Source organism: Notamacropus eugenii, chromosome 1 (assembly GCF_028372415.1).
Source record: "Notamacropus eugenii isolate mMacEug1 chromosome 1, mMacEug1.pri_v2, whole genome shotgun sequence".
NCBI lineage: Eukaryota > Metazoa > Chordata > Mammalia > Diprotodontia > Macropodidae > Notamacropus > Notamacropus eugenii.
In genome coordinates, this window is record NC_092872.1 from 317,773,742 (window position 1) to 318,901,802 (window position 1,128,061).

Here is a 1,128,061-nt window from a genome sequence, read left to right on the forward strand (position 1 = left end):
TATCACTTCACACTTACCAGATTTGCCAAGATGGTAGGAAAGGAAAATGCCAAATGTTGGAGGATACATGGGTAAACTGAACACCAAAATGAACCATTAGAAGAATTTCGAAATGGTCCAACCTTTCATGAGAGCAATTTGGAATTATGCCCAAAGGGCAATCAACCTGTACATACATTTTGACCCAGCAGTACCACTACTTTTGGGTACTGTCTACATGTCAAAGATATCAAAGGAAAAGGAAAAGTACCTGTATGTGCAAAAATATTTTTAAAAGCTCTTTCCATGGTGGCAAGGAATTGGAAATTGAAGGGATACTCATCAATTAGGGAATGGCTGGACAAGCTGTGGCATAAGATCATGATGGAATACACTTGTTCTACAAGAAATGATGAACACGATGCTTTTAGAAAAACCTGTGAATACATATCAAGTGATGTAAAGTGAAATGAGCAGAACTAGGAGAGCATTGTGCACAGTAACAGAAAATTTGTAAGATAATCAATTGTGAACGACTTAGCTTTTCTAAGCAATACAATGATCCCAGACAATTTCAAAGGAAGTATGATGAAAAACGCTACCCACATTCAGAGCAAAAAACAAAACAAAACAAAACTGATGGAGTCTGAATATGGATTGAAGCATGCTTTCTAAACTACATTATTCTTGGATCGTTTTGTCTGGATTTTCTTTTGCAACATAGATTATATTGAAATGTTTTGCGTGATTGCACATTTTCAATCTATGTAAAACTGCTTGTCTTCTGAAGGAAGGGAAGGAGAGACAATATGTGACTCAAAACTGAAAAAAAAACAAGACTGTTAAAAAAAATTGTTTTTATGTAATTGAGGGAAAAGAAGAAACTGCCTCCAAGAAGTCTTCCCTGATCTGCTGAATACGATGTTTCCTTTAAATTTTTCTGGAGCCCTTTGGATTTCTACTTTGCTCCATCTAATTTTTTCTTACATTATATTTATTGTGCATGTGCTATATTTTCTCTCATCTCCTGATAGATACTACTTGAAGGTACAGGGTTTTTTTTTTTCAAGCTTGTATGTTGTACGTTCAACTTTCTATGTAATTTGCGCATGACACACAATAGGAACAATGAATAGCTATTGAGCTAAAATTGCACCAACTACTTTGGCTCAACTGTCTTTGTTTCTTCTTGACAACAAAAGGCTCTTTTGTTTGTCTTGGTAAAGCTTATTGCTTTCAAACTTTTATTTATTCATAAAAAAATAGAAGAGCACAATGATAGAGAAATCTGGTTCCTTCTAGATGAAAGCTATGTGGTGATACTTGTCCTCTATGTTGACAGTGAGCAGAATAATAACCCCTCAATGTATTAAAAATTTCAGATGACACAATCTCTTTTCCCATCATCCCAGTGAACATTTAGCTAAATGATATAGGTGTGTGGCATGTTTATATCCGCAATGTAGTACTTCACACCTCTTACATGGACTTGTGGACACATATCCAACCTCTAAAACGGCTTGTTTACTTCAATTTGCTCCAACACTGCCTGTTCCAGGTTCAAAGAAAAGAATCATCACTGTGCAATTATACCTATAATCTCTCAAGATGCTTTGAATAATCCTGTTGAATATGAATATACTATCCCAACTCGCTGCAATAGCCTGTGAGATCCCAACAGTATATTCCATTTACACAAAAGAATCACTCATAATGATGACACTTTTAGATTTAAAACATAAGCATTTATTTGCGATAGGACAAAAGAAATATTAGCGTGAGAAATTTCCAGATTAATTAATACATTTTGATCCACATATAATCTTGAGTCACACTCTCTCACCAGTGTATTCAGTATCTGGGAGATAATGGACACATTTATAAGAACCTACAAGAATAGCATGAAGCTGGAAGGGTAGGGCAGAGAAGGAGATAGACCACGTGCTCAGGGTAATTCACACTTCTGTGGTCCAGTCTTTGATATCGTTGTTCAAATTTTGCAAATGTTCAAGTACACACGCAAAATGCATAAATCCATTTCTCTAACTTCTAATCTGCTGATCTTCATTTCTCTTGCCAAGTATTCTTTTCTGTCATCAAAATCATAAGGTATTTACAAGATTTTCCAGCTCATAGTTACTAGTAAAAAATGGTTGAGAAAATATTACCTCTTAATTTGGATAGTAATTCTGTTTAAGCAAGAGAATTGCAAAATTCATACAACTTCCCAGTCTCTGGGCAATACATGCATTGAAGACCATCCAGCTATCAATCATTCCATCATTCTAACAGAGTTCAGAGATTTTTTCCTTTTTTTGAGAAAGCAAGGCAATTGGGGTTAAGTGATTTGACAAAGGTCACACTAGTAAGCTAGTAAGTGTCAAGTGTCTGAAGCCAGATTTTAACTCAGGTCTTCCTGACCCCAAGGCCAGTGCTCTATTCGCTGTGCCACCTAGATTTCCATAAGTTCAGAGATTTTTAATCAATTTCATGTCACAATACCTTGGGTTGACTCTCAAAGAAGTAAAGCAAGCAAGTTTAAATACTTCTTCACTTTTCAGAATTGTGCACAATTCAATTAAATTGTAGAAGCTCCTGTATAGTCACACGATTGCAAAACTTGTGTACCCCTTTTATACTTTTCCTTCTGAAAGTTGAGGGAGGAGCAGAGAACAACAGGCACTTGTGAGAAGTTTCTTCTCTCTTAAGCTATAGGTTGCATTAAAAGAAGATAGTTGGAGATGAAGCTATCTTCCAAAAATTCAGCCATCCAGAAACCAGAAGCTATAGGCTTCTTGTTTACTAACTGATACAACTTGTGGTTGCCTCTATCAGTTCCAACAAAGCTGTTGTGACTTTTGGCTGAGTTTTCATCTTTTTCTAAGTTCTTCATCCTGTTTGTCACAATAGTTTCTCAGTCTTAATCTCATATAATTGCAGTTAGTTAAATCAGAACCTTTTGGTCCTCAGTGACTGTTCTTTCACTTCCGATTTAATGATTCATCAAAGTCCCCTTAAAAAATCAATAGTCCTCATATAATTACCCCCATATCTAAATAGTCACATGATTAAAATATTTTTACCCTCATAATTTTTACAGCAGTTACATTCATAACCACCCAGAACAAGAAGTGGACTGGCCACTAAGCCTTATGGGATTTGTAATTTTTACCAATTTTGGATGAAAGAAAACTAATACGACAACAGCCTTTAAAGGTAGGTAGGAAGAGAGATTTTGAAGAATGGTAAATGTAGCCATCCAGAATAAGGGCAATCACCTGAATTCTTCATACTGCTACACTGTGATGAGAGACCTGAAAGAGGTTTTCCTTCCTGACAGCATTGATGTACACCACTATATTGATGAAATAATGTTGACTGGGCCAGATGAGGCTAGAGAGGCAGATGCCCTCAATCAGATGGTGGCCCATGTGAGAGACAAGGAGTAGTAAATCAACTCTAGGAAAATTCAGGATTTATCACACTAACTCAGATTTTGGGAAATAGAGTGGGCAGGGAAAACTCAACAGATTCAGATCACAGCATGGAATAACCTCCTGACACTTCTAAGTATTCTAAGAAGAAAACACAGAAACTATTTGAGAATCAACATTTTCCAACTGGGAATCCTGATGACATTCATTTTCTGAATCACTCACAAGTTAGAGTCTATCAAATGGGTACCAGAACCAGTTTTAGTCAAGGAAGAAATGTAAATAAGACAGGCTATCCATTAGTCTCTCCCTTTGAGATCTTATATTCTTGCAATGCCCATGTTTCTGGAGGTCTTTTTCCATGAAGGCCACTAGGCTAAGTGGAGCCTTTGACAGGCACTAAGAGTGGTTAGAATAAAATCGTTGTGTCTGGAACTCCAAGTTTCCCAGACTATCTACAAACTATACTGTGTTTGAAAAGCAGTTTCTTTCCTCTTACTGGAATCTAGTTACTGAACAGACGACATGGGGTTATACAGTTGTCTTTTGTTAAGTTGCCTATTATGGGTTGAGTAATACAAGATCTTTTTGATCTCTAACAAAACTGAGGTGACAGAGAGCTTCTATTACTAAATGGAAATGGAACATTTACAATCACACATTTTCTGGGGTTCTGCAGTGTTAATGCCTTTGGAAACTATGATGGTTAGGTTGAAGACTGAGTCTTCCAGGCCAGGTTCTGAAGCCCTCCCTCCTTCACTGGTCTAATCAAGCCTTTCGATAAGGGCCTTGCTTCAGAGAAATGTCATTTTCCCTTGCTGACCAATTGTTCTATTCTTTATGACAGAGGCATATGCAACTGAATTTCAGCATCCTCAGTAATGGGATACCATAGGAATAGGGTTCCTAATTAGTCCTTGCAGTGGGATAACCTCTAGGCTACTTGGCTGGCATGTGAAAAATCCTTGAAACATGTGATCTTCACTTATACTAAAATTTGGTGATGACTATGAGTCTAGTCAAATCATCTGAACACAGTGGAGAAATTTTGCTCATTTCTTCCCTTGCATACCATTGTTTATAGGGCAGTCAATAAACATTTAAGTTTCTACTACATGCCAAGCACTCTTCTAAGTTCAGGGAATACAAAAAGAGACAAAAGTTAGCTCCTGCCCTCAAGGAGCTCACAACCTAATGGGGTAGGAGGAAAGTGAACAAACAAATATGTACAAACAGGCTATATACAAGATAAAGAAATAATTAAAGAGGAAAGGAACCAAAATTAAGAGAGGCTGAGAAAGACTTCTAGTAAAAGAAGAGATTTTAGTTGGTATTTAAAGAGAGCCAGTAAGCAGAAATCAAGAGAGAAAGTATTTCAGGTATGGGGTGAGAATGTCAGGGACAGCCAGGGAACATACTTAGAACGAAGATGGAGTGACTTGTTCTTGGAATAGCAAGGAGGCCAGAGTAACGGGATTAAAGAGTACATACCAAAGAGTACATAGAGGAGAATGAAGTTTAAAAAGACTGGGAAGGTCCCTTGTGCAAAGACATAGTTAATTATAATAATTGCAGAAACTGGGGTGTTGGGGACATGTTGTGCTGGGCACTCACTTAATGTAAACTGACTCAACCTGACTCCAATTACCAGGAAAGTATTTTCACATATCAGGTTAAGAAGTTTTCTCATGGGGAGTGGAACGAAGATGGTGGAGGAGAGGACGGACCTGTACAAGCTCCCCCCACCCCACCCATAGCCCATGAAATACCGGTCAAAATGACTCTACACAAACTCTAGAGCAGCAGAAACCACAAAATGACAGAGTGAAAGAAATTTCCAGCCCATGAAACGCTGGAAGGAAAATAGTAAAAGGTCTAACGCACCAGGTGCAGAACAGAGCACAGCCTGGCCTTGGCTCCACAGAGGGTTAGGAACTAGACCAGAGCAGGCTTCAGGGCGCTATGGGCAGCAACAGTTCCCAGATTGCTCAACTCCCAAATGCCAAAGACAGCTTCAAAGGTCAGTGAGAAAGCTTTTTCACCTGGGTGAGAAGGGAACGCAGTCTGGCCCAGCCAGCAGCAGCCACTGCAGTGGCAGCATCCATTTTTGGAACCCTGGGCCTAAAGAACTTGGGGGAATACAGCTACGGCTCTGAGTCTCTGCTCTGAGTGGCAGTCCTGCAGTAAGGAGGAGCACCGGATGAAGGAACTGCTGGACGCTCTGGAGAGGAAATCCTACTCGCAGAACCTGGGCAGAAGAGTGCTCCCAGACCAAAGCACAGGTCATGAAAGGAGTAAACACTTCTCCTATGATTTTGCCACCTTGGAGGAACTTACAGGTCCCTAGAGTATATCCTCCTCTTGACAAAGGACTCAAAAGTCAAGTAACTGGCTGGGAAGATGCCCCAAAAAGGGGGAAATAAGACTATAGAAGACTACTTTCTTGATGAAAAAGTATTTTCTTCGATCCTTTCAGATGAGGAAGAAAAACACTTACCAACAGGAGAAGACCTAAAAGTCAAGAATTCTCCATCCAAAATCTCCAAAATATATATGCAATGATCTCAGGCCATAGAATAGTTCAAAAAGGATTTTGAAAATCAAGTCAGAGAGGTGGAGGAAAAATTGGGAAAAGAAATGAGAACAATAGAAGAAAAACAAGAAAAGCAAGTGAACAGATTGCTAAAGGAGACCCAAAGAAATGCTGAAGAAAATAATACCTTCAAAAACAGGCTAACTCAATTGTCAAAAAAGGTCCAAAAAGTCAACGAGGAGAAGAATGTTTCAAAAAGTATAATTAGCGAAGGGGAAAAGAAGGTTCAAAAGCTAACTGAAGAAAATAGTTCTTTAAAAGTTAGAATGGAGCAGATGGAAGTTAATGACTTTAGGAGAAACCAGGGAATTACAAAACAAAACAAAAAGAATGAAGCCATAGAAAACAATGTGAAATTCCTTATTGGAAAAACAATTGATCTGGAAAATAGATCCAGGACATACAACTTAAAAATTATGGGACTATCTGAAAGCTATGATCAAAGAAAGAGCTTAGACATCATCTTTCATGAAATTATCAGGGAAAACTGCCCTGATCTTGTAGAACCAGAGTGTAAAATAAAGATTGAAATAATCTGCTGACCACCTCCTGAAAGAGATCCGAAAAGACAAACTCCTAGGAGTATTGTAACCAAATTCCAGAGTTTGCAGGCCAAGGAGAAAATATTGCAAGGAGCTAAAAAGAAAGTATTGTGGAAATACAGTCAGAATAGCACAAGATCTAGTACCTTCTACAGTAAGGGACCAAAGAGTTTAGAATATGATATTCTAGAAGTCAAAGGAACTAGGATTAAAATCAAGAATCACCTACACAGCAAAACTGAGTATAATAGTTCTGGGCGGGGGGAGGGGGGAATGATCATTCAATGAAATAGAGGACTTTCAAGCATTCTTGATGAAAAGACCAGAGCTGAAAAGAAAATTTGACTTTTAAACCCAAGAATAAAGAGAAACATGAAAAGATATACAGGAAAGAGAAATCATAAGGGATTTACTAAAGTCGAACTGTTTATATTCCTCCATGGAAAAATAATATTTGTAGCTTTTGAAACTGTTCCCAGTATTTGGGTAGTTGGAGGGATCATACACACACATACACACACCACACACACATATACAAACATATATATATATATATATATATATATATATATATATATATATATATATATATATATATATATATATATATATATATATATATATATATATATATATATATATATACACACACACACACACATATACACACACACAGAGCACAGAATGAGTTGAATAGGAAGGGTGACATCTAAAAAAATAAAATTAAGAGGTGAGAGAGGAGAGGAATATATTAGGAGGAGAAAGGGAGAAATGGAATGGGGCAAATTATCTCTTATAAAAAAGGCAAGAAAAAGCTTTTTTTGTTTTTTCTGTTTATTTATTTATTTTTAGTTTTCAATAATCATTTCCACAAAATTTTGAGTTCCAAATTTTCTCCCCATCTCCCCCCTCTCTCCACCCCATAACGTCTTGCATTCTGATTACACCTTCAATCAATATGCCCTCCATTCCATCACTCCCCTCCCTTCCTTTATCTCCATCTTTTCTCTTTCCTTACGGGGCAAGATTGATTTCTGTGCCCCATTACTTGCATGTCTTTTTCCCAGTTGTATGCAAAAACAATTCTCAACATCCTTTCCTAAAACTTTGAGTTCCAACTTCTCTCCTTTACTCCCTCTCCACCCATCCCCACTGAGAAGACAAGCAATTAGTTATAGGCTATATATGTGCAGTTTTGCAACAAGCTTCCATAATATTCATACTGTGTAAGACTAACTATACTTCTCTCCATCCTATCCTGCCCCCCCATTTATTCTATTCTCTCTTTTGACCTTGTCCTTCACCAAAAGTGTTTACTTCTAATTACTCCCTCCTCCCATTTTCCCTCCCTTCTATTATCCTCCCACCCCACTTGTCCCCTTCTCCCCTACTTTCCTATAGTGTAAGATAGATTTGCATACGAAATCGAGTGAACATATTTTCCCTCCTTAAGCCAAATGTGAAGAGAGTAAGCTTCACTTTTTCCTTCTCACATCCTCCCTTTTCACCTCCGCTGAAAAAGCTTTCTTTTCTCTCTCTCTTTTTGCTCAACCAAACTTTTTATTTTTTCTAACAATTTCCACAATTCTAAGACTTTATTTCTTTTTTTACTATTTCTTTTATTATTATTATTTTATTTGTTTCTAGTGTTCTACATTCACTTCCATATAACTTAGATTTTTTTTCCTCTCCCTCTCACTGTTTCTCCCCTTTCTTCCCCTCCCTCCCTGAGACAGCATGCAATTTTATGTAGGTTCTATACATACATTCCTATGAAATACATTTTCAATTTTGTCATGTTGCATAGAAAAATTTAAAGAAATGGGAAAAATCATGAAACAAACCAAAATGTAACACAAAAGAAAATGATCTGCTCCATTCTGCGACTGAATTCCAATTTTTCCTCCACCTCTCTTATTTGATTTTAAAAATCCTTTTTGAGCTCTTCCATGGCCTAAGACAATTGCGTATTTATTTTGGAGGTTTTTGAAACCTTGGCTTCCTCTGATGGTATGCATTTATTTCTCTCCTGGCCTATTCACTAATCTGGGAGCAACCAAAAACTTTTCTGCCTAGAATCTGCGAGTAGTAGAATTCCCTCTCCACAGCCACCTCCAGCTCCATCACACCAGCGCTCCTCCTTCTCACGTCAGTGCCACTACTCAGGGCTGAAATTCATATCAGCTCCTCAATTCCCCCATGGGCTTTAGGTGGAGGCTTCTAAAAATGGACGCTGCCACTGCAGTGGCTGTTGCTGGCAGGGTCAGACGACGTTCCCTTTTCACCCAGATGAAAAAGCTTTCTCACTGACCTTCGAATCTTTCTTTAGCGTTTGTGGGTTGAGGGATCTGAGAACTGCAGCTGCTGGGGATTCTGCCCCCAGGCCTGTTCTGGTCCTCTTCCTGCTGGGGCCGAGTGGCCAGGGTTGGACTGGGCTCTGTGGGCTGCTTTCTCTTTCATGTTCCATGCGATAGACCTTTCCTCTCGACCTTCCAGGATACCTTGGCCTGGAAATCTCTTTCACTCTGTCGTTTTGTGACTTCTGATGCTCTAGAATTTGTTTAGAGTCATTTTTACAGGCATTTTATACACTGTGGGGGAAGAACTAGAGTAGGTGCATCTTTCTACTCTGCCATCTTCACTCTGCTCCCCAAGAAAAAGATTTTTCAATGGAGGGGGAAAGAGGAGAGGTGAGAGGGAAAAAGTTACACTTACTCTCATCACATTTGGCTTAAGGAGAGAATAATATGCACACACAATTTGATATGAAAATCTATCTTGCACTACAGGAAAGTACAGGAGAAGGGGATAAGTGGGGTGTGAGGGGTAGGGTAGAAGGGAGAGCAAATGGGAGGAAGGAGTAATTAGAAGTAAACACTTTTGGGGAGGGGCAAGGTCAAAAGGGAGAACAGAATAAATGAGGGTCAGGATACTATGGAGGGAAATATAGTTAGTCTTACACAACGTGACTATTACGGAAGTCTTTTGCAAAACTACACATATATAGCCTATATTGAATTGCTTACCTTCTCAGAGAAGAACGGTGGAGAGGGAGGAAGGAAGAGAAGTTGGAAAGAGGCTAGAAAGATACGTTGGGATCAGATTATGAAGGAATTTAAAAAGTATACATAATAACTTATGCTGATTCTATAGGTGTCAGGGAGACCCTATAGTTGATTCAGTAAAGGCATGATTTGATTAGATAAGTGCATTTAAGAGAAACAGCAAAAGTTAAGTTTCCACAATGTTGTTATTAATTGATGAAGTCAGTGAGAATAAGTTAGATAATTAGAAGGCCAGCAGACTGAGGGTGGGCTCAACCAATCAAAAAGTAGACAGTGGCCTTTAGAAAATAAGTAAGTTTTTGATAAAGGAACCAAATCTACATCTAGCTGGAACTAGCCAAGAAAAATAACCTAGAGTTACCTGGAGAAGGCTTTCCTTTACTGTGCTTGCTTAATGAACTTTATACCTATAAGCAGACACACCCCACTTAAAATTATCCTTCCATTTTCTGATCATGGGTCCTATGTTAAAGCATGTTTGGGATCAGGAATCACACCAAGGGAAGTTATGTAATAGGCATGTAGAGAAGATGATGACCTAATGGAGAATGGACCAGTCCATTTCCTAGTGGGAGGATCTGTCTTGAACTAACAGTATATAGTTCAGCTCACTTCTGTATTCAGTGCTCCCTCTTCCTCAAAAGAGGGTGCTGGTCTGCTTTGGCTAAAGTGTTTGATTCCTCTAACTCTTCTGTAATAAATTTTTCTTGATACCTTATTAGTGTCATGTGTGTTTCTAAGAGCATTGATAGTGTGTTTTTGCTTATTGTTAATGTAATTTTGCTTCTTAATGGGAATATTGTTCCCATCCACTAGTAGGCACATGTAACCTTCTCAAGTTACAGGGAAATCTGAACCATATGGAGCCTGTGGTGGGAGGATTTTGCTGAGTGCATGGAACAGGAAGAGGCAGAACTAAAGCAGAGCTGAGAGAAAGTTAACAATAGACCTGTCAGAGCTAAGAAGGATGTAGTCAAACACGCTACTGGCTAGCATGAGTGAAAACTTGTTTGTGATTTTGTTTAATGGAGATGGTTTGTGGGAAACCTAGCCAGGGGAAGGCTTGGGGATAGTCCTCTGAATTGTGTATAGATTTTTGTTGCTATGATGGATTTAAATTTCTGGAGTCTGAATAAGTGTTTTGATCAGTCTTCCATATGGAGAGTCTGCTGTATTTCGCAATTCAGAATTACACCGGAATACATATGGCCAGCATAGGTGCTGTGGATATTGCATTGACCCTACAAATGGTGACACAGATGGGATCACAAAATATCAGACCTGTATTTGGAAAAAGAAAGGCAGAGCAGACAGAGGAAGAAATGGATGTACCAGGGTGGGAGGATTTGCCTTATTCCTCCCTAGCAAGAGAACGGGCTAAAGGCACAGGGCTCTGGGAAAACTGAGAACCAAAGTTACAGAAGGGAGAACCCAGAGAATTACATATTTTCAGGGAATACCAATAGCACCAGGGAAAGAAATGGCAGGGGTTTGTAGGAGAGACTGGTCCTTGCTAACAAGCTGACAAACTATATTTAAAAGCAGAGACAAGTTGCTAAAGGAGAAAGTTCAGATGAAAAGGATTTAGCTGATTTGGAAGAGAAGTTTTCTATGGTTAACTCTCTTTTACAAGAGCAAGGCAAAAAATATCAGGTGGTGAGAGAAAAAGCTGATGTTGGTTTGGCTCACACGAGGAGGCAAAAAGTTAATAGGAAAGTAAATGCAGCCCTTGCACCGTCTGAGCCCAAACACAGTCTAGGACAATATGTGGGAAGAGAATGAAACATGAGGAGGACGAGGTTTGACCAGTAATAAGAAGGAAGCAGGAGAATCAGGGGGCTCACAGTATTTGGGGAAGTAATTGAGGCAGAAGGAGGTCACAGATATTTTGAGTTGATTCACTCAATGTAGAATTGTTGGTACCTTGGATGATGAGAATCGGTGAAAAAGATAAATTTCCTTGAGAGATGTGTGGGATGGCAAGACCCCTACTCAAATTAGCTACTCAGAGACATCTCAAAGTATAAACAGAAAGTCCTTTATTTGGTTCTTGCAAGAAGCAGGTGGTCCCTTCACCAGTTTCCTGGAGCAGAGAGGCATCTTACAAGAGCAGATGCAGGATCATAAAGCTAAAAATCACAAAACTCCCCCCTAACTTAACCTTTAACTTGGTTAATATTTTGAGCTAGTGGCATATTCTCAGAAATTCCCCTGATGCAAAGAATTGAAAAAGAAACTGAACAAACATTTCCTTTGTTCTACAAGGGGTCTTGGTTGTACAATATGATAAGGATATGGGTTAAGCAAACAAAGGAAGAGGGGTTGCAAGTGGTTTTACACCTTAAGTTTAGAAACTCAGGCTTAGGGTCTGATCTACTCTAGATGAGAAGTCTTCACTATATCCCACTCAATCCTGCTTCTTATTTTCATTCCTTTGAAGACTTCTCACACCATTCCCGATACATTTGCTCAACCAGGGAATTGTCTTTGTCCACTAGTTCACCCTCTTCTTCCACATTCGCGGGGGATCCACTCTTGCTCATTCAGAACCATCATGTCATGCAAAGCAGGCAGACAGGCAAAAGGACAATGCCGCTTAATGCAATGAGCACAAACCACAGTATTTGCTTCCATCAGCTACCCCCAAACCATGACCACCAGGATGTATTGAAAGGAGAAGTCTGGACGGAAACATGAGCAATCTTTAGAATTTCTGTTTCCACACCCAAATCCAATCAATAATACCTCCTCACATTGTTTCTTCCATGAATTCCTCCCTTCATCTATCCCCCTTCACATAAATATAGGGAGGGGGCAAAGTTGACCAAAGCATTGACAAATTACAAGGGAGCAGCCCCCTTGTTATAAGTACAGATACAGAGATTCAAAATACAAAGGTAGATAATTGAATTATGCTTTGAGAGGTTCCATCTTATATAGCAATCTGGGGAGGAATATCATCTAATGCAGTTTTCTGGTCTGGATGTTCCTTCAGGCCATCTTCAGTACAGCATCTCTGCATCTTCTTTCCTTCATCTTCTTGTAGAAATCCAGATGTCCACTCTCCTACAAAACTGACCTTAATACCATTTTAGATGACCATTCCTGAGCTTTATATACTTATCACTCTTACAAAATCAAAATTGGAACTTTGGCCAATTGTCATGTCTAATAAATTCATATTAGATCCCAGTTTTTACATTTCACATTTCCCCATCAGGAAGATGAAATTCACTAAGGAGTCAATAACAGGCTCCAGTACTTACATAAATAATCATTTTTAACACAGTACATACCACATCATAAAACAATTCCAACTTCTGGACCACAAACCATTTTTATTTTAACATTAACCAACTGAGCAGAAATAATAACGATTATATATGCTAACCTCACAATTGTCTCCACACTATTACTGAGAATTAAGGAACCTTAACGTATTGTCATTGGTCTAAAGTCCTAATCCTAATAGCTTAATTTTAGACTTAACCTCAGATATTCCCCTACCAACAATCTATAATTTAATAAATCTGGTATTAAAAAACCTTTGGTTACAGGAGATTGCTACTAAGAGTAGAGACATTGCAGGGAAACAATATCTCTCTAATTTCATGCCAATTCCAGGCAGGAGTAGATTGTCAATCAGCATCCAGACAGTCTTAAAGTCTGTCAAGTGTCACTGGGGAACTTGAGTCAGGAGAATCCTACCTCAGCCCGGGCTGAACAGCCGTTCTCCCAACATTACCATAAGATCATCTTTTGCAGTTCATACCAGCATCTCCCAGGCTTATTGGCATCACGGACTGGAGGCTCAGACTGCCTTTCTTGCTATCCATACCTGGAGTTAGACTCAGAAACATGTCAATTAATAATTCCATAAAAATCTTACAATAGCAAGTTCCAATAATCAGGTTTCAGATATGACTATAATTTCACATTGGCTAAGGAATATCTTTTGAAGCAAGTTTTAAGTGGCTTACATGCCTTTCTATGCATGCTCTGGTTCCTGATTAAATAACAGTCATAAAATCAAATTTACCATTAAAGCCTTAGGTTATTGCTCTAATAGATCTGTTTCCCAAACTACTCTGTCCCTTCCTAACCCTGCTCAATCTAAAAGAATGAGCTACACATATGATAAGTTCAAACACTAACTTCAACTTTTGTTGATAAAATAAATTCACATCAAACAGAAAAACTAGTCTCCGTAATTAATTCAGTCAATAATATTTACCCAATTGGTCTTTGTAACAGATAAAAACTTTGTTCCCAAGTTGGGACCTTTGTCCATTATCCCCAGGGAGTTTTAGTCCCATTTGTCTAAAAGGCCCTGGAAAACTTCACCTTGAAAACCCCTTGGTTTTCCCCACGTGAACTGGCTCTCCTGAGGCCCATTGTATCAGTATGCTCACATCTCTGTTCTATTTCCCACTCCTAATCCTATCAGTCCAAATCTCCAGGTTACTAGCCTCTTCCATCAAGACCATACTGGGAATTCCTAGACCACCTGGGGGCCACCCTGGGCCCCTTCCTCAGTCCCTCTGTGGACAAAATACAATTCAACTTTAAAAACATCACATTTATACTATGGTTTCATCTTCACCTTATAACCAGACTCAGAAATAACCAAATAGAAAATTTCAAAAGGAGTGTTCTTTTCAAAGGAAATGAATGGGGAAACTAAGCCAGAAGGATTTCACCCTCGGCTGAGGACACAATTCTCCCCTGAGGTTTGCACCTTAGATAATAGGTTTCACTAATCAAAAAATTTACCGGGACTCACATCTTAAACTTTAAATTTGTCCCCAAAATCAATTACTAGACATTATCACCTAAACAAATTCCCATTTCAGGAACTCCATAAGCAGCTTACATTTTATATAGAGATTACACCTTTAAAAAAAAAGTGAAGAGCCACCACTTGGGTGATCATTTTAGACTCTTCAGATCTTAGGGCCCCCTGGGTGGGGCTGGGGCCAACTCCTCTCCTTTTACAACAGAAAGTTAACATCTCTTCTCTGAGCATCTCTAGTTCAGATTAGATCTTAAGAAGTCCTTCTGTAATGACTGAATTTTAAAAAGAAAAAGGGGCAGGGAGCAAGAGGTTTTATTTTTGTCTTAAAATTCCTGGTCTCCATTATCTTGTCCCTTATCTTTCAAGCCTCCCCCCCCCCCGAAAACATGAAGCTATTATAACAGATTAGCTTACAGATATAAATTTGGGAGTAGATCTTTCAAAAATCATGCAAAAGAGTCATACAACAAATATTTTCTTCTGTTGAGAACAATTTACAGTTTATCACAAAACCCTCATGAACCTAATTGGCAACAATTATAAGACCTAAAACCAAGGTCTTTTCACATTTGGCCATAAGCTTCCTTTTACATACTTTTGTAAATACGCTTGATTCATAGCAAAAACCAATTTTAGTTAACAATGCAATTTCTAATATAACTACATTTAGATTTACTTAAAAATGTAAACTGTTTAGGCTTACTTTAAACTTTAAATGAACTATTACCCATTCAGCTGAATGCATTTCCACATCACTTCAACAAACCTACCATGTGGCCATACTCTTATTACCCTGATTAGATAAAGTTATCTTAAATTTGATTGAGCTGTTTATTAAATCAGTTTAAGTGATTTTTCTCTCTCCTCAAATCAGTCCTATTACTCAGATTCTCTAGTTCCTTCACATCTATAACTTTCCGCACTAGAATCTCCTTCTAGCTTAAAGCAAAGAAGTTACCTCTACCATTATGTAGCGAACATCAGTATTTTCATTACTTACCAAATTTCTATCATATCCTTTTTAAAACCCCAATTGTATTGAAGTAATGTTATGCCTAACATATACCCATCTTTATACTTTTTACAACCATAAATGCCTGGTAACAATATCTTTTCTACCTAATCCTGATAGGAAGAGCATTTTCAAACGCTGCTTTTCATTCCTTCAGGACAAATTTTAACTTGAAATCATATCAAACCTGAATTTTGTAATCACTAATGATAAATATCTTTTATAATCAAACACTTTTGCTACTTACAAGAAAACTTTCTGCCCTCCTCTTTCTTGTCTGCATTCACAAATGAATGGAAAGACTTTCCAGTTGTGAGTAAGGGAGGAAGTGATTAGATGCTAGTTAGCCTTCCTTTCTTTTAGTCTGAGAGGGAGAAATAAGCTCCCTTCAGCCTTCCTGCTCTTACTGGCTTGCTACCTCGCAAAGTGTCAGAGAAGACAAAGACACAAACCACAGACACAGACTTTCATTCACACACAATACATACAGACAAAACATTTAACAAATCATTTTCACCCTATTTTGAATTTTGTTTTTCTCATCCTCTCGGGTGCTGACCTAAAGAGTCTAGGCAGACTTGTAGGGCTTCTCCCCACAAGACTGTTCTGCTTTATCAACTCAAAAGAATCCTACGTAGGTGACTTCCTCCAGGCTACTCAATTCTCAGAGGATCCGTGCTTTGGCTAGATCGTGCCTCCTCCGATATCTTTATCACCCCAAACGAAGCAACAGTATTTGATCATTTTCTTTCTTTTTTTTCCTTGTATTTTAGTACCTCATTGCAGTTTTGGAATCTATTTCCCAAGGGACTATTTGCCAGTATGCTCTGACTCTGTTCTGAAGCTCTGGGTTTGAACTGTTCCTTCTCAATTTTTTACACGAGGGCTGTCGCCAGAGACCTCCGAGTCAAAGACTCAACGAATAATTCTGGCTTCCCACGCCAGACCACAGTGGGGGTCGCCTGCTGACCGACAGTCACCTGGTAGCGTTCTCAAAGGGCCCTTTCCTCTTGGGGTCTGCAGTCCATTAATTTGGTTGGAAACCGTTACCGGTCTTCCCGAGTCTAAGACTCTCGAAACTGACCCCCAGACCCGCAAGTGCCTACCTTCGGGTTATGGGCATAAAAGTTACCTGACTGCAATCTCCAACACTGACTGGTTGGAGTTTCAAATACTTCAGAGCTTCAGAATTTCTGAGTCCGTATACTTTCTGTTTCTACTGATTTCCTGTGCTTCGGGTTGTTACTTCACAGAGAGGGAGGTCTTGTGCTCAGTTTCAAGGAGCATTGGAGAAAATCTCTCAACGGGCGCCTGCCCTTGAACCAAAGTACTGACTGTCTCTCTGGGAAGTCACGTGATCCTGGACGAGCCCCCAAGAGCTGTGTGGGATGGCAAGATCACTACTCAAACTGACTACTCAGAGGCATCTCAAAGTATAAACAGAAAGTCCTTTATTTGGTTCTTGCAAGAAGCAGGTGGTCCCTTCACCAGTTTCCTGGAGCAGGGAGGCGTCTTACAAGAGCAGATGCAGGATTATAAAGCTAAAACCCACAAAACTCCTCCCCGCAATTTTACCTTTAACTCTACTGGTTAATATTTTGAGCAAGTGGCGTATTCTCAGAAATTCTCCTGATGCAAAGAATTGAAAAAGAAACTGAACAAACATTTCCTATGTTCTACAAGGGGTCTTGATTGTACAATATGATAAGGAAATGGGTTAAGCAAACAAGGGAAGAGGAGTTGCAAGTGGTTTTACACCTTTAAGTTTAGAAACTCAGGGCTAGGGTCTGATCTACTCTAGATGAGAAGTCTTCACTTCATCCTACTGAAAGAGAAGAGTAAATAGCCAGTGGGTTCAAAGTCAGAACAGATGGACAAGAAATGAATTGTTTACTGCTCTATTGAGATCAGGGTTATATTTTGGAAGAACAGGCGGCATTCTAACTAATGAACTACATAAAATACATCGAGAAAAGGAGCTTGATTTTGGATTGATCAGGGAGATGAGAGCTGCCCCCACAGATCCTCCTGAGACATTGTATCCGAGTCTGTTACATCTGCAGGAAGAATGAGTTCAGATTAAAGAAAGTATACCTCTAGCCAGAATTAGGATCCCCAAACTCCAAATTAGAAAATAGCAAACAAGTATAAATGAGACTATGATAGTGGGTTCATAGTCACCAAAAACATGGTTGACCCTATTTACCCTGCTTCTGGTTATTGTCTCCTTGTTGCTTTTTGACTTTTTGTCTGTTAATCTGGTTTGTCAGATTTGTTTTCTACAGGCTTAAAATCCTCCACCTGCAGATGCCTGAATGCTTAAGCTGGATGTCCTTCTGTCAAATGTTTTGTGTCATGCCTGGACCTAGCACTGACCAAGCTCCAGATGCCAACTAAAGAACTGATCCTTCAGATGGGACGTTTTGGGGCAAGGACAGATCTATATCCAATCTCAAAAGAAAGCAGCTATAGAAGATGATACCTTCACCCCCTACCCTAAGATATTGGACCCCATTCACTCAAGGGGAGAATCATGGAGTGCTTGCACTCAAGTCCCACCCTGTTTTATTGTTTTATCTGGTTATTTTGTGTGATCCCTGTTATATTGCTTTAAAGTTCTGTTGCCATCATTTGCCTAAGATATTGTTTTACATGCTTATTGTCTGTTTTCTCCGTTAAATTTCTGTTGATACTGGTTGTCACATTGACCTATGTAATGAATAAGAAAGATCTTCAGGCTGAATGTATTGATAAAGCCTTTTTTCTTATTATTAATGGAATTTTGTTTCTTAATGGGAAGATCTTTCCCATTCATTAATAGGTCCATGGAAGTGACATGGAAACGTGGGTCACATAGAAGTCTGAATCACATGGAGCCTGTGGTGGGAGGAGTTTGCTGAATGCATGGAGCAGGACAAGGCAGAGCTTGAGCAGAGTAGAGAGGATGTTAGAGAAAGAGCACTTAGAGCCAGGAAGAATGTAGGCAAGGAGGCTACTGGCTATTGTGAGTGAAAGAGCTTCTTTGTGATTTGGTTTAAGAGAGCTTGCTTGTGATTTGTTTAATGGAACTGGTTTGTGGGAAACCTAGCTGAGGGAGGTTTGGGGATGGTATTGCCCTCTGAATTGTTATTGTATGTAGATTTTTGTTGCTATGATGGATTTGATGTTCTGGTGTGTGAATAAATGCTTTCATTCTGTCTTCTATATGGAGAGTCTGTTTTATTTCATGATTCAGAATTACACTGGGGTATTCAGGCAGTGTGAATATTGCATTGGTGCTACAATAAGTTTTTCAAGAAAATCACTTTAGTAGTAATGTGTGAGATGGACTAGAATACAGGAAGGTTAGTTTGGAAGTTGTTATAATACTTTAGCTAAAGGGGGCTACGGGGCCAAGATGGCAGAGGAGAAAGACAGAATTGCTGTACCTCTCCTCCCATAGCCCTGTGAAAAATGACTCTAAACAAATTCTAGAGCAGCAGAAGCCACAAAAGACAGAGTGAAAGAGATTTCCAGCCCAAGGTAGCCTGGAAGGCTGACAGGAAAGGTCTGTCACACCAGTCTCAGAGTGGAGCAGAGCGCAGCACACAGAGTGCAGACTAGCCTTGACTGTGCAGCACAGCTTGGACAGTACCCAGAGCAGACTTCAGGGTGCAGAATTCCAGGCAGCAGCTTCTGTTCCCAGATTTCTCAACACAGAAACACCAAAGACAGCTTCAAAGGCCAATGAGAAAGCTCTTTCACCTGGATGAGAAGGGAGCAGGGACCTGCTGTAGCCCTGACCCCAGGCAGCAGCATCCATATATGGAGCTCTTGGCCTAAAGACCGTGTTGGAGTTGAGCTACTGATCTGGATCTCAGTCCTGAGTGGCAGTCCTGGGATAAAGAGGAGTACTGACTGGTGGAGCTGGTGGAGGCTCTGAACAGGGAATCATACTCAAAGATCCTGGGCAGAAGAGAGCTTGTGGTTGTTACTAGAAGAGAGCACAGACCAGGGGAGGAATTACGCCACCTTGGAAGAGCTAAGAACATACAAGTCACCAGAGTATACCCTCTATTTGACAAAGGAATCAAAAGTCAAGTAACTGACTGGGAAAATACCCCCAAAAGGGGGAGAAATAAAAGTACGGAAGATTACTTTCTTGGTGAACAGGTATTTTCTTCCACCCTTTCTGATGAGGAAGAACAATGCATATTATCAGAGGAAAACATAAAAGTCAAGCTTTCTGCATCCAAAACCTCCAAAATAAATATTCAATGACCTCAGGCCATGGAAGAGCTCAAAAAGGATTTTGAAAATCAAGTAAGAGAGGTGGAGGAAAAATTGGGAAGAGAAATGAGAGCAACGCAAGAAAATCATGAAAAGTGAGTCAACAGCCTGCTAAAGGACACCCAAATAATGCTGAAGAAAATAACACCTTTAAAAATAAACTAACCCAAATCGTGAAAAAATTCCAAAAAGACAAATGAGGAGAAGAATACTTTTAAAGCAGAATTAGCCAAATGGAAAAAGAGGTTCAACAGCTCACTGAAGAAAATAGTTCTTTAAAAATTAGAATGGAGCAGATGGAAGCTAATGACTTTATGGGAAACCAAAAAATTACAAAACAAAACCAAAAGAATGAAGAAAAAAGTAGAAGACAATATGAAATATCTCATTGGAAAAGAACTGACCTGGAAAATAGATCCAGGAGAGACAATTTAAAAGTTATAGGATTAGCTGAAAGCCATGATGAAAAAAAAAAGGGCCTAGACATCATCTTTCATGAAATTATGAAGAAAAATTGCCCTGATATTCTAGAACCAGAGGGTAAAATAAAGATCAAAAAAATCCACCAGTTACTTTCTGGAAGATATTCCAAAAACAAAACACACAGAAATATTGTATTCAAATTCCAGAGTTCTCAGGTCAGGGAGAAGATATTGCAAGCACGTAGAAAGAAACAATTCGAGTATTGTGGAAATACAATCAGTATAATACAAGATCTTGCAGCTTCTACGTTGAGTGAGCTCAGTGGTTGGAAAATGATTTTCCAGAAGTGAAAGGAATTAGGATTAAGACCAAGAATCAGCTACCCAGCAAAATAGGACATAATATTTCATGGAGAAAAATGTTCATTCAATGAAACAGAGGACTTTCAAGCATTCTTAATGAAAAGACCAGAGTTGAATAGAAAACTTTTCTTTCAAAGACAAGAAACACGAGAAGCATGAAAAGGTAAACGGGAAAGAAAAATTATAAGACACTTATTAAAGTTGAACTGTTTGCATTCCTCCATGGAAATATAATATTTGTAACTCTTGAAACTGTCCTGAGTATTTGGGTAGTTGGAGGGATTATGTATATCTATATCTATATCTATATCTATATCTATATCTATATCTATATATACATATAGATATAGATAGATAGATATCTATCTACAGATATAGATATCTATCTATCTATGTAGATAGATAAATATATATATATACATATCTATCTATATATCTATACATGTATATATATATGTATAGGCAGAGAGAGCACAGGGTAACGTGAATAGGAAGGGATGATATATAAAAAAACAAAATTAAGGGGTGAGAGAGGAATATATTCGGAATAGAAAGGGAGAAATGGAATGGGGCATATTTTCTCTCATAAAATATGAGAGGCAAGAAAAAGCTTTTTCTATACAGGGAAAAAAGGAGGGGAGGGGAGAGAGAAAAAGTGAAGCTTACTCGAATCACATTTGGCTTAAGGAGGGAATAACATGCACACTGAATTTGGTATGAAAATCTTTCTTGCACTACAGGAAAGTAGGGGAGAAGGAGATAAGTGAGGTGTGTGGGGGAATGTTAGAAGCAAGGGAAAATGAGAGGAAGGTGTAATTAGATGTATACGGTTTTGGTGAGGGACAAAGTCAAAATAAAGGGAAATATAGTTATTCTTTCACAACATGACTATTACGGAAGACTTTTGCATGACTATGAATGTATGGCCTATATTGAATTGCTTATCTTCTCAGTGGGGATAGGAGGGAGGAAAGGAGAGAAGTTGGAACTCAAGGTTTTAGGAATGAGTGTTGAGAATTATTTTTGCATGTAACTGGGAAGTATGAAATACAGATAATTGGGTATAGAAATCTATCTTGTCTTACAAGAAAAGAGAAAAGATGTGGATAAGGGAAGGGAGGGGTGTGATAGAAGGGAGGGCAGATTTAGGGAAAGGGTAATCAGAATGCATGGTGTTTTGGAGTGGGGGGAGGGAAGAGTTGGGGAAAAAATTTGGAAATCATAATCTTGTGGAAATGAATATTGAAAACTAAAAAGTAAGAAATTAATTAAAGTTTCAAAAATTTGTTGAACTACAGGGCCGTGTGAACCTGAGCCAAGTCAAGAAGAATGCCTGAAAAAATTAGATATTGTTAAGGTAGAAATAGTAGGATTTGGCAACTGGTGGGATATGTGTGGTAAGGGAGTGAATGATTAGTATTGAGGACAAGATTATATATTTGTATCAGCAGAAAGATGGTGGTATTTTTGACAAATTAGAAATCTGGAAAAGGAGAGAGTGTGGGGAGTAAGTTTATAAGTTCCTTGTTGGACAATGGATATTGAGGTCAGATGTCTCTTGGGCCTACCTGAAAACATTTAATTGACAATTGGTGTGGAGGATTGTAGATCAGGGAACAAACTGATCCATGAACATATAGATCTATCTACACAGATCTATGAACTTATAGATCACAGTTTAGCTCATGGAAGTTTGTGTCTTTCATTATCTCCCTCAAACCCCTGGGTCCTTTTGGTTGAGTTCAATTATTCATCATAGTCATGATTCATCATCACAATCTCTGTAAACACCAATTTCATAGGTTTTGACATTTCGCCATTAAGGTTATTAGATCAATTTAAATGCAACCAAATAACAGGAAATTCAAACAAATGATACAATTTCACAACATAGAACACAATATAGACCTAGTTTTGGGAACACTCACTCTTTCCCTGTAAAGTAGATCACCTTGACCCACTTATGTAGAGTGACTTCACTTCTCAGGCATCTGAGGAGAATTGATCCTTTTAAAATCTCCTGAGTAGAGGGTTTTTCCTGGTTCACCTAGTTTTTCCAAGAGGGAAACCAAAGTTTGGTGCATCATCCCAAAGAAGGAAACCCTGTAGTTCTGAGACAGAAAGCTTGTGGTCTACAAGGAGTGGCCCAGGGTCTTATAGATATGGAATGGACTCATCTATCATGTGACACTCCTATTATGTGAACACTGACAAAGTAGTAACTTGTAACGCATGTTTTTCTACAAAGTTAACACTTGAAACATGAAGTAGTGGGATTATAGAATATTCATTTCATCTTGACCTCAAATCTGCTTAGTCAGAACAGTTTTCTCATATTTCTTTTGCCAATCAGGTCAGGAGTTGTTTTCCTACTCATGGTCAACCTCTACTCTGATATGAGATGTTCTGTAGTAGCTTTACGAGTTCCTCTTACCTACCTTTTGGGGCAATAAAGACCAATTGAAAAAACTCAGGAACTTCTGAACTCTTAAGGTAGTGTTTCTTGAAAAGTTCATCTTTCATGAATGTTGCTTTTGTATCTATACTCAAGAAAAGAAGCAATTAGAAAAAGCAGCTAGAGGTCTGAGATCATGAATCAAATAAACATTACATGATAAGCCAACAAGAGTAGGCTCTAGTCATCATGTGTGAGCATTTCCCATTTTGGTTGGGCAGAGGTCAGGGAGGGTATTACATGCCGTATATTCCATAGAGAAGAAGGAAAAAGGACAAAATGCAAAGTTACTCCTTTTAGTGTTTACTAAAGGGCCTGTCTTAAGGGCCAAGCTTTTCTGACATATTTGACATTGTCTCTCTTACCACCACCCCTCTTCATGAGGGCCAAGGCTTTCTGAATCATTCGGAAGAGTCAAATCTTTCTGCACTAAGCTAGTACATGTAGCATGGTGCTGGTATAACTAATCACACTCACTGAAAAAAAAAAAGAGTTCAAAAAGTAGACCTTAATAATGATGCATCTTGGGTTGATTTTTCCCACTTTTCTACCACCTCTCCTCTCAGAAAATGTGAGAAACACAGAAACAGAAAAAAGGGTCAGGTTTAAAGGTAAGAGGAGCTTCCTCAGAGTGATGCAAGGGTAGAAAGAAACTGGAATGAAATTTTACTTTAACTCCTTAATGGGTGCTGGTAATTTCACTTTGATCTAATCTGTATATATTCAAGCCACTGACAAAAAATGATTTAGAGCAGGAGAAATTGTGATAGAGGAAACTGAGATTAGAAAATGGAGACATCATAAGAGATCTTATGTAAAATGTGACACTTGAGGTGAGCCTTGAAGGCAACAAGAGATTATATGAGATGGCGGTGAAGAGGTAGTTCATTCTAGGCACAAGAAACAGACTATAAATATATCAAGGCAGAAGATAGAATATTGTGTTTGAGAATAATAAATAACTTACACTGGAATGTAGAGTTTTATGGAAGAGAGGTTCACTAAGCCTAGAGGGTAGAACAGGCCACTTTTTAAGGACTTAAAATGCCAAAAATAGGAGCCTGTATTTTATCCTAGAGTTAATACAGGGTTATTGAAACTTCTTGAGAAGAGAAGACCTCTGTTTGATGACTGTCAATTTAGTGGAAATTTGGAAGATAAAAATGGATAGAGATTAGAGGAAGGATGACCTATTAGGAGGCAATTAAGGCAGTTCATGTAAGTGTTAAGACCTGAATAAAGCTGACAGCTATGCGAATAGAGAGGTATATCTGGAAGAGATGTTGGGCAAAATCAATAGGGCTTGGAAGTTGTGACTGAGTAAAGAGGTACTAGAGGTACTTTCAACAAAAACAGGAAAGTTAGATTGAAGGGAGATTTATGGGAGAAATTAATGAGTTCTGTTTTATGAATACTTAGTTTGAGATGTCTACAGTATAATAGGAATGGGGAGATATTGGACTGGAGCTCAGATGAGAAGCTAGAATTGTGTATATTGATCTGAAAGTCATCTGCATAGTTATAGTAGTTGAATACACTGGAGCTATGATATCACCAAATAAGTGTAGAGAGAAAAAGGAAAGAAGATCCAGATTAAAACTCTGGTGTACATCCACATGGTGGGTGGAATACAGATAATTATCCAGCAAAGGATCTTAAGGAGTAGACAGATGGGTAGAAGAACCAGATAGATACATAGAGAGAATGCCATCATAAAAATCCAGGGAGGTTATGGTATACTGGAAGCATGGGTGGTCAGCAATATTAATACAGAGAGGTCAACAGAGATGAGGATTGAGAAAAGACCATATGATTTGGCAATTACAAAATCAGTAGAAATTTTTCAAAGAGAATTGTGTGTGTGTGTGTGTGTGTGTGTGTGTGTGTGTGTGTGTATGTGTAGACCTGAAATCAGATTCCAAATGCAATGGCTAATACTATCCTTAAAATTTTAGATGTCACCTAAGGGATTGGAGTTTCCAGTGCCATCACTACAAGTCCTCATAGATGTATTCCTCCTCATTATCAATATGAATGGTTCTATTGTAAGTTAGAAAAGGGATTTTCTGAAAAGGCATAATAAGAACACTAGTCCAAACCAGAGCACACACTCTCCCGGCACACACAAAGTCCCTGAAGAGAATGGGCTTAAACTGAAAGTGTAATGGTGATAAGGCACATGTATTGAAGAGATATTTTGTTATGGGATACCTCCCAACTCCTGATGCTGCACATTCTTTTTTTCCGCCATGGAATTCTCATGAGGCTCCTTTTAGGTTAAGCTCTTTACTAGGTTGCAAGAATTCATGGTTTTCTGGAGTTAATAGTCACCATTTTTCTCTGTTAAGGGGAGTCTTAATTCCTGAAGCTGCTTCTGGTCTTGAGGGCTGTCTTCTCACCTCCAACTGTAAGTGATTCTTCTGTCCTTAGCCACTACCATTTCTTCAGATGTGGCTACTAATTCTGGTTGTTGATGAAACCTCTGGTAGTTCTAATGGCTCTCCCAGTCAGCTGGACATTCCTTTCTCAGAATTCCCCTACAATCAGGAAAAATTGAACGCAAAAGAAAGAGAAGCAAAACATGCTCTGCGATGTGTGTATGGTGACTGAGTGGTAGATAGTGGCCCTTTCCACTACTCATTTGTTCAAGGAAGTTTCATATTGGTCACTGCCAGGAAGTAAAAGAAGCAAAAGGTCCAACAGATGGAGTACTCACTTTTTGTTTTGCATAAATCCTCAATTCCAGCTTCATAAACTATGAGTCATTAGTCCTTCTGTCTCCTCAGTCAACTAGAAGACACTTTGTTACTAGAAAGAACTATTTCTTTAGTTACTAATGGCTGAAAGTGGGCTCAACACACCTCCACATTTTTTGGATTAGAAGAGATAGAGAATACTTCTGCATACTCTCAAGGTCTGACTCTCTCTCTCTCTCTGTCTCTCTTTCTCTCTTTCTGTGTGTACTTATATGTGTGTGCATACACATATGTGTGTTTACATATATATGTACATATATATGCATATATAATTTTAAAGCTACAAATAGGAAGATAGTAATTAAGTTCATGTAAGAAGTGTTAAGACCTGAAAAGAATAGTAAGGTAATGGGAGGTGGAATTTTAAGTAGCATATTACAATCAACAGTTCTTCCATTTCTTAAAAGAAACACAAAAGAAAAATCTTCCAGTATATGAAATAATCCTAAATTCCACAAATCTTAATGTTTTAAGCAAAATTAAAATGATGCATTGTAAATAGCTAAGGGGGGAGTTGGAGAAGGGGGGAGAGGGAGAGGGAGGAAGAGCACATGGGAGACAGAGATAGGGATATATATATTTATATATATATGTATAATATATACACACATATGCATACACATATACATGTACATACATATATACATACATATACACACATATACACACATGTACATATATATTCATATATCACGAGAGAGAGAGAGAGAGAGAGAGAGAGAGAGAGAGAGAGAGAGAGAGAGAGAGAGATTGATTCTTTCTAGGTGATTTTCTGGGATCACCAAATGGAGGCTTAAGACAAAACAAAAATATTTTATGACAACATGTTTATATTCTATGATTGTTAAAAAAGGGGAAAGTTTTAAGTGAATCTATTTGAGGGAAAAAAATTAACTTAGGCATAATACAAGCCAATGGTGTTCCTGTGAGATGAGGTTTGACAGATAGAGAACTGGAATTACTTCCCTCTCAGGCAGTGTTTATTAGTAATACCCTTTTTTCCGTAATGTTCTCTCCTGATGAAAGTTAAAGACCCACATCTCCCCCTATTCTCTGCCACCAGTATGATTGTGGAACAAAGTGTAAGACATTCAGTAAGGGAAAAGTCTCTCCCAAGGTGCAGGCTAAAAGGAGTTGAGGAGTTGGGAAAGAATGATGTTGCCCAACAGAAGAGTGAAGGACTGAGTGAGTAGCTTTCCTCTTTAGTAAAACAGTTCTATACCACCATAGTTGTTACATACTCATACACATAGATGCTATGGTATTGCAGGTACTAATTTGGATTTTCTAATCTGATCCATAGAAAAAGATGTAACTTAATACTTTTTAAATAGTAGATACTATCTTATTCCAGGAAATGCAAATACTTCTTGTCTATTCATTATATAATGTTGTGTATATATTTTGGGAGATGTGTATTCCAACTGGATGGGAGACCTCTGAACCCATGAAACTGTGTACTTGTAGGGAAATTAGACTCCTGACTAGCAAAGACAGTTGAGGTGAGGAGAGAAGACACAGACTTTGAATGGCCTCTGGAATCTCAAATCCAAGGCCTAGAACCTCAAAGACTAAAAGTGGATTTCTTGGGTGAGATCATTCTCTCCTCTATTGAATTCAGAATTTATCATGGCCCCAAGTAACAGATGCCCCCTTACCATTTAAGTGTTAGTTTAGATGATAAAATTCTCATTCTTCCACATCAACTAATCAACACAGCTTCTTCAATTATTATTCTACTGCTTTATCTGGTAATTGTACTTGTTCCCAATCTGTGATTGTCTTTAGTGTAATGAACATTTGGTGGAGGGCAGATAAACTGGTTAAGATTTACTTTCATTGTCCCCATGAACAACCAGACAAAGTAGTTTTCAAGGAAATCAAAGGTCTGTCACAAAAAAAGTATAAATCTAAAGATTAATTTCTTTACCTCACTATATCTACATTGAGTTCCACTTTTATGAAATCCAGCTCTGTGAATTGCCAATATTGCACTGTATTCCAGTAACTAAAGTCTAACTATCTACAGAAATAATGGACAAACTTTTATTTCTAGCGTCACAAAATAAATGCATATTCCTTCAGGTTAATTTTACAGACATTTTATTTAATACCATCAATAGCTTCTTGCATACATCTTTCTTATTTGTGATTCATTGAATGTGCTAGGAAACACTTTTTATATTTCCTTTCACATCAAAAAAATTCTGTCTGATGCCAACATGCATCTGTCTTTGTTGGATATAATAGCCTAGTTAAAACTCAATAGGTAAAATTATTCAGGTTTTAAAAACCAAGTGTTACTTGTACTAGTTTCATTGTGAATATGTATTGTACCATATATCACTGCAAAATCATCATAGATTTTATGTCAAATTTTTTCCCAAGAAGTGGGGCATGACCATTATACGACTTAAAAATTGTGCCAATATCACTTAATATCATTTATTACTAAACTGTCTTTGGTGCAAGATTAGGATGAATGGACATCTTGTGAATACATATGAAAAATTGGGAAGATGCAAGTCCTACCATATCACATGACTTACTCATGGCAGCTTCATCTGCCCACCTGCTCCCCTTGCACCTACGGCTCTTCACTGGGTTGAGTGACAATACCATTAGCACTGCATCACTCTAAACAAACCATGCAAGTTGGCTTTAAGAAATATACTGACAATGCAAGTCCACTGAAAGTTCTAGGCTCATGGCTCACAATGTGTGAGAGACAAAGGTATATCCATATTCTGTTGGTGAATACATTGCTGCTTTGTTTACCTTTAAGTGGAATGATGAATAGAATCATACCATGTAACAATTATTATGATGAAAGGCTAGAAACCAATTTTTGAACTGGAAAAAAAAACACACACACACAACAGGATGCAATGATTATGCTGTGAAATACGGTAATTGCAAAACACTGTAAAGAATATGGATCTAACATCGGCATGTGCAGTTATTTGTAGGAAAACAGCATTAATTGAAATGGCTGAATTTCAAAGTATTAATTTACTTAAATCTCTTTTTTTTTTTTTTGCCGAAACATTATGGGGACTTCTAAGGGTAGTATCGCTAATTTCTTTTTAAAAAAATTAATTCTGAACTTAAACCCCCCAAAAACTTTCGTAACACATTAGGACTCAGAAAGAGGATTCTGTATGAAAATGTACATCTCCATCACATAACATTTGCTTCTTTTTTAAAAAAAAAGTATATAATAAATTCTATGTATTAATTTTAAATTTTCCCTGCAGGTACTTTTACTTTCTAAACTGCCCTCTGTGCTTCTCTGTGCATTATGAAACTATTATAAAGCCTTTGGGGGTAGTGATGGTGGAGGGAAATATCACTACTATTAGTTCCCCTTGTCCATATACTCTGTAATTAAAAAGTGAAAGAGGAAACAAAAGCCATCATAACAAATAAGCATAGTCAAACAAACCTAATCTACCTTGTAACCATGTCTAAAAATTTATGTCTCTGAATCTTGCACCCATCATCTCTCTGTTGGTGGGTATTACACTTCAACACAGTTTTTCTAGAGACATTGTGGGTTATTGAATAATTTGCTAAAATTATTGAATCCATTTTTATTTATGATATTGTTGTCCTTATATGAATTGTACTCCCGGTTCAACACATTTTTACGTGTTCAGCCATACTGCCAAGTATAATCTGAAGTTACCTGTTTAAATTTTTTATGGTACAATAATAATTCACAATTAATTAAATTGCATGATTAATATTGCACAACTTGTTCAGCAATTTTTCAACATTCTCCAATTGCCTAAGAACACCTATTAAGTCTGTCAGCTCCCTTAGCATTGGGTTCTTTGCATTTTTCTCCTCTTTTTAATTCCAACTTTAAGATCAGGAAGCTGGTTTTTTTGTTGCTTTTGATTATTCTCTCCTCCCAAACCCATCACTTATCTTTCTTTTTAACATCTTTCCTTATCTCTTATCTGCTTGTGTCCCTTTTAAGTTTGAAGTATTTCTGCACCAAACTCTTTGATAATATGTTCACAACTCTTTTTTCCATTTCAGATAAGAAAGAAGTACATATGATGCCAACTTCCCACCCCTATCTCTTCCGTTCTTGTTTGTATATTTTTCTTCTAACTAGCTCAAAGTATAAGCTTTGTATCCTTTTTCTTCCTTTCTACATTAGGGCATTCCTTTAACATTCCTCTTTATATTCTGTCTTCAAATTCCCACGACATAAGCAATTCACCCCTGCTGTTTTTTTAAATTTATTTTTCTCAATATCCTTTAATACACTAAATATCTTAAGAGATACTAGTTTCTTCTCCTTTCAATTAGAATGCTAGCACTACATTATCATACAATTCTTCATAAATACTCAAACAAATTTACCTTCCTTTGTCTATAAAATTGATGCTCATCTGATTTCCACTTCTCCAATTCTTTACTACATGTTTGTGCAATCTTTTCACTTCCCAGTTAATGAGAAATCATACAGCTCCCCCCACAATTGCTCTACTAACATTTTATTTTCTAGAGTTTTCTGGATTTTTATACTTGTATTTCAAAGTTTTTACTCATTTCTTTCTTTTTCATCAGAAAGAGTTGAAAGTCCTCTTTTCCATTAAAGACCCATTTTTTTCCTTTATGCGATTATACTCAACCTTGTATGATAAGATATTCTTGGGCATAATTTTTTTGAATTTTGTAATATTGTATTCTAAGGTCTTTCATTTACAGTGAAAATTGTCAAGATTCATGTGGTTCTAACTACCATAGTTCTTTGATACTTTAATATCTTTCTGGATGCTTTCAATTCCCCTCTCTCTCTCCCTCTCTCCCTCTCTCTCTCTGTGTCTCTTTTGCTCTTTACATATGTTCATCAATTTATCCAATTATTTATTCATATATCTATTCGTTCTTTTATTTTTGATGTAAGAACTCTCCTATAGCATTCTTGGAATTTCCCTCTTCAGTTTTTTTCTATCTTTACTTTGCCTTCCCATTCTAATATATATGGTCAGTTTTCATTTATGACTTCTTGAAGTAATAACATCTAAGCTTTTGGAAAATCACAGTTTTGAAAGAGATCAGGGATTTCTAAATAACCTGTCCTTACTTGTTTGTAATATAAGAAACATTAGTTTTTCACGTAGGAAATAGTTTTGAGGAGTCAAGATGGAGGAGTAGAAGGATGCACCTCTTGAAGCTCTCCTCACAGAGCCCATAAAATACCTGTAGAAAAATGACTCTAAACATATTCTAGAGCAACAGAAGCCAAAAAATGACAGAGTGAAAGAGATTTCCAATCCAAGGCAGCCTGGAAGGCCGATAAGAAAGGTCTATCACACGGAGCATGGAGGGGAGCACAGGCCAGCCTTGGACAAGCCATGGCAAGGACGGGTCTAGAGAGGGCTTCAAGGTACCACAGGCAGCAGTTGCGGGTCCCAGACTCCTCAACTCACAATCCCAAAGACAGCTTCAAAGGTCAGTGAGAAAGCTCTTTCACTTGTGAGAGAAGGGAACGCAGTGGTCTAGCCCTGGCCCCAGGTGGTGACAGCTTCCATTATTGGAGCCCTGGCCTAAAGACCCTGAGGGGATTGAGCTGCTCATCTGGATCTCAGCCCTGAGTAACTGCCCTGGGGTGAGGAGGAGAACTGGTGTGATGGAGCTGGTGGAGACTTTGGAGAGGGAATTCTATTCTCAGAAAAGTGTCCTTGTAGGGGCTCCCAGACCACAGTGCAAATTGGGAATGGAGTAAACTCCTCTCCCTCAATTGTGCCACCTTGGAGGAACTGAGAGCTTACAGGTCCTAAGAATATACCCTCCTCTTAACAACCAACTCAAAAGTAAAGTAACTGGCTGGGAAAATGTGCAAAAAAATGGAAAAAGAATGAGACAATAGAAGGTTACTTTCTTGGTGAACAAGCGTTTTCTTCCATCCTTTCTGATGAGGAAGAACAATGCATACCATCAGAGGAAGACCTAAAAGACAAAGCTTCTGCATCCAAAACCTTCAAAATAAATGTGCAGTAGTCTAAAGGCATGGAAGACCTCAAAAATAATTTTGGAAATCAAGCAAGAGATGTAGAGGAAAAGTTGGGAAGAGAAATGAGAGTGATGCAAGAAAATCATGAAAAGTGAGTCAACAGCTTGCTAAAGGAGACCCAAAAAAATGCTGAAGAAATTAGCACCTTTAAAAGTAGACTAACTAAAATAGTAAAAGAGACCCAAAAAGCCAATGAGGAGAAGAATGCTTTGAAAAGCAGAATTAGTTAAATGGAAAAAGAGGTTCAAAAGTTCACAGAAGAAAATAGCTCTTTATAAATTAGAATGGAGCAGATGGAAGCTAATGACTTTATGAGAAACCAAGAAATTAAAAAAAAAAATCCAAAAGAATGAAAAAATAAAAGACAGTGTGAAATATCTCATAGGAAAGACAAGTGACCTGGAAAATGGATCCAGGAGAGAAAATTTAAAAATTATGGGACTACCTGAAAGCAATGAACAATAAGAGCCTAGATATGAAGTTTCATGAAATTATCCAGGAAAATTGTCCTTATATTCTGGTACCAGAGGGCAAAATAAATACTGAAAGAATTCGCTGACCACCTCCTGAAAGAAATCCAAAAAGCAAAACTCATAGGAATATTGCAGCCAAGTTCCAGAGTTCCCAGGTCAAGGAGAAAATATTGTCAGCAGCCAGAAAAAAAAAAACAAACAATTCGAGTATTGTAGAAATACAGTCAGTATAACACATGATTTTGAAGCTTCTACATTAAGGTATGGAAGGACTTGGAATATGATACTCCACAAATCAAAGGAACTAGGATTACCATCAAGCAAAACTGAGTATAGTGCTTCATGGGAAAAAATGGCCATTCAGTGAAATAGAGAACTTTCAAGTATTCTTGATGAAAAGACCAGAGCTGAATAGAATATTTTACTTTCAAACACAAGAATCAAGAGAAGCATGAAAAAGGTGACAGGAAAGAGAAAACATAACGGACTTATTAAAGTTGAACTATTTACATCCTACATGGAAAGATAATATTTGTAACTTTTGAAACTTTTCTCAGTATTTGGGTAGTTGGAGCAATTATACACACACATACACACACACAACTATATAAATCTCCATATATAGAGATATATGTATCTATATCTATGTATAGATATATAGACAGAGGCCACAGAGTGAGGTGAATAGAAATGGATGATATCTGAAAAAATAAAATTAAGGAGTGAGAGACGAATATGTATATACACATATACATATATATGCATATATGCATATATACATACATATATATATATATATATGGAGGAGAAAGGGAGAAAGGTCTGATTATCTCTCATAAAAAAGGCAAGAAAAAAGGTTTTTCAATGGAGGGGAAAAGGGGAAGGTAAGAGGGAAAAAGTGTAGCCTACTCCCATTACATTTGGCTTCAGGAGGGAATAACATACACACTCGATTTGGTATGAACATCTATCTTACACTACAGGAAAGTGGGGGAGAAAGGCATAAGTGGAGTGTGGGGAAGATGATAGAAGGGAGGGCAAATGAGAGGAAGAGGGTAATTAGAAGTAAACACTTTTGGGTAGGGATAAGGTCAAAAGAGAGAATACAATAAATAGGGGGACAGGATAGGATGGAGGGAAGTATAGTTAGTCTTCCACAACGTGAATATTATGGAAATCTTTATCAAAACTACCCATACATCGCCTATATTGAATTGCTTGCCTTCTCAGTGGGGATGGGTGGAGAGCGAGGAAAGAGGAGAAGTTGGAACTCAAAGTTTTCGGAATGTATGCTGAGAATTGTTATTGGATGTAACTGGGAAATAAGAAATACAGGTAATGGGGTATAGAAATCTATCTTGCCCAGAAGAAAAGAAAGAAGATGGGGATAAGGGAAGGGAGAGATGTGATAGAAGGAAAGGCAGACTGGAGTAAGGGATAATCAGAATGCACGTTGTTTTGGGGTAGGGGAAGGGGAGAGATGGGAAGAAAATTTGAAACTCAAAATCTTGTGGAAATGAATGTCGAAAACTAAAAATAAATAAATGAAGTGAGAAAAAGAAACAAAATAGTTTTGATATTTTGATTTGGTTCTATTCTATTTTCTCAATGGAATCATTGGATTTTTTGTCCATTCTAGTTTTCAGGGAGTCCATTTCTTGGGTAAGGCTTATTACCCACCCCCAAGTTACTTATACTCCTTCCAATTCTTTCTTGAAGAATCTTTTTTCTTCTTTTTAATACTTTGCTTTATTTATTGTAGGAATTCTCACAATCCTTTTGGAAAATCCTATTTTCTCCTTACGTCTCTATTTGTGGCTTTTATGAAATTACTCTTCTTTTGGGAATGTCTAAATTTTTGAATAATTGTTCAAATTTTTGTGTTTTCTTTGGTTTACTCATATCTTCAGGTTTAGTTCTTGAATTAGAACTTTGTTCTAACACCATGATCTGCCCACCTGCTGTATTCTTGGGTTAGCTGGTAAGTTCCAACTGATCTTCACCTGGGCTTCCTAGTTCTTTGGTCTAACGCAGACTGTTGGATCTTCAGGGCATTGTTTGGCATCTCTGGATACATCGTTTAGTATCTTAGAGTCTCTGGACCTACATTGTCCCAGTCTATGTTGACTAGAAGTTGTGACCAAGTGGCACAATGGATAGAGTGCTGAGTTTGCAGTCAGGAATACTTAAATTCAATCTGGCCTCAGATACTTAACCATCTTTGCCTCATTTGCAAAATGATCTGTAGAATGATAATGAAGACCACTCTAGTACCTTTACCTAGAACACCCAAAATGCAGCCATGAAGAGTTGGACAAGACTAAAACAACTAATCAACAACAATAGAAGTTGGTTGCTGCCTTGTGTTGCTCCAGGGTGATTTTAACATTGTCATTTTCGGGCTTTCTGATGATTTTAGTGCTTGTTCAGAGGAGTAAGACAACCTATTTTAAATTAATGCTACTCAGACATCCGGCCAACATGACTACCTGAATGGGAGGCAGACTATCCAGCTCCCCCAAACCTGCTCGCTGGTGGTCAAAGCCATTCATAGCATACTTTCTTCCGACTTTTCTGATGTTATTACACTTTATTTACCCCCGTGTCTATTATGAGGCAGTGACAGGACTCCCTCATGTTCTTCACACAAGACTCCAGACTCTGGGAATTTTTCCTGGTTGTTCTTTGAGCCTATAATTCTTTCCCTCGTCATCTCCACCTCTGACTTCTCTTCAAGTTATAGCTAAAATTCAGTCTTCTAATGAAGTCTTTCCTAATTCTCCTTAAAGTTAGTGCCTTCCCTCTATTGATTATCTTCAATTTGTCCTGCATTGATTTTATTTGTACATGTTTCTTTACATTTTGTCTTCCCATTAGACTGTGAGTTCCTTGAGAGCTTTTGCCTTTCTTTATATTCCCAGCACTTAGATCATGTAGATGCATGATCAATGCTTGCTGACTGATTGAGGTTTGGGATAATGCTCTTCTTATTGGCCACCCTCTCTAAGACAACTGCAGTAATTGTTAGGGAATTACCTTCTTCTGTCATTCATCTCTAATTTCATTAGACACCTGGGCTTCTCAAATTTATAAGGTCTCCTTTCCCCCCCAAAGCCTGAGCATTTCTATCTTGTAAAGGTATTTCCCTTAAGATCAGGAAAGAACAAACAAAAAAGAAGCAATCCAAATCCCAATGCAGGATTTCTAATGTAGTATATGTATTTTAGTTGTTATGTACTCACTGTTAATGGAGGCTGGGGTAGTAGGTTGAGTGTGTAAGGAGAAGGAAGCTAACCTCCTCTTATAATTTTCAGGTAGCTGCTCAAAACAATCCTGACATTTTGTGTTGTCACACAACTAGTAAGTGACAGAGGTGTGCTTTTTACCCCAAGCCATCCTTATTCCACTCTATCAACTATTCTCTACTTCTATTTGTTAATTAAATTGATCAAGGACAAGGGTTGGTATCAGTATAATTACGTGTCATTTGTTTCACAGCCAAAAATACAACAAATATCTATTGACAGTATGGGAAATAATATTCATAACTCACAGTTCTGCTTATTTTTATTATGAAGTATATTCATTTGTTAGTTTACATTGAAATAGTAGGCACCTAGTAAATCTTTATGGATTTGCACTTGACCTAAGAACTAAGTCATTGACCAAAACTAGAGCTATAAATAATAAATTTGCTCATCAACTTTTTCTATTGCCAACCTAGTCAATTTCTACCTTTACCTGTGGAATTACCTCTTAAGAGAAATAATTGTGTTGTTGTTTTTTTAATTTTAAGGTATGTTCAACATTAGTACATGGAGGCAGCTGGGTGGTGTAGAGGATGGAGTCAGATAGAGTGTGCTTGAAATCAGAAAGATTGAAAGTTCAAATACAGTCTCAAATACTTAACTGTGACCTTAGCCACTCAGTTTTACCTGTGTTTGCTTTAATTTCCTCAGCTTCAAAATGGGATTAATAATACCACCTACCTTGAGGTATTTTCATGAGGATCAAACAAGATATTTGCAAGGTGCTTAGCATAGTGTCTATTGCATAGTATATGTTATATAAATGCTTGTTCCCTTTTTTCATTTTAAGGAACCATTTAGTTAAAACACAAAGCAGGATAGCTACTTGGTGATGATAATATTTTTGTTCTTAAAAATCCAGGACAAAATTAAACTACAAAATCATCCTCAGTAATATTTCTCCTTTTTCACAGATGGTCACAATGGCAGAAAAGTGAGTAGAAAATGCTCAGAATTCTATAGCTTTTAGACCATGTGAAAACATTAAATTCATTTCAGCTATGCTAAATGTGGCATTTTTGCTCAATGATCAACATATGCGTAAACAAGCATGGGAAATTAATTGCATCACTTGTGACATTTTCACTACAAACAAAAACAAAAGAGAGAAGGTAATTGTAAGTACGTAATGGAAAGTGACTTACAGATTCTTTTTGAAGATAATTTGGTAGAGGTAATTTTGTTGCATATTATATCATAACAAAAATTATCATTTAATCTTTATACTTATACTACTACACTATACAAATAAGTATTTGAAAGAAGTCCATCATGAAAATAAATGAATCATAGTCAACATACATATAATGTTTTATAGTTCATAAAATGCTTTATGTATAGTATCTCATTCAAGCTTCACAACAACACTGTGAGGTAGATGTTATTAACATTCCAGTTTTGCCTAAAAGGAAATGGAGCTATTAGAATTTACTGACTGCAAGAGACATGGTTGCACCTGTGCTTTATCAAGATCAGTTTGCCAACTAATGGACTGGTATGGAGAGAAACTCGAGGCAGAATGACTAACCAGAAGGTTATATAAAGAGTCTAGGTATGTTGACATGAGGGCCTAGACCAAGGTAGCTCCAGTGTCAAATAAGAGAAGTACAGCAGACATGTACTGGGAATTGTTTGGATAGTGCAGAATCAAGATACAAGGTAAAGTAATTCATTAGAAGACCTGCAAAATGCTTTATGTTTCTTTTTGAGTGCCAACTACTTAACAGATTATGAGTAGTTTAAATTAGGATACCCTTCTATTAAATGGCCTTTGTGAGACTTTTGTGTTTCTTATCCTGTTTGCGTGTTGTGATGAGTCACTGTTTTATACGAGATTTATACTCTGCACTGATTACCTTTTCACTCTCCTTTCTCAGGGAAATCCTCAATATGCACCAAAATATAAGGCAGAAATAAGTACGAATTGTGGAGTGGAGGTTTAATGTGGCAAAGACTGTGCATAAAAGGACTCAAGCTTCCTTTTATTGGAGTCAAGATTCCTACTTCAGTTTCTCATGCTTATGTAACCATTGATATCTCATGTGTTTTAATAGTTTTAAAATGTAATTGCTATTCTAGGGACGCAATGTGGTGCAGTGGAAACAGATTGAGTTGAAAACAACTGGATTCTGATTCTGGCTCTGCTACTCTCTAGGTTAGGCCAAAGGAAAAATATTCCCAGATCCTAGGCAAAATTTTCACACGTTTCATTATTTGCTCAATATATATAATACTTGCTTATCTACTTCACATACTTTTTCTTGGATAAAATTGAATAATAAAAACACCTCATAAACTGGACAAAAATGAATATCACCAAAATATTCACTGAACTTCTCACTTGTTAGTAGTTATTAATAGTAGAAATGTCTGCAGAACAATAACATGGTATTTAACATGTTTACATTTATTGAAAAAAAATGGAAAATAACATACATCTCTCCAAGACTATTTAACAGAGGGGGAAAACCCAGTGGAAAAGTAAGTGAAATCTAGAAGCACACATGTATATCATGTAACCAGAAATCAAATATAGATTTAATTCAATGTAATATTGATTAAACTTGTATCTAAAAAATTTGGAACATGGACTAAACGGAAAAATGCATTTTCCTATTAAAGAAGCCAGGGTATAAAGGAGATATGAACTACATCTAAACAGAAATGAGCAAACTAAGAACTATTTCACAGGTTTTTCTATCATTTTATGTCAGTTTTAAAAAAAATACATTTTCATTGATCTGATGAAAAATTAATTTAATCCAAATTTACTCCTTTTACTATTGAATTTTCTTTCCAATATATTACCTTCGGTTTCTCACTTCTTAAATGCTTTCACTTCCAACTTCCTAATGTCTGATAACATTATATCCTGGATCAGAATAATGAAATTGAATCACAGTTTAATAAAATTAAAATGCATACATGATATGATAGGATAATCCATAAATGAATTTTAGTAGATTCATGGTTTTCAATCTTTTCATTACCTACCCTTTCACTATTTTTTCATAAATTTGCATATAGTTTAGAATTTATTTGTTTCCCCACTCCCATGTAATTAACATTTCCAACTTTCAAAGAAATACTAAAGAAGTTTATCTCAATGTCCCATCTGATGCTGCTGTTGAATCCTCAGTCACTGGGGAGAGAATTCCCAATTGCATCACAGTTTTTTTTTCCTTTTAAGTTTAAATCTGAATTATTTTAAAGCAAACCACCTGAAAAGCCATAAATTCATGTCAGAAAGGAAACACTGGAGGAGAAAAGGCAAGATTGAGATGATTCCTATATTTTATTGTTTTTACAGCAAATTCTTTAATTACTAATTGACTTCAGTCATCCAGCAGCACCAGAGTAAACTATTTGCCTTGCAGAACAGTGTGAAATAATTTCAAAGATGTATTTGCTGGCCAATTAGGCAAATGTATTTGGGGATAAGCTTGCTCAGACCTGACATGCTATAGTATACCTCACACTATCAAAAGGCAAGGTTTAAATAAATATATAATAATGAATATATCCCTGAAAGAAAATATTAATTAATGTCAAAGAGAACATCAGACTTTCTCACTTTCTTACTAACATCTGGCTATAATGGATGGATACATAAAATTTAAACTTGTTAATATCCACATAAATTTCTCAAATCCTTAAATGTGGTATTAAATTAATTCTATTTTCCACATGTTAAACCTTTTTGTTACAACATGACTTAATCATATGGCTTCTAAAATTAAAAAAATGTTTCGTTGGTGAAACTCTAGTACCATTATTTGGGATTTTGTTACGTTGTAAAATAGATATAGGATGTGTTATTACACTGATAATATATAATGCAACAAGTTAGCTTGTTTGCAACCCAAACCCAAGTAATTTTAGTCATCAAAATTAATTCAAAGACAATTTAGTGATCAATGGGAAATAACTTGTGAGTTTTAGTCTATTGTGCTATTGTGGTCTTCCATATCTCAAACAAACTGTCTTAAAATAAATTTCCGTGATTCACTACACTTCTTTTATGATATACTATACTATCTGCAATATGCCATTCAGCACTTGAGAACTACAGTTTGCTTTTTAATAGCTATAGGAAAAGAAAGTAAATGATATGATGAAAAAAATAATACAGAATTAAATAGACTTAACTTTTAAAAAGAAAGACAGAGAAAGTGGGGCAAAATGTCTATATTGGAGAGCCAAAGGGAAAGAAATGAGAAAGGAAAAGGGAATAGTGAGTGACACTAGACATAGCATAGTCAATGAAAATGTCATATGTATGCACATTCACATATACATACAAAATTTACTTTATCTTCTTTGTTTCCTTTTGATGAACAGTAGTCAAATTAGGTATTATTTAAATTCTGACAATTTTCAAATAATAATTAAATTATATAGCAATACCCAAATTAAGTAGCACAAGTAAATATAGAAATTATAACTATACACCCAGGAAATCCAATGATTTAAAGGTCCCTGTTGAGTGTTCTGACACATAATAAAACTGCTTCAGAGAAAATTTAGACTTTTCTTATATTATTTCTCACCACTGAAACTCCTCTTCATCTTGTTGATCAGTTCAACTTGGCAATGTAAAACTTTGTCATCTAGAAAAGTAATATTAGGCTATTAAGAAGGTATACTTAGTTCATTTACTTGCTGTTTCCAAGAATTAAAGTTTCTTGTTTCCTATTTCTTTGCTTTTAAAGCAGATAAAGTATAGCTTTGATTTGAAAGGACATGATTATTCAGCTTCTACTGTACCTAAGAGATCCAGAGCCCTTTAGACGGACATATTCTCCACAATCTTTGTTTTATTGGATTTTGTTTGGTACATGTATGTTAAAAGAATCATCTCTAGTTTTGTCGTTTCTTATTGACTTTTTAAACTTTTTGTGAAGGCTCAGGAACAGATTTTTATAACTACCAGTTTTTTTTTTAAGTAAAATCAGCTTAGTTAATTAAAATGAAAAGGAAAAGTCCAGCTTAAAAAATGTAGTTAACTAAGTCTTATGATCTCTTTCATAAAGAGATTTCTTATAAACTGAATTAAGCAAGAGAAAAAGTAGTCATTGAATTCAGACTAATATCAAAAGGGCATTTCATTGATATAAGGGATCAATGAGATGCATCAATAGAAAAGATTAATGATATGGAAAAAATAATTTTCATTTCAATTTCATTAGAGGAGTCAAACTGATTTTTGTAATATTTCTAGCAGCCCAGTTGAGGATTGAAGATTTAAAATGGCTCTCATACAAATATAAGTCAAACATAATCATCCATTCTGATTTAAGGTGTCATGCTTTCCAGATACATTACCATTGAGACAGCATTTTACTAATCACTGACATTTTCAAGAGAATTAAATTTTTCTAAGTTTCTTGTCCTTAGACATCAAGGTATATGAAGTGCGAAGATATATCTAATGACAATATAACCAGTGGAAAAAAATCAGTTTAGCTTGGTGAATAAGTGAATATACATACAAACACACATACATCTTAACATACCTTACCTGGAAAGAGGCTTTATTGAACATAGCTGTAAAATGATCATTTCAGATGAATTACTTAATTTGCACAAACATTTCTACAGAATTGAAAGAAATATTAAGCCTCGTCATTGTTCCACTACATCTTCTTGTGCTTTTTATATTTATATTTTCAAATGTTGAATCTTAATATGTATATCCCAATTATTTGCATAATCAGTTTTTAACCCTGGGGTATTATCAATATATATTAATGATAATAATGGTGATGATGATATTCTTCTTTAGACAAAAGTCTTTTTAAATGAAGTTAATAGCTGAAATAATTTAAGGAAAAAGGTCATCAAGTTTCATAACCAACAAGTATAAGGGAAATTTACAATACATAGGAAAACTGGCTGGTTTGTCCTGGTAGCTCAAACTGGTAATGGTTTGTCCTCAGGTAGCTCAAAATCATTTTTACAGAATGTTTTTTGTAAAAGTATTTGTGTGTTGTAAATGTTGGTAAAATAGCAAAATACTATTTCACAATCTGCACAGTCTGACCAAAGGGCAGAGGCATATTACCCTCAGTAATTAGAATAAAGACAAATTTTTCAGTTCCAATGTTGCTGTAGAATTTCTATATACTGTGATCACAAACACTTTCCTTTTCCCTCAATCAACAAACTAGGACATCTAAAGTTAGGGCCAACTTCATTTCAAGTGGACATTAATCAAATCATTTTTGTATTTTTACCACCTAATAAGCTAAATAACATTCTTTTGCTCTGATTGATCCACTTAATAAAGGGGGCTTGGGAGTGTTGTTCCCATGTCCAGTATCATTGGAAGCTATTTTCTAATGGATAATAAGCTGAAAGGCCATGGCTGTCTAGCTGGTTAAACAGATATCTCATCTGAAAGGGCTTACGAAGCAACTTAGGTTCTTCCTTCTCCAGAAGTGGCATTTTGTTTTCTTGCCTCTAATTACATTTAGCCTCTGTAGTTTGTTTATAAAATAGTTTTACACAAACCACTCTTAGCAGTGCAAGCTTCTGTGTTGAAAAATTTTCAGGCTTGTTCATTGAAGGCACTTGGTTTCCATGGCAATTTTATAAAAGATAGTGGTTTGGTTTCTTCATTAGAACAGATGACTTAGTTGGGGTGTTCAAGTGGCCGCAAGCAAATTCCAATAAGCCTGTGTAATACGTAAGCCCAGGTTTCACATCCTGGATAATTATGCATGCAAAAAGAGACAGCATTCAGTTATCTAGCTTAGCCATGGGGGTGGGGGAAGAGAGGATGGGCAGAGAATATGAATGTCTTAAAAAGCTCTGAGTTAGGATTTTTTTCAAGAAAAAGTAACAGCCAAAGGCAAAAGGGCCTACGTTTATTTAATTCTCTACTAAAAACCTTCTTGAATGGAAAATAAATGCCAGCTCTTCACATACCCTGTTTACTGTGAGGTTTTTGTTGGCAGGCCATTAGGTTTCCAAGGTAACAAGCAAACTATTCTTTTGAAACAAAACCAGTCATGACTTTGTGCTTTGACAAGGATTTCTTTCTATAGCTCTTTTTTTTTCCCAGAGTTTAACCAGATGAAACTGTATTCTTATTAGCCAGGAGAGCCCCTGAAGGTAGGTCTCTTCTTTATTCATGTCAAGATCACCTTTCATATGTAGTTTGGAATAAGTTATGCTCCCAAGATGTTTTTATCCCCAGTGCTATTATTTTTTGTTTTGTTTTGGAGTCTGTGGTCAGTGGAGGAATCTTTGGTAGTTTGTTTTAAATGTCCATTTACAAAGACTCTTTCTTCATGTCAGTGCTTTGTGAATCTTTTATAGCCTCTGCCAGAGTAAGGTCACCTTCGAGGATTTAAGATAGAGATGAGGACGACAGCTGGGAAAAGCCATATATGTACTAAAATGCCAACAGCGCCATCAACTGAATCTAAAAATAAAGAAAATAAATACCAGAACAGAAGTATTATTAGTTTTTCAGAGATATACACAATAAAATTTTAGTGCACTAAGGAAAATGAAATCTGGAACAAGAAGACCATTTAAATAAAAAGCGGCGTGTGTGTGTGTGTGTGTGTGTGTGTGTGTGTGTGTCCTTTATCTGAAAAGACTTTGCCATGACATAGGATGAAGGAAATGAAAATTGTAGTATATTTACTTGTTTCCATTGCAAGTAAAACTTTAATCTCTACTCCAGTTCAATACAAGAGCCTAAACAGTTACTTTCGAAGGAAAATTTCAAAAAAAAAAAATCATATAAATTTGAATCATGTAGGTAGATTTATATTTCTGGAAAACCAAACAATATATCTACTAGAGGATAACTTCACAATGTCTAATCTGAGAACTGTAAATTCAAATTTATATGATCTTATATGTTTGCCCAGAATTTAATTGTCTAAGTTTATGTACTGAGCTGAAATAGAGACGGAGGTTTTACTTGAGATGAAAATAAATTAGCTCAGAGAAATATTGAGGAATCCCTAAGAATTTCAGTATTTTTCCAAGTCTCTTTTTGTTTCCCAATAACTTTAAGGGTGTCTAACGGAAAGATGGCAGTTGTACTCCAGGATGGTTTGTTACAGAGAAGCAAATTTGCATACTTCTTCCTTCTTTCTGCACTTAACTTTTTAAAATGGAAAAAATGATTTATATTTGGATTAGTCACTATTGTCTATGGGAAAGTGTCAGACTTCATATCCCATACTGTTTTTGGCAAAGGTAATTATACCAATAAACCAACAAATTCATTAATTTTCATTAAAGACCCACTATATAAGGCACATATTCAAAGAATGGGGAGATCTCTACTCGTAATGAGCTTACATTCTAATTGGGAAGAGAAATACGTGTAAAAGTATATAAAGCATAAACATAATATTAATAAATAGAAAAAAACATAAAAGAAGTTAAATACAAGGTAGTTTAGGAGAGAGAATGATGTGAGATAATCAGGAAAGGTTTCATGAAAAAGATGGTGTTTGAACTGAACCTTAAATACTCAATGAGGAAGAGGTGTGGGGGATGGCCACTGCAAAGTTAAAGGCATACGAGATAGAGTGTACTTTGTAAGGAAGAAAGAAAAGAATGATTTGACCGGAATAAAGAGTATGGGAAGGGAAATTAATATCCACTTGAGCTGCAAAGTTAGACTGCAGACAGGTAGCAATAATATTTAAAAGTTAGAGACAGGATTTTATATTTTATCGTAGAGGAAGTAGGGAAATGCTGGAGTTGTTTGAGCAGGGGAGTGACAAGTTAAATCTACATTTAAGGAAAATTATTTTGACAGCAGTATGTAGAATGGACTGGGGCAAGGGAAGACAAAATAGGGAGAACAATTAAGAGGCTTTTGAAATAATCTAAGTGAGAATTGATGAGGGAATGAACTGCTACATGAATGCAGAGATGAAATTGATAAAAAAAAGATGTGAAGTTAAAAAGAGCAAGGTTTGGCAAAGGCATTGTGAAATAAGAGAGAATGGGGAGACAAGAATAATGCTGAGAGTACAAACCTGAAGGACCAGACAGGTGGTATTGCTTTTGATAGTAAAAGAGGTTTGGAATAGGGATAGCTTAGGAAGACAGAGGGGAGAGGGTAGGAGGAAAGATAATGAGTTTAATTTTGGACACATGGAGTTTTTGATATCTCTGGTACATACCAGTGGAAATGGTCAGTAGGCAATTAATGATGAGGGATTAAAGTTCAGGAGAAACTCTGGGATATATAATTATAATCATGATAGCATTTATTTAAGATTTACTTAAGATTTACTTTAAGATTTACAAAGTGCTTTACAAATATTATCTTATTTGATCTTCATGATAATCCTAAAATATAGGTGCTGTTATTATATTACTCATTTAACAAGTGAGGAAATGGAGGTATAGAGAGGTTAAGTGACTTGCTCAGGATCACACAGCTAGTGAGTGTCTGACTCATGTATTCTTGACTCCACGTCCAGTACTCTATCTACTAGATAGTAACTCGAGATAGCTGTGAGTCATGTGCATAGATATTATAGTTAAATCCATGGAAGCTGATGAGGTTCCTGAGAGTATCAAAAGAGAAAAGAAGAGAGTCCAGGACAGAACCTTGGAAAACATCCACAGTTTGATAACATGATATGGATGATGAGCCAGAAAAGAAGTCTGAGAAAAAGTGGTCAGATAGGTAGGAGTTGAATCATGAAAAGGTCTTCAGAAGGAGAGAGTAGTCAGCACTGTTAAATGCAGCACACAGGCAAAGAAAGATTATAATTGAAAAAAAGACCAATTGCAATTCAGAGATCACTGGCAACTTTGGATAGAGCAATTTCAGTTTAGTGTTGAGTTTGGAAGCCAGATTACAAAGGGTTGATGAGTGACAGGAGAGGAAGTGGAGGCAAAGAATGGAGACAGTTCTTTTTTAAAAGGAGTTTGGCTGAGAGAGGGAAAAAATATAGGATGATAGCTTCAGGAGATAGTAGAGTGTAGGAAAGTATTTTTAAGAAGGAGTATAAGGGGGACTTGGAAATGTTTGAAGGCAGGGAAGTTGAAAGATAAAAAAGAGTAAAACAGAGACAGAGACCAACAGAGAGAGAGAGAGAGAGAGAGAGAGAGAGAGAGAGAGAGAGAGAGAGAGAGAGAGAGAGAGAGAGAGAGAGAGAAGATGACAAGGGAAGGGATCAAGGTGTATAGGTGATCATATACAAGGGTGAGCCTTGTTAGAGACTGGGGGAAAGGAGGAGAGATTCATTGAGAGATAACGAGCTTTGAAATTAGAAGAATAAGAAGAGAGGACTCACATCAAATGACTATGATTTTTTTCAATAAAGTGAGAGACAAGGTTAGTATTAGAGAAGAGGTGTGGAGGTTTTAAAGAGGGGGAAAATGTGTTTGAAACAACTTCAGTCGAATTAAGTTTGGGAATCAACTAGGGAGGAATAAAAGTATATCTTGACACAGTGAGAATCCTGTTGAGGTTGAATATTTGAATTTGTAGTATGTCCAGCCAGAAGGTTTGTATGATTTCCTCCAGGTTCATTCAGTAGCTCCGGTAAGATTCTACAATAAGAAAAAGGAGGAGGAGGAGGAGGAAGATAGCTAACATTTCTATGGTGCTTACTATATACCAGGAAGTGTGCTAAGTAATTTACAAATATTATCTCATTTGATTCTTAAAACAACTCTGGTAGGTAGGTTGTTGTTAGTATCCTCGTTTTACAGTTGAGGAAACTGACACAAACTAAGACTGAGTTTACCAAAGTAACATAGCTAGTAAATTTCTGAAGCTGTATTTGATCTCAGCTTTTCATGATTCCAGGCCTGGTGCTAGGTGCCACCTGTGCCACCCAAATTGATTAGAGAGAAAATTGGTGATAGGGCAAGGGATTCAAGAGCAGAGCTAAGTGTACAATTTTAAAGGCTAACAAATGACCAAGTTAGAGAGGGAGAATTTTTGAAATCAAAATAGGGATAAGAAATTTCTTACATATTGAGAAATAGGAGATCTTAGCAATGGTGAAGAAGAGGTATAAGATCACTGACAAGAAAAGAGTGGTGGAATTATAGTAGTTTGTGTTGCTGAACTCTGGGATTAAACCATTATTTTCAGAAGGTAACTTTTATAATAGCCATATTTCTAAGCAAAGGAAGCACAAACCCATTACTAACACATTGATAATTTGCTAGATTAATCAAACAGAAATAAACATTAAAAAACCTAGAGTAATGTGGTAAGATCGAAAGTGTTTTCTTCTCTTATCAGAGGTAGAAGTTGGAGTTCTTCTTCTCTTTCTGTGTGGAGAAAAAGGAATGAGAGCCTAAATTAAGTAGGGTCTGTGTGAGGAGATTGATGAGGTGTCATTATGGAAAATGTGAAAATAGATGAAAGACTTGACAATTGTTTGGATATGGTGGTAAATGATGTGCATACACACTAAGGTCCCTACTCCTGCTCCCCTCCCCTTTCTTAGAAATATTGAGAAACAAATAATTATTTAGTCTAACGTCGTTTCTAGATTTACATGAATGAAAAATCCTTCTTATTACTTTGAATTCAACTTTTAAGAAAACAGTATCATTAAATATCATTTTTATCAAATGCCAAGCCGGTTTCTAACCCATTCTAGGTCTCATGATTCTATTCAGCTAAGAAAGGACTTTACTCTGAAGTTATTAGGATAATGATCACTTAGAGGAGGAAGTTGTTATTATTTCACTTAAAGTAAGTATCTCGTGAGTTCATTTTTAACCAAGTGGAAAGGAGATTCCTTAGCGTAGGTGGTCAAAAAGTCATTAAGTAGTTTAGGAAAATGATTTGAGCTGATGATGATTTGAGATTATGAAAATGTGAGCTATGCCCACCTTTTAAGCTGAATTGTTCTGAGATTGCTAACTAAACTTCGAACTTATGATTAATAATCTTGATTGTGGAACTTTATATTTCTTTTGGAATATTGTAAATTATTATTCTAAATTTCAAAGCCATGGGGAAACTATACATTTTAGATTTAAAATTTTTGTGAATCATAAATCCTTTAAGGTAGTTAAACTGTTTGAATTTTCACTGCATATTTCTGCTGGACTGGAACCAGTAACCAAGTTTTATGTAATCGTAAATTTTCTAAGTGTGAATTTGAGTGTTTGTGACCATTTCAGAATTCATTATTTGATTTAATAATATAAACTAACTAACTAATAATGAAAGTAAACTATGCTGGAAACTTAGCTAGCTTTAGGTTAACCAACAAATTCCAGGATGTTTGCTCCCCAAGTTCAAAGCATACTTTTTTTTTTTTTACTTCAATAGTGAGAATAACAAGTCAGGTATGACACTGAGGTTTCAAACTGGAGTAAATGGAAGAATGCCAGTGCTCTTAAAGGTAAAAGGGAATTTTGGGGAAAAGTTAAGGTTTTTGAGAAGGATAATGATTTATTTTTGTAAATGTTAAGATTGAGATGCCACATTGAGTAGAAATTCCAATAGGCAGTGGAATTTCCAGGTCGTATTAGAGCTTAAGAAAGAGACTCTGGTTGGATTATATATAACTCTGGGAGTCATTTGCATAGAGATAATGATTGATCTCATGGTTTCTGATGAGATAATCAAATGAGAGTAACTGGAGAGAAAAGACAAAAGGACTCAAGACAGAACCTTGGGATAGAGCAATAGTTAATAATATGACATGAGTGAAGATCCAGCAAAGAAGACTAAGGAGTGGAAAGAATTTCAGAGAAGAAAAGACTGATTCATCTGCTCGTGGCTATCAAATTTCCAATGGAAAAAAAATGACCTGATCTAGGATGAAGTTTCAGTTCAGTGTTTCCCAACTGCGTGCAGTTTTTAGTAAAATGATTCAAGATACAGGCCATGTCAATCTTTAGCAAATAAAATCTTAAAAATCTTGTCAATTTAATTAATTTTGTCCACCATGGAGAAAATAAAGCCAAATATTTGGACTTATTCTAAATTGACTCTTTTCAGTGACTGTATAGAAATATTAAAATATTTCTGGAGCACCATTGGTTATTTCTGTTTAGAAAGTTAACCTGAAATATAACTATTTATCCATGGGATTATGTTAATAAAGTCACTGAAATATCCAAATGAGTTTTCCCAATTTTTTGATTGTTATTCTAATACTAAAATAAGATCCAAGGATATCAGTAGTATAAAGAAAGGTCTCATATACACCAAAACATGTATAGCAATACTTCTTATAGTAGCAAAGAACTAGAAACCAAATAGCTGCCCATAGGTTGGGAAATGTTTAAACAAATTATGGCACTCAATTCTAATTGAAAATTATTACACTTGTATGAAGCTATGAATATGAAGAATACAGAGAAGTTTGGAAACAGTTTTATGTACTAATAAAAATGACATGTAGAAGAAGAAAAACAATTTATCTATATATGAATATTAGTGATCATTAAATAGGGATAAATGGTTTCATTCATGAATTAGTTCAATAAGACAATTATGGACTCATGATTATGTACTTAATTCCAAGCTCAGTTGCACTTTGCCTAGATGATTGAAATCTTGTAAAAATGTTTATTTAATAGAGCAATATTTCCAAGCCAAAATACTATTTTCTATTTTTCTTGGTAACAAAATTTGATAATAGAAAAGAAGTATTTCTCTCTTTCCTTTCAATTAGTTTTCCCTTTTAAACATAGAACTTTAACTCACGATCAAAAATGTCATCCACTTCTAAAGAAAAAAATCTGATGGAATCTGAATGCAGATCAAAGCATACTATGTTTCACTTTTTTTTCTTGGTTCATGTTTACTGCCACATATTGACTATGGAAATATATTTTACATGAATTGCACTTGTATAAACTATATCAGATTGCTTATTTTTTCAGGGAGCTGTTTGAAGAGGTAGGTAAGTAGAGAATTTGGAACTCAAAATAAAAGATTGTTAAAAATTGTTTTTACATGTAATTTGGTGAAAATAGTAATATGGATAAAAATAAAAAGATTATAAGAAGAAAACTATACATCTGAAACATTTGATTCCCAGATAAATTAAAATGTAAAATAATTAGGCAAATTTTAAAGCAGCATAAAATATTGGCTTTAATATTGTAACATAAATATGTTATGCATACATACATATATATGTGTATACATATAAATACATGCATACATCATCTTAAAATCAATTCCTTGGGTGTAAGTGCCACTTACTCTTTGTAGTTAGATCTTGTTTTGCACATTCTCCTTCTGAAATTGATACATCATCAATGGCAATATCACCTTCTATACCAGGGCCTCGAATCCCTTCGAAGATGAGCTACAAAGGTAAATAAAACCAATTTAATCATACAAGCATGATTTGTATAATCAATTTATTATCAGAAATTGAGAATACAAGTTCTTAATTGTAAAATCTTAGGATATGTTCTTTTTATTGGTGTTAAATAAATTATAAATTAGTTACCACGAATCTAAATTCATATCAATTGTTATAGGATTTTAAAAATATTATTGTATGAAGTAGTTCTCCAGTTATTAGTACAGTCAAGTTTCCAGGCCTATTTTTTTCATTTAAAAAAAATGTTTTCTGGGGAAAGAAAGCAAGTGGAAGATAATCTTTTACAGAATTAAATACATTCTGAATATATTTCCACACCACAGAAAGAAAATCTTACATAAATCTTTGTCTGGGATCTGAAAAAGTACAACGTTTCTAAGATGGTTCTCCAGCCTGGAACATCAGGCCAGATCTAGTCATAGACAGCTAAAATTACACTTCCTGAATATACTTGAAGAACAGCAGAGGAGCAGATGTATTGAGAACTTTGGAACAAGTAGAAACATCTGGTTGAGCAGGTTGCATTAATCCAAGAAGAAGTGTTCCAATTCCAAGTTCATTAATTCAGAAATTTCTTTATCTGATTCTACCCTTCATTATTCCACATTTCTCTCTTCATTATCCCTATAACTGCTCTTTATCACTGTGACCTACAGTTCCTACAGTCTCAATGCTTTTACAAGCCATCACCACTTCACTGTGTACACTGTTCTGCCTTTAAAGCAAATTAATATTAATCATCTAGTTCCGTCATGTTAGCCAATCTGCTAGGTGTGATGTGGTATCTCAGAGTTGCTTCGATTTGCATGTTTCTAATCAATAGTGATTTAGAGCATTTTCTTATGTGACTATAGATATTTTTAATTTCTTCCTCTGAAATCTGCCTGTACATATCTTTTGACCATTTATCAATTGGGGAATGACTTGTATTTTTGTACATTTGACTCAGTTCTCTATATATTTTAGAAATGAGGCCTTCATCACAGACACTAGCTGCAACAATTCTTTTCCAGTTGTCTGCATCCCTCTAAATCTTGGTTGTATTGGGTTTGGTTGTGCAAAAATTTTTCAGTGCGATGTAATTAAAATTATGCATTTTGCACTTCATAATGCTTTCTATCTCTTCTTTAGTCAAAAATCCTACCCTTCTCCATAAATCTGATAAATACACTATTTCTTGCTAAAGCAATTTGTCCATAGTATCTGTCTTTATACCTGGATCGTGTAACCATTTCGACTTCATTCTTGTGTACTGTGTTAAGCACTGGTCTATGCCTGGTTTCCACCACACCATTACCCAGTTTTCCCAGCAATTTTTGTGGAACAGTGAGTTCTTATCCCAGAAGTTGGGGTCTTTGGGTTTATCAAACAATAGATTGCCATATTCATTGTCTACTGTGTCCTGAATACCTAGCACATTCCACTTGTCTATCCTCTATTTCTCAGCCAGTACAAAGTGGTTTTGATAATTGCTGTTTTATAATACAATACGAGATCTTGTAGAGCTAGCCCACCTTCCCTAACATTTCCTTTCATTAGACCCATTGATATTCTGGACCTTTTGTTCTTCCAGATGAATTTTGATATTATTTTCTTCCAGATTTAGAAAATAATTATCTGATAGTTTGAGTGGTATGGCACTAAATAAGTAAATTAATTTGGGTAGAATTGTCCTTTTTTATTATATTGACTCAGCTTACCCACAAGCAACTGATATTTTTCCACTTACTTAGATCTGACTTTATTTGTGCGAAAAGTGTCTTGTAATTGTGTTCATACAGTCCTTGGGTATGTTTTGGTAGGTAAACTCCCAAATATTTTATAGTGTCTACCCTAGCTTTAAATAGGATTTCTCATTCTATCTCCTGCTGTTGGACTTTTTTACTATATAGAAACAGAGAAGATTTGTGCGGGTTTATTTTGCAACTTGCAAGTTTGCCAAAGTGGTTTATTATTTAAAGTAGTTGAATCTCTGGGATTCCCTAAGTATATCATCATATCATCTGCAGAGTGATAACTTAGTTTCTTCTGTGCCTATTCTGTTTTCTTCAATTTCATTTTTTTCTCTTATTGCTGGAGCTAAGATTTCTAGTACCATATTGAATAATAGTGGTGATAATGGACATCCTTGTTTCACACCTGATCTTATTGGAAATGCATCTAGCTTATCTCCCTACACATAATGCTTGCTGAAGGTTTTATGTAGATATTGCTTATTATTTTATAAAAAGTTCCCTTTATTCCTATGTTCTCCATGGTTTTTAATAGGAATGGGTGTTTTATTGTATCAAAAGCTTTTTTCTGCATCTATTGAGATAATCGCGTGGTTTCTGTTAGTTTTGTTGTTGATAAGATCGATAATGCTAATAGCTTTCCTAATATTGAACCAGCCCTACATTCCTGGTATGAATCCTACCTGATCGTAATGTATTCTTCTCATGGTAAGTTGCTGTATTCTTTTTGTTAAAATCTTACTTAAAATTTTTGCATCTATATTCGTTAGAGAAATTAGTCTACAATTTTCCTTCTCTGTTTTGGTTCTTCCCTGATTTAGATATCAAAACCATATTTGTATCATAAAATGAATTTGGGAGGACTCCTTCTTCCTCAATTTTCCCAAATAGTCTATATAGTATGGGAATTAACTATTCTTTAAATATTTGATAAAGTTCACTTGTAAATCCATCAGGAACCAGAGATTTTTTCCTAGGGAGTTCACTGATGGCTTTTTCAGTTTCTTTTTCTGAGAAGGGGTTGTTTGAGTATTCAATATCCTTTTCTGTCATTTTGGGCAATTCATATTTTTTAAAATATTCATCCATCTCATTTAGATTGTGGAATTTATGGACACAAAGTTGGGCAAAATGATTTTTAATTATTGTTTTAATTTCCTCCTCACTGGAAGTGATGTCACCTCTTTCTTTTTTGATATTGGTAATTTGGTTTTGTTCTTTCATTTTAAAATTAAATTGAACAAAGATTTATCAATTTTATAAATTTTTTTTCATAAAACCACATACTAGTTTTATTTATTAGTTCATCAGTTTTCTGAATTTCAATTTTATTAATATCTCATTCGGTTTTCAGTATTTCTAATTTGGTATTTACTTGGGGATTTTCAATTTGTTCTTTCTCTAGTTTTTTTCTGCTCTATGACAAAGTCATTGATCTCCTCTTTCTCTATTTTATTCATGTAGGCATTCAAATATATAAAACTTCCCCTAAGAACTGCATTTGCAGTATCCCATAAGATTTGGTAAGCTGTCTCATTATTGTCATTCTCTTGAATGAAGTTGTTGACTGTTTCTATGATTTGTTGTTTAATCCACTCCTTTTTTAGGATTAGATCGTTTAGTTTCTAATTAATTTTTGATTTATCTTTCCATGGCCTTTTATTACATATAATTTTTATTGCATTGTGATCTGAGAAGGATATATTGACTATCTCCGCATTTCTGCACTGGATTGTGAGGTTTTATGCCCTAGAACATGGTCAATTGTTGTATATGTGCCATGTACTATTGAGAAAAAGGTATATTCCTCTCAATCCCCATTCAATTTTCTCCAGAGATCTACCATATCTACTTATTCAGTTTTATTCACCTCCTTCACTTCTTTCTTGTTTATTTTAAGTTTAGATTTATCAAGTTCAGAGACAGGGAGGAAGTCTCCCGCTAGTATAGCTTTGAAGTCTATATCTTCCTGCAACTCCTCCAACCTCTCCTCTAAGAATTTGGATGTTATATCTCCTGGAATATGCGTGTTTAATAATGATATTGTTTCATTTTGTATGGTGCCTTTTAGCAGAACATAGTTGCCTTCCTTATCTCTTTTGGTTAGATCTATTTCTGCTTTTCCTTTCTCTGAGATTAGGATTACTACTCATGCTTTTCTTACATCAGCTGAAGCACAACATATTCTGCTCCAACCTTTTTCCTTTATCCTGTGCGTATCCCCCTGTGTTTCTTGTAAACAACATATAATTAGATTATGGCTTTTAATTCATTCTGCTATCCATCTCCACTTCATGAGAGCGTTCATTCCATTCACTTTCACAGTTATGATTACAATCTTTGTCTTTCCCTCCATCCTATTTCCCACCATGTGTACGTTTAGTTCTCCCATCTCCCTTCCTCTACCAATAGAGTTTTCACTTTTGACCACCACCTCCCACAGTATTCCCTTTCTTCTTTCAGCCCTCCTCTCTTTTACTCCCCTTTACCCTTACTAATTCTTCCCTCCCTTTTAGCTTCCCCTCTCCTTTCTTCCCCGTTCCCCTCTTCCTGACTGTAGGTTTACTATTTTGTGCTTGAAATAAATTAGATGAGAGTACCTCTCAAACTGCTCATCTCCTTCCCCTCTTTCCCTCTACTATAACATAATTTTGTACTTCTTCCTGAGATGGAATTTACCATTTTCTGCTTGCTCCTCTTCACATCTCCTGTTATAATTCCTTTGCATGCTTAAATCACATTTTTATTATCACATTATTTACTTTATACACGTTCCTTCTATCTGTGCATATACCTTTTATAATTCATGATAGATGTACAGTTCTCAAGATTAGCAAGCATTATTTTCCCTCAATGAGTTCCTTAAGGCTTTTCTTTCCTACTTAGCTTTTCATTTTGTCTTGATCCTTGTGTTTGAAAGTCAAATTTTCTACTCAGCTCTGTTCTTTTTATCTAGAATGCTTAAAAGTCCTTAATCTAACCGAATGACAGTTTTTTCCCTGAAATATTTTATTTAGTTTTGCTGGGTAGGTGATTCTTGGTTTTAATTCTATCTCCTTTGACCTGTGGAATATCATATTCCAATCCCTTCAATCCCTTAGTGTAGAAGCTACTAAATCCTGAGTTTTCCAAATTGTATTTCCACAACACTTGAATTGTTTCTTTCTGGCTGCTATGGGTGGAGAGTCAGAGCAAGTCTATCCTCCCCCTCTGCCATCTTGACTCGACCTCCTGTTCTATTTTTCTAATTAGGCCTTTTGGAAGGGTTATTTGCCTCTTTTGCCATTTGACTTATTCTTTTTTTAAAGGAATTAATTTCTTCAGTATTATTTGCCTTCTTTACCAAGTTGGCATGATTTTATTGCATGAATCTCATATTTTTCTGATTTTTTCATCTACTTCTCTTATTTGACTTTTAAAATATTTGTTGAGCTCTTCCAGGATTTTTTTTCTTTCTTTTTCTTTTGGGTGGTGGGTTTAAGATCAATTCACATTTTCTTTGATGCTTTGGATTGACTTTGTTGTCTTCTTCTGATTTTGTGTTTTGATCTTCCCTGTCACCATAGTAACTTTCTATGGTTAGGATCCTTTTTTGTTTGTTTGTTTTTTGCTCATTCTTTCAGTCTATTTCTGGACTTTGAACTTCATATTAAAGTTGAGCTCTGCTCTGTGGTGAAGGGGGCTCTTTTCCAAGCTTGATTATTTTGTGTGCAGCTGTGTTCAGGGGTAATTCTGAGAATACTATATTTTAAATTCTTCCAAGTTGGTATGATCTAGGGAGAGGTGTGCTTACTGCTTTGCTGGTCTGTATTCTTATTTGTGAGTTACCATAAGTACTCTTTTCCACACTGGAAGTGTAACCATGGTCCCCATTCCCCTGCAGCCACACACTCTAGCATGCTAGTGCTCCTATTTTTCATGGGATTGCAACTCAAGACTGCCTGGATCTTTGTATGGGCAATGCAACAGAGTCCTGCTCCCAGTGACAGCAAAAAAGACCTTTTAAATCTCCTTCTGATGAACTGTTTATATTCCTACATAAAAAGATGTTATTTGTAATTCATGAGACCTTTTTCAGTATTAGAGTAGTTAGACGGAATACACACACATACCCATGCCTTCCCTCTCTTTCTATACACACACACACACACACACACACACACACACACACATGTATATGGCAGCTTCTGTGTGTATACAGATGTATATGTATACAAATGTATACACACACAGACTTTGGGTACAGGGTGAACTGGATATGAGAGCAGAACAACTAAAAAATAAAATTTACTGTACTAGGATTAAGAGAAAGGGAGAGGTAGAATGCAGCAAATCATCTCATATAAAGAGGCAAGAAAGAGTTTTTGCAATGAAGGGGAATAGGTAGGAGATGAAAGGAAATAAGTGAGCCTTACACTCATAGGATTTGGTTTAAGGCGAGAATAACACACATTCAATTGGATATGTAAATGGGTTTACTCTATAGGAAGTCAGGGCAGGAAGGAAAGGGACAACAAATTGGGGAAAGGAATAATCAGAAGCAAACACTACTGTGAGAGGACAAGTTAAGGGAGAGAATGGAATAAATGGAGGGCAGGATGGCACTGATGGAAATGTGGTTAGTCTTTTTGCAACATAACTAATATGAAAGTGTTTTCCATCGTTACATATGTATGATCTATATTGACTTGCTTGCTTTCTCAATAAGGGTTGGTGAGGTGAGAGGAAGGGAGAGAATATGGAACTCAAACTTTATTAAAAATGGTTTTTTCATGCAACTTGAAAATAAGATGTATAGGCAGTGCAGTATAGAAATCTATTTTGATCTACAGGAAAGTATAAGGGAAGAGGAAGGAAGAGAGGTGGGTAATAGAAGGGAGGACATACTGGATACAGGGGTGATTGGGGTGCATACTGTCCTGGGGTTGGACTTTTGGAGAGTTAGGGAAAAAATTTGGAGTTCAAATTCTTGTGGAAACGAATGTTGAAAACTGATCTCTCTCTCTCTCTCTCTCTCTCTCTCTCTCTCTCTCTCTCTCTCTCTCTCTCTCTCTCTCTATATATATATATATATATATATATATATATATATATATGTATATGTATATGCGTGTGTGTCTGTGTACACACATATATTTAAAGACTTTTAAAAAATTCACTCGTCTTCTTGTGGTTTTGGTTTTTATTTTTATTTCCAGTACTTAGAAGTGTCTGGCACACTTTAGATGCTTATTAAATCTTTGTTAATTCTCCTTGATTTGACCTTGTCGTGCCTTTTGGTTTCTTGTTCTGGGGAAACAGCTAAAATGACCAAAGCTCTTTGATATTATTATTATTTTGGGGGGAGTTTTGAGATTTTTTTATAAAACCAGATAAAATGTCTAGTCTGCTGTCTTCTTGGTTTTGTAAACTGAAGTCACCATTGATCTCTTATTTACTAAATTAATAGTCTTTTCTTTTTATTTATCTTTTTTTACTTTTACTCAGTCTTTGATGATGATAATAAATTGCATTCACACAATATGAGATTTATAGAGCATTTTGCATGTTTTGTCTTATTTGATTCTCATAAAAAGTAGGTGCTATTATTTTCCTAATTTTACAGATAAGGAAACTTAGGCTGAATGATTTTAAATGAAAGCTTTGTCTAAGATCATATAGTGATCACTGTTTTTCTCCGGTTTACTCTCCCATCTCTTTTTGTTTTTGTTATTATAATTTTGCTTTCTCCTTGTTCTCCCCATTCTGCATGATCGTTTCTTCTCAGTGACTTTTGCTAATTCTTCATCTCTGTATTACTTTTTCAAATAAGGATCCCCCCAAATTCAGTTCTAAACTCTCTGTCCTTTTCCCTCTACACTCTGTCATGTAACAATCTGGCAAATTTTTCCTCAGATATATGTACGTATGTATGTACACACACATATATGTGTGTGCATATGTGCACATGCATGCACATGCATGTACATGTATGTACCCGGGCACATATTTACACCTATATACATACACATGTATGTGTGTATACATACATAAACGTATATATGTCTATGCAAATCGCCTGTCTCCTAAGCTACTATCCCATCACAAATTGCCTAGCTGACATTTCAAACTAGATGTCCCATAGGCATCTCAAAGTCAACTTGTCCGAAATGAAACTTATTATCTTTTCCCCTGCCCTCTCTTCTGGGGCAATTCTTCCTTACCTGAGGAGAGTACCATACACCCAGTCACCGGGGATCACAAACTTAGCGTCATCCTTAATTCCCTCTTGTTCCACATATTCAGTCTGTTTTGATATTTTGTCTCTACATTCGCAAAATCTCTCAGCTTCTCTTCATTTATAAACCTACCACACTAGTTTAGGCTCTCATCACTTCATATTTGAACTATTACTGTAGTCTTCTAGTGGATCTCTCTCTTTCACATCTTTTATCACTGCAATCAGTTTTCCACTTATTGAAGAGATTTTTTCTCCCCCTGAAATGCAGCTTAGACCATGTCAGTCTCCGTCATCTGCATCTCAATTAATGCAAGAGGTTACCTATTTTCTCTAGGACAAAAATATAAAATCTCTTATTTGACCTTTAAAATTTTTCATAACTTGGTCCCATATAGGCTTTTCCAGTTTTTTAAAATTTTAATCATCTCCACATCTTCTATGATACAGCGACACCTTTTCACTGCCCCCTAACTTGAAATGCCTTTCTTCTTCACTTCTGCTTCTACCATTCTTTAAAATTCAGATCAAATATCATCTGTTGTTAGTTTTTTTTTAGTTCTTTCTTCCTCTTCAACCTCACCTTCTGCTACATCAAGTGTTTTACTTTTGTTTATACTACTAGATTACTACTAATTTATATGACACATATTACATATGTACATGGTTATTTAAGCACTGTTCTCCCTGTGAGAATTTAAGTTCCTTGAGGGATTTTGTTTTTAAATTTTTCTTTATATTCTCATTGCATAACATTGATTAACTATTGGTTTAGAAAAGACATGAGATATATCCTATATTCCACTACACCTATTGTAGACAGCCTTCTCAAGGACTTTAGCCACAAAAGGCATTATATGATATGAGTTAGTGGTCATGCAAGGATGCAGTGAGTGGTTTGTTTTTTTTTTGAGAATGGGAGAGACATGGATACATTCATAGGTAGCAAGTAAATAGCCAGAAAACAGAAAAAGACTGAAGATAAATGAGTGAGGTTTATAGAGAGGGCAGTTTGCTGATGGAGACATAATTGAAAAGGGTCATTTGTTCAGGTAGAGAGATTTGCCTTAGCAAAGAGAAGAGACCTCTTCTTCATGTGAGACAAGGACAAAGGAGAAGGTACTTGAAGAATACATTTGTCAGATATGAGGGAAGGAAGAAGGAGCTCTTGGTGAATGGCTTCTATTTTAAATATATATGTATGCATGTATGTATATGTATATATGCATATATACATATGTGTAAGTGTGTATATATACATATATGACATATTTTTAAGTAAAATAAAAATCAAAGTTTTTAGAAGAAAGGGATAAGGGAGGAGGAGTCATGGAAAGTTTCAGGATGGATAAAAAGATTTACAAGAGCAATATTGTGAGTGGGATAGCAAGTTGGATGAGGAGGCATAGAACCATTGACTGGTGGTAGCGACAGCCTAGTTGAGATTATTTAGCATAAGTTTGTACTAGACCCAGTAAGAATGGCTGCATGATTTTATTCAACTTTGTTTAGTAGTATGTATATAGGATTCAAGGCAGAAGATCTTGAGAGTGATCCAAGACTGGAGCTTGGTAGAGCATAATCAGTGACATGATAAAGGATAAAAGGACTTGAGAACAAGACAGTTGAGTTTCATGTAGGGGTGATGGTGAGATCTGAGGGATCAAGAAATTGAAGGTCATAGTGTAGATGAAGGCTTTTATTGACAAACAGAGGGGGAGATGGAATATCAACAAATTGTGATCAGACAGGAATTTCAGAGTTCATAAAGATGAAGTCATTTGAGACTGATGGCAAGTTCAGAGGTTTGGATGTCTTTGGATCTGACTGAGATGGGGTGGAGGAGTAAGCCATGGGAATTGAGTAAACTGAGGAATTGAAAGGTTAGAATTTTTGGAGGAGTATCAAGATGTATTTGAAGTCTCCTAATATAAAGGCAGAAGGAATTCAGGGTGAGAAAAAGTTTGTGAACCAGGTACTGAATTAATTGAGGAAGAAAAAAGAGTTTCTCAGAGGTATATAGACCACAGTTACCAAACTTTTGACTGAGTGAGAAATGTGGGTGGTATGAACCTCTGAAGGAGGAGAGGTTAGTGATGATGACAGAGGAGAACCTGAAAGTGGCAGTGGGAAGCAAGGAGCATTCAACTCTCCTACCTTGACCATTGAGTGTCAAGAGGATGAGTGAAAATTCAGTCAGTACTAGAAAGGATGGAAAAGGAGACTTGACCAGGGTGGAGCCTAGTCTCTGTGAGGACTCAAAAATGGGAGAAATTAGAAAGGAAAAGATACAAGATGAAAACAGGGTGTTTTTGATTTTTGTTTTTCGCTTCTTGACCAGGCATTCCAGAGGGCACAGTAATAAGATAATCTGCACATATTTGAGGAACATGAGGGAAAAAAAGAATTTGATTTTTCAAATTATTTCCTGTCCATAATTTCATCTATTTTCTGTTTTTTTCTGTAAAGTTTCACATGATACAATATTTACTTGTCATACAAAGCACTTTTTTCTTTTGTTAGTTCTGCTAATTGTTCCAAAAAAAAACACAGACATATAAGGTTTCTTTAAGATATCTGGTAACTTGAAAAATTTCTGAGATGTTGAGAACACCTTAGTGATGTCAGAGACTTTAAGTCATTGAAAAAAATCTATTTTAATCAAAATCCATCTCTTTTTCCCTCACATTATGCAAGTATGAAGTAGTTCACACATATTTAATTATATAAAATCCACTTGTTTCCTTATCAGAAGTCTTTAAAACAATGGTTGAATCTCTTCATTCTCTCTCTTTCTTTCAATAACTTAAAGTTGCAGATAATTTTGTTCTGTGATGTTTATCATATAATTTTATGATATTGCTGTAATGTGTATATACATTTTGATTTATCACTTTTTCTCATATTTTATTTGTCTCTTCGTTAGTTGAATAAACTTCAGCATTTTCTTTTCTTTCTTTCACTAGACTCTTCATTGTTAGCATATCTACAGGGTATCTTGCTGCATCTCTTTCACACCCTGAGACCCTGTAAGATGACTTGATAAAAAATGCAGTGATGTTTCAAATAATGTAACTGCTTCTAGAAGAAATTCCCAATACTTAGGAAATTTCTTGTCTCCTGGAATCCTTCCAATGAGTTCTTTCAATGTTAAAAAGAATTTCTTTCCTTGAATGTCACTTATTAATATGTAGGTAATCAGAAAATAGTTTGCTAAATTTATTAGTAAATAATCTTTTCTCATCTTTTTCTCAATGGCTGCCCAAAGTTAGTTGATCCTTCTTTTGTCAATTGAAGCTTAGACTGAGCAGTCTGATTTGAGATAGAAGGCCTATTAAGTACTGTATTTTTGTCAGTCTTCCATTGAAGGGATCAGCTCTTCTGTTATTTCTTTGGTTAGTGTGGCTCTTTCACTGCTACCAGTTGCTTTTTTAAAATGTTATTTTTTTCTTGTATTCTTATTTGAATTTGGTTCTAAAAATTGCATCAGGCTTGCCTTCAAAAACTTGATTGACTGAAGCTCCAGGTGTCATACATTTTGATGGAATTCATTTTCTTTTGTTCCGTAAATCAGATCTGTTTCAAATTTGATACAACTAGCTTTGAGAATTGCAAAATCTTTTTATGAATCTCGTTTGTCAGATAGTGGTGTAAGAATGATTCTCCATGGATTACCTCACTCATTTAAAAGTAACTACCTTTGTTGGGTAAGAATATTTTTCAATTGCATCAATAAACTTAAATAGAACATAAATGAAGCCTACGTCTATATAGATATCTACAGGTAGGTATCTAAATTTATATGTATATCTCTCTATCTATCCATCCTGGAATTAGTCAAAGCCACTTGGTGAGGCACAAGGAATTTCTGTAAAAGGAAATAAAATTGTCAAGGAACTTATGTTTTGAAATAATTTTAAGTCTACATTCCAGCATAGCTTTTTGGGAAAAATGAGGAACAGTCGTCTCAGAGAAGGAAGATCTCAACTAGGCTCATTGGTTCTATATGTTTCTTGAAGCAGAAGACCTAGGCCGAGGGAAGTTCCCAAAATAAGCCTTTTATTTTAACCAGTTTTCCTTCCTTATACTTTTCCATGGGTAGTATAATATAATATGACATCTTGTTATGCAAAACATTCCAGATAAATAGAATTTTTCCTCAACCGCAGAAGCTAGGGGTTAACAAGATATGTGTATATATATATATATATATATATATATATATATATATATATATATATATATAATATATATGTATACACACACACACATATATACATAAAGTCAGCATAGGGTCCATTAGTTTTACTAACTAAAGGATGAGAAGAATTGTATTTGGACTCATAACTTTTCACCTAAAATAAACTCACTAAAAGTAAGAGAATAGAGTCATATATTGTTCTTAATATTAACTAATTACTGTAACTATTGCAATAGCTTGACAAATTTTCTGCCATCAATTTCTCCTTGTTCTGGATAGAATTCACTTTTTTCCTCAGAGCAAACTGAAAGACTTTTATTTTGCGTAGCAGTGCTGTCACATTTCATGGAAAGAGTCACAGATGTTCTACTGCATTTCAAAACTACCCTGGTGCTCCTTACATATTTGAACAAGAACAGTAATTGAAGTCTTCTTACTTGTCACAGAAATTTCATCTTTAATTGGTGACAGCTTTCAAAATAAATTAACTTTAGACTGTAAAGCTTCACCAGGATAGGGGTGAATTGATAATTTCTCTAGCAAATAGCATCCTCCTTCAACTTTTCTGCAGGAAAATACTTCTCAATATTTTTTTTAAGATGAAAGGTCTGGCTAAGTAAGACCATGGATTTAAGTGTCCTTTTCATTTTGTGACAATTGTACAGTTAGTACAATAGTACATTGTCCTCGGAAACATGTATTGGTTTTTATTTCTGAATTGTCACTAAATTTTATAGGAACACCCTTTCTTTCTTTCTCATTTTTTTCTCTGTGTAGCATTTTTTTTCTCCAGATAGCATATTCTTGGTAGCCAAGATGGCGTAGTACCAGCACGGAATTTCTACAGCACTCTGCCAAGCCCTTCAATATACCTGTAAAAATCACTCTAAACAAATTCTGGAACTGAAGGAGGCACAGAATGATGGAGTGAAGCAAATCTCCAGCCCAAGACAGCCTGGAAGGTCACCAGGAAGTGTCTATCACACTGAGAGCAGAGCCCAGTTCAGTGTGAGCATCGAGTGCACAGACTGGAAGTGAGTAGATACTGGGGAGACTGAATCCCTCACACCTGTGGTAATTTCCAGATGTCATAACACGAAAACACTAAGGATAAATTAGAAAGTCAGTGGGAAAAGCCTGTGGAACCAGTGTAGGAGACTGGAGTAGTCCAGGGTAGGTGAGGGGGAGGGGGCAGAAGAATGCCTGGAAGCCACAGCAGCAGCAGGGGCAGCTGGAGCCACTGCTTCTGGATCTCTAGGCTCACAGACTGTGCAGGCATCAAGTAGGTGACTGTATACACCCCATCCATTCTGGAAGCAGAGAACTACCTTGACAAGGAACTCGAAAGCCAAGTAAATGTCTGGAGATATCAGAAAAAACTTGAAAACAAACCATACATTGGTGATAAGGAAGATTAAAGCATATAAACCAAAGGAAGGCAAAGTCAAAGCTCCTCCATCCAAAGCCTCCAAAAAATACGAAATGGTCGGAGGCCATAGAAGAGCTCAAAAAGGGTTTTCAAAATCAAGTAAGAAAAGTAGAGCAAAAACTGGGAAAAGAAATGAGAGTGATGCAAAAAGAAATTATGACAAAGGAGTCAATGTCTTGCTAAAGGAGATCCCCAAAAATTCTGAAGAAAATAACACTTTAAAAAATAGACTAACACAAATGGCAAAAGAGGCTCAAAAATTCAACAAGGAGAAGAATGTTTTAAAAATCAGAATTGGTCAGATGAAGGAGACTGAAAAGCTCATTGAGAAAAAAATTCCTTAAAGATTAGAATGGAGCAGATGGAAACTAATGATTTTAAGAAAAATGGAAATTATGTAAATTATAAAACAAAACAAAAAGAATGAAAAAATAGCAATGTGAAATATCCCATTGGAAAAACAACTGATGTGGAAAACAGATCCAGAAGAGACAATTTAAAAATTATGGGACTACCTAAAAGCCATGATCAAAACAGAGTCTAGACATCATCTTCCATGAAATTATCAAGGAAAGCTGCCCTGAAATTCCAGAAACAGAAGGTAAAATAGATATTGAAAGAATCCACTGATCACCTCCTGAAAGAGATCCGAAAGAAAATCTCCAAGGAATATTGTACCCAAATTCCAGTCCTCAGGTCAAGGAGAAAATGTTGCAAGCAGCTAAAAAGAAACAATTAGAGTATTGTGGAACTACAATCAGAACATAAGATCTACATTAAGGGATTGAAGAGCTTGGAATATGATATTTCATAAGTCAAAGGAGGCAGGATTAAAACCAAGAATCACCTACCCAGCAAAACAGAGTATTCAGGGGGAAAATTATCATTCAATGCAATAGAGGACTTTCAAGCATTCCTGATGAAAAGCCCAGCGCTGAATAGAAAATCTGACTTTCAAACACAAGAATCAAGAGAAACATGAAATGGTAAACAGAAAAGGGTAGTCATAAGAGATTCACTAAAGATGAATTGTTTACATTCCTACATGGGAAGATAATATTTGTAATTCTTGAGACTTTTCTCAGTATTTGGGTAGCTGGAGGGATTATACACATATAGGCAGAGGACACAAAGTGAATTGAATAGGAAGGAATGATAACTAAATAAATAAAATTAAGAGTTGAGAGAGGAATATACTGGGAAGAGAAAGGTAGAAATGGGATGGAGCAAATCATCTCCCTTAAAAGAGGCATGAAAAAGCTCTTTCAATGGAGGGAAAAATGGGGGAGGTGAGAGGGAAAAAGTGAAGCTTACTCTCATCACATTTGATTTAAGGAGGGAATAATATGCACACTCAATTTGGTATGAAAATCTATCTTACACTACAGGAAAATAGGGGAGAAGGGGATAAGTGGGGGGAAGGAGGATGATAAAAGGGAAGGCAAATGATAGAAGGGAAGTAGGAGGGATTAATTAGAAGTAAACGTTTTTGGGGAGGGACAAGGTCAAAAGGGAGAATGGAATAAATGGGGGAGGGGTAGAATTGAAGCAAATATAGCCTTTCACATCGTGACTTTATGAAAGTCTTTGCATAACTACATATGTATGACCTATATTGAATTGCTTGCATTCTCAGTGGGGATGGGTGGAGAGAGAGGAAGGGAGAGAATTTGGAACTCAAAGTTTTAAAAACAAATGTTAAAAATTGCTTTCTCATGCAACTGGGAAATAAGAAATACAGGAAATGGGGTATGGATATATCTCTTGCCTTCTAAGAAAATAGAGGAGATGTGAGTAAGGGAAACAGAGAGGTGTGATAGAAGGGAGGGCAGATTTGGGGGAATGGGTAATCAGAATATATGGGGTCTAGGGGTGGAGAAGGCAAGAGATGGAAGGAAAATTTGGAACTCAACATCTTGTGGAAATGCATGTTGAAAACTAAAAATAAATAAATTTATTTAAAAAAAGAACAAAAAAAAGAACAAATAGCATATTTTCCATTAGCATTTTTAAGGTTAACTTTAGGACTAGTAAGTTCTTTGGCTTTGGAGATGCAAATTTTTGAATGACTTTCATATAATTATCAACTCTAATAGTTATTCCTGTAATTTTAAGTCAGAAAAGTTTCCTTTTTACTGCATATTTTTCAACTTCTTGTCCTCTTTGTTCTTTGAACAGGGTCAATGGGTCATCTTCTGGTTTCATGATATGCCTGGTTTCTTTGGCATTGAGTTGATTTTTTAGCAATCATTTAAAAGATGTTATATTTCTCAGGGGATAAAATCTTAGGCAAATAAAAGATAGACGGATTAAAAAATACAAATTTCAAAATTTTGATTACATAAAATTTAAAAGATTTTACTCAAAATTAATGTTACTTGAATAAGAAAGGAAACCGTCAACTGGGAAAAATATTTATATCAGATAGTATCTGATATCAAGATCAAGATGCAAATATGTAATACGTGCATATCTAATTACGTGTGCATTTATAATATACAGGATACATATTTCTAAGTATCTATGTGTGTGAACAGTAAAATATAAAACCTAAAACCATTCCCAAGTAGAGTCTTGATCAGACGGAATCAGGGGATGTGAGTCATCATAAAAAGAAGGCTTGCGAACTATCAATAATGATATGGAAAATTTGCAAATCACAAATAATAAGAGAAGTACAAATTCAAACTCCTCTGAAGTTTCACCCCAGTAGATTTGTAAAAATGATTGAATATTATAATACAGAATTTCAGAGGGATTGTAGAAATACACAGACATTAATTTATTGATGGTCAAGCTGTGAATTAGTACAATTGTTGTATAACTTGAAATTATACAAATAAAGTGACTACAATATCGATATACTTTGACTAAGATATTTCATTCTTGGAGTAGGTCCGAAAGGAATCACTAGGAAAAAGAAAGACTTCAAAGTTTTTTTTAAAGATGGAAGCTGTCTTGTGTTTTGTTCTTTTTTTTTTTTTATGGGAGGGGACAGGGAGGAGAACTAATAAACAACCTGACTTTTCAAAAGAAAGATAAAAAATAATTTGTCAGCATTATAACCACAAAAGAAAAATTCACAACAGATGCCCAAGAAATAAATGGAATTACTAGAAACTATTCTGCCCAATTATACACTGACAACATATGTAAACCATATACCAATTATATATAAAATTTAGATGAAATATATCAATATTTACAAAACTTAAGCTACTCAAACTGAATATGAAATATATAAAGACTCTGATTGAAGATGGATTTGCATATTAATTCACTGAAACATTCAAAGAATTCCAATTAATTTTAATGGTAGATAAACTACTTTTTAAAAATAGAAAGAGAAGGGATCCTGCTAGGATTCTTTTAAGATATAAACACTAGAGAAATAACAGATTAATAAATTGGACATGCAACAACAGCAACAACAACAACAACAAAAACTAGATAAAGAACAAATTAACAGTCTTCAGTTGAGCACCAAATTGGCAATCCTGAATACCAAAAGTCAATAAAGTTGAAAATAAGAAAACTATTGAATTAACAAATAAAACAAAGAGCTGGTGCTGTGGAAATAAAACAATAATCCCACAACAGACCTGCAGAATAGGTTAATTATAGAAGAAACAATAACCAAGTGTTTGATAAACCCAAAGACCCTAGCCTCTGTTATAGAAACTCAATGTATGACAAAAACTTCCAGTGAAATTGAAAAACAATATGGTAGAAACCAGGTATAGACCAACATCTTTTAATGTATGCCAAATATAAGTTCAAAACGAGTACATGATGATGTCATAAGCAAATTAGAAGAGCAATGAATAGTGTACAAGTCAGATATCTGGAGAAAGGAAGAATTTACAACCAAACAAGAGAAAGAGATCGTTATGCAACATAAAACAAATAATTTTGATTATATTATATTTTAAAAAGGTTTTGCACAAAGAAACAGTGCAGTCAATATTAGAAGGAAAGCAGAGTCTGAGAAACAATCTTTACAGCAAGTGTCTTGATAAAGGCCTCATTTCCCAAATACGTAGAGAACTAAGTCTAATTTATAAGAAGACAAGGCATTCTCCAATTAATGAATGGTTAAAGAAAATGAACAGTCAGTCCTCAGAAGAAAAAAAACAAAATTATCCATAGTCATATGAAGAAGTGTTCTAAGTCACTGACTAGAGATTTTGATTAGGATTTGTGAATAGAGAAATGCAAAATAAAACAACTCTGAGGTACCACCTCCTATCTATGAGATTCGCTAATACAACAACAACAACAACAAAAGGATAAATGTTGCAGAGAATGTGGGGAAAATAGGCACAATAATGCAGTGTTGATGAAGGTATGAATTGATCCAAGCATTGCGGAGAACAATGTGTAACTATTCCCAAAGGGCAACCAAACTGTGCATCCCTTGATTCAACAACAAAAAAAGAAAACAAACAAAAAAAAAACTACTGAGTTTCAGTCCCAAAGAAATTATAAAAAGAGGAAAAGACCCAAATATTCAAACATATTTAGAGCAGCTCTTTTTGTGAATGCAAAGAATTGTAAATTGAGGAGATGGCCATTAATTGTGAAATGGCAGAACAAATTATGGTATATGAATGTAATGGAATACTGTTGTGCAAGAAGGAATGATGAGCAGGCAGATTTTAGCCAAATATGGAAAGACATATGAATAGATTTAAAGTGAAATGAGTAGAGCTGGGAAATTGTTGCACATGGTAATAGCATGATAAAACCAACATATTGGGATAATCAATTATGAATGACTTAGCTATCCTCATCAATACAAGGATCCAAGATAATTACAAAGGACTCAGGATAGAAGATGCTATCTACGTCCACAGGAAAAACCGATGGCCTCTGCAGATCAGACCATAGTATGTTCACTATATTTCTATCATGATTTTTTTTCCCTTTAGTCTATCTCTTCGTTCACAATTAACTAAAATGAAGATACATTTTACAGGTTTATACATGTAAAACTTATGAAGTTGTGTGCCATTTTAGGAAGAGGGAGGGGAGGGAGAGAAAAAATTATAACTTGAAATTTTAGAATTTTTAAGTTGCCTCTCCTGGTTCTGCTCATTTCCTACAGCATATAAGTACATATAAGTCTTTCCAGGCCTCTCTGAAGTTTTCCTGTTCATCATTTCTTATGCCACAATAGTATTCCATTACATTCATATACCACAATTTATTCAGCAACTCCCCAGCTGATGGGCTTGATTTCCAGTTTATGAACACAACAAAGAGTGCTGTTATAAATATTTTTGTACATGTGAGACTCTTTCCCATTTTTATGATCTCTTGGGAATGCAGTCCTAGAAGCAGTGTTTCTGGGTCAGGGGCAGCTAGGTGGTGCAGTGGATAGAGCACCAGTGCAGGAGCCAGGAGGACACGAGTTCAAATCTCACCTCAGATACTTGACACTCACTAGCTGTGTGACCTTGGGCAAGTCACTTAACCCGAATTGCCTCATCCTGGGCCATCTCCAGTCATCCTGATGAATGTCTCTGGTCACCGAATTCCAGGAGGAGAAGTGAGGCTAGTGACCTGCACAGCCCTCCCTCTCTCAAAACAAAGTCAAGTGCAAGTCATCTCATTATTTCTCTAATGGCATAGTCTTCTTCAGCAACAAAGGACAAACACACACACACATTTCTGGGTCAAAGGGTATGAACAATTTTGTACCCCTTTGGACATAGTTCTAAATTGTTCTCCAGAATGGTTGGATCATCTCACAGCTCCACCAACAACAAGTTAGAGTTCGAAGTCTCCCACATCTTCTCCAACATTTATCATCATTCTGTTTTATCATGTTAGTCAATCTGAGAGGTATGATGTGGTACCTTAGAGTTGTTTTGATTTGCATCTCTCTAATCAATAGTGATTTAGAGCATTTTTTCATATGACTATAGATATCTTTGACTTCTTATGAAAATTGTTCTGTTCTTATCATTTGACCATTTATTGAGGAATGACTTTTATTCTTGTACATTTGACTCACTTTTCTATATATTTTAGAAATGAGACCTTCATCACAGACCCTAGTTGCAAAAATTCTTTCCCAATTTTCTGTTTCCCTCTTACTCCAGGTTGAATTGTGCTTGATTGTGCAAAAACTTTTAAATTTAATGTAATCAAAATTATCCATTTTGTACTTCATTATATTTTCTATCTCCTTAGTCAAAAATTCTTCCCTTCTCCACAAATCTGATAGATACTCTATTCCTTGCTCCACTAATTTGTTTACAGTATCTCTATCTTTATACCTAAATCATGTACCCATTTGGACTTTATTCTTGTGTACAGTGTCAGTTATTGGTCTATACCTAGTTTCCACCACACTGTTATCCAGACTTCCAAGTAATTTTTGTCGAACACTGAATTCTTATCCCAGAAGCTGGGATCTTTGAGTTTATCAAACAGTAGATTGTGATATTTACTGACTACTATGTCTTGAGTACCCAGCATATTCTATTGGTCTACCCTTCTGTTCCTTAGCCAGTACCTCGTGGTTTTAATATTTGCTGCTTTATAATACAATCTGAGATCTGGTAGAGCTAGGCCACCTTCCCTAGCATTTCTTTTCATTACTTCCCTTGCTATTCTGGACCTTTTGTTCTTTCAGATGAATTTTGATATTTTTTTTTTTGGTAGCTCTACAAAATAATTATCTGATAGTTTGATTGGCATGGCACTGAAAAGGTAAATTAATTTAGGTAGACTTGTCAGTTTCATTCTATTGGCTCTGCCCACTCAGGAACAACTGATATCTTTCCACTTATTCAGATCTGACTTTATTTGTGTGAAAAGTGTTTTGTAATTGTGTTCAATCACAAAATTTTGTTCAATTAGTCCGTGGGTTTATTTTGTCAGGTGGACTCCCAAATATTTTATAGTAGCTACCCTACCTTTAAGTGTAATTTCTCTTTCTATGTCTTGCTGTTGGGCTTTGTTATTAATATATAGAAATACAGAAGATTTGTGTAGGTTAATTTTGTAACCTGCAATTTTGCCAAAGTTGTTAATTATTTCAAGTAGTTTTTTCACTTGTTTCTCTGGGATTCTCTAAGTATATAATCATATCCACAAAGAATGATCACTTAGTTGCTTCTTTGCCTATTCTAATTCCATCAATTTCTTTTTCTTCTCTTATTGCTACAGCTAACATTTCTAGTGCCATATTGAATAATAGTGGTGATAACGGACATACTTGTCTCATCCCTAATCTCACTGGAAATGCATCTAACTTATCCCCACTGTATATAATGCTTGCTGAAGGTTTAAGTTAGATACTGCTTATCATTTTATGGAAAGTTCCATTTATTTCTATGTTCTCCAGTGTTTTCAATAAGAATGGGTGCTGTATTTTGTCAAAAGATTTGGCTGCATCTATTGAGATAATCATGTGGTTTCTGTTAGTTTTGTTGCTGAAATGATCAATAATGTTAATAGTTTCCTAGTACTGAACAACCGCTACATTCCTGGTATAAATCTTACCTGATCATACTGTATTTTCTCATGATAAGTTCCTATATTCTTTGTGCTAAAATGTTATTTAAAATTTTTGCATCTATATTCATTAGAGAAATCAGTCTATAATTTTCTTTCTCTGTTTCTTTTTCTGAGATGGGGTTACTTAAAGATTCAACTTCCTCTTCTGTTAATCTGGGCAATTTATATTTTTTAAAATAATCATCCATCTCATATAGGTTGTCGAAACCTGGGCATATGTTCGGGAAAGTAATTTCTTATTATTGTTTTTATTTTCTCCTCGTTAGATGTGAGTTCACTCGTTGTTTTTTTTTTTTTTTTTTTGATATTGGTAATTTGGCTTTCTTCTTTCTTTTTTTAAATCAAATTGACCAAAGTTTATCAATTTTATTGGTTTTTTCATAAAATCAGATCCTAGTTTTACTTATTAGCTTAATGGTTTTCTTAATTTCAATTTTATTAATTTCTCCTGTGATTTTCAGTATTTTTAATTTGGTATTTACTTGGGGATTTTAAATTTGCTATTTTTCTAGGTTTTTCACCAGCATGGCAAATTTATTGATCTCCTCTTTCTCTATTTTATTCATGTAGTACTCAAAGATGTAAAACTTTGCCTAAGAAGTGCTTTTGCAGTATCCCATAAAATTTGGTAGGTTGTCTCATTAGTGTCATTATCTTGAATAAAGTTGTTCATTGTTTCTATAATTTGTGGTTTAACCCACTCGTTCTTTAGGATTAGATTTTTTAGTTTTCAATTAGTTTTTGGTTTATGTTTCCATAGCCTTTGATTACATATAGGCTTTATTGCATTGTGATCTCAGAATGACGCATTGACTATCTCTGCCTTTCTGCACTGAGTTTTGAGGTTTCTATGCCCTAGTACATGGTCAAATTTTGTATGTGTGCCATGTACTGCTGTGAAAAAGGTATATTCCTTTCTATCTCAATTAAATATTCTTCAGAAATCTGTCATATCTACCTTATCCAGAGTTGTATACACTTCTTTAACTTCTTTCTTGTTTACTTTGATGTTACATATATCAAGTTCAGAGAGGGAGAGACTGAGATTCCCCACTAGTATGGTTTGCTGTCTATTTCTTCCTGTTAACTCCCTTAATTTCTCCTCTAAGAATTTGGGTGCTATACCATTTGGAGCATATATGTTTAGTAATTAAATTGCTTTGTTGTCTGTGGTGCCTTTTAGCAGGTTATAGTTTTCTTCCTTATCTCTTTTGATTAGATCCATTTCTTCTTTTCTTCTGTCTGAAATTAGAATTGCTACCTCTGCTTTTTTTTTACATCAGCTGAAGCACAAAATATTCTGCTCTAACCTTTTACCTTTACTCTGTGTGTATGCCTCAGTTTCAAATGTGTTTCTTGTAAACAACATATTGTTGGATTATGATTTTTAATCCATTCTGCTATCAGTCGCTGTTTTATGGGACAGTTCATCCCATTCACTTTCACAGTTAGAATTACTATCTGTGTCATTCCCTCCATTCTCTTTCCCCTTGTTTGTGCTTTTAGTTCTCCCTTCCCCTCCACAATACAGTTTTAATTTTTGATCAACACCTTCCTCAGTCTTTCCTCCCTTCTTTTAGCTCCCCTCCCTTTTAATCCCCTTTTGCCTCACTGCTTCTTCCCTCCCTTTCAGCCACCCCTCCTTTTTCTTTCCCCCTTCTCCTTCTAGTTGCATTTCTATACTTAACTGAATTTGTTGTACCCTCCGTGAATCCAATCAGATGAGAGTACCTCTCAAACATTATTTATCTCCCTCCCCTCTTTCCTTCTACTGGAATATATTTTTATGCCTATTGCTCTGATGAAATTCTTTTTTTTATGCATCCTCCTTTTCACATCTCCCATTACAAACCCTTCACACCCTTAAATCCCATTTATCATCATATCATTTTATTTATACCCACTTCCTCTATCTATGTAAATCCCTTTTATATATCATGATAAATATGCAATTTTCAAGATTAACAAGTATCATTTTTCCTTATGGGAATGTAAGCAGTTTGCCCATATTGTGCAACAGGTTTTTTTTCCTCCCGTTTACCTTTTTATGCCTCTCTTGAGACCTGCGTTTTAGACCAAATTTTCTATTGAGTTCTGACCTTTTCATCAGGAAGGTCTGGAAATCCCTTATTTCATTGAATGTCCATCTCCTTGCCTGAAATATTATGCTCAACTTTCCTGGGTAAATTATTCTTTGGTTGTAGTCCCAGTTACTTTTTGTTACAGAATATCATATTCCAATTCCTTTTATCTTTTAATGTGGAAACTGCAAGGTCCTGTGTGATCCTGCCTGTAGCTCATGGATATTTGAATTGTTTCTTTCTGGCTGCCTACAATATTTTCTCCATTACTTAACACTTCTGGAATTTGACAGCAGTGTTCCTTGGTGTTTTTAGTTTGAGGCCCTTTTCAGGAGGTGAACAGTGAATTCTTTCGATGACTATTTTCCTCTCTGAGTCTGGCACTTCTGGGCAATTTTCCTTGATGATTTCTTGGATAATATTGTCCAGGGTTTTTATTTCATCATGTCTTTCTGGTAGACCGATAATCCTTAGATTTTCTCTAGCTCTAGCTAGTGTCTTCCCGATTGCACCGGGGTGCTGTGGTACTCCTGGGGTCATGGTGTAGGCAGTTCCTGGCTTCACGCCCTTGGGGTTCATGATGTTCTCCCAGTTTGTTGATATGGGGCTGTCTGGGACAGTTTTGATCCTGCACTGGTCGCCTTTGGCCACAACAAGAGGAACCCTCCTTAAAGAACTTGCCTTCACTGGCTGAGAGTCCCTTTTGCTGCTTCTACTGTTCTAGGGTTTTTCCCAGGGAAATATTCTCTAGGTTCGTCAAGGTCAACAAGCAGAGGGAGACAGCAATTCCCAGTCGTTCTGCCAGAACCAGAAATCAATAATTTCTTGTAAGATGGTGTGTAAGTTCTTTTTTTGGATCATGGTTTTCAGGTAGTCCAATAATTTCAAAATTATCTCTCCTGGATCTATTTTTCAGGTCAATTTTTCTTTCAATGAGATATTTCACATTGTCTTCTATTTTTTCATTCTTTTGATTTCATTTTACTATTTTTTGATTTTTCCTAAAGTCATTAACTTCCATTTGCCCCATTCTAATTTTTAAGGATTTATTTTCTTCAGTGAGCTATTGGAGGTCCTTTTCCATATGGGCAACTCTGCTTTTTAAAGAATTATTTCCTTCACTGAATTTTTGTGCCTCTTTATCATTTGACCCATTCTGGTTTTATTGTGATATTTTCTTCAGTGTTTTTGTCCCTTGTATCAAACTATTTTCTTTGCATATTTTCTTGAATCATTCTTCTTTCTTTTCATACTTTTTCCACTACTACTTTGATTTCTTTTCTTAGATCTTCCATGAATTGGACTTGTGCCCAAATGGCATTATTCTTTGTGGATCTTCTTGCTACTGTTTTCCTGTTGTTTTCTTCTAAATTTGTGTCTTCATCTTCCCTATCACCACAGTAACTTTTTATGATTTTTTTGGCTCATTTCCCCAACCTATTACTTGCCTTTTAACTTTATGTTAAAAGTTGACCTCTGTTTCTTGGATAGGGTGGGGAGGACACTGTTGTAGGCTTTAGGCTATGTCCTGCTTCTGTTTTCAAAGCTAGTTCTGGGAATCTATAAAGGTTTAGTGCTTTCAACATGATGTGATCAGGAGAGAACTGTGGTCATTGCTGTACTCTGTACAGAATACTCTGTACTCTGGTCTTTACCTAAGGAGGACATCTGCTCCTCTGCAGTCACAATACTCCTGGAAATTTTACCAGTTCCCCTGGTTTCCTGCAGCTATAAGAACTAGTTCTCCTCTCCACCATCAAATTGAAAGTCATAACTATTTCTGGAAAATGCAACAGTGCCCTGCATCTAGAACCTGCAAAGGATTATATGTCATTTCTTTCTGACCAGTTTTCTGCCTCCCTTACCATCCCTGGGATGAGAGGCCCTTAAGCTACAGCTGCCAGTGGCACAGCTTCCTCTAATGCCCTCCGCTGCTACTGCTGCTGCTACCCTATACATTGTAGTGCATAATCCATACCAGCATAACAGACCTCTCCTTTTGACCTCCTAAAGTATCTGTATTGGAAAAAGTATCCCATCCTTGTCCTTTTTACATTTGCCACTCCAGAATTCAGTTTGATGCATTATTTTAAAATTATTTGAATTTGGGGAAAGTTCAGTTGAGTTGCTACCTCTATACCAACATCTTGGATGTGTCCCCCAAATAATTGTCAATGGAATACGCATATCTTTGTGTTGTGTGTGCATGTAAGTATGTATGTGTGTATTATATATGTGTGTAGATATTATACATATGTTTATGTGTATATATTTATGTATGTATGTATGTTTTCTTACATGCCTCTATAAATTCTTGAAATTATTTGCCTTTGTAAGCTTAGGTTTTATAGTTGGTCAGGAAGCAAACAAAAATATAGCTATAGGATCAGAATATTTTCAAAGCTAAACTCTATTAATAACTTAGTTATTATTTATAAATTAATCATTAACAAATAGAAATATGACTTATTTTTTTGAAATATGAATTTCTAGGAGAAAGTTTTCTGGAATTATCAGAAGTTAAAATTATAAAATTTGATCACAGAAAAAGAAATCTTCTCTTAATATAGTATTTTAATGGTACACTACCTAAAATGACAAGTGAAATGAGACATGCCATTTATGATATAGAAAGATGGTGCTACTGACTGGATAATTTCAAAATAACATGACAAATTTTAAGGAATTAGTTTAATCTGATTTTTTTGGCTGAAGTTCATCATGCTATTACTTAATTATTTCACAGTAATTTTTGTCTTTTATCCCAAATAACACATTTTCTCTGACTCTAAACTACTGCCACATTGAGAAATAGTTAACATTATTTTGTATTTTAACCAAAGCATTGCATAAAAATGTAAAACTTCCAGTATTAAGATGGGTGATTTGCAGAAAACAACAGGTGTGTAAACAAAATTAAAGCAAATAACTTCCAAAATCATTATTCATTTGCCAGAATTTCTGTCATTTAGAAAGTTACAGAGGGTGGAATGGGTAGTATAGGAGGACCAATCACAATTCAAGTTATACATCATGCTTTATAAATTGATGTTATCTTCTAAATCTATTCAAATTTTAACAGTAACAAATACCCAAACTTAAATATAACGTTTAGCTAAATAATGAAGGTCATTGTTAATATTTTTAAAAATGTGGGGGAGGCTATGACTTCACATTTTAACATTTATTTGAAACTTTTTAAAATAGCAAATTTTTATGATATTTATACCATGAAGAACTAGCAGCTATTTCTGCAGTGTCTTTGAAGGGATTTTGCCTATCTTTATGCTTCAATCAGTTGTTGGGAATGTCTGTTCTTTTCTTACCTGAAATGAAGTGATTGGATAAATGTTAACATGGGCCTCATTCCAGTGCTGTCCTTTATTTCCACTTGAAGACCACAATGGATTTTCAATTGTAGTCTGTCCTTTTAAACGCAGATAAACATTTAAAACACCTAAAAACAACAATAAGATTTTATCTTCCACAGTTTACATAAAAAGGTTGTAAGGAATTAAAGTTATATTGTTTCATATTTGTTTATTTTAATTTGCAACACAGCTGCAGATTTAAAAAATGAAAAGATAAAGATTTTTTTAATGGTGGCAAGCTTGTATGAAGTCATGAAGAGAAAAATGATCATCCATAAAGAATATATATTGACTCTGTCTATAGACACAGTGATTATAGCATAAAGTAAGAAAAAAAACTAATACAACAACAAAAATACAGTGGAAGTTATTTTTCTTACTTTTTGTTACTTGTTAGAATTACAAGATATATTATCACATAATTTAAGGAAACAATTTTTAAAAACATAAATAGTCTATACTGTGGGTCAGAAACATTTTCTAAGCTTTTTCTGGAAATATATAATGTAGTTTATTTAAGTTCAGCATCTATGCTAAAATGATCAATAGAAACAAAAAGTAATTTAATACTTTATACAAAAAAATTTCAAAGTCTATAGTAATCACTCTTTGTACTAAAAAAGCACTTATTATTGTACCACTCATGAAAATGAATTATTTCAAATAATTTTTTCACATATGCATTTGTCAAAATTGTAACTGTATTGATACATTTCATGTTTCAGTGTAGAGGTGAAAAAAACTGATCATTAAATATGAAGGAATTGATACTTTGACAAGCTCTGACACACATTTTTTATTGTATAATCTTATAACACCATCACCGTCTCATAACATGGGATAATGGAAATATCATTGAATTTGGACTAAGAGCCTGGTTTTTAGTCTCATATTCACATTTTGTTAGCTGTGTGACCTTAAGCAGAGGAAAAGTTCTCTTGGTTTCAGTTCTTTTCTTTCTCATTTATGTAATGAGAGGAAAAATTTACATGATATCCAAAATCATTTCTTTCTTAAATTTATTTGTTTATTTTATATTTCAATAGACATTTGCACAATATTTTGACTTCCAAATTTTCTCCCCATCTCTTCCCTCTGCCCACCACAAGAAAGCATGCATTATGATTACCACTTCCCTCAATTTGCCCTCCCTTGTATCACACTCCTCCTTTCTCTTATGTCCATTTCCTCTTTTTCTTGTAGGGCAAGATAGATTTCTATACCCCATTACCTGTTTGGCTTATTTCCCAGCTGCATGTAAAAATAATTTTAAACATTCTTTTTATAACCTTTGAATTTCAAATTTTCTCCCTTCCTCCCTCCCCCCCACCACTGAAAAGACAAGCAATTCAAAATGTTACATATGTGTAGTTATACAAAAGGCTTCCATAATAGTCATATTCTAAAAGACTATATTTCCTTCCAATTTGTCCTGCTCTCATTTATTCTATTCCCTCTTTTGACCCTATCCCTCCTCAAAAGTGTTTATTCTAATTAGCACATCCTCCCATTTGCCCTTCCTTCTATCATTCCCAACCCGCTACACTTATCCCTGTGCCCCTACTTTCCTGTAGCGCAAGATAGATTTTCATACCAAGTTCAATGTGCATATTATTCCTTCCTTAAGCTAAATGTGATGAAAGTAAGATTCACTTTTTCCCTGTCACCTCCCCCCTCTTCACTTCCATTGAAAAATCTTTTCTTGCCTCTTTTATGTGAGAAAATTTGGCCCATTCTCTTTCTCTCTATATCTGTCTCCCAATATGTTCCTCACTCAGCCCTTAGTTTTATTTCTTCAGATATCATCCCTACCTATTCAACTCACCCTGTGCCCTCTGTCTGTACAAATATAACCTCTGCAAATATCCTAATACTGAGAAAAGTGTCAAGAGTTACAAATTTGATCTTTCCATATAGAAATGCAAACAATTCAACTTTAGTAAGTTCCTTATGATTTCTCTGTCCTGTTTACCTTTTCACGCTTCTCTTGACACTTGTATTTGAAAAACAAATTTTGCTTTCAGATCAGGGCAGTTCAACAAGAATGCTTGAAATTCTTCTATTTCATTGAATGACATTTTTCTACTGAAGTATTATACTCAGTTTTTCTATGCAGATGATTCTTGCTTTTAATCCTAGCTACTTTGACCTCTGGAATATCATATTCCAAGCCCTGTGATCCCTTAATGAAAAAGCTGCTAGATCTTTTGCTATCCCAATTGTATTTACCCAATACTCAAATTGTTACTTTGTGGCTACTTACAATATTTTCTCCTTGATCTGAGAGCTCAATAATTTGACTACAATATTTCTAGCAGTTTTTCTTTTCTGATCTCTTTCTGTTTTTTTTTTAAATTTTATTTATTATTTATTTATTTATTTTCAGTATTCCATAATCACTACCATACAACCTAGATTTTTCTTTCCCTCCCACCCTTTCAAAACTTCCCTCCCTCCCTGAGATGGCATACAATTTTATATAGGTACTACAACACATTCCTATTAAATACATTTTCACGGTAGTTATGTTGTATAGAAGAATTAAAATGAATGGGAGAAATCATATAACAAACCAAAACGTAATAAAAAAGAAAATGATCTGCTACAATATGAGATTGAATTTCATCGTTCTTTCATTTTGCCTTAAAAGACTGTAGGGAATATTTTTATGTCCTTGCATTGCAATGAAGTTCTGAGTCTACCAGAAAAAATCGTCGCACACTGTGATTGTAGCTTTGTACAAAGTTCTCCTGGATTTGTTCCTTTCTATCAGAATTAGATCATATAAGTCTTTCCAGTCCTCTCTGAAGTCCTCATGTTCATCATTTCTTATAGTACAAAAGTATTCCATTACATTCATATAGAATAATATATTCAGCTATTCCCCAATTGATGGGCATTCCCTTGATTTACACTATTGTCCACCACAAAGAGTACTGCTATAAATATTTTTGTATGACCCTTTCCCATTTTTATGATCTTTTGGGTATATAGTCCTAAAAGCAATATTTCTGGGTGAAAGAATATGCACATTTTTGTAGCCCTTTGGGCACAGTTTCAAATTGCTCTCCAGAATGGTTGGATCATCCCACAGCTCCATCAACAATGAATTAGTGTTCCAGTTCTCCCACATCTTCTCCAGCATTTGTCATCTTCCTGTTCTGTCATGTTAGCCAATCTGATAGGTGTGATGTGGTATTGCACAGTTTTTTTTTAATTTGCTTTTCTCTATTCAACAGTGATTTAGAACATTTTTTCATATGACTATAGATAGCTTTAATTTCTTCCTCTGAAAACTGCCTATTCATATCTTGCACCATTTGTCAGTTGGAGAATAACTTGTATTCTTGTACATTTGGCTCAGTTCTCTATATATTTTAGAAATGAGGCCTTTATCACAGACACTATTTGAAAAAAATTCTTTCCCAGTTTTCTGCTTCCCTCATAATCTTGGTGGCACTGGAATTGGTTGTGCAAAATCTTTTCAGTTTAATGTAATCAAAATTGTCCATTTTGCACTTCTTAATGCTTTCTATTTCTTCTTTAGTCAAAAATTTTTCCTTTTTCCATAAATCTGATAAATACACTATTCCTTGCTCCACTAATTTTTTTATAGTGTTAATCTCTATGGCTAGATCATATGCCCATTTTGACTATATTCTGGTGTACAGTGTCAGACATTGGTCTGTGCCTAGTTTCTACCATACTTTTACTCAGTTTTCCCAGCAGTTTTTATTGAACAGTGAGTTCTTATCCAAGAAGTTGGGGTCCTTGGGTTTATAACACAGTAGAGTGCTATATTCATTGCCTAATGTGTCTTGAGTACCTAGAATATTCCATTTGTCTACCCTTCTGTTTCTTAGCCAAGTGGTTTTGATAATTGCTGCCTTATAATACAGTTTGAGATCTGGTAGAGCTAGGTCACCTTCCCTAGCATTTCTTTTCATTAGTTCCCTTGGTATTCTATACCTTTTGTTCTTCCGGATGAATTTTGATGTGATTTTTTTCCAGCTCTGGAAAATAATATCTGATAGTTTGATTGGTATGGCACTGAATAGGTGTATTGATTTAGGTGGAATTGTCATTTTTATTGTATTGGCTTGGCTCACCCACAAGCAACTCATGTTTTTCCACTTAGATCTCACAGTTTATTTGTTCATATAGTCCTTGGGTGTGTTTTGCCAGGTAGACTCCCAAATATTTTATAGTGTCTGCCCTAGCTTTAAGTGGGATTTCTCGTTCTATCCCTTGCTTTGTTAGTAATATATAAAAATGCAGAAGATTTGTGTGGGTTTTTTTGTAACCTGCAATGTTGAGAAAGTTGTTTAGTATTTCAAGTATTTTTTTACTTGAATTTCTGGGATTCTCTAAGAATATCATGATATCATCTGCAAAGAGTGATAACTTAGTTTCTTCTTTCCTATTCTAATTCCTTCAATTTCTTTATCCTCTCTAATTGCTACAGCTAACATTTCTAGTGCCATATTGAATAATAATGGCAATAATCAATATCCTTATTTCTTTTTTTTTCAGAAAATGAACTTTATTATTTTTTAAATATTTTTAATTAATTTGTTTTTTTAATGTTCTACAATCACTACCAAAAACCTTAGATTTTTTACCCCCCACCTACTCTCCTCTATTCCCCGCCCTCCCCAAGACATCATACAGTTCTATATAGGATCTACATATACTTTCCTACTGAATACATTTTCACTATAGTCATGGTGTGTAGACGAACTAAAATAAATGGAAGAAATCATACAACAAATCAAAACATAATACACACATAGACATATACAAACATGATCTGCTACATTCTGCAAATGAATTCCATAGTTCTTTCTCTGAGTGTGGAAGGCATTTTGCCCTAGAAAACCATTGGGAATTTTTTTTAAGTTCTTGCTTTATTACTTATGGTGCAAAAGTACTACATTATATTCATATACCACAACTTATTCAGCCATTCCCCAGTCGATGGGCACCCCCTTGATTTCCAGTTTTTGGAAACTACAAAGAGTGCTGCTATAAATATTTTGTACATGTGGGACCCTTTCCTGTTTTTATGATCTCTTGGGGATACGGTCTAAGCACTCTTTCCAGATGATATGATGATATACTTAGAGAATCCCAGAGATTCAAGCACAAAACGACTTCAAATAATAAACAACTTTGTCAAAGTTGCAGGTTGAAAAATAAACACGCACAAATCTTCTGCATTCCTAATATTAGCAATAAAGTCCAACAGCAAAAGATATCCATTTAAAGCTAAGGTAGACACTATAAAATACTTGGGAGTTTACCTGCCAAAACAAACCCAGAGACTATATGAACGCAATTACAAGACACTTTTTGCACAAATAAAGTCAGATTTCAGTAAGCGGACATCCTTGTTTCACCCCTGATATTATTGGGAATGCATCTAGCTTTTCTCCATTTTGTATAATGCTTGCTGAAGGTTTTAGGTAGATACTATTGATTATTTTATGGAAAGTTTCCTTTATTACTAGACTCTTCAGTGTTTTTATAGGAATGGGTGTTTTATTTTGTCAAAACTTTTTCTGCATATATTGAGATAATCATGCGGTTTCTGTTAGCTATGTTGTTGATGTGATGAATAATGCTAATAGCTTTTCTAATATTGAACCAGCCCTACGTTCCTAGTATGAATCTTACCTGATCATAATGTATTATGCTCATGATAAGTTCCTGTCTTCTTTTTGCTAAAATCTTATTTAAAATTTTTGGATCTATGTTCATTAGAGAATTTGGTCTAAAATTTTCTTTCTCTGTTTTGGCTCTTCCTGGTTTAGGTATCAAAACAATATTTGTATCATAAAGAGAATTTGGGAAGACTCCTTCTTCCCCAATTTTCTCAAATGGTCTAAATAGTTTTGGAACCTACTCTTCTTTAAACGTTTGATAGAATTCACTTGTAAATCCACCTGGCCTTGGAAATTTTTTTCCTGGGGAGTTCACTGATGACCTATTCAATTTCTTTTGCTGAGATAAGGTTATTTAAGTATTCAACTTCCTCTTCTGTTAATCTGGGCAATTTATATCTTTTAAAATAATTATCCATCTCATTTAGATTGTCGGATTTATGGGCATGAAGTTGGGCAAAGCAATTTCTAGTTAGTGTTTTAATTTCCTCCTCATTTGAGATGAGCTCACCCCTTTCATTTTTGATATTGGTAATTTGGTTTACTTCTTTCATTTTAAAATTAAATTGAACAAAGATGTATCATTTTTATGGGTTTTTTCATAAAACCAACTCTTTGTTTTATTTATTAGTTCAATAGTTTTCTTAATTTTAATTTATTAATCTCTCGTTTGGTTTTCATTACTTCCAGTTTGGTATTCACTTGGGGATTTTCAGTTTGTTCTTTTTCTAGCTTTTTCAGCTGCATGCCCAGTTCATTGATCTCTTTCTTTATTTTATTCAGGTAAGCATTCAAAGGTATGAAGCTTTGCCTAAGAAGTGCTTTTGCAGTATCTCATAAGATGTTGTTGGTTGTCTCATTATTGTCATTCTCTTGAATGAAGCTGTTGGTTGTTTCTATGACTGGTGCTTATCCCATTCTTTCTTTAGGATTAGATTATTTAGTTACCAATGAATTTTTGGTCTATCTTTCCATGGCCTTTTATGATATATATATAGTTTTTGTTGCATTATGATCTGAGTAGGATACATTGAGTATCTCTGCTTTTCTGCACTGGATTATGTGGTTTTATGATCTAGTACATGGTCAATTTTTGTATATGTGCCATGTACCACCGAGAAAAAGGTATATTCACTTCAACCCCTATTAAATTTTCTCCAGAGATCTCTCATATCTACCTTATCCAAGTCTTTTTCACCCCCCCTTAACTTCTTTCTTGTTTATTTAAGGTTATATTTATCAAGTTCAGAGAGGGGAAGGTTGAGGTCCCCCACTAGAACAGTTTTGCTGTCTATAACTCACTTAACTTCCCCTCTAAGGGTCTGGATGCTATATCACTTGATTCATATATGGTTAATAATAATATTGCTTCATTTTTTATGGTTCCTTTTAGCAGGATATAGTTTCCTTTCTTATCTCTTTTGATTAGATCTGTTTCTGCTTTTGCTTTGTCTGAAATTAGGATTGCTACCCCTGATTTTCTTACATCAGATGAAGTACAATATATTCTGCTCCAACCTTTTATCTTTACCTGTGAGTATCCCCTTGTTTGAAACAGCATATTATTGGATTATGGCTTTTAATACATTCTGCTATCTGTCTCCATTTTATGGGAGAATTCGTCCCATTCACATTCACAGTTATGATTACTATCTGTCTTTCCCTCCATCCTCATTTGCACCTTTTTGCTTTCAGTTTTCTCTTTTCCCCTCCCCTCCATAATAGAGTTTTAATTTTTTGACCACTGCTTCCCACAGCCTTCCTTTCCTTCCTTTCCTTCTTTCAGCCCCACTCCATTTACTGCCCTTTACCCTTACTACTTCTTCCCTCCCTTTTAACTTCCCCTCCCCGTTTTTTCCTTTTCCCCTCCTACTGTCTATACAGCTAGTTAGATTTATATGGTTAATTTAGTTTGTTGTTCCCTCCTTGAACCAAATCAGATGAGAGTACCTCTCAAGCAGTGCTCATCTCCCTCCCCTCTTTTCCTTCTACTGTAATATAATTTTGTACTTCTTCTTGTGATGTCATTTACCATTTTCTCTCTCCTCCTTTTCGCTTCTCCTGTTATAATCCTTTCACATGCTTAAATCACATTTTTATCATCACATAATTTACTTATACCTATTCCCTCTCTCTATGTATATCCCCTTTATATTTCATAATAGATAAACAGTTCTCAAAATTAACAAGTATCATTTTCCCTTATAGGGAGGTAAATAGTTTGCCCAAATTATATAACAAGTTTTCTTTTCCCCTATTTACTTTTTTATGCTTCTCTTGAGATCGGGATTTGAAGATTAAATTTTCTATTGTGTTCTGGCCTTTTTATCAGGAATGTCTGGAAATCCCTTATTTCCTTGAATGTCCATCTCCTTGCCTGAAATGTTATGCTGAACTTCACTGAGATCCTTGGTTGTAGTCTCAGTTCCTTTGTCTTGAGGAATATCATATTCCACATATCATATTGCATAGCACTGGAGCTAGCTTGTTAAGTGTGGAAGAGGGGTGGTTTGGTCACAGGAGATCTCCTCAGCTGAGGTCCAGCAATGGCGAGCTCAGTGCTTGGTGATCCTAGCTGCTGTATTGTCTTCACATTTCTGCTGAGGCATGCCTGAGGTCCTGGTACTAGGCTCCACCCCACTGGAGCTCTGGTCCTTTGTCACAGTATAGGAATCCTTCTTAGTGATTTTCCTAGCTTCAGGCACTGCAAGACTGTGTGCCCCTTCTGCTGATCCCACTTATCCAGGATTTTTCTGGGGAAATAGTTTATGTTTTCTTCTAGGTCAACAAGGGGAGGGGGAAAGAGTATTGACGGAATCGTTCTGCCATTTTGGCTCCAGGAATTTCAATTTGGTGATTTACAGACATTTAATCTGTAGGCTGACAGTCTCAGGCACAGCTGATGCAGAGACTCCTGGGCTCTGTCCATGGCTCTCACTCACTGGGGTCTGCTTGACTCTCGCCTTTAGCTGCTATTCTGCCATCCTGCCACTTCTTTAGACTGACCCTGGGCTTTTCTGCTCGGCCCTGCCACAGCCAGCATGCGCTGTTGCTGTGTGCTCCTCCACCCCATGGAACAGATTCTTCTGATTGATTTTCCAGTCTGTCCTGGGCTGCAAAACTGCCACAGTCTGTCTCCTATTGGATTCTGCATCTCCAACATTTGATCAGATTCTCTTTTTACAGGCACCTGAGGGAGTTTTAGAGGTATCTGAGGGAGCATCCAAGAGCTTAGGTGAATAGTTGCTCTCATTCAACCATCTCCACTCAATCCCCCTGAATCTCTTTCAGTAGGCTAGCAGTGGATTTTTTGATGTCTTTTAATATCTTTTTTACCCTCTGGTTCTACAATATCAGGGCATTTTTCCTGTTAATTTCTTGAAAGATGATGTCTAGGCTGTTTTTCTGATCATGGTTTTCAGGTCATCCAACAATTTTTAAACTGTCTCTCCTGGATCTATTTTCCAGGTCATTTGTTTTTCCAATGAAATATTTCACATCGTCTGCAATTTTTTTCCTTTCCTTTTTCTTTGTATTATAATTTCTTGATTTTTAATAGTCTTTAGCTTCCATCTGCTCCATTCTAATATTATTTCAGTGAATTGTGGACCTCCTTTTCCATCTGACCAACTCAACTTTCTACGGCATAGCTCTTCCATGTCCTGAGATAATTTATATTTTTCTTGGGGGCTTCAGATGTAGGAGCTTTGACTTTCTTGTCTTCTATTTATATATTTTGATCTTCCTTTTCGTCAAAGTATGATTCCACAATCTGAGTGTTTGTCTTGTTTTTGTTCATCTTCTCAGCTGTTTACTTGACTTTTGAATTTTTTGTCATGGTAGCTCTCTGCTTCCAGTGAGGGTTTGGGGTGTACTGTCAGCCACTCTATCACCCTACAATCTGTGGGCCTAGAGTTCTAGAAACAATTGCTGCCCCTGTTACTGTTGCCACAAGCTCCTCCTCCACCAGGTCTTCCACCCCCTCTGTCACCCTGGAGTTGGAGCCCAACCACTCTGCTCTCTCACACGGATACCACAGGTTTTTACAACTGACTGGCCAATTTATCCTCGGAGTTTTGGAGTCATGAAGTCTGGATTCCACCACAAATACCCAAGATTCATTCTCTCCAAGACCTGCTCAAGTTCCCATCTTTCCTGGAGTGACCCACACTGGAATGCACTCTTTTCCCAGCATGGCATAATAGTCACTTTCCAGCCACCTTGCAGGCTGGTTTGGGCTGAAAATTTTTTTCACTCCATCATTCTATGAGTTCTGCAGCTCCAGAATTTGTTTGGAGGGGGATATCTGGTTCTGGAAGTTAAGATGGCAGAGTGGTTGGTAATTGCTATCTCCTTCCCCTTGATGATCTTGACAAGCCCAGAGAATACCTCCCTAGGAAAAACCCTGGAACTGTGGTAACATCTGAAAGAGTAAACAGATTCTTAGCATTCTTAGTAAGCAGATTCTTAGCTAGGAAGATAGCTAAGGAGGGTCCCTCTTGCTGTGGCTGAAGGGTACCAGTGAAGGATCAGAGTTATCAAGGACAAACCCACCTGAGGAAAACGGGAGAAGATCCTGAGCTTCAGGTAAGTGAAGCCACCACCTGCCAACATCAGGATGCCAGGCGTGATTCAGCACCCCAAGGAAGACACAAGAGCAGACAGGGTCACCAACTGTTGAGCCTGCCCATGCTCTAGCTCAGCAGAGGAGACCTCCTGTGGTCAGACCACCCCTCCCCCACACTTAACCAGCTAGCTCCAGGCAAATTGTGGGGAAACCCATAAAAGACCCACCAGACCTCTGCTTTCCAACATCAGTCAGCTCAGAGCCAGGTGAACTGCAGCATTTTAGCTTCTAACTGAAAGAAGCAGAGGAAACAACACACAAAACCTCAAGTTTTAGGCACATGAGCTGTGGTACATAGTCTCCAGTGCTCCAAACACAGAGATCTACTTTAAAAGCTAGGAAAAGGGTGATTGTCATGAGTAACAAACAAAGCAGAAAAGATAAGAACATAGAATCTTTCTATGGGGACAAGGACCAAAATACAAATAACAAAGAGGTCAGCATTGAGACTGTGCTCCCATATGAAACTTCAGAAGGGAATATGAACTGATCTGAAGCACAGAGAGCCTTCTTGGAAGAGCTCAGGAAGGATTTTGAAAGTCAAGTTAGAGAAATCGAAGAAAAACTGACCAATGACTTTAAAAATATGAAAAAAGAAATCACAGAAGAATTTAAAACGACAAATGGACACATGGAAAAAGAAGGATAAATGCTAACTAGAGAAAGTAACTCCTTTAAAGCAGCAGTTGGAAAGATGGAAAAGGAGATGAAAAAGTTAACTGAAGAAAAGAGTTTGATAAGAATTAGAATCAGGCAATTAGAAGCCAATGCATCTATGAGACATAAAGAATCCATCAAATAGGGGAAGGAGCCAAGATGGCGGAGTAGAAAGATGCACATACACATAGCTCCGAACCCACAGCCTATAGAACATCTGTAAAAAAGAACCCCCAGCGAATTCTGGAGCAGCAGAAGCCACAGAACAACGAAGAGGGGGAGATTTCTGCTCCAGAGAGCCTGAAAACCTCTCGCCAAAGGTCCGTCACGCTGCGGACGTGGACCCAGAGCCCAGCCCTGCCTTGGCTGTGCAGCACGGAGAGGAGTGGATCCAAGCGGGCTTCAGGGATGGGATCTCCAGCAGCCGTGCGGGTCCCTCCACCCACAGGTGACGAGGGTCAGTAAGAGGGTCCTTTTGGTGGGTCGAGAGGGGAGTGGAGTGCCCCCATAACCCAGGCCCCCTCAGGAGGCAGTGGCTGAGGCGGAAGAAGACCAGGGCTCCCCAAGCAGGCAGGAGCTTGGATCCATTGTTGAAGGTCTCTGCATAAACCCCCTGAGGGAACTGAGCCCGAGAGGCGGTCCTGCCCCCAACTGAGCACCTAGTCTTGATCTCACATTGAATGGCAGCCCTGCCCCTGCCCACAGCCCTGAGGCTGGGAAGCAGCATTTGAATCTCAGACCCCAAGCACTGGCTGCGAGGATCCGGAGTCAAAGTGGGTGTGAGGAGAATATTCAGGGGTCAAGTCACTGGCTGGGAAAATGTCCAGAAAAGGGAAAAGAAATAAGACTATAGAAGGTTACTTTTTTGGTGAACAGGCATTTCCTCCCTTCCTTTCTGATGAGGAAGAACAATGCTTACCATCAGAGAAAGAGACAGAAGTCAAGGCTTCTGTATCCCAGCCCACTCAATGGGCTCAGGCCATGGAAGAGCTCAAAAAGGATTTTGAAAATCATGTTAGAGAGGTGGAGGAAAAGCTGGGAAGAGAAATGAGAGACATGCAGTCAAAGCATGAACAGCAGGTCAGCACCTTGTAAAGGAGACCCAAAAAAATACTGAAGAAAATAACACCTTGAAAAATAGGCTAACTCAATTGGCAAAAGAGGTTCAAAAAGCCAATGAGAAGAATGCTTTCAAAAGCAGAATGAGCCAAATGGAAAAGGAGGTTCAAAAGCTCACTGAAGAAAATAGTTCTTTCAAAATTAGAATGGAACAGGTGGAGGCTAATGACTTTATGAGAAACCAAGAAATCAGAAAACAAAACCAAAAGAATGAAAAAATGAAAGATAATGTGAAATATCTCAGTGGAAAAACAACTGACCTGGAGAACAGATCCAGGAGTGACAATTTAAAAATTATGGGACTACCTGAAAGCCATGATCAAAAAAAGAGCCTAGACATCATCTTTCAGGAAATTATCAAGGAAAACTGCCCTGACATTCTACAACCAGGGGGCAAAATAAATATTGAAAGAATCCACCGATCACCTCCTGAAAGAGATCCAAAAAGAGACACTCCTAGGAACATTATGGCCAAATTCCAGATTTCCCAGGTCAAGGAGAAAATATTTCAAGCAGCTAGAAAGAAACAATTCAAGTATTGTGGAAATACAATCAGGATAACACAAGATCTAGCAGCTTCTACATTAAGGGATTGAAGGGCATGGAATAGGATATTCCAGAAGTGAAAGGAACTAAGACCAAAACCAAGAATCACCTACCCAGCAAAACTGAGTATAATACTTCAGGGGAAAAATTGGTCTTTCAATGAAACAGCGGACTTTCAAGCATTTTTGATGAAAAGACCAGAACTGAAAAGAAAATTTGACTTTCAAACACAAGAATGAAGAGAAGCATGAAAAGGTGAACAGCAAAGAGAAGTCATAAGAGACTTAGAAAAGATGAACTGTTTACATTCCTACATGGAAAGACAATATTTGTAACTCTTGAAACTATTCAGTATGTGAGTACTGGGTGGGATTACACACACACACACATGCACACGCACACACACATAGAGACAGAGTGCACAGTGTGAACTGAAGAGGATGGGATCATATCTTTAAAAACATGAAATCAAGCGGTGAGAGAGAAAAATATTGGGAGGAGAAAGGGAGAAATGGAATGGGGCAAATTATCTCTCATAAAAGAGGCAAGCAAAAGACTTATTAGTGGAGGGATAAAGAGGGGAGGTGAGAGAAAAACATGAAGTTTACTCTCATCACATTCCACTAAAGGAAGGAATAAAGTGCACACTAATTTTGGTATGAAAACTTATCTTACAATACAGGAAAGTGGGGGATAAGGGGATAAGCAGGGTGGGGGGGATGATGGAAGGGAGGTCATGGGGAGGAGGGAGCAATCTGAGGTCGACACTCATGGGGAGGGACAGGATCAAAAGACAGAATAGAAGTAATGGGGGACAGAATAGGATGGAGGGAAATATAGTTAGTCTTATACAACACAACTATCATGGAAGTCATTTGCAAAACTACACACATTTGGCCTATATTGAATTGCTGGCCTTCCAAAGGGAAGGGGTGGGGAGGGAGGGAGGTAAAGAAGTTGGACCTCAAAGTTTTAAGAACAACTGTCGAGTACTGTTGTTGCTACTGGGAGATAAGAAATACAGGTAAAGGGATATAGAAAGTTATCTGGCCCCACAGCAGAAAAGAGAAGATGGAGACAAGGGCAGAGAGGGATGATAGAAGAGAGAGCAGATTGGTGATAGGGGCAATTAGAACGCTCGGTGTTTTGGGGGGGAGGGGACAAACGGGGAGAAGATGTGGAACCCCAAATTTTGTTAAAACGAATGTTAAAAGTTAAATAATAAATAAATAAATAAATAAATTAAAAAAAAAGAATCCATCAAACAGAATCTAATGAGGGAAAAGATAGAAGAAAATGTAAAATATCTAATTCAGAAAACAATTGACAAAACAAATTCAGGAAAGAAAATCTAAGTGTTATTGGTGTACCAGAAAGTCACGATGGAAAAAGAGCCTGGAAAATATCTTCCAAGAAATCATATTGGAAAATTGCCCAGAATTCCTAGATTCAGAGGGGGAAATAGTCATGGAAGGAATCCACCATTCACCTCCTGAAAGGGACCCGAAACTTAAAACACCAAGTAATATCATTCCCAAATTCCAGAGCTATCAAGTAAAGGAAAAAATAGTGCAGGCAGCCAGAAAGACACAATTCAAATATCAAGTAGCTACATTCAGGGTCACACAGGACATTTCAGTTTCTACATTGAAAGATCTAAGGAGCTGGAATACAAAATTCCGTAAGGCAAAGGATCTGGGACTACAACCAAGGATGAGTTACCCAACAAAGTTGAGCATAATATTTCAGGCAAGGAGAAGGACATTCAATGAAATAAGGGATTTCCAAGCCTTTCTGATGAAAAGGTCATAACTCAATAGAAAATTTGATCTTAAAATGCAGGTCTCAAGAGAGGCATAAAAAGGCAAACGGGGAAAAAAACACAACAACTTGCTAGTCAATATGGCAGATTGTTTATATCCGTATAAGGGAAGATGATACTTTTTAATCTTGAGAATTGTATGTTTATTATGAAATATACAAGGGATATACATAGATAGATGGAGTGGGTATAAATTAAATGATATGATGATAACAAATGTGATTTAAGAGCACAAGGCATTGTAATGGGAGATGTGAAAAGGAGGCAGAAAAAAAATTCCATCACAGGAAGAGGCACAAAAATATACTACAGTAGAGGGAAAAAGGGGAAGGAGGTGAGCACTGCTTGAGAGGTACTCTTATCTGATTGGATTCAAGGAGGGTACAACAAACTCAGTTAAGTATAGAAATACAACTAGCTGTACAGACAGTAGGAGGGGAAGGGTGAAAGAAAAGGGAGGGAGGCAGTAATAAGGAAAAAGGGGATTAAGAGAAGGGGGCTGAAGGAAGGGTTGGAAGACTGAGGGAGGCAGTGATCAAAAATTGAAACTCTGTTGTGGAGGGGAACGGGAAACCAAAACAAGGGTAAGGGGATGGAGGGAAAGAAACAGATAGTAATCATAACTGTGAATGTAAATGGGATGAACTCTCCCATAAAACAAAGACTGATATCAGAATGAATTAAAAACCACAATCCAACACTGTTGTTTACAAGAAATATATTTGGAACAGGACATTCACGTAGGGTAAAGATAAAAGGTTGAAACAGAATATTTTGTACTTCAGCTGATGTAAAAGCAAAGCAGGAGTAGCAATCCTAATTTAAGAGGAAACAGAGGCAGAAATAGATCTAATCAAAAGAGATAAGGAAAGAAAATATGTCCTGTTAAAAGGAACCATAGACAATGAAGCGATTTCATTACTAAACATATAATCTCCAAGTGGTATGGCATCCAAATTCTCAGAGAAGTTGAGGGAGTTACAGAAAGAAATAGAGAGCAAAACTATATTAGTGGGGGACCTCAACCTTCCCCTCTCTCACCTTGATAAATCTAACCTCACACTAAACAAGAAAGAAGTTAAAGAGGTGAATAAAACTGGATAATGTGGATATGATGGATCTCTGGAAAAAATTGAATGGGGATAGAAAGGAATATACCAGAATTTGTCTGCAGTCATTTTTACAGGTATGTGACTGAGTTAGGGGAAAGAGCACTAGCAAGGTCCATGCTGTAACTCCACCATCTTAGCTGCGTCCCGCTCCAAAATCATTTCTTGTTCAGGTGGGTGGCTCAGTACATAGAGTGTTGGACCTGCAGTCAAGAAGATTCATTCTCCTGAATTCAAACCTGGTTTCAGACATTTATCAACTGTTGAACCCTGGACAAGTCACTTGACAGTGTTTTCCTTTGTTTCCTCATCTGTAAAATGAACTGCAGAATGAAACTGCAAACCCTCCTAATATTTTTGCTAATAAAACCCCAAATGAGGTTATGGAAAGTGGGACATGACTGAAGAAATGACTGCACAACAATATCCCTTCTAAATGTATATCCTAAGTGAAATTTAGTTTGCATAGTAACATGTAAATTATCACAATTTCTCAAGTATTTCTTTGCTTTCAAATAAGTTTAAGTGTGTATTATCAGAATTTTACAGTCTTTGATGATCCCCTCACTCTATTTGATCTGTTTTCTTTTTCAATAGAAAAAGAGTAGAGTACAAAACAATCATGTAACTAATCACGTAATTAACCAGCCTGCCTTTCCATGAAGGAACCAGTCAATCTCATTTCACTTTCCATTTAGTCGCTCTCTAGATTTTTCTGCATTCTTAATCAACCACCTTCCTACCCTGAGAAAAATCTTTACCTTGAGGATGACACTGTTAATTGGTAATCCTCTAATTCAGGTCACCTTTTTTTTCTTTTTGTCTTTATTTAATTAATTTATTTGTTTTAAATTTCCAACAGTCACTTCCACAAATCTGAAATTTTCTCCCTCTCCTTCCACCTTCCCTTTGTATGCTCTGTTTCCCAATTACAGTGTTAGCTTCTTCAGGGTAGAGAATGTCTTGTTTTCTTTTTGTATCTGCATCTTTAATGTAGTGGTTGACAAAGCAAGAATTTATCAAGCATCTAGTATGTGCAACTGGTGAAAAACTATCCAATTATGGAAAATTATTGTTGTTTAGTATTCATATATTTAAACAACTATGTACAAATAAGATATGTGAGTAATGACGCTTGCCTGCATGCCAAAAACTCACACATACAGAGACATATACATACACATGTAAATATATATATATTCACATATATGCATATATGTGTGTGCATACGTATATGTAAAATTAGAAATAATATTAGAGAGAAGACATTCTAAAAGTGGGAGTAGGTAAAGGCAAAGGATGGAATGTTAGCTGTGAATTGAAAGAAGCCAAGAATCAGGGACAAGAGGGAGAGAATTATCTGCTTAATCATTTGAAAACAAAAATGCACAGTTAGAAGATGGAGATTTATGAACTATATGCAAGGAGGAGAAAGTAGTCAGTCCAGTGTCATTTAAGTGTGCATAGATGGAGGTTCTTGGAGTGTAAGATGACTGAAAAGGTACGAAGGGCCCAGGTTATGAAGGACTTTAAAGGTCAAATGGGAGGTAGGGATCATATTTTTGGAGGCAATGGGGAGTCACTGGAGTTTGTTGAATGGTGAGGTGTGACTTGGAAGATGATGTTGTTAACTTAGTGGAGGGTGAACTACATTGGGAAAGGACTTGAAATCCATCCAGAAGCTATTGCCGTAAGTCATAAATGAGGTGAGGAGGGTCAGCATTATCTATATACTTACCTATCTATCTTTATGATGTTCATTGTATTATAGCATTGTCATTATTTCTATTCTAGGTTGAAAGTAGAATGAGAATACTGACCTTTGTTTATCTGTCACACTGTGAATGAACCAAGTACAGATACTTTTTTCTGTTTCACTAAGTATTTTCAGTAACTAGTCAATATGCTCCAGTTTGCTGTCACAATTTTTGGCACCCCAAATGAGACAGGACTCAGTTGACATAATTTGAGTTCATTAATTCAGCAACCCTCTAGCACACTCAGTGTAAATTTACCTAGGGAGGCTTCTAGGTGGGAAAATCAACTAGCCAGTAAAATTGCCACTTCATTGTGTGTTTTGTTTTGTTTGCAGAGTACAATAGGTTCCATTTGATCTGTCTTATTCCTAGTTTTAGCAATCCTTTTGTATTCTCAGTTAGGTAGAATTAGGCCTTTATCAGTTTATTCCTTTTTTAAAAAATTTGTTTTTAGTTCTAATTTATGGAATAAAAGAAAGATTTTCATAACATAGCATAATAATGAAACAGATTGCACATGAAACTGCAAATCTGCTGTATGCAACTGTTCTTTCTTGTAAATATGTGATAAAGTTATTTTGTAATTTCTTTTCTTTTTCCTCCCCTCCCCCACCATAGAGAAGGTTAGCATTAAACACAAATATGTACATGTATGCAAAATAATTCTGTACATAATTCTATTTATTAGTTTTTCTCTGAATGTGGATAGCATCTTCCTTCATATGTTCTTTGTAGTTAATTTGGATATGAATAATAGTCAAATAAATAAATATCTAAAAGTTGTTTGTAAAGCAATACTACCACTACTCTATACAATGTTCTCTTGGTTCTGCTTATGTCACTCTTCATTATGTTGTGCAAGTCTATCTATACCTTTCTAAGATCACCAAAATCATCCAGTTCCATCTGGGGTGCCAAAAATTGTCAGCATCTTGGAGCATATTGACTCGTTACTAAAAATACTTTGTGACACAGTAAAAAAGTAACTATAGTTTGTTCACTCACAGTGTGACACATAATCAAAGGTCAATGGAAACATTTCTGTCATAATTTGCTTAATGTCTTTTGTACCATATGGAAAAGAAGCATGCTTTCTGATCACAGAAGAAGAAGAAATATGTCTTTATTATCATTGTCATTCCTACTAGATCAAAGGGAATTTTACATTCTTCATTAGATGTGTGCTCATCCTTCATTGCCGAAGAAGACCATGCCATCAGAGAAATAATGACATGATTTGCACTTGACTTTGTTTTGAGTGAGGGAGGGCTGTGCAGGTCACTAGCCTCACCTCTCCTCCAGAGCCATTGGAATCCAGTGACCAGATATTCATCAAGATGACTAGAGATGACCCAGGATGAGGCAATTGGGGTTAAGTGACTTGCCCAAGGTCACACAGCTGGTGAATGTCAAGTGTCTGACGTAAAATTTGAACTCAGGTCCTCCTGACTCCTTCACTGGTGCTCTATCCACTGCATCACCTAGCTACCTTCTACATTAGATAAGGTTAAGAGAAAGAGTAGACTTCCCTGTGCTATCAAAACCTGACTCTCCTTTGTAGTTATAAAGCAGAAGGGAGGAAACCAACTTGTTATAAATTGATCCTGAGCTAAGACAAGAAAAAACAGTGAGCCAGATTAAGGTTCAAGAACAAAAAGACTGATTAAACCTGATACCTAACCTGTGAAAATCTAAAGGGTTTTAGTCAACATTCTTCTGGCTCTACTCATTTCACTTTGCACCACTTCATGTAAGTCTTTTCAGGATTTTCTTGAAAGCATTGTGCTCATTTTTTCCTATATCGTAATAGTATTGCATTACCATTATATGCCACAACTTGTTCAGCCATTCTCCAATTGATGAACATCCCCTCAATTTCCAATTCTTTGCCACCAGAAAAGAAACGCTATAAATATATTTCTATATATAGGTTCTTTTTCCTTTTTTATTATCTCTTTTAGCATACAGACTGATAGCGTATGCATGGTTTTATAACCATTTGGGTATAGTTTCAAATTGCTCTACATAATGGTCGAATCAGTTCACTACTCAACCAATAGCACATAAATGTCTCAATTTTCCCACAGTCCCTCCAACGCTTGCCATTTTCCTTTTCTGTCCTATTAACCAATCTAATAGGTAGGGGGTAGTATCTCAGAATTATCTTAATTTGCATATCTTCAATCAATAGTGATTTATATACCTTTTTTTCTCCATATGGCTATCCATAGATTTTATTACTTCATCTGAAAACTGACTATTCATAGCTTTAAATTATCTACAAATTGGGAAATGGCTCTTCTTTTGATAAATTTCATTCATTTCTCTATATATTTAAAAAATGAGGCCTTTATGAGAAAGACATACTTCAAATTTGTTTTCACAGTTATGGTTGCTGATTGCATTATCTTCTCTCCTATTTGGTTCCTCATTTATTTTATTCTCTCTTCTCTGCTCAAAAGTGCTTTCCTTCTGACTAACCCCTCCTCCAATTCACCCTCTTTTCTCTCAGTGTCTTGCCTTTCCTTATCCTCTTCCCCTCTTACTTTTCTGGAAGGCAAGTAAGATAGAGTTCTAGAAGCAATTAAATGTGTATGTTATTCTCTTTTTGAACCAGTTCTAAGGAGAGTAAGAATCACGAGTTGCCCTCCTCTTTTCCCTCATCTTCCTCTCCTCTCTAAAATATGAACAGCATGCCTCTTTCATGCTAAATAATCTACCCCTCTCTATCTCTACATTTCTGTTTCTTCCAGTGCATTCTTTTTTGTCATCCCTTAATTTTATTTTTAAAGATATCATCCTATCATATCAACTCATGGTTTTGTCCTCTGTCTATACATACTCCTTCCAGCTGCCCTAATAATGAGAAAGTTCTTATGAGTTCCAAGGATAATCTTTCCACATAGAAATTTAAGCAATTGAATCTTATCAAGTCCCTTATGATTTCCCCTTCCTCTTTAATTTTTATGCTTCTCTTGAGTTATGTATTTGAAAGTAAAATTTTCTATTCAGCCCCAGTATTTTCATAAGGAAAGCTTGAAAGTGCTCTGTGTCTTTGAATGTCCACTTTCCCAAGAAATGATTATACTCAGTTTTTCTGGGTAGGTGATTCTTGGTTATAATACTAGTTCCTTTGTCCTCCAGAATATCATATTCCAAGCTTCCTGATCCTTTATTGTAGAAGCTGCTAAATCTCATTTTATTCTTACTGTGACTCCATGATATTTAAATTGTTTCTTTCTGGCTGCTTACAACATTTTCTCCTTGACTTGGGAACTCTGGAATTGGGCTATAATATTCCTAGAAGATTTCTGTTTGGGATCTTTTTTCAGGAGATAGTCAGTTGATTCATCAATTTCTATTTTATCTCCTGGTTCTAAAATACCAGAGGAGTTTTCCTTGATAATTTCTTGGAAGATGAAGTCTAGGCTGTTTGTTTCTTTTTCTATTGTAGCATTTGATTGCAGTATAACAATTTTAAATTATCTCTTTTGGATCTATTTTCAGGCCTGTAATTTTTACAAATGAATCTGAGGCACATATCTCAACTTGCTAAAAGATGGATAAACATATTCAATCCCTATTGTAATATCTTTTTAATGTTTATAAACATATTATGTTTATTTCTTATCATTCACTTTTCTTCTTGGAAATTTCAGAAGTTTGCTTTTATAAAATAAATTAGAATGTACATTTTTGTTATTTAAAAGGAGACTAAAAACAGAACTCAGAGATTATGCAAGTAAAACAATATAAGCATGTTTGTCTAATACAATAGCAACTTCATGAACTCTGTAATTGTGCAGGATTTTTTCGTCTTAAATCAGACGAAAAATTCTTAAAATATGCATGTTTGTATAGTGGTCATTCATTAACTGGCATTGTGGCTCAGTATAGTAATTCTCTTCCACACCCCAAATGTGTGTGTGTGTGTGTACGTGTGTGTGTCTGTGTCTGTGTCTGTGTCTGTGTCTGTGTCTGTGTGTATATGTCTATGAGATACAGAGAAAGAGAGACACAGAGGGAACGAAGGTGAGAGAGAAAGAGGGAGAGACACAGAGAGAAACAAAAGAAAGAGAAAGAGAAGGAGGGACAGAGGGAGGTAAGGGTAAATGAAAGGACAGAGGAAGGGAGTGAGGGAGGAATAAAAACTCTGGCATCTCCTTATTGAGAGCATTATGAGTTTCTGGTAGAGGTTAATCTATCTGGATTGATGCTGCTGCAGCAGAGTACACTGTCAGTTCTCTTTCTCCATATCTCAATAAAGGCTAGACTTCAGTAGGAAATAGATATTGCAAGATGAGGGACTAAAGTGACTGAGGCAGAAACAGAAAAAAAGCATCACTCCCACTAGGACTGGAGAAGTCAGGAAGTCAAAAGGATGTATTTTACATGGGGACAATCTCCTACATTTGCTTGATCAGATGCAGGTTGAACAAGGGGGGAGAGGTGTCTAGATAGGAAAGGTGATTATGACAAAGGGAGAGGTGAAGGCAACAGTAACTACTAGGAGAAAACCTAGTGCATGGGATGCAACTTAGGAGATCAGTCCAACACTGGCTGTAAAAGACTGATGGAAAGTTATATTCAAGGGAGCAATCATCAGGTACTTACTTAGAACTATAAAAGACAGTCACAGAAGATTTAAAGACAAAAATGCTGAGTTCCTACCCTTGAGGACCTTTTTTTCTATAGGGAGAGACAACATGTACAAAATACATACAAGATAATACATGTATGTATGTGTATAAGTATATGGATGTATGTGTATATGTGTATGTGTACACATACACATATACATATATATGAGTGTAGAGAGGAATATAGATGTACATGTAGATGTGAAAGTAAATTTAGACATACATATACCTACATCTTTTATCCTACTACCCTAATACTGACAAAGGTCCCACGAGTTACAAATACCATCTTTGAATGTAGGAGTGTAAACAGTTCAACTTCAATAAGAGACTCATTAGTTCTCTTTCCAATTTACATTTTCATGCTTCTCTTGATTCTTGTATTTGACAGTCAAATTTTCTACTCAGCTCTGGTCTTGTCATCAAGAATGCTTGAAATTGGGGGGGTGGAGCCAAGATGGCAGAGTAGAAAGACATAGATATGGAGGATCTCCCCACACAGCCCATTAAAATCTGTAGTGAGGGACTCTTGTGGAGCAGCAGAAGTGGAGAACAACACAGTGGAGGAGATTTCCAGACCAGGCTGACCTGAAAGGCCCACGGGAAACGTCTGTTGCACTGGGCACGGACCTGAGCCCAGCCTAGCCTTGATTGTGGCACGGCTTGCTAACAGCCCTCAGGGGCGGAATCTCCAGTTGCTGAATCCCCAGTCTCAGTAGCAGTGGTTCCCAGATCCCTCAACCCACAGGCGCCAAAGATCAGTGACAAGGTTTTGTCAGCTGGCCAGGAAGGGAAAAGGGCCTTCCCATAGCTCCAGCAGCAGGCAGCGACCACAGAGGCTGCACAGCAGCCCGTATGGACCACTCCATTGTTGGAGCATAAAAACCCCTGGGGGCACGAAAGAGCTGAGTCTTACCTCAGCCCTGAGTAGAGGCCCTGAGGCAGCTGGTCTTTGTCTCACACTGGACGGTGGCACTGCCCATCCAGCTTATCTGAAAATCAGCCCCCAGTGCTGACTTGGCGGAACTGGAGGCCAGATGGTTGTGGAGAGGAAACTCTGCTAAGATTCTGGGCACAAAAATTCCTCTCTGTGCCCAGACCAGTATACGTTTGATTGTGCCACTTTGGAGGAACTGAGATCTTACAGATTCCTAGAGTATACCCTACTCTTGACAAAGGACCCCAAAATCAAGTAACTGGTTGGGAAAAATGTCCAAAAAAGGGAAAAAAAAATAAGACTATACAAGGTTACTTTCTTGGTGAACAGATATCTTCTCCCATCCTTTAGGGATGAGGAAAAACAATGTTTACCATCAGGGAAAGACACAAAAGTGAAGGCTTCTGTATCCCAAACATCCAAAATAAATATTCAATGGGCTCAGGCCATGGAAGAGCTCAAAAAAATTTTGCAAATCAAGTAAGAGAGGTGGAGGAAAAATTGGGAAGAGAAATGAGAGAGATGCAAGAAAAGCATGAAAAGCTGGTCAATACCTTGCTAGGAGACCCAAAAAAATGCTGAAGATAATAACACCTTGAAAAATAGGCTAACTCAATGGGCAAAAGAGATCCAAAAAGCCAATAAGAAGAAGAATGCTTTAAAAAGCAGAATTAGCCAAATGGAAAAGGAGGTTCAAAAGCTCACTAAAGAAAATAGTTCTTTAAAAATTAGAGTGGAACAGATGGAGGCTAATGACTTTATGAGAAACCAAGAGATCAGAAAACAAAACCAAAAGAATGACAAAATGGAAGATAATGTGAAATACCTCATTGGAAAAACAACTGACCTGGAAAATAGATGCAGGAGAGACAATTTAAAAATTATGGGATTACCTGAAAGCCATGCTCAAAAAAAGAGCCTAGACATCATCTTTCATGAAATTATCAAGGAAAACTGCCCTGACATTCTAGAACCAGAGGGCAAAATAAATAATGAAAGAATCCACCAATCACCTCCTGAAAGAGATCCAAAAAGAGAAACTCCTAGGAACATTGTGGCCAAATTTCAGAGTTCCCAGGTCAAGGAGAAAATATTGCAAGCAGCTAGAAAGAAACAATTCAAGTACTGTGAAAATACAATCAGGATAACACAAGATCTAGCAGCTTCTACATTAAGGGAGAAAAGGGCATGGAATATGATATTCCAGAAGTCAAAGGAACTAGGACTAAAACCAAGAATCACCTACCCACCAAAACTGAGCATAATACTTCAGGGTAAAAATTGGTCTTTCAATGAAACAGAGGACTTTCAAGCATTCTTGATGAAAAGACCAGAGCTGAAAAGAAAATTTGACTTTCAAACACAAGAATGAAGAGAAGCATGAAAAGGTAAATAGCAAAGAGAAGTCATTAAGGACTTTTCTAAAGTTGAACTGTTTACATTCGTAAATGGAAAGACAATATTTGTAACTCTTGAAACTTTTTTCAGTATCTGGGTAGTTGGTGGGATTACATACACACACACACACAGAGAACACAGAGTAAATTGAATAGGACGGGATCATATCTTTAAATAATGAAATTAAGCAGTGAGAGAGAAATATATTGGGAGGAGAAAGGGAGAAATAGAATGGGGCAAATTGTCTCTCATAAAAGAGGCAAGTAAAAGACTTTTCAGCGGAGGGAAAAAAGGGGAGGTGAGGGAAAAAACATGAAGCTTACTCTCATTATATTTGACTAAAGGCAGGAATAAAATGCACACTCATTTTGGTATGAAAACCTATCTTAAAATATAGGATAGTGGGGAAGAAGGGGAAAAGCAGGGTGGAGGGGACAATGGCAGGGAGGGCAGTGGGAGGAGGTAGCACTCTTGGGGAGGGATAGGATCAAAAGAGAGAATAGAAGAAACGGGGGGCAGGATAGGATAGAGGGAAATATAGTTAGTCTTACACAACATGATTATTATGGCAGTCATTTGCAAAATTACACAGATATGACCTATATTGAATTGCTTGCCTTCCCAAAGGGAATAGGTGAGGAGGGAGGGATGAAGAGAAGTTGGAACTCAAAAGTTTTCGGAACAACTGTTGAGTATTGTTCTTGCAACTAGGAAAGAAGAAATAGAGGTAATGAGGTATAGAAATTTATCTTGCCTTACAAGACAAAAGAGAAGATGGGGAAAAGGGAAGGAGGGATGTTAGAAGGGAGGACAGATTGGTGATAGGGGTAATCAGAATGCTTGGAGTTCAGGGGTGGGGGAGGGGAGAAATGGGGAGAAAATTTGGAACCCAAAATTTTGTGGAAATGAATGTTGAAAACTTAAATAAATAAATTAAATTAAAAAAAGAGAATGCTTGAAATTCCTCTATTTCTTTGAATGACCATTTTATGCATCAAGTATTATGTTCAGTTTTTCTGGGTAAGTGATTCTTGGTTTTCAAATTAGCTCCTTTGACTGCTGGAATATTATATTCTAAGTCTTCTGATCCCTTTATGTAGAAGCTGCTAAATCTTGTGATATCCTGATTGTATTTCCACAATACTAAATTGTTTCTTCCTGACTGCTTGTAACATTTTCTCCTTGACCTGGGAACTCTGGAATTTGACTACAATATTCCTAGGAGTTTTCCTTTTACGACCTCTTCCCAGAGGTGAACGATGGACTCTTTCAACTGCTATTTTACCCTCTGATTCTGTAATATTAGGGCAGTTTTCCTTGATAATTTCTTGAAAGATTTGTATCTAGGCTCTATTTTTGATCATGGATTTCAGGTAGTCCAATCATCTTAAAATTATTTCTCTTGGATCTATTTACCAGATCAGTAGTTTTTCCAATGAGATATTTCATATTGTCTTCTATGTTTTATGTATTTTTGGTTCTTTTTTACAATTTCTTGATTTCTCATAAACTCATTAACTTCCGTTTTCTCCTTTCTAATTTTGGCAGAATCATTTTCTTCAGTGAGCTTCTCATTCGCTTGTTGGATATCTTTTTTCCTTTGGGGTTACTCTATTTTTGGGGGTCTCCAATAGCAAGTTGTTGGCATGTTCTTTTCATTATTTTCTTGCATCACTCTCATTTGTCTTCCCAATTTTTCCTGTACTTCTCTTTCTTGGTTTTCAAAATTCTTTTTTGAACTCCTCCATGGCCTGTGACCAATTAGTACTTTTCTTGGAGGCTTTTAATTACATATATATGTGTGTGTGTGTGTGTGTGTGTGTGTGTGTGTGTGTGTGTGTATGTATACACATATATAAACATATAAAATGAATAATATTTAATTTAAGGCCTTTAAGGTAGGAACTTTCACTCTGCTGTCCTCCTCTGGTTTTATGCCCTCATCTTTCTTGTCACCAAAGTAAGATTCTATAGTTTGATTTCTTCTACGATGTTTACTCATGTTCTCGGCCAAACACTTGAATTTCTAATGTTTTGTCCAGGTAGGACTCTGCCTTATAAAACAGAATTGGCCAAATTGAAGAGAATGTCCAAAAGCTTACTGGATCAATGACTGCTTCCAGTGGAGGTGGGGGTGGGTGTACTGTCCCAGGCTTTAGGGATTTTATACCAGTTGCTCAATCTCCCATTGTCCGTAGGCCCAGAGCTCTGGAAGCAGCTTCAGCCACTGCTGCTGCTGCTGCCATCACTGCGAGCCACCACCACCATGCCCCCCACTGTCCTGGGGCTGGTTCCAGACTGGCCAGATGGCATATTCCTCTTTTGTCCAGGTCCTACAGTTTTGCCACTGACCTTTTTGGCATTTCTTGGTTAGAAGTCTGGAAAATGGCAAAGTTGCCAATGATTCTGTCCCTTGAGGCTAGCTCCAGTCTGTCTGTGCTGGTGTGGCTTTCTGGACTGTGCCTTGCTCCCTTCCTTGTGTGAAATATTCTTCCTGTAGATTTTCCAGGTTGTCTAGGGCTGGGGATTTGTTTAACCCTACATTTTTTTTCTTTTTCTGTACCTCTAGAATTTGTTTAGAGTTACTTTTTACAGGTTTGATGGGCTTTGGGGGAGAATTCAAGGAAGTCCCGGCTTTTAATCTGCCATCTTAGCTCCACTGTCTAATCTATTTTTAAGGTGTTATTTTCTTGAGTATTTTGGGGAACTCCTTTAGAAAGCTGCTAACTTGTTTTTCATGTTTGTCTTGCATCACTCTCATTTGTCTTCCCAATTTTTCCTCTGCTTCTCTTACTTGATTTTCAATATCCCTTTTGAACTCTTCCATGGCCTGAAACCAATTCCTGTGTTTTCTAAGAGGCTTTGCATGTAGGTGCTTTGATTTTGTTTTCTTCTTCTGATTGTACATTTTGATCATCCTTATCATCAAAGTAAGAATCTATAGTAAGATTTTATTTTCTGCTGTTTGTTCATTTTCCCAACGAATACTTGGGTTTTGAGGTCGTGGTCAAGGTAAGTCTCTGCTTCCAGTGGGGGCTTGGGATGGGGGTGTACTGTCCCAAGCTTTATGAGCTTTGTGCAACTGTTTTCAGAGATGCTTTTAGGGTACAAATTTTAAGTTCTTCCAAGGTTGTATGATCAAAGGAGAGGTATATACTCCTCTCCTGTCTGTGGTGTTGACTATGAGTGACCACAAGCACTCTTCTCTTCCTTCAAAGTATGAGGATTATTCCCTCTACACCACTGACACAAGTTTCACCATACTAGAACTCCTTCTCTCCCAAAGACTATGACCAAGATCCAAGCATGGCAAAGCAAGAGAATCCCTCCTTAGCACCAGCAAAGATATCCCTGCAATCCCCCTCTGAGCCCAATGCCTCCACAATCTGTGGGCCTAGAACTCCAGAAACAGTGGGTGCTGCTGATGCAGTCACTGCCACCTCTGACAGTCCTTCCAACACCCCAGGAGTAGGGTCCAGACCTTGTTGCTCTCCCACCTAGGTACGACAGAATTTCCCCACTGAGCTTCTAAGCTGTCTTTGGCATTTGTCGGCCAAAAAATCTAGAGACTGCCACATTTTCCAGTGATGCAATGTCTTGAGGCCTGGTCAAGCCCTGTGCCAGTGCAGCCCAGGTTATAATGAGCTCTGCTCCACACCTGGTGCAATAGATGCTTATTTTAATTTATTTAATTCTTCCAGGCTGTCTTGGGCTAGAGATTTGTTTCACTCCATCGTTTTGTGGTTTCTGTAATTCTCAAATGTGTTTAGAGTCAATTATTACAGGTATTGGAAGGGGTTTGTGGGACAACTTAAGGAAGTATCTAGTTTTACTCCACCTTCTTGGCTCTGCCCCCCAAACCCATAGTATTTAAACAGAACTGAAGTTCATTTAATTTTTTTTATCATCAGTAATTCCAAAAAGCATACAAAAAGGGGGAGAAAGGATATAGGTTTCTTGTTTGCTTTGTTTTCTTTTCTTTTTTTTGCAGCTTGTAGTTTTCCTGAAGAAACATCAAGTTCTATTTCTGGTGGTTAAGAACTAAGTGCAACTTATAACTTTTCAATAGCTTAAAAAGGTAGCAAGTTGTTTAATTTAGAAAGGAAAGAATTTTAAAATAATCAATATTTAGTTTTAGGAGAATGCTTTGTCTTACTTTATCTCTTCTGTGAATTATATGACAGAATTTAATTGTCAAGGTGAATTGGAAGAAATGTTCTCTAAAAGTAATTGAAATAAATTATGCATTTTAAAGCTCTTATACACCTAAATTCGACTTGTTTTTCCCTGACAAGGTAAGAAACTGTCTGCAAACTCTGAAATTTAATTTTTGATCAAGGAGAAATATTTTTTTACTTAATGAATCTCATTTTTTTTTTAAAGAAAGCTAATTCTGAATATAGCCTTAGGATATAACTGGCAAATAAATATATGAAAGATTGTGGAAATAATACTGAAGGACAGCGGAGTATTGGGTCAATGTAGGGAAAGAATCACAGCTTTGAAGGCTGTAGGAATTTAATTGTACTCCATAGAAGGTTAAAGGAAGTTAGAGAATATAAAAGTCTTTGATTTCCTAAAACAGCAGGAATATAGATCTTGTGATTTTGTTCTATTAACTGATATATTTTCAACAATAACTTCCATTTATTTATTATTTCTCCTCCCCTCTCCCCAAGATGGAATGCAATCTTATATGGGTTCTACACATATATTCTTATTAAACACATTTTCACATTTGCATAGAAGAATTAAAACTAATGGGAGAAACAACAAGAAAAAAACAAAACATAATAAAAGAGAAAATACTCTACTTGATTCTGGGTTCCAATTCTGTAGTTCTTTCTCTGAATGTGGATGGCATTTTGCATTAACTGACCTTTGGAAATGTTTCAGATCTTTACATTGCCGTAAAGAATTAAGTCTATCTGAAACAATCCTCGTACAATGTAGCTATTACTGTATATAATATTCTCCTCAGTCTGCTCATGTTGCTCAGCAAAAGTTCATATAACTCCAAGCTTTTCTGAAGTCCAACTGTTCATCATTTCTTAGAGCACAATAGATCCATAGCATTCATATACTACACATTGTTCAGCCATTTCTCAATTGATGGACATTCACTCCATTTCCCATTTCCAGTTCTTGGCCAGCACAATCAGAGATGTTATAAATATTTTTGTTTATGTAGGTCTTTTCCCCATTTTTATGATCTCTTTGGGACACAGTTCTAAAAGTGTTATTGCTGATTCAAAGGGTATGCATATTTTATAACACTTTGGGCATAGTACCAAATTGCTCTCCAGAATGACTGGATCAGCTCATAGCTCCACTAACAAAGAATTAGTGTTCCAATTCTCCCACATCTTCTCAAACATTTAACATTTCCTGTTTTGTCATGTTCACCAATCTGATATGTGTGATGTGGTATCTCAGAGTTGTTTTGATTTGCATCTCTGTAATCCATTATTATTTAGAGCATTTTTAACATATCTATAGATATTTTTAATTTCTTCCTCTGAAGATTACCTGTTCATATCCTTTCACCATTTATCAATTGGGGAATTGTTGGGATTGGAAGCTCAATTCCGTGTGGACAGTCTCGGGCGGGTAAAAGTGGGACTTCTAAATCTTAGAGTCTTACGAGGCCCTCCATGAACAGCGGGGATTCGAGAAGGTCAGACTGAGCTAGCTCGGCTAGCTCGGGTATTTCCGCCTCTCCCCGGGAGATACGTGATGGGTGGAGTCTCCCTGCCCTCGAGGTCGTCCCGGATCTGGGCACACTATTGTTATCTAACAGCACGGTATTCAGATGCAAAACTATGCGGCTGAAGGTTAAGTAGGATTGAGGAAGCCTGAAAGCTCTCTTAGCACGTGAGGAGCCAAGAGGACAGTAGGCTCTGTTCTCTTCTTTCCTCTCTCCCCTCCCCCTCTCTCCCCGCTTGTACTTCTACTTCCAATCCCTTAAAATCTTAGCCTCCTTAGGAAATCTCCCCCTCTTCCTCCTAAGGAAGACCCCCTGCACTTGTAACCTAGACCCTGAAATAAAGCTCAACCCTTGTTCGACTCTGGAACGTCCTTTCTCTCATATGAGCATCTGGTTTTGGCCAACCGAAGACCTCGGAGGTGAGGTAAGAAGACTCGGGTAGCCCACACAGGCCTCTAGGCCTGGCAGTTGGCGTCTCCAAACAGGGACAGGAGCACAGATATCCTGGGTGTTTTTGGGGAACACCTGGAAGGGGTTGTAAAAGAAGCGAGTCCCGAATCCTAGATTCGGAAGGAGAGAAAGAGTGAGAGAAGCTTCCCACGCCCATGGGAAAAGGGCAGAGATGGGGAATCTATTACCAGTAATAAAGCCAGAGGAACAGGAGGTCTGGGCTGAGAAACTTCACAGAGAATGCAGGAAAGCGGGGGTCACAATAGAGTTAGATGACCTCCGAGAATTTTGTAAAAGGATTTGGAAAGTTTCTCCTTGGCTCAAGCAGATTAAGAGCCTTTTGGAAGGGCCGGAGAGGCCAGGGCGGGATTGGAATGAGAGTGGAAGTGGAGAGAGGGGAGGGGAGAACACGGGAGGGACAGAGAGTCCAGGCAAGCAGAAAGTTAAGCGGAAAGTTAAGGAGCGTAAAGAAAAAATAGACTCGGAGCTCCATCTAGCGGATGGAAAAGGCGAGGCAGGGGAGAATACGCCGTGCCTTCCCTCTGCGCCTCCTTATAACCTGCTCCATTGGTCAGACAGTTCAGGGCCACAGTCCAGTTTGGAATAAGGAATAAGAAAGGCTATAGAGAATGGAGAAGATGTAGGGACATTTCCTGTGCTAGAAATAGCGGACTCCAGTGTCCCTGGTGGCGTTCGAAGGAGCCACATACCCATAGAGTGGAAGAGAGTGGCGACTCTTAAAGAGGCTTGTACCAAGCATGGCCCTAATTCACCCTTTGTCATAGCCATGCTTGAAACTCTCAGTGGTCAGTTCGTTCTGACTCCTAATGACTGGAAGAGCTTAGCTAGAGCCTGCCTTACCCCTGGGCAGAATGTGATTTGGGTATCAGAATTTTCTCAGAGGGTAAAGAGCACTACCAGTGGGCTAGGGGCTCAGGCCCCCCAGGCTTATCAGCAATTTACAGGAACAGGGCAGTTTGAGGCTACAGGAAATCAATTACAGTACTCAGCCTCCGATTATGTCTTGATTGCTGGAATGGCTATCAGCTGCCTCGGGATGAGGTCATCAAATTTTTAGTAAGGGCCATTGCTGTTGCTCTGGAGTCCCCACCCTTGAATTGGAAGTCAGACACCCCGATTTGGGTGGAGCAATGGCCCCTGACTCCAGAAAAACTCCAGGCATTACAAATACTGGTTAAGGAGCAATTAGCACCCTGGAATGCTCCTGTGTTTGTTATAAAGAAAAAATCAGGGAAATTCAGGTTCCTTACAGATGTTAATCAAGCATTTGTAAGTACCTGGCAGCAGCTATACCAAAATAAACAGCCACTATGCATTCTTATCAATTTTACCTTAAAGGCGATCCTCACTAAACAAAGAAGGGGAGATAGAGATGGCCTAATACAATCAGAGCTAAGAAAAAGAGGCCTAATACAATCAGAGCTTGATACAGCTGTCTCAAGGAACTCACATACTACTCCAGCTATGAGACATTTTAAGATACTAATATGGGGTCGAGGGTATGTTTGTGTCTCCACAGGAAAAGGTGATGCGTGGATTCCCATTAGAAGGATCCGTAGGTGGGAACCGATGTCGGAGATGGCGGAGACGCAGGAGGTGGAGACCTCGGAGAGCCCAGAGACCCCGGAGAAGGATCATACACCACCTGAGCCTGCTGCTAACAGCTTTAACCTTGCTGCCCAGAGAGGAGGCAGCACTCATCGCAACCGCAGACACTGCTGCTGACAGCTTCCCATCTAGGCATCTCTTTCCACCGGCTGAAGGAGGACTTTGATATCACAAACTCAGACACTTGGGGGGAGGAGGTGACCAATTTTCCACCTGTATAGATCCATTTGCAAGATTAAGGGGGGTGGTGACGTGTAAGGCGCCTACACCAGCTGCTCCTCTTAAAATATGCTTTGGGATTAGTTGATTGCACTTCCCCTGTTGTAACTTAGCCATTTAGTTTCATCTTTGTTTTATTTGATGCCTCCCTTTGTCAGTTGTGCTAGATGCAGATTTCTGTGTGAATGAAGTCTTGTTGTAGGGTACTCATATGCTAAAGGCCTTCCTAATCCACTCAGCCTCCAGCCACTGTTTGCTCTAGAGCCAGGTGCGTTCCGCGCATAACAAAGAAGGGGAGATGTTGGGATTGGAAGCTCAATTCCGTGTGGACAGTCTCGGGCGGGTAAAAGTGGGACTTCTAAATCTTAGAGTCTTACGAGGCCCTCCATGAACAGCGGGGATTCGAGAAGGTCAGACTGAGCTAGCTCGGCTAGCTCGGGTATTTCCGCCTCTCCCCGGGAGATACGTGATGGGTGGAGTCTCCCTGCCCTCGAGGTCGTCCCGGATCTGGGCACACTATTGTTATCTAACAGCACGGTATTCAGATGCAAACTGTGTGGCTGAAGGTTAAGTAGGATTGAGGAAGCCTGAAAGCTCTCTTAGCACGTGAGGAGCCAAGAGGACAGTAGGCTCTGTTCTCTTCTTTCCTCTCTCCCCTCCCCCTCTCTCCCCGCTTGTACTTCTACTTCCAATCCCTTAAGATCCTAGCCTCCTTAGGAAATCTCCCCCTCTTCCTCCTAAAGAAGAGCCCCCTGCACTTGTAACTAGACCCTGAAATAAAGCTCAACCCTTGTTCGACTCTGGAACGTCCTTTCTCTCATATGAGCATCTGGTTTTGGCCAACCGAAGACCTCAGAGGTGAGGTAAGAAGACTCGGGTAGCCCACACAGGCCTCTAGGCCTGGCAGGGAATGACTTGTATTCTTGTGAATTTGACTCAGTTCTCTATATAATTTAGAAATGAGGGCTTTATCACACATGACACTTGTAAAAGTTCTTTCCCAGTTTTCTACTATCTTCCTAATATTGGTTGCATTAGCTTTGTTTGTGCAAAAACCTTTCAATTTAATGTCATCAAAATTATCCATTTTGCATTTCATAATGTTCTCTATCTCTTGGTTGGTCATAAGTTTCTCCAGTATCCACAAATCTAACAGACTATTCCTTCATCCTCTAATATGTCCATAGTATCAGCTTTTATACCTTGATTGGGCCCCGTTTTGTACTTTATTTTTTATGCTCTGTTTTGCATTGGTCTATGCCCAGTTTCTCTAGTAGTTTTGAATTACACAGTGAGTTCTTATCCCAGAAACTGGAGTTCTTGGTTTTATCAATCAGTAGACTCCTATAATCATTGACTAGTGTGCCTTGTATACCCAACCTACTCCACTGATTTACTCCTCTATTTCTTAGCCAGTACCAAGTGGCTTTCATGATTGCCACTTTATAATACTATTTGAGATTTAGTATGGCTGGGTCACATTCCCTTGCATTGTTTTTCATCAACTCCCATGGTATTCTGGACCTTTTGTTATTCCAGATGAATTTTGACATTATTTTTCTAGTTCTAGAAAATAATTTTCTGGTGGTTTGATTACTATGGCACTGAATAAGTACATTAATTTGGGTAGAATTGTCATTTTTATCATGGTAACTAGGTCTACCCATAAGCAACTGATGTTTTTCCAAATATTTGGGTATGCCTTCATTTGTGTGAAAGTGTTTTCTAATTTTGTTCATATAGTCTCTGAGGTTTTTGGCAGGTAGACTTTCAAAGTAGAATTGGTCAAATGAAAAAGGAAGTAGGAAAGGTAACCAAAGAAAGCAATTTATTAAAAAATTAGAATTGAGTAATTAGAAGCTAATGACTATATGAGACATCAAGAATTAGTCAAAAAAAATCTAAAGAATAAAAAAAGAAGAAAATGTACAATATCTCACTGGACAAAAAAACTGACCTGGAAAATAGATAAAGGAGAGAAAAAATCTAAGGATTATTGGTCTACCAGAAAGTCATGATGAAAAGATAGCCTGGAAAATATCTTCCAAGAAATGATCAAGAAAAACTGTCTTGAAGTCCTAGATAAAGAAGGCAAAACAGTCATTTAAAGAATCCACCGATCACCTCCTGAAAGAGATCACGAATTGAAAATGTCAAGGAACATTGTTGCAAAATCCCAGAATTATCAATTTAATGAAAAAATACTCCAAGCAGCAAAAATAAATAAATAAATGAATAAATAAATGAATGAATGAATGAATGAATAAATAAATAAATAAATAAATAAATAAATAAATAAATAAATAAATAAATAAATAAATAAATAAATAAATAAAACATAGAGTAACTACAGCCAGAATCACACAGCACTTTCCAGTTTCTACAATGAAAGAGCAGAGGGACTGGAATATGAGATTCTGTAAGGCAAAGGAGCTTGGACTACAACGAAGGATCAATCACCTAGCAAAACTAAGCAAAATCTTTCAGTCAAGAAGAAGGACATTAAATGAAATAAGGGATTTTTTGACCTTCCAGAGGAAAAGACCACAGCTCAATAGAATATTTGATCTTCAAATATGAGACTCAAGAGAGGTATAAAAAGGTAAAGAGAGGGAAACAAATCTTGTTTTTCAATATGGGCAAGAAGTATCATACTTCTTAATATTGATAATTGTTTGTTTATAATGACATTAAAAGTGATATACTTAGATAGAGGGGGGTGGGTATAAATTAACTTATGTGATAATATAAAGGTAATGACAGCATAAGAAATGATTGTAACAGGAGAAGAGGAAAGGTGGATGCAGAAAAAGGTAAATTACATCACAGAAAGAAGGACAAAAATATCTTATAGTAGTGGGAAAGAAGGGAGAGAGATTAACAATGTTTGAGCTTTATCTCACTGAATTTGGTTCAAGGAGGGAATAACATTCTCAGTTAAGTATAGAAATCTAAGTTGCCCTACAGGCAGTAGGAGGGGAAAAGGGAAAGAAAAGGGGGCGAGGTTAAAAAGGAGAGGAAGAAGTAACAAAGGGAAAGGGAAATAAAAGAAAGAGGGTTGATGGAAGGGAGGGAAGAGTGAGGGAGGCAGTGGTCAAAGCAAAATTCCTTTGAGTAGGAGAAGGTAGAAATAAAACCAAAAATGGGGGGAGAATTATACAGTGGAAAGACACAGATAGTAATCATAACTATGAATGGGAATGGGATGAACTCTCCCATAAAATGAAGGTGGATAACAGAACGGATTAAAAATCATAATCCTGCAATATTTTGTTTACAAGAAACACTTTTGAAACAGGGGGATACACAAAGGGTAAATGTTGGAATAGAATATATTATGCTTCAGCTGATATAAAAAAAAAGCAGGGCTAGCAACCTTAAACCCAGACAAAGGAAAACTGAAAGATTTAATCAAAAGAGATAATGAAGGAAACTATATTCTGCTAAAAGGTACCATAGACAATAAAATAATATAATTAATAAACGTATATACATCAAGTGGTGTGGCATCCAAAATCTTAGAGGAGAAGTTAAGGGAGTTACAGGAAGAAAACCATAGTACAGCTATACCAGTGAGGGACCTCAACCTCCCCCTCTCCGAACTTGATAAATATAACCTCAAAATAAACAAGAAAGAAGTTAAGGTGGTGAATTGAACTCTGCATTGGTAGATATGACAGACCTCTGGAGAAAACTGAATAAGGATAGAAAGGAATATACGTTTTTCTCAGGAGTACATGGCACCAAAGAATAACTGACTATGTACTATCGCATGAAAAACTCACAGTCTAGAGGAGAAAGGCAAAATAAATTAAGATATCTTTTTCAGTTCATGATGCAATACAAATCATGTGTAATATAGGTCCATGGAACGATAGACAAAAAATTAATTGGAAACCAAGTAATCTAATTGTAAAGAATGAGTGGGTTAAACAACAAATCATTGAAACAATCAATAACTTCATTCAAGAGAAAGATGGCAATGAGAAGACCCATCAAAACTTATGGGATACAGTGAAAGCAGTTCTTAGGGCAAGTTTTATATCGTTGAATTCTTACTTGGATAAAATAGGGAAAGAGGAGATTGATGAATTGGATATGCAGTTGAAAAATCTAGAAAAAGAACAAATTGAAAGTCCCCAATTCAATACCAGATTAGAAATACTGAAAATCAAAGGAGAGATTAATAAAATTGAAATTAAGAAAACTATTGAACTAAGTGTTGGTTTTATGAAAAAATACAATAAAATTGACATTGGTCAATCTTGATTTTTAAAAAAGGAAGAAGAAAACCAAATTACCACTATCAAATGTGAAAAGGGTGATCTCCCCTCCAAGGAACAGAAAATAAAATTAATAATTAGAAATTACTTTGCCCAGCTGTATGTCCATAAATTTGACAATCTGAGTGAAATGAATGAATATTTAAAAAACATAAATTGCCCAAATTAACAGAAGAGGAAGTAAGATATTTAAATAACTTGATCTCAGAAAAATAAATTGAACAAGTCATGAATGAGTTTTCTAGGAAAAAAATCTCCAGGGCCAGATAGATTTGCAAGTAAATTATATCAAATATTTAAAGACCAGTTAATTCCAATATTATATAGACTATTTAAGAAAATCGTTCAAGAAGGAATCCTACCAAATTCTTTTTGTGATACAAATATTGTTCTGATACCTAAACTAGGAAAAGTCAAAACGGAAAAAGAATATTACAGACACATTTCCCTAATGAACATAGATGCTGAAATTTTAACTGAGATATTGGCAAAAAGATTGCAGCAGTTTATAATGAGAATAATACACTTTGCAGGTACAGTTTTTACCCGGAATTCAGGATTAGTTCAATATTAAGAAAATTGTCAGCATTCTTGGTCATATCAACAACAAAAGTAACAAAAGTCACATGATTATCTCAATAGATGCAGAAAAAGCTTTTGACAAAATACAACATCCATTCCTGTTGAAAACACCGAGCAGCATAAGAATAAATAGAACCTTCCTTAAAAAAATAAGTATATACCTAAACCATCACCAAGCATTCTCTGTAAGGGGGATAAGCTAGATGCATTTCCAATAAGATCAGGGGTGAAACAAGGATGTACATTATCACCACTGTCATTCAATGTGGTACTTGACATATTGGCTTTAGCAATAAGAGAAGAAAAAGAAGTTGAAGGAATAAGTATAGGCCAAGAAGAAACTAAGTTATCACTCTGTGCAGATGATATGATGATGTATTTTGAGAATTCTAGAGAATCAATTGAAAAACTACTTGAAATAATAAACTACTTTGGCAAAGTTGTAGGATACAAAATACACCCACATAAAACACCTGCATTTCTATATATTACTAACAAAGCCCCACAGCAAGAGATAGAAAGAGAAACCTCATTTAAAGTTACAGTAGGCAGTATAAAATTTTTTGGAGTCTACTTGCCAAACAAACGAAGGACCTATATGAATAAAACTACAAAATACTTTTTACACAAATAAAATCAGATCTCTAGGTAATTTTAAAAAAATGTTGTGATTTTTTTTTATCCAAGTTGACATGACACAATAATCCCAATCTTAGCCCTTGTGATAGGACCATTAGTTTCCTGATGAAGTTTCCCTAACTTCTCTAAAATAGCTTTTACTTTCTACGCAACCTGATTAGCTCCCACTTCACTAATACAGCTTTCTGGTCTAGGGGTATAAAATGTTGCCCTGATACTTGGTGAGCATATAAGAACATATGAGTCACCATATCCTGTAAATTTTCTGGTTAGACAAGTTTCTGTAAAGAATCAGGGAATCATATAGCTAAGCTAAAGAAAAGTTCCACTGTATTTTTGCTACATATCCTTACTGTGTCTGCACAATGTAAATCTCTGTTGATCACTGACTCACAAATGCTTCATTTCATCCCAAAATCAAACTGAAACCCAAATCCAAAGGTCAGGATGATGTGATGGCCAGACACTTCCTAGGTGCTGAGTTGCTAAAATTGTTTTGGTTGTGTTTGAGTAATCCTCTCAGTCGAACAGAAAGCAGTTTCCCAGTGATGTGGAACAGTTGGCTCAGTGAGAGTTGGCAGTGCCTGATATGTATCAAGTAGAGCATTCCTGGCTATTGTTTACTATTTTGCAGAAGTTGAACTAACAACCCAATAAAGAAAAAAGCAAATTGACTAGGAGTGTTTAGCTTCTATATAGAGAGCCCTTGGCTTTTAAGGACAAAGCACTGGAAGTTGAAGGGCAACTAGTTAATTACCAGTTTGGTAATTAACTGCACAAATGAGGGGAGATCTCTTGAAGGGGCTGGAAACTGCTAGTCCATAACTAGATATCTGTGGGTCCTTAAGAAAAGACATGCAATCTCTGACTCAGAAGTTACATTATATTTCACAGAAATCAGAGTCATTGGACAGGAGATGATATTAACAGTGATGAGCAGATTTTAAACCTCTTACTTGTGATAAGGTAGTCCCAGGCTTACTCGATTAGTATGCCTTAGAATGTGATTTCCTTACTGGGAAAGCAGAAGGTGGGTTGACTTATACTATAAAGAAACTTTTCCGGTAATAAAAGAAGTTAAACATAAACTTAATGAGTTAATTAAACAATGACTACTGAGTACATAATCTAATGGACACAGTGCAGAGACTTCGCAGCACAATTTAATAGACTTGGGGAGAAATTGAAAACTAAATGAACTATAGGCGCCAGACAGAGACCACACGTTATCTTCTTTAAGGTGAATGAGATGAGGAGTTTTTAATGCCTGAATCTATAAAGATGAAATCCCATGGCAGCAGCTCATTGCTCTCAAATTTGAACATTAGAACAAGAAGTGATATTATGCCCTTGTTTAACTCAGAGAGAAACAGTGATAGCTTTATTTCCAGAAAATGCGGGTTTCAACACATAATCTTTTTTGAGCAGTAAATGAAAGGTATTTTATAAAGACCCATCAAGATTCAATATTTCTATCACAGTTAAGGCATATTGAGATCACTGAGAATGGTTTTCATATTAAACATCTTAAAGTTAAGATTATATGGGTTTTGATAAATTGCTTAGGAAAATTGTTATTCACAGAATGACTCACTTCTGTCCTGAATGGTAAATGACTTTGCCTGCCTTCGTAACTATATATGCTACTCGACTTTCTCTGAATTCAACTAGTTTAGAATGCCTAAATTGATATGAGTGAAATATATTTTTTTCATTAACGATATTGAAGAAATGCATTTGACTGGGTTATCATTTGACAGAAAAAAACTTTTATGTTCATGTTCTACATCTGAGTTATTGTTTTATATTATTATTATGTTTATAATGCTAAGTGACATAATTTTAAAACACTACCAAAAACCTGGCACATAGCAAGCACTTCATAAATATTCATCATTATCATCATCATCATCATCATCATCGTCATCATTATTATTATATTGTGATTTGGGAAAATGATTATTTAAGAAATTATGTCAATTTGACAGATGCCTAGATTATAATGTTATGAGTATAATAATTAGGTTGTTGGTTCCTTTTTTGATCTGGCTGCTGTGAATTTACAACTTTGAGCTATTAAGCCGGTACTCCACTATTTAAGGGGAAATGCCACAAGGCACTCAAAGATACTGCCATACTACCAGTACATGTAGATGCCTGGGATGTATGAGAAGATGGACATTTTCTTTGGGATCAGGAATATTTTCTAATGTAGAAAATCACTGACTCTACAAATGTACTCAAATTTTACCAAATGATTAACTATTCCTTTCATTAACCTTAAATCATAGTTAAAGCAATTATGTTCTGATACATCTTTGATAATTCAGTCTTTGATGTTGAACTGAGATCTGAGGAAATAGGGTTTAAATAGGGTTACAACCATGTCCTTCTTCTTCCTTTCATAGCAACTTTTCATGACCATAGCAGAACTGCAAATGTTTTATAATGAACTTTATTATGATCATTAAGCATATCAGAGCTACTGAAATGGAATGCAAGCAAAAAAAATCCCATTTTGAATTTGTGACCATTACTTGTCCATATTTATGTTCCTAACCTTGTGACTAGAAATAATCATTTCACAGACTTGCTATCGCTTTTCTTATTGATTTAACACATATACGTGAATATGTATAAAATTATACCCTTACTGTATCACATTCTTCTGAATGACATGAGGATAATGTATCCTCAGAGCAGAGCCATGACAAAGTTGTCATATGCCAAAAACATAAGAACTTCAATTTTTAATTGAAATCCGCTTTGTACTCACCTCAGTTAGACAACTGGTACAGGTAGAAATAAAATATAAACCATTTTATTCATCAATATAACTCTATGATATATAGGCCTTGATGACTCAAGATCAAAGCTAAGATACGTTTCAGATCTGTGATAGCGACTGGTACTTGCTATATTCACAAAACCAAAACAAACTACCTTCTTGAATGAGATTTTGAAATAAACTTAAGTTTTAATTCAGCAACAAAATCCTACCTATTTCTGGACCCAAACTGAGACCAAGCTCCAAGTACTTGTCAGGTCTTTCTTTGACATCAACCTTTCAACGAAAAAGTGATTAGTTTACTGAATAGGCAATGAGGAAAATGTATCCCAGACAGTTATGTAAAGCTCATTTTTAGTAAAATGAGAAATTTTAAGAAAGAATATTTTCTTTAGGTTAAAACTCTTCCCTTCAGTGAGTGGAAGAAAAACCAAGATTGTTCTTAGAGAAATAGAATAAAGGTAACAGTCAAATTTTACTCTTGTCTAGATAAAGTCATTATTTCAGAGTATATGGTCATCAAGATCCATCTAAGGGAAATATCTTATTTTACATTCAAGGCTAAGATATTCCAGAGAGGAATAGCATTTCGGTCTTGAGAAGAATGGTTTAGAAACTGAATTCCTGACCCAATTATTTAACATGCAGAAATTTTAACCCCTAATTGTATTTTACCCAAACACTTGGAGGTGTCACTGTGGATATGTCACAATCTCTGTTTGTTTCAGTTTCCTCAATTATGAAATGAGGATAATAATAGCACCTATATCCCAAAGTGATTGTGAGGATCAAATGAAATAATATTTGTAAAATGTTTACTTAGCACAGTGCCTAGAATATAGTAAGCACTATATATAGACTATAAAAATAACAACAATCATAATAAATATTATTATTTTTATTGTGTTGTTGTTGTCACTGTTCAAGATTCCTACAAATACAATATATTCTCATGTAAAGAGTCATTTACACCAGTATGGGAGTGGATCTCTGCTCTGTAAAAGTAAATAAATTTAAAGATGTTCCCTCAGTTACTGAAAACAATTACTGGGTCTATATTCATGTCTCAATTTATCATCGAAGAGAAACTCGCATGATTTCACTGATTTTAACCATAGATATGATTGTAGCTGGGATATAACGACTTATTTTTATATTTCTTTTTTCTTCACTAATCGATTTTCTCTGTACAAAATCCTTATTGAAGATTAGATATATGTAGTGAACAGGAAATGCCAGTTCTGCTTTGGTACTAATCAAAATTATGCAAACTGATCGCTATATCAGAAGAATGAGGGTTAGTTTATAAATAAGAATCTGGATGAAAGAACATATTTGAAGGTCTCATGACATTTATAATTATATTAGTAGCCTTAGAAATTCTACTGTGTAAAGTTATATAGTCTGATATTTTTTATAATTTTATCGTGGAAGTAATAGAGAACAGGATTGAAAGAGACAAAGCAAACTATTGATCTTCAGATCCATTTGAATATAAATAGTGCTAATACATATAAATGACTGAAAATAGGAACTTTGGATTTTATAGTGATTATCTATAAAGGCTGGAATAGTATTGAGGTTTTCACATCCCGAATTACTTTAAAGAGCTGTCAAGAAACTTTTACTTTTCTTTTTTTCTGTTTGAAGTCTCTCTCTGATAATATCAGGAGATCAAAGAACTTATTTTACAAAGTCAAGTACTTTATAATCTCTTGAGGTTCTTCTTTTAACTCGTAGATAGCATTTTCCATGTAATGTACAGGGTTCAGTCAAAGGTAGAAAGAACAAATGGCATGTGAAAACTGAAACCCTCCAAACTTTTGGATGAATTACAAGTTGACTTATTTGATGTTCCTATGTGCTGATTTTTATAAGATTATCTCCATAAGATTTGTACTGTAGGAGACCAATATGATTACGGATTTCAAAGCTTCACTAAGTTAAATTGTCTTTTCACTAGGAAGTTGAAGCAACATCATACAGGAAACTTCCACAAATGACTTGGAACCTGGAGGAACAAGCACCTGTGTTAATCCATCCTAGATACAAGGCCCAGTCCAGGCACTGTTAACAACTCATACCCTAGTTAAAGATAGCAAGATGTTAATTCATAAATGAGTATCTTTGAGTTGAAACCAACCAAACTGAAGAATTCGTGGACAATAATGAAGGATAAACTCTTTTGACACAGAATTTCCAGGGGGCAATATTTCTCAAAAGCAGAAGACCTTATAAAGTAGACAGTTAAGCCAAAGAAGATGGAAAAAGAAGCCTGCTATTTAAATGGACATTCATACGCACTTCTTTCTTTTGCCATACTTGAGTTGTTTATTTTTCACTGAATCTTAGAGTGACATGAATATTTTGGAAAGATACTTACGTTTTAGACTTTAAAAAACTGAAAGTTTGAATTCAGTTTTTCTACTGCTATTAATTATGTCTTAATCAGTAAGTGAATACATGGTTGCTGTTAAAGTACCATTTTTGAAGTCCAGAATGTCCAGTTTTAAATCTAGGTAATTTGACAAAATAGATACTACTGCCTAACATAATTGCAAATTACTATAATCTCATATTGCTAAAAGTTTTTGTTCAAGGTTTTTTTTTTATTGTGTCAAATTTATTTCAATCTGTACAAATAAGTTACTTTCTATATTGTGAATCTGAGATTATATGCCCGTTCAAAGAGCCTAGTTCATCTAGGTACAAAAGGGTTGAAAGAAGATTTTTAAGAGCTTAGAGTGGTCAGTTAAGACCTGATATAACTAAAACCATTTTTCCCATAGTTTCCATTTTGCTGAGTCTTAGTACAGGATTAATTTGTATCAGACTTGTTTCCTCCATTATTTCCTTCTGCCTCTAAATGTATTGGAGGACCCAGAGGATGTTGATAGCTCAAGAAAATCTACTTCTTTTCTTTCTCTTTTCTCATAAATAATTTAAAGCTTCCTTTGATGTAGTTAAGGAATGATAGCTCTATAGTGGCAATGACTATCCTGATAAGGACAAATTCCTTCTTCTCCATGATTAACAAGCACATCTCTTCTTTCCTTATGGTATATATGTCACTAATCAAATTATATTTGCTGCTTTGCCTTTCTAATTTATTCTGCACAATCACCAATTAACTAACATTGTACCCTTATTCAATAATTTCCCATTTCCCACTATTTCAGTTGAATTTTTAAATTAAATTCCTTTTAGAAATTGATGCCCTTACCTTACCTGTCCATCTTTGTCTTTCACTACTCCCCTCTCTTCCTATATGACATTCCGTTTATTGTTCTCTCCCCAAGGCACTATGCTCTGACACAACTGAGCTCATTTTACCCACAACAAATTTACTGTGGACCTTCATTTGAGATTCTTCATCACTCCTTCTATACTATTGTCATTAAACTTGTCCAATCCTTCAATTTCAATTTTGCAACATCTCTTCAATATTTCTCCTCTTCTTACAAGACTAATCACCATTTTGCAGGTACTCTTGAACTCATGTTTGGATTATTACAATAGCCTGTAAGTTCCAGGGTGTCCTCCATTCAGCTCTCAGTGATTTTTCTTAACATGCAGTTTATTGCACTTTAAAAAAATCTATCATTCTCCTATTTAATAAACCCCAGTGATTAACTGTCACCTCAGGATCAAAAATAAAATGATATATTTGACATTTAAAGCTCTTCATAACCTAGACCCTTGATCCCTCACTCACAGTCTTCATAATTTTACTGCTCTCTTTAACTTTTTGATTCAGTAACACTGGCCTTTTGGCTGTTCCTTGAATAAGACGTTCATTTTTACTGTCCATCACTATCATCTGGAATACTCTATATCTTTATCTCTACTTCCTGGATGCACTGGCTTCCTTTGGACACTAGCTAAAATTCTACATTTTGCAGGAATTCTATTCCAATCTCTCTTAATTCTAATGCCTTCTCGCTGAAGTTTTTTTCTTACAGATCCTTTATATAACTTATTTTATATAGTTTGTATGCTATCTCCTCCAATAGATTATGAGCTCTTTGAAGGCAACTCTTTTTTCTTTTGTTCATCTCTAGTACAGTGTCTGGCACACTGTAGGCAATTAATAAAAACTGACAGTCACAATGACCATCTGAATAGGAAACTGGTGTTAAACATATTAAAGAGGGAGAATCAATATAGTCTGGGAACTTGTTACTTATGTGAGATAAGGATCAAAAATGACCCTTAGATCTTTAGCCTGGAGACATAAAAGATACTACTGATCAACAGAAATGGATACGTTGGAAGGAGGGACTTGTTTGACATGGAAGAAGTTCAGTATTCCCTTGGTAAGGTTGAGGTTGGTTAGATAACATATTTTTGAGGGATTAAAATCTAAGGTCCTAGGATGTTCCATATATAGAAAGTAGAAAGTCTATCAATCATTATTAATCTAGCACACACAATCCTATCAGCATCTAAAACAAATATCTCCAAATCTCAAAGTCTCATTCTAGTGACTTTGACTTACTAGTTAGATACTTAACATAAATATGAAAATAACAAATTCACTAGTTATGTCTTTAAGCAATAACACTAATAATTGATATTTGTATAGTTTAGTACATTACAGTTTCCAAAGCCCCTAAGCATCAGCTCATTTAGTTCTCTAAAATAAACCAAAAATCAAATACGTAGTACAAGTGTTATTAGATCCATTGTTTTTCTTTATGTTTGGGAAATAGAAGCTCAAGAAAGATATATGTAACATGCCCAAGATCATGTTGCTTTTACATGCCAGAGTAGGGACTTGATCATATGTCATCTGATTCTCGATCAAGTTTTCTCTCCATCATACTACTACTGCTTCTCATAATATTGCTTTTATTCACTTTATGAGACTAATAGACAAAGTGTGTGGTATATTATTCTTTGGTAGATATCAAAGCAAACAATATAAAAAAAAGGCGGCTCTGATGCATAGGGTAGATATCATATACCATACAGAAGAATTATGGGAAAACATGGACAACAAATACACAATAGAAGAAGGCCTCACAATGATGAAAGCAAAGATCCTTTAAAAACTTTAAAAAATCAGCTATCTGTGAACAAGTTGGAACTGATAAGTGCATTTATTGAAAGCTCTATCCCATCCATGACAAAATATTTTGCATTGGGATTTGTAAATAAGATGAGTTTTGCAAACCAGAAAATGTAGTCTTTACAATTACTACAATCTGGCTATTTTAAAATAAAGTTTCCAAATATGAAAACTTCCATTCTCATCCAAATGTATCACATAATTAGGCGAACATCTTGTATAAGAAACATAAGTTAAAATCTGCTCCAAATAGACATTAGCAGTCAACCCTTTGGAGATTTTCCTGAGTTATCCTTCTTGAGGGAAACATTTGATTTTTAATTTGGTTATAGACTGAGTGATGAAGAAAGGAAATACTGAATTCCTGATTGATTATTATAAAAGTTGTCAATCAAAGAAATCAATGATAACTAACATGGCCAGAATTAATTTTGTTTGGTAATCTTATGAGACTCTGTTTTCATTTTTGTTTTAAGACAAACATAGTAGCTCTCGTTGTCTTACCTATATGTTGTCCATACATGTGATAAAAGAAGCTGAAACAATACGCAGTATTCGTGGCTCCATAAGGATTTTTGGGGGCTATGCTGAAAACAGGACTGAGTAATCTGGCCTTTTCTCCTTCTAATCTGGGCCGAGAGGTCTCAATATACATATAATAACCTAAAAAATGAAAAACAAGTTTAATTATGTGAATACTGATATTTCAATTTTGAGAAGGTAGATGGCACAATGGATAGAGTGCCAGGTCTAGGGTCAAGAATACTACTGTCCCTGAGTTCAAATCAGACTTTAGACACTTATTAGCTGTGTGAACCTGGGCAGTCACTTAACCCTCTTTGCTTCAGTTTCCTCATTTCTGAAATGATTCAGAGAAGGAAATGACAAGTCATTCTAGTGTCTTTGCCAAGAAAATCCCAAATGGAGTCATGAAGATTTGGACACAAATGAAAAATGACTGTACAAAACTTTTCAACTTCAGGACTGAAGTTTAAAGTAGAGTTGAAAATTATTAAATGGCATTTATGTTTTTCATATCAAGTGAATATTGCTGAAATGTCTCTTTTCAAACTCTAAAAATAGTTGTGTGTACACATATCAGTATTATCATTATAGTAGCAATTTAAAACATGAATCCTATTAATAAGTATCTCTACTAAACCAATAATGAGAGAAAACACTGCACTGCTCACACATTTAAAATGGAATTCTTTGCATAGTGCTTATTTATTATGATTCCAAAAATAAATGAACATAAATTTAAAACTTACACATGTAAGCAAAATTAGAGAAATTGTGGCCAATTGTTTAAACAATTCAGGCTTAATAAAGTACAGTTGTTTTAAATATTCAGAAATGGATTGAATCTTTTAGTTTTAAAGTCTTCTATGTTCTTTTTTCTTTTTTTTTGAAATTAGCTGGATTTATTATTACAAAACATAGCAAAAAGGATGGCCTTGAAAAAGTCAGATATTAGAATTAAATCATGCTTTCTTAAGAATTCAATCTTTTCAAGTAATGTTAATTTAGTTTCTAAAATTTCATGATGCAGAAATTAACTTACTTCTTTAAAGCTATTGCTGGCAAGACAGAAAGCCCTTAGTTCCCTATTACATCTATGCTCTTTTAAAAACACAGTTTAAGAATCTTGAGAAATTTCCCACCATAACGAATTTTTTTTTTGAAAGAAAATTCTGATCTCTGTGTAGAGTAGTGTAACAGCTAAAATATGCAGAGAGCTGGAATTGTTTCATATTTTCTGAGTGTGCCAGGAACAAAGCAAACCTTTCTCTGCCTATTAAGTACATTCAATGTAAATAGAGAAAATATCAGTATTTTACATAACAAAAATGTAATTGTAAGGCACTGTCTCTGCTAAGACATCTTAAAAAATAAAATAAACAATTATAAGGTTAATGTAACCCTCATGTGATTGATATTCCACATTATCTCAGATTCATTAATTATTCTGCTGGATTTACATTATTCAAGAAATAATAATATTTCATATTCCTGTAATTATTAAGAGTTCATTATGTGCTTCTCCCCAAAAATAACCTGGACGAGTAAGTGTGCATTTTTCAAAACTTCACTGTAAAAAATACAAAGCAAACTTCATTTACATTCAGGCAAAAACATAGTCAAAACAGCCACTAATGAGGCTCCTTTAGTAAAATATTCATTCAAAGTCCATAGCATGAACACATAGGGAAAAAGGAGCTACCATTAGTAGGTCCATGAATTCAGTCATGGTAGGCATACCCCAGGTGGCTTATACAAAAACTACATACCAAGTAAAATGGGTTATTTAAAAAATAAGGAAAATTTCAGTAACCAAAGTCTGTGTCCTTAGTCCTTCGTTCCAAAGGTAAAATGGTGGATATGAGTCCACTGGGAAGAAAGTGAACTTACTTTCTCCATTTTTTAGTCATGTACATGGGGCTCTAGGTCTCACAGAAGTAAATTTAACTTGTTTCACAGATTCTGATTGAAATGCAAATACAATAAACTAAAGAGAATAGAAGAACACTTATTTTTGCACATCTTTCACCTCAAATCTTAGACACTGTTGGGTCACACTAAAATGTGCAAAGCACATAAATCCTCTCATTCTGGTCCCTAAACTTTAAAAGGTCCACCACTTGCCTATAGCAGGCATCCCTCCAACTTGTAGAAAAAAATCAATTCCTAAATATCAGTTCAGAACAATATAGCACCAGAGAATCTAAAAATAATGTATATCCAAGCATACTCTGGGAACTCCTACCCACCCACAGAGAATACATCCACCCAGTTCATTTAGGAATTCCCTTACCTAGAATCATAGGTTGTACTGAGAATATAAGATATTATGAGTACTACTGTAGAATAATCTACAGCCACAGGAGGGAAACTGTTATTTAATAACCAACTAAATTTAGTCCCATAATCAAAGGAGCGAAGAGAGCCCTTGAAGTTGTTTTTAAAAGAAAAGAGGTAATAACAAGAAGTTCGTCCTTCTGGCATAGCATAAATTCAATATAAAAGCACCAAAGTTACAGAGGTTTTGGTTTTCATTCTTTCTCAATGGAGAGGAGGAGAGGGGAAGGGAAGGCAGATTTTTGTCAACTGAAAAAAAAATTTAGTTAAAAAAGTACAAAAACCTCAAGCCACATTCTAATTCCATGATAGAATATAATCATATTGGGGGAGGGAGGAGGAGGGGTCACTGCCCAATTTGAGTGATAACTACTCCTGAAAGAGAAGGGACTAGAGGCCAGAATCTGGATTATCACAATGCTCAGGGGAACCAGAGAAATCAAAGTAAACATTGTGTCATGGAGACCTGTTAACAAACTTTTCATACTTCTCTTGACTCCTGTATTTGAAAGTCAAATTTTCTATTCAGCTCTGGTCTTTTCATCAAGAATGCTTGAAAGTTCTCTGTGTCATTGAATGTCCATTTTTCCCCTGAAGTATTATATTCAGTTTTGCTGGGTAGGTGATTCTTGGTTTTAATCCTAGCTCCTCTGACTTCTGGAACATCATATTCCAAATCCTTCAGTCCCTTAACATAGAAGATACCAGATCTTGAGTTATCCTGATTGTATTTCCACAATATCCAAATGGTTTCCTTCTGGCTGCTTGAAATATTTTCTCCTTGACCTGGGAACACTGTAATTTAGCTAAAATATTCCTAGAAGCTTTCCTTTTTCCTTTCCTTGAATTTCTTTCAAGAGGCAATCACTGGATTCATGCAATTTCTATTTTACCCTTTGGTTACAAAATAATAGTGCAGTTTTCATTGATAATTGCTTGGAAGACAAGGTCCAGGCTCTTTTTTTCTGATCCCGGGTTTCAGGTAGTCCAATAATTTTAATGTTATCTCTCCTGGATCTATTTTCAGAAAAGTGGTTTTTCAATGAGATAGTTCACATTGTCTTCTATTTTTTTATTATTTTGTTTCTGTTTTATAATTTCATAATTCCTCCTAAAGTTATTAGCTTTCATTTGCTCCTTTCTAATTTTGAAGAAATTATTTTCTTCAGTGAGCTTTTGGATCCCCTTTTCCATTTGGCCCACTCTTTTTTTTTAAGGCATTCTTCCCCTCATTAGCTTTTTGAACTTCTTTTACCATTTGTGTCAGTCTATTTTTCAGGTGTTATTTTCTTCAGTATTTTGGGAATTTCCTTTACCAAGATGTTCAGTCATTTTTCATGATTTTCTTGCTTCACTCTCATTTCTCTTCGCAATTTTTCCTCTGATTCTCTTAGTTGATTTTCAAAATCTTTTTTGGATTCTTCCATTAATTTTGACCAATTAATTTTTTTCTTGGAGGCTTTTTATTCAGAAACTTTGACTTTGTTGTCTTCTTCTGGTTGTATGTTTTGATCTTTGTCATAAATTAATATTCTATAGTGTATTTTTGTGCTGCTTGCTCATCTTCCCAGTCAAATACTTGACTTTTTATCTCTTTGCAAGGTAAGATTCTGCTTCTAGTGGGAGTAGGGGTGGGGGTGGGTGTATCTGGTTTCAGAGGTTTTGCCGAAGTTACTCAGTCCCCCACCATTTGTGGCTACTGAGCTATGGAAGCAGCTACTGCTGCAGTTGCTGCTGCCACAGTCACCTATCCCGTTCTGGGGCTGGAACTGGACCACAGCCTGACCACGCTCCTCTTTCACCCACATCCCACAGAGTTTTCCCACTGGCGTTCTATTATATCTTTGGTAATTGTGGGTTGAGAAGCTGGGAAGCTTCCATACCTGTCAATGATTAAGTCCCCTGAGAGCTTCTCTGTTCCTGTCTATGTTGGCATGGGTCATGCTGTACCCAGCCCTTCTGTTCACCTATCAGGTTGTTTTAAGATGGAAATTTGTTTCACTGTAATTTTGTGGGTTTTGTATTTCTAAAATTTGTTTAGAGTCATTTCTAACAAGTATTTGGAGGGATTGTGAGAGAACTCATGCAAGTCCCCACTTTTACTCTACCATTTTTGGTCCACCCCCTGCACTGAATGCTCCTTTTTCTCGATAATTACTTTCTTAATTAAAAAAAGTTATCTAATCGACCATGAGATGAAACTTATAAGGGTACAAAAACTATAAAAGTAAATATTGTGGCAATTTAAAAAGTTCAAGAGACATAGTTTCTGGGAAATTTAATCATTTTATTAATAAGGCCAACACATTATTAATAAAATGGGGCTCATTTGGTCATCTCTCTGAAAGACCAAGTGCTCTATTTTCTGTCTTTTTTATGAATGATGCTGTGGGGTAAGAGACATCTAGAATATTTGGAAATATCTTAGAGTTTAGTATCATACAAAAAATAATGCAATAGTTATATCTTCATAATTCTACATAGTGAAAAACATCCTTCATAAAAGTCCTGTTCTAATTCTACAGCAATATATTTTCTGATGTTTTAGAACCACTAAGTAAGTAAATAATACTACCAAGAAGTTAGCTGCTGGTTGGTAAAATTGTTAGATTGTTCGTCATAGTGGCTTATAAAGTCTCTCATAATGCTTGGAAAGGGTGTAAAATATCGTGTGTGTGTATATATATATATATGTATATATATATATATATATATGTATATATATATATATATATATATATATATATATATATATATATAACATATATCTCAGTAAAAATGGTCTCTGAGGATGAAACCAAGATCTCTTAAAATATTGAAAATGGTCAAACTATAAAATTATTGCTGTCTATCATCAATTTAGCATTAATATTTCATTCTAAAGACCTGCAGATAGAAGAGTAGAACTTTGAAGATTTTCATTCACAAAGATCTCCTACCTTCTTTGGATCCAGTGCGATCTGCATTAGGTCCAGTATTTGGGGTATACTTTGTATTTCTGGTTGCAGTACTTTGTTTTGTCCAGTCAAAATTATCTGTATCATCTTGAGTGAACAAACAAATGTTACCATCTTCAAATCCACAGTGAAACTCACCTGTAAGTAGATTAAATGAAAGACATCAGAATTTGTAATTCTGTCACACCAATGTTTTTAAAGCACTATACAATAATAATACTTGATGACAACATGAGTGAAAGTGGTAGTATTAACTATCTTCAATTTGATAATAAAAATATAAATTTTTAGATGCATAATACAGGGTTTTTCATTTTTGTCTCTGTTAGATTTGTAACTTTTAGACAGAAGAAGTGATAGTCATTTCTTCTTACATGCATGGAGCATGCTTAGAGATGCCCATTCTGCTCCCAGTGACTGTTTGAGCTCCGTGGGACATGCTTTTGGCCATGTGTTTGTCCAGGTCTGACAGAGCTTTACGTATTATGGCAAACCACAAATGTTATTTTTGGTCATCCCCAGCACCCTAGATAGACCCATGGCGTGGCTTAAAATGAATAGATAGCTTCTATCTCAGTCCTTTTGGGCCACCATATTTGCACATGACAAGTAGTACACTATCTGCTTGCTATCGACTTTGCTCGCTCCCTAACTTGGAACATAGTCTCAGGTAAATGAGCTTTCATCTAGGAAAAACAACCACTAAAAATGCTACTTTTTCCTCTATGATCTAACAAACCTGGAGATAGCTTTGACATCAACACTGGAGAGATAGTTTGGTACTGGACACCTAGGTAAAAATTTCAGTTTGGTCACTTACTATGGACGAGTAGCTTCATTTCTCTTAGCCTATGTTTTCTTATTTTAAGAAAGGATTATAATATTTATACAATCATCCTCATAGGGTAATTGTAAAGAAAACATTTTATAAACTATTAATTACGAGCTATGAACAAGGACTCTGTGATTTTAGGCAAAACATTTGAAAGCTTGAACCTCAGCTGTTGTTTTTTTTTTTTTAATTTGTAACATAGATGCCATACTGCCTGTTCTTTCAGTTTCACAAAAGCATTATAAGACTAAGTCAAATAAGTTGTAGATAACTTAATTATACTCAGATATTTCCTATTTTATTCATAATAAGCATTAATTCTGTCTAACTTCTTACTTTGTTGATATTACTACCTTGACTTACTATGCAGTGACTATTGTCTGAATTGATATCTCTGACTACCAACTCACCTATATGTCTTGTCTCCTCTATGAAACAGTAAGCTACTGAAGGGCAAGGTATTTTACTTGTGCATAGTGTGTATACATTGTGTCTATGGTAGAATCCTTGGCATATAGTAAGTGCTCATTAAGTGCCTTAATTAATATTCAAATATTTCCTTTTTGTTTTCATGGAGTAGTAACAATATCTGGAAAAGTCCTTGATAAATTAATTTTTAAATTCTTACTTATGTTCTCTGTTTTTATTTCTTGTTGTTCAGTCATTTTTCAGTTGTGTCCGACCTTCATTACCTCATTTGTGATTTTCTTGGCAAAGATACTGAAGTGGTTACCATTTCCTTCTTCAGTTCTTTTTAAAGGTAATGAACTGAGCAAAGAGAATTAAGTAGCTTGACCGGTATCACACAGCCAGTAAGTGTCTGAGGTCAGATTTGAACTCATGAAGATGAATCTTCTTGATTTCAAGCTCAGTAATCTATTCATTGTGCCACATAGCTGCCCTGTCTCACTTTTTTAAGGACTCCCCAACTAAGTCCTGTGTTGATAAAATTTGCTAAAAACTATGCCAATGGGGCTTAAAGCCTATGCTAATAGGGTACAATCTCAAGAAAGTCTTACCAAGCAAGAAATGGCTTACAGCAAAGTCCTAACATCATCAAACAATCATTCTAGCCAAGTATAGAGAGCCTTATCACCAGATAAGAAATCATTCTATCTGTGACAATTAATAAATACTACTTACCAGTAATAGGGAATATACCAGTCAACAGTAATCTATATTTGGTGAAGGGAAAATCTACAACTATGAAATCATTGATCTTTTGAAGTCTTACAATACAGAATTTTAGAATAATCAATTTAAGAAATGTCTACCTAATATCAAGGTGCCTATCATCTAAAGCTGTGTTCAGAGAGGATCCTCACTAGAAGACCATCCTTATAGCAAGATTTTGAGGTGGGGAGAGGCACTGAAACATACACAGATCATCTATCAAGATGAAGAGGCACTGATCTATAACAGTGGATGGAGCCCCCACAATGACAAATCATGCATTTACTTTACAATGTTAAATAATAATAGTAATAATGAATATCCATGATTCACTCCTGGAAAAGCCTTTAGCTTGTCGTGATTATATAATTAAATAACTTAGCATTTTAAGAACACCTCTAATTGCTTTCTAGTGTTTTAATAGGAATGGGCCTTCTATTTTGTCAAAACTTTTTCCTTATCTATTTACATAATCAAATGATTTTTATTTTTGTTATTGATAGTCATTTATACTTATAGTTTTCCTTATATTGAACTAGCCCTGCATTCCTAGTATAAATCCCACATGATTTTTGTGTATGATTTTGCTATATATTTCTATATGTATATAGATATATATATATATTTCTTTGCTAATATATTATTAAAAGTTTTTGCACCGATATTCATTAGGGAAATTAGTTTACCAGTTTCTCTCTGTTTTTGCTCTCCATGGCTTAAATATTAAAATCAGAATTGTTTCATAGAAGGAATTTGGTAAATACATTTACCTGTTTTTACAAACACTTATTATAGTATTTGAATTAATTATTCTTTACTTGTTTGGTAGAATTCACTTGTAAATCCACCGGTTCCTATTCCCCTCATGCACCTCTCACTAAGGGAAATCACTTATGGCCTGTTCAATTTATTTTTCTATGATAGGGTTATTTAAACTGACATTTCCTCTTTTGTTAATCTGGGAAATGCACACTTTTGTAAATATTGATCCAATTTTAATTGGACTGTTCCTTTGCCTGGCATATGGTGGGCAAAAATAAATCTTAATAATTTATTTAATTTCATTTTCTTTGGTTGTGGATTTTCTTCTCACTTTTAATATTCATAATTTGGCTGCCTCTTTTCTTTCATAAAATCAAGTTAGTGGAACCACTTATAAAAACCATTCTTTATCTAAGAAAACATTTATTTTATTGCTTTTCTCACAAAACAAGCCCCTAGTTTCATTTATTAATTCATAGATTTATTTTCAATTATGTTGAGAATTTTAGTATTAGTTTTTAAGTATTAATTTTTAATTTCCTGTTTTTCTAGGTTTTTTATTTAGTTGCATACCTAATTCACTCATTTATCTCTCTTACTTATATAAGCTTTTTGACATATAAATTTTCCACTAAGCTGCTTTGGCTGCATCCCACAAATTTTAGTATGTTGTTTCACTACTGTCATTACCTTTGATGAAATAATTGATACTTTCTCTGATTGGTTGTATGATGCATTCTTTAGGATTAGATTAGTTTTTAACCTCAGCTTCAATAGCTGTTTATTAAATATAATTTTCTGACATTATATTCCAAAAAGAGTACCTTTAATTTTTCTGTGTTTCTATATTTTTATGAGATTTTTGTGCCTTAATATACAGTCAATTTTTGTGCAGAGACCATGAACAGGTGAGAAATTGATATGTTTTTTTCTATTTCCATTCAATTTTCTTCAGAGGTCAATCATATCTGATTTTTATAAAACTTTGTTTTCTCCTCAATTTATTTCATATTTCATATGAAAAATAAATATTTCATATTTATTTTATGACTAGATTTATCTAGTTCTTAAAGAGGAAAGTTGAGGTACCCCAGTAGTAAAGTTTTACTGTTTGCTCCTGAAACTCATTTAACTTTTCTGTAAGAAGTGGATACTATGCAACTTGGTACATATGTGTTTAGTGCTGATGTACTTCACTGTCCCTGGCACCTTTTAGAACAATGTAGTTTCCCTGATTATCTCTTATAATTAGATCAAGTTTTTGCTTTTACTTTACCTAAGATCATGACTGCAAGCCCGGCCTTTTATTTATTTATTTATTTATTTATTTATTTATTTATTTATTTATTTATTTATTTATTTATTTATTTATTTATTTATTTATTTATTTATCTATCTATCTATCTATCTATCTATCCATCTATCTATCTATCTATCTATCTATCTATCTATCTATCTATCTATCTATCTATCTATCTATCTATCTATCTATCTATCTATCTATTTATCTATCTATCCATCCATCTATCTATCTCATCTATGTTTTTTCCAACTACCTCAATAGTAACCAAGGTCTCGTGAATTACAAATATCATCTTTCCATGCAGCAGTTCAGTTTTTAATAAGTCCATTATGATTTACTTTCCCATTTACGTTTTCATGGTTCTTTTGTTTCTTGTTTCTATTTTACGCTTTGGTTCTAGGATAATAGGGCAGTTTCCATTGATAATTTCTTGAAGGTTGAGGTCTAAGCAATTTTTTTGATCATGGCTTTCAAATAGTCCAATAATTTTTAAATTCCCTCTCCTGGATCTATTTTCCAGGTCAGTAGTTTTTCCAATGAGATATATCACATTGTCTTCTATTTTTTCATCCTTTTGGTTCTGTTTTATAATTTCTTGATTTCTCATAAAGTAATTAGCTTCCATTTGCTCCATTCTAATTTTTAAGAAATTATTTTCTTCAGTGAGGTTTTGGACCTCCTTTTCCATTTGATGAATTCTGCTTCTTTTTAAGGCATTCTTCCTCTCATTGGCTTTTTGAATCTCTTTAACCATTTGGCTTCGTCTATTTTTTTAAGGTGTTGTTTTCTTTAGTATTTTTAGAGTCTCCTTTAGCAAGCTGTTCACTTGTTTTTCATGATTTTCTTGGATCAATCTCATTTCTCTTCCTAATTTTTCCTTCTACCTTTCTTACTTGATTTTCAAAATCCTTTTTGACCTCCTCCATGGCCTGTGGCCAATTCATATTTTTCTTGGAGGCTTTTGATGTAGGAGCTTTGACTTTGTTTTCTTCTGGTTGTATGTTTTGATCTTCTTTGTCACCAAAGTAAGATCGTATAGGCTGAGTCTTTTTTTTTCTTTCTTTGCTCATGTTCCCAGCCACATACTTGATTTTCTAACTCTTTCTCAATGTAGGACTCTACTTCCAGTTGGGGTGGGGATGGGGATGGATGTACTGTCCCAGGCTTAAGGGTTTTGTATTAGCTGCTGGATCCCTGCCAAAATTTCCAGAGGCTGCTGCTGCTGATGTTTTCATTGCAGGCACCACTGTAGGTGCTGCCTCCTCTGCCCTGGGGCTGAGGTCCAGACCACATCCTTCCCCTACTCAGGTCCCACAGAGTTTTCCCACTGACCTTCTATACTGTCTTTGGTGTTGTGAGTTGAGAAGTCTGGAAACCACCACAGCTGCCAGTGATTCAGTGCCCTGAGGCCTGCTATTCTAGCCCTGTCTGTACTGGTGTGACCCTTGCAGGATTGTGCTCTGCTTCACTCCCAGCCCAGTGCAATAGATGTTTCCTGTTGACCTTCCAGGCTGTCTTGGTATGAGATTTGCTTCACTCCATCATTCTGTGGATTCTGCAACTCCAGAATTTGTTTAGAGTCATTTTTACATGTATTTTTAGGGATTTGGGGGGAGAAGTCAAGCAGGTCCCTGATTTTACTCCACCATCTTGGCTCCGCCCAGAGTTTGCTTTTTTTTTTTTTAAATAGCATGTAATAAAATCAGAATATAACTGAAAAATGTCTTGCCTCCGATTATTCTATGTTTGAACAGCTCTAATTGTAGAGTTCTTCTTATACTAAGCTTTAATCATCCTCTTTGCCACTTCTGCCTGTTGCTGTTCTTTCCATGTATCGAAAAAGAGCAAGTCTAACCTCTGTGTCAACTGGTAGCTCAACATACACTTGAATATTGCTATTATTATAATTCTGACATTTTGTTTCTCCATATTAAATATGCCCAATTCCTTCATATCCGTAAGTCTCGTATCACTCAAGTTCCCTGGCCACCCTAGTTGCACTCATCAGAATAACAGCGTTACTACTTCTCTATTCAAGCCTATGTGCTAAAAATATCTGCAATTTACTTCATATATATCCTTTTGTACATTGTTGTCTCCTTTGTTTAACTGTCCCCATTGAGAGGAGGGACCACTCCTTTGCCTTGTCTGGCAAATGTCTGGCAACAGCTTCATAATGCTTATTTACTTGATTTTAGTATTTCTAGATGCCATGAGTTTTAATGGAACCCAAATCACATGAACTTTTTTGACTGCTACATTACACTTCTTATTTACATTGAGCTTGCAATAGAACCTCCAGAACCTTTTTCAAGACCATTAATGTTTAACATTGCCTCTCCCTCCTTAAACTAACAAGTATCATTTTTGTAACCAAGTAAAGCCTTTACATATCTACTTATCGAATTTCATCTTATTATATTCATCCCATTGGTACAGCTTGAAAAAATGTTAGAATTCTTAGTCTACATTCCAAAGCAGCTTTCAGCTTCATGTCATTTATAAGACTTGCCATGACTATTAACAATCTTTCTTCTAGTCCAGCCATTCAACTAGTTCTAAATCCATCTAATTTTATCATCTGATCCACATCACTTTATTTTCTCAAAAAAATATTATTAGACTTTTTATTTTCCTGAAATACAATCATACTGGACTTTGTAAGTTGTAACTGACCAGAAATCTTTCTTCTCTATATTTTAACTTGAGGTCCAAATAAAACCAAATCCCATCTTTACACTTCACCTTTTTAGCCAGCTATTCACTTCCAAAATAAATTTTCCCTTTTATAACACTGCATTTAACGGAATAACACTTACAAGTGTAAGTCCTTAGTTTTCAATTTCTTGCACAAGATTCATAATCATTTATTCATTTCGGATTCTTCCTGGCAGTGTCATTTACATATATTCTTCATTTTTTTGTTTAAAAAATATCCAGTAACTAGTCATAATTTAATTTTTTACCATTCAAAAGTTTAATTCTTTATTAACCATTTTGTATAAAAATAGCAAATATATATAAAATATTTAATATTAACATAAATATTTTGAAGCAAACCTATTTATCATTTTAGATGGGTCAAACGATAACAGTCTAAACTAAGATTCATTTAGCAGAGCTTTTGGATGTTGAATATTAACTTCAATTTTCAAATTCATTAATTTTAAGCTTCCAACTTAAAAATTGATTCAAAAAGAGGACATTTCAAAATGTTATTCCTTGCTAATACATTTACATTTTTCACTTCAAATATTAGTGCTAATCTCTGTCAAATTATTTTTTAAATTTTGTTTGCAAGAAATTCTGTCACAACACCATCAAGCTTCTGTTTTTCCTGACGCATTTTTGGTTTCATTATATTTGTTCCCAATAGTTTTTAATTAGTTTCTGAGATCAAACTGTCATTTTCTTTTCTATTACTTATTTTCTGAACATTGTAAAGAAATAATGCAATGATATAGTAAAATCTGAAGTAATACCACTTCTACTTTAATCTGTTCAAAATTTTCATCTTTGTAATAGAAACATGAAATTCAGCATCAAACATATAAAGTGCCAATACCACATAAATGGTGTAACTACATCTGTACAGTATTGAAGTTATCTCTCTACTATTCCTTACTTGGTCTATGTCTAAAGTGATTCCTTTCCCAGTCTTTGAGAATGTATTTTAGGTCTTTTAAGCAAGTCAGTATTAACAATATGATTCAACTTTTTATTTACACTCATTATGCATCTTTCCCTTTTGGTTATTTGCAATTATTATTCTCATATATAATCAGCAATTATAAAAAAGATGTCTTAATTAGTAGTAAACTAATTCAGTGAGTATGCAAGCAACTCTATCACATAATTTAATATATCTCTCAGAAGTAGAGATATATAGTAAATGAATGATATATTTGGAGTCAGAGGATTTAGGTTTAAATCCCAGCTCTATCTTTTATTACCTGTTCAGTCTTGGAAAAGTCACTTAAACACTTAGTGATTCAGTTTTCCTATCTGTAATATGGGCAGGCAGGGATACACCGATCCACCGCAGTCTGTTCTCTGCACCCCCAAACTGGTGCCGGTGGTGGAAATGGAGAAGTCTATCTCAAGGAAATAAAGTAATTTCTTTCACAAAATTAGTAACTGTTGACCCTCATGGCTTATGAAGAACCTCAGTATGACCTTAGAGGCTCCTTGCTCCCACTACCCTGCATTGAAAAAAGGAAACAACTCTTAGGGGGAAAAAAGGAAATAGGGAACCCTGAAGCCCTTATAGTGCCTGCACAGAGACCTCTTTATTTCTTTATGTCTTACCAATGTTTCCTCTTATCAAAATTTCTAGAGGCCTCCTTCAGTACCAATAAAAGTGAAATACCATTGCAGATATTCATTATATATGAATGCTTCTCCATATGCTTTATAAAACTCATTAGAAAACTACTAAAAGTATAATTTTAGAATATGCTTACACTAAGTAAAGATTAATTTTTATTTCTCTCAAGCAGATTATGAAAATGTAACTCAGGAAGGCAAAGACATATAGTGGGGAAGAATTAGACAGAAGACATTCATCTTTTCACTTTAGGTGACCTTTCTTATATTCATCTTTCTTGCTAATTATAATCATAATATATTCCCTGCATGTATGTTTTCCTTTAAAACTAAATATATCTACATCTATCTATCTATCTATCTATCTATCTATCTATCTATCTATCTATCTATTTAAATTAAATGCCTGAAATAAATATTGATTCTAGAGAAAAGCTAGCTCTTTTTCAAACAAAGAAAGAGTACCTAGTGATTCTTTGCATGTTTACTTTTTTTAAATTTAATGAAATGAGGTAAAATTAAAAGAGAATAATAAAAATACTTACGCAAATGAGGATTTACAGGAGCTAAAAAAATGGAAATAAATAAAGTTAGCTCAAATTTAAGGAATTCAAAAAATGAGAGAATAAGCAATTCATCCTAATCTATTGGTTTCTCTGACCAAAGCATTTAACGATCTTCCCAAAAATAGTCCTATCGAATTATGTGGTGCCCATCTTATTTCATAACATTCAACAATTATATTCTTAAGTAAACCTAAAGGATAATTATTTTATACATGAGATTTTTTCACTTGCAAGTATAATACTGAAATAGAGTACTTAAATATCCTTTCAGGACTCTAGAACACGCTAACATACACTCTTAAATGAAAACTAGGATAATATCCTACTAACAACATATTAAAATCTAGATATTTTAACCATGAAAGTAATTCTCAGACATATTTTCCCGCAGTCTTTTTATATGCTGTCTGCTTAACTTAAAAATAACTTGGAATACATTGGAAACACAACCAATGTTCTTGAGTACGTAAATATAAAAATATTACATAACTTCTGTCTTGAAATTATCCTTTATTTTACCCACTTGGAAGTGTTTATAATTTATAAGCAACAAATATTTTGTTTTGCATAATTAAGTGATTTATTTTCAGAAAACCAATATGATTTATATCATCTTTGAATGGATTAACAATTTAAAATTCATTTTAAAAGTACATTATCTAACTTGGGAGATATGGGTGTAAAAATACGTCTCTTCTTCAAATATAAGGATATATATCAAGTACCAAAAATCCTTAAATTATGGATTTTGTACGTTCTTTCTCTAAAAAAACAGGATCATTATATGAAACATATTTTTATTTTTGGGAAACAGCCACATCTAAATATGCACTCTGTATAAGCAATTTTTAGTTGAATTTTTTAAAATGTTAAGTTTTATTAACAGTCAAATTATGTTTGATTGAGATTTTAAGTCATATAATGAATTCAGTTTCCTCATTAAGATGAATAAAAATGTGAGTAACTATTTCTAATTGTCCTGCAAAATATAAATTTGACTTCATTAAGAGACTTTATGAATTCTTGCTTAAGGCTAAATGGACTCTTTTGTTCTAATCTACATGAAGGATGAATACATTATAATAATGATAGCTTATTACCAATTTGTTAGAGGCAATATCTTTATAATAGAAAATCACTATTAGGTAAGATAGGCTAGGTTTTTCCTTAAAAACATAATTAAACTCCCTTTAAGTTTTACTCAGTGTAAGAGACAAAAGCTTGATGATAAAAGCTGATTACATGAATGCATACAAATCTCATAAATAAATGATACTTCTCAGACTTAACAACTATTCCACTGCCATTTAAATCAACACATGTTCCCTATTAGGTATATCTCCATATGAAGATAAGGGGGTAGCTGTGGACAACTGAGCCAGTTTTTCAGTTCAGATCTTTGTTGAATATCTTTCCTATGCCATTGTAAGTAAATGCCCTTTTGTGAAATGCTATGTAGTATACAAGCATCTCATTTCATTCTAATCTCAAGCTTGGACCTCATTATCACCCTGGCCAAACACTTGTTATAACTTGAGGGATTGGATTGGATCGATCTCATTACTAACCTCATGCTTGAAGTGATTATAGGAAAGAATATAGATTGATAGCATATATAGAGCAGTAACAGAGATGGAACAGACCCTTAGAGATTATCTAGTCCAGCAGTGGGGAACCTGCAACCTGCAGGACATATATGGCCCTCTGTGCCCTCAAGGGTAACCCCTTGACTGAATCCATACTTCACAGAAAAAAATCCTCCAGGCCACAGCTTCCCCATCCCAATCTAGTCCAATTCCTCCCACCCACCCATATTTTTTTTTGCAGGTAAAGAAACAGAAGCACAAAGTCATTAAATTACCTGTCTGACACATGGACATGAAATGACAGGAGGCAGAATTTGAATTCAAGTTCTCTGATTAGAAATCCAAAACATCGTCTACAGTACCACAGTGTAAGAGGAGCAATATTTCCATTGTAATCTATACTAGCTTTTCCTAAGCCTATGAAAATAAGGCTAGTTCTTTTATTTAAGATGTATTAAAATTATCCTTGATGCTTGCTTGGTTAAGGGTATTATCTCAGGTTGTTTTGGTGTAGGTTGTTGTTTGCCAGTCTAGAAGAGGTCACTAAGAACCTCAGTTCCCTTATTGACATTTCTGACTAATGAACAATACTTGGAAGTTTCAATCAAAGTCGTGTACTCATGAATATTCCTATTAAATATCTTCCTCTTGCTATGGGATATAAACATTTTTATATTGGTTGTTAGATGGATTGTGAGTGACTCATTATAATATCAGATCTAAACTACACAGGAAGTTTACCAGAGTCAGACCCATTCAACCTGTACCAACTGACCTCAGGGATTGGATGGGCCCTAAATGGCTCAGATGAGATAACTCAATAGCTTGACATGGAGAGCAAAGATATCATCAGACCTAGTGTTCCATAACTAATGCTAAGAGTCCTAGAAAACTTAGGTCATTAGAATCATCAGCGAGATCATAAAGAAGCAAAGAAATATTTTTTGTCAGGCACTGTGCTAAACACTATAGAAATATGTCCTTTGATTCACACAAGTAGGAAGCGGTGATATTACTAACTTGTTTGTACAGTTGAAGATAATGAAGCAGAAAGAAATAAAGCAACTTGCCCACAGCTGTCTGAAGCCCAATTTGAATGAAGAAATTGGCCCAACCCTCTTATGATATATTGGGAAAATGAAAGCAAACTCTTCTTGATGTGTTAGGGCCAACATTTGCTTGATGCACGTTCCCTGACTTCATCCCCTCATATAACCTAATTGTCTCCAGCTTTTCTGTGGGCAGCTTCTGGGTGCTGGAGCATAAAAAGGTCCCAGATGTATGTGTCTTCAATATCTCTCAGACTTATTGGTTGCCCTAAATCTTGTGAGTCTACCTGATGACCTATTAACTAAATGGCGGTAAAAAAGGCACCAAGTCCAGAGAAACCACTATGTTCTTAGAGTATATTCTGACTTTGGCAAAGGTAAACCTTCTTTTTTCAATGACTTATGTGTCCCATGTCATCCCAACATTGGACCTAAACTAAAAGGGTGATGGTTTCAGAATTATACTTACAACATTTGGTAGTCCTTACATGATAAGAATAAGGGAAAATAGTCTCATGGCTCACATCATGATAAAGATGGAGAGAAAGCCTTGTGAATGTGGAAGAACAGGGTTGTCTCACATTGCCTAGGGTTTTTTGTTGCTGAGGCCATTATGATCTTATATAGAGAATTCTATCTGTGGGACCAATAGCAGGGTTCAACTCTGGCATTCTGGGCATGGAAAGGGGACTGCCCAGGATGATAAAGAAAGAAACATGATCAGCATCCCCAAGATGTTATTGACTATGCTTCAGAGATTGGATCGCTAGTGCATTCAGACTGAAAGTTCTGATTCATTGATACTCTGGTTCATTCAGCAGCTAAAAACAGAGTTTTGGTTTTCAGGGACCTTATAATGAAAGCCAAGAAGCAGTTAGTAGTTCTGGCAGCTGTGTAAGTAAAAAAAGATCTCTCTTAATGGGACTGGGGATTGAAGAGCCCTATCTTCTGTCTATTCACAGGAGTTTGGGTTCTTATTGAGATGCAGGCCATCGGAATGGAGGAGAGTCAATTGGAGTAGAGACTGGGAAAAAACCAGAAGCCCCTGGTTTATCCTAGCATTGTTCCTAGGAGAGCTGTGGTGACACACCCCATACTTACCCAATCTTTGGGGCAATAAGATCATGCTTCTTGGGCAGAACTCTATACAAATGGCTTCAGATTTTAACAATAGCTATAACCCACCATATAACCATACAGTTGTGGATCAATCAATTGGTAAACCTTGACCAGGAGGTTGGTATAGCCGTAGCTTGCGCAAATACTTCTGTTGGTGAAAATAGGCACTCTGGATATGAGGTATAAGGAGAGTTAGAGCACTCCTTGCCATTTTTCTGGGTGGGCAGAGGAAGATGAATCCATCTCTCAAAGTAGATAAGAAAGACAGTGATGGTCACCTCATGAGGATGCTAGCAAAACTCTGACAATTAAACACCAGAGCACTAGGGGTCCATTGACCCCACCTAAACCTGAGGTGTCCTCCAAGTTGTTTCTGTGGTATAATCATTTCATATTTTCAACTTTCCATTACGTTGTGGACTCTAGCATGCCAATGTTTTTCATGTTTTTTGTTGTTGTTGTTTTCGCAAAGATCCCTGAATAGCTTTTCATTTTCTTCTCCAGTGGATTAAGGAAAAGCGAGGTTAAGTGATTTGTCCAGGGTTCCACACACAATAAGTGTTTGAGACCCGATTTGAATTCAGATTTTCTTGATTGCAGATCCAGCAATAAATCCACTGAGCCACCTAGTTGTCTGCAAAACCTCTCCCCCATTTGCATCATTTAGGATAGGCTACAGAAGGCAGTCGATAGAGGGAAGAGGTGTTATTGGCTCAGGTATTTATTGGGTTTTTTTGGAGATGTGAAGTGGCTTTCAGTAATCTCCAGATATGTTATTGTGGGTAGGGTCAAATGGGTACTTTCAATATCATGTGTCCCAGAGTGTGAAATATATGTCTTCTGTAGTGATGGAGATGAAGAAAACTGAAGTATTTCTTTATACCAAATACCCCTATCTATGAGGAAGGCGAATGGTTCATGGTACCTTACTGAATAGTGAATAAAATTATCAGGCCAACAATGGCATTGTCAATACTGCAAAGTAGGCAGCCCAGGCAGAGAGTGAGTGTTATGGGGCTATTAATCTTGCCAATGTTTTTTTTTCTCTATTCCTGTGGCTGAGTCTTGTCAGGAACAGTTTTATTTTTACCTGGGAAGGAATACAATATACCTTCACCACCTGTTTCCAGAGCTAAATGAATTTTCCTTAAACTGCCATATTGTGGTGAACAGAAATATAGCTTGAAAGAGGCCTCTCTTTGTTATATATCACAATATTGATGAAACAATGTTGAAGCATTCTCCGACGGAGGTCATAGATCAGATGCAGCCTATATGAGGAACAAGGGGTGGGAAATCAATCCTAAGAAAATCTAGATTTCAAATTTCTCAATAGAATTTTAAGGAATGTAATGAATAAGGAAAACCTAGAGGATTCTAGACACAGTCCAGAATAAGCTACTGAGTTGCCCCAAGATCTTAGAAGGAAATCCAGAGACTTGCTGGATTCTAGATTTTGGAAAACTCACATTCCCTACCTAGATATCCCCATAGCCCTTCTTTATCAAGTCACTCACAAGTATCTTTCAAGTGGGTCCCATAATAGGTTTCAGCTGTGGACGTTGTAAAATAAGCTGTTAAACAATCTGTTCGCTTGGATCGTTAAGACCCAGGGCCCATGTTTCTGGAAGCCTCTCTGCATAAAGACTAGCCTTTGACAGGCACAAATGGATCACCAGAAGGTGTCTGCAGCTCCAAATATAATATCAACTGGTCCAGATGAGAGGTCGTGGTGACAAAAGCCACATATGAACAGTGGCCCATATAAAGGACACAGGGTAGGTGAATAATTATAGTAGCAATGCAGGATCTCTATCACGGTTTTTAGAATACTGGATGTAAAAAACCTGATGCTTACATATGCACTATGTAACAAGTTCCTTATGCTCACAAGTATGACATACATTGGTAGTAGGCGATAGCACCCACCAAGCTGTGGGATGTGGTAGAAACAATGTTTACTAACCACATAAAGGTCCCATCCTACAGACTAGGCTATTTGTTTTTCTTACAAAGGAATGAAATCACACTTGAGAATTAATTGATCCAAAACCAAGAGAGCATTGTACACAGTAATAGCAATATTGTGCAATGAAAATTATGAATGACATTGCTATTCTCAGTAACAAAATGATCCATGACAATCCCAAAGAACTCATGATAAAAAATACTGTCCATCTCCAGAAAAAGAACTGATGTTGTCTGAAAACAGACTGAAGCATACTACTTTTCACTTCCTTTCTTTGAGTCTTCTTGCACAAAATGACTAATATGGAAATGCTTTGCATGATTGCACATGTATGTATTATATCAGACTACTTGCTACCTCAGCGAGGAAGAGGCAGGGAGAGATAGAATTTGGAACTCAAAACTTTAAAAATGTTAAAAATTGTTTTTGTATGCAATTGGAGAAAAATAAAGTATTATTTTAAAAATCAGTTATATGTGTACATATATGTATGTGTATATGTACATGTGGGTCTATGTGTGTGTGTGTATATGTACATCGATTCTAGCCCTAACCCTAAATACACAGACATTCATTAGACAACATAGCAGCTAAGAAATTAAAGGAAAATTTATAGAATTATAGGGAGAAATTGTTATCAAAAATATAATAGTTGCAAATCTCAAATCAACAAAACATACAGATAAGAAATTGAGAATCTGAATGGAATTTTAGAAAAGTTTAATATGATAGGTAAACGTTTGTGATAAATGAATAAGAATATAAACTATGCATATCTCTCAAAAGCATATCATACCTTAAAAAATGGACTGTGTTAAAAAAAAACTCATGAACAAAAGAAAAGAAGCATAAATTTGAAACACAGCATATTTGTTGCTGTGTTGTCTGCCTTGATCAGTTTTCTTAGAGAAACAAGTTACTATGACTCAGAGTTCTAGGACATTGTTTATTTTTTTCAATTTAAATGTGACAGGTTCTAGAATACTTGAGAGCTGTAGATAACAGAATGGCTTTATAATTTAATAAAAGCAATATTGAATGCAGCCCTCAGAGGGGTACTTGACCCTGATGCCATCTTTGAAGCAGATTCAAACCAGTTGGTGCAGTTCTTGTGGTCTCTCTGGAAAACATTTACTACTACACCTAAGGTTCATTATTCTGACTAGACGTCAACATTCCCTAAGCCTTTTCTATGGATTTTCAGTTACTCTGTAAAACAACCTGCGTAACAACTTCTCAAGGCTGTGCCTTCCATAAGACTCCCTCCCTACTAAAATTTATTTAAATTTTGCCCCTTCTATTCCTCCCAGGCATTACAGTCTTCTGAGGCTATATAGAGTGCACTAAATTGTAATTACCTAGCCTTGATTAAAGACTCTTGTTGCTGCAACCTTTTTAGTCTTTTATTTTGTGTTGGCATTTTGAAACACAAGAGTACTGTATTTGGTTATGAATAGAGGATGAGATTTTGTATTTATAATCACAAGGTAGAGTGAGATTGTTCTTAGAAAGGACATAAAGTATTAACCCAGAAAGATAAGAGAGAGCTGAGCTGCTTTAAATACATTTGAAATTGGAAGCAATATATTCTATATCTCCCAGTGAAAAGAAGGTCTACTTGAAGAGAGGAACAATTTTCAGGCAAAGAATCTCATAAGTTTTCCAGTGGATCAGGTAGTTTTTCTAAAACATCATTCCTAGTGGAATTTTTGTTTTTGTTTCTATTTTTAGCCATGTACAATGTGGATCACATCAGTTTTGCAGTGAAGGCATCTATTCAATGCAGAAGCCATATTCGTCAAGGTGCTATTAGGGATTGTTTCCTAAGAGAGAGAACATCAACATTTACAATTCTAAATTCATAAATTACTCTGCATTCACAATTTTTCTTACTCATGTGCCTCCTTGATAAGTTTCTCTAAGTGTTTCTTCACTGTCTTCCACAGCTACAGAGTGCATTCATTGGTTGGAGGATATAACCTAAGTTTATTTGAGTTATGACATATTTATTATTCCTTTAATATGCTTTTACTTTACTTTAATATATTTGTGATATTATTATTATTTCTTTTAAGTTAAGAACTGTATTTAAGATCAGAAACTATCTTTATTGTGAGTCACTGGTTGGGTGCAAATAGAAACACATTTTGGGGGTTCAAAAGTAGAAGTAATAATTACAGTGAGCATATAACTTTTTAGAACAGAGTTATTCCTGTGACTCTGAGATAATTTGAGTGTAATAGTATGGTGGTACTCCTTCTATGGGAACCTAAATCTGCCAGGATGAGTCAGTTGAAGTGAGTGAGTCAAACGAAAAAAACCAGATATTTTCATACTCTGTGTGAGAAGTGTGAGGTGCAATGATGTGGGTGATCATCTAATCCCATATTAGTAGTAGGCTGGTAATTATTTTATTTATGCTTTATTTAGCATTTTATTTTCCCCCATTATATGCAAAACAAGTTTAACATTTGTTTTTAAAACTTTGAGTTCCAAATTCTCTCCTTTCCTCCCTCCCCCCCTCCTTTGAGAAGGTAAGCAATTCCATATAGGTTATATATGTGTAATATGTGCAGTCATACTAAATGTATCCATAAAAGTCATGTTATGAAAGAAAACATAGAGAAGAAAAAAAACTCCAGAAAAATAAAGTTAAAAAGTATGCATCAATCTATATTCAGACACCACAAGTTCTTCTTCCTTTGGGGATAGATAGAATTTTTCATCATAAGTCCTTCAGAGTTGTTTTGGATCACTGTATTCTGAGAATACCCAAGTCATTCGCAGCTGATCATCTTGCAATTTTGCTGTTGCTTTGTACACATTACATTTTACCTCGCATCAGCCCAATCAAGTTTTTCCAGGTTTTTCTTAGAGAAACTTGCTCATCATTTCTTAGAGTATAATAGTATTCCATCATCATCACGTATCACAACTTGTTCAATCATCTCCCAATTGATGGGCATCCCCTTGACTTCTAATTCTTTGCCCCCAGAAAATAACTTCTATAAATACTTTTGTACATATAGGTGCTTTTAGCTTTTGTTTTTTTTTCTCTTTTGGGATACAGACCTAGTAGTGGTATCCCTAGGCCAACTGGTTTTATAGCACTTTGGATGTAGCTCTGAACTGATTTAGAGAATGGTTGAATCAATTCAAAAGTCCACCAAAAGTGAATTAAACTCTCTTATTCTATGTCTGCTCCATCATTTGGCATTTACTCTTTTTTTCTATGTCTGCTCCATCATTTCTCATACATGCACATATACACACTTACATACGTGCATATATGTCTGTATACATATATGCTAATATATAAAAATTTATAGACCTAATATATATACAAATATAATATATATTAATATATACCTAATATATGTACAAATATACAAATAGAGAGAGGGTGCAGAGTGTGTTGAATATGAATGGATGATATGTAAAAATAAATTTAAGAGAATGAGAAATATATTAGGAAGAAAGAGGGAGAGATAGGGGTAAATTATGTGACATAAAAGAGCAAGAAAAGGCTTTTATGATGGGGGGGATGAAAGAGGAGATGAGAGTGAATGAGTGAACCTTACTCTCATTGGATTTTGCTTAAGGAGGGAATAACATACACGCTCAATTAGGTATCTTACCCTACTGGAAAGTAGGGGGAAGGGGATAAGAGGGGGATGACAGAAGGGAGGATAGATTAAAGAAAGGGCTGGTCAGAAGCAAGCACTTTTGGATAGGAACAAGGTCAAAGAAGAGAAGAGAATAAATGGGAGGGGCAGAGGAAATGGAGGAAAATGTAGTTTTTCACAACGTGACTATTATGGAAGAATTTTGCATAACTACACATGTATACACTGAATTGCTTGCTATCTCAATGAAGGCAGGTGGACAGGGAAGAAGGGGGAGAATTTGGAACTCAAAGTTTTAAAAAAAGTTTGAAATGTTTTATTTTTTTTAATATGCAGCTGGAAAATAAGATGTACAGGCAATGGGGTATAGATTACTATTGCCCTACAAGAATGTGAGGGGGAGTGATTTAAGGGGGGTTGATAGAGGGGAGGGCAGACTGGATGAAGGGTTAATCAGAATGTAAACCATCTTAAGGTGGGGGAGGGGAGAGACAGGAAGGAAATTTGAAACTCAAAATCTCGTAGAAATGAATATTCACTAAAATCAATAAATTAGCACAAATTAAAAAAAGGATTTCATTCTCTATATGTTTGAGAAATGGAGGCCTTTATTAGAGAAACTTGCCCCTACATTTTCCAGTTACTTTTGCGAACTGCATTTCCCTCCATCCTATTCCCCTCTCTTATTTATTCTATTTTCTCTCCTTTCACCCTGTCTTTCCTCCAAAGTGTTTTCCTTCTGACTACCTCCTACCTCAATCTACTCTCCCTTCTATCACACTCCCCCCTTCCTTCTCTTGTCCCTTTCCCCTCCTATTTTCCTGTAGGGTAAGATAGATGTCTATAACCAATGGAGTCTGTATGTTATTCCCTCTTTGAGCCAATTCTGATAAGAGTAAGGTTTGCTCACTCCTCTTCATCTTCCTGTTCTTCCCCCTATGGCAAATGCTTATTTTAGCCCCTTTTATGTGAGATAACTTACCACATTCTATCACTCCCTTTCTCTTTATTGCAGTATATTCCTCTCCCATGCCTTAGCTTTACTTTTTAGATATCATACCTTCATATTCAACTCACACCTGTACCCTCTGTCAGTATAATTCCTTCTAACTGTGTTACAATGAGAAAGGTCTTATGAGCTGCAAACATCATCTTCCCATGTAAATATGCAAACAATTTAACTTTATTGAATCCCTTATGATTTCTCTTTCTGTTGACGTTTTTATGTTTCTATTGAGTCTTGTATTTGAAAGGGGGAGACTTTAAAACGGGGGAGAGCTCAGGTGAGAACTTTGCCATCTTGACTCCACCTCCACTGGTAAATTTTTAACAACTGACTTTCCAGAAAAAAAGAAAGGACATTTTTAAATTTAATATGTATTTTTCACATTTTCTTCATCATTTTCTTATGCCTAGAACTCAACAAAATGGTAAAGCAATCCATTTTCTTTGTAGCATTTGTTGATTTCCAAGGTACAAATATTCACACTGAAAATGTTACATGTAATTTTGAACCTATACAAATTGGCCCTAGCATAGCTGTGTATGCACCTCTTATACAAAGAATTGGAATTAAGAGGGATGCTTATCAATCAGAAACTGATAAACATATTAAGGCTTATGACTATATTATTGTACTCTAAGAAATTATAAAAGGGGACATATTCAGAGAAACCTGTGGGAACACGAATGAATTAATGTAGACTGAAGTGAGAAGCAGTAAGATAATTTATGCAATCTATTGATTACAGCAACATATAAGAAAGCATTTGTGAAAGAATAATTATGATTAAAACAATGACAATCATAACTGCAGAAGTCTTATGAGGAATTATGATACCCACCTCTTGGCAGAAAGGTGATGTGTCAATGGTGCAAAATGAGGCATATGTTTTCAGACATCCCCAGGATGTGGAAGGGAGGAATGTCTCTTTTTAGGGAAGTGAGTTGAAGGGATAGATAATGACAAGAAAGTGATAGTGAAGGAAGGATAGTGATATGATACTTTTAAAAGGCAGGAGAAAAGATACCAAAAGTCTTTTTAAAAATTAACAAAAGAAAGCAAAAGAAAATTCAGAAGAAGACGCAATCAGGGCATGATTAGAATAATCATGATAAATTTGAAATATAACTCTCATTCCAAGGGAAAAACTTAACAAAACAATCTATAAATAATGGATATTAAAGGTTTATGTACAATACTCTGTTCTGTTGTTAATAAGAAAATCTTTATTTTTGTCAGATCTGTAACAATATGTTACAATTTGTAACAATAAAACAATGTGTAACAATCTGGACACTACATTTTAGAAAAACATTGATAAACTAGAAGTTATATATAGAGATGGGCAAACAAGATGAGGAAGAACTTCAGATTTATGCCAGAGAGGGAGAGATGATGGAGATAATTACAATGTTTACAAAGGAGTTGAGAACAGTAGGCTGTTTTCTTAACAGTAACATTTTTCTAACTATTCAGGGGAATATAATGCCTGAGCAAATGTTGGCTTTAGCTCAGAAATGTATGGTATTTTTAAAAATTAAAACTGATTAAATATGAAATACATTTTCATATCAAACCTAAGTAAATATTAAACATATATATTCCAATGGAACAATTAAAGAAAGTTGAAGTATTTGAATAGTTATTCTTTAATACCTAGAAACAAAAGTCCGTAATAGAAATGCTGATAAACAATAGGAGGGATCTGAATATCATAATTCTAAAAAGCATTCAAATTCTTTAGAATTTAATTATGTTTCCTTATTTTTGAAATCAATACACATTATTTCCTATAATAAGACATATGAAGAGATAACAGTGTGACTATAATTATAATAATCTCTCTCTTTCTCTCTCTCTCGCTCTCTCTCTCACACACACACATATAGTGCTTTGAGTTTTGCAGAGCACTTTTCTACAACAAACTTATGAGGCAGATAGACAATCTTTTGAGACAAATATATATGTTGAATTACATATGCAGGTTTCAACCTTTAAGGACAAATCAGTCACAAAAGACTGAATAGCAGTAAGAGAACATAGTTTATTCCTAGTCAAGTAGTTATAAGATCCAAGATCAAAATTTTAAGTCAGTATTGTCAGTTTTTTTGTGAGTCAGTATTACATAATTGCCTAGAATCAGATGACCTATATTTGCATTCTAATACATGTATGTATGATATGCTAATCTAAAAATTAAGATAATGGAACCAAGATAGCAGAATAAAAGCAGGGATTTTCTTAAGCCCTCCCCCACTAAACCCCTCCAAATATGTGTAACAAATGACTCTAAACAAATTCTCGAGCTTCATAATCCACAGAATGAAGGAGAGAAACAAAATGCCAGTCAAAGAAAGCCTGGTAGATCAATAGAAAGCATGTATCACACCAGGTTGGGAGCAGAGTGCAGACCAGCATGGGCCCCACCAGCCCAGACTGGAACTGAGCAGGACTTGGGGAACTAAATTACTGGTACCTGCGGCACTTTCCAGACTTCTCAACCCACAAATATCAAAGATAAAATAGAAGGTCAGTGGGAAAACTCTGTGGGACCTGGTCTGGCTTGGGTTCAGCTCCAGCCCCAGGGCAGAGAAGGAAGTGATAGCTGGAGATGGTGGGAGCAACAACAAGAGCAGCAGCATCAATAGTTTTGGTGGCAACAGTGGTGGCATGTCCTAGAGCTCTAGATGAACAGAAAGTGGGGGATCTAGAGACTGATACAAAATCCCTGAAGTCTGGGACAGTACACTGCCACCTTCTCCCACCAAAGAGGACTATATCTGGTTGGGAACACGAACAGACAGCATAAAAAAAAGACTCAGACTATGGAATTTTACTTTGGTGACAAGAAGATCACAATATACAACCATAAGAAGACAACAAAATCAAAATCGTCCAAGAAAAATATGAGTTGGTCTCAGGTCATGGAACATCTCAAAAAGAATTTTGAAAATCAAATAACAGTTGTAGAGAGAAAATTGACAAGGGAAATGAGAGTGATACAAGAAAATCACGAAAAATGAGTCAACAGCTTGCTATAGGAGACCCCCCCTAAAATATCGAAGAAAATGACACCTTAAAGATAGAGTAACCCAAATGACAAAAGAGGTTGAAAAAGCTAATGATTAGAAGGATCCCTTAAAAAGCAGAATTGTGGTGTGTGGAGCCAAGATGGCACAGTAACAGCATGGACTTGATAGAGCTCTCCCCACAAACCTAGACAAATAACTGTAAAAAAAGATTCTAAACAAATTCTGGAGATGCAAAACCCACAGAATTATGGAGTGAATAAACCTCCAGCCTAAGACAGCATGGAGATCAACAGAAAGCAACTATCAAGATACTCCGGGAACAGAGAGCAATCTAGTGTGGAAAGTGCTGGCACAGACCTGACCTGAGCAGGCCTCAAGGGGACTGAATTTCTGACACCTGTAGTGGTTTTCAGACTTCACATACCCCAAACAACGAGAACAAATTGGAAGGTCAGTGGAAAAAACTTGTGGGACGTGTGTGAAAGAGGAGAGTGGTCCAGGCCCATACCCAGTGTAATGGAGGAGGTAGAAGAACACTTGACCGCAGAAACAGAGGGGTCAGAGGCAGTGAATATTTCTGGAGCTCTAGGCCCATAGATTGTCAGGGGATCTAGCAGCTGACAGTACATCCCTCACCCTCAATGGAAGCAGAGAACTACCTTGACAAAGAGCTCAAATATCAAGTAAATATGTGGGGAAATGAACAATAATCAGAAAAAGAATCAGACTATAAAATATTACTTTGGTAACAAAGAAGATCAGAACATACAACCAGAAGACAACAAAGTCAAAACTCCTACACTCAAAACACCCAAGAAAAATATGAATTGATCTCAGGTCATGGAAAAACTCAAAAAGGATTTTGAAAATCAAGCAAGAGAAGCCAAGGAAAAATTAGGAAGAAAAATGAGAGTGATGTAAGAAAATCATGAAAAACGAATCAAGTGTTTGCTAAAGGAGACTGAAAAAATGCTGAATAAAATAACAGTGTAAAAAATAGATTAGCCCAAATGGCAAACTAGATCCAGAAGACCGACAAGAAGAAGAATACTCTAAAAAGCAGAATTGCCCATATGGAAAAGGAAGTTCAAAACCTCACTCAAGAAGATAATTCCTTAAAAATTAAAATGGAGCAGATGGACGTTAATGATATTATGAAAGATCAAGAAATTGTAAAATGAAACCAAAGGAATGAAAAAAATAGCAGACAATGTGAAACATATCACTGGAAAAACAAATGACCTGGAAAATAGATCCAGGAGGGACAATTTAAAAATTTGACTATCTGAAAGCCCTAATCAAAAACAAAGGCTAGACATTATGTCTCAAGAAATTATCAAGGAAACCTTCCCTCATATTCTAGAACCAGAGAGTAAAATAGAAATTGAAAGAATATCCTGATTGTCTCCTGAAAGAGATCCCAAAGGAAAACTTCTAGGAATATTGTAGTCAAATTCTAGGGTTCGCACGCCAAGGAGAAAATATTGCAAACAGTCAGAAAGAGACAACTTGAGTATTGTAGAAATACAATAAAAATAACACAAGATCTATCAGTTTCTACATTAAGGGATTGAAGGGTTGGAATATGATATTCTAGAGGCCTAAGGAGCTAGGATTAAAACCAATAACGACTTACCCAGCAAAACCGAATATAATACTTCAGGGAAAAACTTGTCATTTGGTGAAATAAAGGACTTTCAAGTATTCCAGATAAAAAGACCAGAGTTGAATAAAAAAATGGACTTTCAAACACAAGAATCAAGAGAAAAATGAAAAGGTAAACAGGAAAGATAATTCATAAGGGACTTACTAAAGTTGAATTATTTATACATACATGGAAAGGTAATATTTATAACTCTTGAGACTTTTCTCAGTATTAGGGTAGTTGGAGGAATTATATACATATAGGCAGAGGGCACAGGGTCAGTTGAGTTGGAAGGGATGATATCTATATCTATATCTATATCTATATCTATCTATCTATCTATATGGTGAGGAAGAAATATATTGGGAGGAGAAAGGGAGAACTAGGATGGAGCAAATTATCTCACATCAAAGAGGTAAGAAAAAAACGTTTTACAATGAAGGAAAAGAGGAAGGAGGTGAGAAGGAAAGAGTGAAACTTACTCCCATCGCATTTGGCCTAAGGATGGAATAACATTCAATGCACACTCAATTTGATATGAAAATCTATCTTACACTACAAGAAAGAAGGGAGGAAGGGTATAAGTGGTGGATGGGGTAGTGATAGAAGGGAGGACAAATGGGAGAAGCAAGTAATTAGAAGCAAACACTTTTGAAAATGGACAGGGTCAAAGTTGAAAATAGAATAAGTGAGGGGCAGTATAGAATGGAGATATAGTTAGTCTTTCACAATATGACTATTATGGAAGTGTTTTGCATAACCGGACGTGTGAAACCTGCAATGAATGGCTTGCTTTCTCAAAGAAGGGGGTAGAGAGGGAAGAAAGAAGAGAATTTGGAAGTCAAAGCTTTAAAAACAAATGTCAAAAAGTTGAAAGTAATGGGGTATGCAAATCTATATTATCCTACAAGACAATAAAGGGAAAAGGAATGGGGGGGGGTGATAAAAGATGGGATGGGGGAAAGGCTGGGTAAAGGGATAATCAGAATGCCTGTCATACGAAGCGGGAGTAGGGGAGATATGGGGAGAAAATCTGGAACTCAAAATCTTGTGGAAATGAATGTTGAAGACTAAAAATAAATAAATTAAAGAGAAGAGAAAAAATTAGGTTAATGAATCTTTTTTATTATTTTCCTCACATAATTGTTGTGAGAGAAATATTTTGTAATCCTTAAAATGTTAATATAATTTGAGTTAATTTTATTGTGATTAAAGCATTTATTTTCAGCCGTTTAAATGGATTATTCAGAGGGTGCATAAATGTAATTTCGTTTTTCAAATGTATTGAAAATTCAACTATTCATTATATTCTAATTAGAATTAATTTAAGACAGGTACATGGTGCAGTGGATAGAATCCTGAACCTAAATTCAGGAAGACAGTTCAAATTCTGACTCAGATATTTACTTGCTGTGTGACCCTGAGCAGGTCATTTAACCCTTTTTTGCCTCAGTTCCCTCACCTGTAAAAATTGAATGATAATGACATTTACTTCCTAGGGTTATTCAGAAAATAAAATGAGATAATTTTTAAAAGCTTTGTAAATTTTAAAGTGTTGTTTATCTAAGAGAAAAGAGCAGTTGTATTTCTTTTCCTAAGGAATTAGCTGGAAAACTACATATGCTATAGTGACTTCATAGTGACTTGAATGATACTTCTATTCATATCTTGAGTTGTGATTTTGATTTAACTTTCTCTTTCCTCAGAATCACCTTTCTTAGCTCTTGCTGTCACTATTTGTGTAAATCACTTATTCAAGAACAATTAAGGAGGAATTTGTTTTAAAACAGTGATAAAGTCTCCATTCTGGGTCACTTTTTCTTCCTGTGGTAACTATACCTAGTGGATAAAATAAGTGCACCTGTATCAGTAAAATCCCTAAGAGTATGAAAATTTTATCCTGGCAAGGGACATTGCATCACCTACTTTTGGAATCCACTGAATTCTCCAGTAATCATAAATATAGACTCTGGATTTATATAGAATTATTAGAGCTAATGGTCTAGGTCTTCAGTGATCACTGCTGAAGATGCTTCCTGTACATACTGTATGTAGAACTTACCTTATTGTATCCCTTAAGTCTCATGTAATTATTTTTGTAGCTACTCATGTGGCCTATTTTATCAGATTAAAATCATATGTAATGCACACAAAATTGATTTAAATATCAACTTACCACTATATTTGATGATACGAATGGTTGAATCTCCCTCACCAAACTTTGTAAGAGGAGTCAGACGGACTTCATAGGCCTCTGGTTTTATAAGCTCAGTCAGATTATAGGTTATGAGTTCTCCTTTTTGAATGTTCCCGCTTATCTTAATCTCCTGTTCCCACCAACGTTGCTGTCCAGCCTGAAGTTAAAAGAAATGATATAGTGACAAAAGTTCCTTCTGCTAAAGTATTTTACTAAAATAGAAGAAAAATATCACAGCACCAGGAATTAGGCTATTTTTTAACCATAGTAGGCAGTATACTACATGTATATTGTATGAAAATTAATTTTCTTTTTACAAACAAGCTATAAGGTATATTCCAGACATTTTTATGGTTAACGAATACTATAAATTTTTTTTAAAAAGCTTCAAAATTGGTTCATGCTTTTACTGTTTAGCCTTAATATTTTCTACCAAAAGATCTAGAGCAATGAATGTGTACAATGAGTTAGGACTATTGCCAAAACTTTGCTTCACATTCTTTAAATTTCTCAACCTGAATAGCCAATGGCAATTGGGAATTAGATATAGTAGTCATACTCAGGAAGGTAACTGGTGATGAAATAGCAAAAGTTTATAAATATTCCTATAATTAATCCTTTTCCTTTATCATTATGGCAAAGTAGATAGAAATTATTTTCCTAGCTTTCATAGCTACTGCTTAAGGTTTTGCTTTTTTGTGATTTACTTTTCTCTATTGATAGTCATTTAAACTAGTTTTTGACAATAGATAATTTTGTCTGAAAGTGGAAACTAAGGCACAGGACGGGAGAGTAATATAGTACAATTTTTTCCCTGGTTCCTTTTTTCTCTTGGAAAACATTTTGAGATCAGTCCTAACCAGGAGAATCCTTATTCCTCTGCTACTATATTACACCTTTACAAATGATATTAGAACTATTTGGCTGAGGGGAAAGTGATAAAAAAGTAGAACAATAAAAATTATAAAAATAAGGTGATAATGAGGCGAAATCATCAGAACAAATGTCATATATTCAATTCTCTATGTACAACAGACTTTCTATAATTTTAACACTTCATCATCAGCCTTCAAGAATCAAATCACCACAATAATGATATGCTATCACATATTTCTCAGACCACAAGATTTTCTGAGCTTGAGGGTTCCAAGAGCCCGTACCAAATGAGAACTATCTCAATCAGAGGTTATTAGCAGGTCAATCAGAAATTCCTAGCCTCATGGGGCCAAAGTCTAGGCTTCTTTCAGTTCAGACTAAGAAATGTGTGCTTGATCCATATTCAAGACATCATGGAGGCAAGAAGAGAGGAATGTCATATAACATATAGTATTTTTGGGGACTCTAAAATTGAGCAACTTCATTTTATAAATTATCCTCAATTTCACCCAAAATAAGAATACATACACACTCCTATTTGCCCTCATTCTTTAAACCATTTCCACTCTTATCCTTGTTAGTATGCTAGAGGCTTTGCTAAATACTAGAGAATGAAAAATATTCACAATAATATGAAATGAAATGAAAGACAGATTCATAATCTTATACTTCTTTCTATGTCACAAAAATTTAAAAATTTAATTAAGCAAGGTCATAATCTCATGCATAACCTATGGAAGTAAACCTAGTTAAATGTACTCTATAAGTAAGTCAGATAACAGATTAAATTACGATTACATGGTTCACAATAGGCTGATTGGGGGAGATCTACCTGTCACCAAAATAATTAAGAAAACTGGCATAAGGGAAATCCTTGTTTATACAGCTACCTAGGGGACCTAACAACTAAATCACTTTAGGAAGTTCAACTTCCCTTTGTCAAAGTAATGTGAAACAATATTATTCTAGTAGTCAGGTTTCAGTCGGGTGAGGTTGATATTAACAGAAGACAAATTGTTAGGTAACCAGAAGTTGCAGGAGGAATGGTTCTGAACTCCAAATAGTAAAATTCAATAAAATGATATAAATATTCCTATAACAGTCCCCAATTTTGATACTAGAGAGGTCTTCAATTTCTCTCTTTGTCACACACTTTTAAATGGATATATCTTCATTCGTATTTGGGCACACAGCTTCAGGCAGACATAAACACCAGGGAATATTAAAGCAAAAGTAATAAAATAATAACCCTTCACACTGATTAACATAAAGTGTCCTTTATCTAGCTTGCTGCTTGTTTCAACTGCCATTCAATTAGCTTGTTTCATCTTGGATTTTATTTGTCCCATGTAGCTAGCTATCTGATCTTTGGAAATATTTTTCCTTAAAAATTCTAGAACAGGCCTCATTTTCAGGACAGTTCTGGAGAGGCATTCTTCCTAGTCACATCCATTTCCCTGATTGGTTCCAAAATACTTGCAGAGATTTCTCAGATAAGACTGCCAAAATCTGTTAATGAATATAATTTGGTAAGGTCTCTTAAATTTAGTCTTCCTGTAAACAATTCATGTGATTAAAACCAGTTCAAATAGAAATAGAACAAACTTTATTAACAGAGCTATATGAACAACAATTTAGAAACCCATAATTACCCTTGAAAATTGAGATTAATTTAGGGTTTCATACTAATTGCTCTTTCTTTTACCTAATATGGGCAATATGATTTACAGACTGAAGGAAGAATCTTAAAATGTATACATGAGAGCATGACTTGCAAAATTAGTCTTTTGGTCTCAATAGTATAAGAAAGAAATTTTAAAACAGGAAAAAATGAACATGATTTAAAATATTCTTTCCAACTAATAATGCAATTTTATATGTAAAATCCTTAATCCAATTTTAATAATTTATTACTAAAATATAAAGCCCATATATGTTTCCTTCCCCCAAAGAAGAATTTTTTTAAAAAAATTATCTGTGTATACTCTATTGAATCTAGAAGATACTTTGTTCTGTTTTTCACTCTTGTTTTTAATTGCATTCAGAATAAAAAAAGAGAAAATATAAAAATTAATTATCCAGGAATGTCATGTTTACGTATCTTTTTGACATTGCTCTTAGTATTGGGAAGTATCATAATAATATCTCAATACTGGGAACTCAATAACATAAACATGCATATACTGTTGAATTAAAATGAAAAACTTTTAGATAAAACTTGACACTTAAAACCTTTACATCTTTGTTACATCATATCTTTGTCCTAAATCCTCTTTGAGGAAATGCACACACAGAGATAAGTGTAGATAGATAGGTAAAAAGATAGACAGAAATGAAATGATACTGTGCAGACCTCATTTTGCCCATGAACGCACACTCATTAGCAAGGGAACAGATGTCAAACCTAGAAATTTATTTACCTAGTTGATTAGATTATGAAGTTAAAACAAATATTGACCACAAACTCAGAACAGTAAAATTCCAAACATCAAAGTCTTTCATACTTGCATTATCAATCATCCTCGATACATATAATTAACATAAAATCTCTTTTCTCTAGCTGATTACTGGAAAAGCATTCTAAGTTTCATTTAATTAGTTTGTTTCATCTTGGGTCTTAGTTGTGCTATAGAGCTCTCTGATCCCATGAAATATTTTCCTTGAAAATTCTTGGATCAATCTCATTCCCTGGGAAGTCATGGAAAGGTATTCTTCCTTAGAGATGTTTAAGTAGTGCAACAGCAAAATTCAAGCTATATAAAAATACGTTCACAATTCACCTGACCTGCTTACATAAATTTGCTACGAAAGAAAGAAATAAGTGACACAGTTTTAACAATATCAAGACTGTCCTCTCAAAGGCACAAACCAAACTGACAAGTATAACTCAAGAAAGTTTCCTTACTTTTTTTAGATTCCAGGTAAAACTTATAGTTCACTTTTTGAAACAGCCAATCATACAGCGAAAGTCCACATTATTCACAGTGTATAACAGCCAGGCTCAGGATTACCCAGATGTGAAAATTTCTTGCTCAGAAAAGAAATCACACAATGGGGAAATTGAGTCAAGATTATCCTACCATTTCATTTGCAATGTCTTCCTCTCAACCTTCCCAGGTATAAACATCCACTTGTAGCAATTCTGATTGCACTTTATTTAAGAGCACGTTGCATTTCCCTTGAATGGTGGATTATTTATGTAATGATAATTCTGATGATAATAACTGAAATCAAAACTCAGAATAATATCCAAAAACAGTCCCAAGAGATTTTGCTTCAAATAACAAGTTTAAATAATCACAGACCAGGTATGTGTACAGTTATTTTCACTTTTCTCTCATGTTGTGGCAATAACAGTTAACAAGCACATATAAAGTTTTGTGTTATTCATTCTTTCTAGTTTGAATTCATCCTAGAGTTGAAATCAATCATTAGAAAGTAACAAAATAGCCACATTTTATAATTACATAATACAGTGAATGAATTATAGTTCACTCCAAGTCCAGATAAATATTGGTCAATTTTTAAGCTTCTATTCTGACAGATATACATCTCTGAATGGATTGCACATTAACCTTTAGAGTAGAAATAAATCTTTTAGTATGGTGTGTTGAGATTAATTTTGTTTAACTTCAATATATACCACAGTCTTTAATAATTTGATTTATAGCATTGGCCAGATTAAAAAAGGAGTTAATTCCCTAAGATACAATTATGTCACTATCCAGATATCATTTAATCACATAATTTTCTTAAACAATGATCCTGCAAAATTTACAATACAAGAAAAATAGAAAGCTAACAATAACATAAACAGCACTAAAGATTTTTAAAAACATGAAACAAACCTATTACCAAATAATCTCAATTTGGTTGAATACATTTCTGAATTATCTCATATAGAGAATCACTTCATCTGTTTATCAATTTAACATTTTATAATCACATTAAAAATTGTACAGAGTAATTCTGAAGCTTTTAATTTTGAATTTAAATTTGAACACTTTTAATTCCTATCTGCATAGTTTCTAGGTATATCACCATAATGATAAATATTGAGTGTATTTTGCGTTAATGTATGTTCTACCTACAGAAGGGTCAAATATAACTATCTCAGAAGGGGAACACTTTTCATTTTCAATGAGATCATATGATAGTTTAGTTTTAGGACAGACCCAATTAAATCAAATCTAGCCATCTCCAGTTATCCTGATGAACATCTGCTTACTGAATCCAGATGATTCAGGAGGAGAAAGTGAGGCTGATGATCTTGCACAGCCCTCCCTCACTCAAATCAAAGTCAACTGGAAGTCATGTCATGATTTCCCTGATGTCATGGTCCTCTTTGAAAGTAAAGTACAAACACAAAAACATCTTCAGTGTCTCTAGACTGGGATAAACCACTACAGTGGTTTAATCAGAGGTTCTCATTCTGGTCTGGTTCCTGGTATGATCACTGGTTAAGTGGTCTTAGTAAGAATGGATATCTACCATATACCTGATTGTCATGTTGAGGTCAAGTCAGAAATCATCAAAGATCTCATTCTTTCAGTTTACTGTCACATTTATATATTTTGCAACATTGTTGCTGCTACCAACAACAAAGCTTTGGATAACCATAAAATATATTTTTGAAGGCTTCAGTGTATTATTTTAGTGAATTAATTTCAGTTAAATTCATTTTGTGAGTTGAATGAATTGGTTTCATTTAATTTTTTTTCAGTGAATTTGTTTAAATAAATTAGTTTTTGACAGTAGAAAAATTTGGTTAATTTTTTTCTTCTTTTGGATTCTTTTAAATTATGGTATTTAATCAATCCATTTCTTCTAAAGATATCCCTTTGGGTTGTCTCCTGGCTAATTTGAAAGTCCTCTGTTTCATTGAAAGACCAATTTTTCCCCTGAAGTATTATGCTCAGTTTTGGTGGGTAGGTGATTCTTGGTTTTAGTCCTAGTTCCTTTGACTTCTGGAATATCCTATTCCATGCTCTTCGATCCCTTAATGTAGAAGCTGCTAGATCTTGTGTTATCCTGATTGTATTTGCACAATACTTGAATTGTTTCTTTCTAGCTGCTTGCAATATTTTCTCCTTGACCTGGGAACTCTGGAATTTGGCCATAATGTTCCTAAGAGTTTCTCTTTTTGGATCTCTTTCAGGCGGTGTTCTGTGGATTCCTTGAATATTTATTTTACCCTCTGATTCTAGAATCTCAGGGCAGTTTTCCTTGATAATTTCATGAAAAAAATTGTCTCTCCTGGATCTATTTTCCAGGTCAGTTGTTTTTCCAATGAGATATTTCACATTATCTTAATTTTTTTCATTCTTTTGGTTTTGTTTTGTGATTTCTTGGTTTCTCAGAAAGTCATTAGCCTCCATCTGTTCCATTCTAACTTTGAAAGAGCTATTTTTTTCAGTGAGCTTTTGAATCTCCTTTTCCATTTGGCTAATTCTGCTTTTGAAAGCATTCTTCTCCTCATTGGCTTCTTGAACCTCCTTTGCCAATTGAGTTAGCCTATTTTTCAAGGTGTTATTCTCTTCAGCATTTTTTTGGGTCTCCTTTAGCAGGGTGCTGATCTGCTGTTCATACTTTGCTTGCATGTCTTTGATTGCTCTTTCCAGTTTTTCCTCCAGTTCTCTAACATAATTTTCAAAATTTTCTGAGCCCTTTTTGAGCTTTTCCATAGTCTGAGCCCACTGAGTGGGCTGGGATGCAGAAGCCCTGACTTCCGTGTCTTTCCCTGATGGTGAGCACAGCTCTTCCTCATCAGAAAGGAGGGGAGGAGAAACCTTCTCACCAAGAAAGCAACCCTCTATAGTCTTGGTTTTTTCCCCTTTTCTGGGCATTTTCCCAGCCAGTGACTTGACCTCTGAATATTCTCCTCACACCCACCTCGCCTCTGGATCCTCCCAGCCAGCGCTTGGGGTCTCAGACTCAAATGTTGCTTCCCAGCCTCAGGGGCTTGGGAGGGGGCAGGGCTGCCATTCAATGTGAGATCAAGATCAGGTGCTCAGGTGAGGGCAGGACCGCCTCTAGGGCTCAGTTCCCTCAGTGGGTTTATGCAGAGACCTTCAACAATGGATCTGGACTCTTGCCTGCTTGGGGAGCTCCAGTCTGCTCCCGCCTCCACTGTTGCCTCCCTAGGGGGCCTGAGTTATGGGGGCACCCCCTTCCCCTTTCGACCCACTAAAGAGACCCTCTCACCGCCCACCATCACCTGTGGTGGAGGGACCCACGTGGCCGCTGGAGATTCCGTTCCTGAAGCCCGCTTGGATCTTCTCTTCTCGGTGCTGCGTGGCCGTGGCAGAGCTGGGCTGGGCTCCGCGTCCTCAGCATGACAGACCTTTTGCGAGAGGTTTGAAGGTCTCTCTGGAATGGAAATCTCCTTCGCTCCACTGTTCTGTGGCCTCTGCTGCTCCAGAATTAGACGTGAGTTCCTTTTTACAGATGTCCTATGGGTTGTGGGTTCAGAGCTATGTGTATGTGCGTCTTTCTACTCCGCCATCTTGGCTCCCCCCCAGCATACTTCTTAAAGTATACATGCTTGAATACTACTATTTGGAGTCCTTAGAATATAATTTTGGACTCCAAAGAAAACAACCTTGAAAAAGTATCTCCAAGAGAAAAAAAAAATGAGTTTGTAACATGATTTTTTTAGAACATTTGTTGAGAATTCATCTAGACATAGTAGAAGCTTTAAAAAAATTCTCAAGTCAGACATTTTATCAAATTCTGCTTTTTGTGAGAAAACAAGACAACAAAAACATCTTCTATAGGAATAAATGTGAAAACAAGGAAGATTTTGACCATTTTTTTTGCCAAAGAAATATGTAATGGTATATTGAAAAAATAATAATTTTTTTTCTCTTTGAACTGGTCCACCACAAAGGCTATGTAACTTGTAAAAATGTATCACTGAAATACAACACTGCTTGAAAATTTTCACATTATATAAAACTAGAACGTCTGAAAGGAACAATATTCGCCTTTTAGAACATATCTAGAAACTAGTAGATTGTAAAGCAAAGTTAAATTGTGGGAAATATTTATCATATGCCAATGTTTTATTTAGTGAATTGTCTGTAAACATTTATAACGAATCTTGTTATGCTTTATTTTGGAGATAAGCATAATTACCTACAACAGTTGGAATAGAATGACTACTCAATTTTAAGAGAAACCAAAATTTAGAATAACCCTTAGGTAACTCCATGATTGAATGTTTGCCAAATAATTTTATGTTGTAATTGATTTTATCTACATTGTTGATATTTACTCAATTGTGACAGAATTAACTCTTCAAAATATTTAATAAAAAACCTCAATTATATATTCATTAGACTATTAATCACAGTGATTTTTATAGTTTGAAATTGATTGATTGAACTATCATGTTAAATGTTGAAAATGTTTTAAACTCGAATTTGCATGCAAGAAGTTATCAAACTGCGAACTTAGTATTCTATCACAACATGAGGACAGATTTATGGGAAACAGATTGTCTTTGCTATGAATTATGAACATAAATTGAAGCTAAAAGCTTTCCAGTAAAAATCTTTTTTATTATTTTATTTGTTTTCAGATTTCTACAATCACTTCGATAAGTCTTAGATTTTCTCACCCTCTATTCACTAGATGGCATGCAATCTTATATGGTTTCTCTGCATACATTCTTATTAAGCACTTTTTCACATTAGTTAGCTTGCATAGAGGAATTAAAATGAATGGGGGGAATCCACGAGAAAAAACAAACCAAAAAAAAAAAAACATAACACAATAGAAAATGTTCTGCTTCATTATGTGTTCCAGTGTCATAGTTCTTTCTCTGGATGTGGATGGCATTTTGCCTCATGAGTCCATTGCAAATGTTATAGCTTCTTGCATTGCTGTGAAGGGTTAAGTCTATCAGAAAAATTTCTTGGACACTGTGACTGTTACTGTGTAAAATATACTCCTGGTTCGGCTCTTATCACTCAGCATCAGTTCATATAGGTCCTTCCTGGCCTCTCTGAAGTCTTCCTGTTCATTTCTTATAGAACAAAATCATTCCATTACATTCATATACCACAATTTGTTCAGCCATTCCCCAATTAATGGGCATCCATTTGATTTCCAGTTCTTGGCCACCATAAACAGAGCTGCTATAAATACTTTTGATGATTTGGACCTTTTCCATTATTATGATCTCTTTGGGATACATTCATAGAAGTGATATTGCTGGGGAAAACGGTATACACGTTTGTGTATCCCTTTGGGCATAGCTCCAAATTGCTCTCCATAATGGTTGGATTAGCATACAGTTCCAACAACAATGAATTAGTGGTCCAACTCTCACACATCTTCTCCAGCATTTATCACGTTCTTGTTTTGTTATGTTAGCCAATCTGATAGATGTGACATGGTACTTCAAAGTTGTTTTGATTTGATTTTTTCTAATTAATAGCTATTTAGAGCATTGTATATGACTATAGATAACCTTAATTTCTCCCACGGAAAACAGCATTTTCATATCCTTTGACCATTCATCAATTGGGGAATGACTTGTATTCTTGTACATTGGCTCAATTCTTCGTGAATTTTAGAAATGAAACCTTTATCATAGGCAATAGTTACCAAAATTCTTTTCCAGTTTTCTGCTTCCCTCCTAGTCTTGGTTGTAATGGGTTTGTTTGTGTAAAAACTTCAATTCAGTGAATCAAAATTATCCCATTTTGCACTTTGTAAAGTCCTCTATCTCTTGGTGGCTCAAAAATTTCTCCATTCTCCACAAATCTGAGAAATACACTATTCCTTGCTCCCCTAATTTGTTTATAGTGTCAATCTTTAAATCTAGATAATGTATTCATTTGGACTTTATTTTTGCATACGGTGACAGATACAGGTCTATGCCCAGTTTCCACCCTACTGTTATCTAGTTTTCTTAGCACTTTTTGTCAGTGAGTTATTATCCCAGAAACTGGGGTCTTTGGGTTTACCACGCAGTAGAATGCTATATCTATTGACTACTGTGCCTTGAGTACCTAAGGTATTTCACTGTTTCTTAGCCAGTATTAAGTGGTTTTGATGATTGCTTCTTTGTAATATGATTTGAGATCTGGTAGGGCAAGGCCACATTCCCTAGCATTTTTTTTTTCATTAATTTCCTTGATACTTTGGACCTTTTTGTTCTTCCTGATGAACTCTGATATTGTTTTCTCTAGCTCCAGAAAACAATATTCTAGTACTTTGATGGCAATGAATAAGTAAATTAATTTAGGTAGCATTGTCATTTTACAAGATGTTAACAAAAGTCCAAATTAAAGGTTTCTCGCAAGGCAATGTAAACATTTTTCTCAATGATTGTTCATGGTGCAGCATAAAACAATCCCCTTTTACTTCTGAAGAAATGCAGCTAAAGACAATGACAAACACAAAGAGCATATGGCAGTAGGACTTGGTAGTTCTAAATTTCATTTCACTGGTAAGTCTGCTGTTACCCTATAGTAGGATTTCACTGTATGCGTAATGAAAATGTAACTGTTGAGGTTTCTTTTTGTCACACTGTTCTAAAGATCAAGAACTTTATAATCTCTGTTTTCAAGAAATCATACTTGATTTCATTTCATATATATTTCAAAGTAATAAAATCTGAAAGAGGAACAAGTCAAAATCTTGAGGATTAAAAAGGCATCCTTTGGCTTCTAAAAGGGTATGGAAATGAGGTTAGGTTAAGATAACAAATCACAAGACACACACACATACACACAGAGAGGATTTGGAAAGAGTTATATAGACAACATTTTCTGCCAGTTTTGTTTTTGCTGAAATGTTTGACAGTGCTTAAAAGGGAGCAAGATCTGATAGAGAGTTTCAAGAAATGCCAATTAGTAAAATAGAAATCTATTTTAAAGCCAACTCCCCTTCCTATTTCCTTTTCAGAGTAATGCATGAGGATCTGTTCATGTACCCATAGATCCATGTGATTTTACCTTTTTTCTCATTTTCTTTACCCCATGTCACTAAAAGGCACCATAGGAACAGTTCTGGTGCCATAAGAGATTATGACTCCAGGAGCTTAAATAAAAAAGACTGTTATTTTCAAAAGCAAATTAAAGATTTTTAAAGAACAATGCAGAAAACTTAGGTCATAAATTTAGAAATTGCATTTGGAGACAGTTTTTCACAATACTATTAATCTTTTGAACAGTCAGCTATAAGTCAAATCAAAGTGAATCATGCAGAAGGAAATAGCTGAGGCAGCTTGAAATGAAAGAGGATAGAATGAGTATAAATGATTTTACAGAGATTAAAACCAGCAGACTTCCCAACAGTAGATGTTCAGAGTTCTATTCTGTAGAGATCCAATGTTATTTGTTAGGAAAATCACAGGATCTGAGTTGGAATGGATCTCAGAGGACTCACCAATTCAGAGTGGTAGAGATGAAAGAGACTTCATGCCATCTAGTTCAAAACTTGCCATTTGACAGATATGTAAAACTGAAGCCAGGATATCAGAAGGGTCTTGTCCTGGATCACAAAGTTAGTTAAGAGCAGTCTTGGGGCTCTAGAGTACCAACCTGAAGCCCTCTCCCTTTAGATCATACCTATATCCTCATCTACAGTCATTCCTCCCTTCCAGGATCCTCTCTACACTATCTTTAACACGATCTCTCTGATTGAACATCTATGGTGACAATACTTTGTAGATGCTTATGCCATTCTAGGACATGCATAATTGCTACAAGGCAATTTTTCATGTTCCAAGAAAGTTGTATTTCTTTTTCCTATACCATTCAGCAGTAATAGTGGTATCGCTATAAATTTTCCAACTCTTTAGTGTTTACTTTTTCTGATTTTATAGGGCAATCATAAATATAGAAGTCAAACCTTTTATTGTTTGTACTTCTTTGTATATTTGTCATTTATCTCTTTTTTATTTATCTTTTCACATAGCTACCCTCATGAACAAAGGTGAAAATAATTATCACATTAGCTTTTATGTATATGTCTTCAAAGCAAGTCTTACATTAAAAAATGGTTAAAACAGACATTGTTCATTTTAGCCTTGACCTGTAGCACATACTGCTAGTCTAGTCCCCCCCAAAACAAATTTTACATAGTGATTTTTTTTCCCGTTTTGAAACAATTCCACTAGGAATAGTTATCTAATATATCCCACTTGTGGTATTCTTGGCATCCGAGTACAAGAGAGCACAAAGATTAAATTCACTGATAAAACTTTTCTTTATTTGTGTCCAGAAATTTTACATTTCTTCCCTGCATGAAATATACTTATTTCATGACTTTAGAGGGGTAGCATGGTGAAATGGAAAGAACACTGGACAAGTGGTCAAAAAATCAGATTTGAATTCCAACTTTGCTACACTTAATAACTTTGTGTGAGGGCGGGTAAATAAATCACTCAACCTCTTCAAGAACCTGTTTCTTCATTTAAAAACTGAGGATCATGTCAACGGCTCAGCCGACCTCACAGGTGGCTGTGGTTCTGAAAAATAATACGTGCAGAGGATTGTGGAACCATAATGCACTCTACAAAAAGAGATTATTCGTGGATTGAAAAAGCTGTGAGAAGGAAGCTGAGGAAAGGGAAGAGAAAGGGGGAATTATCATTTGCAAAAGCATGGTGCATAGAAGGACCACTGAATTTGGGCTCCAAAGAGCTGGGTTTGCTACTTACTACCCATGTGACCTTTGGCAAGTAGCTTAACCTTCATAGACCTCAGCCTCCTCATTATGAGGGTTTGGACGAGCAGATACCTAAGGTCCTCTCCAGGTCTAAACCTATAACCCCATGAGGTCGTGGACTAAAGCATACTTATTGAATATGATGGTCCAGATGAATGATTTTTACTGGTTAGAGCAAAATACTGAATGCTATAAAGTAAACCCTTTCCAAGATCATTAAGTTCCACCAATTGTTACAAGTTTTCTCAATGTAGCAAGAGGAAAGAGACAGACAATAGGAAAGGTACAGTACACCGAACACTGTACAAAGTAATTACTAGAAAAAGGAACAACAATAGCAATGATGCTATAAAGTTTTCCGTTCTTTTTGTAAGATTTTGTTGGAAACCACCAAAGGCACTGATAAAAAAGATGCATTCATTCTCTTGTTCAGTTTTATTAATGAAAGAGTTTTTGTTCTAAATACAAAAGCAATGGCAATTATTTTGAAGACATTTTTTAGAACTATTTGGATGAACACGCAAGTGAATCAAGAACTAAGAATCATTCCTATTGTCCAAAAATCAGAATGCATCTGCATCATCCTCTTTCCCCTCTCTCTCTTTCTAGGTTTGAGAGCTTTCTGCTTGATTGAGACTATAAGGCTGTGTGAGCAATGAGCTGAGCTCTTGCTACACAGCCCTTTGTCCTCAACTATAAATGTTGCTTAGACAACAGCAGTTTTCTTCTCACTGTGGCTTTTTGAGCACAATATTGCTTTAAGTAGTATAGTCTAATAACCCCAAACAGACTCAACTGCTATAACAGAGATGGCTACTTGCACTAATAGTTGTCTTGGATAGTTGGATAGTTCAGTGTAGATTTTCAGACTTGGTCCTAAGACTGTAAAGTACAGTATGAACTCAGAAATAAAACTCCTCCAAAAATTCATTAAAGGACAAGATTTGTTGTCTTTGGAAGGATAGTCCATAAGTCATAAAAAGTACCCTTTCAAGATTATAAAAGGTTAGTTAAAATTACTTAATAGGAAAAATCTTGGACAAACAGAAATAGCTTTGATTTTGAAGGTTAGAGGAACATAGTTATAACTAAGAGAGAATCCACAGGGACCGTTAGACTCAAGAGGTCATATCTTCTCAAGAGAACTTTGCTTTAAAAAGATGTCCACTTAGATACACTGCCTCATTTGAGCCATATGCCATTTCTTAAAACTGTTGCCTTTCCACACAAGTTATTCTATTTACATTTTAAAACTTTTCTCTTTTCCTCTTCAGTGTAGTGTAAAAGCCCCTAAATCAGTCATTGGATTCCCTCCCTAACAGGTGCAGAATAGTTTTATTGATCTCTGGATTTGGTCAGTCATTTCAGATGTTGTCCAGGTGATTATCAAAATCCACAAGGGTTTTATAAGACCTGATATTCAAGTGAGATGCCGAGATCCTCTGGGTTTCTGGCCAGTCTTCACAATAATCAGTGTGGATCTCTGCAACGTTATTTGTTTTCATGATGCTCATACACATGAATCATGGGTTCTAAGCACTCCATTGTAAATTTTGTATTGTCTGCCATGATGAATGTGATGTCATTGAAGCCCTCTACAATTCTGGAAACTACCTCCTCAGAAACCTGGTTTGGACTGTCGTCTTTTACACATTCATTAGCTTGATAAAAACCAGCAATCACGTAACTATTATCTTTGCACCATGAATCAATGAAGGTGAGGGCCATCTTCAGCATGGAAGCCAGCTCTAGGGTGCTGTGGAAGAAGTCCACAAAGAGGATCTGGTGTGGGTTTGGGCCACCGTGTGATGGCCACTCCTTGCAGAAATTCTACTTCTCAGGCACCAGAAGCCCATTGACAGTGGAGTGGGGGTACTTGGCCCTCTGCAGCACCACCTTGCAGTAAGCCTGGGTAATCAGCTTCACACCAGGCATGGTGAGGACCGAGCCCAAGGCTCACAACGACGGCAGCTTCCCACACTTAGCATGGGATGCAGGGATCCCCCTGGCATCGCTCTGCTCTGGCCCTATGGCCCCTCAGCATAGATGGATGACTTCCATGGCACTGTGCCCTGCCGCCTTCTCTCATCTGCCAGGCTCAGCTCTCCCTCAGGCTGTCAGCTCCAGTCTAGGGATTGAGAAACAGTAGGCTCCCATAGCCTGCTCAGTAGCTAAACAGCTGACTCTCCATTCTAATTTTTGAAGAACTATTTTCTTCAGTGAACTTTTGAACCTCCTTTTCAATTTGGCTAATTCTGCTTTTTAGAGCATTCTTCTCCTCATTGGCGATTTGAGCCTCTTTTGCCATTTGAGTAGGTCTATTTTTAAAGGTTTTAATTTCTTCAGCATTGTTTGGGTCTCCTTTAGCAGGCTGTTGACTCGCTTTTCATGATTTTCTTGCATCTCTCTCATTTCTCTTCCCAATTTTTCCTCCACCTCTCTTACTTGATTTTCAAAATCCTTTTTGAGCTCTTCCATGGCTTGAGACAATTGCATATTTATTTTGGAGGTTTTAGATGCAGAACTCTTAACGTTTAGGTCTTCCTCTGATGGTATGCATTGTTCTTCCTCATCTGAAAGCATGGAAGAAAATACCTGCTCACCAAGAAAGTAGCCTTCTATTGTCTTATTCTTTTTCCATTTTGGGGGCATTTTTCCAGCAAGTTTCTTAACTTTTGAATCCGGTTCAAGTGGAGGGTAGATTCTGGGAACCTGTAAGTTCTCAACTCCTCCAAGGTGGCACAATCAAGGGAGAGGAGTTTACTCCTCTCCTGACCTACACTCTGGTCTGAGAATAACTATAAGCAGTCTTTTCTGTGAGTAGAATTCCCTCTCCATGAATTTCCTATAAAGAATGTTCATCATAAGTCTTTTGAAATTGTCTTAGATCACTGCATTTCTGAGAAGTATCATCTGAGTCTATCTGATCATCACATAATTTTGTTGTTACTATGTATAATTTTCTACTTATTCTGTTCACTTCACTCAGCATCAGTTCATGTAAGTTTTTCCAAGTTTTCCTGAAACCTGCCTGCTTATCATTTCTTATGGAATAGCAATATTCCATTATATTCACATACCATCACTTGTTCAGTCACTCCCCAAGTGATGGGCATCCCTTCAATTTCCAATTCTTTGCCAAAAAAAAAAGAGCTGTTGTAAATTTTTTTGTACACATGGGTCCTTTTACTTTTTTATGATCTGTGATACAGCTCCAGAGTGGCATTGTTGAATTATGCACTTTGGGCATAGTTCCAAACACCTCTCCAGAATCGTTGGATCCATTTACAAGTCCAGCAGCAATGCATTAGTGGTCTTATTTTCCCACATCTTCTTCAACATTCATCATTTTCCTGTTTTGGCATGTTAGGCAAACTGAGAAGTGCAATGTGATACCTCAGGGTCAACATTCATTTCTTTAACATGTATAATGTACCAAGAACTGTACTAGGTGCTAGGGATATAAGTATAAAGAAAGAAATAATTCCTATTCTAACCTCACTGACAGAGTTTGATTACTCCATTCCCCATACCTACAGGATAGCCAGGTAGAACTAATGAGAACTGAAGAGAGGAGTCATCCTAGGTTCTTTGGGTTTCCATATCTGAGAGAAAAAGAGCTATTCAAACTTCTCTAAAGGTTCAGGAAGAGAGAGCAAACTCCAGGAAGAAGGTGACAAGCAGGTGAGCTGTCAATCCTTATCCTATTCATATCCCCAGTCCGGTATACTTGATTCTACAAGACATGGCTCTTTTAAGTTACTTCTGGGAATCTCTTTCTTTTGATTGACTTGAGGCATCTCTCACCCAAAGGGGAATCTTGTTCAGTGTGCACTGTCTGAAATATATCCTTATATGTATACTCTCTCTAACTTCTTCTATGCTATGAAGTTAGATAAATAGATAAATTTTCTATTTGCTAAGTGTTCATTATGAAACTGACATTTAGTAGGACAAGAATGAAGTGTTGGTTATATGGCCTGGAGACCTCCCTTCTTTATTCATGTCTCAAAGTAAATTTTTCTTTTCAATTTATTTTTTTAGTTTTAGTTTTAAACATTCATTTCCACAAGATTTTGAATTTCAAATTTTCTCCCCATCTATTCCCTCCCTCACCCCATCTTACCTTGCATTCTAATTACCCCTCCTGCAGTCTATTCTCCCTTCTTTAGCACCTCTTCCTTCCCTTACCCCAATCTTTTCTCTTTTTATTTTTTGTTGGGCAAGAGAGATTTTTGTACCCCATCACCTGTATTTCTTATTTCCCACTTGCATGCAAAAACAATTCTCAACATTGGTTCCTAAAACTGTGAGTTCCAACTTCTCTCCCTTCCTCCCTTCCCACCCATCCCCACTGAGAAGGCAAGCAGTTCAATATAGGCTACATATGTGTAGCTTTGCAAGGTACTTCCATAATAGTCATGTTGTGAAAGACTAACTATATTTCCCTCCTTCCTTTCCTGCCCTACCATTTATTCTATTCTCTCTTTTGACCTTATCTCTCCCCAAAAGTGTTTACTTCAAAGTAACCCCCCTTCATTTGCCCTCCCTTCTGTCATCCCTCACACCCCTATTCTTTCCAATGCTACTTTCCTGTAGTATAACATAGATTTTCATACCAAATTGAGTATGCATGTCATTCTCTCCTTAACCAAAATGTAATAGGAGTAAGCTTCTCGTTTTCCCTCTTACCTCCCCCTTTCCTCTTCCATTGAAAAAGCTTTTTCTTGCGTTTTTTATGAGAGATAATTTGCCCCATTTTATTTCTCCCTTTATCCTCCCAATACATTCCTCTCTCACCCTTTAATTTTATTTTTTTTGATATCATCCCTTTCTATTCATCTCACCCTGTGCCCTCTCTCTCTTTCTCTGTCTCTCTGTCTCTGTCTGTCTGTCTGTCTGTCTGTCTCTCTCTCTATATATATATACACACACATGTGTGTGTGTGTGTGTGTGTGTGTGTGTGTGTGTAATCCCTCTAACTACCCAAATTTTGAGAAAAGTTTCAAGAGATACAAATATTATATTTCCCTATAGGAATGCAAACAGTTCAGCTTTAGTAAGTCCCTTATGATTTTTCTTTCCTGTTTACCTTTTCATGTTTCTCTGAATTCTTTTGTTTGAAAGTCATATTTTCTATTCAACTCTGGTTTTTTCATCAAGAATGCTTGAAATTCCTCTATTTCGTTGATTGACCATTTTTTCCTCTGAAGTATTATACTCAGTTTTGCTGGTAGGTGATTATTGGTTTTAGTCCTAGTTCCTTTGATTTCTGGAGTACTGTATTCCAAGCTCTTTGATCCCTTAAGGTAGAAGCTGCCACGTCCTTTGTTATCCTGATTGTATTTCCACAATACAAGAATGGTTTCTTTCTAGCTGCTTACAATATTTTCTCATTGAACTGGGAACTCTGGAATTTGGCTACAATTATCCTAGGAGTTTTTCTTTTCGGATTTCTTTCAACTGGTGTTTGGTGAATTCTGTCAATATTTATTTTACCCTCTGGTTCCAGAACATCAGGGCAGCTTTCCTCGATAATTTCATGAAAGATGTTGTCTAGGCTCTTTTTTTGATCATGGCCTTCAGGTAGTTCAATAATTTTTAAATTGTTTCTCCTGGATCTATTTTCCAGGTAGGTTATTTTTCCCATGAGATATTTCACCTTGTCTTCTATGTTTTTCATTCTTTTGGTTTTGTTTTGTAATTTCTTGGTTTCTCATAAAGTCATTAGCTTCCATTTGCTCCACTCTAATTTTTAAAGAACTATTTTTTTCAGTGAGCTTTTGAATCTCCTTTTCCATTTTGCTAATTCTGCTCTTTACAATATTCTTCTCTTCATTGGTTTTTTTGGCCCTCTTTTGCCAATTGAGTTAGTGTATTTTTAAGGTGTAAATTTCTTCAGCATTTTTTTGTATCTCTATTAGCAAGCTGTTGACCCGCTTTTCATGATTTTCTTCATGCTTTGCTTGCATGTCTCTCATTTGTCTTCCCAGTTTTTCCTCCACCTCTCTAACTTGATTTTCAAAATCCTTTTTGAGCTCTTCCATGGCCTGAGCCCATTGAGTGGGCTGGGTTATAGAAGACTTGACTTCTGTGTGTTTCCCTGATGGTAAGCATTGTTCTTCCTCATCAGAAAGGAAGGGAGGAAATGCCTGTTCACCAAGAAAGCAATGTTCTATAGTCTTATTTTTTTTCCCTTTTCTGGGCATTTTGCCAGCCAGTGACTTGACTTCTGAATTTTCTTTCCACCCCCACCACGCCTCCAGATCAGCCCAGCCAGTGCTTGGTGTCTGAGATTCAAATGCTGCTTCCCAGCCTCAGGGCTTTGGGTGGGGATGGGGCTGCTATTCAGTGTGAGATTAAGTTCAGGTGCTCAGGTGGGGGCAGGGCCACCTCACGGGCTCAGTTTCCTCAGGGGGTTTATGCAGAGACCTTCAATAATGGATCTGGGCTCCTGCCTGCTTGGGGAGTCCTAGTCTGCTCCCTCCTCCGCTGCTGCCTCCCAAGGGGGTCTGAGTTATGGGGACACCCCACTCCCCTCTCGGCAAGCTGAGAAGACCCTCTCACCAACCTTTGGGGCCCGTGGGTGGAGGGACCCATGCGGCTGCTGGCGATTCCATCCCTGAAGCCTGCTCGGATCCACTCCTCTCGGTGCTGAGTGGCCAAGGCAGGGCTGGACTCGGCTCTGGGTTCACAGCATGAAGGACCTTTTGCGAGAGGTTTTCAAGGCTCTCTGGAACAGAAATCTCATCTGCTCCATTGTTCTGTGGCTTCTGCTGCTCCAGAATTTGTTGGGAGTTCTTTTTTCCAGATATTTTATGGGCTGTGGGTTCAGAGCTAGCGTATGTGTGTCTTTCTACTCTGCCATCTTGGCTCCACCCCCTTTTCATGATTTTCTTGCGTCGCTCTAATTTCTCTTCCCAATTTTTCCTCCACCTCTCTTATTTGATTTTCAAAATTCTTTTTGAGCTCCTCCATTCCCTGAGACCACTGCATATTTAGTTTGGAGGTTTTGCACGCAGAAACCTTGACATTTAGGTCTTTCTCTGACGGTATGCTTTGTTCCTTCTCATCTGAAAGGATGGAAGAAAATATCTGCTCACCAAGAATGTAACCTTCCATTTTCTTTTTCCCTTCTGGGGCATTTTCCCAGCCACTTATTTGACTTTGGAGTTCTTTGTCAAAGGGAGGGTATACTGGTGACTTATAAATTCTCAGTTCCTCCAAGGTGGCACAATGAAGGGAGAGGTATTTATTCTTCTCCTAGCCTGCGCTCTGGTCTGTGAGCAGGATTTCCTCTCCAGAGCCTCCAACAGCTCCACCATCCTAGCCAGAACTCCTCCTCACCCCAGGGCAGCCACTCAGCGTTGAGATTCAGATCAGCTGCTTAATTCCCCCAGGGGCTTTAGGTCAGGGTTGCAACAATGGAAGTTGCTGCTGCCTGGGGCCAGGGCTAAACTGCTGTGCTCCCTTCTCACCCAAGTGAAAGTGCTTTCTTACAGACCTTTGAAGCTTTCTTTCAGGTTTGTGAGTTGGAGAATCTGGGACCCGCATCTACTTCTGAAGGAGCCTTGAAGCCTGTTCCAGTACTGTTCTTGCCTTGGCATGGTCCATGCTGTGCTGCACTCCACTCCTGACTCACTGTGATAGACCTTTCGTGTTGGCCTTGTAAGATGCCCTGGCCTTGAAATCTCTTTCACTCTGTTTTTTTGTGGCTTCCGCTGCTCTAGAATTTGTTTAGAGTCATTCTTTACAGGTATTTTATGGGCTGTGGGAAGAGAGCTTCTAGAGGTGTGTCCTACTCCACCATCGTGGTTCCACCCCCTAAAGTAGTTCTTTAAACATTAGAATTACCACATGGAAGCTAATGACGTTATTACAAATCAAGAAATTATAAAACAACAAAAAAAGAGAGTAAAAACCAGAAGACAACGTGAAATATCTCACTGGAAAAAGAACTGATATTGGAAAATAGATATAAAAGAGATAATTTAAAAATTATTGTTCTACCTAAAAACCATGATCAATAAAAGAGCCAAAACATCATCTTCCAAGAAATTATCAAAGAAAACTTCCCTGATAGTCTTGAACCACTGGGTAACATAGAAATGGAAACAATTAGCAAGTCACCTCCTAAAAAATATCCCCAAAGGACAACTCCTAGGAACACTATGTCCAAGTTGCAGAGTTACTAGGTCAAGGGGAAATTATTAGAAGCAGCCAGAAAGAAACAATTCAAGCACTGTGGAAATACAATCAGAATAACATAGTATGTAGCAGATTCTACATTAAATTATCAAAAGTCTTGGGATATGATATACCAGAGATCAAAGGAACTAGGATTTAAACCAAGAATCACCTATACACAAAAACTGAGTATAATACTTCAGGGGAAAAATTGGAATTTCAATGAAATAGAGAAGTTCCAAGCACTCTTGTTAAAAAAAAAAAACAGATGAATAGAAAACTTGACTTTCAAAAAGAAGAATCAAGAAAAACATGAAAAGGTAAAAAGCAAAGAGAAGTGATAAGGAACTCACTAAAGTTTAACTGCTTACATTCCTACATGGAAAGATGATATTTGTAACTCATGAGATCTTTTTCAGTATTAGGGTAGTTAGTGGTTTTATACATACATATATATGTATATATGTATGTATGTATGTACATATATATGTATGTATGTATATATACATATATGTATGTATGTAAGCATGCATACACTTTCATATACACATAAATATATGTGTATGTATTATATGTGTGTATGCATACATATTTATACTATATATATTTGTTTATGGGTTTACATGTATGTGTATATTATATATGTGTTTGCATATAAATAACATATATTATAAATGTGGGTATGTGTTTAGGAATGTGTATGTGTATATATGTATTCGTATATGTGTGTCTCTACCTACATGTGTATGTGTATATGTATATGTGTGTATGGGTATGTATGTATGTGTGTATTATATAGGTGTAGAAAGATAGACAGAAATAAATGTATATGTGTGTGTGTGTGCAGTTATGTGTATGTATATGTGTGCAGGTATGTATGCATTTATTTATATGTGTACGTTTATACATATATGTGTGTGTATATGTGTATATGCATGTGTATATATGGAGAGAGAGGGAGAGAGACATAGGCATAGACATGGATAGAGACAGAGAGCACAGTGTGAGTTGAATATGAGGAGAGAATATCTAAAAAATAAAATTTACTGATTTGTGGAATGTACTAGAAGTAAGAGAAAGAGAGAGGTGGAATGCAGTAAATGATGTCACACAAAAGATGCAAGAAAGAGCTTTTACAATGGAGGTGGAATGGAATAAGTGAGCTCATGGGATCTGGTTTAAGTAGAGAATAACACACACTCATTTGGGTATCGAAATCTATTTTTTTTTATTTATTTAACTTTTAACATTTATTTTCACAAAATTTTGGGTTACAAATTTTCTCCCCTTTTCTCCCCTCCCCCCCCCAAACCCAAGCATTCTAGTTGCCCCTGTGACCAATCTGCTCTCTCCTCTATCCTCTCTCCCTGTCCATGTCTCCGTCTTCTCTTTTGTCCTGTAGGGCCAGATAGCTTTCTTGACCCCTTAACCTGTATTTCTTGTTACCCAGTGGTAAGAACATTACATTTGGTCCTAACACTTTGAGTTCCAACTTCTTTAGCTCCCTCCCTCTCCACCCCTTCCCCTTGGAAGAGAAGCAATTCAATATAGGCCAAATCTGTTTAGTTTTGCAAATGATTTCCATACTAGTTGTGTTGTACAGGACTAACTATATTTCCCTCCATCTTATCTTGTCCCCCATTACTTCTATTTTCTTATGGTCCTTTCCCTCCCCATGAGTGTCGACCTCGGATTGCATCTCCTCCCCATGCTCTCCCCTCCATCCTCCCCCCTACCCTGCTTGTGGCCCTGTCCCCCACTCTCCTGTATTATGAGATAGGTTTTCCTATCAAAATGAGTGTGCATTATATTCTTTCCTTTAGTGGAATGTGATGAGAGTAGATCTCATGCTTTTCTCTTGCCTCCCCTCTTTATCCCACCACTAATAAGTCTTTTGCTTGCCTCTTTTATGAGAGATAATTTGCCCCATATAACTTCTCCCTTTCTCCTCCCAATATTTCTCTCTCACTGCTTGATTTCATTTTTTTTTAAGATATGATCCCATCCTCTTCAATTCACTCTGTGCACTCTGTCTCTATGTATGTGTACGTGTGTGCATGTGTGTGTGTGTGTACTCCCACCCAGTACCCACATACTGAAATGTTTCAAGAGTTACAAATATTGTCTTTCCATGTAGGAATGTAAACAGTTCAACTTTAGTAAGTCCCTTATGATTTCTCTTTGCTGTTCACCTTTTCATGGTTCTCTTCATTCTTGTGTTAGAAAGTCAAATTTTCTTTCTAGCTCTGGTCTTTTCATCAGGAAAATTTGAAAATCCTCTATTTCATTGAAAGACCATTTTTTCTCCTGAAGTATTATACTCAGTTTTGCTGGGCAGGTGATTCTTGGTTTTAGTCCTAGTTCCTTTGACTTCTGGAATTCGAAATCTATTTTACCCTGCAGGAAGGCAGTGGGCAAGGTTATAGGAGAGGGAAGATAATAGAAGAGACAGCAAATTGGAGAAAGGGATAATCAGAAGCCAACACTATTGTGGGGGGGGCCAAGTCAATGGAAGGAATAGACTAAATGGAGGGCAGGACAGGACAGAGGGAAATGTGGTCAGTCTTTTGCGACATGACTTTTGTAGAAGTGCTTTGCATGGCTGCACATATATGACATATATTTAATCGCATGGTTTTTCTATGAGGGTGGGTGTGTTGGGAAGAAGGGAGAGAATATGGAATTCAAAGCTCTGAAAGTCAATGTTAAAAATTGTTTTTTCATGCGAGTGGGAAATAAGATATACAGGCAATAGAGTATGGAAATATATTTTGCCCTACAGGAAAATAGAGGGGAGTGGGATGCAAGGTGGAGGGAGAAAGAATGGGCAATATACTGGACAATGTGGGGTAGGGGTGCATCCTATCCTGGGATGGGCTGGAGAGAAATAGAGAGAAAAATTGGAATTCACATTATTGTGGAAGTGAACACTGAAAACTGAAAAACAAATCAATTATATTTTTAAAAAAGAAGGGGAAGGTTAGAGTGAATAAGTGTGCCTTCCTTTCATTGAATTTTGCTTCAGGAGGGAATAACATGAATACACAATTGGGTAGGGAAGTTTATCTTTCCCTAGAAGAAAGCAGAGGGAATTAGATTCTTATCTAATCTTATCTAAGTGACTGTGGGTAACAGAAGGGACAGCACGTTTGGAGAAGAGGTAACCGAAAGCACATGCTTTTGAAGAGGGCCAGATCCAAGGAGAGAATTGAATAAATGAAGGGCAGGACAAGATAGAAGGAAATGCAATTGGCCTTTCACAACATCACTGCTATATAGGTGTTTTGCATCACTGCACTTGTAACCTTTATAAAATCTCTTTCCTTCTCAATGAGGGGGGTAGGGTGGAGAGGGAAGGGAAAGAATATGGAAATCAAAGCTTTAAAAATGAATATTAAGAGATATTTTACATGCAACTAGGAAATAAGAAATATAGGCAATGGGGTATAGAAATCTATCATACCCTAGAGGAAAATAGAAGAGAAGGGTATTGGGGAAAGTGGTGATAGAAGGGAGGGCAGATTGGAGAACAATGCAATCAGAAAACATACTGTCTTAGAGTGAGGGCAGTGGGGAGATGGGGAGGAAAGTTGAAATTCAAAATTTTCTGGAAGTGAGTGTTGAAAACTGAAAATAAATGAATTTATATGCAAAACAAAAAGAAAAGAATAGAGAATCTTATTACGGCGACAGGGAACATCAAAATCACAAATTCAGGAGAAGACAGCATTGAAACTATACCCACATATGAAATCTCAAAAGGGCATATTAACTGATCTCAAGCCCAAACAAAATTCTTGGAAGAGCTCAAAAAGGATTTTAAAAGCCAAATGGAAGAGGTGGAAGACAATTTGACCAATGTTTTTAAAAAACACAGTCGGTTCCAATAAAATTTGCCAAATGAACAAGAGTGTAAAAACCCAATTGAAGAAAATAATTCCTTAAGAAGCAAAATTGAACAAATGGAAAAGAATGTATAAAAGCTAATTGAAGAAAACAATTCATTAAAAATTACAATTGAGCAAGTAGAAGTTCATAACTCTCTAAGGCAACAAGAATCAGTCAAACAACATCTACAGAAAGATAAAATAGAAGAAAATGTAAAATAAACTCTTCTAATAAATAATTTACTTGAAAAATAGATCTGAGAGAACATCTTAGCATTACTGATCTACCAGAAAGTTACAATGAATCAAAAAGAGCCTGAGCCGTATCTTCCAAGAAATCATCAAAAAAAAAAAAAGTCTTAGATCCTAGATATAGAGGAGAAAATAATCATTGAAAGAATCCCCACCTCCTGAAAGAGATCCCAAATTGAAAAGGCTAAGGCATATTCTTGCCAAATTCCAGGTGAGGGAAAAAAATTTACAAGTAGCCTAAGGAAACAATGACAATATTAAGAAACTACAGTCAGGATCACACAAGACCTTGCAGGTTATATATTAAATGATTAGGGGGTTTGGAATATGATATTTCATAAGGCAAATAATTTTGGACTACAACTAAAGATCAAGTACCCAGCAAAACTGAGCACAATCTTTCAGGCAAAGAAATTGACATTCAATGAAACAGGGGATTTTCATACCTTCCTGATGAAAAGGCCAGAACTCAACAAAAAAATCTGATCTTCATATATGAGACTCAAGAGAGTCATCAAAAAGAAAACAGGGTAAATAAGAAATTAACATCAATCCTCAAATCAACTTGGTACCGGCTAAGAAAAAGAGGGATAGATCAATGGAATAGGTTAGGTACACTAGACACAGCAGTCAGTGATTATAGAAACCTATTGTTTGATGAACCCAAAGACCCCAGCTTCTGTTATAAAGAACTCACTATTTCACAAAACTGTAAGGAAACCTGGAAAATAGTAGGGCAGAAATGGCATAAACCAAGATGTGACACCATATACCAAAATAAAAACTAAATGGATACATGATTGAAGTATTAAGATTGATAATCTAAACAAATTAGGGGAGCAAGGAATAGTTTAATTGTCAGATTTATGGAGAATTGAGGAATTTATGACAAAATAAGAGACAGAGAATACTATGAAATGTAAAATGGAAAATTTTGATTACATTTAATTAAAAAGTTTTGGCACAAACAAAGTCAATGCAACCAAGATTAGGGGCGAAACTGAACACTGGGAAAGATTCTTTTTATAACTATTGTCCTGACGAAGACATCACTTCTTAAATATATAGAGAACTGAGTCAAATTTACAAGAATAGAAGTTGTTCCCCAATTGATAAATGGTCAAAGGATATGAACAAGCAGTTTTCAGTGGAAAAAATTAAAGCCATTTATACTGATATGAAAAAAATGCTCTAAATCAGTATTGGTTAGATAGATGCAAATCAAAACAATTCTGAGTTACCACATCACACTTATAAGTTTGACTAATATGACAAAACAGGATCCAACCAGCCTGGAGAGCAATTAATATCTATGCCCAAAGAGCTATAAACATGTGCATACCCTTTGACGCTGTAATACCACTTCTAGGGCTGTATCCCAAAGAGTTCCCGAAAATAAGGGAAAGACCCATGTGTACAAAAATATTTATATCAGCTCTTTTGTGGTGGCCAAGAACTGGACATTGAGGGAATGTCTATCAATTGGAGAATGACTGAACAAGTTGTGGTACATGAATGTAATGGGAAACTATTGTGCTGTAATAAATAACAGGAGGATTTCAGAAAATCCTGGAAAGACTTACATGAACTGATACTGAGTGAAATGAGCATAATCAGAAAAAACACTGTTCACAGCAACAGCCACAATAGGTGATGACTGATTTTGACAGATATTTAAGCAATTCAAAGACCTAAAACAATTCCAAAGAATTCATGAGGCAAAACTTTATCCACATTCAGAGAAACAAATATGAAGTTGGAATGCAGATCTAAGCAGACTATTTTTTTTTGGTTTCATTGTGTTTTCTTTCCCTTAGTTTCTCCCATTTGTTACAATTCTTCTATGCAATATGATTAAGGTGAAAATGTGTTTAATAGGAATGTATGTGTAGAGCCCATATCAGATTGCATGTCATCTTGTTGAGGGATGATAACAGAGGAGGAGAAAATTTAAAACTTATGGAACTCAATGTTGATAATTAAAAATAAATAAAGTTGAAAGTGGAAAGAAAAAATAATAAAAAAGAAAAGAAAAGATATCAAGAGATTTTTAGTTTCTCTAGCAATTTTTTCAATCTTATATTTTTCCATCTTCTTTATCTTTCTCTTAGACTTGTCCAAAACTGAGAAAGGTACTTTTAAATACATTTAACGCTGATGTTAATTGTTGTCTTTTGATTCATTTCAACATAATATAATTTCATTGTTTGTCCCTTTTATGTTTGATTGTTTGTTTTTACTCTAATAGCATGATTGAAATCTTTTAAAAATTCCCTCCAACCTCACATTTTTATTCCATAAAGTCAATTTTATTGTGTTTCTCTTAGACAGTCAGATTTTGTTTTCATATCAAATGTCATTTTTTAGGATAGCTTAACCTATTCCCATACAAAGATACAAGAATTAGGTATATTTTCTCATCCATTTGTCTTTAATATTGTTTTTGTCGCAAATCAAGATTTCACTTTTGGGGCAGAGCCAAGAGGGCAGAGTGGAAGGACAGACCTGCTGTAGCTCTCTCATCAAAGCCCATAAAATACCTGTAAAAATGAATCTAAACAAATTCTTGAGCAACAGAGACCACAAAATGACAGAGTGAAAGAGATTTCCAGCCCGAGGCAACCTGGTAGGTTGACAGGAAAGGTCTATCACACCTGGATCAGAGCACAGCACAGCCCACGGAGCACAACCCAACCATGGTCATGGGGCTTGGCAGGGATAGTCCTGCAGCAAGCTTCTAGGTGTGGAATTCCAGGTAGCAGGTGGGGCTCCCATATTCCTTAACCCACAAACGCCAGAGAAAACTTCAAAGGCCAGTGAGAAAGCTCTTTCAACTGGGTGAGAAGGGAGCAGGGTCTTGCCCTAGTCCCAACCCCAGGGGACTGCAGCATCCACGTTTGGGGAAGTCAGCCTAAAGACCATGGGGGAATCAAACAGATGATCTGAGTCTCAACCCTGCATTGTGTCCCGAGAGTGAGAAGGAGCACTGCCATGGGTGGAGCTGGAGGTGGTTGTGGAGCGGAATCCTATTAGCAGATAATGGGCAGAAAAGCTTGTGGTTGCTCCCAGACCAGAATCCCTCTCCCTTGATTGTGTCACCTTGGAGGAACTGAGAAGTTACAGGTCCCTACAGTATGTCTTCCACTTGACAAAGGATTCAAAAGTCAAGAAACTGACTGGGAAAATGCCCAAAGGGGGGGGAATAAGACTATACAAGTTTACTTTCTTGGTGGACAGTTACTTTTCTCCATCTTTTCAGATGAGGAAGAACAAGGCATACTATTAGATGAAGGCATCAAAGCCAAGGCATCTGCATCCAAAACCTCCAAAATAAATTTGCAATTGTCTCAGGCCATAGAAGAGCTTAAAAAGATTTTGAAAATCAGGTAAGAGAGGTAGAGGAAAAAATGGGAAGAGAATTGAGGGCGATGCAAGAAAATCATGAAAAGTGAGTCAACAGCTTGCTAAAGGGGACGCAAATTGGTTCAAATATACACATGGTCTCATTTGTGGTTTGGTCAGTTATTATACTGTTCCATCCTTCTTTATGTACATATACCTAATGGTTCAAGAAAGGTTACCAAATCATATGAATACAGTTATTTCTTTTCAGTAAACTTAGACGATCAACTCTCTTGAGGTTTCAAGCTAGCAATGTATATATTCTTTGAGGAGGGAGAAAATAAACTTCAGATCATTAGGCAATAATAATTTTTTCTTTCCATGTGAAAAATTCTATCATGAATGAGTCAATGAATAAATGCTCTCATTACTATATCTGTTTAAGTAATATAGGAGTGATGTGAATCCTTCTGATTTAACAACCTTGTTGGTGACATAAAAGTAATTTTGATTATGTAATGCAGTGCCAAACATCAACCTAGAGAACAAAAGTGATTGGGACAAAGTTGTAAATAAGAGCATCAACCTAATTTTTTTAAAAAGCAATAGATAGAGCCTAGAGAATAATAAACAAAATGACTACAAATCAAGACAACAATAAGTGACAACAAAACTCAGGCCAAATGCAATGGCCAGTGATGATGTCAAATTATAAAAGTCCAAGTAAATGATTTTTAAATTAACATCAACAAGCTATATACAGAAATGGGAAGTGACATACACAGTCATGACTATTCTAATTGGTTTTGCTCAACTATTTGAGGGGGGAGGGTTATATTTTGTTAAAGTTGTATTGAAATAAAAAGTAGCACTATAATATCTTAAAGAACTACAAAATCTGGGGAAAAATAGAAGGAAAATATCAAAAGGGACCACAGAAGCAAACAGGATTTGAAACTCCTTTTTTGCTAAGATGAATATATATATATTGAAAATTGTTTTGAAGTTTTACTTTTCTGTATGATCAATTTCTTCTTGATGTATGTAAATATTTGTTTTGTTGAAGGTTAGTAAATTTAGAACCCAAAAATTTGAAATTTAAAAAATGATGGCTAATTTTTAAAATTTGAATCGTCTCAGATGTCTTAAGGCATTAATATCAGTACGCTCACATTAGTTTGAATATAAAGCAAGTGCTGAATATGAGATGATCACCTGCTTTCTACACTACCGGAATAAAAAAAAAACCATGAAAATAAAAAGCTTTAAAAAAATAAAGGAGACTCAAAAAATTCTGAATAACATAACACCTTTAAAAACAGACTAACAGAAATGGCGGAAGAGGTCCAAAAAGAGAATGAGGAGAAAAAAATCTTTCAAAAGAAAAAGTGGCCAAATGGAAAAGGAGGTTTCAAAATTCACTGAAGAAAATAGCTCTTTAAAAATTAGAATGGAGCAGATGGAATCTAATGAATTTATGAGAAACCAAGAAATTACTAAATAAAACCCAAAAAATGAAAAAAAATAGAAGACATTTCCACTGATCTGGAAAATAGAGTGACAAGAGACAATTTAAAAATGTTGGGACTATTTGAAAGGCATGATCAAAAAAGAGATCCTGAACATATTCTTTCATGAAATTATCAAGAACAACTGCCCTGGTATTCTGGAAACAGAGGGTAAAATAAATATTGAAAGAATTCACTGATCACATTCTGAAAGAGATCCGAAAAGAAAAAATACTCCTAGGAACATTGTAGCCAAATTCCAGAGTTCCAAGATCAAAGAGAAAATATTGCAAGCGGTCAGAAAGAAGCAATTTGAAATATAATCAGAACAACACAGGATCTGGCAGCTTTTACATTAAGGGATCAAAAGGCTTGGAATATGATATTCCAGAAGTCAAATGAACTAAGATTAAAATCAAGAATCACCTACCCAGCAAAACTAAGTATAATACATTGGGAGGAAAGTGGTCATTCAGTGAAATAGAGGACTTTCAAACATTCTTGATGAAAAGACCAGAGCTGAGTAGAAAATTTGACATTCAAACACAAGAATCAGGAGAAGCATTTAAAGGTGAGCAGGAAAGAGAAATCATAAGGAATTTACTAAATTTGAACTGTTTACATTAGTACATGGAAGGACAATATTTGTAACTCTTGGGACTTTTCTCAGGATTTGGGTAGTTGGAGGGACTATATACATATAGACAGAGGGCACAGGGTGAGTTGAATAAGAAGGGGTGATATCTTAAAAATAAAATTAAGTGGTCAGAGAGGAATATATTGGGAGGAGAAAAGGAGAAATGGAATTGGGCAAATTATCTCCCACAAAAGAGACAAGAAAAAGATTTTCAATGGAGGGGAAAAGGGGGAAGATGAGAGGGAAAAAGTGAAGCTTACTCTCATCACATTTGGCTTAAGGAGGGAAAAATATGCAAATTCAATTTGGTATGAAAATCTACCTTAGATTTGGAAAGTAGGACAAAAGTGGGCTGTGGAGGTAATGATAGAAGAGAAAGCAAATGGGATAAGGGGTTAATTAGAAGTAAATGCTTTTGGGGAGGGACAAAGTCAAAAGAGAGAATAGACTAAATAGGGGCAGATCAGAATGGAGGCATATATAGCTAGTCTGTCACAACATGACTATTATGAAAGTCTTTTGCATAACTGCACGTGTATAACCTATATTGAATTTCTTGCCTTCTCAGTGGGAATGCGTGGGGAGAGAGAAAAGGAAAGAATCTGGAACTCAAAGATTTAGAAAGAAATGTTCAGAATTGTTTTTCCATGCAACAGTGAAATAAGAAATACAGGTAATGGGGTATATTTTTCCTCACAAGAAAAGAGAGAAGATGGAGATAAGGGAAGGGAGGGGTGACATAGAAGAGAAGGAAATTGGGGAAGATGTAAAGACAATTCGTGGTGTCTTGGGTGGGGGGGCGGGGAGACATGGGGAGAAAATTTGGAACTCAAAATCTTGTGAAAATGAATGATGCAAAGTAAAAATGAATAAATCCATTTTAAAAAAGATTTTTCACTTTTTCTCTGCAAATATAGGATTATACTTCACTATGTCTCTTCGTTTAATTTGGTTTACCTTTTTAAAACACACTTTTTCTATCACCTCTCTTCTCCTCACCAGCACCATTTGGTGTTACATTCCCTAGTATTAGAGATTTCCTTATTAGTCGTTTTCTCTCTACTTTAAAGAAAATTGAATGGGGTTAGAAAGGAGTATACTTTTCTCTCAGTGGTACATGGTACATATACCAAAATTGACTATGTACTAAGCCATAAAAACCTCACAGTCCAATGCAAAAAGGCAGAGATAGTCAATGAATTCTTCTCAGATCATAATGCAGTAAAAATTTTACGTAATCAATGGCCATGGAAATAGTAACCAAATATTTATTGGAAACTAAATAATCTAATCCTAAAGAACATGCGGGTTAAACAACAAATTATAGAAACAATTAAAAACTTCATTCAAGAGAATGACAATAATGAGAGAACCTACCAAATCTAATGGGATACTGCAAAAGCAGTTCTTAGGGGAAGCTTTACATATTTCAATGCCTACATGAATAAAATAGAGAAAGAGGAGATGAATGAATTGGGCATGCAGATGAAAAAGCTAGAAAAAAAACAAATAGAAAATCGGCAAGCAAATACCAAATTAGAAATACTGAAAACCAAAGGAGAGATTAATAAAATTGAAGAAAACTATTGAACTAATAAATAAAACTAAGAGTTGGTTTTATGAAAAAACCTATAAAATTGACAAACTTTTGGTAAATTTGATTTTAAAAAGAAAGAAGAATACCACATTAACAATATCAGAAATGAAAGGGGTGAACTAACCTCCAACGAGGAGGAAATTATAACAGTAATTAGAAATTACTTTGCCCAGCAATCTAATTGAGACAATATAATTCGACAATCTAATTGAGATGGATGAATATTTTAAAAATTATTAATTGCCTAACGTAACAAAAGAGGAAGTATAATACTTAAATAACCCCTTCTCAGAAAAAGAAATTGAACAAGCCATCAATGAACTCCCTAGGAATAAATGTCCAGGGCCAGATGGATTTATAAGTGAATTCTATCAAACATTTAAAGAACAGTTAATTCCAATACTATGCAGACTATTTGGGAAAAGTGGGAGAGTCTTACCAAATTATTTTTATGATACAAAGATAGTTCTGTTACCATAAAGAGCCAAAATGAAGAAAGAAAATTATAGACAATGAATGTAGATGCAAAAATTTTAAATAAAATATTAGCAAAAAACATACAGCAACTTATGATGAGAATAATACATTATGATCAGGTAGGATGTATACCAGGAATGCATGGCTGGTTCAATATCAGGAAATCTATGAGCATTATTGATTGTATCAACAACAAAACTAACAGAAACCAAACGATTGTCTCAACAGATGCAGAAAAAGCTTCTCACAAAATACAACACCAATTTCTACAGAAAACACTGGAAAGCATGGGAATAAATGGAATTTTCCATAAAATAATAAGTAGTATCTTCCTAAAACCATCAACAAGTGTTATACACAGTTGGGATAAGCTAGATGCATTTCCAATAAGATCAGGGGTGAAACAAGGATGTCCATTATCACTGCTGTTATTCAATATGGTATTAGAAATGCCAACTGTAACAATAAGAGAAGAAAATGAAATTGCAGGATTTAGAATAAGCAAAGAAGAAACTACATGATTGTTGAACACTGAAAACATAGTAATGTAACTAAAAAAAAGAAAGAAAAAAAGAAAAATATTTTCTCTCTCTTTTCTTGTCAGTTAAGAAGTCAAATAAAATCTTTTGTTCTCTCCTCTCTTTCACTTTGTTCTATTAGTTTTTTTAAGAAAATAATTTTCTATACTTATTTTTTTTTTACTTCTGATTATTTACTTTCCATTTCTGTCTATTTTAGACTTTGATTGTTTAGTTCATGACCCTTTTGGAATAATTCCTCATGGAATTAAAGATTCTAAGGTATCTCTTTTGCATTTATCCTCATTTGTGTTACCACCTTATAGATACTGTCCTTGAGCCTTCATTTTCCGTTGAGTTTTACTCTCATAAATATCAGTTCATGAAGGGGATGAATAGAAGTACCTCACCATTGCAGCAATTTTCTTATTTCACTTATTGTGTAGGTCTTTGCTCTTCCCAGGATAATTTCCCATCTCTACGTCCATTTGTCATTAAATCTCTCTGTTTCAATACCCTTTAACCCTTTCACTCTTCTAGATGTCAGTTGCCCCCAGGGACTCTGATACCTCTTTTCTTGGGGCAGAATGAATATACTCTCTCTAAGTACCAAAACCTTGCAAAGTATGCCAATTGTGATGTCCCTATATTCAGTGGGACTCCCTCTGACCGCTGAAATAAGATTTCTTACTTTCTTGCAACTGATTTAAGTTCCTTTCTTTGTCTCCTCGCCCATTCTGTGGGTGCCTCTTCCTGAAGAATGCAGACTTATTTCTACTTCATTGTTAATTGATATTCCCCTCTAACTTCCTCCTACTCTCTTCATTCTCTCCAAAGTAATTGCATACTTTCTCATTCTGCAATTTAGTCTCCCAAAAGCAAAAACAAAACTCTGATTCACTTGTTTGTGGGGTGTTGCGAAGTTTAGTTCATGATGTTTTAAGAATGTTTATCACTACTTCTATTAGAGAATGTGTGAACATTTGGAGGGGGGACCTCATAAGGACATTTAGAAGAGATGCCTCTTTTTATTAAGCATTCATCTTTTTTAAATTTACAATTAGGTTCACATTGGCTGGGTAGGGCACAAGGGGCTACACAGCAAGATCTGTTGCTTTTCTAAAAACATTATTTCATTCCATCCTATGATTCTAGTTGGTGCAGAGTAATCTTTTGTCATTTGAATTCCTTTTCCTTTGTATTTGAAAGTCTTTCCATTTTCTTGCAGAACTTGTTGTTTATCGGTAGAGTTGTTACTTGTAACCACTTGAGTTTGGATGTAACAGTCTTGGAGTTTGAAGCACAGAGTTTGTTTGTTGTTGTTGTTTTTTTTCTTTTCTGAAGTGATGTGTGGATTCTTTCAATTGACACTTTGTTTTCTCTGTTTAGAAGTCCTAAGCAATTTTCTTGTGTGATATCAAGTTTTTTGACATGTCAGTTTTTGGGAAACTTCATTTTTCTTGATGAGTCCTGCATTGAAGAGCAATACATTTTGCCAGTATGGAGATGATGCTTTCTTGTATTGTTTTTGTTTTTCTTCTTCCAGACTGTTCTTTATTTCTCTGGGTTTTTTAGCAGTTTTGCTGTCTTTTTTTGTTGAGACTTACCATGGTGGATCCAAGGGTTTTCTATTTTCCAAATTATGACAGCTTGTGTAGGCCATAAAAAATCTTTCTTATTTTGCTTATTTGGTGTGATTTCATGCTCTTTTAGGAATATTAAGAGTCTTTTGACTCAAAAAGTATCAATTCATTTTACTTTGTCCTGAAAAGCTTATTCATAGATGCCAAAACTCTCTTACTTTATTTGGAGGTCATATTCCCTTCTGCTATAAGCATCTTTCTCGTTACTTTGCCTTCTTATACTCAAAGTTTTAAATTCATTGTCAACTTGATATGATTACACACTCCCTTTAGTACTCCGTTTTTTAGAGTGTAGTTTCTCTTCAGAGAGACTGAAAATTATTTCAGTCTTGTCCCACGCTGGGTGATTTGTGTTTAACCAGTGTTGGTCTCCACTTCAAGTGACCTATTTATATTTAAGATCATTCCCACCTAGATGCCAGTTTCCCTCTCCACTAACACATACTTTTTAAAGACTGTGTGGAGTATCATACACATGGCTTACACCATTTCTTTCCTTTCTCCACCACACTACAGCCTATGTAAATTTCTGGATCTCTGAAGCATTGAAACAATGGTTGGGGTTATGTGGTAGAGTTGATTTTTTTGTTACAAACTGCTTGTGCATCCCTGCTGACAGGAACATGGAAGGTGCTGGAGGAGGATAAGATGACTGAAATTCCTTCAGGAGCTAAAGATTTGTCTTCTCTGCCATTAGTGAATTGACTTTTTACCCAGTTTAGGTTCTTAGTTTTTTTGATTTTTGTTTTTTATTTACCTTGGAAACAGCTTAAATTACTTTATTTCTGGATGGTAATTCCCTGGAGAAGTTAGAGATGTCTTGAGGATTGGAGGAAATATGTGGTTCCCTATCTTTTTTTTTTTTTTTTTACCATACCTTTGTATACTTTTTTAAAAAGTAAGATAAGTATGAAATGGAGATTCATAATCTGACATAGAAAATTACGTTTGTATTCTGGATCTTTTGTGAAATGATCTTTTCCTGAGTGAAATGAATTTTCCTAATTTCAGGGTTAAAATATAGTTTAAAAAAAGACATTATGGTGCCATTTCATCAAGCCCTTGAACTCATTTTCTCTGTTCTCCCAATTGTCAGTCTTGGTCAGGCTTTATTTTTCTCCCATCAGAGTTTTGAACTTAAATGGAACAATAGAACTATGCATTGTCATCCATGCTTAAATACATTATGGCTTACCTTCAGCTCATGCTTTACCAAACCTTAACCTTTGTTTATCCCCACCTTATTCAATTCTGTTGAGGGCTGCTGAAAAAAGTAATAGAACTATGACCAATTGGTTCATTAAAACTTGTATATTTCAACCAGTTCAGACAACCTTGTAGTCTGGTTAAAGTGGCTTTCCTAGATGTGACGTTCTTTTCTCAAGCTTCCCCTCCTCCCTACACTGTGTAGCAGAGAATTTAGCTCCTCATTTTAGTGAAAAAAATTAAGCCCATCCTTTAAGAATTCCCTCATCTTCCCTATCCCTTGCCTTCAAACCCTTGTAATTCCTCCTTGTTTAAACTCTGAGAAAGAGGTGGTCCTTCTTCTTTCCAATCTAACCTACTTTTTGCTCTGGCTATCATCTCCTTATACATCTCTCTGATAACCTCTCCTTTAATCCCTCCATTTTCTCTTTGTTTTCATTCATCTTTAATTATCCATTACATTATTCCTTATTGTTTACTACTCTACTATTTTAATATTTTATTATCTTACTATTCAACCATTTTAGGATGTTACTATTTTACCTACCTTGAAGTTCTGTACCAACAGAATGGTGATGAAGAAGCAGGTGTGAATACACTGGGAGCTGTAGTCACAACCCTGCACACAACAACTCAGGTCATAGTGTCATCTTTTCACTGGACTGAAGTAGGAATGGAATTTGGTAGCCCCCTGAATGTCTGAGCAACCTTTTTAAGTACTGCTGAATTCATCTCCTGTTATGAGGAAGAGGCTAGAAAATATGCCCTAAAAATTGTCTGTATCATCTCATCCTGGCCTGCTTACTGAGGCAGGCAGGGATCTTACCCTAAGGTTGAAACACACAAAATACAAAAACCTTTATGAACATGATTGCACTCATCATTGGTAAGTGGAATGTGCACATGATTATGTTAAATATAAAATTCAGCAGCTCTGAAAGACAAATAGTTCTTATTGTATGAAAATTCAGCAGGTATACCATCCAAATAGCAACCCTGAGTAAAAGAGGTCTAGAAAATGAAGACAAGGTTACTAAAGTCAGAACTGTATACACATTTTTTCTGGCCTGGCCACCATGATGAGGGGCACTGTGAAGCTGAAGTAGGTTTTACAATCAAATCTAATCTAGTCAACAAGCTTGTATTCCTCCCAAAAGGAGTGAATGACAATGAAAATGCAATTGTCACTTGCAAGAAAGTGTAATGCCACCATCATCAGTGCATATCTTCTCATAATGGTGACCCTTGATAAAGTCAAAGAAAAATTTTAGGAAGACCTAGAGACCTGATCATCAATGTGCTGAAAGAGGACACGCTTAGAAAGATGTAGGATTCTTCATACAGTAAGAAGGCAGATGAAATTCCATTTTATGCTTATAGTAACAATGTAAACTGCTTCAACATTGCCCTGAAGGATAATTATGGGCCAAAGCCCTATGGTGCTTCTTAATTACTCAACAATGACAGAAAACACTGATATGTGACATGATCCTAGAGACATGAACTGAACACTTCCATAGTGTTGTCAACAGACCATCATCAACTAATGCTGACTGCAATGACTATATAGCTCAGTTGAAGTCAATCCCTCTCTAATTAAAGATAGAAATGAAGAAGTGGTTTGGAAAACAATTAGGCTCCTCTCACGAATCAAAGTACCTGGTCCAGATTCCATTCCAGTAGAGACTTACAAGGCAGAGAGTCCACTGCTCATACAAAAGATGATTGAAATATTCCAAGTTATGTGGCAAAAGGATGTTATCCTCCAGAAGATCAAGGAAGTTTCCATTGTCTATCTCCATAAAGGAAAATGAAATAGGTTGTTTTGTTACAACAACAGAGGGGCCTTTCTATTAGTCATTGTTGGCAAAATTATTGCCAGAGTCCTCTTCAACAGACTGATGCTTCACCTGGAAGATGGGAAATGAGAGCCAGTATAGCTTCAGACAGGGTCAAGAAACAGCCTATATGGAATTTGATGTCGGATATCTCTAGAAAAAATACCAGGAGTAGAACATAAATCTGTTCACAAAGTTCATAAATCTGACCAAGAACTGCCTTTTGTGGAAGAAAATAGCAAAATTTGGTTACCCACACAAATTTATCAGAATTGTACTGCAAGGGTGTAGAACCAAGATGGAAGAGTAGAAGGACTGACCTGTAGAAGCTCTCCTCTGCCAGCCCATAAAATGCCTGCAAAAATGACTCTAAACAAATTCTAGAGCAGCAGAAGCCATAAAAGGACAGAGTGAAAAAGGTTTCCAGCTCAAGGTAGCCTGAAAGAGCAACATGAAAGGTCTATCTCACTGGGCTCAGAGCAGAGTGCAACCCAGCCTTGGCTGCGCAGCAGGAACAGGACTGGAGCAGATTTCAAGGCACGAAATCACAGGCTGCAGCAGCCAAAATCAACTTCAAAGATCAGGGAGAAAACTCTTTCACCTGTATTAGAAGGGTGCAGGGTCCTGCTCTAACCCCACGTCAAGGGTGGCATCAGCTACTGCCCCCTAAAGACCTTGGAGGAAACAAGCTGCAGATCTGAATCTCAGCCCTGAGAGGCAATCTTGTGGTGAGGAAGAGCACTGGTGTGATGGAGCTGGTAGAGGCTCTAGACAGGGAATTCAACTCACTGATCCTGGGAAGAAAAGCTTATGGTTGCTTCCAGACCAGAGCACAGGCCAGGAGAGGAATAAATTCTTCTTCCTTTATTGTGCCACCTTGGAGGAACTGAGAACTTACAGGTACTGCGAGTATACCCTTCAGCTGACAAAGGACTCAAAAGTCAACTAAATGGATGGAAAAATGCCCCCAAAAAGGGAGAAAAAAGACTACAGATGGTTACATTCTTATTGAATAGGTATTTTCCTCCATGCTTTCAGATGAAGAAGAACAAGGCATAGCATCAGAGGAAGACATAAAAGTAAACACTTCTGCACCCAAAATTTCCAAAATAAATTTGCAATGGTCTCAGACCATAGAAGAGCTCAAAAAGGATTTTGAAAATCAAGAAACAGAGGTGGAGAAAAAATTGGGAAGAGAAAAGAAAGCAATGCAAGAAAATCATGAAAAGCAAGTCAACAGCTTGTTAAAGAATATCCAAAAATGCTGAGGAAAATAACACTTTTAAAAATAGATTGACCCAAATGGCAAAAGAAGTCCAAAAATCTAATGAGAGAAGAATGCTTTAAAAAGCAGAATTGTGTGTGTGTTCGTCCTTCGTTGCCAAAGAAGACCATGCCATCAGAGAAATAATGACATGACTTGCACTTGACTTTGTTTTGAGTGAGGGAGGGCTGTGCAGGTCATTAGCCTCACCTCTCCTCCAGAGCCATTGGAATCCAGTGACCAGATATTCATCAGGATGACTGGAGATGACCCAGGATGAGGCAATTGGGGTTAAATGACTTGCCCAAGGTCACACAGCTAGTGAGTGTCAAGTGTCTGAGGTGAGATTTGAACTCAGGTCCTCCTGACTCTTGCACGGGTGCTCTATCCATGAATTAGTCAAATGGAAAAGGAGGCTTAAAAGCTCACTGGAGGAAATAGTTATTTAGAAATTAGAATGGACATTTTTCAGTTCTGGGAGCCAAAATGGCAGAGTGATCAGTAATTGCTCTCTCCCTCCCCTTGTTGACTTTGAAGAGCCTAGAGAATATCTCCCCGGGAAAAGCCCTGGAATAGTGGAAGCAGCAGAAGGGGTAAACAGACTCTTAGCCTGTGAGGCTAGAAAGATAGCTACGGAGGGTTTCTCTTGCTGTGCTCTAAGGCGACTAGTGCAGGAACAGAGACGCCTCAGACAGCCCCAGCTCAACAAACTGGGAGAAGATCCTGAGCCCAGGGGGGAGAAACTAGCAACTGACAACACCTGGATCCCAGGTGTGCCTCAGCACAACAGGAAAATCTAGAAGACACTAACGAAGACAGTTGAGTTTGCCTATGCCCTAACTCTATCTCCTAGAGAAGAGGAGACCTCTAGCATCCAGACCACCCCTGCCCTACACTTAATGAGCTAACTCCAGGGTAACTGAGAAGAAACCCAAAAAGACCTCGTCTGGCCTCAACTTTTCAACACCAGCCAGGTCAGCAAAAGGTAAGATGTAGTATTTTAGCTTGTAGCTGAAAGAACCAGAGGTTGCAACACACAGAGCCTCAAGTTTTAGGCACAAGAACAGAGTTCCCTGTGCCACAGATGCAGGGATCTATTTTAAAAGCCAGGAAAAGGGTTTTTATCATGAGTAAGAAGCAAAGCAGAAAAGAAAAAAAAAAAGAATCTTCCTATGGGGACAAGGACCAAACCACAAACATCAAAGAGGTCAGCATTGAGACTGTACACCCATCTGAAACTTCAGAAGGGATATGTACTGATCTGAAGCAAAAAGAGTCTCTTGGAAGAGCTCAGGAAGGATTTCAAAACCCAAATTAGAGAAATAGAAGAAAAACTCACCAGTGACTTTAAAAATATGAATAAAGAAATAACAGAAGAATTTAAAAGAACAGTTGGACAAATGGGAAAGGAAGCACAGAAATTAACTGGAGAAAATAACTCCTTCAAAGGAAAAATCGGACAGATGAAAAAAGACATGCAAAAGTTAAGTAACAAAACAATTTGAGAAAAAATAGAATCAGACAAGGAGAAGCTAATGAATCTATGAGACATGAAGAATCAATCAAAAAGAATCTAAAGACTGAAAAGAGAGAAGAAAATGTAAAATATCTAATTAGCTCAACATCTGACCTGCAAAATAGCTCTGGGAGAGAAAAATCTAAGCATTGTTGGTCTACCAGAAAGCCAATATGACTTGACAATATCATCCAAGAGATCTACAATGAAAATTACACAGAAGACGTAGAACCAGAAGACAAAATAGTCATCAAAAGAATCCACTGTTCATCTCCTGAAAAGAACCCCAAACTAAAAACGCTGAGGAATATCATTGCCAAATTCCAGAACTATCAAGTGAAGGAGAAAATACTGCAGGCAGCCAGAGAGAAACAATTCAAATATCAAGGAGCTACAGCCAGGATCATACAAGAATGTGCACTTTCTACATTAAAAGAACAAACGAATTGGAATACAATATTCCATATGGAAAAGGAGCTGGAACAACAACCAAGGATTGATTACCCAGCAAAGTTGAGCATAATATTTCGGGCAAAGAGTTGGACATTCAATGAAATAGGGGATTTCCAGACTATCTTGATGAAAAGGCCAGAACTCAATAGAAAATCTGATTTTCAAACGCAGATCTCAAGAAAGATATAAAAAGGTAAACGGCAGGAAAAAAGCTTGTTACACAGTATGGGCAAACTATTTACATCCCTATAGGGGACGATGATACTTGTTTATCTTGAGAATTGTGTGCTTATTATGGAATGTAAAAGGGATATACATAGATATAGGGAGTGGATATAAATTAAATGATGTGATGATAACAAATTTGATTTAAAAGTGCCAAGGGGCTGTAACAGGAGATGGGAAAAGGAGGAGGTAGAAAAAAGTAAATTCCATCACAAGAAGAGGCACAAAAGGATATTACAGTAGAGGGAAAGAGGCAGGGGGATATGAGCATTGTTTGAGAGGTACTCTCATCTGATTGGATTCAAGGAGGGTACAACAAACTCAGTTAAGAATAGAAACACAATTCGCTCTATAGGCAATAAGAAGGTAAGGGGAGAAGAAAAAGGAGGGGAGAAAAGAAGGGAGGGAAGAAGTAGGAAGGGCAAAGGGGGTTAGAAGGGAGGACAGCTGAAAGAAGGGAGGGGAGACTGAAGGAGGTGGTGGACAAAAATTAAAACTCTATTGTGGAGGGGAAGTTAGAAAGGAGAACCAGAAGCATAAGCAAGGGAAAAAGGGATGGAGAGAAAGACACAGATAGTAATCATAACTGTGAATGTGAATAGGATGAATCCCCCCAAAAAACAGAGGACAGTAGAATGTATTAAAAACCATAATCCAACAATATGTTGTTTACAAGAAACACATTTGAAATGGAAACACACATACAGGGTAAAGGTAAAAGGTTGGAGCAAAATATATTGTGCCTCAGCTGATGTTAAAAAAAAAAAACAGGCATCGCAATCATAACATCAAAGAAAGCAAAAGCAGAAATAGATCTAATCAAAAGAGATGAGAAAGGAAACTATATCCTGCTAAAAGCCACCATAGACAATGAAGAAATTTCATCACTAAACATATATGCTCCAAGCAGTATAGCATCCATATTCTTAGAGGAAAAGTTAAGGGAGTTACAGGGAAAAACAGGCAGCAAAATCATACTAGTGGAGGACGTACACCTCACTCTCTCTGAACTTGATAAATCTAACCTCAGAATAAACAAGAAAGAAGTTAATAAGGTGAATACAACTCTGGATAAGATAGATATGATAGATCTCTGGAGAAAATTCAATGGGACTAGAAAGGAATATACCTGTTTCTCAGTGGAACATGGCACATATACAAAAATTGATTATGTACTAGGCCATAGAACCCTTACAATTCAGTCCAGAAAGGCAGAGACAGTCAATGCATCCTTCTCAGATCATAATGCAATAAAACTTATATGTAATAAAAGCCCATGGAAATATAAACCAAAAAGTAACTGGAAACTGAAGAGTGTAACCCTAAAGAATTAGTAGGTTAAACAACAAATTACAGAAACCATCAACAACTTCATTCAAGAGAATGACAATAATGAGACAACCTGTCAAATCTTATGGGATACTGCAAAAGCAGTTCTTAGGGGAAGTTTTATATCTTTGTATGCCTACATGAATAAACATAGAAAGAAGAAATCAATTAATTGGGCATGCAGATGAAAAAGCTCAAAAAAGAACAAATTGAAAATCCCCAAGTAAATATCAAATTAGAAATATTGAAAACAAAAGGAGAGATTAATAAAATTGAACTTAAGAAAACTATTGAACTAATAAATAAACCTGAGAGGTATTTTTTGGAAAAAAAACAATACAATTGATAAAGCTTTGGTTAACTTGATTTAAAAAAAGAAAGAAGAAAACCAAATTATCAATATCAAAAATGAAAACAGTAAACTCACCTGCCATGAGGAGGAAATTAAAACAATTATTAAAAATTGCTTTGCACAACTGTATGCCCATAAACTGAACAATCTAAATGAGATAGATGATTACTTTAAAAGGTCTAAATTGCCCAGATTAATAGAAGGGGAATTTGAATATTTGATTAACTCCATCTCAGAAAAAGAAATTGAACAAGTCATCAATGAACTCCCTGGGAAAATAATCTCCAGGGCTGAATGCATTCACAAGTGATTTCTATCAAACATGTAAAGGACAATTAATTCCTGTACTACATGGATTATTTGGGAAAATTGGGGAGGAAGGAATATTCCCAAATTCTTTTTATAATACAAAAATGATTTTGATACCTAAACCAAGAAGAGTCAAAACAGAGAAAGTAAATGGCAGACCAATTTTTCTAATGAATATACATGTAGGTATTTTAAATAAGATATTAGCAAAAAGAATACAGTAGCTTATCTCTAGAATAATAAATTATGATCAGGTGAGATTTATACCAGGGATGCAGGGGTGGTTCAATATTAGGAAAACTATGAGCATTATTGAGCATATCAACAACAAAGCTAAAAGAAACCACATGATTATCTCAACAGATGCAGAAAAAGCTTTTGACAAAATGCAACACCCATTCCTATTGAAAACACTCGAGAACATAGGGATAAAGAGAACTTTCCATAAAATAATAAACAATATCTACCTAAAACCCTCAGCAAGTACTATATACACTGGGGATAAACGAGATGCATTTTCAACGCTATCAGGGATGAAACAAGAATGTCCATTGTCACCAATACTATTCAGTTGGGTACTAGAAATGTTAGCTGTAGCAATGAGAAGAAAAATAAATTGAAGGAATTAGAATAGGCAAAGAAGAAAGTAAGTTATCACTCTTTGCAGATGACATGATGATATACTTAGAGAATCCCAAAGAATCAAGTAAAAAACTACCTGAAATAATAAACAACTCTGACAAAGTTGCAAGTTACAAAATAAACCCAGATAAATCATCTGCATTTCTACATATTACTAAGTCCAACAGCAAGAGAGATAAAGAGAAATCCCATTTAAACTTACAGTAGACACTATCAAATATCTGGTAATCTACCTGCAAAAGAAACCCAGGGACTAGATGAAACCAATTACAAAACACTTGGCACAAATAAAGTCAAATCTAAGTAAGTGGAAAAACTTCACTTGCTCATGGTTAGGGCAAGCTAAAATAATAAAAATGACAATTCTGCCTAAATCAATTTACTTATTCAGTGCCAGACCAATCAAACTAACATAATTGTTCCCCAGAGCTAGAAAAAAATAATATCGAAAATCATCTGAAAGAAGATAAGGTCCAGAATATCAAGGCAACTACTGAAAATAAATGCTCAGGAAGGTGGTCTAGCCCTCCTACATCTCAAACTGTGTTATAAAACAGCAATCATCAAAACCACTTGGTATTGGCTAAGAAATAGAGGGGCAGACTAGTGGAATTGGTTGGGTACTCAATACACAGTATTCAATGAACATAGCAATCTACTGTTTGATAAACCCAAGGACCTCAGCTTCTGGAATAAGAAGTCACTGTTTGAAAAAAATTGCAGGCAAACCTGGATAATAGTCACAGAAACTAGGTATAGACCAACGCCTGACAGATAACACAAGAATAAAATCAAAAAGGGTACATGATCTACGTATAAAAATTGATACTATAAGCAAATTAGTGGAGCAAGGAACAGTGTATGAGATTTATGGAGAAGGCAAGAAATTTTGACTAAACAACAGATAGCAAAAAATATGAAGTGAAAAATGGATAACTTTGGTTACATTAAATTGAAAAGTTTTTGCATAATCCAACCCAATGCAACCAAGATTAGGAGGAAAGCAGAAAACTGTGAAAGAATTTTTGCAACTAGGGTTTATGATAAAGACCTCATTTCTAAAATATATAAAAAAAACTGAGTCAAATGTACAAGAATGCAAGTCATTCCCCAATTGATAAATGATCAAAAGATATGAACAGACAGATTTGAGAGGAAGAAATTAAAGCTATTTATAGTCATATAAAAAAATGCTCTAAATCACTATTGATTAGAGAGATGCAAATCAAAACAACTCTGAGAAACCACATCACACCTATCAGACTGGCTAACACAACAAAGTCGGGTGATGATGATAAATATTTGAGAAGATGTGGGAGTTAGAATACTAATTGATTGTTGGAGGAGTTGTGAATTGATCCAACCACTGTGGAGAGCAATTTGGAACTATGCCCTAAGGACTACAAAAATGTGCATACCATTTGACCCAGCAATACTGCTCCCAAAAGATCATAAAAATGGGACGTACACATGTACAAAAATGTTTGTAGTAGCTCTCTTTGTAGTGGCCCAAAACAGAAAATTAAAGAGATGTCCATCAATTGGGGAAGGCTGAATCAATTGTGGTATGTGAATTTAATGGAATACTACTGTGCTATAAGAAATGATGAATACAAAGACTTCAGAAAGGTCTAGAAAGACTTATATGAGCTGATACTGAGTGAAAATATCAGAAACAGAAGAACTTTGTACACAGCAACAGCGACAAGGTGTGAGCATTTTTTCTGGTAGACTTAGTACTTCATTGCAATGCAAGGATTTTAAAAATTCCCAGTGGTCTCTTAAATCAAAATGCCTTCCACATCCAGAGAAAGAATTATGGAATTGGATTGCAGAACATAGAAATCATTTTCACTTGTACTATGCTTTGGTTTGTTTTATGATTTCTCCCATTCATTTTAATACTTCCATGTCGCATTACTAAGGTGAAAATGTATTTAATAGGAATGTATGTGTGGAACCTATATAAAACTGTATGCCATCTCAGGGGGGGAGGCAGAAGGGGGGGAGAATTAGAGAGAGGGAGGACAAAAAATGAAGGTTATATGGAAGTGACTGTACAACACTGAAAACAAATAAAATAATAAAAAAATAAAAAAAATTAGAATGGAGTAGAAAGAAGGTAATGACTTTATGAAAAACCATGAAGTTAAAAACAAAACCAAAGGAATGAAAAAATAGAAGACAAGGTGAAATATCTCATTGGAAAAACAAATGACCTGGAAATAGATCCTGGAGAGACAAGTTAAAAATTATGGAACTACTTGAAAACCATGATAAGAAAAAGAAGCCTAGAATCATCGTACATGAAATTATCAAGAAAATCTATCCTGATATTCCAGAAGCAGAGGGTAAAATGAATATTGAAAAAATTGAATGATAATCTGCTGAAAGAGATATAAAAAGAAAAACTCCAAGGAATGTTGTAGCCAAATCTCAGGATTCCCAGATCAAGGAGAAAATATTTCAAGGAATCAGAAAGAAACAATTCAAGTATTGTGGAAATACAATCAGGATAACACAAGATCTAGCAGCTTCTACATTAGGAGACTGAAGGACTTGGAACATGATATTCCAGGCTTCAAAGGAACTAGGATTAAAATCAAGAATCACCCACTCAGTAAAACTGAGTATAATACTTGCGGGGGGAAAATGGTCATTCAATGAAATAGAGGACGTTCAATCATTCTTGATGAAAAGACCAAAGCTGAAGAGAAAATTTGACTTCTGTACACAAGAATCAAGAGAACCATGAAAAGGTAAACAGGAAAGAGATATCATAATGGACTTACAAAAGTTGAACTGCTCACCTTTTTACATGGAAACATAACAAATGAGAATAATGAGATGACCTACTGAATCTTATGAGATACTGCAAAAGCAATTCTTAGGGAAAATTTTATATCTTTGAATGCCTACATGAACAAATTAGAGAAAGAGGAGATCAATGAATTGGGCATGCAACTGAAGAAGCAAGAAAAACAAAAAAAAATTGAAAACCCCCAAATTAATGCCAAATTGGAAATACTGAAAAAGAAAAGAGAGACAAATAAAGTTCAAATTAAGAAAGCTATTGAAGGGGGCGGAGCCAAGATGGCGGAGTGAAAGCAACGACTCACCTAAGCTCCTGGACAAATTCTTCTGGATACCTCTGAAAGGAGAATCTGACCAAACATTGGAGGTGCTGAATCCAGTGGGTGACAGACTTTGACGGATTCGGAGCCCAGGTTAGACTGGAAGGTCCACGGGAAGGATCTGTTCCGCGGGGATGAGCCCCCAGCGCACAGCGCAGCGTGGTCAGCGTAGCAGGGCGGAAGGGACCTGAGAAGCCCGAGAGTGGCAGACAAAACCAGCGGAGCAGGAGACAAGCCAAACCGAGCTGGTGAGAGCCGCTGAGCGCCAGATATCAGCGCAGCAGCCCTTCAAACCTTCAGCCTGAAGACTAAACTTCAGTAAGTCACCTACTTGAACTTCTGGGAGACAGGATGGCGGAGTGATCAGTAAATGCTCTCCCCTCCCCCCTGATGACCGTGAAAGAACCATAAAATATTTCCCCAGAAAAATCCTGGATCAGCGGGAACAGCAGAAGGGGTCAAATAGTCTCATAACAATAGAGGCTAGGAAAATAGCAAAGGGGGATTCTTCCTACTGTGGCGGAGGCAATCCGGAAGGACAGAGGACCCAGGGCAGAGAAAATTCACACTGAGACCCAGGCAAGCCTCAGCGCTGGGAGACGAGCCCCAGGAGGGGTGGGAACACGCATTAGCATCTAGGCGTGCCTCAGCCCTCCAGGGGAAAAGGGAAGACAATAGGGAAGCTGGGATCACCATCCCCTGACCTTGCCTTTGCCTCAGGTCAGCTGAGGAGATCTCCTGTGACCAGACCACTCCTCCCACACACCTAACAAGCTAACCCCAGGGTTGATCTGGGAAACAAAAAATAAAAACCTGCTTTTAGCTTCTTCACACATCAGCTCAACACAAAGTTCTGTACCTTCTGACTGAAAGAACCAGAAGCTACAACACTCAGCCAACATCATGAATCGGAAAAAGCAGACGAAAAGTGAAAAAACCATAGAATCTTTCTATGGGGATAAGGACCAAAACACAAACACCAAAGAGGTCAGAGCTGAGACTGTACTTCCATCTGAAACTTCAGAAGGGACTATGAATTTCTCACAAGCACAACTAGCTTTCCTGGAACAGCTGAAGAAGGAAATAAAAGAAAAACTGGCCAATGATTTTAAAATTATAAAAAAAGAATTCACTGATGAGAACATCACTCTGAAAAGGAAAATTGAACAATTGAAAAGGAAGTTCAAAAATTAACTGGAGAAAATAATTCCCTAAAAGGAAGAGTTAATCAAACGGAAAGGGAAACCCAAAGCCTAATTGGGAAAATTGATCAAATGGAAAAGGAAACACAAAACCTAACTGGGAGAATTGGTCGAATGGAAAAAGAAGTACAAAAATTAAATGGAGAAAATAGCTCCTCAAAGGGAAAAATTGGTCAGATGGAAAAGGAGATGCAAAAGTTAACTGAAGAAAACAATACGATGAAGATTAGAATTGGGCAAGTAGAAACTAATGACTCAATGAGGCAACAAGAATCAGTCAAACAAAATCTAAAGAATGAAAAGATAGAAGAAAATGTACAATATTTAATTGGGAAAACAACTGACCTGGAAAATAGATCCAGGAGAGAAAATTTAAGAATTATTGGCCTGCCAGAAACCCATGATGAGGAAAAGAGTCTGGACAATATCTTCCAGGAAATCATCAAGGAAAACTGCCCAGAAGTACTAGACTCAGAGGGCAAAATAGTCATCGAAAGAATCCACCGTTCCCCTCCCAAACTCAAAACCCCAAGAAATATCGTTGCCAAATTCCAGAGCTATCAAGTGAAGGAGAAAATACTACAAGCAGCCAGAAAGAAACAATTCAAATATCAAGGACATACAGTCAAGATCACACAGGACCTTGCGGCTTCTACATTAAAAGATCGAAAGAATTGGAACTCAATATTCCATAAGGCAAAGGAGTTGGGACTTCAACCAAGGATCAACTATCCAGCAAAGTTCAGCATAACATTTCAGGCAAGGAGAAAGTCATTCAACGAAATAAGGGATTTCCAGAGCTTCCTGACCAAAACACCAGAACTCAATAGACAATTTGATCTTCAAATGAAGGTCTCAAGAGAATCATAAAAAGGTAAACAGGGGGGAAAAACAAAAACAAAAACTTCCTACTCAATTAGGGCAAACTGTTTACCTCCCTATGAGTGAAGATGATACCTGTTAATCTTGAGAACTGTGCAGCTATTACGATAAAAGGGATATACATAGAGGGAACGGGTATAAAGTAAATGATGTCATGTCAAAAATATGATTTAAGTATGAGAAGGGATTGTAATAGGAGGTGTGAAAAGGAGGAAGCAGAAAATGGCAAATTACATCACAGGAAGAAGTACAAAACTATAGTAGAGGGAAGGAGGGGAGGGAGATGAGCATTGTTTGAGAGGTACTCTCATCTGATTTGTTTAAAGGAGGGAACAATAATCTTAAGTAGATAATCCTAACTAGCTCTATAGGTAGTAGGAGGGGAAGGGGGAAGAAAGGGGAGGGAGGCTAAAAGGGAGGGAAGAAGCAATAAGAGTAAAGGGGAGTAAAAGGGAGGGGGGCTAAAAGAAGGAGGGGAAGGCTGCAGGAGGAGGGGGAGAAAAGTGAATACTATTGAGGAGGGGAAGGGAGACGGGAGAGCTAAAAGCACAAATGGTGGGAAAGAGGTTGGAGGGAAATACACAGATTGTAATCATAACTGTGAATGTGAATGGAATGAACTCTCCCATAAAACGGAGACGGATAGCAGAATGGATTAAAAGCCATAATCCAACAATGTGCTGCTTACAAGAAACACATTTGAAACGGGGGGAGGAGGGGTACACATAGGATAAAGGTCAAAGGATGGAGCAGAATATATTGTGCTTCAGCTCATGTAAGAAAGGCAGGAGTAGCAATCCTAATCTCAGACAAAGCGAAAGCAGAAATAGATCTAATCAAAAGGGATAAGGATGGAAACTATATCCTGCTAAAAGGCACCATAGACAATATCATTACTAAACATGTATGCTCCAAGTGGTATAGCATCCAGATTCTTAGAGGAGAGGTTGGGGGAGTTGAAGGAAGAAATTGACAGCAAAACTATACTAGTGGGGGACCTCAACCTCCCCCTCTCTGAACTTGATAAATCTAACCTCAAAATAAACAAGAAAGAGGTTAAGGAGGTAAATAAAACTCTGGGTAAGGTAGATATGATATATCTTTGGAGAAAATTAAATGGGAATAGAAAGGAATATACCTTTTTCTCAGCGGTACATGGAACATTTATGAAAATTGACCATGTACTAGGACATAAAAATCTCACAATCCAGTGCAGAAAGGTAGAGATAATCAATTCATCCTTCTCAGATCATAATGCATTAAAAATTACATGTAATAAAAGGCCATGGAAAGATAAACCAAAAATCAATTGGAAACTAAATAATCTAATTCTAAAGAAGGGTTGGGTTAAAGAAGAAATCATAGAAACAATCAACAATTTCATTCAAGAGAATGACAATAGTGAGACAACATACCAAATCTTATGGGATACTGCAAAAGCAGTTATTAGGGGAAGTTTTATATCTTTGAATGCTTACATAAATAAAATAGAGAAAGAGGAGATCAATGACTTGGGTTTGCAGTTGAAAAAGCTAGAAAAAGAACAAATTGAAAATCCCCAAGTAAATACCAAATTAGAAATACTGAAAACCAAAGGAGAGATGAATAAAATTGAAATTAAGAAAACTATTGAATTAATAAATAAAACCAATAGTTGGTTTTATGAAAAAACTAATAAAATTGATACACCTTTGGTCAATCTGATTAAAAAAAAGAAAGAAGAAAATCAAATTACTAATATTAAAAATGAAAGGGGTGAACTCACCTCCAATGAAGAGGAAATTAAAACAATAATTAGAAACTGCTTTGCCCAACTTTATGCCCACAGATTCGATAATCTAAACGAGATGGATGAATATTTTAAAAAATACAAATTGCCCAGATTAACAGAAGAGGAAGTTGAATACTTAAACAACCCCATCTCAGAAAAAGAAATTGAACAAGCCATCAATGAACTCCCTAGGAACAAATCTCCAGGGCCAGATGGATTCACATGTGAATTCTATCAAACATTTAAAGAACAGTTAATTCCAATACTATATAGACTATTTTTGAAAATTGGGGAAGAAGGAGTCCTCCCAAATTCTTTCTATGATACAAATATGGTTTTGATACCCAAACCAGGAAGGGACAAAACCGAGAAAGAAAATTATAGACTAATTTCCCTAATGAATATAGATGCAAAAATTTTAAGTAAGATTTTAGCAAAACGAATACAGCATCTTATCACGAGATTAATACATTATGATCAGGTAGGATTCACACCAGGCTTACAGGGCTGGTTCAATATTAGGAAAACTATTAGCATTATTGATCACATCAACAACAAAGCTAACAAAAACCACATGATTGTCTCAATAGGTGCAGAAAAAGCTTTTGACAAAATACAACATCCATTCCTACTAGAAACACTGGAGAACATAGGAATAAAGGGAACTTTCCATAAAATAATAAGCAGTATCTATCTAAAACCTTCAGCAAGCATTATATGCAATGGGGATAAGCTAGATGCATTCCCAACAAGATCAGGGGTGAAACAAGGATGTCCATTATCACCACTATTATTCAATATGGTACTAGAAATGTTAGCTGTAGCAATTAGACAAGATAAAGATATTGAAGGAATAAGAATAGCCAAAGAAGAAACTAAGTTATCACTCTTTGCAGATGATATGATGATCTACTTAGAGAATCCCAGAGATTCAAGTAAAAAATTACTTGAAATAATAAACAACTTTGGCAAAGTTGCAGGTTACAAAATAAACCCACACAAATCTTCTGCATTCCTATATATTAGCAACAAAGTCCAACAGCAAGAGATAGAAAGAGAAATCCCATTTAAAGCTAGGGTAGACAGTATAAAATACTTAGGAGTTTACCTGCCAAAACAAACCCAGGGATTATATGAACACAGTTACAAGACACTTTTTGCACAAATAAAGTCAGATTTAAGTAAGTGGGAAAACATTAGTTGCTCATGGGTAGGCCGTGCTAATATAATAAAAATGACAATTCTACCTAAATTAATTTACTTATTTAGTGCCATACCAATTAAACTATCAGACAATTATTTTCTAGAGCTGGATAAAATCATATCGAAATTCGTTTGGAAAAACAAAAGGTCCAGAATATCAAAGGGACTAATGAAAAGAAATGCTTGGGAAGGTGGCCTAGTGCTACCAGACCTCAAACTGTACTATAAAGCAGCAATTATCAAAACCACTTGGTATTGGCTAAGAAACAGAGAGGTAGACAAGTGGAATAGACTTGGCACTCAAGACGCAGTAGGCAAGGAATATAGCAACCTTCTGTTTGATAAACCCAAGGACCCCAGGTCTGGGATAAGAACTCACTGTTTGACAAAAATTGCTGGGAAAACTGGATAACAGTGTGGCGGAAATTAGGCATAGACCCATACCTGACACCGTACACAAGAATAAAGTCCAAATGGGTACATGATTTGGGTATAAAGATTGATACCATGAATAAACTGGAGAAGCAAGGAATAGTGTATTTATCAGATCTATGGAGAAGGGAAGAATTTTTTACTAAAGAAGAGATAGAAAGCATTATGAAATGCAAAATGGATAACTTTGATTACATTAAACTGAGAAGTTTTTGCACAACCAAACCCAATGCAACCAAAATCCGGAGGGATGCAGTAAATTGGGAAAGAATTTTTACAGCTAAGCTCGGGGATAAAGGCCTCATTTCTAGAATATATAGAGAACTGACTCAAATGTATAATCATACAAGTCATTCCCCAATTGATAAATGGTCAAAGGATATGAACAGGCAATTTTCAGAAGAAGAAATTAAAGATGTCTATAATCATATGAAAAAATGCTCTAAATCACTATTGATTAGAGAGATGCAAATCAAAACAACTCTGAGGTACCACATCACACCTATAAGATTGGCAAACATGACAGAACAAGAAAATGATAAATGCTGGAGAGGATGTGGGAGAGTTGGAACACTAATTCATTGTTGGTGGAGCTGCGAGCGCATCCAACCATTCTGGAGAGCAATTTGGAACTATGCCCAAAGGGCTACAAAAATGTGCATACCCTTTGACCCAGCAATATCGCTACTAGGACTGTATCCCCAAGAGATCATAAAAATGGGAAAGGGTCCAACATGTACAAAAATATTTATAGCAGCACTCTTTGTAGTTGCCAAAAACTGGAAGTCAAGGGGATGTCCATCAATTGGGGAATGGCTGAATAAATGATGGTATATGAATGTAATGGAGTACTATTGTGCCATAAGAAATGATGAACAAGAAGATTTCAGAGAGGCCTGGAAGGACTTATATGACCTGATGCTGAGTGAAAGGAGCAGAACCAGGAGAACTTTGTGCACAGCAACGACCACAGTGTGCAAGAGTTTTTTCTGGTAGACTTGGAATTTCGTAATAACGCAAGAACTTCTTAAAAAAAAAAAAATCCCAATGGTGGTTCTCAAGGCAAAATGCCTTCCACACTCAGAGAAAGAAATATGGAAGTCATTCGCAAAATGTAGCAGATCATGTTTGTGTATGTGTATGTTTTTGTGTATCATGTTTTGATGTGTTATATGATTTCTTTCATTTATTTTAGTCTGACTACATAGCATGACTATAGTGAAAATATACTCAGTAGGAAAGTATAGGTAGAACCTATACAGAATTATACGCAGTTGTGGGGAGGGAGGGGGGTAGTGGGGGGTAGGTGTGGGGGCGATAAAAATCTCAATTGTATGGCAGTGATTGTTAAACATTAAAAAATAAAAAAAAATTATTTAAAAAGAAAGAATAATAATCTAACAATGAGGGATTAGACTTGTTCTGTATGGTTCCAGAGGACAGAACTTGGAGCAATAAATAAACAGTCCAAAAAGGCAACTTAGACTTAGTAATAGGAAAAATTTTCCTAACAATTCAAACTTTCCAAATTAGAGATGTGTGTCTAAGGAAGAAGAGGGTTCGACCTCACCAGAGGTCTTCAAAAGTTAAATAAGCCCTTGTCCGGGATGTATCACTAGAGACCTTCCAAATCAAACAGCAATTTATTTCATTTTCTTATTTACTTCATTTGGATCTGACTATTTAAACAGTTCTGAATCAACCTAACTATGCAGTCATCAAACCAAATGTATTCACCTTGTCAAAAATAGCATGACCCTTTGCCAAATGTTTTGCTAAAAGCTCCGTTCCTCTAAGGTACCAATTCAATAATTCATTCATAAAGGGAAGTGATTTAGTCTAATAAAGAGTTGGTATAATTTTGTTATTAAGCACTGTAATTATTTTAATCATTATTTAATTCATAATTCAATTGTATAATACTTTTATATAATTATTGTGATTAATAAATATAATTTTTATCAAAAACAATAAAGAAAGCTATTGAAGTAATAAATGAAGCTAAGATTTGGATTTATGAAAAAAAACAACAAAATTCATAAATTTTTGGTACATTTCATTAAAAAAAAGAAAGAAGAAAGCCAAATTACCAATGTCAAAAATGAAAACGGTGAACTCACCTGCCATGAAGAGGAAATTAAAAAAATATTTAAGAATTACTTTGTCCAGTTTATGCCCATAAATTCGAAAATCTAAAGGAGATGGATGAATATTTTTAAAAATATATAAATTGCCCAGATTAACAGAAGAGGAAATTGAATACTTCAACAAAAAGAAATTGTACAAGCTATCAATGAACTCTCTAGGAAAAAATCTCCAGGGACAATTGGAATCCTATCATAGGTTTAAAGAACAGTTACTTACAATACTACTTGGACTATTTGGGAAAATTGGGGAAGAATGCATATTATCAAATTCTTTTTGTGATGCAAGTATGATTCTGACACCTTAATCCAGAAAAACCAAACCAGAGAAAAAGAAAATAATAGACCAATTTCTCCAATGAATATAGATCCAAAAATTTTAAATAAGATGTTAAGGTAAAAAAGAATACAGCAATGTATCACGAGAATAATACATTAAGATCAGGCAGCCTTCAGACTAGGAATGCAGGACTAATTCAATAGTAGGAAAACCAGCAGTATTATTGATCATATCAAGAACAAAAACAAACCACATGATTATTTCAATAGATTCAGAAAAGACTTTTGACAAAATACACTACTCGTTATTATTGAGAACACTGAAGAGCATAAGCATAAATCAAACTTTCCATAAAATAATGAGCAGAATCTACCTTAAACAACGAGTAAGCATTACATGCAAAGGGGATAAGCTAGATGAATTTCCAGTAAGATCAGGGGTGAAACAAGTATGTCCATTATCACCACTGTTGTGAAATATGGTACTAGAAATTTTAGCTTCAACAATAAGAGAAGAAAAAGAAATTGATGGAATTAGAATAGGCAAAGAAGAAAGTAAGTTATCACTCTTTGCAGATGATATGATGATATACTTAGAGAATCCCAGAGAATCAAGTAAAAAACTACCTGAAATAATAAACAACTCTGACAAAGTTGCAAGTTACAAAATAAACCCAGATAAATCATCTGCATTTCTACATATTACTAAGTCCAACAGCAAGAGAGAGAAAGAGAAATCCCATTTAAACTTACAGTAGACACTATCAAATATCTGGTAATCTACCTGCAAAAGAAACCCAGGGACTAGATGAAACCAATTACAAAACACTTGGCACAAATAAAGTCAAATCTAAGTAAGTGGAAAAACCTCACTTGCTCATGGTTAGGGCAAGCTAAAATAATAAAAATGACAATTCTGCCTAAATCAATTTACTTATTCAGTGCCAGACCAATCAAACTAACATAATTGTTCCCCAGAGCTAGAAAAAAATAATATCGAAAATCATCTGAAAGAAGATAAGGTCCAGAATATCAAGGCAACTACTGAAAACAAATGCTCAGGAAGGTGGTCTAGCCCTCCTACGTCTCAAACTGTGTTATAAAACAGCAATCATCAAAACCACTTGGTATTGGCTAAGAAATAGAGGGGCAGACTAGTGGAATTGGTTGGGTACTCAATACACAGTATCCAATGAATATAGCAATCTACAGTTTGATAACCCAAGGACCCTAGTTTCTGGGATAAGAACTCACTGTTTGACAAAAAATTGCTGGAATAGCTTGATATATGTGTGGCTGAAACTGGACCTGACACCCACACAAGAATAAAATTCAAATGAATACATGATCTAGGTATAATGACTGATAACATAAACAAATTAGTGGAACAAGGAATAGTGTATTTTTCAAATTTACGGAGAATGGAAGAATTTTTGACCAAAGAAGAGAGAGAGAGAACATTATTAACTGCAAAAGAGACAATTTTCATTACATTACATTGAAGTTTTTGCAGACGGCAAGCATAAAACTGGAAAAGAATTTTTGCAACGAGTGTCTGTGATAAAGTCCCTATTTCTAAAATATGTACAGAATTGAATCATATTTACAAGAATACAAGTCATTTCCCAAATTGATAAATGATCAAACGATATGAACATGCAATTTTCAGAGCAAGAAATTTAAGCTATCTATAGTCATGTGAAAAAATGCTCTAATTCACTGTTGTTTAGAGAGATGTAAATCAAAAAATCTCTGAGGTACCATTTCACACCTACCAGATTGGCTAACATGACAAAACAGGAAGATGACAAATGTCGTAGAAGAAGTGAGAGAGTTGGAATACTAATTCATTGTCGCCGGAGATATGAGCTAATCCAACCATTCCGGAGAGCAATTCTGGACTTTGCCCAAGGGCTACAAAAATGTGCATACCCCTTGACCCAGAACTATCACTTCTAGAACTGTGTACAAAAGAGATTGTAAAAGTGGGAAAGAGTTCCACATGTACTGAAATATTTTTTTATTAATTTATTTAACTTTTAACATTCATTTTCACAAAATTTTGGATTCCAAATTTTCTCCCCATTTGTCCCCTCTCCCCACCCCAAAACATCGAGTGTTCTAATTGCCCCTATCACCAATCTGCCCTCTCTTCTATCATCTCTCGCTTCCCTTGTCCCCATCTTCTCTTTTGTCCTGTAGGGCCAGATAACTTTCTGTACTCGACAGTTGATCCCAAAACTTTGAGTTCCAACTTCTCTTCATCCCTCCCTCCCCACCCATTCCTTTTGGATGGCAAGCAATTCAATATAGGCCATATCTGTGTAGTTTTGCAAATGACTTCCATAATAGTCGTGTTGTGTAAGACTAACTATATTTCCCTCCATCCTATCCTGCCCCCCATTGCTTCTGTTCTCTCTTTTGATCCTGTCCCTCCCAAAGAGTGTTGGCTTCAAATTGCTCCCTCCTCCCATTGCCCTCCCTTCCATCATCCCCCGCACCCTGCTTATCCCCTTCTCCCCCACTTTCCTGTATTGTAAGATAGGTTTTCATACCTAAATGAGTGTGCCTTTTATTCCTTCGCTTAGTCGAATGTGATTACAGTAAACTTCATGTTTTTCTCTCACTTCCCCTCTTTTTCCCTCCACTAAAAAGTCTTTTGCTTGCCTCTTTTATGAGAGATAATTTGCCCCATTCCATTTCTCCCTTTCTCCTCCCGATATATTTCTCTTTTTTTAAGATATGATCCCATCCTATTCAAATCACTCTGTCCTCTCTGTCTCTCTCTGTGTGTGCATGTGTGTGTGTGTAATCCCACCCACTACCCAGATATTGGAAAGTTTCAAGAGTTACAAATATCATCTTTCCATGTAGGAATGTAAACAGTTCAACTTTAGTAAGTCCCTTATGACTTCTCTTTGCTGTTCACCTTTTCATGCTTCTCTTCATTCTTGTGTTTGAAAGTCAAATTTTCTTTTCAGCTCTGGTCTTTTCATCAAGAATGCTTGAAAGTCCTCTGTTTCATTGAAAGACCATTTTTTCCCCTGAAGAATTATAGTCAGTTTTGCTGGGTAGGTGATTCTTGGTTTTAGTCCTAGTTCCTTTGACTTCTGGAATATCCTATTCCACGCCCTTCTATCCCTTCATGTAGAAGCTGCTAGATCTTGCGTTATCCTGATTGCATTTCCACAATACTTGAATTGTTTCTTTCTAGCTGCTTGTAATATTTTCTCCGTGACCTGGGAACTCTGGAATTTGGCCACAACCTTCCTAGGAGTTTCTCTTTTTGGATCTCTCTCAGGCGGTGATCGGTGGATTCCTTGAATACTTATTTTGCCCTCTGGTTCTGGAAGCTCAGGGCAGTTTTCCTTGATAATTTCATGAAAGATGGTGTCTAGGCTCTTTTTCTCATCATGGCTTTCAGGTAGTCCCATAATTTTTAAATTGTCTCTCCTGGATGTATTTTCCAGGTCAGTTGTTTTTCCAATGAGGTATTTCACATTATCTTCCATTTTTTCATTCTTTTGGTTTTGTTTTGAGATTTCTTGGGTTCTCACAATGTCATTAGCCTCCATCTGTTCCATTCTAATTTTGAAAGAACTATTTTCTTCAGTGAGCTTTTGAACCTCCTTTGCCATTTGGCTAATTCTGCTTTTTCAGGCATTCTTCTCCTCATTGGCTTTTTGAACCTCTTTTGTCAGTTGAGTTAGCCTATTTTTCAAGGTGTTATTTTTCTTCAGCATTTTTTTGGGTCTCCTTTAGCAAGGTGTGGACCTGCTTTCCATGCTTTTCTTGCATCTCTCTCATTTCTCTTCCCAGTTTTTCCTCCACCTCTCTAACTTGATTTTCAAAATCCTTTTTGAACTCTTCCATGGCCTGAGCCCATTGAGTGGGCTGGGATACAGAGGCCTTGACTTCTGTGCCTTTCCCTGATGGTGAGCATTGTTTTTCCTCATCAGAAAGGAAGGGAGGAAATACCTGTTCACCAAGAAAGTAACCTTCCATAGTCTTATTTCTTTTCCCTTTTCTGGGCACTTTCCCAGCCAGTGACTTGACTTCTGAGTTTTCTTTCCACCCCCACCTTGTCTCCAGATCCGCCCAGCCAATGCTTGGGGTCTGAGATTCAAATGCTGCTTCCCAGCCTCAGGGCTTTGGGTGGGGACGGGGCTGCTATTCAGTGTGAGATTAAGTTCAGGTGCTCAGGTGGGGGCAGGGCCAACTCACGGGCTCAGTTCCCTCAGGGCGTTTATGCAGAAACCTTCAACAATGGTTCCGGAGTCCTGCCTGCTTGGGGACCTCTGGTCTGCTCCCACCTCTGCTGCTGCCTCCCAAGGGGCCCCGAGTCACGGGGACACCCCACTCCCCTGTTGGCCACCCAGAAAGACTCTCTCACCAACCCTTGTCACCTGTGTGTAGAGTGACCAGCGCGGCCGCCAGAGATTCTGTCCCTGAAGCCTGCTGGGATCTTCTCCTCTCGGTGCTGTGTGGCCAAAGCAGGGCTGGGCTCTGCTCTGGGTCAGGTGCACCACGGACCTTTCGTCAGATTTTCAGGGTTCTCTGGAACAGAAATTTCCTCTGCTTTGTTGTTCTGTGGCTTCTGCTGCTCCAGAATTTGTTGGGAGGTCTTCTTTACAGATATTTTATGGGCTGTGAGTTCGGAGCTACCATATGTGTGTCTTTCTATTCCACCATCTTGGCTCCTCGATGTACTAAAATATTTACAAAAGCTCTCTTTGTGGTGCTCCAAAAATTGGAAATCAAGGGAATGCCCATCAATTGGGGAATGACTGAACAAGGTGTTGTATATCAATGTATTGGAAAACTATTGCGTTATAAGAAATGATGAACAGGAAGAGCTCAGAGAGGCCTGGAAGAAATTGCGTGAATTGATGCTGAGTGAAATGAGAACTTTGTACATGGCAACAACTAGTGTTTGAGGAATTTTCCTGGTAGACTTAGTCCTTCACAGCAATTCAAGGACCAAAAAAAATGCCAATGGATTTTTGAGGCAAAACAACCTCCACATTCAGAGAATGAACTATGGAATTGGATCACAGAATGAAGCAGACCATTTTCTCTCTTATTATGTTTTGTTTTCTTTGGTTTTATGGTTTTTCCCATTTATTTTAATTTTTCTATGCAACACGAGTAAGGTGAAAATGTCTTTAATAGGAATGTATAAGGAGAACCTATATAGGACTGCATGCTGTCTTGGTCAGGGAGTGGGTAGGGAAGGGGGAAGGAGGATGAAGGAGGTTAAAAAATAAAATAATTGAAACAGAAAACAAAAAAATTCTCTCAAAAATACCACTGCTTCCTCAGAATATAAGAAAAACACTGGAATCTTAAGACTTTAGAAAACCCACATTCTGCACCTGGATGATAATCTGCACTATTGAGTCACTCACAAATCTGTGTCGTTCAAGTAAATAGCCCTGAAAGAAGTAAAGCAGTTTGTCCAGTAGTCTCTCATTCTGGACTCTTATGACCGTGTCTCTAGAAGTCTCTCTCCTCTAGGCTTTGTCAGGCACTAAGGGGTGCCCAGAATATGCCACTGTTGAGATTCTCGGCAGAAAAGTTTTTGGTTGCTCCCAGACAAGTGTGCAGGTCAGGAGAGGAGTAAACAGCTCTCCCTTGATTGTGCCACCTTGGAGGAACTGAGAAGATATAGGTTCCCAGAATATACCCTCCTCTGGACAAAGGTCTCAAAAGTCAAGGAACTGGCAGGGAAAATGCCCAAAAAAGAGAGGGAAAACTAAGGTTACTTTCTTGGTGAACAGGTATTTTCTTCCATCATTTTGGGTGAGGAAGAACAAAGCATAACACCAGAGGAAGTCAAGGCTTCTGCATCCAAAACCTCCAAAATAAATATGCAATGGTCACAGACCATGGGAGAGCTCAAAAGAGATTTTGAAAATCAAGTAAGAGAGGTGGAGGAAAAATTGGGAAAAGAAATGAGAGTGATGCAAGAAAATCATGAAAAATGAGCCAACAGCTTGCTAAAGGAGACCCCAAAAAATGCTGAAAAAAAATAACACCTTTAAAAATAGGCTAATTCATTTGGTGAAAAAGGTCCAAAAAGTCAATGAGGAGAAGAATGTTTTAAAAAGCAAAATTAGCCAAACAAAAATGAGGTTCAAGAGCTCACTGAAGAAAATATTTGGTTAAAAATTAGAATAGAACAGATGGAGGCTAATGTCTATGAGAAATCAAAAATCACAAAACAAAACCAAAAGAATGAAAAAGTGGAAGATAATGTGAAATATCTCATTGGAAAAACAACTGACATGGAAAATAAATCCAGGAGAGATAATTTAAAAATTACAGGAATACCTGAAAGCCATGATCAAAAAAAAGAGCCTAGACATCATCTTTCATTAAATTATCAAGGAAAGCTGCCCTGATATTCTAGAACCAGAGGGTAAAATAAACTTTGAAAGAATCCACAGATCACTTCCTGAAAGAAATACTAAAAGAGAAACTCCTAGGAATATTGTAGCCAAATTCCAGAGTTCCTAGGTCAAGGAGAAAATATTGCAAGCCGCCAGAAATAAATAGTTTGAGTATTGTGGAAATACAACCAAGATGACACAGGATCTGGCACCTTCTACGTTAAGGGACTGAAGGGCTTGGAATATGATATTCCAGGAGTCAAAGGAATTGGTATTAAAACCAAGAATGACCTACTCAGCAAAACTGAGTACAATACTTCAGGAGAAACAATGGTCATTCAGTGATATAGAGGACTTTCAAGCATTTATAATGAAAAGACCAGAACTGAATAGAAAATTTAACTTTCAAACACAAGAATCACGAGAAGCATGAAAAGTTATGCAGGAAAGAGAAAACATAAAAGACTTTCTAAAGTTGAACTGTTTACATTCCTACATGGAAAGATAACATTTGTACCTCTTGAGACTTTTTACAGTATTTGAGTAGTTGGAGGGATTATACACACTCTCTCTCTCTCTCTCTCTCTCTCTCTCTCTCTCTCTCTCTCTCTCTCTCTCTCTCTCTCTCTCTCTCTCTCTCTCTCTCTCTCCCATCCAGGAATGAGTTTTACATCTTTTGTTCAAAGAATAGCCCTGTTACATTTTTAAAAAGAGAAAGTTAGAATCAGAATGGTCACAGGTCGATGATCTTTTGGTCAAAGAAACTCTTCTTCAAGACCAGGCTATAGTCAGGTATTGGAAGCTGCATTCAATCCAAATGAAATTCAGATTCTTGGGGGGGGGGGGGGGGAGGGGAAGGAGCCAAAATGGTGGAGTGGAAACATACACATATGCTAGCTCCGAAACCCACAGACCATAAAATACCTGTAAAGAAGAACTCCCAACAAATTCGGGAGCAGCAGAAGTCACAGAACAACAGAGTGGAGGACATTTCTGTTCCAGAGAGCCCTGAAAACAGACACCAAAGGTCTGTCGTGCAGCGGACCTGGAGGAGAGCCCAGCCCTGCCTTGGCCGTGTGGCACTGAGAGGAGCAGATCCCAACAGGCTTTGGGGATGGAATCTCCAGCAGCCGCGCAGGTCCCTCCACACACAGGTGACAAGGGTTGGTGAGAGGGTCTCTTTGGCTGGTAGAGAGGAGAGTGGGGTGTCCCCATAACTCAGGCCCCCTCAGGAGGCAACAGTGGGGGGGGGCGGGGTGGCAGACAGGGGCTCCCCAAGCAGGCAGGAGCTTTGATCCATTGTTGAAGGTCTCCCCATAAACCCCTGAGGGAACTGAGCACCGTGAGGCAGCCCTGCCCCCACCTGAGCACCTAAACTTAATCTCACACTGAATAGTAACCCTGCCCCCCACCCAAAGCCCTGAGGCTGGGAAGCAGCATTTGAATCTCAGACCCCAAGCACTGGCTGGGCGGATCTGGAGGCAAGGTGGGGGTGGAAAGAAAACTCAGAAGTCAAGCCACTGGCTGGGAAAATGCCCAGAAAAGGGAAAAAAAATAAGACCATAGAACGCTATTTCCGCAGTGAACAGGTATCTCCTCCCTTCCTTTCAGATGAGGAAGAACAAGGCTCACCATCAGGGAAAGACACAGAAGTCAAGGCTTCTGTATCCCAAACATCCAGAATAAATATTCCATGGGCTCAGGCCATGGAAGAGCTCAAAAAGGATTTTGAAAATCAAGTTAGAGAGGTGGAGGAAAAACTGGGAAGAGAAATGAGAGATGCAAGAAAAGCATGAAAAGCAGGTCAACACCTTGCTAAAGGAGACCCAAAAAAATGCTAGAGAAAATAATACCTTGAAAAATAGACTAACTCAATTAGCAAAAGAGGTTCAAAAAGCTAGTTAGGAGAAGAATGCTTTCAAAAGCAGAATTAACCAAATGGCAAAGGAGGTTCAAAAGCTCACTGAAGAAATTCAGAGTCTTGGAGTGTTGAAATATTTCATACTTGAGGAATTTCTGTCTCATCAGTATAGGCATTCCCTCCAGTGGTGTAAATATCATAGCTATTGATGTGTCTCACATGAGTATGTAAGCTTCTTGAGGGCAGTGACTGTTGTTGTTTTACCTTTCTTTGTATCCTCAATGTTTAGTATCTATTAAGCACTTACTGAATGTTGATTTTTTGTTTTGTTTTGCTTCATATATAATTCTCTAACTTTTGTAGGGACATAATTTTGACTTCGATGATTTTAAGTTTATCTAATTTCAGCAATGACTCTACTTAGTTACTCAACATCTATGCAGTTATATGATGGTTCAGAATGCAGAAAATAAAATAATAAATGCAGCAACCCTTAACACAAGTCATTAAAAAGTTGATTCTGCTTTAAGACACAATTGTCTATAAGACTAGTCAAACAAATATACACAGATAAAGGTATAATCAAGCAAAGACAGATTTTAGAAAGTTGTTACATCTACAAAGGAATGAGCATACTATGGAGATGGTCAATTATACGTAAAACATTTGAAAAACATCACAGAAAACCAAGTTTTGTATCATTTGCCATTTAATTTTCCGTAAGCCATCATGACACTTGATCAGATCTACAAACGTTGTGTACAGACCTCTGTTTGGCTTCTGATATTTCTCCTGGAGTTCTCAGGCAGCAAACATCATATTGACTACTTGTGGGCCCTTTCTGAAGCCACTCCGGGTCTCAGGTAGATTATCATCTTCCAGGTTAAGGATCAGCCTATTAAGGAGGACTCTAGGAAGAATCTTGCTTGCAATGACTAACAGAGAACCTCCCCTCCCCCAGTGATTGTTGCAGAACACGTCTATTCCTTTTATCATAATGGAGATGGACGATGGAGTCATCCTTGAACTCCTGTGGGATAACTTCCTCTTGCCATATAACCTGGAATATTTCAGTAAGCGTTTGTATGTTTGTATGTATTTACCTTGTAAATCTCAGATGGAATAGAATCAGCACCAGGTGGTTTGTCACATGAAAGCAGCCTAATGGAACTCAAAATATCTTCTTCAGTGGGAAGTTCAGCTAAGGAAGGATTGACATGTACTTGAGGTAAATGGTCAATGGCCTCAGCATTTATTGATAATGATCTTTTTTATTTTTTATTTATTAATGTTTAACAATAACTGCCATATAATTGAGATTTTATCCCCCTCACACCTACCCCCCACTACCCCCCCTCCCTCCCCACAACTGCGTATAATTCTGTATAGGTTCTACCTATACTTTCCTATTGAGTATATTTTCACTATAGTCATGCTATGTAGTCAGACTAAAATAAATGAAAGAAATCATATAACACATCAAAACATGATACACAAAAACATACACATACACAAACATGATCTGCTACATTTTGAGAATGACTTCCATATTTCTTTCTCTGAGTGTGGAAGGCATTTTGCCTTGAGAACCACCATTGGGATTTTTTTTTTTTAAGAAGTTCTTGCGTTATTACGAAATTCCAAGTCTACCAGAAAAAACTCTCGCACACTGTGGTCGTTGCTGTGCACAAAGTTCTCCTGGTTCTGCTCCTTTCACTCAGCATCAGGTCATATAAGTCCTTCCAGGCCTCTCTGAAATCTTCTTGTTCATCATTTCTTATGGCACAATAGTACTCCATTACATTCATATACCATCATTTATTCAGCCATTCCCCAATTGATGGACATCCCCTTGACTTCCAGTTTTTGGCAACTACAAAGAGTGCTGCTATAAATATTTTTGTACATGTTGGACCCTTTCCCATTTTTATGATCTCTTGGGGATACAGTCCTAGTAGCGATATTGCTGGGTCAAAGGGTATGCACATTTTTGTAGCCCTTTGGGCATAGTTCCAAATTGCTCTCCAGAATGGTTGGATGCGCTCGCAGCTCCACCAACAATGAATTAGTGTTCCAACTCTCCCACATCCTCTCCAGCATTTATCATTTTCTTGTTCTGTCATGTTTGCCAATCTTATAGGTGTGATGTGGTACCTCAGAGTTGTTTTGATTTGCATCTCTCTAATCAATAGTGATTTAGAGCATTTTTTCATATGATTATAGACATCTTTAATTTCTTCTTCCGAAAATTGCCTGTTCATATCCTTTGACCATTTATCAATTGGGGAATGACTTGTATGATTATACATTTGAGTCAGTTCTCTATATATTCTAGAAATGAGGCCTTTATCCCCGAGCTTAGCTGTAAAAATTCTTTCCCAATTTACTGCATCCCTCCGGATTTTGGTTGCATTGGGTTTGGTTGTGCAAAAACTTCTCAGTTTAATGTAATCAAAGTTATCCATTTTGCATTTCATAATGCTTTCTATCTCTTCTTTAGTAAAAAATTCTTCCCTTCTCCATAGATCTGATAAATACACTATTCCTTGCTTCTCCAGTTTATTCATGGTATCAATCTTTATACCCAAATCATGTACCCATTTGGACTTTATTCTTGTGTACGGTGTCAGGTATGGGTCTATGCCTAATTTCTGCCACACTGTTATCCAGTTTTCCCAGCAATTTTTGTCAAACAGTGAGTTCTTATCCCAGACCTGGGGTCCTTGGGTTTATCAAACAGAAGGTTGCTATATTCCTTGCCTACTGCGTCTTGAGTGCCAAGTCTATTCCACTTGTCTACCTCTCTGTTTCTTAGCCAATACCAAGTGGTTTTGATAATTGCTGCTTTATAGTACAGTTTGAGGTCTGGTAGCACTAGGCCACCTTCCCAAGCATTTCTTTTCATTAGTCCCTTTGATATTCTGGACCTTTTGTTTTTCCAAACGAATTTCGATATGATTTTATCCAGCTCTAGAAAATAATTGTCTGATAGTTTAATTGGTATGGCACTAAATAAGTAAATTAATTTAGGTAGAATTGTCATTTTTATTATATTAGCACGGCCTACCCATGAGCAACTAATGTTTTCCCACTTACTTAAATCTGACTTTATTTGTGCAAAAAGTGTCTTGTAACTGTGTTCATATAATCCCTGGGTTTGTTTTGGCAGGTAAACTCCTAAGTATTTTATACTGTCTACCCTAGCTTTAAATGGGATTTCTCTTTCTATCTCTTGCTGTTGGACTTTGTTGCTAATATATAGGAATGCAGAAGATTTGTGTGGGTTTATTTTGTAACCTGCAACTTTGCCAAAGTTGTTTATTATTTCAAGTAATTTTTTACTTGAATCTCTGGGATTCTCTAAGTAGATCATCATATCATCTGCAAAGAGTGATAACTTAGTTTCTTCTTTGGCTATTCTTATTCCTTCAATATCTTTATCTTGTCTAATTGCTACAGCTAACATTTCTAGTACCATATTGAATAATAGTGGTGATAATGGACATCCTTGTTTCACCCCTGATCTTGTTGGGAATGCATCTAGCTTATCCCCATTGCATATAATGCTTGCTGAAGGTTTTAGATAGATACTGCTTATTATTTTATGGAAAGTTCCCTTTATTCCTATGTTCTCCAGTGTTTCTAGTAGGAATGGATGTTGTATTTTGTCAAAAGCTTTTTCTGCACCTATTGAGACAATCATGTGGTTTTTGTTAGCTTTGTTGTTGATGTGATCAATAATGCTAATAGTTTTCCTAATATTGAACCAGCCCTGTAAGCCTGGTGTGAATCCTACCTGATCATAATGTATTAATCTCGTGATAAGATGCTGTATTCGTTTTGCTAAAATCTTACTTAAAATTTTTGCATCTATATTCATTAGGGAAATTAGTCTATAATTTTCTTTCTCGGTTTTGTCCCTTCCTGGTTTGGGTATCAAAACCATATTTGTATCATAGAAAGAATTTGGGAGGACTCCTTCTTCCCCAATTTTCAAAAATAGTCTATATAGTATTGGAATTAACTGTTCTTTAAATGTTTGATAGAATTCACATGTGAATCCATCTGGCCCTGGAGATTTGTTCCTAGGGAGTTCATTGATGGCTTGTTCAATTTCTTTTTCTGAGATGGGGTTGTTTAAGTATTCAACTTCCTCTTCTGTTAATCTGGGCAATTTGTATTTTTAAAATATTCATCCATCTCGTTTAGATTATCGAATCTGTGGGCATAAAGTTGGGCAAAGCAGTTTCTAATTATTGTTTTAATTTCCTCCTCATTGGAGGTGAGTTCACCCCTTTCATTTTTAATATTAGTAATTTGATTTTCTTCTTTCTTTTTTTTAATCAGATTGACCAAAGGTGTATCAATTTTATTAGTTTTTTCATAAAACCAACTATTGGTTTTATTTATTAATTCAATAGTTTTCTTAATTTCAATTTTATTCATCTCTCCTTTGGTTTTCAGTATTTCTAATTTGGTATTTACTTGGGGATTTTCAATTTGTTCTTTTTCTAGCTTTTTCAACTGCAAGCCCAAGTCATTGATCTCCTCTTTCTCTATTTTATTTATGTAAGCATTCAAAGATATAAAACTTCCCCTAATAACTGCTTTTGCAGTATCCCATAAGATTTGGTATGTTGTCTCACTATTGTCATTCTCTTGAATGAAATTGTTGATTGTTTCTATGATTTCTTCTTTAACCCAACCCTTCTTTAGAATTAGATTATTTAGTTTCCAATTGATTTTTGGTTTATCTTTCCATGGTCTTTTATTACATGTAATTTTTAATGCATTATGATCTGAGAAGGATGAATTGATTATCTCTACCTTTCTGCACTGGATTGTGAGATTTTTATGTCCTAGTACATGGTCAATTTTCATAAATGTTCCATGTACCGCTGAGAAAAAGGTATATTCCTTTCTATTCCCATTTAATTTTCTCCAAAGATATATCATATCTACCTTACCCAGAGTTTTATTTACCTCCTTAACCTCTTTCTTGTTTATTTTGAGGTTAGATTTATCGAGTTCAGAGAGGGGGAGGTTGAGGTCCCCCACTAGTATAGTTTTGCTGTCAATTTCTTCCTTCAACTCCCCCAACCTCTCCTCTAAGAATCTGGATGCTATACCACTTGGAGCATACATGTTTAGTAATGATATTGTCTATGGTGCCTTTTAGCAGGATATAGTTTCCATCCTTATCCCTTTTGATTAGATCTATTTCTGCTTTCGCTTTGTCTGAGATTAGGATTGCTACTCCTGCCTTTCTTACATGAGCTGAAGCACAATATATTCTGCTCCATCCTTTGACCTTTATCCTATGTGTACCCCTCCTCCCCCCGTTTCAAATGTGTTTCTTGTAAGCAGCACATTGTTGGATTATGGCTTTTAATCCATTCTGCTATCCGTCTCCGTTTTATGGGAGAGTTCATTCCATTCACATTCACAGTTATGATTACAATCTGTGTATTTCCCTCCAACCTCTTTCCCACCATTTGTGCTTTTAGCTCTCCCGTCTCCCTTCCCCTCCTCAATAGTATTCACTTTTCTCCCCCTCCTCCTGCAGCCTTCCCCTCCTTCTTTTAGCCCCCCTCCCTTTTACTCCCCTTTACTCTTATTGCTTCTTCCCTCCCTTTTAGCCTCCCTCCCCTTTCTTCCCCCTTCCCCTCCTACTACCTATAGAGCTAGTTAGGATTATCTACTTAAGATTATTGTTCCCTCCTTTAAACAAATCAGATGAGAGTACCTCTCAAACAATGCTCATCTCCCTCCCCTCCTTCCCTCTACTATAGTTTTGTACTTCTTCCTGTGATGTAATTTGCCATTTTCTGCTTCCTCCTTTTCACACCTCCTATTACAATCCCTTCTCATACTTAAATCATATTTTTGACATGACATCATTTACTTTATACCCGTTCCCTCTATGTATATCCCTTTTATCGTAATAGCTGCACAGTTCTCAAGATTAACAGGTATCATCTTCACTCATAGGGAGGTAAACAGTTTGCCCTAATTGAGTAGGAAGTTTTTGTTTTTGTTTTTCCCCCCTGTTTACCTTTTTATGATTCTCTTGAGACCTTCATTTGAAGATCAAATTGTCTATTGAGTTCTGGTGTTTTGGTCAGGAAGCTCTGGAAATCCCTTATTTCGTTGAATGACTTTCTCCTTGCCTGAAATGTTATGCTGAACTTTGCTGGATAGTTGATCCTTGGTTGAAGTCCCAACTCCTTTGCCTTATGGAATATTGAGTTCCAATTCTTTCGATCTTTTAATGTAGAAGCCGCAAGGTCCTGTGTGATCTTGACTGTATGTCCTTGATATTTGAATTGTTTCTTTCTGGCTGCTTGTAGTATTTTCTCCTTCACTTGATAGCTCTGGAATTTGGCAACGATATTTCTTGGGGTTTTGAGTTTGGGAGGGGAACGGTGGATTCTTTCGATGACTATTTTGCCCTCTGAGTCTAGTACTTCTGGGCAGTTTTCCTTGATGATTTCCTGGAAGATATTGTCCAGACTCTTTTCTTCATCATGGGTTTCTGGCAGGCCAATAATTCTTAAATTTTCTCTCCTGGATCTATTTTCCAGGTCAGTTGTTTTCCCAATTAAATATTGTACATTTTCTTCTATCTTTTCATTCTTTAGATTTTGTTTGACTGATTCTTGTTGCCTCATTGAGTCATTAGTTTCTACTTGCCCAATTCTAATCTTCATCGTATTGTTTTCTTCAGTTAACTTTTGCATCTCCTTTTCCATCTGACCAATTTTTCCCTTTGAGGAGCTATTTTCTCCATTTAATTTTTGTACTTCTTTTTCCATTCGACCAATTCTCCCAGTTAGGTTTTGTGTTTCCTTTTCCATTTGATCAATTTTCCCAATTAGGCTTTGGGTTTCCCTTTCCGTTTGATTAACTCTTCCTTTTAGGGAATTATTTTCTCCAGTTAATTTTTGAACTTCCTTTTCAATTGTTCAATTTTCCTTTTCAGAGTGATGTTCTCATCAGTGAATTCTTTTTTTATAATTTTAAAATCATTGGCCAGTTTTTCTTTTATTTCCTTCTTCAGCTGTTCCAGGAAAGCTAGTTGTGCTTGTGAGAAATTCATAGTCCCTTCTGAAGTTTCAGATGGAAGTACAGTCTCAGCTCTGACCTCTTTGGTGTTTGTGTTTTGGTCCTTATCCCCATAGAAAGATTCTATGGTTTTTTCACTTTTCGTCTGCTTTTTCCGATTCATGATGTTGGCTGAGTGTTGTAGCTTCTGGTTTTTTCAGTCAGAAGGTACAGAACTTTGTGTTGAGCTGATGTGTGAAGAAGCTAAAAGCAGGTTTTTATTTTTTGTTTCCCAGATCAACCCTGGGGTTAGCTTGTTAGGTGTGTGGGAGGAGTGGTCTGGTCACAGGAGATCTCCTCAGCTGACCTGAAGCAAAGGCAAGGTCAGGGGATGGTGATCCCAGCTTCCCTATTGTCTTCCCTTTTCCCCTGGAGGGCTGAGGCACGCCTAGATGCTAATGCGTGTTCCCACCCCTCCTGGGGCTCGTGTCCCAGCGCTGAGGCTTGCCTGGGTCTCAGTGTGAATTTTCTCTGCCCTGGGTCCTCTGTCCTTCCGGATTGCCTCCGCCACAGTAGGAAGAATCCCCCTTTGCTATTTTCCTAGCCTCTATTGTTATGAGACTATTTGACCCCTTCTGCTGTTCCCGCTGATCCAGGATTTTTCTGGGGAAATATTTTATGGTTCTTTCACGGTCATCAGGGGGGAGGGGAGAGCATTTACCGATCACTCCGCCATCCTGTCTCCCAGAAGTTCAAGTAGGTGACTTACTGAAGTTTAGTCTTCAGGCTGAAGGTTTGAAGGGCTGCTGCGCTGATATCTGGCGCTCAGCGGCTCTCACCAGCTCGGTTTGGCTTGTCTCCTGCTCCGCTGGTTTTGTCTGCCACTCTCGGGCTTCTCAGGTCCCTTCCGCCCTGCTACGCTGACCACGCTGCGCTGTGCGCTGGGGGCTCACCCCCACGGAACAGATCCTTCCCGTGGACCTTCCAGTCTAACCTGGGCTCCGAATCCGTCAAAGTCTGTCACCCACTGGATTCCGCACCTCCAACGTTTTGTCAGATTCTCCTTTCAGAGGTATCCAGAGGAATTTGTCCAGGAGCTTAGGTGAGTCATTGCTTTCACTCCGCCATCTTGGCTCTGCCGCCCCATAATGATCTTTTGAGAACACTATGGAAGTGTTCAGCCCATCTCTCTTGGATCATGTCCCTATCACTAATCAATGTGCCTCCACCAGTACTGAGTAGTTGTAATGCACCATAGATTTTTGGTCCATAAATAGATTTCATAGAATCATAAAAGCACTTTGGATGGTTGCCCTCAGCATATAACTGAATTTCATCTGCCTTCTTACTGAGTCATGAATCCTGCATTCCTCCAAACTTTGTTTGTACTTTATTTTTGATGGAATTAAATGTTATCTTCTTAGAGACTGATGAACTATCCTGCTGGGAGAGGCTGCAATGAAGTGGAGTGCTGTGAAGCCGACATAGATTTTGCAATCAAAGCAAATGTAGTCAGCAAGCTAAAATGTCTGCCAAAAGGAGTGAATGACAGGCTCATGACAATGTGACTGCACTTACAGGAAAACGCCATGCCACCATCATCATGGTGATGAACCATGACGAACCCTGATGAAGTTAAAGAAAAATTTTATGAATACCTAAAGACCCTTATTATCAATGTGCCAAAAGAAGAGGAGCTTATAATTGTGGGTGACTTTAATCTTAGAATAGACTCAGACTACCAGACTTGGCAGGGAGTCCTAGGGAGGAATGGAGTTAGAAACAGCAACAGCAATGGTCATTTACTGCTGAAGACCTGTGCATCTCATGACCTTCTGATCACCAACACTGTTTTCATTTTACCTAAATGCAATAAAATTTCATGGATGCACCTCTGAGCAAACATTGGCACCTAATAGACTATGTGATTTTGAAGAAAAAAAGCAGACAAGATGTGAGAGTGACAAAGGCAATGTGTGGTGCAGAGTGCTGGAATGATCAAAGATTTATCCTTTCCAAGCTAAATATTCTCATTAATCAAAAGTGCCACCCCCAAGGCAAAATTACTACCAGAAGAATTAATGTAGGAAAATTGGAGCTCTTCTTTGAGCATGAACAGTTTGTTGCTAACTTGGAAGGAAAGTTGAACCAAAACCAATGCACGATTGGCAACAATGGAACAGAAAAGAAGGAGGCAGCTTTCAGAGATTTAATGTACAGCACTGCATCTGCTCATCTGGGTCAAAACACTTGTAAACACTAAAACTGGTTTCATGAAAGTGATGGGCAAATCCAGAAACTGCAAAATGAATAATGGGAAAACATTTATTAGGTGCCTACTCTATTCCATGAAGTGTGATAAGCCATGAGCTTACAAATATGGAAAAGAAAAGATAGTTTGTAAACTTAAGAAACTTAGTATCTAATTGGGGAAGACAAAGAAAGTTAGGGGAAGGGATAGATACCCAAGGAAAAGTCCCAAAGAGTGCAGCTAGATAGGAAACGAATTGATGTCTAAGCAGAAATTCCTTTGGAGTTCATTACCCCTCCCTTTAAGTACAGAAGTAGAGGATAGTGATAAGGTAGAGTAACAAATTTGATCAGATTTTGGAATTTATCAGGTTATGATATTACTATGAAGTTATCAAAGTAGTCAGCTTCCCAGGACATGGTGGATATCTCAGTCAAAGAAAACCCAAAATAGTGTAGTTCTGTGAGAAATTAGGAGGTGCCCAAGTTCTCCTTGTTTCTTGAAGTTACATCCCTACATTATATACAATACATTGTTTTATTCACTCAAACAGAACAAATTGTACAACAAACAAAGATTGCTCTCCTAAATAAATGTTGAAAAAAATGTGACAGGGAGATATACCCTGAAAAAACACAAGTTCCCACTGACAGAGGTAAGCTCCTGTGGGAACAATGGGCTTGGACTCAATGGGAAATACCATGGTATATAAAGGACAAACTGTTAGACATGGCCTCCCCCATAAAGAAACCAGGAAATTATTAGTAGAACTATTTGATTAATGGTAGTAGGATATTGCTCTACTTAACCTTGGTGAAATGGTCATTTTTTTTTTCAAAGAACAACAGGTCTTTTTATTTGTATCTCTAAATTTTAAATTTAAACTTGTATCTCTAAATCAATAAAAAAATAGGAAAAGAACAAACCAATGAATTGGGTATATAATTTTTTAAAAGGCAAAGAAAACACTGAAAATCCTCAAATAAGCACTAAATTAGAAATTCTAAAAATTAAAAATGAGGTTAATAAAACTGAGTACAAAAACATTGAACTAATAAATAAAATTAAGAGTTAGTTTTATTAAAAAAAAGACCACCAATGAATTAGATGAAAATCTAATTGGTTATTTTGATTAAAAAGAGAGAGAGAAGGAAACCCAAACACCAGTATATTATAAAAGAAAAGGGTGAATATGTCACTAACAAAGATCAAATAGCAGTAATTTTAAGGAGTTATTTTGCTCAATAATATGCCACTTAATTTAGAAATTTAAGTACAATAGATGAACATTTACAAAAATATGAATTGCCCATATTAGCAGAAGAGGAAATGGAATATCTAAATAGATATATTTTAGGGGGGGTGGGGAACGATCTTGCTAAGAAAACGGGCACCAGGACCAGAAAACTTACAAGTGAATTTTATCAAACATTTAAAGATCACATATTTGAATATTAAAATATTTGTAATAATAGGCAAATAAGGGATCTTACCAAGCTCCTTTTTAAAAATAAATATGACACCATTACCTAAACCAGGAATACTAAAAACAGAAAGATTATAGACCAATGTCATTAATGAATATGGATGAAAAAATCCTAAGAAAAATACTAGCTAAAAGATTACAACAACATATTTCAAAACACATACATTATGACCAAGATAGATGTATACCAGGAAAGCAGGTATGAATTAATGTAAGGAAAACTATTTGCATAACTGATAATATCAATTCTAAAAGCAAAATAAAATCATACAATTTTATAACTAGATGCAAAAATAAACTTTTAGACAAAGTACAAAACTCATTTCAATTAAAACTTGAAAGTATTGGTAGAAATGGATTTTTCCTTAAATTGATAAAAAGTATTTCCCTAAAAGCATCAGCATGCATTATTTTTAATGGGGATAAGCTAGAAGATTTTACAGTAAGAACAGGTTTGAAACAAGGATGGCCACTGTTACCAGTGTTATTCGATATTATATTGGTAATTCTAGCAATAGCAATAAGAAAAAGAAATAGGAATCAAAGTAGGAAATATGGTAATAAAACTCTTTTTGAAGATATTATGAGGATATGCTTAGAAAATCTTAAAGACTCATTTACAAAGTTAGTAGAAACGATAATTTTAGCAAAGTGAAAGGATATAAAGTAAAGATTAGAATGGAGCAGATGGAAGCTAATGACTTTATGAAACATCAAAAAATGACAAAATAAATCCAAAAGAATGAAAAAATAGCAGACAAGGTGAAATATCACATTCTAAAAACAACTGGTCTGGAAAATAGATCCAGGAAAGATAATTTTAAAATTATTGGACTACCAGAAAGCCATGATCAAAAAAAGAATTTAGACATCATCTTTCAAGAAATTATCAAGAAACACTGTCCTGATGTTCTAGAACAAGAAAGTAAAATAAAGAAAGAAAGAATCCACAGATCACCTCCTGAAAGAGATCCCAAAAGGAAAACTCCTAGCAATATTGTAGCCTAATTCCAGAGCTCCCAGGTCACGGAGAAAATACTGCAAGTAACCAGAAAGAAACAACTCAAGTATTGTGGAAACACAATAAAGATAAGACAAGATCTAGCAGCTTCTACATTAGGGTATCAGAGGGCTTGGAATATGATATTCTAGAGGTCAGAGGAGCTAGGATTAAAACAACGAATAACCTACTCAGCAAAACTGAGTATAATACCTCAGGGGGAAAATGGTCATTCAATGAAATAGAGGACTTGAAACAATTCTTATTGAAAGGACCAGAGTTGGTTGAATAGAAAATTTGACTTTCAAACACATCCATGAAGAGAAGCATGACAAGGTAAACAGGAAAGAGAAATCATAAAGGGACTTACTAAAGTTGAACTGATTACGTTCTTACATGGAAAGATCATATTTGTAACTCTTGAGCCTTTTCTCAGCATTAGGGCAGTTGGAGAAATTATATACATATAGAAAGAGAATATAGGGTGAGTTGAATTGATAGGGATGATATCTAAAAATATAAAATTAAGGGGTGAGAGAAGAATATATTTGGAGAATAAAGGGAGAAATAGAATGGGGCAAATCATCTCACATAAAACAGGCAAGGAAAAGCATTTGTAATGAAAGAGAAGAGGGGCGAGGTGAGAGGGAAAGAGTGAATCTTACTCTCATCGTAGTTGGCTTAAGGAGGGAATAACATGCACACTCCATTTGGTATGAAAATCTATCTTACACTATAGTAAAGTGGGGGGGGAATGGGATAACAGGGTAATGGGGAACAATAGAAGGGAGGGCAAATGGGAAGAGAGGGTAATTAGAAATAAATACTTTTGAGGAGGGATAGGGTAAATAAAACAAGAGAATAAATGTAGAGCAGGATAGGATGGAGGGAAATATAGTCTTTCACAACATGATGGTTATGGAAGTGATTTCCACAACTAAGCATTTGCAACCTATGTTGAATTGATTGCCTTCTCAATGGGAATGCGTGGGGAGGGACAAATGAAGAGAAGTTGGAACTCAAAGTTTTAAAAATGAATGTTAAAAATTGTTTTTACATGCAAATGTGGAAAAAAGATATAGAGGCAACACGGTATAGAAATCTAGTTTGCCCCACAAGAAAATAGAAGGAATGGGGTTAAGAGAAGGGAGGTGGTGTGATAGAAGCAAGGGCACATTGGGGGAAGTGGTAATCAGAATGCATGCTGCCTTGGGATGGGCAGAGGGGAGATACGGGGAGAAAATTTGGAACTCAAAATCCTATGTGTCTGTTAAAAACTAAAACTAAGTAATAAATTTTCAAAACTTAGCTAAATAGAGAGAAATAACAAGAAAATCTGATAAACATGGAATATGTTATCTATCAGACTTATGGATAGGTGAACAATCTATGAATAAACAAAAGATAAAGAGCATGATGAGGTGTAAAATAGATAATTTTGATTGTATTAAATTAAAAAGTGTTTGCAAAAATAAAACAAATGTAACCAAGATAATAAAGAAAACAGAAAACTGGGGAAAAGTTTTATAGATAGATTCTCAGAAAAAAAGTGTCCTATCTTAAATATTTAAAGAACTTTGTAAAATCTATAAGAATATATTACTCCCCAATTGATAAATGATCAAAGGATATGATCGGGCATTTTTCCAATGAATAAATCAAACCAATTTATACTCATGAAAAAATGCTGGAAATTATTATTAAATAGAGAAATGCAAATTAAAACAACTTTGAGGTATCACTTTATACCTTTCAGATTGTCTAAAATGATTGAAAGGGAAAGCAAAAATGATGGAGAGGATGTGAAAAAAATGGTACTCTAATTCACTGTTGATAGATCTCTGAACTGATCCAACCATTTTGGAGAGCAATCTGTAATTACGCCTCAAAGAATTATTAAACTGCCTATATCCTTTGACCCAACAATGTTACTACTACCTTTGTTTCCCAAAATGATTAGGGAAAAAGGAAAAGAAAATGTTCTAAAATATTTATAGCAGCTCTCTTTGTGGTGGCAAAGAACTAGAAATTGCTGGGATCCTCTTCAATTGGGGAATATCTGAAAAATGTTGCATTATATGATTCTTATGGAATACTACAGTGCTATTAGAAATGATCAACACCATGATCTTAGAAAAACATGGATAGCCTTGCACAAAATAACAAAGAGTGAAATAAGCAGAACCAAGGAAATGTTGAATATGGTAACAGCAATATTGTTTTAACAATAATTTTATTGACTAAGTCATTTTGGCTATTATAAATACCCAAATGAACTACAAAGAACATATGAAGGAAGATACTATCTGCATCTAGAGGAAGAAGTGATAAAAACAAATGTGTACAGAATGTTTACACACACATATAGAAGTATATACATAAATACATATATTTTGTCTAATGATAGCTATCTGTAAGCTGAGATGGGGGGGCAAGAAAAGTAAATTTGCTTAACTCTATTATATTTTTAAAAATAGCAAATTGTGCATAACAGATTTGAAGTTTCATGTACAGTATTTTTTTTCTATTCTAAGTCATGGAAATGCTTGTTTCATTTCTTAAGTTCTAAAGCAAATAATTTTTAATATAAATATCAGTAGGTCTTTGAATAGCTCTAAGAGACAATTAAACAGACTATGTTGTTGGGACCTTTTTATGCCCAAGATTTTGGAAACATGTGTTAAAGACTGTATATGTTCATAGGTCTCTGAGATTATTGATGTGAATCCTAAAGGGGGCTATGTTTAGCTTTATAGCGTTTGATAATTCATTTCTAGTTTGATGACAAAACTGAAAGATTTTTCAGAATTGTACCTTTACTCCTACAATCACCTCAACTCTGTACTGAGTAGCTCTTAGTCTCATAAGAAAGAGTGAGGGCAAGACACTGTCCATAAACCCTGAGCCTCACATCTGTTGGAGGTTTGGATATCCAGATTACATCTCTACTGATAATGGTACTCTGATTTGTACCACCTTTATCCAGTTCTGAAAGATCAGGGAGATGGGACAATTGAACAATGGAAGAAACAATTAAAGGTTCCAACTCAAAGATTCTCCTTTCCAAAAGGCAGTGTGGGGGGGTATGGTTAGATTGACTTCCTCATACAGTCTTCACCTTAAACTCCACTGTGTCCTTTCAGGGGTCTTCCCCAGTCCATCTTCTAAATCCACATTTATAAAAGGTTGGACATGAGGGATTGGAAGTTATTGTAACTTACTTTGACTGTAAATGATATTTTACTCACAACTGTTTCTCAAAAATTGAGCTGAAATTGAGGTTGAGGTGGGGGTACCTTTTTTCTCAGTGTGCCTCATTGTGGTAGGAAGTCACGGAAGCACAGATTATAACCTCATTTTTCATTCTCTTGGGGATAGAAAGAGACAACTTTCTTCCCTCTGTTTTGTTATGCCCACATAGAAGGCGTTTCTTGGCAAAGTAATATGAGAGTTCTATTGACTCCCTCATTTACTTCTTTATTTCACATTGCAATTAGATGGGAATGTTTTACATAGAAATCCAAGGTCATGATAAATGGGTGTCCAAAGTTATCCTAGCTGGAGGTATAGGAAACAAATTGTTGGTTTCAGAAGAAAAAAATTGTCATTCAGTAGGCTGAAAACAAGACTAAGAAATAATGGGGAGGAAAGAGAGGAACTTAACTTGTTCATTATACTTCCTAGTGACCTTGAGACCCTCTTGTTGATTCTAACAGATCCTGTTTGATAGCCACAGATGATAATATCTTTAGAACTGACAACTATTGTTTTTACTAGCCAGTCACCATGACACCCATTATTTGATCGCAATGGCTCCTATTATTGTTGTCAGTTCTACCACCAAACAGTGAATAATGACTTTAAAACAGTCTATGAAAATACAATAAGACCATCCCAAAAGTGGTTATCTTAACAGGCTTTTGGATTAGTCACCCCACCAACCTTCAGGATCCCAAAAAAAGGCAACTTTTTAGTACCAAGACAAAAATGTGAGTCCAAGAGTCATGATTGAAGAAACTCCATTAGCTTATTACAAGACTCTAAGATTACAAAGTAACTCCATGTTTAAACCTTCTATGTATTAGGAAATTCCTATGTGCTCAATACCTGGTTCATCTATGTATATTTAGGTTTAGACATACAAGTTTAGTAAATTTTTCTAATCACAATTCCCTAGAAGTTGGCAAATGTGAAGTTGGAGAGGGATAAGAAGAAGTTGTACTTTAGACCACTTGCTAATTGATTACCCCTAAGGTTCTCTTCCCGCTAAGGCCCTGTGAATCTGTGGAAGAACAACAAAGACAGTGACCCCAGAAATATGAACCTTCAATGTGGGTACTCCTATACACAGCGCACGTGAACTACCGTTTCTTTTTATGCACATGGTGCTATGGAGTCAAATGTTACATGACTATGAGTACTACCAACTGTCTGATTCATGAAACTTTGAGTTCTGATCTTCTTTTTTAGTCCTTTTTAAAACCTATGATCCATTTACAATGAGAAAAAAAGCATTAGAAATCAGTAACAGTCAAAGCTGAGTTATAATATAGATTATCAGCAAACTAGAAGATCATGATCAAAATTATTTTTTCAAGGGAAGCACCTGAAGTAATTATGTTAGGAAATCAAATATTTCAGTCACACACACACACACACACATACACACACACACACAAACCAAGGAGCCCCAGAAGCCAAGGAAAAATCAACCAACATGAAAAGAAATGGATGAACTAGTTACATTTCAATTTCAAAGCAAAAATTATACACAATATTTGTGCAACAGAAAACTGAAATCCAGTGAGGCTTAAAAAATGCTAATCCTTCCAAATAAGAAGTTTGGTATTTTTTGTAGCAAGAATAACAAGGACAGCATATATCTACTGTTTGGAGGCCCAGGAACTACTGTTAACTGATAAAAGAAGACAGATCTCTGTGATTTGGGTTTTTACTACTCATCTCAGAACAATTGTGAGGGAAGATTTTGTGAAGCATAAAATACTTTTAGAAACCTGCGATAGTTATTACTATAACTTCTCAAAGAAGAAAGGAAGGAAGAAAGCCTTCACACACATTAGTGGACACCCCATGTGGGGAACAAGAATAAGACTAGCATAAGTATCAGTAGACATAGGTTGCTTGTGCTCTGCATAATTGAAGGGACTGAGATCACAGATCAATTTGAATATTATTTTGCATCTATCCTCTCAAAAAAGGGATATTAGGTAACTGTGATAAATATTCCTATAGCTCACAGTGATTTAAAGTAGACCTGATGCCTGTCTTTAAATAAGAGTCCTGAATTTTCGTCTAGAAGATAGTGGTTCAGATACTTGTTCTATTATTACTTTTTAGTTTAAACAAGTGATTTCCTCTATCTAGACCACAAGTAATATGGAGCATTGGATGAAGTGATCTGGTTCTTGCAATTCTAAAGAAAAAGATCTCTAAAAAATTATTCAGGTGCTGCCTATGGGAAAAAAAAGAATAGGCAATCTTCACTGATCAAGACAGACAACATATAGATGCATTTAAGTTAAGCCTCAATATAATTGCAAATTTCCTTAAAATTATATCTACGGGTAAAATAGAATGGGACACTTTGAAGAGTGTTGTTTCTTGTTACTAGAATGGTCAGTCAGAGATTAAATGAGCATCTAATAGGGTTAAAGTAGGAAATATTTCTTTACTGAATATAAGGTAGAGTTAGGTGACTTTTAAGACAAACGTGCAACTTGGAGATTCTATGATTTTGGTACAGTGAGCAGGAAGCTTGGGGTTAAACTCAAGGTGAGATTTTTTTAAAGTAGAATATAGCTTAAATTTTGAAAATGTGTGATTTTACTAATGTAATTAGCTACAAATGGTTAGACAAATATACTAATGTCAGACCTTTAAAGTTGATTTTCTGAAGTATTTATGAATAAACAACTGGATTTTTAAAAGTCTTTACAATTCGAAGTCTTTGGAATAAATAAATTGTAAGACTTCTGATTGTATAATAAATAGGAATGTTTTGTACAGGTGAATGACACATTTGAAAGAAGTTTTTCCTGCCAACAAATATCATGTCATTCTTCTTTTTTAAGTAGAGATGAAATTTCTCATAAGACCAAGGAAGCTAAATCTTTAATTTATCATTATCATTATTACATTATAAAATACATAATTAGTTCTGAAGATTCCCAAGCACTTCATAACTAACAACACATTTCTAATAAGTATGAACATGAATAGAAAAGTAATTACAAAGGAATCTGTTAGGGAAATAAAGAAAATAGGCATCATATATGAATTTCAATTAATTTTCTCACCTGCCTTATACCCAAGCGATAGGCAACAATGCGGTCCACGGCATCAGGATTCATTTGAGTCCACTGTAGACTATAGGAATACACTCGATGTCTATTTTGCCACACAGGATTATAGGTATCATAATAGAATTCAGGAGCATAGGCCTTACCTAAAATAAAGAGAAGTGCATTAGGTTTGAATGGTAAAAGTGCACAACTGACGGGAGTTAAATGGCACAGTGAATAGAGGACAAAGTGAACTGATGTTAAATCTAGACTCAGACTCTTACTAACTGTGTGACCCTGGGTCATTTAACCCTCTTAGACTCAGTTTCCTCATTTGTAAAATTAACTAGAGGAGGAAATGGAAAACCACTCTAGCATCTTTGCCAAGAATGGGGCCAAAGTGGGTCGTGAAGAGTAAAACGCAACTGAAAAATGACTGAACAAAATAATTGACATTAAGAATAAGTTGTATTCTTATCCAACTGTCATACTCCTGGACCTCTGATGACTTCCTCCCAAGTTTGAACTCTTTCCTCTCTTAACTTTCATCAATGTTTTTTTTTTTTTATCTATGCATCTCTCTGACCTTTATTTATCTGTGTGTCTTTATTGCTTTTATTCCTCCTAACACCCATAATGGAGATTCTCAATAGGTTTCACAATATCAATAAAAAGATTGTGGTAGGACATAAAAATTAATAAAATGCAGAAAAACAAATATTAAATATATGCCATATAGAATGCAATACAATAAAATTATACTCAAAATATTTTTGAAAGGATTAAGAGACATCAAAAATCAATCAATCAAAATAGAAATAATGGAAAAAAAGAAAATGTAAAATAACTAATGGGAAAAACAATTGACTTGGAAAATAGGTCCAGGAGAGATAATTTAAGAATTATTGGTCTACATGAGAACCATGATGAAAAAAATAAACTTGGAGTTGGTAGAAATTATCAAGGAAAATCACCCTGAGGTCCTAGAACCAAAGGGTAAAATAGTGATCAAAAGAATCCACTTATTATCTCATGAAAGAGATCCCAAATTGAAAACTTCAAAGAATATTGTAGCCAAATTCATGAATTATAATACTGAGGAGAAAATACTGCAAGCAACAGGAAGTAAACAATTCAAATATCATGGAACAGTAGTCAGGATTATGCAGGACCTTACACCTTCTACAATAAAAGATTGGAAGCCTTGGAATACGATGTTCCACAAAGCAGAGGAGCTTGGATTACAATCAAAGATCAACTACCCAGAAAAATTGATCATAATATTTCTGGTGAGGAGATGGAGACTCAGTGAAATAAGGCACTTCCAGACTTTCTTGATGAAAACACCAGAGTTCAATGGAAAATTTGACTTTCAAATATGAGACTCTAGAAAAGCATAAACATGTAAAAATCAAAAAGGAAAGAACATTTTTTAAAAATGCTATTCAACAAAGACAAACTTTTTACATCCCTATGTGGGAAAATGCTACAATTCTTGTGAAATGTATGTTTATTACATTATATAGAAGAAAAATACATACACAGATTGGGTTTGTTTAAGTTGATCTTGATGTGATGATGAAAAACCTAATTAAGCACCGAAAAAAGATTGTAATTGGAGAAGAGAAAAGGAGGAGACAGAAAAGGGGAAACGACATCACATGAGGAGGCATGAAGATATTACAGTAGAGAGAAAGAATGGAGGGAGATGAGCATTGTTTGAACTTTGCTATCATCAGATTTGGCTAAAGGAGGGAACAATATACTCAGTTAGGTTAGAAATCTAACTTTCCCTATAGGCAGCTGGAGGGGAAAGGGGAAAGAAAAAGGAGGGTTGGTTAGAAAGGAAGGAAGAAGCAGTAAGGGAAAAGGGAAAGAAAAGGAAGGGATAATGATAAAACAGAGGGCATATTGAGGGAGGTGGTGGTCAAAAACAAAACTCTAGTGAGGAGGGAAAGGGAGAAAGAGGAAACTCATAAATGTGTGAGAGTGTGGATAGGATGGAGAGAAAAACATAGATACTAATCAAATAAGTGAATATAATGGCATAAATTCCCCCACACAATGGAAATAGATATCAGAATAGATTAAAAATCATAATTCTATGTTGTTTTCAAGACACACATTTAGAAGGTTGAGTCAAGATTGCAGAGTAGAAGCAGGAACCTATTTGAGCTCTGCCCCAAACCCTAAAAAAACCTGTAAAAATAACACTAATCAAATTCTAGAGCAGCAGAAGGCACACAATAACAGAGTGAAGGAAAATTTGAGTCCAAGATAACCTGGAAGGCCAAAAGGAAGAGTCCATCACACAGGTTGAGAACAGAATGCAGTACTATGTGGGCTGTGCCAGCATAGAAAGGCCTGAAGCAGGCATTACAGAACTGAGTCACTGGCAACTACAATGGTTTTTAGACTTCTCAACCCACAAAAGGTAAAGACAACTTCGAAGGTCAGTTGAAAAGATCTCTGATCTAGGTGACAGGGGAGCATGGTCTGGCCCCATCCTTGGTCCCAGCTCAAATCTCAAAGTAGCAGTAGCCACTGCCAGAACTACAGCTGCTTCTGAACCCCTCCACTTAACGAAGAGCTGAAAAGTCAAGTAATTGACTGGGAAAATGAGCAAAAAACCAGAAAAAATCAGACTATAGAATACTGCTTTCTGGGTAATAGAGTATAATCTTACATTGTTAGTGGGTGGGAAGATTGAAACTTGCAACCAGAAGAAGAAGATAAAGTCAAATCTCTTACATCCAAATCCTCCAAGAAAAATATGAAGTTGTCTCACAACATGGAGGAGATCAAAAAGGATTTTGAAATCAAGGAGGAGGAGAGAAAAAATTGGAAAGATAAATGACAGTGGTGCAATAAAATCATGAAAAAAATGAGTCAACAGCTTGCTAAAGAAGACCCAACAAATCAGAAAAAAAATCACACCTTTAAAACTAGAGTAACCCAAATGGCAAAAGAGGCCCAGAAATCCAACGAAGAGAAGAATGTCTTTAAAATGCAGAATGGGACAAATGGAAAGGATCCAAAAGTTCACTGAAAAAAATAATTCTTTCAAAATTAGGATGCAACAAATGGAAGCTAATGACTTTCTGATAAATCAATAAATTATAAAAACAAAGCCGAAAAAATAAAAAAAAAAAATAGAAGATAATGTGAAATATCTCATTAGAAAAACAACTGACCTGGAAAAAGGATCCAGGAGAGATAATTTAAAAATTATTGAACTACCTGAAAGCCATGATAAAAAAAGCCTAGACACCATCTTCCAAAAGAGCCTTGATATTCTAGAACCAGAGGGTAAAATAGAAATGGAAAAAATCCACCTATCACTTCCTGAAATAGATCCCAAAAGGAAAACTCCTAGGCATATTGAAGTCAAATTCCACAGTCCCCATGTCAAGGAGAAAATATTACAAGTAGTCAGAGAGAAACAATTCAAGTATTGTGGAAACACAATGGAGATAACACAAAATTAAGAAGATTCTATATTAAGGGATCAAAGGACTTGGAATGTGATCTTCGGGAGGTCAAAGGAACTAGGAGTTAAACTAAGAATCACTTACCCAGCAAAACTGAGTATTCAAGGGGAAAAAATGACCTTTCAATGAAATAGAGAATTTTCAAGCATTCTTGCTGAAAAGACCAGAGCTGAGTAGAAAATTGATCTTCAAATGCAAGAAGCAAGAAAAACATGAAAAAGTAAACAAGAAAGAGAAATAATAAGATATTTACTAAATTTGAATTCTTTACATTCCTACATGGAAAGACCATAGTTGTAATTCTTGAGACTTTTCATAGTATTAGGGTAGTTGGAAGGATTATATACATATAGATAGGGGGCACAGGGTGAGATGAATATGAAGGGATGATATCTAAAAAAGAAACTCAAGGGTGGAGAGCAATGTACTAGGAGAAAGCGAAAAGAAGAGGTAGAATATCATAAATCATCTCAAATAAAAGAGGCAAGGGAAAGCTTTTACAATGGAGGGGAAGAAAAGGAAGATGAGAGGGAATAAGTGAGGCTTCTTTTAATCAGATGTGGATACAATATATACAGTTGGGTGGTATGGTAGTTTATCTTAACCTACATGAAAGCATAAGAGAAAGGGATGAGAGGGGGGATAATAGAAGAGACAACAGATTGGGGGAAGGGGCAATCTAAAGCAAACACTTTGGTGCAGGGACAAGTTAAAGAAAAGAATTGAATACATGGAGAGCGGTACAAAATAGAGGGATATATAGTCTTTCAGAACATGATTGTTATGGAGGTGTTTGCGTGACCACACACAAATTATTTGCCATCTCAATGAGAGTAGATGGGGAGAGGGGAAGGGAGGGAATGTGGAATTCAAAGCTTTAAAAATGAATGTTAGATGTTGTTTTTACATCAACTAGGAAATAAGATATATAAGCAATGGTGTTTAGAAATTTATCTTATGCCACAGAAAAATAGAAGGATAGGGAGTGGGGTGGGGTGATAGAAGGGAGGGCAGATGGGGTAAAGGGAAATTAGAATACACACTGTCCTGTGGTGGGGGTAGGGGAAAGATAGGGAGAAAATATGTAATTAAAAATTTTGTTGAAGTGAATGTTGAAACTGAAAATAAATAAATTTATGCATAAATTTATGTATAAAAATGGAATTGGACCAGTGGAAACTTATGATTCTATGACACATTCGTAATTAGTCAAAAGAAATCAAAAGAATTAAAAATGGAGGAAAATATATAATACTTCATGAGATAAAAAACTGAAATGAAAATAGGCCCAAGAGAGGTAATTTAGGAATTATTTGACTAATGGAAAACCATGACAAAAAAAAATCCTGAATAGCATCTTTCAAGAAATTATCAAAGAATATGTCCCTGATATCCTAGAACCCACACATAAAATAATCATTGAAAAAATTCACCCATCACTTCCTCAAAGATATCCCAAAATGAATATTCCAAGGAATTTTGTAGCCAAATGTCAGCATTATCAGAGCAAGGAAAACTTACTTGCAAGCACTACCCACCAAAATTGAATATAATTTTTCAGAGGAAAATATGGACATTCAATGAAATAGGAGACTTTTGATAACTCCTGATTAAAGAACAAGAACAACAACAAACAGAGCTAAGCAGAAAAAATTGATCTTTAAATTGAGAACTCAAGAGGACTATAAAAACATAAAAAGGAAAAAAATCATATTACGTAATAAGATTAAATTATTTACATTTCTAAATATGATACTTTTAACTCTTTTGAAGTATACCTATATTAGGGAATTTAGAAGGGGTATAACGAGAGAGAGGATGTGAGTATAAGTTGACTTTGAGAGACTAATAAAAAATTAATTCACAAAGTAGTGAAATAAGGGATTGTACTGAGGGAACAAGAAAGGGCTATACAGAACAGATTAAGTGAGACAACATGAGGAAGCACAAAGAAGGTGTTGAGCATTATTTGAACTTTACTCATCAGATTTATTTCAAATAGGGAATAACATACACATTCAGTTGTGTACGGAACTATAGCATAATCTATAGGAAGTAGAAGGAGAAAGGGGAAAGAAAAGGGAGGGATGGATTAAACAAAGTGTAGAAGGGAAGGACGAAGTAGTAAGGGAAAGAAAAAAATGGAATTATAGAAGGGAGGGCAGATTAAAGGAAATGGTGGCCAGAAGCAAAATGCGGGTAAGGAGGGAAAGGGTGAAAAAAGAGGGAAAAGTATAAACGGGAAAAATAGGATGGAGAAAAAGACACACTAATCATAACTGTGAATGTGAATGAGCTGAACTCTCCCATAAAATGGAAGTTGATAGCAGAGTGAATTAAAAAGAAGAACCTTACAAAATGTTGTTTACAAGAAACACATCTGAAGCAGAGAGATACACACAGAGTAAGGGTAAAAGACTGGAACAGAATGTATTATTCTTCACCTGAAGTAAAAAGCAAACAAACAAGGGTAGTAATCCTAATCTCAGACAAAGAAAAAGTAAAAATTGATCCAATTAAAACAGATGAGGAAGGAAACAACATCTTGCTAAAAGTCACATAGAAAATGAAGCAATATCATTACTAAATATATATGCACCAAGTGGTATGACATCCAAATTCTAACAGAAATCATGTGCATTAAAAGAAGAAATAAACAATGAAACAATACTACTGGGGGGGAACCTCAAAATCCTAAATAGAAAAGGAGAAATATTAAATGCATTCTTTTTTTAAAAATTTATTTATTTAACTTTTAACATTCATTTTCACAAAATTTTGGGTTCCAAATTTTCTCCCCTTTTGTCCTCTCCCCCCACCCCAAACCTCCGAGCGTTCTAATTGCCCCTGTCTGCCAATCTGCCCTCCCTTCCTCCTCACCCCTTCCCTTTGAAAGGCAAGCAATTCAATATAGGCCAAATCTATGTAGTTTTGCAAATGACTTCCATAATAGTAGTGTTGTTTAAGAACTAATTATATTTCCCTCCATCCTACCCTGTCCCCCATTACTTCTGTTCTCTCTTTTGATCCTGTCCCTCCCCATGAGTGTTGACCTCAAATTGCTTTCTCCTCCCCATGCCCTCCCTTCCATCATCCCCCCCACCCTTCTTATTCCTTTAGCCCCCACTTCCCTATATTGTAAGATAGGTTTTCATACCAAAATGAGTGTGCATTTTATTCCTTCCTTTAGTCGAATGTAATGAGAGTAAACTTCATGTTTTTCTCTCACCTCCCCTCTTTATCCCTCCACTAATAAGTCTTTTGCTTGCGTCTTTTATGAGAGATAATTTGTCCCATTCCATTTCTCCCTTTCTCCTTCCAATATATTTCTCTCTCCCTGCTTGATTTCATTTTTTAAAGATATGATCCCATCCTCTTCAATTCACTCTGTTCACTCTTTCTCTATGTGTGTGTGTAATTCAACCCAGTACCCGGATACTGAACAGTTTCAAGAGTTGCAAATATTGTCTTTCCATGTAGGAATGTAAACAGTTCAACTTTAGTAAAGTCCCTTATGACTTCTCTTTGCTATTTACTTTTTCATGCTTCTCTTCATTCTTGTGTCTGAAAGTCAAATTTTCTTTTCAGCTCTGGTCTTTTCATCAAGAATGCTTGAAAGTCCTCTATTTCATTGAAAGACCAATTTTTCCCCTGAAGTATTATACACAGTTTTGCTGGGTAGGTGATTCTTGGTTTTAGTCCTGGTTCCTTTGACTTCTGGAATATCCTATTCCACGCCCTAAGATCCCTTAATGTAGAAGCTGCTAGATCTTGTGTTGTCCTGATTGTATTTCCACAATACTTGAATTGTTTCTTTCTAGCTGCTTGCAATATTTTCTCCTTGACCTGGGAATTCTGGAATTTGACCACAATGTTCCTAGGAGTTTCTCTTTTTGGATCTCTTTCAGGCGGTGATCTGTGGATTCCTTGAATACTTACTTTGCCCTCTGGTTCTAGAATCTCAGGGCAGTTTTCCTTGATAATTTCATGAAAGATGATGTCTAGACTCTTTTCTTGATCATGGCTTTCAGGTAGGCCCATAATTTTTAAATTGTCTCTCCTGGATCTATTCTCCAGGTCAGTTGTTTTTCCAATGAGATATTTCACATTATCTTCCATTTTTTCATTCTTTTGGTTTTGTTTTGTGATTTCTTGGTTTCGCGTAAAGTCATTAGCCTCCATCTGTTCCATTCTAATTTTGAAAGAACTATTTTCTTCAGCGAGCTTTTGAATCTCTTTTTCCATTTGGCTAATTCTGCTTTTGAAAGCATTCTTCTCCTCATTGGCTTTTTGAACCTCTTTTGCCAATTGAGTTAGCCTATTTTTCAAGGTGTTATTTTCTTCAGCATTTTTTTGGGTCTCCTTTAGCAGGGCGTTTACTTGTTTTTCATGCTTTGCTTGCATGTCACTCAATTCTCTTCCTAGTTTTTTCTTCACCTCTCTAACTTGATTTTCAAAATCCTTTTTGAGCTCTTCCATGGCCTGAGCCCATTGGGTGGGCTGGGATACAGAAGGCTTGACTTCTGCGTTTTTCCCTGATGGTAAGCATTGTTCTTCCTCATCAGAAAGGAAGGGAGGAATTGCCTGTTCACCAAGAAAGTAACCTTCTATAGTTTTATTTTTTTCCCTTTTCTGGGCATTTTCCCAGCCAGTGACTTGACTTCTGAGTTTTCTTTCCACCCCTACCTTGCCTCCAGATCCGCCCAGCCAGTGCTTGGGGTCTGAGATTCAAATGCTGCTTCCCAGCCTCAGGGCTTTGGGCGGGGGCAGGGCTGCTGTTCAGTGTGAGATTAAGTTTAGGTGCTCAGGTTGACGCAGGGCTGCCTCACGGGCTCAGTTCCCTCAGGGGGTTCATGCAGAGACCTTCTACAATGGATACGGAGCCCTGCCTGCTTGGGGAGCTCTGGTCTGCTCCAGCCTCTGCTGCTGCCTCCCAAGGGGGCCTGAGTTATAGGGGCACCCCACTCCCCTCTCGAACTGCCAAAGAGACCCTCTCACGGACACTTGTCACCTGTGGGTGGAGGTACCCTGCGCAGCTGCTGGAGATTCCATCCCTGAAGCCTGCTTGGATCCGCTCCTTTTGGCGCTGCGCCACAGAGGCAGGGTTGGGCTCTTCTCTGGGTCCAGGGTGCCAGGGACCTTTTGCAAGAGGTTTTCAGGCTCTCTGGAGCAGAAATCTCATCCTCTTCGTTGTTCTGTGGCTTCTGCTGTTCCAGAATTCGCTGGTGGTTCTTTTTTTTTTTTTTTACAGGTACTTTATGGGCAGTGGGTTCGGAGGTAGCGTATGTGCGTCTTTCTACTCCGCCATCTTGGCTCCGCCCCCTCTAAATGCATTCTTCTCAGATCATGATGCAATAAAAATTACATGAAATAAAGGGTCATGGAAAGATAGACTAAAAATTAATTTGAAACCAAAGAATCCAATTCTAAAGAATGAGAAGGTCAAAGAACAGATCATAGAAACAATTAAGAACACCCTCAAAGAGAATGAAAATAATGCAACAAAACACCAAAACTTATGGGATGCAGCAAAAGCAGTTCTTAGGGGAAATTTTATATTTCTAAATGCTTACATGAATAAAATAAAGAGAAAGGAAATTAATGAATTGGGCATGAATCTAAAAAGTCTAGAAAAAGAACAAATTATAAATATCCAATTAAATAGAAAATTAGAAATTCTTAAAAGCAAGAGAGATTAATAAAATTGAATGAATAAAACTGCTGAATTAATAATAACAAATACTGACTAAATAGATAATAAATCTACGAATTGGTTTTATGAAAATAAACGATAAAACAATTTTGCTTTAAAAAAGAAAAAAACCAAATTATCAGTATCAAATATGAAAAGAGTGAATTCACCACTAATGAAGAGGAAATTTAAATAATAATTAGGGGATATTTTGCCCAATTGTTTTCAAATAAAAAAATGATGAATATTTGCAAAAATATAAATTGCCCAGATTAACAGAACAGGAGATAAAATACTAGATTAACCCCATTTCAGAAAAAGAAATTGAACAAGCTATCAATGAACTCCCTATGAAAAAAACGCCACCTGAGGTGAGCCCAGGTGGGAATCAGATTAGAGACTAGGAATGGGCTCGTTCAGTATGCAGAAGTTGGCTGAGAGCTCTAGCCTGAACCTCTCTGCCCTGCTCAAGCTGGCAGCATGTTTCAGGCAGAACTCAGCCGAGCTGCAGAAGAAGACAAAAATCTGAAGTCCAAATCAGATGAACAGGAGATATTGTTTATCTACAGCCACTACCAACAAGCTATAGCTGGAGATCTAAATACAGATTGTGCAAGTATGATGGATTTCAAAGGCAAGGCTAAGTGGGATGCCTGAAACTCTTTGAAAGGGAAATTCAAAGAAGATTCCATGAAAGTTTATATTGCAGAAGTGGAGGAACTAAAAAGAAAATATGGAATATAAAAGAAACTGGATTCAGATATCAACCATGCACTTGGAAGCTAAACTAAAATAATCTTTTAATTTGCTAATCCTGTGATCAAAGTTTAACCCGTGTAGGTAATGTGCAACAATAAGAGTTGGCATGACTATGCTGGATCCATAGGGTTACACAGCTGTTGAATTAGAGAATGAAAAAGTTATTGATCTTGGCTCAGTAGCTTTCTTTAATCTGTAAATCGATAAAGTGCATTTGTTACTTTAAAAAAAGCCAGGGGGGGCGGAGCCAAGATGGCGAAGTAGAAAGACGCACATACACATAGCTCCGAACCCACAAACCACAGAACGGTAGAGGGCACTAACCCAGGGCGAATTCTGCACCCAGAGACCACGGAATATTGGAGCGAGGGAGATTTCTGTTCCGGAGAGACCTGCAAACCTCTCGCTGGGGGACCTTCGCGCCGGGGACTGGGCGCCAGGGCGGGAAGAGGAGAGCAGCCCTGCCGCGGCAGCTACACCGTGGGAAAGAGATCCGAGAGGGCTGTGGAACGGAGTCTCCAGCGGCCACGCGCGTCCCCACACCCACAGAGGGACCGGCAAACCTCTCGCAAAAGGTCCGTCGCGCTGCAGACACAGTACCCAGCCCGGACCTGTGGCGGCGATGGCGGCCACAGCAGCGACGGTGGCCGCGCTCCGAGAGACAAAGTTCTGAGAGGGATCCGGAGGCGGGATCTTCAGCAGGTGCACGGGCCCCCCACCAACAGGTGACTGACGGGGGTAGGTGAGAGAGTCTCTTTGGCGGGTTGAGAGGGGAATGAGGTGCCCCCATAGCTCGGGCCCCCCCGGGAGGTGGGGGCTGAGAGGCGGCTGCGAACGGGGCCTCCCCAAACGGACGGGAGCCTGGATCCGTTGTGGAAGGTCTGTGCATAAACCCCCTGAGGGAATTGAGCCAGAGAGGCGGCCCTGCCCCTGACCTCAGCACCTGAACTAAATTTAACACTGAATAACAGCCCTGCCCCCGCCAAAAATCCTAAGGCGTGAAGCAGCATTTGAATCTCAGTCCCCAAACGCTGGCTGGGAGGACCAGGAGGCGAGGTGGATGTGAGGAGAACATTCAGAGGTCAGGCCACTAGGTGGAGACAATGCCAAGAAAAGGGAAAAGAAATAAAACTATTGAAGGGTACTTTATCGGAGAAAAAAAAACTTCCTCCCTTCCTTTCTGATGGGGAGGAACAAGGCTTGCCATCAGGCAAAGACACAGAAATCGAGGATCCTGTGTCCCAGCCCACCCAATGGGCTCGGGCCATGGAAGAGCTCAAGAGGAATTTTGAAAATCAAGTTAGAGAGATGGAGGAAAGACTGGGAAGGGAAATGAGAGGGATAAGGGAGAAGCATGAAAAACAGATCAGCTCCCTGCTAAAGGAGAACCAAAAAAATCTTGAAGAAATTGGCACCTTGAGAACTAGCCTAACTCAGCTGGCAAGGGAGGTGCAAGGGGCCAATGAGGAGAAGAATGCTCTCAAAAGCAGAATTAACCAAATGGAAAAGGAGATTCAAAAGCTTACTGAAGAAAATAGATCTCTCAAATCTGGAATGGTACAGATGGACGCTTTGGACTTTTCGAGAAAGACAGATATCTCAGAACATACCGCGCAGATTCGAAAAATGGAAGATAATGTGAAATATCTTATTGGAAAAACAACTGACCTGGGAAATAGAATCAGGAGAGACAATGTAAAAATTCTGGGACTACCTGAAAACCATGATCCAAAGAAGAGCCTAGACATCATCCTCCACGAAATTAAATCTGAGATTCTAGAACCAGAAGGCAAAATAAATATTCAAGGAATCCGCAGAACACTGCATGAAAGAGATCCAAAAAGAGAAACTCCTAGGAGCATTGTGGCCAAATTCCAGAATTCCCAGGTGAAGGAGAAAATATTGCAAGCAGCTAGAAAGAAACAATTCAAGTATTGTGGAAATACAATCAGGATAGTACAAGATCTGGCACCTTCTACATTGAGGGATAGAAGGGAATGGAATAGGATATTCCAGAAGTCAAAGGAACTAGGACTGAAGCCAAGAATCACCTACCCAGCAAAACTGAGTATAATACTTCAGGAGAAAAAATGGTCTTTCAATGAAATAGAAGACTTTCAAATTTTCCTGATGAAAAAACCAGAGCTGGAAAGAAAATTTGACTTTCTAACACAAGAATGAAGAGAACCATAAAAAGGCGAACAGCAAAGAGAAATCATAAGGGACTTACTAAAGTTGAACTGTTTACATTCCTACATGGAAAGACAATATTTATAACTCTTGAAACATTTCAGTATCTGAGCACTGGGTGGGAGTACACACACACACGCATGCACACACGCACACATACATAGAGACAGAGTGCACAGAGTGAATTGAAGAGGATGGGATCATATACTAAAAAAAAAAATGAAATCAAGCAGTGAGAGAGAAATATTGGGAGGAGAAAGGGAGAAGTTATAGGGGCAAATTATCTCTCATAAAAGAGGCAAGCAAAAGACTTATTAGTGGTGGGATAAAGAGGGGAGGCAAGAGAAAAACATGAGATCTACTCTCATCACATTCCACTAAAGGAAAGAATATAATGCACACTCATTCTGATAGGAAAACCTATCTCATAATACAGGAGAGTGGGGGACAGGGGCACAAGCAGGAAGGAGGGGAGGATAGAGGGGAGGGCATGGGGAGGAGAATGCAATACGAGGTCGACACTCATGGGGAGGGAAAGGACCATAAGAAAATAGAAGTAATGGGGGACAGGACAGGATGGAAGGAAATATAGTTAGTCTTATACAGCACAACTAGTATGGAAATCATTTGCAAAACTAAACAGATATGGCCTATATTGAACTGCCTGTCTTCCAAGGGGAAGAGGTAGAGAGGGAGGGAGCTAAAGAAGCTGGAACTCAAAGTGTTAGGACCAAATGTAATGTTCTTACCACTGGGTAACAAGAAACACAGGTTAAGGGGTCAAGAAAGCTATCCGGCCCTACAGGACAAAAGAGAAGACAGAGACAAGGGCAGGGAGGGAGGATAGAGGAGAGAGCAGATAGGTCACAGGGGCAATTAGAAAACTTGGGTCTGGGGGGGAGGGGGAAAAAAGGGGAGAAAATTTGTAACCCAAAATTGTGTGAAAATAAATGTTAAAAGTTTAATAAAAAAAAAAAAAAGCTATACTTAGTTTTTCTGTGTATGTTACTTTTAGTGGAAATCTTAACACTTTGCCTGAACATTATAACCAAGCTCTTTACCAGTTTAACATGGTAAATAATAAAACTTGCTATAATCCTGAAAAAAACAAAAACAAAAACAAAACCCGCCAGGGCTAGGTGGATTCACATGTGAATTCTACCAAATATTTCAAGAACAATTAATTCCAATATTATATAAAACATTTGGAAAAGTAGGCAAAGATGGAGTCCTAACTAATTCCTTCTATGGCACAAATATGGTGCTGAAACCTAAATCCGGAAGAGTTAGAACAGAGAAAGAAAATTATAGACTAATTTTCTTAATGAATATTAATGCAAAAATTTTAAATAAAATATTAGCAAAGAGGTTACAGTAATTTATCACAGGATTGTTGGGGTGTAAGCTCAATTCTCACGTGAACGGTTTTGGGCAGGTAAAAATGAAGGCTTCTTGATTGCAAACTTTCATGAGGCCCCCCCAGGGAACAGCTGGGAATTGAGGAGTGAGACTCGAGCTTTCCTGTTTTTCCACCTCTTCTCAGTGGAAACTTGCTGGAGAGAGCATCCCACCCTTGAGATCGGTCCGTGGTCTGAGCACACCTTTTTGTTGATTAGCTATGGGCTGAGAGCATGCATGGTATCCACGTGCGGACTATGAGGCTGGGAGAGCTTAAGTGGGGACAGGAAAGCCTGAGGAGGGTCCCTCCCGGGGGTTCCTCCCCTCTTCCACTCCCGTCCTCTCAGTGTGTGATCCTTGCTCCTTGAGGAGGACGGGGGTTCCTTTCTCCTGGGGTAGAACTCGCCCTGCATATGGACACGTAACTAAGATCATGAATAAAGCCTACCTCTTCTTTCACTCTGGAAAGTCTCTTCTCTCAATACTTTTATCCAGCTAGCCACCAAAGACCTGGGAAAGGTAAGATGATTCGGGCAGACCACAGCAATTAGGCCGGGACAAGGATAATTCATTATGACAAGGTGGGAGCTGCTTCAATATGAGGAAAACTATCAGCATAAATGACCATATCAGCAACATAAGTAACAGAAACCATATTATTTCAATAGATACAGAAAAAGTGTTACACAAAATACAAAACTTATTCCCATTTTAAAAAGTAGAGAGTGGGTGCAGAGCAAAGATGGCAGAGTAAAAGCACGGACTTGCTTGAGCTCTCCTTCAAACACCTTCAAACACCTGTAAACAAATTCTAGAGTTGCAGAACCCACATAATGACAGATTGAACCAAATCTCCAGCCAAAGACAGCCTGGATGGTAGACAGGAAGTGTCTGTAACACTAGGCTGGAATGCAGTGCAGTCCAGCATGGGCTATGCCAGCAGAGATGGAGCATGAGTAGGTCTCAGTGCACAGAGTCAGTGGAACCTGTGGCAGTTTTTAGACTTCTCAACCCCCAAACCCCAAGGACAACTTGGAAAGTCATTGGAAAAGCCTGGCAGACCTGTGAGAGAGAAGAGCACAGTCCAATCCAAGCCTCAGGGCAATGGAGGAAGCAGTGAGCATGGGGCCATCACAGTAGCAGCAGGTGGATTTCAGGGATCTCTTGGCTGGTGTTGAGGCAGGATTTTCTTCCTTTGCCCTCCTTTGATCTACTTCACAGGACTAGGTGGTGGTCCAGGGACAAAGAGGAGTGCTGGTGTGGTGGAGCTCCTAGAAGCTATGGAGAGGGAATCCTCCTCACAGTTCCAAAGCAGAAAAGAGTGTGTGAGGTCATTGACAGACCAGAGTACAGACCAAAGGACGAGTAAAGACCTTCCTCTGATCATACAACCTTGGAAGAGCTGAAAGGTTGCAGGTCCTGAGAAGCATTTCTGAAAATATCTGCACAAAACCCCAGAATCTTGGGACATTACATCACCATCACCACCACCATGGAAGAAGAGAACTGGACAACAAGCTCAAAAGTCAGATAACTGGCTAGGGAATTGAGCAAATAGTGCAAAAATATTAGACTATAGAATCTTACTTTTGTGAGAAGGAAGGTAAAAACATACAACCAGAAGAAAACAAAGACAAAGCTCCTACATCCAAAGGCTCTGAGAAAAATACGAATTGGTCTCAGGCCATGAAAGGACTCAAAAAGGATTGTGAAAATCAAGTAAGAGAGGTAGAGGAAAAATAGAAAGATAAATGAGAGTGATGCAAAAAAATCATGAAAAATTAGTCAAGTCTTTGCTAAAGGTGACCCCAAAATGCTGAAGAAATAACACGTTAAAAAGAGACTAACTTAAATGGCAAAAGAGGTCCAAAAAGCCAATGAGAATAAGAATGCCTTAAAAAGAAGAAATGGCTGAATGAAAAAGGAGGTCCAAAAGCTCACTAAATAAAATAATTCCTTAAAAATTAGAATGGAACAGATGGAAGCTATGGATTTCATAAGAAATCAAGAAACTAAAAAAAAAAAAAACCAAAAACAAAAACAAAAGCAAAAGAACAAAAAAATAGAACACAATGTAAAATATCTCATTGGAAAAACAACTGACCTTGGAAATAGATTCAGGAGAGACAATTTAAAAATTACTGGATTATCTAAATGCTGTGATCAATAAGAAGACTCTAGACATCATCTTTCAATGATAAGGGTAGTGGGGGTGATAAAAGGGAGGGCATATTGGGGCAGGGGGTAGTCAGAAACAAACAGCGATGGGCAGGATAGGATGGAGGAAAATATAGTTAAACTTTCACAATGTGACTGTTATGGCAGTATTTTGCATAGCTACACACTTACAAAGTATATTGAATTGCTTCCTTCTCAATGGGGGTGAGTGGGGAGGGAAGAAGATAGAGAATTGGAACTCAATGTTTGTCTTAAAATGTTAAAAATTGTTTTCACATGCAACTGGAAAATAGGATATATAGTCAATGGGATATAGAAATATCTTGCCCTTGAAGAAAGTAAAGGGAAAGGGGGTAAAAAGGAGAATGATAAATGAAAGGGCAGATTAGGGGAAGCAGCAATCAGAATATATGCCATTGCAGGGGGGATGGAGAGGGAAGATGGGGAGAACATTTAGAACTCAACATCTTGTGGAAATGAATATTGAAAACTAAAAGTAATAAATTTAAATCTTAAAAAATAAAAAAAGACTTTAAACAACTAAATCATTCTGATTATTACAAAAAAAAATAAAAAATAATGGACATATAAAGATGCCATCTGAATTTAGAGAAAGAACTGGTAAATGGAAGTATGTATAGAATAATTTAATTTGTGTGTGTAAGTGTGTTCATGCATGTTTGTATATATATATATATACATATATATATATGAGTGTATGTAGATATGTATATATGTGTATGTATGTATATATGTAAATAAGTATATATATATATATATATATATATATATATATATATATATATATATATATATATATATATATATATATATATATATACATATATGCATACACACACAAACACCTATTTGGTCTAAGGGTAGCAACTTCTGGGAAGGGAGTGAAGGAAGAGGGATGAAAAAAGGGAAAAAATAAATTTACATGGTATACGATATTAGGAGAGAATAGCAAACTGTACCTCACAGATTTTTAGTTTCATGGGCAATATCTTTTCTATTTTACTGCTTTATGGGAAATACTTGTTTTGTTCCATGAATTGAAAATAAAATATTTTTATAAGAAATTATGAAGGAAAATTGGCCTGATACTTTAGAATCTATGGGTGAAATACATAATGAAAAAATCCACTGATAGATTACTGAAAGAAATCCCAAAAAGGGAACTCCTAGGAATATTGTAGCCAAACTCCAGAGTCCCCAGGTCAAGGAGAAAACATTGCAAGCAGCCAGAAACAATTTGAGTATTGTGGAAACACAGTCAGAATAACACAAGATCTAGCAGCTTCCACATTAAGGGATCAGGAGGGGGTTGGAATATGATATTGTAGAGGTCAAAAGAGCTATGATTAAAACCAAGATTCACCTACCCAGTAAAACTGAGTATAATACTTCACGGAAAAATGGTTATTCAATTAAATAGAGGGCTTTCAAGAATCCTTGATGAAAAGACCTGAGCTGAGTAGAAAATTTGGCTTTCAAATACAAGAATCAAGAGAAGCTTGAAAAGGTAAACAAGAAAGCGAAATCATAAATAACTTCTTAAAGTTGAACTTTTTATTTTCCTACTTGGAACGATAATATTTGCAATCTTTATGAGGTTTCTGGGGCAAAGACAAGACTGCTGAGTAGAAGAATGGACCTGTTCTAGTTGTCCTCCCATAGCCCATAAAATGCCTGTACAAATGATTCTAAACAAATTTTAGAGCAGCAGAAGGCACAAAATGACAGTGTGAAACAGATTCCAGCAAAAGTCACCCTGGAAGGCTGACAGGAAAGGTCTATCACACTGGGCTCAGAGTGGAGCACAGTCTAGCATGAGCCTCACAGCATGGACAGCATGGACAGGATGGGAGCAGGGTTCAGGGAGGGGAACCCTGGGCAGCTTCTGTGGTTTCCAGATTTATGAACCCAGAAATGCCAAAGACTTGGGTGAGAGGGGAGCTAGGTTGGACCCCAGCCTCAACCCCAGGACAGACGCAGCCACTGTGGCAGCAGCATCCACTTTTGGAGCTTTAAGCTTAAAGACCCTGGGGGAATTGAGCAGCTGATCTGAGTCACAGTCTTGAGAGGTGGTTCTGGGGTAAAGATGAGCGCTGGAGTGATGGAGCTGGTAATGACTGTGGAGAGGGAATCATACTCAGAATTGCAGGGCAGAAAAGAGTGCTTGTGATTGCTTTCAGGCCAGAAGAGTAAACTCCTCTCCCTTTATTGTGCCACCTTGGAGGAACTGAGAACTTAGAGGTCCCTAAGGATATTTCAGAGAAAAGTTGCTCTAAATCTCTGAAGTCTAGGGTCGTATAGCCTTCACTTGACAAAGGAATCAAAAGTCAAGTATGTGGCTTGGAAAATGTCCCAAAAGGGGGAAAAATAATACTTTCTTGGTGAAAAACTACTTTCTTCCATCCTTTCAGATAGGAAGAACAAAGCTGAATAGAAAATTTGACTTTCACATACTGGAATCAAGAGAAACATGAAAACGTTAACAGGAAAGAGAAGCCATAAGGGAACTCATTAAAGTTGAACTATTTACATTCTTACATGGAAACATGATATTTGTGGCTTATGAGACCTTTTTCAGTATTAGTGTATTTAGAGAAAATACACACATATACATACATATATATATATATATACATACATATGTACATATGCATACATATGCATGTATATGTAGGTACGTATATATCTGCATATTACATAGCTGTAAGTAGGTATATGGGTGTATGTGCGCATGTGTGTGTGTGTGTGTGTGTGTGTGTGTGTGTGTGTGTGTGTGTTCATAGATAGAGGGCACAGGTGAGTTGAATATGAAGGGAGGATACCTAAAAAATAAGATTTACTTTTCACTGGAAGGTACCAGAAGTAAGAGAAAGACATGTAGAATGTAGCAAATAATCTCACATAAAAGAGGCAAGAAAGAACTTTTACAATGGAGGGGAAGAGGGGGGAGATGAAAAGAAATAAGTGAGCCTTACTCTCATGGGATTTGGCTTAAGCAGTTAATAACTCACACTCAATTGGGCATGTAAATCTTTTGCTTTTCAGAAAGGCAGGAGGTAAAGATATAGGGGAGGGAAGGTAATAGAAGAAAATGTGGAAGGGGCAATCAGAAGGAAACACTGTTGTGGGGGGACAGGTCAAGGGAGAGAATGGCATAAATGCAGGGCAAGACAGGACACAGAGAAGTGGTCAGTCTTTCACAAGGTAACTGTTATGTTTTCCATGGCTACCCAGGTATGACATATCAAATTGCTTGCTTGCTTAATGACAGCGGGTGGGGAGGGAGGGAGAGAATATGGAACTCAAAGCTTCAAAAAAGAATGTTAGAAATTGGTTTTGCATGCAACTGGGAAGTAAGATGTATGGGGAATGGGGTAGAGAAATCTGTTTTGACATACAGGAAAATAGAGGGGAAGGGGATGGAAGAAGAGGGGTGACAGAAGGGACAACAGAGTGGGGTAAGAGGTGAATGAGGTGCATGATGTCCTGAGGTGGGGTGGGGAGAGATGGGGAGAAAATTTGGAATTCAAATTCTTGTGGAATTGAATGTTGGAAACTTAAAAATAGGTTATATTAATGAAGACTAGTTCAGGATTTCTGTGCTGTTAATTCTTGGGCTGTTCTCAAAGTTTTGGTTCTCCCTAATCACCACGTGCTCCTTAACAAAATTCTCATTGGTCCTTCCACTTTAAAGTTACAGACTTGCACTATAGTTTGTTTATTTTTTTGGTGGTTGTTTCTAAGTCTTCCTCTGTCCCAGAAATTATAGGATTTTTTTTGTTGTTATTGTTTTTACATGGGAAGGGAAATAGTAAATGAGTTCTTCTCCAACACTACCCAGAAAACCCAACCTACATTTCAGAAGTCCTTAAACATGATCCAGCCAACATGCTTTTCCATCTAACTCTGCTCTCCTGCCATGTTGATGCTATGTTGTTGTGCTTCCTTTCTTCCAGTGTCTGCATATAAGACTATATCTATTACTCACCCAACTTTCTCTGAAGGGCCACAAGACTTCCAAGGAGAATCTACAGTTGGCACTTCTGTTAAAATTTTTGGTGGTTGTATTTCACCTGATGGCCTCCACCTAGACAATAGTCAGGTCCAGGCCATTATGAGATTTCCCTGTCCCAGAATGAAATCCCAACTTCAAATTTTCCTTGGCTTAGCCAACCACTGTCACTTAGGGATTCTTTCCTTTTCCCTATTGGTTAGGCCCCTTTATGACCTCTTAAAGACTCATCCCCTGACTCCCTGCAGAACATAGTAGAATCCCAGGTGGCTGTTGAACATTTCAAATCTGCTCTTCTTATTTCCCCTGTCTGACAACATCCCAATTTTTACCTCTCCTTCTACCTCTTTGTGATGAAGAAGGTAGAGGGGGGAGAATGCAACAGAGGTACTCTCACAAAAATAAGAGACAACTTTTGCCTAGTTGTATACTGCAGGCACTCTCTTTACTCTGCAATCAGAACACTCTTTGGCTGTTTAGGAGATGTACCTATTAAAATAGACTTCTGAAATTTACTGGATAGTTCCCTCACTATGCATGTCTGCATGCTGAAGAAGCTCTCCTCAATTCTTACTATACTCAGTATTTTTCAACTAACTGACTCATTGACTTGGAACTTTCTCTGCTCACACAACCCAATGTGATAGTTTGATTCTACAACAGCCTCTTTCTGAATGCCCATGACGATGACCATAATTGTGTGACTCTTCTAGATAGTGTTCTTGATACTAGCGATGATATGCCAGAAATCCCCTTGCCAGATGTGGATGTTTCCTGGTACACATTGCTACTTATGCCCTTCTTTGGTTTCTGTTTTGTCTTTTGGTAACTGAAAGTTTCATTTTACCGTCTCATCACTGCATCTCCTCTGCATTTACTGAAATTTCGAGCACCCTGATAGTCCTTTTAGTTTCTACTCTTGTAAGTTGCTCCCATTACACACGTGACATGATTGTGCAAAAGGTGACCCAGCTAGGGAGTCTCAAGAATTGCTGAGTTTGTATCCAAAACAATCATTCCACTCCTGAGTCCTAACACCTTAGAAATTTGCATCCTCCTCTGCCCAGCAACCATTCACTTCTGCCATAAATAGGAGTGCTGAAGATGATCAAAACTCCTTTAATATTCTGATGTCCCTGTGTCCCAAGCTACAATCTTAGCCTGAAATATCTCACTCTATATTAGCAACAGTATAAAAAATGCCAAAGCATGAAAAAAACAATGAAACACAAAATAATAAGTTAAATTAGTTTTCAGTTTTCTACAATCACTTAGACAAATCTTAGACTTTCTCCCCCTTCCCTTCCCTCCTCAATCCCTCCCTAAGATATAGTATGCAATCTCATATGTGTCCTACACAAACATTCCTACTAAATACATTTTCACCTTAACCATATTGCACAGAAGAATTAAAATGAATGGGAGAATCCACACACACACACACACAAAACCTAAGCCAAAACATAATATAACATAAAAGAAAATAATGTGTTTTATTCTGTGATTCAGTTCCATAGTTGTTTCTCTGGATGTGGAAAGCATTTTGCCTCGAGTCCACTGGAAATTTTTTAGGTCCTGGCGTTGCTGTGAAGGACTAAGTCTACCACAAAAAATTCCTCACACGCTGAGGTTGTGACTGTGTACAAAGTTCTCCTGGTTCTGTTTTTTTTCACTCAGCTTCAGTTCATATAAATCCTTCCAGGACTCTCTGAAGTCTTCCTATTCATCATTTCTAGCAGCACAACAGTATTCCTTACATTCATATACTACAACTTGTTCAGCCATTCTCCAATTGATAGGCATCCCTCAATTTCCAGTTCTTGGCCACCACAAAGAGAATAGCTATAAAAGTTTTTTACACATATGGGACCTTTTCTCATTTTTTATGATCTTTTTGGGCTACAGTCCTAGATGAGATATTGCTGGGTCAAAAGATATGCACATTTTTGTAGCCCTTTGGGCATAGTTCCAAATTGTTCTTCAGAATAACTGGATCAGCTCACAGATCAACCAACAATTAATCAGTGTTCCAACTCTCCCATATCTTCTCCAACATTTATCATCTTTCTATTTTGTCATGTTAGTCAATCTGATAGGTGTGATGTGGTACCTCAGAGTTTTTTTTTTGATTTGCATCTCTCTAATCAACAGTGATTTAGAGCATTTTTTCATATGAGTATAGATAGCTTTAATTTCTTCCTCTCACAACGGCCTGTTCCTATCTTTTGACCATTTATCAATTGGGAAATGACTTGTATTTTTGTAAATTTGACTCATTTTTCTATATATTTTAGACATGAAGCCGTTATCACAGACACTAGTTGCAAAAATTCTTTCCCAGTTTTCTGCTTCCCTCCTAATCTTGGTTGCACTGAGTTTGTTTCTGCAAAAACTTTTCAATTTAATGAAATCAAAATTATCCATTTTGCACTTCATAGTGTTCTCTATCTCTTGTTTGGTCAAAATTTTCTCCATTCTGAATAAATCTGACAAATATACTGTTCCTTGACCCCCTAAATTATTTATAGTACCAATATTTATACCTAGATCATGAACCCATTTGGACTTTTTTCTTGGTATGATGTCAGGCATTGATCTTTGCCCAGTTTCTGCCACAATGTTATAGAGTTTTCGGAGCAGTTTTTGTCAAACAGTAAGTTCTTATCCCAGAAGGTGGAGTCCTTTGGTTTGTGAAACAGTAGATTGCTGTATTCATTCAGTACTGTCTTGAGTACCTAACCTATTCCATTGATCTTCCTTCTCTATCTCTTAGCTAGTAAAAATAGATGATTGCTACTTTATAACACAATTTGCGATCTGGTAAGGCTAGACCATCTTGTGTAGCATTACTTTTAACTAGTTTCTTTCATTTTCTGAACCTTTTGTATTTCCAGATTAATTTTGATATTATTTTTTCTAGCTCTAGAAAATAACTTTCTAGTAGTTTGATTGGTGTTGAACTGGCCATGGAGATTTTTTTCCTAGGGAGTTCACTGACGGCTTGTTCAATTTCATTTTCTGAAATGGGTTATTTAAGTATTCAACTTCTTCTTCTGTTAATCTGGGCGATTTAATTTTTTAAAAAATATTCATCCATCTCATGTATACTGTCAAATTTATGGGTGTATAGTAGGGCAAAGTATTTTCTAATTATAATTTTAATTTACCCCTGGCTGAAGGTGAGTTCACCCTTTTTATTTTTGAAATTGGTAATTTAGTTTGTTTCTTTTTTAAATCAAATTGAGCAAAGGTTTTTCCATTTTATTGTTTTTTTCATAAAACCAACATTGAGCTTTACTTAATAGTTCCATAGTTTTCTTAATCTCAGTCTTCTTAACCCCTCTTTGGCTTTCAATATTTCTAATTTATTTTTACTTGCGGATTTTCAATTTGTTTTTTTCTAGTTTTTTTCAGTTTCATGCCCAACTCATTGATCTCCTCTTCATCTGTTTTGTTCATGTAGGCATTCAGTAATACAAAACTTTCCCTAAGAACTGCTTTTGCAGTATCCCATAAGTTTTGGTAGGTTGTCTCATTATTGTCATTCTCTTGAATGAAGTTGTTGATTCTTCCTATGGTTTCTCCTTTAACCCACTAATTATTCAGGATTAGATTATTTCGTTTCCAAGTAATTTTTGTTCAATCTTTCCATGGCCTTTTATTACATATAATTTTATCACATTCTGATATAAGAAATATGCATTGATTTTCCCTGCTTTTTTTCTTTGTCTGTAGTTCTTTTCTATTTATTCATTCATTTTCAATTTATTTATTTAGTTTTCAACATTCATTTACATAAGATTTTGAATTCCAAATTTTCTCCCCATTTCTCTCTTCCCCTCACCCAAGACACTGTGCTTTCTGAATAACCCTTCCCCCAATCTTTCTTCCCTTCAATCACACCCCTCCCTTCCCTTATCCGCACCTTTTTTCTTTTCTTGTAGAGCAAGATAGACTTCTGTACCCCGTTACCTGCATTTATTATTTCCCAGTTGCAAGCAAAAACAATTCTCAAGATTCTTTCTTAAAACTTTACGTTCCAACTTCTCTCCATTCCTCCCTACCCACGCATTCCCACTTTGAAGGTAAGCTATGCAATATAATCTATATATGTGTAGTTATGCAAAAGACTTCCACAATAGTCATGTTGTGAAAGACTAAATATATTTCCCTCCATCCTATCTTGTGCAGCATTCATTATATTCTCTCTTTTGACCTCGTCTCTCCCCAAAAGTGTTTACTTCTAATTACTCCTTCTTCCTATTTGCACTCCTTTCTATCATCCCCCTTATACTCCACTAATCTCCTTCTCCCCTACTTTCCAGTAGTGGAAGACAGATTTTCTTATCAAACTGAGTGTGCATGTTATTGTCTTCTTAAACCAAATGTCATGAGAGTAAGCTTCACTTTATCCCTCTCACCTCCCTCCTTTTCCACTGCACTGAAAAAAGCTTTTTCTTGCCTCTTTTATGGGAGATAATTTGTCCCATTCCATTTCTTCCTTTCCCCTCCCAATATATTCCTCTCTCACCCCATAATTTTATTTTTAGATCTACTTCCTTTCTATTCAACTCACCCTGTGATTTTTGTCTATAAGTATATATCACTCCAACATCCAAATGCTTAGAAAAGTCTCCAGAGTTAAAAATATTATCATTCCATGTAGGAATGTATACAGTTCAACTTATGATTTCTCTTTCCTATTTGTTGTTTGATGTTTCTCTTGAATCTTGTGTTTGGAAGTAAAATTTTCTATTTAGCTGTGGTCTTTTGATCAAAAATGCTTGCAAGTCCTGTATTTCATTGAATGACCATTTTTTCCCCTGAAGTACTATACTCAGTTTTGCTGGGTACTTAATTCTTGGTTTTGATCCTAGTTCTTTTGACTTCTGGAATATCATATTCCAAGCTCTTTGACCCTTTAACATAGAAGCTGGTAGATGTTGTGTTATCCTGATTGGATTTCCACAATTCTAGAATTATTTCTTTCTGGATGCTTGCAATATTTTCTCCTTGAACTTGGAATTCTGGAATCTGGTTACAATATTCCTAGGACCTTTTCTTTTCAGATCTCTTTAAACAGGTGATCTGTGAATTGGCAATGTTTATTTTACCCTCTGGTTCCAAAATATCAGGGCAGTTTTCCTTGATAATTTCATGAAAGATGATGTCTAGGCTCTTTTTTCGGTCATGGCTTTCAAGTAGCCTCATAATTTTTAAATTGTCTCTCCTGGATCTGTTTTCCATGTCAGTTGTTTTTTCCTTCAGCATTTTTTTGGTTCTCCTTTAGCAGGGAGCTGATCTGCTCTTCATGCTTTGACTGCATGTCTCTCATTTCTCTTCCCAGCTTTTCTTCCACCTCTCTAACTTGATTTTCTATGAGCCCTTCTATGGCCTGAGCCCATTGAGTGAGCTGGGATATAGAGGCCTTGACTTCTGTGTCTTTCCCTGATGGTAAGCATTGTTCTTCCTCATCAGAAAGGAAGGGAGGAAATGCCTGTTCCCCAAGAAAGTAACCTTCTATAGTCTTATTTCTTTACCCTTTTCTGGGCATTTTCCCAGCCAGTGATTTGACTTCTGAATATTCTCTTCACACCCACTTCGCCTCCAGATTCTCCCAGCTAGCGCTTGGGGTTTGAGATTCAAATGCTGCATGCCAGCCTCAGGGCTTTTGGTGGGGGCAGGGCTGCTATTCAGTGTGTGATTAAGTTCAGGTGCTCAGGTGGGGGCAGGGCCGCCTCACGGCCTCAGTTCTCTCAGGTGGTTTATGCAGAGACCTTCAACAATGGATCTGGGCTCCTGCCTGCTTGGGGAGCCCTGGTCTGCTCCCACCTCCTCTGGTGCCTCCCGAGGGGGCCTGAGTTATGGGGGCACCCCACTCCCCTCTCGACCCGCCAAAGAGACCCTCTCACCGACCCCTGTCACCTGTGGGTGGAGGGACCTGCGTGGCTGCTGGAGATTCTGTCCCTGAAGCCTGCTCGGATCTTTTCCTCTCGGTGCTGTGGCCGCAGCAGGGCTGTACTCAGCTCCCAGTCCCAGCGGCCAGTCTGCGGTGCGAAGGACCTTTGGCGAGTGGTTTGCAGGTCTCTCTGGAACAGAAATCTCCCTCGCTCCAATGTTCTGTGGCCTCTGGGTGCAGAATTCGCCGTGAGTTACTTTTTTGTAGATGTTCTATTGGTTGTGGGTTCGGAGCTATGTGTATGTGCATCTTTCTACTCCGCCATCTTGGCTCCGCCCCCTCAGTTGTTTTTTCCACTGAGATATTTCACATTGTCTTCTATTTTTCATTCTTTTGGTTTTGTTTAGTAATTTCTTGGTTTCTCACAAAGTCATTAGCTTCCATCTGCTCCATTCTAATTTTTAAAGAACTGTTTCCTTCAGTGAGCTTTTGAACCTCCTTTTACATTTGGCTAATTCTGATTTTTAAAGCATTTTGCTCCTCATTGGCTTTTTGGAACTCTTTTGCCATTTGAGTTTGTCTATTTTTTAAAGGTGTTATTTTCTTCCGGAATTTTTGGAGTCTTTTTTTGTAAGCTGTTGACTTACCTTTTATGATTTTCTTGCATTGCTTTCATTTCTGTTCCCAATTTTTCCTCCACCTCTCTTACCTGAAACCACTGCAAATTTCTTTGGAGGTTTTCGATGAAGAAGCCTTGACTTTTAAGTCTTGCTGTAATGGTATGCTTTGTTCTTCTTCATCTGAAAGGGTGGAGGAAAATACCTGTTGACCAAGAAAGTAGCCTTCTGCAGTCTTATTTTTTTTCCCTTTTCTGAGTATTTTCCCAGCCAGTTACTTGAATTTTGACACCTTTGGCAAGTGGAGGGTTTACTCTAGGGACTTATAAGTTCTCAGTTCCTCCAAGGTGTCAAAATCAAGGGAGAGGAGTTTACTCCTCTCCTGGCCTGTGCTCTCGTCTGGGAGAAACCACAGGCTTTTCTGCCTAGGATCTGTGAGTAGAGTTCCTCTCCACAACTGCCTCCAACTCCACCACACCAGGGCTTCTCCTCAGCCCAGGACCACCACTCAGAACTGAGATCGAGATCACTGGCTCAATTCCACTAGGGCCTTTAGGCTGCGGCCTCCAAAAATGGACTGTTTGTGCTGCAGTAACTTCAGCCTCCCTGAGCCTGTCACTGGGGCTGGACCCTACTCTCTTCTCACCCGGGTGAAAGAACTTTGTCACTGACCTTTGAAGCTGTCTTTGGCATGTGTGGGGTGAGAAATCTTGGAACCATAACTGCTGTCCAAGATTATGCCTGCTCCAGTCCTGTTCCTGATGCACCATGTGACCAAGGCCAGGCTATGCTCCATTCTGTGTCCAGTGCAATAGATATTTTCTGTCAAACTTCCAGTCTGTCTTGGGCTGGAAATCTCCCTCTGTCGTTTGTGGCTTCTGCTGCTCTAGAATTTGTTTAGAGACATTTTTTCCAGATGTTTTATGTTCTTTGGGAGTTGAGCTAAGAGTAAGTCTGTCTTTCTACTCTACCATCTATCTCTGCTTTTCTGCAGAGGATTGTGAGGTTTTTATGGCCTAGTACATGGTCAATTTTTGTATATGTGTCATTTACTGCTAAGAAAAAAGTATATTCTTCTTTATTCCCACCCAATTTTCTCCAGAGATTTATCATATCTACCTCATCTAGAGTTTTATCCATCCCTTTAACTACTTCATTGTTTATTTTGAAGTTATATTAATAAAGCTCAGAGAGGGGGACGTTGAGGTTGGCCATTAGTATAGTTTTGCTGTCTATTTCTTCCTGTTACTCTCTTAACTTCTCGAAGAATTTTGATGTTATACCACTTGGAGTACATAAGTTTAGTAAAGATATTGCTTCATTGTCTATGGTGCCTTCCAGCAGGACATTGTTTCTTCCCTCATCTTTTTTTTAAATTAGGTCTATTTCTGCTTTTGCTTTGTCTGAGATTAGGATTGCTACTCCTACTTTTTTAGATAGGCTGAAGCATAACATATCCTGTTCCAACCTTTTACTTTTACCCTATGTGTATCCCCTTGTTGCAAATATTTCTTGCAAACAATATATTGTTGGATTATGAGTTTTAATCCATTCAGTTATCTGCCCCTATTTTATGGGAGAGTTTTTCCCAATCCCATTTACAGTTATAATTACTGTGCTCCCTCTTGTGCTTTTAGTTCTCCCATCTCTATTCCCCTCTACCACAGAGTTTTAATTTTTGACCACCACCTCCGTCAGTCTTCCCTTCCTTCTTTTAGTCCCCTCCCTTTTACTCCTCTTTTCTCTTACTATTTCTTCCCTCCTTTTTAGTCTTCACCCCCTTTTCTTTCCTCTTTCCCCACCTACTGCCTATAGAGGTAATTAGATTTCTATACTTAACTGAGTTTGTTGTTCCCTTCTTGAATCGAATCAGATGAGAACAAATCTCAGACCGTGCTCATTTCCCTCCCCTCTTTCTCTCTACCGTATTACGTTTTTGTGCCTCTTCTTAAGATATAATTTATCTTTTTTGCCTCCTCTTTTTCACCTCTCCCATATAATCCCTTTGCACCCTTAAATCTCATTTTTGTCAGCATACAGTTGAATTTATACCCGCTACCATGATATATACATGTAGGTATATAGACATATCCCTTTCAAATATCACAATAAATACACAGTTCTCCAGATTAGCAAGTATCATCTTTCCTTATATAGATTTAAACAGTTTACCCATATTGAATAACCTGTTTTTCCCCTGTTTACATTTTTATGCCCCTCTTGAGACATGTTTTTGAAGATAGAATTTTCTATAGAGCTCTGGTCTTATCATCAGGCAGGTCTGGAAGTCCCTTATTTCATTCAGTGTCCATCTCTTTGCTTGAAATTTTATCCTCAATTTTACTGAGTAATTGATCCTTGCTTGTAGTCCCAGCTTGTATGTCTTAGAGAATATTGTATTCCAATCCCTCAGATCTTTTAACGTAGAACCTGCAACGTCCTGTGTGATCCTGACTATAGTTCCTAAACATTTGAATTGTTTCTTTCTGGATGCTTGCAGTGTCTCCCCCTTCACTTGATAGTTCTGGAATTTGGCAACAATATTTCTTGCTGTTTTCAGTTTTGGATCTCTTTCAGAAGCTGATCAGTGAATTCTTTCAATGACTATTTTGCCCTCTGGATCTAGGGACTATGGGCACTTTTCCTTGACAATTTCTTGGAATATATTATCCAGTAGGCCAATGGGTTTCCAGTAGGCCAATAATTCTTAGATTTTATCTCCTCCATCTATTTTCCAGGTCAGTTGTTTTTCCAATGATATATTTTACATTTTCCTGACTTTTTTCAATCTTTAGATTCTGTTTGACTGATTCTTGATGTCTCATAGCATCATTAGCTTCTACTTGCCCAGTTCTATTTTTAAATAGATTGTTTTCTTCAATTAACTTTTGCATTGCCTTTTCCATTTGCCTAATTGTTTCTTTTAAGGATTTATTTTCTCAGTTAGGTTTTGTATTTCCTTTTCCATTTGTCTAATTTTCTTTTGTAACAAGCTGTTCTCTTCATTGAATTCTTTTTTCATATTTTTTTAGAACCATTGGCCAATTTTTCTTCTACTTCTCTAATTTGTATTTATAATCCCTCTAGAGCTCTTCCAAGAATGCTCTTCAGGATTCAGACTTGTTCATATTCCGTTCTGAAAATTCAGATGGGAGTACAGTTTCAATGCTGAGCTCTTTGATATCCCGATTTTGGTCCTTGTCCCAATAGTAGGATTACATGATCTTTTCTAGTTTGCCTCCTGCTCATGATGCTTGCCTTTTTCCTGGCTTGTAAAGTGGATCTCTGCTTCTTGGGCCCAGGGGACTCTGTCCCACGTTTCTTGTGCTTGGAATTTGAGGCTTTTTATATTGTGGCTTCTGGTTCTTTCAGTTAGAAGCTAAAGTGCTCTAACTGGTTCTGACCTGGCTGGTGTGCCAAATCAAAGGCCAGGTGAAGTCTTTTTGAGTTTCCCTGAGTTACTCTGGAGCTAGCTGCATGAGGTGTAGGGGAAGAGGTTGTTGGTAACAGGAGTTCTTCTCTCCTGAGCCAGAGCACAGGCAAGCTCAGCAGCTGGTGAACCCCTTCTGCAATTGTGTCTTCCCAATTCCCCTGACTGTGCTGAGGCAAGCCTGGGGTCCTGGTGATGAAGGTTACTGACTCCACCCCCCTAGGGCTCAGGATCTCTTCCTAGTTTGCTGAGGTTTAGTTTTCTGTGTCAGCTTTTGTCTTGCACTGGTCCCCTTCAGTCACAGCAAGAAAGACTTCCCCTTTGTGATTTTTCTAGGATCACGGGATAAGAGACTGTTTACCCCTTAGGCTGATCCACCTTTCCAGAATTTTTCTTGTGGAAATATTCTCTGGGGTTTCTGAGGTAACAATAGGAGGGAGATAGCATTTACAGATCACTCCACCATTTTTACTCCTGGAAGTTCAAGTAGGTAACTTACAGACATTTAATCTGTTGGCTGATACATTCAGGCATGGTTGTGGATGTTACCTGGGGTTCTGTGCTTGTCTCTCACTCAGTTCCACTGAACTCCTGTCCTTAGCTGATGTGTTTGAACATCCTCTCTGCTTCAGACTGCCAGGTGGATCCTGCTAGGCTTTTCTGTGGCAGGGTATGAGCTGGTAAAGCCTGTGTGCTGTGCTCTCCTCAAGATCCGTGCAACAGATCCTTCCTGTCAACCTTCTAGACCGTCCTGGGCTGGAAATCTGCCATGCTCTGTCTCCTAGTGGATTCTGCCACTCTAAAATCTGTTCAGTTTCTCTTTTTAGAAGTACTTGAAGGAATTTATCTTAGCGCTTAAGTGAGTACTCTCTGTCACTCTGTCATCTTGGCTCTCCCTCCAGATAGCATTTTATTTAATTTAAGAAATGAAGGAAGAAAACCAAATTACCAGTATCAAAAATGAAAAAGGTGAATTCACCTACAATGAAGATGGAATTAAAACAATAATTAGGACGTATTTTTCCCAAGTGTATGACCCTAAATTTTGCAATGTTAGTGAAATAGATGAATACTTACAGAAGCACAAATTGCCCAGATTAAAAAAAAGAAAATAAGACACTTAAGTAATCACATTTCCAAAAAAGAAATTGAAGAAGCCATCATCAATGAATTCCCTAGGAAAAAAATCTCTAGGATCAAAGTGATTTGCAAGTAAATTCTATCAAACATTTAAAGACCAATTAATTTCAATATCATATAAACTATTTGGGAAAATAGGCAAAAAAGTAGTCGTTCCAAATTCTTTGCATGATACAAATATGGCAGTGATTCCTAAAGTAAGAAGAGTCACAACAGAGAAAGAAAATTATAGACCAATTTCCCTAATGAAAATAGATGCAAAAATTTAAATAAAACAATTAAAATAATAAGATTACATAATGTATATAATTATGTGTGAGTATATAACAAAATAAATGAAATATTAACAAAAAGATTATAATAACTTTTCATGAGAATAATAAGTTATTATTAGGTAGGGTTTTCACCAGGAATGCCAGGCTATTTCAATATTATGAAAACTATCAATATTATTGGCCTTATCCACAACAAAACAAACAGAAACCATATGATTATCTCAATAGATGAATAAAAAGATTTTGACAAAATGTAACACACATTCCTATTGAAAACACTGGAGAACATACAAACAAATAGAATCTTCATTAAAATAATAAGTAGTATCTACCTTAAACCACCAGAAAATATTATATGTAATGTAGTATGTAATATAGAAGATTTCCCAGTAATATCAGGGTGAAACAATCATGTCTATTATCACTATTGTTATTCAATATGGTACTGGAAATGTTAGCTTTAGTAATAAGAGAAGAAAAAAGAAATTGAAGGAATTAAAACAGAAATAGAATTTGTTTGGGAATCAAAGCTGTCACTCTTTGAAGATGATAAGATGATATATTTAGACAATCAGGTAAAAAAAGTAATTGAAATAAAGAAAGAAAATTGAAATAAAAACAACTTTAGCAAAGTTGTAGGATATAAAATAAACCCACATTAATCCTAAGCATTTGTATATAATACTAAAAAAACTCAACAGCAAGAGATAGAAAGTGAAATTCCATTTAAAATTACTGCAGACATTTTGTATACATATGTATGTGTGTACACATATATATGTATGTGTGTATACATACATACATATATATATGTATATATATATACATATGTATATATGTATGTATGTATAGGAGTCTACCCACCAGAACAAACTCAGGAACTACATCAACACAATTACAAATTAGTTTTCATACCCATAAAGTCAGATCTAAATAATTAGAAAAACATCAGTTGCTCATGGGTAGCCCAAGCTAACGTAACAAAATATCCTATCCTGTCCCCCATTTATTCTATTATTTCTTTTGACCCCATCCCTCCTCAAAAATGTTTACTTCTAATTAGCCCCTCCTGCCATTTGTCCTCCCTTCTATCATTCTGAAAACCATGGGGAAAAAAAGAGTCTAGACATCATCTTTCAAGAAATTATCAAAGAAAATTGCCCTGATATTCTAGAACCAGGGGGTAAAAAAGAAATGGAAAGAATCCACCAACCACCTTCTAAATTAGATCTCAAAAGGAAAATTCCTAGAAATATTGCAGTAAAATTCCAGAGTTCCCAGGTGAAAAATAAAATATTGGTCCTTCGTTTTGAAGAGAACCAAAATGATATCACCATGATAAGATGAAGTTTCAGAGTGGCTGACTGTGACTGATCAGACCAATATGAGCTAGCAGTCCTCTACCAGAGGTTGGGCACATACAGTCCGAATGAATATTTGGTGTGGATATTCCCAATTTGTGAATTCAACGTTTACTTTATGCTCCCTCAATTCTGCTTTGCTTGTAGAGCACAGCACCTTTTCTGATGTGGGCATGCCATGCTGAGCAGTCCTGTGCCAGTGTATTCCATGTTGCACAGTTAAATTCAAAGTTTTTGAAAGAGATTTTGAGAGTGTCCTTGTATCACTTCTGACCACCATGTGATTGCCTCCCCTATATGAGTTCTCCAAAAAATAGTAATTTTGCCAAGTATGCATTTTGCATCCAAACAACATTGACATCTCATTGGAGTTGGGATAGTTTGAATGCCTGGAAGTTCAGCTCGAACAAGGACTTCAGTGTCTGGTATCTTGTCCTGCCAGGTGATCCTCAGAGTCTTCTTAAAACAGTTCGAATGGAAATGATTCAGTTTCCTCACATGACACTGGTAGACTGTCAATGTTTCACAGGCATACTACAATGAGGTCAGGACAACGGTTCTGTAGACCTTCGGTTTGGTAGTCAGTCTAATACCTCTTCTCCCCCAAACTTTTTTTCGGAGCCTCCTAAGCACTGAACTAGCCCTGGCAATGCGTACATCAACCTCATTGTCAATGTGTACTTCCCTGGAAAGTACACTACCAAGGTACAAGAACTTATCCACAGCATTCAAAACTTCTCCATTTGTTGTAACCGATGGTTCCGTGTATGGATGGTATGGTGGTGGCTGATGGAGCACCTGTGTTTTCTTGGTGTTAATTATTAGGCCAAAATTAGCATAAGCAGCAGAGAATTGATCCATACTTTGTTGCATTTCAACATCAGAGACTGCATTGAGTGCACAATCATCTACAAACAGAAAATCATGCACCAAGACTCCCTCCCCTTTGGTCTTGGCTTGTAGCCTTTTCAAACTGAAGAACTTACCATCAGTACGGTAGTTGACTTTGATGCAGTGCTCATCCTCATTGAAATCATTTGACAATGTCGCTGAAAACATCATCCTAAAAAGCATGGGAGCAAGCACACATCTTATTTCACTCCATTTATGACTGTGAAGGCACGAAAGCATTGTCCACTATCCAGAGCCTGGCAAACATGACATCATGTAATTGAAGTATAATACTGATGAATTTCTCTGGGCAACCAAATTTTAACATAATTTTCCATAAGCCCTCATGACCAACAGTGTAAAAGGCCTTGGTCAGATCTAAAAACTTTGTTTACACACCTTTGTTCTGTTCCTGGCATTTCTGTTGCTGTTCATTGGCCCTTTCTGAAGTCACACTGGCTTTCAGATAGATGACCATCTTCTAGGTGAAGGATCAGCCTATTCAGGATGACTCTAGCAAGAATTTTGCTGGCAATGACTAAAGAAAGAGACCCCCCTGTGATTTTTACAGGATAATCTATTCCCATGACCTTCAGAGAGATGGGCAATGGAGGCATCCTTGAACTCCTGGGGGATAACATCCTCTTGCTATATAACCTGGAAAATTTCAGTCAGTTTTTGTATCAGCAAAGGTCCCCCTAACTTGTAAATGTCACCTGGAATACAAACAGCACCAGTTGCTTTGCCACTTGAAAGGAAACTAGTGACCTTCAAAACCTCTTCTTCAATTAGAAGTTCATCTAAGGAGGGACTGGCTTTAACCTGAGGTAAATGATGAATGGTCTCCGCATTGACTGATGATGGTCTGTTGAGAATACTGTGAAAGTGTTCAGTCCATCTCTCTAGGATCATGTCCTTATCACTACTCAATGTGCCTCCATAAGCATTGAGTAACTGTGATGCTCCATAGGTTTTTGGTCCATAAATATCTTTCAGGAAATCATAAAAATGCTTTGGATGGTTACTATCAGCATATAACTTAATTTCATCTGCTTTTTTATTGAGCAAGAATCCTGCATCTCTCTAAGCTTTGCTTTTACTTTGTTTTTAGTAGAATTAAACTCTGCCTTCTTAGGGGTGGACGAACTCTCCTGCTGCTATATCCTGTGAAGTTCCTGTTTAGCGGATTCTGAATTTTCCCATCATTTTCATCAAACCCGTCTTGGTGTTTGCAAGTGTTCTGACCCAGATAAACAAATGCAGTGCTAGACACAAAATCTCTGAAAACTGCCCACTCCTTTTCTGTTCCACTGTTGTCAACTATGTACTGGCTTAACTTTCCCTCCAAGTTAGCAATCAACAATGCTCAGAGATGAATTGTAATTTGCTGACATTAAGTCTTCTGGTAGTCATTTTGCCTTGGGGGTGGCACTTTTGATGAATGTTAATATTTAGTTTGGAAAGGATAAGTCTATGATCAGTCCAGCACTCTGCACCACACATTGCCTTTGTCACTCTCACATCTTGTCTGTCCCTTCTTACAATCACATAGTCTATTAGATGCCAATGTTTGCTGTGAGTGTGCATCCATGCAGTTTTATTGCATTTAAGTAAATGGAAAACCGTGTTGGTAATCAGAAGGTCATGACATGCACAAGTCTTTACCAGTAAATGACTATTGCTGATGCTGTTTTCAACTCCCTTCATTCCTAGGACTTCTTGCCAAGTCTTGAAGTCTGGGCCTACTCCAACATTAAAGTCACCCAGAATTATAAGTTTGTCCTCTTTTGGAATATTGATGGTAAGGGTCTCTAGGTCTTCATAAAATTTTTCTTTGACTTCATCAGGATTTATCATGGTGGGAGCATAGGCACTGATGGTAATAGCATGATTTTGTCTTGTGAGTGGCAATCACATTGTCATGAGCCAGTCATTCACTCCTTTTGGCAGTCATATCAGCTTGTTGACTAGATTAGCTTTGATTGCAAAACACATGCCACCTTCATGGCGCTCCCCTTCACTGGACCCACTCCTTAAAAATTTATATACAGCTCCAACTTCAGTAAGCTGGCCTTAATTTGCCAACCTTGTTTCACTCAGGGCTGCTATTTGGATGTGATACATGTTGAGTCCTCTGGCAACAAGAGCAGTTCATCTTTCAAATTTACTGGATTTTGTGTTGAATAAAAATGTGCCCAAGTTCCATGTGCTGATGGTGAGTGGAATCATATTTTGCAGATGTTTTTGCACATTTTGTATATTTTATGTGTTTTGAACACAGTGAGATTCCCTGTCTGCCATGGTAATTAGACCAGGGTTGGGTAAGCAGACAATGCTTAGGGCACATTTTTCTAGCTCCCTTCCTCACACCAGGAGGTGAGCAGTCAAAGAGAAAATATTACAAACAACTGGAAAGAAATAATTCATGTACTGTGGATGCACAATCAGGATAACGCAGGTCTTAGTGGCTTCTACTCTAAGGGATCTGAGGGCTTAGAACACGATATTCCAGAGGTCAAAGGAGCTAGGATTAAAACCAAGAAACACATATCCAGCAAAACTGAGTATAATACTTAAGGGGGGGAAATGGAGCTTCAGTGAAACAGAAGACTTCCACACATTCTTGTTGAAAAGACCAGAGTTGAATAGAAAATTTCACTTTCAAATACAAAATCAAGATACCCAGGTAAAGGTAAACAGGAAAGAGAAATTACAAGGGAGTTATTAAAGTTGAACTGTTTACATGAAAATTTTCTTACGAATTAGGATAGTTGGAGGGATGTGTGTGCTTATACACATGAGAAACAGAGAGAGAGAGAGAGAGAGAGAGAGAGAGAGAGAGAGAGAGAGAGAGAATATGAAGGGATGATATCCTAAAAAAGAAAATAAATGTTGAGAGGAATGTACTAGGAGGAAGAGAAAGGGAGAAGTAGAATGTAATACATCATATCACATACAAGAGGCAAGAAAGAACTTTAATAATGGAGGGAAAAGGGAAGATGAGAAAGAGTAAGTGAGCTTTATTTTCATTGGAGTTGCCTTTAGGGAGGAACAACATACACATTTATTTGTGTATGAAAGTCTATTTTATCCTACAGGACATCAGGAGGGAAGGGGGAAAAGGAGGGAGTGAAAATAGAAAGGAAGGTAGTTTGGGGGAAGGGTAATCAGAAGCAAACACATTCGTAGAGGGATAGGTTAAAGGACAAAATAGAAGAAAGGGAAGGCAGGACAAGAAAGAGAGAAATGTACTTAGTCTTCCACAACATGGTTGTTATAGAAATGTTTTTTTTTTAATGACTACATGTGTATAACCTGTATACAACTGCTTCTCAATGAAGGTGAATGGGGAGGAGGGATGGGAGAGAATGTGGAACTCAAAGCTTTAAAAATGAATATTAAAAATTGTTTTTATATGCAACTAGGAAATAAGATATAAAGTCAATGGTGTACAGAAATGTATCTTACCATACAGGAAAATACAAGGGAAAGGGATGGGTAGGTGATAGAAGGGAGGGCAGATTTGAATAAAGGGTAATCAGAATACCCTGGGGTAGGGGAAGGAGGACATGGGGAGAAAACTTGAAATTCAAAATTTTGTGTAAGTGAATGTTGATAAATGAAAATAAATACATTTTTTAAAAATTAAAAAAATAAAAAACTACTTGAAACAATCAGCAACTTTCACAAAGTTGCATAATATGAAATGAAACCTCATAAACCAGCATTTTTATATAATGCCAACAAAGTCCAGCAGTAAGATATAAACGAAAATTCCATTTTAAATAACTAGACAATATAAATACTGGGGAGCCAAGATAACGTCAGGACTCTATGAATAGAGTTTTAAAATATTTTTCAAATATATGAAGTCACATATAAACAATTTAAAAAATATGAATTGTTTATGTGCAGGTTGAGCCAATCATAATAAAGATAAAAATTCTACCTAAATTAATTTATTTATTCTGGAAATACCAATCTAACCACCAAAAAATTTCATAGAGCTACAAAAAAATCATAAAATTAATCTGGAATAACAATAAGTCAATAATATTGAGGGAATTAATGAAAAGAAATATGAGGAGGGTGACCTAGCCATATCCAATTTCAAACTGCATTATGAAGTAGCAATCATAAGAACTACATGATACTTTATAAAAAACAAAATGGTGGATGAGCAAAATAGATTAGGTACACAAGACACAGTAGTAAATGACCATAGTAATTTAGTGCTTGATAAACTTAAAGATCCCAAATTTTGGGGCAGGAATTCATTATTTGACAAAAACTGCTCAAAAAACTGGAAAACAGTAGAGCAGAAATAAAGTGTAGACCAATATCTTACACCATATACCAATTCGGTTATATGAATTAAACATTAAAGGCAATACCATAAGCAAATTAGAAAAGCAAGGAATAGCTTACCTTTTGAATCTATGGAAAATGGAAGAATTTAGGACCAAATGAGATAGAAAGCGTCATGGGATGTAAAGTGGGTAATTTTGGTTATATATCAAATTTAAAAGATTTTGCACAAACAAAACCAATGCAAGCAAGAATTGCAGAAAAGCATAAAGCTTGAAAAGGTTTTGTAGCAAGCATCTCTGATAAAGTCCTCACTTTTCATATATATAAAGAACTAAATTAAATTCTTCTATATGAACAGGCAGTTTTCAGAGGGAGAAATCAAAGCTAACAATAGTCATATGAAAAAATGCTCCAAATCATTATTGATTACAGAAATGCAAATTAAACAACCCTGAGATACTACCCCACACATATCAGATAGTCTAACATGACAGAAAACGAAAATGACAAATAATGGAAGGGTTGTGGGAAACTTAAAACAATAATGCAGTGTTGGTGGAGTTCTGAACTGATTTAACAATTCTGGAGAGCAGTTTGAAACTATGACCAAAGGACTATAAAACTGTGCATATACTTTGATCCCAGAACACCACTACTATGTCTATACACCAACAAGTTAAGAAGAAAAAAAGGAAAGAAATCTTTTTGTACAAAAATATTTATAGCAGTTGTGTGTGTGTATGTGTGTGTGTATGGTGGCAGAGAAATACAAATAGAGGGGATGCGCATCAACTGGACAATGGTTAAACAAGTTATCTTACATGATTATAATCAAATACTATTGTGCTGTAAAAAAATGGCCATCAGACTGATTTCAGAAAATAACTGGTAATAAATACAGGAATTGATTCAAAATGAAATGAGCAAAGCTAGTAATAGCAACATTTTAAGATGATCAATTGTGAATGACTTAGCAATTCTAATTACTAAAATGATCCAAGATGATTCCAAAGGATTCATGATGAAAAATTCAATCCACTCTAGAGAAAAAAAAATCTTTTTTTTGTTTCATCTATCTTCTTTCCCAATATGACTAACATGCAAATGTATTTTGCATAATTGCACATGTATAACCTATATGAAACTGCTTACTATCTTAGGAATCAGAGAGAGCAGGATGGAGGGGAAAAAATTTGGAGTTCAAACTTTAAAAAATGAATGTTAAAAATTGGAGAAAAATAAAATATAAAAAATGCATTGGAGTATGAATATAAATCATGAAAGCCATACTATTGGGCTAGAGCCAAGATGGTAAAGTAAAAGCAAGGACTTCCTTGAACTTTACCCTAAACCCCTCCAAAAACCTTCAAAATTACTCTAAACAATTTCTAGGGCAGTAGAACCCATAAAATGACAGAGTAAAACAAATTTCTAACCCAAGAGAACCTGGAAGCCCACAAGGATTATTGCATTGGGCTGAAAGAGGAACATGCCACCACAGACTAGACCCCAGCAAAACTGGAGCAAACTCCAGGGGACTTAATCACTGGCAGCTGTGTAGGTTTTCAGATTTCTTAACCCATAAATGCCAGAGACAACTTAGAAGGTCAGTAGGAAAGATCAGTTAGACCTGAGTGAGAGAGGAAAGTGGTCTGGGTAGCAGTTGTGGTGGCAGCAGGGTTGGCTGCTTCTGGAGCTCAAGACCAAAAGACAGTGAAGGAATTGAGCAGCTTCATGGAGGTGGATTGCACAGATTTCGTTGGTGGTACTGAGGTAGGATTCTCTTGCTTTGCCTGTGCTTGTATCTGGCTCACAGTCCTGGGTGGCAATCTGGGGCAAGGAGAAGTGCTGATGTTGTGGAGCTTGTGGCAGTTGTGGAGAGGGAATACTCCTCACAGTTCCAAGGCAGAAAATAGTCCTTTTGGTCACTCATAGACACAAACACAGGACAGGAGAGGAGTAGACATCTCTCCTTTTATCACACCACCTTTGAAGAACTGAAAATTTACAGGTCCCTAGAAGTATCTCTGAAAACAGCTGCACAAAACTGTATTGAATATTACACCCTCCACACTGGGAACAAACTATGGAATCATACTTTTGTGATGAAGAAGATCAAAACACAGAACCAGAAGAAGAAAACAGTCAGAGCTCCTATATCTAAAGCCTCCAAGAAAAACAGAAATTGGTCTCAAGTCATAGAAAAGCTCAAAAAAGGAACTTCAAAAATTAAGAGAAGTAGAGGAAAAATTTGGATGAGAAATGGGAGTGATACAAGAAAATGATGAAAAATGAGTCCAGAGTTTTCTAAAGGAGACCCTACAAAAAATCACTGAAGAAAAAACAATACCTTAAAAATGGACTAATCCAAAAAGCAAAAGAGGTCCAAAAAGGCAATGAGGAGAAGAATACCTCAAAAAGCAGAAGTGGAAGGCCATTTGGAAAAGGCCGAATAGAAAAGGAGGTCCAAAAGCTCACTGATAAAAATAATTCCTTTAAAAATAGACTGGAGCAATGGAAGCTAATGAGTTTATGAGAAACCAAGAAATTATAAAACAAAACAAAAGAATAAAAAAATAGAGACAGTGTGAAATATCTCATTGAAAAAACAACTGACCTGCGACATGGATTCAGGATAGATCATTTAAAAATTATTGTACCACCTAAAAGCTGTGATTTTAAAAAAAATGCCTAGACATCAACTTTCAAGAAACTATCTGGGAAAACCTCCTTGATATCTTAAAATCAGAGGGTAAAATAGAAATAGAAAGAATTTAACAAACACTTTCTGAAAGAGATCACAAAAGAAAATCTCTTAGAAATATTGAAGCCAAATTCCAGAGTCCCAAGTCAATCAGAAAATATTACAAGCAGTCAGAAAGAAACAAATCGAGTATTGTGAAAACACAATCAGGATAACAAAAGACTTAGCAGTTTCTACATTAAGGAATCAGAAAGGAAGGTTTAAAACCAAGAATCAACTATCCAGAAAAACTGAGTGTACTCCTTCAGAGTAAAAAAAATACACATTCAATGAAATAGAGACCTTTCAAGCATTCTTGATGAAAAGACCAGAAAAGACTGGAGCTGAATAGAAAATATGACTTGCAAATCCAAGACTCAATGGAAACGTGAAAAGGTAAAAAGGAAAGAGAAGTTATAAGGAGCTTATTAAAGCTGAACTATTTATATTCATGTTTGAGTGCATGCGTGTGTGTGTGTGTGTGTGTGTGTGTGTGTGTGTGTGTGTGTGTAGACAGAGGACACCAGGTGAGTTGAATATAAAGGGATGATATCTAAAAAAACTAAAATTAAGGGATGAGAGGAATGTACTGGGAGAAAGAGAGAGAGATAGAATTGGGCAAATTGTCTCACATAAAAGCTGCAAGAAAAAATAGGGGAAGAAGGTGTAGGTGAGAGGGAATGAGTGACACTTACTCTTCATCAGATTTGGCTTAAAGAGAGAATAATAGGCATATTCAATTTATCTTACTCTAAAGGAAAATAGTAGCAAAGGGGATACAAGAGGATAGAAGGGAGGCCAAATGGTGGAAGTGGGTTCAGCAGAAACAAAAACTTTTGAGGAGGGACAGGGTCAAAGAAAATGGAATGGATGGGGGTGGAATAAGATGGAAGGGGATACCGTTAGTCTTTTATGACATGATTAATATGGAAATGTTTTTTGCATGGCTACATATGTATAACCTACATTGAGTTGCTTGCCTTCTCTATGAGTGTAAGGAGGGAGGAAGAAAGGGAGGAACAGAGCTCAAAGCTTTTAAAAATGAATGTTAAAAATTGTTTTACATGCAACTGACAAATAAGGTATACAAGCAATGGGGTAGAGAAATCTATCTTGCCCTACAGGAAAATAGAAGGGAAGGGGCTAAAATGGGGAAGGAGTGATAGAACGGGGAAGATTAGGGAAAGGGATGATCAGAATGTACAATCTCATGGGGTTTGGGGAGGGAAGAGATGGGAAGAAAATTTGAAATTTGAAATCTTATGCAAGTGAATACTGAAAATTAAAAATAAATTAATAAAAAAATGAAAAATAGAAAATAAGAAAACTATATTATCATAATTAGTAGTATTCAGACTTTCAAGAAATAAACCATATCTCCAAATGTTACAATTGCATATGCTTGTTATGCACCTCTAAAAAAACTCCAATAAAACAGAATAACATTACCTTGAAAACAAATTCCAAGATATAACTAGGATGAAACAAAATTATCTTTGGCTTTTAAAAATATTCACATTCAATGAAGGAAAAAGAAATTTTAAAAAAACCTAAACTGAAAGTATTTTTCAACGTGGGAAGACAAAAATCCCACTTCTGAAATAAAAATGATCACAGAAACAAAGTTTCCACTAATTGCTCAAATTAAAAATGCATCTATCCCCAAGTCTTAGAGTGTTAGCCTAAGGCAATGATTATTATTTTTTTTCACTAATAGTTACATAACAACTGAGACAAAAGGAAAATTCACCATCACAAAACTGAGTCTGAGAGGGAGAGGTCCCCCCTTTTAATTTTTCCAAAAAATACAAAAACATGTTTGTCGGCCACAATTCCTGCTCATACTCTCTCCAAGTCAGAAGAAATACAAACAAATCTAAAATAATGGACTTTGCAGAATCAAAGAGTAGGGCTTTTATTGGCTATTTGATAAAACTCTTAGGTGATACCAGATGTAAGTAGCTGTCTTCATAACACTGAGGTCTTCCTGACTCTGAGGAAAATATATCGAAGAAATGATAGTGAAGATAATTATCCCAAAATTATAAACAAAAACAACTATTAAACCCTTGATTTCCTTTTTCAAAAAAAAAATGACTAGAAATTGTATTCCTTTGGACAAAACTCCCACGTGTGTTGAGGTGTAACTTGTAACAATGAATTATATTTTATAGAGACATTTTCTGACATATATCACAGGAATGTCATTCTATGGCTCCAAGTAAGTCATAAGCATCTACAGTCTGTTCCCCCATTCATCGTTCTCTCAGGGAAGCTTTAATTCTTGCCAGGAGGGGAAGCTGGAAGTGAGGTTTGAAAGCCACTTTTTTCTTCTCAGAGAGAAAGAGTATTGGGATATAATTAAATATTCTGATTCCTTTAAATAATATTCTTCTAAACAATGAGATTTTCAGATTCAATTAACTTGTGATGGCTGTTTCCATTTCAAAGGAAGACACCAACATTTACATACCAAGATTGGCCACTTTCCTACAAAGCCAGTAATACAAAGAACAAAGAGAATAACAAAGAAACGCCTTTATCCAAATTGGAAACAAAACAGAAATCGGAAAGATTAGTTGTAAGAGATTACTTAGAATAGTTGGGAAAAATAACATCTAATGAAAAGATATCTCCCCCCAATATTAGTGAAAAATAAAAATGAAAACCTTATTCTCATAGCTGTAAATATGAATGGATTTGTAAGCCCAGCATAAGCAAAATAATTCCTAATAATTTTATTTTTTTATTGGTGTAAATTCACCCTTTTTATTGAAGACACCAGTAATTTGGTTTTTGTCTTTCTTTTTTTAAATCAAATTAATCAATGTGTTATGTACTTTATTGGTTCATTGTATCATTTAAACACAGTGTCTTAATTCAGTGGACAATTGTTTCTACAATACTGTACATTTTTAATTGCATTAACATTTAGGTGTTAATGTGGGGGTACTGTCTTCATTTTGTAGATGAAAAGCACAGAGGTACATTAATATAAGGAATAGACTCAGACTGAGGATATTGTAAGGATATTAAGCAAAAAAGTGAAAGATTACAAAAGTGCACAATTGAGGCAGGTGATGTTAAAGCAGGTTAGACAACTCAGAAAGTTTTCCTGATCTTGCCTAAGAATTTTGACCATGGATATATGCCTGAATAATTGAGAGTAGGAAGTTATTCCTGGTAATTTCAGACTTGACAATCCTCTGAGGATAAAGAATTACTCAGAGGAATGAACACTTCTAATCAAAGGAGAAGTCCCTATGAGTAATTCAGAGGTAGCATCACTGTGGTATAAACATGAATATACATAACGGACCCTAAATTGGCATTTTCTAGTCTTTTGTCATATACGAATTTATTTTACACAAATACAAAATAAGAAAATGAAAAAAAATATTGCCTCCTACACAGCACTATCTGAGAGGACGCAAATTAAAGAAATACATCACATTATTTTCAAAACTGGCCATCTATTCTTCGCTTCCTTTTGTGTTTTCTTTTTACTTCTGCTGTGCACTTTTTACTTTATTTTTTCTCCTTCCTCCCTTCCCCCCCAAAAAGGCTGCAGTTAAGTGTGAATATATTTTTAAATGCATAAATGTGTACATCGATACTCATAAACATACACATATGAACACATATGTCCTTAAGTACATATACGTATTATGCTCATTTCCACTTGTCATCTGTTTCTCTGTAGATGACTAGCATCTACCTTGATATAAGTCCAGGTCTTTCCATGTTTTTCTAAATCCACCATTTCCTGCACAACCATATTCCAACCCAATCATATTCTATCTGGGAGACTGTCTATGAGAGTGTCCTCTCCCCACCCTCACCCAGTTTTCCACTTTCCCTCCCTTCTTGCCTACAGTTTTACTTTACATAGGAAATTTTTACTTTAATTAACAAAAATTACGCGTTTTACACTTCAACACTGCTCTCACCTTATAATATGGTCGAAGGTCTGAATCGAGTTGCTTCACATCGTTTCCCTTTTTTCCTGACCCTCTTCTATTCCAAATAATCTTGTTATTGTATTTTCTGACTCATCAGGATAATTTTTGGTAATTTCATCAGGATGGTATTATATAAAAATATTCATTGCGTAAAATGATCATTGTTATATTAGCTTCTCTAACTCACACACAATAAAGATAACTGCAACTATTGAGATCTAACTTTGAATAAAAAGTTCTTTTGTTTTTAATTTTTGTATAGTTCCAGTGTCGGTTTTGGCAGGTATACTCTACTGCTGACCTATATTTTATGTTCATGTGTATCACTCATTTTTATAGCAGTTCCTAAAATTGTTGGATGCTAATTTTTAATTTGCTATCAACTTCCTTTTTGTGAGTAAATTCATCCCATTCACATTCTACAGTATAAATACTTATATATTTGTATATACAAAACTTGTACATTTCTATATATACAACACATGTATCTACAATACTTGTATATTTTTTCTTCCTATTTTCCTCAATATCCTTCTCACCCTATTCTTATTGCTCTTCAGTCCTCTACCTTTCACCCTGTACCTTGTCTTTCTGTTCCTTATCCTACCCTCCTCCATGAATTTGTCCCTTTACTTGAGAAGTCCACTCTATTCCCTTACAATTTTATTTTTTGGAATTTAGAAGATTTTTATGCACTTCTAAATAATATCCTGTTTCCTCTTTATGCTATTCCTTTTAATCTACGCACCCTCATACATCATCTCTTATCCTATGTCTTATCTCTCCCTTATGCTCTCCCTCTTCCCTATCCCTTTGCTGTCTTATTTCTACATTTAAAAGACTTTTACACCCTTCTAGATATATATGTACTCTTCCCTCTTTAACCAATTCCAAATGAGAGTAAGATCCAAGAACTGCCCACTCTTCTCCCCCATCTAGTTCCTCTGCATCACTTCTTCCTCTTGTGCCTCATTTGTGTAATTACTCTTTCTGCATTTTCCTGCATCTTTTTGCTTTGTAGAATCAAATCATATTCAGGTCTACCCCACTCTTTCTTTGCAACTACGCAATTACTAAAAAGAAAAAAAGTAAACAATTAGTTCTTATTGAATCTTTGACATTTGCTTATATTTCTTTTGGTCATATTTTCTATTTAGTTTCGGTCTTTTGCAACAAAATCCTGAAAGTCTGTAAATTAATTGAATATCTGTTTTTTTTCTTTCATGATTATACTTAACTTTCCTGCGTATGACATTTTTTATTTGTAACTGAAGGCCTTTTGTTCTTCAATATACAGGGTTCCAAGATCTTCAGTATTTTAGTGTAGCCACTGATAGGTGTTGTGTGGTTCTATGTGTTTCTTTGCCATATATGAATTGGTTTTTCCCTTGTTTCTTCTTTTTGTTTATTTTTTATTTTTTAAATTTATTTGCTTATTTTAAGTTTTCAACAATCATTTCCACAAAATTTTGAGTTCCAAATTTTCTTCCCTCCTCTTCCCTCCCCCATCCCCAAACGCCAAGCATTCTAATTTCCTCTATCACTAATTTGTTCTCCCATCTAACATCCTTCCCTTCCCTTATCCCCACCTTCTCTTTTGTCCTCTGGGCAAGATAAATTTCTATATCCCATTTCCTGTATCTCTTATTTCCCAATTTTATGCAGGAACAATACTCAACAGTTGTTCCTAAAACTTTGAGTTCCAGCTTCTCTTCCTTCCTCCCTCCCCACCCATCCCCACTGGGAAGGCAAACAATTCAATATAGGCCATATATGTGTAGTTTTGCAAATGACTTTCATAATAGTCATGTTATGTAAGACTATCTATATTTCCCTCCATCCTATCCTGCCTCCCATTTCTTCTATTCTCTCTTTTGACCTTGTCCCTCCCCTAGTGCTGACTTCTAATTTCTCCCTCCTTCCATTACCCTCCCTTCCATCATCCTTCCTACTTCTCCCTTCTCCCCTACTTTCCTGTATGATAAGATAGGTTTTCATACCAAAATGAGTGTGCATTCTTATTGTTTCCTTGAGTCAAATGCGATGAGAGTAGGCTTCACATTTTCTCTTTCCCCTCTCCCCTTTTTCCTTCCATTGAAAAGTCTTTTTCTTGCCTCTTTTATGAGAGATAATTTGCCTCATTCCATTTCTCCCTTTCTCTTCTCAATATATTCCTCTCTCACTCCTTCATTTTATTTTTTTAGATATGATCCCTTCCTATTCAACTCAGCCTGTTCTCTCTGTCTATATGTGTGTGTGTGTGTGTGTGTGTGTGTGTGTGTGTGTGTGTAATCCCACCAATTACCCAGATACTGAAAAAAGTTTCAAGAGTTACAAATATTGTCTTTCTGAGTAGGACTGTAAACAGTTCAACTTTAGTAAGTCCCTTATGACTTCTCTTTGCTGTTTATCTTTTCATGCTTCTCTTCATTCTTGTGTTTGAAAGTCAAATTTTCTTTTCAGCTCTGGTCTTTTCATGAAGAATGCTTGAAAGTCCTCTATTTCACTGAAAGACTATTTTTTCCCCTGAAGTATTATACTCAGTTTTGCTGGGTAGGTGATTCTTGGTTTTAGTCCTAGTTCCTTTGACTTCTGGAATATCATATTCCATGCCCTTTGATCCCTTAATGTAGAAGCTGCTAGATCTTGTGTTATCCTGATTGTATTTCCACAATACTTGAATTGTTTCTTTCTAGCTGCTTGCAATATTTTCTCCTTCACCAGGGAACTCTGGAATTTGGCCACAATGTTCCTAGGAGTTTCTCTTTTTGGATCTCTTTCGTGAGGTGACTGGTGAATTCTTTCAATATTTGTTTTACCCCCTGGTTCTAGAACACAAGGGCAATTTTCCTTGATAATTTCATGAAAGATGATTTCTAGGATTTTTTTTGTCATGGCTTTCAGGCAGTCCCATAATTTTTAAATTGTCTCTCCTGGGTCTATTTGCCAGGTCAGTTGTTTTTCGTGGTTTCTCATAAAGTCATTAGCCTCCATTTGCTCCATTCTTAATTTTTAGGAACTATTTTCTTCAGCGAGCTTTTGAACTTCCTTTTCCATTTGGCTAATTCTGCTTTTTAAAGCATTCTTCTCCTCATTGGCTTTTTGAACCTCTTTTGCCAATTGATTTAGCCTATTTTTAAAGGTGTTATTTTCTTCAACAATTTTTTTGGGTCTTCTTTCGAAAGTTGTTGACTTTTTTTTCACGATTTTCTTGCATCTCTCTAATTCTCTTTTCCCAGTTTTTCCTCCACCTCTCTTACCTGATTTTCAAAATCCTTTTTGAGCTCTTACATGGTCTGAGACCATTGAATATTTATTTTGGATGTTTGGGATACAGAGGCTTTGACTTTTATGTCTTTCCCTGATGGTAAGCATTGTTCTTCCTCATTCAAAAGGATGGGAGAAAGTATCTGTTCGTTAAAAAAACCTTCTATAGTCTTATTTTTTTCACTTTTGTGGGCATTTTTCCAACTAGGTGCTTGACTTTGGGGTTCTTTGTCAAGAATAAGGTATACTCTAGGGATCTGTAAGATCTCAGTTCCTCCAAGGTGCCTCAGTCAAGCATGCACCTTGGTCTGGGAGCAACCAGAAACTTTTGTGCTCAGAGTCTGTGAGTAATAGAGTTCCCTCTCCACAGCCATCTCGCCTCCAGGCCCCCCAAGCCAGCATTGGGATGTGAGATTCAGATAAGCTGCACAATTTCCCCAGGGGCTTGCGGTACCAGCAGGGCCACCCTTCAGTGTGAGATAAAGATCAGCTGCTCAATTACTCCAGGAGCATTAGGTGGGAGCAGGGCCACCACACAGTGCTGAGGTATGGATCAGCTGCTCAGATCCCCCAGGGGCTTATGACCCAACAAGAGATGTGGCTTACTGTGGGAGCTGCTGCTGCTGCCAGATGCGACCTCTATCTCCACCACCTGAAGCTGGACCTATGGGAAGATCCCCGCTCCCTGCTCAGTCAGCTGAAAAAAGCCTTCTCACTGACCTACGGCAGCTGTCAGTTGAGGACTCTGCAAACAGTCACTACTGCTGCTGCGGATTCAGCCCCCAGGGCTTGCTCCAGGTCTCCTTCTGGGGCCGTGCAGAGAGGCCCAGGCTGTTCTGTGCTCTGCTCAGTATCTAGTGGGACGGATTTATCCTGGAGGCCTTTCCAGTCACCCTATGCTGGAAATCTCCTCCACTCTGTTGTTCTGTAGCTTCTGTTGCTCTAGAATTTATTGAGAGTCTTTCTTCAATGGTATTTTATGGACTGTGGGGGAAGAGCTAGTTTAGGTGCTTCTTTCTACTCTGCCATCTTGGCTCTGCCCTCTTTTTCCTTGTTTCTTGTAATATTTTCTCCTTGAAATGGGGACTTGGGAATTTGGCTATGATATTCTGTAGGTTTTCTCTGAGGATCTCCTTCACTAATGAACAGAGGGTTTTTCTCTATTTCTACTTTTCCCTATTATCACACTTCTGGTCAATTTCCTTCATTATATCTTGTATTATCATATCAAGATTCTTCTTTTGATCATAGCTATCATGTTGTCCAACAATTCTGATGCTTTCTCTTCTTGTTTTGTTCTTCAGATCATTTGTTTTTCTTTAAGGATGCTTCATATTCTCTTGTATTTTTTCATCCTTTGTATTTGGTTTTATTATTGCTTGGTCTCCTATAACATCACTGGCTTTACCTGTTCCCATTTTAATTTTCAAGGATTCGTTTTCTTCTTTACGAATCTGGATCTGGGCTGGGGAAGCACAGAGTGCACAGGCTGCACCAGTGCACACTCAGCCAGAGTAGAGCAGGAATGGCACTGGACAGACTGAAGGACCAGTGGGAGTGCTCATTCTCAAACCTCTCAGTATAAGACAGGAGTATTGTGGCAGAGCTGGATGAGAAAGAACAGCAGGGACTGAGGAACTAGTGTGAGTGGCTGCTCCTGGGGCTATCAGCACACAGACTAAATGTTTGAAACTCACCTACTTGTACCTCTGGGAGTCAAGATGGTGGAGTAAACTTTTAAATGTTCTTGTCCTCCCCTTGTTGACCTTGGAAAAACACAGAATATTGCCACAGGACAAATTCTGGAAAAGTGGGATCAGCAGAAGGGAAGCAGCAGTCTTTTAGATTGTGAGGCCAGGGAGATTGCCAGAAAGGGAATTTGCTGCTGTGGCTGAAGGGTACCTGCACTGGAGGTGTCACAGCAAACTCCATTTTAGTAGACCACCAGGCAATCCTGAGTTCCAGGGGTATGAAGCTGGTAAGCACCAATACCAGGACCCCAGGCATGCCTTAACACAGCGAGGGGAATTGGACTGACAGCACAGACAGGGATCCACCAGCCACAGAGTCTGTCCATGCTATAGTGCAGTCTTAGGTGAGAAGGAGACATTAAGTAGCAAGACAAGCCCTCCCTGATACCTGACTGTGCAAGCTTCAATGTGACCCCATCTAACTCAGAGAGAATTCGTCTAGCCTCAGTCTTGGCCCACACCAGCCAGCTCAGCACCTGGTAAGCTGCAGCATTAAAAAGCTTCTAGCTGAAAGAACCAAGAGGACACAACACAAAAAGCCGGTAAACAGGCCCCTAGCTCCTAGCACAAGAGACATGGAACAGAGTCCCCTGCACCACAAAAGCAGAGATCCACTAAGCAAGCCACTAAAAAGGCAGTCACAAAGATCAAAAAGCAAATTAGAAAAGAAAAACCAAAGAAACTTTTGATGGAGACAAGGAAGATCAACTACGAATACAGAAGAGGACAGCACTGACACTATATGCACATCTGAAACCTTAAAAGAAAATATGAGCTGGTCTCACTCCAAAAAACATGGTTAGAAGAATGCAAAAAGGATTATAAACGTCAAATTAGAGAGGGACAAGAAAAATTTGATTTTAAAAATACAATAGACAAGATAAAAAAAAAAGAAAACCGTTCATCAAAGAGAGCAGCTTCTGAGAAAGCAAAATTGGCAAAATTGATGAGGAGGTACAAAATCTACCTAGAAATAATAACTCCTTATAGGGAAAAATAGACAAATGGAAAAGGAGGTACAAAATCTAACTGAAGAAAACAATTCTTTTAAAATGAGAATTTGGAATGTAAAAACTAATGACACTATGAGGCATCAAGAACCAGTTTAAAAAAATCTAAAGAATTAAAAATAAAATAAAATGTAAAATACTTCTTTGGGAAAAAAATAACCTGTAAAATAGATCCAACAGAAAAAAATCTAAGAATTTTTGGTCTACTGGAAAACTATGATAAAAAAAGAGCCTGGACAATATGTCCCAAGAAATTGTCAAGGGAAATAGCCCTAAGGTCCTACAACCAGAGAGCAAAAAAAAAAAAAAAAAAAATAGTCATTGAAACAATCCGATGATCACCTCCTGAAAGAGATTTCAGATTGAAAATGCCCAGAAATATTGTAATCAAATTCCAGAATTATCAGAATAAGGAGAAAATAATGTAAGAAGCCAGAAACAAACAATTCAAATATTGAGGAACTGCAGTCAGGAAACAGGACCTTACAGCTTCTCCATGAAAACAGCAGAAAGATTGGAATATGATGTTCTGTAAGGTAAAACATGTGGATTATAATCAAGGATAAACTACAGAGCATAATTGAGAATAATCTTCCACGCAAGGAGAAGGATATAGGGATTTCTAGACCTTCCTGATGAAAATGCCAGAGCTCAATGGAAAATAGGATCTTGAAATATAAGGCTCAAAAAAAAAGCTTGTTATTCAAAAAGAGCAAATTAGTTACATAGTTATATGGGAGTATGGTACTTGGTAATCATGAGAATTGTATACTTACTATGGCATTTGAAAGGGAAATATATAGAGGGTGAGAGTATTAATTAACTAATGTGATGATAAAAAGTCTATTGAAGGAGAGTGAAGTGATTGTAATGGGAAAAGATGAAAGGAGGAGGAGGCAGAAAAGCATCAGTTTCATCACATGAGATGTGCTCAGTTAAGAAGGATAATCTTATTTGCCCTACAGAGAATAGAAGGAGAAAGGGGAAAAAAGAAAAGGTGGTTAGAATGGAGGGAAGAAGTAGTATAGAAGAAAAGAAAGAAAAATGACAGTGGCTGGTAGAAGGGAGGGAATATTGAGGGGGGTGGTCAAAAGGGAAACTTTTAAGGAAGATAAGGGAGAAGCAAGAAATACAAGCCAAAAAAGGCGGAAAATAGGATGGAGAGAAAGACACAGATAGTAATCATAACTGTGAATGTCAATGGGATGACCTCTTCTATAAAACTGAGGAGGACAGCAGAAAAGATTAATAACCATAATCCTACAGTATATTGTTTAGAAAAAAAACACGTTTGAAACAGGGTGAAACACACAGGTTAAAGGTAAAAGGTTAGAGCAGAATATATTATGCTTCAGCAGATGTAAAAGAAAAAGTAGGTGTAGCAATCATAACCTGAGACAACGCAAAAGCAAAAAATTGGTCTAATCAAATGAGATAAGGAAGGAAACTATATCTACCAAAAATCACCATAGAAAATGAAGAAATATTATTACTAAACTTGTATGCACTAAGTGATACAGCATCCAAATTCTTAGAGGAGAAGATAAGTTACAGGAAGAAATAGACATAAAAAAGTGGGAGACTTCAACCTTTGTGTCTCTGAACTTGATAAATCTAACCTCAAAATACACAAGAAAGAAGTGAAGGAGATGGTTAGAATTCTGGAGAAGGTAGATATGATAGACCTCTGGAGAAAATTGGATGGGAATAGAAAGGAAAATACCTTTTTTTCTCACTAGCAAATGTAATACACAAAACAATTGGCTATGTATCAGGGCATAAGAACCTCACAATCCAGTGGAGAAAGACAGAGATAGTCAATGCATCCTTTTCAGATCATGATGCAATAAAAATTGCATGTAATAAAGGGCTATGAAAAGATAGACCAAAAAACAATTGGGAACTAAATAATCTAAACCTAAATAATTAATGGGTCAAACAACAAATCAATAATTTCATTCAAGAGAATGACAATAATGAGGCAATTTGCCAAAACTTATGGGATGCAATCTTAGTGAAATGGATGAATATTTACAAAACTATAAATTGCCCAGGTTAACAGAAGAGGAATTTAAATCCTTAAGCACCGTCTCTGAAAAAAAATAATTGAACAAGCCATCAATGAATTCTCCAGGAAAAAATATTCCAAGACCAGATGGATTTACAAGTGGAATCTATCAGACATTTCAAGAGCAATTAATTCGAATACCATATAAATTTTTCTAGGAAACCTGGCGCAGAAGGAGTCCAACCAAATTCTTTTTATGATACAAATATGGTGCAAATACCTAAACCAGGAAGAGCCAAACAGAGAAAGAAAATTATGGAATCATTTCCGTACTGAATATGGATGCAAAAAAATTTAAATAAGATATTACCAAAAAATTACATCAACTTATCATGGGAATAATACACTCTGACCAGGTGGGATTTATATCAAGAACGCAGGGCTAATTCAATATTGGGAAAAGTATCTGCATAAGTAATCATACCAACAAAAACACTAACAGAAACCATATGAGTATCTCAATAAATACAGAAAACTTTTGACAAAGTACTGCACTCTCTCTTATTGAAAACATTAAAAAGCATAGGAATAAATGGAGCATTCCTTATAATGATAAGCAGCATCTACCTAAAACAACCAACAAACATTATATCTAATTTGGATAAGCTAGATGCATTTCCAATAAGATCAGGGGTGAAACAAAGACGTCCATCATCACCTCTATTATTCCATATGGTACTAGAAATGCTAGCTTTAGCAATAAGAGAAAAAAGAAAAATTGAAGGAATTAGAAGAGGCAAAGAAGAAATGAAGTCTTACACCCATGATATGATAATATATTTACAGAATCCTAGAGAATCAAGTAAAAACCAACTTGAAATAATAACCAACTTCAGGAAAGTTGAAAGACATAAAATAAGCCCACCTAAATCATCTGAATTTCTATATGTTATTAATAAATCCCAACAGCAAGAGATAGAAAGAAAAATTCCATTTAAATTTAGAGTAGTCACTATAAGATATTTGGGAGTCTACCTGTCAAAACAAACCCATGGACTGTATGAACACAATTACAAAATAGTTTTCCCACAAACAAAGTCAGATCTAAATACCTGGAAAAACATGAGCTGCTCATGAGGCCTGAGCTAATACAATAAAAATGACAATTCTACCTAAGTTAATTTACTTATTCAGTTCCATACTAATGAAACTATCAGAAAATTATTTTCTAGAGCTAGAAAAAATAATATCAAAATTCAAAATTCATCTGGAAGAGCAAAAGATCCAGGATATCAAGGGAAATAACGAAAGCAAATGCTAGGGAAGGTGGCCTAGCCACACCAGATCTCAAATTATATTATGAAGCAGCAAATATGAAAGCCACTTTGTAGTGGCTAAGAAATAAAGCAGTAGATCAGTGAAATAGGTTAGGTTCACAAGACACAGAAGTCAATGATTATAGGAACCTAGCGTTTGATAAATGAAAGACCCAGCTTCTGGGATAAGAACTCACTCTTTGACAAACGCTGTTGGGAAAACTGGAAAATGGTGTGACAGAATCTTGCCGTAGACCAATGACTGACACCGTATACCAGACTGAAGTGCAAATGGGTGCACAATATAGGTATTAAAGCTGATACTATAAATAAATCAGGAAAACAAAGAATAATTTATTTGTCAGATGTATGGAGAATGGAGAAATTTATGACCAAACAAGAGACAGAGAACATTATGAAACACAAAATGGATACTTTTGAATACATTAAATTGAAAAGTTGTTGTACAAACTAATCCAGTGCAAGCAAGATTAGGAGGGAATCAGAAAACTGAGAAAGAATTTTTATAACTAATATCTGGGATAAACATCTTTTTTCTAAAATATATAGAGACCTGAGCCAAATTTACAAGAATGCAAGTCATTTCCTAGTTGATACATGGTCAAAGAATATGATCAGGCACTTTTCAGAGAAAGAAATTAGAGTTATATATATAGTTATATTAAAAATACTCTAAATCACTATTGATTAAAGAGATGCAAATCAAGATAACTCTGAGGTACCACATCATACCTATCAGACTGGCTAACATGACAAAACAGGAAAATGATGAATGTTGCAGAAGCTGTGGGAGAGTAGGAACACTAACTCATTGTTGGTGGAGCTGTGAGCTGATCAAAACATTCTGGAGAACAATGTGGAATTATTTCCAAAGGGTTATAAAAATAAGCATACCCTTTGATCTAGAAATAGTGCTTCTAGAGCTGTATCCCAAAGAGATCTTAAAAATGGGGAAAGGACCCACTTGCAAAAAAGTATTTATGTAAACTCTTTTTGTAGTGGTCAACAACTGGAAATTGAGGGGATGCCCATCAATTGGAGAATGGCTGAACAAGTTGTGATATGTGAATTAAATGGAATACTATTGTAATATAAAAGTTATGAACAAGTGGACTACAGGAAAACCTGGAAAGACTCATATGAACTGATGCTGAATGAAATGCCCAGAACCAGGAGAATATTATACCAGTAACAGTAACTTTATATGAGGATTGTTTTTGATAGACTTAGTCCTTCACAGCAATACAATGACATAAATCTTTTCCAAAGAACTCATGATGCAAAATTCCATCCACATTCGGAGAAAGAACTATAGAATCAGGAATGTAGAATGAAGCAGACTATTTTCTATTTTGTTATGTTATGTTCTGTTTTTCTCATGGTTTCTCCCATTAGCAATAATCCTTTTAAGTGACATAACTAATATGAAAATGTGTTTAATGGGAATATATAGTACAGTTCATATATAAGATTGCATGCTGTCTTGATGAGGGAGGAGGCGGGGAGGGGTAGAAAATTTAAAACTTTTGGAAGTGAATATTGAAAACTGAAAACAGTTAATTAGCAAATTTGAGAGAAAAAAGATTTTACTCTCCACTCACATACCCCAGCAGAGACACATATCCTGTCAATTTGACCATGAGCACACACTTCATTCCAACCTCTGGGAAATATGGCACAGGATCGGGGGAGCTGCCCCAGAAATCAGGGCTCTGAGGATGGCGAAATGGGCAAGTTCAGGAAAGTGACTCTAGCCACCAGTATCTCAGGCCAGAATGATTCATATTTGACTGAATTTCTCCTGGAAAAGGGTTATGAGGTCTATTGAATTGCATGTAGATCAAGTTCCTTCTACAGGGGGAAGATCAAGTATCTTTATAAGAACCCTTGTGCTCATATGAAGGAAATATGCAATTGCGTTATGGAGATCTCATGGACAGTACCTGCCTTGTGAAGATAATTAATAAAATGAAATCTACAGAAATCTACAACTTAGGAGCACAGAGACATGTAAAAATTTATTTTAACCTTGCTGAATATACTGTTGATGTTGTTGGCACTGGCACTCTATGGTTTCTTGATGCAACTAAAACTTATGGCCTTATCGATGCTGTAAATTTCTACCAAACCTTAACAAGTGGATTTTATGAAAAGGAGATTACTTCTTTTCATCCTTAGTCACCAGGTGGAGCAGCAAATTTTATGCTTACTGAGTTGTCATAAGTTACTGTGAGGCCTACAACCTCTCAGCTAATAGACTGGTATTCTTTTCAATCATGAGATTCCCAAAAGAGGAGATAATTTTGTAACCCAAAAACTTAAATGATCTATAGCTAAGATTCACATTGAACAATCAGAGAGCTTCAGTTTGGGGAATCTTCATGCCATAAGAGACTGAGGTCATGCCAAGAAATAGAGTGAGGCTATGTGACTAATGTTGCGGACCAATGAGCCAGAAAAATTTGTCATTGCTACTAGTGAAGTCCCAAGTGTCTGTGAATTTGTGGAGAAATTTTTTCTTTACACTGAGAAAACTAGTTTGGGAAGAAAAGAATGAGAATGAGGTAGGTCAGTGTAAGGAGACCAGCAAGATCCACGTGACTGTAGATCTCCACTATTAGTGGTCAACAGAAGCCAATTTTCTGCAAAGAGACTTCACCAAAGCAAAACAAAAACTAAACTAGAAGCCCTGGGTTGCTTTTGATGAGCTAATGAAAGAGATGGTCGAGGATGATGTGCTGTCATGAAGCACAACCACAATGCCCAAACTGACTTCTGTCCCCCTCAGCGAAGCTGATCTTCTGAAGAGATATGATCAACTCAGCCAACCCTCAGGAGGGTTAGGATGGAGGGTTCATTTTTCCCTTGTAATCAATCAGTGGAGGGCAGAGGAAGATATAGTTACATCCAAGACATTTTTTTTCTAGTAGAGTGGAACTCTCTGATGCTATTACTTGTCTCTTTTTGTCTAGAAAAAAAAAAAAAGACTCTTTCACCTCCATAAAGGTTCTAAAATAGGAGCTGTGACCACTCCAATTCTTGGTTCCACATTATCTCTTTGTAGATACTTATCTGAAAGATTTTTATGTAATCAATAGGATGGTTCAATCACAAATCATTAAGTTTACATAAAATTACATCGCAATACAACAGAAATCATGGGACCTTTAAATTGTCTTTTTCTTATTAAACTGGTCTTTCTACAAAAAAGATTCTGGCTCTCCTTTTCCAATTGGCTGACTTTCTTTTCATAATCTTCTTGTTTTTCTTGGAGTGTTCTTACTTAAAAAATTTTTCCTCAATCTCCCTTATTTGATTTTTGAAGCCTTTTTTTGAATTCTTGTATGAATTCTTTTTGGTCAGGTTACGATTTGGCATTACTCTTAAGGTAAGAGAGACTTTTTTGTTTCAGTATTATTCTCTGAAGATAAACCTCAGTTTTCTCTATTCCTATTGTAACTGTCTATGGTTTGGTTCTTTCTCTTCTGCCAGTTCATTTTCTAAAAAAAGATTAGCAACATATTATAATAATCACCTCTAATTGTGGGGTGTGGGGGTAAGTGCCTCTGGCCTCAGGTCCTTCTTACTCTTATTTTTTGAGCTTTGTCCTGGACCCAACCTCTGTATTCCTTTCCCCTTCCCAAACCACAGACACGCTATGCTGGAAATGCTCTTGATCCCTAAGAATCCTCCGTGGGTTATGTCCTTCAATTCTTCCCTCTGGCCTAGAACTGAAACCAAGAGTTCAGCTGTCCTGTGAGAGCCAACAGCCAGAAGAATCCCTGTCACACTATTTCTGCACTTGCTGGGCATGTACTGGTTTTATCTCACCCAAGAACATGTCTCATCAGCACAGGTGGCCTTGGCATCCCTTTTCAGCAGAGGCTCTCAGCCTTCTTCTTTTTCAGATGCCTGATTCTATTCAGGCTTGAAAATTCCCGTGGTTGAGGTTGAAGCTACCTCCCAACTCAACTACCCCCTGGACTCACCATTTTAATGGAGCTAGCCTTGAAGTGTTCATACTTCGCCTGGCTGAACCTCCATCCTGGGATTTTTCTTCCAATCTTCTCTGGTTGTCCCAGGGGAACCATTGTTCTGCCCAAACGCCTGTTTAATTTTGCTGCTCTACATTGACTCCAAGGCATGATTTTGCCTTGTTTATAGAGAAAATTTGGAGAGTTGGAATTTTCTCATCTATTCTACCATCTTCCCAGAATCCTCCTAAATTGACATTTTCTCTGCACATGAACTGTGTCACCCAGAACAATCTAAGGAGACTTGCGTTCAACAAGTAGGAATCTTCTTGAGACATTAAAAATCGCCAGAGTCCGAGAAAGTGATGAGGCTAACAGACAACCAAAGGGGGATAATTGCAAAGGCTGTGCATATTCTCAAAGAAGCAAAATCAATTGTTAACTGAAATTTTTTAGCTAAGATGTTTGATAAAAGGCTAATCAAATAACCCCTAAGTTAATACTGTGCAGTATAAAGAAGAAAAGCACACTTAGTATGAAACAATATGTAGACTGATATATAAAGGTCCTGTGGGTCATGATGTAGCTGATGATCATCAGATCTATATAGACACAGAAATAATTGACAAAATTGGTTGAAATGAAACAGGTGCTCTCAAAGTTCAAGGATCAATATAATCTTAATATAATGTAATGTAATATAATATGATATAACATAATATGGTATGGCATGGTATGGTATGGTACAGTACGTTACGGTACGGTGTGGTGTGGTGTGGTGTGAGAAATCAGTCAGTAACAGGAGAACAAGTCAGGTGAAGCTATGATGTTATACATAACCCTCAAGGTATAACTGCACATTTTGGTAGGAGACAATAGCAAAGACTAACAATATGAAAAATGCCTTAGATGTAATTGCATACCTTTATTTCTATAATGTGAATTTCTGCATGTTTAAGTATATCTGTTTCTAATTTTGCTGTTATGTTTGACTGTTTTGTGTTCTGTTCATGCTAAAGCAGTGCCTATAGTTTCATGTATGTGCTCTGCTTGTAGTTCTTCTGTTTTATATATACATCTATTGATACTGCTATTGTTCTGCTAGCTTTGTTTTATTTATAAGCCACGATTATTGTTTTTTCTTGATTGCTATGGATATACATGTACTTTTTAAATATTCACGTGCATTGTCCTGTATTTAAATAGACATGTTGTCACTGTTGTATCCTTCCTGGTGAAACTCCATCTACTGCACGTACTATTAATATTAGTTACCTGGAATGCCAGACAAATCATGCTTGTTATTTTTAAGTTCACCCCATGTAAAATTTGTTTATTTTGGACTTGGCACCAATTTGTCTTTGCAAGGGACTAAAGATTTTTGACCTGGTCCCCCAAGAATACAACCTTCTCATTGGTAGAGATGAATGCCTTGTCCTTTGTGGGAGGCGGGGAAGAGTTGACAAGAGCAAAAGAGAGGAAAGTCTCTTCAGTTCCCGTTAAGCATTGAATTACTTCAGCCTCTGCAGTAGCTTCTGATTTCTAGCTTCAAGAGAAAATACGGTAAAGGTCAAACTCGCTTCAGGTTGCTGAAGTAAAAGACTCTGGGAAGACATGAGAGGAGCTGGCAGTCTCCATCATATCCCTATCCTTAGCTTGCTGCATTAGAGAATGTGAGGAATTTTCCCTTGCTTTCAAGGAGAGAGTCCTGGATCTCATCCAAGTTCCCCAAAGAGCACAATTAAATGTGTTCTTTTTACACATCTAATTTTTTGTCATTGTTTTCACAGAACTTATCAAGGTGCCGATCGCAGAGAAGGCACTTGATAAATTGCTAAACTGATTAAACACACAATGATGTGTTTCTGACTAAAATAATAATCAATTACCAAACAGTTATTAAGTGCTTACTGTGTGTCAGGCACTGGAATAAGTGCTAGTGACACAAAAATAGGCAAAAAAAGACAGAAAACTCAAGGAACTTAATTTAGCATAGGAGCATAGGTATAGATATAGATATAGATAGATAGATGATAGATGATAGATTCACAAGCAGAAATATATGTTTCTGTATATATGTATATGTGAATGTACAACCAAGTGAAGTTTAAGTACCTCCAGGCTAGCTCCATTGAAACAATGAGCATTGGGGGCAGCTGGGTAGGGAGACAGTCTCAATTTCAGCCACAGAAATTTTCAAGCCTGGATGAAGTCAGGCATCTGAAAGGAAGAAGATTGAGGGAGCCTCTGCTGACAAGGGATGCCAGGTCTAGCTGTAATGTTCAGACTTGGTTCAGGCTAAGAAGGAATCAGCACATGCCCTGTAAGTGAAGAGATAGTGCGACAAGGATGCTGATGGCTGTGGGCATTTACAGACACATATATGCATGTATGTATATGTGTACACATATGTACATATACATGCATATAGAGAATAGATGGAAAGTGAGTTTGGAGCTCTAGTCTAGTAACTGAGAGGACTAGAAAGGACTCATGTAGAAGGTGACATTTAAATTGTCTTGAAGGGAGACAAGATTTCAAAGAAGTGGAAGTTAGGAGGGAGAACACTGTACATATGGAGGTCAATAAGTGCAATAGAAAAGAAATCAGAAATGGAGTTCTGTGTCTGAAGGATGGCAAGTAAGCCATTATGACTGAATTGTAGAGTGCTTGGAGAGGAGTAGAGTGCAAAATACACATAGAAAGGTAGTAAGACCCCAGGTTGTGAAGTTTTAAGATCCAGACAGAAGAGTTTATATTTTATTCTAAAGTTTATGAGAATCCAGATAAGTTTATTGACAGAAAAAAAATTCAGTAGTTGTCTAGAGAATGGATTGGGGTGGGGATAGTCTCTAGGCAGCACTCAATTAAAAGTCTCTTCAATCTTATCAGACAAGACATGATTAGGATTTAAACTAGAATGTTTGCAATAGAAATGTTACGCAGTTAGAAATGTTAGAAACAATTGGTAGAAACAATTGGATTTAGTAAATGATTAGATATATGGGGTAAGAAAATAATGAGTGGAGGATGGCACTGAGGTTGTAAACCTGGTTGATAGTGAGTGTGGTGGTACTCTTGATAGCAAGAGATAACTTGGGAAGAGAGGAGTATTTTGGGGAACAGAATGAGTTCTACTTTGGACATTTTGAGTTTGAGGTGTCTATAAGGATATTTATTTCAAAATGTCTGATAAGAAGTTGGTGATGCAGAACTGAGCAAAAGAGTAAGATTATGTGAATATATTATTTTGGAAATCAACTGAACAGAAAGGATAAAACAACCAGCTGAACTGATTTATCAGCTGAGTTCAATAAATGAGATAATATAAAAAAGTCCCAGGAAGAACTTCGTTAGACTCTCACAGTTAGTGGATGTAACGTGGAAACTCATATAGGGAGGAAAACCGAGAGATGAGTCATGTAAAACCAAGAGAAAGTATACACGAAGAGGAGATTATTAACAGTGTCAAATGCTTCAGAGAAGTAAGGAAGTATGAGGATTAAGAAGAGGTCATTAGATTTGGCAGTTAAGACATCACTTTTGAAGAGAGTAGAATCAGTAAAGTGATGTGATAGGAAACCAAATTGTAGAAATTTAGAAAAGAATAAAAGAGGAAGTAAAGACACTAAGTATAGATAGTTTTTCAAGTAGTGTAGCTGATGCGGGGAGGAGAGATATAGGGCAAAACAAGCAAGAGTTGTAGGAACAAGCGGTTTTTTTAAATAGAAGAAATAGATGGGATTCTTTTTTAAAATTAATTTTATTTTCAGTTCTGAATTCTTTCCTCCCTCTCTCTCCTCCACCCATTGAGAAGGCAATAGAAACAAAAACCTATTGTAAATACCTACATATGTATAACATGCATCTCTATATGCAAAACAATTTCCCACATTAGCTATGTCCGAAAAAGAAAAGGAGAAAAGAGAAGAGAAGGGAATGGGAGGGGAAGAAAGGGAGGAGAAAAAAGGAGAAGTAGTGGAAGGAATGGAAGTACCTATTTTCTCATAGCCACTCCAACATTTGTCACCATCCCTTTTTATCAGCTTAGGCAATCTGATAGTGTAAGGTAGTATCATAGAATTATTTGTGTTTCTTTAATTCTTAACGATTTTGAGAATTTTTTTCATATAGCTATTGATAACTTGACTTTATTCCTCTGAAAATGGTTTATGCATATCCTTTACGGTTTATCAGTTGGGAAATTGTCCTTCTTATAAATGAGATTCAGTTTCCCTATATATATGAAATGAGAATTTATTAACTGAAAATTTCTACAAAGATGTTTTAAAGCTTCTTGCTTTTCCAGTTGTAGTTTCATTGATCTTGTTTGTGCAAAAACCTTAATTTAATGTAATCAAAATTGTCCTTTTTGCTATCCTTGACACTATCCTTTTTTAAATCATGAATTCCCTACATATCCATTGAGTAGGCAGGTAATTTCTTCCATGATCCTCTAATCTGTCTATGATGTCATCCTTTATATCTAAATCGTGTTTCCATTGAGTGTGAAGTGTTAATCAGTACTTAGCTTCTGCCAGTCTATGTTGTAGTTTTCCAAGAAGATTTTGCCAAATAGCAAATTCCTGCCACTAGGACATGGTATCTTTGACTTTATCAAACAATAGGTTACTGTGCTCATTTGTTTCTGTGTTTTGTGTATCCAATCTGTTCTCTGATCAACTTCTCTGTTTCTTAGCAAGTTGCTTTGATGAACACAGTTTTGTAGTGTAGTTTGAGATCTTGTACTGTGAGGGCCACTTTCTTCCCATTTTTTTCGTTGATTTCCTTGGTATTCTTGATCTTCAGTTCTCCCAGATGAATCCTGTTATTTTTTTCTCTTGCTTTATAAAAAGTAGGTGGCATTGTCACTTTTATTATATTGGCTCACCCTACCCATGAAGAATTTATATTTCTCCAATGGTTTAGACCTGTATTTGTGTAAAGTGTTTTGTTCATAATGTTTACAATGTTTGCATACATCCTGTATGTGTCTTAGCAGTACAGTTCCAATTATTTTATGTTATCTGCAGTTATTTTAAATGGAATTTCTCTTTTTCTCTTTTCCTTCTGAATTTAGCTGATAATTGATCATTTATGTGGATTAACATTATATCCTGCAACTTTGAAAAATTTGTTAATTTGCTTTGATTAGGTTTTTTTTAGTTTGTTCTTTAGGATTCTCTGAATTACATTGTTTGCAAAATGTAATAATTTTTTTCCTCTTTCCTTTGTTTATTCCTTGAATTTCTTTTTCTTGTCTTAATGATACAGTTAACATTTCTAGTATAATATTGAATAGTAATGATGATAATAGATATCTGTACTTTATCCATGATCTTACTGGAAAGATTTCTAGCTTATTTCTATCACACATAATGATAACTCTTGGTTTTAAGAAGATACCAATTATCATTTTAAGGAAAGTTTTCTTTAGTCCTATGCAGTTTGATTTTTGTTGTTACTTAACAGTAAGGGGGTTGTATTTTTGTTAAAAGCTTTTTTCTGTATTTACTAAAATAATCATATAACAAAAAACAATATTTGTTGTTGATGTAGTCAATTATGTTTATAGATTTCCTAATACTGAAGCAGCCCTATATTTCTGATATAAATCCATAGTGGATTTATATAGTGGTCATAGTGTAGAATATTTGTGATAAATTACTGTAGTCTTCTTATTAGTATTTTATCCAAATTTTTCATAAGTATTCAATGCAGAAAAATTGCTTTATTAGTTTTATTTTCTTTTTGACTCTCCTTGGCTAAAGCATCAAGACTATTACAAACATTTATTTTTAAAATTAATTGTCCTTTAAATGTTTGGAAAAATTAACTTACAATCCACCTGGTTCCATTTTTTTCCTTTTGGGTGTGCACTTATGGCTTATTCAATTCATTTTTCGAGGATATGATTATTTAAACATTCTATTTCCTATTCTGTTAATTTCAGCAAATTTCCTTTTTTAATAAATGTTCGTCTGTTTATTGGATTTTTCATTTTATTAGAATATAAGTGGGTGAATTGTTCCTAAAAGCACTTGCTTTTATTTCTTCATTGACTGGGAATTTACCTTTCTAAAAATTTTTGATACTGGCAATTTGGTTTTCTTTCCAGTTTTAAAAAATCAAACTAAGTTGATAGCTTATTTATTTTATTTTTGTAGATAAGCTTCTAGTTTCATTCAAGTTCTTCACTTTCAATTTTATTGGGGGGTTGTTTCATTCTTTTTTTAAAATCGTTTTGGTATGTACTCAGATTTTATTTTTCGCATTACATGTAAACAAAAATTTTTTAACATTTGTTTGTAACACTTTCAGTTCTTTTAATCTCTCCTCTGATTCTCTGGATTTCTATTCTGGTTTTAAAATTATTGGTATCTTATATTTTTATTTGCAGGACAATTTTGTTTTTCTGTTTTCTATCTTTCACTGATTTTAGCATTTAGAGATATAAATTTTCCTCAAAGCATTGCTTTTTCTTCATACCCCCAATTATTTTTGGAGGAGGGGTTGGATCATATTATCTTTTGATGAAATTATTGATCGTTTCTATCATTTGTTCTTTAGTTACTTAGTATTGCTCTTTACTATTATTATTTAATTTCCATTTAATTTTAATCCTTCGAAGGTCTTTTTGGAAAATAATCTTCATGTTTAGTAAAAGATGCACAAAATGTTTCTGTTTTTCCACATTTTCTTAGTAAGGTTTTATGTTGTAATACTTGGTAAATTTTTGTGTAGGTACTGTATATACACGGTTGAGAAATAGAGATTGAAGTGATCGTATCAATTTTGTGCTCTTATTGATCCTGTTTACAAGTAATTGATATTGTCTTATAATTACCTTTGTCCTCTAACTTCAAGCCATGGTTCTTAGTCTCTGAAATTGTTCAGAAATTCAGTTTGTCTTTAATGGATTTAGTTTAAAAATCTGATATCTTACACCTGCCCTCAAATAATGAGCACTTCCTAGTCTCATGAGAGAAGAAAGGAATCTTTGCTAGCTCCCATTATCAAATTCCCAAAAGAAAAATCATGTTTTTCTTGTGCCTCAGTTTTGTAACAAATCTTATTTTCCCCAGTTACATGATGTTCAGTTAATTTGTTCTGAACTCTCTGTGAGCTCTCTAGAGAGCTATAGAGTGGACTATTTTTGGGGGGTCTTTGGTATAAATGGAGAAATCCATTCGCCCATTCATTGGCAAACACCATGCCCCTATCAAAAAATGTTATCTGACTTAGAGAATTGACTTCAATCATGTCAGTATATTCCATTCTATTCCCATTTAACACTTTTTAGAATTATATATCTGTTTTTGACTTCCTTGGTTTCCTTCAAGTACCAGTCAAATCCCACATTCTGAACCTTCTCACTCCTCCCGAATAGTGCCTTCTTTTTGTTGATGATATACAGAGATAAAGACAGTATTCTAGGCGTGAAGGACAGTTAGTGAAAATGCTTGGAGACAGGAGATGGAGAGTTTGAAAGAACAGCAAGGAGGCCAGTGTCCTTGCATTGAAGAGGCAGGGTGTGGTGGTGGTAGTATAATAACTAAGGATACTGGAAATTGCAAAGGACCTTGAATGCCAAATTGTATATATATATATATATGCCAACTTAATTATTTAAATGCAATACTATATTTGATTCTAGACGTGTTAAGAAGTCATTATAGTTGAATGAGTAAAGGAGTGAAATGGTCAGAACTGGACTTTGGCAATATGACTGTAGGAGCTAAGTGAAAAATAGACTGAAGTAGAGTAGACTATGGCAGGGGAATCAAGAAATATGCCATTGCAATAGTTTATGCTGAAAAAAACTTTCACAAAGATGGTGGCAGTGTGAGAGGAGGGAAGGGGACATCTGTGACAGATATTACAAAGGTAAAAATCAACACAACTTGGCAATAGATTAGATATGGGATTGACAGTGGCAGTTGAGTATGACATCTAGATTCTGAGCCTGGGTGGGTAAATGGGAGGATAACAGTACTCTCAAAAGTAACAGAGAAATTAGAAAGAAGAGAGGGATTGGGTGTAAAGATAATGAGTTCAATTTTGTAGAAGTTCAGTTTAAGATTTTTACACAATATCAACTTCAAGATGTATAGCCTGCGGTTGAAAATGCAAAATTAGAGGTCAGCACAGAGGGTAGGGCTGGACAAGAGTAGATTTGAGAATCATCAATATAGAGATGATAACTGAATCCATGAGAGCTAATTATTCCACCCAGTGGAATAGTAAGGAGAAAGTAGAACCCAGGATAGAGTTCTTAGGGTACACCAATAATAAATGAGCTTGACTTGCAGAGAGATCTCACAAATGAGACTGAGAAGAAACTAAGACTGAGAAGAAAAGTAGGTAAGAAGAAAACCAGGGGAGAAGAGAAAATCGAGGAGAAAAGGGTGATTGATTGTATCAAAGATTGAAGAGAGGTCATGAAGAATAAGGATTGAGAAAAGATCCTTGGGCTTAACAAAAGAGACATCATTATGAACTTTGGAGATAATTATCTTGTCCACTCTGATCACTGTGAGGTGGAACATCATAATTTCTTTAATCCTAATTTTGTGAATTAGTAGTGATTTGGAACATTTTTTCCCATGTGACTATACATACTTTAGATTTATTTCCTTGAGAACTACTCATATACTTATACCATGTATCAGTTGGAGAAGGAATCATTATTATAAATGTGAATCTGTTCCTAAATAAATATGAATCAGATCACTTAATATGAGCTATTTATCAAAGAATCTTGATGCAAAAACTTTTTCTAGTTGGCTGTTTCCCTTTTAACCTTAGATTTATAAGATGTGTCTGTGCAAAAACTTTTTAATTTTATCTAACCAAAGTTCTTCATTTTAACTTTTGTGATACTCTCTATTCCTTCTTTGGTCATGAACTTTTCTCCTGTTTGTGTATCTAATAGGTAATTTTTTCATGATTCTCTAATATTTTTATGATGTAATAGTTTATATATAGATCTTGTACCTATTTAGAGATTATAGGTTGAAGGTATAGTGTTGGTCTAAATCTAATTTCATCTATATTGCTATTCAATTTTCCTAGCAGTTTTTGTCAAATAATGAGCCTTCATCCCAGTAACTGGGTTTTTTTTGTAGGGGTGGGAGTGGGAGTGAATACTACAGATATATCTGTTTTGCTGCATTATGTATCCAACTGTAATTGAATAATGGATGAATAAGCCACGATATGTGAACATGCTGCAAGAAATAAGGAAAGAGATGATTTTAAAAAGTTATGGAATAACATGCTCTGATATGGTTCCTACCTCACGGTAGGAAAAAATAGATGAGCAAGTTTACTATATTAATATTAAGCTGATGAAGAATAAAATAAACAGAAACAGGACAACAATACAGTAACAACATTGTAAAAGTGAATAATTTTAGAAGTTATAAGAACTACCATCAATTCAATGACTATTCATGACAGAAAAGTGATGGATTTAGAAGAGAGGGAGAGAGAGAGAGAGAGAGAGAGAGAGAGAGAGAGAGAGAGAGAGAGAGAGAGAGAGAGAGAGAGAGAGAGAGAGAATAATTGAGGGAATCTGTTTTACTAGACAATGACTATCTGCTTTCTTTTTTTTTTTGTTAATGGAGTTGAGGATACGAGGAAAAGAAAATAATAGTAATAATAGCTAACATTTATATAGTGCTTACCAGGCACTATGTTAAACTCTTAACACTTATCATTTCATTTGATCCTCACAACAACCCTAGGAGGTAGGTGCTATTATTATCCCATCTTACAGATGAAGCAAGTAAGGCAAACAGAGGTTAAGCAACTTGTTCAAGCAAACAGAGGTTCACACAACTGGTAAGTATCTGAAGCCAGATTTGAACTCAGATCTTCCTGACTCGAGGCCCAGCACTCTATCAACTGTTTCATTAATTTAAAAAATAATAGATGTGGGGGATTTTACTGATGTGGAATGTTTTATGAACTTTCAGATGAAGTCATTGTATTATTAGTTTTATTTCATTGTTTTACTTTGTTAGAGAAGACCTCTAATATGGAAGGATATTTATAATATAAAAACAAACATATCAGTAAAACATTAAAAATGAAATGCTAAGATCTGAAACTTCATTATTTTGTCATAATTTTGTGAGGCCACCAAATGTCACTGGCAAATTAAGTAACGTGGGATTTTTAAAAGTCTACTTACTATTTGAAGAAGGTTATATATTCAAAGAGTAATTCTCAAATAACATTTTCTCAAATGAATTTCTATATTAATTCAAATTAAATGTGTACCATTAATTTGTGTTGCTTTATTACTGAAAGACTCAAAATAATTAAGCTCTATTCACAAGTTATGTTGGAATTTGAAATTTTTAATCTTAACTCCAGTACTCATCTTACAATTAAATAGTTAGGAGTTGTGCCAAAAGAAAGAAGCATATTTTGCTCCATGGATTTTCACAGATTCTTTCATTCTCACCTTGTCATGGAATGAAATATCTTATATACTAGATTTTCTTTTAAATTCACTGAAAATATCTTTGAATTCCTACCTGTAACAAGATAGCTGCATCTCCCAGCTCCAGCTTCGTTTATAATGTTACAATTGTAAATTCCATAGTTTTCATTGGATAGATCCTTCAGTGTGTACTCTGTATATTCTTGTGAATCAAACTGACCCATCCGTAATAACTTATTGCCCAATCTCCACTCATAGGTCAGCACTCGTATAGGATAGGCTCTCAACACTCTGCAACTCATTGTAACACTTCGGTCCTGTCCTTGCCTTATCTCCAGGAATGCTGGCTCCACAGCAGGGGGATCTATAGGAAACAAATATTAAAAAATAGCATACATGATATTGCTTACAATGAGAAAGTTACAAATGAAATAATTGTATTGAAATCCAAATTGCTAGTCTAGTAGATAAAATAATTTTCATTAATTTTCATTACTTCTTTCTTCCATTTCTCCCAAGAGACAATTGCAGAAAATGAATTCACTTACACTGTACAATGAGCTGCACCAACGCTTCCCTTGGTGTCACATTAAATCCATTGTACTGGCTAGTCTGACATCTGTACATTCCTGACATTTCCCTAGATACATTCACAATTCTCAGTATTCCATCATAACTTTCCATTTGCATTGACCCATCTGGCATAGCAACTTCTTTGTCTGCTCTAGTCCAAAGGATGATGGGTTTAGGTTTTCCAGTCACTTGGCATTGTAGTTCTATGGTATCCCCTTCTCTGGTGACCAAAGGTGATTTTTCCTGTGGAACAGTCAGATTGGGTGGAACTTGACAGAGGAAAAAGAAAGAGGGTTATAAGATTACTATTAGATGATAAAGTATATTGAAATATTGAAAAGTCTAAGGAAAATCAACAGCACATTGAAATGTAATGCAATCCCAAGCACAAAATTTGAGGCAACATAGAAAAATTAATAAAATCTCAATCAAAAATAAAAGGAATCACTGAACTGAATTCAGAGATAATTGATAATAATTACCTACTGGGAAAAACCAATTATGAATCATTATAATATATCAACCATTAAATTGTGAATGACATGACGGACATAAAAATTATCTTCTCAGAACAGTATAGTACTATTTATTTTCATCTGATGATCCTATGATAAATTGGGCAAAGTCAAGTAGAAATGGGACAAAAATATATCAAATGTTGGGGGAAAAATAAGGAAAAAGTTTATTTGTTCCTATTTTAAAGATCTTTTATCTAAAGATTTAAAAAACATTAAAGTTGTTGGAAAGTGAGAGTCTACTGAAAAATTGGTCTGAAGTGCTCAAGCTCTAGTTAATGTGTCAATAATCTATAGTGGCAAACAGATGATGACACTACCAATTTTTGTCTGAGTATTTATTTATTTTTTGCCTGTGAGTGAAAGCAGTCAGAAATATGAGTCAAAATTTTAACTTCATTTATAACATTTTTCTTCATAAAGCTGTTTTTCTGTAAACATTGTTTTTTTTCTGTAAATATATTTTTCTGCTCTTAAATGTGTCTGTATTAAGGCCAGGGTCCAAATTTTTTGTGTAGAATATAAATTATACTGCATAATAACATGCTATACATTCTATGTAATATGTGATTATATGATAGAAAAAATAATATATGATATAAAGTTATAGATGATGCATATTAAATACAGATGATATGATATATGATATAATATGATGTAATGAAATGGAACGTAACATAATCTAATGTATAACATATAAATTATATATAATATAATGTTGATAATATAATTTAACTGACATGACAGAGAATAGAATAGAACATAATAGAACCTAATCAATATAATATAATATATCATATCATAAAATACAATACTATATAATACCATATGATGTGATATGATGTCATATCATACAATACAATATGATATAATGTGAAGTAAAAATGTAATGTAATTCATTCAAAGCTCTTCAAACCTTTAATATAGAAGCTACTAGATATTGTGTTATCCTGATTGTAGTTCTATAATACTCGAATTGTTTCTATCTAGCTGCTTGCAATATTTTCTCCTTGACCTGGGAACTCTGGAATTTGGCTACAATATTCCTAGGAGTTTTCCTTTTAGGATATCTTTTAGGAGGTCGTCTGTGGATTCTTTCATTATTTTCTTTACCCTCTGGTTCTTGAATATCAGGTCAGTTTTCCTTGATAATTTGATGAAAGATGATGTCTAGGCTTTTTTTTTGATCATAGCTTTCATGTAGTCCAATAATTGTTAAATTGTCTCTCCTGGTTCTATTTTCCAGGTCACTCGTTTTTCCAAGGAGATATATCACAATATCTTCTATATTTTTCATTCTTTTGTTTTGTTTTGCAATTTCTTGGTTTCTCATAAAGTCATTAGCGTCCATCTGTTTCACTGTAATTTTTAAAGAACTATTTTTTTTTGTTTCCAGTGATTAGGAAATTAATTTTGTTTTCTTTTTTTAAATTAATTTTGTTTGTTTTCAGTGTTCTACAATCACTACCATATAACTTAGATTTTTCCCCCTTCCCTTCCACTACATTCCGCCTCCCTCCCCGAGATGACACATAATGTTATATAGGTTCTACATATGCATTCCTATTAAATACATTTTTCACTATAGTCATGCTGTGTAGAAGAAATAAAATGAATGGGAGAAATCATATAAAAAACCAAAACGTAATACAACAGAAACTGATCTGTTCTACTCTGTGATTGAATTCCATAGTTCTTTCTCAGGATGTGGAAGGGATTTTGCCTTAAAAGACCATTGGGGATTTTTTAAAGTCCTTGCATTGCAATGAAGTTCTAAGTCTACCAGAAAAAACTCTCTCACACTTTGATCTTTGCTGTGCACAAAGTTCTCCTGGTTCTGCTCCTTCCTCTCAGCATCAGATCATATAAGTCTTGCCAGGCCTCTCTGAAGTCTTCCTGTTCATCATTTCTTATAGCACAATAGTATTCCATTACATTCATATACTATAATTTAGTCAGCCATTCCCCAGTTGATGGGCATGCCCTTGATTTCCAATTTTTCATCAGTACAAAGAGTGCTGCTGTAAATATTTTTGTATATGTGGTACCCTTTCCCATTTTCATGATGTCTTGGAGATACAGTCCTAGAAGTGATATTGCTAAGTCAAAGGGCATGCATATTTTTGTAGCCCTTTGGGCATAGTTCCAAACTGATCTCCAGAATGGTTGGATCACCTCCTAGCTTCACCAAAAATGAGTTAGTGTTCCAACTCTCCCACATCCTCTCCAACATTTGTCAATTACCTCTTCTGTCATGTTTTCCAACCTGATAGGTATGATGTGGTACCTCAGATTTGTTTTGATTTGGATCTCTCTAATCAATAGTGATTTAGAACATTTTTTTCATATGACTATAGGTATCTTTAATTTCTTCCTCTGAAAATTGCCTGTTCATATCCTTTGACCATTTAACAATTGGGGAATGACTTGTATTTTTATATGTTTGACTCAGTTCTCTTATGTATTTTAGAAATGAGGCCTTCATCCCAGACACTAGCTGCAAAAATTCTTTCCCAGTTTTCTGAATCCCCCTGAATCTTGGTTGTATTAGGTTTGGTTGTGCAAAATCTTTTCAGTTTAATGTCATCAAATTTATCCATCTTGCACTTCATAATGCTTTCTATCTCTTCTTTAGTCAAAAATTCTTCCCTTCTCCATAAATCTGATAAATACACTATTCTTTGTTTTACCAATTTGTCCATAGTATCAATCTTTATACCTAGATCCTGTGCCCATTTGGACTTCATTCTTGTGTAGAGTGTCAGGCATTGGTCTATGCCTAGTTTCCACCACACTGTTTTCCAGTTTTCTCAGTAATTTTTGTCGAACAGTGATTCCTTACCCCAGAAACTGGGGTCCTTGGTTTTATCAGAGTAGATTGCTATATTCATTGCCTACTGTGTCTTGAGTACCTAGCATATTCCACTTGTCTAATCTTTTGTTTCTTAGACAGTAACATGCGGTTTTAATAATTGCTGCTTTATAACACAATTTGAGATTTGGGAGCACTAGGTCACCATCCCTAGCATTTGTTTTCATTAGTCCCCTTGATATTCTGGACCTTTTCTTCTTCCAGATGAATTTTGATATTATTTTTTCCAGCTCAAGAAAATAATTGTCTGATAGTTTGATTGGGATGCCACTAAATAAATAAGTTAATTTAGATAAAATTGTTATTTTAATTATACTGGCTCAGCCTACCCACAAGCATCTGATGCTTTTCCACTTACTTAGATCTGACTTTATTTCTGAGAAAAATGTCTTGTCATTCTGTTCATATAGTCCCTGGGTTTGCTTTGGCAGGCAAATTCCCAAATATTTTATTGTGTCTACTGTAGCTTTAAATGGGATTTCTCCTTCTATCTCTCGCTGTTGGGCTTTGTTACTAATACATAGAAATGCAGAAGATTTGTGCGGGTTTGTTTTTTAACCTGCAACTTTCCCAAAGTTATTTATAATTTCAAGTTTTTTTAACTTGAATCTCTGGGATTCTCTAATTATATCATCATATCAGCTGCCAAGAGTGATAACTTAGTTTCTTCTTTGCCTGTTCTAATTCCTTCCATTTCTTTATCTTCTCTAATTGCTACAGCTAACATTTCTAATATCATATTGGATAATAGTGGTGATAATGAACATCCTTGTTTCACTCCTGATCTTACTGGAAATGCATCTGACTTATCTCCATTGCATATAATGCTTGCTGAATGTTTTAGGTAGATGCTGCTTATTATTTTATGAAAATTTCTCTTTATTCCTATGCTCTCTATTATTTTTAATAGGAATTCCTTTTGTATTTTGTCAAAAGCTTTTTCTGCATCTGTTGAGATAATCATGTGTTTTCCATTAGTTTTGTTGTTGATATGATCGATAATGCTAATAGTTTTACTAATATTGAACCAGTCCTGCATTCCTGCTATGAATTCTACCTGATCATAATGCATTATTCTCATGATAAGATGCTATGCTTTTTTTACTAAAATGTTATTTAATATTTTTGGATCTGTATTCATTAGAGAAAATGGTCTATAATTTTCTTTCTTTGTTTTGTCTCTTCCTGGTTTAAGTATCAGCACCATATTTGTATCACAAAAATAATTTGAGAGGACTCCTCCTTCCCCAATTTTCCCAAATCGTCTATATAGTATTGAAATTAACAGTTCTTTAAATGTTTGACAGAATTCACTTGTAAATCCGTCCGACCTTGGAGATTTTTTTCCTAGGGAGGGCATTGATGGCTTGTTCAATTTCTTTTTCTCAGATGGGGTCATTTAAGTATTCAACTTCCACTTCTGTTAATCTGGGCAATTAATATTTTTTAAAATGCTCATCCATCTCATTTAGATTGTGGAATTTATGGGCATAAAGTTGGACAAAATAAATTCTAATTATTACTTTAGTTTCCTCCTCATTGGAGGTGAGTTTACCCCTTTCATTTTTGATATTGGTAATTTGGTTTTCTTCTTTTTTTAATCAAATTGACCAAAGGTTTATCATTTTATTAGTTTTTTAATTAATCCAACTGTTAGTTGGATTAGTTTAGTTCAATAGTTTCCTTAATTTCAATTTTATTAATCTCTCCTTTGGTTTTCATTATTTCTAATTTGGAATTAACTTGGGGATTTTCAATTTGTTCTTTTTGAAGCTTTTTCAACTGCATGCCTAAGTTATTGATCTCCCTTTTCTCTATTTTATTCATGTAGGTATTCAAAGATGTAAAACTACCTCTAAGAACTGATTTTTCAGTATTCCGTAACATTTGGTAGGCTGTTTCATTATTATCATTCTCTTTAAGGTAGTTGTCAAATGTTTCTATGATTTGATGTTTAACCCACTCCTTTTTAGGATTAGATTATTTAATTTCCAATTAATTTTTGGTTTATCTTTTCATGGCCTTTTATTGCATATAATTTTTATTGCGTTACAATCTGAGAAGGATGTATCGACTACCTTTGCCTTTCTGCACTGGATTGTGAGGTTTTTATGCCCTAGAACATGATCAATTTATGCATAATTGCCATGTACCACTGAGCAAAATGTATAATCCTTTCTATTCTCATTCAGTTTTCTCCAGAGATTATCATATCTACCTTATCCAGAGATTAATTCACCTCCTTAACTTCTTTCTTGTTTACTTTAAGGTTAGATTTTACAAGTTCAGAGAGGGGGAAATGAGATTCCCCATTAGTATACTTTTGATGTCTATTTCTTCCTGCAGCTCCCTCAATCTCTCCTCTAAGAATTTGGATGCTATACCACTCGGAGAATACAGGTTTAGTAATGATATTGCTTCATTGTCTATGGTGCCTTTTAGCAGGGTATAGTTTCCTTCCTTATCTCTTTTGATTAGATCTATTTCTGTGTTTACTTTCTCTGAGATTAGGATTGCTACACCTGCTTTTTTTGCATCAGGTGAAGCACAATCTATTCTGCTCCAACCTCTTACCTTCACCCTGTGTTTTTTCCCCCATTTCAAATAGGTTTCTTGTAAACAAGATATTGTTGAATTTTAGATTTTAATCCATTATGCTATCCATTTACATTTTATGAGAGAGTTCATTCCATTCACACTCACAGTTATGATTAAAATCTGTGTTTTTCCCTCCATCCTCCTTCCCACCATTTGTGCTTTTAGTTCTCCCTTCTCCCTTCCCCTCCTCAATACAGTTTTCACTCTTGACCACCACCTCCTGCAGTCTTCCCTTCCTTCTTTCAGCTCCCCTCCTTTTTACTTTCCTCTACCCTTATTACTTCTTCCCTCCCTTTTGGATTCCTATCCCCTTTCTTCCCTCTTCCCCTCCTGCTGCCTATTGAGCTAGTTAGATTTATACACTTAATTGATCTTATTGTTCCCTCCTTGAACCAAATCAGATTAGAGTACCTGTCAAACAATGCTCATCTCCCTCCCCTCTTTCCCTCTATTATAATATAATTTTGTACTTCTTCGTGCGATGTAACTTACCATTTTCTGCTTCCTCCTTTTCACATCTCCTGTTACAGTCCCTTTGCATGCTTGAATCACATTTTTATCATCACATCATTTATTTTATACCCATTCGCTCTATCCATGTATATCCCTTTCATATTTTATAATGGATAGACACTTTTCAAAATTAACAAGTATCATCTTCTCTTATAGGGAAGTAAACTCTTTGACCCAATTGAGTAAGTTTTTCTTTTCCCGTGTTTATTTTTTTATGCCTCTCTTGAAACCTGAGCTTGAAGATTAAATTTTCTATTGAATTCTGGCCTTTTTGTCATGAAGGTCTGGAAATCCCTTATTTCTTTGAATGTCCATCTCCTTGCCAGAAACGTTATGCTGCACTTTGCTGGATAATTGATCCTTGGTTGTAGTCCCAGCTCCTATGCCTTACGGAATATCGTATTCCAAATCCTTTGATCTTTTAATGTAGAAGCTGCAAGGTTCTGTGTGATCCTGACTGGAACTCCTCGATATTTGAATGGTTTCTTTCTGGCTGCCTGCACTATTTTCTCCTTCACTTGATAGTTCTGGTATTTAGCAACAATATTTCTTCGTGTTTTTAGTTTGGGATCCCTTTCTGGAGGTGAACAGTGGATTCTTTTGATAACTATTTTGCCAGGTGCATCTGGCACTTCTAAATATTTTTCCTTGATGATTTCTTGGAAGATATTATCCAGACTCTTTTTCATCTTGCTTTTCTGGTAGGTCAATAAATCTTAAATTTTCTCTCTTCGATTTATTTTTCAGGTCAGTTGTTTTTCCAGTTAGATACATTACATTTTCTTCTATCATTTCATTTATTAGATTTTGTTTGACTGATTCTTGATGTCTCATAAAGTCATTGCCTTCTACTCGCCCAATTCTAATTTTTATCAAATTGTTTTCTTCAGTTAACTTTTGCATCTCCTTTTCCATCTGTTCAATTATTCCTTTTAAGGAATTATTTTCTCCAGTTACTTTTTATACTTCCTTTTCCATTTGTCCAATTTTCCTTATTAAAGAGCTGTTCCCTTCATAGAATTGTTTTTTCATACTTTTAAAATCATTGGCCAGTTTTTATTCTATTTCCTTCTTCAGCTGTTCCAAGAGAGCTCTTTGTGCCTGCCAGCAGTTCATAGTCCCTTCTGAAGTTTCAGATGGTAGTGAAGTCTCAATAATGACCTCTTTGGTATTCATGTTTTGATTCTTGTCCCCATAGAAAGATTCTATGTTCTTTTCATTCTTGCTTTCTTTCTTCTTGGTCATGATGATAATGCTTTGTGTATTGTGGCCTCTGGTTCTTTCAGCTAGGAGCTGGAGGTCCTGGAGTTAAACTGGCTGGTGTAACAAAGCAAAGAGCAGGTATCTTTTTTCTTTTTGTTTTGTGTTTCCCTGGATTAGCCTTGGGGCTAGTTTGTATAGTGTGGGGGAGTGGTGATCTGATCACTGGAGATCTCCTCAGCTGAAATAGAGCAAAGTCAAGCTCAAGGCTAGTTGATCCCAGCTGCCATTCTATCTTCCCTGGGGAGCTGAGGCACACCTGGGTCCTACTGAGAAGCTCCACCTTCCCCTTTGGCTCTAGATCTTCTTTCCGTTGGTTTGCTGAGATGGGGCTTTCTCCACAGTAAGAAGAACATTCCTAGCCTCAGGGGCTATGAGACTGTTTGCCCTTTTGTTGATCCCAGTGGTCCAGGATTTTTCTAGGGAATATTCTATAGTTCTTTCAAGGTCAACAAGGGGGAGAGAGCATGTACAGATCCCTCTGCCATTTTGGCTCTGGGGAGTTCAGGTAGGTGATTTACAGACCTTTAATCTGTGTGCTGATAATCTCAGGAGCAGCTGTAGCTGATACCTGGGGCTCAGCAGCAGTCACTCACAGTGAAAAAAAATTAATTTTAATTAATGAAATTTTTAGTTTTCAAAATTCACTTCCAAAAGATTTTGAGTTCCAAATTTTCTCCACACCTCTCCCCTGCACCCACCCCAAGAAGGCTACATTCTGATTACTCCTTCCCCCATCTGCCCTCCCTTCTATCAAATCCCTCCCTTCTCTTATCCCCTTCCCCTCTATTTTCTTGTAAGGGCAAGACAGATTACTTTAATTCATTGACTGTATGTATTGTTTCCCAGTTGCATGTAAAAACAATCTGTAACACTCATTTTTAAAATTTTGAGATCCAACTTCTCTAGTCTCTTCCTTCTCCACTGACCTCCAATGAGAAGGCTAGCAATTCAATACAGTTTCTACATATATAGTGATTCAAAAGACTTCTAAAACAGTCATGTTATAAAAGAATAATTATATTTCTCTCCATCCTATCCTGACCCCTATTTATTCTTTTCTCTTTTGACTTTGTCCCTCCTCAAAAGGGTTTATTGCAATTACTCCCTCATCCCATTTGTCTTCCCTTCTATCATCTCCACCCTCACTTATCCTCTTCTCCCCTACTTTTCTACAGTGTAACATAGATTTTCACAGCAAATTGAGTGTGCAGGTTACTCCCTCCTTAAGCCAAATGTGATCAGAATAAGCTTCACTTTCTCTCTCTCATCTCCTCCCATTTCTCCTCCATTGAAAAAGCTTTTTCTTGCTTCTCTCATGAGAGATAAACTGCCCAGTTCAATTTCTCCCTTTCTCCTCCCAATATATTCCTCTCTCACCCCTTGATTTTAGTTTTTTAGATATCATCCCTTCCTATTCAACTCACCCTGTACTCTCTGACTAGATACACACACATATACATATACATATATGTATGTATGTACGTATATATATGTGTGTGTGTGTGTGTGTATGTGTGTGTGCGTGCGTGTGTGTATACAGGTATATAATTTCTCGAACTATTCAAATACTGAGAAAAGTTTCAAGAGTTACAAGTATTATCTTTCCATGTAGGAATGTAAACATTTAAACATTAGTAAGCCGCTTATGATTTCTCTTTCCTGTTTACCCTTTTATGCTTCTCTTGATCCTTGTGTTTGAAAGTCAGATTTTCTATTCAGCTCTGGGTTTTTCATCAAGAATGCTGGAAAGTCCTCTATGTCATTGAATGACCATTTTTTCTCCTGAAGTATTATACTCAGTTTTTCTGGGTAGGTGATTCTTGGTTTTAATTCTAGTTCCTTTAACTTCTGGAATATCATATTCCAAGCACTTTAATCCCTTAATGTAGAAGCTGCTAGATCTTCTGTTACCCTGACTGTTTTTCCACGATACTTAAATTGTGTCTTTCTAGCTACTTGCAATATTTTCTCCTTCACCTAGGAACTCTGGAATTTGGATACAATATTCCTAGGAATTTTGCTTTGGGGATCTCTTTCAAGAGATCATGGGTGGATTCTTTAATTTTTCTTTTTATTTTACCCTCTGTTTCTAGAATATCAGGGCAGTTTTCCTTGATAATTTCATGAAAGATGATGTCTAGGCTCTTTTTTTGATCACGGATTTCGTGTACTTCCATAATTTTTAAACTGTCTGTCCTGGATCTATTTTGCAGGTCAGTTGTTTTTCCAATGAGATATTTCACATTGTCTTCTATTTTTCATTCTTTTCTTTTTGTTTTTCAATTTCTTGGTTTCTCATGAAGTCATTAGCTTCCATGTGCTCCATTCTAATTCTTTTCTTTTTGTTTTTCAATTTCTTGGTTTCTCATGAAGTCATTAGCTTCCATCTACTCCATTCTAATTTTTAAACGTCTGTTTCCTTCAGTGATCATTTGAACCTCCTTTTCCATTTCGTCAATTCTGCTTTTTAAAGCATTCTTCTCCTCATTGGTTTTTTGGACCTCTTTTGCCATTTGGGTTAGTCTATTTTTAAAGGTGTTATTTTCTTCAGTATCTTTTTGGTTCTCCTTTAGCAAGTTTTTTACCTGCTTTTCATGATTGTCTTGCATTACTCTCATTTCTCTTCCCAATTTTTCTTCCACCTCTCTTACTTGATTTTCAGAATTCTTTTTGAGCTCTTCCATGACCTGAAACCATTGCATATTTTTTGGAAGTTTTGGATGCAGAAGCCTTGACTTTTATATCTTCCTCTGATGGTATGCCTTTTTCTGTCTCATTTGAAAGGATGGAATAAAAAACATTTTCAACAAGAAAGTAATGTTCTAAAGCCTTATTTTTCACTTTTTTGGACATGTTCTCCAGCCAATTACTTGACTTTTGTGTCCTTTGTATAGTCTTGGAGCCTATAAGTTCTCCATTGCTCCAAGATGGAACAATCAAGAGAGAGGATTTTACTCCTCTCCTGACCTGTGCTCTGGTCTGCCGGCAACCCCTAACACTCCTCTGCCCAGTATCTATGAGGAGAGCAAATGTTAAACTTGGAAGGAAATGTAAGAATGAGGATAGACTGAATTAATCAATCAATCGTAACTACTTTAAGTAACTAATTTGATGCTTTATACACCATAATTTTATCAAATGAGAATAAGTTTATTAAATGACTCATCAAGAGTGATACACTATTTGCAAAAAAAGTTTTTCAGTTTAGAAAGAGCAAAATGATATTGGATATCACTGGATGAAATGAAATACAAAGTGACTGCTTAGGAAGTTTACAGAGATTGACTGAAGAATCAGTTCGGCAAGATTAAAACAGGAAGCTACTTCAAATTAATTTGTTATTGGGCAGAACTGAAGTGGCAGAATAAAGGCAGGGACTGGCCTGAGCTCTTTGCCAAACCCCTCCAAATGCCTTTTAAAAATTACTCTAAGTAAATTATAGAGGAAAATAACTCACAAAAAGGCAGATTGAAACAAATGTCCAGTCCAAGAAAACCTGGAAGGCGGACAGGAAAGGTCTGCTGCACCAGTCTGAGCTAGGAACACAATCCAGTACCCCAGCAAAACTGAGTATAATGTATGTGAGGCAGGGAAATTGACATTCAGTCAGATAGAAGAATTTCATGAATTCTTGGGAAATACCACAGCTAAAGGGAAAGTTTGATTTTAAAATGCAAGACTCAAGAGAACCATACATAAGGTAAAAAAGAAAAGGAAAGAATGCGAGTTTTAGAAAGTTAAACTGTTTACATTCCTACACAGGAAGATCTTGATTGTAGCTCGTAAGACCATTGTCACCATTAGGCAATTAGAAGGAATATATATATAGACAGAGGGCACAGGTGAGTTGAATATGAAGGTATGAGATCTAAAAAATGAAATTAAGGAGAGAGGAATGTACTGGAAGAAAGAGAAATGAAGGGGTAGAATGTGGTAAAAACATCTCTCACATAAAAGAGGGAAGAAAAAGCTTTTACAATGTAGGGAAAGAGGGAAGAGATGAGGGGAGAATGAGTGAAACTTACTCTCATAAGGATTGGCTTAAAGAGTGAATAACTTACACATTCAATTGAGTATAGAAATCTATCTTACCCTACAGGAAAATGGGGAGAAAGAGGATTAAAGAAAGGGCAGGTGATAGAAGGAAGGGAAGAATCTAGCAGGGGCTAATAAGAAACAAAACACTTTTGAGGATGGACAGGGTCAAAAGAGAGAATTGAACAAATTGAGGTGCAGGACAACAAGGAGGGAAATATAATTAGTCTTTCACAACATGACAATTATGGAAGTGTTTTTCGTGACTACACATGTATAACCTATATCAAATTGCTTGCCTTCTCAGTGAGGGGGATAGGGAGGGAGTAAAGGAGAGAATTCGGAACTCAAAATTTTAAAAATGAATATTAAAAATTATTTTCACATGTAACTGGAAAATAAGATGCACAGGCAATGGGATGTAGAAATCTATCTTACCTTACAGGAAAAGAGAAGGGGAGTGAAGGTGGTGGTGATATAAGGCAGAGCAGAATGGGGGAAGGGGTAGTCAGAAGCAAAACATTTTTGAGGAGGGTAGAGTGAAAGGAGAGATAATAGAATAAACAGGGTTGGGGGAATAGGATGGCAAGAAATACAGTTAGCAACATTAACTGTGAAAAAAATGGAAGCAAGTTTCTGTGATAGAGGACTCATTCCTCCAACACACACACACACACACACACACATATGTATATACACACACATGCATATATACATATGTAACTTTAATTACTTCATTTGAAAACTAATTCTATATATATAGTTTTCAAATGAAATAATTAAAGATATCTATATCTATATTTTAAAATATTCTAACTCACTACTGAGTATAGAAATGCAAATTAAAGCAATTTTGACGTACTAGCTATTAGATTAGCTAATTGGATTGAAAATTGCAGGGGATGTGGGAGAAATGAAACATTAATATAGTGCTGTTGGAGTTGTGAATTGATTAAACAATTTTATACAGCAATTTGGAACTGTGCCCAAAGGGCTATAAAATCATATATACCCTTTGGCTTAACAAAACTACTACTAGGTCTGGATACCAAAAGAGACAAAAAACGAAATGGTAAAGACCTATATGTACAAAAATATTTATAACAGATCTTTCCCTGTGCTAAAGAATAAGAAGTTGAGGGGATGCCCATCAATTGGGTCATGGTTGAATTAGATGTGGCATGCGATTATGATTGAATACTCATGCACTGTAAGAAATGATGAATAGGATGCTCTCAGGACAACCTAGAAACACTTGCATGGATGATGCAAAGTTAAATGCACTGTGTACAAAGTAACAACAATATTGTAAGATGATCAATTGTAAATGACTTAAGCTATTCTCAGCAATGCAGTGATTCAAGACAACTTTGAAGGACTTATGAAGAAAAATGTCATCCATCTTCAGAGGAAAAAAAATCTAATGGTGTCTGAATACAGATTGAAACTTTTTTTTGTTTCATTTTTCATGGAGGTTTTTTGTCTATGTTTTCTATCACAACATAGCTATTATGGATATGTTTTGCATGACAACACATCTATAGCCTATATTGAATTGCTTGTCTTTTCAATTGAGGACTGTGGGGAGGGGAAAAAGGATAGAATTTGGAACTCTAAATTTTCAAAACAAATGTTAAAAAATATTTTACATGTAACTGGGGAAAATAAAATACTAAAAAATGAAGCAAACAAAAGAGGAAGAAAAGAGAACTCACCAATCACCACAGGAAAGCAATCACAAAAAAACTGCAAGGAACATAGCCAAATTTCAGAACTATCAAGGCAAGAAAAAAATACTACAACTGACCAGAAAGGAACAATTCAGATATCAGGGAGTCGCAATCAAGATTACACAGGATTTGACAACTGAAAAATTAAAGTATTACAGGTCTTGGAAAATGATATTCTGGAACGCAAAGAAGCTAGTATTACTGTTAAGAATCACTAAGCCAGAAAAAGAAAGCATAATATGTCAAGGGAGAAAAAAGCGGTCATTTAATTAGAGATAATGATTTCCAGTTTTCATAAGAAGAGCAGAACTAAACCCAAAATTTGATCTCCAATATCAATACCAGGAAAAGCATAAAGAGGTAAGGAGGGAAAATAAAACAAGGCATCCAATACAGCTAAACTATTTACATCCCTACACAGGAAGATGATACTTGCCAATATTAAAAACTGTACCACTAAAAGCACAGCTAGAAGGAATATACATAGAGAGAGGGTACAAATATATGGTAAATCTGAGGAAGTAACACAACAAAAAAATGACGGGATGAGAATGAAGAGTACAATGAGGAATACAGAAGGAAGGAAGAGGTTGAATGAGGTAAATTATTTCAATAAAGAGGTATGAAATATTATAATGGAGGGGAAGATGTTAGGGTGGGTGATGGCATCACCTGAACCTCATTCTCATTTGCATTGGTTCAAAGAGGGAATCATATGCACAGTCAGTTGAATATAGAAATCTATTTCACCCAACCAGAAAGGAGGTGGGGAGGAGTTTAAGCAAAGGGACTGAGGTAGGAGAAGGCTGACCAAAAGAAGGGCAGATCGGAGGAGGTGATAGATAGAATCAAATCATTGGTAAAGAGGGACAGGAGGAAAGGAGAGAGCAGGAAAAATAGGATGGTGGGAAACAGACAGGTAGTAATCACAGCCGAATGTGAATGGAATCAACTCTCCGATAAAAAGGAAGTGGATAGTACAGTAGATCAAAAACCAAAATCCTTCAAAAGACTTGAAACAAAAGGACACACAAGGAGTAAAGTAAAGCTGGAGGAGAATCTACTGTGCTTCAGGTGGAGTAAAAAAAAAAAGTAGGACAAAATAGTAGCCAAAAAACTAATTAAAAGAGATAAGGAAGGAAACTACATCTTGCTAAAAGGTAGCTAGAAGGATAATCAATGCTAAACATATATGTGCCAAGTGTTATAACAGCCAAATTCTTTATTCCCAAATTTTGATATATTTTCTTTTAATTTTCAACAATCATTTCCATAACTTCCAAATTTTCTCCCCATCCCTCTTCCCTCCCTTCGCAAAATGCCATGCAGTCTTATACGAGTTCTACATATGCATTCCTATTAAATGCATTTTCACATTACTGATGTTGCATAGAAGTAAAATCAATGGGAGAAACCATGAGAAAAAGAAAACAAAAGAGAAAACAGTTTGAGTCATTCTGCGTTGCTGCTCCACACTTTTTCTCTGGATGTGGGTGGCATTTTGCATCATAAGTGCTTTGTAAATATTTTAGATCCTTGCATTGCTGAAAAGGGTTAAGCCTATCACAATCAGTCCTCCCACACTGAGGATGTTACTGTGTATCATGTTCTCCTCGTTCTGTTCCCCTCACTCAGGATAATTTCATTAAAAAAAATTTCACGTTTATCTGTAGTACATCTGTTCAACATTTTTTATAGCATAATAGTATTCCATTATATTCATATACCAAAATTTGTTCAGCCAGCCCTTAATTGATGAAAATCCCCTGGATGTCCAGTTCTTGGGAACCACAGAAAGGGCTGCTATAAATATTTTGTACATGTGGGTTCTTTTTCCATTCTTATGATCTCTTTGGAATACAGATCAAGAAGTGGTATTTCTGGATCAAAGGTATAAAATGTTTTTCCCATTAAAAATATATTATTATTTACTTTTCAGTTCTCGACATTCACTTTCACAAGAATTTGAATTCAAAATTTTCTCCCCATCACTTTGCATCCCCCACCCCAGGACAGAATGCAGCCCATCCACCCCTTCCTCCAGTCTATCCTCCCTAAATATTACCCACACTTCTTCCATCCCCCTACTCCTCTATTTTCCTGTAGGGCAAAATAGATTTCTGTACTTCATTGCCTGCATATCTTAATTTTCAGTTGCATGGTAAAACAATTTTTGACATTCATTCTTAAAGCTTAGAGTTCCATATTCTTTCCCTCCTTCCCCATCCACACTCACTGAGAAAACAAGCAACTCCATATAGGTCATACATGTGTAACAATGCACAGCACTTCGGTAATAGTCATGTTGCAAAAGACTAAACACATTTCCCTCTGTCCTATTTTTTTTCTTCCACTTTTTCCATTCTCTCACTTGACCTGTCCTCCCACAATAGTGTTTGCTTCTGATTATCCCTTTCTCCAATTTGCTGTCCCTTCTTATATCTTCCTTCTCCTATCCCCTTCCCCCTTGCCTTCCTGCAGGGGGAAATAGATTTCCATATTCAATGGACTGTGTATTATTCTCTCGTTAAGTCAAATTTCATGAAAGTAAGGTTCGATTATTTCCATTCATCTCCCCCATCTTCCCCTCCATTATAAAAGCTCTTTCTTCTCTCTTTAATGTGAGATGATTTACTACATTTTACCTCTCTCTTTCTCTTACTCGTAGTACATTCCATTCCACAGTAAATTTTATGTTTTTAGGTATTCTCCCTTCATATTCAGCTCACACTGTGCCCTCTATTTATGTATATTTGTGTATATACATTTGTACATATATATGTATATATATATGTTTGTACATATATACACACATACATACATACACATACATATATACACATACATAGATAAATATTTTTATATACACACATACATCCATGTTCATAAGTATATCTACACATAAATACCTACATATATATGTAGGTATGCAGATATATGTGTATACATATATGTATACATATGTGTGTATATATGTATATTCCCTCTAACTACTGTACTACTGATAAAGGTCTCAGGAGTTAACAAATAATATCTTTCCATATTGGAATGTAAACAGGTCAACTTTACTGAATTCCTTAAGGCTTCTCTTTCCTGTTTATCATGTTTATGTTGATTCTTGCATTTGAAAGTCACATTATCTATTCTGTTCTTGTGTTTTCAGCAAGAATGTTTTTCTCCTGAAGTATTATACCCAGTTTTGCTGAGCAGGTGATTGTTGGTTTTAATCCTATCTCCTTTGACGTCTTGAATATCATATTCTAAGTCCTTCAGTCCCTTCATATAGAGGCTGCTGAATCCTGTTTCATCCCGATTGGATTCATTTATACTTGAACTGTTTCTTTCTGGCAGCTTGTAATATTTTCTCCTAACCCTCGGAACACTGGAACTGACTAAAACATCTCTAGGAGTTTTCCTTTTGTGATAGCTTTCAGGAGGTGATACGTGAAATCTTTTTTTAAAAAAAAATGTATTCTTTTTTTATTTTTAGTGTTCAACATTTATTTCCATAAGATTTTGAGTTACAAATTGTCTCTGCATCTCTCCCCTCTCCCCACCCCAAGACGCCTCACATTCTAATTTTCCCTTCCCCCAATCTGCTCTCCCATCTATCACAACTCTTCCTTCCCTTACCTTCATATCCTCTATTTTCTTGCAGAGCAAGATAGACTTATGTACCCCATTACGTGTATTTCTTATTTCTCAGTTGCATGTGAAAATAATTTTTAGCGTTTATTTTTAAGACTTTGAGGTCCAACTTCTCTCCCTTCCTGCCTCCCCATCCATCTTCACTGAGAAGGCAAGCAATACAATATTGGTTGTAGGTGAGTAGTTATGCAAAACCTTCCATAAAAATCGTGTTGTGAAAGACTATTTCCCGCCACCCCATACTGCTTCCTATTTATTCTATTCTCTCTTTTGCCCTTGCCCTCTCCAACAGTGTTTACTTACAATTACCACCTCTTGGCATTTGCCCTCTCTTCTATCATCACTCCCCACGCCACTTATCCCCTTCTCCCCTACTTTTCTATAGTGCAAGATAGATTTTCATACTAAATTGACTGTGCAGGTTATTCCTCCTTACGCTAAATGTAAAGAGAGTAAACTTCACTCACCTCCTCCCTTTTGTCCTCCATTGAAAAAAGCTTTTTCCTGCTCTTTCATGAGAGATTATTTGCCCCATTCCATTTTGCCCTTTCTCCTCCCGATATATTCCTCTCTCACACCTTAATTTTATTTTTTTAAAGTATTATCAATTCCTATTCAACTCATCCTCAGCCCTTTCTCTGTATGTATATAATCTCTCCAACTAGGAAAATACTGAGAAAAGTCTCAAGAGTTACAAATATTTTCTTTTCATGTAGGAATGTAAGTAGTTCAACTTTAGCAGGTCCCTTATGATTTCTCTTTCCTGTTTACCATTTCATGCTTGTCTTGATTCTTGTGCTTGAAAGTCACATTTTTCTATTCAGCTCTGATCTTCTAATCAAGAATGCTTGAAGTTCTCTATTTCAATGAACGATCATTTTTCCCCTGAAGTATTGCACTCTTTTTTTGCTAGGTAGGTAATTCTTGGTTTTAATCCTAGTTCCTTTCATGTCTAGAATATCATATTCCAAGCCTTTCGATCCTTTAATATAGAAGTTGCTGAATCTTGTGTTATCCTGATTGTATTTCCACAATACTCAAATTGTTTCTTCCTGGTTGCTTGCAATATTTTCTCCTTGACCTGGCAATCCTGGAATAAGACTCCAATATTCCTAGAAGTTTTTTTTTTTTTTGGCATCTCTTTCAGGAGGTGATTGGCAGATTATTTCTATATTTCTTTTACCTTCTGGTTCTAGAATATCAGGGCAGTTTTCCTTGATAATTTCATGAAAGATAATGTCTAGGCTCTTTTTTTCAATCATGGCTTTCAGGTAATCCCATAATTTTTAAATTGTATCTCTTGGATCTATTTTCCAGGTCAGTTGTTTTTCCAAGAAGATTTTCACACTGTCTTCTATCTTTTTTCTTTCTTTTGGTTTTGTTTTACAATTTCTTGATTTTTCATAAAATCATTAGCTTCCATCTGCTCCATTCTAATCTTTAAGGAATTATTTTCTTCAGTGAGCTTTGGGATCTTCTTTTCCATCTGACCAATTCTGCTTTTTAAATCATTCTTCTCCTCATTAGCTTTTTTGGATCTCTTTTGCCTTTTCAGTTAGTCTATTTTTCAAAGTGATATTTCCTTTGGCATTTTTGGGGTCTCCTTTAGCAAGCGATCCACTTGTTTTTCATGATTTTCTTCCATCACTCTCATTTCTCTTCCTGTTTCTTGCTCTACTTCTTTTACTTGATTTTCAAACTCCTTTTTGAGTTCTTCCATGACCAGAGACCAAACCATATTTTTCTTGGACACTTTCGATAGAGGAACTTTGACTTTGTTTTCTTCTGTTTGCAGGCTTTAATCTTCCTTGTCAACAAAATGAGATTCTATAATCTGATTCTTTTTTTTGGTTTTTACTCATTTCCCCAGGCATTTGCTTGACTTTTAGCTCTTTGTCAAGGTGGCTCTCTGCTTCCAGTGGGGGTGGGGGTGTCCTGTCAGCTTCTTGATCCCCACACAATCTATAGTCCTGGAACTCTAGAAAGAGTGGCTGTAGCTAGCTGCCTGTGCTATTGCTGTGGTTTTTCTGCCCCCTCCCCCATCAGCCGCCCTAGGGCTGGAGCTGGACTACTCCACTCTCCTGAACTGATTCCACAGGCCTTTTCTCTGACATTTCTATTTGTCCTTAGGTTCATGAAGTATGGAAACCACCACAGGTATGAGATATTTAGTCTCCCCAAGGCCTGCTCAGGTTTCCTCTGTGCTCTATTTGCCCATACTGGACCATTCTCCACTCCCAGCATGGTGTGATAGACACTTCACGGTCACTTTCCAGGCTGTATTGGGCTGCAGGTTTCCTTCACTTTGTCACTTTGTGGGTTCTGGAACTCCAAAATTTGTTTAGAACAAAGTTTTTGTAGGCATTTGGCTGATTTTGGCTGGAGCGCTATAGAAAGTCAGTGTTGTTACTCTGCCGATTTGTCTCCATCCTTGATCAGTGAATTCCTTCCATTTCTATTTTGCCCTCTGGTTCTAGAATATCAGGGCAGTTTTCCTTGATAATTTCTTGGAAGATGATGTCTAGGCTCTTTTTTGGATAATAGCTTTCAGGTAGTCCCATAATTTTTAACTTGTCTCTCCTGGATCTATTTTCCAAGTCACTTGTTTTTTCCAATGTGATATTTCACATTATCTTGTATTTTTTCATCCTTTTGGTTTTGTTTTGCAAATTCTTGGTTTCTTATAAAATTATTAGCTTCAATCTCCTCCATTCTAGTTTTTAAAGAATTGTTTTCCTCAGTGAGTTTTTCCACATCCTTTTCTATTTGGTCAATTTTGCTTTTTAAACCATTCTTCTCATTGACTTTTTGGAACTCTTTTGCCATTTCGGTGAGTCTATTTTTAAAGGTGTTATTTACTTCAGTATTTTTTTTTATCTCCTTTAGCAAGCTTTTGACTTGCTTTTCATCATTTTCTTGCATCACTCTCATTTCTCTTCGCAATTTTTCCTCCACCTCTCTTACTTGATTTTCAAAATCCTTTTTGAGCTCTTCTATGACTTGAGACAATTGCGTATTTTTTTCCAGGATTTAGATATAGAAGTCTTGATTTTTATATCTTCCTCAGATGGTATGCTTTGTTCTTCCTCATCCAAAAGATGGAAAAAAATACCGTGTCACCAAGAAGACAATCTTCCATAGTCTCATTTTTTGTCCCTTTTTGGGGCATTTCCCCAGCAAATTACTTGATTTTTGAATCATTTTTCAAGTGATGGGTATCCTCTAGGGACCTGTAAGTTCTCAGTTCCTCCACAGTGGCACAATCAAGGGAGAAGCACTTATTCCTCTCCTTGGCTGCGCTCTGATCTGTGAGCAACCACAATCATTCTCTTCTGCCCTGGAACAGCAAGTACAGTTACCTCTCCACAGTCATCACAAGCTTTACCACACTAGCACTCCTCCTCATCCCAGGACGGCCACTCAGGACTGAGACCCAAATCAGCTACTTGATTCACCCATGATATTTATGCTGAGAACTCCAAAACTGGACACAGCTGCTGCCCTGGGACAGGGGGTGTGGTCAGCCTGCACTCCCCTCTCACCCAGGTGAAAGAGCTTTCTTACTGACCTTTGAATCTGTTTTTTATATTTGTGGATTCAGAAATCTGGGAGTCGCAGCTGTTACCAGTGATTCCATGCCCTGAAGCCTTCTCCAGTCCTGTCTGAGTCATGCCATGTAGCTGTAGCTAGGCTGGGCTCCACTCTGAGCTACGTGCAACAGACCTTTACTTTCAGACTTTCAGGTTGTTTGGGGCTGGAAATCTCTTTCATTCTGTCAATTTGTGGCTTCTGATGCACTTGAATTTGTTTAGAGTCATTTTTATAGGTATTTTATGGGCTGTGGGGAGAGCTAGAGCAGGCCCATCCTTCTACTCCGCCATCTTGCCTCCACCCCTGTAACTTCTTTATAGCCCTTTGGACATATTTCCAAATTGCTCTACAGAATGGTTTTATCAGTTCACACTTCCACCAACAATGAATTAGTGTTCCATGTCTCCCACATCTTTCCCAACATTTATCATTTTCCTGTTTGGTTACGTTTGCCAATCTGGTAGGTGTGGTGTGATATCTCAGAGTTGTTTTGATTTACATCTTTCTAATCAATCACGATTTAGAGCATTTTTTCAGATGACTATAGATACCTTTAATTTCTTCCTCTGAAAACTGCCTGTTCATATATTTTGACCATTTATGAACTGGGAATGACTTGTATTCTTGTAAATTTGACTCATTTCTCTATATATTTTAGATATGAGGCATTTATCAGAGACACTAGAAGTAAAAAATCTTTACATTTTTTCTGCTTCCCTCCTAATATTTGTTACATTGGCTTTATTTGCTCAAAACAGTTTCAATTTCATGTAATCGAAGTTATCCAATTTGAATTTCATAATGTTCTCTGTCTCTTGTTTTGTCATAAATCCCTCCATTTTCCCTAAATCTGACAAACAAATCATTCCTTTCTCCCCGAATTTGTTTATGATTTCATTCTTTATACCTGCATCTTATACCCATTTGGACTTTATTCTGGTATACAGTGTCAGGCGTTGGTCTATGCCCAGTTTATACTACACTGTTTTCCAGTTTTCCCAGCAATTTTTGTCCAATAGTGAATTCTTATACTAGAAGCTGGGGTCCTTATTGACCACTGTGTCTTGTGTACCTAATCTATTCCACTTATAAATTCTTCTGTTTCTCAGCAGTTGTCCAGTGATAATTACTGCCTTAAAATACAATTTAAAATCTAGTATGGCTAGGCCACCTTATCTAGCATTTCATTCCATTAATTGATTTGATATTCTGCACCTTTTGATCTTTCAAATGACGGTGACATTATTTTTTCTAGTTTTGTAAAATATTTTTTTGGTATTTTGATTGTTGTAGCTTTGAATAAGTAAATTACTTTAGGTAGAATTGTCTGCTTTATGATGTTAGCTTGGCCTACCCACAAGCAACTGGTGTTTTCCCAGTTATCATGTACCACTTTATTTGTGTGAAAAGTGCTTCGTAATTTTCTTCATATACTCCCTGGTTTTATTTTGGCATGTAAACTCCCCAGTATTTTATAGTGTCTACAGTAACTTTAAATAGGATTTCTCTTTCTGTCTCTTGATGTTAGGCTTTGTTAGTAATGTATAGAAATGTAGATGGTTTATGTGGGTTTATTTTGTTTGCAACAATTTTGCTATACTTCTTTATTATTTCAAATAGTTTTTTTATTTGATTCTCTAGGATTCTCTAAGTATATCATCATATCATCTTCAAAGAGTGAAAACTTTGTTCTTCTTTTCCTGTTCTGATTTATTTTTAATTGCTTTTTTTCTTTTTGTGAAAGCCAACATTTCTACTACCATATCAGATAACAGAGGTGATAATGTACATCCTTGTTTTCCCCTTTATCTTATTATAAATGCAATTAACTTATGTCTATTACATATAATGCTTGAGTATCCAAATTTTTAAAGGAGAATTTAAGTTGGTTGCAGAAAGAAATAGCAAAACTATATTAGTTGGAGACCTCAACTCTCCCCTCCATGAACACAGTATTCGAAACTGAAAAATAAAGAAGAAACTTCAGAGATAAATATAATATAATAAAAATTAAGTAAGACAGATCTTTGGCATGGTTGGACATAAAAAGTGACAGTATAAGGAAATTAGAAAAGCAAATAAAAGTATACCTGTAATATCTATGGGAAAGGGAATAACTCACGACTAAACAAAAAGTAGAGAGAATTACCAAATGTGAAATAGATTGTTTGATTGCATTAGATTAAAAAATTGTAAAAACAAAACAAAACAAAACAATGGAACAAATTTTGGAAGGAAAGCAGAAAGATGAGAAAAAATCTTTACAAAAAATGTCTCAGACAAAGACCTCATTTCAGAAATGCATAAAGAATTGAGCCAGATTTATAAGAAAACAAGCCATTTCCCAATTTGCAAGTGATCAAAGGCAGCTTTCAGGTAAAGAAACCAAAGTTATATATAGGCATATGAGGAAGTGCTCTAAATCACTTTTGATGAGAGAAATGCAAATTTAAACAACTCTGAGGTACCACATCACACCAATTAGATTGTTCAACATTACAAAACTATAAAACCGCAAATGTTGGAGAACATAGGGAAAAGTGAAATACTAATTCATTGTTGATGGAGTTGTGGGCTGATCTAACCATTCTGCAGAGCAACTTAGAACTATGCCCAAAGGGCAACCAAATGATGCATATCCTTTGATCCAACAATACTACTGCTTGTCTGTATCTCAGAGATTACAAAAGGGTAAAACAACTTACATGTGTAAAAATATTTACAGCAACCTTTTTTTTTTGCTGGCAAAAAACTGAAAATTGAGGAGATGCCCAGCAATTCCAGAATAGCTGAGCAAGTTGAAGTGGTTAAAAGTAATGGTATACTTGGGCAAAGCCAAGATGGCAAAGTGAGAGCAAGTACTCACCTAAATTCTAAGAGAAACTCCTTCAGCTACCTCTAAAAAGAGAATCTGAACAAATTTTAGAGTGGCAGAATCTACTAGGAGACAAAGTGTGTCATATTTCCAGCCTAGAACAACCCAGAAGGTCGACGGGAAGGATCTGTTGCACCAGGCTAGAGAAGCACAGAGTGCACAGGCTGTAGCAGCGCAGACCCTGCCATAGCAAAGCCAAGAAGGAACCACCTGGCAGTCTGAAGCAGTGCAGATTCTCAAACACATCAGCCCAGGACAAGAGTCAAGTGGAACTGAGTGAGAGAGAAGCACAAAACTCTAGGCAACAGCAACAATCGTTCCTGAGATTAAGAGCCCACAGATTAAATTTCTCTAAGTCACCTACTTGAACTTCCAGGATTTAAGATGGCGACATGGTCTGTAAATGCTATCCCCCTTCCTTGGTTGACCTCTCAAAACCCAGAGAATATTTCCCAGAGAAAAACTGTGGAATAGTGGGATCAGCCTAAGGGGTAAACAGTCTGTTAGCCCATGAGGCTAGGAAAATTGCAAAAGTGGGTCCCTCTTGCTGTGGTTGAAAGGGACCAGTGCAGGACTGAAGTTATTGTAGACAGTTACACCTCAGCAAAACTGGAGGAGATCCAGAGAACCAGAGGGGTGGAGCCCATAAGTATCAAAACCAGGACCCCAGGCTTGCCTCAGCACAGCCACAAGAATCAGAAAGACACTATCACAGATGGGGTTCACCAATTGCTCACCCTGCCTGTGCAATAGCTCAGGAAAGGAGAGCTCCTGTGGCTAGACCATCCCTACCCCCACACCTCACACAGCAAGCTCCAGGGTAACTTGTGGAAACTCAGAAAGACATCACCTGGCCTCTGCTTTGGCACACCACCCAGCTCAGCACCAGGTAAGCTGCTACATTTTAGCTTCTAGCTGAAATAAACAGAGGCCATAATACACAAAGCCTCACATTCCAAGCACAAGGCCTTTGGGACAGACACCTCTGTGCCCCAGAAGCAGAGATAAACTTTAAAAACCAGGAAAAAGGCTATCATCATGAGCAAGAAGCAAACTAGAAAAGAAAAGACCATTGAATCTTACTATGGGGACAAGGACTATGTGACATTTAACTTCTCAGTCATTTACTCTCTTTGTGACATTTAATTCCTATCTACATAGGTTTATTTGCCAACACAAAAACACCTGCTTCCTAAAGTTTTTCTAAGGATAAAATGAGATATATCTGTTAAGCACTTTGAAAACCTTAAATCACTTTATAAACGCTAGCTATTATCCAGATTGTCATTCTATTATCTTACTATAGCTAAGGATGAAGGGTGGGATAAGCATAGAAATGAGACAAGCAACCATAGATTAAAACAGATAGAAGTCAAATTTATGCAAAAAAATATAATATATGAAATAAAACATATAAAGTAATCTTGTACAAAACCAAATTATTGAAGGTCATGTCACAATCTGTATTGTTAATATATTTTTTTTGCTTAATTTGAATATCTTCCATCCATTAATAGACTCATGTGACCTACTTAAATCACAAGGAAACCTAAGTCACATGTGGTGGAAGAAGCTTGCTGAGCAGGTGGAAGAAGAAAGGGTGGAGCAGGAAGGATGGAGCAGGAAACGTGAAACAGGAAGAGCCAGAGCTGGAGCACAGCTGAGAGGAAGTTGATCAGACTAGTCAGAGTTCAGAAGGACAGAAAAAGTGGGCAGCTGGGGCAGCAACTAGCATGAGATGGAAGACTTGTTTGTAATTTTGTTTAAGGTAGCCTGTTTGTGATTTAAAGGAGCTGATTTTTGGGAAGCCTAACAGAAGGAAGGCTTTGGAATGGTAATGCTTTCTGCATTGTTAGTTTGTATGGATTTCTTTGTTGCTATGATGAATTTGGCTTTCTAGCATTTGAATAAATGTTTTGGTTCTGTCTTCCATGTGGATAATCTGTTGCATTTTGTGCTTCAGAACTGTGCTGGCATATTCGTGGTCACTGTAGGTGTTGTGAATATTGCATTGGAACTACATGATAAAAGGAAAAAAAATTCTTGATCCTGACGGAAAACATAAAAGGGAAAAAGAAAAGATGGGAAAACAACAAAAATCTGAAGGGGTGCTCATCATTTAATGAATATCTGAATAAATTATAGCATTAGAATGCAATGATATATAACATCTAAGAAATGATTAATGGGATGCTTTCAGTGATTCCAGGGTAGTATTATCTCATATGGTAAAGTAAAAAGAATGAAGCAAACGATTTTTACAAGGACAACAACAAAAACACCATTGAAAGACTAAAGATTGCTAATCTTTGCAATGATTAACAATGTCTCCAGAAGACCTGTCATTAAGCATGCTACTTCTTTCCTGAAAGAGATAATATGGACTCCAGGTGCAGAAAGAAAGATACACTTTTCAACACATCCACTGTGTAGATTCATTTTGCTTGATGACATTTACTTATTGCACTTTATTTTAAATCAGGGTGCTAGGATTAGCAATACTGATGCTAAAAGGGAAAGGCATGGAAAAAAAAATTAATGCACGGAAGACAACAGTGAGAAGTTAAGAAAGAAGCACAGTCTGTCAAGCAAAATAGTTTTGAAAATAATATTTAACTTTCTCTTCTCTAGGTTTTCAGACTATCTCCCGGTTCTCCTCCTACCTATTTGACGAATTCCTCCTTGTCTCCTTTGCTGGATCCTCTTACACATCATGCCTCTACCAATATAAGTTAACGACCCTCACGATACTGTCCTGGAATTTCTTCTCTTCTCCCTCTATACCACTTCACTTGGTGATTTCATCAGCTCTGGTTGATATAGCTGTCATCTCTAAGATAATAATTCTCAAACCTATCTATCCTGCCAGAAATCTTGTTTTTGACCTCCAGTCTTGTATTTTCAATTTCCTTTCAGCTATCTAGAACTGAATGTCCACTAAATAACTTAAATTTAATACATCCAAACCTGACCTTTTCCTCTAAATTCTTCCCATCACCTATGTTCCCTAATACTGAAGAAGGCAACACCATTTTCCCACTCCCTCAAGCTCAGAACATAAGAGTTATGTTGCAATTTTCAGCATCTTTCACCCTTATATTTAATTTGCTAGCAAGGTCAGTTAATTTCACCTTTGCAACACCTCTCAAATATGCGCTGCCACCAACCACTCCAATGCAGGCCTGTATTACTTCATGCCTAGATTCAACTGCCTGCTGGTGGATCTACTTGCCTCAAGTCTCTTCCTTCTACAATTCATGCTCCAATAAATAAATAAAGTGATTTTCCTAAAGTACTGGTCTGACCATATCAAACGCACCCTCCTCCCTATTTCAGAATTTTCAGAGGTTCTCTGTTGCCTCAAAAATCTAGCACAAAATCCTTAATTTGTCTTTCAGAACCCTTTAAAATCTACCTCCCGTCTACCTTTCTAGTCCCCTTACACCTTACTCACTGATATCTACTTGTTGATTCAGTGACACTGGCCTCCTGCCTGTTACATAGCTGAGACACTCAATCTTTTGGTCCTAGGCATTTTCTCTGGCTGTCACCCACGCCTGGAAGATACTTAATCCTCTGCTGTCCCTACTGATGTTCGCAGTTTCCTTTAGGTTCCAAGTAAAATCCTTTCTTTTACTTGAACACTTTCTCATCATCTCTTAATTTTACAGTCTTTTTCTTTGATAATCAGTTTCTATTTATCCCGAATAACTTTGCCTGATACATATTTGTGTGAATGTTTTCTCCCCTATTCGACTGCAAGTTCTGTAGGGCAAGGACTATCTTTTGCCTCTTTTGTAACCCTAGTACTTAAAATAGCACCTGGCACAGAGTCAGGATTTAATGAATATTGATTCATCAAATATTTCTATATGAGTGCAATCAGTCCATTATTTATTCTTTTTTTTGAGAAACTTGAAACATCCTTAGAGCACATTCATTGTTAAATTGACCTTTTGTCCAACATTTCTATCTTCTGAAAGGTCATAAAATTTTTCTAAAGCAAGTGACCATTGAGAATATTAAAAACAAGATTCTGCATCATATTAATCAAATTATAAGTTGAATATTTGTAAACTATTTTCCCATTATCATATACATATGGTTGAAAGCTTAAAGATTTCCATCTAGAGAAGGTAAAGTCAGTATGGTGGAAAGAAGTGATAAGGTTGCTTGAGCTCTCCCCAATTTCCCTCAGAAACAACATTAAATAAAACCTCTAAATGAATTCTGGAATGATAAACCTTCAAAAAGACAGAGTGAACAATTTTCTAGGTTAAGATAACTTAGAAAAACTTCAAGAAGATCTATCTCACTTACGGAAAAGAGGAGCATAGCACATCTCAGTGTTCCAGCAAGTCAGCAGGAAGTTTTTATTCAAAGCACAGATCAACAACCAGGGCTTGAGAGGCAGAGTCAAGACGGCAAAATAAAGGTAGGAATTTGCTTGACTTCTCCCCCAAACCCATCCAAATATCTTTTAAAAGTAACTCTACACAAATTCCAGAGTACCAGAACCCACAAAAAGAAAGAGTGAAACAAATTTCCATCCCAAGACTGGAATGTCAGCAGGAAATGTCTGTTGCACCAGGGGGAGAGAGAAGCACAGTTCAGTGCAGACCAGGCCTCAACAAACTCATAGAACGTCTTGAGGTGACTGATTCACTCACAGCAGTGTTGGTTTCCAGATCTCTCAAGCAACAGACACCAAAGACAAATTAAAACATCAGCAGGAAAGGTCCATTACACCTGGATGACAGTAGAGCACAGTCCCATACAGGCACACCTTCACAGCCCTGGCCACAGCAAACCAGGAGCAGGCCTGGGGAGTGACTGAATCAGCAGTGGCAGGGGCAGTGGCAGTGGTTGCTTCTGGAGCTCTCAGCCTGCAGACATTCAAGGAGATTACAGGGGTCTCTTGATAGCACTGAGGCAGGACTATGTTGCCTTGCCTACACTTGTATTCAGGTCCTGGATAGTATTCCCAGGGTGAGAAGGAACATTTGCGTAGCAGAGCTTGCAGCCACAGTGGAGGGTGGGACTGTTTTCACAATTCCAAAGCAAAAATGAGTGTTTGAAATCACGTACAGAATGGAGCAAAAGCCAGAAGAGTAATAAACACCTTTCCTTAGCTCATACCACCTTGGAGGGACTGAAAAGTAACAGATTCCTAGAAGCATCTCTGCAAACAGCTGCACAAAACACCTAAAGCTTGAGGAAATACACCCTCCATGCTGGAAGGAGAACATTATTTTAACAAAGACTTGAATGTCAATTAATAAGCTGGGAAAATGAACAAACAATGGGGTAAAAAAAGCTCTGACTACTGAAAGTTGCTATGATGATAAAGATCAAAACACACCCTCAGAAGAAGACAACAGAGTCAAAGTTCCTACATTGAAAGACTCCAAGAAAAATATGAATTGGTCTCAGTTCTTGGAAGAGCTCAAAAAGGATTTTGAAAATCAAGAAAGAAGGATAGAGAAAAAATTGTGAAGAGAAAGGGGAGTGATGCAAGAAAATCATGAAAAAACAAGTCAACAGCTTGATAAAGAAGAGAAAAAAGTACTGAAAAAAATAAAACCTAAAAAACAAACAAACAAAAAAACAAAGAACTATGCCAAATGGTAAAGGGGTAAACAAGATCCAAAATGCAAATGAGAAGAATGCCATAAAAAGTCAGATGGAAAAGGAGGCCTAAAAGTTCTCCTGTAGAAAATAATTTCTTGAAAACTGGGATTGAGTAAATGCAAGCTAATGGCTTTATGAGAAGTCAAGAAACAATTAAACAAAACCGAAAGAAGGAGAATAAAAGAGGACATTTGAAATATTTCATTGGAAAAACAACAGACCTCGAAAACAGATCCAAGACAGATAATGTTAAAATTATTGGACTACCTGAAACACATGATCAAGAAAATAGCCTATGTCATCTTTCAAAAAATTATCAAGGAACCTTGCCTTGATGTTCTAGAACCAGAAGGTAAAATAGAAATAGAAAGAATTCACCGATCACTTCCTGAACAAGATTTCAAAAAGAAAACTTCCAGGAATATTACAACCAAATTCTAGAGTGATCAGGTCAAGGAGAAAATACTGTAAGCAGCCACAAAGAAACAATTATAGTATTGTGGAAACACAATTAAGATATTACAAGATTTAATAACTTCTACATTAAAGATTCAGAGGGCTTGGAATGCAATATTCAGATGAGAAAGGAGCTAGAATTAAAACCAAGAGTAACCTATTCAACAAAACTAAATATTACACTTTGGCGGGGAGAGATAAAAATTTAATGAGACAGAGGATTTTCAAGCATTCCTGATGAAAAGACTAGAAATGAATATAAAATCTGACGTTCAAATACCAGACTCAAGAGAAGTATGAAAAGGTAAAGAGGAAAGGCAAATCAAGGATTTATTAAATTTAAACTATTTACATTTCTACATTAGAAGATGACATTTCTAACTCATAACAACTTTCTAATTTTTGATCTAGTTAAAGGGAGCATATATAGACAGAGGACACAGGTGTGAGTTGAATATGAAAGGATGATATCTAAAAAATAACATTAAGGAGTAAGAGAAAAATATACTTGGAGAAGGAGAAAGGGAGAAGTACAATGGTATAAATTACCTCACATAAAAGAGGCAAGAAAATGCTTTTACAGTGGAGAAAAAGAAGAGAGAGGTGAAGAGGAATGAGTGAACATTATTCCCATCAGAATTGGCTCTAAGAGGGAATAATATATGCACACTCAATTACCCTACAGGAAAGTGTGATGGGAAGGGAATAAGAGAAGGCAGGGGAAGAGGTGACAGAAAGGAAGGCAGATTGGGAGAAAGGGCAGTCAGAAGTAAAACATTTTTGAGCAGTAACATAGGACAGAGAGAACTACAGGAAGCAGTCGTAATTCTGAAAAAAAAATTAAACTTTCTATAAACTTTCTCCAGTATAGAGAGAATTAAATCAAGTTTAAACAAATAAGAGCCATTCACCAGTTGATAAATGATCAAAAGATATAATCCGTTTTGAGGTGAAGTAATTAAAGCTATGCATAACCATAGCAAAAATTACTCTAACTCACTATTGATTGGAGAAACGCAAGTTAAAACAATTCTGAGGTAGTACCTCATGCCTATATCTTAGTTAATTGGCAATAAAAAGTAAATGGCAAATGTGGGAGAGGATGTAGTAAATGACTATTTAATGCACTGTTGGTAGAGTTGTGAATTGACTCAACCGTTCTGAAGAGCAATTTGAAGCTATGCCAAAAGGGCTATAAAACCATGCATATCCTTTTACTTAGCAATGCCACTACTAGGTCTACATCCCAAAAGAGATGAAAAAAATGGATAAGGACAAAATGCAAAAATATTTTTAGCAGCTCTTTTCTGGAGGTAGAGAATTAGAAGCTGAGGAAATACCCATTAATTAGGGAAAGGCTGAACAAATTGTTTCAAGAGATAATGATGGAATCTTACTCTACTATGAAAAATAATGAGCAGGATGCTCTCAGGAAAACCTGGAAAAGACTTGCATGAGCTTATGAAAACTGAATGACTTAACTATTCTAGAAATGAAATGGTCCAAGACACTTCCGAGAGGACTATGATGAGAAGTGCTATCCATTCCCTGAGAAAGAGTTGATGTTCTGAATACAGATTGACCCTAACCCTAACCCTAACCCTAATCCTAACCTTTTTAAAACTTCATTTTATTTGCTTTACTTTATTCAGTTTTTATTCTTGTCTATGTTTTCTTTCACAATATGAATATTATTTTATTTTGCACTACTACATATGTATAAGCTATGTGAAATTGCTTATCTTCTGAATGGAGAGGGGGCATGGAGAGGAAGGAAGGGAGAGAATTTGGAACTCAATGCTTTAAAAATTAATGTTAAAATTGTTTTTGCATATAATTGATGAAAAGTAAAATACTAAAAAAAAGCTTAGAGAAAAGCAACCAAGGCCCCAAAGTCCTGCCTCAGTAGACGTGTGGAAGAGCAGGATAGCTGTAATGACTCCACCCTTAGTACACAAGGCAAGTGGCCAGCCCTGGAAACCAGGTAACAATAGAAACAACTAGGCGAGGCAACCCCAGCTCAGTGAGCAAGTCAGCAGCACCTGAGACTCTAGTGTACATGTCCCTGGCCCCAAGCCCAAGAAATTTCAAAAAGTACCCCCTCTGCCCCAGGAGAAGAACTCAACTGTAAAAGTCATGAAATAGTCAAAAAATAGTCAAGAAGCAAAAACAAAACAAAACCAAAAAAAACAAAAAAACCCCCACTAAAATTACTGGGATGTCAGGGAAGATTAAAACACAAACTTAGAAAAGTACAACATTGTCAATATGCCTACAGATGAAACTTCAATTGAAATATAAATTAGTTTCAAACCCCAAAGGCCTTCTTCAAAGACCTCAGAAAAGCTTTTAAAAGTCAAATAAGAGGAGAAGAAAATTTTGAAAAGAAATGAGAGTTAAACAAGAGAGAATCAACAGCTTGGAAAAGGAAGGACAAGAACTAATTGGGGAAAAAAACAATTCCACAAAAAAAAATTAATAGATAAATGAACAAAATAACTGAAAAAAATCCACTGAAGAAAACAATTCCTTAGAAAATAGAACTAGTCGAATGTAAAAGAAGACACAAAAACTAAGTGAAGGGAATTCTGAGAGCCAAGATGGTGGAGTAAGCTCTAGGTAACTGTCATTCTCCCTTATAGACCTTTAAAATCTCAGAAAATACCACTCCAGAAAGATTCTTGGAACAGTGGATCCTGAAGAAAGACAAGGTACAGCACTTCTTTTAGCTTGTGAGGCTAGGGTTATTACAGGGAAAGATCGATCTTGTTGTGGCTGAAGGGGACGAGGACAGGACAAGAGTCTTCCTTCAAGTCAGTGCCAGGTCCCACCTCAGCAATCTAGTAGGAGATCCTGAGCCCCAGAGTGGTGGATCTGGCAAGCACCAACACCAGAACTACCATGTGCCTTTGCACAGACAGGGGAAGTGGCAGACACCAGTGAGGAGAACTACCACTTGTACCACGGACAGACAGCCACCAACAAGTGAACCTACCCATGCTTTAGCACAGTCCCAAGTGAGGAGAAACTTTCAGTAACCAGACAACTTCACTTCATACCTCACCCCACTAGCTTCCGTGTAACTCCATGGAAATACAGAAAAACCTCACAGAAAAATCTTGGCATATACCAGTGACTACCATCATTTTCGGTGTATCACCAGGTAAGACATAAACTCTACAACCTCCACAACCTCTAACTGCCAGAACTTGAGGTTCCAGCACAAAAAACCAGCAACCAGGCTCCCAGTTCCCAGCACAAGAAGTGTGAGACAGAGAGCCCTGTGTCCCAGAAGTAGAGATCAACTTTTAAAGTGAGAAGAAGGCAAACATGATGAGTAGGAAGCAACACTGAAAAGCAAAAGCCATAGATTCTTACTATGGGGGCAAGAAGATCAAAACACAAATTGAGAAGAGCACAGGATCATCACTATACTCACATCTGAAACTCCAAAAGGGAATATTAACTGATCTCAAGTCCAAAAAGTCATTTTGAAAGATCTCAAAAAGGAATTTAAAAGTCAAATTAGGAGGTAGAAGAAAAATTGAACAATCCCTTTGAAAATACAATTGACAAAATGGAAAAAAAAATCACTAAAAAATCAAATCCTTCAAAAGTAGAACTAGTCAAATGGAAAAGGAGGTACAAAAGTTAACTGAAGGAAACAAATTCTGAAAAATAAAGGGATTAATAAAAGTTAAAGGATTAATACAGATTAAGAAAACCATTGAACTGATAAATAAAAGGGATTAATAAAAATTAAGAAAACCATTGAACTGATAAATAAAAAGAAAGACCAGGTTTTATGAAAAAAAAAAATTAGAATAGATAAACCTGGGGGCAGAGCTAAGATGGTGGAGTAACAGCACTAACTTTCTAGAGTGCTCCCGCCAAGCCCAGCTAAATACCTATAAAAAAATGACTCTAAAGAAATTCTGGAGCTGCAGAATCCACAGAATGATGAAGTGAGGTAAATCTCCAGTCCAAGACAGGCTGGAAGGTCGCCGGGAAGGGCCTGTTGCAACATGATGGGAGCAGAGTGTCGTTCAATGTGGGTAGCGAGTGCACAGAGGGAACCTGAGTAGGTTTTGGAGAGACTGAATTTCTTATACCTGTGGTGGTTTCCAGACTTGATGAACCCAAAATGCTGAGGATAAATTGGAAGGTCAGTGGGAAAAGAAAGTGAGATCAGTGCAGGAGAGTGTAGTGATCTGTCCTCAGCCCAAGGGTGACTGAGGAGGGGAGGGGGCAGAGGAACTCGTAGAAACCACAGCAGCAGGGGAAGCTGCAGTCCCTGTTTCTGGAACTCTGAGCCAACAGATTGTGGGGGAAATCGAGTGGCTGATAGTATACACCCCACCGCCATTGTAAACAGAGAACTACTTTGAGAAAAAGCTTAAAAGTCAAGTAAATGGCTGGGGAAATGAGCAAAAACTGGAAAAAGAACCAGACTTTACAATATTACTTAGGTGACAAGGAAGACCAAACCATGTAAACAGAAGAAAACAAAGTCAAAACTCCAATATCCAAAACATCCAAGGAAAATATGAATTGGTCTCGGGCCAAGGAAGAGCTCAAAAAGGATTTTGAAAATTAAGTAAGGGAAGCAGAGCAAAATTTGGGCAAACAAATGAGAGTGATGCAAGAAAATCATGAAAAACGAATGAACTGCTTGTTAAAAGAGACCCAAAAAATGATGAAGAAAATAACACATTAAAAAATAGACTAATCCAACAGCAAAAGAGATCCAAAAAGCCAACGAGGAGAAGAATGCTCTAAAAAGCAGAATTGGCCGGATGAGAAAATAGATCCAAAAGTTCAATGAAGAAAATAACTCCTGAAAAATTAGAATGGATCAGATGGATGCAAAGGACTTTATGAAAAGGTAAGAAATTAACAAACAAAACCAAAAGAATGAAAAACCAGCAGACAATGTAGAATATCTCATAGGAAAAACAACGGACTTGAAAATAGATCTAGGACACACAATTTAAAAATTATGGGACTATCTGAAAGTCATAATCAAAAAAAGAGCCTAGATATTATCTTTCATGAAATTATCAAGGAAAACTGCCCCAATATTCTAGAATCAGAAGATAAAATAAATATTGAAAGAGATTCTAAAAGTAAAACTCATAGGAATATTGTAAACAAATTCCAGAATTCCCAGGTCAGGGAGAAAATATTTCAAGCAGCCAGAAAGAGACAATCCGAGTATTGTGGAAATACAATCAGGGTAATACAACATTTAGCAGCTTCTGTATTAATGAATCAAAGGCCTTGGAATATGATGCTTCAGAAGTCAAAGGAGCTAGAATTAAAACCAAGAATCACCTATCCAGGAAAACTGACTATAATATTTTGAGGGGAAATGGTCATTCAATGAAATACAGGACTTCTAAGCATTCTTGATGAAAAGATCAGACTTGAATAGAAAATTTGACTTCCAACCACAAGAATCAAGAGAAACATGAAAAGGTAAACAGGAAAGACAAACGATAAAGGACTTACTGAAGTTGACTGTTTACATTCCTACATGGAAAGATATTTGTAACTTTTGAAAATTTCTTGGTATTTGAGTAGTTGGAGGAATTACACACAAATAGACAGAGGGTACAGGGTGAGTTGAATAGGAAGGGATGATATCTTAAAAATATAATTAAAGAATGAGAGAAGAATGCATTGGGAGGAGAAAGGGAGAAGTGGAATGAGGCAAATTACCTCTCATAAAAGAGACAAGAAAAAGCTTTTTCAATGGAGGGAAAAAGAGGGGAAGTGAAAGAGAAAATGTGAAGCTCATTCTAATCACGTTTGGCTAAAGGAGGGAATGACATGCACACTCAATTTGGTATGAAAATCTATCTCACACTACAAGAAAGCAATGCAAAAGGGGATAAACAGGGTGGTGGGGGATGATATAAGGGAGGGCAAATGGGAGGAGGGAGTAATTAGAAGTAAACACCTTTGAGGAGGGACAAGGCCAAAAGAGACAATAGAATAAATGGAGGGCAGGATAGGATAAAGGTAAATATAGTTAGTTTTTCACAACATGACTTTAATTCCATTATTTCCAGTCTTTTGCATAACCACAAATCTATAATCTATATTAAATTGCTTGCCTTCTCAGTGGGGATGGTTGAGTAGGGAGGAAAGGCAAGAAGTTGGAACTCAAAGTTGTAGGAATGAATGTTGAGCACTGTTTTTGCATGTAACTGAGAAATAAGAAATACAGGTAATGGGGTAAAGAAATATGTCTTACCCTACAAGAAAATAGAGGATATAGGGATGAGGGAAGAGAGTATGTGATAGAAGGGAGGACAGACTGAGGGAAGGGGTGATTAGAATGTATGATGTGTTGGGGTGGAGGAGGGGAGAGATGGAGAGAAAATTTGGAATTCAAATTCTTGTGGAAATGAATGTTGAAAACTAAAGATAAATAATTTTTAAGAGTTCAAAGAAATAGATAAACCTTTGATTATTTGATTGAAAAAAAGAGAAAACTGAAACACCAGTATCAATAATGAAAGGAGTGAATTCATCATCAAAGAACAGTAAATTAAAACAATAATTAAGATTTATTTTGATCAACAGCATACTAATAAACTTGAAAATATTAGTGAAATAGATATATATTTACAAAAATATGAATTGCCTTGATTAACAGAAAAGGAAGTAAAATACTTTACTTCCATTTCAAAAAAAGAAATTGAACAGGCCATCAATGAACCCCCTAATAAAAAGTCTCCAAGGTTAGACAGATTTACAAGCAAATTCCACCAAACATTTATTGAACAATTGTCATGTTATATGTACTATTGGGAAAACAGGCAAAAAAAGGATCCAGTAAAATTTTATTTATAATACAAACATGGTACTGGAAAGAGTTAAAACAGAGAAAAAATTACGGATTGATTTCCCTAATGAATAAAGTTGCAAAAACTTGAATAATATATTATCAAAAATATTACACCAACATATCATGAGAATGACACACTATGACTAGGTTGGATTTTGAACCATAATGCATGGCTGGCTCAATATTAGGAAAGCTGTCAGGATAATTGATCATATCAGCAACAAAACTATCAGAAAGGATAAGATTGTCTCAATAGATGCAGGAAAAGCTTTTCACAAAATACAGTACTCATTCCTCTTAAAAACCCTAGAAGGCAGCTAAGATGGCAGAGTAATAGTAGGAACTTATTAGCACTCTCCCCCCAAACCCAGCCAAACACTTGTAAAAAAAAATCTCTTAACAAATTCTGGAGACGCACAACCCACAGAATGAATCAAATCTTCAGCTGAAGACAACAAAGAAGGTCTACAAGAAGCGTCTCATACCACACTAAGAGTAGAGCACAGTCCAGTGTGGGCCATGTCAGCTCAGACGGGATCCAAGCAGACCTGGGGAGCGGGGCACTGAATCTCAGATACCCGTGGTGGTTTCGAGACTCCAGACTTCATGACCCCAAATCTCCAAGAACAAATTGGAAAGTCAGTAGAAAAATCCTGTAGGATGTGTGGGAGAGAGTACAATGGTCAGACCTCAAACCCAGAGCAGCTGAGGGTGTGGAGGAGCCCACGCAGCTGTTTCTGGAGCTCTAGAACCACAGACTGTGGAATGATTGAGTGGCTGAAAGTACACACTCCCATCCCCACTGGAAGCAGAGAACTACCTTAACAAAGAGCTCAAAAGTCAAGTAAATAGCTGGGGAAAATGAACAAAAGACAAAAAAAGAATCAAAGCATAGAAGCTTAATTTGGTGACAAGGAAAATTAAAAATATGCAAACAAACAGAAGACAGCAAAGTCAAAGCTCCTAGGTCCAAAGACTTCAAGAACAATATTAATTGGTCTCGGACCATGGAAGAACTCAAAGAGGATTTTGAAAGTCAAGTTAGAGAAGTAGAGAAAAAATTGGGAAGAGAAGTGAGACTGATGCAAGAAAATCCTGAAAAACATGTCAAGTGCTTGTTAAGGACACCCAAAAAAATGCTGAAGAAAATAACACCTTAAAAAATAGGAAAACCAGGAGGAAGATCAGAAATGGAGGACTAGAAAAACGCACATACACTAACTCTTCCCCAACAACCCATAAAATACTTGTAAAGAAAGATTCTCAACAAATTCTAGAGCAGCAGAAGCCACAGAACAATGGAGTGGAGGAGATTTTCAGCTCTGTGATGGCCCTGCCCCCACCTAGTGCTCCTGGAGAAACTGAGCAGCTGATCTTTATCTCACACTGAATGGAGGCCCTGTCCCCACAGCTTATCTGAACCTTAGCCTCCAATGCTGGCTTCTTGGAAATGGAGGCCAGGGACTGTGCAGAGGAAACACTACTACTCACAGATTCTGGGCACAAAAGTTTCTGTGTTGTTCCCAGACCAGTGTACACGCTTGACTGTGCCACCTTGGAGGAAATGAGATCTTACAGATCCCCAGAGTACACCCTACTCTTGACAAAGGACCTAAAAGTCACTTAACTGGTTGGGAAAATGCCCAAACAAGGGGAAAAAATAAGATTGTAGAAGGTTACTTTCTTGGTGAATAGATGTCTTCTCCCATCCTTTCAGGATGAGGAAGAACAGTACTTACCATCAGGGAAAGACATAAAAGTCAAGACTTCTGTATTCCAAACTTCCAAAAAAAAATGCAATGGTCTCAGACCATTTAAGATCTCATAAAGGATTTTGAAAATCAAGTAAGAGAGGTAGAGGAAAAATTGGGATGAGAAATGAGAGAGATGGAAGAAAATCAAGAAAAGCGAGTCAACAACTTGCTGAAGGAGACCCAAAAAAACAATGAAGAAAATAACACCTTTAAAAATAGATGAACTCAAATGGCAAAAGAGGTCCAAAAATAAATGAGGAAAGGAATACTTTATAAACAAAATTAGCAAAACGATAAAGGAGGATCAAAAGCTCACTGAATAAAATAGTTCTTTAAAATTTGGAATGGAGCATATGCTAACTAATGACTTTATGAGGAAACAAGAAATTACAAAATAAAATCAAAAGAATGAAAAAATAGAAGACAATGTGAAATCTCTCATTGGAAAAACAACTGACATGGAAAACAGATCCAGGAGAGGCAATTTAAAAATTATGGAACTATCTGAAAGTCATGATCAAAAAAAGATCATAGACATCATCTTCCATGAAATTATCAAGGAAAACTGCCTTAATATTCTTGAACCAGGGGGTAAAATAAATATTGAAGGAATCCACCAGTCACCTCCTGAAAGAGATGCGACAAGAGAATCTCCTAAGAATATTATAGCCAAATTCCAGAGTTCCCCGGTCAGGGAGAAAATATTGCAAACATCCAGAAAGAAACAATTAGAGTATTGTGGAAATACAATCAGGATAACACAAGATCTAGTGGCTTCTATGTTAAGGGAATGAAGGGTTTGGAATACGATATTCCAGAAGTCAAAGGAACTAGGATTTAAACCAAGAATCACCTACCCAACAAAACTGAGTATAATACTTCTGGGGAAAAATCGTCATTCAGTGAAAGACAGGACTTTTAAGCATTCTTGATGAAATATCAGAGCTGAAAAGAAAATTTGACTTTCAAACACAAGAATCAAGAGAAGCATGAAAAGGCAAACAGGAAAGAGAAATCATAAGTGACTTACTAAAGTTGAGCTGCTTACATTCCTACATGGAAAGATAATATTTGTAATTCTTGAAACTTTTCTCAGTATGTGGGTAGTTGGAGAGATTACACACACACACACACACACACACACACACACACACACAGCACAGCACAGGGTGATTTGAATAGGAAGCGATGATATCTAAAATTAATTTAAAGGTTGAGAGAGGAATATATTGGGAGGAGAAAGGAAGAAATGGAATTAGGCAGATTGTCTCTTGTGAAAGAGGCAAGAAAAAGAATTTTCGATGGAAGAAAAAAGGGGGCAGGTAAGAGGGAAAAAGTGAAGTTTACTCTCATCACATTTGGCTTAAAGAGGGAATAACATGCACACTCAATTTGATATGGAAATCTGTCTTACACTACAGGAAAGCAGGGGAGAAGAGTATAAGTGGGGTGGGGGGATGATAGAAGGGAGGGCAAATGGGAGGAGGAAGTAATTAGAAGTAACCACTTTTCCAAGGGGAGAAGGTCAAAAAAGAGAAATAGAATAAATGAGATGGAGGGAAATATAGTTATACAATATGACTATTATGGAAGTCTTTTGTAAAACTACACATATATAGCCTATATTGAATTGCTTGCCTTCTCAGTGGGGATGGGTGGGGAGGGAAGAAAGAAGAGAAATTGGAAGTCAAAATTTTAGAAATGAATGTTGAGCCTTGTTTTTTCATGCAACCAGAGAAATAAGAAATACAGGAATGGGGTAGAGAAATCCACCTTGCCCTAAAGGAAAAGAGATATTATGGGGATAAGGGAAGAGAGGGGTGTGTTAGAAGGAAGGGCAAATTGGGGAAAATGATAATCAGAATACACGGTGTTTGGGGGTGGCTGGAGGGGAGAGATGGGTAGAAAATTTGGAACTCAAAATTTTGTGGAAATGAATGTTGAAAACTTAAAATAAAGAAATAAACATAATTAAAAATTATGGGATAAAAAAGAAGAAACACTAAAAAAAATTATTGGACTTCTTGAAAGACTACATTTAATCTTTCAAGAGATTGTCAGGGAAAACTTCCCTGATATTCTAGAAATAGAGGGTAAAATAGAAACAGAAAGAATTCACAGATCACCTCCTGAATTAGGTCCCAGAATGAAAACTGCCAGGAATTTTACAGCCAAACTTCAGTGTTCCCAGGTCAAAGAAAAAGTATTGTGAGCAGGCAGAAAGAAACAATTCAACTATGGTGGAGTCACCGTGGGCATAACACAAGATTTAACGTCTTCTGTAAATTAATGCATCAGAGGACTTGAAACACAATATTCCAGACAACAAAGGAGCTAGTACTACAATCAAGAATCACATACCTAGCAAAACTGCATATATTCCTTCAGGTGGAAAAAAATGGTCAGTCAATGAGAAAAACTTTCCTGATGAAAAGACTGGAGCTGAGTAGAAATTGGACTTTCAAAGCAAGACTCAAGAGAAGCAGACAAAAGTTAAGTAGGAAAGGAAAATCGTAAGAGAATTAATAAGGTTAAACTATTAACGTTCCTACTTTTAACTCAAAATCCTTCTCACTATTAAGGCAGTTAGAAGGAATATATATATAGACAGAAGACGCAAGTGTGAGTTGAATATGAAGGAATGATTTCTGAAAAAATAGCATTAAGAGGTGAGAGAAGAAGGTATTGGAAGGAAAAGAAAGGGAATTATAGAATGTGGTAAATTATCTCACATGGAAGAGTGAAGAAAAAGATTTTATGATGGAATTGAAAAGGGAAGAGATGAGAGGGAGTGAGTGAACCTTACACATGAAATGAGATATAGAAATCTATCTTACCCTACAGGAAAATAGAAGGTAAATGGGACAAAAAGAAATGTATGGTGATAGAAAGGAAGATAGATTGGGGAAAAGGAAAGTCAGAAGCAAAATACTTTTGAAGAGACATGGGGTGAAAGGAGACAGAAAATAGAAAAAATGGGGATGGGGAATAGTATGAGGATCACTACAGCTAACAGTAGTAACTATGAAAACAAAAAAGAGAAAACAATGTTGAAGTAAGTCTCTCATGAAAGCCTCATTTCCCTAACACATAGAGAAATGTGTCAAATTTATAGAAAAAAGCATCATTCAACAATTGATAAATGATCAAAATAATCATTTTTCAGATAAAATAATTAAAGCTATTTAGAGTCATATGAAATAAATATTCTAAGTCATTATTGATTGAAGAAATTTAATTTAAAAAAATTCTAAGTTACTGTCATATGTATTAGACTGAGTAATGAGACAGAAATAATAAATGAAAAATGTTGGAGAGATGTGGTAAAAAAAAATGAGACATTAATGTACTATTGCTGGAGTTGTAAACTGACTGATTCAACCATTTTGTAGAGCAATTTGCAACTGTGCCCAAAGGGCTACAAAACCCTGCACACTGTTTAACCTAGTAATAGCACTACTAGATCTGTATCCTGAAAAAAGATGGAAAAGCAGAAAGGAAAAGGTCGTATGTGTACAAAAATATTTGTAGCAGATCTTCTCAGAGAGTAAAAATTTGGAAATTGAAGAAATGCCAACAAACTGGAGAATGGATGAAAAAAATGGGTGAAAAAATTGTAGTATACAATTATAACGGAATACCTTTACACTGTAAGAAATGATGAGCAAGATACTAAGAAAAACCTGGGAAATACTTGCATGGACTGACGCAAAGTGAAATGTACTCAGTACAAAATAACAGCAATATTGTAAGAGGATCGTCTGTGGATGATTTAGCTATTCTCAGCAGTACAATGATCCATGACAACTCTGAAGGATTTAACATGAAAAATGCTATCCATCCCCAGAGAATGAACTGATGGTGTGTGAATACAGACTAAAGTATCCTTTTTTTAATTTTATTTTTCTTGAGGCTTTTTTTGTCTGTTTTCTTTCACAGTATGACTATTGTGGATTTGTTTTGCATGACTATATACATATATAACCTTAAAAAAGGAAAATAAAAGAATAATCAGACTACCTGAAAGTTATGATATAAAAAAGAATCTTGATACAATTATACAAGAACTAAGCTACCTTTCATATATGTAAAATATACAACATACGTCTAAGATTGTCATTAGTAATTGGGTGGATTGTAAGAAAGTCTGGGGTAGACCTGAGTATGATATGACTTTAAGAAGTAAAGCTATTTAGGAACAGGTGAAAAAAGTAATTATTTCATGCAAAGGAGGTACATGAGGACAAAATTAACACAGAAAAATTAGAAGAAGGGGGAGGGCTGGTAGTTCTGGTACCTACTTTCATCAGGAATGGCTTTAAGAGAGAACAACACACATACATGCATGTACATATATATGAGTAAAAAGTATTCTAAATTCAAAAGAAATAAAAAGGTAAGCGGATAGAGAGGTGCAATATCTCCAGAGTTGAGGATGGGGGAATAATTTATGAGGGTTATGGAAGGGTGTTTCAATTTATGGGCATGGAAGGATAGGAGAGAGATTCTTGGAGGGGGTATAGATTAAGTAATATGGAGACAAGGTGAAAGTGAACAAGTCAGGAGGGATAGGAAATAAGAGATATGCACAAAGATTAACAGTAGAATTTGTTAGGGAAATTATGTCTATGCATACATATATGTGTATGTGTGTATAGGTTGCATATATATTTATGAAAAGGGAGGAAGGAGGGAAAGAACGAGGCAAAAAATGCACAGTAGACAGTAAAAGAAATCTTGCAAGAAAGCAAAGAAAAATAGCTTTCAATACAATGTGTAGTATTTATCATACAGGCTTTCTTGAAATGAAAATTTGTTATTGTATATTTTGAATTCTCTCCTATGTTCTGCAATGCACATGACACCATATATTTTTCTTTTCTTACTTTGTATTTAGACTTCAATATTTAAGTTTGTAATTTTATTCATTTCTCTAATATGCATTTGAGTTCTGGTGTTTCAGTATAAAATTTTTAAAAATTAAGTAGGAGACTTTCAATGATTCCTGATGAAAAGACCAAAGCTGAACAGAAAATTCAGTCTTCAAATACAAGATTCAACAGAAGTATAAAAAGCAAAACAGGAAACAAAATCCACATTTTCTTCAATTATGTTAAAACTGTTTACATCCCTACGTGGGAAGATGATACTTGTGACTCATAAAAATTGTGTCTTTTACTAGGGTAGTTAGAAGGGGTATACACAGACAGCAAGTGTGGGTAAAAGTTGACTTTGACGTGATGATATAAAAATAATTAAGAGATGAAAAAAGGATTGTGCTTGGGTAAGAGAACAGGGAGAGGCAAAATAGGGTATACAGTGTCATTTAAAGAGGCACAAAAGACCTAGTACAAAAGAAGGAAAGAAGGGAGTGAGCAATGTTTGAATACTACTTTAATCAGATTTGGCTCAAAGAGGGAATAACATCCACACTCAGTTATAGACACCTATTTTTCCATTTAGGGAAGAAGGAGGAGAACGAGCAAAGAAAAAGTAATAGGGTGCACAGAAGAAATGGAAAAAGTAGTAGGGGAAAGGACAAAGCAAAGGAAATGAGGTGATAGAAGAGAGGGCAAATTGAGGGAGGTGGTGGTCAGAAGGAAAACACTGATGAGGAGGGAGAGTGAGAAAGAAGAGACAAAAGGAAAAAAGGGAAAAAATAGGATAGGGAGAAAGACATGGTTAGTAATCATACATGTGAATGAGATGGTCTCTCTCATAAAACAAAAGCAGATGGCAGTGTGAATTGAAAAACAGAATTCTTCAATATGTTGTTTACAAGAAACAAATTTGAAGCAGAGCATTAAGGGGAAATAAAAGAGCAGAATCTCTTGTGCTTCAACTGGAGTAAAAAAAGCAGAAGTGGAAATCCTTATCTCGGAAAAAGCAAAAACAAAAAAAGTTCTAATTAAAATAGATATAGAAACCACACTTTGATAAAAGGTAGCATAGACAATGAAGTAATATAAATATTAAACATATGTGCACCAAATGTTGCTGATTAAAGATTCTTAAAGGAGAAGTTGTGGTATATGAATGTAATGGAATATTATTGTATTATAAGAAATGATGAATGGAAGACTTTAGGGAGGTCTGGAAAGACTTATGTGATCTGATGCTGAGCGAAAGGAGCAGAATCAGGAGAACTTTGCCCACAGCAACGACCGCAGTGTAGAGGATTTTTTTCTAGTGGACTTAGAACTTCACTGCAATGCAAGGAACTAAAAAATTCACAATGGTCTCTTAAGGCAAAATGCCTTCCACATCCAGAGAAGGAACTATGGAATTCGATCACAGAATGTAGCAAATCATTTTCTTTTGTACTACGATTTGGTTTGTTTTATGATTTCTCTCATTCATTTTAATTCTTCTATGCAGCATGACTAAGGTGAAAACGTATTTAATAGGAATGTATGTGCAGAACCTATATAAAATTGTATGCCATCTCAGGGAGGGAGGCGAGATGGAGGGACAAAAATCTGAGTTATATGGAACTGATTGTAGAACACGGAAAACAAATAAAATAATAAAAAAAAAAGAAACTCCGAAACAAACAAACAAACAAAAAACTAGAATGGAGCAGTTGGAAGCTAATGACCTTATGAGAAACCAAGAAATTACAAAACAAAACCAAAAGAATGAAAAAGAGAAGACAATGTGAAATATCTCATTGGAAAAACAACTGACCTGGAAAACAGATCCCGGAGAGGCAATTTAAAAGTTATGGGACTACCTGAAAGCCCTGGTCAAAAAAGAGCCTAGACATCATTTTTCATAAATTATCAAGGAAAACTGCCCTGATATTCTAGAACCAGAGGAAAAAATATTGAAAAATCCACCAAACTACTCTTACAAGTGATCCAAAAAGGAAAATTCCTAGGAATATTGTGGCCAAATTTCAGAGTACCTAGGTCAAAGAGAAAATATTGTAAGTGGCCAGAAAAAAACAATTCGAGTGTTGTGGAAATACAATCAAGATAACATGAAATCTAGCAGCTTTTATCTTAAGGGATCAAAGGTCTTGAAATACGATATTCCAGAAGGCAAAGAAACTAGGATTAAAACTGCGAATCATCTACCCAGCAAAAATGAGTGTAATACTTAAGGAGAGAAAGTGGTCATTCAATGAAATAGAGGACTTTCAAGACTTATTGATGAAAAGAACAAAGCTGAATAGAAAATTTGACTTTCAAACACAAGAATCAAGAGAAACATAAAATGTTAAACAGGAAAGAGAAATTATAAGGGACTTAGTAACGTTGAACTACTTTCATTCCTACATGGAAAGATAATATTTGTAATCTTGAAGGTTTTCTCAGTATTCGAGTACCTGGAAAGATTATATACGTATATATAGACAGAGGTCACAGGGTGAATTGAACAGGAAAAGACGATATCTAAAAAAATAAAACTAAGGGGTGAGAGAGGATTATATTGGGAGGAGAAAGGGAGAAATTTAATGGGGAAAATTATCTGTCTTAAAAGAGGCAAGAAAAGTTTTTTTTTCTTTTTTTAATTATTTTTTAATGTTTAACAATCACTGCCATACAATTGAGATTTTGTCCCCCCCACACCTATCCCCCACTACCCCCCTCCCTCCCCACGACTGCATACAATTCTGTATAGGTTCTACATATACGTTCCTATTGAGTATATTTTCACTATAGTCATGCTATGTAGTCAGATTAAAATAAATGAAAGAAATCATATAACAAATCAAAACATGATACACAAAAACATACACATACACAAACATGATCTGCTACATTTTGCGAATGACTTCCATATTTCTTTCTCTGAGTGTGGAAGGCATTTTGCCTTGAGAACCACCATTGGGATTTTTTTTTGAAAAAGTTTTTTAAATGGAGGGGAAAAGGGGAGAGGTGAGAAGGAAAAAGTGAAGCTTACTCTTATCACATTTGGCTTAAGCAGGGAAGAACATGCACACTCAATTTGGTATGAAAATTTATCTTACACTACAGGAAAGTAGAGGAGAAAGGGATAAGTTGGGTGTGGGAGAGATTATAGAAGGGAGGACAAATGGGAGGAGGGAGTAATTAGAAGTAAACACTTTTGGGAAGGGACAAGGTCAAGAATATTATGGAAGTCTTTGCATGACTACACATGTATAGAATAACTACATTTAATTGCTTGCCTTCTCAGTGGGGATGGGTGCAGAAGGAGAAAGGGAGAGAAATTGGAACTCGAAGCTTTAGGAATAAATGTTGGGAACTGTTTTTACATGCAACTGGGAAATAAAAAATATTGGTAATGGTGTATAGAAATCTATTTTGCCCTACAAGAAAAGAGAGAAGATGGGGATAAGGGAAGGGAGGGGTGTGATAGAAGAGATGGCAGTTTGGGGCAAGGGGTAATCAGAACGCACAGTGTCTTGGGGCAGGGGAGAGGAGAGATTGGGAGAAAATTTGGAACTCAAAGTCTTGTAGAAAAGAATGTTGAAAACTAAAAATAAATAAGTTAAAAATGAATAAGTGGTTCTTTACACAAAAGAAAAGCATGTAATAACACTTTTTAAAGAAATCTTAAAACTAAAGCAAGCTTCAATAACATACTTATTTTGATACTCCGTTGAGGGGTTAAAACTTAAATTTCAGAGCATGGGAGCACTTTCTGGACTGTTGAATCAGGAATGTACATTTCACTTTGGTTTTCAACTGTGCAAATCATTTCCTCCTAATTTGTATCTTCTAGCAAGCCTGAACTGTTGAGATTACCTTCCTGCTATTGATAGAATTTTTTCATGTATAAACTCTGTTTCCAGGCAGCCCTGAGAGGCTAATAACCTGAAAATCCTAAAACTTCTAAGACTCCCTTCAAGGCAGGAATAATTAACCTCAGCTTTACTATTTAGTTCCCAATGCTCAGGGAAAAACAACTCCAAAAAATAAACTAGAAAAATGAGTCAGAAAACCAAGATTCAGGCTTAGCTGGAACAGTTGCTTCTCTGCTTCACAGAAATGTCATGAAGTTGAAGGGAACAGCAAAGAAGAGTACCATTCCTTCCCACTCTTCTTTGGAAACTCAAGGAAAGAGATCACATATGTCTCCAGTAGGAGGAAGAAAAATTTTAAGTTTGAGGTGGGATAGCAGTCCTGATATCCAGAGAAAGTGCCTGAAGCTTAGAGATGGAGTATCAAATTCACAGAATGGTGAGTTAAGAAGTGTCACTGGATTAGAGTATGGGTTTGGTGGAGCCAAGATATTGGAGAATGACTAGGTACTTTGAGCTCTCCCAAAATGCCTCTACAAATGATTTAAAAATAATTAGTCAAATCAAATTCTAGAGCAATATAACTAACAAAAAGTTGGAGTGAGATTTTTTCCAGTACAAGATAACTTACAGGTTGGAAGGAAAGACCTGTGATGGCCTAAAGCAAAGTGACAATACTAGCTGAGAACTTTGGACACATTTGTGGCAGTAGCAGCAGATTTCACTTTAGAAATGGTTAAGAGGATTAGACATTTTGTAAGAAAGAGATTTCAGGGGCGGAGCCAAGATGGCGAAGTGAAAGCAACGACTCACCCAAGCTCCTGGAAAAACTCCTCTGGATATCTCTGGGGGGAGAGTCTGACCAGACTTTGGAGGTATAGAATTCAGTGGGTGACGGACTTTGACGGATTCGGAGCCCAGGTTGGACTGGAGGGTCCATGGGAGGGACCTGTTCCGCAGGGGTAAGACCCCGGCGCACAGCGCAGCGCGGTCGGCGTGACAGGGCGGAGGGGACCTGAGGGGCCCGAGAGTGGCGGGCGAGACCAGCGGAGCAGGAGATAAGCCAGACCGAGCCGATGAGAGCCGCTGAGCGCCAGATATCAGCGCAGCAGCCCTTAAAACCTTCAGCCTGAAGACTGGACTTCGGTGGGTCAGCTACTTGAACTTCCAGGAGTTGGGATGTCGGAGTGATCAGTAAGTGCTCTCTCCTCCCCCCTGATGACCGTGAGGGAACCATAAAATTCTGCCCCAGATTAATCTTGGATCAGCGGGAACAGTAGAAGGGGGCGGGTGGTCTCACAACACCAGAGGCTGGAAAAGTGGCAAGGGGGGATTCTTCCTACTGTGGCGGAGGCGATCTGGAGGGACAGATGACCCAGGGCAGAGAAAATTCGCACTGAGACCCAAGCAAGCCTCAGAGCCGGGAGACAAGCCCCAGGAGGGGCGGGAACACGCATTAACTTCTAGGCGTACCCCAGCCCTCCAGGGGAAAAGGGAAGACAATAGGGAAGCTGGGATCACCATCCCCTGACCTTGCCTTTGCCTCAAGTCAGCTGAGGAGATCTCCTGAGACCAGACCACCCCTCCCACACACCCAACAAGCTAACCCCACGGTTGATCTGGGAAACAACAACAACAACAAAAAAGCCTGCTTTCAGCCTAGACACACAGCAGCCCAACTTAAAAGATCTGTATCTTCTGACTGAAAGAACCAAAAGCTACAACACTCAGCCAACATCATGAATCGGAAAAAACAGACGAAAAGTGAAAAAAACATAGAATATTTCTATGGGGATAAGGACCAAAACACAAACACCAAAGAGGTCAGAGCTGAGACTGTACTTTCATCTGAAACCTCAGATGGGACTATGAATTTCTCGCAAGCACAACTAGATTACCTGGAACGTCTGAAGAAGGATATAAAAGAAAAACTGGCCAATGATTTTAAAATTATAAAAAAAGAATTCACTGATGAGAACATCACTCTGAAAAGGAAAATTGAAGAAATAGAAAAGGAAGTTCAAAAATTAACTGAAGAGAATAACTCCCTAAAAGGAAGAGTTAATCAAACGGAAAAGGAAACCCAAAACCTAATTGGGAAAATTGAACAGATGGAAAAGGAAACCCAAAACCTAACTGGGAAAACTGGTCGAATGGAAAAAGAAATACAAAAATTAAATGGAGAAAATAGCTCCTTAAAGGGAAAAATTGGTCAGATGGAAAAGGAAATGCAAAAGCTAACGGAAGAAAACAATACGATGAAGATTAGAATTGGGCAAGTAGAAACTAATGACTCAATGAGGCAACAAGAATCAGTCAAACAAAGTCTAAAGAATGAAAAGATAGAAGAAAATGTAAAATATTTAATTGGAAAAACAACTGACCTGGAAAATAGATCCAGGAGAGAAAATTTAAGAATTATTGGCCTGCCAGAAACCCATGATGAAGAAAAGCGTCTGGACAATATCTTCCAGGAAATCATCAAGGAAAACTGCCCAGAAGTACTAGACTCAGAGGGCAAAATAATCATCGAAAGAATCCACCGTTCCCCTCCCGAAAGGGATCCCAAACTCAAAACCCCAAGAAATATAGTTGCCAAATTCCAGAGCTATCAAGTGAAGGAGAAAATACTACAAGCAGCCAGAAAGAAACAATTCAAATATCAAGGACACACAGTCAGGATCACACAGGACCTTGCAGCTTCTACATTAAAAGATCGAAAGAACTGGAACCCAATATTCCGTAAGGCAAAGGAGTTGGGACTTCAACCAAGGATCAACTATCCAGCAAAGTTCAGCATAACATTTCAGGCAAGGAGAAAGTCATTCAACGAAATAAGGGATTTCCAGAGCTTCCTGACCAAAACACCAGAACTCAATAGACAATTTGATCTTCAAATGCAGGTCTCCAGAGAATCATAAAAAGGTAAACAGAGGGGAAAAAACAAAAACAAAAACTTGCTACTCAATTAGGGCAAACCGTTTACCTCCCTATAAGGGAAGATGATACCTGTTAATCTTGAGAACTGTGCAGCTATTATGATAAAAGGGATATATGTACAGGGAACGGGCATAAAGTAAATGATGTCATGTCAAAAATATGATTTAAGTATGAGAAGGGAATGTAATAGGAGGTGTGGAAAAGGGGAAGCAGAAAATGGCAAATTATATCACAGGAAGAAGTACAAAACTATAGTAGAGGGAAGGAGGGGAAGGAGATGAGCATTGTTTGAGAGGTACTCTCATCTGATTTGTTCAAAGGAGGGAACAATAATCTTAAGTAGATAATCCTAACTAGCTCTATAGGTAGTAGGAGGGGAAGGGGGAAGAAAGGGGAGGGAGGCTAAAAGGGAGGGAAGAAGCAATAAGAGTAAAGGGGAGTAAAAGGGAGGGGGGCTAAAAGAAGGAGGGGAAGGCTGCAGGAGGAGGGGGAGAAAAGTGAATACTATTGAGGAGGGGAAGGGAGACGGGAGAGCTAAAAGCACAAATGGTGGGAAAGAGGTTGGAGGGAAATACACAGATTGTAATCATAACTGTGAATGTGAATGGAATGAACTCTTCCATAAAACGGAGACGGATAGCAGAATGGATTAAAAGCCATAATCCAACAATGTGCTGCTTACAAGAAACACATTTGAAACGGGGGGATACACATAGGATAAAGGTCAAAGGATGGAGCAGAATATATTGTGCTTCAGCTCATGTAAGAAAGGCAGGAGTAGCAATCCTAATCTCAGACAAAGCGAAAGCAGAAATAGATCTAATCAGAAGGGATAAGGATGGAAACTATATCCTGCTAAAAGGCACCATAGACAATGAAGCAATATCATTACTAAACATGTATGCTCCAAGCGGTATAGCATCCAGATTCTTAGAGGAGCGGTTGGGGGAGTTGAAGGAAGAAATTGATAACAAAACTATACTAGTGGGGGACCTCAACCTCCCCCTCTCTGAACTCGATAAATCCAACCGCAAAATAAACAAGAAAGAGGTTAAGGAGGTAAATAAAACTCTGGATAAGGTACATATGATAGATCTTTGGAGAAAATTAAATGGGAATAGAAAGGAATATACCTTTTTCTCAGCGGTACATGGAACATTTACAAAAATTGACCATGTACTAGGACATAAAAATCTCACAATCCAGTGCAGAAAGGTAGAGAAATCAATGCATCCTTTTCAGATCATAATGCATTAAAAATTACATGTAATAAAAGGCCATGGAAAGAGAAACCAAAAATCAATTGGAAACTAAATAATCTAATTCTAAAGAAGGGTTGGGTTAAAGAAGAAATCATAGAAACAATCAACAATTTCATTCAAGAGAATGACAATAGTGAGACAACATACCAAAACTTATGGGATACTGCAAAAGCAGTTATTAGGGGAAGTTTTATAACTTTGAATGCTTACATAAATAAGATAGAGAAAGAGGAGATCAATGACTTGGGCTTGCAGTTGAAAAAGCTAGAAAAAGAACAAATTGAAAATCCCCAAGTAAATACCAAATTAGAAATATTGAAAACCAAAGGAGAGATTAATAAAATTGAAATTAAGAAAATTATTGAATTAATAAATAAAACCAATAGTTGGTTTTATGAAAAAACTAATAAAATTGATACACCTTTGGTCAATCTGATTAAAAAAAGAAAGAAGAAAACCAAATTACTAATATTAAAAATGAAAGGGGTGAACTCACCTCCAATGAGGAGGAAATTAAAACAATAATTAGAAACTACTTTGCCCAGCTTTATGCCCACAAATTCAATAATCTAAATGAGAAAGATGAATATTTTAAAAAATACAAATTGCCCAGATTAACAGAAGAGGAAGTTGAATACTTAAACAACCCCATCTCAGAAAAAGAAATTGAACAAGCCATCAATGAACTCCCTAGGAAAAAATCTCCAGGGCCGGATGGATTCACAAGTGAATTCTATCAAACATTTAAAGAACAGTTAATTCCAATACTACATACACTATTTTTGAAAATCGGGGAAGAAGGAGTCCTCCCAAATTCTTTCTATGATACAAATATGGTTTTGATACCCAAACCAGGAAGAGACAAAACAGAGAAAGAAAATTATAGACCAATTTCCCTAATGAATATAGATGCAAAAATTTTAAATAAGATTTTAGCAAAACGAATACAGCATCTTATCACGAGATTAATACATTATGATCAGGTAGGATTCATACCAGGACTACAGGGCTGGTTCAATATTAGGAAAACTATTAGCATCATCGATCACATCAACAACAAAGCTAAGAAAAACCACATGATTATCTCAATAGATGCAGAAAAAGCTTTTGACAAAATACAACATCCATTCCTACTAAAAACACTGGAGAACGTAGGAATAAAGGGAACTTTCCATAAAATAATAAGCAGTATCTATCTAAAACCTTCAGCAAGCATTATATGCAATGGGGATAAGCTAGATGCATTCCCAATAAGATCAGGGGTGAAACAAGGTTGTCCATTATCACCACTATTATTCAATATGGTACTAGAAATGTTAGCTGTAGCAATTAGACAAGATAAAGATATTCAAGGAATAAGAATAGCCAAAGAAGAAACTAAGTTATCACTCTTTGCAGACGATATGATGATTTACCTAGAGAATCCCAGAGATTCAAGTAAAAAAATTACTTGAATTAAGAAACAACTTTGGCAAAGTTGCAGGTTACAAAATAAACCCACACAAATCTTCTGCGTTCCTATATATTAGCAACAAAGTCCAACAGCAAGAGATAGAAAGAGAAATCCCATTTAAAGCTAGGGTAGACAGTATAAAATACTTAGGAGTCTACCTGCCAAAACAAACCCAGGGATTATATGAACACAATTACAAGACACTTTTTGCACAAATAAAGTCAGATTTAAGTAAGTGGAAAAACATTAGTTGCTCATGGATAGGCCGTGCTAATATAATAAAAATGACAATTCTACCCAAATTAATATACTTATTTAGTGCCATACCAATTAAACTATCAGACAATTACTTTCTAGAGCTAGATAAAATAATATCAAAATTCATTTGGAAAAACAAAAAGGTCCAGAATATCAAAGGGACTAATGAAAAGAAATGCTTGGGAAAGTGGCCTAGCGCTATCAGACCTCAAACTCTACTATAAAGCAGCAATTATCAAAACCACTTGGTATTGGCTAAGAAACAGAGAGGTAGACAAGTGGAATAGACTTGGCACTCAAGATGCAGTAGGCAAGCAATATAGTAACCTTCTGTTTGATAAACCCAAGGACCCCAGCTTCTGGGATAAGAACTCATTGTTTGACAAAAATTGCTGGGAAAACTGGATAACAGTGTGGCGGAAATTAGGCATAGACCCATACCTGACACCGTACACAAGAATAAAGTCCAAATGGGTACATGATTTAGGTATAAAGATTGATACCATGAATAAACTGGAGAAGCAAGGAATAGTGTATTTATCAGATCTATGGAGAAGGGAAGAATTGTTTACTAAAGGAGAGATAGAAAGCATTATGAAATGCAAAATGGATAACTTTGATTACATTAAACTGAGAAGTTTTTGCACAACGAAACCCAATGCAGCCAAAATCCGGAGGGATGTAGTAAACTGGGAAAGAATTTTTACAGCTAAGCTCAGGGATAAAGGCCTCATTTCTAGAATATATAGAGAACTGACCCAAATGTATAATCATACAAGTCATTCCCCAATTGATAAATGGTCAAAGGATATGAACAGGCAATTTTCAGAAGAAGAAATTAAAGCTATCTATAACCATATGAAAAAATGCTCTAAATCACTATTGATTAGAGAGATGCAAATCAAAACAACTCTGAGGTACCACATCACACCTATAAGATTGGCAAACACGACAGAACAAGAAAATGATAAATGCTGGAGAGGATGTGGGAGAGTTGGAACACTAATTCATTGTTGGTGGAGCTGCGAGCGCATCCAACCATTCTGGAGAGCAATTTGGAACTATGCCCAAAGGGCTACAAAAATGTGCATACCCTTTGACCCAGCAATATCGCTACTAGGACTATATCCCCAAGAGATCATAAAAATGGGAAAGGGTCTCACATGTACAAAAATATTTATAGCAGCACTCTATGTAGTTGCCAAAAACTGGAAGTCAAGGGGATGTCCATCAATTGGGGAATGGCTGAATAAATTATGGTATATGAATGTAATGGCGCACTATTGTGCCATAAGAAATGATGAACAAGAAGACTTCAGAGAGGCCTGGAAGGACTTATATGACCTGATGCTGAGTGAAAGGAGCAGAACCAGGAGAACTTTATGCACAGCAACGACCACAGTGTGTGAGAGTTTTTTCTGGTAGACCTAGATTTTTGTAATAACACAAGAACTTCTTACAAAAAAAAAAAATAAATCCCCCCCCCCCCCAAAAAAAGAAAGAGATTTCAAGGAACTCCTGCACTAGAACTGGGCACAGAACTGAGTGTTATTTGGCAACTTCATTGCCCATATCTAATTCCATATCAGAGTTCCAACGTGGAAAGGAGTGCTTGTAGCAGCAAGGGTGTTGGTCCCAGGTCCAGGGCAAAGAGGGCCCTTCCTGAATAAGGACCAGAACACAGAACAGTATAGCAATGACGGCACTATTCTGTAGTTCACACCATTTTGGAAGCACCCAGAATTATACACAAATGCAACAGAAATTCCTCAAAGAGCTAAAGAAAGTTGAAAAAAGGGTTGTTTTGTTTAGGATTCCTTTTTTTGGTGTATAGATATAACATTCTATATTTTGGAGGGTGATTTTTTTAGTTTTGTCCCACAGTTACATGTAAAAACAATTTTTAGCATTTGCTTCAAAACTTTGAGTTCCAAATTCTCTCCCTCCCTTCTTCCCAAAGGCCCTCATTGACAAGACAAACAGTTCAATTAGGCTATATGTGTGCAGCCATGCAAAACATATCCATAATAGTCATGTTGTGAAAGAAAATAGAACAAAAAAAACTGAATAAAAATAAAATTTTAAAAATTGTTCTTAAATCTATATTCAGATACCATGATTTTTTTCCCTCTGGAGTGGATAGCATTTTTAATCAGAAGTCTTTTAGAGTTGTCTTTGACCTTTGTGTTGCTGAGAATAGTCAAGTCATCCATAGCTGATCATTTACAACATTGTTGTTACTTTGTACACAGAACATTTTCCTTTGTATTAGCCCATGCAAGTCTTTCCAGGTTTTTTTCTGAGAACATCTTGTTCATCATTTCTGATAATGCAATAGTATTCCATCATAATCACATACCATAACTTGTTCAGCCAATCCCCAATTTTTTAACATCCCCTGAATTTCTAATTTTTTTGCCTCCAAAAATGAGGTCTTACAAATATTTTTATATGTCTATGTCTGTTTCCTTTTCGTTTTGTTTCCTTTTTTATCTCTTTTGGGATACAGACCTAGCAGTGGTATTGCAAGGTAAAAGGCTTTATATTATGTTTTTATGATCTGTGGGGGATATTTCAAACCACACTTTAGAATGGTTAAATCAGTTCACAATTCCACCAACAATTTATTAATATCTCACTCATCCCACATCTTCTCCAGCATTTCTGTTCTAATAGCCAATCTAATAGGCACAGAGTAATACCGCTGAATTGCCTTAATTTGCATTTCCCCAATCAGTGGTGAGTTAGAGTATTTTTTCATATGGGTATAGATAGCTTTGATTACTCCATCTGAAAAGTTTTCATATGTTTTGATCATGCATTAACTGGAGAATGGTCTTTATTTCTATAAATTTAGTACATGCTTCAAAAATGAGACCTTTATTACAGAAACTTGTAATTAATTTCTTTTCACAGTTACTATTGATAACTGAATTCTCCCTCATACTATCCTTTATTCTATTCTCTCTTTACTCTCACTCTATCCCTCTTTAAAAGTGTTTTGCTCTTGACTGCCTCCTACCCCAATATGTTCTCCCTTTCATCACCCCTTTTTCCTATCCCCTTACTTTCAACTTTCCTGTATGATAAATTAGATTTCTATTTGAGTGTGTATGTTATTTCCTCTTTGAGTCAATTTCAATTCCCCCCCTCCATTGTAAAAGCTTTTGTTCTTGACTATTTTATGTGAGATAATTTGTCCCATTCTACCTCTCCCTTTCTTTTTGTACAGTTCTTTCCCACGCTTTAATTTTATTTTTAAAATATCATCCTTTCATATTCAACTCACACATGTACCCTATGCCTATATATACTTCTAACCACTCTAATAATGGGAAAGGTCTTATGAGTTTATATCTGAAGGTCAAATTCTCTGTTCAGCTCTGGTCTTTTAATCAAGAATATTTGAAAGCTTTCTATCTCAGTGAATGTCGATTTTTTCCCCCTGAAGGATTATACTCAATTTTGCTCGTTAGGTGATTCTTGGTTGTAATCCTAGCTCCTTTGCCCTCTGCAATATCACATTCTAAACCTTTTGTTCCTTTAACTCAGAAGTTGCTAAATATTGTGTTATCCTGACTGTGACTCCACCATACTTAAATTGTTTCTTTCTGGCTGCTTGCAACATTTTCTCCTTTACCTAGGAACTCTGGGATTTGACTATAACAATCCTGGCAGTATTCATTTTAGGATGTCTTTCTGTTGGTGATCAGTGAATTCCTTCCATTTCTGTTTTACATTCTGGTACTGGAATATCAGGGCAGTCTTCCTTTATAATTTCTCCAAAGATGATGTCCAGACTTTTTTTTATCATGGTTTTCAGTTAGTCCAATTATTTTTAAATTATCTCTCCTGGATTTCTTTTCTATGTCATTTGTTTCTATCCAATGAGATATTTCACATTGTCTTCTGGGTTTTTTTCTTTCTTTTGGTTTTATTTTGTTGCTTCTTGATTTATCGTAAAGTCATTAGCTTCCATGTCTTCTATTCTGATTTTTAAGCGATTCTTTTCTTCAGTGAGTTTTGAACTTCCTTTTCTATTTATCATATTCTGCTTTTTAAGGTACTCTTCTCCACATTAACTTTTTGCACCTATTTCAACATTTCACCTAGTCTGTGTGTGTGTTATAAATAGTTTATTTTCATAAAAAATTAATACTAAGCATTTAAAAAAGTGAGTAGAATAGGAAACAGTACCTTATCACTTATAATAATGCTTAATATTAATTTAAGCCTTATCACAATACAGTAGTCATTGTGTTGCATATGTTACAGTGAAATAGCCTAGGAGGGTCTATGTGGGACCTTCTTTTGCTCTCTTCCATGCCAACAATTATTTTTGTCACAAACCCAATTACCATTACTGCTGGTGAAATCAAAATTGCCCCAATATTTCCCTTATCTAGAGTACTTAAGGAGATTTCAAGACCTTTCAGTGCTCAGGAGTTTAATAGAAGAGACAAGAGAGCCAGATACTTGTACAGATCTAGCTAAGAGAGTCGAGCTCTAACAGAAGTGTTATTGACATTTGTTGCTATTCTGTCATTTCTGTTGTGTCAGACTCTTCATGACTCCATTTTGTTGTTATTGTTTTAAGATTTAAATTTATTTGTTTATTTTTTTTTTATTTTCAGTATTCATTTCCACCAGATTTTTGAGTTCCAAATTTTCTCCCCATCTTTCCCCTCCGCTCATGGTAAGGAATGAATTCTTATTGATCCTTTCCCTGTCTGCCCTGCCTTTTATCATCCCCTCATTTATTATCACTTTTCCCTTTACTCGTAAAATTATGAGAGAAGAATTCATGGCCTGAAAGAAAAAGTAACAGGCAGGAGAGAAAACTGGAATGCATAATAACAAATCTTACCAACGAAAGAGAGAACAATACATTGGGAATACAAAATGACAGAAGAAAAGAACAATCTGGAAGAAGAGAGGCAAAAAACAATAACATTAAAAGAAAATATGTTCACTATTCAAGGGAAACATAATCTCTCAAAGACAGGATACAAAAAGACAATGTAAAGATCATAGGTCTTACAGAAGCACATGTCAGAACAATCAAAAACACAAAAATCTTAATACCACACTACAGGAAATAATAGAAGAGAGTGACCCAGAACTTCCAAATATAGAAACTGAAATACCATTAGAAGGAAAGCATATGTCTCCTCAAGAACGAGGCCACCAATTGTAAGACCACTCCAACAGTGGTTAAATTTAAAATAACTTCTGCAAGTGACCAGAAGAAAGATTTTCAAATAAACAAGAAACAAAATTAAAATAACACCAAAGTATCTTATCCCCACCAGAAAACAGAAAGGAAAAGCCCTGTATGTTCCAAACGGCAGTGGACTTCAGGATGCAGCCCAGGGTGATATATCCTGCAAATTTGAGGTTAACCATATATTTGTTTTAAGAGATGGATATTAAATATAGATAGATTTGAAACATTTTAAGAAAGAAAAACAGAACTGATTAGATTATTTGTTTCTTGATCACCTCAAACAGCACAAATGTAGGGGTAATGAATAAAAAAAGAAGGCAAGGACAACAGCAGGAACAGAGTGATAACCAAAAGACAAGTACAAGACTCTTTTTTTTCCTAAATGTACACCAGAAGACAGAGGTGAAGAAGAATTTTTGGTGGAGGTCACAGTATAGAGGAAAACTAAAGGCCTTATTTATAGAATGTGAAGAACCTGACCTACTAGAGAATAATTGGTTTTTGTGGGTCTACATTATCACATGAGAAGATACATGAAAGGAACAAGAAGGGAACAAAGGGAGAAGAAGGATTTTACATTGTTTCCAGGTCAAGCTGAGGACTAACAACGAGGAGAAAGTGAATGCTTTTATGTCAGTAAAAGAAAACGTAGGGAAGTGGATGAGAATGAATACAGGAAGTATTGAATGTGGAGGGGGAAGAAGAAAACCTTGCTTTGGTAGTGGGAGGTATTTCCACTGATGAATAGCTCCTATGGGTGAAGAGAGATGCTCTGGGAATGCACATGGAGACATTATTCTAGGTTATGGCCTGAAGGATTGGGTACTTTGAAAAGTCCCCTTCTCTTGCTCTGAGAGGGAGAATTGGAACCCCTAGGAGCAACTTCTCTCTGCTGGGGGAAAAGAAGCCCTGGATGCAGAGAGATTTTGAGACAAATGTGGAAAAATGGTAACCAGGGTGGGTTGCATAATCAGGGCTATGGTGAAAGAGGAGCACTACCATGAGGCAGTATTCTCTCATTGGCAATTTTCCGAAAATGAGACACAATGAAAAAAGGAGTATCCAAGGAATAAGCTATAATAGGCAGCTCTAATACCCAGAAATTACCTAAAAAGGAAAGTCAAGAATGAATACTTCTCTAAGTTTTGACTGCATGGATAATTCAGAGAAAAAGAATAGATCTCACATCATTATAAAGAAGGATCATGAATCAAAGAATGGTCAAGAGTACAGAAAGACATGATTGACAATGAAGTGAGTGAGAGAAATATTTGTGGAAAGGGGTGCAAAAAAGGAAATAAAAAAATCTAAAGAATAGAATTGGTTGAAGGGAAGGAGAAGAAGATGGATTTTACTTAACTGAAAAAAGGGGGGAAAGGTGTGGGAGGTATTACATGACTAGATAAAAGAAGGAGAAAAAGGGAACCAATAAACAAAATCTTAAAAGCAAGGGTAGCCAAAGGTAAAAAGGAATCAGGAGTTAAAGGAAGAGAGCCAGAGACAATAGGCTACCTTAAAAAAGAATTAGGTAAAGAAAATCAAGGAATATAGTACTGAATTTAGAGCAGGAGAAGGACACATCATAATTCTGAAAAAAATAGAGACAGAAAAAGGAAATTATAAACTTAAATCATAACTTTTAACGTGAATAGATTAAGCAATCCAGTGAAATGAAACAGAGAAATTTTGAATAAGAAAACAAAACATTACAATCTGTTACTTACTAGAATGCATATTTAAAATAAAGACAAAACAAAACTGAGTGGATAGTAATAATTTACCATGAATCAAGAGAATCCAGAAAAAAAAAGTAGGAGCTGTAATCATGATATCTGACGAAGCAAAAACAAAAGTTCAGAAAATAAAAAAGGATAAACAAAAAACAATGTTATGCTGAAAGGAACCATCCAGTAATAAACTTACATACTCCAAATGCTTCAACATGCAAATACATGACGGAAGCATTATATTAACTAAAAGAAGACAAGCAGCAACACAGTAGTTACAGGAGACTTCCTTTCCTCCATTAGTTTTGGATAAATCTTATAAGGCTTTTAAAAATGGGAAACTATGAAAGTGAAAAAATTGCTGGAGAAACAAGAGTTAAAATTTCTGGTTTCTTTTAAATGGGACAGTTAAGACATATATATGTTTCTATGTCCAACATGGAAACTTTGTAAAAATTGACCATGTTATGACACAGTGCAAACAAATATAAAAAGGCATAAGTACCTAATATACCCTTTATAGACCATAAAACAATAACCAATTAGTTTAGGGGCACCAAACAGATAGAGACCTAAATGGAGACTTAACAATGTAAAAGTACAGAAATAATTAACATATATGTAAAAGAAAATTATTGTGATTAAAAAACATACCAAAATTTCTGGAATGAAGCTAAAGCAATCCTCAGAGGAAAAATTATATTCCTACAATCATACATTACAAAATAGAAAAAGAGAGATTAATTAATTGAATAAGCCATTTTAAAAAATTAGAAATCCAATTAATAAAAGAACCTAAAATAATCACAAAAGGGTAAATGTTAAAAGTTAGATAAGAAATAATTCCAGTGTAAATGCGCGCAGGCACACACACACACACACACACACACACATATACGTAAACACAAAACTTAGGAATCAAAAAGATGACTCTAAAAACTGTTTCTTTGAAAATAATAATAAAATTGATAAACCTTTAGCTAATACGATTAAAGGAAGAGAATAAAAAATTAAACCAATAACATGTCTACAAGGTGAAATCACAACAAAATGAGGAGAAATTAAAAGAATGGCTGGAACATATTATGCACAGTAATATTTTAACAAAAATGTTCTAAGAAGACTAAGAACATAAAAGTAATACAGGAATATGGTATAAAATGTAAAATACCCACACTATCAGAAAAGAAAATGGAAATCTTACGTAATCCAAACTCTAAAAAGAAAATAGATCTGATGTAAAAGAATTATCTAAAGGGGAAAAGAGCAACTTAGTATTGATAGAAAATTTCCCACAGAAAATTCTATCAAACTTTTCGGGACCAATTAGTACTCATATTTCACAAATTATTCTCAAAAATTGAGAAAGAAAGCACGCCTATCAGAATTCTTTTGTTGAAACCAATATAATCTTAATACCAAAACCAGGAAAAGAGAAAACACTTGGTCAACAGGTCAATATTGTTAATAAATTTTGACTTTAATATTTTAAAATTCTATTAAAAAGACTATAATTATATATCCAAGAAATCATTCATTATGATCACGTGAGATTTATACCAACGAGCTGAGGAGAGGTCAGCATTGAGAAAATAATCAACATATTAAATCATATTATATCATTATATTAAAATTAAAACATTCAAAAGTACATGATCATGCCAATTGATGTAGAAAAATACGTTGACAAAGTACAACACATACTAAAAATTGCAAAATATGGGCACTGAGGGAGTTTTCGTAATATAATTTTTAAATTTTTTTTTAAACTAAAAGGAAGCATCATATGCAATGAGCCATATTAGAATCTTTTTGAATAAATGTAAGGGTGTAGCAAGGGTGCCCAATCTTCCCACTATCGTTGGATAAAGTTTTGGAAATCTTAACGTTAATAACAGGGCAAGAGAAAGAAACTGCAAACAAAAAAAAGAAAAGATAGGAAAAGAGGAGTTTTGTTGATTATATAATTACGTAGTTGGAAAATCCTAGGGAATCAGCAAAGATATTGAATTAGACAATTAATAGCTTTAGCATTAAAGAAGGAAGCAAATTAATTCCTAAAAAATCAAGAGCATTCCTAAACAACAATAAGAAAACACAAAAAAACTATAATAGAAAGTAAATTCCCATTCCAAATAACTTTAAAATGCACACAATTGTAAGGGATTGATCTAATGAAGCACACAAAAGACTTTCATAGAATCTGTTACAAAGCACTTAAAGAAAAAAAAAGATCCATGTTTACAAACGTATTTATGGCATCTCTTTTTGTGGTGAAAAGTATTGGAATCTGAAGAGACACACCTATCAACTGGGTAATAGCCGATCAAGTTAAGATCTATGAAACTGATAGAATACAAGGGCTGTAAGAAATGATAGTAAGTATGGTTTCAGAAGAACTTAAGAAGACTTAAACAAACTAATGCAAAGTCAAGTAAGAAAAACCAGAAAAGTAATTCATATAGAAATGCCAATATTGTCACGATAATATCTATGAAAGGCTTGTGGAATCTGATAAACAAAATGACCTACCACAGTTCCAAAGAATTCACGACAAAAATAATATCTGCCTCCAGAAAGTGAACTGATAACCTTAGAGTGCATACTGAAGCATCGCTTTTTTTTTATTTTTCAGCCCCTCATCCAACAGAGCCAATGCAAAAAAAATATTTTATGTTACTCCATATTTGCAATAGGTTTTATATTTCTTGCCTCTTAATGGGTATGGAATAGGATGGAGCACAGAACTATTTGGAGATGAAAATAAAATACAATTGAATTTAAATAAATAACCAGGTAAATAGCTGGAAGCATATTCAATGTTCATGGCTAAGCCAGACAAATATAATAAAGTGACAATCATATGAAAATTGATTTATACTTTTAGTGCTATTACAATCAAATTACCAAGGGGATACATTACAGAGGTTCATGAAATAATAATAACAAAATTAATTTGGAAAAATAAAAGATCTTAAAAATCAAGGAAATGATCAAAAAAGTAGGGAAGAAGGGAAATATCACTTTCATATCCAAACTATGTGATAAAGAGCAATAATCAAAAACACGAGTTACATGTTTAAAAATAGAGAGATAGCCAATGCAACAGATTAGATAAGGGAGAATCAGTAGCAACAGAATTCAATTCTGGCATTTGGTTAATTGAAAAGCATAAGTAGTCAAAGAAAAATTCCTTATTTTGTGAAAAATAATTGTTTGGAAAACTTGAAAGCAGTCTGGAAGATATTAGGCTTAGACTGACACAATATTCCATATTCTAAAACATTCGTCTATTCTAGATACATTCTAAATTAATACATCTTAATATTAAAAATCACCCTGTAGAAATCAGAAGAAAATATTCTCATAGTCATGAGTAGGAGATGCATTCTTAACCAAAGAAGAAATTACAAAAGATAAAATGGATATTTGATTACATGAAATTGAAAAAAACTTCTACACAGAAAAATTGACACACCTCAGATTAAGATGGCCAATTGGGGAAAAAAAGTCTTTGAAAAAAGTTTATCTTACAAGTACTTGGTAACCAAGATATAAAAATAATATATATACATAATGTATAATTTATAATATAAATAAATGATATACAAAATAATATAAAAATAAGTAAATAAAATTATATATACACTATTTATAAATAAATAATATATAATTACATACTATATTATATAGAGATAAAGATCAAATATGATATATCAATATGTGCATGTTTATATAAATATATTACATGTATTTATATGTGAGTAAATAACTATATTATATGTAATAGTCATTCCCTAAGAGACAGTTAAAAGATATGAAGAGTTCTCAAAAAAATTACAAAATATTCATAACCACATTAAAGAATGCTGAAATCATAATAATAATATAAATGTATATTTACAAAAAAAACACTAAGATTTCCTTTCACACCTTCAAAATTGGGAAAGATGAAAAGAATGGCAATAGTCAGTGTTGGATCTGAGGAACCAACCTCTCACATATCAGATTGGCTAACATGTAAAACTAAAAACGGTAGTTGTTGGAGGGATGTGAGAAAACTGGGAATCCAATACACTGTTAAGAGAGTTGTGCACTTACTGATCCAATGATTCTGCAGAGCAATTTGGAACTATGCCCAACTGTATTTACAGTTCATAAAACTGTAAATACATTTTCATTCAGCATTTCCACTGTTAAGTATGTATCCCCAAGAAAAGTTTTACAAAAGGTAAAAGAACCCATTTGTCCAAAATGTTTATAGGAGTTATTTTTGTAGTGGCTAAGAACTGGAAATCAAGGGGGTATCACTCAACAGGGAAATGGCTAAACAAATTATGGTATGTGATTATAATGAAATATTATTATGGTATAAGAAATAAACAGAATGATTTCAGAAAAAAAAACAAAAAACATGGAATGACTTACATGAGATGACACAAAGTGAAGCGAGCAGAACCAGGAAAACTTTGTACCCAATAACAGCAATATTGTACAATGAAGAACTATGAATGACTCAGCTATTCTCAGCACTACAAAAATCCAAGACAATCTTGAAGGATAATGAAAAATGATATATGCCTCTAGAGGAAAAAAAAAACCGGATATTTTCTGAAGAATAGTTCTCTCTCTCTCTCTCTCTCTCTCTCTCTCTCTCTCTCTCTCTCTCTCTCTCTCTCTCTCTCTCTCTCTCTCCCTCTCAGTCTTCTTGTACAAAATTATTAATATGGAAATGTCTCACATTACTGTATATGTATAACCTATATCAGATTACTTACCATCTCAGGTAAGGGCCAGGGGAAGGAGAGAGGTATAGAATTTTAAATTCAAAACTTTATAAAAAGACAAATGTTAAAAAATGAACATGATTAGTGAAAATATTTTTAATAGTCAATATTAGAGGGGTGGTGGGATGGAGCTGTGAAATCGTACAGTCAATCTGGAAAGCAATTTGGAATTATGAATATAAAGTGATTAAAATTTCCATACCCTTTTAACCAGACACTCCATTCCTTGTCTTATATATAACCCTTAGAAGCTATCAATAAGAAGAAAGTTTTTATATAAATCAAAATATATGTAGCAGTATCTTCTATCTTAAGAAAGAATTAAACATAAAATAGATGCCCATTAATTGAGGAATGACTAGACAAATTGTATTACATGAATGTAATGAAATATTACTGTTCTATAAGAAATGTGTGTGAAAAGCGTGGAAAGATTTATGAGAGAACTAAGCAGAGTCAAGAAAATAATAAACACAGCCCCTCAACAATGGAAATGGAAAGAACTACGTGTGAATAAATTAGAAGTGAATGTAACATAATTGTAAAGATCAATAAAGATACAAAGTAGGAGGTATAGGAAGGCATCCCAAACCACCCTTTTGTGCAAGTAGAAGGCAAACAGGTATTATATATTGAATACATTTTCAGACTTTTTCATTGTATTGGTCAGTTTTGCTAACTTTTTCTCTCAAAAATATTATTTCTTGTATGGGATGACTCTCTGGAAATGGGAAAGGGAGAGACACTTGGGATAATATTGATGATTATCAGATAAAAAGATATCAATAAAAACTTTAAAAAAGATTTTTATATAAGAACATAAAGGATGATAAGAATATTTTCCCTTTCTGGTTAAAAAGGAGGTGTTGACTAACAATATTGGGACATGGTTGTTTATGGCAACACCACATTGCTGTTCCTTTGGAGTTCCACGGTATCTTGTACCTTCTGAGTCTCTCTTTTTTTAATGAAATGAACCATAGTCCTTCCAACTCATTTTGCTTTTGAGGAATCTGAGACCAAGGACGGTAAACTTCATCCTCAAATGCCATACTGATAGCAGTGACTTCCAGAGCAATTCTATAGAGACAAAATTAAGATCTAAACAATCTTTTCCTGTTTATTAGCACTAAAGAATAAGATAGTAAAACCTTTAGCTTTTCTCATGCTAATTTCAACTTCCATATGCTATGTCTAATGATTATCTCATCCAACTCAGTTTTCTTTTGGTCCTATCCATTTTCTTTAAACCATAATCAATTTGAAATGCAGCCAAGGAACTCTACAGACAAGAAATGTTGAAAATTCTTCCTTCGGGCAAAAAAAGATGTTATTTCCCAATGCAATATCCTATGGAGAACTCTGAAGCGACATCTTTCTTCCAGTCTCTAAAATGGTCAATCCTGGAATTCATGCATTGGTGTGATTAACTTGACAAAATTGACTCCGATTTGGAAAACAGTTTTGATGTAAAAAACTTAATTTATTTTGAAATGAAATCTGTGCACAACTCACACACAATACACACACACACACACACGTTTATTAGATTTTCACTTTTATTTTCCTTCACTTATGAAAAAGTGGAACAACTTTTAGAAATAAAATTCTCCATATTAGCATATGTTTGATTAGCTAAAAGACTGAACTAATAATCCTTGAAGAGGAAAGTAGCCTAGTGTGCATTCTAAATACGAACTGCAAGAAGAAGAAAGTGTAATAGAGTGGAAAAATCACTAGCTCTGGAGTTGGAAAATATGGATTCAGATTGCACTTCTGATAAATGCTACCTGTGAGGATTTGGGCAAAATCTTAAACCTCTAATGTCCTCAATTTCTTCAATTGTAGAATGAGGGTGATGGATTAGGTTTCCTTAGGTTCAGTGGGACTTTAGATCTATGAATCCAAGGCAGAAAATCCTAGGTTCAATATCAGTGTCAATATAAACAAAATAATATACATTCAAGCCAATTTTTTATTTGTAGAGTGAAACTCAGCTGTAACCAAAACAAAGAACATGATTCCTAAAGAATTTTAGCAAATTCTTCTCCCAACATTTTTATAAATCTTCCAATTCAAATATTACTAAAAAGAAAGGGAAATTAAAAATATTTGTGTCCTCTAGGTTGTAACTGACCTTAAAAGGTCATATTGTGCTTCCTTCCATCTCATGTAGCATGGTACTCCTCACTTCTATGTTCAAATTTAAGGTACCACAAATAGACGACAATGTGTTTATAAAAATAAATATTCAGAATAGATTTGTCTTTAACTCAATTCAAAATTTAGTAATTCTAACCCTCATTTTAAAGGAAATTCTTGCCATCTTTTTAAAAATCATAAATATGTGTTGCTTTTACACATTGCCAATTATTTTATAATTAGTAGAGACAAATTACACTTATTTTCTATATTTAAAAAGTACAGAATGGAATAAAATGTCTGAGTTCTTCCTAATTTTATTTAATATGTTAATTTATTTGAATATTTAAAACAATTGTACTATAATTTATTTTATATAATAACTTTCAATATTGAATCAATAAACTAAAATCTAATATAACATATTTTTTCTAAACACAAAGATATTTTTGCAATATATATTATTCAGACATGTGAATCTTATTTTAATAAATCTTCCAAGCAATTAAATAGCTTTCCTGGGGAAGAACAAATGTGAAAAACAACTATATTTACTTGCACTCATGTAATCTACACCACATTGCTTACCATCTCAACGAGGAGCTGAGGGAGTGAGGGAAAGAATTTAGAAGTCAAGAAATTTTTTTTTAATTTAAAAAATAATTTGCATATAATTAGGGGAATTTTTTAGAATGTTACATCTATTAAACAAAAAAGAGCCGTTCTCATATAATTCCAAAAATATGGACATTCTTTGTCATGTAATATCTTACCTGTGCTGCTGGATATGTTAACATCAATACTTATATCAGATATGCCTCCTCCTTTTAGGGATGCTACACATGTGTATGTTCCGAAGTCAGTGAATTTCAAATCAATGATGTCCAGATTTGTTGTTCCAGGGGAAACGTCAAGATCAGTCTGTGTTATAACCATCCGCTCAGAACTTCTTAAAGGGCGTCCATTTTTAAACCAACTAAATGTTAACTCCTCAGAAGGAATAGCTTCAACTTGACAAGATATTTTCACCTCACGTCCAATCTGGATGGTGTCATCTTTGTGATAAGGATCCGGTGTAATCCAAAACCGTCCTTTTTTTAATGCTAAAACAAAAATTTTCAAAAACAGTCTTAACTTGGTTATTTAGCTGCTGTTTACTTTTCAGCTCATAAAATGAAGTTCATCAAAATTTATCTGTATTCTTTATAAATTCCATAATTTTACGTTAAATGGTTTCTATTGAAATGTTTATTAAATTGACTATACAATTGAAATACCATCTAAAGGCCTTATTTTCAAACTTGGTTCACTAATTTTTTGAGGTTGGAATACTGTTAAAATTAAAGAAAGCACCAAAAAGCTTTTTACTTGTTTACTTTAGTTGTAAAATGCCATGAAATTTGCTTATAATCTTTCAATCTTTATTTTAATCTAATAATCTTTTCACTACATTGTTTCCTAAGTATATATCTGCAGGATGGCTAATAAGTAATTGGGCAAAAATTGAACAAATCTGTACAGTTAGAGATACCTGAGATAGCACTGCCTTAGAGAAGAATTGGACTGAACAGAAGAAACATTTGATAATAATTTGTCTTCTTGGTCATTTCAAAATGAGATTTACAGCTGAAATGATTGGTAACTACTTTGGAGATGGTCAGAACTCTTAACTGATGGAAGAGGAGACTATATTATTGCCACAAAGACATAGCATAGTAAGCAGAGCCTTAAAAATTCTTCTAGGGCCAGCTGATATCATTCCCACCCCCAGAACTGGCAAAGAAAAAAGTATGGAGGGAGGGATTATGTATTATCAGTTTGCTAAATTTAAGTATACTTTGCAGATAGAGATCATCTGAGGATGTCTTGATTCAGTGGAACAGCAGATTTTATAGGATTCCACAAAGACAATCTTTTTGATTTGTAATTTTGATTTGTAAATTTGTAAATATGAATATAAAGATAATCTGTGTAATCCTGGAGTCCTATGACCTCTCAATTTTTAGAGTATCTAATAAGTAGTTCCTAAGGACACTTCATAATATCATTTATTGTATATTTTATGTGTTTATTTTTTCTTGCTTGCCATTTAGAAAGGAAAAGAAAGAACATGGTTGAAAATATTTTAACCAGATATCAACACATCATACTCTTAATAACTACAGTAATATTTCTAATTAGGAGATATGTTATCTTCACATAAATATTTGTCTTTTTTCTATATTTAGACATTTTGCTACGAAAGGAGATATATCCACAGTACAAGAATTTTCACTTCAAATTTTCAATTTGGCTTTCTTTCACATTAATATTAGATAATAAAAACTGGAATAGAGATTTCAAATAATTGCTTAATAGTCAATATAGGTATGGATTGCTGAATGGGAGTAATATAATTTAAATATGATATTAAGCATAAGCAAAAGAGAAAAAGTACTTAAGAAACGTAATAAACAAAAATGCAATTTTAAATAGAAACACTGACAGACAAATGATTTGAACCTAATATTTTTATTTGCTGTTACCCTGTAGCATATTCAATAGCCAGCTACATGAATATTCAATTCCTACACATATGTGTGTATAGGTGTATAGGTCTGTGTACACATACACAGACCTATACACATATATACATGCATATACATATACATACATATACTAAATGAAAAGATATTTCCAGGATAAAACAGGACATATGATTCTCCAATTTCATGTTTTTGTACTTAATTAAATAAAGTATAACATTCCACTACATACAAAGCATTCCCTTGTGATAAAACTGTCACTGATAGGATACTGCATATACCTGATGTGCTGCATACCCTTTTGCACATATGAAATTTCATAATTTGAAATGGAATTAACTTTTACAACAGAAATCTAACCACGAGAATATAAGATATTCTTTAAGTACAGATTTACAACTAAATGGTGCAGTGGGTAGAACACAGGGCTTAGATCAGTAAGACGTCTTTATGAGTTCAAATCTGACCTCAGATACTTACTAGCTGTGTGACACTGGACAAGTCATCTAACCCTATTTGCTTCAGTTCCTCATCCATAAAATTAGCTACAGAAGGAAATGCCAAAGCACTCCAATATTTTTGCCAAGAAAACTCCAACTGAAGTCATGAAGAGTTAGATATGACTGAAAGGACTGAACAAAAACAATGTAATTTACAAAATGCTTTCAAAGGCAAATTTAGTTTCCTCTGGTTAGCTCAGTGGCAGTTTAAATGAAACACCCTCTTTTCATTTGTTTAGTTAATTTTATCAAGATTATATGAATCGCTTAACAACTTTGAAAAATTATTTTCAGATAAACACTTAGTGTTATGTAGTTCTATAATCAATTCTCTAAGCATTGTGTTCTTTAAATTTTCTATTTATATTAATTCAAAAAAACCAAATGATGATTATCACATAGTGTTAAAAGGTAGGATAAAAATCTAAAAAGTGTAATAATACCAGAGGAAATACAGGTAGTGTGATGTCCTGATTAAAACAACAGCAACAATAGAATCAAAATAACTAGTTTCAAATCCTAGCTTAATACCTTTGTTAACATGGGAATGCAATTTAAATTCTCTAGGCCCAAGTTTCCTAATTGATAAAATGAGATAGGGGCTGTCTTTTAATTGTATATCTATGACCTTTATATTTAAATGCAGAAAATCAGCACATGGTTAAAGTCAACAGATAGTCGTTATTTTTTCTTTGTTCTCACTATGCTAAGCATTATAGAGTATACAAATGGAATAGAAAACATTGTGATTTAATTGGGAAAATAGTAGTTATACTCATGAAAAAATTAGAGAACCATGCAAAATGATACATAATAATATTATATAGCAGTTGGCATAGACCCCAGATGTTATATAGGCATAAATTTGAAATATAGGACTCAAAATCCCTAATAGCTAAAAAAGAGGAAATTTTACTATTTGTAACTGCATTACCCGGTGTAAGGCATTCCAATATAATTTTTACCAAAAATATAGCCTTAACTTATAGATGAGAAAGAAAATAGTATAACAATTTTGCAGAGAATGACAAGAACTAAAAATCAGAGTGGACAAAGTACAAGTGCTTTGGTCCCCAGCTGCTTCCAGCCCATGGTGGTTTTTGAGATGATGACATAATTCCTCCCCAACCTCACTATCTTATGTGGGGAGGAGGATCCTCACTTCAGTGGGAGCAAAAAACTGAAGAAGGGGAAGAAGCTCTAGAAATTAAATCAGAGGACCTGCAGGGAAGAATGGACAGAATGGTACCAATGATTAAAGTATTTAAAGATATAAAAGACTGCTTTGACTGCATCACAAAAAATTGCTATTTTGTCTTGTTGCTGGTCATATTTAATGAAATTATCTGCAGTTTCTTCAATTTTTTTAACCTATCCATTCTTTAGGATTAAGTGATACAATCTCCAACTCTTTTCTAATCCTTTCTTGATTGGTGCTTTAATGAATATAATTTTTATTAAATTAAGGTAAATAAAACATATGTTTATTGTTGTGTTGTTCTACATTTGTTTGTGAAGATTTTACGCTGGAAGGTGCCAGAACAGTTGAGAAATGTGTAAATTCCTTTCTATTCCCATTCAAAAACTATGATAGGACTATAATATTTAACTTTAATTCTATTCAGGTCTTTTGGTAATTTCTTTTTTATTTTTGTCAGACTGATCTTCATTTCAATGCAAAAAATCAACATTTGCAATTTTACTGTTGATTTTTCAACATTTAACTTTTCATTTCAGTATTTAGATATTATGCCACTCAGGGCATACATATGTAGCATTCATTATCTATCATTTCAGCAAAACACAGTTTCCCTTATTATATGTTTTAAATCTATGTTGTTGCTCTTGTTACCTTTTCTTAGATCATGCATTTTTCTCTTCAGCTGAAACATAAAATGTTGTGCTCTGACCTCTTATTGAACTATGTGAATCTTTACATGTCATAGGCTTCTTAAAAGCAACATATTAATAAATTGTGGTTTGTAATCCAATCTGCTATCCTTTTCTGTTTAATGGGTGAATTCATCCCATTCCCATTCAATAAGAACATTAATTGTATATTTCTTTCCAACCGATTCTTATTTTATAAAGAAGAAAAGAGTGGTGAGAGAAGAGTATATTGAGCACCAGTTCTCTAGGTTTAAGGCAATCTGCTTCTGCTCATCAATCCTCCTCTTTCTTTTGCATGGAGTCTAATCTTAATAATTATACCTTTCCTTTAAAACCTTCTTTACCAAACATCTTCAGGGGTTAGAATTTTTTTAATCAATTAATGTGTGGCCTATAATAATTCCTCCCTCTTATTCTACACTCCTTTCTTTCCTTCCTGCTTCCTTCTTGAATGAACTATGTTTTTCCACCCAGACATATTTATTTGTATTCTTCCTTCCTTTGACCAGTTTAAATGAAGGTGATGTTCAAGTGTCATTCATTCACCACATATCTTTCATATAGTCTCTATAGTTTTCAATTTGTACATTCCAATTATGAAATAAATTTTTCAGCATTCCTCTTTCTTTCCTGCCTCTCAGATACTACTTTCATTTCCTTTTATTTTATTCTTTTAAAGAATTAAAATACAACAAAATCTTTCCAAGAATCTCTGTTTTATGAGAGTCCCTCTATGACAACTGATAATAATAAGATCCTGAAAGGACATATGTGTTATTTCCCAATATTAGGGTGTAAAGAGTAAATCGCCATTTATTTATTTATTGGAGGCAATTAGGATAAGTGATTTGCCCAGGACCACAAAGCTAGTAAAAGTCTGAAGGAGGATTTAAATTCAGGTTCTCCTGACTGCAGCGCCACTTCACCACCTAGCTGTCCCTACTTGATCATTATTTAATTCTTTTTTATCATTTATTTTAATTTTTAATTATTACATTTGTTTTCAGTATTCTACAATCACTTCCACATATATCAAATTTTTCCCCTTCCTTCTTCCCTCCCCCCACTCTCCCTCCATGAGACAGCATGCAATTTTATATAAGTTCTATACAAACATTCCTATTAAATATATTTTCACCTCAGTAGTGTTGCATATGAGAACTAAAAAAAAAGGAGAAACCACAAAACAAAACAAAACATAATACAAAAAAAAACGATCTGCTTCATTCTGTGATCACATAGTTCTTTCTCTGGATATGGAAGGCATTTTGCCTCAAGGGCACATTGGAAATTTTTTTAGGTTTTTGCTATGAAGAGCTAAGTCTACCAGAAAAATCCCTCTTACACTGTGGTGGTTGCTGTGCACAAATTTCTCCTGGTTCTACTCCTTTCACTCAGTGCCAGTTCATATAAGTCTTTCCAGGCTTCTCTGAAGTCTTCCTGCTCATCATTTCTTCTAGCACAATAGTATTCCATTACTTTGAAGGGGATCCCTTTGATTTCCAGTTTTTTGGTCACCACAAAGAGAGCTGCTAGAAAAATTTTTGTACATGTGAGATATTTTTCCATTTTTGTGATCTGTTTGGGACAGAGTTCTAGAAGTGATATTGCTGGGTCATAGGGTACGTACATTTTGTAGCCCTTTGGGCATAGATCCAAATTGCTCTCCAAAGTGGTTAGATCAGCCCACAGCTCTACCAACAATGAATTAGTGTTCTAACTCTTCCACATCTTCTCCAACATTTATCACCTTACTGTTTTTTCGTGTTGGCCAATCTGATAGGTGTGATGTAGTATTTCAGAGTTGTTTTGATTTGCATCTCTCTAATCAATAGTGACTTAAAGTGTTTTTTAATATGGCTATAGATACCTTTAATTTCTTCCTCAGAAAATTGCCTCTTCATATCCTTTGACCATCAACTGGGAAATGACTGGTATTCTTGTAAATTTGACACAGTTCTCCATATATTTTAGAAATGAGGCTTTTTTTCACAGACACTCGTTGCAAAAAATCTTTCCCACCCTTCTGCTTCCCTACTAGTCTTGGTTGCATTGGGTTTGTTTGTGTAAAAAAAATTTCAATTTACTGTAATCAAAATTATCCATTTTGCACTTCAGAATGTTCTCTATGTCTTGTTTGGTCAAAAATTTCTTCATTCTCCTTAAATCTGACAAATATATTATTCCTTGCTCTCTGAATTTGTTTATGGTGTTAATTTTTATATAGAGATCATATTTCCATTTGGACTTTATTCTAATCTATGGAGTCAGGCATTGGTCTATGTCCAGTTTCTGTCACACTGCTATCCAGTTGTCCTGGCATTTTTTGTCAAACAGTGAATTCTTATCTCAAAAGCTAGGGTGCTTGAGTACCTAACCTATTCCACTGGTCTATCCCTCTAGTTCTTAGTCAGTACCAAGTGGTTTTGAAGATTGCTGTATCACAATACAATTTGAGATCGGGTAGAGTTAGGCCATTGTCCCTAGCATTTCTTTTCCTTAGTTCCCTTGATATTCTGGTTTTTTTGTTCTTCCAGATGAATTTTGATATTATTTTTTCTAGCTCTAGAAAATAATTATTTGGTAGTTTGATTGGAATGTGACAGAATAAGTAAATTAATTTAGGTAGAATTGTCATTTTTATTATATTGTCTCAGCCTACTTATGAGCAACTAATATTTTTCAAGTTACTTCGATCTGACTTTATTTGTGAGAAAAGTATTTTGTAATTGTGTACATATATTCCATGGCTTTGTTTTGGCAGGTAGACTTTCAGATATGTTATAGCATCCCCTGTAGCTTTAAATGGAATTTCTCTTTCTACCTCTTGCTGTTGGGCTTTGCTAGTAATATATAGAAATGCATGTCATTTACATGGGTTTATTTTTTAAGGTGCAACTTTGTCAAAGATGTTGAGTATTTCAAGTAGTTTTTTTTTTTATATTATTCTCTGGAATTCTCTAAGTACATGATTATATCATCTCCAAAGAGTGATAAGTTAATTTCTTCTTTGCCTATTCTAATTCCTTCAGTTTTTTTCTTCTCTTATTATTCTCTTCTCTTATTCTAGTACCATATTGAACAGCAGTGGTGATAATGGACAACCTTGTTACACCCCATATCTTATTCAAAATGTCTCTAGGTTATCCACATTGCATATAATGCTTGCTGATGGTTTTAGGTAGATACTGCTTATTATTTTATGGAATATTCCATATATTCCTATGCTCTCCAGTGTTTTCAATAAGAATGGGTGTTGTATTTTGTGAAAAGCTTTTTCTGCAAAAATTGAGATAATCATGTGATTTCGGCTGGTTGTGTTGTTGATATTGATATGATAAATAATGCTAACAGTTTTTCTAGTATTGAACAAGCCCTGCATTCCTGGTATATATCCTACATGATCATAATGTATTATTCTCGTGATAAGTTGCTGTATTCTTTTTGCTTATATCTTATTTAAAATTTTGCCATCTATATTCATTACAGGAATTGGTCTATAATTTCTTTCTCTGTTTTGGCTCTTCTTATTTTAGGTATCAGAATCATATCTGTATCATAAAAATAATTTGGTAGGAATAGTTCTTCCTCAATTTCCCCCAAAAGTCTATATAGTATTGGAATTAACTGTTCTTTAAATGTTTGATAGAATTTACTTGTAAATTCTTCTGGCCTTGTAGATTTTTTCTAGGTAGTTCATTGATGGCTTGTTCAATTTCTCTTTTCTGAGATGAGGTTACTTGTATACTCAACTTCCTCTTCTGTTACTCTAGGCAATTTATGGTTTTCAAAATAATCATCCATCTCATTTAAATTGTTGAATTCATGGGTATACAGTTGGGCAAAGTATTTTATAATTGTGTTTTCAATTTCCTCCACTTTGGAGGATAGTTCACCCTTTTCATTTTTGATATTGGTAAAATAGTTCTCTTTTTTCTTTTTTACTCAAATTAAAAAAGGTTTATCAATATCATTGGTTTTTTCATAAAATCAACTCTTATTTTGATTTATTAATTCAATAGTTTTCTTAATTTCTATTTTATTAATCTCTCCTATGGTTTTCAGTATTTCTAATTTGGTACTTACTTGGAGATTTTCAATTTATTCTTTTTCAAGCTTTTTCAGTTGCATGCCCAATTCAGTGTTCTCCTCTATCTCTATTTTATTCATGTACACATGCAAAGATATAAAACTTCCCCTAAGGACTGCTTTTGCAGTATCCCATAAGAATTGGTAGAGTGTCTCATTATTATCATTCTCTTGAATGAAGTTGTTGATTGTTTCTTTGATTTGTTGTTTAAACCACTCATTCTTGAGGATTAGATTATCTAGTTTCCAATTAACTTTTGGTTTATCATTCCATGGTCTCCTATTACATACAATTTTTATTGCATTATGATCTGAGAAGGATGTATTGACTATCTCTGCCTTTCTGCACTGGATTGTGAGGTACATGGTCATTTTTTGGATATGTGTCATGAGCCACTGAGAAAAAGGTACATTCCTTTCTATCCTCATTCAATTTTTCTTAGGTATCTGTCACATCTACCTTTTCCAGATTTTATTCACCTCCTTAACTTCTTTCTTGTTCAACTTGAGATTAGATTTATCAAGGTCAGAGAGGGGGAGGTTGAGATCCCCCACTAGCGTAGTTTTGCTGTCTATTTCTTCCTGTAACTCCCTTAAGTTCCCCTCTAAGAATTTGGTTGCTATACCACTTGGAGCATGTATGTTTAGTAATGCTATTGGTTCGTTGTCTATGATGCTTTTTACCAGGATGTAGTTTCCTTCATTATCTCTTTTGATTATACCTATTTCTGCTTTTGTTTTGTCTGAGATTAACATTCCTACCCCTGTTTTTATTTAAATCAGTTGAAGCACAATATATTCTGCTCCATTTTACCTTTACCTTGTGTGCATCCCCCATTTCAAATGTGTTTCTTGTAAACAACATATTGTTGGATTAAGAATTTTAATCCATTCTGCTACCTGTCTCTGGCAGAGACAGTTCATCCTATGCACATTCATAGTTACGATTACTATCTGTGTCTTTTCCTCTATTCTCTTTCCCCGTTTATGTTTTATTTCTCCCTTCTTCCCCTCCACAATATAGTCTTTTTTATTTTTGACCACCAACTTCCTGTCTTACCTTTCTTCTTTCAGTCCCCTTCCCTTTTACTACCCCTTTCCTTTACTACTTCTTCCCTCCCTTTTTGCCTCCCTTCCTTTTTCTTTCCTCCTTCCCCTCCTACTTACTATAAAGGTAGTTAGATTTCTATACTTAACTGAGTTTGTTACTCCCTCCTTGGATCAAATGGGATGAGAGTAAGTTTCAACCAATGCTCATCTCCCTTCCCTCTTTTCTTGTACTATAATGTGCTTTTCTGCCTCTTCCAGTAATTTAATTTACCATTTTATGCATCCTCCTTTTCACATCTCCCATTGCAATCCTTTCACACCATTAAATCTCATTTTTATCATCACATTATTTAATTCATACCCACTCCCTCTATCTGTGTATATCTATTTTATGTCATAATAAATATACATTTCTCAAGATTAACAAGTATCATCTTCCCTTATAAGGATGCAAACAGTTTGCCCATATTGAATAGCAAGCTTTTTTCCCCCACTGTTTACCATTTCTGCCTCACTTGAGAATTGTGTTTGAAAATCGAATTTTCTAGTGCACTCTGGACTTTTCATCAGGAAGATCAGGAAATATCGTATTTCCTTGAATGTCTATCTCCTTGTCTGACATATAACACTCAATTTTACTGGGTTGTAGTCCTAGCTCCTTTGCTTGATGGAATATCATATTCCGATAACTTTGCTTTTATTTGTAGAAGCTGCTATGTTCTGTGCGAACCTAACTGTAGCCCCTAGATATTTGAATTGTTTGTTTCTGACTGCCTGCAGTATTTCTCCTTCACATGATAGTTCAGGAATTTGACAGCTATATTCCTTGGTATTTTCAGTTTGGGATCCCTTTCAGGAGGTGAATGATGAATTCTTTTGATTACAATTTTGCCCTCCAGATCTATGACTTCTGGGCAGTTTTCTTTGATGATTTGTTGGAAGAAATTTTCCAGACTTATTTTTTCATCATGGCTTTCTGGTAGACCAAAAATTTCTTAGATGTTCTCTCCTGGATCTCTTTTCCAGGTCAGTTGTTTTTCCATTTAGATATTTTTCAATTTCTTTTATTTTTCATTCTTCATGTTCCGTTTGAATGATACTTGATGTCTCATAGAGTCATCAGCTTCTATTTGCCTGATTCTAATTTTTATCAAATTATTTGCTTCTGTTAACTTTTGCATCTCCTTTTCCATTTGTCCAATTATTCCTTTTAAGAAGTTATTTTCTCCAATTAGTTTTTGTACTTCCTTTTCCATTAGTCCAATTTTCTTTATAAATTCTTCAATGATTTATTTTTTCATGTTTTTAAAATCATTGGTGAATTTTCCTTCTATTTCCTTCATGTGGCTTTTAAAGGTCTTCCTCCCAAGAACCCCTTCTGAGCATGAGACCAGTTCATATTCCTCTCTGTACTTTCAGATGAGAGTACAATTTCAGTGCTGCCCTTTTTGGTATTCCTGTTTTGGTCCTTGTCCCCAAAGAATGATTGCATGGTCTTATATTTCTGGTTTGCTTTTTGCTCATGATGATCACCCTTTTCTTTGTTTTTAAAGTGAATCTCTGCTTTTGGGACACAGAGAGCTGTGTCCTGCCATTCTTGTGTTTAGAACTTGATGATTTGTGTATTGTGGCCTCTGGTTCTTTCAGCTGGAGGCCAGAATGCTGTAACCTGCTTGGTGCTGATATGGTTGATGTGCCAAAGCAGAGGCCGGGTGAAGTCCTTCTGAGTTTCCCTGGAGTTACCTTGAAGCTAAATATGTTAATTATGGGGGAGGGGTTGTCTTGTCACATGAAGTCTCCCCTCCAGAGCACAGGCAGACTCAGTGGTTGGTGAACTAGTGTTTGCATTAGTGTTTTACCTATTTTCCTGGATGTGCTGAGGCATGCCTAGGGCACTGTACTGATGGTTGTAGACTCCACCCTCCAGGGCTCTAGATCTCTGTCTGGTTTGCGGAGATGTGGCTGTCTGGGACAGCTCCTGTCCCACACTGGTTCCCTTCAGTCACAGCAAGAGGGATGACCCTTTGCAATTTTCCTAGCCTTTCAGCAAAAAGAATGTTTCCCCCTCTGGCTAATTCCACTACTTCAGGATTTTTCCTGGGGAAATATTTTATGGGTCTCTCAAGGTCAAAAAGGGAAGGGGGAGAGCATGTACTGATCACTCAGCCATCTTGGCTCCCAGAAGTTCAAGTAGGTCATTTACAGACATTTAATCTGTGGGCTGATATTCTCAATAGCAGCTGCTATAGTTACCTGGGTATCCACAGGTTTCTCTAGCTCAGGTCCACACAGTGCACTTGGTACCTCAGACCACACAGGGCTTCCTGCATTTCAATGAAGTTCTAAGTCTACCAGAAAAAATCCTCCCACGCTGGTTGTTTCTGTATACAAAGTTCTCCTGGATTTGTTCCTTTCACTCAGCATCAGTTCTTATAAGTCTTTCCAGGCCTTTCTGAAGTCCTTTTGTTCATCATTTCTTATACTGAAATAGTATTCCATTACATTCATATACCATAATTTATTCAGCCATTCCCCAGTTGATGGACATCCCTTTGATTTCCAGTTTTTGGCCACCACAAAGAGTGCTGCTATAAATATTTTTGTACATATGGGACCCTTTCCTATTTACATGATCTCCTGGGGATACAGTTTTAGAAGTGATATTGCTGAATCAAAGGGAATGTATATTTTGGAGCCCTTTGGCCACAGATCCAAATTGCTCTCCATAATGGTTGGATCAACGCACAGTTTCACCAACAATGAATTAGTGTTCCAACTCTGCCACATCTTCTCCAACACTTATAGTCTTCCTGTTTATCATGTTAGCCATTCTGATAGGTGTAATGTGGTATTTGAGATTTGTTTTGATTTGCATCTCTCTAATCAATGGAGATTTAGAACATGTTTTCATATCACTATAGATATCTTTAATTTCTTCTTCTGAAAACTGCTTGTTCATATCCTTTGACCATTTGTCAATTGAGGAATGGCTTGTATTCTTGCCCATTTAATTCAGTTCTCTATACATTTTAGAAATGAGGCCTTTCTTTCAGACATTGCTTGCAAAAATTCTTTCCCAATTTCTGCTTCCCTCCTAGTCTTGGTTGCATTAGGGTTGAAGCTGCAAAAACTTTTCAGTTTAATGTAATCAAAATTATCCATTTTGCACTTCACAATTCTTTCTATCTTCTGTTTAGTCAAAAATTTTTCCCTTCTCCAAAAATCTGATAAATACAGTATTCCTTGCTCCCCTAATTTGTTTATAGGGGAAGATAAAAGTATAGGAAAAGTAGTAAGGGTAAAGGGCAGTAAAAGGGAGGGGGAAATGAAAGAAGGAAGGGAAGACTGCCAGAGGTGGTGGTAAAAAAAATTAAAACTCTGTTGTGGAGGAGAATGGAGAAGGGAGAACTAAAAACACAAATACTGGGAAAGAAGATGGAGGGAGCCATGAATGTGAATGGGATGAATTCTCCTGTAAAACGGAGATGGATAGCAGAATGGATTAAAAGTCATAATTCAACAATATGCTGTTTACAAGAAACACATTTGAAACAAGGTGATACACACAGGGTAAAGGTAAAAGGTTGGAGCAGAGTATACTGAACTTCAGCTGATGTAAGAAAAGCAGGGGTAGCAATCCTAATCTCAGACAAAGCAAAAGAAGAAATAAATCTAATCAAAAGAGGTAAGGAAGGACACTATATCCTGCCAAAAGACACCATAGAAAATGAAGCAATATCATCACTAAACACATATGCTCCAAGTGGTATAGCATTCAAATTCTTAGAGGAGAAATTAAGGGAATTACAGGAAGAAAAAGTCAGCAAATGTATACTAGTGGGGGACCTCAACTGCCCTCTCGTTGAACTTGATAAATCTAACCTTAAAATAAACAAGAAAAAAGTTAAGGAGGTGAATAAAACTCTGGATAAGGTTGGTATCATAGATCTCTGGAGAAAATTGAATGAGGATAGAAAGAAATATACCTTTTTTTCTTGGTGGTACATGGCACATAAACAAAAACTGACCGTGTACTAGGGCATAAAAATCTGACAATCCAATACAGAAAGAGAGAGGTAGTTAATGCATCCATCTCTGACCATAACACAATAAAAATCATATGTAACAAAAGGTCATGAAAAGATAGACCAAAAGTTAATTGGAAACTAAATAATCTAATCCTAAAGAAGGAATGGGTTGAATAATAAATCACAGAAACAATCAACAACTTCATTCAAGAAAATGACAATAATGAGAAAACCTACCAAATCTAATGGGATACTGCAAAAGCAGTTCTTAGGGGAAGCTTTATATCTTTGAATGCCTATATGAATAAAATAGAGAAAGAGGAGATCAATAAATTGGGTATGCAACTGAAAATACTCAAAAAAGAACAAAGTGAAAATCCCCAAGTAAATACAAAGTTATCAATACTGAAAACCAAAGAAGAGAATAGTAAAATTGAAATTAAGAAAACTATTGAACTAATACATAAAACAAAGAGTTGTTTTTATAAAATAAGAAAACAATAAAATTGATGAACCTTTAGTCAATTTCATTTTAAAAAAAAGAAAGAAGAAAACCAAATTGCCAATATCAAAACTGAAAGGGGTGAACTCACTTCCAATGAGGAAGAGACTAAAACAATAATTAGAAATTACTTTGCCCAACTTTGTGCCTATAAATTCGAAAATCTAAATGAATTGGATGGTTATTTAAAAATATATAAATTGCCCAGATTAACAGATAAGAAAATTGAATACTTAAACAACCCCACCTCAGGAAAAGAAATTGAAGAAGCCATCAATGAACTCCATAGGAAAAAAATCTCCAGGGCTGGGTGGATTTACAAGTGAATTCTATCAAACATTTAAGGAACTGTTAATTTCAATGCTATATAAACTATTTGGGAAAATTGGGGAAAAAAGGAGTCCTCCCAAATTCTTTTTATGATACAAGTATTGTTTTGATACCTAAATCAGGGAGAGAAAAAAGAGAGAAAAAATTATAGACTAAAGTCTCTCATAAATATAGATACTAAAATTATAAATAAGATTTTAGGAAAAAGAATACAGCAACTTATCATGAGAGTAATACATTATGATCAGGCAAGATTCGTACCAGGAATGGAGAGCTGATTCAGTATTAGGAAATCTATTAGTTTTTTGATCTCATCAACAACATGCCTAAAAGAAACCACATGATTATCTCAATAGATGCAGAAAAAGCTTTTGACAAAATATAACACCCATTCCTGTTAAAAACACTGGACAGCTTAGGAATAAAGGGAACTTTTCATAAAATAATAAGCAATATGTACCTAAAACCTACAGCAAGCATCATATGCAATGGAGATAAACTATATGCATTTCCAATAAGATCAGGTATGAAACAAGGATGTCCATTATAACCACTATTATTTAATGTGGTACTAGAAATGTTAGCTGTAGCAATTAGAGAAGATAAAGAAATTGAAGGGATTAGAATAGGCAAAGAAGGAACAAAGTTATCATTCTTTCCAGATGATATGATGCTATACTTAGAGAATCCCAGAGATTCAAGTAAAAAACTACATGAAATAATAAAAAACTTTGGTAAAGTTGCAGGTTATAAAATAAACCTGCACAAATCCTCTGCATTTGTATATATTACTAACAAAGCCCAATAGCAAGAGATAGAAAGAGGAATCCCATTTAAAGCTAGGGTAGACACTGTAGAATATTTAGAAGTCTCCTTGCCAAAACAAATCCAGGGACTGTATGAACTAAATTACAACACACTATTCGCACAAATAAAGTCATATCTAAGTGGGAAAACATCAGTTGCTGGTGGATAGGCTGAGCCAATATAATAAAAATGACAATTCTATCTAAATTAATTTACTTATTTAGTGCCATACCAGTCAAACTATCTCATAATTATTTTCTAGAGCTGGAAAAAATATCAAAATTCATCTGGAAGAGCAAAAGGTCCAGAATTGCAAGGGGAATAGTGAAAAGAAATACTAGGGAAGGTGACCTAGCACTACCAGATCTCAAATCATATTGTAAAGCAGTAATTAGCAAAACGACTTGGTAGAGACTAAGAAACAGAAGGGTAGACAAGTGGAATATGCTAAGTACTAAAGGCACAGTAGTCAATGAATGTAGCAATCTTCAGTTTGACAAATCCAAGCACTCCAGCTTCTGGGATAAGAACTCACTTTTCGACAAAAAATGCTGGGCAAACTGGATAAAAGTGTGGTGGAAACTAGGCATAGACCAATACCTGACACCGTATGCAAGAATAAAGTCTAAATGGGTACATGATCTAGGTATAAAGATTCATACTGTAAACAAATTTGTGGAGCAAGGAATAGTGTATTTATCCATTCCATGGTAAATGGGAAGAATATTTGACTAAAGAAGAGATAGAAAGCATTATGAAGTGCAAAATGGATAATTTTGATTACATTAAACTGAAAAGTTTTGCACAACCACATCCATTGCAACCAAGATTAGAAAGGAAGCAAAAAACTGGGAAAGAGGTTTTGCAACTAGTGTCTGTGATAAAGGCCTCATTTCTAAAATATATAGAGAACTGAGTCAACTGTACAAGAATACAAGTCATTCCCCAACTGATAAATGGTCAAAGGATATGAGAAGGCAGTTTTCAGAGGAAGAAATTAAAGTTATCTATAGTCATATGAAAAAATACTCTAAATCACTATTGATTAGACAGATGCAAATCAAAACAACTCTGAAACACTATGTCACACCTATCAGATTGGCTAACATGACAGAAGAGGAAGATGATAAATGTTGGAGAAGATTTGGTAGAGTCGGAACACTAATTCATTGTTCGTGGTGCTGTGAGCTGATTCAACTATTCTGAGGAGTGATTTGGAATGATGCCAAAATGGCTACAAAAATGTGCATACCTTTTGAACCAGCAATAATTACTACTCGGCCTCTATCCCCAAGAGATCATAAAAATGGAAAAGGGCTCCACATGTACAAAAATATTTATAGCAGCCCTCTTTATGGTGGAAACTGGAAATCAAGGGCGCCCATCAATTGGGGCATGGCTGAATAAATTATCTTATATGAATGCAATGGAATCCTTTTTTCTATAAGAAATGATGCATAGATTTCAGAGAGGCCAGGAAAGAATTTTATGATCTGATGCTCAGTGAAAGGAATAGAACCAGAAGAACTTTGTGCACAGCAATGACCACAATGTGTGAGTTTTTTCTGGTAGACTTGGAGCTTCACTGCAATGCAAGGACTTAAAAAAATTCCTAATGGTCTTTTAAGGTAAAATGCCTCCCACACCCAGAGAAAAACTTTGGAATTCAATCACAGAATATGGCAGATCGTTTTCTTTTGTGTTGTGCTTTGATTTGTTATATGATGTCCCCCATTCATTTTAATTCTTCTACACAATATGACTGTAGTGAAAATGTATTTAACAGGAATGTATGTATAGAACCTATATAAAATTGTTTGCTGTCTCGAGGAGGGAAGGGGGAGGTAGTGGGGAGGGAGAGGGAAAAATCTAAGTTATGTGGTAGTGTTTGTAGAACATGAAAATAAGTAAATTAGTAAAAAAAAGAATTCTGAGAAACAGTATTTCAGCTGAAATATAAAGTCAGAAGTCAGCAGCTAAGAAGAGTGTGAAAAGGAGAGGAATACTTTCCTGTAGCACCCTCATTTCTTTTACATTTTTTCATGTATCCTTTCACAGATAAAAGATTTTAAAAAAGGATAAAACAATTGCTAGTTGGTTTTTTTTTTTTTTAGCATCTCACTTCATTTCTTCCAGGAATTGTAGTTTAACTAGTATCAAAGCTCTGTATTTTTTTCCTTGAGACTTTGCAAGGTGTTGTAGAGCAATTTTCTTTCTCTGAACTTCTTGCTTTAAGTGTCCCTATCAGAATTTATAAGTTTTGTTGTTCATCCAATCTTTAGACCTTACTTCCTGACTTTAGTATTGGGGTAAGAGTCAGTCCCTGCACATCATACTAAAAATTTCCCAAAATATAGAATATTATATTATTGAAGGAACCTGGGGCAATTTAGGCTAGGGACTTGAAAGCTTTCAGTAAATATAAGGAGAAATCTGAGAGCTGCCTTCTTGTCAGAGATCTTCAAGTTCCTGACCTCTGAGCAATTCAGCTGTGAATTTGGTCCTGGTTGCTGCTCCAGGTTAATACTAGAACAAGCTGCTTCAACCAGCTGTAAATTTCTGCAGGTTTAGAGATGATAAGACATTCAGTTTTCCTGTCATTTTGAGACTTCCAGCTTTGGTTATTCCACTGAACACTCAGATTGGGATGGGGACTGTTTCTGAAACCTCAGTACTCTCCCACGTTCACAACTTACTCCATGATTAGTGCACAATCTAAGACCTTAAAGACCACTTCCTCTGGCCCGGATCTCCAGGATCATTGAGCCACTCCTGGGTAAATATTTCCTGCTATGTTAGTACTGAATCTGTAGGTCCATCTTTGTCTTGTGACAAAACTGCCAGTTAGTATCTACTCCTTCCCTTTGAACTAGATTAAACCTATCTTTCCCAGTTCTGTATATTCTTCTTGCCCTGGTACGTAGCCAAAGGCAGGCATGCTTCCAAACACTCTTGGTTAAACTCAATATCCAGTGTTTGCCCACTTCTCTGTCTTTCTCCCTAGGCCAAGCAGGGCTCAAAAAATGACACACTATATTTGGTTGTTTTTGTCTTTAGATTTCCCAGGACTTGATATGATGCATCTTCTAGATCTTTGTGGAATAGTTGTGAATAGGAACAACGTTTTATTGCTTCCTCTTATTCCACCATCTTGGCTGTTCTTTATTTTGGAGCTGAAAAATATTTGCTTTTCTACTATTATCACTTGATTTTTTTGTTATTATTATATAGAAATGCTGTTGATTTTAGTGTTAATTCATTAGACACTTTAGATCTGTAGAGACAAAAACAATTACTTTAGCTCTTTAATGTAATTCTTATGTGGGAATTTTCAGACTTTGGGAGTATTAGAGAAAATGTGTAATCCTTATTGACCATGTGACACTGATTTGCAGGTCCTTGACTCAAGCTTTCTCTGTGGTCCTTGGAGAACAAAGTATTCAATTCAATAATACAAGAGTGTGAAAACCACTTCAGAAGTGCACAAGGACTTTTTCTAAAACAATGTCCAATTTGAGAAATAAGACTGAAAAAGTGAATAAAGAAAACCAAATATGAAGGTCTTATAATACCAAGGATGCCAGAGACAAAAATCAAGCAGAGGAGAGTAACTCCAACATAACTTTTTAAAATCATTTATTAATTTTTAGTTTTCAACATTAACTTTCCTAAGATTTTGAATTCCAAATTTTCTTCCCCTTCCTCCTCTCCTTGACCCAAAATTCTGTGCAATTTGATATAGACTCTATATGTAATTGTCAAGTTAGTCATGTTGCAAAGAAGTTGAAATAAAGGGAGGAACCACAAGAAAGAAAAAAATACAAAAAGGGAGAGAGCAAATAGTATGCTTTAGAATGAATTCATACCTCTTAGTTCTTTTTCTGGATGCAGATAGCATTTTCCTTCATGAGTCTTTTGCAGTTATCTTAGGTCCTTGCATTGCTGAAAAGAGGTATGTCTATCAAAGTTAACCATCACAAAATGTTGCTGTTACTGTGTACAATGTTCTCCTGGTTATGGTCACTTTTCTCAGCATCAGTTCACGTAAGCTTTTCCAGGTTTTCTGAGGTCTGACTGTTCATCATTTCCTTTTTTTAAATATATATTTTATTTATTTTTCAGTTTTCAATATTCACTTCCACAAGAGTTTGAATTCAAAATTTTCTCTCCATGTCTCCCCACCCTTACCGCAGGACAGCATGCACCTCATCTATCCCTTTCTCTAGTCTGTCCTTCAATCTATTATCCACCCTTCTTCCATCCCCCTTCCCCTCTATTTTCCTGTAGGACGAAATAGATTTCTCTACTCCATTGCCTATATACCTTAATTTCTAGTTGCATACTAAAACAATTTTTAACATTCATTCTTAAATCTTTTAGTTCCATATTCTCTCCCTCCCTCCCCGCTCACCCTTATTGAAAAAGAAAGAAATTCCATATAGGCCATACATGTGCAACAATGCAAAGAACTTCAATAATGGTTATGTTGTAACAGACTAACCAAATTTTCCTCTGTCCTATCCTGCCCTTCATTAATTCCATTCCCTTCCTTGACCTGCCCTGCCACAACAGGGTTTGCTTCTGATTATTCTTTTCTCCAATTAGCTGCCCCATCTATTATCTTCTCTCTCTTATCCCCTTACCACGTGCTTTCCTGCAGGGTAAAATAGATTTCTATATCCAATTGAGTGTTTGTTATTTCCTCCTTATGCAAAATCCCATGAGAGCAGAGTTCACATTTCCTTTCATTTCCCCCCTCTTCCCCTCCATTGTAAAAGTTCTTTCTTCCCTCTTTTATGTGAGATGATTTGCAACATCCTACCTCTCCCTTTCTCTTACTCCTAGTATATTCCATACAACAGTAAATTTTATTTTTTAGGTATTTTTCCTTCATATTCAGTTCACCCTGTGTCCCTTGCGTATGTATACACATATACACACACATACACAAGTACATACACATACCTACACAGATCTAATATACCCATGTATATAGCCATACACACCTAGATAAATATATATGTATATATATAGTATATATCTATATATCTACATCTATATCTATCTATCTATATATATATATATGTATGTATTCCCTCTAACTACCCTAATACGGAAAAAGGTCTGACAACTTACAAATAACATATTTCCAATTAGCAATGGAAACAGTTCAACTTTAATGGGTTCCTTAATGCTTCTCTTTCCTGATTAGCTTTCATGTTTCTCTTGATTCTTGTATATGAAAGTCAAATTTTCTATTCAGCTCTGGTCCTTTCATCAAGAATGCTTGGAAGTTCTCTATTTCATTGAAATCCCATTTTTTCCTGATGTATTATACTCAGTTTTGCTTGGTAGATGATTCTTGATTTTAATCCTATCTCCTTTAACCTCTGGAATATCATATTTCAAGCCCTTCAAACCCTTAGTGTAGAAGCTGCTAAATCTTGTGCTATCCTGACTGTATTTCCACAATATCTAAATTGTTTCTTTCTGTCTGCTTGTAATATTTACTCCTTGACCTGAGAACTCTGGAATTTGGCTATAACATTCCTATGAGTTTTCCTTTTGGAATCTCTTTCAGTAGGTGATCGTGAATTCTTTCCATTTCTATTTTACCCTCTAGAATATCAGGGAAGTTTTCCTTGATAATTTCTTGGAAAATAAAGTCTAGGCTCTCTTTTTTATCATAGTTTTCAGGTAAATCAATAATTTTTTTAGGTTATATCTCTTGGATTTACATTACAAGTCAGTTGTTTTTGCAATGAGCTATTTCACATTGCCTTCTTTTTTTCATTCTTTTGGTTTTGTTTTATAATTTCTTGGTTTCTCATAAAGTCATTAGCTTCCATCTGCTCCATTTTAATTTTTGAAGAACTCTGTTCTTCAGTGAGCTTTTGAACCTCCTTTTCCATTTGACCAAATCAGCTTTTTAAAGCATTCTTCTCATTGGCTTTTTGGACCTCTTTTGCCATTTAAGTTAGTCTATTTTTAAAGATGTTATTTTCTTCAGCATTTTTTAGGTCTCTTTATCAAGCCGTTGACTCCCTTTTCATGATTTTCTTGCATCTTTATCATTTCTCTTCCCAATTTTTCCTCTGCCTCTCGTACCTGATTTTCAAAATCCTTTTTAAGCACTTCCATGGTCTGACACCATTGCATTTTTTTTTTGAGGTGTTAGATGTGGAAGCCTTGAAGCTTATGTCTTACTCTGATGGTATGCTTTGTTCTTCCTCGTCCAAAAGGGTGGAAGTAATACCTTTTTGCCCAGAAAGTAACCTTCTATTGTCTTATTTTTTTCCCTTTTGGGGGCATTTTTCCATCTGCTTACTTGAAGTTTGAGTTCTTAGTCAAATGGAGGATATACTATAGGGACCTGTAAATTCTCAGTTCCTCCAGGGTGACACAATCAAGGGAAAGGACTTTACTCTTCTCCTGGCCTGCAGTCTGGTCTATGGGCAATCACAAGCACTCTTTTTCTGCCCTGAATCTGGGAGTAGGATTTCCTCTCCACAGTCACCACCAACTCCACCACTCCAGTACTCCTCCTCACCCCAAGACTTCCCCTCAGAATTGAAACCCAAATCTAATGCTTGATTCCCCCAGGGTGTTTAAGCCAAGGGTTACAGAAGTGGATGCTGATGTTGCCCTGGGGCCAGGGTTAAGGTCAGAAGGCGTACCCCTCTCTCTCAGGAGAAAGAGCTTTCTTCTTGACCTTTGAAGCTGTCTTTGACCTTTGTGGGTTGAGTAATTTGGGAACCACAGCTGCTATTCATGATTCTGCACCCTGAAACCTACTCCAACCCTGTCTTTGGTGGGTGGCCTAGGCTGAGTTGTGCTCTTCTCTAAGCGAGGTGTGAAAGACCTTTACTGTTGGCCTTCCAGGATGTCTTGGGCTAGAAATTTCTTTCACACTTTGTGGCTTCTGCTGCTCTGGAATTTGTTTAGATTCATTTTGCAGGTATTTTATGTGCTGTGGCAGGAGAGGTAGAGCAGCTCTATCTTTCTATTCCATCATCTTGGCCCCTTCCCTCCCTGTTCATCATTTCTTATGGAACAATAGTATTTCACTGCATTCATGCCCCTCAGCAGTTTTAGATATTCCCCAGTTGGTGGGCATCCCCTTGATTTTCACTTTTTGGCCACCGCAAAAAGAGCTGCTTAAAATATTTTTGCATGTGTGGATCTCTTTCCCATCTTTATGATCTTGAAAGAGTGATTACTGGGAGAAAGAAAGGGGGAGAGATAGAATTTTATAAATTATTTTACATAGAAGAGGCGAAAAGTCTGTTACAGTGAAAGGAAAGAACGAAATGAGATGTGGGAGAGTGAATAAACGTTACTTTTATCAGAATTGGCTCAAAGAGTAAATAACATACACAGTCAACTGAATATAAAAATCTATCGTACCCTACAGGAAAGTAGGGAGGAAGTAAATATGAGATGGAAGGATGACAGAAGTGAGAGCATATTGAAGTAGAGGGTAATCAGAAACAAAACACTATTGAAGTGAAACAGAGTGAAAGGAGAGAAAGAATAGAATAAACGGGGTGGGGGGCAAGACGGAAGGAAATACAGTCAGCACTGATGACTGTGAAAAATATTTTGAACCAAGTTTCTCTGATAAAGGCTTCTACTTCTGAAACATATAGATAACTGAGTCAAATTTGTAAAAATTTCTAAAAATGAGAACTATCCTTCTTATCAAGTGACAAGTGATATGAATAGTTTTCCCATGAAGTAATTGAAGCTAAGTATAGTCATATTTTAAAAAAAATAGTCTAACTCACTATTGATTAGTAGAATTCAAATTAAGACAATTCTGATGTACTACCTGATATCTTATTAGTTAGGCTAATAGATCAGAAAAGGTAAATGACAAATATTGGGGGGAATTTGGGGAAAACAAGACTTCCACTTCCTGTTCATGGAGTTGTGAACTGAATCAGCCATTGCATAGAGCAATTTGGAACGATGTCCAAAATGCAATACCTGGTGACCTAGTAATACCACTACTAGGTCTGTATGCCAAAAAGATTTTAAAAAATTAAAAAGGAATGGGACGTATATGTACAAAAATATTTATAGCAGTTCTGTTCTGTCAGTAAAGAATTGGAAGTTGAAGGTAAACCAATCAATTGAAGAATGGCTGAACAAGTGATTGTGATAAATTACTATTGTATTATAAGAAATGATGAGTAGAATGCTCTCAGAAAAACTGGAAAGACTGGCATGGGCTGATACAAAGTGAAATGTACTGTAAACTAAGTAAGAACAATATTGTAAGATAAGCAGCTGTGAAGGACTTGGTTATCCTCAACAATACAATGACCCAAGGAAACTCTGATGGAATTATGCTGAAAAATGCTATCCATAAACAGAGAATAAAACTGGTGATGTCTGAATAGATTGAAGTACACTTTTTTACTTTATTTTTCTTGATTTTTTATCTGTTTTCTTTAGCAGCATGACTATTATGTATATGTTTTGCATAACTGTGCATGTATAACCTATATAAAATTAGGCAGGAAGGAAGAGATTTGTTTTTATATGTATTTGGTTAGAAATAAAATAATAAATGAAAGCTATGAAAAATAAGCCAAGAAAAGAAAGAAATGATAAGCATGATGCTTTCCAAAAATCCTGGAAACTCTTATAGGAAATGATACAATGTGAAGTGAGCAGAACCAGGAGAACATTGTGTGCAGTAACAGCAATATTGTATGATGATGAACAGTGAATGATTTAGTTATTCTCAACAATGCAATGATCCAAGATAATCCCAAAGGACTCATGATGAAAAAAAAAACTCAATCCACCTTCAGAGAAAGAAGTGATAGTCTGAATGCCGAATGAAGAATACTATTTTTTTTTTACTTTTAAAAAAAGTCCACAGTAGAGAACAAAAGAAAACCAGCAAGGATGCAAAGAAAAGCTGCACCGTTTTGAAAACAATATGTAGTATTTATTGTATATGCTTTCTTGAAATGGATGTTCGTTGCTTTTTATTGAATCTTCTTTTGTGGTCTGCTGTGCACAGGGCAATTACCCTTTTTTATTTTTTTTGTATTTAAGATTTAAATAAAAGACAAAACAATTATTCCTCCCCCCCAAAAAAAACCCACAAGAGTTACAAAACTTTAATCAAGTAACAAATTCCAAGAAAACTGGAAAAGGCCAGCTAATTAAAGAATCAACAAGACAAGGAATATTAAAATGAAATCCAAAGAAATATGTAAAAGAATACACGTGTCTTGAAGACTTGGGGGCTAAATGAGATGACTAGACAGTTTCTATAATTAATCTCCATGACCCCTAAAACAACTTCAAATTAGAAATTAGGTATCTAAGATATTACAAATTCATCTGTTTCCATGATCTAGGACACTTAGAATCCAAAAGAAGGTTAAGAAAAATCAAGCCCAAGAACTGAAATTCATTGATCCTGAGCTCACTTAACATCCATCCTCTACTTCACCTACCCAGAATGAGAAATGAGAACACAGTACCAGACCCAAGGAACCAACACAGGCTTACAACAAAACCTACTCCTGCACCACAGTGGTCCCTCTCTCTTTCCAGTGTCCTGGAGAATACAGTTCCAGGCTGCAGAATTTGATCAGGCCTCATTGCACAGTTTCACCATAGCCCTTCAGGAGCAAAAACTGTAAGAGCTGCAAATCAGAAGCACCAGTACTGCAAAAATCAACCTTTGGATTACAAGTATCAGGTCAGAGAGATAAGGAGCAGAAGCAACGAAAAGGCACATCAAGTGTGGGTGGTTAGAGGTGGGGAGAAAGTTGTGCTGCACTACACCAAGCATAACATCAAGCTGAGATTTTTTCTGACCACCTGTCAGTTGAGGCAATAACCTAGGTTGATGAACTGTGAATTGCTCAATGTGGAAGGAAGCTGAGGCTCTTTGAGATGCAGCTCCCAAAGGAAACAACAGTTAGAAGGGGAAGCGTCAGGAAGTGAGTGATAAAGAATAAGGTTGAGAGAAAAAAGATAGACTGAAAATATGAAAGGTTTCAGAAAAAATTTCAGAGACCTTAAACATCAAGGAACTCTGAAGGACTTAGAATGAAAAATGCTATCCATCCCAAAAGAAAGAACTGATGTTGTCTAAACAGAGATTGAAACATACTTTCTTAATTATTTTTAGTTTTTCAATATATGTTTTCTTCCTCACATGACTATCACGGATATGTTTTGCAAGACATCTATATCTATATCTGTCTACCTATCTACCTACCTACCTACCTACCTACCTACCTACCTACCTACCTACCTACCTACCTACCTACCTACCTATCTACCTACCTACCTATCTATCTATCTATCTATCTATCTATCTATCTATCTATCTATCTATCTATCTATCTATCTATCTATCTATCTATCTATCTATCTATCTATCTATATATCTATCTACCTACCTACCTATCTACCTATTGACCTGTACAACCTATATGGAATTGCTTGTCTTGTCAGTGAGGGAGGAGAAAGAGGTAGGAAGGGAGAGAATTTGGAACTCAAAGTTTTAAAAAAATGTTTGAAGTTGTTTTTACATATAACTGCAGAAAAATTAAATACTAAATAAATACCGAAAGTACAAAGAAAAAGAAAGAAAAGGGTGAATTCACTACTAATGAACAGCAAATTAAACAAATATTTCTGAGCTATTTTGACCAACTGAAAGACAATAAATCTGAACATGTAAGTAAAACAGATGAACATATAACCTGCCCAGATTTACAGAAGAAGAAATAAAATACTTAACCTTAGTTCAGAAAAAAAGAAATTGAATAAGCCATCAGTTGAACTCCCTAAGAAAAAATCTACACAATTTACAAGTGAATTATATCAAACATTTAATGAACAAAATATTCCAATGCTTATGAACTATTTGGGAAAGTAGATGGAGTCATACCAAATTCCTTTTGTGATACCTAAGCCAGGAAGAGTCAAAACAGAGATAGAAAATGATAGACCAATTTTCCTAATGAATATAGATGCAAAAATTTTGCATGAAGTATTAGCAAAGAGAATGTGGTCATTTCGCACAAGGTTAACACTGTGACAAGGTGGGATTAACATCAGAAATTCAGAGCTGGTTAGGATTAGGAAAGCTATCAGCAAAATTGACTATATCAATAACAAAAATGACATAAATCATATGATTATATCAATAGATGCCAAAAACACTTTTTGCACAAAATACGGTACCCATTCCTACTAAAAACATTAGAGAACATAGAAATAAAGGTAATTTTCCTTTTCTTAAAAATTTATTTATTTATTTTAAGTTTTCAACAATAATTTCCACAAAATTTTGAGTTCCAAATTTTCTTCCCTCCTCTCCCCTCCCCCTCCCCCAAAATGCCAAGCATTCTAATTACCCCTACCACAAATCTGCCCTCCCTTCTGACATAGATCCATTCCCTTATCCCCATCTTTTCTTTTGTCCTATAGGGCAAGATAAATTTTTATATCCCACTCTCTGTATCTCTCATTTCCCAATTGTATGCAAGAATAATACTCAAGAGTTGTTCCTAAAACTTTGAGTTCCAACTTCTCTTCCTTACTCCCTCCCCACCCATCCCCATTGGGAAGGCAAGCAATTCAATATAGGCTATATATGTGTAGTTTTGCAAATGACTTCTATAATAGTCATGTTGTGTAAGACTAACTATATTTCCCTCCATCCTGTCCTGCCCCCTATTTCTTCTATTCTCTCTTTTGACCTTGTCCCTCCCCAAGAGTGTTGACTTCTAATTGCTCCCTCCTTCCATTGCTCACTCTTCCACCATCCCCCCACCCTACTTATCCCCTTCTCCTCCACTTTCCTGTATACTGAGATAAATTTTCATACCAAAATGAGTGTGCATTTTATTCCTTCCTTGAGTCAAATATTATGAGAGTAAGCTTCACGTTTTCCCACTCCCCTCCCTCCTTTTCCCCTCCATTTAAAAGTCTTTTTCTTGCCTCTTTTATGAGAGATAATTTGCCCCATTCTATTTATCCCTTACTTCTCACAACATATTCCTCTCTCTCACCTTAATTTGATTTTTTTTAGATATGATCCCTTCCTTTCCAGCTCACCCTGTGTTTTCTTTCTCTCTCTGTCTCTGTCTCTCTGTGTGTGTGTGTGTGTGTGTGTGTGTGTGTGTGTATAATCCCACCAACCACCCAGATATTGAAAAAAGTTTCAACAGTTACAAATACTGTCTTTCCATGTAGGAATGTAAACAATTCAACTTTAGTAAGTCCTTTATGATTTCTTTTTCCTGATTACCTTTTCATGCTTCTCTTGATTCTTGTGTTTGAAAGTCATATTTTCTTCTCAGCTCTGGTCTTTTCATCAAGAATGCTTGAAAGTCCTCTACTTCATTGAAAGACCATTTTTTCCCCTGAAGTATTATACTCAATTTTGCTGGGTAGGTGATTTTTAGTTTTAGTCCTAGTTCCTTTGACCTCTGGAATATCATATTTCATGTTCTTCAGTCCCTTAATGTAGAAGCCACTAGATCTTGTGTTATCCTGATTGTATTTCCACAATACTCAAATTGTTTTTTCTAGATGCTTTCAGTATTTGCTCCCTGATCTGGTAACTCTGGATTTTGGCTACAATGTTCCTAGGAGTTTCTCTTTTTGGATCTCTTTGGATGAGGAGGTGATTGGTGGATTTTTCCAATATTTATTTTGCCCTCTGGTTCTAGAATACCAGGGCAGTTTTCCTTGATAATTTCATGTAAAATGATGTCTAGGCTCTTTTTTTGATCATGGCTTTCAGATAGTTCCATAATTTTTAAATTGTCCCTCCTGGATCTATTTTCCAGATCAGTTGTTTTTCCAATGAGATCTTTCACATTATCTTCCATTTTTCATTTTTATTTTTTGGTTTTATTTTGTGGTTTCTTGGTTTCTCATAAAGTCATTAGCCTCCATCTGTTCCATTCTGATTTTTAAAGAACTATTTTCTTCAATGAGCTTTTGAACCTCCTTTTCCATTTGGCCAATTCTGCTTTTTAAGGCATTCTTCTCCTCATCGGCTTTTTCAACCTCTTTTGCCAATTGACTTACCCAATTTTTCAAGGTGTTATTTTTTTCAGCATTTTTTTCGTTCTCCTTTAGCAACGTGTTAACTTGTTTTTCATGATTTTCTTACATCTTTCTCATTTCTTTTCCCAATTTTCCTCCACCTCTATTACTTGATTTTCAAAATCCTTTTTGAGCTCTTCCGTGGCCTGAGACCATTGAATATTTATTTTAGATGTTTGGAATACTGAAGTCTTGACTTTTATGTCTTTCCCTGATGGTAAGTATTGTTCTTCTTCATCCTGAAAGATGGGAGAAGATATCTGTTCACCAAGAAAGTAACCTTCTATAGTCTTATTTTTTCCCTTTTTTGGGCATTTTTCCAACCAGTTACTTGACTTTTGGGTCCTTTGTCAAGAGTAGAGTATACTCTGGGGTTCTTTAAGATCTCAGTTCCTCCAAGGTGGCACAATCAAGGGTGTACACTGGTCTGGGAGCAACAAGAAACTTTTGTACCCAGAATGTGTGAGTAATAGTTTCCTCTCCACAACCACCTGGCCTCCAGTTCTACTAAGCCAACGCTAGGAGTTGAGATTCAGATAAGCTGTTCAATTCCCCCAGGAGCATTAGGTGGGGACCAGGCCACCACACAGGGCTGAGATACAGATCTGCTACTCAGATCCTCCAGAGGCTTTACGATCCAACAATGGATGTGGACTGCTGTGAGAGTTGTTGCTGCCTGATGTGGCCTCTGCCCACATTGCCTGAGGCTGGAGCTATGGGAAGATCCTGTTCCTTTCTTGGTCATCTGAAAAAAACCTTCTCACTGACTTTTGGCGCTTGTGGGTTGAGGGATCTGCGAACCCCTGCTGCTGCTGCTGGGGCTTCTGCCCCTGAGGACTGCTCTGGTCCTCTTCCCGGTGCCATGTTGTGTGGCCAAGGTTGGGCTGGGCTCTGCTGCAAGAGGTGTGACAGACCTTTCCCATCAACCTTTCAGGTCACTCTTGTCTGGAAATCTCCTCCAATCCATTGTTCTGTGGTTTCTGCTGCTCTAGAATTTGTTGAGAGTCTTTCTTTACAGGAATTTTATGGGCTGTGAGGGAAGAGCTAGCGTATGTGCATCTTTCTACTCCACCATCTTGGCTCCACCCTCCAGTTTTCCTTAAAATGATAAGCAGGCTCTATCTAGAACTGTCTGAAAGCATTATGGGAATAATCTAGCAGCATACCCAGTAAGACTGAGGTGAAAAAAGGATGTCATTTTTTCACCACTATTATCCAATATTTTACTAGAAATGTTAACTTTAGAAGAACCTGGGGAGATGGCAGAGGAGATGCAACAAAAGAGTTAAAATAGCACCTTTGGGTGAACAAAGCATGGATGAAGATAAATAAAAATAGGGGCATAACTGGAGTCTTCCTGGAACAATTTGAGAAAATGAAAAGAAAAATCCCAAGACAAAGTTTGGTCCCTGTGAAGAGTAAACACCTCCAGGCTAGGTTCCATTTTAACAACAAGCAGCAAGTCCTGGGGTTAGTTGGCTTGAGAAGCTTCATGGAAACAGGCTACAGAAACTTTTACCCTTAGATAGTAAGGAGAGTTGGGCGTTTGTTTCAGGAAGATTGAGGGAACCTCTGCTGACAAGGAATGCGAGACTCAGCTGCGCTTTGAGAAGCTGGGGTGGGATGGGGGAAGGAGATAATGAACCAGTACATGCCTAGAGAGAGTAGAAGGAGTGGGGCAGAAAGCCTCTGGCTGTGGGCACTTAGGGGAGTTTGGAGGTTTGACTCTGGTTCCAGGGTAAAGGAGAGAATTGAATATCTGGGGCAAAAGACACCATTTCCCATAACCTAGGACTGGAGATGATAGCGAAAATTAGGTTATTACCACATAAAAATGCATAAGCAAAGGATAAAGAGTTCAACCATAGAAAGTTATGATGAGAATAGAGATGACCTGGGTTCTTCTTTAGGAGAGGATAGTAAATAAAGAATCCCCCAAAGAGTAAAGTCTTCTGCCCAAAAAGAGTTTATAAAATATCTTTAAAATTTTTTAAATGAAATGACAGAAATGGAGGAAAACAAAAAAATTAAAAATAATCCAAGAAAAACATGAAGGATATCAAAGGACAGTCAACCAATTAGAAAAGGAGATCCAGAATATTTTTAATAAATTAATTTATGTTTAGTTTTCAACATTCACTTCCACAAGACTTTGAGCTCCACCTATTGCCTCTGTCTTGGTGCCTGCCCCCTAAGTGGCTGTCCCCTTTCCAAGATGTGGGATCGAACTCCCAGCCTGTTGCGGGAGGGAGAAGGGATGGCCAGGGGTATTTTGCCTGGGCCTTCCTGCCTGCCTGCCATGGAGGAAGAGGGATTCATTTCTGAGGCTACCAGCCAGTCAGCCCATCTTGGAATGCCTGCACCTAGAGCAGTTGCCCCTGTGAAGAAAATATCGGGAAGATTTGTGAATACATAAAAAGCCATGATGATCGATATCCTTTACAAGAATGTTATGGTGTTTTCATATCTAATGAGAGAAGGATGACCCCAGTCTGGAAGCATCAGGCCAAAACTGGAGATGGACCTCTCGTTTGGGATTACCATGTTATTTTGTTTCATGTTTCAAGTGGAGGACAGAGTTTCATTTATGATCTTGATATTGTGTTGTCCATGTCCCTTTGACACTTATGTAGAAATTATATTTAAGTCTGATGATGATATTTGTCTACAATTTAGAAAATTTTGAGTGATTGGAGCAACCAGACTTGTATATGAAAACCTTTCCATACCATGAAAGATATCTGTGGAAATTTGAGGGGGTCTCCTCCTCCCTACCCCAGCATTCAAACAGGAGCTTCAAAATTGAACTTGAATGATTTTATCAGTATGAATTCTGAGGTTGGATGGGGACATATGTACAAACTATCTGACTTGGTACATCAATTTGTCAGTAAGAACTGCTTTCAGCATATGGACATGGAAAATGGAATAATTCTAGAGCATATTTTTTGCTTTTCCTTTTACATGATGTGAATATCAACATCCTCCAGGTCCATAAATATTTTACAATGAGATTGGTGTAGAATTAGTTTTCCTATTTCACTTAATGATATTGAAATTTGAGTGCACACATGTAAAAAACTGAATAAAAGTATTTTTATGTAAAAAAAAGATTTTGAATTCCAAATATTCTCCTCATCTCTCCTCTCCCTCCATCCCAAGACAGCATGCATTACAATTACTCTTCCCCCAATCTGCCCTCACTTCTGTCACACTTCTCCCTTCACTTGTCTCCTTCCCCTGTCACTGGATCCAGATGGTACAAGAGGAGAAAGTAAGTCTGGTGACCTTGTAAAGTCCTACTTCACTCAAAACAAAGTCAAGTGTAAGTCATGTCATCATTTCTCTGATGTCGTGGTCTTCTTTGAAAATGAAGGATGAACACAAAAAATTCCTATTCCCCTGCATTTTCTTGTAGGTTAAGACATATTTCTATACCACACTGCCTGTACATCTTATTTCCCAGTTGCATGTAAAAACAATTGTTAACATTTGTTTTTAAAATAGTGAGTTCCAAGTTCTCTCCTTTCTTCCCTCCCCATCCAACCTCATTAAAAAGGCCAACAATTCAACATACATTATACATTTGTAGTTATGAAAAATCTTTTCATAATACTCATTTTGTAAAAGACTAACTATATTTCCCTCCATCCTATTCTGCCACCCACTTACTCTATTTGCTTCTTTGATCCTGTCCCTTTTCAAAAGTATTTGCTTCTGACTGCCGCCTCCCCCAGTATACCCTCTGTTCGATCATCCCTGCCCCATCACCTTCCTCCTTCCTTTCTTGGAGGGTAATATATTGAATTGAGTTTGTATGTTATTCCTTCTTTAAGCTAAATCCAATGAGAGTAAGGTTCACTCATTCCCTCTCATCTCCCCTCTTTTTCTCTCCCTTGTGAAACCTTTTTCTTGCCTATTTTATGTGAGACAACTGGTCCCATTCTATCTCTCCCTTTCTCCTTCTACCAATATATTCCTCTCTAAGTGCTTAATTTTATTTTTAAGCAACATCCCTTCATATTCAAAACACCCTGTGCCATCTCTCTATCTATCTAAATATCTATCTATTGTCTCCTAGTACCCTAATAGTGAGCAAGGTCTCATGAGTTACAAATATTATCTTTTCGTGTAGAATATAAACAGTTCAACTTTAATAAGTCTCTTATCCTGTTTACCTTTTCATGTTTCTGTTAATTCTTATATTTGAAAGTCAACTTTTCTCTTCAATTCTGGTCTTTTCATGAAGAAGTCTGGAAAGTCCTCTATTTCATTGAATATTCATTTTTTCCTCTGAAGGATTATACTCAGTTTTGCTCAGTAAGTGATTCTTTGTTTTAATTCCTAGCTCCTCTCACCTCCAGAATATCTTATTCCAAGCCTTTAAATCCCTAAATGTAGAAGTGTGATGGCAATCAAATTAGGATCTTTTGCTGTTTTTGTTTTACTAAAAGTGCCTCTGATGGAATAATATGATTAAAGATTTTCCTTACCCATTGGTGGACCTGCCCATTGAGGGAAGTTTGATTAGGGAAGTTGTTTTGTAGGAGGGTCCCAAGTACCTTTTGCTTTTTCTATTGAGGCACTGGGTCAGATGGTTATACCCTCTGGCTCTGAAAAATGTATGATTTGAGGGTGAGGCTTTACTTTTTGACTTACAGACTACTAGTGTTTGTTTAACCAGAGCAGGATTCTGGGAAGCTGCTAAGGAACCCCCTGGCTTTGAGAAACCCAGATGTTCCCTGTCTGGTAAAGATGTATGTATGTTAATGGTCAGATATTTTGGAAACATATATGTTAACTTTTAATTTCTCTGTATTTTCTCTGAAGGTCAGGGTGCTGACTTTTCCCCCTGAACTAACTGAATGATATATATGCTTGATTAAAGTGATTGTTAACCCCACAAAGGTTGCCTTTCCTTTTAGAAAAGTAAAGCAAAGAACCTCTGGTAGTAGGACCCCCTGTGTTTGTTATTGTGGTTACTGATACAAGAAACTGCTAGATCTTGTGTTACCCTAATTGTATTCCCAAAATAATCAAATTATTTCTTTCTGGCTGCTTACAATAATTTCTTCTTGACCTGGGAACTCTGAAATTTGGCTACACTGTGGCTAGGAGTTTTTCTTTTAGGATCTCTTTCCAGAGGCGATTCGTGGATTCTTTCCATTTCTATTTTACCCTCTACTTTTAAAATATCAGGGCAGTTTTCATTGATAATTTCTTGAAAGATGATTTCTAGGACTTCTTTTTTAGGTGGCTTTCAGGTAGTCCAATCATTTTAAAAATCTCTCTCCTGGATCTATTTTCTAGGTCAGTGGTTTTTCCAATGAGATATTTCATACTGTCTTCTGTTTTTCTCATTCTTTTGGTTCTGTTTTATAATTTCTTGAATTTTCATAATGTTACTAGCTTCAATTTGCTCCATTTTAATTGTGAAGAAATTATTTCTTTTCAGTGAACTTTTGGGCCTCCTTTTCCATTTGGCCCATTCTTCTCTTTTAAGGCATTCTCCTCATTGGCTTTTTGGACCGCTTTTGCCATTTGGGTTAGTCTATTTTTAAGACGTTCCTTTCTTCAGTATTTTTTGGATCCCCATTAGCAAGTTGTTGAGTCTTTTTTTATGATTGTCTTCCATCACTCTCATTTCTCTTCCCAATGTTTCCTCTACTTCTCACTTGATTTTCAAAATTCTTTTTGAGCTCTTCCGTGCTCTGTGACCAATTCATATTTTCTTGGAGAATTTTGATGTAGGAGTTTTGACTCGTCTTCTTCTGATTTATGTTTGGATCTTCTTTGTCACCAAAGTAAGATTCTATCGTCTGATGGTTTTTTATTCTGTCTGCTCATCTTCCCAGATAAGTTCTCGACTTTTTAACTCTTTGTCAAGGTAGAACTCTGCTTCCAGTAGAAGTGGGGTTGGGGGTCGGTGTACTGTCCCAGGTTTCAGGTGTCTTGTATCAGACACTCAAACCCCCACTTTCTGTTGATGCAGAGCTCCAGAAGCAGCTTCCATTGCTGCTGCTGCTGCCACATCCATCACATTCCACACCCCAGGATTGGGAGCAGACCTCAGTGGATCGTGTTCCTCTTTCACTCTGGTCTAATAGATTATTCCCACTGACATACTCTGCTGTCTTTGGCGTTTGTTGGTTGAGAAGTCTGGATACTGCCAGAGCTGCCAGTGATTAAGTCCCCTGAGGCCTGCTGTGGCTGTACCTCTGCTGGCTCGGCCCACACAGATTGTGCTCCACTTCTAGCCCAGTGCGATATACCCTTCCTGTCGACCTTTCAAGTTGTCTTAGGCTTAAAATTTGCTTCATCTTCTTATTTTGTGGGTTCTTGTATGTAGCTCTAGAATTTGTTTGGAGTCATTTTATAAGTATTTGAAGGGATTTGGGGGGAGAGCTCAAGCAAGTCCCTTCTTCAACTTGTCATTTTGGTTCCACTTCCAGGAGTTCTATTATCTTAAGGAAGAAAATAACACCTTCAAAATCATAAATGGTCAAAGTGAAGTCAGCAAAAGTATAAGAGATCAAGAAATAATTAAACAAAATATGAGTAATAAAAAAGAAGAGAAAGTAGAATGTCAGCTTTAGCTATAAGAGAAGAAACAGAATTTAAAGGAATTAGATGGGCAATGAAGAAACAGTTTTTACTCTGTCAAGATGAAGTAAATGTATACTTAGAGAATCCTGGTAAATCAACTAAGAAAATTACTTGAAAAAATTAACTATAGCAAAGTTGAGGGATATAAAATAAATATACATAAGTCATCAGCATTTCTATATATTAACAATAAAACCCAGAAGCAAGAGAGAATGAAATTCCACTTAAAAAATAAGTATAGACAGTGTAAAGTACTTGGGAGTTTATCTGCAAGACAGACTCAGGAACTATATGAACACTATTACAAAAAACTCTTCATACAAATAAAGTCAGATCTAAATAAGTGGAAAAAACAACAATTACTCATGGGTAGGCTGAGCCAAGAAAATAAAAAGGACAATTCTACCTAAATTACTTTACTTTTTCAGTGATGACACTAAAGTGACCAATCCAACAACCAAAAAATTATGTTTACAAGCTGGAAAATTATTAATGAAATTCATCTGGAAGAACAAAAGGTAAAAAATATCAAGGAAATTTGGGTATGGGGGGAAATAAGCTGGTCTAGCTTTTACATTTCTAAACTATTATAAAGTGGCAATCGTTAAAAGTACTTGGTACTGGCTCAGAAAGTGCTGGTGGATCAGTAGAATAGATTGGGTATATAAGACACAGTAGTAAACGATTACAGTAATGTACCATTTGATAAACCCAAAGACTCCAACTTCTTGTATAAAAACTCACTACTGATGGGACAATGGGAAAACAATATGGTAGAAATTAGGAATATGTCAATATATCACACTATATACAAAGATAAGTTTGAAATAGATACATGATTTAGATATGAGGGATGATACCATAAGCAAATTAGGAGAGGGGGGGGAATACTTTACAAGTAAGATATAGGGAGAAAAAAGAATTTATGACAAAACAAAAGACAGAGAACATTATTAAATGTAAAATGGATAATTTTAATTACATTAAATTTAACCTATGCAACCAAGATTACAATAAAAGCAAAAAGATGAGAAACAATTATTATAGCAGATGTTTCTAATAAAGCCCACATTCTAAAATATATAGAAAACGGAGTCAAATTTATAAGAATACAAATCGTTCCCTGGATGATAAATGGTCAAAATATATGAACAGGAAATTTTCAGATAAATTAAAACAAACTAAACCTTATGAAAAATGCTGTAAATCACTATTGACTAGAAAAATTCAAATCAAAACAACTTTGAGAAACACTTCATACTTATCAGATTGGCTAATATGACAGAAAATGATAAATTTTGGAGATGTGGGGAAATTAGAACACTAATGCATTGTGGGTAAAGTTATGAATTGACCAACCATTGTGTAGATAAATATGGAACTAGCTCAGAGAGCAACCAAACTTTATACATCCTGACACAGCAATACCACTACTAGGTCTGCATCCCAAAGAGATCATTAAAAAGGGAAAGAGACTCCTCTTTTCTGAACTAGATAAATATAACCATAAAGCAAACAAGAAAGAAGTTAAGGAGAACAGAATTATTAAAAAGTTAAATATAGTAGGTTTCTGTAGAAAAGTGAATGGGGATAGAAAAGAATAAGCCTTTTTCTCAGCAGTACATAGCACCTTCACAAAAAATTGACCACATACTAGGCCATAACAACGTCACAATCCAATGTAGAAAGGTTAAATGCATCCTTTTCAGATTATGATGCAGTGCGTAGAGTCAAAGCAGTGAAGTAAAAGCATAGACTTGCTTTAGTTCTCCTCACCCAACTTCTCCAAATGCCTGTAAAAATGACTCTAAATATATTTTAGAGTTACAGAACCCAGAAAATGACAGAGTAAAACAAACTTCTACACAAAGGCAATCTAGAAAAACAACAGGAAGGATCTAACACTCTAAGCCAGGAGTGAAGTGCAGTACACATGTACCACAGCAGCACAAACAAAGCCAGAACAGGCTTTAGGGGACTGAATCACTGGCAGCTGTGGCAGTTTCCAGACTTCTCAACCCACAAAGGCCAAAGACAGCATAAAAGTTCAATGGGGAAACCCTGTGGGACCTGGGCAAAAGAGAAGCATGGTTCACTGAGGTCTGACCCTAGCCCTGGGGTGGCAGAGATGGTGGACGGCCTGCAGCAACAGAATTAGAGGTTGCTTCTGCAACTGTAGGCTCACAGACTGTGGGGCATCAAGTAGCTAATACAAAAATTTTGAAGCATGGGACAGTACCCACAGTCCCAGCCCCACTGGAAGCAGAGTCCTACCTTGACAAAGAGTTTAAAAATCAAGTATTTGGCTAGAAAGATGAGCAAATAGCATTAAAATACTCAATTATAGAATCTTATTTTGGTGACAACGAAACTCAAAGTATACAACCAGAACAAGGCAACAAAGTCAAAGCTTCTACATCAAAAGCCTCTAAGAAAGATATGAAGTATTCTCAGGGCATGGAAGAGCTCAATAAGGATTTTAAAAATCAAGTAAGAGAAATAAAGGAAAAATTGGGAAGCGAAATGAGAGTGATGAAAGAAAACCTAATCGTGATAAAAGAATCAACAGTTTGCTAAAGGAGAGTAAAAAATGATGAAGAAAATAATACTTTAAAAAAAAATAGACTAACCTAAATGGTAAAAGAGGTTCAAAAAAATGAGGAGAAGAATATTTTCAAAAGCATAACTGACCAAATGGAAAAGGGAGTTGAAAAGCTCCCTGAAGAAAATAATTCCTCCAATATTAGAATGAAGGAAATGGAACTAATGACAGCATAAGAATTCAAGAAATTATAAAACAAAACAAAAAGAATGAAAAAATTGAAGACAAAGGGAAATATCTCAATATAAAAACCACTGACCTGGAAAATAGACCCAGGAGGAAGAATTTTAAAATGATTAGACTACCTGAAAACCACTATAAAAACAAGAGCCCACACATGATCTTTCAAGAAATTATCAAGGAAAACTGGAAATTCCAGAACCAGAGGGTAAAATAGAAATTGAAAGAAGTCACTGATCACCTCTGAGAAGAGATCCTTAAAGGAAAAGTCCTAGAAATATTGTAGTCACGTTCCAGAGTTCCTTGGTCAACGAGAAAATATTGTAAGCAACCAGAAAGAAACAATTTGAGTATTGTGGGAATACAATCAGGGTAACACCCTAGCAGCTTCTACGTTAAGGGATTGAAGGGCTTGCAATGATATTTTGTTGGTAAGAGGACCTGCATTAAAACCAACATTCACCTAGCCACCAAAACTGAGTAGAGTCATTCAGAGGGAAAATGTTCAGTCGATGAAATAGAAGACTTTAAAGCATTCTTCATGAAAAGACCAGAGCTGATTGGAAAACATGACTTTCAAACACAAGAATCAAGAAAAGCATAAAAATTTAAACAGGAAAGAGAAATCATAACTAACAAATTAAAGTTGAAATGTTTATATTCCTAAGTGGAAAGATAATATTTGTAATTCACAAAATCTTTCTTAGTATTAGGGGAGTTGGAGGAAATATAGATAGACAAACATAGACCTAGGTAGACAGATAGATAGATAGATAGATAGATAGATAGATAGATAGATAGATAGATAGATAGATAGACAGACAGACAGACAGACAGACAGACAGACAGAGGGCACGAGGTGACTTGAACATGAAGAAATATATCTAAAAAATAAATTAAGGCATGAGCTAGATTTATATTGGGAGAAGGAGAAATGGAAGTTAGAATGGAGTAAATTATCTCTCATAAGAGAGGCCAGGAAAAGATTTCAAAATGTAGGGGGAAAGCAGGGAGACGAGAGGAAGTAAGTGAACCTTACTCTTATTTAATTTAGTTTAAAGAGGGAATAACATACGTACTTAATTCGGTATCTTGCCCTCCAGGAAAGGAAGGAGGAAGATGATAGGGGCAGGGATGATAGAAGAGACAGCAGATTGGGGGAAGGGATGGTCAAAAGTAAACACTTCTGAAAGGGGACAAGCTCAAAGGACCAAATAGAATAAATGTGTATTCTGATAGTATGGAGGGAAATAGAGTTAGTCTTTCACAACATGACTATTATGGAAATATTTTGCATAAGTACACATCTATAACATATGTTGAATTGTTTACTTTCTTAATGAGGGTGGATGGCGAGGGAAGAAGGTAGAGAATTTGGAACTCAAAGTTTTAAAAACAAATGTTACAAATTGTTTTTAAGTGAAAGTGTAAAATAAGGTATACATATAAGTGTGTGTGTGTGTGTGTGTGTGTGTGTGTGTGTGTGTGTGTGTGTGTGTGTGTGTAGAGAGAGAGAGAGAGAGGAGAGGAGGCACAAGGTGAACTGAATATGAATGGAGGATACCTAAGAAATCAAACTAAATGTTGAGAGGAATGCACTGGGAGAAGGAGAAAGGGAGAGGTAGAATGTAGTAAAGCATCTCACAAAAAATAGGTGAGAAAGACATTTTGTAATTGAAACAAGAGGGCGGAGGTCAGAAGGAATAAGTGAGCCTTATTCTCATGCGATTTGGTTTAAGAAGAGAATATCACACACTCAACTGAGTATGTAAATTTATCTTACCCTACAGGAAGCCACAGGGAAAAGAGATAGAAGAGGGAGGATAATAGAAGGGACAGCAGATGGGGGAAGGAATAATCAAAAGCAAATATTATTGTGGGGGAATAGGTAAAGGGAGAGAATGGAATAAATGGAAGGCAAAACAGGATATAGGGAAGCATCCTGTTTCATTTTTTTTTTTGTTTTATCTCTCAGCGTTGTCCCTTTTATTCTGATTCTTCTTTCACAGCATAAATGATGTGGAAATATGTTTTAAATGATTGTAGATGCATAACCTATATCAGATTGCTTGCTGGTTTTGGGAGAGGAAACAAAAGAGGGAGCATGACAAATGTGAAACTCAAAATTTAACAAAATGAATGTTAAGAACTATCTTTATATGTCTTTGGAAAAAAATAAAACATTAGTACTATTAAAATAAGTTCTTGACAAAAAGAATTGCCCAAATGAAATAAATCCTGAAGAGAATCCCTAAAAAAAAGTCAAATGAGAAAAGAAACACAGAACTTCACTGGAGAATATAACTCCTTAAAAAGGACTTTGCAAAATTGAAAAGAAAGTTCACTCCTTAAAAGTCAGAATTGGAAAAGTGGAAGCTAATGACTCCATGAGACATCAAGAATGAATCAAATATTTTTTTAAAAAAAGGAAAAGTCAAACGGATAATATAACATTGGATAAGCAACTGACCTGGAAAAGAGATTGAGGAAAGACAATTTAAGAATTATTGTATTATATGAAAGTCACACTAAAAAAAGAGCCTACACACTCTCTTCCAAGAAATTATCAAGAAAAACTACACTAATATCTGAGGGCCAAAGGGTAAAATAGAAATTGAATGAATCCACTGATCACCTCCTAAAGTGATTCCAAATATAAAAACTGTCAGGAATATTAAAGCCAAATTCAAGAACTCATAGGTCAAGGACAAAGTATTTAAAGTCGCCATAAAGAAATAATTCAAATATCATGAAGACACAACATAATGACACAGGATTTAGGGGCTTTCCTTATAACTGATCTAAGGAATTGGAATGTAACATTCCAGAAGGCAAAGTAGCCAGAATTATTATGAAGAATCATCACCCAGAAAAACTGAGTGTAATGATTTGGAGGGGGCTGGGGGAAAGGGGAAAACATTCAATGAAATAAATACACTTTAAGCATTTCTGATGAAAAGCCCGGACCGAATAAAAAAATTGATTTTCAAATACAAGACACAAGAGAAGCATAAAAAGGCAAACGGGAAAGAGAAATCACAAGAATTCAATAAGCGTAAACTGTTTACATTCCTACATGGGAAGGTGAAGCTTGTCATGCCAAATAGCTTTCTTATTTTTAGGACACCTAGAAGGAGTATGCAAGGAGAGAGGGCGTGGGTATGAGCTGACTATGATGGAATGAAACCTAAAAAATTAAATGAAGTAGTAATAAAAAAGAATGCATTGGAGAAAGGGAAGGGAAAAGGGAAGTGGGGGTTAATTCTCTCATATAAGAGGCATAAAATATTTTTTTACAGTGGAGAAGGTCAGAGAGGGTTCCTTAAACTTACCCTCATCAGATTTAACTCAAGGAGGGAATGTCACACACACTCAGTTGCATGTAGAAATCTGTCTTCCTTTATAGGAAAATAAGACAAGAAAGGAATTAGTGAAGATGAGGTAGGCTAATAGAAGGGAGGGCTTATTGTGAGAGGTAGTATTCACTTTTGAAGTGATAAGGTGAAAGGAGAGAGACAAATAGTAGGATAGATGGGGGCGTAGAATAGAAGGAATACACAGTTTGTAATTATAATTGTGGAAAAAAATACCACAATTATAAGTGTTCATCTCTCAAATATATAGAGAATTGAACCAAATTTATAAAAATAGCAATCATTCCCCAGGTAATAAATGATCAAAGGATAAGAAAAAAAACAGCTTTAAGAAGTAAATAAAGTTATCTGTAATAATATAAAATGGTCTAAATAGCCGTTGATTGGAGAAATAGAAATGACAATCACTCTGAGGCACCACCTCACATCTATCAGATTGGCTAATATGACAGAAAAGTAAAATGACAAATGTAGAGAAGTGTGGAAATTGAAACACTAATCACCTGTAGGTAGAGCTGGGAACTAATTCGGTCTTTCTAGACAGAAATTTGGTTCTATGCTCAAAAGATTATAAAAGGCATATATCTGTGTCCCAAAGAAATAATAAGCAATGAGTAAAAGGACCTATATGTACAAAAATATTTATAGCAATACTCAAACTATTAGAAGACAAGATAGAGATCCAATCTGAGAAAATGAAATAAAATTAACTACAAAAGAATTGCCAATAGAAATAATCTCCCGAACTAAATAGATTCATAGGAAAATTCTATTAAACTGCGAAATAACAATTAGTCTTCATACTTCACAAGTTATTCTGAAAAACTGAGAAAGGGTTGTACCACAACCTTTTAGGAGACAAATATAATCCTAATATGTAAACCAGGTAGAGATAAACCACAGAAAGAAAAATCAGGCCATTATCATTAATGAATATTGATCTAAAAATTTTAAGCAAAATCCTATCAGACTAAAACAATTTTTCAAAGATATCTCTAATTATAATCAAGTGGTATTTAAATCAGGGATCAGGGATGCAAAAAATGGTTGAACAATGGGAAAATAATCAATGTAACTAATCATGTGAAAAGCCAAAACGTCAAAAACCATATGATGTTCTAAACACATTCAGAAAAAGTGTTTGAGAAGGTACATATGGTTTTATGTAAAAAAAAAAATCCTAGAAAGTATTGGGATAGAGGGAAATTTTTTTATATCATAAAAAACCTCTCTGAAATTAAAAGTAAATATATGCAATGGAGAAACACTTATTCCAATAAGTATGGGAATCAAGTAAGGAATCCCTTTCTCCTGACTATCCTTTTTTACATTTTCTGAAATGCAAGCAATAGCAATAAAACAAGAGAAATGAATTAATGGAATAATGATAGGTTAGATAAGATAAAACTATTTGTTTGTGGCTTATATGATGATTTACTTTAAAATCCCGGGGAATATACAAAGATACTTATTGAGTCAAAGTTGTAGATTATCTCTCAAAAATTGATAGCATGTCTGTAAAAAACAAAATATAAGAAGCTATTGTAGAAAGGAAATTTTATTCCAAATAACTAGGAAATGCGCAAAATATCTAGAGGAAAACCTCTGGAAGCACACGAAACACTTGTACAGATGCAATTACCAAAAGCTCCTTGAAGAAATAAAAGACAGGGGCAGAGTAGAAGGAATGACCTTCTTGAGCTCTACTCTAAATACCTCAAAAGACTAATAAAAAATTACTCTAAGCAAATTCTAGAGCATCAGAAACCACAAAATGACTGAAGGAAATTTCCAGTCCAACACAATATGGAAGGTGAACAAGAGGGGTCTATCACAATGGGCTGGGATGTTTTGGCATAGGTCACTGTATCAGTTAGCACCCCAATATACACAGGCGAGCTTGCTATCACAGGGTCTTAGATCTGAGTTCATAAAAGGAAAGGCAACTTTTGAGGGGTTAACAATCACTTTAAACAACCACATGTATCATTCCTTTAACCAAGCACATATATCATTCACCTAATTCAGGGGAGTCCACACTCTGAACTTCAACGAAAATACAGATAAACCAAAAAGCCAACATGTATGGCTTCCTCTGTCTGAGTTCAACAGACATTTGTACCCCAACTGTCTGGCCATAGTTACCAGGAGGGAAGCATGATGTCTAGGTTCTCAAAACCCAGGGCTCCTTAGTGGCTTCCCAGAGTCCTCATCTGATCAAACACTTCCAGTCAGTAAGCCCCAAAGTAATCAACAGACATGGCTTCCTTTGCCTGACCATAATTCAACAGACAGGTATAGCTGTCTGAGCATAATTACCAGAGGGGGAAACATGGCATCTAGTTTCTCAAAGCTGAGGTGTTCCTTAAGTAGCTTTCCAGAGTCCTCATCTGGCACTGAAACATTACAAAAACTAAGTCTCAAATTAAACTTCACCCTAAGAGTATTTGTACCTTTTTTTAGAGCCAGAGGTCATCAGAGAACAAGTGGCTCACCAATAAAAGCTATGGGTGTTCCTACAAATGTTCCTGAATCAAACCCCCCTTAATAGGCAGGCCCATTAAAGAGTGGGAAATACCTTTAATCATATTAACCACCCAAATACATAAAAAGTTTCTAGTTAAAGAAACTCTTTTTTGTAAAGACTCTTTTTTGCTAAAGGCAAAATTCAGTCAGACACTTTATTATACTAAACAAAAACAGCAAAAGATCCTAATTTTACTTGCAATTATAGTCACACTAGCACAAACTGGACTAGAGCAAGCCTTAGGGGACTGAATCACTGATAGCTTTGGCAGTTTATAGACATCTCAATCCACAAATGCCAAAGACAGATTCAAAGGTCAATTGGAAAGATGTCTCACCTGGATGAGAGGGAAGTGTGATTTGACCCAAGCATCAGTGTGGTGGCAGGCTTTGCTTCAGTGGTGGCTGTTTCTGGAGTCCTCCACTTAATAAAAAGCTGAAAAGTCAAGTATTTAGCTGTGAAAATGAGCAAAAGGGGAGGAAATCAGACTAGAGAATCTTACTTTCTTGGTAAAAAAGATATTTTCTCACATCCTTGATGAAGAGGAAGGCAAAAAGATTCAATCAGAAGAAGTCAACAAAGTCAAAATTTCTGCATCTAAAGCCTCCAAGAAAAATATGAATTTGTATCGGGCCATGGAAGAGCTCAAGAAGGATTTCAACAATCAAGTAAAAGAGGAAGAGAAAAAAATTGGGAAGAGAAATGAGAATGATACAAGAAAATAATGAAAAATGACCCAAGAACTTATTAAAGGGAGACCCAAAAAATATTGAAGAAAATCACACCTCAAAATAAGACTAACCTAACTGGCAAAAGAGATCCGGAAAGCCAATGAGAAGAAGAATACCTTAAGAGACAGAATGGACCAAATGGAAAAGGAGGTCCAAAACCTCACTGAAGAAAATAATTCCCTAAAAATTACGATGGAGGGGGAGGAGCCAAGATGGCAGAATAGAAAGATACACATATGCTAGCTCCAAACCGACAGCTCATAAAATACCTGAAAAGAAGAACTCCCAACAAATTCTGGAGCAGCAGAAGCCACACAACAACGGAGCAGAGGAGATTTCTGTTCCAGAGAGACCTGAAAAACTGACCCTAAAGGTTCATAGCGCACCAGCCCCAGAGTGAAGCCCAGCCCTGACTTGGCCACATGGCACCAAGAGGAGCACATCCAACTAGGCTTCAGGGACAGACTCTCCAGCGGCTGCTCAGATCTCTCCACCCACAGGTGCCAAAGGTCAGTGAGAGGGTCTTTTCAGCTTGCCAAGAGGGAAGCGGGGTGTCTCCATAACTCAGGTCCCCTCCGGAGGCAGCAGCAGAGGCAGCTGCAGACAAGGGCTGCCAAAACAGGCAGGAGCCGGGATCCATTGTTGAAGGTCTCCACATAAAACCCCTGAGGGAACTAAGCCTCTTGTGGCAGCCCTGTCCCCACCTGAGCACCGAATCTTAATCTCACACTGAATAGCAGCCCCACCCCCACTGAAAGCCCTGAGGCTGGGGGGCAGTATTTGAATCTCAGCCCCCAAGCACTAGCTGGGTGTATTTGGTGTAGAGATGGGTGTGGAAAGGAAACTCAAAAGTCAAGTCACTGTCTGGGAAAATGCCCAGAAAATGGAAAAAAAATAAGACCATAGAAGATTACTTTCTTGGTGAACAGATATCTCTTCCCGTCCTTTCTGATGAGGAAGAACAATGCTTACCATCAGGGAAAGACATGGAATTCAAGGCTTCTGTACCCCAAACATCCAAAATAAATATTCAATGGGCTCAGGCCATGGAAGAGTTCAAAAAGGATTTTGAAAATCAAGTTAGAGAGGTGAAGGAAAAACTGGGAAGAGAAATGAGAGAGATGCAAGAAAAGCATGAAAAGCAGGTTAACACCTTGATAAAGGAGACTCAAAAAATGCTGGAGAAAATAACACCTTGAAAAATAGGCTAACTCAATTGGCAAAAGAAGTTCAAAAAGCCAATGAGGAGAAGAATGATTTAAAAAGCAGAATTAGCCAAATGGAAAAGGAGGTCCAAAAGCTCACTGAAGAAAATAGTTCTTTCAAAATTAGAATGGAACAGATGGAGGCTAATAACTTTATGAGAAACCAAGAAGTCACAAAACAAAACCAAAAGAATGAAAAAATGGAAGATAATGTGAAATATCTCATAGGAAAAAATAACTGACCTGGAAGATAGATCTAGGAGAGATAATTTAAAAATTATGGTACTGCCTGAAAGCCAGGATCAAAAAAAGAGCCTAGACATTATCTTTCATGAAATTATCAAGGAAAACTGCCCTGATACTCTAGAACCAGAGGGCAAAATAAGTATTCAAGGAATCCACTGATCACCACCTGAAAGAGATGCAAAAAGAGAAACTCCTAGGAACATTGTGGCCATATTCCAGAGTTCCCTGGTCAAGGAGAAAATATTGCAAGCAGCTGGAAAGAAACAATTCAAGTATTGTGTATATACAATCAGGGTAACACAAGATCTAGCAGCTTCTACATTAAGGGATAGAAGGGCATGGAATAGGATATTCCAGAAGTCAAAGGAACTAGGACTAAAACCAAGAATCACCTATCCAGCAAAACTGAGTATAATACTTCAGGGGAAAAATTGGTGTTTCAACGAAATTGGGGACTTTCAAGCATTCTTGATGAAAAGACCAGAGCTGAAAAGAAAACTTGACTTTCAAACACAAGAATGAAGAGAAGCATGAAAAGGTGAACAGCAAAGAGAAGCCATAAGGGACTTTACTAAAGTTGAACTGTTTACATTCCTACAAGGAAAGACAAGATTTGTAACTCTTGAAACTTTTCAGTATCTGGGTAGTGGGTGGGATTACACACACACACACACACACACACACACACACACACAGCACAGAGTGAATGGAATAGAATGGGATCATATCTTTTAAAAAATGAAATTAAGCAGTGAGAGAGAAATATATTGGGAGGAGAAAGGGAGAAATGGAATGGGACAAATTTTCTCTCATAAAAGAGGCAGGCAAAAGACTTTTAGTGGAGGGCAAAAGAGGGAAGGGGAGAGAAAAACATGAAGTTTACTCTCATCACATTCGACTAAAGGAAGGAATAAAATGCACACTCATTTTGGAATGAAAACCTATCTTACAATACAGGAAAGTGGGGGAGAAGGGGAAAAGCAGGGTGGGGGGAGGATGGAAAGGAGGGCAATGGGAGGAGGGAGCAATTTGAAGTCAACACTCTTGGGGAGGAACAGGATCAAAAGAGAGAATAGAAGCAATGGAGGGCAGGATAGGATGGAGAGAAATAGAGTTAGTCTTACACAACATGACTATCATGGAAGTGATTTGCAAAATTACACAGATATGGCCTTCCAAAGGGAATGCCTGGGGAGGGACGGATGAAGAGAAGTTGGAAGTCAAAGTTTTAGGAACAACTGTCGAGTACTGTTCTTGCTAATAGGAAGTAAGAAATACAGGTAAAGGGGTATAGAAAGTTTTCTTGCCCTACAGGACAAAAGAGAAGATGGGGATAAGGGAAGAGAGGGATGTTAGAAGAGAGGGCAGATTGGTGATAGGGGTAATCAGAATGTTCGGCGTTTTGGGGTGGGGGGAAGGGAGAAATGGGGAGAAAATTTGGAACCCAAAATTTTGTGAAAATAAATATTAAAAGTTAAATAAATAAATTTAAAAAATTAGAATGGAGCAAATGGAAACTAATGACTTCATGAGAAATCAAGATATTATAAAGCAAATCCAAAAGAATGAATAAAAGAAGACAATGTGAAGTGTCTCATTGGTAAAACAACTGACCTAGAAAAGGGATCCAAGAGGGACAATTTAAAAATTATTGCACGACCTGAAAGCCATGATCAAAAAAGGAGCCTAGATATCATCTTTCAAGAAATTGTCAAGGAAAGAAGCCCTCATATTATATAATCAGAGGGTAAAATAGAAATTGAAAGAATTCACCTACCAACTCTTCAAAGAGATGAGAAAAGGAAAACTAGAATATTGTAGCCAAATTCCAGAGTTCCCAGGTCAAGGAGAAAATATTACAAGTGGTCAAAAACAAACAATTCAAGTATGGTGGAAACACTATCAGGATAAAATAAGATTGAGTTACTTCTACAGTGAGGGATCAAAGAGCTTGGAATACATTCCAGAGGTCAAAGGAGGTAGGATTAAAAACAAGAATCTCCTACTCAACAAAATTGAGTATTTTGCTTCATGGCCTAAAAGGAAATTTCAATGAAATAGTAGACTTCCAAGCAATCTTGTTATAAAGACCAGAGCTGAATAGAAAATTTGGATTTCAAGTATAAGAATTAAGGGAAACATGAAAAAGTAAACAGGAAAGAGAAGCCATAAATGACTCATTAAATTTGAACTAGTTACATTCCTACATGGAAAGATGATATTTGTAAGTCATGAGACCATTCTCAGTATTAGGTTAGTTAGAGGGAATATACACACACACACACACATGTATACACACACACACATATATATATACACATGTGTGCGTGTGCATGTATGTATATATACATACAAATACACATATATGCATATACACATACATATGTGTATGTACATGTGTACACGCATGCATATGCGCATATATTAACATATATGCATATACATACACATGCATATATGTGTAGTTAGATGTATATTATGTATGTGTAAATATATGTTTATATGTGTGTATATTTGTGCTTGAATATATATATACATATATATATATACATACATATGTAAATACAGAAACAAACAGAGACAGAGGGTACAGGGTGAGCTGATTATGAAGGAATGATAAGTGAAAAATAAAATTAAAGGTTGAGAGAAATGTACTGGGAGAAAGAAAAAGGGAGAGGTAGAATGTAGTAAATCAGTTCACATAAAAGAGGCAAGGAAAAGCTTTTACAATGGTGGAGAAGAGGGAGAAGCTGAGAGGGAATAAGTGAGCCTTACTTTCATCAGATTTAACTTCCCAGTGGGAATGACATATACATTCAATTGGGTTTGGAAGTCTGTCTTACCCTAGACGAAAGCAGGGAGGAAGGGGTTAAACGAGGGGGAGTAATAAAAGTTCAGCGGATTGGCAAAAAGAGTAATCAAAAGCCAAACTTTTGTGAAGGGATAGGTCAAAGGAGAGAATAGAATAAATCGAGGATGGGACGTGATAGAGCGAAGTATAGTTAGTCTTTCACAATATGACTTTTATGGAAGTGTTTTATATGATTACACGTGTATAACCTAGGTTGAATTGCTTGCTTTTTCAATGAGGGTGGGTGTGGAGGGAGGACATGAGAGAATGTGGAACTCAAAGCTTTAAAACGAATGTTAAAAATTGCTTTTACATGTAACTGGAAAATATGATACATAGGCAGTGGGGTATAGAAATCTATCTTGCCCTACAGGAAAACAGAAGTGAAGAGGAATATGGAAGTTGGAGGGAGAAAGATGATAGAAGGGAAGGAAGACTGGAGGAAGGGGTAATCAGAATACATTCAGTTTTGAGTTGAGGAGAGGAGAGAGGTAGAGTGAAAATTTGAAATTCAAAGTTAATGTCGAAAACTAAAACTAAATAAATTTAATTAAACTGCAAAAAAAAGTGGCTTATAATAAAAAAGTCAATTTCTTTTTTAAAAAATGAAGAATACCATAAATAGCTGCAGGAATATTCAGTGTTTATGGCTAGACCGTGTCAAAGTAATAAAAATGACAAGACTACCAAAATTAACTGACACTTTGCTATATTAGTCAAATAACCTAAGGGATACTTTAGAGAGCTTCATAAAATAATAAAAAAATTTATTTGAAAAAACAAAAGATCTACAATATCAGGGGAAATAGTGAGAAGATGGATGAAGGAGGAATAGCACTTCCAGTTCTCAAACTATATCATAAAGCAGTCATCAGAACCATCTGTTATACTCAAATAAAGCAATAGATCTTTGGAACAGACTAGATAAGGGAAATTCAGAAACAATAGAATTCAACAAACTACCATTTGATAAAGTGGAAAATATAAATTACCTAGGGAAAACCTCCCTATTTGATAAAAACTGAAGAAAAACTAGAAAGCAACCTGACAGAAATTAGAATTACACCACAAACCACAATGCGTTCAAAGTGTATATGTAACCTTATTATTATAGAACATTACAGAAAAAATTAAAATAAAAACAAGTCACATGCATATTACTGAAAACAGAAGGCATAGTCTTATGATGAAGAATAATGTAGTCAACAAAACTGAGTTTAATCTTACAGGGAGAAAAAATGGACTCAGTGAAAGAGAAATTCCAAGCTTTCATTTTTTTCATCCAGTGTTTTTTAAATTAATCTATTCTTCCCACTATCTCACTCCTTCATTGAGCAAAACAAAAGAAAAACTGAATTCCTCAATACATACCTACAAGAGCAAAGGAAGGAGAAAAGAAAGGAAAAGAGTACAAACTTCAGGCAAATTCAAAATGAATGTTCATAATTAAGAATTTACCCATAAAACAGAAGGAAATAGCAGATTATAAAGAGTATAAAATATGCTGTTTATAAGCTATACATCTAAAACATAAGAAATAGCTAAGTGGCACAATAGATACAGTGATGCACTTTAAAACAGGAAGACTTGAGTTAATATGTGGCCACAGAAACTTATTAACTGTGTGATCTACGGCAAGTGATTTAACCACTATTTGCTTTTCTTTCTTCATCTGTTAAAGTGAGTATAATAGTAGACCCTTTCTCCCAGTATTGTCATGAAGATAAAATGAGATAACAGTTATAAAGTGCTTTGCAAACCTTAAAGTGCTATATTTGCTATCATCATTATCATTGTTATCAATTCTTCAATGTCACTGACCCCTCATCCGGTATCCAAACAAGAGTCAAGTTCTATTATTTCTACCTTTATAACATCTCTCACATATACCCCACTTCTCACCTCTGACACTGAAACCACTCTAGTGCAGGCCCTTATCACATTAATGCCTGGATTATTGCCACATGTTGCTAGTTGGTCTCTCTGCCTCAAATATCTTGAGTTCAATACTTACTTCAACCAAATGTCAAATTGGTTTTCCAAAAATGATGTTTAACCATATCACTCCCATGTTCAATAAACTCTAGTGACTCGCTGTTATGTCCGTGATGAAATAGAAAAGTCTCTTCCTAGCTTTTAAAGCCATAATCTGGTTATTTCTGTTCCTTTTAGTCTTCTTACACCTTCATCATCTCCATGAATTTTTTAATCCAGTGACACCCTCCACCTTGTTGTTCCTCACACCTGCCATTCCATCACATAACTCCAAGCATCTTTATTGGATTCCCCCTAACTCCCATACAAGCAACGCTCTCCTTCCTTATCTCCACCTCCTAGCTTCCCAGGATTCCTTCACGGTTTATAAAAAGTCTCACCCTCAGTAAGAAGACTTTCAGAAGCTGCATTACTTTTTGTTTATCAAATATTCATTCATTTCTTTCCCTCTGTCCACCTAGTGTATCACACCTGAGACTTTTTTTCTCCTTTTCTCTTAAATATCAGCCTTAATCACAAATCATTCTGGCTATCATTGGTTGGCTAATAATAAGGCCCTGTCCAATCCCTACTTGTGCATTGATTGGCTCAGAATGAGTGTAAATAAGGATTCTTTCTGTTTTGACTAAAAGTCCTGAAGTCTTCCCCTCCCAGATTAATTTTTTAAGAGGCCATTCTTTGCTTCATATCTTATTAAGCCTTCTCTTTCTCTCTTTCTTTTCCTCTGTCTCTTTCTTTTCTTGCCTTTCTTCCTTCTCCACACAAAGTATCACACCCTTACCTGCCAGTGCTCTGCCCAAAGGGAATGTAAATTTTAATTGCTGAAACATTCCTTGTTTTTTTTTTTTTTTCCCTAAAGAAGAACCTTAACCCCAAATCACTCTGGTCCCAGACCAAGTTCTACTTGGTAACTGTTTGGGCACTGATTGTCTCAGAATGAATGTAAATGATTACTGTTTCTCTTTTAGCCAGAAACCCCAAGAGCCTTCCCCTCCCAGATAATTTTTTTTAAAGAGGTAATTCTTTGCCTTCTTTTTATTAAGCCTTAATCACTGAATGGGCACTGCCACAGGCAAACTGAGATGTATTAAAGACCTTACCTTGGAAAGGCCAAGGTCCCCCACTGTAACCTGGGCTTTCTCAAGTTATCATGATCCTTATCTGACTCCAGATGGCTAAGGAGGAGAAAATGAGACTGTTGACTTTGCACAGCCCTCCCTCGCTTAAATCCAATTCACTTGTATATCATGGCACCACCTTCCTGATGTCGTGATTCTCCTTTTTGAGAAGGAAGGACAAACAGCAGCAATTTTGGGGATGTATAAACTGAGGCAAATATGTGACACAACCTTGAATTTGAAGTCAGGAAGACTTGAGTTTAATATCAGACATTTTCTAACATTTTGAAAACATGGTTAAGTTATTTAATGACTTCCAGTGTTGCTTCCCACATCTGCAAAAAGGGACTAATAACAGTACCTACTTAAAAGGATTATTATGAGAATGAAGTGAGATAACATTTGTGAAGTACTTTGGAAACCTTGGCATGCTATCTACTAACAAAAATAATTATTGAAAAAGTAAAAAAGGACAGATTCCACTAAATTCTTTCTATGAAATTACTTTGGAGCTTATACTTAGAGATCATAAAAAGGAAAAAAAAACTATAGACCAATATCCCTAATGAGTATTTATGGGAAAACTAAATAAAATGTTTAAAAGAAGTTACAGAATCATATAAAAATGATTTTCAGATTTAGGTGTTGAATTTATTGATGTTTTAATCTATTGTGAACTTAAGATATGTAACAAGCATTTTCCTAGCACAGTAGAATAGAAAAAAAATAAAGGATGATCGCACCTAAAACTGCAAATGTTACGTAACTTTCTTTTTTTCTTCTCTCTTTCCCTGTCCTAGAAATAGCTATCATTACACAAAAATATGTACATCTATACACCAAAATAGTTCTATACATGATTTTATTTGTCAGTTCTTTCTTGAGATGCAGGTAATGTCTTCCTTTATAGGTCCTTGGTAGTTAATTTGGGTATTTACAATACTCTAATTGACTTAATCACTCAACGTTTCCCTTAAAAGAATATTGCTGGTACAGTATGCAATGTTTTCTTGATTTTGCTCATTTCACTCTTCATTATTTCATGCAAGTCTATCCATCTTTTTCTAAGATCATCAAGTTCATAATTTCTTATAGCATAGTAATATCCCATCACAATCGTATACTACAACTTGTTCAGCTGATTCCCTGATGGACAGGCATTCCCATAATTTCTAGTTCTTTGCCACCACAAAGAGAGCTGCTATAAATATTTTAGAATATGTAGGTTCTTTTCCTTTTCCCCTAATCATCCTTGGTATTGCTGGGTCAAAAGATATGTATAGGGAACTTGACAACTCTTTGGTCATAATGCCAGATTCCTCTCCAAAATGATTGAATCAGTTGACAATTCTACCAACAGCAAATTAGAGTGCCAATTTTTCCATTCCCCTCCAACAGTTCTAGTCAATCTGGTATGTGTGTACTGATGTCTCAAGCTTGTTTTAATTTTCATGTCTATAATTAATAATGATTTAGAGCATTTTTTCATATGACCATAAGTTATTTTGATTTCTTCACCACAAAATGACTTTCATATTCTTTGATCATTTATCAATTATTTGTGTTCTTACAGATTTAACAAAGTTCTTTATGTATTTGACATATGAGACCTATATCTGAAAAACAAAATTCCTCCAATTTCTGCTTTCCTTCTGATATTTGCTACATTGGTTTTATTTATTCAAAACTTTTTTTTTTATTTAAAGCAATTTAAATTATCCATTTTACATCTCACCAAGCTTTCTGTCAGTTGCTCATTCAAATGTTGTTCACTATTCATAAGTCCGATAAATAATACGTTGAATGCTCTTCAAATTCCCTTATAATATCTCTATTTATATCTACATCATGTATCTACATCATGTATCTTGGTAAATGGTGTATGATATAACTCAAGACAATATAAAATACCATGGAACACACGTGACAAAACAAACCCAGGAACTACATAAACAAAATTATTAAAAAATGTTACACAAGTTAAAATCAGATTTAAACAATTGGAGAAATATTAATTCTTCATGTGTAGGCAGTACCAACATAATAAAAATGACAATTTTACATAAGATAATTTATATATTCAATGCCATTCAAATTAAATTACCAAAAAATTACTGAGTTGAGAAAAATAGCAAAATTCATTTGAAGAAACAAAAAGTCAACTATATCAAAGGAACTAGAGTAAAACAACCTAAAGGAAGGAGGTTTAGCATTACTAGATCTTAGATTATATTATAAGACAGTAATTATCAAAACTATATGGTATTGGCTAAGAAACAGAAAGGAACAGAGGAGGCTTACAAAATACAGGAGGAAAGGGCTATAATAATCTTGTGTTTGAGAAATGTAAAGACTTAGGTTTGGGGAAAAAGAATTTATTATTCATTAATTAAAAAGCTGGGAAAGCTGCAAAGCACTCTGGCAGAAACTGGGCATAGGCCTATATCATATGTGGAGTATTTAAGCAGCAGAATGACATCCATTTATTTATTTTAACTTTCAATTTAAAACTTTGAGTTCCAAGTTCTCTTTTTGCCCACTCTGTCTGTCATAAATACACCATACAATATGATATCAAAGTCATGAAAAACATATTTCCATATCAGTCATATTGGAAAAGGGCAAGAAAAAATAAAGCAAAAAAAGATATGTGGTAGAGTTCATCAGTTCTCTCTCTGTAGTTGAATAGAATTTTTTTTTCATCATGAGTCTTTTGGAATTGTCTTGAATCATTGTATTCGCCAAAGTAGCAAAGATTTTCACACATGCTCACAATAGTGTTGTTACTGGGTACATTGTTCTCCTGGTTCTACTCACTTCTCTTTGCATCAGTTCATACAGGTCTTCCAAGGTCCCAGGTTCTCCCAAAATATCCTTATCATTTCTTATAGCACTATAGTATTCCCTCATAATCATGTACCACAACTTCTTCAGTTATTCCTTAATTGATGGGTATCCCCTCACTTTCCAAATCCCTGCAACTCCCCCAAAAAACTGCTGTAAGTATACCTTTCCCTTAGATCTCTTTGGGATACAGATCACAACTGTACCAACAGTACATTAGCATATCTTTCTTCCACAGCCCCTCCAGAATTTGTCCTTTTCCTTTTCTGTCAGATTAGCCAATCTGAAAAGTGTGAGATGGTATCTCAGAATTTTTTTTTTTTACCATTTCTCTAACCATTAACGATTTAGAACACTTTTTCATATAACTTTCAATAGCTTTGATTTCTTCTGAAATCTGTCCATATCCTTTAACCATCTATCAGTTGGGAATTACTCTTATTTTATAAGTTTGCCATTTGAGATGTGAGGCCATTACCACAGAATCTTTCTGCAAAATTTCCCCACCTAACCCTATTTTCTGTTTTTCTTCTAATTTTGCCTGCATTAGCTTTGCTCGTGGAAAATCTTTTTAATTTCACATAATCAAAGTTATCCACTTCACTTCTTTGTCTCTTATTTGCTCCCAAACTTTTCCCTTATCCATAGATTTGACAGGTACAATTCTTCCACGCACCCCTAATTTGTTTGTGATATCAATCTTCATGTCTAAATCACGTACTCATTTTGACCTTATTTCAGTGTATACCATGTGAGATGTTGGTCTACACCTAAATTCTGCTAAATTGTTTTACAGTTCCCAAGCAATTTTTGCCACACAGTGAGTTCTTGCCTCAAAGCAAGAGTAAAATAAATAAATAAATCTTGGAGTTTATCAGATACTAGATTACTATGACCATTTACTAATGTAATGGGAAGCCAATCTATTTTCACTGATCCACCACTCTAATTCTTAGGACGTACCAGATTGTTTTGATGACTACTGCTTTGTACAATAGCTTAAACTCTGGTGGTTCTAAGTGACATCATTGTTGGCTTATAGAATCCCAGGGACCAAACTAAAACTAATTGAAACAATAACTTTTGGGAAGCTGTTGAACACAAAATAAATTCACCTAAATCTTCAACATTTCTGAATATTATTTTAAAAAGTTCTCAGAAAGAAGTTTTGGAAAGGGAGATTCCGTTTGAAATAAGGACAAAATGTATAAAGTCCTTGGGAATCCATGTACGAAAACAGAGACAGGAATTATATAATGTCAACTACAAAACACTACCTGGAGATGATGGAGAAGAATAATTAGAAAAATACTCATTGCTCATGGATAGGTAAGTTAATAATATTTATATGACAATACCATTCAAACTAATTTACTTTTTCATTGTCATTCCATGAAACTAAAAGATTGCTTTATGAATTCAAAAATTAATAAACATTTTCATATTGAGGAGCAAAAAGTTAAGAATCTTTGAAGAAATAATAAAAGAAAGTTGTGTCTAACAGTTCTCATACTATACTGCAAAACAGGAATTATTGAAATGATTTTCTACTGTTTAAGAAATAGAGAAGTCAATGGGTAGAATAGATTAGGGACACAGCAAACAGAATCAAATTAATACAGTAGGGTAATGTTACATAAACTGAAAAATCCCAAGTCAAACTTCTAGGAAAACTGGAGAGCAGTCTGACAGAAATTAGTTTGAGATCCACAATTCATAATTCTCTAACAAGATAAGTTCTAAATCAACACATGATTTATCTTATCTGTCACAATCTTCTTAATGAATTATTTAATCCATTCAGATTTAAAGTTATAAGAGCTGAGTTTATTTTTCTTCACATATTTCTATTATTCAGTAATTTTTTGAAAGTTAGGGTTTTTCTCCTCTTCCCCTGTAAATACAGAACTATGTTTCTTCAGTTATTTTAATTTAATCTGTTAAAGGTGACATTATTCCCACGAGTTGAATTCCTTTCATCCCCCAGTTTTTTCATTTCCCTTCGAGATTTATTTATTGGTTGCTTTTCATGCTAATTTTTATGATGTCATTTAATTCTTCCTCCTCCATTTTTTCTCTCAGTTAAAGATTCAAGTAGAACTCCATTTCCTATTTTTTCCTTAAATTGATTTTGCACATTAGTTGTTGTTTTTTCATTTCACTATTTGTGCCTTTTTCTAGAAAGAATTCTTTTCCTTCTCTTCATTATTCAAATTGCTTTTTTGCCTCTTCTATGCTTATTCTGCGTTTCATGGAACTTAAACTTTTTGATTTTTGTATATTGTTTTTATTAATATTATTATAAATATAAACATATAAGTACATATTTATTTAGCCTTTATTTTTGTCTTCCTCTTGGAATTAAAACTTTTGAGGTACATATTTTAACTTCTCCTTTCTAAACAATTTCTGCTATACCTTGTAAAGATTGTCCCTTGATCCCCACTTTTACAGTGTTTCTCACTTTTCTAAACATGCTAATTTATGCAGATGATAGGGAGCATGTTGTCTAATTATATGTTTCTTCCTGCATCCTTGATTATGGAATATGTTATTGATTTTTGTCCTTCTCTTGGTCAGTTGTGTTTCGTGTTTGGCTCAAAATTTTTTGCTGAGCCCCTTCTCTCCCAGTTTTCTGGGGGACAGGTCCCCAATAGCTCAGATTCCTTTACTCCTGAGGCAGAATGAAGAGTCTTTCTAAGCATAAAATCTCTGCAGATTAAAGTTCCCCATCTCCATTTATATACTCTTTCTTCATCCATAGGAGAATTCATAAGTGGTACACCTTCCCACAATTGAAATATATTTGTTTATTTTATCATTATTCTTCCTTTTGATCAATCTTTCTCTTTGCTTCCTGGCCCACTGTCTTACAGACTTTCTGCCTTGAAAGACTATGGGAGTTATTTTCCATTCATTTGTTAGACTTGATTTGATACAGTATATCACATGGTCACCTTTTCTACCCTTCCTACTTTTTATCACCTCTCCCATCTTATAATTTTGTCCTACAAAAAAATAACAAAAAAACCTTATTCATCTGAAAGCAATGTGTTGTGAGATTTAGTTAGTGATGTTTCAGGATTTTTTTCTCTACTATCATCTCTATTTGATTTCTATTTTCACTCTTTTCTCCATATGTACAACTAGAAAGAAATCTTAATAATTTCTCTTTTTTTATTTGGTCATTGTTTTTATTGCTGCATTGTCATCGCCATCATTCTTGGTTCCCATATTCATACACTTTCTTATATTTCTTATCTTTGGTGTTTGAGAAACAAATAATTTCCCTGCATCTTCTTTTCATTGTAAATGTATTTTAAATGCCTTTATTATTGAAAGACCATGTGTTTCACGTATAATTAAATTCACATTTTTTAGTTAAGTCAACTTGGACTTCATTTTGAGCTTCATTGCTATTTGAACCACATTTTTCCATTCCCTCCTGTGTTTTTTGATTGGTACAATATAGTCTTAGGTCATTCAAATTTATTTTCATTTGCATTTAAATGTCATTCACCTGGTTTCTCATGGAATTTGTTGTTGATCAAATTTAGCCCCTATATAACTTGGAGTTTGCAGTTTCAATTTTCCCCCCTCCATACACTCTCTGAATTCTTTCAATTTGAACTTTGTTTTCTTTGTTCTAGGAAGTCCTGAGAAGTTTTCTTGTACAATTATGACATCATAGAGGCATAGCACCCCCATGATCTGGAAAAATTCTTATAAAATTTTCTAGCTCTCTCTGTGTTCCAGAGAAGTGTGATTTTTTTTCTTTTTTCTTTTATGGAGTGTCTACAGTACCTTATTGCAAAATTGGGCCAAGTATTTCATCATAGGTTCTGAGTCATTTCCTGATCCTTGTGTGTTGTTTGTAGATTTTGGAAAACTCACAAAAAATGCCATCTAATTTCTTATGCTGATCCACAATGTATCAAAACCATAATGGGGAAAGTTACAATGTGGAAGGGTAATTATACTAATTATTGTATGATCATATTTATGTTTTTCTGAAAATGTTTTTCTCTGGATATCCTGTCTTTGAGATCAATATGTTTTGCTCACATGGCTAGCATTTTTTTCTTTAATGCTATTGCTTTTTTTATATTGTCCTTTTTTATAGATTGGGTGTGAGATATAATATCAGAAATGCACTAATTTGCATGTCTCGAATTTGTTAGTGTTCATGGAACAGTATCAAATATAGCTATTAAAAGGTTAGATTTTTCCTTAGAAAATTACCTGTTCATACCCTATGGCCTATTTTTACTAGATAAATAACGATTGATCTTATGTATTTGAAATAGTTCTTTATACATCTTTAAAATGAGAACTTAATCAGAGGTACTTGCTTCAATTTTTTTTTTTACTTTATTAATACTTTCTTACTGATTTTAGTTGAACTTGTTTTGTCTGTGAAAAAATTTTGTTTCATGTAAAATAAATGCCGATTTTTCTTCTTTTATCCAATGTATTTTTTGTTTGCTCATGAATTATTCCCTAGTCATAGATCTTCCTTGAGAAGGCAAACAATTTGATATTGATTATACATGTGAGGTCATGCAGAATATTTCCATATTAGCCATGTTGCAAAATAAAGCACAGACAAAAAAAAAGAAAAATTAAGTAAAGTATGTTTCAATCTATATTCAGAATTCATTAGTTTTCTTTCAGGAGGTGTGTAGCATTTTTCTTCATGGGTCCTTTGGATTTTCGTTTGATCAGATTAGTTAAGTGGATCATTCTTACAACATTACTGTTACTGTGTTCTCCTAGTTCTGCTCCCTTCACTTTGTATGACTTTACATGTCTTCCCAAGTTTTTCAGAAGGCGTTCTGTTTGTCATTTTTTATACTATATTAATATTCCATCAAAATCATATGCCACAACGTGATCAGTCATTCCACAATTGATGGGCATTCTCTAACTTTTCAATTCTTTGACCTCACAACAAGAGCTGCTAAAAATATTTTTGTATAAATAGGTCTTTTTCCCTTTTCTTTGATCTCTTTGGGATGGATATAGACCTAGTAGTGGTATTGCTGATCAAAGGGTATGCAAAGTTTTATAGCCCTTTGAGCATATTCCAAATTGTTATCCAGAATGGTCAGGCTTGTTTGCAGCACCACAATGTGTGTCCCAATTTTTTGTCTTCCCCTTCAGAATTTATTATTTTCCTTTTCTGTCATGTTAGCCAATCTAATAGGAAGGAGGTGGTATTTTAGAATTGATTTAATTTCCATTTCTCAATTAAGTAGTGATTTAGAGGACTTTTCATGACACTACTGATATCCTTGACTTTTTTTTCTGAAAACTGAACTCAAAACTCAAAAATGCTCAAAACCTTTGACCATTTATCAACTGAGTGATGACTCTTTTTTCAAAAGTTTGATTCCAAGTTGTTGTGTATGAATGTAATGAATACTATTATACTATAAGAAATGATGAATAAGCAGACTTCAGAAAATCCTGGAAAGGTATATATGAACTGACACTGAGTGAAGTGAGCAGAACCAGGAGAACATTGTACACATTAACAGCCACAGTGCGGGATGACTGACATTGATAGTGTGAGAAATGAGCCCAACAAGTCTCCAAATGTGAAAAATATGCTCACCTTAAACAAAGGACAATATTAGTTGTGAAACCAGGAAATCTTTTATTAATTTCTGTGTTCATTTCCCCGTCCCCACAAATGAATGGTTAGCTCCCAAGGAAGGCTACAGGGAGACTACAATTTGTTCAGACCAATGCAAGCCCTTTATACTGTTTCAAGTTTAAGCTTCTGCCATTTCATCTATTGGCTAGAAACGTACTAAACACTTCACTTCATGTTCCCTACTCTCATAGGTTTCCCTGAAACAGCTCATCAAGCCTGCGTACAACTTTCTGACCTTTTACCAAATCATGCTAGGTCACAACTCTGCTATCAGTTAAAGCTGGGAGGAGTTTTAACCCTGTGAAAACAGAATTCCTTCTTTGTTTCCCACAAACCCCCCCTTTTATCAAAAACTTTGCTTCCACTCCTAAATCCAATTAATACCTCCTAACTTTCTTTCCCATATGAATTATTCCCCTACTCTATCTCCCCTTTAAGTAAATATGGAAAGGGATAAAAACTGATCCAAGTGTTGACAAATTACAAGGGGCAGTCCCCTCGTTATAAGTACCGATATAGAGACTCAAAAGAAAAACGTAAATCAGTGAATTGGCCTTTTAGATATTCCATCTCATACAGTAGTCTGGGGAGGAACATCATCTGATGCAGTTTTCTGGTCTGTGTTCCATTCAAGCAGTCTTCAGTGCAGTATCTCATCATCTTCTTCCCTTTATCTTCTTGTAGAATCTTCTTTCTTCACATCCATTCTCGTACAAAACTGACCTGGATACAACTTTAGATTACCATTCTTAAACCTTATACCCGTATCATTCTCACAAAATCAAAATTGGAACTTTAACCAATTGTCATGTTTAAAAAGTTCACATTAGAACCAAGTTTTTACATTTTTCATTAATTCACTATTCACCTCCCCACCCCCAGGAGGATGAGATTTCACTAAGGAATTAATGACAGACTACAGTACATACACAAATACAATAAATAGTTATTTTTTTAACACATTGCACTTCAAGTCGTCAAACAATTCCAACTTCTGGTCACATTATACTTCTTTTAAGGCATTTTACAAAATAAATCACAAGTCATTCTTCCATTAACACTAACAAATTATAACAAGACTGAGACAAATAACAGAATAATATTCTATTACACAAGCCCTTGACCTGATTGTCTCCATACTATTAATAAGAATTAAAAGAGTCTAACTTATTGTTGTTTGTCTAAAATCCTAAATCTAATAGTTTAATTTTAGACTTACATTTTAACCTCAGATATTACCCTACCAACCTTTTATTTAATATATCTAGTATTATGCTTATAAAACTTTTGATTATAGGAATTTACCACTAAGAGTAGGGACATACTAGGGAAACAACATTTCCCTAACTTCATATCAATTCCAGGAAGGAGTAGATTGTCAACTGGCATTTTAGTCAGGCTTAAAGCTTTCAAGATGTCAGTGGGGAAATTGAGTCACGAGAATCCTAACTGAGCTCAGGCATAAAAGTTGTTCTCTTAACCTTCCCATGAGATATCACTTTTTGGAGTTTATATATTCACAAGTTTGCTGGCATCATGGATCAGTGACTCAGACAGCCTTTCTTAATATTCACACCAGGAGTTAGACTCAGAACAGTCAGTAAATAATCTCATAAAATCTTAAAATAGCAAGCTTCAATAATCAGTATCAGATATGACGATAATTTCACATTGGCTCAGGAACATCTTTAAAGTAAGTCTTAAGTAGCTTGCATGCCTTTCTTACTTGTTTTAGTTCCTGATTAAATAACAATCGTAAAATCAAATTTACCACTAAATCATGTTATTACTCTAATAGATTTACATGTTTCCTAGGTCTCTCTATCCCTTTCTAACCATTTTCAGTCTAAAGAAATGAGTTACACATGTAATAAATTCAAACACTAACTTAAACGTATATTCATGAAATAAATTAAAATCATAACAGCAACATTTAGCTTTTCCATCCATGTGAAATGTTACCAGAGGTTATCTGCCTCTAGGAAACTATACTGAAATTCTTTTCCCCAAATTGAAGTTGTCTCTGATTTAGTCTCAGTAATTAATTCAGTCAATTGTATCAATACTCAATCACTCTCACACCATTTTGAAACCTGCAAGGACCATATTCCAATGGGGTATGGGCCCAAGTCAGGACCCTTGTCCCTTACCCCAGAAGAGTTTTAGTCCCATTTGTCTAAAGGGCCCTGGAAAAACTCACCTTGAAAGCTCCTTGGATTTCTCCACTTGATCTGGCTCTCTTGAGGTAAATAAACTTTTCTGTATTGTTATGGCCAAATCTCGCTTCTGCTTCCCACCCGTAATTCCATAATCCAGTTCTCAAGACTACTGGCTACTCTCATCAAGACCATCCCTTGAACTCCTAGACCACCAGGCCACCCTTGGACTCCTCTCTCAGTCCCTCTGTAAATGAGATCCATCTTGTCTCCAAGAAAGTGCTCAGACTATCTAGCCCACTTATATTAACATTATAAAGGCTTAAGGTTTAATCTGGCCACTGGCATTAGCAGTACACATGCTCAGATTCCTTAAGAGTCTATCTCATATTGAGAAACTTTAGTAAACTTTGATTTTCTTTGGTTGGAAGAAGACTTGATTTAAATTCATTGGAGCTGGAACCAGTGTGTCGCTATTTTGGAGTACCAAGCACCTCTAACCTCAACAATTCCATACAGATACACTTTTATTAAAGTTAACTTTAAATTCCAGTTGTGTTCTATGGAACAATAACTCAACATCATATTTATGCTTTTGTTTCCTTTCCTTTATCTAATTATTCTCATAACAGTTAGAATGTCTTATTCCCGGGATTTTAGCTTTCATGAGACTATACAAGAGTACCAATTTACCCAATTATTTGATTATAAACAGCAAGATTCCATGACTTGCATTGTGCTCACATCTTACACTACCTGCTTTGATTACAGAAACATGCCATAAAAATGAAAAGCAAGGATCTAATTAGATATAATCTCCTCCTTATAGCCAGACTCAGGAATAGTTAGGTGGGAATACATTACTTTTCAGAGGAACACAATGGGGAAACTTAGCCAGAAGGATTCCATCCAGATAGAGGTCAGGATTATCCCTTGAGGTAAACCTTTACCTGTAACAGTCACATTCTTTTCGGAGTAGCAGAACACAATTTGTTATGATCTTAAAGACTTTTACATCAGATGGCAAGTTTCACTAATCAAAAATTTTACCAGGATTTACATCTTAAATGTTAAGTTTGTCCTAAAAGCCAATCATTAGAGGTCCTTTGCAAATAATCAATTCCTTGTTTAGAAAGTCCATATATGAAAGTTTACCAATTTGATGCACTTCAGTTTTATTAGATACACTTTACATAGAGACTACAATTTTAAGAAAGCAAGTTTACCCAAGTCTGAGGAGCTACTTTCTAGCCTCCTGCCACTTGGGGGATGCTTCCTGGTTTTTCTAGCCTTAATTTCCCAGGGTAGGGCCCATGGGGCGGTTCTTTTTCATACACAGTAATCAAATAACAATTATAGGTTTTAGCATTAACACAGTAACCCCAAATAACTTAGTTAGCTGTCTTACAACTTGACCTACATAGGAGGTAGTCTATATTAAAATAAGGTCTCCAGCAGTTACCTAGGTCACTTGATCCTGACAAAAGAGACATCAATTTCCATATCAATCAACAATAGGAAAAAGTCAACATCTTCCCAGAGGTATCTGGGCAGCTCTGAGTTCAGATTATATCTTAAGAAGTCACTCAGTAATAATGACCAAACTTTGAAAGGAATGTGGCTTGGTGAATGAAGAGATCACTAGGAGGTTGTTTGTCTTAAAATATCACAGCATTTCATGAAGTCACAAAATTCCTTATTTCCCTTATCTTGTCCCTTATATTTCAAACCCCATAAAACCATTATATATCCACATAATTTTGTAGGCCAGCTACTGGCTGTTTATTATTTAACTTTTACCCTGGTATTCCAACTTGGCTAATGTTGGAACCCAAAGGAAAAAAATCTTAATCTCCCACTGAAAGCCTACAGTTCTCTCCCTGTATTCTCTTTCTCTAATTTCAGACCTTAGAAATTTTTCACCACAAAATATGAAACACTTCACAAGCACACAGGGACGAGACATTTAGCAAAGCACATCAATTTCATATATGAGTTCAGTCTGGTCAAAAACTCAGAGTTGTAATTTACTCTGGCTGATTTCCCTTTCCAGACAATTTCAAAAGGATCCTTCCCAGTATTCAGATTCTCCCTCTTCCCCTCCCCCTCCCTGCTCTCTTTCCTCCAAAGGTCCTTACATCAGACTGGTCTCTGGAGCAGACAGGGAAGGAATATAGCAGCATTCCTTCAAAGAGCTTCCAAGAAATACTCAAACAATTCTTTATCTCCTTACTGGTACCATTACCTTAAGAGTGCTCACTTCCAACCCTAGGCAAACCTCACTTATCAACCTAGAATCCCAAGATGGACAAAGCAGTATTAAACCACCGACATTTTCCTGCAGTTGCTCAGGTCCTTGACTTACACTGTCTCTGGCCGATTAACCTATCACCTTACCTGTGTTCCTGGGTTCGCAATGGTTCCAAACAGTCCCAGGGAAGTTAGCAGTCTGAAGAGGGGAAATTGACTATGATTGTGTTGAAAACCAACATGCTGTCATAGTGAAATTTCCCTTCTCTGATGCTACAGATCCCAGCTGAGCCCCTAATTGTGAGAAATGAGCACAACAAGGCCACAGCTATGAGAAATGTGCTCACCTTAAAAAAAGAACAATACTTGTGAAATTAGGAAATCTTTTATTAATTTTTATGTTCATTCCCCCACTGAATGCTTGGGTAGCTCCCAAGGAAAGCTACAGCAAGACTACAATTTGTTCACACCAATGCAAACCCTTAATAATGTTTCCAGTTTGAACTTCCCACCACACTATCTATCAGCTAGAGAACTCCTGAACACTTCACTTCATGTTTTCTTCTCTAATAGGCGTACCCTCAAACAGCTCATCAAACCTGAACGTGTTTCTGATCTTTTACCTAACCATACTAGGTCACAACTCTGCTATCACTTAAAGGCAAGAGGAGTTTTAACCCTGTGGAAACAGAATTCCTTCTTTGTTTCCCACAAACGACTTAGACCTTCTCCATCAATGTAAGGGCCTAAAACAATTCCAAAGGACTTATGATCGAAAATGTCATCCACAACCAGAGAAAGAACTATGGAGTCTGAATGCAGAGCAAGACAGACTATTTTGTTTTCTTTTCTTTCTCATGGTTTCTTCCATTCGTTATAATTTGTCCATGTAACATGCCTAATGTGAAAATGCTTTTAATAAAAATGTATCTGCCTCCCCAGCACTGACCTCGGCAGCCAACAGCCAAGTGCTCCCGGACTTCTCCAGTGATGATGAGCACAAGCCCACTAGTGCTGAGCACTACAGGCCACAGGCAAGGAGAAGGCACCCTCAGGTAGGAGGAAAACCACAAAGAAAACTGACAAACCCCAATCAGAGGAGAAAGCTGATCTTGATGTAATTGAACTCACAAATGAAGAACTGTTGTCTCAACTCATGAAATATGGAGTAAATCCTGGCCCTACTGTAGGAACTATCAGGAAGCTAACGTGAGAAAAACTGGTAAAAGTTAGAGAACATGGCCCAGAGTCAAGATTTTTGACACCGTGGCCAATAGTTTTTTCATCAGCATAAAACTCTAGAGAGAATGGAAATGATGACTCAGATACAGTGACAATGAAGAAGAGCTCAAGCTTGAGAACACAGAGTCACTAAAAGACAAGGCAAAGGATCCAGTAATACTCAAGTATAGAATAGTTGAACATAATCAGGTGCAAACTGCAGAACAGTTGCATGTAGATGGTGAAGTAGTTTTAGACAGTCTTCCAATAGCTGAACCTATAATGACTTCAAGCAACAAGACCTTAGTTGTCATAGGGTGACTGGAAATTTCAAGTATGCTGCTTTTATTCTGCCAATAAGTGAATTCCCAGACATACCCAGAAGAACACCAAAGAAACCACTGAGAAGAGCCGAAGTGGGAAAAATAACATTAACCAAAGACAGAATTGAAAGACATATTGTTAAAGAAGTGTTTCCCTTTGAAGCAACTACACCAGCAGGAATTAGTGCTAGTTCTCCCAAACCTATCAAAAGGAGTGCTGGCAGACGATTAGAACTTGGTGATTTCCAGATGGAGGGGACCTTTTCATCAAAATATGACCCTAAATATGCTCGCTTGACTGATGACAAGATGGAAAAGACAAGAAAATGATGCTCCATTCCCATGTGGATAAAGATTTAGCTTTTTGTTATTGTGGTAGTTTTCTTGTTTTTCTTCTATCAAGCTATGGAAACCAACCAAGGAAATCTCTTTTCTAATTTTCTTAATGATTAATCTATTACTTTTCAGGCAAATGCCAGCTGAGTGTTATCTCAGTAGCACACCCAATCAATTTTGTCTCCTATTTTTTTCTTTTTTATTATTTTGTTTGTTTTCAGTGTTCAAAAATCACTTCCATATAACTTAGATTTCCCACCTCCCTCCTCTGCCTTCTCCCCTCCCTCACTGAGACAGCACACAATTTTATATAGATTCCACACATACATTCCTATTAAATACATTTTCACCCTAGACATGTTGCACAGAAGAATTAAACTGAATGGGAGAAATCATACAACAAATCATAATATAATACAAAAGAAAATGATCTGCTACGTTCTGCTATTGAATTCTACAGTTTTTTCTCTGGATGTGGAAGGCATTTTGAATCAAGAGACCATTGGCCTCTTATTTTTAATAAATATAGAAAAAACTCTAGTTGGCTCAAGAACTACTTTTTAAAGACAATGTGATTTCAAATTCTTAAATTTAATATTCATTGACAATGAAAAATAAGAGTACAAATGGATTCCAGTTTAAATGTTTTCGACCTTGAACTAGTAGGATATTACTTTGTGCCATATCAGTAATCTTTTTTTTAGCTCTCTGAAGCTATTTTGTAGGATTTATCTTTTTAATGTAAGCTTCTTAATTCTTTTTTTGAAAAAAATGTATATTGGTTTTGTGTTTTAGGGAAATAAGAAGGGCAAAACATGGTAGAATAATGTGAAGCTAAATGGTTCAAATGCTCTGAATTCATGCAGAAATTTTTTTTTAAATTATGTCTCCTGAACAGAATGTTTAGAGAAGAAATATGAAATATAATCTAATGCATGATAAAGGAAAATTCATTGGAGGTTGTGCTTTCTATAACTGCAGCCACGTATTTGAAGTTTATTTGAAAAGGTACAGCAATAATCATGTACCTTTTCAGTAATGTCACTGTAATTCTGTTATACCCATTTTTATAACAAATTTGTAGTATCATGAATTCCATTATTAAATTCGCCTATGCACTGAATCAGGTTTCACCTGAACGTCATTTTTTTAGTGTAAGATTTTGCATGTTTGAAAACTCTAATACTATAGCACCATAGTTCCAAACGTAATACTTGTTTTCCCCAGAAACTTTTTTTTACATTTTCACCTGAGTCACGTAGCAGATAAGAATTAAAATGAATGAGAGAAACCATAAAACAAAACAAAACAATACAAAATAAAATGATCTGTTTCATTCTGAGATGCAATTCCATCATTTTTTCTCTTGACGTGGAAAGTGTTCTGTCTCAAGGGTCCATTGTGAATTTTTTAGATCCTTGCATTGCTACCAGAAAAAATTCCTCTCACATTGTGGTTGTTGCTGTGTACAAATTTTTGTTTCCTATTGGTTACTTGACTGATTTAGTCGATTCCAGTTTGCTACTAAAATAACATTCAAATGAAGATGTGTGTGTGTATGTGTGTGTGCGCGTGCGCGCAAAGAATCTAGGACATTTATAACACCATGTTTAAATTTCTTCCATCCATTTGACTTAAATTGTTACAGTTAGACTCATTTCATTCTGCCTTATACATAATACAATCTGAATATATGTTTCATAAGTGTCTATTTTTAAAATGTATCGTTGCTTTTTTAGATACTCCATCCATTACTCATGAAATTCTATACTCCCAATGTGAAGTCATTATAATGCTATGTATTCACTCTTTGTAGTTGTCTTATTTGTTAAATTGAAATTTACTCATATATAAGTAGACAGCTGAGATTTTGGTAGAATCAAGTGAAATCTGTAAAAGTGAAATGTTTGTGCCTTTGAATTTGAAATATACAGCTATTGGTCATACAGTATACTTTATACAGGTAAGTTACTTTAAAATACCATGCCCTATAAAGACTGACATTTCCAATAAAAGAATAAACTAAATATATATGTTTAAATGAGCACTAAATTTTGATCTGAACTAGACATATTCTAAGGTGTAGTTTGGAGATAACTTTTAGGCATTTTACTTCTTCTGTAGCCAATACCAAGCACTCTTCAGAGTAAAGGAACTGAAATATCATCTCTTACTTGAGAAAGATTTGCTGATTAGAATGAAATTGCTTCACCCAGTTAAGTACATAGTTTCAAGAGAGGTCATGTCCTACCCTTTCCTACCAGGGCATAACTTGAGTTTTGGTTGTAATTTTAGCTTAACTTTGTTCTTGAGCTTTTCTTATTTAGTTGTTATGCTTTTCTTCCTTTAGAAATTAAGAAGGCACATTTGACGTTTTAAAACCTAAGGAAATCATCATGACTTAGTGTTGTATATAACATATGATCAGTTCTCTCTTAGAAAGACTATGGTGCAGAATAGCACAGATAGGACTTAGTTAAATATCTAGGCAATTTCCAAAACAGAAAATACAAACAAACAAACCCAAACAACCCATGTACTCTGTTTTCTCTTTGTGTATTTTATATCACTGGCATAAATGTGTCCAATTGATAAATTAAAACAATTTCTTTCTGATTAAATTGTAGGAGTAGTAATTAATATAAGACAATCTCATTAATGAAAAATAAATAACCTCTAAAATAATAATAATAATGTATCTGTAGAGCCTATATCAGATTCCATGCCATCTTGGGGAAGGAGGTGGTGGGAGGAAAGAAGGAGGTGGACAAATTTTAAAACTTATGAAATTGAATGTTGAAAACTAAAAATCAATTAATCAATTATTTTAAAAAGTTTCATTCACTTTCTTCTATCTTTGAGAAACGAGTGATACTTTTTTAAAATTTTCTGTTTTCCTTTTCCTTTTGCCTGCATTAATTTTGCTTGTGAAAAAACCTTTTGATTTCATATAATCAAAATTATTTAATCGAAAGTGTCTATTTTACTCCCTAGGATCCTGCCTATCTCTTGTTCAATAATAGCCTCTTCCCTTATCCATAGATCTAACAGGTACATTTTCCCATGTTCCCCAAACTTACATATGATATGTAAATTTATTCCTAAATAATTTAACAATTTCAACCAAATATTGGTATACTATGTGAAATATTGGTTTATATCTAGTTTATGCCAAATTGCTTTCAAGTTTCCCCAGCACATTTTGATGAGATCTTAATCCCAAAAGCTTAGATTTTTGGGTTTATAAAATACTAAATTACTATGGTGATTTACTACTGTATGTTGTTCTCCTAATCTATTCCACCATTCCATTACTCGGTGTTTTGATAATTACCACTTTGTAATAAAGTTTGAAACCTGATAGTGCTAGGCTGTCTTCCTTACCATTTTTTTTTTCTTATTGACTCCTGTGGTGTTTTTGACCTTTGGTTTTCCAAATGCGTTTTGAAATTATTTTGTCTAGATCAGTAGAACAATTCTTTGGTAGTTCAGTTGGTATGGCACAAAATAAGTAAAATAACTTAAGTAAAGTTTTCATTTTAATTATTATTATTTTTTATTTATAATATATTATTATATACTGTAACAATATATTATTATTAATATGATCTTTATTATTTATGGCTTGGTCTACACATTAGCAGTTAATATCTCCCCAATTCTTTACATGTATTCAATTTGTAAAAAGTGTTTTATAATTGTGAGTTCCAGGGTTTATATAGACAGGTTGATTCTCAAGTGTTTTATGTTGTCTGGAAATTCTCTTCCTATCTCTTTCTCCTGGGTTTTGTTGGTAGTACATAGAAGGGCTAATGTGATTATTTTATATCCCCAAATTTTGATAATATTGTTCATTGTTTCAACTACTCTCTTAAATGATTTTTAGAGTTCACTAAATATGTCATATCATTGGCAAAGAGTAGTGGTTCTGTTTGCTCACTGCCTATTTTTATTTCTTCAGTTCTCATTTCTGCTTTTTATTGCTGTAGCTTGTATTTATCATATGATATTCAATAATAGTGGTGATAAGGGGTAACATTATTTCACCCTCATCTTACTGGGAAGGCTTCTAGCTTATCTTCATTACTAATAATGCTTACTCATAGTACTAGTAGTATCAATGTATCATTTTAAGAAATGCTATATTGATTCTTATGCTTTTTATTGTTTTTTGATTATTAATTTTTTATTTTAATTTTCAACATTCATTTCCACAAGATTTTGAGTTTCAAATTTTCTCTCATCTCTCCCTTCACAAGAAGGCATGCATTCTAATTTTCCTTCTACTAGTATGCCCTCCCATTTATCATTCGCCACTCTTATCCCCTTCCCTTTTACTTTCTTGAAGGGCAAGATAGATTTCTATACACGGCCTGTATACCTTATTTTCTCATTGTATGTAAAAACAGTTTTTAACACTTGTTTTGAAAATTTGAGATTCAAATTCTATCCCTTCTTCCTTCACCATCCACCCTCATTGAGAAGGCAAACAATTCAATATAAGTTATTCATGTGTAGTTATGCAAAATACTTCCATAACAGTCATATTGTTAAAGAGTAATTATATTTCCTTCCATCTATCCAATCCTGCACTTATTCCATTTTCCCCTTAGGCCATGTCCCTCCTCAAAAATGTTTTCTTCTGATTAACCCTTACCCCAATCTGCTCTCCTTTCTATCATCCCCACTTCTTATCCCCTTCCCCCTACTTTCATGTAAGATAAGATAGCCAATTGAGTTTGTATGTTCTTTCCTCCTTAAACCAAATCCTCACAGCCTTGGCTGCATTGGCTTCATTTGTACAAAATATTGGGAGAGTACATTAACACCCTACTAGAAGCAAAGACATACTTTGATAAAGAGCTAAAATGTCAAGTAAATGGCTGGGAAAATGAACAAAGGGAGGGATAAAAATCAGACTATAAAGTCTTACTTTTGTGACAAATAAGATCAAAACATACAACCAGCAAGGGACAACACGGGTGGAGTCAAGTTAGCAGAGTGAAAGCAGGGGCCCACTTGTGTTTATCTACAGATTCCCTCACATACCTCTAAAAAGTGAATCTGAACGAATTTTAGAGTGGTAGAATCCACTAAGAGAGAGAGCATGGCAGATATTCAGTCCAGGAGAGTCTGAAAGATAGACAGGGAGTATCTGTGGTACACGAGGCTAGGGGAGTGTGGAATGTGTGGAGGTACCAGTCCAGATGTGGCCATAGTAGAGCAGAAACAGTTCCAGACAGATTGAATCAATGGCAGCAGCTCATATTCCCAAACTTCTCAGCACAGGATGGGAGTCCAGCAGTACTGGGTGAGAGAGAAGTACAGAGTCCATGGCAGCTACAGCAGCTACTACTGGGGTTATCAGCCCACATACTAAATGTCTGAAAGTCACCTACTTGAACTTCTGGGAGTCAAGATGGCAGAATAAACTGTAAATGCTCTCACCCTCCCTGATGGACCTTGAAAAACCCAGAGAATATTGTCCCAAGAAACATCCTGGAATAGTGGAGGAAGGAGAAGGGGTAAACAGTCTTTTAACTCAGGAGGCTATGAAGACTACTGGGAAGGGTCACTCTTGCTGAGGCTGAAGGGACCAGTGCAGGACAAGAAGTATTCCAACAAACCCCACCTGAGGGAATCAGCAGATCCTGAGCACAAATGAGGAGGAACCAGTAAGCTCTAACACCAGGACCCCAGGTGTGCCTTAGCACAGCCAGGGTAATTGGGCAGACACCAGTGAAGATTGGTTAGTGTAGTCCTAGGGGAGGAGGAGGGCCATATCACTTCTCCCCCATGCCTCACCCTGTGACCTTAAGTGCAACCCCTAGGAAAACTCAGACTTCATCTGGCCTTGGCACACTCCAGTCAGCTCAGCACCAGATAAGTTGCAGCACTATATAGGTTCTAGTTGAAAGAGGCAGAGGTCACAGAACACAAAGTCAGTAAGCAAGATCCTAGCTTTGAATACAAGAAACATGGGACAGAGCCCCCTGTGCCCCAGAAGCAAAAACCTACTTTAAAAGTCAAGAAAAAAGCAATCAGAAGAAGAAGCAAATCAGAAAATGAAAGTTCATGGAATCTTATTATGGGAAGAGGAAAGAACAAAATACAACTTCAGAGATGGACAGCATTCTCATTGTACTCACATCTGAAACCTCAAAAATGAATATGAACTGGTCTCAAGCCCAAAGAGCATTCTTGGAAGAGCTCAAGAAAAATTTTAATAGTCAGAGTAAAGAGGTAGAAAAAAAAATTGACCAATAGTTTTAAAAATACATTCAGCTCCTTAAAAAGTAAAATCGAGCAAATAGATAAGGAAATACATACCCTAACTGGAGAAATCAACTTTTATAAAAGAAAGTACAATGGGGGTGAGGGGAGCCAAGACAGCAGAGTAGAAGCAGAGACTTGCTAGAGTTTTTCCCCCAAGCCTTTCAAATACCTGTAAAACATGACTCTAAACAAATTCTGGAGCTGCAGAACCCAAAGAACAATGGTGTGAAGCAAATCCCCAGCCCAAGACAGCCTGGAAGGTTGATGAAAAGCATGTAACATGACCTGCTGGGAGTAGAGCACAGTTCAGCTTTGTTTGTATCAGCACAGACAAGACCTGGGAATACCTCAGGGGAACTGAATCTCTGGCACGTGTGGTGGTTTCCAGACTTCACAGCACCAAAACACTGAGGACAAATTGGAAGATCAGTGGAAAATATCTCTTGGACCTGTGTGAAAGAGTAGGGTATTCTGGCCCCAGCCGCATGACCGTAGAGAGAGTGGAGGAGCCTGTGGCATCCACAGCAACAACAGGAGCAGTGGCAGGGGCTGTTTCTGGAGCTGTAGATTCACAGATTGCAGGGAAGGGGGATTGAGCAGTTGACAGTATACTCTCTCACTCCCAATGGAAGGAGAGAACTACTTTGACAAAGAGTTCACAAGCCAATTAAATGACTGGGGAAATGAACAAAAACCAGCAAAAGAATCAGACAATAAAATCTTACTCTGGTGACAAGGAAGACCAAAAAAACACAAACTGAAGACACAAAGTCAAAGTTCCCACATCCAAAGCATCCAAGAAAAATATGAATTGGTCTCAGACCATGGAAGTGCTCAAAAAGGATTTTGAAAACCAAGTAAGGGAAATAGAGGAAAAATTGGGAAGACAGATTAGAGTGATGCAAGAAAATCGTGAAAACCAACTCAACTGATTGCTAAAGGAGACACAAAAATGCTGAAAGGAATAACACCTTAAAATAGACTAACCCAAATGGCAAGAGAGACCCAAAAATCAAAAAAACGACAGTGCCTTAAAAGGAAGAATTGGTCAGATGGAAAAGGAGGTCCAAAAGCTCACTGAAGGAAACAATTCCTTAAAGACTAGAATGGAAAAGAATCTACTGACATATGAAAAATCAAGAAATTAAGAAACAAAACCAAAGGAATGAAAAAATGGCAGACAAAGTGAAATATCTAATTGGAAAAACAACTGACATGGAAAATAGATCCAAGAGAGACAATATGAAAATTATTGAGCTACCTGAAAGCCATGATAAAAAAAATCTCCTAGACAACATACTTCAAGACATTATCAAGGAAAAGTGCTCTGATCTTATAGAACCAGATGGTAAAACAGATATGGAAAGAATCCACTAATCACCTCCTGAAAGAGATCCCAAAAGGAAAATTCTTGAGAATATTGTAGCCAAATTTCAGTGCTTCCAGGTCAAGGAGAAAGCACAACAAGCAGTCAGAAAGAAAAAAATTCAGTATAGTGGAGACACAATGAGTATTACACAAGATCTAGCATCTTAGTGTAGATTAAAGGATCAGAGGACATGGCATATGATATTCCAAATGTCAAAGGAACTAGGATTCAAACTAAGAATCATATACCCAGCACAACTGAGTATAGTATTTCAGGGGGAAATATGATCCTTCAATAAAGTAGAGGACTTTCAAGAATTCTTGATAAAAACAGCAAAGTTGAATAGAAAATATAACTTTCAATCACCTGAACCACGGAAAGGTCAACAGGAAAGAGAAATCATAAGGGACTTACTAAAGATGAATTGTTTACATTCCTACGTGGAATATGTGTAAATCTTGAAACTATTCTCAATATTAGAGTGATTTGAGAGAGACTATAAACATATAGACAGAAAGCATAGGATGTGTTGAAACTGAAGGGAGGACATCTTAAAAATAAAATTAAGGGGTGAGAAAAGAATATTTTGGGAGGAGAAATAGAATGGAGCTAATTATCTCACATAAAAGAGGCAAGAAAAAGCTTTTTGAATGGGGTGGAAGAGAGGAATGGGTAATGAAAAAAGTGAACCTGACTCTTTTGGATTTGGCTTAGGGAAGTAAAGACATGCATACTCAATTTGGTATGAAAATCTCTTACACAACAGGAAAGTAGGGAAAAGGGAATAAGTGGAGGATGGAGAGCGCGACAGAAGGGAGGGAAAATGAGAGAGGGGATAATTAGAAGTAAACACTTTTGAGGAGGGACAGGGTCAAAAGAGAGAATAGAATAAATGGGGGACAGGATAAGATGGAGGGAAATATAGTTTGTCTTTCACATCATAACTGTTATGGAAGTTTTTGCATGACTGCACATGTATTACCCATAACGAATTGCTTGCCTTCTTGGCTGGGGAGGGGAGGAGTCGGAAGGGAAGAAGGGAGAAAAGCTGGAATACAAAGTTTTAAAAACAAATGTTAAAAATTATTTTTACACGCAACTGGGAAACAAAACATATAGGAGGGGAGAAGCCAAGATGGTGGAGTAGAAAGATACACATATGCTGAGCCCTTACCCCACAGACCATAAAATACCTGTAAAGAAGAACTCTCAACAAATTCTAGAGGAGCAGAAGCCACAGAACAATGGAGTGGAGGCGATTTTTGTTCCAGAGAGACCTGAAAAACCAACAAGAAAGGTCTGTTGTGCACTGGAAGCAGAGCAGAGCCCAGCCCGGCCTTGGCCGCATGGCACCAAGAGAAGCACATGCAACCAGGCTTCAGGGACAGAATCTCAAGTGGCAGCGCAGGTCCCTCAACCCACAGGCTCCAAAGGTCAGTGAGAGGGTCTTTTCATCTGGCCAAGAGGGGAGCGGGGTGTCCTTATAACTAAGGCCCCCTCAAGAGACAGCAGGGGAGGCGGCGGCAGACGGGGGCTCCCAAAGCAGGGAGGAGCCCGCATTCATTGTTGAAGGTCGCTGCATAAATCCTCTGAGGGAACTAAGCCCCGTGTGGCTGTCTGTCCCTCACCTGAGCAGCTGAACTTAATCTCACACTGAATAGCAGCCCTGCCCCTGCCGAAAACCCCAAAGGCTTGGGAGCAGCATTTGAATCTCAGCCCCCAAGCACTGGCTGGACAGTACTGGAGGTGAGATGGCTGTGGAGAGGGAACTCAGAAGTCAAGTAACTGGCTGGGAAAATTCCCAAAAAAGGGGGAAAGAATAAGACCATAGAAGGTTACTTTCTTGGGGAACAAGTGTCTCCCTCCATTCTTTTGCTTGAGGAAGAACAAGGCATACTGTCAGAGGAAGGCAAGGCCTCTGCCCACCAAGGGAACTTAAAATGGGCTCAGGGAATAGAAGACCTTAAAAAACAAGTTAGCAGCTTACTAAAGGAGAACCAAAAAAATGCTGAGGAAAATAACAGTTTTAAAAACAGGTTAACTAAATTGGAAAAAGAGGTCCAAAAAGCCAATGAGGAGAAGAAGGTTTTAAAAAGCAGAATCAGCCAAATGGAGCAGAAGTTTCAAAAGTTCACTGAACAAGATAATTCCTTGAAAGAGAGATTTGAGTTCAGTGTATAGAAGCTTGAGGGGTTTGAAACAGTCCCTTATCAAGAGTTCCCCTCCTCCAAGGGAGAGTAGTTGACTAGAGAAGTTAAGTGATATATTGTTCTCAGGTGCATGTCCTTAAATTCGGGTTCGGAAGTTCCAGGAATCAGGGCCCCTGCTATACAGGATAACATTCTGATGAAGAGGCCCTGAGGCCTCCCTTTCTACTTATCCCTATCTGTTCTGTTTCATGCCTCAATCGCTACCCTTATGTTTTTTGGATTTTTTTTTGCTATTTAAGCACCCCAATCCCCTGGCTCAGTATGTCTAGAATTGTATTGGCTCAGTATGTCTAGAATAAACTCAGCTTGTTCAGAATGCTGTGTCCCGCCAGTCTTTTCATCCTTGCTCTGTGAGCTCCGTAACATCCCCGGACCTGCTGGACTGCTCTGGCAGCAGCATCTGGAGCTCAAGAGGGGCTCCGCCCGTTCTAGATAGGAGAGTCTGGTTCATGTCGCAAGACCAGAGGGGAAAGTACGCGCAGGACAAAGGTGAGGGGAAGGCCTGGAAGGGGCCTGTTCTTCATTGCGGTCACTTTTGCTCTGAGCTTGGAGCAATTAGTTTCACTTTAGCAATAGGCTAGAGCCCAGGCGTTTAAAAGAGACAGGTGAAGTAATCATGGGGTCATGAAGTAATTCATGTGATGAAAGGCATGAAGGACCAGGAGGAAGGGACTATAAGTCTTGAAAAGTGGGAAAGAGTAGGCAATCATATGAGTGAGTATTATAGAGAGGTCATATCAAATGCTTCTCCTGTTACAATATTTTCAGTTTGGAATGTACTTAAAATATGTTTACAGAAACCCAAACAAGTATCATTAGCCACAAAAACAATAAAGGTAGATGCAACCTATAGTACAAAAGAGAAGGAAGACCTGATGGAGTGTGTCACACAAAAATTTAAAATAGAGTCTCCTCCTCCCACTGCTCCTCCATTATACAAGTCTAGATCACAAGTTTGTGAAAAGCATCCAGGAGCCTAAAGATTGTAGAAAAAGGTCTTCAGTAAGCCACAGAAGGAGGAGTAGGAATACTTTTGGAAATAACGCTAACATTATTATTAATAGAAACCCCACACCCTTATAACCAAAGAGCGGCTATAAGAAAACATACCTCTCTGGATTGTAAATTCTTCCATTCATTCATTCATTCATTCATTCATTCATTCATTTATTCATTTATCTATCTATCTATTCCTTTATTTATTTATTTATTCATCCATTTATTTATTTATTTATTTATTCATTTGTTCATTTATTTATTTTTTGAAATTTATTTATTTCGCTTTTAAGATTCATTTTCACAAAATTTTGGGTTCCAAATTTCTCCCCATTTGTCCCCTCCCCCCACCTCAAAACACTGAGCATTCTGACTACCCCTATCATCAATCTGCCCTCTCTTCTATCATCCCTCCCTGCCCTTGTCCCCATCTTCTCTTTTGTCCTGTAGGGCCAGTTAATTTTCTACACCTCATTACCTGTATTTCTTATTTCCTAGTAGCAAGAACAGTACTTGACAGTTGTTCCTAATAATTTGACTTCCAACTTCTCTTCATCCCTCCCTTCCCACCTATTCCCTTTGGGAAGGCAAGCAATTCAATACAGGCCATATCTGTGTAATTTTGCAAATGACTTCCATGACAGTCATGTTGTGTAAGACTAACTATATTTCCCTCCGTCCGATCCTGTCCCCCATTGCTTCTATTCTCTCTTTTGACCCTGCCTCTCCCCAAGAGTGCTGACTTCAAATTGCTCCCTCCTCCCATTGCCCTCCCTTCCATCATCCCCCCACCCTGCTTATCCCCTTCTCCCCCACTTTCCTATATTGTAAGATAGGTTTTCATACCAAAATGAATGTGCATTTTATTCCTTTCCTTAGTCGAATGTGATGACAGTAAATTTCATGTTTTTCTCTCACCTCTCCTCTTTGTCCCTCAACTAAAAAGTCTTTTCCCTGCCTCTTTTATAAAAGATAATTTGCCCCATTCCATTTCTCCCTTTCTCTTCCCAATATATTTCTCTCTCACTGCTCAATTTCATTTTTTTAAGAAAAGATCCCATTCTATTCCATTCACTCTGTGCTCTCTCTCTCTCTCTCTCTCTCTCTCTCTCTCTCTCTCTCTCTCTCTCTCTCTCTCTCTCTGTCTCTCTCTCTCTGTGTGTGTGTGTGTGTGTGTGTGTGTGTGTGTGTATGTAATCCCATCAACTACCCAGATACTGAAAAGTTTCAAGAGTTACAAATATTGTCTTTCCATGTAGGAATGTAAACAGTTCAACTTTTATAAGTCCCTTATGACTTCTCTTTGCTGTTTGCCTTTTCATGCTTCTCTTCATTCTTGTGTTTGAAAGTCTAATTTTCTTTTCTGCTCTGGTCTTTTCATCAAGAATGCTTGAAAGTCCTCTGTTTCATTGCAGACCATTTTCCCCCTGAATTACTATACTCAGTTTTGCTGGGTAGGTGATTCTTGGTTTTAGTCCTAGTTCCTTTGACTTCTGGATATCCTATTCCACGCCCTTCTATCCCTTAATGTAGAAGCTGCTAGATCTTGTGTTACCCTGATTGTATTTCCACAGTGCTTGAATTGTTTCTTTCCAGCTGTTTGCAATATTTTCTCCTTGACCAGGGAACTCTGGAATTTGGCCACAATGTTCCTAGGAGTTTCTCTTTTTGGATCTCTTTCAGGTGGTGATCAGTGGATTCCTTGAATACTTATTTTGCCCTCTGGTTCTAGAGTATCAGGGTAGTTTACCTTGATAATTTCATGAAAGATGATGTCTAGACTCTTTTCTTGATCATGGCTTTCAGATAGTCCCATAATTTTTAAATTGTCTCTCCTGGATCTATTTTCCAGGTCAATTGTTTTTCCAATGAGATATTTCACATTATCTTCTATTTTTTCATTGTTTTGGTTTTGTTTTGTCATTTCTTGGTTTCTCCTAAAGTCATTAGCCTCCATCTGTTCCATTCTAATTCTGAAAGAACTATTTTCTTCAGTGAGATTTTGAACCCCCTTTTCCACTTGGCTAATTTTGCTTTTGAAAGCATTCTTCTCCTCATTGGCTTTTTGAACTTCTTTTGCCAATTGAGTTAGCGTATTTTTCAAGGTGTTATTTTCTTCAGCATTTTTTGGGGTCTCCTTTATCAAGGTGTTGATCTGCTTTTCATGCTTTTCTTGCATTTCTCTCATTTCTCTTCCCAGTTTTTCCTCCCCTTCTCTAACTTAATTTTCAAAATCCTTGTTGAGCTCTTCCATGGCCTGAGCCCATTGAATATGTATTTTGGATGTTTGGGATACAGAAACCTTGACTTCCATGTCTTCCCCTGATGGTAAGTATTGTTCTTCCTCTTCTGAAAGGATGAGAGGAGATATCTATTCACCAAGAAAGTAGCCTTCTCTGGTCTTATTTTTTTTCCCTTTTCTGGGCATTTTCCCAGCCAGTGACTTGAATTCTGAGTTTCCTTTCCACACCCAAATCAATACCAGATACACCCAGCTAGTGCTTGCGGTCTGAGATTCAAATGTTGCTTCCCAGCCTCGGGGCTATTCAGTGTGAGATTAATTTAGGGGCAGGGCCACCACACAGGGCTCAGTTCTCTCAGGGGGCTTATGTAGAGACCTTCATCAATGGATCCCTGCTCCTACCTGCTTTGGGAGCCCTTGTCTGCTTCTGCCTCTGCTGCTGCCTTCCAAAGAGGCCTGACTTATGGAGACACCCCACTCCCCTCTCGGCAAGCTGAAAAGACCCTCTCACTGACCTTTGGCGCCTGTGGGTGGAGAGACCTGGGCAGCCGCTGGAGATTCTGTCCCTGAAGCCTGATTGGATCTGCTCCTCTTGGTGTCACGCAGCTAAGGCAAGGCTGGGCTCTGCTCTGGGTCCAGTGCATAAGTGACCTTTCAGGTCAGTTTTTCAGGTCTCTCTGGAACAGAAATCTCCTCCACTCCGTTGTTCTGCAGCTTCTGCTGCTCCAGAATTTGTTGGGAGTTCTTCTTTACAAGTATTTTATGGGCTGTGGGTTCAGAGCTAGCATATGTGTACCTTTCTACTCCGCCATCTTAGCTTCTCCCCCTGGATTTTAAATTCTTAAAGAAATTAATCAATTGTGGATCAGATAGTCTTTACATTCACTCCTTTCTAGACAGCATTTCTCAGACAGCCCTATGCCCCACGATTGGTGCAATATAGCTAACCTACTCTTGAAGGACGAGACTACTTAGTTGAATGTCTGAATTGTATGAAAGATGTTTGGAACACAGTGATAGAAAGTAAGCCAAAGTTATAACTTGTGCAGAGAATTTCTGACAATTTTTTCTCAATTTTTGGATTATTATTTTTTTTATTGTCTGTGTATGTGTTCTGTCTTTACATGTTCTGTGTGGGTGTGTTTGTTACTTATTATGGCCAGCTCCATTGTAGCTGGAATTTGGAACGTTATCTCTTTCCCTCCCCCTCATCGCTTCTCTCTGATGGCTGCAGAGTCAGGGAGGAGAATGGGAGAGAGAAAGAGAGAAACTAACCTTATATTATTTAGTTTATATGATTGCTAAATGCAGTCTTAGGTAAGAAATACAAGGAAATAATGTACGTGCAGTTTTAGAAGGGATTTGATCAAAGCCCACTAGCAGAACAACATGGGTATGAAGTTTAAGGAAAGCATAAAAGTTTTGGAAATTTTTGAAAAGTTGTTGGTAAAATTCTCTCTCTCTTTCTATCTTCTAACCCTGGTCAGGTTGTGAATGTGGAGAGAAAGAAAAGAAGAAATCAGGGAAATTTTTACCCTCATATCAGAAAGGCAGATTGAATAGCATTTTAATTATCTCATGCCTCACCTAAAAGAGAAAAGTTTTTGTATGTGGGATACAACCAAAAGGTAGTTATTCTGGTCATATTTTAAGTGAAACATGTTACTCCTAATTGGGTGTTTAAGATAGGTCAGAATTTGTTGTATTATTTGACACTAAAGCAAATTGAGAAAATGCATAAATCTGAAAATGAAAAAAGGCACCTCAGAGATAGAGCTTTGAACTCCCAAGTGGAAAGGAGGGTACTAGGTACCACTGGACTTTATTCCAGAGTCTCCCTCACTTCCACTTGCAGTTTCACAAATTTTTCTTTCAAAAACATTTTAAGGAGTGGACACAGACATGAAATTTTCTTGAGTAAAAGTTAGAACCATTAAGATTTTTATTTTACTCTGTAATCCAGAAATGCTGTTAGAGAAAGCAATTTGTAATCTGAATTTTGTTGAAAGTAAAAGATGTTGGAAAAATTGTGTAAAGCCAGTTATGTTTTTTAAAATTTTATCCTTCCTACTAACCTTATCTTATAGTGATTTGTAATTGCCATTTATAAAACCAGGTATTTGCACCTTTGCCTGTTAAAGAAGTTACAGCTAAAATAATTTGAATATCATTTATAAAAGTTGTAAGATTGTTAACCAAATTTTTGAAGTTGTTGTTTTAATGGTCAACCTAAAATTGTTCATTGATTACTGTGTGTGGAAAGAAATGAATGCAGTAAAAATTTTATTTAGACTGGTTCTGCTCATTCACTACAGTCCTCCTGTATGCTTAGGGGTTGGCAGGCATGGGATCCGTGCCAATTCCTTTCATTTTGTAAAACTGCCAAGGCCTCTTTCATGTAGACAAGGTCATCAGTCCTAAAAAATAAATTTGTTTGGCTTGTATAATTCATAAAGGATGAATGTGACTTGCTCAAAAGTTGTAATAGATAGAAAAGATTTTTAACAATTGGCTTCTATATCATGACAAGTTTTAAATTTGAGAAGGAAGGATCTTAAATGGAATCTCTTATGTATGTGAGTCTTGTTAATCTTCATTGCTTATTGCAACTCCATGGGAATACAAATAACTGTATTTGGCTTTAAGTTGTGATTAATGAAATTTGCTGTTTAAGGTAAAAGCATTTGGGACCATAAATATTTTTAAGTTTGAATTTGGGTATAGTTGTGTGCATTAAATCAGTATCTGAGAGACTATGCAACGAGTTACTCAGAGGGACTGTGATCCTGCATCCTGTACTGTTATCAGGTGAAATTTATATCTGGAGAGGAAACACCAAAGGGACAATTCTAGTCTTAATCTAGGATGGGATCCTCCTGGTCAGTTTCCCCATTGTGTCCTTTGAAAACGGAATATTTCACACTCGACTATTCCAGTCTGACTATAATACAGATACTGCATGATTGGAAAATTTCACTGCTATCTGAATTCAAACAGAGTCAAAGATGTTTTATCCTATCATATTTGCTATATCACATGTCTTTATTTTTTCCTTCTGTAGCAAACTTCTATGATCAATTACAAATAGTCAGTATAACATGTGAGTCCTTTGTGTAATCTTACTGGAAAACTTAATACTATTTTTATCTGAAATTGGAGCATATTCAGAAAGTTATGCAAACAACTCAAGACTCACCTTATGATGTCCCCATTGTTTAAAAGGATTTTAAGAATAGTAATGTTTTTTTCTGTAATCAGTCTCTTACTGTTACCAATGTGAGATTATATTATGCACTTTTACTAAAGCATTTTGTGATGTCTAGGAATTCTGTAATACCTAAGAATTTGGTTTGTTATACTACTTTGGGAATTCATATTACTTAGGACATTTTTATACCAACTAAGTTTTAATAAATTTTAATTTTAAAAGGTTTATTTTTGTTTCAAAGTGAAAAGGCAACTATCATTTTAAAAGGTTTCACCTAATCTTCTTTATAGAAGTTTAGTAACTCTCTTAACATCATGATAAAATGTTCAAAAAAAAGAACAAGAAATATTTTTAGAAGAAATGTTTTTCAAGATAGGGATAAAGCCTACTAAAATTTTCATTTTCAAGATAATGTATTGCTACTTAATATGTAATGTTAAAATTGTGTGAACTTGTTAACAACTTAATTTCTAAAGTTTTTTCTTCCAGAGTGAATGTAATCAGAAAAAGATAAACAAGACAAAAAAACAAAGATGATCATCTATTCGGTTGTGAAATTCAACTTAGAAATCTCTTTTGTTTAAGACAATACAGCTATGCTAGTGAACAGTAATAACTTATACACTATCTTGTCTATGGTAGAAATACAAAGGAATATGAAGCAGTCTGAATCATCAGTTTTAGGGATTTGGAAAGCTAAATACAAGCTTGATCAAAAAATATAGAAAGCAGAAAAGGAGATTGGGGACAAATGGGAATCATCCAAACCCTTCCTATCCCTAGATAGTTGCTAAGTATGTCAAGAGAGTGTGAGGAAGTCTGACAGTATTCTCACACCTACCTCACTTCTAGTTATTTTATTCTTACTCCTTTTTTGTCCTTGTTTGTTTAATCTCTGTGCCAGATTTGTGTCTTCTAGGTTTCTTTGTCCAAGACCATCACCTATCACCCTTTGAATCATCAAGCTCCTCATACTGGTTAAAGACCCAACCCCTCCAGTGTTGGGACCCTGTGAGGCAGGGTCAGCTCTACATACAGTCTCGGCAGGAAGCAGTTTCAGAAGCCGAGACCTTCATCCCTTATCCCAAAATATGTTGGGTCGCATCTGTTTAAAGGGGGACAGGGTGGGGTGCTTGAGTGCATGTACTTGGGCTCCAGTTCTAACATGATATTTCTCTTTACAAATCATTCATATTTCAAGAATACCATATAACCCTATGGATCAGGCAATAGTATAAAGGAAGAATAAAACTCTCAACCTGTTCCTTCAAAAACAAAAAGGGGGAATGCTTGGTAGGTCCCCTAGGAAGCAATTGGCACAGGCCATATATACTATTAACAATTTAATCTTTGTTTATGAAAACCTTACTCCTTCACAAACATTCTTTTCATTTTTTGGGCGTAATGATATCAGAAATATTAGTAAAAAGTAGATTGCTCCCCACCAATTGATGGAAGGTGGAAGGTGTTGTGGAAGGATATCAATGAGGTGTGGAGAGGACCTGATAGGGTAGTAACTAGAAGGAGAGGATTTCTTTCTGTCTCCACAGATGGCGAAGTGGTGTGGGTCCCAGAAAGAGATAGGAGACCTGTCCAAGAGGATACAGAAGCTGAACCTGCACAAAGAGACCCACCTGGAGCACAGAAGAAGAGAAAAGGCTAACGGAGATACCAGACTCTCATTGGGCTCCTCTTTTTACTGAATTCCCTTAACTTGGTTAAGGCTGACAAAAATGGGACTGTGACAGCACGAGGGGACAACACTTTTAATGTCACTTGCTTGAATTGCTCTGTGAATGCTTGCATAAAGGAAAAAGTAGGAAGCCAAAAGGTGTTTGTTATTAGACGGAGTCCATTCGCTCTCCTTCTGGCCAAGGAGACTCAATGGTATCAAGCTCCAGGAGGTCAGACTATTGATTTGCTTCTCAGAAAATTGCTTTCTTATAAAAAAAAGTGTATTTCCTGTATTATTTTTGGAATTACTGCTTTACTAACCATTATTGCTAGTAGTGTAGCTTTCACAGAAGGTATTATGAGTGTACAAACAGAAATTAAACAAGCCAAATATTTAGATCAATTGTCCAGAAATATTACAAGGGCATTTCAAGACCAAGAAAAAATTAATAAGGATTTCTACCAAGCCATTGATGAATTGAGACGGGATGTAATAGAAATTAATGAACAAGTTGAGAGACTCACCTTATATAGTAGATTAAAATGTAATTATAGGTTTACCCATTTTTGTTTGTTAAATGTGAGTTATAATGATACCCGTTATAATTTTAGCAAAATTGCAAATCACTTAAGAGGATTATGGAATGTTAATAATATAATTGTGGATATGGATAATTTGGAGCAAATTGTTCAGATACTGACGATGCCAGAAGTCGTAGCGACTTGGATCCACCCGAGGCTGCACAACAGATTGCAAGCGTGATAAATAGAGCACAGGGATTTTTTAGTGGTCTTGAACAAGACCTCGGGCTGTTGGTCATAGGTCTTGTAGGAATATTTTGTATTTGTATCTATGCTCCTACCCTGCTGTTCTTGTTCCTCAATACTATACATAACCTGGCATTCAACATTCGGATGAACAGGAAAGAGTCATTGTAAAACAAAAAGGGGGAGATATAGAGAACTTTGAGGGGTTTGAAAGAGCCCCTTATCAAAAGTTCCCCTCCTCCAAGGGAGAGTAGCTGACTTGAGAAGTTAAGTGATATAGTGTTCTCAGGTGCACTTCCTTGAATTTGGGTGGGGAAGTTCCAGGAATCAGGGCCCCTGCTACACAGGATAACATTCTGATGAAGAGGCCCTGAGGCCTCCCTTTCTACTTATCACTATCTGTTCTGTTTCAGGCCTCAATCACTACCCTTATGTTTTTTGGTTTTTTTTTGACTATTTAAGCACCGCGATCCCCTGTTGTATTGGCTCAGTATGTCTAGAATAAACTCAGCTTGTTCAGACTGCTGTGTCCTGCCCGTCTTTTCATCCTCGCTCTGTGAGCCCTTTAACCGCCCTGGACCGGCTGGACTGTGCTGGCCCCAGCAGTTCAGGAAAATGAATGACTATGAGTTAAACTAAGAAGTTAGCTGACATAACCAAAAATTTGAAAAAATAAAAGATAAGGTGCAACAACTCATTGGAAAAACAACTGACCTCGAAAATAGATTCAGGAGAAACAATTTAAAAATTATTGGACTGCCTAAAAGCCATGATGAAAAAGAGCCTAGACTTTATCTTTCATGAAATTATCAAGGAAAACTTCCCTGATGTTACAGAATCAGAAGGGAAAATCGATATTGAAAGAATTCATCGATCACCTCCTGAAAGAAACCCGAACAGAGAAACTCCTAGGAATATTGTGGCCAAATTTCAGAGTTCCCAGATCAAGGAGAAAATACTGAAAGCAGCTAGAAAGAAACCACTTGAGTACTGTGGAAATACAATCAGGATAACACAGGATCTGGCAGTTTCAACATTAGGGGATAGAAGGGCTTGGAGTGAGATATTTCAGAAGTCAAAGAAAATGGGATTGAAGCCAAGAATCACCTACCCAGCAAATCTGAATATAATACTTCAAGGGAAAAAAAAGGTCATTCAGTGGTACAGTCGAATTTCAAGATTTTATATTGAGGAAAAGACCAAATCTGTATTTAAAAATTTGACTTCCCAAGACAAGAATCAAGAGAAGCATGAAAAGGTAAACAGAAAAGAAAAATCATAAGACTCTCTAAAGCTGAACTGTTTACACTACATGGAAAGAAAATATTTTTAACTCTTGAATCTTTTCTCAGTATTTAGGTAGTTGGAGAGATTGTACATACACAGACATACACATACACATAGATAGATAGAGAATACAGGGTGTATTATATCAGAAGAGATGATATCCACACACACACACACAAATAAAATAAAATAAAAATTAAGAGGTAAAGGAGGAAAATTCCTGGAAGAGAAAGGGAGTAATGGAATGTGGCAGGCTATCATTCATAAAAGAGATAAGAATAATCTTATTCAATGGAGGAGATAAGGGAGAAGGGGAGAGGGGGAAAAATAAAGCTACTCTCCCCACACGTGGCTGAAGAAGGGAATACCGTGCTCACTAAATTTCATATGAAAATTTATATACATCACAAGAAAGTAGGAGAGGAGGTGACAAGTGTAGCCAGGGGAATGTTAGAAGGGAGGGCAAATGGGAGAAAGGAGTCAACAGAAATAAACGCATTTGGGAAGGGACAAGGTCAACTGTAGGGGGGAAAAATAAGGAGAGATAGGGTAGGTCAGAGGGCAATATAATTAGTATTACACAACATGATTACTATGGAAGTCTTTTGCAAAACAACACATATTTAATCTGTATTGATTTGCTTGCCTTCTCAGTAGGGCTGGGGAGGGAGAGAAGTTGGAATTCAAAGTATTAGAAACGCATGTTGAGAATTTTTATTGCATATAGTCAGAAAATAAGAACCACAAGGATAGGGGTATGGAAATTTATCTTGCCCTGCAAGAAAAGAGAGAAAATGGGGATAGGAGAGGGGTGAGATGTGATGGAGGGCAGGGCACATTGAGGGAAGGAGTAATCAGTATGCAAGGTAGTAGGAAGCGGGGGAGGGGCGTGATGGAGAGAAAAATTGGAAATGTTACAAAGTGAGGTAAAAGCAATTAGTATCAAAATAATAGACTGAATTAATTACTGAGAATAAATCAATGACATTTTTAGTTTGGAGAAAAGAATTTCAGTCTAAATTTCCTAGAGGAAGGTAACCTCGGGTAAAATTTGGCATTGATGGAAAAGTCAAGGTTTTAATGGTAAATTTGATTTTATGATTGCCGTTTAATCAGGAATTAGAACATGTATAGAAAGACATGGAAGCCACTTAAGACCTGCCTCAGAAGATGTTCCTTAGCCAAAGTGAAACTATAATCATATTTGAAACCTGGTTATTGGAACTTGCCATTTTTAGATGCTTTGGGACTATTAAATGACTGTTCTTCTGAGTCTAACTCCAGATATGGGTAGCAAGAAAGGCGATCTGAGCCTCCAATACATGATGCCAGTAAGCTGATGAGATGCTGGTATGAACTGCATAAGGTGATCTCAAGGGAAGGGTGGGAGAGCGGCTGTTCAGCATGGGCTGAGGTGGGACTGTCCTGACTCAATTTCCCCACTGACATCTGGCAGACTTTAAAACTGATTGAACACAGGTGGATAATCTAACCCTACCTGAAACTGACATGAAGTGGGAGTAATACTGTACCCCTCTAATGTCCTTACTTTTGGTGGTAATTTCCTATAGTCAAAAGGTGTGTAAGCTTAATACCAGATGTATTCAATTATTGATTATGGGTACAGGAACATCCGAGGTTGTCTAAAATTAAGCTATTAGGCATAGGACTTTAGACCAATAACAATAAGTTGGAGTCCTTTAATTCTTAGTAATACTGTGGAGACAATTCGGGCAAGAGCTTGGGAAGTTAGCAACAAAAATATTATTTGTGTCTTAGTTGGTTAATGTTTAAAAAAAATTTCTTTTGTGGTCCATATTGTAAATGTTTTAAAAATAAGTATCACCTGTCCAAAAGTTGTAATTGCTTTATCTATTATAAACTGTGTTAAAAATAAATCATAAAACAAAAAAAATTAAATAAAATAAAACATGCAGGCAATGGGGTATAGAAATCTGTCTTGCCCTACAAGAAAATAGAGATGAAGGGGATGATAGAACGGAGGGGTGTGACAGAAGGGAGGGCAGATTGGGGGAAGAGTTAATCTGATGTCTTGGGGAGGGTAGAGGGGAAAGATGGGGAGAAAATTTAAAACTCAAAATCCTGGGGAGGTAAATGTTGAAAACTAAAAATTAATTATTTTTTTAAAAAGTACATTCAACTATTAATAAATAAGGAGTTTGAATTTTTTCGAGGACAAAGTAGACAGTGGAGTGGTTCTTTTTAACAAATTTCTGCAACTCATTTTTATCATAGAAATATATAGAATACAATTTAGAAGACTCAGCTGAAAATCTTGATAAAGAAATGGGTCTCTGAAGGAAAAAAAATGACAGATTCGCTGATTTTGCTTTTTTTAGTAAAATAATTTTGGTTCACTCTTTTTCATAGTATAAGCCATGTTCATTTTGCTTTGGTTTTATCTCTAAGTTTTGATTCATTTTCCTTTCATTTTTTGTCATATGATCATGGATTTTATGCAGGTGTTTTACTTCAGCCTTTTGCTCTTTCAGCCTTTCTTCTCTACCCCTAGTGATTTATCTCTGGTTTTTCTCCTTGTTTATTGTTCTCCCTACTTTTGTTTGCTAAACAGATTTCCCAAGAGTGAGTTTCCTCACCTTTCTCCTTTTGGGATATGTAAGTCAGCCTAGGACCCAGTCACAGTAAATTTTAGGGAAGAGAGGACTGGCGAAACCTGGGACTGCAGTCTCCTTACCCTCAGATGCTATTTACCCTCTAGTTTGCTCAACACTTTACATGCCTTTAAGATTCCATACAACTGCATTCCCCTTGTCCTCTGACTATCCTCATCTATCTGCTTTCCCTTTCCTTTGTGTGATCAGGCGGGAATCACTGCCTGGAATATCCTATGGAAGGAAAAAGAGGTTCTGGTTATTACTTTCATGTAGGAAATGAGCAAGGAGTCCCACAGCCAGACCCAGAAGTGCAAGCTTAAGTGGTTGCTTGTACAAGTTGAACGCATTATGGGGAGGGAGCTTGGCAGTAGGGAAGGGGAGAGGTTCCTTAATGATATTTCGAGGTATTTAAGTTCTCCAATGTTAATTCAGGAGATTGTTATGTTGTACAGTATTTCTTTCATCTCATCTTCTGATTTTAGCTTTAAATACTGTGTATATAGAATTTTAAATAATAGTAATTTGGAAAGAACTACTCTGCTGTCTCAGAAGCTAAAAAAATAATAATGTGAACTCACATGAAAATATGAAACGACAGCAAGAAACGCCAAAACGGTTCAACAGAGGATTGATAATGAAGGATGCTAACCACATTCTGACAGAGAGGTGATGAGCTAAAGATGTAGAGTAAGACATACTTTGTGGACAGGGATAATGTGGGAAATGGGTGGGGTTGATTATTCATGATGGTTAAATGGTGTTTTATTTTCTTCTTATTTTTTAAATGGGGTAGGTGAAAGTGAAAATAAATGCTTGATTGAAAAAAGGAGGTGCCAAAGCTAACTTAAGAAAACAATTTATTAAAATTTGTAATTGGGCAAATAGAAATTAATGACTCCATGGGGCATAAGAATCAGTCAAACAAAATCTAAAACATGTAAAAAGAGAAGAAAATACAAAATATCTCATTGGAAAAATAACTGACCTGGAAAATACATCCAAGACAGAAAAATAGAGTTATAGGTCTACCACAAAACCATGAAGAAAGAAAAACCACCTAGATAGTATCTTCCAAGACATCATTCAGGAAAACTGCTGTGAAATCTTAGATCCAGAGAGCAAAATAGTCGTTGAAAAGTTCTACCAATCACTTCCTGAAGCAGAAAACACCAAGGAATTTTGTTGCCAAATTCCAGATTTCTGAGGTCAAGGAGAAAATGTGGTAAGCAGTTAGAAAGAAACAATTCAAATGTCAAAGAACCACAGTCATAATCACATAAGACCTTGCAGCTTCTACATTAAAAGATCAGAGGGATTAGAATACTACATTCTGTAAGGCAAAGGAGCTTGGGCTACAAAAAAAGAATCAACTATCCAGGAAAATTGAGCATGATCTTTCATGCAAGGAGATAGACATTCAATGAAATAAGGAATTTCCAGACCTTCCTGATGACAAGACCAGAGTTCAATAGAAAATTTGATCTTCAAATATAAGATTCAAGAAAGGCACAATAAAATAAACTGGAAAAAAGAAAAAGAACTTGTTATTCAATATGGGCAAAATGTTTACACCCCTATATAAGAGGGTGACACTTGCTAAGCTTGAGAATTGTACATTTATTAAGACATTTAAAAGGGATATACAAAAAAATTAAAAATGAAAGGGATACACATAAATAGAGGATGTGTATTATAATTAGCTGATGTGATGATAAAAGATCTAATTAAGGAATGTGAATGGAATAGAACGAAGGAGAAGGCAGAAAATGATAAATTACTTTACAAGAAGAGACAAAAAAATTATAGTAAAAGGAAAGAAGTGAGGATGATGAGCATTGTTTAAGCTTTAATCTCATCAGATTTGGTTCAAGGAGGGATTAATATTCTCAGAGAACTACATAAATCTAATTTGCACCGCAGGCAGAAAGTAGGGAAGGGGAAAGAAAAAGGAGGGGGGCTGATAGAAGGGAGGGAAGACTGAGGAAGACTGCAGTCAAAAGTAAAAGTCATGAATCAGAGAAAGGAGAAGCGAGAAATAAAAGCATGAACAGGAGTGGGGAATAGAATGGAGAGAGACACAAAGAGTAATTATAACTGAATGTGAATAGGATGAACTGATGTAAAAGAGACGCAGATAGCAGAACGGTTTAAAAATCATAATCCTATAATCTGTTGTTTGTAAGAAATATATCTGAAACAGTGGGATACACAGATGATAAAGGAAAAAGACTAGAGCTGAGTATATTATGCTTTAGCTGAAATTTAAAAAAAAAGCAGGGATAACAATCCTAACCTCAGACAAAGCAAAAGCAAAAATAAATCTAATCGAAAGACGTAAGGAAGGAAACTATATCCTGCTAAAAGACACCATACACAACGAAGGAATATCATTACTAAATATATATGCTCCAGGTGATATAGCATCCAGATTCTTAGAGGAGAAGTTAAGGGATTTACAGGAAGAAATAGACAGCAAAACTATATTAATGGGGGATCCTTAATCTCCCCCTCTCTGAACTTGATAAATGCAATCTCAAAATAAACAGGAAAGAAGTTAAGGAGGTGAATAGAATTCTGGAAAAGATAGATATATCTTTGGAGAAAGGTGAATTGGGTTAGAAAGGAATATACCTTTTACTCAGTGGCATGTGGAACACACACAAAAATTGACCATGTACCAGGACATAAAAACCTCACAATTCAGTGCAGAAAGGCAGAAGTGGTCAATGCATCCAAAGATCATTATGCAATAAAAATTACGTGTGTGTAAATGTGTATGTGTATATGTGTATATGTATATATATATATATATATACATATATATGCATGCATAAAATTATGTGTGCATGTATATGCATGTATTAATGAGTGTATATATGTGCATATATATATACATATATATGGAGAAATCAAAAATTAATTGGAAATTAAATCATCTAATCCTAAAGAGTGAGTGAGTCATTTGAAAAAAACATATTTTAGATCTCGTGTGCTATCAAATTTCTCCTTCCAAGCCTTTTTTACACAGTTTGCATTTCTTTTCCAGTCTTTTTTCTTTAGCACTCTTTTTTTCAACTACAAAATAATTTTAACTACTATTCAAATCTGCTTCCTTTATTTCTTCCAGGAATTCTAGTTGACCAAATGACTAATGCATGCTTTTGATGCTTTGGTTGTAGGTGTCTTGGAATCATTTTATTTTTCTCAGTTAATTTTCTTTAGCCTCCCTGTTACCACTGTTGGTCTTTGTGGTGAGAGTCTTTTTTTGTCTGCTCATTTTTCCAGCCTTGTTTCTCTATGTGGGAGTTTATGTTGGGGTCAGGTGCTATGCACTTCTGGAGGGAATGTTTGGGCCATGTTGGGTCCTGTTTCATATTCTGTTGGGTTCTATAATGCTTTTTCTGGGTATTTAGCGATGTATTGTTCAAAATCTCAGAATACTAGGCTGGAAACCAGCATGTTCTCAGTGCAACAAATCTGCTTAATACAAGGTGAAGAATGATCACTGTCCCCCTAATTTGAGCTTCACAAGCTCTTGACCCTAGTTTGGTTCTGAGCAATACAACTGTAGGATTGCCCTTGGTTGGAGCTCCAGGATGTGACTCTAAGCTTGGAACATTCTACAAGTTCAGAAAAAACTACAGCATGCCCCTGTCTGAGCTTCCTGTGTTGGTTGTTGAGGTGTGGGCTTCAGACCAGAACCAGGGTTGAATCTGAGGTCTGACTTTAAGGTCAGATGCAAGCTACTGCTTTGCTTCTGTTCCTGCTCAGTGCCCAGAATATAACTTCAGGACAGTGACTGTCTTGCCCTGCCATCCCTGGGCACAGGACCACTCCTTACCAATCTGTACTATATCTGTGACCTGGCTGTAGGTTTTAGCCACAAAGTTGTCTTTTGGCTTCTGTTCCTATTCCTCACGCAGTGTCAGTCTGGGCCCCGTTAGACTGTGCCCAGGGTCAGGACACATTCAGGTTAATCCTGGTGCTGGTGGGCTCTGCATAGTCCCCTACTAGGAAGCCCCTGCCTTTAGTCTCCACAGTCATCTGTCTCATGTGAATGTACCCACCTGGTCTGGATAAACGACGCCCTGTAAAGGTTCCTTGGATCCTGACATCAATGTTTGGTTTAATATTTAATCAATGGTTGTGTCCACTTACAGCCTCTGAGTGACCCATGAGTAATCTACCACCTCACCAAACTTCATTAGAGACTTCCAGAGTAGGAGGAACATATCATCATTGACTATGACATGCACCTGAACCTGCATCACAACATCTTGGCACAGACAGCTACCCACATGGCAGGGACTGCCTACTACTACCAGAAGCAAGATATGAAGTCTGACCCCTGGGGAGACAAGAAGATTGCCAGTATGTGCATCCACCTACGATACCAGAGGCTGCTTTGCCATTCTGGGGTAGTGCTGGTCCCAGGGGTGGAGGTGTCCAACTTGACCCCTTGCCCCCTCTCAACTGTGTGCACCCAGAAAGAAGGCATTGCTTTGCTGGAGAGCTTCAGCTTCCACTGGAGAGACTGGGCTTTCAGGGACCAGTTGTCCCTGTGGAGTGCTACTTGGGAGAGCAGAAGGCCTACTTCTCAATGCCCCCTGACCAGCATTTAACACCTGCTTGAGCTCAAGGAGATGTCCCCAGGCCCCATCCAGTCCTTGGGGGCTGGGCCCAGAGAGAAACTGGACCCCAGTTGGGGAAGGGGTCAAGATGGCCCTAGAAGGGTCATTGCTACTGTACCAGAAGGGACCTAGTCCCTTTCCATCTCCAGACCTAGTTGCTAGCCCCCTTTTTTTATGACAGAGGCCTAGTCATGATATGGAGGACAAGGACCAAAAAAGGGACAGACACGACTTGATTTTAATTCATAGGAAATTATTTTGATAGCTACTGGGATAGGGCAGGGAGCTCCTGAGACTTGAAACCACTTTACTACTCATCCTCAGTTTCCTCATGTAGAAATTGGTGACCAGGAACCTACCCTTCCTTTCCCTCCAAGAGGTACTGAAGTGCTATAGAAGTGGGGACTATGGTTGGAGACGACTCTAATATTATTCCTCCCATTCTGCCTTCTATCTGGTATTTTAGGAAAGGGTATAGGTGGTCAGTGGGCACTGTTGCCCTAAAACAAGATCGTGGTTGTCCTGCAGCTGCTACAAATACTAGAGGGGCCTCTGACAAACTCCTCAGTATCAACTGAGTCACCAGTTCTCCTGGTTTCAATGCCAATCACTCGGTGACCTTTATCTGCCACCCTCAGTTACTGAATGTTTTGTATGGGCATGTCAGGTATTAATGCCATTACCACCACTCACTCTGGCTAATTCTCTTTAGGGGTAGGTTTGTTCTCCTAGACACCTTATCCATGGGGCATTTCCCCGAGTGAGTCAGAATTTTACTTTTCTTATGGGCTCAGCTAATTCCCTGCTCTATGTGTACTTACTAATTGACCAGGATCTTTCCAGGAGGGAACAACCATGCTCTAGCTAGCCCTTCTCCCTACACAGAGGCCTCTTTGTGCTGGCTGTGACCTTGACTTTTCAGGAATGTGTCCCAAGGAAGAGGCACACTTCATTGTTTCCCGTGGAGTATAAACCTGTTTCTGAATGTGCAAAATAGAGCTTTTAATAGTATCTTACTGAGTTCTTGTGAGGATCAAGACATGTTAGATAAATTACTTTCCAAGATTAAAAGAAAAACCCAAAAACTGGTGGGTCAAACAGCAAATCATAGAAACAATCAATAACTTCAGTCAAAAGAATTACAATAATGAGACAACCACCCAAAATTCATGGGATGCAACAAAGGCAGATCTTAGGGGAAGTTATATATCTCTGAATGCTTACATGAATAAAATAGAGGAAGAGGAGATCAATGACTTGGGCATGCAACTGAAAAAGGTAGAAAAACAACAAATTGAAAATCCCCAATTAAATACCAAATTAGAAATACTAAAAACCAAAAGAGAGATGAACAAAATTGAAATTAAGAAAACTATTGAATTAATAAACAAAACTAAGAGCTGGTTTTAAGAGAAAATGATACAATTGAAAAACCTTTGGTTAATCTATTGAAAAACAAAGGAGAAATCCAAATTACCAGTATCAATAATGAAAAGAGTGAATTCACTTCCAATGAAGAGGAAAGAAAAATAAATAGAAATTATTTTGCCCAGCTGTATGCCCACAAATTTGACAATCTTAGTGAAATTGATGAATATCTACAAAAATATAAATTGCCCAGATTAACAGAAGAGAAGCAAAATACTTAAATACCCCCATCTCTTAAAAAGAAATTGAACAAGTCATCAATGAACTGCCCAAGAAAAAATTTTCAGGGCCAGATGGATGTACAAGGGAATTCTATCAAACATTCAAAGAACAATTAATTCCAATACTATATAATTTGGGAAAATTGGCAAAGAAGGAATCCTACCAAATTATTTTTATGACACAAATGTGGTACTAATAGTTAAACAGAGAAGAGCCAAAACAGAGAAAGAAAAACGTAGATGAATTTCCCTAATGAGAATGGATGGAAAAAAATTAAAGAACATATTTAAAAATTGCAGCAATTTATCTTGAGAATAATGAACTTTGATCAGGTAGAATTTATAACAGGAATGCAAAGCTGGTTCAATATGAGGAGAACTATCAGTATAATTGATCATATCAACAACAAAGACCAACAACTAACAGAAACTATATGATTATCTCAATAGATGTAAAAAAAGTTTTTGACAAAATACAAACCTCATTTCCATCGAAAACACTGGAGAGCATAGGAATAAATGGAGCATTCTGTATAACAGTAAGTAGCACTTATGTCTAATGAATATAAAGGAGATATATTTGTGATAAGACGGGGGTGTAAAACAAGGATATCCATCATCACCACTATTATTGAATATGGTACTAGAAATATTAGCTTTAGCAATAAGAGAAGAAAAAGAAATTGAAGGAGTTAGAATAGGCAAAGAGGAAAATAAGCTATCACTCTTTTGCAGACAATGTGATGATATGCTTAGAGAATCATAGATGATCAAGTAAACAGTATTTGAAACAATAAAAAATTTTAGCAAAGTTGCAAGAGACAAAATAAACACACACAAATCATCTGTATTTCTATATATTACTAACAAAACCCAACAGCAAGAGATGGAAAGGGAAACCCCATTTAAAGTTACTGTTGACACTCTAAAATATGTGGGAGTCTACATGCCAAAACAAACCCAATATGAACACAATTACAAAACACATTCCACACAAATAAAGTAAGATACGAATAACTGGAAAAATATCAGTTACTTGTGTGTGGGTAGAGCTAATATGATACAAATGACAATTCTACCTAAATTAATTTACTTATTCAGTGCCATACCAATCAAACTATCAGATAATTATTTTGTAGAGCTAGAAAAAATAATATCAAAATTGATCTGGAAGAAGAAATCATCCAGAACTTCAAGGGAATTAATTAAAAGAAACGCTAGGGAAGGTAGCCTAGCCATACCAGATCTTCAATTATATTATAAAGCAGCTATCATCAAAACCACTTGGTACTGGCTAAGAAGTAAAGGGTAGATTAATGGAACTGGTTGGGTACATATGACACAGTAGTTAATGACTATAGCAGTCTACTGCTTGATAAACCCAATGATTCCAGCTTCTAGGATAAGAACTCACCGTGTGACAAGCACTGCTTGCAAAACTGGAAAATAGTATGGCAGAAGCTGGGCACAGAACAATGTCTGACACTGTACATCAGAATAAAATACAAATGGGTACACGATCTAGGTATAAAAGCTGATGCTACAAACAAATTAGGGGAGCATGGAATAGTTTGTTTGTCAGATTTGTAGACAATGGAGAAATTTATGATTAAACAGGCAATAGTGAACATTATGAAATGGAAAATGGATAATTTTGATCACATTAAACTGAAAAGTTTTAGCACAAAGTCAGTGCAACCAAATTAGAAGTGAAGCAGAAAACTGGGAAAGAATTTTTGTAACTAATTTCTGTGATAAAGACCTCATTTCTAAACTACATAGGTGACTGAGTTAAATTTACAAGAATACAAGTCATTCCCCAATTGATAAAAAGGTCAAAGGATATAAACAGGCAGTTTTCACAGGAAGAAATTAAAGCTACCTAGAGTAACATTGAAAAATGCTCTAAATCACTACTAATTAGAGAGACGCAAATCAAAACAACTCTGAGATACTACATCACACCTATCACATTGACTAACATGACAAAACAGGTAAATTATAAATGTTGCAGAAGATGTGGGAGAACTGAAACTAGTGTTCATTGTTAGTGGAGCTGTGAGCTGATCCAATCATTCTGGAGAACAATTTGGAATCGTGCCCAAAGGGTTCCAAAATATGCATACCCTTTGACCCAGCAATACCTCTTCTAGGGTGGTATCCCAAAGAGATCATAAAATTAGAAAAGGGTCCCACATGGATAAAAATATTTATAGCAGCTCTTTTATGGTGGCCAAAAACTGTAAATCAAGGGAATGCCTATCAGTTGGGTAATGTCTGAGCTATTTGTGGTATATGAATGTAACATAATACTATTGTGCTATAAGAAATGACAAACAGGTTGATTTCAGAAATACCTGAATGAACTTATGTGAACCGATACTGAGTTAAGTGAGCAGAATCAGGAAAACATTATACACAGTAGCAGCCACAGTACATAAGGACTATTTTTGATAGACTTAGTCCTTCACAGCAATCCAAGAACCTAAAGCATTTCCAAAGGACTTATGACACAAAACACCATCCACATTCAGAGAAAGAACTATGGAGTCGGAACGCAGAGTGAAGTAGACTATTTTATCTTTTCTTATGTTTGGTTTTGTTTAGTTTTACTCTTGCTTTCTTCTATTTGTTTTAATTCTTCTGTACAACATGAATAATGTGAAAACGAGTGACTCCATGTAAGACTGCACACGACCTTGTGGAGGAAGGAGTTAGGGAGGGGGAGAAAATTTAAACCTTATGGAAATGGTTGTTGAAAACTGAAAGTGAATTTAAAAAATTTGCAGGAGGAAAACGGAAGAAGAAATCCAAATTATGTGAAAAATGCTTGAAATCATTTGCTATTGATTAGAGAACTGAAAATCAAAACAATGAAGTACCACCTTTTAGTTTTCGAATTGGGTACCATGATAAAAAAGGAAATGACAAATGCTGGAGAAGATGTAGAAGAATAGAGATACTAACGCTCTGTTGAAGTTATGAACTAGTCCAACAGTTCTGGAGAACAATTTGGAACCATGCCAAAATGGCAATAAGATGCATACCCTGTGACGCGCTAATACCACCACTGTATTTCAAAAAGATCGAAAAAAAAGAGAAAAAGAATCTATTTCTATAAAACTACTTACAGAAGCTCTTTTTGTTTTGGCAAATAATTGGAAATTGAGAGGATGCCCATCAATGAGGGAGGGTGGTGGTATAGAATTCTGAAGAAATTCTATAGTGTTATAAGAAATGATAAGCAGGTTGCTTTCGGAAAAACTGGGAAGTCTTATATGAACTGATGCAGAGTGAAATGAGCAGAACCAGAAGATTGTTGTACATAGTAACATCAATATATAAAATGACCACTTGTGAAAGATTTAGCTCCTCTGATAAAGACAATTATTCAAGATAATTGTAAAGGACCCATGATGAAAAATGTTATCAGTCTCCAGGGAGAGAACTGATAAATCTAAGTACAGAGTAGAGTATGTTTCTTTCACTTTCTTTATTGTTCTTGGTGTGTGTGTGTGTGCATGTGTGTGTGCGTGTGTGTGTGTGTATGTGTGCTTTCTTTTGTAACGTGGCTAATACGTAAATATATTTTGCATGTTTTCTATCTACAATTGATAATATATTGCTTTCCTCTCAATCAGTTGGAATTGTGAGAGGGAGAGAATTCGTAGCTACTTTTTAATGAATGTTAAAATTTTTTAAATATAAATTGGGAAACATTTAAAGAAACAAAAATATGTTTTTAAAAGATTATCATTACTATTATTACTAAGTGTTATTTTTGGATTTGATGAATCAAGTTCACCTTAGTGGCATTCTTAATAATATTGAATAATGTTTCATTATCTTGGGAGGCTTGGTTTTTATTGGGGGGGGGGGGTGTATACGTGTGTGTTTTTGGCTAAGAACATGAAAATTTAGTTAGTCCTCCTAAGGACCTTTATATTTCATGCCTACATATAATCTAAAAAGCCGTTTTATTTACTTTTTCAAATATTCAATTGGATCCTTGATGATATCAATGCGTGACTTTCCTTTAAACCATGCAATACCTGCGCATCTTATGTGACATTTGCTTGTGCTATTCCATAAATTCATCACAAGTGGTCTACTCAATGCCCTGGAGGTATTCTTTTGACATGAAAATATCAACATAGCACAGAGACTCAGTTCTCCCTCACTTTTGTCTTGTGACAAGCCAATATTTTTGTTTATCCATAAAATTTTTGGATGGCATCTTTGCTTTTCTTCTTTGTAACTGCATGTTTGTAATACATTCACAGCTATTGTGTATGTATTTTTACCTCTAAGTAGTATTATTTCAAATTTATCAGAGACTAGTGTTCCATGGCTCATAGGCATAAAACAATACCTGTAGAATAACAGGTCTTTGTTTCAGGGAGATGCTTGTGTTCATTAAAGTTTTTAAATGTCTTTATCTTTTGTGTCTCTATCATTTCATATAGAGTCTACATACATACATAGGCTTTTTTCATGTCTGTAGTCTGATATTTATATGTCTCCTCTCTCTCTATCCACTCCTTCAGAAGGAACTCTGTGAAACTTCTGGTGCTCTTTCCTTTAAAAGGCCTCTCCTTTCTCTTTCTGATGTCATCTTTTAGGTCACTGTCTGCTTTTAAAACCAAGATTACGAACTAGCCTAAGTTCATCAACTCAATTTTGTTATAAATTCTGCTGTAAAGCTTTTATCATTAGCAGGATGATCAGGAGGTCAGTAAAACAATTGAAACTCAGGAACCAACTGAGATGAAAGATGTGTACTAACTCTTTTGATGAATGCATCTATATTCCAACAACATAATTGCCATTTTTAAAAGATTCAAAAATTTGTGGAGCCCTTATTAAAATAGAATATGTTTTTCAAATAATTTCATAGTCTCGTTTATATGTATACATATATATCACACCACTGCCAACATTCATCTCTTGAGAAATTAGATTATTTTGGGAAATAAAATTTTAATTCTCTAGACAAACTTACCTCTCACTATGATGTTGGTGGATTTCTTGGCTGGGTTCCCCACATTATTATTGGCAATGCAGCTGTAAGTACCAGCATCATCCAATGTGATGGCAGGAATGGTTAAAGTTCCTCCATTCAGTACAATCTTTTCAGGAAGAGTCCCAAAAGACCTTGCCCAGGTAAGTGTAGGGGTAGGCTCACCTCCTGTTGTAACACATACTAAAGTTATCGCCTCTCCAGGATTTACAACTATGGGATCATCCACCAAGAGTTTAATTGATGGGGAAGCTGAAAAACATAAAAAAAAAATAGAATATGTACTTCCTTTTAAAGTTTTCTAATGAGTTCCATAGTTGTAATTCATTTATTTAAGCTACATACTAACAATATTGTTTCCTTTTCCAAAATTTATTCTCACACAACTTTCACTAAAATTAAATTGACATAGCAAGTTTAAAATCATATATATGCATATATACATCTATATAAATGTGCTACATTAAAAAACTAGATTTTAAAAATCGAAAGAACTAACCAATTACTTAAATGTGGCATTTAAAGTAGTGTCTCCTAGAGTAATAATGATGTTTTAAAGTTTAAAAATTTTTTTTACTTAACTGTTTATCTCTTAGCATAAACATTAAAATATTGAGATGGATCTGTGATCTCATCAATTCAGATACTCTCTTCAAAGATGTAGCTCACAAACCACCCTTAGTTATATGTTGTGCGCTGTTCACATCTACCATACATTTCTCTACTCTTTTTTTAATACCAAGGTTGGTATTAAAAGAAAAAAATGGACTTGACTTCCAGATCATGTGGATAATAAAATGAAGGAATATAATTTTTTTCAATCCCCAACAATCTTAATCTCTTTGTAAAAAAAAAATTAAAATCGTATGATAGAAGTAGAGCAATTGCAGCTGTTTCCATAGCATAAGAAATCAAAAAGCCCAAGAAGTTAGCAGTCATGTTAGAATGGAGAATTCTAATCTGTAACATTCTCCCTTAGTACCCTTTCCCTAATAACCTCCATACTCTGGAATACTATACAAAACAACCCACCATTTTGTGCTTGACTCACTCAAGGATTTCTCTTCTGATGCAATCTCCACCTACACATGTTAGCCTGGTGTCCTATTTCAAAAAGTAGTGGGCCTTAATTCTGCCTAGCTATGTAAAGAAGAAGAAGAGATAGATGATAGAGAGATAGACAGAGACATAGATAGATAGACAGACAGATAGACTGATAATACAGTGCCTTGAATATAAATACAGGTGAAAATATACACGAACCCTGAAAACAAGGAGTTTAAATTCTAAAGGAAATAATGAAGTGCCTGTATTGTGCCAGGCACTGTGCTAATTGACTTAAAAATATCTCATTTGATCTTCCCAATAACCCTGACTTGAGTGTTATTATTCCCATAAAACCCAACAGGCCTCTGCTTTCAAACACCAGCCAGCTCAGCACCGTGTAAGCTGCAGCATTTAATTTCTAGCTGAAAGGACCAGAGGCCACAACACACAAAGCCACAAAGGTTTAGGCACAAGAACTATGGGACAGAGCTCCCTGTGTCACACATGAAGAGATCTACCTTAAAAGTCAAGAAAAGGGTTATGATGATGAGTAAAAACCAAAGTAGAAAAGAAAAAGACCACAGAATCTTTCTATGGGAGCAAGGACCAAAACACAAATACCAAAGAGGTCAACATTCAGACTGTACTCCTGTCTGAAATTTCAGAAGGGAGTATGAAGCACAAAGAACCTTCTTGGAAGAGCTCTGGAAGGACTTTAAAACACAAATTAGAGAAATAGAAGAAAAACTGGCCAATGATTTTTAAAATATGAAAAAAGAATTCACTAAAGAAAACAGCTCCTTAAAAAGGAAAATTGGACAAATGGAAAAGGAAGTAGAAAACCTAGCTGGTGAAAATAACTCCTTAAAAGGCAGACTTTTAAGCATGGGAAAGAAGATGCAAAAGTTAACTGAAGAAAACAAGTTGATAAAAAAATAGAATTGGGCAAGTAGAATCTAATGAATCTATGAGACATCAAGAATCAGTTAAACAGAATCTAAAAATAAAAAGATAGAGGAAAATGTAAAATGTCTAATTGGAAAAACAACTGACCTGTAAAATAGATCCAGGAGAGAAAAATCTAAGGATTATTAGTCTAACAGAAAACCATGATTTAAAAAAAAGAGCCTGAATAATATTATCCAAGAAATCATGAAGGAAAATTGCCCAGAAGTCCTAGATTCAGAAGACAAAACAGTGATCGAAAGAATACACTGTTCACATCCTGCAAGAAAACCCAAGCTAAAAACACCGTGGAATATCATTGTCAAATGAAAGAGAAAATACTTCAGGCAGCCAGAAAGAAAGAATTCAAATACTGAGGAGCTACAGTCAGGATCACAAAGGACCTTGCAGCTTCCACATTAAAAGACTGAAGGAACTGGAATAAGATATTGCATGAGGAAAAGGAACTGGGACTACATAATATTTCAGGCAAGGAGATGGACATCCGGTGAAATAAAAGATTTCCAGACCTTCCTAATGAAAAGGCCAGAACTCAATAGAAAATTTGATCTTTAAACACAGGTTTCAAGAGAGGTACAAAAAAGTAAACAGAGGAAAAAAGCTTGTTACAATATGGGGAAACTGTTTATATCCCTATCAGGGAAGATGATACTTGTTGATCTTGAGAACTGTATATTTATTATGAAATGTAAAAGGGATATAGATAGATAGATAGATAGATAGATAGATAGATAGATAGATAGATAGATAGATAGACAGATAGATAGATAGATAGATAGATATAAGTGGTAGATATAAATAAAATGATGAAATGATAACAAATGTGATTTAAGTGTGCAAAGGAATACCAATGAGAGACATGAAAACGAGGAGGCAGAAAAAAATAAATTTCATCACAGGAAGAAGCACAAAAATATATTGAAGTAGAGGAAAGAGGGGAGGGAGACAAGTATTGTTTGAGAGGTACTCTCATCTTATTGGATCCAAGAAGGGTGCAACAAACTCAGTTAAGTATAGAAATACAACTACCTCTATAGGAAATAGGAGGGGAAGAGGGAGGGAAAAAGGAGGGGAGGCTAAAAGGGATAGAAGAAGTAGTAAGGGAAAAGGGGATTAAAAGAGAGGGGGACTTAAATAAGGGAGGGAAGGCTGAGGGAGGCAAGGGTCAAAAATTGAAACATTATTAGGGAGGGTAAGGGAGAAATAAAAGCATAAACAAGAGGAAAGAGGATGAAAGAAAAGACACAGATAGTAATCATAAGTGTGAATGTGAATGGGATGAACTCTCCCACAAAAGGGAGATGGATAGCAGAAAGGATTAAAAAGCATAATCCAAAAATATGTTGTTTACATGAAAAACATTTGAAAAGGGAGATTCACATACAGGAAAGGTAAAATGTTGGAGCAGAATTTATTGTGCTTCAGCTGATATAAAAAAAAAGCATGGGTAGGGGCCAAAGCCAAGATGGCAGAGTAGAAAGATGCATATATGTTAGCACTTTCCCCACAGCCCATAAAATACTTGTAAAAAATGACTCTCAACAAATTCTAGAGCAGCAGAAGCCACAGAACAACAGAGCAAAAGAGGTTTCTAGCCAAAGTGAACCTGGAAGGCTGACAGGAAAGGTCTGTCTCACAGGACATTGAGCAGAGCTGAGCCCAGCCCTGGCCACACAGCACTGAGAGAAAAAGGACCTGAACAGACCGTGGGACAAAGTTACTAGCAGAGAGGATCCCAGATACCTCAACCCACGAGAAGCAAAGAAAGCTCAAAAGATCAGTGTGGGAGGGCTTTCCCAGCTGGGCAAGTGAGAAAGGGGTTCCTCCAGCAACAGCCAGAGGCAACAGCAGAGGCCCTGGCAGTAGACTTTGGGCAGCTAGGGTGGGCGGGAAACAATCTGGGTCCATAGGTCAGACACCTCAGCTTAAAGCCTCTGGCAGTAGGGAGTACCTGATCTAAACCCCTGTTTAGTGGGGAGTGACAACCCTGACCCCACCCAAAAACCCAGGGAAATAAAGCAGGTGAGGCAAATCTCAGCCGCAAATATGGCACTGGGGAAAGGAGGGACAATAGCACCGTCCTCTTGACAAAGGATTCAGAAGTCAAGTGACTAACTGGGAAAATGCCAAAAAAGGGGAAAAAAATAAGACCAAAGAAAATTACTTTCTTGGGAAACAGGTGCCCCCTCCCATCCTTTCCAATGAGGAGGAACAAAGCATACTGTCAAAGGAAGCCAAGACTCCTGCCTCTGTGGCCTCCAAAGGGAACTTAAAGTAGACTCAGGCAATAGAAGAGCTTGAGAAATGAATTAGCAGCTTGCTGAAGGAGAAGAAAAAAATGCTGGGGAAAATAACATCTTTAAAAAGAAGCAAACTCAATTGGAAAAAGAGGTCCAAAAGGCAAATGAGGAGAAGGGGACTTTAAAAAGCAGAATTAGCCAAATGGAGGAGAAGGTTCAAAAGCTCACTGAACAAAATAGCTTTTTGAGAGAGAGAATTGAGTTCATGGAAATGAATGACTATGAAAAAACCAAGCAGTTAAAAAACAAAACCAAAAGTTTGAAAAAATAGAATATAATATGAAACATCACATTGAAAAAGCAATTGACCTGGAAAATAGATCCAGGAGAGACAATATAAAAATTATGAGACTACCTGAAAGTCATGATCAAAAAAAGAGCCTAGACATTATCTTCCATGAAATTAACAAGGAAAACTGTCCTGATATTCTGAAAACAGAGGGAAAATAAATTTTGAAAGAATTCACTGATCACTTCCTGAAAGAGACTTGAAGAGAGAAACTCCTAGGAATATTGTAGGCAAATTTCAGATTTCCCAGATCAAGGAGAAAATACTGCAAGCAGCTAGAAAGAAACAATTTGAGTACTGTGGAAATACAATCAGGATAACACAGGATCTGGCAGTTTCAACATCAAGGGATCAAAGGGCTTGGAGTGAGATATTTCAGAAGTCAAAGGAACGGGGATTGAAGCCAAGAATCACCTACCTAGCAAATCTGAATATAATACTTCAAGGGAAAAAAACGGTCATTCAGTGGTATAGTCGAATTTCAAGATTTCATATTGAGGAAAAGACCAAATCTGTATTTAAAAATTTGACTTCCCAAGACAAGAATCAAGAGAAGCATGAAAAGGTAAACAGAAAAGAAAAATTATAAAAGACTTTCTAAAGCTGAACTGTTTACACTACATGGAAAGAAAATATTTATAACTCTTGAAACTTTTCTCATTATTTCGGTGGGTGGAGAGATTGTACATACACACACACACACACAGAGCATAGGCTGTATTGAATTAGAAGATATGATATCCACAAAAAAATAAAATAAAAATTGAGGGGTGAAGGAGGAAAATACTGGGAGGAGAAAGAGAGAAATGGAATGGGGAAGGCTATAATTCATAAAAGAGATAAGAAAAATATTGTTTAATGGAGGAAAAGGGAGAAGGGGAGAAAGGAAAATTGAAGCTACTCTCTCCACATATGGCTTAAGGAAGGAATAACATACTCACTAAATTTGGTATGAAAATCTATCTTACACTACAGGAAAGTAGAGGAGGAGGCAACAAGTGGGTGAGGGGAATGATAGAAGGGAAGGTAAACAGGAGAAGGGAGTAACTAGAAATAAATACTTTTGAGAAGGGACAAGGTCAAGTGAGGGAATACAAAATAAAGGGGAATAGAGTAGGATAGAGGACCATATAGTTAGTATTACACGACGAGATTATTATGGAAGTCTATTGCAAAACGACACATATTTAGTCTGCATTGAACTACTTGCCTTCTCAGTGTGAATAGGGAGGGAGGGAGGAAGACAGAGAAATTGCAATTCAAAGTATTAGAAACAAATGCTGAGAATTATTATTGCATATAACTGGGAAATAGGAAACACAGGCAATGGGGTATAGAATGTTATTTTGCCCTACAAGAAAAGGGAGAAGATGAGGATAAGGGAAGGGTGGGGTGTGATAGAAATGAGGGTACGTTGAGGGAAGGGGTAATCAGAATGCAAAGTATTAGGAGGTGGGTGGAGTGCAGCGATGGGGAGAAAAACTGAACATGTTACAAAGGGATGTAAAAGCGATTAGTATTAAAACAATTCACTGAGTTAATTACTGAGACTAAATCAGAGATATCTTTAGTTAGGGGAAAAGAATTTTAGTCTAAATTCCCTAGAGGCAGGTAACCTTGGGTAGAATTTGGCAATGATGGAAAAGTCAAGGTTTTAATGGTAAATTTGATCTTAAGATCTTTATCTAATCAGGAACTAGAACATATATAGAAAGACATGTAAACCACTTAACACTTGCCTCAAAAGATGTTCCTTAGCCAATGTGAAATTATAGTCACATCTGAAACCTAGTTATTGGAACTTGCTCTCATAAAATGCTATAGGACTATTAAGTGACTGTTGTTCTGAATCTAACTCCAGGTATGGATAGCAAGAAAGGTGGTCTGAGCCTCCAATCCATGATAGCAGTAAACCTGTGAGATTGTCATATGAACTGAAAAAAGGTGTTCTCATGGGAAGGGTGGGAGAGGGGCTTTCAGCCTGGGCTGAGGTAGAATTCTCCTGACTCAATTTCCCCACTGACACCTGGTAGACTTTAAGCCTGACTGAATGCAAGTTGACAATCTACTTCTGCCTGGAACTGACAAGAAGGTGGGGAGATATTGTTAACCTACAATGTCCCTATCCTTGGTGGCAATTTCCTATAGTCAAAAGGTTTGTAACCTTAATACCAGATGTATTAAATTACAGATTGTTGTTAGGGGAACATCCGAGGTTAAGTCTAAAATTAAGCTATTAGGCCTAGGACTTTAGACCAAAAACAATAAGTTAGGGTCTTTTAATTCTTAGTAATAGTGTGGAGACAATTAGGTCGAGAGCTTGTGAAGTTAGCATACATAATTATTGTTTGTGTCTCAGTAGGTAATTTTTTTCTTTTTTTATTGATTTTTTTGATTTTTAACATTCATTTTCACAAAATTTTGGGTTCCAAATTATCTTCCCATTTGGCCCCTCCCCCCACCCCCAAACACCGATCATTCTAATTGCCCCAATCACCAATCTGCCCTCTCTTCTACCATCCCTCCCTTCCCTTGTCCCGATCGTCCCTTTTGTCCTGTAGGGCCAGATAACTTTCTATACCCCTTTACCTGTATTTCTTATTTCCTAGTAGCAAGAACAGTATTCAATAGTTGATCCTCAAACTTTGACTTTCAACTTCTCTTCATCCCTCCCTCCCCACCCATTCCCTTTAGAAGGCAAGCAATTCAATATAGGCCATATCTGTGTAGTTTTGCAAATGACTTCCATAATAGTGGTGATGTGTAAGACTAATTATATTTCCCTCCATCCTATCCTGCCCCCCATTGCTTCTATTCTCTCTTTTGATCCTGTCCTTCCCCAAGAGTGTTGACTTCAAATTGCTCCCTCCTCCCATTGCCCTCCCTTCCATCCTCCCCCCCTACCCTGCTTATCCCCTTCTCCCCCACGTTGCTGTATTGTAAGACAGGTTTTCATACCAAAATGAGTGCTCATTTTATTCCTTCCTTTAGTGGAATGTGATGAGAGTAAACTTCATGTTTTTCTCTCACCTCCTTTCTTTTTCACTCCACTAAATAGTCTTTTGCTTGCCTCTTTCATGAGAGATAATTTGCCCCATTCCACTTCTCCCTTTCTCCTTCCAATATATTTCTTTCTCACCCCTTAATTTCATTTTTTAAGACATGATCCTATCCTATTCAATTCACTCTGTGCTGTGTGTGTGTGTGTGTGTGTGTAATCCCACCCACTACCCAGATACTGAAAAGTTTCAAGAGTTACAAATATTGTCTTTCCATGTAGGAATGTAAACAGTTCAACTTTAGTAAGTCCCTTTTTACTTCTCCTTGCTGTTTACCTTTTCATGCTTCTCTTCATTCTTGTGTTTCAAAGTCAGTTTTTCTTTTCAGCTCTGGTCTTTTCATCAAGAATGCTTGAAAGTCCCCAATTTCGTTGAAACACCAATTTTTCCCCTGAAGTATTATACTCAGTTTTGTTGGGTAGGTGATTCTTGGTTTTAGTCCTAGTTCCTTTGACTTCTGGAATATCCTATTCCACACCCTTCTATCCCTTAATGTAGAAGCTGCTAGATCTTCTGTTATCCTGATTGTATGTCCGCAATACTTGAATTGTTTTTTTCCAGCTGCTTGCAATATTTTCTCCTTGAGCAGGGAACTCTGGAATTTGGCCACAGTGTTCCTAGGAGTTTCTCTTTTTGGATCTCTTTCAGGAGGTGATCTGTGGATTCCTTGAATACTTATTTTGCCCTCTAGTTCTACAACATCAGGGCAGTTTTCCTTGATAATTTCATGAAAGATGATGTCTAGGCTCTTTTTCTGATCATGGCTTTCAGGTAGGCCCATAATTTTTAAATTATCTCTCCTGGATCTATTTTCCAGGTCAGTTGTTTTTCCAGTGAGATATTTCACATTATCTTCCATTTTTTCATTCTTTTGGGTTTTTTTTTTGTGATTTCTTGGTTTCTCACAAAGTCATTAGCCTCCATCTGTTCCATTCTAATTTTGAAAGAACTATTTTCTTCAGTGAGCTTTTGAATCTCCTTTTCCATTTGGCTAATTCTGCTTTTTCAAGCATTCTTCTCCTCATTGGCTTTTTGAACCTCTTTTGCCAATTGAGTTAGCGTATTTTTCAAGGTGTTATTTTCTTCAGCATGTTTTTGGATATCCTTTAGCAAGGTGTTGACCTGCTTTTCATGCTTTTCTTGCATCTCTCTCATTTCTCTTCCCAGTTTTTCCTCCACTTCTCTTACTTGATTTTCAAAATCCTTTTTAAGCTCTTCCATGGCCTGAGCCCGTGGTATATTTATTTGGGATGTGTGGGATACAAAAGCCTTGACTTCTGTGTCTTTCCCAGATGGTAAGCATTGTTCTTCCTCATCAGAAAGGAAGGTAGGAATTATCTGTTCACCAAGAGAGTAACCTTCTATAGTCTTATTTTTTTCCCCTTTTCCGGGCATTTTCCCAGCCAGTGACTTGACTTCTGAGTTTCCTTTCCACCCCCACCACGCCTCCAGATCCTCCCAGCCAGCGCTTGGGATGTGAGATTCAAATGCTGCTTCTCAGCCACAGGGCTTTGGGCGGGGGCAAGGCTGTTATTCAGTGTGACATTAAGTTTAGGTGCTCAGGTGGGGGCAGGGCCACCTCATGGGGCTCAGTTCCCTCAAGGGGTTTATGGGGAGACCTTCAACAATGAATGTGGGCTCCTGCCTGCTTGGGGAGCCCCTGTCCGCCACCATCCCCCCCCTTGCTGCTGCCTCCTGAGGGGGCCTGTGTTATGGGGACACCTCACTCCTCTCTCGACCAGCCAAAGAGACCCTCTCACTGACCCTTGTCATCTGTGGGTGAAGGGACCTGCGTGGCTGCTGGAGATTCTGTCCCTGAAGCCCACTCGGATCTACTCCTCTTGGTGCCTCGCAGCCAAGGTGGGGCTAGGTTCTGCTCTGGGTCCGGTGTGCGATAGACCTTTCGTGTCAGGTTTTCAGGGCTCTCTGGAACAGAAATCTCCTCCACTCCGCTGTTCTGTGGCTTCTGCTGCTCCAGAATTTGTTGGGAGTTATTTACAGATATTTTATGGGCTGTGGGTTCGGAGCTAGCATATGTGTGTCTTTCTACTCTGCCATCTTGGCTCTTCCAGTTGGTTAATTTTTTAAAAAAATTCTTTGTAGTCTACGTTGTAAATGCTTTAAAAGAAGTATCACGACTAAAAGCTGGAATTATTTTATGTGAAATGAAGTGCGTTAAAAATTAAAAATTAAAAAAGCAGGGGTAGCAATTCTAATCTCAGGGAAAGCAAAATCAGAAATAGATCTAATCAAAATATATGAGGAAGGAAATTATATCCTGGTAAAAGTCATCATAGAAAACCAAGCAATTTCACTGATAAACATATATGCTCCAAATTCTTCAGGGAGATGATAACAGATGAAGAAGTAGACAGCAAAACTATACTAGTGGTGTACCTTAGCCTCCCCCTCTCTGAACTTGATAAATCTAACCTCAAAATCAACAAGGAAGAAGTTAAGGAGGTGAATAGAAAAGTGGATAAGATAGATATGATAGATCTAGGGAGAAAATTGAATGGAACTTGAAAGGAATACACCTTTTTCTCTGTGACACATAGCACATATACAAAAATTGACCATGGACTGGGCCATAAAAACCTCACAATCCAGTGAAGAAAAGCAAAGATAGTCAATGCACCATTCTCAGATCATAATGCAACAAAACTTATATGTAATCAAATACTATAGAAACAAACCAAAAACTAATTGGAAGCTTAATAATCTAATTCTAAAGAATGACTGGGTTAAACGACAAATTACAGGAACTATCAACGACTTCATTCAAGAGAATGAGAGTAATGAGACCACCTATCCAGTTTTACGGGATACTGAAAAAGCAGTTCTTGGGGTTAGTTTTATCTCTCTGAGTGCCTACATGAATAAAATAGAGAAAGAGAAAACCAATACATTGGGCATGTAGGTGAAAAAGCTCGAAAAAGAACAAATTTAAAATCCCCCAGTAAATAACAAATTAGAGATACTGAAAACTAAAGGAAGCATTAATAAAATTGAAATTAAGAAAACTATTGAACTAATAAATAAAACTAGGAGTTTGTTTTATGAAACAGACAATACAATTGAAATACCTTTAGTCAATTTGATTAAAAAAAGAAAGAAAACCAAATTGCCAATATCAAAAATGAAAAAGGTGAGCTCACCTCCAATGAGGAGGAAATTTAAACAATAATTAAAAATTACTTTGCCCAAATGTATACCCATAAATTCTACAATCTAATTGAGATGGATGATTATTTTAAAAGATACAAATTGCCCAGACTAACAGAAGAGGAAGGTGAATACTTAAATAACCCCATCTCAGAAAAAGAAATTGAACAACCTACCAATGAAGTTTCTAGGAAAAAGTCTCCAGGGTCATATTGATTCACAAGTGAATTCTATCAGACATTTAAAAAACATTTAATTCCAATACTATATAGACTATTTGGGGAAATTGGGGAAGAAAGAGTCCTCCCAAATTCTTTTCATGATACAAATATGGTTTTGATACCTAAACCAGGAAGAGCCAAAACAGAGAAAGAAAATTATAGACCAATTTCTCTAATGAATAAAGATGCAAAAATTTTAAATGACATTTTAGCAAGAAGAATACAGTAACCAATCATGACAAATTGTGACCAGGTAGGATTTATATCAGAAATGCAGAGCTGGTTAAATATTAAAAAAAAAAAAAAACAATTGGCATTATTAGTCATATCAACAACAAAACTAACAGAAAACACATGATTGTCTCAATAGATGCAGAAAAGCTTTTGACAAAATACAACACCCATTCCTACTGCAAACACTGGAGAACATAGGAATAAATGGAACTTGCCATAAAATAATAAGCAATATCTACCCAAAAACTTCAGCAAGCATTGTTTGCAATGGGGATAAGCTAGTTTCAGTTCCATTAAGATCAGTGATGCTCCATGCTGGGAGGAGAGAGCAGCCCACCACGAAGGGCACAGTCTTCAGGGATACTGAATCTCTAGCACCCATTGTGGTTTCTAGATTCCACAACCCCGAAAAACAGAGGACAAATAGGAAGGTCAGTGGAAAAGAACTGGGGACCTCTGTGATAGAGGATAGTGGTCCAGCCCCAACCTCAGGCTCGTGGATGGGTGAAGGAGTGCTCACAGCAGCAGAGGCAGTGAATGTTTCTGGAACTTTAGGCCCACAGATTGTGGGGGGATAGAGCAACTGACAGTATACCCCCTGTCCCTCCTGGAATCCCAGAACTACTATGACAAGGAGTTCAAAAATCAAGCGAATAGCTGGGGAAATGAGCAAAACCTGGAAAAAGAATCAGACAGTAGAATCTTACTTTGGTGACAAGGAAGACCAAAACATGGCACCAGAAGGGGGCATCAAAGTCAAAGCTCCTACATCCACAGCCTCCAAGAAAAAATATGAATTATTCTCAATCCATGGAAGAGCTCAAAAACAATTTTGAAAATCAAATAAAAGAAGTAGATCAAAAAAATGAAAAAAAGAAATGAGAGTAGCGCAAAAAAATCATGAAATACAAGTTAACTGCTTGCCAAAGGAGAAACAAAAAAATGCTGAAAAAAATAACACTTTAAAAAATAGACTAACTGAAATGCCAAAAGAGATCCAGAAAAACCAATGAGTACAAGAAGGCCCTAAAAAGCAGAATTGACCAAATGGAAAAGGAGGGCCAAAAACTCACTAAAGAAAATAATTCCTTAAAGATTAGAATGGAGCAGATGAAAGCTAACGCCTTTATGAAAAATCAAGAAATTATAAAACAAAACCAAAGCAATAAAAAAATAGCAAAGTGAAATATTTCATTGTATAAACAACTGACCTGGAAAATATATCTAGGAGGGAAAATTTAAAAATTATTGGCCTATCTAAAATCCATGATCAAAAAGGAGCCTAGACATCAATTCTCAAGAAATTATCAAAACAGTCCTGATATTCTAGAACCAGAGTGTCAAATATATGTTGAAAGAATCCACCAATCTTCTTCTAAAAGAGATCTCAAAAAGAAAACTCCTAGAAATATTGTAGCCAAATTACACACCTCCCAGCCCAAGAAGAAAATATTGCAACCAGCTGAAAAGGAACAATTGAAGTATTGTGGAAATAGAATCAGGATAACGCAAGATATAGTAGTTCCTACATGAAGTAATAGAAGGACTTTCAATATGATATTCCAGAAGTCAAAAGATCTATGATTAAAACCAAGAATCACCTACCCAGCAAAACTAAATAAAATACATCAGAAGGAAAAATGGTCATTCAACGAAATAATGGATTTTTAAACATTCTTGATGGAAAGACCAGAGCTGAATAGAAAATTTGACTTTCAAACACAAGAATCAAGAAAAGAATGAAAAATTAAAAAGGAGCGGGTGGAGCCAAGATGGTGGAGTAGAAAAATGCACATACACTAGCTCTGAACCCACTGCCCATAAAATATCTGTAAAAAAAGAACTCCCAGTGAATTCTGGAGCAACAAAAGCCACAGAACAACAGAGAGGACAAGATTTCTGCTCCAGAGAGTCTGAAAACCTGACTCGAAAGGTCCCTCGCGCCCCTGACCCAGAGCAGAGCCCAACCCTGCCTCGGCCATGTGGCGCCGAAAGGAGTGGATCCGAGCAGGCTTCAGGGACTGAATCTCCAGCAGCCGCATGGGTCCCCCTACCCACAGGTTACAAGGATCCATGAGAGGGGCTCTTTAGCAGGTCGAGAGGGAAGTGGGGTGCCCCCATAACTCAGGCCCCCTCAGGAGGCAGCAACGGAGGTGGGAGCAGACCAGGGCTCCCCAAGCAGGCAGGAGCCTGGATCCATTGTTGAAGGTCTCTGCATAAACCCCCTGAGGGAACTGAGACCGTGAGGTGGCCCTGTCCTGACCTGAGCACCTGAACCTAATCTCACACAGAATAGCACCCCCTCCCCGCCCCTGCGCAAAGCCCTGAGGCTGGGAAGCAGCATTTGAAACTCAGACCCCAAGTGCTGGCTGGGCAGATCTGGAGGCGAAGTGGGTGTGAAGAGAATATTCAGAAGTCAAGTCACTGGCTGGGAAAATACCTAGAAAAGGGAAAAGAAATAAGACTATAGACGGTTACTTTCTTGGTGAACAGGCATTTCCTCCCTTCTTTTCTGATGAGGAAGAACAATGCTTACCATCAGGAAAAGACACAGAAGTCAAGGCTTCTGTATCCCAGCCCGCTCAATGGGCTCAGGCCACAGAAGAGCTCAAAAAGGATTTTGAAAATCAAGTTAAAGAGGTGGAGGAAAAACTGGGAAGAGGAATGAGAGACATGCAAGCAAAGCATGAAAAACAAGTAAACACCCTGCTAAAGGAGACCCAAAAAAATGTTGAAGAAAATAACACCTTGAAAAATACGCTAACTCAATTGGCAAAAGAGGTTCAAAAAGCCAATGAGGAGAAGAATGCTTGAAAAAGCAGAATTAGCCAAATGGAAAAGGAGATTCAAAAGCTCACTGAAGAAAATAGTTCTTTCAAAATTAGAATGCAACAGATGGAGGCTAATGACTTTAGGAAAAACCAAGAAATCACAAAACAAAACCAAAAGAATGAAAAAATGGAAGATAATGTGAAATATCTCACTGGAAAAACAACTGACCTGGAAAATAGATCCAGGAGAGACAATTTAAAAATTATGGGACTACCTGAAAGCCATGATCAAAAAAAGAGCCTAGACATCATCTTTCATGAAATTATCAAGGAAAACTGCCCTGATATTCTAGAACCAGAGGGCAAAATAAGATTCAAGGAATCCACAGATCACCACCTGAAAGAGATCCAAAAAGAGAAACTCTTAGGAACATTGTGGCCAAATTCCAGAGTTCCCAGGTTAAGGAGAAAATATTGCAAGCAGCTAGAAAGAAACAATTCAAGAAAAATTAAAAAGGAAAGAGAAATCATAAGGAACTTACAAAATCATTTACAATTCTACATGGGAAGATAATATTTATAACTCTTGAGATTTTTCTCAGTGTTAAGGTAGTTGGAGGGCTTACATACATATTGACTGAGGGCACAGGATGAGTTGAATAGGAAGGGATGATATCGAAAAAATAAAATTAAGGAGTGAGAGAGGAACATATTGGGAGGAGAAAGGGAGAAATAGAACGGGGATTCTATTACCTCACATAAAAGAGGCAAGAAAAAGCTTTTTCAATGGAGGGAAAGAGGAGGGAGGTGAGAGGGAAAGAGTGGATCCTACTCTTATGAGATTTGAATTAAGGAGGGTATTAAATATACACTCAATCTGGTATGAAAATCTGTCTTACACTATAGCAAAGTTGGAGGGAAGGGGACAAGTAGGGACTGAGGGATGATAGAAGGGAGGACAAATGTGAGGCGAGGTTAATTAGAAACAAACACTTATGAAGAGGGATAGGGTCAAAGGAGAGAATAGAATAAGTGGGGGCAGGATAAGGAGGAGGGAAATATAGTTAGTCTTTCACAATATGACTGTTGTGGAAGTCTTTTGCCTAACTACACGTGTATAACCTTATTGATTTGTTTATCTTTTCAGTGGGGATCAGTGAAGAGGGAAGAAGGGAGAGAAGTTCGAATTCAAAGTTAAAAAAAATGTTAAAAGTTGTTTTTGCATGTAACTGGGAAATAGGATATATAGTCACTGTAGTATAGAAATCTATCTTTCTCTTCAAAGAAATAGAGGAAATGGGGATAATGAAGGAATATGATAGAAGGGTAGGAAGATTGAGGAAGTGATAATCAGAATGTGTGTTGTTTGGTGTGGGTGGAGTGAAGAGATAGGGAGAAAATTTCGAACTCAGAATCTTCTGGAAATGGATGTTGAAAACTAAAAATACATAAATAAATTTAAAATGAATAATAAAATAAAATAATACTAAACAAATGTTATAGTATCCAAATTCTGAAAGGAAAAGTTAAATGAGTAAAGAAGGAAAGAGACTGCAAAAGTATAGTAGTGAGAGACCTCAATATTTCCCTCTGAGACCTAGATGAATATAACCATATAATAAATAAGAAAAAAGTTAAGGAGATGGATAGAATTCTAGATCAGTTACATGTGATTAACCTCTGGAAAAAAACTCAATATGAATAGAAAGCAGTTCATCTGTCTTTCTCAGTTTTACAAGCCACCCTCACAAAAAATTGATGATGGTACTCATTAAGGCACAAAAATTTGGCAACCAAATGCAGAAAAGCAGAAATATTAAATGCATCCTTTCAAATCATAATGCAATAAAAAGTGCATTCAACAAAGGGGCAATGAAACATAGATTAAAAACGAATTTGGAGGAAGAGTCAAGATGGTGGAGTAGAAAGACACACATACTCTTAGCTCTTACCCCACAGCCCATAAAATACCTGTAAAGAAGAACTCTCAACAAATTCTAGAGCAGCAGAAGCCACAGAACAATGTAGTGGAGGAGATTTCTGTCCCAGAGAGACCTAAAAGACCTACAGGCAAGGTCTGTTGGGCACTGGACACAGAGCAGAGCCCAGCCCTGCCTTGGCCATGCAGCACCGAAAGGAGCAGATCTGAGCAGGCTTCAGGGACAGAATCTCCAGCAGCAGCGCAGATCCCTGAAGCCACAGGCACCAAAGGTCAGTGAGAGGGTCTTTTTAGCTGGTTGAGAGAGGAGCAGGGTGTCGCTATAACTCAGGCCTCCTCAGATGACAGCAGTAGAGGCAGCAGCAGACAGGCCTCCCAGAGCAGGCAGTAGCCTGCATCCATTGTTGAAGGTCTCATCAGAAAGCCCCTGAGGGAAGTGAGCCCTGTGTGGTGGCTCTGCCCCCACCTGAGCAGCTGATCTTAATCTCACACTGAATAGCAGCCCTTCCCCTGCCTAAAGTCCCTGAGGCTTGGGAACAGCTCATTTGAATCTCAGCTCTCAAATGATGGCTGGGAGGAACTGCAGTCGAGGAGGTTGTGGAGAGGAAACTCGGAAGTTAAGTAACTGGCTGGGAAAATGCCCCAAAAAGGGAAAAAAATAAGACCATAAAAGTTTACTTTCTTGGGGAACAGGTGTCTGCCCCCATCCTTTCCATTGAGGAAGAACAAGGCATACTGTCAGAGGAAGTCAAGGCCTCTGCCTCCAAAGGGAACTTAAATTGGGCTCAGGTAATAGAAGACCTTAAAAAACAAGTTTGCAGCTTACTATCAGAGAACCAAAAAAAACAACAACAAAAAAAGCAACAACAACAACAAAAAAAAAAACGCTGAGGAAAATAACAGCTTTCCAAAGAGGCTAACTCAATTGGAAAAAGAGGTTCAAAAAGCCAACAAGGAGAAGGAGGTTTTAAAAAGCAGAATTAGCCAAATGGAGGAGAAGGCTCAAAAGCTCACTGAACAAAATAATTCATTGAAAGAGAGAACTGAGTTCAGGGAAACGAATGACTTTGAGCTAAACCAAGCAGTCAGTAAACAAAATAAAAAAATTCAAAAAATAGGAGATAATGTAAACCAACTCATTGGAAAAACAACTGACTTGGAAAATAAATCCTGGAGAAATAATTTAAAAATTATTGGACTACCTGAAAGTCATGATCAAAAAAAGAGCCTAGACATTTTCTTTCATGAAATTATCAAGGAAAACTGCCCTGATGTTATAGAATCAAAGGGCAATATAAATATTGGATGAATTCACCAATCACCTCCTGAAAAAGACCTGAACAGAGAAACTCCTAGGAATATTGTGGCCAAATTTCAGAGTTCCCAGATCAAGGAGAAAATACTAAAAGCAGCTAGAAAGGAAAAAATTTGAGTACTGTGGAAATACAATCAGGATAACACAGGATCTGGCAGCTTCAGCATTAAGGGACCAAAGGGCTTGGAATGAGATATTTCAGAAGTGAAAGGAACTGGGATTGAAACAAAGAATCACCTATCCAGCAAATCTCAGTATAATACCTCAAGGAAAAATGGTCATTCAATGATATAGATAACTTTCAATCATCCATGTTGAGGAAAAGACCAGATCTGTATAGAAAAATTTGACTTCCCAAGACAAGAATCAAAAGAAGCATATAAAGGTAAACAGGAAAGGATAACAGAAAAGACTCTCTAAAGCTGAACTGTTTACATTACTACATGGAAAGAAAATATTTTTAACTCTTGAATATTTTCTCACTATTTGGATAGATGGAGAGATTGTACATACACACACACACACAGATAGATGGAAAGTATAGGGTGTGTTATAGCAGAAGGGATGGCATCCACACAAAAGAATAAAATAAAATAAAATAAAATAAAATAAAATAAAATAAAAAATTCAGAGGTGAAGGAGGAAAATTCCAGGAAGAGAAAGGGAGAAACGGAACGGGGCAGGTTTTAACTCATAAAAGAAATAAGAAAAGTATTCAACGGAGGAGATAAGGGAGAAGAGGAGGGGGGCGGGGAATAAAGCTACTCTCTCCACATGTGGCTGAAGGAGGGAATAACATGCTCACTAAATTTGATATGAAAATTTATATCACACCACAGGAAAGTAGCAGAAGAGGTGACAAGTGGGATGAGGGGATTGTTAGAAGGGAGGGCAAATGGGAGAAGGGAGTCACTAGAAATAAACACTTTCGAGAAGGAGCAAGGTCAATTGTAGGGGAAAAATATAAGGGGAATAGAGTAGGACAGAAAGCAATATAATTAGTACTACACAACGTGATTATTATGGAAGTCTTTTGCAAAAGAACACATATTTAGTATGTATTGAATTGCTTCCCTTCTCAGTGGGGCTGGGGAGGCAGGGGGGCGGGGAGGGAGAGAAGTTGGAATTCAAAGTATTAGAAACGAATGTTGGGAATTTTTATTGCATATAATCGGGAAATAAGAACTGCAGGGAATGGGGTATAGAAATTTATCTTGCCCTACAAGAAAAGAGAGATGATGGGGATAAGAGGAGGGTGGGGTGTGATAGAAAGGAGGGGACATTGAGGAAAGGAGTAATCAGAATGCAAGGTATTAGTAAGCAGGGGAAGGGGAGTGACGGAGAGAAAAATTAGACATGTTAGAAAGTGAGGTAAAAGCAATTAGTACGATAACAATTGTCTGAATTAATTACTGAGAAAAAATTAACGATATCTTTAATTTGGTAAAAAATATTTCAGTCTAAATTTCCTAGAGGAAGGTAGCCTCGGGTAAAATTTGTCATTGATGGAAAAGTTAAGGTTTTAATGGTAAATTTGATTTTATGATTGCTGTTTACTCGGTACCTAGAACATGTATAGAAAGGCATGTAAGCCACTTAAGACTTTCCTCAAAAGATGTTCCTTAGCTAAAGTGAAATTATAATCATATTTGAAACCTGGTTATAGGAATTTACCATTTTTTAGATGCTATGGGCCTATTAAGTGACTGTTCTTCTGAGTCTAACTCCAGGTATGGGTAGCAAGAAAGGCGATCTGAGCCTCCAACCCATGATGTCAGTAAGCTGGTGAGATGCTGGTATGAACTGGAAAAGGTGATCTCACGGGAAGGATGGGAGGGGGGCTGTTCAGCCTGGGCTGAGGTAGGATTTTCCTGACTCAATTTTCCCATTGACACCTGGCAGATCTTAAACCTGCTTGAATGCAAGTGGATAGTCTAATCCTGCCTGCAAAGGACATGAAGTCGGGGAGATATTGTATCCTTGCACTGTCCCTACTCTTGCTGACAATTTCCTATAGTCAAAAGGCTTCCAAGCTTAATACCAGATCTATTCAATTATAGATTATTGATAGGGGAACATCTGAGGTTAAGTGTAAAATTAAGCTATTAGGCATAGGACTTTAGACCAACAACAATAAGTTAGAGTCCTTTAATACTTAGCAATACTGTGGAGACAATTAGGTCAAGAACTTGTGAAGTTAGCAAATTAAATGCTATTTGTGTCTCAGTTGGTTAATGTTTAAAAAAAATTCTTTTATTCTCCATATTGTAAATGCTTTAAATAGAAGTATCACCTGACCAAAAGTTTGAATTGTTTTATCTGTTATGAACTATGTTAAAAATGAAAAATTAAAATAAAAAAAACGAATTTGAAAGTAATCTAAACCTAAAGAATGAGTGGGACAAAGAACGAATTGCAGAAACAATCAATAATTTCATTAAAGAGTATGACAAGAACAAGACAAAACATCAAACTTTATGGGATGCAACCAAAAACAGGACTTAGTGGAAATTTTATATCTCTAAGCATACTAATAAAAGAGAGAAAAAGCTGGCCAGTGAACTTGACGTGAAACTTTAAAAAAGCAAAAAACCCAAAATTAATAAATTAAAAATCCCTAATTAAACACCAAATTGAAATTCATGAAAATCAAAGGACAAATTTATAAAATTAAAGAAAACCATAGAAGTAATAAATAAAGCTAGGAGCTGATTGTGTGTGTGTGTGTGTGTGTGTGTGTGTGTGTATCAAGAAAAATAAAATAGACATAGTATTGGTAAATTTGATTTTTTGGACATTTTTATTGATGCAGTTTTACATAACCTCAATTTTCTTTTTACATTGAGTTTTTTTTCATTTTTTTTCTTTTTTTAAAAAATATTTATTTGTTTTCATGCACTTTTTTAAGATTTTGAGTTCTATATTTTCTTCACCTTCTTCTGTTCTGTGTTCCTTAACAGAACAAGCAATCTGATATATGCCATAAATGTAGAACCATACTAAACATATTTCCACGTTGGTCATGTTGCAAAGAAGAATGAAAGGGAAAAACCATGAGAAAGAAGAACCAAGAAAAGGAGAAATTAGTATGCTTCAAACTGAATTCAGACTCCATAGTTCTTTCTCTGGATATGAATAGCATTTTCTACCTTGAGTTTTTTCATATTTTCTTAGATCCTTGTATGGCAGAGAAGAGTTATGTCTATCAAGTTAGTCATTACACAATGTTGCGGTTATTGTGTACAATGTCCTCCTGATTCTGCTTACTTTACTCAGCATCAGTTCTTAGTTCATGTAATTTTTTTCCAGGATTTTCAGAAGTCCACCTGCTCATCATTTCGTATGGAACAATTGTTCCATAACAATAGTTCATTATACTCATATACCACAACTTGTTCAGCCATTGCTGAACTGTTAGACATCACCACAATGTGAAGTTCTTGGTCATCACAAAAAAAGTTGTTATAAATATTTTTGTAGATGTGCATCATTTTCCCATTTCTGTGATCTCTTTGGGATACAGACTCTAAGTGGTATTGCTAGGTCAAAGGGTATAGACAATTTGATAACATTTGGAGCTTGGTTCCATGTTGCTCTCCAGAATGCTTGGATTGGTTCACAATTCCACCAACTATGAATTAGTGTTCCAATTCTCTCACTTCTTCTCCAACATTTAGGTATGATGTGGTATCTCAGAGTACTTTTTTATTTGCTATTCTCTAATCAATAAAGATTTAGAGTATTTTTTTCATATGACTATAGATAACTTCAATTTCTTCATCTGAAACCTGCCTGTTCATGTCCTTTAACCATTTATCAGTTGGGGAATGTCTCATATTCTAATAAATTTGATTAATTTCTCTATTTATTTTTAGAAATTAGGCCTTTATCTGAGACACTGGCTTTAAAATTATTTCTCAATTTTCTTATCCCATTGGCTTTGTTTGTGCAAAATCTGTTTAATTTAATGCAAACAAAATTTTCCATTTTGCATTTCATAATGTTCTCTATCTCTTGCTTGGTCATAAATTCCTCCACGCTTATCTGAGAGCCAAATTGTTCTTTGATTAGGAGATTTGCTTATAGTCTTACCCTTTATGTCTCAATCACGTATTCATTTTGACCTTACATTTGTGTATGGTGTAAGACGTTTGTATTTTCTAGTTTTCACAGTAGTTTTTTGTCAAATAGTGAGTTCTTATCTCAGAAGCTGGGGTATATCAAACAGTAGTTTACTATAGTCATTGACTACTGTGTCTTGTGTACCTATTACATTGATCCACCAAATTTTGTTAGTCAGTACCAAGTAGTTTTGATGATTGCTGCATTATAACACAGATTTAAATCTGGTGTGATTAGGTCACCTTCCCTTGTATTTCTTTTCATTCTTTCCCTTGATATTCTGGACCACTCCTTCTTCCCATTGAATTATGTTTAAATTTTTCTACCTCTGTAAAATGAGTTTTGGCACTTTGATTGGCATGGCATTAAATAAGTAAATTAGTTCAGGTAAAATTGTCATTTTTATTACATTATCTTGACCCACTCATGAGCAACTGACATTTTCTTGCATAAGAAGGGTTTTGTGACTGTGTTCATATAGTTTCTGTGTTTGTCTTGGCAGGCAGTCTCACAATTATGTTATATTGTCTATAGTTACTTTAAATGAAATTGCACTTTCTATTTCTTCCTGGTGGGATCTGTGCAAATAGTATAGAAATACTAATGATTTTTGTGAGACTATTTTATATCCTGAAACTTTGCTAAAATTGTTAATTTTTCAAGGACTTCTTTAGTTGATTCTCTAGGATTCCCTAACTATACCATCATATCATTTTCAAAGAGTGAGAATTTTGTTTCTTCTGTCCCTATATATTCCTTCAATTCCTTTTCCTTCTTTTATTACTAAAGCTAACATTTCTGGTAAAGTATTGAATAACAGATAATGGGCATTCTTCTTACCTAGCTCACCCTCATTACTTATAATGCATGCTGATGGTTTTAGAAAGATATTACTTATCATTTTCAGGAAAATCACATTGATTTCTATGCCTTGCAGTGTTTTAATAGTAATAGGTGCTTTGTTCGGTCAAAAAAAATTTCTGAATTGATTGAGATAATCATAAAATTTCTGCTAATTTTATTATTGATATGGTTTATTGTGCTGATAGTCTTCCTAATATTGAACTAGCAGTGCATTCCTGGTATAAATTCCACCTGAGCATGGTATATTATCCTTGAAATGTCGTTGGAATCTTTCCTAATATTTTATTTAAACTTTTTGCATGCAGATTCATTACGTAAATTGATCTATAATTTTCTTTCTCTGTTTTGGTACTTTCTGTTTTAGGTATCACAACAAATTTTGTATCACAGAAAATATTAGATGTGACTGCTTTGTTGTATATATTTTCAAATAGTTTATATAGCAACGGAGGTAAATGTTCATTAAATGTTAACTAAAATTCATTTTTAACTTCATCTGGCCCTGCTGATTTTGTCTTAGGGAGGTCATTGATTGCTTGTTCAATTTCTTCTTCGAAAAAGAGAGTTATGGGGAGGAGCCAAGATGGCGGAGTAGAAAGACACACATATGCTAGCTCCGAACCCATAGCCCATAAAATATCTGTAAAGAACTCACAACAAATTCTGGAGCAGTAGAAGCCACAGAACAATGGAGCGGATGAGATTTCTTTTCCAGAGAGCCCTGAAAACCTGATGCGAAAGGTCCATCGCACACTGGACCTGGAGCAGAACCCAGCCCTGCCTTGGCCATGTGGCACTAAGAGGAGCAGATCCCAGTAGACTTCAGGGACAGAATCTCCAGCAGCTGCACAGGTCTCTCCACCCACAGGTGACAAGGGTTGGTGAGAGGGTCTCTTTGGCTGGTCGAGAGGGGAGTAGGGTGCCCCCATAACTCAGGCCCCCTCGGGAGGCAGCAGCAGACATGGGATCCCCAAGAAGGCAGGAGCTCGGATCAATTGTTGAAGGTCTCCCCATAAACCTCCTGAGGGAACTGAGCCCTGTGTGGTGGCCCTACCCCCACCTGAGCACCTGAACTTAATCTAACACTGAATAGCAGCCCTACCCCAGCCCAAAGCCCTGAGGCTGGGAAGCAGCATTTGAATCTCAGACCCCAAGTGCTGGCTGGGAGGATCTGGAGGCGTGGTGGGGGTGGAAAGAAAACTCAGAAGTCAAGTCACTGGCTGGGAAAATGCCCAGAAAAGGGGAAAAAAATAAGACTATAGAAGGTTACTTTCTTGGTGAACAGATAATTCCTCCCTTCCTTTCTGATGAGAAAGAACAATGCTTACCATCAGGGAAAGACACAGAAGTCAAGGCTTCTGTATCCCACACATCCAAAATAAATATTCAGTGGGCTCAGGCCATGGAAGAGCTCAAAGAGGAATTTGAAAATCAAGTAAGAGAAGGGGAAGAAAAACTGGGAAGAGAAATGAGAGAGATGAACGAAAAACATGAAAAGCAGGTAAATACCTTGCTAAAGGAGACCCAAAAAAATGCTGAAGAAGATAACACCTTGAAAAATAGGCTAACTCAATTGGCAAAAGAGGTTCAAAAAGCCAATGAGGAGAAGAATTCTTGAAAAAGCAGAATTAACCAAATGGAAAAGGAGGTTCAAAAGCTCACTGAAGAAAACAGTTATTTCAAAATTAGAATGGAACAGATGGAGGCTAATGATTTTGTGAGAAACCAAGAAATCACAAAACAAAACGAAAAGAATGAAAAAATGGAAGATAATGTGAAATATCTCATTGGAAAAAGAACTGACCTGGAAAATAGATCTAGGAGAGACAATTTAAAAATTATGGGACTACCTGAAAGCCATGATCAAAAAAAGAGCCTAGATACCATCTTTCATGAAATTATCAAGGAAAACTGCCCTGAGATTCTAGAACCAGAGGGCAAAATAAGTATTCAAGGAATCCACAGATCACTTCCTGAAAGAGATCCAAAAAGAGAAACTCCTAAGAACATTGTGGTCAAATTCCAGAGTTACATGGTCAAGGAGAAAATATTGCAAGCAGCTGGAAAGAAACAATTCAAGTACTGTGGAAATACAATCAGAATAACACAAGATCTAGCAGCTTCTACATTAAGGGATAGAAGGGCATGGAATAGGATATTCCAGAAGTCAAAGGAACTAAGACTAAAACCAAGAATCACCTACCCAGCAAAACTGAGTATAACACTTCAGGGGATAAAAGTGGTCTTTCAAAGAAATTGGGGACTTTCAAGCATTCTTGATGAAAAGACCATAGCTGAAAAGAAAATTACACTTTCAAACACAAGAATGAAGAGAAGCATGAAAAGGTAAACAGGAAAGAAAAGTCATAAGGGACTTTACTAAAGTTAAACTGTTTACATTCCTACATGGAAAGACAATATTTGTAACTCTTGAAACTTTTCAGTATCTGGGTAGTGGGTGGGATTACACACACACACACACACACACACACACACACAGAGAGAGACAGAGTGCACAGAGTGAATTGAAGAGGATGGGATCATATCTTTAAAAAATGAAATTAAGGAGTGAGAGAGAAATATATCGGGAGGAGAAAGGGAGAAATGGAATGGGGCAAATTATCTCTCATAAAAGAGGCAAGCAAAAGACTTTTTAGTGGAGGGAAAAAGAAAGGAGGTTAGAGAAAAACATGAAGTTTACTCTCATCACATTCCACTAAAGGAAGGGATAAAATGCACACTCATTTTGGTATGAAAACCTATCTTACAATACAGGAAAGTGGGGGAGAAGGGGATAAGCAGGGTGGAGGGGGAGGATGGAAGGGAGGGCAATGGGAGGAGGGAGCAATTTGAAGTCAACACACTTGGGGAGGGACAGGATCAAAAGAGAGAACAGAAGTAATGGGGGACAGGATAGGATGGAGGGAAATAAAATTAGTTCTTACACAACACTACTATTATGGAAGTCATTTGCAAAACTACACAGATTTGGCCTATATTGAATTGTTTGCCCTCCAAAGGGAAGGGGTGGCGAGGGAGGGATGAAGAGAAGTTGGAACTCAAAGTTTTAAGAACAACTGTCGAGTACTGTTCTTGCTACTAGGAAATAAGAAATACAGGTAAAGGGGTATAGAACGATATCTGGTCCTACAGGACAAAAGAGAAGATGGGGACAAGGGAAGGGAGGGATGATAAAAGAGAAGACAGATTGGTGATGGGGCAACTAGAATGCTCGGTGTTTTCGGGTGGGGGGAGGGAACAAATGGGGAGAAAATTTCGAGCCAAAAATTTTGTGAAAATGAATGTTAAAAGTTAAATAAATTAATTAAAAAATAAAGAGAAAGTTATTTAGGTATTTCCTTTCTTCTTTTGTTAATCAGGGCAGTTTATGTTTTTCTAAATATTCGTCCATTTCTCCTAAATTTTCAGATTTATTGTGACACAGATGGGCAAAATAAATCCTAATTACTGTTTTCATTTCCTCTTCACTGGTCTTAAATTTACCTTTTTCATTTTTCATACTGGTAATTTTGTTTTCTTCTTTCTTTTTTCTTTTATTTAATCAATTGCTTTTCTCATAAAACTAGTTATTAGTTTTCTTTATTAGTTCAATAGTTTACTTCATTTCAATTTTATTAATCTTTGCATTGACTTTCAGAATTTCTAATTTGGTATTTAATTAGAGATTTTTTATTTTTTTCTATTTTTAGCATTTTTAGTCCCGTGCCCAATTCATGAACCTCCAATTTTTCTATTTTATTCATGTAAGCATTGAGGCACATAAAATTTCTGCTATGACCGGCTTTGCTACATCCCATAAATTTTAGTATGTTGTCTGATTATTATCATATTATCAGAGGAAATTATTTGTGTTTTCCATGATTGTTTTGTTTGACACACTCATTTTTTACATTTAGATTATTTGGTTACCAATTAAGTTTAAGTGTACCATTTCATGTCCCTTTATGACATGAATGTGAATTTACTACATGAATGTGAATGGGAGGAACTCTCCCATAAAATGGAGACAAAAAGCAAAATGAATTAAAACCATAATACAGCAGTACATTGTTTACAAGAAACACATTTGAAACGAGGGCGTACACTCAGGATAAAGGTAAAAGGTTGGAGCAGAATATTTTGTGCTTCAGCTGATGTAAAAAAAAGCAAGGGTAGCAATACTAATCTCAGACAAAGGAAAAACAAAGACAGATCTAATCAAAAGAGATAAGGAAGAAAACTATATCCTGCTAAAAGACACCATAGACAAAGAAGCAATTTCATTACTAAACATATATGTTCCAAGTGGTATAGCACCCAAATTCTTAGAGAAGTTAAGGGAGTTACAAGAAAAAAAAAACAGGCAGCAAAATCATACTAGTGGAGGACTTAAACCTCACTCTCTCTGAACTTGATAAATGTAACCTCACAAGTGAATTCTATCAAACATTTAAAGAACAGTTAATTCCAATACTATACAGACTTTTTGGGAAGTTGGGGAACGAGTCCTTCTATTTTTTTTTCATGATACAAATATAGTTTTGATGCCTAAATCAGGAGGAGACAAAATAGAGAAAGAAAATTATAAATCAATTTGTATAATGAATATAGATGCAAAAATTTTAAATAAGATTTTATCCAAAAGAATATAGCAACTCATCACAAAAATAATACATTATGATCAGGTAGGATTTATACCAGGAATGCAGGACCGGTTCAATATTAGGAAAACAGTTATGATTATTGATCATATCAACAACAAAACTAACAGAAACCACATAATTATCTCAATAGATACAGAAAAAGCTTTGGACAAAAACCAACATCCATTCTTATTGAAAACACTGGAGATCATAGGAATAAATGGAACTTTCCTAAAATAATAAGCAATATCTACCTAAAACCTTCAGCAAGCATTATATGCAATGGGAATTAAGTTAGGTGTAGTTCCATTAAGATCAGTGGTGAAACAGCGATGTCTATTATCAACACTATTAGTCAATATGGTAGTAGAAATGCTAGCTGCAGCAGTAAGAGAAGAAAAAGAAATTGAAGAAATTAGAATAGGCAAAGAAGAAACTAGCTTATAACTCTTTGAAAATGACATGATATACTTAGATAATCAAAGAGGATCAAGTAAAAACCTACTTGAAAAAGTAAATAACTTTGGCAGACTTACAGATTACAAAATAAATCGACGCAAATCTTCTGCATTTCTGTATATTACTAACAAAGTCCACAAGCAAGACATAGAAAGAGAAATCCCATTTGAATTTAGGGTAGACACTATAAAATATTTGGGAGTTTAACTGCCAAAAGAAACCTAGGAACTATATGAACACAACGACTAGACACTTTTCACACAAATAGAGTCAGATCAAAGTAAGTAGAAAAACATCAGTTGCTCAAGGGTAAGCCGAGCTAATATAATAAAAATGACAATTCTACCTAAATAAATTTACTTATTCAGTGCCATACCAATCAAACTATCAAATAACTATTTTGTGGATTTGGATAAAGTAATATCAAAATTCATCTGGAAGAACAAAAGTTTCAGAATATCACGGGAACTAATGAAAAGAAATCCTGGGGAAGGTGGCCTAGCTCTATCAGATCTCAAATTGTGTTATAAAGCAGTAATTATCAAAACCACTTGGTATTGGTTAAGAAACAGAAGGGGAGACCAGTGGAATAGGTTAGGTACTCAAGAAACAGTCGTCAATGAATATAGCAATCTACTGTTTGATAAACTCAAGGACCCCAGCTTCTGGGATAAGAACTCATTGTCTGACAAAAATTACTGGGAAAACTGGATAGCAGTGTGGCAGAAACTAGGCATAGACCAATGCCTGCCACTGTACAGAAGAATAAGTCAAAATAAGAATATGATCTAGGTATAAAAACTGATACTATAAACAAATCTGTAGAGCAAGGAATATATTCATCAGATTTATGGAGAAGGGAAGAATTTTTGACTAAACAAGAGACGGAAAACATTATGAAGTACAAAACGAATAATTTTGATTGCCTTAAACTGAAAAATTTTGGCAAAACCAAATCCAATGCAACCAAGATTAGAAGAGAAACAGAAAACTGGGAAAGAATTTTTGCAACTAGTGTCTGTGATAAAGGCCTCATTTCTAAAATATATAGAGAACTGAGTCAAAAGTATGAGAATACAAGTCATTTCCACTTGATAAATGATCAAAGAATAGGAATAGGCAGTTTTCAGAGGAAGAAACTGAAGTTATGTATAGTCATATAAAAAATGTTCTAAATCACTATTGATTACAGAGATGCAAATCAAAACAACTCACATCACACCTATCAGGTTGTCTAACATGACAAAACAGTAATTCTGAAAACCAATGGAAAGACTAATAAAATTGACGTTAAGAAAGCTAATAGAAATAATATGTAAAATTGAGAGCTGGTTTTATGAGAAAAAGCAGTACAACAGATTAACCTTTGGTTAATTTTATTTTAAAAGGAAAGAGGAAAAACAAATTACCAGTATAAAATGGAAAAGAATGAATTCACCACCAATGAAGAGAAAATAAAAAGTAATAATACTAATTAGGAGCTATTTTGCCCAAAGCAATGTCAATAAACCTGACAATATTAGTGAAATCGATTCAGGGGGGTGGAGTCAAGATGGCAGAGTGAGAGCAACGACTCACCTAAACTCTTAGACAAACTCCTTCAGATACCTCTGAAAATAAAATCTGACCAAATTTTGGAGGTGCAGAATCCAATAGGAGACTGACTGTCGCAGATTCATAGCCCAGGACAGACTGGAAGGTCGATGGGAAGGATCTGTTCTGCGGGGGTGAGCCCACAGCACACAATGCAGCAAGTCCAGCACAGCAAGCCCTCACACCAGAAGTTCTAGTCCTCATAAAATCAATGTTCATTGAAAGGGGGTGGGAGTAGGGAACTGCAGTAGAGGTGACTTGAGTAAGTAGAGAAGAGGAGAATGAATCGAAAATTAAAGAAAGTTTTCGTCTCTTTGCATTGACAGTGTGAACAGAGTATTTGAAAGTCAAAGATATGGACTTCCAAAAACAGTTTTAAGAAGTTTGTTTTTTATTCCATTGAGATAAAAGTAATTTGAGAAACCTTTTTGGAGAAATGCCTATTACCAAATTCAGACAGATAAATTCTATCATTTTAATATTTACCAAATGTAAACTGTAGAAATAATATTTGCAATGTGAAATTATTTGATTGCAACATACTAAAAATCTCTCCTTAAAAGACCATTAAAAAAGCATATCCTAATCCCTTATAGCCTCATAAGCTCCAAAATGAGGGTAATGCGAATATAAGATTGCCGTTATGAATCCTTGAAAGTGAGTAAACTGAATCACTGGGATCTAAAATTTAAGGTACTCATCTTTGGGAAAACTGAGATTTTGAAGACTGTCACTTGTTTTTTTTTAATTAATTAATTTGCTTTCAGTTTTCAACATTCACCTCCATAAGATTTTGAGTTTAGAATTTTCTCCACATCCCACCCCAAGACAACATGAAATCTGATATAGTCTGAATCTATATCCATATCTATATACACATACATATATATTAGCCTCAAACCTATTTTCATATTAGTAATGTTGTAAAGAAGAATTTGAACCAATGGGAGAAAGAGAAAGAAAGAAAGAAAGAAAGAAAGAAAGAAAGAAAGAAAGAAAGAAAGAAAGAAAGAAAGAAAGAAAGAAAGAAAGAAAGAAAGAAAGAAAGAAAGAAAGAAAGAAAGAAAGAAAGAAAGAAAGAAAGAAAGAAGGAAGGAAGGAAGGAAGGAAGGAAGGAAGGAAGGAAGGAAGGAAGGAAGGAAGGAAGGAAGGAAGGAAGGAAGGAAGGAAAGAAAGGGAAAGAAAGAAAGAGAAAGAAAGAAAGAAAGAAAGAAAGAAAGAAAGAAAGAAAGAAAGAAAAAGGAAGAAAAAGAGAAAGAGAGGGAGAGAGTGAGAAACTAATATGCTTCAGTTTGTATTTAGACTCCATAGTTCTTTCTCTAGATGTGGACAGCATTTTCTATCATGAGTCTTTTGGAATTGTATTAGATCCTTGTTTTATTAAGGAGAGATAATTCTATCAAAGTTAGTCATCACATAATGTAGCTGTTACTGTGTACAGTAACAGTGATTCCCTGGTTCTGCTTATTTTACTAAGCTTCAAGTCATGTAAGGCTTTGCATGTTCTTCTGCAATCTGGCTGCTCATAATTTCTTATAGGACAAAAATTTTCCATTACATTCATGTACCACAGCTTGGTCAGCTATTCCCCAACTGATAGACATTCCCTCAATTTCCAATTCTTCGCCACCACAGAGCTGCTGTAAATATTTTTGTACATGTGCATTCCTTCCCCATTTTCATGATTTCTTTGCAATACAGACCTAGCAGTGATATTATTGGATCACATGTATGGTTTTACTGCCCTTTGGATATTGTTCCAAATTGCTCTACATAATGGTTGAATCAATTCACAAGTTCACCAACAATGAATTAGTGTTCCAATTTTCCCACATTTTCTCCAGCATTTATAATTTTCCTCTTTTGTCATGTTATCCAATCTGATAGGTGTGATGTGATACCTCAGAGTTGTTTTGATTGACATTTCTCTAATCAATAGGGATTTAGAGCATTTTTTCATATGGGATGTTACCAACTGTGATTGTAAATCCACATTTGATTTTGTTGAAGTTTGTTCTGGTTATTTCTTAGTCTAGCCTTGAAATCTTGTGAATAATGTGGAACTTAGTTTCAAGATTCACTGCTGACTATGAGTCTTACCAGGAATCAGAGGTAAGAAATTCCTCCCCTCACCATCTCTGTTATGGTTTATGTCAAGTTCTTCTGTGCCATTAGAGGAACAATTTTGATGTTGTTATAACCCTGTCTCTCCTTCCTATCATAGAAAGTTTCAGTAATCAGCACCGGTGAACTGTAAAAATTTTTGGAGTTGCAATACTAAATCTAGTCATTAATAGATCGATACTAAAATATTTCTTAGTTACTCTAATAGAATGCAAGTATAAAAGATATTTTCGTTTTTAGTCTGAATTTGTGGTCAACTCCATATCCTAAACAATTAGTTACATGAGTTATTAGGCTTGCTAAAAGTTAGGTACTTAAAATATCTCATTCCTTCAAGAAAATACAAGGATAATATGCATCCTCAAAAGAGGTGGGTAGGACAAACGCTCTAGAGTTGCCCTGAGAACAATGTCTACTCCTCATTTCCAAGGAAAGGATGCTCCCAAGGACCAGATGACTACATGTGAAAAGAATCAAATTGTGTTGATTAAATGAACCTTGGAAGTGGATTACAAGATGATTTGATGTTTAATATTGATAATCACTGTTATATTATTTTGGCTTATTTTGTTTCATAGTGTTTATATTTACCTGCAAGAGGTGTGACCAAATTACTTTTTTTTTATTTGGGAATCTAGATCTATCTTGCAGCTTTTTAGTGAATTAATTATGTTTACCAAAAAAAAAAAAAAATGAATTAGAGGACAATAATGGAAACCTAACTTCCTTAAAATGATTTTTTTTTTGTCAGCTAGTGTGACAAAACTAGCTAATTGGTGAAATGTAAATCTGTCCCTTTTAATCCAACCTGAGCCCTCTAAGTAATTTAATCTGCCAACTGGTGTAGTTTACCTTTAGAACATGTTTATGAAGTTTGTCTCCTTAAATGTATGAAATCATGATTCTACTTAACTAAGTTTCCTCAACGTTTATGACATTGAAAGAAAGGTATATGATTTTCTGTGATGCTAATGTACACAGTCTACATTGTTTCCCAGTATAACTATAAGTCCCCTGATTTAAAACCCCCTGAGATTTATTCAAATTGACTCTTCTGACTCTGTGATATTGCGAAAAATTTCTCACTAATACAGTTCCTATTCCTAAATGAAGGTAAGCAAGCATTAGACAAAATGGATACTAAGGTGAATTATTCAGGTTTTTTAAACTACCTGTTGATACGTTATTCCAGCTTTTTGTTACTGTAATTATGTTGTTGCTAATGTGAGAATGTTGGACTTGAGGAAGTCCAAAAAGAGGAAAAGGGTAAGGAAATGATTTATCACATTTTTCAGGAAATTTTATTTTATCTTCCATGCCCAACCTTACCTAATTAAAGATTCTCTCAACCTAGAATGTAATCAGAGCCTAATAACTCCCTAAAAATACTACTAATATTATTTTGTGTTCCCTCTGGGTCTAGATCCTACAAGTATTCTTGTTCTGGATTAGGACACCCTAGACTTGTGATGGATCCACCTGAGCTCATATTTTGTATTCCCTTGTGTTCTGCTCAAGTTGACTACTTGAAGAATTGCTTAATTGTGTGTTTGTGTGTGGTTTACATATGGGCACCCATATCTAAATCTTAAAGAAGGGAAATCTTCCAGAGCCTGGACAAGATGGAGACACTCCTCTACCAAATGGCCTAATAATTTCTTTCAAAAACTATTTCAGGTTATGGGATATGTTCTTATAAACAATTCAAATAATCAGCAAAAGCCTTTCAAATATAAAGAAAAAGAATTCAAATACGTCTGAACCCGCAGGAGACTATAGAGGGGAATGGAATAATGTATTATTCCAAAAAGTAAAGGAACTCAAGATGTAGATCATTGTGGCAAAACTATAAAAAGATAGTTGCCTTCATCAGTAAATAATCATTTATTAAGTACCTATTATGTGTTATTGAAATTATTAAGCACTGAAAAGTTTCAAACTAAATGCTACTAGGAAAGAAAACAAGATCTAAAATTTTATTTTATTCTTATACACAACAGAATTAAGAAATAAAAAAGGATGAAAAATACTACAAGCATTTAAATAAAAATATCAAAGTAGAGATTTCTATCTAAATGTGGCATAAGGAAAAAGAGGAAAGCAAAAGTCAAACAGAGGTGATGGTATTGGGCTAGGCCTACAACATCATTCACTAAACCCCACATCACCCACTGACAGATGAAGTCAACCTTTTTTTGTAAGATTAAATTACTGGATGAAAGGTAAATAGGAGAGGAGTGAGAAAAGAGGAGGAAAGAAGGAAGGAAGGAAGAAGGAAGAGAGAGGAAGGAAGGAAGGAGAAATAAGTGAATATGTGATATATCCTAATCAAGTCAAACAAAGGTTAACAGTGAAGGGAAAATAATTCCTATAATCTCTCATAAAGAAAAGAGACTACAAAAGAATGGACAAAGGGGCAAGTGAAGGAATTTGAGAAAAGGGGAAGGAAAAGGAAAAAAAAATTAATAGTTAGAGAGAGGTATGATTGGTTAATATTTCAATGAATAGAAGGAAGATATAAAAGCTTTTTAGGAACTTATGTGTAATCTCTACCAGAATGGTGCTTAGAGAAACCACATATTCTACCTCAGGCAAAGGGGAATCATGACATCTGATGTAAATGACACCCCGAAGACTGGAAGGACATGAACCCAGAAAAGACATTTTGAGAAAATATGGGGACAAAGGCAAAGAAAAAAGACAAATGTCCATGATGAACTGGACTACAGAGCATTCCGGGAAAATGTTATTTCTTAAATGAAGAGAAACAGAAAAAAGGGGAGCCAAAGAAAAGATATAAAAGACAATAAACGAAACTATTTAGAAGAATGAATCCAAAATAGCTACCTTAAAATGCTTCCTCCATTAAGAATATAGAAGTATTAAATAAGAAATTGGGGACTGTGAATCAAAGAACAAATTTCTAGAATAGAGAGAAAGGGAAGATAAATAATGAAAGTAATGAGGGAAAGAAATTATTCTTAGAAAATTATTTAGAAAATGAAAACTTTAAAACTAATAACAAAATAAGCTGAAGGAGAATAGAGGAAAGGAAATTATAGATGACAACTCAATTGTAATGAAAATTAAGGAAAGAGAAATTAAATACCTGGATAAAAGAAAGAAAAGGTAACCAATAAGCAATGTAAAACTAGAGAAGGAGGTAACAAATAGTAGGGGAAGGGGTTGAAGAAGAGGTGGAAAGAATTTGCAGCACTATGGCTCCCTTGAAATAGATTAAGCTAAAATAACTGATGACATAAAATACTGTGGTTAGAGGAAAAAAGGAGGGTAACTTAATTTGGAAAATAATAAATAAAAATGGAAAAAAGTAAAACTAACTAATGGCTTTAAAAAGTGAATGAATGGGACAATAAAAAAGAGTAATGGATTTAAAAAAGAAAACTCCACAATCTATTGCTTATAAGAAACACATTAGAAAAAAATTAATACTTTAAAAACCTGAGACAGAGGAGGAAATACACTATGTATCAAGTAAATTTATAAAGTGAAATTTGCTATAAGAAGACATAGCAACAAAATAGTGACAGAAGATTTCAATGTCTCTTTCTTAAAAAGATGAAGATAGGGAAAAATATGACATGTAGCAAATCGCTGGAGAAACCAGAAAATGGTCTGATCTTCTAAATGGAACTGCTAAAGAATATAGACATTTCTCATCATTTTATGAAAATTTTACCAAAAATGGCCAATTATTACAGCATAGAGATATTGCTGAAAAAAGTGAAAAAGCAGAAATTGTGATTCATTATTTCAGTCTATAATCAATTTTTAAAAAGAAATCAATGAGGATCTGGACGCGTGGTGGGGGTGGAAAGAAAACTCAGAAGTCAAGTCACTGGCTGGGAAAATGCCCAGAAAAGGGGAGAAAAATAAGACTATAGAAGGTTACTTTCTTGGTGAACAGATAATTCCTCCCTTCCTTTCTGATGAGGAAGAACAATGCTTACCATCAGGGAAAGACACAGAAGTCAAGGCTTCTGTATCCCACACAACCAAAATAAATATACCATGGGCTCAGGCCATGGAAGAGCTCAAAAAGGATTTTGAAAATCAAGTAAGAGAAGGGGAGGAAAAACTGGGAAGACAAATGAGAGAGATGAAAGACAAGCAAGAAAAGCAGGTCAACACCTTGCTAAAGGAGACCCAAAAAAATACTGAAGAAAATAACACCTTGAAAAATAGGCTAACTCAATTGGCAAAAGAGGTTCAAAAAGCCAATGAGGAGAAGAATGCTTGAAAAAGCAGAATTAACCAAATGGAAAAGGAGGTTCAAAAGCTCACTGAAGAAAATAGTTCTTTCAAAATTAGAATGGAACACATGGAGGCTAATGACTTTGTGAGAAACCAAGAAATCACAAAACAAAACCAAAAGAATGAAAAAATGGAAGGTAATGTGAAATATCTCACTGGAAAAACAACTGACCTGGAAAACTGATCCAGGAGAGACAATTTAAAAATTATGTGCTTACCTGAAAGCCATGATGAAAAAAAAGAGTCTAGATATCATCTTTCATGAAATTATCAAGGAAAACTGCCCTGAAATTCTAGAACCAGAGGGCAAAATAAGTATTCAAGGAATCCACAGATCACTTCCTGAAAGAGATCCAAAAAGAGAAACTCCTAGGAACATTGTGACCAAATTCCAGAGTTACCTGGTCAAGGAGAAAATATTGCAAGCAGCTGGAAAGAAACAATTCAAGTACTGTGGAAAAACAATCAGAATAACACAAGATCTAGCAGCTTCTACATTAAGGGATAGAAGGGCGTGGAATAGGATATTCCAGAAGTCAAAGGAACTAGGACTAAAACCAAGAATCACCTACCCAGCAAAACTGAGTATAATACTTCAGGGGAAAAAATGGTCTTTCATTGAAATTGGGGACTTTCAAGCATTCCTGATGAAAAGACAAGAGCTGAAAAGAAAAATTGACTTTCAAACACAAGAATGAAGAGAAGCATGAAAAGGTAAACAGCAAGGAGAAATCGTAAGGGACTTACTAAAGTTAAACTGTTTACATTCCTACATGGAAAGACAATATTTGTAACTCTTGAAACTTTTCAGTATCTGGGTAGTGGGTGGGATTACACACACACACACACACACACACACACACACACACACACACACACACACATAGAGACAGAGTTCACAGAGTGAATTGAAGAGGATGGGATCATATTTTTAAAAAAATGAAATTAAGGGTGAGAGAGAAATATATTGGGAGGAGAAAGGGAGAAATGGAATGGGGCAAATTATCTCTCATAAAAGAGGCAAACAAAAGACTTTTTAGTGGAGGGAAAAAGAAGGGAGGTGAGAGAAAAACATGAAGTCTACTCTCATTACATTCCACTAAAGGAAGGAATAAAATGCACACTCATTTTGATATGAAAACCTATCTTACAATACAGGAAAGTGGGGGAGAAGGGGAAAAGCAGGGTGCGGGGGGAGGATGAAAGGGAGGGCAATAGGAAGAGGGAGCAATTTGAAGTCAACACTCTTGGGGAGGGACAGGATCAAAAGAGAGAATAGAAGCAATGGGGGGCAGGATAGGATGGAGGGAAATATAGTTAGTCTGACACAACACGACTATTATGAAAGTCATTTGCAAAACTACACAGATATGGCCTATATTGAATTACTTGCCTTCCAAAGGGAATGTGTGGCGATGGAGGGACGAAGAGAAGTTGGAACTCAAAGTTTTAGGAACAACTATCGAATACGGTTCTTGCTACTAGGAAATAAGAAATACAGATAAAGGGGTATAGAAAGTTATCTGGCCCTACAGGACAAAAGAGAAGATGGGAACAAGGGAAGGGAGGGATGATAAAAGAGAGGGCAGATTGGTGATAGGGGCAATTCGAATGCTTGGTGTTTTGGGGTGGGGGGAGGGGGCAAATGGGGAGAAAATTTGGAACCCAAAATTTTGTGAAAATGAATGTTAAAAATTAAATAAATTAATTTTTAAAAAAAGTAATCAATGGTCACAAAGAAAAGAACGTGTGAAAAGTAGACTTCGTGAGAACATCGTAAATAAGGAGAAGGGCAAAAGAAACAGCTCATTGAAACAGTGATAATGATGAATCAGCATACCAGGAAAGGTTTGTTAATCCATTCTGAGAATGCAGTCCTGCTCAAAAGGTACCAGTACAGACTGGGTCCCCAGCAAACCCTAGGCAAGCCTTAGGGGACTGATTCATTGGCACCTGTGGCAGTTTCCCAACTTCTCACCTACAAATGCCAAAGATAGCTTAGAAGGTCAGTAGGAAAAATGGGACAGACCTGGGTGAGAGAGTAGCAAGGTCCAGCATTGGCTGCTTCCTGAGCTCTCAGACAACAGTTAGCGGAAGGATGGAGCAACTGATCAGAGGTGAATTGCAGGGATCTCTTTGATGGTGCTGAGGCACAATTCTCTTTCTTCGCCCATACTTGGATAGCACTGATAATCACAGTCATGGGTGGTGGCACAGACGTGAGGAGCAATGCTGCAGTGGTAGAGCTAGTGGTGGCAGTGGAGAGGGAATTATCACAATTCCAAGGCAGAAAAGAGTGCTTGTGGTAACTAACAGACCAGTACACAGGTCAGGAGAGGAGTAAACATCTCTCTTCTCATCACACCAAGTTTGGAAGAACTTAAAATTTATAGGTCCCTAGAAGTATCTCTGGAAACAGCTACACAAAACACCTGAAGCTTGGGATGGTACACCCTCCATGCTGCTAGCAGAGTCCTACTTTAACAGAGTCAAAAGTCAAATAATTGGATGGGAAAATGAACAGAGAAAAAAACTCAAATTATAGAATCTCAGTTTGGTTACAAAGATCAAAATATACAAGAAGATAACAAAGTGAAAGCTCCTACATCTGCAGCCTTCAGGAAAAATATGAATTGACTGAGCCAAGATGGCAGAATAAAAGCAGGGATTTTCTTGAGTTGTTCCCCAAACTACTCAAAATATCTGTAAAAAAAATAGCTCTAAACAAGTTCTAGAGCAGCAGGATCCACAAAATGACAGAATAGACAACCTGGAAGGTGAACAGGAAAGATCTGTTGTACCAGTCTGAGAGAGAAGCTCAATCCAATGAATGCCACACAGGCCTCAGGGCACTGAATCATTGGCATATGTGCCAGTTTCCAGTCTTCATATCCCATAAAAGTCAAAAACCACTTAGAAGGTCAGTAGGAAAGGTCTATCAGACCCGGGTGAGAGAGGTATGTGGTCCAGGTCCAGCCTCAGGATAGCGGTTACAGCAGTGACTGTTTCTGGAGCTCTCAATGCACAGACAGTGGGGGAATAGAGCAGCTGAGCAGAGGTGGATTGCAGGGATCCCTTTACTGAGGCTAAGGCAGGATTCTCTTGCTTTGCTTGTGTTTGGATCTGGGTTCTAGTCCTAGGTGGCAGTCCTGGAGCAAGGAGGAGCAATTGAGTAGCAGAGCTTGTGGTGGCAGTGGGGAGAGGATCCTCCTCAAAATTCTAAGGCAGAAAAGAGTGATTATGGTAACAAACAGACAAGATCATAGGCCAGGAGAGGAGTAAACATCTCTTCTTTGATCATATCATCTTGGAAGAACTGAAAATTTACAGATCCTCAGAAATATCTCTGAATACAGCTGCATAAAACCCCTGAAGCTTGGGACAGTACCTTTCACACTAGAATCAGAGTCCTACATAAAGAAAGAGTTAAAAAGTCAAGTAATTGGCTGAGAAAATGAGGAAACAGCAGTGAAAAAAGTCTTCGACCATACAAGCTTACTTTGGTGACAAGGTAGGTCAAAACATACAACTAGAAGAAGGCAACAAAGTCAAAGGCCTACATTCAAAGCCTTCAAGAAAAAATATGAACTGATCGCAATCCATGGAAGAGCTCAAAAAGGATTTTGAAAATCATGGAAGAGAGGAAGCCAAGATGGTAGAGTAAAAGCAGGGACATCTCTGAGCTCTCTGGCAAAGCTCACCAAATACCTGTAAAAATTACTCTAGACAAATTCTAGAGGTATGAATCCCACAAAATGACAGAGGGAAACAAATCTCCAACCCAAGACAACCTGAAAAGTCAACAGGAAGGGTCTATCACTCCAGGCAGGGAGTGGAGGGTAGTCAGGTGTGGTCCACACCATCAAAGACAGACAGGAGCAGGACTCTGGTGACTGAATCATTGACAGCTCTGGCAGTTTTCAGAATTCTCAACCCAGAAACGACAAAAAGGTCAATGGAGAAGCTCCGTGGGACCTTGGTGAAAGAGGAGAGAGTGATTTGGCCAGGTCCGGTGCCAGCCCCAAGGTGGTGGGGGTGGTAACAGTGGTGGCTGACAGCAGTGGAGGCATCAGCAGCAGTAGCAGCAGAGACTGCTTCCAGAGTTATAGGACCACAGATGGTGGGGGATTGAGAGCCTGATGCAAAATCCCAGAAGTCTTAGACTGTACACACATCTCCACCCCCACTGGAAGCAGAGTTCTACCTTAACAAAAACTTATAAAATCAAGTACTTCCCTAGGAAAATGAGTAAACATCATAAATGAGAAAACATTGTAAAGGAACTCAAACTATAGAATCTTACTTTGGTGACAACCAGAAGAAGACAACAAAGTCAAAGTTCCTTCATCAAAAGCCTCCAAGAGGAATACAAATTGGTTGCAGATCATGGAAGAACTCAAAAAGGATTTTGAAAGTCATCTAAGAGAAGCAGAGGAAATATTGGGAAGAGAAATGAGAGTGATGCAAGAAAATCTTGAAAAACGAGTCAATAACTTGCTAAAGGAGAATTAAAAAAACTGAAGAAAATAAGACTTGACAAAAATAGACTAACCCAAATGGCAAAAGAAGTCCAAAAAGTCAGTGAGGAGAAGAATGCCTTAAAAAGTAGAATGGACTAAATGGAAAAGGAGGTCCAAATATCACTGAAAAAAATAATTCCTTCAAAATCAGAATAGAGGAAACAGAAGCTAATGGCTTTATAAGAAATCAAGAAGTTATAAAACAGAACGAAAAGAATGAAAAAATGGAAAACAATGTGAAATATCTCGTTGGGAAAAAAAACCCACTGACCTGGAAAATAGCTACAGGAGAGATCATTTAAAAATGATTTCACTAACTGAAATTCATGATCCCAAAAAGAGCCTAGACATCACCTTTGAAGAAATTATCATAGAGAACTGCCTTGATATTCTAGAAGCAGGAGATAAAATAGAAATTGAAAGAATCCACTGATTGCCTCAGGAAAGAGATCCTAAAAGGAAAATCCCTAGGGATTTTGTAGTCAAATTTCAGAGTTCCCCTGTCAAGGAGAAAATATTGCAAGCAGCCAAAAAGAAACAATTCAAGTGTTATGAAAATGCAATCAGAACAACACAAGGTCTAGCAGCTTCTACATTAAGAGATCAAATGATTTGGAATATGATATTCCAGATTAAAAGAACTGGGATTCAAACCAAGCATATTCAGCAAAACTGAGCATAACCCTTCAGGGACAAAAAATAGACATTCAATGAAATGGAGGACTTTCAAACATTCTTGATGAAGAGACAAAAGCTGAATAGAAAATTTGACTTTCCAATACAAGAATCAAGAGAAACATCAAAAGGTAAAAAGCAAAGGGAAATCACAAGGGACTATTAAATTTGAACTGTTCATATTTCTATGTGGAAAGATGATATTTGTAACTCTTGAAACCTTTCTCAGTATTAGGATAGTTGGAGGAGATAGACAGACAGAAAGACAGACAGATAGATAGATAGATAGATAGATAGATAGATAGATAGATAGATAGATAGATAGATAGATAGACAGACAGACAGACAGACAGACAGACAGACAGACAGACAGATAGATAGATAGATAGATAGATAGATAGATAGATGATAGATAGATAGATAGATAGATACATAGATACATAGATAGACAGATAGATACACAGATACACAGATAGATACATGGATACATAGATGTATAGAGGGCATAAGGTGAGTTGAATATGAAGCGATGATATCTACAAAATAAAACTGAGAGGAGGAAGAGGAATATCTTGGGAGAAGGAGAAAGGGAGACATGAAATGGGGTAAATTACTTTACATAAAAGAGGCAGGAAAAAGGTCTCACAATGGAGAAGGGGAAGGTGAGAAGGAATGAGTGATCCTTATTGTCATCACCCAAAAAATAATTATGACCTAGTTAGATTTGTACCAGGGATGCAAGAACTGTTGAAGTTTAGGAAATAATTATATTAATTACATGTAAAATAAATACCTCCCAAACCAAATGTTTTGTTTATCTTATTGGTTCTCTATCTCTTTGGTTTCCTTATCTCAACAGATAAGGGAAAAATCCTTTGAAAAGGTACAACGCACATTTATGCAGAAATCCTTAAAAAAATGTAGGCATAGAGGGCTTTTTTAAAGTGCCATAAAAATGTCTAAAAGCAAAGAAAATATCATATATAATGGACATTACCTAGAACTATTTTAAAAAATACATGTTAGTTAAATGGGAATACTTTGTGTCCTTCCTATTATCGAAATGTGACAAAAAAGACAAATTAAAAGCATAAAATATAGGGAAAGCAGAGATAAAATTATTCTTATTTACTCATAATATGATGTAATTATACTTGGAATCAGGAAAAATGCTAATAATGTCAACTAGTAGATTCCGCAAAATTTGAAGTTACAAGATAAACTTTCAAAATAACCTGCAATTTTGTGTAATGGTAATAGTATCCAAAATACCAGAATGATAAATTACATTCCAAAATTCATACAATAATGTGGAACAATCTATCACAGCATACAAATAGCGTGAATAGATTGCAATTACAATTACAATCACATTCCAATTATTGTCCATTACAGATGCTCCTTAAAGAAATAAAGATCAATATAAATATCTATAGATATATTCACTAACCATGGCTGGGGCACACCAACATAATGAAAATGACAATACTATCAAAATTAATTTAAATTTAAATTTAATTTAATTTAAATTTAGTGCTATGCTAATAAAATTATTGAAGGGATACTTTACAGAACTGGATTAAATAATAAATTTCAATTCAAAAACCAAAATAATTAGAAAATCCAGAGAGATAAAAAAATATGAAGAGAGAATAGGACTTTCAAGTTTCAAAGCATAAAACAACAGTCATTACTACTTTCTGGTACTGGTTTAAAAATAGACATATAGATCAATGGAACAGAACAGACAGGGGAGAATCATAAATCATGAAAGGCAATAGCTTACTGTTTTGTTTTGATTTTATTTATTTATTTTTTAACTTATGAAATAAAGCAAGGATTTCCATAACATAGTAAAATTGTAAAAAGATGATTGATTGTACATGAAAATGCAAATCTCTTATAGATAACTTATTATTCCTTTTAAATATATAATAAATTTATGTAAATTTCCTTTTTCCATTTTTTCGCTCTGCCCATTCTCATCCTAGAGATGGTTACAATCAGCCACAAATGTGTGCACATATATGTAAAATCTTTCTAAACATATTTCTGTTTATCAATTCTTTCTTTTGCTTGTTTCATTTTTTAAATTTATTTTTAGTTTTCAACATTCACTTCCACATAATTTGGAATTTCAGATTTTCTCCTCATCTCCCCTCTCTGTCCACCCCAGAATAGCGTGTATTTTAATTATCCTGTTCTAGAATGTGCCTTCCCTTCTTTCAACCTGCCCCTTCTTATCCCCTTCCCTTCTATTTTCCTGTAGGGCAAAATAGATTTCCATATCCCATTGCCTATATATTTTTGCATGCTAAATCGATTTTAACATTCCTTTTTAAAGTTTTAATTTCATATTCTGTCCCTTTCCCCCTCTCCACCCACCTTCATTGACAAGGCAAACAATTCAATATACATTATACGTGTGTAGTCAAGCAGAACACTTCCATAACAGTCATGTTGTGAAAGACTATATTTCCCTCTATCCTGTCCTGCCCTCTACTTATTCTGTTCTCTCCTTTGAACTGTCCCTCTACCAAAGTGTTTGCTTCTGATTTTCCCTTCCCCCAATCTGTCGTCCCTTTAATTATCCCCCAACTCTTATCCCGTTTTCCCCAGCTTTCCTGTAGGGGAAGACAAACCTTCATACCCAACTGAGTGTGTATGTTATTCAGTTAGGACCCCGATATACACAGAAGGACATGTTGTACAGGTTCTTAGATGTGCTTTCCTGAAAGAAAAGCAACTTTTGATGAGACAGCAATCTACTTTAATTCAGCACATATAGCATTCATTTAGTTCGGGAGGGAAGGCAGCACCCTGAACTTCAGAGAAAATACAGAGAAACAAAGACCAACAGACAGGGTTTCCTACTCTCTGAGCAAAAGCAATACATACTTACTAGCAAGATAAGCACCAATATCTGGGGGGACTCCTTAGCGACTACCCAGAGTATTATCTGGCCAAAAAAACACTTCCAATGAGTAAGCCCCAAAAAGAAACCTCACCTTACAATATATATGCACTTTTCAGAGCCAGAGGACATCAAAATCCTTGAGAACCAGTGTCTCTTAAGAAATTGACAAAAGGTGTGGGCCTTCTTACAAAACAAATTTCAAGTAATAAAACTTCCCTTAATCAGCAGACACATTAATGGGTGGGGAAGATCTTGAACTCTTGTTAACATAATTAACATTACATTTATTCACCCCCATCCAGGTTAAATCTGATGAAAGGAAGGCTCACTTATTCCCTCTCACCTTCTTCTTCCCCTCCATTGTAAAAGATTTTTGTTGCCTCTTTTTATGTGAAATGATTTACTGCATTCCATCTCCCCCGTTTCCCTTTCTCCTGGTACATTCCTCTCCACCCTTAGTTTTCTTTTCAAGATATCATCCCTTCATATTCATCTCACCCTGTGTTCTCTCTCTCTGTCTCTGTCTCTCTTTCTCTCTCTGTCTTTCTCCATATACACACACACATATATATATACATATACATGCATACACATATACATATACATGTGTGTGTGTGTACACAAATATATATTCCCTCCTACTATCCTAATACTGAGAAAGGACTCATGAATTACAAATATATTTTTTTCATGTAGGAATGTAAAAAGCGCAACGTTAATAAGTGCCTAATGGTTTCTCTTTCCTGTTTACCTTTTCATGCTTCTCTTGATTCTCGTATTTGAAAATCAAAATTTTTATTTGTCTCTGGTCTTGTCAACCAGAATGTTTGGACGTCCTCTGTTTGACTGAATATCAATTTTTCCCCTGAAGGATTATACTCAGTTATGCTGGATAAGTGATTCTTGGCTTTAATCCTAGTTTCTTTGACCTCCAGAATATCATATTCCAAACCCTTAAATCCCTTACTGTATAAGCTACTAAATCTTGTGTTATCCTAGTTCTGCTTCCACAATACTTGAATTGTTACTTTCTGACTGCTTGTAATATTTTCTTCTCGACCTGGGAACTCTGGAATTTTTCTACGATACACCTAGGAGTTTTCCTTTTAGCATCTCATTCAGGACGTGATAGGTGGATTCCTTCCATTTCTATTTTAGCTTCTTGTTGTGAAATATCAGTGCACTTTTTTTATAATTTCTTGAAAGATGATATACAGCTTCTCTTTTTGATCATGGCTTTCAGGTACTCCAATCATTTTTCAATTATCTCTCTTGGATCCATTTTCCAGGTCAGTGGTTTGTCCAGTGAGATACTTCACAGGATCTTCTATTCTTTTTATTCTTTATTTTTGTTTTATAATTTCTTGATTTCTCATAAAGTCATTAGCTTCCATTTGGTCCATCCTAATTTTGAAGGAATTATTTTCTTCAGTCAGCTTTTGGACCTTCTTTTACACTTCCATGACCCATTCTGCTTTTTAAAGTATTCTTCTACTTCTTGAGTTTTCGAACTACTTTTGCCATTTGGGTTAGTCTAATTTTAATGGTGATATTTTCTTCAGCATTTTACGGGATTTCCTTTAGCAAGTTATTGAGTCGTTTTTCATGATTTTCTTGCATCACTCTCATTTCTCTTCATAATTATTTGTCTACTCCTCTTATTTGATTTTCAAAATAATTCCTGAGCTCTTCCATGGACTGAGAGCATTTCATATTTTTCTTTTTTAAATTTTATTTATTTATTCTAAGTTTCCAACATTCATTTTCACAAAATTTTGAGTTCCAAATTTTCTCCCCAACTCTCCCCTCCCCCACCCCAAAATGTCGAGCATTCTAATTACCCCTACCACCAATATGCCCTCCCTTCTAAAATCCCTCCCTTCTCTTATCCTCATCTTCTCTTCTGTCCTGTAGGGCAAGATAAATTTCTATACCCCATTACCTGTATTTCTTATTTCCCAGTTGTATGCAAGAACAATATTCAACAGTTGCTCCTGAAACGTTGAGTTCCAACATCTCTTCCTTCCTCGCTGTCCACCCATCCCCACTGAGAAGGCAAGCAATTCAATATAGGCTATATATGTGTAATTTTGCAAATGACTTCCATAATAGTCATGTTGTGTAAGACTGACTATATTTCCCTCTATCTTATCTTGCCCCTCATTTCTTCTAATTCCTTTTTTGACCTTTTCCCTCCCCAAGAGTGTTTACTTCTAATTTCTTCCTCCTCTCATTGCCCTCCCTTTCCATCATCCCCTGCACCCTGCTTATTCCCTTCTCCCCCACTTTCCTGTCTTCTAAGATAGGGTTTCATACCAAAGTGAGTGTGCATTTTATTGCTTCCTTGAGCCAAATGTGATGAGAGTAAGCTTCACGTTTTCCCTTTCACCTCCTCCCTTTTTCCCTTCATTGAAAAGGTTTTTTCTTGCTTCTTTTATGAGATAATTTGCCCTATTCCGTTTCTCCCTTTCTCCTCCCAATATATTCCTCTCTCATCCCTTAATTTTATTTGTGTAGATATGATAGCTTCTTATTCAACTCACCCTGTGCGCTCTCTCCCTTTCTCTCTCTCTCTCTCTCTCTCTCTCTCTCTCTCTCTCTCTCTCTCTCTCTCTCTCTCTCTCGACAGCTTGTTCAGTCATTCCCCAATCTCCAGGCATCTTCACAATCTCCAGTTCTTTCCAAACACAAAGGGAACTGATATACACACACACATATGTATATGCATATTTATATGCATATGCACATGTATATGTGTGTGTATATATATATGTTAGAACATATAGATTCTTTTTCCTTCTTCCCTATTTGTCTTTGGAAATAAATTTAATAGCGGCATTGTTGAGCCAAAGTATATAGGTAGTTTAATAACTCTTTGGGCACAATTCTCAATTGTTCTTCAAAATAGATTGATTTGTCATACCACAGTGACTTAGTGTCCCATTTTTTTCCACATCCCTTCCAACATTTGTTACTTTTGCCTTCAATAATTTTAGCCAATCTGACAGGTTAAAATAATATCTCAAAAATCATATTATCTCAATAAATTCAGAAAAAGCTATTGATAAAGTACAGAATTCATTTCTACTGAAAAAAACAGTTGAAATTATTGGTATAAATTGATTTTTTCCTTGAATGGAAAAAAAGGGGTTTACCTATAACCACCAACATGCTTTAATGATAGATCAGTGGAGTGTAGTAGACATACTCTTTACAGCAACAAATAAATACAATAACCTTGTACATGACAAATGTAAAGACTTAAGATTTTGGGATAAGGTTATTAAAGTTGTTGGGAAAACTGGAAAGTAGTATGGCAGAATTTGGGCATAGATCAATATCTTATACTATTTACCAAGACAAGGTCAAACTGGATACATGATCTAAGTATGAAGAGCAACAGTAAAGGGAAATGTGAAGAACATAGAACACATTACTTATCAGACTTAAATAAATTTTGAACAAACAAGAGACAACAGAGTTAAGTATAAAATGGACAATTTTGATTACATTAAATTAAAAGAATTTTTTCAAACAAAATAAATGTAACCAAGATCAAGAGGAAAACAGAAAATTAAAAGTAATTTCTTTTACAGTTTCTCAGATAAAGGTCTCATATTTCAAATATATAAAGAACTTTGTAGAATCCATAAGAATATAAGTCATTCTCCAACTGATAAGTGCTCAAAGAATATCCACAAACAGTTCTCCAATGATGAAATCAAAACAATTTATAATCATATGAAAAAATTGCTCTTAATCACATTGATTACAGAAATGCAAATTAAAACAGCTTAGTGTTTGATTAACTAGAAAACAAGTAACCTAGCAAAGAATTCCTTATTTAATATAAACTGATGGGAAAACTAGAATGCAGTCTAGCAGTAATTAGGCTTAGATCCACACCTTACATAATAAATTCAAAATAGATATACAGCATTGTATCAGTAAACACCCCAGCACGGGGGCCTGCTATCACAAGTTCTTTGATTTGCTTCTCTAAAAGGAAAGGCAGTTTTTGAGGGGTTAAAAAGCACTTTAATCAATCATAAGTATCATTCAGTTAGTTGAAGGGGAAAAGTCAGCACCCTGAACATCAGAGAAAATACAGAAAAATTTAATTATCAGATAGCGCTTCCGAACTAACAATAAGCAATGCATACATCACAATTCAACAGACAGGTCTATCTGTCTGACCATAGTTACTAGAGAGGGAAGCACCAACATCTGGGTATTCAAAGCTCGAGGCTGCTTAGCGGCTCCCCAGTGTCTCATCTGTCACACCAACCTTCTTCCAAAAACTAAGTCCCAAAGTGAAACCTCACCTCAGAGTCTTTATACACTTTTTAGAGCCAGAGGGCATCATATCCCTTGAGAACCAGTGCTTTGTTAACAAAAGGTGTAGACCTCTCTACAAATCTTCCCAGACCCAACAGTGGATGGGGAAAATTCTCCTTAATCACATTATTCAGAGGCATTATACTTCTTGATATAAACAAAAACAGCTAAAGATCGTATTTTGTTTGTCCTCACAAACATTAATATTAATTATCAGATTAAAAACAAAGTTGAAAGGGAAGCAGATACAGATCTATAAATGGTATTGCTGAGTATGCACATGTTTATACCCCTTTGGACATAGTTCCAAATTGCTCTCCAGAATGGCTGGATCAGTTCACAACTCCACCAACAATGCATTAGTGTTCCAATTTTCTCACATATTCTCCAACATCTATCATTTTACTGGTTTGTCATGTCAGTCTGATAGGTGTGATGTGATTCTTCAGAGTTGTTTTGATTTTCATTTCTCTAATCAATAGTGATTGAGAACATTTTTTCATACAAGTATAAATAGCTTTAATTTCTTCACTGTAAAACAGCCTGTTCACATCCTTTGACCATGTATGGGGGAGTGACTTGAATTCATAATAATTCTATCCAATTCTCTATATACTTTAGAAATGAGACCTTTGTCAGAGACACTGTAAAAATTGTTTCCAGCTTTCTGCTTCCCTTCTAATTTGATTGCATTGACTTTGTTTGTGAAAGAACTTTCCAATTTAATGTAATCAAAATCAATCATTTTGCATTTCATAGTGTTCTCTATCTCTTATTCAGTCATAAATTATTCCCTTCTCCATATATTTGAAAGATGAATTATCCCTTCCTATCCTATACAGTCCTCCATCATTCAAGTCAAAGTCAATTACAAGTCATGTCATCATCTTGATGTCATGGTTCTCTTCGAGAATGAAGGACAAACAGAAGTTTACTTATAGTATCAGTCTTTATATCTAAATCATGTATCCATTTTGACTTTATTTGGATATAGAGTGTAAGATGTTGGTCTATGCTTAGTTTTTGCCACACTATCTTTCACTTTCCCCAGGAGTTTTTGTTAAATAGTTAGTTCTTATCTCAGAAGCTAAAGTTTTTGAACTTATCAAATAGTAGATTACTATAGTCATTGACTACTATGTATTGTGTATCTAAACTATTCCACTGATCCAGGACTATGTTACATACCTTGTACAAATACTTTTGATGAATGCTGCTTTACAATACAATTTAAGTTCTGGCACAGTTAGGCAACCTTCTATGCATTTCTTTTTATTAATTCCTTGCTCTTCTGGACCTTTTGTTCTTCCAGATGAACTTTCCTGTTGTTTTTTCTAGCTCAATAAAATAATTTTTGAGAGTTTGGTTGATATGGCACTGAATAAGTAATTTAATTTAGGTAGAAGTTCATTTTTTATTAACTTTGCCTACCTGTAAGGAACTGATATTGTTCCAGTTATTTACATTTGATTTGGTGTGGAAAGTGTTTTGTAATTGTTTTCATACAATTGCTGGGTTTCTTTTGACAGGTAGACTACCAAATATTTTATAAAGTCTACAGTAACTTTAAATGGAATTTCTCTTTTAATCTCTTTCTGTTGGGCTTTGTTAGTAAGGTATATAAATGTCAATTATTTATGTGGGTTTATTTTACATTCTGAACTTTGCTAAATTTATTTCAAGTAATTTTTTTTTACTTCATTGGCTAGGATTCTCTAAGTATACCATCATATCATCTACAAAGAGTGATAATTTTGTTTCCTCTTTGTCTGTCCTAAAACCTTCGATTTCTTTTTCTTCTCTAATTGCAAAAGCTAACATTTTGAATATTAATTATACAATAGAATACAGAATAATATATTACTGTAATGATATTTTTATTATAATGTAGAATAGCAGTTCCTGATTCCCTGATATCCTGATCTTATTGGGAATGCTTCTAGCTTATCCTCATTACATATAATATTTGCTGGTTTTAGATAGATGCTACTTATGATTTTAAGGAAGACTCCATTTATTCCTATTATCTCTATTATTTTTAGCAGAAATGGATGTTGTATATTCTCAGTTTTCTTCTGCATATAATTTCTGTTACTTTTGTTGTTGGTATGGACAATTGTTTGATAGCTTTCCCAATACTGAACCAGCCTTCCATTCCTGGTACAAATCCTATCTGATCATAGTGTATTACCCTCAAGATAAATTATTGTAATCTCTGCTGATTTTTATTTAATATTTTTGCATCTATGTTTATTAGAGAAATTGGTGTATTGTTTTCTTTCTCTATGTTGATTCTTACCTTTTTGGGATATCTGTACCATATTTGTATTAAAGAAAGAATTTGGTAGGACTACTTCTTTGCCTATTTCTCTAAATAGTTTATATAGTATTGGAATTAATTGGTCTTTAAAAGTTTGCCATAAATTACTTGTAAATTCATCTGCCCTGGTGATTTTTTTCTTAGAGAGTTCATCGATGGCTTGTTCAATTTCTTTTTTGCTGAAATGAGGTCATTTAAGTATTTTATTTCTTCTTCCAATAATGTAGACAATTTAAAATTTTGTACATATTCATCCACTTCACAAAGACTGTTAAATTTATTGGCATACAGTTGGACAGGATGGCTCCTAACTGTTGTTTTGATTTCCTCTTCATTGATGGTGAATTCATCCTTTTCTTTTTTGATGCTAGAAATTTTGTTTTATGTCTTTTTTTTAAATCAAATTACCAAAGGTTTATTTATTTTATTTCTTTTTTAAAATAACTAGCTTAGCTTTATTTAATAGTTCTGTGGTTTTCTTATCTTCAATTCTATTATTCTCTCCTTTGGTTTTCAGAATTTCTAATTTGGGGTATTTATTTGGGGACTATCAGTATGTTCTTTTTCTAGTTGTTTTAGTTGCATGAACAATTCATTGATCTTTTCTTTCTCTATTTCATTGACATAAATATTTAGAGATATAAAATTTCCCCTATGAACCACTTTCGCTGAATCCCATAAGTTTTGGTATGTTTCCTCATTATTTTTATTCTCTTGAATGAACTTATTGATTGTTGTTATGATTTGTTCGTTGACCCACTCATTCTTTAGGATTAGATTATGTGGATTTCACTTAGTCTATCTTTCCATAGCCATTTATTACATGTAATTTTTAATTCACCATGTTCTGAAAAGGATGCATTTAATATTTCTCCCTTTCTTCACTGAGCTGTGAACATTTTATGCCCTAGAAAATTCTCAATTTTTGTGTAGGTGCCATGTACCACTAAGAAAAAGGTGTAGTCTTTTTTGTCCTCATTTAATTTGCTCCAGAGGTCTACCATATGTACCTTTTCTAAAATGCTATTCACCTCCTTAATCTCTTTATTCTTTATTCTTTATTTTGTGGTTAGATTTATGTAGTTCAAAGAGGTGGAGGTCCCCCACTAGGACAGTTTTGCTGTCTATTTCTTCCTGTAATCCCTTTAACTTCTCTAAGAATTTGGATGCTCTGCCACTTGGTGCATAAATATTTAGTAATGATATTATTTCATTATCTGTAGTACCTTTGTGCAGGATTTATTTCCTTTCTTATCTCTTTTAGTTAGATTTATTTTTGTTTTTGCTTTGTCTGAGATCAGGATTGCTATCCTTACTTTTTTTTTTTTTTACTTCAGCCAAAGCACAATACATTCTATTCCAGCCTTTGACCTATATTCTGTGTGTATCCTTATGCTTAAAATGTGTTTCTTGAAAATAACACAGTATAGGATTATGGTTTTGAATCCACCTCTGCTATGCACTCCCATTTTATGGAAGAGTTCATTCCGTTAGCATTCACAAGTATGTTTGTTATCTGTGTCTTTCTCTCCATTCGATTTTGCCCATGCTTATACTTTCCTCTCTCCTTTATGTTTCCATCCTCTCAAGAATTTTGCTTTGGACCACTGCCTCCCTCAGGCTTCTCTCTCTTCCATTTTCATATGATGCAGTTCACCCGTTGGGGCTTCCAACTTCCTTCTTCTTCCAGTACATTCCCTTTCAATCACTTAATTAGATTTTTTATCATCACATCAAAGTCAACTTATACCCATACCTTCTGTCTACTTGTGCCTCTTCTAAATGTTGTAATAAAGATACAGTTCTCAACAGTTAAAAATCTCATCTTCCCTTGTAGAGATATAAACAGTTTGCCATTTATAATAATACGTTGTGGTTTTTTCTTCCCCGTTTACCTGTTTATGCCTCTCTTGCGTCTTGTATTTGAAGATCAAATTTTTTGTTGAGCCCTGATCTTTTCATCAGGGAGTTTTGGTAGTCACTTATTTCATTGAATGTCCACATCCTCCCATGAAAATTTATACTCTACTCTCCTGGGTAGTTGATCCTTGGTTGTAATCCTAATTCCATTGCCTTATGGAATGTCATATTCCATGCCTTCCAATCTTTTAATGTAGAAACTGCAAAGTCCTGCATAATCCTGGCTGTGATATCATGACACTTCATTTTTTTCTTTCTGTCTACTTGCAGTATTTTCTCTTTGGGGTGGTAATTTTGGAATTTGGTTATGATAGTCTCTGGTGTTTCCAATTTGGGATCTCTTTCAGAGGATGATAGGTGGATTCTTGCAATGACTATTTTACTTTCCCTTTCTAGGACCTTGGGGCAGCTTTCCTTGATGATTTCCTGAAAGATGGCTCTTTTTTTCATTATGACTTTCAGGTAGAAGAATAATTTTCAAATTTTCTCTCCTGAATCTGTTTTAAAGGCCAGTTGCCTTGCCAATAAAGTATTTTTAATTTTTTTCCATTTTTTCATTCTTTTGTTTCTATGTTACTGATTATTGATATCTCACAGAATCATTATCTTCCACTTGCTCAACTCTAATTTTTAAAGAATTGCTTTCTTCTATTAGATCTTGCATCTGTTTTTCTATTTGGCCCATTTTGCTTTATAAAAAGCTCGTCTATTCAATGAGCTTTTGTGCCTCCTTTTCCATTTGACCAATTCAGGAGTTGTTTTTTTCAGTGTACTTTTTTCCCTCAATTTAGCCAACTGCGTTTTTAAGAACTTGTTTTCTGCAGACATTTTTTGTCCTTCCTTTTCCAAGCTATTGACTCTGTCTTCCATACCTCTCATTTCTTTTCCCAATTTTTCTTCTATCTCTCTTGTTTGACTTTTAAAATGTTTTCCAAATTGGTGTCTACCAGTTTTTGTGCCTGTGATTATGTATTCTGGGGGTCTTGGTGTTGGTACTTACTAGTTTCAGCACTCTGGGACTCAGGAACTTTCCCTGGTTTGCTGAGGTGGTCCTTGCCACTGGCTTGCTGGCACACCACCCATCCTGTACTGTTCTCCCTTCCCCAGAGTGAGAGAGGCCTTTCCCATTAATCCCGCAAGCTTTCTAGGCTACAAACTGTTCCAGGGTTTTTCCTGGTACAATATTTTGTGGTCTTCTAGAGGTCAATAAGGGAACATGAGAACTATTTACTTATCATGCCAACATCTTGGCTTCTAGAAGGAGAATTCTACGATCTAAAAGACTTATTCTTAACCAAATAAGAGCTAGAGACATATGAAAGATAAAATTGATAACTTTGATTATATGTTCCATATAATCAAGTCAATTCAATTATATGCTTCACATAAAAAGCTTCTACAGAGACAGAATGAATGCAACTAGGATAAGAAGGAAACGGTGCAATAGGGAAAAAAATTGTCTGCTATTGGTTTGTTATTCAAGATATATAAGCAAATTTACAATATTTTTAAAGTGAACAGCCATTTTCCAACAGAGAGATTCCCCAGTGATGTGAACAGACATTCTTCAAAAGAATCTCAAAGTATTCACAATCACATGAAATAATGTTCCAAATCTCTAACATTATTTTTAAAAAATCTGCAAGGTAAATCTTTTGAGTTTTTGTCTCACACCCTCCAAACTGGTAAAGATGAGAAAATATGAAAACAGTCTATGTGGGAAGAATTGTGGGAAGATAGTGAATTTGATGTGACTGTGAATTGGTGAAATATATTGTCGAACAATTTAGAATTAAGAAAATTCAGTGATTAAAATGTCTATACACTTTGGTCAAGAGATTCTGTTCCTGAGTTCATAGCCAATGACCTTGTTGATCAGAAGAAAATTATCATATATACCAAAGCATTTATAGCAGATCTTTCTTTTCTGACAGTAGAGAGTTTAAAAGAAAAATGACCATTAACTAGAGAATGGCTCCAGAGCTGGGAGACCTGAAGCCTCAAGGACACATGTGGACTTCTAGGCCCTATATGTATTCAGGTGCAACCTGTTGACTGAATCCAAACTTCACAGAATAAATACCCTTGGTAAAAGAATTTGTTCTGTAAAACTAGGGCACAGTCAAAAGACCACCCTCAAGGACTTAGAAAGAAACATGTGTCCCCAAGATCGCAGGTTCCCCATGCCTGGAACAATTTGTGGTACATGACTGCAATTATAGTATCACTGTGCTAAAAAGTAAAACTAGTAATAAATGCAATGAATACAAAAAAAGTATTGAAAAATCTACATGAAGTGATGCAAGGTGAAAAAAGTAAAATAGCAATTGTGGAAGGGAGGCATAGGAATACTGGGGAAAATTATATAGAAGTAAGAAGCTGAAGACATAAATAAAACTTAGTTTTTTAAAAAGCCAAATTACAAATGCTGAATAGGCACATTAATGCACTGTTTGTGGAGGTGAATTGCTCCAGATTTCCTGGAAAGCAAGTTTGAACTATGCCTCCAAATACCCTAAACTGTGCATACCCTTTGACTCAGTCCTGTCACTTATATGGGCTCCAAAGAGCTCAAAGACAGATGAAAAGGACCCATGTGTACAAAAGTATTTATAAGAGATTGTCTGATAAAGACAGACTTATGGAATGGCAGAATAAATTATTACACAATCATAAAGGAATGTTATTGCATTTCTTTCCAAGTTTATTTGTTTTCGGTTTTCAAAAATCACTTCCATAAGTTCCAAATTTTCTCTCCCTCCCTCCATGCAATCTTATATGGATTCTACACATGCATCCTATTAAATACATTTTCACATAAGTTATGTTGAATAGAAGAATTAAACCTCTCATGGGAGAAACCTTGAAAAAAGCAAAACATGACAATAGTCTGCTTCATTCTGCTTTCCAACTCTCTATACCTCGTTCTCTGTATGTGAATGGCTCTTTGTATCATGAATCCTTTGGGAATATTTTAGGTGTTTTATTGCTGTGAAGAATTAAGTCTATGAAAAACAATCCTTGCACACTATGGCTATTACTGTGTATAATGTTCTCATGGCTCTGCTCACTTCATTCAGCATAAGTTCATATAAGTCTTTCCAGAAAATTAGTGTTCCATAGCTTTATCCAACTATAAGAAATATGAAAGGTACAGTTTCAGGGAAATCTAAGAAGATTTGTGTGAAATGATGCATTGAACTCAATAGAGGTGAGATAGAAACAGATAGTAGGAAAAATACGGAATTGAAGTTCAATTGTGGAAAAGCATTGACCACCAGCAAAGGAAATCTTAGTTTGGTGAAAAGAATGAAGAGACAACAAAAAAAGAGGAAGAATGGGCAATAAACTGAAATAAATAGGAAGCAAAGCTTATAGAGAAGAAAAATATGGGATAATATAATGGAAAGAAATAAATGACTAATGATTATAACTGTGAATGCGCATAGAATGGACTCATAAAATAGAAGTTAGCAATATGAATTAGAAAACAAAATCCAATAATGCGTCATTATGAGAAACATATGTAAAATATAGATATAGATATAGCCAAGATAGAGAAAGAAGCACTCAGCTTACCTGTCCCAAAATTCTTTTCAAAAATCTAAAATAACAGCTCAGAAAGAATTCTAGAATGACAGAATCAACAAAATATCAAGTGAAACAATTCTCCATAGAGAATCCTACAGAATCAATTATCAGCAACTTAAGCAAAGTTTCCAATAAAAAATAAACCCATAAAAATCATAAGTGATTTCATATATTACCAACAAAGGCAAGTGGTAAGAAGTAAAAAGAGAATTTCCATTTAGAACAATTGTACACAATATAAAATACTTGGGAATCTACCTGCCAAAACAAACTCTAGAATCCTAAGAAAACAATTACAAAACACTTCTAACACAAATAAAGTCAGACCTAAACAACTGGGGATATATCAATTGCTCATGGGTAGGTCAAGCCAATTTAATAAAAATGACATATACCCAAATTAATTTATTTTCCCAACCCTATCCCAATCAAATTACCTAAAACTATTTTACAGAGCTAGAAAAATCAGAGCAAGAATATCAAGGGAATTAATGAAAACAAATGCAAAGGCCGAGCTGTATCAAATCTTAAACTGTATTACAGACAGTAATCATCAAAACAATCTGATGCTGGTTAAGAAATAGAGCAGTGGATCAGTGGAATAAATTAAGTGCGCAACACACAGTAGTGAATGATCATAGCAATCTAGTGTTTAAATAATCAAAATATACAAATTTGGGGGCAAGAGCTCACTATTTGACAGAAAAAAACTATTAGGAAAACCTGAAAACAGTATGCCAGAAACTAGGTATAGTCCAACATCTCACACTGTGTACCAAGATAAGGTCAAAATGGATACATGATTTAGATGCAAAGATAGACTCCATAAGCAAATTAAGAGAGCAAGAAGTAGTTTATCTGTCAGATCTATGGATAAGGGAAGAATATTTGACCAAATAAGAGGTAGAAAGTAATACAGCATATAAAATGGACAATTTTGATTATAACAAATAAAAAAGGATTTGAACAAACAAAATCACTGCAACCAAGATTAGAAGAAAATAAGAGAGCTGGGAAACCATTTTTTAGCATCTCTGATAAAGGCTCCGTTTATCAGATACATAGAGAACTTAGTCAAAAATAGAAGTCATTCCCCAAGTGATACTCAAAGGATATAAACAGTGTTAAGAAGAAAAACTCAAAGCTATCTCTAATAATATGAAGTTCTCTAAATCATTTTATTTATTTACTTTTGGTTTTCAACATTCACTTATACAAGATTTTGAGTTCTACCCCTTTCCTTTCTTCCCCTCTCCTCAAAAGAGCTTGTGTAACGGCAAACAAAATTGGATCTTTTGCTGTTTTTGTTTTAGTGTAATCAAGAAGCATAATACCTCTATTTGAATGTGACTGAGGAGGATCTTTCCCACCCACTGTGGGATCTGGGAAAATTTGTAAGTAGGTCCATGCTTTTCTTAAAGAGAGACTGGTTCTCAAAGGATGTGATGCCCTCTAGCTCTAAAAGTGTATAAAGACTCTGAGGGTGAGGTTTTATTTGGGGACTTAGTTTTTGTAATATGATTTGAATGCTGGACAAGGACTCTGGGAAGCCACTAAGGAGCCCTCTGGCTTTGAGAACCCAGACATTGTGCTTCCCTCTCTGGTAACTATGGTCAGGCAGTTGTAACTATCTGTTAAATTATGTTCAGGCAGAGGAAGCTATGTCTGTTGATTACTTTGGAGCTTACTGACTAGAAGTGTTTTATTTGGCTGGAGGAGGACTCTGAGAAGCTGCTAAGGAGCCCTTCAGCTTTGAGAACACAGATACTGTCTTTCCCTGTCTGGTAACTATAGTCAGACCATTGTACTTATCAGTTGAATTTAGGCAGAGGAAGCCATACCTGCTGACTTTTAATTTCTCTGCATTTTCTTTGCTGTCTCCCTCGAATTAGGTGAATTATAGATGTGCTTGGTTAAAGAATTGATACCTGTGCTTGATTAAAGTGATTTTTAACCCCTCAAAAGTTGCCTTTCCTTTTATGAATGCAGATCCAAAAACCTGTGATGGCAGGCCGCGCTGTGTATGTTGGGCTGCTTACTGCTACAGCTTGCAATCTGATATAGTCTATACATGAATAATTATGTAACACATATTTCCACATTAGATATATTGTGTTAGAAGAATTAGAAGAAAAGAGAAAAAAACCATTAGAAAGAAAAACAAAAAAAGAGAGAAAATAATATCCTTCAATCTTCATCCACACTGCACAGCTCTTTCTCTGGACATACACAGCATTTTCACCATGGGTCTTGTGGAATTGTCTCTAAATCACTTTTGATTAGCGAAATACAAATTATAACAGCTCTGAGGTAACACCTTACACCAATCAGACAGAAGAGAAAAATGACATGTTGTAAAGAATGTGGGAAAATTGTGCCAGGTGGAGTTGTGAAACGATCCAAACATTATGGAGAGCAATTCAGAACTATGCCCGAAGGGAAATCAAACTGCATATCCTTTGATCCAGAAAATACATCTATTAGGTCTGTATCCCTCAATGAAAAATGAAAAAGGACCTCGATGTGCAAAAATGTTTATAGCATCTCTTTTTGTGGTGGCAAAGAATTGGAAATTGAGGGGGTGCCTATCAATTGGGGAATGTTTGAACAATTGATGGTATATGAATGTAATGGGATACTATTGTGATATAAGAAATGATCAGGCTGATTTAAGAAAAACTTGGAAAGGTGTCCATGAAATAATGCAAAGTGCAGTGAGCAGAAACAGGAGTATATTATACGTGGTATTAACAACACTGTACAATGATCATCTTTGATTGACTTAACATTTCTCAACAACAAAATGATTTAAGATAATTCCAAAAAACAATATCTACATCCAGAGGAAGAACTGATGAAGGCTGAATGCAGATCCAAACATACTATTTTCACTTTTATTTTTGGTCTTTTTTTCCCTTTTAGTCTCTTCTTCTTTCATGACACTATTAATGTGGAAATGTTTCACATTATCTCAAATATATAAACTATTTAAGATTATTACTTTTTAGGGAAGGGTGAAGGGAGGGAGAAAGCTTGGAAGTCAAAAATGTTTTACATGATTGCTAAAAAATTGTATTTACATGTAGTTGGAAAAAAATAGAACACTATTTTAAAAAATAATTTTTCAACTCAAGAAAATTTAAGAGGTCAACAGAAAAGGTTTTCCCCACAGCCCTGATTGTGCAGTGCAAGGTGGGGAACTGTAGGCAACACAGGCTATTCTTTTAGAATGGTTTCATTAACAGCAACAACAGTTTCTGGAGATCTCAGCCCACAGACAGAGGGTAAGAAAACTAGTCAGAAGGAGATTACAGGGAACACTATGCTGACACTGGATTAAGGATCCTGATGTATTGTATATGTACAGTTCTAGGTCCAAGTCCCAGGGATAAAATGCATACATAGCACTCAAGGCTGCACAGGAGGAGAGTCCTTTTCCATGATTCCAAGTGAGAGAGAAGTGCTTGTGCTCATTTATGTAAAAATAGGGATAATGGTATCAATTCCAAGATATAGAGGAGTACTAGTAACTGCACCTGTAGGAGTGTATGGGATCTGTCACAGTTACAGGGCTAGGAGAAATGCCAGTGCTTGTGGCTACAGCGGGACAATGTTACTTACAAGGGTAAAGAAAAACAGGCAACCAGGCTAGGACAACAGTGACCAAACTTCTCCAGAGATCATTCAGACTTGGAATATTTGAAAAGCTACAGAACTCTAGAAGTAGCTCTGAAAATAGCAACAAGAAAGACCTTAATCTTGGAACAATGCTCCCTTCACACTGGGAGCAGGACTAACCACAACATAGTTAAAAGTCATGAAATAGGAAGGAGATACGAGAAAGCAACAATAAAAACAACAGGAAAATAACACTTTTCTATAGGAATTCATTAGGAAATATGAATTATAGTGAACAGGAAAAGGACAAAAATTCAGTGAAGAATATTATTCCTGAAAAACTGGAATTGGGCAAGGCATGAGCCAGAAACATTCTTTTTTAATTCAAAAGAAAGAAAAAGTTGAAGAAGAAAGAAATATCGCATTGGGAAAAGAAAGAATTGACCAGAAAAATAGACATAACGTAGAGAGAGTTTAACAGTAATTGGACTACTTGAAATCCAAGATCAGAAAAGGAACCTAGTCATCATATTTCAAGAAATTATGAAGAAAATTTCTCAGGTGACTTAGAATCAAAAATGAAAATACAAAGTGAAAGAATGCACTCATTGCCTTCTGAAAGATATCCCAAATTGAAAGCTTCCAGGAATATTATATTCAAATAAGAGTTCCTAAGTAAAGGAGAAAATAGTGCAAGTATCCAGACAGAAACAATCTAAATATCATGGAGCCACAGTCAGGATAACACAAGATATAGCAGCTTCCACAATAAGGGATTAGACGGCTTGGAATATGATATTACAGAAGGCAAAGAAGTTAGGACTAAAACAACAAAAAAATGTAATCTATCCAGTAAACCTTAGTGTAATACTTCAAGGGAAAAAATTAATATTTAAATAAATCAAACATTCTTGATGATAAAAACACGGTTGACTAGAAAATTTGACATTCAAATACAAGACTCAAGAGAAGTATAAAAATGTAAACATGAAAGAGAATTCATCAGGGAATGCAATTCAAGGGAAGATGATACCTATAATTCCTAAGAACTTTATCATTATTAGGGCAGTTTGAAGGAGCATGTATAAACAGAGGAAAATATTGTGAGATGACTATGATGGAAAGATTTTTAAAAATAAATAAATTAGTGAAAAATAAGGATGCGCTGGGGAAGGGGGAAGGGAAAGTAAGAACAGGGAAAATTTTCCCTCTTAAAAGAGGTGAAAAAAACAAAGAAAGGGAAGATGGAAGGTGGTATCAATGCTTTCCTTCTACTCTCATCAGAATTGGCTCAAAAAGGAAATAACATACACACTCGGTTATAGAAATTTATCTTACACTACAGAGAATTAGAATGGGATGACCAATAATCCATGATCAAAAAAGGTACCTAGAAATCATATTTTAAGAAATAATAAAGGAAAATTTCTCGGGTTACCTAATAACAAAAGTTAAAATAAAAAGAGAAGGAACCCACTGAGCCACTGACCACCTCCTGAAAGATATCCCAAACTGAAAACCCCTAGGAATATATATCATATATGTATATATATATATATATCTATATACATACATATATGTGTATATATATATATATATATATATATAGATATATATAGATATATATATATATATATATATATATATATATATATATATATATATATATATATATATATATGTGAAAAGGCAAACGAGGCCAATAGAAGACAGATCACATTAAGGGAGATAATAGAAGCAAAAAAAAAAAAACATTTGAGGGAGGATTGAAGGGAGAGACAGAGACAGAGACAGAGAGAGAAGAATAAATGGAAAGAGAATGGAGGGATATACAAAGTAATCATAACTGTGAATGTGAATGAGATGAATTCAACCATAAAATGAAACTGAGTAGCAGAATAGATTTAAAACCAGAATCCAACAAAGAATTATTTACAAGAAACAGAGATAAGGACATTCAGAGTAAATAAGAGACTGGAGCAGTATTTATTATGCTTCATCAGTGGCAAAAAACATGGGGCCAGGAGTAGCAATGCAAGATCTCATGCAAAGCAAAAGTAAAAAAAATAAAGACTTTTTTTAAATAAATAAGCAAGGAATCTGCATTTTGTTAAAAGGTAGCATAGATAAAGAAGCAATATCAATAGCAAATATGTATGAACCAAATGGTGTAGCTACCAAATTCTTAAAGAAAATGTGAAATTATTTATAGGAGGAAATAGTAAAAGCTTACCAGTGGGTGATATCAACTGTACCCTCTGAAAACTAGATAAATCAAACCATAAAATAAGCAAGAAAGAAGTTGAGGAGATGAATGGAATTTTAAGAAATGTAGGAATAAGAAACTTCTGGAGAAAAGTGAATGGGAATAAAAGTGAGTATACTTTTTTCTCAGGTCTCTTTGACACCTCCACAAAAACTGACCATCTTAGGACATAAAAAATTAACAACAAAGAGCAGAAAAGTAGAAATATGAAATGCATACTTTTCATATCATAATGTAATAAAATTACATTCAGTAAAGCACAGTGAAAAGATAGATCAAAAACTAAAGAATAAGTGTGTCAAAGAACAAATCACAGAAACAGTCAATAATTTAAAGAGAACAATAAAAATAAAACAACAAGCCAAAATTTATGACATGCAGCCGAAACAGTGCTAAGGAGAAATTTTATATCTTTACATGCTTCTATCAATAAAATAGAGAAAGAACAGATCAATGAATTTGGTGTGCTACTAAAAAAATTGGAAAACGGACAAATTTAAAATCCTCAGTTAAATTTCAAATGAGAAATTCTGAACAATCAAAAAAGAATTTAATAAAACTGAAAGTAAGAAAGCCAGGGGACTAACAAATAAAACTTGGAGTAGATTTTATCAATAAAAGTAAAATAGATAAACATTATTTAGTTTGTTTAAAAAATGTCAAATCATCAGTATCAAAAATGAAGAGTGAATTTGCCACTAATGAAGAGGAAATTAAAGCAATTTTCAAAACGTATTCTCTTCAATTGTGTGACCCTCCTAAATCTGACAATCCAATGGAAATGGATGAATGTTTATAAAAATATAAATCGACCAGATTAAAAGAAGAGATGAGAAAATACTTAAACAACCCCATCTTAGAAAAAATGACCAAAATATCAATGAGCATCCTAACAAAAAATTCCAAGTGCCAGAAGGATTTACAAGTAAATGCTGAACATTTGGAAAATTATTAATTTTGAAACTTCCAGGAGCCAAGAGTAAACTGTAAGTCCGCTCATACTCCCCTTGTTGACCTTGAAAAACTTAGAGAATATTTTCCCAAGGAAAATCCTGGAATAGCGGGATCATTAGAAGGGGCACAGCAGTCTCTCAGCTCAGGACGCTAGGGATATTGACAAGAAGAGTGACTCTTTCTGTGGCTGAAAGGAACCACTGCAGGACCAGAGGCATCCCAGAAAGCCTCAATTCGACCAACCAGGAGTATAACATGACTCCAGGGGATTGGAACCCATAAGTGCCAACACCAGGAACCCAGGTATGCCTTAGCACAGCCAGCAAAATTGGTTAAACACCAGCACAGATGAGGGCTCACCAGTCACTGAACCTGCACGTGCACTAGCTAAGCAGTAGGGGAGGAAGAGATCTTCTGCAACTAGATCACCCCTCCCAACACCTCATGATGGGAGCTTTTGTGTAACACAGGGGAAACCTGAAAAGATTTCACTGTGTCACAGTCTTAGAACGCACCAGTCAGCTCAGCAACAGGCAATATGCAGCCTCCTATCTTGTAGCTGAAAAATCCAGAGACCACAAAACAAAACCTCAAATTCTGAGTACAAAAACATAGGACAGGTCCTGTTTCGGTCTAGAAACAGAGATGCACTTTAAAAGCTAGGAAAAGGGTGATCACCATGAGCAATAAGAAAAAGCAGAAAAGCAAAGAACATGTAATCTGACTATGGGGACCAGGACGATCAAAATATGAATTCAAAAGAGGCCAGCATTATCACTATACCCACACCTCAGACCTCAAGAACAAATATGAACTGCTCTCAAGTCCGAAACACATTCTTGGAAGAACTCAAGAAGAATTTCAAAAGCAAAATTAGAAGGGTAGAAGAAAAATTGGCCAACAATTTTAAAAATACAGTTGATAAAATGAAAAAAAGAATTCACTGAAGAGAACAGTTCCTTGAAAAAGAAAACTGGGCAAATGGATAAGGAGATACAAAACCTAACTTGAGAAAATAACTTCTTAAAAAGAGCAATTGAATGAAAGGAAAAGGACATACAAAATTTGACTGCAGAAAACAATTTATTAAAAATTACACTTGGCCAAGTAGATGTTAATGACTCTATGAGACATTAAGAATCAGTCAAACAAAATCTAAAGATTGAAAAAAATGAATGAAAATGTAAAATATCACATTGGAAAAAACTACTGACCTGGAAAAAAGATCAAGGAGAGAAAATCTGAGAATTATTGATCTACTGGAAAGAAATAATGAAAAAAAGAGCCTGAACAATATCTTCTGAGAAATTATGGAGGAAAACTGCCCTGAGGTCTTAGATGCAGAAGATAAAAATCATCATCAAAAGAATCCACTGATAATCTCCTGAAAGAGAACCCAAATTGAAAATGTCATGAAATACTGTTGCCAAATTCCAGAACTATCAAATTAAGGAGAAAATATTACATACAGTCAGAAAGAAACAAATCAAATATCTAGGAACTACAGTCAGAATCCCACAGGAATTTGGAGCTTCTGCATTTAAAGATCAGAGAGATTGGAATATGATATTCGATAAGGGAAAGGAGCTTGGACTACATCAAGGATCAATAATCCAGCAGAATTGAGCACGATCTTTCAGGTAAAGAAATGAACGTTCAAGGAAATAAGGGATTTTCAGACCATCCTGATGATAAGACCACAGCTGAAAAGAAAAGTTGATCTTCAAATACAAGACTCCAGAGAGGCATAAAAAAGTGAGTGCAGGGGTTGGGGGAGAGAGACAAACCTTGTTATTCAATATGTACAATGGTTTACATCCCCAAATGGGAGGATGACACTTGTAAATATCAAGAATTGTATATTTATCATGACATTGAAAATGGATATACACAGATAGCGGCAGTGGGAATAAATTAGCTGATGTTATGACAAAAAATGTTATTAAAGGGTGCAAAATCACTGTAACAGGAGAAAAGAAAAAGAGGAAGGCAGAAAAAGATAAATTACACCACAGGAAGAGCAACAGAAACTTATTATAGTACAGGGAAAGACGGGAGGGAGATGACCACTGTTTGAACTTTATGCTCATTTGATTTGATTCAAGAAGGGAACAATATACTGAGATAAATCTAACTTGCCCTACAGTCAGTAGGAGGAGTAAGGAGAAAGAAAAGGGAGGGGGGCTGCTAGAAGGGAGGGAAGATTGAGGAAGGCTGTGGTCAAAAGCAAATCTCTGTTCAGAAGGGGAAGGAAGAATGGAGAAATAAAAGGATAAACGGGAAAATTGCGTGGAGGAAAAGACACAGTAACTGTGAATGTGAATGGGAAGAACATTCCTATAAAACAGAGACTGATAACAGAATGTATTAAAAACCACATTTCCATAATATGTTGTTTACAAGAAACACATTTGAAACAAGGGGATACACACAGGGTGTAAATCTTGGACCAGAATATATTATGCTTCAGCTGCTATAAAAAAAAAAAGCAGGAGTAGTAATCCTATTCTTAGACAAAGCAAAAGCACAAATAGATCCAATCAAAAGAGATAAGGAAGGAAATTATATCCTGCTTAAAGATACCATAGACAATGAAGTAATCTCATTACTAAGTATATACACAGCAAGTGGCATAGCATTCTAATTCTTTTTTAATTAATTTTTTAAATTTGTTTTCAGTGTTTGACAATCACTTCCATATATCTTAGATATTTTCCCATCCATTCCCCTTATTTCCCCCTCCATTCCCACACCTTCCTTGAGATGGTATAAAATCTTATATAGGTTCTACAGGCACATTCTTATTAAATATCTGTTGCAAAGAAGAATTAAAATGAATGGGAGAAACAATAAAACAAAACAAAGCATAATACTGAAGAAAATGATCTGCTTCTATCTGTGATCCAAATCTTTAGTTTTTTCTCTAGATGTGGAAGGCATTTCTCATCAAGAATCCATTGGAAATTTTTTAAGTCCTTGCATTGCAATGAATTACTAACTCTAACAGAAAAAATACCTCACACACTGTGGTTGTTGCTGTGTACAAGTTCTTCATGTTATTCAATGTGGGCAAACTATTTACATCCCTATAAGGGAATGCAAATCTTGTTAATCTTGAGAACTGTATATATATTATGATATATAAAAGGAATGTACATAGATAGAGGGAGCAGTATAAAGTAAATGATAAAGTAAATAATAAAATGTGATTTAAGAGGGCAAAAGGATTGTCATAGGAGATGTGAAAAGGAAGAGTCAGAAAAAGGTAAATTATATCACAGGAAGAAGCACAAAAATATATTACAGTAGAGGGAAAGAGGGGAGGGAGATGAGCATTGTTTGAGAGTTACTCTCATCTGATTGGGTTCAGGGAGCAACCAATATGGTTCTGATACCTAAGCCAGGAAGAGCCAAAATAGAGAAATAAAGTTATAGACCAATTTCCCTAGTGAATATAAATGCAAAAATTTTAAATACAGTGTTAACAAAAAGATCAAGTAATCACGAGAATAATACATTATGATCACATGTTGCCACCAGGAATGCAGGACTGGTTCAAAATTAGGAAAACTAACATTATTATTGATCATATCAACAACAAACAGAAAACATATGATTATCTCAATACATGCAGAAAAAGCTTTGACAAATTACAGCACCCATTCCTATTGATAACACTGGAGAGCAAAGGTTTAAATGGAATTCCTTAAAATAATAAGCAGTATCTACTTAAAACCATCAGCAAGCATTGCATTTAATGGGGATAAGGAAGATACATTTCCAATAAGATCAGGAGTTAAACAAGCAAGTCCATTATCACTATTGTTATTCAATATGGTAATCAAAATGTTGGCTTTAGCAATAAGAGAAGAAAAATAAATTGACGAAATAAGCAAAGGAGAAACTAAGTTATCATGCTTTGCAGGCAATATGATGATATACTTATGGAATTCTAGAGAATTAAGTAAAAAACTACTTGTGCTGGGGATGGAAGCTCAATTCCATGTGGACAGTCTCGGGCAGGTAAAGGTGGGAACTTCTAAATCTTAGAGTTCTCACGAGGCCCCCCAGGAAACGACTGGGAATCGAGGAGACCGAGCTATCTCGTGTATTTCCGCCTCTTCCCGTGAGATACGCGATGGGAGGAGCATCCCCGCTCTGGAGGCTGTCCCAGATCTGGGCACACCTATTGTTAACAGGCTCAGTATTGACGTGTAAACTACGCGACGGGAGAGCTTAAGTAGGGTCAGGAAAGCCTGAAGGTTCTCTTGGGCGGAGGGGCCATGTGTGAGGACGGAAGGCTCCGCTTTTCCTCTCTCCTCTCTCCCCTCCCCCTCTCTCCCCACTTACACTTCTACTTCCAATCTCTTATTGTAAGATCTTTGCCTCCTTGGGAGATTCTTCGCTCCCTCCTAAGGAAGAATTCCCCTGCACTTGTAACTAGACCCTGAAATAAAGCTCAACCCTTGTTCGACTCTGGAACGTCCTTTCTCTCATACGAGCATCCGGTTTGGCCAACCGAAGACCTCCGATAGAGGTAAGGGAAGACTCAGGTAGTCCACAGGCCTCTAGGCCTGGCAACTTGAAATAATAAACAGCCTTGGCAAAGTTGCAGGACACAAAATAAACCCAAATAAATAATCTGCATTTCTATATATTACTAACAAAGCCAAACAGCAATAGATAGGAAGAGAAATCTCATTGAACATTATGGGAGACACTAAAATATTTGGGAAGATATACCTGCTAAAGCAATCTCAGGGACTGTATGAATATAATTACAAAACAATGTTTACAGTAATAAAGTCAGATCTGCGTAATTAGAAAACTTTCAGTGGCTTGTGGGTAAGCCAAGCTAATTTAATAAAAATGACAATTCTACCTAAATTAATTTACTTATTCAGTGCCATGCCAAAGTACCAGAAAATTATTTTCGAGAGCTAGAAAAACGTATCAAAATTCATATTGAAGAGGAAGCAACTCAGAACATCAAGGGAATTGTTGAAAAAAAAATACTAAGGAAGGTAGTCTAGCCATACCAGATATCAAATTGCGTTATAAATCAGCAATCATTAAAACCACTTTGTACTAGTTAAGAAATAGAGGGCTATAACATTAGAATGGGTTAGGTACATAAGACAAAGTCATCAATGATTATGAGTCTACTGTTTGATAAACTCAAGGAGCCCATCTTCTGGGATAAGAATTCACAGTTTGACAAAAACTGCTGGGAAAAATGGATTACAGAAACTGGGCATAGACCAATGCCTGATGCCATACACCAGAATAATGTCTAAATAAATGCGCAACATAGGTATAAATGCAGATACTATAAACAAATTCTTGAAGCAATGAAAAGTTTATTTGTCAGATTTATAGAAAATGCAGAAATTTATAACGAAACAAGAGACAGAGAATATCATGAAATGCTAAATGGATAATTTTGATTACCTTGAATTGAAAACTTTTAAGATTAGGAGGGAAAGAGAAAATTGGGAAACAATTTTAACTACTAGTGTCTGTGATAAAGATCTCATTTCTTTTTTTCTTTTCTTTTTTTTAACTTTTAACATTTATTTTCACAAAGTTTTGGGTTACAAATTTTCTCCCCTTTTATCCCCTCCCCCCCAAACCCAAGCATTCTAATTGCCCCTGTGACCAATCTGCTCTCTCTTCTATCATCCCTCTCTGCCCTTGTCTCCGCCTTCTCCTTTGTCCTGTAGGGCCAGATAGCTTTCTTTGCCCCTTAACCTGTATTTCTTATTTCCTAGTGGTAAGAACATTACAGTTGATCCTAACACTTTGAGTTCCAACTTCTTTAGCTCCCTCCTTCTCCACCCCTTCCCTTTGGAAAGCAAGCAATTAAATATAGGCCAAATCTGTGTAGTTTTGCAAATGATTTCCATAATAGTTGTGTTGTATAGGACTAACTATATTTCCCTCCATACTGTCCTGTCCCCCATTACTTCTATTCTCTTATGATCCTTTCCCTCCCTATGAGTGTCGACCTCGGATTTCATTCTCCTCCCCATGCCCTCCCTTCTATCCTCCCCCCCACCCTGCTTGTGCCCTTGTCCCCCACTCTCCTGTATTTTGAGATAAGTTTTCCTATCAAAATGAGTGTGCATTTTGTTCTTTTCTTTAGTGGAATGTGATGAGAGTAGACCTCATGATGTTCTCTCGCCTCCCCTCTTTATCCCTCCACTAATGTTTTTTGCTTGCCTCTTTTATGAGAGATAATTTGCCCCATTCAATTTCCCCGTCCTCCTCCCAATATTTCTCTCTCACTGCTTGAATTCATTTTTTTTTGAGATATGATCCCATCCTCTTCAATTCACTCTGTGCACTCTGTCTCTATGTATGTGTGCGTGTGTGCATGTGTGTGTGTGCTCCCACCCAGTACCCAGATACTGAAATGTTTCAAGAGTTACAAATATTGTCTTTCCATGTAGGAATGTAAACAGTTCAACTTTAGTAAGTCCCTTATGACTTCTCTTTGCTGTTCACCTTTTCATGGTTCTCTTCATTCTTGTGTTTGAAAGTCAAAATTTTTTTTCAGCTCTGGTCTTTTCATCAAGAAAATTTGAAAATCCTCTATTTCATAGAAAGACCATTTTTTCTCTTGAAGTATTATACTCAGTTTTGCTGGGTAGGTGATTCTTGGTTTTAGTCCAAGTTCCTTTGACTTCTGGAATATCCTATTCCAAGCCCTTCCATCCCTTAATGTAGAGGCTGCTAGATCTTGTGTTATCCTGATTGTATTTCCACAATACTTGAATTGTTTCTTTCTAGCTGCTTGCAATATTTTCTCTTTCACCTGGGAATTCTGGAATTTGGCCACAATATTCCTAGGAGTTACTCTTTTTGGATCTCTTTCATGCGGTGTTCTGTGGATTCCTTGAATATTTATTTTGCCCTCTGATTCTAGAATCTCAGGGCAGTTTTCCTTGATAATTTCATGGAAGGTGATGTCTAGGCTCTTCTTTTGATCATGGTTTTCAGGTAGTCCCAGAATTTTTACCTTGTCTCTCCTGAATCTATTTTCCAGGTTAGTTGTTTTTCCAATGAGATATTTCACATTATCTTCCATTTTTCCAATCTTCTCGCTATGTTCTGTGATATCTGTCTTTCTCATAAAGTCCTTAGCGTCCATCTGTGCCATTCTAGTTTTGAAAGAGCTATTTTCTTCAGTGAGCTTTTGAATCTCCTTTTCCATTTGGCTAATTCTGCTTTTGAAAGCATTCTTCTCCTCATTTGCTTTTTGAACCTCTTTTGCCAATTGAGTTAAGCTAGTTTTCAAGGTGTTAATTTCTTCAACATTTTTTTGGTTCTCCTTTAGCAGGGAGCTGATCTGCTTCTCATGCTTTTCTTTCATCTCTCTCATTTCTCTTCCCAGTTTTCCCTCCACCTCTCTAACTTGATTTTCAAGATTCTTTTTGAGCTCTTCCATGGCCTGAGCCCATTGGGTGGGCTGGGACACAGAATTCTTGACTTCTGTGTCTTTGCCTGATGGTAAGCATTGTTCTTCCTCATCAGAAAGGAAGGGAGGAAATGTCTGTTCTCCAAGAAAGTAGCCTTCAATAGTCTTATTTCTTTTCCCTTTTCTGGGCATTTTCCCCAGCCAGTGACTTGACCTCTGAATATTCTCCTCACACCCACCTCGCCTCCTGGTCCTCCCAGCCAGCGTTTGGGGACTGGGATTCAAATGCTGCTTCCCGCCTTAGGGCTTTTGGCGGGGGCAGGGCTGCTATTCAGTGTGAGAATTAAGTTCAGATGGTCAGGTGGGGGCAGGGCCGCCTCTCAGGCTCAGTTCCCTCAGGGGGTTTATGTACAGACCTTCCACAATGGATCCAGGCTCCCGCCCGCTTGGGGAGCCCCTGTCTGCAGCCGCCTCTCAGCTTCTACCTCCTTGGGGGTGCCAGAATCATGGGGGCACCCCACTATCCTCTCGACCCGCCAAAGAGACTCTCTCACCGACCCCTCTCACCTGTGGGCAGAGGGACTTGTGCGGCCGCTGGAGATCCTCTCCCTGAAGCCTGCTCGGATCTGTACCTCTCAGAGCTGCGGCTGCCGCAGGTCTGGGCTGGGCTGGGCTCCGTGTCTGCAGCGTGACGGACCTTTAGCGAGAGGTTTTCAGGTCCCTCTGTGGGTGGAGGGACCCGCGTGGCCGCTGGAGATCCCGTCCCTGTAGCCCGCTCGGATCTTTTCCTCACGGTGTCGCGGCCGCTGAAGGGCTGCACTCAGCTCCCAGTCCCAGCGCCCAGTCCGCAGAGCAAAGGACCCTCGCGAGAGGTTTGCAGGTCTCTCCAGAACAGAAATCTCCCTCGCTCCAATATTCCGTGTCCTCTGGGTGCAGAATTCACCGTAAGTTGGTCCCCTCTAGCCGTTCTCTGGGTTGTGGGTTCAGAGCTATGCGTATGTGCGTCTTTCTACTTCGCCATCTTGGCTCCGCCCCCTAAAGATCTCATTTCTAAAATATATAGAAAACTGAGTCAAATTTACAAGAATACAAGTCATTCCCCAATTGATAAATAGTCAAAAGATACGAACAGACTATTTTCAAAGGAAGAAATTAAAGCTATCTATAGTCATATGAAAGAATGCTCTAAATCACTATTGATTAAACAGATGCAAATCAAAACAACTCTTAGGTACTATGTCACACCTCTCAGAGTGGCTAAGATGACGGAACAGGTATATGATAAATGTTTTAGAAGACACGGAAGAGTTGGAACACTAATTCATTGTTGGTGGAGCACTGAGTTGATTCAACCATTTTGGAGAGTAATTTGGAATTATGCCCAAAGGGCTACAAAAAATCGCATACTCTTTGACCCAGCAATGTTGTTTCTAGTGCTGTATCCCCAAAAAATCATAAAAATGGAAAAGGTCCCACTTGTACAAAAATTTTTGTAACAATTCTTTTTGTGGTGCCCAATAACTGGAAATCAAGGGGATGCCCAGCAATTGGGGAATGACTGAACCAGCTGTGGTATATGAATGTAATGGAACACTATTGTGCTATAAGAAATGATAAGCAAGCAGAACTCAGAAAAATCTGGAAAGATTTCTATGAAGTGATATTGAATGAAATGAGCAGAACCAGGAGAACATTACACACAGTAACAGCTATAGTGTGTGAGGACTGTTTCTGATAGACTTAGCGCTTCATAGAAATGCTAGGACCTAAAACATTCCTAGAGGACTCGATACAAAATATCACCCACAACCAGAAAAAGAACTATGGAATTGGAATACAGAATGAAGCAGACTGTTTTTCTGTGTTGTGTTGTGTGGGGGTTTGTTTTTTTCTCAGTTTCTTCCATTCACTTTAATTCCTCTGTGCAATATTACTAATGTGAAAATATATTTGACAAGAATGTATATGTACAATCTATATAAGATTGTATGGTGTGTCAGAGAGGGAGGACATAGGGAGGAGGAGAAAATTTTAAACTTATGGAAGTGATTGTTGAGAACTGAGGAAAAAAATTAATTTTTAGACTTATGTATTCCAATATTGTATAAACTGATTGGGAAAAGAGGCAAAGAAAACATTCTACCAAATTCCTTTTAAGACCCAAATATGGAGCTGACACTGAGGGAAACTTTTTATTTTTTTATTTTTTTTATTTTTTTTATTTAACTTTTAACATGTATTTTGACAACATTTTGGATTACAAAATTTCTCCCCTTTTATCCCCTCCCCCCCCCAGAACCAAGCATTCTAATTGCCCCTGTGACCAATCTGCTCTCTCTTCTATCATCCCTCTCTGCCCTTGTCTCCGCCTTCTCTTTTGTCCTGTAGGGCCAGATAGCTTTCTTTACCCCTTAACCTGTATTTCTTATTTCCTAGTGGTAAGAACATTACAGTTGATCCTAACACTTTGAGTTCCAACTTCTTTAGCTCCCTCCCTCTCCACCCCTTCTCTTTGGAAAGCAAGCAATTAAATATAGGCCAAATCTGTGTAGTTTTGCAAATGATTTCCATAATAGTTGTGTTGTACAGGACTAACTATATTTCCCTCCATCCTATCCTGTCCCCCATTACTTCTATTCTCTTATGATCCTTTCCCTCCCTATGAGTGTCGACCTCGGATTTCATTCTCCTCCCCATGCCCTCCCCTCTATCCTCCCCCCCACCCTGCTTGTGCCCTTGTCCCCCACTCTTCTGTATTTTGAGATAAGTTTTCCTATCAAAATGAGTGTGCATTTTATTCTTTTCTTTAGTGGAATGTGATGAGAGTAGACGTCATGTTTTTCTCTCGCCTCCCCTCTTTACCCCTCCACTAATGAGTCTTTTGCTTGCCTCTTTTACGAGAGATAATTTGCCCCATTCAATTTCTCCCTTTCTCCTCCCAATATTTCTCTCTCACTGCTTCATTTCATTTCTTTTTAAGATATGATCCCATCCTCTTCAATTCACTCTGTGCACTCTGTCTCTATGTATGTGTGTGTGTGTGCATGTGTGTGTGTGTACTCCCACTCAGTACCCAGACACTGAAATGTTTCAAGAGTTACAAATATTGTCTTTCCATGTAGGAATGTAAACAGTTCAACTTTAGTAAGTCCCTTATGACTTCTCTTTGCTGTTCACCTTTTCATGGTTCTCTTCATTCTTGTGTTTGAAAGTCAAAATTTTCTTCTCAGCTCTGGTCTTTTCATCAAGAAAATTTGAAAATCCTCTATTTCATAGAAAGACCATTTTTTCTCTTGAAGTATTATACTCAGTTTTGCTGGGTAGGTGATTCTTGGTTTTAGTCCAAGTTCCTTTGACTTCTGGAATATCCTATTCCAAGCCCTTCGATCCCTTAATGTAGAGGCTGCTAGATCTTGTGTTATCCTGATTGTATTTCCACAGTACTTGAATTGTTTCTTTCTAGCTGCTTGCAATATTTTCTCTTTCACCTGGGAATTCTGGAATTTGGCCACAATATTCCTAGGAGTTACTCTTTTTAGATCTCTTTCATGCGGTGTTCTGTGGATTCCTTGAATATTTATTTTGCCCTCTGGTTCTAGAATCTCAGGGCAGTTTTCCTTGATAATTTCATGGAAGGTGATGTCTAGGCTCTTCTTTTGATCATGGTTTTCAGGTAGTCCCAAAATTTTTACATTGTCTCTCCTGAATCTATTTTCCAGGTCAGTTGTTTTTCCAATGAGATATTTCACATTATCTTCCATTTTTCCAATCTTCTCGCTATGTTCTGTGATATCTGTCTTTCTCATAAAGTCCTTAGCGTCCATCTGTGCCATTCTAGTTTTGAAAGAACTATTTTCTTCAGTGAGCTTTTGAATCTCCTTTTCCATTTGGCTAATTCTGCTTTTGAAAGCATTCTTCTCCTCATTTGCTTTTTGAACCTCTTTTGCCAGTTGAGTTAGGCTAGTTTTCAAGGTGTTAATTTCTTCAACATTTTTTTGGTTCTCCTTTAGCAGGGAGCTGATCTGCTTCTCATGCTTTTCTTTCATCTCTCTCATTTCTCTTCCCAGTTTTCCCTCCACCTCTCTAACTTGATTTTCAAGATTCTTTTTGAGCTCTTCCATGGCCTGAGCCCATTGGGTGGGCTGGGACACAGAATCCTTGACTTCTGTGTCTTTGCCTGATGGTAAGCATTGTTCTTCCTCATCAGAAAGGAAGGGAGGAAATGTCTGTTCTCCAAGAAAGTAGCCTTCAATAGTCTTATTTCTTTTCCCTTTTCTGAGCATTTTCCCCAGCCAGTGACTTGACCTCTGAATATTCTCCTCACACCCACCTCGCCTCCTGGTCCTCCCAGCCAGCGTTTGGGGACTGGGATTCAAATGCTGCTTCCCGCCTTAGGGCTTTTGGCGGGGGCAGGGCTGCTATTCAGTGTGAGAATTAAGTTCAGATGGTCAGGTGGGGGCAGGGCCGCCTCTCAGGCTCAGTTCCCTCAGGGGGTTTATGTACAGACCTTTCACAATGGATCCAGACTCCCGCCCGCTTTGGGGAGCCCCTGTCTGCAGCCGCCTCTCAGCTTTTACCTCCTTGGGGGTGCCAGAATCATGGGGGCACCCCACTATCCTCTCGACCCGCCAAAGAGACTCTCTCACCGACCCCTCTCACCTGTGGGCAGAGGGACTTGTGCGGCCGCTGGAGATCCTGTCCCTGAAGCCTGCTTGGGTCTGTTTCTCTTGGTGCTGTGGCCGCAGCAGGTCTGGGCTGGGCTGGGCTCCGTGTCTGCAGCGTGACGGACCTTTTGCGACAGGTTTTCAGGTCCCTCTGTGGGTGGAGGGACCCGCCTGGCCGCTGGAGATCCCGTCCCTGTAGCCCACTCGGATCTTTTCCTCTCGGTGCCACAGCCGCTGCAGGGCTGCCCTCTGCTCCCAGTCCCAGCGCCCAGTCTTCAGCACGAAGGACCCCCGCGAGAGGTTTGCAGGTCTCTCCGGAACAGAAATCTCCCTCGCTCCAATATTCCGTGGCCTCTGGGTGCATAATTCACTGTGAGTTGCTCCCCTGTAGCCAATCTGTGGGTTTTGGATTCGGAGCTATATGTATGTGCGTCTTTCTACTCCGCCATCTTGGCTCTGCCCCCGAAACTTTTTAAATAAAATACAAGCAAGGAGTTTACAGCTATATATTGAAAAAGATCATGCACTATCACCATAGGAGCAATGCAGGACTGGTTCAATAGTAGGAAAACTGTCAACATAATAGACCATATAAATAAAAAAATCAACAAAACTCACATTATTGTCTAAATTGATGCGTAAAAAGCTTTTTAACAAGATACAACAATATTTCTATTAAAAACAGTAGAAAGTTTATGAATAAATGGAGCTTTCCTGAAAATGATAAATAATATCTAAAACCATGAGCAAGCTTTATCCATAATGGAGATGGGTTAGAAGTCTTCCTAATAAGATCAAGAGTGAAGCAAGTATGTCCCATATCACCACTATTAACATACATTGTACTAGAAATGTTAGCTCCATCAATAAAAGAGGAAAGAAGAAATTGAAGAAATTGAAATAGACAATAAGTAAACAAAACTCTCACTCTCTGCAGGTGATATGATAACATTCTTAAGAATCCTTGACTATCAATTTAAAAATTAGTTTAAATAGATTGCATAGCTAAGATGGCAGAGTAGAAAGACATATCTGCTCTAGCTCTCCCCCCAGCCCATAAAAATACCTGTAAAAAATGACTCTAAACAAATTCTAGAGCAGCAGAAGCCACAAAACGACAGAGAAAAAGAGATTTCCATCCCAAGACAGTCTGGAAGGCTGACAGGAAAGGTCTATCACACCAGGCTCGAGCAGTGCATAGTCCAACTGCAGCACATGGCACTGTGCAGACAGGACTGGAGCACGTTTCAGGACAGGGAATGATGGGTAGCAGCTATGGGTGCCAGATTTCTTAACACCAAAACGCCAAAGACAGCTTCAAAGGTCAGTGAGAAAGCTCTTTCACCTGGGTGAGAGGGATGTGTAGTTTGAACCCAGGGTGGCAGCAGACACTGCAGCAACAACAACCACTTTTGGAGTCCTCAACCTAAAGACCCTGGAGTAATCAAATGGCTTACCTGGGTTTTAGTCCTTATTAAGAGTGCTGGCATGGTGGAGCTATTATAGGCTCTGGAGAGGCAATCATACTCGCACATCCTGGGAAGAAAAGAGTGCGCGTGCTTGCTATCAGATCAGAGAGCAGGTCAGGAGAGGAGTTTCCTCTCCTTTGATTGTGCCACCCTGGAGGAACTGAGAATTTAAAAGTGTCCAGAGTGTACCCTCCACTTGACAAAGGACTGAAAAGTCAAGAACTGGCTGGGAAAATTCCCCCAAAAGAGAAAAAATAAGACTGTAGAAGGTTAATTTCTTGGTGAAGAGGTTTTCTCTTCCATCCTTTCTGATGAGGAAGAAGAAACCATATCATCAGAAGAAGATATAAAAGTCAAGGCTTCTAAATCCAAAACCTCCAAAAAAAATATGCAGTGGTCTCAGGTCATGGAAGAGCTCAAAAAGGATTTTGAAAATCAAGTAAGGAAGGTGGAGGAAAAATTGGGAAGAAAAATGAAAGTGATGCAAGAAAAGCATTAAAAGCGAGTAAACAGCTTGCTAAAGGAAGTCCAAAAAAATCTGAATAAAATAACACCATTAAAAGTAGACTAGCCCAAATGGCAAAAGAGGTTCAAAAAGCCAATGCCGAGAAGAATGCTTTAATAAACAGAATTAGCCAAATGGAAAAGGAGGTTCAAAAACACACTGAAGAAAATAGTTTTTTAAATATTGGAATGGAGCAGATGAAAGATAATGACTTTATATGAAACCAAGAAATTATAAAACAAAAACAAAAGGATAGCAAAAATAGAAGACAACGTGAAATAACTTATTGGAAAAACAACTGACCTGGAAAATAGATTCAGGAGAGATAATTTAAAAATTATTGACATATCTGAAAACCATGATCAAAACAAGAGCCTAGACATCATCTTCCAAGAAATTATCAAGGAAAACTGCCCTCATATTCTAGAACCAGTGGGTAAAATAGAATTGGAAATAATTGACTGATCACCTCCCGAAAGAGACACCAAAAGGAAAACTCCTAGGAATATTGTAGTCAAATTCCAGAGCTCCCAAGTGAAGGAGAAAATATTACTAGCAGCCAGAAAGAAATAATTCAAGTATTGTGGAAACACAATAAGGATAACACAGGATTTTGCAGCTTCTACACTAAGGGATCGAAGGGCTTTGAATACAATATTTCAGAGTTCAAAGGAGCTAGAATTAATTCCAAGAATCACTAACCTAGCAAAACTAATTATAATGCTTCAGAGAAAAAATGGAATTTAAGTGAGATAGAGGACTTCCAAGCATTCTTGTTGAAAAGACCAGAGCTGAATAGAAAATTTGACTTTCAAATACAAGGATCAAAGGTAAACAGGAAAGAAAAACCTTAAGTAACTCATTAAAGTTGAATTGTTTACATTCCTACATGGAAAGATGTTATCTGTAACTCATGAGACCTTTTTCAATATTAGGGTAGTTAGAGGGAATATATATGTAGGTGTGTATGGGTATGAATGTTTGTGTATGTTGGATGTGCATAGGTATGTATATGTACATGTGCATATGTGTATATATGTGTATATGTGTGTACATATATACATACATATATATGTACCTACATATTTATATACATTGATGGGCACAGAGTGAGCTGAATATGAAGGGAGAATACCTAAAAAATAAATTTGCTGTTGAATGGAATGTACTAGGAGTAAGAGAAAGAGAGAGATAGAATGTAGCAAATCATCTCACCTACAAAAGGAGAGAAAGAGCTTCTATAACAGAGGGAAAGATGGGGGAGATGAAAGGAAATAATTGAGCCTTACTCTTATGGGATTTGGCTTAAGGAGGGAATAACACACTCATATGGATATGGAAATCTATTTTACCCTGCAGGTAGACAAAGGGTAAGGGGATAGAAGAGGTAAGATAATAGAAGGGACAGCAGATTGGGGAAAGTGATAATCAGAAGCAAACACTATTGTGGGAGGACAGGTCAGGGGAGAGAATGGAATAAATGAAGGGCTGGATAGGATAGAAGGAAATGTGGTTAACTTTTTACAACATAAATATTATGGAAGTGATTTGCATTGTTATACATTTATGGTCTGTATTGAATTGCTTGTTCTCTCAATGAGGGCGGGTAAGGAGGGAGGGAAAGAATATGGAACTCAAAGCTTTAATCATGAATGTTAAAAATTGTTTTAGCATGCAAATGGAAATTAAACTATATAGGCAAGGGAGTACAGAAATCTATTTTCCCTAGAGGGAAAGGAGATGGAAGAAGGGTGAGTACTAGAGGGAAGGAACGACTGGAGGAAGGGGTGGATGGGGTGCAAGCTGTCCTGCAGTGGCGTGGGGGGGGGGGGGTTGGGGAGAGATGGGGAGAAAATTTTGAGTTCAAATTCTTGTGGAAGTACATGTTAAAAACTGAAAAGTTGATAAATATTTTTTAAAAAATAGAAAAGAAGAAAAAAATCAATAAAACAACAAGACATAATGGAAAAATAGCTTAAATAATTAACAACTTGAAAAAGTTGCAGAATATAAAATAGGCACACAAAAGTCGTCAGTATTTCTATATATCACCAACAAAATCCAGCAATAAGACATAGAAAGAGAAATTTGGTTTAAAATAACTGTAGACAATAACACAAACCCAGGAGCTTTATGAACATAATTACAAAATCATTTTCATATAACGTCAGAGCTGAACAATTGGAAAAATATTAATTTTTCATGGGTAGGCCAAGTCAATATAATAAAAAATGACAAATCTGCCTAAGTTAATTTATTCATTCAGTGCCATACCAAACAACCAAAAATTGTATTATAGAGCTAGAAAAAAATAATAAGAAATTCATTTGGAAAACCAATATATCTCTGGAATTGAGGAAAAAACAATGTGAAGGAAGATTTCTTGGCTATACCAGATATCAAAATTACAGTCCAGAGAAGTAATCATCACAGTAATCTTATGTAAACTAAGAAATAGAATGGTAGATCAATGATCAGGTATAAAATACACAGTGCCAGTGACCATAGTTATCTAGAGTTTGGTAAACACAAAGATTCCAGCTTCTCAGACAAGAATTCACTATTTGACAAAAACTTCTGGGAAAATTGGTAAGCAGTTGGGTTGAAATTAGGAGTAGACCAATATTTTACACTATATATGGAGATGAGGTTAAAATGGGTGCGTGATTTAGAAATAGTTATACCTTAAAGAAATTAGGTGAATGTGAAATAGTTTATCTGATCTACGGAAAAGGGAAGAATTTGTGATCATACTAGACAGAATTATAGGATGTAAAATAGACAGTTTTAAATACACTAAATTAAATATATAAAGAATTGAGTCAAATTTATCTGAATACAAGTCATTTCCATATTAATAAATAAAGAATATCAGCAGGCAGTTTTCAGATGATGAAATCCAAGATATCACTAGTCATATGAAAAAATGCTCTAAATCACTCTGGACTAGAGAAATACAAATTAAATAAATTCTGAGGTTCTAGCTCATACCTATCAGATTGTCTAATATGACAGAAAAGGTAAATGATAAATGCTGCAGGGAACGTGGGGAAATTAGGTCACTAACATATTTTGTTAGGAGTTCAGAACTGATCCTCCATTCTGGAGAGCAATTTGGAACTATGCCAAAAGAGTTAGAAAATTGTGTATGGCATCTGACCCAGAAATACCACTGACAGGTTAAACAAAGGAAAAGGACCTATATGTACAAGAATATTTATATCATATTTCTTTTTGGTGTTGTGGCAAAGAATTAGAAATTTATAGGATGCCCATTAATTAGGAAATGGCTGAACAAGTTCTTGTATATGATTGTGATTGAATACTATTGTTTTATGAGAAATTATGAGTCAGATGCATTCAGAAAAACCTGGAAAAACTTATATGAATGATACAAAGTGAAATGAGCCAATCCAGGAGAGAACTGTATATAGTAACAGTAATAATGTATGAAGATCAACTGTGAATGACTTAGCTATTCTAGATGATACCAAGATCCAAGACAATTCTGAAGGACTTTTGATTAAAAATGTTATCCACATCCAGATTAAAAACTGATGACATCTAAATGCACATCAAAACATACTATTTTTCACTTTATTTTTTCGTGGTTTTCTTTGGTCTATGTTTTCTTTCACAACACTAGTATGGAAATACATTTTGCATGACTTCAGTACGTATTACCTGTATCAAATTGCTTGCCTTCTCAATATGAAGGGAGAAAAGGGAGGAATGGAAAGAATTTGGAACTCAACATTTTAAAAGGTAAATTTTAAAAATCATTTTTACGTGCAATTGGCAAAAATAAATTATTTAAAATTAAAAATAACTCCCTGATGAGACAATTTTAAACAACTTTTTATGTGTCATTGAGGGAAAATAACGTCAAAATAATTTTTAAAGAAAATTATTAGGCCTAAATTTAACATACTTTAGTTGAACACAAAAAAGTGACTGAAGAAGCCACAATTTCAGACAAAACAAAATTGACTTAAAAGAGATAAAGAAGGAAACTGCATTTTACTGAATATTAATACATGCAAGAATAATTTCCAGTATTTAACATATACACACCCAATGCCATCACTTCTAAATACATAAAAGAAAAATTAAACGATTAGAACAATAAAACTATAGTAATGGACTTAATTTTACCCTATCAGCCCTTGAAACATGTGACCAAAAAGAAAGCCAAGAACATTAAAAATCGGAATAATTTTTTTGAAAAAAGAAACATAGTAGACTTCTGTTGATTATCAAGTAGAAAAGTAAAGGTACTTGCCAGCTATGAACAGGCATTTTTACATCATAAAAATCCTCACAAATAAATGCAGCAAAGCAGAACTAAAGCAGAACTAAAGAACCCCACCGGAAAAAACTATTCAAAATCAATGGAAGACTAAATAACTTAATACTAAAGAGCTGCTAAGTCAAAAAACATTAATAGGTAAAATGAGAGAGCATTCCACAGTTGTTAGGCGGCGTCCAAAGAGTAAGGAGAAATTTTGTATCTTTAAACTCTTTTATCAATTAAAAAATGATCAGTGATTTGGGAACACAACTAAAATACTAAAAGACCAACAAATTAAAAAAAAAACAAACAAACAACAAAACACCAAGATAAAAATACCAATATTTAAATAACAAATTAACGAAATGGAAAACAAAAATATATTCATAACAAAACTAGGAGCTGATTAAAATAGACACACCATTAGTTAATTAATTAAAAATAAGAAAGAGGGAAATGAAATTAGTAGTGTGAAAAATTGGAAAAAGAAAATTCCTAACAAGTAAAAAAATAATAGAGGATATCATTAGAAACTATTTGTCTATTAAGTACCAGCAAATTTGACATCTCAAATGAAACAAATGCATGGTAATTAAAATATTAAAATACTCAGATTAACGTAACAAGAAATAAATTTTGAACAATCTAATTTCAGAGAAAAAACTGAATAAATCATAATTGAATTTCCAAAGGTAAAATGTCAAAGACAACATATATTGACAAAAGAATTCTATCAAACATTTAAGAACACTTAATGTCAGCATTACATAAAATGTTTTTTAACTGACAAAATGAGAGATTCTGCCAGGTATCTCTTATGATACTTATACTGTCATGATATATAAACCAGGAAAAATCAAAACAGAGAAAGAAAACTTGTGGATTAATATGCCTGATGAGCACAGATGCAGCAAAATTCAAATAAAGTATTACCAATATAATATTGTAGTCCATGAACAGGGAGTATTTACAACTGGAATACAAGGCTACTATTAGTAAAAACCTTATCCTCAATTAATCATATTAGTGATAAAATTGACAAAAATGATATTTTACTATCAATAGATCCAGAAAACGCTTTTGACAAAGCACAACTCATGTCTGATGAAAACAGTAAGTTACACAAGAATAAATGAACCTTTCCTTGTAATGACAGTACACGTCTAAAACAAAGAGGTACCATTATTTGTTTCAGAAATAAACTAGAAGCCTTTCAAGTAAACTCACTGTCACTATTTTATTCAACAATATTGATTAGAGCAATAAAACAAAATAGAATAAATTCAGGGAATAAACTTATTGATCAAAAGAAACAAAATTATCACTTTGTGCAAATAATTTTATGGTATACTAGGTTGATTGGTTGTTGTGTTTCATTCTCAAAGAAGACCAAAATGACATCACGATATGGTATGGTTAAAGAACCCTAAAGAGTCATTTAAAAATTTATAGCAATAATTAATAACTTCAGCAAATTTATAGGACACAAAATATTAAATTGACACAAATCAACATTTCTAGATAAAATTTTTCAAGAAGAGATAGAAGTTTCATTTAAAATTGCTAGAGATTACATGTAAAACTTGGGATTCTTCCCCATAAGACTGCCAGCTCCTTGACAGTAAGGGGTCTCCTTTACTTTTCTTCATATTCCTAGTGCTTAGCATAATGCCTGGCACATACATTATAAACCCTCAAACGTTTCTGACTGATTTATTGATTCTGTATTATAAAATATAAGCAAGAATGAAATAAATGTAATTACAAACAACTGTTTATAGAAAGATACCTACTAAATAATACTTATGCATATATAGCATATATGTAGTAGAGTACATATAGTAACTAATAACTATATATATATATATACACACACATAGTATAATATACATAGTAACTACTAAGTAATTCTAAATAATTCCATAGAATAAGCCAGTATAATAAAAATGATGATACTACCTAATTAATTCACTTATTCAATACCATACCAATCAAGCTTCTTTCTAGAACTGGATAAAATAGTAACATTTATATGGAGCAGAGGAAAACATAAAGAATTTCAAAATATTATGAAAAGAAAATGAAAAATGGAAATGAAGGTGGTCTAAGTAAATGACAAAGAAGCAATTATCAAAATTTGGTATCAAAATTTGATCAGAAGAACATATTAGATACCCAGTATTTGGTATAAACCTAGCATTTCAAAATCCTGAATACCCAAGGTAAATGGGACAAACACTTATTATTTGAGGAAAAAACATTCTAGAAAAATTGAACAGAAGTTTTCAAAAACTTAGATTTTTGACTAACGCCACCCACTTCATACTGATACCCTCCAAATGGAAATATCACCTAAATATGAAAGGTCACGACATAAACAAATTAAACTAACAAGCAAAATATAAATTACCTGTCAGATCTATGGAAAGGAAAAGTTCATGACCAAACCAGAGATAAAGGTCTTAAGAGATAAAATGGAAATTTTAGATTATATAAATTTTTAAAGTTTTTTGCACAAACATATCAAACAAAGCTAAAATGAAAAAGAAAAGAATTAGCTGGAGAAAAACACTACCGCAAGTTTGTCAGATAAAAATTATCATTTCCAATATATATATAAGGAATTGATTCAAAGAAAAGTCATTCTCTATTGATAAATAGTTTATGGATATTAATAGGTTGCTTTGAAGTTGGGGGGAAAGGAAGCCACTGGCTGTATAAAACCATGAAAAAATGCTCCAAATCACTACTAAATAGAGATCTATAAATTAAAACAATTCTAAGATTCCATCTCACACCCATCAATGGCAAAGATACCCCCCAAAATGAAAATTATAAATATTAGAGGAGATGAGGGAAAATAGACAAATTAATGTACTGGTGAACTTTTGAATGAGTACAATCACTCAGAACAGCAATTTAGAATTATACATATAAAGTTGCTAAACAATATGCTTAAAATCAACTACACCACTTGTATGTCTATACACAAAAGAGATCAAAGAAAAAGGAATATGTAGAAAATATATATAGAAAAATATAACAGCTGTTTTTGCTCTCAAAAAAAAGAGGAATATTCATTCCTTGAAGAATTGCTGAATAAATTGTGATGTATCAATAAGATGGAGTACTACTGTGCTACAAGCTATTAAGAAACAAACGATTTTTTAAAAGACCTAGACTTATCTATAGTTCACTGAAAAGTGAAGTAAGCAGAACCAGAAAAAATGGCTTATACTATAACAAAACATTATAAAAGTGAATGATTTTGAGGACAACTTTGAACTGATGAATGAAATAACGAATCAGGAGAACTATGTGCACAATAATTTTCAAAGTTGTAAGAACTGGTGATCAATATGATAACCATCTATGTGATAAAATTAGCCTGTACTCAGGAAGACGAGTTAAAATATATTCTCAAATACTTATCAGTTATGCCTCAGTTTCTTCAACTGTACAATGAAGATTGGAATAGAACATATCTCAAAGATTGTTGTGAGGATCAAATGATAATGATGTGTGTAAAAGATTTAGAGCAGTGCTTAGGATATGATGGGTGCTATATAAATCGTTTGTTATTGTTCAGTCATGTCCAGTCACTCTTCATGATGCTGTGGACCAGACAGCACACCAATACTGGCCATGAGGTTTTCTTGGCAACAATGCTGAATTGTTTGGCATTTCCTTTCTTGAAGCAAATAGAAGTTAACAAAGTCACACAGTTAATAAATCTCTGAGGCTGAATTTGAACTCAGAAAGATAAGTCTTCATGACTCAAGGCCCAGAGTTCTTTCCACTAAGCCACCTAGTTGTCTCCCTATGAATGTTAGCTGTTATTGTTGCTGTAATTATTATTAATCATTACTATGATTATTAATCTTTCATTATTCCAGGGCACCAACGATGAAATATCATTTTAATAAATTTCAAGGATAGAGTTAGGGTGTAGAATGAAAAAAATATTTTTGAATACAGCCTTTGAAGAAATTTGTTTTGTTTGACTAAGAAACTTCTTCTTCACTTTTTAGTGTGGGTGTAGAATGGAAAAATGTTTGGTGTTAATTTAAAAAAATTATGCAGAAGTATTGCTACAGATGTGCAATATACATGTACTTTTGGATGAGATCAATTTATTATGGATTTTACTTCATTGTATTATAAGAAGTTCCTTTAGAAATTAAAAATTTGCAAATGTTTATAATATAAAAACAAAAATGTTAAAAAGTACTTTAAAAAGAACCAAAGTTTTCTATTAAAATAAGAGTCAATTTTCCTTCCTGAATTATATAGTTTTAAAAGATATTTTAGAGAGGGGGCAGAGCCAAGATGGTGGAGTAGAAAGATGCACATACTCTAGCTCTTACCCCACAGCCCATAAAATACTTGTAAGAAATGACTCTCAACAAATTCTAGAGCAGCAGAAGATACAGAATGATAGAGTGAAAGAGATTTCCAGCCAAAGGTAACCTGGAAGGCCAACAGGAAAGGTCTCCACGGGACATGGAGCAGAGCAGAGCCCAGTCCTGGCAGTGTATCACTGGAACAGGACCAGAACAGGTCCCTGGGGTAGAAATCCCAGTAGCAGTGGAGGGTCTCAGATCCTTCAACCCACAAGTGTTAAAGAAAGCTTCGAAGGTCAGGGACAGGGCTTCCCTACTGGGCAAGAGGGGTACAGGGATGTTCCCAGCACCAGTCTCAGGAGCTGGCAGAGGTGGCGGCAGCAGCTGCAGCATCCATGTGTGATGCACTCTGCCTGAAGCCTTTGGGGGAATTGAGCAACTGATTGAATCCCAGCCTTGAGCACAATCCTGGGTGAGGACGAGCACTAGGATTCTCCTCTTGACAAAGGATTCAGAAGTAAAGTAACTGGCTGGGAAATGCCCCAAAAAGGGGAAAAATAAGACTATAGAAGGCTACTTTCTTGGTGAACAGGTATTTTCTTCCATCCTTTCAGACGAGGAAGAACAATGCATACTGTCAGAGGAAGTCAAGGCTTCTGCATCTAGGACCTCCAAAGTAAATATGCAGTAGTCTCAGGCCATGGAAGAGCTTGAAAAGAGAGTCAACAGCTTGCTAAAGGACACCTCAAAAATGCTGAAGAAAATAATACCTTTAAATATAGGTTAACTCAACTGGAAAAAGAGGTCCAAAAAGCCAGTGAGGAGAAGGCTTTAAAAAGAAGAATTGGCCAAATGGAAAAGGAGACCCAAATCTCCCTGAAGAAAATAGTTCTTTAAAAATGAGAATGGAGCAGATGGAAGCTAATGACTTTATGAGAAACCAAGAAACTACAAAACAAAATCAAAAGAATGAAAAAAGAGAAGATAATGTGAAATATCGCATTGGAAAAAACAAGTGACCTGGAAAATCGATCTAGGAGAGACAATTTAAAAATTATGGGACTACCTGAAAGCCATGATCAAAAAAAGAGACTAGACATCATCTTTGATAAAATTATCAAGGAAAACTGCACTTGTATTCTAGAACCAGGGGGCAAAATAAATATCGAAAGAATCCACTGATCACCTCCTGAAAGAGATCCAAAAAGAGAAACTCCTAAGAATACTGTGGCCAAATTTCACAATTCCCAGGTCAAGGAGAAAATATTGCAAGCAGTTAGAAAGAAACAATTGGAATATTGTGAAAATACAATCAGGATAACACAGGATCTGGTAGCTGCTACATTAAGGGATCAAAAGACTTTGAATATGAGATTCCAGAAGTCAAAGGAACTAAGACTAAAATCAAGAATCACATACCCAGCAAAACTGAGTATAATACTTCAGGGTAAAAATGGTCATGCAGTGATATAGAGGATTTTTGAGCATTCTTGATGGAAAGACCAGAACTGAAGAGAAAATTTGACTTTCAAACGCAAGAATCAAGAGAAGCATGAAAAGATAAACAAGAAAGAGAAATCATAAAGGACTTTCTGAAGTTGAATTGTTTACATTCCTACATGGAAAGATAATATTTGTAACTCTTGAGACTTTTCTCTGTATTTGAGTAGGTGGAGGGATTACACACACACACACACACACACACACACACACACACACACACACACACGGAGAAATGGAATGAGGCAAATTTTCACTCATAAAAGAGATAAGAAAAGTCTTCAATGAGGGAGGAAAGGAGGAGGTGAGAGGCGAAAAGTGAACCTTACTCTCTTCACATATGGTTTAAGGAGGGAATAACATGCTCACTGAATTTGGTGTGAAAATCTATCTTACACTATAGGAAAGTAGGGGAGAAGGGGACAAGTGGGGTGAGGGGGATGATAGAAGGGAGGTCAAATGGGAGAAGGGAGTAATTAGAAGTAAACACTTTTGGGAAGGGACAAGGTCAAATGAGAGAATAGAATAAATGGAGGACAGGGTAGGATGGAGGGAAGTATAGTTAGACTTACACAGCATGACCTTTATGGAAGTCTTTTGCAAAACTACACATATATAGCCTCTATTGAATTGATTGCCTTCTCAGTGAGGAAAGGTGGGGAGGGAGCAAGGCAGAGGAGTTGGAATTCAAAGTATTAGAAATGAATATGGAGAAATGTTATTGCATATAATTGAGAAATAAGAAATACAGGTAATGGGGTGTAGAAATCTATCTTGTCCTACAAGAAAAGAGAGAAGATGGGGATAAGGGAAGGGTGGGGTGTGATAGAAAGGAAGGCACATTGAGGGAAGGGGTAATCAGAATGCAAAGTGTTATGGGGTGTGGATGGGGAGAAATGGGGAGAAAAATTGGAACTCAAAATTTTGTGGAAATGTAGAAATCTAAAAATAAATAAGCATTAAAAATGTGTGGAATTAAAACCAGGGAAAGATAAAGAAAGAAAGAAAGAAAGAAAGAAAGAAAGAAAGAAAGAAAGAAAGAAAGAAAGAAAGAAAGAAAGAAAGAAAGAAAGAAAGAAAGAAAGAAAGGAAGGAAGGAAGGAAGGAAGAAAGAAATAAAGGAAGGAAGAAAGAAAGGAAGAAAGAAAGGAAGAAAGAAAGGAAGAAAGAAAGAAAGAAAGAAAGAAAGAAAGAAGGAAGGAAGGAAGGAAAGAAAGAAGGAAAGAAAGAAGGAAAGAAAGAAGGAAAGAAAGAAGGAAAGAAAGAAGGAAAGAAATAGGAGGTATTTTATTCTTAGTTTTCACTCTTTTTTACTTTGCTTTTTGATGTGTCAGGCTCTAGGATTTCCATACTTACAGTAGTTGCTGCTAATTTTTAAGTGATCCTGACTATACTTCCTTGGTACTTGATCTCTTTCTTCTGAGGTACTTGTCATATTCTTTCTTAACAATGAAAACTCTGGGTTGTGGCTAAGATATTTCTTGGCGTGCTTAATTTGGGGTTTAGGTCAGGAAATGGTTAGGGAATTGTTTTTATTTTCACATTGCCTACTAACAGTTCTGGCTTGTTTTCTCCATTGAAGTAAAGTATTTGGATTTTTTTGGGGGGGGGTTTGGTCATATTTTTCTTGTATTCAATTTGTTCTTAATGTCCCATTATCCAGTTTTCTAGGTCAGTTATTTTTGATGGTATTTATTAATCATGTTCAGGCATTTTTCATTTGTGTCCAATTCTTTGTGACCCCATTTGGTGTTTTCTTGGCAAAGATACTGGAGTGGTTTGCTATTTCCTTCTCCACGTCATTTTGCATGAGGAATACTCATGTGCACGGATTATCTTAAACATCTGGACTGAAAGCTTTAATGTCTTTGCTCCAGTTTAAAACAGCAGTTCTAGGTAAAACTGATTCTTTATTGTCTGGTTGTTAGCCCAATATCTAGTGTTCTTACTACAGACTTGTTGATTGACTGACTCAGTCTTCACTCTTTAGCTGTACAGATACCGTCTTATACTGGAATATAGAATTTAAAAACTCTTTAAATTTACACTTACCCTTAAAATATCCTTCAGAAAGTGTTATCTTTTAATTCACTTCTGCTTAAGTTTGATGAGTTCTATAAAACTCATCAGACTAACTATCTCTGAGTTATACAGGTGATACTGGTCAACTTTTCACTTATCAGGACATTATGCTGAAGAAGGAGAAGAGAGATCTTAGCAAGTACCCTGCTTCTCTTTCTGTCTGTCTGTCTGTCTGTCTGTCTCTCTCTCTCTCTCTGTCTTTGTCTGTATCTCTCTGTCTCTCTCTGTCTCTGTCTCTGTCTCTCTCTGTCTTTCTCTCTCACTCTCCCCTATTTCTTGTCACAGTTTCTACCAAAAAGCAAATAAAAATATTAATGGTTTTTATTATAATTAAAAAATTTCATCTATATAAATAAATATATGTTTAATAAGATAATACACAATATAATGAAATATAGTAAATATTTATATAAATAAATAATTCTATGATTAAAAAATTTAAATGTTTAATAAGTTGAGTTGATAATGAACATATAATACACAGAAAAATTTCCATACCTGTTTTATTGGAGAGTTTAAATGATACCATCTTATCAGGAATATTACATACACTCCTCACTGAAGCAATACAGCTGTAATTAGCATAGTCCTGAGGTCGAAGATTCTTTAGCTTTAAGATTTTGGTTTCACCCTAGAAATGTAGAAAAGGTTATTATAAAGAACGTGTAATTAATTATAAAGAACAAGTCAATTATATTGTATTAATTCAGATTTTAAAATGCAAATGTTAAATAATAGCTATGTTATGTTTGTATGTTTTACTTTAAACAAATTTTCCTATTTCTTAAAATGGATTATATTTTACAGTATCATACATGCTACAGTAAATTTCCAGGACAAAGCAACTGGATAGAACAAAAACTCTTAATGTCTGTGTGCTTTTGTAATACTGGTTTTCTAATGGGAAAAATATATTTGGGGAAGAAGTTATATAAATTTTCATGCATAGAACATTATAGTATTTCTAATAATGGAGACGCATTTATTTCATTAATTTTGATGTCAGAACAATGTTTTCTGTTGGTTCGTTTTTGTCTTTTTAATATACTCTATACCAAAATGTATATGGATGCTGTGATCATTTTGAAAATACATTGTTATAATCTCCATTATTAGAAATACTATGCTGTTGCTTGCATGGTAAGAGTGTTTAATTCTATAATGTTTCTCCACATTATAAAGTCAGTATAGCAAACCTGTCAACATCACATCTACTCAGTACTAGCTACTGGGTTCTTCTTTATCATGTTAAGCTTTCATCAGATAATCTGAAATGATTCCTAGCTTATATACAACTATCCTGTCAGTGAATATGCATTTTATTAAGCTGATAATTATGAGACATGCAGTGTGCTAAGTCCTAGGAAGGCAAAGAAAAGCAAAAACAAATCCCCTGCCCTCAAGAAGATCACATAAATAAGAGAAATCTTCCCTCTCTCTCCTTACGACTATCCTACTCTCCTTTGATATCTATCTACCAGAAGTTTGTACTCTCCACCTGGCTCTAATAGGTAAAGTTTTTGCTTTTTTAACTCAAATATTTTTGGTCCTTCTTTACATGTTATCATTAAAATATAAGCCCCTTGAGAGTAAGAACTGTCCTGTTTATACTTGTATTCCCACAACTTAGCACAGTGCTGGCTAAATGCCACATCTATCTATCTATCTATCTATCTATCTATCTATCTATCTATCTATCTATCTATCTATCTATCTATCATCTATCTATCTATCCATCTATCATCTCAAAAACCATCATTCCACCAATCAACCCACCAGGACAGTGGAAGCTAGACATATAGACACATCTTTCTAACTGTTACGTTCTTCCCTCCTTCTTCCTCTTGCAGGAGGAAGAACAATTTAATCCCAATACTGTAAGGAAAAGTATGCAGATCTCTTACTGTAAGGCTGCATTACAAATCTCTTTGAGTCTGAATTTAGGAGAACATCAACCAACGCTAACCTTGTCTAGCATTCTCCACTCAATCATATCCATTCACATCTACCCTCTCCTCTCCAAGTTCTTCTCTAATTCTAAATTCTTCTTTCATTGTGCTCATTTTATTCTTAAAATGATATTCGTATTAGACCTTTATTTCTCCTTCGAATCACAGAAATCTGGCTCTTCTTGAATGCTGTATAACACTTGGTCATTTTCTCCAATATTAAATATATCTTTTCTCATGCCCCCTGACATGTTAGACCAGTAGGAGAAGTAAGCATCTAGTGCTGCAGTAGGTAAATCCCTAGACCTGGAGTTAAGACATGAGTTCGCATCTAGCCTCTGACACTTACAAACTATGTGACCACAGGCACGTCTCTTAACTTCTCTTTGCCTACATTTTCTCAACTGTAAAAAAAAAAAAAAAGTAGTAATAGCACCTCACTTCTAGGCTTGTTGTGAAGATAAAATAAGATGATATTTGGAAAAGTGTTTAGCACATGGTAGGTGCTATGTAAATAAATGCTCATTCACTCTCTTTTCTTTCTCTTCCCTTGCTTTCCTATCTTTTCTTGTAATTTATAGGCCCTCTTTATACCACCTCCCATTTCTAGTCTTTTGTTGATGTTCAAAACGTGTAGATATATCATTCTATCCAGTTCCTAGCGACTGTTTTTCACTAGTAAAGACATTCTTCCTCCTTTCTCAAAGAGTTTAGTTACTGGCTCATATTCTTTTTCTTCACCTCAATCCTGGCCCATATAAGTGAGGATTTCATTATACAAACTTGCATTTCAATTTATCAACCTCCTCAGTTCCTTTAACCTGTATCTTCCCACCATATCAGCCACATATAGGCATACCCTTGATGCCCTCATCCACAAGTATTCTGCCTCCACAGTCCATAAACCTGAAATTCTTTTCTCTCTTTAACCTCTTTTCCTTCTAGCTTTCACCCCTCCTGAAACCATTTTCTGTCTCTTTTTGTTTTCCTTCTCTTTGCTTTCCTAAGCTTCTCTTTGCTTTCCTAAGCTTCTCTTTGCTTTCCTAAGCTACCACGCCCATTCTAGACTCACTTTTCTTCCTTCCATATCTCATCTTTGAGTTATCCAGGTCAATGCTGCACTGTGTTCTGCTCTTGTAAACCTCTTTCTCTCTTAATATTACCATGAATGTTTTCTTGACTCCAACTCTTGATTGCGTTCACCATGTACATTCTCTATGATGATATTTTGATGAATGGTCCAGTAAGAAGTCACACAAGTGTGAGGAATAGTCTATAAATGTACATTATTCAGTTTTAACAAGGCTCTCACTGCTGCATGCTAATTTAAAACTTTTCTTTTATAGACACTCTAGCAACCATTTTTAATTCTCGTTGTTACTTACGAACTCTCTACTGCTCAGTTCTTTCCCTCATCATGACTCATGCACTGACTACCTTCTTCTCTTTTTGCAATCACCATTTCTTGGTAAAAATTTTAGCTATATATTGCAATTTACACATGTATCTTGTCCCCCTTCTTAACATTGATCATGCCTTACCAAATTCCAGTACTGGAGTACTTCCACCATTAAATTACCCTCCTTGGTCCCTATGCATGGACTGCTGAATGGAGATGGAGTGGATCAGGGAGCTATGCTAATTATGTGCTCTACACAATTTTGTCTAATCTCAACTGAGCCCTCACTCCAGTAAAGTAAGGAGGAGTAGATAATCCTCCATAGCTGATTCTTTATTCTGTTCACCATGTGTCTGCCTCAGACCTTCTTTATTGTCTTCAAATTTACTATGACTATTCTAATACTCTTTAACTAAAGGAATTTGCCTCATACGTCACCAAAAACATGAAACCACTCCATAATAGTTCCCATTCACCCTCTCTCACCTCACATGCTTCACTCATTTCTCATTTATTCAAATTGCTAATGAAAAGGCACCCCTCATTATTGCCAAACCCAATCCCTCTACTGTATTTTTTATTTCACTTTCTTTTCTTCCCCAAAGGCTTGCCCCTACTATGAGCCTAAATTTCTAAGTTTAATTCTCTCTTTTTATCCTTCCCTGATACCTATAAATATGCATCCTTAAAAACATTTTATTGATTCCACAGTTCCCAGTAGCTATCTCCTGTATATCTCTCCTCTTCTTTGCTAACCTGTTCAAAAAACCCTCTTCTTCCTTTCTCCTCATTCTCTTCTACATCCACTACATTCTCGCTTCTGACCTCATTCAAATGAAGCACATTTTTTTCAAAGAGGGCAAAGATCTCTTAATTACCAAATCTAATGCCTTTTTCTCAATCCTTATTCTTCTTGACACTAATCAGTCATTTCACTATATTTATGACATGCTCTTCCTGGATAGATTTTGCTCTCTCAGGTTTTTTGACACTGTCCTCTCCTAGTTCTCCTACCTGACAATCTTTACTATTAACTTTCAGTCCACTTGATTCATTTCATATCCATTAATTGTAGGTATCCTATAAATTTGTGTTATGGGTCCTCTTCTCTTTCTTTCTACAGTTTCTCAGTTGGTGATCTCATCAATTCCCATGGGATCAATTATCATCTCTAGGCAGATGATTCCTATATATGAAACTCAGTAACTCACCTTAGTTTTAGGCACATTTTACTAAATCTCTATTAGACATTTTAATTCCATAGACATTTTAACCTCACCACACTTAAAGCAGAATTGTATTTTTTTTCAAAACTCTGTTCCTAAATATGTTCAACTGTTGAGAACACCATCATTCTTCCAATCAATAAGGTTTGAAACTTCAGTATCATCCTCAACTCCTCACTCTCACTCACAGTCCACACACAACAAATTACTTGCTAAATATTATTATTTCTATTTCTACACCTCTTTCATATGTTCTATTTTCACCAGAAAGAAGCACCTCCATCTTTTTCTCTTTCTTTTTTTAACTGCTGTAGTAGCCTTCTAGTTAGTTTCCCTGTTTCAAATCTCTATCCATCCCAATCCATGCTCCACAGAGCTACTAAAGTGATTTTACTGCAGAGAAAGTCTAATCTTACTGCTTTCCTATTCAGCGTACTCTAGCAACTCCTTATTACTTTCAAGATCAAATGTCTTTTGGCATTTAAAATTCTTTAGTTTCCTCCTCTACAGATTTGGAGAGTTTGTTTTAGATGAAAAGTTATGAGTAAAACCACAATTACTCTGCACCCTCAGGGATATCTAAGGGTTAACCTTAATTTCACTTTATATCTAATCCCTGGACCCTTTCAGGTGGAGGCAAGATTCAAGTTTCTGAAAATATTTGGATAATGAAACAGTAGATTATATTATAGTATCTGTAGACAGGAAAGCAGTAGAAGGAGAAGTTAGATAAAGAACAGACATATTTTTCTAGAACTGCGTTTAGTTCTCAAGTAAGTGGGTAAAACTTATTTTCTTCTCTGAGATGCTTCTATGGCCCATGCCCTTCTTTGATAACTTCTGTCACTGCCATAGCTGTCTTCTTTTTCTTTCTCTTTTAACTGGATATAGGACTTGCAGCAAACTTGCAAAATTTTTTTCTCCTGACTGTGGTTCCTTTCTTATTTTAAGTGCTTTTGCATAGTTTGTGCAAAACCTCAGTAATCTTATAAAATCAAATCATTTTCTATTCTGTGATCCTACCTATATCTCTTTTAGTCATGAACTCATATCCACAAATGTGAAAAGTGATTTTTTTCACACTCCACTAATTTCCTTATGATACCATGTCTTATGTCAAAGTCTATTAGTCCATATCAATTTTAAATTTATCTTGGTTAAGCTCAATTTGGGATTGACCTAAACTTAATTTCTGAGTTTTCCAGTTTTCTCAGCAAGTTAAGAAAACTAAATTCATTTTCTGAGAATTTTCACAACTAAGAAAAAAAAGAATAATTCCACATCTATAAGAAAAGACTGAAAAAAAATGAATTGACCATAACTTAAACCAAAATGTTTAGGAGGAAATGAAACAAGAGATATTTTTTAAAGAGATGAAAAAAATATATTTTACAAATTAAATGAGAGAGTTAGAAGAAATAACTATAAAAGAAATAAAAATAAATAAAGAAGGAAAGACTTGGAAGGAGAATTAATAGTATAGGACAAGAGCCTAGTACTTTACCCAAATAACAGATTCCTTGAAAATTAGAATAGACTTAACAAAAGCTAATGAATCTATTAGGCAACAAGACATTGAAACCATGTCAAAAGACTGAAAAAAGAAGAAAATGTGATTAATTTTATATGAAAAACCAGCTTCTAAAATAATTTAAAAGAGATGTAGATTATAAATATCTCATAGCTGTGGGTAGGAGATGTATTTTTAAATTTAAGTTTAATTTATTTTTGTTTCATTTTAAGACTTCATTTTCTCTCTGCCTCTTACCCTGGGGAAGGTAATCATTTCACACACACATACATACATATGCATAGAGAGAAATAATATGTGTAAGATCATACTGTATATACCTCTGTTTTTAAGTTCTTTCTCTGAAGGTAGATAACATAATCCTTCATAGGTACTTTATACTTGATTTGAATATTTAGACATCAGAATACCTTAGTCATTCAATTATTCTTCACACAATATTGATGGTAATCTTTACAACATTCCTTTGGTTCTGCTTGTTTCAATTTTCATTATTTCATAAAAGCTTTCAATACTTTTCTAAAATTTACCTACTTATTTCTTACAACATCATAGCTTTCTGTCACAATCATAAACGACGACTTATTTAGCCATTCTCCAACTGATAGGCATCCCCTTAGTTTCCAGGTCTTTGCCACAACAAAGAGAGCTACTATAAATATTTTAGAACTTATAGTTTCCTTTGCTTCTTTCCCTGATCACCTTAGGAAAGTGACCTAATAGTGGTACTGCTGTGTCAAACAGTCTCCTTGGGTATAATTCTAGATTGCTCTCAAAAATGGTTGGATCCATTCACAGTTCCAACAATGTACTTATGTCCCATTTTTTTCCCACATCCCCTTTTACTTTGTCATTTTCCCGTTCTATCATTTTAGCAAAATTGATAGGTATTACATTGCATCTCAAAGATGTTTTAATTTGAATTTCTCTTTATTTATATTTTTCAGATGGTTATACATAGTTTTGATTTCTGCACTGAAATGCTGCCTGTTAATATCCTTTGACCATTAGTCAAATGGGAAATGACTTGTATTCTTATAAATATGAAAAGTTTTCTATATATCTAAGATATGAAGCCTTTATCTGAGAAACCATCTATAAAAATTTTTCCCCAATTTTTTCTGCTTTCTTTCTAATCTTGGCTACGTTGGTTTATTTGTACAAAATCTCTTTTGATTTAATGCAATAAAATGATCTTTTTTATATTTCACAGAGTTCTCTATCTTTTGTTCATTTATAAATGATTTTCTTATCCATTAGTCTGATTGATAATATTTTCATGTTAATTATGATATCTTTACTTATGACATCTATCTTATTATATCTCCTTTTATGTGTTGGAACAATGTAAACTCTATGTTGACAACTGGTGTAAGATATTGGCTTATGCTTAGTTTCTTCCAGACTGCTTTCCAATTTTTCCAACAATATAAATAGATGATAGATAGATACATAGAAATAGATAGAGATACAATTACCAGTAGTGCATTTTTATCCCAAATGCTCAAATATTTACACTTCTCAAATGTAATTTGTCATTATCTTGAGAAATGACATAAAATTGTCATAACTATACCTATTCCATTGATCCACATTTCCATTTCTTAGCGAGCACCAGATAGTTTTGATAATTAGTACTTTATCGTATAGTTTAAGATCTGCTACCACTGGACCTCCTTCCTTTGTATTTTTTCATTAATTCCTTTGATAGTCTTGACATTCTTTTCTCAAAATGAATTTTATTACTATTTTTTCTAGAACAATAAAATAATTTTTTGGTAATTTGATTATACTCCCTTCTTATTTTCATTCTTTTATCGACAATTCTTGAGAAATCTTATCTAAAGCTTTTTTAGTATTTTACTTTCAGGAGAAGTATTCTTAACTAAATATGGGATGGTAACAGTTACAAAAGATAAAACACACAATTTGTAATGTATAAAACTGAGAAGATTTTTCACATAAAAATGTAATATACATAGGGTAAGAGGAGGAACAACAGAATGGGGAAAGAAATCTTTATATCAAATCTCCCTAGGTTTTGTAAAATAAATAAATGTATATATATGTATATACATATACATATATATACATTTTTTATTATGTTATTCATTATATTATATATATTACATATATATGTGCTTATATTTATGCATACAGCTATTTATATGTACATATTTATATAATGCATTTTTATGCATAGACTAATATGTATTATTGGATATAATTTTGCAATTGATTCTAAAAGTTGTATTAATTACTATGTTATATTGTAATTTAATATATTCATTATTTCATATGCCTTACAATGTTCTATTATATAATATAATGCACTATGTATTTTATGTTGATATATAGTTAATATTATTTTAAAATTTTCAATATATTATAATTTAATGCATATTATAATATATGACTACAATATATATAATATCACATACATTACATATGTAAAATTTAATCTATTGCAAAGTTATATATAACAATTACAAAGCATATATTTATGTATATATGCAAACATATTTGTGCATACATCATATATATAGTATGTGTTTATATATACAAATGCTTAGGTATTTGTGTATATATGCATATAATGTATATGTGTATGTCTTAAAGAGAAACAAAAGCAAAGCAAAGCAATCCTGAGATTTCTCCTCAGAGCATGGAAATAGGAAAAGTTGACAAAAGGTATCAATAGTTAATGTTGGAGGTACTTAAGATACCGTTGTCAGAATTGTGAATCAATATAAACCATTTTGGAAAGGAATTAGGAATTTTTGACTTATTGTCATCTATAACTGATATCACATTGCTCTTCTTCGAAAGGGCTGGGGGATTCCTGGAAGAGAGAGAAATTTTGACCTCAAAATTTTTTTAAATGAATGTTAAAAATTTATACATAATTGAGACATGTTTAAATAAATAAATAGATGTTTAAAAAAATTCAAGGGATTAAATAACATAAATATTTTAAAAGAAATCATTAATATGCTAAATATCAAAACACATGAAAAGATCTACCTGAACTGATGCAGAGTGAAGAAGCAGAAATAGACAATATTTTTTGGTTTTATTTAGTTGATTAGTTATATCCAACTCTCCATGACCAAATTTAAGGTTTTCTTGGCAAAGATACTGAAATGGTTTGACGTTTCCTAATTCATTTGAAAGATGATAAAACTGAGGCAAACAGGTTAAATGACTTGCCCAGGGTCACAGAGCTAGTAAGTATCTGATGTCAATATGCAGAATGCTTGCAATAGTGTAAATGGAAAGAACAAGCAAGAAAAAAATCAGAAGTGAGTATTTTGGGGAGGAGAGCCATGACGGTGAAGGGAAAATAGAAAGTTGCCCGAGATCTCCCCAGTTTTCTTCAGAAGCAATGCTAAATCAAACCTCTAAAAGTGTTATGAGTTGTAGAATTTACAAAAAAAAAATTATGAAACAATTTTCCAACCAAAGATAACTTAGAAATATTCAGGAAAGGTTTGTCTCATTAGGCTAAAGGGGAGCTCAGTACAGTGCAGGTAGTGTCAGGGCAAGGCAGCAGGAGACTTTTAGCCACAGAACAGATCAGGAATTGATGTCCTTTGGTCCTGGCCTAGCAGGTCAGTGGCACAGCTGTGAGGCCTCCAGTCCCAGCACAACAGGAACTGTGCCAGACCCAGAATCCAGGGTGCAACAAGGTGCAACTAGACTGGGCTGGCCTATTGCAGTGGGCATGCCACCAGTGCCAGAGAACGGGCATAGAAAATAAGCCACCAGGCCCCAGGCCTCAAGTGTAAGAAACTTGGTACAATGCCCCATAAACAATAAGGGCACAGCTCAATTTAAAAAATGAGAAAAAAAACAAAATGAGGCCTGACTATAGAAACCTACTACAATCTCAGAAGAGGACAGCAATATCAAAATGGCTGAGTGTGATGCCTCAAAGGGAAATATGAATTGGTTTCAAGCCCAAAAATTCCCTTGAAAGAACTAAAAAAGGATATTAAAAATCAACTAAGGGAGTACAAGAAAAATTAGGAAAAGAAATAAGAGTTATGCAGGAGAATTATGAAAAAAAGAGAAAACATCTTGGAAAAGGAAGCAGAAAAACTGACAAAACAACTGCTTAAAAAATAAAATTGCTCAAATGGAAGGAAAATCCACTGAAGAAAACAACTCCTTTAAAAGTAAAATTGGCCAAATGGAAAAAGAGGAAAACCTACATGAATAGCGTAGTTGAAGTCTGAAAACCACAGCTCAAGAAGAAAATATTATGGGCAACAAGAAAAAAATTCAAATATGCTGGAGCCACAATTAAAATTACACAAAATTTAGCACTGGAGACTCTAAAAGACTACAAGTCTTGGAATGCTATATACTGAAGAGCAAAAGAATTAGGATTGTGACTAAAAATGTTATACCAGCCAAGTTAAGCATAATCTTAAATGGGGAAAAAGGACATTCAATGAATTGCCAGACTTTCAGAGTTCTGTTGCAAAAAATCTGAATTTAAAAAAAAAAATCTGACATTCAAGATACAAAGGAAAAATAAGGTATACGACAAAGCCTAATTACAAGGGAAATATAAGGGCAGATGTTTTTATGTGAGGAAATGTAAAAAAGTATGTCTAAGATTGTTAGTAGTAATTGGGTAATTCAAAAGAAAGGTAGGAGTAGATATGAATATGATGTGATTCTAAAAAGTAAAACTGTTTAGGAAAAGGTAAAAAGAATAATTATAATTATCTCATATAATTGAGGTATGAGAGAAGAACTGACACAGAGTGATTAGATGGGGGAGGAAGGCATGTAGTTCTCAAACCCTACTCTCATTGGGAATGGGTTAAAAAGAGAACACATGCATACACATACACGTATAGATATAGATATAGATATAGATATATAAGAGGGTATAAAAGTCTTCTAAATTCATAAAAGAGAAAGGGAGGGTGAAGAGGATAAAGGAGGGATCTTGATAAGGGGGTAGGTTAAGTAAGAGAAGAACAAGGTAACAGAGTAGTAAGGAGGGATAGGAAATAAAAGATAGAGACAAACATAAAATAAAGATTAGAAATGGAATTTATTAGGAAAAAAAGCAGTGGTAGTGTTCAGGATCTCAGATAAAAATAAAACTTAATTAGATTTAGTCAAAAGGGAAAAACAGGGAAACTAAACTACATTTCAGGCATAGTAATCAATATTATTTTAGACTATTTAAAATAACTAGAGAGCATAAAGTTGGAACATTGCTATGGTGTAAGAAATGTTGAGTAGGTAGACTTAGAAAAATAGGGAAAGACTTGGACTTATGAAGGAATATGCTATTCACACTTGGAGAATCAGAGGACAAATAAGCAAAGTATGATCTTCCATAGAAGCCTATGAAAATATATGCCTATATGTGAATATGATTATAGATATCTAACTAATGTAGGTATAAGTATCTATGTATTGTATTTGTATATATATATATATATATATATATATATATATATATATATATATATATATATATATACATATTTGTCTATTATATATATTGTATTTGTATATATATGTGTGTGTGTGTGTGTGTGTGTGTGTGTGTGTGTGTATGTGCGAATGTATTTATATCTATATTTGGATTCAGAGAGGCATTACTCAAAGGAAAGCAAACTCCAAACTTTAAGGACAAACTTGAAGATAGGCTTTAGAGAAAGAAAGGAAAGAAGGAAGGAAGGAAGGAAGGAAGGAAGGAAGAAAGAAAGAGAGAGAGAGAGAGAGAGAAAGAAAGAAAGAAAGAAAGAAAGAAAGAAAGAAAGAAAGAAAGAAAGAAAGAAAGAAAGAAAGAAAGAAAGAAAGAAAGAAAGAAAGAAAGAAAGAAAGAAAGAAAGAAAGAAAGAAAGAAAGAAAGAAAGAAAGAAAGAAAGAAAGAAAGAAAGAAAGAGTAAGAGATTACATATGAATAAATGAATTCTGGGCAATGGGAAGAGAAGAGTGGCAGAGGAGCACAAGAAGGCTGCATCAAATATATAGTACTGGGGTGGGAAATACTTTTCTCACCAATGAATTGAGGAGGTGATGTGACAAAAAGATAGGGGAACTTGACTTAGGGTGGGGGGGTGGGGTGTTGGAAATAAAGAATTAGCACTGAATATGAATGGGATGAATGAACTAAGACAGAAAGTGAAATAAGATAACAAAATAGATTCAAAAGCAGACTCCAAGAGTTCGTGTTTACAAGAAACATTAAGGTTTACATCTAATCAAAATTAATCCATCAGTCAATAAACATTTACTTATCACCTTCTATGCTCTATGCATTGTGTAAAGTGCTAGAAATATAAAGAAAAGCAAAATAACTGCTCTTGGCCATGAGGAGCTTACAATTTAATAGGGGAGACAACATAAAAACAAATATGTACCAGAAAGCTATATACAAGGAAAATGGGAATTAATCAACAGAGAGAGGGCACTAAAATTAATACATCATTGGAAATGTCCAGTGAAAAATGGGATTTTAGCTGAAATTTAAAGGAAGGCTGGAGGAAAAGAGGGAGAACAGTCCAGGCATGGAGAACATTCAATGAAACTGACTTGAGCCCAGGTATGGGGTGTCTTGTTCCTGGGAACAAAACTGAGGTTAGTGCCACAGAGTACATAGAGGAGGGAGGGCACTTCTGTTGGAAAACTAGAAGGTGAGGGTGGAGCCAAGGTTGTGAATGAAAACAGAGAATTTTGTATTAGATTCTAGAGACGAAAGGGATTGGTTGTTTGTTGTCCTGCATTCTCAAGACCAAAATGACACCACTAGGCTAGAATCAAGTTTAAATGTGTCCGACTATGGCTGATCAGATAAATATGAGCTCAGATGATGTCTTTTGATTCATCGGTAAATTGGATTTAAGTAAGGCAGAGTTGCACAAAATCATTGGTCTCAGGAAAGAATAAAGATGACATGATGACTCAAGATGCAGTGGATGACCTTGCCTTCTCTAATATCTAACCTGGCTCTAAGTGCCTGCTTCAGCTGCCTTCGTGGCCTTTGGAACACATTATTCTCATCCACCCATTCCAGCAGAGGAAGTCTTCACATACTTGAGGTAGATACTCCCCTAACTTATCAATAGACCCTTGGTTAACCTCAAACTGGTTTAGCCTGTCTCCCTAAATGGGTTACCCTAAATGGGTGTGACCACTGTGCATGTTGCAACTTCTTGGAACCATAAGTGAGAGCTGGGTAGAACAAGTGTACACCAAAGGTGGAAAGTAGTCTTGAAAAGGGCTCAGGAACCATGACACCTGAGGTATTAGTCTTTCCTGAAGACACCCCACATCCCAGAGAAAGAGTCATGAAGTTGTCTGAGCCCTCCCAGTTTCCTTCAGAAACAATGTTTAATCAAGCCTTTGAATAGATTCTGGAGTGACAGAACCTACAAAAAAGATGGAGTGAAACAATTTTCCAGTTTAAGATAACTTGGAAGGACTTCAGAAAAGATCTGTCTAACTTGAGTAAATTGGGAATAAAATCAAATGCAGATGGTGTTCAAGAAAGTCAGCAGGACAGTCTTAGCCATAGTATAGATCAGAAATTGGAACCCATTGGTTCTGATTCAGCAGGTCAGTGGCACAACAGGTCAGCTGTGAGATCTCTACCCAACAGCAGCTCAGATGGCAGCACAAAAAGTCATTGCCACGATCCCTGGCTGCCACCACAAGAAGCTTGGGAAAGGACCTGTTGTACCCCAGGGGGACATCTCACCTTTAAAAGGCTGCAAAATGAGCAAAAAGCAAAAAAGAATCTTGACGATAGAAAATTACTATGGTTCAAGGAAGATTAAAACACAGACTCAGAAGAGGAGAACATTGTCAATCTACATCCAAAATGTCAAAATGGAATATGAATTGGTCTCGAGGCCAAAAAGTCTTCTTGGAAGAGCACAAAAAAAGGTTTTAAAAGTCAAATAATAGAGGTAGAAGAAAAATTGGGAAAAGAAATGAGAGATATGAAAGAGAGAGTCAAGAGCTTGGAAAATGAACAAAAATAGACTGAAGAAGAGAATTCCTTAAAAAATACATTTGGACAAATGGGAGGGGGGGAGAAAAGAGAAACACTGAATAAAACAACTCATTAAAAGGGACAATTGGGCAAATGGAAAAGGAGATACAAAAGTTAACTGAGGAAAATAAGTCCTTAAAAATGAAAACTGGGCAAATAGAAGTTAACAATTTTATGTGACACCAAGAATCAATCAAACAAAATATAAGAATGAAACATAGAAGGAAATGCAAAATATTGCATTAGAAAAACAACTGACCTGGAAAATACATTCAGGAGAAATAGTTCAAGATTTATTGGACAACCTGAAAGGCATGAAGACCCTGGACAGAATCTTTCAAGAAATTATCAAGAAAAACTCCCTGATCTCCTAGAACCAGAAAATAAAATATTCATTGAAAGAAGCTACCTATCACCTCCTGAAAAGGATCCCAAAATGAAAATTCTAAGGCATACTGTAGATAAATTCCAGAATTATCAGGTGAAGGAGAAAATATTTCAAGCAGACCGAAAGGAATAATTTAAATGTCATGAATGCACAGTTAGAATTACACAGGACTTATCAGCTTCTACATTAAAGGACTGGAAGGATTGGAATAAAATACTCCAAAAGATAGAGGAGATTGGATCACAATCAACAATCAATTATGCAGCAAATTTGAACTTAATCTTTCAGGGCAAAAGATAGACATTCAATGAAATAAAGGATTTTCAATCATTCGTGCTGAAAAGAACAGACTTGAACAGTAAATCTGATCTTCAAGTTGTAAGACTCAAGAAAAGCATAAAAAGGTAAACCGAAAAGAAAAAATACAGGTTAATCAATAGGGTTAAAATATTTATATTCAGGAGCACAGCCAAGATGAGGGAGTAGAAGGCTGGACCTGCTCTAGCTCTCCCCTTATAACCCTTGAAATACCGGTTAAAAAAGGCTCCAAGAAAATTCTAGAGCAGGAAAAGCTACAGAATGACAAAGTGAAACAGATTTCCAGTCCAATACAGCCTGGAAGGCTGACTGGAAGAGACTATTGCACCAGGTTCAGAGCAGAACACAGCACAGTGAGGACCGCATGGCATGGACAGTACTGGTACAGACTTTAGGGCTTGTAATAACAGGTAACTTCTGCTGTTTCCAGATTTCTCATCCCACAAACTCCAAAGATAGCTTCAATGGTCATCAAGAAAGTTTTTTCACCTGGGTGAGAGGGGAGAGCAGTACAGTCCTAGCCCCGGACCCAGAGAGGTGGCAGTCACTGTGACGGCAGCATCCACTTTAGGAACCCTCAGTCTAAGGATCCTGGGGGAAACAAGCAGCTGATCTGGATCTCATTCCTGAGTGCTGATCCTGAGGTGAGGAGGAGTGCTGGTGAGAGGGAACCAGTGGCAGCTGTGGAGAAAGAATTCTACTCACAGTTCCAGGACAGAAAAGAGTGCTTTTGGCTGCTCACAGTATAGAGTTCAGACCAGTCCAGGAGTAAACTCCTCTGCTTTGATTCTGTCACCTTGGAGGAACCAATAATTTACAGGTCCCTAAGGATATCTCTGAGAAAAGCTGTACAAAACTTCTGAAGCCTAGGGCAGTATACCCTACACTTCGCAAAGGACTCAAAACACAAGAAACTGGCTAAGAAAATGCCCTAAAGGGGGGAAAAGACTAGAGAAAGTCTTTTTCCTGGTGAAAAAGTATTTTCTTCCATCCTTTCGGATGAGGAAGAGCAAAGCATACAATCAGAGGAAGACAGCCAGGTCAAGGCTTCTCCATCCAAGAAACTATCAAGGAAAACTGCCCTGATATTCGGGAATCAGAGGGTAAAATAAAAATAGAAAAAATTCACCAACTACTTAGCGAAAGAGATCCTAAAAGAAAAACTCCTAGGAATATTGTAACCAAATTCCAGAGTTCCCAGGTCAAGGAGAAAATATTGCAAGAAGCCAGAAAGAAAAAAAATTCAAGTATTGTAGAAATACAATCAGGGTAACACAGGATTTACCAGCTTCCATACCAAGGAATCAAAGGACTTGGAATATGATATTCGAGAAGTCAGAGGAGATAGGGTTAAAAGCAGGAATAACCTACCTAGAAAAACTGAATACAATACTTCAGGGGGGAAATGGAATTTCAATGAAATAGAGGACTTCCAAGAATTCTTGTTGAAAAGACTGGAGCTGAATAGAAAATTTGACTTTCAAATATAGAAACCAAGAGAAACATGAAAACCTAAATAGGAAAGACAAGCCTTAAGGAACTCATTAAAGTTGAACTGTTTACATTCCTACAAGGAAAGATGTTATTTGTAATTCATGAGATCTTTTTTTCCATATTAAAGTAATTAGAGGGAATAGATAGATTGATAGATGGATGGATGGATAGATAGACCGATATCTATAGATCTCTCTCTCTGTATGTATATATGTGTGTGTATACATATACATATATGTGTGTGTATGGGTATGTATGTACATGTATATTGTATATATGTATGTAGGTATACATATGTGAGTGTGTATGTATATGTATGCATATATATACATACACATTTATAAATATTTATGTATATATAGACAGTCACAGCAGTAGCAGCAGCAGGGGAAGCAAGGACAGCTCTTTCTAGAACTCTAGGCCCACAAATTCTGGGAGGATGACTCCCACTGTAAGAGAAAACTACCTTGACAAAGGGCTCAAAAGTCAAGTAAATTACTGTGAAAATGAGCACAAAAAAAAAAAAACAAAAACCAGAACAAGAATCAGACTATAGGATTTTAATTTGATGACAGGGAAGGTTAAAATTTACAAAGAGAAGACAACAAAGTTAAAGCTCCTACATCCAAAACTTCGAAGAAAAATATGAATTGGTCACAGGTCATGGAAGAGCTCAAAAAGGATTTTGAGAATGAAATAAGAGAAGCAGAGCAAAAATTGGGAAGAGAAATTCGAGTGATGCAAGAAAATCATGGAAAAGGAGTCAACAGTTTGCTGAAAGGGACCCAAAAGTCCCCTAAGGTATGAAGAAAGTCATACCTTAAAAAATAGACTAACCCAAATGGCAGAAGAGATCCAAAAAGCCAATGAGGACAAGAATGCCTTAAAAAAGCAGAATTGGCTAGATGGAAAAGGAAGTCCAAAACTCACTGAAGAAAATAATTCCTTATAAATTAGAGTGGAGCAGATGGAAGCTAATGACTTTATGAAAAATCAATAAATTTTAAAACAAAACCAAAGGAATGAAAAAATAGCGGACAATGTGAAATAGCACTTCGGAAAAACAAGTGACCTGGAAAATAGATGCAGGAGAGACAATTTAAAAAATTATTGGACTACCTGAAAGCCTCGATCAAAAAAAGAGCCTGTACATCTTCTTTCAAGAAATTATTTCAAAGAAATTATTTCAAGGAAAATAGCCCTGATATTCTAGAACCAAAGGGTAAAACAAGTATTGAAAGAATCCATTGATCACCTTCTGAAAGAGATCCCTAAAGGAAAACTCCTAGGAATATTGTAGCCAAATTCCAGAGCTCCCAGGTGAATGAGAAAATATTGCAAGCAGCCAGAAAGTAACAATTCTAGTACTGATATGGGGATATACTTAGAGAATCCTAGAGAATCAAAGTAAAAACTTACTGGAAATAATAAAGTTAAGCAATGTTTCAGAATGTAAAATAAACCCACATAAGTCACTGGAATCTCTGTACATTGTTAACAATGCTCAAAAGCAAGAAATAGAGAAATTCCATTTAAGGCTACGGAAGACAGTATAAAATATTTAGGAGTCTACCTGCCAAGACAAACCTGGGAACTGTATGAACAGAATTACAAAACACTTTTCACGCAAATAAAGTTAAATATAAATAAGTGGAAAAAATATAAGTTGTTCATGGGAAGGCCTAGCTAATATAATAAAAATTACAATTCTCCTTGAACTGATTTACTTATTCAGTGTCATATCAATAAACTACCAAAAATATTTTATAGAGTTAGAAAAAAAATAACAAAAGACATTTGGAAGTACAAAATGTCCAGAATATTAAGGCAATTAATGGGGGAAAATGTAAGGAAACGTGGCTTAGCGATGACAGATCTTGAATTGTATCATAAATGCAACAAGCATCAAAACTACTTGGTACTGGCTAAGAAATAGAATGGTGGATTTTTAGACTAGCTTAAGTACACAAAACACAGTAGTCAATGAAAATAGTAACCCACTGTTTAATAAACCCATCCAGCAGCTTTTGGGACCAAAAATTTCATTATTTAATGAAAAATTCTTGGAAAACTGGAAAACAGTATGGCCGAAACTAGCCATGTACCAACATCGTACACCCTTTACCAAGATACAGTAAAAATGGATGTAGGATTTAGATATAAAAGGTTGATACCAGAAGCAAACTAGGAGAGCAAGTAATAGTTTACCTATCAAGTTTATGGAAAATGGAAGAATTAATGACTAAAGAGGAGGTAGAGAACATCATGAAATACAAAATGAATAATTTTGATTACATTAAATTGAAAAGATTTTGCACAAACAAAGCCATTGCAACCAAGATTAGAAGGGAAGCAGAAAAATGGGAAAGAAATTTTACAACCAGAGTCTCTGATAAAGGCCTCATTTTGAAAATATATAGAGAACACAATGAAATTTATTGGAAATGACATTTGTTATTTTCCAATTGTTTAATGCTCAAAGGATATGGACAGGCAGTTTTCAGAGGAAGAAATTAAAGCTATTTATAGCCATTAAAAATGCTCTAGATCACTACTGATTAGAGAAATCCAAATCAAAGTAACACTGAGGTACCACACCACACCTCTCAGTTTCACTAACATGACAAAAAAGGAAAAGATAAATATTGGAGAAGATATGGGAAAACTGGAACACTAATGCACTTTTGGTGGAGTTGCTCTGAAGAGCAAGTAGGAACTATGCCCAAAGTGCTATAAAAATGTGCATACCCTTTGACCCAGTAATAGCACTTTTAGATCTGTATCCCAAAGAGATAAAAAAAAAATGGAAAAAGGCTCCACATGCACAAAAATATTTATAACATCTCTTTTTGTGTTGGCCAAGAATTAGAAACTAAAGGGATACCCATCAACTGAGGAATAGCTGAACAATTTGTGGTACATGAATGGGATGGAATATTAATATTCCATAAGAAATGATGAGCAAGTGGAACTCATAAAAACCTTGAAAGACTTATATGAACTGATGAAGAGTGAAATAAGCAGAACCAAGAGAACATTTTAAATAGTAACAGCAACATTATGCATTGACTATCTTTGATTAACTCTTCTTCGCAATGTGAAGATTTAAGAGAACTCAGAAAGACTCATGGTAGAAAATGCTGTCCACATCTGGAAAAAAACTATGGAATCTGAGTGCAACTCAAAGCATACTATTCTTTCTCTCTCTCTCTCTCTCTCTCTCTCTCTCTCTCTCTCTCTCTCTCTCTCTCTCTCTCTCTTCTCTCTCTCTCTCTCTCTCTCTCTCTCTCTCTCTCTCTCTCTCTTTCTCTCTTCCTTCTGGTGGTTCATTTCATTGATTCTAATTTTCTAATGTAATGTAATTAATTGATTCTAATTTCTAATGTAATGTTTAAAATGGAGGTATTTGTGGAGCCCATCAGATTGCATGATATCTTGGGATGAGGGGAGATGAGACTGAGAGCAAAAATTTGGAACTTGAAATCTTATATAAGTCAATGTTGAAAACTAAAAATAAATGAATTAATATTAAAAATGTTAACATGAACAATATAGAGGAAAAGAAGATCAATGAATTGAACATAAAACTAAAATGTTAGAAAAAAGAACAAATTGAAAATCCCCAATTAATTACCCAATTAGAAATACTGAAAACCAAACAAGAGATTAATGAAACCTAAATTTAAAAAGCTATTGAAATAATAAATAAAGTTGAGTAGGTTTTATAAAAAAAAAGATAAACCTTTTTAAATTTTATTTAAAAAAAAGAAAGAAGAAAACTCAATTATCAGTATATAAAATGAAAAGGGTGAAGTCACATGGAGAGGAAATTAAAGCAATAAGTAGTAGCTGTATTGCCAAATCAATGCCAATAAATCTGACAATCTTAGTGGAATGAATGAATATTTACAAAAGTATAAATTTCTCAGATTAACAGAAGAGGAAATGAAATATTTAAATAGTTCAATTCATAAAAAGAAATTGAACAAGCCATCAATGAACTCAAGAAAAAATTTCAGGGTCAGATCAATTTAGAAGTGAATTTTACCAAATATTTAAAGAACAATTAATTCCAATACTATATAAACTATTTGCAAATATAAGCGAAGGCAGAGTCCTACCATATTTCTTTTATGACACAAATTGGTTGCTAACACCTAAACCAAGAAGAGCAAAAAAGAGAAAGAAAATTATAGTCCAATTACACTAGTGTATATTGATGAAAAACTTTTTAAATAAAATATTAGCAAAGAGATTATAGCACTATTATTATCAAAATAATACACTATGAACAGGTAGAATTTATACCAGGAATGCAGGGTTGGTTCAATTTTAGGAAAAGTATCAGTATAATTGATCATATCAATAACAAAAATAAAAAAATCATATAATTATCTCAATAGATGCGGAAAAAGCTTTTGACAAAATACAACAACCATTCCTATTGACAAACACTTGAGGTCATAGAACTTAATGAAATCTTCCTCAAAATGATAACTAGCATCTACCTAAAAGCATCAACGAGCATTACATGTATTAGGGATAATATAGAAGCTTTCCCAATAAGATCAGGGGTGAAACAATGATGTACATTATCACAGTAGATATTCAATACTGTGCTATAAAATTAACTTTAGCAACAAGAGAAGAAATTTAAGGAATTAGAGTAGACAATGAAAAAATACAGCTATTATTCTTTGCAGTTGATAACATAGCATGCTTAGAGAATCCTACAAAATCATCTAAAAACTATTTGAAATAATTAATAACTTTAGTAAAGTTGCAGAATATAAAATGAATCTATATAAATCATTAGTATTTCCATATATTACTAACAAAGCCCAAAAGCAATAGAGAGGAAGAAAAATTACATTAAAAATAATTGTAGACAATATAAAATATTTGAGAGTCTACCTGCCAAGACAAATCCCAAAAATATATGAACACGATTATAAAACATTTTTCACACAAATAACGTCAGATGTAAATAATTGGAAAAACATCAATTCCTCAAGTGAAGGCGTAGCTAATATAATAAAAATGACTGTTGTGTCTGGTGTAAATTTACTTACTCAGTGTCATACTAATCAAATGACCAAAAATATATTTTATAGACCTAGAAGAAATAATTACCAAATTCATCTGTCACAACAAAATGTCCATTATTTCAAGGCAATTAATGAGGGGAAAAGGCAAAGGAAGTTGTCCTAGCTGTACCATATCTAAAACTATATTTTTAATTAATTTATTTGCTTTTCGATTTCAAAAATCACTTCCATAAGTCTTAAATTTTCTCCCTCCCTCGCCCCAAGACAGCATTCAATTTTGTGTGGGTTCTACACATACATTCTTACTAAACACATTAGTCATGTTGCATAGAACAATTAAGATGAATGGGAGAAACCATGAGAAAGACACAAAACAAACATAACTGAAGAGAAAATAGTCTGCTTCATTCTGCCTTCCAGTTCCATAGTTCTTTCTCTGAATGTGGATGGAATTTTGTTTCAAGAGTGCTTTGGGAGTGTTTTAGGTCCTTGCATTGCTGTGAATGGCTATGTCTATCAGAAACTGTCCTTGCACATTGTGGCTGTTACTGTGTGGAATGTTCTCCTGGTTCTGCTCATTTCACTCAGCAATAACTTCATATAAGTCCTTCCAGACATTTCCAAAGTCTTCCTGTTCATCATTTATTATAGCTCAATAGTTTTTCATTACATTCATTTGCCACATCTTGTTCAGCCTATCAGCATTATTGATCATATCAACAACAAAGCTAACCATGTGATTATCTCAATAGGTGCACAAAAGCTTTTTACAAAATACATCACCCATTCCTATTAAAAACACTGGAGAGCACAGGAATAAATGTATCCTTCCTCAAAACAATAAGTAGTATCTGCCTAAAACCATCAGCATGCATTGTATGCAATGGGGATAAGCTACGTGTATTTCCAATAAGATTAGGGGTGGAAAAAGAATGTCCTTTATCACTACTGTTATTCAGTGTGGTACTAGAAATGTTAGCTTCAGCAATAAGAGAAGAAAAAGAAAGTGAAGGAATCAGAATGGGCAAAGAAGAAACTAAATTATCACTCTTTGCAGAAGATATGATGATATACTTAGAGAATCAAGTAAAAAAAACTACTTGAAATTATAAACGATTTAGGCAAAGTTGAAGGTTACAGAATAAATGCACAAAAATCATCACGATTTCTATATATTACTAATAGAGCCCAACACCAAGAGATAGAAAAAGAAATCTCATTTAAAATTACTGTAGACACCATAAAATATCTGGGAGTCTACCTGCCAAAACAAAACCAGGGTCTATGTGAACAAAATTACAGAACACTTTTTTCACAAATAAAGTCAGATCTAAGTAAGTGGGAAAACACCAGTTGCTCATGGGTTGACCAAGCTAATACAATAAAAATTACAATTCTACCTAAATTAATTTTCTTAATCAGTGCCATACCAATCAAACTACCAGATAATTATTTTCTAGAATTACAAAAAAATAACATTGGTGTTCATCTGGAAGAACAAACAATTCAGAATATCAAGGGAATCAATGAAAAGAAATGTTAGGGAAGGTTGCCTAGCTCTACCAGATCTCAAATTGAGTCATAAAGCAGTAATTATCAAAACCGCTTTGTGCTGCCTAAGAAACCAAGGGGTAGACCAGGATAATAGATTAGGTATTCAAGACACAGTAGTCAATGAATATAGCAACCTACTGTTTGATAAACCCAAGGACCCCAGCTTCTGGATAAAAACTCACTATTTGACGAAAACTGCTGGGCAAGTTGGTTAATATTGTGGCAGAAACTGGGCATAGACCAATGCCTGACACTGTGCACAAGAATAAAGTTCAAATGAGTACATGATCTAAGTATAAAAGCTTATGCTATAAACAAATTAGGGGTGCAAGGGATAGTGTGTTTGTCAGATTTATGGAGAATTTAATAATTATGTCCAAACCAGACATAGAGAACATTATGAAGTGAAAAACTGATTATTTTGATTACATAAAATTGAGAAGTTTTTGCCAAACTCATCGCAACCAAGATTAGGGGGGAAGCAGAAAACTTGGGAAGAATTTTTACAACTCGTGTCTGCGATAAAGATATTTCTAAAATATATAGAGAACTGAGTGAAATTGACAAAAATACAAGTCATTCCCCAGTTGATAAATTCTCAGAGGATAGAGAGAAGGTAATTTTCAGAGGAATAAATTAAAGCTATAGATAGTCATGTGAAAAAATGCTCTAAAACATTATTGCTTAGAGAGATGCAAATCCAAACAACTCTGAGATACCACATCACACCTATAAAATGGGCTAACATGACAAAAGAGGAAGAAGATAAATGTTGGAGAAGATGTGGGAGAGTTGGAACACTAATTCATTGTTGGTGGAGCTATGAGTGGACTCAGCCATTATGGAGAGCAAAAATGTGCAAATCCTTTGACCCAGCAATACTGCTTGTAAGACTGTATCCCCAAGAGGTCATAAAAATGGAAAAGGGTCCCACATGTACAAAAATATTTATGGAAGCTCTCTTCAGAGTGGCCAAGAATTGGAAATCGGGGGGATGCGCATCAATTGAGGAATGGCTAAACAAGTTATGCTGTATGAATGTAATGAAATACTAAAACTATATTACAAATCAGGAATCATTGACACTATTTGGTACTGCCAAAAAATAGAGTGGTCTGTCAGATTAGGTGAGGTACATAAGACACAGCAGTCAATGACTATAGTAATCTACTGTTTGATAAAACCAAAGTTTCCAGCTTCTGGGATAAAAATTCATCATTTGATAGAAACATCTAGGAAACTTGGAAAGTGGTATGACAGAAACTAGGCATAAACCAAAATCTTATGCCTTATACCAAGATAAGGTCAAAATTGGTACATGATTTAGACATAAAGGGTGTTATCATAAGAAGATTAGGAGAGCAAGGAATAGTTTACCTGTCAAATCTATGGAGAGAGGAAAACTTCATGACCAAACAAGAGATAGAGAATATTGTGAACTGAAGAATAAATCATTTTGATTATATTAATTTTAAAAAAAAACCTTTTTTTTCACAAACAGAGGCAATACAATCAAATTAGAAGGGAAACAGAAAGATGGGAAACAATTTTTACTGTGAGTGATTCTGATAAAGGCCTCATTTCCAAAATATATAAAGAACTGAGTCAACTTTATAAGAATACAAGTCAGTACTCAATTGACAAATGGTCAAAGGATGTGAACAGGCAATTATCAGATGAAGAAATTAAAGTTATCTATAGTCATATGAAAAAATGCTCTAAAGCACTATTGATTAGAGAAATATAAATTAAAATGACTCTCAAGTACCACCTCACATCTATCAGACTGGCTAACATGACAAAACAGGACAAATTATACATGTTGGAGAAGATATGGGAAAAATGGAGCACTAATACATTGTTGGTGGTACTGTGAACTGATCCAGTCATTCTGGAGAACAATTTGGAACTATGCCCAAAGAACTATAAAATTCTGCATCACCTTTAATCCAGCAATACCACTACTGTATCACAAAGAGATCATAAAAATACGGAAAGGATGCACAGGTACAAAAATATTTATAGCAGCTCTTTTTGTGATGGTCAAGAGTTGGAAACTGAGGGGATGGCCATCAACTGTGCAGTATCTGAACAAGTTATTTTATTGGAATGTAATGGAATGCTATTGCTCCATAAGAAATGATGAGCAGGTGGAACTCAGAAAAACCTGGAAAGACTTACATGAACTGATGCTGAGTGAAATGAACAGAACCAAGAGGATACTATACGTTGCAACAGTAACTTTTTGCAGTGATAAGCTTTAATACACTTAGATCTTTTGAGCAATATAATCATCTAAGTCAGTTCCTTAAGATTCATGATGGAAAATGCTGTCCACATCCAAAGAAAGAACTATGGAGTCCGAATGTAGATAGAAGCATACTATTTTCTCCTTTCTCTTTTTGCATTTTCTTTCTTATGGTTTTTCCCTTTTTCTCTGACCCTTTTTTCACAACATGACTTATTTGGAAATATGACTAACATGATTGTACATATATAGCCTATATTAGATTTCTTGCTGTCTTTGGGAGGAGAGTGGGGAGGGGGGAGGGATAAAACATTTGGAATTCAAAATCTTATATAAGTGAATGTTGAGAACTTAGAAAGGAAGAAGATGAAGTAGATCATTCTTGGCCACAGTCTGGATAAGAGGGTGAGAGATAATACAGAGTACAGACTGATACCTTTGTTCCAAGTCTAAGGGTCAGGAAAATGGTGGTGCTCCCAACAGTTTAGATGTGTAAGAGAAGAGAAGATTTTGGGGGAAAGGTAACAAGTTCAGTTTCGGATATGATCAATTTAAAATGTCTACTGGACATCCAGTTTAACATATCTAACAGGCAGCTGGAGAAGTGAGACATGAGACCAGTAAAGAGGTTTATTCTGGACAAGTAGTTTGGAGAATTTCTTTGTCACGCTGCTTTTTCCAGAACTGGTTCTATGGGTTTAGAAGTTTTCAGTGCTTCCAAAGAGGTATGATTTAGGGAATGATGTTGTCATCACTTGATCAATATCTATCAGTTATGTATTAGAGATTGATGTTTTTCAGATCTGAGTTATAAGAGACCTTTAGTGTTACCTTTAAAGCTTGGCATTCTGAGAGAGCAGGGAAGCAGTTACTAGGGAAGAAAAAGACCAGGAAATTGAAACACCTTAATGAATCATTTTTTCACAGTATTTTTAATATATTCAGGACTTCAATATTTTATTTTGCATACTGAAAGGGAAATGAAAAAATAGCTAGTATTCCCTTGAGCTGGGTTTTTTTTTTCTGTCTAGCCCACATCAAAGCCCATAGTCCTCATAGTTTTGATGATAGTAGCTCACTGTTTGCTCAACGTACATGTGAACATATTCAAATAATTAGAAATATCTTCAGACAAATTGAAATACAGCAACTTTTTATCCTATGATATTACTTCAATCATTAATTTTAACCCTTATAATGTTTATTAACAATGTAAAGAAAATGTGATTTTCAAAATTTTGACAAATGCTGTTTTTCAATAAGAGGATGACACAGAAAATTAAGATCCATGGAAATATGCTTACGGATACTGACAATGAGGAAATGGAGTATTTAAAAACTTGCCCTATAAAACTGCCATTAGGTATGTAAAACCTAAATACTCATGTGCTTCAGCTGGAATATTTTCCTAAAATTTGGCTACAACCTGAAAGGTTGTCATAATTGCGGCTCTAAAGGCAGAACTCCCTCCTCTCTAAGTTTAAGTTTAGTGTAGAGACAAAATAAGGCACTCATGAGTCACTAAATATTTAACAAAGGAGGTTTGCTTTACTCTACCAAAGTATCGATATTGTACTGCTTAGCTTCTTTGGACATGGCGTCCTTCACCATCTGGAAACTCATCTAGCCAGTCAATCATCACAATACAGCAACTCACATAGTCATTGGAACCCACTCAGTCTGAAAGAGATGAAGCCCACATGGTTTGAGCTCTTTATTGGTCCTAAGCCAGGAAGTTGTATCCGATAACCTGGGTCCAATCAAGGGAAGGAAGTTTCACCAGAGAATCTACTCGGGAAACTGGGACTGGAGAAAGTTGTTTGAGGTTATGTTTAAGGAAAAACCTGTCTCAGGATAAGGGGATCTGTGTCAGGAAAATGCTGTCCTATCGCATATCTCAAATTTTATGTAGTGCTACAAAATGTCATTGACATAATTATTCATGATTATGTGCTTACAATTTCTTTGCTCCAAAGACTTAGCTTTCTGCTTTCATTAATTTGTGATTTTTTTGATGCCTCAATCTATTTCCTATGCCAAAGCAGTATTACAATATTTCTACCAATTTCAACCTGAAAAACTTTCATCAAATTTTACAATACATCTGTAATTTTATGCATGTGGGGATTCCTGCCACCAGTAACACAATTTGCAACTCATCCCTGCTTATTTATTCTATGTGATTCTTATTCATGCTTTTCTAATGAATTCATATAGAAGATCCACCCAACAAGTTGGACTCATTTTTCAGCATCTCTTTACATCTAAAAGATCCAAAGTGTAGCAGCTTCAGCCATCTCAGATCCTTCTATTCATATGCCTATCTACCTGACCATTTTTTTTCTAATCATAAAAACCTTTAACGTCATCTTCTGCATAAGATTGCCCTTCTCCAATCTTCATCCCTGCCCTATTCCATACATGAATGCATTCAGCATTTTGGAGTTCGGGGGCGGAGCCAAGATGGTGGAGTAGAAAGACACACATATGCTGGTTCTCCCCACACAGCCCATAAAATACCTGTAGAGAGGGACTCTCAACAAATTTTGGAGCAGCAGAAGTGGTAAACAACAGAGTGGAGGAGATTTCCAGCCCAGGGTGACTTGAAAGGCCCATGGGAAACGTCTTTTGCACTGGATGTGGAAGGGAGCCCAGCCCAGCCCAGCCTTGGCCGCAGTGCGGCTCACAAACAGCCCTCAAGGGCTGAATCTCCAGTCGCAGTAGCAGTGGTTCACAGATCCCTCAATCCACAGGCTCCAAAGGTCAGTGACAGGGTTTTTTCAGCTGGCCAGGGAGGGAGAAAGGCCTTCCCTTAACTCCAGCCTCAGGCAGCTGCCACAGAGGCCACATTGAGCAGGTGGTAGCAGTTCAGACAGCAGCCATCGTTGGATCGTAAAAACCCTGGGGGCACTGAGGAGCTGATTATTACCTCAGCCCTGTGTAGAGGCCCTGAGGTAGCTGATCTTTATCTCACACTGAATAGCGGCCCTGCCCATGAAGCTTATCTGAATCTCAGCCCCCCAGTACTGGTTTGGGGAAACTGGAGGCCAGATGGCTGTGGAGAGGAAACTCTGCTAAGATTCCGGGCACAGAATGTTGGAATTCAGCCTACTCTCTTCTTCATATTCAATTCAATAGTCATTTCCTCATCTTCAATTCCAACTCATGTTGTTGTTTAGTCATTTACAATCATGCCCTACTCTTTGTGTTGCTGTTTGAGGTTTTCTTGAAATGGTTTGCCACTTCCTTTTTCTAGGAGGAGAAAGCTGAGGCAAAATTAAGTGACATGGCCAGAGTCACAAAGCTAATAAGTGGGTGAGGCCAGATTTGAATTCAAAAAGTTGAATGAGTCTTCTGATTCCAGGCCCTGCATTCTATCCGCTGCATCACATCATAGTCTTTCTACAATGTCTATCCTTGATCATGTATATTTTCTTTATTTCTTTAAGTCAACTGACTTTTCATATCATAGCAGGGAAAACAACTAGATTTTTCCCATGTAAATTGCATGGATTTGTTTTTAAAAAGTAACATAATTCTCTTTATTTTACATTTCACTTTTATGCAATATACCAAATGCTTAAGTAAATAAATGTTATCTCACAATAGCCATATCATACAATTATCATTTTTTCTACATTTCTTATAGCAATGAGCTTTTTGGACAATAGATCTCACCAAAAAGTACTAGATCATAGGTTAATTCCACAAATTAGAAGTTGGAGACTTAGTGAATGGGAACATTGATAATTGTTGTAACATCCCTTTTTTGCTGCAAAATGAGAAAAGCTAAAATTTGTAATTGCCTTTGTTTTTGTTTTGAAAATGTCTTTCCAAAATAAGCATACTATTGAAATGCATATCATTTTTCACATTAAAAGATATTTAACAGTGGACAAATAAAATTTTCCAAAAAAATTGAGTGATACCAAACACATTATATTTTGGCATCTTAAATATAAATATCACCTAAAATGGGGAAAGTGATGCCTTAATTATAATTAATTGGTTATTTTTAACTCTAAAGAATGTATGTCAGATTTAATTTTGACGGAAGGAAGAGAAAAATGTATTTTTGCAACATGAATTTCAGAAGAAAAAAGACAAAGAAAGTTCAACAAATAGTTGTGGGAAATATTCTAAGGGGATAAATTATGACATCTGAGGTCCTACCTGGGTAAAGAAGGGTTCATAAATTTCAACTCCTTTATCAGATCCTTGCAGTAAGACTTCCTGACCACGTCTCCAGCTATACCGAACAGGTGGATTGGAATTGGCAACACATCGAAGGAACACCGTCCTTTCATAGTAAAACTGTTCTTTAGCTTCACCTATGCTTTGATGAACAGTTACTACTGGATCATCCAAATCTAGGAAGAAGAACAACAAAGGTAATTATGACTTGCAAAATTTCTATTATATTGGAAACGAAATTAAATTCCTGATATGATGATAAATTATGTAAAAAGCAATATTCTACCATACTTGTGAAATACTGAATAATATTTCCAAATAGTGTGAGAAAGGGAAAAAAAGATACATTTTAGTTTCTTAGATTGATACATAAGGAGGGTATGGATGTCAGTTATACTAATTACATTTGTATTAACTGAGGTTGGGCTTTGGACAACATTATATAGACTCCATAGTCCTAGAGCAAATTTCAACACAGCTGAGATTAGAATATAAAACTCTCAATCCCCATCTGAGATTTTCTTGGCAGAAATAGTGGAGTGATTTGCCATTTCCTTCTGCACTTCATTATACAAATGAGAAAATTGAGGCACACAGGATTAAATGACTTACCCAGGGATACACAGCTAGTGTGTCTCCAATCAGATTTAAACCTAGGTCTTCCTGACTCCAGGCCCAGCACACTACCCACTATGCCGTCTTGTTGCCCTTCCCACATAATCTGCATGCAAAATGCAGAAAATGGCCTATTACCAATACTGCTGATCTTCCAGCTGTAATGGTGATAAGAAAATCAGAAAATTTCAGATTGATAGAGCTGCAAGGGACCCATGAGATCACTTTTTCTAGCTACAAAAGCAAGTGGCAAAATTGACAGAGTACTGACCTATCAGGAAGACCTGAGTGCAAATCCTGCCTTAGACAATAGCTGTGTGATTTTTGGAAAGTCACTTAACCTCTGACTGCTGGAGTTTTTTCAAGTGAAGATATATAAATTGGGAATAAAAATATAACCAACCTCTCAGTATTCATGTAAAGACAAAAGTGGAGGTACTTAATAAGTATTTGCCCCCTTTACTTCTCCAAATTTCTCGTTTTATGAGTAAGGAAAGTGACATGAAATGACTTCTCCAAAGTCACAAGACGTCAATATAAGAGACAGAACATGAATTGAGATCTTCTGACTCTAATATTATTAGAGTAGTCCCATAAGTCAAGCTTTTAAATTGAAATATAAACTTATTACTTTTAAGATCAGTGTTTTCTATTCCATCACATCAAATGACTCAAAAACAAATGTAGACACAGTCTGGATAATAAAAAAAATACATAAGAGAGTATAAACCTATGGCAAATTAATTTTTTACAAAGAAGTATAAATGAATCACATATTTTATCTGCGAGAGTATGACTTTTGCATATTTTTTTTCTTGGAAGATTCCTTTCTTGAAGGGTTGAAATGATGTTCGATTTCCAAATATTTGTAAAGTAATGGAAGCAGTGATGAATCAAAACAAACAGAAGAGGTGAGGAGCCAACATGGCAGAGTAGAAAGACACACATATGCTAGCTCCGAACCCACAGCCCATGAAATATCTGTAAAGAAGACCTCCCAACAAATTCTGGAGCAGCAGAATCCACAGAACAATGGAGCAGAGGAGATTTCTGTTCCGGAGAGACCTGAAAACCTGACACAGAAGGTCCGCAGCGCACGGGACCCAGAGTGGAGCCCACCCCTGCCTTGGCCGCACGGTACCAAGAGGAGCAGATCTCATCAGGCTTGAGGGACAGAATCTCTGGCATCCAGGCAGGTCCCTCCACCCACAGGTGACAAGGGTCAGTGAGAGAGTCTTTTTGGGTGGCTGACAGGGGAGTGGGGTGTCCCCATAACTCAGGCCCCCTCGGGAGGCAACAGCAGGGGCGGCAGTGGACAAGGGCTCCCAAAGCAAGCAGGAGCTCAGATCCATTATTGAAGATCTCCTGATAAACCTCTGAGGGAGGTGAGTCCCGTGTGGCGGCCCTGACCCCACCTGAGCACCTGAACTTAATCTTACACTGAATAGCAGCCCTGCCTCCTCCAAAAGCCCTGAGGCTGGGAAGGAGCATTTGAATCTCAGACCGCAAGTGCTGCCTGGGCAGATCTGAAGACAAGGTGGGGGTGGAAAGAAAACCCAGAAGTCAAGTCACTGGCTGGGAAAATGCCCAGAAAAGGGGGAAAAAATAAGACCATAGAAGGTTACTTTCTTGGTGAACAGATATTTCCTCCCTTCCTTTCTGATGAGGAAGAACAAGGCTTACCATCAGGGAAAGACACAGAAGTCAAGGCTTCTGTATCCCACACAGCCAAAATAAATATAACATGGGCTCAGGTCTTGGAAGAGCTCAAAAAGGAATTTGAAAATCAAGTAAGAGAGGTGGAGGAAAAACTGGGAAGACAAATGAGAGAGACGAAAGAAAAGCATGAAGAGCAGGTCAACACCATGCTAAAAGAGACCCCAAAAATGCTGAAGAAAATAACACCTTGAAAAATAGGCTAACTCAACTGGCAAAAGAGGTTCAAAAAGTCAATGAGGAGAAGAATGCTTGAAAAAGCAGAATTAGCCAAATGGAAAAGGAGGTTCAAAAGCTCACTGAAGAAAAGAGTTCTTTCAAAATTAGAATGGAACACATGGAGGCTAATGACTTTATGAGAAACCAAGAAATCACATAACAAAACCAAAAGAATGAAAAAATGGAAGGTAATGTGAAATATCTCATTGGAAAAACAACTGACCTGGAAAACTGATCCAGGAGAGACAATTTAAAAATTGTGGGACTACCTGAAAGCCATGATGAAAAAAAAGAGGCTAGACATCATCTTTCATGAAATTACCAAGGAAAACTGCTCTGAGATTCTAGAACCAGAGGGCAAAATAAGTATTCAAGGAATCCACCAATCACCTCCTGAAAGAGATCTAAAAAGAGAAACTCCTAGGAACATTGTGGCCAAATTCCAGAGTTCCCTGGTCAAGGAGAAAATATTGCAAGCAGCTAGAAAGAAACAACTCAAGTATGTGGAAATACAATCAGGATAACACAAGATCTAGCAGCTTCTACATTAAGGGATCGAAGGGCATGGAATAGGATATTCCAGAAATCAAAGGAACTAGGACTAAAACCAAGAATCACCTACCCAGAAAAACTGACTATAATGTTTCAGGGGAAAAAATGGTCTTTCAGTGAAACAGAGGACTTTCAAGCATTCTTAATGAAAAGACCAGAGCTGAAAAGAAAATTTGACTTTCAAACACAAGAATGAAGAGAATCATGAAAAGGTAAACAACAAAGAGAAGTCATTAGGGACTTACTAAAGTTGAACTGTCTACATTCCTACATGGAAAGAAAATATTTGTAACTCTTGACACTTTTCAGTATCTGGGTAGTGGGTGGGATTACACACACACACACACACACACACACACACACACACAGCACAGAGTGAATTGAATAGAATGGGATCATATCTTTAAAAAAGGAAATTAAGCAGTGAGAGAGAAATATATTGGGAGGAGAAAGGGAGAAATGTAATGGGGCAAGTTATCTCTCATAAAAGAGGCAAGCAAAAGACTTTTTAGTGGAGGGAAAAAGAAGGGAGGTGAGAGAAAAACATGAAGTTTACTCTCATCACATTCCACTAAAGGAAGGAATAAAATGCAGACTCATTTTGGTATGAAAGCCTATCTTACAATACAGGAACCTGGGGGAGAAGGGGATAAGCAGGGTGGGGGGGGGATGGAAGTGAGGGTAATGGGAGGGGGGAGCAATTTGACGTCAACACTCTTGGGGAGGGACAGGATCAAAAGAGAGAATAGAAGAAACGAGGGGCAGGATAAGGTGGAGGGAAATATAATTAGTCTTACACCACACAACTATTATGGAGGTCATTTGCAAGACCACACAGATGTGGTCTATATTGAATTGCTTGCCTTCCAAAGGGAATGGGTGGGGAGCGAGGGATGAACAGAAGTTGGAACTCAAAGTATTAGGAACTACTGTCGAGTACTGTTCTTGCTACTAGGAAATAAGAAATACAGGTAAAGGGGTATAGAAAGTTATCTGGCCCTACAGGACAAAAGAGAAGATGGGGACAAGGAAGGGAGGGATGATAGAAGAGAGGTCAGATTGGTGATAGGGGCAATTAGAATGCTCGGTGTTTTGGGGTGGGGGGAGGGGACAAATGGGGAGAAAATTTGGAACCCAAAATTTTGTGAAAATGAATGTTAACAGTTAAATAAATTAATAATTAAAAAAACAAATAGAAGAATGAAAGATAAAAATATAAAGGATTAAAAAAGATTAAATGTTTCCTTTTATTTTAATATTCAGAGACTGTTGACATTAAAATAATTTTAGAAGAACATAAAAATCTTCAATTTTACTGTACATTAAAAGTATTGTTATGTTTTTCCTACAAACCTTAAGGAACAATCAACTTACATTTATTCTCTTTACTAGACCCCTCTTATTTTAACTAATAAGAATTTATCTATGGACAGTATAGACATGTTAAGAAAATATTTGGTTCTAACTCTCTTTATCCTTGTATCTTTATACACTGAGCCTTAAAAATGTTTTCCATGCACTTCTATGATCACCATTTGTTCTCATTTTTGAGGGGATATACGTGTTGAGTGCCACTTATGGCTTCAGTAACATAAATAATGTAACAGTAAGAGGAACTACGTGAGTACTCAACAAACGGGCTTCTAGGAGCTGTTATCTTCTTTGACACGTATGTTTTAAGCTGGTGTCCGCTTTCCTCTGGGTTCTGCATGTACTGATGGGCAAGTGTTTAACAGATGGGAACTGGGGCTGAGGTTGGGGATGTTTTTTACCAAATGCATCAACTATGCCAGTATAGTTACTACCTGCTCCCAACAGCTAATTAAGTCTGGCGAGTTAATGATATTAACTGGTCCCGAGAATTAAAATATTAGTAAGACGTACTCCAACTCCTCCGTGCTACGCTGGGGAATGGGGGTGTGGGGATGTAGCAGTTTATGTGGGGTGGGAGTTGGGCTTTTGATCTAACTGAAGTGGTAAAGGTAGCTGAGGGCTCTTTGGCTTGTACCATGAATAGGAAGATGGAATTAAGAAAAATGACAGAGAAAAAGTAGCTATACTACACTATACGGCAATGATTACATAAAAAGGCATCATAAATGTAATTGATTTAAACAAATAAGAATAGCTTATAAATAAATAAGTAAATGATATAGCAGTAATGCTTTAGTCACATTTTCAATTTCAGTTAAAGAAATTTTAATCCTATTGTGGTCTGCATTATATTATGTAAGTCTCATCCACGCTTTCTTTAATATAGCAATTTGTTTTTCTACTGCCTTAGTTTTCCCCACATTTCTTCTCCCTTTCCTTCCAGAAAGTCATCCCCTAAAAAAGAAATTTGTAGGAAATAAAAAAAGAAAACATTTCAGCAAAATCAATCATGTTTCAAAAAATGAACTTTTGTGTAGGATTCTGCAACCTTGGTTCTGTCATCTCTGCAAAGAAATGAGAGTTGTTTTCTCTCATTCTCCTGTTGATAATCTTGCAAGTTTCATTTTCAATTATTTTGAAGTTGTTCTTCCAATTTATATTTCTTTAGAAATTCTATAGATTATTTTCATAAACATTATCACTTCTTTTTGTCTCATTTCATAGGTCTTTCCATGCTTCTTTGAATCCATCGTGTTCTCCATTTCTTCTAGCACAGTGATATCTATGAATCACAATTCATATTGCTATTCCCTAGTTGTTGGGCATTTACTTCATTTTCACTCCTTTGTCACCACCAAATTTTCTGACATCTACATTGCCAATAGGTTAAAAAAATTAGGAAATTGCATCAGAGTAATTAAATACTTTCAATTCCTTCTAAGCATTATTTCCCCTATGTACTCCACATAACTGTGTGCAGTTAGCATAAGCGACCTTGCAGGCTTGTGCTTCAGAGTCCAGTTGTACAGGTCTTTGCTCAGTCCTTCCTACGAAGTGACCTGGCCTGAAACCCATCCCATTTGCCACACAAGGCACAGAGACACTGATCCTGCTCCATCATCAAAAGAGAAAGAACCTAGAGATGAAGGAAGACGTAAGCAATACCAACAGTTAGATGGGGAAAGTTTCTATGCCTAAGGGAAAGGGGAGTAGAGAAACAACCTCTACTTTCCTAAACTGAGAAAACTAAAATCTTTGACTCTGTGGTAATTAGCTTATCAGTGAAATGAGGGGTGAAGAAAATAGGGAAAGAAAACAGGGGTTAGTGGCCAAGAATACAAGAAAAGGGCTGATAGTCAAAGGTCTGAAGAGGAAAATAAGGTTAAAGCTGAGATCTCAAGCAGAAAAACCAAGAAAGGGACTCACAAAAATGACATTTATACCAACTAAGATAGTTTCAATGAGTTGAATCAATGTAAATTACACAAAAAACCAGAAAATACCTTAGTTAAAAATATTTTAATTGCTTGTCAAACAATTGATAATTTCTTGTTTGTCAGGTTTATCATACATGTTTGTACATAGGTGTTTAAGTATACAGTTGAAGATTCTTGAAATGCCGAAATACAAGTCAATAACACTGCTTTGCATAATTCCAAAAAATTTCATAACTTACAAAATTATTAAAAAATTTTACTCTTATTCAAACCTTCAGTAACTATAAAGAGACTTACTTTTTACACATATAATTTCAAGTCATCTCAAATAACCTTCCTTCATATTTCAGAGCTGTATCATCTGTCTCAGATATGCACATTTGGGATTTGTAGTATGGTGAAAGATGAACTTGTAAAACAAGTTCAAAATGAAGACTTTCAAAGAGTAGTTCTTGATATAATCAAACTTGAATTTTATAATGTGTCAAGACATGTTCCCAATAATAAGACTATATAAAAATATTTTTAAAAAGTTGAAAAAATTTCTTTTTCAAATATTTTGTATATAAGAAGAGATTTTTTAACAGTTTAACAGAATAAATATTCACATGGACTTCTCTATGGACAGAGAACAGCTCTGGTACATAACCGTTTCAAACCTGGGAATTATAGCAGCAACCATGCAGCACTACTGTTTCCCAATGTGAAAAAAATTTTTTTCTGAATGTATGTCTATGAACATGCCATGTGGGAAAGAAGGAAGTTTTGTGTCCACAATTTTGCTTGATCAGGGTTGTGACCTAGCTTCCACTGATGTGAACAAGTGGTAGTCTTCCTGTAGCCTTACTGGAAACAACCCGTTCTTTCAAGGGAATGAACTAGGAAGACCCTCCCTCCTCTGAACTCTATTTTGATAAATTTTCCTTAATATCATTTTGCGTGTCAAGTGTGTCTCTAACAATTTGGCGCCCAACATGGAGCCTGACTCGCTGACTTGAGGGGGGGGGGGGGGGGGTGTAGATAAAACACAGAGACAGTAATGTTTTTTTTACAGTCCCTGTAAGTTAAATCTACTCCACGCAAGCGACTGAATCACATTCAGATAGTTCAGAGGAATTGGAGAACAAAATTGCCAGCTGACCCAGTAAGCCGGTACACTGGGCAAAGATCAGGCCACCCTGGGAACTTGTACTCCAGGTCTATCTTTTGCTGACGGAGTGAAGTTCGGCATGGCAAACTCTTTGTTGGTAATAACCCTGTCTAGGAGTTCCCTGGTTGGCCCTAAGCTAATGCGTGAACTTGGAATAAGGTCTTAACATGTTACAAAGACTAATTGGGTAAATTCAACAAAATAGTATCTTTGTTTCAGCTGCATAATGTTAGAAGAATGGTTTGTGGTCTATCTTGTAAATGTGTTAAAAGAAGCATCACATGACCAGAAGTTGAAATTGTTTTATAATGTGATATGTACTGTGTTTAAAATTGTGTATGCATGAATGTACTGGAGCCTGTTATTAATTCCTTAGTGAAAGCTCATCCTCCTGATGAGTGAAATGAATAGTGAATAACTGCAAAATGTAAAAATTGAGTTCTGGTGTGAATTACCTGAACGTGACAATTTGCCAAAGTTCCAATTTTGAATTTGTAAGAGAGTTTGGATTATTTAGTTTCCAATTAATTTTTGGTTTATCTTCCCATGGCCTTTAATTACATATATTTTTACTGCATGATGATCTAAGAAGGGTACATTGACTGTCAATGCATTTCTGCACTGGAATGTGAGATTTTTATGCCCTAGTACATGGTCAATTTTTGCAGGTGCGTCCAGTGTCACTGAGAAGAAGGCACATTCCTTTCCATACTCATTCAGTTTTCTCCAGAGATCTATCCTATCTACCTTATCCAGAGTTTCATTCACCTCATTAACTTCTTTCTTGTTTATTTTGAGGTTAGAACTATCAAGCTCAGAAAGGTCCCCTACTAGTATAGTTTTACTGTCTATTTCTTTCTGTAACTCTCTTAACTTCTACTCTAAGAATTTGGATGCTATAGCACTTGGAGTATATAAGTTTAGTAACAATATCGCTTCATTTTCTATGGTAACTTTTAGCAGGATGTAGTTTCCTTTCTTATCTCTTTCGATTGGATCTATTTCTACTTTTACTTTGTCTGAGATTAGGGTTGCTACCCCTGCTTTTTTTACATTAGCTGAAGCACAATATATTCTGCTCCAACCTTCTACCTTTACACTGTGTATCCCCCTCTTTCAAATGTGTTTCTTGTAAACAACATATTGTTCGATTGTGGTTCTCAATCCATTCTGCTATCTGTATCCGTATTATGGAAGACTTCATCCCATTAACATTCATGGTTATGATTACTCTCTGTGTCTTTCCCTCCAGATTCTTTCCCCTTGTTTATAGTTTTAGTTCTCCCTTTCCCTGCACAATAAAGTTTTAATTTTTTGGCCACTGCTTCCCTAAGTCTTCCCTCCCTTTTTTCAGTCCCCCTCCTTTTATTCCCCTTTTCTCTTATTACTGTTTCCCTCCATTTCACCTTCCTCTCCCTTTTCTTTCCCCTTTCCCCTCCTACTGCCAATAGAACTAGTTAGATGTCTGTACTTAACTGAGTTTGTTGCTCCTTCTTTGAACCAAATCAGATGAGAGTAAATCTCAAACAATGCACATCTCCCTCCCCTCTTTCTCTCTCTTGTTTTTGTGCCTCTTCCTGTGATGTGATTTACCTTTTTCTGCCTCCTCCTTTTGACATTTCCTGTTATTATAGCTTTGGACCTTTGAATCACATTTTTGTCATCACATCATTTAATTTATACCCAATCCCTCTATCTATGTATATTCCTTTTAAACATCATAATAAACACACAATTCTCAAGACTAACAAGTATCACACTTTGGAAACATGTAAGCAGTTTGCATATATGAAATGACAATTTTTTTTCCCTGTTTACTTTTTTATGCCTCTATTCAGACTTGTGTTTGGAGATCAAATTTTCTATTGAGCTCTGGCCTTTTCATCAGGAAGTTTTGGAAATCCTTTATTTCATTGAATGTCCATCTCCTTCCCTGAAATATTATGCCCAAGTTTGCTGAATAATTGATCCTTGGTTGTAGTCCAAGCTCCTTTGCCTTGTGGAATATCATACTCCAATCCCTCCACTCTTTTAATGTAAAATCTTAAAGGTCCTGTGTGATCATGACTGTAGCTCCTGGATATTTGAATTGTTTCTTTCTGGCTGCCTGCAGTATTTTCTCCTTCACTTGATAGTTCTGTAATTTGGCAACACCACTCCTTGGTGTTTTCAGTTTGGGATCCCTTTCAGTGGGTGAACAGTGGATTCTTTCAACGCCTATTTTTCCCTCTGGATCTAGAACCTCTGGGCAGTTTTCACTGATGATTTCTTGGAAGACATTCTTCAGGCTCTTTTTTTCATCATGACTTTGTGGTAGAGCAATAATTCTTATATTTTCTCTCCTGGATCTATTTTTCAGGTCAGTTATTTTTCCAATGAGATATTTTACGTTTTCTTCTAATTTTTCATTCTTTAGATTCTGGTTGACTGATTCTTGATATATTAGATTCATTAGTTTCTATTAGCCCAATTCGAAATTTTATTAGATTGTATTCTTCAGTTAACTTTTGCATCTCCTTTTCCATCTGTCCAATTGCTCCTTTCAATTTCTCCAAATACATTTTGTACTTCCTTTTCCATTTGTCCAATTTTCCTTTTAAATTCTTCCATGATTCCTTTTTTCATATTTTTGAAGTCATTGGCCAGTATTTCTTCTACTTCTCTAATTTTCCTTTTAAAATCTTTCTTGAGCTCCTCAAGAATGCTCCTTGAACTTGAGACCAGTTCATATTCCCTTCTGAAATTTCAGATAGGAGTACAGTTTCAATGCTGACCACTTTGATATTCATGCTTTGGTCCTTGTTCCCATAGAAAGATTCTATGGGGCAACTGAGGGCAGGAGATCAGCAGAGCTGAGCCAGTGAGAGCCACTGAGCACCAGATATCAGCACAGCAGCTCCTGAGACTTTCAGCCTGCAGATTAAACGTCGTTAAATCACCTACTTGAATCTCCCTGAGCCAAGATGGTGGAGTGATCACTAAATCCTCTCTCCTCCTCCCCTGATGACCTCGAAAGAACCATAAAATACTTCCCCAGAAAAATCCTGGATCAGCAGGAACAGCAGAGGGGGCAAATAGTCTCATAACACCTGAGGCTAGGGAAACAGCTAAGGGGGATTCCTCCTACTGTGGCAGAGGCAACCAGGAAGGACTGAGGACCCAGGGTGGAAAAAACTCACACTAGGACCCAGGCAAACCTCAGTGTCAGGAGAGGAGCCCCAGGAGGGGTGGGAACTCAGGCTAGCATCCAGGCATGCCTCAGCACTCCAGGGGAAATGGGCAGACGATAGGACAGCTGTCATCACCATCCCCTGAGCTTGCCTTTGCCTCAGTTCAGCTGAGGAGACCTCCTGTGACCAGACCACTCCTCCCCACACTTAACAAGCTAACCCCAAGGCTGATCAGGGAAACACAAAACAAAAACCTACTCTTAGCTTTTCCACACAAGTTGGCTTAACACCAATTTCTGCAGCTTCTAACTAAAAGAACAAGAAGCCATAACACACAATCAACATCATGAACAAGAAAAAGCAAAAGAGGGGCCAAAAAACCATAGAATCTGTACCTCCATCTGAAACTTCAGAAGGGACTATGAACTGGTGGCATGCACAAACAGCTCTCCTGGAACAGCTGACGAAGGAAATAGAAGAAAAAACTGGCCAATGATTTTAAAATTATAAAAAAAAAAAATTCAATGATGAGAACATCTCTTTGAAAAGGAAAATTGAACAAATGGAAAAGGAAGTACAAAAATTAACTGGAGAAAATAGCTCCTTAAAAGGAAAAATTGGACAGATGGAAAAGGAGATGCAAAAGTTAACTGAAGAGAACAATCTGATAAAGTTTAGAATTGGGCAGGTAGAAACTAATGACTCAATGAGACATCAAGAATCAGTCAAACAAAATCTGAAGAATGAAAAGATAGAAGAAAACATAAAATATCTAATTGGAAAAACAACTGACCTGGAAAATAAATCCAGGAGAGAAAATTTAAGAATTATTGGCCTGCCAGAAAGCTAGGATGAAGAAAAGAGTCTGGACAATATCTTCCAGGAAATCATCAAGGAAAACTTCCCAGAAGTGTCAGATCCAGGGGGCAAAATAGTCATTGAAAGAATTCACTGTTCACCTCCTGAAAGAGATCCTAAACTCAAAACCCCAAGAAATATCATTGCCATATTCCAGAACTATCAAGTGAAGGAGAAAATACTACAGGCAGCCAGAAAGAAACAATTCAAATATCAAGGAGCAACAGTCAGGATCACACAGGACCTTGCAGCTTCTACATTGAAAGATCGAAGGAATTGGAATCCAGTATTTCATAAGGCAAAGGAGCTGGGACTACAACCAAGGATCAACTACCCAGCAAAGTTCAGCATAACATTTCAGGCAAGGAGACTATCATTCAACGAGGTAAAGGATTTTCAGATTTTCCTGACAAAAACACCAGAACTTAATAGACAATTCAATCATCAAATGCAGGTCTCAAGAGAAGCATAAAAAGGTAAACGGGGTGGGGGTGGGGGAACTTGTTGCTGAATTTGGGCAAACTGTTTACCTCCCTATAAGGGAAGATGATACCTGTTAATCTTGAGAACTGTGCATCTATTATGAAATATAAAAAGGATATACATAGAGGGAACAAGTATAAAGTAAATGAAGTCATGTTAAAAATACGATTTAAGAAAGATTCTATGGTCTTTTGTTTTCTGGTTTACTTCTTGCTGATGATGATAATCTTTTTCCTGGTTTTTAAAAGTGAATCTATGCTTCTGGAATACAGGGGTCTCTATCCCATGTTTCTTGTGCTTAGAACTTGAGGCTTTGTGTATTGTGGCCTCTGGTTCTTTCAGGTAGAAACCAAAACGCTGCTGAGCTGGCTGGTGTGCCAAAGCAGAGGCCAGGTGAAGTCTTTCTGAGTTTCCCTGGATTTACCCTGCGTTAAGTGTAGGGGAGGGGTGGTCTAGCCACAAGATGTCTCCTCTGCTGAGCTAGGACATAGGCAAGCTCAAAGGTTGGTGAATCCCATCTGCATTTGTGTCTTCCCTATTCCTCTGGCTGTGCTGAGGCACGCCTGTGGCCCTGGTGCCATCGCTTACAGGCTCCCCCAGCCCTTCAAGGTTCAGGATCTCCTTGTAATTCCCTGAGGTGAGGCTGTCTTGGACAGTTCTCATCTTGCACAGTTCCCCTTCAGTCACAGCAGGAGGGACCCCCCTTTTGTAATTTTCCTACCCTCACAGGCTAAGAGACTGTTCACCCCTTTTCAAGGTCAACAAGGGGAAGAGGATAGCATTTATCGATCATTCCTTCATCTTGGCTCCCTGAAGTTCAAGTATGTTACTTACAGACATTTAATCTGCAGGCTGATAGCCTCAGGAATAGCTGCTGCAGGTCCCTGGGGTTCTGCAGTTTTCTCTTGCTCACTTCCACTGGACTCCCATCCTGGACTGATGTGTTTGAGAATCCACAATGTTGCTGCTGCTTCAGACCGCCCAAGGCTTCCTGCTTGACTTTGCTGTATGAGGTCCATGCTGGTGCAGCCTATGCTGTGCTCCTCCACTCCCTTGCAATAGACATTTCCCTTCTAACTTGCAGTCTGTTCTGAGTTGGATATCTGCCACACTGTCTCCTATTGTCTCCAATGACTCTAAAATTTGTTCAGATTCTCTTTTTCAAGGTATCTGATGGTGTTTGTCTTTGAGCTTAGGTGAGTGCTTGTTCTCACTCCGCCATCAGTGGATTCTTTCAATGACTATTCTTATCTTCTGTTTCTAGGATGTCAGGGCAGTTTTCTCGATGATTTTTTGAAAGATGCTGTCGAGGTTCTTTTTTTGTTCATGGATTTCAGGCAGACCAATAATTCTTAAATTATGTGTCCTGTATCTATTTTCCAGGTCAGTTGTTTTTCTGATGAGGTATTTTATGTTTTCTTCTATTTTTTTCATTCTTTAGATTTTGCTGGACTGATTCTTGATGCCTCCTTGAGTCATTGGCTTCTCTTTGCTCAATTCTAATTTTTGTAGAATTATTTTCTTCAGTTAGCTTCTATGTCTCCTTTTCCATTTGACCAATTTTACTTTTCAAGGAGGTGCCTTCTTCAGCGCACTTTTTTCCCCCATTTTGCCAATTGTATTTTAATGGAATCATTCCATTTTTCTTCTACTTCTCTAATTTGACTTTAAAATCCTTCTTGGGCTCCTGCAAGAAGGCTTTTTGGTCTTGAGACCGTCTCATATTCCCCTTTGAGATGTCAGATTTGGGTACATTGACAATGCTGTCCTCCTCTGAATTTGTATTTTGCTGTTCCCTGTAACCATAGTAAGAATTTATGGTCTTATGTTGCCTTTTGCTCAGGGTGTTTGCTTTTTTCCTGTGTTTTAAAGTTGACCTGTGATTCTGGGAAATAGAGGCCACTGTCTCATGTTTCTTGTTCTAATGGTAGGGGCTTGCTTAATGACTTGTGTTCTGGGCCCTCAAACTTACTGGTCTCAACAGGAGGATGAAAAAAATGTAGTTTACCTGGTGCTAAACTGGAGCTTGTGGTGACTGGTGTAAGGAGAGTCCAGGTAGGGATTTTCTGCATTTCCCCAATGCATTTTTGCTTATTGTTAATGTAATTTTGCTTCTTAATGGGAAGATCTTTCCCATCTCTTAATAGGTCCAGGTGACCTGCTTAAGTCTCACGGAAGACTGAGTCATGTTAGTTAATCACATGTAACAGGAAGAAGTGGAGCGGGAATTGTGGAACAGTAAGAGGCGGAGCTAAAGCTGGGATAAGAAAAGTTAATCAGAAAGCAGTCAGTGTGGGAAAGGCAACAACTAGTGTGAGTGGGAGAACTTGTTTGGGATTTTGTTTAAGGAAACTGATTTGTGATTTGTTTAATGCAGTTGCTTGTGGGAAGCCTAACAGAAGGATTGGGGGATGGTAGTGTCCCCCGCATTGTTATTATGTATAGATTTCTTTGTTGCTGTGATGAATTCAGCTTTCCAATGTTTGAATAAATGTTTTGGTTCTGTCTTCCATGTGGAAATTCTACTGTATTTAGCGATTCAAAATTGCACCAGTATATTCATGACTGACATAGGCTTTGTGATTTTCTCATTGACACTGCAGGAGGTAGCCTCCTCACCCAGGGCTGAGCTATAGCATAGGTGGGCTCAACCATTCGCAGGCAAAAGTGGTGGTTTTCCATGCTGGCACTTGCAGTTCCCTTGGCTGTGCACAGGCACTCGGAATATGGAGTGGAGGTGCCTGATATTGGTGCTTCCCAATCTACCACCCTAGGGTTCAGAATCTTGCACTGATATGCTGATGCTGGACTTCCTCTTGGCTAGTCAGAACACCTCACATCTTGTACTGGTCCCCTTCTGGAACAGCAAGGGGGATATTTGTTTCAATCCCACTAGCCTCATGAACAAAAAGACTACAACATCCCATCTTTCATCTGGTTAAACTGTTCCAAGATTTTTTTCATGGGATAGTTTTTTCTGGGTTTTGCAAGGTCAGTTAGGGAAGGTCAGGGAGACTTACTACTCACTGCACCATCTTGAGTCTGTAAAGGTTCTCCTGATTCTAAGTTGACTTTTCTTGCCACTCTGGCACTTCCTTTTTCTATACTGGTTATTTAGTTTTCTTCCTTCCCTTTATAAATCAAATTAATAAAAGGATTGTCTACTTTATTATATCCTCCCCATAAAAGCCGCTTCTACTGTTATTTATCAGTTCAATGGTTTTATTACTTACAATTTCATTAATCTCTTTGATTTTCAGGATTATCAATTTGGTTTTTAATTGGGGGCTTTAAATTTGTTCTTTTTCTAGTTTTTACTTGTATGCCCAATACACTGATATGCTCTTTCTCTCTGTTCTAAATGACATCACTTTTAGTAATTTTCTCATTGTTGTCATTCTGTTTAACTTAATTATTGAGTGTTTCTATGATTTTTTCTTTGACACATATATTCTTTGGAATTAGTTATTTCATTTTCAATTCATTTTTAGTTTATTTTCCACTGCCTTTTAGTCAATATAATTTTTGTTACATTTTGATTTGAAATGGATGCATTAAACATTTCTACATTTCTGCATTTGACTGTAAAGCTTTTATGCTCTAATATACAGACAATTTTTTAAAGGTATAATGTACTGCTGAGAAAAAAATGATATTACAATTTGAAATTCTGCGTATATCTATCATGTTTAGCTTATCAAACATTGTGTTCACTTCCTTTACTTCTTATTTATTCTTTACTTAAACTGGTCTAGTTGTGACAAGGAAAGATGAAAATCCCAAACCATCATAATTTGCTATTTCCATCTGTAATTCATTTAGTTTTTCCTTTAAAAACTTGGATCCTGGCGGGGGGGAGGGGCAGTATGGAGCCAAGATAGCAGAGTATAAGCAGCTACTTGCTAGAACTCTTCTTCCAGGCACAGTCAAATACCTGTAAAACATGGCTCTAAAAAATTCTGGAGCTGCAGAACCCACAGAATGACAGAGTGAAGCAAATCTCCAACCCAAGACATCCGGGAAGTGTCTGTCATGCCAAGCTGGGAGTAGAACCAAATTCTCTGTGGTCCTCACTAGCATAGACAGGATTTGAGCAAATCTCGGGGGGACTGAATCTATGGCACCTGTGGCAGTTTCTGGACGTCACAAACCCAAAACTGAGGACAAATTGGAAGGTCACTGCAAAAAAAAAATAGGCTTGTGTGAGAGAGTACAGTGATCAGGCCCCAGTTCCAGGATGTCAGAGGGGGTCTAGGAGCCCATGACAGTCATAGCAGGAGCAGGGGAAGTGTCAGAAGCTATTTCTAGCGTTCTGGACCAACATATTTTGGGTGTTCAAGTGGCAGAGAGTACACCCTCTATCCCCACTGAAGGCAGAGAAGTCCCTTGACAAGGAGCTCAAAAGTCAAGTAAATGCCTGGAGAAATGAGGAAAAACTGGAAAAAGAATCAGAGTATAGGATCTTACTTTGGTGACAAGGAACACAAATATGTACAAAGAGAAGACAACAAAGTCAAAACTCCCATATCTAAGGCCTCCAAGAAAAATATGAATTGGTCTCAGGCCATGAAGGACCTCAAAAGGGGTTTTGAAAAATCATGCATGAAATGTAGAGCAAAAATTGGGAAGAGAAATGAGAATGATGCAAAAAAATTATGAAAACCAAGTCGCTTGCTAAATGGGATGCAAAAAAAAAATGCTATAAACAGTAACACTTTAAAAAATAGACTAACTCATATGGCAAAAAGAGATCCAAAAAGCCAATGAGGAGAAAAATGCCTTAAAAAGCAAAGTTAATCAGATGGAAGAAGAGGTCCAAATGCTCAGTGAAGAAAACAGTTCCTTAAAGATTAGAATGGAGCAGATGGAAGATAATAGCTTTCTGAAAAAAATCAAAAAATTGTCAAACAAAAATAAAAAAAAACAGCAGAGAATGTGAAATATCTCATTGGAAAAACAACTGAACTGGAAAATAGATCCAGGAGAGACAATTTAAAAATATTGGACTGCCTGAAGGCCATGATCCAAAAAAGAGCTTGGACATCAACTTCCAAGAAATTATCAAGGAAAACTGAAGTGATATTCTAGAACAAGAGGGTGAAATAGATATTGAAAAATCCACTTAATACCTCCTGAAAGAGACCCCAAAAGGAAAACTCCTAGGAATATTGTAGCTAAATTCCAGACCTCCCAGGTTAAGGTGAAAATTTTGAAAGCTGCCAGAAAAAAACACTTTAGTCTTGTGGAAACACAATCAGGCTAACACAAGATGTATATATGTATATGTATATATGTATATGTATATGTATAAGTATATGTATATGTATATATGTATATGTATATGTGTATATATATATGTATATATGTATATGTATATGTGTATGTGTATGTATATATATATATATATATATATATATATATATATATATATATATATATATATACATATATATATGGAGAGACAGAGAGAGGGAGAGAGAGACAGAGACAGAGACAGAGACAGAGGGAAAGGAGACAGGGTGAGTTGAATGTGAAGGGATGATATCTAAAAAAATAAAATTATGGGTGAGAGAGGAATATATTGGGAGAAGGAGAAAGGGATAAATAGAATGGGGTAAGCTATTTCGCACATAAAAGTGGCAAGCAAAAACTTTTTCATTGGAAGTGAGAGGGAAAAAGTAAACCTTACTCTCATCAGATTTGGCTTAAGGAGGGAATAACATGCATACTCAATTTGGCGTGAAATCAAGGGGGAAAGAGATAAGTATAGGGTCGGGGGGTGATAGAAGGCAGAGCAAATAGAAGGAGGGGTAGTTAGAAATAAACACTTTTGAGGATGGCAGGGTCAAAGAGAGAATAGAATAAATGGGGGCAGGATAGGATGGAAGGAAATACAGTTAGTCTTTCACAGCATGACTGTCATGGAAGTGTTTTGCATGACTACACATGTATAACCTATATCAAATTGCTTGCCTACTCAGTGGGGATGGGTGGGGAGGAAGGAAGGCAAAGAAATCAGAACTCAAAATTTTTAAAATGAATATTAAAAATTGCTTTCGCATGCAATTGGGAAATCAGACATACAGGCAATTGGGTATAGGAATTTTTTTTTGCTCTCCAGGAAAATAGAGGGAAAGGGAATAAGAGAAAGGAGAGAGGGCAGATTGAGGGAAGGGGTAATCAGAATACATGATGTCTTGAGGTGGGTAGAAGGGAGAAATGAGGAGAAAGTTTGGAACTCATAATCTTGTGGAAGCGAATGTTGAAAAGCAAAAATAAATAATTTTTAAAAATTTGGATGTTATACCATTTGCTGCATATAGGTTTATTATTGGTATTACTTAATTATCTATGGTACCTTTAGTCATAATTAGTTCTCCATTTTATGTCTTTTAATTGAATCTAATTTAAGTTTAAGTTTGTATGAGATAATAATTGCTACCTGTTTTGTTTTGCGTATTTTTTTCTATGTATCAGTAGATTCATAGTCAATCCACTCCAGTAGTTTATTTTTACTCTATGTTTATCTCTGATTTTTAAATATGTTTTTTGTAAACCACATATTGTCAGATTCTGTTTATTAATCCATTCAGCTACTTGTTTATGTTTTATAGGTGAGTTAATCCCCTTTACATTCAAGGTTATAATTACTAGTTGTACATTTGCCTCCATACTATCTTTTGTCACTGTTTATCTTTCTCTATCTCTCTCCTTTTATCCTGTCCCTCCTCAAAAGACTAATTTACTTCTAACCACTGCCTCCTTAATTCACACCGTCTCTAAAAATCCATCCCCTTTCCCCCCTTAATTCTTCTCCCTTTTTTCTTAATCTGTGTACCCTTCTAAAATTCCCCTTCCTTATCAAACTATTCCCTTTCCCTCTTGTTTCTCCATATGTTAAGACTTTTATACCCTTCTAGATGTATAGGTTAGTCCCTCTCCAACCAAGTTCTGATGATAATTAAATTCTATCTCTACTAGCCCTCCATCCTTTCCTGCCTCCAATGTAACACTTCTTCCACTGAAGTCTCATTGTATGAGATAATTGCTCCATTATACCTCTCCCTACTCAATTTAATTTTTAAGGATGGTCACATCATACTCAATTCAACCAGAAAGAATCTATGTTTCCTCTTTCAAGCTGCCCAAATAATGAGGACATTCTTAAGAGTTAGATAATTCTTTCCCATACAAGAAATAAGCATTTTTATCTTAAGAAGTCCTTTATAATTTATCTTTAATGTTTACCTTCTTAAGTTCCTCCCAACTCTAGCAGGTCATTTTTCCCCCTTCAATTCTGGTGTTTTATTCCTAAATAACTGAAAGTCTTTCAGGTTTTTTGTTTCTTTTTTGTTCCCATTCAGGATAGCCCACAGCGTTTCTGGGTTTGCTTGAGTGCAAGGCCACATCCTTTGTTCCATGCCCTTTGCTGTTTTTATGTAGAAGCTGCTAAATCCTATGTAATCCTGACTGTAGTTCCACAATATTTATATTCTTTTTATTTGTAGTAACTTGTAGTGTTTTGTCCTTGACCTGGGTGCTTCAAAACGTGCTATCATGTTCCTATGGATTTTCACGTGGGGATCTTTTTCTGATGGTGATTGGTGGATTTATTCCATTTCTGTTTTACCCTCTTGATGTAAAACTCCAAGGCAATTTTCCTTAATGGTCTCTTAAAGTATGTCTGGACTCTTTTTTTATATATATCATAATCTTTAGGTAGGTATTCTTACACTTTGTTTCCTCCACCACTTTTTCAAATAAGTTGCTTTTCTTATGAGATGTTTCACATTCCCTTCTGTTTTTTTTATTTTTTAAATTTTTGTTTTATTATTTCTTGTTGTTTTGTCATTAGCTTCCCCTGTCCAATTCTAATTTTTAAGGAGTTATTTTCGTCTGTAAGTTTTTGGATCTCTTTTTCCAATTGGTTGATTCTTTCCATGATTTTCCTATTTGCTCTTATTTTTTTTTAATTTTTACTCAAGCACCCTTATTTCATTTTTAAAACCCCTTTAAATCTCTTCCAAAAACTCTTTGGCTTGTGACAATTTTGCTTTTTTTCTTTTAAAGTAGAAGTAACTTTTTAAACTTTATTATTTTCTTCTGAGTTTGAAGCCAGATCTTCTCTATCACCATAATAATTTTGGGTTCTTTCTCTTTTGTTTACTCATTTTAGTGGCTTATTTCCTGTTTTTTAACACTGTATCAAAGTTGAGCTCTAGTCCTACGGTATGGGGGATAAAGTCTCAGGTTTCAGGCTTTTTGTACTATTGTTTTCTGAGCTCTGTTGAGGAAGGGAGGAAGGCTGATGTCGGATATTCCTCTCTGCCCCTAAGCCAAACAGTCCCTCCTGCATCTGCAAGCCTCAGATAACTCTTCTGCCTTGGAACCAAAACCAGGGACTCTGCTTTCCTGTGAGTGATCATAGACAGCAGGGTTTCTGTGGTCTTTGATTTCACTCACCTGCCAGTATTCCCTCATCTTTGCCTTCAATCAAAGCCGAGGAATGTGTTAGTTCAGCACACTTTGGCCTGAAATCCAGCATGTGGTGGACCCTGCAATCCTCCCGTGACTATCTGTCTGATTCCATCTGTCCAGGAGGCAAAAGGTCCTGTAGCTGAAGCTGCCACCTGACACTGATTCACCCAGGGCTTCTGGTCTGTTTATTAGGTAATATCTGCCCAGAGGTATTTTTACTTCAATTAGGTCAAACCACCACCTGGGAGGTCAGATCTTTCCTAAAGTCCTCCCAAGTTGTCTTAGGCAGATATCTGTTTCACTCCAACTCTTCATTTTTTCTGCTGCTCAAAGTTCACTTTGAGGAGATACTACATATTGTTTATTCCAACATCTTCTCAGAATCTCCCTTTTCATAAATCTAAAATAAAATCCCTGAAAGGCAGACCTAAAGTGAACATTGCTGTGCTTATTCCTCTTTATAGTAAAATTACATAAACATTTTTTTGTTTTGTTTTTGCCACCTGGAATAAGCTTGCAGCTTTTGGATCAAGTGTTCTCACTGTCTTCCTTTCCTTAGTTGTTCCACGACTCAGTTTTGGTAGAAGTATAAACATCACATATTCCAGGCAAGTCACTGCACAACTTCTCTTACTGTTTCATTATGTAATGATTGAGATTTTCGGTCTTATTTATTTAAAACACTATAGGAATTGACATCTCAAACCTGGTTTCCTCAAATCCCTAATTGTCAAACCTGATTTAAACTTTCACAGTCAATTATCACTTCTTAATAATTAGTTAACCCTAATGAAAACTGAAATTTCTTTCCTTGTCTCAACAACTCCACAGGTAAAGCTACATCCACCTCCTCTTCAGTTTTGCATAAGTCTCCAGCCTCTTTCACCAATTTGCCCTACTGTCCAAACTACTCTTGCCAGTTTTCTCAGTTCTATAATTATACAACTTACTTCTTTTTACTTTTCTAATCTTTTCTTCCCAACTTTATGTTCTTATCTTTCTTGAGTGTAGTGCTTCAGGTTATGCTCCTAACCCTCTTCAATATTCTTTGCTCCTTCTTAATTCTTTTTAGTTGCTTTATACAATCTTGATTCGGCTTCTTTTTACAATGTGGAAGTAGAATCTGGACCAAGATCTGAACCTGGACCTTATACTTCAAAATATATTCAATCTATGAGAAATATCTCCTCCCCAATTTCCTTGTGCAAATCCCTAGAAGTCACTTATATTTTTTCTTCTTCAAATGGAGCACTCCACCACGATGAACTTGTACTATTCCCTGGAAGACAGTCCTGAGAACTGTGTGCTGAAAATGCATAGAAATATATAACTCTTAATTCTTTATTAGTGAAGACAGGAAGAAAAAGGATAGAAAATGAACTTTAAAGTGCTCCCAAGAACCTTGGCATCTCCCTGGTAAGCCTTGCAAGTCCTATTGCTTAATTTAAACAATATAACTTGACTGTTTAACTTATATATCTATTTTACTTCTTCCTTTGATAAATGTTTGCCCATTATTCATGATTGTCTTTTACAAAATAAACATTTAGAGAGAGGGAAACTAAACTAGACAAAATTATCCCAATCTGAGGCAGACAGCTTCCTGTATAAAAGGACCAGGGGAAGTGGGTTTTATTCACAACTCTAAAAGACCTTTGGGCTGAAAATATATGACGCTTTGTACAGAAATATAATTGTAGGTTAATACTCCCGCCCCTTAAGAGTAGGAAACTAAAGGAATGATCACCCAGTTACAACTGTTCTCTTCTTCCAAAAGGTGGAAATTTATCTCTGGAGACATACGGTTGGGTAGTCCACATCCCAGATCTATCTAAATATATCCCTGCAATACTGGCCATCCAGGACCCTTGAAACCCTATTCAACATGCTAAATTTATCCAACTGAAATTCTACTTTCATTTTGTACTTCTCCTAAATATTCTCCTATATAATAAGAAGCAAAATCAACCTAATAGACTGAAAATCAATATGCTTACTAGTTGTGTGAGTCTAGATAAAATATTTCACTTCTCTATACCTCTCATTCTTTATTTTAAAACATACCTCTGTTAATTGGACTCTCTGTACACCTCTGTAAAGCATCAACTGCGTGCCTCAGTTGAAATAGTTCTGTTTGTACCTATCTTGTCATTTTATCTCTGTATCTTTGTAAAATGACAAATATCTGTGTCATGTTTGTGTTGTGAAATCTTTGAAAGATTTCAAAATGCAGCCAGTGAGGGGGAAGAAAGGTTTGGTAAAGATTAATACTCATTTCTATGTCAGTATTTTTTGAGTGTAGGTATAATGGGCTATTTTCTTAAATTACAAAACAAAAATCATGTCTCTCTAAAACCCTCAGAAACCATTATTTGTGATGGGGATAAACTAGAAGCCTTTCTAATAAGGTCCAGTGTGAAACAAGGAAAACCACTATCACCAAATATTATTGAATGTTGATTGGAAATCCTAGCAATAGCAATAACAGAAGAAAAAGAAACAGAAAAAATCAAAGTAGGGAATGAAATAATACAACTCCTTTTTTAGGTTTTATTTATTTTTAACAGATAATTTATTTATTTTTTCAGTTCTCAACATTCACTTCTACAACAATTTGAATTAAGAATTTTCTCTCCATCTCTCCTCACCCCGTACCCCAGGATAGCATGCACTCCATCCATCCCTTCCTCTAGTCTTTCCTCCCTTCAATTACCCTCCCTTCTTTCATCTCCTTACCTCTCTATTTTCCTGTAGGGCAAAATAGATTTCTATACCCCATTGTCTGTACATCTTATTTTCCAGTTGCATGCTAAAACAATTTTTAACATTCATTATTAAAGATTTGAGTTCCATATTCTCTCCATTACTCCCTCCCTCCCCCCACTCAGAAAACAAACAATTCAATATAGGTCGTATATACGTAGCTGATAAAGTGCTTGGGTGCGTGTGCTTGGAACCCAATTTCTCTTTAAAAATCACATTTCTCTGTACCCTCAAAACATTATCCCAGGCAGTTTCTCCCCAGTCCAAGGACACAGCCTGCCTCAGCAACAACAGTTATCTTTCTTCCTGATACAGCATCCAGTTGCACCTACAGAACTTATTAGTCTGAAGCAGCTATATATTGGCTGAATTGGCTATGTACTGGGTCATAATGACATACAATACTCACTGACCAATCATATGTATCCTAGACCTAAACATACATATAATCCCTTAAATTTATCTTGTCTATCAAGACATTTATGACAGCAGCCTGGTATTCCTGAGTCACTCCTGACAACTAGTTGACTTAGTGATGTTTCAGGACTAAAACAACACCTCTGCGTAGCCCTGCCTTGTGTTCTTGCCTGATGAACTCTGGGTAAAACACCTGGCAGTAGATACCAAAAGTGCATGTTCTTTTAAGAATTAACCACTCTTTAACCAAACCCTAATTTTTCCTTGAATCACCTAATTAACATATTTAGCACATATTATACTATAGAATATCCCATATACACTTTACCTGTACCCCTCTAAGGTTGCAGGTTTCCTAAGAATTCTTGCCCACTGAAAAGCATAATAAATCTTTTCCTTGACCTCAACAATGCTTGAGTCCATGAATTCTTTTCCAGATGGCCCACGCAGGGAATTCCAGTCTTGGAGTTCCTGTACTCTCCTCCCATCCAGCCCTCATTGTAGTCATGCAAAACACTTCCACAATAATTGTGTGTGTTCATCCTTCATTGTTGAAGAAGACTGTGCCATCAGAGAAATAATGACATGACTTGCACTTGCATTGTTTTGAGTGAGGGAGGGCTGTGCAGGTCATCAGCTTCACTTTTTCTCCAGAGCTATCTAAATCCAGTGACCACATATTCATCAGAATGATTGGAGATGACCCAGGATGAGGCAATTGGTGTAAAGTGACTTGCTCAAGATCACACAGCTAGTGAGTGTCAAGTGTCTGAGGTGAGATGCGAGCTCAGGTACTCCTGACTCCTGCTCTGGTGTTCTGTCCTCTGCACCACCTAGCTGCCTCTCCATAATAGTTATGTTGCAAAAGAATAACCACATTTTCCTCTGTCCTATCCTGCCATCCATTTATCCCATTCTCTCCCTTGATCTGTCCTCCCACAATAATGTTTGCTTCCATTTATCCCTCTCCACAATTTGCTGTCTCTTCTATTATCTTCCCTCTCCTGTCCCCTTCCACCTTGCAGTCCTGTAGGGTAAAATAAACTTCCATATCCAATTGAGTGTATATTATTCCCTCATGAAACCAAATCCCATGAGAGTAAGGTGCACTTATTTACTTTAATCTCCCCTCTCTTCACTTCCATTGCAAAAGATTTTTCTTGCTGCTTTTATGTGAGATGATTTGCTACATTCTATGTCTACCTTTCTCTTACTCCTAGTACAGTGGACTCAACAGTAAATTTTATTTTTCAGACATTCTCCATTCATATTCAGCTCACCTTGTGCCCTCTCTCTATATGTGTGTATACACACACACATGTATGTATGTATGTATGCATGTATAGATAGATAGATATAGATACAGATATATAGATATATTCTTAAGGCTTCTCTTTCCTGTTCACCATTTTATGTTTCTCTGGATTCTTGAATTTAAAAGTCAAATTTTCTATTCAGCTCTGGTATTTTCAGCAAGAATGTTTGGAAGTCTTGTATTTCACTGAAATTCCATTTTTCCCCAGAAGTATTATACTCAGTTTTGCTGGATGTATCATTCTTGGTTTTAATCCCATCTCCTTTGACCTCTGGAATATCATATTCCAAGCCCTTTGATCCCTTAGTGCAGACACTGCTAAATGCTGTGTTATCCTGATTGTATTTCCACAGTACATGAATTGGCTGATTGTAATATTTTCTCCTTGACCTGAGAACTCTGGAATTTGGCTACAATATTCCTAGGAGTTTCCCTTTTGGGATCTCTTTCTGGAAATGATCAGTCAATCCTTTCCATTTCTACTTTACCCTCCTGTTCTAGAATATCACGGCAGTTTTCCTCTATGATTTCTTGGAAGACGATGTCTAGGCTCTTTTTTTGATAGTTTTCAGGTAGATCAATAATTTTTAAATTATCTCTGCTGGATCTATTTTCCAGGGCAATTGGTTTTTCCAATGAGATATTTCACATTATTTTGTAGGTTATTTTTTTCGTTTTGTTTTATAATTTCTTGATTTCCCATAAAGTCATTAGCTTCCATCTGCTTCATTCTAATTTTTAATGAACTACTTTCATCAATGAGATTTTGAACCTCCTTTTCTATTTGGACAATTCTGCTTTGTGAAGCATTGTTTTCCTCATTGGCTTTTTGAACCTCTTTTACCATTTGGATTAGTCTATTTTTAAATGTGTTATTTTCTTCAGCATTTTTTGGGTCCCCTTTAGCAAGCTATTGACCAGCTTTTCATGATTTTCTTGCTTTGCTCTCATTTCTGTTCCCAATTTTTCCTCTATCTCTTACTTGATGTTCAAAATCTTTTTTGAGCTCTTACATGGCCTGAGACCATTGCATTTTTGGAAGCCTAGACCTTGCTGTCTTCCTCTGATTGCATGCTTTGCTCTTCCTCATTGGAAAGGATGGAAGAAATTACATTTTTACCAAGAAAGTAAACCTCTACAGTCTTATTTTTCTCCTTTTGGGGCATTTCTTAGCCAGTTACTTGAATTTTGAGTCCTTTGTCAAGTTGTGGTTATACTACCCTGGGCTTCAGAGATTTTCTGCAGCTGTTCTCTGAGATATCTTTAGGGACCTGCAAATTCTCGGTTTCTCCAAGGTGGCACAATCAAGGGAGAAGAGTTTACTCCTCTCCTGGCCTGCACTCTGGTTTGTGAGCAACCAAAAACATTTTTCTGCCCTGGAACTGCAAGTAGGATTCCCTCTCCACAGTCCCCACCTGCTTCACAACACCAGTGCTCCTCCTCACCTCAGGCCTGCCACCCAGGACTGAGACCCCAATAAGCTACTCAATTCCTCCAGGATCTTATACCGAGGGCTCCAAAAGTGAACAATGTTGCTACAGTGGCTGCTGCTACCCTGGGGCTGGGACTGGGGCTGGGGCTTCACCACTCTCCCCTCTCACCCAAGTTTTGAAGCTGTCTGTGACTTTTGTGTGATGAGAAATCTGGAAACCACAGCAGCTACCCGTGTTTCCGTGCCCTGAAGCCTGCTCCAGTCCTGTCCATGCCATGCAACCCACGCTGGGCTGCGTTCCACTCCAAGCTCAATGCAATGGACCTTTCCTCTCAGCCTTCCAAGCTATCTTGGGCTGAAAATACGTTTCGCTTTGTCATTTTGTGACTTCTCCTGCTCTAGAATTTGTTTAGAGTCATTTTTATGGATATTTTAAGGGCTATGGAGGAGAACTAGAGCAGGTTTGTCCTTCTATTCTACATCTTGACTCTACCTCATACAACTCTTTTTGTAATATATTGAAATACTTGGAAATTCCCGAAGGCCCAATTAAAGAGTTAGTTGAATCAGTTAATAATTTAGCAAAGTAGCAGGGATATAAACTAAATCTACATAAATCATCAGCATTCCTATATATCATAAACAAAACCGTACAAGAAGAGGTAATTAGAATTATCCCCATTTGAAAGAACTCTAGACAGTGTAACATATCTAGAAGTAAGATGCCTGGCGTATTTAACCAAAACAAACTCAAGAACTATGTCATATTTAAATAATTGGGGATATATAAATTGTTTATGTGTAAACAGGGTCAATATAATAAAAATGAAGAACAACAACTTAAAAAGTCCTATAAAGGAAGGAGATTTAGCAGTATCAAATCTTAACCTATAATCCAGGGCAATAATCATGAAAACTATCTGGTGCTGGCTAAGAAATAGAAAAGTAGCTAATTTTTTTAAAAAAAGAAGGATTCTTATATCATGTACAGAATTTATGGAAGGATAGAAACAGCAAATGGTATATAAACTGAAATTCTCTGAAATTTCAAAATTAGAGGACCAAATTTAGGTGATTAATTGTACTAAATTATATTGTCAGAAATATCTAGGAACCTCTTAATTTGGGACAAGTGAAACAGAGCCCTCTTCAGAGCTGTACTGAGAATAAAGGTTATTGTCCAATAAAAGATATCTAGGAAACAGATAACTATATAAGACACCTGGGACTCAAAATATAGTGATCAAATGGATATTGATAATGGGTCACTAGAATATAAGGAGACTTGATGTCAATTAATATTGGTGACGACTATTGTATTGTTTTCATCTTTTAAGATGTTTATGTTTAAAAGTCAATGAAGCCAAGGTTTGGAGGCAAGCAGAAAACTAGGAAAGAATTTTTACATCTAGAGTCTCTGATAAAGGACTCATTTCTAACATACACAGAGAACTGAGACAAATTTACAAGAATACAAGTCATCCACAATTGATAAATGGTCAAAGGATAAGACCAGGCACTTTTCAGAGGAAGAAGTTAATTATATCTTGTATAGTCATATGAAAAAATGCTCTAAATCACTATCGATTAGAGAGATGCAAATCAAAACAAACCTAAGGTACCACATCACACCTGTCAGATTGGCTAACATAACAAAACAGGAAGATGATAAACGTTAGAAAAGATGTGGGAGAGTTGAATCACTAATTCATTGTTGGTAGAGCTATGAGCAATCTGGAACTACACCTAAAGGTCTATAAAAACATGCATACTCTTTGACTCAGCAAATCTCCTGTAGGTCTGTATCCCAAAGAGACCATACAAATGGGAAAAGGACCCACAAGTACAAAAATATTTGTAGCAGCTCTTTTTGTGGTGGCCAAGAACTGGAAACTGAGGGAATGCCCATGAGGTAGGAAATGGCTGAACAAGTTGCTGCATATGAATGTAAAGGAATATTATTGTGGTACAAGAAATGATGAACAGGAGGACTTCAGTTAGAAAGACTTATATGAACTGAGGCTGAGTAAAATGAGCAGAACCAGGACTTCTGGTTATACACAGAAAGAATCACAGTATTTGAGGACTGTTTTCTGATAGACTTAGCCCTTCACAATAATGCAAGGACCTAAAGCATTTCCAAAGGACTCGATGCAAAATGCCATCCACATCCTGAGAAAGAACTGTAGAATTGGAATGCAGAATGAAGCACACTGTTTTCTCTTTTGCTGTGTTTTGTTTTAGTTTGGTTTTTCTCATGGTTTCTCCCAATCATTTAGTTATTCTATGCAACATGACTAATGTGAAAACGTGTTTAATAAGAATTTATGTGTAGAACCTACCTAAGATTGCATGCCATCTTGGAGAGGGAAAGAAGAGAGAGGGGGAGAAAATTTAAAACTTATGGAAGTGACTGTTGAAAATGGGAAAAATAAATAAACAAACAAACAAACAAACAAACAAACAAACAAATAAATAAATGAATGAATGAATGAATAAAGATGTTTGTGTTTTAAGTTTTCTTGGTTACCTTGGTGACTTTTAAATCTCTCTTCTCTGAAGTAGGCTGTTGTGAAACCTCTAAGTAGTTTGATCTGTACCTGACAATGAAATAATACAGTTTTGGGAATTATGAGAAAAACTTTGTGGTATTGTTTGAACCTAGTCTTTCATAGCCAGGAAACTGGATCACCTCTATGTGTTGTTTACAAACTCTTAACGAAGGACCTGTTTTGTGCTGACAGAAACTCAAAGTCAAAAATTTATATAACTTTTCTCTACGGGTCCCTGCCAGTTGCTTCTGACTACTCCCACAGCTACCAAACTTTCCTGTGTATATTCCTGGATCATCTGAGGAAAGCCACTGCTCCTGAGTGGACAGCAAAATCCTCCAAGGATCTCAGGGTTCATCTACTATGGAATGAGACAGCTTTCCTGAGGTTCTCAATAAGGGATGAATATAATATTGTATTTTTTTCCTTCCTTTTTGTTCTGTGCCCAACCACCAAGGTGCTGATTCAAGTATGTATTGGCATCTTCTTGGCTCCCCTCTCTTTTCTTCTTGCATGAAAACAATGGCTATAAATGATACCTGGAACACACTTCCATGATAGGTTCCCCTCAAGGAGCTAAGCCTCTGGGCAACATCCCATTCTGACCTAATTGGCCTCTCCTTTATTGGCCATAAGAATAGGTTCCTTTCAGACCCCTTTCCTTTGACCAAAAGGGAGAAATATTAACATATTAGGAGACATTCTGCTTTCCAGAGCTAAGGTCCAGCAAGAAGGCTATGTCCTGAGCTTTCCATACACAATCCATTGTGCTCACACTCTGGTTAATCTCATCCTCTGACAAATGTTGTCATGGAATTTATGATTTTATATGATATGTGTAATGATTTAGATTTGTTGGAGCTTCCCTATTTCCAAGGAGATCCTGAACTGAGAGCTGCAGCTAGAGTCAATATATGGTAGAAGAAAGGAATCAGTTTCAACCCCTGACACTCTGAATAATCCCTGTGCTTGCTAGTGAACCAAACCAGATGCTGCACTCCTATTACCACCACACTAACTCTGATATTATACCCTACTTAATTATCACAAGACTCAATGGCCCTAATAACTTGAGACAATCACAAGGGTCCATGACACTAATAACTTAGAGACTGTTTCTATCAGATCCATAACACATCCCCCCAAGAAATCCAACAGCGGAAACTGTTTAATCAAGACCTAAGAATGACTATGTTGTGGTCATTCCTTTTGTGGTTTTCATGCTTAAAAATCCTACCCCTGCTATAAGCTATGAACTCTCTTTCTCTGGAAGGTAGATTTCTGTTCATAAGATTTTTCCTCACTTTGAAATTAAACTGCTCTTTGATTCCTGGATCACTTGCCTCTGGCTTGATTTATCTGGCTCTGGCTATCCACAAGTTACAGACTAGTCTAGTCCTGAACTACATTTAAATTTTTTTTTCAGAAGGAACTTTAACAATAAAAACAAAGAAAAAATCAAACCAAAAAAACAACAACTAGGCAATGGAATAAATGACCTTGCAAGAGCTAGTCACCTGTGTTCCAATGGATGGAATGTGGGATTTGAAGTCAGGAAAACATCCTCCTGAGTTCAAATCTGGTGTTAGTCACTTACTAGCTTTGTTACCGTGACCAGGTCACTTAAAACTCTGTCTGTGTCAGTTTCCTCATCTGTTAAGTGAATTGGAGAAGAAACTCCAGTATCTTTGTCAAGAAAACCTTAAATGGGGTATCAAAGAGTTGGATATAACTGAAAAACAATAATACATTTTTGGAAATATTCAAAAGTGTAGGAGTAAATTATTAGGGGTTTTGTAGTAGGGTAAGATCCTAGACTTGACATATAAGGTTTCTTTTGACCCTAATATTGTGAGACTTCCTTGTTTTTCTGTGCATCATCATTGACTATGCAAAACTGTCCATTAGCACAAATAGATCTCTGACACAGAACAACAATGTGTCTTACTTTATAAATGATCAAAATGTCCTAGGGCATTTGATAGGGCTTCTACATATCATGACAGACTTTTGTTAAGAGAATTTTACTGAGCCAGTTCTAACCTGAGAATGACAAAAATATCTGGGCAGAAATAGAGTGCCAGTAATTAGGTAGTCATTTAATTAGTTTCATTATGAGGAGCAGATTTGAAAATCAGAAACTCTCCTGATCAGAATTCCACCTTACTGAAGATTTCATATATATATATATATATATATATATATATATATATATATATATATATATATATATATATATATATATATATATATATATATACACATATATATATATATGAACAAGTGGGAAGGGAGCAGAAAAGTGTATTACAAACAATGTTTTCCTGAACTTGGTTGCTTTCCCACGAAAAGCCCACAAATATAAGACAATAGAGTTCTCGATTCTTTTAGGAGCAATATTGTTCCAGTCCACAGAGGTCATCACTTCATAGGTCTCAGGACCAGAGTTCTGTGATGTAAACAGGTTCTATAATCTGTGATTCATTTTACTTCAGATACACAGGCAGAAGGATAGCAGTGATTGTGAGCATAATCAAAAGTTTCATTTATCATTTCAAACTGCATTGTAAGTCTGATTCACAAGAGACGCAATTCTAAAAAATCTAATCTATTAGTATATTCATTGCACATGTCATATCTATCATTACAAAAATCATAATTTCCTTCACACTTCTGATAGATAAATAAAATCCTTAGTACATCAATGTTTTGTCCAGAATGGCTTACATTGTTAAAATGCCATATTTGGCACTTTATATTATATTCAGGTTATACATTGGGTATGCATTGAGTCTATAACAAAGGTGATTAAACTGAATTTTCACTTATAACCCTACTTCAAAAGTAATTATCTTTTTTCTAATCCCTCCCAAAATTAGAGGATTTAGAGAAAATTAGAGAATTCAGAAAATTAACAGACAGAATCTCATCATTTTTGACATGAGTGATTAGAGCTATATGCTAACCCTTTCCCTTACGCTAGTAGGGCTAGTTTTTCCTTTAAAGGAAACAAAGCAATCCCCAAGGTTTCATGAGTTTAAGTATACTAAAGCTCAAACTTCACCTTGTTTGATGAAGGTTACTGGTAGCCTCTGGTTTACTCAGATCGCAGTGATGAAGACCATGGATTCCCCAAGACCATGGATTCCCCAAGCCAAGAGCCATAGTATCCTCCCTGCATATCCTTTCTATGCTACGAATAAGTAAACCTCATTTTGTTGTCTACTTTCATCAATCCTGATACGATAGGATATATTGGTGTGAGTCCACCCTCCCCAACAATATAGCTTTGTGTTCTTTGCCATACTTGGGACAAAATAAGGCTACCAGAATGAAAACCTGTTACTTAGCCTACTTTTTGAGAGCTCATATCAAGAAAACATTATATTAAAAATCAATCTTTATAGTCTGACAGTTGATGTTATTGCTATTCAATAGCTTTTTTAGTAGTGTCTGACTCTTCATCATCCTATTTGGGTTTTGTTTTTTTTTTTGTAAAGATAGTGGAGTGGTTTGCATTTCTTTCTCTAGCTCATTTACAGATGAGGAAACTGGGATAAACAGGGTTAAGTGACTTGCCCAGGGTCACATAGCTAGTAACTGTCAGCCTACATTTGAAATCAGGAAGATGAGTCTTCAAGTCAAACACTAGCCATTTTACCAGCTAGCTGCCCCTATAAAACCAAACACTTCACCGTCAACTAATTTAAGGATTTGAAATATATCTTTGTAATCTCTCGTTAATCATGTGTTAGGCAGACACTGATAAGTTGCAACCCTTATTTTTTAAAAAAATGAATATTATTTATTTATTACCTTTTTTCTTTTTAAATTTTGAATTCCAGATTCCCTCCCCCACCCTCCCCCCCACTGAAAAGTAGACAATGCATCAATTATACATGCAAAATCATGCAAAACATATTTGCATATTAGCCATATCACAAAAAAAAAAAACAAGAAAAGTATACCTCAATTTGCACTTTCCCATTAATTTCTCAAAGGAATATTAATGTTGAAATGCTTAAAAAAATAAGTAACTTTGTTTCACTGAAAACACATTGCCTTATCCAAAGAAGACTGAAGCATAAGATGTTTCAGAAAATAAAATGATTTTCAAAATATCTAATGATAAACAGTATTTAAATACTTAACATGCTTTTAAGCTAATGCACCCTCTTGCTGCATTTTTGCATGCAGTGGTCAGTATTGCTTGGTCTCCCCATGGGTTTCTGCACTAATCTCCACCTTCTGCACTAATTGTACCTTCCACCTTCACTGACTCTGCAACAGAACCTTACGAGTTACACACATTTCTGGGACATCTTTGATCATATTGGAAGGTTACCATAAGTGTGTTTGCTTTCACTAGTATTGGCTTTGCTAATGACTCACTGTTCTATTACCTTTGGTTTTCTGGTTCACTTCTTTGGGGGTAGAAGAATCACTTACTTTCATTTCACAATGGATTTCTTGATCATTTTGCTGTGTACTGAGAATTTTCAGATTTTTGCTGTAGTAGGTATTTGGGAGTTGGGCAATCTACCTCCCATTTAGGCAGCCACCTTGGCTGGAAGTCCCCAACCTGAGTGTCTTCATCTGTAAAATGAAAGAGTGGAACTAGAAGACTGTGAAGTTCCCTTCCAACTTAAAATTTATGACTTACAATACTATATTAAATTTTTTAACATTGATAACTTCAGCTATATTAACTGACTATGCAGCAGATTTTCTCTTTAAAAATTGTAATGGGGAATATTATTTTCCTTCTGTTAGATGATGACATTTCTATTTAAAAATTGTGAATCACTGATTTAATTATTTTGGGTAATCTACAAATAAAGATCCAAATTTTTTTCTGTGCCTTCAAATCCTGTGCAAGTATTTTCCATGTGTTTTTTTTTCTTACATTCTTCTTAGGAAATCTGCCCAACTTTGTGGAAGCTAACCTTTGGCTACTTTTTATATTTGTGTGCTGATTGTGAAGCACTTAGTCGATCCATGAGTTACTCTACATCCTACTGTGCCTCCTTTTACTGCCATACAAGTTCTTGGTGATACAGATTAAATCATTTCTGGTGTCTTTCAATCTACTTACCTACAACACATATCTCTCTATTGTTCTGAGTCAGCATACATGTATAATGGTTGCTACATGCTGTGTTAAGTGTTAGGGGAAAGCAAAAATAGTTTCTGTTCTCAAAGATCTCATATTCTAATAGAAGACACAAAAATGAAATTAACTTGATATGTACATAATTTACAAATGGAAGATAATATCAAAGTATTAGCTAAGGAAGCTAGGAAATACCATTTGAAAAAGATGGAATTCATACAGAGTTTTGATTGAATTAGGGAATACTAGAAGGTGAAGTGAGGAAAGAATACATTCCATTCAGCACAAAGGTTGTGAGATGGATGGAGTGTCATACATATAATTTTAACTTTTTGAGGTGATGTTATACCATTAATCACTATTGTATAGGATTACAGGAAGAATATCAACTTTTAAAATGGTTAGGTTTTGTGACAGTGAACAGCTGGCGATTACTAAAACTTGGCATGGGGTGAGAAGAAAATTTAATAGAGTACGAAGTGTTTGCAAAATTAATAAAACTTCCAGAACAATAAAAGTTCAATAACTTTATAGATTTGTCAAAGTGTTTATCTAAACAAGTCACCTCAATTTAGATCACAGAATGATATAGGAAAAGAACATTTTTTGTTATTCTTTCTTCCTTTAAGTTGCACATACATACACACAAATACAATTTTTTTTAAAGTTTCAATTTTAAATCCTTATCTTCTCCTATCCATTAAGAAGACAAGCAATATGTATACATCACGCATGTGAAGTCAGATAAAATATATTTCTATATTAGCCATGTAGCAAAAACACAATAAAGAAAATAAAATTTAAAAAATACTCTAATTTGCACTCAGAATTGACTAGCTCTCCCTCTGGAGGTGAATAGCATTTTGCATCTAGACTTCTGAAATGAGGTGGATCATAGCTAAATCTTTCACTGTTATCTGTAATTAGAGAATGGCCCTTATTACGTACAGTGTTTTCTTAGTTCTATAAACTTTACATCAGTTCATGTTAGTCTTCCTAGGTTTTTCTGAAACCATCCACCTCATCATTTCTTACAGCACTTTCTATATTACCAATCAAAATAACTCTGGCAAAAGCATATACCCCAACAACTTCTTCAATTATACCCTAAAAAATGGGCACCTACTCAATTTCCAAAAAGAATACTAAAAATATTTTGAGGTGAAACAGTTTGCAGTTTTATAGACCTTTGGATATAGTTTCAACTTGTTCTCTAGAATGGTTGGACCAGTCCACACTCCACCAACAGTGAATTGGGGTACCTATTTTTCCACATTCCCTCCACAATTTGTCATTTTCCTTTTCTGTCATGATAGAAAATCTGATAAGTCAGAGGTGGTAACTAAAAGTTTTAATTTTCATTTCTCTAATCTTTATTGATTCAAAGCTTCTTTATATGACTATTAAGAGTTTTGATTTCCTCTTCTGAGAATTTCCTCTTCATGACTTTTGGACAATTATTAATTGGGAGATGACCCTTATAAATTTGATTCCATTCTTTAACATTTGCTTTACATTTCTCCCTTCTCCCACAGTTTTCTGATTTCCTTCTATTTTTGTCTCTTGGTTTTGTTGGTGCAAATACTTTTTTAATTTCACATGATAAAAATTACTCATTTCACCTCTGGTGGTACACTATCTTTCTTGTCTGATTATAAACTCTTCATTTGTCCATTTATCTGTCAGACAATTGTTTCCATGTTTCCCTAATTTGTTTATATCACCCTTTATGCTTGAAATGTGTAATGATTTTGACCTTATCTGGGTATACAGTTTGAAATGTTGGTCTATGCCCATGCCAGACTGCTTTCTAGTTTCCCCAGCAGTTTTTGGTTGAATATCAAGTTCTTGCTCCCAATTCTTAAATTTTTGAATTTGTCAAACACTAGGTTACTGTTTTTGTTCACTTCTATGTACTGCATTCCTAATCTCAATTAATCAACTACTCTATTTCCTATCCTGTAGCAGATTGTTTTGATGATGACCACTTTGAAGTGTAGTTTGAAACCCGGTACTGCTAGGCCACCTATCTTCCCTTTTTTTCATTAATTCGCTTGCTATTTTCTTATAGATGAATTTTGTTGCTATTAGTTTTAGCTCTATAAAATATTTTTTTTTCATATTTTGACTGGTACAGGACTGAATAATTTATAAACTTAGTTAAATGTTTTTTATTGTGTTGGCTGGCCTACCAATGAGAAATTAATATTTCTCCAAATGTGTAGCTCTGTCCTTATCTGTGAAAAAAGTTTTTCATATCTATATATGCATATATGTATATGTATACACACACACACACACACACACACACACACATATATATACATATATATATGTTTGTGTATATACGTGTGTGTGAGTGTGGTTCTTGGATGTGCCATAGTTTTCAGTTATTTTGATAGAATTTTCTTTGTGCTGGTTTTGACTGGTAATATAGAAAGGTTGACGATTTAGGGATATATACTGCAATTTTGTTAAAATTGTTGCAATGGTTTACTTTTTTTTTTTAGTTTATTCTGCCAGTTACATTTCTGAAAATATGTAAGTATATCACCTGCAGAAATTGATAACTTTGTTTCCCCACTGTTTATTCTTATTCTTTCAATTTCTTTCTCTTGTCTTTTTGGTTTTTCTAACATATTTACTACAACATAAATAATAATGGTGATAATGAATATATTTGTTTTGTCCTTGACCTTATTGGAAAAATTTCTATTTTATCTCAGTTACAGGTCAATGTTTGCCCTTGGTTTTGTATAAGTACTATTTTTCGTTTTATGAAAAGCAACACTTGTTCCAATGTTTTCTAGTGTTTTATATAGGAGTGGGTTTTAAAGATTGTCATAGCTTTTTCTGAATCTATTGACACAATCATATGATTTTTATTGTTTTGGTTATAGAGGTGGGCAGTTATAGTTATAATTTTACTAATATTGCTCCAGACCTACTTTGCTGGTATAAATCTGACCTGGTCGTAGAGTGTGATCTTTGTCATTTATTGATAAAAGCTCTTCCCACTTTTCCATTAAAATTTTTTTATCAGTATTCATTAAGGAAATTAGATTACAGATTTCTTTCACTGTCTTTACTCTCCCAAGTTTAGTTATAAAACCTTAATATATCATAGAAGGAAAATGAAAGCACTTTTTTAGGGATTTTTTCCTATGGAGCTCATTATTGAAAAGTTCAATTTATTTTTCAAAATTAGGATAATTGAAATATTCTATTTTTGCTGCTGTTAGTCTCAGAAAATTATCTTTATGTATATTTGAGCATTTCACTTCAATTGTCAGTTTTACTAATGCATTCACTCTTCAGTTTTGATACTGGTCATTTGATTTTCTTCTCATTAAAAAAAAATCCATTTTGGATAATTTTGATTACATTGAACTGAAAAGTTTTTGCACAAACAAAGCCAATGCAACCAAGATTAGGAGGGAAACAGAAAACAGGGAAAGAATTTTTGCAATTAGTGTCTGTGATAAAGGTTTCATTCGTAAAATATATAGAGAACTCAGTCAAATGTACAAGAACACAAATCATTCCTCAATTGAGAAATGGCCAAAGAATATGAACAGGCATTTTTCAGAGGAAGAAATCAAAACTATTCATGATCATATGAAGAAATGCTCTAAATCACTGTAGATTACAGAGATACAAATAAAAGCAACTCTGAGACACCACATCACACCTGTCAGATTGGCTAACATGACAAAACAGGATGATGATAAATGTTGGAGAAGATGTGGCAAATTTGGAGCACTAATTCGTTGTTGGTGGAGCTGTGAGTTGACCCAGCCATTCTGGAGAGCAATTTGGAACTACACCCAAAGGGCTGCAAAAATTTGCATACTCTTTGACCCAGCAATACCACTTCTAGGACTGTATCCCCAAGAGATCATAAAAATGTGAAAGGATGCCATATATACAAAAATATTTATAGCACCTCTCTTTGTGGTGGCCAAAAACTGGAAATCAAGGGGATGTCCATCAATTGGGGAATGGCTGAATCAATTGTGGTATATAAATGTAATGAAACACTATTGTGCTGTAAGAAATGATGAATAGAATGTAATGGAATACTATTGCACCTTAAGAAATGATGAACAGTAAGACTTCAGAGAGGCCTGGAAAGACTTACATGATCTGATTCCCAGTGAAAGGAGCAGAACCAGGAGAACTTTGTGCACAACAAAGACCACAGCGTGTGAGAGTTTTTTTCTGGTAGACTTGGATCTTCATAGCAATGCAAGAAAAAAAAATTCCCAGTGGTCTGCTAAGGCAAAATGCCTTCCACATTCAGAGAAGGAACTATGGAATTCAATCGCAGAATGTAGCAGATAATGTGAGTGTGTGTGTGTGTGTATGTGTTATGTTTTGGTTTGTTATATGATTTCTCCCATTAAAATAAATAGTTCTTCTACACAGCTTGACTATAGTGAAAATGTATTCAATAAGAATGTATGTGTAGATCCTATATAGAATTGTATGTCATCTTGGGGAGGGAGGGGGTACTGGGGGATAGGTAGGGGGAAAAATCCAAGTTTTATGGTAGTGATTGTAGAACATTAAAAATAAATGAAATGAATATATTTTAAAAAAGAAAAAAGAAGAAATGATGAACAGGAAGACATCAGAGAGGCCTGGAAAGACTTACATGAACTGATGCTGAGCGAAAAGAGCAGAACCAGGGGAACTTTATACACAGCAATAACTACAATGTGAGAGGATTTCTTCTGGTAGACTTAGAACTTCATTGCAATGCAAAGACTTAAAAAATTCCCAACTATCTCTTAAGGCAAAATGCCTTCCACATCCAGAGAAAGAACTACGAAATTCGATCACAGAATGTAGCAGATCATTTTCTTTTGTATTACGTTTTGGCTTGTTTTATGATTTCTCCTATTCATTCGAATTCTTCTATGCAACACGATTAAGGTGAAAATGTGTTTAATAGGAATGTATGTGTAGAACCTATATAAAACTGTATGCCATCTCAGAGAGAGAGGGGTGAGGGAGGGGTAAAAATCTAAGTTATAGGAAAGTGATTGTAGAACACTGAAAACAAATAAAATAATAAAAAAAATCCATTTTACCAATAGTTTGTCTTTGTTACTTTTTAATAAAATTAACTATTAATTTTCCTTATTAATTTTCCTTTTACTTTCAATTTTATTAATCTCCCTCTTAATTTTTTAGGATTTCGATTGTTGTGTTCAATTGGGAATTTAAATTTTATTTCACTAATTTTTTGGTTACATGTTCAATTCATTTGTCTACTCTTTCTCTCTTTTACAGATACAAGTAGTAGGAATTGTAAAGTGTTCCCTAAGTGCAGCTTTACTTCCCAGAAATGTTGATACATTGTCTTATTGTTTACATTATTTTTAATTAAATTATTGATTACTTATATGATTTGTTCTTTGACCCATTCATCCCTTAGGATTAGATAATTTAGTTTCCAATTAATTTTTAATGTATGCAGCAAATACATTTGTTAAATGTCATTTTTATGCCTTTTGGACCAAAAGGGGTACATTTAATATTTCTACTTTTACTTGTGAGCTTTTATGCCCTAGCAAAATATTAGTCTTTTTGAAAGTGCCACAAAGTTGAGAAGAAGGTATATAGCTTATTATGCTCATTCAAGTTTCTTTAGAAGTCTTGCATATCTAACTTATCAAAGATTTTATTCATCCCTTAAACTTTTTATTTATTTACTTTAAGGTTAGATATATCTAGGTCCCAGAGGGCTAAATTGAGCTGACTTAATGATAAAATTCTTTGTGGTTATATATGTCATCTTTCCATTTGGGAATGTAAACATCTTTATTAAGTTCTTCTATTTCTCATTCATATTTTTCTTTACATATCCCTCTTCAGTTTGTGTTTGAATCTTAAATTTTCTATTCAGCTCTGTTCTTTTCATTAGGAATACTTTAAAATACTTAAATAAAAATACAATTTTGTGAAATGCTCATTTTGTTCCTCTGTTGGATTATATTATTCTGGTGGGTAGGTTTTTCTTGGTTTATTTTTAGATCCTTTGGCTTTCAGATCATATCCCAAGTTCTTCTATTATGGTGGCTGCGAAATCCTGTGTGACCCTGACTATGGCTCCATAGTATTTGATTTGTTTCTTTCTGGCTGCTTGCCGTCATTTCCCTTTAACCTGGTAGCTCTGTTATTTGGCTATATATTCCTGAGAAATTTCATTACACAATCTATTTCAGGAGCTCATTTCAATTTCTACTTTGTTTTCTGGTTCCAAGATTAGTAGAGTCTAAGCATCTAGGAAGTTTTTCCGTTATAATTTCTAAAAATATGATTCCTGAGTTCTTTTTCTGATCATCATTTTCAGTTAGTCCAACAATTCTTTAAACTACCTCTCTCATCAAGTGCTTTCTTATTGGTTATCTAACATTTTCTTATATGTTTCCATTTTTAAACTCTATTTTATTGTTTCAGTGCCTCATGGAGTAATTATTTTCCACTGCTTCAATTCTAATTTTTAAAGAATATTTTCTTCAGTGAAGTTTTGTGCCTTTTTTCCATTTAGTCACTTCTGATTTTTTATTATTTGATTTCATAATATTTTATTATTATTTAAAATAACATTTATGTACATGTACAAACAACTATTAACAATTCTTTTTTTTTAATTTTTAATTTTAAATTCTCTTCATCTGCTCTCTCCCTAAGATAGCAAGCAATCTGATAGAGATTATACACAGGCAATAATACAAAACATATTTCCACAATGATTATGTTGTGTAAGAAAAGAAAGACAAGGAAAGAAGGAAAGAAAGAAGAATTGAAAAAGGAAAGAAGGAAGAAAGGCAGGGAGGGAGAAAAGTAGGCAGGGAGGGAGGGAGAAAGATAGGGATGGAGGGAGGGAGAAAGGCAGGGAGGAAGGAAAGAAGGAATGAAGGAAGGAAAGAGAAAAATAGTCGACTTCTTTCTGCCTTCAGACTCTATTCTTTCTCTATAGATTGATAGCATTTTTCATCAGGAGCCCTTTAGTATTGTATTGGAGGACTGCATTTCTGAGAATAGCCAAGTCATTCAGTTTTTCATTCTACAATATTGTTATTGATGTGTAACAATGATCTCTAAGTTGGACTTCCTTCCCTCTGTAACACTTCATGTAAATCTTTCCAACTTCTTCCGAAATCATCTGTCTCATCATTTCTTACAGCACAATAATATTCCATTTCATTATATATCAGAACATATCCAGTCATTCCTTAAATGATGAGCATCACCTCACTTTTCAGGTCTTTGTCAACACAAAAAGAGAGCCTATAAATATTTTGATATCAATTTGGACTCCTTTTGGATTCTGAGAAGATGGTTGAATAAGACAGAAAATTACCTGCCTCTCACAAACTCCCCCATAAACATTTTAAATGTCTGCCTCAAAGTATACTTTGTGAAGTAAAAATAATTAAAAGTCAGGATAAAGCAGTTGTCTGCCTAAGTCTACTTCAGAGGATATTTGGAAAGACTTCAAGTCCCTGGGTGGCAGTCTGGCCTGATTGCAGTGTAGTTACCTCCCCAGCAGATACTCCTGAATCAACTGCTCTGGGGACAGCGATGTCAACCTTAGTTTCAGGAACTTTCATCCCATAGATAGTGTGAGGAGAGAGAGAGATTGCTAATGAGAGGAAGCCTTCTGGGCCCTTCATTCAAACCAAATGGGGCCCAGATGCAATGACCAGATTCAGTATCACACTGTGGCTGTGGATGAGGATGAGCAAACACAAACTGGTGAGTACATCACAAAGGGGCAGAAGTAGCCCTGCCAGCTGTGGGCACTTGCAAGAGAGCAGAGTCCCTGGTTTTGTATCCAGGACAGAGGGGTGTGGAGATGAGCTAAAGGTTGCAGGTTTGAGAAGCGACTGCAAGGAATAAATGTGGTGACAGTGTTGCTGAGGGCCCTGATTGTGGCTCAGTGATGAATAGGACTGCCTGAAATCAGGCACCCAGAGAGAGCTTAAAAAACAACAGCACGGAAACCTGAAGCCTGAGACATTATCCTCGACAACTAAGGACTACAGCCCAACTCTAACATAAGTAGGAACATACATGAATAGAAGGCTTGATGTTGAAAAAATAAAATTGAGTAGGAAGATGAAATGGAGCAATTGTCTCATACAATGAGTAATCTCATACAAATGGAAGAATTGTTACACTGGAGACAGGAGAGGCTGGAGGGCTAGTACTGCTACAACCATATTCTCATCAGTACTCAGTTGAAGGGGGAATAATCTCTATAACTAGAATGGCAGAAAGTTCTTCTTACAAAAAAAATTCGAGAGTGAAGGGAAAGGATAAGAGAGGGACTTTTAAAAGAGTGTGTAGATCAAGAAACAGAAGACTCAGGAAAGAGAATGTGAGAGGGATTCTCAGGACAACTGAGGCTTAGAAAGGCTGTGCTTAAAAGTAAATTATAAGCTTTATGAGGGATAACATAAAAAGATAGAGAGAGCACGATAAACAGTGACAAAAATAAGATGGAAGGAAATGCACAAATAATAATTATAATTTTGAATGTCAATGGGATGAACTCATTCATAAAACAGAAACAGCTAAATTGATTAAAAACCAGAATCAAGCAATGTGTTATCTACAAGAAACACGTTGGTGAATGACAGATGCCCACAGAGTAAAAATAAAGGACTGGAATAGAAATAATTTTGCTTCAAATGATAGATAAAAAGCAAAGGTAGCAATCATGATCTCAAAATCTAAGATAAAATAGATTTAATTAAAAGAGATAAATAGAGAAACAACATTACAGTGAAAGGTACCATCTATACAGGAATATCTATCAATATCAATACTAAACCTATATGCACCCAATATAATAGAATTCACATTTGTAAAGGAGAAGCTAAATTAATTCACCTGGAAATACATATTAAAATTATAATAGTGCAAGACTTCAATCTTACCATCTCAAAACTACACTAAAACATAAATAAGATGTCAAGGAAACGAACAGAACCTTAGATAACATAGATATGACAGATGTCTGAAGTACACTGGATGGGAATAGAAAGGAATATACCTTTTTATTCTTTTCCTTTTTTTACTTCTTTCATTATTTATTTAACTTTTAACATTCATTTTCACAAAATTTTGGGTTCCAATTTTTCTCCCCTTATGTCCCCTCCCCCCACCCCAAAACACGGAGTATTCTAATTGCCCCTGTCTGCCAATCTGCCCTCTCTTCTATCATCCCTCTCTGCCCTTGTCTCCATCCTATACCCCTTTACATGTATTTCTTATTTCCTAGTGGCAAGAACAGTACTCGACAGTTGTTCTTAAAACTTTGAGTTCCAACTTCTTTTCCTCCCTCCCTCTCCACCCCTTCCCTTTGGAAGGCAAGCAATTCAATATAGGCCAAATCTGTGTAGTTTTGCAAATGACTTCCATAATAGTAGTGTTGTGTAAGAACTAATTATATTTCCCTCCATCCTATCCTGATCCCCATTACTTCTATTCTTTCTTTTGATCCTGTCCCTCGCCATGAGTGTCGACCTCAAATTGCTCCCTCCTCCCCATGCCCTCCCTTCCATCATCCCCCCCACCCTGCTTATTCCCTTATCCCCCACTTTCCTGTATTGTAAGATAGGTTTTCATACCAAAAGGTGTGTGCATTTTATTCCTTCCTTTAGTGGAATGTGATGAGAGTAACCTTTCTGTTATTCTCTCACCTCCCCTCTTTTTCCCTCCACTAGTAAGTCTTTTGCTTCCCTCTTTCATGAGAGATAATTTGCCCCATTCCATTTCTCCCTTTCTCCTCCCAATATATTTCTCTCTCACTGCTTGATTTCACTTTTTAAAGATATGATCCCATCCTCTTCAACTCACTCTGTGCACTCTGTCTCTATGTGTGTGTGCCTGTGCGTGTGCATGTGTGTGTGTCTGTGTAATCCCACCCTGTACCCACATACTGAATAGTTTCAAGAGTTACAAATACTGTCTTTCCATGTAGGAATGTAAACAGTTCAATTTTAGTAAAGTCCCTTATGACTTCTGTTTGCTATTCACTTTTTCATGCTTCTCTTCATTCTTGTGTTTGAAAGTCAAATTTTCTTTTCAGCTCTGGTCTTTTCATCAAGAATGCTTGAAAGTCCTCGATTTCATTGAAAGACCAATTTTCCCCCTGAAGTATTATACTCAGTTTTGCTGGGTAGGTGATTCTTGGTTTTAGTCCTAGTTCCTTAGACTTCTGGAATATCCTATTCCACGCCCTTCTACCCCTTAATGTAGAAGCTGCTAGATCTTGTGTTATTCTGATTTTATTTCCACAATACTTGAATTGTTTCTTTCTAGCTGCTTGCAATATTTTCTCCTTGACCAGGGAACTCTGGAATTTGGCCACAATGTTCCTAGGAGTTTCTCTTTTTGGATCTCTTTCAGGTGGTAATCTGTGGATTCCTTGAATACTTATTTTGCCCTCTGGTTCTAGAATATCAGGGCAGTTTTCCTTGATAATTTCATGAAAGATGATGTCTAGGCTCTTTTTTTGATCATGGCTTTCAGGTAGGCCCATAATTTTTAAGTTGTCTCTCCTGGATCTATTCTCTAAGTCAGTTGTTTTTCCAATGAGATATTTCACATTATCTTCCATTTTTTCATTCTTTTGGTTTTGTTTTGTGATTTCTTGGTTTCTCATAAAGTCATTAGCCTCCATGTGTTCCATTCTAATTTTGAAAGAACTACTTTCTTCAGTGAGCTTTTGAATCTCCTTTTCCATTTGGCTAATTCTGCTTTTGGAAGCATTCTTCTCCTCATTGGCTTTTTGAACCTCTTTTGCCATTTGAGTTAACCTATTTTTCAAGGTGTTATTTTCTTCAGCATTTTTTTGGGGTCTCCTTTAGCAGGGTGTTTACTTGTTTTTCATGCTTTGCTTGCATGTCACTCATTTCTCTTCCCAGTTTTTCCTTCACCTCTCTAACTTGATTTTCAAAATCCTTTTTGAGCTCTTCCATGGCCTGAGCCCATTGAGTGGGCTGGGATACAGAAGCCTTGACTTCTGTGTCTTTCCCTGATGGTAAGCATTGTTCTTCCTCATCAGAAAGGAGGGGAGGAAATGCCTGTTCACCAAGAAAGTAACCTTCTATAGTCTTATTTTTTTTTCCCTTTTCTAGGCATTTTCCCAGCCTGTGACTTGACTTCTGAGTGTCCTCTCCACCCCCACCTTGCCTCCAGATCCGCCCAGCCAGCTCTTAGGGTCTGAGATTCAAATGCTGCTCCCCAGCCTCAGGGCTTTGGGCGGGGGCAGAGCTGCTGTTCAGTGTGAGATTAAGTTCAGGTGCTCAGGTCAGGGCAGTGCCGCCTCACGGGCTCAGTTCCCTCAGGGGGTTTATGCAGAGACCTTCAACAATGGATCCAGGCTCCTGCCTGCTTGGGGAGCCCCTGTCTGCTGCCACCTCTGCTGGTGCCTCCTGAGGGGGCCTGAGTTATGGGGGCACCCCACACCCTTCTGGACCCGCAGAAGAGACCCTCTCACCGACCCTTGTTACCTGTGGGTGGGAGACCTGCGTGGCTGCTGGAGATTCTGTCCCTGAAGCCTGCTCAGATCCACTCCTTTCGGAGCCATGCCACTGAGGCACAGTTGGGCTCTGCTCCAGGTCCTGAACGTGAGGGACCTTTTGCGAGAGGTTTTCAGGCTCTCTGGAGCAGAAATCTCGTCCTCTCCGTTGTTCTGTGGCTTCTGCTGCTCCAGAATTTGCCGGTGGTTCTTTTTTTTAAAATATTTTATGGGCAGTGGGTTCAGAGGTAGCGTATATGCGTCTTTCTACTCCGCCATCTTGGCTCTGCCCCTATACCTTTTTTTCAAGTGGTATATGGAATCTTTACAAAAATTGATCATATTAGGGTATCAAAACTTTACAGTTAAATGCAGAAAATCAGAAGTATTAGATGCATCCATTTCAGATCATAGTGCAATAAAACATATATTTAATAATGGAGCATGGAAACACAGATTAAAAATTAAAAGATTATATAGATGATGCATAAATTTTTATTTTTATATATTGTACTAATATATACTATATTATAATGTATACAATATGAATATAATAATTTTATTAGAGAGAATGGTAATAATGAAAAACCTATTCAAACCCATGGGATGAATCAAAAGCAGTAATCATAGGAAAAATTATATCTCTAAATCCTTAAATCAATAAAATAGGGAAAGAGTAGACGAGCGAATTGGTGGTGCAACTAATGTGATAATAATGAAAATTCTACCTAAGTTCATGTATTTAATTTAATGTCATCCCCCAAAATATAACAAAAAAATATTTCATTGAGCTGGAAAAAACAATAAAATTCATTTGGAAAAATTACAAGGGATTCAAAGAAAAATATGAAAAGGGAGGAAGCATAGTATTGCCTGATTTTAAACTATATTATAGGACAGTAATTATTAATACTGTCTGGTACTGACTAAGACATAAAAATCAGTGGAACAGGGTAGACATAGAATACACAGTAGTAAATGACTGTAGTAACTTTTTGTTATCTAAATGCAAAGATTTAAGCTTTTGAAATAAGAATACACAGTGTGGTAAAAACAAAAAAAAAAAATTATTACGAAGATTGGAAAGCAGCCTGGAAGAAACTGGGTATGGACCAATATCTTACACCAGTTACCAAGATATGGTCAAAAATGATAGATGACCCTGATAAAAAGGAAGACAGCATAAGAAAATAAGAAGAATACAGAACACATTATCTTTCTGACTTGTGGATAAGAGAAGAATTTACTAATAAATAAGAGATACAGATTTAAAATAGATAATTGTGATTATACTAAATTACAAAGACTTAACACCAAATACATAGACTATTTTATAATGTAATATATTATAATTAACATATTATATTATATATAATACATTATATTGTATAATGTATTTTATTATGTATTATAATAAGTACAATATATTTATATTATAAATATTATATATGCAATATATATTACATATATTATACTACATTAATTTATTATTTATATTATATATAATATAATAAATATAATGTAAATATATTATATTAAAAATATATTTATGTGTATAGCCAAGATGAGAAGGAAAGTAGAAGATTGGGGGTAAATTTTATTGACAGTTTCTAAGATAAAGGGCTTGTATCTCAAACCCAGAGACAACTTTGACAACCTTATGAGAATATGAGTCATTCTTCAATTGAAAGACGGTCAAAGGATATAAACAGGCAATTCTTAATGAAGAAATCAAATGTGTGTTTATGTATGTGTGTATGTGTGTATGTATGTATGTATGTATGTATGTATGTATAGGTGTTTACTCTCTCCTGGCCTGCACTCTGATCTGTGAGCAACCACAAGTACCTTTTTTATTTACATTTTCACCTTAGTCATGTTGTATAAAAGAATCAAAATGAATGGGAGAAAAAAAAAACATATCACAAGAGAAAATGATCTGCTTCATTCTGTGATCGAATTTCATAGTTTATTCTGTTCATGTGGAAGGCATTTTGCCTCAAGAGTACACTGGGAATTTTTTAGGTTGTTGCATTGCTATGAAGGGCTAAGTCAACCAGAAAAATTCCTGGCACCGTGTGGTTGCTGTTGAGTATAAAGTTCTCCTGGTTCTGCTCTTTTCACTCAACATCAGTTCATTTAAATCCTTCCAGGCCTCTCTGAAGTCTTCCTGTTCATCTTTTCTTATAGCACAATAGTATTCCATTACACTCATATACCAAAACTTGTCCAGCCATTCCTCACTTAACGGGTATTCCCTTGATTTCCAGTTTGGGACCACCACAAAGAGAGTTGCTATAAATATTTTGGGGCATGTATGACCCTTACTCATTTCTATGATCTCTTTGGGATACAGTATTAAAAGCAGTATTACTCGATCAAAGGGTATGCACAGCCCTTTGGGCACAGTTCGAAATTACTCTCATGAATGATTTGATCAGTTCACAGCTCCACCAACAACTTAGTGTTCCAATTCTTGCACATCTTCTCCAGTACTTATCATCTTTTTGTTTTGTCATGTTAGCCAGTCTGATTTGTGTAATGTGCTCCATCAGAGTTCTTTTGATTTGTCTCTAATCTATAGTGATTTAGAACATTTTTTTTCATATAATTATAGATAGCTTTGATTTCTTCCTCCGAAAAGTGCCTGTTCATATCCTTTGACCATTTGTCAGCTCAGAAATGACTTGTATTCTTGTGCATTTGACTCAGTTCTCTATGTATTTTAGAAATGAAACGTTTTTAAGATACCAGTTGCAAAATTTCTTTCCCAGTTTTCTGCTTCCCTCCTAATCTTGGTTGCACTGGGTTTGATTGTGCAAAAACTTTTCAATTGAATGTAATCAAAATTATCCATTTTGTACTTCATAATGTTCTATATCCCTTGTTTGGTCAAAAATTTCTCCATTCTCCATAAATTTGACAAATACACTATTCCTTGCTTTCCTAATTTGTTAACAGTATCAACCTTTATACCTAGATCATGTAAACTTTGAACTTTACTGTTGTGTGTGTTGTCAGGAATTGTTTTATGCCCAGTTTCTGTCACATTGTTATCCAGGTTTCCAAGCAATTTTTTCCAAACAGTAAGTTCTTATCCCAGAAGCTGGGTTCCTTGGATTTATTAAACAATAGGTTGCTAGATTCATTGAATGTTATGTCTTGCATACCTAACATATTCTACTGGTCTACCTTTCTATTTCTTAGGCAGTACCAAGTGTTTTTGATGATTGCTGATTTATAACAAAATTTGAGATCTGGTATGGTTAGGCCACCTTGCTTAGCCTTTCTTTTCATTAGTTTCCTTGATATTATGAACCTTTTGTTCTTCTGAGAAGAATTTTGACATTATTTTTTCTAGCTTTAGAAAATAACTATCTGGGGAGGGAGGAAGAATCAACATGGCAGAATAGAAAGACTCTACCTCTACCCTCCCAGACAGTAAAATACCTGTGACTCAACAAATTCTAGAGCAGCAGAAGTCACAGAAAAATGGAGTAGAGGAGATTTTCAGCCCATCATAACCTGGAAGGGAGGCTGACAGGAAAGGTCTGTCACACTAGACACTGAGCCTAGCTCAGCCTGGGCAACACAGCAGAGGGAGGAGCAGCACTGGAGTAGGGTTCAGGGATAAAATTCCTGGCTCCACCAGCAGTTAGCTGATCCCTCAACCCACAGGTGCCAAATGTCAGTGAGAGGGCTTTTTCAACCAGACTGAGAAGGGAGCATGGTCCTCCCCTCGCCCTGGCACCAGGCAGTGGCAGAGGGCAGCAGTAGGCAGCAGCAGATTCTGGTGGTCACTGCAGGCAGGCAGGCATCTGCTTGCTTCAATTGTTCCATGGCTGGAGCACTCAGCTTAAAGCCCCCAGGTGAACTGAGCAACTGATCTGTACCTTACCCCTGAGTGATAACCCCACCCCTGCCTAAAGCCCCTGGAAGAACTGAGTAGCAGATCTGGATCTCAGCCTGGAATCAGGCCAGGGAGTAAATTCCTCTGCCTTGATTGTGACACCTGGAAGAAACTGAGAACTTACAGGTCCCCAAAATATACCCTACTCTTGAGAAAGGACCCAAAAGTCAAGTAATTAGCTGGGAAAATGCCCAAAAAAGGGGGAAAAAATAAGACTATAAAAGGTTACCTTCTTGGTGAACAGGTATTCTCTCCCATCCTTTCAGATGAAGAAGAATAATGTTTACCATCAGGGGAAGACATAAAAGTCAAGGCTTCTGCATCCAAAACCTCCAAAATAAATATGCAATGGCCCCAGACCTTGGAAGAGCAAAAAAAAAAAAAAAGGATTTTGAAAATCAATTAAGTGAGGTGGAAGAAAAATTGGGAAATGAAATGAGAGTGATGCAAGAAAATCATGAAAAGCAAGTCAGCAGTTTGCTAAAGGAGACCCCAAAAAATGATGAAGGAAGTAACACTTTTAAAATAATCTAAGTTAATTGGCAAAAGAGGTCCAAAAAAACCAATGAGGAGAAGAATGCTTTAAAAAGCAGAATTAGCCAAATGGAAAAGGAGATTCAAAAGTTCACTGAAGAAAACAGTTCTTTAAAAATTAGAATGGAACAGATGGAAGCTAATGACTATATGAGAAAGCAAGAAATTACAAAACAAAAACAAAAGAATGAAAAAACGGAAGGTAAGGTGAAATATCTCATTAGAAAAACAAGTGACCTGGAAAATAGATCCAGGAGAGATAATTTAAAAATGCTGGGACTACCTGATATTCATGATCAAAAAAAGAGCCTAGACATCATCTTTCATGTTATTATCAAGGAAAACTGCTCTGATATTCTAGAACCAGAGGGCAAAATAAATATTGAAAGAATCCACCAATCACCTCCTGAATGATACCCAAAAAGGAGAAACTCCTAGGAATATTGTAGCCAAATTCCAGAGTTCCCAGGTCAGGGAGAAAACATTGCAAGAAGCTAGAAAGAAACAATTGAAATATTGTGGAAATACAATCAGAATGACACAAGATCTAGGAGCTTCTACATCAAGGGATCGAAGGTCTTGGAATACAATATTCCAGAAGTCAAAGGAACAAGGATTAATCAACAACTCAGCAAAACTAAGTATAGTACTTCAGGGGAAAAATGGTCATTCAATGAAATAGAGGGCTTTCAAGCATCCTTGATGAAAAGACCAGAGCTGGAAAGAAAATTTGACTTTCAAACACAAGAATTAAGAGAAGCATAGAAAGGTAAACAGTAAAGAGAAATCACAAGGGACTTACTAAAGTTGAGCTGTTTGCATTCCTACATGGAAAGATAATATTTGTAACTCCTGAAACTTTTCCCAGTATCTGGGTAGTTGGAGGGATTACACACACACACACACACACACACACAGAGACAGAGAGCACAGAATGAATTGAATAGGATGGGATCATATCTTAAAGAAATGAAATCAAGCAGTGAGAGAGAAATGCATTGGGAGGAGAAAGGGAAAAATGGAATGGGGCAAATTATCTCTCACAAAAGAGGCAAGCAAAAGACTTTTCAGTAGAGCAAAAAAGAGGGGAGGAGAGAGAAAAACATGAAGCTTACTCTCATCACATTCCACTAAAGGAAGGAATAAAATGCACACTCATTTTGGTACAAAAACCTCTCTTACAATACAGGAATGTGGAGGAGAAAGGGATAAGCATGGTGGGGGGATGATGGAAGGGAGGGCAGTGGGAGGAGGGAGGAATTTGAAGTCAACACTCTTGGGGAGGGACAGGATCAAAAGAGAGAATAGAAGCAATGAAGGGCAGGATAGGATGGAGGGAAATATAGTTAGTCTTACACAACATGACTATTAAGGAAGTCATTAGCAAAACTACACAGATATGGCCTATATTGAATTGCTTTCCTTCCCAAAGGGAATGTGTAGGGAGGGAGGGATGAAGAGAAGTTGGAAGTCAAAGTTTTAGGAACAGCTGTTGTGTATTGTTCTTGCTACTAGAAAGTAAGAAATACAGGTAATGGGGTATAGAAAGTTATCTGACCCTATGGGACAAAAGAGAAGATAGGGGCAAAGGAAAGGAAGGATGTTAGAAGAGAGGGCAAATTGGTGATAGGGGCAATTAGAATGCTCAGTGTTTTGGGGTGGGGGGAAGGGAGAGATGGGGAGAAAATTTGGAACCCAAAATTTTGTGAAAATGAATGTTAAAAGTTAAATAAACAAAAAAAATTGTATGACATCTTAAAGAGGGAGTAGGGAGGGAGGGGGGATGGAGAGGGAAAGAAGGGGAAAAAATCTAAGTTACATGGAAGTGATTCTAGAACACTGAAAACAATAAAATAATTTTAAAAAATTTTAACAGTGATAATTTTGTTTTCTCATTTCCTATTCTTATTCCTCCTATTTCTTTTTCTTCTCTTATTGCCATACCTAGCATTTCTAATATGGCTATTTTGGATTTTTAAGGAATTATTTTTTTCAGTGAGACTTTTCACCTCTTTGATCATTTTGACAATTCTGTTTTACAAGAAGATACTTTCTTCAGTACTTTTGGACTCAGTTTACCAAGCTGCTAACTCTTTTTTCATATTGTTTTGACTTACTCTAATTTATTTCACCAATTTTTCTCTAATACTTTGTTTAATTTTTAAAAAATCATTCTCTTTCTTTTTAAGAATATCTTTTTTTAGCTCTTCTAGTAATTATTTTTGAACTTGTGTGCAATCTGTTTTTTTTTTCTTTTAAGAATTAGTTTAGATAGGGGTGGAGATAGGATTGTGGAGTATAAACAAGAATTGGCTTGAGGCCTCCCCCAAACCACTCCAAATACCTGTAAAAAATTACTCTAAACAAATTCTAGAGCAGCAGAACCCACAAAATGACAGAGTGAAACAGATTTCTAGTCTAAGATCACCTTGTAGGTCAACAAAAAAGGTGTGTTGCTCCAGTCTGAGAAAGAGCACTGTCTAGCACAAAATGTCCTAGGATAGACTAGGGTCACAGCAAACCTGGAGTAGGTCTCAGGTCACTCACAATTCCAAGGTAGAAAAGAGCACAGGCCACAAGAGGAATATGCACCTCTCCTTTGATCATAACACCTTAGAAGAACTGAAAATTTACAGGTCCATAGAAGTATCTCTGAATGTATTGCAGAAAACCCCTGAAGCTTCTGATACTACACCATAAACAATGGAAGCAGAATCCTATCTTAACAAAGAGTATAAAGTCAAGTAATTGATTGGGAAATTAGCAAACAGCAGAAAAAAGCAATCTATAGAATCTTTTTTTTGTTGACAAGGAAGATGAAGGCATATAGCCAGCTGAAGGGAGCAGACTCAAAGCTCCTACATCTAAAGCCTCAAAGAAAAACATGAATTGGTCTCAGGCAGTGAAAAATCTCAAAAAGGATTTTGAAAATCAAGTAAGAGAAATAGATGAAACATTGGGAAGAGAAAAGAAAGTGATGCAAGAAACTCACAAAAAATGAGACAATTTGCTAAAGGAGACCTCTAAAAAAGTACTAATATACCTTAAAAATAGATTAACCCAAATGGTAAAAGAGGTCCAAAGAATAATGAGGGAAAAATGCCCTAAAAAGTAGAGTTGGGGTGGGGCAAGATGGTGGAGCAGAAAGAAGCACATACTCTAGCTCTTCCCCCACAGCCAATAAAATACCTATAAAGAAAGACTCAACAAATTCTAGAGCAGCAAAAGCCACAAAACGACAGAGTGGAGGAGATTTATAGCCCAGGGTGACCTCGAAGGCCTAGGGGAAAGGTTGCACTGCACTTGGAGCAGAGCACAGCACAACCTTGGCCATGTGGCACTGGGAGGAGCCGACCTCAGGGACAGTATCCACAGCAGCAGCAGAAGTTCACAGATCGCTCAGCCCACAGGTGCCAAAAACACTTCAAAGATCAGTGAGAGAGCTTTTTCACCTCCATGACAAGCACGCAGAGTCCTTCACTAGCTGTAGCCTCGGATGACAGCAGCAGCAGCAGCTGGAAGCAACGGCTGCAATGGAGGTGGCCGTGGAAGGCAGCAGCCAGCCTCCATTGTTGGAGTCCTCAACGTAAAGCCCCCAGAGGAATTTAGCAGCTGCTCTGAATTTCAGTTGCGAGCCTGGCCAGGGAACAAACTCTTTTACTGTGATTGTGATACCTGGGAGGAACTGAGATCTTACAGGTCCCCAGAGTATTCCCTACTCTTGAGAAAGTATGCAAAAGTCAAGTAACTAGTTGGGAAAATGCACAAAGAAGGGAAAAGATAAGGCTATAGGAGGTTACTTTCTTGGTGAATATGTATTCTCTCCTATCCTTTCAGTTGAGGAAGAACAATGTTTACCATCGGGCGAAGACATAAAAGTAAAGGTTTTTGCATCCAAAACCACCAAAATAAATATGCAGTGGTCTCAGGCCATGGAAGAGCTCAAAAAGGATTTTGAAAATCAAGGAAGAGAGGTAGAGGAAAAATTGAGAAATGAGAGAGATGCAAGAAAATCACAAAAAGTGAGTCAACAGCTTGCTAAAGGAGACCCCAAAAAACGCTGGTCTTTAAAAATAGGCTATCTCAATTGGCAAAATAGGTCCAAAAAGCCAATGAAGAGAAGAATGCTTTAAAAAACAGAATTAGCAAAATGGAAAAGGAGGTTCAAAAGTTCACTGAAGAAAACAGTTCTTTAAAAATTAGAATGGAACAGATGAAAGCTAATGATTTTATGAGAACCCAAGAAATTACAATACAAAACAAAAAGAATGAAAAAATGGAAGATAATGTGAAATATCTCAACTGACATGGAAAAAAGACCCAAGAGAGACAATTTAAAAATTATGGGACTACCTGAAAGCCATGGGTATGGAGGGAAGAAGGGAGAGAATTTGGAACTCAAAATTTTAAAAACTTAGCTCAAAAAATTGCTTTTACATGCAACTGGGAAATGAGGTATACAGGCAATAAGTTATAGAAATCTATTTGCCCTTCAAGAAAGTAAAGGAGAAGGGAATAAGAGGTGAGAATTAATAAAAAGAAGGGCAGACTGAGTGAAAGGTAATCAAAATGCATGCTATTTTGTGGTGGGGGAGGGGATAGCTGGAAAGAAAATTTGAAACTCAAAATCTTGTGAAAGTTAATAGTGAAAACTAAAAGTAAATTTAAATTTTAAAAAATTGTTTTTACATGCAACTGGGAAATAAGATGTACAGGCAAAGGGATATAGAAATCTATCTTGCCTTACTAGAAAATAAAATGAAAGTGGATAAGAGAAGGGGGGAGGGACTAGTAGAAGAGAGGGCAGATTGAGGGAAGGGAGTAATCAGAATGCTCACTGTCTTTGGCTGGGGAGAAGGAAGAGATGGGGAGAAAATTTGTAGCTCAAAACTTATGGAAGTGGATGTTGAAAACTAAAAATTAATTAATTTTTAAAATTAAATAGATTTGTTTATCGATCTTTTCAAGTCATCATCTTCCTTTGAATTTGTTTCTTGAGCTTCTCTGTCAGCGTGGTACATTTTTATTGTCACATTCTTTGCTGTTTGCTCATTTTTCTAACCTGTTTCTTGACTTTGGACTTTATGTGAGAGTTAAGCTATACTTTAGTGATGGTGAAGTATCACTATCTCAAATTTCAGTCCTTTTAAACTGTTTTATTAGCTCATTATGGAGGATTATAATTTTTCTTTGCTTCTTAAGTGTTATGATTTGGTAAGAGCTGTGGTCTGCACGATGCTCTCGTGCTTTACCTTCCTTTCTCACAATCATAAGTCTTCTCTTCCTTCTAAATTAAGCTCATGCTGAAGAGAATCTGCCTGCAGTCCTCTACATTCTGAAATCCAGAACTAGAAAATGGGCACTGGAGTTACCTAATGGAACCCTAGTCTTGTACCCAGTCATAGCTCAAGGGTCTTCTGTAATAACTTTTATGTTCAGTTCCCTTAATTGTCTGTGGACAGTGAGTGTTCGGGGGAGGAGCCAAGGTGGCGGAGTAGAAAGATACACATATGCTTAGCTCTTACCCCACAGCCCATAAGATACCTGTAAAGAAGAACTCTCAACAAATTCTAGAGCAGCAGAAGCTACAGAACAATGGAGTGGAGGAGATTTCTGTTCCAGAGAGACCTGAAAAACCGACAAGAAATGTCTGTTGTGCACTGGATGCAGAGCAGAGCCCAGCCCTGCCTTGGCCATGCAGCACCAAAAGGAGCAGATCTGAGCAGGCTTCAGGGACAGAATCTCCAGCAGCAGGGCAGATCCCTCAACCCACCAGCTCCAAAAGTCAGCTGGCCGAGAGGGGAGCAGGGTGTCCCCATAACTCAGGCCCCCTCAGGAGGCAGCAGCAAAGGCAGCAGCAGACAAGGGCTCCCAAAGCAGGCAGTAGTCCTCATCCATTGTTGAAGGTCTCCTTGTAAACCCCCTGAGGGAACTGAACCTTGTGTGGTGGCCCTGCCCCCACCTGAGCAGCTGATCTTAATTTCACAATGAATAGCAGCCCCATCCCAGCTGAAAACCCCTAAGGGTTGGGAGCAGCTCGTTTGAATCTCAGCTCCCAAACACTGTCTGGGAGGAACTGGAGGTGAGGTGGTTGTGGAGAGGAAATTCAGAAGTCAAGTAACTGGCTGGGAAAATGCCCAAAAAAGGGGAAAAAAATAAGACTATACAAGGTTACTTTCTTGTGGAGCAAGCCTCTCCCCCCGATCCTTTCGGATGAACAAGAACAAGGCATACCGTCAGAGGAAGTCAAAGCCTCTGCCTCCAAAGAGAACTTAAACTGGGCTCAAGCAATAGAAGAGCTTAAAAACCAAGTTAGTAGCTTGGTAAAGGAGAACCAAAAAAAAAAATGCTGAGGATAGTGAGTGTTCCTGCTACAGCAGGTGCTGCTGCCATGGCCCTCAAGGGTCACGCCCAGTGATCATTGCTTCACTCTTGACCAGCCACCACCCAGTGCCACATCCCTCTCTTTCTGTCTTCCTAAGTTATATTGATCTAGAAAATGTTTCACCTGAATTTTTTTGTTGCTTATGTCACTTTAGAATTCATTTTAATATATTATGTTAAAGTTGTTTAGAAGGACTTTGGGAGAACTGTACTAGAATGCCCCCTTTATTCTACCATCTTGGAGTTATGAGTTATCAGGGATATTAGTTTTGACAATTGAGAAAGTTGTCCAAGAATGTGATTTTGTTAAAATTTATTTAATTTATCAAATTAAATTCCAATTTAATGTATCAAATGGCTTACCCTCTGAAAACAGCACTGCATTGTTCAGGATTGAATTCTGAGATTCTGCTTCTGGGAGCCAAGATGCCAGAGTAAGCAGTAAATCATTGTAGCTCTCCCATGTTCACTAACAAATGACCATAAAATAGTACCCCATAGGGGGGCGGAGCCAAGATGGCGGAGTAGAAAGACCCATATACGCTACCTCTGAACCCACTGCCTGTAAAATATCTGTAAAAAAAGAACCACTGGCAAATTCTGGAGCAGCAGAAGCCACAGAACAATCTGGAGACTTCTGCTCCAAAGAGCCTGAAAACCTCTCGCAAAAGGTCCCTCACGCCCAGGACCCAGAGCAGAGCCCAACCCTGCCTCAACAGCACGGGGTGGAAAGGAATGGATCCCAGCAGGCTTCAGGGACAGAATCTCCAGCGGCCGTGTGGGTCCCCCACCCACAGGTGACAAGGGTCGGTGAGAGGGTCTCTTCGGCGGGTCCAGAAGGGTGTGGGGTGCCCCCATAACTCAGGCCCCCTCAGGAGACAGCAGCTGGGGCTGGAGCAGACCAGGGCTCCCCAAGCAGGCAGGAGCCTGGATCCATTGTTGAAGGTCTCTGCATAAACCCCCTGAGGGAACTGAGCCCGTGAGGCGGCCCTGTCCCAACCTGAGCACCTGAACTTAATCTCACACTGAATAGCAGCTCTTCCCCCGCCCAAAGCCCTGAGGCTGGGAAGCAGCATTTGAATCTCAGACCCCAAGAGCTGGCTGGGCGGATCTGGAGGCAAGGTGGGGGTGGAAAGAAAACTCAGAAGTCAAGTCACTGGCTAGGAAAATGCCTAGAAAAGGGGAAAAAAATAAGACAATAGAAGGTTACTTTCTGGGTGAACAGGCATTTCCTCCCTTCCTTTCTGATGAGGAAGAACAATGCTTACCATCAGGGAAAGACACAGAAGTCAAGGCTTCTGTATCCCAGCCCACTCAATGGGCTCAGGCCATGGAAGAGCTCAAAAAGGATTTTGAAAATCAAGTTAGAGAGGTGAAGGAAAAACTGGGAAGAGAAATGAGTGACATGCAAGCAAAGCATGAAAAACAAGTAAACACCCTGCTAAAGGAGACCCAAAAAAATGCTGAAGAAAATAACACCTTGAAAAATAGGCTAACTCAAATGGCAAAGGAGGTTCAAAAAGCCAATGAGGAGAAGAATGATTTCAAAAGCAGAATTAGGCAAATGGAAAAGGAGATTCAAAAGCTCACTGAAGAAAGTAGTTCTTTCAAAATTAGAATGGAACACATGGAGGCTAATGACTTTATGAGAAACCAAGAAATCACAAAACAAAACCAAAAGAATGAAAAAATGGAAGATAATGTGAAATATCTCATTGGAAAAACAACTGACCTAGAGAATAGATCCAGGAGAGACAACTTAAAAATTATGGGCCTACCTGAAAGCCATGATCAAAAAAAGAAGCTAGACATCATCTTTCATGAAATTATCAAGGAAAACTGCCCTGATATTCTAGAACCAGAGGGCAAAATAAGTATTCAAGGAATCCACAGATTACCACCTGAAAGAGATCCAAAAAGAGAAACTCCTAGGAACATTGTGGCCAAATTCCAGAGTTCCTTGGTCAAGGAGAAAATATTGCAAGCAGCTAGAAAGAAACAATTCAAGTATTGTGGAAATACAATCAGGATAACACAAGATCTAGCAGCTTCCACATTAAGGGATAGAAGGGCGTGGAATAGGATATTCCAGAAGTCTAAGGAACTAGGACTAAAACTAAGAATCACCTACCCAGCAAAATTGAGTAGAATACTTCAGGGGAAACGTTGGTCTTTCAATGAAATAGAGGACTTTCAAGCATTCTTGATGAAAAGACCCGAGCTGAAAAGAAAATTTGACTTTCAAACACAAGAATGAAGAGAAGCATGAAAAAGTAAATAGCAAACAGAAGTCATAAGGGACTTTACAAAAATTGAACTGTTTACATTCCTACATGGAAAGACAATATTTGTACCTCTTGAAACTATTCAGTATGTGGGTACAGGGTGGGATTACACACACACACATGCACACGCACATGCACACGCACACACACATAGAGACAGAGTGCACAGAGTGAATTGAAGAGGATGGGATCATATCTTTAAAAAGTGAAATCAAGCAGTGAGAGAGAAATATATTGGGAGGAGAAAGGGAGAAATGGAATGGGGCAAATTATCTCTCATAAAAGAGGGAAGCAAAAGACTTATTAGTGGAGGGATAAAGAGGGGAGGTGAGAGAAAAACATGAAGTTGACTCTCATCACATTCCACTAAAGGAAGGAATAAAATGCACACACCTTTTGGTATGAAAACCTATCTTACAATACAGGAAAGTGGGGGATAAGGGGTGAGGGGATGGTGGAAAGGAGGGAATGGTGAGGAGGGAGCAATTTGAGGTCGACACTCATGGGGAGGGACAGGATCAAAAGAGAGAACAGAAGTAATGGGGGTCAGGATAGGATGGAGGGAAATATAATTAGTTCTTACACAACACTACTATTATGGAAGTCATTTGCAAAACTACACAGATTTGGCCTATATTGAATTGCTTGCCTTCCAAAGGGAAGGGGTGGGGAGGGAGGGAGGAAGAGAAGTTGGAACTCAAAGTTTTAAGAACAACTGTCGAGTACTGTTCTTGCCACTAGGAAATAAGAAATACAGGTAAAGGGGTATAGGATGGAGACAAGGGCAGAGAGGGATGATAGAAGAGAGGGCAGATTGGCACACAGGGGCAATTAGAATGCTCCGTGTTTTGGGGTGGGGGGAGGGGACATAAGGGGAGAAAATTTGGAACCTAAAATTTTGTGAAAATGAATGTTAAAAGTTAAATAAATAAAAAATAAAATAAAATAAAAAAATAGTACCCCATAAGAATCCTGAAACAACAGAACCAGTGGAAAGATAGGGTGGAGTGGTCTTTTAGCCCAGGAGACTTGGAGGATCAGCAAGAAAGTTCCATATTACTCAGTGAAGCACATTTCAGGATATGAAGCATCTCAGCAAGTCCAGCAGCAAGTTCTATCTCAGTAAATCTGTGGGAGACCTTGAACCCAAATGTAGTGGAGCTGAGAAACATCCACTCCAGGACCTCCCACATGCTTTAATATAGCCAAACGAACTGGTAGAATCCAGTTCTGCAAACCACCATATACTTCAGTGTAACCCTGAGCAAACAGGTACCCTCTAGCAGCCAGACCTCCACAGGCTTCAGTGTAACCATGGGGAAATATAGAAAAACCTCACAGGGTCTCAGTATATGCTAGACACTACCATGGGGACCCCAGCTTGGCACCAGGTGTTCTGCCAAAACCTATGTCCTCCATCAATACCAGCTACCTCTTATCCCACTCCCTCAACACAGCACCAGACATGAGGGTCTCCTGTGAGCCTCAGGGAAACATCCACACAGCACCAAGTAAACATGGAGAGATTGCAGTCCCTGGCACTATAAGTCTGACAGAGTCCCTTCTGCCCTGGGAGTAGAAATCAAATTTAAAAGAAAGGGAAAAGTCTTCCAAAATAAGATGAAGAAAAAATAACAAAAAAGAATCTGACCCTAAAAAGTTATTATAGTGACAAAGAAGACCAAGACACAAAATCAGATAAGGACAAAAATGTCAAAACACCAGTTGGCAAAACCCCCAAAGAAAAATTGGGAAATGGTCTCAAGGCCAGAAAGAACTTATGGAACAGTTCAAACAAGAGCTTAAAAATCATCTAATGCAGGTAGCAGAAAAAATGGGGGAAAAGAAAGAGAATTATGAAAAAATAATAAACAGCTTTAAAAGTAGAATTGACCAAAATCAAAAAGAAAGTACAAAAGTTAATTGAGGAAAACATCACCTTAAAAGTTGGAACTGATCAAATTGAAGACATCAAGAATCAATCAAAAAATTCAAAAGAATGAAAAAAAAAAGACAATGCAAACTATCTCATGCTTGTGGGGAAAACAACTGACCTGGAAAATAGATCCAGTAGAGACAATATGAGAATAATTGGACTACCTGAGAGTCACAATCAAAAGGAGGACCTGGACATCATCTTTCAAGAAATTATCAAAGAAAACTTCCCTAATGCCCTGGAACCTGAGGGCAAAGTTGAAAGAATCCACCAATCACCTCACGAAAGAGATCCCGAAATAAAAAGTTCAAAGAACATTATAGCCAAATTTCAGAATTATCAAGTCAAGAAAAAACATACTACAAGTGGCCAGAAAGAAACAATTCAAATATCAGGGAATCACTATCAGGAATACACAGGACTTGGCAGCTGCAGTATTAAATGGAACATGATGTTCTAGAAGGCAAAAAAGCAAGGACTACAACCAAGAATCACTTGTCTGGCAAAATCAAATATAATGCTACAAGGGGGAAAAGGGTCATTCAATGAAATAAGAGGATTTAAAGCTTTCATAAGAAGACCATTACTAAAACCAAAAAACATTGATATCTAATATCAAGAACCAAGAGAAGGTTAAACAGGTAAAAAAGGAAAAGAAAATATAAGGATTCAATAGAGTTAAATGATTTACATCCCTGCACAGGAAGATGATACTTGTAAATTATAAAAATTTTATAATTAATATTATAGCTTAAAGAATCCTTAAACAGAGGGTAAGAGTGTAAGATGAATTTGAGGGAATGACTTAAAAAATTAAGGGATGAGGAAGAATACAATGGGTGCAAAAGGGAAGGAGAAGTAGAACGGAGTCAATTATTTCACATGAAGAGGTGAGGAAGACCTATTACAGTAGCAGGGAAAATGGAAGTGTGGGTAATTAGCATCACTTGAACCTTAGTCTCATTAGTATTGGCTCAAAAAGAGAAGAATGCACACAATCAATTGTATGTAGACATTACCCCACAGGGAAGTAGAAGAGGAGATCAAGTGTGTGATTGGGGGGGGGGGGCGGCAGTGTTTGATACTGACAGAATGGAGGGCAGATCAGAAAAGGAAGTAGACAGCAGCAAAACAGTAGTGAAGAGAGAAAGTTAAAGTAGAGAGCTGACAAACAGAAAGAAGAATAGGATACAGAGAAATACACTGTTATGCCTCCTAATTATGAATGTGACATATGCAGAGTAACAGTAAAGGACTGAAGCAGAATTTATTGTGTTTTAGGTAGAGAAAAAAACGGGTGTAGCAATATTCACCTCAGACTAAGCAAAAGTGGAAACATATCTAATTAAAAGAGATAAGGAAGGACAATACATCTAGCTAAAAGATACCAGAGACAATAAAGCAGTATCAGTACTAAACATATATGCACCAAGTGATATAGCATCCAATTTCTTATAATTAATTTGTTTTCAGTTTTCAACAATCACTTCCATAAGTATTAAATTTTCTTCCTTTCCTCCCCAAAATGGCATGCAATCTGATATGAGTTCTACACCTACATTCTTATTAAACATATTTTCATATTAGTCATGTTGCATAGAATTAAAACGAATGGGAGAAACCACGAGAAAAGCCCAAACCAAACAAAACATAACAAAAGAGAAAATAGTCTAGCATCCAAATTCTTAAAAGAGAAGTTATTTGAACTACAGTTATAGACAGGAAAACTATACTAGTGGGGGACTTCACCTGCCCCCTCTCAGAAACTTGATAAATCCAACCAAAAAATAAAGAAAGGAGGCAAATAGAATATTTGAAAAGTTAGATATGACAGACCTTTTGAGAAAACTGAATTGTAACAGAAAGGAATATACCTTTTATCTCAGCAGCACATGTCACCTACGCAAAACCTCTCCATGTAATAGGGCCTAAATCCCTCAAAATCAAATATATAAAGAGAGAAATATTAAATGTATTCTTTTTGGATCATATTTCAATAAAAATTACATTGACAAAGGGCAGTGGAAATATAGATTAAAAATTAATTGGAAACTAAATAATCTAATCCTAAAGAATAAGTGGATCAAAAAACAAATCATAGAAACAATCAAAAATTTCATTAAAGGGAATGAAAACAATGAGACAACATGTCTAAATTTATGGGACACAGCCAAAGTAACATTTAGGGAATATTGTATTTCTCTAGATTCTTACATCAACAAAATGGGAAGAAAACAGTTCAATGAATGGGACATGCAACTAAAAAACTAGAAAAAGAACAAATTTAAAATCTCCAATTGATCACCAAATGGGAAATCCTGAAAACCAAAGGTGAGATTAATGAAATAGGAAGGATTATGTTCTGAGGCATACAAACCATTGCTGGCAATATCAGACCAGTTTTGATCACAGGCAATGCAATTATCATACTCATTGCAAATGTTTCTGTGTACTTGTTATATGATATTAATTTCTTGTTTGATATTTCTTTAACAGAGATGAACATTTCTCCTGTGTAAATGGTTAACAGATGAGAACAAAATCTGCAGTGTTGTTTTATCCACGAAAAATAGCTGAGGAAAGAAGAGTTACCTTTGTTAGGCAAATCCACAACTGATTTTACATTCTCTGTGAAATATTTTGGGGAAAATGCATTAGCTCATAGTTACAAAACGTAACAGCTTTTTACTATCACTGTTTTGGTCTATAAGTTTAGATTGTGGCATCCAACTTAGAAATGGCTTTTTGAAATGTCAGTCTATGTTCATCTCATTTTCAAAATTGTTTGAAGACATTGGAATGATTTTTACTATCCATCTCATTATATCATAACATTTCTGCATACAATAGCATGCCTTCAGGTTTTTCAGTGTTTTCTCCTTCAAATTTAAGTAACTCTTCAATTCTTACTTTTGTTACATTGATGAAGTTATTTTTTGTGATTTCCCTGTACTGATCACTAATACATTACTATTCAACTTGAAATTACTGTTATCATAGATAAAAAGAAAGTGGTATGGAAACTGCCGAAAACTGGCAAGTTCTTTTCCTTATTTCATTTGGATATAATGCTAGTATTTAATTAATTATCTTCAGATCATTTCATGAATAACTTTAGTGGTCAGGAGTATTTGTAACAAACCATTTCCAGTAGGTAAGATATTAATTCTTCTGATTTGTTTTATATATATAATATTTGTTTTTGATATATATACATACTTTGTGTATATATGTATACATATGTGTGTATATATGTATACATATGTGTATATATATATATACACACATAGTTTCTGATACCAAAGCACAAAAGAGTAACCTTTCTGCTTTATTCCATGTCAATCTGCTGATCACAGTGATTCCAAATAGGGACAGTGAAAAGCCTCATGCCGTTTCTTTCATTTCTTAGATTCATAGGACTAGCTGCATCTTCTTTGGTCAGATTTCTAATGCAGACAGTGATATTGCCAAAGCCCTGCTGGCCACATTTCAGGTTTCTTTACATTTCTTCACAGATATAGTAATTTCAGGACACTCTACCTCACTCCAGTAACATTCATTCCCTCATTTTGCTGTTATACCACAAAACCCTGAGAATATGAACGATAGTTTAGGGTTTTAGAGGATTGTTGTTATTGTTATTATTATAGACCTATGATTTATGAATACTCCCTGAGGGAATAATCTCTAAAAAAGATAAACAATTCCTGTCTAACTTCAGATCATAGACCTGGAGCTGGATGGGACCTCAGGGACCATAAAGAACAATGCCCTTATTTTACACATAAGGAAATTGAGGCCCAGGGAGATTAAGTGACTCTTCCAAATTCTCAAATGTATTAAGATCAAAAGTTGAATTTGAACCCATTTCCTGTAAAAGCAATAACATTTACTTTCACTGCAACACATTGATTGGCTAGGAAACTGAGATATTAAGTGACTTCTTCATTGTCAGTCATTCAAACAAAATATTTCACTTGTGAAACTTGAACTCCTGGATGTCTGACTCCAAGACTGTCCTTTAATCTACTATACCACGTTGCCTTTTAATTTTTTTTTGTTTGTATCTGTAATTTCATTGGTGCAGAAAGTTGTAGTTCTTCTTGACCTCTTTTCAATCTTTTGCATTGTAGGTCACATACTTCTTGTTATTCTTTTCTCTCAAGGTGCTCATAATTGTGTTCTTTCCTAGTTCTCCTCCTATACCTCTGTCTATTCTTTCTCAGTCTTCGTATCTGAATCTTCATTCAGGTTCTATCTCCTAACTATAGAGATCATTGAAGGCTGTGCCTTGGGCCCTCTTTTTTCCTCTTTACATAATCTTTCAATTAGTGATCTTCTCACTTCCCATGTAGATGATTCACAGATCTTTTCATCCAGGCCCAAACTCTCTACTGATTTTCAGTTTCAAATCTCCAAATACATATTGAACAGTTTGCACTGGATATCTCCTTTAGAGGTCTTAGACTCAACATATCAAAAACTGAATTCATAGGGGAAAGAGAAGAGATCAAGGCAGCATTTTTGCCTTAGCTCCTCCACAACCTTTTCCACAACAACCTAGAAAGCACACCAGGCTGAATTCTGATCAGGAAAGCCAAGAACAACTTGCTTTTTCCAGTCAGATCAGCTTAGAAAAATTAACAGAGAGGTCTTCTTAAACGAGGGAAGGGCCTAACCAAGAATGAAGTACAGTGGCAGCAACATGATAGTGGCAGCAGCAGGAACAGTTAGGAGCATTCCTATGCCCATGGACTATTATAAGGGACACTAGTGCAGAACAATTAATATTCCTCCAATTGTTTAGATCTCTATAGTGTTTTATGATTGTGTCCAGATAGTCCCTGGGCTTGTTTTGACATGTATACTTCCAAGTATTTTATATTGTTTCTGGTTATTTCCAGTACAATATCTCTTCCTATTGAGTTTGTTTTTTAAAGTAATATGTACCTAACAGTTTCATGCTGGTTATCTCTAAAGCAGTTCTTCTTAAGCTGTGAGCCACAACCCAGTTTGACAAAAGCGAAACATTTCTGAATATGCAACAATCAAAATCTAATTAAAAATCAAACATGTAGGGAGTGAAGCCAAGATGCTGGAGTAAGAGCACTGACTCATCTTAGCTCTACCACAAATTCCTTCATATACCTCTAAAAAAAGAGAATCTGAAAAAATTTTAGTGTGGCAGAATCTACTAGGAGACAAAGTGTGGCAGATTTCCAACCCAAGACAGTCCAGGGGGTAGAAGAGAAGGATCTGTTACACCAGGCTAGGGGAGCACAGAGCACACAGGCTGCACCAGCACAGGGCCTGCCATATTGAACCAGGAAGCAGAAGCAGCAGTGTGGATTCTCAAACATCAACACAGGATGAGAGTCGAGCAGAACTGAGTGAAGGAGAAGCGCAGGACCCTCCGTAACAACAGCAGTCACTCCTGATACTATCAGCCCACAGGTTAAAGGTTTGAAAGTCACCTACCTGAACTTCCAGGAGTCAAGATGGTAGAGTAAATTGCAAGTGCTCCCTCCCTCCCCTTGTTGACCTTGAAAAAAAACCAGAGAATATTGCTCCAGGAAAAAATCCTGGAATAGTGGGATTGGCCAAAGGAGTAAACAATCTCTCAGCTCTGGAAACTAGGGAGATCATCAAGGAGAGTTCCTCTTGATGTGGCTGAAGGGGACCAGTGCAGAACACGATCTGTCACAGATAGCCCCACCTCAGTAAACCAGTTGAGATCCTGAGCTCGGCGGGGAGGAAATCAGGCTTGCTTTAGTACATCCAGGAGAATCAGGAACACATCAGTGCATACAGAGTTCACCAACTGCTGAACCTGTCTGTGCTCTAGCTCAGGGGAGGAGACCTTCTGGGGCCAGACCACTCCTATCCCACAACTCACACAGCGAGCTTCAGGGTAATCCCTGAGGAAAATCAGAAAGACTTTACCTGTCCTCTGCCTTGGTACACCAGCCAGTACAGAAGTAGGTAAGCTGGAGCATTCCAACTCCCAGTTGAAAGAACAAGGGACCACAACGCACCTAATCTCAGGTTCTCAGCATAAGAAACATGGGACAGAGAAGGAAGGATCCACTTTGAAAGCCAGGAAAAAGGCAATTATCATGAGTAAAAAGCAAACAGAAAAGAAAAGACCATAGAATCTTATTAGGGGACAAAGATAAAATACAAATACAGGAGAAGTCAGCATTGAGACTTTACTCACATCTGAAACCTCAGAAAGGAAAATGAACTGGCCTGAAGTCCAAAGAGCATTCTTGAAAGAGTTCAAGAAAGATTTCAAAAGCCAAGATGGCAGAGTAGAAAGAGGCACATACACATAGCTCTGAACCCACAACCCATAGAAGATCTACAAAGAAGTAACTCACGGCGAATTCTGCACCCAGAGGCCACAGAACATTGGAGCGAGGGAGATTTCTGTTCCAGAGAGACCTGCAAACTTCTCCCAAAAGGTCCTTCGCTCCGCGGACTGGGCACCGGGACTGGGAGCTGAGTACAGCCCTGCCCTGGCCATGGCACCGAGAAGAAAAGATCCGAGTGGGCTTCAGGGACGAGATCTCCAGCGGCCACATGGGTCCCTCCACCCACAGGTGAGAGGGTCTCTTTGGCGGGTCGAGAGGGGAGTGGGGTGTCCCCAAAACTCAGGCCCCCTCGGGAGGCAACAGCGGAGGTGGGAGCAGACCGGGGCTCCCCAAGCAGGCAGGAGCCTGGATCCATTGTTGAAGGTCTCTGCATAAACCCCCTGAGGGAACTGAGCCCATGAGGCGGCCCTGTCCCAACCTGAGCAACTGAACTTAATCTCACGCTGAATAGCAGCCCTGTCCCCGCCAAAAGCACTGAGGCTGGGAAGCAGCATTTGATTCTCAGACCCCAAGCACGTGCTGGGAGGATCCGGAGGCGAGGTGGGTGTGAGGAGAATATTCAGAGCTCAAGTCACTGGCTGGGAAAATGCCCAGAAAAGGGAAAAAAACCAAGACTATTGAGGGTTACTTTCTTGGTGAGCAGGTTTCTCCTCCCCTCCCTTCTGATGAGGAAGAGAGGTGCTCACCATCAGGCAAAGACATGGAAGTCAGTGCTTCTACATCCCAGCCCACTCAATGGGATCTGTTCTGGGAAAAGGTCTTAAAGAGCCCAAACAATTTTCAAATTCATGATAGAGAGGTGGAGGAAAAACTGGGAAGAGTAATAAAAGACTTGCAAGCAAAGTATGAACAACAAATCAGCACCCTGATAAAGGAGACCCAAAAAAATGCAGAAGAAAATAACACCTTGAAAAATAGGCTAACTCAATTGGCAAAGGAGATTCAAGAAGCAAAGGAAGAGAAGAATGCTTTCAAAAGCAGAATTAGCCAAATGGAAAAGGAGATTCAAAAGCTCACTGAAGAAAATAATTCTTTCAACATTAGAATGGAACAGATGGAGGCTAATGACTTTATGAGAAACCAAGAAATCACAAAACAAAACCAAAAGAATGAAAAAATGGAAGATAATGTGAAATATCTCATTGGAAAAACAACTGACCTGGAGAATAGATCCAGGAGAGACAACTTAAAAATTATGGGCCTACCTGAAAGCCATGATCAAAAAAAGAAGCTAGACATCATCTTTCATGAAATTATCAAGGAAAACTGCCCTGAGATTCTAGAACCAGAGGGCAAAATAAGTATTCAAGGAATCTACAGATCACCGCCTGAAGGAGATCCAAAAAGGGAAACTCTTAGGAACATTGTGGCCAAATTCCAGAGTTCCCTGGTCAAGGAGAAAATATTGCAAGCAGCTAGAAAGAAACAATTCAAGTATTGTGGAAATACAATCAGGATAACACAAGATCTAGCAGCTTCCACATTAAGGGATAGAAGGGCGTGGAATAGGATATTCCAGAAGTCAAAGGAACTAGGACTAAAACCAAGAATCACCTACCCAGCAAAACTGACTATAATACTTCAGGGGAAACATTGGTCTTTCAGTGAAATAGAGGACTTTCAAGCATTCTTGATGAAAAGACCAGAGCTGAAAGGAAAATTTGACTTTCAAACACAAGAATGAAGAGAAGCATGAAAAAGTAAATAGCAAACAGAAGTCATAAGGGACTTTACAAAAATTGAACTGTTTACATTCCTACATGGAAAGACAATATTTGTACCTCTTGAAACTATTCAGCATCTGGGTACAGGGTGGGATAACACACACACACATGCACACACACATGCACACACACACACACATAGAGACAGAGTGCACAAAGTGAACTGAAGAGAAGGGGATTATATCTTAAAAAAAATGAAATCAAGCAGTGAGACAGAAATACATTGGGAGGAGAAAGGGAGAAATGGAATGGGGCAAATTATCTCTCATAAAAGAGGCGAGAAAAAGACTTTTTAGTGAAGGGATAAAGAGGGGAGGTGAGAGAAAAACATGAATTTTACTCTCATCACATTCCACTAAAGGAAGGAATAAAATGCACACACCTTTTGGTATGAAAACCTATCTTACAATACAGGAAAGTGGGGGATAAGGGAATAAGCAGGGTGGGGGGGATGATGGAAGGGAGGGCACGGGGAGGAGGGAGCAATTTGAGGTCAACACTCATGGGGAGGTACACTACTATTATGGAAGTCATTTGCAAAACTACACAGATCTGGCCTATATTGCATTGCTTGCCATCCAAAGGGAAGGGGTGGGGAGGGAGGGAGGGCAGATTGGCAGACAGGGGCAATTAGAACGCTCGGTGTTTTGGGGTGGGGGGAGGGGACAAAAGGGGAGAAAATGTGGAACCCAAAATTTTGTGAAAATGAATGTTAAAAGTTAAATAAATTAATAAAAAAAAGATTTCAAAAGCCAATTTAGAGAGGCAGACAAAAAATTGGTCAATGATTTTAAAAATATGAGAAAAAAATTCACTGAAGGCTTAAAAAGGAAAACTGGGCAAATGGACAAGGCTATACAAAACATAACTGAAACAACACGACAAATAGAAAAGGAAGTACTAAAGGAAGTAACTGGAAAAAATAACTCCTTTAAAGAAACAACTGCACAAATGGTAAAGGAGGTGCAAAAGTTAAATGAAGAAAACAATGTATTAACAATTAGAATTGGGCAACTGGAAGCTAGTGACTCTATGAGACATCAAGAATCAGTCAAAAAATCTAAATAATGAAAAAGCAGAAGAAAATGTAAAATACATCATTGGCAAAACAACTGAGAAACTTTAACTTTCTTAAATGTTGCCTTACAAGAAAAGAGAGAAGATGGGGGTAAGGGAAGGGAAAGATGTGATAGAAAAGAGGGCACATTGAGGAAGGGGCAATCAGAATGCACAGTGTCTTGGGGTGGGGGGAGGAGAGAGATGGGGAGAAAATTTGGAACTCAAACTCTCGTGGAAATGAATACTGGAAACTAAAATTAAATCAATTTTTTAAAAAATTTTATAAATACTAGAGTTGTTTCTAACTGCTCGCAATATTTTTCTTTGACCTGGTTGCTCTGGCATTTGGCTACAATATTCCTAGGACTTTTCCTTATGGATTCTCTTTCAGGAGGTGATTGGTGGATGCTTTCAACATCTATTTTACACTCTGATTCTGTAACATTAGAGTAGTTTTCCTTAATTATTTCTTGAAAGAAGATGTATAGGGTCTTTTGTTGATAGTTTTTAAATTTTCTCTCCTGGATCTATTTTGCAGGTCAGTTGTTTTCCAATGAGATATTTAATTGTCTGCTATTTTTTCATTCCTTCTGCTGTGTTTTGTAATTTCTTCATTTTCATAAAGTCATAAGCCTCCATCTCCTCCATTCTAATCTTTAAAGAATTATTTTCTTCAGTGAGTTTTTGGACTTTCTTTTCCATCTGGTCAATTTTATGTCATTCTTCTCATTGGATTTTTGGATCTCGTTTGCCATTTGGGTTAGTCCTTTTTTTAAAATATCATTTTCTTCAGCATTTTGGGGTCTCATTTTGCTAGAAGTTGCTTCTTTTTACAGGATTCTCTTCCATTACTCTCATTTATCCTACAGATTTTTGCTCTGCTTCTCTTACTTGATGTTCAACATAATTTTGAGCTCCTACAACGCCTGAGACCAATTCATACTTTTTTTTCTTTAAAAAAAGTTTATTAATGTCTTTGGTTTTCATACCACTTTTATTTATTTATTTATTTATTTATTTATTTATTTATTTATTTATTTATTTATTTATTTATTTATTTATTTATTTATTTATTTATTTGTTCATTCATTCATTCATTCATTTATTTATTCATTCATTCATTTATCTATCTATCTATCTATTTATTTATTTTTAGTTTTCAATATTCATTTCCCCAAAATTTTGAGTTCCAATTTTTCTGCATATCTCTCCCCTTTCCCCACCTGAAGACGCTCTGCATTTTGATTGCTCCTTCCCCCAATCTGCTCTCCCTTCAGTCACACCCCTCCCCTCCCTTATCCTGATCTTCTCTCTTTTCTTGTAGGGCAATATAGATTTCTACACTCCATTACCTGTATTTCCTATTTCTCAGTTGCAAGCAAAAAAATTCTCAGCATTCGTTCCTAAAACTTTGAGTTTCAATTTCTCTCCCTTGCTCCCTCCGCACACATCCACACTGAGAAGGAAAGCAATTCAATATAGGCTATACATGTGTAGTAATGCAAAACATTTCCATAATAGTCATGTTGTGAAAGACTAACTGTATTTCCTTCCATCCTATTTTACCCCCTATTTCTTCTGTTTTCTCTTTTGACCTTATCCCTCCCCCAAAGTGTTTACTACTAATTACTCCCTCCTCCCCTTTGCATTCCCTTTTATTGTCTCCCAAACCTCATTTGTCCCCTTCTCATCTGCTTTCCTGTAATGTAAGATAGATTTTCATACCAAAGTGAGTGTGCATATTATTTCCCCCTTAAGCCAAATGTGATGAGAGTAAGTTTGACTTTTTCCCTCTCACTTCCCCTCTTTTCCCCTCCACCGAAAAAGCTTTTTCTTAACTCTTTTATGAGAGATAATTTACCCCATTCATTTCTCCCTTAATCTTCCCAATATATTACTCTTCCAACTCTTAATTTTTTTTAGATATCACTCCTTCCTTTTCAACTCACCCTGTGCCCTCTGTCTATATGTATATAATCCCTCCAACTACATCAAATACTGAGAAAAGTCTCAAGAGATACAAATATTATCTTTCCACATATGAATGTATATAGTTAAACTTTAGTGAGTCTCCTCTGATCTCTCTTTCCTGTTTACCTTTTCATACTTCTCTTCATTCTTGTGCTTGAAAGAAAAATTTTCTATTCAGCTCTGGTCTTTTCACCAGATATGCTTGAAAGTCCTCAGTTTTGCTGGGTAGGTGATTCTTGGTTTTAATCCTAGGTCCTTTGACTTCTGGAATATCATATTCCAAGTACTTTGATCCCTTAATGTAGAAGTTGCCAGATCCTCTGTTATTCTGATTGTATTTCCACAATACTTGAATTGTTTCTTTTTAGCTTATTGCAATATTTTCTCCATGACCTGGGAACTCTGGAATTTGACTACAATATTCCTAGGAGTTTCTCTTTTTAGGTCTCTTTCAGGAGATGATTGGTGGATTCTTTCAAAATTTATTTTGCCCTCTGGTTCTAGAACATAAGGGCAATTTTGCTTGATAATTTCATGATAGATGATGTCTAGGCTCTTTTTTGATCATGGATTTCAGGTCGTCCCATAATTTTTAAATTGTCTTTCCTGGATTTATTTTTCCAGCCCAGTTGTTTTTCCAATATGATATTTCACATTATCTTCTATTTTTTCATTCTTTTGAGTTTCTTTTGTAATTTCTTGGTTTCTCATAAACTCATGGGTGGAGCCAAGATTGTGGAGTAAGAGCAACGACTCACCTAAGGTCTTGGACAAACACCTTCAGATACCTCTGAAAGGAGAATCTGACCAAATTTTGGAGGTACTTAATCCAGTGAGACACAGACTGTGGCGGATTTGGAGCCCAGGATAGACTGTAATGTCCATGAGAAGGATTTGTTCCTCAGGGGTGAGCCCACAGTGCACAGCACAATGCGGCCAGTGCAGTGGAGCAGAAGGGCCCCTGGAAACCTGAGAGCAGCAGGCAGAACTGGCGGAGTGGCAGCCAGGGTAGGAGACCAGTAGAGCTGAGCCAGTGAGAGCTGCTGAGTGTCAGATATCAGTGCAGCAGCTCCTGAGACTTTCAGCCCACAGATGAGTAAGTCACCTACTTGAACTTCTGGGAGCCAGGATGGTGGAGTGATCAGCAAATGCTCTCTCTTCCCCCCTTGATGACCTTGAAAGAACCATAAAATATTTCCCCAGAAAAATCCTGAATCAGCAGGAACAGCAGAGGGGGCATATGGTCTTATAACACCTGAGGATAGGGAAAATAGCTAAGGGGGATTACTCCTACTGTGGTGGAGGCAAACCTGAAGGACAGAGGACCCAGGATGGATAAAACTCTCACTAGGACCCAGGCAAGCCTCAGAACCAGGAGAGGAGCCCCAGGAGGGGTGGGAACTCAGAGTAGAATCTAGGCATGCCTCAGCCCTCCAGAGGAAATGGGAAAAAAATAGAGCAGCTGGGATCACCATCCCCTGAGCTTGCCTTTGCCTCAGCTCAGCTGAGTAGATCTCCCATGACCAGACCGCTCCTCCCCCACACTTAACAAGCTAACCCCAGGGCTGATCGGGGAAACACAAAACAAAAACCTGCTTTTAGTTTTTTTCACACAGCTCAGCTCAACACCAAGTTCTGCAGCTTCTAACTGAAAGAACTAGAAGCCACAACACACAATCAACATCACTAACAAGAAAAAACAAAAAAATGACGAAAAACCATAGAATCTTTCTATGGAGACTGCACTTCCACCTGAAACTTCAGAAGGGACTATGAACAACTCTCATGCACAAACAGCTCCCCTGGAACAGCTGAAGAACGAAATAGAAGAAAAACTGGCCAATGATTTTAAAGTTATAAAAAAAAAATTATAAACTCATTAGCTTCCATCTGTTCCATTCTATTTTTTAAAGAACTCTTTTCTTCAGTGAGCTTTTCAACCTTCTTTTCTATTTGACTAATTCTGCTTTTCAAAGCATTCTTCTCCTCGTTGGCTTTTTGGACGTCTTTTGCGAATTGAGATAGCCTATTTTTAAAGACCAGCATTTTTGGGGGTCTCCTTTAGCAAGCTGTTGAGTCACTTTTCATGATTTTCTTGCATCACTCTCATTTATGTTCCCAATTTTTCCTCCACCTCTCTTACTTGATTTTCAAAACCCTTTTTGAGCTCTTCCATGGCCTGAGATCATTGCATATTTATTTTGGAGGTTTTGGATGCAGAAGCCTTGACTTCCTCTGATATTTTATTTTGTTCTTCCTCATCCAAAAGGATGGAAGAAAATACCTGTTCACCCAGAAAGTAACCTTCCGTAGTCTTATTTATTCTCCATTTGGGGGGCATTTTCCTAGCCAGTTACTTGACTTTTGAGTCCTTTGTCAAGATGAGGATATACTCTGGGGATGTGTAAGATCTCAGTTCCTCCAAGGTGGCACAATCAAGGGAGAGGAGTTTACTCCTCTCCTGGCCTGCACACTAGTCTGGGAGGAACCAAAAACTTTTCTGACAAGAATCTGCAATTAGCATTCCCTCACCACTACCACCTCCAACTCCACCACACCAGAACTCTTCCTCACCCCAAGGCCGAGCTCAGGGCTGAGATTCAGATCAGCTATTCAATTCCTCTAGGGGCTCTAGGAAGAGGGCTCCAAAAAATGGAAGCTGTTGTTGCAGTGCCTGTTGCTGGCAGTCCAGACGGCACTCTCTTCTCCTGGGTGAAGGAGTCCTCTTACTGATCTTTGAAGCTGTATTGGTATTTGTGGGTTGAGCAGTCTGGGAACTGCTGCTTCCAGTGGCTCCCTGAAACCTTTTCCATGTCCTGTCCCTGCTGGACTCTACTCCAGGCTGGACCAGGCTGTGTTCCTCATGCTAGGCCTGGCTGTGCTTCTCACGCTGGGCTGGGCTGCACTCCTCCCTTCATTCTCATTTTTAAACAACTATTTTCTTCAGTGAGCTTTTCAACTTCCTTTTTCATTTGGCTAATTCTGCTTTTTAAAGCATTCTTCTCCTCATTGACTCTTTGGACCTTTTTGCCATTTAGATTAGTTTATATTTAGAGGAGTTATTTTCTTCAGCATGTTTTGGGTCTCCTTTAGCAAGTTGTTGACTTGCTTTTCATGATTTTCATGCATTGCTCTCATTTCTCTTCCCAATTTTTCCTCCACCTCTCTTACTTGATTTTGAAAATTCTTTTTGAGACCTTTCATGGCTTGAGAACTTTGTATAATTATTTTGGAGGTTTTGGATGTATGAACCTTGACTTTTGTGTCTTCCTCTGATGATATGCTTTGTTCTTCCTCATTCAAAAGGATGGAAGAATATACCTTCTCACCAAGAAAGTAGGCTTCTATAGTCTTATTTTCCGAATTTTGGGGGCATTTTCCCAGCCAGTTAGTTGGCTTTTGAGTCCTTTGTCAATGGAGGGTATACTCTAGGGACTTGCAAACTGTCAGTTCCTCCAAGGTGGCATAAGTAAAAGGAGAGGATTTTACTCCTTTCCTGGACTGTGCTCTATTCTGGGAGCAACCACAAACTTTTCTGCCCAGGATCTATGAGTAGGGTTCACTTGCCACAATGACCTCCAGCTCCACCATACCAGCCCTCTTCCTCACCACAGAACTGCCACTCAGAACTGAGATCCAAATAGGCTGCTCAATTCCTCCAATGTCTTTAGGTGGAAGGTTCCAAAAGTGGACACTGCTGCCATAGTGGTTGCTTCCACCCTGAATCCAGGGCTAAGGTCAGTCCCTGCTCCCTTCTCACCCATGTGATAGAGCTTTCTTGCTTACCTTTGAAGCTGTCTTTGACATTTGTGGGTTGAGAAATCTGGGACCCTGAAGCCTGCTCTAGTCCTGTACAAGTCATTCCAGGGGGCCAAGCCTGGGCTGTGTTCTGCTCTGAGCCGGGTGTGAGAGACCTTTTCTGTGGGCCTTCCAGGCTGTCTTGGCCTGGAAATCTTTTTGACTGTCGTTTTGTGGCTTCTGCTGCTCTAGAATTGGTTTAGAGTCACTTTTTACAGGTATTTTATGGACAATGAGGGTAGAGTCAGAGCAGTGTCCACTACTCCACCATCTTGGCTCTGCCCTGAATTCATATTTTTTCTTGGAGGCTTTGGATGTAGAAAGTTTGACTCTTTTGTCTTCCATTTGTATAGTTTTATATTCTTTGGCACCAAAGTAAGATTCTACAGTCACATTCTTTTTCTGGTTTTTGTTCATTTTCCCAGCTATTTACTTGACTTTTGAGCTCTTTGTCAGGGTAGTTCTCTGCTTCGCAGTGGTGGTGAAGATTGTACTTCGAGCCACTCAATTCATCCACAGTCTGTGGGCCTAGGCCTCCAGAAACAGTAGCTGTTGCTGCTGCTGCTCCTGCCCCTACTGTTTCTGCCATAGGCTCCTCTTTCACAGACTCCTCCACCCCCTCTGTCACCCTTAGGCTGGGGCCTCATCACTCTCCTCTATCACACAGATGCCACAGTTTTTTTCCACTGACCTTCCAATTTGTCCTCAGCGTTTTGGGGTTGTGAAGTCTGGAAATACCCTTAGGTACCCGAGATTCAGTTACCCTAAATGCTGCTCAGGTCCCCTCTGTGCTAGCATGGCCCATGCTGGACAGTGCTGGTATAATAAATACTTCCAAGCCACCTTCCAGGCTATCCTGGCCTGGAGATTTGCTTCTCTTCTTCATTCTATGGGTTCTGCAGTTGCATAATTTGATTAGACTCATTTTTAGAGGTATTTGGCTGGGTTTGGGGAGAGTGCTAGCAAGTCCACACTATTATTCTACCATCTTGGCTCCACCCCAAAACAATTTTAAATAAAATATTGTCAAAAGGACTACAGCAATTCACCAGGATAATACACTTTGATCAGGTAGGATTTACACCAGGAATGCAGGGCTGTTTCAATTTAAGCAAAACTATCAGTATAATTGATCATATCAACAAGAAAACTAACAGAAGCTATATGAATATTTCAATAGATGAAAAAAAGATTTTGACAAAATACAACACCCATTCCTATTGAAAACACTGGATAGAATAGGAATAAATAGAACCTTCCTTAAAATGATAAGTAGCACCTACCTAAAACCATCAGCAAGCTTTATATATGATGGGGATAAGTTAAGTGCTTTCCAACAAGATCGAGGATGAAACAAGGATGTCCATTATCACCACTGTTATTCAATATGGTGCTAGAAATATTAGCTTTAGCAATAAGAGAAGAAAAAGAAATTGAAGGAATTAAAATAGGCAAAGAAGAAACTAAGTTGTCCCTCTTTGGAGATGATATGATATTATACTTAGAGAATCAAACCAAAAAGTAGTTGAAGTAATAAACAAATATAGCAAAGTTGTAGGACATAAAATAAACCCACATAAATAATCTGCATTTCTGTGTATTACTAACAAAGCTCAGCAACAGGAGATAGAGAACTTCAGTAAGCTGGCCTTCATTTGCCGACTTGTTTCACTGGGGGCTGCTATTTGGATGTGATATCAACTGAGTTCTCTTGCAATAAGAGCAGTTTGTCTTTCTCTTTCAACAAGGGCAGTTGGCCTATCAGGGCTACTGGATTTTGTGCTATCTACAAGTGTGCATGTGTTCCATGTGTCTATGGTGAGTGGAATCATCTTTGCAGATATTTTTGTACATTTTGTACATTTTTTGTGATTTGACCACAGAGTGGGATTCCCCACTTACTGTGATAAACAGGCTAGAGTTGGCTAAGCAAACAAATTTTAGGGCACCTTTTCTAGCCCCCTTCCTCACACCAGGAGGTGACCAGTGTAATCTTTAAAAGGCTGCTCAGACACCCACAGGGCTGCCAAGTCCCACTACTGCTTCCAATGAGAAACGACCCTATGGCCTGGACTGCCTGTCTATAGGGTTGTGACTACAGCTCCCACTGTATCTGCACCTGCTGCTTCATCACATTCCTGTCACCACAGGACTTTGAGGTGCAATAACAAAATGGCATGGGTGATGCTTTTGATTTGTGCATAATTGGATTTAAGTGAGGCAGAGTTTCACAAAGTTGTCAGCCTCACTCTTTCCTCCAGATTCATCATATTCCAGTGACAGAACCGAGTCAAGATGGCTGGCAATGGCTCAGGATATAGTGGATGACCTTGGCATCTTTGGTGGCTAACCAAGCTCTAAGCACTCCACCTCGCTGGCTTCAGCTTCATTCATGGTAGTTGGAACAAACTGTTCTCATCCACCTTCCACCAGGGGAAGTCTTCACATGTTTGGGGGTAGACACTCCCTTAACTCACCAATGGGTTTGAAACCCCTTGGCTATCCTCTACCTAATTTGGCCCATCTGTCTAAATGGTTTAACAGGTTGTGGCCATTGCATATGCTGCAGCTCCTTGGAGACGCAGCTGAGACTTAGGTAGAACAGGTGGACATCAAAGGTGGAAAGAGCCCTGAAAAGGGCTCAATAGCCATCACAACGAAGGTATTGGTCCTTCCTGAACACATCCGACACCCTGTATTGAATCATATTACACTTTCATAGAAGCTATACATATTTCAAAGGTCTTGGAATAATCATGCTTTTGTAACAGTAAGTTGTTAATAAGTATTTGTTTCCCGTTTTGGTATAGTGGTGGGTCAGGGCCATGTTCTTAGCAACTGTAAATCAAATATAGTATTCAATGAATGGCACTTTAGTCAGATTTAATTAGTTAATAATCATTTATTATGTTCTTGGTATGTCCCAATCACTGCGCTAAACACTGGCATTAAAAGAAATACAAAAACATGGCCCCCTGTTCTCAAGGAGCTCACATTCTAACAGGGAGAAAACATGAAACAACTATGTACAAACAAGGTATAAACAACATAAATGGGAGATAATTTCAAAGGATTCACACTAGCAGAGATAAGAACTGGGCAAGTTCTGCTTTAGATGGTAAAATTTGAACTGAGTCTTGAAGAAGTCAGAGAAATCAAAAGGCAGAGGTCAAGATGGAGAGTATTGCAGCTATGTAAAACAACCAATGACAAGACACAAAATCATGTGATGGGTTTCCAGGCTCAAAGAGCAGAAAGGAGGTTTAGTTGTGCTTTCTATGTGTGTTTGATGGGGGAAGGGAATAAGGGTAAAAGAAAAAGGATAGAGAATAGGTATTATTTCTTCATCATTGTCAATTGATATAGCCCTGGGATATTGTTTCAGATGGTGAGGAGCTAACATGGTATCAAAATGTTAACAGTAAGTAATTCTTTTATAAAGTGTAAACTTCATACTGTTCTCTGATTCTCAAAATGAGGAATCAGCTCATTAACTTGGACGAAAATTGACCATCCTTCTTACAGCTTTAAACAACTAAGCCAAATCTGGGTCAGATGACCAGGGCTTGAAAAGTTGAAAACAGTCAAAATGAGAGTCAGCAGCCAAGGAAGAACTCAGATCTTTACTTCTTTGGGTAGGAGAGAAGCAGGAGAAGATTGTCTCCCGCCATCACTATTTGTCATGCAATCTGTCAGCAGAGCTACTTGCTTGTGGAAAGTCATGTGATTCAACAGTTGGAGAGTCACTTCAAGAGATGTGAAGGTACAGTTTAAAAATGCGACTACAGACACACACATAGAGAGAGGGAGTCACTCAAGACTAAAAGATGCTTGATAGAAGAGGACTTCTGGAAGAAAAAAGAGAGCTGGCTATGAACTCAAAGAATAATCCAGCTCTGGCAATTGAGGGTTTGTCTATGTAGAGGAATTAATTCTGGGAGTCCATCTAAGCTACCCTCCAACAGAAGTATTATAACCAAAGACTGGACTTTCTTAGTAAACTACAGGAGAGAAAAAAAATTTTAATACCTGAGGAGTGCGTAGTCTTAGCTACATATGTGCCCTATATATGTGCTTCACTCCTTGCTTGTGCTCCCTCTTCCAATGAATCCTTTGTGAATTTATGTGAGACTTTAACCCAAGTTTATGTGTGCATTCATCCTTTGTCGCCAAAGAAGACTATGCCATCAGAGAAATGATGACATGACTTACACTTGACTTTGTTTTGAGTGAGGGAGGGCTGTGCAGGTCACCAGCCTCACTTCTCCTCTGGAGCCATCTGAATCCAGTGACCAGATATTCATCAGGATAACTAGAGATAACCGAGGATGAGGAAGTTGGGGTTAAGTGACTTGTCAAGGTCACAGAGCTAGTGAGTGTCATGTATCTGAGGTGAGATTTGAACTCAGGTCTTCCTGACTCCTGCACTGGTGGCCTATCCATTGTACCACCTAGCTGCCCCAACCCAACTTTAAGTTTGTAAATAACGGTAGGAGATCTGACCACAAACTCTTTGAAACAATTACAAGCTGGCATAGTGCAAATGTGCAAATGCAATTTGGAGAAGTACAACACAGGGGCTACAAAAGAATATGGTAGAACTCTAGAATCTTGGAAAAGAAAAAATTGTAAGTTGCTGTAAAAACACATGTTGGAAATAGATTGCACATTTTACTAGAGATAATTTGAGCTTGAGGTGGTATAAAAAACACCAAGGACATGAATGACTAGAAAAATACTAAAACCTTAAGAATGAGAAAGAAGAGAGAGGTTGGTTCCTAGTGATCATTGTGATTTTTGAAAGACATTATTTGCTTTTGTAATGATAGGCCTCCAATTTGAAATTGCTTAGGTTAAGTGGTTCTAATGCCATAAAATATTTAGACATGGTAGATAGCTTGTACTTTTCTGATATCTTTTTTCTACTATCTCATTCTGATCCTAGGTCAAGCAGTAGTAATCACAGCTCCTGACTGAATGGGGCACATGGCCAGCTGTAGTAGACTGTGAGCCACAGGTATTCCTAGGGTCTCTGATTGCTAATTCAAATCTTTATCTCATCCCCATAGGGAAGTTCATTTCACTTGAGGCTTGTATCAGATAAGTGACACAGAGAATTTCCCCACCAAATCTGACTAAGAATGGCCTTTTCTCACCTGGCTTTGATTAACAGTCCTCAACCCAATCCAATTTTAAGCTATAAAACTCATCATTTAGAACTCTTTCCTGAGAATGTACTACTACTGAGATCTTTCACCCTGTACGTGTCTTCCTCTCCAATAAGTTTCTTTGCATCTGTGTGGCTAAAACTCTGTCTGTATTGCATGTGTAGGGTTTGTTGTTTGCTTACTTGTTTGCTGTGCTGTTTAATAAGAAAATTCATGTTTGTACTAGTTTCTGAATACTAATATCCTGTGAATTCTCTAACCCAAGCTGTGAGGTCAAATATAGCAGCTCTATATCCCAGATTCATAAAAAAGAATTAGGATAAGAATTCCAAGATGTCGAATAGATTTTTAAATTTAGGCTATGAGGGAAGACATGAATAAGAATAGTACAGGAAAAGAAAGCAGAATGAGTAACTACATCAATAAAGTCATGAATCCAGCAGTTGTACTAGGAAATGTTTTGAGCTGGTAAACTAGTTCAGTGAAAAGTGCACATGTCGCACTTTTTAGTTTAATCTGAATTATTAACATGTTCTCCATCACTTTGGTAAACCTAAACAATCAACAAAACAAGAAATCAGGAAATGATTGTAATGATTGCTAAAGTCCAAAGTGCATAAATGCTCACACTGAAAATTTAACAGTTGATCTTGCTTATTCAAGTATGAGCAAAATCCAGCAGTCCCTACATGAATCCATCTTTCCCATCACCAAAACAAAACAAAACAAGTATGATATGCTCAACTGTCCTTTAAGGAATATAAAAATATAAGACATAGATAGAACTGCCCTTAAAATATCAACCAAAAGATGAAGTAACATTAACATCCCTTTGGCAAAGACAGATCTCCTTGTTTATGTTAATATCTGTGCAGACAATACAACTTACAAATCACACCTAAAAAGAAAATATATAGGATGTTGATGGATAAAGATCAAAGGATTGTAGGTTTAGAGAAAGAAAGGATATCCTTTAAAGGTCATCTAGTCCAACATCCTCATTTTTCAGATGAGAAAACTGAGGCTCAAAAAAGTTAAGTGACTTGCCCACAGTTACACACTTCATAAACATAAGGGTTTGAACATAGGTTCTCCTGACTTTGAAGTCTAGCACACTATCCACTAATGCCACGTGTTTGGTTAGAAATTTTCAAAGCTGTATTTATCATCAAGTCAAATGCATTCTGAAATCAATAATTAGTATGAGATATGTTTATGCTTCCAAATCAGCTGTGTGAATATAAAGATTGTTTCACTATAGAAAATAGCTTAGAAAACCCTGTTCTTTTTATTTTCACTAAAAATAATTACCAATGTATGTATAAATCATTCTCATAAAGAAGTAGCTACATGAAGGGATAATTGATGTTTGCTTATTGTCTTTTTTCTTGAAAAAAAATGCACCTTCTTGTGAACTTGTTCCTACTTTTAAAAATTTTCACTCAAGATATCTTGAGAATTGATTCCTGAGCACTTTTAAGTTCATGTTAATCCCCTATAGGTATTTTTCTTTAAAGCTTTGTTTCCAAATGTAGAAATGAAATGGGACAAGAAAGAGTTTTCAAACTGTCAGAAAAAAAAGGTGTTGTCAGTTAGGTAAAGACAGTTACAACAGAAAAAAATTAGAAATATTAAAATGAACCCAATTTAAGCTACACCTAGATTTTATTGTCAATTTATTGAGCATTTATTAAGCATGTACTAGATGCCAGACATTGTGCTAAGTAATGGGAACAAAACAGAAGTCCAAATATAATCCCTGCTGTCAAGCAAAATGGAAGGGGGGGGGTAAGATGCCCTATATTCAAGTCACTACTATGAATATTTGAACTTCTGAGTGCAGAGAAGAAGATGGGGGTTAGGTTAAATGGTGAAGATAGTCGGACTTCCTGTGTGTGGAAAAAAATTGGGGTAGAAGAAGGGCATGCTAGCAAAACTGTAACAGGTAAGGTTAGATTATGAGTTCTGGAATCAATCAAGTAATCAACAAGCATTTAATAAATACCTGCTATCTGCCAGGCATTATACTAAGAGCTGGGATTGGGTGGAAGGAATATAAAAGTAAGCTAGTTTCTACCTTCAAGAAACTTAGCTACGAAAGACCATAAGTGCTTTTATACCGAGAAGCCACATTGCCAATTTAATTTAATGAGGGAACCAGGGAAAAGTGGAACATGTAAAGGGAAAAGACAGCATAACTTATGCTTTCTCAATTGTTTACTTTTGTTTGAAAATGTTTTAATGAGGCAGAAAACAAAAATATATGTGTCACAAAAAAGAGAAAAAACAAATTTCCAAAGCTCAAGACGGGTTATATTTTTGTCTGAATGAGAATGAGTTCCAGTCAATTAATCAAAAATTATAAGATCCTTCCCATTTTGCTTTTGTTTCTCAGGTGAAGTACCACACATGAAGAGAGAATAAGGATGAGAAAAATGAGGTTGGTACAAAAGACAAGATGAAGGTTTCCAATTTTGCCTTTGGTGGTTTCTTTCAAGTAGGTATAGTGGAGCAGAAGTCGGGTATGAATTTTACGTGTGTGTGTGTGTGTGTGTGTGTGTGTGTGTGTGTGTGTGTGTGTAACTTAACAGTCAACAAAGCTGCAGGTAAAGCTTATAATGAGTGATAAACTCTTGAAAGGCAGTGTGATATAGTGGATAGAATACTGGACTTCAAGTCCAGAAGATCTGGGTTTGAATATTGCCTCTTTACTAGCTGTGTGATGTCCATGAAGTCACAACCTCTCATGGTTACAATTTCCTCATTTGTAAAACAAAGGTGTTAGAATCCATGAACTCTAAGGTTCCTTCTTCTTAGCTAAAGTATTTACTCATTCATTCACTTTATATATATATATATATATATATATATATATATATATATATATATATATATATATATATATATATATATATATATATATGTATGTATGTATGTATGTATGTATGTATTTAAACCTTTTTAATGGGAGTGGGATAGAAGAAATCTGAACCTGTGATTTTTTTCAATATAGGAAAATCCAAGTTACCTCATCTACAACTTAAGATCTTAGAGACTTGTGGAACACTGAGGTGTTAGCTTTTCCACGTAAACCCACGTGTCTCAATCTGATATTTCAAACTGCTTAGCTATCTACTTCAACATGCTGTTTAAAGGTTTCTTAATCGGGTTGTCATTGTGCTCTATCTTAAACATATTTCCATGCAGAATTTATATCATTTAAAGGAAAGAGTAAGATAATATTAATGGTTATTGAAATAATTTCCTCCTAAAATTGTAAAGAAATAGTGAGAAGAAACTTTCTTAGCTCTTTACTTACAGTACACATCCACTCTAATTGACTTTATCGCTGGGGATCCCAAGCCATTTTCTGCTTTACAGTAGTATCGGCCTCCTTGATGTCTTTGAATATTTGTAATCCTCAAAGTCTCATTGAAGACACTGGAATCTTGAAATCTGTCAGAGGCACTTCCTGCTGTTTTGGTCCATCTGATCTGAGCAAGTATCCAAAAAGAAAAAAAAAGAAAGAAAAGCTATTCTCAGCAACAGAATGATCCAAGATAATTGCAAAGGACTCATGATGAAAAATGCTATCTGCCTCCAGAGAAAGAACTGATATTGTCTGGAAATAAGCTGAAACATAGTAATTTTCACTTTATTGTTTGTTTGAGTTTTCTTGCACAAAATGACTAATATGAAAATGTTTTACACGTTTTCACATGTATGGTCTATACCAGATTGCTTATTTTCTTAAGAAAGGTGGAAACAAAAGAAGGGGGCATAGAATTTGGAACTCAAAACTTAAAAAGAATCAATGAATGTTAAAAATAATTTTACATGTAATTTGGGGAAAATAAATTTTTATTTTAAAAAACTAAGATTTCCATTAATAAAATCAATGATAATGGAATAAAATGGCAAATATAATTTGACAAATACTTTTATTTGGTATCATGGATAAAAGCCTAATATACAAGTTATATAGGAAATTAACACAAATAATAACAAAAGATCTTCCCTTATAAGTGGTCAGAAGATAACTCTTTAAAAACTAGTATCTACTTATACATGGTGATATGAAAACATTCCTCAAATATAATGATTAAAAGAAAAGTAAATTAAAATAACTCTTAAGTTTCAGTTTTCACCTTTCAAAATGTCAAAGTCAAGAAAAAAAATAGACAAGTTTGGAGTCAAGAGTAAAGCACAATGATGGAAGAGATATACACATTTTAAATATCAATTTAAAATTATGCAAGAAATCATGATACCCACTATTGGGCTTATGCCCCAAGGAAGCAAAGACAAAACCAGAAGTCCCTTATATACCAAAATATCCATAGTAGTACTTTGAGTAGTGTCAAAGAACTGGGAATAAAATCATTCAAAAAACAGGAATGGATGGAAAATAACTGAGACAAGTGAATATAAGAGTGATATAAGGAATGCAAGCTATAAAAAATTCAGAGAAATGTGCAAAACTTTGAATGAACAGAAAAAGAGATAAATAAGCAGAAAAAGAGCGTCTATCAGATATTTATTTTTTAGTGAAAATTTACATGATTAAAATACTCAATCCTAAGGTAGAGTATTATTTTCCACAGAAATGACTAATATATAAACAAATTCATCAACAATATTAAAATTAGAATTGGAGGAAAAGAGTGCATAAATTAATAGCAAAGATGAATTTTGAAAAATGAAGACCAGAGCTGAATAGAAATTTTAACTTTGAAATACAAGACTCGAGATCATAAAAAGGTAAACATGAAAGTGAAATCAAAAGGAATTCAATAAGGTTTACCTGTTTGCATTTCTATGTGAGAAGATGATATATTTTACTTCTAAAAATGTTATAATTTTAAGGGCAGTCAGAAGGATTCCATATAGAAAGAGGGCATCAGAGTCAGTCAATTATAGTGGAATGATGTAAAAGATAATGAAAGAATGAGAAAGAGGGATGGCCAAAGAGAAGTGGGAAGGAGAAAAATGAGGTAAATAATGTCACAATAAAGAAGTATGCAAGGAAGAGATTTTTTACAGTGAAGGGAAAAATGGTAGGGAAAGAGGGAGCAAGCAATGCATGAACCTGATTCTCACTTAATTGGTTCAGGAAGTAGAGTGTATGTATGCAGAGTAGATAAAGGAAGGCTAGAAGCAGAACAGACTTTAGAGGAGGGAGAGGAGAGAGAGAGAGAGAGAGAGAGAGAGAGAGAGAGAGAGAGAGAGAGAAGAGAGGAGAGAGAGACAGAGAGAGAGAGAGAGACAGAGACAGAGAGAGAGACAGAGAGAGAGAGAGAGAGAGAGAGAGAGAGAGAGAGGAGAGAGAGAGAGAGAGAGAGAGAGAGAGAGAGAGAGAGAGAGAGAGAAAGAATGGAGGCAATATGCTGTTTACAAGAAACAGACTTGAAACAAAGAGGCACAAAAGAGTTAAAATAACAGACTAGAACAGAATTTATTATGCTTCTGCTGCAGTAAAACGGGAGGGATAGCAATCATGATATCAAAAAAAGCAAAAGCAACTAATATATCTAATTAAAAGAGTGAATCAAGGAAAATAAATTTGCTAAAAGACACTATGGACAGTGAAGAAATATAAATAATAAATTGTATACATCAAATCACTGAGCTTGCAAATAAGATTACTGATCAATAATTTAAGAGAATGGCAACAATGATATATCATATAAAGATTTGTGGGATGCAGTCAAAGCAGTACTTGGGGAAAATTTTATATCTCTAAACAGTTCATCAATAAAAGAATCAGGTCAATAAATTAGGTATGCAACTGAAATATATCAGAACAAAAATTTTAAATCCCCTATTATACACCAATAGAAATCCTGGAAATCAAAAAGAGATTAATAAAACTGAAAGAAAAAGAAACATAAAACTAGTAAATAAAACTAGGACCTAACTTTATTTTTAAAAACAATAAAATAAATAAACCATAGGTTAATTTTTTAAAAAGAAAACCAAATTACCAGTATCAAAAATGAAAAGAGTGAATGCACAAACAATAAAAATGAAATTATAACAATTATCAGAAGTTATTTTGCCCAATTATATACCATTATAACTGACAATCCAAATGAAAAGAATGAATATTTTATTTAAATGTAAAGTGCCCAGATTACCAGGAGAGGAAACAGAATACCTAAATTGTCCTATCTTGGAAGAAATTGAAAAAGACATCAATAAATTCCCTAAGAAAAAACGCAGAGGACTAGATGATGAATTTTACCAAACATTTAAGAAACAATTAATCCCAATACTATACAAACTATTGAAAAAATAAGCGAAGTAGGAGACCTACAAAATTCTTTTTATGACACAAATATGGTTTTGAAGCCTAAGCCATGAATAACAAAAACAGAGAAAGAAAACTATATGACAATTTTCTAAATAAATATGATGTAAAATTTTAAAATAAAATTATGAAAAGGAGGTTACAGCAAAATATCATAAAAATCATATAGTATGATAAGTGGAGTTTATATCAGAAATTCAAGACTGGATCAATATTAGGAAAACTATCAGAATGACTAATCAGCAAGAACCAAAGCAACAACAAAAACAAAAACAAAATTATGACAGCAATAGATTCAGAAAAAGCTTTTGATAAAATACAACTCCTTTTCATAGAAAAAAAAAAAACACCAGAAAGCATACAAGTAAATGGCTTTATCTATCTAAAACCAAGAGGAAACCTTTTCTATAATGGTAATAAACTTGAAGTCTACCCAATAAGACCAGAGTTAAATCAAATATTTGCATTATCATCATTATTACTCAATATTTGACTAGAAATGATAATTTTGATTAGAAATGCAATTGGACTAGCCATAAAAATAGAAAGAGTAAAAATAGGCAATGAGAAAACAAAATTATCATTCTTTGCAGATCATATGATGATATACTTACTGATCCCTAGAGAATCAGTTGAAAAAAAATTACCAACTTTAACAGTTTCAGGATATAAAATAAACTCACATAAATCATCAACCTTTTTATATACTATCAATGCAAACAAGAAGGAAGAGGGAAATTCCATTCAAAATTACTACCAACAATGTAAAATACTTTGTTGTCTTCCTGGCATGGCAAACTCAGGAACTATATAAACACAATTATAAAATGCTCTCCACACAAATAAAGTCATATCTAAACAACTGGAGAAATATTAATTGTTCATGGGTAAGTCAAACCAATATGATAAAAATGACAATTCTACCTGTAATAATTAACTTATTCAGTACCATGCTGATCTAGTTACCCAAGAATTATTTTATACAGCTAAATAAAATAATAATAAAGTTTATCTGGAGGAACAAAAGATCAAGAATATCAAGTGAATCAATTTTTTTAAAATGTGAAGGAATGTGGCTTAGCAATACAAGATGTCAAAACATATTACAAAAAGTAGTAATGCTTAAAACAATTTGGTATTAAGAAATAAAGTGGTGGATGAGTGGAATAGATTGGTAGACAACACAAAGTAGTAAATGACAATACTAATCAAGTGTTGGTCAAATCCGAAGACCTAAGATTTTGTGACAAGTTATCATTATTTAACAAAAATTGCTTGGTAAGAAGTTTGACAGCAACTAGACATAGACCACAAATTCATACCATAGACCAAAAAAGGGTCAAAGTAATATTTTACCTGTCAGATTTATAAGTAATGGAAGGATTTCTGACCAAATAAAAGAAAGATAGCATTACAGGATGAAAATGGATATTTTTGATAACTGCAAATTAAAAAATGATTTTGCACAAACAAAAACAATGCAGCCAAAATTAGAAGGAAATCAGGAAAAGGAGATAGTGGAATTTACAAGAAGTTTCACTAAATATCTCATTTCTCAAGTAGGACTGAGTCAAATTTAAAAGAATATGAGTCATTCCCCGAATGATAAAGGGTTAAAGTATATAAATTGTCAAAATAGTTTTCAGAAGAAAATATCAGAGTTATTTATGGTCATACAAAAATGCTCTAAACCAACTCTGCAAATTAAAAGAAATCTGAAGTAGCACATGGCGCTAATTTGTTGGCTAACATAACAGAAAAGGAAAATGACAGATATTAAAAAGTATGTGGAAAAATAGAGACACGAATGCACCATTGGTGGAGTTGGGAACTGCTCTAATAATTTGAGAAAACAATTGTGAATTGTGTCCAAAGTGCTAAAAAAACAAACAAACAAAAACACTTGACATACCTTTTCACCCAACAATATCACTAGCAGCTCTAAACTCTTAGAGATCAAAGTAAAAGAATGCTTATACAAAATGTACTCATTAGAGCTCTTTTTTCTTGTGGCAAAGAACTGGAAATTAAGGAAATTTACCTTAAATGATAAAGGGCTAAACAAGTTGTGGCATGTGATTGTAATGAAGTGCCATTGCACTACAAGAAATGATGAGTAGGATGCTTTCAGAAAAACCTGGGAAGACTTACATGAACTGAAGCAAAGTGAAATGAAAGGAACCAGAAGAGCATTGAACACACTAGCAATAATATTGTACAATAATCAACTGTGAATGACTTAGCTATTCTCAGCAATGCAATGATCTAAGACAATCCTCAAGGATTCATCATGAAAAATGGTATCTAACTACAGAGAAAGAACAGAAAATGCAGAATGAAGCACACATTTTTACCTTTATTATTTATTTTTAGTCTGTTTTGTTTTGCAATATGGCTACTATGGAAATATTTTGCATGACCACACATTTATAATATATAAAATTACTAGTATTTTAAAGGAAGGGGTAGGAAAGCGATCATTTAAAATGTAATTTATGTGTAATTGAAAAAGTACTTGAAATTAAATTAAGTGAAATGTGAAGGAGAAAAGAACCCCTTTAGAACTCCCCTACACTTAGATCTCTTTCAAGTTGTAGTATATTAAGCCAGGAAGAAGAATGAAGATAAAGGATTTTCAAAAAAAGAAAATTGGTGTAAATGTTATAAAATTTTTGACTACCTTTTTTTAAAAGTTTATGAGGAGGTGGAGTCAATATGGAAGAATGAGAAAAAGTACTCACATAAGTTGTAAGGCAAACTCCTTCACGTACCTATAAAAAGGGAATCTGAACAAATTTTAGAGTGGCAGGACACAATCAGAGACTGAGTGTAGCAGACATTCAACCCAGGACATACTGGAAGGTCAATGGGAAGGATCTGCTTCATAGGGCTGGAGGAGTTTACAGCACACAGACTGTACCAGCATGGACCCTGCTGGAGAAAAGCCCAGCAGGAAACTCTGGCCAGTCTGAAGCAGCAGCAGCAGCACTGTGGATTCTCAAACACATCAGCCCAGAACAGAAGTCCAGTGGAAGTGAGCAAGAGAGAACCATAGAACCTTAGGTAACTGCAGCAGCTACTCCCAAGACTATCATTCTGCAGATTAAATGTCCGTAAGTCACATTCTTGAGCTTCCAGGAGCCAAGATGATAGAGTGATCAGTAAATGCTGTCCCTCTCCCCTTGTTGACCTTGAAAGGCCAGGAGAATATTTCCCCAGGAAAAATCCTGGTGTAGTGGGATCAACCAAAGAGGTAAACAGTCTCTCAGCCCATGATGCTAGGAAAATCTCAAAGTGGGGTCCCTCCTGCTGTGGCTGAAGGGGAGCAGTGCATGATGGAAGCTCTCCAAGAGATCCTCACTTCACAGAACCTGGAGGAGATCCTGAGGTCCAGGGGAGTGGAGCCCATAAATGCCAACACCAGGACCCCAGGCATGCCATAGCACATCCAGGGGAATGAGGGAGATAGTAGTGCAGATGGGGTTCACCAAAAGCTGCACTTGCCTATGCTCTAGCTCAGGAGAGAAGACCTCCTGCAGCCAGACACCTCCTCCTCCACACTTATCGGAGCTAGCTCCAGGATAACTTCAAGGAAACTCAGAAGACTTCACCTGGCCTCTGCTTTGGCACAGCAGCCAGCTCAGTACCAGGTAAGCTGCAGCACTTTAGCTCTTAGCTGAAAGAATCACAGGCCACAATACACAAAATCTCAAATTCTAAGGACAAGAAATGTGGGACAGAGACCCCGTGCCCCAGAAGCAGAAATCAACTTTAAAAACCAAGAAAAGGGTGATCATCTAGAAGCAGACCAGAAAAGAAAATATCATAGAATCTTTCTATGGGTGCAAGTACCAAAACATGAATACCAAAGAGGTAAGCATTGAGACTGTACTCCCACCTGAAATTTCAGAAGGGAATATGATCTCGTCTCAAGCCCTGGAAGCGAACAAGAAAGATTTTAAAAGGCAAATTAGAGAATTAGAAGAAAAACTGGAGAAAGATTTTAAAATATGAAAAAAAAATCATGGAAGATTTAAAAGGAAAATCTGACTAAGAAAATTGGACAAAGGGAAAAGGAAGTACAAAAACTAATTGGAGAAAGTAACTACTTAAAAGGAGCAATGGGGCAGATGGAAAAGGAGATGTAAAAGGTAACTGAAGAAAACAATCTTTTAAGAATTAGAATGAGGCAAGTAGAAGGTAATGATGCTATAAGACATCAAGAATCAGTCAAACAGATTCTAAAGAATGAAAAATAGAAGAAAACGTAAAATACCTCATTGGACAAGCAACTGACATGGAAAACAGATTCAGGAGAAAAACTCTAAAAATTATTGGTCTACCAGAAATCCATGAAAAAGATCCTGGACAGTATCTTCCAATAAATCATAAAGCAAAATTGCCTAGAAGTCCTAGATCCAGAAGGCAAAATACTTATTTAAAGAATGCACCCTTCACCCACTGAAAGGGATCCCAACCTGAAAACAGCAAGGAATATTGTTGCCAAATTCCAGAACTAACAAGTGAAGGAGAAAACATTGCAGAGAGTCAGAAAGAAACAAATCAAATATCGAGGAGATACAGTCAGATTCACACAGGACCTTGAAGATTCTACATTAAAAGACTAGAGGGATATGATATTCAGTAAGGCAAAGGAACTGGGACTACAACCAAGGGTCAATTAACCATCAAAATTGAGCATAATATTTCAGGGAAGGGGACGGACATTCAATGAAGTAAGGGATCTCCAGACCTTCCTGATGAAAAGGCCAGAGCTGAATAGAAAATTGAATCTTCAAACACAACTCTGAAGGTAAAGGGGAAAAAAACACGTGTTATTCAACAAAAGCAAACTGTTTAGAGTTTGGTGAAGGATGATAACTTGTTAATCTTGAGAACTGTATATTTATTATGACATTTAAAGGGGACATACATAGATGGAGTGATATAAATTAAATGATCTGATGATAATGTGATTTTAGAGTGTGCAGGGACTGAAACTGGAGATGTGAAAAGGAGGAGGCAGAAAAGGGTAAACTACATCACGGGAAGAGACACAAAAACATATTAAAATGAAGGGAAAGAGGAGATGGAGGTGATCATTGAGATTAATCTCATCTGATTTCGTCCAAGGAGGGAACAACAAACTCAGTTAAGTGTAGAAATCTAACGAGCTCTGTAGGTAGTAGGAGGGGAAAGGGGAAAGAGAAAGGAGGGAAGACTAAAAGGGAGGGAAGAAGTAATAAGGGAAAGGGGGAATAAAAGGGAGGAGACCGAAAGAAGGGAGGGAAGATTGAGGGAGGAAGTGTTAAAAAATTAAAACTACTGTGGAGGAAAAAGGAAAAGGGAAAACTAAAAGCACAAACAGGGGGAAAGAGAATGGATGGAAAGACACAGATAGTATTCATAACTGTGAATGTGAATGCGATGTGATGAAATCTCCCATAAAATGAAGGCAGATAGCAGGATGGATTAAAAACCATAATCCAACAGTATGCTGTTTAAAAGAAAGTCATTTGAAATGGCAGGATACACACAGGGTAAAAGGTTGGAGCAGAATACGTTGTGCTTCATCTGATGTAAAAAAAAAGCAGGGCTAGCAATCCTAATCTCAGACAAAGCAAAAGCAGAAATACATCTAATTAAAAGAGATAAGGAAGGAAACTATATCCTGCTAAAAGGCGCTATAGACAATGAAGAAATTCCATTACTAAACGTATATGCTCCAATTGATAAACCATCCCAATTCCTAGAGGGGAAGTCAAAGGAGTTACAGGAAGAAATAGAAAGCAAAAACATAGTAGTGCTGGACCCCAACTGCCCCTTCTCTGAACTTGAAAGGAGGTGAATAAAATTCTGAATAAGGTAGATATGATAGATCTCTGGAGAAAACTGAATGTGGATAGAAAGGAATATACCTTTTTCTCAGCAGTTCACGTCACATATATAAAAATTGACCACGTACTAGGGCACAAAACCTACAAAATCCAGTGCAGAAAGGCAGCGATAGCCAATGAATTCTTCTCAGATCATAATGCAATGAAAATTATATGTAATTAAGTCCATGGAAAGATAAACCAAAAATTAATTGGAAACTAAATAATCTAATCCTAAAGAATGAGTGTGTTAAACAATAAATCATAGGAACAACTTCATTCAAGAGAATGACAGTAATGACACAATCCACCAAAACTTATGGCATACTACAAAAGCAGTTTTAGAGGAAATTTTATATCACTAAAAGCCTACAGGAGTATGATAGAGAAAGAGGAGATCAATTAATTGGGCATGTAGCTGAAAAAGCTAAAAAAAGAACAAATTGAAAATCCCTAAGTAAATACCAAATTAGAAATATTGAATATCAAAGGAGAAATTAATAAAGTTGAAATTAATAAAACTATTGAACTCACAAATGACAGTAAGGTTATTTTTATGAAAAATCCAATAAAATTGATAAACCTTGTCTCAATTTGTTTAGAAAAAGGAGAAAACCAAATTAACAATATCAAAAATGAAAAGGGTGAACTCACCTCCAATGAGGAGGCCATTAAAACAATAACTAGAAATTACTTTGTCCAACTATATCCCCATAAATTTGACAATTGAAATGAGATGGATGAATATTTTAAAAACATGTCAATTTCCCAGATTAACAGAAGAGCAAGTTGAATATTTAAATAATCTCATCTCAGAAAATGAAATTGAACAAGTCATGAATTTATTCCCTAGGAAAACGTCTCCAGAGCCTGAAGGATTTACAAGTAATTTCCTTCAAACATTTAAAGAACAGTTAATTCCAATACTATATAGACTATTTGGGGAAATTTTAGAAGTTCTACCAAATTCTTTTTGTGATATAAATATGGTTCTGATATCTAAGCCAGGAGAAAGGAAAACCGAGAAACAAAATTATAGCTCAATTTCTCTAATGAATATAGATCCAAAAATTTTAAATAGTATGTTAGCAAGAAAAATACAGCAGCTAATCATGAGAATAATCCATTATGATCACGTAGGATTTATACCAAGAATGCAGGCTGGTTCAATATTAAGAACACTATCAGCATTATTGATCATATCAAAAACAAAACTAACAAAATATATAATTATCTCAATAGATACAGAAAAAAACTTTTGACAAAATACAGCACCCATTCCTACAGCATAGGAATAAATGAACCCTTCCGTAAAATAAAAAGCAGTATCTACCTAAAATCATCAGCAAGCATAACACGTAATGGGGATAAGCTAGATGCAATTCCAATAAGATCAGGGGTGAAACACGAATGTCCATTATCACCATTGTTATTAAATATGGTACTCAAAGTGTTAGCTTTAGCAATAAGAGAAGAAAAAGAAATTGAAGGATTTAGAATAGGCAAAGAAGAAAGTAAGTTATTACACTTTGCAGATGACAGGATGATATACTTAGAGAATCCCAGATAATGAAGGATAAAACTACTTGAAATAATAAAAAATGCTGACTAAGTTGCAGGTTACAAAATAAACCCACGTAAATCATAAATCATCTGCATTTTGATATATTACTAACAAAGCCCAACATCAAGAGAAAGAAAGAGAAATCCCATTTAAAGCTATGGTAGACACAATAAAATATGTGGGAGTCAACCTGCCCAAACAAACCCAGTGACTATATGAGCATAATTACAAAACACTTCACGCATAAATAAAGTCAGATTTAAGTAAGTGGAAAAACATCAGTTGCTCATGGGTAGGCCGAACTAATATAATGAAAATGACAATCCTATCTAAATTAATTTACTTAGTGAGTGCCATACCAAGCAAACCACCAGATAATTATTTTCTAGAGCTAGAAAAAAATAATTTCAAAATTCATGTAGAGGAACAAAAGGTCCAGAAAATCAAGGGAACCAATGAAAAGAAATGCTAGAGAAGGTGGCCTAGCCCCACCAGATCTTAAATGGTTTAAAGCAGCAATCATCGAAACCACTTGGTACTGGCTAAGAAATAATGAAGTAGATCAGTGTAATAGGTTAAGTACTCAAGACACAGTAGTCAATGAAAATAGCAACCTACTGTTTGATAGACCCAAGGACCCGAACTTCTAGCATAAGGCCTCACTATTTGACAAAAACTCTTGGGAATACGGGACAACAATTTGGCAGAAACTAGGCATAGACCAATCCCTGACAGTGTACACAAGAATAAAGTCCAAAGGGATGCATGATTTAGCTATAAAGACCGATGCTATAAACAAATTCGGGGAAAAAGGAATAGTGTATTTGTCAGATTTACGGAGAGTGGAGAAATTTTTGATCAAACAAGGGATAGAGAACATTATGAAGGGCAAAATGGATAATTTTGATTACATGAAATTGAAAAATTTTTGCACAACCAAACTCAATGCAACCAAGATTAGGAGGGAAGCAGAAAACTGGGAAAGAGTTTTAGCAACTGATTTAGCAAGTGATAAAAGCCTGTTTCTAAAGTATGTAGAGAACTGAGTCAAATGTACAAGAATACTGGTCATTCCCCAGTTGATAAAAGGTTAAAGGAGATGAACAGTCAGTTTTTAGAGGAAGAAATTAAAGCTATCTCTAGTTATATGAAAAAAAATGCTCTAAATCACTATTGATTAGAGAGATGCAAATCAAACCAACTCTGAGGTACCACATCATACCTATCAGATTGACTAACGTGACAAAACAGTCGGATGATAAATGTTGGAGAAGATGTGGGAAAGTTGGAACACTAAGTCTTTGTTGGTGGAGCTGTGGGCTGATTCAACCATTCTGGACAGCTATTTGGAACTATGCCCAAAGGGTTACAAAAATGTGCATACCCTTTGACCCAGCAATATCATTTCTGGGACTGCATCTCAAAGAGACCATAAAAATGGGAAAGGTTCCCACATGTACAAAAATATTTATAGCAGCTATCTTTCTGGTGGCCAAGAATTGGAAATCAAGGGGATGCCTATCAATTGGGGAATGGTTGAACAAGTTGTGGTATACGAGTGTAATGAAATACTATTGTGCTATAAGAAATTATGAACAGGAAGACTTCAGAGAGGCCTGGAAGAATTTTTATGAACTGATGCCGAGTGAAAGAAACAGAACCAGGAGAATTTTGTACACAGTACAACCTCAGTGTGAAAGAAATTTTTCTGATAGACTTAGACCTTCGCAGCAATACAAGGACCTAAAAAATTCTCAGTGGAGTCTTGAGACAAAATGCCTTCCACATCAAGAGAAAGAACTATGGAATTAGAGCACAGAATGAAGCAGACCATTTTCTCTTGCGTTATGTTTTGCTTTGTTTTGTTTCCATGGTTTCTTCTATTCGTTTTAATTCTTCTATGCAACATGACTAAGATGCAAATGTATTTAATAAGAATGTGTGTGTAAACCTATATAAAATTGCATGCTGTCTCAAGGAGGGAAGGGGAAAGGAGGGAGAGAGAAAGGAGAGGGAGAAGGAAAAATCTAAGATATTTGGAAGTGATTGTAAAAAACTGAAAAAATTTAATTAATTAATTAATTTTTGAAAAGTTGATGAAAGAGAAGAATTTTAGAATTGATTAAATTTCTTCTATAGCCTCATTCACTCAAAGAGCCCCACATCTTAAAACAGACACTTGGGGGAAAAGTTGAAAGTGGAGAAAGAGAGAAAAAAACTCAGCAAATCTATCACTAGATCAGAAAAAGCCTAACATCATATGTAATGCTCCACACCTGCGGACCTCCACCTCTGCAAAGGGGCTGGGGGAGATTTCTTCTAACATTTCTTCTCTAGGTTCAAACTTATTTTGAAATTTTGCAACATTGTTTTTGTACTTATTCTTTCTACTTTTATTTGATAGACAATGAGTATACTGTTTTCTTGGTTCTGCTTATTTTACTTAGTATCAAATGCTATGTATTTAATGCATGTATACTTCATTATGCAGTATTTATTATAACATAATAGTTACATTCATATAGGACAATTTTTTAGTCATTCCTTAACTTATGGGCATCTGTTTTGATTCCAGTACTTCAGTACAACAGAAAATGGTACTGTAAATACTTCAGTTTTGATAGAGCCTTGCTTTTATCTGTGATCTTTGGGTACCTGCCTAGAAGTGGAATTTCTGAATCAAATGATATGGACCTTTAAGTCACTCTATTTGCATAATTCCAAGTGATTCTCCAAAATAGTTGTAGTAATTTACATTTTCACTTCCCTGTAATGCTCACAATTCTTGTTAATGTAGCAAAATATATTACACCAAACTGTGAATATATATATATATATATATTTATATATATAAACTTTCTGTGCCTAGTTTACATAAACTTGATCTCCTTCTCCTTTCTCAATGTTTGAGTATTCTTCTCACATATCTCAGTTCCAAGAAATAGTAAATCTTATTGTCTCTTCTTCCTTAATTCTTCCCTTGTGTATTCCTCATTCCCTCCCTTTCTTTCTTTTAAAAATAACAGAAGATCACTTACCCGGAAAAACTGAGTATAACACTTCAGGGAAAAAAATGGTCACTCAATGAAATAGAGGACTTTCAAGCATTCTTGATGAGAAGACGAGAACTGAATAGAAAATCTGACTTTCAAACACAAGAATCAAGAAAAGCATGGAAAGGCAAACAGGAAATAGATATCATAAGGGACTTTCTAAAGTAGAACTCTTTAAATTCCTATATGGAAAGATAATATTTGTAACTCTTCAGACTTTTCTCAATATTTGGGTAGTTGGAGGGATTATACACACACACACACACACACACACACACACACACACACACATATATATATTTATAGATAGATACATACAGACAGAGAGAGAGAGAGAGAGAGACAGAGCATGCAAGGTGAACTGAATAAGAAGGGATGATAACTAAAAAAATATAAAATTAAGGGTTGAGAGAGGAATATAGTGGGAGAAGAAAGGGAGAAATGGAATGGGGCAAATTATTTCTCATAAAAGAGGCAAGAAAAAGCTTTTTCAATGGAGGAGAAAACGGAGGAAGGGAGAGGGGGAAAAAGTGAAATTACTCTCTTCACATTTGGCTTAAGAAGGGAATAACATGCTCACTCAATTTGGTATGAAAATCTATCTTATACTACAGGAAAGTAGGGGAGAAGGGGACAAGTCGGGGGATGATGGAAGGGAGAGCAAATGGGAGAAGGGAGTAATTAGAAGTAAACACTTTTAGGAAGGGGCAAGGTTAAAAGAGAAAATAGAATAAATGGGGCAGGATAAAATGGAGGGAAATATAGTTAGTCTTACACAACATGATTATTATGGAAGTCTTTTGCAAAACTACACATATATATGAGTGACTTGCACTCTCAGTGGGGATTGATGGGGAAGAAGGAAGGAAGGTAAGTTGGAACACAAAGTTTTAGGAACGAATGTTGAGAATTGTCTTTTCATACAACTGGGAAAAAAGAAATACAGGTAATGTAGTATAGAAACCAATCTTGCCCTACAAGAAAAGAGAGAAGATGAGGATAAGGGAAGGGAGGAGTGGATAGAAGGGAGGGCATATTGAGGGAAGGGGTAATCAGAAGACAAGACATTATGGGGTAGGGGGAGGGGAGAGATGGGGAGAAAATTTGGAACTTAAAGTTTTGTGGAAATAAATGTTGAAAACTAAAAATAAATAAACAGTAAAAAAGTACTCTGTATTTTTAAGTGAAAAATTGAAGTAGAATTGAAAATACCCAAAAGTAAAAAGAACACACCCAAATTCCTTTAAATGTTAATATTTGCTTCATTATGAAATTTTGATTTCATAATTCAAAGCCAAATTAAAAGGTAGCAAAGAGACACCATAATGTCACAGATCTGAGGTTGGACACCTAAATTTCAGTTGTCTGAGAAGTTCTGTAAAAATATAAGTTTCACAGAAGGTACAAATCTGAATTTGCACAGGGAAATTTTTCACCCAAGGAGTTGGCTATACCAATTAAATCTAGTTTTAATCTATATATCTAGTTTTAATCCATGTATGTGTGTGCATTTGTGTGTACACACACACACACACACACACACACACACACACACAAGTATATTGCACTTAGGATAATAAAATTCTTAGTGGTTCCATGAATCATTTTACTCTGTGGGAATACAAACAGTTTAACCATATTAATCCATTATGATTTTTCTTCAATATTCACTTTTATGATTCTCTTTTCATCAATAATACTTTAAAAATATCAATTTCATTTAATATCCATTTTTTCCTACTGAAGGATGACCTTCAGCTTTGCTGTTAGGTTATTCTTGGTCATAATCCAGAATAACATATTTTAAGCTGCGCATTTCTTTAAAGAGATGGTTACTAAATTTTGTGAGATCTGAACTGTGGCTCTATGTTACTGAAATTGTTTCTTTCTAGAGTGGAGGCAAGATGACAGAAGAGAAGTAGCAACCTGCTTCCCATCATCACCCCCCCAAAAAAAACCCTGTAAAAATAACTGTAAACAAATTCTACAGCTGAATAAGCCAAAAAATGACAAACTGAAACAAATTTCCAGCCCATAAAAATCAACCAGGAGGGTCTATCACACCATACTGGGAGTGGAACAAAGCTCAGTGTGGGCTCCACCAGCGTAGAAAAGGCTGGAGCAGACTTTAGGGGACTGAATTATTGTTGACTGTAACTGTTTCCAGATTTCTGAACGCACAAACACGAAAGACAGTTTTGAATGTCAGTGGGAAGGATCATTCACTTGACAGAGAAGGGAGCATGGTCCAGACTCAGCCCCAGCCCCAGCTTCAGGCTGAGTCCCAGCTCTAGCCCCAGCCCCATCGTAGGTGCTTCTGGAGCCCTCCACTTAACAAAGAGCTGAAAAGTCAAGTGATTGGAAGGGAAAATGAAAAAATGGGGGAAGAGAAAACAGATTGTAGATTCTTACTTTTCAGGGAAAAGGCATTTTCTTACATCACTGGTGACAAGGAAGATCAAAAGAAACAACCAGAAAACAACAAAATCAAAACTCTCACATCCAAAGCCTGAAAGGAAAATATGAATTGGTATCAGGCCATAGAAGAGTACTAATAGGATTTTGAAAATCAAGTAAGAGAAGTAGAGGAAAAATTGGGAATAGAAGTGAAAGTGATGCAAAAAAATCATGAAAAATGAGTCAAGAGTTTGATATAGGAGACCCAAAAATTGCTGAGGAAAATGCCTTTAAAATTAGACAAACTCAAATAGCAAAAGAGATTGAAAAAGCCAATGAGGATAACAATGCCTAAAAAGCACAATGGATTAAATAGGAAATGAGCTCCAAAACCTCACTGAGGAAAATAATTCCTTCAAAATCAAAATGGAGTAAATGGAAACTAATGACTATGAGAAATCAAGAATTTATAATACAAAACCAAAAGAATGAAAAAATAGAAGACAATGTGAAGTATCTCACTGGAAAAACAACTGACCTTGAAAATAGATTCAGGAGCGATAATTCAATAATTTTTGGTCTATCTGAGAGCCATGATCAAAAAAGAACCTAGACATCATCTTTCAGAAAATTATCAAAGAAAACTGCACTGATATTCTATTATCAAAGGGTAAATAGAAATGCCAAGAATCGACCAATCATCTCTGGAAAGAGATTCCAAAAGGAAAATTCCTAGGGATATTTTAGTCAAATTCCAGAGGTCCCAGGTGAAGGAAAAAATATTACAAGCAGCCAGAAGGAATCAATTCAAGTATTGTGGAAACACAATCAGGTAAACACAAAATTTAGCAGCTTCTATACTAAGGAAACAGAGGGCTTGAAATATGATATTCCAGGAATCAAAGGAGCTAGGATTAAATCCAAGAATCACCTACCCAGGAAAACTGAGTATAATCCTTCAAGGGGAACAGAGGGAATTTCAATGAAATAGAGAACTTCCAAGCATTCTTGTTGAAAAGAACAAAGCTGAACAGAAAATTTGACTTTCAAATACAAGAATCAAGAGAAGCATGAAAAGGTAAACAGGAAATAAAACAATAAGGGACTTATTAAAGTTGAACTGTTTACATACCTGCATGGAAAGACGATATTCGTAACTCGTGAGACCTTTCTCAGTATGAGGGTAGTTGGAGGGGAAAAAAAAAAAAATATATATATATATATATATATATATATACATATATATATATGTACAAATATACATATATATGTCTATATAAAATGCACATGCATGCACACATATATAATGCATGCATGTATGTGTATATATGTGTGCATATATGTGCATGTATATAGAGACAGACAGAAAGAGGGCATAGGGTGAGCTGCATATGAAGGGATGATCTCTAAAAAATAAAATTGAGTGTTGAGAGGAATGTACTGGGAGAAAGAGAAAGGGAGAGGAAGAATATAATAAATCATCTCACATAAAAGAGGCAAGAAAAAACTTTTACAATAGAGGCAAATAGGGGAAAGGAAAGAGGGAATAAGTGAGCCTCACTTTCATTGGATTTGGCTTCAGAAAGGAATAACATGCCCTATTATCTTACCTTACAGGAAAACAGGGGGGAAGGGGATAAAAGAGGAGAGATAGTAGAAGGGATGGCAGATTGGCAGAAGGGATAAGGAGAAGCAAACACTTTGGTAGAGGGACAGGTCAAAGGAGAGAATAGAACAAATGGAGAGCAGGACAGGATAGACTTAGTCTTTCACAATACGACTGTTATGCAAGTGTTTTGCATGACTACACATGTATAAACTATATTGAATTGTCTGCCGTATCTATGAGAATAGGTGGGGAAGGGGAAGGGAGAGAATGTGAAACTCAAAGTTTTAAAAATGAATGTTAAATATTGTTTTTACTTGCAACTAGGAAATAATATATATATATATATATATATATATATATATATATATATATACATACATATATATATATATACACATACACACGTAGGCAGTGGGGTATAGAAATCTGTCTTGCTGTACAGCAAAATAGAAGAGAAGGGGCTAACGGATTGGTGGAGGTGTTAGAAGGGAGGGCAGATTAGAGGAAAGGGTGATCAGAATACATACTCTCCTGGAGTTGGGGAAGGGGGGCAATGGGGAGAAAATTTGACATTCAAAATATTGTAGAAGTGAATGTTGAAAGCTGAAAATAAATTCAATTAAAACAAAAAGAAAGAAAGAACTTGAACAGGGGCACCTGGGTGGTACATTGGATAGAACAGCATCCTTGGAATCAGGACGACCAGAGTTCAAATCTGGCCTCAGGCACTTACTAGCTGTGTGTAATGTTAATGTTAGGTTAATGATGGGTGGATGGAAGAGTTAAAGATCTTCCCTGCCCATTAATAGGACTCAGATACCTTTTGTTAATTTGCAATGAGGCACTGGGTCATGAGAATTGCCCCCTCTGAAAAGTGCATACATACTCTGAGGTGAGGTTTTACTTTGGGGATTATTCTTTGGAGGAAGGTTTGGGTGCCAGATGGAACTCTGGGTAGATGCTAAGAAGCCCCCCCAACTTTGAAAACCCAGATGTTGGTGCTTCTCTCTCTGATGATAATATGCATTGTCTGTGGTCAGACAGTTGGAAACGTCTGTTGGTTTTTCTGTTTGTAATTTCTGCTTTTAATTTCTGCTTGTATTTTCTCTAAAGTTCAGAGTTCTGAGTAAGTGATATATGTGCTTGATTAAAGTAGATTGTTGACCCCTCAAAAGTTGCTTTGCTCTTAGGAAAGCAGATCTAAGAAACTATATAGCAAGTCCTCTTGTGCATGCCAGGTTACCTGCTGTTACACTGTGTGACCCTGGGCAAGACATTTAATTCTGATTGTCTCAAAAAAAACAAGCAAGAACTTGGGAGTCAGTCCTTTCCCAAGTCCATTTGCTGCCAAGGAAAGGCTAAAGGCATATTAGCTTGAACAAAGAGATGTATAGGATATTTTGGGAAGTTGTCCAAGAATAGAATAGAATACAATAGATATAATACAATATCAGGATCCTCGAGACCCTGGGATTAGATGTTATCTAAGATATTTTTAAAATAACAAATGTCCAATATTCTCTGATTGCAAGTGATTAAGAAATATTTGTGAATGAACAAATAAATGGTGGATAAAATAGAAAGTAAATAAATGAATTGTTTCTGTCTGGTTGCAGAATTTTCTCCTTGATCTGGAAGCTCTGAAACTTGGTTATGATATTCTTGGGAGTTTTAATTTGGGGATCTCTTTCAGAAAGTGATTGGCAGACTCTATCAATTTCTATTTTGTCATTTGGTTCTAAGACATCTGGTCAGTTTTTCTCTATAATTTCAATTTAACTTTTTTTTAAAAAAATTATAATTTTGACTTTGAAAATATTTCTTTCCCTTTAGTCGCTACTTCACCCACTGGCAAAGTAAATCGAAAGTGGAAAAAGTATACTTCAGTCTGCCTTCAGAGTTCATGTCTTCTCTCTGGGGTGGATAGCATTCTTCATCCTAAACCCTCTGGAATTGTCTTGGATTATTTTGTTGGTTAGAGTAGCTATGATTGTTACTATGTACTGTGAAGGCACACTTCACTTTGCATTAATTCGTATTATTCTTCCAAGGTTCTTATGAAACCATCCACCTCATTATTTTATTTCACATAATATCATTCCATTATAATCATATAATTCAACTTGTTTATCGATTCCACAACTGGTGAATATCCCCTCAAATTCTATTTCTTTGTCATCACTAAAAAACATACTCTAAACATTTTTGTACAAATAAATTCTTCTCTCTTTTCTTTCATCTCTTTGAGATACAAACCTAGTAGTGGTATTACCAGGACAAGCCCTTTGGACTTAGATCCAAAATTTTCTGCAGAATGATTGGATCTGTTCATCTGGTGAACAACATCAGTGTTCCTATTTTCCCACATTACCTCCAGTATTTGTTGTTCTCTTTTTCTGTCACGTTAGCCGGTCTGAGGGATGAAAGGTGGTACCTCAGAGTTGTTTTAATTTTCATTTTTGTAATTAGCGATTTAGAGGATTTTTCCCCAATAACTAATAGTCTATTCATATACTTTTACAATAGCAGAATGTCATTTACTTTTTTATAGATTCAACTTGGTTTCCTATATATTTGAGAAATGAGGTCTTCATATGAAAAACAACGTAAATTTTTTTCACAATTTTCTACTTTCCTTCTAATTTTTATTACATTGGTTTGGCTTGTGCAAAAACATTTTTTTTTAATTTCGTGCAATCAAAATGATCGATTTAACTTCTCACGATGCTCTCTATCTTTTGTTCGATCATAAACTCTTCCCTTATTCATAGATCTGACAGGCAAATTTCTTCCATCTTTCCCTAATTTACTTATACAATCCTAAATGACAAAATCCTGCTCCCATTTTTACCTTATCTTGGCATGCAATGTGAGATGTTGGTCAATGTCTATTTTCTGATAAATTACTTTCCCTTTTCCCAGCAATTTTTGTCAAGTGGTGAATTCTTGCTCTCAAATCTTGATTTTTTGGGCTTTTAGAACATTAGACTAATGTTAATTTACTACAGTATGTATCTAATCTATTCCACTAATCCATCATTCTATTCTTAGTCAGTACCAGGTTATTTGATTATCACTTTGTTTGAAATCTGGTGGGGCTAAGCTCTCTTACTTGTCATTATATTTCATTAATTCCTTGGATATTCTTGAATTTGTGTTCTTTCAGATGAATTTCATTACATTTTCTAACTTTATAAGATAATTTTTGGCAGTTTAACATGGCATTGAATAATTCAATTTAAGTAGAATTGTAATTAGTATACTGGCTCAACTAATCCATGAGAAAATATAATTTCATCAATTTTTAGTTTTGTTTTATTCGTGTAAACAACGTTTTCTAATCTTGTTAATATATTTCCTGGGTATTACTTGTCAAGTAGACTTTCAAGAATTTTATATTGTCTATTATTATTTTAAACGGAATTTGTCTATCTTTTCCTGCTAGGTTTTGTTGGCAATATATAGAAATGCTGATGGTTTATGTGGATTAATTAATAATATTGAAACTTTGCTAAAGTTGGTCTTTGGACTAGATTTTGTTGATTTTCTAGGGTTCTCATCACATCTGCTATTCCTTCAATTTCTTTTTTTCTTTTTTTTTTTTTTTTTGCCTTATTGCTACAGCTAGCTTGTCTGGTACAATATTGATTAATAATCATGAAGATGAACCAAATTCTTTCTTTAGCCTTTGGGAGAACTTATAATTTATTATCCTTGCAAATAGTGGTTGCTCTTGATTTTAGATAGTTATGACAGCATTTTAAGAAAGGATTCATTCATTCCTGTGGTTTGTAATTTAAATAGAAATAAGTGTCCTTTGTGCCAGTGAAACTCTTAATCTATTTTCTCTTCTAATCTACCTCCTCTTAGTCCATTCTACCCACTACTTCCTTTTTTAATAAGATGAATTTCTTGGCCCAACTCTGTGAATGTGCACACACACACACACACACACACACACACACACACACACACACAAATCAGTTGTTTTTCTTATGAGGTATTTCACATTCACTTCTATTTTTTCATTCTTTACATTTTGTTTTATTTTTCTTGATCTCTTATAATTTCACTGGTTTTCCCTTGTCCGGTTCTGATATTAAAGTCATTTTCTTAAGACTTCTAATGGGTTGACTTTATTTTCATAATCCTCTTGTTTTTCTTTGATTGTTCTTTTTTAGAGTTTTTCTTTAATCTCTGCCATTTAATTTTTAAAGTGCTTTTTTAAGTTCTCTGAATTCTTTTGGGGTGATAAAAGAGGGTTTCTTTCCTTCACTATCCTCTCCTGAAGATGAATACCAGTCTTCTATATTCCCACAGTAACTTTCTATGGTTGGATTATTTCTCTTTTACCTGTACGTTTTTAATAGCTTAAATTTTTGTAATCACCTCTAGTCCTGAGGTGTGATGGATAGTGCCTCTGGCCTCACATCCTTTTTCATTTCTCTGCTCTGACCTTAAATCCAAACCAAGTCCTCCAGCCTCCTGCACCTGCACAGAGTCCACCACTCCTTCACTCATTGGGCATGTGCTATTTCCTTCTCATCTCTGCTCCATCTCTGCAGCCCAACGAGGTCTGGTGTTCTTGTCAGTAGAGTTCCTTGATCTTCCCCAGCTCTGACATCCAACTCCCCTCACTGTTCCAGGGACAAAAATTCATCTAACTGGGGCCAAAGCAGCCTCCCACCTGAGCTAACCCCAGGACTTGCTGCTTGTTGTTTAAGAGGTTCCTAGGTTATTTTCTTCAGCATTTTTGTGCCTCTTCTACCAAGTTGTAAATTCTCTTTTCAAATTTTCTTGCATCACTATCATTTCTTTCCCTAATTTTTCCTCTACTACTCTTTTTTAACGTTTTTAATCTTTTTTCTCTTTATTTTTTTCTCTTTCTCCTTTTTCTAGCTTTTCTGGGAATTGTTATTGGGTGTGAGTCAAATCCTAATTTTTCCTTAAAGCTTTTCTTGCAAATGTTTTCAAATCATTATCTTTTCAGTTTTGTCTTGAGTTTTTCAGTCACCTTAATAACCTCCTATGGTAAGGTTCTTTTTGTTGTTTCTGCTTGTTTATTTTTCCAGTCTAATTATCTATTTTTTACTTTATTTTGAAGCTGGACTAACTTGCCTGTAGATATCCCACTATCTTCATAGCTAGTTATGTGGGCTTATAAGTTTTTAGTGCTTCCAAGGTAGCATGATTGGGGAGTGATGTGCCTCAATAACTGATAACAGAGAAGACATAGTGATTACAAAACCACAATATTACGTTTCTAAATGGTTCAGAAGAGAAATAAGCATTGTGAAAATTCTAGCCAGCACAGCAAAAGTAACAAAAAAAAATCTATAAAGGTAAATAGCAAAAAAGACACGAAAAAGTAAAATTTTGGGAATGCAAATAAACAAAAGTGAAGGAGAGCATTAAAGATGAGAAGCAAAAGTTCAGGTTAAAACATTAAACATATTTTTAGAGGAGGGTGTGAGTCAGGTTAAAATATAGCCTCTTTATCAGCAAAACTTGTTGCTATAAAAGGAAGGATGCATTAGTGACAATTTAAGGTTTATTATTCTCCCTGACAAACACAAGTCAAAAATCTCAACACTAATGAAGAAGTAATAGAAGAAAACTATACAGAACTTAATACAGAAAACAAAGTGTCAATTAAAAAGAATCCACAGAGTTTCTCAAAAAAACTAACAAACCAAACAATCCTGTGCCACAAACTCCAAGGCACATGGTGAAAAAATTTAATAATTCCAATTCTAATGAAAAACAACTTTTGAAAATGACTAGGAGCAAGAACTTCAAATAGAAAGGAAAGGTAATTTAAATAACACAGAACTATTCTATACTCACAAAAAAAATTCTGGAGACAATTTAATGAAGTGTGCTAACAAACAAAGGAGCTGGATATGCAACCCAAAATAATATACCCTATAAACCTGAACTTAAGCACCAATAAAAAGATGGATCTTCAATAGATATTGGAAGCATTATTACAAAAGACAAAAAAGGACAGATACGAGCAGATTATTTGCTTTACACACACACCAGATAAGAGATGTACAAGAAATATAGCAAAATAAAAATAGCAATTGTAGAAGGCATAGGTAAGTAAATGTAACTCCAGAAAATATATATAGAGAAATATCAAGAAAAACAAAAATATTGACTGAGGGATTGCTGAAAGTTTTCTTTCCAAAAGTGTGCAGGGAGACAATGGCAGAAGTATAACATAAATGAAAAAAATGGGAAGTGGAGGAATAGAGTTGGAGCACTTTAAACCATCTTCAGAACTCCCAGTCTCAAGGTCACTCAATTTTTTTAGTGGATATAAACTACAAAACGGGAAGGAATATTTTTTATAAGGGAGATACAAATGATAGAAGGAAGTATGATGTGCCCTAATCAAGAATAGAAAGAAATGAAGGAAAAATAATTTCCTTAGTATCTTGGGAAGAAAATAAACTTACAGGGAGAGTGGGAAAGAGGAGGGGAAAGAAATAAAAGAAAAAATGCTGATTCAGAGGTAGGAAGAAATGTCACTAAAGGTTTGTATGGGAGGAAAGAGAGATTGTAATAGGAGATGGAGGCCTTATGATGGCATTATCTCCAGAAATGTAGTGCTTCATGAGATCACTGAGTAAGTGTTGTGCCTCTATGTACAATTTCTTGAATAAGGAGAAAAAGAACCAAAGCTCTTCGGAAAAATTAAAACCCGAAAGAATTTATGGATCCAAAAAGAATATTTCATGATAAATGAAGAAAAAATATATTGGAGTAGACAAAAAGTATTAATGAACTGCACAATCAGCGACATGGGAAATAATTATATTTTTTCTTTATCTGTCAAAATTGATATTTCTAAAACTGAAGCACAACAGAAAAAAATCCGAAAAGGAGAGGCATAAAGGACAATATATGCAAGGAAATGACAAGAACTCAAAGAGAACACAAAATAGATGTTTTAGAAGGAAGATTCAATTCCATGACAAACACAGAAAATTAATAGAAAATAAAGAACAATGAGGGCAATACATACAGAAAATAGAAGTCAAGACAGGGAAAAGAAACAATGAAGAGAATAAGAGAATTTTTTTTAGAAATAGGCACAGAAAAGCTTAAATGCTAATTGAAAGGGAACAAATGAAGAGTAATTTTACTTAATTACTTATCTGAAAGGGGAAAAAAAGAAGAGAATAAGATAGCTATGTAAAAGGAAAAAAGAAAAAGGAATTATTAAGGTGAGTAAAATTTCTTAACTAAAAAACAGGGTAATAAATGGAGCAAAGGTTGAGTAATAGACGAAGAGAGCCCATGGAAATAGGGTTGTCTTAAAGTAGATTAGACAAAAATAACTGATGAGAAAAAGTACTGTTTTTACAGAAGAAGAAAAAAAATAATTCACAAAAAAACTATATTAGACAGATGAAAACACTTATAAACATTATTTTCATTATTTAAATGTAAATTGGTCAAACCATCCTGTGAATTCAATAAGTTATAAGAAAAAAATTTTCACAATCTCTTATTTACAGTAAACATATCCGAAAAAACAGTAGTACACATGACAGACATGATAGACTGTTAACAAAAATTACTATGTATCATGTAAATGCAGAGAATGAAATTTTCAATCATGCTATCACACAATGCAAAATTGAAAATTCAGAACATAATGAGATAAACAAGAAAGTACATTATGGAAAGAATACATAAGAAAGTATATGAACAAAACAATATGAACATATGACTAAATTTCCAAAGGTAAAATTAACTAAATTTCAACAAGATAAAGTTTATAGCAAAATGTCTCTCAACTATAGACAAATATAGTGATGAACAAAAGGAAGGTGAACAAAAGGAAAAATATAGGACTAAACACTGAAAACCTAAAAGCTAAAAAACACTTGCTGACACTTAAATGGAACTGTTAAAGAATTTACATATATCTCAGGCCTTTCGAAATTTTCTAAAAATTTACTGTGTATTGGAACACAAATATTACAAATAAATGTAAAAAGATAGAAATAGTAAATACACCCTTCTAATAATTCAATAATGATATTAATTAGTTCAGGGTGCACAAATAAGGTGTGGACACAAAAGAATACTTAACAGAAAAATCCTAAATAATGAGGGGGTCAAAGAACAAATACAGAAACAATTAATTATTATGTGAAAGATAGTGATAATTATGAAACAAAATACCAAAATTTTAAAGATGCTACTGATGCAGTCCTTGGGGGAAATTATATACTGGAAAACATATATTAACAAAGTAGAAAGAAGAAAGATTAATGATGTGCTTGCGAATTATATAGAACAATTTTAACTCATCAAATAAACCTAAAATAACCATAAAACAGTATATATTGAAATTCCAGGAGAAAAAGATGGAAACACAATAAATGGAAGCAAAAAGGTATAGAAACGATAAAACTAAAAACCAATTCATTGATCAGAATAAAAATATTTATGAATATTTAGTCAATCTTATCAAATAGATTAAGGCAGAGTACAAACAAAGTGAAATCACAACAAATTAAGGGAAAAATTAAAAATTAGGGCACAATTCTATTCTACTAAAATAGAGAACACAAAAGAAAGAGAAGAATGCCCTCAAAAATACTAATAAAGACAGTCTCTTCAGCAAGTTTTCAGGTTACAAAATGCAAATCAATATCAATAGGATTTCTGTATAATAATTTAAAATACGGCATTCAATGATAGAAATGGAAATTCTATTAAAAATAACTTAAAATCCATAAAATGTTTGGTAATATCTATGAAAGCATATCTGAAAGACAAAATTACCAACCTAAGCAACTTGTAATATTTAGTGCCCATGGCTGGACAAATTCTAATGTAATAAAAATGACAATCCAAGCAAGGTCAGTTTAAACGGTAATGTTATGCCAATCAAACACATTGGCTACTTTAAAAATTGTGCAAATTAACAAAATTAATTTTGAGAGCTAAAAGATATAAAATATTGTGGAAATTTATGAAAATAAAAAAGCCTAAATGGGGAGCAGCAATTCCAGATTTCAAACTGTATTTTACAACAGAGGTCTTTAAAGAAATTTGGTATTAGCTTAAGAATAGATGTCAATCAATGAACAGACTCAGAGATTCAGAAACCATGGAAATCAATAACCCAGTATTTGATAACCTGGAAAACCTCCATTATTGAGCAAAAAATTCTTTATCTGACAAAACTATGAAAAAAGTGGGAAACAATCAGGAAGAAACTAAGCTAAGATCATAGGACACAATTCATATATCATATATATTCAAAGTGACAAGGAGTAGGATTAATAGAAAGAATTTATACAAAAATTAAATGTTTGCAAAACACTTCACATAGTATCTCATTTGATCCTCCAAACAGCCCCATGAAGTAGATGCTTGTCCCTGTTTTAGAAATGAAGAAAACTGAGGTGCAGAGCCAAGATGGCACAGTAGAAAGACATATATACTCTAGTCCTTCACCCACAGCCCACAAAATACTTGTAAAAAATAGCTCTCAACAAATTCTAGAGCAGCAGAAGCCACAGAACAACAGAGTGAAAGAGTTTTCCAGCCAAAGGTTAACCCAGAAGGCCAACAGGAAAGGCCTACCTCACAAGATGCTAAGCAGAGCAGAGCCCAGGTCTAACCACGTGGCACTGGGAGGAACAGGACCTCAACAGACCTCTGGGACAGAATTCCCAGCAGGGAGAGCTCCACATCCTTCAACCCACAAGCAGCAAAGTATGCTCCAAAGGTCAGAATGGGAGAGCTTTCCCATCTGGGAAAAGGGAACGGGACCAATAACCCCAGGTGACAGAAGCAACAACAGCAGCAAACTGCAGGCAACTACTGTGGCTGGGAAACACCCTGGGTCCATTGTCCAGGTATATCAGCTTAAAGCCTCTGGAGGTAGGGATCAGCTGATCTAAACCTCAGCCCTGAGTGACAGCCCCCCCACCCAAAGCTACAGGGAAATTGAACAGCTGAGTCCAGTCTCAGCCTTGAGCACAATCCTGGGGAAAGGAGGGGAAATAGGGACATTCTCTTGACAAAGGACTCAGAAGTCAAGTAACTGGCTGGGAAAATGCCCCAAAAAGGGGAAAAAAAATAAGACCATAGAAGGTTACTTTCTTGGTTAACAAGTGTCTCCTCCCATCCCTTCAGATGACGAAAAACAAGACATACTGTCACAGGAATTCAATGCCCCTGCCTCCAAGGCCTCCAAAGGGAACTTAAACATGGCTCAGGCAATAGAAGAGTTTGAAAAGTGAGTTAGCAGCTTGCTAAAGGAGAACAAAAACAATTCTGAAGAAAATAACATCTTTAAAAAGAGGCTAATTCAATTGGAAAAAGAGGTCCAAAAAGCCAATGAGGAGAATTAAAAAGCAGAATTAGCCAAATGGAGGAGAAGGTTCCAAAGCTCACTGAACAAAATAATTCGTTGAAAGAGAGAATTGAGTTCAGGGAAGTGAATGAATATAAGATAAACCAAGCAGTTACTAAACAAAACCAAAAGTTTGAAAAAATAGAAGATAAGTGAAGCATCTGAATGGAAAAACAACTGACTTGGAAAATAGATACAGGAGAGACAATTGAAAAGGTAAACAGGAAAGAGAAATCATAAAAGCCTTTCTAAAGCTGAACTGTTTACATTCCTACAAGGAAAGAAAATATTTGTAACTCTTGAGACTTTTGTCAATATCTGGGTAGGTGGAAGGATACACACACACACACACACACACACATATATGTATATATATATATGTATTTATATATATATATATGTGTATATATATATATATATATATATATATATATATAGAGAGAGAGAGAGAGAGAGAGAGAGAGAGAGAGAGAGAGAGAGAGAGAGAGTACAGGTTGTATTGAATCAGAAGAGATGATATCCACACACACAAAAAAATCAAAGAGTGAGGGAGGAAAATACTGGGAGGAGAAAGGGAGAAATTGAAAGGGACAGACTATAACTCATGAAAGAGCTAAGAAAAATCTTGTCTAATGGAGGAGAAGAGGGACAAGGGGAGAAGGCAAAAGTAAAGCTTACTCTCTTCACATATGGCTTAAGGAGGGAATAACAACCTCACTAAATTTGGTATGAAAATCTATCTTAAACTACAGGAAAGTAGGGGAGAAGGGGACAAGTGGGGGGGTGATAGAAGGGAGAGCAAATGGGAGGAGGGAGTAACTAGAAGTAAACACTTTTAGGAAGGGGCAAGGTCAAATGAGGGAATAAAAAAATAAGGGGGTTAGAGTAGGATAGAGGGCAATATAGTTAGTATTACACAGCATAATTACTGTGGAAGTCTCTTGCAAAAAGACACATAGTTGGTTTCTATTGAATTGTTTTCCTTCTCAGTGGGGATAGGTAGGGAGGGAAGGAGGGAGAGAAGTTGGAATTCAAAGTATTAGAAACTAATGTTGAGAATTATTGTTGCATAAACCTGGAAAATAAGAAACACAGGCAATGGGGTATAGAAATCTATCTTCCCCTACAAGAAAAGAGAGAATATGGGGATAAGGGAAGGGTGGGGTGTGATAGAAGGGAGGGTACATTGAGGGAAGGGGTAATCAGAATGCAAGGTATTAGGGGTTGGGGAAGGGGACAGATGGGGAGAAAAATTGGACATGTTACAAAGTGATATAAAAGCAATTAGTAGTAAAACAATTGACTGCATTAATTACTGAGACTAAATCGGAGACATCTTTAGTTCGGGGAAAAGAATTTTAGTCAAAGTTTCCTAGAAGCAGGTAACCGCGGGTAAAATTTGACATTGATGGAAAAGTTAAGGTTTTAATGGTGAAATTGATTTTGTGATTGTTATTTAATCAGGAACTATCACATGTATAGAAAGGCATGTAAGCCACTTAAGACTTGCCTCAAAAGATGTTCCTTAGCCAATGTGAAATTATAATCATATCTGAAACCTGGTTATTGGAACTCATTATTTTAAGATTCTATGGGACTATTACCTGACTGTTCCTCTGAGTCTAACTCCAGATATGGATAGCAAGGATGGTGGTCTGAGCCTCCAATCCATGATGCCAGTAAACCTGTGAGATGCTGGTAACTGCAAAAGGTGATCTCATGGGAAGGGTGGGATAGCGACAGTTCAGCCTGGGCTAAGGTAGGATTCTCATGACTCAATTTCCCCACTGACACCTGGCAGACTTTAAGGCTGATTGAATGCAAGTTGACAATCTACTCGTGCCTGGAATGGACAAGAAGTTGGGAAGGTATTGTTTCCCTGCAATGTCCCTACTCTTAGTGGCAATTTCTTATAGTCAAAAGGTTTTTAACTTTAATACCAGATGTATTAAATTATGGACTGTTGGTAGGGGAACATCTGAGGTTAAGTCCAAAATTAAGCTAATAGGCTTAGGACTTTAGACCAACAATGATAAGTTAGGGTCCTTTAATTCTTAGTAATGGTGTGGAGACAATTAGGTGAAGGGCTTGTGAAGTTAGTATACATAGTCATTATTTGTGTCTCAGTTGGTTAATGTTTTTAAAAAATTCATTTGTGGCCTATATTTTAAATGCTTTAAAAGAACTATCGTGTGGCCAAAGGTTGGAATTGTTTTATATGATATGAACTGTGTTAAAAATTAAAAATTAAAAAAGAGAAAGAAATGAAGAAAACTGAGAATGATGGGTGGAGATAAGATGGCAGAGTAGAAAGAGGGACTTGTAGAAGCTCCCCCATATAGCCCATAAAATACCTGTAAAAAATGACTGAACAAATCCTTCAGCAGCAGCAGTCACAGAACGATAGAGTAAAAGAGATTTCCAGCCCAGGACAGCTCAGAGGGCTGACAGAAAGGCTGTATCACACCTGCATGGAACAGAGCTCAGCCCAACCTGGTCCGCATGGCACAGAGAGAAGAGGACCCAGAACAGGCTTCAGGGAGCCACCGGGAGGCAGAAGTCCCCAGACTGCTTGAACCACGGATGCCAAAGACAGCTTCAAAGGTGTATGACAAAACTCCTTCACCCAGAAGGGAATCACGGTCTGGACACTGGGCTACCACTACCGCAGCTGCAGCGTCCATTTTTGGATCCCTCTGCCTGGAGCTCCTAGGGGAATTGAGCAGCTGATCTGAATCGAAGCTCTGAGCGAGGTCCCAGAGTGAGGAGGGGTGCTGACATAGTGGAGCTGGAGGCAGTTGTAGAGAGGAAATTCTACTCCCACATCCTGAGCAGAAAATTTTTAGTTGCTCCCAGACTAGCATGTAGGTCAGGAGAGGAGTAAACTCCTCTCCCTTGATTTTGCCACCTTGGAGGAACTGAGAATTTACAGTTCCCCAGAAGATACCCTACTCTTGACAAAGGATTCAAAAGTCAAGTAACTGGCTGGGAAAATGCCTCCAAAAGGGGAAAAATAAGACTATAGAAAGTTACTTTCTTGGTTAACAGGTATTCCTTTCTACCCATTTGGAAGAGGAAGAAATAGGCTTACCATCAGAGGAAGTCAAGGCTTCTGTATCCAAGACCTCCAAAATAGATATGCAATGGTCTTAGGCCATGGGAGAGCTCAAAAGAGATTTTGAAAATCAAGTAAGAGAGGTAGAGGAAAAATTGGGAAGAAAAATGAGAGCAAGGCAAGAAAATCAGGAAAAGGGAATCAATAGCTTGTTAAAGGAGATTCAAAAAAGTGTTAAAAAAATAACACCTTTAAAACTAGGCTAATTCAACTGGCAAAAGAGGTCCAAAAAGCCAATGAGGAAAAGAATGCTTTAAAACACAGAATTAGTCAAGTGGAAAAGGAGGTCCAAAAGCTCACTGAAGAAAATCGTTCTTTAAAAATGAGAGTGGAACAGACAGAAGCAAATGACTTTATGAGAAACCAAGAAATTACAAAACAAACCAAAACAATGAGAAACTTAAAGACGCTGTGAAATATCTCATTGGAAAAACAACTGACTTGGAAAACAGATTCAGGAGAGACAATTTAAAAATTATTGGAATACCTGAAAGCCATGATCAAAAAAAGAGCCTAGACATCATCTTCATGAAATTCTCAAGGAAAACTGCCCTGATATTCCAGAATCAGAGGGCAAAATAAATACTGAAAGAATCCACCAATTACCTCCTGAAAGAGACCCAAAAAGCCTGAAAGAGACCCAAAAAGAGAAACTCCTAGGAACATTGTGGCCAAATTCCAGAGTTCTCTGGTCAAAGAGAAAATATTGCAAGCAGCTAGAAAGAAACAATTCAAGTGTTGTGGAAATACAATCAGGATAACACAACATCTAGCAACTTCTACATTAAGGGATAGAAGGGCTTGGAATATGATATTCCAGAAGTCAAAGGAACTAGGATTAAAACCATGAATCATCTACTCAGTAAAACTGAGTATAATGTTTCAGGGGAAAAAAATGGTCATCTAATGAAATAGAGTACTGTCAAATATTCTTGATGAAAAGGCCACAACTGAACAGAAAATTTGACTTTCAAACACAAGAATCAAAAGAAACATGAAAAGGTAAACAGGAAATAGAAATCATAAGAGACTTTCTAAAGTTGAACTGTTTACATTCCTACATGGAAAAATAATGCTTGTCACTCTTAAGACTTCTCTCAGTGTTTGGGTAGTTGGAGGGATTACACACGCATGCATGCACACACATGCACACACACACACATATATATGTAACATAACTCATTTCTGTAATAAAACTTCATTTCTAAAATATGTAGAGAGTTGATTCAAATGTACAAGAACAGAAGTCATTGCCCAATTGATAAATGGTAGAACAGGATGGATATGAACAGGCAATTTTCAGAGGGAGAAAGTGAAACTATCTGTAGTCATATGACAAATTGACTAACCCTAAATCAATATTTGTTAGAGAGATGCAAATCCATAAAACTCTGAGGTACCACATCACACCTATCAGATTGACTAACGTGACAAAACAGGGAGATGATAAAAGTTAGGGAAGATGTGGGGGAGTGGGAGCACTAATTCCTTGTTAATGGAGCTGTGAACTGATTCAACCATTCTGGAGAGCAATTTGGAACTATTCTGAAAGGGCTACAAAAATGTCCATACCTTTTAACCCAGCAATATTGCTTCTGGGACTGTATCCCAAAGAGATCATAAAAAATGGGAAAAGGTCCCACATGTATAAAAATATTTATAGCAACTCTTTGTGTGGTGGCCAAGAACTAGAAATCAAAGGAATGCCCATCAATTTGTGAGTGACTGAAGAAGTTGTTGTATATGAATATAATAGAATTCCATCTTCCTATAAGAAATGACAAACAGGAGGACTTCAGAAAAACCTATAAAAATTGATATAAAGTTATACTGAGTCAAATGAACAGAACCAGGAGAACATTATACACAGTAAAAGCCACAGTGTGCAAAAACTCTTTCTGATAGACTTAGCCCTTCACAGTAATGCAAGGACCTAAAATATTTCCATTCACATATTGCCATCCATATCCAGATAAAGAACTATGGAATTGGAACACAGAAAGAAGTCTATATTCTCTTGTGTTATGTTTTGGTTTGTTTTTTTTCTCATGGTTTCTTCTATTCATTTTAATTCTTTTATGCAAATGACTAATGTGAAAATGTGTTTAATAAAAATGTATGTGTAGAACTCATATAAATATTCATTCCATCTTGGGAAAGGAGCAGAGGGAGAGGGAGAAAATTTAAGACTCAAGAACAATATGCATTTTATTTCCCCTATTTTGTTCAAAACCCAAAGGTCCACACTGCTGCTTGTGACAAGAGTCCATTGACATGGATTTTTTCAGAAAGATTTTCTCTGTCCTGTTTACCTAGGTAAGGTTAGACCATATCACTGAATAAGTTAGTTCAGCACTTACTACATGTGTACCAAGCAGTGTGCTGGTGATAAGAATGAAAAACAAAACCGCAGCCTCTAAAACACCTCATGCTCAAATGAGGAAGACAACATACAATTACCTATATACATGAAAGAAATATGTAGAATAACTATAAGGTAGTTTTAGAAAGAAGGCATTAATAGTGGGATGGAGTATATGAAGAATTGTTTTCTGACATAGGTGGAATTTGAATTGTGCCTTGGAGGGGGCCAGAAAATTGAAGAGGTTCATGTGAGGGGACCAGACATTCCAAGAATAAGTAGGTGGAAAGGTACCAGGTTTTATTTTTTTCTCCCCTACTCTTTTATTTCCCATTCTCCAATCAGGCTTCTAATATGTATACTTAATGTTTTCTGATATAGTTAACATTGTTTTGTTTAGTATTTAATTATATTTTCATAAGGTATTTTTCTCATATTACGAGATGCATCCTTAAGCATCAAGCTATATCATACAAGGAAATGTGTCATTTGTAATTTATTCTATTTGTTTTTATGTAGTTTAATGAATATTTATTAAATGCCTATTCTATGGAGGGTGAGAGGTAGTAGAATAAGTGGTGAACTAGTCTTGCATTTAAGAAGACAAACTCAAGCCTTGCCACCGACATATAATGATCACATTGTCCCGTTGCATAATCCCCATTCCTGGAACTTTCAAATGCTTCAGTGTACACTCTCTCATTATGTAGCTTACTGTAAAATCTTGATCTTAATTGGTAGAACAATTTTCTTTATTGAGAGTACCTTAAATCAATGAAATCACACATCTGGACAAAATGCATAAGCTATCACTGTACTAGTTATTCCATGTTTCCTAAGGAGTATTCTGTATGAAAAGTGCTTTTTTACAAGATCCTGTGATGTATGAGCCTGTGATCCCATTTGCTCTTCTGTTTAAAAATTAAGAGCAGTCTGGCTTCACAGAAAAATTTACACAAATGGTTTGCTGGCAACATAACAGTAATTTTGTGTTAAGTGAACTTCCTAAAATGGGAAACATTCCTGTATTATCTCCATTTCTATCCATAGAAATTAATGTCAGAAAATTATAACTCTTCTCTGAGTGTAAACAGCTTGTTGCCACCTTGGAGGGAAAGTTGAGTCAACACACAGCTGGCAAAAGTGGAGCAGAAAAGGAGTGGACAGCTTTCAGAGATTTGGTGTACAGCACTGCATTTGCTTACCTGAGTCAAAACACCAAGACTGGTTTGATGAAAATGATAGAGAAATTCAGAAGCTGCTAAATGAAAAACAAGAACTCCACAGCATTTGCCACCAGGATAGTTCATACACCTCTAAGAAGGCAGAATTTAATTTCATCAAAAGCAAAGCACAGGCAAAGCTTACAGAGATGCAGGATTCCTGGCTAAGGAAGATGAAATTCAGCTTTATGCTGACAATAATAATCCAAAGCGCTTTTATGATTCCCTGAAAACTATTTATGGACCCAAAACCTTTGGTGCAATACAACTATTCATTGCTGATGGAGGCACATTGATTAGTGATAAGGACATGATCCTAGAGAGATATGTTGAACACTTCTGTCTGTTCTCAACAGTCCACCATCAATCAATCTTGAGGCCATTGATCATTTACTTCAGGTTGAAGTCTATCCCACCTTAGCTGAACTTTCAACTGAAGAAGAGGTTTTGAGGGCCATTACACTCCTTTCATGTGGCAAAGCACCTGGTGCTGATTCTATTCCAGCTGAGATTTAAAAGGTAGGCAGAATATTGCTATACAAAAACTGACTGAATTTCAGGTTATATGGTGAGAAGAGGTTATCTCCAAGGAGTTCAAGGAAGCCTCCATTGTCCATCTCTGTAAAGGTAAAGGGAATAAATTGTCCTGCAACAATCACAGGGGCATCTCTGTCTTAGTCATTGCTGGCAAAATTCCTGCTAGAGTTCTCCTTAATAGGCTGATCTTTCACCTCGAAGATGGTCTTATACCTGACACTGGTTTCAGAAAGGGCCAAGGAACAGTTGATATGGTGTTTGTTGCCCCACAACTCCAGGATAAACGCCAGGAGCAGAAAAGAGGTCTGTACACAACGTTTGTAGATCTGACCAAGGCCTTTGACACTATTAGTCATCAGGGCTTACGGAAAATTATGTAAAAATTTGCTTGCATTGGGTTTCTTTGTGCAAAAACTTTTCAATTTAATGTAATCAAAATTATGCCTTTTGCACTTCATAAGGTTCTCTCTCTTGTTTGGTCAGAAGTTTATTCCATTCATCATAAATCTAACAATATACCATTCCTTGATTCCCTAACTTGTTTATAGTATCAGCTTTGTACCTAGATTGCGTACTCATTTGGATTTTATTCTGGTGTGCAGTGTCAGGTGTTGGTATATGACCAGTTTTCACCACACCATTATCCAGTTTTCCCAGCAGGATTTGACAAACAGAGAGTACTTATCCCAGAAGCTGGGTTTCCTGGTCTTATCAAACAGTAGATTTACTGTATTCACTGACTACTATGTCCTGAGTACTTAACATGTTCCACTGGTCTACCACTCTATTTCTTGGCCAGTACCAAGTGATTTTGATGATTGTTGCATTATAATACAATTTGAGATCTTGTATGGCTAGGACACCTTCCCTAGCATTTCTTTTCATTAATTCCCTTGATATTCTGGACCTTTTAATTATACAGATAAATTTTTGTATTATTTTTTTCTAGCTCTAGAAAACAGTTTGTGGCAGTTTGATTTGTATGGCACTGAAATAGTAAATAAATTTAGGTAGCATTGTCATTTTTGTTATATTAGCTAAGTCTACCCCCAAGCAACTGATTTTTTTTCCCATTTATTTAGTGACCTTATTTGTGGGACAAGTGCCTTTCAATTGTGTTCATAGAGTCCCTGCCTTTGTTTTGGCAGGTAGACCTCCAAATATTTTGTGGTATCTACAACAACTTTAAATGGTATTTCTCTTTCTATCTCTTGCTGTGGGGCTTTGTTAAAAATACATAGAAATTTATGTCATTTGCATGGGTTTATTTTGTAACCTGTCACTGTGCCAAAGTTGTTTTTTTTTATTTCAAGTAGTTTTTTTACTTGATTCTCTGAGATTCACTAAGCATATCATCATATCGTCTGCAAAGAATGATTATTTAGTTTCTTCACTGTCTAATTTAATTACTTTGATTTCTTTTTCTTCTCTTTTTGCTAAATCTAACATTTCTAGAACCATATTGAATAACAGTGGTGATAACAGACATCCTTGCTTCACGTTAATCTTACTGGAAATGCACCTAGCATGTCCCCATTTTACATAATACTTGCTGAGGGTTTCAGGTAGACACTACTAATTGTTCTAAGGAAGGCTTCATTTATCCCACTGATCTCCAATGTTTTCAATAGGAATGGGTGTCGTATTTTGTCAAAAGCTTTTTCTGCAGCTATTGAGATAATCATACAGTATCTGTTAGTTTTGTTGCTGATATGATCAATAATGCTGATAGTTTCCCTAATATTGAATCAGCCCTGCATTCCTGATATAAATCTTAGCTGATCATCATGTATTATTCTCAGGATAAGTAACTATAATCTTTTTTACTCTTATCTTATTTAGAATTTTTGCATCTATATTTATTAGGGAAATAGGTCTGTAGATCTCTTTCTCTGTTTTGGCTCTGCCCATTTTAAGCATTAGTACCCTATTCCTATCATAAAAAGAATTTGGTAGACCGCCTTCTTACCTAGTATTCCCAAATAATCTATATAGTATTAGAATGAACTATTGCTTAAATGTTTGATAGAATTTGCTTCTAAATCTATCTGGCCCTGGAGATTTTTTTTTTCCTGGGGAGATCACTGATTAAATTTCTGTTTCTGAGATGGGGTTATTTAAGTATTTAACTTGCTTTTCTGTTAATGTGGGCAATTTATATTTTTAAAATATCCATCCATTTCACTTAGACTGTCAAATTGATGGTCATGTACCTGGACAAAGTAATTTCTAATTATTGTTTTAATTTCCGCTGAATTGAAGGTGAGTGCACCCTTTTCATTTTGATATTGCTACTTTGGTTTTCTTCTTTATTTTTTTAAATCAAATTGACAAAAGGTTTATCAATTTTATGAGGTTTTATTCCATAAAACCAACGCTTAGTTTTATTTATTAACTCAATAGTCTTCTTAATTACAACTTTATTAAACTTTCCTTAGATTTTCAGTATTTCTACTTTTATATTTACTTGGGGATTTTCAATTTGTTCCTTTCTGGCTTTTTCAGGTGCATGCCCAACTCATTGATCTCCTCTCTCTTTATTTTCATAAATGCATTCAATGATATAAACCTTCCCCAGTAGATTTCCAGTTCCAGGAGCCAAGACGGTAGAGTGATCAGTAATTGCTATCTCTCTCTGCTTGTTCACCTTGACGAGTCTAGAGAATATCACCCAAGGAACAACCCTGGAACAGTGGGAGCAGCAGAAGGGGTAAACAGACTCTTAGCCTGTGAGGCTAGAAAGATTGCTAAGGAGGGTTCCTCTGGCTGTGGCCAAAGGTAACCAGTGCAGACTCAGAGCTGTGCCAGAAACCCCACCTCAACAAACTGGGAGGAGATGCTGAGCCCCAGGGGGGTGAAGTCAGCAACTGTCAACATCAGGACCCCAGGCATACCTCAGTATCCTAGTGGAATTGGGAAGACACTAGCACAGACACTTGAGCTTGATTATGCTCTAGCTTGGCAGAGGAGACCTCTAGCGTCCAGAACACTCTTCCCCCACACTAAAGTAGCTAGCTCCAGGGTAACTGTGGGGAAACCCAAAAAGACCTTACCTGGCCTCTGCTGTCCAACACCAGCCAGTTCTGCACCAGACAAGTATTTTAGCTTCTAGCTGAAAGAACCAGAGGCCACAATACACAAAGTCTCCAGTTCTAGGCACAAGAATGGTGGGACAGAGCTTCCGGTGACACTGACACATAGATCCACTTTAAAAGTCAGGAAAGGGGTTATTATCATGAGTAGAAGAAAAGCAGAAAGAAATGATCATAGAATCTTTCTATGGGGACAAGGACCTAAAGACAAATACAAAAAGGTCAGCATTGAGAGTGTACTCTCATCTGAAATATCAGAAAGGAATGTGAACTGGTCCGAAGCACAAAGAGACTTCTTGGAAGAGCTCAGGAAGGATTTTAAAACCCAAATTAGAGAAATAGAAGAAAAACTGACCAATGAGTTTAACAAATGAACAAAAGAAATAATGGAAAATTTAAAAGAAAAAATGGACAAATGGAAAAGGAAGTACAAAACCCAACTGGGGCAAATAACTCCTTAAAAGAAACAATTGGAGAGATGGAAAAGTAGATGCAAAAATTAACTGAAGAAAGCAATCTGAAAAAAATAGAATCGGGCAAGTAGAAGTTAATGAATCTATGAGACATCAAGAATCAATCAAACAAAATCTAAATCTAAAGAATGAAAAGATAGAAGAAAATGTAAAATACCTAATTGGAAAAACAACTGACATGGAAAAAAATCCAGGAGAGAGTCTAGAGATGATTGGTCTACCAGAAAGCCATGACGAGAAAAAAGAGCCTAGACAATCCAAGAAATCATCAAGAAAAATTGTCCAGAAGTCATAGACTCAGAAGCAAAATAGTCATCAAAAGAATCCACTGTTCACCTCCTGAAAGGGACCCCAAACTATAAATACCAAGGAATATCGTTGCCAAAATCCAGAGCTATCACATGAAAGAGAAATTACTGCAGGCAGCCAGAAAGAAACAATTCAAATACTGAGGAGCTAAGGTCAGGATCACACAGGATCTCACAGCTTCTACATTAAAAGACTGAAGGAATTGGAAAATGGTATTTCGAAGTGCAGAGGAGCTGGGATTACAACAAAAGATTAATTATTCAGCAAAGTTGAGCATAATATTTCAGGCAAAAAGATGCACATTAAAATAAGGGGTTTCTAGATCTTCCTGATGAAAAGTCCAGAACTCAATAGAAAATCTGATCTTCAAAAGTTGGTATCAAGAGAGGCATAAAAAAGTAAAGAAGGGGAAAAAAACTTGTTACACAATATTTGCAAACTGTTTGCATCCTTAAAAGGGAAGAAGATACTTGTTAATCTTGAGAATTGTATACTTACTATGAAGTGTAAAAGGGATATACACAGGTAGAGGGAATGGGTATAAATTAAATGATGTGATGATAACAAAGGTGATTAAAGGGTGAGAAGGGATTGTGATGGGAGATGTGAAAAAGAGGAGGCAGAAAAAAATAAATTCTATAACAGAAGAGGCTCTGTCGTAGGAGAGGGAAAGAGGGGAGGGACACGAGTATTGTTTGAGAGGTACTTTCATCTCATTGGATTCAAGAAGGGTGCAACAAAGTCAGGTAAGTATAGAAATACAATTAGCTCTAAAGGAAGTAGGATAGGAAGGGGGAAAGAAAAGGGAGGGAAGGCTAAAAGGGAGGAAAGAAGTAGGAAGGGAAAAGGGGATTAAAAGGAGAGGGACTGAAAGAAGGGAGGGAAGAATGGGGGAGGCAATGGTAAAAATTTAAAACTCTATTGTGGAGGGGAAAGGAGAAGGGGGAACTAAAAGCATAAACAAGGGGAAAGGGTATGGAGGGAAACACAGAGATGGTAATCATAACTGTTAATGTAAATGAGATGGACTGTCCCTCAAAACTGAGACTGACAGCAGAATGAAATAAAAACCGTAATCCAACAATATGTTGTTTACAAGAAACACATTTGAAATGGGGGCAAAAGTAAAGGGTTGGGGCAGAATATGTTGTGCTTCATCTGATGTAAAAAAGCAGGGCTAGCAATCCTAGTCTCAGACAAAGAAAAAGCAGAAATAGATCTAATCAAAAGAGATAAGCAAGGAAACTATATTGTGCTAAAAGGCACCATAGACAACTAAGCAATTTCATTACTAAACATACACGCTCCAAGTGGTATAGCATTCAAATCATTAGAGGGGAAGTTCAGGGAATTAAGGGAAGAAATATAAAACAAAACTATACTGGTGGGGGACCTCAACCTCTCCCTCTCTGAACTTGATAAATATAACCTAAAAATAAACAAGAAAGAAGTTAAGGAGGTGAATAGAACTCTGAATAAGGTAGGTATGATAAGTCTCTGGAGAAAATTGAATGAGGGTAGAAAAGAATATACCTTTTTCTCATCAGTACATGTCCATATACAAAAATTGACTACGTACTAGGTCATAAAAACCTCACAATCCAGTGCAGAAAAGCAGAGATAGTCAATGCATCCTTGTCAGATCATAATGCAGTATAACATATATAATCAAAGGTAATGGAAATATAAACTCAAATTTAATTAGAAACTAAACAATCTAATCCTAAAGAAGGAGTGGGTTAAACAACAAATTATAGAAACAATCAACAACTTCATTCAAAAGAATGACAACAATGAGACAACCTATGAAACCTTCTAGGATACTGCAAAAGCAGTTCTTAGGGTAAGTTTTATATCTTTGAATATCAGCATAAATAAAATAGAGAAACAGGAGAACAATGAGTTGGGCATGCAGCAGAAAAAGCTCAAAAAGGAACAAATTGAAAATCTGCAAGTAAATACCAAATCAGAAATACTGAAAACCAAAGGAAAGATTAACAAAATAGAAATTAAGAAAACTATTGATTTAATAAATAAAAATAAGGGTTGGTTTTATGAATAAACCAATGACATTGATAAACCTTTGTTCAACTTGATTAAAAAAGAAAGAAGCAAATCAAATTACCAACATCAAAAATGAAAAGCTTGAACTAACCTACAAAGAGGAGGAAATTTAAACAACAATGAGAAAATACTTTGTTCAACTATATGACCATAAATTCGACAATCTGTATGAGATGAATGATTATTTTGAAATTGATAAATGGCTCAGATTAACAGAAGAAGTTGAGTACACAAATAGCCCCAACTCAGAACAAAAGAAATTGAATAATTCATCATTGAACTCCCTAGAAAAAAAATCACCAGGGCCAGATGAATTTGCAAGTGTATTCTATCAAACATTTAAAGAACATTTAATTCCAACCCTATATAGACTACTTGGGAAAATTGAGGAAGGAGCCCTCCCAAATTATTTTTATGATACAAATATAGTTTTGACACCTAAACCAGGAAAAGCCAAAACAGGAAAATAATAGATCAATTTCTCACATGAATAAAGATGCAAAAATTTTAAATAATATTTTAGCAAAAATAGCACAGCAACTTATCACTAGAATAATACATTATGATCAGGTAGGATTTATACCAGGAATGCAGAGTTGGTTCAATATTAGGAAAATTATCAAAATTATAGATCAACAAGAAAACTAACAGGGACCACATGATTATCTTAATAGATGCAGAAAAAGCTTTGGACAAAATACAACACACATTCCTACTGAAAACACTGGAGAAAATAGGAATAACTTGAACTTTCCATAAAATAATAAGCAGAATCTAACTAAAACCTTCAGCAAGCATTATATGCAATGAGGATAAGCTAGATGCATTTCCAATATGATCAGCAGTGAAATGAGGATGCTCATTATCATTAGTATTACTAAATATGGCACTAGAAATATTAGCTGTAGCAATAATAGAAGAAAAAGAAATTGAAGGAATTGGAATAGCAAAGAAGAAACTAAGTGATCACTCTTTAGAAATGATCTGACGATATACTTAGAGAATACCAGAGAATCAAGTAGAAAACTAACTGAAATAAGAAGCAACTTTGGCAAAGTTGCAGGTCACAAAATAAACTCACACGAAACTTCTGCATTTCTATAAATTACTAACGAAGCCCAAAAGAAAGAGATAGAAAGAGAAATTCCATTTAAAGCTCTGGTAGTCACTATAAAATATTTGGGAGTCTACCTGCCAAAACAAACCCAGGGACTATATGAACACAATTACAAAACACTTTTCGCACAAATAAAGCCAGATTTAAGTAAGTGTAAAAGCATCAGTTGCTCGTGGGTGGGCTGAGGCCAATATAATAAAAATGAGAAATCTCCCTAAATTAATGTACTTATTCAGTGCCATACCAATCAAACTGTCAGATAATTATTTTGTAGAGCTAGAAAAAATAATATCAAAATGCACCTGGAAGAACAAAAGAATATTAATGGAAGTAATGAAAATAAATGCTAAGGAAGGTGGTCTAGCTCTACCAGATCTCAAATTGTATTATAAAGCAGCAATTATCAAAACCACTTGCTACTGTCTAAGAAACAGAATCTTAGACCAGGAGATAGGTTAGACATAGTAGTGAATGAATACAGCAATCTACTGTTTGATAAACCCAACGATCCCAGCTTCTGGGATAAGAACTCACAGTTTGACAAAAATTACTGGGAAAATTGTGGCAAAAACTAGCCAAAGACCAATACCTGACACCGTCCACAAGAATAAAGTCCAAATGGTACATGATCTAGATGTGAAGATTAACACTATAAACAAATTAGTGGAGCAAGGAACCATGTATCAGATTTATGGAGAAGGAAAGAATTTTTGACTAAACAAGAGATAGAAAACATAATGAAGTGCAAAATGGATATTTCTGATTACATTAAATTGCAAAATTTTTGCACAAGGAAACCCAATACAACTAAGATTAGGAGTGAAACAGAAAACTGGGAAAGAATTTTAGCAAAGAGTGACTGTAATAAAGGCCTCATTTTTAAAATATATAGAGAACTGAGTCAAATATACAAGAAGAGAAGTCATTCCCCAATTGATAAATGGTGTAAGGGTATGAACAGGAACTTTTCAGAGGAAGAAATTAAAGCTACCTATAGTCATACAAAAATGTGCTCTAAATGACTGTGGATTTGAAAGATGCAAATCAAAACAACTCTGAGATACCACATCACACCTATCATGACAAACGTGACCTGACAAAACAGGATAATGATAAACATTAGAGAAGATGTAGGAGAGTTGGAAGACTAATTCATTGTTGATGGAGCTGTGAGCTGATCCAACCATTCTGGACAGCTATTTGGAACTATGCTCAAAAGGCTAAAAATTTGCATACCCTTTGACCCAGCAATACTGCATCTAGGATTGTACCCCCAAGAGACCATAAAAATGGGAAAGAATCTCACATGTACAAAAATATTTATAGCAGCCCTCTTTGTGGTGCCCAAAAACTGGAAATCAAGCTGATGCCTATCAATTGGGGAATGACTGAATAAGTTGTGGTATGTGAATGTAATGCAATATTATTGTGCTATAAGAATGATTAAGAGGAACCTTCAGAGACGCCTGGAAAGACTCGTATGAACTGATGCTGACCAAAAGGAGCAGAACCAGGAGAAATTTGTACACAGCAACAACCACATTGTTGAAAGATTTTTTCTGGTAGACTTAGTACTTCATTACAATGCAAGGACTTAAAAAATTCCCAATGGTCTCTAAAGTCAAAATGGCTTCCATATCCAGAGAAAGAACTATGGACTTCAATCATAGAATATAGCAGATCATTTTCTTTAGTATTACGTTGTGGTTTGTTTTATGATTCCTCTCATTCATTTTAATTCTTCTATGCAACATGACTAAGGTAAAAATTTATTTAATAGGGACGTATGTGTAGAATCTATATAAAATTATATGACATTTCAGAGAGGGAGGAGGGGGGTAAGGGGAAAGGAGGAGGAAGGAGGGGGGAAAGTCTCAGTTAGATGGAAGTGATTGTAGAACACTGAAAACTCATAAAATAATTTAAAAAATATAAAATAAAATAAAACTTCCCCTAAGAAATGCTTCCACAGCACCTTGTAAGTTTTGGTAGTTTGTCTTGTTCATTACTATTCATTATTCTGAAAGAGGTTATTGATTGTTTCTATGATTTGTTGTTTAACCCACTTATTCTTTAGTATTGATTTCCAATTAATTTTTTCTGTATCTTTCTATGGCCTTTTATTACATATAATGTCTATTGCATTATTCATCAACTCTGCCTTTCTGCAATGGACTGTATGGATTTTATGTGCTAGTACAAGGTCAGTTTTTGTGTATGTGCCATGTACAGCTGAGAGAAAGGTATATTACTTTCTATCTCCATTCAATTTTCTCTAGAGATCTGCCATGTCTATCTTATCCAGAGTTCTATTCACCTCCATAACTTCTTTCTTGTTTATTTTGAGGCTCAATTTATCAAGTTCAGAGGGTGAGAGGTTGAGGTCCCCCACGAGTACAGTTTTTCAATTTCTTCCTGTAGCTCCCTTAACTTCTCAAAGAATTTGGATGCTATGCCACTTGGTGTGTATGTGCTTAGTAATGATTTGCTTCATTGTGTATGGTGCCTTTTAGCAGGGTATAGCTTACTTCTTTATCTCTTTTGATTAGATCTGTTTCTTCTTTTGCTTTGTCTAAGATCAGGATTGTTTCCCCTCCATTTTTTTTTTACATCAACTGAAGCATAATATATTCGCTCCAACCTTGTACCTTCAAGCTGCGTATATTCCCTTTTCAAATGTATTTCTTGTGAACACATGTTGATGGATTATGATTTTTAATCCATTCTGCTATCCACCTTCATTTTATGCAAGAGATCAGAGGTGGAGCCAAGATTGAGGAGTGATAGCACCTACTCATCTAACCTCTTAGACAAACTCCTTCAGATACCTTTAGAAAGAGAATCTGACCAAATTTTGGAGGTAAAGAATCCAACAGAAGACAGACTGTGGCAGATTCACACACCAGGACAGACTGGAAGGTTGACAGGAAGAATCTGTTCTGGGGTTGAAGAGCCCACAGCATATGGCACAGCACGAACCGCCATGGCACAGCTGAGCAGGATAGCCCCCTGCAGCCTGAGGCAGCAGCAGTATGGTGGAACAGCAGAGTGGCAGCCCAGGGCAGGAGATCAGCAGAGTCAAGCAAGTGACAGCTGTTGAGTCCCAGGTGTCAGCAGCAGTTCCACCTGAGACTATCTGTAAGTCACTAACTTGAGCTTATGGGAATCAAAACTACATAGTGATTGGTAAATCCTCACCCCCTCCCCTTGGTGACCTTGAAAGAACCATAAAACATTTCCCCAGAAAAATTCTGGATCAGTAGGATCAGCAGAAGGGACAAACAGTCGCATAGCAGGTGAGGGTAGGAAAATTGTTAAGGAATATTTCTCTTACTGTGACAGAGGCAAACCAGAAGGAGAAGAGCCCCAGGGGGGTGGAGCCCAGCAATCACCAATACCAGGAGTACAGGCTTGCCTCAGGGGAAATGGGAGGACAATAGGGCAGCCTGGATCATAAACCCCTGAGCTTACCTTTGCTACAGCTTAGCTAAGGAGATCTCCTGTGACCAAACCACCCCGCCCCCACAATTAACAAGCTAGCCCCAGGGCTAATCTAGGGAAACAAAAAACAAAAAGAAAAAAGACACCTGCCCTTTGCGTTCTCACACCACCCAGCTCAACACCAGGTTCTCTAGCTTCTAGCTGAAAGAACCAGAGGTCACAACTCACAAAGTGTCATCATCATGACTAAGAAGAAGGAAAGCAAGAAAGAAAAGACCATAAAACACTTTTATGGGTACAAGGACCAAAATACGAATACCAAAGAGGTCAGTACTGGGACTGTACCCTCATCTGAAACTTCAGAAGGGATTATGAACTGCTCACATGCACAAAGAGCTCTTCTGGAACAGCTGAGGAAGGAAATAGAAGAAAAATTGGCCAAAGATTTTAAAAGTATAATAAAAGAATCCTGTGAAGAGAACAGTTCTTTAAAAAGGAAAATTGAGCAAATGGAAAAGGAAGTACAAAAATTAACTGGAGAAAATAATTCCTTAAAAGGAATAATTGGATAGATGGAAAAGGAGATGCAAAAGTAAACTGAAATTTGATAAAATAAATTGGGTAAAGTAAATTTGATAAAAATTAGAATTGGGCAAGTAGACACTAATGACTCTATGTGACATCAAGAATCAGTCAAACATAGTTTAAAGAATGAAAAGATAGAAGAAAATGTAAAATATCTAAATCGATAAACAACTGACATGGAAAATAGACTCAGGAGAGAGTATTTAAGAATTATTGGCCTACTAGACAGCCATGATGAAAAAAGGAGTCTGGACAATATCTTCCAAGAAAACATCAAGGAAAACTGCGCAGAAATGCTAGATTCAGAGGGCAAATCTTCATTCATATTCTTTCAAGTACACTGTCCACCTCCTGAAAAGGACCCCAAACTAAAAACAAGAAATATTGTTGCCAAATTCCAGAACTATCAAGTGAAGGAGAAAATACTACAGGCAGCCAGAAAGAAACCATTCAAATAACTAGGAGCTACAGTCAGGATCACACAGGACCTTGCAGTTTCTACATTAAAAAATGGAAGGAATTGGAATATGATATTCCATAAGGCAAATGAGCTGGGGACTACAACCAAGGATCAATTACCCAAAAACTTTTGACATAACATTTCAAGCAAGGAAACAGACATTCAACGAAATAAGAGATTTTCAGACCTTCCTGACAAAAAGGCCAGAACTTAATAGAAAATTTAGTCTTCAAAGGCAGGTCTCAAGGGAGCATAAAAAGGCAAACAGGGGAAAAGAAAAACTTGTTACTTAATTTGGGCAAACTGTTCACCTTCCTACAAGGAAAGATAATACTTGTTAATCTTGAGAATTGTACATCTATTATGAAATATGAAAGGGATGTACATAACTAGAGGGAACAGGTATAAAGTAAATGATATGATGACAAATATGTGATTTAAGATTGTAAAGGGATTGTAACAGGAGATGTGAAAAGGAGGAAATAGAAAATGGTAAACTATATCACAGGAGGAAATAAAAAATTATATTATACTAGAGGTATAGAGGGGAGGGAGATAAGCATTGTTTGAGAGGTATTCTTATCTGATTTGGTTCAAAGAAGGAACAACAAACTTAAGCGTACAATCTAAGTAGCTCTATAGGCAGTAAGAGGGGAAGGAGTAAGAAAGGGGAAGGGAGGCTAAAAAGGAGGGAAGAAGTGGTAAGGGTAAAGGGGAGTAAAAGGGAGGGGAGCTGAAAGAAGGAAGACTTCAGGAGGTGGTGGTCAAAAGTGAAAACTCTATTGAGGAGGGCAAGGGAGAAGGCAGAACTAAAATCATAAACGGTGGGAAAGAGGATGGAGGGAAAGACACAGATTGTAATCATAATGGTGAATGTGAATGGAATGAACTCTCCTGTAAAATGGAGATGGATAGCAGAATGGATTAAAAGCCATAATTCAACAACATGTTGTTTACAAGAAACACAAGAAGGCTGGAGCAGACTATATTGTTCTTCAGTTGATGTAAAAAAAGCAGAGGTACCAATCCTCATCTTAGACAAAGCAAAAGCAGAAAAAGATCTAATCAAAAGAAATAAGGAAGGAACCTATATCTTGCTAAAAGGGACCACAGACAATGAAGCAATATCATTACTAAACATATATGCTCCAAGTGGTATAGCTTCCAAATTCTTAGAGGAAAGGTTGAGGGAGTTGCAGGAAGAAATAGACAGCAAAACTATACTAGTGGGAGACCTCAACCTCCCCCTCTCTGAACCTAATAAATGTAACCTGAAAATAATAAGAAAGAAATTAAGGAGGTGAATAAAACTCGGGATAAGGTAGATATCATAGATCTCTGGAGAAAATTGAATGGAGGTAGAAAGAAATATAACTTTTTCTCAGTGGGACATGACACATATACAAAAATTGACCATGTGCTAGAGCATAAAAACCATACAATCCAGTGCAGAAAGGCAGAGATAGTCAATACATTCTTCTCAGAACATAATGCAATAAAAATTATATGTAATAAAAGGCCATGGAAAGATATGCAAAAAATTAATTGGAAACTAAGTAATATAATCCTAAAGAAGGAGTGGGTTAAACAACAAATCATAGAAACAATCAACAGCTTCATTCAAGAGAATGACAATAATGAGACAACCTACCAAATCTTATGGGATACTGGAAAAGCAGTTCTTAGGGGAAGCTTTATAACTTTGAATGCCTACATGAATAAAATAGAAAAAGATGAGATCAACAAATTGGGCATCCAGCTGAAAAATCTTGAAAAAGAACAAACTGAAAATCCTTAAGTAAATACCAAATTAGAAATAGGGAAACCCAAGGGAGAGATTAATAAAATTGAAATTAAAAAAAGCTATTGAACTAATAAGTAAAACAAATAGTTGATTCTATGAAAAAACTAATAAAATTGATAAACCTTTGGTCAATTTGATTAAAAAAAGAAAGAATGAAACCAAATTACCAACATAGAAAATGAAAGGGGTGAAATCACTTCCAATGAGGAGGAAATTAAAACAATAATTAGAAATTACTTTGCCCAACTCTATGCCCATAAATTCGACAATCTCAGTGAAATGGATATGTATTTTAAAAAATATAAATTGCCCAGATTAACAGAAGGGGAAGTTGAGTACGGAAACAACCCCATCTCAGAAAAAGAAATTGAACAAGCCATCAATGAACTCCCTAGGAAAAAAGTCTCCAGGGTCGGATGGATTTACAAATGAATTCCATAAAACATTTAAACAACAGTTAATTGCAATACTATGTAGACTATTTGCGAAAATTGGGGAAGAAGGAGTCCTTCCAGATTCTTTTTAAGACACAAATATGGTTTTCATACCTAAACCAGGAAGAGCCAAAAGAGAGAAAAAATTATAGACCAATTTCTCTAATGAATATAGATGCAAAATTTTAAAATAAAATTTTAGCAAGATGAATACAGCAACTTCTCATGAGAATAATGCATTATGATCAGGTAAGATTCATACCAGCAATGCAGGGCTGGTTCAATATCACGAAAACTGCTAGCATTATTGATCATATCAACAACAAAAGTAACAGAAATCATATGATTATCTCAATAGATACAGAAAAGCTTTTGACAAAATACAACACCCATTCCTATTAAAAACACTGGAAAATATAGGAATAAAGGGAACTTTCCATAAAATAATAAGCAGTATCTACCTAAAACTGTCAGCAAGCATTATATGCAATGAGGATGAGCTAGATGAATTTCCAATAAGATCAGTATGAAACAAGGATGTCTATTATCACCACTATTACTGAATATGATACTAGAAATATTAGCTGTACCAATCAGAGAAGATAAAGAAACTGAAAGAATTAGAATAGGCAAAGAAAAAACTAAGTTATCACTCTTTGTAGATGATATGATAATATACTTAGAGAATCCCAGAGATTCAAGTAAAAAACTACTTGAAATAATAAACAACTTTGGCAAAGTTACAGGTTACAAAATAAACCGCACAAATATTCTGCATTTCTACATACTAGTAACAAAGCCCAACAGCATGAGATAGATGGAGAAATCTCATTTAAAGCTAGGGTAGACACTGTAAAATATTTGGAGTTTACATGCCAAAACATATCCAAGGACTATATGAGCACAATTACAAGATATTTTTCGCACAATTAAAGTCAGATCTAAGTAAGTGGAAGAGTTCATCACATTCACATTCACAGTTACCTGTGTCTTTCTCTCCATCCTTTTCCCCCCAATTTATACTTTTATTTCTCCCTTCTCCCTTCCCCTCCACAAGACTTTTATTCATGACCATGGCCTTCCTCAGTCTTCCCTCCCTTCTATCATTCTCCCTCCTTTTTATTCTTCTTTTTCCTTACTACTTTTCCCCTTCCTTTTAATCTCCCCTCCCTTTTCTTTCCTCTTTCCTCTCCTACTGCCTATAGGGCAAGTTCGATTTTTATACTTAACTGAATATGCTGTTCCCTCTTTAAACCCAATCAGATGAGAGTAAATCTCAAACAATACTCATCTCCCTCCCTTCTTTCCCTCTACTATAATATGATTTTGTGTCTCTTCCTGTGATGTAATTTACCATTTTCTGCCTCCTCCTTTCCTCCTCTCCCATTACAATCCCTCCATACCCTTTAATCAAATTTTTATCGTCACATCAGTAAATTTATACCTACTCCCTCTATATATGTATATCCCTTTTAAATGTCAAAGTAAGTATACAGATCTCAAGACTAAAAAGTATCTTCCTCCCGTATATGGATGTAAACAGTTTTCCCATACTGAATAATATGTTTTTGGTTTTGTTTTTTTTTTCCTGCTTACCTTTTCATGCCTCTATTGAGTCTTGTATTTGAAGGTCAAATTTTTCTATTGAATTCTGGACTTTTCATCAGGAAGGTGTGGAAATCCTTTATTTCACTGAATGTCTGTCTCCTTGCCTGAAATATTATGCTCAGTTTTGCTGAGTAATTGATCCTTGGTAGAGTCCAAACTCCTTTGCCTCACAGAATATCATATTACAATCCCTCAAGTATTTTAAAGTAGAATCTTCAAAGTTCTATGTGGTCCTGACTGTAGTTCCTTGATATCTGAATCATTTCTTTCTAGCTACTTGCAGTATTTTCTCCTTAACTTGAATGTTATGGAATTTGTCAACAATATCCCTCAGCATTTTCAATTTTGGATCTTTTTAGGAGGTGATCAGTGGATTCTTTTGATAACTATTTTGCTTTCTGGATCTAGGACCTCAGAGCAGTGTTCCTTGATGATCTCTTGAAAGATATTGCCCCGGTTCCTTTGTTCATCGTGGCTTTCCATTAGACCAATCATTCTTAGATTTTCTCCCCTGTATCTATTTTCCAAGTCTTAGTGTGTTGTGGCCCATGGTTCTTTCAGCTACGAGCTTTATAATGCCAAAACTTACCTGGGGCTGAGTTGGCTGGTGTGTGCCAGGGCCAAGGTCAGATGAAGTCTATCTGAGTTTCCCTGGGGTTATCCTGAAGCTCACAGTGTGAGGTGTGGGGAAGGGGTAATCTGGCTGCAGGAGGTTTTCTCCTCCCCTGAGCTACAGTACAGACAGACTCAGTGGCTGGTGAACCCACATCTACATTAGTGTCTGTCTGATGCTAAGGCATGCCTGTGGTCATGGTTTTGGCGCTTGTGAGCTCCACCTTGCTCCCCTGGGGCTCAGGATCTCCTCTTGGTTCACTGAGGTGGGGCTTTCTGGAACAGTTCAAGTCCTGCACTGGTTGCCTTGAGCCACAGCAAGAGGGACTGTCCTTGAAGATCTCCCTATTCTCCAGAGCTGAGAGTCTGTTTACCCCTTTGACTGATCCCACTATTTCAGAATTTTTCTTGGGGCAGTATTCTCTGGGTTTTTCAAGATCAGCAAGGGAAGGGTGAGAGTACTTACAGTTTACTCTGACATCTAGTCTCCTCAGAGTTCAAGTACATGATTTTCAAACCTTCAATACATGGGTCTATAGTCCTAGGAGTGGCTGCCACTTTTTGCAAGGTCCTGGGACTCTCTCTCATTCAGCTCTGCCAGACTCCCTTTCCGTGGTGATATTATTGAGAATCTGCACTGCCTGAATTCACCCTGGCAGTTCCTGCTCAGCTCCATTTTGACGGGATCTACTCTGGTGCAGCCTGTGCACTCTGTGCTCCCTCAACCCTGCATAACAGATCCCTGCCATCAACCCTCCAGAATGATCTGGCCTGGAAATCCTCCACACTCTGTTTCCCAATGGATTCAGCCACTCCAAAATTTGTTCAGATTCTCTTCCTAGAGGTATGTAAAGGAATTTGTGGTAGAGCTAAGGTGAGTCCGTGGTCTCACTCCACCATCTTGGCTCCACCCCTTTAAAACCACTGAAATGCATATTTTACCCCTTGAAAATTATATCTTTGTATACTCAATGTCAAGACCAACTCATTGCATAGACTAGTAGCTTATTTTATTGAATTGAATTGTTGAATTCCATCATGAAAACTACAATTTAAATTGCAAATAACCTTGTGAGAGATATTATACAACGATAGATGTCTATATATAAATATATATATATGTTTGTGTGTAATATATATATTTGCATGTATTTATATATGTATACATGTAAATATCTACCTATATATCTACAGACATATATTTTGCTTAATAGGAAAAAAATAGCAATATCTACTATCTATCTATCTATCTATCTATCTATCTATCTATCTACCTACCTACTTACCTATCTATCTATCTATCTATCTATCTATCTGTCTGTCTGTCTGTCTGTCTGTCTGTCTGTCTGTCTGTCTCTCTGTCTGTCTGTCTGTCTATCATCTAAGCAACTGCTCTGCTTGGTTGTAAGCCTAGGAATTTCATGTCTTCCCCTAGAATAACTTCATCACTTGACATTTCAATATGATGTAGTTTTGATACTCAGTACCTTCTTAGCACTCTCAGTTGTCTTTCCACTCTGGATGGAATACTCTACAGTAGAGCAGCAAACTCCTATCAAAAGCTTCCTTTCATAGAGGGCTCAGAACTTTCTAATTAGATTCATTTTTCATGGACTGCTCTGCTTTCTGCAGACTCTGTCATGACTGCCGTTATGTAGGGCACACTCTGGCAGTCTCTCTCCCCATCCCCTACAGTTTCTCTTTGTGTACTATGTTCTTTCATTGGATTGCAAATTCCTTGAGAGAAGCAACATTCTTTTCTTATTTGTATCTCTAGTACTTAGCACAGTGCATAGCTCATACAATGTGCTTAATAAATGTTTATTAACTATTGATTCTATAAATAAATAAATGCAAATAACTTATGTTAAACCCCTTTCATCTCAAATCAGATTCCTAATATAGGTGTTGGAGGGAAAAAAGACGGGAAAATGTAGTAAAACTAGAATTATGGTCTGCCTTTCCAGCCATACAGCCATTGCCTAGATCCCACCTGGTACAGGAGAGTCAGCAACTGAGGTGGAACCCCCTACTGGCAGGGGCGTCCATGGCCCTGTGTACCTGGGTGTCCTGCAGCTCGCCCCTCTAGACAAGCCAGGGGGCATCACTCAGGTGCAGTATTTCCTGCCCACTCAGCCCCAGAAACTGCAGTTACCCCAGCCCAGGTAGAACCAGGCCTCAAAGCCACAGCTCTTGGAGTGTGGGGGATCAGGCCCCACAGCCAGAATCTACTTTGCTCTGCCACCAGGGACTACCACTAATGAGAAGGTCTTAGCAAGAACCACACCAGCCCCTGGAATTCCCATTCTCTATCCAGTGACCTCAGTCATGTCCCCCAAAGCCCAGTCAGTGTCTCCAGTGTAGGCCCAGCCCACAACAGCTGTTGCCTGAGAAGGTTCTGGTGCCCCTGAGAGGAACTAACATGACAGTACAAGGTCCCACCTTGTCAACCAGCTTTTAATCTCAGTGAGCCCACTTTTCTCTGTTTCAGTTTCAGAAACTTATTAGCTGTGTAATCTTAGACGAGTTATCTTATCTGTTTGCCCCAATTTCCTGATCTGTAAAGAGAAAAAATAATGAAATGGTACCCACCTCCCAGGGTGTGAAGATCAAAATAATATAATAATCGTAAAGTACTTAATATAATGACTGGCATATCCTAAGCACTATATTATTTTTATTTCTTTAAATGAACGTAATTATGCCATATCTGATGACTCTAAAGTGACTTTAAATGCCAAAGGTAATAAGATCAATGATTGTTATATGACATAATTTGTAAATGCAAATGATGATGTCATCTTAAGTTTATTGTTTGTGTTATTATAGTATTTCTAAATTCTGTTATATTGTGAAATTTGAGACACCATTGCAACAGAAGCATTATTAGACAAAACTTTTTAATCTGGATGCTGTTGCACATGAATTTGGCTTTCAAAAGGATGTGATAAAAATAAGTATTTGAAAATTTAAATATTTACTGAAATATATTTTGTTATAAATCAGATAATAATATATAATAGCAAATTTTATTTGAAAATTCTTGGCTATTATGAAAGTGTGTAGGGTGCTTTAAAGATGTAGCTTCATCATACTAATGAGACAACTATCAGGTATTTGCCATATGTCTGAAGCCCCAGAATATGATTAGTTTTAATGTATATGTAAAGGATAAATGAAATGTTAACTGTCAGGGAAATGTTAAGAAATATATTAAAGCCCAACGTTGTGAGTAGCAAAATTTTGCTATTTAAGAAAAAAATTCTTGGGACTGAAGTGTGTTATTGTTTTGAATTTGTTTACAAGGAGAGTTGTCTGAACTGTCATGACACCAATAGCAGAAAATGGTATGGGCTACAGCCTGGGAACTGATAAGGAGAGATGTCTGTGTCTCAATAAAGTTTTGTGGATGAGCTGGGAACAGACTAGGTAGGACCCTCCTGACTCTATTTCCCCATTGTACTATTTCATTACTGAAAAGAAAATTTTCCCATCTGTTTAATCCTGAGCCCTGCTTTTAATTCCCTGTGATTATATGACTGGCTGTCAGATATGATTTATGCCTGGAGTCAAACAGAGCCAAGAGAGTTTTTCCCTCTGTTATGATATACAACATTATTATAACTATATTCCACTTCTTTTCTTTTTGTAAAAAATTTCTGCAACCAAGAACTTTTATAAGTATAGTAATAAATCTATTAAATAATAGATTGATACTGGAACGTCTCTGAGTTACTATAAGAAGATGCAAGTTACGAACATCTTAAAATTTGTGGTAAAATTATAACATAGAGATAATATCCTCCTAAGGTGGAAATTATTAGACAAAGTAATAAGACAAAGACGTAACGTGAAAGTTTTCTAATTAAATAGAAAATAAATTTTGAGAAAAGCAACAGAATTAGGCTATTTTCTCTAAGAACTATACATAAATGCAAATGATTGGCTTCCAAAACCGACTGATCATAGAAATTCAGACTTTGGTTATGTTTTTGTAATAAGTTCTCAGAATTGGATTTTGTACATTAAATGTACTGATAATGGTAAAGAAAGTGAAATTGTTTTCCCATTTTTATAGTATCTGTCCAATAATATTAAAAGCAGAACAGGACAAGAATGAGTATTCTAAGAAAAAAGCACCAGGACAAGAAGAATTTATAAGTGAATTGTATCAAACATTTAAAGATCAACTCATTACAATATTAAATAAATCACTTAGAATAACATTCAAAGAAGGGTATTATCAAATGAAACAAATATGATACTGATATTTAAAATCAGGAAGAGGAAAAACAGAGAAAGAAAATTATAGATCAATTTCACTAATGAATATCGATATAAAAATCCTAAATAAAATACTAGCCAAGATTGTATATGATGACCAAGTGGGATTTATACTAGGAATACAAAGATGGATTAACCCAAGGACAACTATTAACATACTTAATTATATGAATAACAACAGAAAAAAAAATCATGGTTACATTAATAGATACAAACAATTTTTTAGAAAACTTTAAAATATTGGTATAAATGGGTTATTCCTTAAACTGATGAAAAGTATGTTTATCTAATACGATTAGAAACTATTATTTGTAATGGGGATGAGCTAGAAGTCTTCCTGGTAAGATCAGATATCAAACAATGTCACCAGAGGGTGGAGTTAAGGTGGCAGAGTAGAAAGATGGACCTGCTATAGGTCTCCTCCCGTAGCCCATAAAAAACTTGTAAAAATGATTCTAAACAAATTGTAGAGCAGCAGAAGCCACAAAACCACAGAGTGTGTTTTCTACTCCAAGGCAACATGGAAAGCCAACAGGAAAGGCCTATTGCACCAGGCTCAGGGCAGAGTGTAACCCACAGAGCACAACTCAGCCTTGGCTGTGAGGCACAGCATGGACAGGACCAAAGCAGGCTTCAGGGGAAGGAATCACAGGAAGATGCATAAGTTCCCAGATTTCTCAACTCACAAATGCAAAAAGCAGCTTCAAATGTCAGTGAGAAAGCTCTTTCACCTGGTTGAGAAAGGAGCAGGATCCTGCCCTAGTCCTGGTACCACGCAGCAGCAGCATCAATATTAGGAGCCCTTGGCCTAAAGACCCTGGGAAATTAGGCTGCTGATCTGGATCTCAACACCCAGTGGCAGACTTGGCTTGAGGAGGAACACTGGCTGGTGGAACTCGTGGAGACTCTTGACAAGGAATCCTACTTGCAGATCCTGTGCAGAAGAGTGCTTATGTTTGTTCCCAGAACAGAGTGTAGGCCAGGAGAAGAGTAAACTCCCCTCTCTTGACTGTGCCACTGTGGAGGAACTGAGAACTTACAGGTCCCTAGAACATGCTCTCCACTTGACAATGGAATCAAAACTCAAGTAACTGGCTAGGGAAATGTTTAAAAAGGGGGAAAAAATAAGACTATAGGAGGTTACTTTCTTGGTGAACAGGTATTTTCTTCCATACTTTCGAATAGGGAAGAACAAGGCATACCATCAGAGGAAGGCATAAAAATCAAGACTTCAGCATCCAAAACCTCCAAAAAATATGCAATGGTCTCAGGCCATGGAAGAGCTCAAAAAGGATTTTGAAAATCAAGTAAGAGAGATGAAGGAAAAATCGGGAAGAGAAATGAGAGTGATGCAAAAAAATCAGGAAAAGCAAGTCAAAAGCCTGCAAAAGGAGACCCCAAAAAATGCTGAAGAAAATAACACCTTTAAAAATAGACTAACCCAAATGGCAAAAAAGGTCCAAAAAGTCAATGAGGAGAAGAACGCTTTAAAAAACAGAATTAGCCAAATGGAAAAGAGAGTTCAAAAGCTCACTGAAGAAGATCGTTATTTAAAAATTAGAATGGAGCAGATGGAAGCTGATGACTTTATAAGAAACCGAGAAATTACGAAACAAAACCAAAAGAATGAAAAAATAGAAGACAATGTGAAACATCTCATTGGAAAAGCAACTGACTTGGAAAATAGATCCAGGAAAGACAATTCAAAAATTATAGGACTATCTGAAAGCCCTGATCAAAAAAGAGCCTAGACATCATCTTTCATGAAATTATCCAAGAAAACGCCTCTGATAGTCTAGAACCAGAGGGCAAAATAAATATTGAAAGAATCCACCAATCACCTCCTGAAAGAGATCCAAAAAGCAAAACGCCTAGGAATATTGTACACAAATTTCAGAGTTCCCAGGTGAAGGAGAAAATATTACAAGTAATCAGAAAGAAATAATTCTAGTATTGTGGAAATACAATCAGGATAACACAAGATCTAGCAGCTTCTACATTAAAGGACTGAAGGGATTGGAATATGGTATTCTAGAAGTCAAAGGAACTAGGACTAAAACCAAAAATTACCTGCCCAGCAAAACTGAGTACAGTACTTCAGGGGGAAATTCAATGAAATAGATTACTTTCAAGCATTCTGAAGTGGACGTTATTCCTCCATGGGGGCCCTGGGCCACTTTCTGTTGTGCCCCCTTGCCTAGCAGCCACTTTCTGTTGTGCCCCCCCTTGCCTAGCAGCAACTTGGGCCCCTGTCAAAACTGTTCTGTGAGATATGATTGCTGTTAAAGCCACAAGGCTGTACTGGGAAGTGCCGAAATGCTTAAAAGGCACACATACACCTCAGTTCGGGGCTGCCTCCTCTGGGTTTTTCCATGAAACAGACATTGGCCTGGCTAATACAGAAGCTCTCAAAATTCCCAATTGACTCTTGCCTGTGTTTTTCTCGGTCCGTCCATTTCACATTCTTGAGGAAAAGACCAGAGCTGAATAAAAAATTTGACTTTCAAGAACAAGAATCAAGAGAAGCAGGAAGATGTAAACAGGAAAAAAGAAAATCATACGGGACTTACTAAATTTTAGCTGCTTACATTCTTACATGGAAAGATAATATTTGTAACTGTTGAGACTTCTCTCATTGAGTAGTTGAAAGGATCACACACACACACATATATAAATATATACATGTATACATATATATATATACATACACACACAGACACCACACACACACACACACACACACATATGTATATATATATATATATATATATATATATATATATATATATATATATATATATATATATATATATATATATATACATATATACAGAGAGTACAAGGTGAGTTGAATAAGAAGGGATGATATCTAAAGAAGTAAAATTAAGGGGTGAGAGAGGAATATATTGGGAGGAGAAAGGGAGAAATGGAATGGGACAAATTATCTCTCATAAAAGAGGCAAGAAAAAGCTTTTTCAATGGAGGGATAAAGGAGCAAGAGGTGAAAAGGAAAAAGTGAAGCTTACTCTCATCACATTTGGCTTAAGGAGGGAATAACATGTACACTCACTTTTGTATGAAAATCTATCTTACACTACAGGATAGTAGAAGAGAAGGGGATAAGTGAGGTGTGGGGAGGATGACAGAAGGGAGGGCAAATTAGAGGAGAAAGTAATTAAAAGTAAACATTTTGGGGGAGGGACAAAGTCAAAAGAGAGAATAGAATAAATGGGGGGCAGGATAGGATGGAGGGAAACGTAGGTAGTCTTTCACTGCGTGACTATGACGGAAGTCTTTTACATGACTACACATGTATGGCCTATATTGAATTGCTTGCCTTTTCAGTGGGGATAGGAGGGAGGAACGGAGAGAAGTTGGAACTCAAAGTTTTAGGAACGAATGTTGAGAATTGTTTTTGCATGCAACTGGGAAATAAGAAATACAAATAATGGGATATAGAAATCTATCTAGCCCTACAAGAAAAGAGAAGATGGGGATAAGGCAAGAGAGGAGTTTGCTTGAAAAGAAGGCAGATTGGGGAAAGGGGTAATCAGGAAGCACCGTGTCTTGGGGTGGGGGAGGGGAGAGAAATGTGGAGAAAATTTAGAATTCAAAATCTTGTGGAAATGAATGCTGAAAACTAAAAATAAATTAATTAATTAAAAGTTTCAAGAAAAAGAAACAATATCACCAATATTATTCAATACTCTATTGCAGATCATAGAAATAGCAATAAGACAAGAAAGAGAAATAGATGGAATCAAAATAGGGAATGAGGTAATAAAACCATCTCTTTTTGCAGATAATATGTTGTCATACTTGGAAAATTCCAAAGATTCAAGTAAAAAATTAATGGAAATAATAAATAATTATAGATGTATGACCAAAAAAAAAACCCCTGCAAGATGAGATACCCTCAATTAAAATAACTGTAGACAGTATGAAATATCTGGTAAAAATATCTGCAAAAAGAAACCAAGGAAATATGTCAGATAGAAATAACTATAAAAATATGCATTATTCATGGGTAGGCAGGACCAATATAATAAAGATTAAGAACAAAAACTCCACAGTCTCGAAGGAACTAACAAAAAATTGTAAAGGAAGGAAATTTTACTTTTCCCAGCACAACACCTTAAACTATATTAGAAGGCCATAATTAAATTATATCACAAGGCCATAATTATCAAAACTATCTGGTATTGGCTAAGAAATAGAAAAGTAGTTCCTAATTTTTTTAAAGGTGTTTATATTGGGATTTAGGTAAGGACAGAAATTTCAAATGGTATATAACCTGAAATTCTCTGAAGTTTCAATACCGAAGAAGCAAATTTAAATTATTTTACTAAATTATATTGTCAGAATAATCTAAGAACCTCTAGATTTGTAATGAGAGAAACAGAGCCCCTTTTAGAGATGTCCTAAAAATAAGCATATTGTTTAAGAAAAGATATATAGGGACCAGATAACTATATGAGACATCTGGGACTCAAAATCTGCTGATTAAATGGATATTGAGCATGCGTTCCTAGAAAACAAGGAGAGTCAATCTCAATTAATTTTAGTAATAGCTATTGTCTTGCTTTGGTCTTTTGTCTTAAGATGATTTAAGTTTTCTTGGTTATCTTGGTGACGTGTAAATTTTCCTTCTCAGAACTAGTCTACTGAGACCTGTAAGTAGTATGATCTGTACCTGACTTAATGTAATTATACAATTATGAGAATAGCGAGAAAAACTTTATTGCATTGATTGAATAGAGCCCTATGTAGCTGGGATATTGGATCATCTCTATGTGTTGTTTAGAGACTCTCAACTAAGCACCTATATTATAATGACCAGAAATTTAGATTCAAAGATTGATGCAAGGAATTTTCTCTAAGGGTTCCTACCAGGTCCTTCAAACTATTCCCACAGCTGCCAAACTTATGGGTGTGTACTCCTGAACTCGAAAGAAAGACCCTATTCCTGAGTGGATTGTAAAGCCTTTTGGGGACTTCAAGGTTCATCTGTTATGGACTTCCGCTTGCAAGAATTTTCCTCACTCTGAAATTAAACTGCTATTTGACCCTTGACTCATCTGCATCTGGCCTGGTTTGTTTGGCTCTGGCTAACCACTGGCTAGAGACCAGTCCAGTCTGGTCTACATTTAAAATTATTTCATCATTTAAGTAGTTATTTCTGTTTTCACAGGGAAATTAAAGGGATGTGAAAAGTTAGACGGCCAGAGCACAGCAGATTACTAAAGGAGAAGAGAATGCACCATCCAGAAGGAATGAAACAGAATAAGAAAAGAAGTTTGAGGATGATAATAAACTCCAATATCTACAAAGTTCTGCCTTCCAATTCCCAGTCATTCCCATTTACTTTCAGCAAATAGAAACTGTTTAAAGCTTAGCAAAAGCATTACTTTGGAACTTCATGACATATAACATATTTTTCAAAGACCTATAAATAAATTTTTATAACTACTTTAATGAGTATTGATTTTCAGAGGAAAGTACTTAAAGGATCACTGGATTTAAAGTTTGTCAAAGAACTTTTTTAAAAGTTTTACTTGAAAAAAATTGTACTTTGAATTTTTATATACTCAAGTAGCAATATAAATTGCAGAACCACATACATAATACAATTCTGTAAACTTAGATTTATCTTACAGCTTTTAGAAACAATTGGCTCACAATTTATAGTAGTATCAAATATGCATATTATGCATATTGTGCATATTATGATATCTTAATAAGAAAATAATTATCCATTATTTTACTGTTATTTTTGACATTTATTTTAGCGCAATAATATCTCATTCCATTCATATGGCACAATTTGATGAGAAATCAATGGGTATCCACTCAGTTTCTAGCTCTTTACTCCTATAGCTTTGTTTTGGCTGGTTGTCAAAAGTTTTGGAACATTTTATCATTATTCTTATTATCTTTGTGAGGTTTATGATTTGCCCTCTCCCTGTATTCCTTTCCCCGTGGCTATTATCTCTTGTTCTCACAAACATAATGAGCAATAGTAAATTCCTTCACTCTTTTTCTTTCCTTCTTTCCAAATGTATTTTTTTCTCTTGTAAGATTGAGGTTCCATTAATTATTCTACACACTTAAAAATACTTACCTTTGTTAGGTAAAGATACTTCTGTATTGAATTGGTGGGCAGGGTCTTATATACCTCCTTAAATCAATCAAAAATGATTGATTCAATCAAAGATGATTGAAGCTGAATATGAAATGAGCAAGGCCAACAATAAAGATGTGAGTAACTTGATAATTCTGTAAGGAATGGAAAGTAAGTAACTGAGAATCAGAGAAATTCTGAGTATCATGAAACTTAGATGTTGGAGTTACCTGAATTCTCTCTGACAAAGATAAGACTGAGCTCTAGGAGAAGAGGGAGACAGTGAAAATAGTTGTTAGCTGTACAGGCATCTGATGCTTATCTATCCACAGATACTATGTATGCTGTTTCATTATCAAATATTTGCAGATTAACTGAATCATAGTCTTTCAGGAAGTGATGAATCAATTCTTCTTGGCTTTCTTTTGCTATCTAGTGCTAAAATTTGTGAACCATTTTCATTTAGGATTTCTTGAAATATAGGCTTTTTTATACATTGATATAACATTTTAGATCTATTAGATTAGCTAAAATGAGAGAAGGGGAGGGTAGAGCCAAGACGGCAGAGTAGAAAGATGCGCATATGCTAGCTCTTACCCCGCAGCCCATAAAATACCTGTAAAGAAAAGCTCTCAACAAATTCTAGAGCAGCAGAAGTCACAGAACAACGGAGTGGAGGAGATTTCTATCCCAGAGTGACCTGAAAGACCGCGGGGAAAGGTCTATCACACAGCAGACGTGGAGCAGAGTCCAGGCCTGCCTTGGCCACACAGCACCGAAAGGAGCAGATCCGAGAAGGCTTCAGGGACAGAATCTCCAGAAGTAGTGCAGATCCCTAAAGCCACAGGTGCCAAAGGTCAGTAAGAGGGTCTTTTCAGCTGACTGAGAAGGGAGCAGGGTGTCCCCGTAACTCAGGCCTCCTCAGGTGACAGCAGTAGAGGCAGAAGCAGATGGGCTCCCAAAGCAGGCAGTAGCCCATATCCATTTTTGAAGGTCTCCTCGTAAACCCCCTTAGGGAACTGAGCCCTGTGTGGCAGCCCTGCTCCCTCTTGAGCAGCTGATCTTAAACTCACACTAAATAGCAGCCCTACCCCTGCCTAAAGCCCCTGAGGCTTTGGAGCAGCTCATCTGAATCTCAGCCCCCTGCGCTGGCTTGGTGGAACTGGAGGCAAGGTAGTTGTGGAGAGGAAACTCAGATGTCAAGTAACTGTTTGGGAAAATGCCCAAAAAAGGGGAAAAATAAGACCACAGAAGGTTACTTTCTTGGGGAACAGGTGTCTCCTCCCATCCTTTACGTTGAGGAAGAACAAGGTATACTGTCAGAGGAAGTCAAGGCCTCTGCCTCCAGGGCCTCCAGAGGGAACTTAAACTGAGCTCATGTAACAGAAGACCTTAAAAAACAAGTTATCAGTTTACTAAAGGAGAACCAAAAAAATGCTGAGGAAAATAACAGCTTTAAAAAGAGGCTAACTCAATTGAAAAAAGAGGTCCAAAAAGCCAATGAGGAGAAGGAGCCTTTTAAAAGCAGAATTAGCCAAATGGAGGTGAAGGTTCAAAAGCTCATTGAACAAAATATTTCATTGAAAGAGAGAATTGAGTTCAGGGAAATGAATGAGTATGAGTTAAACCAAGCAGTTAGTAAACAAAACCAAAAATCTGGAAAAACAGAAGATAATGTGAAACATCTCATTGGAAAAACAACTGACCTTGAAAATAGATCCAGGAGAAATAATTTAAAAATTATGGGACTACCTGAAAGCCATGATCAAAAAAAGAGCTTAGACATTATCTTCCATGAAAGTAACAAGGAAAACTGCCCTGATGTTCTAGAACCACAGGTCAAAATAAATGTTGAAAGAATCCACTGATCACCTCCTGAAAGAGATCCGAACAGAGAAACTCCTAGGAATAGTGTAGCCAAATTTCAGAGTTCCCAGATCATGGAGAAAATACTGCAAGCAGCTAGAAAAAAAATTTGAGTATTGTGGAAATACAATCAAGATAACACAGAATCTGGCAGCTTCAACATTAAGGGATCGAAGGGCTTGGAATGGGATATTTCAGAGGTCAAAGGAACTGGGATTGATATCAAAAATCACCTACCCAGCAAATCTGAGTGTAATACTGCAAGGGAATAATTGGTCATTCAATAATATAGAGGACTTTCAGTCATTCATATTGAGGAAAAGACCAGATCTGTATAGATAATTTGACTTCCCAAGACAAGAATCAAGAGAAGCATGAAAAGGTAAACAGGAAAGACAAATCATAAAAGACTCTCTAAAGTTGAACTGTTTACATTACTACATGGAAAGATAATATTTATAACTATTAAATCTATTATCAGTATTTGGGTAGATGGAGAGATTGGATACACACACAGAGAGAGAGATAGAGAGAGAGTACAGAGTGTGTTGAATCAGAAGAGATGATATCCACACAAAAAAATAAAATAAAATAAAATAAAATAAAATTATAGAAGGGGAAAGTGACAAAAGTTGGAGAGGATGTGGAAAAATGATATGCCAGTTCATTGTTTCTGAAGTTGTAAACACATTCTAGAGCAGCAGAAGTAAAAAAATGACAGAGTGAAACAGATTTCCAGCCTAAGACAATCTTGAAGGCCCACAGTCAGGGTCTACTGCATTGAACTCAGAGCTAAGCACAGCTCAGTATTGTCACAGACACGAATGGAGTAGGTCTCAGGGCACTGAATCACTGGCAGCTTTAGTGGTTTCCAAACTTTTCAGTTCACAAACACCAAAGACAGTTTCAAAAGTCAATGGAAAAGCCCTCTCACTCAGGTGAGAGAAGAACATGGTCAAGTCGAGCTTCAGCCACAGCCTCAGGGCAGCAGCAGTCACTGCTGCAGAGGCAGCTGCTTCTGGAGCTCTTGTCCTACAAACAGTGGAGAAATCCAGCAGCTGATCTGGGTTGCAGTCCTAGGGGAGGCAGTCCTGGTGTGAGGAAGAGCACTAGTATGGTAGAGCTAGTGGCAGCTGTGGAGAGGGAATCTTACTCTCGGATCCAGGGCAGAAAAGAGTGTTTGTGAATGCTCACAGACCACAGTACAATCCAGGAGAGGAGCAAACATCTCTCCTTTGATCATATCACTTTAGAAGAACTGAGAATTTACAGGTTCCTAGAGATATCTCTAAAAACAGCTGCACAAACCCCCTGGAACTTGGAGCAGCATGCCCTCCACTTAATAAAGAGCTCAAAAGTCAAGTAATTGGGTGGGGAAATGACCAAAGAGGAGAAAGGGTTACTTTCTTGGTAAAAGGCATTTTCTTACGATAAGGATAATCAAAACATACAACTGGAGGACAATCAAAGTATACAACTAGAGAAAGACAGCAATGTTAAGTCTCCTACATCCAAAGCCTCCCAAAAAAGTATGAAATGTTCTCAGGTCATTGAAGAGTTCAAAAAGAATTTTGCAAATCAATTAAGAGAGACCAGCATGTGGAGCACAGACCAGCATCTGGAGCACAGACCAGCGTGGAGTGCAGATCAGCTTGGAGCCGCAAAGACAGAACGCAAAACAGCATTCAGGGCACCACTGGCAACAGTTCCCAGATTAATCAACCCACAAACTCCACAGACAGCTTCAAAGGAGAGCTCCTTCATCCAGCACAGGGGAGTATGGGCTGGACCTCTGGCAGCAGGCACTGAAGAGGCAGCTGCTATTTTCACAGCCCTCCACCTAGAGCCCCTGGGGGAATTGAAGGACTGATTAAATCTCAGCCCTGAGTGGCATCCTTGGGAGAACTTTGTCTAAAGTCCCTGGGTGAATTGAGCCAGCGATCTCATTCTCAGCCCTGAGCTCCACCCAGGGGTGAGGAGGAGCACTGGCAGTGGAGCTGGAGGAGGTTGTGGTGAGGGAATTCAATTGCAGATTCTGAGCAAAAGTGTTTTTGGTTTGCTCCCAGAACAGTTTGCAGGTCAGGAGAGGAGTAAACAGCTCTCTCATGATTGTGCCACCTTGGAGGAATTGAGAACTTACAGGTCTCCAGAACACACCCTCATCTCAGCAAAGGTCTCAAAAGTCAAGTAACTGGCTGGGAAAATGCTCAGAAAGGGAGAAAAAATAAGATGATAGAAGGTTCCTTTCTTGGTGAACATGTCATTTCTTTCATCCTTTCAGATGAGGAAGAACAAAGCATAACATCAGAGGAAGTCAAACCTTCTGAGTTCAAAGCTCCAAAAATAAATGTACAACGGTTTCAGGCCATGGAAGACCTTAAAAAGGATTTTGAAAATCAAATACGAGAGGTGGAAGAAAAAGTTGGAAGAGAAATGAAAGTGATGCAAGAAAATCATGAAAAGCAAGTCAAGAGCTTGCTTGAAATATAATATTCCAGAAGTCAAAGGAACTGGGATTACAATAAAAAATCACCTACCCAGCAAAACTGAGTGTAATACTTCAGAGGAAAAAATGATAATTCAATACAATAGAGAACTTTCAAACATTCTTGATGAAAAGACCAGAACTGAATAGAAAATTTGACTTTCAAACACAATAATCAAGAGAATTGTGAAAAGACAAACAGGAAAGGGACCAGATAAAGGAGTTTCTTAAGTTGAACTGTTTACATTCTTACGTGGAAAGAAAATATGTGTAACTCTTGAGTTTTTTCTCAGTATTTGAGTAGTTGGAGGGATTATACACACACACACACACACACACACACACATAACGACAGAGAACACAGGGTGAGTTGAATAAGAAGGGATGATACCTAAAAAAATAAAATAAAATTGAGGGGTGAGAGAGGAATATATTGGAAGGAGAAAGGGAGAAATTGAATGGGGCAAATTATCACTCATCAAGGAGGCAAGAAAAAGCTTCATCAGTGGAAGAGAAAAGGGAGGATGTGAGAGGGGAAGAGGGAAGCTTGCTCTTATCGCATTGGGCTTGAGGGAAAGACATGCTCACTCAATTTGGTATGAAGGTATATCTTGGACTACAAAAGGGTAGGGGAGAAGGGAACAAGTAGGGTGAGGGGGATGGTAGAAAGGAGAGCAACTGGGAGAAGGGAGTAATCAGAAGTAAACTTTTTTGGGAAGGGACAAGATCAAAAGAGAGAATAGCATAAATGGGGCAGGATAGGATGGAGGGAAATATAGTTAGTCTTACACAACATGTCTATTATGGAAGTCTTTTGCAAAACTACACATATATAGCCCATTTTGAATTGCCTGCCTTCTCAGTGGGGATGGCTAGGGAGGGAGGAAGGGAGAGAATTTGGAATTCATAGTATTAGGAATGAATGTTAAGAATTGCTTTTGCATACAACTGGGAAATAAGAAATACAGGTAATGGGGTATAAAAACCTATCTTCCCCTACAAGAAACGAGAGAAGAAGAGGATAAGGGAAAGGAGGGTTGTGATAGAAGTGAAGGCATATTGAGGGAAAGGGTAATCAGAATGCAAGGCATTATGGGGTGGGGGGAGGAGCGAGACAGGGAGAAAACTTGTAACTCAAAATTTTGTGGAAATGAATGTTGAAAACTAAAAATAAATAAACATTAAAAAATAAATTAAAAAAAGAAAATCAAGTAAGAGCAGTAGAAGAAAAACTGGGAAGAGAAATGAGAGTGATGTAAGAAAATCACAAAACATGAGTCAACAGCTTGCTAAAGGAAACCTCGAAATATGCTGAGGAAAATAACAGGCAAAAGAGGTCCAAAAAGCCAATGAGAAGAAGAATGTTTTAAAAAGAAATATTGGCCAAATGGAAAAGGAGATTCAACAGCTTACTGAAGAAAATAATTGCTTCAAAATCAGAATAGAGCAAATAGAAGTTAATAACTTTATCAGAAATCAAGGAATTATACAACAGAACCAAAAGAATGAAAAAAATAGAAGACAGTGTAAAATATCTCATCGGAAAAACAACTGACCTGGAAAGCATATCCAGAGGAAATAATTTAAAAATTATTGGTCTATCTGAAAACCAGGACCAAAATAAAAGAGCCTAGAGATCATCTTTAAAGAAATTATCAGGGGGCAGAACCAAGAGGGCGGAGTAGAAAGACCTACATACTGCTAGCTCTTCCCCCACAGCCCATAAAATACCTGTAAAGAAAGACTCTCAACAAATTCCAAAGCAGCAGAAGCCACAGAACAACAGAGTGGAGGAGATTTCCAGCCCAGGGTTCCCGACGGGGAACATTTGTCGCACCAGATGTGGAGCAGAGCCCAGCCTAGCCTTGGCTGTGCAGGGGCTCTGGGACGATGCAAGTAGGCCTGGGAGAGAAATCCCCAGTCACAGAATCCCAGTTGCAGTAGCAGCAGTTGGCAGATCCTTCAACCCACAGGTGACAAAGGTCAGTGAGAGGGCTTTTTTCAGCTGGCTGAGAAGGCAGAAGGGCATTCCCATAACTCCTGTGAGAGGCCACATCGAGAGGGCTGCAGCAGCTTCTACAGCAGCCCACATCCATTGTCAGATTGTAAAACCCCTGGGGGCACTGAGCAGCTCATTCCTAACTCAGCCCTGTGTAGAGGCCCTGCCCCAACCTGATACTCCTGAGGGATCTGAGCAGCTGATCTTTATCTCACACTGAATGGTGACCCTCCCTCCTCAGCTTATCTGAATCTAAGCCCTCAGTGCAGGCTTGGAGGAACTGGAGGCAAGGTGGTTGTGAAGACAAAACTCTATTACTCAGATTCTGGGCACAAAAATTTTTGCTTGCTCCCAGCACAGTGTACATGTTTGATTGTATCACCTTGGAGGAACTGAAATCTTACAGATCCTCAGAGTATACCCTACTCTTGACAAAGCACCCAAAAGTCAAGTAACTGATTGGGAAAGTGCTCAAAAAAGGGGGAAAAAATAAGACTATAGAAGGTTACTTTCTTGGTGAATAGGTATCTTCTCCCATCTTTTCAGATGAGGAAGAACAATATTCACCATCAGGGAAAGACATAAAAGTCAAGGCTTCTGTATCCAAAACATCCAAAATAAATATACAGTGAGCTCAGGCCATGGAGGAGCTCCAAAAGGATTTTGAAAATCAAGTAAGAGAGGTGGAGGAAAAACTAGGAACAGAAATGAGAGAGATGCAAGAAAAGTATGAAAAGCAGGTCAACGCCTTGCTAAAGGAGACCCAAAACAATGCTGAAGAAAATAACACCTTGAAAAATAGGCTAACTCAATTGGCAAAAGAGGTTCAAAAAGCCAATGAGGAGAAGAAAGCTTTCAAAAGCAGAATTAGCCAAATGGAAAAGGAGATTCAAAAGCTCACTGAAGAAAATGGTTCTTTCAAAATTAGAATGGAACAGATGGAGGCTAATGAATTCAGGAGAAACCAAAAAAATCACAAAACAAAACGAAAAGAATGAAAAAATGGAAGATAATGTGAAATATCTCATTGGAAAAACAAAAGACCTGGAAAATTGATCCAGGAGAGACAACTTAAAAATTATGGGCCTACCTGAAAGCCATGATCAACAAAAGAGCCTAGACATCATCTTTCATGAAATTATCAAGAAAAACTGCCCTGAGAGTCTAGAACCAGAGGGCAAAATAAGTATTCAAGGAATCCACAGACCACCGCCTGAAAGAGATCCAAAAAGAGAAACTCCTAGGAACATTGTGGCCAAATTCCAGAGTTCCCTGGTCAAGGAGAAAATATTGCAAGCAGCTAGAAAGAAACAATTCAAGTATTGTGGAAGTACAATCAGGATAACACAAGATCTAGCAGCTTCTACATTAGGGGATCGAAGGGCATGGAAGAGGATATTCCAGAAGTCAAAGGAACTAGGACTAAAACCAAGAATCACCTATCCAGCAAAACTGAGTATAATACTTTAGGGGAAAAATTGGTCTTTCAATGAAATCGAGGACTTTCAAGCATTCTTGATGAAAAGACCAGAGCTGAAAAGAAAATTAAACTTTCAAACACAGGAATGAAGAGAAGCACAAAAAGGTAAACAGCAAAGAGAAGTCATAAGAGACTTAGAAAAGATGAACTGTTTACATTCCTACATGGAAAGACAATATTTGTAACTCTTAAAACTATTCAGCATGTGAGTACTGGGTGGGATTACACACACACACACATGCACACGCACACACACATAGAGACAGAGTGCACAGAGTGAACTGAAGAGGATGGGATCGTATCTTTAAAAACATGAAATCAAGTGGTGAGAGAGAAATATATTGGGAGGAGAAAGGGAGAAATGGAATGGGGCAAATTATCTCTCATAAAAGAGGCAAGCAAAAGACTTATTAGTGGAGGGATAAAGAGGGGAGGTGAGAGAAAAACATGAAGTTGACTCTCATCACATTCCACTACAGGAAGGAATAAAATGCACACTCCTTTTGGTATGAAAACCTATCTTACAATACAGGAAAGTGGGGGATAAGGGGATAAGCAGGGTGGGGGGGGATGATGGAAGGGAGGTCATGGGGAGGAGGGAGCAATCTGAGGTTGACACTCATGGGGAGGGACAGGATCAAAAGACAGAATAGAAGTAATGGGGGACAGAATAGGATGGAGGGAAATATAGTTAGTCTTATACAACATGACTATTATGGAAGTCATTTGCAAAACTACACAGATTTGGCCTATATTGAATTGCTTGCCTTCCAAAGGGAGGGTGTGGGGAGGGAGGGAGGAAAAGAAGTTGGAACTCAAAGTTTTAGGAATAACTGTCGAGTACTGTTCATGCCACTAGGAAATAAGAATTACAGGTAAAGGGGTATAGAAAGTTATTAGGCCCTACAGGACAAAAGAGAAGGTGGAGACAAGGGCAGAGAGGGATGATAGAAGAGAGAGCAGATTGGTGATAGGGGCAATTAGAATGCTCGGTTTTTTGGGGTGGGGGGAGGGGACAAAAGGGGAGAAAATGTGGAACCCAAAATTTTGTGAAAATGAATGTTAAAAGTTAAATAAATAAATTATTAAAAAAATTAAAAAATAAAATATAATTCAAAAAAAACCTGTTTTTGATGCAACTGGGAAATAAATTGTACAGGCAATGAAGTATAGAAATCTATCTTGCTCTAGAGGAAAATGGAGAGGAGAGGGGATGAAGAAGGGGAAGGTGATAGAAGGGAGGGCAGATTGGGCAAAGGAGTGGTTGGGGTTCATGCTATCCTGGAGTGGGGGGAGGGGAGAGATGGAGAGACAATTTGGAATTCAAAATCTTTTCAAACTGAATGTCGAAAACTGAAAATAATTAAATTACATTTAAAAATAAAAAAATAAATCATGAAATCAGTGATTTTGTGAAAACATGGAAAGACTAGTACAAAATAATGAAGAGCAAATTGAGAAAAACAAAGAGGACATCATATACAGTTACATCAATAATGTTTTAAGAATGACTTTCAGTGAATAGGTTGTTCTGTGTATTATAAATATCCAAATTAACAATAAGGACATGTGAAGAAAGATGCTATCTGCATCTCAAAAAATAACAGATATATAGAATGATTTTACATTTTTATACAAATATACATATACTATTGCTGTCTAATGGTAACTGATTCTATGAGGGGGGAGGAAAGGGGAAAAAATAAATAATTTTACATGATAATTTTGTTGTATATTTGAAATGAAGAGCAAGAATAGATTTGCAGTTTCATATAAAATTATTTTATTGCACATTTTGTACTACATCTATTGCACTACATTTTGAAAATGCTTGTTTTATTCCATAAATTAAAAATTAAATAAAAAAGAAGCGTAGGCGTTTTCTTTGGTTGTCTTTTTCACATAGTCTGATGATTCTTAACATTTTCTGTCCTTGATCTGTTTTCCAGGTCAGGTTTTTAAAAAATATTTATTATTTCGTCTTTCATTTCTTCCAGATACTTTTATAGTCCTTGTGGCCAAGCCATATTATCTTCTATGTGTCTGCTTGTAGCTGTTATGTTATAGGTTTTCTTTCTGAGCAATTATTGACCCATAGACATATTTTTAAATGATATTTAGTGTCCTATATAATCATATGTCTAGCCTTGCTTCTTGATTTCACACTCCATGCCAAAGCTAAACTTCATTTCCTGCCACTTTTTTGGATGGAATAGTCAAGTCTAGTATGGTCCTAATCCTCTCTCTGCAGGGTTCTGTCTCCCATCAGAAATTTGTGATTGGCTTTTCCAGATCAAAATACTGAGTTGTCTGGGTGACAATAGGTTATGATAATTATTACAAAATTCTTCATTTGCGATGCCTGTGTTAGGTCTAGGTACAACTTTTCTGCCAAATAATCACAAAATTCAGCGCCAAGAAAATTCTAGAAAATGTGCGTGTATGTGTGTATAGTTCAGGGAGATATATGTGTGTGTCTGTGCGTGCATGTGTCTATGTATTCATATATATACATATATATTTAATACGTATTTATATCTACATATATATGTGTGTGTCCCTGAAACCAATGCTTTGGTCAAAGCCGAAAGGAAAATGGTAAATCATTATAATTTCTGTGGCACTAAGTTCATTTCTGATCAAAATAACGAAAGAAAAATAAGTGCACTTCTGAGATTTTATTCTATATAAAAATCATAATATATTTGAACTTCCCTTTTATCTCTTCGTTTTTGTAAGCTTTCATCTTCATGCTTCAAATTCTTCAATTTTCATGGAAAATGTTCTGTGATTAGGTGATCCTCATGACGGAACATAACAATATTAACTTCACATTCAACAATGAAATTGGTAGTTTTAAGGGTAGGCTAGGTGAAAGGTATGGTGAACAACATGTATAAAGGAACAAATAAACTTTTGCAAACATTCCCATCAGCAATTTAAATATTCTGAATCCTTGACATCTCTGGTGTATCCTTCTGCACAACCCCAGGTTTCCAAGTTGAGGTTACTAATCAAAATTCTATGTTCTTAATAGCATTTTCTGAGTATTCAAACACCTCTTGTTAGTTGCTATGTAATAACACAGTTGAGTTGAGATCCCCTCTACAGAGAAATTTGGGAGGGATGCTTTATCATTAATATTCTGTAAGGTTTCAAATGTAATTGAAATTCCACAAGACTTGGAAACTGATTTAACCCTCTGAAGAGCAGAACTAAAGATGAACTCATGTCTTTGAAAAGTCCTTGACCAAAAGAGTGTCACAGATCACATAAAAAGATATATTGAATGCTGCCAAGTACACTATAGTAGGTATCATAAAAAACTTTGTTGCCTTTCACATATAGACAGAACTCAAAAAAATTGTCTGTTTTTAACTGTGAAACTTCTTTGGCTTCATAATTTCTAATGAACTGGAATAAGTTGTATAGGACTGGAATAATACTTTTACTGACTCTTTTGATCTCGATGTCCAGTTCGATTCCCCTACCTAATCTGCAGAAGTAAGTGGGGTTACTTGCTCCTATTGCTTCCTACGTCCTCCTGTCACCTAACCACTTCATCCTTCTTCTCATCAGTCATGGAATCATATGACAATTTCTCAGGGCATAGGAAAGATCTCATTTGCCTTCCTCTTTTTTCCCCCATCTCCATTATATGGCTCTGTCAGTTTCTACATTTGCAAGGAAAGAAATTATTATTTATCTCTAATATTAACAGCTAACTATTAAAATTAGAGAGACCCTAGTTTTTTCCCCTGCTGGTCTATTTTTTTCCCCATCTGTCAAGGACTGGACTCATGGAAGATAAGATTAAGATTCTCCTCATTCTGGATATTGTTACTCCACTCAACCAGCTCAGGCTTGGGTAGGGGATATAGATTCTTTGTCTAGATTGCCTAAGGCTGAGGGTAGTCTGGCTATAGGCATAGTCTGTCTGTCCAGGAGTGATATGATGTCACTCTCAGTACCTCAATGGAGTGAGCTCATTTCTTTTTGTAAAGTCCACCTCTCATTAACTGTAAACTAATCAGTGTTGCTTGCCACCCTCAGGAACACTCCTCTTTCAAGGGCATATAAACTGTGAAGCTACCGCCATGGTTGTCTTTAGTAATCAAATATCACTGATCATTTATCAAAAATGCTGGTATTATTGATAAAATGACTAGTTCTCCAGAAATATGTCTCTTGAATTTTTAAAATGCTGCAGTTATGGTAACCAAATAAAGGGATCAGAGTCTTATACCCTAGATTCTTAACAAAAAAGAAACAAACTCTCTCAAATATCTGGGGCTCATATGGAGAGTTCTTCACAGGGAGAGGAATGTTAGGACTGGCTGTGATCTGACTCTCCTTTTTACCCAAAATTAAATTTTATATGCACAAGTTTCTATATTTTGTGTCTATATATCTGTTTTTAATGCTAGAGTTCTCTAATTTTCACTCACACCAGCAAAGAAATCATCAGTAGAATTTGGCACAGTCTACTGATAAGACCCCCCAGTCAAGTCAGGCTTATGAGGATATATTGGGAGGTGCGCAAAAGTTGTGGGAAGCATCTGCCAAAGAGGGCTTTGAGAGAAGGTCTGCTTTCTTCTTCATGGTGATCCAACAGGGTTGTGGCCACCTAAGCAGTTTATTTTTGGGTCATGGCCTGGGTACCTCAGTCCTATTGCTTAAGTAGGCATGCTCTGGAAGTCTTTTGCAGCTAGATGTAAAGGAAATTGAGGCAAGTTGTGAGAGTACCAACTCCCATAAAAGCAACTAGTCCTGGATATCTTGCTTTCCAAACTGGGAACATAGCTTTTACATCTCAGCTTTGATTTCTGTATGTTTTTGTCTGTGTTTTGTGTTTAGGATATGGTCTGTATCTGTTAGGTAAGACATCCTAAAAAGGCAGGGTGAGACTATCCCAGGCTATAACATTTAAAAGGTGGTCATTTTAAAGCATTCTCTTTCTGCCTTTTGATTTTAAGTGTCGAGTTTTAGAGGTAGAATCCAAGAAAGACTTTCATTCTCACTAAACACCAAGTTCCTCCCTCCCTCCCATCCGTTTGGATGGAGCTTTATCAGAAGCTTTAAACTGATAAAGATAAAGAGATAAACTGATAATGATAAAGGGAAAACCTTATTGGCTAATGAGGGAAAAGTAAATTAAATAGACATTTGGAGAAAGGGATTTTTTTTTTTGTTACTCCAAAGTTAGATAAATTCAAATATAATTGAATCTCAAAGGTAAAGTTTGTAGATCATGTTTAAATTAAATCTAGGTGACTGTTTTTCCCTTCTCACCACCCCCCCCCCAAATTATTAGACATCAGGGCAATGTGTTTAAAATTGCAAAGATAAGATAAGGGATTTTTTTTTTTGTCTTTTTAGACACTTTGATCAGGGCTTTTGTATCATCGCCTTAAATGCAACCACTTTAGAATTTCAGTAATTTATGTTTAAAATGTATATTACATTTGTAAAAGCTGTTTTTATAAGAAATGTTGGTGAAAGGTCCAAGGGAAATACAGCTCCCTTGATTTATAATTATTAAGAATTAACTCTCTCCAGTTCCTAAAAGGTGAAAATTAGCAAGACAGAAATGGGGTGAGTATGACTTTTAATATGGAAAACAGTTTTTTAGGCAACATAACATATCTCTCTTGTTGAATAGGCAGTCAGGCCTTTTGTAAGCTGTTACTAAGCTTGGGAACCAAAATATAGAGCATGGTCCTCTTGTTCCAAGTGCCAAGTGGCAATTTCTGTTACAGGGAATTAGAAGAAATCCGATGAGCAACATACTCCTAAGTATGAAAATTAAATATCTTATATACTGTAACTTTTAAAATCTTTAGCAGTGGGTTAGTTGGAAATAGTTAATCCCATAATATGAAATGCTTGGAATGAATGACCTTGGGTAAAATATAATACTAAATCACTGAAATTATAATTTAAGGTTCTATACGATATTATTTAGAAATTAGATATGATAGAATATGATCTCATTTTAAGTGAAATTCATTTTTGTTGTTATGATTATGATTATCTATTATTATCTATCATAATCTATGGGTCAGGAAGGTTCTTAGTAAGCCAAGTTACCTCAGTTATGTGATTTGTAATAATGTGAAGAAAAGTATCTAACATTAATTTAATAATTCATTGTATTAGAAATATTGTTAGAAAAATATTCTTCTTCAATTCTTTTGGATTATGGATATATTGTTAAAAGGTTGATGTAAATATATTAAAAATAAATCCATAGTATATTAGTAACTCAGTTAGGTTGTCAGTATTTTAAAATTTCAGGATCTAGCCCAATGCTTGGTTACAGTACAATGCTTCGACTTCAGTTAAAAACTAGAAATTACAAAGGAAAAAATCTTTAGAAAATTATCTTTTACCAGCTTTAGTCTAAATGTAAGGTCAGATAAACATCTGGTTAATTGGGCTCACCCACATTTCAGAATAAATTTGTAGGAAGGCCATACATATTAAATCTAACAGTACACAAATTTTGGATAGGGAATACATGTATAAACACACACATATGTATATGGTTTATATTTGCTAGGTATGGGGTCCTAAAAAAGGCAGAGTGAGACTATCTAATATATCTATAATCTATATGATATATGTGTGCATATATGTGTGTGTGTGTCTGTGTGTGTGTGTATCTTAGTAAAGTTCAAAACGAAAATTATTTAATTAACTTTTGCTGTGAAAGTTCCTGGAGGTTTCTGCCTAGGGAAACTGACCACACTCAGTATTGGATCAAATTCTTTATGTCTCTTCTTTGTCTCGGCAGAAAGCCAACTTTGAACCTAGCATCTCACAAAATTTTAGCCCAACACACTATAAACTAACCTGATGATAACAGGTGTAATTTCAAACTGCATATGCAGCTTGAAATAGGTAAAGGAGGATGGAGATTGAAAACTGATACGACCTTAAGGAAGTAGAGGAAAAGATTGTACATATAGATCTGGGAATTGTCATCACATGTTTTCGGGGCGGGGGGAGGTAAATATACGAATCTATGGATAACATTTTTTTTTCTTCTAAAGTGCAAGCACTACTAGGCATTGAAACTTAAAATGTTAACATTACCAATTATTAATCTGGATTTGACATGATTTAAGCCCAGATCTATCCAGAAGGAAATAAGAATGTGTTCTGAGTGTGTTAGAATGTAACACAAAAGACATTTGTTATTTTGGCATAAAGAAACTTGTTAGCTGAGAGACCACAACCAAGTTATCTTATGTCTGTTTGCCTCACTTTACTTTTTTGTAAGAGGATAATAATAGCACCCACCTCCCAGGGTCATTATAGGGGTCATAGGATTATAAAATGCTTGGCATAGGGCAAATGCTATATGAATATGAACTGTTTTATTACTAGATGTAATTGTTTCATACCTGATAACTTCATATGGGTTTTTTGATGTGATCAGTATACAATACAATGTGATGAGATGGAATGATTTTCTGTGTAGGGTAATTGGAAAGCACATTCACCTGAATTGAGAGAACCTGACTGGTAATGTGTTTTGTTTCAAGTTGCAAATATATGATTTTGTTTAGGTTTGTGTTATGTTTCTAAATTTTCTTATATTTTTAAATTAGGTAAACCATTATATCAGCTATGTTGTTAGAAAAGCAACTTCTTTTATAATCTGGATGCTGTTAGATTAAGAACTATACTTTTAAAAAATGCTAAAAGAGGGGACAGAAAAGTGTTAAAGTGTTTTATCGGTCCTGCTGATCTCGTGCAGTAATATTCTGTAGTACTGAAATTAAGAAGGTTCTGATTTTGCCTATATTTAAGAGGAAGTTTCATCTAAAACTATTTGGCCATCATTTGTGAAGATTGTTAACTAAGTTATTTGAAGTCATTGCTATGATATTAAAACCTATCAAGTATTTACCTAGTATTTATAAAGGAGAATTAATATTTTAGTACTGTGCGGGAAAAGGTACAAAGAAAAGGTCTTGTAAAATCTCCCTTCTAAACTTACAAGGATTCTTAGAACCATCTAATCATATTTTCTTATCAACTCAGTGTAAGAACTTGCTGTGTTGTAGAATTCTGCTGAATAAATAGGATACATATACTCTTTGCAAGTAAATGGGGGTGCAATTTTCCAGCCTGCTTTTGATGTAGAATGAGTTTCATCTGAGAATATATACATATAGATAGATGCATACATATATACATACATGCATACACACATTTGGAGTATGTGTAGGTTTATAGCAATTGACCAGTGTTGTTTTCCTAAGGCAGGGATGAGGAACCTGCAGTCTTGAGGCCACATGTGGCCCTCTAGGTCTTCAAGTGAGGCATTTTGACTGAATCTAAACTTCACAAGACAAATCCCCTTAATAAAAGGATTTGTTCCACAAAACTTGGACTTAGTCAAAAAGTCACACCCAAGGACCTAGAAGGCCACATGTAGCCTCAAGAGAGTAGATTCTTCATCTCTGTTCCAGAGGTTTAAGTAAACTATCACATATTCCGTCTATGTGGTATTACAGAATGTAATTATTTTCTTCATTTCAAGTGATGTATCTCATGCCAGATTGAATTTATGCTATAGAAGGCAAAGGGAGAAAACGATATTGAGTAAATTTTTAAAGGCCTGGCAAACTTTGCTATCTGGTAATTTAATTGGTTCTGTGTACACATGTGCGCGCGCACACACACACACACACACACACGGCAATGTAAAGAATCTATATGCCCTCCCCAAGCCTGAGCTAGCTGATTCACTCAGAAAAAGGAGAATTTTCCTTGACGGATTGGACAAGGAAATAGAACAGGAGGAAAAATCTGGGTTCCCCAAATTTTAATAATTGGCTCTTAATATGAGAGAGAAATAATCATTTCTCTTATTCTTCTATTTATTCTATTGAAAGACATAATCTCCACACTGGATCACTAACTAATATGACAAATACTTCAAGAAGGGTTTCTAACTATAGGAGGGGAAAAGGGAAAGAAGGACAGGCCCTTTGACAATATCAAAGGGAGCAATTGCCTTTGAAAAGCAGACCTTGTAGATAAAAAGCAGGAAGAGAAAAAAAAATAGTAACAGAACTGTGCATTTTATAGATGTCCCCTCCCCTACAGTCCTCAGTTCCTCTGGAAACATCTGATGCAGTCTTTTGGTCTGGGTGTGGTTTCAGAGCAGTTCTCCTGTTCAGATCCCTTATAGAGATCCTCTTTTCCACTAAAAATCCCCTACAAAATTGGTCTGAACACAGTTTTAAATTTACATTGCCAATAACCAAGTTAATTAATGAAAGTTAGCTCAAATATTGTGTCTCTATTATTAGAGAATCAAATTTGGGACATTTTAGACCACAGAATTTGCATTTTTAGGTTGGTCAGTTGCCATGTTGAGATACACACACACACACACACACACACAGGAAACTCAGGTATAAACATAAAATCAGAAGACTATTTTTATACTCTTCATGGTTCATTCCCACATTAGGAGGAAGAGATTCTGCTAAGGAATTAATAACAGAATACTTTTTTATCAGAAAATAGCCAATTTTGTTGTGATAAGCTTTAAAAGTGAGCCATGTAGGATATTTTCCATTCAAGTGGAAATGTTTTAATGGAGAAATTGAGTGAGGAGAATCACACCCCCATCATGCCAAGCATCATTCTCTCAAACTTTTCCAGGAGAAGTCTACCTGCAATTCAGGAATGTAAACCCCATAGCATCACTGTTATCACAGATCATTGGCTTAACTGCATTCCTTTTTAATTATACCTGGAGTCAAACTCAGGAAAATATCAATTATAGTTCCAGAATGTCATAAATAGAAAATTCCAATAATTAGAGCTTTGAATAGATTCAGTTTTCAAGGATCATATTTCCCAGATAACAAGTATTGATTATGATTTCACATTGGTAAAAGTATAAGATTCATCATTGAAAATCATGACATATCTTGATATAACTAGTATACATGCTAAATAGATAATTTTTGTCCCTAAGTTCAACATTACACAAATGATTTTGTTTTAAGATGCTTACTAACAAACAACAGAAGACTTAAAATGAAATGTGTAAATATAATAATTCCAAACTGTATAGAGAAAAAAGATTATATGAAAAGTTGTCTATAGTAAAAGACGTTAAGTTATTAATCATGTCTAAATGGACATAAATAGAGACTACTGTTCTCAGATCCCTTTAAACAATAGGAACATCTTTAAGGTGACTTTTAAGTAGTTTGCATTCACTTCATGTTCTTCACATAGGGTCTAATCCCAGATTAAACAAACATAAGCAAAATCAGATTTCCCATTAAGGTAACACATTACAGCTCATAATTTACTACTCTCCTCTAAAACAATTGATTTTACTGAAATCCTATTCTTTGAAACAAAAACAAAAGAGCCTCACAACTTAATAAATTCGCTTCTTTGTTTCACAAACTTCTCTACCCTTGTCTAATTATATTCATATAGTAAGTATTAGATTCAGTAGTGTGATAACATACTTTCACTGTTTGTCTACCCTGACAATAGAAATTTTCTCTGAGAATTATGAGCAAGGCCATAGTTATAACAGCATCAATACAGGCCCTCAAGGACTACTCCAGTATAAGTAGCCTAGCATATGGAAACATATTAACAGATTTCTTGCATTGAAAAATGAATTAAGAAGAATCCAATCTTAGCTTTTCCAAGCTAACCTCCCTATTGTATTACCATGGACAGATAATCAGTAGTCTTAAATCTCAGATGTCACTGCCCTTGAGCTGCTGACTCCGGATGTTTTTCTTAAAGCTCCTATTTAAAGATGGTCCAAGGGCACAAGAAACCTAAAAATGAAACTCCAAAAAGAATATTCAGGGTCTCAAAAAATGCTTTCTCCTCAAACTACAAAATCTCACTAATCACAGTAGGTCTGGATACAATTGTTACCAATAGCATCAAATTACTGCAATTAAATTGAATTACAAATAAAGTTTATCAGGCCTTCTAAAATTCATACAAAAAAGCTTTGCTTAAACATAAACACAAAAGATTTTTAGTAAAGGATTTCTTCTTGAAAGTATTTCTCCTTATTAAAAACAGGTTGGAATTCACACTGATGCTAAAAAGATAACCACTAAACTTTAATGAATTTCATTTCATTTCATTGGAAACCTCTTAACTGACAGATATTTCTTTCTTATTCAATCTTAAAGCAAAAATAAATCTTTAAAATTGGAATTTGTCAAAACTAAATTGGTGTAAATTGCTTTAAGTTTTTGTGCTCATCCTTCGTTGCTGAAGAAGACCATGCCATCAGAGAAATGATGACATTACTTGCACTTGACTTTGTTTTGAATAAGGGAGGGCCATGCGACGTCACCAGCCTCACTTCTCCGGAGCTATCTGAATTCAGTGACCAGATATTTATCAGGATGACTGGAGATGACCCAGGATACTGTAGGAGACCTTGGCCCCTTTAAGTCAAGGTCTTCTCAGGAACTCACTTAGGGTAAGGTAAACCCCATTCAGGGAAGGGAAGGGAAAGGAATCTAACCAGTAAAACCCAAGTTGACTGGGCATCTTCTGGCCATCCAAATTTACTTTCTTTTGGAGAAGAGAAGGAAGAGGAGGGGGAAACAGGAGAGGAGGAGCTGAGTTACTCAGCTAGCTGGGTTCCCATTCAGGTAGCTGGGTCTACTCACCAATGTTGTATTCATCCTTTGTTGCCAAAGAAAATTGTGCCATCAGAGAAATGATGACATAACTTGTCTTTAAGTATCGTAAATAAATCTCCAAAGGTTCATAAAAACAAAATAAATTTCTAACCAACACATATTCCTATTCACCACCCCACACCAGCCAAAAAGTTTTTGGATTAGGATGGAGATTCAGTTTTTCTATGACAAATATGTGTGTGTGAATAGACAGACAGACAGACAGACAGACAGACAGACAGACAGACAGACAGACAGACAGACAGACAGATAGATAGATAGATAGATAGATAGATAGATAGACAGACAGATAGACAGACAGACAGATAGACAGATAGATAGATTTATTCTACTTTCCAAGAACTTTACCATCAAACTCCTGAATACCTCAATGTTCATTTTGCATCATTACAGTGGCAGTAATTTAATTCCAACAACAAATATACTTCACAATTTGTGCCAGGTCTATTGAAGACTTTTATTTTCTATATGTTTCAACAACAGGAATTCAGCAACAGGAAATGCTGCAAATTTTGAATTAAACTCTCTTATTATAAAATACTTAAGCAAATACTTTCCTGTGGTAGTGATTATTGATTTTGACTAGATTACTTTTACTGACACTCTTGAAAGATTGAAAACATAGCATGAGGCTATCTCCATTAATGGAATTTGAAATTTTTTAAGAAGCTTGCAGGCTGCATAGTTTCTGTTCAGTGGTACTTTAGAATGTTTAAGTGTCTAATTAAAATGCTATTTCAAAGAGCAACTTATTTCCTTTTTTTATTTAGTTTTAACTGTACCATTAATTTTCAATTTGATGACATTTAAAATGTAGCCATTACTTTGAAGTTATATTTTAAAAAGGCAAGACAATGTATTCTATCCACTTTACAGAGTGCTAATCATTTCTATTGCACATGTGATACACAAAGAATTTATTTCATTGTTCCAATAGAATAGATTATGAAAATACTGATTTAGAGGAGGCATTCTAAACTGGCAAGGCAAGTTCTAGGTAATTTTGCATAAATAAGAGAGAATTTTCAGTCATGTGAAAGACATAAGTATTCATACAGCTGTACGCTAGGTGAAGGGCAGCTAGGTGGCATGGTGCTGGGCCTGGAGTCAAGAAAATTAATCTTCCTGAGTTCACATCTTGACCTCAGACATTGTTAGCTGTGTGACACTGGGCAAGTAATTTAATCATGTTTGCCTTAGTTCCTTATCTGAAAAATGAGCTGGAGAAGGAAATGGCAAACCCCTCTAGTATCTCCACTAAGAAAACCCCAGATGGGGTAATGAGAATTGTACACAACTGAAAAAAGGACTTCAACAACAACAACATGCTGGGTGTGCTCAGTCAGAAATTAATATCCCTGTTATCTCCTAACAATAGGAGATTACCCAGGGTATGTAACCTACAAGGGAATGGGTGATTTTCTCAGTTTCAAAAAACTTCCTTCTTGTTGTGAACAGCACGTAGATTTTCCTATTTCCTTCCTCTCTTTTCCAATTATTTTCCCAAAGTAAAACAAGCGCAGTATTAAGACAATATTCACTTCACTTGACAGAAAAGGAAACATTTTCAGATGGATTTGGAAAATCCTAAGCCCAGAAATCTTCAGAGATCATGACCCTTGGTGATAGCATGAAGTGGCAACTAGAGACTCTAGAAAGACATTAATCACTGAAGCCCAGGAGAGAGCTACATCAAAGGAGAAGTTCCTGTAGATTCCATAAAGGGAGAAAATAATTTTAATGTTAGCAGTACTGAAGTACTTCTTAGTCTCAGACAATCTCTCCATTTTACCTGACTATCTTTGCACTTTAAATTTGAACCTACTATTCCCAAGGATCTTGTGTTTGACAGAAAAGATAATTCCTCCAATTTAGAGAAAACATTTTGGTAACTTCTATTCTTGCTCTAACTTCTCAATAAACACTCCCTTTCTAAAAAATCTAATAGCATTCTACTTGCCAAATGGAGAGGGCAAAAGATGGAGTCTTAGGAGCTACCTGAATCTTTAGACCCTGAATCTTTTAGGGTTTCCTTTAGAACTCTTGAAGAGGAGGGGGCAGAGCCAAGATTGTGGAGTAGAAAGACGCATATACTCTAGTGCTTACCCCACAGCCCACAAAATACCTGTAAAAAATGACTCAACAAATTCTGGAGCAGCAGAAGCCACAGAACGACAGAGTGAAAGAGATTTCCAGTTGAAGATAACCTGCAAGGTAGGCAGGAAAGGTCTATCCCATGGGATACTGAGTGGAGCAGAGCCCAGTCCTGACTATGCAGCACAGGGAGGAAAAGAATTGAACAGGCCTCTGGGGCAGAATCCCCAGCAAAGAGAATCCCAGATCCCTCAACCCACAATCGGCAAAGAAAGCTTCAAAGGTCAGTGTGGGAAGGCTTTCCCAGCTGGGCAAGAGGGAAGCAGGGTCCCCCTAGCACTGGTCCCTGATGGCAGCAGAGGCAGCAGCAGCAATAGCAGTAGGTGGCAGGATGCTGCCGGGGCGATGGAAGCAGCCTGTGATCATTGTCCAAGCAGCTCAGCTTAAAGCCTCTGGGGGGGGAGGGGGTGCTGAGCAGGGGATCTGAACCTCAGCTGAGAGTGGTGCACCATCCCCACCCAAAGCCCCTGGGGGAACTGAGCCACTGATCTGAATCTCAGTCCTGAGCATGGTTCTGGGGGGAGGAGGGGCAATAGTACCCTCCTCTTGATAAAGGATTCGGAAGTCAAGTAACTGGCTGGGAAAATGCCCAAAAAAGGGGAAAAAAATAAGACCACAGAAGGTTATTTTCTTGGTGAACAGGTATCTCCTTCCATCCTTTCGAATGAGGAAGTGCAAGGCATACTGTCAGAGGAAGTAAAGCCTTCTGCCTCCAGTACCTGCAAAATGAATATGAAATGGGCTCAGGCCATAGAAGAGCTTGAAAAGCAAGTCAGAAGCTCATTAAAGGAGAACCAAAAAATGCTGAGAAAAACACCTTTAAAAATAGGCTAACTCAACTGGAAAAGAGGTCCAAAAAGCCAATGAGGAGAAGAAGGCTTTAAAAAGCAGAATTTGCCAAATGGAAAAGGAGGTTCAAAAGATCATTGAACAAAATGGTTCTTTAAAAATGATAGTGGAGTTCAGGGAAGCTAATGGTTATACAGTAAATCAAAAAGTTACAAAACAAAAGCAAAAGATTAAAAAAATAGAAGATAATGTGAAGCATCTCATTGGAAAAACAACTGACTTGGAAAATAGATCCAGGAGAGACAAATTAAAAATTATAGGACTACCTGAAAACCATGATCAAAAAAAGACCCTAGACATTATGTTTCATGAAATTATCAAGGAAAACTGCCCTGTCTATAACCAGAGGGCAAAATTAGTATTGAAAGAATCCACTGATCACCTCCTGAAAGAGATCCAAAAAGAGAAACTCTTAGGAATATTGTGACCAAATTTCAGAGTTCCCAGGTTAAGGAGAAAATATTACAGGCAGCTAGAAAGAAACAATTCAAGTACTGTGGAAATACAATCAGGATAACACAGGATCTGGCAGCTTCTGTATTAAAGCATCGAAGGGCTTGGAATAAGATATTCCAGAAGTCAAAGGAACTGGGATTAAAATCAAGAATCACCTACCCAACAAAACTGAGTATGACACTTCAAGGGAAAAAGTGGTAATTCAATGACATAGAGAACTTTCAAGCATTCGTGATGAAAAGACCAGAACTGAATAGAAAATTTGACTTTCAAACACAAGAATCAAGAGAAGCATGAAAAGAGTGATTGTTGCTCCTGAGTTGAGGCTGTTGGACCTCTATATCTGGATTCTAGGGTTCTCTGTGAGGCAAATGGCTTTCAATTAATCAGTATTGTGTGTCTTTACCTTTTGCGGAATCTAATGAGGGTAATGGGCTATTACATTATTTCACATTTCTTACATTTGTTTCTGAGTGCCTGGGTATTCAGGTTCTGTAGTAGAGGAACAACAATCTGTTCCATATCTGATATCCAAAATTTCTCTCAAAGACCTTTGTGTGAAGGCATGATGCTACCAACATATGTGAAAACCGAATATATGTAAGTTTTATTTTAGAAATTTTCTTGAAATTTTATCCCCAGATGAGGACATTAAGATCCAGAAAGAAAGAACTTTATCCTTTGCTGTTAGGATTCTCAGAATGAACTGTGGTCTCTTTGAACTTAAAGTCCCTTGCTGTTGGGTCTGGAATAGGGGTGATATTTGGCTTGTAAATCATAGATTGTAAGAGCTAGCTGTTAAAAAAATTTAATTTAATTTTTTATTTATGGAATAAAGCAAGCATTTCTATAATATAGTACAATAAAAAGAATGATTCCATATAAAATTGCAACTCTATTATGTACAAGTTGCTATTATTTTAAAATATATAATAAAGTTATCATGTTAAAAAAAAAACTCTTGAGGAGAAGAATAATCAGCTGCTCTCTGACCAGTCAGTACAAGTAGGAATTGGGAGAGTAAGTCGCAGGAGGTGTACTATGCAGAGATGAAACAATATCAAGATTTAAAAAATTAATGAAACAATAAGCACTTATTAAGAACTTTCTCTGTGTTGGAAACATTGTTATGGCTTGACATACAAAGATATAAGTGAAATATCCCTATTCTCAAGGAGGCAGTCTCTCAAGAGAGATACACAAATGTAAAGGTAGTTGACAACCTCCATGTATAGAAAGTTATTTGGGGATCAGACCACATGCACTCATAGGTCAACCAAGTTCAGCTTGCAACTTGGCTCATTGTTTTATATTTAATTTTAATTTCTGAACTCTATAGAAACATTGGAATAGGCTTCAATAAATTATTTGTCATTAATAAACTTGTAAGTTCATGTCTGTTCATTGATTATCTAGAGAGTCTCTCTAGATTATTATTATTTAATTTTTTAATGAACTAGAGAAAACATCTTACTCAAATTAGTTTTTTCCTTTTTGCCTCTCTTCAGTTACCACAGGAAACAACCTTTCAAAATGCGAAATAACTTCCATTTCCCCACAGATTTCACAGATAAACCTCCATTTGGGGAATTTCCTCATAAAGCAACACTTGATGTAATTCAAGAGAGTAACCCATTCTCACCTTATTTCTCTGTTTTCTCCTCAGAAATTTGTAGGTCACAGAATCAGCACAACAAGCATGCACACACACACTCAGACACACACATACCTTTTCTATTAAAACACTGTCAAGTATTTCATACTATGTCAATTTATCCTTTGATATTTAAAATTTCTAATTTAATTTTTTTTAATTTTGATTTTCTACGGGTTTTTTTTTGTTTTTTAGTTGCATGCCCAATTTATTAATATGTTCTTTCTCTATTTTACTGATGCATGTATTTAGAGGTATAAGAACAGTTTTGGCTACATTCCACCACTTCTGTTATATCTTAATAAGATTATTAATTGTTTCTATGATTTGTTCTTTGAGCCATCTATACTTTGGGGTTAAGTTCTTTAGTTTCCATTCATTTTTAATACATTCTGAAAAGGTCCTTTATGGAATGTAATTTTATTGCACTATGATTCAAAAATTGTGGGTTTGATATTTTTATTTTTTTGCATTTGTGAGAATTTTTATGCCCTAATACATGATAAATTTCTGTGAAGTTTCCATGAGTAGCCAAGAAATAGGTTTATTCCTTTCTATTGTTATTCAACATTCTCCAGAGAACAAGTATATCTAACTTTTCTAAAATTCTATTCATCTGCTTAATTGTGTTTCTTTTGTTTTGTTGTTCTTTTTTGGGGGGGGGGAGTTAAATTTATCTAGGTCTGAGAAAAGCAAATTGATTGTTCCTGTTCATTCGTTTCAGTCATATCTGACTCTTTGTGACTTCATTTATTTTTTTTTTTATTTGTTTGTTTTATTTTATTTTGGCAAAGACACTGAAGTGGCTTGCCATTTCCTTCTCCAGCTCTTTTTACAGATGGGAAAATTTAGGCAGACAGTGACTTCCCCAGATTGATACAGCTAATAAATGTCTGAAGCCAGATCTGAACTCATAAAGAGGAATCTTCTTGACTTCAGGCCTGGCACTCTATCCACTGAAACACTTAGATTCCTCTTAAGGAAACTGAGGTCCCCCACTATTACAGATTCACTGTTTATTTTCTCCTATAACTCATTTGACTTTTCTTTAAGCATACAGGTGCTATCTTATTTGGTTAGCAATGTATTTAGTACTGATATTCTTTTAGCTTCTATGGTATCTTCTAGCAAAATATATTTATAAGGTTTATCTCTAAAAGAGAAACATAAAACTAATTTTATCCTATTATTTTGTCTAAGATGATGATTTCTGCCATGATTCTTTTTTTACTTTAGCTAAAGAATAATATATTCTGTCTTCTTTATTTTAAGTCTCCGTATTTTTCTTTTTGAAGTCTGTTCCTTGTAAACAACATATTGTTGGAGTCTTATTTCTAAAGCGTTCTCTTATTTTCTTCTCTTTTATGGGTGAGATTTTCCCATTCCCATTCATATTCAAATTCATATTCATCATTATTCACATTCACATTTTTGCTGTCTATGATTTCGTAATCCTATTCTATACTTTTCCATCTCTTTCTTTCCTCATTCCTCTTTAAGATACTGCTGAACATTAGCTAGCTACCCTCATTTTTCCCTTAACTTCCCTTTCCCTCATATTTGTCTGTTGAGTAATATACATTTCTCTGCCCAAATATGTGCACATGTATGTTTTGTTCCTTTAACCAGTTCAGATGAGAGTGAAGATTAAGAGTTAAACCCTTCCCTTTCTGCGGTATAAACTCATTCTTGGTCGCTGTAACTATGAGAGATAATTCCCTCTATTTTCTCTCTCTTTCCCCTTCTACCAGTACATTCCTCTTCTCCACTCTTCTCCTCTTCTTTTGACATCATCCAAACATAATAGAATAATACCCAACCTTACAGTTAAGACTCCCTATGAAATACCTACTGATATTAAAGTTCCAAGAGATTGTATTCATTTTCTCATCACATAAGAATACAAAAATTTTAAACTTTTTTAGTACCTTTTTAAAATTTTTACTTATGACTATTTTTTTTATGCTTTGCTTTAGTTTATATGTTTAATATAACAAATATTCTGGTCTTAACATCAGGAACGTTTGAAAGTCTTCTATGTCATTGCGGGCCCATTTTCTACATTAAGATTATAAGCAGATAGCAGAGCAGGAAAGATGGACTGAATCAGAAGTGCCAGTGTGGATTTCCAAGCAGATCAGCCCAGGACAAGAGTCCAATGGAACTGAGTGATATAGAAGCACAGGGGCCACAGTAACAAGAGCTGCCACTCCTGAGGTGATCATCCCACACACTAAATGTCTCAAAGTCAGTTACTTGAACTTCTGAGAGTCAAGATGACAGAGCAAACTGCAAGTGTTCTTACCTTTCCCTTGTTAAACTTGGAAAACCCAGAGAATATTGCCCCAGGAAAGATCCTAGAAGAGTGGAGCCAGCAGAAGGGGTAAAGAGTCTTTTAGGTCTGGAAGCTAGGAGACCAGCTGGAAGAGTCCCTTGAGTTGTGGTTGAAGAGGTCCAGCATAGGACTGAAAGTGTCCCAAAAAGAACCACTTAAGTGGACCAGAAAAAGATTCTGAGCCCGAGTGAACTGAACTTTATAAAACTCAATTTGAGAGATGAACTTGAAGGAAGATGGACTAGAGTGAGAAGACCTCTGAGGTCTTTTCATCATAAGAAGAGTAATACAGGGAGGTGGAGCCAAGAAGATGGAGTAGAAACACTGACCTGTAAAAGCTCCCCCACATAGCCCATAAAATATATGTAAAAAATGGCTCTAAACAAATTCTAGAGCAGCAGAAGCCACAAAACAACAAAGTGAAAGAGACCACGAGCCCAAGACAGTCTGGAATGCTGACAAGAAAGGCATATCGCACTGGGTGCTGAGGAGAGCGCAGCCAAGAGTGGACCACTCAGTGCAGCAGGGACAGGACCTGGAACAGGCTTCAGGGAGCCACCAGCAGCAACAGTTCCAGGATTGCTCATAAATGCCAAAGACAGCTTCAAGAAAATTTTTCTTCTGAGTAAGAAGAGAATGTGGTCTGGACCACCAGCAGCAGCCATTGTAGCAACAGCATCCATTTTGGGAGCCCTGCCCCTAAAGTCCCTGGGAGAACTGAGCACTGCTCTGAATTAACACTGAACCCAGCCCTAGGATGAGGAAGAGCACTGGTGTGGTGGAGTTTGAGGTGGTTGTGGAGAGGGAACTCTGCTCTCAGATTCTAGGCAGAAAAGTTTTTGATTGCTCCCAGAGCAGTGTGTAAGCCAGAAGAGGAGTAAACTCCTGTCCCTCGATTGTGCCACCTTGGAAGAACTGAGAACTTTCAGGTCCCCAGAATACACCCTCCTCTTGACAAATCACTCAAAAGTCAAGAAACTGACTGGAAAAATACCCAAAAAAGGGGAAAAATGAGACTATAGAAGATAACATGAAATATCTCATTGGAAAAACAACTGACCTGGAAAAGAGATCCAGGAGAGATATTTAAAAATTATGGGAATACTTGAAAGCCATGATCAAAAGAAGAGCCTAGACATTATTTTTCATGAAATTATCAAGGAAAACTGCCCTGATATTCCAGAATCAGAGGAAAAAATAAATATTGAAAGAATCAACTGATCACTGCTGAAAGAGAAATTCCTAGGAATATTGTAGCCAAATCTCAGAGTTCCCAGGTCAAGGAGAAAATATTGTAAGCAGCTAGAAAGAAACAATTTGAATATTGCGGAAATACAATCAAGATAACACAAGATCTGGCAGCTTCTACATTAAGGGATTGAAGGGCATGGAATATGATATTCCAGAAGTCAAAGGAACTAGGATTAAAACCAAGAATCACCTACCCAGCTAAACTGAGTATAATATTTCAGGGGAAAAATTGGTCATTCAATAAAATAGAGGACTTTCAAGAATTCTTGATGAAAAGACCAGAGCTAAATAGAAAACTTGACTTCAAACACAAGAATCAAGAGAAGAATGAGAAGGTAAATAGGAAAGAGAATCATAAGGGACTTAACTAAAATTGAACTGTTTACACTCCTACATGGAAAGATAATATTTGAAACTGTTGAGACTTTTCTCAGTATTTAGGAGGTTGGAGGGATTATACACACACATACACACACACACACACACACACACACACACACAGCACAGGGTGAGGTGAATAAAAAGCATGATACCCCAAAAAATAGAATTAGGGGATGAGAGAGGAAGATATTGGGAGGAGAAAGGGAGAAATGGAATGGGGCAAATTATCTCACATAAAGAGGCAAGAAAAAGCTTTTTCAGTGGAGGGGAAAAGGGGGAAGTACTGAGAGCAGAAAAGTGAAGCTTACTCTCATCACATTTGACTTAAGGAAGGAATAGCATGTTCACTCAATTTGGTATGAAAATCTATCTTACACTACAGGAGTGTAGGGAAGGAGGGGACAAGTGGGGTGGGTGGAATGATAGAAGGGAGAGCAAATGGGAGGAGGAAGTAATTAGAAACAAACACTTTTGGGGAGGGACAAAGTCCAAAGAGAGAATAGAATAAATGGGGGCCAGGATAGGATGGAGGGAAATATAGGTAGTCCTACCCAAAATGACTATTATGGAAGTCTTTTGTAAAACTGCACATACATTGCCTATATTGAATTGCTTGCCTTCTCAGAGGGAATTGGTGGAGAGGAAGGAAGGGAGAGAAGTTAGAACTCAAAATTTTAGGAACGAATGTTGATAATTGATTTTACAATAAGAAACACAGGTAATGGGATATAGAAATCTACCTTGCCCTATAAGAAAAGAGAGAAGATGAGGATCAGGGAAGGAAGGGCTTTGATATAAGGGAAGGCATATTGGGGGAAGGGGTAATCAGAATGCAAGGCGTTATAGGGTGGGGGTAGAGATGGGGAGAAAATTTGGAACTCAAAATTTTGTGGAAATTAATGTTGAAAATAAAAAAATAAATAAACATAAAAAAAAGAAAAAAGAGAGAAGACATCTGAGGCAGACAGCAGAGCATCTCAACTGTCTGGGCAGAAGATGATGAGGGCCCATATTAAGTGCAAGTCAAAAGGGGTCCATATGAAGGTGGAACTAACAATATTCAGAAAGAGATTGATTGATATGTGGGGTGATTAAGAGTGATAAGTTAAGGGTGATATCCAAGTTGCAGGCCTAGGTGACTGGAAGAATAGTGATGCCCTACATAAAATTAGAAAATCTATCCAAAATACTTATAGCAGCACTTTTTGTGATGGCTTATAACTGGAAACAAAGTGGCTGCCCATCAACTGGGGAATGGTTGAACAAGCTGTAGATGGAATGGAATAGAATGCTGTTATGCTACAAGAAAAGATACATGTGATGAATACAGAAAAGCCTGGGAAGATCTATCTGAACTGATGCAGACTGAAATAAACAGAACAAAGAAAACAATCTATACAATGACTACAACAATATAAATGGAAAGGACAAACTCCAACAAATCAAAAATGAAAGTAACAAAATTAAAAAGATCGCACATGTTCTGAATGAAGAAATAGGAAAGGACACTCCCAATCCATCCCTTTATGGAGGTGGGAGGTGCACAGGTATTACATACCCAGCACGTTTCCAGTTCTTTTCAATATGTTGATCCATTGTATTGAATTTTTTTGACTCTCTAAAAATACTCTTTGTCATATAGAATGTCTCTTCAGAAGGTAGAGGGATGCTTGGGATAATTGTAATTATATAAGAATGAAAAAATATCAATAAAAACTTTAAAAAAAACATCCTGAGCCCCAGAGGGTGTAGCCAGTAAGCACCAACACCAGGACTCCATGTGTGCCTTAGCACAATGAGGGTAACTTGGCAGACACAAGCACAGACAGGGTCCACCAGCTGCTAAACTTATCTGTGCTCTAGCTGAGCCCTGGGGGAGGAAGAAACCTCCAGTCACCAGATCACCCCTCTTCCATAACTCACAGCAGGGGCTTCAGTGTAACTCTGGGGAAACTCAGGAAGACTTCACATGACCTCAACCTTGGCACACACCAGCCAGTTTAGCCCCAGGTAAGTTGTAGTATTATATAGCTTCGAGTTGAAAGAACTAGAGGCCACAACATCCAAAGCCAGAAACCAGACCCCAAACTCCCAGCATAAGAAATGTGGGACAGAACCCTCTGTGCCCCAGAAGCAGAGATCCACTTTAAAAGCAGGGGAAAAGGCAAACACCATGAGCAGGAAAAAAATTAGAATGGGGACAGGGAAGATCAAAATACTAATTCAGAAGAGGACAGCATTGACACTGTACTCACATCTGAAACCTTACTCACATCTGAAACCTCAAAATGAACTGGTCTCAAGACCAAAGAGCATACTTGAAGGAGCTCAGGAGCAATTTTAAAAAACAAATTAGAGAGGTAGAAGAAAAATTGTCTAATGGTATTAAAAATACAATTGACAAAAATGAAAAAAAAATTCTCTGAAGGGAACACCTCATTAAAAAGTAAAACTGGCAAAACAGATAAGAAAGTCCAAAATTTACCTGGAAAAACTGAACAAATGAAAAAGGAAGTACAAAAGCTAACTGAAGAAACAATTTATTAAAAATTAGAATTAGGCAAGTAGAAGTTAATGACTCTATGAGGCATTAAGAATCAGTCAAATAAAATCTAAAAAAATGAAAAAATAGAAGAAAATGTAAAATATCTCACTGGAAAAACAACCGATCTGGACAATAGATCCAGGAGAGAAAATCTAAGGATGATTGGTCCTGTGCAAAGCCATGATGAAAAAAAAAGAGCCTGGACAATAATCTTCAAGAAATCATCAAGGAAACCTGCCCTGAAGTCCTAGATACAGAGGGCAAAACTGTCATTTAAAGAATCCATTGATCACCTCCTCAAAGGGATTCCAACTTGAAAACACCAAGGAATATTGTTGCCAAATTCCAGAGCTATCTTGTCAAGGAGAAAATTCTATAAGTAGCCAGAAAGAAATGATTCAAATATCAAGAAACTACAGTCAGGATCACATAGGACCTTGCAGCATCTACATTAAAAGATCTGAGGGCTTGGAATGTGATATTCCGTAAGACAAAGGAGCTTGGAATACAACCAAGGATCAATTACCCAGCAAAACTGAGCATAACATTTCAGGCATGGAGATAGACTTTCAGTGAAATGAGGGATTTTTAGATCTTGCTGATGAAAAGACCATAGCTCAATAGAAAATTGGATCTTCAAATACAAGATTCAAGAGAAGCATAAAAAGGTAAACAAGGGGGAAAATTGTTTTCAGTATAGGTAAACTATTTACATCCCTATATGTGAGGATGGTACTTGTTAATCTTGAGAACTGTATATTTATTATTACATTAGAAAGGAATATACATAGGTAGAGAGAGTGGGTGTAAACTAATTGATGTGAAGATAGAAAATGAAATTAAAGCATGTGAAGCGATTATAATGTGAAAAAGGGAAGGAGGAGGTAGAATAGGGTAAATTACATCACATGAAGAGGCACAAAAACTTTTTATAATAGAGGGAAAGAAGGGAGGGAGAAAAGCATTATTCGAACTTTACTCTCATCTGATTTGGTTCAAGGAGGGAACAACATACTCAGTGAAACATAGAAATCTAACTTGCCCTACAGACAGTAGGAGGGGAAAGGGGAGAGAAAAGGGATAGGTTGGTTAGAAGGGAGGGAAGAAATAGTAAAGGAAAACGGAGGAGGGCTGATAGAAAGGAGGGCAGAATGAGGGAGGTGGTGGTCGAAAGAAAAATCTTGAGGAGGGGGAGGGAGAAGGGAGAAATATAAGCATAAACAAGGGGGGAATAGGCTGAAAATAAAGACATAGATAGTAATCATAACTTTGACTATGAATGAAAGGGACTCTCCCATAAAATAGAGGCTGAAAGCAGAATAGATTAGAAACCATAATCTTACAATATGTTGTTTACAAGAAGCACAATTGAAACAGCGTGATATACACAGGGTAAAGGTAAAAACATAGAGTAGAATATATTATGCTTCAGCTGATGTAAAAAAAAAAAAAGCAGAGGTAGCAATCCTAATCTCAGAAAAAGAAAAAATAAATCTATCTAATCAAAAGAGATAAGAAAGGAGACTGTATTCTGCTAAAAGACACCATACACAATGAAATATTATCACTACTTAATGTATATGCACCAAGTGGTATAACATCCAAATTCTTAGAGGAGAAGTTAAGGAAGTCACATGGAGAAATAAACAGCAAAACGATATTAGTGAGGGATTTCAATCTCCCCCTCTCTGCACTTGATAAATCTAACCTCAAAATAAACGAAAAGGAAGTTAAGGATTAAGAATTCTGGGAAAAGTGGATATGATAGACCGCTGGAGAAAACTGAATGAAGATAGAAAGAAATAAGCCTTTGTCTCAGTGGTACATAGCACATAGTCAATGCATCCTTTTCAGATCATGATGCCATAAAAATTACATGTAATAAAGGGCTATGGAAAGACAGACCAAAAATTAACTGGAAAATAAATAACCCAATCCTAAAGAATGAGTGAGTAAAACAACAAATCATAGGAAAAAATCAATAATTTCATTCAAGAGAATGATAATAACAAGAAAACCTACCAAAACTTATGGGATGCAGCAAAAGCAGACCTTAGGGGAAGTTTTATATCTCAGAATGCTTACATGAGTAAAACAGAGAAAAAAGATATCAAAATAATGCATGCAACTGAAAAAGTTAGAAAAAGAAGAAACTGAACACCAAAGGAGAGATTAATAAAATTTAAATTAAGAAAACTATTGAACTAATGAATAAAACTAAGAACTGGTTTTATGAAAAAAAATAAAATTGATAAACCTTTGGTCAATTTGATTTTAAAAAATTACCAGTATCAAAAATGAAAAAGGTGAACTCACTTCTAATGAATAGGAAATTAAAACAATGATTAGAAATTACTTTGCCCAACTGGGTGCTTACATATTTGACAATGTTGGTGAGATGGATGAATATTTACAAAAGTATAAATTGCCGAGATTTAAAGAAGAGTACGTAAAACACTTAAATAACCTCATCTCAGAAAAAGAAATTGAACAAGCCATCAACGAACTCCCTAGGAAAAAATCTCCAGGGCCAGATGAATTTACAAGCAAACTGTATCAAACATTTAAAGAACAGTTCGTTCCAATACTACACAGACTATCTGGGAAAATTCGTGGTGTTTCACCAAATTCTTTTTATGATGCCAATATGGTGCTAATACATAAACTGAGAAGAGCCAAAACAGAGAAAGAAAACTAAAAACCAATTTCCAAAATCAATATAGATGCAAAAATGCTAATTAAGATATTAGCAAAAGAATTACAGCAACTTATTATGAGAATAATACATAATGGTCAGGTAAGATTTATAACATGAATTCAGGGCTGGTTCAATATCAGGAAAGCTATCAGCATTATTTACCGTATCAAAAACAAAACTAATAGAAACCATATGATTATTTCAATAGATGCAGAAAAAGCTTTTGAGAAAATACAGCACCCATTCCCATAGAAAACTTTGGAGAGCATAGGAATGAATGGAGCTTTCTTCAAAATAATAAGCAATATCTACCTTAAAACATCAGCAAGCTTTGTATCTGTCCATGAAGGATGTTCGTCGAAGAGGACCATAACATCAGAACAATGATGACATGACTTGCACTTGATTTTGTTTTGAGTGAAGGAGGCAACTTTGCCAAAGGAGCAGGATACAAAATAAACACACATAAATCGCTGGCATTTTTATGTAGTACTAACAAAGCCCAAAAGCAAGGGATAGAAAGAGAAATCTCATTTAAAGTTGCTGCAGACATTATAAAATATTTGGAGTAAAGCTGCCAGAGCAAACCCAGGGATTATATGAACACAATTACAAAACACTTCTCACACAAATAAATTCAGATCCAAATAATTGGAAAAGCATAATTTTCTCATGATCAGGATTGAGGTAATATAATAAATGACAATTCCACCTAAACTAATTTACTTATTCAATGCCATACCAATCTAACTACCAAAAATTATTTCATAGAGATAGAAAAAATAGTATCAAAATTCATCTGGAAGAACAAAAGGTGCAGAATATCAAGGGAATAAATGAAAAAAAAATACGAGGGGAGGTGGCCTAGCCATACCAGATATTAAATGGTATTGTAAAGCAGAAATCATAAAAATCAATTGGTACTAAGATACAGATGAGTTGATTAGCGGAAGAGGTTAGGTACACATGACAGAGTACATAATGATTATAACAGCCTATTTTTTGAAAAACTCCAGTACCTCTGCTTCTGAGATAAGAACTCACTGTTTGACAAATATTTCTGGGAAAACTGGAAAATACTGTGACAGAAATTGGGCATAGGTCAATGCCTGACACCGTACACAAGAATAAAGTCCAAATAGGTATATGATTTGGATATAAAGGCTGATACTATAAGCAAATTAGGGGAGAAAGCAATACTTTACTTGTCAGATTTGTGGAGAATAGAGAAATTATTACCAAACAAGAGATAGAGAACATTATGAAATGCAAAATGGATAATTTTGCTTACATCAAATTGAAAAGTTTTTGCACAAAGACAATGCAACCAAAATTAGGAGGGAAGCAGAGAACTGGGAAAGAATTTTTACAACTAGTTTATGTGATAAAGGCCTCATTTCTAAAATATACAAAGAACTAAGTCAAATTTACAAGAATATAAACCATTTCCAACTGATAAATGGTCAAAAGATATGAACAGGCAGTTTTCAGAGGAAGAAATTAGAGAGATATATAGTCATTTTAAAAGTGCTATAAATCACTGCTGATTAGAGAGATGCAAATCAAAACAGCTCTCAGGTACCACATCAAATCTATCAGATTGATTAATATGATAAAACAGGAAGATGATAAATGTTGAAGAAAATGTGGGAGAGTTGGAACACTAACTCATTGTTGGTGGAGTTGTGAGCTGATTCAACCATTCTGGAGAGCAACTTTGAACTATGCCCAAAGGGCTATAAAAGCGTGCGTACCCCTTGATCCAGCAATACCACTGCTAGAACTGCATTCCATAGAAATCATAAAATGGGGAAAAGACTCAATGTACAAAATAGTTATAGCAGCTCTTTTTGTGGTGGCTGACAACTGCAGATTGAGGGGATGCCCATCAACTGGGGCAAGGCTGAACAAGTTGTGGTATATGAATGCAATGGAATATATTGTGTTATAAGAAATGACGAACAGATGGTTCAGAAAAACCTGGATTTATATGAACTGATGCTGAATGAAATGAGCAGAACCAGGAGAACATTATACACAGTAACAGCCACAGCTTGTGAGGACTGTTTATAATAGATTTAGCCCTTCACAGCAATGCAAAGTCCTAAAACATTTCCAAAAGACCCTTGATGCAAAATGTCATCCATATCCAGAGAAAGGACTATAGAGTTGGAACTCAAAATGAAGCAGACTATTTTTTCTTGTATTATGTTTTGTTTTGGTTTGGTTTTTCTCATAGTTGCTCCCATTTGTTTTAATTCTTCTATGCAAGATGACTAATGTGAAAATATGTTTAATGAGAATGTACGTGTAGAACCCTTATAAGATTGCATGCCATCATGGGAAGAAAGGGATGAGGGAGGGGGAAACAAATTTAAAAGTTATGGAAGTGATTGTTGAAAACTAAAAACAAATTAATTATTTAAAAAAAAGGTTATAATCAGGTTATTCTTGGTTACAATGCGAGATCCTATGCCTTCTCTTCATTTATTTGTGAGATGGCTGCTAAATCTTGTGTGTTCATGACTGTGATTACAGGATAATTCAATTCTTTCATTCCAGCTATTCACAGTACTTCATTCCTTGACCTAGGAGTTGTGAATTCCTGGTAGTTTTGCTCTTCCTTGTTTTGATATTGGCATCCTATTTGTGTTATTAAATAAATTTGGTAGGACTCGTTTGCCTATTTTCCAAATAGTTCATATATTATTGAAATTAGTTGTTCTTTAAATATTTAGTAGAATTCATTAGTGAATCCATCTGTTTCCAGGAATTTTTTCTTAGGAAATTCATTGATGGCTTGCTCAATTTCTTTTTCCAAGATGAGGTTATTCAAGTATTCTGTTAATATGGTCAGTTGTATTTTTGCAAAAATTCAACCATTTCGCTTGAATTGTAGATGTCTTGGAATATAATTGGACAAAATAGGCCCTAAAATTGCTTTAATTTTATCTTCATTGGGAATGAATTCATTTTTTTCATTTTTTATTCTAATAATTTGCTTTTCTTCTTTCTTTGTTTATTCAAACTAATCGATGATTTATCTATTTTACTGTTTTTGTAGCACCAGCTTCTAGTTTTATTTATTAATTCAATGGTTTTCTTAATTTCAATTTTATTAATGTCATTTGATTTTTAGAATTTTCGATTTAGATTTTAATTGGGGATTTTTAATTCACTCCTTTTCTAGTGTTTTTTTTAAGTTGCATGCCCAATTGCTTGATCTTTTCTTTATTTTATCGATGTAAGCATTTAAAGATATAAATTTTCTCTTAAATACTGCATCTCATATATTTTGGCATGTTGTCTCTTCTATTTTGTTAATATGTATTTGTGTGTTTGTATACATATACAAATATATAACATACACATCAGGCAGGGATATTTCTTTCTTCTTGAGCTTTGGCTGCATTGCAGAAATTCTGGTATGTAGTTTCATAATTATTTTTTTCACATAATTACAAATCCCTTTTATTTCCCTTTGAACCACTTAAGACTTTAGTGTAAGGCTTTCATTTGGGTCTGCATGTTGAGTGTGTGTGTGTGTATACATATGTATGTGTGTGTATACACACATTATATATATACATATTATATATAATATATATATATATAGTATGTGTGTGTTTGAAATCTTATTTAGAAGACACATAAGTCCTTTAGCTTTAGAGAACCAAACAATTCATTCAGTTCCATATTTTCTCTTTTGCTTAATTTTCTGTTAAATTTATCCATACTGAGAGAGAAACATTAATATCTCCTGTAACGATTATGTTACTTTCTATATATTTTTGTAGCTCAGTTAATGTTTCCTTATGGATTCGGATGCTAAAACATTTGGAATATATGTATTTATTAATGGTGCTGGTCTATTTTTTGTAGTTCCTTTCCTTGTTTGTCCTATTCATTTTTTAGTGTTTGTTTTTGTTTGTCAGGTAGCATGATGATAATTCCAGAGGTTTTAAATATACTTCTTATATGCAACAGATTTTAAAGTCTTGTTTTCTTATCAAATTTGTCATTCTTTTGATTTATTGCATTGTTTAATCATTCACATTTAATGTTATGAGAGTTTGCTATGTCAGATAAACTATTCCATGTGCCCCTAATTTGCTTATGGTATCACCCTTTATCTTTAAATCATGTACCTATCTATCTTAGTCTACAGTATGAGATATTGTTTACACCCAGTTTCTATCTAACTGCTTTTCAGTTTTCTAAGCAATTTTTGTCAAATAATTAGTTCTTGCCACACAATTTTAGATCTTTAGATTTATCTCACACTAGGTTAATATTGTCATTACTGCTTTATACTATGTACCTAATCTACTCCATTTCTTAGCAAGTACCAGTTAAGGACCATGGTTATTACTAATTCTTTCTGCCACCCCTAAGTGAAATTCCATCTTCATCTAGACCTAGAACTGGGTAATGAGAGACAGAGCTTCCAGAGAGTAATAATTCCTACATTGTGTGTAAGTTCAGAGATTCCCCTAGCAACTCTTTATGCCTCAGTGATTCCTGTCCTGTTACCCAGTCTTGGCCCTCTTTCAATCCCTGGACCTTGAAATTCTCTAAGCTGAGGACCTTCCTTTTGAGATCCATTCCTCCTTGTCTACAAATATCTCGTCTATCACCCTAAGCCAAATTGGGCTGGAAAAAATCATGGGTTTTTTTTTTCTTAGATTTTATGATCAAAATTTTATCTGTTCTGTTTTCTATATCTTTGTAGAAGAGATGTGATGGGAGATGTAGGGCAGTAATTCTTCCAGCTATTCAATCATCTTGACTCTGCCACGTTGACAACTTGACAACTTTCGACCTTGTTGTTAATTAAACTTATTTTGTTAAATGATAAAAGTCTACAATTTTCATTTTGTTTTACTTTCGTGCCTAAACAGCCATACTAACCTGAGTCAGTCTTAGCCCAGAACATTGTTTTTAGTTCATTCAAGACAGGATCAATAGGAAGGAAGGAAGGAAGGAAGGAAGGAAGGAAGGAAGGAAGGAAGGAAGGAAGGAAGGAAGGAAGGAAGGAAGGAAGGAAGGAAGGAAGGAAATACATATTTATTAAACACTCTTAGGTGCCAGGCATTATTCTAAATGATTTATAAATATTATCTTATTTGATCCTCACAACAATCTTGAGAAGCAGGTGTTATTTTCCGTTTTACAGGTGAGGAAACCAAAACACATATTGAGAGACTTGCCCACCAGCACACAGCTAATATGTGTCTCAAGTCTCCCAGACTCCATGATAACAGCTACTAGTTACTGCTTTACCCAGATGTCTCATGTACTAGGATGTATGAAAATACCAAAATGGAGAATGTATGATGTTTCTCTGAGAGAAAGAGAAAGAGATCTAAAACAGCAAGTAGAAACTAAAATCAAGTTGAAATGGTACTGGGAAGTCAAGTACCAACATTTAAGGGACTGAAACAATCAAGAATACCAGTTGAAAGAGAAGTCTGGCTAGGAAGTTAGTATCAAATCAGGAGAGTGAAATATCAGAACTGCCTGGATAGTTGACAATTTATTTGAATTTGATTCATCCAAAGTTTGGTCTTTTAATAGCATCTCACAAGTCACCTTTTGACCCAGTCGTGCAATACAGGTATAGATTTCAATGAAGAAAAAAGTGAAAAAAAGTTTAAAAACTTGTTCAGGGTCATTCAGCCTTAAGTTATGAGGGATTAAAGACAAGAAACAAGTATTCTGCTCTCTCTGTCTCTGTCTCTCTGTCTGTCTCTGTCTCTGACTGTGTCTGTCTCTCTGTCTCTGGCTGTCTCTGTCTCTCTTCTCTCTCTCTCTGTCTCTCTGTCTCTCTCTCTGTCTCTCTGTCTCTCTGTCTCTCTCTCTGTCTCTCTGTCTCTCTCTCTCTCTCTCTCTCTCTCTCTCTCTCTCTCTCTCTCTCTCTCTCTCTCTCTCTCTCTCTGTCTCTCTCTCCTCTGCTTTTGTCATTTTCTAACGGTTGGGTATTAGCATAAGGTAAAGGAAAGCATCATGAGTTCTAGTCTAATAATCAACAATTTAATTTAACTCGAGAAAAACACATTGTATTCAACAATACAGGTTATCAACCCACATTGAACCATATGAAAAAGTCTACATCTTTTCTTCCTCTATTGTACCAAATTTCCAAGACTTCAACAGTGACCTGAGGAGCAGTAGATACAGACTGAGGCCCTTCTCTTCCAATACTTTTTATCTCCATTCACGGTTAAAAATTGATTATTCCAATTATGATGTTACTTAACTTGTGAAAGTAAAGGTAAAACGCAATCCATGAAGAAGTTTCCATAATTCCTTCTAATTGTCCTATGCTTACTTCTTTGCGTTGGTGATATCCTTAATGTTGATACCCCTTATAATTGCGCCAGTGTTAACCCATTCCAATCTTTGCATCCAGTGGAACTCTTGTTCATGTCCTTCCATGAATCTTCAAGAGGAATTTCAACATATGAGAGGAATTCCTCTAGATTTCTTGACATGGTATGAATATTAATGGAGCAAATGGGTAATCCTTCTTCTTCCTCCACTACTACCCCAATTCCTTTTTTTAATAGTATATTATTTTCCCCCAGTTACACGTCAAGAAAATTTTAAACATTCAGTTTTACAATATTTTGAGTTCCAATTTTTTCCCTCCCCTCTTCTGAAATTGGTAAGCAGTTTGATACAGCTTATAGAGTGCTATCATGTAAAAATATTTTCATATCAGTCACAGTTGTAAAAGAAAAAAGCAGATCAAAAGATAAAACACAAGAAAGAGTAAAATAAATGAAAAAATATGCTTTGATCTGAGTTCTTTAGCTAGATATGGGTGGATAGCATTTTCCTTCATGAGTTCCTTGTACTTGTCTTAGATCATTGTGCTGCTCAGAAGAATTGAGGCATTCATAGTTGATCATCATATGATGTTGCTGATTCAATTCCTTTTTGATCACTATTTTACTCTACTTTTTCACACTTCTTCATTGATAATCTATCTCATTCTTGTGCTCATAATGAATCTCTTTGCTGCCCTTTGGGTTACCTGCAGCTGTGGGTCTGGCAATCTATGCTTTGTAGCCACATAGTGTCAGTAGAAGTAACAGTGTTTTTAAAAAGTAAGCCTTTGATTTGGAGAGAAGTCACAGGTCATTGAGAGCCATGTACATTTTTCCAAATAAGAAACATCTCGCTATCTTAATTTTGACATTTGATACAATCAATATACTATCCCCATTAGGATTTTGAGGACAATCTCACCATTAAGAAGACCAAAATCACTGGATAAACTGTCTAAGACATATGAAATTTCATGTATGCTGTTGTTGTGTTTGTCCTTCGTTCTCGGAGAGGACCATGACATCAAGATGATGGCATGACTTGCAGTTGACTTTGATATGAGTGAGGGAAGGCTGTGCAAGGTCACCAACCTCACTTTCTTTTAGTGAGCCATCTGGGTCCAGCGGCCTGATATTCATCAGGATGCCTGGAGATGGCGCAGGATTCAATGTGAGACCCTGGTCCTTTCAGGCTAAGGTCTTATAGCATTCTCACTTTGAGTGAGATACATTCATTCAGTGAATAAGCTTCTTTAAGTAGTTGCTCAAGGGATGGCCCCTTTAATAAACAAAAAAGAAAAGAAAAGAAAATCAAACTGGGAGGAAAAGACCTTCAGAGTTCCCGGAGAAAAGAGAAACAATCACTATTTAGTGTTGTTTCACGTGTGTATGTATGTGTGCATGCATGCATCTATCTATCTACCTATCTAAACTTCTACATATATACATACATGCATATATGTGTGTGTGCATATACACAAATACATGCATAGACATATACACACATATACATACATATGTGTATGTGTGTCTAGATATATATATACAACTACATGTATGCATATGTGCATATGTATATGTATATACACCTATTTGTGCACATATGTATGTATGTATTTAGAAGTATAGATAGACAGAAAGACAGATGTATGCATGCCTGTGTGTGTAAATGTGCATTGCCATAACAAAAAGATCAAAATAGCTTGAAAATTACAATAGTCAGCAAGTACTTTACTTACTTGCCAAACAAAGATATACCATTCAAAAGCAATATTGGTTTAGAACATATATATACATATGATATATTTGTGTGTGTGGATATGTACATATACATAATAGAGAAATACATATATACCACGTATGTATCTGTATCATTTTATACTAATATACTAACTTTATGGAATGCCCATACTCCTTCTTATGCATACTTCAGCCACATCCTTTGTTTTGCTTCTCTTTAGATTAGCTGAGCACTTTTGAATGATGACTGAACTCATATAGGAAGCTTTGTAATGCTCTAGTATTTAATACATATGTTAATAATACGTTATATTAGTAATAATAATATGTTAATAGAATATCATTCTCAAAAAGGAATATCAAATTGATCTTATCATTAAGAGCAAAATCACTGAATAAAATGATCCTAAGTGATTTCGTGATTTATGCTGTGTAAATAAAAATAAAGGAGTATTTTCTTTATATCCAGTCTTTTCTCTGCATCTGATGTTTTATTTTCTTGAGAGTCTTATACCTTGAGATATGTTCTCAGTTTTTACTTCTGCTACTAAAGTATTTTTTAAATGAATTTACTAATTTAAACGTATAAAGTTTAGGCAGCTAGTGGCACAAGATACTGGACCTAAAGTCAGGAAAATCAGGAGTTTTAATTTGGCCTCACATTTAACTCTCTATGTAACCTCAATCACTTAATCCCTGTTTGCCTCTGTTTTCTCACCATTTTTCAAATCGGCATAACAACAGCACCAACTTCTCAAGGTTGTTGTGTGGATCAAGTGAGATAATTACATTAAGCAAGGTGCCTGGCATAGAGCAGGCACTATAAAAATGTTAGCTATCATTATTATTATTAAAAGAATATGTTGTTCCTCAGTCATGTCTGACTCTTCATGACCCCATGGACCACAGTAGGCCAATACTGTCCACTGGGGTTTTCTTGGCAAAGATACTAGAATGGTTTGCCATTTCCTTCTCCAGTAAATTAAGAAAAACAGAGGTTAAGTGACTTTCCCAGGGTCACACAGCTAGTAAGTATCTGAAGTCAAATTTAAACACAGGTCTTCGTGACTCCAGGCCCAAAACTCTATCCACTAATCATTTGAATGCCTTACATAAGAAATAGCCATCACATATTTTTTTTCAATTATTTAGCTAAGATCATGATAAATTTAGCTCTAAAATATAATCAACACGCTAAAGGAATCCCTGATGAAAGTAAGGAAAAGGAATGACAAAGTTTTCATAAATGCTATTCTGTAGCAGTGCATATATTCATGGTCATTCAAGTGAATAAAGGATAAAATGTGAATGAATGATAGATTTGAAATTCCATTATGATAATTAATTCCTCATTTTGAAAAGTATAGATTTAATAAAAACAAGATGTTACTTTAAAAGCTCTCCCAGGTGTATGTCAAAACCATGCAAGATTCCTTGAAAAATGTGACATCGGAGATACTTTGTTCAATGATCCTCTGATTATTGGCATTAAGCAAAATATTAAACAGGGTACTATATTCTTCTTTAATAGAGACTGTTCAGTACAGAACCCAGTGAAAGAAGAATTTCCTACAGATGATGTATTACAAATTTCCTGTTTGAGAATCATATTGTGCATATTACATCATCACAGAATATTGCAGAATTTTCTCAATAAGATGTATAATTACTGAAAAAATTTCTAACTATCCACACGGGAAAAAAATAAATATGGTGAATGCCTATTTTTCAGATTATGAAAGTTTGCTGGATAACACAAAGAACTTATCTATTAATATAGAAATATTGTTTAAGCTCTGCAAGTGAACAAAAGCTGAGCAAAAAAGGGAAAAAATATACCGGAGGAGTTACAGCCCATCTTTTAAACAATATTCTTCTGGTTATTCTGTGTACTTTCAAATCACATAATACAACAGATTCTGAAAAAGTAAAGTTAAGAATAACCAAAAGAGTGAGATACCAAAAGTCTAAAAATGAGATATAAGACTGGATATGAGAAGTATGAAACAGATTACCAAGACCTGTACAAAGACAATGTACAAGGGATGTCACGAGCTGCGTGGCACGGTGGATAAAATGATGGTCCTGGAGTTGAAATACAACATCAGACACCTACTAGTTGTGTGATCCTTGGTGAGTTACTTAACCTCTGTCTACCTCAGTTTCCTCAGATATGAAATGGAGATAATCATAGCACCTACCTCTAAGGGTTGCTGTGAAAATCAAAAGAGATAATTGGTAAAGTGCTTAACATTTTACACTTGGCACGTTGTAGGCACTACTAAATATTTGTTTCATTCCCCCCAATTACGGGGAAAAATGGTAGACTGGTTATTTAGCAAGAGCTAAAGATGGCCAGTAGACAATACCATTTTTCACTTGTATCCATACAAGATGAAGAAGAACATTAGGCTCCCAGACCCTAATCTGTGATGTCTTTGGCTTATTGGGGAGTTTTCACTTAACAGCAAATAAATTATACTAGAAGAATCAGTAGGAATCAGTAAACACTAAAACCCACATCTTAGAAAATATGTTTTAAACAATATTTTTGTCTATGAATTCATATAAGCTCCTTAAACAGATTACAAGTTCCTTGAAATAAGATACTGTTCCACTACTTCATTTTGACCTTTGTATCACCAGTGCTCAGTGCCTGACACATATCAGGCGCACATACACACACACACACACACACACACACACACACATGCACACGTGCATATAAATAAAACTTAATTAAATGCACTACAACAACAGTCCAAAAATTCCCTAGGAAATTTCTTAATGAATTTCCTTTGTCACTATTCAGGACTCACCTGTGGACGTGGATGGCCTGTCACCAGGCAGGTCAGTTCCAAAGTCTCTCCCTCTCGGATGGTGTAGACTCTCTCTGAATAGCGCTCCTCCTCAATATTACATGCCAAACCTGAGTGTACAATCCGCACAGTGGGAGGAGCTGAGAGACAACAGAAAAGCAAAGAGAAGTAAAATACTTTCAAAAACCATTCTGAGTGTATCCTGTAGAAGAGCAAATCCCATTGTATTTTAAAATGTATATCAACTAAGGAAATATACTGGACAGAAAATTTTATATTTCTCTATATTTTTGTGTAAATCAGGGATAGGCAAAGTTTTACTAATCATATATGCATAGGTGCATATGCACATGCATATGTATACACACACATACAAATAAAAATGAGGAAGATGAGGAAAAGGAATACTTCTTGATATCAGTGATCCCAATTGAGTGATATCCAATGATACCAATCAAAATGGCATTAGGTTTTTAAATGCACACATTACTTTCCCTGTGTAAGGTGTAGAAGAGGATGATGACCAAGGAATGAGCATTATAACCTGCACATGGATCATAGCTAAGAGAAAGTACACTTTTCTGGTAAATGATCCAGCTAAGAGAAGTTCCCCACACTGTTGCCAGTGTCATCTTACTTCACTACTATTGATGAAGTTAGAATGTCATTTGTAGTGACATGTGTCTGGCATAATGCCATATATTCAGTTAGCTATAACAGATGGCAAAATGTCAGTTTAGGAGTTGGAAAACCAGCCTTATAATCTTAGCTTTGTCACTAATTGGCTTTGTAACTTTAAGTTAAGTCACAAGTTTTTGGTACCTTGGTTTGCTCACATCTATAAAATATAAACATATGGTTTAATTACCTCTAAATTTCATTTCAGTTTCAATTCAGTAACTATTTGTAACACTAAGTCTAGGAGAATCAACTCCCAAGGAACTATTCAGGCTTGCCAGTCTATTTCAAGGTGACAAATGCTCATGAAAATCCACTGGCCTTGTAAAAAGAAGAAGCCACACCCACACTTTCAGCACCTCACGTGGTTTATGCAAGGAATGCACTTTGTAAGTTATGGAATAAATCAGTTCAAATCTGTTCACAGACACTTACCCTAAAAAAGTCACTTTACCCTGTTTGGCTCAGTTTCTTCATCTGTAAAATGAACTGGAAAAGGGGGATCAAGTATCCTTACAATAAAGCACCAAATAGAGTCATGAAGAGAAATAACTCAACAACAGTAAATCCATCTTTACAAATGATTTACTATTGGTTTGGCTATCACTTTATTAGTTTACTTAATTATATGCATACAAAAGGAGAATTATACCAAGAATTTTTGTGTCGGTGCCAGTTTGTCAACTCAACCAATATGATTATCATCAGTGGCAGTGGTATATTGGATTATTGCTGAAATATTTAGAAGAACTAGTTTAAGAAAAATTCATCAAATCCATAGACTCCTGGGCTGAATATATGAATTTTAGTTAAAATAATTAGTTCCTAGACTGTCTTCTGGGAAAATAACAACTACCCAGGAATTATTCTCCTTTTTGTCTTTTTTTTATAAATTAATTTATCTTTAGTTTTCAACATTCACTTCCATATGATTTCGAATTCCAAATTTTCTCCTCCTCTCACCCCAAGATGGATGTGATAAAAGGCTTACATATATACTTAGATTAAACGTATTTTCACATTAGTCATATTACAAAGAAGAATTTGAACCAATGGGAGGAACCAAGAGAAAGAAACAAAACAAAACGGCAACAAAAAAAGAGAGCAAATAGTATCCTTCAGTCTGCATTCAGACTCCAAAGTTCTCTCTCTGGATGTGGAATAGAATATTCCATCATGAGTCTTTGGGAGTTGTCTTGGATCCTGGCTTTGCTTAGAAGAGCTAAGTCTATTAAAGTAAGTCATCACACAGTGTCACTGTAACTGTACATAATGTTGTCCTAGTTCTGCTCATTTCACTCAGCATCAACTCATATGAGTCTTTCCAGGGTTTCTGAAATCAGCCTGTGCATCATTTCTTATGACACAATAGCGTTCCATAAATTCATTTGTCACTTGTTCAGCCATTCCCAAATTGATGGACATCCTTTCAATTTCCAATTTTTGCCCACCACAAAAAGAGCTGCTATAAATATTTTTGTACATGTGGGTCCTTTTCCCATTTTATGATGTCTTTTGGATACAGACCTAGAAGTGGTATTTCTAGGTCAAAGGATAGGCACATATTTATAACCCTTTGGGCATAGTTCCAAAGTGCTCTCCAGAATGGTTGGATCAGATCACAACTCCATTAACAATGCATTAGTGTTCCATTTTTCCCACTTCTCTAACATTTATAATTTTTCTCTTTTGTCACATCAGCCAGTGTCATAGGTGTGAGGTGATCACTTTGATTTGCAATTCTCTAATCAATATTGATTTAGAGCATTTTTTCATATGACTATAGATAACTTTAATTTCTTCCTCAGAAAACTGCCTATTCATATCCTTTAACCATTTATCAATTGGGGAATGACTTATAAATTTGATTCAGTTCTCTATATATTTTCTAAATGAGGTCTTTATCAGAGACACATGCTGTAAAAATTGTTTACCAGTTTTCTGCTTCCCTTCAAATCTTGGTTACACTGGCTTTGTTTATGTAAAAACTTTTGAATTTAATGTAATCAAAAGTAATCCCTTTCGCATTTCATAATGTTCATTATCTCTTGTTTGATCATGAATTCTTCACTTCTCCATAAATGTGATAGATAAACCACTCCTTACTCTTCTAATTTGGTTATAGTATCTGCCTTGATGTCCAAATCACATACTCATTTTAACTTTATCTTAGTACAGGCTGTAAGGTGTTGGTCTATGCCTAGTTTCTGCCATACTGTTTTCCAGTTTTCACAGTAGCTTTTGCTAAATAGTGAGTTCTTAGGCCAGAAGTTCAAGACTTTGGGTTTGTCAAGCAGTAAATTACTACTATAGTCATTGACTACTGTGTCTTGTGTACCTAACCTATTCCACTGATCTATCACTCTTCCTCTACAGTACCAAGCAGTTTTCACAAGTGCTGTTTTAAAATACATATAAGATCTGGTACAACTCAGCCACCTCCCCTTGCATTTCTTTTCATTAACTTTCTTGAGATTTGGGGCCTTTTGTTCTTCCAGATGAAGTTTGGTATAATTTTTTCTAGCTCTATAAAATTATTTTTGATTTATATTTAGACAGAATTGTCATTTTTATTATATTAGGTCAGCCTACTCATGAGCAGCTGATATCTTTCCAAGTATATAGATCTGACTTTATTTGTGTGAAAAATGCTTTCTAACTGTTGTCATGTGGTTCCTGAGTTTGTTTTGGCAGGTAAACCCCCAAATATTTATTAATGTCTACAGAAACTATAAATGGAATTTTTCTTTCTATCTCTTGTTGTTGGGCATTGTTAGTAATATATAGAAATGTTAATGATTTATGTGGGTTTATTTTACATCCTGCAAATTTGCTAAATTTGTTTTATTATTTCAAGTAGTTTTTTAACTTGATTCTCTAAGTACACCATCATATCATCTACAAAGAGTGAGAACTTTGTTTCCTCACTGCCTACTTTAATTTCTTCTCTCATTGCTAAAGCTAACATTTTTAGGACAATATTGAGCAACAATGGTAATAATGGACATCCTTGTTTCACCCCTGATCTTACTGAAATGCTTCCAGCTCATCCCCATTACATATAATGCTTACTCATGGTTTTAGATAGATGCTATTTATTATTTAAAGGAAGACTCCATTTTTTTCTATGTTCTCTACTGTTTTTAATAGTAATGGGTGTTGTATTTTCTCAAATACTTTTTCTGCATCTATTTAGATAATATAATTTCTGTTACTTTTGTTGTTGATATGATAAGTTATGCCGATAGTTTTCCTGATATTAAACCATCTCAGTCTTTCTGGTATAAATCCTGTCTGATAATACCTTATTTTTTTAAATTTCCTGTTTGCCTTTTATGCCTCTCAAGTCTTGTATTTGAGGATCAAATTTCAGATCTGGTCTTTTCACCAGGAAGGTTTGGAAGTCTCCTATTTTGTTGAATTTCCATCTCCTCCTATGAAAGAATATGCTCAGTTTCTCTGGCTAGTGGATATTTGGTTGTAATCCCAGCTCCTTTAGCTTGTAGAACATCATATTCCAAAACTTCCAATATTTTAATGTAGAAGTTGCAAGGTCCTGCATAATACTGACTGGGGTTCCATGTTATTTAACTTGTTTCTTTCTGGCTATGTGTAGTATTTTCTCTTTGACCTGGCAATTTTGGAATTTGGATACAATATTCCTTGGTGTTTTCAGTTTGGTATCTCTTTCAGGACGTGACCAATGGATTCATTCAATTACTATTTTATCCTCTGATTCTAGGATATCAGCACAGTTTCGCTTGATGATGTCTTGAAGGATGCTGTCCAGGCTCTTTTTTGATCATTGCTTTCAGATACATGAATACTTCTGAAATTATCTTTTCTAGAACTATTTTCTTGGTCCAGTTGTTTTACATTTTCTTCTATTTTTTTAATCTTTTGATTTTATTTGACTAATTCTTGATGTCTCATGGAGTGATTGGCTTCCATTTACCCTAGTGTAATTTTTAACAAATTGTTTCTTCAGTCAGCTTTTGTACCTTGTTTTCCATTTGGTTCATTATACTCTTTAAGGAGTTGTTTTCTTCAGTGTACTTTATTTCAATTTGACCAGTTGTATTTCTAAGAACACTATCTGCAGTCAATTTTTGCTCTTTCTTTTTCAAGTTATTGATTCTATCTTGATTGCTCTCATTTCTTTTCTTAATTTTGTTTCTACCTATCTTATTTGACTTTTACAATCCTATATGAACTTTTCCAAGAAGGCTTTTGGGCTTCAGACCAGATAATATTCCCCTTTGAGGTATCATATTGGAGAATACCAACAATGTTATCCTCTTCTGAATTTGTTCCTTGATCTTCCCTGTCCCCATGATAAGAATCTATGTTCATTTTCTCTTTTGGCTTTTGGTTCAGGATGTTTACTTATTTCTTGGCTTTTAAAGGTGAATCCTTGGAGGGGGGCAGGCAGAGCAAAGGTGGTAGAGTAGAAGCAGAGACTTGCTAGAGCTCTCCCCCTCCCCACCAGCCCAGGCAAATACCTGTAAAAATGACTCTAAAAAATTCTGGAGCTGCAGAACCCAAGGATGACAGTGTGGAGCAAATTTCCAGCCCAAGACAGACTGGAAGGTCGCTGGTAAGCCTCTGTCACCCAACACTGGAAGCATAGTGCAGTCCAGCAAGAGCTGTACCACCACATACAGAATCTGACTAAGCCTGTGGGAGGGTGAGAGGGAATGAATCTCTCCTACCTGTGGCAGTTTCTAGACTTCACAACCTCAAAACACGAAGGACAAATTGGAAGGTCAGTGTAAAAAATCTGTTGTCTGTGTAAGAGCTTAGAGTGGTTTGGTCCCAGCCCCAAGGTGGAAGAAGGGGCAGAGGAGCCTGTGGCAGCTCCAGAAGCAGCGGTAGCGATGGAGGCAGTTGTTTCTAGAGACCTAGGATCACAGACTGTGAAGGGATCACGTGTCTGAGAGTACACCCCCATCAGTCTATAGAATCTTACTTTGGTCATATGAAAGATTAAAATATACAAACAGAAGGAGACAATAAAGTCAAATCTCCTACATCAAAGCATCCAAGAAAAATAGTAATTGGTCTCAGGTCATTGAAGAGCTCAAAAAGACTTTGAAAATCAAGTAAGAGAAGTAGAGGAAAAAAATGGGAAGAGAAATGAGAGTGATGAAAGAAAATCATGAAAAAACAATCAACTGCTTGCTAAAGGGGACCCAAACAGATGTTGAAGAAAATAACAACTTAAAAATTAGACTAACCCAAATGGCAAAAGAGATTCAAAAAGTCAACACGGAGAAGAATGCTTTAAAAAGCACAAATGGTCAGATGGAAAAAGAGGTCCAAAAGCTCACTGAAGAAAGTAATTCTTTAAAGATTAGAATGGAGTAGATGGAAACTAATGGCTTTATGAAAAATCAAGAAATTATAACAAAATCAAAGGAATGAAAAAATAACAGACAGTGTGAAATACCTCACAGGAAAAAGAACTGACATGGAAAATAGATCCAGGAGAGACAATTTAAAAATTATTGGATTACCTGAAAGACGTGACAAAAAAAGAACCTAGATATGAACTTTCATGAAATTATCAAGGAAAACTGCCCTACAACCACAGGGTAAAATAAACGTTGAAATAATCCACAGATGGCCTCCTGAAGAGATCCCAAAAGGAAAACTCCTAGGAATATTGTACATAAATTCCAGAGCTCCCAGGTAAATGAGAAAATATTGCAAGCTTCCAGAAAGAAACAATTCAAGTATTGCAGAAGCACAATCAGGATAACATAAAACCTAGCAGCTTCTACATTGAGGGATAAAAGGGCTTTGATATTCCAGAGGTAAAAGGAGCTAGACTTACAACCAAGAATCACCTACCCAGCAAAACTGAGTACAATAGTTCGAGGGGGAAAATGATCATTCAGTGAAATAGAGGACTTTCAAGAATTCCTGATGAAATGCCAGAGCTGAATAGAAAATGTGACTTTTAAAGACAAGAATCAAGAGAAGCTGGGGCAGAGCCAAGACGATGGCGTAGAAAGATGCACATATGCTAGCTCTTACCCCACAGCCCATAAAATACCTGTAAATAAGAACTCTCAACAAATTCTAGAGCTGCAGAAGCCACAGAACAATGGAGTGGAGGAGATTTCTATCCCAGAGAGACCTGAAAGACCTACAAGAAAGGTCTGTTGGGCACCAGACACAAAGCAGAGCACAGCCCTGCCTTGGCCACACAGCACTGAAAGGAGCAGATCTGAGCAAACTTCAGGGACAAAATCTCCAGCAGCAGCACAGATCTCACAACCCACAGGCACGAAGGTCAGTGAGAAGGTCTTTTCAGCTGGCTGAGAAGGGAGCAGGGTGTCCCCATAACTCAGGCCTCCTCAGGTGGCAGCAGTAGAGGCAGCAGCCAACAGGGACTCCCAAAGCAGTCAGTAGCCTGCATCCATTTTTGAAGGTCTCCTCGTAAACCCTCTGAGGGAACTGAGCCCTGTGTGGCAGCCCTGCCCCCTCCTGAGCATCTGATCTTAATCTCACACTGAATAGCAGCCATGCCCCCACCTAAACCCCTGAGGCTTTGGAGCAGCTTATCTGAATCTCAGCCCCCAAGTGCTGGATTGGTGGAACTGGAGGCAAGGTGGTTGTGTAGAAGTAACTCAGAAGTCAAGTAACTGGCTGAGAAAATGCTGAAAAAGGGGGGGGGGGAAGACCACAGAAGTTTAATGTCTTGGGGAATGGGTGTCTCCTCCCATCCTTTCAGATGAGGAGGAAAAAGGCATACTGTCAGAGGAAGTCAAGGCCTCTGCCTCCAGGATCTCCAAAGGGAACTTAAACTGGGCTCAGGCAATAGAAGACCTTAAAAACCAAGTTAACAACTTACTAAAGGGGAACCCAAAAATGATGAGGAAAATAACATCTTTTTAAAAAGATTAACTCAATTGGAAAAAGAGGTCCAAAAAGCCAATGAGGAGAAGGAGGTTTTAAAAAAGCAGAATTAGTAAAATGGAGAAGAAGGTTCAAAAGCTCACTGAGCAAAGTAATTCGTTGAAAGAGAGAACTGAGTTCAGGGAATTGAATGACTATGAGTTAAACCAAGCAGTTAGAAAACAAAACCAAAAATTTGAAAAAATAGAAGGTAATGTGAAACATCTCATTGGAAAAACAACTGACCTTGAAAATAGATCCAGGAGAAACAATTTAAAAATTATGAGACTACCTGAAAACCATGATCAAAAAAAGAGCTTAGACATTATATTCCATGAAGTTATCAAGGAAAACTGCCCTGATGTTCTAGATTCCCAGGGTAAAATAAATATTGAAAGAATTCAGCAATCACCTCCTGAAAGAGACCCGAATAGAGAAATTCCTAGGAATATTGTGGCCAAATTTCAGAGTTCCCAGATCAAGGAGAAAATACTGCAAGCCCCTAGAAAAAAACAATTTAAGTATTGTGGAAATACAATCAGGATAACACAGGATCTGGCAGTTTCAACATTAAGGGATCGAAGGGCTTAGGATTGAAAACAAGCATCACCTGCCCAGTAAATCCGAGTTTAATATTTCAAGGGAATAAATGGTCATTCAATGATATAGAAGACTTTCAGTCATTCATATTGAGGAAAAGACCAGATCTGCATCGAAAATTTGACTTCTCAAAACAAGAATCAAGAGAAGCATGAAAAGGTAAATGGAAAATAAAAATCATAAAAGACTCTCTAAAGCTGAACTGTTTATACTACATGGAAAGAAAATATTTTTAACTCTTGAATCTTTTCGCAGTATTTGGGTAGTTTGAGAGATTGTACATACACAGACATACACATACACATAGATAGATAGAGAGTACAGGGTGTTTTATATCAGAAGAGATGATATGCACACACAAAAAATAAAATAAATAAAAATTAAGGGGTGAAGGAGGATAATTCTGGGCAGAGAAAGGCAGAAATGGAATGAAGCAGGTTATAACTCAAAAAAGAGATAAGAAAAATCGTATTCAATGGAGGAGAAAAGGGAGAAGGGGAAAGGGGGGAAATGAAGCTACTCTCTCCACATGTGGCTGAAGGAGGGAATAACATGCTCACTAAATTTGATATGAAAATTTATATCATATCACAGCAAAGTAGGAGAGGAAGTGACAAACGGTGTGAGGGAAATGTTAGAAGAGAGGGCAAATGGGAGAAGGGAGTCACTAGAAATAAACACTTTTGAGAAGGGACAAGGTCAATTGTGAGGAAAAAAATAAGGGGGGATAGAGTAGGACAGAAGCCAATATAATTAGTATTACACAACATGATTATTATGGAAGTCTTTTGCAAAAGAACACGTATTTAGTCTATATTGAATTGCTTTCCTTCTCAGTGGGGCTGGGCAGGGAAGGAGGAGGGAGAGAAGTTGGAATTCAAAGTATTAGCAACATATGTTGAGAATTTTTATTGCATATAATCAGGAAATAAGAACTACAGGGAATGGGGTATAGAATTTTATCTTGTCTTACAAGGAAAGAGAGAAGATGAGGATAAGGGAAGGGTGGGGTGTGATAGAAGGGAGGGTACATTGAGGGAAGGAGTAATCAGAATGCAAAGTATTAGGAAGTGGGGGAAGGGGAGTGATGGGGAGAAAAATTGGACATGTTGCAAAGTGATGTAAAAGCAATTAGTATCAAGATAAGTGACTGATTCAATTACTGAGAATAAATCAATGACATATTTAGTTTGGGGGAAAGAATTTCAGTCTAAATTTCCTAGAGAAAGGTAACCTCGGGTAAAATTTGGCATTGATGGAAAAGTTAAGGTTCTAATGGTAAATTTGATTTTATGGTTGCTATTTAATCAGGAACTAGAACATGTATAGAAAAGCATGTAAGCCTCTTAAGACTTGCCTCAAAAGATGTTCCTTAGCCAAAGTGAAATTATAATCATATTTGAAACCTAGTTATTGGAACTTGCTATTTTTAGATGCTATGGGACTGTTAAGTGACTGTTCTTCTGAATCTAACTCCAGGTATGGGTAGCAAGAAAGACGATCTGAGCCTCCAATTCATGATGCCAATAAGACAGTGAGATGCTGGTGTGAACTGCCAAAGGTGATCTCATGGGAAGGGTGGGAGAGCGGCTGTTCACCCTGGGCTGAGGTAGGATTCTCCTGACTCAATTTCTCCACTGACACCTTGCAGACTTTAAGCCTGATTGAAGGCAAGTGGATAATCTAATCCTTCCTGGAATTGACATGAAGTTGAGGCGATATTGTATCCCTGAAATGTTCCTGCTCTTGGTGACAATTTCCTATAGTCAAAAGGTTTGTAAGCTTAATATCAGATGTATTCAATTATAGATTGTTGTTAGGGGAACAACCAAGGTTAAATCTAAAATTAAGCTATTTGGCATAGGACTTTACACCAACAACAATAAGTTAGGGTCTTTTAATTCTTAGTAATACAGTGGAGACAATTAGGTCAAGAGCTTGTGAAGTTACCAACGTAAATATTATTTGTGTCTCAGTTGATTAATGCTTAAAAAAATTCTTTTGTGTTCCATATTGTAAATGTTTTAAAAAGAAGTATCACCTGACCAAAAATTTGAATTGTTTTATCTGTTATAAATTGTGTTAAGAATGAAAAATAAAATTGAAAAAAAAAGAATCAAGAGAAGCATAAAAAGGTAATCAGGAAAGAGAAATCCTAAGGGACTTATTAAAAGTGAACTATTTACATTCCTATATGGAATGATATATTTGTAAATCTTGAAACTCTTCTCAATATTAGAGTAGTTAGAGGGATTGTATACATATAGACAGAGGGCATAGGGTGAGTTGAATATGAAGAAATTATATCTAAAAAATTAAAATTAATGTGTTTGAGAGGAATATATTGGGAGAAGGAGCAAGGGAGAAAGAGAATGAAGTAAAGTATATCTCACATGAAAGAGGCAAGAGAAATCTTTTCCAATGGAGGTAAAGAGGGGGGAGATGAAAGGGATAAAGTAAACCTTACTCTCATCAGTTTGGGATTAAGGAGGGAATAACATGCACACTCAAGTTAGTATGAAAATCTATCTTACACTACAGGAAAGGGGGGAGAAAGGGATAAGTTTGGGGGAATGACAGAAGGGAGGACAAATGGGAGGAGAGGGTAAAAATAAAAGGAAACACTTTTGAAGAGGCACAAGGTCAACACAGAGAATAGAATAAATGGGGGACAAGATAGGATCGAAGTCAATACAGTTAGTCTTTCACCACATGACTGTTATGGAAGTGTTTTGAGTGACTACACATGTATAACCCACATCAAATTGCTTGCCTTCTCAGTGGGGGTAGGAGGGAGGAAGGGAGTGAAGTTGGAACTCAAAGTTTTAAAACAAATGTTAAAAATTATTTTTACATGTAACTGGGAAATAAAACGTACATGCAATGGGCAAATCTATATTGCCCTACAAGAAAATAGAGGGGAAGGGGATGAGAAGGGAGAGATGTGATAGAAGGGAGTGCAGATTGGGGGAAGGGGTAATCAGAACGCATGATGTCTTGGGGTGGGCAGAGGGGAGAGATGGGGAGAAAATTTGGAACTCAAAATCTTGTGGAAGTAAATGTTGAAAACTAAAAATTAGTTAATAGAATTTTTTTTAAAATAATAAAGTTGAGTTCTCCTGCTGGAGCACTGACTCAAGCTTCTTTTACTGGAACCTGGTCATTGGCTTTGTGTGCCTCAGCACCCTCAGGTGCTGGCAGCTGGAGGTAATAGGGGTCTGGTAGTTTACCTGTTGCTGAGCTGGGGTCAGCAACACTTAAGCTCTCTGGGTAGAGGGAGGTCTGTCCCCTCGAGGACAGCTGTTCTGAAGCATTGGGAGGTTTGGATGCTGAAGGTTGCCTGCTCAACTTGAATTTTGCTTCCTGGAGTTAAGCTGAACCACTGAAAGATTTGACTGCTGAAATCTACCAGTTTCCCTGCCTATGCCAAGGCACTTAAGAGGTGTTGGTGTTGGCATTTGTCTCCTCCACCACCTGGGACCCAGGATCTCCCATTGGTTTGCCAAGTTGGGGCTTACCACTGTCTTTCTGGGATGCCTCACGTCCTGTATAGCTCGTCTTCCACCAGAGTGAGAGGGACCTTTCCCATTAATCCCTCAAGTTTCCTTGGTTAAAAGACTGCTGCATCCCATCTTTCTGCTGGCTCAGCTGCTCCATGGTTTTTCCTGTGGTGATATTTTCTGGTATTTTAGAGGTCTAGAAGGGAGAGTGAGAACAACTTACTTCTTACTCCTCCATCTTGGCTCCCAGGTCCTTGACTCATTCTTCTTAATGAATTATAATGAGGTTCATTAGTGTATTAGTTGGCAATGTGCTATGAAAAAACAATCATACTGAATTTATAGTCAAATGACTTGGACTTGAAAAGTGGCTATGGTCTTCATTATGTTATTGTCACTTAACTTCCTTTGGGATCATGCTTTCTATATTGTAAATGAGGTGGTTAGACTAAATATTCCTAGAAACTCTTATTTCTAAATTAATGATGCTTGTCCCTCTTAACTCTATATTTTCCACCACTTCCTCAGAACAAATGATTGTCAAAATGAGCAAAAGTTTGTTAGCAAAAGGAAAGATTGGTACTTTTCTTAAACTTCTCGACCAGACTTTCCATTTCCATTTGCCTCTTCCTACTACAGCACATGTGTGTGTGTATGTGTGTGTGTGCATGTATATATGTGAATGTATACACAGACACAGACACACGCACACACACACACACACACACACATATATACATATATACATTGTGGAATCTCAGTTGTGATGATCTTATTATCACTTTGCAAATCTTAAAGTTATACATAAATGTTAGAGGTTAGTATTATTATTAACATTATTATTATTTCTCTTGTGGGCAGTTGAGGGTATTGTCAACTGAGGATACAAAGAGAAGAAAATGACAGTACCTGCTCTCAAGAAGCTTACAATCTAATGGGGGAGAAAGCTTAAGTAACTATAAGCAAACAAAGCATAGAGAAGATAAATTAGAGATAATCAACATAAGAAAGTCACTAGAAATATTGGAATTGGGAAGGGCTTCTTCAAGAATGTGGGATTTTAGCTGGGACTTGAAGGAAGCCAGGGAAGCCAGGAAGTAGAAACAAGGAGTGAGAGAATTCTAGACATTGGAGATAGCCTGGAAAAAATGGAAGAAGTCAGCTGTAACTTGCAGTCTTAGAGAGTTGCCATGGGCCCAAAAAATTCAAGTGACTTATCTAAAGACACATAACTAGTTTTGTTATTTCTTTATATCTCATGGAGTCACCAGCTTCCACTTGCCCAATTCTAATTCTTAAGGAATTATTTTCTCCAGTGAGATTTTATGCCTATTTTTTCTATTTGACCAATTCCGCTTTTTAAAGAAATTCTTTTCTTCAGTGCATTTTTGGGCCTCTTTTACAATTAGACCAATTTTGTTTTTAAATGTGCTATTTTCTTCAGTATTATTTTGTGCCTTTTACCAAGTTACCAAGTTATTAATTCTCATTTTATAAAATTATTATATCACTCTCATTTCTTTTCCTAGTTTTTCCTCTACCATTCTTATTTCCTTCTTTAACTCTTCCAGGAATTCTTGCTTGTCTTGGGTTCAGTAAATATTTTTCTTTGAGGCCTTGTTTGAAACAGTTTTCTCATTTTATCTTGTTCTTCTCTGCCACAATAGTAGCTTTATATGGCTACTACTGGTGACTCAGGATGAGAAAATGAGGCTGGGGTCCTTGCACAGCCCTCACTCATTCAAAACAAAGTCAAGCTCAAGTCATTTCATCATTTCTCTGATGTTATGGTCCTCTTTGAAAATGAAGGACCAATACAGCTTGTGAGTAGACTGAACTGCCTAAATAGGGACCTAGCTAGCTGGGTAACTCCTTTCTTTCCCTTCTCTTCCTTCTTTCTTTCTTTCTTGTCTCTCCTAAAACATTAGATTCAATGCACTCTGAAGCCCATAGATTGAACAAGGAAGGGTCCCTGCCCAACCTCCTGGTTTTGGACCCCTCTGGCTTAGAGTGAATGTCAATAATAACAGTTTCTCCTCGAATAACAACCCTTAGGTTTCTGCCTCTCCTAGCTTGATTTATCTATTTATTTTCTCTTTTCTATTAAAGGGGTCATCCCCCCTGACTACCTTTTAAAGAGGTCTATTCACTGAATGGGCATTACTTCACTTTAAGTGAGTACCTGAAAAGGACTTAGTCTAAAAGGCCAAGGTCTCCTATTGCATCCTGGGCTGTCTCCAGTCATCCTGATGAATATCTGGTCACTGGATTCAGATAATTCAGGAGAAGAAAGTGAGGCTGGTGACCTTGCACAGTCCTCCCTCAAGCAAAGCAAAGTCAAGTGAAAGTCATGTCATCATTTGTCTGATGTCATGGTCCCTTTTGAAAATGAAGTACAAACACAACAGGAGTTTTACGTGGTCAAGTTCTTTTTTTGTTGCTGTTATTGTTTGCTCATTTTTCCAGCTTATTTCTTGACTTAGAAGGTTATGAAGTTCAGCACTGCTAATCTGGGGGATGAGTAAACACTGATAGAAGCTTCAAGTTTTTTTCATGCTACTATTTTCAAAACTAGTTCAGGGGAAAGGGGAGGTGTCTGCAAGTATCCAAGGTGGTGTGATTCTGAAGGATATGTATGGTAATTGCTCTCCTGCTCTGCACTTTGATCTTTACCTAACAAGGGCCCCTTGTCCCCTATAGCTAAAAACACTAGTATAATCTTTGCCTTGGAACTGTGACCAGGGCTCCTGTTCCCTTCTGACTCACCCCTAACCCTCCTCTCTTCTCTAAACTTGGCCCCAGAACTATGTGTGAGCAATGGAGTTGTCTTTGTACTACCTGTACCCAGTGGTAGCAAAAGGTCCCCTATGATGCCTTTCTGACTAATTGTATGACCGCCTTACCATCTGTGCACTGAGAACTACTAAAGATGCTGCTGTTGCTGTGACCACTATTGCTGTCACTGTGGTGCAAGCTTGGGACAGACCTCCACCATGGTGCCACAGACTTCTGCTGATCTCTTGAATTTCCTTAGGTCATAAAAATGTCTTACTCTGATCTTTCGTGGGCTCTGCCTCTCCAAAATTTGATTTGAGGCATTATTTTAAAGTTGTTTGGAGGGGAATAGTCAGAGAGTTCAGTTGGGTTACTTTTAATCAATTCATCCTGACTCCACCCCTAAGGATCAATTATTTTGAAAATATTTAATTAATTCACCCAGGAATGCACTATATTTTGGTTCTCAGATAACTAAATCCACAATTTTTTCATTTTCTTCAATTTTATACAAAAAATCTGGAGATTTTCCTCCACGTCATATTTCCTCCAAAGTCATATTTACATAGAATTCTCAAGCTTATAGTGGATTCTATTTATGATAGTATTGTCAAGTACTTAAAAAGGTATTTTGACTTTGGTTTTACTGATAATAAAATGGAGACTTTCAAAATCTAAGCTATTTTCTCCAGGATCACATAGTCAATAGCAGACCTGAGATTTGAATGTTAATTTCCTGATTATGGTCATGGCATGGCAGGATGGTGTGGCAAGCAATCCAGTTCTGTTGTGTTTGTGTTGGGTATATTATGTTAACATGGTTCAAGATTCTTAAAGTTTAAAATTACAAGGTGATGATGTTCAGTGCCCAATCCTAGATAATGCATAACTTTTCTAATAATTTTCTGTATGGCAGGCATTATAACTAAAATGACCAATCCTCTTAGAATTCATGAACTTTTGCTAAATTAAAATTTCTAATTGTGAGTAAACTGTAAAGTTCTATCCGGAATCCTCTTCTTTTCTTTATATGCTTTCTTACTCGGGGAGAAATTCTCATAGGTTCATCAGTTCTCATAGGTTCATTTATCATCTCTACGCAGTTCACTTCTAGATCTATATATCCAGTTCCAATCAATCTCCTGAGCTCCATTCTCTGATGTCCATCTGCTTTAAGGAAATTTCAAATTGATATCACATCTCAAATTCAATTGGCCCAAAACACTACTCATTATTTTCTTCCCAACTTCCAACAAACTACAGTTATGACTATTTCTGTTGTGGACATCAGCATCCTTCTAGTCTCCCAGTATTATTCTTGATTCTTCACTCTTTTAATCCTATAATATACCCAAAAAGTTGCCAACTCTTAGTTTCCATATCTATATTTCCTTCATCTATTCTAACTTCAATAAGAGTTCAGACCTTCATCATCTCTTACTTCCATTACTGCAATAATCACCTTACAATCTTCCCTGCCTTGAGTTTCTCCATACTCCAATCCATTTACACTCAACAAAGTGATTTTTTCCTCACTTGTATGTCTGATCATATCATTTCTGTATTTTAAAAAACCCGGTGGCTTCTTTTCTCATGGATAAAAGTATAAACTCCTCCCATGACTTTGAGAGCCCTTTAAACCTGGCACCAAACTACCCATAGGTCCAATAAAACTATGATCTAATTCTATAGTCCGGACAAATTGGCTTTTATTTTTTTTATTGTTGCTCGAACACAACATTCTATCTTGCCTGGAATGTTCTTTATTCTCAAGTCTCCCTTACATGTTTTACTTCCTTCAAGACAGTTCAAGTGCTACCTTATACATAACTTCCTGATCTTTCCAAAACTAGTTTCTTTTCTCCCTTAAATTGTCTTGTATGTAATGAGTGCATATATAGACATACACACTCTACATGCAAGACAATTTACATATATGTCATATAAACCCATAATTACATAGAAGGAACTGTACACATATCTGTTTATACATAATACATGTATGTAGAGCATGTGCATTATTATAATTACTAATAAACAATTAACATGGGTTATCCAGGTTTTTTCCCTTTCTATTTCCTCATTCTCTACTAGGCCAAAGTAGCCTCTGAAGAACAGGGCTGGTAATGAGATTGGGTTAGCATTCTGCTCAATCTTGAGGGAGACCCCATCCAACTGGGAAAGCTTAATCCTGAATAAAGGGTAAAGCGTCTAGTCTAGGTAAATTCTGGCTCATTGTTCAACTACACCTATAAGTGGCTTGGATGAAGGCAGATTCCTTCCTCTACATTGCCACAAGCTGGGGTGGTCTGGGTAGAGATAAGTCTCTTTGTTTAAGAGTGACATACTCAAAATCAGGTTCTCTAGTCCCTTATTAGCATAAGACTAACTCTCATTATGATATTCGTTGTCTCATTAATTGTTAGCTGATCAGAGTTGATTTCTGCCAGTCAGGAGCACCAACTCTCAAAGGTACTTAAACTCTCAAAGGGTCTCTGGCCTCATTTTATTATTTGTTAGCCATAACTAACAGGCTGAATATTGATTACCCAGAAAGTATGTCTCTCAGATTTTTCATTCATCACAACATGTGTATGGGTGTGGGTGTAGGTGTACATCCATTTGTCCCCTCCAATATCTATAAAATGGAATCCTGAGTGAAAGAAGAGCTCCATTTTTGGCTTTGTAGATAGATGAAGATATATCTATTATGTACATACATACATATATATACACACATACACACATAAATATATGTGAGAAAATTGAGGCAAACAGGATTAAGCTATTTGCCCATGGTGACAGAGGTGGTAAGTATATGATATTTTAACTCAGAAAGATGAGACTTGGCATTCCATCCATAGCTGTCCAATACACACACACACACACACACACACACACACACACACACACACACATTACACATGAAGAAAGTGTATATATGGAAAGAAAGAGGAGAGAATGAGGAAGGAGGGAAAGAGTATGGGAGATGTGTGGGAGGGAGAGAGAGAATATCTATATGTCTAGTGACAATTAGACTTAGTCACTGAGGCCAAAATCTGTAATTGCCTGATGGTAGGATAGAGCCAAGAAGTTACTAACTATTCCCAGGGTTCTCAATGACAGGAATAGGTAGCTTGCTTTAAATTCACATCACTCCCTAGTGGCCATAGAAGAGATGGGAATAGGAGTTCCCTAACAAAGTTTGAATACTCAAGTCACTGAAAAAAAATTCTTCTTCCCAATTCATTCCTAAGGGAGACTATATTGATGAAATTATGTTAACCAGACCATAATGTCATGGCGACTGAGGCCCTACATCAGTGTAATAATAATATAAATGGGAAGATCTTTCCCATTCATTAATGGGCCTATGTGACCTGCCTGGGTCACATGGAAGATTGAGTCATATGGAGCCTGTGGTTAGAGGAGTTTGCTAAATGAGTGTAACAGGAAGAGGAGGAGCTACAGCAGAGCTGAGAGGAAATTGGTCAGAGCAGTAAGAAATGAAGGATAAAGAGGAGGTGAGCAGCTAGGCTCATGAGTGTTTGTTTGTGGAAAGGCCCTAACATGGGGAAGGCTTGAGAACAGTGTTGTCCTCTGCATTGTTGTTGTGTATACATTTTTGTTGATACAATATATTTGGCTTTGTAGTACTGAGATTTGACTTTCTGTTGTCTGAATAAATGTTTGGTTCTACCTTCCATGTAGAGAATCTGTTGTATTTCACAATTCATAATTGTGCCAGGATATTCATGGCAACCATAGGCACTATGAATATCATGTTGACCCTACAATCCAACTAACCATTGTGATATGAATAAATTATGAGGGCCACTGAGAGGGAAATCCTGGATCCAACCTTCTCTACCAAGTGTCAGGAATACTGGTTGGGAGAAACAGAGTATTAGAGACATAGTCAGGAATAAACTAATAGTACTCATTTCTCCACAGCCTAAAAGTAATCCTCACTGGACTTACTGAATTCTTCAGGTTTTGTAGAATTCACATTCATAACCTGTGCATCCTGATAACCACCATTTAACAAGTAACCTCACTCTTTCAAGTGGAGCCCAGAATAGGTTACATTGCCAGAATATTTTTTTTCTTTTTCTTCTATTTTCTATTTATGGTGACTCATTCATGGGGTAGAGGAAGTGTATGTAATTTTACTTTTTTCTTCATTCTTTCTTCCTTAATTCTTAATTTCTTTCACCTTAGTGCAGTCTAAACTGGGATTATTATTCGATAGAAGCCATAAATCCATTTATGTGGTGGAAGGGTCTTCCAGAAAATCCTAAGAGTCTTGCTACTATAATGTGAAATAGGTCCAATATTCTTTTATACATAATTAGGTCATTTACTTTTACTTTACAGCCTTAAATTGCCCCCCTCCCCAAGATGGCATGCAATATCATATAGGTTCTATTTATGTATTCATATTAAACAGTTTCACATTAGTCATGATGTAAAGAATTACAACTAATGGAAAGAATCAAGAGAAAGAAGAAACAAAACAAGACAACAAAAGAAAAGAGAGGAAGTAATCTACTTCCATCTACATTTAGACTCCAAAGTTCTTTCTCTGGATGTGGATAGCATTTTTTTATCAGCTGTTGAAGAGCTAAGTACAGCAAAGTCATTCATCATGCAGTATAACTGTTACTATATATAATGTTCTCCTGGTTTTGCTCATTTAACTCAACGTCAATTCATATAAGTCTTCCATATTTTTCTGAGTTCCACATGCTCATCATTTCCTATGGAAAAATAGTATTCCATTATATTCATATTCCACAACTTGTTAAGCCATTTTCTAAATGATGAACATCCCCAAAATTTCCAATTCTTGGTCACCACAAAAAGAGCTGCTACAAATATTTTTGTACATGTGGGCCCTTTTCTCATTTTTATGGCCTCTTTTTGATACAGAACTAGAAGTGATATTGCTGAGTCAAAGGGTAGTATAGTCATATAGTCATTTGTATAGCCATTTGGGCAAAGTTCCAAATTGTACTCCACAATGGTTGGATTAGTTCACAACCTCACCAGCAATGCATTAGTGTTCCAATTTTTCCACATTTTTTCCAACATTTATCATTTTCCTCTTTTGTCATGTTAGCCAATCTGATACATGTGATGTGGGACCTCAGAGTTGTTTTGATTTGCTGCTCTTTAATCAACAGTGATTGGGAGCATTTTTTCATATGTCTGTGGATAACTTTTATTTCTTCCTCTGAAAACTGCCTGTTCATATATTTGACCATTTATCAGTTGGGGAATGACTTGTATTCTTGCAAATTTGACTCACTTCTCTACATATTTTAGAAATGATGTCTTCATCAGAGGCACTAGTTGTATAAATTCTTTCCCAGATTTCTGCTTCCCTCCAAATCTTGACTGCATTGGCTTTGTTTGTGCAAAAATACTTTTCAATTTAATTTAATCAAAATCACCCATTTTGCATTTCATAATGTTTTCCATCTCTTGTTTGGTCATAAATTTCTCCCTTCTCTATAATTCTGACAGGTAAACTAAGTCCTTGCTCTCCTAGTTTGCTTATAGAATCAGTTTTCATATCTAAATCATGTACCCATTTTGACTTTATCTTGGTGTAGAGTGTAAGATGGTCTATGCCTAGTTTATGTCATATTATTTTCCAGTTTTCCAAGCAGTTTGTGTTAAATAGTGAGAATATTCAAATAGCCTTGTCTTAAAAAAGAAATTGAACTATTAATGACTTCCCTAAGAAAGATTGCCCAGGATTAGATGGATTTATGAGTGAATTCTGCAAAATATATGAAGACAATAATTCCATTACTATAAAAACTATTTGGAAAAACAGGCAAAGAAGAATTGTCAATTTCTTTTATGATGCAAATATGATGGTGATACCCTCAGAAGGAAGAGAAAAAACAGAAAAAAAAACTACAGACCAATTTCACTAATGAATATTGATGTCAAAAAATTTGAATAAAATTCTAATAAGGATATTACAGCAATATATCACAAAGATCATAAACTATAACTAAGTGGAATTTATAACAATGCAAAGCTTTTTTCAATATTAGGAAAACGTGTCAGTATAATTAACCACAAAAATAACAAAAAAAATTTATCATTATCTCAGTAGATGCAGAAAAAACTTGACAAAATACAGCACTTATTCCTATTAAAAGCACAAGAATAAATGGCTCTTTCCATAAAATCTTAAGTAGTATCCATCAAAAACCATTAGCAAGCATTACCTGTACTGGGGATAAGCTTTCCCAGTAAGATCAAGGATGATACAAGGCTGTCCATTATCACCACTATTGTTCAATGTTATTCTAGAAATGTTAGCTATAGCAATAAGGGAAGAAAAACGAATAGAGGGGATTGAAATATATAATGTAGAAACAAAACTATCACTTGCCCAATGATATGATGTTATAATTAGAGAACCATAGAAAATGAACTAAAAACCAAGATAAAACAATTAACAATTTGAGCAAAATTGTAGATTATATAACAAGCCAAATCATTGACATTTCAATACCAAAAAAAGATACAGAAATGCCATTTGAAATGCCTGTAGACAGGATAAGAAACTTGGAAGTCTACTTGCTAAGACAAGCCCAAAAACTGCAGGAACGCAACACTTTTCACACAAACAAAGACAGATTGGAGATGACTGAAGAAGTATTAATTGCTCATGGTTAGATTAAGTCAATATAAAAAGGGCAGTTCTACCTAAATTAATTTACTTAATGCCATATCAAATTATCAAAAATAATTTAATTTATAAAGTCAGAAAAAAATCACAAAATTCATCTGGAAGAAAAAAAGATCAGCAATATCAATGGAATCAATGAAAAAAAAGTGTGAAGTAAAGCAGCCTAGCAGTACAAGATCTCAAACTATATTACAAAGCAGTAATCAACAAACCAATCTGGCATGAGTAAGAAATAGAGTGGCAGATCATGAGAATAGAATAGGTACACAACACACAGTAGTAAATGACCATAGTAATCAAGAGCGTGGGAAACTCAAAGACGCTAGCTTTTAGACAAGAAATTATCTTGAAAAAAGTTGCTTGTATTCGTGAGATACTAAGTAGAACTAATATGGTCCATTAGAGGCTGAACTCTCCCAACATTCCCCTCCAAACAATGTTAAATAGCTCCCCAAATCTAATATTGGAGCAGCTGAGTCAAGAAAAGGTCAGAGTGAATCATTTTAGTGGTCTGTAAGACCAGAATAGGAGTCAGTGCAGAGCATGGCAAGAAACCCTTGCTAGGGTCCTTGGAGGCAGCTATGTCAGAGTTGACAACAGTATCAGTGTTGGGAACTCTCAGCCCAGAGATAGTATGGAGGTTGGATGAATAGTCAGAAAGAGATTACAGGGGATCTTTTCCTGGACTGGATGCAGTTTGTGTTGATTGGTAATTCTATTGTCATGCAGAGTTTTTGGTTGCAGTTCTAAAGCAAAAAGGATCACTGCTTCTTCAGGAGCAGGGTGAAGAGCAAAGTGTAGAGAAGGAAAGAAGTGTCCATATCTTTCCTAGGATAACATCATCTTAGAAAGACCAAAAACTTACTTAACGCAGAATTAGCTGAAAATAGCAGACCAAATAGACCTCCCCAATAACCAGACACAAATTTCAACATAATGTTGAAAGTAAAGAAACAGGCTGAGGAAATGAGCAAACAAAAGCAACAACAAAAAACTTGAGTATAAAAACCTACAATGGCAGAGAAAACCAAGACAGAAATGTAGAAGGCAATATAGCCATAAACAAAGCCTCAAAGAAAAATGCTAATTAAACTCAAGCCCAACAAGAATTCCTGAGAGAGTTAAAGAAAGAGATAAGAGTGATACAAGAAAATTTGGGAAAATAAGAGAGAGTAATGCAAGAAAATTATGAAAAGAGAATTAGTAGCTTAGTAAAAGAAGCATAAAAATTCACTGAAGAAAAAAACTCCTTAAAAAGCCGAACTGACCAAATTTTTAAAAGAGTTACAAAAACCCACCAAAGAAAATAACTCCAAAAATTAGAAATAGACAAGTGGAAACTAGTGACTCCAAGAAACAAGACAAAAAAATGGGGAAAAAATTGAAGAAAATGTAAAATATCTCATTGGAAAAAAATAACTGACATAGAAAATAGATTGAGGAAAGATGATTTAAAATTATTTAGACTACCTAAAGTCCTATATATTATATTTTAAGAAATTACAAAACAGTATCTTCAATTGTCAATATCAATATCTTCAAATGCGCAAGTAGAAATGGAAAGAAGCCACAGATTGTCTCCTGAAAGAGATCCCAAATGAAAATCCTCAGGAATACCATAGCCAAATTCCAGAGCTCAGAAAATAAAATATTGTAAGCAACCAGAATGGTAGAATTCAAATACTACAGAGCTATAATAAAAATCATAGAAGATTTGGTAGCTTCTAAGTTAAATGAGTGGAGAGCTAAGAACAGGATACTCAGGGGTGGGAGGGATTTCAAAACTAGTGGAAGTCAGAGATCAAGATGGGGGAGTAAAAGAAGGGACTTGCTTGAGTTCTTCCCCAAACATCTCCTAATGCCTGTAAAAAATTACTCTAAACGAATTGTAGAGATGCAGAATCCACAAAATGTTGGAGTTAAACAAATCTCCATTCCAACACAACCTGGAGGGTTGACAGGAAGTGTCTATCATGCCAGACTAGGAGTGACGCAATCCAACTTGGGCCACACTGTCACAGACAGAGCCAGAACAGGCCACAGGAGACAAAATCATTGGAGGCTATGGTGGTTTCCAGACTTTTTGGCCCACAAAGTTCAAAGAAAACACAGAAAAACAGTGGGAAAACTTTATCCGACCTGGATGAGAGATGAACACAGTCTGGCAGCAGCCCCAGGGTGGCAGAGGTGGTGGTGGCCACAGCAACAGCAGCATCAGCAGCAATGGCTGTTTCCAGAGCTCCTGGCTCACAAACAGTGGGGAAATAGGAAGATCAGAAGAGGTTTGCAGGGATCTTTTTGCTGGCATGATTCTCTTGTTTTGCTTGTTCTTGGATCAGGGTCACAGTCCTGGGAGGTTCTGGGGCAAGGAGGAGCACTGTTATGGCAGATCTTGTGGCTGCAGTGGAGAGGGAATCGTCCTCACAGTTCCAATGGAGAAAAGAGTGCTTGTGGTCACTCATAGACCAGAACACAAGTCATGAATTAGTAAATACCTTTCATTTGATCATACGACCTTAGAAGAGCTGAAAATTTAAATGTCCCTAGAAGTATATCTGAAAACAGCCTCACAAAACCACTCAGGTTTGGACAGGACACCCTAAAAACTGTAAGCAGAGTCTTATCTTAACAAAGAGTTAGAAGCTTAAGTATTTGACTGGGAAAATGAGAAAACAGTGTAAAAGAACTCAGACTATAGAATTTAAATTTGATGACAAAGAAGATCAAAACATACAACCAGAAGAAGACAACAAAGTCAAAGTTCCTACATCCAAAGTGTCCTAGAAAATTACCAATCGGTCACAGGCTATGGAATAACTCGAAAAGGATTTTCAAAATCAAGTAAGAGAAGTAGAGGGAAAAATGGGAAGAGAAACAATAGTGATGCAAGAAAATCATGAAAAAATGAGTCAACAGCTTGCTAAAGGAGACTGAAAAAAATAGCACATTAAAAAATAGACTAACACAAATGGCAAAAGAGGTCTAAGAAGCCAATGAGGAGAATAATGTATTAAAAAAACAGATTTAGCGAAATGGAAAAGGAGGTCCAAAAGATCAATGAATAAAATAATTCCTTAAAAATTAGAATTGAAATAGAAATGGAAATAGAAAATGGAAGCTAATGACTTTAAGAGAAATCAAGAAATTATAAAACAAAACAAAAGGAGTAAAAAAATAGAAGACAATGTGAAATATCTCACTGGAAAAACAACTGACCTGGATAAAAGATCCAGGAGAGACAATTTTAAAATTATTGGACTACCTGAAATCTATGAACAAAAAAAAGAGCCTTGACATCATTTTTCAAGAAATCATCAAGGAAAACTACCATGTTCTTCCAGAACAAGAAGATAAAATACAAATCAAAAGAATCCACTGATTGCCTCCAGAAAGAAATACCAAAAGGAAAACACTTAGGAATACTGTAGCCAAACTCCAGAGTTCCCATGTCAAGGAGAAAATATTGCAAGTAGCCAAAAAGAAACAATTCAAGTATTGTGGAAAACACAATTAGGCTAACACAAGATCTAGCAGCTTCTGCATTAAGGGATCAAAGGACTTGGAATATGAAATTCCAGAAGTCAAAGGAACTAGGACTAAAGCCAAGAATTATCTACCCAGCAAAACTGAGTATAATAATTCTTGGGGGGGGGGGATGGTCATTCAAGGAAATAAAGGACTTTCATGCATTCTTGATGAAAAGACCAGAGCTGAATAGAAAATTTGACTTTCAAACACAAGAATCAAGAGAAGCATGAGAAGATAAACAGGAAAGAGCGATCATAAGGGACTTACTAAAGCTGAACTGTTTACGTTCATACATTGAAAAATAGTATTTTTAACTCTTGAAACTTTTCTCAGTATTTGGATAGTTGGAGGAATTATATACATATACATGCATACATACATATATACATAGAGAGAGAGAGACAAAGGACACAGGGTAAGTTGGATAGGAAGGGATGATTAAAAAATAAAATTAAGGGATAAGAGAGGAATATATTGGGAAGACAAAGGAAGAAATGGAATGAGGCAAAGCATCTCTCATAAAATAGACAAGAAATAGCTTTTTCAATGGTGGGGTACAGGGGCAAGAAGTAAAAAGGAAAAAGTGAAACTTACTCTCATCACTTTGGGTTTAAGGAGGGAATAACATGCACACTAAATTTGGTGTGAAAATCTATCTTACACTACAGGAAAGTAGTGGAGAAGGGGATCAGTGAGGTATGGGGAGGATGATAGAAGGGAGGGCAAATGGGAAGAGGGAATAATTAGAAGTAAACACTTTTGGGAATGAACAAAGTCAAAAGAGAGAATAGAATAAATGGGGGACAGGATAGAATGGAAGGAAATATAGTTAGTCTTTCACAACATGACTGCTATGGAAGCTTTTCACATGACTACACATGTATGGCCTATATTGGATTGTTTGCCTTCTCAGTGGGGGTAGGAGGGAGGAAGGGAGAGAAGTTGGAACTCAAAGTTTTAGGAACAAATATTGAGAACTGTTTTTGCATACAATTAGGAAATAAGAAATACAGATAATGGGCTACAGAAATCTATCTTACCCTGGAAGAAAAGAGAAAAGATTGGCATAAGGGAAAGTAGGAATGTGATAGAAGGGAAGGCAGAATGGGGGAAGGGGTAATCAGAATGCATGGTGTGGAAGGAGAAAATTTGGAACTCAAAATCTTATGGAAAAGAATGTTGAAAACTAAAAATAAATAAATTTAAAAAATAAATAAAATGGAAGGGGAAGAAAAGGGACAGAGTCAAAGGAGAGAATAGTATAGAACAGAATAAATAAGGAGGCAGGATAGGATGGAGTCTTTCACAAAATGACGATTATGGAAACGTTTTGCATAACTATACATTTATAACCTACATTGAATTGCTTTCCTTCTCAATGAGGGTGGGTGGGAAGGGAAGAAGGGAGAAAATTTGAAACTCAAATTTTAGAAACAAATGTTAAAAATTGTTTTTACATGCAACTGGGAAATAAGATGTACAGGCAATGGTGTATGAGAATCTATCATGTCCTACAAGAAAGTGAGGGGGGAAGGGTGGGGGACAGAAGGGAGAGCAGACTGGGGGAAGGAGTAATCAGAATGCATGCCATGTTGGGGTGGGAGAAGGGGAGAGATAGGAGAAAATTTGGAGCTCAAAATCTTGTGGAAAAGAATGTTGAAGGCTAAAATAAATACTTCTTTTAAAAAAAGGATTATTGTACACCATTAAAAACAATTTTGGAAGTCAGTTCTAATAGAAGAATGTAATAGCCTCCTATTCCAAGCCAGCCCCAAATCAGACAATGATTCACATTCCATCCACAGATCCATTCTGTCCATCAACTCTGACAATAGACATTCATTCCCCAATCTCCTACTACCTCTTTCTTTAGTCTGAATAGTCCATTTGTTGCTTCTGGAAAATGATGTGTCCACAGAGTATCCTATACTCAACAACCCTTTGTTTCTCCAAAACTCCCTTCCCTGGCCAAAAGTGTGCTATGTCTATTGTCACCCAATGTAATAATGAAAGTTTCTTAAGGTCTGAGATTATCTCATTTTTTAATTCATACCCTAGAGTTTAGTCAAGTGTCTGGAACACATTAGGTACTTAATAAATATTTTTATTATTAATTTTTTAAAAGAACAGGATATTACAGAAAGTAAAGGAGCTAGAATTACAACCAAGAAACACCTACCTAGTGAAGCTAAATATTAGAAGCTCCCAAACTTATTTGGCCTACTGCCCCCTTTTTATAAAAATCACTCCATCTCCTCCGTCGAAATCTACTTTATTTAACCCTTAACTATTTAAAAAAAATTTCATTTCAAAAATCATAAAATATATATTTTGAAATGACATATCTTAAATTTAATAATTTATTGTAAATTTTGTTGGGTTTTTCCTGCATTTAAATTTTGATGACACAATGTTGCAACATGTAATTACATAGTATTGTATTGTGAAGAAGTCACTACATGCACATATTCCTACAGATGCATGCTGGACTTTCAAACAATGTGCAATGCATTCACCTGCCAACACTGACTTATTAAGACCTGTCAGTGGACTTCACCACTGAGTGGTTCTAATTTGTATTTTGTGTGCATATTTGGAAAACAATGTAATCACTACAACTTTAACTCTGTTATGAAACAGATGAAGTATGTAGGAATGGTTTTTCAAATTTTTTTAATCTTTTCTTCTTTCCTTATGCTTCCACTGCCCCCTTATTTTTATTCAATATCCCCCCAATTGCACCTGAGGCAACTACTGCCCCTGACCCAGACCATTTTAGCACCCCCCAGGAAGTGGTATTACCCACTTTGCAAACCTCTGCTCAGTATAATCCATTGAAGGGAACCTGGATATTTAATGAAACAGGACACTTCCAAACATTCTTGATGAAAAGACCAGAGCTGAGCAGAAATTTTGACATTCAAACAGAAGACCCAAAGGAAATACAAAAAGATAAACATGAAAGAGTAATCATAAGGTTAAACTGTTTGCATTTCTATATGGGAAGAAGATGCATGTAACAACTAAGAACTTTATCATTAGGGAATTTGAGAAGTTTATACAGACAGAGAACATGATAATTGATTATGTTGAAATTATCTCTTTAAAAAATGAAGGGGTGACAAAGAGGGATGTAAAAAAGAGAAGGAGAAAAGGAAAGGAATAATAGGCAATTTTGCTCACAAAAAAGAGACACACAAGGAAGAGATTTATAGTGGAGGGGAAATGGGAAAGGAAGATCATGGCCAATGCTTGAATCTCACTCTCATCACAATTGGCTCAAGGAGGGAAAAATACACATACACATGAACATACACACAAGCACAGAGTTGGTTATAGAAACCTATCTTGCCTAACAGGAGTATAAGAGACAAATAGGCTATAAAATATGGGAGGCATGATTGAAAAGGGGGACAGATTAAGTGAGGCAGTGGTCAGAAGCAAAACAAATGTTTAAGGAAGGACAGAATAAAAAAGAAAGTGAAAAGAATAAAACAGAAGAAAATAGGATGGAGTGAAATACCCAGTAATCAGAACAGAATGTGAATGGGATAAATTCATTCATAAATCTGAGGTGGAGAGCATGATGGATTAGAAATCAGAATCCAACAATACATTGTTTACAAAATACACACCTGAAACAGATACGTATAGAGTTACAATAAAGTGCTGGAGCAGAATCTATTATGCTTCAGCTTAGTAAACAAAAGCAGGATTAGCAATTACGATTTCAGAAAAAAAGAAAAAGCAGAAATAGACCTAATTTTAAAAAATTAAGTACCTGCTGTGATCGCAATGATGATACAGGGAGGCACAAAGCTCTGAGCATCTTCAAATTATTGGTAAGGATAGCATTTACCAATAAAAGGGGGTCTTATCTCATTAGCAAATCAAAATACCCTGAATTAGAACTTACATATTACTTTTATGGATAAAAGAAGCATCCAAAATTAGAAGATAGCATCATAACTAGGGAAAATAAATTTGTTATTAAATTAGAAGCATCCTCAATTGGGGGAAAATATGATTGGTTGAAAATTTGGAATGTTGGACTAGCACCAACCCCTACTTCCTTTTTGTTATTATGGAAAGCTCATTAGTGATGTTTACCTGCAAAGCTAGTTAGTGTCACAGAGACAACAAACCATATTTTCTTGAAGGACATCCAGTGTTGCAGAGATAACAGACCAAGTTTCTGGCATCCACCTGCATCCTTCAAGGATAAAAGATTTCCTTGACACAAAGATAAAATAGTGATTAGCAGAAAAAATTGAACTTCTAAACCGATTTGAATCAGAGAAGAAATCTGAACTTCTGAACTTATCTCAGAGACAAAGAAATGTGACAGAATCTGCAAAATGTTGGCACTGTTACACAATATAATCAATTACATAAGTGGAGACAATATCAATTTTATTTTCTCACACGGACATTACCTTTTGATAAAAGGTGAAAATTGATGTCCCGATTTATTTTAATGTTTAATATTTTATTTTCCCCAACTACCTTTAAATAATTTTAACATTCATCTTTTAAAATTCTTAAATTCCAAATGCTCTTCTTCTACTTCCCACCTCAATGAGAAGGCAAACAATTTAACGGAAGTTATTCATGTGCAGCCACGTAAAACATTTCCATATTAATCAAGTTGTAAAAGACAAAGACCAAAAAAAAAGTTTTTTTTAAAAAAACTGCTTTGATCTGCATTCAAATTCTTTCAGTTCTTTCTTTGGAGGTGGATACCACTGTTCATCATGAATCGTTCTTGGATCTTCGTATTGCCAAGAATAGCCAAGTTGGTGTACAACGTTGCTATTACTGTGTACAGATTTCTCCTGATTCTGCTCATTTCACTTTGCATCAATTAATGTAAGTCTCTCTAGGTTTTTCTGAAAGTATTGTGCTCTTCATTCCTTACCGTACAATAGTATTCCATCTCAATCATATACTGGAATACTTGGAAGTGTTCTGTTTCACTAAATATACATTTCTCCCCAACGGATTATAATCATCTTTTCTGGGTAGGTGATTCTTGGTTGTAATCTAGCTTCTTTGCCCTCTGGAATATCATACTCCAAGACTTCCAATTGTTTAATGTGGAAGCTGTTAAATCTTGGGTTATCCTTTCTTGGGCTCCACAATATTTGAATTATTTATTTCTGGTTGCTTACAATATTTTCTCCTTATTTTGGGAGCTCTGGAATTTGGCTATAATGTAATATAATTTGACTATTTACATTCCTTGGAGTTTTCATTTTGGGATCTCTTTAAGGAAGAAGTTAGTGGATTCTTTCAATTTCTGTTTTGCCCTCTAGTTCTAGAATGTCAAGGCGGTTTTCCTCATTAATTTCTTAAAAGATAATTCTAGGTTCTTTTTCTGATCATGTATACAGTAACAGCAATATTGCATGTTAATCAACAGTGAATAACTTAGCTATTCCGATCAATATACTGATCCAAGACAATTTCAAAGAACATAGAATGAAAAATCCTCCTCTGGAAAGAGAAGTGATTGAAGCATAATTCTATCACTTTATTTTTCTTGCCTTTTTTGTGGCAAGGCTAAAATGAAAATATGTTTTACATGATTTCACATGCATAAAAGATGCCATTTTTCTTGCCTTCTCAATAGATGGGAAAGGGGTTCAAGGAAGGGAAAAACTTGGAACTTTAAGTTTTTTTCATGTTAAAAGTAAACAATAAATTTTTTAAAAGAATAGATTATATGTGAAAATTGAAGCTCTCAAACTTTCAGATGAGTTATGGGTACATTGATCTGATGTTCTTCTTATAACCCTGATATAAACTTCACACCTTAAAATTTTCACAATATGAAACAATTACAAGAATAAAAATGTTTTTGACCTTATTAATTTATACTACATCCCATTACTAAGCAGGTATGAACTTCATTACTAGGGAAGTACTAAAAGGAACAATGAATGATTTGGAATCTGGCTAGTGGGGAAAACATTAAAACAAAACAAAAACATCTCTGCAAATCTTTCTTAGAAACAAGATGGAAGGATTTGTCTTAGTGTAAGTGGACCAAGCTACACAATTTAAGGGCAGTGGTCTAGGACATATTCCTTTGATAGGAAATACAAGAAAAATGTTTCTGGAACCAAACAATTTCATGCAGTAAACAGCTAAACCCAAGTCAACAGAACAAGATATCTGTTGCTTAAACTGATATTAAGAGGTTTACCTTGGTCCTTTTTGATTGTTTTTTACTGATTAGATAATTATGTTTGTTGTCTAGTGTCTCTTAAAGAACCTGAGCCTTTTGAAAAGGTACCAGTGGGCCAGATTGAAGAAAAAACTAGAAGTTCAGACAAGGTGAAGCCAAGATGCAGAATAGAAAGATGCACATAATCTAGTTCTTCCCACACAGCCCATAAAACACATGTAAAAATTTACTTCAAACAAATTCTAGAGCAGCAGAAGCCACAAAATGACAGAGTGAAAGACATTTCCAGCCCAAGGCAGCCTGGAAGTCTGACAGGAAAGGTCTATTGCACGGAGTGCAGAGCAGAGAGCATCCCATGGAGCCTAGACTAGCTTTGGCCTCATGGTGTAGAAGAGACAGGATCACAATAGGCCTCTGGGGCAGAATCCTCAGCAGCAGCGATAGTTCTCAGATCCCTCTACCCACAAACTCCAAAGACACTTCAAAGGTAAGTAAAAAAGCTTCTTCTCCTGCATGAGAAGGGAGTAGAGTCCTCCCCTAGCCACAGCCCCATGTGGCTACAATGGCAACACCCGGGTCCATTTTTTGGAACCCTGGGCCTAAAGTACTTGGGGGAACTGAGCTGCTGATCTAGGTCTCAGTCCTGAGTTGTGGGCTGGGGGTGAGGAAAAGTACTGGGTGGCTTGGTGGAGCTGGTGCAGGCTCTGGAAAGGAAATTCTACTTGCAGATCCAAGGCAGAAAAGCTTTGGTAGCTCCCAGACCAGAGCACAGGCCAAGAGAGGAGTAAACTCCTCTCCATAGATTGAGCCACCTTGGAGGAACTGAGAACTTACAGGTCCCCAGAGTATACCTCCCTTTTGACAAAGGACTCAAAAGTTAAGTAACTGGCTGGGAAAATGTCCAAGAAAGGGAAAAAATAAGACTATAGAAGGTTACTTTCTTGGTCAACAGGTATTTTCTTCCATCCTTTCATATGGGAAGAACAATGCTTACCATCAGAGGCCCCCAAAATAAATATGCAATGGTCTGAGACCATGGAAAAGCTCAAAAAGGATTTTGAAAGTAAAGTGAGAGAGGTGGAGGAAAAATTGGGAAGAGAAATGAGAGAGATGCAAGAAAATCATGAAAAGAGAGTCAGCAGCTTCCTAAAGGAGTCTCAAAAAAATGATGAAGAAAATAACACCTTTAAAAATAGGCTAATGCAATTGACAAAAGAGGTCCAAAAAGACAAAGAGGAGAAGAATGATTTTTTCAAAATTAGCCAAATGGAAAAGGAGGTACAAAATCTCACTGAAGAAAATGGTTCTTTAAAAATGAGAATGGAACAGATGGAAGCTAATGACTTTATGAGAAACCAAGAAATTATAGAACAAAAACAAAAGAATGAATAAAAGGAAGAAAGTGTGAAATATTTCATTGGAAAAACAACTGACCTGGAAAACAGATCAAGGAGAGACAATTTAAAAATTATGGGACTACCTGAAAGCCATGATCAAAAAAAGAGCCTAGACATCATCTTTCATGAAATCATCAAGAAAAGCTGCCCCAATATTCTTGAACCACAGAGCAAAATAAATATTGAAAGAATCCGCTGATCACCTCCTGAAAGAGATCAAAAAAGAGAAACTCCTAGGAATATTATAGCCAAATTCCAGAATTCACAGGTCAAGGAGAAAATATTGCAAGCAGCTAGAAAGAAACAATTTGATTATTGTGGAAATACAATCAGGATAACACAAGATCTAGCAGCTTCTATGTTAAGCTACTGAAAGGCTTGGAATAGGATATTCCAGAAGTCAAAGGAACTAGGATAAAAAAGAAGAATCACCTATCCAGCAAAACTGAGTGTAATACTTCAGGGGAAAACATGGTCATTCAATGACATAGAGGACTTTTAAGCATTCTTGATAAAAAGACCAGAGCTGAATAGAAAATTTGACTTTCAAACACAAGAATCAAGAGAAGCATGAAAAGGTGAACAGCAAAGAGAAATCATAAGGGACATACTAAAGTTAAACTGTTTACATTCCTACATGGAAAGATAAAGATAATATTTGTAACTCTTGAAACTTTTCTCAGTATTTGGGTAGTTGGAGGGATTACACAACTACATACATACATACATACATACATACATACATACATATATATGTATATATATGTGTGTATGTATGTATGTATATATATATGTATATATATACATATATATATATATATATATATATATATATATATATATGAGAGCACAAGGTGAGTTAAATAGGAAGGGATCATATCTAAAAAATAAAATTAAGGGGTGAGAGTAGTATATTGGGAAGAGAAAGGAAGAAATGGAATGGGGTAAATTACCTCTCATAAAAGAGGCAAGAAAAAGCTTTTTCAATGGAGTGGAAAAGGGGGGAGGTGAAAGGGAAAAAGTGAAGCTTACTCTCATCACATTTGGTTTAAGGATGGAATAACATGCTCACTGAATTTGATATGAAAATCTATCTTACAGTACAGAAATGTACGGGAAAAAGAGATAAGTGAGGTGGGGGGGGATAATGGAAGGGAAGGCAAACAGGAGAAGGGTACAAGTAGAAGTAAACACTTTTGGGGAGGTTCAAGGTCAAAAGAGAGAATAGAATAAATGGAGAACAGGATAAGATGGAGAGAAATGTAGTTAGTCTTACACAACATGACTATTATGGAAGTTGTTTGCAAAACTACACATATATAGCCTATATTGAATTGCTTGCCTTCTCAGTGGGGACGGGTCGGGGGGGAGGAAGGAAGAGGAGCTGGAACTCAAAGTTTTAAGAATGAATGTTGAGAATTGTTTTTTTGTACAACTGGGAAATAAGAAATACAGGTAATGGGGTATAGAAATTTATCTTCTCTTACAAGACAAGAAAGAATATGGGGATAAGGGAAGGGAGGGATGTTAGAAGACAGGACAGATTGGGGGAAAGGGTAATCAAAATGCATGGCGTTTTGGGGTGGAGAGAGGGGAGAGATGGGGAGAAAATTTGGAACTCAAATTTTGTGGAAATGAATGTTGAAAACCAAAAATAAATAAACATTTGTAGATAGACAGATAGAAGAGAGAGAGAGAGAGAGAGAGAGAGAGAGAGAGAGAGAGAGAGAGAGAGAGAGAGAGTAAATAAATAACAACTAGAAGTTTAAATGCAGGTCATCCTTATCCTAGCTCCTTGTAATAGTACTGGAAATAATGTCCCTTTAAAAGTCTTCTATTGAAAATTAGGCTCCTTCTTCTAAGTGTGTATATTTTTGTCAAACATTTACAACTATTCAAAACAATACCCCCTAAAAAGAGTCAACTGCCTTCCTGTAGGAATATGTAAGGATTAAAAATAATCCCTGATCTTCAAATGAAAATAGTGATTGTAAGGAAACTAGTAGAAGTACAGAGGAAACAAAGGAACTTACAAACTTAATGAACATAGATACAGAGTAGTCTAGATTTAATTATACGTATGAAGTGTGAGAAAAATAAAAACCTCAACAATTTCATAACTTCCTAGACTTACACTGTAGAAATCTCCTCAAAAAACCATTACATGATCTAATATTAGAAAGTCTATGACCCTTGTGTGTGAGGGTAGAAATGGCATGCTATATGACTCAGAAAAAATTATTATTTTATTTAAATCCAACTTCATGTGAGTACGCATTATCCACAGCAAAATGGCACCTGATCCCAGTAACTCTCTATGAATGCTGAAGACAACTACAAGCTTCCTCCAGGTCCTGGATCCTCCAAGGATTTTTGTTTTGGTTTACACCATGCAAAACTTGGAACGGATTCAACTAAGCTTTTTTGAGGGATTGCATTATGTTTTGGATTCACCCAAAATTTATTCAGTGTTTACAGTTTTTCACATCTATTTCAATATTGTTTTCAAGTTGCCCTCATGGCAAAAGTACTTAACTGTGTATGTTTGGTTTGTGTGTGGTCACCCTTTACTATGTCCTATATACCATAAACCTTCCAGAGGCTGGATCATAGGGAATCACATCTCCTTTCCAGGTTACTCTCCTGTACCAAATGGTCTAATAAATTTCTTTTTAAAAAAAAGGTTTTGGGATTTGTTTTCATGAACAACAACAATGAGGTTCCCTGGTAACTGCTCAAGTAAAACCAAAGACTCTCTGAGACCAGGGAAAATTAATGTCTCTGATTCTGTGATTGAACATGGGTGGGACTAACCAACAAGAGATCACATCAAATGCAGTGAGACCCTGGTGTGTCCCCTTGGGATCAGGTTAGACACAGTCCGGGCATTGACAACGGATGTCAAGAAAGTTAAAAGACTGTGCTTGGCTTTAGCCTAGGGAAATACTTAGATGGGGTTAGAATTAGCCAAGACCACACTATTCCCTAATTGGCCAAATAAATAATCCCCTTGACTTGATTACCCAAGGTTTGGTAAATAGTTTTTTTTAAATAAAAATTTGGTTAAATTAGACTGGAGGTCCTTTGGTAGAGCTTTTTCTTATTTTCTTTCTATTCCTGTTTTTCTCGTCAACTCTTATGAGATACCTGGCCTGTGACTGACTGGCAGTCACTCAGATATCCTGATGAATACCACACTCATTCACTTAGGATGACTCTTTGTGAATAAAGAAAACTTGTATTTGGCAGGCAATGATGAGTTTTGCCTGGGGCATCTGCTTCAGATATTCTCTAACACACACAGATCTTGTTTACCTCAGAGAATTTTGAAGGGAAACATCTTGTCACCCATAAAAAACTGTTTTGAAACAGCATAGAAAGAGAGGTCGGAAGGGTGGGAAAGATTAATGAAATCTTATACTTAAAACAACTTTTCCAGCTATCTGTAATGTTAGGCAGGGACTTATTCTCACTGGCATTTTTTTAGACTTTCAGTGGAAGATAAGGAGCAAAACTGTGAGATTCTTTCTTTCTCTCTAACTCTGGCCAGAGATAAAGACAAGAAAAAGGAAGACCTTGTTATTCCTACATTGTAGACTTTCAAGATGTTATAAACTAGATACTAAAAATTATACGTGAAACGTAATATCTTCAGTGGAAATTTCCAAAATATGAGTTAAAGATGTTTGTAATCATTAAAATATCTTTGTAGTTTTTTTGTAATTTGCAACTAGGATAAGATCAAGTGCAAATACCACATGCTATCTTCCCTGCTTCCTGGAGGGTTACAGATGTATTGTTCCAGTAAAAGGTAATTACACCTCCTAGACAATAAGCATATCTGATGCTTAGCTTAAAAATCATTGTACAGAATTTAATTATGTAGATAAACTAGTGACTAAGTCACCTAAATTGAAATAGACTATATTATTCAAGAAGTAAAAGTACAGCAATTGTATTGTATAATGTAATATTATTGTATTGTAATGATAATTTTATTGTATAATGTAAAGGTGAGATTCAATAGAATGTTAGATTAGAATATGATGGATGAAATGGATTTAAGCAGTAAAGGTAAAGAAAAATGAGGAATCAAAGTGTTAAAAGTCAGTTATGAAGTTGGTAGACCTTAAAGTCCACCGGAAGGGCAAAAATACAGGAGAGAAAGTTTAAGTTAGTAGAGAAGAATGGGTGGAAAGTTAAAGAAAGTTGGAGTCTGTTTACAGTGATATGAATAAAGGATTTGAAAGTCAAGGGTTTGAAGTTTTGGAAGGAGGTTTGAGAAGGTTTTTTATTCCACTGAGGTAAGAATATGAGAAACTTTTTGGAGAAATGACTGTTAATAATTTAAGTCAGACAATATTCTATAGAGTTACAACATTTACCAAATGGAAATTATAGAAATAAATTGGCAGCATGAAATTATGTGAGTATAGCATACTAAAAATCTGTCCTTAAAGAACCATTAGAAGGGCATATGTCAATTCTTAGAGCCTCATAGGTTTAAAAATGAGGAAGATGGGAAACTGAGACTTCCATCATGAAGTGAGCTAACTGAAAACAGTAAGCTCTGAAACTGGAGGAATTAGCAGGTAATAGCCCTTGGGAGAACTGAGATTTTTGATGTCATCAATTTGTGGTTATAAATCCAGATTTGATTTGGTTGAAGTTTTTCCTGAAAGTAAACCACAATGTGATTTCATTTACAGTGAGGTATGTTCCCTTATTGGGATAATTGTGGTAAATACATTTTATATTTGGCCTTAAGGCAATATACTTGGATACTGCAGGGAAACCTGAGTTCAAATTCAGTCTCAGAAACGTATTACCTGTGTAACCTTAAGCAAGTCACTTCGTTTGTTTGCTTCTATTTACTTGTCTGTAAAATGAGGTGATAATAAGACAACCTTCCAAAGCTGTTGAGAGGATCAAATGAAATAATATTTGTTAAGTACTTAGCATAGCTCCAGGGACATAATAAATTCGATGTAATGTTACTTAGCTATTATTATTATTATTATATTAATTAAATGTAATTATACTGGATTTTGATTGTGATTGGAATACCAAATAGAAAGATCTTGATTTTCTATGTAAGAGAATTTGGAAATTCATTCAAATGAATTGGTATCTGACTGGCAAAAAGTTTTGTCTTACGTTTTTAAAGTCCACAATGTTGTTATTGTTATTGATAGACTTCCATTTTTTCTTATATGATTTTGGGGAATCTATTCTATAAGCTGTTAACTTGAAAAATGATACACAGAGAGTATTGCAATTACATCACTTGGAAAGTAACTTCTCTTTTAATCTGGATGTGGTTAGATTATGAATTAGGTGATCACACAATGTTTGAAAACGTTTCAATATTTAGTTGAGTATATTTTTTTTTGAAAAATGGATAATAGCAATAACTTACTATGTGGAGAAAATAAAAATAGCAAAGACTTCTTAAGTTCTCTTTGGGAGATTCCTTGTGACTTTTAATTTGGATAAAGTCATAAGATTTTATAAACTAAAGAAAGCTGTTGAAATCATTTTGTAATTTCTGAAGTAATTAGACTGAGAAACTGGGACCACTCCCAAAGAGATTAGTGGACTTAAAAGTTTGCTAACAGTAAAGAGTGAATTTTATCAGATAAATTCTTTGACTATCAATATGAAAATTATGAAATTTTATTTATTAATGAATATTACATTTTAAGTTATATCTTTTTAAATTTTAGACTTGAACACTAAAACTGAACTGTGTAAGAAAAGAAAAAGGAACATAAATTTAAAATATTAAAACAAATACAAAACAAGAAAAGGAAAAAAACAAGCCATGTGCATAAACACAAGAGAGGATCCAAAATATATAGCAATAAATGTCAATTTCAAGAAAGCCTATATATTAAATACTACACATTGTGTTAAAAGCTGTCAATCTTTTCTTTGCTTCCTTGTAGGTTTTCTTTTGTTCTCTACTGTACACTTTTCACTTTGTTCTTCCCTCCCACTTTCTCCGTTGTTCTCCACAGGCTACAATTAAGTGTAGGCAATTTGTATATAAATATTAATATACATATATACATATATACACATACATGCATATATATGTATATATATACATAGATATATAAACATATACTTTCCCTAAGAGATTTTACTCCTAATCTTTGTTTTTTGTCTTTGTGCTTGTCTCTTATTTCTTGCCCCTCCTAATTCCTTTACTTCTAGCCACTACCTTGCCCTCCTATTACTTAACCTCCACTCTCCATGATCCCTCCCTTGTCCTCCCATTCCCATAAATCTAAGTACCCTTTTATATACCCTTTTAACCTATTCCCTCACCTTCCCCTCTACAGAACTCTCCCTTATTTTCTCCCCTCTCCCTACCTCCTAAGTGTATTATTTCTTTCTAAATTTAGAAGACTTTTTATACTTTTCTAAATATATATGTATTGTTACCTCTTGAGCCCATTCCCAATGAAAGTAGTTTTCAGAACTACCAGACCGCCTCTCCCATCTAATTCTTCTGTATTGGTCTTCCTCTCAGCACCTCATTTGTATAAGACAATTACTCTTTTAGCTGGTCCTGAACAGTGTTACTTTATAAGTCACATTATGCTCAAGTCTACCCCAGTATTTCTTATGAACTACTCAATTACTAGTAACAGACATATGTTTTACATTTTACATACATAAAAAGTAAGCAGTCTGTCCATATTGAGTCCCTTGTAATTGGTTATTGGTATGTACCTTATATTTCTCTTGGCTCTTGTATGTCAAATCTTCAATTAAGGTAAGAAAGTTTTGTTTTTTTTTTAACGAAGTCGTCAAGTCTGGCAATTCATTAAATATCCATTTGTTTTGATTCAGGATTATGCTTCACTTTGTTGAGTATGATATTTTCAGCTGGGGCCTCAGTTCTTTTGCTCTTCAATATACAGTGACCCAAGATCTGTAGTCTTTTAGTGTTGCTATTGCTAGATCTTGTGTGATTCTCATGGTGGTGCTGTCATATTTAAATTGTTTTTTTTTCTTGTTGCTCATATTATTTTAACCTTAAACTGGAGATTTCAGAATTTGTCTATAATAGTCCTGTGGGTTTTCCTCATAGAATTTCTTTCAAGAAGTGATCAGGGGATTCTTTTTTGTTTACTTTCCCATTTTGTTCTAATGCTTCAGGGCAGTTTTCTTTCATTTTTTTCTTGTGTTATTGTATCAAGACTCCTTTTTTTTTATCATAGCTTTCAAATAACAAGTTTTCTTATGAGATGTTTCACATTTTCTTCTATTTTTTTTTTTATTCTTTACATTTTGTTTAATTATTTCTTGATTTCTTATGACTTCTCTGGTTTCCCCTTGCCCAATTCTGATTTTCGAGGAGTCATTTTTTCCTTAATATTCTGGATCTTCTTTTCTAATTGGTTGACTTTCTTTTCATAATCTTGTTTTTCTTGGTTTGCTTCTTTTTTTGTTTGGTTTGGTTTGGTTTTTTTAGCTTTTCTTCAACCTCTCTCAAAGTTTTTCCAGGAATTGTTTTTGGGCAGGTGACAATTTGACATTACTCTTTGGGGGTAGGAAAGGATTTCTTTGCTTCACTAACCTCCTCTAAAAATGAATCTCTGTCTTCTCTATTCTCATAGTAACTCTCTTTGGTTGGATTCTTTCTCCTTTGCCTATGCATTTTTTTGTAATAGCTTAATTTTCTGTAATCACTTCTAGTCCTAGGGTGTGGAGGATGGTGCCTCTGGACTCAGATTCCCACTTCAGGATCTCTCTGACCCTGAACCCAATCCAACACCTCTAGCCTCCTGTAAGTGCCTCACATCCCCACTGTTTCTGCACTCACTGGGGAAATATTGGTTCCTGCTTGCTCTCCACCCCATCTCTGCAGCACCCCAGATCTGCCATTCCTTGTCAGCAGAGGATCCCTCAACATTCCAGGGCTCAGATGCTCAACTACCCTTAGGATCCTGGGGGTAAATGTTCCTGTCTCTCTGGCCAAGGCAGTCCCAACCTGGCTAACCCCAAAGCTTGGCACTTTTTGTTTAAGGTCCCTAACTTTGAGGTATTTACTCTTCACAGGGTATTCACCTCCTTCTGGGATTTTGCTTCAGATATTCTCTGATTGTCCCAGGAGGACTTCTGTTGTGTCCCTTTTATTATTTATTTTAGCACTCTCACAGTTTTATCTCTTTTGTGAAGGAAAATCTTGTGAGCTTGGACTTTTCTGACTTACTCGGACGTCTTCTCAGAATTGCCTCTTTGAAGTTATATCTTTGAACTGACTTTATAACAAAGAATCCTAGATTCAAAGATTTCATTTCAGACCTAAGGGTTAATAAGCAATACAGATATCTATTTTTTTAGAGGCTTACAGTAGCCAACTTTTTTCTTGGATTTTAACTCTACAATCATGTATTTACTATATTCACATCTCAGAATGTGATTATTTTTTATTTATACATGAAGGACAAATAAAATGTGCTTAAATGTGCTTAATGTTACTGTTACTGCAACATGAGGAAAATAATAAAATCTAGTCCTAAGCTAGTGAAATTGGTGACATTTTGTTATTTGTGATAAAATCTCTTGGGACTCTAATTTATTATTATTCTGAGTTTTTATTTCAGTTATGGCCATCTGAACTGTCATCAAGCCAATACTCTACCATTCACTAGAAAGGCTAGCTGAGTCTCAGCTAGCAAGCATTTGAGGCCACATTTGAACTCATGTTTTTCTGACTCCAAGTCCTTCACAGTATTTGTATTCTACCTAGTTGCCCATGAAATGATGAAAGATAGGATTTTAAAGAATACTGAATATATGAACTGATTCAGAGTGAAGTGAGCAGAACCAGCACTACAATTTGTACAAATACAACTGTATTGTTGAAAAAAAAGAAATAAACTTTGAAAGAATATATAATTGCACTGACCAGTCAAGCATATTACCACCTTATGACAGAAAGCTGATAGAATCAAGATGCAGAAAGAGATGTATATTTGCAGATGCAACTACTGGTGCAGATCAGTTTTTCTTAACTATGCTTATTTGTTGTAAGTTTGTTTTTTCCCTTCAGTTTTCAGTGGGAATGAGGGTTGGGAAAGAAGTTGAATTAACTATGGTGATATCAAAAAAAAAGAGTTTGTCATTGTTTTAATACACAAAAGATGACAGGAGAAAATTCAGAATGAAAAAAGCAAGAGAGTAACATGTGGAATTTATTACATACTTTAAAAAATCTAGAAGCATGGAACAGAGATTCATGATTTCTTACACAATTCTCTTTTATGTTCTTTTGTTATGTGGAAATTCTCATTTTTTTTCTAAGTTCAGAATAAAAGAGAGGAATTAAGAAAAAAATTGCTTATGGACAAGAGCAAGTTTACTAAAATTGGCTATATAGGCAGGAAAAAAACAATTTATTGTGACTAAGGTCTAAAATGACTACATGAAAATGCCTTTGAGACAGAAACAATCCTGTAAAAAGGTCAGATAAACTGTGAGAATGAGCATAATTTTTGCAAGCAAGCCTACAAATCAGTCCTTTATTAATCAAAATGTTTTTATTTCTCAATTTTTGCATTGAAGAGAAATTTCAGGTCATCATTCCCTTCATATGATTGAGAACAGAAAGATTCCTAAGAGAAGGAAATATTTATGTGGCCACAGAAAATTGTTTTCTGTCACTACTTCCATACACAAAACTGAGCATAGTAAAGAATAGAGGGGATTCATAGAGAGCACTCGGAAAGATAAAGGCCTGAAGCAGAAAAGAGACCAAGGAAAAAGATAAACATTGTTGTGAAACCTCAGCCTCTGATGAGACAAGACCTGTGCTTCCTTCCCACCCTTTCCTCCAAACTGCCATTTTCCTTCCTTTCTTTTCTTTCTTCCTTTTTTTATCCTTCCTTCTCTCTCTCTCTCTCTCTCTCTCTCTCTCTCTCTCTCTCTCTCTCTCTCTCTCTCTCTCTCTCTCCCTCTCCCTCTCCCTCTCCCTCTCCCTCTCCCTCTCCCTCTCCCTCTCCCTCTCCCTCTCCCTCTCTTTCTCTCCTTCCCTTCCTTCCATCAAACATAGGGCACCACACCCTTACCTGCCAGGGTACCTGCCAAAAGGGAATGTAAATTCTAATCTCTGAAAATGTTTTTCACCCCAAATCACTCTTATTATCATTGATTGGAAAACAATAGGTCCCAAGCTTCGTCATTGTTTGGGTCCTCATTGATTCAGAATAAATGTAAATAGTAATTACTTCTGTTTCCAGCCAGAAACCCTGAGGGTCTTTCCTTCCCAGGTTAATTTTATGTTTTGGTTTTTTTTGGAAGAGGAAAAGAGGCAGACTCTGCCTCATTTCATATTAAGCTTTAATTACAGAATTGGTTTTGCTTCAGTCAAACTGAGTCCTTAGTGTGAAAAGGAAAAGTTTCCCAATGCATTCTGGGCCATCTCCAGTTATCCTGATCTCTATCTGGCCACTAGATCCAGATGGCTCCAGAGAAGGAAGTACAGTTGGAGACTTTGCACAACCCTCACGAAACTATAATTCACTTACATGTCATGGCATCACCTTCCTGATGGCACGGTCCTCTTCAAGAATTAAGGATAAGCATGAACCAATGTGAGTAGAAATGGAGCAGATTACTGGAGACAAAACTGGAACTGCCCAATTAGCAACATGGCTTTCTTTCTTTCCTTCTCTTTCTCTCTTTTTCTTTTTTCTTTCTTTCTTTTTCTCTTCTTTCTTTTGTTTTTTCCTCTTCTTTCCTGCTGCTGCTCTGCCCAAAGGGAATGTAAATACTCCTTTCAAATTTTTTTAACCCCAAATCACTCTCCCTCTCATTGATTGGTAAAAAACAAACAAACAAACAAAAAAAAACCAAACAGGTCATTGTTGGACCCTGATTGGCTTGAGTTCTCAGTACACAACTTATTCTTCAATTGTTCCCCTTTGCCCTGGAATTAGAGGGTGGTCAGAGAGACTGGAGGAGAAAAATGATTGAATGAAAACTTTCTTTACAGTAATTTAATTGTGTTTTAATAAATGTTTTAGCCAAGAGTATCTTTGTAAACATTTAACTGCTGACTTTCTAAAGGGAAATTTAACAAAGGTCAATAAGAGGCAATTATCCAAGTGAGGTATGCTTTATTAGCAAAGGCATGCACATGGTAATAGAGGGGGCTTGTTGAATTGACTCAGTTTTGTGTCAAAAGATCAAGAGTGAGAGCTGGGTGAGGAGGGATCCTTAGGTTTGTCTTTCTGAATGGCCTGACAGAGGTCATTGGGAACTCCTCTACTAATTCCAATTGATGGACATTTTCATGAAGAGGTGGGCCAAGAGTCTATAGTTCCTCCCCCATTCAGAGGGTCTGTGGGGTGGGAACTACTCCTCAGTCTTCAGTACAAGCAGGGGAAATGGCTTTCTAGTGTGGTTAACCAACCCTGGCACTTAAGAAATGGAATGTTAGCTCGTTTTTGAAATCCAGATTCCTCTAGTAATCTTTGGAAAGAAAAACACAAGCTATCTCAAGTGGGCTTTCACTGGCTTATTTTTCCTTATTTTAGTCGAGGTCACCTCAAATCTTAATGAGGGGAGTAGCAATGACAAGGACACATGTCCTTGGGGAAGATCTGGCTCTAGCTGGCTTTTGTTTACAGAAAGTAAAGATAAGGGATTGAAAGGGGATGGGGTAGATTACCTTAATGAATTATGCCCTTCAAATACTGCCTGACCCTCAGATATTAGTGATCCAAGAAAACAGATGACATCATGTAGAAATAACGGTAATAAATAACAGAATACAATATTAATTTTCCTTAGTATACACAATATACTTTAAAGTTTAATCTGTATTAATAATATTTTCTCCATTATTTTCCTAGAAAATAAATGAAATAAAAAAATCAGGTCCTTATTTATAGCATTTGCCAGTTTTGAAGATGTAAATTCAAATGTTCCCAGCTCTCTCTAACTGGTTCCAGCTAGACCAGCCCTAGACTTTTGACCACTAAAGAGTCAAACATTTGAGTCTGTAAGTGAGGCTGTTTGATCAAGAACAGATTTCTCAGATCTGCCACTGAAAGAGCTCTAATAAGATGTTTATAATTTTTTAATTGTCATAATTCATAGTTATATTCTTTTCCTTTTCTCAGTCTAAAATTTGAATGCTAAGTTTACACATAGCATGCCTTGGTGACAAGCAGGGATACTGTAGCCATCAAGAAAACAAGCACACATGCATTTCATAGTATAACAAAAAGGTTACAAACAGTTTGAACAAAAGGTGTTTTTTAACCTCAGACGTGTAATGACTTTGCAACGATGGTGAGAGGAAGGGGGTTAAGAAGGGGAGAGGCTGTGCAGTAATGGTAATTGAAAGCAATCAAATTATCAAGATCAGTGGTTTAGAAGGGGTCTTGGCTAATAGTTTTACATTTTTCCCTCCTCAGGAATATCTTTAATTGTTGACTGTTTTTGATATTCATTATGAAAATCCATAAATTTCAAAGAAAATGACATACTAAAGTCTGTCCACAAACATAGATACCAATCAAAGACTGACTATTAAGAATGGAATATAATTCTGTTTTTAATGTAATTTGTAATTATTTATACATGGAAAAAACTCCTGGGAAAAGTCAAGATGGCACAGTAGAAGTAGCAAGTCAAGCTCTCCCAAAATTCCATTCTGCAACTTCAAAATAATAGGTCAAATAGAATTCTGGATAGCACATCCACCAAATGGTTGGAATGAGAGAGATAATTTTCAGCCTAAAACAAATTAGGTGTTTGAAAGGAGAGGTCATTGACACCAGAGTGAGAGCCAGCCAACAGTATACACTGTAACAACACCAACACTGGGCCTTGCAGGTGGCTGTGGCAGAAGCAACTGCAGAAACTCTCATCCCAGGGGTCATGGAGCTAGACTGGGTACAGGACCAGGTGGTTTTTCGTAACTGCAATGTTGATACACAGTTCAGTGTCACAGTTCCAGAGCAGAGAGGAGTGAGTGCAGCTGCAGGGAACTAGAGGCTGTTGTTGCAGTTCTAAGATCAAGAGGAGTACTATAATCCTTTTCCTAGGTAAATTCCAGAGAGTAGATCAGGAGAGCAGTGATAACACCTTTCTCCCAATCCCACCAATTAGAAGTGTCAAAAACTTATCAGACCCTCTGAATTATCTCTGAAAATAGCAGCAGAAAAGTTTGAAGCTTGGGACAGTGACTCCCTACTCCTAAGGGAGCAAAGTTCAACTTTAACATAAAGTTCACACAGGGAGAAGTGCTCTAATCTGTTAAAAATAAGTCTTCTTATAGTTGTCTTGTCCTCAGTCAACCACTTTTGATGAATGAGAATCTAAATATTCTCCAAGCTAAATCTTGGAAGAGATAAATCCATGATCAGTCCAGCACTCTGCATCACAATCATCCTCACAACCTGTCTGTCTCTTCTCCTTACAATGACACAGTATATTAAGTGTTAATGCTTGCTGCAATGGTGCCTCTATGATGTTTTATTGCATTTAGGTAAATAGAAGACAATGTTAAGACAGTGATGAGAAGGTCATGAGGTGCACAAGTCTTCAGTAGAAAGTAACTATTGCTGTTGCTGTTTCTGATTTCATTCCTCCCAAGGACTCCTTGCCATCTCTAACGATCTGTGTCTAATCTGGCATTAAAGTCTCATTACAAATTATAATCACAATCATCCTCTTAAGGTACATTTATGATGAGGGTCTCCAGGTATCAATAAAATTTTTCCTTGGCCTCATCAGGGTTTGTCACAGTGGGAGCATATGCACTGAGGATGTTGGCATGGCACTTTCCTGTAAGTGGCAATCTAGTAGTCATAACTGTTGTTCACTCCTTTTGGGAAGCATGCAGATATGTTGACTGGATTGGATTTGATTGTGAAACCTACAAGCTTCACAGCACTCCCCCATCTCTGTGTCCACATCATAAAACTGTGTATCCAGCTCTGACTTTAGTAAGATCACCTTCATTTGCCAGCTGTGTCTCATTCAGAGCTGCTATCTGGATGAGATGAGTTCTCTTGCAACAAGATCTTTTCATCTTTCATGTCTATCACATTGCTTATTGTTCATAAGCATGTATACACTCCATGAACCAATGGTGAGCAGAATCATCTTCATAAAAGTTTTTTTTGCTTATTTAGAACACAGGAAAGGATCCTCACCTGCTACAGTAAACAGGCCAGGATTAGGTTAGCTAAGACAGTCAAATATTGGGACACCTTTCCTAGCTTCTTCCACATACCAAGAGGTGACTAGTATTGAGGGTTAGTTGGCTGTTAAGACTCTCAGGAGGTTGCTAAATCTCACTGTTGCTTGAATCCAGTGAGATGGCAACCCTATGTGCTGGATCACCTGTGTACAGGTCAGAAAAACTAATGAAAGAGATAAACAGTAAAGGAAAAAATGGTTAAATAAATTAAAGTGATGCAAAAAAATTATGAAAAATGAATTAAACAGTTTGGCAAAAGAAGGAGTAAATGCACTGAAGAAAATGAAATTTTCTAGATAGAATTGTCCTAATGGTAAAAGAGGCACAAAATTTTACTGACATAAAAACTCCTTAAAAGGTAGAAATGGACAAGTAGAAAGAGAAAAACCAAAGCTCAATGAAGAAAATAATTCCTTAAAAATTAGAAATGGGGAAGTAGAAGCCAATGACTTCAAGACACATCAAGAAACAAAAAACAATGTCAAAAGAAGGGGAAAATAGAAGAAAATGTGAAGGATCTTATGGTAAAAACTAACCTGGACAATAGATTGAGGAGAAATAATTGAAGAATCATTTAATTATCTGAAAGCCAAGGTCAAAAAAAAACAGAATCTACATGCCATATTTTATGAAATTATAAAGGAAAATTAGTCTGCTATCCTAGAAGTAGAGAGTAAGATAGAAACAGAAAGAATCCACTCATCATGTAGTGAAAGAGATTCCAGGGGGAGGAGCCAAGATGGCAGAGTAGAAAGATACACATATGCTAGCTACAAAGCCACAGCCCATAAAACACCTGAAAAGAAGAACACCCAACAACTTCTGGAGCAGGAGAAGCCACAGAACAACAGAGTGGAGGAGATTTCTGTTCCAGAGAGCCCTGAAAAACTAGCACGAAAGGTTCATCACACGCCAGACCCAGAGCAGAGCCAAGCCCTGCCTTGGCCTTACAGCACCCGGAGGAGCAGATCCGAGCAGGCTTCAGGGACAGAATCTCCAGCAGCCACCCAGGTCCCTCTACCCACAGGCAACAAAGGTCAATGAGAGAGTCTCTTTGGCTGACCAAGAGGGGAGTTGGGTGTCCCCATAAATCAGGCCCCCTTGGGAGGCAGCAGCAGAGGCAGCAGCAGACAAGGGATCTCAAAGCAGGGAGGAGCTTGGATCCATTGTTGAAGGTCTCCTCGTAAACACCCTGAGGAAACTGAGCCCTGAGTGGTGGCTCTGCCCCCACCACAGCATCTGAACTTAATCTCACACTGAAGAGCAGCCCCGCCACCGTCGAAAGCCCTGGGGCTAGGAAGCAGCATTTGAATCTCAGACCCCCAAGCGCTGGCTGGGTGGATCTGGAGGCGTGGTGGGTGTGGAGAGGACACTCAGAAGTCAAGTAACTGGCTGGGAACATGCCCAGAAAAGGAAAAAAAAAAAAAAGACTGTAGAAAGTTACTTTCTTGGTGAATAGGTGTCTCCTCCCACTCCTTTGGATGAGGATGAACAATGCTTAGCATGAGGGAAAGACATAGAAATTATGGCTTCTGCATCCCAAACATCCAAAATAAATATCCAATGGACTCAGGCCATGAAAGAGCTCAAAAAGGATTTTGAAAATCAAGTTAGAGAGGTGGAGGAAAAACTGGGAAGAGAAATGAGAGAGATGAAAGAAAAGCATGAAAAGCAGGTCAACACCTTGCTAAAGGAGACCCAAAAAAATGCTGAAGAAAATAACACCTTGAAAAACAGGCTAACTCAATTGGCAAAAGAGGTTCAAAAAGCCAATGAGGAGAAGAATTCTTTCAAAAGCAGAATTAGCCAAATGGAAAAGGAGATTCAAAAGCTCACTGAAGAAAATACTTCTTTCAAAATTGGAATGGAACAGATGGAGGCTAATGACTTTATGAGAAACCAAGAAATCACAAAACAAAACCAAAAGAATGAAAAAATGGAAGATAATGTGCAATATCTCATTGGAAAAACAACTGACATGGAAAATTGATCCAGGAGAGACAATTTAAAAATTATGGGACTACCTGAAAGCCATGATCAACAAAAGAGCCTAGACATCATCTTTCATGAAATTATCAAGGAAAACTGCCCTGAGAGTCTAGAAACAGGGCAAAATCAGTATTCAAGGAATCCACCAATCACCTCCTGAAAGAGATCCAAAAAGAGAAACTCCTAAGAACATTGTGGCCAAATTCCAGAGTTCCCTAGTCAAGGAGAAAATATTGCAAGCAGCTAGAAAGAAACAATTCAAGTATTGTGGAAATACAATCAGGATAACAAAAGATCTGGCAGCTTCTACATTAAGGGATAGAAGGGCGTGGAATAGGATATTTCAGAAGTCAAAGGAACTAAGACTAAAACCAAGAATAACCTACCCAGCAAAACTGAGTATAATACTTCAGGGGAAAAATGATCTTTCAATGAAATCGAGGACTTTCCAGCATTCTTGATGAAAGACCAGAGCTGAAAAGAAAATTTTTCTTTCAAACACAAGAATGAAGAGAAGCATGAAAAGGTAAACAGCAAAGAGAAGTCATAAGGGACTTTACTAAAATTGAACTGTTTACATTCCTACATGGAAAGACAATATTTGTAACTCTTGAAACTTTTCAGTATCTGGGTAGTTGGTGGGATTACATACACACACACACGCACACACACAGACACAGAGAGCACAGAGTGACTGGAATAGGATGGGATGATATCTTTGAAAAATGAAATTAAGGGGTGAGAGAGAAATATATTGGGAGGAGAAAGGGAGAAATGGAATGGGGCAAATGATCTCTCATAAAAGAGGCAAGCAAAAGACTTTTTAGTGGAGAGAAAAAAGAGGGGAGGTGAGAGAAAAACATGAAGTTTACTCTCATCACATTCAACTAAAGGAAGGAATAAAATGCACACCCCTTTTGGTATGAAAACCTATCTTACAATACAGGAAACTGGGGGAGAAGGGGATAAGCAGGGTGGGGGGATGATGGAAGGGAGGGCAATGGGAGAAGGGGGCAATTGGAAGTCAACACTCTTGGGGAGGGACAGGATCAAAAGAGAAAATAGAAGTGATGGGGGGCAGGATAAGATGGAAGGAAATATTGTTAATCTTACACAACACGACTATTATGGAAGTCATTTGCAAAACTACACAGATATGGCCTATATTAAAATGCTTGCCTTCCCAAAGGGAAAGGGTGGGGAGGGAGGGAGGAAGAGAAGTTGGAACTCAGGGTTTTAGGAACAAGTGTCTAGTGCTGTTCTTGCTAATAGGAAATAAGAAATACAGGTAATGGGGTATAGAAAGTTATCTGACCCTACAGGACAAAAGAGAAGATGGAGACAAGGGATAGGAGAGATGATAGAAGAGAGGGCAGATTGGTGATAGGGACAAATGGGGAGAAAATTTGGCACGCAAAATTTAGTGAATATGAATATTAAAAGTTAAAGAAAGAATGAAAGAAAGAAAGAAAGAAAGAAGGAAAGAACGAAAGAAAGACAGAAAGAAAGAAAGAAAGAAAGAAAGAAAGAAAGAAAGAAAGAAAGAAAGAAAGAAAGAAAGAAAGAAAGAAAGAAAGAAAGAAAGAAAGAAAGAAAGAAAGAGAGAGAGAGAGAGAGAGAAAGAAAGAAAGAAAGAAAGAAGGAAGGAAGGAAGGAAGGAAGGAAGGAAGGAAGGAAGGAAGGAAGGAAGGAAGGAAGGAAAGAAGGAAAGAAAGAAAGAAGGAAAGAAAGAAAGAAAGAAAGAAAGAAAGAAAGAAAGAAAAAGAAAGAAGGAAAGAAAGAAAGAAAGGAAGGAAGAAAGAAAGAAAGGAAGATAGATAGATAGAAAGGAAGGAAGGAAGGAGAGAGAGAGAGAGAGAAAGAGAGAAAGAAAGATATTTCAAAATGGCAACTTGTAGGAATATCAGAGCCATTCTACAGTTGTCAGGTCAAAAAGAAAATATTACAAGGAAGCAGAGAAACTACTCAAATACGCTGGAGCAACAGTCACAATAAACCAATATTTAAAAGCTTCCTTCTTAAAACAGCATCAGATGGGCGGAGCCAAGATGGCAGAGTAGAAAGACACATATGCTCTAGCTCCGAACCCACAGCCCATAAAATATCTGTTAGAAAGAACTCTCAACAAATCCTGGAGCAGCAGAAGCCACAGAACAACAGAGCAGATGAGATTTCTGTTCCAGAGAGCCCTGAAAACCTCTCGCAAAAGGTCCTTCTCACTGGCGACCCTGAGCCCTGCCCAGCCCTGCCTTAGCCACGCAGCACCAAGAGGAGCAGATCCCAGCAGGCTCCAGGGACGGAATCTACAGCAGCCACTCGGGTCCCTCCACCCATGGGCCCCAAAGATTGGTGAGAGGGTCCTCTCGGCTTGCGGAGAGGGTTGTGGAGTGCCCCCATAACTCAGGCCACCTTGGGAGGCAGCAGTGGAGGAGGTAGTAGACCCGGGGTCCCAGAGCAAGCAGGAGCCTGAATTCATTGTTGAAGGTCTCTACATAAACCCCCTGAGGGAACTGAGCCCGTGAGGTGGACCTGCCCCCACCTGAACACCTGAACTTAATCTCACACTGAATAGCAGCCCCGCCCCTGCCAAAAGCCCTGAGGCTGCGAAGCAGCATCTGAATCTCAGACCCCAGGCTCTGGCTGGGCCAATCTGGAAGCTAAGTGGGTGTGAAGAGAATATTCAGAAGTCAAGTCACTAGCTGGGAAAATGCCTAGAAAAGGGGAAAAAAATAAGACTATAGAAGGTTACTTCCTTGGGGAACAGGTATTTCCTCCCTTCCTTTCTGATGAAGAACAATGCTTACCATCAGGGAAAGACACGGAAGTCAAGGCTTCTGTATCCCAGCCCACTCAATGCGCTCAAGCCGTGGAAGAGCTCAAAAAGGATTTTGAAAATCAAGTTAGAGAGGTGGAGGAAAAACTGGGAAAAGAAATGAGAAACATGCAAGCAAAGCATGAAAAACAAGTAAACACTCTGCTAAAGGAGACCCAAAAAAATGCTGAAGAAAATAGCACCTTGAAAAATAGGGTAACTCAATTGGCAAAAGAGGTTCAAAAAGCCAATGAGGAGAAGAATGCTTTCAAAAGCAGAATTAACCAAATGGAAAAGGAGATTCAAAAGCTCACTGAAGAAAATACTTCTTTCAAAATTAGAATGGAACCGATGGAGGCTAATGACTTTATGAGAAACCAAGAAATCACAAAACAAAACCAAAAGAATGAAAAAATGGAAGATAATGTGCAATATCTCATTGGAAAAACAACTGACCTGGAGAATAAATCCAGGAGAGACAATTTAAAAATTATGGGACTACCTGAAAGCCATGATCAACAAAAGAGCCTAGACATCATCTTTCATGAAATTATCAAGGAAAACTGCCCTGAGAGTCTAGAACCAGAGGGCAAAATCAGTATTCAAGGAATCCACCAATCACCTCCTGAAAGAGATCCAAAAAGAGAAACTCCTAGGAACATTGTGGCCACATTCCAGAGTTCCCTGGTCAAGGAGAAAATATTGCAAGCAAGTAGAAAGAAACAATTCAAGTATTGTGGAAATACAATTAGGATAACAAAAGATCTAGCAGCTTCTACATTAAGGGATCGAAGGGCATGGAACAGGATATTCCAGAAGTCAAAGGAACTAGGACTAAAACCAAGAATCATCTACCCAGCAAAACTGAGTATAATACTTCAGGGGAAAAATGATCTTTCAGTGAAATCGAGGACTTTCCAGCATTCTTGATGAAAGACCAGAGCTGAAAAGAAAATTTGACTTTCAAACTCAAGAATGAAGAGAAGCATGAAAAGGTAAACAGCAAAGAGAAGTCATAAGGGACTTTACTGAAGTTGAACTGTTTACATTCCTACATGGAAAGACAATATTTGTAACTCTTGAAACTATTCAGTATCTGGGTACAGGGTGGGATTACACACACACACACACACACACACACACACACACACACACATGCACACGCACACACACACACACACACACACATAGAGACAGAGTGCACAGAGTGAATTGAAGAGAATGGGATCATATCTTTAAAAAAAATGAAATCAGGCAGTGAGAGAAATATATTGGGAGAAGAAAGGGAGAAGTGGAATGGGGCAAATTATCTCTCATGAAAGAGGCAAGCAAAAGACTTTTTAGTGGAGGGAAAAAGAGGGGAGGTGAGAGAAAAACAAAGTTTACTCTCATCACATTCCACTAAAGGAAGGAATGAAGTGCACACTCATTTTGGTATGAAAACCCATCTTACAATACAGGAAACTGGGGGATAAGGGGATAAGCAGGGTGAGGGGGATGATGGAAGGGAGGGCAATGGGAGAAGGGGGCAATTGGAAGTCAACACTCATGGGGAGGGACAGGATCAAAAGAAAGAGTAGAAGTAATGGGGGACAGGATAGGATGGAGGGAAATATAGTTAGTCTTATACAACACGATTATTATGGAAGTCATTTGCAATACTACACAGATTTGGCCTATATTGAATTGCTTGCCTTCCAAAGGGAGGGTGTGGGGAGGGAGGGAGGAAAAGAAGTTGGAACTCAAAGTTTTAGGAACAACTGTCAAGTACTATTCTTGCCACTAGGAAATAAGAAATACAGGTAAAGGGGTATAGAAAGTTATTTGGCCCTACAGGACAAAAGAGAAGATGGAGACAAGGGCAGAGAGGGATGATAGAAGAGAGAGCAGGTTGGTGATAGGGGCAATTAGAATGCTCAGTGTTTTGGGGTGGGGGAGGGGAGAAAAGGGGAGAAAATTTGGAACCCAAAGTTTTGTGAAAATGAATGTTATAAGTTAAATAAATAATTAATTGATTGATTTTTTAAAAATAAAATAAAATAAAAGAGCATAAGGTTCAGAATATAATATTCTAGAAAGGACAAGAGCCAGGATTACAGTCTTGAAAAACTGAGAATAATCCTTCAAAGTACAAAATGGACATTCAGGAATTCCTGATGAAAAGACCAGAGTTGAATTTTTAAAATAGAATTGGCCTTAGTTAAAAGAGGCACAAACTTTACTGAAGAATAAAACTCCTTAAAAAGAAGAATTGGACAAATGGAAAAAGGGAAACAAAAGCTCAATTTTTTAAATGATATTCAAGCATAAGACTTAAGAGAAGCATAAAAAGGTAAACATGAAAGAGAAATCAAAAGGGGCTGCAAAGGTTAAGCTGTTTTTATGAGAAGATGATAGAGGTAATGCCTAAGAAATTATCATTATTAAAGCTATTATAAGATATTTAGATAGAGAAATGACACAGGTGTGATATTATTATGTGGGGATGATGTCAAAAAAAATTAAGTTCTGAGACACATGGATGCACATGTAGAAGGGAGAAGAAAAATGAATAATGGAGAAAATTACCTTGCATATAAAAGAGGCCTGCAGTAAACTTTGGGAGCTTTTTTGTTTCCATTTCTATTTATTACAACCTACTTCAAATCTTTCCATCTTATTCCTAAGAACAACATGAGAAATTTTGCTTAATATATTATTGAAATACAGCCTGCAGTATTAGCCTGATCTAGGTAACTGTATCAAAATTGGAAAGGGGGAAATCTCATATGATTTTTTCTTTTAAAAAAATTACTTTTAGTTTTCAGCATTAATTTTTATAAGATTTCTGAGTTCTAAATTTTCTCTCTTCCTTCAATATACTATCAGATGTTGGCTATACATGTATAATCATGTTAAATAAATTTCCACATTAGTCATGTTGTAAAAGAAGAATCAAAACAAAAGGGAAAAAACACAAGAAAAAAAACAAATAACAAAAAATTATAGTACGTTTCAGTCTGTATACAGATTCCGCTGTTCTTTCTCTGGATATTGATAGCATTTTCCATGATTTAGTCTTTTGAAATTGTCTTAGATCACTGCATTGCTGAGGAGAACTAAGTCTATCAAAGTCAGTCATTGTACAATGTGACTATCATTAAGTATAATGTTCTGGTTCTGCTCATTTCACTCAGCATCATTTCATATAAGTCTTCCCAGGTGTTTCTGACATCTGCTTGCTCAACATTTTTTGTGGAGTAATAGTATTCCATTACATTCATATAACACAGCTTGTTCAGCTATTCCCTAAATGATCACCATTTTCTGAATTTCTACATCCTTTCCATCACAAAAGACTTGCTATAAGTATTTTTGTACAGGTTGGTCCATTTCCCTTTTTTTTATGATCTCTTTGGGATACAGTCCTGGTAATGGTACTGCTGGATCAAAGGGTAGGTATAGTTTTATAGTCCTTTAGGCAAATTGCTCTCCAGAATGGCTTTCTCATTTCACAACTCCACCACTGCATTAGTGATCCATTTTTCCCACATCTTCTTTAACATTTGTCATTTTTCTGTTTTTTTTCACAATAGCCAATCCAATAGGTTTGACGTAATACCTCAGAGTTCTTTTAATTTGTATTTCTCTAATGAATAGTGATTTTGAATTTTGTTTTATGTGACTATAGGTACCTTTATTTTCTTCATCTGGAAACTGCCTGTTCATAACCTGTGACCATTCATCAGTTGGTGAATGTCTTTTATTCATATACATTTGACTCTGTTCTCTATATATTTTCCAAATGAGGCCTTTATCAGAGACATTGACTATAAAAAAACTGTTTTCCAACTTTCTGCTTCCCTTCTTATTTTGGTTGCATTGGTTTTGCTTGTGAAAAAAAATTTAATTTAAGGTAATTAAAATCCATTTTGCATTTCATAATGTTTTCTGTTCCTGGTTTGATTATAAATTCTTCCCTTCTCCATAGATCTGAAAAGTAAACTATTCCTTGCTCTTCTAAATCACTTATATTATCTCCCTTTATGTCTAAATCATGTACCCGTTTCAACCTAATCATGGTATATGTGTAAGATATTGGTCTGTGTCAGACCTGCACAATCTGTGGCCCTCTACATTTTTCTCAGGCCACCTGAAAACCTTTGGCAGGTTGCATGTTGTGCAAGCCTGGTCTATGTCTAGTTTTGCCATGTTATTTTTCAATTTTACCAGCAGTTTTCTTTAAATAGTGAGTTTTTATCCCAAAAGCTGGAGTCTTTGGGCTTCTCTAACAGTAACTTACTATAGTTATTGACTACTATGTCTTGTATATAACCTATTACAATGATTCACTACTCTTTTACTTAGCCAGTACTAAGTAGTTTTGATTATTGCTGTTTTATAATACAGTTTTAGATCTGGTACAGCTAGGCCACCTTCCTTTGCATTTCTCTTCATTAATTCCCCTGAGATTCTGAACTTTTTGTTCTTCAGATGATTATTGTTATTATTTTTTCTAGTTCTATGAAATATTCTTGGTAGTTTGACTGGTAGGATGCTGAATAAGTAGATTAACTTAGGTAGAATTGTCATTTTTATTACATTAGCTCAACTTACCCATGAGCAACTGATATATTCTCAATTACTTAGATCTGTCTCTATTTGTGTGAAAGTATTTTCTGATTATTTTCATATAGTTCCTGATATGTCTAGGCAGATAGGCTCCCAAATATTTCATGTTACTTTAAATAGAAATTCTTTTTCTATCTCTTGCTGATGGGCTTTGTTAGTAATATGGAGACACGCTGATGATTTATGTGAATTTATTTTTATATCCTGCAACTTTGCTAAAGTTGTTATTTATTTCAAGTAGGTTTTTATTTGATTCTCTAGGATTCTCTAAGTATACCATCATGTCATCTGCAAAGACTGATAGCTTTGTTTCTTCATTGTTTATTCTAATTCCTTCAATTTCTTTCTTTTCTCTTATGGCTAAAGCTAACATTTCTAGTACAATATTGAATAAGAGTGGTGATAATGGAAATTCTTGTTTCATCCTTGATTTTATTAGAAATGTTTCTACCTTATCCCCATTACATATAATGCTGCTGGTGGTTTTAGATAAATACTACTTATCATTTAAAGGAAAACTTCATGTATTCCTTTGCTTTCTAGCACTTTTCATATCACTCAGAATTGTATTTTATCAAGAGTTTTTTATGTATCTATTAAGATGATCATGTGATTACTATAAATTCCATTATTGGTATTATCTTAATATTTTTCCATAATATTGAACCAGACCTAAATTCCTGGTATAAATCCCACCTGGTCATGGTATATTATCCTTATGACAAGTTGCTGTAATCTCTTCGCTAATATTTTATTTAACATTTTTGCACCATTAGGGAAAGTGGTTCACAATTTTCTTTCTCTATTTTAACTCTTCCTGCTTTAGGTATCAGCACCATATTTCTATCATAAAAAAATTCAGTAGTACTCCACCTATGTTCCAAACACTTTATATAGTGTTAAAATTAATTGTTCTTTGAGTGTTTGGAAGAATTCATTTGTAAATCCATCTGGTCCTGGAGATTTTTTCTTAGAGAGTTCATTGATGGTTTATTCAATTTCTTTTTTTGAAATGGGATTATTTAAGTATTTTATTTCCTCTTCTGCTAATCTGGGCAATTTAATTTTTCTAAATATTCATCCATTTCACTTAGATTGTCAGATCTGTATGCATTCAGTTGGACAAAATGGCTCCTAATTATTATTTTAATTTCCTCTTTAGGGGAGGAGCCAAGATGGTGGAGGAGAAAGATGCACAGCCCACAAAATACCTGTAAAGAAGAACTCTCAACAAATTCTAGAGCAGCAGAAGTCACAGAAAATGGAGTGGAGGAGATTTCTATCCGGAAGAGACCTGAAAGACCTATGGGAAAGGTCTGTCATGCACCAGACACAGAGCAGAGCTCAGCTCTGCCTTGGTCACACAGAACCAAAAGGGGCAGATCTGAGCAAGCTTCTGGGTCACAGTCTCCAGCAGCAGAGCAGATTCCTCAACCCACAGGCACCAAAGGTCAGTGAGAGGGTCTTTTCAGCTGACCTAGAGGTGAGAGGGGTGTCCTCATAACTCAGGTCTCCGGAGGAGGCAACAGTAGAGGCACCAGTCAACAGGGGCTCCCAAAGCAGGCAGTAGCCTGCACCCATTCTTGAAGGTCTCATCATAAACCACTTGAGGGAATGGAGCTCTGTGTGGCATCCCTGCCCCCTCCTGAGCAGCTGATCTTCATCTCATACTGAATGGCAGCCCTGCCCCCACCTTGAAACTATGGAACAGCTCATCTGAATCTCAGCCCCCAGTGCTGGCTTGGTGAAACTGGAGGCAGGGTAGTTGTGGAGAGGAAACTCAGAAGTTAAGTAACTGGCTGGGAAAATGCCCAAAAAAGGGAAAAAAATAAGATCATAGAAGGTTACTTTCTTGGGGAACAGGTGTCTCCCCCCATCCATTCAGATGAGGAGGAACAAGGCATACTGTCAGAGGAAGTCAAGGTCTCTGCCTCCAGGGTCTTCAAAGGGAACTTAAACTGGACTCAGGCAATAGAAGACCTTAAAAAACAAGCTAGCAGCTTACTAAAGGAGAACCAAAAAAATGTTGAGGAAAATAATAGCTTTAAAAAGAGGCTAACTCAATTGGAAAAAGAGGTCCAAAAAGCTGATGAGGAGAAAGAGGTTTTAAAAAGCAGAATTACCCAAATGGAGGAGAAAGTTCAAAAGTTCACTGACCAAAATAGTTCACTGAAGGAGAGAATTGAGTTCAGGGAAATGAATGACTATGAGTTAAACCAAGAAGTTAGTAAATAAAACCAAAAATTTGAAAAAATAGAAGATAATGTGAAATACCTCATTGGAAAAAACAACTGACCTGGAAAATAGATCCAGGAGAAACAATTTAAAAATTATGAGACTGCCTGAAAGCTATGATCAGAAAAAGAACCTAGACATTATCTTTGATGAAATCATCAAGGAAAACTGCTTTGATGTTCTACAACTGGTGAAAGAATTCACCAATCACCTCCTGAAAGAGACATAAACCAGAAATTCCTAGGAATATTATAGCCAAATTTCAGAGTTCCTAGATCAAGGAGAAAATACTGCAAGCAGCTAGAAAGAAACAATTTGAGTACTGTGGAAATACAACCAAGATAACACAGGATCTGGCAGCTTCAACATTAAGGGATCAAAAGGCTTGGAATGGGATATTTCAGAGGTCAAAGGAACTGAGAGTGAAACCAAGAATCACCTACCTAGCAAATCTGAGTATAATACTACAAGTGAATAAATGGTCATTCACTGATATAGAGGACTTTCAATCATCCATATTGAGGAAAAGACCAGATCTGTATAGAAAAATTTGACTTCCCAAGACAAGAATCAAGAGAAGCATGAAAAGGTAAACATGAAAGAAAATCATAAAAGACTCTCTAAAACTGAACTGTTTACACTAGTACATGGAAAGAAAGTATTTTTAACTCTTGAATCTTTTCTCAGTATTTGGGTAGATGGAGAGATTGTACATACACACACACATATAGATAGAGAGTACAGGGTGAGTTATGTCAGAAGAGATGATACACACACACACACACACACAAATAAAATAAAATAAAAATTAAGGGGTAAAGGAGGAAAATTCCGGAAAGAGAAAAGCAGAAATGGAATGAGGCAGGCTATAACTTATAAAAGAGATAATAAAAATATTATTCAATGGAGGAGAAAAGGGAGAAGAGGAGAGGGGAAAAATGAAGCTACTTTCTCCACATGTGGCTGAAGGAGGGAATAACATGCTCACTAAATTAGATATAAAAATTTATATCATACCACAGGAAAGTAGGAGAGGAGGCAACAAGTGGTATGAGGGGAATGTTAGAAGGGAGGGCAAATGGGAGAAGGGAGTCACTAGAAATGAACACTTTCGAGAAGGAACAAGGTAAATTGTGGGGGGGAAAGGGGGGGATAGAGTAGGACAGAGGGCAATATAATTAGTATTACACAGCATGATTATTATGGAAGTCTTTTGCAAAAGAATACATATTTAGGGGGGTGGAGCCAAGATGGTGGAGCAGAAAGATGCACATACGCTACCTCCGAACCCACTGCCCATAAAATACCTGTAAAAAAAAGAACTATCGGCGAATTCTGGAGCAGCAGAAGCCACAGAACAGAGTGGACGAGATTTCTGCTCCAGAGAGTCTGAAAACCTCTCGCAAAAGGTCTCTCACGCCCCAGACCCGGAGCAGAGCCCAACCCTGCCTTGGTGGAGCAGCACCAAAAGGAGCAGATCTGAGCGGGCTTCAGGGTCGGGATCGCCAGCGGCCCAGCGGGTCCTTCCACCCACAGGTGACTGGGGTCAGTGAGAGGGTCTCTTTGGCGGGTTGAGAGGGCAGTTGGGTGCCCCCATAACTCAGGCCCCATCGGGAGGCAGCAGTGGAGGCGGGAGCAGACCGGGGCTCCCCAAGCAGGCAGGAGCCTGGATCCATTGTTGAAGGTCTCTGCATAAACCCCCTGAGGGAACGGAGCCTGTGAGGCCGCCCTGCCCTGACCTGAGCACCTGAACTTAATCTCATACTGAACAGCAGCCCTGCCCAGGCCCAAAGCCCTGAGGATGGGAAGCAGCATTTGAATCTCAGACCCTAAGTGCTGGCTGGGTGGATCTGGAGGTGTGGTGGGGGTAGAGAGGACACTCAGAAGTCAAGTCACTGGCTGGGAAAATGCCCAGAAAAGGGAAAAAAAATAAGACTATCGAAGGTTGCTCTCTTGGTGAACAGGCATTTCCTCCCTTCCTTTCTGATGAAGAACAATGCTTACCATCAGCAAAAAACGCAGAAGTCAAGGCTTCTGTATGCCAGCCCACTCAATGGCTCAGGCCATGGAAGAGCTCAAAAAGGATTTTGAAAATCAAGTTAGAGAGGTGAACGAAAAACTGGGAAGAGAATTGAGTGACATGCAAGCAAAGCATGAAAAACAAGTAAACACCCTACTAAAGGAGACCCCAAAAAATGCTGAAGAAAATAACACCTTGAAAAATAGGCTAACTCAATTGGCAAGAGAGGTTCAAAAAGCCAATGAGGAGAAGAATGCTTTCAAAAGGCAAATTATCGAAATGGAAAAGCAAATTCAAAAGCTCACTGAAGAAAATAGTTCTTTCAAAATTAGAATAGAACAGATAGAGGCTAATGACTTTATGAGAAACCAAGAAATCACAGAACAAAACCAAAAGAATGAAAAAATGAAAGATAATGTGAAATATCTCATTGGAAAAACAACTGACCTGGAGAATAGATCCAGGAGAGACAATTTAAAAATTATGGGCCTACCTGAAAGCCATGATCAAAAAAAAAGAGCCTAGACATCATCTTTCATGAAATTATCAAGGAAAACTGCCCTGAGATTCTAGAACCAGAGGGCAAAATAAATATTCAAGGAATCCACAGAACACCGCCTGAAAGGGATCCAAAAAGAGAAACTCCTAGGAACATTGTGGCCAAATTCCAGAGTTCCCTGGTCAAGGAGAAAATATTGCAAGCAAGTAGAAAGAAACAATTCAAGTATTGTGGAAATACAATCAGGATAACACAAGATCTAGCAGCCTCTACATTAAGGGATCGAAGGGCATGGAATAGGATATTCCAGAAGTCAAAGGAACTAGGACTAAAACCAAGAATCACCTACCCAGCAAAACTGAGTATAATACTTCAGGGGAAAATTGGTCTTTCAATGAAATAGAGGATTTTCAAGTATTCTTGATGAAAAGACCAGGGCTGAAAAGAAAATTTGACTTTCAAACACAAGAATGAAGAGAACAATGAAAAGGTGAACAGCAAAGAGAAGTCATAAGGGACTTACTAAAGCTGAACTGTTTACATTGCTACATGGAAAGACAATATTTGTAACTCTTGAAACATTTCAATATCTGGGTACAGGGTGGGATTACACACACACACACACATACATAGAGACAGAGTGCACAGAGTGAATTGAAGAGGATGGGATCATACCTTAAAAAAAAAATGAAATCAAGCAGTGAGAGAGAAATATATTGGGAGGAGAAAGGGAGAAATGGAATGGGGCAAATTATCTCTCATAAAGGAAGCAAGCAAAAGACTCATTAGTGGAGGGATAAAGAGGGGAGGTGAGAGAAAAACATGAAGTCTACTCTCATCACATTCCACTAAAGGAAAGAATAAAATGCACACTCATTTTGGTAGGAAAACCTATCTCACAATACAGGAAAGTGGGGGATAAGGGGACAAGCAGGGTGGGGGGGGGGGGATGATAGAAGGGAGGGCATGGGGAGGAGAGTGCCATTTGAGGTCGACACTCATGGGGAGAGATAGGATCAAAAGAGAATAGAAGTAATGGGGGACAGGATAGGATGGAGGGAAATATATTTAGTTCTATACAACACAACTATTATGGAAGTCATTTGCAAAACTACACAGATTTGGCCTATATTGAATAGCTTGCCTTCCAAAGGGAAGGGGTGGAGAGGGAGGGAAGTAAAGAAGTTGGAACTCAAAGTGTTAGGATCAACTGTCGAGTAATGTTCTTGCCACTAGGAAATAAGAAATACAGGTAAAGGGGTATAGAAAGCTATCTGGCCCTACAGGACAAAAGAGAAGACGGAGACAAGGGCAGAGAGGGATGATAGAAGAGAGAGCAGATTGGTCATAGGGGCAATTAGAATGCTTGGTGTTGGGGGAGGAGGGGATAAAAGGGGAGAAAATTTGTAACCCAAAATTTTGTGAAAATGAAAGTTAAAAGTTAAATAAATAAATTTAATTTAAAAAAAAGAATCAGTCAAAAAAAAAATCTAAAGAATGAAAACAATAAAGGAAAATGTAAAATAACTCATTGAAAAAACAACTAACCTGGAAAATAGGTCCAGTAGATAAAATCTAAGAGTTATTGGTCTACTGGAAAGCTGTGATAAAAAAAAAAAAGGCCTAGACAATATTTTCCAAGAAATCACCGAGGAAAACTTCGCTAAGGTTCTAGATCTGGAGGTCAAAATAGTTATCGAAAAAATCCACCAACCACCTCTTGAAAGGGATTCCAAATTGAAAACACCAAGGAATATTGTTGCAAAATTCCAGAACTATCAAGCTGAGGGGAAAATACTGCAAGCAGGCAGAAAGGAATAATTCAAATGTTGTGGAACCAGAGTCAGGATCACACAGGACCTTTTTAGCTTCTACATTAAAAGATAAGAGGGATTGGAAAATAATATTTCATAAGCAAAGAAGCTTTGACTATAACCAAAATTGAGCATAATCTTCCAGGGAAGGAGATGTACATTCAATGAAATAAAAAGATTTCCAGATTTTGTTCATGAAAAGGCCAGAACCCAATAGAAAATCTGATCTTCAAAGACAAGATTCAAGAGAAGCCTAAAACAGTAAACATGGGGGGTAGGGGAAAAGAAAAAAGACCTTGTTATTCAACATGGGCAAACTGTTTACACCCCTATATGGGAGGATGACACTTGTTAATCTTGAGAATTGTATAATTATTATGATATTTTTAAAAAGAATATATAGATAGAGGCAGTGGGTATAAATTAACAGATGGGATAATAAAAACATAATCAAAGGGTACGAAGGGACTGTAATTGGAGAAGATGAAAGGAGGAGGGAGAAAAGGGTAAATTACATCACATGAAGAGACAGAAAAGCATATTATAGTAGAGAGAAAGAAGGGAAGAAGATGAGCCTTGTTTGAACTTTACTTTCATTGGATTTGATTCAAGGAGAGAACAATATACTCAGTTAAGTATAGAAATCTAACTTGCTCTACAGGCAGTAGGAGGAGAAAAGGGAAAGAAAAGGGAGGGGGTGGTTAGAAGGGCGGGAAGAGTTAGTAAGGGAAAAGGGAAACAAAAGAGAGGGGGGCTGACAGAAGGGAGGGAAGACCGAGGGAGGCAGTGGTCAAAAGCAAAACTTTTTTGAGGAAGGGGAGGGAGAAGGGAAAAATAAAAGGGGGGAAGGAATAGGATGGAGAGGAAGACACAGATAGTAATCATATCTGTGAAAATGATGACTTCTTCCATAAAACAGAGGCAGATAGTAGAATAGGTTAAAATACATAATCCTACAGTATGTTGTTTACAAAAAACACATTTGAAACAGGAGGATACACACAGGGTAAAGGTAAAAGTTGGAGCAACACAGATTGTGCTTCAACTGAAATTTTAAAAAAAGGCAGGAGTAGCAATCCTAATCGCAGACAAAGCAAAAGCAAAAATAGACCTAATCAAAAGAAATAAGAAAACTATGTACTGCTAAAAGGCACTAAAGACAATGAAATAATATAATTATTTAACATCTATGCAGCCAGTGGTATAGCATCCAAATTCTTAGAGTGGAAGTTAGGGAGGAAACAGACAGCAAAACTATACTAGTGGGAAACCTCAACCTATCCCTCTCTGACCTTGATTAATCTAACTTCAAAATAAACAAGAAAGAAGTTACGTAGGTGAATAGAATTCTGTAAAAAGGTAGATATGACAGATGTCTGAAGGAAATTCAATGGGGACAGAACAGAATATACCTTTTTCTAAGCAGTATATGGCACATACTTAAAAACTGACCATGTGCTAGGGCATAAAAACCTCACAATCCAATGTAAAAAGGCAGAAATGATCAGTGCATCCTTTTCAGATCATGATGCAGCAAAAAATTATATGCAATAAAAGGCCATGGAAAGACAGACCAAAAATTAATTGGAAACTAAAAAATCTAATCCTAAAAAATGAATGGGTCAAACATCAAATCATAGAAGAATCAATAATTTCATGTAAGAGAATAATTTCATGTAAGAGAATGACAATAATAAGACAACTTACCAAAACTTATGGGATGCAGCAAAAGCAGTTCCTAGTGGAAGTTTTATATCTCTGAATGCTTACATGGATAACATAGAGAAAGAGGAGATCAATCAATTGGGCATGCAACTGAAAAAACTAGAAAAAGAGAAGATTGAAAATTCCCAATTAAATACCAAATTAGAAATACTAAAAACCAAAAGAGAATAAAATTGAAATTAATATTCCCCAATTGATAAATGGTCAAAGGATATGAACAGGCAATTTTCAGAGGAAGAAATTAAAGCTATCTATAATCATATGAAAAAATGCTCTAAATCACTATTGATTAGAGAGATGCAAATCAAAACAACTCTGAGGTACCACATCACACCTATAAGATTGGCAAACATGACAGAACAAGAAAATGATAAATGCTGGAGAGGATGTGGGAGAGTTGGAACACTAATTCATTGTTGGTGGAGCTGCGAGCGCATCCAACCATTCTGGAGAGCAATTTGAAACTATGCCCAAAGGGCTACAAAAATGTGCATACCCTTTGACCCAGCAATATCGCTACTAGGACTATATCCCCAAGAGATCATAAAAATGGGAAAGGGTCCCACATGTACAAAAATATTTATAGCAGCACTCTATGTAGTTGCCAAAAACTGGAAGTCAAGGGGATGTCCATCAATTGGGGAATGGCTGAATAAATTATGATATATGAATGTAATGGAGTACTATTGTGCCATAAGAAATGATGAATGACTTCAGAGAGGCCTGGAAGGACTTATATGACCTGATGCTGAGTGAAAGGAGCAGAACCAGGAGAACCTTGTGCACAGCAAAGACCACAGTGTGTGAGAGTTTTTTCTGGTAGACTTGGATTTTTGTAATAACGCAAAAACTTCTTATAAAAAAAAAAAATCCCAAAGGTGGTTCTCAAGGCAAAATGCCTTCCACACTCAGAGAAAGAAATATGGAAGTCACTCACAAAATGTAGGAGATCATGTTTATGTATGTGTATGTGTTTGTGTATCATGCTCTGATTTGTTATACGATTTCTTTCATTTATTTTAGTCTGACTACATAGCATGACTATAGTGAAAATATACTCAATACAAAGTATATGTAGAATCTATACAGAATTGTATGCAGTCGTGGGGAGGGAGGGGGGTAGTGGGGGGTAGGTGGGGGGGGATAAAATCTCAATTGTATGGCAGTGATTGTTAAACATTAAAAAATAAAAAAATAAAAAAAAATTGAAATTAATAAAACTATTGAGCTAATAACTAAAACTAAGAGCTGATTTTATAAAAAAAACAACAACAATAAAATTAATAAATCTTCGGTCAATCTGATTTAAATAAAAAGAAAGAAGAAAACCAAATTACCAGTGTCAAAAATGAAAAGGATGAACTCACTCCAATGAAGAGGAAAGTAAAACAATAATTAGAAATTGCCCAACTGTCTATCGACAGATTTGACAATCTTAGTGAGATGGATGAATATTTACAAAAATATTAATTGCCCAGACTAACAGAAGTGGAAGTTAAATACTTCAATCACCCCATCTCAGAAAAAGAAATTGAACAAGCCATCAATGAACTCTCTAGGAGAAAATTTCCAGGGCCAGATACATTTACAAGTAGAATCTATCAAACATTTCAAGAACTGTTAATTCCAATACTGTATAGACTACCTGGGAAAATTTGCAAAGAAGGAGTCCTATCAAATTCTTTTTATGGTGCAAATATGGTTCTGATACTTAAACCTGGAAAAGCCAAAACAGAAAAAGAAAGTTATAGACGAATTTCTCTAATGAATAGAGATGCAAAAACTTTAAGTAAGGTATTAGAAAAAAGATAATAATAACTTATCATGAAGGTAATACAGTTTGATAAGGTAGGATTTATACTAGGAATGCAGGGCTGGTTGAATACTAAGAAAACATCATCATAATTTATCATATTAACAAAATTCAATAGTATGAGTATCTCAATAGATGCAGAAAAAGCTTTTGACAAAAATATAATACCCATTCGTATTGAAAACACTGGAGACTATAGGAATAAATGGAGTTTTCCTTAAAGTAATAAATAATATCTATGCAAAATCATCAGCAAGCATTATGTGTAATTAGGAAAAGCTAGATATATTTCCAATAAGATTGGTGGTGAAATAAGGAGGTCCATCATCACCACTGTTATTCAGTGTGGTACCAGAAATGTTAGTTTTAGCAATACGACAAGAAAAAGAAATTGAAGAAATTGAGGTAGGAAAAAAGAAGAAACTAAGTTATCACTCTTTGTGGACAATATGATGATATACTTAGAGAATCTTAGTGAAACAAATAAAAAACTACTTGAAATAGTAAATAACTTTAGCAAAATTCCAGGATACAAAATAAACCCACATAAATCATCTGCATTTCTGTATATTACTAACAAAGCCCAACAGCAAGAGACAGAAAGAGAAATCCCATTTGAAGTTACGGTAGACACTAGAAAATATTTTGGAGTCTACCTACCAAAACAATCCTAGAGACTATATGAACACAATTACAAAACAGTTTTCACACAAAAAATAGCACTTATTCAGTGCCATACCAATCAAACTACCAAAAATTATTTTATACAGCTAGAAAAAATAATAGCAAAATTCATCAGGAAATTGATGAAAGGAAATGCTAGGTGAAGGTGGCCTAGCAATACCAGGTCTCAACTTGTATTATAAAGCAATAATCATAAAAACCACTTGAGATTGGTTAAGAAAAACAGGGGTAGAACAGTGGAATAAGTTAAGTACACAAGACACAGCAGTCAATGATTATAGCAGTCTACTGTTTGACAATCCCAAAGACTCCAGCTTCTGGGATAGGAACTCACTGTGTGACAAAACTCCTGGGAAAACTGGAAAACAGTATCACAGAAATTGGACATATGTCAACGCCTGACACTGTATAACAGAAAAAAGTCCAAATAGGTACATGATCTAGGTATAAAGACTGATACTACAAACAAATTAGGGGAGTAAAGAATAGTTTATTTGTCAAACTTATGGAGAATGGAGAAATTTATGAACAAATAAGTGACAGAGAACATTATGAAATGCAAAATGGATAATTTTGATTGCATTAAATTAAAAAGATTTTGCACAAAGTCAGTGCAACCAAGATTAGGAGGGAAGCAGAAAACTGGGAAAGAATCTTTGCAACTAAAGTCTGCGATAAATACCTCATTTCTAAAAATATAGAGAGAACTGAGTCAAATGTACAAGATTACAAGTCATTCCTCAATTGATAAATGGTCAAAGGACATGAATAAGCAGTTTCAGAGGAAGAAATTAAAGCTATCTATAGTCATATGAAAAAAATGTCCTCAATCACTATTGATTAGAGAGATGCAAATCAAAACAACTATGAAGCACCACATCACACCTAACACGTATGATTGGCTAACATGACAAAACAGGAAAATGGTACATGTTGGAGAAGATGTGGAAGAGTTGGCACACTAATTGATTTTTGGTGGAGCTGTTATCTGATCCAACCATTGTGGAGAACAATTTGAAACTATGCCCAAAGGGCTATAAAAATGTGCATTCTGAGGGGTGGAGCCAAGATGATGGAGTAGAAAGATGCACATAAACTAGCTCTTCCCCCACAGCCCATAAAACACCTGTAAAGAAGGACTCTCAACAAATTCTAGAGGGGCAGAAGCCACAGAACAATGGAGTGGAGGAGATTTCTAGCCCAGAGTGACCTGAAAGACCAACAGGAAAGGTGTGATGCACTGGACATGGAGCAGAGCCTGGCCCAGCCTTGGCCTCGTGGCACCATGAAGAGCAAGACCGAGCAGGTTTCAGGGACAGAATCTCCAGTGGCAGATCCCTCAACCCACAGGCACTTAAGGTCAGTGAGAGGGTTTTTTTGACTGGCCGAGAAGGGAGCAGGGTGTCCCCATAACTCAGGCCTCCTCAGATGGCAGCAGTAGAAGCAGGGGCTCCCAAGGCAGGCAGCAGCCCACATTCATTATTGAAGGCCTCATTGTAAAGACCCTGAGGAAAATGAGCCCCTTGTGGTGGTCCTCAGCCCTGTCCCCTCTTGAGCAGCTGATCTTAATCTCACATTGAATAGCAGCCCTGCCCCCACCTAAATCCCCTGAGGGATTGGAGCAACTCATCTGAATCTCAGCTCCCATTGCTGGCTTGGGGAACTGGAGGCAAAGTGGTTGTGGAGAGGAAACTCAGAAGTCAAGTAACTGGCTGGGAAAATGCCCAAAAAACGGAAAAAAATAAGACCATAGAGGTTACTTTCTTGGGGAACAGGTGTCTCCCTGCATCCTTTCAGATGAGGAGGAACAAGACATACTATCAGAGGAAGTCAAGGCCCCTGCCTCTAGGATTGCCAAAGGGAATTTAAACTGGGCTCAGGCAATAGAAGAGCTTGAAAAGCAAGTTAGCAGCTTACTAAAGGAGAACCAAAAAAATGCTGAGGAAAATGACAGGTTTAAAAAGAAGCTAACTCAATTGGAAAAAGAGGTCCAAAAAGCCAATGAGGAGAAGGAGACTTTAAAAAGCAGAATTAGCCAAATGAAGGAGAAAGTGCAAAAGCTCACTGACCAAAACAGTTCATTGAAGGAGAGAATTGAGTACAAGGAAATGAATAACTATGAGATAAACCAAGCAGTTAAAAAACAAAACCAAAAGTTGGAAAAAGTAGAAGATAATGTGAAGTATCTCATTGGAAAAACTGCCTTGGAAAATAGATCCAGGAGAGACAATTTAAAAGGTAAACAGGAAAGAAAAATCATAAAAGACTCTCTAAAACTGAACTGTTTGCATTCTTACAAGGAAAGAAAATATTTGTATCTCTTGAGACTTTTCTCAGTATTTGGGTAGGTGGATGGATTGTACATGCACATGCACACACACACACACACACACACACACACATACATAGAGAGTACATGTTGTGTTGAATCAGAAGAGATGATATCCACACAAAAAATAAAATAAAAATTAAGGAGTGAGGGAGGAAAATACTGGGAGGAGAAAGGGAGAAATGGAATGAGGCAGGCTATAACTCATAAAAGAGATAAGAAAAATATTGTTCAATGGAGGAGAAAAGGGAGAAGAGGAGAGGGGAAAAGTGAAGCTCCTCTCTCCACATATGGCTGAAGGAGGGAATAACATGTTCACTAAATTTGATATGAAAATCGATCTTACACTACAGGAAAGTAGGGGAGGAGGCAACAAGTGGGGTCAGGGGAATGATAGAAGGGAGGGCAAATGGGAGAAGGGAGTCACTAGAAATAAACACTTTTGGGAAGGGACAAGGTCAAATGAGGGAATAAAAGAAATAAGGGGGATACAGTAGTATAGAGGGCAATATATTTAGTATTACACAACATGATTATTATGGAAGTCTTTTGCAAAATTACACATATTTATTCTGTATTGAACTCCTTACCTTCTCAGTGGGGATACGTAGGGAGGGAAGGAGGAGAGAAGTTGGAATTCAAAGTATTTGAAACAAATGTTGAGAAATTTTATTGCATACAACCGGGAAATAAGAAATACAGGGAATGGGGTACAGAAATTTATGTTGCCCTACAAGAAAAGAGAGAAGATGGGGATAAGGGAAGGGTGGGATGTGATAGAAGGGAGGGTACATTGAGGAAAGGAGTAATCAGAATGCAAGATATAAGGAGGTGGGAAGAAAGGAGTGATGGGGAGAAAAATTGGACATGTTACAAAGTGATGTAAAAGCAATTAGCATTAAAAACAATTGACTGAATTAATTACTGAGAATAAATCAAAGGTATCTTCAGTTTGGGGGAAAGAACTTTAGTTTAAATTTCCTAGAAGCAGGTAAAATTTGGCATTGATGGAAAAGTTAAAGTTTTAATGGTAAATTTGATTTTATGATTGGTATTTTATCAGAACCTAGAACATGTATAGAAAGGCATATAAGTCACTTAAGACTTGCCTCAAAAGATGTTCCTTAGCCTAAGTGAAATTATAGTCATATTTGAAACCTGGTTATTGGAACTTGCTGTTTTAAGATGCTATGGGACTATTAAGTGACTGTTCTTCTGAGTCTAACTCCAGGTATGGATAGCAAGAAGGCAGTCTGAGCTTAGAATCCATGATGTCAGTAAACCTGTGAGATGCTGGCATGAACTGCAAAAGGTGATCTCATGGGAAGGGTGGGAGAGCAGCTGTTCAGCCTGGGCTGAGGTAGGATTCTCTTGACTCAATTTCCCCACTGACACCTGGCAGACTTTACACCTCACTGAATGCAAGTTGACAATCTATTCCTACCTGGAACTGACATGGAGTTGGGAAGATATTGGTTCCCTGCAATGTCCTTACTCTTAGTGGTAATTTCCTATAGTTAAAAGATTTGTAAGCTTAATATCAGATCTATTAAATTATAGAAGGTTGGTAGGGGAACAAATGAGGTTAAGTCTAAAATTAAGCTATTATGCTTAGGACTTTAGACCAAGAACAATAAGTTAGAGTCCTTTAATTCTTAGTAATACTGTGGAAACAATTAGGTCAAGGGCTTCTGAAGTTAGCATCCATAAATATTATATGTGTCTCAGTTAATGTTTTACAAAAACATTCTTTTGTAGCCTATATTATAAATGCTCTAAAAAGAAATGTCACCTGACCAAAAGTTGGAATTATTTTATGTGATATGAACTGTGTTAAAAATGAAAAATAAAAAAACAAGTGTGCATCCCCTTTAACCCTGCAAAACTGCTTCTAAGGATATATTCCAAAGAGATCATAAAAACAGAAAACGTACCCACATATACGAAACTTAATAGAAACTCTTTCTGGAGGCCAAGAACTGGAAATTGAGATGATGCCCATCAGTAGGGGAATCATTGAACAAGTTCTGTTACATGAATGTAATGGAATACTACTGTGCTAGAAGAAATGTCAAACAAGTGAGCTTCAGAAAATCCTGGAAAGACTTTTATGAATGGATGCTGAGTGAAATGATCAGAAGCAGGAGAACATTATACATAGTAAAAGCCACAGTGTGCAAGGAATGTTTCTGATAGACTTGGCCATTCACAGCAAGGCAAGGACCTAAAACATTTCTGAAGGACTAGATGCAAAATGCCATCCACATCCACTGAAAGAAGTGTAGAGTTGGGGCGGAGCCAAGATGGCGAAGTAGAAAGACGCACATACACATAGCTCCGAAGCCACAAACCACAGAACAGCAGAAGGGACTAACCCAGGGCGAATTCTGTACCCAGAGACCACAGAATATTGGAGCGAGGGAGATTTCTGTTCCGGAGAGACCTGCAAACCTCTCAGGGGGGTCCTTCGCACAGTGGACTGGGCGCCAGGGCGGGTAGCAGAGAGCAACCATACCGCGGCAGCGACACCGTGAGATAAAGATCCGAGAGGGCTACGGGACGGGATCTCCAGCGGCCACGCGGGTCTCCCCACCCACAGAGGGACCAGCAAACCTCTCGCAAAAGGTCCGTCGCGCTGCAGATACGGTGCCCAGCCTGGACCTGCGGAGGCGGCGGCCACAGCTCCTAGAGACACAGTTCTGAGAGGGATCCGGAGACGGGATCTTCAGCAGCGGCACGGGCCCCCCCACCAACAGGTGACTGACGGGGGTAGGTGAGAGAGTCTCTTTGGCGCGTTGAGAGGGGAGTGAGGTGCCCCCATGGCTCGGGCCCCCCCAGGAGGTGGGGGCTGAGAGGCGGCTGTGGACGGGGCCTCCCCAAGCGAGTGGGACCCTGGATCCATTGTGGAAGGTCTGTGCATAAACTCCCAGAGGGAATTGAGCCAGAGAGGCGGCCCTGCCCCTGACCTCAGCACCTGAGCTTAATTTAACACTGAATAACAGCCCTGCCCCCGCCAAAAATCCTAAGGCGGGAAGCAGCATTTGAATCTCAGTCCCCAAACGCTGGCTGGGAGGACCAGGAGGCGAGGTGGGTGTGAGGAGAACATTCAGAGGTCAGGCCACTAGGTGGAGAAAATGCCAAGAAAAGGGAAAAGAAATAAAACTATTGAAGGGTAATTTATCAGAGAAAAAACACTTCCTCCCTTCCTTTCTGATGGGGAGGAACAAGGCTTGCCATCAGGCAAAGACACAGAAATCGAGGACTCTGTGTCCCAGCCCACCCAATGGGCTCGGGCCATGGAAGAGCTCAAGAGGAATTCTGAAAATCAAGTTAGAGAGGTGGAGGAAAGACTGGGAAGGGAAATGAGAGGGATAAGGGAGAAGCATGAAAAACAGATCAGCTCCCTGCTAAAGGAGAACCAAAAAAATCTTGAAGAAATTGGCACCTTGAGAACTTGCCTAACTCAGCTGGCAAGGGAGGTGTAAGGGGCCAATGAGGAGAAGAATGCTTTCAAAAGCAGAATTAACCAAATGGAAAAGGAGATTCAAAAGCTCACTGAAGAAAATAGATCTTTCAAATCTGGAATGGTACGGATGGACGCTTTGGACTTTTCGAGAAAGACAGATATCTCAGAACATACTGTGCAGATTCGAAAAATGGAAGATAATGTGAAATATCTTATTGGAAAAACAACTGACCTGGAAAATAGAATCAGGAGAGACAATGTAAAAATTCTGGGACTACCTGAAAACCATGATCAAAAGAAGAGCCTAGACATCATCTTCCATGAAATTATCAAGGAAAACTGCCCTGAGATTCTAGAACCAGAAGGCAAAATAAATATTCAAGGAATCCGCAGAACACTGCATGAAAGAGATCCAAAAAGAGAAACTCCTAGGAGCATTGTGGCCAAATTCCAGAATTCCCAGGTGAAAGAGAAAATATTGCAAGCAGCTAGAAAGAAACAATTCAAGTATTGTGGAAATACAATCAGGATAGTACAAGACCTGGCACCTTCTACATTGAGGGATAGAAGGGAATGGAATAGGATATTCCAGAAGTCAAAGGAACTAGGACTGAAGCCAAGGATCACCTACCCAGCAAAACTGAGTATAATACTTCAGGAGAAAAAATGGTCTTTCAATGAAATAGAAGACTTTCAAATTTTCCTGATGAAAAGACCAGAGCTGGAAAGAAAATTTGACTTTCTAACACAAGAATGAAGAGAACCATGAAAAGGCGAACAGCAAAGAGAAATCATAAGGGACTTACTAAAGTTGAACTGTTTACATTCCTACATGGAAAGACAATATTTATAACTCTTGAAACATTTCAGTATCTGGGCACTGGGTGGGAGTACACACACACACACATGTACACACGTACACATACATAGAGACAGAGTGCACAGAGTGAATTGAAGAGGTTGGGATCATATACTAAAAAAAAAAATGAAATCAAGCAGTGAGAGAGAAATATTGGGAGGAGAAAGGGAGAAGTTATATGGGGCAAATTATCTCTCATAAAAGAGGCAAGCAAAAGACTTATTAGTGGTGGGATAAAGAGGGGAGGCAAGAGAAAAACATGAGGTCTACTCTCATCACATTCCACTAAAGGAAAGAATATAATGCACACTCATTTTGATAGGAAAAGCTATCTCATAATACAGGAGAGTGGGGGACAGGGGCACAAGCAGGATGGAGGGGAGGATAGAGGGGAGGGCATGGGGAGGAGAATGCAATACTAGGTCGACACTCACGGGGAGGGAAAGGACCATAAGAAAATAGAAGTAATGGGGGACAGGACAGGATGGAGGGAAATATAGTTAGGCCTATACAACACAACTAGTATGGAAATCATTTGCAAAACTAAACAGATATGGCCTATATTGAACTGCCTCTCTTCCAAGGGGAAGGGGTAGAGAGGGAGGGAGATAAAGAAGTCGGAACTCAAAGTGTTAGGACCAAATGTAATGTTCTTACCACTGGGTAACAAGAAATACAGGTTAAGGGGTCAAGAAAGCTATCTGGCCCTACAGGACAAAAGAGAAGACGGAGACAAGGGCAGGGAGGGAGGATAGAGGAGAGAGCAGATAGGTCACAGGGGCAATTAGAAAGCTTGGGTCTGGGGGGGGGGAGGGGAAAAAGGGGGAGAAAATTTGTAACCCAAAATTGTGTGAAAATAAATGTTAAAAGTTTAATAAAAAAAAAATAATAATTATTTGAAATACCTAAAAAAAAAAAAAGAAGTGTAGAGTTGTAATGCAAAAAGAAGCAGACTCTTTTCTCTTGGGTTATGTTTTGGTTTGGTTTTACTCATGGTTTCTCCCATTCATTTTCATTCTTAATTAATTCATTCATCTATCCACTATGACTAATGTGAAAATTTCAAACTATGTGAATATGCACAGAACTGTTTCTAAAATTCTAGTAATAGCAAAGTGGTAGACTTGGAGTTTGTAAAGAATTGGTAATAGAATGAACAAAATGTTCATTTTAATTACTCCCTATAATCAATGTATATATCACGTTAATTTACATTGGCAAACATTTGCTAAGCACTTTCTAGGAGAGTCACTAAGTATGCAAAGATAAAAAGTAAACATTCTCTGTTCTTAAGAATGTTACACCCTTAGAAGGTTATATCATAGACTCAGACATGTAAATTCAAGATAATTTAAAGAGAGAAAGGGCTCTAATAACTAGGGGCCATTGGGTAAGCTTCCAAATAGGAGTTAGCAAACAGTGTGTGAGAGGGGAGGGAGTAATATATCCAAAACATGGAAGAAAGACTATTTAAATGTGTGTGAATGTGTATACATATCTCTATAGAGATAGGCTGGATATCTAAGAGCATTACCTCTCACTCCATACTTGCTATATACAATAGGGAGTCATTAAACGTCTCTAAGTCCCAGTGTCCTTATCTATAAAATAAGAATAAAAACAATTGTAGTGTCTACCTTGAAGCACTGTTGTGAGTAAAACATTTTAAAATTATGAAACATTAGAAGTGTGAGCTATTTTCCCCCAATCTTCTTAACTGAATTGTCTATCACCTAAACAACCACCATGAAATTTTGATATGTTAAATTTTTTTTTTTAGAATTTTATACACTTGAAAGTCATTGATATTTGTATACCACACATTAGTATGCTACCAAAAGAAGAAAGTATTTTTAAAATATGTTTACTACCAAGTGGGCAAGGTTATGTAACTGCATCCATAGTATAGGACTGATCACTGAAATATAATTTTTCTATTCATATTAAGAAAGCAACATCATTGTAGTATATCATCTTGTATATGAAAGTAGTGTATAGAAGTAAACAAAATTAATCCTAGGTAAAACTGTGAAGTAAATCATTTTTTTAAATATCTATCATCTCCCTTTCAGCAATTTCTACCTACTTTTTCATCATTTCTCTATTCTCAGAAATATTTGTCAATAAAAAAGTCTGACAGGTGTGAAAAATGATTTTTCTTACTAAGTTTCTTAAAGACTTAGAGCTTCCCACCACCCACCCCTGCCCAGTCCCCTTCTCCCAAAGTTCTTCAGAAGGCATTACTGATCATGAGATTGCCTTGAGTCAAACCCCAATCTAAGTCTGAATTGATTTAATCTAAGTTATGGAAGCTTCATTGTGTTCTGCTCAGGTTTAAGTAGAGACAGATTCTTCTGCCTAGATATACCTACTTTGGTTGGATGGCGGTCTGATAAAACAAGTATTTCCTCAGTCAAGAGGTAAAATGAAGGCAGAGTGATACCTACCCAGTTTGAAAAGGTATATAAACTGAGTACCCAAACCTCCAAATCAAGCCAGTTCTGAACTTTAATTCCCGTGCAATGCTTGTATGTTGCCAGCTTGTGAGAAATTAAATGTGCCCACAGCCTAATTTCATTTGTCTTTCTTAGAACAAACTGTGTGAAAGGTTGATATTTAAATAGTATTATGTGGCTCAGATTTGGACTGGACCCTGGAGACTGGACACTTCCCATCAGCAGCGCTGGGACTGGGCACCTATAGGACTTACTTTTCTCCTGAAGTCCCAGCTCTGAAGGGTGGGTGAGTCTTATCCCCAAAATCCTTACTCCTTATCTCTCAGACTCCCTGTATTAGGTTTCAGTCCACTTTCTCTCCAGGCATCTCTAGGGGCACAGACCTAAAGACAGGCCTCCCAGAAAGTAAAGATAACCTTCATAATTTGGCTACAATTTGGCTATGGGTCAGTCAGAATCCAAAATTGGGGATCTGGCTAACAAAACTGCCATCTCTTCATGATCAATCTGATGACCATAAATATTATCAGTGCTGAGGTCAATTGACTGAAGATAATATTGAATTGTGTTGGCCCCATTGGTATTCCTTTGACCAGTACAGATTAATATACTAAAGATAATTCTGAATTTGACCAATCTAATTCTAATTCTAAAAAAAAAACAAACCTGAAGTTCTAATTCTAAATTGGTTTATTGTAAAAAATAAACTGCCTAAAAAGACAACTAAAAAATTGAATCTGTGTGTACTCTGTCTTGTCATTCTGTCTGTATCTCTATGTAAAACATTTCATGTTTGTACTGAAAGATTTAGAACACAACCAGAAAAACTTCTAAGGTATATAAATAGAGAGCACACTGGGAAATAACTCCCATCTTACACTTTCAGTGGGAGATTAAGACATTTTTGAAGTGTCCAAGCACTGTCCAAGAGGGGATACAAGAATAAAGTTAGATAACAAGTAATAGAATTGAAAAAGCAGGGTAAGACTCTTCCAGAAGTTAATTGAAAGGTGAAATCAGCTAGTGGCAGTCTGCAACCTAGAGCAAGCAGCCCAAGATAGCAAGGGCTGAGAGTTTGAATTCAGATTTAATTAGATCCTAAAACTAAAGTTTGTAGATTATGTTTAAATTAAATCTAGAGAACTGTCCTTTCACTCCTCCCGTCAATGTATCTGATATCACGGCAATGTTTAAAACTACAAAAATAAGGGTTTTTTCTGCCATTTAGGACACTTCAATAAGGGTTTTTTTATCCTTAAATATGATGACTTTATGATTTCAGTTATCTACTTAAAATGCATATTAACAGTATAGAAACTGTGAATGGTGTGGGAGAAATGCAGCTCTCTTTACTTGCAAATTATTAAGTATTAACTCCCTCCAGATTCTAACAGATGAAGAGAAATAGAACAAAACTGGGGTGAGTATGGTTTTTAATTTGGAATGTAAATGAAAGTGGAGGTAGTCTGAGTTTTGGAAAGAGAAATAAGAGCTTGAGTGAAAATATGAAAGGTAGAGGGGAAAAATCCAGAATGGGGCTCTTGTGTCAGCTTCAGATAGTTTAAGCATGTTGAAAGAGTGTGAGTAAGTTTGATTTTGTTTTAGGTAGAAAGTCTGAAAATGAAAATTTTGTAGCTTGATTTGAAAACAAATAGACAAAGTTATAGAGGGTTAGGAGGAATTATGTCCACCTGCCTTTCAGGATAAATCTGTAGGAAGGCCTTGTTAAATGTTACATTACATAAATATTGGCTATGGTAAAGATACTGGTTATTGTGATGTGAGATTATTATATGAAATCTTAAAATGTTTCCTTCTACGCTCAATTAATTAAGTTAACTCTGGAAGCTCTGGAGGTTTCTGCTTGGGGAAACTGACCACACCCTATCAGCATTAAATCAAATTCATTAGGTCTTTTTTTTTTTTTTTCTGGAACAAAAGCAGCAGTACAACCTAGTCTCAGAATACTAGTCCAGCACATTTTAAGCTAACCTGATGACAGCAAGTGTAATTTCAAACTGTTTGTAAAACTTTATATGCATTTTCTATTATTTACAGGAGCACAGAATAGAAAGCTGGAATGTTCAGTGACAGCTCTTTATATGATAAGTCTCAATAAGAGGAGATTGAATTTCAGCTCTTTATGGAGGTAGAGACAAAAGGTTATTCAGAGCTAGAATTGTTAACACATATCTTTTTAAGGGAATGTATGAATTTATGGATATTTTCTTTTAAAGGGCCAACTGAGGCAAATATGAGTAAATGATCTGCCTTAGGGTGACATAGTTAGTGTCTAAGGATAGAGTGCAACTCAGATTTTTCTGACTCCAGGTCCAATATTCTATCCACCATGCCATCCACTGCTAATATAACAATAATAAAAATAATAATGATACAAGAAGCAATAATAGAAAGGGAATTCCCAATTAAAATAACTGTAAATGAATAAAATAGTTAGGGATCAATATACTAAAAAATTTTTAAATATACATTAAATTAGAAAATATTCCTTATAACACAAATGCATCGTTGGTAGAGTTGTGAACTGATCCAGCCATGCTGGAGAGCAATTTGGAACTGTGACCAAAGGGCAATAAAAGTATATATACCCTTTGACCCTGTGATACCACTTCTAGGTCTGTATCCCAAAGAGATCATAAAAACCAGAAAAGGACCCACATGTACGCAAATATTTACAGCAGTTCTTTTTTTGGTGGCCAAGAATTCAACATTGAGAGGATGTCCATCATTTAGGGAATGGCTGAACAAGTTGTGGTATATGAATGTAATGGAATATCATTGTTTTGTAAGAAATGATGAGCAGGTGGACTTCAGAAAAACCTGAGAAGACTTACATGACATGATGCTGAGTGAAGTGAGCAGAGCCAGGAGAACACTGTACACATAGTAGCAGCAACATTGTGTGATGGCTGAGATAGACTTAGCTTTTCTCAGTAATGCAAGGATCTAAGACAACTCCAAAACACTCATGATGGAGAATGCTATTCATATCCAGAAAAAAGAACTACAGAGTCTGAATACATATTGAAGCACACTATTTGCTATCTTTTTGTTGTTGTTGTTCTCTCTTCTTTCTCGTGGTTCCTCCTATTGGTTCTAATTCTTTTTCACAACATGACAAATGCAAAATATATGTTTAATATGAATGTATATATTTAGAGCCTATACCAGATTGCCTGCTGTCTTAGGGGAGATACAGAAGGGGAAAAAATTTAGAACTCAAAATCTTATGAAAGTGAATGTTAAAACTAAAAATTAATTAATTAATTTGCTTAAAAAAGAAAAATTTCCTCAAAGAAATAAAAAACAACTTATATAGCTGGAAGAATATTATGTTGGAGCCATCCCAACATAATTTACAGTTTTAATGTTATACCAAACAAACTATCAAAAGGACACTTCACAGAACCTTATAAAATAATAACAAAAAATATCAAGAGAGACGATGGGGTAAAAAAAAGCAAGAATGAAGGAGTGTAGCACTTCCAGATCTTGAATTACATCATCAAGGAGCTATCAAAACCATTTTGCATTAGTCAAATAACACAGAAGTAGATCAGTGGAAAAGATTATATAAGAGAGAGTCAGAAAAAATGGAATCTTACAACTCATTCAATAAACCTAAAAACATAAATTACTTGGGAAAGAAATCCCTATTTAAGACAAATCTGACTTTTAAAAATGGACAGAGATCTAGTAGAATTTAGGTTTAGGCCTGCATTTTATGCCTTACACCACAATAAACTGAAAATGGATACCTAATCTGAAATGTTTTTCTGTACACTCATATATAATATTTTACTTGCTTCAACTTTTTTACATTTTCATTTTCTTAACATCCTATTAGTATCCACTGATCCCTTCCTCAATGCAGAGTAAATATTTACATCAAGTAAAAATGTAAATTAACGACATCCAGAAGACATTGTCAATGTACTAAAATCCATACATACAAACAGCTCTATGGGATGACAAAGGTCACAAAGGTATTTGTAGCAAAATTAGAATTCCCACTCAGGTCTTCTCATAACAAAGCTAGATGGTAAGTCTCCAGGATTAACTCTAAAAATATTTAATTGATGATATGATTGAAATAATATGGAAATAATATCGAGTAGGAAAAACAATAAAGCAAACGAAAATAAGAATGAGCATAAACTATCCTCAGGAATATTTTTGTTAATCCTTCATTTTCCTAGAAATTTATGATTTTAAGAATGTTTTCACATACAACTCCCCATTTGTTCTCTCCAAAATTATGTTAAATAAATGGGAAATTTATTATACATTTTGAAAATGAGATAGCAGATGAAAGATGATTTAGTTCATATTTAGTTAAATGAGTGGTGAAAAACGAGCTGGAACTATATAATTCAAATCTACTGACCTTTGATCTATTGGTCTTATCACTATTCCACTCTGTTTCATTAATTCTGAATAAATAAGGGGGAAGGCCAGTATAAATTATTGAAATGTTAAAACTGTAATGTGTATTATTTTCAAATATTTCACAAAGTAACTAGAACTAGAACTGAAATGAAACTTTAATGAACAGAAAATTGATTTCTAACTAACATATTGATTTTACATGGGTTTGAAGGTAATCTAAATTTATGTTATATTAGGATTCTACCAACCACAACAACCACAATCTTACTTATAATCCCAGACTGTTCAGTAAATCTTTTCTTCATTAGAGTATAAATTACTAGGTTCTAAAATAGTAAATTTCACAACATATTTATTCTTTTAGTTTGAAGATAAACTATCTACATCAATATTGCTTTTCTATATATTTTGTTACTGCAAGCTTTTTTTTGCTTTACACATATTATCATATTTCACTGTATAATTGACACTACCACATAATTGTTGCACCCTGTTTTTCAGTCTAAAAATTGGTTTATAGTATTTCATCATGTAATTGTCTCATGGTATAATTCTTTTCATTAAACTACTTAAAAAATAAACAGAACAGAATTTACTCACCAGTGGCATATGTATAAGCATTTATCTACTGCATATTGGAAACTGTGAGCTTAGAATTCTTATCGCATGAATATTGTCAGTAAATTTCCAAAAGCCAACTTGCCATGGTTTGTTTAGAGAGGTGCATTACTAATGATATTGTCACTCCACTCAGTGAAAAGCCATAGGCACAAAGGAGCAGAGGGTCAGACAAAACTATCACCAGTAAGTCATGTGATATAAGACTTGCATCTTCTCATGCTAACTAAACTGTATTGTTTGTCTACCAATGATATATCAACATGTGAAGCATTTCTTTCTGATTATGGGTAAATATAAAAATTGTTCTTCAGGCTTCAAGCTGAAAGTGATTGCATTCGCTGAATAGCATAGAAACAGAGCTTTAGAAAGGCAGTTTGAAGTGAGTGAAAAGTTGGTGCAAGACTGGAAGAAATGAAAGGGTAAGAAATAGTGGCAAAATTTTTTTTAAACTTCACATGATGGTCACATTCTACTTTGGGGGGGGGGGGAAATTGACAGAAAATCTGCAACAATTATGTGGTGAAATATAGTAGTGTTTTTGCCAAACTAATGATAAGTTTATTTTGATACATCTGAATAAAGAATGAAGATTACATATTTAAAAATAATTTAAACCAAGAAATTATAAATGGTCTGCATTGTATGGTGCTAATTTGAATTTCTAGGGAACATTAAACCCATGTTCTCATCATATGTTTTTCATTAAATTTATTTTTGCTGGACAAAATAGACAATCATTTATCTTTTAAGAAAGTTTGTCGTTCAGTGACGTCTATGAATTTCACAGAACCTTAAAGCTGTTAAACAAGCAGTACTCTAATGTTCTGTTGTTTAAATTTTCTGAGCTCTAATCATGTCTTTTATTCTTATGTTCAATCAAGACATTAACAACTGAAATAATATCATTATCTTCATCAATAAGACAATAGTAAGTTCAATCTCAAAGTTACACATTTGATAGAGAATATTTTATTGTATTTTAAATTAGTATTTTTTTCTCAAAAACTTTTCTTCAGTTATGAAATGGAAAACTCTCTGAGAACTAGAGGTTCTATTTTTAGGCTTTGATTTTCCAAGTGCCTATTATTCCAGTATCTAGAACATAAAGATAATAGAAAGGAGATTTATAATAAAAATCTCTAGTGTATAAACAAAAAATGGAAAAGAGACAGTCAATAAGAGAAGAGTCATAAAATCAATCAACAGGTTTACAGTTATCCCTTACACATTGCAGGGATTAGGAGCACGGCACTCCTACAATCTGTAAAATCCACATAAAATTTTTTGGCCTTCCCTTCATACATGACAAGAAGTGTGAATTTTTTTCTTTTTCTTTTATGGGGTGCTTACAATAACTTATTATAACATTTGGGTTAAGTATTTGGCTGTGTGTTGTCTGCTTTCTTTAGTTTCTGTCAAACTCCCCAAAAATTCCCATTTAATTTCTTATGCTACCCCACAATATATTGAAATCACAATGGGGAAAGTTGTGATATGGAAGAGATAACTGTAAATCTTTAAGGAAAAATTCATATATTTAATCCAAAAGTTATGTTAATGCATGGTCCAATATTAATAATTTTGAATGAATTAAAGTGTAAAAGATACATAATTAAAGGCCTTAATAATTGTACATCAGCATAGAGTTAACAACCATTAGCAGGTCATCTACAAAAATTGCTATATATTTATAGTCTGTAGACATGAAAATTGTATCACAGAAGTGATAAGAGTACTAGCCTTGAATCAGCAAGCCAGATCTTACCTAAAACACAAATTTTGTGGTCCTGAGAAAACCACTTTACCTCTCTGAACATTAGTTTTCTTACTTGAAAAGTGAGGATGCAATTCAATTAAGCAAATATTTCTTAAGCATATAGGCACTATGCTAAGACATGATGATACCAAATGAATTAATTTATGCCATAAAAAAGTTTACATTCCACTTCTTGCACATACTTCACAAGGTATTGTGAGGATTAAGTGAGATAATTTATATAGAGAGTACTTAGAAAAACTGAAGGAAAGTAATATTGTAATTAATCAATAAACACATAGTAAGATTGTATTATGTGCCAAACACTGTGCCAAGCATCAGGGTAGTGTTTCAAAATGTGGTCTACAGAGAACCAGAGGCATCCCAAAGATTCCTCAGGCAGTACACTAGTTCCAAAGAAACCAGAAAGTTTAAGAGTAACAGAACTAGAGGTAGAAGGAAAAAGCAAAAAAAAAAACATAATGTGGAGGCGACAACATACACATGAATAGCACACTAAGATACATACAGAATAGGAAAAAGGTTACTCATAATGTGAAAGAAACTGGCAACTATGCCGATCAGGAAAGACCTACTATAGAAGGTGGCTCTTGAGATAAGTTTCAAAAAAGCCAGGAATTCCTAAAAAGTGGAAGTTAGGAGGAGAGGGCATTTGAGTGCACAGGAAATGAAATGGTAGATGGTGCATTCTGTGAAAAAGAGAAAATAAGTGGGCCAGAACTGTTGGACTTTAGAGTGTGTGGAAAAGAAGTAATGTGTTAAAAGACAGAAAATGAAGAGGGTCAAGATGTTAATCATTTTAAATGATAATCCCTAGAAGAGTTTATATTAGCAGTAATAAGGATCTATTAGTTTATTGAGTGTGTGGTATTATTATCAGATCTATATTTCAGGAAAATCACTTTTCAACTGAGTGAAGTTTGGATTAAAGTGGCAATAGATAAAGAAGGGAGACCAACTAAAGGCTGTTGCAAGATTTCAGGCAAAAGATGATGAAGGCTTGAAGAAGGTGAACAGGGCTTATTTAACAAAAGGTAAGGAATAAAGGGAAGAAGATTTAAGAGATGATAGTGAAAAAAGAATCACAACATAAAATAATAATAATAATAGTCATAGTAGCTGTATTTTATACTGTCTGTTTTGTATTAGACAGTCCTATAGGCTTTACAAATATGATCATTTAACCCTCAAAACAACCCAGGGAGACAACCACTATTATTATCTTCATTTTAATATTGAAGAAATTGTAGCAAACATATGTAAAATGATTTGCCCAATGTTACACAGCTAATGAGCAGCTGAGGTCGAATTTATATCTTCTTGACTCCAGGTTCAGCACTCTGTCCACTGAACCACTTTGCTGCCTTTCTATTTGGCAATGCAGTGTGAGCGAGAGAGAGGAGTGGAGGATAAGGTCAAGATTGTAAACCTAGGTGACTATGAAGATGGTGTTGTTGAAGTAATGTAGTACTATGGGATGGATACCTCCAGAATTCTACACATTGTAAAGGTGGATTTTTTTTGGAGAAAAATAATGAGTTCTCTTTCAAATATATCAAGCCTGAAATATCTACAAGATATTGTACTTGAAATATGCAATAAGCAGTTGGTGATGTGGGATGGAAACTCAGGAAAGAAACTAGGGCTGGCACAAAAATGATAATTGAGCCCTTGACATTACCAAGTGAACAACTAGAGAGAGAAAAGAGATGACAGCCTAGAAGAGAGGCTTGGGGATACTCACAGTTAAAAAGCAAGACATGAATGAAGGTGCAGAAAAAAGGGGGGGGGGGAAGAATGGTTATACAGGTTAATAGAGAACCAAAAGAGAACAAAGTAGAGTAAATAAAACCCAAAGTGAAGAAAGGTTCAACATGGTAATTGCTATTGAAATGTCCAGATGAATGAGGATTGAGAAAAGATAATTGTCACTGATAACTTCTGAGAGTTTAATTTTAGTAGAAGGATGACATTAGAAAGAAATTTCAGATGGATTAAGAAATAAGACACATCGAGGCACCAGATATATTAGCTTTACTGAGGACTTTAGCTGAGGATAGGGCAGATATAGGATAATAGCTGTCAGACACAATAGGATCTAGTGGTTTGTTTTGCTCTGTTTTTTCAAATTAGAAAGACAGGCATGTTTGTGGGTAGGTGTGAAAAATAATACCTGGAGACTGAGACAGGAGAAGGAAGAGGGACTGGAAAGACAGAACAGAAATTGAAAAGCAACAGAAAGGGGAGAAAACATGGTAGATCACTAGGTGGCTGCAGGCATCTTAGAACAAAGAAATTAAACTGAAACTGTTGGTTTAATTGCTTTATTTGATTTCTATCCCTTTATTGTAAATTGGCTTTTGCTCAAGCAATTTCCTGAAAAGATAAGAAAAATACTTGCGAAAGCTTCTAGAGAAATTTTGAATGTAAGCATTTAAAAAAATTAATAAAATCATGAAAGGAAAATGCTCTAAAATTTTCTTTAGAAATAGATTGTTCAACCACTCTAGGCTAACTTGCTATAGATATATTTAATATATCATTAAATGTGAACAATAATATTTAATAAAATCCCAAATTCACAAATCCATGGATTATTTACCTTACCATCTAATTAAAACCAAACAACAGATATGGCAGTATTCATATTAATGGCTGCTTATTTAAATAAAAGTAGGGTTGCTACAGACTTTCCTTTCTTACACACTCACCCTCCAACTCTCATTTTTGGCATATTACACCCACACAGGCCTGAATATCCTTCTATCTCACCTATCAGTATGCAACAAGAATATTAATAGTTTCAATCCAAAGCACTTGAAGATCCATGATTTCCTATGATTCTCACAACCACTCTGGAAAACAAGCTAGGGCAGGGATTTTCAAGCCCATTTCACCTGAGTCTCTGTGACATTATATGAGTTCTTAGCTGTTGACCTTAAATAAGCAGTCTAGAGTCAGAAGACACTAAATAAGCACTTGAAAGATGGCAGAGTAAAGAAGGGACTTGTTGAGCTCTCCCCTAACCCCCTCCAATACCTGTAAAATGACTAAATAAATTCTAGAGCAGCAGAACCTACATAATGACAGAGTGAAACAAAGGCAATAGGAAAGGTCTGTTGCATGGGGCTGGATGAAGAGCACAGTCTAGCCTGGGCCTAAGCAGGCCTCAGGGCACTGAATCACTAGCAGTTGTGGTGGTTTCCAGATTTATCAACCCCAAAACGCCAACGACAACTTAGAAGATCAGTAGAAAAAGCCTGTCAGACCAATGTGACAGAGGAGTGCTGTCCAGCCCCAGCTCCAGGGTGGTGGCACATGGGGTGACAGAGCCAGCAGTAGCCACAGGAGAAACAGTGGCTGTTTCTGAGCTCTACACTGACAAATTGCGGGGGGATCATTCTGTTGATTAGAGGGGGATTGGAGGGATCTCTTTGCTGGCACAAAATCAGGATTCTTTTACATTATGATGCTTGGATCTGGGTCTCACTCCTGGGTGGCAGTGCTGGGGTGAGGAGGAGGTGGGGGACATCTTATCATAGTGGTGGAAAGGTAATCCTCCTCACAGTTCCAAGGTAGAAAAGAGTGGATTGTGGTCACTCACAGACCAGAGCACAAACCAAGAGGGAAGCAAACATTTATCTTTTGATATTTAACCTTGGAGGAGCTGAAACTTTGTAGGTCCCTAGAAGTATCTCTGAAAACAGTTGGACAAAATCCCTGAAGCTTAGGACAGTATACTCTCCACAGTGGAAACAGAGCTCTTGACAAAGTGATAAAAAATCAAGAAAATGCCTGGGAAAATGAGCAAACAGCAAGGGGAAAAAATCAGACGGTAAAATCTTACTTTGGGGACAAGGAAGATTAAAACACACAACCAGAAGAAGAAAAAGTCAAAGTTCCTACATCAAAAATCTCCAAGGAAAATATAAATTGATCCCAGGTCATGAAAGAACTCAAAAAAGATTTTGAAAATCAAGTAAGAGAAGTAGAGGAAAAATTGGGAAGAGAAATGAGAGGAATGCAAGAAAGTCATGAAAAACAAGTCAGCAGTTTGCTAAAGAACATCAAAAAAATACTGAACAATAACAACTTAAAAAATAGAAAAACCCAAACGACAAAAGTGGTGAAAAAGGCCAAGGGGGAGAAGAGTGTATTAAAAAACAGAATAGACCAATTGGAAAAGAAAGTCCCAAAGCTCATTGAAGAAAACAATTCCTTAAAAATTAGAATGGAGCAAATGGAAACTAATGATTTTAAGAGAAGTCAAGAAATTATAAAACAAAGCCAAAAGAATGAAAAAAATAAAAGACAATGTGAAGTATCTTATTGAAGAAACAACTGACCTGGAAAATAGATCCAGCACAAATAATTTAAAAATTATTGAACAACTCACTGAAAACCATGATCAAAAAAAGCCTAGGTATCGTCTTTCAAGAAATTGTCAAGAAAAACTGCCCTGATATTCTAGAACCAGAGGGGAAAATAGATATTGAAAGAATTCACCAGTCACCTCCTGAAAGAGATACCAAAAGGAAAACTCCTAGTAATATTATAGCCAAATTCCAGATTTCACAGGTTGAGGAGAAGATATTGCAGTCAGAAAGAAGCAATTCTAGTATTGCAGAAACACAATCAGATATCAAAAGATCTAGCAGTGATCAGAGGGTTTGGAATATGATATTCTAGAGGTCAAAGGAGCTAAAATTAAAATCAAGATTCCCGTATTCAGCAAAACTGAGTATAATCCCTCAGGGGAAAAAATGGTCATTCAATGAAATAGAGGACTTTCAAGCATTCTTGATGAAAAGATCAGAGTTGAATAGAAAATCTGACTTTCAAATACAAGAGGCAAGAGAAGCATGAAAAGATAAACAGAAAGAAGATAATCTTAAGGGACTTACTAAAATTAAACTACTTACTTTTCTAAATGGAAAGATAATATTTGCAAATCTTGAGACTTTTGTCAGTAATAGGGTAATTGGAGGGAATATGTGCATATAAACGTGTATATATATACATATATATGTATACATATGCAGAAGACACAGGGTGACTTGAATATGAAGGTATGCTAAAAAAATTAAATTGAGGGGTGAGAAAGGAACATATTGGGAGGAGGAAGGGAAAAATAGAATGGGGTAAATTACCTCACATAAAAGAGGCAAAAAAACCCTTTTTCAGTGGAGGGAAAGAGGGGGTAAGTGAGAGGGAAAAAGTGAACCTTACTCTCATCAGATTTAACGTAAGGAGGAAAAAACATACACACTCAATTTGATATGAAAATCTTTCTTACCTTATAGGAAGGCAGGGGGAAAAGGGATTGGGGTGGGGAATGATGGAAGGGAGGGCAAATTGGAGGAGGGGGTAATTACTTAAAATCCTTAAAAGCAAACACTTTTAAGGAGTGTAATGGTAAGGGAATTTGAAGATCTTCCCTGCCCCTTAATAGATCCATATGACCTGCTTTGAACTTTGGCCCAGCCCACAGCTTGAGTCACATAGAGCCAATGGTGGGAGGAGCTGGCAGAAGGAGTGGAGCAGGAAGATTGAGAGAGGGAGTAATTTTGTCTAAAGGAGTTTGTTTGTGGGGAGGCCTGATGGAGGGAAGGTTTGGGAATGACCATGCTCCCTGCATTCATAATGTGTATGGATTTCTTTGTTACTATACTGGATTTGACTTTCTGATACCTGAATAAATATTTTGTTTTCATCTTGGAGGAAGAGAATTTATATTTTGTGAACTCTGGAAATATGCATTCACATCCATAGCAGCTTCTATGGGTATCCCATTGGCATTACAAAAAGTGATAGTGTCAAAGGAGAGAATAGAATAAATGGGAAGTGGGATAGGAGGGAAGGAAAAATTGTTAGTCTTTCACAATATGACTATTATGGAAGTGTTTTGCATGACTAAGCATGTATAACCTATATTAAATTGCTTGCCTGCTCAATGGGCTTGGGTGCGGAAGGAGGAAGGAAGGGAATTTGGAACTCAAAGTTTTAAAAACAAATGTTAAAAATTGTTTTTACATGCAACTGTGAAATAAAGCATATAGGCAGTGGGGTATAGAAATCAATCTTGCCCTATAAGAAAATAGAGGGTAAGGGGATAAGAGAAATGGGATAGAAGGGAGGGGAGATTTGAGGAAGGGGAAATCAGAATGCATGCCATCTTAGGGTGGGGGGAGGGTACAGATGGGAAGAAAATTTGGAAATTAAAATCTTGTAGAAGTGAATGTTGAAAACTAAAAGTAAATTAATTTTTAAAAAGGAAAAATATAAACATTTGATAGTCACTTAATGTGTACACTCTAACTTCATATCACTCTACTATGTAGGAGGTGAGAAAATAATCATGATACAGTCCTTGTGAGATGCAACATGCTCAGCAGATAAAGAGTTGGCCTTGAAACAAAGATCTACTTAAATTGCATTATGAAGCAGCAATCATCAAAGCTACTTGGTACTGACTAAGAAATAGAGAGGTAGATAAATGAAATAGGTTAGGTACACAAGACACAGTAGGCAATGTTTATAACAATCTACTGTTTGATAAACCCCAAGATTCCAACTTCTGGGATAAGAACTCACTATTTGACAAAAACTGTTGGAAAAACTGGAGAATAGTATAGCAGAAACTGGACGTACACCAATGTTTTACACCCTATACCAAGATAAAGTCAAAATGAGTACATGATTTAAATATAAAGACTGATACTATAAGCAAAGTAGGAAAGCAAAGAATAGTTTACCTGTCAGATTTATGGACAAGGGAAGATTTATCATGAAACAAGAGAGAGAAAACATTTGGAAATTCAAAATGGATGATTTTGATTACATTAAATTGAAAAGTTTTGGCACAAACTAAGCCAAGGCAACTAAGATCAGGAGGGAAGCAGAAAACTGGGAAAGAATTGTTTTAACTAGTGTCTCTGATAAAGACCTCATTTCTAAAATATATAGAGAACTGAGTAAATTTACAAGAATACAAGTCATTCTCTAATTGATAAATGGTCAAAGGATATGAACAGGCAGTTTTCAGGGGAAGAAATGAAAGCTATCTCTAATCATATGAAAAAATGCTCTAAATCACTATTGATTAGAGGGATGCAAATCAAAATAATTCTGAGGTACCACATCACAACTATCAGATTGGCTAACATGACAAAACAGGAAGATGATAAATGTTGGAGAAGACGTGGAAGAGTTGGAGCACTAATCCATTGTTGGTGAACCTATGAACTGATTGAATCATTCTGGAGAGTAATTTGGAACTAGGCCCAAAGGGCTATAAAAATGTGCATACCATCTACCCCAGCAATACTGCTTCTAGGGCTGTAGCCCAAAGAGATCATACAAGTGGGAAAGGGACCCACATATTCAAAAATATTTATAGTGACTCTTTTTGTGGCAGCAAAGAACTGGAAATCGAGGAGATGCCCATCAACCAGGGAATGGCTGAACAAGTCGTGATGTGTGAGCATAATGGAACATTATTGTGCTATAAGAAATGACAAACGGGAGAACTACAGAAATACCTGGATAGATTTATATGAACTGATGCTGAGTGAAGTGAGCAGAACCTGGAGAACATTATACACAGTAACAGCCACAGTGTGTGATGACTGATCTTGATAGACTTAGCCCTTCTTAACAATGCAAGGACCTAAAACAATTCTGAAGGACTCATGACAGAAAATGCCATCCACATCCAGAGAAAGAACTATGGAGTCAGAATACAGAGCAAAGCAGACTTTTCTTTTTTGTTTTGTTTTCTTTCTCATGATTTCTCCCATTCATTATAATTCTTCTATGCAACATAACTATGTATTTAATAGAAATGTATGTGTATCAGATTGCATGCCTTCTGTGGAAGGGAAAGGGAGGGGAAAAATTTAAAACTTATGGAAATGAATGTTGAAAACTAAAAATTAATTAATAAAAGAAACAAAGAAGATCTAAATTCAGGTGCTACCTCTATGTGTTCCTGGACAGGTCAATTAAACTTTAAGTGTTTTAGGCAACAACTCTTTTTTTTGGAGGATTGAGGTAAGGTAACTGGGGTTAAGTGACTTGCCCAAGGTCACACAGCTAGTAAGTGCCAAGTATCTGAGGCTGAATATGAACTCAGGTTCTCCTGACTCTGGGGATGGTGCTCTATTCACTGTACCATCTAACTCTCCCAGCCATCAACTTTTTAAAACTATAAAGAGTATAGAGCAGTTCTCAACCTGCATTAGTAGGGTGAGTTTTATTATCATTGAGTTCCTTATAAAAATGAAATTTCAGGTCTGGTTACTATGCCTACCTTCATGGAACTTGAGGCAGAAAAGTGCATGGATACTGTTCATCTGCAAAGATATGGTACCATACAGTTATTATAGGATCTAATATATGGACTAAAATAATAGCTTGAGGATGATACAAATTGCTACCAGAGCTTAGATAAAAAATAGATTACTTCTAATTGGTGATAGAAAGATACAAGGCAAGATTTTATAGTGGAGGTAGTATTTGAATCTTGAAGGGTAAGTAGGATGTCAACAGGTAGAAGTCACTGTACTACTTAGAAAGTGCTGGAGTTTGTGGTATTTGTATAATTTGCCAGACACCCGTGAGCATTTTGTTGTGTTCTAAATTGCTGCTACTACTACTCACTTCCAACCCAAGAGATATACATTCGTATATAATACATATATATGTGTGTGTTTGTGTGTATGTGTGTATATGTGTGTATGGTGGTGTGGTGTGGTGTGGTTGGGAACCACTGTGTATTTTATTCTCCTCCTGCAAAGAGCCCCTAAGTCTCATGATAATTTTGAAAGCTCTGTCCAGTTCTCTCACTAGCACACAAAGCAGAGTGCCTGTGTTGTCTCTTCAGAGGTCATTAAAGCTGTTGTTTATTTCATTCTAATTCATTCCCCTTAGTCTATGTATACCTTTTGGGTGGCATTTCTACAATTCAGCGCTCGGTATTTTAACACGTCCATTAAATTCTACTTTTTCTAGATGTTCCACAGACATGTTCTTTCAATATCCCCATGGAGTGCAGCAAGTAGCAGGTGTTTTCTTCCTGTTTTACACAGAGTGAAAACTATTCAGAAGTATCTGTAAAGTGAGTAATGTCACAAGTAAGAGAACCAGAGTCTTAAATGTATATGTAGGAAATGATGTTTTTTAAAAAACACTGAATTTGAAGTCTGGACACCTGTTCAGTCCCATGTCTGCCACATATTAGTGGTATAACCTTGGTCAAATCACTTACATTCTCTGAGTCTGTTTTCTCAGGTGTACAATGACAAGATGGGTGCAAATGAGATTTAAGGGCCTCAATAATACTAACATTATGGTGTTATGGATACTGAGCTGGGCTTTGAGACAGAAGAAATGGATTCAAAACCCATTTTAGATAGTTGCCAACTGTGTGGTAATAGGAAAGTCATTTAATCCTTCAGAGTCTCTACGTCATCATCTATAAAATGGGCATCATACTTGCTATATCACTCCCTTAAAGCTGTGACAAAAGAACTTTTCAAACTGCAAATTGTTAGTTAAATGTAAACTGTCATTACTATCTATGTGTCAAAGGGGTCTAATGCCCTTTTTCAAGTCAGGCAACTTCTAGGGTACCTACTAGTACTCACACATTTTAAAATTTTATTCTGAATTTTGAATATGGTATTATAAATATGCTAGATTATAAGTGTTTAACATTTGTCAAAATCCCATCTCTGGTTTTTCAGTAGATTTCATCAGAAATTCATTCTCATAAAAATTAATGAGTTCTGATAGATCTCGGACCTTAAGGAGGTGTGCACCCCTTCTACCCATGCTTCCTGGTAGCCCTTACATGCCTTTACAACCTTTGTAATTTTCTTCTCATCTTCTCATCAATCCCCATAAATGATCTAACCAAACTTCTGGTTATACACCACCTTCCATCTGTACCTCTTTCTCAAATTACAAGTCAAGGTAAGTGCCTACTATATGCCAGATTTTATGTTAAGTAATGGGGATTCAAAGAAAGCTTCCCCAGAAAAGCAATTGACAATAACAACTACACACATACATGCCCCCCCACACACACTTTCAAAACAGGTTCTCCTATCAAAGAGCTCACAGTAAGTGGAGAGACAATGTACAACTGTGCACAAACAAGATTTGGATCAAAATGAGTTGGGGTTGATTTCAGAGAGAATACACTAAGAATAAGGAAGATTGGGAAAAGCTTTTGCACAAGGTAATGACTTTAACTGAGACTTGAATAAAGTCAACGACCTCAGGAGGCAGAGATGATAAGAGAGAATTTCAGACATAATGTTTAGTCAGAAAAATTGCATGGACTCCAAGATAGTGTCTTGTTTTAGAAGCAGTAATGAGGTCAGTGTAACTAGATCATAAAGTAGAGGAGGAGCAAGTGTAAGAAAAGTAGAAAGATAGGAAGAGATCAAGTTATAAAATGCTATAAAAGCAAAGAGTAAGTTCATTTATATTTGATCCTGGAGGTATTCTGGAGTGACTGAAGGTTTTTTTTTAATAGGGACAGAGATGTGAGATGGGGTATATAATATAGTCAGAACTGTGCTTTTTTATTTTGTTGTTCATTTGTTACAGTCGTGTCCAACTTTTTGTGACCCTATTTGGGAGTTTCTTGGCATAGAAACTGAAATGGTTTGCCTTTTCATTCTCCAGGTCATTTTACAGATGAGGAGACTGAGTCAAACAAGCTCATACTACTAGCAAATATCCGATGTCAGATTTAAACTCACAAAGATGAATCTTCCTGACTCCAGGTTCAGCACTTTATCCACTGCATCACCTACATGCACAAATTGTGCTTTAGGAATATCAATTTGACAGCTGGGAGGAGGATGGATGAGATACTTGAAACTAGTGTGTAGAGATTATAGAACTAAACCGCTGAGTTTTCTGCTTATACACATTGTTGATGATGTTAAGGCAGTTGTTATTCTCTTTACTGTATTCATTCAAAACAAAACAAGTTTCCAAAGAAGTCTAATAGCTATTTCAGGCTATTTTTTTCTTCTTCCACAAATCATTTTATTTGAAGATCTCTGGGACTGATTATAAACATTACTTTTCTAGCAATGGGAATGAAGGCTTTAAATGTTAAAAAGAGATTGATTTATATTTGATTCTGAGGGTAATTTGGAGTCACTAAAGTTATTTTTAATAGGGACAGAGAGGTAAAAAAGGTCTATAATAAGTCACAACTGTACCTTTTGTTACTGTTTTGTAAACTGCATGGTCAACTTAATTGTGGCCAGACAAGGGATTATAGACGATTCAGAGGAGAAAGACTCCTGGAGGGCAAATCAGGACATTAGGGTTCTAGTTCAAATTTTGCTACTAATTAACAGGAAGACATTGGCAAATCATTTCCTTTTTCTGGTCCTCAGTTTTCTCGTGTGTGGATTGAGGGGGTTGTATGAGAAGATTAATTCCTAAAGTTTCTTTCCAATACTAACAATCTATGACAGCCTCACCTCAACAAACTGGGAGAAGATCCTGAACCCTAGGGGGGTGAAGCCAGCAGCTGCCAACACCAGGACTCCAGGCATGCCTCAGCACCCCAGTGGAATTGGGAAGACACTAGTGCAGAGAGCTGTGCTTGCTTATGCTTTAGCTCAGCAGAGGAGTCTCCTGTGTCCAGACCAACCCCCTTCCCCCCCTCCCACATTAAGCCAGCTAGCTCCAGGGTAACTGTGGGGAAAACTCAAAAAGACCTCACCTGACCTCTGCTTTCAAACACTACCCAGTTCAGCACCAGGTAAACTGGAGCATTTTAGTTTGTAGCTGAAAGAACCAGAGGCTACAACACACAAAGCCTGAAGTTTTAGGCACAAGAACTGTGGGACAGAGCTCCTGGTTCCACAGACTCAGAGATCTACTTTAAAAGCCAGGAAAAGGGTTATTATCATGAGTAAGAAGCAAAGCTGAAAAGAAAAGACCATAGAATCTTTCTATGGGGACAACGACCAAAACACAAATACCAAAGAGGTCATAATTCAGACTGTACTCCCATCTGAAATTTTAGAAGGGAATATGAACTAGTCTGAAGCACACAGAGCCTTCTTGGAAGAGCTCAGGAAGGATTTTAGAACCCAAATTAGAGAAATAGAAGAAAAACCAGCCAATGATTTTAAAAATATGAAAAAAGAATTCACTGAAGAGAACAGCTACTTAAAAAGGAAAATTAGACAAATCAAAAAGAAAGTCCAAAACCTAACTGGTGAAAATAAGTCCTTAAAAGGAACAATTGGACAGATGGAAAAGGAGATGCAAAAGTTAACTGAAGGAAACAATTTGAGAAAAAATAGAATCAGGCAAGTAAAAGGTGATGAATTTATGAGACATCAAGAATCAGCCAAACAGAATCTAAAGAATGAAAAGATAGAAGAATGTGTAAAATATCTAATTGGAAAAACAACTAACCAGGAAAATAGATCCAGGAGAGACAATCTAAGGATTATTGGTCTACCATAAAGCCATAATGAAAAAAGAGCCTGGACAATATCATCCAAGAAATCACCAAGGAAAATTTCCCAAAAGTCCTAGATCCAGAGGGCAAAATAGCCATTGAAAGAATCGACCATTCGCCTCTTGAAAGGGACCCCAAACTAAAAACACCAAAGAATATCGTTGCCAAATTCTAGAAGTATCAAGTGAAGGAGAGAATACTGCAGGCACTCAGAAAGAAAACATTCAAATACTGAGGAACTACAGTCAGGATTACACAGAACTTTGCTGCTCCTACATTAAAAGACTGAAGGAATTGGAATACGATATTCCATAAGGCAAAGGAGCTGGGACTACAACCAAGTATTAATTACCTAGCAAAGTTGAGCATGATATTTCAGGCAAGGAGATGGATATTAAAAGAAATAAGGGATTTCCAGACTTTTCTGATGAAAAGGCCAAAACTCAATAGAAAATTTGATTTTCAAATACAGGTCTCAAGAGAGGAATAAAAAGGTAAATGAGGGGAAAAAAAAACTTGTTACACAATAGAGACAAACTGTTTACATTCCTATAAGGGAAGGTGATGCTTGTTTATTTTGAGAATTGTATACTTATTATGAAATGAAAAAGGGATATATACAGGTAGAGGAAGGGGGTAAAAATTAAATGATGTGATGATAACAAAGGTGACTTAAGGGTGGGAAGGGATTGTGATGGGTGATGTGAAAAGGAGGAGGCAGAAAAAATTAATTCCATCACAGGAAGAGGTACAAAACTATATTACAGTAGAGGGAAAGAGGGGAGGGAGATGAACTGTGTTTGAGAGGTACTCTCATCTGATTGGATTCAAGGAGGGTGCAACAAACTCAGTTAAGTATAGAAATACAATTAGCCCTAGAGGCAGTAGGAGGAAAAGGAGGAAAGAAAAGGAAGGTGAGGTTAAAAGGGAGTGAAAAAGTAGTAAGGTAAAAGGGAATTAAAAGGGAGGATGACTGAAAGAGGGGAGGGAAGACTGAGGGAGACAGTGGCAAAAATTAAAACTCTACTGTGGAGGGGAAGGGAGAAGGGAGAACTAAAAGTATAAACAAGGGGAAAGGGGAGGGAGGGTAAGACCTAGATAGTAATCATAACTGTGAATGTGAATGGGATGAACTCTCCCACAGAATGGAGATGGATAACTGAATGGATTAAAAACTATAATCCAACAATATATTGTTTACATGAAACTCATTTGAAACAGGGGCACACACACAGGGAAAAGCGAAAAGGCAGGAGCAGAATTTTTGTGCTTCAACTGATGTAAAAAAGAGCAGGGGTAGCAATCCTAATCTCAGACAAAGTAAAAACAGAAATGGACCTAATCAAAAGTGATAAAGAAAGAAACTTTATCCTGCTAAAAGGCACAACAGACAACGAATCAATTTCATTACTAAACATATATGCTCCAAGTGGTATAACATTCAGATTCTTAGAGGAGAAGTTAAGGGAGGTGAAGGAAGAAATAGACAGAAAAACTATGCTGGTGAGGGACCTCAACCTCCCCTCTCTGAACTTGCTAAATCTAACCTCAAAATAAACAAGAAAGACGTTAAGGAGGTGAATAGAACTCTGGATAAGGTAGATGTAATAGATAACTGGAGAAAACTGAATGGGGTTAGAAAGGAATATACCTTTCTCTCAACGGTACATGGCACATTTACAAAAACTGACCATATACTAGGCCATAAAAACCTCACAATCCAGTGCAGAAAAGCAGAGATGTCAATGCATCCTTCTCAGACCATAATGCAATAAAATATATATGTAATCAAAGACCATGGAAATGTAAATCAAAAACTAATTGGAAACTAAACAATTGAATCCAAAAGAACGAATGGGTTAAACAACAAATTACAGAAGTAATCAACAACTTCATTCAACAGAGTTACAATAATGAGACAACCTACCAAATCCTATGGGATACTGCAAAAGCAGTTTTCAGGGGAAGTTTTATATCTTTGAATGCCTTCATGAATAAAATAGAGAAAGATGAGATCAATAAATTGGGCATACAGCTGAAAGAGCTTGAAAAAGAACACACTGAAAATTCCCAAGTAAATATCAAATTAGAAATACTGAAAACTAAAGGAGAGATTAATAAAATTGAAATTAAGAAAACTATTGAACAAGTAAATAAAACTAGGAGTTGATTTTATCAAAAAAACCCAATAAAATTGATAAACCTTTGATCAATTTGATTAAAAAGAAAAGAAAGAAGAAAACCAAATTACCAATATCAAAAATTAGAAGAGTGAACTCACATCTGATGAGGAAGAAATTAAAACAATAATAAGAAATTACTTTGCCCAGCTGTATGTCCAAGTTCAACAATCTAAATGAGATGGATGATTATTTTAAAAGATACAAATTGCCAAAATTAATAGAAGAGAAACTTGAACACTTAAATAACCCTATCTTAGAAAAAGAAATTGAACAAGCTATCAATAAACTCCCTAGGAAAAAATCTACAGGGCCAGATGGATTCACAAGTGAATTCTATCAAACATTAAAAGAACAGTTTATTTCAATAATATATAGACTATTTGGGAAAATTGAGGAAGAAGGAGTCCTACCAAATTCTTTTTATGATATAAATATTGTTTTGATATCTAAATCAGGAAGAGTCAAAACAGAGAAAGAAAATTATAGACCAATTTCTCTACTGAATATAGATGCAAATATTTTAAATAACATTTTAGCAAAAAGAATACAGAAGCTTATCATTAGAATAATACATTATGATCAGGTAGGATTTATACGAGGAATGTAGGACTGGTTCAATATTAGGAAAACTGTTAACATTATTGTTCATATCAACAACAAAACTAACGGAAAGCGCATGATTGTCTTAATAGATGCAGAAAAAGCTTTTGACAAAATACAATACCCATTCCTATTGAAAACGCTGGAGAACATAGGAATAAACGGAACTTTACATGCAATGGGGATAAACTAGATGCATTTCCAATAAGATCAGAGGTGAAACAAGTATGTTCATTATTACCACTACTATTCAATATGGTACTAGAAATGTTAGCTATAGCAATGAGAAGAAAAAGAAATCGAAAGAATTAGTATAGGCAAAGAAAAAACTAAGTTACCTCTCTTTGCAGATGGTATGGTGATATACTTAGAGAATCCCAGAGAATCAAGTACGAAACTTCTTGAAGTAATATACAAGTTTGGCAAAGTTACAGGTTACACAATAAACTCACACAAATCTTCTGCATTTCTATATATTACTAACAAAGCCCAACAGCAAGAGATAGAAAGAGAAATTCCATTTAAAGCTAGGGTAGACACTATAAAATATTTGGGTTCATATGAACACAATTAAAAAACACCTTTTGCACAAATAAAGTCAGATCTAACTAAGCAGAAAAACATCAGTTACTCATGGGTGGGCCAAGCCAATATAATTAAAATGACATTTCTACCTAAATGAATTTGCTTATTCAGTGCCATACCAATCAAGCTAGAAGATAATCATTTGGAAGTGCTAGAAAAAAATAATATCAAAATTCATCTAGAAGAACAAAAGGTCCAGAATATCAAGGGAACTAATGAAAAGAAATGCTATGGAATGTGGCCTAGCACTACCAGATCTCAAATTGTACTATAAAGCAGCAATTATCAAAACCACATGCTACTGGCTAAAAAACAGAAGGATAGATCAGTGAAGTAGGTTAGGTACTGAAGACACAATAATCAATGAATATAGCAATCTACTCTTGGGTAAACCCAAGGACACCATCTTCTGGGATAAGAACTCACTGTTTGCCGAAATTTCTGGGAAAACTGGGTAACAATGTGGTGGAAACTGGGCATAGACCAATGCCTGACACAGTATACAAGAATAAAGTCCAAATGGGTACATGATCTAGGTATAAAGATTGATACTATAAACAAATTAGTGGAGCAACAAATAGTGTATTTATCAGATTTATGAAGGGAAGAATTCTTGACTAAACAAGGGATAGAAAACATTATGAAGTGTAAAATGGATAATTCTGATTACATTAAGTTGAAAAGATTTTGCGCAAACAAACTCCATGCAACCAAGATTAGGAGGGAAGCAGAAAACTGGGAAAGAATTTTTGCAACTAGTGTCTGTGATAAAGGCCTCATTTCTAAAATATATAGAGAAATGAGTCAAATGTACAAGAATTCAAGTCATTCCCTAATTATAAATGGTTAAAGGATATGAACAGGCAGTTTTCAGAGGAAGAAATTAAAGCTATCTATAGTCATATGAAAAAATGCTCTAAATCACTATTGATTAGAGAGATGCAAATCAAAACAACTCTGAGATACCACATCACACATATCAGATTGGCTAATATGACAAAACAGGATGATGATAAACGTTGGGGAAGATGTGGGAGAGTTGGAACACTAATTCATTGTTGGTGGAGCTGTGAGCTGATCCAACCATTCTGGAGAGCAATTTGGAACTATGCCCAAAGGGCACAAAATTGTGCATACCCTTTATGCTGGCAATACCACTTCTAGGACTCTATCCCCAAGAGATCATAAAAATGGGAAAGGATCTCACATGTACAAAAATATTTATTTTTTATTTCATTTTTTAAAATTAATTTATTTAACTTTTAAAGTTCATTTTCACAAAATTTTGGGTTCCAAATTTTCTCCCCATTTGTCCCCTCCCCCCACCCCAAAACACCAAGCATTCTAATTGCCCCTATCACCAATTTGCCTTCTCTTCTAGCATACTTTCCTTACCCTTTCCCCATCTTCTCTTTTGTCCTGTAGGGCAAGATAACTTTCTATACCCCATTACCTGTATTTCTTATTTCCTAATAGCAAGGACAATACTCGACAGTTGATCCTAAAACTTTGAGTTCCAACTTTTCTTCATCCCTTCCTCCCCAGCCATTCCTTTGGAATGCAAGCAATTCAATATAGGCCACATCTGTGTAGTTTTGCAAATGACTTCCATAGTAGTCATGTTGTGTAAGACTAACTATATTTCCCTCCATCTTATCCTGACCCCATTGCTTCTATTCTCTCTTTGGATCTTGTCTCTCCCTAAGACTGTTGACTTCAAATTGCTCCCTCCTCCCATTGCCCTCGCTTCCATCATCCCCCCGACCCTGCTTATGCCCTTCTCCTCCACTTTCCTGTACTGTAAGATAGGTTTTGATACCAAAATGAGTGTGCATTTTATTCCTTCCTTTAGTGGAATGTGATGAGAGTAAACTTCATGTTTTTCTCTCACCTCCCCTCTTTTTCCCTCCAATAAAAAGTCTTTTTCCCTCCAATAAAAAAGTCTTGCCTCTTTTATGAGACATAATTTGCCCCATTCCATTTCTCCCTTTCTCCTCCCAATATATTTCTCTCTCACCCCTTAATTTCATTTTTTAAAGATATGATCCCATCCTATTCAATTCACTCTGTGTTCTCTCTCTCTGTGTGTGTGCGTGTGCGTGCGTGTGTGTGTGTGTGTGTGTGTGTGTGTGTGTGTGTGTGTGTGTGTAATCCCACCCACTACCCAGATACTGAGAAGTTTCAGGAGTTACAAAGATTTTCTTTCCATGTAGGAATGTAAATAGTTCAACTTTAGTAAGTCCCTTGTGACTTCTCTTTGCTGTTTACCTTTTCATACTTCTCTTCATTCTTGTGTTTGAAAGCCTAATTTTCTTTTCAGCTCTGGTCTTTTCATCAAGAATGCTGGAAAGTTCTCTATTTCATTGAAAGACCATTTTTTCCCCTGAAGTATTATACTCAGTTTTGCTGGGTAGGTGATTCTTGGTTTTAGTCTTAGTTCCTTTGACTTCTGGAATATCCTATTCCATGCTCTTCTATCCCTTAATGTAGAAGCTGCTAGATCTTGTGTTATCCTAATTGTATTTCCACAATACTTGAATTGTTTCTTTCTAGCTGCTTGCAATATTTTCTCCTTGACCTGGGAACTCTGGAATTTGGCCACAATGTTCCTAGGAGTGTCTCTTTGGGGATCTCTTTCAGGAGGTGATTGGTGGATTCCTTGAATACTTATTTTGCCCTCTGTTTCTAGACTCTCAGGGCAGTTTTCCTTGATAATTTCATGAAAGATGATGTCTAGGCTCTTTTTTTGATCATGGCTTTCAGGTAGTCCCATAATTTTTAAATTGTCTCTCCTGGATCTATTTTCCAGGTCCCTTGTTTTTCCAATGAGATATTTCACATTATCTTCCATTTTTCGTTCTTTTGGTTTTGTTTTGTGATTTCTTGGTTTCTCATAAAGTCATTAGCCTCCATATGTTCCATTCTAATTTTGAAAGAACTATTTTCTTCAGTGAGCTTTTGAACCTCCTTTTCTACTTGACTAATTCTGCTTTTGAAAGCATTCTTCTCCTCATTGGCTTTTTGAACCTCTTTTGCCAATTGAGTTAGCCTATTTTTCAAGGTGTTATTTTCTTCAGCATTATTTTGGGTCTCCTTTAGCAAGGTGTTGACCTGCTTTTCATGCTTTTCTTTCATCTCTCTCATTTCTCTTCCCAGTTTTTCCTCCACTTCTCTTACTTGATTTTCAAAATCCTTTTTGAGCCCTTCCATGGCCTGAGCCCACTGAAAATTTACTTTGGATGTTTGGGATACAGCAGCCTTGACTTTTATGTCTTTCCCTGATAGTAAGCATTGTTCTTCCTCATCAGAGAGGAAGGGAGGAATTACCTGTTCGCCAAGAAAGTAACCTTCTATAGTCTTATTTTTTTTCCCCTTTTCTGGGCATTTTCCCAGCCTGTGACTTGACTTCTGAGTGTCCTCTCCACCCCCACCTTGCCTCCAGATCCACCCATCCAGCACCTGGGGTCTGAGATTCAAATGCTGCTTCCCAGCCTCAGGGCTTTTGGCGGGGGCCGGGCTGCTATCCAGTGTGAGATCAAATTCAGGTGCTCAGGTGGGGGCAGGGCCATCACACAGGGCTCAGTTCCTTCAGGGGGTTTATGAGGAGACCTTCAATGGATCTGAGCTCCTGCCTGCTTTGGGAGCCCGTGTCTGCTGCTGTCTCCCGAGGGGGCCTGAGTTATGGAGACACTCTGCTCCCCTCTCAACGAGTTGAAAAGACCCTCTCATTGACCTTTGGTGCCTGTCGGTGGAGGGACCTGTTTGGCTGCTGGAGATTCCGTGCATGACAGACCTTTTGTGCCGATTTTTCAGGTCTCTCTGGAACAGAAATCTCCTCCACTCTGTTGTTCTGTGGCTTCTGCTGCTCCAGAATTTGTTGCGAGTTCTTCTTTACAGGTGTTTTATGGGCTGTGGGTTCGGAGCCAGCATATGTGTGTCTTTCTACTCCGCCATCTTGGCTCCTCCCCCTGAAATAACTCTTATAAGATAAATTAACTGAAAGTTTATTTCCTTTTTTAATTGATTCCCTTCTAACCCTGGTGACTAATCATGCTGGCTTTATTTGTGCAAAACCTTCCAAATTTTCTTTAATCTCAACTATGTATTTTATTTTATGTAACCCTTTCCATGCCTTGCTTTGTGTCTTGAACTTTTCCATAAATACAAGAAATAATGGCTTCATTGCTCCTCTAATTTGTTTATGATGTGACATTGTATATCTAAGTCATTTGGAGTTACATGATGTGAAATATAATAGTATTGTCTTATAATGCTAATTTCAAAGACTAAGTTCAGCCATATTGAATTCCAGTGATCCAGCAGTTTTGGTCAAATAATGAGTAGCTGGAGTGTAGAGTATTTTCAGGGAAGACTACTATCTCTGGTGTGAGGGCCGCCAAGCACTTTTCAGTGCTGTTTTCCACCTTTAGTGTCCACCTGATTCACCCATGTTTCACCTGTAGCTCCAGGAATCTGTAGCACGCACAGTGGCCGCACCCTGGAAAACCATTTCAGCAGCACTAAACTAGGCTGAGAACAGCTGAGGGATCTCAAACTCTTCCGCGAGTTAGGGGGTGTCTATGCCAACCATGTGAAGACGTCCCCATGTGGAATGGGTAGATTAGAACAATTTGTTCCAACAGCCATGAAGGTAAATGAAGCAGGCACCATGGAGTGCTTACAGCTTAGTTAGACATTGAAGATACCAAGGTCATCCACTGCATCCCAAGCCATCACCAGTCATCTTGACTTTGTCTTGCCACTGGACTTGGATGACTCTGAAAGAGAAAGTGAGGCCAACAACTTTGTGTAACTCTGCCTCACTTAAATCCAATTTATGCATAAATCAAAAGATATCACCCATACCATTTTACCATTTTTACCTACCTCAAAGCCCTGTGGCAACAGGCAAGTGATGAAGCAGTAGATGTGGATATACCAGAAGCTGTAGTCACAAACCTGCACATAGGTGGCCCAGACCATAGAGTCATCTTGTCATTAGCCTGAAGCAGCAGTGGAATTTAGCAGCACCCAGGTTTCTGAGCAGCTTTTTTTGAAGAACCACACTGATTGACTCCTGGCATAAGTAATAGGCTAGAAAAAGTGCCCTAAAAATTCTCTACTTCACCTAACCCTAGTCTGCTTACTGTGACAGGTGGGGATCCCACTCTGCAGTCAAAACACAAAAAACAAAAGTACAAAAACTTTTGCAAAGATGATTCCACTCACCGTTTGTATGTAGACTGTGCACACATTTATGGGCACACAACATCTGTAGAACTGAAAGATGAACAGCTATTGTGAGAGAACTCAGCAGGTATCACACCCAAATAACAGCCTTGAGTGAAACAATTTTGGCAAATGAAAGCCAGCTTGCCAAAGTTGGAGCCAGATATATGTTTTTTCTAGAGAGTGTGCAGTGAAAGAGAATCCTGTGAAGTTTTACAATCAAAGCTAATCTAGTCAGCTATGCCAATATCACCAGTACATATGTTCCCACCATGACAAACCCTGATGAGAGGAAAGAATAATTTTATAAAGCCCTAGTGACCCTCAACATTAAAGTGCCAAAAGCAGATCAGCTTAAAATTCTGAGTGACTTCAATGCAAGAGTAGGCACAGACTATTAGACATGGCAGGGAGTCCTTGGGAAGAATAGAATCAGAAACAGGAACAACAGTCATTAATTACCAAAGACTTGTGCATCTCACAAACTTCTCATCACTGTCTTTATACACTGTTTTCCATTTACCTAAATGCGATAAAACTTCATGGATGTACCCTCACAGCAAACATTCGCATTTAATATATTCTGCCATTGTAAGGAGAAGAGATAGATAGGATGTGAGAATGGCAAAGGTAATGTGTGATGCAGGGTGCTGGACTGATCAGAGATTTATCTCCTCCAGGCTAAAGATTCTCATTCAACAAAGTGGTAGACTGAAGGCAAGACAACTACCAAAAGACTTTATATTAACAGATTAGATTGTTGAATTGAAACAGTTCATTGCTAACTTGGAGGGAAAGATGACCCAACACACAGCTGGCAACAGTGGAGCAGATAAGGAGTGGTCAGCTTTCACAGATTTGACGTACAGCACTTATCTGGGCCAGAACGTTCACAAACATCAAGATTGTTTTAATAAAAGTGATGGGAAAATTCAGAAACTGCTAAATAAAGAAACAAGCACTCTGTAGGATTTATCATCAGGATACTTCATCCATCTCTAAGAAGGCAGCTTTGAACTCTGTCAAGATTACAAGTAAAACTTAGAGACATGCAGGGTTCTTGGCCAAGTAAGACAGGAGTTGAAATTCAGTTTTACACTGATAGTAACATTTTTATGATGCCCTGAAAGCTATTTTTGAAACAAAAACCTATGGTGCATTTTAACTATTCAGCACTGGCGGAGTCACAATGAAGGACATTTGTGAAGGACATGATGCTGGAGAGTGAACTGAACACTTCCAAAGTGCTCTTACCAGTCATTAATCAATGCTGAAGGGACTGACCATATATCTCAGGTCAAAGACAATCTCTCTCCCTCCAAACTTCAAATTGGAGAAGAGGTTTTAAATGCCATTAGGCTCCTCTCGTGTGGCAAAGTGCCTGGTGTTGATTCTATACTGATTTCAAATGAGATTTAAAGGGCAGAGGGCCCACTGTTCCATTCATACACAAGCTGACTAAATTTTTCCAAGTTATATGGTAAGAAGTTATCCTGCAGAAGTTCAAGTATGCCTCCATTGTCTATCTCTGTAAAAGTAAAGAAAGTAAATTGTCCTATGACAGCTACAGGAGAGAATCTTTCTCTTAGTCATTGATGGCAAGATTCTTGCTAGAGTCTTCCTTAATATGCTAATCCCTCACCTCGGGCAGCTAGGTGGTGCAGTGGATAGAGATACTAATGCAGAAGTCAGGAGGACTTGAGTTTAAATCTCACCTCAGACACTTGACATTCACTAGCTGTGTGACCTTGGGCAAGTCACAACCCCAATTGCTTCATCCTGGGTCATCTCCAGTAATTCTGATGAATATCTGGTCACTGGATTCAGATGACTCTGGAGGAGAAGTAAGGCTGGTGACCTACACAGTCCTCCCTCACTCAAAACAAAGTCAAGTGCAAGTCATGTCATATTTCTCTGATGGCATGGTCTTCTTCGGCAACGAAGGACAAACACACACACTAATCCCTTATCTGGAAGACAAGAGCGAGTGTGACTTTTGAAAGGCCAAGGAATGGTTGATATGGTGTTTGCTGCCCAACAACTCCAAGAAAAATTCCAGGAGCAGAACAGAAGTCTATATATAACGTTTGTCGATATGACTGAGGGCTTTGATACTATCAGTCATGAGATCTTGTGGAAAATTATGGCAAAATTTGGTTTCCTGGAGAAGTTTATCAGTATTGTACATCAGTTTTATAACAATAGTCAGTGCTTTCATACCTTCCCAGCATGGCTGTGTGCTTGCTCCTGTGCTTTTTAGCATTTTTTTCCCACAATATTGTCAAAAGTCTTCAATGAAGACAAAAATGGCACCAAGATTAGCTAGTGAAGGAAGAGTTGGAGCATGATTTTTTGTTCCCAGATGATGGTGCATTCATTGCAGCTTCTGAGGCTGAGATACAATAAAGTATGGATCAGTTCTCTGCTGCTTGTGCTAATTTTGACTTTACAATCAATGCCAAGAAAACAGTGGTTCTCCACCAGCCAGCACCACACCATCCATGTGTGGAACCATTTGTTATAAGAAATGGAGAAATTTTGAATGCTGTGGATAAATTCACTTACCTTGGCAGTATACTTTCCAGGGATGCTCACAAATATGATGAGGTTGACTCATGTACTGACAGAGCTAACTCAGTGTTTGAGAGGCTCCAAAGGAAAGTATGGGGTAGAAGAGATATTAGTCTGCTTACCAAACTGAAGGTCTATGGAGCCGTTGTGCTAACCTCATTGTTGCATGCCTATGAAACCTGGACATTATGTCAGTGTCATGCAGGAAACTGAATCATTGCCTTCTGAATTGTCTTAGAAACATTCTGAAGATAACCTGGCAAGAGAAGGTACCACACACTGAGGTCTTTTCTCAAGCTGAACTGCCAAGTATTCAAACTCTACTCCAAAGAACCCAATTCCAATAGGCTGGCCATATTGTTTGAATGCCTAAAAGACTATTTGATGGGTAACTCACACTAGGTAAGTGCTCACACAGAGGTCAGAGGAAGCAATACAAGGACATTCTCAAGGTCTCTTTAAAGAATTTTAGAATGGATTGCATGACATAGGAGACACTGGCGAAGGACTACCCACATGGCATGCCCCCATGAAAGAAGGCACTGTGCTCTATGAGCAAAGCAAAATTGAAGAAGTCAAAAAGAAATATTATATGTGCAAACTTATAAAAATATCCATTCCAAATATTCATGGGAACTACTTGTACCTGACCTGTGATTCAACCTCCTGAACTCATATTTGTCTGATCAGCCATAATCAGATGCAATGTACCTTGACTCCAACATAAGTGATGTCATTTTGGTTCTCTTCAAGAGTGAAGAATAACAACTAACCAAACATCCTAGTAGCTAGAATCTTTGAATTTGTCAAACACTAAGCTAGGAGATTTTTTTGTTTCTCTTATATATTTAATCTTTTTCATTGGTTGACCTCCACATTTTTTAACCAGTCCTAAATCACTTTTAGAATTATCGGGGTTTTTTTTTTAATTTCTTGGCCTGGTTTTCATATTTCTTGTTGTCTCTTGGAGTCATATGCTTCTTTTTCTTTTAGTCTAATTTTCATAATCTGTTACTAAAGTAATGTATCCCTTGTAATAAAGCATTGTACCTCTTGATAAATCTCCCTTTAAGTATCACATCCAAAGATCTCATTTCTTTACCAGTTAAATGCTCACTGGTAGGTCTGCCCACCCCAAGTCTTCTCCATTCAAGTCTGTCATCCAATCAAACACTAACATTATTTTTCCAAAGTATAGGTCTGACCATATCACACCCCTACTCAATAAACTCCAGTAGCTCCAGGATCAACAATAAAATCCTCAATTCAAAGCTCTTCATAACCTACCTCCCCCCACCTTTCTACTCTTCTTATTCCTTATTCCTCTTACCCTCCTCACACAAAAAAATCTTCTCTGTGATTCAATGACATAGACCTCCTTGTTTTTGCCCAAACAAGATACTCTGTCTCTCAGATCCAGGCATTCTCCAGCTATCTATTATGCCTAATATGCTCTCCCTCTTTCTGACTTCCCTGGCTTCCTTCCAATGTCAAATAAAATCTTGCTTTCAAAAGGAAGCCTTTTCCAATCCCTCTATCTTATTTATCCCATATGTAACTTATTTGTATATATCTCCTTCATTATATTTCTACCTATGGGCAGAAACTATCTTTTGACTTTCTTTGATTCTCCAGAACTTAGCACAATACCTGGAACACAGTAGATACTTAATAAATGCTTATTGACTGATGACCTGATGACCTCAAAGTAGGATATCAGAACTGAATTTATAAATGATAATATACACACATACATACATACATACATTCTCTCTCTCTTTCTTTCTCTCTCTCTTTCTCTTTCCCTCTCCTCAGATGAGTTAGCTGTGTGGAATTTAAAAAAAAATTAAAACAGAATGGGCCCATTACCTCTTAGTTCAAGCTCATTCATTAATCCACTGTGAGTTTGGGCAAGTCACATTACCCCAACTCTGAACCTTACTTTCTTTAGCGAGAAATGAATCAATAAGATTTTATAAACTCTAAAGTCTTTCCCTCCCATTCAAATGTTCTTTATTCTAAGTTAGCAGTCAGTTCAGGTGCTGTAGAAGACAAGAGGAAATAGGATCAAATACACATGAGTGTTTGTCTATTGGATAGAACAGTTAACCTACAACCACAGATTGGAATGGAGGAAACAGAGGGGATGATTCAAAGAAATACAAGATGAGGAGGAGGGTAGAAGTCCTGGGTGAATGGACTCAATTTTTTTGGTAGAGTGCATGAAGTGAGGTTTCCAAGTGAAAGAGTGGGGTAAGAGAAGAGTATAGCATGGAAGGTTTGAGAAGACAAATTTTGGAATAGTCACAGAGGAGCGTAACAAAAGATTGTCAACTACGTAGGGTTTGGGGTAGAAAAAAGTGGAATTAATTGAATTCTCATAGGACAAATAAAACAATTGCCATTACGTACAATATCACTGGCCCTTTGTTATGCATGTTGGGTGTTTTTTTTCTATTTTTAGGTTTATTTTATTTTATTAACCTCGATAATGTGTTTAAAAATTTGGCATTTTTTAATTTTGAATGCTAGATTCTCTCCCTTCTGTCTTTCCCCATCTGAGAATGCAAGTAATTTTATAGAGATTATACATGGGAAGTCATGCAAAACATTTCCATATTAGCCATGTTGCAAAAGAAAGCAAAACCAAAAAAGTAAAAGGTGTGTGTGTGTGCTTAGATCTATATTTAGACTCCATCAGTTCTTTCTCTGAAGGTGAGTAATATTTTTTATCATAAGTCCTTCAGAAATGTCTTAGATCATTTTATTTCTGAGAATAACTAAGTCATTTACCACTGATCATTGTACAATATTGCTGTTACAGTGTACGATGTTCTGCTTCTGCTCACTTGATATTGCATCAATTCATATCAGTCTTCCCAGGCTTTTCAGAAACCATTCTGCTCATCATTTCTTACAGCACAATTATATATCACAACTTGGTCTTCCATTTTCCAACTGACAGGCATTCCATCAATTTTTTTGTCACTGCTAAAAGAGCTGCTATAAATATTTTGTGTATATATGTCCTTTTTCATTTTCTTTGATCTCTTTAGAATATAGATCTGGTTGTGGTATTTCTGGGAGAAAGGATACATAAAATTTTATAGTGTTTTTGGTATAGTTTGGAAATGATCTCCAGAGCGACTAAACCACTCTACCAATAGTTCATTAGAGTATAATGGTGTCCACATCCCCTCCAATATTTGCCATTTTTTTTCTTTTCTGTCATATAAGCCAGTCTGACAGGTGTGAGGTGGTACCTCAGAATTGTTTTACTGTGAATTTTTCTAATTAATAGTGATTTACAACGTTTTTAATGATTGTAGATGGCTTTGGGTTCTTCTAAAAATAACCTGTTCGTATCCTTTGACCATTTATCAATTGAAGAATGACATATTCTTATAAATTTGACTAAGTTCTCTATATATTTGAGAAACAAAGTGTCAAAAAAAACTTGCTCTTTCCTGCTTTCCATCTAACTAATTTAATTTGTGCAAAAACTTTTTAATTTAATGTTAAAATTATTCATTTTTTATCCTGTAATTTTCTCTGTCTCATATCTGGTCACAAATTCTTCCCTTATGCAAAGAACTGATAAGTAAGGTATTTCATTCTCTCCTAATTTGCTTATGATATCATTCTCTATGTCAAAATCATGTACCCATAAGGTTATTCTCTTGGAATACGGTGTGAGATGTTGGTTTATACCTGGTTTCTACCTAACTGCTTTCTAGTTTTCCCAGCAAGGTTTGTCAAATAGTGAGTTCTTGCACCAAATATTTGGATCATTATATTTATCCAACACTCTATTACTACTATTTATTTTTATATTTTATATTTACTACTATTACTATTGTGTATCTAGTCAATTCCACAGATCAACTCTATTTCATAGCCAGTGCCAGATTGCTTTGATGATCACCACTTTGTAATATAGTCTGAAATCTGATATGTCTAAGCCACCATCCTTCCCATTTTTTTTCCATTTATTCCCTCTTGACTTTTTTCTTCTAAATAATTTTTCTTAATTTTTTTTAGCTTCATAGAATAATTTCTGATTGTTTGGGAGGGCACTGAATAAGCAAATTAATTAAGTTCAAGTTGTCATTTAATTATATTGACAGCCTATTTTAGGGTTCCTATTGGGAAAAAGCCACAAAATACAGTAATAAGTGAAAACCCATAAAACCTTAAACTCTGTGAATGATGGAAACCCAAACATAGTGACCTGTTAACAATTGTAACTTAGATGCTAAGTAATAACTTAGACAATGAGTCATAACTTAAAGTCACAAGAATATTGTGACCTACACGTGACCAGGACATAATTGATACACACTTATGTTTGGCCATAATATTGGTTTAACTCTTAAGCTCATTACTAAGCAGAAAACCAAAAATATTCACCAGTTGGTGGTGATGTAGTCTATAGTTCTTCCTCCCTTTCTCTGTTTTCTATAATTACCTTCAGGATTTTGAGGGGTTTTAGCAGAGATCCAAAACACTGTCTTGCTGCATCTCCAAACCAAAGACTACCTCTGTTTGTAAGTATTCACAATGATTGCTTAAACTACTGCCTATAATCAATATGGATGTACTTGGCCTTCATGTGGGGGAGGTGGAGGTAGGGTGATCCTGTGTTGAACACATTTGTACCACTGCATAAGTATGGGGACACTCTGAAACTTCCAAAGGTCTAGAGTCCCTTCTTATGAAATTATGTTCCATCAGATTGGGAAGAGAAGGGAAGAAAAGTTGTGACAATAGGTTAGCCCCTCATCACAGCATTTTTAAAAAGTCTACTACAAAGTTCTTAGACTTAGAGGTTCAAAATGAAATTTTCTGGAAAAATTCCAGACAAAACATGTAGAAATACTGGTTTGCTGGTTAGCCGGGCTGAAACCGTGAGAGTCTCTTTTTCCTTCTCTCCCTCCATCTATGGATGAATGCAGCAGGCTGGGTGGATGAACAGAAAAGAGAAATAAAAGTGAAGATAATTTACTTAAAAGTTCAAAAATATTATTTCTCTCTCTCTACATACCTGAAGAGTGGTCAGGGTCTGGAGTGGGAAAGGACAGACAAGAAAAAAAAAGGAGAGTGAGAACCTTTTCCCTTTAGATCTAAGAGAAGATGGTTGTTTCACTGATTAGAGAGAGACAGGTAGGTTTGGAGCCTATGTCAGTGAAAGTTTCAAGGTTTACACTTTAGAATAAGAACTGTTACTTAACTTTTCCTGGTTCATAAAAAGAAAAGAAGGTCACTTCACTCATTACAGACAGGTAGGTTGTAGGGTTGTGTCAGTGAAAGTTTCAAGGTGAAGAGAGGAAAGAGGCTGCATTTTGGAACAGAAATGGCACTTAATTGTTTCCTAGCTCACCAAAAAAAAAAAAAGGCTTATGTGAAATGGCAAACAACCAAAATGTAATTGAGGTTGATTGGAAAATCTACTTAGAATGTATGGAGTCTTACAAACTAAAATTAAGAATTGATCAATTTTAAAATAACTTTTAAATTGGGTGTGTATTAAAATTGGAAACTTGACTAAATTATATGAGACTCCTATTCATAAGAAGAAATCATAGAGAGCTATGGGTAAACTGATAAGTTATGGGTTCCTTCTGAGATTTGAATTAAATTAAAACATGCTCTTAAGTGTGATAATTGGGGTAGATTAAACTTAATACCAGATTGCCACTTTTACAATCTTTGGCAGTGGTTTGGCTGAAAATAATATTGTGTTTGGAATAAATAGCATTTTTTGTAAAATACAATACTACAGTCAGTATTAAAATATAACCCCAGATTCTGTGTAATACCGTTTGGAACATAGATCCATGTAATTGAACTTATTTTGGTCCCATTTTAAGTGAAATTGTCTCTCCTAATTTGATGTTTAAGATAAGTCAGAATTTATCATATGATTTGACACTAAAACAAATTGGAAAAATGTATAGATCTGTAAATTGTTAACTGGGTGATGTCAAGCAAGTTAATTCAGTTTACTTCACATGAGAGTAAAATGCCTAACACAATTTCAGGCAGTGGGCAAACATTATAAATGTTAATTATTATTATTAATTTCTTAATTAGATGCAACTAGTATACACTGCCAATGATGATGAGATTCCCAGTTTCCTATTTAAAGTAATTTGAAATCCATTCAACAGGATTAGAATCACCTGATTGGCAATGGGTTTGTTCCAAGTTTCAAATACATAATACTATTTCAAGTTGGTAAGCTTTTGTATCAGTTATATCAAGTGATATTTCATAATTGGAACTGAAAGAAACAAAAAGGTGATGAATTATGTTATGCTATTTTATTAGCCCTACTAACCCTGTCTGATAATATTTTGTAACTATCATTTATAAAACTGTGTATTTCTACCTTTGCCTGTAGTTAAGAAGAAGTTACAGCTAGAACATTTTGGCTATCACTTATGAAAGTTGTAAGACTGTTAACTACGTTATTTGGAGTTATTTTTTTTAATGTTGAAAACTAAAATTAGTAATTGATTAATGTGTATGGAAAGGAGAGGATGAGGTGAAAGCCTTATCCATATTGGTTCTGCCCATTCACAACAGTCCTCCTTGGTATATGAGGATGTGCAGCAAGGTTAATCTATTCCACATTAGGGGAGGGAGTCATTGTCCACAGCATCTCTAAGAGTAGATGGGGGTGTATACCACCTATTCCCTTCCCTCAGGAAGACAGTCAAGGTTACCTCTGATACAGAGGCCTCATCTGCCAGTTACTATATACTGGGATCCTAAAAATAAACAAATTGTGTCCATTCTCACAGATACCAGCGAAGAATGCATAATTCTATATGGGAATCCTTAAAGGCATCCTGGCAAATGGGTAGCCATAAACGTATGCAGTGGAAATTCAGTCAGGGCTAAACAAACTAAATTAACACTAAAAATAGGGGACTTTCCACCCAGAGAGTATGTAGTTTACATCAGTTCCGAGGATGAATATTATGGGGTTGAACAGGCAGGGACATCAGGATCAGCCTCTTTTCTGGGGTCCCTGTTGATTTTCCTTATTTTGTACACTTGTCATTTTCCTGGAAATCATCTGTGTAGGTAAAGTTATCAGCCCTGGGAAAAGAGCTTATTTGGGTTATGGAGTTACAAAACAATGAACTTGGCTTGCTGAGGATTTGCAAGTTTATACATGATATAAAAATGATTTCTAATGATTGGTCTCTACTAGAATAAATTAAAATTTAAGAAAGAGAGAAAGAAAGAAAGAAAGAAAGGAAGGAAGGAAGGAAGGAAGGAAGGAAGGAAGGAAGGAAGGAAGGAAGGAAGGAAGGAAGGAAGGGAGAAAGAAGGAAAGGAAAGAAAAAGGAAAGAAAGAAAAAAGGAAAGAAAGAAAGAAGGAAAGAAAAAAGGAGAGAGAAAAAAGGAGAGAAAAACAAGAAAAAATGTGAGTTCTAGTAAATTTTTATTGTTTATTGCAACTCCATCAGAATAAAAATAATTGTATTTAGACATAAGCTGTAATTAGTGAAACTTGGCATTCCAGTCTTGGGACTGGAACAGATTTTGTATTGAGATTTAAGTTCTGAATTCAGGTATGGGTGTCTGATGAATCAAGTTAATAATCCACCATTCTAGAGAAATGCCACAAGATAGGAAATGTGATCCTGAACCATTATAGGTGGAAGTTTGCATCTGGAAAAAGTTGAGAGGACAACCTTGGCATCAGTCTAAGGTGGGGTTCTCCTGGCTCAGTTTCCCCATTGGATTCCTTTGAAAAGAAATGTTTCCCACCTAGTTATTCCAGAATCTGACTATGAGGTGGAATTGTTACAACAAGGCTGATTGTCAAACTGTGACTCTTACCTGAAATCAAAAATAGCTAAGGCTGCTTTATTCCATTACACATGTGTTCTTAAGTGTAAAGAACCAGTTTGATGCTGGTATAATCATGTTCCTGCTTTTTCCTTTTATAGCAAATTTCTGTAATCAAAGTAAATGGTCAATAAATGATATGTGCATAATGCAAGTACACAAGATCTTTCTATTTTCTATCTGAATGGAATTTTAGATTCCATATTCCAAATAATTAGATAAATTACTACTCGGGCTTGTCACCTGCCTGCCTGTGTAGTCGTGCAAAAGATTAGTTCCCTGAAATAACTCATTCTTTCAGAATAATATAGGAGTAATTACGCAAAGATAAAAAAAAGTTTCTGAAACATAGACATGAATTTATTCATTTGTAGGACGGAAGTTAGAAATATCTTCAGTTTGGTTTCAGAAAAAGAAATTCAGTGCAATCAATTTTCTTAGAGGGAAGTAACATGGAATTTATGGAGTAACGTGTACATTAGTGGAAGATACAATTTCATTCAAGTTTATTAATAATGTGGAGATAACACCTATTTGTACTATATGTCTGGCAGTACAAATATATTTTGTTATAAACCACTTATTGATACACACTGTTTTAGAATTAATTACTTAAATATGCTCCCAAGTTTTTCATTATAATTAAAGTCAGTTTCTTATGAGTAAATTCATATGTATAACTATTGAAGCTAGGGGTGAAAAATTTCTATCTGCAAGAGTATTGTTACTTATATTTTCCTGGACAGGATTGAATCCCCAGTAGCATCTGATCCTCCCAACAGAATTAGAATCAGAATGCAAAAGTTTGAGAAAGTAGCAAAATCAGACAATCCTGCAGGTCAAATATAAATGATTTCAATGAAAAATGTAAATTTAAAAATCTTAAGTTTCCTGAAGTTTCAAGCAAACTCTGGGTTCCTACTTTGATGTTCCCCCTTATAGTTTTATTGTTAAGATCAAAAACTCTAAGGTTTGAGCTGGTCTTTACAATGTGAACTAGTTATTGAAAAGGATAATTTGAGAGGCTGTAGTAAACTTGTATTGAGATTGTAAAAGATTTTAGTAGGAATATCTAAAGAGTCTCCACAACAACCTGGAACCAGAAAAACAATTCTACTGAAAAGTTGCTCATAAGGACAAGACATTTTCCAGATGGGCCCACGAAAAGATGTTCCAGAGACCAGACAACTACATGGAATTTCTGGATTCCAAGAAAAAATTTGTTAATTAAATTGGGGGTGGGTTAATGATGATCATTATAAAGTCTCCCCTTGACAAAAAAGGAGGAAATTGAGAAAATCAAATTATTCTGATCCCATTTTGAAATTTAATCTATTCTCTGTCATCCCCAATATGTTGTAAAACTGCCAAAGCCATGTTTATTTATCTCTGAACCTAGTTCAGAAACACAACTAGCTTCTACTGAGTTAATTTCAAAAATTTAGTTCTCTCATTAATCCCCAAATGTCATTGGTTCTTCCTTCACCTCCCCAGGAGTGAGAGGGATGAAAATTGTAAAATTGTGGCAATTATTTTTTAATTAGTCATGTTGTTTTTTCCATTTATGCTTATATTGTTTATGTAGTTCATGCTTACAAATGAGATCATCCTGGCTGTACCCAAAAAGGTCCTAAACACCCTGGTAAAGAGCCACCCCAGCGATCTTGTGGAAGATTTTCAGAAAGAATGTATAGGCAGCTTTCCAGGGGTGGATTGCAGGGTTCCTACTGGGAAAAAGACATAAAATATAATAATAAGTGAAAAGCCATAAAAACCTTAAACTCTGTGAAAGGTGCAAGCTTAAACATGGTGATGACCAGTTAATAATCATAACTTAGATACTAAGTCATAACTTAGACATTGAGTCATAACTTAAAATACTATGACCCATGAAAGCTGTAACAAGAATGTTGTGACCAGGACATGATTGTTACACAAACTTATTTTTGAGCATAACATTGGCTTAACTCACAAGCTTATTACTAAGCAGAAAACAAAAAAAAATCCACCAATCAGTAATGATGCATGCCACAGCTGCTCTTCCCTCTGTTTTCTATAACTACCACTGGGATTTGGAGGGTTCTAAGTGGGGATCCACTAAACTGTCTTGCTGCCACCTCAGACCAAAGATTGCCCCCATTTGTAAGAATTCAGAATGATTGATTAAACTCTTAAATCAATATGGAGATACTTGGCTTCTTCCTATGGTATCAGATGAACACCCCACACTTATGAGGGAGATGCAGTGTTCCTCAGCCAGGGAAATTCCATACCTTACACCTACCCATGAGCAATTAATGTTTTCCAATTGTTTAATTAACTTTATTTCTGTGAAAAGTGTTTTGTAATTGTGTTCTTGGTTTGTCTAGCAAGTAGACTGCCAAGTATTTTACATTGTCTGCAGTTACTTTAAATGGAATTTCTCTTTCTAGCTCTTCCTGCTAAACTTTTGTTGGTAATATATAGAAACACTAATGATTTACATGGATTTATTTTACATTCTGCAACTTTGCTGTAGTTGTTAATTATTTTAAAAAGCTTATTAGTTGATTCTTTAGCATTCTCTAAATAGACAATCATTTCACCTGCAAAGAGTGATGGTTTTGTTTCCTCATTCCCTGTTCTAATTCCTTCAATTTATTTTCCTTCTCTTTCTGTTATAGAGAGCATTTCTAGTACAATGTTGAATAATAATACTGATAAAGGACATTTTTGCTTCACCCCTGATTTTATCCCCATTAAAGGTAAGTGCTGGTTATCATTTTATATTATATAACCTTATACATATATGAACTACTATTATTACTGTGTTCATATATGCATGTGTACATATATGTTGCCATTATTATATCATCTTTAATTTATTTACATATTCTTATACTAATTTTTAATTCATCTTTCTGTTTAACAAATTCTAGAAGAACTAAATTTTAGAACTGAAGGAGGCCACAGAAATCATCTAGTCCAATCCACACCTGAACAAAGATGGCTTCTGTAATATATAAGATAGGTGGTGATTTAATTGGAGGCTTTACTTAGACTTGATACCTTCTTGATATCCTTTTGAACTCGTATATTTTGATTCTGTGATTTATTTTTAAGTGTTTTTACTCTGAATTTATAGACAGAACTAAGTGTGAGAACATGAAATGACAACTTAACAACTAGTAGTAAACAACTCAAACAACTAGTACTAAACATTGAAAGTATATATGATCCAAGTCCAGCAACCTCTTCCCCTCCAAAAAAAAGCATATTTCATTAAAAGCATTGATAATCTTGTGTTAGATGAGGTTGTTCTACAGAGTTGTAGTCACTAAAGGGTATTTTTTCTTTATTTTGAAGATAAAATAAAGATATGAGAGAAAGGAGACAGTACTATCAGCATTAAGGATAACAAATGTAAAGTATTAGGAGATATATGTATTTGTTAATAAGCAATTATCAAAGAAAAGATTACTTGGAACACGGAAAGATGAATTATGCCATCCTCATATTTTTGCTTCATTTTCTCATAATTTAGGCATCAAAAAGAGATTAAAAACAAGAATGGCAAAAGTAGTGCCCTCTAATAGTATTTGAAAATTTTATGATACCCCCTTCCTTCTTCCATACTTCCTTTCTAGACAAATTGAGGGAAGGTAAACTCTCAATATGCATATATTAAACAAATGGATGAACACTGAATAAATGGAAGGATTAATAAGTGAATGAATGGTTATACCATTCTCTGTGGTTCCACTTGGAATTGATATTTTTTTTAAAGTTCAAAAGCAAGAAATAGGTTTGGAAAATGAGCAAACAACAACAACAAAAATACTTGATCATAAAAAGCTACTGTACTAATAGGAATCACCAAGACACAAATTCAGGAGAAGACCATAATATAAAAGCAGCTACTAAAAAAATTCTAAAAGAAAAATGATAATTGGACACAAGTTCAATAAGAATTCCAAGATGACTTCAAGAAAAAGATGACTGATAGAAAAAAAATTGGGAAATTAAATTAGAGTAATGCAAGAAAATTATGAAAAGAGAATCAATATCTTGTTAAAAGAGGAACAAAAAATATTGATAAAAACACTTAAATCATCTAATAGTAAAAGAGGCACAAAAATTCAATGAAGAAGAGAACTACTTGAAAAGCATGCTAGGTCAAATGGCAAAAGAGGTTAAAAAATCACTGAAGAAAAATTTCAGTAGCAAAATTGGCTACATAGAAAACAAAAGGTACAAAAACTCATTGAAGAAAATAATTCCTTAGAAATTAGAATAAGGCAAGTGAAAGCTAATGACTCCATGAGACATCAAGAAACAATGAAACAATGTCAAATGAATGAAAAAAATAGAAGAAAATGGGAAAAAATTCTAAGGAAAAACAATTGAACTGGAAAATAGATTGAGGAGAGATACTATAAGAATTACTGAACTACCTGGAAGCCATAATTTTAAAAAAAAGCCTAAACATTACATTATAAAAGAAAATTGCACCAACATCTTAGATACAGAGGGCAAAATAGATGGAAAGTACCAATCAGAGGGGAGATACAAGATGATCAAGTAAGGATAAAGACTTGCCTGGTTTCTCTCAAATTCCCCTTCAAACTCTAAATAACACCTCTAAATGAACTATGGAGCAACAGAGTCAACAAAATGATGTAGTGAAATGATTTTCCAGCTCTAGACAACTTAGGTCAAGAGGAAGAGTTTGAGTGGAGTTTATTCCAGTAGAGGCAAACCAGTAGCTGGTCTTGGGGTGATGGAATAGGCAGTAGTGGTTTCTGGAGCCCTTACACCACAGACAGTAAGCAAGTCAGACAAGTGGTCAGAGTCAGAAGGAAATTGCAGGGGATCCTTTGCTAGTACTGGATGCAGGACTTTGCTGCATTGTGTATATGCAGTTCCAGGTTTTGGTTTCAGAATGAAGAGGGGTAGTGATCATGGTCACAGTTCCAGGCTAGAAAAGGGTGTTTGTGATTGCTCACAGACCAGAACACAGGAGAAGAAAGCAGTGACTACACCTCTCCTTAGATCATATCATCTTGGAAGAACTGAAAACTTATAGAGCCCCAGAACTACCTCTGGAAATAGCAACACAAAAACTGAAGCTTAGGACAGCACTTTCTCCACCCCAGTAGCAGACATAAAGTTAAAAGTCCAGAAAGGCAGTGGTAAAAGGAACAAACAAACAAAAAAAGAACCTGACCATGGAAAATTACTAAGGTGACAGAGAAGAGCAAAACACAACTCAGAAGGAAACAAAATCAAAATTGCTACATCCAAAGCCTCAAAGAAAAATGTGAATTGGTCTCAGGTCCAAAAAGAATTCCTGGAAGTTCTTAGAAATCAAAAACTCAGGTACAGGAAAAATTGGGAAAAGAAATGACAGTGATGCAAGAAAATCTTTTTTAAAAAGTCAACAGCTTGGTAAAGAAGGAACAAAAAAATTAAGAAAATAGCACCTTAAATAATAAGATAGGTAAAAGAAGTTCAAAAATCCACTGAAGAGAATACCTTAAAAAGCAGAATTGGCCAAATTGGGAAACAGGCACAAAAATACACTAAGAAAAAGAACTCTTTAGAAGGAGATTTGGCCAAATGGCAAAGGAGATATGAAAGTTCACTAAAGAAAATAACTACTTAAAAATTAGAATTGGATGAGTGGGAACTAAACATGACAACAGTCAAAAAATGAAAAAAAATGAAAAAATTATAAAATATTTCATCAGAAAAAAAATAACAAACCTGGAAAATAGATAAAGGAGAGATACTTGTAATCAAAGAAGAGCATAGGTATCATTATTCATAAAAATGGAAAGTGAAAAAAATTCACTGAACACCTTCTGAAAAAGATCACAAAATGAAGACTCCCAGGAATATTATAGCCAAATTCCAGAGCCTTAAAGTCAAGGAGAAAATATTTCAGCCCACCAGAGAGAAACCATTCCATTATTTGCAGCCACAATCAAGATAACACAATATTCTACCCAAAGAAACTGACCATAATTCTTCACAGGAAAAAAATTGACATGTAATGAAATAGGGAACTTTCAAGCATTCCTAATGAAAAGACCAGAGGTAAAGAGAAATTTGGCTTTCAAATACAAGACTCAAGAGAAGTATAAGAAGGCAAATAAGAAAGGCAAATTATAAAGAATTCAATATAAAAAGAATTCCTATATGGGAAGATGATATGGGTTAATTTATCTCACATAAAAGAGATGTGAAAGAGCTTTTACAATGGAGGGAAAGGTAGGGGAAAGGCAGGCAGTGTTTGAACCTTACTTTCATTGAAATTGTCACAAAGAATGATTAAACTCAGTTCCCCAAATATATAGAGAACTGAGTCATGCTTATAGGAATACTCCAATTGATAAATGGTCAGAGGAAAAGAATAGGCAATTTAAGAAGAAATCAAAGTTATCTATAATCATACAAAAATGTTCTAAATCATTATTGATTTGAAAAATGGATATTAAAACAACTCTGAGTATCACCTCACACCTATCAGTTTAGCTAATGTGACAGAGAAGGTAAATGGGAAATGATGGAGGGGATTTAGGAAAATTGAGACACTAAAAGCACCAATGATAAAGCTGTGAACTGCTCAAATGATTATAAAGAGTAATCTGGAACTATGCTTAAAGGGCGATAAAACTATGCATACACTTTGACCCAGAAATACCACTACTAAATCTGTATCCCAAAGAGATTTTTTTTAAAAAAGCCAATATGTACAAAAAATGCTTATAGAAGCTCTTTCTGTAGTAGCAAATAATTGGAAATTGAGGGGGTGTTCATCAATTAGACAATGGGTGAACAAGTTGTAGTAAATGATTATGATAGAATACTATTGTACTATAAGAATTGGGGAGCAGGATGTTTTCAGAAACACCTAGATTTACAAGAATTGATGCAAAGTGAAGTCAACAGAGCCACAAGAACATGGTACAAAGAGGGTAGAGCTAAGAAGACAGAATAAAGAAAGAAAACACTGTACATAACAACAGCAATATTGCAGAGGGATCAATTTGTGAATGCCTTAGCTATTTTCAGCAAAACAATGATCTAAGACAGTTCAGAAGGACTCATAATGAAAAATGCTACTCATCTACATAGATGAAATAGATGGAATAATTGAGTAAATGGAATAAATTAATAAATTCCATAAATGGAATCTGAATGCAGATTGAAGCATGCTTTTTTTTTTAATTTTGTTTGCTTTTCTTTTTGGTTTTTTTTTGGTCTTTTTTCTTCCACAGCCAGATTAATATAAAAATACGGTTTGCATAACTGCACATGTATAATCTATATCAAATTGCTTGCCTTCTCAATGATGAATCTGGAATTCAAAATTAAAAGAATTTTAAAATTGTTTTTAGATGTAGGAAATTTTTTTTAAATCATCCATCTATTACTTCCTAAAAGAGATCCCAAAATGCAAGCTACCAAGAATATTATCACCAAGTTCCAGAGCTCCCAGATCAAAGAGAAAATACTCCACAAGCTAGAAAGAAATAATTCAGATATTATGGAGCCACAGTCAGGATCACATACAATTTAGCAGTTTCTACTTTAAAAGACCAAAGGACTTGAAATATGATACCCAGAAGGAAGAGGAGCTAGGATTACAACGAAAAACAAGCTATTCCTCAAAACTGAGTGCAATGAAATAGACTTTCAAGCATCATGAGGAAAAGACCAGAGCTAAATAGAAAATCTGATATTCAAACAGGAGACTCAAGAGAAGTGTAAAAAGGTAGTCATCAAAGGATCAATGACATTCTTATATGAGATGATGATACATGTACACGGAACTCCTAAGAAATTAATCATTAATATGGTGTACATAGACATAGAGCATAAATATAGACATAGACAAAGGGCATGGATATAACTTGATTATGTTGGTATGACTTCTTAAACAACAAAAATGAAGGTGTGAGAAAGAAGGATGCACTGGAAGAAGGGGGGAGGAGAGAGATAGAATAGGGAATTTCTCATATAAAAGAGACAACGCTCCGATTCTAAATCCGATTCTAACTTTAAATTAGAATTTAACCCTAAATGTACATTTAAAGCTTTCACAGTAGAGTACAAATGTAGTTGGAGAGAGGGGAGGAGGTGGCAGGCAGTGCTTGAACTTCACTCTCATCAGAATTGGTCCAAGAAGGAAGAATATATAGAATCATTCAGCTGGGAATAGAAATCTATCTTATCGAATAGAGAAATAAGAAGAAAAGAGGAAAGCAGGAAAAAAAGGAATGATAAAAGAGAGGGTGCATTAGAGGAGGCAGTGGTCAGAAGCAAAGCAGATTTTTGAAGAGGGACAGGATAAACAAGAAAATATGATAGAGGAAAATACATTAGTAATCATAATCATGAATGTGAGTGGGATGAACTCACATTTATAGAAAGAAGCAGATAGCAGAATTGATTAGAAATCAAAATCCAACAACATGTTGTCTACAAAAGACACATTTGCAAAAGAAAGATTCATAACGTTAAAATAAAAAGCTGGAGTAGAACGTATCATGCTTCAGCTGAATTTAAAAAAAAAAGTCAGGGGTAGCAATCCTGATCTCGGAAAAAGAAAAATGGACCTAATTAAAATGCAGGAAAACTGCATTTTGTGAAAAGATGTCATATTTCATAAAGTTATATCAGTACTAATCATAAATTCACCAAATTGCAGCATTAATATTTTAATGAAAAAGTTAAATGGGTTATAGGAAGACATAGACAGTAAAAGTATGCTAATGGAGGACCCCAATTTACTCTTCTCAGAACTAGATGAATCTATCAAAGTAATAAGAAAGAAGTTAATTAGATGAATATAAGATGAATATAATCACTTAGATGTGATTGACGTCCAGCGAAAACTGAATATGAATAGGAAAATATATCTTTTTCTCAGCAGGACATGACACTTTCACAAATATTAGCCATGTATCAAACCTTTTATGCTTTTATAACAGAAAAGCAAATATTAAATGCAGACTTTTTGAACCATAATGCAATAAAAATTACATTCAGTAAAGACTCTTTGAAGCATAGATTGAAAAATAATTGGAAACTAAATTATATAATCCCAGAGAATAAGTGGCTAAAAAACAAATCATAGAAATAATCAATAATTTCATTAAAGATAATGGCAACAATATAGCAAAGTTTGAGGGATGTAACCAAAGCAGTACTTAGTGAGAAATGTATCTGTGTTAATGCTTACATCAATAAAACAGGGCAGATCAATGAATTAGACATCCACCTAAAAAAATCAGAAAAAGCACAAAATTTAAATCCCCAATAAATCATCAAAATAGAAACCCTGAAAATGTCAGGAGGTATTGATTAAATTAAAGTAAAAAGTTAAAGTAATTAGCTAGTCTTATGAGGGGAAATGTAAAAGATAAACCATTTATTAACTTGTATTTTTAAAAAAAGAAAAGAAGAAAACTAAATTACAGGTATCAAAAATGAAAGGTATGAATGTACCACCAATAAAGATGAAATTAAAACAATTATTATGAGCTATTTCATCCAATTATTTGTTCCCAAAAATGTCAATCTAAACCTACCAGGTGAATATTTACAAAAATATAAATTACCCAGATTAACACAGAAAATAGATTAAATAACCTAAGTTTAGAATAAAAAATTGAATAAGTCATCAATGATCCTTGTAAGAAAAAAATTCCCAAGAGCAGATGAATTTACAAGTGAATTCCACCTAACATTTAAAGAATAATTAATTCCAATTCTAAATAAACTATTTGAGAAAGTAGTTAAAGAAAGTCTTAACAAATTCCTTGTATGACTCAAATATGGTTTTGATACCTAAATGAGAGAGAGCAAAAAGAGAAAAAGAACACTACAGACAAATTTCCTTAATGAAAATTGAGGCAAAATTTTTAAATAAAATATAAAACACTTAGGAATCTACCTGCCAAGACATGCACAGAAACTAGATGAACGCAGTTATAAAGCAATTTTCATACAAAAAAAAAAAAAGATGTCAACTGGAAAAAATATTAGCTGCTAATGTGTAGGTTGAACCAATATTTTTAAAATTGACAATTGTACCTAAATCAAATTATTTATTCAGTGCCATACCAATCCAAAGAACTATTTTGTAGATCCATGGAAGTCAGTAGTTAGAGCTGAGAAGGGAACCCCATTTCACCTTTGCAACATCTCTCAAATGTATCTCTCTTCTCTTCTCTGACACTGCTTGATCATTACAACAGCCTACTGTTGGCTCTGCCTTTCTCAAGTCTCTCCCTACTTTAATCTATTCTCCATTCAATCACTAAAGTGATTTTCCAAAAACACAAATATAATCATGTCACAACACCCCTTCCACTACTCAGGAGTGACTTTCTATTGTATGCAGGAGTAAAAATAAAATATTCTGACTGGCATTCAAAGCTCTTCATAACCTAGTCTACTCATGTTTCCAGTTCAGTAAGATGCAAATCTCCTCAACATATACTTTTTCAATTCAGTAAGACTGACCCACAAGACAATTGCTCTCTGCTCTAGGCATTCTCCCTAGCTGTCCACCATTCCAGGGATGTGCTCTCTCTTTAGCTGAACTAACTACTTACCACCTAGGCTTCTTTTAAGGCCCAACAAAAATTCCACAAGAAGTCTTTCCTAACCCTACATAATTCCAGTGCTTATTCAATTTTAAGTATTTCCTTTTTTTTGTATGTAGCTTGCTTTGTATATATTGGTTTGCAGGTTGTATTTTCTCTTAAGATTATAAGCTCCTTAAAAGCATGAAGTGTCTTTTGACTCTTTTTGAATCATCAGCATTTAGTACGGTGTCTAGCACAAAGTGCTTAATAAATGTTTATTGACTGGTTGGTAGCTATTTGGAAACCAAAACTTGTTCAGACTTTCCCAATTTTTTGGATAGCCCCTCAGTCTCCATTTCTTTACAACCACAAAAAAAAAGTTGTTATAAATATATCTTGTGGCTATAGGTCCTTTTCCTCTTTCTTTGATCTACTTGGTGCATAGTCCTTATAGCAATATTGCTAGGTCAAAGGGTATATACACAGTTTAATGGTCTTTGTGGCATAGGAGAACTTATTTTTTAAAAGAGCACTTTTTAAAAGTGAAGCAAGAATGAAATGTGGAGTACATGAGAGTATATTGTTTGACAGAAGACTGGAAAAATAAGTTGGAGTCATATTGTGGATGTTCTTATTATGGTTCAACAGTATTTCAGGACTAGTAGAGACCTACTGAGCATGTGAGCAGGGAATGCATAAGAGAAAAGTGAAAGTAGGAAGGGGAGAAAGGGGATTGAAGATAAAAGAAAATTATAAATGAAAGAAAATTATACTGGAGTATATAGGAAAGCTATAACTGGAGCTGTTAAACTTAGCAAGGAGGAGACCTTGTTTTCTGAAATTGTTAGGAGAGTCTCCAAGTGGCTCCTTCCCCTCCCAAATCTATTTTTTTTAAAGAGGCTATTCTTTACTTCATTTCTTACTAAACCTTAATCAATGAGTGGGAGCTGCTTCAGTCAAACTAAGACTTCTTAAAGACCTTAGCTTGAAAGTGTCAAGATCCTTCATTGTAATCTGGGCTATCTCCACTTGTTCTGATCCATATCTGGCTACTGGACACAGATGGCTCCAGAGGAGAAAGTGAGATTGGTGACTTTGCACAAACCTCCTTCACTCAAATCCAATTCACTTGCACGTCATGGCATCACCTGCTCTTTGAGGAAGAAGGACAAACAGCCAGAAAGAGAAGAGAATGAAACTCACAAAAGAAACCCACAAAAAAATATTTTAAGAATTTTTTTAAAGATATGAGACTTCTGGTGAAAGTGAAAACAAAAAAGTTCATGGACGAGTCTGGCTCTCCCATGTAAACTCAGAATGTGTGGGAAAAGGGCCTAGATCAAGAATTGATGAAAGAAAAAAGAGAAACAAAATTAAACTGCTCTATCCAGTACAGAAGTAACAAAAATACAGCAGAGGGTATAGGAGAAGTCATACAAGGGAAACCAGCATGAACTCTGGCAAACAAAGAAGCAAGTGGAGTCCAGTAGAAGGGTTGCATTAGGGAAGCCAGTGCAAACCACAATACATGAGCTTCAAGTCAGAAAAATGACAGGAAGATATTGTACCAAGAAATTCAGTGAAATTCCCACAGATAGTCCTGAAGCCAACTGGCACTCTAAACAGCAGGGTGAAACCAATATGAACTCCAATAACTGGAGAACTGAAGTGAGATTCCTGCCCTGACATGTCGGAATAAAAGTAAAAGATAGAGCATGTGACCCTATAGGTCAATCCAGAGGGAGACAGGGCCTATAGAAGGAGAAAGGTCAGTTTGAGACCTGGGTCCCCAAACAGGAGAGTGATCTATATCTGGCATGGACTTCTCAGATCCACAGCAAGGAATGGAACCAACTTCTGATTAGCCCAAAACCCACAATGTTATCCCAAGAAAAAGGAATTGAGGTAGAGGAAGAGGTCTAGTACTAGAAGCTCCATATAGATTAGTAGTGACCACAGCATCCCGAAAACAGAGGAGGCAGAAATAAAGACAATTCAATCCATCCAAGAGTGCTAGATGACCAAAGCAAAAAGTCCCAATTCAAGAACTGAGGTAAACAGAATAAAGTATAGAAAAAGTGTAGAAATAATATATGTTAAGAATAATATATGTAGGCAGACTCAAGATGGCAGAATAGAGGCAACAACCCAGCTGACCTCTTCCAACATTTCCTTCAAAACAACTTTAAAATAATACCTCAAATTGAATTCTGGAGTGAGAAAGGCAACAAAAGATCAGGGTGAGACATTTTTTCAACATAAGACAATTTAGAAGGTCAGGAGGAAAGGTCTATGACACCAGGATAGGGTCCAGCCTGGAGCGCATGTGCAACAGCACTAGCAGTGGGTTTCGAAGGGACCTACAACAGCACAGCAACAACGTCAGGAGTTGTTAGCCTAGAAACAATAAGGAGTCTGAACAACTGGACAGAAAGAGATTACATAGGATCCTTTGCTGGCCCTAGGTATAGGACTGTGTGCAATGGCAACTCTATTACCCATAAACAGTTCTGGGTCACAGTTGCAGGGCAGAGAGCAGTGCTTGTGATAGGTCATAAGGGAGCAGGAGGTTACAGCAGTAAGGTAGAGAAGAACACTAATACTTTTGGCTGCAGAGCAACAAGGGACATGGTTTTATTTCCAGGACCCAAAAGAACATTAATGCTTCTAGCTATATAGTAAAAGGGGCCCTTCCTGGGTAAAGACTAGATGGCAGACCAAAGGAGAAGTGATCACACCTCTCCCTGAAACACATGACCTTAGAAGCACTGAAAACTTGTAGACCGTCAAACCTAGCTCTGAAAAGAGCAATACAAAAAAGCCTGAAGCTTGGGACAGTGCCTCCTCACCCATAGATGAAAAGAGCAAAATTTGACATAAAGTTCAAAGTTAAGAACTAGGCTGGGAAAATGAGTAAACAAACAAACAAAAGATTTGATGACTAAAAACGCTTTATAATGGCAAGGAAGACTGAAACACAAGCTTGAAAACAGAAAACGAAAGCCTCAAAAGAAAAAATACTCATAGGACTTAAGCTCAATTAGAATTTCCGAAAAAAATTCAAGAAGGAAACCAGAGTACTGGAATAAAATGTGAAAGAAGGTTGAGAATGATGCAAAAAAATTATGGAAAGAGACAATAGCCAGGTAAAAGAGTCACAAAAACATACTGAAGAAAATAATACACAAAAAAAGAATAGCCCAAATAGAGAAGGAGGTACAAAAATTCACTAAAGGAAAGAACTCCTCAAAAAACAAAACTAACCAAATGAAAAGAGGTACAATTGGTTCAATGAAGCAACTAATCAAAAATTAGAATTGGATAAGTGAAGCTACTGACTCCATAAGACATCAAGAAACAATAAAAAATCAAAAGAATGAAAACAGAAGAAAATATTAAGTATCCCATTAGAAAAAAAAAACTGGCCTGGAAAAAAAAAAAGATCAAAGAGTGATAATTTAAGAATAATTGGACTACCTGAAAGCCATGATCAAAGAAAGAGCCTAGACATCATGTTTCAAGAAATTAAGGAAAACTGTTCCCAATATCTTAGAACCAGAGAGCAAAATAGAAATCACCTCCTAAGAAAGATTTCAAAATGAAAATTCCCAGGAATATTATAGTTAAATCCCAAAGTTCTCAGCTCAAGCAGAAAATTATAGGAGAGAATTCTGGGAAGATGATGAGTAGGTCAGAAGATTCCAAGCTCTCCAAATCCCCCATCCCAAACAAGACAAGATAGCACCTCACAGTGGACATAGAGCAGGAAAAATAAACAAGAGTTAAGGCAGAACAGTAATCCTCATGGGACAACTGGAGAAGAACTGAAGAAAAATCCCAACACTGAGGCTTGGTGCCTGTGAAATCTAAATACATCCAGACTAATTCCACTAAAAAAATTAGTGGTGAGGTCTGAGGTTAGCTAGGTTAGGAGGTAGCCTCAGCCCAGCAACAGGAATTTTCATCTCCTGGACAGAGTGGGGAGTTGGGCACCTGACCAGGGGAAGATCAAAGGAAGCCTTGCTGATTAGGACCCAGCTGTGATCCTGAAAGGCAGCCCTGGGTGAGAAGGAATCAGCATATACCTGGGGAGTACAGAAGCAGGGACACCACTGGCCGTGGACACTTACAGGAGGGTAGACTTCTTGACTTTGATGCTAGGTCAGGGGGTGAGAACTGAAGAAGGACCTGAGACCAGAGGCATCATACCCCAAACCCCAGGACTAGAGGTGATTACAAGTTGTTAGAAATTTTAAAAATAATGAACAGGCAAAGGAAAAAAAAACATAAAAAGTCACTATGGGAATAGAGAAGACCAGAATTCATCTTCAAAGGAGAGTACTGAAGCAAAAAAAAAGTCTCCCCTACCCAAAGAGTAACATCAAATGGTCACCTGCCCCAAAAAATATCACAGAACTTTAAAAAGACTTTAAAAATTTAATTAGAGAATTTGAGGAAAAACCAGACTGTGATTTCTTGGCCAGGGCCTTTATCATCTGACTTTAGTCATAGTTTACTGTCTCCCAGGTCTGAGCAGATGGAGGACTAGGGAGCTCAGAGATTCCGGCTATACTCTTCTCCTCAGACCTGACATAAAGTCATATTCTTCCTGGGAATCTAGTTTGAGGCACTCCATGACCTAGCATAAAGGATATAAAGAGAATGAGCTGCACAGTAGATGTCAGTAATATCACCAAAATTGAAGAGGCCCATCCTATGGATGAGTGGAGGTGTTTTAAAAACTTGAGTTGAACTTCCTCACAAAAGAAAATCTTAATGTTTTCAATATTTCTAAAAATTAATCCTTCAGAAAAACATCTGGCCAGTTTGCCAATGTCATGGGCAAATTATAATAACTCTCATGTGCAATTAACTGACAATTTCCCAACAAGTATCAATGTCTATATTCAAAGAAGAGAAAGCTAACTTCACAGTTGTGGTTATAGTAGAGTAGCTATAGAATGAAGTATTGAAAACACTTTCTGTAATACTGAAATTGTTTTTTTGAATGTTTAATAGAATTTATTTGGGAGCTCTTTGCTTTGGGAGTTCATTAATGATTTGTTAGGTTTCTTCTTCTGATATTGAATGAATTGAATAGCCTATTTCTTCTTTGTTAATCTGGCATTTTATACTTTTGTGTTCATTCTTCCATTTCCTCTAAGTTACAATTTGTCATAATGTTTCTAAAATATTTTCTTTATTTTTTCCTCTTCAATTGTTCTGGTCTTCTTTCTCAGTTTTTATATGGACAATTTGGTTTTCTCTCTTTTTAAAATCATTTTAACCAAGGAGAGTCAAGATGGTTAAATGAGAAGTAGCAATTTTTAATTTAGCCCCTTCACAATCTCCTCCACAACTACCTAGAAAGCACACCAAACCAAATCCTGATTAGAAAAAAAACAAGAAAAAATTAGTAATTTTTCCAGTCCATGGCAGCTTAAGAAGAGAGAAAGGTCAACCTAAAGTTGGTCAAGAGCACAGTGCAGTGTAGTGGCAGCAGAGTAGCAGTGGGCTGTGGTGGTAGCAGTAGTTCAACACACAAGGACTTTAAGGGGACTGAACATCTGGGAAGAAAGAGATCCCAAGAGACCCCTGTAAATACTGACAACCATGAACAGGAAAAAGTGACGTCTAGTTCAATCACTGATTACTTAGTTCTAAGTCACACATTTCCAGGGAAGAAATGAGCATTCATGGATATGGTCAATAGGGAACAGAGGCCCTATATGTATAAGGACCAAGGGGCAAGTTCCAGAAACTGAGTTTGTGCAATATTGAACCCAAGAACAGAGTGGTGACTCAGGTCTAACTTCTGGCCCACAGTAAGTGTGCAATGGAATAAATCAAGTCAGGAAACCAAACAAGAAGGGAAACAAGCAGTTTGGTTGCTTTCAACCTATGGAACTTTGCAGCCAGCTAACAAAGAGTCAAGTCAGCAACTCTCTAGTGAAACTCAATTACACAGAAGCAAAAAAAAATTAAACTGGGTCAGGAAATTTCAGAGCATAATAAAAGAAGGCAGTGAGCAGACTTCTCAGAAGATACCACTATAAAAGCACAAAAAGCTGCCAGACTGAGGGATGCAAGCCGAAAAAGGACATAAGAGAGAGAAGATGGGGCCAGACATCCTCTCTAGAGGTTAACAGAATAACACTAACATAAACTCCAAAGTCAAGAAGTAGGCAGAGAAAATGAGAAAAATAAAAACCTGACCATCAAAAGTTACTTTAGGGACAGCTTAAGACACAGAAAGAAAGACAATCGTTTGAAAACATCTAAAGCAAAGAAAACAGAATTGGACCAATTCATAAACAAAAATTCCTAGAATTTTTTTAAAAGGCAAATGAGCAGAAAAGTTATTTTAAAATAATTGAAATTATTTTTAAAATCAGATAAAATAAAGGAAAAATTGGGGAGAAAAATGAGTTTTTCAAGAAAATTATGAAAAGAATTAACAGTTTAGTAAAAAAGTAAACATAAGTTTAAAAAATTCAATTAATTGTTAATTATTATGCATCAGATGAATTTTTAAAGACAAGGGTCTCAAACATGATCTTAGACAAAGAAATTAGAAATTCTTAAAAAATTATTTTTTGAAAATTAGAATTGGTCAAGTTAAAGTTAATGACATCATAAGGCAAAAAAAAAGTTAAAACACTGAAAAAAATTGAAGAAAAAATGAAATACAGGAAAAACTGACCTGTAAAATTGATCAAAGAGAAATAATTTAAGAATCATGAGACTACCTAAAAATCATGAACAAGAAAAAGAGCCCAGACAGCATACTTTTAAAAACTATAAAGAAAAACTGCCCGTACAGACTAGAATCAGAGAGCAAAGTAGAAACTGAAAGAATCCAATGGCTGCCTCCTGAAAGAAATCCCAAAATGAAAGATCCCAGTTATATTACAGGAAAAATTCAGAAGATACTGCAAGTAGCCAGAAAGAAATAATTCAAACACTACATAGCCAAAGTCAGGATCACACAAAATTTAGCAGCTACTGCTGATAAATTTTTTGTTTCTTCTTGTCTCATAATGGAGCAGGAGCTTGAAATATGATATTCTGGAAGGCAAACTAGAATTACAAACAATAATAACCTACCCAGCAAAACTGACTATAATCCTACGAGGGAAAAATGAATATTTAATAAAATAGACGTGGTTCAAGCATTCGTAATAGAAAGACTAAAGCTGAATAGAAAAATTGACTTCAAATACAAGACTCAAGAGAACATAAAAATATACACATAAGAAGGGAATAATAAGGGACTAAACAAAGTTAAATTATTTATATTCCTATATTTGGAGATATATATGTAATCTCTAAGGATGTTATAATCTGCTATTAGAGGGATCTACTTAGAGGGCATGGGTCTAATTTTATTATGTTAAGATGATTTCAAAAGAATAATGGAACGATGAGAAAGAGTGATGCACTTGGAGAGAGGGGAAAGGAAAGGAAGAATAGGGGAAATTGTCTCACATAGATGGAGCATGAAAGGAAAAACAAAATGGAGGAAGGATGAAGAGGAGATGGAGTAAGCAACATTTGAACCTCACTGTCATCTGAACTCATCTAAGAAGGAAAGCATTTACATATGCATAAAAATTCATCTTACCCAACAGGGAAGTAGGAAGTAAAGACATAAAGAGAAATGGAAGAAGAGGCAGGATATATTAAGAGAGACAATGGACAGAAGCAAAAGAGGATGGGACAAGGTAAAAAAGGGAAGGATAAATATAAGCAAATTGGATAAATAAAATATATTAAAATACAATATGTGTATATCTATGTCTGTACCCACACATAAAGAAACAATGCAATGTTTGCAATCGTAACTGTGGATGTAAATAGGATAAACTCACCTCATAATGGAAAAGAATTATAGAATGAATTAGAAACCAGAATCCAAGGTATGTAGTTTGAGGGAAACAGATTTGAAACAGAAAGATGCACATGGAAATAAAGGCTGGAGTTAAGGACTATTATGCTTCAGATGAATTTTTTTTAAAGACAAGGTTATCAATCATGACCTCAGACAAACTGAAATGAAGAATAGACTTAATTAAAAGAGATAATTATAAAAACTACATTTTACTCAAAGTTACCATGGACAATGAATTAATACCAGTACTGAACTCGCATGCATGAAATGACAAAGCATGCAAAATTTAAGGAAAAGTTAAATGTGTTGGAAATAGAAAGCAAAATAATAATAATATGAGAAATAAGTTTAGTCTCCTCAGACCTGGATAAATCAATACAATAAACAAGAAAGAACTTAAGGAGATGAACAGAATTTTAGAAAAGTCAGATATGAGAAACCTCTCGAGAATATTAAATGGGAATAGAAAAAGAATATGCCTATTTCTCAGCTGTGTATGACATCTTCACAAAAATGACCATGTATTTTAGGGCATAAACCTTATAAACAAATGCATAAAAGCAGAAATATTGAAAGAATCTTTTTTTCTGATCATAAGGAAAAAATTATTTTAAAAAGAAATGAAGGAAAATTTAGAATTATACAAATTAATCGGAAATTAAATAACAATCCAGAAGAATGAGGGGGCCAAAGTATAAATCATAGAAACAATAAATAATTTTATTAAAGATAGTGATGAAAATGATATAACATGTCTCAAAAAAATTGTCATATAAATAGATTATTGCTACTTCATTCAGAAAAAAAGAAGTAATCAAAATGGGAATAATCATTCTTACTGAAAATACCAGAAAGCATAGAAATACAGTGAGCTTTTCTTAAAATGATAGGTAGCATTTACTTAAATACAAGAGTAAATATTATTAGTAATGCTGATAAACTAGATGTCTTTCCAATAAGATTAGTGGTAAAAGAAGGACCATTATTATTATCATCATCATTATTATTATTATTATTATTCACAATATTTTATTTGAAATTTAGCTATAGGAATAACAAGAAAAAACTGAAGAAATCAGTATAAGGAATAAGGAAATAAAACTGTCCTTTTTGCAGAAGATATGATAGTTTACTTACAGAACCATAGAGAGACAACAGAAACAAGTTAAAACAGCTAATATCTTTAATAATGTTATAAAGCAAAATATAAAAAAATCGCACAAATCATCAGCATTTCTACATATTACCTATAAAACACAGGAGGAAGAAACAGAAAAATTCCATTTAAATAGCTAAATGTAGGCACAGACAATATAAAAATGCTTGGGGAATGCCCCTGCCAAGAGAGACCCAGGAACTATATGAACACAATTAAAAAATACCTTTCACACAAATAAAGACAGCTCTAAATAATGGGAGAAATAATAATTGCTCATGGATAGACAAAGCCAAAATTATGAAAATGAAAATGCTACCTAAATTAATTTACTTATTCAAAGTAATACCAAACTACTAAAGAAAACTCTTTCAAGCTAGAAAAAATAATAATAAAATTCATCTGAAAGAACAAAAGGTCAAAAATATCAAGAAAATCAATGAAAAAAAGTTTAAAGGAAGGAGGACAAGCAGTACCAGATCTCAAATTGTACTAGAAAGCTGTAATCATCAAGATAATTTGATACTGGATAAGAAATAGAGTGGTTTATCAATGCAGCACAGTACCTACAAAATAAACCAAAATAAATGAGCACAATAACCTTGTGACTGGTTAATTCATAAATCCTAGCTGTTAGATTAAAAAAACTCACTATATAGCAAAAGCTGCTGGGTAAACTTGGAAGTAGTCCAGCAGAAACTGGGCATAGTACAATACCTCACGACATACATAAAGATACTCTCATAATGAGTACACAGTTTAGACATGAAAGGTGACTTCATAAGCAAATTAATAGAGCATGGAAGAAATTACCTGTCGTATCTATGGCTAGGGGAAGATTTAATGATGAAACAAGACACAGAGGGCTCTGTGGGAGATAAAATGCACAATTTTGATTACATAAAATGAAGACTTTTGCACAGACAAAATTAATGCAGCTAAAATTTGAAGAAAAATTGGACACTGAGAGAAACTTTTGAAGCACGTTTCCCTGAAAAAGTGCTCATTTATATATATACATATATATATGTATATATATATGTATATATATATGATACCTACACGTATATATATATATATGAGAAACTGAGTAAAATTTGTAAGAAAAAGAGCCATTTTCCAAGTAATTAATGATTCAAAGATGTGAATGGATTCCATAAGAAGAAATCAATTATCAATAGTCATGTAAAAATACTCTAAATCACTACTACAGAAACGTAAATTAAAACAACTCCGAGGTAGTACCTCACAACTATCACATTTACTGAAGTGACAAAAAAAAAAAAAGGAAAATGACGAATGCTGGTGAGGTTGTGTACCACTTCAACCATTCTAGAACATAATTTAGATCTAAGGCTAAAAAACTATTGATATGTGCACATGTTTTGACCCAGCAACACCACTACTAGATCTATGCCTGAGGGATATCAAAGAAAAAGGGAAAGGACTCATATGTACATAAATATTTAAAACAGCTTTTTTTGGTGACAAAGAATTAGTAACTGAGTAGATGGCCATCATTTGGGGAATTTCAGAAAAACCTGGGAAGACTTACATGAGCTGATAAAAAGTGAAGACAGAAGAACTAGAACAATTTATACAGCAACAACAATATTGTAACAATAATCAACTGTTAAAGACTTAATAACTCTGACCCACACAGTGACCCAATAAAGTTCCAAAGAACTTATGGCATAAAATGCTTTCCACTTCTAAACAGAGAACTGATGGACTCAACAGTGCGAATTGAAGCATATTTTTTTCTGTTTCTTTTTTCTTGTGTTTTTAGAGGGATGAGAGGGAACATGGCTAATGAAATTTGTTTTGTATGAATTCATGTGTACAACAGGTATCGTATTTCTTGTCTTCTCAATAAGTGGAGAAAATTTAGATTTGAAAAATGAAATAAAATTGAATTTTAAAATTACATTGACTAAAAGTTGATCTATGCTATTATTTCTCCCCCCAAAAATTCTAGTTTTATCAATTCAATTTTGATTTTCATTTCAGTTTTATTAGTCTCTCCTTCAATTGTCAGAATTTCTATCTTGTTACTTATTTGAGACTTTAAAATTTTCTCTTTAATTTTTTAAAGATGCATGCCTGATTTGCTGGCTTGTTCTTTTTCTCTTTTGCTTATGAAAATATTAAGAAAGCATTCTCAAAATAGAATGGGGAAGAGACCTATGTCCATGGGTGGTGATCCAGAGTGAAGTATGACCTCAGTTTATAGACTGAATACTGAGTACAAGTTCAGAAACAAGTGTAGCTTGGACTCTGGAGCCTAATATGATCTCAGTTCCAGCCTCTAGACTAATCTGAAGCCTGAAGAATAACCAGAGAATCAATCCCTACCCAAAGTGAAATCTGTAGTTCTGTCACTCTGAACAAATAACATTCTCCAGATGACTGATAGAGGGTTTCCATATAGTTGACAGTGTCTCATCTCTGTGCTGACAATACAGCAGCCTACTGAAGCTCTAAAGAAAAGTCTAGCTCATAGCCAACTGCTCAAACACAAACCCAGATCAAGAAATTGCAAAGCACAAATTCAGACTTGCCCATAACCAGACCACTTTAGAACTACTAAAAGATTGCATCTCTTACCTGAGCTGTCTAAAATAAAATAACATTCAACAACCCCAAGAAAGCAGCAGCATAAGTTTAAACATTTCTTCAAGAATTATGCAGATCCTGACCCTAACATTAATTCTGAATGCAGTAAGTAGACTAGAAGAATATGCAAAAGAAAAGAGAATTCCAGTGTAAAAAGTTAGTATGGTGATAAGATATTCAAGACACAAACCCAGAAGAAAATATCTCCAAAACATTAACAAGTAAAAGTCTCAGGAAAAAAAAAAAAAACACAGTTTGAACACAAATTCAACTGAAATTACTGAAAGTGAGATAGGCAAGAGTTTTTGAAAAAGTTAAAACTAGTTTTATAAATGAAATGAAAGTGCTAGAAGAAAAAAAATAACTAAGAACTATGGAAGAAATAATTGGAAATGGAATTAACAATTTGACATGAGAGATACAAAACTTCAAACAGTAAAAAATATTGAGTAAAAGTAAAAGATTGAAAAAAGGAAACCAAAGATATCTCATTGCAAAAATAACTGACTTTAAAAATACATCACAGAAAGAAAATTTAAGGATAGTTGTGTTACTTGAAAGTTATGGCCAAAAATAATAACCTAAACATCATATTTCAAGAAAATATAAACAGGAAGCTGTTCAGATCTCCTAAAACCTGAGGGCAAAGTACAAATAGAATCTAGTGATCATCTCCTAAAAGAAGTCCCAAAATGAAAACTACCAGGAACATCATAGTAAAGTGCAGTCAGAAAGACAGCATTGAAATACTGAGGAATCACAGAAGACCACATGTGATTTAGGAGCTACTACTTCAAGGGAGTGAAAAATTTGGGATATACTATTTTAGAAAACAAAGGATATGTAGGCTTAAAATCAAGAATGACTTCTCCAGAAAAACAGAGTAATTCATTCATGAAATAAAGGACTTTTAGGATATCCTTAGGAAAAGGCCAAAGTAATGTTAAAATTTTGATGTGAGTCAAGAGAAATCAAGGAGTCAATAAAAACATAAAAAGTGTACACACGTAGAAGTCTATAAAAATAAGGAAGAGAATGGGTAACACACATTCTCATATGATCTAGTTTGGTACACAGTTGTACCTACACAGTTGGATAAAGAAGTATATTTCACTCAACAATGAAATAGAAAGGAAAAGGGAGAAAGGAAAAGGAAGAACTAAAGCGAGAGTAGAACAAACTCTAAGGATGTACAAAATAGCATTTATAGTCTCAAAGAACTGGAAATTGAGGACGTGCCCATCAATTGCAGAACGACTGAATAAGTTATAAACAAATAATTTATAACTTATAAATATAGTACGTAGTATTTAAATGTGGTAGAATAGCACTTTTGGTATAAGAAATATTCATGGAAGTGGAAAAAATTGGGAAGACTGACATGAACTGATGCAAAGAGAAGTAAATAGAACCAACAGAACAATTTATATCAATGAAACAATATTGCAAACTCAACTCTGAAATACATAGCTCTTCTAATCCGCATAATAACTAGGCATAATTTCAGAAGAATGAAATAAATATGAAATGCTGCCTACCTCATGATAAAATGTTGAAAACCTCAGAGTGCGACATGAGACATTTTTGTGGGCATGACCAATGTAAAAAATTTGTTTTGCTTGTTTGCATGCTTGCAATAAGGGTTTTATTTTTTCTGTCTTACTTTTTTTGTGGTAGGGGAGAGAAATAAGATTTTTCTTGACTGAAAATAAATAATATTTTTTTTAAATCTGGGTAATTTTATTTTTGTGATTTTCTTATGTTTCCTTTAAGTCACCAGTTATATCAGCATATAATTGGGCAAATTAGTTTCTGAAGAATTTCTTTAGCTCCTCTTCAACTGTTGTAACTTCCTCTATTTCTATTTTGATATGGAATTTCTTTACATACAAAAGTTCTCTTTGTAAAATCAGGTTAGCTGACTTTATTTTATTCATTTTTACAAAAGCAGTTCCTAACCTTATTTATCCATTAAATGGCATTATAGTCAAAATTTAATTTATTTATAATTTCCCAAATTTCTACTTTATAAAACAACTGTATTGTGCATAGTAATCTCACATTAAAGAAATGAAGGTGATTCAACCAATTTTCCATATTTCTCATTGCTGGATCTCAAGTGACAAATAATCTCCATCATCACATTTTCTTTCAGATAAGGGCATAGATAGTATAAAAGAGTAAAACTAGGAAAATTACAGTGTGTATAAATGTGTTATAGATAATAAATTACCTACTTTTTAAAATTTTAATGTATCTAATGTTTGTGTTGCTAAATTCTTAATTTTTCATATTTTATTTTTGAGTTCCATATTCTATTACTCCCTCACTATCTTCTCCCTTCCCTGAAACAGTAGGCAATTTTAATATCAACACTCCTTAGATGCTAACTAAATAGTATAGCATCTAAATACCTAAAGGAAAAAAATTTATTAAACTGGAAACAGAAATGGGTAGTAAAACAATAATAGTAAGAGAGATCAATGAACTTTAAGACCTAGATAAACATAGCCCAAAGAAAACTAAGAAAATTAAGAAAGATTAAAAATCATAAAATGGGAATAAAGCAATTTATTAACATTTAGCTGTATACAGCATCTATGAGCTCAAAAAAGATGTAGAAAATCAGAAATATTAAACTTATCATTTATTAGTCAAAATACTATAGAAATATGCAAAAATCTCTTGAAGAAGAATTGGAAGTCATTAAAAGTCATTCTAGAAAGATATGCAGAGCCAAGTTTAGTAACCAAAAAGTTTTTAAACTGTACATATTCTTTGACTCATCTATATACTAGACATATACATATAAAGAATCAAAGAAAAATTGAAAAGATGTATATGTTCAAAAATATATGTAACAGATCCTTTTTCTAGTAGCCAGAAATTTAGTTATTCTCATACTAAAAAATGCCCCCCCCAAAAAAAAAACAACACTTTAGTATATGGATGCCATGGCATGTTATTGTTCCTGAAGCAAAGCTAAAATGTTCAGTTTCACAGAAAACTATGGAATTTCTATGAACTGATACAGATTTAACTGGGCAAGCGTAGAACAATTTATACAATTTAAAACAATATTATGGAGAAAAAACAATTTTGAAACTTTTAGTAATGTGATCAATGTGATTAAAAAACTATGTTAAAAAGACTAAAGACAAAACACAGCATTACTTGATATTAGAGATGATGAACTTAAAATGTAGAGAGACACATTTTCAGTCATGGAATTTATTCTGCTAGACCACGTATTTTTATGATGATAGGTATGTCTTTTTTTTTTCCAGTTTAGTTGGGGTGCAAAGAGATTATAACTGCCTGTTAAATAAATATTTTAATGTGCTGGGTTGTTTCAGTCGTGTCCAACTCTCCATGATCCCATTTGGGGTTTTCTTAGCAAAGATACTGGAGTGGTTTGCATTTCCTTCTCCAGCTCACTTTACAGACAGGGTTAAGTAACTTGCCCAGGGATACGTAGCTGGTAAGTGCCTGAGGTCACATTTGAACTTGGGTCCTCCTGACTTCAGGGCCTGCTCTATCGACTATGCCACCTAGGTGCCCAAATATTTTAATACAAAAAGAAAATTTAAAAGCAGTTGGAGAAAAATGCTGTAATTCTAATGACAATGGACCAAGGCACAAGTTAGAGAAAAAAATAGAAAAATTCACCAAGGATGAAAAAAAGAGGAAAAAAAAATCACTGAATTGAGATGTAATTTACAAATAACTTCATCAACAAATCAAAATCCCCAACCAAGAAACAAAGTAGGCATTGCAAAAATTATTTTTTAAAAGGTAGATAAGTTTGAAAGTAAAAGATCATTGAATTGACACATAAAAGTAAATGTTTACAAAATACAAATGAAATAAACAGGCAAGTTGATTAAAGGAGGAAAGAGGGAAACCAAGTTGCCTGTGTCAGTAATTAAGAGAATTCCCAATATTTGAAGAGCAATTAAAGGAATTTCAGAAATTATTTTGCATAATTAAATGCTAGCACAAGTGACAAACTAGGAGAAAAGGATGAGTGCACATAAATGTTTAAAATATACTGATCAACAAGAGCAGAGGTTATTTAAATCAATTAATATCTGAAAAAATAATGAAAGGCATAAGAGAACTCCAAAGAAAAAATATACAGGATCAAATGTATTTACAAGTGAATTCTATCAAGCATTTAAAAGGAAAAAAACTTAATTATAATATTATATAAAATATTTGTAATAATAAACAAAGAAGGCACATTTATTATCACTTTCTGTTATACAAATATAGTTTTAATACCTGAACCAAAGAAAGAAAAACATAAAAAGAAAATTATTGAATGAACTAAGGAACACGGATACAAAAAATAAAATAATTGCAAAAGGCTACAAAAACTTACTTAAAAGATTATGTAATATGCCTGAGTTGGATTTATATCAGGGTTATAAGGCTTATTCAGTATAAAAGAATATAAATGAAATAAATCATGTTAACAATATAAATAAAAACTACAAGATTATATCAATATAAACTTAAAAGACTGATGAAATAAAAATATACATTTCCATTTAAAAACTATTGAAAAACTGGAAGGAATGAATCATTCCCTAATAAGGTAAATACTATTTATCTAAAACCATTACCAAATATTATACATACTAGAGAATAGTTGGAGTCCTTTCCATAAAGATCAGGTAAAAAGAAGCAAAAGGAAGGAGGAGAGACAGAAATTAGCATTTATATATACTGCAACATGTACTATGTTCCAGACACTGTGCTCAGAGCTTTGTATAAATATTATCTCATAGGATCCTCAGAACAACCCTTCAAAATGGGTGATGTTACTATTTTACAGCAGAGGAAAGTGAAGCAAATGGTGGTCAATTGACTTACCTGAGGTCTCACTGCTAGTAAGTGTCTAAGGTCCTATTTGAACTTGGTCTTCCTAACTCCAGAGCTTAATGTTCTTTCTACTGTATCACTAACTGCTTCCATGGATAAAGATGTTTAATATCACCACTGCTACTTTACCCTGCCATTTTACATAGTGCTATAAATGATAAGTATAACAACAAGATGAGAAAGAGAATTTGAAGGAATAGGCAAAGAGGAAGCAAAATTATCTTTTTATATGTAATAGAGATGATTTATTTTTTAAAAAAACACTAGTCAGTCAAAAATGATTGCAAAAATAAATTCAGCACATTTACATGGTATAAATCCACATAAATCAATAGCATTCCTGCATGTTACCAATAAACTCGAACAAAAAGAAAAAATAAAATCATTCAAAATAATTACAGAAATTATAAAGTATTTTTGAGTGCATCTATCAAGAAATTCCCAGACACTGTATGAATTCCACTATAAAACACAATTTGCAAGAAAAAAGATGGTATGAAATAATTGAAAAAATATTAGTTATTCATGTGTAAGTCAAGAAAATGGAATAACAATACTACCTAGGCTAATTTACTTTTTCAGTGCCAAATTAATCAGACTGCTGAAAGTTTATTTTACAGAGCTGGAAAAAATAAAAACAAAATTCATCTGGAGGACTTAAAAGGTCAAGAAACACAAGAATAATAATGAGAAAGAGAATCAATATCATTTCCAAACGATATTACAAAGCAGTAAATATTAAAAATAATCTGGCAATAGTTTTAGAGAAAGATACTCATCACTGGAATAGAATACAGGAGCCAAAAATTATTCACTAAATGCAAAGCTGGTATGTAGTGGAAGGACTCTCTCATTATTTAAAAAAAACTTTTGGGAAAATTAGTAATTCGGCAGAAATTAAGTGTAGATCAATATAATGCAATGATAAACTCCAAACATAGACATGACAGTCAAAAAAGATGACTTTATAAGCAAATTAAAGGAGCTAAAAGGACATTTCAGATCCAAGAAGAAGGGAAAGAAGATTATGAAGATAAAAAGGACAGTTTTGATTACATAAAATTTTAAAAGTTTTTTCACAAATTGAATATGATTAGAATTAGAAGGAGAACAGGGAATGGGGAGGGTTTTTGTGAAAAAGGTCTCATATCCAAATGCATAAGAGTGAGTAGTGTAAGAGACAGCAAAAGTTAAGTTTCCACTGAAGTTATTATTAGCTGATGAAGTCATTGACAATAAGTCAGATAATAAGACCAGGAGAACTGCAGGTGGACTAAACCAATCTGAAGACAGGCAGTGGCCTTCAGAAAATTACAAAAATTTTTATAAATGAATCAAATCTACAGCTATCTGCAACTAGACAAGAAAAATGACTTAGAGTTACTGGACAAGGCTTTTCTTCATTGCTTTTATTTAATGAACCTCATGCATATAAGCAGACACACCCCGCATAAAATTATCCCTCCATTTTCTGATCATGGGTCCTATGTGGGAGCACCATTGAGAGGGGAATCACACCAAGGGGGGAGTTGTTATGTAATGAGCATGTAGGGAAGATGATGACCTAATGGAGATGGACCAATTTATCTCCTGGTGGAAGGATCTGTCTTGAACTAATGATATATAGCTCATCTGGCTTCTGCATTCAATGCTCCCTCCTCCTGAAAAGAGGGTGGGAGCCTGCTTTGGCCAAAGTGTTCAATTCCTCTGATCTCTGCTGCAATAAATTTTCTTTGATACCTCATTAGTGTCAAGAGTGTTTCCAACAGTAGCATTCTCCAGGAGATAAATGAGCCAAGGATATGACCAAACAATTCTCAAGGGGAGAAATCCAAGAATTTTTTTAAAACATGTATATTGTCTAAATCACTAATATTAGGAGAATTTAAAATTGAAACTACTCTGAGATACAATCTGACACTCAACAGATGGACAAAAATGACCAGTAAAAGAAAATTACAAATTGTGAAATTAAAAGAATTAGGCAGAGAAACAACATAAGCAACATTATAAAGCAAAACAACTTTGAAAGACATTTCGAATCTCATTAATGCAATGAAAATCACAAGTCCAAAGGACTAAAAATTAAACACACTACCCTTTTTCTGCCAGAGAGGTGAGGGATTCAAGATGCAAAATGAGAAACAAAGTTTTGTACATTGCTAATGTGGGAATTTGCTTTGCTGAACTATACATATTTATAAGAAGTTTTCCCCTATAGTTCAATAGTGGAGGTGCATAATAAATACTTTAGAAATTATAGAAACAGATTTATTAAATACATCAATTCAGATATGATAATGAAGTAATTTGCCTCTGGAAGGCAGGATCAGATAGGAAGTTCAGTGAGGAAATGGGGTAGACTCTAGATTCAGGCAAGATAAACAGAGTAGCTGCGGGACTTTGCTGTTGCCACCACCTCTCCTGCAAGCAACTTCTCCCTCACCCTCCCCAGCCCCAGCCCGGTAGCTGATGTAAAGATGAGTAGCTCAGAGGAAATATGGATCTCATGGTTCTGTGGGCTTCAAGACAATGAATTCTTCTGTAAAGTGGATTAAGACTATATCCAAGACAAGTTCAACCTTACAGGGCTCAACAAATAGGTGTTCCACTACAGGTAGGCACTAGATATGATCCTCGACTTGGAACCTGATGAGGACTTGGAGGACAATAGAGAGACCTGATCAAGCAGGCAGCCAAGATGCTGTGTGGACTGATTCACGACCACTACATTCTCATAAACCGTGGCATCACCAAGATGGTGGAAAAATACCAGCTGAGAGACTATGGTTATTGTCCCCATGTATATTGTGAAAACCAGCCCATGTTGCCCACTGGACTGTCAGACATAACATGTGAGGCCATGGTGAAGCTGCATTGCCCCAAGTACATAGATGTTTACAACTCCAAGTCATCAAGGTACCACCATACAGTGGGTGCTTACTTTGGAACTGGTTTTCTTCATATGCTCTTCATAGTACATCCTGAATACAGGCCCAAATGGCCTGCCAACCAATTTGTACCCAGGCTGTATGGCTTCAAGATCCACCTTATGGCCTATCAACTGTAGCTTCAGGCAGCCAGCAACTTCAAGAGCCCTGTCAAGACCATCCACTGACTTGTCTCCTCCCCTCTCTCCCAGAACTTTGGGCTATGACACAGATCTCCCTCTCCCCAGCATGCACACACCTTTTCAGAACCCCTAATAGTTTTTAGCTTAAATTAAGAAGTCATTATTGTGGTGATATGGTGGGAGGATGAAATAAAGTGGAGGAATAGGAAAAAATAAGATAAACAGAGTAGAAATATCAGCAATGTGTGAGTCACTAAACTAAGAAAGAAATAATGAGATGTGAAATCACAACTGAAATATTGTTGAACAATTTTAAAAAGGCCCCACATCATTTCTATAAAGTATGATGATTGGACCAAAATATATGTTTCTTTCAGATATGTGAAAAGAAGAGGAGAAGTAGAGTTGTTTCTGGATCTAAGGAACTCTGTCCTCACCTTCTCCCTGAAACCTATCCGTAATAGAAAAAGACTGTTATTTTAGCCTAATGGAGGTTCAACTGTCAGCTCCTTTCCTATACCTCCTCATCCTTCTTTGTGTAGCTGTACATCCTATATGTGAGATAACTTTCTCTGTTATACCTCTCCAGTGTTATCTCTCTTCTCCTCTCTTTCCATTCTTTTCTTAACATCATCAAAATACTACAGAATGACTCCTCAGACTTATTCCTATTCTGGAAAGAGAGAAGAGAAATAGTTAAATATATTTCACATGATCCCCATTACTTGGAAAACAAACAGAAGTTGAGATCTAATTGATTAACTCAACAAGTGCTTATCAGTTACCTAATGAGTGTAAAACCTGGTGACAGATGCTCTAATTAGCAGTAGATGTCAAAAAAGTAAGAATGCATATCAAATAGATTTTATTCAGAAATAAATGCTAAATAAGATTTAATAGTGATAAGCAAAAACATTGTTGAAATACGTAAACATATCGTTATGTTATTTCCTATACTTGTAATAATAGCTCTCTGCCACAGATCTGGCTGACCAAAAAAGCCCTGGGATTTGTAGTTCTCTCCAGTTTGAAAAAAGAGGAAATTAATGAGAGCTCTGCCTTGATATAGAAGGACTCCAGTTTTTGACGTATGCACTACTGAAGTAGTTTTGGAGAGTTAAAGAGAATAAGGAAAGAAGGGAGAGGTAGCAGCTGTTCTATAGGAACAGAAGGAGTCTGTCATATCTGCAGTTTCCTACTTCAGTTCTATAAGAAATGACTTCAAAATGGACAAGCCAGGAGGTATGTGACTGTGTATTTTATCTCAGCTATTCATTCAATGGGCAGGAGCATTGAGAGAGACAAACCAGTCCCTACATTTTCCTTGCCTTATTTCTACTTAAGTGTGTGTTTAGAGTCTGTTAAAAAAAATACATTTGCCAAAATTAATATTATTTCTTGTAAACATCTATTGTTGATCATATCTTCAAGTTGACTGGACTTCCTTTGTTTAAGGCATGGGGCACAATGAGAGTAACACAGGAAAAATAGAATCATAGTGATGGGTTGGGTTAGAAGCTCATCTCCCAGTCCAGCTAGAAATTTGGTCTCTAACTGGGTTCATTAGCATGAGTTATTTGACAATGACATGTCCAGGCAGAAACTTATGATAAATGTGGACCATAAAAATAAAGAAATCTTCCCCATAGCTATGAGGTTGAGTAACTATGCTATACAGTATTAATTATGTAATCAGTAGTATTAGCATTTATTTAAGCCTATGAAACTAAAGACAAGATAGTGAGAAGAAATAAGTGAAAGATGATGGGAAAAGAAGTTTCTCTGTTTTAATTAATGCACTGAAATGGAGGCTCAGAGCAAAATTACTAATTGATGAAAGTATGTGTTTCTATTCATTTGTTTTTAAAATATTTTATTTGTTTTAATCAGTCAGAATTTGCCTTTTTTTCCTCCCATCCCAACCCATCCCCACCCAACTGAGAACATAAGAAAAAGAATACTTCTTATAAAAAATCAATCAAAACAACTTTTCACTGTGGCCATGTCCAAAAATAACATTTGTCTTATTATACAATATGAGATCTTCACTTCTCTATTAGCGGGTGAGTAGCATATTCTATCATTAGTCCTTTAGAATCTTAATTGGTCATTATTCTGATGAAAGTTCAGTACGATAGTATTCCATCATATTTATACACTAAAATTTGTTCATTCATTCTCAATTTATGGGCACCCACATTCCTATTTTTGCCACCTCAAAAAGAGATATAAATAGTTTTATTCATCCTTAGAGTTTGTTTTACTACTTAGGATTAATCTCACTTTTAATCTGCCTTTCTCCTAATTTCCCCTCCCCTTTCTTCCCTTTTTCTCCTACCCAACTGTATATGTATATTTGACTACTTCAGATGACAGTGAGGTTCAACTGTCAGCTCCTTTCCTATACCTCCTCATCCTTCTTTGTGTAGCTGTACATCCTATTTGTGAGATAACTTTCTCTGTTATACCTCCCCAGTGTTATCTCTCTTCTCCTCTCTTTCCATTCTTTTCTTAACATCATCAAAATACTACAGAATGACTCCTCAGACTTATCTAGTTAAACTTCCTCTATGATTTCAGATGATGATAAGAATCAGAGGGTACCAAATGTATATCTCCTCATGTTTGGATGTAAGCAGTTTATTTTTGTTTAGTCCTTTATCATTGTTCATTAATGTTTATTTTCATACATTTCTCTTCAGTCTGGCGTTTGAACTCCAAGGTTTCTCCATAGCTCTGCCCTTTTTTTAAAATCAAGAATGCTTCAAAGTCCTTTGTTTCATTAAGAATTTATTTTTTCAAAATAAAATTAAAGAATAATACATTTTAATTTATTTTCCTTCTGTAGCATTATGATGAATTTTGCAAAGTAAGTTATTCTTATCTATAAAACAATAGCCTTTGCCTTGTAGATATTGTATTCCAAGTTCTCCACTACTTTAGAGTAGTTGCTACTAAATCATATGTATTCCTGTGTCTCCAATTCTTTCTTTCTGACTGCTTGAAGTGTTTTTTTCTTTGACCTGGAAGCTCTGGATTTTGGCCATGATGTTCCTGGGAGTTTTTATTTTGGGGATTCTTTTAGGAAGTGACTAGTGTATTCTTTCTGTTTCCACAATGTCTTTTTGGTTCTAAGAGATCTGGGCAGTTTTCTTTTAAAATTTCTTGAAACAAGATATCTAGTTTTTCTTGGATGTGAAATTCACATAATCAAATGCTTCTTGAATATTTTCTCCTCTGTTTTCTAGCTAAACTGTTATTCTGTAAGACACTTACATGTCTTCTATTCCAGATTTTAATTTTGTTTTTATATTTCTTTTTGCCTCACAAACTCATTAACCAACTGGGATGTTGTGCTAGTTCAGACTGTTGGAACTGAAACACCACTCAACTTCTTGGACATTAGTAAAACTACTTTTGTTTATTTCTGAACTTTCTCCTTTTCTCCCAAAACTTCCCTGCCCAGAAACTCTACTTGCCTATGACAAGGTCTCTTTCTCAATCTGCCATACATTTGTGACCCAGAATTGAGTAACTAGTAACAGATTTGCTAGTTTCTATCTATGCCCATTACAGTTCCCTGCTATTGGTCTGGAATGTGGCAGTATGAGTCAAAGACCTCATCTTACCCTAGTGCAGGGCACTTTCCTGGGTTGTGAAATGCTAGCAGAGGTGGGAAACTTTAGGCCTCAAGGCTACATATGGCCTTCTAGTTCCTCAAGTGTGGCCCTTTGACCGAATCCAAACTTCACAAAAAAAATCCCCTATAAAAAAAAATGGATTTGCTCTGCAAAACTTGGACTCGCTCAAAAAGGTTACATCCAAAGACTTTGAAGGCCGCAGAGGCTACAGGCTCCCCATCCCTGGAAAGTGTTGTGTACTCCTGGCCTGACTCCATCCCTAGTGTCTGAAGACCTCCCTGTCTGTCTCCCTGCATTGTGCTGGGCAGGAGTAATGACATATTGTGACTGTTTCTGGAATTTCCCATCAAAGTTCAGTCTGGTGCATAAGTTTGACTTCCTAGGATCATCATGTGATCATCATATGTCAAACTTTCCATTTAAATATTATACCGCTATCTCTTTTTTTGCATTAGTGTTAGTAAGAGTCCATTTCTTTCTGTACCAATTACACTTTCAATACTTCTTCATTTCTCCACAGTTTGCAGTATCTATGACATGCATGTGGAGAACTCCCAATGTGAGAACTCTCTCTACCTCAGATTACATCCCATCCATTACTTAAATTATCCTATGGATTCTCCTGAGGCTCAAAAACATTAAATGACTGGCAAGGATCTCAAACTTTGTGATAATACAGAATAGTTTCTACTCCACAGAAACACAAGAGTTCTTAACTCTTCTTAAATCTTACAAAGTTTTGTTTATATTCTAAAGCTTCAAGATAATGCCATCAGGATAAATTGGTACAGTCTACATTTACATACAAAGTCTCCAGAACATACCTGCACAACTTGTCAGTAGTTAAGAGCCAAAATTAAAATAGGCTAAACTTCTTTCGGTTGCAAATAGATTTTTAGCATCTCGCTTTCCAAGACAAAGTATAATTAATGATTAAACTATTTCTCAGAAACACTTTTTTTTTAGGACATAATCCAGAAACTGCAATCAGCAAACACTTCTTTATGAAATCACTGTCAGTAATAGACTTCCAAGTAGCAGCAATTTCTTTAGAAGTCTGAAAACTAACCTTAGTAGTAGACTCATTTTCTGAGTTTACTTTCATGAAAACCTTTGCTCCCCACTGAGATTTTTCAACAATTTGGACGCTTTAATTTTTTTTCATTGGTGTCCAATTTGCTTAAGTCAGAATGGTTTTATTCAAAATGACAACAAAGATTGCATTCCTTCCAAACAGCTATTACTTCTCAGCAAACAAGGCATAATATTTTGTCTCTCATGTGAGTAAGCAAATATCTATTTGTCCACTCTGGATTAAACACTCTGTTTTGATTGATCTTCTGTTTCTTTTTATCACCCATTTTACAAAGTCACCCCAAAAACTTTAATGTTAGATCCAAAAAATCTCCACAGTACCTGCTCACATACGAAGAAATACTGAACTGAGTATCTGACCTTGGAGAGAGTGCCAGACACTCATGTAACTTGGAAGGCAGTCACAAAATGAAAGAGGGGAAGAAGCCCTCATGTTGTTGTCACTCATCACATATAGGTAACTGCACTCACTTTGTACCTGTTCAATCCCAGTAACAACCAAAATCACAGCAAAAAGATACAACTCATGATGCTGTCAAACTACAAAGAGACTGACGATAGTTGGTTGCCACAGCTCCCATGACAAACAGGAGAGAATATGCAGTGACAACTCACATGCCAAGTTAATGAGGGCTACAATAGTGACTAATAGAAGACAGGTTAATCAAGACATGGACAAAGCACTTGTTACATGTATGCTTTCTTTTACATCCTCTGCACTGTTTGGAGGCTGCCCAATATCCTTTGGTGGGCCATATGTTGTGCAGGCCTGCTCTAGATGCATGCTCTCCACCTTTGGTCTGTCTCAACACTCAGTTTTTCTTATCAGGTATATAAAATGGTCCTTCAGTTCTCCCCTTATCCACTGCAGTTCCCTACAACTCCTCTAGTCAAGAATTTATTAGATATTCATTTCTCTCTGAGAACAGCTGTTCTTTTATATTGTTCACTGGGATTCAAGAAAACCCAGCTAGGAATCAAATTCACTTCCTTGTGGGAAGCTAAGCCTGTTCTCCTAGTCCTTTTCATATATTTTGCATATCACCTATCACAATAAAGTGTGCTAATTTCAAATAGTGACCTCAACGGTTAGAGATTAGGACTCCTGAGCTGTGAAAAATGGATGCCATTTATCTTAAGGGAAAAATGGAGCTGAGGAGGGTAGAGAAGAAAAAGAAAGGGGAAGGTGAGAGACTAAATGAAGAAAGAAAGAGGAGGGAAAAGGAAAAAGAAGGAGAAGGAAGTAAACAAAGGGAGAGGGAGGAAAAGAGGGAGGGAAGAAAAGAAGAGAATGCATATAATTTCTTGATTTTTCTTATTCATTTGTAATAAAATTTTGGCCTCATTGATATTTTCACCATATGGGATAAAATTATATACATATATACACATATACATACATATGCATGTATAGATATATATATACATATATTATATGTATATACAAATATAATTACAATGGAGACAATAATTTTCTTTTGTGATTAGAACTGATTAAAAAATTTGGAATTTTTAAGTAGAAAGATTTTTATTCAATTTAAATGTGACTAATGAAGAAAAATAGAAGAGAAATTATTTGCTATATAAATGTCATTACACATAGCATGAAGGTTTATATTACTTCTTGGAAACAATTTCTAGACAGTGAAAATTTTTATGTTCAGAAATAGAAATTTTAGAATTTCCTTCTCTTTGGTTGACTACATTAAAAAGTACAGACTCTTAGTCTACATGGTATATTTTGATGTGATTCTGCCTTTAAATAGTAAGATAAATTTCATGACCTTTTAAGACCCTTTCTCACCCTATGATTCAATACTGTCAATGATCAATGATTTCCACTAGAAAATAGAAAACAATTTCCTGTGCAAGAAGTAGTTCACTCATATTGTTCTAAACAATGTAGTTAGACCAATATATTTAGACTATTTGTTACTATTCTGTTAATGGCTGCTACACTGTGGTGAAATGGATATAATCAAAAGAAATCTCCCTGATTGACTCTGGCTAGATTATACCCATGCAGCTTGCCTGGAGTTTGTCTCCTTCCAGTATGTGCTGTTCTTGTGACTGAGCCCCCTAGTGACACATTTGCTCCTGCCCTTTCTGGAGGTTCCTTGATAAAAAACAACCAAAATTTCTTGCTTGAGTTTCAAGCTGAAACTTCCTGAATGACCTCAAGTGGGAGAGGAGTATGTCAAAATTTCATCAAAAAGCATTGACAACTACACCAGGCAGAACTACCCAATGAGCAGGTCAGACCTGCACAATATACAGTCTGTGGGCTGTTTGCTCATGGCCCACTTGTGGCCCACCCAAGGACTTTGGGTGGTCCTTGAAAAATGTAGAAGATATAAAAGAAAGTAATCATGTAATAAGTGCTTTGTCTGTGGCTTATTTATCCCATCTTCCATTAGTCACTATTGTCATGTAACTTGACGGGTGGATTGCCACTGTTCACTCTCTCTTATTTGTCATCTAATCTGCATCAACCAACCATTGTCACTCTGTCCCTAGTGACTAGACTATCTGCCACCTACTGCCAAGTTGTACAAGTCTGGAGTAGATCTAAATGGAATGACTCTAGACTCTAGTGCTTTCTCTTTTTCCTCCCTCAAGATCATGAAGTATGTAACTCTTTCTGCAACTTTCTGTGAACATAAATTAAGACTGCTGTCATGGCACCAAGAGAGTATACATCCAGGTAAGACAGAATCAGGATCTCAAAGCCCTGGCTGCCTCTTCTGCATTGTGTTTCTTTGCCTGAATCCTTAGGTCAAAAAAAAAGATGCTAAGGTGCATATTTCTCACCTTAGAGGCTATCTGTAGATATGAGAAGATAGAAGTTCATGAGTTCCTCAATTGGTACTTACTGTGCTTTGTGAAGTAAGCTGACACTTCCTCTTCTACTCCCCCAAAATTATAGCACTTCTTAGAGAAGAGGACATCTACCAACCTTTGACCCAATTGCCAGAAAACATGAGCTTGAAAGAATAGTTTAGATAGTGCGGAGCTGAGTAAAAAAGTGAAATGCCTATTCAATAGTTCAACTAAGTGTTTCTTGTTTTCATGACTAAGCATCAACATCTTAGGAGACTATAATAAGAAATATAAATTTAACTCTTTTTCAGTAGGCATTTTTGAGTTTTTTGAGTTTTAAGCATTTTTAGAGTGTGGAGGCAATTAAGGACTGTCGTACCTAATTTACTTTGTGCATATTATGACTTTTTACTCCCTTTAGAGTAAAATCTAGACGAGTCAAATCTCTAAGCTTTAAGCAATTCCATCTGAGGTTCCAAGACAGAGATGTAGAGTTCAAAGAATTAAAGAGCCTAACTTCTGTCTTTAAGGGTCAGGATCCCATAGGACTGAAATTGGATTTACATACATGAAGCCCAGAGCTCCCTAAGTAAAAGAAAGTAAGTACTCAAGATCCCTGGACCCAATGGATCTGTTGGTCCAGCAGCAAAAATATTCATTCAATTCAAATGTGGAATGTGTTTGGCGGAAAACTACATATACCTATGCAAAGTACCTGAAAGTTAACTTACAAATATTGTTCTGTTTCATTTAATTGAAGGTCAACCCAAGTATTTACAACTAGTTTTGCTCTTGTCCTATATTTTACACTACTAACACAAGGTTCCTCCTGCATATGTTATTAGTCACAATAAAGACAGGGCTATTATTTAATTAATAAACCAAAGAAAAAATTTATTAGAAATATGTACTGGAAAAACAACTTAAAGACCATAACAGAGTGACAATCAGAATAGAAATGTCCTCTGAGGCATAGCACCCCTGAATTTGACTTAACCAGAGCTTTGGGAGTAGGCACAGGCCTCTGGGCTCTAGAACATCTGCATATAACATAAAGTAATTAAAAGCATGGATTAGAATAAGAGTTCCTTTATAGAATAACCTTCAGAGTCAATAATAAACTATATAAGAAAATCAATTTCACTACTTTAAAGTTATATCCAGTAGAAAAGATACAAAGCATAAAAGGAAACCAAAGTCATATTTTTATGGAGTTTAATCTATATTTTTTTATTATTTTGCACAATTGCAAATATGAAATCAAAACAATTTTTTGTAGATATAAAAGTTCTATCCTTTCTATCCAATAAGCCAAAACATACATGACAGGTCTCTAAAAGCTCCCTCTCTTCTTCAATTTGTCACTTCAGATCATATCATCAATCATTCTCTTCTCCTTTGCTTTAATGTAGTCTCAAAGGAAGAACCAGTCCTTCAGTGGACAGTGCCAGTGCTCTTAACCTTACCATCCTATGAAATTAACACTCTCTTACATAGCCAGACTCCTAGAAAGCTATATATACTAGCTGTCTGTACTTTTTCATCTCTAATTCCTTGAAAACTGGCTTCCTTCCTCTCCACTCTGTTGAAACTGTTCTGTGCAAGATCACTAATAATATATTGCTATTGCTATTGACTTTTTCTCGGCCCTCGTCCTTTTTAACCTCACTGGATCTGTTTTCGAAACCATGAGATAAAGGAGTTTTTTAATTAGAGGAGCCCTGAGGTCCCTTTTATCTCTAGATGGTTGATTCTGTGATACCTGTAGTGTTTAACACTCTTACGGATTCATCGTTTCCCTCTGGATACACCCTCCTCATGAGTTTTCATAACAGTACAACGTTGTAGGTCTCTTCTGATTTGCCAAATGCCTCTTTATTATATGCTATTATGAATGCGTGTGTGTGTGTGTGTGTGTGTGTGTGTGTGTGTGTGTATATATATATATATATATATATATATATATATATATATATATATATACATATATATAGTGCCTCTCTTGCCAATTCATCATTCATATCTCACACTCCATAGTACAGCTCTTTCCCTCTCTAATTTTCATTTCATGCTCTCCTTGTGGTCTTATCAGCCCTTATGGATTCAACTATTATCTTTATGCAAATGACTTCCAAATTTGACTTCTAAAATCTTCCTGAGTTCAAATCCAGACTCAGACACTTACTAGTTGTGTGATCCTGGACAAGTTATTTATCTCTGTTTGCCTCGGTTTCCTCATCTGCAAAATGAACCAGAGAAGAAAATGGCAAACTACTTCAATATCTTCACCAAGGAAACCTCAAGTGAGGAGTCAGAAAAAACTGACCAAACATCAAAGTACTTCCCCAGAGTGACTAAGTACATTTGAAGGTTTCCTGTGTGTTCTGCTCTCCTAAAACCATTGCTCATAACCCTTCTCTGGTGTGCTTGTCCTTAACATTAAACCAGTTTTTACAATTTTCTCATAACAAAGGCATTTACAAAAATGTCATAATAAGAACAGAAGGTACTAAATATCTCCCTCAATAAACCTGAGGAATATTCTCCAACAAATACATACAATATTACTCAGAAAAGTTGGGGAAATCTAAGAGTATAATGGTAATGAGGCATGTATAGAGCACATGTGAGGCAAAAGCAACTCCTGTCTTTTTTTTTTTCATTATGGAATCCTCATAAAGCTTGATTCTAAATGGCTAGGGTCAATTCTCCTTTGAATTCATGCTTGTTGCTCTTATTTGCTGTCATTGCTGCTTTTTACCTTTATTCATTGCCTGTGTGTGTATTATGTGTGCATGTGACTTCTGTTTACCTCTTCTCCCTCAAGCTGTGACACTAACTCTCTCAAATTTCATTCTCTTCTTTTATAAGAATAACTACACTGCTAAAGACCATCACAGAGGAGGAGAAAGAAATTACCTCCTCCTCACTGCTGCCTTCTGGAATAGGCACAGGGGTCACATTCCACAAAACTATCCCTTGCCTTGGTTTTTCAGTGGTGTCCAACTCTTTATGACCCTATTTGGGTTTTTTTTGGCAAAGATGCTAGAGTGGTTGCCATTTCCTTCTCCAGCTCATTTTACAGATGAGGAACAGAGGCAAACAGGATTAAGTCTCTTGCCCAAGATCACAAAACTGAGTATCTGAGGTCAGATTTGAACTCAGGAAAATGAGTCTTCCTGACTCCTGAGCACTTTATCCACTGCACCACCTAGCTGCTTCATCCCTTACCTAGACTCACCCAAAATCTCGAAGTACTTCCACTGACTCTAGGGCTGACATGCAAGCCTCCAGAGGTATGGCCAGTTTTTAGCAAGCAGTCCCAATCTTATCCAAAACACAGAAATATTATCATGATTATTATTTGGAAAGACAGATTTCTGGAATTTATTAACTAGTGAGCAGTGAGTAACATCAGTTGTTCAAAGACCAACTTCAATCAACTTGCCCCCTTCAAACATAGCTATAATCTCTCTCCTGAGCTCCAGCCTGTCTTCTCCAATTGCATGTCCCACAGACATGTCAAACTCTACATATCCAAAACAAAACTCACTTTCTTCCTAGTCCATCCCTCCTTCTAACATTTCTATTTTGGTTGGAAGTTCCACCAATCTTTAGTCACGCAGGTTTGCAACCTAGGAACCATCTTTGATTCTTCAGTCTTCTTTACCTCCATAATGTCTTATTAGTTGCTGTCTTGCCAATTCTATCTCTTCATTAGTCAGACTTTTTTTTTCCAATTCATACTACAACACCCTCACTCCATGCCTTCTTAAGCTCTCCCTGGATCTCTTTGCATTTAGCATTCCTCTTTCCAATCCATTTTCCATATATATGTCAAGTTGGTATTCTGTTTTACTGTGTCACTCTTTTCAAAACTAGGTCTGATTTACCATTGTCCACTTCCTCAGAATGTGTTTGGAATTGTTCAAGACCATTCCCTTAAGAGAATCTCTCTTCCTCTGCTACTTCTGTGTCTCTAATTGGCACTGGTTCCCTGATGCAAGTGATTCTTTGAGAAGCAGGAGTAGGGGATTTAGGAAGACTGAATATGCACATATAGCTCTCCAAGGAACTGAACTGTGCCAATATATAGGCTCTCCCTCATTTATGTTTCTTATTTCATACTGCTCAGGCATGTGAAGTATGGTGGGGCAAAGAACCAAGATGAGGAATTCTCATCTTTTCAAAGAAATGCAAGAGAGAATACAATCTCCTGGGGTAAACATAAGCATACCCAGTATAATAAGATCAGAGAATCCTAGCTTGCCTGGAATGCAAAATGCATGAAGCAAAGCAAAGTGAAATAAGAGTGAAAAAATTATTTCAGGCCAATTTGGTGGGGAAGGGGTGAATACCAGCTTTTGCATTTTATTTGGTAAACAAAACTGGCAAATTTTGAGAAAAGTGACTTGCATATTAAAAGATTAATCTGGCAGTGAGAGATTGGAGGAAAGGGAGACTGAAGGCTGAATCCCAAAGGAAATGTTATTATAATAGTCTTGGTGAGAGGAAATGAAGACTTCAATTAGGATGTTAGTACTAAGAATGGAAAGTAGGATGGAGTATAAAGGAGAGTTATTTAGGAAATGGAACTGGCAAGCTTGGCAAATGATTGAATCTTTCGTCTCCCTTTTGCCTCCCATTCAAAGAGGATTAGCTACCTCGCCTTGGTAACTGAGAGCAGATGACAGCAAACAAGTCAACAAGCATTTATTAATCACATACTAAATTACAGCAATTATGTAGCAATACAACATTAAAAGCAAAGCTATACATGCTCTCAAGGAGTTTATGTGTTCTTTTGTGATTAGAGTTAACAAGGAGATTTATAAAGGGAGATGAATATATTTTGGATGTAGTGAGTCTGATGTGATGATTAGGTATATTAAGTAAGTGTGTCCAGCAAGCTACTTTGGGACTGAATGATGAGGTTGGAGCTGAATGTAGAGAAAAGAAATTTCTATAGAAATAATAATTGATCTCATCTACACTCATGAGTATACAGAGAAAAAAAGATAAATCCTTAGGGAATACCGAGGAATTAGGAAATATACAGATTTATGCAGCTTGGTACAGTAGAAAGAACATTGGCTTTACAGTTAGTTAGCAAACCTGAGTTCAGATCTTTCCTCTATGCCTTACTCTATCACCTTGGGCAAGTCACTGAACCTTCTTGGCCCTTAGTTTTCTCATCTGCAAAAGGAAAAGATTAGATTAGATATCTCCTGAGCTCCCTTCTGACTCTAGATCTATAATCATGGGATAGGAATAGAAAGATGGTAGGAAAAGACTCAGGAAAATGAAATGTGATAAAATCCAAGGGATCTCAGAAACCAAGATTTCACACAATGACAGCATATGTTGGCATATGAGTCTTTTATGTTCCTATTCACCATTGCTTTGCATTAAATATTAAACAGTTGCAATAATGGTTGACATTTGTAAAACACTTTAAAGTTTGCAAAGCATTTTACATATATTAACTTATTTTAATTATAATTGCATTAAAATCTTCAAAATTACCTATATGCTTTCATCAATCTGTATATGTCCTTTAAACTAATAAAAGATGCAGTAAAAATTACATTTTAGTACATGAAATAAAAAGAAAATATTCATGTCATTATCAAGTTTCAACAGAGCACCATATTTGGAATCAGAGAACTTGGGTTCATTCACAAATTTATTATGTTCTATGTGTCTTACCTTTGGCAAATTGCTTTACCTCTCTGTCTCAGTTTTCTCATTTGTAAAATGATAAGGATGGACTAAATGACTAGCAAAGTCACTTCTAGGTCTAAATTTGTGATTGTAATGAATAAACAATCAATATGTGAACAACAATTGAATTTACTAGAATAGGTATTCCCTCTTCCAAGGCAGATACACAGAGTTTAAGTGATTTTGCTATTATTGTGGAATTTAAGGCAAGTTCTTCCTGACTCTAAGTCTAAGATATTACACATACACATGCTGCTTCTCATGTTAGAAAACTGTGAACACAAAATTATGATGGGTCTTAATTTACAGGAAATATTAAGGTTGAAACATTATTTGGCTTATACATATAACCTGGTTTAAGTTATTTTAATGGAATCTGATATGAGATATTGGTTAGACTTTTAATCTTTCAATTTGATTATATATATATATATATATATATATATATATATATATATATATATATATATATATATATATGCCATAATCTTTATGGCATGTTGCTACCTTTTAAAAATGAATGCCTGTGATAAGAAAGAAAAAATGACATACATATGCACAATTAGAGTGAAAGATATAAATAGGTGACTAGAAATGCTGCCTCTCACAAAACTGCTGATCTGTACAATGCTGAAGTACCTAAAATAATAATCCAGTGCCATGATTCCCACCTTCCTCATTCCCCTCAAGAGAAATTAACTGAAGGGGAAAAAATGTGTCAGGGAATGTATCCCTGACCTTCAATCTTTGACATAGTCTCATACACATCATTTGGAAACAAATCTATTTTGTTGTTGTTTAGGATAAAAGAACAGGATTTAGGATGATAATATTGAAGGCTCAGAAAAGATCAGTGTAGTTAGGTATTCAACACTTTGAAAAATACCTCTGTCTAGAAATATCCTCCATTTTGTCACTGCAATGGATGCCTTAGTGCCTTGGGAATATTTTCAACTTCTCAAAATATAAAGTGTACCTAATCTATTGGGGTATCACCACAGAAATTCCCTTCTAGCTACCTATTGTTGCCAACCTGAGTAGATGACTAGTGCTATGAACATGATGACAAATAACCACCTATATCTGCCCCAACTCTTCTACTTCTACTATCAAATTCTGCTGTCCATTTTTCTTTCCAGAAGTTCAAAGAAACTAGAAAGATGGAGTTGGGTGGGTGATGAATAAAAAGTGATTCAGTTCATACTGAATGATGATTCAGTTCATACTGACAGATGGGGAAAGGACAAAAGAGAAGAAGGAGGGAAATAGAAGAAGCCTGTTCTTAGCCAGCACCACCACCCACTGTAGGGCAAACTGGATAGTAACTTTACCCTGGGAAGATTATGAATTGTAGCAAAATGCTGAAGTTCCTGAAAATACTATTAAGTACCTTAATTTTGTTAACCATCCAAGCAGTGCTACTGTAGATGGGAAAGATAGTGACAAAGTTTGAAAGGTAAAGAAACCTTTGCATAGCCTCACTCCAATCACCAGTTCCAGGATCTGTGGTCTCTGACTTTCAAGAATGGACTTGGCATTCCCAGCTATGACACATGAACCCCACTTCATAAGTAAATGAAAGATGCTGCTAATCTTGCTCATAACTGGGGGCTCCCACGAGCCCTAGTGCTGATTCACTGATTTCTGGCTGCAGCTGCAGCAACTCAGGATATCGCCCCCAGGAGTCTTTTAGGGGCAAGCACAGCATTGAGCCGTCCTCCTAATCTCTCGCTGCTTCTTCTTCCCCTTCAAACATCCCTAGTGAATCCAAAAGTTACACTCTCTTTGGGAGCTTGTCTTACAGAGGATATCCAGATTCAGAATAGAATAGCTGGGGTCAATGTAATGATGTTTGTGTATGTGGGAAAAAATATTAGAAGCAAAAAGTCACATTGCTGTCTGGTGCTGGATTGACACTGGATTTTAAAGTACCTCCTCCCAAAATAAATAAGTTACTTTTCTCTCTCAAACACACACAGATCTGTTCTTCTCAGAGTAAAAGGAGTGGAGCTGCAGATGTGGGCTTGCAGGTGGAAAGGAGAGATTAATAATGACCGGGACCCAGACTGAAAAGCTTGGACTTCACTTCTATTCATTCATTCGTTCTTTCCATTCATTCATTTATTCCGTTCATTCACATAAACATGTCCCTTAATTGTGCCTGCCCCTGGGAATCTTGACTTTTCCCTCCCTTTGCCCCATAAGGTAGTATTCATGTTAATGGTTTTCACAAAGCCAGAGTCAACTGCCCTGCCATTCCCTTAGCTCAAATACGAAAACATTAAGAAAAAAAAGGAGGAAAGGTGGGGAAATGGAATCGGAGAAAGAGGGGAATAGATAAGTGGGTTATACTCTTATTTTCTCTTCCTGTTCAGAAAATACTGGGCCCGAAACAAAGCACCAGATCTCTATTAAAGCAAATTCTAAGTCAAATTGAATCCAAACCTATTCACAAGCACAATGGCAATTGAACCTGCTCCACATAACTCACAGACTGAGAGGCCTGAAGAGCAGATTTAAATCCAATCTGCATCGCGTCCCTCTGCCACTAAATGTCTCCCAATAATCAGATGAATCGTAAATCAAATGTCACTACAGGAGAGTCTTGAGAGGCCGCACTATGCGTGTATTTTTGTTCTTTACCTTCTCAATAGCATATTTTAACCTAAGAATTACAAGGTCACGATTGCTTAACTGCGGAAAAGAACGAACAAGGAGGTTGTAATTCTACTCACCATACACTCCTTGGCCAGATATCCCCTCCAGGAGAACTGTCAGCATCCACAGGAGACTGTAAATTAAATCCATCTTCACGTGAACATGAACATATCCAACCCAGGAAGACACGACGGAACCTTCGCAGGCCCAGAGCTCTCGAATTCCGCTGAGGAGAAGCCTCCAGCTGCCTGAAACTGCTCAGATAAAGAGGGAAAGGCAGACGTCCTTCTCAGGCTGTAGCTGGCGGAACGCAGGAACCTAGCGCGTGCGCGCGCGCGCATACACACACACACACACACACACACACACACACACTCACACACACACACACACACTCACACACACACACTCACACACACACACTCACACACACACACACTCACACACACACACACTACAACACACCACCCCTCCCTCCCCCTCTTCTTTCATCAGACCCCACAAACATACCCAAACACACAGAAACACACTAGGAGGCTGGGAAAACGCAGACAACTGGAGGAGGGGAGGAAGGGCGGTGATGGAAAGGGAAGGTTGGCGATTGAAATGTTCTTCCAGGAAAGCAATTCAACTGAGTCTTCACAGTGGTGGCGGCTGTTGCTGGCCGCGGTAGGTGAAAGAAATACGCAGAGAGATTGGGGAAAAATCCAAGACTTGTGCCTTCAGGCCGATATCAAAAAGTGAGTTCTGAACCGGAACGGAAAATGGGCTTCCTCTCCTGCTCTTGCCTTTAAAAAGAAATTTGCAACGATCTGTTGAGAACCAAGAACCCGCGGCCTGCTTGATTGCAGTCTCGTGCCCCCATCTCTGCGGTCTTCCCCGCACCCGTTCAGTCAGTTGCCATTGCAACGCCAATCCTGTTACACGATACAGACTGGCATAGTGGTGCGGGCGGAGGAGGTCTAGGAATGGAGTGGTAGGACTGAAGATAGGGGGATGGGATTGGAGATGGCAGGGAGGAGGCAGCGAAACAGAATGGGAAAGAGATGTGTTGTCCCTTTTAGCCACTGCTGTTGCTGGTTTCCACTGTTCTCCAAAGTATCCTTAAAGCCCAGGTAGGAACAATATAGCTACTGATAGTTAAACAAATTCCGGGAGCAAAAATCGTGATCTAGGCATCTCCACATTCAAATGGGGCTGTAGAAAAAAAAAAATCCGAGTCCAAATGGTGACCACACAGTAGCACATACACAACGTTCCTTTTCCCTTTTACAATCTTCTCCTCCAGGCAGAGGGAGTGATGCGGTGAGAAGGGGAGTGGATTACTGAATAGGGAAGAGCAGGAGTTTATTTGGAGTTCCCTGCCTAGACTGTATTAACCAAATGTTGTCATCCAAAGATGAAGCTGGGAAATATTGCTAAGTGAGTGGGGGAAGAAGGCCGTTGCATCTGGATCCAAGTTGACCAAATAGTGCCACAGCAGCGTCCGATTGCGGATGACTTGACTGAGACTGGACAATGAAGCAGAAGAAAAAGGGACTGGAAACCTGGAATCCCAATGTAAACAAGGATGTACTCTCAGGAAAGAGAAGAATGAGCTAGCAATAGAGGAGGACTGGAGTTGCTATGGAGGAAAGATGTTTGTGGTCACGTTGTGCACTACGTGCAGAGAGCTGGAGATGTTAGCCGCAGCAGTTACGTCAAAGCCTGGTGCATGTCTATGCTGCTTTCTCCTCTGTTTTTTTTTTTCACTCATTTCTGAGCTTATCTCTCCTTCTGGTTAAATCTTTGTGACTTACGCTCTGTAGATTATAGTACAGGTCTTTATCTTGTTCACCTTCATTTTCCCACTGTCTGTGTGCCTCCAGAGATCGTCATTACAGGTGATTAAAGCACAGTCACAAACAGGCTAGCTAACAGTATAGAGGGCTTTTCAATTCTGGCTGATTCTTTCCTCAGTAGTTCTCTACTAATATCAGCAACTGCAGATTTTCATTACTGTTTTCTGATACTTTATTATTTTTGTTCTGGAATCAAGAGTCTAGTTTCTAAACCAAGCTAGGCAATGTGAATATGGGAAAATAATCCAGAACCTCACCCCAAGACCTAAAAGATAGGGCCTAGATTGATGAAAAACAGAACAGGACACATGTAACTGGAGCAGTCAGTGTATCTTCCATAGCTCTGTCTTATCTGGGGGATAAATACAGGTAGTTTCATTCATGTATATGCTGTATTCTACTAAAGGTGTTCCAGTGAAAATAAGTTTTAGTAGTTTAATATGATAGTAAGAACAAATCTGTCAACTTGACAGAGCTGATTCCATTTTGTTTTAATCCTCCATTTTGTTACTGAACTGTTTTGGTCGTTATTTTTCTGTAAATTATTTTTCAAAAATAAGATAAACAACATGGATGTGTTCTTAAACAACTGATAAACATATGAAGAAGACACTGATAAGACAGACCACCCACCATGGAAGTTTATCTTACCCTGCAGGAAAACAGGGGAAGGGGATAAGAGAGGGGAGATAATAGAAGGGATTGTAGATTGGGGGAAGTGGTAATCAGAAGCAAACACTTTGGTAGAGGGACAGGTCAAAGGAGAGAATTGAATAAGTGGAGGGTGGGACAGAATAGAGGGAAATATAGTTAATCTTTCACAATATCACTGCTATGGAAGTGTTTTGCATGCCCACACATGTATAACCTTTATTGAATTGTTTGCCTTCTCAATGAGGGCGAGAGGGCAGGGGGGATGAGAGAGAATGTGGAACTCAAGGCTTTAAAAATGAATGTTCAAAAATTGTTTTTACATACACCTAGGAAATAAGATATATATGCAATGGAATATAGAAATCTATCTTATCCTACAGGAAAATAGAAGAGAAAGGGATAGGGGGAGGGTGATAGAAAGGAGGGAAGATTGGAGGAAAGGGCAAAAGAATACATGCTGTCCAGGGGTGGGGATAGGGAGGAGATGGGGAGAAAATTTGAAATTCAAAATTTTGTGCAAGTGAATGCTGAAAACTGAAAATAAATTTATATGAAAATAAAGACAGGCTACCCACCAAGAAAATATTATAAACAACATTGACAATTCATATATCAAATTACCATTCACATTATGTATTAAACTATTTAGGAATGCAGAAGGAAGGAAGGAAGGAAGGAAGGAAGGAAGGAAGGAAGGAAGGAAGGAAGGAAGGAAGGAAGGAAGGAAGGAAGGAGAGAAGGAAGGAAGGAAGGAAGGAGAGAAGGAAGGAAGGAAGGAAGGAGAGAAGGAAGGAAGGAAGGAAGGAAGGAAGGAAGGAAGGAAGGAAGGAAGGAAGGAAGGAAGGAAGGAAGGAAGGAAGGAACCTACTTTAAGGCTGCTACTGGTTACAGGAGCAAGACTAGAAGTAGTTCCTATATTCCCCATATCTGAGAATCAGGCTTCTGGTATTGGCCTGAGGACAACATTAATTAGCAGAATTATAATAAACCACCAATTTAGAGAGGGACCTTTGACCTCCAAGTGGGCAAGGGAAATCTTATTAAGTCTAATATGAAAGTTCATTGGAAACATCTAAGACTAGGGTTGGTGATTTGTTCTTGGAGTAGAGTATTGTTTGCATGCTTTAATAAAGTTTGGGTACATGGATTAAAAAGTAGAAGTTATATTGGTGTTTCCATCCACTAGGTAGCACAGATATATGTGTACACCATATGTTACAGGTGCTGCTTTGAATTTTTTTTCTTAAATTTCACAGACCTTCACTGGGAGCAGAATTAGATGTAATGATGTTGCTGTAATTAATATTTAGAAAATGTGTCCAAAATCTCTCTAATTTGTCTTGGAGCAAAATAAAATTATTTCACCATGACACAATAAAGAAGAGCCAGGAACACTAGTTGAATGAAAACTCTCTTTCCACATTTGATCCTTTTGTAAATTTCTTGACTTTGCATTTTCTACCCTAACTAGTAGTGCACAAGGGATCATAGAATGACCTATAGATCTAGAGCTGAAAAGGCCCTTAGAAATAGTTCAGTCTAATTTAGTCATTTTACAGATGTGGAAAGTCAAGTCCAAAAAGTTTAAGCCACCAGGAAACATTTGAACTAATTAGGTATTTGAATGCTACTAATAAGATATGATGTTGATTATATTATCTTTAGTATCTGGGTCACTGCCCCAACATTCTGTTGTGTTTTTACTTCTTTTACAGATATTGTCAACTGAATAGTTCCTAGTGTTTTCTACTACGAACTTCTAAATGACTTCATCTAAATGAATTTGTGGCATAAAACCCTTCACTTCTACAGGATGAAGTAAGGCATTCAATAAGGTATTGGGAGATTGCTCCAAAAAATAAAGAAACCTTGATTCATGAAACACTAGATCAAATGATTATGGATATTTCAGGGCAAAATTGCAAGCATGACACTTATGAAGTGAAATTAATTGTGCAGATTGATTATTGAAAATTCAAATAAAAAACACAGATCCCTCCGTGTTATGTTAGTGATTTTCCCATATTATCTCATTTTTATAACTAATTTTTGTACATACAGCATCATAAAATTTCACATAGGCATAAAATTATATTTCCTTTATTTAAATCACAGTTCTAATCATCTTAGGAGATTTTCTATAATTACAAATTCTCCCAGAGAAACACTGATTACCCTAAAGCAATTCGTTCCTTAAAACATATATTAGATTTGACTTTTGTATTTATATTGTTTATACTCTGGTTTGGACGGTTACAAGGCTCAGTGAATAGAGTACTGTGTCTGGAGTTAGGAAGATGAGTTCAAATACATCTCCAGACTAGCTGTGTGACCATGGGCAAATGCCTTAAACCTATTTGCCTTAATTTCCTCATATGTAAAATGAACTGCCGAAGAAAATGGCAAACCACTTTGCCAAGAAAACCCAAAAAGGGTCACAAAGAGTTGGACACAACTAAAATGACTGAGTAAAAACAGATAGTCTGCTTCACAAGGAGGGTTGTTGTTATTGTTGTTTGTCAGTTTCACAGCAACACAGAATCCTGATGTAACCCAGGTTTCAAGACTCTTCTCAGTGGTGGAAAAAATGGTGATGCAATACAGCATGCCTTGTATGAGGGGCAAAGTTGCCATGAGAGCTTTAGAGAGAAGAAAGTATTGTTTTCTGTTCTTTCTTCGAGAGAGGATGCAGGCAGTTCCAGACTCTTCAGGTATAGATTCATAGAAAGATAGAAGAAACATGGATATGTAAGGGACAACCAGCTCCTCACTATGTCCCTGATTCACTCCATGTATTTTCTATTATATTTTAATCTGAAGAATTTCTCTGATTAAAGTTTCCATTTACGAAGATAAATGGATTTATAGATTATAACTGTTCATTTCATATACTTGAAAATAAATTAATTGATTTTATGAGCATTTGTAATCTGTGCTTCTCTATAACATTAACTGTGCTTACTAAATCATGATATTCATTTGTCAGTTCCATCCACCAATTATGCAAAAGATTTTATTGAAACTTAGTAAATTTCCATCTTCTCTGATGTCGATCAATTGTTCTTGCAAGCACATTGTAAGGTGCTATGTTTTTATATTTTTAACAAATGAGCTCAAAACCACTGAAAATTTGTTTTTGGAAGACAGACTAGAAAATTCTGTCGACAAGTTCTAAAGATGACATCATTTTGAGCAACAAAAACTGAGTTTTAAAGCTGTGATTGTGATGTCTTTATCATTAGGTGATTTCTCAAAACAAAACAAACTTACTCTCTTCCACATGTGGGAGGCATAATTCCATTACCACCACCACTACCACTACATTTGTACTACATCATTCTCTGGAATACTTGACTCCTATAGAACACAATTTCAGTTCCAAGTCCAAAACTCTTTTAGGGTTACCTTTAGGGTTAAGATTGGTTTTAGGTTTAGGTCTAGGTTACAATTAGAGTGAGTTTAGATTCAGGTTTCTCAGAGCTTCCAATCCATACCAACTTGGCTACATCAACCCACCTGAAATCCTGGCTCAAAGATCCAGATGGTTAGAAATTCTAGCTGGTTCTCAGGATTACCTTCAGCATGTGAAAATGGGTAGAATGACAACACAGAAGAAAAATAAAACACCCTGCTTTCTACCTACCTTCCTATCAAAAAAAAACACTAGAGAACACAGGATAAATGCAGTTTTCATTAAAAGGATAAGCAGCATCTATCTAAAACCATCAGCAAGCATTATGCGTAATGGAGATAAACTAGAAGAATTTTCCAATTAGATCAGGGGTGAAACAAGGATGTGCATTATCACAGATGTTACTCAGTATTGTACTAGAAATGTTAGCCTTAGCCATAAGAGAAGAAAAGAAAAAGAAATTGAAGAAATTAGACTAGGTAATGAAGAAACAAAGCTATCACTCTTTGCAGATGACATGATGGTATATTTCGAGAATCCTAGAGAATCAACTAAAAAACTATTTGAAACAATTAACAACTTTAGCAAAGTTGCAGGATATAAAATAAACCCAGATAGCTCATAGACATTTCTCTATGTTACTAACAAAGTCCAACAGCAAGCAATCAAAAGAGAAATTCCATTTAAAGTTACTAAAGACAATATAAAATATTTGGGAGTCTAACAACACAAACCCAGGAACTATATGAACACAATTGTAAAATATTTTCCACAAATAGCATCAGATCTAAATAACTGGTAAAACATCAGTTGATCATGATCAGGCTGAGCTAATAAAAATGATAATCTATCTAAATTAACTTAAGTATTCAAGGCCATACCAATCAAATTACCAAAAAATTATTTTACAGAGCTAGAAAAAATGACAACAGAATTCATGTGGAAGAAAAATGGTCTAGAATACCTGGGGAATGAATGAAAAGAAATATGAGAGAAGGAGGCCTAGCCCTACCAGATCTAAAATCAAGTCTATTTGGTGCTGGCTAAGAAATAGAGTGGTGAATCAGTGAAATAGGTTTGGTATGCAAGACATGGTTGTCAATGACTACAGTAATCTACATTTTTATAAATTCTAAGTTTCCAGCATCTAGGATAAGAATTCACTATTTAACAAAAACTGCTGAGAAAACTGAAAAATGGTATGGCAGAAATTAGGCATAGAACAACATGTTACACTGTATATCAAGATAAGGTCCAAATGGGTGCATGATTTAGACATAAAGGGCGATACTATAAGCCACACAGGAGAGCAAGGAATAGTTTATCTGTCATATCTGACCAAGTGAGATAGAGAACATCATGAAATGCAAAATGGATCATTTTTATTACATTAAATTGAAAAGGTTTTACAGAAACAAAGCCAATGCAACCAAAATTAGAAAAGAAGAAGAAAGCTGGAAAACAATTATAACATCCAATGTCTGTGACAAAGGTTTCATCTCCAAAATATATGGATAGCTTAGTCAAATTTATAAGAATACAAGTCATTCCCCAATTGATAAATGGTCAAAGGATATGAAAAGGCAGTTTTCAGAGGAAGAAATTAAAACTATCCATATTCATATGAAAAAAATGCCCTAAATCATTACTGATTAAAGAAATGCAAACTAAAATAACTCTGAGGCACCACATCACCCCTATGAGAATGGTTAACATGAAAAAAACAAGAAAATGATCAATGTTGGAGAAGATGTGAGAAAATTGGAACACTAATGCATTGTTCAGTCTTTCTGAAGAGGATTTTGGAACTATGCACAAAGGGCTATAAAACTATGCATACCCATTGATCCAGAAATACCACTTCTAGGTTTGTATCCCAAAGAGATAATGAAAATAGGGAGGGGACACTCATGTACAAAAATATTTATAGCAGCTTTTTTTGTGGTGGTCAAGAATTGAAGGGGGACAGAGTCAAGATGATGGAGTGGAAAGACACACATACGCAGGCTCTCCCCACACAGCCCATAAAAATATCTGTAGAGAGGGACTCTCAACAAATTTTGGAGTAGCAGAAGTGGAGAACAACAGAGTGGAGGAGATTTCCAGCACAGGATGATCTGAAAGGACCATGGGAAACATCAGTTGTGCTGGATGCAGAGTGGAGCCCAGCCCAGCCTTGGCACAACTCTGGGAAGAGGACACCTAGGGGGTGGAATCTCCAGTTGCAGTAGCAGCAAATCTCCAGTGCCAGCAGCAGCAGTCTGCAGATCCCTCAACCCACAGGTGCCAAAGGTCAGTGATGGGGTTTCTTCAGCTGGCCAGGAAGGGAGAAGGGCCTTCCCATATCTCTGGCCCCAGGTAGAGACTGCACATCAGGCAAGCAGCAGCAGTTCCCACAGCAGCTGGTACAGCTGCCAGCATCCATTGTTGGAGCATAAAAACCCCTAGGGGCACTGAGGAGCTAAATATTACCTCAGCCCTGTGTAGAGGCCCTGAGGGAACTGATTTTTATCTCACACTGAATGGCGGCCCTGCCCATCCAGCTTATCTGAAAATCAGCCGCCAGTGCTGACTTGGCAGAACTGGAGACTAGGTGGTTGTGGAGAGGTAACTGCTAAGATTCTTGGCACAAAAATCTCTTCCTCCTCCCAGACCAGTGTACATGCTTGATTGTGCCACCTTGGAGGAACTGAGATCTTACAGATTTCCAGAGTACACCCTACTCTTGACAAAGTACCCAAAAGTGAAATAACTGAATGGAAAAATGCCCAAAAAAGGAAAAAAATAAGACTATAGAAGGTTACTTTCTTGGTGAACAGATATCTTCTCCCATCCTTTTGGATGAGGAAAAACAATGCTTACCATCAGGAACAGACAAAAAAATCAAGGCTTCTGTATCCCAAACATTCAAAATAAATATTCAGTGGTCTCAGGCCATGGAAGAAGTCAAAAAGGATTTTGAAAATCAGGTAAGAGAGGTGGAAGAAAAACTAGGAAGAGAAATGAGAGAGATGCAAGAAAAGCATGAAAAGCAGGTCAAAACCTTGCTAAAGGAGACCCAAAAAAATGCTGAAAAAAATAACACCTTGTTTTCAAGGCTGACTCAATTGGCAAAAGAAGTTCAAAAAGCCAATGAGGAGAAGAATGCTTTCAAAAGCAGAATTAGCCAAATGGAAAAGGAGGTTCAAAAGCTCACTAAAGAAAATAGTTCTTTCAAAATTAGAATGGAACAGACAGAGGCTAATGACTTTATGAGAAACCAAGAAATCACAAAATAAAAACAAAAGAATGAAAAATGGAAGATAATGTGAAATATCTCATTGGAAAAACAACTGACCTGGAAAATAAATCCAGGACAGACAATTTTTAAATTATTGGACTACCTGAAAGCCATGATCAGAAAAAGAGCCTAAGATATGATCTTTCAAAAAATTTTCAAGGTTGGTACTGGCTAAGAAACAAAAGAGTACACCAGTGGAATAGATTACATACTCAAGATACTGTAGTCAAAGAATGTAGCAATCTACTGTTTGATAAACCCAAGGACCTCAGCTTTTGGGATAATAACTCACTATTTGACAAAAATTGCTGGGAAAACGGGATAACACTGGGGCAGAAACTAGGCATAAACCAATGCCTGACACAGTATACAAGAATAAAGTCCAAATGGGTACATGATCTAGGTATAAAGATGATACTATAAACAAATTAGTGGAGCAAGGAATAGTGTATTTATTAGATTTATGGAGAAGGGAAGAACTTTTGACTAAATGAAAGATAGAAAGCATTATGAAGTGAAAATTGGATAATTTTAATTTTATTAAACTGAAAAATTTTTGTACAACCAAACCCAACGCAACCAAGATTAGTAGGGAAGTTGAAAACTGGGAAAGAATTTTTGCAGCTAATGTCTGTAATAGAGGCCTCATTTCTAAAACATATAGAAAACTGAGTCAAATGTACAAGAATACAAGACATTCCCCAATTGATAAATGATCAAATGATATGAACAGGCAGTTTTCAGAGGAAGAAATTAAAGCTATCTATAGTCATATGAAAAAATGCTCTAAATCACTATTGATTAGAGAGAAGCAAATCAAAACAACTTTAAGATACCACATCACACATATCAGATTGGCTAACATGACAAAACAGGAAGATGATAAATGTTGGAGAAGATGTGGGAGAGTTGGAATACTAATTCATTGTTGGTGGAGCTGTGAGCTGATCCAGCCATTCTGGAGAGCAATTTGGAACTATGCATAAAGGGCACAAAATTGTGCATACCCTTTGTCCTGGAAATACCACTTCTAGGACTGGATCCCCAAGAAATCACAAAAATCAGAAAGGGTCCCACATGTACAAAAATATTTATAGCATCTCTCTTTGTGGTGGTGAAAAACTGGAAGTCAAGGGGATGCCCATCAATTGGGGAATGTCTGAATAAATTGTGGTAAATGAATGTAATGGAATACTATTGTGCTATAAGAAAGGATGATCAGGAAGACTTGAGAGAGGCCTGGAAAGACTCCTATGAACTGATGCTGAGTAAAAGGAGAAGAACCAGGAGAACTTTGTACACAGCAACAACCACAGTGTGCGAGGAATTTTTCTGGTAGACTTCGTACTTCGTTGCAATGCAAGAACTTAAACAATTTCCAATGGTGTCTTAAGGCAAAATGCCTTCCACATCCAGAGAAAGAACTATGGAATTCAACCGTAGAATGAAATAGATCATTTTCTTTTGTATTATGTTTTCGTTTGTTTTATGATTTCTCCCATTCATTTTAATTCTTCTGTGCAACATGACTAAGGTGATAATGTATTTAATAAGAATGTATGTGTAGAACCTATATAAAACTGTATACCACCTTAGGGAGGGAGTAGAGAGGGAGGCAGGAAGGAGGGGAGGGAGGGGGAAAAATCTAAGATACATGGAAGTGAATGTAGAACACTGAAAACAAATAAAATAATTTTTAAAGAAAGAAAACAAACACTAAAAAAAAAGAAATTATCAAGGAAAACTGCCCTGATATTGTAGAACCAGAAGGCAAAATAAATATTGAAAGAATCCATTTATCACCTCCTGAAAGTGATTTCAAAAGGAAAATTCCTGGTAATGTTGTAACCAAATTCCATGGCTCCTAGGTCAAGGAAAAATATTGCAAGTATCCAGGAAGAAACAATTTGAGTATTTTGGAAATACTATCAGGATAACACAAGATCTAGCAGTTTCTACATTAAGAGATCAAAGGGCTGGAAATATGATATTCCAGAGGTCAAAGGAGCTAGGATTAAAACCAAGAATCACCTACCCATCAAAACTGAGTATAATTCTTCAGAAAAAAAAAAAAGAATTTCAATTTCAATGAAATAGAGGACTTCTTAGCATTCATGTATTGGGAGGAGAAAGGGAGAAATAGAATGGGGCAAATTGTCTCTCACATAAAAGAGGTAAGAAAAATTCTTTTCTTTGGAGGGAAAGGGGAGGGAGGCAAGAGGGAAAAAGTGAACTTTACTGTCTTCAGATTTGGCTTAAGGAGGGACAATATAAACACTCAATTTACTATAAAAATCTATCTTACACTACAGGAAAGTAGGGAGAAGTGGATAAAGAGGGTGGGGGATGCTAGAAGGGAGGGAAAATAGCAGGAAGAGGGGGTAATTAAAAGCAAACACTTTTTAGGAGGGATAGGGTCAAAAGAGAGAATAGAATAAATGGGGGGGGGCAGGATAGGATGGAGGATAGGATGACTTTTAAGGAAATGTTTTGCATAACTGCACATGTATAACTTATATCCAGTTGCTTGCCTTCTCAGTGGGGATAGGTGGGGAGGGAGGAAGGAAGAGAAGATGGAACTCAAAAGTTTTAAAAACAAGTGTTAAAAAGTGTTTTTACCTGCTAATGGGAAATAAGATACGCAGGCAATGGGGTATAGAAATCTATCTTGGTATACAAGAAAATAGAGGGGATTGGGATAAGGGAATGGAGGGGTATGACAAAAGACAGAGTAGATTGGGGAAAGGGTAATCAGAATGCATGCTATTTTGGGGTGGACAGAGGTGAGAGATGGGGAGAAAATTTGGAACTCAAAATCTTATGGAAGTCAAGATTGAAAACTAAAGATAAATATTTTTTAAAAAAATAAAACAAAAAAAAATTGGAGAATGGCAGAACAAGTTGTCATATGCGAATGTAATGGAATACTATTGTTCCATAAGAAATAATGAGCAGGCCAGCTTCAGAAAAACCTGGAAAGACTTACATGGACTGATGCTGAGGGAAGTGAGAAGAACCAGGAAAACATTGTACTCAATAACAGCAACACTGTGTCATGACCAATTTTGATAGACTTAGCTCTTCTCAGCAGTACAATGATTTATGACAATTCCAAAAATCTCATGGTGGAAAACACATTCAGAATTGTGGAGTCTGAATGCAGATGAAAACATACTATTTTCTCTTTCTTTTGCTGTTTTTGTTTTTTCTTTCTCATGCCTTTTTTTCCCTTTTGTTCTAATTCTGCTAATGACTTTTGTTCTAATTCCACATGACTAATGTGAAAATATGTTTAATATGATCATGCATGCATAGCCTTTATTTAATTGCATGGCATTTTGGGGAGTGGGGTCGAGAGGGAGGGGCATAATTTAGAACTCACTATCTTATACAAATGAATCTTGAAAACTGAAAATAAATTAACAAAATTTTTAAATAATATGGCTGAACAAAGAACTGGGTCTAGGAGCAGAATTTCAGCTTTGTCGTTTCCTTTTGGTTTTCTTGTGCTTTCATGATTATCTTTCATCTACATTTTCCCTTGTATTGATAATACATTTTGCCTATTATTAATGTAATTTTGCTTCTTAATGGGAAGATCTTTCCCAGCCATTAATAGGCCCATGTGACCTTCTTCAGTCACATGGAAACCTGAATTTCATGAGTCTGAGTCACATGGAACCTGTAGTGGGAGGAGTTTGCTGAATAGGTGGAACAGGAAGGGTGGAAAAGGTAGAGGCAAAGCTAGAACTGAGCTGAGAGGAAATTGGTCAGATTCTAGTCAGAGCTAGAAAGGATGCAGAGAAACAGGCAACTGGCTAGTGTGAGGGAAAGAGCTTGTTTGTGATTTTGTTTAATGTAACCTGCTTGTGATTTGTTTAATGAAGCTGGTTTGTGGGAAGTCTAGCAGGGAACAGCCTGGGGATATTGTTGTTCTCTTCATTGTTATTGCGTATAGATTTTTGTTACTATGATTGATTTGGCTTTTCCAGTGTCTGAATAAATGTTTTGGCTCTGTCTTCCATGTGGATATTCTGTTGTATTTCACGATTCAGAATTGCAATGCATATTCATTGCCTCCATAGGTGCTGTGAACATCACATTGGTGCTACATCCTCTCATAATGTTTTAAACCATTTGTCATTCTGTAAGTGCTAGTGTAATTAAAACTAAATATATGGTACAAATACATATAAAACAGCATACTTAAAATATGACATGTTGACATATGCTGGAAGTTCAAAAACCATTGAGGGTACCATTTTCAATACCTCCATCTTATGGAATACTTTCTCTTCCCTTAAGAAAGCTCATATACAGTACATGACTATTAGACATATGGACCAAGTGAGTGGTGCCCATGTTAATTTACATTCTAAATAGTAGTTAAATGCAATGTCTATCTCATTTTTAGATAAAAACACATAAAGGTTATAATATTTCCTTTCCAACAGAACATGTTTTGTATGTCCTAGGTTGTATACTCCTTACTTTAGAGACACCTAATGTGGAGGGTTCCACATTGCGAACTTGAAGTAAAGAATATATGGGATATAATCCTGCTTATGACACTTATTAACTGTGTTATATACGTCAAGTCACTTAAGTTTTCTGGGTTTCAGTTTCCCCATCTGCAAAATCATCATCATCCTTATCATCACCATCATGATGATCACCTATCTCTTAAGCTTATTGTAAGAATAAAGCGATACAGTATAAATAAAGTTCTTTACAAACTTAAGCTGCTACATAAATATAACTATTACAATTATTGTACCTTTTAAGTCATTAGCCTCATGAAGGTAATGACTTGGTTTTCCATATGATGTACATATCTGCCAGCCCCTAAGTGAAAGACTCAACACAGATAGGCATTCAGCATGTTTTACATGAGGGATCTTAAGATATTTCTCTGTAGGCTGTTTCACAGGCATCTCAAATTCAGTATAATGTATGTTCAAAACAGAACTCAACAATTTTCCCTCCCCAAAACACTATTTTTATCAACTTCTTTATCTGCAGTCAACCAGATTCCTCATTTTCATTCAGCCTAGAAATTCAATCAGTTGCAAATGTTATTTCTATCTCCACAACATCTCTCAAATGCATCTCCTTCTTTCTCTTTACTTAACCACTACGGTAACTCAAGCCCTCATCAGTTCTCACCTGGACTATTGTAATTGCATCCTACCTGGTCTAACTGACACCCCAATGCGTCTTCCATAGCAGCCAAAGTGATTTTTTTATTCGACTACAGTGGTTCCTTGTTAAGTAGAGGACAAAAACAAACAAAAATGAACCACTCTGCCTGGTACTGAAAATGTTTTTCACCACCTGAGCCCATTCTACTTTTCAGTCATTCAGCTAGTTGATAAACATTTATTAAGGGCTCATTATGTGTCAGCACTGTGTTAACTGCCAGAGTTACAAAAAAAGATAAAAGATAGTCCCTGCTGTTATGGAACTTACCCTTATTTCACATTATTCACCTCTACACACTCAACAGTTCAGACCTCTTTATCCTTTAAAATGGGGCATATTCCCATAAATGTAAGACACAGTTCATACATGTATATACTATTAGTAGGGAGAGTGAGCCAGATAAAAATATTTCAAGGGGTACAGAGTGAGGGAGGGAAACCTTGTGTAAAGGGAACATATATGAAGTGTAACACATCTGTAATGCAATTTCACCTATCATGTCTTCAAGGAATGATGTTTTATTGCTCCTCACTGGATACTTTCTTCCACTGGGTTCACAGGACCTCACCCTCACTGACTCCACTGGACTCTTCTAGACTTAGTCTCTAGTGACATATTTCATCTCTTTAGAGCCAGACCAATCAGCTCAGAATTGGTTTGGCAAAATCTCTTCTTGTTAAAAACATAGAGGTTATAGCCACCACACCCATCTAACGAAAGCTAGACAGATTCCTTCAGGTCTAATGTTTGGTTCTTTTTCCTACTCAGACTCTACATCTGAAAGAAGATTGAAGCCATTTGTTTCAGATCAGTACCTAACTTAGGTGTCAGACAATCTGACACATATCTGAAAACTAATTTGATCTAGAAATGAAGGTAGGCTAAGATGGCAATATAGCAGTTCTTTCTCTATCTAGACTGAATTACAGTCTTCATTATGCATATATATTAGCAGTAAAATGTGGGTGACTTGGTGCAAAATTTTGACCATCAGAAACCTCAATTTCCCTATACTATGACTTTGTCTTCAAGAGGTTTTGTAGAAATAGTTTTGGAGAAGTGATTGGCCAGTTCCAAAGAGAATCTTCTTTTAAAGTATCCTTCATTCTCCTTTTGCAGTTATCTCATCCTCATTGTGACTTTTCCCATTGTGGTTTCAATGCATCACACGTCAGCATCAGAAATTAAATGAAAATTTTGGGGGAATTTTGCAGAACTACAGACAACATGAAAGCCAGCAAATGACAAAGAAAAAGTTTAGAAACTCAGAAATGCTTAAAATATATGTGTGGAATTGCATAATACCAGCCTATTTTATCTTTTAATACCATAATAATTCAGATTTCTTCTCTGGAATGGAGGGTCAAAATAATTTACATGGATTTTTCCACATTTCAGGGGTATTGCCACTATCTCCTGGGATATTAAAGAGATGTCTGTAAATAATTCAATAAATGACTTTAAAATTTTTATTTTATTATGTGTGTGACTAAAGTTTAGCATTGTGTAAGTTAAGTAGCCTGGAAGTAATGGATTTCAGCTTAGATTAAAGGAATGGGTGTCTGTGATTTATGAAACAAAATGAGGGAAACTATACCACCCACACTCTAAGGCCATAAAGAAGAATATTACACAGGATCCCAGTGACTTTTGTAGCTGTCCTCCTCCCCCTGAAAAAAAGGAACTTAGACGTTTAAAGAGATTCTAGAAAAAAAAATTGTTAAACTATGTAAAAAATAAAGTTTCAAATTCATTGGTAGTAAAATAGCATTAGAATCTAATAAATATACACATAATTGTCTGGGTCTAATTTCTATTCATTGTTTTTGACAGGAATATCAAGAAAAACTTTGTGACTGAGCATCAAGCTTCTTTGTCATTTATTTTCATTTTTTAAATTCCTAACATGAATACTTTCATATATCTAAGTCTTTTTAGGATACAGGAATAGTAGTGTTAATGCTAGGATATAGGGTATAAAGAGTTTAGTGACTTTGAGGGCATGGTTCCAAGTTTCTTTCCAGGTTGTCTAGACCATTTCACAGCTATGCTAAAAGCACATTAATATATCTGCCTTCCCACATATCCCTCCCAATCTTTGTCATTTTTTCATTTTCCAATCTTGTGGAAATAAGATAGAAACTTAGAGTTACTATAATTTGAATTTCTCTTGATTTGGATAACTTTTTTTCATATGGAAGTTGAAACCTTGGATATATTCCTTATGAAATATGTGCCTGTTCATGCAGTGAGACATTTGTGAGGGGAAATTCCTGCAAGTATTTTCCCAATTAATTGATTTTCACTTGTAACTTTTTTATACTTAAGCTTTTAATTTTATCTAATTTAAATTATTTATTCTGTATCATTTGATCCTTTCTATCCCTTGTTAATTCATGAGAGTCCTTCCTTATCTGCATGTCCAAAATATAATTTCTTCCTTGCTTCTTTTTTTTTTCTGATGTGACCTGCTATACATAGATCAGTCAGGTTCTGGAGTCAGTCTTACAACCTACAATTAGACAGTCATGTTGGGTCACAGAGCAAGACTATTCCATCTCCTCCCATGATTCTAGAGGTACCACTGAAGGGATGGTAATAGGTTGTTGTTATTTGTTGTTATTCAGTCATTTTAGTTGTGTCCAACTCTTGTGACCGTATTTGGGGTTTTCTTAACAAAGATACTGTAATGGTTTGCCATTTTCTTCTCTAGCTCATTTTATACATGAAAAAATTGAAGTAAACAGGGTGAAATGATTTGCCCAGGGTCACAGAGCTAATAAATGTCTGAAGCCAGATTTGAACTCAGGAAGAAGAGTCTTCTTGACTCCAGGCTGTATTCTATTCATTTCATTACCTAGCTATAATACTATAGCTTATAAGCCTCCACAATAGCTCTTCTCTAGTTGATAATCAATTAGTAAGTCAGATTAAATTAACTTTTAGATATTTACTAGGTTTTAGTATTTAGTAGAGTGGTATAGTAAGAACCGCTGGTATACAATGACCTTACAAAGTCTGGGACATACTTTCTCGTCATTAAAAATACAGATTAGGAGAAAACTACTACAAGTTTAAAAAACATATGTGGAAAAGCAGTAACTCATAGTTCCTGACAGCTATTATATTGTAGTTCTTAAAATGTTCCCTGCAGATATGGTATAGTTGCAGAGATAGACTCCTTAAACAGTATCGAATATACATCACTTTGTCACATCCAGTTTATCCTTGTCTCCCAACAAAGACATTGCTGCCAGTTGGTACTAACCTAGGGACAATTCAAGGACTAAGATACTAATGAAAGAGGACAAATTCCAGATTTCTGTGTCATGTGACTAAAAATATGGTGAATCTCTGATACACACAAATTCTCAAACCTCTCCAAAGTAAGAATTACATAAAAGACAAAAAACAATATCACTTGTTTCTGTGGTCTAAGACACAAAGAACATTAATGAAAAGCAATCACATGAACAAACAGTAGAGAAGGTTAAAGCTTAATCCATAAAGCGTAGCAGCCCCTCCCACACTGGGCACCATTCTCTGCCAAGAAGTACATACTTACTCGCTTGCAGCAGAACTCTGCTTCCTATACCATATAGCATGGAGCTAACGGTATGTGCAAGTGGAAAGCTTGCACTGCCTGGAGATGCCAGCTTCATAATGTTGTGTTTCCACAACTCTCAGAGAACTAAAGATGATTCCACTAGGCCTGAAAAAAAAAGATGACTGGCATCAAGCTGAAGCTAGTTTTACCCCTTCCCCCCAAGACGCTTGGGAAAAAGACTGAGGCTGTTAAAAAGTTAATGTCCTAGTGATGCAGGTGGGTAAGAAAGCTTTGAGTTTTAGCCCCTCGAGAAACTGCAATCAAAGGGGAAGGATTCAGAAAGTGAACAATAGGGGACTATAAGAGAAATTGATGAAAATTACCAAAAATCTCAGCAAGACGAATACTCATTTTAAAATTTTGAGCATTAACAGATAAACACAAGAAGAAGGAATACAATCTCATACTATAAATGAGTTCAAATATCTCCCATTAAATATTTCAAAACAAAAGAAAATTAATTAACAAATGGTGAGTGAAATAAGAATAACAAAAGTAGAATTTATGATGAGCAGAAATAGTTGGCAGAATAGAAAAACTTGAATCCATAATGGCAAATTTCAGCAAAAGAAACGAGAAAAACTAATGAGAATACAAATATAGAGAAGAGGATAATATGGAAGAAAAAAAGAAATGACTTTAAAAGAATACATTCTCTCTATACAAGCAAAATATTTTAAACTTTGAGATACAAGTAATAATGAAAAATTAAGGATTATAGGTCTCCCAGAAGAACATAAAAATTTAAAAAAAAACTGAGCAGCATAATTCAAGAAATACTATAAGAAAATTGCACAGAGTTTCTGAACAAGTAGAAAGTGTCAATCACAATAATTCACAGATCATTAAAAACAAATTCTGAAAAATCCAAAACATGTTGTGGGTGACTAAATTTAACCATTTCAATGACAGAAAACAAATTCTTCAAGAGATCTGGGGGGAAAAAACTTCAACATAAAGACAACAGAAACTTCAGGAAAGGATAAAATAATGTGCTCCAAAGAGGAAAAGAACTCAAAATTTATCTCAAGGTAGCGTCCCTACAAATCTGAGTTTAATCATTAATTTAAAAAAAATGCATATTCTGTGGAAAAAAGTAACTTTGAAACACTTCTATAAAGAAAACCATATGTGAGCTTACAAAAGAAAAAAATCATGTGTCTTGCAAACACTCAGACAACAGAAATACTTTGAAAAGATAAACAAATACAACTATAAAAGAAGACACAGATAATGAAACAAATTATCCCAGAAGAAGAAAAAAGAAAGACACACTTGGGGTTGTAAAAACAACAGCAGCAACAAAAACAACATAATTATCATTATTGTCATTGTCATCATCAATACCATCATCATATCATCAAAATAACCACAGAGGTATCATTGAGAAAATTGTTATAAAGTACACAAGGATCCAGGTCATGTGTGAGCAATAAGATGGTGCACTAGAAATTTTCTCTGAGCATTGCAACCTCTCAAAGTTCTCCAAAACAGAAATTATATACCAAAGATAAAGTAAATTCAGCTGTCTCCATGGATTAGGTATAGCACTTCTTAAACTGTGGGTTACAACCCTATATGGGGATGGGTTACAAGCCACCATTTAAGAAGTGCAGAGTTGTAAGTAGAAAAAGTTTAAGAAGCCCTGGTTTAGGATACCCAGAACTTAAAAGAAGTTTAAAATAGAAACCTTGAAAACTGATGCTCACTGACTCTGAGCTCACAGCCCCTCCCCAACCTCCACAATATGACAGTGAGGTCATACTAGCAGACACAAGCACACAACATAGGCTTACTTATGCTTGCATTCCATTCCCCCTATCCCTCTTCCCAGTTTCATGAGAACCCAGCTCCAGGATGTGGAACTTTGCTCAGAGCTTTGTTACATTTGAAAATTAAAGTAAGCTTAGAGACAATGATCTGGGCATAATCAAATTTATGAAACGGCCTAGCAGTTCAATGACCTCTCAATGACCAAAAATCCCAAGGTAGAACTCACCAGCATTAATATTGTTTTGGGGAGTCCAAAGTTGGGCACCAGAGGAAGGCAATATGATTGGTTACAAAGTAGACAACATCATGGGAGTGTGTCCAATATGATTGTTTACATCAAGAAGAGCAGATTAACAATCATGCAGGGGTTGGAAGCCACCCTTCTCTGTCTTAGAGGAATGCTTGATTGATTTATGGGACCCATCTGCATCCTGTGGCATGGTGGACCAAGGATAGCAGACTCCCTGTGTCCTAGAGTAATAATATATCTCTTTCAGATAATATATTTCTTTGAGCTAACTAAAGACAATACCATATGTCTTGATATTTTTGTTGGAAATGAAGATAAAATATAGTAGATAAGAGTTTTCCTCTTAATTATAACTTTAAGCTAACTCAGAGAGAAGCTAAACTCTGGTGATTGAAGACATTCGTTGTTTGAGTTCACCTGAAAAGTTTGAAATAGTGGACCATACTTCCTTGTGTCCTTCTGCTTCTCTCAAATATAGGAGATTTCCTTGAGGCAAGAGTAGAATTAGTACAACTCATTCATTGCAAGTCAGTTGAATTCCTGAACTAAGTTCTGAGAAAAAGAAGCATGAGTTAGGCAATTATAAGAGAAAAATCAGATAACTGCAAATAGGATCAATAAAACAATTATGCAGACTCAATTTAATTTTTTTCACTTTGACATCAGGTTGAGCATAGGAGCAAAAACCTGCTGGGGGCAACAACTTGGAAGCACTAGTACTACAAACCTCTGAACTCTCAGTACCAGGGGAAACAAACTCTGAACTAGAAGTGGCAGAGGTCACCAGGATTGAAGGGGGATTGAAAGGTTACATAGAATTCCACTGAACCTGAAGAACATAGCACAGAATCCAGCTTTCACCAGTTCTGAGTACTCATAAGTAAATTGGGGTAGAGACCTAGACTATTGAACCTCTAATTGTTCAGTGTGGGAGAAGGATGAAACCCTTTGCTCTCTAGCTCTCAAAATTCAGATCCCCATGATCTAAAAAGAAAGAAGACCAGGAAAATCAGAGGTGGGGAAGAATGAAAAAGCCAAATATTTCAGGAAGATTAAATCTCAAAGACCTTGAACATAAATAGATAAATCAATAGGAAAAGCAATAACAATGGAAGGAAATATGGTCTCCAGATCTAGCAAATGAATGCAAGCACCTATGAATAGACACTGCAAAATAAAGGAATATAAGACTGGAATTTGAAAAGATCATGATATCACAACACTTTATTCTTGAGTGGTTTAAAAGAGAAATTAGAATTAAAAGAAAAAAATTATGTCATGTGAAGCAAAAATAATGACAATAATAGAAAAACTTGAATCTATAATGGCACATCTCACCAAAGAAACATAAGGAAGAACAGCAAGCTGGGATTGTAAATACACAGAATTCATGAACAACCTAGAAAAGAGAATCAAAGATATAATAACATTTTAAAAATATGCTCACTAAGAGAGCAAAAAATATACTGAACTCAAAGGCAAAATTACACAGAGAAAACGTAGGTATCATAGGTCTCCCAAAAGAGAACTGGTTAGAACATCTAAATATAGAAAATGAAATTCCAGTTGAAGAAATTCACAGATCACCTAAAAAATATAATAAACAAAAGCTGCAAATTCCAATGCACATAGTGGTTAAATTTGACAATTCAATTCAGTAAAAAAGAAGTTCTGCAAACCATCAGGAGAAAGACCATAAAATGCAAAGGAAAGGATATGTGAAAAAGGCAAGACTATTCTGCAACTACTAGAAAAAGGAGGAGAAAATGGAATAATGTATTGCAAAGAGCAAACCCAGGATGACCTACCCTTAAAATCTGAGCTTAAACATACAGTATAAGAGATGAACATTCAATATTCAAGAAAAAATTGAAATATTTTTAGAAAGAAAAACAGCAGTAAAGAGTTTATTTGTCTCTCAAAGATCCCAGACAATAGAAATGCAGCAGGAGTGAATAAGTGCAGCAAAGACAGTAACAGCAGCAGATGGATAATAGGGAGACCAGAAAGACAATTCTTTCTAAACAAACACAAAGAGACCAGGATGGAGGTAGACATCTGGGAGAGGTAACAGTGAAGGATAAGGGACATTTGAATAGAACCTGATTTTATGCTGCCTATAGGCCAATGCTTCCTTTGAAGGACAATAGTAAAACAAGGATGGGAACATAAAGGAGGTAAGGTGAACAGAGGGATAGATAAGAATGAGTGAAATGCCAGGTTCAAATGAAGGGAAAGTGATAAAATGAAAGTGATCCCTGCAGCCTCAGAAAGTAAAGATTCTATAAGGTATTAAGTGAGGTGGATGGGTATGAGTAAGATTTTAAAAGGTGGAAATGAAGAAGACCTTACTTTGGAGATTAGGGGAGAATTCCACTGATGAATGATCATATGGATGAAAAGAAATAATCAGCAAAGGCAGATTAAAGCTTTTACATTGGATGAGGCCTGGGGGATCTTATGCTTCAAAAACTTACTTGTCCTAGGCAAGGGAGTTGTACCCTCTGAAGGTAACTGGCACCTGGAGGAGTAAAAGAGCATGGACACAGGTAGTCCCTTTCTTCTGTTATCACAGGGTTATTTTGTGCTAGGCATTACACTTATCCTGGTGTAAGGCCAAGCAAAGTAATCTTTTGCTATTTTTATTTTACTAAAAGTACCTCTGAATAATGTGATTAAGAAGGATCTTTCACAACCATTGTCTCACCTGGGAAGATTTGTAGGGAGGTGCACGTGTTTTGTTAATGAGGCACTAGTTCTCAAGGCATCACTTGAGATTCCCTCTAGCTCTAAAAAATGTATAAAGACTCTGAGGTGTGCTTTTATTTTGGGGGTTTACTGACTGGAAGTGTTTGTTTGGCCAAACAAGGACTCTGGGAAGCCCCTAACGAGCACTCCTGGCTTTGAAAACCCAGATGTTAGTGCTTCCCTCTCTGGTAACTATGGTCAGAGAATTGGGCCTATCCCCCTGTGTATGTTGTGGTGTCTACAGATCCACCTGATTCATCTGTATTCAGAATTTCCTCAAAAATGGTAGTCTTTTGAATAGTTTTGGGCTGGATAAAGAAATCTGTAGCTCATTATCTTTAAAAAAATTCTTTTCATCTGAAGAGCTTTATTGGAATTTGGAATTTATTGGAATTTTATGGGACATCTGAACTCTTCTAGATTCTAATGCATAGTCGTTTTTATACCTCCTTGCTTAGTGCCCAAATCAGTTGTTTTTAATTGCTTTGTTTCCTTTTATTTATTTTGTCCTTCATATTTATTTTAATGTTGCTTATTGTCTCATGGAGACTTCTGTTTGGTCTATTCTAGTTTTCAGGGAATTTCTTATTGAATAATATTTGCAGCTCTTATGTTGTTAATCTTCCTTATAAATCATTCCCTGTAGTGCTTCAATTTCTTCCTTCTAGAGCTTTCATTTATTTTATAATGTTATTTTTAATCTTGGTTTCTTCATAGAATTCTAGCTTACCTTACCTTTCGATAAAGCTGTGTTTTCCTTGAGCTTTCGCATGTAATGACAAAAAGTTATTATCTTAAGAATCTGTCTTTAGTATGCCTCACTCCATAACAATCTTTCTTTCTCATAGCCTTTTGGGAGAAGGACAAAGAAACCATGTTTATTCATTCTTCCAACCTTACTTATTGAAATAAGATTGTGTTGTAAGGCTAGACTCTCCAATTTTTAAGGGAAAGGGTGGGGACTTATGTATTGATAATGCATTTTTGCTTATTGTTAATGCAATTTTGCTTCTTAATGAAAAGTTCTTTCCCACACATTAACAGGTCCATGTGACCTGCTTAAGTCCATGGAAGTCTGAGTCACATGAGTCAAGTCCCATGGAACAGGAAAGGGTGAAGCAAGAAGGATAGAATAGGAAGAGATGGAACTAGAGCAGAGCTGAGAGAAAGTTAGTCAGAGACCAGTCAAGCTGGGAAAGGCAGTTGGCAAGTGTGAGTGAGAGAGTTTGTTCACAATTTGCTCAAGGGAGCTGGTTTGTGGGAAGCTTAACAAAGGGTGTTGCCCTCTGCATTGCTTTTGTGTATAGATTTCTTTGTTACTGTGATGGATTTGGCTTTCTGGTATTGGGATTTGATTTTCTGGTATCTGAATAAATGTTTTGGTTCTGTCTTCCATGTGGAGAGTCTTTTGTATTTCATGATTCAGAACTGTGCCAGCATCTTCATGGCCTCTGAAGGCACTGTGAATATCATGTTGGCACTACAAATGGTAATAAGGATGGGATCACAAAATATCAGATCTTTATTTGGAGACAGAAAGGCTTTAGAGGAAGAAATGGATATCCCAGGTTGGGAGGAGTTATCTTGTTCCTCCCTAGCAAGGGAATGGGCTAAAAGTACAAGGCTGTGAAAACTGGGAACCAAGGATACAGAAGGGAGGACCCAGAGTTTTATAAATATGTTTGCAAGGAATACCAAAAGAATCAGGCAAAAAACTAGCAGTCATTATGTAGGAGAGGTTGGGCCTTGCTAACAAGTTATCGCCTTATGTGTAAAAGTAAATACAAGGTGCTGGAAGAGAAAGTTCAGGTGGAAAGAGAGTTGGCTGGTTTGCATGAAAAGCTTTTTATCCTGTAGCTTTCAAACTCTCCTTTGGAAGATCAAGCTAGAAAGTCTCAGGTGGTAGAAGAAAAACCTGTTGTGAGTTTAGCTCACAAAAAGAAGCAAAAAAGTAGTAAGAGACTTGATTGGGGCCCAAACACCTGCCAGCAGGATACATGTGAAGCTTCTAAGGCAGAAGCATGCCCAATACAGCTGGAGAATCAGGAGGACAACACAGTATTTTGGGTGGTAATTGAAGATTTTACTCAGCAGGAGGTCATATATATTTTGAGTTGGTTCATCCAAAGGATCAAGGAATCGTTGATATCTTGAATGGTAAGAATCACTGAAAGAGGCAAATTTCCTGGAGAGAGAAGAGTAAATAGCCAGCAGGTTCAAAGTCAGAATATACTGATGAGAAAAGAAGTGTTTACTGCTCTACTGGGAGCAGGGGTAGATTTTGGAAGAATAGATGGCATTTCAGCTAATGAACTATACAAAATGTATTCAGAAAATTGAAGATATTAGACTAAGCAGGGAAACAAAATCCTCCTGAAACATTGTATCCAAGTTTTTCACACCTGCAGGGAGAATAAGAAATTGGCCAGACCTCAGCTCTGATTGAAGAAAGTTTACCTCTAGTCCGAATGATGACTCCCAAACTACAAGTTATAAAACAGTTAATAACAGTGAATGACACTATGATAGTGGCTTCATGGACTCCAGAAGTAGGGTTGACCCTCTATCTACCCTGCTTCTGGTGACTGTCTTCTTGTTTCTTTTTTGCTTTTTGCCTGTTCACCTTGTTTGTCAGATTTGTTTTCTGCAGGCTTAGCACCCTCCACCTGTAGGTGCCTGATTACTTAAGATGGAGGTCACCCCATGTCCATGGCTGTGATGTGTCACCCCTGAACCTGGAGTCAGTTAAGCTCCAGATGCTAGCTAAAGAACTGACTCCTCAAATGGCACCACGTAGGGCAGGAACAGCTGTATGTCCAATCTCAGCAGGAAGTAGTTCCTTATTCCAAGATTTTGGGCCCCATTTGTTTGAGAAGGGAATACTGGGGTGCTTGTGCTCAAACCTCACCCTAAGATATTGTTTTATGTGCTTATTTTGTGTGATCCCTGTTATATTGCTGTAAAGTTCTATTGACACCAGTTGCCTAAGATATTGTTTTATATGCCTATTTTTTATTATCCCTGTTAAAGTTTTGTGGATGGCAGTTGCCCCATTTCCCTGTGTAATGGATAAGAAAGATCTTGGGGCTGAATTATTGATAATAGATTTTTGCTTATTGTTAATGTAATTTCACTTCTTAATGGAAAGATCTTTCCCATCCATTAATAGGCCCATGTGACCTGCGTAGAAGCCTAAGTTACCTGTGTCAAGTCACATGGAACAGGAAGGGGAGGAGCAGGAAGGGTGGAACAGGACAACGAGGGGGTAGAGGAGAGCTGAGAGGAAGTTAGAGAGCAGTCAGAGCTGAGAAAGGCAGCTGGCAAGCATGAGTGAGAAAGCTTGTTTGTGATTTGTTTAAGGGAACTGGTTTGTGGGAAGCTTAACAGAGGAAAGGCTTGGGAATGGTGTTGCCCTCTGCATTATTATTGTGTATGGATTTCTTTGTTACTATGACAGATTTGGCTTTTTGGTGTTAGGATTTAGCTTTCTGGTATCTGAATAAATGTTTTGGTTTTGTTTTCCATGTGGAGAGTCTGTTGTATTACATGATTCAGAATTGTGCCAGCATATTCATGGCCTCTGGAGGCACTGTGAATATCACACTGGTGCTACAACTTATTTGGTCCCAATTTGTATAAACTCATATACTATATCTGCTTTAGCTGGGTATTGAGTACTATGTTCTTCAAGGATCTCAAATCTGATGCAAGCCAGTGAGTTGTAAACTTTGAGTACAACTTCAGTGAGCTGATCAAGGATATCTGTTACTTGCAGGTTCCTTTCTTCAGTTTATGTCTGAGAATAACTCCATACTTTTCCCTGGTTGGAGCTCTGGTAGACAGGTGCTGATTTCAGACCCTCTAATCTAGCTGGCAGTCTCTACAAGGTAAGAATGAAAATAATGAAAATAAGAATGAAAATAAAGAATGAAAATGACTTTGTTCCATTTCCTTGTCGAATCTACTATCCTGGTCCAGGGTGAGAATTATAGGGGTGTAGATTTTTCTGGACTCCTTGAGAGATTTGTTAGATGCCCCAGCCCAGTTTTTATGGTGAAAGGCTATGCATGGGCCTTCCTGGTTGAGTTTCTCCCAAGTAATCTTAGATTTCTCAATATTTGTCTGAGATAGCTTTAGAGAGTAAAATGATCTGTTTGGGTTTTACCTTATATTTCCCATTCACCACTTGCTATGATTCTCTTCGCAGAATTGCTTTGGCATTATAGGAGTTATTGCATGGTTTCTTTTTAGACTGTGAATAGAGAGGCTCACATTTACCAGCATTTTCCAACAGAAGGCTTAGGCAGGAATAGAGTTGTCATTAGTAGCACTGCCCCAAATATTGAAAAATATTATCGCTTATTAAATTTAAATGATGAAAAGGAATCATGGTTAAGTACAGTCCTTCTCAATGAATGATACGTCTCATTCTGAACTGTTTACCTTCTGTTCCCCTGTCCTCTTAATCCTACTACACTCTGAAACTGGGACCCCAAGGGGTCCCTACCAACAAAATGAAACCATTGTGTTCAATAGCCAATTTCTGAATTTCATCCTGGGTGCTAATATCCATTTCAATGATATCTTCCCTGGTAAAGTGATTGTTCATTTTGCTATGATTCTGTGACTGTTGTTAAAAGAATAGTGCACACTCAATTAAAGATATCCTTACTTTCCATGTAATAACAAAGGGTTATTCGAGTTGAGTGCAATCACATAGAATTAATGCAGATTCTTGAGAATTATAGCAAAAGTTTCTTTGTCAAGTAATATTCTAAGTCTTAGAAACCATTCCTATACAAATATGTCTTTGCTCAACAAGGGCATAATGTATCAATGCAAATGGAAGGGGTATGAATCTGATATGATTCAAGGTATTTCTTTTACTTCATATATTTCCCTTGTTTCTATCACTGCACTACTTTGAGGTATCATCATCATTTGTGTCAATTTTCCAAATTAAAAATTACTCTTGGACAGCATCTGCCCCTTCTCAGCTGCCTCCTCCTCCTACTGCAGGACAGTGCTGGAGTGGGAGAGGTTGCCCCGGTGCCTTATGGGAAGAGGGGGAGAAGCAATATGGTGAAGGGCAAGAAGCTGCATTGTCTGGTTTTAGACAAATTCACGTGATAGACATGGACACCATAGATGTTTCCAACCTAAATAGGCAGTTTTTATTTAAGCCTAAGAATGTTGGAAGATCCGAAGCTGAAATTACTGCAGAATTCCTAAAAGATAGGATCCCTAACTGTGCTGTAGTTCCGCATTTCAGATTAAAAATTTTGATGATACTTTCTATGGACAATTTCATATCATTGTATGTGGTCTCAATTCCGTTATTGCTAGAAGATGGATAAATGGCATGTTGATAAATTATGTCTAAATTATAAAGATGGTGTATTAGATCCAACTTCCTTTATTCCTTAGATAGATGGGGGAACAGAGGTTTTAAAGGAAATGCTAGGGTAATTCTACCTAGACTGACAGCCTGTATTGAATGTACACTGGAACTTTATCTGCCACACAGTAATTTCCCCATGTGTACAATCGCAACTATGCCCAGGCTCCCAGAACACTGTATTGAGTATGCAAGAATATTACAGAGGCCCAAAGAGCAGCCTTTTGGAGAGGTAGTTACATTGGATGGAGATGATCCTGATCACATTCGATGGATTTTCCAAAAATCACTAGAGACAGTGTCACAATTTAGTATTAGGGATGTTATCTATAGGTTAAACCAAGGCGTCGTGAAAAGAATCATTCCAGCTGTGGCTTCCACAAACGCTGTCATTGCAGTTGTGTGTGCCATTGAGGTTTTTAAAATAGATTAAAATGTTGTAGATGGACTGTATACATATACATTTGAAGCAGGAAGAAAGGAGAATTGCCCTGCTTGCAGGCAGCTTCCACAAATATCTAGTTTCCTCCATCAACTAAACTGCAAGAGGTTTTAGGTTATCTAATTAATAATCCTTCATTACAGACAAAATCTCCAGCCATCACAGCCACGTTAGAGCGAAAAAACAGAATGCTTTACTTACAGACAATAAATTCCTTTGAAGAACGAACAAGGACAAATCTTTCTAAGTGGATGGACCAATGTTACAACACCACACAGATGGTACTGTTCAAACTTCATTTCACTACTTAAGAACAATAAATGTACATCTGAAAGAGGATTAAAATCTAAAAAAAAAGTTATTTTTATTCAGGCATTATTCTTAACAAAGTAATTTTTTTTTTCTGAATATGGGTTGAGAAAGGAAGTTGGCTTAATATAAATACAATAAACTCCCAACTTGAATACACAAGAACTACTGTTACATAATGAATTCAGTTAAAGAAAGGGAGTTGTGTTAAGAACTATCCTTTCCACTGAATGATTTGTTTTATTCCAAATGGTTTAATTTTGATATAAACATTAAATTCCAAATGAAATTAAACCATTGCGTTCCATGGAAATTACTCAATCTCTACTTTAATATGCATATCCATTTAAATGATATCTTCTATAATAAAAGCATTGGCTTGGATTTTTTTCTGTATTTCCATGATTTCTAGTAAAATGTGTGTCCAAATTAAGATCTCCTTACTTTCTGGATAAAGACCAGAATTGTATTAATTGAATGGAAATTATGAAATTTTTGGAGCAAAAATCTCTTTGTCAAGGAGTTCCAAGTCAATTGCACTATTTTTGATATTCCCATATACAACATAGTAATTTTCTTAAAGGCTTTCCAATATTCTTCCTAAATGTCACAATGTGACACATAGTGGGAGATATACCTGCCCCATTATTATTGGTTCAGATGTACATAAAAGGAAGTTCTGTTTCTGTATCTTTCCTCTAGAAAAAAATATCTCTTCTACAGAGCTTTAATGTATCACTGCAAATGGAAAAAATCCACAGAAATGCTGTGAAACTGGTGGGCATTTAACACCTTAATATATCTTCCCTGTTTCCATCACTGTATCAACCAATTAGAGGTATCAATAGGTTTTATCTATCAAAGAAGAGTGACTCTAGGGCAATTTTCTCAATGAAGTAAATATTTCCTCTATATGGACTGAGAGAGAAAGCTGGCTTAATTTGACTTAAATAAACTCCTAGCTAGAATATTCAAGGAGTACTTTTAAATATTGAATTGAAATAGAGTGGTAGTTACAATCTTTCTCATTAAATTTTCCATTCTCAAGTGTTTACATATTTGTCTCATTTACCCTTGTAAACAGTATAGTATATCACTGTGTTAATTTTAGGAATTGATACTACTCCACAAACATGAGTGTCATATATAACATGCTTCCATGGTACAACTGACTTTTCCTTTGTATTGCAGATCCTTATCCCACTGAGTAAAATAATACATTAAAAATGACAAATTTTGTTCCATGCTTATTACTAGATTTCAGCATGAATGTGTATATCTATTTCAATAACATCTTTCTCATCAAAAGCATTGCTAATTTTGCTGCAATTCTAAGACTGCTGGTAAGAAATTCATACACACCTAACTTAAGATATCCTTACTTTGTATATAATGACCAGAATCCTTGTAATTGAGTGGAATTACAAGGAAATTATGTAATTCTAGAGGGTTATCATAAAAGGCCCTTTGTCAAAGAATATTCCAAATCTTTGGAGCCATTCTCTGATTACAGTCAATTACAATGTAATCTTCACAAAAGTTTTCAACATTACACATGAGAATGACAATGTGACATGTAGTATAAGATTATCCTGTCCCACTAATACAGGTCCTTATGCAAATGAACAGGAGTCCCATATATTGCCTCCCTCTAGAAGTAAGTGTTTGCTCTACAGAAATATAATGCCTCCATGGAAATAAAAAAAAAAAATCACAGAAAGGCAGTGAATCTGGTGTATTCTTGGGCATTTTTTTATTTCATATGCCTCTCCTATTTCTACCATTGTATCCTAATAATTTGAGCTACCACAAGATTTTATTTTTTAATAATATTTATTTTTTCCCCAATTATATGTTAAAGCAATTTTTAACATTTATTTTCTTTTTAAAGTTTTGAGTTCCAAATTCTATTTTTTCCGTCTTCCTTTCTCTTTCTTTCTTCCCTACTTTCTTGTACAAAATGACTAATGGAATTGTTTTTACACGACTGCACATGTATAACCTATATCAGATTGGTTATGGTCTCAGGAAGAGGAGAGGGAAGGAAGGAAGGAAGGAAGGAAGGAAGGAAGGAAGGAAGGAAGGAAGGAAGGAAGGAAGGAAGGAAGGAAGGAAGAAAAATGATGGATTTCAGTCTGTATTCAGACAACATCAGTTCTTTCTCTGGAAGTGGTTAAATTTTTTTCATCATGAGTCCTTTGAAATTATCTTAGATCATTGTATTGCTGAGAATAACTAAGTCATTCATGATTCTTCTTTGCATAATATTGCTCTTACTGTACAACATTATCCTGGTTCTGCTCACTTCAATTTACATAAGTTCTTGTCAGTCTTTCCAGGTTCTTCGGAAATCATCCTGCTTGTCATTTCTTATTGCACAATAATAATCCACCACAATCATATACCACAGCTTGTTCAATCATTTTGCAATTGATGGGCATTTCATTAATTTCCAATTTGTGGCCAGCACAAAAAGAGCTGCTATAAATATTTTTGTATAAGTAGGTCTTTTTCTCGTTTTAAAAAGAAAATCTCTTTGGGATACAGACCTAGCAGCAGTATTGCTCAATCAATGGGTATGCTCAGTTTTATAGCCCTTTTGACATAGTTCCAAATTATTCACCAGAATGGTTAGATCAGTTCACAACTCCACCAACACTGCATTAGCGTTCCAATTTTCCAACATTTATCATTTTCTGCTTTTGTCACATAACATATAGGTCAATCTATAGGTATGGAGTGGTAGATTGGAGTTGTTTTATTTTGCATTTCTCTAAACAATAGTTATTTAGAGTATATATAACTATAAATAGGTTTGATTTTTTTTTCCCTGAAAACTGCCTGTTCTTGTCCTTGGACTACTTATCAAATGAGGAATGACTTAGATTCTTATAAATTTGATGCAATTCTCTGTATATTTTAGAAATGAGGCCTTTATCAGAGACAAAGATTGTTTTTCTGTTTTCTCTTTTCATTCTAATTTTGGTTGCATGGGTTTTGTTTGTGCAAAAACTTTTTTATTTTATGTAATTGATTATAGGATTATTTTATATAACCAAAATTATCCATTTCATATTTCACAGTGCTCTCTATAGCTTGTTTGGTCCTAAATTCTTCTCTTACCCATAGATCTAACAAGTAAACTATTTTGTGCTCTTCTAATTTGCTTATGGTGTCACTCTTTAAGTCAAAATCATGTACCCATTTTGACCTTAACTTGATGTACAGTCTGAGATGTTGGTCTATATCTAGGTTCTGCCACATTTTTTTTTCCAGTTTTCTCAGCAGTTTTTACCAAATAATTAGTTTTTGTTCCAAAATCTTGCACCTTTGAGTTTACCATATACTAAATTACTATGGTCATTTACCCTAATGTATTGTGTACCTAATCTATTCCATTGATCCACCACTCTGTTTCTTAGTCTGTACCAAATCGGTTTTGATAATTACACCTTTATAATTCAGTTTGAGATGTGGTATGACTAGACTATCTTTCTTCACATTTTTTCATTTATTTTATTGATAATTTTGACCTTTTGTTCTTCCAGGTGACTTTTTTATTATTTTTTCTAGGTCTATAAAATAATTTTTTTAGTTTGATCATTGTGACACTGAATAAGTAGATTAATTTAAGTAGAATTGTTATTTTTGTTATATTGTCTCAGCTTACTCACGAGCAATTAATATTTTTCCAGTTGTTTAGACCTGCCTTACTTGATTGAAAATTGTTTCATAATTGTGTTCATATAATTTCTGGGTTTGTCTTGGCAGGTAGGTTCCCAAGTATTTTATACTGTCTAAAGTTATTTTAAGTAGAATTTATCTTTTTATTTGATTTTTGTTTATAAAATAAGAATTATTCTCACTCAGGAAATTTTCTTAACTACATTGAGATTGGAAAGGCAGATGAATTACCTAAAATTATCACCGAACTGGAATACTGAAGGAGTAATCCTATAAACTGAGTTGTCCTTAAGCAAAATTCTTCCTATTAAATGGTATGTCTAATTCCAAATGGATTAAATTTGTGTCCACTAGAGATATCTATGTTGTCCAGTTTTTTTGTGGTTCTTTTCTTGATTGTAAAAGAACCATGCAATGACTGTGTTAAGAGTTTCTTGTTTTCTATGAAATGGCCAGAATAGCCTGAATTGATTTGTGCTGTTTCATGGGGGTTATAGCAGAAGTCCCTTTGTCGAGGAATATTGCAAGTCACTAAAGCCATTATCTGATTGCTGTAGACTACATCGCGATCTTCTTAAAGCTTTCTTATATTCTTCATGAAGTCCACAATGGGACATAAAGTGACAATTTCCACCACCTCGTTGATAGAGAAGCAAATGAATGGGAGTTCTGTATCTTGCTTTCTTCTAGGAATAAAACTTTGTCCTATATTGATATAGTACTATTGAAAATGTAAACATTCCACAGAAAAGGAATGAATCTCGTGTGTTACAGGGCATCTTTTTACTTCTAAAACATCTCTCATGTCACCCTTATATCAAGCTACTATGAAATAATTTATTCCTTAGAGAAAACATTCCATTACTATAATTCTAGGAAAGATGGTAAAATAATCATATACTCCCAACACAAACATAAAGACAACTCTCCTGAGGTCTTGCACATAGATTCAGGTAGAAAAATGATTGATTTTGACTACAGTATTTACTAAACCATAATAACAAAAAGTGTATTTTTCAATTTTTGTTTTAAATAAAGAAAAAAATGTCACTGTTAAGCACAACCTTACCTATTAAAAGTTAGGAAAACACTTTACTTATTTGGAATTCTAAGAATAATTATAAAGAATAAGATTTCCTTATTCTATGTAATGGCTAAGGCCATTCAATGAGTGTTGTCACAAGGAAATATAAAATTGAATATAGTAAAGGTTGAATATAATAAAGGTTTCTTTGTAAAGGGATATTCTAGTTATTAAGCTCACTTTTTTATTCCCATAGATTATATATCTTCTTAAAAATGTCAATCATTTCTCCTAAAGGTCATGATGTGAAATGAAGTGGATATGTCTTGGATAAATCAGTAGTGTAGGTCCTAATACTAATGAATGAGAGTTCTGCCTCTTGCTTTCCTCTAGCAGTAAGTTTTTACTCTACATGGATACAATGTCTCTCTGATGATAGAAATCATTCCACAGAAAGGAATAAATCTGTTGTTGAGATGTTTATTTAACTTCATGATTCTCTTCTATCTCCAACACTATATCAAGTGACTACCACAGTATTGTTTTTATTTAGTCAAATAACCTTTATTCTTGTGAAAATTATTTTCTCAAAATAAATAACCTTTTCCACAATGTGAACTAAGAGAGAAAGGTGACTTAGTTTACTGACTACAATAAACGACAAAATGGAAGACTGAAGGTGTAATATTATACATTCAATTCAAATAAAGAAAGTGGTGGTTAAGCAAAATCATTCCTAATAACTGTTTTATTTTATTCCAAATAGTTTATCTCTGTACCCTCTATAGATATAAGCGTGTCAAAATTGAGAAACTGAAAAAGATGCTCACAAACAAGATTGCCACATAATAAAACTTTGCTCTAAACGGACACAAAATATCATTGCAAATGAAAAGCATTCCACAGAACACAGAATTTGATGTGCTCCAGAATATTCATACATCCATAATTGTATCAAATTTCTTTGAAATAATTTCTTCCCCAGAGAAAGTACTGTTGTATTGCTTTGATTCTATAAATGATGATAAAATAATAGTGCGTTTCCAAAATTTTCTGATTTTTTTTTACATATGGGCAATTCTCCTTTCCATTGAATGTAATCAAAAGACATTGATTTGAATGATAAAGGATATAGCAAAAATCTTTCTGTCAAAGTATTGGAATATTTTTCAAGTCATTAAGTCCATTTTTTTTCATTCCCATAGAATTCAGAGTGATCTGAAAGGCTTTCCATGATTCCTCCTCAATTTTGCTACTTGCCTTAAAGTGCAACTTCTCTAATGCCTGATTGATGTAGGCTCTGAAAAACTCAAATGCATACTTTCCTCCAGAACTGTCTTTTCTGTAAATGTATCACTGTAAATGAAAAACATTTCAAAGAAATGGAATATCTCCCCTATTTCCACTAATGTATCAGGTTATTTTGAGTTAACACTGTTTTATTTGCTCAAATATGTGTTCATCCTTCATTACCGAAGAAGACCATGCCATCAGAGAAATAATGACATTATTTGCACTTGACTTTGTTTTGAGTGAGTGAGGGCTGTGCAGGTCACCAGCCTCACTTCTCTGACAGAGTCATCTGAATCCAGTGACCAGATATTCATCAGGATGACTGGTGATGACCCAGGATGAGGCAATTGGGGTTCTAATGCAAGTGTTTTTCTCAACTCAAGGAAACAATTCCTGGATATGAATTGAAATACGTAGCTGGCTGAATTTAACTATAGAGACTATAGAGACTATGGTATACTCAAGGAGTATTGTTCATTTAATTCAAATTTTAAAAATGCATCATGGTTAAGCATTATATTTTCTACTAATGTTAAGAAAAGAGTCTTTTTGTTTCACTGTATTTCTAGGAATAAGAGAATCATATACTCCTAAGATAAAATTTTGTTTCTTATAAAATTACATGGTTCCATTCCTTTGAGTGTTATTGCAAGGAAATTGTGCTGAATCATGATGACTACAGCAAAAGTCTCTTTGTCAAGGAATATTCTAAGTTACTGAAATAATTGTTTGATTTCCCTGGATATGGTAATCTTTTTAGAAATTGCAATCAATCTTCCTAAAGGGCACAATGTTATATGAAGTAGATGCATCCACTGTCTGACTGATGGAGATCCTAGACATTAATGATTAAGAATTCTGTAACTTGCTTTCCTCTAGTCTCTGTTCTACATGAATATAATGACTCACTGCAAATGGAAATTCCATAGAAAAGAAGCTAATTTGATTTCGCCACGTGCTTCTTAACTTTCACTTATTTCCAATACGGTATCAAGCTACTTTGACTTAACATTGTGTTTATTTGCTCAAATAACATTTTTTCTCTTGAAAGCAATTTTGTCAGCATAAGTACTTTTCCAAGATGAGGATTAAAAGAGATTGGTATAATTTGACTTCAATAGCCATCAAACTAATACTCACATATTAACATATTTGATCCAAATAAAGGAAGAAAATCATGGTTAAAAATAATACTTATTGTATGTTTAATCTTATTCCCAATGATTTACCTTTGTATACTTCATTGTTGTTGCTCAACAATTTCAACCACATCCAACTTTTTGTTACCCCATTTGAGGTTTTCTTGGCAAAGATACTGGAGTAGTTTGTGATTTCCTTCTCCAGATCATTTGACATGCTAGGAAACTGAGGCAGAATGTCATTTGCTCAGGGTCACATAGCTAGCAAGTTCCTGATGGCATTGAACTCAGGAAGATGTCTTCCTGACTCCAGGATTCACACTCTATCCACTGCATCATCTAGCTGCCTACCCTTATATCCTATTGAGATATAAATGTATCAAAATTAAGAAACTGAAGGTGTTCTGTGATTATCACATTTCTCGCTTCCCTGGGGGCAATAGACTTTTCCTTTGTATTGATGTTTCTTGTTCCACTGATTAAGGATAACATAATTCCAAATGAAGTGAAACTATTTTTTCCCATGCTATTTACTTGACTTCAGCTTGAAAACATATATCCATGTCAATAATTTATTACTTAGAAAAAGCACTCATAATTTTGCTGTGCTGCTAGAAATACTTGCATAAAAATCATGAATACTCAAGATAAGAAGTCCATGCTTTCGATGTAATGATAGGGCTATTCAAATGATTTTATCACAAAGTTGTTCAAAAATCAACATTTTTGATTGAGGAATAAAGCAAAAGTCTCTTTGGCAAGGAATATTTCAAGTCATTGAAATCACTCTGCTTCTCATAGACTATTTCTTCTTCTTCTGAAAGAATTTCTACCATTTCTCCTAAAGGCCACAAAGTGACATGAATTGGAAGCCTCTAGCTCCTGATTAATATAGGAAACAAGTAAATGGAAATTCTTTATCTTGCATTCCTGTAGCAGTAAATCTTTGCTGTATATCAATGTTATGTATAAGGGCAAATGGAAGTGATTTCACATTCCAAATTGCTTTTGAATTTCTAGTATTATATTGAATAATATTGGTAACAGTGGGCATCCTTGTTTCCCTCCTGATCTTATTAGGAAGTCCTCCATCTTATTCACATTACAAACAATGCTTTCTGATGCTTTTAGATAGATGCTTCTTATCATTTTAAGGACAAATCCATGTGTACTTCTGTTTTCAAGTGTTTTTAATAGGAATGAGCATTACTTTTTATCAAAACCTTTTTCTACAACTATTGATACAAACATATAATTATTGCTACTTTTGTTATGGATACAATCAATTATGTTAATTATTTTCCTTATGTTAAGTAATCCCTGCATTCCTAGTATAAATCCCACTTGGTCACAATGTATAATCCTTGAAATATACTGTAGTCTCCTATCTGGTGTTTTATTTAGGATATTTGCATCCACATACATTAGTGAAATTGGTTTATAATTTTCTTTTTCTGTGGTTGTTTTTTCTCTTTCTGGTTTAGATAATAGTATCATAATTGTTTCGCAAAAGGAGTTTGATAGGATTCCTGCTTTGTCTATTATTCCAAATGATTTTTTAAATATTAGCATTAGTTGGTCTTTAAGTGTTCTGTAGAATTAACTTGTAAATTCATCTGATCCTGATACCTTTTTTCTTAGGAAGTTCATTTATGGCATGTTCAATTTCTTTTCCATAATAAATTTATTTAGATATTCTATTTCTTCTCTTAAACCAGGCAGTTTATATTTTTATTAATATTCTTTCATTTCACTTAAATTGTTCAATTTATTGGCATATAATTGGGCAAAATATGACCTTGTAATCGCTTAGATTTCATCACTATTAGTGATACTCATCTATTTCATTTTTAATACTAGTTATTTGGCTTTTTTTCTCTTTTTAAAATCGCATTTACCAATGCTTTTATTGACTAATATTATTTTATTGCTTTTTCATGAAACCAACTAGTAGTTTTATTTATTAATTCAATAGTTTTCTTACGCTGAATTTTATTAATCTCACTTTTAATTTTTAGGATTTTCAATTTTGTGTTTAATTTATGATTTTTAATTTGACCTTTTCCAGCTTTTTTTCATTACATATCCACTTCATTGGTGTGTTCTTCCTTATTTGGTGGATATAAGCACTTAGAGATATGAATTTTCCTCTGATTGCAGCTTTGAAAGGATCCCATAGATTTTGGGATTGTTGTCATTATTATCTTTCCCTTTAATGAAATTATTTATTTTTTCTACGATGTGTTTTTATTTTTTATCCACTTATTCTTTAAGATTAGGTTATTTAGTCTCCAATTAATTGCTAATCTGGTGGGGAGATAAGGGGAGCAAGCCAAGGTGGCTAACTAAGAAGGAGGGACTTCCAGAGCTCTTCCCCCAAGAGATAACTCTAAACAAATTCTGGAGCTATAGAACACACAAAATGATAGAGTGAAGCAAATCTCCAACCCAAGAAAGCCTGGAAGGTAGACAGGAAACATCTATAGTGCCACACTGGGAGCAGCATACAGTCCAGCGTACTCCATGCTGGCATACACAGTACCTGAGCAGGTCTACTGGGGACTAAATCTCTGGCACCTGTAGTGGTTACCAGACTTTGAGATCCCAAAACACCAAAGACAAATTGTAAGGTCAGTGGAAAAAACCTGTAGGACCCGTGTGAGAGAGTAGAGTGGTCCAGCCTTAGCCCCAGGGTCAGGGAGGGGGTGGAGGAGCCCACTGCATCCACAGCAGCAGTAGAGATAGTAGTAGAAGCTGTTTTTGGAGCACCAGGCCCACAGATCATTGAGGGGAATGAGCAATTAACAATACACCTCCCCACCCCCACTGGAAGCAAAGAACTACCTTGACAAAAAGCTCAAAAATCAAGTAAATGACTGGAGAAATAAGCAAAACCCAGAAATAGAATCAGATTATAGACTCTTAATTTAGTGACAGGGAAGGTCAAAATTTACAAACAGAAAACAATAAAATCAAAGTTCCTACATCCAAAGCCTCCAAGAAAATATTAATTGGTCTCAGGGCATGGAAAAACTCAAAAAAGATTATGAAGATCAAGTCAGAGAAGTAGGGGAAAAACTGGGAAGAGAAATGAGTTTGATGCAAGAAAATCATGAAGAACAAGTCAACAGTTTGCTGAAGGGGAACAAAAGAATGCTGAAGAAAATGTGTGTTCCTCCTTCATTGCTGAAGAAGACCATGCCATCAGAGAAATAATGACATGACTTGCACTTGACTTTGTTTTGAGTGAGAGAGGGTTGTGCAGGTCATAGCCTCACTTCTCCTCCAGAGCCATCTGAATCCAGTGACCAGTTATTCATCAGGATGACTGCAGATGACCCAGGATGAGGCAATTGGGGTTAAGTGACTTGTCCAAGGTCACACAGCTAGTGAGTGTCATGTCTGAGGTGTGATTTGAACTCAGATCTTTCTGACTCCTGCACTGGTGCCCTATCCACTGCACCACCTAGCTGCCCTACTGAAGAAAATAACACTTTAAAAAATAGACTAACTCAAATGGCAAAAGAGATCCAAAAGATCCAGAGAGCCAATGAAGACAAGAATGCCTTGAAAAACAGAATTGGCCAGATGGAAAAGAAGGTCCAAAAGCTCATTGAAGAAAATAATTCCTTAAAAATTAGAATGGAGCAGATGGAAGCTGATGACTTTATGAAAATTATAAAATTATAAAACAAAACCAAAGGAACAAAAAAATAGAAGACAATGTGAAATATCTTATTAGAAAAACAACTGACCTGGAAAATAGATCCAGGAGAGACAATTTAAAAATTATTGGACTACCTGAAAGTCTTGATCAAAAAAAGAGCCTAGACATCATTTTCCAAGAAATTACCAAGGAAAAATGTCCTGATATTCTAGAATCACAGAGTAAAATAGATATTGAAAGAATCCACTGATCACCTTCTGAAAGAGATCCCAAAAGGAACACTCCTAGGAATAGTGTAGCTAAATTCCAGAGCTCCCAGGTCAAGGGGAAAATATTGCAGGCAACCAGAAAGAAATAATTCCAGAATTGTGGGGAAAAAATCAGGATGACACAAGATCTAGCAGCTTCCACACTGAGGGAATGAAAGGCTTGAAATATGATATTCCAGAGGTCAAAGGAGTTAGGATTAAAACCAAGAATTACCTACCCAGAAAAACTGAGTATAATACTTCAGGGGGAAAATTGGTCATTCAATGAAACAGAGGACTTTCTTGATGAAAAGACCAGAGCTGAATAAAAAATTGACTTTCAAACACAAGAATCAAGAGAAGCATGAAAAGGTAAACGAGAAAGAAATTGCAAGGGACTTATTAAATTTTAATTGCTTGCATTTCTACATAGAATGATAATATTTGTAACTCTTGATACTTTTCTCAATATTAGGGTAGTTGGAGGGATAATATACATATAGACAGAGGGCACAGGGTAAGTTGAATATGAAGGGATGATAGCTAAATAAATAAAATTAAGAGATTAGAGGAATATATTGAGAGAATTAGAAAGGGAGAAATAGAATGGGGTAAATTATCTCTCACATTAAAGAGGCAAGAAAATGCTTTTTCAATGGAGGGGAAGACAGGAGAGGCAAGAGGGAAAGAGTAAACCTTATTTTCATTGGATTTGTTTTAAGGAGGGAATAACATGCACAGCCAATTTGGTATGAAAACCTATCTTACATTACAGGAAAGTAGGGGGGAAAGGATTAAGGAGAGGGATGATAGAAGGAAAGGAAATTGGGAGGAGGAGGTAATTAGAAGTAAACACTTTTGAGTAGGGAGAGGGCCAAAAGAGAGAATAGAATAAATGAGGTGGCAGGAAAGGATGGAGGAAAATATAGTTAGTCTTCACAACATGGCTATTATGGAAGTGTTTTGCATGACTACACATGTGCAGCGTGTATTGAATTGCTTGCTTTCTCAATGAAGGTGGGTGAAAAGGGAGGAAGGGAGAGAAGTTGGAACTCAAAGTTATAAAAACGAATGTCAAAAATTGTTTTTAGATGCACCTGAGAAATAAGACATGTAGGCCACGGGGTATAAAAATCTATCTTGTCCTACAAGAAAATAGAGGAGAAAGGGATAAGAGAAGAAAGGGGTGTGATAAAAGAGAGGGCAGATTGGGGGAAAGGGTAATCAGAATGCATGCTGTCTTGGGAGGGGTGGAGGAGAGAGATGACAAGAAAATCTGGAACTCAAAATCTTGTGCAAGTGAATGTTGAAAACTAAAATAAATTAATTAATGAAAAAATTTAAGTTATTTCCATGGTCTCTTGTTGAATATAATTTTATTGCATTATGATCTGAATAGGATATATGTAATATTTCAGCTTTTCTGCATTTAGTTATAAAATATTATGCCCTATCTTACCCTATGCTTTTTATACCTTATACCCTATTTATTGCTCTATATATTCATTTTTTGTAAAGGTACCATATACTACTGAGAAAAAAAGGTATATTATTTTCATTTCCATTGAATTTTCTCCAAATATCTATCATATCTAGCTTATCTAAGATGCTTTTCACCTCCTTGATTTCTTTATAAATTATGTTTTGCTTTGATTTGTCTAATATCGAGAAGGAAAGGTAAAAGTCCTTCATTATTATAGTATTATCATCTATTTCTCCATTAAATTCATTTAACTTTTTCTTTGAACATTTAGATGCTATAGATTTTGTTGCATATAGGTATATTAATATGTAACATACATATGAATATTGATAGCACTTCTTGAATATTGATATTGCTTTATTTTCTATGGTAATGTTTATAATAATGTAGTTTCCTTGTTTATCTCTTTTAACTAAATCTATTTTGAGTGTCCTTCAATCTTTCCCTACTCAGCTCTCTGACCTCTACACTGTCAGCAAACTGAGAGTTCCTGAAGCTGCTCCCAAGACTTGTTGCTTGTGGATTCAGCTGAATCTGTCTAGAAGTGTTTGTATTTCACTTCGGCCAAACCTTGGCCCCTGGAGGTCAGGTCTTTCCCAATATCCTCCCAAGATGATTTAGGAAAACAACCACTTTAACTCAACTTTTAATTATTTCTGCCACTCAAAGTTTACCTTGAAGCAATATTTTATCTTGTTTGTGGGAGAATTGGAGAGCTTGGTATTTCTTCTCTTATTCTGCCATCTTCCATAAAATTCTTTATAAAGGCTTTTCCTAATTCTTCCTAAAGGCTGAAATGTGATGTGAAGTTGAAGCTCCACTGCCTGACTCATGTAGGCCATGAAACAAATGAATGGGAATTCTGTATCTAGCTTTCTTCTAACAATAAGCCTTTGCTCTATATGGATATAATGCATCAATGAAAATGAAAACATTCTGCAGAAATGGAGTGAATTTGTTGTGTTTCAGGATATTTACTTGACTTCATGTGTCTGCCCTTTTTGAACAATATGACAAGCTACTCTCACTTTGCTTTTTTAAAAATTTTCTATAATAATAGTTACTGTTGTGCAGGCAATTGTCTGAACACTACCAAAGATTTGAAGTGGATTGAAAGAAATGTTTGACTAAATTTCACTCTAACCACAAAACTAGAAAATTCATGGGGGATTATGCTTATTCACTTAAGCAAAATAATGGAAAAGATTTTTATTTAGACACAATATTTCTTATTATGTATTTTTTTCTCATTCCAAAGTTTTGACCCTTTTTTTTCCTCTGCAAATATCATTGTTACAGAATTAGCAAATTGAGGAAGGTGGTTAATGAGAGATAAATGAAAAGTTAGGCGGAAAACTCAATTGTGGTTTAAACATTCAAAATATGCCTGAGGATTTACAATGATTTTGATTAAGCTTAAAATAGTTTATCTAAAACAAATTCCCTACAGCTAAATAGGAGAGAACCACTACAACTTTAAGTGACAATATATTGACAATATATCATTTACTAACTAAAAATCAACCAGTTGTTCCAATGAAATTAAATAGTTGGAGGAACAGGAGAAGGGAAAAGAAATAAGATGCCCAAAATGTTCTTGTATTTTTGGGAAAGGTTTGGGAGATTTCATTACCAAAAAGTACCTTCCTCCAATCCTGCTGCTATAGTTCCAAACTGCCTTGTATAAATGATGATACTGAACACTCCATTGGAACCTGGGTTGATTTCCGCTCCATTGAAGAGTTTCTGACCTGTCTCCTGATCCCTGAGCCAGTCTACATAGCCACTGTCCCTCAGCCGAGCTCCCTTCCCTCTCTTCAGTGCCCCAAATTTCATAGTCACAAGATTTCATTTCCTCTCAACTCAAATCAATAATGGCAGCAATAACTAGAGTCCTTTCCATTGGAGCTTGCTTATTGCATTGCAAAAGCTTAAGGCTTTCAGTAGAGGTCCCCTCCAAATTCTTTTTGTTCAAGCATTTTTTTCTTTTATAGTTTTTATATGATTTATTCAACTACATTTTCTGTGTTTTATATGTCTTTTTCTGTTAATTTGACTATTTTGCATTTTTATAAGCAACTGTAATGGTAAGGGGATTCAAAGATCTTCCCTGCCCCTTAATAGGCCCATGTGACCTGCTGTGAACTTTGGCTCAGTCCACATCCTGAGTCACATGGAACTGATGGTGGGAAGAGCTTGCTGAATGGGTGGAACAAGAAAGGCAGAGATCAGAGTGAGGCAGAGATGGGAGAGAGCAGACAGAGCAGCTAGTGTGAGTGAGAGCAGGAGTAATTTTGTTTAAAGGAGCTTGTTTGTGGAGAGACCTGATGGAGGGAAGTTTTGGGGATGGCTGTGGTCCCTGCATTGATAATGTGTATAAATTTCATTGTTATTATGATGAATTTGGCTTTCTGGTGTTTGAATTAATGTATTGGTTTTGTCTTTGAGAAAGAGAGTTTATATTTTTTTACATTTACCTTGGAACTATGCATGCGTATCCATCATGGTGGATATCTCATTGGCATTACAAATGGCGATGAGGATGGTATCATGAAATATAAAACCTCTTCTTGGTTTTAGGAAGGTTTAGGGAAAATCAGTATCCTGTGATGTGAGGATTTACTTTATTCCTCCCTGGCAAGAGAATGGACTAAAAACACCTTACTTTGTCAAAACTGAGAACCAAAGCTAGCAAAGGCAGAACCCAGAGATTTAGAAAGGTGTTTGCAAAGAATACCAATAGAACCAGGAAAGAAATGGCAGGGATATGTAAAAGAGAATGGGTATTGTTAACAAGCTATCATATTATATGTAAAAGGAGAGACAAATTGCTGGAAGAAAAGGTTCTTTGGAAAGAGAAGCTAGCTAATTTGCACAAGAAGCTTTCTGTGCTGCAGCATACAAACTTTCCTTCAGATGAATAAGCTAAAAAGTATGAGATGGAACAAGAAAAGGTAGCTGTGAGGTTAGTGCAGAAAAGAAGACAAAGTTAACAATGGGAAGATTCATGAAACCCTTGCACTTGTGGGGCCTAACTGGGGCCCAGACACCTGGGAGGAAGACGCATGGGAGGAAAATGAAACAAAGGCAGATGAGGAGGCTTCTAGGAATGTGGACATGTATCCAATACTATGAAGGAAGTAGGGGGAGGGAGGGGCACACAATGTCTAAAGTAACTAAGAATTTTAGTCAGCAGAAGGTCACAGATATTGTAAGTCAATTCACCCAAAAAACAGGGAGAATCATTAGTATCTTGGATGGTGAGAATCAGAGCCAAGAAGCCAGAGACATAAGTATAGATAACAAAGATTGTTTGAAATACATAGGTATTAGTCATATTCCTTTTTTACACAAGCTTTTAGGGATTACCATATTCAAGGAGTTAACAATGAAACTAAACTGTTAGCTTTAGCTGCTGAGGGATGCAGTAAGCAGTATTCCAGTGACTCTGTGTGGCCTGGTGGAGATAGATTCTGGTATTCACTTAGAGACTGTATGAGAAAGCTAAAGGAAGAGGTCATGAAAATTGCAATAATGGTTGGAGACACTGAGGCTTATCATAGCACTGCCTTAACTATTTCTTATAGGAATATAATAGTGAGGACTGCTTCTCCTGCTTATAAGCACCTAATTCTGAGTCTACTAATTGGGGGAATAGAGCACCCTCTTTTGGAGGTATTGGATAAGATTTCACACTTAGGTGACTTAGGGGAATGGGGAAAAGATAAATTTCCTCAAGAGAGAAGAGCAAATACCTATCACAGTTGAGGTCAGAATAAACTAACAAGGAAAGAATTGTTTACTGTTTTATTGAGAGCAGGGATCAATTATGGAAGAATAGATGGTATTCCAACTAATGTACCAAGAAAAGGGACTTAATATTAGATGAAATAGGGAAATAAGAATTCCCCCTACAGATCCTCCTGAGTCATTGTATTCAAATACATTAAGGGAGAATAGGAAATTGATCAAGCCCCACCTCTGATTAAAGAAGTACACAGATGGGTTTACAGATCTCATATCAGTTTAATCATACCCTAGAAAAATGGATCAATTACTGTAATTAGTGCATTGATAGATACTGGAGTGGAGGTCTCCCTTATATATGGAAACCTTGTAGTAAGGAACATAGGAATTAGTGCAGTTCCAGTGGATTTATGGACTCCAGAAACACAGCTGATAACATAACCACCCAGGTTCTGGTTATTGTCTCATTTTTTTTTACCTTTGTTTTACCTGTTTCCTAGATTTGTCTACTACAGGCTTAGACTGGCTGCTTAAACTGGATGTCACCCTCTGTCTAAAACCACAATAGGTTACCTCTGGACCTGGCATTGACAAAGCTTCACATAATGGCTGCAAAATGTCACCCCTGGAGCTGGCATCAACCAAACTCTGGATACTGGCTAAAGAACTGACCCCCTGAATGGTACCTCTTGAGGCAGGGACAGTTCTACATCTAATCTTAACAAGGAGTAGTTATAGAAGAAGAGACCCTCAGCCATTACCCCAAGGGATTTTGGGTCCCATTCATTTGAGAGGGGAATGGTGGGGTGCTTGTGCTCAAGCCACTGACCCAAGATATTGTTTTATGTGTTTATTTTGGGTTATCCCTGTTATATTGTTGTGAAGTTATGTTGATACCAGTTACCTCTAAACTCCCATTGACCTATTAATGGACATAAAAGATATTGGGGCTCAATGTCATTGTAAGGAAACTTGAAGATTTTTCCTGACCCTTAATAGGCTCATGTGACCTGCTTTGTGCTTTGACCTAGCTCACAGCCTAGGTCACATGCACACAATGGTGGGAGGACCTTGCTGAATGGCTGGAGCATGAAGGGCAGAACTGAGAGGAAGTGAGGCAGAGGTGAGAGAAAGCAGGCAGAGCAGAGCAGAACAGCTACTGTGAGTGAGGCAAGGAGTAATTTTGTCCAAGAGAGCTTGTTTGTGGGGAGGTTTGATGGAGGGAAGGCTTTGGGATAGTTGTGTTCCCTGCATTGATAATGAGTATAAACTTCATTGTTACTATGATGTATTTGGCTTTCTGGTGTTTGAATAAATGTCTTGGATTTGTCTTTGAGGAAGAGAGTTTATATTCTACAAATTTATCATGGAAATACACATGTATATCCATAGCAGCTGCTATGGGCATCACATTGATTGTGATTCATTTTTTCTACTTCCTTCTGTGATTTTCTTACTCTGAATAAAGATTGCTCTTTAAACTTTTGTGATATCTGCTGAAATATTCACAATACTCTATGTGCCACAAAATGAGGATTAGAAATGCCATCTTAGATTCTTACCTTGGTTGAATTACAGCTGCCATGACACCTTTAATTAACAGGCAGTAATGACAGGAAATGATAAGAAATTAGTTAATAATGGAATAGAAACACCAGTGGTCTGCAGTGATAGTAAGTTGGTAAAAATTTACAATCCTGTTACAACATTATCCCATGAAAACTTTGGATCTCTAGGCATGAGAGTTGGTACATTTAATGGAGAGTACATCTTTAAGGAATTTATCACTGAAAGAGAGAATAGTGAAGCAAGTATTTTTTAAACTAAATTTATATCAGAAAGGGAGAAGTTAGATATATCTGTGGATATATTCTCCAACGAGTCAATTTTTTTAGGAGTAAATTGTGACCTGCCAGCCAAGTATGTTATGAAGTTGAAGTTCCAAGCATTGATAAATAAATATTAGATAGTTTCCAGTTTGCAGTGTTTTTCTGTAGAGGATACCAGATCAACTAATTGCTTAAGAAGAGTATTGCTATCCATTTTAAGCAGAACATTTGTCCTGAGCCGGAGTGTTTTTTTCCTCATGTATTTTAGGATGTTCTTTTGGTCATGGTCAACCACAACTCACTATATCTATTAAGCAATTGAAAATGTTATCATAAGCTACAGTGTAGTAAACCTTTTCATCTAGGACTTTTCCCTCACTTCTCAAAATAATTGATAATCTCAAGAGTTCTTGGGTGTTTTGAGAAATAGAAATCATGTCAAAGAGCACACAAAGACTGTCATTGCAGTTGTATCTTCAATGAATACTCTGAAGACCTGGGTAAATCATGTTTTCACCATGGATGGATAAGGAAATGATAATCATAGAATAGCAACAAGGAGAGAAGAGACTTAAACTTGGTTCATCATAGTTTGTCTTTTGAACAGCCATCTTCATTTTTAGCCCTTTTTCCTTCTTCAAAAAATTTATTTGTTTTGAGTTTTCAACATTTATTTCCACAAGATTTTGAGTTCTAAATTTTCTCCATATCTCTCCCCTCTCCCCATCCCAAGACACCATGCATTCTGATTACTCCTTCCCCCAGTCTGCCCTCTCTTCAGTCACACACCTCCCTTTCCTTATCTCCATCTTCTCTCTTTTTTTTGTAGGGCAAGATAGATTTCTATACCTCATAACTGTATTTCTTATTTCCCAGTTACATGCAAAAATAATTCTCAACATTCTTTCCTAAATCTTTAAGCTCCACTTCTTTCACTTCCTCCCTCCCCATGCATCCCCACTGTGAAGGCAAATAATTCAATATAGACCATATATGTGTAGTTATGAAAAAGAATTCCATAATAGTCATGTTGTGAAAAACTAACTATATTTAACTCCATACTATACTATCCCCCATTTATTCTATTCTCTCTTTTGTCCTTTTCCCTCTCCAAAAGTGTTTACTTCTAATTACTCCTTCCTCCCGTTTGCCCTCCCTTCTATCATTGCCCCTACAACACCCTTGTCCCTTTCTCCCCTAGTTTCCTGTAGTGTAAGATAGATTTTCAAGCCAAATTGAGAGTGCATGTTTTCCCTCCTTAAGCAAAATGTGATGAAAGTAAGCTTCACTTTTTCCTTCTCATCTCTCCTCTTTCCCCTTCCATTGAAAAAGTTTTTTCTTCCCTCTTTTATGAGAGATAATTTGCCCAGTTCCATTTCTCCCTTCTCCCAATATATTTCTCTCTCACTCCTCAATTTTATTTTTTAGATATCATCCCTTCCTATTTAACTCACCCTGTGCTCTCTCTCTCTCTCCCTCTCTCTCTCTCTCTCTCTCTCTCTCTCTCTCTCTCTCTCTCTCTCTCTCTCTCTATATATATATATATATATATATATATATATATATATATATGTATATGTATATGTATATGTATGTATGTATGTATATATATATGTGTGTGTGTGTGTGTATGTATGTATATAAAATCCCTCTAACTACCCAAATACTGAGAAAAGTCTCAAGAGTTACAAATATTATCTTGCCATGTAGGAATGTAAACAGTTCAACTTTAGAAAGTCCTTTATGATTTCTCTTTCCTCTTTACCCTTTCATGCTTCTCTTGATTCTTGTGTTTGAAAGTCAAATTTTCCTTCAGTTCTGATCTTTTCATCAAGAATGCTTGATAGTCCTCTATTTCATTGAATAATCATTTTTTCCACTGAAGTATTATACTCAGTTTTGCTGGGTAGGTGATTCTTGGTTTTAATCCCAACTCCTTTGACTTCTGGAATATTGTATTCCAAGCCTTTCAGTCCCTTAATGTAGAAGCAGCTAGATCTTGTGTTATCCTGATTGTATTTCCACAAAACTAGAATTGCTTCTTTCTGATTGCTTGCAATATTTTCTCCTTGACCTGGGAACTCTGGAATCTGGCTACAATATTCCTGGGAGTCTTTCTTTTTGGATATCTTTCAGGAAGTGATCAGTGGATTCTTTCAATATTTATTTTACCCTCTGGTTCTAGAATATCAGGGCAGTTTTCTTTGATAATTTTACGAAAATTATGTCTAGGCTCCTTTTTTTGTCATGGCTTCCAGGGAGCCCAATAATTTTCAAATTGTCTCTCCTGGATCTATTTTCTAGGTCAGTTGTTTTTCTAATGAGATATTTCACATTCTCTTCCATTTTTTTCATTCTTTTGGTTTGTTTTATAATTTCTTGGCTTCTCATAAAGTCATTAGCTTCCATCTGCTCCATTCTAATTTTTAAAGAACTATTTCCTTCACCGAGCTTTTGAATCTCCTTTTCCATTTCTCTAATTCTGCTTTTTTAAAGTGTTTTTCTCTTCATTGGCTTTTTGAACCTCTTTTGCCATTTGGGTTAGTGTATTTTTAAAAGTGTTATTTTCTTCAGCATTTTTTTGGATCTCTTTTAGCAAACTGCTGACTCACTTTTCATGATTTGCTTTCATCATTCTCATTTCTCTTCCATTTTTTTCTCCACCTCTCTTACCTGATTTTCAGAATCTCTTTTGACCTCTTCCATGGCCTGAGACCATTGCAAATTTATTTTTTAGGTTTTGGATGCAAAAGCCTTGACTTTTAGGTGTTCCTCTGATGATATGTGTTGTTCTTCCTCATCTGAAAGGATAGAAGAAAATACCTGTTCACCGAGAAAGTAACCTTCTGTAGTCTCATTTTTCCCCCTCTTTTGGGCATTTTCCCAGCCATTTACTTGACTTTTGAGTCCTTTGTCAAGTGGAGGGTATACTCTAGGGATCTATAAGTTCTCAGTTCCTCCAAGGTGACAAAATCAAAGGAGAAGAGTTTACTAATCACCTGGCCCATGCTCTGGCCTGGGAGTAACCACAGTCTTTTCTGCCCAGGATCTGTGAGTGGGGTTCCCTCTCCACAACCACCTCCAGCTCCACTACAGCAGTGCTCCTCCTCACCCCAGGGCCACCACTCAGGGCTGAGGTTCAGATCAGCCACTTGATTCCCCCAGGGTCTTTAGGATAAGGGCTCCAAAAATGGATGCTGCAGCCACCTGGGACCAGGACTAGGGCAGGACTGTGCTCCCTTCTCACCCTGGTGAAAGAGCTTTCTCACTGACTTTTGAAGCTGTCTCTTGTGTTTGTGGATTGAGGAATCTGAGAACTACAGCTGCTACCCGGCATTCTGTACCCTGAAGCCTACTCTAGTCCTGTCCCTGCCATGCCATACAACCTGGGCTGGACTGTACTCCATAGGCTATGCTACGCTCTAAGCCTGATGCAATAGCCCTTTCTGTTGGCCTCCCAGGCTGCCTTCAGCTGGAAATCTCTTTTACTCTGTCGTTTTGTGGCTTCTTGTGCTCTAGAATTTCTTTAGAGTCATTTTTACAGGTATTTTAGGGGCAGCTAGGTGGTGCAGTGGATAGAGCACCAGTGCAGGAGTCAGGAGGACCTGAGTTCAAATCTCACCTCACACACTTGACACTCACTAGCTGTGCTTGGGCAAGTCACTTAACCCAACTGCCTCATCCTGGGTCATCTCTAGTCATCCTGATAAATATCTGGTCACTGGATTCAGATGGCTCTAGAGGAGAAGTGAGGCTGGTGACCTGCACAGCCCTCCCTCACTCAAAACAAAATCAAGTGCAAGTCATGTCATTATTTCTCTGATGGCATGGTCTCCATTGGCAACAAAGGACAGACACACACAAGTATGTTACAGGCTTTGGGGGGAAAGCTAGGTCTGTCCTTCTACTCAGTCATCTTGGCCCCATTCTTAATTTGAATGTAATTTTCATGAAATCAGCATGGTTGATTGCATCCACATGGTTTAAACAACATTCAGTTTCCTAGAAACATTTGGAAAATAAAATAGTGGACTGCATTATGTGGTCTAACAAGTGTCAGGAGGGAAAATTGGAGAAAGAGCCAACCTTTTCTTTGAAATGTCCCCCGATATAGGTTTTCTGCATTAATATCTCCCTAAAGACAATGATACTTTGTCTGCCACAGCATGATCTTATAGAATCTTGCAGATCATGAAGAAAACTATAGGCACTTTTTTATGGAATTTCTCTTCAAACTAGCTAACTCAGTGCTTATATAGAGGCTCCAGAGGACATGGCAAAATCCCACAGGCAATAACAATAGATATATCTGGTGTCATTCTACTTCATCCAATGACTTTCAAGGATTTTTTCACATAGTATAATGCTTTTTGATTGATTGAGACTTGTTCTCACCTAGCTATGGTATAAAAGCTAACCCAGGTGGTTCTGGAAAAAAAATTAAATGACTTTCTCTTTTGCTATCCACTACTTTAGGTGGCATTTTGGAAAACCTTTTTTTCTTATTATAATTCAGATTGTCTGTGGGCACATCATTACTTATCAGAGGGATAGTGCTAAAGTTTTATGTTTCACATATTATTTTAGAGATTTTCAAATCTAATATGAAAGGTTAAAGACCTCTTTGGATGTTATGTTGTCAAAGTTTAGTTTTATAAATGTCCTTGTACCTCTCCCAACAATTCCAATAGTCAAAGTGAAAGTTTACTTAAATTTCCTTTGGAAGGAAGTGTCAGTGAAGCATGAGGTCATTGAGGGTATGTACCCATGTTGAACAAGCTGAATCCATTCCACCAGAAGGGAGTGAAAAGTGAAGAAATAACAAACTCGTACTCCATAGAGACACCTAGTGTTACAAAGTGGGAATTTTATACTAAGATAATTATTTCTACAATTTTCATTTTTTTCTTTCTATGTTGTTCTAGTTTCCCTGCCTACTACTCCTTTCTAATTTGTATAGTAATTTAGTTTATAAATGTAATCTATAAGTAACAACAGAAGAAAGCAAGATTGCAAAGGAGAAACTAGAAGTCACATTTTTATTGTTCAGTTGTTTTCCAGACATATCTGACTCTTCATGACCTCATTTGGGGTTTTCTTAGCAAAGACACTGAAATGCTTTGCCATTTCCTTCTCCAACTCATTTTACAAAGGAGGAAACTGAAGCAAACAGGGTTAAGTGACTTGAACAAAGTCACACAAGTAGTAAATGTCTAAGGCCAGATTTGAATTCAGAAAGAGGAGTCTTGAGGCACAGCCAAGATGGCAGAGTAAAAGCAGAAATGTGCTAGATCTCTCCCCCCAAACCCAGGAAAATATCTGTAGAAGAAAATGGCTGAGCAAATTCTGGAGATGCAGAACCCACAGAATGAAGGACTGAAGCAAATATGCACCCCAAAACAACCTGGAAAGGTGACAGGAAGCATCTACTGCCACAGGCTGAGAGCAGAACTCAGTCCAGTGTGGGCCACACTGGCACAGACAGAACCTGAGTAGGCTTCAGGAGGACTGAATCACTGGCACCTGAGGCAGTTTACAGACTTCTCAAGCCCAAAACACCAAGGACAAATTGGAAGGTCATTGGAAAAAAACCTGTTTGATCTGTGTGAAAGAGTAGAGTGGCCCAGACCCAGCCCCAGGGTGGTGGAGGTGGAGGAAGAACCCACATCAGTAGCAGCAGCAGGGGCACCAGCAGCGACTTTTTCCAGAGTTCTAGGCCCACAGATTGTGGGGGGATTGAGCAGCTTTCAGTACACCCCTGTATTGCCCAGGCAATATTTACAACCCCAAGGGTGACTACAAATATGTCAGTGTAGTTCTGAACTGCAAAGTATAACAGACTCTCCCTGTAGAAGGCAGAAGAAAAACATTTATTCAGACACCAGAAAGCCAAATGTGTCATAGCAACCAAGAACTCAACACACATCAGCATGGCAGGGGACAAAGACATTGTCAAGGCATCCTTTCCCTACCACCTCCACCAGGGCCTTCCCACAAGCACTCACTGGTCTAGTTGTGCCTGCCTGTCTGCATCCTCTCTCCTCTACCTCCAACCACTTTCACCAGCTTCCTTACATTTCAGCTCCACCCTTCCAGTTCCATCCATTCAACAAGCTCCTCCCACCACATATGACATAGATTTCCATGTGATTTGATCAGGCCACATGGATCTATTAATGAAAGAGAAAGATTTTCCCATTTAAATGACCATTACCAAGATATTTCATATTCATTACATAGATTGGTGGAGCACCTGGGACTGGAACTGGAACAGGGATAACAGTAAATAAGCATATAAAACAATATCTTAGGCAACTGGTGTCAATAGAACTTTACAATAATATAACAGGGATCACACAAAATAAACATATAAAACAATGTCTTAGGGTGGGGTTTGAACACAAGCACCCCATCATTCCACCCCTCAAATGAATGGGGCTTAAAATATTGGGGCAAGCTACTTGCTGCTGAAACTGGTCATAGAACTGTCCCTGCCTCAAGATATCCCATTCAAGAGGTCAGTTCTTTAGCTGGCATCCAGAGCTTGGTTGATGGAGGTTCAAGGGTCCTCCATCACAGTCATGGACAGCAGGTGACATCTGGCTAAAGTGATCACACATCTGCAGGTGGAGCCTGCAGAAATCAAATCTAGCAAACAAGTTTAACAGACAAAAACCATAAAGAAACAAGTGAACAATAACCAGAAGAAGGGTAGGTAAAGTCAGCCATATTTCTGGAGTCTATGAACCAACTAACATAGCCTCACCCATGGGAAAATGTATGAGTTAAGGGTATAATTTGGCAATCATCTTCTCCTGAATAAACAACAATTACGATAGTATCTTTCGCATGTGCTATAATTTTTGTAGCCTTTGGAACATCATTTGGCTTCCATTTTACCTGTACTTTAGCTTTCAATTTTATTCTATCCATAGAACCCAACCTGTCTGTTCCTCTGATATTTATTTTGGAAGGAGGGTCAGTTTTCACAAGGGTTAATGTTTCACAAGGAATAATAATCACTTAAACTATTCTATCATTTTACAAAAATGTATGGATTCTTCTCCTAAATTTTGGAATGCTACAATTATTACTCCTTCATAATTAAAATCTATCACTCCAGCCAATGTATCGCTCAAGCTGCTAATCTAGATGTAGGTAATATCTGCCCAAAATTGTTTTCAGGCATTCTCATACATATTCTAGTCAAGATTTTTCTTATTTCTTTTCTATTCAACCAAAAGTCCTCTAAACAATGTAAATCATATCCTGCTTAACCAGGTGTCCCTGGATATAATGCTGGGACATCCGGCCTCACAGTTCAATATTCAATATTTAGGATCTTATATATTTGTTGTTTTCTGATTTGCAGGTTTGGGGTCATCATTCTGGCTAGAGGCAAACTTCCTCCCAATGATCTATTACTAAAATTACATAAAGTAGTAAACAAATCATCTTTCCAATGCTGATAAGAATTATTAGAACTTAACTTCCTTAACTGTTCTTTCAATAATCCATTCATTCTCTCAATTAACCCAGACACTTGTGGATAATATGGAATATGATGTATCCATTCTATAATGTTTAATACACAATATCTCTTCATTACCTTTGAAATGTGACCCATTGTCACATTGGATCTGCCTTGGGATTCCTTAATAAAGATTTATGATATCTAAAGTTTTACAGGTATTTTTCTGGGTTGCATTCTTATAGGCACAAGCCACTAATATTCTTGAATAGGTATCAGCACAAGTACATAGAAATTTGCATGCTTTATCTTGAGGTAGGGGTCCAATAAAAGCTATTTGCCAAATTTAGGTTGGTACTTTTCCCCTTGCTGTCTCTCTAGTTACTACTTAAGGAACAGTTTGTTCCTTTTCCAACTGACATATATAACATTCCTCTGCTACTTGTTTTAACAGTTAATGAGAGATACTAATACCTTGGTCTTGTCTCCCCAGTATGTGGCCTGGACCACTAAATGGCTAGCCATTTGATGGACCCATTTTGCTAGTACTGGATCATCAGCTATTGTCAGAGTAGTGACAAAATGTTGAGTAGCAAATCTTTGCTATATGACCAGCATGTGCATTGTACTCACATTCTGGAATGGTGAGGACCATGTGAACATCTACGTGAAAAACTGACAAATTAGTAACAGAAGACATATCTCATAAATCTTTCCGTAATTCTTTACCCCAGATTTGTTTGCCATGAATTTCCCAATTTTTATTTTTCTACATGGGCATCTGAAATGGCAATTTAAGTGGGAAGATCTTTCCCATTCAATGATGCGACCCTCCTAGGTCACATGGAAGCCTCAATCACATGAGTCTGTGGAGGGAGGAGTTTGCTGAAGGGATGGATCAGGAGGGTGGAACAGGAAGAGGCAGAGCTAGAGCAGAGCTGAGAGGAAGTTGCTCATGAGAGCAGTCAGAGATAGGAAGGATGCAGGCAAGAAAGTAGCTGACTAGCATGAGTGAAAGAGTTTGTCTGTTATTTGTTTAAGGGAGTTGGTTTGTGGGGAACCTAGCAGGGGGGAAGGCTTGTGGATGGTGTTGTTCTCTGTATTGTTACTGTGTATAAATTTTTGTTACTATAATGAATTTGACTTTCCAGTGTCTGAATAAATGTTTTGGTTCTGTTTTACACGTGCAGAGTTTGTTGTATTTCACGATTCAGAACTGTGTTGAGATATTCATGGCTGCCATAGGTGCTATGAATACCACATTGGCACTACAGCACCCATGTAGCTAATCCATTAGCTATCATCCATGAACCAGTGAATATATGACACTGTACTCCTTGTTCTGTTTTGATAGCTTGTTATATTGCCATAAATTCAGCATATTGACTACTTCTGCTTATCCTATTACTTTCTAAAGTCTGCCTTGCATATGGGTTATAGTCTACCATTTTGTAATATTGTTTCTGGCCAAAAATTTTGCTATCCTATCAGTAAGCCACACATGTCTCTTGTGTTTTCAGTTAGTCCATCATATTCCTCATTCCATCTTACCTAGGACTATACCAACTATTGCTTTGGGTCAAGGGTGTATGATTTCCCTCAGTGTCTATGTTTGCTGTAGATACATGTAAGGCAGAAACTCTACTTTTGCCTGTTTTAGATTTATTTTGAATATACCATTTCCATTTAATTATGCTAGCCTCTTTTGTGTGTTCAATTCTGTGAGAAGCGTGGATACTCATTATCCAGGTAATAATAGGAATTCCAGGCTTTAATATTACCTCATGCCCTAAACTCCCAGGAGTTTACATTAGGGACAAGGGATTATTAGAAAATGCCAGTCAGAACAGTGCTGGGGTCCTAGAGTTTTCCAGTGATTGACATGGAGAAATAAAAATAGACAATGATGAAATAAAACTATCCTTCTTTTCAGATGAGATGGTATACTTAGAGAAGTAATTAAAAGCAATTTAAAATAATTAAAAACTTCAGCAGAGTTACCGGACATAAAATAAACCCACATAAGTCACCAGTATTTCTATGTATTACTAACAAAACACAGCAAAAAGAAATAGAAAAACAAATTCCATTTAAAATAATCACAGACAATGTAAAGTATTTGTGTCTACATATCAAGACAAACCCGCATGATCACAATATTACACAAATACAAAACACTTCTTATGAAAACAGATCTAAATAACTGGAGAAATATTAATTGCCTATGAGTAAGCTGAACCAGCATAATAAAAATGACAATTCTACCTAATTTATTTATTCAGAGTCATATCAATCAAACTACTAAACATTTATTTTTTAAAGCTGGGAAAATAGTAACAAAATTTATCTGGAAGAATAAAAGATGAAGATTATCAAGGGAACCAATGAAAAAAATTACAGATAGTGGCCTAGCAATTCTGGATTTCATGTATATTACAAAGTAGTCATCAAAACAATATGGTACTGGACAAGAAATAAGAGTAGTAAATCAGTGGAATAGATCAGTTGACAGCATACTGTACAGTAGTACTGATACAAAGTGAGTCAATTCATAATGACTAAATAATCATAGCATTTTATTGTTTAAAAAACCCAAAGATCCAATCTTTTGGGTAACAACTCACCATTTGACAAAAATTGTTAGCAAAACTGGAAAGTCATATGGCAGAAAATCAGCATAGACCAGTATAAGATCAAAATAGATAAATCGCTTGGACATAAGGGGTGATAAAAGTAAATTAGGAGAGCACAAAAAAATGTACCTGTCACATCTATGGATCAAGGAGGAGTTTATATCCAAACAAGAGAGATGGGATTATGGGAATTAAATAGATAATTTTGATTAGATAAAATTAAAAAGCTTTTGCACAAGAAAAACCAATGTTGCCGAAATTAAAAGGAAAACAAGAAACTGGGGAGAAATTTTACAGTAAGTTTCCCTGATAAAGACTCGTTTCACAAATGTATATGGAATTGAGCCAAATTTATAAAAATAAGAATCATTCTCCTATTGTTAAATGGTGAAAGGATATGAATATGGAATTTTCAGAAGAAGAAATCAAAGCTTAATTAGTCACATAAAAATGCTCTAAATAACTATTGATTAGAGAAATGCAAATTAAAATAGCTCTGAGATACCATCTCATACATATCAGATTGATTAATGTGACAGAAAAGGAAAATGACAAATACTGGAGAAGTCATGGGAAAATTGACACTAATGTGCTGTTGGTGGAGTGGTGAACAAGTCCAGGCATTCTGGAGAATAATTTGGAACCATACCCTAAAGGCTATAAAACAGTGAATACTCTGTGACCCAACAATATCACTAGTATGTCTACATCTCAAAGAGACCAAAGAAAAAGGAAATTTATATAAAAACTTATGGGAAAAAGAAAAGGGAATAAATACATGAATATCAGCTCTTTTTGTGGTTGCAAAGAACTGAAAATTGAGGGGACGACCATCAGGTGTGGAATGGTTGAACAAGTCATGGTATAAGATTGTGATGGAATCAACAGCAAATGCTAAATCTATTTTTAAAAAGTGCTGTAAGAAATGATGAACATAATGGTTTCCAAAAAACCTGGGAAGACTCATATGAACTCATGCAAAATGAGCATTGTACACAGTAATATTACTACTGTAAACATGATCAAGTATGAAAAGCTTAGCTACTCTGATCAAGACAAAGAGCCAAGATAATTCTAAAAGATACATGATGAAAAAGGCTATCAATTCCAGGGAGAGAACTGATAAACTATGAATGTAGTTTGATACCTTTTTTAATTTATTTTAATTTTGTTTGTTTTCTTTTACAAATATGGCCAATATGGAAATGCTTTGCATGACTTCACCTGTATATCCAGATCAAATTGCTTACCTTCTCAAGGAAGGGAGAAGGGCATGCCAGTTAGAGAATCTGGAATGCAATATTTCAAAAAGCAATTGTTAATTTTTACATGTAATTTGGAAATATTTAAAGAAATAAAGATATTATTTTTAAGAAGCAAAAAATGTTTCTTCATGTCCTTTCAATTTATTAATCTATTGGGATTGCTTTTGGTTTTATAAATCTTTCTTAATTACATACATATATGACTTTTTAATTGAGCATATGTGTGTAAATAAAAAAAAAATCTCAAACCCTCATCACAGAAATTTGATACAAATATTTTCCCCAGTTGATTGTGTTAAAAGAAACCTAGGTAAAGGCAAACTCAGTAAGCTGAAAATAATTTATTAATACACTAAGACAACATGTGTTGGTGAAAAAGCAATGTTGATTGACCCACATTTCAAATGAGAAGATGGAGTTAGTGCCAACTCAACTGTTGATTGGTCCACATTTCAAATGAGGACATGGAATTAAGGGCACCTCAGCCTTTCCCTCATTACAATAAAAGGGAAAATGGAATTAATGAGGATGCATCACCACTATGTTTTGAAGGCTATTTGCCACATATTCAAAGTTAAAAATAAGATTTTAAAAGGAGCCCTTCAGACTAACAGCATAATAGCTGACTCCCCACAGTTGCTTCCCTTCTTATCTTGGTTACATTACTTTTCTTCATGCAAAAACTTTTCACTTTTTTTATGGATCAATCATCCCTATTCTGATCACATTTCCATTTTGAGTTTAGTGTTGCATATTACAGGATGTTATAGGGATTTTTTAATTTCCTTTTATTGATTTTATTATTCAGGGCTCAGGGTCATTCTTCTTGCAACTCTTGGTTAACTAAAAGTCAATTAATATTAAATTTACCTGACCAAAACCTGATTCATGGAATAATAATGTTAAGGGAAGGCTTTTGAGATTCCTGAGATAAAACCAATGAGAGCAAGAAAGTAAAATAGGATTTTTTAAAATCTCTAAAAATATTTTATTTGTGGAAGAATTTCACTGATGCCAAACTTTCATGACATGTAAATCCTTTCCTCTCAATTGTCACTTCTTTAAAATGTAACCTTGTGGGTAAGTGCAGGATTCTGAAATTTCAAGGTTTAATCTAACTTGGTTTGTCTATAGAGTCCCCTTAACTAGGCTTGTTTCCCTAGGGAATATATGAGATTATGACTTTACTTACCAAGTTTGTTCAACTTTTATGACATTGAAGGAAGTATGGGAACATAAATTTGTCTTTTTTTAGACTTTTATAGCCTAAATAAATATGCAAGATTGCAATATATAAAAGAATTATTTTTCATCACTGTAACATAATTTTATCTGTTGAAAGTCTTGCAAGAATCCTAGTCATGGGTCAGGGTTTACTTTTTATACCCCTCTGAACCTGCACTTATGCATAATAAACCTTGTTTTTACCTCCATAATGTCTCTAGTATAGCACCTTTATTTCAAGAAGCTGTAGCATGCACAGCAGCTACACCTTAGTAAAACCATCTCAGCAGATAGGCTAAACCAGATTGAGGGAAGTGACAGACCTCAAAACCATTGCTGAGTTAGGGGAATATCTAAGTATGTGAAGACTTTCCCCAGTGGAATGGGCAGATAAGAATAATTTGTTTCAACGGCCATGAAGGTGGCTAAAGTGAGGGCTATAGAATGCTTAGAACTTCGTCAGACATCAGAGATTCCAAGGTCAGTAAGTGCATCCCTGGACTTCTCCAGTTACCTTCACTTTTGTCTTGCCGTTGGACTTCAATGACGCTGGAAGAAAGAATGAAGCTCAGGACTTTGTGCAATTCTGCCTTACTTAAGTCCAATACATGCACAAGTTAAAACATCACCCAGTGATGTCATTGGTTTTCTTCAAAACGAAGGAACAACAACAACATGCATTTCAACAGTAATCACCATTTCTCTCATAACACTAGGTTAGTAGGACCAATGTTTAAAATGCAATTGGCACTGTAAATCACAAAATATAATTAAAATAGTCTTTATTTTCTGTGAGATTAAAGGAATCAATTTTAAAAGATACCAGGTTAAAGTGAAATATTTCTCAGCTCCTCATAATCATCACAGTAGATAGTCAGGTAAATCATAAAGAAAACGAACCTAAGCGAAGCTTCCAAATGATTAGCTTAGCATTCTCTCACCACCTCCTTACAATTCTATAAAATCTTCAGCAGACACCACTAAAAGCAGTCAGATTGGCGTTACAGAAATAAAAGCTTCATGTTCCCATGGCAACCAATTTGCTTGACTTTTCCTAAAAAAAAAGCTCAATTGCATACTTCTGACACAATTACCCCGCAACTAACTCTTTTATGTATGTTAGCTTGAAAACCCATCATATTAAGAGATCAGCCTAATTAAAAGGAAAGTGAAGTTTTAGGGGTGAAGAAGGGCAAAGATTCCATAAACAGATCATGTCATCAGAACTTCTTCAGTAGTCATTCCCATGAATTCTTCTTCCCAGTGGTCTCCACCATTCCACTCACCAACACAGATCCTACTACATGGCATATAGTGTAAACTGTTGGTCTAAACCTAATTTTTGTCAGTATTCTTTTTAGTTTTAACAGTACTTTTTGCAAAATTAAGTGTTTCTATGTTTTTATATCTTTGGACATATTAAACATTGTTTTTTTTTATTTCAATTATTTCTGATTTCTTATGTGTTCTTTTAACCCACCTTTAATAACACTATCAAACGGTTTAGGTCATTACTGTTTTATAATATAGTTTGTCATCTGAAAGTGCTATTTACCACTTATTCCTACTTTTTCATTAATTTTCTTGATATTGTAAATCTTTTGTCCTCCAAATGACATTTATTGTTAATTTGTCTAGCCCTATAAATTATCCACTCATTTTAGTATAGATTCCATTTTGCCTGAGAAGGCAAGTTTCATAACAGACCTAAGCCTGAGTCATATAACTGCTACATCTAATTTAAAATCTGGCACTGTTTGGTCAGTTCCTGTTGTCTGTTTGCAAAGTCATAAGCTTAGTTTTAGCAAAGTTTACACAATCTCCTCCTTCTGCTATCAGTTCTTTGATGTGCAAATCTTTTGCCTTCCCATTTTCCCTCTTTAAAAATTCCAGTTCTACCCATCCTGCCTTGCCCTGTGCAATATAGTTAAAAATTCTTTCTGTTTTTGCCATGGTGCTATGCTCTGAGAATATAATATAAACTAATTAGAAAATGTTTTTACATGCAGATAAATGATTGACAGAAGGACTTATCAATGAATATATGCATATTTTTATATCAGCAAATTCATATTCAACAAATCTATAAATTAACTTTAGTAGCATTGGTAGGGTTATTGAAGTGAGGCATGGTGATTGAATATTCTTACAATTATCCCATTATTTTTTCTCATTTCATAAGGAATATATTAAAATTGCATATGTACAGTTTTGAGTGCTATCTAGTAAAGTTGACCTTTACATATTTAATGTATTTTGTAATTATTTTGAAAGTTCCCTTTTTATAATTTTTTCTTGTTTTATCATTGCTATTTAGAAATGTTGATTTTTGTGAGTTTATTTTTTAATCTATTTTTTTTTACTAAAGGTACAGTATAAAGAAGTTTCTTTCTTGATTCCCTTATTTGTTAATTTTCAATACATATTTATTTACTTAATTAAATATTTTCCAACTACGTGTAAAATTTTTAACATTCATTTTAAAAATTTTGACTTTCACATTCTTGCCATCCCTCTTGCTATTCCTCTACTCATTCAGAAGGCAAGCAATATGATTTTATTTATACATGTGAAATCATGCAAAACACATCACTGTTAACAACCATGTTTCAAAAGAAAATGCACACACACACAAAAACGAGAAAAACAAAGAAAATTTTAAAAATATACTTCAATCAGTACTCCTAATTCATCAATTCTCTCTCTGGAGGTGGATAACATTTTTCATAATGGGTCCATCACATTGTAATTGTATGAAAAATGTGAATTCGATATTTATGCCAAAGTACATGGTCAATTTTTGTGAAAGTACCACGTACATTTGAGAAAAAGGTATTTTCCTTTCAATTCCCTTCAATTTTCTCCAAAAGTCTGTCATATATAGCTTTTTAAATATTCCATTCATCTTTTTTATTTCAAGGTTAGATGTACATGGTTGTTAGATGTACATGGTTTCCCCTCTCAGAGGGAAAAATTGAGGTCCCCCAATAATAAAATTTTATTATTTCCTCCTTGTAATGGTAATTGAAATGAGAAAATCTTTCATATTCATTAATAGGCGCATGTGACCTGCCTGGGTCACATGGAAGCCCGAGTCGCATAAGTCTGAATCACATGGAACCTGTGGTGGAAGGAGTTTGCTGAATAGGTACAACAGGAAGGGTAGAACAGGAAAACTAGAGCAGAGCTAAGAGGAAATTCATCAGAAATTAGTCAAAGCTAGGAAGGATGCGGGCTGCTGGCTAGCCTGAGTAAAAGCGCCTGTTTGTGATTTTGTATAAGAGATCCTGCTTGTGACTTGTTTAAGGGAGCTGGTTTGTGGGAAGCCTATCAGGGTAAAGACTTGGTGATGGTGTGTCTCTCTGCATTGGTATTGTGTATAGATGTTTGTTACTATAATCGATTTGGCTTTCTGGTGCCTGAATAAATGTTTTGATCCTGTCTTCCCCATGGAGTCTGTTGTAATTTGGGATTCAGAATTACACTGGGATATTCAACTGTAGGCTCTGTGAACATCACAGTGATGCTACACTCCCATAATTAATCTTTCCTTTAAGAATTTTGATGCTATGCCACTTGGCACGCATATGTTTGGTATTGATGTTGTCTTTAATGCTGTTTTAGCAAGATGTGCTTTTCTTGCTTATCTCTTTTAATTAGGTAGTTTTTGCTTTTGCTTTGTCTGAGATCACAATTGCTATCATTGTCTTTTCTCACTCAGCTGAAACATACTAAATTCTCCTTCAGTCTTTTATTTTTATTCTGTATGTGTCTCTGTGTTTCAAGTGTGTTTTTGTAAACAACATATGGTTGGATTCTGGCTTCTAATACATTCTGCTATTAGCTTCCATTTCAGTTATATCTTTTTTAAAAAATATAATCAATTGATTTTTAGTTTTCAACATTCACTTCCATAAGATTTTGAGTTTTGAATTTTCTCCCTCACCCTCTCCTACCTCCTCCATAGGACAATGTGCAATCTAATAAAAGCTTTAGTTATAAATTGATATTAAACATATTTTCACATTAGTCATGATGAATTAGAACTAATGGGAGGAACCATGAGAAAGAAGAAACAAAACAAAACAACACAAGAAAAGCAAAGCAAATATTATGCTTCAATCTGCATTCAGATTCCCCAGTTCTTTCTCTGGATGTGGATAGCATTTTCCATTGAGAGTCTTGCAAAGTTGTCTTAGATCCTTACATTACTGAGAAAAGCTAAATCAATCTAGCTCAGTCATCACACAATGTGAATGTTAGTGTATACAGTGTTTTCCTGGTTCTGGTCATTTCACTCCACATCAGTTCACATAAGTCTTTCCAGGCTTTTCTGAAGTCCACCTGCTCTTCATTTCTTGTGGAACAATAGTTTTCCATTACATTCATATACTACAACTTGTTCTGCCATTCCCCAATTAATGGATACCCCCTCAGTTTCTAATTCTTTGCGATGACAAATATTATTGTACATGTGGGTCCTTTCCCCATTTGTATAATCTGTTTGGGATACAGACCTAGAAGTGTCATTGTTGGATCAAAGGGTATGCAGGGTTTTATAGCTCTTTGGGTATGGTTCCAAATTGCTCTCTAGAATGGTTGAAACTGAACCAACAATGCGGTAACGTTCCATTTTTCCCACATCTTCTTTAACATTTAGCATTTTCCTGTTTTGTCATGTCAGTCAATCTGATAGGTGTGATGTGGTACCTCAGAGTTCCTTTGATTTGCATTTGATTTGCATTTCTTCAATCAATAGTGATTTAGACTATTTTTTTCCCAAGAATATAGATAGCTTTAATTTCTTCCTCTGAAAACTACCTGTTCATATTCTTTGACCATTTATCAATTCCACAATGACTTGTATAAATTCAACTCAGTTCTCTATATATTTTAGAAATGAGGACTTTGATGAGTCCTATGTTTTACAACCATACACACCGGTTGTAAAAATTGTTTCCCAGGTTTCAGCTTGCCTTCTAATCTTGGTTGCATTGGCTTTGTTTGTGCAAAAACTTTTCAATTTAATGTCAGGATTGCTACCACTACCTATTTTTTACTTCAGCTGAAGCATAATATATTCTACTCCAGCCTTTTACCTTTACTCTGTATATATCCCTCTACTTCAAATGTGCTTCTTGCAAACAGCATAATGTAGGATTATGGTTTTTAATGCACTCTACTATCTGCTTCCATTTTATGGGAAAGTTCATCCCATTCACATTCACAGTTTTGATTACTTTCTGTGTCTTTCTTTCCATCCTATTTTCCCCTTTGTTTATGCTCCTCTCTCCTTTCTCCCATTTCCTCCTCACTAGAGTTTTGCTTTCAACCACTACTTCCCTCAGTCTGTTCTCCCTTCTGTTAGTCATCTCCCTTTTCTTCCCCTTTACCCTTATTACTTCTCTCCCTTCAATCCACCCCTCCCTTTTCTTTTTCCTTTTCCCTCCTACTTCCTATAGGGTAAGTTAGATTTCTATACCTGATTGATTATGTTATTCCCTCTTTGAGTCAAATCTGATGAGAGTAAGGTTCAAATAATGTTCATCTCCCTTCTTTCTTTCCCTCTACCATAATAGGTTTTTATGCCTTTTCATGTGATGCAATTCATCCTTGTCTGCCTCCTCCTTTTTTCTTCTCCCAGTACAATCCCTTTTATCCTCTTAACTAGATTTTTTTTTATCATCACATCAAAGTCAACTTATAACCATGCTCTCTGTCTATGTATATCCCTTTTAAAGGATGTGATAACAATATACAGTTCTCAAGAGTTATAAGTTTCATCCTCCCTTGTAGGGATGTGAAACATTTGCCTTTATTAATAACTTATTGTCGTTTTTCTTTCCTGTTTACTTTTAAATTCCTTTTATGAGTCTTGTATTTGAAGATCAAATATTCTGTTGAACTCTTGTCTTTTCATCAGGAAGGTTTGGAAGTCCCTTATTTCATTGAATATCTATCTTCTCTCCTGAAGGATTATGCTTAATATTGCTGGCTAGTTGGTCCTTGGTTGTAATCCAAGTTCCCTTGCCTTCTAGAATATCATATTCCAAGTCCTCCAGTAGAAATGTAGAAATTTCAAGGTCCTGTATGATTCTGACTGTGGTTCCATGATATTTTACTTGTTTCTTTCTGCCTGCTTGCAGTATTTTCTCTTTGACCTGGTAATTTTGGAATTTGGCAACAATATTCCTTGGCATCTTCAACTTGGGAACTCTTTCAGGAGGTGATTGGTGGATTCTTTTGATGACTATTTTACCTTCCTGTTCTGGGATCTCAGGGCAGTTTTTCTTGATGATTTCCTGAAAGATGCTATCCAGGCTCTTTTTTCATCATGGTTTTCAGGTAGACCAATCATTTTTAAATTGTTTCTCCTGGATCAATTTTCCAGGTCAGTTGTTTTACCAATAAGGTATTTTACATTTTCTTCTGTTTTTCATTATTTTGTTTTCATTGATTGATTCTTGATTTCTCACTAGCTTCCACTTGCCCAATTCTAATTTTTAACAAATTATTTTCTTCTATTAGATTTTGTATATCTTTTTCCATTTGGCTCATTTACTTTTTAAGGAGTTCTCTTCAGTGAGTTTTTGTGCCTCCTTTACTGTTTGACCAATTCTACTTTTTAAGGACTTGTTTCCTATAATCAAATTTTTGTCCTCCCTTTTCCAAACGTTTGACTTTATCTTGCATACTTCTCATTTCTTTTCCCATTTTTTCTTCTACCTCTCTCAATTGACTTTTAACACCTCGTTAAATGTTTGGCATTATTTCTGAGACCCAGGATGATGGAATACAGGCAGGCCTTGCCTGAATTCTCCCAAATTCCCCTCCAAACAATGTTAAAATAAAGCCTCAAAAAGAATTCTGCAGTAGCAGAACCAACAAAAAGAGGGAGTGAAAAAAATTTTTCTAGCCCAAGACAAACTTAGAAAGTTAGCAGAGAAAGTTAGTGCAGTAGGGTAAGAGAAAAGCACAGTCCAGTATAGGATGCACCCAGGCAAGCCAGCAGCAGATTTTGGGGGTGACTGGCTTGGGAACAGTGACTTCAGAACTCCCACAGATAAAGGAGTTAGACAACTGGTCAAAAAGATATTATAGGGAACCCTATGTACTGGGAACAGGACTCTCTTGTATTGTCCATGCACAGTTCACAGTGCCAGGATGAGGAGGAAAACTAGCAGGGACAGGAATCCTGGTCACAATTCTGGGGAAGAAAAGAGTTTCTGTTGTCACTCACAGACCAGACAGGCCAAGAAAGCAGTGACCAAACTTGTCCTTAGATTATAGTACCTTAGAAGAACAGAAAACATACAGACCTTCAGAACTAGCTCTGAAAATAGCAGCACAAAAAATATAAAGCTTGAGATAGTTTACTTTCCATCCTGGGAACAAAGCCCAACTGTAACACAAAATTTAAAAAATCAAGCAATAGGCTGGAAAATGAACAAATAACAAAAAAAGCACATGACCGTATAACATTACTATAGTGACAGGAAGATTAAGACATCATCTTTCAAAAATTTTCAAGGGAAAATATCCTGGTATCCTAGATCAAGAGAGTAAAATAGAAGTGGAAAGAATCCATTGATCTCCTCATAGAGATGATGAAAAAATTAAATTAAGGATTGAGAAAAATGGATGCACTTGAAGAAGCAGTAAAAGTGAGGTAGAATGGGGCAAATTATCTCACATAAAATAAATGTAAAAGAGCTTTAACAGGAGGGGTAAGATTAGAGGTGGTGGGCAACATTTAAACTTTGATTTCATCATAATTGTCTCAAAGAGGAAATAACAAAACACTCAGTTGTATACAAAAATCTGTCTTAACTAATAGGTAAGTAGGAAGGGTGAATAAGAGAAGAGAGAGGGTGGGGCTGATGGGAGAATGGATGGGGGAAGGTGGTAGTCTGGAGCCACACTCTTTTGAGGGGGAACAGAGTGAAAGGAATGAGAAGAAAAAGACAGGAAAAAAAGCAGAATGAAGAGAAATACCCAGTAATCATAACTGTGAATGTGAATGGGATGAATTCACCCAAAAAACAGAAGCAGATAGTAGAATGGATTAAAAAGCAGAATCCTATAATGTGTTGCTTCCAATAAACATACATGAAGTAGGGAGATACATACAGAAAAAACGTAAGGGACTGAAGAAGAAATCTATTATGCTTAAGCTTAAGTTTAAAAAAAAAGCAGGTATGGTAATCATAATCTCAAAAGCAAAAATAGATGCAATAAGAGATAAAAAGGGAAAATTACATTTTGATAAGCAGTATCATAGAAAATGATAAGCAAACTACACTATATGGAGCAGAGGAATTGAAGAAGGGTTTTAAAAGGAAGGAAGGAAGGAAGGAAGGAAGGAAGGAAGGAAGGAAGGAAGGAAGGAAGGAAGGAAGGAAGGAAGGAAGGAAGGAAGGAAGAAAAGGGTTAGAACCTGTGGTGAAGAGATGGCAAAAATTAAAGAGGGGAAAAACGTATAAGACAACAGGATAGAAGGAAATACATGATTAGTGATTGTAACTGTTAATGTGAATGAGATAATCTCAACTACAAAATACAAAGCAAAAGCAGAATGAATTAGAAAAGAAAATTCAACCATCTGATGTTTATAAGAAACACATTTTAAATATAAAGATTCAGAGTTAAAATATAAAAACAGAATTAAAATAAGGGGCTGGAGTAAAATCTATTATACCATTGCAAAAATTATGAAGTATGGGGTAATAATCATGATTTCAGAGAAGGCATAAATAAACATCAACTTAAAGAGATAAAGAAAAAAATTAAGAACTTACCAAAATGCATAATATATACATACTAAAGGAGAAAAACAGGTAGACATAAAACTAATAATGCAGTGCTTCAATATACTCTTGTCAAAATTAGATGAATCTGACCAAAAACAAACAAGAAAGAAGTTAGAACTTGAATAGAATTATAGACAAATTACATATGACAAAATGTCCCTATTTAAGATTTTAAAATGAGCAAACAGAAGAAAATAAAATTAAGATTGGGGTCAGAGACTCCCAAAATACAAAGCTAAAAAGAAAAAATAATTCTACAAACAAATCCTTAAAGAAAGTCACACAAAGAAAGTCACAAAGTCACAAATTCTAATGGATTTTAAAGAAGAAGCAAAAAATTAAAAATTGTAATTAAAATGAAATGGTTGGGCCTCAGATGAAATAATGGAAAAGTAAATGAGAGCTCTGAAGGAAAGAATGGAAAATAGAATTAGAGCTATAAAGAACAAGAAAGAGAATAGCTTAGTTAGTATATGGTGTTCAAAACTTTATTACTGCCTGAAAAATTAAATTGAGCAATCCAGAAATCAATGTCTCTTTCAAACCATAAGAAAAAAAATAAAGTGAAAAGATGAAAAAATGTAGGTAAATCTAAGATATCTCTTACTGAAAACATCTGACCTGAAAAATATGATATGAAAAATAATCTGAGTCAGTATACTACTTGAAAATTTCTAACATTAAAAAAATAGGTATCACATTTCAAGAATTTTTTACTTCAAACTACTTCTACCCATTAGATCTAGAAGATAAAGTGAAAATAAAGTCTACTAGTCATTTCCTGAAAGAAAATCCAAAATTATCACGCTCAGTATAGTCAGTCAGTCAATAAAGATTTTTAAACAACTACTGTGCACTGGGCATCATGCTACTAAGCACTGAAGATACAAAAAGATGCAAAAAAATAGTCCCTGCTCTCAAGAGCCTAGCAATTTAATAGGGGAGACAAGCAAACAAATATGTACAAACAAGCTATATACAGGATGAATAGAAAACAATTGAGAGAGAACGTACTAGAATTAAGACAGGCTGAGAAAGGAAGGCTTTCTGTAGAAGATAAAATTTTAGCTGAGATTTGAAGTCAGTAGATAAAGACAAGGAGGGAGAGCACTCCAGGTATGAGGGATAGCCAAGAAAAATGCCTGGAGCTGAGAGATGGAGAGTCATGGCAAGGAGGCCAATGTTATTGGATTGTCATGATGGGAAGTAAGGAAGACTGGGAAGATAGAAGAGAGCTAAAGTGAACATCAAACAGAAGATTTTTTGTCTGACTCTGGAGGTAAGAGAGAGTCACTGGGTATTTGTGACATGGTAGGACTTGCACTTTAGGAAAATTATTTTGATAAGTGAATGGAAGATAGATGGTATTGGGAAAGATTTGAGGCAGGCAGAACCACCAAAAGGATTATGCAATAATCCACTAATTAGGTTATAAGGGCCTGCACTAGAATGAAGGCAATGTTGGAGAAAAGAATGGGGGCATGATTGAGAGATGTTGTAAAGGTGAAATTGACAAGCTTTGGCAATGAATTGGATATTAAGGAGAGATGAGAGATAAGGAGAGTTTCAAGGTAAAAGAAAAAAATACTTCAAACAATCAGAAAGGAGTTCAAGTACCAAGGAGTCACAGTTAGTATAACACAAGGCCTGATAGCAACCACTCTAGAGTGTAGAACTTGCAATATAACATTTCAAAAGGCAAAAGTTAAAAACTTACAGCCAAAACTAACTTTAGCCAGCAAAACAGTACAATCTAACAGGGGCAAAAAAAAAAATTATCTTTAAACAAAGAACTTCTGGATAGTTTTGATCAAGATCCAGAGCTGAGAATTTACATTGATATGCAAACACCTGGGTCAAGAAAAACAGGTAAAAACATTTGAGCAATTGGAATTATATGATTATATAAAGTATTTACAGTATAATGGGGGAAAATAAAAACGTTACATAACCCTCACATAATGTCGTCAAGGGTTATAGAAGAAGTTCAAAACAGAACACTTTTTATATATTTTGATGGACTTTTAAAAAAGGAAGGAAAGAAGAATGGAAGAAGGAGGAAAGGCGTGAAAATTACCCCCTCAAAGAATACAAAGATTATAATAAATATGGAGGCAAAGTTGGAGAAGGGGCTACACATAAAGTTCACTGTCTTCTGAACCAGAGGAAAGATGCTTGAATGAATACATACAGAGTTTGTTGTAAACTTCAGAGGAAAATCAGGTAGCAATGGGGAGATGTGGATTAAGATAGAAGGTAGATTTAGAGATGGATTAGACATAAGAAAAGAAGCTCCAATTTCAGTGAATTGTGGGGATGGCAGAGAAACAGAAGGAAAAAAGTATAAGAATCTATGAACAGGGACTGAATGAAAGAAGAAAAAGGAGAGATTAAATAGGAATTGATTGCATCTTACATAGATTACTAGTGTTGAACACACTCCTATTTTACTTTTATTTATAAAGACAGGAATACTGCTACTACCACAACTATTACTACCACTGCCACCAACTAGCATTAATCATAATAATAATGATAATATAAGTATCTAACCTTTATATATATATATATATATATATATATATATATATATATATATATATATACCTGACATTTTCAAAATTATTTTTATTTTATCTTCATAACAATCCTGAGAGGTAGTGCTTATTGTTACCCATATTAAATATAAGTAAACTGAGGCAAACAGAGGTCAAGTGGCTTTCCAGGGTAACAGTCAGTGAATGTTTGAGGCTAGACTTGAACTAGGGTCTTCCTGACTCCAGGCCTAGCACTCTATTGACTGTACCACTTAGCTAACACAGTCAGACAATTAACTTTTATTATATACTTGCTCTGTGTCAGAAATTATGCTAAGTACTAGGGATATAAAGAAAGGCAAAAAACAGTCTCTGTCCTCAAGAAACTTATAGTCTAATAAGGGAGATAACATGTAAACAATTATACAAACAAAGACAAATATACATACAGGGAAAAATAAGAAACAATATACAAACACATAGAGGACAACTAAGAAATAATAAAAAGAAGGGAGGCACTAAAATTAAGAGGGATTGAGAAAGACTTTCTGTAAAGTTAGGATTTTAACTGAACCTTGAAAGAAATCAAGGAAGCCAGGATGGGGAAATGAAGAAGGAGAGCATTCCAGGCAGGGGAGCAGCCATTGAAAATTACCGAAGTTGGGAAATGGACTGTTATTTTTTCACAAGTTATACCTATATTTATCATTTTGTTCTTTGGGGTTGTCAGTCTCATAAGTATGGGGCAGAATCTTAGAGTTGCTTACTTTTGATTTATTTAATTATTAGTGATTTAGTGCATTTTCTAATAAGATTGTTGATAGTTTGCCCTTCTTACTTTGAAAACTGTTTCTATCATTTGAGTATTATTTATTGGGGACATTGCTTAGTTTATAAATCTGAATCAATTCTAGAAAATGAACCCTTTATCTGAACAACTTGCTATAAAGATTGTTTCTCAATGACCAGTTTCTCTTCTAAACTGCATTATATGTGTTTTAGTAAAAAAAATTAATTTTATATCTAAGTTATTAATTTATTTTGTGTGATCCTCTATGTCACTTGTTTAAAATAATGAATTTTTCTACTTTCCATACATTGAAAAGATAGTTTCTTCTTCAATTTTCTAGTGATGCAACCTTTTTGTAGATCAGCTATGTTTCTATTTGAAGCTTATCTTGGTGTATGGTTAGAGGTAATGGTCTCAACTCCATTTCTGATACACTGCTATCAAGTTTTCTTAGCCTCATAGTAAAGAAAATCCTATAGAGACGAGTAAGCAGTGCAACATACAAAGGGATGAAAACATCCTTAAATTGGAAGTTCTGGGAGGTGCCAGTCAATCAGAATGTATAACCAGAATGAGAAGCAGTCTAAGGGTGGAGTGAGCTTCTAGGGTAAAATGGTCTCAGTGGGCTGGGACATGAATCTTAGGTGATGAGTCAGTAGTGCATTCTGGAGACTAATGACAATCTATATTTTTTGGATTGATTTAGAATACCCACTATTCACAAAAGATTGCTAAAAATCCTTTCTGGAAAAATAATTTCCACTTGGAAAAAAACATCAGTGTAATTAATGCCAATAAACAGCAGGGCCCAATGGACTTCCTTTGCTATGAAATCTCAAGAACATTGCTATTTAGTCTATTTTTTCCAATTTTGCATTACTGCATTTTCATTTTTGACCTAATTAATGTAGTATGCCTCAAATTTATTTTATTTAAATTACAATAGATTATATCATTTCATGGACTCAGCATATTATTTTCCCCTTCCATCCATTCTTTATGACCTCATTGCTCAATATTTCTTCACTTCAGATAAATAAATGACCCTCCCCCATTGCCAAGATAAGCCCTTCTATGCAAACCTTTCAATCTATCTCCTATTTTCTCAAGATTTTTCATAGGAAGATCATCCATACCATCATCCTTACTTGCTGCCTAATTTTCAGCCTGTGTATTGATTCTTGCCTTACTGACTACATATATACCCAGGTCTCCCTTTTTTCAAAAAAAGTCCTCATTTTATTCTACCTAACCATGAACTCTCATCTGATAGGACAATTGAAAGTTATAATTTTTATCAATGGTAAATGCCTTAAAATATGATAACTATGCTTGGTACTTCTACTTACTCTCTGCTCACTTTTCCAAACTCACTGCATTATGGCTTCCAAACTCATAATTCAACTAATGCTGTTCTTTATTAAGAATCTTTAACTTACCAGATTCTTATCTTTTTCCCTTCTTTGCAGCATTTAATATCCCCTCAAAGAAAATCACTTCTCTCTGGGTTTTTGTGACACTGGGGTCTATTCTCCTGCCTATCTGATCACTCCTTCTCAGACTTTTTTGCTGAATCTTTATCCTTGTTTGTCTTAATAAGGGGTGGGGAAGCTTCTACCTCAAGACCACATGTGGCCTTTTGGGTCCTTGGGTGCAGCCTTTTGACTGAGTCCAAGTTTTACTGAACAAATCCTTTTATTAAGTGGATTTGTTCTGTGAAGTTTGGATTCAGTCAAAGGGCCACCCTTCAGGACCTAGAGGGCCACATGTGACCTTGAGATCACAGGTTTCCCACCCCCTGCTCTTAACCATAGCTATCCCCAAGTCTTTCTCCTGGGCCCTCTTAATTTTATAAGTTCAAATATCATTTCTATGCATATGATTACCAGATCTAGATGACAATCCCTGGTTTTTCTTCTAAGCCCCTATTTTCTTTCTCCAAGTGTGTATCAGATATTTTGAACTTGATATTTCATATCCATCACTAAACTCAACATGTCCAAATCAGAACTCATTATCTCCCAATCCCACAACTTAAAGGAACCACTATCTTCTCATTCTCCAAAGCTTTCAACTTGTACTCCTTATTCTCACTCATCCACATATCCAATGAGCTGTCACACTGTCATTTTTACCTTCAAAACTCCTATACCACCTTCTAAATCCAGATAGAGACCTGCATAATCTCTCACCTGCACTATTTCAATAGCCTTCTAATTGTTATCTCAACTAGTCTTAGTTCAATTCTTTTTCCACCCCAAATCATTTTCCATACAGGAACCCAATGTCTAATTGGTACCCACAGCCTTTTCAGATTGTCTGCCTGTACCATCTGATATCAGAATGCCTATCAAACAGACGTTTATGAGAACTCAGCAAGAGGCCATTTAAAAGTTGAAATTTGACTTTTCTATGGGACCAGTGTTGTGTTTAGAACTTCAACCATCTCCTTGGGCATGCAATGAGAATTGCTTAGATAAAAACACTTGTCAACAAATTTATTGTTGCACTCTTTTACACATTGCCACTCATATTTATTCTAACTTTCACTTACCTTTCTTAAGTATACATCCAACACAGAATTACACTTACAGGTGGAAAATTTTCACAGCACCATAAGTGACAGTCCCAAGGATCATGGATTGTGAGATCACTGTTCACAACAAACAAGAGTCTGGACAATTCTCAAGTTAGGTGTTCCCTGTGGTATATGCTATCTCCATGTAGATGCTAAGGATGCAATAAAATTATTTGAAAAGTTAAGGAAATGTTCCACTTCCACTGAGATGAAATCTAATTGTTTTCAGACTTTGATTGCCCTTCCATGACCAATACTATGGACATAATTCCTCTTTCTCTCATTTAGGATAAACCTGTTTACTTTAAGCAACCTGTTTACTTTAAGCTTTAAATGACCCTACAATAGCCTCCAGTGCCCTTCTTGCTAGTTTTTTTCCCTTCCTAACTCTGTTAGCTTTAGCAATGAGAGAAGAAATTAAAGGAATTAGAATAAGAAAAGAAAAGACTAAGTTATCACTCTTTGTAGATACAATGATGTACTTAGAGAGAATCAAGCCAAAAACTACTTGAAATAAGAAACAACTTTAGCAAAGTTGCAAGATATAAAATAAACCTACATAAAACATCAGCATTTCTATATATTACTAACAAAGCCCAATAACAAGAAGTAAAAAGAAAAATTCCATTTAAGGGGGCAGAGTCAACATGACAGAGTAGAAGTATAGACCCACTCTTAACTTTCCCTCCACAGTCCATAAAATACCTGTAAAAAATGACTCTAAGGAAATTCTAGAGCAGAAGAAGCCACAAAACAACAGAATGAAAGAGATTTTCAACCCAAGACAGCCTGAAAGGCCAACAGGAAAGGTCTATTGCACTGGGCTCAGAGCAGAGCACAGCCCATGGAGTGCAGCTCAGCCTCAGCCACACAGTGCAACACAGATAGTCCCAGAGCAGGCTTCAGGGTGCCACCAGAAGCAGCTGCAATTCCGAGATTCTTCAACCTACATACACCAAAGACAGCTTCAAAGGTCAGTGAGAAATCTCCTTAACTTGGGTGAGAAAGGAGCAGGGTCCATCCCTAGTCCTGTCCCAGGAGGCAGTGTCCATTGTCAGAACCCTCAGCCTAAAGGCCCTGGGAGAATTGAGCAGCTGATCTGGGTCTCAACCCTGAGTGGTGGTCCTGGGGTAAGAAGGAGCACTGGCTGGTGGAGCTGGTGGAGGCTCTAGAGAGGGAATTCACATATCCTGTGTGGAAAAACTTGTGAATGCTCCAAGACCAGAGAACAGGCCAGGAGAGGAGGAAATTCCTCTCCCTTGATTGTGCCACTTTGGAGGAACTAAGAACTTACAGGTGTCCAGAATATACCCTCCTCTTGACAAAGAACTCAAAACTCAAGTAACTGGCTGAGAAAATGCCCAAAAAAGAGGGAAAAAATAAGACTATGGAAAGTTCCTTTCTTGGTGAACAGTTATTTTCTTCCATCCTTTCAGATGAGGGAGAACAATGCATACCATCAGAGGAAGACATCAAAGTCAAGGCTTCTGAATCCAAAACCTATCAAATAAATATGCAGTGGTCTCAGGATGTGGAAGAGTTCAAAAAGGATTTTGGAAATCAAGTAAGAGAGGTGGAGGAAAAATTGGGAAGAGAAATGAGAGCAATGCAAGAAAATCATGAAAAGCAAGCCAACAGTTTGCTTAAGGAAATCCAAAAAAATGCTGAAGAAAATAACACCTTTAAAAATAGACTAACACACATGTCAAAAGAGGCCCAAAAAGCCAATGAGGAGAAGAATTCTTTTAAAAGCAGAATAGACAAATGGAAAAAGAGGTTCAAATGCTACCTGAAGAAAAATAGTTCTTTAAAAATTAGAATGGAGAAGATGGAAGCTAATGACTTTATGAGAAACCAAGAAATTACAAAAGAATGCAAAAATGGAAGACAATGTGAAATATCTCATTGGAAAAACAACTGACCTGTAAAATAGATCCAGGACAGACAATTTAAAAATTATGGGACTACCCGAAAGGCATGACCAAAAAAATAGCCTAGACATCATCTTTCATGAAATTATCAAGGAAAACTGCCCTGATATTCTAGTACCAGAGGGTAAAATAAATATTGAAATCATACACTGATCACCTCCTGAAAGAGATTCTAAAAGAGAAACTCCTAGGAACATTGCAGCCAAATTCCAGAGTTCCCAGGTCAAGGAGAAAATATTGCAAGCAGCCAGAAAAAAATAATTCGAGTATTGTGGAGATACAATCAGGATAACACAAGATCTAGCAGCTTCTACATTAAGAAACTGAAGGGCTTGGAACATGGTATTCCAGAAGTCAAAGGAACTAGGATTAAAACCAAGAATCATCTACCCAGCAAAACTGAGCATAATACTTAAGGGGAGAAAATGGTCTTTCAATGAAATAGAGGACTTTCAAGCATTCTTGATTAAAAAGACCAGAACTGAATAGAAAATTTGACTTTCAAACACAAGAATGAAGAAAAGCATGAAAAGGTAAACAAGAAAGAGAAATCATAAAGGACTTACTAAATTGAGCTGTTTACATTCCTACATGGAAAGACAATATTTGTAATTCCTGAAACTTTTCTCAGTATTTGGGTAGATGGAGGGATTACACACACACACACACACACACATGTGTGTGTGTGTATATATATATATATTATATATTATATATAGACAGGGAGCACAGAGCGAGTTGAATAGGAAGGGATGATATCTAAAAAAATAAAATTAAAGGGTAAGAGAGGAATTTATTGGGAGGAGAAAGTGAGAAATGGAATGGGACAAATTATCTCATAAAAGAGGCAAGAAAAACCTATTTCAGTGCAGGGAAAAAGAGGGGAGATGAGAAAGAAAAAGTGAAGCTTATTCTCATCATATTTGGCATAAGGAGGGAATAATATGCACACTCAATTTGGTATGAAAATTTATATCACACTACAGGAAAGTGGGGGAGAAGGGGATAAGAGGGATGTAGGGAGGAAGATAGAAGTGAGGGCAAATGAGAGGAGGGAGTAATTAGAAGAAAACACTTTTGGGGAGGGACAAGGTCAAAAGAGAGAACAGAATAAATGGGGGCAAGATAGGATGGAGGGAAATATAGTTAGTCTTACACAACATGACTATTATAGAAGTCCTTTGTAAAACTACACATATATAGCCTATAATGAATTACTTGTCTTCTCAGTGGGGATGGGTGGGGAGGGAGGAAGGGGGAAAACTTGGAACTCAAAGTTTTAGGAATGAATGTTGAGAATTGTTTTTGCATGCAACTGATAAATAAGAAATATAAATAATGGGGTATAGAAATCTATCTTGGCCTACATGTAAAGAGAGAAGATGGGGATAAGGGAAGGAAGGGGTGTGGTAGAAGGGAGGGCAGATTGGAGGAAAGGGCAATCAGAATTCACAGCATTTTGGGGTGGGGGAAGAGAGAGATGGGGAGAAAATTTGGAACTCAAAATTTTGTGGAAATGAATGTTGAAAACTAAAAATAAATAAACATTTAAATGACAAAAAAGAATTCTGGACAATTTGGTGAAACAAAAGAGAGGAAATTCATAAAAAGAGCAGGGACATTCAAGTCTAAGCATCCAATAATTTATCATCTTTCATTTCAGTTTGCATGGCTCTCTTTGTTGATATTTTTTTCAGGTTTGAACGACTTAGGGACTCTCTCCATCTAAAACAGTTTGCTTTAGCAATGTACCTAAATGATTGAGATTGTGTGTGTGTGTGTGTGTGTGTGTATGTGTGTGTGTGTTTACATCTAATTTCCATAAAAACAACTGAAAATTCATTTGATCATCTGGTCAAGGAAATCATTGAAATATGACATCAAAAAAGGGCAAAGAATCCCATGTAACAGAGGTCTTTTAGAGCTCCACAAGAAACTGAGTGAAATTTTCCATGGGACAAGAACAATTCCATATGGGAAAAATATTGATTTGCTACCCCCAGCCATTTTCAATTGCCTATAGACCATCATGGGAACTCAGCACAAGGCCAAATAAAAGTTTAAAGTTGACTTTTCTGTGGTTTCACCTATTGTAGCTAAAATTTCATTAGTCCCCTTAGACTTACAGTATGCAATAAGAATTTCTTAAGGTGAAGTCCTTGATGATTAATCAGTTGTTACATATCATCACTTTCTTAATTATTTTGATTCTTACTCATCTTTTTAAAATATACATCCAACCCAGAATTACACTTACAGGAAGCAAATTTTAGCAGTAACATATGAGAGAGTCCTGAAAATCATGAATTCTGAGATCACTGTTAATATCCAACAAGAATCTGGATAACGCTCAGGCAAGAGTGTTCCTTCTGAGGCATTTCAAGTCTATCTCCATGTGTACATTAACAATTCTTTAAAGAGTGAAGAAAACATTCCACTTCTGCTCACACGGTATCTGATTGTTTTGAGATTGACTGGTCTTCCTTAACCAACAATCTTCATGCAAGTTCTCATTGTCTAATTTAGGACACATAAAGTAGCCTTCTTTACCTTGAACTTTAAATGATTCTACAGTGGTTTCCAATAAGCTTCTTGCTAGTTCTATCTCTCTCTTACTTTGAGAGTCCTAGACAAATTGTGAAACAAAAGAGAGGAGATTCACAGAGAAGGTAGTGAACTCCTTGTCTAAAGATTCAAGTGTTCATCATCTTTCATTTCAGACTGCATGACTCTCTCTTCATTGAGTGTCTTTTCAGATTTGAAATGCTGAGGAAATCTCTCCAACCAAAGCTACATGTTTTGCTGGAGGAATGTACCTAAATGTTTGAAATTTCTTGATGTGCATCTTGAATTTGTTGCCATAAAAGCAAATGAAAATTCATTTAATATATGGCCTAAGAAATCAAAGAAATATGACATCAGGAGCATGTAAAGAATTCCAAGGTACAGAGTGCCTTTGGAGTGCCACAAGAAGACTACTGAAAGTTTCTATAGGAAAGGGATAACTCCCTGTAGGAAAATGTTGATTGGGTACCCACTGCTCTTTTCAAGTTTCTTCCCATGGTTAGCATCAGATATCAGAATGCCCTATCTAACAGACTATCGTAAGAATGCAGCACAAGGTCAATTAGAAGTTTAAAGTTGACTTTTCTGTGGTTTGTGTCTATAGCTTCCACCACCTCTCTGGACTTAGAGCATGCAGTCACAATTTCTGAGATAAAAGCACTTGTCAACTAATGTGCTGTTACTTTCTTCTACGCAACCTCTTTCTTAATTATTTTAACTTTTACTCACCTCTCCTAAAGTATATATACAATCCAGTATTACACTTACAGGTGGCAAATTTTACAGCAGCATATGTGACAGTCTCAAGAATTATAGATTGTGAGGTAAGAATTTGGATAATGCACACATGAAGGTGTTCTCTCTGGAGCATTTCAGTTCTATATCCATGTGTACTCTAAGGATGTCTATGTAAAAGAATTTTTTGAAGAGTCAGGGAAAGGTTCCACTTCTACTCAGATGAAATCTGATTGTTTTGAGATTCTGACTGGCCTTCTTTGACCAATATGATTCAATTCCATTCACATTCTCTCAGTTAGGATACACAAGTACAGCCTCTTTGTATTGAGATTAAAAGGACCCTAGGGTGCCTTCTGATGCTCCTCTTGCTAGTTCTCTCGCTTCCTTACTTTGAGAGCTCTCGACCAGCTGGTGAAAAAAAAAAAGAGAGGAGGTTCACAGAAAAGGTGGCAAGGTCCCTGTCCAAAGACTTAATCATTTATCATCTTTCATTTCAGATTGCATTAAGACTCTTTTCCAAATTGAAATGCTAACGGACTATCTCCATCAAAAACTACATAGTTTGCTCTAAGAATGTACCTAAATAATTAAGATTTCTTTGGGTGTGTCTAGACTTGGTTGTCATAAAAGCAAATTATTTCATTGTCTGGTGTAGTAAATCAGAGAAATGTGACATCAGAAACTTGCAAAGAATTCCAAGGTACAGGATGCCTTTGGGACTCCACAAGAAATCTTAGTGAAAGTTATCATGGGAGAGGAATAATACTGTATGGGAAAATGTCCATTTATAACTCCCTGACCCTTTGTATTTACTCCCCTCAGCACCATCTAATATCAGAATGCCCTATAAAATAGACTCTTATGAATACTTAGACTGAAGTTATTTGGAAGTTTTAAGCTGACTTTTCTGTGATTCCCGCTTTTGTATAATGCTTCCACATTTTCCCTGAGCTTATAACATGACAATTGCTTAAATAAAAGCCCTTGTTAAATTTTTTTTCATCTTTTCTAGATACCACTTTCTTCATTATTCTGACTTTCACTCGCCTTTCTACTCACCCAGAATTGCACTTACATGGGGCAAATTTTCATAGTGGCATATATGAAAATCCTGAGAATTATGGGTTGTGAGATCATTGTTCATGCCCAATAAGAATCTGAACAATACTCAGGCAAGAATGTTCTCTCTGGGCATTTCAGGTCTATCTCCATGTATATAGTAAGAAAGTCTACTTAAAACAGTTCTCTGAAGTGTCAGGAAAATTCTCCACTTCTCCTCACAAGTGACCAATTGTTTTAAGACTGACTGGTCTTTCTTGACCAAAATGTTTGATTCAAATTCTCATTCTCTCCTTTAGAATATATGAGAGCAATCTGTTTACAATTAAGCTTGAAAGGACCTTACAGTGGCCTCCAATGCCCCTCTTCCTGGTTCTTTACCTTCCTTACTTTGAGAGTTCTGAACAAATTGGTGAAATAAAAGAAGAGATCCACAGAAAAAAATACTGAGTCTGAATTTCATATCTAAAGACCCAATCCTTTATCATCTTTAATTTCAGATTTCATTTCTCTCCTTATTGAAGCTGTTTTCACCCTTAAAATGCTCAGGGATTTTCTCAAACCAAAGCTACATTTTTTTGTTGGAGGATTTGACCTAAATGATTTTAGGTTTCATTTCTGATTATATGACTCTTTTTTTATTATTAAGGTGTTTTCTGTCTTGAATATCCCAAAGACTTTTTCAAACCAATGCTTTGTAGTTTTCTGTAGGAATGTGTTTATTCCAAAGAAATTTTGTTTTTTGTGATTCCACTTTATTACCATAGCAGTAATTGAAAATGTATTATAAATAAATATATACACACATGTGTGTATGTGTATATATGTGTATGTGTTTGTGTATATATGTGTATGTGTGTGTATATATGTGTATGTGTGTGTGTATATATATATATATATATATATATATATATATATATATATATATATATATATATATATATATATATATATATATATATGCTTAAAAGAATTCCACTTTGTAGAGTTGTTTTTGGAGCTCCATTGGAAGACTTAGTGAAAGAGAAACATGGAAAACAATTCCATATGGGAAAATATTGGTTTGTTCCCTACTGCTTCCATTAGATTTCATCTCATGTCAAAGTGCTCTTTAAGGTAGATTTCAGCAAGAGGTCAAATGTTGTTTTGAAGTTATCTTCTTTTGGCTTCTGGTATTGTGTCTCTGTCTTCATCACTTTCCCACTGTTTATAGTTTATGGTGAAAATTGCTCTGTTTAGATGTTATTTCTGCAAATTCCATATTCTCTTTTTCTACATAGTATTGCTTTCTTACTTTTTCTGTCTCTTAACTCAACATTATTCAAATATACAGCCAATGAAGAATTGTACTATACAGGAATAAGTTTTACAGTATCATATATGCCACTGAAAGAACCATGGATTTTCTGTTCATGCTTCAAAGAGAGTTTTGACATTTCTCAGGCAAGTTCCAACTGGGGCACTTCAGTTCTATCTACCTTTGTAATTTCATTTCATTGGTCATTTCACTGAAGGTTCAAAAGAACCTTCCTTTTCTGCTAAGACCTGAATGTTTTGAGACTTTTGTCTTCCTTAACCAATGAGATTGATTCAAGTATTCCTACTCCCATTTAGGATACATGAGAGCAGCTTATCCATGTTGCACAAGATATGACACTACAGTTGTCTACAATCCCCTTCTTGCTAGTTATATCACTCTTTTACTTTGAGAGTTCTGGACAAACCTGTGAAACAAAAGAAATAAGATATATATAAAAAGTGGTGAGCTGTCTATCTAAAGATGTCATTGGTTATCATATTTCATTTCAAGCTGGATGATATTTTCTCCTCATTTAAGGTGTTTTCTGTCTTGAAATACATAGGTACTCTCTCAAATCAAAACTCCAGTATTTGCTAGAAGAATGTCTTTACTTGATTGAGATTATTCTCTGAGTAGACTTTATGGCAGTTTAAGTAACTGAAAACTCATTTGATCATCTGTTCCAGGAAGCTTCAATGACATATTTTCAGAAATTGGCAAAGAAGCTCAAACTTACCAAGTGGACTTAGAATTTCACAGAAAGATTGAGTAAAAGTATTAATGAGAGAGAAACAACTTCTAGTAAGAAACATCAGTTTGGTTCTCCCGATTCTTTTAAGTTGCTTCGGTTCAGTTTGAATACTTACTGTGGATGCAAGGAGAAATGATTTACAATAAGATAAGCTTTTCAATGAGTACTTTTTTATTTTATCAAGACTAGTTATAATTTTATGAATTCAGTACAATTAAATGTACCTAAACTCTTTTAGTTGTGAGTATTTTTTTTGTCTATTAAGAGTTTTCTCTCTATGTATATTAACAGGCACGATGTCTTTCTTTGTGTAGAACATTTACTGAAAGAGAAGACCACTTTCTTAGGCAAAGTAATTCTAATGAACCTTAATGGACTTGATGCGTTGATAATAATAGTGGGGACACTGGAAATCAAATAAATGCCTTAGATCACCAAAGTTCTCTGTATCTCTATAGAATGGTTTCCATTTACTGTGAAATGCTATATGCATGTAGAGCCATGTCTTAGTTAAGAGGGAAGGATGATAAAGAACTCCTGTTCATCAAGCCCAATGCAATATTGGTACAGGTTTGTCTTATGTTAATGTTTTACTTATATTTGTCTAACATTAATGAGTATGATTATATTTCATTAAGACTCATTTTCTTTCTTTGAATAGGATACATTACAAGATGACTAAACTATAACCCCTGTGAGTTATATTCACTCAATTAAGCACTATCTCTCTCCAAAAATATAGGTAGGATTTCCTTTGTTTAAAAACACTTTCTTTAGCAAAGAGACCTTAATGTAACCTGGATGGAATTGAAGTCTATAAATTATATATAAATTGCATTGCTGCAGTAAAATAAAATTCCTAAATCATGGCAGTTCTCTGCCTCTTTGTGGAATGGTTTCCCTTTCCTGAGAAATTTTATATGCCTGTAGAGCCCTGGAATAGCTTTAGAAAGAAGAGAGAACTCACATTCATTTACATTGAGCCTAATACAACATTGGTGCAAGTGGGTCTTACCAAGTATGTTACAATGCTGCCTTTAAGTTTAATGCTGGAAAGCTTTAAAAAAGATTCCTAGTAGTCTACTAGATGTAATCAATGGCTTCACTGCCTTGTAATGTTCCTTGACAAAGGGACTTTTGCTATAATCTTTTTGACTCAGCACATATCTTTGCCAAGAAAACCCCAAATGGAATCATGAGGAATCAAACATGACTGGGATGACTAAACCACTTTGTAGATACAAAGAGAAACCATTTAGAATATGATTAGACATTCAACATGTAAAATTGTATTTCATCAAGACTCATTTCCTTTCTATAACTCAATACATTCCAATAGAGTTTAGACTCTTCTACTTGTGAGTACTTTTGGTCCAGTTATGAGTTTTCAAAATACTTAGAAAGAAATAGAAATATTTAGAGAGAAATAATAGGTAAGAATGATTTCCTTTGTGTCAAACAGTTACTGAAGGAGAGGAACTCTCTTTTGGGGGAGGAGGCAAAGATACACTAATGGAACCTTGATGGACTTGATGCATTGATGATAATAGGAGGACTATATGAAGTCACATATACTGAATCACAGCAGATTCTCTACTGCTCTTTGGAACAGTTTCCATTTCCTAGGAAATCTTATATTCCTAAAGAGCCCTGGCTTAGCATGAGAATGAAGCAAGGTACAGAATTTTCATCATTGCGCAGGAGAATCTAACCCTATTTATTACAATGTAGTCTTTAAGATCAATGTCGGAAATCTTTCAAGAAGTATACTGGTGTACTGCAGTCCACTAGAATCAAGTAATGATTTCAAGTGCTTGGAATATTCCTTGACAAAGGGATTTTGCTATAATCCCCATAGTGGAGTACATATAGCTTGTGACTCAACTCACCTAGCAGACTGTGGTCCCTACTTGGAAAACACGGAGATTTAACATGGGCATTTCTCATCTATAAGCTAATAAAATCATTGCAAATCTTTCTGTTTTTACTGAAACTCACATTCACAAACAGGGCTAATCACATTTAGCCTAGAATTAAGTATTTGAAAAGAAGTCAATGATTACATTCCAATTAAAATAATGAACATCTATGCCATAACAAGGACTAGTGGTACAAGAAAGGATAGCGTGGGATATCTGTTCTTTGTCCTTCATTTTCAAAGAGGACCAATGACATCACAAGTGATGTCTTGACTTAGGCACGAATTTAATTTAAGTGAGGTAAAGTTGTTTAAAGTCATCAACCTCACTCTCTCTTCCAGTCATTGAAGTCCAGTGACAGGACAAAAGTCAAGATGACTAGTGATTAATTGGCAGTTTGACTAATTGAGGTACAGCATCTACCTGAACAGAGGCAATGAAGGGATAGTTCAAGTGCAAAGCCAGAAGAATTTAGTAGGTGAGTACAGCACACATACATGCAGAGAACAGCAGAACCCAGTCTGCTGCTCTAAAGATCGGGGGTTTAGAAAGTAGTTTACATGGTTTTACAACAAAAGGAGACAGGAGAATAGGAGGAATGTAGAGTACCCACAAGGTTTGTACAAGCTCTATTTGGGACTGATATAAACCAGCTAAAGCCGGCCCTGTGGTTGTTAGCACAGCAGAGATGCTCACCCAGTGGACACCACAAAAGATCACTGGTATATCAAACTTGAGTAACACTTATTCCACCTCCTGATTGCATGATTTTAATTCCCAAGTTATTGCAGCCTCTCCTGGATAACAAGGGAGCTCAAGCAAATCAAGGTGATCAGTAAACTCATTATTCATTCTATTTCTACATTCCCTCCTTTTGGTCAAGGTGGTCTGAAAACCACCCAAAGCCCAAGGGAACAAAATTTGCTGGGACATGATTTTGTTAACTATTGAAGTAGGACAGTGTGAAGCAAGTGCAAAGAAGCACTTGACTATAACATAGATTTACATTATAACGACGAGGACAGCAAGAAGGACAAAGGGAACAGAGCAGAGAAGAGAGTTTATTCCTCCAGAGACTCAACTAAAGGTGTATTGCCCCAAGGAATCAAAGAGGTTGACCTTCTCTTGGAGTAGGCAGATATCATTATGAATAACACCAGATCAGTTGACATCGAAGCAACATTCCTCACCAGTACAGGCAAAAGCACCCCCCTGCATGGGAGTGAGGTCATCAAAGACCTGCAAAGAGGAAAGGATCACAGCAAAAAGCAAATGTATTTCTCTCTGAATCTTGTGGAGGGCCTGGGAAGTGATGCTGAAGTATTCTGAGAACTCTCATGATTAATTGTGGACTGCTGTTTCAAATAAATAAATCCTAAACCCTGGAAGCTTCACACTAACAGTCATTATTTTGCTCCAAGATAGAGATCCCACATCTGAGATGGGGTACATACTGAGCAAAAGAGAAGGAGTGGTTTCCACATACACAAATACAGCTATCAGTTAAGTGAAGCTGTCAGGAAAACCCATGGAGGGTTTGCTTCAGTGAGAACAGGACACACCCATAGCAGAAAGAAATTTGAAGTCCCAGCAATAGGGATAAGGTCAAACTGGCCCAGTGGGTGAGATTTTGTGAGGGCCTACCAAGACAGTGGGGAGCAACCAAGAGTAGCCTAATTAGAGGAATCATAGTAAGGGCCAGGAGATGGAGATCTCCAGGAAGTAATAAGAGATCAAGGAAATAAGGACTATAAAAAGTTGAAGACAAGCACAGGACCTTCAAAGATTTCCATCAAAAGATTCAAGAAGGCAATAACAAAAATGCAATAACAAGGCAAGATAAAATATTCAGCATTACTCAGCCCATGTCCTGAGTGTTACAACTGCTGTCTATACCAAATGTCATCTTCTTGTCTCTTGGAAGGAGCTATCTATACCTGTAGTCAATGACGTCTGGCCCTTTCAGATGACTGAAATTGTGTCACCAGTGGGCTTGATCATCCAAACAGAACTAGGAGCTTTTTTCAGATGAGCTTAATGGGTGAAACTGGGCTTGCTGAAGAGACCAGCTTCTGAATTGATGAGATGACTGACTGAAAGATGCTGAGTGTGGTGACTGTAAAGTCTAATAGCACATAAGCAACAGACTTGACCAAATAAGTTACTGGAATAACTGCTCACCACCACCCTGGGAGTGTTTTGGCCACAATATCAAGACTCTTGCTATAATATCCAAGGGAACAGAAATTGCACACACACACTCGCGCACACACACACACACACACACACACACACACACATATTCATGCCCTCCTTTGTATACACCTGAAGGGACTGGCCTTCAAAAATTGAGACAGTCTTTTGGGAGTAACAATGTATCCAAGGAATTTAGACTAGAGTGAGTATTGGGCATAACAAGGAATAAAACTCCCTTAGCTCTGTTTGAGTCCAGGCATGAGTCATATCTGACAGCCAATCATGTAGTCACAGGGTGCCAAAAATAAGGCTCAAGATTAACCAGATGGGGAAATTTCCTTTTCAGAAAGGAAATATACAATGGGGAAATAAAGTCAAAGGATCCTACCTTAGGCCATGGCAAGGTTGCCCCCAAAACTTTTCTTAGACACACTTTTAGCAATTCCCAGCCTGTAGCACGTGCCATTTTCTACTATTGGTTTCTTGAAAATTCAGACAATTATCCCTGTAATCAAAGCTCAAAAGAATAGTAAATTACAGTCCCCCAAATTTTTACCTCATATACCAAAATTTCACTAACCACAGTACAGGGTTTGAATATCTTTCCTGATGTTTCCTTAACAGTTAACATTTCATTTGTTCTTTACTTATAAATTAAAATTAAACATATTTTGAAGCTTCAGACATACAGCAAATACCTAATAGTTGACTTACAAATTACCCTATGCACTTTCATAACAGCCAAAAAATTTTCAAATGAAAATTTACTATTACAGTACATTTATCATCATCATCATCATCATCATCATCATCATCATCATCATCATCATCACTTTTATTATCTGTTGTATAAGAAAATATACCTTATTAAATTTCAACTTTTCAAACATCTATTTTTATCACATCTTTTTAAAGCTCAATTCATGTATAACAGCATCCAAATTAAAAAGTTGTCTTGTCTAACAACATTTCTGTTGTAAAGGTTCCCCCAAATGTCACAATATAAGAGAATTTAGAAATACAATGATAACATAAACAATATCATGTATTTAAAATATGAAACAAAATATCAGATGACATCAGTTCAATTAATTGCATTTCCAAATTAGCTCACATAAAAATCATTAATCTTACTACTTTTGACATTTTAAACTCCCTTGAGAATTATTAGGCATGGTGTTCCATCCTATTCAATTTACAAAATAACAATTATGTAGTGCTTAGCATATGTCAGTCACTGTGTGTAATGTAAGGGAATTTACAGATCTTCCTTACCCCTTAATAAGTCCATGTGACCTGCTTTGAGCTTTTGACCCAGTCCACAACTTGAGTCATATGAAGCTCATGGTGGGAGGAGTTTGCCTAGGGTGGAGCACGGAGGGTGCAGCAGACAGAGAAAATGAGATCAAGCTTAGAGAAAGGCAGCAGGCAGAGCACATAGCCTGGGTAAGAGAGGGGCATTTTGTCTAAGGGACCTTGTTTGTTGAGAGGTCTGGCAGAGGGGAAAGCTTGGGGATGGCTGTCTTCCCTCTACTGGTAATATGTACTTGTTACCATGGCGGAATTGGCTTTCTGGTATCTAAATAAACATTTTGGTTTCCTCTTTGAGGAAAAGAGTTTATATTTTGAAATTTACCCTGGAACTACACCTGCATATCCATAGTGGCTACTGGGGAAGTCACATGAGATCTTCTTCGGTTTAAACAATCTTTTCTCTAAATCCTATACCTGATACCAGAATCTTTAAAAATTCTTTAGAGTCCAAATGTAAAATGAACTTTTCTGGCCTTTAACATTCTCAGACAGGTACTTTTAAAATGGGAAACTAATCTCACTTTGTTTACCATTATCAATAGAATTTGTATGCCAAATCCTTAATCCAATTTTGAGAACTTATTACTAAGACATAATTAAAGTCTAAATTTCCATGATAAATTTGGAAGCCAATCATACACATATGTATATAATTTTTAGAGACAACAGTCTAATCCTGTTGCTTTTTTCAAAATGTATTATTTCATTTAATTAGAAAACTTTTTTATTACATCTTTTTCCTATTTGTCTATTCATTTCCCCCTATTTGTCTAATCATTTTGGCTTTAAAGAGAAAACTATATAGCTATTATTTTCTTACTTCCAAACTAGTTTCTTACCTTCATTGCTCTAGAACAATGAGACTATCCATCTTCAGAGGTCTTTTAACTTTTACGGAATCTAATTCTTTTTTTAAACAAATTCTACAGAGTGGTACCCCAAAACTCACTAAGATATTTCAGAAGTGAGTCCCTTGAATTACTCAAAATCTCAGGAGTTCTCCCCTAAAATTTTAAAAATGATAAATCTTCAAACTCTAATGGTTAATCTCCAAACCTTCAAAATCCACAAGATATTCTTAGCAGTTTTTCTTCTTTTTTTATAACCTAATCTCCTATGGAAAGCCTAAAGTAGAAGTTAGTTCTGGTTACTGGGACAACTGTGTCAAATATGAAAGTTCATTCCTCTTTCCCAGGATTTTAAACTCTTAGGCTACAGCCCTTAAAAATTTTTCTGGCTGGCTGCATTTCAAATTAGCCCTGCACGCTGGAAAACTAGACCATTTCTATGTGCTGTTTAGAGATCCTTAACAAAGGACCTAGTTATGCTGACCAGAAACTCAGATTCAAGGATTGATGCAAGGAATTTTCTCACAATTGTCCATCATTGCTAAAGGGAGAGGCCAACAACCACACTTTATAGTCACCTCTTGTTAGCTCTTTCTTGACCATGGAATGAGAAAAGATTGTTTAAACCGAAGATCTCATGTGACTTCCCCAAATCAGAAACATTTTCCCTCTATTCCTATTAACCCCTCTCATGGTGTTAGAAAAAAAATGCTGGAAAAATGTAGGGAAACTTGAATTATGTTCTGGTCACAGAAACTTATTAGCTAGTTATCTTATCTCTGTTTGCCCCAGTTTCCTAATCTATAAAGAGAAAAATAATAATGGTACCTACTTCCCAAGGTTGTTGTGAGGGCCAAAATAATATAATGATTTAAAAGTGCATAACACAGTGTAGCACCAATGCGATACCCACAGTAGCCATTATGGATATGCAGGTGTAGTTCCAGGGTAAATTTGCAAAATATAAACTCTTTTCCTCAAAGAGGAAACCAAAATGTTTATTTAGATACCAGAAAGCCAGGTCCACCATGGTAACAACACAAAAATGATGCAAAGCAATATTTTCCTAAATTTTACAAAGACACAAACACAAACAAAATGATGACAGACACATGGAGAAAATAATTCTGTCTAAATTTTTCTTAAGGGAATCCAATTTATAGAAGGCTTTTCCCTTGGTGGTTTCAAGTAGCCATTTATTAAAAACATCCCATTTAGAGTTTTTAATTTTTTTTGCTGGCTTCACCAAGACATTTGTTAAGGTAATTCATTTTATCTCAATCAAAAAAACTCTAAGTTGACCAACAGCAATGTGGATCACCTTACCGATTTCTGCCAATTAGTTATATACCTGCAGTTTTGGGGCCTATGACATAAATTTTCAAGTATCAGAAATGGATTGCCAAAATATGCAGTAGGCCGCTATCCAGAAAGGAGAACAGTTATTAACCTGTTTCTCAAAGTTATTATTACCCATGATATGAGAGAGGCAGTAGAATTACAACAGAAAGCTTCCAAAGACAAAAATACAATAGCTGACTTGTAATTAGGAGTAGGAGCTCTTACTGTAGGTTCCTCCTAGTGAGTCACCTTCTAAGTCCTTTACCAAAACCTCATTCAATGGAAAGAGAAGAGTCCAGAACTGGAGATGGGGCAGAGAACTCACTACATAATTATCCACAGAGGACAGAACACAGAGGGTTCCTGCTGAGCAAGTTCACTCTCAGTGGTAATAGTGGATAATGATCTCAAACCCACAATCTACTTCTGACTGATTAATTGACAGATTTGATGATTTGAGGCACATTTTTCTCCTGAACAAAGTGAATAAAAGCACAGTTCAAGTGCAGAACCAGAAGCACATGTGCACACAGACAATAGTAGAACACAGTCTGCTGCTGTAAAGATTGGGGGTTTAGGAAGTGGTTTATATGGTTTTACAACAAAGTGAGGCAGGAGAATAGGAGGAATTCAGAATGCCTAGAACAAGGACATTTGTGAAAGTTCTGTCCATTTTGGGCCAGTTTGAGCCATCCCTGTGGTTGCTGGCACAGCAGAGGTGTTCTGGTTTCACCCAAAGGATGCCACAAAGGGTCATTGGTATGTGAAACTCAAGCAACACTCATTCTACCTCCTGATTGGCTGATTTTGATTCCCAGGTTATTTCAGCCTCTCCTGGATAATAAGGGAACTCAAGCAAATCAAGTAAACTCATTATTTTTTCCATTTCTATACTGTTGATAGCTGAGGATACAGTTGATGACTTTGGTGTCTTCAACGTCTGATCAAGCTCTAAGCATTCTACAATGCCTACTTCAGTTGCCTTCATGTACAGCACGCCCATTTTGCTCGGGAAAGTCTTCATATGCTGGAGGTAGACCCTCCACCTGGTTTAGCCCTTCTACTGAGATGGTTTTACTGGGGTATGGCCATGTAATGCCAATCAACACAGCACATTTGAGGGCTGATGCTGTGAATGTATATATATTTATTTAGGGGTTGAATCGCACAGCATAAAAAGTCCTCCGTTTACTTAAAATTAAACATTATTCAATATACAATACATAATATAACATCAAAATCTATAACAACATAACAACTTATTACCAGGGTGGCCACATGGCCTTTTGTGGCCACAGACACAAAAGTATATAACACAATATAACATACCCCCCACTTTATACATTCTTTGGGAGTCAAAATCTTTGGGGAGTGAGCAACCAGTTCCTCCTCACTCAGGTACTGTTCCAAAATACTCGTTTATACAATCAGCAGATCCCAGAGTCAGGCTCTTCCCCTAACACAGCACATTCCCAGGGGTAACAGAGAACACAACAATCTCCAACCCCTAGGTCATAGGCAATCCCCTCAATCCAAACAGATTGTCCAAGTAAAGTCCTCTTGAAGGTATGTCCTTCTCCTCATGCTGCTTTTGTGGGCTCCCACCTGGCATTCTCAGGTACACACATGCTGGAATGAGCCAGAGTAAAAGTTCTAACATTGCTCCAGCCCCTGCTTCCAAGTCCTGAAGGACAGCTGGGCAACAGAACCTACAGGGTGGATCCCCAGGGACCATGGCACTTCTCCCATCCCACCATAGACAACTTCACCCCTGGGTCCCAACCCATCCCAGGAGGACTAGGCAGGAAAGCACACTCCCTGCTCCTGCCTTGCTACAAAATTTCCATCCAGACTCGGGGCTGAGTCCTGAGTTCCAGGGTTCCTCCTCCTGCAGATCTAGGGTCCAACAACTCCCTACTCCTGCCTGGGTTCACATGCAGGCAGCTCTTTGCTCTTGCTCCATGTCCCACCTTACAGGGAAGGGACTGCTCCATTCCAAGTTCTCCCTGTTCCTGCCTGGATTCAGGCACAGCAGGCTCCAGGGACCCCTGCCCCTTGCCCCCATCTCTGGCCAGCACCACCCCAACTCTGGAGCAGCTCATCCTCCCCCAGCTTTACATGGGGAGGGATCACTCTGGCCCGGGCTCTGAGCACACCAAAATAATAGAAGGTAAAGGTAAAGGTAAAGAAGTGAATACCCAAGAAAGACTAACATAGTGATTCAATAGACAGGGGTCCAACTGTCTAAACATAGTAATAGAACTATTTACATACATCATCAGACCAAGACAGCACTGATATATGGGTTCACAAAGGGGGAGGGGAGGGGCTTGACAATGGCTACCCCGAGTCTCATCTGGGAAATCAAAAAGACCTCAGGTGAAACGCTCTTTTGATGAGTGAACCCCAAGGCAATATCTTATCTCAGAATATATATATATATATATGTATATATATATAATATATATATTATACATACACTTTTGACTAATAGGTTCAGAGCCAGAAGGCACAAAAACCTACCTTCAGCAGCTTATGCGTTAGAGCTCTGAATTGATAGCTTTTAGAGAAGATTGATCCTTCAGATGTTTAAAATTTAGCATGAGCTTGGGAAACTGAACTCCAAGAAAAAAAAACACAAAAATTCCACCTTGTTTGTGCTCACAGGCCACTTTATATGCTACAGCTTAGAACATGTGAGAGTTGGGTGACAGGTGGATACCAAAGGTGTATGAGCAGCCCAGAAAAGGGCTTGGTAACCACTCACACCAGAAGTACTAGTCCTCCTTGAACACCCCATACACTTAATTTTTTGTTAGAGGACCTTTTCAATTTTTCCTGATTGATAAATGAATTTGTATTGTGGATACAAGGAGAAACCATTTGGAATAAGATAAACTATCCAATGTGTCAATTTATATTTCATCAAGGCTCATCAGAGAAGCTCAAGTAGCCTTGTGTACTGTTTTGCTTTTAGAAAATGAGAGTTAATTCAGACAAAGGAACTTCACCCAGCTGATTCAGTTTGGAGTATCCTCAGTGTAACTCCAGTTAAATATTCTATTTCTTTGGCTACAAAATTCTCTTTTTTGTTAACTTTTGAAGGATAACCATGTCTCTTTTGTTCCAATACTGAATAAACCTAAATATTTTATTGCAATATTGAATATGGCGCTGGTCTGAGCCAGACCAGAACATATAATGCTTAGGATAGTGCCTGACACTGTTCAGGTATTAATTCCTTACAATCCAGCTTCTGACCTTATCATTCTACCAAAACTGCTCTTTCTAAAGTCAGTAATGATGTCTTAGCTGCCAGATCCAATGTTTTGGGTTTTTTTTCTCAATTCTCATTCTCCTTGACCTCTCTGCAACTTTTGACACTGTTGAAAGTCTTCTCTATATTTTTAGGATATCACTCTCTCCTGGTTCTCTTCCTACTTATCCAACCATTCCTTCTCAGTCTCTTTTGTTGGATCATCTTTGAATTCACACCCCCTAAGATAAGACATCTTTCAAGGTTGATACTAGACCTTTTCTTTTCCTTCCCTTCATTTGGTGATCTCATAAACTCCTATGGATTTAATTGCCAGATCTATGTTGATAATTCTTTAATCTATCTATCCTGCCCAAACTCTCTCCTGTCAGTCTCACATCTACAACTGCCTTCCATACACTTCAAAGAGGATGTTCAGTAGACACTTTAAATTTAACATGTTCAAAATGGAATTCATTATCTTTTCCTTTAAAACTCTGCCCATTCCTACTTAACCTATTACCATAGAGGGTAACACCTCCCAGTCCCTCAAGCTAATAACCTAGGTGTCATACTTAACTCATTACTACCTTTTACCCCCTATATTCAATCTATTGCCAAAGCCTGATGATTTCACCTTTGTAACATCTTTCAAATATCTACTGTTCTCTTCTTTGATACTTCCAGTACATTAGCCCTGGGAGTCAATCCCTTATACCTAGACTATTGTAATAGTCTGCTGGTAGATCTGCCTGCCTCAAGTCTCTCCCCACTCCAATCCATCCTCCAATTAGCTACTAGTGATTTTCCTAAAGCACAGGTCTGGTCATGTCACCCCCTCACACTCAATAAACTCCATTGTAACCTACTGCCTCCAAGAGCAAATACAACATGCTCTGCTTGTCATTCAAAGCTTTTCATAACCTAGCCCCCCTCCTATCTTTCCACTCTTCTTACATCTTCCTCTCCAATACATACTCTTGCTCTAGCAACCCTGGCTTCCTGGCAGTTCCATGAATAAGACACTCCATCTCTTGGCGGGCATTCTGTCTGGGTGCCCCCCATGCCTAGGACACTCTTCTTCTTCAACTCTATCTATTAACTCCCCTGGCTTCCTTTAAGTCGCAACTAAAATCCACCTTTTGCAAGAAGCCTTCCCCACCCTCTTAATATTAGTGTCTTTCCCATGTTAATTATTTCCTATTTATCCACCATATGGTTTGCTTTGTTCATTTGCTTCTTGTCTCCCCTATTAGATTGCTTCTTTTGTGTCACCAGTGCTTATGTAGCACAGTCCCTGGCACATAGTAGGTGCTTAATAAATTTTGATATATTGATGACAGTTAATTGGTCAGAGTATTTGATTTCCTTCTCAAAGCACTTGGATTCAAATCACAGTTCTATCACTTCAGTGTTTTTGAACAAGTCACTTAACCTGCTTCAGTCTGTTTCTTCAACTGCAAAATTAAGGGATCAAGCCAGATGGTCTTTATTATCCCTTTCAGTTTATGGGTCTTTCAAATGAATTGAATTCAGAACCAAGTTCTTTGCTTCAATTCAAAATTATAATCTGCAAATGGAATGTTATACTTGACTTCTGACTAGGATTAGTTCCTGAAGTACTATTTCAGGGTAAAGATAAGTTCTTTCTTGCAAAAGTCCTGGCACTTGAGCCTCAGACAGAGAGGCCAGATACATGAATTTTCTTTTATTTTTTCTTGAGGCAAACAGGATTAAGTGACTTGCATGGGGTTGCACGGCTAGAAATCTGATGCTGGATTTGAACTCAGATCCAGTGCTTTATCCACTGGACCACCTAGGTGCCCCAAGTTTTCAATGAAGAAATAGGTTCTTCATTTTGTTTTGTTCTTTTTCCAATGCAGGCTGGAAGAATAGAGGCTGCTCATGGGTCTGATCCCTCTATTGATTTACATGTAAGATTTTATCCCTTCCTTTTGCAACCTAGGTGGGTTTGACTCTGCTTCTCCTGGATATATGGATATGTCAGCATATTAATCTTGAACTTACTGAAGACACCAGATCATAATAACCCATTTGTATTTCCAAGCTCAAAATATCTGCCAGCTTCAACCTTGACCCTGCCTTCTCTCCTCCCACTCCCCAATAACTGGATTACAAGTATGAACTACCCCAGCTAAAGATTAAAGAAACTTGAAAACTTGTTGCCTCATTTGGTGAAGCAATGCAGTGTGGGAAGTGCCTCCAGATACAATAGATTCTGAAGTACATTTCCAAATCTGATCCCTAGGTAATAATCTTGAGGTGATATAGGGGAGACTATGAGGAGCCTACACATGATTCTATAATAAAAGAGGCTTCCAAATTTGGCCCTTCAGAAAAACTGAATTTGGAGAGACTAGCAGGACCTATTAGGATGTTTTCATAAAACAAACTGAAACATTACTTATCTTGTAACTTTTATATAGACTATACCCCTTAATTGCCTTAGAACACAATTAAGGAATTATTATTAAATGACTTTGTAACAATTGGCAGGGGAGGGGGGGATACTAATTAGGTAATATAAGGGTCAAGGTGTCTTTGGGAGCTATGGATGGGGAAGTGGATGGAGTATATCAGACATTGAGGGAGTTGTGAGAGGCATGGACCTTGGGCAATCTAGCGCCAAAGAGAGTCCTTGGGTCAGTATTCGTGTCTCTGTCCTAATAAGGGAATTACAGTCAGGCCTTCAACACTGGAAAATTTGGCAGGGAAGGCAGGAGGCTGAGACACAGCCTTAGTGCTTTTTGGAGTCCAGGTCCCACCACCACATCACTTTCAACCTGGATCCTCCTGTCCCTATGCCTATAAATAAAGCCTTTCCTAATTATAAGCCATTTCTATTACGGATCAGTCTACATTTTGCTCCAAGCTTGCTACAATTTCTCCAATCTAAATGATCAAAATTTCTTATTCCCAATTCTGAAATAACTTCTACCTTTTATTTGTCATCCTCTGATTGAGATCCAGCCTGTCACATAATGACTCTGATCAGTTCAAGGAGGTGAACATGCTGTATTCACATTCAGTTTTGACTGAAATTTTTTAAACATCCTCACCTAACTAAGGCACTAGAGATAGAGTAATTTGACCCCACAGTATATTAAGATCTAGATAAACTGTAACTACAGCATTTCCCAGATCTACATGTCAGAAACCCCAAAAAGGGAAAATTAAAAAATAAAGAAAAAGTTAGTGGGAATGACTTGTTTTTAATGAAGGGATGCCTAGCTCTTTGTGATCATAGATTCTGTCTCAAAATGTTCACTAAGCATTTCCTTAAAGATGGATCCCTTCTACAATGTCCCCAGGAATCCTAGTCCTTCTCACTGGTTTACAGTTTGCAGACTTGGTTTTCTTTTCATTGGGGAAACCTAGATCATTTGTAAAAGGAGGTCAGAACCTGAGAAAATTTCAATTGGAAATTGATGGGAAGATTTCAATTTGGCTTTGATTAGTATACGTATGGGCATGTGCATTGGTTGGGAAGAAGAGCCCCGGAGAAACCGGGAACACTCGCCTCCTGTAGGGGTAGGGAGGAGACAAGCAGAGAAGAATCTGTCAGGATGTTTCCATAGTCTATCCATTCTGTTTCCCCTTAGGGATACAAGTAGCAGCACCACAGCCTGGGCAGTCAGCAGATATAACCCTACATCAAGAACCCCTGAGGACCGGATGTCTCTTCCGCCCCGCCTTCCTCCGTGATTTCCCCCGCCCTCCGCTTCCTGTGCGCATGCGCTAGCTCTTGGCTTGGAGCAGCCATGATGGTGGGTGTTTTCGGCTCCTTGGAGCGTCCGGGCGCGCGTCCGGGGCCGTGGGGACAGCGGGACAGCAAGCGGGGAAACTTGGGGGGGCTGCTCCCGCCTCGCACTAACTTCTCTCCTTTGTATTTCCCCTTCCTCACATTCTTCCTGGGTGCCCCCGGCGCCGCCAACCCTGCAGGAAGGCCTGGACGACGGCCCTGATTTCCTCTCTGAGGAGGACCGCGGAGTAAGTTTTGTTTCGTTTACTTCTGGCGCCCCCTCCTCTTTCCTTCGGGGCTCGGGAGGGCACCTCCTTTGTCTGCCCTTGCACTTCTCCCCTTGACCAGCCTTGCACTCTGCTTCTGCCGGCCGCCCTGCTTCGCCCCGCCTTTCTGTAATTTGCCTTCATTAGGGGACGCCCCTAGTGCTGTGTCCCCGGCAGTTTTAAGCTGCCGTTTTGCTTTCTTTCCTCCAGCTTCGTCTTCTTCTTGGGCTCCTGCTTTATGTTGAACGCCGAGTTCTTACCCCGCCCGGCAATCTAGTCCTCCTAAGAGAGGCTTCAGAGAATGTTTGAGGCTTCCCATTCCACCCTAGTGTGCATGAAAATTCGTTCTTCTACTGCCCAAGGTATTTTTATGAGAATTTTCATACTTTCCCCCTACAGACTCTTATGCCTCTTAATCCAAAACAACATTTTTATCTTAAATTACATTTTTAGCAAGTGTCAGTTTTCATACCTTAACGCCATACCTCTAATAATCTGGTAAGTTAAAAAAAAAAGTATATACAGAAACGACTCTGTAGTTGAGAATATTTGACACTATGGAAACTATCTTTTTCTTTTGCCCTAGTAAGAGAACATTCTTCTCCTCAGAGTAATTATTTCAGAATTGGTCTCTGAAGATCCCTAAACTTCCTCTTACTCTGTTTTCCCATTTACCATTGCTGAAGAATAAAGTCTCACCTGTACCTTGCAAATGTGATTTTTATAGTTATTAATGATGATTCCTGTAGCCTAGCAGGGTTTTCACTGATTTACAGATTTATAGTTTTCAGATGATTATTTTCCAGAAGTATTTGCATTTTACTGCCATATCTTAGATTATATAGGGACTGAAATTGGTGAATTCTTGATAGAAAACATTAAGGATAATGTATGTGTAGAATCTATATAAAATTGTATGCCGTCTTGAGGAGAGAGGGGGGAATAATCTAAGTTATGTGGAAGTGATTGTAGAACACTGAAAACAAGTAAGATAATAAAAAAAAAAAATACAAAAAAGAAATCCAGAAGACATGGAATCAAAAAAAATTAAAAGAAAAAAATTAAAAAAAACCAGTAAGGATAGTATATTAATAAAAAGGAAGACATTGATAGAAGGGCATACTTTTTCTAATGATTTTTTTATGATACATTGATACAAAGATGCAAAAAAAAATCTGATATGGAATCAGATTTCAAAATACAGTAAGACTACAGTAATGAACAAATTATAATCTCTACTCAAATATGAAAAGAATTTGTGAATTTGTTATCGTGGGGAACACTCCACTAACACACATCCCAACTATTTATGACTTATCAGATAATTCTTAAGGAGTTATTTTTTTGAAGATTTTTATGTCCAGCTCTTCAGGACCCCATTTTGGATTTTCTTGGCAAAGCTACTGGAATAATTTCACCACTTCTTTCTTCAGCTCATTTTACAAACGAGGAACTGAGGCAAACAGGGTTAAGTGACTTGCCCAGCATCACATAGTGAGTGAGGCCAGATTTGAAGATGAGTCTTACTGACTCCAGGCCTTACCTTCTATCCCCTATGTTTATAATTGTTGACTGGTTTAAAAAAATGCAATTTTTTTTTAATATATTAAAATCTTATCTTAATTTTTCGTTTGTGTTGGGAAGGACGGTGAAGTTAATTGACTAGATATCCAGTTAGTTAGAATAAGGGAAAATGAAGCCAAACTCTTCAAATACTTTTTAGTGAAACTCTTTCCTGATCTTTTGACAATTTCCTGATCCAGTTTATGATTACCTTACCATCTACCACATATAGCACCTTGTTCCTCTCACATGCAGTTACTTTATCTTAAGGTATTTGAGCGTGTTACATTCCTTTACTGTATTGTTTCTTATCCAAGCATTGTATGTTACTTCCTGTGGTGACAGGCAGGCATACAGTGTTTAAATGATTATTAACTCAGTTGAATCAGCGAAAGTTACTTAATAAGATGAAATAAAGTGTTTCTTTGGGCAACTAAACTGATTTTTTCTGAAATCAGAGTGCCCAGCAAAATGGTACCACTTGCTTACCTTTGAAGCCCTGCTAATTATAGCTGTAAACCAAATAATTTTGAATGGTAAATTATAACTAATGGTGTTAAAGTAGTACATATTGTTTGCTTATTTATGTCATTAGCAGTGGCTTAATGGAGTTCTTAACCTTTGGGGAGTCATGGAATCCTTCCTCAGAATGTTTTTAAATGCATAAAATAAAATGCATAGGTTTACAAAAGAAACCAATAAAGATGAAATTTTTTTTCTCCCCTGAAATCTCATTGACTCCCTGAAATCCATCCATGGATCCTTTGGGGGAGGCAGTAAAGCTAAATATAACCGTTTAATGAATGGAACTGGAAATTTCCATTTAAAAAAAAAAACCATATAGGAGTAGAACAGAATATTTAAATAGGAGATATTTTCTTAATGACAAACCTTTTAAATGAGAATAGACAAATAATGAATTTGGACAGTGGTTATATTTTGATCACTTAATATTTAAATTTAAGAAAATATATTATCTCTCTTTCCTACCTTGTTGCCCCAGTCTAAAGTTGATAAAGAAGAACCTTGTAATAAATATTCACAGTCAAGCAAAACACATTCCTGCGTTGGCCATTTCTCAAAATTATTCTTCATTATGTGTCAAGAGATGAGTAGGTTATTTTACAGTCAGTGCTCTGAGATCATGGTTAGTTATAGTCTTTAGTCTTTCCAAGTCTTTTGTTTTTATAGCGTTGTTACTGTATAAATTGTTCTTTTCACTTGATTCTGCACCAGTTTCCATACAAATCTCAGATTTCTCTGAAATTATCTTTCATCGTTTCTTATCGTACAGTAGCATTCAATACATTAATTCATTCAACTATAATTTGTTCAGCTGTTCTCCAAATAAGGGCACCTTCCTAGTTTCTATCTAGTTTTTTACCACTACAAAAAGAATTGATATAAATTTTTTAGGACATAGGGATTTTTTTCCCTTTCTTTGGGAGTATTATTGTATCAAAGAATACAGTATGTACAATTTTGTGACTTTTGGGGCATAGTTTCAAATTGCTTTCCAAAATGTGTGGACCAGTTCCTTAATGTGCCTATTTAGCAAGCCCCTATAACATGTCATTTTCCTTTTTTAGCAACCTTTCCCAACCTGATGGATATGATGTGGTGCCTCTGAGTTGCTTTAATTTTCATTTCTCTTATATTTGATTTTGATTTGGAACATTTTTAACATCACTATTGATAGCTTACACTTTTTTCTTAGAAAGTTTTGTGTCCTTTAGCTATTTATTTATTGTTTGGAGAATGGCTTTTGTTAGCCATTTGAATCAGGAGACCTTTAATGAAGAACTTGCTGCAAAGATTTTTTTCCCCCAGTTAATTGTTTATTTTTTAATCTTAGCTACATTAGGGCAAAACTTCAATTTTATATAATCAAAATTGTTCTTTTCTGTGGTTCTATTTCTTACTTGGTTATGAATGCTCCTTTCCTAGATTTGAAAGTCAGTTTCTTTCTTACACCTCTAATTTGTTTATGATTCATCTAAGTTGCAGGTGTCAAAGGGTGTTAAGATGTAATTGGAAAATGTTTAACAAAATAAATAAAAAATACCATACAGCACAGGTAATGTTAATTTGTGGTTTTCAAAGTCTGTGTGCAGCCACCACTTCTGCTCTAAGTCATTTGCCCAAAGGGTTAGATGTTGGTTTATACTTAGTTTCTGCTGAATTTCTTTTCCAATTTTCCCAGCAGTTTTTGTGGAATAGAGAGTTCTTTCCCCAGTAACTGAGGTCTTTGAGTTTATCAAAAACTGAACTACCATGTTGCTTTGGTTCTCTGTATTGTGTACCAGATCTGTTCCTTTGATTATTTGACCCATTGTTTTGATGATTACTGCTGTGTCGTACAATTTGAGGTCTGATACTCCCAGACCCCTTTGCTTCCTACTTTTCTGATTATTTTCCCTGCAATTTTTAGCTTATTGTTCTCCAGATGAATTTCATTGTTAACATTATTGTCATTATGTTTACTCTTTTCAATCTACAAAGTAATCCTGTAGTGTATTTTAGGATGACACTGAGTAAATTAATTTAGGTAATATTGACACTTTTCATTATATTGACGTGAACTTTTCCATTGATAATGAAAATTTTTAAATTCTTTGGTGAACTAGTAAATTCCTCTTGAGTAGGGATTGCATTATTATGTTTTTCAATCCAATGGTAACCTTCCTTTCAGCTTTGCACTAAATTGACATTCAATAAGTGATAATTGATTAAATTTACTTCAAGTGGTTTAAAGGAAGAGAATAAAGAAATATTCATCCCCAATAGATATTTGAGGATCTATAACTTATAGTCTTCCATTTACACTATATTTTTACACTCTGCCTTTCTTGTATATGCATTGTTATTTACATATTGTTCTCCCCTATTAAGAGCAGGGATGTTAGTTTTTGCTTTTTCTTATATCAGTACAAGCTCTAAATAAATGCTTCTTATCTGACTAATGAGGCAACTTGTGTAGTTCTTCCTGATTGAGGCCTGTAGAGCTGGATGAGTGTAGAAATGAAACTAAGTCAAATATAATATTTCCTTAAGATGTGTTTGAAAGTTTGATTTAAAAAATTTGTGGGTTAGGTTGTTAGACTTTAAATTTTTTGTTGTAACTTAAGAGCAAAACCAAGTATACAGAATAAAAATAAACCTTAACATAAAACCTTTAACATTTTACAAAATGTAATAAATTAACATAAAATTTGTTTGCTTTTTCTTCTTTTATCTCCATCTGAAGTTCCTTTGCCTTTAGCTTTATTAAAGCTTAAAATGGCACTGAAACTTTTGGGATACCATGTGTGTGGTGTGTACATGCATATCTTTACATGGTTGTAAAGTATGTGCTGTTTAGGTGCAGTCTTTGCTAAGCAATAAAAATCTTGACCAAAAAAATAGAATAAATCTTCTTTTCTTTATGGAAAGGACCAAGGTTCAACATAGCACAGTAGAAGAAAAATGAATTTAAAGTCAAAAGATTTGGGTTTGAATCCTGACTCCCATTTGCTACCTCTCTGACCTTGGACAAGTTATTTCACCCTTTTTGGATCTCACTTTCCTACCTTGTAAAATTAGGGGATAACCTACTGCTACCAGATAACCTCTGAGGTTTATTCTAGCTCCAAATCTGTGGTTTTATGTACTATAGCATAGCTTTTTATATAAACACAGAGCCTCTGTGTGTATGTGTATGTATTAGAGTTAGAAGGGACTTCCAGAAATCATCTCATACTTGACCAAGAATTCATCCTACAAGATCTAAGATCTAAAACAAGTAACCATCCAGCTATTTAAATATCTAGTTCCTTATACTTTTGAATGGCTTTAACTCATAGGAAGTTTTCTTTTATATCAGGCTTACTTTGGTACTCTGCAATTTCCTGGTGTTCCTAATTTTTTGCCCTCTAGAGACAGGCAGAACTAGTCTTATAATTGCTTCTACATAATCTTTCAAATACTCTATGGCAGCTGTTGTTCCTTCCCTAATTCTACTCAAGGCTAAGCATGTGGTGTGATACCAAGGCATTTTACCATCCTGATCACAGCATATGAAAATTCTTCCTAAAATGTGACAACTGGAACTGAACACAATACCCTATATGTGGGTATATAGGACTCTGTATACTAAGTATAGTAGGACTCTGATTTCTCTAATCCTGCATACTCTATTATGCCTTTCTTAAAGCAGACCAAGATTGCATTTAGTTTTTTGGTTGCCATATCACACTTTAGACTCACTGACCTTGCAATCCCCCAAAATCTCCATAGCCATGGTTTTCTCAAATTGTGTTTGTCTCAGACCTATTCTATTGCAATAGCCTGCTAGTTGGTCTCCCTACCACAAGTCTTTCCCCACTTCAGTCAGTCCATATTTCACTCAGCTGTCTAAATGATAGTTCTAAAGCACAGATCTGACCATGTTTCCCCCTGCTTCAATGTTTCTATCACCTCCAGGATGAAATATGAAGTCTTCAGTTTGGCATTTAAAAGTCCATTATAACCTTATTTCTGCTCCCTACATCTCTCCAGTCTTATACCTCACTTTCTATCCACTCTCCACATGTTCTTAGATCTAGTGACATTATACTCTTTGCTGTTCCCAGAACAAGATTCCATTTCTAGACATTTTCACTGGCTGGCTATCCCCCATTCTGGAAATGTTCTTCCTCCTCACCCCTGCTTCCTAGCTTCCTTCAAGTCCCAGCTAAAATCCTGCCTACCCGAAGGCTTTCCTGAGTCCCTTTAAGTCTAGTGTCTTCCCTCTGAGATTACCCCTAATTTATCCTGGTGTATGCATAATTGTTTGCACATTGTTTCCCCAGTTAGATTGAGTTCCTTGAGAGCTAGGACCATCTACTTCTTATACCTGGTGTATAGATAGCATAGTGCCTGATACATAATAAGTGCTAAAAAGTGTTTATTGACTGACTGATTGTTTTAGAACTCAGGTGTAAAACGGAAATCTTGCTATACTCTCTTCCATTAGAGTGAAAGCTTCTTGAGAATAGAGACTTCTTGTATCCGTTATACTTGTCACAATCCTTGGAATGTAGTAAGCATTGCATTTAATAAATATTTGGTGATTGGTCATCTTCTTGTGAAATTGATTTTCTTAATCCCTAGCATGAGCCTACATTTATACCTTTTCAGTTTGAATTTAGTAGATTCAGCCAAAGTTTAAGCCCATTAGAATGTTTTGGGGTTGGGCATGGTTATATTTTCCTGTGATTCCTATTACTGGGGGAAGCTGAGGCTGGTAGATGTTTTGAGCTCTGGATTTGAGCCTCAATTGGTGAATGTGTGTCTGTGTTAAATCTAACATCAGTATGATTGAGGAGCCACCAGGTTGCCTCAGGACAGACAAAGTTGGAAACAAAGCAGGTTAAAGCCTCCTTGCTGATCGCTACTAGTGGGATCAGACCACTAGTCTGCTTGAGGAGCCACTGTATTTCCAGCCTGGTTGAGATAGGGAGAGCCACCCTCTTTATTTTTTAATAACCTCTTTTGGGAACTTAACTATCCTCTATTGTGTTAGCTATTTTGTATCATCTTTATTTTGATGACTACACTGTTTAATGACTTTGTCCAAGTATAACACCAATGTGATACCCATAGCAGTTGCTATGAATATCCATACATGTTTCCAGGGTTAATTGGCAAAATATAAATAACTCTCTTCCTCCAAGATGAAACCAAGATATTTATTCAGATAGCCGAAAACCAAATCCACTGTGGTAACAAAGAAGTTTATACACATCACCATTCCACAGAGCACTGACATCCCCCAGCCTTACCTCCATTAAGCCTCCCCACAAGCAAGCTCCCCTAGATAAAATTCCTCCGTCTCTCACTCATTTTAGCTGTTCTGCCTCACTCTCTCCCAGCTCTGCCTCACTCTCCCTTTCTGCTCCATCTGTTTGGCAAGGTCCTCTCACCATGCCTTGTGACTTAGGCTCCATCACAGCAGTCAGCAGGGCTCAAGCTCAAAGCAGGTCACATAGGCCTATTAATGGCAAAGAAAGATCTTGGAGCCAAATGTAATGTTAATAGAATGGGAAGATCTTTCCAAGTTGACATTAAACCTTAATCACTAATGTTTGGGTCCGACTATTCAACTAGTTCTAAATTCAACTTTTATAGTTTAACCCATAAATCTTCATCCTGGGATGTATAGAAAGCATAGGAAACTACTAAATGCTTTACAAAATCTAAATTGTATTTCTTGATCTACCAATCTAAGTATATCAAGTACTTAGTACATCAAGAACCTGTGGTTTCATCAGTATGAAACTCCTTCCCTCCATGCGTATTAGAGCTTGTCAGAAATATAAGTTTTAGGTAATTGATTGAGTTTCAGAGAGGGAACTGACTTAAAATAATCATGTCTAGGAAATATCAAGAAATGGAATTTGACTCTTAAATATAATACTTTATTCATTATGCCACATTTGTGCCAGTCAATATGAGACCAAAGAAATGAGAGGAGTCTGCTGTTACTTATTCTTAATGAAGCCTTATCTAAATGTTTATTAACCACAGAATTTTGCCAAGAATTGATGTTAACTCTCTGTCCTTTAGTTTGTTGACTTTTTTCAAAAATCAGACATCTGCCCATCTGCAGCCTTGCTGTACCTCTCCTATTCTTTCTGAGGTCTTTGACAATAGCTCTGCAATCATATCCAAGAATTTTTTTCAGTTACTTGGGATGTAGTTTTTCTGACCTTCTGGTCACTTGAACTCAACTCATCCAGGACATATAGGTTCATTCTTATTATCTCTTTGTTTGTTTGTCTTGAGTGGCAAGTTTTAGCCATTTTTGGTCTCTTGTCAATCCAGAAATTCTTTTCGGAAGAGAAAAAGAAGAAAAATAAAAATTGATGGTGTAGGTATAAGTTCTCAATTTTTTTTATCTCCCCATCAATCTTAAACAGTTCTTTGAACCTCTTTTTTCCCAATATAGTCCCCCAAAATCATTTTTGTTGTTGGTGACATTCTTGGCTATACTCAACTCATTCTGAACTGTACAGATTTGAATAGTATTCTTCCCCCCCCCTTATGTATTTGTTTGTTTTTAGTTTTCAGTATTCACATTCACAAGACTTTGAGTTAGAAATTTTCTCCCCATCACTCCCCTCCCCACACCTCAATACAGTGTGTATTTGGATTACCCTTTCCCCCAGTCTGCCCTCCCTTCTATCATCCCTTCCCCCTTCTCTTATCTCCTACCCCTCTATTTTCTTGTGGGGCAAGATAGATTTCTGTACCCCATTACCTACATGTCTTTTTCCCAGTTGTGTGTAAAAATAATTTTTAACATTCATTTTTAAAACATTGAGTTCCAACTTTTATCCCTTCCTCCCTCTCCACCCACCCCCACTGAGAAGTTGAGCAATTGGATATAGGTCATACATGCAAAACACTTCCATAATAGTCATATTGTAAAAGACTAACTATATTTCCCTCCATCCTATCCTGCTCCACATTTATTCTGTTCTCTATTTTGACCCTGTCCTCAAAAGTGTTTACTTTTAATTACGCCTTCCTCCCATTTGCCCTCCCCTTGCTTATTCCCTTCCCCCCTACTTTCCTGTAGGGCAGGATAGATTTTCATACTCAGTTGAATATGCATGTTATTCCCTTCTTATGCCAAATCCGATGAGAGTAAGGTTCCCTCTTTCCCTCTCACCTCCCCCTCTTCCCTTCCATTGTAAAAACTTTTTCTTGCCTATTTTATGTGAAAAATAATCTACCCCGTTCTCTCTCTCCCTTCCTTTCTCCTCCCAATATATTCCTCTTTCACCCCTTAATTTTATTTTTTTAGATATCATCCCTTCATATTCAAATTACCGTATGTCCTCTGTGTATGTGTGTGTATATATGTATATGTGTATATGTATGTATATGTATACATATATGTATATATGTAAATTCCTCCAACTACCCTAATACTGAGAAAACTCTCAAAGTTTGCAAATAAAACTTTCCATGTTAGGAATGTAAACAGTTCAACTTTAGTAAGTCTTATTACTCTTTCCTATGATTTACCTTTTCATGCTTCTCTTGATTCTTATATTTGAAAATCAAATTTTTTGTTTAGCTCTGGTCTCTTAATCAAGAATGCTTGAAAGTACTCTTTTTTCATTAAATGACCATTTTTTCCCCTGAAAGATTATGCTCAGTTTTGCTGGGTAGGTGATTCTTGATTTTAATCTTCATTCCATTGACCTCTGGAATATCATATTTCATGCCCTCAGATCCCTTAATATAGAAGCTTCTAGATCTTGTGTTAGCTTGATTGTGTTTCCGCATATTAATTCTTTCTGGCTGCTTTAGATATTTTTCTCCTTGACCTGGGAACTCTGGAATTGGGCTACAATATTCTTAGGAGTTTTCCTTTTATTATCTCCTTTAGAGATGACAGGTGGATTTTTTTCAATTTTTGTTTTACCCTCTGGTTCTAGAATATCAGGACAGTTTTCCTTGAAAATTTCTTGAAAGATGAAATCTAGGCTCTTTTTTTGATCTTGGCTTTCCGGTAGTCCAATAATTTTTAAATTATCTCTCCTGGATCTATTTTCTAGGTCAACTGTTTTTCCCAATGAGATATTTCTCATTGCTATTTTTTCATTCTTTTGGTTTTGTTTAATACTTTCTTGATTTTTTTTCATAAAGTCATTAGGTTCCATCTGCTTCATTCTAATCTTGAAGGAATTATTTTCTTCAGTGAGCTTTTGGGCCTTCTTTTGCATTTAGCCAATTCTGCTTTTTTTGTTTTTAAATATATAATTTATTTCTTTTTCAGTTTTCAACATTCATTTCCACAAGAATTTGAGTTCAAAATTTTCTCCCCATCTCTCCCCACCCCCACTTCAGGACAGCATGCACCCCATCCACCCCTTCCTCTAGTCTGTCCTGTCTTCTATTACCCACCCCCCCATCCCTATCCCTTCTCTTTTCCTGTAGGACAAAATAGATTTCTATACCCCATTGCCTGTACATCTTATTTTCCAGTTGCATGCTAAGACAATTTTTAACATTCATTATTAAAGCTTTGAGTTCCATATTCTCTCCCTTTCTCCTTCCCCATCCACCCTCATTGAGAAAAGAAGCAATTCAGTATAGGTCATACATCTGTGACCATGCAAAACACTTCCATAATAGTTATTTTGCTAAAGAATAACCACATTTCCCTCTGTCCTATCCTGCCCTCCATTGATTCCATTCTGTCCCTTGTCCTGTCCTCCCACAATAATGTTTGCTTCTGATTATCTCTTTCCTCAATTTGCTGTCCCTTCTATTATCTTCCCTCTCCTATCCTCTTCCCTCCTGCCTTCATATAGGGTAAAATAGATTTCCATATCCGATTGAGTGTGTTATTCCCTCCTTAAGTCAAATACCATGAGAGTAAGGCTCACTTATTTCCTTTCATCTCCACCCTCTTCCCCTTCATTGTAAAAGCTCTTTCTTACCTCTTGTATGTGAGATAATTTGCTACATTCTACCTCTCCCTTTCTCTTATTCCTAGTACATTCCACTCAACAGTAAATTTTATTTTTTAGGTGTTCTCCCATCATATTCAGCTCACCCTGTGCCCTATATCGGTGTGTGTGTGTATTTTCTGTCTAACTACCCTAATATTGAAAAAGGTTTCATGAGTTACAGATAACATCATTCCTCGTAAGAATGTAAACAGTTCAACTTTAATGATTTAAAGCTTCTCTTTCCTCTTTACCTTTTCATGTTTCTCTTGATTCTTGTATTTGAAAGTCAGCTTTTCTGTTCAGCTCTAGTCTTTTCAACAAGAATGCTTGGAAGTCCTTTATTTCATTGAAATTCTATTTTGTTCCCCTGAACTACTATGCTCAGTTTTGCTGCGTAGGTGATTCTTGGTTTTAATCCTGTCTCCTTTGACCTCTGGAATATCATATTCTAAGTCCTTCAGTCTCATAGTGTAGAAGCTGCTAAATTCTGTGTCATCGTGATTGTATTTCCACAGTACTTGAATTGTTTTTTTCTTGCTGCTTGCAATATTTCCCCCTTGACCTGGGAACTCTGGAATTTGGCTACAATATTCCTAGGAGTTTTCCTTTTAGCATCTTTTTCAGGAAGTGAGCAGGGAATTCTTTCCATTTCGGTTTACCCTCTGGTTCTAAACTATCAGGGCAGTTTTCCTTGATAATTTCTTGAAAGATGGTGTCTAGGCTCCTTTTTAAAAAAAAATTTTTTTTATTAATTAATTTTATTTATTTTCAGTGTTCTACAATAACTACCATATAACTTAGATTATTATTTTCCCCTCCCTCCCCCCTATTTCCCTGCTCCCTCCGCAAGACGGCATGCAATTTTGTATAGGTTCTACACATACATTCCTGTTAAGTACATTTTCACTATAGTCATGCTGTGTTGAAGAATTAAAATGAGTGGGAGAAATCATCTAACAAACCAAAATGCAATACACGTACACATACACATAAACACACACACACACGCACGCACGCACACACACACACACACACACACGATCTACTACAATCTACGATTGAATTCCATAGTTCTTTCTCTGGATGTGGAAGGCATTTTGCCTTCGAAGACCACTGGAAATTTTTTTTTGTCTTTGCATTGCAATGAAGTTGCAAGTCTACTAGAAAAAACTCGCACACTGTGGTCGTTGCTGTACATAAAGTTCTCCTGGTTCTGCTCCTTTCACATAGCATCAGATCATATAACTCTTGCTAGTCCTCTCTGAAGTCTTCCTGTTCATCATTTCTTATAGCACAATAGTATTCCATTACATTCATATACCATAATTTATTCAGCCATTCCCCAATCGATGGACATCCCCTTGATTTCTGGTTTTTGGCCACCACAAAGAGTGCTGCTATAAATATTTTTGTACATATGGGACCCTTTCCCATTTTTATGATCTCTTGGAGATACAGTCCTAGAGGTGCTATTGCTGGATCAAAGGGTATGCATATTTTTATAGCCCTTTGGGCATAGTTCCAAATTGCTCTCCAGAATGATTGGATCAGCTCACAGCTCCAACAACAGTGTATTTGTGTTCTAACTCTCCTACATCCTCTCCAACATTTATCATCTTCCTGTTCTGTTATGTTTGCCAATCTGATAAGTGTGATGTGGTACCTCAAAGTTGTTTTGATTTGCATCTCTTTAATCAAAAGTGATTTAGAGCATTTTTTCATATGACTGTAGGTATCTTTAATTTCTTCTTCAGGACATTGCCTGTTCATATCCTTTGACCATTTATCAATTGGGAAATAGGCTCTTTTTTTGATCATGGTTTTCAGGTAGACCAGTAATTTTAAAATGATCTCTCCTGGATCTGTTTTCCAGATCAGTTGTTTTCTAATGAAATATTTCATATTGTCTTCTATTTTTTCATTCTTTTGGTTTTGTTTTATAACTTGATTTTTCATGACGTCATTAGCTTCCATGTGCTCCCTTCTAATTTTGAAGGAATTATTTTCTTCAGTGAGCTCTTGAACCTCCTTTTCAATCTGGCCAATTCTGCTTTTTAAGGCATTCTTCTCATTTGCTTTTGGGATCTCTTTTGCCAGTTGTGTTAGTCTATTTTTTAAGGTGTTATTTTCTTAAGCATTTTTTTGGGTGCCTTTTAGTAAGCAGTTGACTTGGTTTTCATGATTTTCTTGCTTCCTTCTCATTTCTCTTCCCAATTTTTCCTCTACTTCTCTTACTTGATTTTCAAAATCCTTTTTGAGCTCTTCCATGCCCCAAGGCCAATTCGTATTTTTCTTGGAGGCTTTGGATGTAGGAGATTTGACTTTGTTTTCTTCTTTTGTTTGTATATTTTTGTCTTCCTTGTCACCAAAATAAGATTCTGTAGTCTGATTCTTTTTTTGGTTTTTGCTCATTTCCCCAGCCATTTGCATGACAGCTCTTTCTCAAGATGTTCTCTGCTTCTAGTGGGAGTATGAGGTGTACTGTCAGCTGCTCGAGCTCCCCACAGTCTGTGGACCTGATGCTCTAGAAACAGCTGCTGCTGCTGCTGTTGCCCCTGCTGCTGGGGCTGCCATTGCAGCTGCCATGGGCTTCTCCACTGTCCTTGGGTTAGGGCCAGACCACACTACTCTCTCACATAGGTCCACCGAGTTTTTTCCTCAACTTTTGGGGGTTGAGAAGTCTGAAAACCACCACCGCTGCCAGTGATTCAGTCCCTTTGAAGTTTGCTCAAGCCCCATCTGTGTTGGTGTGGCCCACACTGGGCTGCACTCTGCTCCTAGCTCCGTACAGTAAACACTTCCCATAGACCTTCCAGGCTGTCCTGGGCTGGAGATTTGCTTCACTCCAATATTCTATGGGTTCTACAGACCTAGGATTTGTTTAATCATTTTTTACAGGTGTTTGAGGGATTTTGGAGGAGAGCTTAAGTTAGTCCCTGCTTTTATTCCGCCATCTTGGCTCTGCCTCTCTTATATTCTTTATGACTATATATGACTTTTGTGCTTTACCTTTGCTAGCCTGTCTGCCTTTTTATAGTCTAAGTTGATCTAGAAATTCTTTGTATATTCTCCTTAGTTTTTTTTTAGGCAATTCTGTTTTTTCTCATATTAGAACTTTTTTCTCATTTTGCCTTCAGAATTTCATTCTAGGAGAACTTGCTTCCCCTCTAGACTTTTAGTTCAGTAGCATCCTAACTGTTCTTTCTCTGAATCCTTTGAAATGAGGTATCCCAAAATCAAGGGTGTAGAGCAGCCTATACTCACTTTCCTGTCTACAGGTTTTCATCATTTATATCTCATATATGTTATTGGGCATATACATAAATATATAAAGCATCTCTGGGTTTTGGTTTTCTGTTTTTTAGCATTTGGGTACTACTGATAAGGGAATTATTCCTTACAAATAATCAAAACCATTTGGGGCTTAATTCAGTCTCTGTGCCAAGTATTCTGCTAGACTCTTCACAGTCACAGACAGAAATGAAACTATACCTTCCCAGAAAGAGCTTGCATTTAGTAAAGGGAGACAGTATGTACAATTGCACATATACAGTTCTTGGAAGTATCAGGAAAGATCTGTTGTAGGAGGGTAGCTATATGAGCTGAATTTTGAGTGATGAGTTGGGGTTGTCTGAGATAAATAAGGTGTCAGAGATAGAATTTCAACCCAGCTCATGCTACCTCTCTTATTAGAGTCATATCCAGAGTATCAGTTTCTATTATTGATTCCTCTACCTTTGCCATCTCTCTTTTGACAGAGAGAAATCCAGTAGATTTTCAGATAATGGATGTCCTATATGATTACTGTATCATGCCCTTATGCCTATCTTATGAAATTTTGGACAAACACCTCATCCTTTCTTCCTTGAATTATTTTGATGTTTAGTTATCTCTGATAACAGTATTGCTTGTGTTTCTGCTTTCATTGAAATTCATTCTCGTGCTTTATTTCTACCTTGCTTCTACAGCAGAATGAAGTCATGTATTCCCTCTGCTTTTTTGTCTTTCTTTTTGAGTCTTGATGATTTTTGTTTTAACATAATATTTATTTCCGTATATACATCTCCCTCCTCCCATGCCCTTCCCTCCTTCAAGTGCTTTTTCTTCTTTGATTTTACCTTGAAGACCTTCTATATTCTGAGTTCAATGCCATTTCACCAGAAATCAAAAGAAAGGCTAAATATACATAGTGTGGTTTAGCATGCCTTCATCTTTTTAGCCACATTTGCACATAATAGGGTACCTCCCCTCTGCGGGAAGGACAGAACATTGCCCTGGGAAGTGTTAGCATTGGATTCCTCACCAGTAATCTTAGATTACTCTTCCTTTATTCTTGCTAACATGCTGTTGAATGAAGAAGGAGAAAATAATGAAGCTGTGTTAACTGGATCCAGCATAAATTTATATTACATAATCTCAACTGGATTCTAACCCCAGCAAGGTAATCCTTTTACATCTCCCTAATTATTGCACTATTCTGCTTAACATAGCAGCTTTTCCAAAACATTTTATCCCTCCTCAAATCAATCAAAATTGCCCATTTTATCTCCTGAAGTCATCTCCTTTTGTCTAAGAACTCTTCCATATCCATAGCTGTGAAATCTCCCTTCTGTCCTGCTCCTCTAATTTGTTTATGATAAGACCTTTTATATCTAGGAGTGTGGCATAAGATGTTAATCTAACCCTAATTTCTCTCAGACTGCTTAACCATTTTCCTGATTTTTTTTTTTTTTTTTTTTTTGCTTCTGTTGAAGTCCTTATTCACCTAGTTGATGGCCTGAGGTATAGCAAATACAGTTGTTTCTGGAAACATAATTCATTTCATTGGTCAGCATTTTTATTTTTTACCCATTACCAAATAGTTTTGATGATTACTGCCTTATATCATAGTTTCTTCCAGAATAATTTTTTCTATATAGTGACATTAGTATAGTATGACACTAAATCTGTAAATTTATTTAGGTAATAATTATGTTAGCATGACCTACTAACAAGCAATTTTTTAATCATTTCAGTCTGTACAAAGAGATAATTGTATTTATTTAACCTCTGTATATTTTGTTAGGTATTTCATACTCTATAATCATTTTGAATGGAATTTCACATTATTGCTCCTTCTCTTGGGTTTTGTTAGTAATACTCCAAGCAGCTAACATTTTTCATGAGTTTATTTTACATCCTATTACACAACTGAAGTTAACCATTAATTAGTTTCTGTTAATTTTTAGTTGAATATCTTAAGATTCTCTAAGTAGATCATATTACCCAAAAAAAAGTGGTAGCTTTAACTTTTTTGCATATTTCCTCAATTTTTTTTCTTGTCATGACAGTGGTGACAGTGAATATTCTTGCTATCCTTCTTCCTTGATTGGAGAGGCATCTGGAATTTTATCATCTCAGTGAATGCTAGCTATTGATTTTAGACAGAAAAATATCCATTCATATCTACCAGAAACAATTTTATTTAATATTAATCAAATATCCAAACTCTTTCTGGCCTAGAAAGAATGAAGTGTCCAAAATTGTTGTTTCCTCATGCCCTTGTGGCATCACTGCCCCCCAGACAATTTTAGGTAATGTTAATCTTTGAGGACAAATCTTGAAGACAATCACAATATTAAAAACTTATAGTTAAGTAAGAAGTTCTAATTCCTTCCTGCACTAACTGCCCTAAAGGAATCAGTAGAACTTCTCCCAGTGATTGATGTTAAAATCTTCTGAATTGGAGAAGAGAATAACTTCTGAATAATAGAAGACGATTCTTCTCTTTAATTGGAATAGTTGACTAGTCCTTTTTATGGAGATAAAATAAGATTTCCTTTAGAATGGTCGGTGTACCAGTTAACTTAATTAATGTGTTCTAAATTACCATTCTTAGTCCATTTCCTTAAACTATCCCACCTTCAAACCCAGGGAGTCTTGAACTTGTTTTTTCTACTTTTTGTTAAGACCAAAACTGTTACTCTGGTATTTTTAGTTTTGCAAACAAGGCATTACCACACCATGGTAAGGAAAACTTCATTGTGATTGTGCTTTCTAGATTTTTTGTTTGTTTTACATAAAAGGGTACTTTTTCCCTTCTCTTTGCTTTTTAAGATTCTATTTAGTTCAGAATTAATTCACTCCTTTAACATCCTCCCCTACCCTTTGAGAAGACAAGAAATACTGTAGTTTTATATTAGCCATATTTGGAGGTTTGGGGGGGAGAGAGCAAGAAAAATAAAGAGGAAAAAATGTGCTTCATTCTGCACCCTGTGCCCATCAGTTTATGCTCTGGAAGTTGATTACATTTTTCATTATGAGTCCTTTGGAATTGTCATAAATCATTGTACTGATCAGAGTTACTAAATCTTTCACAGTTAATTATCTTTGAAATGTTGCTGGGTTACCGTGTACATTTTTTGTTCTTCCCACTTCACTTTGCATCATTTCATACAAATCTTCCCAGATTTTTCAGATACTATTGCCTTTATCATTTTGTACAGCACAATACTATTCTGTTACATTTTTATATCAAAACTTGTTCACTCATTGCCCAGTTGATGGGCATCCTCTCAGTTTCCAGTTCTTTACCACCACAAAAAGAGCTGCTATCAGTATTTTTGTTTTTATAGGTCTTTTTTCTTTGACCTTTTTGGGGTATAAACCTAGTAGCAGTATTGATGGACAATTTTATATCCTTTTGGGATAATTCCAGATTGTTCTGCAGGATGGTAAATAGTCCAAAATGGTCCATAATTGAACAAGCTCACAACTCTACCAACAGTGAATTAATTTTCTCATGTCCCCTCCAGCATTTGTCATTTTCCTTTTCTGTCATCTTAGTCAATTTGTTCAGTGTAAGGTAGTACTTGAGAGTTTTCAGTGTGCATTTCTTGAATTATTAGTGCTTTAGAGAATTTTTTCATGTGACTATTGATAGCTTTGATGTCTTCCTCTGAAAACTGCCTGTTTATATCCTTTGACCATTTATAAATTGGGGAATGGTTCCTTTTATAAATTTGACTAGATTCCCTATATAATTGAGAAATGAGACCTTTATCGGGGAAACTTTCTATAAAATTTCCCCTCTGTTTCCTGCTTTTTTTTCTAATTTTGGATGCATTGGTTTTATTTGTGCAAAGGCTTTGATTTTTATGTAATCACAATTATCCATTTTATCTCCTGTGAACCTGTCTGTCTCTCTTTTGGTCGGTAACTCTTCCCTTATCCATAGATCTGGCAGGTAGTTTCTTCCATGGTCCTCTAATTTGGTTATGCTGTTACACTTTGTCTAAATCATATACTTATTTTGGCCTTACCTTGATATGTGAGATGTTGGGCTTTGCCTAGTTTCTGCCAGAGTGCTTTGTAGTTTTCCCGTTGGTTTTTGTTGTATTGCTTAACGCAAAAGCTTGGATCTTTGAGTTTATGAAGTACTACATTACTGTGCTAACATATCTCTATATTATGTACATAATCTATTCTGTTGATCAACTACTCTATTTCTTACCCATATTAAACTATTTGATGATTACCACTTTGTAATATAGCTTGATATTTCAAGGGCCCCTTCTTTTGTGTTGTTTTTTTTTTTTTTATTCCCTTAATATTCCTCTAGGTCTGTAAGGAAATTCATTGGTAGTGTGATTGATATGATACTGAATAAGTAAATTAATTTACCTAGCATTTTCATTTTTATTATATTGGCTCAGCCTACCCTTGAGCAGTTAATATTTCTCCAGTTGTTTAGATTTGTCTTTGTTTATGTGAAGAGTGTTCATATAATTTGTATGTTCATATAAATCCTGTGCATCTTGGCAGGTAAATTTCCCAAATACTTTATACTGTCTTTATACTGGAATTTCTCTTTCTCTTCCTGCTGGATTTTGTTTGCACATAAAAAATGTTGGGGGTGGGGATTGGAGCCAAAATGACTGACTAAAGCAGGCACTTGCTTGAACTGTCCCCCAAACTCCTCCAAATACCTGTTAAAATGACTATAAACAAATTCTGGAGCAGCAGAATCCACAAAATCACAGAATGAAACAAATTTCCAGCCCAAGACAATCTGGAAGGGGGACATGCCAGCATAGACTGGGCCTGAGCAGGCCTCAGGGCAATGAATCACAGGCAGTTGTGGCAGTTTCCAGACTTCTCAGCCCAAAACCCCCAAAGACAACTTAGAAGGTCAGTAGGAAAAGTCTTTCAGACCTGGGTGAGAAAGGTGCATGGTCTGGCCCCAGCCCCAGGGCTGTGGCAGCAGCAGTGGAAGCTTCTGGAGCTCTCAGCCTTCAGACAGTGGGGGTATCGAGCAGCTGATCAGAGGGCGATTGCAGGAATTCTGGCACTGAAGGATTCTGTTACTTAGCTGGTGCTTGGATCTGAGTCACGGTCTTGGGGTGGTACATCTTGTGATGGTGGAGAGGAATTCTCAGTCTCAAGGCAGAAAAGAGTGCTTGTAGTCAGTCACAGACCAGGAGAGGAATAAACACCTCTCCTTTGGTCATACAATCTTGGAACAACTGGAAATTTACAAATCCCTATAAATATCTCTGAAAACAGCTGCACAAAACCCCTGAAGCTTGGGATAGTGCACCCTCCACAGTGGAAGCAGAGACCTCCCATATAACAAAGAGCTAAAAAGTCAAGAAATTGACTGGGAAAATGAGCACACAGCAGGGGGAAAAAAATCAGACTATAGAATCTTACTTTGGGGACAAGGAAGATGAAAGCATAACCAGAAGAAGACAACAAAGTGAAAGCTTCTACATCCAAAACCTCCAAGAGAAATATCAATTGGTCTCAGGCCATGGAAGAGCTCAAAAAAATTTGAAAATCATCTAAGAGAAGTAGAGGAAAATTGGGAAGAGAAATTAGAGTAATACAAGAAAATTATGAAAATTGAGTCAACAGCTTGCTAAAGAGGACCCCAAAAAATGCTGAGGATAATCTTAAAATAGACTTAAAAAATAGACTAACCCAAATGGCAAAAGAGATCCAAAAAGCCAATGAGAAGAATGCCTTAAAAAGCAGAATTGGCCAAAAGGAAAAGGGGATCCAAAAGCTCACTGAAGAAAGTTAATTCCTTAAAAATTAGAATGGAGCATATAGGAGCTAATGACTTTAAGAGAAATCAAGAAATAATAAAACAAAACCAAAAGAATGAAAAAATAGAAGACAATGTGAAATATTTCATTAGAAAAGCAACTCACCTAGAAAATAGATCAAGGAGAGATAATTTTAAAATTGTTGCACAATATGAAAGCCATGATTTAAAAAAAAAAAAGAAGAGCCTAGACATCATCTTTCAAGAAATTATCAAGGAAAACTGCCCTGATATTCTAATACCAGGGGGTAAAACAGAAATTGAAAGACTCCACTGATCACCTCCTGAAAGAGATTTCCAAAAGGAAAACCCCTAGGAATATTATAGTCATATTCCAGAGTTCCTAGGTCAAGAAGAAAATATTGCAAGCGAAACCCTGAAAGAAACAATCCAGATATTGTGGAAACACATAACACAAGATCTCGCAACATCTACATTAAGGGATCTGAGGACTTGGAATATAATATTCCATAGGTCAGAGGAACTGGGATTAAAATTAAGAAACATTTACACAGCAAAACTGAGTATAATACTTTAGGGGGAAAATGGCTATTTAGGGAAATAAAGAACTTTCAAGCATTCCTGATGAAAAGACCAGAGCTGGGTAAAAAGTTTGACTTTCAAATACCAGACTCAAGAGAAGCACAAAAAGGTAAAACAGGAAAGGAAAATCATTATTTGGCTTATTAAAGTTAATCTGTTTACATTCCTACATGGAAAAATTATATTTGTAACTCATGAGACCTTTCTCAGTTTTAGAGTAGTTCAGGGTTAGTTGAATGTGTGTGTTCATCCTTCATTGCTGAAGAAGACCATGCCATCAGAGAAAATAATGATAGGACTTGCACTTGACTTTGTTTTGAGTGAGGGAGGACTGTGCAGGTCACCAGCCTCACTTTTCCTCCAGAGCCATCTGAATCCAGTGACCAGACATTCATCAGGATGACTGGAGATGACCCAGGATGAGGCAATTGGGGTTAAGTGACTTGCCCAAGGTCACACAGCTAGTGAGTGTCAAGTGTCTGAGGTGAGATTTGAACTCAAGTCCTCCTGACTCCCGCACTGGTGCTCTATGCAGTGCACCACCTAGCTGTCCTTATGAGTTGAGTATGAAGGAATGATATCTAAAAAGTAAAATTAAGGGATAAGAGAGGAATGTACTAGGAGAAGGAGAAAGGGAGAGATCTAATGGGGTAAATTATCTCTCACATAAAAGAGGCAAGTAAAAGCTTTTACAATGAAGGGGAAGAGGGAGGGAGGTGAGAGGGAATGAATGACCCTTACTCTTATCTGATTTGACTTTAGGAGAGAATAACAAAGCCACTCAATTGGGTATGAAAATCTCTTACCCTACAGGAAAGTAGGGGAGAAGAGGAGGAATTGATAGAAGGGAGGGCAAATGGCCGGTGGGGCGGGGGGCGGGGAGGTAATCAGAAGTGAACACTTTTGAAGAGGGACAAGGTCAGAGGAGAAAATGAAATAAATTGGGGGTGGGATAGGATGGAGGGAAATATGGTCTTTCATAACATGACTGTTATGGAAGTGTTTTGCATGACTACATGTGTTTAACCTTTATTGAATTGCTTGCCTTCTCAGTGAGGGTGGGCGGATTGGGATGGAGGGAGAGAATGTGGAACTCAGAGTTTTAAAAACAAATGCTAAAAAATTGTTTTTACACTTAACTGGGAAATAAGCTACATAGACAATGGGGTATAGAAATCTATCTTGCCCTACAGGAAAATAGAAGGGAAAGGGATGGGGGGAGGATGTAAAAGGGAGGGCAGATTGGGGAAGGTAATCAGAATGCATGGTATCTTGGGCTGAGTTGACGGGATAGATGAGAACAAAATTTGGAACTCAGTCTTGTGAAAGTAAATGTTGAAAACTAAAAATTAATTTGAAAAAAAAATGTTGATAATACATGTAGATTTATTTATCCTGCAATTTTGCTGAAGTTGTTCTTTAATCTAGTTTTTTAGTTATATCTCTAAAACTCTCTAGGTACCCATAATATTGTTTGCAAAAGAGTAATATTAATGAATATGGATGCAAAAATCCTAAATAACACTTGCTAAAGATTACAACATATTACAAAGATTATACATTATGACCAAGTAAGATTATACAGGAATGCAGTGATGGTTTAACATAGGGAAAATGATTATATCAATAATAAAAAGCTAAAAAAAAAAAAAACCAGCTATATCATTAGAGGCAGAAAAAGATTTTAATAAACTACAACTCTCATGTATGTTTAAAAACACCAGAAAGTACAGGTACATATGGATTTTTCCTTCAGTTGATTAAAAAAAAAATTACTGAAAACCATCAGCAGGCATTATTTGAAATAGCAATAAGTTAGACGCTTTTCCAGTAAGGTCAGGTGTGAAATTGGGACAATATAATGATATAATTGGGAAATCCCAAAAACTCAGTTAAAAAGTTAGTTGAAACAATTAATAATTTTAGCACATAAATTTTTAGCAAAATAAGAAATCCACATAAATCATCAGCATTTCTACGTATCACAAACAAAACCCTGTAAGACAAGATAATAGAAGATCCTTCATTTAAAATAGACCAGACAGTATAAAATACCTAGGAGTACACCTGCCAAAATAAACTCAGGAACTATATTAGCAAAAAAACCGACAAAAAACAAAAAAACTTCTCATGTAAGTAAAATTAGATTTAAATAATTGGAGAAATATTTATTGTTCATGGGTAGGCAGGGCCAGTAAAATAAAAATGTGACAGTTTTACCTAAATTAATTTACATATTCAATGCCATCTCAATGAGATTACTGAGAAAAAATTTACTGAATTAGAATAAATTCATTTGTAGAAACAAAACGTCAAAGATATCAGAGGAAGTTATGAAAAATAAAAAGAAAAAGGTTTAGCAGTACCAAATTTTAAACTATATTATAAGGTAGTAATTATCAAAATTAAGAAATAGAAAGGTAGATCAGTGGAACAGAGTATACAAACAGTTTACAGCAGTAAATGAATATAGTAACCTTGGGTTTGACAAATACAAAGATCTAATCATTTAGGATAAAAATTCCTTATTTGGTAAAAGTTATTGGGAAAACTGGAAAACAGTATGGCAGAAATTGGACATAAATCAATATCTTAAACCATTTATCAAGATAAGGTCAAAATGGATACATGGCGACCAAGATTAGGAGGGAAGCAGAAAACTGAGAAAGAATTTTTACAACCAGTGTCTCTGATAAAGGCCTCATTTCTAAACTATAGAAAACTGAGTCATTTATAAGAATGTAAGTCATTCCCTAATTGATAAATAGTCGATATGAACAGGCAGTTTTCAGAGGAAGAAATCAGTGGAAGGAATTAAAGCTATCTATAGTCATATGAAAAAATGCTCAAAGTCAGTTGATTAGAGAGATGCAAATCAAAACAACTCTGAGGTACCACATTATACCTATCAGATTGACTAACCTGACAAAACAGGAAAATGATAAATGTTGGAGAAGACATGGGAAAATTGGAATACTTAATGCATTGTTGGTGGAGTTGTGAACTGATCCAACCATTCTGGAAAGCAATTTGAAACTATGCCCAAAGGGCTATAAAACTGCAGTGACCCGGCAATGCCTCTTCTAAGGCTGTATCCCAAGGAGATCATAAAAATGGGGAAAGGATCCACTTGTACAAAAATATTTGTAACATTTTTTTGTGGTGGCCAAAATTTGGAAGTTGAGGGGATGCCCATCCATTGGGGAATGGCTGAACAAGTTGTGGTATATGAATTATATGAATGTGGTAGAATACTGTTGTTACATAAGAAATGATAAACTGGTAAACTTCAGAAAAACTTTTAAAGACTTTCATTAACTGATGCTGAGTTAAGTGAGCAGAACCAGGATAACGTACACAGTAAAAGTCACATTGTGCAATGACTAACTTTGATTGATTTTGCTTTTCTCAGCCATTCAGAGAACTAAGACAGCTCCAAAAGACTCGTGATGGAAAATGCTGTCCACATTCAGAAAAAGAGCTGTGGCATCTGAATGCAGATCAGAGCCCACTATTTGTTCTTTTTCATTTTGTTTTGGTTTTTTGTTCTTTCTCATGGTTTCTCCCATTGGTTTTAATTCTTCTTTACAACATGACCAATGAAAGTGTATATATAGTCTGAATCAGATTGCACACTGTCTTGGTGAGGGGAGAGAGGGAGAAAATTTAGAGCTCAAAATCTTATGGAAGTGGATGTTGAAAACTAAAATAAAAAAGAAAGGAAAAAAATACAGACCGTTGAGCCTATGTCCTGTCCTCTCATCATAGGGTCCAATTAGAGGGACAGAAAGTGTTTATAAAATGAGATGACCAGGCAGATTTATTGACACCCTTTATTTTTCATTAAGAACTCTCATTTCAGCTCACAGAAATTGACAAGGGTAGGGGTGGAGATGTATTTGAAAATGAAAGTGATATAAAATCAGAAGGTAACAGTTTTTTTTAATGAAACCTAATATTACTCCTTAGTAGACCTTTCTACACCTTGTGGGGGAGTTCTTGTGGCTATTCCATTTTCTTAAGTTCTTTTGTAGTTAAAACAATTTTTTTTCCAGCAACAGATAAGAAGTAACTTAACTTCTCTGAGCAGCAGTGTTTTGTTTTTTTTTTTTAGTTAAATAGCCACCTTAGAAGGTTATTGTGAAGATCATATACTATATGTAAAACACTTTGTAGACTTTAAAGAGCTGCATAAATATTGGTTAGTATTATGATGAGAATGATCTTAATTGAATTAAGTTCATATAGGAATTTTCCAGGGGCAGGTTACCATCCTGCTATTATTTTCTTATATATTGTAAGCGCATATTTTATGTACTCAGATGAAATAACTGCTTCTTATAATTTCCTAAAAGTATTAGGGTTAAAATATCATCATCTGTCAACTCCCTGAAAATGCATTTTCAGGGCATCTTCAGTAGTAAACAGGATATTTCATCCTATGCCCACATTTTTTTGATTTCTTCTGCTAGTTCTTTATATTGTGAAAGCTTTTCATTCCCTATAGCTTGGACATTGTGTGTTTCTACCTTACCAAAAATCTATTTAAATGTTTTATGTATCAATGTTGTGTCCAGATGTTTGTGAGCTACTGTTTTCTCTGTGATGATGCTCTGGTTGCCCTCCAGTTCATTTTTTTTAATTCTCTGACACATTTTGAGGTCTGTATTTGTAGTATAGAGAGATTTATTTGAGTTCTTTTGAGCTGTCAGAACCTTTTGTTGTCACTAATTTTTGTCTTGGTATTCCTTTTCCCCATATTATTCTTTCATTGTATTAATAATTTTCTTTGCCTCCTTATTTCAGCAACCAGTCTGCTAGGTTTTACTTTTGGTGCTTAATTCATGGAATTCTATTTACTGGGGCTTGGAAGATTCTGGTTGAATATCTGCTTTCACTGAGATGTTGAGTGGAGGCCCTTGGTGTTATTCTTACTTGTAGTTTGATCAGCATTCTTTCTCATTGGCAAGGGCATCCAGTAACGTGTTCCATTGATGCTTTTTCCATAATGATTATCTTTGGATAATTTCTTTCCTTCCCTTTGTGTTATATACCTTGATGTGGCACATTTCTTGCTGTTTTGAGTTGATAAGGGGCAGCTTCAATTAGGCACAGTTCTGACTTGGCCATCCTAGTTAAGGTAGCCTTTCAAAAACACTCTATTGTATTGTTTTTTCTGTAGACTTTAAACTCCTAGTAATTTGAGAAGACTTTTAATGTAATGAATCGTATAGTAAAATAAAATCTACCCCCTATACAGAGTTCTAGAGAATCATTGTTTGCTTTCATGTGAATTACTCAGTCTTACTGAAAAATTCAGTTGGACAGAATGAAAGATGGTTTGGAAAAGCCTGTTTACTTATGGTATATCCCAAATATTCTCCCTTCTTTTCCCTTTTCCTTCCTGTCCTTTTACCCTCTCCCATCTTTAATTTTTTATCTTAAAGTTCTCTTGTTGAGTGGGGGTGGGAGAGGAAAAGAATATGAAATACTATTTAAGAGCACAAATTCAGTACTTTTATTAAAGTGTTATTGATTTTCTTTGTCTAGCTTAGAGCAATAAATGTAGATCTTCAAAGTGATGCTGGCCTGCAAGTGGATATTTCTGATGCTCTTAGTGAGAGGGATAAAGTGAAATTCACTGTTCACACAAAGGTAAATTTGTTCCCCTCTCTCCCCTCCCCTTTTTGGATTAATTCAGAGCTTTTGCTTGTTAATGCTACTAGGCAGTCATGCATTTGTCTGGACTGTGGTTTTGAAAAAGGTAATAAATTAACCAGAAAAGGAATATGTTTTAGTTTATAGTTAACTATTATATTTTGTTAGCAGCATAAATATTAGGGAAAATAAAGTTCATTGATTTAAGAATATTTTATGTAGAGACTCTAGAGGTATTAAAACCTCAATATTCTAAATCAGTGGTATCAAGCTCATACCATAAATAAGGAACCCTGTGGCCCCATATTGGAAAAACCACATATTAACATTGTTCATGTTTCATAGTATTTCTCTTTGTTAAATATTTGTCAATTATATTTTAATCCTGTTCAGCTGCAGTCAGAGGTGTTTTAAGCCACATGTTTGATGTGTTGTAGGAGACATGTTTGATACTTCTACTCGATCATTAGATGGTATTTTTTATTTCAGGAATCTATTAAAACTTGTGATATTCTGATCACTTTCAGCTTTTTTTTTCCATTTTGAAGTTAAACTACTATCTTTCAAATTCCCTCTTGACATACGTTTTACTTCCTAGGCACCTCTGCTAATTTTGAACTAATTTTTCCTTTGAATAGTTGAGCTCAGTATTTATTGATAGTGACTTTTAAATCATGTGATAGTCCAGCAAAATAAGACCTTGTTAACTTATTTTCCCAAATACTATTGTATTGCATCTTTTTTCTGCTTTGTATTTTTCCTAGTAGAATAAAAGTTGGAAATAATCTTTTCTTTGAAGAATAATCGTCATTTGAAATTAAGATGTAGTCATGTCTGTGAAAATTTTGAACATTTTTTTCACTCAAAAGGATCTCTATCTTTGCAGAGTTCATTGCCAAATTTTAAACAAAATGAATTTTCTGTTGTTCGACAACATGAAGAGTTTATATGGCTTCATGATTCCTTTGTTGAAAATGAAGATTATGCAGGTTACATTGTAAGTACTTTGGTTGCTTTTTTTTTAAGCCCTGATTTGTATAATTAATTGAAGGTCCTTGTTATGAGCTACGAATATTTTTTTATGTGCTTTCAATGAAATGATCCAGTTTCTAATACTGCCTTTCATGCAACTGGACCTATGATTTAAAATTTCCTCTACCAATACATCTGCTTCTGCTTTGCAACCTGTGGTTTTAACTGTTGCCTGGGTAACATACCTGTATGTGTCAGAGATGGGACTGGAGCCCAGGTCTTCCAGACTCTAAGACCGTCTTTAGTCATTGTGCTACACTGCCTCTTTAAATTGTACTTAATAGTTAATAGAATATTGTTCATTTCAATAAACCACTTTTGAAGTTAGAATTCTTAAAAAGCAGAGTTTTGTACTAAAACTGGTTCTCTAAGTTTAATTTCTCATCACTTAGTTTGAAAGTACTGAATTAGTAGTTTAGTTATAAAGTAACATGGTACCAGTTTTTTAATTGTCTTAGGTTCTAACTTGTTATTTCCATTTTTATATAATATTATTTTAGAAACTGAATATCTCAATAGCTGTCATTCATATAGTGCTTTGTGGAAACACTTTAAAAATATTATCTGATGTTATTCTCACAACAATCTTGGGAGGTAGATGATATTAATAACATCATTTTACAGATGAGGAAACTGAAGCAGACAGGTTAAGTGTCTGAGGCCTTCTTATATCTTCTTGTTTCCAAGTTCAACTCTCTATCTACTACATCACTTAGCCTACGTTGTTACGTGATGGAAACGTGATGGAAAAAAAAAGTCTGTTATGAAAGTTGTCTTTAATACTAGCATTTTATCCTATTTGATTTGATATTTTGTGGAATCATAGTCTCTAGGTTGGAATGTACCTTAGAGTCATCTAGCCCAAACTCCTACCCAATCCAAGAAGTCTGCCAGCTCTGTTCCTCTGAATGCATCTTGTGATGGGGAATTCATAATTTATTTCAGAATGCAAATTATTAAATATTGCAAATTATTGGAAAGTTTTCTTAATTCTCATTTTTGAATCCTAGTTCTGTTGTTAGGTGCTACACAGAATTAACTATTTCATATGACAGTCATGTAAATATTTAAACACAGCTGTCCTGTCTTTTTAGCTAAATCTGCCTGGTTCCCTTCATATGGCAGTCCTCCTAAAATGTGAGAAGACTCAGTACATATCTACTCCAAAACCAAAGTATGGGGTATTAAAAGTGTTATCTTCACTTGTCCTGAACAGTGCGCTTTTAGTAATACAGTGTAGCTTTTTTGGCGACCATGTTATTTAACTAATTCATACTAATCTTATAGTGACTCTGAAACCTTTGTTTATTCTAGCTTTTCTTGTCTATTTTTTATAGTGTAGTATATCTGCATCTGGAATGTTGCATGTAAATTATAGTGCAGTTAATGATAGCTAACATTATCACTTTAAGGTTTATGAATTATTCTGCATAACTCTGTAAGGTAGGTATTATTATTATCCTCACTTTACAAATGAGGAAACTGAGTCAGACAACAATTAAATGATTTATCCTGGGTCATACACCTACACCACCAAGTGTCTAAGGCAATATTTGAATTCTGGCCCTCTTGTCTCAAACTCCTGGGTGAAAATGTTCTTATGATATATACCAAAAGTATGCATTTTAGTTCCAACCAACTTAAGGTAATCACTTTTAAGATTCCATAATGTTTAATTGAAGTAGGGTTTTATTATGATAGAATTAATGAGATGATCAGGAGCAGTTCTTTCTTTTGTAGAAATGGTAACTATTGGGTTCTGAATTCTTTTCATCCTTTCTTTATTTTCTCTCTATCCATCATCTTATGCCAGTAATATTTTTTAATCAGTCAGCAAGCATTTATTAAACATCTTTATATCTCAGGCCCTATGCTTGGTCCTCAAATAAAAAGAACAAAATTAAATAAATAGTCCCTGCCCCTGAGGAGCTTGCTTTTTTGGAAAGCATTATCCCTACCTCATCCCCATGATTAATTGTAATACCTAGTTTTATGGAAATTAGAGCCAGAGGTTATCTTTTCCAGCTCTTAATATTACAGGTGAAAAAACAGAGTGATTTGCTTAAGATTAGAAGGCTAGTAAACAGAGCTAGGGTTTTTAACTTTCATTCTCTGCCTTCATTGCCCTTGCTACTTCATTGTAGAGGCCATTTCCCTTTTTATTAGATCATTTAATCCTTGCCTCTTTCAAGACATTTCTTCTCCTTTAAACTCAGCAACTTTTTTTCTTATTCTTTCCTTAAGTCTTTGTCTAATACGTATTCTCATTCCTTTATGCTCACCTTCTATTAAATCTTTGTTTCCCTGAGAAATACAATATTCCTTTCCCATTTAGAATCACCCACCCCTATCTAATTTTTCAGAATTAATCACCAACATATATTCACTTTTTTTCTCAGTTCTTTCTTGTTTTCTCCTCTTAAGTCATCTTAAGCTCCAGAATTAAATTATTTTGGGCATCCAGTATTCATCCCCAGGACAGCTACAACCTATTTGACTATAGGGTGGAGTCCACTAGAGATTTTTAGCACCAGAAACCCCATTAACTAATCAGCTGATACAAAAGAGTCAGTTGGCCAATAAGTCTATATGTGTGTGTGTCATGTATATGTGTGTATGCATGCGTATATAATATGTATATGCATATGTACATAACTATTGAATGATATCGGTGTAGCTATAACTAGTATATAAAATAATTAGCTACTCCCTGCCAACAATATTTCTTTTTTTCCTGCTCCATTTGTATGTGATTTTCTTTGATATGGGGAGTTTTTCCCCTCCCTCTTGTAGATATTTACAGTTTAAATAATTTACTCTAGGTCATATAACTATTATATGCCAAATGCAAGACTCTATTTTCTCCCTGATTCTAAGGCCAACCTTATTATCTACTAACCCATGTTGAAACAGTAATTGTAAAATAGTGATGTGACCAAAACACTTGCATTCCTGATCATATATCCTTCTACTGAAAAATATACAGAAAACTTGCCTTCTATATCCTTCAAAACATGAGTACTTCTTCATTTTTTAGTCAGTCATTCTTAAAATCTTTTCATTCTTTCTCAATTGTTCTCCTCCTAACTAATCATTATCTCTTAGATCCTACTGTTTTCTTGATGGCAGAAGACTACTAACAGAATAAAATAGTTGCAAAGTGATTCTACGATTGGGATTATATAGTCTCTTATCTAGCCCTACATTACTATGAGTCTTTTAGAACAAAGTAAAGCTAATAATTTTATTTAGCCTTTGCCATGGTCTAAGTATTTTTGAGATAGTTCTGGACTATTGTGTGATATATGGCTATACACTGACTACAGGAAGCATTTTTCTAATCAGTTGTGATCACAGAGTACTGATTGGGGAATAGGAAAAGGCTCCATTTTTTTTCCCCCTTGACCTAAAGGGAGCCCATGATGACCATTTATTAAAGGAATGATTTTTTTAATTGCACAAGAAAGTAAGAATTAAAATTTGATACATGTTTAATCTGAATCTATTTTTGGTCATTCATGTTTTTTCAGATGTTCTTGGGAAATTTTGAGGACCCAGTTTAATTCATTGCAACATTCCTTCAGATTTTGCATTGCATCCAAATTATTAGACTGATTCCAGAATTGAATCTAAACCTAAATTTTTGACTAGCTATATGAAATGAAACAAAACTGAGTAACTATCCATTCCTGAATGATATCATTGCAGATACCACCAGCACCACCAAGACCTGATTTTGATGCTTCAAGAGAAAAACTACAGAAACTTGGTGAAGGAGAAGGGTCAATGACTAAGGAAGAATTCACAAAGATGAAACAAGAACTGGAAGCGTATGTACATCTTTTTTTCCAGTAATTTTTGGTAAATATGCTTTCATTATGATGTCTTTTTGAATGTTCTCTGCTCTGTCATTCTTCTGATCATTTCAGAATGATAACCCTCTGTAGAAGATTCAGGTTTGTACATTCACCAATACTCCATAACAAATGTTAGCTATCATGATCAGAGCCAGCAGGAAAATTGTAGCAATTATTGCTCCCACAGTGAAGATTATTTAAATGATTATTTTAAATCCATTCTGCCAAAATACTTTATTCATAGGCTTACAAAAATAATGCTAAACATGTTTAACTTAATAAACACTTCAACTGTTATCAACCTGTTTCTTTTTCCAGCATGAAACTTCTGTTTCCTCATATAATTTTGCACTATTTGCTCACTACAAGTATCTTAATATTGAAAAATACATGCCTTATTTTGTCTTTTTTTTCCTACCTCAAAATTACACACTGCTTCTGGACATAAAAGCAAATAAACTAGTGTATAATGAGCAAAATAGCCATGGTATGGCTGTTTCCCCTTTACTTTTGTGAAGTAATTCTAAACATACCATATATTTATTATCCAAAAAAAAGTTAATTGGTATTTTACATTTATACTTTGTCCAAAGTATAGAGACTTTGCTCTTTTTTAAGGAAAATATATTCTATTTAATTTATATTTTTTATATCTTTATATTAATTTAGGCTTTGCTCTGTGCTGGTTCTTTGCATTATGAGAGTCACACAGATACTGCTTTTCCTTTAGTCATTTCCATCCTTTTCTCTCAATTCTTTTTTGCCATTTCTGCCCTTCATATATGTCCTCTCACACTTGGTTTCCATTCCCAAGTATATATTCACATTGCTACTAGGCACTTCTTCAGCATTTCAAACTGCCAAGAAAAATCTAGTTTCAGAAAACTAGATTCTTTTTTATGTTTAAGTTTAGTTTTCTAGAAATGTATCAGTTCTGTGTACAAGAAGTAGTCTGTTAGCAGATGGAGATATATACTTACAGAGATTGTAAGATTGAAAAACTGGAAATTAGCAGAGCACACTTATATTGAAGAATCTGTGATTTTCCAGCGGCCCTGATCAAGATTCTTTTGTGGTCTGGTTAGGGGTTGGATAACACAGAAACCTTGGGTTTCTTCTACTGCCACCTCCATCCTCTGCATCCTTCTTTTTTGTCTTCACTGAATGACTACCCTCACAGAGATCAAACTTCTCCCAACATTCATCCTGCTGGTTTCCTGGTATGTAAAACTTATGATCCTTCTTGCACGTAGTGAAGCAAGAGTATCAATTAGGTCTTTAAAAAGAAAATGTATTTGTGGTACCAGAAACTTGACACCCTTGTAATAATGATTTGGTTGGAAGTTATTAAATATCACCTTTTTATAATTAAAAAAAGTCTAAAGAACCATTAAGTATCAAAATATACATATGTTTAATAAGCTACAGAGGCAAGGTTTTGTGTTTTATAAAAAGTTCACCTAACACTTTTGTTTATATGAGTATAATACTTTTGTCTCTTCTGTTAGCAAATTTGATTAATTATTTAAGTTGATTGACTTAACCTTTAATTCTATTCATTATTTCCAGTGAGTATTTGGCAATATTTAAGAAGACAGTTGCAATGCATGAAGTCTTCTTGTGTCGTGTTGCAGCACATCCTATTTTGAGAAAAGATTTAAATTTTCATGTCTTCTTGGAATATAATCAGGATGTGAGTATTAATTGACTTGATTGAAGCAATAATCAAGGCTTATTTCCAAGATATTTTGGAAAAGGTTTAGATGTTTTAGAAAATTCTAATTTAAATCGGTTTGAAAAATAGTGCCTTAGGAATTAGGCAGTATTTCAGAAATTTGGAAAATGAGTTGAAGGAATGGGAATTCATATTTCTGATACATGGGATACTAGGGCTTATTTTCTTGATGTTTAAATCTAAGAATTCAGATTATCAAATAGATTTGATGCAGTTATCAAACTTTAGTGGATGATATAGAGCTACAGAACTCCAAGTAAAGACACTGATAATGCCATATTAGGGATTCTTTTAATGGGATAAGATATGCTTCCTTTCCTGTGTTTTCTTCTTCATATTCTTTCTCTTCAGTGCAGAGGAGGCTAGAATTATAGAGTTATAAACCTTCAAATAAAAACTATTAAGTTTTTGAAAGTTGTAGTAGAGGGATGCCAGTCAATAAATATTTGTTGAACTCCTGCTATGAATCAGGCATTGTACCAAGCATTGGGGAAACAAAATGAGGTAAAAGACAGTACCTGCCCTCAAAGAACTCACAGTCTAGTGAGGGAGACAACACGCAAACAACTACATGTATCTAAGATATATAGAAGATAAATTAGAGATAATCAATAGAGGGAAAGACACTAGCATTAAAGGGAATCAGGAGAGGTCCCTTATAGAAAATATAATCTTAGGACTACAAGGAAGCAAGGGAGGATAGATGAATGAAGATAAGGAAAGAGGATTCCAGGCATAGTTGACAGCTTAGTGAAAAATCATGCAGTCAAAAAATGGAGTATTTTATTCAAAAAACAGCAAGGAAACCAGTGTCACTGGATTGTTAAGTGCAGTGGAGGGTATAAGGAAGACTAAAAAAGTAGGAAGCACCCAGGTTGTGAAAGTCCTTAAATGCCAAGCATCTTTTATGTTTAATCTTGAGGGAAGTAGGGAGTCACTGTAATTTATTAAAGAACAGAAGGCTGATATGGTGATGTTAAATAATAATTTTTATGAGAACAAAAATAGAATTACTGTTCTCCTTTTGTTATTTTTTCTGTACATTGCTACTTGTTCACAGGAGTTATGTATAGATGTGTCCAACTGACCTAATTTCAATAGGGAAAACGTAATTTTATTTGTATGGGTAACTCAGATAAGGAAACTCAATCTGTTGGTTAAAGTCAGCATCAAACCTGCAACTTAGAGTGTTGGAGAGTTCCTCAGGTTCTTGAGAGGAAAAGTAACTTGCCCAGGGTCTCATATCCAGTATGTATCAGGGGCAGGTCTTCTTGGCACAAAGACTATAGAAAACATAACTCCTGAATAAATCTTAAAATTGAGGATAAAATTTTCTGCCGCTCATATATTTGTGCTAGGACAGAAGATCATCAAATTGAACATTATTTGAGGGTCTAATGTGGTAGGGTATCAATATAAAAATGACAGTGCCTACCTTCAAGGGCAGCTAGGTTGCACAGTAGATAGCATGCTGGGCCTGGATCAAAAAGACTCATCTTTCTATTCATTCTTTAGTTGACAGTTCAGATTTCACTCTGTTACTTTTTGAAAGTCAGGACTTATTTTGCTCTTTCTGAGCTCTTATTCAGTAGCCTTTAAGATGTTACTATCAGCAGCTCAGCAATTAAACCCATCTGTCTAATATGCTTGTATGTCCTTTGAGGCTGGTGACATGAACTTACCAAAGGCAACTAGGTGCCATCTTACTCTTTTCTTATGTAGGATTTCATGTACTTAACCCAATCCCCTACAAAGTAGAGGGAGAGTTGGTGCACTCAGTGTAGCCTTTGAGACTGAGATGCAATAGAGTATGAATTGATTTCTGCTTGTCCTAATTTTGGCCTTACAGTCAACATCAAGAAAACAGAGGTTTTCTATCAGCCAGCACAATACCATTCATATGTGGAACCATCAGTTAACTAAATGGAGAAATTCTCAATGTTGTCAATAAGTTCATTTATATACCTTGGCAGTATGCTGTTTAGTGATATACACATAGATGATAAGGTTGACACACACTACCAGAGCTAGCTTGGTGTTGGGAAGGTATCAAAGGAAAGTGTGGGAGAGAAGAGATATTAGGCTTCTTCCAGATCGAAGATCTACAGAGCTGACCTCATTGTATGCTTGTGAAACCTGAACAGTCTACTAGTGCCATACTAGGAAAGTAAATCACTTCTGTGTGAATTATCTTAGGAAGATTTTGAAGATCACCTGGCAAGATAAGATACCTTTTTTTGAACTGAACTGCTGCCAAGCATTCAAATTCTTTTGCAGAGAGGGCATCTCTGATGGACTGGCCACGTTGTTCGAATGCCAAACATATGTTTGCCTAAAAGACGATTTTATGGAGAACTTGCACAAGGCAGGAGCTAACAAGGAAATCAGAACTGATTGAGAGAAATGGGAGACACTGACGCAGAGCTGCCCAGCACAGTGTACCTGCATCAAAGAAGGTGCTGTGCTCTAAGAGCAAAACAGAATTGCAGTAGCTCAAAAGAAATGTGAGATATGCAAATTTAAAGACATCTCTATACAGACCATTTGTGCCTATCCTGTAGAATAATCAGCCATGGTTGGATACACTGTAATTTGAACCCAATATAATGATATCATTTTGTCCCACAAAGGACAACAACTAACAACCAGCTAAACTCCTAGACTTTTAACAGGGAAGAATCAAATGAATGAAGAACAAACAAGTAAAGGCAAAGATACTCTTTTCCCTTCCTCCCCACCCTCATTTCTCCTTCCAGGTTTAAGATGTATGGTATTCGGGATCAAGGTGGAGATAGGCCTATTCAGATCCATTGTGTTTAGTTCTTAGTGCCACATTTCTGAAAGGACTTTGATAAACTGAAAAAAATGCCCAGAGGAAGGTATAGGGCCCTATAATCATGTCCTGTGAAAGATGTGTCATGGAGAAGAGAAGATTTAGGGAGAATATGATAGCAGTCTTGAAGTATTTGAAAGGTTACTCATTTGAGGAAGGACTAGACTTTTTCTTCTTGTCCCCAGAGATTCAAAATTAGGAATAATCCCTGAAAAAATGACAAAGAAGTAAATGTAGGATAGATAGATTTAAAAAAAAAAAGAAAAACTAACCCAACATTTAGAGCTCTCCAAAAGTGTAATGGGATGCCTTAAAAGGCAGTGGGTTTCCCTCCTTCATTAAAGGTCTTGAAGAAAAGAGGCTGGGTAACTACTTGGTAGGTATGTTGTCAGTATTTTTATTCAGGTATATATGTTTGTCCAAATGACCTTGGAAGTGTTCTTAAAGACAAATTTCAAGAGTCTTAAACTGAGGAGTACCACAAGCAAATGTAAAGTGTAATATATCTTCTAGTGTTATTATAATTATTTCATTAGTGACTTTAGTGGAATCACAGTTATTTGGTCTCTCTTTGTTAGGTACTTAAGTAGCACTAGCTAAAGTTGGAAAGAGTACCTGAGGTTCACTGAATGCATATAGAAAATGAATCTATACTTAAAACAATTTTACATGTACCCTGGGATCAGTTTTTAGGATATGATAGAGGGACTGATTCCAGAAGAATAGGAAAGATGGCATTTTAACCAAAAAAAAAAGACATCCAAGGAGATAATAGTATCTATCCATATGCCTACTTCCTTATCTAAAATCTTTTTGGGAAATGGTCTAAGGCACACATCAAAGATATCTTTGATGAAAGCATAAAAAAGGTACATACAGGCTTTTTCATATAATTTTCTATAGCACACTATATTTTATGGACACACAAGAGAAAATGAGAACTCATTTTGCCTGTTTTTTTTTTTTTAAGCAATTTTCTGATAGAACAAAATGCTAAAATAATGAGATTTTGTGAGACATCTGACTACAGGGATTAATTTATTCAGCATTGTCCTTAGTAGGAACACTAATCTCGTCGTAAAGCAGAAAGAAATATAATTAGTTATGGTGTTCATTTGTGTCGTATAGATCCTGCTCAGTGTTCAGATTGAGGTGATCTTCCATTCTATTCTGAGGTGTCCAAATGGAATTAATCCATCTGCGTGTGTGTGTGTGTGTGTGTGTGTGTGTGTGTGTGTGTGTGTGTGTGTGAAAAGAGTACATGTGGTCGGTGAACTGGGCATATAGAAAGAGATGGTGCTATGTTGTTTTGAGGAAATTACTCAGTATTTTCAATGTTTCCCACTGCTACCCTAAAAATCTATGACCTATGAGAAATCAGAATTGCAGTTGAACTATCGTAGTTATTATAACCACACTGCAGTATATTACTGTTGGTGGCTTGCATGGGAGAAGTATAAGAGACATCATTAAAGTGATGTATGACCAGAAAGGGAAGGTATTTTGTTGTATATCATTGCCTTGGGCAAGAACTCTACATAAATAGATATGGAGGGATTTTAATCTCTACCAGAGGCAAAGAAAGAATTTCATTAATGCAATTAGAGAGAGAGAGAGAGAGATAGTATGTGTGTGCGTGCGTGTGCGCATGCGTGCACAAAAAATCTTACTTTTTAGGGATATGGCCCATCATTAAATGTGTTTTTGAAGTGATATAACTGGGTTAAAGTGCCTGGTTATTAAAGAAATCCATAGTAGTTTTAGAAGAAAAAGTATATACATATAAACGCATTTAAAATTGTTTTCATTTTTTAAAATACTAGATATAAATTTGAATTGGGAGCTAGTCTCTAAATGAGAACCTAATAAGTGTCCATCTAACACATGCCAATATAATGTTTAATTAGAATGAAGTGGAAACAGGTTATAGATTTGAATTTGAAGATATATATTATGAGAAAGAGAACTTGAATTAGTAGATAGTCATTCTATATTAATTTTCAGAGAATTATATAATGCAAAATGTTAAGGAGCCATTATAAAACAGCTTCTTTATATATTACTTACTATGCCTTTTTTGTATATTACTTTTGTTATCTTGACTGAAGTTGTCAGTCTTTATGAAGTAGCCTAATCTTAGTCCTCCTATGTGGGTGGTAATTGGGGAAAGGATAGATAGGTGGACCTACCTGAAATCAATAAGGAACCTGGTGACCCAGGAAATAGGCCATTTCCTAAGAGTTGAAGAATTGGGGGAAAAGTAAAATTCAAATACTTATGGTTAAGTGTTTGAAACTTATTTTATCAACTAACTCTTTAATTCCAACCTCAGCAGGGATGCAACTAGAAGCAAAGAATGGGTAAATAGATATCTTGTGAGTTATAGAGATTGGACTACTCACATCTAGAAGAGAATTGAGAGAAATGGAGGAAGAAACCAGAGGCAAACTTACTTTTTCCAAAGGCCAGCCCTGATTAAGGTTTTACTCAAAATTATCCCACATGCCACCAGATACTAAATGTTGCTGTCTTGATCCAAAGTCAGAAGACTTTAGAGTGGGAAACTTAGAGTTTATTTTCCAAAGTAGAATGATCTCTTAAATTTCCTATAGCACACTTACTGTAAGTTACATTTTTCCAGTGATGTTTGCATAATAGTAAAAACAAGGAGTGAAACAGGTGTTCTAAATAGTGTATTGTATAGCAATTCTCCAGACATCAGTAAATTTAGAAAACATGATCTATAACAAACGGTCAGCCATAGAAAAATTGATTGATGTGCCCTTTTTAATGAGAATGGTTATAGCTATTTTATTATGGTTCTAGACAATTGGAAAACAGCTGGCAAATTATGGAGAAGGAAGGGTATGCCAAAGAGGGAGGAGGGGACACACCGAAGTGTCTAAGAAAATAGTGGTTTCCATTTTGATGCATCAAACATTAAAGGTACTACTTCCTATTTATATACTGAAAATGCCTTTTTAAAATTTCTTTATCTTTCAGTTGAGTGTACGTGGAAAAAATAAGAAAGAGAAACTTGAAGATTTCTTTAAAAATATGGTTAAGTCGGCAGATGGTGTCATTGTTTCAGGGGTAAAGGTAAGACTTGGTTTGTAATAATAATAGTTTGAGTAATTGTTCTTTTCAATTCAATAAACATTATGTTTAAGGCTTTGTGCTAGGTGCTGGGGTATACTGAAGACAAAAATGAGACATGGAACTTGGGCTCATAGAGCTCATATTCTGTTGGGAGTCATCTTCACAAAGATAGTTGTACTCATAGGAGCTGATGAAGTCACTGAGGGATAAAATATAAGAGAAGGGGATCCAGTACAGAACCTTGATGATGCCCACACTTTGAGGGCAGGTGAATTATGATTAGCAAAGGAGTGAATTAAAAGAGACCATTGCCAGTGAAGGTAAGGAAAGAGAATGTGTAAGTGGAGAGTTTGGTAGACTGTGTCAGAAGCTGCAGGGGGTCAGATCAAATGAGTGCTAACCACTGGATTTAGCATTTAAGAAGTTATTGGAAACTTGGAAGGGAACCTTTTGAGTTGAGTGGTGTGGTTGGAAGATAGGTTGAATTTAGCAAGAGGTGCTAGGGTATCATGAGGAAATGGATGCAAGTGAGTACAGGTTACCCTTGCTTGCTAACAGCTTGAAAGTTTATGAAGAAGAAAGAGAGATACTGGTAGTAGCTTGAGGAGGTAGCATGGATTCATGTAAAGGATTTTTAGGGGTGGAGGAAATGTAGGCAAGTTTGTACCTTAGCCTTTCCTGATCCCCTGAAACGATTAGTACACTCTCTTAAAACTTATTTTGTAAGTATGTAGATATGTACACTTTTCTTTCCCCAACAGATTGTAAACTTTTTTGAGGGAACTGACTTTGATTTTTGTCTTTGTATCCCCAGCACTTAGAACAGTGCCACATAAAAAGTAGATATTTAATGCTTGCTTGTTTGGTTGTGAATAGCAGGAAAGGATCCAGGGGATAAGTAAATATTGAAATCAAAGAAAAACAGGAAATAATTAGGCAACACGTTCCTGGACAACAAGCAGATTTGGGGCCATATTGTGAAAGTCAGTTGCTTGGAGTCAGTTAATAAACATTTATTAAGTGTTTATTTATTAAGCGCTTATTTATTAGTGCTTTATTTCTGGCATTGTGCTAAGTGCTGGAATGCTTACAATCTAATGAAGGAAAACAACACATAAAAAAAAGTAGCTGAAAGGGGGTGGGAAGAGAAAGAAAGTACCTGGCTTGGGGACATGATGAAGTCCAAGAGGGTAGGAAATGAAGAGGTGGCTGGCCTGATCACTTTACTTAAACAGAGGATCTGGGAAGAGCTCTGTACTCTCCATTCTCCCCAGTCAGAGGGAAGGCAGGGTCTTAGAGGCAGGGGGGTAGCTGATGAGGTGTGGAAAGGCAAGGCTGAAGTTTTCTTGTGGGAAAAGAGAAGGAAATTGAGGAAGTTCTTGAATGAATGCCAGGATAAGAGAGGGTGTGAACTCCACTTGATAGGCTATGGGAGCCCCTGAAGATTCCTGAACAGAGAGGAATAATATGATCTGTGCTGAGAATGAAAAAGACTATTCTGATAACAGTATATATGATAAATCAAAGGAAAAAGTTGACTGACTGTTGTAACAGCTGAGGCAAAAGAAACTAAAAGGCGATTGGACTAAAAGAATGAAAAGGAAGGAATACGTTTGAGAAAATGGCAGTGTGTTAGGGATTGAGGGAGAAGAGTCAAAAAATACATCAGAGGCCACAGTGAAGAACTTTGGGCATGGAGAAGGGAGCATAGACACTGAGGGATAAAAAGCCATAAAACAACAATTTACTTTTGTCAACAGGGTACCAGCTTATCAGTTTTTAATTTTATGGAAATTATTGGTTCTCAATTAAGGTTTCATGTGTTACATGTGAGTTTATGAAAAAACTTAGAAATAAGCTGAATTTAAATAACCAGGCATTCTGAAAATATTCTTTAAAAAATGTAGAGAAGAAAGAAAATAGGTTAAATTCAATAATTTCAGTGATATGTTTTTAAAAATAAATTTATTTAAAACAAGACAAAGGTGGGCTCTCACTTTCCAGTGATCTTAAAGTACTTAGAAATAATTATTTTTAATTTCGCCCTCAGTGTTCTAGCAAAAAAATTTTTTTTGCTTGCAATTTCTTACCCTCTGTACATCTGATCTCTAATTGCCTTTTTCAGGATCATATAATAGTTTGTTATTTGTTGAAATCCAACACAGTTGCCTTTTCTTCTTGTTCGCTTGTCCTTCTCTAAATATAATCTTTATTTTTCTTAATAATAGACATGAGTCAAGGTAAATAGAGCCAGAATTGGTTTAGCCAAATATCTTTAGTCAGTCTTGAAATATAAGTAATAAGCTGTTTTGAGAGATTGTGTTTATGTTCGCAAATATATACATGTACATGTGCACCTCTAAGATTGAGGTAGGGATTATGTCTCATAGCATAAGTCCTCAGAAATATTTACTGAATTGAATACAAATAAAAAACACATGAATATTGACTTAATTAAACAGGCTATTATGTTAACTTAACCGGTTTTTGTAGCTATAGTTACAGTTATATAGTTTAAGGAGCCCTGAAGCCTGTGGAGAGCCAACCTCAGAATTTTGTTTGGGAAATTATGAATTCTTATCCCAAAATCACAAGTCTTTATACTTGTAAAATATAAGACTACTGTTTTTGTTTGCTGCTGTAAACTGTGTGTCTCCTCTGTTCCATTGATATCCTTTCTGTTTCTTAGCCAGTACCAGGTAGTTTTTGCAACTTTTTTTTGAGGCATTCAGGGTTAAGTGACTTGCTCAGGGTCACACAAGCTATGTGTCTGAGGCCAGATTTGAACTCAGGTCCAACTGACTCCAGGGCTCTACCATCTGTGTCACCTAGCTGCCCCTTCAGTACCAGGTAGTTTTGATAATTACTGCCTTATAGTATAATTTAAGATCTGGTACTGCTAATCCTCATTCTTTTTTTTTTTTTTTTCATTATTTCTTTTGCTAATTTTGACTTTTTGTTTTTCCAAATGAATTTTGTTATTTTTTTCTAATTCAGTAAAATATTTTTTGGTGATTTAATTGGTATGGCATTGAATATGTAAATTAGTTTAGGTAAAATTGTCATTTTTATTATATTGGCCCTGCTTACTCATAAACAATATCTCTCCAATTGTTTAAATCATGTTTTATTTGTATAAAAAATTTTTTATAATTTTGTTTATATATTTCCTGAGTTCGTTTTGGTAGATGTACTCTCAGGTATTTTGTACTTTGTACAGTTATTTTAAATGGAGTATTTTTTCCTATCTCTTCTTGAAGGGTTTTTATGATATAGGAATGCTGATGATTTATAAAGGTTTACTTTATATGCTACTACTTTGCTAAAATTCTTTCAGCTAACTTTTTAATTCAGTCTTTGGGATTTCCCCAGTATATCATCATGTTGTCTGCAAAGAAGATAGTTTTATTACCTCATTCCTTGTTCTGATTCCTTCTATTTTTTTCTTCGTTTACTACTGTTGCTAAGATTTCCAATACAGTATTGAAGAATATTGGTAACAGTGGGCATCCTTGTTTTACACCTGATTTTACTGGGAAAGCTTCTAGCTTATCCCCATTAAAATAATGCTTGCTCATGGTTTCAGATAAATGTTTTTATCAGTTTAAGAAAAAATCCATTTATACCTATACTTTCAAGTGTTTTTAGTAGAAATAAATCTTTTCCTTTATCTAAAGTTTTTTCTGGATCTCTTGATAGAATTATTTGATATTTTTAAAATTTTTATTGTTTATAAAATCAATTATGTTAATAGTTTCCCATATATTAATGTCCCTGCATTTCTGGTATAAATCCCACTTGGGCACAACATAGAATCCTTGTAATATATTGTTGTAATCTTTAAGCTGGTATTTTATTTAGGATTTTTGCATGTATATTCATTAATGAAATAGATCTATAATTTTCTTTCTCTGTTTTTACTCCTTCTGGTTTAGATGTCAGTATCGAATTTGTTTCACAAAAGGAGTTTGGAAGGACTCCTTCTTTGCCTGTTATTTCAAATAATTCATTTAATATTGGAATTCGTTGATCTTTAAATGTTTGATAGAATTCACTTGTAAATCCATCTGGTCCTGGTGCTTTTTTCTTAGGAAGCCCATTTGTACCTTGTTTAGTTTCTTTTTCAAAAATAGATGTATTTAGGTATAGATACTCTGTTTCCTCTTCTGTTAATCTAGGCAATTTATATTTTTGTAAATATTCTTGCATTTCACTTAAATTTATTGGCATATAATTGGGCAAAATAACTTCTTATAATTACTTTCATTTCATCTGTTAGTGGTATATTCACCCTTTCCTTTTTTAATACTAGTGATTGCTTTTCTTCCCTTTTTTTAAATCAAATTAACCAGTGGGTTATCTATTTTATTGTTTTTTTTTTCATAAAGCCAGCTCTTAGTTTTATTTGTTAATTCAATGCTTTTCTTACACTCATTTTATTAATCTCACCTTTAATTTATAGGTTTTCCAATTTAGTATTTAATTGGGGATTTTTAGCTTGTTCTTTTTCTAGATTAATTGCACACCCAATTCATTGGTCTGCTCTTTCTCTACTGATAGATCGGATCAGAGGCACATTTAGGGATAGAATTGGTACTCTAAAATGCGCTCTAAATGAGCTCTGATCCCATGTAGAGTTATAAATTTTCCTCTGATCACTGCTCTTGCTCTATTCCATAATTTTTGATATGATGTCTCAGTATTGTCATTCTCTTCAATCAAATTATTGTTTATTTGATTTGTTCTTTAACTCACTCATTCTTTAAGATTAGGTTGTTTTCTCTCCAATTAATTTTTGAACTACATTTCTGTGGTCTCTTATTAAGTACAATTTTGATTGCATTGTGATTTAAAATATACCCTTACTATATCTGCTTTTCTGGTTTTAACTATAAAATTTTTATGCACTAATACATGGTCAGTTTTGTTTAAGGTGCCATGAATTGCTGAGAAAAGTGTATTCCTTTCTATTTCCATCCAGTTTCCTCCTGATAACTATCATATCCAGCTTATCTAAAATTCTATTCACTTCCTTGACTTCCTTCTTTTTATTTATTTGTTTTTTGGGGATTTATCTGGTTCTGAGAAGGGAAGATTAAAGTTCTCCACTGTTAAATAGTACTACTAGCTCCATCTGTAATTCATTTAACTTTTGTTTTAAAAGTTTAGATACTATGGTATTTGGTCTGTGCAGGTTCAGTATTGCTGTTGTTTCATTGTCTATAGTACCTTTTATCTAAATGTAGTTACCTTATTTGCTCTTCCTGCATTTTTTGCATCAGTCAAAGCCTAATAAATTCTACTCCAACCCTCCATTTTAACTCTGTTAACAGATTTCTAAAAAAATTTCATTGTTGCCCTCTGTTTATTCATCATAACTATTTTAAGATATATTCTACCATTGATTAAACCCCATTTTGTATTAAAAAAAAAAGTTAAGCAAGAACAATTACTAGTGTGGTTATGTTTAACAGTATATGCAATTATCTAGTCCCTTGTCCTGTCTATATTCTTTGGAACCATAGTTGTTGTTTTTTCTCATTTGTTCAGTTTGGTCTTTTAGTGATTTTCATTTATGCTGTTTTAGTCATTTTGTGTTTCTTTTTAGTTGTGCTTATTTTACTCTTCATGAGTTCATATAAATCTTCCAGTTGACGCTGACTTTTACATCTTGTGGTCTGGAGATTCTTTTATTTGTGAAAATTAGCTAGTTAAGTAATATTTTATTGAAGTATTTAAGAGGGGAATATTCTGGTAGTAATTATGTTTATTTAGTGTTAGCTAAGTCATGTGGGGAGAATTTTGTTGTTTTGTTGTTATTCAGTTGTTTCAGTTAGGTCCAACTGTTAGTGACCCCATTTGGGATTTTCTTGTCAAAGATACTAGAGTGGTTTGCCATTTCCTTCTCCAGTTCATTTTACAGATGAGGAAAATAATGCAAATAGGGTTGACTTGATCAGGGTTACATAACTAGTAGGTGTCTGAAGCTGGATTTGAACTCAGGAAGATGAGTCTTTTTGATTTTGATTTTTGATAAATGTTAGCTGTTAGTAGTAGTATGGAAAAGATGAAGCTTGACGACATTAAAAGACCCTTTCAACTTACTGAAAGCAATCTAGGTCTCACTTCCTTATCAGCTCTGGTCACAGCGTATTGATCCAGGCATACATGCTGTTGGACACGTTCTACAGGATGTACGTTGCAAATGCATGTTGAAATCTTGGAAACACATTTTTCATCCATTTAGTCTTTACTGTGTGGATAAATAGATCAAATTCCTTTAAGTTGTTACGGAACTATTCCAGGAGACTATGCTTGATGTGGTCATCACAGTGTCAACCACAAACAGGAGGATCTCAAAGACATCACCATTCACAGGGAATCCCTCTTAGACTCAGATTCTGGATTAGATTTCCTCTATCACAATAGGAAATATTTTGTATAATATTTTGTAAAATATTTTGTATAATAAAGTATCTTTGTATAATGCTTCATCTGATGTTTATTATCAGATAGCCATTGAATAAGATTATTTATCTTATTGACATATACTTTAGTGACATAATAAAAAGGCAGGAATCATTGGAAAAGACCCTGATGTTGGGAAAGATTGAAGGCAAAAGGAAAAGGGGATGGCAGAGGATGAAATGGATGGACAGTGTCACGGAAACAACGAACATGAACTTGGGCAGACTTTAAGAGAGAGTGAAAGATAGAAAGGCCTGGGGTGCTATGGTCCGTCGGGTCACAAAGAGTCAGAAATGACTGCACAGCAACATTTATGTTATTGCATTACTCAGAGAATCCTGAATGATCTTGATCTATCTATCCCCATATCGAGTTTGTTGCTGAGGCCTGACAATTTCACCTTGGCAATATCTCTTGAATATGCCACCTTCTTTTCTCTGACACTGCCACTAGTGCAAGCCTTCGTCACCTCACATCTTGATTGTTGCAGTAACCTGCCAGTGAGTCGGCCTGCCTCAAGTCTCTTCCCACTCTAATACATCCTCCATTCAGCCGCTAAAGTGATTTTCCTGAAGTACAGGTCTGAATATGTCACTCCCCCCTGCTCCCCCATTCCTACTCAGTAAACTCCAGTGGTTTCCTGTTGCCTCTAGGAACAAATACAAAATGCTCTGTTTGGCATTCAGCCCTTCATAACCTAGCCCTCTTCTGCCCTTTACTGCCTTCTTTGACCTTATTCTCTGGCACATGCTCTTGACATTGGCCTTCTGGCTGTTCCAAAACAAGATACTTAATCTCTCAACCAGGCATTCTTTTCTCTCTAGCTATCCCCAATACCTGAAATCCTCTCCTTTCTCTGCTCTTAACTGCTGACCTCCCTGACTTCCTAGAAGCCCTAACTAAAATCCCATCTTCTACAGGAAGCCTTCCCTGACTCTTATTTCCAGTGCCTTCCCTCTGTTTATTTCCTGTTTATCTTGTACATAGCTTGCTTTGTATACGCTTTGTTTGCATGTTTTTCCTATTAAATTGTATGCTTCTTGAGGTTAGGGCCTGTCTTTTGCCTTTTTTTGTGTCCCCAGTAATACAGTGACTGGCACTTAGCAGGCACTTAATAAATGTTTACTGATTGAAATGTAAATGGGAGACACCTAGTTGCAAAGGATTCCACAAGAGCAGAGTTAAAGTGGTGGAGTTAAGAGAGCACTTCTGCCAAGCTCTTCCAGTGTTCCTCTCTAAACAACTTTAAGAAAATGTGTCAGATCATTCTAAGGAGCATAACCAACAAAGTCTTTCCAGTCCAGGACAGTTTAGAAGGATAGAAAGAGAGGTTTGCAGCACTGGGGTGAGGGCTGGCTAAAAAAAAGTACAGTACAGTGGAAATCACACTAACTGTGGGCCTTCAGGGTAATAGCAGCAGCTATAAAGGGAACACTCAACACCATGGACAATGAGAGGATCAAGCACTCACTCAAAAAGAGATTGCAACAGTCTGTATGAGCACTGGGCCCATAATGTGGTCCCATTTAGCAACTCTGTTGCCTGTTACTCAATTCCAAGTTTCAGTTCCAAGGCAGAGAGGCAGTTGTGATAATCAGGGAACACGGGTGTTATCTCTAGATTGTCACAGTTCCAGGATAGTGAGGGGTTGTGGTTGTGAGGGAGGACAGTAAGCACAAACTAGGAAAGCACTGAAAACTTACAGGCTCCTCAATGGCTAACTGTGAAAACAGTTAAGACATAAAAGCTTGAAGCTCAGGAAAATTAGTCCCTTCACTTCCAACCCCACAAGAGGTCAACAGAGCCTAATACTAAAAAAAAGTCCAAAATAAAAAAAAAAAAGTCTGGGAAAAACAGCAAAAATGAGTCAAAGATAGCATTGGAGAGACAGAAACCCAGTTGTACTCTCCCAAAATCCCTCTCCAAACAAGACCTCAAACCAAATTTTGGAGTGACAGAGCCAACAAAAAGTCATTTTGAGATATTTTTCCATGCTAAGACATCTGAGGGGTTCAGCGGGCAAGGCTGTGACACTGAGGTGGGGGCCAGCTTATAGTGCACAAGGTGGTAGCAGCAACAGCAGGCCTTGGAAGTGGCTGTGACAGCAGCTACTTTAGGAGCTCCTTCTAGAGATGGTAGCAACAACTCATCAGAAAGAGATTACAGGGAATTGTTTGCTGACATTTATTGACAACTCTATTGCCTATACCTGGTTCTGAATCACACTTCCAAGAAGGAGAGAAGTACTTTTGCAGTTCCAAGGTAGAGAAGAATCCATTAGCATTTGTAGCCATGGAGAGGTGGGGCAAAGATGCATGCTAATACTTGCAGCAGCAAGGGAGCATGGCCTTTTTTGGATAAAGCCCAGAGCACATAGAAAGAGAGGTGATCACATCTCTCCCCATGTCATGCCACCTTGGAAACACCAAAAACTTGAGGACCCAAGAAATAGCTTTCAAACACCAACATAAAGAAGCCTTCGGAAACTTGAAGCAGTGCCCTTCTACCCCCTGGTGAGCAGAGCCCTACTTAAAGTTCAAAGTCAAGAGATTGACTGAGAAAATGAGCAAACAACAGCAGTAAAGAAAGAACTTGACCATAAAAAGTTGTTACAGTGGCACAGAAGACCAAGATACAAACAGAAGAAAACAAGAACATAAAAGCAACTATAAACAAAGCCTCAAAAAAAAAAAAAAGAAAATGCTAATTAGACATGAATCCAACAAGAACTGCTGGAAGATAAAGACATAAGTATGGGGGAGGGGAGAAAGAATGCTGCAAGAAAATTATTAGAAGTGAATTAGCTTAGTAAAGGGGGCACCGAAAAATAAACAAACAACAAATTTAAAAGCAAAGTGGCCAGTTGGTAAAAGAGGCATAAAAATTTACTGAAGAAAAGAGCTCCGATTGGCTTTTTCGGTCCGAGCTGTAGCAAGGGGCTGTGTGCAAGCGGCAGCGACTTCCCCAGCTTTTGTCCCTCTCTCACCCGGCTTTCTTTCTCCAACTCCAACACCTTCCCCCTCTGTAACTATGATGAAACAGGCCATCTCCTTCACCAAGGACTTCCTGGCTGGTGGCCTCTCAGCTGCTATCTCCAAGATAGCAGTGGCCCCCCTCAAGAGAGTTAAGCTACTATTGCAGGTGCAGCACGCAAGTAAACAAATTGCTGCAGATAAGCAGTAGAAAGGTATTGTGGATTGTATAGTCCGAATTCCAGAGGAACAAGGGGTGCTTTCCTTCTGGCGGGATAACTTAGCAAATGTCATCAGATATTTCCCCACCTAGGCCTTTAACTTTGCCTTTAAGGATAAGTATTAGCAGGTGTTTTTGGGAGGAGTGGACAAGCACACAATTTTGGAGGTATTTTGCTGGCATTCTTGCCTCTGGTGGTGTAGCTGGAGCCACTTCTCTCTGCTTTGTCTACCCCTTGGATTTTGCGAGAACCCGCTTGGCAGCTGATGTTGGGAAATCTGGTACTGAGAAGGAATTCAAAGGCCTGGGAGACTGCCTTGTGAAAATCACCAAATCTAATGGAATCCGTGGCTTGTATCAAGGTTTCAATGTCTCGGTACAGGGTATCATTATCTATAGCGCAGCTTACTTTGGCATCTATGATACAGCAAAAGGTATACTCCCAGATCCCAAGAACACTCATATTGTGATAAGCTGGATGATTGCACAAACAGTGACTGCTGTAGCAGATATGATATCTTATCCCTTTGATACAGTAAGGTGGTGAATGATGATGCAGTCTGAGCACAAAGGAGCTGATATCATGTACACTGAGACAATTGACTGCTGGAAGAAGATTGCTAAAGATGAGGGAGGCAAAGCTTTCTTCAAGGGTGCCTGCTCCAATGTTCTTAGAGGCATGGGTGGAGCTTTAGTGCTTGTCCTGTATGATGAATTGAAGAAAGTAATCTAAGTACATGCTGATTAAGGAACCAGTGAATATATATCATGTAGAATACTTAACCATACTTAGCATTTTGAGCCACTGACCTTCAAGAAATTCTTGTTGTCTTTTTATCCAGGCCAGATCATGTTTTGTCCGGGAGCCAGAAAAAAGCTCTTAGAAAAAGGGACTCATTTATTGTGATCCATTATTCACACAGTGGAACTGATGATTATTCAGTATATTGATTATTGGTTTTTGGGAAAATAACAGTTTCTGTGGGTCCAAGGAGGCAGATCAGCTTAGACCATCTAGTTTAAATGCTCTTTTATAGGACCATAAATTTGTGTTTAAGTATTTATTTTAAAAAATCACGTCTCCCATTTGTACTTAAGCACTATATATACTGTTTTTAAAATTTATTTTTTTTAATGTTCTACAATCACTACTAAAAACCTAGATTTTTACTGCCCCACCACCCCCCTCCCTCCCCAAGACACCGTACAATTCTATATAGGATCTACGTATACTTTCCTATTGAATACGTTTTCACTATAGTCATGCTGTGTAGACAAACTAAAATAAATGGAAGAAATCATATAACAGTTCAAAACAAAATACATACACACACAAACATGATCTACTGCATTCTGTGAGTGAATTCCATAGTTCTTTCTCTGAGTGTGGAAGGCATTTTGCCTTAGAAAATCATTGGGAATTTTTTTTTTTTAAGTTCTTGCTTTACTACGAAGTTCCAAGTCTACCAGAAGAAACTCTTGCACCTTGTGGTCATTGTTGTGCACAGAGTTCTCCTTGTTCTGCTCCTTTTACTCAGCATCATATCATATAAGGCCTTCCAGGCTTCCCTGAAGTCTTCTTGTTCATCATTTCTCATGGCTCAATAGTACTCCATTACATTCATATACCATAGTTTATTCAGCCATTCCCCAGTTGATGGGCATCCCCTTGATTTCCAGTTTTTGGCAACTACAAAGAGTGCTGCAATAAATATTTTTGTATGTGTGGGACCCTTTCCCATTTTTATGATCTCTTAGGGATACAGTCCTAGTAGTGATATTGCTGAGTCAAAGGGTATATACATTTTTGTAGCCCATAGGGCATAGTTCCAAATTGCTCTCCACAATGGTTGGATATGCTCACAGCTCTACCAACAATGAATTAGTGCTCCAGTTCTCCCCCATCCTCTCCAACATTTATCATTTTCCTGTTCTGTCATGTTTGCCAATCTTATAGGTGTGATGTAGTACCTCAGAGTTGTTTTGATTTGCATCTCTCTAATCAAAAGTGATTTAGAGCATTTTTTCACATGATTATAGATATCTTTAATTTCTTCCTCTGAAAATTGCCTGTTCATATCCTTTGACCATTTATCAATTGGGGAATGACTTGTATAGTTGTACATTTGAGTCAGTTCTCTATATATTCTAGAAATGAGGCCTTTATCCCCCGGATTAGCTGTAAAAATTCTTTCTCAATTTACTACACCCCTCCAAATTTTGGTTGCATTGGGTTTGGTTGTGCAAAAAATTTTCAGTTTAATGTAATCAAAATTATCGATCTTGCATTTCATAATGCTTTCTCTCTCTTCTTTAGTAAAAAATTCTTCCCTTCTCCATAAATCTGATAAATACACTATTCTTTGCTCCTCCAGTTTGTCCATGGTGTCCATCTTTATACCTAGATTACGTACCCATTTGGACTTTATTCTTGTGTATGTTGTCAGGCATGAGTCTGTGCCTAGTTTCTGCAACACTGTTATCCAGTTTTCCCAGCAATTTTTGTTGAACAGTGAGTTCTTATCCCAAAAGCTGGGGTTCTTAGGTTTATCAAACAGGAGGTTGCTGTATTCCTTGCCTACTGTGTCTTGAGTGTTAAGTCTACTCCACTTGTCTACCCTTCTGTCTCTTAGCCAATACCAAGTTGTTTTGATAAATGCTGCTCTATAGTACAATTTGAGATCTGGTAGCGCTAGGCCACCTTCCCTAGAATTTCTTTTCATTAATCCCTTTGATATTCTGGACCTTTTGTTCTTCCAGATGAATTTTGATATTATTTTATCCAGCTCTAGAAAATAATTATCTGATAGTTCAGTTGGTATGGCACTAAATAAGTAAATTAATTTAGGTAGAATTGTCATTTTTATTTTATTAGCTTGGCCTACCCATGAGCAACTGATGTTTTTCCACTTACTTAAATCTGACTTTATTTGTGCAAAAAGTGTCTTGGAATTGTGTCCATATAGTCCCTGGGTTTGTTTTGACAGGTAAACTCCCAAGTATTTTATAGTGTCTACCCTAGCTTTAAATGGGATTTCTATCTCTTGCTGTTGGACTTTGTTGCTAATATATAGGAGTGCAGAAGATTTGTGTGGGTTTATTTTGTAACCTGTAACTTTGCCAAAGTTGTTTATTATTTCAGGTAGTTTTTTACTTGAATCTCTGGGATTCTTTAAGTATATCATCATGTCATCTGGAAAGAATGATAACTTTGTTTCTTCTTTGCCTATTGTAATCCCTTCAATTTCTTTACCTTCTCTAATTGCTACAGCTAACATTTCTAGTACCATATTGAATAATAGTGGCAATAATGGACATCCTTCTTTCACCCCTGATCTTATTGGAAATGCATCTAGCTTATCCCCATTGCATATAATGCTTGCTGAAGGTTTTAGGTAGATACTGCTTATTATTTTATGGAAAGTTCCCTTTATTCCTATGTTCTCCAGTGTTTTTAATAGGAATGGGTGTTGTATTTTGTCAAAAGCTTTTTCTTCATCTATTGTGATAATCATGTGGTTTTTGTTAGTTTTGTTGTTGATATGACCTAAAATGGTAATAGTTTTCCTAATTTTGAACCAGCCCTGCATTCCTGGTATGAATCCTACCTGATCATAATGTATTATTCTCCTTATAAGATGCTGTATTCTTTTTGCTAAAATCTTATTTAAAATTTTTGCATCTATATTCATTAGAGAAATTGGTCTATAATTTTCTTTCTTTGTTTTGTCTCTTCCTGGTTTAGGTATCAAAACCATTGTATCATAGAAAGAGTTTGGGAGAACTCCTTCCCCAAATTTCAAAAATAGTCTATACAGTATTGGAATTAACTGTTCTTTAAATGTTTGATAGAAAATTCACTTGTAAATCCATCTGGCCCTGGAGATTTTTTCCTAGGGAGCTCATTGATGGCTTGTTCAATTTCTTTTTCTGAGATGGGGTTGTTTAAGTATTCAACTTCCTCTTCTGTTAATCTGGGCAATTTGTATTTTTTAAAATACTCATCCATCTCATTTAGATTATCGAATTTGTGGGCATAAAGTTGGGCAAAGTAATTTCTAATAATTGTTTTAATTTCCTCCTCATTGGAGGTGAGTTCACCCCTTTTGTTTTTAATATTAGTAATTTGATTTTCTTCTTTCTTTTTTTTAATCAAATTGACCAAAGGTTTATCAATTTTATTAGTTTTTTTCATAAAACCAAAACTGTTGGTTTTATTTATTAATTCAGTAGTTTTCTTAATTTCAATTTTATTATTCTCTCCTTTGGTTTTCAGTATTTCTAATTTGGTATTTACTTGGGGATTTTCAATTTGTTCTTTTTCTAGCTTTTTCAGCTGCGTGCCCAAGTCATTGATCTCCTCTTTCTCTATTTTATTTATGTAGGCACTCAAAGATATAAAACTTCCCCTAAAAACTGCTTGTGCAGTATCCCATAAGATTTGGTAGGTTGTCTTATTATTGCCATTCTTTTGAATGAAGTTGCTGATTGTTTCTACGATTTCTTCTTTAACCCACTCCTTCTTTAGAATTAGATTATTTAGTTTCCAATTGATTTTTGGTTTATCTTTCCATGGCCTTTTATTGCATATAATTTTTATTGCATTATGATCTGAGAAGGATGCATTGAGATCTCTGCCTTTCTGCACTGGATTGTGAGGTTTTTATATCCTAGTAGATGCCATGTACTGCTGAAATAAAGGTATATTCCTTTCTATCCCCATTCAGTTTTCTCCAGAGATCTATCATATCTACCTTATCCAGGGTTTTATTTACCTCCTTAGCCTCTTTCTATTTATTTTGAGGTTAGATTTATCAAGTTCAGAGAGGGGGAGGTTGATGCCCCCCACTAGTATAGTTTTGCTGTCAATTTCTTCCTTCAGCTCCCCCAACCTCTCCTCTAAGAATTTGGATGCTATATCACTTTGAGCATACATGTTTAGTAATGATATTGCTTCATTGTCTATGGTGCCTTTTACAGGATATAATTTCAATCCTTACCTCCTTTGATTACATCTATTTCTGCTTTTGCTTTGTCTGAGATTAGGATTGCTACTCCTGCTTTTCTTACATCAGCTGAAGCACAATATATTCTGCTCCAACCTTTGACCTTCATCCTGTGTGTATCCCCTGTTTCAAATGTGTTTCTTGTAACAACATATTGTTGGATTATGGCTTTTAATCCATTCTGCTATCTGTCTCCGTTTTATGGGAGAGTTCATTCCATTCACATTCACAGTTATAATTAGAATCTGTGTATTTCCGTCCATCCTCTTTCCCACCATTTGTGCTTTTAGCTCTCCCGTCTCCCTTCCCCTCAATAGTTTTCACTTTTCATCACCTCCTCCTGCAGCCTTCCTTTCCTTCTTTTAGCCCCCCTCACTTTTACTCCCCTGTACCCTTACTGCTTCTTCCTTCTCTTTTAGCTTCGCTCCCCTTTCTTCCCCCTTCCCCTCCTACTGCCTCTAGAGCTAGTTAGGATTATCTACTTAAGTTTATTGTTCCCTCCTTGAACCAAATCAGATGAGAGTACCTCTCAAACAATGCTCATCACCGTCCCCGCTTTCCCTCTACTATAATTTTTTCTTCTTCCTGTGATGTAATTTACCATTTTCTGCTTCCTCCTTTTCACACCTCCTGTTACAATCCCTTTGGCATAGTTAAATCATATTTTTAACTTGACTCCATTTACTTTATACCCATTCTCTCTATGTATATCCCTTTTATATTTCATAATACATGCACAGTTCTCAAGATTAACAGGTATCATCTTCCCTTATAGGGACGTAAACAGTTTGCCCATATTGAGTAACAAGGTTTTTTTTTGGTTTTTTTCCCCCCTGTTTACCTTTTTATGCTTCTCTTGAGACCTGCATTTGAAAATGGAATTGTCTATTAAATTCTGATGTTTTTGTCAGGAAGGTCTGGAAATCCTTTACTTCGTTAAATGACCATCTCCTTGCCTGAAATGTTATGCTGAACTTTGCTGGGTAGTTGCTCCTTGATTGTAGTCCCAGCTCCTTTGCCTTATGGAATACTGGATTCTAATTCCTTTGATCTTTTAATGTAGAAGCTGCAAGGTCCTGTGTGATCCTGACTGTAGCTCCTTGATATTTGAATTGTTTCTTTCTGGCTGCCTGTAGTATTTTCTCCTTCACTTGATAGTTCTGGAATTTCACAATGATATTTCTTGGGGTTTTGAGTTTGGGATCCCTTTTGGGAGGTGAATGGTGGATTCTTTTGATGACTATTTTGCCCTCTGGATCTAGCACTTCTGGGCATTTTTCCTTGATGATTTCCTGGAAGATATTGTCCAGACCCTTTTTTTCACCATGGCTTTCTGGCAGGCCAATAATTCTTAAATTTTCTCTCCTGGATCTATTTTCTGGGTCAGTTGTTTTTCCAATTAGATATTTTACATTTTCTTGTATCTTTTCATTCTTTAGATTTTGTTTGACTGATTCTTTCTGTCTCATTGAGTCATTAGTTTCTAGTTGCCCAATTCTAATCTTTATCAAATTGTTTTCTTTAACTTTTGCATCTCCTTTTCCATCTGTCCAATTTTTTCTTTTAAGGAGTTATTTTCTCCAGTTAATTTTTGTACTTCATTTTCCATTTGTCCAATTTTCCCAGTTAGGTTTGGTGCTTCCTTTTCCATTTGACCAACTGTTCCTTTTAGGGAGTTATTTGCTCCAGTTAATTTTTGCACTTCCTTTTCCATTTGTTCAATTTTCCTATTCAAAAAGATGTTCTCATTGTTGAATTCTTTTTTTATAATTTTAAAATCATTGGCCAGTTTTTCTTCTATTTCCTTTTTCAGCTGTTCCAGGAGAGCTGTTTGTGCATGCGAGCTGTTCATAGTCCCTTCTGAAGTTTCAGATGGAAGTACAGTCTCAGTACTGACCTCTTTGGTATTTGTGTTTTGGTCCTTATCCCCACAGAAAGATTCTATGGTTTTTTTGCCCTTCTTTTGCTTTTTCTTGTTCATGATGTTAATTGTGTGTTGTGGCTTCTGGTTCTTCTAGTTAGAAGCTGCAGAACTTGGTGTTGAGCTGAGTTGTGTGAAAAAACTAAGAGCAGGTTTTTGTTTTGTGTTTCCCTGATTAGCCCTGGGGTTAGCTTGTTAAGTGTGGGGGAGGAGTGGTCTGGTCACAGGAGATCTCCTCAGCTGAGCTGAGGCAAAGGCAAGCTCAGGGGATGGTGATCCCAGGTGCCCCATTGTCTTCCTGTTTCCCCTGGAGTGCTGAGGCACACCTACATGCTAGTCTGAGTTCCTACCCCTCCTGGGGCTCCTCTCCTGGCTCTGAGGCTTGCCTGGGTCCTAGTGTGAGTTTCCTCTGCCCTGGGTCCTCTGTCCTTCCGGTTTGCCTCCGCCACAGTAGGAGGAATCCCCCTTAGCTATTTTCCCTAGCTTCAGGTGTTATGAGACTATATGCTCCCTCTGCTGTTCCCGCTGATCCAGGATTTTTCTGGGGAAATATTTTATGGTTCTTTCAAGGTCATCAAGGGGGGAGGAGAGAGAGCATTTACTGATCACTTCGCCATCCTGGCTTCCAGAAGTTCAAGTAGGTGACTTACCGATGTTTAATATGTGGGCTGAAAGTCTCAGGAGCTGCTGCGCTGATATCTGGCACTCAGCAGCTCTCACTGGCTCAGCTCTGCTGATCTCCTGCCCTGGTTGTCACTTGGCCAGTTCTGCCTGCTGCTCTCAGGTTTCCCAGGGCCCTTCCGCTCTGCTGCGCTGTGCACTGTGGGCTCCTCTTCCCCCTTTCCCCCCCAAAAAAAATCCTTCTTGTGGACCTTCCAGCCTGTCCTGGGCTCCGAATCTGCCACAGTCTGTCTCCCGCTGGATTCCACATCTCCAAAATTTGGTCAGATTCTCCTTTCAGAGGTATCTGAAGGAGTTTGTCCAAGAGCTTAGGTGAGTCCTTGCTCTCACTCCACCATCTTGGCTCCACCCTCCAGGATTTCTATATATATACATATGATGATCTGTTTTGGGCATTCTGTTGTTAAACAATAAATACACAGAAGACTCTAAAAAAAAAAAAAAAAAGCAGGATTGGCCACATGGAACAAGAGCAACAAAAACTCACTGAGGAAGACAATTCCTTAAAATTTAAAATTGGTTAAGTGAAAGCCAGTGATTCCATGAGATATCAAAAAACAATGTTAACAAAATCAAAATAATAAAAAAAAATGAAATATTTCTTCAAGAAAAAAACTCACCTAGAAAATATGTCAAAGAGAGAGAATTTAAGAATTAGTGAACTACCAGAAAAGAGAGAGAAAAGAGCCTAGCCTTCATATTCCAAGAAAATATCAATCAAATCTGTCTATGTATGTTGAAAGCAGAGGGTAAAATAGAAAAGGAAAGAATCCATCCGTACCCCCCTGGAAGAGATACTCAAACAAAAGAGGTAGTTCATATTGAATTAGCTTCCATAAGCTTGCATGTTCTCTACTAATTATATTTATGCTTCCTGTATTGATGTCTCACTTTTTTTGTACATGTGGGAGAGTGAGAATTATATATCAATAGTTATTGTTGTTCTCTGTCAGCTTTTTTCAGTATTGATAAAGACATTTTCTCATTCCTTTTAGTGACTTCCCTTTCCTTCAGATACATTGTATATCAGTCTTCCAGTGTTCTTGTAATGTTTTCTCATCTTCCATTTCGGATTTGATATAGATTTGTACATAGATAATTGATCCAACTGAATTGCTTTACTTTTGTTCTCTTCAGTACCATTTCTCCCTCCAGAAAGCACAACTGAGACTTGGTGTCCAAGTGGGGTTCCATTGTTATTGGTGGAGAAAGCAATTAACTAAAATGATTTTTGTATATCTTTTTCATTTTTGTTCTTTCTAATCCTTCCATTTCCACCCTTGAACGCCCTAGGTATGACTGAGCTACGTTGGATATCTTGCAAAACTTTTTCTGAGCTAATTTTACTCTCCATTTACTCTCTTGCTTTTTGAGATGATATGCTCATAATCCATCCATCATCATTTCAAATTATATTTTCATTATATTTTACAAACAAGTTTATTTTTGAATGTCATAATTCTGGAAGCATATTGCATAAGAACATGTCTTGAGGACCCCATGCAAATGTGAATCTCATAAGGCTGCCTGCACACATAGTTAAAATTAGAAGATTACCTTTCATCCTTTTAAATGAGTCTGTGTGAAGTGTACAGTATTAGTCATTCATACTGCTGTCATGTTCTGTTCTTAAAATATTTATTTAGAAATTTTATTCATCTCTTATGTATACTAAAATATGTAACTGTTACAGATAAGAAAAGTAACATATTCCAAAAGAACATTTTGTTGTTCTTTTTCAATTCAGTCATGTCTGACTTTTCCTGACCCCATGAACCATAGAACCCTAGACCATTCTATCCTCCACTGTCTCTTGAAATTTGTCCAGGTTCATGTTTATTGTTTCCATGACACTACCCATCTCCTCAGCCATCCTCCTTTTGCCTTCAATCTTTCCCAACATCAGGATCTTATCCAATTAATTCCTCTTTTCTCATTATGTGGCCAAATTTTTAAGCTTCAGCTTCAGTACTTGACCTTCCAGTGAATAGCCTGAATTAATTTCTTTAAGTATTGACTGATTAATTTTCCTTGTTGTCCAAGAGATTCTCAAAAGTCTTCTAGTACCACAGTTCAGAAGCATCGATTCTGCAACTGCTCAGTTTCCTTATAGTCCAACTTTAAGTAAAAATCTTGTTTTTCTGTTTGGTTTACAGGATGTAGATGATTTCTTTGAACATGAGCGAACATTCCTTTTAGAATATCATAACCGAGTTAAGGATGCATCTGCCAAATCAGATAGGATGACAAGGTCACATAAAAGTAAGTATTAACTTTATGAAAAGAAACCTAGAATCAGCTTAATGCAGCAAAAGTCACTTATTTACAGTTGGCAATTTCCTTAGCATAGAAATATTTTTAATATTTAATAAGTAAACAACCCAAATGTAAAGACCTGATAAAACAGTAAACTGTAGGTCGAACTAATAAAAGCTTTAATAGGAAGGAGGGAATTAAGAGAAGTCTTGCTTGGTAACCAGTAAAGTTCTCATCTTTAGAGTGCCATTCCTTTTGGGGGTATTTGAAAATTATATTTCAATGTGTTCTTCTCAAGGAAACTTCAGCCTGTAACATGTAGTTCTTCTTAAATACAGAGACAATACCTTCTATGCTGTTTCTACAAACAGAAAGTAGCATTCTGAATGGAAAGTTAAGAGACTTGAGTGATTTTTTCCCAGCTTCCATATTGGTATATTGAAAAGACATGAGCAAATCACTTAATTTGTTTTACTTTCATTTCTTTGTAGTGTGTTTATACACTGTAAAAGCAAGCACCCTGATACATCCAGGATGACCTACTATCACAGGTTCTTAGATCTGCTTTTCTAAAAGGAAAGCAGTTTTGGGGGGGTCACCAGTCACTTTAATCAAGTACATGCAACATTTACATGGTTCAGGGGGGAAAGTCAGCACCCTGAACTTAAGAGAAAATACAAAGAAATAATAATTGACAGACAGGGCTTCCAACTCTTTGGTCGTGAGCAATACATACACCAGAGATGCACGGACAGATGCAACTGTCTGACCATGCATACATCATTACCAGAGAGAAAAGCACCTACATGTTGGATTTTCAAGGGGGCAAGGAGGGGAAACCTGGGCCAGCAGGGCAGTGGCTCTGTAGCAGCTCCCAGAGTCTCACCTAGCTTAACAAACACTGCCAGTGAGTAAGCCTCAAAGTAAAACCTTACTTCAGAGTATTTATACACTTTTCTGAGCCTGAGGGAATCACAGCCCTTGAGAACCAGTGCCTCATTAGAAAATTAACAAAAGGTACTTGAGGCCTCTTATTGGGTGGGGAAGATCTAATTAACATTATATTCTACCCTAAAGTCTTTCTTGGTATAATGTAAGCAACTTGTGTCAGAATAGGCATTAACATTTCTTAAGTAAATACAACACAATTCCCACAAAATAGACACAGCATGAACTTTACATTCACAGAATACATAACATAACATTCTTTGGGGGTCAATCTTTGGGGAGTGAGCAACCAGCTTCTTCCTCTATCTAAAACAAAACGTCCAAATAAAGTCCTCTTGGGACTGTATCCTTCTCCCCACACTGCCCTTATAGGCACTCTCAGGTGCAGGCTCTAGTGAATCAAGTCCCAGTCTTAACAATGCTCTAGCTCTCGCTTCCAAGTCCTGAGGGGTGACTGGGCAACAAAATTGTCAGGGTGGGATCCTTGGGGGCACATGGCACTTACCCCCCAACCACCATGGGCAGCTCCACCCCCTGGGTCCCAGGAGAATGCTACAAAAAAAGTGCACTCACTGCCTTGCTGCACCAATCTTGTCCCAGGGCTGAACTTGTAGCTCCTGGGTTCCTCCTCTAGCAGAAGCCAGCCACTCCCAGCTCCTGCCTGGATCTGCCCAAAGGCAGCTCTCTGCACCTGTTCTAGGGCTCACTTTCCAAGGTGGGCACACAGGTAGTTCGCTGCTTCTGCTGGGTCATTCAGCAGTCAGTTTTCTACTCTTGTTCCATAGCTCTGTATACAATGCAGTCTCAGGGCATTCATCCCTCCAGCACAGTCCCAAGCTGGGCTAATCCACTTGAGCCCAGGCTCTGGCCATCCCCACCTCATGGGCCTCCACAGGACCATAGCCTCCACAGCTGGAAAACAACAGACATTTATCCCAGCCCCCATACTTTCTTTTTAGTTTGCAGACCCTGCCCAACTACACCATAATGTAAAAGCAAGGAGCCCAACAAACACAATAGGGCCTGCTGTGCAGGTTCTTAGATCTGCTTTTCTAAAAGGAAAGCAACTTTTGAGGGGTCACCCATCTACTTTAATCAACCACATATATTATTCACTTAGTTTAGAGGAAAAAGTCAGCACCCTGAACTTCAGAGAAAATACAGAGAAATAAAGATTAACAGACAGGGCTTCCAACTGTCTTACCATACACAAGTAATGCGTACATAGTTAATAGAGAGAAAAACACCAACATCTGAGTTTTCAAAACTGGGGGACTACTTAGTGGCTTCCCAGAGTCTCATCTGGCACACAAACTTTCTTCGAAAAACTAAGCCCCAAAGTAAAACCTCACCAGAGCCAGGGGGCATCACAACCCTTGACAACTAGTGCCTCCTTAGAAAATTAACAAAAGGTACCTGAGGCCTATTAATCGGCAAGGATGATCTAATTAACATTACACACATATGTATGTATGTATGTGTATATGTATGTCAGTCTTTATGACATTTCTTTAAATTATGATAAATAACAGCTAGTGTTTCCCCATCAAAGAAGGTACTGTACTCAGTGAGCAAAGCAAAATCCCAGTAGCACAAAAGGAAATGTGAGGTACCCAAATCTAAAGACATCACCATCCCAGATTTTCAAATGGACTGTTTCTGCCCAATCTGTGGTAGAGATTTCTGAATTGGACTTTTCAGCCATAGTTAAAAACACTGTACCTTGATCCCAACATTGTGACATCATTGATTCTCTTTGAGTATAAAGAATGAACAACAACATAAAGTCAGGAAACTTCATATAATCTCATCTTGATTAGTATTTAAGGAATTGATTCTATTAGATGCATAGATTCAAGAAAATCCTAGAGTTTCTCACTTGGAAAATATTATTCCTATGGTTCATGCAGTCATGAAGAGTCAAACAGGACTGAGTGTTGGGACAACAACCAAAAAAAAAACCCTTAACCAGTCAAAATTAACCAGCAAAATGAAAATATCTCTGAAGTTTCAGTTCCTACTTTTCTAGCAGAGTATAAGATTTTTAAATTTACTGATTTCTGTATCAAAATTAAGAATTCATCGCTATGAAAATAGTAAATTTAGGTTTGCCCAAAATGTGTGTCTATGAGAGATTTCAAAATGTGCAGAATGAGAAATAACAGGGCTTATGGTGGAGAAGGCTTACTCAGAAGAGATTTTCCTTGGAACACCAGTAAGTATGTAAATCTTTGATGGGATTAAATAGAAATCTATTCATGAATTATCAGAATAGTAACTGGATATTCTTAAGTCATTTTACATTTATACAAAATTTGGAGGATTATGATAACATGAGCTACTAATGTGGAAAATTTTAATATATGATAAGTTTGCTTTGGACCTCATTCAGGAGGTTTTATTATTGGTATCACTAGAAACATCTTTTTATAACACTGTTATCTGAAAAGTTGTGCTTATGGCATAGGCTTGGAAGACATTGTTGTGTAAGTCTTCGCTGTGTTTATTCTCCAGCACTTAATTTCATTCTGTTAGAATGATACAGTAAATCTTCACAATTTTCTTAGGTGCTGCAGATGATTACAATAGAATTGGATCTTCACTATATGCATTAGGAACACAAGATTCTACAGATATATGCAAGTAAGTACTTTGGTTAAATCGTATTCAAGGTAAAGCAGAGGAAAATTGCTAAAAGTCTCAGCCCATGTACCTCTAACTTAGCATATTGAAATTCATTTTTTCACATTCGTCATGCTTCTATATCATGAAGGCTTGGCTGAATGTACTCTGTAGTATTCTGTCCTCATTTCTCTTCTGTTCAGTTATCATAGGAATATGAGACACATTATTTTCGGTCTACTCTATTTCACTTAATAAAAACTGAATTTTTTTTTCTTGAATTCTTAGTAATTCTTTTAAGTTATTATATGTGCCTTTGAGAAATTTTATTAAAACAAGGAATACCAGTTTCAAATTCATAATCAGAAGGACTATTGTGGTTCAGATGTTGTGTTCCTAAAGGAATTTTTTTAACATGACTTAGTCTACATTTTATAATTTAGTGAACATGCATTTGGCAACTGAGAAGTTACTAATGTGAAACTAGCAATATAGTGGATTACTTAGAAAGTTTGATTGCATAACTATCCTATGATTGGGGGGAGTGTATTAATTAAGTTGATTTAAGCTATATCTGGAGTACATTGTATTCTCCCCTCTTAATGGAAAAACATTTCAGATTTTCTTTCTTAAATCTATTTTTTTAATTATAGAAAAAAAATTGATAGTTAATTATTCCATATCTTTCCCAAAACCTTTTCTTTGAACTATGACATAAGAATTTTCAGAAGAAATTCAAGGTCCAGAATTCTGAGTAGGGCATAATATACTAGAAGAACATGCTACTTTTTTAAAATTAATACAGAAGAAAAACGATTGATAGTTCATTTTTCACTCCCTTGTTATAAAACATGGGTTAATAGTTGCTAACAAGATATGGATTTATGTCTTCATGTAAATGGGAAATTACTTGTTTCATTAACCTTGTATATTATTGACAAGGTATTAAACAGAAAGTTGCATTTGCGAGAGGTTCTGGAGGTGTCACTTATAAGGTCTAAAAAAAATAAAGTTGCTGTATTGATTGCTTCATTCAACAAACATTTATTAAACTTGTCCTGTATACAAAGCATTGTTTCAGACGCTAGGGAAAATAGAAAATTTATGGTTTCTTTGTTTCTGGAAGCTTAGTATAAAAGAAGACCAATTGTAATATAATTATTAATAAGAAAAGTTTATTTAAAAATATGAAATAGTGCTGTTTGAGGGCAGTTATTTCTGGCCATGAATTGAAAGGAGTATACTCAAGGCTTCACAGAAGGGGTGGCTTTTGAGTTGAACTTTAAAGAATTCAGCAGGCAGGGAGGGATAAGGAGAGGCCGTTTCAGATATACAAATCAAGGAAAGCTCCTTGTTATCTGAAAGATCCAAAAGATACTGTGCCCTAGAAAACACTACAAAGTATGCAGTAATGAGAAAAAAGAAAAGATTCATGTAATCTTCCATACTGGAAAAGTAAAAGGAGAACTAAATGCCTATTGCCCAAATTATGACATGTAGCCAGACAGGCTGTCTTATATATGGAGGCCACTAAGTGGCTCAGTAGATAAAAGAGGTCTGGAATTAGGAAGACCTCAGTTCAAATTTCACCTCAGCAACTTACTTACTAGTTGTGTGACCCTGGGCAAATCATTTAACCTCTGTTTGCCTTAATCCACTTGAGAAGGAAATGGCAAACCACTCCAGTATCTTTGCCAAGAAAATCCCATGGCATTCTATGGTCCCACAGGGTCACAAAGAGTAGGATATGAATGAGTGACTGAACAGCAACAGTCAATATATACTGCTGGAAAAATGAGTTAGATCTTAGTGTTGCATTTGGAAAAATTCATCAACTATTATTGTTACCAAAAGCCCATCTCAATGATTTTATATGGTTACAAATTATGGAAATGCACACTCTCAGAAGAATAAAAATAGCAACTCCAAGGGCAGAGGAAAAATTTTATCATGGCCATGTGTAGCCTGCAGTGTATTGCCAACAAAAAAAAAATGATATAGGAAAATGATATAGAATGTATTGAGCGGAGGTAAAATTGTATATGACCAAAAATCTAAGTGGACAAATAATAATATATCAAGAATTAGAAAACAGATGGACCACTCAAGTGACACATTGCTACTCCTCACATAATGTAATGAAGAGCAAGAGAAAGGTCTCCAGAACTTTGGATAGATAGTATATGGAGAATTTGTGGGAAACTATAGACTAGAATTTCGTGAAATAAAAAGAATATATAGATAGCTATAGATATATAAGTATGGAGGTGACAGTATTTTTCTGATTGTAGTAATCCATTCAGTTGAATGCAGTACCATCTGTACTCTTTAAAATTGATGTCACTAGCTTTACATTTGATTCCTTTTTAGTACATGGTGATGTTACCACCTTGAAGTATAGAATAATTCTTTGATAGGAAGTGAATGAATTCCAGGTTGAAAGTGTTTTATTCCCCCATTACTAGATAGGAACAAACCAGTCTTTGGAAACACTTAGAATGCTTTTTAATCATCAAATATCTGACGCATTTCTCTACCTTCATTGTTTTCCCTTTAATTGAATGAAAAAATGAGGTGCCTGTTTCACCTCTACATTATTTACACATTAACTTTTGATGAAATATGGTTCATTACTAAAGGGCATAAAGATATATATGTGTTTAGTTTTTGTATCAGTGAGCCTTCTTGGCACAAAAGGCTTTCACTGAAAGTTTTGAAATAGTGATTGTTTTCTATAATCTTTAACAAATTTTGATTTGTACATGGATCAAAATAAGAACTAGTGTCCTTGCACGTATTAGTGACTAGTGAAATCTCTGGCTTTAATGATAACTGACATTTAAATCTTGCTTTAAGAATGGCTAAATTCTTTCCAAATATTATTTCAAGCCTCAGAACAACCTTGTGAAGTATAGGTACTTAAGAGATATTATCCTTATTCCCTTAGTTAAGGAAACTAAGACCCAGAGAGGATATGTGACTTGCCTATTGTCATACTACTAGTAAGTATCAGAGGCAGGATTTAGACTTAGATCTTTGTGATTCCAGATCTAGCTCTCTATCAAATTCTCAGAATTAATTTGGATGTTTTTCTGTGAAATCTTGAAGTGGAAAATGATATCCAGGGAAGCAACTGATAAAAATCTTTTTCCTTGCAGATTTTTTCTTAAAGTTTCAGAATTGTTTGATAAGACAAGGGTAAGTCCGATTAATTAAGATTTGAGAGTCTAAACACTATGCATGCAAGAAGACTTAATTAAGATTCCCTTTCTGTTTTAGCAGAGAGTTTGGTTATAATTTAAGAGTATAGATTCTGGTGAACGCTGTCTAGTATCCAGGAGTTAATTTTGAATGTAATACATTTTATTCTTTGCCAAATATTTGTGATTGAAATAAGAAATGTTATTTTTGTTGTTCTTATTATCTAAATACTTAGTTTAACTTGCCCCAATTGTCTCATTTTGGTCTGAAAGTATCCCTAAGCTCTTAAAGGTTGTCAAGGGGAAGTCTCATTTTTTTAAAGATGGCAAGTCTTACTGAACTAGAAAGGATTCAAATATTGACCTCTTGATATCTGGAAAAAAATTAGAGAAACTTATCACAAGGTAGGCTCGAAGGTATATGTTCTCAGCACATAACAGGCTCTTAATAAATGCTTATTGACTCAACCAAATAAAATCTCTAAGATAAGTTAACTAAATCATAAAAGAGTTCTGCTCCAAGCCACTATCCACACTGACCAAGTCAGCTTATATTAATATTGACATAATGTCCTTTATGTTTTATATCCTGTATGATTATATGATCACAAGTGCTGGTTTACAAAATACGCTGTTTATTTCATTCGTGGATGGCTAAACTGGGAACAGTGATTAATCCTGTGTGTATGTCAGATTTTGACTTGACAGTGTCAGGTGATTTCAGTTTATTACAGAGACAAATGAATGGAATTGTCTATTTACAGAAGGAAAAAGAAAACATTGAGTAACATGCTACCAGTGATCTATTTTTCAGTGTTAGGATGTGGTTGTTATGGACATCAAGCATAAAAGAAAGATTAGAAATATTCTAAAACTTTATGGTTTCCCTGGAAAACCATGATGGATCTATCATCCATAAATGAGCTTAAATATTTTCAATTTTATGTTTATATTTTTAGTCTCTAACACCTCTTAAGGTAACATGTTTATTACCCCTCTGTGTGTAAAGTAAATTCATTTATCCCAAATTTACCCATTTCAAGCTTCAAGGACCTTCTTATTTTCTGGAATTGGTTAAACATGACCAGGTTTACCATTTGCCTTTTATGATTATATTGGACTATATTGCCTTTTAGCTCTTTTCAAACCATCATATGATAGTCCTCTTCTCTTGAAATGTTTTACTTGTCCTTTGATTCTTTTCCAATGAATATTTTCTTTCACAAATATAACAATAATTGGACATAAACAGTTGTGGTAATCATAGCACCAAAAATTAAGTAGAGTTCATAGAGAACTGCAGAGTGAAGGAAGTCAAATAATAGAGTGATATTTTTAAGTGTATGTGATATTGAAATGAATAAACAGAAAGGCAGAAACAGTAAATATAAGACAACAGGATAGTATCCATTTTTAGACTTGATTTGAGAGGTGAAAGTGGAAAACCATAATATTGATTTATAAGATTAGGAAGTAAAACCTATGAAGAAAGATTAAAAAATAAACACAGTATATAAACCGTGTGTGTGTGTGTGTGTGTGTGTGTGTGTGTGTGTGTGTGTGTGTGTGTAAAATGATTTTTACAAAAACAGAAATGCTTTAAGATATATATAAGAAGAAATTCCTGTCAATGAGATTTTAAATTCTAGAAAAGATACCAAGGATCCCTTTCAGCAAGATCTTTTAAAAAGTTTTAAAAAAATGAGAGGAAGAGTTCATATTTGTTTTATGGCAATAATTTTTTTTTTCATATTAAAATTACATTTTATTCAGGTTTGATTTTTAACAGATGTGTCAGGGAGAATATCGCAATGTGGGGTAGGGCCCATGGGTACTAGGAGCCCTCCTGGATGCCTGAGGAGGGGAGTAGAGCTCCTCACCACTCCTGTACCTTCCTCCACTAAAGAGATTTGGGGGAAACATAGGCAGATGGGAGGGGAGAATGGTTTTCTGGTCCCCTGTTGGAGGAGGGGGTGGTGTTAGGTGAAGTATAGGGAACCAGGGGGCCAGACAGGATAGGCAGAAGGGGGGGTGAGGAGGGGGCAGAGGATTTTTGCCAGAATCCACAGCTTTCTGCTTCCAGATTGAATAACAAAAAAAAGAAAAAACTAAATTTCAAGGAACCCCCATGCCCTCTCCCCCATCAGACCTCTAATGTGAGGTGTGGGAGAGAAGGTAGGTAGTTTTACCAAGGACCTGCCCCCATCTTGTCCTAAGGGTTGGGGAAGATAGGATTGAACTAAAAGGGTAGGGTTGGGGGGAGCTCCCCACATTGAGAGAAAAAAAAATAAAACATCAAAGAATAGAGTAGGCATCCAACCAGGGTGGAACCAAAGCTTGACCAGTTAGGGGAGGAGAGGGAAGGCCTATTCAGTCATATGGCAATAATCATATCTCTCCCTGCCCCCCAAAGGTAATCATAGCAAAACATTTTTATTAACATTTGGTATACTCTTGAGAAGTTAATAGTTTTAGGTGCTGATAGGAAAAGTACCTATTTTATAGAGGACACTAGTAAAAATCACTTTTTGAGGTGCTGTAACTTTTAAAATATTATATAGAAATGTCATTTTTTTAATATTGTTCCTCTGAGAAGGCCTCTAATTCAGCAGCCAACAAATGGACATTTGTACTTAACTTTAACATTTCCAATAAAAAGGAATTCCATCACCTTAAAAGGCAGCCTATTCCATTTTTAACGGCTATAATAGTCATTTTCTTCATACTGATCGGAAATCCATTTATTGATCCTAGTTTGGAAAAACACAAAATATACCTAATCCTTCCTAATGATTATCCTTCAACTATTTTTTAAAAAACCATCATTTTCCACACCTCAAGTCTTATCTTTTCCAGGATAAACACAATCCTTTACTTCAACCAATTCAAAGTATTTTTTTGACATTATACATAACATAATAAATTTTTATCCATCTAAATGTTTTGTTAGTAATGTTCATATAACTGACAGGGGAGCTCCACAACAGATAAGAATTGTCCGTCCTTTGAGAAACTTAAAAGATTTTCCTGGTTCCCTGGATAAGGAGTCTAAGATAAAGAATGTCTTGAAGTATATTTATGATATATATGTTCCAGTTCTAAGCATTTTGGATAACTAGAAATTCTGGATCATGAGTGTCTAGATATGAGACATTTTAGTACTTCTAGATGCACATGAGAGTCTTCCTAATTTGATTTTGTAGCAATTTGGAAAGAGAACAATATAAAATTTATCTTTGCATAAAATAACTTTCCATTATTATAAAAATCAGTCTAAAGCTGTTAAGATGACAACGGTAATAGGGGATCATAGGATCATGAATTGAAAAGCCCAGAAGAACCTTAGAGGTTATCTAGTTCAGCCCCCTTATTTTACAATAAATAAGCTGAGGCCCAGCAAGGTTAAATGACTTACCAGAGGTCACTTTCAGTTTTTAAATACTTGAAAGAATAATCCTTTTTTAAACATTTTATTCTAGACCATTAATATAATTAGTATAGTAATTACAAATCATTACTAATGAAGCAAGTAGCCCAGGCACTTTTAATAATAAAACACAGTTTGTTTACTGTACTTGTATTTAAGAATTCTCTAATCCAAATTTCTTGCTAATTCCAACTATATTACCTAGCTAGTCAAAAAATTAGTGAGGGTTTTATTGAAAAAACAACCTGTAACAAATACCATGTTTCATAAGTAAATAAAATCTAAGAATGAAATCCTAATATTTAATGTTAGGAAAGAACTTTAATCAAAAGTGTAATAGAAGGATGGAACTTGGATATTATAGGTAATGGAGAGTTCCTATGCCCATTGCATTATCTCAAGCATCAGCTGCCTCAAACCAATTTTTATTAAGTGCTAAGTGGGTTACTTCATGATTTAATAAATGTCTTTAGTAAAATAATCATTCTTGTTAGTTTATAGTAAGAACTACATACATTAACTAGAGTTAAAGTTTCACTTAGACTAAATATGATTATAATTTGTACATTTATGTTTTCTTGCATCGTAAAGCTATGATTGGGTAACAAAGTTTTGCTTTGGAATAATCTACCATGTAGGAATTCTTCGTAGGGTATGTATGTATGTTTTATGTATGCACGTAAGAATATATGTTGAATTTAATCTATCCAGATATTAAATATCAAAATATATTGTTTCTATATAGTACTTTTAATTTGTGTTTTAATTTGATCTAATTTGTAATTGCAGGAACTTATTATTGGTGCATTTTTTGTGGTATAACTCTCCCGTTAATTGAAAGTATAATATATAGATATAGATCAGAACTTCAGAAACTCAAAAGACAGAGTATTCTTTGTGGTATCCCTGCAGTTTTATTGAAAGTATAATTTGCTATAATAAAAGACTAAAAGAAATCTGACAGGCAGCAGAGAATTGACCTCAGAGCCAGGAAAACTAGATTCAAGACCTGTATTTGTAATTGTATTTGTAATATGTGTAATTGTATTTGTGTTGACTTTGTAACCATGGGCAAATGATGCAACATCCCCCGTGCTCTATGCGATCTAATTAGGATAGAAGTTTCAGAGAAAGTGCTGACCTGAATTGGTAGAGGGAGCTATACTTAACCAGGAATTCCCTATAGCAATAATGTCACTATGTACAAATATATAAGGTGAAATGGTATAGGAATAAAATTTTACTCTTTGATTTAAAAGGCTAGTTTCACAAGGATAAGTTGCAAAATTCATGACTAAGCAACAATACATTTGAAAAAAGACTTGGTGTTTTAGCAAACTATAAATTTAGGAGTGTGGTATAGAAACCAACCAAAAAAAACCCCTTTATATAATGTGAGACTAAATTAATAGAGGAGGAGTATCTGGTACTAGAAAAATGATACAGTCCTATTGCGCTCTGCCCTACTCACACTACCTTTAGGATAAATATTATTAAGCTATTGAGTGAAGGGCCCTGACATTATGTAATGAGGACTAGCTAAAGGAACTAGAGATGTTTAATTAGGTAAAAGAAGACATCATTGCTGTTGCTAAGTATCTGAAGAGCTATTGGTTGGGAAAGTTGTAGATTTGTTACGCTTGGCTCCAGGAGGCTGGACTAGCCGTGGATAAAAGTGGCAGAGACAAATTTAGGTTCAATATAAGATAAAACATACTAGCATTTAATTTTTGGAAAAACAGAAGGTGACAGGTTCTTCCTAATTTGAGATCTTCAGGGAAGTGTTGAAGGATCACTTGTCAAGTAATATTTAAGTATGGGTTTGACTAGATGATTCCTGAGATCTCTTCCAACACTGAGGTTATGTGATTCTATGAAAGTTATCTATCCAAATTAACTGATTTTAGTTTCCTCTACTGACAAAGAATAGGCATGAAAAGGGAGAGTATTTTGGAAAATATTTTTTAAAATATAAGTGTTTTCTGTAACTATTTAAATTTCTTGTAGGAACCTACTAGGAGTTCTTAATCTTTTTTTGTGTCATAGATACCTTTGGCAATCTGGTAAGCCTATGGACTTCTTAGAATGTTTTTAAGTATATAAGGTAAAATACATGAGAATACAAAGAAAACTAATTATATTGAAATAAAATCACCATAGTACCTAAAAAAACGAGTTTATGGACTCAGCATTAAGAAGAATCTCTAAAGTAGAGGGCAATAAAAGGTGTGTGTTTACTTACAAAAACAGTACCCTTACTCTTTCAGAAGATTGAAGCACGAGTATCTGCTGATGAGGACCTCAAACTTTCTGACCTTCTAAAATATTATTTAAGGGAATCCCAAGCTGCTAAGGTGACTTTGTTGTTCGTTGTTCTTTGAGATGTTTTATGAGCCAGTAAACATCATTAGTCTTATGCTTTGTATGCCATATACTGCTTCTCTAAAACTTCCGTGACTGCAGCCAGGAATGATTTCCTGTGAATTCTGTAAACTTCCATTAAGCTAACCAGAAATGTCTCTAAAAAAAGCATTTTGGGTCTCTAACAAATTTCCAATTTGCTGAAATTCCACTAAGGAAAAGAAAGTCATTTTAAAAAGCTTTTTAGCATTTTAGCTTCGGGACATTTACTTAAACTTTTAATAATATAAATAAAAGTGACTTTGGGAAGGCTTTAAATACTGCCTACAAAAATCAGCATCTGATAGTCTAGATTTAATGTTAATTTATGAAGCAGATGAGTCTGAGTACCAATGCATACTTCTTATTTCATACCAAATTCTCACAAAAGAATATACAGAGGTACACTTTATATTTCATTTTGCAAAAATAATTTCTATAATAAATGGTTTTTAATAAATCATGTCTTAGAAGCTGCTTACATAGAAAAATGCAATAGAGAAATATAGTATATGGGAGATAACTGAAAAAGTCATTCAGAACAAGATTCTAATCAGAATTTTCAGAAACCACAGGGAAAAAAATGACCTCAGATACATTTGTTTTGTGAAATGCACTGTAATTTCAAAATAGTTTAAAGTGTATACTTTATTCATACCTAAAGAGAATCTGATTTTTAAGCTTAAGAATGTTGAATTTCTTCATCTCATGTAAATATAACTTAATCCCCAAAATATTAAGCATCTGCTTTATTCAGGTCACTGCACTAAGTAAAAATCTATTCTCATTCAATAATTTTGAGAGACAAAGAGATTTATAGAATAATGACCTCGGGCCAGTAGGTTCCAAATCCTGCTGCAGGAACTTACTATGTGACCTTAACACATGTTGGCAAGTCATATGCAGCACCTTTATGTACTGCAGTTTCCTCAGCTATAAAAAGGGATATAAGTAGTCCCTGCCTGGCAGGGTTCTTGAAAGGATCAAATGCAATAACATGGAAAATGCTTTGGAAAACCTGTAAGCACCATATAAATGCCAGCTGTAAAACTTGCCAAGGAAACGCTTATTTCATGTTAGATACAAAAAGGAAGAAAAATATAAGAACTAGAAGGAAAAATGAAATGTGTTTACTGAGGCTACATTTTTAAGCTCAGTATAATGCACATATCTATTTCATCTTATAATTTACAAAAGTACTGTCATACATTTTATATTGCTTCGTTTTCACAATATCTATGAAATGTAGCAAACATTAATTTTTCCTGTTTTATGCATGAAGCTGAGGCTCAATCATGGTTGCTATGTGACTGTCCAAAGTAATAGATATTAAAGAGGGACAGGATTCAGACTTAAAATCTCTGACTTCTACTCTACTACTGAGATACTGTTCTCCTTTATAACACATGTATCTTTATTAAAAAAAAATCTTACTTGGAACTTTAGCTTTATAAACTATTAGATTTACTGTTTTGTAATGGAATTTGTTTCAAATGATCTGTTTTTCTACATTTAAGCATGTTCCATTTCTCATGATTTTAATGAGTTTCTCACTATTAATAACATAAGGTTTCTTCATTTTTACATGCACAAAATGTGGCATATGAACCATGTTTGTTCCCAGGTTTCTTTTTGAGAGAACTCTAAGCTCTGACTGAACATAGTATTCTTTTTCTTTTCTTTGTATTTACATGATAAAAAATTAGTGAAGTCTTACAAAAACCAAAAACTCACTTTAACTGCTAAGCTAAATGATTGAAAATAATAACTGTGAGCTTGTGAAATCTCTTACTTTGGAACATGCTATTTTGTAGGATCTCCTGTACAGAAGATCTAGGTCACTAGTGGATTATGAAAATGCTAACAAGGCACTGGATAAAGCAAGAGCCAAAAATAAAGATGTTCTACAGGCTGAAACCTCTCAGCAAGTGTGTTGTCAGAAATTTGAAAAGATATCAGAATCTGCAAAGCAAGGTACTGTCTTTGTAATCTTTGTTTACAGGAAATATCCCAAACTAATAGGTAAATTAAATTTTAAATCTTAATTTCTTTCTTTTGTAGAACTTATTGACTTTAAGACAAGAAGAGTTGCTGCATTCAGAAAAAATTTAGTGGAACTGGCAGAACTGGAACTAAAACATGCAAAGGTATTAAGACATTTTAAAAATATCAGTCATGATGTTTGTACATACCAGTTGAACTATGAAAAAGAACAGAGAAAGAGACAGGATTGGGATTTCATTGGTATAAGGGGCTCCCAGTGATGAAATTGTCTACTAGTTCAGGCTAGCATCCCTTCTGCAATGAAGTGTCTCTTTCTCTTCCCCCACTCTCCCAGTTTATTTATTCTAAGAATTATTTATTTTTTTCACTTAGAGTTCCAGAATCTCTCTTTAAGCCCTCCTTAACCCATTGAGAAGGCAAGCAATCTCAGTTACACATATTAAAACATGCCAAACACATTTCCATATTAGCCATGTTACAAAAAATAAGCAAGAAAAATAAAGTGAGAGAATTATAGTTCAATTTACACTGAAAGTTCCTCAGTTCTATATGCAAGTGGATGACATTTTTCATGAAGAATCTTTGGTAATTGTCTTTGATCATTGTATTAATCAGAGTAGCAAAGTCTTTTACAGTTGATCATTGTTACGGTATTGTTGCTGTGCAAAATGGTTTGCTAGTTCTTTTCACTTCAAAAGAGTTTATATTGGTGTTTCTAGGTTATTGTGAAACCACTCCTCTCATTATGTTGTGTAGCATAATAATACTATTCTGTTAATTTGTTCAAACGTTCCCCATCAATTTCCAATTCTTTGCACCACAAAAGGAGCTGCTATATATATTTTTTTTTTTAACATATGTAAGTCCTCCTTTTTCTGTGATCTCTTTGGTATTGCTGGGAGAAAGGGTATGTATGGTTTTATAGCCCCTTGAGAATATTTCCAAATTGTTCTCCAGAATACTTGAACTAGTTCACAGCTATACTAACTCATTAGTGTGCCTATTTTCTCACATCTCCTCCAGCATTTTTCATTTCTGATAGATGTGAGATAATATCTCAAAGTAATTTTCCTATCTCTAATCAATAGTGATTTTGACCATTTTTTCATATGACTGTAGATTGCTTTGATTTTGTTTTTTCTTCTGAAAGCTGCCTTTTCATGTCCTTTATCAGTTGCTGAAATGTCTCTTATTTTTATATATTTGACCGAGTTCTTTGTTGCTGTTCAGTTGTTTCAGTCATGTTCAACTATTCATATCTCATTTGGGGTTTTCTTAGCAAAGGTACTGGAGTGATTTGCCATTTCTTTCTCCAATTCATTTTGCAGATGAGGAACTGTGGCAAACAGGGTAGATAACCTGCCCAGAGTCACACAGCCAGTAAATGTGTGACGCTAGATTTGAACTCATGAAGATGAGTCTTCCTGATTCCACCTAGCTGCCCAGTTCTATATTCAGTATATATTTGAGAAATGAAGCCTTTATCAGAGAAACTTGCTGTCAAAAAAATTTTTTTGATACTGTTTTATTGGTTATGGTGCTTTTTAGTAAATGTATCTAATAAACTATATATTGTTGGATTATTTTCTAATCCACTTGACTGTTTTATGACTTAGTTCATTACATTCCCATTCCCATTTATGATTGTTTAACTGTATTTCCCTACATTCTATTTTCTTCTACATATCCTTCTCTCTTTGTCTTTTTACCCTGTCCCTCCTCAAAAATCCATTTTGTTTCTAACCACTGCACCCCCCTTTTATCAACACTACGTTTTTCTTATTCCCTTCCCCTCTTACTTCCCTGTTGTGTAAGATAGATTTCTGTATCCATGTGAGTATGTATATTTATATATAATTTTTACTCTTTGACCAGTTTAAGTGAAAGTGAGGTTTAACCATTGCCCACTCACACCTCTCATTTCCCACTCACACCTCTCATTTCCCATCCACTGTAAAAGCTCTTCCTTGTGGGCTTCTATTGTATAAAATAATTTTATCTTTTATAGGTCATCAGAACATAATTGACTCACATTGGTTCCCTATGCCTATTTATACTCCTTCTGATAAATAATGATGAAGTTTTTAAGAGGTACCTTTCCACATTGGAATGTAAATTGTTTAACCTTAATGAGTCCTTTATGATTTCTCTTTTATGTTTGCCTTTTTGTGCTTCTCTTGTCAGAGTTTCTGTTCAGTTCTAGTCTTTTTATCAGCTCTGCATTTCATTAAATGTCAATTTTTTTCCCCCTGAAGTATTATACTCAGTTTTGCTGGGTAGGTTTTTCTTCATTGTAGTCCCAAATCCTTTGCCTTCTGGAATATCGTATTTCAAGTCCCTCCTCTCCTGTAATGTGGAAAGTCCTAAATCTTATGTGATCTTGACCATTGCTCCATGGTATTGGAATTGTTTTTTGCTTTGTTTTTTTTTTTTTTTCGGTTTTCTCCTTGACCTTGGAACTATGGAATTTGGCTATAGCCTTTTTGAGAGTTTTTATTTTGGTATTACTTTCAGGAGATCATTGATGGATTCTTTCCGTTTCTATTTTGCCCTCTGCATCTAAGATATGAGGCACATTTGCTTTATAGTTTCTTGAAATTTGGTGGTGAATAGCATGAATTTATAACACAATGTAATGTGATGGTTTTTAACATTTTACTTGTAATTTATTTTCTTTATCATAGTAATTTCACCTTTAAGACTCCCCAAGGGAATCTTTCCCCATGCTATTGAATCTTCCTTTGTAACAAAGAAAAACACTTAAGCAAATCTAGTAGACAGTACTCAATCAATTGGTAATGTATCATATTCCACATCCTTACATCATATTCCACACCTCTGCTGAGATGAAGGAAAACTTGTTCATCGGTTCCCCTGGGCTGAGATCACCGCTAATCCAGCTGATTTCCTTTGAGATTTGTTTTTGTTTATGTTACTGGATTAAAATTACTATTTTTCTTAATTTGTTTACTTCATCAGTTCTTATAAATCTTTTCTTGTTTTTTTCTCTGAATTTTTTATATCCTTAATTTTTAATGTATAGTAATATTCCATAGGTGGCACAGTACATAGAGTGCCAGTCTTGGAAGCAAGAAGACCTGAGTTAAAATGAGACCTTACACATTTACTGGCTGTGTGACCCTAGGCAAGTCACATAACCCAGTTTGCCTGTTTCTTTAAACGAGCTGGAGAAGGAAATGGCAAACTACTCTAGTATTGTTGCCAAGAAAATCCTAAATGGGGTCATGAAGAGCTGGACATGACTGAATAGCAACAACAGCGTAACACAGTTTGGTCGGCCACCTGCAGATTGATGGATATGCCACTTTTTTTTCAAGTTTTTGCTACCACTATAAATGTTGCCATGAATATTTTGCCATATCGATGGTTTAAATTTCTGCTGTTGATCTCCTTGTTATATATGATACTCATTAATTGGATAACTGAGAAAAAGAGGACTTTATTTGTATAATTTCAAATTTTTATCAAGAATGGTTGGATCATTAAACACCAAATTGAAAATCCAAAAAAAAAAAAAGAGATTAGTAAAATTGAATTTAGAACTTAAAATTTTTTTAAGGATGTTAAAAATAATAAATTTTAAGAAAAGAATAGTTGGACTATTTTGTAGCTCCAACCAGTTAACCCTGTCTCCTCCCATAGCCTCCTCAACACTAGTCCACTCTATGTCACCTTTCCCAGTTTCCTGAGCTTTAAGCTGTTTTAATTTACTTCTGTTATTAGTGATTTTGATTGTTGTTGGTAGTTTATGTTTTTTCCTTTGAAACTTTTACATACTCTTTGACCACTTATTTATTGGGAAATAACGTTTGTCTTTATACTAATTTCCCATTAGTCTTGGATGTCAGACTTTTATGCTAGATTTTTAGGTGAAAAAATTTTTTTCACTCAATAGCTTCTCATTCTGGCTACATTGATCTTGTTCATACAAAACTCCTTTTAATTTTATATTATTGGAATTATCTATTTTATCTTTTATTGTTGCCACCTCTTTCCCTTCTTTGGTTAAGTATTTCTTCCTCACTCCCTTTACGTTTACTGATCCCTTGACACAGTTATGAAAAATATTCTGGATTTTCTCTTAATAGTATAAACTTTTACATTTTTAATGATATAACCTTTTACCTTTTGTTCACCTTTATTTAGAGTCCATTGCTATTAATGTTGATCTACACCTATTTCCCATCAAACTACTTTCCATTTTTCCAACAGCTCTTGTCAAAAGAGTTCAATTTCTATCCACCCACCCACACTCTCATTCTTCCCTGCTCCCTCCCCAGGTACGCCATGTTTGAGTGCTGCAACCATACCATTATGACTTCTGGCACAGAATAATAAGCACACAATAAATACTTGCTGGTTGATTGATTAATTCTTATTTTGAAAATTATTACCTTTAAGACTCCATACCTGCTATTTTCAATTATTTTCTTCTAAAGACTGCTTTCATTGCTTGAAAAAAAAATTATAATTATTTTTGCATGTTTTTACTTCTAGTTATTCAATAATACTAGTACTTTGTCTTTTTATTTCTTTGTTCCATCAAATGACTATTTTGTAAAAAGTACCTCGCCATGATTAGAACTACATATTCTTTAAATATTCTTATTCAAAAGATCCATGTCTCTCAAGTGTAATTTTTCAATGATTTCTTTTTTGTTTATGTTTCCCTTAAGCTCATTGAGCTCTGAAAGAGCAACATTAAAGTTTCTAATAATGTGTTTTGTTGTCTTCTTTGTAATTTGTGTTTTCCTATAAAAACTTAGACATTAGAATATTTTCAAGGAGGATTGTGTGTGTGTGTATAAATACTCATGCATATATGTGTATGGTTCCTTTAAGCATAATACAGTTTCCTGGTTTTCTATCTTGACATGAGTTTTTATAATTTTATGTATAATTATGATTGCAACTCTTGCTTTTTGAAATTGACTTGAAGCATATTAAATTTTGTTCTAACTTGTCATTTTCATTTTATACTTCTGTATTTAAAAGTATTTCTTTAATATAGCAAATGTTTGGGTTTTGGGTTTTTTTTTCCTTTCTTTTATTGAGGAATTAAGTCAATTGACATTGATGGATCTAATTGTTAGCTTTTGTTTTCCTGCATGTAATTTTTTGCATTAGGTTTTTTCCCCATTATTTTTTTATGTCATTAATTAATGTAATTAATTGTGCTTGACATTTGATTATAGTTTCCTCTCATGTCCTCTTCATCCCATGAGATTCATAAAATATCACTAATATTTGTGTTGTATTTGCTTGGGTATTTTTTTTTTTGTCCCCCATTAGATTTATGCTCCTTGAGAGTAGGGGTTATTTCATTCTTTAAATTTTTATTCCCACCAGCAAGCACAGTGCTCTGTACATAGTAGACATCTAATAAGTACTTATGTTTATAATAAGTACTTATAAGTCATATACTTGTGTTCCTGTTGGAGTGTAAGCTTCTTGGATGACAGGATTATTTAATTCTTAGATTTTTTTTTTCTTTACTTCCAGTCTCTAGCACTTGCTAGGTGAAATAGGGAAGTTAAGGAGTTGTCACTCAGGGGAGGTTTAGATGTGTTGCTTTTGAAATACCTACAGGATTTCTATTGAAATATTCATAGTGTAACTAGGTTTTGCAGTGGATAGAATGCCAGACCTGGAGTCAGTAAGACTCATCCTCAAATCTGACCTCAGACACTTAGCTGTGTGACCCTGGACGAATCACTTAATCCAGTTTATCTCAGTTCTTCATCTGTAAAATGAGCAGAAGGACATAATGGCAAACCACTCCAGTATCTTTGCCAAGAAAATGCAAAAGGGAGTCAATAAAGAGTCAAACACTACTGCAGTAACTAAACAGCAAGAGAGAGTATAAAACAGAAGACAAGACAGCTTTTCATGCACACTTATATTTAGGAAATATAATGTAGATGTTAAATTAGCAATAAAAAAAACTGTGGAGTAGTCAGAAAGATACAAGGAGTGTTGCAAAAACCAAAAGAGGACACAATGTCCAGGAGAGGCTGCTATGCATTGTCAAATGTAGCTGAAAAGCCAAAAAGGAACTGAGAAAAGCCCCATCAGCTTGAGCAATTAAGAGATCATTAATAACTTCAGAGACATTAATATCATCTGAATAATGAAGTGAGAAGCCTGATTGTGGAGGATTGAAGAATAACAAAGGAAGAAGTGGAAGTGACAGATATAGAGAGGTTTTTGTGAATAAGTGGTAGGGGAAATATGTAAAGAGATACAAGATCAGTGCTTAAGATGCATTTTTAAGTTTGATAAACTGGGGCTTGTTTATAAGCAGTAGGGAAGGAAATAAAAATTAAGAATTAGATAAAGAGGAAATCTGCTAGAGAAGAAAGGGTAAGATGGTATCAAGAGTATATAGGAATTTGGGCAGGACAAAGGGTTTTGAGATGTAAAGAATGAGAAGAAGGATCTCAAGGCAATGGTATCAGTTTTCTCAAATAAGTGATAAAGTCATCAACTGAGAAAGGAGGAGAGGAAATGATAAACTTGAAAAATTTTGGAATAACTTCTATGGACAGTAGCGTAGAGAATGAATTACGGAGGAATGAAAGGATTATTTTGCTATAAAAAGGGTATAGTTTAGATCAGCACTTCTTAAACTTTTTCCATTCATGACACCTTCAGCACTTCTAAAACTGTGGGTCATAACCCTATTTGGTGTCTCAGCTTACAGTGTAAGAAGCTCTGGTTTAGATAACTTAAATTTGTAGTGAACCTTGTTTACTTGGTTTTATGATTTTTCTCCATTCAGTAGTAATAGTGGAGTAAGAATGGAGGCTGAAGATAGTAGTACTAAACCAGAGTTGCTGTTAAAAACAGCTAAAGGGGAGCCAAGGAAACAAGAATAGAGGCAGCAACCTAGCTGAATTCTCCCAAGATTTCCCTCCACACAACTTTAAAATAATGCTTCTGATTGAACTCTGAGAGTAACAGAACCAAAAAAAAAAAAAAAAGGTCAAGGTGTGAGACATTTTTTCCAGTACATGACATCTTAGAAGATAGGCAAGAGGGGTTTGTGACATGAGGGTGGGTCCAGCATGAAGTGTACGCAGCAGCAACACTAGCGGTGGGTCTTGGAGGCAGCTGTGACAGCAGCAGCTTTGAGAGGTCTCGATCCAGAGATGGGAAATTGGTCAACTGGTCAGAAAGATTGCACGGGACCCTAAAGTGACACAAGGCACAGGACTGGAAGCTGTTTGGCAATTCTGTTGCCCATACTCAGTTCTAGAGTGAAGAAGAGTATAAATTAGGGGAAATGGATATTTAATGAAATAGAATATTTTCCTGATGGAAAGACCAAAGCTGATTAGAAAATATGACATTCAAGTGTAAGACAATAAAGAGAAGCATAAAAAGGTAAACATGAAAGATAAATCATAAGGGACTCAAAAAGGTTAAATTATTCATATTTTTATATGGAAAGATGATACATGTAACTCCTAAGAATTTTATCATTATGAAGGCAGTTAGGAGTCTGCATAGACAGAGGATACAAGTATGAGTAAATTATGTTGGGATAGTCTCCAAAAGAAAAAAAAATAAGGGATGTACTGGGAGAAGGATAAAGGGAGAGGAGGAATGGAGGAAATTATCTCACAAAAGAAATGTGCAAAGAGTAGTTTTTATAATGGAGGGGGAAGTGTGGTGGTAGACTTGTGGGCAGGCACAGTGCCTATCAAATAGTAGATGCTTAATAATTGTTAACGGACGTATATTAAAATCCTTTAATAGAAGAACATAGATTGGGGTATAAAAGAACACTGACTGCACTGTGCACCCAAACGGTATACTAAGGTATTGAGTTCCTTGAGAAAATTCAAAAACTGATTCTTTATCCCTCTGCTTATCCCACTAGTGTACAGTAGTATACTGGTACTTGAGGGTCAGAAGACCTGAGTTTGAATCTTATCTCTTGTTAGTGTGACCTTGGGCAAGTCATTTGACCTCTCTGTACCTTAATTTCCTTACTTGTAAAACAATATGGTTGAAGGAAGAGGTGTTTTTGCCACCACTAGTTCTAAAATTTTGTAACTTAATAGTTCTTTGAATTTATTGAAGAAGCTAATATTTAATTCAGAATTCATAAAATTGTCATTTTATTTAACAATTTCCTATGGGTTAAGTTTTTTTAAAGGTTTAATGTTACTTGGTTTCTGGGTTTTAAATACCGTCTTAGTTGTATTTTGTAAATAAAGTGTGTGCATTAATTTTCGTTTTCTTTATTTTCTAGGGCAATTTACAGCTGCTACAAAGTTGCCTGGCTGTGCTAAATGGAGATACATAAATGACACTCCATGTTCCTGTTAACAAGGGCTGCCTTCCTTTGTATTTTGTTGTCATTGTTGTTGTTGATGGCCTCCAAACATTTACAGAGCATTGGAGGAAAAAAAAATCAGCTGACAAAATGCACATAATCTGATTTTAAACAATGGTTTAATACTACTCTCAAATGATTCCTGAGTGTATAATGCTACTCTGCTCAGAAATACATATATTCACATGTACATTTATTTAATCACTGTATACTTTTCTTGTTCAGAAACCAAAAGTTGTTTTCTTGTGAAAGTAGGCAATATAATTATGTTCATGTTATAAGTATACGTACATGTAGCTGCCAATCTTATTTTTTGAATTATCCATTTGATCAAATGGGATATACATTTCCCTTGGTTATTTTTGAGTACTATTACTATAAAGCATTGTTTACTCATGTATACTTGCAAAGCTTCTTGATTTGGCTTATTTTTAGTTAATGAACATTTCTTAGAAATTTTAAAACAGATGTTATATGATCTCTTGTTATAATTTTTGAAGAAAAGCAAATGCATTAGTATGTTTGCCTTAACTTGTAGACTAATCCTTATTATTGTAAAATAAACAGTGATGACAGTGATATTTTTAAACTATGTAGTCATTGTATCACTATAAAATTTGCAATTGCTCTAGTAAACCTACTCATTTGTTAGGCTTTACAATGCAGGTTCAGTTTTTAAAAGTGATATATTGAACCAAGCACACCAGTCCCTTTGCAAAAAAAAAAAAAAGTAAGCTATACCTCTGCTCTCTTAACATATTCAAAGATGGAGTTTGGATAAGCCAATTTAAATATCTAGTTATAAAATATGGAAGCACAAAGTTGACATTGAGAATTACAAAGCCTAGATTTGGATTTAGTCATGAAGCTAGCTTTATGGTTTATGCTATCTGACTGCCTGGTGCTTGATTCCCCATCTTCTAGTTTGATTTGATAAGAAAATATTTGGTAGATTTTGGTTGAAAATCAGTACATAGAAACCACATTAATTGTCACAAATTAAAATTGGTTTTGACCTTTGTAATGTGAATGAACATTAGTTATGTTTACTGGCTTGAAGTTGTGTTGAGTTCAGTTTGATTTTTTCACTTTTTTGACCATTCTTTCCTTTGAAAGCATAGTCATTTGGGGTTAGGAAAAACTTAATGAGTTGACTAGTTTACTTTCCCTGCATTGTAGCAGGTTTGTTTACATTTTCCTACACCATTCCTGACAAATGCCTAATCTCAGTCTCAAATATTTTCAATGCTGGTGATTCCACAATCTATTTCTACATGTTCTGTTGCCTAACTATTATTTCTAGTTAAGTGTTTTTTAACTTTCTTCAATATCCCTGATAGCATTTAAACTATTCCTTTATTGTTGTTTTTGTTGTCTGTCATAGTTATGGGCTAAGAAGACCTGTAACTCTTCTTTGAAATAGAACCATAGCTTCTGGATTTTAAAATACAACTTCACTTACTGCCTTGGTGGCCTTGGGCATGTTACTTAACCTCTGCCTCAGTTTCTCCAGCTATAAAAGATAAATTTGCCTACCTCACAGGGGTGTTGTGAGGATTAATAAATGTTTTAAACTATTTTGAAAATATAAAGGTACTATGTGAATGCTGAACAATAATATGGAACTAAAAATGCAAACTCTGGGCATCTACTGTTATGCTTTTTATACTAAGGTTTACCTTTGTTTTGGTTAGGAGAGGCATTATGATTTTCACTTTGCCCTTCTTAGCATGCTGAAAATTTCTTGTGTTTGGCAGTGCTTAATAAATAAAAGTATTCATTATTTCACAGAGCCTTCTCCTTCCCTTTAACAGAATCCATATTCTACTCAAAGGGTTTATGTATTCCTTTCTCTGTAAGTATTTAAACTGGAAAGGCTCTTTTATCTTTTTATATAGGGTGCCATAATAATGGTAGCTAACATCAATCACATGGCTATGGAAGGTTATTTTTGCCAAAAATTAATAACTTTCCTTTTAGTTCTAACTAAACATTTTTTGCTAGTTCTCTAAAATCAGACTCTTGCAATGATAAAAATCAACTTTTCACTAGTCAACAATAAGGATGGCTATATTGTTAGCCTAGTTTTCAATGCTGATCTTTGATCCATAAACCTTTCTGCTATAGGAAGGTCTTGAACACCAACACCTCTCTTAGTTCTGCTTCAGTTTGGGGACAAAATGAAGCACAAGTCACTGAAGATTTGATAAAGGATATTTACTTTACCCTAACAATAAGAATATACAAGGATATAGTGGCATTTAGTAGACACTGACCCCCTCATCTGCATCTTGAAATTGACAAGTCAATCAGATTGTATAGGGGAAGGAAGCAAATTACATCAGGAAAATGATGATTTTTTTCATACTTCTTGAAGGAGAAAATGTGAGTGTGATACTCACATTTGTAAAATAATCTGCCAACAAAAAATATTTTGTTGTATGCTTTCGGAGACATAAAATCAGAAATCATGTATATTTTAAGTTATTCTATGCTTAGATTTCATGAGGTTCAAATTAGACTTTTTATTTTACCTCCAAGTAGTTCCTCCACCTCTTCTCAATCTGTCGCTCCTCTTGCTTCACCTCCTTTTGCATGTATAGCTTAATTATTTTTTTCCTCTACCTTGAATTCTTTACCCATTTTCCTTTTACCACTCACATCTCAAACCTCAACCCTGAATTACCCCACCTTGCGCCTTTGCTTTTACTCCAGCGCTTCCAAATAGCACTTCAAGTCATAAATAAGCTTACTGTCCATGACAAATTGGTTAATCTCAGCTAGGTCGTACACTTGTATTCTCCCCCAACACTTCTCAACTGTGCAGTCTGGCTTCTTGCACCACTTAACTGAAACTATTATCTCCCAGGCTTATCAATAATCTCCTACCAACTAACTGTGGTATCTTCTACTCATTCCTCATCCTACTTGACTACTCTCTAGCATTTAACCAACCCCTTCTTGATATTTTTTACTTCCATAGCACTGTTCTTGCTTATCTGCCTTAACTGCTTATCCAGTCTTCTTTAGTAAATCATCATCTTTTTCCTACCCAGTCACCTATATTCTCTTGGGATTCAATTACCATCTTTCACAAATACTTCCAAGTTCTTTATATCTCTAGTTTTGTGGTGATGAATACCTCCTGAACATACATCCCCATCTGAATGTCCCATGGGCCCTTCAAACTTGCTATGTCCAAAATAAAATACATTATAAATTCTCCACAATCTGCTTGTAACTCCTTTTTCAGAATTACTTCATTAGTGTTCCCCTTCACATAACTTCGCAGCCATACAGGGACTACCAAGTGTTTTTTCAAATTCAACATTCTATCTGCTGCCACTTTGCACAGGTTATTTGTTCGCTGTGCCTTGTAACCACTGTCTCTTCATCTGTATCTTAGAATCTTTAGCTTACTGTAAAATAACTTGCCTCTCCCTGAAGTCTTTCTGATAACCCTACTTGTTACTATTGTCTTCAGATTATCTTTGGTTTACTTGTCTCCCACTAGTAGAAACTCTCAAATAAGCACCTTGTGAACAGAAACTTTTGTTTGTGTGTGTGTGTGTGTCCACAGCACCTAGCACACAATTTCATGCACATGTTATATTTGCAAATATTTGATAAATTCAAGTCAGTTGACTAAAGGCCAGGTGACATCTGAAGTTTCTATCTAAATCTAAGGTTCTATGAACCTTATTAGAATTGGAGTGTAACATCTGTAGGACCATAAGTCAGAATTATTGATGCAGAACTGCCTAAGCTGTACATGCTCTGATTATTCAGCTATCTTACTTAGATTAAATTGGTCCCTTGAGCTACAATATTCATTGTCCCTAACTGAAAAATGTAGACTATATTTCATATGACACCACTTCCTCTTTCAGGGCTCATCTGACAGTTTGGGGTACTGGGAATTGACCTGACCTCCTTGATAAATTATCAGTGGAACTCGGAGGAACTCAGAGATATTTAGCCTTTCTCTTGGTGACCAGTATTTTCATAACTAATGGCACTGGTTTGAGACCAAGGAATACCTCATAAGTTCTATTTACTATGGACACTAACTATTAGTAATGTTAATAAAGGTAAAATGTATCTACGATGACAATGTCCTTTTCCATGAATCTTTAAAACATCTCATAGAACTTCCCATTATTCTACTGAATAGACAGTTGAACTGTATTATATAGGCGGGCCTATGTAGGAAATAAAGGTGTGAACTATTTGTAGGATTGATGTGTTCATACCAAGACATTAAGGAGTGGTAGGTCAATGGAAGCAGGAATAACTGGGAACCTGACTGTCAGGTGGGATGAGACAGCTAAGAAGATCCCAGACACTAAAAGGAATCTAGCTAAATGAGTGCAGTGTCAGAAGTATGGCAGCAAGTTACAGGTGGAAGTCCAAGCAGCTGTTCCATGCAGATCCAGTGACAGCAAATTCATCTTTCTAAGAGACAATATGACATCCAGATAGTGTGGTGGATACACAGTAGATGGGGATCCAAATAAGGGGTCAGAAGGCTGATAATTACAGTAGTAAGAAGGAAAAATGAGATAAATGGGAGGGAAAATGAAAGAATGATTTTGTATATTCATACAAAAAGTATGACAGCTCAAAAATCCTTGTAGCATAGGATCATTTAGAATAAATGTAAACAAATATAGAGAAGCCACTGATGTCTTACATGGGCACAGTGTGACCCTGAGTTCTGAAAGGATATGTCAGGGAAGAGTGACATCTGATAGGCCATCCTAGGACTTGACTATGCAAGTATGAGGAAGAGTATCACCAATAGGTGGGTTAATACACAAAATATTTGGTTAAGGCGAGCCATGAAACAAGACGTCACTATTATAAAAATGTCAAGTAATGTACATAATGATGACCCTGCCACTGACAATAGGTTCTGTGAACTGTAATTGTAATAAAATATATAATAGATGTTAGAAAGATTTCTATCTCAAATAAAGCAAAGTTTTGATTCTTGAGTAATTGAAACACAACATTTGCATGGTGCTGGGAAAATGAAATGTTATAAAATCCTTAATTCAATTAACAAAATTCAGTATATGTACATATATATTAATTACCTACTTATGATTATTTTTTGAGGTTTCCAAGTACTTGATTCATGGATTTATTTAATAGGCCTAAGTAGAAATGACAATAATCATCTACTTTGTGGAAATTCACTTGGAAAAATTATCCCTGAGAGAATTTACATGGGCTTTTGATTTTGTTCTTCCAAGATACAAAAGGATATTCATTCAAATACACAGTCTCAACCTGAAATTGACATCAGTTTAAATATTTACAAACTGACAATAAGAAGTGGGACAACAGCTCCTGGACTTTGTATTTCTTAAGGTGATCAGATAAATTCTGTTTCTTTTTTTAATGTAATTTATTTTCAGTTTTCAACATTCACTTCCACAAGATTTTGAATTCCCAAAAAAGCCCAGACCCAGATGTATTTACATGTGAATTCTAACAAACATTTAAAGAATAATTAATTCCAATACCTTGTATTGAATAAATAGGTAAAGAATGACTCCTAATAAATTATTTTCTATGACACAAATATGGTCTTGATACGTACAGCAAAGAGTCAAAACAGAGAGAGCAAACTATAGACCAATTTCCCCAATTAATTTTGATGCAGAAAAAATTAAATACAAGCAAGATTACAACAATATATCACAAAACTCATGTACTATGACCAAGCTGGATTTATAGCAGTAATTCAGGTCTGGTTCAGTATTAGGAAAATTAAAAGTATGATTGATATCGGTGACAAAAAAACCAAAAAATCACATTTTTTTCAATAGATGCAGGAAAAAGCTTTTGACAAAATACAACATCCATTCCTGCTTAAGAACAAAAACACCTTATAAGCACTGAAATACATGGAGCTTTGCTCAAAATAAGTAGTATAGTATCATCTAAAACCAAGAGCAAGCATTTTCTGTAATGGAAAAAAAAAACTAGAAGTCTTTCCAATAAGATCAGAGGGGAAGCAAGGATGTTCATTATCAATATTATTGTTCAATATTATACTAGAAATGCTAGCTATAGCAATTACACCCTCTACCCCCCAAAAAGCGAACAGGATGCAAAATTACCACTTTTAGAGATGATATAATGATCTACTAGAGAACTCCATTAGATTGTAAGCTTCTTGAGGGCAGAATGCCTCTTTTTGAATCCCCAGTTTTTAGCACCATCTAGTACATAATAGGCATTTAATAAAGGTCTCTGAATGGGTAATAAAGTATTTACTTGTTCAAAGAAGGGGATGGATATTCAACAGAACATCCTTCGCTGATTTAGCTGAACTAATCTAAACTGGCTCTGAGTTGCCCATGGTGGTCTACCAGTCAAGAATCAGAAAGAGAATAGAGGTACTGGTGGCGGTACTGAGTATGAAAACTCCAGGAAATTATATAAGGAGCCTGAGGCTAAAGACAAAAGGATGGGTTCAAAACCATTTAAGCAACATAAGTAGTTCAGCCCATATGGCAGAGAACCTCCTACCACAACTTTGCTTCTGAGAGAGTCAAGACAAAGACTTTACTTTCTGGCCCTTGACCTTTCTGTCAAACAGGAATTTTTACCCTATTTCCCAAATACGGATCAAATTCCAAAATAATGATAATTATTCCTTGCAAAGAATTTTCAGTGTATACTATTTGTTCCTTGTTTCCTTCAGTACCTATGTAGTATATAAATTAATTTAGGTAGAATTGTCATTTGTATTCTATTGGTTTGGCCTACCTATGACCTATTAATATTTTTTCAGTTGTTTAGATCTGACTTTATTTGTGTGAAAAGCATTTTATAGTTGTGTTTGTATAGTTCCTGTGTTTCTCTTGACAGGTAGACTCCCAAATATTTTATTTTATTTACAGTTATTTTAATTGAAATTTCTCTATCTCTTGCTGCTGGACTTTGCTGGTAATATATAGAAAAGCTGATGATTTATGTGGGTTTATTTTGTATCCTGAAAATTTGCTAAAGTTGTTAATAATTTCAAGTAGTTTTTTAGTTGATTCTCTAGGATTTTCTAAGTATCATATCATCTGCAAAGAGTGATAATTTTGTTTCTTCATTGCCCATTCTAATTCTTTCAGTTTCTTTTTCTTCTCTTATTGCTATAGCTAACATTCCTAGTATAAGATTAAATAATAGAGGTGATAATGAGCATCCTTGCTTCACCTCTGATTGTATTGGGAAGGCTTCTAACTGAATCCCATTACAGATAATGCTCGCTAATCATTTCAGATAAAGATTACTTATTTTAAGGTAAGCTTCATTGATCCCTATGCCCTCTAGTGTTTTTAATAGGAATGAGTGCAATATTTTGTCAAAGTCTTTTTCTGTATCTATTGTGATAATCATATGATTTCTGCTGTCTTTGTTATTGATATGGTTGGTCATGCTGATAGTTTTCCTAATTTTGAACCAGCCCTGCATTCCTGGTATAAATCCCACCTAGTCATAGTGTATGATCTTTGTGATATATTGCTGTAATCTCTCTGCTAGTATTGTATTTAAAATTTTCACATCAATATTCTTTAGGGAAATTTGTTTATAATTTTCTTTCTGTTTTGGCTCTTCCTGGTTTGGGTATCAGCACCATATTTGTGTCATGAAAAGAATTTGGTAGGACTCTACCTTCACCTATTTTTCCAAATAGTTTGTATAATATTGAGATTAATTATTGTTAAAATGTTTCATAGAATTCACTTATGAATCCATCTAGTGTTGGGAATTTTCTCTTAGGAAGTTCATTGATGGTTTGATCAATTTCTTTTTCTAAGATTGGGTTATTTAAATATTTTATTTCTTCTGCTAATCTGGATATTTATATTTTTGTAGATATTCATCCATTTCATTTAGACTGTCAAATTTATGGGCATATAATTGGGCAAAAGAGCCCCTAATAATTGTCTTAATTTCCTCTTCATTGGTGATGAATTCACCCCTTTCATTTTGATACTGGTAATTTGGTTTTCTTTCCTTTTTTAATCAAATTAACCAATATTTTATCTATCTTATTGATTTTTTCATAAAACTACTTTGTGGTTTTATTTATTAGTTCAATGGTTTTCTTTCATTTTTTTCAATCTCTCCTTTGATTTTCAGGATTTCCAATTTGGTATTTAATTAGAAATTTTAAATTTGTTCTTTTTCTAGTTTTTTTTAATACTATGCCTGATACATTGATCTGCTCTTTCTTTATTTTATTTTTATATGCAATTAGAAATATAAATTTTCCCCTAAGTATCTGTAACGGGATGAGTTAGAGCCAACCCCTGCCCATCGCAGGACGCTACACCGAGAGCCTGCCTAGGCAAACTAGGGGCTTGGCCGTAGGGGTGGAACTAGATGGCGCTA

The 1,128,061-nt window shown here is 36.2% G+C and overlaps 2 protein-coding genes and 10 pseudogenes across 7 annotated transcripts; 9 read left to right on the forward strand and 3 right to left on the reverse strand.

The window, feature by feature from the left end:
- Window positions 1-37,891: 37,891 nt before the first annotated feature.
- Window positions 37,892-942,360, reverse strand: MDGA2 (MAM domain containing glycosylphosphatidylinositol anchor 2). 2 transcript variants are annotated; one of them, XM_072629633.1, is made up of 18 exons: window positions 941,195-942,360; window positions 940,762-940,938; window positions 780,366-780,505; window positions 674,072-674,246; window positions 589,900-590,096; window positions 561,041-561,173; window positions 471,746-472,015; window positions 371,525-371,854; window positions 303,863-304,156; window positions 303,409-303,678; window positions 235,160-235,308; window positions 153,998-154,175; window positions 136,772-136,792; window positions 127,813-127,968; window positions 122,519-122,677; window positions 76,327-76,457; window positions 49,683-49,788; window positions 37,892-42,929 (listed from the first exon to the last, which is right to left on the reverse strand). In XM_072629633.1, the coding sequence occupies exons 2-18, from the start codon at window positions 940,832-940,834 to the stop codon at window positions 42,841-42,843; spliced, it is 2,871 nt and encodes a 956-aa protein (XP_072485734.1). In that variant the 5' UTR covers window positions 940,835-940,938; window positions 941,195-942,360; the 3' UTR covers window positions 37,892-42,840. The 2 variants fall into 2 exon arrangements, with proteins under 2 accessions (XP_072485734.1, XP_072485733.1); XM_072629632.1 differs by having other exon boundaries at window positions 940,762-942,360.
- LOC140517948 (ER membrane protein complex subunit 8 pseudogene) lies at window positions 167,169-168,548 on the reverse strand (annotated as a pseudogene).
- On the forward strand, window positions 244,808-245,147 carry LOC140517949 (acyl-CoA-binding protein-like; annotated as a pseudogene).
- Window positions 290,560-291,508, forward strand: LOC140517947 (GDP-mannose 4,6 dehydratase pseudogene; annotated as a pseudogene).
- On the forward strand, window positions 401,873-402,546 carry LOC140529371 (protein N-terminal glutamine amidohydrolase pseudogene; annotated as a pseudogene).
- LOC140529378 (lamina-associated polypeptide 2, isoforms beta/gamma pseudogene) lies at window positions 435,972-437,914 on the forward strand (annotated as a pseudogene).
- Window positions 448,102-465,226, forward strand: LOC140529380 (cyanocobalamin reductase / alkylcobalamin dealkylase pseudogene; annotated as a pseudogene).
- On the reverse strand, window positions 746,101-750,309 carry LOC140529388 (vacuolar protein sorting-associated protein 26C pseudogene; annotated as a pseudogene).
- LOC140529396 (casein kinase II subunit beta pseudogene) lies at window positions 924,154-924,791 on the forward strand (annotated as a pseudogene).
- Window positions 942,361-968,279: 25,919 nt separating the features above from the next.
- LOC140529403 (NEDD8-activating enzyme E1 catalytic subunit pseudogene) lies at window positions 968,280-969,428 on the forward strand (annotated as a pseudogene).
- Window positions 969,429-1,037,736: 68,308 nt separating this feature from the next.
- Window positions 1,037,737-1,121,443, forward strand: SNX6 (sorting nexin 6). Of its 5 annotated transcripts, none has more exons than XM_072629634.1 (14): window positions 1,037,737-1,038,028; window positions 1,038,204-1,038,251; window positions 1,064,502-1,064,606; window positions 1,065,496-1,065,606; window positions 1,069,350-1,069,471; window positions 1,071,068-1,071,191; window positions 1,077,070-1,077,165; window positions 1,096,590-1,096,695; window positions 1,100,205-1,100,280; window positions 1,103,418-1,103,457; window positions 1,109,154-1,109,240; window positions 1,111,101-1,111,260; window positions 1,111,348-1,111,433; window positions 1,119,572-1,121,443. In XM_072629634.1, exons 1-14 carry the CDS (start codon window positions 1,038,023-1,038,025, stop codon window positions 1,119,623-1,119,625), a joined length of 1,221 nt encoding a protein of 406 aa, XP_072485735.1. In that variant the 5' UTR covers window positions 1,037,737-1,038,022; the 3' UTR covers window positions 1,119,626-1,121,443. The 5 variants fall into 5 exon arrangements, with proteins under 5 accessions (XP_072485735.1, XP_072485736.1, XP_072485738.1 ...); XM_072629635.1 differs by having other exon boundaries at window positions 1,037,958-1,038,028; window positions 1,109,157-1,109,240; XM_072629637.1 differs by lacking the exon at window positions 1,037,737-1,038,028 and having other exon boundaries at window positions 1,038,036-1,038,251.
- Window positions 1,086,526-1,087,638, forward strand: LOC140517952 (ADP/ATP translocase 3-like; annotated as a pseudogene).
- Window positions 1,121,444-1,128,061: the final 6,618 nt, after the last annotated feature.

Coding starts and splice junctions, on each gene's coding strand:
- MDGA2 (XM_072629633.1), bottom strand. CDS start 940,834: ATGGATTTAATTTACAGTCTCCTGTGGATGCTGACAGTTCTCCTGGAG. Junction 561,174..589,899: donor ATGAACCCTTCTTTACCCAG/GTAGGACCTCAG, acceptor CTACATTTCTAG/GGTGAAACCAAAATCTTAAA. Junction 154,176..235,159: donor ATCGCTTGGGTATAAGGCAG/GTGAGAAAATTA, acceptor TTTTAACTTCAG/GCTGGACAGCAACGTTGGTG.
- SNX6 (XM_072629634.1), top strand. Junction 1,065,607..1,069,349: donor AAGATTATGCAGGTTACATT/GTAAGTACTTTG, acceptor ATATCATTGCAG/ATACCACCAGCACCACCAAG. Junction 1,077,166..1,096,589: donor TCATTGTTTCAGGGGTAAAG/GTAAGACTTGGT, acceptor TTTGGTTTACAG/GATGTAGATGATTTCTTTGA.